At 44.5% G+C, this 1,153,433-nt stretch overlaps 9 protein-coding genes and 1 non-coding gene across 29 annotated transcripts; 4 read left to right on the top strand and 6 right to left on the bottom strand.

The window, feature by feature from the left end:
- Positions 1-92,449: 92,449 nt before the first annotated feature.
- NTF3 (neurotrophin 3) lies at positions 92,450-162,717 on the top strand. 3 transcript variants are annotated; one of them, XM_019482199.2, is made up of 4 exons: positions 92,987-93,075; positions 93,229-93,276; positions 93,390-93,552; positions 155,437-162,717. In XM_019482199.2, the coding sequence occupies exon 4, from the start codon at positions 155,458-155,460 to the stop codon at positions 156,229-156,231; it is 774 nt and encodes a 257-aa protein (XP_019337744.1). In that variant the 5' UTR covers positions 92,987-93,075; positions 93,229-93,276; positions 93,390-93,552; positions 155,437-155,457; the 3' UTR covers positions 156,232-162,717. The 3 variants fall into 3 exon arrangements, with proteins under 3 accessions (XP_006274991.3, XP_019337744.1, XP_014461833.1); XM_014606347.3 differs by lacking the exon at positions 93,390-93,552 and having other exon boundaries at positions 93,229-93,323; XM_006274929.4 differs by lacking the exons at positions 93,229-93,276; positions 93,390-93,552 and having other exon boundaries at positions 92,450-93,075.
- Positions 162,718-235,288: 72,571 nt separating this feature from the next.
- Positions 235,289-548,482, bottom strand: ANO2 (anoctamin 2). The gene is made up of 28 exons (XM_019482201.2): positions 548,345-548,482; positions 546,152-546,262; positions 544,018-544,159; positions 542,627-542,786; positions 532,178-532,362; positions 528,936-529,340; positions 480,855-480,953; positions 469,301-469,452; positions 466,679-466,733; positions 464,972-465,020; positions 454,359-454,414; positions 454,058-454,099; positions 439,742-439,806; positions 410,752-410,886; positions 405,935-406,095; positions 396,818-396,900; positions 372,051-372,134; positions 306,374-306,448; positions 300,014-300,215; positions 293,894-294,005; positions 293,018-293,075; positions 292,023-292,123; positions 275,635-275,783; positions 253,140-253,292; positions 252,989-253,041; positions 250,615-250,796; positions 240,911-241,016; positions 235,289-237,001 (listed from the first exon to the last, which is right to left on the bottom strand). Exons 3-28 carry the CDS (start codon positions 544,048-544,050, stop codon positions 236,720-236,722), a joined length of 3,237 nt encoding a protein of 1,078 aa, XP_019337746.1. The 5' UTR covers positions 544,051-544,159; positions 546,152-546,262; positions 548,345-548,482; the 3' UTR covers positions 235,289-236,719.
- Positions 548,483-554,774: 6,292 nt separating this feature from the next.
- Positions 554,775-757,918, bottom strand: VWF (von Willebrand factor). 3 transcript variants are annotated; one of them, XM_006266925.4, is made up of 52 exons: positions 757,812-757,918; positions 756,044-756,098; positions 754,432-754,605; positions 753,019-753,121; positions 752,730-752,938; positions 742,114-742,238; positions 726,703-726,919; positions 725,952-726,074; positions 723,584-723,695; positions 721,894-721,940; positions 717,657-717,793; positions 716,092-716,230; positions 715,185-715,285; positions 710,427-710,622; positions 708,801-709,016; positions 702,299-702,539; positions 699,742-699,836; positions 698,198-698,358; positions 689,661-689,764; positions 682,952-683,090; positions 681,734-681,868; positions 673,399-673,545; positions 672,525-672,665; positions 666,250-666,369; positions 665,254-665,410; positions 664,007-664,165; positions 662,084-662,219; positions 657,883-659,264; positions 657,029-657,148; positions 648,673-648,816; positions 636,699-636,842; positions 635,689-635,853; positions 632,159-632,202; positions 628,334-628,511; positions 621,082-621,302; positions 618,458-618,650; positions 614,693-615,034; positions 604,316-604,521; positions 597,728-597,830; positions 597,559-597,633; positions 596,951-597,055; positions 596,225-596,430; positions 594,143-594,292; positions 584,293-584,403; positions 580,616-580,799; positions 579,152-579,192; positions 571,956-572,072; positions 570,592-570,690; positions 569,094-569,222; positions 567,663-567,702; positions 558,142-558,239; positions 554,775-555,119 (listed from the first exon to the last, which is right to left on the bottom strand). In XM_006266925.4, exons 2-52 carry the CDS (start codon positions 756,096-756,098, stop codon positions 554,934-554,936), a joined length of 8,472 nt encoding a protein of 2,823 aa, XP_006266987.3. In that variant the 5' UTR covers positions 757,812-757,918; the 3' UTR covers positions 554,775-554,933. The 3 variants fall into 3 exon arrangements, with proteins under 3 accessions (XP_006266987.3, XP_014461860.2, XP_019337745.1); XM_014606374.3 differs by having other exon boundaries at positions 658,474-659,264; XM_019482200.2 differs by lacking the exons at positions 554,775-555,119; positions 558,142-558,239 and adding an exon at positions 560,931-561,163.
- A 67,981-nt stretch (positions 757,919-825,899) lies between these two features.
- CD9 (CD9 molecule) lies at positions 825,900-873,062 on the top strand. The gene is made up of 8 exons (XM_006266926.4): positions 825,900-826,050; positions 851,441-851,543; positions 856,982-857,079; positions 858,490-858,564; positions 866,086-866,178; positions 867,198-867,287; positions 869,921-870,004; positions 872,601-873,062. Exons 1-8 carry the CDS (start codon positions 825,985-825,987, stop codon positions 872,664-872,666), a joined length of 675 nt encoding a protein of 224 aa, XP_006266988.1. The 5' UTR covers positions 825,900-825,984; the 3' UTR covers positions 872,667-873,062.
- Positions 873,063-895,716: 22,654 nt separating this feature from the next.
- On the bottom strand, positions 895,717-919,880 carry NOBOX (NOBOX oogenesis homeobox). Of its 3 annotated transcripts, none has more exons than XM_059726698.1 (9): positions 919,272-919,880; positions 913,646-914,362; positions 913,145-913,251; positions 912,480-912,601; positions 911,889-912,022; positions 902,780-903,050; positions 901,833-902,179; positions 896,846-897,205; positions 895,717-895,968 (listed from the first exon to the last, which is right to left on the bottom strand). In XM_059726698.1, exons 2-9 carry the CDS (start codon positions 914,244-914,246, stop codon positions 895,943-895,945), a joined length of 1,968 nt encoding a protein of 655 aa, XP_059582681.1. In that variant the 5' UTR covers positions 914,247-914,362; positions 919,272-919,880; the 3' UTR covers positions 895,717-895,942. The 3 variants fall into 3 exon arrangements, with proteins under 3 accessions (XP_059582681.1, XP_059582680.1, XP_014461829.2); XM_059726697.1 differs by lacking the exon at positions 919,272-919,880 and adding an exon at positions 919,023-919,157 and having other exon boundaries at positions 913,646-914,359; XM_014606343.3 differs by lacking the exon at positions 919,272-919,880 and adding an exon at positions 919,023-919,156.
- Positions 919,881-930,553: 10,673 nt separating this feature from the next.
- Positions 930,554-978,528, bottom strand: ARHGEF5 (Rho guanine nucleotide exchange factor 5). 2 transcript variants are annotated; one of them, XM_019482203.2, is made up of 16 exons: positions 978,460-978,528; positions 968,393-968,814; positions 949,076-952,664; positions 945,529-945,580; positions 944,370-944,434; positions 943,805-944,067; positions 942,627-942,787; positions 940,886-941,038; positions 938,073-938,202; positions 936,920-936,994; positions 936,296-936,385; positions 935,619-935,773; positions 933,817-933,978; positions 933,179-933,249; positions 932,622-932,726; positions 930,554-932,337 (listed from the first exon to the last, which is right to left on the bottom strand). In XM_019482203.2, exons 3-16 carry the CDS (start codon positions 952,650-952,652, stop codon positions 932,183-932,185), a joined length of 5,214 nt encoding a protein of 1,737 aa, XP_019337748.1. In that variant the 5' UTR covers positions 952,653-952,664; positions 968,393-968,814; positions 978,460-978,528; the 3' UTR covers positions 930,554-932,182. The 2 variants fall into 2 exon arrangements, with proteins under 2 accessions (XP_019337748.1, XP_019337747.1); XM_019482202.2 differs by lacking the exons at positions 968,393-968,814; positions 978,460-978,528 and adding an exon at positions 965,378-966,186.
- Positions 978,529-996,890: 18,362 nt separating this feature from the next.
- On the top strand, positions 996,891-1,004,059 carry LOC109281895 (C->U-editing enzyme APOBEC-1). Of its 3 annotated transcripts, none has more exons than XM_019482207.2 (5): positions 996,891-996,942; positions 997,674-997,695; positions 998,250-998,650; positions 1,000,909-1,000,959; positions 1,003,423-1,004,059. In XM_019482207.2, the coding sequence occupies exons 1-5, from the start codon at positions 996,921-996,923 to the stop codon at positions 1,003,488-1,003,490; spliced, it is 564 nt and encodes a 187-aa protein (XP_019337752.1). In that variant the 5' UTR covers positions 996,891-996,920; the 3' UTR covers positions 1,003,491-1,004,059. The 3 variants fall into 3 exon arrangements, with proteins under 3 accessions (XP_019337752.1, XP_019337751.1, XP_019337750.1); XM_019482206.2 differs by having other exon boundaries at positions 996,893-996,942; positions 1,000,909-1,001,030; positions 1,003,426-1,004,059; XM_019482205.2 differs by having other exon boundaries at positions 996,894-996,942; positions 1,000,909-1,001,030.
- Positions 1,004,060-1,014,831: 10,772 nt separating this feature from the next.
- Positions 1,014,832-1,014,891, bottom strand: LOC132250437 (U7 small nuclear RNA). Its single transcript, XR_009462177.1, has one exon. It is a non-coding gene; the product is annotated as a U7 small nuclear RNA (small nuclear RNA).
- Positions 1,014,892-1,063,526: 48,635 nt separating this feature from the next.
- LOC102561064 (zinc finger protein 239) lies at positions 1,063,527-1,067,493 on the bottom strand. 5 transcript variants are annotated; one of them, XM_019482210.2, is made up of 2 exons: positions 1,067,289-1,067,493; positions 1,063,527-1,066,711 (listed from the first exon to the last, which is right to left on the bottom strand). In XM_019482210.2, exon 2 carries the CDS (start codon positions 1,066,173-1,066,175, stop codon positions 1,065,183-1,065,185), a length of 993 nt encoding a protein of 330 aa, XP_019337755.1. In that variant the 5' UTR covers positions 1,066,176-1,066,711; positions 1,067,289-1,067,493; the 3' UTR covers positions 1,063,527-1,065,182. The 5 variants fall into 5 exon arrangements, with proteins under 5 accessions (XP_019337755.1, XP_006261420.1, XP_019337757.1 ...); XM_006261358.4 differs by having other exon boundaries at positions 1,063,527-1,066,189; XM_019482212.2 differs by having other exon boundaries at positions 1,063,527-1,066,186; positions 1,067,289-1,067,492.
- A 10,414-nt stretch (positions 1,067,494-1,077,907) lies between these two features.
- On the top strand, positions 1,077,908-1,093,242 carry LOC102561298 (zinc finger protein 397). 7 transcript variants are annotated; one of them, XM_059726694.1, is made up of 6 exons: positions 1,078,839-1,078,895; positions 1,079,026-1,079,085; positions 1,079,595-1,079,694; positions 1,081,051-1,081,713; positions 1,084,494-1,084,574; positions 1,084,660-1,093,241. In XM_059726694.1, the coding sequence occupies exons 2-6, from the start codon at positions 1,079,062-1,079,064 to the stop codon at positions 1,084,977-1,084,979; spliced, it is 1,188 nt and encodes a 395-aa protein (XP_059582677.1). In that variant the 5' UTR covers positions 1,078,839-1,078,895; positions 1,079,026-1,079,061; the 3' UTR covers positions 1,084,980-1,093,241. The 7 variants fall into 7 exon arrangements, with proteins under 7 accessions (XP_006261422.2, XP_059582675.1, XP_059582679.1 ...); XM_006261360.4 differs by lacking the exons at positions 1,078,839-1,078,895; positions 1,079,026-1,079,085 and adding an exon at positions 1,077,908-1,078,108 and having other exon boundaries at positions 1,081,054-1,081,713; positions 1,084,660-1,093,242; XM_059726692.1 differs by lacking the exons at positions 1,078,839-1,078,895; positions 1,079,026-1,079,085 and adding an exon at positions 1,077,910-1,078,108.
- Positions 1,093,243-1,153,433: the final 60,191 nt, after the last annotated feature.

Here is a 1,153,433-nt window from a genome sequence, read left to right as displayed (position 1 = left end):
ATGAGTAAACTTGCTACCTGTAAATACAAATAGAAAATCTAATCTCGATTACACGTAATCCCCTCTAATGTCAAGTAAAGTGTCTCTTGTACACATATCCAGTGATATGTAAAGAGGAAGTCTTACTTATTTCCTGGGTTGTTTTTACTTGTAATACAGACAATAAAAAACCATAGCAATATAGTGTGATCTCAGTTAAGGATGCAGTATACCTTGAAAGGCATTCTCATTTGGAATATATGCCCATAAGCATGTATGACAAATTAAAAACAACGGATGACTGGGAGCAAATGTGTTCCTGGTAAGCCCAGCAGCAGGGGATAGGAAATTGCTCCCTGGCCACAAGAGCTGCTTGCTGCCAGGGCAGGTTCCACCACCAAAGCCCGGGCAGGGACAATATCCCCCTGCCTCAGCAGCAGGGAGCTCCTAGCCCCCGCTTCCCAATTGTGACCAGGGACCCGGGGCTGAGAGATTCTTATTTATCTCCGAGGCTGAGCTCCTCAGTCATGGGGTCAGCACTGAGAGATTCTTAACTGGTGTTACTTTGCAGTAGCATCCCCGCACAGCTTCATGGTGATGCTAACTGCGCAGTAGCTCATTACAACTGCACAGCAGTGTCGCATCACAGTTCGTGCCCTGTGACACTATTGCGCAGTAGTAATGAGCTACTGTGCAGTAAGCATCTTGTGTAGACATGACCAGGGACTAGAAGAGCATTGGCTTATGGCTTGGACTCATAGGCACTCAAAAATAAATATTATCAATAGTCTATATAGATGCTACTTCATTACTTCACTCTGTGGAATATGAGCACCTTCTTTAGTATCTTAGAGGTACATATTACAACAAAGCATTACATTCAGACTATTCAGGGGAAAAATATCATAATACCAAATTGACAGAATGTGAGATTATACATATTGCTTTGTTAATTTTAAATGTTCTTTTTTGGGGGTGAAAGGGGGGGACAGGAACTGTCAGAGAACAAAGCCTTTTTGGGTTTTTTTGAAATATCTGTTTCCATTTGAAACAGCAGTAGAAGCCAGTAAAAAGATATGAGAAAACTGTGAGGAAACAGAGTACAGAATTTTCTTCCCTGTTCTGTATTATTATTTTTTTCTATCCTTTCCCTTTTTCTATACTCTGTCATGTGGAGATCTATGAGAACCTTTTCTCCCTCTTCTTAACCCCCCAAAAAGATTTTGGTCTCATTTCAACAGCAGTGTCTAGTGGACCTGTGCAAAACTTGGGTCACTTGTAAGTGTGAAGGCACAGGAGAGTGAAAGCAGCAGGGATAGTAGCCCCTGCTGAGGCTATGAAGCCTGCCAGGTTTCAAGGAGATAGGTGCAGGGGTTTCTGGGAAACTATACCTCAAGCTGCTGGCAAGCAAAACTCATGACATGTAACATGTGACTGTGTGTGTGTTAAGGAGCAGCTGTTTTTCCATCCCTCCCCCAGAGCACTGGGATTGGAAGGGACCTCAGGAAAAGATCACAGTCACTGGCCAGCTACACAGTCAATATAAGAGCAGTCCTTCTCCCCCACCCCTTACTTTCTGTTTCCCTGCAAGCAAGCCCAGTTTCAAAACTTGCAAAACATTTTGTGTGCCCTCATTTCATCTCAAGGCTGTTTTTAAGCCTTTTGTTTTATTTTGATTTCACTGTTTCAAGCTCGAAACAAGTCAAAACAGTGTCAAAACAAAATACCTGGTGAAATTTCGCACAGCCCTAGTGTCTAGTCCTGCATCTCTTTTGAGGCTTTCAACATTTTAAAGAGGAGTTCCCTCAAGGATTTTCTGCCTCATTTTGGGAAGGCATGTAACCTTCTCTAAGTAGAATATTTTTGTTCCCTATAGTCAAGTCCAACACTTTTTAAACTTCTCCACCACAAAATAAACTCATTAATTCTATATTCTCTTTCCCCTGCTCCTCAAAGATGCATTAGTTCCAGAGAATCCATCATTTTCCATGAAGCCCCCACTATAGAATAATCATTCTCTATCTACCATGCTATGAAAAACACACTATTTAACACCACTAGACAAGAGTAGAGAAGACAAGAGCACCAGCAAAGACTAGCCACTGTAAAGGCAAGGAGTTTTTGAGGCTGAATATGCTAATTTCTTAGGAAATGGAGCACACCCCATGCTACAGAGAAAGGTAGAAAAAAATCCAACCCTAATCCCTGAAATAGCAATTATTTTAATCACTAAATCTCAGCCCTGCAACAATCTCAATTTTCCCTTTACAATCTAACTGCAAACTAGCCAATGTTTTTACTATTAGCAAAGTTCAGTAGTTATCTATATGGCTACAACAGTGCTCTTCTTCTTCACATAAAAGATATGATCCCAACTCTCCACTCCAATCATGTGCACTACTAATATAATTCAGTCTCTAAGTATCTAGTCGGTAGCAAGTTACAAATCAATATCATCATATTATATGCGCATGCAAAACAACTCCAGTGTGTCATAAATCCAGTGTCTACGTTGAGTCCATGATTTTTTATATCCAGTAGATTTATGAAGTGAATTTTGTAGTTTGGATTTATGACACACTGTAACCTGCCTGACATCTGATTCCCCAGGTACCTCTCCACTTTTACCTGATACGTTCCCTTCCCCCACCCCAGCCTGTCTCTCACCCCCTGACACCTCAATTTACATATTCACTGACTGGATTTCTTGCATATCAGCCCAGCCTCTGGCTTCTTTACTATTCATTCCATCCAGGAAGAACACACACACCAACTGCAGATGCTTCCTCAGCCTGACAAAGGGTTTTTAAACCTGAAAGCTTGCCAACTACTATATTTCTCCAACTACTCAGCTGATCTAATAAAACATATCACATCTACTCAATGAACCTTATCTGCCTGTTCTTTAGACCAACATGGCTACAACCAGAAACCAGTTAGCACACACAAGTGACATGAGTTTTGCTTTCAACAGTTTGTGGTGCACATTCACAGAAGTCCCTGCACCTATCTCCTTGAAAAGTGGCAGGCTTCATGCTCACAGAAGGGGCTACCATCCCTGATGTTTTCATTTGGCTCTGCAAAAAAATTACAGTTATAGGTATTTTCGTGATTTCCATTATAGTCTATGGCCAAATCACTGAATCACACTAAACCAGTGCCAAATCTTTCAAATCCAATTCAGCCAAATCAATTCGACACAGTGATCTGAGTCACCTAATTTTCTAGCATTCATCGATTTTTATAGAAGAGAAAAAACTTCACTCCAACAAATCTGAAGATAATCCTTATTTGGCCTGCTAGATTCCACACAAAAATGTGTACTAACTTTATGGCTAGTTCCTATCACACCATTAATTGAATGTATGGCCAGGTGCACCCTTGCGACTGGGTGTGCTGATGGGACTTCCAACTGTTGGAGTGCCTGGTGTGCTCCCATGGCTGGGAACCCCATCAGATGAGGGTTCCTAGATTGGGAGCTCCATCCTGTGCCCCCATGGCTGGGCGCCTCATCAGCTATGCTACTGGAAAAGTCTATTTTCATCATCAAATCCAAGAGAAATGCAAAAACTTCAAACAGTAGAAATTATTAAAATTACCGTATTTACTTGAATATAAGATCCCAATAGTTAAATTTTATATATGGACATTTCTAAATCTGCTATAATTTTCCAAGTATAGCATCTAATTATTGGAAGTTTGCCTTGAATTTGTGCCCCTTCCACTGTTACTGTGGAAAAATTAAATCTGGGAAATCAAATTGCCCCAAATTTCCATGTGCTAATTGAGGGCAGAAACTGACAGTAAAGGGCATGGGGAAGGGGCCAGGGGGCCAATTTGAAAACACTGAGGAATGAACTGATGCATTTTGTCTTTTTTTTAAACTGCTGCAAGTTTTAGCACAAGTTTTAAACAGCACTTTTGCACCTGCTTATATATAGCACAAACTATGTATGATATGAGTCCAAAGCCAAAAGGTTCATCATTTACTATATAGGTCATTGGGCTGGCCCTCACCAGAGTCAACAGCATTTCAAGCCAGGGTGACCACATAGTTCAGCAATGTTCAATTTGTGTGTGTACTCCAGATACCCCCCAACAAAGGATTCATGTACTAATTAGAATTATCCCTAACTCATGACTGGAACCAGATGTGCTTATCACAAGTCCTGGTATCCTCCAAAAATGTATATGCATATGAGACACAGAGCAACTTGGTCCAGCTCCACTTCATGGAAGGCAAGGACACACTAATCATTGTGACAGGCTGAGAAAGCAGTGAAAAAGGGATTATTGATTATTGTTTGGGGGCATGCATGATGATGTCAGCCATATCTGTAAGGTTGGTGAAGAAGTAGAAATAATTGGAAATGGGAAAGAAAGGCACAGCTCAGTTGTGGGAGTGAAGAAGTTGCTGAAATATATGCAATGTAATGGTTCACCATGACTTGTAAAAGAGTCAGCAATGAGGGGGACTGAGCACAATGGGTACCCATATATATCTTATTGAGATGGGTTGCATTCATCTGTCCTTGAGTTAAGTTCCCATCAGTATGTTTGCCCATTATGGACCACATGTTTTATTGTTGTGCTCAATGTTGGCTGCATTTAGTCAACTTCATAGTTGGTTTCTATTACTGAGCACATGCTGGTTTTGGCAGCAGTTTAATGATGGTCTGCAGACAATGCATTTAATGTGGATTCCTTGTATGTGATTGTAAGATGAGTGGCTTGTCCCCCATGCTGTTTGGAAGGAAAACTCATTCTCTTATATTTGAGTACGTAGGGTACATTAACATTCTAAAATTCTTTTAATGACCTTGAGTTTTAAAAGAAGCATGGGGTGGGGGGTTGGTTTTGTTTTTGGGTTTTTTGGAAGCTTTTGGTGATATCTTTTATCAGATAAGCTGTGTATTTGGAGAGAGATGTTAAGCAATCTTTTTGGAAACAAAGTGCCCTTACTAACATCTGGGAAAAGATCAGGTACAGATGAAGCTAAGTTTTAAATAAAACAATGGCTTTATATCCATAATGTGTGTCAACACATCTTCATTACAACCATAATCAACAAGTCCCACAACAAAATCATCAGAATTCATGGTTCCTACATATGGCTATCACAGAATGTGGTATGTCTCATCCAACACATCGAATGCCATCAGGGAAACTGTGCGGGTAAAACTAAATAACCACTAGGCTGTAGAATGACATTTCAAAGAAAATGATAAAGAACATAAACACCAAACCACCTATGGGAGGGCACTTTTCACACACCAACCACTCCATTTCTGACTTCTTAGTCTTTGTACTCAAGGGAAATCTTAGAAAAATCCTTCAAAGGATGGGTCTAGGAACAAAAATACATAATTTTACAGGACTTTAAACACCATGATGCTAGGCTTTTGACAGACTCCCACAACATTTTCCTTAACAAGCTAAAGAAATACAGACTAATTGGAAGTACCGTTGTATAGATACAAAACTGATCGGATAACTCCTTAATGAGTGGTCATCAATGGCTCAATGTCATTGGGAGGAGGTATCAAAGTGAGGTTTCCCAGGGGTCTGTCCCACATCTGGTGTTTTTTAATATCTCTATTAATGATTTGAATGATTAGACTGAGTTCACACTTAACAAATTTGTAGATGACTCCAAGTTGGGTGAAATTGTAGATGTGCTAGATGGCTAGGATCCTGAATGACCTGAATAAACTGTAGATATGGTCTGCAGTTGATCAGATGAAATTCAAGTAGGAAAATCATCATGGGAAATTCAACAAGGACAAGAAAAAAATCCTGTGCTTGGGATTAATTATTTACAAGCACAAATGTAGACTGAGGAATGATTGTCTACATTGCAGAGATGGATCGGGGTTTGCAGTGGGCCATAAGATGCATATGAGCCAACATTGAGCTCTTGTTGCAAAAAAAGCCAAGAGCATACTCAGCTGTATTGAGAGGAGTGTCACTTGCAAATCAAGGGTGGTGTTTCTTCTGCTTTATTCAGCACTGGGAGGATTCACCTGGAGTACTGTGTCCAGTTTTGGGCCCTGCACTTCAAGGCAGACAGATTAAAAAGAGTCCAGTGGAAAGTGACAAAAAATGAAGACTTATGAGGCTAGGCTGAAAAAGCTAGGGTTATTTATTCTGGAAAAGAGAAGATGGGGGTAGGGGGGTCCCTTCCATCCCTACTTCCCTATGGTCCTGTGAACTAAGCCTAGACAATGGTATAATAGTTTATTATAATATAACTGCTATCTCTTCTGACCTCCCTATACTCCACAGGGAATAACCACTCTTTCCCGTTTGAATTGTCTTGTTCTTTGACATAAGAAATAATGGCCACAAGCTAGCAAAGAGCAGATTTAGATTGGACATTAGGAAGAACTTCTTCACAGTTCGAGTGGCCAAGGTCTGGAACGGGCTCTCAAGGGAGGTGGTGCTCTCCCTTACCCTGGGGGTCTTCAAGAGGAGGTTAGATAACCATCTAGCTGGGGTCATCTAGACCCAGCACTCTTTCCTGCCTATGCAGGGGGTTGGACTCGATGATCTATTGAGGTCCCTTCCGGCCCTAACATCTATGAATCTATGAATCTATAATTGGGTTATCTGTTCAAATACAGTTCTCTTGTTTGAAGTTACTTTTGGTTGCTTCTAGTTGCTTCTAATTAACAGCCTCCCCCATTTATTTAAGTCAAAAGTGTCAAAGATGGCCAAATCTGGTTCACAGAGCTGTGTCATCTGGCCCCTGAGGCCTGCCATGGGGCCAAATTTTGGCATTAGGACAAGTGATGTCGGCATTAATTACCACAACTCCCAGAGTTAAAAGTCCCTGCTTTACGTGACTCTCATTTGCATATGAAGGTAAACACAAGCCATCGTTTTACCAAGTAATTAGCTTAGGCTGTACCTGCTTCTTTCCCAGACCTAAGGATGGGCATTTTGTGCTCGAAAGCTTGGATAAAATCTCTCTCAAAATATACAGTTAGTCCAATAAAAGTTATCACCAAAACCCCCTTTCTTCTTACATATTTCCTGAACCATCATGACTATAACAACACTCCAAAACTACTGCAATTTGAATTTTAAAATATAGCACAGATTTCTGTTTGATGGCTGGTTCCTTCAAAGCTTCTCAAAGTACTTTTCAATGTTAATAAAGTAAGCTTCACATTATCCAAGTGAGGTTAGTAAATATTATTATCATTACTGTAAATAACAAAGAATCAGATATAGAAGGTCAAAGGGTTTTGTCCATGGTCAAAGAAGAATGGATGTTTGGAACCTCAAATCACCTAATGCACCTGAATGAACAGCATAGTTTACTTATCTTCTCAGGCACTTTCTGCCAAAAAATAAATTTCAGCTGCACAGGAGACAAAGGTTTCTCAGGGGTCACTACAAGACTCTTGAACTAAGGACCATCACAAACCTCATCAACTCCCTCTTCAACTGCAGGTGTTCAATTCTTCAGCCTGCCTTCCACTAGACAAATACAGGACAGCATATACATTTAAACAACAGTCCTTCAAAGCAAAAATCTACCAAAAACAAGATGTTCCACTGTATACAGAATTCTCCCAACTGGAGAGGGGTAGAAAGGACACACACTACATGGCTGATGTTAACCATGTCACTTAATGGGCTGCTGGAAGATAAAGCAATGAGAACAGAACACCAATATACTAGGCACTTAACCAAAAGCCACCTGTGTTAAGATGACGTTATGTTGAATGTAACAGAGTTTCTTCAAAGTAAGAATAATTTAGTACTAGTCACACACAGCATCCAGGCATTTGAGCCCTCAGTGGCTTCTGAATTAGATAGTCAGCTAGACCAGAAACACAGGAGGCAGGAAGATAAATAAGATGGATGTCAGCGATCAGAATTTCCACATCTGGTCATGATGACAGAGAACAATGAAACTTGGCATTCTTCCTGGGGTTACAGAAGTCAGACTCAGCAACAGCAGAAACAGGATATTCATATGAAAATGAACCGTCCATGAATGCATCAAAGGCTGAGACAACTATTGGTGCTTTTGTGTTCTGATCCATTTGGATCTAGTTTGTCCTGGCCCCACTTGACCTTTTTTTTTCCTCCCAGGATATGCAACTCTGAATGATTTTGAGACAGTGCATAAGTATTAAGTATTAAGACATATGAGGTAATAGTCATAATATTTGGCTTTCATTGTGGGGAGCACGAGGGGAATATATCAGCGGAAGAAGGACTTCCAGGTTGGCAGACAGGATTTACTAGTAACAAACCACTCTGAAAAGTGCATGAGTTGTTTATATGTAAAAGCTCTGCATTAAAAAATTGCCTCATCCTACTTCGGTACATCGCTGACCAGAAACCATAAGTGTGAGGACCACATTGTTGAAGGCACTGTTCCCAACTAGGACCAACAGCAATCCATAGAATTGCTGTGGAGGATGCAACTGTGTGTAGGGTTGTTGTTGGTATTATTGTTGTTATTAATTATTCTACTTGCCCTACTCCATTCCAGATACTGTGAGAAAGGAGTCATTCCAAATATTTTTAGCATTATTCAATAGGACTATTTTCAGTGTTTCTGTATTAGCATTTATAAAAACATCTAAAAACTTCACTACTCCCTACCAAGGCCATAAATATATCTTCACCCTTAATTTTAAAAGATAGCAGCAATGTTTAAAAAAAAAACAACAATTAAAATAACTATCAGTCATTTGCATGTACAAAGCTTTCATCCCTATATCTAGAAAAAGTCCAGATATGCCAGTTATATACAACTGGATGATGGTAAACATAACAACTCAAGAATGATTCCAGGATCTTGACTATAAGCACAACATATTGCTCTTAAATGACAAAAATTGAGGTTAATGAGAAATGGCAAGGATTAGGGTTAAAAGTTAATTAGTTGAATTTACAAAGGACCAAATTCAACTTTCAGCCTCACCCTCACAATAGCCCTTGAACTTTGGTAACCAGGCCAGAGAAGAAACCAACTGTTTTTCTTTGAAGTCTGGCCACTAATACCCTTTCCTAGACTGAAATCAAAAGTATCTCTTTCCCTGCTCCAGACTACAAGTAATACTCAACAGAGATGAAGCAGCAGTCAAGGTGCTTTTCAGTTCAACTTTATTTAAAAAGCTGAGTTGGAAGCTGTTTTATAGCATCCAGTTCAGTTAGGGTCTGATCATGGGAGTGCTTCCATGGGACTGTCTGGATCCCATTTTTATTTACAAAATTGCACCACTTGACCCTTTGACTTCCTTGGGAGTAAGACCTAGCTGAAATGGAAGCCAGACTTCTGTATAATGCAACAGCTAAACACAAAAGAGCAAGCAGAGGCGGGGAGGAATTACAGGCTTGGGCTGCCTGTTTGAAAAATTTGTAGTATTTACCATAGATTTAATCATGTCTTTTCCGCACTGTTTATAACAAGAGTAAATCTATTGGCTTCAGATGAAGCATTCTGCTCAGAGCTCCTGGATACACAAAGGTTCCTTTGCTGCTCCTCTTTTTCCTTTATAGGCTGGAATTTATTCTTCTATGTGGCTGCTATGCTTTGCTGAATGGGGCATCAGGGAGAGGAGCTCTGACACTCTCTGCTGACTCTTCACTCTTCCAAATGACCTATGGGGTGCTCTGTGCAAGAGGAAAAAACGGGTAGATTTGTACACTCCCACCAGCATAGGGTTAGCAACACTGCTTCTCCTTTCCATAGTGGGCGGAGGGAGAGAAGGAGGGAAGGAAGGGCCTCTGCAGCTACTTGCACATCTTCATGAAGCCTAAGCAGTACCTAGTCCATTGGAAACAAACTGGGAATTACTATGTGATGATGACCTTACTCCTTTCCCCACCAATTCATGTTAGTGTTATGTAGGTCCAGTACCATAGCAAGGTGTGGGAGAGCGGGGTCACTTCCCTGGGTGCCAAAGTGAAGGGGCACCAACAGGAGCACCCAGCTGGGGTGGGGCATGGGATGGAGCCACGAGCAGTTCATTGAGCAGGGGAGCGCAGGGATGGGGGAAGGGCGACTGCCACCACTGTGTTCACCGCTGGGCAAGCATGGGGGGGCATGTGCCCCCCAGATCTGTGCACAGGGTGAGGGCAGGCTGCCACTGCAGGCTTGCCCCAGGTGCCAAACTTCCTTGCTATGGTACTGTATAGGTCTGCTTGTTTACTTGTCCTGGTGGGATTTCAGCCAGGCACCTGAAAGGACTCAATTCACAGCTGCCAGATCACCAAAAATGTCTAACCAACTATTGTGTACACAGCTCTGAATAGGTACCTCTTACCTTACACCAAACAGCACTTCTTCCTCAGAATGCAATGCTGAGCTAAGAATTCCATAGATATATATATGGCCGGCTCCCTCACAAGTTTCTTAAGACAGCCCCACTGATTTCGGTGCTACAAAAGCTGGTTGAAAACAGGTCACTGCTCTAAAGAGACTATAATCCAAGGAGACAATTCTGGGAGGGAAAAATGTACACACCTGCTTTACACACATAGGTAGCCTCAGTGAAATCAATGGGGCTATTCATATGACTGAAGTTAAACATATACATAAATCTCTGAAGAACCATGACCTAAGGGCCCAATCTCATATTTTTCATTCACAGTACAAAGTGTTGTGAATAGCGCATAGGAGAAAAAGAAGCATGTGCTTACAAGGGCCAAAGGAAAAAGAAATCTGCAACAGAGGGCCTTTGTACATGCAACAAAATTGGCCTCTAAGGCAACTTAAATGCCCTTTTGCACCACTTTAATGGTATTGCTGTTTACATGTTTGGCAGTTATTCCGCTTTAATAGAATTGCTGTTTCCACTCTCGGCAACGTATTCCACTTTAAATGACTTTGTAATGTAGTAAGATAAAACCCCTCTGAAGTGTTTTAGTTTACTACCTAATGAAGTGCAACAGTGCACAGGGCACTGGAAGCCAACATGCTTGGGGAAGCTCAGGCTTGGTGGACTTCCAGTGCCCTGTGCACCGTTGCTGCCGCCTTCTCCTGCTGCCAGCACACCCAGCTACTCTCCTGCCACCTTGCTGCTCTGCCCTAGGGGAAAGCCATCCATTTCTGGGCAGTCCCAGGTGGCGGAAAGGTGTCAGGGACAGTGCATGGGGTGCTGGAGCTTACCTGGCTCTCCTGTGGCTGGAGTGGGGGGCGAGCTGCCAGTGGGCCAAACGGTCTCTGAGCTGTGGGGGCCCCTGGTGCTTCCCTCCATGGTGGCGGCACCCCCCGGGTGGCACCCGCCCACTGGCACCCACCCTGGGTGGTCTTGGGGGGCACCACAACTGTGGAGGGAAGCACCAGGCCCCACACAGCTCAGAGGCTGTGCGACTCAAGGGCAGCCAGTTCAGGCAGGCTTGAATGAATAAAAATTATTTTTAAAAGCTGCAAGGATCCTGATCTTTTTTTTTTTCTCCTAGAGCCTGCCTGCCTGCCTGAGCTGCACCCCCTCCCCTGCTGTGAGTGAGACAGGTAAGCTCTAAGGATCAGGCCCCCTAACCCTTGTGTACACACAATGGAGGCTGAGTTCGGATTAGTTCTTCCTAAATTGAAATGGTGGAAATGGTGGGTTTTTAAAAACTCACCATTTCAATTTAGGGAGAACTAAACTGAACTAAACCCCCATTGTGTGTTCAAGCACCCGGAGTCTTTTTTTTTTTTTTTTTTATTGCACCTAGTTGTTTCATTGTGATGCCATCCAGCTTTTAGTCCTTGTGTTTCCCAACATTTTAAACTCTGAAACATACAAATATTGCTCAGTATTAAATTAATTATTTGCCCTGCTTCCTCACCCAGACCCCATTACCCACTATTTTTAAACCTTGTCTGTAATCAGTCTTTGTGGCAGCTGATCTCTCTAACTAATGACATGGGTCCTTGTGTCATAGCCTCTATTCAGAATAGTTCACATTTGAATCTTTTTTTTGAATGGTTCTTTTTGTATCCTTTCTTGCATAGGAATTCATTTTTCTCCATGCCTTAGCAAACAACAGCTGCCCACACAGAATTGTGTTCTTTTGTTTTGACCCCATGGCACTCTTTAATTCATATTTAGACATCTTCAACTTAATGTAACCTGGCTGAATTTAGGACTGACCTCATATTTTTACAGCTGTGTCACCATTTCTTCTCCACAAAGAAAACAATTTGTATTTCTTGCTACTTGTCGCTTCTCTATTAAACATCTCATTACAAAAATCTTGCTTTATATTTATTACAGGCCTCCTAAAGTTTCCAGTCATCTGTCTTAAAAATCTATATTTTATGCTCCCTTTAACAACTCTAACTACCTCTGAATAATTAACTAGATCACCATTTACAGTCACCTTTGCAAACTTTCTACTCACAAGGGGTGTTACTTCTGGAGGGATGAGATCACTGTTCAAAGAGATTCTTTATAGCAATCCAATAAAATTATTTTAGAACAATCAGTAGCAAAGGATAGGTCTGATTCTTCACCGTTTCAGAGGAACTCAGCAGAAGCCTGTGGAGCTGCATTTAGTTAATGATGTTCAACTGGCATAAAAGCATGCAGAGTCAAGTCCTTTATATTTAAGCTGCATATGGGATCTGGTTCTGATCTTACTTACATGGGTTTATATAAAGAACAACTCTTCTAAAGCTATACAAACCTGTTTAAATCAGAAATACTGATGTAAAAAATGGTATGGGTAAGATTAGAATCAAGTCCTATCTTATTCCAGTTTAGGCCTGTTAAAGCAACATAAATAGTTTGGACCAGTTTTATTACCCTCCAGCTGGTTTCTATTGCTCTGGCAAAAGCACAAAGCAGCCATAAACTGCCTTTAACCAGACAGTTAATTGAGGTTTGCAGTGGGCAGAATAATCCTTCTGTCCGTTAAGTGCCCAAAGTGCTTTGATGCATAGACCTTGTGCTAATTGCAAATGTATACGAATGTCGTCCGAATTACTTTAGCACAGTTACTCCAGATTTACACTACATAGAGAGAAGAACCAGGCCCACAAACCCTTTTTTACCACTTAGTTAACACTTCTATGACAAGGGCTTAGCTTGCCTCATACTACTGACCCCATTTCCTCTCTAGTCCAGCAGAAAAACCAGCAGTTACTTCCTCCCTTAAAGGCCCTCAAAAGTACTACAAGTTAACCAGGTTCTGCTACGATGAAGTTTGAGAAGCCCTGTTTAAACAATGATATTTCTAAGAGCTCAAAAATCTGCATGCTGGCTTGGTTTCCACGAAAATTTCTCAGGCCTCACAGAAAAAGGCAGGAAGGTTAATGAACCAAATTTGGGGTCAGCCTTTATTAACCTGTATATTTGAAAGATTCCTCCCCCTGCCCCAATAAAACATACTTTTGGGAAATTTCTATAGCTAATTTAGAAGGGACTTTAGTTATTTTCTGAAAAATAATGTATTATGCATGATCTATGTAGATATGTATTACTACTTTTTCTCCTGGGGGAGTAGTGTAGCAGAGCACAAGCATTGATTTATCATTTTGTATTGATTAATTAAGGAGGAAGAGAAAAGATAGTTAGGATAATATAATCCTATTTCTTGAACAATGGAATTGAGTCAAGAGGTTGATGATAAAAACAAGATGTGCATTGTGTTTCTAGATTCCTATAACTTGTTGGCACAGTGCTAGGGAACATGGAGCATGGAGCAGTGTCGGGAAGTGTGGGAGCAAATGCCAAAGTTAGAAAGGTGTCATGGAAGTATGGTAGGAAGAATAGATTAGGACAGAGTTGTCCAACTTCTAAGCCCTGCAGGGGTCACACACTGAACTGAATACAGGCTATGGGGCTGCAAAGACACTCCCCCCCACCACTCCCTCTCTGCAGCATGCACCCATGGGGGCACCCCTCACCACTACTGCACTGGGTGCACCACCCCTGCTACACCACACAGGCATATGAGTGCAGTTACATCCCTCCCCCTTGCTGCAACACACAGGCACATGAGCACAATTTCCCACTCTCCATTGCAGTGTCCAGATGAGTTGTCATTTCCCCCCTGTCTCTCCCCCACTGCAGTGCATAACCTCACATTCCCTCGCCCCAATCAATAGGGCACCCCTCTACACTAAGACTGTGAGAAGCTTCAGTAGCTGATTTGATTTGGAGGAAATTCAGCCCAATTCAAGGACCAAACCTCCGAATCCAAATTGAATTGGGAGACCAATTAAAAGCTCTGAATCAATTTGAAGCATCCAAATAGATTAAAAAAAGCTTCAGAAAAGATTCAGCTGATTTGGAGATTTGGCCACAGTCTAAAGAGGCAGATAACAGCTGCCTCCAGCTGGTAAGTCTGTTGGGGTTGGGGGACGGGGGAGGGAAGAGGTATTGGGGAAGGAGGGATTGGGGCTGGAGATGGGACAAGCTACCCAGCCAGGGCAGAGGGGCGTGTTACTCAGGGAAGGGGGCAGGGAGGATGGGATGTGGGTGCGGCAGCACTGGGAGTGGGGGCTCTGCCCTGCTGCCGCTTGCCCAGCTGGGGTTAGGGGGGTGCGGGATGCAGGCACAGCTCGCTCCAGGCGGAAGGGGGCAAGCAGCAACAGGGCATAGCCCCCACTCCCAGTGCTACCATGCCTGCATCCTGCACCCCCAACGCTAGCTGGCAAACAGCAGCAGGGCACAATCCCCACTTCCAGCATGGATGCGAGTTCAGCAGTGCTGGGAGCAGGGGCTATGCTCTACCGCCGCCCAAAGTGAACTGCACCTGCATCGTGCCTCCCCTCCCCCCGCACCCCTATGCCAGCTTGGCAAACAGCAGCATGGCATAGCCCCCCTCACTCTGCCCACTGGGGCAGAGGCAGGAACAGCCAAAGGAACTTTGGGAGAAGCCCCCATGGCTGCCCTGCCTGGCCCCATCCCCCACTTTAAAATAGATAAATAAAAAGCCCCACACTCACTGGCTCTGGCAGCAGCAATTGGGGGACTCTGAGAGCTCATGGCAGAGCCTCCCTGCACAGTGCAAGGCAGTGCGGAGCAGCAGGGATCTCCCCCTTGCTTGGCACCTGTACGGCAGCTGCCCCATGGTGTGGGTGCAGCATGGCTCAGTAGGGTGCTGCACACTGTCTGGAATCTGGGCCAGCTCCAGCAGTCAGCTGGAGCCCAGTAGCACTCAGCCCCACAGACCTAGAGTCCAGGCAGTGCACCCTGCCAAGCCACGCTGCACCCGCGCAATGTGACAGCTGCTGCGCGGGTGCCAGGTGGGGGGGAGGTCCCCACTGCCCCCCACTGTGTGTGGGGGGCTCTGTCATGAGCTCTCAGAGGCCCCAATTGCCGCTGCTGCAGCTGGTGAATATAGGGCTTTTAAAAAATTTTTTAAAGCTCCGCACTCACCGGTTGCAGGAGCAGTGATTGGGGCCTCTGAGGGCTTGTGGCAGAGCCTCCTACCCCCCCCCCCCCATGAAGCACGGGACAGTGGGGGGCAGCAGGGATCACCCCACCTGCTTGGCATGCGGCAGCTGCCCCATGGCTTGGGTGCAGTGTGGCTTGGCAGGGCGCTGCATGCTGTCTGAGAACAGGGACAGCTCCACATGTCAGCCAGAGCCCGGCAGTGCTTATCCCCAGTAGCCCCAGTTCCCAGGCAGTGAGCAGTGCCATGCTGAGCCACAGTGCATCCGCACCATGTGGGAGCTGCCACGTGGGTGCCAGGCGGTGGGGGGGGGCGATCCCCGCTGCTCCCCACTGCCCCGTGTTGTGCAGGGGGCTCTGCCATGAGCCTCTGATAGCCACTACCAGAGCTGGTGAGTGTGGAGCTTTTTATTTATTTATTTTTAAAGCCAGGACTAGGTTGGTAATGGGCAGGGGATGGGCCCAGGCAGGGCAGCCATGGGGGCTTCTCCTGCAGCTCCCCCTGCCTGAGGAGAGGCAGGCACAGCTGGAGGAGCTGTGGGAGAGCCCGCAGCCGCCTGGCTATGCCTGCCTCTCCCCAGCCAATCCAAATCACCAAATCTCTCTTAATCAGCACCAAATCTTCTGAAGCCAATTTGGCCTCGTTGATTCAGAACAATGATCCGAATCTCTGAATCAAACCACAGTCCTCCGAATCGGCTGAATTTAAATTGAATATTTCCCTATTCACACAGGCCTACTCTCCACCACAGTACCATGGGAGCCCAGTTTCCCATGCATGGCCCTGTTTTGCACACCCCACACTGCCCCCACATGCTGGCCTTGTGCTCACCCACAGGTCCACTTGCCAGAAAATGATGCCCCCCCCCCCCCCCCGCCTGGGACAGAGGCAGGGAGCAGCAGCTAAAGGAAAAAGGGGAAGCCTAGAGCCCTCAGCTGCTGTTGCAATAGAAGCCATAGGTGGAGTGGCAACTGGACCAGAGCCTGCGGGCCACAAATTGACCCCTTGTCAACCACATATAGTATGCAGGCTGCTGGTTGGATGACCCTGAATTTCCAGGCAGAGAACTGCGATGAATAGTGAGAGAGGGGGGTTAGGACTCCGTGTGGATAGGGAGCGGAAAGCAGTTGAAGGTCTCAGGTCAGGATGTGTGAAAATAATATCAGAGAGGTAACTGTCAAATTCATACTCTTCTCTCCTTGTCATGTACGCCAGGATCTAGAGGGAGCCTACCAAGCCGCACTCTCCCTGTTTCGAATGGGTTAGGTAGTACCCAGGAGATCCTGTTCTCTGTCTGGAGCTGGAAGTAGGTACCTAACATACACGGCAGAGACTGGGGCAAGGAACTAAGAATAGGTATGCATGGTGTGTAGCACATCCTTATAAGTGTGGACACTCACTGGAGAAGAGAACTAGAGTGAATGGCACCCTTCCCATGTGAGCACTAGTCCCATGGCTGGTGCAGTTTCAGGCTATCCTAGTCTTGGATGGGGCGTTCTCAAACAGTTGAGAATACTTCAAGACAAAATGGCTGTTCCATGCCTGCCTGATCATCTGATGACAAAGTGAGGGAAGCTGTGAGAAAGAAAATGTAGAAAGAGAGCGAGCCCTGGTCTTCTCATACATAATTAGAGTTACTGTAACCCAAATGGAAAAAAAAATCTGTCAATACTGGGAGGTATCAATCATGTCTATGATTACCCGCCCTATCATTTCAGTGTCTCCACTCTCCAAACCTTTCAAAGTATGACTGTTATCAGCTTTTCCACTATCATGAAGGTTAGAGGGAAAGAACATTTGGGAATAATATAGCATCCTTTACCTTCAGTTAACGTCAGCAGGACCTCATCTGCTTGGATGTTCACTAACTACTAAAAAACACCATTCCTCTTCTTGTCCAAACAATTAGGCCAGGAGTTGGGAACATTCAACATTGTGCAGCTTCCAGCCAGTGGAGAGGTGTACTGGGGCTGGGCGGCTTCCAGGGGAGAGAGAAGAGGTGGGGGAAGCAGCAGTAGCACAGACACAGTTTGCAGATGCCTGCTTCTGGCACAGCTCCCCACCAGCTGTAACTAAATCCATGCTGCACCTGGGAAGCAGGGTTCTGGAGTAAGTGATGGCAGCATGGGCACAGCACACAGCTTCCTGGCCCCGGTGTAGATGCAGGGAAATCCCCCCATGTTTGACATGCTGCCAAAACCACTCTACCTACCTTGGACTGGAACCATGGCTTAGAAGAAGTTGCCAGCCCCTGAATTAGGCAATTTACCTAATTAAACCCTTTGTTACTATGGAGTTGGGGTTGCTCATGGTCCTCCATGCCCTTTCAGATTAAATACAGGAAACTCTCATCTATGAAAACCAGGAGACAAAGCATTAAGGTACATGCACAGTAACCTTAGCTCTGACCTATCAGTAATTCCCCCCCCTGTGTCCCAAACACACGCTGACATTCAACCTCCACAGACAGCTTAAGAAAGGTGGCATGTGACTGGCCCTAATATCTAATGCTGTTTCCTTGCTAAACAAAATTTGTGATGAAGTGCTGTCAGCAGGAGATAGCTACCCTCTCTGTCTAGTTAAACACTCCCCAAAACTACCATACAGCTATTCTATGTCATGCTCCTTCCACACAGGATCCCAACAAACTTTTGCCTATTCATCATAACACTCTACCCATATTCTTTTATCCCACCTCATTACTGAAAATCCCCATGGAAAGAAGAGCCCTGGGTACCTCTATTATCATACACTGTACAACTCAGTGCTATAATAATGTAAATGGCATCCCTCAGGCTATGCACTTATCTGTTCCCTTGCATTTTATGTGGGGGTGGAGGGCAAGCACAATATTAACACCCCTTCCCAATATGGCCTCCCATCACAACTGCACATCTCTGAAGCTTCTCCAACTACACTTTCCTCTCTACATTCATTAGAACTACATCAATAAAGCTCAAGTACATGCAGAGGAAATCCCAGTGGCTCTGTAGGACCCCAGTGACTAGGGATGGGCGAAAGGGGCACTCATATGGGGCGCCAAGTTAGGAGGGGTGCCAGAGCTGCCTGCCACCACTAGAAAGTCTGTGCCCTGGTAGCATTGCCATGCTGGGAACTCCAAAACAAACAGGCCCTGGCTACTGCTTCTTTAATGACAACAGCGGAGGCAGGCAGTGTGGACAATGGCAGCAGCAGCTCAGCCAGGACTGTGTAGGAGTCTTGACATAGGTAAGGCTGCTGTTCCCCCCTCCACTCCTAGGCCCCCCGTCACCCACACTTGGAATCCCCAGTCATCTGAGCCCATGTACCCCTCCAGTGCTCTTGGAACTGGGCACTTCCCCTACCCTCTCCCCCTGGGTTTGCCCCAAGCAACAATTCTGTGTGTTACACCATCTCTAAGTGTCTGTTAAAGGCTCCAACAGTGTTGTTTGGATGGTTACAGCAGTGGACTGCACTCAGGGAACATTGCTTCAACTCCTGGCTCTGCCACAGATTTCCTGCACCATCCTATCTTCAGCAAGTTATCTGACCACTTTGGGCCAAATTTTTTCCCACCTATTAGGCATATAAATGGATTTTTGCCTCTAAGTACAATTCCATTCCTCCCCGCTCGAGTCCCTGAAAAACAGTTCATGCAAAAGTTGGGTCAGTCCTCCTCCTGCTGCTTTCCTGTGATTCAGGCTTAAGGGTCATATACATTTTTAGGCCTTGAACAGGATGAAATAGAATCACACTTAGATGCTCAAAAGGCAGAAGAGGCTCTAGCTCTTTATGCCTCCATTCCCAATCTTCATCTTGTATGCTCTACCTAGAGTTGATCAAAAAGAAGAATTTCTGCTCTGGAGGAAATACTGACCTTCTAAACTTGCCTTTCAAATCTGACTGAAAGGTCAACATTTTCATGTTTGCCATGTGAAGAAATTCAACTCAGAAACACTTCAATGTTTCAACTGGATCATGTCACAATGCTCTGTTTTTATAAGATAAATATTTTGATGTCAAAACATAAAATCAAATGTATATCATATCAAAGTCTAATGAAATTGAAAAAAATAAAACAGTTGAAACAAAATGTTGTGACATTATCCAAAAGAAATAAGAAAGTCTAAAAGATTTGCTTGGCTTTCTTCTATCAAAATTTTCATCTAAATGTATACATTCCAAAGAAATGTTCTGATTTCAATTAAATGGAATTGTCAGTTGGAAAACTATTGGCCTACATTTTCACTCAGCTCACATTAGAGCCCTTTCTCTGCCTTGTCTACTTAGCAGATAAAAAAAATTTGGCACAGAGCTGTATCTCACTTTTTGTTCTTACACCATCTAGAACAAGAGGACCTAGTGTTGGTTACGGCCTGGAGCTCCGGCTGTAATACGGATAATGATAGCTAATTTCCAAGCTGTATACTTTGGGATTTTACAAGTTCCACAACAGCAAGGTTTACAACATGCAGAAGCTTACAAGCACTGGAGAAACCATTCCCTTTAAAGAGGCTTTACCACATAAATTTTTTTACTGCAAAAATTGTTACGTACTAAAGTTCTTAAGCACCTCAGGACATATTATTAGGTTCTTTTCTTCTCTTTCCAAATGTCTAATTATATTTAGTGTTCCACAGTGGGATGCAAAATTTCCTTTTTTTTAATTCGCTCATAAATTTAAGAAAGTTCCTTCCACTTTTCACAGAAGAATTCCTTAGCTTTAAGACATTACTGCATTAATAAACAATTGCTTCTTTAAGTACTCAGGGATGTTAAAAGGAAAGACGAAACCAGGAAGCTGGAAAACAGCGATGTAACTAGGGCAGGGTGACCGTGACACCTGCCCAGGGTGCCAGCTTTGCTGGGGGTGGAAAAACAAATGCCCACTGCCATTTCCATACAATTGTGCTGGTGGCACAATGGCAACTGGAAGTTGTTGCTGCCTCTGTGTGTGGCAGTTGCTCCAGGCATCTGGGCATATCATTATACCTCTGCTGGAAGATGGAAACTTCAGGAAAAATTCAAATTGTGTAAGTCCTACTGACTTGTTGACTTCAACAAGAGCCTGTTGTTGAGGTTTAATATGTTCAGCTTCTCTTCATGATGCCAGTGGCATTATTTTAATAACATTTTCATGAACCGCCTCAACACCCACATTTTGTGAATCATTAGCAATGATTTCTTCAAGCCGACATCTACACTTCTTGCTGTTTCCACTTTAGTCAAGCCACAGTTGCATGCTGAAGTGGGAATTCACTAGGCTTAACTGGAATAGAGAAGTCTTCAAAAAATGCTTTCCATTTCCACTTACTATTAGGTACAAATATTTAACAGGTGCTAAGAATGTGTTTGGTGTAAAGCAAAGCACACACTAAAACTAGTTCTTGTCTTTATTTAAACAAATAGTAGTTTCACTAGAAGGTAAACACACCAGCCTAGGGCTGAAGACTGACACCACAGGTAATGATGTACCTCACTACACAATCCTGTAAGTGCCTAAGCACTACTGAAAATGCAGAACGCTAAAGCCCCAGTACTCATGGCCTGTGCAGCAAAACTTCCCCATAGAGTGGAAAAGCACGCATATCTATTGGAGTAAATCTCTCTGACAGTGCTGACCTGAGGTGACAAAGGTGGGTCGTGGGTATAATAGGGAGAGTACAAGGATGTGGCCTTCTGATGGGTGATCTAGCAAATGAAAAGGAAATGAGAAATAGCCACACAGGTAATTTATAGTCACTTGTGCTGGCAGGCAGGAACAAATTCTGAGTGGGGGCAGGCTGCAGAGCTACCTCTTGACATGGAACTGTGCCTAGTAAATCCATTTCTCCCTCAGCAACCTGAAGAATGGCTCCAGGACCTGTCATGGACACAGTGCTTATACTCCTCTCCCCAGCCTAAAACACTCCATCTTTTTTACTTTACTTCACCAGTTGGACTATGAGAAAAAACAGCTAAGCTCCAGAGTTTTACCAGATAGGTACTTTTCTCCCGCTGTCTGCTCCCATCTACTCCATGTCTCCCATCTACTGCCCTAAGGACTGAGCCCTCAGACCAGAGAGGTGGGGTAGGGAGGGGAAAGGAAAAATTGTTTATGGGAAAGCTCTGCTCATAGCACAGGTTAAAACAACTTGTAAATTGACCATTAGTTTACAATGGATGCATCTATACATGACCCCCAACTGCACAGTCATTTAGTATTTGCTAAAGCAACCTGAAGAATGCCGCCAGGCATAGTACTTACTAAAGCAACTACTAAATGTGCAGTAACAGCAGCTACTGCGCACTGGCATCATGAAGTAATAGTCATTACTGTGCAGTCCCGGTGGTGCATGGGTCATTTCTGACCCCACTGCACAGTAGGGTAGGCATCACGGTTCATGTGCTCTGATACTACGTTGATACTACAAGCTTTGTTGTTGTAGCTCACTGCTACAGTGACATAGTGTCTCATGTAGATGTGCCCATTGAAAAGGAAACAGTCTGTTAGTTTCCATAATCATAATCAGCTCAATGCTAAGTTCAACACATCAAAACTTATGATTAAAAATATTAATATGTCTTAGAGAACATGACCAAGTGTTACAGTAAAGTTGGCCAACAAAGTAGAAGGGAAAATAATGACATTTTTAAAGCAATATTCCTGAAATTTCAACTTTTAACATTTGAAACATTTTGACAAGTTCTAGGGCTGTTTAAAACCTATTCTTCCCCAGAAGATTCCAAGTTACTTCCCTTCTTTAAAAAAGTTGGACCTTAAATGCTGGAGGTTGTGAGAAGAGTGGAAAAAACCCTCATTATACACTGCTCACTCTCCATTGCAGCACCCACTCTGCCACTATGTAACACAGGATACTGGGCAAGATGGGCCTATGGTCTGACCCAGTAAAGGGTAGTTCTTATGTTTTTATATATTTTATGAAAAAACACACTTTAGTTAATGTGGATTAAATCTAGTACCTCAAGGTGCCTATACATGAGCAGGGAGGCTGTTCTGATGCACTGTAATGCCAGCATGTCAGAGAAGACTTGATTGATCAAGTCTGCTAGAGTGTAGTAATTACCATGCTCCAGCAGCCTCCCATGTCTTGTGTATCCATGCCCCCATGCTTTAAAATGATGGCAGGGGCACTTTATCTAAGGCTTGTTCAACAAACTTTAGATAAAGCATCCCCACCACTATTTTGAAGCACAGGGATGCCAATACATGATACGCTCTGGGTGCTATAATTAGAGATGCCCCCACCTCCAACTCTTCTGGAGCACATGTATAAGCACCCTCCATTGTGAGGTACTAGGAAAACGTACATTAGCCGGTCTTTATGTCCATTAACTAAAAAGCATGGGGCATTTTTACATGTGGGGTTCCCAGATGCAGTGCCAGGCGCTTTAATGAGCAAGCTGTACTAATTAAAAAAGTCCATGCATCATGTGTATCAGCATCGCCGTGCATTCCCAGCACTGGAAAAATGGTGGCAGGGCACTTTGAACTAAAGATTATCAGATGTGTTTTATTTCAAAGCGCCCCAATGCCATTTTGCCAGCACAGAGCTGCACGGTGACACTGATACACATGACCCATGAGGTTACCGGAGTGCATCAATTTCCGTGCTCCAGCAGACTTGATTAATTGAGTCTGCTCTGACACACTGGATTTCCAGTGCATCAGAGCAGGCTCCCTGCTGGTGTGTAGGAGCCCATGGTTTTTAAATGATGCTTAATGCACATTAGCCTATTTTAATGCACATTAACTAAACAGCATGCTGGCATGTTAAGTGACACTTTAATGCACATTAAAATAGGCTAATACACATTAAGGTTCACATGTAGATGCACCCATTTTGACCAGCTCTAACTCATACCTTTAACTATGTCTCCTCTTCTATCTTATTATTACCCTTATGGCTGTCATACCTAGGACACCTTTGAGAATGTTCCTTCCACTTTTCAGAAGTGGGTAAGACAGGATACCACAGGAAAAAAAATGAAAGGTCATGAGTCAGCATGATATCCAATTGTCATAGCACATCAGTATTAATGCTGTTAAGATTTCTATAGGCTTCATGGAAAAAAAGGAAGAATTGGAAGGAAGCAAATGAGTTAGCAGAAGTTACAGTGAATGCCTGCTACGTGAAAGGGGCAGCATGGGATAAAGCAGAGAAGTGCTGCTTTGAAAATCCAGCCAAGAGGGCAACCTAGGTTGGTGTCTTGCAATGGTGGGAGGGGGAGGACAGCTGCTATCCAAACATGGGTGACTTAATCAAAGTGAATGAGTAGAAAAATGATCTTTCTGGAAACATCCTGGATAGATATCAGCATGGAAACACTGCCTTTGTCACGACTGGAGAAAAAGTGCAGTAACCAAGAGTCAATTGAAAGTGCTTGTTGTGTCCTGCAGAGGCTCTTATTACACAAGGCTGATCTGCTAGAGATGAGGCAGTGCATTAAACAGACTTCCCTGTGGCCCCTTTGAGAAATTACTGAACAACACATGGCATGAGGAGTAAAATGAAAACACCCTGAGTGTAAGACTGGCGGAGTTAGAAGCCCTGGACGTATGAGTCTCTGGAAATGTGGAGGAGAACTGAAGAAAATTTAAACAGCATTTCACTCTATTTCTGCAAACAATGAATGCCTATAAAAGGGAATTCCTTCCTACTGTGAGCTAACTTCCGACAGTAACTGGTTCTGAAGCACTTGATGTTTTTAAGTTTTCTGTTAAATCAGGCAAATAAAGCTAGCTGTGAAACTGTATGACATAATTCATGGCCATATAAAAGCAAAATATATCAGCTACATGTTTTCAAATACAGGCTGCAAAAAAATGGAGAAAACATAGAAGAGACTATTAATGATCTAAGGTGACAAGCCAATCTTGACATTTCAGAAATGTTGACCAAGTCCCCGACAAACGACCAGATCATAATTGGGATGTTAGACAAACACTCACAGAAACACTATTGGAAGATCCAGAATTAACCCTTAGCAACATCATTAGAATTTGGCAAATGAATGATGGCATTCAATCCAAACTGAACCTTATGGAGGGAGGGCAATGCTTTGACCGTGAGGACATGGGCTAAAACTCTTCCTCCATTAGTCTACTGTAGGGGTGCTTAACTTCTAACCTTCAGGCCAGATCCAGCCTAGGAACCACAGAAATCCACAATGGTCTGGAAATTTGGCATTTGGGAAATGGTAGCTGAATTAGGCCCTGGCCAGGCCAGCCTTGCACAGCTGAATTGGGCCCAAAAATCAGATCCAGCATCTGGACCGAGCTGGTACTTTTCATTCAGCCAATGGAACCAACAGGTTGGGCACCATTGGTTTATTGGGCTAAAGTATGAGTTAATACCATAATGGTATTCCTATGCGATGATCTGAAGTTAGGCAGAAGACAGGATAGATTTGAACCTTTATAACCAGTAAACCCTCTGCTTATAAATTTATGCTATCCATCTCTGATTTTGTTAATCTTTAATGGTGAAAGATTCTGTTATTCCCATGTGGCCATTTATCAGACAGTTTTTACAGACTGAAACATGGGCACAGTTTAAACTCTGACTGGGTTCAAAAGGGAAAAAATCACGAGTCTAAAAAGTACCATGCATGCATATCAAAGAGAATGGCAATATGGCATTTACCTATGATTCCTCCCCATGCTAGGGAAACCTCAGAATCCTGGTTAGCTGTATGGTCCTATTGCGCTACCTGATCTATACCGCAGGCCACGATCTAGTCCCATGTTTTAAGATGAGCTTTCAAAACTGAGATAATAATTATATCATAGGAGTCAGCAAAGCTGGGCTGGAATTTTACAAGGAGTTTTACATTGAGAAATTAAAATCTGAATTGCCAGTGTCTAAAAATTCCTCCATGTCCTCTTGCTACTTCAGAAATACAGAAATGTGCAATAAGGTGATTCCCCACCCCCACCCCCACCCCCCCTTTAACAATAAGGGTGATTACCCATTCAAACAACTACCAAAGAAATGCTTAAAGGGAACTATAAGACAGTGACGGAAGGACTTTCAAAGGCAGCAGTAGAAAAGTGAGAGGACACGGACTCCCAGGAAGGTGGAAGCTGGAAGCCTGTGACCACTGGCAGCAAGAAGAAATATTCATCTCCACCTACAGCAGTTTTCCTGGGGAACAGATATGGATCCCTAGCAAGAGAGGAGGAAGAACATGTTCCATTGATGGAGAACAGGCCAACACTCCCCAAGGTTAGAAGGATCAAGATCACTGCCAGCAAGAAGAAGCAATGGGTGATGGTGACTGGAGACTCCCTTTTGAGGGTGTCAGAGGCATCCATCTGCTGGTCTGACCTGTTGTCTTGAAAGGTCTGCTGCTTGCCTGGAGTCTTCATCTGAGATGTCATGGAAGGATTACCAAGACTCACCCAGCCTTCTGACTACTACCCTATACTGCTCATCCATGTAGGTACCAATGATACAGCCAGGGGAACCCCTGAGAAGATCAAAAGTGACTACAGGGCTCTGGGTGGAAGGGGAAAGGAGATGAAGGCTCAGGTTATGTTCTCCTTAATCCTTCTGGTCAAAGAGAAGGGCTGGGGCAGGAGCAGATGCATATTGGAGATCAATCCATGACTGTATAGATGGTGTTTCCAGTAGGGTTTTGGCTTCTTTGCCCATGGGATGTTGTTCCAAGAAGGTTTTCTAGGAAGAGATGGGATCCACCTGATGCAGAGAGGGAAAAGCATCTTCAAAGACAGGCTCACTAACCTACTGAGGAGGGTTTTAAATTAGATTTGTCAAAGGATGGAGACTAAAGCCCTGACGTAAATGGGGAAATGGGTGATGTGAAGGAAGTGCAAGCAGGAGGGGGCAACAGGGGAGGCCTTCTCATTCTTCCTAAGAAATTAGGGTAATTGGCTAATTATCTCAGGTACTTGTATACAAATGCATGTAACCTGTGAAACAAGCAGGAAGAACTGGAAGTATTTGCACAGTCAAGGAATTATGACACTAATGGAATAACACAGACTTGGTGGGATAGCTTGCATGACCAGACCACTGTTATGAATGGGTATAAGCTGTTCAGGAAAGACAGGAAGAGGAGAAGAGAGAGAGGAGTCACATTTTATGTAACAGAGTCATATAATTGCTCAGCTCTCCAGTATGAAACTGGAGATTGACCTATTGAATGTCTCTGGGTTAGGGTCAGAGGGGAGAGCAGCAAAGGTGATGTCATGGTGGGTGTCTGCTGTATAACACTAGACCTGAATGATGTGGTGGATAAGGTTTTCTTCAAACAGTTAGCAGAAGTTTCCTGATCACAGGCCCTGGTTCTCATGGGGGACTTCAATCACCCTGACATCTACAGGCAGAGAAAGACAGCAGTGAATAAGCAATGCAGAAAAAATTTGGAGAGTGGGGGAGGAGGGGGGAACAACTTTGTGGTACAAGTGCTGGAGAGGCCAACTAGGGGCTGTGCTCTTCTTGACCTTCAGCTCACAAACAGGGAAGAATTGGTGGGGAACATAGTAGTGGATGGCAACCTGGTCAGCAGTGACCACAAGATGATTGAATTCAGGATCCTGAGAAAAGGAAAGAAAAAGAGCAGCAGAGTAAGGACCCTGCACTTCAGAAAAGCAGACTCACTTAGGAAACTCATAAGCAGGATCCCCTGGGAAGCCAGTCTGGGGGAGAGAGGAGTCCAGGAGAGCTGGCTTTACTTGAAAGAAGTCTTACTGAGAATGCAGGAACAAACCATCCCAACATGTAGGAAGACTAGCGAGTATGGCTGAAGACCAGCTTGGCTTAGCAGGGAACTCTTCAGTAAATTAAATCACAAAAAGGAATCTTATAAGAATTGGAAACTTGGAGAAGCAAATAGGGAAGAGTATAAGAGTCTTGCTGGGGTATGCAAGGATGAAATCAGGAAGGCAAAAGCACAGTTGGAGTTAGCAAGGGACATGAAAGGTAACAAGAAGGGTTTCTACAAGTATGTCAGCAACATGAGGAGGATCAGGGAAAGTGAGGGTCCCTTATTAAACGGGGGAGGCAACCTAGTGACACAGGATCCAGAAAAGGCTGAAGTACAAAATGCCTTTTCATCTCAGTCTTCACAAGCAAGGTCAGCTCCCAAACTACTTCACCTGGTAGCACAGTTGGGGAGGAGGTGAGCAGCCAACAGTGGCAAAATAACTGGTTAGGGAATATTTAGAAAACCTGGACATATAAAAGTCCATAGGACTAGACAGGAAGCAAGTGAGGGTGCTGAGGGAGTTGGCCAATGTGATTGCAGAGCCACTGGCCATCACCTTTGAAAACTCCTGGCAATCGGGTGAGGTCCTGTATGATTGGAAAAGGGAAAATACAGTGCTCATCTTTAAGAAAGGAAAAAGGAGGATCCAGGGAACTACAAACCAGTTAGCCTTACCCTCAGTCCCTGGAAAAAATCATGGACCGGGTCCTCATTGTATCCATTTGTAAGCACTTAGAGGAGGAGAAGGTGATTAGGAACAGTTGGCATGGATTCACTAAGGGGAGGTTATGCCTGACCAACCTGATTGCCTTCTCTGATGAGATAACTGGCTCTGCAGGTGTGGGGAGACAAGTAGACATGATATACCTTGAACTTAGCAAGGCTTTTGAAACAGTCTCCCAAAACATTTTTGCAAACAAGCTAGTAAAGTATGGGCTGGATGAAGAGACTCTAAAGTAAATAGAAAACTGGCTGGATCATAAGGTTCAGAGGGTAGTAGTCAATGGCTTGATGTTTAGTTGGCAGCCAGTATCAAGTAGAGTGCTGCAGGGTTTGATCCTGAGCCTAGTTTTGTTCAATATCTTCATCAATGACCTAGAAGATGCCATAGAGTGCACCCTCAGCAAATTTGCAGATGACACCTAACTGTGGGGAATAGCCGATATTCTGGAGGGTAGGGCTAGGATTCAGAGAGACCTCAACAAATTGGAGGCCTGAACCAAAAGAAATCTCATGAGGTTCAATAAGAAGTGCAAAATTCTGCACTTAGGATAGAACAAGCCCATGCACTGGTACAGGCTGGAGATTGATTGGCTGGGCAGCAGCTCTGCGGAAAAGGATTTGGGGGTTATAGTGGACAATAAGCTGAATATGAGCCAACAGTGTGCTTTTGCTGAAGGCTAATGGCATACTGGGCTGCATTAATAGGAGTGTTGCCAGCAGATCAAGGGAAGTGATTCTTCCCCTCTATTCAGCATGGGTGAGACCACATCTGGAGTAATGTGTCCAGTTTTGGGCCCCCCCACTACAGAAAGGATGTGGACAAATTGGACAGAGTCCAGCAGGGGGGAAACAAAAATGGTGAGGGGGCTGGGGTACATGACGTCTGAGGAGAGGCTGAGGGAACCGGGCTTATTTAGTTTAGAAAGGAGAAGACCAAGAAGAGATTTAATAGCAGTCTTCAATTACCTGAATGGTGGTTCCAAAGAGGATGGACTAGACTGTTCTTAGCGGTGGCAGATGGCAGAACAAGGAGCAATGGTTTCAAGTTGCAGGAAGGGAAGTTTAGGTTAGATATTAGGAAAAACATTCTCACTAGGAGAGCAGGAAAACACTGGAACAGGTTACCCAGAGAGGTTGTGGAGTCTCCATCCTTGGGGGTTTTTAAGGCCTGCCTAGACAAAGTTTTTGGGGGGGGATGATCTAGCTGGGGATGATCCTACTTTGAGCAGGGGGTTGGACTTGATGACCTCCTGAGGGCCCTTCCAACCCTAACTTGCAATGGGTCTATGATTCTATGTAAAGTTCATTTTAGCTTTAAAGCCTATGGACCTATGAAAGTTATACAAGCATTTCATAACTTAAAAATATTGATTCTAGAAATTGATTCACTTAACCCTTGGGTCCACCAAAAGGCATATTTAAAACATGGCTGAGAGGGAAATGACGCAGTGGTGAGGTACTTATATATTCTTGAGAACTGGTGCACACAAGAGCAGTTCACTAGAGAGGGGGATCATCACAGAGACAATAACACAGTCAACCCTGGTGGAACAAGTATCTGAGACTTCTCTGTGTTTTTGCTTGGAAGGTCCCCTGGGGCTATGAACATTGCGGTCAATGGAGAAGGACACTGGGGAGCCTCTGACGTTACCCTGGATGATCTAAGAGAAGCATACAGGAGAGTACCAGCCAGCACTACTTGGCTGTAGAATATAGCCACAGTACCCACATTGGAAAAATAGAGCCTATCTCCATATTTATGAGGTGTACCACAATAACCTCTGCCTTGTAAGCAATTTGATGGGCAGTGGTTAGGAGAAATACTCCAACAGTGTGCTTACAATCCCTCTCTATCAGCAAAGGAAAAGGAAAATTGAGAATTTGCAATTAAGGAAAAGACTTTATGGAGAATAAATCTTAGCCCTCTAATGGTGGGCAATTTGTAATATCTACAGCCATTTAACTAATTGCATAGCTCACATTTTAATACTTCATCTTACCCATCAGAGCTAGGTGTGTTATAATTGTTAGCAGTGTCCTTGTCTTCCTCTCTGTCTGATTAGCCTGTCTATACAGAATAGCTCTATGGGTCTTTATATTCATCCTTATTGTCAGGACATTTCTCTCTTTCCCCATCGGTCCCAGCTGAAAACTCACAGCCTGATCCAAAGCTTTCTGAAATAACTTGCTGTCAGTAGGTTGTAAGTCATTTGCTTCAGACCCTTATTAAGGACAAATTCAAGAACTGGGAAATCAGGATGGTCTAACTGAGAATATAGAACATACCACAAAGAAACAAAGAGATCTTTGATAAAAAAAAGTTCAATAAATAAAAAATTTCAATAAACATTTTGCTACGGACTTTTAATACAAACTTTAAAAAAAAGGGATCGGAGGGTTTTGATGGAAACGTGTTTGATTTATTTATTTATTTATTTTACAATTTTCAAAACAGCATTATTGAAAAATGTCAGTTTTTCCCAGAAAAACATTGCTTCAAAAAAATTGGGCTGATCTACCTCTGAACCTGCAGCATACAGACAGGAGCAGGGGCTGGGGTAAATGGGGTGCCAGGGCAGGTCATGGAACACTCAGAGCTTGGGCGGCTCATCCAGAGGGAGGCAGGGGGGTGGGTACCCCCAAGGCAGGCACCTGGCTCATGTCCCCCCAGATCTGTGTGTGGGGCAGAGGTGGCAGCTGCCACGGGCTGAGCTCTGCACCTTGCTGCCAGTGCTTCAGAAGCCATGTGACACCACGTGCCTCTCACCACTGCGCTGCCTGCCGAGTACTGAGAGGTATGTGGTATCGTGCCACTCCTGGGGCACTAGCAGCAGGGTGCAGAACCCAGCCCACAGTGGCAGCCACCTCTTTCCCACACACATATTGGGGGCGGGCATTTGCCCCCATGCCTGCTCTGGGGGTGTGCACAGTGGTGGGAGCCCCCCCTCCCCTGTACCCCTGGATGAGCCACCCAAGCTCCAAGCATCCCACGATCTGCCCCAGCCCTGGGGTCCCATTCACCCCAGCCTCTTCCCCTGTCTCTGTGCCAATCTCTCCCTCACCACTGGGGGCCTCGATCTGCCCCCCTCCTCTTCCCCAGGCAGTGGGAGCATGTGTGCACAAGTGTGCGTGCAGTCAGCCCCTCCCCCCCCTCATATTTTCTTCCTCCACCTATGCTTGGGGCCTCCACAACCCAGCGGGTGCCAGCCAATGCTGCAGGGCAGAGCAGGACCATATGGGGATTTTCCTTGCTGCTTCAAGTTCCATGCTGCCCTGGCAGGACACCCCCCTTCCCATGCAGCAGCAGTGGGGGTGGCAGTACAGGGTTGTGCCCTAGCTGCTGCTGCTGCACAGGCAGGGGATGCCTCACCAGAAGCAATGTGGAGCTCACAGTGGCAAGGAGCTTCCCCACATGGTCACACTCTGCTTTGCAGCACCAGGTTGCACCCACTGGGCTACATAGGCCCCAGGGGAGGGCAGTAGAGTGGGGAGCCCAAGCTCACAGTGGGCAGCTCATGCTTGCCCTGCCCCGTGCATAGATCTGGGTGGCATAGGTTCACTCTTTCCCCATGAGAGTGCATGCAGTGGCAGAGAGCCGGGCAGCCCATAGGGACCCCACACTCACCCCTGCCTCCACCCTGCAAACAGAACTGGGGGCATGGGAATCCTGATGTCCCTGGGAGTGCACACAGCAGTGGAGAGCTGGCCCCACCCCCAGCCCCTTGAACAAGCCACCTGCAGCCCCATTCTGCTCCCTGCTGGAACCCTGCAGCTGTGCATTCTGGCCCCAGGCTCCAAGCCCCATGCCCTCCACCCCCAGACCTGGCCTAGCCAATTCCCTCCCTCCTTCCCTATGGGGGCCTTAATTCCAGCCCCCCCACCAACTTACCTGAGGGAGATGCTCTCCAGGCTGCCTGCCTGCAGAGAACTCTTTGCAAAAGTACAAAATCCATGGGTTTCTCCATTAAAATGAAAAATCCTCATTTTCCTTGGATAAAGGGGGAAATCTATGCTTTTCTCCATTTTTCCATGGAAAACAGAAAACCTGGATCCCTGGTGATCACAAACCAGAAGTCACTGCTTCCCAATTTGTCCCAGGCCCCTGGCTGCATCTCCACATTGCTTCTCACACCTTGAACAAGTACCAGAATGTGTACTTATTTTACTTACACCGAAGATGGTCGCGGTGCAGGCAGGAAAACTTGCTTGAGTTGCAGTTACAAAACAAAACAAAACAAAGCTCGAACCTGCAGGGCACGAGAGTACGTCGCAGGGGGTTTTCGGCGACGGGAAGATGCAAAACACGAGAGTACGTCGCAATGGGTTTTCGGTGACGGGAAGATAAACCTGCAGGACTCGAACCCGGACAGAGCTCTGGATACACTCACACGAAGTTTGCTAGGCTCCGTGGAACTTGCGCGCAGGGAAGGGTACGTTGAGGGATCAGGCAGCGACGGGGAGAGGCAAGAGGCTGATCAGACCCCTATAGCCTTCTTGAGATACACGCTGGGTCCGATAGGCTCCGCAGCGCTTAGAGATCTTTACGAGACATGAAGTTCTCCTCCTCCTGATAGTCATGGAGTCCTCCAACTTGGGCGGAAACCGCTCAAGCCTCTTATAAGGCTAGCAAGCCAATCGCTAGCCGCCACGTGGGAATAATTTAGAACTGGCCAATAGTGGGACACAAATTTGAATACGAATGGTGGGAACTCCTTGCACCGTGCATTTCTCTTTTGCAACCTAGAAATGCACCCTGCAAAGAAAACTATGAGTGGCGGGAAATAATTTAGCAGTGCCGAAGCACACACAAACAAAAATCACACCCTTGGGTTGTGACACAGAAGAGCAGTGCTTCCATTATATTAGAACCTTCCATGAAGACCCTAGTGTTATAGGTGAATTTTACTGTCACTATATACCAATTTTTATGTCTTATCTCATGTACTTTGAGATTTTGTACTCATCTCATGTGCTGTACCCAAAGACCCCATTCATTTGAACAGACATTTGGGGTGTGCAAAGAATTTAGAATCAGCCCCTAAGTGTTTAGTAGCCTCGGGCAAAGCAACCACAGGCACTGGTCTGGACTCTGTGGTTATCAAATCATTCTCAGACTTCACAATAGCTAAGCCACAGAAAGGCACAGACCATCTGTCATAACCATGGAATTTGGAACTTTGGCTGAATGAAGCCCAGATGTTTGTTGCAGGTTTTAATTCTTTGGAGCCAGAATTCTCAGAACATCCATTTTGATCAATGGATAATTTGACTCCTGTTGAAAAAGAATCAAGAGAAAGAAAAAGAATTCCTTCCCAACTATGTTCATCACTGGAAACAGCTCCCTAAGAGTGAGGTCAAAAGTTCAATGCAATAATGACATGTTTTTCATTGTTTATTAAATAATTTGACTTAATCAACTCTCAAAAATTAATTTTGCTTTGCATTATTCAGAAGTGGAGATCATGGGGTATAAAACTTTAATTTTGAAGGCTAATTCAGACTGTAATTTGTGGCAACAGGTATCAATAAAATTAAATTGAAGTAAAAAGTATTCGCCTAATGTGTTTTGCATATACTTACCATGAAGATATACATCTTCAGACTCACACACTTGCAAATTAGTGCTTTATGTATCAATACCTCCTATAATAATGAAGAAACAGAAAAGATGGCAAGGTAACCTAAGACCATGAGTCAGACAGAAACATAGCTAAAATAAACACCACAATAAAATTAAAATAATTTTAGACTTTCCACTTACAGTTCCATGCAATCTAGAATATTGTAATATTAGATTAAAGGAAGTGATTTATGCATTAATCTCACATTAACACCTATAATAATTATTATTATTATTATTACACATGAAGAGAGACATTTTTTGGTAATAAAAGTGGATTTTCATAGGTTCTTCCTACCCAACCACTTCCTGTCTTGACATAAGAGTCTATAGTCTGAAATGGTTCAGATGAAATATTTGGTGAATATTTACTAATAAAACATACATTTAATGAAATTGGGGAGGTTATAAATAGTTCATGAAAGAGCATAAGGAAAGCAAGTTGTTTAGGGAATAATTTTCTGTGACATTTCAAAATTCCATATTTAAATAAAATTTAAAGAATTAAAGTAAAAATATAGACTTTTTTTTGTTTCCAGAAGCTGATATGCCTTGGTTTTGTTCCCCCAAAAGGCTTTGGGGAAGGTTTTTTTTGTTTAATGGAAAACCTCAAAAAATCTGCACATCTATCTATCTATGCAAAGATTTCTATTGAAAAATATTAACTAAAACATTTCAACTGCATTAAAAACAAGCTGAATTTTTTATTTGATGATTCTCATTCTAAATAGGTTCCATTGCCCCCTGAAATTCGTATCAATTTCCTTCCACCCATAAATTAACTGGATGATGTATATGGGTGTTTAAACTTCTGTACATACCAAAAAATTCAGTTCATACATAACTTAAAGCAGAAGCTGGCCTGCTTTAATTTCCATATCATTCCAGGCTCCTGTTAACTGTTCTCCTTACCACTCTCCTTTCTGCTGGAACCTGGGTATATATTCAAGTCTAAATTTCTACATGATGGATAGCTTAACAGACTCAACCTTGAATTTGGCTGTGGTACTAACTAATAGCATATCTCACTCAAGGTTCATTTCTATAAATGTATTTGAGACAAAGTTACCAAGAATTTTCAGCTTAGGGACTGTCTCTTCCTCCAAATTTATACAAAACGTTAATGATTGACACTTTCATAATATAAACAAAATACTGCTGTAGATAGTGGGGAGACTGAACAACCAGGGCCTTGATAAGTTATAAGTATCTGTGTGCTTTTACAAAGTAAGAGAGAAATTATATGTGGCACAGTTTAAAACTGACAGAAACGCCATGATGGTTTGTGGCATGAAAAATCCTTCCCTTTTAGAAGGATCTTTTCCCCCCTCAATTTAAAAATGACCTGTTGGTTTTAATTACTAAAGTAAAAAAAAACAAAAAAAACAAAACCTGCAGCTGATGGTCATTGTTTTTATTGGGTACACTTAACTGAATTTTTTATTCAAAATTTGCCATAAGCTATATATTAAATTAACATTTTTAAAATGTCCCAATTATTATCTATTTGCTTTGTGTTTCTGTGATCAGTAAGATTACTGACTACTCATATGAATTAGTGTCTTAAAACAACTCTATGGTACTGTGAATGTGAGGAACTGCAATTTAGTTCTAAAGTAGATGCTGCTTATTCTCATATGCAGTGGGCTTGATCTTCCTCTCACGACCCTAATATATCTCCATCAAGCCTGGATTTCTTGCTTACACTTAGTTTTATGCTGCTGTAAATCCAATGGGGTGGATTCTCATTTGATCTATATTTGGATAACACCACTGCAATCAGCAGAGTTACAGTCATTTACACAGAAGGCAGGGCAGGATGGCACCTCAAAAAACTAACTCATTCTGAAAGGTATAAGCTTTTGTAGGCAATAGCCTACTTCATCTAATTCATAGCATCAACAGTGTCTCAGTCACACCCTGCTCTTCTGTCAGACTTCAGATTAACACAGCTCCCTCTCTCTAGTTATGTACACAACAAAGGTAAGTTGGGTGCTTGTACATGCCACAGGGGTTTAATTCAGTTCTCCCTAAATTGAAATGGTGGGTTTTTCAAAACCCATCATTTCCACTGCTGCAATTTAGGGAGAATTAAACCGAATGAAACCCTTGTGGCATGTACGCAAGGGTGGGGGCCCAATCCTTGCCTGCCTCTCCAGTAGCAGGGGGGCAGGGGTGGGGGCGGGGGTGAGCTGCCAGCAGGTTGAGCAGTCCCTGAGCTGCAGAAGACCCCAGTGGTTCCCTCCACAGTGGCGGCACACCCCAGGGGTCATCCACCTTCTAGCACCAGGCCTAAGCAGTCCTGGGGGGTGCCGTAGCCATGGAGGGAAACACTGCGCCTCTCTGCAGCCATAGAGGGAAGCACTGGTCACTGATGCCCCATGCAGGTCAGGCAGGAAAGCAGGCTCTGGAGAGAGGAAAAAAAAGATCAGGCTCCTTGCTGCTTTTTTTTTGTTTCTTCAGTGGCGCTTGCTTGCATGGGCTGCCACCAGCTTCCACAGACCCTAAGCTGCATGGGGCCCAGTGCTTCTTTCCACGGCTGTGGCACCCCCCAGGAATACCCAGGCCGGGTGCCAGTGGGTGGGTGCTGCCTGGGAGGCCCCACCACCATGGAGGGAAGCACCAGGGTCCCCCGCAGCTCAGGGGGTCATGTGATCCGGCAGCAGCTTGTCCCCCTCCCTCAGAGAGGCAGGTAAGCTCCAGCACCCCTACCTCACTGCCTGGGACTGCCAAAGTTACAACTCTTGACATCTCTAGTAAGCATTCTACAATGGCACTGCATACATTAAAACCTGTATTAAGTGTGCAAAAGACTGTTCTGTTTCTCTGTAAACAGAAGTGTCCAGTAGGCCTGTGCAAGGCTTCAGACTGTGCTTCGGATCCAGAGACGCTTCAGACGCTTTGCCGTCTGAAGCAGCATGTCTGGATCGAAGCATTGGCTTTGTTAGGCTTTCCAAAGCTAGTGACATCGGTGCTTGTGCAACTGACTGTCTCTGTCTTAGGGGGAACTACTACAGGCCTGGCTGGTAAGCTACTGTGTTACCAGTTACCAATCAATCATGATTCACTCAGGGACCAGCTCAATACACAGTTGCTAGCTAATGTAGCCAGTTAATTAGCAACAGTTAACACCTACAGCACCCCCCACTAAGGAGAGGAAAGAATTAATACAGACAATCAATTGCCCCAAGACAGAGACGGTCAGTTGCACAAGCACCCATGTCATGAGTTTTGCCTTTCAGCAGCCAGAGTTGCTGGGACCGAGAACCCAGAACCTCCCCGCACCTATCTCCTTGACAGCTGTCAGGCTTTGCAGCCACAGCAGGGACTATCATCCTGGCAGCTGTCACCCTGCTGCACCCTAACACACACAGTGTCACCCATGTCACGAGTTTTGCCTGTCCACAGCTTGAGGTACAGTTCCCCCAAAACCCCTGCACTGATCTTCTTGAAACTTGGCAGGCTTTGTAGCCTCACCAGGGGCTACCACCCCTGCAGTTTTCACCCCCCTCCCCATGTTGTAACACATAGACATGACATGAGTTTTGCTTTCATGAATTTGGGGTGCAGTTCCCCCTAAATCCCTGCACTGATCCTCTTGAAACTTGGCAAGCTTCATGGTCTCAGCAGAAGCTACCACTCCTGAAAGTTTCATCCAAATCAGACAAAAAACAACAAAGTTATAGATATTTTATTGATTCCCCATTATACCCTATGGCCGGATCTCCAATGCGGCTTTGACGCTTCAGAGCCACTTCGGCCAGATCGAAGCAGAAACCCAGTCCAGAGCTCCAAATTGGATCGCTGGCATCTGAAGCGGCTGGATCTGAAGCCAGATCAAATAGCTGCCTATTTGCAGAGGCTTAGTGTCCAGAATTGACATAGAAAGAATAATGGTGACCCTCAGGGAAGTCTTTGCTGAAGCAGCAACACCCCTGTGCTATAGCTGTAGCAGCTGGGTACAGAAGCACCATGCCCCTTAACAGCTCGGGGCAAGCCACCACAATTGGGATCATTGAGTCCCAACTGGGATGATTGACTACCCAACCATCTCAGCCACTATTCTCCAGGAGGGTTTTGCCCAGGTTGCAAAACTTGTTAGTTAGGTCTGTGATCTTATTTTAATAAGGGGACAAAGCTGTAAGAATATTTATAGCAATCTTATTCTGAATATATGACTTATAATATTTACCATGACAGCATGTTACTCTCAGAGGTAGTTTGGAATTTGCTGAATTTGTATGTTTTTTAAAGGTGATAATTCCAGATGTATTCTGGAACTAGATGAAGCTATCCCCTTACTTCTGCTACATTTTGGAAACTGCAGTAAATGTCTCGGTGTCTATACATGCAGCCCCACTGTGGAGTTTTTTTGTGCACAGCAGCATATGTGTAGACACTGATGTGGCTAGCTGGGTCATGAAAGTACTTCAGTGTGGGGGGCTGCCTGTCAGCTAGCCCCACACTGGAGCATCTTTGTGCCCCAGTCAGCCCCTCAGCAGCACTTTGAGCCAGGTCAGAGCAGCCCCAGGCCCTTGGCCCTTGGGGCCCCTGCCAGCCATGGCTGCTCCAACCCCACTCAATGCGTTGCAGTCCCAGGTGTATGTTCAAATGGTGCACCCTGGAGGAATAAACTCCAGAGCAATAAGCACCAGAGTTTATTGCTGCATGCTAATAGCATGTGTAGATATGCCCTGCTTCATTTACAACCTCAGTGTCACAGTTGTACACACACAGGCACAAACACACACATCCCCATCTTAGGAGAGAAGAAAAAAGGATGTAATTTTCCCCTTGCTAAGCCTCCACCTGGAGTTTGAATAAAGAATATTAAACAATGTTCAGTTAAACTTTAGCTGATCTAGCAGTTCCTTACAGAGCATATGCAGCAGAAAATTTAATTAAGTTTGAGACTTTGTGTTTCAAGGCCACAGTTAGGCCCTGAGAACTCAATGGTGAAATGTTCTTGGTCTTCAGTGGGTGTATCTACATGTTGCCCTGTGGAGTCAGGCCAACTCTCAGGATCTCAATATTGCGCTGTTAGACAGGAGGGTGTGACATAATTGCACATATACAAACACACAAATCAATTAGGTACATACACACACATATACACACACACACACACACACACACACACTACCAGCTCAGGCACATACACATCCAAACCAGCCTAGGCACATGCATACCTATCACCAATTCAAGCACGTACACTATACACCCCAAAAGTTAGACACAGATCACCAATTCATATATCATGCACAAAATGACATATATATTTATATACACACACACTCACCAGTTCACACACATACAACCCACCTACACATACACACAGGTAAGTTCCTAACTTGGATGGTTCAGTGTGTATGTGTGTGCTTGGGGTACCTGGGATACTTGGGGGAAGGTTAAGGTGAGAGAGAGAGTTAAAGTATGGGAGTGAAAGTTGCTAGAACCAGGATGAGAACTGGTGGACTACAGAGAAGCTGGCTGAGGAACTGAGACTTGGGTTTACATAAGGTAGACTGGGGCTGGAAACTGAGGCAGACAGCTGAGATATTGGGGGGGGAGGGCACAGATAAGTGGTGGCAAGGAGGACACAGCCAGGAAAGAAACTGAGGCAGAAACCTGGTTGCTCAGGGGAAAAGGAAAAGGCAGTGGGGATAAGACAGTGGCAAAGAAACAGGGGGGCTGGAGGCAGAGAGGAGCTCAGGACAGGTGTTGGAGGTGGCAGTGAGCCAGAAGCAGGAGAGGGAGAAATGAAACAAAAGTTAGAGGGGCGAGGAGCAGAGATTGGAGCAGGGCCAAACCATAGTAAAGCAAAACCCAACTTAGGGGGTCCAAATAACAGTTTTATTAAACAGGCAACACACTACACAGCCCCATGAAGTTATTGGTTCACGCACACACAAGCACTCACAATGGCAGCAGGAGAAAGAGACTCAGTGAAAGGGTTGGAGTCCAGGTAGAGAAGAGAAGCAGAGTCCAAGTCCTTGGTTGAAGAGGGGGTGGGGGGTGATAGCTACCTATCCAGGCTGGAAAGGGGTCCTTGTCCAGTAGATGTTGTTTAGAGGGGGGTCGCCGGCAGGGCCTCTGGGTGGATAGGTGGTGTGGCATGGTGCTGGTCCAGATGGACAGGGCGTCCCAAGGAGTCAGTCTTCACTACCCCTTTTATGGGGCAGACTACCTCTGATCGCTTATGGGAAGGGCCTGTCCAGGCAAGGTCAGTCCTGTTCCAGAGGGCTTCAGGTGTTTTTACTGAGCATATGCAGCCTGGCACAATGGTGGGTTGCTTCATCTTTTGTTTCTTGAATGCTGAGGGTGGTTCCAAGTGCTGGGTCATTGGTCCAGTTATTGGTGTTGATGGTTCGGTCATTCAGAGGGAGCTATTTGTAGACCAACTGCCATTGTCTCTCAAGCACCCTCATTCATCCCCATTCATTCAGGAACCAAGTTACATAGGTGGGGTAGGTGAGAGTCATGGGTTACACAACCAGGCCCGGGTACAGGATGGAGACTTGACAAACAAAATGGAAACTTGACATGACTTATGCTAACTTACATATGTAGGCCTAAATCATATAGTACCAGTAAAACAGTAATACAGAACAGTAAAAATCCATATAAACATAATAATTATACAGTATAAAGAAGGAGAAAAAACAAAACAAATACAACTCACTACCAAAATAAAATGCTGAAGCTTATCCAATGTCTTAGCTCACTTATACTTATCTATAAGGAATAGAGAGGGAAAGAAAAAAGTCAGAAATGGTTGGGGAAGGGGAGGAAATGTATTTTAAAAGAAAAAAACTGTGTTTCGCTACATACATGTGTGCTTTACTGATCAGTAGACTAATTTACTGCACAGTAAAGCATCACCATCTACATGTGTGCAGCAACTGGACTGGTATAAACTAATTTACAGCACCATTGGATAGTCCCATCAGACAAAGGCACTATCCAATGACAGAGTAAAATTACTGCACTTAAACGCACATATAGACAGTGATGTTGGAATTAGTTTACTCCAGCTCAAATTGCACCAGATTCAGTCGCATTATTTGTACATGGAGATGCACCCAGAGGGTGCAGGACTAGAGCTGTGTAGAGATGGTCCATACATCATCGTGCTTATATTCACAAATCAATTGTTCTAAAGATTATCCTCAATATGCTTGACATTAGGCCTCAAGGCCCCTATTATCTCTATACTCAATCCTATTCAGAAACAAAAAGAAAACAAAACACCTCCCACCCACCCCAAGATTATTAGCTCTTACAAGAAATAAAAATCTGGGTTTTCAGTGGTGAAACTTAGGATATACTGGCAAGTTCCAGAGGTCCATAATATTTGAAGAGTAAATCTCCATGCTTCTGCTTTCAAATAATGTCCAAAGAATGGCTTCCTGGACCTTTTTATGTCTTAGGTTGGACTAGATCCCAAAACTGAACACTTTCTTCCTTGTATTTGAAGGCACATGGTCCTCATTGATGTATCTACACAGTAAGTTGATATATTTACACCAATGCCTTTTACATAGATGAATGAGTGTGTGTGTGGGGGGGGGGGGTTATTTGTTGCTTTGTTTATCTCAAAAAAAGTAAAATTAGGAAAATACAAAATATAGTACTTGTATTAGCAAGTACTAAATAAATACACAGTAACCACAGTGACTGTGCTGTAGTGCCAGTGAACATCTTTTAGGTGATGCTACTGTACTGTAGGTGATGCCTAATAACACTGCTCAGTAGCATACGAGCACTGTCTGGGCTGACACACACTACTGTGCAGTATTTTTTTGCCTACTGCACAGTCAGCATCTCATGTAGACGTGCCCTCTGACGCACATTTTTTTTTTCTTTTCATAGGAACATAGGGTAGAGAAGGACTTCTTGGGATCTTGAATCCAGTCCCGTACATTAACAAGAGATTGTTAACCAAAGGAATTCCCAAAATCTGCACTGCAAACCCTTACCCACAACTAAAAGGAACAATGTCAGAAGCAGCAAAAAATATGCCATCATAGAATAATGAGGGAGACAAGGGTACTGTCTCCCTTTACAAATAATTACATTATTTGTAATTATTTGTACCTCTCTCTGGTCACCTGCACTATGCAGGCCCTGACAGCTTGCCAAAACTTGCTAAGAAGCCCTCCACCTGAAGTAATTGTACACCCCTGACCTAAGGTCTGATCCAGAGGTTACTGAAGGCAATGGAAAGAGTGGTTATTGTATGAAATTCCTGGTATGACCACTTAGCTTTAGCCCATGTTCAAATCCTTTGTTATAAAAAAATCTCTGCCTGCATTTAAGGATGCCGAGAAACTGGTTGTAATGTGACTGCCATGATTCACTTGTTAGAAACTATGAATTTATAGTGACTGACTGTAACTATAGTCACATCTCCATTCTATCTAATATGGATATTTTATCACTGTGTGCATTATGCTCCCACAGTTACAGCTCCTTATCTGCAACCATTACATTCTAAATCCTATTTTTTTTACATATGCAATTCAATCCAGTTTTACTAACTTTTTTTCCTGTTGACCTGAGAAGTTACATAATGAGACTTCATGGGATAGTTTAATGGGCTTCAGGTGTTTTTACTGAGCATATAGATAAAGTGTACATGTAGATGCATACATTGGTAATATTGTCAGCTGATGCAAGTAGACCTCATTTCACAGGTTTCTATGGAGCTGGGTGACTTACGGCACCTGAGGATCTGGCCACACCTTTGCAAATGTGTGGCAAATAAAACTTGCATGCATCTTGTTATTGACAGTGTCTATGTTACATGCGCAACCATGACAGCTATCCAACAGCCATCCAAAGTTTTAATAAAACTAAAATAATTAAAATAGCACAACCATAAGGAGCTTGATCCTTCAACTGCTGCCACAGTTAGACCTTACTAACCTAAGTAGAATCATCAGAGCTGTCCCAATATTGTAGCTAGTTGCTTGATTTTTACAAACATGACTTGATTTTTCCCCCTGATAAACCATTTCTTTGGTACCTGTTTCTCCCTTGTTTTCAGCATGAAATTACTGAATATTACAAAGTATAAATTTCAGTTATTTTGCAGAGTTCTGTTTTTTTTCTTTTTCCATCAAAGCACACAAGCTAAAGTACTAACGTTTATGAGGTCTATAATAGTCCTCTGGCCTCCAAGATAATAAAGAATAATAATAATAATTAATAATAATCTAATACTCAGCACTTATATCATGTCTTTCATCTGAGGAAGTCAAACCACTTTACAAAAAGCAGTGAACTAATGGAGGAATTTTTTTGCCACAGGCAAACAAATGAAATATGAAACCATCCCTTCATCAGTCCGCTCCCTGCCTCCTCCCTTGCTCCACAGAGAGCGATTCTGTGAGTGAAAATTATACACCATCTTCGCACTAGTTTCTCAGTGTTTTCAGAAACTTAGGTTGTGCAATTCAACTCAACAAAGTGTCTTTGTGCTAGCAGCCACAGGGCAGAGCTTACTTCAAATAAATGTTGGGCCTGTACAAAGCTATAGAGCAGCCACTCCTGTAGTAGCAAAGGCCTAATTTTCTATTGTGTAGCCTTTTAATACCAATGTGTGTAGGTGCAGATCAATTCTATATTCATTTTCTTCTACTTGGCCCCCTGTTTGCTTTCATGTTGCATTTGTGGAAGTGACTGTACAACAGGACAACAGAGCATTTGAGTTTGAGCGTTCATTGTTTTCTTTACCTTTTCTTCAACCCCCATGTTGTACCATCTGGGATGGGTCATGAAGTTAACAGGTTGTATGACCAGAACTGTAGGACTGACAAGTGAGGGGGGAGTAGGAGACTGTCATAGAAATAGTGGATTGAGATTTTCTGTTAAACAAGAAGCAGAGAAAAAGGACCATATAATATGATCCTTCCTGAATCAAAAAACAGGACTCAAGTTATTATTTATTTGTCATCAGCTCTAGTCAAGGATGCCCAGGATCTCAATCTCAGTCTTAAGGGGCCAAAGGCTGGGTAACCAAAAAAACAGGGTCCCCAAATCCTGTAGAACCTGTTGAAAATGTTAGACTTTCAATATGTGAAAACCCTTGAAGGAAATGTTCAATTGACCATCACTTAACATTATTCCTATCTTCAAAACTGTTAATGTCAGGTAGAATATTTCAGATATGTAAGGAGAGTTAATTTGGGCTCAGAAGACCACAAAATATCCCTTTCATTTATAGGTCTTTTTTCAGGTATGTTGCATATTAAACTAATATGTGGCATTGTCATAGTTCTCTATTTGTTCTCTCTGTGGAGAAGGTGCCCCCTTTTTCAATTGGGTTGCACTCAGTCACAGCACAAACAAAGGCAACTTAGGCTCATTGCAGTGTCTCTACTAGCATCTGCTTTGTGAGCAAAGACTCTTTAACCAATATCTGAAATATTGGTGACAGATTACCAACAATAATTTCATTGCTACTTCTGGATCCATTCTCTGAACATACTCGTCATGCTCTAGAATGACAAATGTCATTCTGACAGCCATCAATTTTTAGCTTCTTCCCAGAACATAAGAGCCACCTAATTTAGAAGGCTGTGTGTATCTATCCCTTGTGAAGAGAACAGTGGTCAGATCTGAAATAAAATATGCTGACCATCACATAGCCATTAGGGCTATGTGAAGCTTCAGTCACTGAGTCTATTCAGCAAAGATTCAGCCTGATTGGGCAGCCAAATACTTGAATCGAATCAGGAGACCTATTAATCTCTCTGAATCAAATAAGAAGCCTCAACATAGATACAGCTTTATAAGTTTTTTCTACATACCTCAAGGTACCAGGCTTGATGGTGAGAATCAAAGTACCAGGCATGAATGTGGAGATGGTGGGGTGAATGGAGCATCCCACGGGAGCACAGAGGGGTCCCCAGCACACATGGTGGCAGACCCAAAAGTAGAACAGAAGCACTTCTGATCCACTTCTGGGTCTGCCACAGAGTGCGTGGGGGACCCCAACCCCACCCCCTGGCTTGGCAACTGGTGTTTCCTGGGTTCGGGGGGCACCTGGAGCCCTCCCACAGCCAATCGCTGAGCCAGGGGGTGTGCCCCCCCCCATGCTCCTGTAGGATGCTCCATCCACCCCACCATCTCAGCATTCACAAGCCATGCCTGGCACCTCAAGGTACGTGGAAAAAAACATATAAAGCTGTGTCTATGGCCGAATCACTGATTCTCTGAATCAGAATCAAATCTTCAGATTTGGATTCAGCCACATCGAATCAGGACAGTGATCTGAATCAACGAACCAAATCACTGTCCCCTGAATCGGGTTGAATCCAAATTGAATACGGCCTGCTTCGCACACCTCTAATAGCCATCACTAACTGGCAGGCTACACATCATCCAAGCAGCCAGTATTTAAAGCTAACCAAAGATAAAAGATAACATTTCTTTAATTCTCCTCAAAATCTTTTTGAGGCTTTTATCCAGCAAGCACTAAGCCATACTTGTAACTTTAAGCCAGTGAGTGATCTCACTGAATTCACTGGGATTATTCAAGTGCTTACAGTTACGCACATGGTTGAGTGTTTTGTTGGACTGAGCTGAAATTCCCTTCAAGTGCTTGAAGGATTAATGAAATGATAGTCTGAGTTGCTAGGGAATACAGTACTCAAACATCCATCTTACACCAATACCAAAAATAAGAAGCATTATAAATAAACCATTATGTCCTTAATATAATACAGCCAAGCAACCTTTTGCAGAGGTGAGGGGACGTGGAACAGGGGGATCCACTGTCCCATGCTAGCACGCCATCTGCCAACCAGTCTTATCCTCCACCACAGGCGAGGTCAATATGGACTAAGGGCATGGCTTCTATGGTGGGGTCCAGAGTCACCAGATCCTACCATCAGGCAGGTAGCACTCACACCTTGGTGGCTGCCTATCTTGCCAAGGACGTGAAGCCACTGCTGTGTGATCCCTTGGCCTACTGGGCAAGCCACAGCCAGATGTGGCCACATCTGGCCACAGTTGCCCATGAGCACCAGTCCTGTCCACCAACCAGTGTTCCGAGCGAGGGGGTGTTCAGCATTGCTGGGGATGTAGTGACAGCCCAACACACCTGCTTGGATGCTGGTTTGGTGGAGCAACTGGTGTTCCTGAAGGTGAACCTCCCACTGCTGGGGGTCCCCCCAAACTTCAGGTGCAGACAGGCTGAATGCCACCCTCCTCACTACAGCCACACCTATTTCCTTTTTTCATTTTTAACAAAAAGTTACTTCCCCACTCTCAGCTGGAGGGGGCACTCACTTTATCACCAGCCAGCAGGGGAAGACCATGTCCCTGCTGAGCTCGCTCTACTGCCAGGATGAACTTGGAGGTATGAGCTGAGACTATGGGGAAGGAGGCGGCCCCAGGTCCTGGGCATGACCACTAAAATTGCACCCTGCAAGGGTAGGGAGGCCTGGTGGGATTGCTGGCAGTGCAACAGCCCTGTAAATGTCAGGACCAATGATCCCCTGGTGAAATGTGGGTAGGAGGTGCCATAACCTCCAGCTAATGCATGTGCACACGCAGTCCTAGCTGAGGAAAGCCCAGAACTGTCACGTCTTTGACAGGCCTGAGGCTTGCTGGTTGTAGTGCAGCTGTGAGGCTCCCGGTGAGCTCAGCTTAGTTGCTTGGGATGCCAGCTTTTGAAAAACCCTTTGTCAGGATGAGGAAGTACCTGCAGTTGGTGTGTCTCCTGGTCCTGGATGGAAGGAACAGTAAAGAAGCCAGAGGCTGGCCTGGCACATAATGCAGGCAAGAAAGCCAGTCAGTGAAAATGGAAATGGAGGTGTCAGGGGGTGAGGGACAGGCTGGGGTGGGGGTAGGGAGGAAGGGGGATGTAGCAGCACAGGTAAAAGTGCAGAGTTACCTGGGGAGTCAGATGTCCAGCAGGTTGCCGTGTGTCAGAATTGCACTGCCTATATTGAGTCTATGTGTTTCTGTACCTACAAGGCTGAAGAAGTGAAGTTCATAGGCCTGGCTGTGAAATGTAGTTTGTAAATTGTTCCCTTTCAGGATCAGGCCTGAGAGACTGGAGTCAGAGTGTTTTTTTGGTGAGGAATGTGCCCTCACAGGTAGTTGGGTTTTGTTGTCTTTGATAGATTCTGGTGTGCAGTTTGAGGGGGTACTGGAGACAGTTGGCAGGTTTTGTGTTTTGAGCTGTAGGAAGTTGACTTCAGTTCTGGTGATGAGGTTAGGTGCTTGTTTGAATGTACAAACCACTTTTCAGAGATGGGCCTATGAACTGCACTTCATCAGCCTCCTACGTAGTAGGTACAGAAACTCATGGACTCAATATAGACATTGGAGTTCTGGCACACTGCGACCTGCTGGACCTCTGACTCCCCAGGTACCTCTGCACTTTTACCTGCGCTGCTACATCCCCCATCCCCCTTCCTCCCCTTCCCCCTCCAGGCCTGTCCTTCATCCCCTGATGCCTCCATTTCCATTTTCACTGACTGGCATTCTTGCCTGCACTGCATGCCAGGCCAGCCTCTGGCTTCTTTACTATTCCTTCCATCCTCCAGGACCAAGAGACACATAAACTGCAGGTATTTCCTCAGCCTGACAAAAGGTTTATCAACCCGAAAGTTTCCTAAGATACATTTCCCTAACTATTCCATTTTTTTTCATAATAAACATAAAAACACAAGATAAGCCACCACACATCATGAGTAACATATATCCAACACAACATCTTTATTTCTTGCTGTCAATTCCTTTATAACAAGAAAGGCTCTTTAACAGTTCAGTTTGGCTACCTTAGATGTTGCTGGTGGTACTGGTGCTGAATGCTGAGTCATCTATGTTATTTTTACCTGCTGCTGTTTACAGTGGTGGATTGGACCAAGGCGTCCCTGAGGCACACTGCCGTGTTGTGCAGAGGCCCCAGCACCAGGAAAGGTGCACCTGAACACACACATAGTGTCACCCACCCACATCACGAATTTTGCTTGTTGTCAGCCAGAGGTGCAGGGCTCCAGAACGTAACCCCGCCCCCCACCTATCTCTTTGGCAGCTGGCAGGCTTTGTGGCTACAGCAGGGCCTGACAGGCCTGCACTACTGTTTTTCCCACCCTGTGCCCTAAGACAGACACAGCTGGCAGGCTTCATGGCCTGGCAGGGTCTAGCAGCCGGGCCTGCAGTAGTTTCTCCCCACTGTGCCCCAAGACAGACACTGTTGCACAAGCACCCATGTCACGAGTTTTGCCTGCCAGCAGCTAGAGGTGCAAGGCCGCAGAACCCAGACTCCCCCTGCACCTATGTCCTTGACAGCTGGCAGGCTTCACGGCCTCAGCAGGGGCTAGCAGGCCTGCAGCTTTCACCCTGCTGCACCTTAACACAAACGCAGTGTCACCCATGTCACAAGTTTTGCTTGTCTGCACCTTGAGGTGCAGTTTCCCCCAAACCCCTATACCTATCTCTTTGAAACTTGGCAAGTTTTGTGGCCTCAGCAGGGGCTAGCACACCTGCAGTTTTGACCTCACTGTGGCCTAATGCATACACGTGACATAAGTTTTTCTTTGAAGACTTTGAGGTGCAGTTTCCCTGAACTCCCTGCACCTATCACCTTGAAACTTGGTAGACATTATGCTCTCAGAAGGGGCTACCATTTCTACAAGTTTCATCCATATCAGGCCAGAAATGACAACGTTGTAGGCTGTTTTGTCCTTCCCATTATAGCCTATCAGCGAACCGTCGAAACAGGGTCGAAACAGCAAAACTGTTTCAACTAAATGGAACAGCAGTTTCGAGTTGAAACTAAATTTGAAATGAAATGCAGTTCCATCAAAATGGCAAAACACAGGACAAAAGGGAACAGTGCCATTTCACACAGCCCTACTTTCTGGCCCTGAAGCAACAGCCAACCATCCTGTGTGGAGCCAGCTACTGCACCCTCTGCCTGCCAACTGTCCTAGATTGGGCTGCTGACTTCCAAGTGGCCAATGAGGACAAGGCCTCCAGACCAATGAGAACAGGGTGCTCTGGCACCACCTCCAGACCTTCAAGCATTGGTTCTGGACTTGTGCCACCAACAGCGATTGGTGGAAAAGGATTGTCCTGGACACCTGGGGCAATGAATGGTGGGTACAGCCCTTCCACATGTGCTGGGCCACCTTCAGGGCACAGCTGACATTGTACATCAAGACACCAGCCTAGGGGCATCCTTCACTTCAAAGAAGCAGGTGACAGTTGCTATTTTGAAGCTGATCACCCCCAGCAGTCTCCAATATATAGACAAGCAGTTCAGCCTGGGCAAGAACATCCTGGCTAACTGCTTCATCTGCCTCATCAACCTGCAGAAGGTGTTCACCAGCTTCCACCACATGGGCTTCCTCAACTGCATGGGGGCCATGGATGGCACACACTTCCCTATCCTCTGCCTGCCTGAAGGCACTCAGGTACTCTTCAACCACAAAGGCTACTTGTCTATCATGCTACAGAGCATCATCAACCACCAGGGCTGCTTCACCCACATCTTAACCAGTTGGATGGGCAGCACTCATGATGCCCACATCTTCCACAACTCTTCCCTCCACCAGATGGTGGAGAATAGGCACTGTGCTCCAAAGTCCCCAGCTTCAACATCAGCACCATCCTTGTCCCTCCCCTCATCATCAGGAACCTGGCTTACCCCCTCCTGCCCTGGCTCAGGAAGCCCTACATGGGGCAGCTGGACCACTGAAAGGAGCACTTCAATTATTGCCAGATCAGGTGCAACATGACTGTCTCAGAGGTCTCAGAAAGCATCTTGAGGTGAAGGAGAATCTGCTGTGCCTCATCATTGCACATGTGTCCTCCACAACATCTGCAACACCAGGGATGAGATATTTCACAAAGCCTGGGCAGAGAAGGCACAGTGTGCAGACCAGACATGATACACCTAGCATGGACAGCACTGGGAGGCTGGGGATAAAAAGCTCCCCAGTGATGTTGGGAACACAGGCCAGTTTACAATGTTGTAGTTGCCAAACTTTTCTTGTTTTTAATAAAGAAAACCATTTGAATTTTGCCTGTGTCAGAACTTGGTCCCTTTTCTCATTGACACAAACCAGCAAACTTTTGGAGGGTGGCTGGGTTTGGAGAGGTTAGTGAAAGGGGTGAAATAATCTGAAGGGTGGTTAGGATAGGGAATGGGGAATTGGTTTTGGTGGTCTGTAACAGCCACTGGTTTTCCAGGGCCCAGCAGGAGGGGAGGAGAAAGGAAAATGGCTTGAGTCTGGTGACCACCCTCTAGAGACAGGCTTGTTTCACTGGGCATTGGGCTGGTGGGACATCATCATCCTGCTACTTCCCCAGCCACCTGGCTGTGGGCACAGCCCACCTGCTCTTCTTCCCTCCCCCGCCACTTCCCCCAATGGGCTTCATGTTTCTCCAGGTACCTCAGTCTCCATCTTGGCTATGTACAGCAAGGTAGAGCTATATCATCCTGGGAAGCAGGGTGGCCTTGCTCAGTGCCAGAGTTTTCACCTGAACTTGGGGTAGGGCTGGACATGGGTGTTATGGGTGATGCTGTGGCAGCAGCCACTGCATTGGTAGTGGGAGAACTGGGGGGTGCTTTGCCCATCTGGAAGGGTGGCAATAAGGAGAGGTCAGAAGAGCGGGAGCAGAATACCCATGGCAGCTGTGTTGAAAATGGTGTCCTGGGGACTTTGTGTTCAGCTGCAGTCCATGGGGTCTAGGACCAATGGAGGGAGCTCCTGAGGTGGAGGGCATAGTGTCAGGGTCCAGGCAATGGGTCACTATGACTGTGGCATTGGAAATTTCCCCCTGGCCCTGCACACTGTGGTTTGCATACTTAACCATGCCTGAGAAGATGTCAAGGAAGCTCAAGTCTAGCTGAGGTGGACTTCTGGTCCTAGATCCTGTGATAATCCAGGGACCACCATCAATGGGCTATAGCTCTCAGGGACTGCCACCAGCAGCAGACCGTGTGCCCCATGGCTGCTGAAAAACTGCTGCTTGGCATCTGGTTGTTCCATTATCCCAGTGCTTTTCTGCACCTCCCCCTGGAGTGGGGTCCCTGCTGGTGTCTCCTTCTGCCCTAGTGGTACTGTATATGTGCAGGAGGTGATGGAGTTGTCAATGGCAAGGAAGCAGGACTGCTCCTCATAGAAGAGCATGCTGTGCCTCCTGATCCCAGACTTTTTATTGGCATCATGCACACACTTGCATCAGATCTTCATCCATTTCATCTTGGTCTGGCACTGCACCCAGGCCCTGTTGTGGTCCCACACTTGCACCTGTTGGGCAAAGTGTTTGAACATGTCCCAGTTTCAGTACCTTTGGTGGAACTGGTCCTGGGTCTCCTACTAAACCCAGATGGCAATGTGATTGCTCATCTCCCCAAGGCCCCAGCTGTGTGACTGGGGTTAGATAGTGGAGGAAGACAGGACTGGGTCTTCCATGGTCCACAGTAGAGTCCATGGAGTCTCAACATCCATGGGTAGGTGAGGGTCCAGCTGTGAGGAGCTGGATGGAAGGAATGGTGGGTGCACGCAGGTGCAGGTCCTGGCATGTGGCTCTCCTTCTCACTCCAGCTGGGTGTGGCCCCTGCTCCAGAGTGACAGGGGCTACATTGGCCAGGCCACCCCCATAGCCTCAAACATTCTAGGGGTCTCCAGCACATGCCCCCATGATCCTGGAAACACTCATTTCCAATGACCTCTACCACCAAGGCAGCTGGCCATGCCCTATCTGGTCTTGAAGTTTCCAGGGATATCTACCTGCTTGCCCCAGATTGGATGCTCAGTGTCTCACTTTTCCCTGGCTCCAGTATTCTGGGACCCTGTAGCTGCAGGCCAAAAAAAATCTTGCAGCATCCCAGGTCCATGTGGCTTGCGTACCTGCTGGCAGTTGCCGAGCTGTAGGAGTCACAGAGTCACCTTTATGCAGGCCCAGTTCCAATATCCTGCCCCTTGCCACCCCAACCCACAAGAGGCAAACTGCTTGCATTGGTCCCTGGTCAGGAAGCGAGGCAGGTCTATGCTGGTGTCCAGGTTGCAGGGTGTCTGGCTCTGGCCTCTGAGGTGTGTAGGTGCCAGGGTCCAACCTCCCAAGTTCTCCTGAGATCAGTGTCGGGGTCTGTGTGTTCATCATGGGGATCTTCATTGAGTGCTGGGGGTGAGCGGGCACAACCCAGGGACTCAGGTGCCCAGGTCATGGGGCTCATATGGGGATACCAATGCTTCACTTCCCCACCACTGCTAGTGCACCTCCCAGTGAGAGAGGAGTGGAGGGGCCATAAAACAGGCTGGGATGCTGGAGGATAGCAATCTAACTTGAATTAATAGGGGAACAGTACACAAGTCTGATACATGGTCTAACATGGCATGACCTCAACTGAGCATACCTCAAATGAAGTCTATTTTAGACCCCAAGTATGATGCAAGCAACTTGCATGTGCCAAATTTCTATACAGTTATGGGTTTAGATCAATCTACATTCACTTAGGGCCTTGTTACATAGTAATTTTGGGTGGCTCCTGGAGCTCTTAACACCTGCATTGTCTGCACATTAATACCTGAAACTAGTTTTAAGTACTTGTTATGTGGCTCAAATTTATGCCACTCCAAGACAGGATTATCTCCAATCCATGTTATGCGGTTTGTGTTATACTAAGGTGTAAACACTCTAGGCTACATTTTAGCGTAAATATGCCACCTGCCCCTCCTCCTCACTGGCCCAGATCAGGCCCACTGCCCACCCTCCCCAGCACCCTGGATCTCCACTCACTTGCCCACCCTCCCCTTTTTTGTGGGTGCCCACACTGTCTGTCCAAGGGGAGCAGGCAGGAAACTGCTAGCCTGCCTGCCTGGCCACCACCACTGTTGCTGCTGTTCTCCAAGTCAGGCTCAGCCAGAAGAGCAGCAGCCTGGCAACACCAGTGGTAGGGGCAGGGCAGGCAGGTTAGATCTTCCCTGCCTGCTCTTCTAGGCAAGACAGTGTGGGCACCCATAAATATGTGGGGGAGGTAGCTCCAGGGGCAGGGGGGGAAGCCCAAAATGGAAGGGTGGAGGGATTCTTACTTTTCAGTCTTCTACACCCCTGGTGGCTTGAATGTGCGACTACTCCAAACTTGATATAGCGCTAACATACATCAACATGTGTGGGGCTCAGTGTGATGTGTAACAAAACCCTTAGACCAGTCTAAGTGTAATATCGCTACATGACCATAAAGCAGAATAGGATTTAGTTTTTTCTGAATAAACTGTCTTGAACAATTTTTCTTCTTTCCTACATTTCAGACAGACTGCTCTTATGTTAGTCCCATAAATAAATATCCTGGATAATCCTTCAACATACAATAACATATGATAAATTATTACAGGGAAGCTCTCTATACCAGTCACATATGACCAATGCATTCAAAGAAATAAAAAAGTATGTGACCAATGTGTCCATACAAGACACCACGATATTAATACAAGCAGCCTTTGGCTGATATTCAAGATAATAACCAAGAATTATATGCAGAATATCCTTGGCAAAATGTCACATTAGTAACACATTTTAGAAGATAATTATCAATTTGATATTATGAAGAGGAATCAGATTATTTGAACAAATTACTGATAGACCTTACAGCCACTTTTTCTTTTTATCACTTGTGGAGTTGGGCAGAGTCATGCCTATTAACATGTGTAAATTTAGTCTGCCAAGTAAAAGACAAATCTGTGTTTCAAAATTAGCATGACTATCTATTTCCCAGGTGCAAAATTGCCCAATACAGCCCTAATCCTGCTAACACTGGCACAATTGTTTATCTTTACTTCTACAAGTAATCCCAAGGAAGTTAAGGCAATTACTTAAAGGAGTAAGGTTAACCATGCATGTATTTGTAGGATTGGAGACAAAGTTTTTAAACACCCGGCATGTAAGGTAACATGCTGTTGCTTATAGCTGCACTTAAGAACAATTACTTGTTCCAATATATTTTTTCTTAATGTTTTCCAGATGGACAGAATTTAGACACATTTCCCAAGCCACAGTTATGCTCATTGGTTGGTTGCCGGACACTTAGTGTGCAAAACTCACTAGAAACAAATTGGAGGGAGTTCAGAGGAAAACAGCAAAATGAATCAAGAGGCTAGAGGCACTGGCATATGAGTGAAGATTAAACCAGCTAATAGCATAGCTAAGTCACAACTAAGGGGGTGGAATAGCTATGTGAAAATATGGAATTCAGTGAATATAGAAATTGGAATTATTCAGCATGTTACAGCACAATAAGGCAGGCTCTTGAAGAGTGGAATGTAATAGTGTCTCCATTCTTTGGAATCTTTCAAATGGAGACGGTAAAAAAAAAAGTCCAATTCTTGTTTCAGAGATGAAATTTTAAAGCATTTTTAATGGAAATGTCTTAAGTTTTAAGAACAAACTTAAGCAACATTTTCTTTTTGATTTTGTTGTTGTTTTCATTGCTTTTTTCTGGTTACTTTAATTTCTTTTTTGGTTTTAAAAACAATTGTTTCTACTTTCACCTTCTCTCACTCTTTTGTATTCCTGAACACTGTTTTCCAGTAGAAAGGGGTGTGCACGTGTGTGTGAATGTGCATGTGCGTAGAGGAAAGGGGAGGGGAGGGGAGGGGTTGTAGAAAAAAAGAATTGGAAAAATAGAAAAGGCAAATATTTTTAATTTTTGGAAAGCAAAGCTAAATGCAACTTTCTAATTATAATAACATTAAAAAAAAACTTAACTTTTTCATAAAGGCAGAGTCCTTTTTGGAAATGCATTTTAAAAATTATTCTGCAGTCATACTCAAGCCTAGATTATTTTATCAGGGTTCATCCCTCTGGATCCTAGCAGCTCAACTCTGATTCTGGCTTGAACTCCAAATAGCTGACAACTCAAGTCAGGCTACTAGTGGAGGAGGCAGACTGACTCAGAGTCACCCAGCTCTACTAGACAATTCTTAGCCAGCATTATAGCCAGAACAGTATAAATCACCCTGTGTACCAAGGCAGCTATGCTGCCTGGCATGGTACAGTGAAATGCCACATAGTTCCATCTCTTCCCCACAACCTGCTGATATGGGAGGGAAAGTAGTGGGTCAGTAGAACCTGCTTTCCTTCCCATACTACAATTTGTGGTACAGGCAGCTGCACAACACGAATGAGGGAGCATCTCTGAACTACCATACTGGGTCATGGTTCAGCCTTATGACTAGACTGGCCTATACAACCAATGTGACCTGGGCAAAAAAAAATGTGCACAGTTTATTTACTGAAACATCTACCTCATGAATAATTTAAGCCAAAGAAAAGTATAAGTGTGTGTGCGTGTGCTCATGTGTGGGGGAGGGGCAAAGTCAAAATATTTAATAAATGGAGAGTTCCCACATGGAGAGTAATGGTGAGAAATACCAGATACAGAACTCATGGGTCCCTGAGGTCAGTCTCCCACTGTCCCAGGCAACCTCATTATAAAATCCTGTTAATATATTTATCAGGCTACATCTTAAAATTGGTTAGGTTTCTTTATCTCCACTGCTCCTATTAGAATATTGCTCCAAAAACCCATTTCACTAAGGGTTAGAAGTGTTCCACTTTCCAGCCTAAATTTATTTACTGCCAGTTTATCCTAGCTTGCTCTTATACCACCATTTTCTTTTATGTTAAATCTCTCTTTTCTTTCCCTGGTGTTCGTTTAATTGCTTTTATCTTTTTGATGTCAGAGGATGCGTTTACATGTTGCCATATGGCAACGTTGCTATGGCACTGTGCTTTAGTACTTCTTTTTGAAAGTACTGAAGCATGGCACAATAACTGCCTGTGCTACATGCAGTGCGTACAGTGTACAGTTAAATTTTGCTGCTATTTTGCCATACTGGCGCGCTAAAATGGGGGAGCGTGCCACTACAGCAAAGTAGCTGCTGATCATGTGTAGACATGTGATCACTACATTGCCATAGCATGCTATGTCATGACGTAGCATGTCACTTCAGCAACACAGGGCAACATGTAGATGCACCCAGAATGTATTAGCAAGCAGTCATAGCTGTATTTTAATCTCTTTTTAACTATCCTGTATAACGCCATGAGGGATTTGGCAGGGGTACTTTGTAGTTGTTACACTACTATTAACATTTATAATCCCTGCATGACAGGGGGCACCTCTGGTAGCTGTGTCTCATATCAGCCCACCCACCTGTCTCTATCGGGCAGTCTGCCTTGTCTTGCCTGTCATGACTTTCCTGTTCTCATAACTGGTGGTAAATGCAGGAGACTGCCCATTACATGCCTCAATGCCAGGGAGCTCTACCTGCAGCTCTGAATCTCTCCTACACCGCAGTCCATGCCTTGCAGATGGCATCCATAGTGTCATTATGCTACCAGCCTAAAGCCGGGCCAAGCTTAGCCTCACTGTCAGGCCTCTCTCTCTCTCACACACACACACACACACACACACACACACACACACACACACACACACACACACACACACACACACACACACACACACACACCCCTCCCTTCACTAGGGAGTCTCACACTCCATCCCCTCTCACAGGGTCTCTCTCTTGTATCAACAACTTGTTCTGCCCTGCTCCCTCTTCGAGCAGCCCCCATAGGCCATAGACTTTATCCAGATCATGCCTTGGATGGCAAACGTACAGTCTCTTGGGCCTCTCCCATGACCCTGACCTGGATAGCAAATTCCTGACCTGGGCCAAGCTTGCCCTGGCCCCTCTCAGGGAAGATTTACATAAACATACGCTGGGGCTCCGGCCCCACGTACTGGGCTCCCAGCCCTCTGTTCCTCCTTTCTGGGGCTCCACACTTCCCTCAACTTGCTCTCCAGGGGTTGGCCCATGTGCTGCCTTTCAGGCTGTCCCACAGCCCTAGTCAGCCTTCTTCCAGGCCCTCACTACCACCCCCTCTCTGGGATTACACATCTATCCCCTCCTTCAGGGCTCCAGGCTTTCCCTCTCTTGTGGAGGCTCAGGTGGCCACAGCCATACCTGGCCCCACCTGGGTCTTACACCCTCTTTGGGCTCAAGTGGCCATAGCTTTGCCTGGTCGCCTTGTACCCACAGTGCTGTAGGGGCTATGGATTAAAGGTGCCCCGATTCACCTTTCACTGGGGTGGTAACTTGCCTGGCATTTCCTGGGGACTCCCATATCACCAGGAGCCCCACCCATCCCTGGTAGAGTGCAGTTTTAAGTCATGCCCAGGACCAGGAGCCTCCAAACCATCCCCATAAGCTCCTGCCCTTACCTCCAAGAGGTTCCTGCTGCAGCTCAGCCAGGCAATGTTGCTACCTAGGCTGCCAGCAGCAAATTGCTGTGTTTATATAGGAAACCAGCGTTTTAAAATGGCTGCCATAATCAAGCACCTGCTGGCTGTTTGACTTAGCCCTTAAAGTGGCAGGCACTGCAAGTACACTGCCACACCCTGATAAAGACTTTCCTCTATCAGAGACTATGAAAATCTGTCCTACCATGATGTTAGCACTTGAACCAAGTAATCAAATCAAAAAGCCAGATCCTGTTCCCAGTTACAGCAGAGTAATATCAATGTAACTCTATTGGGGCCTATGTGGTTTCATCAAAATTACATTGAGAGCAGAGACTAGTCCTTTGACTTTATAGTAGAAGATAGACATATACCATTAAGAAGGCTAATACTATTTGTAATAGGTCTCATGGGTAGACCACCCCAGCACCTGGTGCCCCCTGTGGTCTGACTCATAAGCTAGCTCTCTCCTAGTACCACCTCACTTCCAGTCATGCCAGTCCACCCGACACGCCTTTGATGTTATCCTTTGGTTTATTGAGGAAGCCTCAGCTCCCAGGCACTGGCCCAGACTTGGCTGCAGGCCTTCCTAGGGCTCCAATTTCACTCCACCAGCCTTAGCTTGAGTCTAGTTCCTGGTGCTGAAAGTGGGGAGTGCCTCCCAGGCAACCCATCCATTGCCTCCTCCCCCTACCCCCCATAGCCACAATCTGGTCCACCAGTTCAACACAATCAAAAAAAACCCAGCCTAACTAGTCCTAACACAAGTATAAACCTTTCCCCCAGGTCTCCAGGTACGTCTCCTGGGCTGGCTTGACTCCAGTCTCTGTCCAGGTCTACTGGAAGCTTGATGTCCTGCAGCAGTCAGGACTATACTGCCTCCCCACTGCCCAGAGGCTAGGTTGATATGCCCTAAGCTCAGCTGCTTTCTAGTCATGTGACCTTGTCTCCTGCACCCAGAGCCCAAGTGCTGTTAGTTCTAGCACTGCCTGCCTGCCCTTTTCTGTCCCCTGGCTCAATTCACCTGAGCAGTTACTACTTTGTCACTTTTTCTTTAGGTTTCCTACATTTCCCTGTCCTCTTCCTAGTAACAGGGGCATGGGTTTCTTTTTACACTCTTTAAATATGACTGAGGGAGCCAAGTAATTTTAAAGCTTAGCCATTATCATGTGTTCTAAAACATCAGGAATCTAAATTAAGTTATTGTTATTACTCCTCTAACTGCTTAGAACTTTTTGTGTGTCTAATTATATGATCATGGTTTTATCTTCCAAGATGACTTGACTTGGATTTTTCCTGATTTGTAGGGGTTCTAGATCTACTGCATACTTTTCCATCCCTTCTCTCCTTTTATCTGCCACTTCTTTACCAAGGAGTTTTGTATCAAATGGTAAAAATATATTGCCTGCATCATTTATCTGGCTAAGGAATTATAATTCTCATGACAGGACTGAGATGCCTGTATCTGTTAAAATGTTAATAGCTGGATTAAAAAAAACTTATGTAATTGATGTTATGTGAATAGAATTGTTCTAATCATATTTCTGAGATGTTGAAGACTTATGTTGAAATATTAAAATAGCCCCTCCCATAATAACCTGTTAGAAGCATTTCCCTTGCTGGAACACAGATGCCCGATATGTTCACTGAGTTTAGAACCACGTATCAGGAGGAGACAGCCAATATTAAGATGTTCAGACGCTAAAGTTTTTTCTGCATTTCCATTTCTATGCAACTTTAAATTTACTGAATCAACTAATTCCTAATTACATCTGGGATAAAGTAACATAAATTACTGAGGTATCTGTTTTCTAGTTACCTGGGAGTCGCATCCTGTGGTTACAAGGACTAAGGAAGAATGTTAAGTATATAGTTAGAACAGAAAATACATAGGAGGAAGTATATACCTTCAAGCTCATTAATGAGATCTTCAACTGAGGTCAGCCCAGCCGAAAAGACCAGTGCATCTCAGCAACAGAAGAGGCTGTCCGTGCGTCCAAAGTGTGTCCAAAGCGTTCTGACAGCAGCTTACCCTACTGTTTAGATACAAGATGAAAAACTGAGCCATAAAGGAGAGAACATTGCAGAGTGCAACTTTGTATCCATTTTTGGCTTCATCTTGAATTACGCAATTACAGCGGCTTCTTAGAGAGGAAGCTTTCTTTTTTTACTAATATGCTGCAGTATTCCTGGAAGGATGCCAACATGTCAATTTAACCAACCTCTTAAAGTGAAATGGACTGTGGGATTTCCAAGTCACAACATCAGCTTCAGTCTTTCTGGAATGTGTGCTAAAGTCTCACCACTGAAAAGAATGCCTCACATTAAGCGTATCACCCTTCCATTGACACTCCGTTCCTTCTGTGGCAAGGAAATCTCAGCTTTACTCTTCATTCTTATATCCCATTTCTCAGACTCACAGAGAAAGGCTATGAAAAAATATACAGTAATATAAAATGTGAAATTCTCATGACCCCGCTTTAGCAAATATAAAGACAATTGCATATATCAGGGGCATTTTAATGGCAGATTTTGAAATTCTGGTTTCCATTCTGTGCATGCAGATTGTAGGGGTAATTTTGCACTCACAACTATTTGCAAGTGAAGTTTAGAAATCATAGATGTCCAAGGGCCTCATCTTTAATGTGCAAGTAAATTTATACATTTCAGTAGCCCAAATGAAGTCAATAGAGATTTGGCCTGGGATGATTTAGGATTATAGGAAAGCTTGGTTGGAAAAGACCTCATAAAGTTACTAAGTCCAGCTTCCCACTTAAGGCAGGATCATCCCTGACTAAACCATCCCAGTCAAGTGCCTGTCTAACCTGATCTTGAAAATTTCCAGGAATGGAGATTTCACAGTTTCCCTAGGTAGCCTGTTTTAATGCCTGACCACCCTCACAATCAGAAAGTTCCTCTTAGTCTCCAAACTAAACTTTGGCTGCAGGTTGAGTCTTTTCTTCTCCAGACTAAATAAACCCAGTTCTTTCAATCTTTCCTCATAAATCACGCTTCGTAAGCCCCTAATATTTTTGTCACTCTCTGCTGTACTCTTTCCAATCTGTCTGCATCCTTCTTGAAGTATGGAGTCAAACACTAGTAATAGTTGAAGCCTCACCAGTGCTGAAGAGAGTAGAAAAATAACTTCCATTGATTTGCAAGTGACACTCCTGTTAATACAACCTAGGAAGCTGCTGGCTTTTTTTGCAACAAGAATACACTGTTTGATCATATTGAGGCAATGGTCCAATGCAACCCCCAGGTCCTACTTTGCAGGACTGTAGCCTAGCCAGTCATTCACAAGTTTGTATTTGTGCATGCAGTTATTCCACCCCAAGTGCAGGACTGCATTTCTCTTTGATAAATTTCATCTGGCTGATTATGGAGCATTTTTCCAGTCTAAACAGGTTGTTCTTGATCCTAGCCCTACCCTCCAGAGTGTCTGCAACTCCACTCAACTTGGTGTCATCCACAAATTTGTTAAGCATGCACTCAATCCTATTATCCAAATCATTAGTAAAGATGTTAAACAATCCCAGACATGTGACAGAACCCTGGGGAACCTCACTTTGATAGCTCCTCCCAACTAGACAGTAGCTCCATGATGACTACTTATTGAGCACAATGATACAACCAGTTATGTTTCCACCTTATGGTACTTTTGTCTAGTCTGTATTTCCTTAGCTTGCTAATGATAATGTTGTAGGAGGCAATGTCAAAAGCCTTGCTAAAGTCAAGTTATATCACATCCACTGCTCTCCCCCCATTCACAGAGCCTGTCACCTTTACCACAGAAGGAAAACAGGTTTGGCTGGCATGATTTGCTCTTGGCGATTCCAAACTGTCTGTTCCCCATCAACCTGTTCTCCTCTAGATACTTCAAAATAGGTTCCTTGAGGACCTGCTTCACAATCTATTCAGATACTGAGGTCAGGCTAGCTCATCTGTAATTCCCCAGATCCTTCTCCTTCTCAAAAAGATGGGCACTATATTTGCCCTTTTCCAATCATCCAGGACCTCAAGCAACCTCCATAAGTTCTCTAAGAAAATAGCCAATGGCTTTGAAATTACTTCAGCCAATTCCTTCAGTCCCCTAGGGTACAGCCCATCTGATCCTGCTGACCTGAAAGCACCTAGCTTCTCTAAGTAAACCCTAACTTGTTCTTCCACAACTCTTGGCTGTTTGTCTTCTTCCCCATCTTTGCTGCCACCTGTACTTGTCAGCTGGTAGATAACCCTATTTATGAAGACTAAAGTAAAACAAACAGCTTCTCATCATCATCTGTAAGTAGATTGCCTTCCACATTCTGTAAGGGTTTTTTTGGTTTTCCTCTTATATTTGATATATTTATAGAATTCCTTTTTATTTTCTTTTATGTCCCTTGGCAGCTGCATCTCAAATCATGTGATATTCTTCCCTAGTAATATGACAAAGTTTCCACTTTTTATAAGATTACTTTCTGAGTTTCAAATCATTGAAAAGGCTTCTGTCTAGCCAGTCTGGTCTCCTGTTGCACTTACCATTCTTTCATTACATCAGGATAGTTTGTTCCTGTGCCCTTAAAAGGGCCTCCTTAAAGTAAGGACACATCCAGCTCACCTGAACAACTTTTCCCCTCAGTCTTTCCTCCCAGCAGTTCCCTACACTTTGAAGTCTAATGTCTTTATTCTGCTGATTGCCTTCATTCTTCTCCTTAAAACTTAATCAAGACATTGTGGGTGTTTATACATGTGCTCCAGGGTTGGGGGATGCACTTTAACTGGAGTGCTCTAATTAAAGCTCCCCCAGTGTCACGTGTACTCAGCATCTTGCTTCTTAAAATGATAGCAAGGGCGCTTTAACTGAAGCTCATTGACTGAGCTTCAGTTAAAGTGTTCCTGATGCCATCTTGAAATGCAGGGATGCTAAATACATGTCATAGGAGGATGCTGGAGTACACTGATTAACATGCTCCAGCAGACTCACAGCAGACACAATTAACCGAGCCTGTTCTGATGCATGCTAGATAGCACACATCAGAGCAGAGCTCTGTCACATGTAACGGTGCCCTATGAGTCAAGTAACTGGTATATATAGAAGTATTTCAAACCCAGGCCTATTGTACAGTATTGCTTGTGTACACAAAATCAGGTACTTAGACATCCAAGCAGTCATAATATATATGCATTTTCCATGAGAAGAAAAGCATATAGCACATAAAAGCCTGACTGAAGAGAGGGGCTTAATGACAGCAAAATACAGATTTCATGCTAAATCATTAGAGGCCTTTATCAGGCAAAAATCCAGTTGATTGACAGTTCATGCCTTGATTAACAATACATTAATCTGATTCTGCAGAACATTTTGAATACACAGAGATCTTAGCATGGACTTTATTTGAACTCTGTCTTTTATACATAAATGTTCATTATTTCTTTCTTGCAGTGCACACTGTTTGCATTACATTCTAAGAAAAATATTTATTACTTTTAACATTTTTCATTTTCTAACGAGAAAAAAAAAAAAAAAAAAAAAAAATCAACAAGCCCTCCATCATCTACTACCTTTCCCCCCATGCACAGAAGGCAATCATGTACTTTTAATGTAAATTGGTTTTTATTTTGGAATAAAGGGAAAACAAAGAAACCAAAGGAACAAAAAGAAAAGCCTTAATGAAAGTGCATAGTGTGTGAAACTCCTCTAGTAATGGCTTTTTTCATCTTGCCTCAACAAATGACTACTGCCCTTGCATACACCAAAATCCTACAGTGTAAGGGTAACAAACAAGTAAATTAGCTAACTGAATTGTACCTTCAATAACCAAGTTAGCACATGTAAACTATCAATGTCAATGTTGCTAATTCTCATCATTCTATTGGAAGTCTTGTAATATTTGTATATTCTCTAAAATCCCAACCCCTGGACATAGGTAATAAAGGAACATCTCATTTTTATTTTTTGAAGTATGTTTCCGGGATCTCATGGTCAAAATGTAAGCCTTAAAACCACAATTTGCATGCAAAAAAAATAAAAGAAAAAGAAAAAAAAATATGTACTATTAAATTTTAAGTTAAAATCATGATTATGGGAGACATTCTGAATGTCTGGGGTTCAAAATGATACGTAGATATGAAATTAACATTTTACCCAACTCTATCAACCCTTTCCAAACTGAGTTGGTCTCAGATATAGAGCTGGGCAGGAAATGGTTTCTCTCTCCCACAATGTTACCAAGATTTAAAAAAAAAAAAAATCCCAGTCTGCATGAGGAAAAATAAAATGTTTCATAAAAAACACCTGAGTGAACCCAAAACAGGTAACAGGCCAGTGTCCAGAGCACAGAACTCTGAGGGACTCAAGGCATTTCTGCAAAGTTTTATGGTTCCCGAGTCTGGATAACCCCAAACATATCCTGTCTTTTCACTCCTGCATAGGTGTAGTGCTGCTGGACCTTGCAGCTGCATACAATACAGTATGTCATAGTGGCCTCCTTCTAAACCCATCAAGAGTACTTCCAAGCTGGGTTGTTATAGTCATTGAAACACTCCTCTGTAACAGATGATGCAGACTCCATGTTGGGCAGGGGATAAGCGCATGGAGGAGACAGGCCAATGGACTTCCACTGGACTCAGTGCCAGCCCCAACCCTGTTCAACTTGTATACAAATGATCTACCAACAACCACATTATGCAAGTTCATCTATGCTGATGACATCTGCTGTGCCACTCAGACTCCATCTTTCTGCACTCCAGACCAGACCAGACCCTGAACAAAGATGTGACAAAGATGGCAGGTTACTGCATCACAATGGCAGCTCAATCCAAGTCCTGCCAAAACTTTATCCAGTGTATTCCATCTTGTGACCGGGGGGGGGGGGGGGGGGCTCCCAGGGCCGAACTGTGACCCGCCCGCCTGTCACCGTGACAGCAGGCCTACTCAGGGCCGAGCTCTTCGTGGCCCACCCGCCTGTCTCTGGGCAGCCGCCCGCTCATCTCGCCCGCCACGCCTTTGATGATAATTAGTTCAATTACGATGATAATCAAGCGGGAGGCTGCCCTTCAACTGCCCCGATGCCCAGGGGCACTCTGCAACTCCGACCTCCCCTAATACCGCAGCCCAAGCCTCGCAGATGGCATCATGGTGTTCTTCCTCACCGGCCCCCGCACTGGGCCCCAGAATCTTCCACACAAGACCCCTCTATGGTCTTCTCTACTCAGGCGGCCAATCCGCCATCATCTGGGCTACCTCACCCCCCCCAAAGCTATCTTCCTCCCTCGGGTGTGGTTCCCCCGGAACCTTCGGCTACCTAGCCCTGGCCCACCTCAAGGCCAGTCGGGACCCCAGGCCCCCGGCTCTTGGGCGTCCCTCGCGGTGGGCCCCCAGCCATTTTGACCCTCACTGGTCCTGGCCCCAGCATGGGCCAGTCAAGGGGACTCTCCCCTTCGGGCTGGGTCTCTCTAGCCACTCACTAACACTGGGCCTCACCGTGCCACTACTCCCTTCCTCCTAGGAGCAACCACGGCACCTCACCCACATCACTCCCACTCTCGGGGTCCACCCTCTCTGGGCCCCTCACAAACACTGGCCATCTCGGCCCTCATAACACTGGCCCTCTCGGCCCTCATCCAACTCAGGGGTCACCCCTCCCAGTGGTGGTGGGAGCTAGGGGTTAAGGCACCCCAACCCACCTTTCACCAGGCGGATCACTGGCCAGGCATTTCCTGGGGGCTCCCACGCCACTGAGAGCCCCACCAGACCACCCACTCCCAGCAGGGTGCAGTTTCAGGTCATGCCAGGACCAGGACCAGGACCAGGACCAGGACCAGGACCAGGACCAGGACCAGGACCAGGACCAGGACCAGGACCAGGACCAGGACCAGGACCAGGACCAGGACCAGGACCAGGACCAGGACCAGGAGCCTCGTACCAACCCCTTGCAGCTCCCCCTTACCTCCAGGTCATACACAGCAGGTCTACAGCCAAGCAGTGTTGCTGCCTAACCTCCTGCAGCCAAACTGCCTGGTTTATATAAGCCTCAAAATGGCTGCCGCAATCAGGCACCTGGAGGCTGCCAGCTCCAGGCCCTTAAAGTGGCAGGAGCACCCTGTGCTCCGCCACACATCTCCACACTCCCAGTGCCAAAAAAGAACTTAATATGTATATAGGTGGTCAGAGACTAAAGCATGATCCCTCCCCAACATACCTGGGAGTGTTTAGGCAGAACCCTGACTTTTCGGAAATATCTAAAGAAAACAGCAGCAAAGGTCAAATCCCAAAACAACTTGCTAGCCAACCTTGCTGGATCAATGTGGGGAGCTGCAGACACAATACTCCAGACCTCAGCTCTTGCCCTATAATATTCAGCAGCAGACTACTGTGCACCTGCCTGGCAAAGGTCATCACATACACATTTTGTTGACACTCAGCTGAATGCAACCATATGTATCATAACTGGAACCCTTCATTCAACTCCATTCCCTTGGCTTCCCATCCTTGCACATATCACTCCCCCACACATCCCTTGACTGACAATGACCTGAAAGTTGGTCAAAACCATTTGTGCTGTACCTTACCTACCACTCTGTGATGATCTGTTCAGTACATTCAAGGCCTGTCCTTCTTCACAACACCCCTTATGGAGCAACCTCCTGGACCCAGATCTGTCTGCAGCTGCCCTTTGGATCAAGGAATGGGAATCATGGGAAGTCACAAACAAGTTCCTTGTGACAAACCCCACTTGTCAGCCTGCTGGCTTTGAACTGTCACAGTGAGAGTGGTCCCCGCTAAACAGGATCAGGACAGGCCAAGGCCCCTGCGCAGCCAACCTTCACCACTGGGGCCTCAGTGCTAATCCATTGTGCACTTATGGAAAGATACAAATAATGCCACACATCAACAGGGAGTGTCCCCTATACAAACCAAGAGGTGGATTAATAACTTTGAACTAAACTAACAAGAGGCTATTGCTTGGCTTTACGGATTTGCATTTGCTAAATAAATAATACATACTCCTACATACATGTTCCAAACCTGGAAGCATGCTGGCAAGGTCACTCAAGGGTTATCCCTAGGCACTGCTCTCAAACACAGGCACCCTGGCACATGGAGAAAATTTTACCCATCGGTGAAATATAATTACCCCAGGACTAGCACCTGGTAACTTTCAAATATTGTACAGCATTAGTCCTCCACAGCTAAGGCCTGGGAATTACAAATACCTTAATTCAGAATGATTTCAGATAAATGAAAAAAGAAAATAGACAAGATGGGCTAGTAGAGTTTATCTAGAACACTTGGACTAATGCTCCTATTTTTAGAAAAATTGTTGTGGGTTTATTATTGACAAGACACCAACACCACAGTTGGACATGTCATACATGGAAGATAAAAGAGTCAGCCACAGACCAATGCTCTATAACCACACGCAGAAGCACTGACTTAAAAATAAGCCCAAAGGATTATTATCATAGACACAATTTTAAAAAAGTTTTAGGGCAAGAAGACAAGATTTCAGCAATTCAAGAAGCTTGTTGTATACATATAAACAGACATTGAAAAAGGGGGAAGGAAAGACCCGTTTTAACTCTCAGCTCCCTGCCTCCGAGCTCTCACACCTCCAGTGTTTGTAAAGCCGCATATGGGAGTTCTGAGATGAGGAAAATGGCCAAGTTGCCTGTGTTTATAGATAGGAAATCTTTACAGGGCTGGTCTGTTCTTTTTCCATTCTGACTTATTTTTAGAACATATGGAGGACCAAATTCTGCACCAGGATTTTCATGTATGGCTGCAACAGAATGATTTTAGATCATGTGCGTATATATAATCAATTTTTAAAATCATTTTTAAGCACTTACACATGTACATCCACACGTTATATACAGAATTCACTGCCTTCTACTGCCTCTCTTAAAAGGCATTGTTCAAAAATCAATAAGGATGAGATATACATGCTGTTGCATTTGAAACTTTGCAATTAAGACAATATTTTGTTGGCTCACTCACTTTTTCTTTAAAATAGACCTAGATAATAATTTAATAGTGAAATTGCAGCTACTTGTTATCTCTTCAAGTGTGTTTTAAAATCCTGAGCTTTTTAAACTTCTTTGAGCAAAGAATGTACTGAATAAGAGATACACTAAGAGGCCAGAATCTCACTGTTGGAAATCTAAATAGCTTCACAAACTTCTATAGAGATATGCCATTTTATAATGACTAGGGAGTCTGGTCCAGAGTGTTTAACATATGCTGCCTCTTTAAACCAGGTCTGGAAAGAATAGGAACAACTGGATTTATGTAACTTATATATATATATATATATATATATATTGCTGAAAAAGTATATAGAAAAATAATTCAATACATTTCACAAGAACATTTGCTCAAATTGAAAAAATAAATAATTTGCTTTAATTATGTTCATGTTCTTCTTGAGATCACTTTCCACAAAATTCTAACAGGTGAGTTACCTGTTCATGGGAACACAAGATATTTTCATTTAATGTGTAAGCATATTGAACTTAATAATGTGTTGTTATATTGAACAACACATTCAATTATTGTTATACTGAAGCACATTGAACTTAATAATGTGTAAGCATATTGAACCAAAGTGAACTATGAGCTATGCATATAAATATTTACACAATTGCTCTGTCCTCACAGTTCTGCCTATACAATTTAGGAGTAAAAACAATGCCATATAACATATGTATTGAGGCAAAACTAACCAAACCAACACAGCCCCAATGTTGAAACCTGAATTAGATATCTAACAAACTGCCTGTGAACAACCTTCAAAAGACATTCACAGAACATACACCATGCACAATTTTGATTAATTTATAAATCTGAGAAACCAGATGATGCTAATTAGCAATGTGTGAACAAAGAGATGAGCTAAATTTTAATGAAATTACTGACTCGTGTATACAAAGGCCTCTCTTGGTAGCTGACTGCATGCTCAAGAGAACTAAGGCTGCTTTATCTTGCTATTCCCAAGGGAACAGGGCACTGAAAAAAGGAAGATATTTGCCCCTCATACAGACATCAGCCTGTAGAACCAAGCCCCTGAACGAAGGGGTGAGCAATCCGTTCTATCCAGAGGGAGACTGGATATACAACTTGCTGGAGTTATTTGACCCCAGCAGTCTTTCCTGCCCAGACTTGGGGGGCTGGACCCGATGATCTCATGAGGTCCCTACCAGCGGTAAATTTCTGTGAATCTGTGAATCTGTGTGAATAGAGCAACCTTAGAATGACTCTGCTTCTATGCTCCCATGTTTCTGCTGAGGCTAGGTATTTCTGCACTGCCTCTTACTTGCAGACATGGTAAAAATGCAACAATCCAGCCCCCCTGGGGCCATGTTCCATTCTTGGATAAACTGGTAAAATTCCAGAGGAACTACACTAATCCCTGGGGAATTCCTCTGGATTTACATCAGCATAACGAAAGGCAGACTTTATCCCAGAAAGGTATATATTAAAAATAAACAAAACAGGAAGACTTTGGATGTAAAATTTAATTTCATTCTTCGTTTCATTTTTTAGTAGAAAGCAGCCCAGTCATGTAAGGTACTGAGTACTCCCATGGCTGGCTTCAGTGTCGCTGCTCCTGACTCGTATCAGTGAAACAGCAGTATCAAGGCTGGTAAAGGAACTGAATGTACCAATCACCTTAAGGGACTGGGCCTGTGGTTTGTTTATGAGAAGCTGATATAGGGCTGAGAAGTTAGAGCGGTGATTACACAAACCACTCGCGTGTTTCAGTTTCCATTTCATGTGCCAACAACAACACTGTAATTTGCTTTCGGAATCCAACCTGTAAATGCAAATGGTAAACAGTTTCAAGCAGCAGTCAATGAACAGGACTCCTGCCAGAATCAGGGCAGTGCATGCATTCACTCATGCTGGATTCACTCAGTAGCCAAATTAAGTTTGTCTCTGGTATTTAGTGTAGTTCTGAGATGCTGTGTGGAGCCATTGGGAATGCTTTCAGAACTTTAGTGTGGTCCCTCGTGGCAATGGAGACCATTTACTACCTTGTCCCCTTCCCCATCCATATTCAGCTCCACCAACTATAAAGACAATGATGAGCCAGACTTAAAGAATAGTGGTGAAGTAAAACTGGGGAAGCTTCTACTGCAACTGCCTGGTTTAAGATAAAAAAAAAGTTTCCCCAGGACTTTCATACCTGTGTTTTTCAATGGATAAAGGAGATCCCAATGGTTAGGGAGTTAGTCTGGGAGGTGTGAGATCAATTCTGTGCTCTGCCATAGGCTTCTTACATAAATCTGGGCAAGTCATAGAACCACAGAGAAGTAGGGCTTGGAGAAACCTCTAGAGGTCATTTAGTCCAACCCCTGCTTGAGGCAGGATCACTCCTATGTTAGCTATCCCACACAATCTATAATCTAAACTCTGACAGAACACAAGACACAATGCCCTAACCTGCCACAAGTAAAGCAGGAGAACCATGGTAGCCAGTGCCCTGCTTCTTGGGAGCCAGTGGGATTTTCAAAAGCACCTAGATATTCTTCAAATCTTACAGGGCATGTTTACCTTTAGGGTCCTAAATACCTTTTAAAAATTGGTCTTAGTCTCCCAACTGTAAAATGGGGATGACAGCACTTCCCTGCCTACCTGAAAAATTAAGGACTATGAGATACTCAGGGCAGAATTCAAAATTGCAGCTAAGGTGCATATGCATCACTTACATAGTTTTTAGGAAACCTAGTAATTCAAAGGCATCTTATTTCACTTGCATAATGGCCTCAACTGCACGTTCATGGCTAGATGCCTTATCCAGCTCCAGTTCTGGGCTTCATGACAAACTCTGCCCCTACTCTGCACACTCAGAAGTGATTCAGTGCTCATCAGGGCTCCTGGGACTTTTAACTGTATGTATGAGATTCATCTCATCGTGGAACCACAGTACAGTGTAAACCTCCAAAATGGCAGAAGACCAAGAACCTCAACAACTGCCTGCTGGGAGAAGACAATCTGTGCAAACTTCCCCAGTTTTGCCCAGCTGTGTAGTAGATAGAGTATGTATTCAGGGAAAGGAAAAACTTAGGGAACAAAGGTCTAGGATCACCTCCCTCTTAATGAGATTTGCACCCTGAACTTCTGTGTCACAAGGCAACAGTCTAACTATCAGATCACAGTCTAGGCAGGATCTTCAAGGAGAGCACCTTCCTGCTGCACCTAAGTCACTGGGCAACCAAGGGGCATGGCTTCCTGAAGACAAAAGGAAAACAAGCAAGAGTAAATCTGATTCTGTGAGTAAAAAGGAGGATGCTGCCCTGGCTCAGGGTGAGGAATACTTCCACTGTAGTTTGTGCATTACAGGGCCATTGGGAAAATTGCATAAGCAGCACTGGGAACAGAGAGCAAATTTCTTATTGCTCCACCTGCATGCTACTCCACATGCTTGAGACTCTCTCCCCATGGGGCTAAACTGGATGCCCAGAAGCCTTTGAGTGGTAATCCCCATTACAGAGCTTTTTGATCCAGGAGAGGCCCTTTGGAAGACGTAGCATAAAATACCTAACAGGAAAGAGTGCGTGCTTGTGTTTGGAGAAAGAAAAAGATAGCCAGGTGGATTAGTCATATCAATCCTCTAGTTCTTGGTCTTTCGAAAAATGAGATCCATACATGCATAATAGCTTTCTCTGGCTCTCTATCAATAGTTCATCCTGCTATACAGGACACTGGTTCACTCTTTCCAGTCTCAAATCTTTCCTGGAATTAGTGGGCCTTTGTACACACTACAAGATTGGCCTTTAAAGTGGTTTAAATGCCCTTTTGTACCGCTTTAGTGGTGTTGCTGTGACACTGTCGACAGCATACTGCGCTTCAATGGTGCTGCTGTTTACACTGTTGGCAGCATATTGCACTTCAAATGACTTTGGGATGTAGCAAAATAAAACACCTCTGCAATTTTAGTTTGCTATCTAATTAGTTTGCTACCTAACAAAGTGCAACAGCCATGGAGGGAAGCACTGGGCCCCGTGCAGCTTAGTCTCTACTGAAGAAAAAAAAAAAGTGGTGAGCCTGATTTTTTTTTGTCTCCCTGAAGCTTGCTTGCCTGCCTGAGCTGCGCAGGGGACTCGTGCTTACCTCCACAGCTGCAGGGTGGGTGCTGCCTGGGGGGGCGCCACTGTGGAGGGAAGCACGGCCTCCCCCTCCCTCCCGCAGCTCAGGGACCGCTCAGCCTGCCAACAGCCCATCCCCCGCCCCCACCGGAGAGGCAGGTAAGGATCGGGCCTGACCCTTGTGTACATGCCACGGGGAGTTACTTCAGTTTAATTTTCCCTAAATTGTAATAGTGTTTTTAAAAACTCACCACTTCAATTTAAGGAGAATTAAACCAAAGTAAAGCCCCATGGTGAATACAAGCAACCACTCTCAACACAAATCCAGCTTGTACTGCATAGCAGGGTGGAGTGGGCATATTAAAGACTGGTGATCCACGCATGTCATTGTATATAAAGGAGGAGCCATAGTCATCCTAAACCATGAGCATTACATAAAGGAAGTGAAGAGACAGCTGTCTGACACCACCTACTACAAAAAACTACAAGAAGATCCTACTCCCCTTCTCACCAAAAAACTCAACAATACCATCAAATCATTTCCATCAAGACTACAAGAAAAACTACAGACCTTGATCCCCCCGCTACCTAACCCAGGGACTTTTTTACATGCTCCCTAAAATCCACAAACAAGGGAACCCTGGCAGACCTATCATATCCAACCATGGGACCCTAACTGAGGAAATATCAGGTTTCGTTGAATCAATCCTAAAACCGCTTGTCACCCACAGAGCAAGTTTTATATAAGACACCACAGACTTTCTACGGAAACTTAAAAAAATAGACCACCTTCCCAGCAACACACTCCTAGCCACCATGGATGTTACCAGCCTATATACCAACATCCCACACCAGGATGGCATCCAAGCCTGCCTTACATATCTACAGGAACAAGATTACAACTCAGAATACAGGCCCAAAGATATTACTGGCCTTATACACTTCATCCTCACACACAACAATTTCACTTTTAATCAACACTTCCTCCAGATGATGGGAACAGCTATGGGCACTAAAATGGCCCCACAGTATGCCAACCTTTTTATGAGCCACCTGGAAGAAGACTTCCTCAAGAACTGCACCATCAAACCCTTGCTATACTTAAGATACATCGATGACATCTTCATCATTTGGACTGAGAACCTGCAATCTCTGATTGAGTTCCATCAGAAATTCAACAATCACCATCCCTCCATCCGACTTTCTTTAGAATACTCCAGCACCAACATCTCCTTTTTAGACACAATAATCAGTATCCAGAAGGGTAAAATACAGACCACAGTATACAAGAAACCTACAGCCCAACATACATATCTGCACAGAACTAGCAATCACCCTAAACACACCAAAAAAGCTGTGATATACAGCCAAGCCCTCAGATACCACCGCATCTGTACTGAAGAGAACACCCGGGATCGCCACCTCACGAATCTTAGAAAGGCTTTCACCCAACAAGGACACTCCTCCAGAGAGGTAGATCGCACGTTTGAAAGAGCCACCCAGATACCACGTGAAGAACTGCTGCAGTACAGAAGAAAACCCCCCACAAATCGCACACCGCTGGTTATGACGTATCACGGAAAATTCTCAAAAAATTGCAACCCATACTAGACAGAGACCCTATTCTTAAAAAGATGTTCCCAGAGCCACCCATCCTAGCCTTCAAACAAGCACCGAACCTCACCAACCTCATCACCAGAAGCAAACTTCCTCAAGCCCAGAACACACCAAAAGGATCCAGACCGTGCCAGGACAAGAAATGCAAAACCTGCCAACACATCTCCACCACCCCCACTATTACTACACCCCACAACAGAGCCATCAGCATCCCAGGATCTTACAGCTGCACCTCCAGAAATGTAATATACCTCATCCAATGCACCAAATGCCCTGATGGAAAATATGTAGGAGAGACCAAACAACAACTGCGCACCAGAATGAACACACACCGGAAACCTATCAAAGACAGAAACACTCAATTACCGGTGGGGGCACATTTCTCACAGGAGGGCCACTCTCTCTCCAATCTCTCAGTCCTGATCCTCAAGGGAAACTTACACAACACTTCCCAGAGACGAGCCTATGAGCTCCATTTCATCAACCTGCTGGATACTAGAGATCATGGACTAAACATAGACATTGGATTTTTGATGCATTATAATCTGCCTGGCAACTGACTCCCCAGCCCAGCCCAGCCCAGCCCCTGGCTTCTTTACTTTTCATTCCATCCAGGAAAAGCACAAACCAACTGCTGAAACTTCCTTAGCCTTGTCTGCCCTTAGCCTGACGAAGGGTTTTTGAACCCGAAAGCTTGCTTAATAACTTTTCTCCAACTATTTGGGTTGGTCTAATAAAAGATATTAAATTCACCCAAGGAACCTTGTCTGCCTATGTCATTGTATACATAATTCTATAAGCCTGTAAACTGCGGGCCAGAGTCCTCTCCCTCACGAACTCAAGCAGGGTGGAATGGGATCACACTTAGGCACCTAAGTCAATTTACACGCCCAAAAGGTAGAATAGGATCTAGATGTAGGTGTTTACACAGATGAAACCGGATGCCTCCCTAATTCTGATCATTCTACATCAGGAGCTTGACAACAGCTATACAGTAAATGTCTAAGTGGGTTAAAAAGAATTTAGCCTGCAGACACTATGGTGATGGGGACCACTTAAAGCCACAGATGAAAGTAAACTAAATTCATTTGAATAACAAAATAAATATTGTCTTCAAGATCTAGGGAGACCATCAAGTGTCTCAATGAATAGAAAGAGGGATCTGCAAAGCAAATCCCTACAGTATTTTCAAACACAGGACAGATGGAAATGAATCAGAAAAAGAGGCAGGTAATTTATATGCTATAACATTCACCTGTTAAAGAACAAAGAAATGTACATATAGTAATAATGGAAAGGAGTTCAGAGGCCTTTGATTTGGAAATATAGAAATGATGAAGGCTAGATCCTTGCCTCATGTTAATCAGTATGGCTGTATGTAAGTCATCAGAGGTTTATTGCTTCCATTCTCAATTTCAGTCACTGAATTTGTCTTTGTAACAATTTCCTGGTATACTTAAAGAAAGGAAACATTCTGAAAATATTTTAGTGGAAAACAACAGAAAGGTGAAAAAATGGAGCCAGATTTTCCCTGATGTAAATTTATGTAACATTATTGAAATCCAAGGTAATTTTTATAAAAATATTTCCAAATTTTTTTTTTGGGGGGGGGGGGGTTGGGTTGGGTTCCAGGGATAAATGGAATAAAAAGAATGAAAAGGTTAAAAAGATGTGGCTTTGAGTGAATCAAAAATGGAAAAAATAATTAGTATTAAATATATGTGAGAGATAGTCTATACAAGACACTACTGAACAGTTGTTAGTGCTCGTTTATTTAGGACTTGTATTAGCAAGTACAAAATAAATGTGCAGTAACCAGAATTACTGCGCAGTAGTGCCAGCAAACATCTTTAGGTGACGCTACTGCACAGCAGCTTAATAATATCACGCAGTAACGCGTTCACACTGTCCATGCTATGATGCGCTACTGCACAGTATTTTTTGGGTACTGCGCAATCCATGTCTCATGTAGATGCAACCACTATGAAGAAAGAAGAAAAGAAAAAGAGCAGATGTAAGAAAAGGGTAGATGAAATAACTGGCATATATATTTTTTTAAATGTACATTCCTGTATATATCATATAGCGATTAATTTTTTTCCCCCAGATTTAAGTAAATTGTAGCAAAATATTACCACCCTCCAATCATGCAGATAGTCAGGCACTAAAAGTTAAAAAAGACCATTTATAATGCTTTAAAGACTTTCAAGAACAGCTTGTTAAAAATAGAATTTCCATCCCATGAGAAATTCCAATATTTTGAAAATGATTTATACCCAGTATTGACACATATGGAGTCAACAATTGAAAAGAACAGCATTTTTTTATTTGAAGTTTCACACTTGAATTTCCAAATGGAGTGAAATATTCTAGCACTCCTAAATGAAAATGCTTTGCTTCAATTTGTTAAACCAAATCAAAATATTTAATTTCAGCTTGATCAACACTTTACCTGTCCCCATGCAATCCTGTGCTGGGCCTAATGGAGGTTCCAATGTGGGTTGTTTGTGTTACTCTTTTCCTATGTGGGTGGGGCTCCCCATTTGAACTACATTTCCTAGGATGCACCTTGGTCATGGGGCACCAATAATGTGCATCTGAGTTTCAAATAAAAGAGTAGGTTATGGTCACTATACTCCAGCCAGTACACTGGGCCTATGGAGGAGAATACTGGTCTGAGACACCTGAACTACAGGTCTTCAGAGGTGCTGCAGAAGCTGAGGCAGATAGAGATTAGCAGCAAACTGACACAAAAACACCATGTTTCAATTCAGTCAGACAAATCAAACTACTTCAGTTCAGATCAACATGATCCAAATAAAATTTGGATTTTTCCACTGAAAAAAACCCAGCTTAATCAGAATATTTCTGTGAAATTTTTTGCACAGACTGAAAGATTCCCAACCACTCCATTTCACTTGATTTTCATTTTTACTAACACATTTTATTTAAATGTTGTGCAAGCAAAGAGTGGGGAGGGACATGTAAGAGTATAGTAATAGGGACCTACCGAAATTGGTTTTTGCATTTTTTGTGGAAAACCCAAAATCAGGTGTTTTTCATGAAAAATGGAGAGCTCCACAATTTTGGCAGGCTCGTTACAGGGTGGGTGGTGATGAACTTACCAGCAAGCAAAGAAGAGGAGGGAATCCCTGCAGCCTTGAAGCACTGGGGGGGCTGGGCGGAGGGGGGAGGAAAGGGGAGCAAGTCAGAAGCTGGGCCTGTGATGTAGGCTCAGTACAGGAGCCAGTCCAGGACCATTCGGGGAAGTTAGAGGGTTTTGGTGCCATCTTTTAAGTAGCCAGAGGCATACTGCTGCAACATGTCGCAGCCTGAAGAGGATTGAGCAGGGATGAACAAGAAGAAGAAATTCTCCAAGACAGCTAAATATGTCAGCTCTGGACCATATAAGGCAGTATCATGTAAGAACCTTGCACACTCATGAAGGCAGACTATTCTGTACCACCTTCAGTGTGACTCTGGGGGCAGGTCTACATGTATGAAAGCAACACAGTAAATACTAGCACAGTTTGTGCTGAAGTTTATTGTTCCTGCATGCAATGAACTTCATTGAGCAAGGGCAGCACAGCCCCAACTGGCAAGAGACCTGGGGGGGTCAGCCTGCCAGCCTGGAGCAGCTCCCCCAGCAACATGCTGCCGAGGGGCTGGCTGGGGTACGAAGGTGCTACAGTGAAGGGCTAGCTGGCAGGCAGCCCCTGCATTGTGGCACCCTTGTGCCCCAGCCCCGGTTACCATCTACACGTGCATTGCATGTAGTAGGGTAGTCATTATAGAGTGCTTGTGTCAGGCAGTACTATCCTAAGGCAGAGTTAATTTGTTTACTTTAGCCTAACAGGGGCAGATGTGTAGATGGTGACACTTTATTGTGGAGCTAATTAGTCAACTCTGTAGTAAGCGTCTCATGTAGATGTACTCTGGATGTGTTGAGGAAAACCAGGATAGTTCGATACTTGGAGTCCAAGGTGCACACAAAACAAAAGGCTGTTATAGAAGCTGAAGGTCAGAGCAAAAAACAAGTGACTGTCCTCTCTCTTTAAAAGGACCATGGAAAGCAGCATGGCAAAGTGAGAAGTGGCATTTTCCCTCATGGAGGCTTCTGCGGCAGTGAACATCCTGCTGGAGAAACTTGATCATCCTAAATTAAGGGATTACCTGAATAAAAACATGCCAAGTGCTGGCGGTTTTCCACGTGCCAACAAGCTTCACCAATACTATCTCCCTGCAGTGATTGCTTTACATGTACAATCCACAAAGCCTGCACTGGTAGTGTATGAATCTTTTTCCATTGTGACTGATGTGCTGCACATTTTATTTGTACCTGGGAGCTGCATAGACAGGGACCTTCCTGTTTTTCAGACAGAGCTGGTCCACCTAATATCTGTCAATTTTTCTACCATGTCTCAGACGGTAGTGAAGGCAATTGTCAACTATGGCTTAGAATTTAACAAGATCTCAGTATTCTTGTCCAACAATGCCATGTACATGTGCAAGGCTTTCTCTGACATACTCCAAGGAATCCTGCCCAACACAGTTCATCTCCCCTGCAATGAGCACATTATGTCTTTATTAAGTGACATCTGGCGCACACAGTTCCCTGATGAGGATAGCTTGGTGTCCTTCTTCAAGACAGCCTTCAAACACTGTCCAGGGAGTCCCTTGCCAGTCAAAGTGGGGACTCACATGACACTGTGCCACTGCCACCAGAGCCTGGGCTAACAAGGTGGAATCTGTGGTTTCAAAGCAGACAGTTACCATGCCGAGCAAATGTAGCACTACCAGCAGTTTGTGAATGAAGAGCTGGAAATCACACCTGGCACACAGTGCATGTTTAAATCACTTTCTCCTGGAACAGGGAGACATGCAAGATCAAGTGAAGTCTGCAGCAGAATATGCCACCTCGTAATGGAGCTTCTAATGTGGGTTGAAGGTCAGAAGGCTGTGATCTACCACACACAACAAACTGATGGATTTGATAAGTTGGGAAGAAGACATGGCATCACAAGAACTTTCAAGCTGTTTTCCTGAAAACCAGTGAAGAAGGAACCTATTCCAGGCAACAGCTGTGAAGCTGAACCAGTACTACAGATATGACCCATCAATGCCACCATGGTTCAGACAACTGGCTGCTTCTTTCCTTAGTGTTGTTTGCATTTTGGACCCCAACCAGGTGCCTGTGCTGAGTTGTGACCCACAGCTACTGAAATCAATCCTTGGATGGCAGAAAAAGCATGGCAACAAACATGCTGCTTACCTGAAGTTTGTCAAAGAGTGCCATACACCTGTGCCTATATTTTGGGACTCTGTCTGTGACTGGTTTCCACATCTGTATGTCCTGGCAAAACACTGCCTGACCATTCCAATGAACTCTGTGAACACTGTGCATGCCATCTCAGTGTACAGACAAGTGTTCACCCCACAGACATAGATGATGTCAGTAGCTACTGCCACTGGGTGGTGCATGCTAGCATTTAACAGCTAGCATGAATTGCCCGTCTTAAGGTTAGCATTGAGTAAACTCCTTTTTACAATGTCCTTTAATAATCTATAGTCATGGTATTAGTTACAGTTCATGTTGTGTATAGCTTTAATTTCATAAAACATTTTAGTTTAGAGTTTAAATACTTAGATTGCTTAATAATGTTTCTATTAATGGCTTCCACGGGTTTAATCCCCTGGTTAAGGCCGCAGAAGCCACTGAGTGTAAGCAACTAAGCTGCGGTTTCAGGTCATCTGCCAATCTCCAGGAAGGGGCCGGATTGCCAGGGCCCCTTGCCAATTCATAGTTTCATAGATTTTAAGGCTGGAAGGGACCTTGGAAGGTGTGGAGGTATAGAGGGGCCCTGCAATGATAAGTCCACAAAAATGGTGGCCAGCCCCATGACCTGCCCATGAAATTGGCTGGCTACCTGCTTGATTTGAGTAGGCCCCTATATATTAAGGATCTTTATGCTCAGGTAAGAGCCCTTGCACACTGGCAGAGTGGTACAAAGTGGTTTGAATGTAAATGAGAACTGGGACCTTTGAAACTCCAACACTAAAAATAAAGAGACTTCCTGAAATGCTAGAAAATCTGACAAAAAGGATATATTAGTCCTTTATGAGGAACAACCTGAAGCAAAAGCATCAGTCTACAAAACAATGGATGGGCCTTTTGAAGGGAAGGGAATGGTTTATTTGCTCCTCAAATCTTTCCTCTGACAAACCAAACCAAGAGCAGTGACATTTCTCAGAAGAACTGCCGCTCCCTCCAGTATGGGATTATAATATTTACTTCCCCATGGCCTGCTACTGTTACACTGACCCCTAGCACTGAATGTCAGTCCTGCCTACTTTGTGTACTACGAGCTCAGCACATGCAGGAGAACTGCATAAAAGTTTTAAAAAAAGATCAGTTTGTCTCTTTTCAGCAGGAAAATAACACACAGACATTTCACCATGCTTGCAACAGGCAGATTCTGCTTGCTGAATCTCCTCTCACTGAGAGGTCTACAACTACTAAAATGATATTAAGGAAATCTCTGAAATAATTCATGTTTTAAAAATTCTGAAGATTTGTTTCAATCTTGTAAAACAGTGATTCTCAGCCATTTTAGACTCAAAGCGCCCCTCATTATTTTCAACGTGCCCCTTGAAAAATCTCAGCTCCTAGTTTTTTGCTCATTTCTTGACTACAGAAAAATAATAGAGCAATTCTTCTGTTGTAAAGAACTCAGAAAGACTACAGAATGTTTTTGACACTATGGGGCATTTATATACATGCTCCGGGAGGTGTGGGGGAGGCGCTTTAATCAGACCAGCTCTGAGAGCTGCTCTAATTAAAGTGCCCAGAGCAAAACCTGTATCAGCACGTTTGACGAGCTTTAGTTAAAGCGCCCCTGCTGCCATTTTTCAGCACAGGAACACTAATATATCTGATGCTGGAGTCTGCTGGAGCACAGTAATTATCATGCTCCAGCAGGCTCAGTTGAGTCTGCTTCTATGTGTTGTAAGTGCAGTGCATTGGAGCAGCCTCTTTGCATATGTGTAAGCACCCATGGATTCCTATTTGAAATCTCTGGGTTCATCTTGTGAATCATGTGTAAGTATTTGCACACGTAACAGTGCTACAATTATACCACAACACACAGCATCTTTAAAGGATCTGATGGCACTTCATGGAGATGTGTGAGTACCATTTTCTGGCAGCAGGTACACTGGTCCAAATCATGAGAAACCAGTCTTGCTTCAAAAGAAAATAGCACCATTCCCAATGAAGGCAATGGGAAAACATCTAGAGGCCTGATTCTTCAGGGTCTTGAATCATGTGTATTCATTTACACTACTGCAAAGTAAGTGTAAAATGCTACTTTTTGAAATATTGGTCTTTACATCCTTCCTGCACTAGGAAAATGACTACCTGTGATGCAGGGCATGGGTGAACTGGATCCCCAGCAATTTATACAAACTCCAGCAGAAAGTACCTGACCTTTTGCATAATTCACCAAATGCAAAGAAACACTAGGGAAAGGTAGCTACAGTATAGACCTGCTTCAAATATTTTAACCAAAAGGCAAATTTGACAATAATGGCTTTTTATCACACATGAATTTTAAGGTTGCTCAGGGTACCTAAATGTGCAGTGGTTCATCTTGGGGAACATTGTGTTCTCACACCTAGATATCCCCCTAAATTGGGCTAACTACCATCATGTTTGTAAATAATGTGGTATTCAGTACGTGTTTTTGCATTTTTGTATTTTAGCAGCCTGACCCAAACAACAAATTATCAATTTGTGTATAGTACACTCAGGTGACAAAGGGCTTCTCAATAGACAGTAGCTGAGAGCATACTAAGGAAACCTTTACATATACCTGTCACATATAGAAACCTGGATCATTAACAGAGGTAAAGAATGTTTAGGTGGAATAGAATGTGTATTCAACAATGGCTCCATGCATACCAAAGAAAATGCTGTTAGTGCACTTAAGCCAGACCTCGGAAGGAAATAATCTACCAAAATAAACATGTGCCTTGAGATTTTGAATGGGGAATGAGAGATGAGGAGATGATGATGAACTGATTTACAAGAAGCCTTTTTAGGGGAGAGAGGGAAAAAATACTTCAAATCTAGGACAAGTCTAGAGAAAAGAGGGAACCCAGCCAAGGAGTTTGGAGGGTCACCCAAGAGGGTAGCAGGATTGCTTTCTACTAAAAACACAGGGAACACTGGGGAAACTGATTCAGGCCAGAAGTGAGCTAGGAAGTATTTCTGATTTTGTTTTGTATTTTTGTCACTAATTCTAACAACCTTTTCTTTTCGCTTTTCTGCCTGATGTTAATAAACCTATTTTGACGTCTTATGTTACAGTTTGTGCGGTGCTAAGAGTGGTTTTGGGGCAGCTGCCAGCAACAAGCATTCCATTTCTACAGAGATGGCAGGCCCATTTTCTTTTGCAAACCCAAGGAACCCTAAATGTCTGTGAGATTCTCTTCCACTATGCTGGAAGTCCTGATCAGTATGCTGGTTACATTTGTTAGGGGGAAAGGAATCTCCCCAGAGCAAGATCTGGTCAAAGCCCCAAGGTCTATGCCCTGGGTGGTAGCACGGGGCCAGGCTTGCTGTGACAGTAACAGTGGTAGCAGCTGGGTCAGCAGTGACAATGGTTGCTTTTCTTACATGCTGTCTAATCGGATGCCTGAAGCTGGTGCCTTGGTTGCCCACCCCTCATTATGCTACTGATTTTGCTCCCCGAGTTTTCAAAACCTAAACTTTCTTAAACATTTTCCCTTGTTTCATTAAAAAAAAACCTTTTCATAGAACATGTTGACAGAAATAGGACATTTTATTTTCCTAATTTTTCCACAAATGTAGTATTTTTCCATCAACTCCAGTGAAATAGAATATAATGAAAACTTCTTTTCCAATCCTGAAAAGATACAGAAAATCCCCATTACTAGCTCCTTAACAATAACTGGAAATACAGTGGCAAACTCACATTTTCAGATCAAAGCTGGATTTTAGACATGCATTTCTGATCAGGGAAGACTATTTAAAGCTCAGTTGTGGATTTTAGCACCAGCCTGAGTAGGTGGTGTTATGGAGCTGCACAAGCTTAAAGTAACTGCAGAAAGGATTTTGCTTCAAGCCTCTGTAGGGGAGGGTGGGGTGTGGACATGACAGGGGCAATTGAGACATTTCCCCACTCTTTCTGCTCCCTTTGAGGGTAACTTGTACCCCTAAGGCTGCATCCAGATGAGCAGGAGTGTGTGCTTGCAGTGGCACAAATTGCCTCAGCACATGCCCCTGCATGTATGCTTCGCTTCAGGACAAATTGTCCCACAACAGCCAAAATACTCATGCCCAGCTCCCCCCAGATCTTCAGTCAGGGAGAGCTAGAGGCTGGGGCCAGCGCCTGTACTGATGCTAGCAGTCTAAACTGATGGTCTGGTGGCATGCTGGAGCAGGATGGGCAGCGTGGAGGTCTGGCCAGCAGTCAGAGTGTTGCTCTGGACAGCCTGGCCTCAGTTTGTGCTGGTGCATGGTAGGGGGTTGTGAGTTTTCTGCTGCTTTTGTTTCTGGAGGTTTTTTTGCTACTGGGAAATCCCAATAGCAAATTTTGCTGCTGCGCTGAAAATTTTTAGTGCAGTGCACATCTTAACATTCACTGCATGAGGTTTGTGGTGCCACAAACCATATACCCCTGCTTGTCTGGATGCAGCCCTAACTTGTAAAAGAAACAGCAATCTCTGTGTTTGAACACATTGTGATTTTCCTCCTTTGGAATCACATACACACACATGCACATACATTCACCCCTCAGCTCTTCCATACAAAACCCAGAGAAAATCTGGTCCTCATTAGGGGTTGTGTGATATGTTTAGGACAGGATTTGGATCACAGAACATAAGATCCCACCAAAGCACAGCACTAGAAAGTGAAATTCTCAATTAATATCAGACCCTGATGCCAGCCCATATTCTGAGCAGTTGATACCATGGGTCATTGAAGCGTTTTAAAAATTAGTTGCTACAGATCACATCTGCACATTCAGTATACCTGTGCCAGGAGTAACAATTGGGAGATTTCAGCTCTATACACCAGTTATGTGCATACTCATGCTGAAACAACCATATTTGGATCACAGTTCGTAAACACAATGTACTCCAAGCACAGCTGAAACAAACAAGATGCATGATCTACCCCAGATTCGTATTCAGTAAGGAACTTTCTGTTGATACATGCTGTCATACCTCTTCAACAAATTCAGAGAACCAGAATTCCTATATATTTGAGCCTCCCCTTTGCAGAATCTCTACTACCATCCTTTCTTTTCTCTCACCCTTTCCACTCTTCCCAGCCAAAGATATATATTGTACACAGCCACTATCTTAATCTGTCACATAACGAGCTTTACTCTCTTCCCAGTTGCACTGTTATAAAGCAGGAGAACTCCACTTAATAAATGGCATTATACCAGTGTAAATCAGGGGAGGGGGGGCAAGAGGGACCAACCCACTGCGTTTTAAAAAAGTAATCCATGGATAATTCCATAGAGGCTCTTCATGTTCTTCATTTTATTTAGCTGATTCAGACAACCATCCCTGGGAAAAACACACTCATGCATGGAAATTGCCCTTACAGAACTTGAGAAGGGACCGCAGCAAAAGATGACATGTGGCATTTCTCTCAGTGCAGTGAAAGGCATGTTGCATAGTTTTTTTTTCCAAGCGAAACAATTACAACTTACTGTAGGTATCACATCACAGCATAAAAGTCAGTGTGTGGGGGAGCATTTAGAAGCATACCACATGCTAGAAAAAGCTTCAGTTGTAGCTGCAAAATCCAGCAGGGCGTTCTTAAGAGAGCTCTGCACTCTGAAATACACTCGCTAGGTCTGCTGAAGCCCAGGTTTGTCACCGTTCTGGACAGTAACTCAAAGCTCTCCTTTCTACTGAAGCATTCAGGATGTATTGAGGTTTTACACTTAAAAGGGGCAGGAAGTGGAAGGAGGACGTGAGTGAGGTGCCATGAGTTGATGAGTCAAGTGGCTTTATACATTTAATGGGACAGCTTATTTATTGACACAATGGGCCATAAAATTGACAAGTTTAGATTTCTGAAAGAGTTAAAAAAAGTTCTGGATGTTGCCTAGAGGTTCTGAATAAGCATAAGGGCAATTATACACATTCTGTCTTCTGAATTGCTGAACTGTGGAAAGCTATTCCTGAGAAGTGCTGGGCAGTCCAATTCCCAGTAACGGTAGCAGAATCTGAGAGTGCTTTTCCCCTATGATGAGGCTCTCTGAACACCTTGCTGGATTTTATCCTGATTAAAATTAACGGAACTTACACAAACCTGTCTTCGCAAAACCTATTCCAACACCCTAAGTGTCACACACCACCAGAGCAGTGTTATTAATATCCGTGAGACTAGTCATGGAGTAACATCCTATTTGGCACCAGGAAGAATGTTACTGTATGGGTAGAGGATTTGACAGCTGAGAAAGACAATGCACACTTATATGACCTGTGCTATTAGGAGAATCAGCCTCACCTCCTTGAGCTCACAAATAATTTCAAAGTATAAATAAAAGTTGCGGTCCTTTGGCCCATACTCACATGCCTATTCTGACTGAAATCCATGGAAAGTCACAGGAGTAACTATAAGAACATGTCTCTTTATAAAGCACCTGTGGATATTAAGAAAAGCCATCTGAGCCAATAGCATTATTTCCATGATAACCCATGTAGTTTTCTGAGGCAAAAATAACTAGGGAGACACTAGTGAAAGGATAAACATCAAACAAAACACAATTATTAGATAGAACATATGCACAATAACCTTTATGTGTGAAAGTCTGTGGGGCCCCATAAAGTTTTTTATTGTTATTTATGTTAAAAAACTTCTGTGAGTCATACTTTAGGCTTTGCCACTTATGAGCAATGTGACTCATGAGTAATGTGACCATGAGAGTGACCATCCCTGTCCTGCTGTAATAAACACTCTATTGCTCTCTATGCATTACACAGTTTCCTTTCTCCTTCCTCCCAGGAGATTAACCCCAGTTACTAGTATTCTGGTCCTTGTTATGCTCAGGAAAGAACTGGCTAGATTGAACAACTGGAATGAGGCACATAGCAGACAACAAAACATGTGAACAGAAGCCTTCATATGGTCCTAGGCATGGGTTAAACGCTGACCATATTTGGCCAAGAGAGCTGCCACCATCATGAACAGAGCAATACTCAGCATGAGCAATCCAGATCTTAAAACAGCACAGACCCAGATTGTTCAGGGCTAGAGTCAGAGTATATGCGTCAAGTGGGCAGGGGCCATGTTTTGTACAGCACTAAGTCCAATCAGTATTCAACAGTAAGTATTATTATGTAAAAACCTTGGCATTTCCATTAATTTTCTTGTATTATTTGCATAAGTATCAGAATCAAGCCTTTAATCTGACATCAATCACTTTCATGATAGAAAATATTATTGTTGAGATGGAGAAGGCACTGCCATTCTAAATTCCTCTTTCCTATTGCTCCTAGTCTTTCTTGACAACATTCCTTTTTAGGTGAAATTTCATATTCTTGGTTTCCAGCCAAATGTGTGTGTGAGAGAGGGGTGGGGGGAGGGGAGAGTAAGGCAAGAAGGGGAGATTTTGAGGAATAATTGGTTCCATTGGCTTTCAGTTAAGGAAGCATGAGTGCTGGGAGGGGAGAGGAGGGCACTAGCCAATTTAAAAAAAAATGGTTCCTTTACTTTGACTCTAGCTCAGAGTAGCTAGGTACATAAGCAGTTTCACTGATGTCACATGTTTAAGGGTACAATCAAGGCTTCCATGGCTGAATCAGGGCTCTTGCAATCCCCCATCTCAAAAACTGAAAGAATGCTTAATCTTTAATTTTGGGATTTATTTTCACAAACCATCAACCTCTGGAAGTCCTGTTGAAATCAGTTAGAGTTTTACATGTCCAAGCTTGCAAAATCTGCACAGGTGACTAGGCTCTGCTTATTTGCTAAGTTTGAAAAAGTTTTCCAACTTTTAAAAATATCAGGGCCACTGCCTTACAAGAATTTGACTCATGATAATTTTAAATTGTCCCCCAGTTCCTATGCTGAACTTTCAATGTGAATGACCTGAAAATTAATCCAACTGAAGCTTGCTGCCCCTCCTCCAACAGATGCAATTTCACAAGTAAGTTTTTACAGAATTCAAAAACTACAGCTGTCTGCCAGCAGACAGTGAAGCACAATGTCAACATAGAAAAGTAAATAAAAAACTCATAAATAAAAAACGGTAGGGCATGATCCCAAAAACACTTAGAAAAAGGTCCAACAATTAACAGTGGGGGGTAACCCATTGACTTCAAATGATCCATTTCCAGTGTTAAGCACTCAGCACTGACTGTATTCAGGATCAAGATTCAGTCAGTTTGAGCAAACATAATCTTAATGCAAAAAAACCCCTCATTTAAGATCAATTAAGAAAAAAATCATTGCTTAACTGCGGTTAACTGCTTAACCAGCTTGTACACAAACTCTTGGCTGCTGCTTACAAAAATTAGAGCTGAAATGCACAGTTGGGGGGGCGGTGTTCTTCTTCATACTTAATTTTCCCTCTTTTTCTCTTTTTTTCCCCCTAACAGATATTACAAACCCCGCAAATATCTTCGTTCAGCAACAAAGTTGAGAATGTAAGCACAAACACACAGTAGTCAGGAAATGCTGCAATTGACATTTCCCTGAGGCCAGAGCAATATTAACACATATACATTACATGTAACTACATTCATCATGTTGATGACTGTTTATGCCTCTTACAGATAGCATATGATGTTTGTGCAATACAGTCAAATTAACAGTCCTTTGGAAACTTTAAACTTTGGAATCACCTTATTTTATATCTAAGTTCTTGATTTAAAAACTGTATTAATGAGTTTTTTTCACATTTATTTCTCTTTGAAGCTATCCTGTCTTAAGTATCGTGATCCCATAGGATCTCACAAATGGAATGGGATTAGGCCTGGTCAGCTGTTGAATGTAAAGCCACCAAAGACCACCAACATCCTGCAAAAGGTGCCAGTGTTTCAGGCAATAGCCAAACTATGCAGGGGTGACTGGGGTACCAGCTCTGGGCACTTGGTTAAGGGGGAGGAGTCCTTCTACCCCTTTAAGTAAACCAAGTCAAGGTGCGGGTGCAGCACATCTCTTCATTGGCTTCACCAGGGAGCTCTACTTTAAAACCTGAGCTACAACATTTAGAGATGCTGTACTAGAAGCAGTGGTCAGGATGTATGCAGTATCTGACTTGGAACATCTTACCAATTTACCTTGGATTGTTAAAAACACATGACACTTCACAAATTTCAACTTACCTAGATAGTTCTGTCAACTTAATTCCCCCTGCTTTTTTAATTTGATAAAGTTTTCTTCTCACTTGTCTCTGTAACATTGATATCTACTTGTGACACTACTGCAGATGGTCTGCAAAATTCCATTTACTTCGTTGAATGACAACAGTAGGAAGATAGGCAAGGGTCTTTTGTGATATCTTTTACTGGACCAATCAAAGTTATCACAATAAAATGCTTGTCTCATATATTTCCTTGACCGTTGCTGCTACCTGGCCCTCAGCATCTGCTCTCTGCCTCTGTGTGATAAAGGATTTTAAGCTTGGACCTATCAGCTGACCTAGTAAAAGGTGTTTCTTATGTTCTTACATACAACAACACTCCAACCCAAATAAAAGGCAGGTAGGTCTTGGAGAAACCCTTATTGTTATTTTTGGATTATTCTGTTTAGAATATGGACATTAAATCAGCCAGGATGGCTTCTGTCATAGTCCCCAATTGTCTCTTAGAGGAAAGATTGCCTTCTAGAGTAGGTACCCATACAAGCAGATATGTGTTATGAAATTATGATACTATCCTAAATAGATGCATAACATAAGTCCACACTGTTTAGGAGCTGTTTCACTCTACTCCACATATGGCTGCATTTGGGGGTGAGAGTGGGGGAGGTGCAGTGGTGCAGTTGCAAACCCTCCCCTTTGATTTCTGCTCCTCCAAAAGTGGCAGCAGCATTTCTATTCAGGCAGCAGTGGTGGAGTCTTGTGATTTCATGGCTTGTTGTAATCTACCCAATTCCTGTTAAAGTTTTAATTCCAGAGGTGTTTAAGACCATTAAAAAAGGAGGGAGGATTGTTCTGTTCCATTCATTAAGTTATTCTTTCTTTTGCAATTCTGCTGCCTGATAGCTGCTCCTGGTAATGTAGCTCCTAGTTCACAGCCTTCATATTTTTATGAAATAGTTCACAGACTATTTTTAATTCTAGCTAAAAACATTAACGCAGGTATGGAAACATTAACTCAGGTGAAAATTACCTCACTTGTGGAAATAGCTCTCAGTGAAGCATTGGATGCATTGTCAAGATGCTCAAGAAAGCTTGATTTTGTTTATGAATCTGAAGGAGGGATACATTTAATTCTAATGACTACAGGACTAAAGAAACAACATCTTTTGAGTATTTTTGCCTAGTTTATTGTTTTTTTTTTAAATACATAATACAGCAAATTATATCTAGCAATTTAATGCACATTTCAATAAAGGTATATTTATTTTTGCTTCAATCTTAAACTGAATAATATAGCTCTAGGCCCCTACCATATTAGTAAAGTTTCTAGTTTCTTGTTACCAGGAGAAAAATGTGTTGCATTATATGTGATGATGCACAACACCACCTGCACCCCCAATTACAAAATCTTAGATCCACCCATGGCTGCATTTTGGCAGCAGAGGATACCAATCATGATAGTTTTGAAAAGGGATGTTGTGAAATATGGTAAGTTATAGTGTTTGTTAAGCACAGTAAGATCTGTGTCTGAAAACTGGGTTCAGATCTAGTATAATAACTGCAAGTTGCTGCATGGCACAGAGTACTGGGGACTTGTAGTTAGAAGCCAATTGAAAAACGTGGCCCTTTTTATTTTTAACATATGTGCAGAACCTGATTTTGGAAATCCTCAGAAGTGCAAAATTCCTGGTATGTGCAAGAGGAAGAGTTTAGAGGAGTCCACACTTCTTTTTTATGAAAAATTGGTGCTACATAAATACTGACACTTTAAAGCTATCTCTATGCATTGACTGAACTGAAAGTTTTAATCAAGGAAGGCTTGCAAGCAGTGATCTGAACACAGTGTCCTATTTAAGCATTTTTCCTGGCATGAGCACAGGTGTGTTTACTACTTGGCTGTCTATCCTTACTGTGTAGTTGATCCAATTATTTTAAGCACAGATCAGATTTTTTTAAAATGAACTCCAGTGTCTATCAGTACTGTGTGATACTAACTGGGTATGTGGCTTAAGTCGGACATTTTAGCACTTGTCATTTGTCTAGACTGGGTGCAAACAAGGGCAACATGAGAAAGAAGTGTTGAACATTCCCAGTATGGCCATACCACATATATCAAATTCAGCTCTGGTGCCAGTGCACAGCTTTCCAACAGTATAAGTGAGGTTACATCCATGTACATCAGGCCAGAAACAAACCGTTAGTCTTTATTTTAAGCAATCCAATCAGATTTCTAGCCCACCACCACTTTTTCCTCAATTAAAGAAAATCTCTGCTGTTCCACTTTTCACTTCTTAAAAATGGTTTAAAAACACATGCCACAGAAAATCTTTCCTGACAATCTGTTTTTGTTTCCTTCACTGACTTTTCAAAATTAGTTCCAAAAGTGATGTTGACACTTGAAAGAAAAACAACTTCCTGATCTTAAGTTTTTATTTAAGCAAGCTGATTAGATAAAAATGTGAAATTAATGCAACATGGGAAACTGGTTAGGGAGAAAACAACTCTTCGTTTTGCCTTTCTTACTCTACCCCTTAGTCCAAAACTACCTTTTAATGAAATGGCTCATTAAATGTGTTGTAACACATTCCTATTGCAGGTTGGTGTATTTGTCAGTGTGTGTATCAATGCCACCATGGAAACACTACAAGCTTGATGAAATGCAGTCACATGCAGATCACTCCACACCTTTCAACTTCTATTCAGTATTTCAACCACAAAGTGGTGCTATTGCAAAAGCTAACACTTAGTGGGCAGCCCTAATCCCTCCTTTTCTAATCAGTCAAGATAAAGGTAAAACCTATGAAAGAATAACTTTAGGCACCTATTTACTTATTGTTGAATAGCTCATATGTTTGTGTACAGCACAAAAATATACCCTGTTACTAATATCAGATTTAATGTAAATCGATGGATATTTGTGAATGCATACATTTAAAGATGTATATATAAAACTGTATTTGGTTTGGTTTTGTTTGAAGCCTGACCAAGGCCTAAAATAATCAGATTAAGCCATAATAATGGCCACCGCTTAAAACAACAGAAATTAATTTACTGCTTTTTGGCATGTTCAGACAATACTTGTAATTCTTCCAAGAAATCTCCTACTTTGAAGACTGAACTGAATAATCAAATTAATACAATCGTTTATCATCAGAACTTCTGACATAAAGGTTACATATTAAATTAAGGCAGAAGACATTAAACCAAGTTGACCATTCTCAGTTTTATCAGCTCTCAGAATTTTATTTTATTTTTAAATTATTCTAAGAAGATTGAAATGTAGAATAAATGCAGGAAATAAATGCACATACAAACGGGTAAGGGGAAAAAACTATTTCAAGTGCAATTTAAAATCTTTTAAAGGAAGGTTTGGGAAAACTGAGAAGTATTGACTATGTCTCCATTTTCTGTAGCTGTGAAAACACCCTATCTGCAATGCTTTTTACAGTGCACACATATTTGGCAAGATTAAGGTGTCACATCTCAAATTACAAGGCGTGTTGATCGCACACAGATCCAGGCACAAGTACAGGGCAAAACCCCTCGAGTTGCACACAATGTCTGGTTCTGGTTGGTTTACCTCCCATCAGAGGTAGCCAGCTCATCTAGGCAGAACAATTTGCTTGCAACCCAGTTATTTTGCCCCTTCTTTTTGTTGCATTGACTGCAGTTGCGGAGTTCCGGGATCTGGGCTGGTCTTCAGATACTTAACCCTTTGACTGTCGCCACTGCAGCATAGCACTTGCTAGCCACAGGAAAGATTTCTGTTGCTGGCTCTTTTACCCAGTGATTCCCCACTCCAGGAGATTAAAAACTGAGTCATTTTGTAGGCCCTCCTCAGGTTTGTCTCCAGTAATGTGGCTGAGGGAGAGGAAGGGGTGACATACATCTACAAGGATGGCAGTTCTGCAGAGAGGCAGCATCGTGTAAAAGAAATGGCTTTAGGGGTTTTCAGAGTTTACACTACTTGTGGATTGGCAGAGCCGTGAGTTTTGGAAGAATATTCTTAGGAAGCATCAGTGGAAGATGACACTTTCTTTTTTATTCCTGAATCTGGGCATTAGCATGGGGCAATCAATGTAGACAATAATGATGACAGGTAAAATGTATATAATAGAGTGTTCCCCTGTGGGGTAATTCAATTGATTAAAAAAAAAAAAGCCCAGCTATATATTCCCAGCTGAAGATGTTTCCCAGAAAACCTGACAAATAGCCAGGTGTGTTTAAAAATTCAAATGGAGTAAGGGGGGATAACAGAATAATGCTAGGAGCAACAGATCCTACTTGGGCCAAAACAAAACTGTGGGAAGATTGTTTTGTTCAAGAAGGAAGCAAGATGCCTCGTCTTGTGGTGCTGAGATTCAGAGAGAATTGAAAAGCTGGACCATACGAAAGGTCATGTGTGACTCTTTTTATTTCAGAGACAACTCATTCAATTATGCTCGAATCCCATAGAAAAGAAAGATGACTTAAGCATGTAAATTTAGAGGGCGACTTAGAGGCATGCAGCTAAATTTATCAGCCATCTCTGTGCGCGATTGCTCTAAATAAAAAGTTTGGAACCCAGTCACTGCTGGCTGCTGATGCACTTTCCATGTTTTTGGCACCCACCCTCCCTTTCTTAATTGACTAATCTGAAAATCAAAACATAAGGAATAGCTGGCCAGAAGGCAGTTTTTACACCCAGATAATGGCTCCCAACCTAGACCCTTTTGTTGTGAGGGGGAAGATTTGGTTGGAAGAGAAAAAGAACCATTTCTAAGTGAACCAACAGGGGGAAAAAAGAGAGAGAAGGTTTAAGATCTGAACTTAACAAAAAAGGAAAGAGGCAGAAAGGTTTGTGGTATTATGCTGACAAGCTGGGCTGTTTCACCTGTTTTAGGTGTCCCTTAATGACTTCTGAACAGGGGGAAGAATAGCCACAGGTGCTGACAAGTGTGAAGGGGGGGTGTTGGGGGGTGAATGTGGTAAGAATAGTTACACATCACATGTTAATGGTTTGACCAATGTGTGTGTGTGTGTGCATGTCCGCGTGCATATGTGAGAAGGTGGGAAGAATAGCCACATATGTTGACAGTTTGACCAGGGTGTGTGTGTGTGTGTGTGTGTGTGTGTAAGAATAGCTACACATGTTGACAGTTGGGGGGGTGAGAGAGAGAAACTGGTGTGTGTGTGTGTGTGTGAATGTGGTAAGAATAGTTACACATCACATGTTGATGATTTGACCAGTGTGTGTGTGTGTGTGTGTGTGTGTGTGTGTGTGTGTGTGTGTGTTCGCGCGCATGCGTGCGTGCGTGCAAATGTGGGAAGAATAGCCATATATGTTGACAGCTTGAGCAGGGGGTGTATGTGAAGAATAGCTACACATGTTGACAGTTTGGGGGGGTACGTGTGTGTGTGCGTGCATGTGTGTGTGTGGGGGGTGAATGTGGTAAGAATGGTTACATATAACAAGTTGATGGTTTGACCAGCGTGTGGGGGGGGGGGGGGTGCGCGCTCAAATGTGGGAAGAATAGCCACACATGTTGACAGTTTGTGTGTGTGAGACAGCGAGCGAGCAGAGGGGTGGTGTGTGTGTGTGTGTGTGTGTGTGTGTGTAAAGAATCGCCACATATGTTGATAGTTTGACATGGGGTGTGTGAGAGAGAGAGAGAAAGAGCGAGAGAGAGGGGCGAGGGAGAAAGATGAGGGTGGGTGGACCATAGGAGTGCAAATGCACCGACATTTGGGGTATAAAATCCTCCCCTGCTGAGACCCGCAGCTGGACGAGGGGGCCGCTTGGGACTGCCTCCCCCGACCCCAACTCCAAGCGGGGATGCTGCCAGAGGCGTCCTGGTGCCGATCCCGCTCCTCTGAAGAGGATCCCCGCAGGAGGGGCGCGCAGCGATGCCTGCAGCATCGGGGAAGCGATGGTGCTTTTTAAAAGAACGGGGGGGAAAGGTTGGAAAAAACACACATGGGAGGGAAAGAAGGACACAAAACCCCAACAACAACAACAACCATCTTTCTCGGGGGCTTTGTCCGCCTGCAAATCCCCCCCCAAACCCAACCAAACAGAAGCAAGCCCCGCAAAGGCTGGCGCCGGGCAGGGTCCCGGGCGGGAGGCAGCGCGGCGCGGCGCGGCGCGGCGCGGCGCCCAAGGGGTTAAGGCGCCGAGCGCAGCCATCTGGCCGAGCGGGTTTGTTATAATCGCGCAGATTATGTTCGCGGGACTCAGAGTGGAAGGCTCCCTCCCATCGCGCGGCTCTGCACGGCCCCAGCAAACCAACTTCGGGACTTTGAATGAACGCATTTGCATCCACCTTTCTCTTCATGTCGGCTTCTCTGGAAACAGTCACACGGATGCCATGGTTACTCCTACCACGGTAAGGGACGGGGGCTGTTTTCTGCGAGGGTCCCGGGCCAGGAGGGCTGGGGAGGGGGGTCTTCAAGGGGTCTGCCCCCAGCCTTGCAGCCTTGCCCCAACCTGCCCTCCCCCCCAGGTCCTGAAAGCTCCTCTCTCCCCTTCTGCTCTACAGACTGCAGCTCAGGTCCCTGGCAGGGAAACAGCAGAGGAGAAATATGAGGTGCTAAAGGGATCCGATTTAAGAGGCGAAAGCAAAGGAGACTCATGGTTTGATTTTTTATTTTTTTTGGTATTATTATTATTATGATTTTTTTCTTTTTTTTTTTTTTAAAGAAGGAAACCAGCAACTTGAGCTGTAACAAAAGGGCTTGCAAGTCCCGAGCAGGGAACGCAAGAACCAGCCTCCCCACACACACTACACTTGCCCCGGGGGAAAAGTTAGAGCCCATGACAAGCCAAGTCAGGATTCCCAGTTTCTAGACTTCGCCTGTCTCAGGTAACTAACTTCACTGGAGATTTTTTTCTCTTTTTTTCTTGTGTGCGAGACACTGCAAACCTGCCCTTTCCAGCTACTCTGCTCCACCTCTCCCAACCACCTAACCACTAGGCTCTCTGGAAAAGAGGCTGGAGAGCAAAGGACTCCCTGCATATCTGTGCCTAGGTGAAAAAGATCCACTTGAAAGTGGTAAAGCCAGAAACCTGTTCTTACACGGTGATTTCCAGGGTTTGGAAAGTGCCTTCTAGGAATGCAGTACACAAATGAGCAACACACACACGCGCGCACACGCACAAAAAGAGAGGACTATAGAAAGCTGTTTCTCATCTAAACAGCTGAATTGCAGCTTAGAGCTGAGGAGTCCTTTTGGAGACACCACACTGCTGCTAGCCAAGGGGGGAAAGTCCTCGAATGGTTCAGATAGTTTTCCGATCGGTTCTTAATCCTTCGTTAAAATAAACGGGAAAGCCTAGTGTTTGTCTTATCGCTTAATCTATAAATATACAGGATGGAGAGAGATGGGTATTTTGGAGCGAATAGGCTGCTCTGACTGCATTCTCTGGTTCCTCTATTGCAAGACCAGTTATTTAGAGAAGAGCAGAGGGGATTTTTTTTTTAACAGACAGGGATGCGTGATATACGGTCCACTCTGTTCATAAGAGTTACTACCTTTCAGACCGCATGCGGCATTCAGTTTGTGCGATTCCACTGTATAAGGAATGCACATGGTGTTTGAAGTTTGCCTTACTCCTGTACCTGCAGGAAAATGTCGTGGAAAAAAAAGACAGAGTACCTATACCTGCTTTGTCTAAGAAGGTAATGGGCTGGACTTGCTGACAAAGGTGTCTGCAAAACCTCAAACAAAATGATAAATATCCCCGTGCTTTGTGGCACAAGGGACAAAAGCAGCAGAGAGGGAACTAGTGATTCCAGGTGCTGGTAGTATGAAGATTGGTCTCGGCTACATGTGTTGGTATGAAGACCTCTGTGTGAGAGAGGGGATGGGGAGAAGAGAGGCTAAGTATGAAGGTGGGAGTAGGAAAGAGCGCATAAGGAAATGGGGCTGCGTGGGGGGGGGCAGGAATAATAGCAGAGCTAGGGAGAGGAGTGGTATAGTAGGTGGCCATTGACAGAGGTAAAGGATGCAAAAGAGGCTTTTTGTGGGGGAACTAAGTGACGCATGTTAAGATTTTGGAGAAACTGGTGTGCTGAAGGAGAAGGGGATGCTATGTTGTTGGGTACTGAGAACAGGTGTAAAGTGGAAAAGAGGCATATAGGTATTCCTGTGGCAGGTAGATGAGAAGGAAGATCGTTGTAGGCACAAGCAGTGTGCCTGGGAGACTATAGAGGAAGTTATGCATGGGAGGGATAACAGGGTGTGGACTGGAGACTGGGTGAGGGGTAAAGGTGAAGGTTATTGGTGCCTGTGATTGTTGGCGCCTATGAAGGAGGCATGGAAGGTGCTGTGGGGGGGAAGTGTAAGATATGGATTCAGGGTCACAAAGGGTGTTTGGGGGAGGAGAAGAACAGGTTGTGTGTTTGGAGAGAGGTACAGAAATAGTCTGCTGAGGAATGCATGTGCGGCATCTAAATGAGGCACTTGTGGTTTTGTTGTGGAGCAGGCAAGGGAAAGCACTTTTGTATGAAGAGGCAGGAGCAAACGGGGACAGGTAAAGGTGAAAGGAGCTTGTAAGAGTGTGGGGAGGAGAAGGAAGTGCGTGAAGAAAAGAAAAGTAATGTTGTATGGCACTGAGGGAAGCATCAAGGAAGTTGCCTGAGAAGACAGTTTTTAGTTGTGAAGGGTGACATAATGAATGTAAAATGAGTATGTGAGATAACAGGGGTTACGTAGGCCAGAGGGAGTGTGAAAGAAAATACAAAGATGTGGAGTCTGAGAAATATATGGGTAGCAAAAAGTGGAATATGAAGAGCATAAAGGTGAAGCAAAGACATGGGGTGCATAAAAGAAAGAGAAGGCACATACATAGAGTACAGATTGCCTTCGTGCCCCATGTAAAATCATATAAATGTTACCACTGAAGGGTAAGAGGAGTGATGATATATGGGGACGTTCCACATGTGAAAGGACTTTGAAAGTAGTTGACTGAGTGGCAAGGGGACCTTAGGGCAGGTAAAAGTTGGGTGTAGGAGAAAGTGTGGAAAGTAGATGACAAGTAATGGCCTGCACATGGGGAGTATTATGACTATTTGTGAGTGGAAGTACAGGCTTCTCAAAGAAGTGTAAGAGTTGTGTGCTGAAGAGAGGTGGAGGAGGTGATCAGGATGAAAGAACAGGGAGAAGCTTTCTGGGGAAGAATAAGTGCATGAGATCATGAATACCAGGGAGTAAGGGTAAATTCTGGGAATCTATTTGGCTGTAGACGTAGAGGATGCTGTGGGAGGATAAAGGAAGCTATATGTGCATGCATGGCTGTTTTGGTGGTGTCTGTTTTTGGTTTGGGGAAAGTCTATGGAATGGGTTGCTGAATGCGGGAGAGCCATGGATAAGGGTGATAGGCAATAGGTATCTACTGCTTGTAGACTGGGTTAAGAGTAGATGTATGTGTGAGGATTGTGTTTCAGTTTTTGGCAGAGAGAGAGAAGTTTGTGCTGGGAACTACTTTCTGGTGCCGGAGAGGAAGATAAGTTTGCATGGAAAGGCAGGAGTAGATGAGTTGTGTGCAAAAGCATATGGATGCTGTGGGAAGGGGTGCTGATGTCTTATCTTCCAATAAGAAGGCTACTGTGTACAATACAGTGACGGTAGATTGTATCTGATTAAAAAAATGTGCGTGAGCAGCAGTATACAAATGTGTTTTGGGGGTGAAGGAAGACGAGATGGCTAAACAGGAATATGGACTGATGTGTGAATGGAGAAAAGCATAAGTGACACGGGTCGTTGTTGTTTTTTTGTGGTATCCTTTATTGGACCAAGTGTATATTTGGGAAAGAGGTTTGATAAGCTTTTGAAAAAAGCTCCCTTCCTCAGGTTGCTGTGATCTGCTTGTTCACAAGATCTAGGCTTACAATATTCAAGCCAGTGGGAGCAAGGACCTCAGCTAGTGTAAGTCAATGGAGCCTTGCAATGATTTACATTGGCTGAGAACCGGCCTACTATAGTTAGGAATTAAGCTTCACATCCATGCGAAAGCCCTAGGTAATCCAGGACAGCTCAGCAGCAGAATATCCCAATTTACTACCTTCTCCAAGTCCAGTCCAACTCTTTTCAGCTTTGCATGTGGGACTGGTCTTGGCTACCTGGGAGATATTCTTCTTTGTGGGATCACCAGATTTAATGATAGCTATATGCCATTGGAACTATGCAGCACTTAACCAGTAGGGGGAGACTCTTGACCACAGGAGAGTGACTTCACAGACAACAAGGTGGAACTCCTTGCCAGGTGAAAAAAGCATGACAACTCACCTTGTTGCTGGCTAAGCTTACAGCCTATCAAATTCCTACACTTCACACAGTACAAATCCATATGCCATCTGGAAGGGAAGGAAAGAGATTGGATTTGCAGAGATGGGGGTTGGGAAAGGTGTAGAAGGCCAGGCAAATATTTAGGTGAAAAAGGTTTGGGCGTTGGTGTTAAGGACACAGAAATTCGTGACAAAGCTATTGAAATCTATATTGGCAAAAGATGTTGAGAAAGATGCTCATATTTGTGAGGAGTTGGGGATATGTGTGTTACTTTTCTCAATTTTAAAGGAGACCCATGGGTAGGTGGTAACATATAAAAAAGTTTAAAGGGAGGGCTGTGGGAAGTGTTTTTTGTGGCAAATTTCTGCCTATGGTTTCACATCTATCAGTGTAGACTGTGAGGAGGGGGGTGGTAGGGGCATTTGTGGGAGGGAAGGGGTGGGATGTGTGCAGAGGTAGGCAGTGCCTATGTATGTGAGTGTAGTTAAGAGGTAGAGAATGTGTGTGCTGGAAGAGAAGTACAGGATGCTACACTTTGAGATTTACCTACAGCCTTGTGTAAATGGAGTAGTGTGGAGCAATGCTGGCTTTGAGAAGGCCCATGTAATCTTGTATTTCAGTACATCATCCATGAGGATATAAACAGGCTCTTTTCTCTGACAAGCTAACTTAGGTTGCTGTAGTTGAAGGGTGAATTGAGGGCTCTGGGTCCTCCATCTCCTTTCTGAGGCATCACAGATCCTAGAGGATCTCATAAGGATCATTTCTTGTACTGTTACCCCCCCCCCCCCACCTCCAGTTCACCCCAGAAATGTACATATATTGGGCCTTTTGCTATCATGCCTAGTAAGACTGATTTGGAGAGATGTGTATGGTATGAGCTGTAAATGGAGGGGTTGGAATGTTTGGCTGGATGAGGATGTGCATACTTGTACAAACTAAGACTATTTGGTTATCATCTGGATCTCATGAACACTATTCTATTGATCCCATCTCAAAATGTTGAGAAGAGAGGGAAATTAATTTCATGTATGTCCATTAGGCAGTATTGGGTAGCAAGAGTGCATGTGTAACCCTAAGTCTGCCTATATTTTGTGGCAACTAATAAGAAAGCCACTACTCAGCTAGGCAAGGAGTACACAAGTTGTTTTAAAAAGGTCCCATCCAGGTCACCTGCTACAAATGAGAACAAAAACTGGTGACAGAAACAATCTTGAATGAGAACTACATTCTGTTGAGTGATTTGCTGGGTAGTCTTCAAAACACTGTAAATGGTTTCTGCGCTTAAGTAAGTACTTTGTTCTAATCATCCCCTTAAGCCAGACAGCAATAATGTGCCAGCTACCAGCTGCTTGTTCACACCTTTTAACAATAAATTCTTCTACTACAAGTTGGTTTAGATAACAGATTTTGCATTATTAATCCATGGCCACTAAATTAATGTCTATGAAATGAATTTATTGCTAGGATAAACCCTAAATTATATCATACACTTGCTCAGCATCTAGATTAGTGTTTTTAAATATTTTAGTTAATTAACTAAAATCTTTTGAAACAGTCAAGTTAAATGACTTTCTGTTAGCTTCAGCTATAACAGGAGCAAAACCCTTAGACCAGACTTATACCTAAGGGCTTGTCTACACCTGAAAGTTAATTCATCTTAATGCAGGGCATGAATTTGAAGCCCAGTGGGCATTACTGAATAACTCTGTAGCCACAGACATTATAACACAGTATGCTCTCCAGTGATCTTTCCATTAATAAGAGGTGAACAAGCAAAAACACAAGACTAGCCCAACCCGTATTTTGTTCAGAGCCAGGATTTAGAATGCCTGTGAATTCAGTTTTAAACCAAGATCAGATGTTATCCTCCAGGCTTTCATCTGTGAAATATGGACCTCATAACAATGCCTCATAAATCGACTGGAGACATTTAATCATTGTTACCAACATACTATCCTTGAGATAAACTTGCAGTACCACTAGATACTGAGATCTTTGATGAACTTGGCATGATTAAGGTAAAAATAGCATGCTCCTGAGAATAAAAATAAACACTTTATAGTCAGCTGAGTAGAAGAAAAGGGTATCCAGAGAGAAGGAACAAAAGGAATGTTTCAGAGAGATGTTGATGAAATCTAAAATCAAGCATGGAGGGCTTCCCACAGCCGGCCCCCTTCCCTCCCCTCCTCCCTACCACCAACTGTGGCATAAGCTATACACAAGAAACTTTACTGGAGAATAGAAAACAATTAAGAAGCAGGGAGCAAGGCACCTGGACCAACACAAACCTCACCAAGCATGAAACTGGACCTGTGGACAAGAAAGTAGTTAGGCAGGGAGGCACATATGATCTAGTATTCTAGAAATGTTGTGTATAAGTGTGTGCACCTGTGCAAGGTATATTTATTGAGCAAGTGAGAGAGGGGAAGGGAGTGTGTGCATGTGTGCGTGTGTGTGCATGTGATCTCTGTTTGGAAAAATGGAATGTTTACTATGGAACTGACTAATTAGCTCCACAGTAAAACGTCAGTGTCTACATATGCAGTGCTATTAGGCCACAGTAAACTAATTATCTACACTAGGATAGTACTGCAAGACACAAGTACTATCCTATGGCGGAGGTATTGACTTCAATGCAACACATTGTAGATGCTGACGGGGCTAGCTGGGGCACATGGGGTGCTACAGTGCAGGGGCTGTCTTCTGGCTAGCCCTGCACTGTAGCACCCTTGTGCCCCAGCTACCTGCTCCACAGTACACTGAGTTGAGTCAGAACATCCCTGGGCTAGCAGGCTGACCCCTGCCCAGGACCCCCTGCCAGCCTAGTTCAATGTGCTATGGTCCCAGGTGCATGTGCAAATGCAGCACCCAGGAGCAATAAACTCCAGTGTGACCTGTGCCAGAGTTTATTCAGCCATGCTAATTTTATATGTAAATGCACCCAGGGTAAAGCAGGGTTTTTAATCTTGCTATACGCTTATATTTGTCCTTTCTCCTAGTTCTACCTTCCTGCACCTCCCCTCTATCCTTGGAGTTCCTAACTCTCTGAAATTCGACTCTGGTTATCTCCCTTTGTTAACCCCACTTAAGTCATTCTTTTGGCTCACTTCTACAGTATGTATTTAATTGTTCCTTAAGTCATTCCTTCCAGCCTCTTAATCATTCTTGTTGATCTTCTCTGAAGTCCCTCCAATCAGTCTACAGCCTTTTGGCACTGAGGTGCCCTAAACTGAAGGTACTCCTAGAGGTGTGCCAGAGGCAATGCACTTCTTTCAGCTCCCAGCTCAGTGATATTTCTGCACATGCCAACCATAATTGCACCAGTTTTTTTTGCCTAATGCTGTCATAGTCTATGATAAATTCATATCTAATTAACTGTTCCGAGTCATGCTTAGATCTCTTTCAGCATTGCTGCTTTCCAGCATTTTCCTTCCTAGTTAAATGCCTTTCTCATTAATTTTCCTTAGAGGAATTAGCTTAGATTTTTCCATACTGAATCTCGTATTTTCTGTCCATTTTTCTAACTTGTCTCTGTCCCTTGGAGTATTTATTTTCTTGTCTTCAGCAATGTTTGCAATGTGTCTCACTTGAGTATCTTCTGAAAATGTAATTGCATGTAGTTTAACCACGCCTCTTTCAAATTGTTTAATAAAAATAGTAAACAAGATTGGGTTTAACTTTGATGCCTATAGTTCTCCAGTAGATACCACCTATGTCTTGATACTCTGCCATTGCCAGAGGCAGATCCATAGTGGGTGCAGTGGTGTGGTTGCATCCTTTTTTTGTCCACATAGCAAGAACAGCAGTCAGGGACTTTTTCTAAGTCCCAAAAGAAGGTAAGAATTCCCCCCTTCTCTTCTTTTCCATGCTCAGAGGCACATTGGCACATTCCATCCCTCCCATTCTGCCCTCCCCCACCTGTCACTGCTGTTGTTACCACTGTCCTGGGGCAAGGGGAGCTCCTGTTGTGTTGGGCTGCGAAAGGATTGGGCTCAGCCTGGGACAGTGGCAGCAACAGTAGGTAGCTAGGTTTACCCTCTCTGCCTGGTCCCCTGGGTGTTTCTCACCAGCCCAGGAGCAGATGCTGGAAGGAGCAACACTGCTCCCCACCACAGCTGTCATCCCAGGTTAAACCTGGCCCCCACACAACCTAGCTGGAGTAGCTATGGAGTTCTGCTCACCCCAAGACAATGGGAATAATGGCAGGTAGAGGAAGGAGAGGAAGCGGGGTGGGGAGAGAAAGGGGACTTGCCTCTTTGCAGAGAAGGGGGAAGGAATTCTTATCTGCTTTGGGGACTTAAAAAAGTCCCCTACTGCTGGTCCCATGGCACAGTCTGCCCCACTGCGGGTTGTAGAGAAAGCTGGGAGTGGAGGGTGCAGCCAACCCTGCAGTGCTGGTCACAGTTCCCACACAGCCCCTTTGCAGAATCCTGGATCCGGTTCTGGTCAATGCTCTTTGCTTACTGCCTTTCGTCCAATTTTTCAGTCCATATGGGATTTGGGGAGTAAACTGAAGGCATCTGCATGTGCAAGTGTATGCTTGTGTGAAAGCAAATTTTGTTGTCTCTCACATTGGAAGAGTATATTTTGTTACTTTTTACCTCCTCTCCTCTGGCCTTCCTAGCATCCTCCTAATCTCCCTTCTAGATGACACAAACAATGCTGCTAAAATACCTCTTGTTTATTTTCGTCAAGTCATTGCCCCTCTCTCTGAATTAATCCTCTGGCTTCTTCTCCGTTGCACCAAAGGTAAGCTTCTGTCTGTAACTTCCAAAACTCTGGATAACTAGTCTTCCTCCAGCCATTCAGGCAAGCCTCAAGTGCTGGCCTGTTAACTTCTCTCACGAATATTCTCCTGCCATGGTTTTTTCTGTCAGCTATGCATGCAATGACCTTCCTGAACATATTCAAGAGCCGCCCTATGCTTTCACTTTACATTCAGTTCCCTACTGAATATTCAGTCCCCATATGACACTTATAGGCAAACTAGGTGAATTATACTGACATGCATGAGGAGGAACTAGAAATATATATACTCTGTTTTAAGACAGAAAATCTAGTGTAAACATAGCGGTCTATTACTGAAATGCTGGCAAGCAACACTTCAACCATTCTGCTAGAGATTAAATGAGATGATCTTGAATCTTAGTGATGTTTTTTCTCCACTTAAAGAGATTCTGTCTGGAAGTGTAGAAGTTAAGCCCACTCCTGGTAACTAGCATTTTTAGTTTTTAGACCCTGCGGGAGTGAAGTCGAATAATGATTTACAATAAAAAATTATTAACAAATTACAAGCGCTAAATTTCAGGTCATCTTACCACCTGTATATTTGTTATTTCTTGTACTTCATTTTTTTTCTAATGAAATCAAGTATTTGTCCTTAGTTGAAACTTCTTCTATGGTCATTGTCAAGAAAGTTCATTTTTGAAGAAACAAGAAGCTTTTTCTCCCATGAGATATATATGAAAATTGAAAATTCTCAAAATTGATCAACAAGTGAGGTTCAAAATATACTTGAATTTTCAGTGCCCATAAAAAGTTCCTAATGACACCATCAATTGTAAACCTGTATGAACTGAAAGGAGAACTGTATGTAAAATGTCTTTGGCACCAATCTGATGATACTGCTAAGAAGGCTGCTCTAACCAGTTTAGGAATTCAGTGGTCCTAGACTCCAGCAAACTTGGGGTGATTTTTCAGAAACACATAGTAGTGGCCTAATTCTGCTCCCTTTGGTGTCAGTGGGAATGCTACTCTTGGCAGCAGTGAGGCCAGTTAGGTCAACATGAAGTGCTCCTGAAAATCCCATGCACAGAATCAATACAGATCCACATAAAGGAGTTATATTTTATAAACCCATTGTAAAAAACTGAGTTCCTATTTCTGCTGGCTATATGTGGTGGGTATATTTAGCACCCAGAAATCCCCCAAGTAGCATTTCAAAGAACGTCTTACCTTTGTCTTAGCAAGGAGCCTAGACTCACCATGGTCATGAGAAGGACGAAAATGGAAAGGTATGTACAGTGCATTGTTTGTGTGTCAAGAATGGATCTACCTGTGTGTTGTAATGCAGAGCCTGCTGTGTACTAGGCATTTGGTGCAAAGGATGCAGTGAGAATCTTCAATGGGACTGGGGTTTTGAGAGAGAAATGGCATACATCTCACCACACTTCCCTATCAAGTCTTGTCCCTGCTTTCACCTTCTCTTGTCAGGGTTTTACAGCTAAACCCCTGGATTAATATGTAAATTCAAAAGCCCCTCAATAGGCAATCTGGACAGAGATGCCCATTTTGTGCAGATAGGTAATTTCTGTGTGTTGAAATTGGTATCTGGGCTAGGTACAGACATTCAAAAAGTTCAAGGTAGAATCGATCTAAGTTATGCGGTTTTCTGGAAGCAGCATAGTTTAGATTGGTAGCCAACAGAATACACATTTGCCAGGGTGGGGTTGGGGATCTTAGACTGAGTTCCAACATTTTTAAACCAGCCTATATGTGCTGGACTTCAGTTCTGTTACAGGTACAAACCAGTTTCCAATCACGTATACTGGTAAAAGTGTAATGCCTTTACCTGAAGTTTTAAGTACTGGAGAACTATGTTTTTCTCAACTGAAAAAGTGACAACGATGGGTTCTAAAATAAAAATAAGAGGAGTAATATGTTTTTACAAAAAAGTTGATGGAGTTAAATCCAGCTCTGGAAAGCCAAAGCTGCCTTCAACATCTGCTAGGACAGGGAGAGGTTTCCCTCTGAGGAGGCTGTATTTTGGGGAGATGTTGACTTTTTTTTTTTTTTTAAGTTTATTCTAATATTGTTTCTCTGATTTACTTTCCTTTCTCTCCTTGAATTCTTTACCATTTCCTGTTTGCTTTGCTTTGCTTTTGTCTATTCATTCTCCTCATCTGTTCTAAATTAAGTTGACAACTTTTCAGTCTTTAATAGTTTCATTAAGCATATCTGATTTGTTTGCTTGGGCCCCAGTAGTTTTATTTCTTTATCTTGCTATATGGATCTGGTACAAGTTGAGAAATGATTGACTCTGCCCCAGTTATACAGGTTTTACATGAGTAACTCCAACAGAAGAATCGGGCCCAAACAAAACAAATGCATAAAGGCATCTGATTACTGGCCAGACTCTGCCCTCAATTGCACCCAGGCAATTTCACTGATTTCACTGGGACTGTAACTGAACCTAGAATGTGACCCCCATTGTTTAACTTTCAAAACCACCAATCTACTTCTAAAGCATTTTAGCTTCATAGAAATTAGAGAGAGAATATTCCTACACTAGGCAACTAGTAGATTTGGTCAGAAAGCTTCCGATAAGAGGGTTTTTTTTTCCACTGGAATTTGTTGATTCATCAAAATCAAAACATACCACTGAAACTATTCAATTTTAACTCCTTCAGCAAAGCAAAACAGGTTTCAAAACCTGTCTGGCTTCCTGTCAGTTCACTAGTCTTTCTCCTTAGCAGACTTAAACAGTCTGTGGCTCAAGGACACTCACTACATGGACTGACTTGTGGCCAGAAACCCCCAGGGATTCCAGGGTCTATGGCTCTAAAGAAGCTCAACAGAGAGGGTGGAAACAAACGTCATCTGATGTCTCACTTGTGCCACCATATTGTGGCACAAATGCTGAGCAAATAGATGTTGATACCCTTTGTCGCTCCACCTGAAAGGAAAATCAGTGGCATCATAAAAGGTGGTAATAGATTCTACCAATTTATTGTGGTGGACATTTATTACTTCTGTGGCAGAAGAGTGCAAGTAACCTGAGCTGCTTGCACTCTCCTGCCATCTTGGGCAGGGATTCTGAAGGCTGTTGGAGCCCTCAAAGTCCCAAAATACTTTCCCGCTTTCCCCATCTACAGAGAGGCACCACAGGGAATCTCAAGTTGCCTCTTCATACGTGGAGAAGTCAAGGTTTCCCGCTTAGCCAGACCCAGGGCACAGGTCTGGCTGAGCAGGAGAAGTGGGGCTTTTCCCCACTCAGCCAGATCTGAGGCATGGGTCTGGTTGGGTGGGTAAAAATTCTACCCTGCTCAGTCCAACCCATGCCCTGGTGTTGGCTGTGTGGAGAAAAGCCCCAATTTCTCTGCTCAGCCAGACACATCCCTTGTGATCGCCACAGATGGGACTGGCTGAGAGGAGAAAGCGAGATTGCATTGTTTCGTATCCCATACCATCGTTCTAATATTTCCTGTAGAATTCAGAAAAAAGGAATCCTTTTTGGAAATATCTTATTTTGACATTCTTAAAATCAAAGTGTTACACTTCAGTTTACTGAACTGTATTTTCCCATCATGCCACACTGCCTTCATGAAAGTTGTAGTTTCCGTTGTACAGAAAACCAATACACTGATTTCCTTCAGGCGGAACTCTAGGATTCCTCAAAGGAATCACATTACACTGAGTGCATTAAGGGGGATGTCTAGAGGAAAATGGGGACATCAAGCTCCCCAATTCAATCTTTTCCCATTACACAAGACACAAGACAACTGGGAAGCAACACAATGGGAAGTCAATGTCTTACCTAGCTCAGATATTAATGTCTAAGAAAGGGGGTCAGCAACCTTTTGTTGCTGTGGGCTGGAGTTTGCAAGCCAGACCCCTGCACAAATGTCCCTGAAGTGTTCAAGCTCTTTGCACTTACCCTTGTTGCAGATATTCAGCAGTGTGGTAAGTGTAAGCATGAAAAATCAGAAATGAGGGCTGTAGAGAAGGGTGCTGCAGAGGGGGCGGTTGGCTCACAGCATCCCAGACCGGATCCAGTCCTTAGGTGTTAGGTTGCTGAATCGTGCTCTAGACTAGAGAATTCAGCCCTTAGGAGGGAACTTCAGAAATATTGGTAGGGAAATGTGGTTTCACATTTTTTTGAACTGATTCAAAAAGAAACATTTGGGTTTTATTTAAAATAAAAAAGAGGAAATATGTTATTTGATTCCGGTGACATGACAAATTTCATTTTGGTTTTTCTGTCTGAAAATTGGAGGTGGGGAATTATGGCAAAATCTTAATTTTCCACATGGAAAAATGACAATTTTAGACACCATCAGAAAATTATTTCAACTGAAAATTCCTAACCAGCTTCAGTTCTAATCATGTTAAGCCCCCTGTATAGTCTGCCAAAACTACTGCATGCTTCCCAAAGCATTGCTAGCAAATGATTTAGTCTGGGCTACACAAAACCAAATTATGTCATGACATGGGTAAGCAAGTTCTCTAACAGAGATTATTCCCCCTCCTTCCCCGTCTCCCACACCCCTCAGGATTGGGTTTTTAGGGTATTTTAGGGATATAACCTTTCCTACTCCTTGTGGCAGCACACTACACTAAGTACCATAAGTGCTAGTGGCAGTAGTATTGTCCAGGAACCAACATTTTTACCATTGCATTATCTCACTGTTCAGAACATATGTATACAATATGGTAGTAAAAATACTGGTGGCTGTTCTACATTAGTGCTTTCCTCATTTTTAGCACTGCTGGAATCACCTCCCTCTGCATTAGGCTATTTTTGTGCTCCTCCAAGAAATTCAGCTTATTTGTGTTGGGCTTCATTTTTACTCAGCCCAATTTAGTATCATGAGACAAAAGAAAACCAAAATGAATGATCCTTGCATTCAGTCAATTCAGTTTGCTTTCAATTAATCCTGAAATATTTAACAATAAGGGTACTTTAACTCATTTTTTCTTTGTAAACATTGGCACGCTGGAGAATCATTATCCATATAACATTACAGTTACTACATAAAATTCTAAAGACAGATTTCAAAATAGCAAAAGCAGCTCCCCCCTCCCCAAATAAATGTGTGTTCCTCATTATATACCTTTTAAAATAACCCTTTTGTATTAATCTTCAGTTTTGTCTTCATAGAATCATAGAAAAGTAAGGCTGAAAGGGACTTCTGGAGGTCATTTAGTCCAACCTACTGCCTGAGGCAAGATCATCTCTAATCAAACCATCCCATACAAATCCTCATCTCCTCTATTACTGAGACTACAGAGTCAACCCCATCACACAACTACAAGACATAGCACCCTAGCCAGCCACAGGTAAAGCAGGGGGACAATGACAGTCAGTGTCATTCCACTGCAACAGCTGTCAAAATATGGTCAAGAGATCCATGGAAGTGGGCTATGCCCCCAAATTATAAGAGGCAGGCAAAAATTTCCACAGTCCATACCAATGTCACCATGGGGTAAAATTCCTTCCTGAACCCAAATGTGATGTTCAGTCTTGGTTCAATCCAATCTTTGAGACTGAAACCCCTGTGCCTGTGGGGTGACTATGATCATGTTTTTACCAGATGACTATTCTGCCTGCATTTCAAGCTTCATTCATTTCATATATGCCATTTCTTGTCTTCATTTATGTTCCTAATTTAGCAATGCCATCCAATAATAGAGAGAAAGTCAAGGCTGTTAATCAAAGAAGCATGAACCTCTTGGGATAGAGATGAGAGAGGACATGCCATGCCCCCATCTACCCACCCCCAGAAGGTACTTAACCATAACCAGAAATTGGAGTTTCCTAAAGTTGAAGAATTAAAAATGTAGACCATACCTCTTCCCTTAAATACACACCCCCATACACACACCCCAGAAAAGAACCCGATTTGATAATGATGACGCCTTTCAGAAGCCTTAAAATTACACTTGTCTTGAAAGTAAGTGATCCCCTTTTAGTTATCTGTTCTCCATGCAGGAAGTCAATGTCTTTTAATAGTATCCAACACAGAGAGCATGTGGAATTTGAAGGCTCATGCCTAGAGCTGGTGGTACCAGACCTGAAAAATAGGACCATCATCTATCATGCCTGTAGAGTGGGAGCACATGAATCTAGTGTCATCTGGAAATTCAATTAAGCGTTTTGTTTGTTTCTTTTTCCAGATATTAGTAAAGTTTAAAATAACATTGACCCTTGAAGCCTCCCCTTCTAGGCATCGGTAACAGGTTGCCATCCCCAGCAGCATTCTAGCAGCCTGTGAGGGGCACCCTTGAAGTCCTTTAATACTTCGCTCCTGTATCCTGCCTTTACTTTCCTGCCACGTCTTGATGTAAATATTGTTTAGTTGTTCTTACAAGCAGGAGACTACCTATTGTATGACCCGATGACTAGGGCTGTCCTTGCATGCTCCAACCATCCCCACATGTGCCCCATGCCTCGCAGATGTTGTTTGTACTTCTGTATTGGGGTTCTCAGCCACCATGGGCTTCTCACCCCCATTTTTCCCTTGCTCAGCCTACCAGCCTAAACCCACGAGGTAGGGTTTGACTCTGAGGCCTTAGCTGCCCAATACTCTCTGGGCCGATGGCCCTCCTTTTGTGCTCACTATGGCACCAGGCCTTCTGGCCCACCCCCTTCATGCTGTACCCCTGGGCACCAAGTTGTTGGGTCTTCTGCTTCAGGTTTGGCCCCTTTCTTATAACTCAGGCTACTAGCCTCAATCCACCTACTAGGACCCAGCTTCAAAGTCCCATTTTCCTGCAGCCAGCTCTGGACCCCTAGCCCTGTACAGCTGCACTCACTAGCCAGCTGTGCCCTTCGTCCCTTTATGACTGTGCCCCATGACACTAATGAGGGCTTCTCCTCCCCTACAGTCTTGGCCATGAACCACTGGATCTAATCAAACACAAACAGTAAGCCGGGCTATAACCAAAATAAAGTTAAGGAAGGCAGTCTGCCACCTCATATTTTCCATGGCTCTGTACTTCTGCTTCCTACTGTCTGCTATGTTCCTTCTCATGGGGCGGCTGCTGCTGCAGCTTCTCTGGGAGTCATCAGGAATCCACCCCCTCTACAGTCAAACCCCTGGTTATCCAGCTCAGCCCAGGGTTTTTATAGTTCTGGCCTGCCCCCTTCCAGTCACCTGATTAGCCAGCAAGGCTCAGGTTTAACCCCTACCCTGCCAGCAGGTTGCACCCAGAAAGTTCTGGTCTTAAAGGGGCTGGCCTGATTTCTGGTAACAGAGCTAGGGTTCCCTGTTACAGCATCTCTATCCATGCTCTGCAAGATTACCAATATTACATTTACTTGGACTGTGTCACTGTTACAGGCTCACAACAGTAAATCCATCATAATGGTGGTGACATAAAACTTTCTTTCAAGCCTAATTTTAATGTCTTCTTCTCTCCACCAACCCATAGACACCCAGGCCTTATCTACCTAGACCAGCATTTCTCAACCCAAAAGAGACCCAAAAGTGGATCACGAGAATATATGAAAGGGTTGCAAACAAACTTTAATAATGGATCATCAGACTTTAAAAATGGATTCTCCTTTATAGGAGAAAAATGTGAGAAACCATCACTTTTCCCTTGTAGGATGTCAGAGTTGTAGCCTGCAAGTGCCCTTGCTCCATAAACTCTCCTACTGCCCCAAATGCCCACCTCCTGCCCCACACACTGGGGGGCTTGGGCCTGAGGGTGGGTGGTAGCAGGTCAGAAGTGAGAGACACTGGGTTGGGACTGGCCATTGATGTTTACAAATGGGTCCTGGTATAAAAAAGATTGAGAACCACTGACCTAGACAGGTTAAGTGTGCCCTTCTCCCCTCCTCCCACACCAAGGATATTGTATAAACATACCCCTAGAGAATGAGACACTGAATAGGTGGAAATGTTATTCTGGACTTATCTACACATTTGCTTAAATGCACATTAGCTTATTTTAATGTGCATTAAAGCATCATTTAAAAATGTGCTCCAAGAGCTGCTTTAATTAAAATACCCAGAGCATCACATGTATCAGCATCCTCATGCTGAAAAATGGCAGCGGGGTGCTTTAACTAAAGCTTATCAAATGAACTTTAGTTAAGTGGCCCTGCTGCCATTTTTCAACACAGGCACACTGATATTCATGGCACTGAAGTTTGCTGGAGCACAGTAATTACCATTCTGCAGCAGACTCGATTAATCAAGTCTGCTCCAATGTGCTGTAATTACAGGGTGTCAGAGCAGCCTCACTGTACATGTACAGGCACCCCATGCTTTTTAGTTAATGCTCATTAAGACAAGCTAATGTACACTTTCCTAGTACCTCACAATGGAGGTACTAGTTTAATGTGTGTTAACTAAAGGACATTAATGTATGTGTAGACGTGCTCTTTGTGGTCAGATCTAGGCACTTTTTAATTCAGTGCTGATGCCTCAAAAAGGAAACAGTGCAAACTGAAAGTGTGGGTGCTGATTAGATTACCATATGCCTACTGTAGAAGACCCTACTGTAGAACTACATCTGCCTAACAAGGATGATTAGAAACAGGATTAGAAACTGATGTTCTTCAGTTCATAGCTAGAAAATGGGTGATAATATCTGGGAGAGTTAAGGTCATTGGAAGGAACTCTGGGAATTTCACATTGACTTCAGTAAAGGTTTGCTCGAGTTTTTAGTTTGCTTCTGGCGTTTAAAAAAAAAAATCTCATATGGTGCTCAGTATTTTCAGCCAGAATTCTCACTCCAAGAAATTTTTCATTTGGAAATTTTAATTCTGAAAATGTATCAGCCACTTCTTTTATCTATGCAGTGATGTTCACATTCAGACCAATTTGAATTAATCTCTTGATGAAGATTTAATAAGCTGTCAGGTTAGGCATTTTGTTAAAATCCAAACACTTTAATGAGCAAAAGAGAATGTATATAATAATGTTATAATTCTGTCCAGCAGGAACAAGTTTCTCTTGTATACCTTTTTATTACTAATTGTTGCTAGCATCCTTGTGGCTAATGCAAGTACTTAAGCTTTTACCCATCAAAGAATGCAGAGATGATAAGAAAAAAAGAGACTTGGGTTCAACTAATTAAAAAACCAAAACAAAACAAAACAGAAATGACCCGTACCTGAATCCACAGAAATGTTTGTACTCCACTGACAGAAAGTAGCACACTTTTGAGAGAAAGAAAATAGTTTGCTAACCTTCAACTCTACCTCTAAACCTTCCTAGCTGAGGCGGCTGTGTTTAGACCCCAATTAATTGCTAATTGTTGCTATTTCTAATGTCTCTTTAGGATGTACAGTTTATTTTCTCCTTTGGTATTTTTATACTTGGTTTGCCAAACAAGTTTGGTGACATTTTAGCAACTTATATTAAGGGAAAGCTCCTAAAGACTTCAGTGGGACCAGGATTGCATCCATTATGTAGCAATTTTCAGGTCATACTCCCATTTCCTTTTTTTGTTGCATTTTGCTATCTCCCAGTCTCTGGTACATCCACAGTGGAAATGTCTCTGGTATTGCACCCAAGTCATTCAGAACAGATTTAAAAAAAAAAGTTAAGGTACTGACTAAGCGAGGCAGGAAACCTATTTCCAGGCCAAACACTCCAAGCATTTTTCTTTCAACACTGTTCTGATCACCCTAACTGCCATTTAGGATGTGCTTCCCATAATTATTTTTCTAAAAATATTTATGGGCATATACTTTTGCAAGAGAAAGGGATTATTACAGGGGTTTTGGATTAGTTGCCCAGTCCTTAAAAAAAAAAGAAAAGAATTTTACTTATTAAAACGGGACAAACCTGATGCCCTGTGACCATTGTGTCCAACAACAACAACAACCAACTTCTGAAGCCTGCATTTTAAATACTAAGTACTAAGAATGAACTGTCTAGAAATGACTCCTGCCTAAGAAAGGTATGTTAGTACACAGTTGTGAGCAGCAGATATATTTATGAAAATCAGTCTCCTCTTGGGCAATTCAGAAAGGTCGACATTCATCCCTATTCAGAGGACCGACTATCAACCTATGTACGACACTAGCCTTACTTTCTCTCTACTGATCTGAGGGAACCATCACAGCCTAGCCTTCCTGCTGGCCCTCTACAGAGAGGTGAATTTAATCTTGAAAGACAAATTTAAATGAATTGAATAGGCTCCTTTTTCATGAATTATCAGCTTAGTTCTCTGCATAACAATGCTCTATGGCAATTCCCTGATACAAATAGATCAGTGCTGTGCGTGATGATGTTAGCACCATCCAAATTGTGCTAACACCCATGAAGAGTATCTTGTTTTCCATGGTCTTGTAGTTTGATGTAGGTGGTCTACCAAAGGGAGACAGGAGCCTTATCAGTGGGAGACAGGAAATTCTCAAGCAAATTTAGAGTTGCCTGCAGAGTTGTGTGTGTTGACAGGCTCAGATCCCTCTGTCTGGCAGCCACAGAGTCTCATACTTAAAATCACAGAGGGTCTGACACAGTGCGAAACTGAACGTCTTCAAATTTCAGCAGGGGGTAGGGGTTCAAAATCTGAATCCCAAGAGCCAACTCTAGCCCTACAGTTTTGGTTCTGGCTTGGATCCAAAACTGGAAGGAGGGTATATGTTTTAGTTCCTGAAATCCTACAGCAGCTGTTGCTCCTGAGAAATTTCTACCCAAGATGGCAAAAAACTTGGGAAAATATCTGGCAAGATTTCAGCATTATCAAGTCAGAATAGAAACCTGAATTTAATTGGGGTCTAAACACAGCCTCCTCAGCTAGGAAGGTTTAGAGGTAGAGTTGAAGGTTAGCAAGCTATTTTCTCTTTCTCGAAAGCGTGCTACTTTCTGTCAGTGGAGTACAAACATTTCTGTGGATTCAGGTATGGGTCATTTCTGTTTTGTTTTGTTTTGGTTTTTTAATTAGTTGAACCCAACTCTCTTTTTTTCTTATCATCCCTGCATTCTTTGACGGGTAAAAGCTTAAGTACTTGCTTTAGCCACAAGGATGCTAGTGGCTGTATGTTAATATCCTATATGGTTTCTCTAGCATGGTATAATACATTCACAAACTTTTAGAAATATTAGCAGACATAAGCAAAGGGAGAGCAATTCTTCTTCTTACAGTGGAAAAGCTATTTAATTTGCCTTTAAAATTATTGTATCCTACCAGCAATGGGCTTAGTTTCAGTTGTTTTCATAGACTTGGCTCATAAATATTGGATGTTTGCCTAGCTGGGAAATTGCATTTCCAGTTCCAACACCTGCTATGTGCTATACTTTTATTAGGGGGATACCTAGTTCTCTGCAATGACAAAACACTTAACAGTACAGTTGCTATTTGAGACTTACATGTCACATTAAAAAACATTGGTGTATACTTCTGCCAACTTTGTCTATCTTCTGACACTACTTTATTTAGAAGTGTCCATGAATGATGTCTTACATTTTTAAAGTAAATGTAATCAAAGTCATATCTACTCTACATAAACATTGTTCTTTGCAAGTATATATGTGAGGCAAAATAAGGAAGGTGAAGTGCTTTTTAGGCTGAAAAATGTTGGCACAAGGTCAGATGGCTAAAAATGGGCAGATAAATTGAGACTGGAAATTAGAATATGTCTAATTATCCAAGGAGAGGCAAGGATCCTCCATTTCTTTGGATGCCTACTGACGTGCAGGGAAGCTGCTCTGACGTGCTGTAATTATGGTGCGTCAGAGCAGACTCAATTAATCGAGTCTGCGGGAACATGCTAATTAGCATGCTCCACCAGCCTCTGCATCTTGTGTATGAGCATCCCTGTGCTTGAAAATGGTGGTGGAGGTGCTTTAACTAAAGCTCATTCAATTTGTTGACTGGGGCTTTGCTAATGCTCCTTCCAGTACTAGAAAGCCCAGAGGTTCCTTGATAGAGGGCCTTGCTCTTCCCCTCGGGGTCATATTGTTTGCTAAGTTTGGGGTGGGAAGAATTTTTTCTCCTCCGTGATCAAATTAGAACAGACCACGAGGGTTTTGCCTTCCTCTGTAGCATGGGGCAAAATCCTTTTACTAGAACCTTCTCAGCTTACATTATCCAATTACTTTACTGTCACTGTAGTAGCAAGGCATTGGCAGTGCCCCAGACTCCCTTGTTCTTAGTGTTTCAGAAGCTGGTCCATGCACTTATGGATAAGAAGTGGTAATCTGGGGGAGTCCTTTGGTGAAGAAGTGCCTGTGATTTCAGGGGACTGGATTCCATGACCTCAGAAGCCCCTCCCAGTCTTGTGTCCTTATCACAGTGATGCTAAATCAGGATGCTGTGACATCTTTTCAAGGGTGCCATGCAATGTTGGTACTGTAAGGTGTGCAGGTAGACATGCAGTTCTCAAGATAAAACCCACAGATTTCAACTGGGAATCCATAGTGTCAAATGCATTGCTCTGCCATGGCATTTCTGAGTTCTTTGTAACAGAACTGCTCTATTATTTTGCTATAATTAAAAAAAATGAGTGAAATCTATGAGCTTGCATTTTCTGAGGGGTGCCTTGAGGCTAAAAAGGTTGGGAACAACTCTCCTATGACATTAAGAATCCTATAGTAGCCTTCATAAAACTGGATTAGGGTTTTCCTAAGCAATGTCTCCCTCCCCTCCTACTGCTGTCCAATATACTTCTTGGTTTCCTCTTTCTAGTACAGAGATGGCTGTATTTCTATGGTGGTGTATGCATATTATTTTAAAACCCAGTGGGATCTCTGTAAATAGAATAAGGAAGACATTGCCTGTAATGACAACTAAATTCTTCCATACGCCATCATGCATATGGAGATCTTGATAATTTATTATAGATTCACAGACTCATAGATGCTAGGGTCAGAAGGTACTTCAACAAATCATCGAGTCCAACCCCCTGCCTTGGGCAGGAAAGAGTGCTGGGATCAGATGACCCCAGCCAGATGCCTATCCAGCCTTCTCTTAAAGACCCCCAAGGTAGGGGAGAGCACCACCTCCCTTGGAAACCCATTCCAAATTCTGGCCACCCTCACAGTGAAGAAGTTCTTCCTGATGTCCAGCCTAAATCTGCTCTCTGTCAGTTTTTGACCATTGCTCCTTGTTACCCCAAGAGGTCCCCTGGTGAACAGAGCATCTCTGGTTCCTTGCTGCACCCCCCCTAATGAATTTGTAGGCAGCCATAAGATCATCTCTCAGCCTTCTCTTGTGGAGGCTGAAGAGGTCCAGGTCCCTTAGTCTCTCCTCCTAGGTCTTAGCCTGCAAACCCGTAACCAAATGCATGGCCCTCCTCTGGACCCTCTCGTGGTTATCCACATCCTTCTTAAAGTATGGCACCCAAAACTGGACACAGTATTCCAACTGCGGTCTGACCAATGCCACATAGAGGGTAAGTATCACCTCCTTGTTTTTATTTATCATGCATTTGCTGATGCATAATAAAGTGCGGTTAGCTTTACTGATGATTTCATCACGCTGATGACTCATGTTCATCTTGGAGTCCACTATGACTCTGAGATCCCTTTCCGCTTCTTGCTGCTAAGAGGGTCATTTCCCAGTCAGTAGGTGTGCTGGATATTTTTACGCCCTAGGTGCAGCACTCTGCCTTTGTCCTTGTTGAACTTCATCCTGTTGTGTTCTGCCCACTCTTCCAACCTGCCCAAGTCTGCCTGCAGTCGTTCCCTACCTTCCAGTGTGTTCACTTCACCCCACAATTTAGTATCATCCACAAACTTGGACAGAGTACATTTCATGCACATTAGTTCTTTATCAAATCTGAATGCTTAGTTTGGTAGAGCAGACATATTTAGGGCCTTTCACAGTTCAGTCTCTTTTAGACCAGCAGTTGTGGCTTTCTGTCTGTACACAAAATTGATTCAGTATGCGCAAAGCAGTTTGGGCGGAATATCTTGTGACATATCTATAAGCACTGAACCCTGAATAGGAGAATCAGCATCTAAAAATAAAAAGCATATTTCAATTTCTGTGGCTGTTTCATGATTATCTATGACCACCCCCCCCCCCACCTGTCTGGAGCTTGCCAACAGGGGAACCACTCTACTTGAAGTGCCCAGAGCATCACATGTATTTAGCATCCCACACGTCAAAATGGCAGTGGGTACACTTTAACTAAATTTCATTTGATGAGCTTTAGTTAAAGTGCCCCAGCTGCCATTTTGAAATGTGAAGACACTAAATACACATGACGTGGAGGCTGCTGGCGCATGTTAATCAGTATGTTCCAACAGACTTGATTAATTGAGTCTTCTTCAACGTGTGCTAATTAGCATGTATCAGCAGGCATCTGTCACGTGTGTAGGTGCCCTATGAGTCTGTGCTGTTAGTGGCCATTTCTGGGTGTCTAGAGCACATTACTGGTATTTACTCATCTAGAGGCATAGACAACATATGTGCCCAAACTAGTATTAAGAAAATGAGTGTGTGTGTGTGTGTGCGCGCGCACGCATATCTTTTACTCCGAATACCATAGTAACTACTTAGACTCTTACATCCCATAGTTGTGTGACTAGGGTACTCACCTTGGAAGCTGTAGCTGTTGTTCTCCCCTTAACCCAAAGAGGATTTGAACCTGGGTGTCTTTGACTTCCCAGCACAACACTCTGACTACCACATTACCCAGACCATTCCCCATTTGCTTCTTTCAAAGCTGGCAGCTATGCAAGTGAGGTATGTGGGGCCAAGAGGAACATAGTAGGCTGGAGGGTGTATGGCTTAGTGAGGTGATTACTGTTCTTGAAGGAAATTGGTCCTTGGAATGGATTATGGCTGGTGACCTTACAGTGAGGAAAAAACTTCCTGGCTGCACTGCTCTCCACCTCTGTCCCCCATCCCCAATTTTTTTTCCCTCAAGGACTATATTAGAGACTCAGCTTTAAAAGAACCACATGAGAGAACAAATCATGACTGACCTGTAATGGTTAGTGTCCTGTGCTAGGAAGCAAGAAAAGCTCTGGTTCAAATCCCCAGGACCTCCAGCACCCAGGTGAGGCTGAACTGTGGTTACAGTGCTGTGTTGGGAAGTAAAACAATCTGGTTGAAACCTACTCTTGATGCAGGTCCAGAACCTAGCACAGAATGACAGAAAATTAGGGTTGGAAGGGGACTCCAGGAGGTCATCTAGTCCAACCCCCTGCTCAAAGCAGGATCATCCCAGCCAAGGCTTTGCCTAGCCAGGTCTTAACATCCTCCAAGGATGGATAGTTCACAACCTTTCTGGGTAACCTGTTCCAGTGTTTTACTACCCTCCTACTGAGAAATTTCTTCCAAAGATCTAACCTAAACTTCTCGTAATATAACTCGAGACCGTTGCTCCTTGTTCTGCCATCTGCCACCACTGCAAACAGTCTAGCTTCATCCTCTTTTGAACCCCATCTTCAGGTACTAAATAAGCCCTGTTCTCTCATTTTATTGTCCACTGTAGCCCCCAAGTCCTTTTCTGCAAAGCTGCTACCCAGCCAGTCAGCGCCCAGCCTTTACTGGTGCATGGGATTGTTCCGTACTAAGTACAGGACTTTGCACTTGTCCATGTTGAACCTCATGAGATTCCTTTTGGCCCAGTCCTCCAATTTGTCTATGTCACTCTGAATCCTAACCCTCCCCTCCAGCATATCTACTTCTCCCCACAGCTTGCTTTGTCATCCACAAACTTGCTAAGAGTGCACTCTCTGCCATCTTCCAGGTTGTTGAGGCAGATACTGAACAAAAACATCCCCAAGATCAACTCCTGGGACACTGCACTTGATACAGGCTGCCAACTAGACATCGAGCCACTGATTACTACCCTCTAAGCCCAATGATCCAGCCAGTTTTCTATCTACCTTACAGTCTGGTCATCCAGCCCATACTCCTTTGCTTGCCTGAGAGCATGTTGTGGGAGACTGTATCAAAAGCCTTGCTAAAGTCAAGGTATATTGTGTCTACTGCTCTTCCCTCATCCACAGATCCAGTCATCTCATCATAGAAGGCAGTCAGGTTGGTCAGGCATGACTTGTCCATAGTGAATCCATGCTGACTGCTCCTGATCACCTTCTTCTCCTCCAAGTGCTTAGAAACGGATTCCTTGGGGGCATCTACACGTGCATCCCACTGTACAGTTGGTACTGTGCAGTTATTTAGTGCTTGCTTTAGTTAAGTACTAAATTACTGTGCAGTACCTGCTGGTGGTGCACAGATTGTTCCTTACCCTACTGTGCAGTAGCAATGAGCTACTGTGCAGGAGCTCATTGCTACTGCACGGTAGGGGCAACATCATGGTTAGTGCCAGCCAATGCTACATCACCATCACTACATGAGCTACGTCACTACAGCGATGTAGTGTCTCATGTAGACACACCCCTTGAGGATCTGCTTCATGATTTTTCCAGGGACTGAGGTGAGGCTGACCAGTCTGTAGTTCCAAGGACCATTTTTTCCCCTTTCTTAAATATGGGCACCTATGTTTGATGTTTTTCAATCATCCAGGACCTCTCCTGGTAGCTATGAGTTTTCAAAGATGATGGCCAGTGGCTCTACAATCACATCAGCCATCTTCCTCAACACCCTAAGGTGCATCCTCTATTTGGTCCCATGGACTATAAATGTTCAGCTTTTCTAAACAGTTCCTAGCCTGTTCTTTCACCACTGTTGGCTGTACATCTCCTCCCCAAACTGTGCTTCCAGGTGCAGTAGTCTAGGAGCTGACCTTGCTTGTGAAAACTGAAGTGAAAAAGGCATTGAGTACTTCAGCCTTTTCTGTATCTTCTGTCAGTAGGGCGCCTCCCCCATTCAGTAAGTGACCCACACTTTCCCTGATCTTCCTCTTGTTACTGACATACTTGTAGAAATCCTTCTTGCTACCCTTCATATCCCTTGCTAGCTGCAATTCCAATTGCAAAGGATGTAAAGGGTAGCAATAGGAGTTTCTACAAGTATGTCTACCTGGTATTCCAGGTGATTGCCATAGCCACTGAGCAGTGGGGTAAGAAGTACATACCGAATCTAGATTCTGTAATCATGATCTCTGTATAAGTCAAGCTTCAGATGTCTTAAGTCAGCTACATATCCAGGAGAAGCCAAAGTAAGGGCTACAGTCACTAGTGCACATGTTCAGTTGACATGACTACCTAGTTGTCCATGCATGCAGAGGTATACATCAAGGAACAGAATCCCCCTGAATTTGCAAGTACCAAAAATCCCCTTTGGATGTGTAAAAAAACAAGGCTAGTTAGCCAGAAAAGAAGAGAATGCCACCCTATGAAATAAAGAAGAGATTTCCCACCTTCAGCCCAGCCTAGCCCTACCCTCCATACTGGGGGCTAGAAGAGGGCATAGAAAGACCACTCCTTACACCCTATATATGCCCCTTGAATGGTACATAGGGGACAGGGAGTGGTGGGCTAGTAGCAGCTCTTACCCCAGTGTATATTCCCAATAGTCACTCCAGGCTATCCAGTCACCCAAAATGTTTAGAGATAAACTCATTGCTGTATTCACTTTGAAATCAGGTTTAAAAAGTCCTTCTATTGTCCAGAGGGCAGTGGGTAGGGCTGGCTCCCCACTGCTATTCAGGAGAAACTGAAAACTGGGGTGTTGGAGGCATGTGGCCCCCAGATTTGTGCATGGGGTGGGGGCAGGTGCAGGCTGGCCACTGTTGGCTCGAGGTCCCTGCCCTCCCTCCAGGGCCTCCATGGCCCAGAAGGTGGGACCTGGCAGGGTAAAACAGGGCAGGGAACCTCAGTGGTACCACTGCCACAAGCCACACCACCATGGTGAGGTGCCCCCTCCCCATCTGGCAGCAGCAGCGGGTGGTGATGTGTAGTTGTGCCCCTTACAGCTGCTGGATGGGCAGAGGACACTTCACTGTGGTGGCACAGTGCTCATGGTGACTGCACCGAGTCTCTCCACCTGGCCCCACTCTGCCCTGCAGCACCAGGTCTTAGCTGCTGAGTTGTGGAAACCACAGTGGGAGGGCAGCAGGGTGGGGAGCCTGAGCCCATAGTGGGCAGCCTGCGTCTGCCCCACGATGGGTTGTGCTGTGGCCATGCTGCCCATGGGGGATGGGCAACTGGGCTCCGCGCTCCACTCTGCTGCAGCAGCCTCATGCAGGCAGCAGCCAAGGCTCAGTTGCTGTGGGGGGGCAGGGACCTGCGGATGCTGGCAGCTGGAGATCCCTTACAATGGGGTAGGCAGCTGTGGATGGGGAGCGAGGGGCACTGGCAGGGCTGGGGGGCTGGGGGTAGAGAGTGAGGGGCAATGGCATGGGCAGAGTACCAGTATATCAGCACCACAAAGCAGTGTGGGAGGGAGACAGCCACAGCTGCATCCTGGTGAGTGAAGGGGGCAGGGGAAGCTCTGATTTTCCACAATAAAAAAATCAAACACCAAAATGTTTATGTATTTCGAACTTATTTTATTATAGTAATTGAGGCACTGGTAGGCTTCCAAATGGCTTTAAAATTGTAAATATATCAAGAAAACATTGTGTTCAGCACCTCCTTTTGGAGTTTTTAATCAGAGAATATATGATTTTTAAACAGAGAAAACCAGGGCCCACGATCATTATATAATACATTATTAAGTTATTTCTATTAAATATAAATAATAATAATAATAATAAGGAAAAACTTACTGTTATGTTAAATTATAAGACTCTAATTACACATAATTTTAAAATGGGCTTCTTGTTGCAGCCTGGCCAGAATTCACTTTTGAAGACTATCAGTTACATATGACCAGTGCATCTGTCTCCCATGCTGAACTAGTCTGCTGGATAGCATTAACACTAATTATCCAGTGGTCAGTCCACTTCTGTCCCTCTCCTGAACATAATATCTGTTCCAAAGAAACACAGCTGGCTAGTTTGGTGTTCACCAAGTACACTGAGTCACTTAATGTGATATCTGCAGTACATGCACCAGCAAGGGTAGATTCAGAGGGGGTGCAACCACACCCCCCCTGCTGCTGGAGCAGCAGACAAGGATTTAAGTCTCAAAGAAGATAAGCATACCCTCCCCTGCCTTTCCCATCCATACTCAAAGGCACATCCTCTCCCCTCTCCTCCACCTACTCTGTCTGCTGCTGGGACAGCGCTTGGGTGGGGAGAGGATCTCCTACCTACTCCAGCTTGGCTGCACTGGGGGTTTGCTCAGCCTGGGACCACGGCAGTGGCAGCAGTTTGCACTCCTTGCCAGGCTGGGAGCAGGCATGGTGAGGGAAAACATACCCCTTGGCTACTGACACTGATGTTGTAGGCCCCAGTGAGAACAGCCCCCATGCAGTCAAACTGGAAGTTGGCAGAAGCTCATCTCATTCCCAAGAAAGCACTTAGCAGCGGTGGGTAAGAGAGGGTGGAGAATGGAAGGGGAAAGGATGAAGAGGGGAGAAAAAGGGAGGGGATGTGCCTCTGAGCATGAAGGGGAAGGGAGTGGGGGAAGGTGTACCCTCCCTGGGACCTAAGTCCTCACCTGTTCCTGCAGCATTGTCTGACTGCCCTGGTGGGTGAGAGTGGGGGAAAGAAGGTGGGAGCAGGGGTATAGCTACCCCTGCAACACCAGTCCCTGCAACTGTACTCCACTTTGTAAAATCTTGGATACATTTCTGTGTACCAGACAATAGGCAGTTTTAATTGACACTAGAAACTCTATTAAGCCTGTAGTTTAAAATTAAATACATGCATATGTAACTGGCCTTGCCTATGCATTCTGATCTGTATCCTTGCCACCTTCTATCCTGCCATAAAACTCTGTATGCTAACTCTGCTTCTGACTCCAGAGTTTCTACCATCATTTCAACTAACAAGAACAGAGCTATACATTTTGTTTAACTGGAATGGTTGAGGTATGTGGGTGGAGGTGGTTTCCCAATAGCTGGCTCTGATATAACCCTTTACTAATTCAAAGCACCAGACAAGGGTTCATTATTAGTCCTCACAGCCCCATGAGGTAAGTAAGACTGATCCTACTGATGATAATGGAATTCTCAGCATTTAGCAAAGGTGCAGGACCATGTCACCATCCCCATTTCAGAACCATGATTAAAACTCTTTACCCTATGTGTGGGTGAAACGCACCATTATGTAGTTCAGCAGAAAGCATGAGCATCTTTGAAGTCCTCAGAATGCAGTGTCAGTGATAAATCAACCTTGCGTTGGCCCTCTTTACAGGGGGCAGATTTCACTTGCCTTTATTCAACCTTCAGTGTGACCACCATTACCATCACTGGTTCCATACTATTTTCATTCATCAGTCAGAGATACCACATGGAACTTTTCTTTGGGATACATGTATATCTTTCCATGACCGATATATACATCATTATGGGATGTTGATAAGAACAAACGAGAAGGAAATGTTTAACAGACGCAAACGAGTACTGTATTTTGAGCTTGATTTATAGGTTTAAAATGAAATCCAAATGCTAATGCTGGGAGCCTTGCTAGCTGGATGTGCCACAGTGTGTTCTGCCTCACCACTAAAAAATGAAAAATTAAACATCGCTCCCATTTAGTTAAGCTGAAATGAATATCTTAAGTGGTTTATGAATTACTGAGACATGCTCTTGGAAAAAAAAAGTCCAAAGAAAGCTCAACTCCCTGCAGCTTATAAGACACTCCTTTTAAGTCATGGATCAGTAAGGCCAACACATAGTTGTACTATATCACAACAGATCCTTGTCCAAGATGAGAACAAACAAATTATTTTAATATATTTAAAAGCAAATTACTTCATTGTGAATGCCATCACAGGGGCCCCATGGTCTGGGGAGGTGCTATGCATCCTCAGCTTTTGGGAGACTCACTGGTTGCTCACTAGATCTTTGTAGAGCCAGGCCCCAACCAGCAACTGGTTCATGGTTGAGACGCAGCCACAGAATATAATATGAAATAATTTTTACCTCATGTAACTAGAACCCACCAGCAGAACCTTTTCTTCATCGGGCTTGCTAAAATATCATTCAATTCTGTATATGGCTTCCTAGTCAAACAATTAAAACCTGTTCCAAAGTCCACTGAGGTCAATGGAAAGACATGCATTGACTTCAGAGGGTCCTTGACTAGGCCCTTTGTGCTAGGTTTGACTGCTGGCAGCAGGAGGGAAAAGTCTTTGGTGGGCATGTGATCTTTGTATATAAAACATCCTGTCCTCACCTGGTTCACAAGACCAACCACTAGCCATTGATCTGAGAAAGTTACTCCCTGCCTGATACATGAACCGGACTAAGTAGGTTCACCTGCTGGAGGGATTTCCAGCTCTTCACTTCCCCCCACAGTACTCGGTGTTCAGTGAATCTTGAGTCAATCTCTATGCAACCTTTTTAATTTTAGTCTAACAGTTGGCCTAGTGATCTCTCTTCCCCTCCCTGAACCTTGAGTAGATCATTCTCCTCTGCAGAGATTGCTTTCCTCAGTCTTCTCTCTTGGTATTCATTAAACCTACCAGCCAAATCTTTGTTCCAGAACACCACACACCAAAAACTCAGTTCAGTGCCCTCCCTCCTGCTACCCTGCTGGCCCTTCTCCTGCTCTGGACCTTTAAAGTTTTAAAACACCCTGGGACTTAACATACTGGAGTACAACAGAAGATTGAAGTCCTGTTCTCAAGCAGGTCTGAGGATTTTACAGTCTACCTATATAGACTGTGGAGTGTAAAGCCTCAGGATGCTTTTAAAATCTGGGAGTGTTCCTGGGGTCATTTCCAGTCAACTGCAGCAGTGACATATTTAGTTGCTTCTGTTCTCAACAACATCTCTGAACAGCTGAGTCTTCACTACTTCATCATACCCGTTGAACTGAGCTAAACATTTCTGTGGCCATGCTAAGCAGCTGTCTTTTGCAAGTCTGCTCTGAAAGAGTTTGTGGAGTATTGGGGGTTTAGCAAGCTGACCAATGCCTAAGGTGTCTCAGGTGTGAGGTCCTTAAAACTTTGACTGGTAAATTAGTTTTACTCTTATGGCAGTTCCCACTACACTACTAATACTGCTAAGAAGGAGTTGAGCAAATACTTCAGTCCATTCCTTAATCAGGACTGGATAAATAGCAAAACCAAGCAAGATGCCAATGTCAAAGTAAGGAAGATAGTCACAAGACAACACAGGCAATGTGGGTTGGGGCTGGTTTGGGGAGGTATGAAACACTGCTGGGACAGAGTGTTTACAAGAAAAATCCCACAGCTCATATCTGCATTACATATTTATAAACTCCTGGAACTCAACTTTATAGGGGTTGTTTTTTTTTTATTAATGGCTGTGCTGTATTTCAGCTCAGAGCCTACTGAATGTGCTGCACTTGAACTGAACAAGATATAGAGCAGCTAAATATGAATTCTACTGCTGGGCTGTGATTTAAGAATGGCTCTTTGCTTAAAGGCTTTTGTTCTGGGGCTCTGCTTATTGTGTGTATAAAGTAAACTATACATATATAAATGGGCCTCCAAGGGGACTTTTTTGTCTCAAATGCCTTCCTGGCAAATGAGGTAAAGGACATTTGAAAATACTACTCTTTTCCTTTTTTATTTATCATCTTAAAACTAAAAGGAGTGCATACTGTTTCTCATACAGGGGAAGAAGCGGGGAGGGCATGCATTACTACACACCACAATTCCTCAAAACATATTCAAATACTAAATGTTCTTATTGTGGCAATATTTGCCAAGTGTTAACAAGCAAGGACCTGACTAGGAACTACAGCTGTGAATTGCCACTACAGGGCTGGTAAGCCAGGACAGGCTTCTAACACTGCTCTAGGTGGAGGGGGTGAGGAGGGGTGAGAGAGATGCATACAAGAAAGATGATCCTCTTAGAAATTTGCCTTTCTTGTTATAATCCACTTTCCGGGGAGAGACTGATTGGAGATTGTAAAATCCTCCAGTAAATACTAGTGAAATGTATGCCTCTTCCAAAACTTGGTAAGATCAGGCAACCAAACCCATTCCATCTCATACTTTTTTTTTAACTTTTATATCTAACAAAAAACAAGCTGTGTGTGAAACTTGGAAACACTTAGGCAATATATTTGCAAAGGGAAACAAAAATAACCTGTTTTTTCAGAGTGTACAGGCAAGAAAGCATATAGCAATGAGAAACCCAATTGGCTACTACAAACGGATACCATTATATAGTTTCAACCCAAACTTTTCTTGATTGCAACTATTTAGTGTGTGTGTGCACACACTAGCTATGATTGTTGAATTGCCTTGGCCCTAGAGAGTTGTGAAGGGCGTGGCAGGGGTTAAATAATTATCCTTTTGAGATCTATCTAGCTCTTTTGATATGAAAGAAAAGCTATAGTCTGTTTTTAATGACAAAATTACCAACTGTTAGGATTGCAAGTGTTTGGCTAAATGCCTTTTTATTGCTTCAGTCTAAATTATTACACATAAGTGATTCTTGTAATATATTTATGGTAAAGTTGCTTCTCTCTTTCCTTCATCTTTTTGTCCTGGACACTTTTGACATTCTTATCCCTAAAGAACAGTGTCCAAGTAGATCTTATTTTCTTTGTGTTTTGACTCTTATGGACTGAAGGACAATGGGTCCTTTTATCTTGTTTTGTAATCTGTCTTGTTTCAGATTATAGTAACTGATTAAAAATACAATTTTAAAGAACAAGGGACCAGGTCCTTAGGTGGTGCAAGTTGGTGTAGCTGACCTATACCACTGTATACCAGCTGATGATGGGAACCCAAAGAAGTCAAAGCCCTCATAATCCTCATTTTTAAAAGAAAGTATTCAAAACTGGTTGGCACTATTTCTATCCAAATGATTTTATGATGAAAAATGCAGTTTCCATCTAAAATACTTTATGAAAGGGCATGCACAGTTGATAGAAAAAGAAAAGTTGAGCCTAAGGAGATGGTTGAAGGTTGTTTGCAGAAGAGCATGTACAGGCCTTCACAAGGATATTTAACCTATCTGTGAACTGGTGATTTTGGAGCCCTTAGATGCTGTCATGTCTGGAAGCTTTGTGCCCCAGAAAGGAGGGGCAGCTATGGGTGACCTCACCATCTAACACTTTGATTCCCAGAACTAACATCTCTTGGACACAGTGCTTACCCAAATGATGTAACTAGATGATGGCCCCCAGTGTTTGGCATAGCTGGAAGGATACGGTATTTAGGAGATAAGCTGTGGTCTCCAATATCTGATATGCAGTATCACTGAGTACATAGAGGATTAGAGAATACCAGAGAGATCATGTATTTTCATCTTGACCTATTAAGTAATTTTTAAGTAACGTATTCCCTAAGCTTTCTCCAATGTTTCTCACAGCACAGGGGGCCTGATTCAGCTTCCACTGAAGTCCAGGGAAAAACTCCCACTAACTTCAGCAGGGGGTTGGATCAAGCCACAAAATACTCTATAATAAAATGTGTAAAACTCAGAAAGCTGAAAATAACTAGACAAATGAACAAAAGCAACTAGAGACTCACAAGTTACAGTTCCTTCTGTGCATACTCTGTACAAATTTATGAACTGTACATTTGATTTTTGGAAAACAGACCCACTGTGTCCTTGAAGAGACAAAAAAGGTAACCTAGGCCGCGTCTACATGAGACACTGACTGCACAGTAGTCACAACCTACTACATAGTCAGCATCACGAAACAGCCGGTCTTCAGCACAGCTACACAGCAGCTCTGGTTACTGAGCAGTCAGTGCCTCATGTAGACATAGCCCTAGAGGTGCAACTTCATTCATTCCAGTTCTTTCCATCTCCTGTGTCATTGCAGGGAGCAATGAGGAGGATGTGACTCCGAGGCCAGTAACACCTTGGCTACTTATACTTACCCTTTTCTTACTAGGCAGCTTGTTATGCAGCACTAAATTATTTTTCTCTGTTGGCATACTTTAGCTGGTAGTAAGCCAGAAGAGCTGCTTTTTGCCTTCCCTCTCTCAAAAATCAAGATGACAATTTGATGTGGCTGGGAAGGGAAATAGACTGGAGTGCATTCCTGCAAGTTCTATGTCCAGGCCTGGAAACTTGTTTTAAAAAATCCAGCATGCTGAAGTGCCCAAATGATATTATACATTATGGCTAGAGACAGACATTCAAAAAGCCTGAGCTTGAATTGATTCAGTCTTTGCAAGCTAGTCTAACCTGGCTAGGCTATACTGGTTTGAAACAAGACAGACATGCTCTCTGGACTGAGGAAATTCAGGCACATGCCTGCAGTGGCTCACGGTGGAAGCTGGCGGGGCGCTAGAGCACTCCCTTCCCTTCGAGTCTGGCCACGCCCCCCTCAGCTCAGCTTCCTGAAGAAGGGAAGGGAGGGCACTTCTTCAGGAAGCTGGGCTGAGGGGGGTGTGGCCAGGCTTGACAGGACTCTTTCATTAGGGAGGTCTGCCTGCATGGTCCCAGGCTTTTCCCCACTGGCTGCTCAAGGGGTGGGAGTGTTGCCAGGCCCTAAACCCTTGCTAGCACTCTGAGGCAAAGGGGTGGGGGGGGGAGGGGGTGCAGTGCATGCATCTGTTGATGATACCGAGCTTTTCAGTCTCTCTCCTTGCTTCGCCATACTGTCTGCAGCAAACTGACAGGCAAGCAAGCTGATAGTGATAACAGTCTGTATCTCCCAATTAGCAAAAGAATGGCCTCTCTCCATTACTTCAGACTTCTTAAACAGCTTGCCAGCTGATCTGTTGATTAGTTCCAAACAACCCGATGCAGTCAGTGTTCTGTCTGCCTGCCCCAGTGAGACCGGAGACACTTGCACACACAGACACCTCTTGGCATTAGCTAGCATACAACATACCTAAGGTCTGTGGGGCTGAGGTCCATGCTGTAGGAGATGGGAGGGATGGGGCTGGATTTCCTGCTTGAGCAGCAAGAGCAGGGTGGTAGGAAATGGGGAAGCTAGGCAGACCCTGCTGTGACTGCAGAGTCTGATGGAGCCTTGCACAGCATTAGCTAGCATGCCACATGCTGGCTAGGGCTGTGCGAAGCTTCAGTCCCTTATTTGATTTGGCAGAGATTTGGCCCAATTCAGTAGTCAAATCTCCAAATCCGAACTGAATCAGGAGACCCTTTAACCTTTTCGAATCGAATCAGAACCCTCCAAATTGATTTGGAAAGATTTGGCTATTTGGACATAGATACAGCTTTAAATGGTTTTTTTTACATACCTCAAAGTACCAGGCGGCTTATGAATGCTGCGATGCTGGGGTGGATGGCACACCCCACAGGAGTGTGGGGGGTGGGTCCCCTCAGTGCGCTCAGCAGCACACCCGAAAGAGGACCAGAAGCACTTCCGGTCCACTTCTTGGTCCACCAGGGAGCACACAGGGGGCCCCACCTCGCACTCCCCCAGCTCAGTGACTGGTGCCTCCTGGGTCTGGGGGGGCACCTGGGGCCCCCTATGGCCAATTGCCAAGCTGAAGGGTGCAGGGGGGGGCCCCTGCAAGCTCCCGAGCAGACCCAGAAGAGGACTGGAAGTACTTCCAGTCCACTTCCAGGTTCGCAAACCGCATATGCGGGGACCCCCCCCACGCTCCTCTGGGATGCTCCATCTGCCCCAGTATTGCAGAATTAATGAGCTGCCTGGTACCTTGAGGTATGTAGAAAAAACATTTAAAGCTGTGTCTATGGCCAAATTGCTGATTCTCTGAATCAGCATCGAATCTTCAGATTTGGATTCGGCCCAATTGAATCAGGGACAGTGATCTAAATCAACAAATCAAATCACTGTCCCCAATTCAGTCCTCATCCAAATAGAATACGGCCCATTTTGCACACCCCTAATGCTGGCTACGGTCTGTGCTGTGACAGAAAGGAGGAAGGGATCCCAGCTTAAGCAGCGAGCAGTGAGGGTATGGGGGAAGAGGGGAAGAGGGGGCAAGGGAAGCCAGCAGACCCTGCTGTGCCTGCAAGTCTTTGTTGGAGCTCTGGCCAGGGAGCAGGGAGGAGGGGCCAGCTCTGCTGTGGAGCAGAGAGCTTCACCCAGCCCAGAGAGCATGCTGGGATGCTGGGGGACTCTGATTTAACTTAAAACAGCAAGGGGTCTGCAACAGACATTGCATAAAACAGTTTGACCAAAATCAGTTAAGTCTGATATTACATTCAACCAGATTTATCTCAAAGCAGTTTCAGCCATTCTCAAACTGGTTTATGTGCACTGAACATCTGCTCTGTTACAGGTTTAAACCAATTTCTGATCACTTAAACTGGTTTATGTGTAATGTCTTTCCCTAGCCTATTTGACTTGGGAATTTCCTACCGTTAAAAAAGCTAAGCTACATTCAAAATGTTCCTGAACTTATTTTCCCATGTCAGCCCCCCCGTGGGGCCACACAAAGATGTTACAAGCAATGATGCATAAGGCAAATTTCACTTATACTTGCACTGCAATTATACAAAGGAAAGAATTCATACATATTTCTTGTGTGATTGTTCACATTTGATTGCATGAGTCAGAATTAAGAAGGCTATATTTCAATTCATTTTAAGCCAATCCCTTACTAATACAAGCTATGTCACGGCAGTCAGACAAATGGTTTGCACTAATTTAGCCAAACCAGTGCCATTTGTGTGCGTTTGAAAATGCCTTGTATATGTTGAACGTCAAATCAGCTGCATTACATGTAAAATTATTACTACTATTGCCACAGGGTCTAGTAACTTTAATCTCAGTCAGAACCCCAGATCCTAAATGCTGTCAGACACGTACCAAACAAAAGTTTTTCTTTCCAAAAGCTCAATGTCTAAAAGATAATTAAACACGTGGCTTAAGAAAACAAGCCAGCATGGGGGAAAGAGTGACAATAGAACAAGCATCTTTTTGCAAAGCCTTGAATGTGTGCTCAATTCACTGACATACTAAGACAATCAGTACCAGGAAACCCAACAATGAGCTATGAGTGCAACACTTAGATCCTACTTTAAGTAGAGAAAGACTGTTATTGAAATATTAGAACCATCTACAGAGTTGGCAGTGGGGATGAGGATGGCAGAAAAAAAAGTCTTACACCTGGTAATTCTGGTTAAAAATCAGCCAAGTGCACTAGCAACAAAATGTAAAACAAGTATGCTTCATACATGCTAATTCCTACTTTTCCTTTGCTGAAATGTGTTTTACAGAGCATTAGGCTATTTCTTTTTTTAACTATATATAGGTGTGTCTTTCTAACAGCTTCAGAGATGTCTGAGCCTAAATGCACGTTGGGCCAGATTCTCTATTGGTGTAAAATGACATAAATTTATTAAAATGGAAAGAACCATGACAATCTACACCAGCTATGAAACAGAACCTTTTCATAGGTTGGCATCCTATTCTGATGTTCAAATCTGAAATGGGAGTTTATGACTTGTCTCTAGTTCTGCACATCTAAAAACAATGAAGATCTGTATTAAGTAAACTAGAGTAATCCCATTCATGCTATACCAGGTTACACCAGCACAGCATCAGGTCCTAAGGGTCAAATATTCATTCAGCTTCCAAATATTGATCACATGGTCTTTTCTGCAAGTGTGGGCAACTCATGATTTTAGTTTGAGTTTCTAAGTATTTGGTCCTGTTCTTACAACTGCATGTCCCTTACCCTTGTAATCGTGTGAGATTCTCATCTTTCAATTTACACAAGTTTACAGTAGATACTGGTGGGAAAATTCTGACAAAATGTTGTTCCATCAGAAAATGTTGACTCAACAAAATTGTAACCTTGCGGGAAAGGTGTTAATTCTTTTATTCAGAAACATAATTTATATTAAAATAGGTTTTTAAAATGTTGAAATCAGAACGATATGTTTTGATAGGCCTTTTGATCTTTTTTCAAATTATCAGTTTGCAAAATGTTGGAGATTTGCTCAAGTTTTTGTTTTTGGAACTTTTGATGCTGACAATATCTCATATTTTTATAATTTAAAAAACATTTCAAAGTCTCTCTTGCTTCCCTCTCATAACATCACATGCTGTAGTATGAAGTTCCTTTCACTTTTGAGTGTTTAGGGGTTATTTTATGCGTGTGTATGTGTGTGTGTATGTGTGGTTGTTATAAATAGAATTGTTATAGCCTATTATATATCAAATTTTATTCAGAATAGGTTCTTATACTGCCCTCATAATCTCAGTATGCATCTTCTAGTTATGCATGAAATGATAGAAAATTATCTGACTAATATTTATTGCACATGATTTCTCCTTTTGTTCTTTCTCTTCCCTAGGGGAGAATGGTGTGTGTAGTATTGTGTTTCAGTATGGCAGGATTACTTTTATTATATATATGTATTAAAGAAGGCAGGTCACAAAACTATCCTATACTTGGCTCAGACCAGCCCCGTGAGAAACCTGTCTCCTGCATAGACAAGCTTTAGCATTGGGCTAGAAAGTTCCGAAGAGTGTCGTGGCCAACCCATACCACTCCATTACCGTCACACAGGGCTGTGAATCACAAGTCCTGCAGAAATAAATTAATACAACGGAACAAAGTATGAATGAGGAAGAAGCCATTTGTTCAGGGCTTACTGTACAAGCCAGAGTTTAGCCATTTCACACCAGTTGAAGCTAAAATCCTGCATCCCAGTCTCCAGATTTAGATCCTGATACAGACTGCTGTTTGATCACTTCTGTATACATTTTGGACCTCCAGAATAGATTCAAATGCAAAGTGTACACTCTGCCTCAATACCATAGAAACACATATTGAGGGAGGTTTATAAGGGACCTCAGAATGCCTGACACTTGGACTGATACAACAAAAAACGATCTGAACATCACCTGACTGATTTCTTCCCTATGGGCATGGACATGTGGCACACTCACACTGGCATAACTTACATTATTTTTGTGCATTGATGCAAGTTACACAGGCAACAAGAGCAGAGAGATCTAGGGAAAGCAAAAAACCAGCAAGTATTATTACAGCACCTCACCAGTAGGGCTAGAGATGGACATTACAAATAAACCGGTTTAAGTGATCAGAAACTGGTTTAAACCTATAACAGAACAGATGTTCTGTGCACATAAACCAGTTTGAAAATGACTGAAACTGGTTTGAGAAAACCTGGTTGAATGTAGTATCAGACTTAATTGTTTTGGGTCAAACTGGTTTATGCAATGTCTGCCCCAGACTCCTTGCTTGTTTAAGATCCCCTAGCATCTCGGCATGCTCTCTGGGCTGGGCAGGGTTTTTTGCTCCACAACAGAGCTGGCCCCTCCCCTCTGCTTCCTGTCTGGAGCTCCAACAGAGACTGCAGGCACAGCAGAGTCTGCCTGGCTTCCCCTTGCCTTACCCCCCATCACTGCTCAAGCAGGAATCTCCACCCCCTCTTCTCCCACAGCACAGACCCCAACCCCACAGACCCTAGAGGTATGTGGTTGTTACCTAATGTCGAGAGGTGTCTGTGTGTGTATCTCTCCAATTTCACTAGGACAAGCAGACAGAACAGTGACTGCTTAGGGCTTTCTGGAGCTAATCAACAGGTCAGCTGGTAACCTGTTTAAGAAGAGTTTGAACTAATGAGAGAGACTATAGTTTCGCTGATGGGGTGATAAACACTGTTATCAGCCCCCTCCTGGCTTGCTTGCCTGTCAGTTTGCTGCAGATGCTATAAAGAACCTGGGAGGGAGATTGAAAAGCTCCATATCATCAACATATTCATGCACTGCACACCCCCCTCCCCTTACCTCAGAGAGCTAGCAGGGGACTGGGGTCTGGCAACACTTCCGCCTCTTGTGCAGCGAGCAGGGGAAAAGCCTGGGATGGTGTAGGCAGACCTCCCTAATCAAAGCGTTCTCCTGGGGCTGGCCATGCCTCCCTACCCCCACCCTCAGCTCAGCTCCCTGTGGAAGGGAAGGGAGGGCTGCTCCAGCAACCCCCAGCTTCTAGCCTGAGCCAGTGCAAGTATGTGCCTGAATTTCCTCAGTCCAGAGAGAATATCTGTGGCTAGGGACAGACATTTAAAGAGCCTGAGCCTGAATTGATTCAATATTTGCAGCTTAGTCTAATCTGCAAAGCTTGAACTGATTTGAAGTGGACGGACATTCCCTTTTCATTGCAGAAATGTAGGCACATGCCTACAGTGGCTCAGGAAGCGGGCGGGGGGTGGGGGAGGGAGCACTAGAGCTACTCTCCCTTCCCTTGCACAGAGCTGAATTAAGCAGGGGGGAGGGGTGGGCAGGCATGGCCAGGCCCCAGCAGGATGCTCTGATTAAGGAGAGGTTCCTCCCTTCCTGACCAGACCAGCAGGGAATGTTTATCACCCCTAACTCAGTGTTTATCAGTCCATTAAAAAAACAACAGAGACATTACCAGCTATCTGTCCCGTGTACCACAGCTTGGAAGTAGCCAGCACTGGTCTCAGTTAATGCTGAAAGGTGTCTATGAGGGATGGGGGAATGTCTACTTAGCAGAGAGTGGGGAGGGGATGTGGGGTGCAGAAGCCAGGCAGACGCCTGCACAGACTGTGGGAGCTGCATCCAGGGAGCAGAGGGGAGGGGCCAGCCCTGCTCTGAAGCAGAGAGCCCCGCCCAGCCCAGCCCACAGAGCATGCTGGGATGCTGGGGGAGCCTGGTTTATCTTAAATCAGCAAGGGGTCTAGGACAGATATTGCATAAACTGGTTTGAGCCAAATCAGTTAAGTCTGATACTACATTCAGCCAGGTTCATCTCAAACCAATTTCAGCCATTCTCAAACTGGTTTATGTGCACTGAATGTCTTTTCTGTTACAGGTTTAAACTAATTTCTGATCACTTAAACCGGCTTATGTGTAATGTCTATCCCTAGCCTGTCCGGTTACAAACCAGTTCAGCCTAGCCAGGTTAAACTAACCTGCAATAATTGAATTGATTCAGGCTCAGGCTTTTTGAATGTCTGTCCCTAGCCTAGAAGACAAAGATGCTGTTTGCTTTGAGTCTTCTGGCTATACCAGAATAGCGGCAGGCACACAATACTTATCTCAACATATCTTACACTGATATAGCTTTACCACTAATTTTTCCCAGGGTTGTTCTACACCAGATTCAAGTTACATCAGTACAGGCCTGTATATCATGTATACTCCTTTTTTATACCAGCATGAGAGATGATTACATGTAGGAGTGCCATGCATTCAATCCTCATGCCCTAAATCATACTACACTAGTAACTGATCTACCCTAATGTCTCCATACTTTCTCTCATTGCTATAATATTTTGGTGGCAAGCAACATTTCAGAACAGTAAGTACATATATATCACATGCACCACTTCAGTAGTCAGAGCTCAGCTGACAACCCCCAAACATTATTTCATTTTATAAAGGTCCAGTTCCTGGCCCCATATGGGCTTTGCTACTCAGGAGTTCCTCTGGAGATGAGGCAGAAATAATGTTTCCCACAAATCAGTCACTATGGCCACTATCCTGGTCCATAGGAACTTATTTACATTGCAGTGCTTGGCGGAGAAGGGCTTCCACAGCATCATGTGGCATGATTAGAAATATGGAGGTTAGACTAAGTCATAAAGAAGTTGGTGGATCTTTACGTGCATGGATCTAAGCCCTTCTGAGACAAGAGATTAAAACATATATTGGAGTATTGTATCCCTAAGTCTTCAGTAGAGTCAATGGGGAATAAGACCAAAGGATCCTGTCCTTTCTCTAGTTCCTGAACACCTGGCCTGCATATAACCTATCTATTTTTTACCTTAGATCAAGTTCAGCTGTTCTAAACTTTGAGCTATGATGTGAATGGGGTTTACCTAAATTCAGAAATTACACAGGTTTTACTTGATTACCTCTACCACAGATCACTTTCATGATCCTGGGCATGTCTTTAGCCTCTGTGTGCTTCAGTTTGTCATCTACAATATGGGGTGGGGAACAGGGGGCACTGTAAAAGCAAACAAAAATTGTGAGGTGCTGGCATGTCATGGCAATGAAGGCTACAGAAGCACCTAAGCTTACAGGCTGCTGTACAACTAGAGTCTCTGCTAGTGCTGCTCTTGACAAGACCCTTGCGGAGTGGAGATGGAAAATGGGTGGCATTGCTGGTCACATACCTACAACATAAGCAATGGTAGCCAAAAATATTCTTCTGTCAACTCATCTGCATCAACACCAGGTATTTTTGTCGGCATTAAAAGTTGAATAATGGGTGTGGTTCTTTTTTCCTCCCCCTTGCAAACAACACTATGCTGGCAAAACTTTTCAGTGTTGACTTGACCTCCAGCTACCTGATGGGTTCTGTACTAGTATAGGAATGCCAAGACTTTCCTGGTAGTTAAACACTGGAACAGAAGGTACTCACACACAGGAGCTAATTTTTCCTCTCACTCAGGTGAGAGCCCATCAGGTTGTCATAGTTAGGTCTCAGCTTTTGTAGCCAATGACTCACAAAAAAGAGGTGAGGCTAGCATCACATCTGGCCACCTTAGATTCCACAGCCGAAGTGACCAGAGGCCTATTTCCATCTGTGTCTACTGGGGGCAGCCTTTAGCAGAAGTCTGGAACAAGGCCCCAAGTCATGCCTGTAGAGCTGTAGCAAGGTACCTGAAACATTCTGCCACCATGCACAAGTACACTGGAGCTTACATCAGTTTAAATTCCCTTGATCTCAGTCACATTTTTCCCAGTTTACTCCAGCATCACAAAGAGAAGCAAGAGGCCCAGAGTACAGTAGGGATCCAGGGTGAGAATCTAAAATTAGATAATGGTATTTCTTGTAACAGTCTGGACAGTCTTTGAGAAAACAAATTATACCTCTCACGCAAGTACGAGGGGAAGGGGCAATGAAAATCATCCTGTGGATTTACAGAAGATTCTAAATGCAATTTATGCCAAGGCAAAGAACCAAAAAAAGGAATATTTGCCCAGGATGAAAGTTATGTTGTATGCAAAGCAGGGGGAAAAATGCTTTCAAAGCCACTATTAACCAAAAAACATCCTCCTTGGCCTTTACCCTAAAGCAAAGCAATTGAGGAAAAAAGACAAATAGGCTTCTGTATTGCATTACTTTAAGCATGCACTTGAATGAAAACAAGTAGAACCATAACGAGCTAAGTCAAAGACCACTGTTCAATTAGCCGTAGATCTTAAAGGAGTTTGTAACACTCAAAAGAAGACATGGCTGAATTTACTGTCATGGAAAAAGAGGAAAATCTGTGGTAAATTCAGTAACATTTATAACACAGAGAAGGCTGATCAAACTGATCCAGAATAGCCCTCACAGCAGTAAGACCTTAAAGTTAGGACATGGGGATAAAGAGAACTTAGTCTAAACTATTTCATGCAAAGGGTATTTGACATATGGAACACGTTACCCTGACAAGTAACTGGAGCAAGAATCACTAATGTTTTCAAGTGAAAAAAGGAAAAGGAACTTCATAAGGAAATTTCCAAACAAAAAGAAGCTTCAAAAGGGATATTATTCATTTTTTCTTTAAGAGTAGCCGACCATTTACTGGGGGTCTGGAGAGAATTTACTGGTGATTATGTATTTTTCTTCTTCCTAGACTGGCTGTGGTGTTTGGAGGGTTTTTTTGTTTTATTCTTAGTTCACTTTGTAGAATTTTGCCCTTCTATAGCACAACAAGCAACTAAGAGTTTTAATAACTCTGTTTTAAAATGTTGCATTATAGGGATCCTTACCCATTGTTCCCAGGGGTTTATATAGGAATTGTACAAGAGCTGTGATTTTCAGTGGGAGGTGGGTGCTTATGAATTCATCACTGTAAATAAGGATATCCTCAAGGCTTGGTCCATGCCCATTAAGAAAATGTTAGTTGTCCTCAGGACATGGCAGGGCACAATTTATGATAACTGTACTGTATTTAGCTTACTTTATTATTAGAGTCCATTACTCAATGTCTGTTCAGTGAAAGTTTGCCTGTAGAAGAATCTCAGATTCTGGCTACTGTTGTATGGCAGGACATAGATGGCAATATGTCTAGCAGGGAACCTTGTTTTCTCTGATTAAAAAAAAAAAAAATCCCCAATTTTCAGATTTAAAAAAGTAACCCAAAATCCACATTTTTGCATGATTAAAATGAAACACCACTAATAGATAGATAGATAGATAGATAGATAGATAGATAGTGGTGTTTCATCAGAAAAATGTGAATTTGGGGTTACTTTTTTTAATCCAAAAATTAGGGTATGTTTTTAAATCAGAGAAAACCAGGATCCCTGGTCATTGGAGTATTCCATGTCTAGGGCTACATTGTTAGTAGTGTGTGAGGTAGTTTAAAAACATAAAGTAAACTGGAAATGAGAAAAAGCAAAACAATTCAAAACCAGAACCTGTCATCTTAACCACTCCATACTAAGGCATTATTTAGATTCAAATCCCAGCAGTCTAAAAATTACTGCATCCAGTTTTATTCCAGAATCACATTCAAATTTCAAGGAGACCTAACTTGTACATTCACAAACCTTAAAAAAGAGTTAAAATCCTGTAAGAATACTTATTTCAGAAAATGCCACTATTTTGAAATTGAAATTGCAGAAGACTAATTCAAGAGATTTTGCCACATCTAATCCAAGTTTTGAATCTAATCCTGAGTTATTTTCTTTTCCAAATCTTGCATCCTATCATGAAATCTATTCTCAAGAAGGGGACCAGATCCTGGGGTAGTTGCTACCTGGGGAGAGGGGAGGTGGGGAAATCAAACTATGTCCTTTTGCATTTCCAAGTATTTTTTATCTAGGTACTTTTTATTAGGCAGGGCAGGGGTGGCCAGCCTGGGGCATGAGTGCCACAGGCAGCCTCTGTGTATGGAATGCACCAAATCAGGGAAGGGACAGGCACCACAGAAGCAAATAGGGCAGGAAGCAGAAGGCAGAGCAAGACATCAGGTAGGAAGCTCAGGGCAGGATGCAGAAAGCAAAGCAGCAGATTGGGCAGAGGAAGGAGATCAAGTGGCACTCAGGGAGGGCGTGGAGCTAATTTGTGGCATACCTGACAAAAAGTTTGGCTGCCCCTGAAGTAGGGAATATAATTCTGAAGATCGTTTATACCTGCTTTAATTATGATGTTTTAGTTTAGATTACTGGGATTAGATTGGTTGGAAGAAGGGAGTGAATTTAAGATATAGTTTGAGGAACAACAAGGACTCTTTAAAATCTCTCTCTTACTGGCAGGTTTCTGAAAATCCAATAAAAATTAGTCCAACTTTTTATTAATAAAGTTCTTCCCTCATCCTATGTAGCTGAAAACTATTTAGGTTTAATAATACAAGGGACTCCTGTGTTTCAAAGTTCAGATTCACAAAATTGTGTGGGAGAGACAAGAAGAAGAAGGGGAGTGGAAAGTAGTGTTAGTGTTAGGATTAGAGAATTTAGTTGATAGCCTTGCTTACAGAAAAACCCAAGGCCCACCTGATCGTAATGGCCCATGAAGCTAGCACAGCTAAGACTCATTGGCTAGGGACAGACATTCAAAAAGCCTGATCCTAAATTGATACAATCTTTGCAGGTTAGTCTAACCTGGCTAGGCTGAACCAGTTTGTAACTGGACAGACATTCTCTCTGGACTGAGGAAATTCAGGCACACGCCTGCAGTGGCTCAGGCTAGAAGCCGAGGAGTGCTAGAGCAGCCCTCCCTTCCCTTCCATAGTACTGAGCTGAGGGGGGGCATGGCCAGGCCCGTCAGAACCTCTGATTAAGGAGGCCTGCCTGCACCATCCCAGGCTTTTCCCACACTCACTGCTTAAGGGGCAGGAGTGTCAACAGACATCAGCCCCCTGCTAGCACTCTGAAGAAAGGAGAGGTGTGCAGTGCATGCATCTGTTGATGATATGGAGCTTTTCAATCTCCCTCCTGCTTCTTTATACACTCTGCAGCAAACTGACAGGCAACCAAGCCAGCAGAAAGCTGATAGTGTTTATCACCTCATCCGCAAAACAGTAGTCTCTCTCCATTAGTTCAAACTCTTCTTAAACAGCTTACCAGCTGACCTGTTGATTAGCTCCAAAAAGCCCTAAGTGGTCACTGTTCTGTCTGCCTGTCCCAGTGAAATTGGAGATACTCACACAAAGACACCTCTCAGCATTAGCTAGCACACCACATGCCTAGGGTCCATGGGGCTAGGGTCTGTGCTGTGGGAGATGGGAGGGAGTGGGGGGGATCCCTACTTGTGCAGGAAGCAGCAAAGGAGGGTGGGGTACAGGGAAGCTAGGCAGACCCTTCTGGGTCTGCAGTCTCTGGCAGAGCTCTGGCCAGGGAGCAGGGGGGAGGGGCCAGCCCTGCTGTGGAGCAGAGAGCCCTGCCCAGCCCACAGAGTATGCCGGGATGCTGGGGGAGTCTGGTTTATCTTAAACCAGCAAGGGGTCTGGGACAGACATTGCATAACCTGTTTTGACCCAAATCAGTTAAGTCTGATACTACATTCAACCAGGTTTATCTCAAACTGGTTTCATCCATTTTCAAACTGGTTTATGTGCACTGAACAACTGTTCTGTTACAGGTTTAAACCAGTTTCTGATCACTTAAATCAGTTTGTGTAATGTCTGTCCCTAGCCATTATCTCATTGCTCAGGAATTCACATTCACATAATTCATTCCCAGGTTTGATAAACCAAATTTTTTTTTAGTGTCACTTTGTGATGCTGTCTACTCCAGGGGGAAATCAGGAGTAATGCCATTTGAGACATTTGATATATTCTGAGTCTACACTAGTATCTGAGAACAGACTCTGTTGCATTGTTCCTGTTGCATTTCTACTACAGTAATATCAGTATTGATAAAATGTTATGAGCAGGAATTCTAGTTTTCTTTGATTTAAAAAAAAATCCCTAATCTTTATATTAAAAAATGTAACTCAAAATCCACATTTTTCTGTGATTAATTTGAAAAAAACACTATATATCTATCTATCTATTGGTGTTTCATTTTAATCATACAAAAATGTGCATTTGGGGTTACTTTTTTATCTGAAAATTGAGGATTTTTTTTTTTTAATCACAGAAAATCAGGATCATTGGTTATGAGGGAACCAAGGAATCAGAACTCTGGGTAGAGATGATATCTTTTATTAGACCAGCTAGACGGAATGGGTCAAATAGCATTAATGTTTATGATTAATATGACTGAAAGTAAACAGAAAATTTAAGGAACAATGCAACAGAGTCTGTTCTCAGATACTAGTATAGACTCAGAATATATCAAATGTCTCAAATGGCATTACTCCTGATTTCCCCCTGGAGTAAACAGCATCACAAAGTGACACTAAAAAAAATTTGGTTTATCAGACTTGGGAATGAATTATGTGAATGTAGTAGAAATCTGGCCAGCTAAAACAATATGCCAGATTACATTCTCAGGTACATGCAGTTTACTCTAAAATCACTCATTGTCAGTGTGTCTGAAGGCAGAATTTGGTATGAGATCTTTCATTTACAGAATTCTGTGTATACAGTTGGCTCAAAAGAGAATACCCTTCAACGAGTCTGTTAAATAGGAGGTTCCCCCAACCCCTTCTTTTCATTTCCCAGCAGCATCAAAATATATCTTTAAAACTCCGTATCTTATCTAAATTTGTCCAGCACAACACATCCCTTGTAAGCCCAACCTCTAAATATATACCACAGTCCAGTGCGGTTTACAGAATATTTTAAAGTACACCAGTGGGGATTGTCACTTTCTTCTCTCCTGTCTACACACCTCTCTTTTGATCCAGTCCCTTTTCAGACATTTGAATCCCAAACCCAGTCTCCACATGTATTGAAACTATAGAAGAGCCTTAATCATATGATATAGAATGAAGCTGTAAATTCTTGAGGCTTGGTGTATTTTAAGCCTTAAGGGTTTGTAATTTTTTTCAAAAATTAGTTTTCCAGGAGGGCATGTGAGTTCTTTTCTCCAAACATGTAATCGTTCGCTCATTGATATCCATGGCTGCCTTCCCTCAGAGGCAGTTCTACAGCCCTGTTTGCAGTTCAGTAAAGCTCTTAGTTCCCACTGTCAAGTAGATTTGAGAACTTATCATCCCCAGTGCATCCACTCATCCCAAGATATTAACTGACCTCTCACCTTTACTAAAGAGTTTCCCCATATGTTTGCCTCCCAAAAGTTCCTAAGGATGTGATTGCTTTGTTTTGGTTTTTTTTACAGTGGGCTCCCTTCCATATTTTCTAGGAATAGATTGCAATCAGGTTAGGAAGATGCTAATCTTTCAGAGGTTTCAATGAATACTCTTCCAGTTTTTCTCCTAGCCCTGGTGATATGTTGTATTGTTTCAACAAGTATTCTGCATCTATATGGATTACATTTGTTGGTTTAAACTCTACCACAGCTGCCTTCAAAGAGCTAGATTGTCACAGCCTGTTTTTGGTCATACAGAAGGATAAGATTTCTCTTCCCCCTCTGCCCCCTCAAGTGATATCCCAGCTCAGACTGTGATTCCAGCAGTAGTGGGGGGAGAAGAGGCTGTTCACTCAGGGCTCCCCACTGTGAGTGAGTGAGTGAGAGAGTGGGTGGGGAGAGGTATAAAGAAGAACGGGGTGTGAGGAACCCCAGACTCACCCCCGCTCTGCTTCCTTGCTGGCCAAAGTAGCTGGCTGGAAGCATGGGAGAGTAAGCTGTTCTGTGAAAGGAGATGAAGTAATTTACTCCTCTAGCAGGGGAGGAACTGTGAATCTGAACCACAGTTCGCTCTCTGCTCTGCTCCTGAGGAGGTGCAGCTGTGTGTCTGCCCTCGCTCAGGCTACATGGGAAGGTTATGTCGTAGTCCAAATCATCCCTAATTCTCCCACTTCCTGAAGGACAACGACACTTTGCTTACTTTAATTCAGGGATTTCTATTGTGCAAATTACAGTCTAAGATCAGGCTTCCCCTACAAAATATAAAAGTTCTCCCTTGAGTTTTTATTGAACATGCCTGGGGTTAGCAACTGAATTGTATTACAGCTGTACATTGATCATCTGTTTTACAGGCTGATGGCCAGTCAATCCCAACTCCATAAGGCATCAGCCATTTTTATTTAGGATTTGCCCATAGGTACCTGATGCATTTTTTTTTCCAGCCTACATCCCAAACAGTTCATATTTGGGGAATCCAGATAAAACACTATTCTTTAAAGAAAACATAAAAAGAAACATAACTTAGGGCACTTCTGATTTGGGCTGCTTCATTTTACAGGATTTAGTTGGTAGGGGACCAGGGAAAATGTGCATGTGGGGAGAGGGTAATCAGGGAGGAAGAAGATGAAAGGTAATCCTGTGGTGGGACCTTAGCCTGAGAACTAGGAGACAGAGAGTTTACATTCCTTCTTTTCCACACACTTCCTTCTTGTGATCTTGGAGCTCGGTAAGGCGTTTGCCTCTGTAAGTCTCACACCTTTGATGATAAGACAGCAAAAATAGCAACTTATTTCCTCACCATGGTCACTGATGCAACACAGGGTGCAAACAGATGTTACCTTTGTGCTGCCATAAAAGTTTTTATGCCACTATTTTCTGGGTGACATCTGTCTGCTTTAAGGCAGCAGAGTATGGGCAGCCCAGAGCTGCTCATGCTCTCCAGCTGCACCAGGCAAGTACTTCCAGGAATTCAAGAGCCCAATCCTGCATGCCCCAGGAATTCCCATTTTTATTGTTTTATTGTCAGCTGATTGGCAGTTCCAGCCCCAGGCCCATGTTGAAGTGAGTTTGATACTCTGGGCACACATTTCTTCAAATGAAAGAACACTGGGTATTCCCCACTTGCAGAGGAGTGCCCAGAGATTCCCTGGTTGTGCCAGTCTACAAGCAAGGAAACCCAGGATTCCCCCATTTGCGGAAGTATGACCCAAGTGTTGTCCCTCAAGATCAGGCCCTGGCCACTCATGGGAGCGCTAAGGGCCTGAACTTGCAGAACAATGGGCAACACATCCTGGTTGAGCTGATCCACTTCGATTGGTGACATCTGTTTATACCCCTAGAGCTGCTATGCTACCAGATATTCATTAAGGCTATTTCTTCATGCCCCTTCCATGCCTCCTTATCCCTCAAAGCCTCTGCTGGTCCTGACATACCTCATCACTGGAGAGGAGAAAACAGAGACATCCTCCATTGCACAGTCAGGGCTTCCATATCCCTTAGGACTGACTTTATGCCTCCAACAGTGACAACCATATAAGAAAATAAATTATTCCACTACCTCTTATGCCTCATATATAACCTACAAAACCAAGGTGTCCAATGCTGTAACCCTCATGAACTACATCAAGTGTGTACACAAAGAAAGGTGAACAAAGAGCTTAATAAATGCATCTTTTTCTGCTTCCCAGATCTTGCTTTGCCTCATACAATACTTATTGGAGGTTTCAGAACTATACTTTTTCAATATATTAACTCCTAAAAAGGGCTGACAGTTACCCAATTGTATAAAGAGAAGCAAGGTCATAGTTTAAGTCAGATGCGATGCGTCTAATTTGGCTACTTTGATTGCCCTGCTCCAGCTGTGTCCAAAACCTCTGCTTTTTCTACTAATATCTGGCTATCATATGTCTGGCAGCATGCAACGTGTGCAAAAATATTCCAAGTTCTAAACTTATGCCTTCAAAGACTGTTGGAAATGAAGAGGAGGGACTTTTCAATGACCAGCAAGATGGCATCTGAGTTAAGAGATTAGCAAAAGCAATGCGATTTGCAGAAATAAGGTGTGTCTTTATTTAAGATCTGGCTTCAACCAATCCCTGGCAAAAGCACAATGCTTACATTAGTGCAACCACCTAATGTAAGGATTCAAAGATCCTGTTTGAGTTCAGCTGCAAGGATTTGATCCTGCAAAATGGCAAATATCTGGGACCTCATCCAGCAAAGCTTTTGAATATGAGCATGGGAGCAGCTTTCTGAAACTTCTGTGGTGCTATTCACGTGCTTAAAATGTGAAGCATGTATTTTGCTAGATCCAGACAGAACGCTTGGTGCCCAGCAGAACTGAGTCCTAAAGACAGCCCAAATCCAGGAAAAACATTAAGTTGGAGTTATGGTTAAAAGCAAGTAATCACATTGAGGGGAGAAGCTTAAAAGTCAAAGCAGGAATTTTATCCAAGTGTGTGTGTATGAACTCGGTATTCAGAAGTGAAGTTCTACTATAAAACAATTTAAAGGAAGATCAAGGCAGACAAACTTTTCTGAATATCCTTAACTGTCAGTTAGGCCATTGTTTTAAGATTTTTCCACAATAATAGTATCAGTTAAGGATATGGTTTTTCCCCATTGCTTATACACTGGCAGTAGCCTGATGGCTGAATCCTATTTCATCGTTATACACCTATGTAGTGCTAACATAACTGCAAGTCTTGGCACTTACGCAGAGTTTATAAAATCTATTTGGTTTTACATAGCTACTCTTGCATTGTACTTCCATTCCACGTGCCCACAATAAGCAGTATAGGCTACAACAGGGGTGGGCAGAATACTGCCTGTGAGCCAGATCCAACCTGTGGAGGGACTTTGTTCAGCCCGAGGAGGGTACCTTGGTCCCACCTAGCCCAGACACTGTCCGATCCGTGGCATGTTCTGCCACCCCCTTGGGCATGCAGCAGTGCTAGGGCAGCTCCACAGCTGGATTGCCTTTCTAGGCAGCCGTGGCTCCTTTTGACTGCTGCTGCCACTGGCCCCAGCCCCGTGGTATTAACAGGGGCACATGTGCACAGCCCCAACTGTGGCCCACCCCATGCCCACTCCAGACTTGGCCCCATGGGGCAGACCAGGGCAGGAATGCACGTGGAGATTTTGACTGGTCTGGAGCTGGTCCCAGTGACTCCTCTGCACTTTACATTTAATATTTATTGGATAAAATGGATGAACAGCAGTGGGACAGTATCTGTCCGCACTGGGTGAAGTGGGCCTAAAAATTAGGTTTATCACTTTCTGGGCATGTGCCGTTACTGCTAGGTTATTGGGCTAAAAACCCCATGGGTCCTCCTCTATTGTACTTTGGCCAAATATGGACATGCCTGGAGAATCCTATTCTACCACAAGTGGTAACATAATCTAAAAGACACAGAAATACCCCAAATTGCACTTACACAGCTACAGAAATGCCACTTGGGCACATAAAGTTGAAATAGGATTTCACAGATAAGGGTCATACTGGTCAAAAATTCTTTTTGCCGGTATATTTCATTTAATAAGAAGCCAGTATAAATCAACAGAAGAACTATTCTGGTGATGTAAGCTGCATCTACTGTAGATGAGTTTTCTGGTATAATTCTACATGTCTAGCTGGGCAGGCAAACCTTTTCTAGTGGAGACTAGGTTTCAGGAACACTAGGTTTTAGTGTTATTGAAAGGAACAGGTGAACATCCCCTCTTGGGTCTAGGAAAAAAATATTTGAACCTAATTTTTCAGACATAACCATAAATAAATGAGTTCAGGAGGTTCTAATTTATTTTTCTAAGGGTTTGGAAATTTAAACTGGTTAAATGCTGATTTCAGAAAAGCTAATGCATCTATGGGATGTGTATACAGAAGATCTTAATTATCTGCTGCAGCATGTTGTCTATATATATATAGTTTCTGTTTATGGACCTGATTTAATAGAGTACTTTTAAACTATGTGCCTTAATACAGTGGTAGGCAACCTTTTACGACTGCAGGATGGAATGCCCCACCCTCGGTCATGGACAGCTAGGTGGGCAGCTCATGCCCATGGCAGCATGGGGAGAATACCTGCAACTGAAACCTCCTGCCACACAGTACTGCCAAATCCCCATGCCTGTGGGATGAATATGAAGGTTCTTCAGATGAGATCTGGCCCATGGGCCATAAGTTGCTGACCTCTGCTTTAGCACATAGAAGATTTTTTGAAGTTGCAGCCCTTTCCTTCCCCCTCTCCCCAGCCCTTTATCCTATTGTAGAGTGTTTTCTGATGCCTGGTGAATCCAAAAGGAGACCCTACCAGAGGCTTTTCTGGTACTTGTGTCAGGAAAGAAAATCTTGTAATTAAGAGCTATACCTTCAGTAGTTTTTGCATCTATATAACTTTGCACCTGGGGGTCTAACATGGTGGCATTTTTGTTTTGTTTTATTTTGTTTTTGGAGGCATGCAACAAATATTCGAGGAACAGAGACAAGCCAGTTTTCCCCTTTTTGATTCATGAAGCGACCAAGCATGCATTTCTGTGGATATGCATTACAGTAGGGCTGTAAAGAAACTATGAGTCATGGGAGTTCACAAAGCAAACATAGGTGCAGTTTTGGATTAACTGAAATGGAATTTCCTCCTCAAAGCAGCTTACACAATGTCCTGTCACAATGGCAACCCCAGTGTTCAACGAGCCATAGAGGCAACTGCCTTATATTCCCCACCCCCGCCATTTTAAGTATTCTCTCCCCCAAACGCCATCTTAAAATGATAATTTGAAACAAACTTTTTCATTTAGCATTTTCTCATTTGCTTCAGGTGTGCTTAGCTGTCTTTCTGTACCTCCTCCCCATGTCCCACTGCCTCAAAACTAGTTTAAAAAAAATAAATCACTCTACTGAATTAGGCAACACATTGGTTCTAAAAAATTAGTTTCTGGACTAATGTAATTTGGGTCTTTAAGAAAATGTGTGTTGATTTCTCCATTTTGCCTTATGTTTCTTTAGAAGAGCACTTGGGTCAGATGATTTTAACAAAGATAAAATCCTTGAGCAGGAGTTTGGTCTAGATCAGGCTTGTCCAACATGCAGCCCGTGGGCCACCATGCAGCCCTCCAAGCTGTTTTCTGAGGCCCAAGGTGCTGCAATGGGAAACGAAAGTAAACACTGTACTTTCGTTTTGGGGGGGTGATGTGATACCGCTTCCTGTGAGGTCTTTGAATATGACTCGGCGGCCTACTGGGTGTTAAAAAGTTCATGATCTGGCCCCACATTCAGAAAGGCTGGACACCAGTGGTCTAGATGAATCTTTGACGGCTCTCTCAGTTCTGTTTTTCTATGACTCATAATTCCCAAAGGATTCTACATTGCAGTTTCAAGAGGATGGGCTTGTGTTTAGCAAAATCTTGGGGTCTATGTGGAACGTCAGGGTGGGGGGGATTGTGAGCTTCAGATGGAAGAGTAGTCATCTTTAATTATGGAGAGATTCAATCCCCAAAGCACATCTCAGAGGAAAACAAGAGGAAATACAACTAGTGCCTGACTTTAATACAAAACCATTAATCAGCCTTAGTTGAGCCAAAGTAGGTCCAGGTTTACTTAAAAGGTTAATGAACTTCTACAAGCTGTTCAAACTTAAATGGAGTTTCAAGACTGTAATGAAACACGAAACCAGGCTTCTTGTGTGTGGCTTTGGGCTTAAGGACATCCTGAAGCACTCAGAAATGTTTTTTTATAATCAGCTTAAGTTTCGTTTCCTATATTTACTCTCATGTTTCTTGTTTTGATCCCTTTGTATCATCCTAAACAAAATTCTCTCTCTCACTGATTCTTACACTTTCCAGTTAATCGCACTAGGTTAGCATGAGTTCATGCCCTCTGTCATCAGAGAGCAACATTATGCAGGTTCACTTCTTTCACTTTCCCTCAAAATTCACTCTCTCAAATCCCATCTTCATTTTTGGTGCTCCCCTCAATTTCTCTCCATCATAACAGCATTCTTTTGTCACTAGAACTTTATACAACATTGCAGGTGCCATACATTCCTCCATGGAGAAGGAACATCCATCTCTGCTCTGTAGCACAATACCTCCACAAACACAGGATTTCTTTGCCCCTCTCTTCCATTTCCAGCTAACTTCTACATTTCTGCCTAGTATTCACATTTATTAAATATTGTGCTTTTCCAAGACTGTAGATCACCCCTAGGTCTGATTAGGAATTCCAACCTTCTCAGTTTCTTTTTCCCACTCAAATATCTTTATTTAGGATTATTATTCCCCAAGCATGCTTGCTTGTAATTTCTAGCTTGACTCTCATTTTGTAATTTTCTGCCAATGTTTCTAACCTCTCCCAGTCCCCAGCAGAAACTGTATTTCTCTTTGCTCACTGGTGTTTGCATCCCCTTCCAAATTGACTGCAAATTTAATTAATTCACTGTTTGGCTCTTCTACTGTTAAGGACCAGTAACAAAGGGATTAAATAAAAGTAAGTCTCTTGCTAGAGCTACATAGACTACCTGCAGCAAATGATATATGTGACATGCTTGACCATTTGCAGTCTGCAGATGGTCTCTGAGCAAAAAAAAAAAAAAAAGAAAAGAAAAGAAAAACCCAAGCAAGCAGAATTATGGGCAGAGGAGAGGTTGGAAAAAGTAAAAGGTATAACTTTTGCTGGTATAACATTGGCATAATTATGAGGGAGCTACAGTGACTTGCCCCAGCTGTGGATCTAGGCCTTAGATTTATTCTTAGGTTTTTATGAATTTGGACACTGTTCAGAATTATGCAATGAATAATACACGTGGAAATATTTCAGCTTCTGGGTTGCTTGCAATTTATTCACCACAACTACTGCTTTAAGTATTTATTCTGCCCAATTCACTAGGGTACTATGTATTTGGTCACTTAGGTTATGTGGTATTGTTTCTGCTTCCTGAGCCAGTGACATTAGTAAACTGCTCTTTTCTGAACAACTCAACTCCCTAATAAGTTTCAAAGTAGTCTTTGAGAATAAGGCAATACACAAAGGCAGGCTTAGGAAGCATACACAAGGACTTGGGACTCACAGTGGTGTTGTATAGATAAACCTCTGTAGATACTTCTGAATTATTCAAATATTAATGAGATGAGATCCACATAAACACCTAGGTAGTGTTTATGTGAATCTCAAATGCTTCCACTGCAAACAGCCCTATTTGTTAATAATACCATAAAAGGTATTAAAGAGTAGTGAGAAAGATGCCCACTTTGTAGGGGAATAGAGAGGCATCATTATATATATTTCATCATGTTTCTGGTTGCACAACAAGGAATCTCTTTCCTCCTTTGAAGCTCACATCTTCTTTCTAGGCATAACACCCAGGGCTACCTGTGTCTATTACCCAACACATACCTCTCCAGGCATAACAACAATCCTTTCTTTAAGGAATGAAACTAAAACAGAGGAAAAGAGGTGTTAAGAAAAGAAAGAAAAGTAGCATTTTAAGCACACTTTTTTGTGATCAAGTAATAGGTCAAAATGAAAAACATTGTAATACATTGTATTCATAAACACTTCTCATCCAAGAACTTCAAAATCCAAGATCCTCTTATCTAAGGACCCATTAAGCCTTATACTATCCTGTATGAACCCTCATTTTGAAGATGTGGAAAATAAGGAATGCAGATCCTGCATTATCAAAGGTCTTCTAAACAAACCAGTAATAGGGTTAAACAGGACCAAGGCCTTAGCTACAATCACTCTAAATACAGTCTAAACAGCAACTCAGTTAGCAGAGAATCATGATGCAGCAGTCTTCTGGACAGAATCAGACTTTATGTATCAGGCCAAAAATAAGTCAAAAGTTGGAAGAAACGTAGCGGCTGAGAAAGTGTTCTTATTTCTGTATTTGATTGCAGACCTGGAGAACCAGCTAGCATGGCTGATACTTCAGTGGACTTTATTAATACTAAATATCTCCATGGATTTGTTAAAGGATGCTAGGGAGTGTTGAGTGCCCCCAGAGAGGTCCAGAGTACCCTGAACTCCAACTAAGTCAGGGAGGGGATGAAGACGTAGGGCCAAAACCTTGCAGAACTAACGTTTCAGAAGGTGTGAGAAGTGACCAGCGTTCCAAATGGTGAGCTAAGCATTTCAGGAATTGTACTTTGACCTCTCTTGGAAATGGGCAGATGCATGTGAGTTCACATATTTATCTACATAGTGATATATGAAGACCAATCTCCGATGTAGCTGCACATGCTGTTGTGGTCAGAGATGTCTAAAATGAACCAACATAACAAAGATCTACAACTGCACTGAAATCAGGTTACACCAAAAAGTCAGTTTGTTAGCACCTGAGAGATATTTTGCTATTTGGTGAAAGGTTTGGAATATAGCTCAAAGTGGCACATGGCAAAATATAATCAATAACATCAGAGTTACCATATAGACTAGTAATGACAGATTAAGAAAACCTTATTTTTATCACCAGATAGGTTGCTGACTTGGCCTAACCCATTGTTTAAGCAACTAAGGAAAAAACTAGCCAAAGTGACTAGATTGCCTTAAGTCCCATTTTCAGTGAGGCACTAGGAGTCCAGATCTCACTGTAGGTCACTGGGTTTAGGAACTAAGGACCCCAATGTAAATTAGGGTCCTGAATCATCTGGGCTTTATGGAAACCTTTCCCCTCTATTTTCTTGGATCTTATTTTCTGTATTTGAGGAATGGGACAACCACCTACATATGTGAATTTTTCAAATGGAAGTCACTACATATTCAGTTTGGGCTATTTTGTATTTCATACAGTATTTGTACAGTTGGGCACCCAGACTGTTAGTGTTTTTGTTGATCTATCAATTTTCTGTTGCAGGCTGTTATCCTTGGCCCATAACTGTTAAAAAAAAAAATAAAAAAGCAGATGTGAGCCTGTTCTCACCAAAGGCAGAATAAGAACAAGTGAATCCACCGAATATTGTGTTACTAATAAAATTCTTGTTGCTATCTACGTGTCTATGAAATCCTGCTCAGACAAGTTATGAGAAGTAAACAAACTGCCTTCTGAGCAAAAAGCCAGAGCAGCCAAACAGCTACTGACCAGTTTGAAAAACAGTGTGCTCTTAAAAGGAACCCAGTTTCCTTAACAAACTGTTGATCACCTAGAAGAGCAACAAAACAAATGAACCTTTTTGCAGAAGCCAAACTGGCTTAAAAAAATGAAGCATGCAAAATCACCAGCCTTTTTTAACATTTTATTTCTATTTGGGTTCCTCTGAAGGATTTGATAATACATACTAAACCAGTCTCATATTACTTAGATTTCATTACTACAGACAAGACATTTGACTGTTTACTGTGAAATATTATCACAGTATGATTCCAGTCAATTAAAATTAAATATATATAACACCACACCACAGGCAACCAAACAAAGCAAGCAGAGTTTTGTTGCTGAAAATTCAGAATTGCCAGAGATTCTACAGAATCTATTAGAGACTTTACTATCACTATTAATTTTATATGGAAGGAATGTTTCAGAGATGAGAAGCCACATAAAACCTTAAGATATATCAAAACTTATCTACAGTTTAAAGAAGTAAGCAAAGTTCATTTTGCGACATACCATCTTTGCCTTCCAATCGAGTTTGTTTTCACTTACTGTTTCACAAAAGTCAGAAACCTCCAGCAAGCCCAACTGTTTTTTGTGCAAATTAATGATCTGCTGTAGACAAAAAAACAAAACAAAACAAAACAGCTGGTTTTCCGAATGGACTTAAGTGCAACTACTGTATATTACAAGTGGCAAAAACTTGCAATACAGGTACACATAAGTCCATTAATAAACCAATATAGCTTAATAGCATAACTTACTAAACTAACCCAAGCATCACAGCTGACTTGATAGCTCAAAGTAAAACCTGGGCACAGGTACCATCCTCGTATCTCCCACACCATCAGATGTATAAAGGTAGTCAAATACCATCATTCCTATCCTAGATTCAGTTTTGCCACATCTTTAAAGTTCAGGTGCCACTTTATCCACTATCATACTATGGAGCATGCTTCCTATTCCTTTGCCCTGTGGCAGCCAAAATAATGCTTTTTTGGGTAGCCCATTGTGCAACATGTTTAAAGATATCTCAAATATGCCTCTCTCAGGTACTTCTTATGCTATTGTAGGTAACTGTATCATTCTAGGAACTGCACTGAAATCTTTTGAGAATTTATAGATAGCACAAAGAAATAAAAAGACAGCCAACAGACTATGCATGTAATTGAGACAAAAAAATTGGGGGGGGAGGTGAAATCAACTCAACCTTGAAATGATATTTTCAGGATTTGCAAGGAATTAGAAAAGAAACAACATTTGGTGTTGAACCAAATGCTGAAGAGCCCTTGCAAATTTAGCTCTTTGTTTTTCAAATTTCCTGTGCACTTATTAAAACTGCCTAAAAATCAAACTACTTATTCCAGGCTGACTTTTTCAGTTCTTGGCCAAAACTTAGAAGTTTGTTCCCAAGACACAAATAGTTCTGGTTGACCCCAAACCATGTTACAGGTGAAAAAATCTGTTTGACCAAAAAAATTTGCCCAAGCCTAAAAACTAATATAACTGTCAGATCTAATGTGCTGCGTAAGACTAATATCACCCAGCATAAACTAGTAGACATATTATCCAGCTGTAGCTTCCAAGTGATTTAAAAGTCTGCTAGCTGCAGTACCATCTCAAGCAGACACTGAGTGCAAGATCTCATATGTAACCTAATCAACCATAACTTATAGGTAGGGTTCTCCACAAGAACTACTATGACTGGGTAAAAACAATTGCATGAATAGCTTATTCATCCAGAAATACGGTTTTGGGTGGACACAATATTTATGAATTAGCACCAAACCCAGTTAAAAGTCCCAGCCAAACCTATTTCAGAAGAGCTGAAATGTTTCGTATTGAAAAAAATTCAACTTTTTATGTCAAACAATATTTCATGAACATATTTATTTAAATTACATTTGCAAATCAGGTTAAAAAAATACCACAAAACCTCATAATTAAACTTTTCATTTTGGGTTCCAGGAAGTGTAGCGTTTGACCTAAAATAAAATATCCTCCCCACTTCTTTTTAGTTTGGCAGTTCCACCACAAAAATGAAAAAAATCATTCATTTACACAGCTGTATTCATGAGGTCCTGATTACTCGCCTTCTACAAGCTGTGAAGTCTGTAGCTATACTATGCAGGAACTCCAGCTTCATACATGTCAGTACCTTCTTCCTAGCTGTATATTTTGTTAATGCCCTCTTAGTTTTGAAACCTTGCAGCCAAGTTATTATATGTAACTATGTGCTGACATGAATTATGTTTGGGGCTTGTGAACTGAACATTCATTCACCAGCATCTTGACCTTTCTACCGGCACCAGTCTGTTAGCCCCTCTGAGTGCTATGGTAAACCCACTGAGAAACATGTATTATAAAAATGTGTTTGCTGCTTTAAAGTTTAAGGACCAAGTGAGAGGAGACTAAATATTGTTTTACACAGATCTTTTTTAAACAGTGTTTCTGGGCCTTGAGATCCATCTATATCAAAAGTAGTTTTCATTAGACAAAAGACAACAACTCTATGACAACTGAAAACACCAAAAAAGCATAGCTTTGCTGTAAGCAACACAGTCTAGGTTTAGGTGAACTCATGATGTAACAAACTGAGAATGGAGAAAACACATTTCTTGTCCATAAAAGGACAGGTCACATATCCACAGAGGGCAGCACTGATTTTGCTACAGTTCCAAAGTATGAAAGAGAGAATCACTATTGCTAAAGGGAGTTTAATTTAAAATTGGCTGGGAATTTTGCAACATTTTTAAATGAAAAATGGTGATTTGTTAAAACAACTTCCTGAAGAGATTTGCATTTGGGAAACCACAAGGATACAGCATATTCACCCTAGCATAGCCAATGGTCTATGAAACCCAGGTTCAAGTGTCTGCTGTGACTGATAATAGAGCGTGAACTTTATTGGCATCTCCCATATTGTAGACAAATGCCCTAATCTGTCATGTTGCCTGTATGCATATACCCGATATATCTGACATAGCCTGTTTTTCTCAGGCCCAACTATTCTTCAGTGAAAGTTTCATAAAACTCATATGTTCCTTCAAACCCCTACCCCCCTCAGTTTTGATGCCTTGGTACTCACAGTTAATATGTCTTTTCATCCAAAAATTCCCAGACAGCTCTAATTATAAACATAGAGCAGTGCATACATTTAAACATGCTCATATAAAATGCAAGGCACAACAGTACACTTTATGCTTAATTCTCCTTCTCCAAAGAAGGAGGTGGGGAGAAGTTAGTCACTTCTCTCAATGTATTAAGAACCTAAATAAAATACAATAGGGCAGGTGCCTACGTATGTGCAGAGGAGCCAAAGTTTAGACTACTAGGGCTCATCCAGATGAGCATGCACATGCAGTTTGCAGTGTCTCAAAGCTGTTTGAGGTGCCACAGACTGACACATGGAGATCCCAGTGTTAAAAAAAATGCCACCAAGAAAAAGCAGCATAGCTTATGCAGCAGCAGCATATGTCACCAAAAAGCATATGTCACCAAACACCTGGCTCAGTGCCACTGCTGCCCCAGGAGGCCCCCAGAATCCCAGGTAAGGCTGCTGGGACCAGCACGGGTGCTGACCGCAGCCTCCCCTAAGCCACACAGGTCAAATTGCCACATGCAGGGGCATGCCCTGGGACAAAAGGCAGCTGTACAAATATGTGCCACTGCTATCTGTTCCACAGGAAATGCATGCTTGTCTGCACATGACCCTAGTTTTTGTAAATCTTGACACTTACTGCACATGGAAAAATCTTAACAAGTGTCAGTTTTCATGGGCTTGGGGTGTAGGGATCCTCACCTCTCCTCCTGAAGACAGGTTTGTACCACGGCAAACATACTGGGTGCATCTACACAAGACGCTACAGCGATGTAGCTTGTTGCCACAGCAATGTAGTATTGGCGGGCACAAATTGTGACATTGCCACTACTGTGCAGTTGTAATGAGTTACTGTGCAGCAGCTTGTTGCTACTGTAATGTAGGGTCAGAAATGACCCGTGCAGCACTAGGACTGCACAGTACCACCAGTGCTAGAGCAAGTACTAAATGGCTGTGCAATAAGAACTTCACAGTCATGTGCACGTGTAGACATGCCCACAGTGAAATGTAAAATAAACCACAATAGAACATCCCATTTTTTCACTCACATTTCACACTGCATTTTTCAGGTTAAACGACTGCTTTTCAAAATTCAGAGGATAAGAAACCCCTTTTGCCTGACTGCATCCCTATTTCTGGAGAACACTCTCCCAAATAAGAGGTCACTGGGGCCCAAAGAGGGACAGTTTTGTCAACTGAAACACCACTATTAATATTTTAGTATACTGTACTGACCTGTACCCTGAGATGTATATATTGGGCCAGATCTTCAACCTAGGCGTTAGTGGAGGCACCTAAATAGGATTCTTTCCTATGCTGCTCAAGTCCTTGATAAACAATTAATGCACATGGTTCATGGTTCCTCCGCACCAGTCTTAAAGGTAGGATGGAAGTTATTACAAAGGTAGATGCCATAACAGATTTTCAGGGACTTGAGCAGATTGGAATACTGGGCACCCAATAAGTAGAACAGAATCTGGCCCACTGTGTTCAGAACAGTTCTTATGAAATTCAGTTATACAGTGGCGTCTTAATGCTGTCTCTTAAAATTTTCATTATTTCAAGTCATTGTTCAGTGGCTTGTCCAAATTGTTACCTATTACTCTTGTTTTATAGAGTGGCAAACTTGAGCGGTCCTCATAGAGTCAATGACACTTATTACAGTCAATGGAATTTACCCAATGTTCCTCTCTCTCCCTGTTGGCTTCCGCAGTGCAACTCACTTTACAGTATTAGGCAATTCTTCTAGCAGGGAAATCACCAGGCACCCTGACTCTGCTTGCACTGGCTCTGCTTTTCAGACAACAGTGAAATGTCTCTATCAAGAGAGGATCTTGCAGGCATACTTGTCTGCTCAGTGTGGGACTAAAAAATATCAAAGCCACCCCTGCCTAAAGAGAGGAAAACTAGATGACACAGATAACAAAGGATTGGGAAGTAGTGTATTTCATAAAATGTAATTAAATATTTGGAATATCTTGAAAAAAATACACAGTCTAACATCTGTAAGACAAATTAAAAAAATAAATCAGAACGCTCATGTTGATCATACCTAATAAATGTACTAATTTCAGTGGCTCCAGGTTAATGCTGTGTTTCTTTTTAGATCTTACAGGTGAACAAGGTGATGTCCATCTTGTTTTATGTGATATTTCTTGCTTATCTTCGTGGCATCCAGTCTACCAACATGGATCAAAGGAGTTTGCCAGAAGATTCGATAAATTCTCTCATTATTAAACTCATTCAGGCAGACATTTTGAAAAACAAGCTCTCCAAGCAGATGGTAGATATTAAGGAAAACTATCAAAACACAGTGCAGAAAGAAGAGGCTCAGCAGGACATGGACGGAGCTGAAAATGTGAAATCAGACTTCCAGCCAGTTATCTCAATGGATACAGAATTGTTAAGGCAACAAAGACGCTATAATTCTCCCAGGGTCCTCTTGAGTGATAACACCCCATTGGAACCCCCACCTTTGTATCTCATGGAGGATTACATTGGAAGTTCTGTGGTGGTGAACCGAACCTCACGGAGGAAAAGGTATGCAGAACACAAGAGCCATCGAGGGGAATATTCTGTATGTGACAGTGAAAGTTTATGGGTCACGGACAAGTCATCTGCTATCGATATTAGAGGACATCAAGTCACTGTGCTGGGAGAAATTAAAACAGGCAATTCTCCTGTCAAACAATACTTTTACGAAACAAGGTGTAAAGAGGCTAAACCTGTAAAAAATGGCTGCCGTGGCATAGACGATAAGCACTGGAACTCCCAATGCAAAACATCCCAAACGTACGTAAGAGCACTGACGTCAGAAAACAATAAACTCGTAGGCTGGAGATGGATAAGGATAGACACTTCCTGTGTGTGTGCATTGTCAAGAAAAATAGGAAGAACTTAAGTCTGCATCTCTTTGCTATATAAATTATTACTTTAAATTATATGATATGCATGTAGCATATAAAATGTTTATATTGTTTTATATATTATAAGTTGACCTTATTTATTAAACTTCAGCAAACCTACAGTATATAAGCTTTCTTTCTCAATAAATATGAGTAAAGGGTGTGTGCCTGAGCTGTGGGCAGCTCCTGTTTTATTAGAATATGTTTGTGACACTGCTTATCAGCAGCATACCATAATCTTACTGTAAAATCTGTGTAACATCAGTATTTTGCATTCAGTATTGTCAAGCCAGTGACTGTCATTTAGTAAACTTGTTAAAAATTGGATGAATGTCAAGAGTTGTGTACACATTTATCTTCCCTGCTCTATATTTTCCATGTTTAATTAAAAGAAGTGCTAACTCCTTGCCACCAAAACAAAAACAAAAAATGATGCAGCATAGCCTACAGCTAATAACATTCCAGGCAATGAGTAGCCATAAAATACATTTTCTGTATGTTATGCCAGTTTTGTCATTATAAATACAGTGGGGGAGGGTTCCTCCTCTGCTAGCGTTCCAGAACCACTACTAACAACCCAACAAGCTTTGTTTAGTTTTTTGAAGCACATTTGTTTTGTAACTGTTTTTAATGCTGCCAATTTCTCTTAGAAATAATAGGGAAAAAATCTTAAATATTTGTAACAGAGCTTTACTGAATCCAAGAAGCAATCTAAGTAGATCATTAATATAATTCATAAAAGATGATTTCTTCAGAGTATACTATTTATTGTGATCAGCCTCCTCCTCTTTCCCTTTCTGTCCAATAACACAGTAACTGCTGCTGCACTGTTATATTCTTTTTAGCTGGGGTTTTTTCATTAGAAAAAAGCTATTACTACTGTGAAAAGAACCCTGAGCTCTAGCAAAGAAGAACACAAGTCCTGCAACATATACCAAAGTGGCACCTTCCTTCAAAGGTGTAATGCAGTTCAGCTACCTGCTGCCAGTGTTTGTGGAGAAAGATACCTGGAAAACTGCTTGACGAAGCTGCCATTTATCTGGGGGCTCGTGTCTTGACTGTGCTGTGTGCAATTAATAAGCAGGTTGTCAAGTAATCAACCATCAAAACTATAATAGTGTCACACAGGCAACTGTTACATACCTCATGCAGACATTTCTAAATTGTGGGCACAAATCTATTCTTTGTATCATGTAGATGCTACATATATGTGTGCTGGGCAAGAACTTCAGTGAGCATAAAATGGAGCAGCTTTATTAATGAAAGTAGTACTACAGAATTTACACCAACTGAAGACACAGGCTGTTCTTTGTTAGCCACATTATGCTGGACTCATCGCCCATGAAAGTGTATGGGAGGCTTTTTTGTGCGGGGAGGTTTATGGATATCAGTGGGAGTAAGATCAAAGTTCCCCTTTATCTGGTTATATATTCTTGCATAACCAGAGTCAGAAACTGCCCCCAGTTTGATAGGAATCAGAACTGCAACAAGTTATAGCCAAAATTCTTAAGTTACAGCTTTCTTCTTAAAGCTAATCACTACCCTAAATCAAAGCCGGAGCCACAACACCCAAACAGAAGATGGCATGACAGCCAGGGTTCAGATTACCGGCTGAGCCCCACCCCCATAAGAGACAAAAGCCCCCCCCAAGAGATGAGAGCCCTCCATAAGCCCCTCATAAAAGACGAGAGCCCCCAGGCCACCCCATGCCTTTCTAAGCAACTCAGGTGGTGGTGGCGGCGGCAGCACCTTCCGCCCTCTAGCTGCTATCACCGCAGACCCCTGCAAGAGTCGGAGTATAATTTGAACCCTGATGACAGCATTGCACCTCCCATCTTTTATTGTTTTAGAATAAGTGTCAGACCCTCAGCAGGTCACCAGAGGAGGTTAGCTGTGTTGTCTCATCTAAACCCTTGCAGCATTTCACATCAAAAAGCTACTTCAGAACTGAACTAGATTATTCAGGAGGGCAAACATTCAAATTGCATCACATCACATTGGCAGGCCTAAACAAGGAAGACAGTGCACACAGCCTGCCAGCATTTTATTTATAATATATATATATATATATATATATATATATATATATATATAGTTCATATTACATGCCTGATCTCAAAAGACATAAAAACTCTCAATTCCCACTGAAGCAAATGGGGGGTCAGGGTGTTCATTTTGCAGGAAATATTCAGTACCTTCCAGGAGTAAACCCTAAACTCACCTTCTTAACCTCCAGCAGTAATTAACTTAGTAGTTCCTTACCATGGCCGTCATTAAAGCATCAGATGTGGTTTATACGGTGAGCAGCTCAGTACCCAGTAAGGTCAGTTAGTATTTCTCCTGCCTTCTACTTCTTCGGAAAAATTCAACAGAAGGCAAGCAATTTTATTTCTTGTTAAAATTTGAAGTGGAAAATTCTTTTCAGTTTTTTCAGTTTTGTTTTCCACAATTTTTTTTTCAAGGAAGGCAGACATTTTCAAGCATTTGTATTTAGTCCAAAGCCCAATTTTTCAACAAAAATGGAAGTTCTAAAAGAAAATTTTCAGCCGGTACTAGCATGTAGTCTCCCCAGGCAGCAGTTTCTGTACTTCAATATTGAGAGTATATCAATAGCTATGGCTATGCTATAATGAAGAATTGATGCTTATTGAGTTCCTTTGCTACTACTGCTTCCTTGAAAAGGCCTAAGACAACCATTAACTTTTTGGGTGTACTGCAACTAAAAAGGGTAAAATCCACTCATTTATAGAAGGATAGATCTAAGGATAGAAGGATATAATCAAGTAGTAAAAACTAACATTACCAATGTATGAAGAGCTGCACAAGTAACCAAAGAAAGGAAGTTCTAGTGCAAATGCAATACTCAGCATCTGAAATGTATTAAATAAAAGGAAAGAAAAACACGAAAACATGGTGCATGATGTTATTAGATCAGCTGCCTCTTTTCCACCTTAGCATAACAAGAAAAAGAAGTGTTACCCTTAGGATCATATCCAACTCCCAGTGAAGTCAAAGAAAAAATTCCCATTGACTTCAATGGAAATTGAATCAGGCCTTAAGTGAAGACAAGCTACAAGTCTCAACAGTACTTCAGGGTTATTGAATGCATCAGTTATGTGTTCCCTCACATCCTGCATATAAGATACTGTGTGTTTCTTATCAAGTATGTACAGGAAAATATAACTGTTTGTAAAGGCCTAATCATGCTTTCTTGGAACTCAGGAAGACATTTTTGTAGATATCAGTAACAGTACAAAGAGGTTCAAAGTTTTCTGCTAATCTTCTTTGTACTGAGTATTAAATTAAATATGAACCCAACAATACTTGGTAAATTTGGGCTTTTTAAAACTTAGCAGCTTATCTATACTGTTACTATTGTTTCTCCAACATGTTATAATGCTAAAAATACAAAGATTTCTTTTGCAAAAGTCATTGGATACTACTCTGTCTTTGCCTGTTGGTGTCAAACAATATTTTTTTCACGTGTGTGTGTGTGTGTGTGTGTGTGTGTGTGTGTGTGTGTGTGTGTGTTTTTACAGTCTATTTAGTAATTGTAAAAAATACTCCACTGAGGTTTTGGGAAACCATCTGCATTTATTTTATCACCTTTGAACATGTGTTCAGGAATGAAGTCTGTGTAGCCAGTTTACTGCTACCAAGAGATTTGTGCTGCTGCACCAGGAAGAAACTTTGACTGGACTGTGTAGGGGGTGTGTTCAAAACCACTCAGCTAATATGCTGTTATTTCAGTGCTTTAACAATCTGAGTCTTTCACTCGGATATACATTATGTATCTGCAGACAATACCAAACAGGAAACAAGCTCAATTTGGCATTCCAAAATTAAAAACTTAAAGATAATGACCTGCTATTCTTGACCTTTCAGCAAAAGCACTTTTATGGCAAAGGAAAATGCAAAACCATCCATTTAATTTAATAGGAACATTGCGGCAAAAATCAGTGGGATTCTGTGTTCTACACACTCCCATACACGTATGTAATTCATCATGTTCATGGCAGTGGAAGGCGGAGGGAAGCGGATAGGCCCTACAGCTTGTGAGAAGCAAAGAAAACCACGCTGGGTTATAGCTGTTTTTAAGTATGGAAGGGTTGTTTTCTGAAATGCTTTGCCTGTATTTTGTTACAGCAGATGGCAGAATGACGAAGCAAGCACAGATGTGGTGTAAAAAAAAAAGTCCACCAGCACAAGGTCTGCAGTTCACTACTACTTTTGGTCTGGGCTGTTGTTTTAGCTAGGTTGTTATGTAGTTCTAGAACCACTCTCTTGCTTAAATAATTTAAATATCTTCTTATCGCAAAGAGTTTTCCCAGATATACTTAAATTACAGAGTTGGGCGAATTTCCCTCCCCTCCTCCTATAAGTTAGATGCCTTGGTACACTGATGAACTCAGTAAAAAAGTAATGCGTTAAATAGTTTCCTAATTGTTTATGTGACTAGTAGGATACTTCATCACCTTGGAGGCCAATACCACCTGTTACTATGACAGCCAACTTTCAGTATGGGGTGGCCACTTTGAGGCATGCTTTTTTCAGATTCTAGGGATCTTAGGGAGTCTTTCACAATGCAGGGAGAGTTCTCCAAGGACTGTTGGTGGCAAACAGGGTCCTATACTCCCATTCTCATTGTAGGGGGCATGGCTGATGCACCATAGGCTGCACAGATAACTGGCTGCCACTTTGGCTCTGGGAGCCCATTAGTAGCTCAAGTTGGTCACTAAATGCACAGGCAGCTCTACCTTGCACCTATGACTTAGCTGTGCATACAGAAGTCTCTAACTCAAAGGATGGTCAAAGTGAGCCCTGGGCTATCTTTACTCCCATCATCCCACTATCACCAACATGCCATCTTCTCCTACCTGCCCATCTTGAGCTGCTTGCTCCTCAGTTGTGAACAAAGATCTCTCCCTTGGCTCCATCTGAAGGCAGCAATGCGGAGTCAGTGAGGCTTCTGGCTGAAGAATATTGGGTAGTGCCCAGGGATGGAGAGGACACCCAATCTTTAGTCCTTAGCGGGACCAAAGGGAGGATACTGAAAGCTGAGGAAGCTCAGGCTATTTAAAAGAAAGATGGCCCTGCAGTAAGGCAATGAAGTAGGGTCAGAAGTCCAGTCCTGGTTCTGCCACAGATTTGTATTGCAACCTGAGACAGGTCATTTAAACTCAGTATTTTTAAAAGCACCCTCAAATATTGGATGTGAGGTCACAAGGGCCAGGGCATCCAGCTCTTCAAATAAAGAGAGGAAATCCAAGAGAGTATGGACTTTTGAAAATATATGCTTTTACTTCAGTGCTTCAGCTACAATTAGGAGGGCATAACACTACTACTCACCTCTCTGACAGTGGCAAGTAGTGAGTCCTGCTCTGTGGTTTGTAAACTACACAATGATAGAAAACACTACTATTTTTTGAAGGGGGCTTGGAAAAGTGGCAGGCTACTGTTTTCAGGGCTGGGAGAGAGAGGGAGGGCAGGAGGGAACTTGTTGCTTGTAGTGGGAGTCAGAAACAGTGCTTGGGGGAGTAAGTAGTGTGTTAGCAGGAGGCTTAGGTAGCATGGGAGGGGAGGGGTTGATTGTCTTGAGAATATGGGAAATCATTCATTCATTAAATGCATAACCATCACTTCAGTGTAGTATATTTATTCCTGGTGTTTTAAACATTTGTGAAACATTATTTGATTATTTAAAACCCTCAGGAATTCAAGAGGAAAATTTAACTCTCTAGTACAGGTCTCAGCTAAAGTGCAATTACTATATCCCAGTTAAAAATTAACACCACTTACTGTTTACATTTGTACAGCTCTCTTAATAGCACCAGGGTTATAAAGAGGCAAGTCGAAATTGAATTTGACTCAAAACATTTAAATCTAAATTGAATGAATTTGGGGGTTGAAAGGGAGGTGGGAAGAAGGGAGAAACTAGGTTGAAAACATTATCCAACATACAGGGGTGTAGAACAAATTAAGGTTTTGGCATCAGTACTATAAAACATATTCATTATTCTATCTAATTCAAGAGATCTATGGAAATATTTAAATATACGTTGAACTGTATGATTTAATCTGTGCACACATATTTAGCAGCAATTTACAAAATAAGAATGTAAATAGAAATATGCAGTAAAGTACTGTGTCTAGCATTGTAAATAACTTCTATTGATTCCTATTTATGTTCTCAGTGTCTGAGAAGGGTCTAAAATCTATATTTTAATACAAATTTTGTTCTTGTTTTACACACGGTATTTTGTATAGTAAGCACCTCAATTTACTGCTTTGTAGCTGTTTGCAGTGTGTAATCTATGTGAAAAATGTAGCAGAAATATGGCTCTCAGCTAGCCTGGCAATGTAAAAGGTAAAAAAAATAAAATCATCCTACCTTTGTATAGTAGGTAGTTGAACCCAAACATGTGTGAGTGACAGAATCTGCTTCCCAGGTTCAGAGATTAAATATGTTTTAAAATATTGAATGGTAGCTTTTGTCAAGTTATTACCAGACACAGTGATTCAGATGCAGATGTGAAATGGCCCAGTGTTCAGATGGAGTGTGCTTCTTTCTTTGTCTAGCTCCAGTCTATTATATGTTGCAGCTATAGTCAGAAAACAGACCTTTGCTCTATTCTCAGCTATCTGAACACACGTACAACTCCTGTAGGTGGACCAAATCACGTGCCATAATTTGCCTCCCCCGAATCTGGACACTAAGAAAAACTCCCTTGTGAGGATTTCCTCCTTTCTATCTGAAGGGGAACTTAGTCAACTCCAGCAAACTGTCCACTCCAGGACCCTGAAAAACGTTATCTGTGCAGCCCATAAAGTCTGAATGGAGGTTAACACAGATATTTGACAGACTGGGAAGGTGACAGATTGGAAGAGGATGGGGATGCACATTATCCCACTGACTTGTTTAAAACTAAAGGGTTGGAGGACAGGGGTGAGGGGCAATCGTATGCACTGTGTAACCCTGTCGCTGACAAAGAAAGGTCTCAGTACGTGGCTAAGAGGCACAAAGCATCCATGACAAGGCTTTTGACTTCCCCTAGACTCTTGACAGTTCCCTAGCTTCTGTGCCACTTTCTAGTGGGAAAGGGGAAATTACATCCTGCAAAATGGGGTAATGAGGATGTTCTTTATTAAAAGAAAAGATCCTTATGGTGATCTCCTCCTCTAAAGCTTCCTCGCCTGGAATTTTTTTCAACAGGAAGTAAAGATCTATGGCCCAGAGATGCTATGTCAGTGAGAATGCAGTGGGAATAGTAGGTACTCCTATATAATCGCTACCTGAGTCTCTCAGGAGGGTTATCAGAACTCTGCGTAGCATCAATGAATATAGAAAAAATAAAATTTTGTTTTGCTGCCTTTAGGCACTGATCCGGTTTTCCTCGCTGCTTTCCTTACAATACTCAATATACTGTGGCAGTAGGCAGAAATGTACAATGAATTTTGGTGGCCTAGATTACACTCTGAGCAGCTGCATGTCCAGGTGTGGGAGAGAGGGAGGGACGGGTGCCCCCCCCCTTCCAAATTCCTAGGGTATTGTGAAAGGATTTGGGGAGGGGGTCAAGAGCCCAATGGCTCTTGTCTCCCTTTCTCTGCAGGTTGTATGTAAAGACTGGGAACTCCCTATGCAGCAAGGTTGGGAAAGAGGTAAAACAAGCATGCTGTAACATTTCATCATCTCAGCGAGCACCACTGGATAGGCTGAAGAACTAATATAGGGTAAGGCAAAATCCATCCATCTGACAAAAAGGGCATGATCTTAGTCTCTGTTATCAGTGGAATTCAGTTATCCCTTTGCAAATGTATGGAAAGAGCAACATGGATATTGGAGCAGGAAATTATGGCATCAGTCAGAAAGCAGGAAGGGCAGCAAAAGTGTATGTCTGAAAGTTTTAACCCTTAAATGTTAAAACTGCCCCCGTTCCTAAAATGTAGCAGGTGAGCTGATCTGAATTCCATGTGTGGAGGAAATGTTTAAATCTCCAGTATGGTTTTAGGAAAAGCTAAGAAATACCGGGCTTTATTCTGATCTTATACAGTTTAACCTCCACTTGAAGCCTTTTTACTTTAATTGTTTGGTGACTCTTCATCTCTCATTCATTTTTTTGTTTACAAAATTTAACAAACTCCAAAGTATGTGCAGCATGTAAGTAAAGTAGAAAATTCCTGGTCTCATCAGCCACATGGTCATTGACTCATTAAACAGCCAGTAGGCATTGTGCTACTGAAGGCAACTATCTCAACAAGGAGCAGAGCAGGTTCTGCAGAGGAGGGCCCAGAGCTCAAGATGCTCAAATACAGCACTTCAGATATATTACAGAACCCCAAGAATTCAGCAAAGGTAAGTGCCACTTCCCCCTCCCCACCCAGCACTTTAGGAAGACTTTCCCAAAATCTTTTTAATCTTAAGCAGCAACTCAGTTCAGAATTGATACTAGTACTGGAATTTATTTCTTTTCCTCTCAAAGAAGTTTAATTCTTCCTTGATTATTCCCTTGTAAATCCTGTTCTCCGACTATGAAAGAATACTCATTTGAACTTAAGTTCTACTGTCAAGATGTTCGTGCATAACATTTTCAGGGGGTCTTTGCCTTTGATCAGAACAGCCACTCTTAAGGAACACCTCACATAAATCCACTTTCCCACTCTGCCCATCTGGCTATGGGAGCAGTTTATAGAGCCATTCTTCAGGAACACACAGTAGGGTTTAACCGTAACTGTTCCCACAGCTTGGGAATATGGATGTGAATTTACCTCAGTTAATTTGCTTGTTTCTTGATAACAAATGTGGGTCTTGATTCAGAAGAACACTTAATCTTTAAGGAGACAAGTCATTTTATTGGAGCTGGTAGAACAATTCATGAATTAAGCACATGTTTAGGTGCTTAGCTGGGTCAGGGCCATAGAATGGGTTTCTTTGTGATTTTGTTACTGGAAATCATAATGATTCATCAATAGAGAAAAAAATAATCATAGAAGTTGCCTTTTTGCGTGTACCTAGGGAAAATGATGGAACAAATAATCTGTAAACAATTAAGACCTGATCTAAAACCCGGGGAAGCCGGTGGCAGAGGTCCACAGATTTCCAGTGCAGCCCTGGATCATGTACTTAGACAGCAATTGACCCATGATCAGTTGTTGGCATTGTGGATTTACAGTATACAGAAAAGAACAAACAAATAAAACCAATAATTTAGGTTGGGTTTTTTTTTTTAATCAAAGCACAGAATTATCAAACTAAACTAAGTAATATCTTTAGCTCAGTAAAGTATTTGGCAGAACATCACAAATTCTTACTTGAGACAGTCATTCAGATAGACTTGGATACATACCCAGTCACCTGGTCTGGAAACTGGACGAAGGAATGTGAATAAGATGCAAGGGTAATGGGAACGTATTGAAGTGAGGTGCAGAATGTATTTTGTGCATATCTGTCGGAATAGTGTTAGACCAGGAGTACATTTTTCAAAAAAGCTCAAGTGATTTGGGAGCCTACAAAACCTTTGCAAATGTGATTGGGGAGCTCAGGAGCTTAGGTCCTATGGACTGACTTCAAATGAGACTAGGACTGCTAAATACCTAATCCACTTTTGGAAATTAAATGCTAACTCTGAAGCTTTTTGAACACATTTTAGCCTGGCATTATTCAACATCTGTAGTAATAGCCTGAATACAGCAGGAAACAGCATACTGATGATATTAAAAAAGATCACATGGGTTATTCTCACAAAAAAGCAGATGCCAAGAGACCAGGTGTCTGTACCATACTGTCCCCAACCATGGAAGCATGTGCAAAAGGACATCCTAAAAAGGTTACAGCCTTGCCAGATTTCCACCAGTCTGATTTCATAGCTATGGCCAACAGTTATGGACTGGTCACGATGGCTCTGAAACACGCTGCATCATATTAGTCTGCAACAATAATAGCATGTGCTAGCACTCTTTTTTTCTGCCACCTGTCCCATGCAAATGAGCTATGAAGATGTTTTATACGCCAGCTGTGTCTTGCACCTGAATACCTTTCCTCTTGCTCAGTCACAACCCTTGCTGGCTTTTGCTTCTGCAAGAGGAGCAGCACTGTTCTTCCTTACAAAAGCAGAGATTTTGTTTCTTGTTTATATGGCCTTTGGGGTCATCTACTGTTATTGCACTGAAGTTCTCCTCCCCCCATGACCAGATGTACAGAACGATTCTGCACAGAATTCCTTGTTGTCAAGGAATGACTTAAAAAGTCTATCTTTATTCAGTAGAGGCTACATTGAAAGACCCTGGAAGCCTGATTCCTCGCACAACACCCTCAACAAAATGATGGAAGAATCAGTTGAACACTCATTCAGTTGCACCTAATGCAATATGGCCAGTACTCCCAACACTTAAGCTCTTCAGTTATGATAATGGAAGAACTCATGCTAGTTCCTTGTCTTCCTGTTTTATTTCTATCTAAGCACCATTTAATGTAAAAAAATAATCAATGTCATTCTTGCTATCAGAAAGCCTGAAGCAGCCTTTTTAATGAAAGCTCACTGATGTTCAAAGGAAACGACTGGTATCTGTAACTACCAGGATACCTGCAGGCAGCATATGCTGACAAAATATGAGGCTTCACTATTTTTCTAGCATTTGCTTTCATTCCTTCTGCCTCTTCTGGCTCCCAAGGGAGGTGGTGCTCTCCCTTACCCTGGGGGTCTTCAAGAGGAGGTTAGATGAGTATCTAGCTGGGGTCATCTAAACCCAGCACTCTTTCCTGCCTATGCAGGGGGTCGGACTCGATGATCTATTGAGGTCCCTTCCGACCCTAACATCTATGAATCTATGAATCTATGAATAAATTCTTTGAGGTTAAATCAGAGGGGGAATTAGACCAGGCAACACAAACAGGATGAAGGATTAAGTACCTTCTAGCCAAGCAGCAAGCTACTTATGCAGATGCAAAAGGCTACCTACAGATCAATAGCAGCTGAGCAATTTTGAAAAACAATCCCCAGTGATGTGCAAACATTATGATTACTACTTATAAATGAGCACTGGGGACACTAGCTAATGTAAAGCAAAATATCTAAGCAGCATTTGACAGCTTGGACAAACGCAAGAAAATGAAAACTAGACATAAAAATATCCCTAGTCCCCCTTGAAGAGAATAGTTTCAGTTGTTCTCAGTTCTAAACCTCTATCAACCATGCTATGACTGGAATGGAACTTATAGCAAAGTAATATTGTTTCATCTACCTTCACCTGCAGGCTCTTCTCTCTATTCTTTGTACATAACAACAGGTTCCCATTTACTGAGAAGGCACAAATGATACAAAAGAGTGATATTTTCTAGCTTGTCTAGCAAGCTTACCTATAACCATCCAGACCACAAACTGAGTCAAGAATCACCCATTTCACTTCACAGCGCAGACACAGAGTTTCCAGTGTCTCCATTAGAGAAATAAGCACATCTGAAGATAAAGGAAATTATGTTGGTTACAGGATATTTGCAGGATTGCCAAAGCTAAGCATTCAAAAATTGCAAGCCTGGCCTCCATTTCTCTTAAGACTCATTAGATTTAAAATGATAAAAGCAAGGCTCTTTTTATTTGTCTTATAGTACTGCAGACTATAATATTTTTTTCAAGCTTTCTTCTGCAGCCCTAAGAGCTAAGCACTCAAAAAAAAAATGAAAGCAGAGATTTTTTGTCATGTGATAAGATGAGAAAAACCTCAAAATTATAAACTAATGATAAGACCATGGAAGCTGGTAATTCTGGGTTTGCTTTGTTTTGCTTCAGGAGGGTCATTTGTCCATAACCCACATCAGAATGATGTTTGCAATCAGAGAACCAGAACCCAAGTGAACAGTTGTGCATGGGAGTCTTTAACTCCTTTTTGTTTAAAATAAAGATGCAAAATCACCCTCCCACTATGTACATGGTGATCAGCAGTCTAGGATGGTAGAGGAAGGGAGGGGAAGAATACATAGGAAATCTAATGATGCACAATGTGAATATCACATAATCTACAATATTAGAAGAACAAAAAAAAAAAACCTAACCCCCCCCCCCTAAAACAATCTGAACCCGAGCTTACTGGACCAGAATGGTTTAAGGCACACCTGATTCTATAGCCAAGAGTGCACAGCAGAATAATGAGTCTATCATTATGCTGATCCACTTTTGACTGCCCAGCCTGAATAATCACAAATACACTTGGGGTAGGGACAGAAGTTACACATAAACTGGTTTAAATGACTGGAAACCAGTTTAAAGCTGTAACAGAACAGAAGTTCAGTGCATATAAACCAGTTTCAAAATTGCTGAACCCAGTTTAAGATAAATCTGGATAGATGTAGTAGTAGACTCAACTGATTTAGGTTAAACTGATTTATGAAACTGCTATCCAGATCCCCTCTTAAGTTAGGTCATAGTTCTCAGTATCTCAGGATCCTTTGCGGGTGGGTGGGTTAGCCTCTGCCAGTACTCCTCTGCTCTGACCAGCTGTGCTGGCCTCATCTCGGGCTGTCACAGAGCAGGACAGCAGAGGAGAGGCAGGGGAAAGGAGCCCTCACCTGGCCCAGGCTGCCCCCTGCCTCCAACTGGGGTCTGCCCAGCTTGGGGGGGGGGGTGTGCTGCAAGGGCCCTCCCCCTTCCCCCAGGACAGGCCAGATGCACAGCCCTGCCACCTGCAAGTCTCTGACTCTGACCTGTAGCAGGGAGAGAAGAACAGAGCCCCCTTGGCATATCGCCCGGCTCTGAGCCAGCAGAAGCCTCCAGACTTCCTAGCATGCATCTCTGGCTGCCACTGGTGCTGGGCTCCAACTGAACATACTGGGTGGCCCAGGAGGACAGGCAGCAAGGACAAGAGTGCTCCATGCAGGGAAGGATTGGGCTCTGTTGCCCAGCACAAGCCTCTGGGGCCACTTGGCACATCCATCCTGAGTCCAGCACCAGCAGCAGCCAGAGGATGCAGTGGACAGTCACGGGGGATTATACCAGGTGGTGGGGCCCCTTAGTTCAAAGGGCTGAGGCAGGAGTGGGGATCTTCATTCCTCCTTTCCCCTGCACATTAATGACCTGCTGTCCCAGCTGTGTGGGGGGGGAATCACCCCCTTACAGCTAAGCAGATCAGGACTAGGGCGGGGGCTCCCCCCCTCCCCCTGCTATCAGTGGATCAGTGACACGTGCCAGCCCAGCCATGGTGGTGAGGAGTGAATTACCATTGCCCAACTCCACAACTAGGCAGACCAGGGCTCAGGGAGGGATCCCAGGCTGGCTTCAGGAAACCCCCTGGAGGTCTGAGGAACCAGCCATGTGGGCAGATGTCTGATTCAGGTCAGCCAGGGATGGGAACTGTTTCCCTCCCTGCAGGGGGACAACACGGGGTTAGGGGCATGTGGCAGCCAGCCAGCCAATCAGGGATGGCCCAGCAATGGTTGGCAGGCTGGGAGGCATGCTTTAGCATTCTCTGTCTTTTGGACTGGGTCACTGCAGGCCTCCTCCACCTTTCCCAACTCAAAAGTAAACATCTGTTCTGTTTGCTATTGGTTCAATCTGTGCAGTTTAGAGAAATCTGTGAAGATTCAGTTGATTCTGCCTTGAGCTTTTGGACAGTCTGTACTTAGTCTTAAAGCTGGATCAACTTGGACCTGCCTTCAGCCTGGGCCTAGGGAGAGATCTGAACTCAGCTCTCAAAGCTACAGGGAAGATGCCTTCTCCAAACTGTAACAACCCACTCCCCACCATATTGGTGCTGGAACTCTTGATATAATCTATGTAGCTATGCATCATATAAGCCTATAGAATGGTAGCAGAGCCACTCCACAGTTAACCACTGAAGCTTCTGGTGTACAAGGGTCATAGCACTGCTGTACAAACTTTAAACAGGACCATTTGGCTAGTGTAGAGGTGTCAAATATACAGCCCATGGGCCAAATCTGGCATGCAGGGTTTTGAGTTAACTCATGCTTCTGGACCAGCCTCATGCACAGGGTCTTAAACCCACATGGCATCTGGCCCAGCCAGTCCAGAACCTACACAGTGCCTGCCCCAGACCAGCTGAAGTGGATACCATGTGCAGCACGCATCTCAGACTGGCCTTGCACAGGTGACATGTGTGACTCAGTCCTCAAATGACCAGAGCAGTGCATTTGATCTGGCATGCAGGGAGGAGGTAGGGGGAGGCTAGTGAACTCCATTGACCCACATGCACTTAGTTAGAGGGAAACACAATTCCACTGCACACAAAGCTTGAAGATCCTTTTTTGGGATTTGCCATGTCCCACTTCCTGCAATTCAACATAACCTCCTCCATTTTGCTCTCCTCAGGGCTTTCTACTGTCTGTAGATAAGCATAAGGGACATGGACTATCTTGTTCTACCTTTAAATTTCATCTATATAGAATAAAATAGTGAGCAATATATAGTATGGACCTAATAATACAACTGGACAGAAGAGGAGCAGCCAGACATTTTCAACCCAATCGTATATTATTAAAAAAAACCAAAGTTAAACCCGTTAACACTGACCAGAAATTGTAAAAGACAAGAAGGAAGACAGCCAGGGAACAAAGGAGATGAAAATCACAATGAAAAGACCTTTAAAAAAAAAAGAGAGAAAGAGAGAGAGAGGCATTGAAGAGTGATTTCTTCAGACCTTGGACAGGAGCGTAAATTTGGCTTCACCTATCTCTCTGCCTTGACAGAATTGTGGCTGCCTCAAAATATAAAAGCAAGCAGTTCAAAAATAAAGATGATGAATTGGATGCAATACAATCAACCATTTCTGGGCTGGGCAGCAAACTGGATAAACTAGCAAGCAGATGCACTAACCTTTAGGGATAGTGGAGGCCAAGAATTTGAGGGCCACCCATGCAGATCAAATGGAAAACTCTAATGCAAAAGACATTTTGCAAGTTAAAAATATAACAAAAACATTAGTCTGGAAACACAAAACCATAAAGTAACAGCTGGAGAATAAGGGGGGGAATAAGGTTCCCTCAACTGCAAATGAAAGGTGATCGAATGGAAAGATACCATCTGCTTTATCAAAAATAGAGTTCCACAAGCCAAAAGCTAGAAAACCACTTGCAAGGACCCATTTTACATGGAGAAAGCCAACCTTATTCCAGTAAAATGGCAAAACAATTCTGTCTCACAGAAAATTGCACCTATCTTCAAAGTAATGATGAAATATAAGAACACATATTTCTAGGATTTCCCTTGATTGATGTTAGTCACGTAACACAAGCCAAGCAGTAGGAAGGCAGCACATCAAAACATATCTTCATGGACTTGGAAGCAGGTATCTCTTTCATACCAGATGGAACTGTCTATTGCCTTTAAAGACAAGATCAGGAATTAGTAATCCATGAAAACAGTCCTACAAAGTGAACAGTGAGCGCACAATAGCTGAGGAACCCATGGAAAAGACAGGAAGTAGACTGGTAACCAATAGGGAATTAAATAATAACAACATCCAAAACCACTATCTAATTCAACATCCATTTACAAGCAAACAACCCAGCAGGATCCAATGCTTCCCCAAATTATGCCTAGGGACTTGCACGGATGAAAGAGCAGAATCCAGTCTCACAACTTATGTTTTCTCTGCCTATAACCATTTACACATGCATTGAAGTTCTGCACATTGACCTATGAATCTTGCTGGCATTTAGGGTGATTGCCTCTTTCTGCTCTTTCTTTTGCCAGCCTAACACTCCTACCACTTAAAAAAAGTGTTCAAGTCATGCCTGACCAACCTGACTGCATTATATGACAAGATGACTGGCTCTTTAGACGCAGGGAGAGCAGTGGATTCAATATACCTTGACTTTAGTAAGGCTTTTGATATGGTCTCCCACAACTTTGTTGCAAGTAACCTAAGGAGGTCTGGGTTGGATGAATGGACTGTAAGATGCATAGAAAATTAGCTGGATAATTGAACTCAGAGGGTAGTAGTCAATGGCTTGATGTCTAGTTGGCAGCCAGTATCAAGTGGAGTGCCCCAGGGATCAGTCCTGGGGCTGGTTTTGTTTAATATGTTCATCAACAACCTGGAAGATAGGATGGAGTACAAACTTCAGCAAGTTTGCAGATGACACCAAGCTGAGGGGAGTAGTAGATACACTGGAGGGTAAGTCTAGGATTCAGAGACCTTGACAAACTTGAGGATTGAACCAAAAGAAATCTCATGACGTCCAATAAGGAAAAGTGCCAAGTCCTGCACTTAGGACAGAACAATCCCACGCACCAGTACTGGCTTGAAACCGACAGGCTAAGCATCAACTCTGCATAAAAAGGCTTCGGGTTGCAGTGGATAATTAGCTGAATAGGAGTCATCAGTACAGGCTGGGGGAATGACTGGCTGGGTACCAGCTCTGCAGAAAAGGACCTGGGGGTTACAGTGGACAATAAGCTGAATATGAGCCAACAGTGTACCCTTGTTGCCAAGAAGGCAAATGACAATACTGGGCTGCATTAGTAGGAGTGTTGCCAGCAGATCAAACAAAGTGATTTCTTCCCCTCTATTTAGCAGTGGTGAGGCCATATCTGGAGTACTGTTTCCAGTTTTGGTCCCCTCACTACAGAAAGCACATAGAAAAATTGGAGAGAGTCCAGTGATGAACAATGAAAATGGTTAAGGGGCTGGGGCACATGAGTTATTGGGAGAGGTTGAGGGAACTGGGCTTATTTAGTCTACATAAGAGAAGACTGAGAGGATTTAATAGCAGCCCTCAAGTACCTGAAGCATGGTTCCAAAGAGGATGAAGCTAGGCTGTTCTCAATGGTGGTGAATGACAGAACAAGGAGCAATGGGCTCAAGTTACAACAAGGGGAAGTTTAGGTTAGATATAAGGAAAAACTTATTCACTAGGATGGTTTTAAGGCACTTGAACCCAGAGAGGTTGTGGAATCTCCATCCTTGGAAGTTTTTAACACCAGGCTGGACAAAGCTTTGGGTGGGGTAATCTAGTTGGGAATGGTCCTGCTTTGAGCAGAGGGTTGGACTTGATTATTTCCTCCAGTCCCTTCCAACCCTAATTTTCTGTGATTCTATGAAAAAGATGCTTATATGTGGTGAAGGCAGGGGGAGAGAGGAAGGAAAACTTTCATGGCTGTTTTAAGTTGTGCAGGTAAAGCTGGTTTGTTTGCACGATGGAAAAAGGTGAAACACAAAGCTGGTTTGCTTGCAAGATGGAAAAAGGTGAAACAGAGGGACTCCCATTTCAGAAGAGCTGATAAGCTACCAAACTTCCAAACTCTGGCTATAATATACCTACAGCTTGCTTACAAGGGCAAAGCAAGCCAAGCTTTACATTGACAACACACTAGGTACTCTACACTCATTCCCAGTTTAGCATGGAGTTAGCAACATAGAGCTTACTTATCCTGCTCACTTACATACTGTGCATTAAGGGTGTGAACAAGCATTTGTGGGACCTGGCCCAAGTTTAGGCAGCTTACTTTAAACCACCTAAACCTAAATTGGGATCACTACCCACAAGCGTTTGTGGTTTGCCATTTGCCATGCAGAGATGCAGGCAGTCGGAGGTAAATCGGGGGAGAGGGGAGAGGGGAACGGGGAGTGGCAGGTCTGCAGAAGTAAAAATAGCCCAGTCAGGGTCACTGGGGGAAAAATAGCACAGCCGTGGGGCTCTGGACAGTGGCTGGGCTTTCCCATCCCTGGGGCTGTGCTGTAAACTTGTGCAAGTGTTTGTTAGGTTGGGTTAATCCTTGCTAGGTCAAGTAACCCTGTGCCAATTTCAGGTTGGTTTTCATCTGAGAACTAACTTTAGATCAGGCACACCATAGGATGACCTATACCCTGTGAACACTTGCACAGCCAAGAAATTTAGATCGCCCTAACCTTTATTAGGCTGATCTCAATATAATGTTTGTACGTACCCTGTGTCCACATAGGGATTTAGTGCAGAGTAGTTAGCTAGAAATTAAAACCCTAGTTTATACCGCATGGTAATCTTTCTATATAGGTAGATCCTTGAAGTCAGTTTACAGAACTCTTGATTTTGCACAATGGACATGAGGTTACCAGAGGTTGTCTGAACTGTTTGCTACCACCTTCCCCCTTTGCATCAATGCCTTGTTTCAATCATCCTAATCCTGTCTTTAGTAACTAAATGCCATTTTGGGAATCCACTCACTTGTATTTATTTCCATACATTTTTAACCCCAAACAATTCCACAGATTAAGGCAAAAAGACAAAGACACAGACATTGCAACCTCACACAGTTATTACTACATCAGACCCATGACTCCATCTGTGATGAAGCATATCTTGTTGATAGCCAGTATTTGATTAACTTTAGCTGTTACCTCTACTTTATTTTATCCAGAAATACTGTGGAAGAGTCAGAAAGAAGCAAAGTTTGTTTATGCACAAGGTAAGAGGCCTGTCCTGCACCTGTTTTAAGCATGTAACATTGACAGTGAAGCAAGAGGCAGCCTTTCAGAAAGGAAAACAAAAATACTGCAGGCTATTGCAGGAGAAAGAGCCTTGGGAAGACAGTTTCACCAGTCTGCTCTGGCAAAGTGCTACAGATTGGAACAGATCTCTCGCTTCACTGTTGGCGAAAGAATAGAGACAGTTTTTTCAAGGCTACGGACATCTTTTGATGGTAGGAAATGATGTGTTATGGCATTTGCACCCTGATCAGCCACAAAAGAAAAGTCAGACTTACCGCTGGATGAACCTTCCTTAGTCATGTGTGCGAATCAACAGTAAGAAAGAACCTAGAGGAGAAATATCCCAGGTACTTGCCAGTTAAGAGAAAGCAAATACAGCCTGCAGTCCCCACTTGCAAATTAGCTTCTTTAGGGCTGGAGCTGCTTTGGTTTGTGAAATCTGAAGAGCCAGCCTTGGAAAGCAAGAAGAGGCAAAACCTCTGTGAGAGGGTAGTTCTTCACAAAAAAGTGTCTAGCCCTGACCCTGCAAACACTCAAACTAAGTGCTGAAGTAAGCATGTGAAGACTTCAATTGACTTCAGTGGAAATACTCATGTATATAAAATTAAGCATCTGAGTAAATGTAGGCAATAATTGGGCTAACCAAAATCCAGAAAATTGACAAGAAAAACGCTTATTATTCTTATATTACAAATAAGGACATGGAATTAATATGGTAATTTCTCCCTAAGGTAAGATGACCTAGTACTTATATACTACTAATGCAATGAAAATCCAAAAACATGAAGCAAAAAACCCTCAAACTCTTGCACCATTTTATAGCAAGTATCTATATATAATTAGGATTGCAAATACCATATTTTCTTGCATGCAACATGCATCTTTTTCACAAAGCCCCCCAAAATTGGTGTGTGTGTATTAAGTAGGGGGGCTGATTTTCTTACCAGGATAGAATAACCCTGCTTTGATTCCTGCTTCAAAGTACAGGTAGCTAAAGATGGCAGTTGACTTAATGGCTCATTGCTCTTCCCTCCAGAGATGTTTACAATTGTCTCTCCTTTTTAATAGTCTTGATGTTCCATTTATCAAGCTAACCTGTTCCTGGTCTCTCTCCTATTTCACTGCCTTGGAGACTTTTGCTTGTTTCAAAATCATAGATCTATACATGGAGACCAGTCTTCAGAAGCAGCTATGATTTCAGCTTTAGTTTAGCAGGAAAGGGAGGGTGAATCAGCCGAGTATGCTGAATGCCATGAAAGCTTAAGGCCTAGCTTTACTCAGGTGAGTGGTCCCATTACGGTTAATGGGATTATTCAACTGTGAAAATGCCTGTATGCTTCAATGTTTATTGGATTAGTGCCTTTGGTTGGTCTGCATTTTTCAATAAATGATGAAGAGGCTGATGATCTTCCTTCCCCAATACCATTATTTTCTTCCAACTGTCAATTTAGACTGTTCCCTTTACCCTTTCTCTGTCACAGTCTGAGAAACCCCTTGCTCTCTTTTAAAACTAGTGTAGTGTGGCATTATGGAAGCATGCTGTGTACATGCAAACACTCATTAAATTCATATTTCAAAAATAAAATACTAATCATTCAATAACTTTGAATTACAGAAAACATATATGACCTTTGACTCCCACCAGACAAAAAGTCTGTAAGCTCCTTTCCAGACTTCTTTGTATGAGAGAGATTGCTTTGCAAGTTTCATTTGCCACAATAGGTTTCAGGAAATAAAGTGATCTTTTCTCAGTATTTGAAACATTGAGAAGTAGTATGAGACAGATTCTACTCTGAGTTTTACTGCTGCAAATCTAGGGTAATTCTACTAACTTCAGAGATGCTATTTCTCATTTATAAACCAAAAGTGAAATCAGACTGTACCCACTCTATCCTTAGTCCTTACTAATTCCCAGTAGTTTCAGCTTTGCATTTTGTGTAGCAGAGTGGGTCATAGCCTTTTTACAATGTGCCATTAGTCTGATTGATTACATGTTATTAACTTGTCATGAATATATTACCAGATGTGACTTAAAATTGGATTTTATTTTAATGAATATTGGTAACACCTATTCTTGGTTACCACCATGAAATGCCATTGATTTTCACAAGGTTGAACATGTCACAACTGAGAGCTGGATTTTTCCTATAATGACTAGCCTTTAACAATGTGTAATACAGGTAATATTAATGGGAGAAGGTTTAAGGCAGTCTGGAATCAATTAATGGGGTTTATCATTCCAAGACTTCTTAATAATAGGAATTCCATGATCCTCAAGCTTTAGGGGTTTCTTTTCTTCTCTGATATAAGACAAGGCTCCTTTTGAGACATAAATGCGGGATGAGGAAATTTCATTATTCAGGGATAGAGAACGCCTTCCTGTTTTTTAAATACTTTTCTTCATTATTTTAACAAAAATATCTATCTTTGAGTTCATAGTCAGGGTTTTTTTTCTCTGGTTCAGATAAACTCTTTTGCTGTATCAAAGCCTAAGCCATTGTAAAATGGTTGTTTTGAATTGCTTCCAGGCTTGGTGAATATGGATAAAGTTAATCAAGTGCTTAAGTCTTTTGCTGTACTGGGGCCTTAACCTTATCTTAGCCATGGTTATGGTGGGGGCTTTGGGGAACCATATTCCTCTGCTATATCAAACACCACCAAATCCTATGTAAAATATATCTTATGCTTGCACCAATTGTTGGTCTGTAATTTTCTGTCATTACCACAGTTGCTGGCATAAAAATGGAAGTGTTATTTACTGCACAATCAGCTGATGGTTACTCTGTATTCTAACCTTGCTTCCACCACTTGCGTTGAAGACCTGATGCTCTTTGTTGAAAGGAAACACATGGGAAGAAAACAAAAGTTCCTGGAAGCAGATAATTGTTGTCTTTGCAATATATGTAAAAGAAGGATCAGGGAGGAGAGGAGCTAGAAGAGATAGAAAGAGAGACAACAGAAAAATAATTTATTTTCTGAAAAAAACAATAGGCACTTGCTTTTGAGACAAGCGTATGCAGCAGCAGGAGAAAAGTTTCCAGTGGTTCTCACAGAATTGGAACACATAGTTTTTTTTGGCAAATAACTAAGCTGAAGGAGCCAAATATCTTCAGAAACAGCTTAGCCTCTGGTAGCTGTCTCTTGCTTCAACTCTCGAAAAAACCCATCTGTAAAGCACTGTGAAGCATGAAGCCATTCCAAAGGCAATCAGTTAGATAAGGCAGCATCTACTCCGATTTAGACACTTGTTCTAACAGATCCAATAATTGAAAGCTCTGTGGAAAAGAAGCTACAGGCTGCCTGCTGCATGGCAGAAGGTCATGGATTAGATTCCCTTGCAAGCCAAGTGGTTCAGTGCAAACTTCGCCAAGAGAGAGAAACCAAAGGAAAAGCCTTCCTCTGAGAGCTTTGTGGCAGACCTCAAATCCCCACGTACAAGGAGTCAGAGTCCAGGTGCACCAAAGGTGATTTTTCCTCTGAGTGTATCACAGGAAAAGTTTATTGACTGGAGGGCTAGAGACTGCTTTGTTGGGAGCTTCCCAAACTCCTCACTGTCTCCTATGCTTGATGGGAGGAGGGAGAAGGCATGGGATTAGAAATCAGTTTCCACTATTCCCAAAGAAATAACTTTTCTTCGAGGGCAAAAGTTAGAGTTCCCAGATATTCACATAGTAAATCCATTCCTTACAGGGCAGTGACTTGATAGCAAAATAGAGGTCCCGTGGGATACATTGGCTTACAAGAGCAAATTAATGACTGGCACACAGCTTGTATGCTGTTTCATTCCAGGTTTGCCAGCAAGTAGGGATGGGAGTAACTTATTTAAAAAGTGAAATCCAGTTTGAATCTGGATTATGTCTGCCAAGTCGATGCTAGCCTAGCCCCTTTCCTGCCAGCTTTCAGTGCCCCATGCTGATTTCAAAACTTCCTTTAAAATAAGCCCCTCATTTTTTACTTATCTGTATCCAGAAGAATTAAGGGACCCTAAAATAAAGGAGAATTGTAAGAGTGCCTTCCTCCTGACTTCACTGGACATGGTATCGGTAGGGGTCTACCCAAATTGAGGAGGCAGGTGGCAGATTTCACAGGCAGATAATGGGCCCGGTCACCATTTTCGTGGGCTTATTGCAGTGCCCCCCCTACCCCCACAAACTTCTGATTGGCCAGGAGGCCCCAAGTCCCACCCCCCCAAAAGACACTAATTGGTTAAAAGAGCTGTCTGTCATATGACCCTGCCCCTCAACACTCATTGGCTGAGAGGGCTGCCCATTATGTGGCCCTGACCCTCACCACTGATTGGTGGAGAGGGGCAAGGCCACACGAGAGGCAGCCCACTCAGCCACTCAGCAGCAAGGGGCAGGAGTGGTACCTTCCCCCCGGTAGACTGTGAGACCAGGCTGCAAGTGCTGTGAGGACTGCTGGTTCCTACTGGGGAGCCAACATTTGTGTTTTTTTAGTAATTTTTATTTTCCTACAGATTTCACAGACATCACCGATTTCATGATTGCCGCAAAATCGATAAAATCACGATTTGAGTAGGTCCCTAAGTATCGGCGGCAAAGGCCCCAATTCAGCCAATGACCTAAGCAAGTGTTTAACTTAAAGCAAATAGTTAAGTGAGGATGTGCAAGAGATCCATCTCAACCAAAATATCCAGACCCCAATCCAGCAAACCTTTTTTTGTTTGCTTATTTATGTGATTTACATGTGGCCCTTCCCAACAGAGGCTCAGGGCAGCTTAGAATTGGAAAACAGAATAATTTTAAAAACAAGAAAAATTCTTATGGATCAGGAGAAACAATAAAACAGAAACCCACAAAACAATATCCCAGGCTAGCTTTGTTTGCTAAATGCCTGACCAAACAGAAAGATCCTACAGTGCTTCCAGAAGATGTCCAGAGTTGGTCCTGGTGAGTCTCAACCTGGAGGGAGTCCATAGTTGAGGGACTGTGTCAAGAATGATCTGCTACACATTTTTGCCAAGCACATTTTATGCGTTGGTGGTACTGTCAGAAGGTTCTTCTCAGCTGACCTGAAGGATTGTGATGGAGCACAGGGGAGAACGTCCCTTAGGTATGTACGGCCCACAACTTACATTGGTAACAAGAACACATGCAAGTCAGTCATTGGAACTACTGGCAGTGTTGAAACCTCAGTACATGCATAAAGGCTTTGAGGGCACAGAACCTTCATTTTTTGGCTGAAATGGGTTTATTGGCTTTTTAAAAGAGCCTTCTTTCTATATGCATCAATGACATGAACTTCTTGGATGCATTTAAAAAAAAAAGGAAAGAAATATTTTTTAAAATTATAAGGCATCTTGTGATTGCACAAAAAACAGAATACATGGTATCATGAAAGGTAAATGACAAATGCAGTTTTCCGTATTGTAAAGTCTACTACAGCTTTCATGAGAAGAAAAAATTTCTAATTGACCCTCCTACTGAAGCAGGGAGATACTGCACTCATTCTCATTCTTTTCATGTGATATTTTGGATTATTCTCTTTTTTCCTCCTGTATGCATTTATTTACTTCACCCATTATTTAATGATTTTTCAATGGAATTTAAATAAAAACCTATGTATGATCTGTTAACGGAAAGGGGTAGAAATCCTGACCTGCTGAAGTCACTGCTTTTTGTTACCTCAATGAGACAGGAATTTCAACCAAGATTTTTTGTTTTAAGCCTGTGGAAACTGGAATTTGGTGCCCTGTGTGTCTTAACATGTGATGATAATTTCTGACTTGCCTCACACAGAGCAGAGACAGCAAAAACTCTAAAGACTTGCTGTCACCTCACTCCTCAATCTCCCACCCCCAGAAGCCAAGCATATGCCATCTTGTCTTGGCACATACATATTTAGCAGAAGAGAACATTTGTTCCTACTTTGCACATTCCTGCTTTTACCGCTTCAGTTTGGAGGGGTTTTTTTACCCACTAAGGACCTGTAAAGCAATCATACAAAAATAATGTGTAAGTATTGCTTTTGGATGCCCCCATTTCTAAGCCAGGACATTGCTTTGGTGTATGTTACAATTTAATGGAAATGAATCCCCTGTAACATCATTGTGGTCAGATTTATTTATACAGCATTAAGAGATGGTTTTCAGCTATTCCGTACTGTGTGCAGTTTTGAGAAAATGATTCCAAGAATAACAGATATCATAAGCACCTCAATGTGTTGTATTTGAATGAGAAAGTGTTATGTATGAAGACTTACAGTGGACATCCAGGTTAATATCCACTATACATCTATTGCAAATTAACAGGCCTGAAAGGAAAAGACAGACTTTACACATTTTGGGTCTTGGGGTCTGAATCTAAAGTCTATTGAAGGCAATGGTAAGATCCCCATTGACTTCACAGAGTTTGGGTCAAGTCTTAAGTCAAGAGGGAGTTCAAAATGATTCAGTAAGAGTTCTCCTGTTCAGAAGTTCAGATGTGATAAGGGAACCTCTCTAGTGCTTTGACTGTTCCTTCTTTATTAAAAAATCCACATTTGGAAATGGAAAAAAACCCAAATTAAGATTATTTTGTAAATAATTTTAGTTGCAAGCTGGGCTTTTATTCCATTGCTTATATATAGTTACTGTATTACGGTTTTGTTCAGGTCAAAAACCAGCAAGTGACTTAATGCTATCAGAGGTTTAAAGCCAGATTCTACCATTCTTACTTTCATGGAGAAAGAATCATACTCAGTGGCTAGCCTTGTTAAATTCAGAAATGCTACTTTCAAGCCCAGGTACACCTCAATGTAAGGAAGCTTGAAAGAAGGATAGCTTTAATGAATGATGCACTACCTGGTCCAAATTTTCAGGTGAATAATTACTTTCACCAAAATTAAAGAAACTTTCTCAATTGACTTCCATTTTCACACTTATCTGGCAGCTATTAAAAAATTTCAGAACAATAAAGGCTGCTCACATCAAATCATGGCAAATAAGACTTCATAGATTATTAATGAAGCTAAAAATTAATCTGTATTTAATTGTTGTACCAAAACTCCAAGTGACCTGAGCTAAGATCCAGACCATATTATGTTTGGCACTATACAGACTTAGGGTAGAAATGGACATCACTTTTGTGCCACTATGAGAATTTATAGTGGCCAAAGGCTGAGCAAACAGATGCCCATAACCCTTGTTGTGCCACAAAAAACCAAAATTTGTGGCCATGATGTAGGTGGTATTTGTGCTGCTATTTAGTGGTGGATGTCTGTTTGCTTTATGGCATAAGAGCCAGCATCAAGCAGAGATTACAAAAGCAAAGTCAGTTGCAAAGCCAAGCAAAGTCAGGAACCAGAGAACACAAAATCCAGAAAGGCTTACCCCAGCAGACCTGTTAATTGGTCTTCAGTCTCTTGCCGTAGGTGATCTTAAATGGGGAGTTTGCTGCTATCTCCAGCAAGCAATCAGGAGGCCCAAAAGTGGCTGGCTGGTTTATGAGCCAGAGTGGGACTGCCAGTTAGAGCCTCTGACAGATTTGGCCAACTAGGCAACTCGTCTGGGCTGGACTGCCTATTAGGTCCTGTACACACAGAAATTTGGTGACATGCCCAAGGATATACAGGAGCTAATCATCAATACTAGGAATCAAACTCTCGTCTCCTGAGTCCCACTCCACTTTTCCTTTTCCATCATTTTGATACAATGATTTTTAAGCCAGTCAGGTAGTTCTCCCACACAGCATGTAGGAACCTCCAGTACGTTCCTCTGATGGAAATTGAAACCCATATTATCTGCCTTCCAGGCAACTGCTTGAGCCACAAGGCCATAAAAAATTAAGGTGGGTGGCTCTAAATCTCTCCCACTTACCCAGTTCTACTTCGTATGCATAGTTAATCATTCACTGGAGCAGGTGTCCTACATACCACATGGGTGAGTATCCCAACCACCAAATCCTCAAACTGAAGAGTCACTTTCTTTAAATACTATTTAAATACTTTCAACCAGCTCCAACTGAAGAGATGGAGAAAAAACAACCACAGAATAACCCGTACCCAGGTGGTGAAGATGTTTTCTCAAAAGGCAGAAGACTGTTTTAAATCGGTGCCCTGAATCAAACTCCCTGACTATAGCTCATTCTGAGGCAGGCTTCATAGACTTTAGGGCTGGAAGGGACCTTGCGAGATCGTTGGCTTCCCTAAGTCTCTCTTGTTGGAATTGTTCCACCTTGTGTAAAATACTTAAATGAGTAAGCAAGAATGCCTCTCTAGTCTGGGCGGTAGGACACACATCTGGGTTCCAGCCCCTGCTTCATTGAATGCTTAATTATTTATACAGTAAGTAGAACACTGTCACGAGGCGTTGTGGAGGTTCTCTACCCAGACCTAGGAGAAGAGAACTCAAATTCCCCTCCGGCTGAGGAGGAAACCGAATGCTTATCTCCAGCATTCTGGATGAATGATCTATCAAGTATGCTCCTGGTCTGAAAGGGCAGTGGTAGCATCTCATCTTCTGGTAGTTTTGTGACTGTAGTCCTGAAAAAAACTTTTTCCCCCCAACCAAAATTATTTGGCAAACTTGAACTGATTTATTTCTTAGTTTGGGGACAACCCAAACTGCATTTTTAGGTGATTTTACTCTGTACCAAAAAAAAAAAAAAATCCTTGCTCTAATTAAGATAATAAGCTTAACAGGATTCAGCATGTGAAATACTTGCTCCATTCGCGGAGGTCTATGATGCTGAGATTTTCTTTGTTCTATGCATGCAAGAGCCCCTGTGTGGCAGACCCCATACCGGCAAAGCTAAAGATGTTTTTTGTTTTCTTTTTAGTTCGTGTGCATGTGTTTGTAGTGGTCATTGCGTGTTGAGGAGAGATGTTGAGATTTACTTTTTTCATCTTTTTCTTGAGCTCTCCAGTGGTTTGAGGGTTTATTTGAGGACACAGTGTCCAGTTTGAGAAGATTGTTTGAGTTATTTTTTGTCAAGGTGCCCAGAGTGTTTTTAAAGTAATGGGTGCCAGAAAAAAAAACATACACTGTTGTTCTTTACATTTACTCTCCCTCTTGCTCACTGCTGCCTTTCTCCACTGTGTCTCCATTACAGAGTTAACTTTGGTAATCAGCATCCTGGTCTGAGTACCCTCAGTAGCCTAGCCTGGTTGTAAGCAGCCACACTGCAATATCTACCTGAGCTACTGGACGTGTCTACACATGTGCATTTAACACACATTAGTCCAATTTAAGGTACATTAAGGGTGTGTGTCTACACATGCATGCCCTTAATAGACCTTAAAAATGGTGATTTAAGACTATTTGAGCCTAAATTTAGTACCTGCATAAAGCAGGTATCAAATTTATGCATGAATAGTTAAAACTCATTAGCAAACATGTAGATGCGCTAATGCACATTAATACAATGTATGTCTATTGACTTGGGACTAGCTTTAGTCCCAAGTCATTCTGCACACCCACGTTAATGCACATTAGTATGTGCAGATGTGAACGCATACCTAAATCTCCTTAATGCACATTAGACTAATGTGCATTAAGTTTAGGCATGTGTAAAAGCACATGTAGACATGCCCACTGTGTTCCTCACTGGTGCCACACTCACCAATATGTGTCACTGAAGGCACAATCCAGGTTTGGGTCCCTGTGCTGCAATAAGCTGAAGTGCTCAGCATTTTTCCCCAGTGAACCATGAGAGACCTTGCTGGCCACAGGAGGTAGAATTGTGGGAAAGCACTGCCTGTAAGAATTCAAGAGATGTAGCCTGCTCCTCACTTCAAAATAGGCAAGATACCAGCTTGAGGAAAAGCAGCAAACCAGTTCACCCAGGCTGAAAGCAACAATACACCCAGGTGAGGGTTTTTTTTGAGTGTGGGTGCATCCCATGAGTACAAGCCTCAGTTAACCGAGACATTCCCTAATTCACTATGTCCCAATGGGATCATCATCATGTTTTCTGTGCCTATTTAACTTTTATAACTAGAAGCGATAATCTTTCTCTGAAAGTGTTTGTTTTTCTTTGAAAACCATGTTATTTTTCTCAAACTTTCAACTGTGGTTCAGTATTGAACTGCTATAAGCAGCAGTTCCTGTGGAGAGGCCCCAAAGCTGGAAAGCACTTCACTTCACGACCATGTACTTTTCATGGAAGCATATGATTTCAATTGCATGCGTGCACACACACACACATTTTCCAGAATAGAGACTGCTTTCCATCCATGACTGAACCACCCCATCCAGATGTTTGTCCAACGTGGTCTTGAAATTTTCCGGGAGTGGAGATTCCACAGGTTCTCTAGGTGCATTGTTTCATTCACAGCTTCAGCAATTTATTTTATGAGGTAAAGTTATTTTGTAATATGGTGAGAAACCTGCAAAACTGGGTGAAACTGGGAAACAGTTTGCTTTAGGGCCAAATCCAGGAGCTCAAACAAGGATTGATATCAGTTAACTTAGTAGTATACTTAGATAGTATTACTTACTATCAAAGTGGCAGATTCTAACCCAAAAGGTCTGCTTTACCTGTAGCAAGTTAAGGTTTATGTCTTGTGTTGTGTCAGGGTTGACTGTAGTTTTACTAAAAAGTTAGATTATGGATTTGTATAAAATGCTTTATGGATAGGGATTATCTTGCCCTTGCAAAGAGTCGGATTGGATGACCTCCATGGAGGACCCTTCCAGCCCTATTTTTCTATGATTTTGTGGGGCTACTGGTTTTGGATATGGCCCCAGGTGACTAAGGATGTCACAGATAAGATTCTTCAATGATTTCATAGACTTCATAGACATTAGGGGCTGGAAGGGACCTTGAGAGATCATCGGGTCCAGCCACCCTGCCATAGGTGGGAAGTCAGCTGGGATCAAGTGACCCCCACAGTCATTACTGTGCAGTCATTTAGTACTTGTTTATACAAGTTACTACACAGTCACACCAAGGAATAGTTTTTTTGTGACGCTGACTGTGCAGTAGCTTGTAACTATTGCACAGTAGCGTTGGGTCACACTTCCTGCCACACAATATTACTGCATAGTAGTTGTGGGCTACTGCACAGTCAGCATCTTGTGCAGATGCAGCCAGTCTGATCAAAACAAGTGAGATTACTTGTGATGTAAAGCACTATTCAGTACAAGTCTGGGTATTCCCAGACTGATTGCCATCTGTGGGCCATATTTTGATGCCTGCATTTACATGGAAAAGCATTTTACTTCACAAGCAGATTGCCACATGAGGGAGGTCATGGGCAGTCAGGTCTGAGGCCACTTGGGTAATAAAGTGTCAATATGGGTCAGATGTAGCAAGTGGAACCCAGCACTGGCCAGGCCAAGAAGCCAGCACATCAGTCTGAAAAGCTGAGTCAGAAAGCTGGAGTGTCAGGCAAAGGGCCAGCCAAGTTGTATAGCCAAGAGATCAAGCTGTAAAGAACAGCAAGGCAGTCTGCATAAAGTTAAGCCCTGTTGCCAAGACTCTTCCTCTTCTGGGTCAGGAGTTTATATGGGAAGGGATGGAGGATCATCTGACCCTGGCCAGCCACTCTAGTTGCAAGGAGTGGGCAGATGGCTGAGCCCAAAAGGAGGCGGCAGGCTAGGATGAGTAGCTGTACCAGGCAAGCTAAGGCCTCAGGTTTCAGTCCATAGCCTGACACACATTTATAGTAATGAAAGGGGACTATTTTGAGAAGTAAAATCTAGGTCAGTGATTCAAGGGGTGCTCTGAGATCCTTTCAAGGGTTCCACATGTTAGCCCTGTTAGGTGTGCAAATGTGATTCACATGATGAACCCAGAGATTTCAAATAGAAACTCATAATGCTTAAAACATTCAGACCTCTTGTGGTTTGTCTGAGCTCTTTGCAAAAGAAAAGATGTTCTATTATTTTTCTGTAGTCCAAAAAGCAAGTGGAAACAAAGACCTGGTATTTTCTGAAGGGTGCCTTGAGTCTAACAAGGGATGCCTTGAATCTAAAAACATTGAGAACCACTGGTTTAGGTCCACTGTTTAGGTTAAGTGATTAAATCGTTTAAGGACATGGTCCTAATTGATTTAAAATTAAATTTCCTGGAAGTCAGGGACCACCTCTCAGTTACATGGCAAATTTCAGAACAGGAATTCATATACCCTATCACATGAAGATACAGAGATATCAGATTAAGATATGTAGGCTTCTTGTTTAGTACCTCTGAAAGAAGACCACAGTCTTAACCACTCAGAGTGCAGCCTTGTTCTTGTTTCTGTGCATCACCATTTCCAACAGAAAATCAGCTGAAGGTCTTGAATGACTCTGAAGCAAAGGTTAATGTCAGTTAGACAAAGCTATTTATTAATGCTATCAAAGGGCTGTAGTTGTGCCAGGCTTAGAGCCACTGTCCATTTCCTGGCATCGTTGTTGGTTTACCACTAACTAATGTGAAAGGGATGAATAGACTTGTTTCACAGTCCATGAAGTTGCATTCCCTGTGGCCCTTTGTCATTTATTTACCTTTATAAAACCCTGATTAATTAGCCTTAAAACTATGTAAATATAATCCCACCATATGATGCTTCATCACAGCTTGATGGAGATCAACCTGGGTGGGTGTGGAGTTGTAGGAGGGATACTGGGAAGGTATGCACCAGAGGTGTAACAAACAGGGTCAGTGTAGCAGCAGGGGTGGCAACAGGGGCCAGGCTGGCTACAGCAGTTGTGAAAGCTGGACCACAGTGGTGGTGGCATTCATGCACCCTGCTCCAGTGGGCACGCAGGACTGGTCTCACTCACCCACTCCTCATTCCACTCCTGCTATGCACCTCTGAGGTAATTCTTCCTAAACAGTCTCTCACACTGGAAATGAAGGGGAATGTAAAGAAGAATTTTGCATCTGACAGTTACAAGGCAGAGCTCTCTTCCTATCCACACCCCCCTGCCAGCCCTTCTGTGCATGCCTATATCTCACCAGCCCTCTCCCTCACATAACATGAGAATGCCAAGGGAACAGTTCCTGCCCATCCCCCTGCACCAAACACTTGGGAGGGTCTCCTGCAGCCCCGCAGACTAAATTATCCCATGTTTTGGATGCACCTGATGAATTTAGTCTTCAGAAAAGAACTATGGAAACAGTACAGGTAAATGCAATGGTCCTACTCCTATCAAATCCAGAGGCAATAAAAAATGGATTTCCAGGGTAACAAGACCGAGCCAACTATAATCACTAAAAAAAATTCTACTTCATTACCTGCAAGGCCTTCTCACTAAAAGCAGTGGCTAGGACATTAGACTGGTGACTGGGTTCAATTCCCAGGCACTGGCCTCCTGGGTGACAGTTGGCAAGACACTTCTCTGCTATGCGACTCAGTTTCTCTATCTGTAGAATGGGGTGAATGGTATTGCTCCTCTTTGAGAAACCCTTCGAAATGTGCAGATGAAAAGCACTGTTGTAGAAATTTTATTCCAAGTCATTTGGTGTTTAAGTGGACTTAGGCACCTAAGTGTGATACTCTTCCACCCCATTGAAGTCCCTGAAAATCACTCAATGAAAAGAGCGTGGATCCTTCTCTTTGGTGCATTTTTGTCCCTTAGTCTTAAGGGTCAGATGACACTGTCATATAAAAGTAGATTCATTAATGGATTTTTCAGGGACTTAAGGTAGAATAAAATCTAATGTGCAAGTGTGTGATACTTCTTACACACACACACACACACACACACACACACACACACACACAGAGGCATATTGTTGCATAGTAATACATGGCTCATATATATAAGAGTTTGGCAATATCATGGAGCTAATGAGAATGGAATTTTATAGGTTCCATAACCTGAGTCCCCCCTCCTCCCCCCGCCCCTCATGTTCTCCTCTTTTTTGAGTAGTGTGACTTCTAAAGAAATTAGCATTACTACTATTTTTTCTCAGCATCCTCCTCTCCCCCTCAACTGTGAGCACAACACAGGAGAGGTTTTAAAAAAAGATAAAAGCAGGAATAGACCCAGGGACACACAAATGACATCCGTTCAGCATTAGCTCTGTCCCTTTTATCTTTACAAGAAGCTGAGTTGAACTCCAACCTTTGGATCCTGGCAAGGCATTAGCTCTTCATTACTAATAAATGGCTGATCTCATCATGACCGACAAACCATCAGCAGCAGGAGGGGTTACCAACATACCGCGCACTCCCACAGTCATTGAGGGGGAAGGCTAATGAGCAAATAACCTGCTGCAACTTTCTACATATTTCCTGTAATTGAGAACTTTTCTGTGCTCTGTCTGGAATGCAGATGCCTGTCAGTCATGGGGTCGTAAATGGGATTAGGGGGCTGTTCCGGGAAAGGCAGACAACTTGCCTTAGACAATCATTTTAAAATACAGATGTTTTCTGACTGCTTTGCAGTCAGTCACTGAGACCTCCAAGTCTCTTAAAAAGTAGCTGCCTACTAATTCCTCTCTCATATCCCAGTCCTGTAGCTTAGTGCATACAAGTCCTCACTAACTTCAGTCACTCAGTCTGCTGCAGGATGAGGGCTTTAAAACATCTATTTCAAGACACACATCATACAGCCATTATTGAAATATCCTACCAAATTTAACAAAATGTAGACCTATTTTTTCAGGCTAGCATATAACAGATTTAACAAAGAGTAAATCTCTTTGTTTTAGAGTTCTATTAGATAAGTTTTAAAATCCTGTTAAAAATAGTCTCACTCTTCACTGAATTTGATGGGTTTAAAGTTATTCTTATAGATCTCCCATTTAAAGAAAAAATGTCGTGAGAGTTATTTCAGAGCTAGAGCCCCACACATTCAATTATTGTTACTATGCTATGAGAAAAATGCCCTGCTTTCTTAAAATTAAACTAATACTGGTTTAGAGATTTTGTGACTACAGCCAATGCACTGATTTCATCACTATGGTTGCAAAAACAAATACCATTTCTAGAAATGTGCTTGACTGAAATAAAGGAATTAAGAGCAATGGAATGACTGTATTAGATTAATTGGACAAGCTATTTATGGAAAGATGGGATGGAATGATTCCTGATAAAAGAGTATTTTTTTAAAAAATAATGTGTGGGACTGCTGTAACATATAACCTACATTGCCTCTTCTCTACTTTAGTTTCTTATCCTTTGTATTTGGAATCCTTTCCTTCACAGTTACATTAGAGTTCATTTTGAATTTTCAACAGGTCTTTAATTCTACTGTAGCATTCTTTATAGAGGTAGTTAGCAATTTTAGGCTGAAGTCAGGAAGAAGGTAAGGCAGGATGGCACCTTAGAGACTAACTGGTTAAGAGAGGCATGAACTAGTTTGTCTTCAAAGTGCCACTCAGCCCTACCTTCTGCAGCCATTCCTTACAAGCATCCATCAAGATCAGGATCCCATTATATTGGGCACTATATAGACATCCAGTAACCAACGGTCCCTGCCCTGGACCGAGGACATATCTAAGCCACGGTGCCACCATGTCTCCCTTGCTCCTACAGGCATGCTTCACACCTGGAAGTAGAGTAGTGAAATTGCTTGGTGGCATCCCCAGAGGCTTGGTAGTAGTATGTCAGAGACTAAGTTCTTGAGCATGGCCACAGAGGGACACCTCTGAGGAACACAAGTGTATTTTCAGATTTGGAGTACACCTGCCAGGTCAGGTGCACAGAGTATGTTAAGGAATATCTTTTCCAGGAATAATTGCTGCCATGGTGCAAACACACCCTAACACCTGAATAAATCAGATACATAAAGGGTGGGATGGGAATGAGTGAGATGTAGTGTCTTGTCCAGGGTCAAAATACAGATCAAGGCCCAATTAAGAATTAAAACCCAGGACTCCTAGCTCATCAGCAAACATCTCTCAACCAAGTCCTGCTCTTTTTTTCAGTAAAATATTAACAATGTTGTAAGTATAGAACTTTACTGGAGGTTCTGCACTTACGGGGTTTCATCCCAGTCAAATTCCACAGGATTCCTCCATAACAGGGGCTATGGGGGGAGGGGAGAGGAAGGGGCTGTACCCACTTTAATCATGGTACAAAAGCTTGTGCGGCTCTTGCATGGAATGTAGATAACTACAAAAACCCTCCATTCCAGCAGCTCTTTCAGGATATGCAAACCAGATGGGATTCTATCTATTACATGATTAAATGTCCTCCAGATCAGAAAGTAGCAATCACGGAAATCAAGAGGAATGACATAAGGGAGGGCATTGTCTTCTGTTCAACTATTATTACTTTAACAGCACCCGACAGCATGAGAGACGCCACACAGATAAGATGACATGGTCATTTCCCTGAAGGGCTTACAGACCAATTGCACAAAGAACAAAGTAGGCTGAAATATAAAACACAGGATGAAGGTTAGGGAATAAGACCACATGGCTATTCAGCAAGGGCATAGGTGCAGCTAAGTTGCTTACATATCTATGCTGGCTTGGACCCTGGTCCAAAGCCTGTTGATGCTAATGGGACTCTAGTTCCTTGTAAAAATCATCATACATCCAAGTGGAACATGCCCAAATACCAGGAAATGTCTGTGCAGCGCAGTTCCATCACCTGAAGAGTGTCCCTGCCATAATGGCATTATGGGAGCCTGTGTTTCTTGTCTATCAAGCATATGCGTTACAGACATGCAGGTCACAGGTTACACTAAGATGTAACCTTCATTGTTACATTGTTATTCATTGTAACTGGTATCCCTGACAATTTACCCTGAGATCTGAAGAATTTTTTTTTTTCTCAACTGCCTATCAGTATGAGCAGTAACTAGATTTTACAGGTATAAAACATAATGCAAGAACTAGATGAAAGTGGGGGGCGAAGAAGCAAAGATTCATTATAAGAAACCTCTTTTTAACTATACATTTACTTTTGAATTTGGGGTTTGGGAATGGGAAATGGAGGAGGTTAGTTTGTTTTGTTATATTTTCTTATTTTAATATTTCATTCTGTTTCTGTGATTTTTGTGTTATTGTAAGCCACGCTGAGCTTTTTTTGGGAAGGTAGCATATAAATCTAATAACTAACTATCTAAAATAAAGCTATTTGAATACTGAAGTTTGAAGTATTTGAATGAGCATTGTAGAGGGTGAACAAGGGGAATAATTTAGCAGAATATTTTCCTATTATTTTTAATTTCTGAAACATCATCATGTGGAACTCTATCACAAGTTAAAGTATTTTGACCAGCTATAGCTGAAAACTCTACCAAAGACACATGAGCCAAAATAAATCCAACCAATCTAGCAGAGTATTTCTATGGCACCCATCATTACAGTATCTAAGTTTTTGGAGCACATTTGATTTGTTCCATGTTTGTACAGTGTTTAGCTCAATGGCACCCTGGTCCCTGACTGGGGATTTGGGTTTGTAGAAATTACCATAGAGCAAGATGCAGGAATCAGAGCCTCATGGAGCACCTATACCTGAGTGCGGAGGCTGCTCTGACATGCTGGAATTCCAGCGCATCTGAGCAAACTCAATCATGTCTGCTGGAGCATGGTAATTGCCATGCTCCAGCAGCCTCCTGCGTCTCATGTATCATCATCCCCATGCTTAAAAATGGCAGTGGGGGCACTTTATCTACAGCTTATCAAACAAGCTTTAGTTCAAGCGCCCCTGCCTCCATTTTTAAATACGGAAACACTGATACAGGAGATATAGCAGTGTTTTAATGTGCCCTCTGAAGTGCTGTGGGCTTCCTGCCACACGCTCCCAGAGCACAAGTAAAATGCCCATAGACATTAGTGAGTTATTCCTACATTACCCATATGATGAGCCTGCCAACAGATGAAGATGTTTCCTGGAGTGGAACATAAGCACCCAATCACTGGCATGTAAGAGCTCCTGTTTAGGAACTTCAGAACCAGTCTGAAAAAAGCTTAAATGAATCTGCAACAGTTCAGAAGGAAATCCGGAGGCTCATAGTAAGGCTGTGAGTTATCTTGTCTGCCACCATGAAGAGCATGAAAAGGACTGGCCCTACAGATGCAAGTCCTAATAGCACAGTAGTGCCAAAACCCAAGTTTGATCTCACAAGTGAGCAGATCTGTTGAGTGAAAAGGAACCATCCTTACCCATTTTTTTAAATCTGATAATACTGGCAAGTTAGCCTCAGGAACAACAGGTCCTTAGACATTTTAGTGCATAAAGTATAAATAAGGTGATTCATGTTTCCCATTTCCTGTTGAAGTCAATTGGAGCTAGATGCTTATGACCTCTTGAAAATCCCACCAGTCTGCTAACGTGCCTAAATACCTTTAAAAATCTGACTCTGAGCAAACAATATACATGTCTAACTGCTGCAAGAGGGAAAAAAGCTGAAGAAAACAAAGGAAAAATCCAGACTTCAGCCAGGACCCACTGGTCTCTTATAATAGATTAATTTATAGTTCTCTAGTCTCCTTTCTTGTGCAGGGCTGCAGGCTTCTTCATAGCAAAAGGTTCATGTGGAAATCTTTACCCTCCCAATTCAATACATGTCTATTGGCTTCCTTTTCCTTCATCTACACATTCATGCATGTACCTGCATGGGGAATCCTGCTGCTCCTCATTGATATTAAGTGCAGGGGTGAGCTTCCCACATAGCTCAAAGGTGCTAAGGACTGAAATACTGAACTACAGCCAAGGAGTAGCAGGTATTTGAATCCTGTTAGGCCCAGACTTGCTCTTCTACTCTTTCTGGAGCAAAGTGTGTCTTTTCATTGGTGTTCATGCACAGCAAGATGGGGTCCAGGTCCTGAGTGTCAAAAGACACTCCTAAAAACTCAAGTACACACAAACACAAAGACTGCTTAAATAAATGGGTTCATGTTTCAGTTTCTATGCCAGAAGCAGTGTACATAAACAAATTAGGAACTGGGGTATGGGCGGTCAGGGAAGCTCTCTTTTATAGGTGGGGTAACTTGAGGCATAGGAAACCAAAGTATCTTGTCCCAGATCACATTCAACAGATTGGTGAGAGTATCTGGGGTAGAACCCAGGACTCATGAGCCTTCCCCCTCCTTTTCACAAGGCCAGATCAGCCCTTGCTGAGATGTTTTATTTATTTATTGATGCTGAATATAACAATGGGCTGTGAACAACAACCATCACAAGGGATGGATTGGGACATAATGTTCTCCTGACAGCAGTCACAGTTGCATGAAGTCACTGTGAAAGGGTCTGAAGAAAATGAAAAGGGCTGTGAAGTGGGGAGAGACAAAGAGAAAATGCATAATTAATATTTGGGATGGGAACAGCACCAGGGGCAATGCGGTTCATTCAGCAGCCTTCTGTGTGCACAGTGAATTATCTGTCCCAGTACGTAAGCAAACAGTAAACGTGCTATAATCCCCACAGAACTGAACATGTCCGATATCTACCTGTGTTTCCTGCTTGCCAGGCAGGTTTTGCTAGCTGAAGGCTGCACTTTCATAAGTAGCATCATCTCATGCAGGCTGTCCCCCCAGTGTAGGCCAAGATCAAAACACACAGAATTACAAGGCTTCAGTGAGTCTTGGACTGGGCCCTAGAGCAGCAGGAGAGTTTGAGGAGGTGTATCTTGAGCTCTTCTGTCTGTGGAACAGAAATTAAAGTTTCCCAGAAGACTAAGATAGGACTTTAATCTATAACATTACCACTGAAAGGCAGTCCCCAGGCCTCTGGAGTTATACAGAGGGAAAACTTCAAGGCATTCTATGTTAGCCCCAAAGGACTAAATACCAGAGACGGGCCAGAAAAAGCAGATTTTCATTAAATTCTCCAACTCAGAAGAAGATAAACCAATTTGGGGTTGCCCAAACAGGAAGGCAGGAAATAGATCAGTTGCAGTAATTAGAGAGCTGATTTTGATCCTGACCCCAGCAGAATAGAGCAATGCTTCCTAAACTTTTCCTTGGCATGATCCTATTCATGAACCCATTTCCTCAGCATGGCTCCTAACTCCTCACCCACAGCCCCCTGCCACCTCAGACCTGCTGGAGGGGTTCCCTGGCTGCCAAGGATACAGCACCAGGGCCAAGGACCACAGGCCCCTGCACTCCCCTCCCCCCACACTACAGCAGTGCCCGAGCCCCGGCTGCTGCCCATGGGCTGCTGCCCATGGGAGGTGGCAGTTTCTGTGGCTGGAGAGGAGCACAGAGCCTAGCTCCCCACCCCAACCCCTTTCCCCTGTTGGCACGGCCAGAGTGGAGCCCATGGCAGGGAGGATGCAGGCTGACTACAGGAGACTTGGGACTCCCCACCCTGTTGCCCTTCCCCTGGGGCCTCCATGGCATGGTGCAGGAAGGTAGGGAGGCTCAGTGCTGCTGCCAGGAGCCCCACACTGGCCATGCCACCATGCTAAGGCACCCCTTGCCTGCCCAGCAGCAGCAGTGATGGTAGCGGCATGGAGCTGTGCCCCCTGCGGCTGCTGGGCAGGCAGGGGGCACCTCGGCATGGTGGTGTAGCCGGCATGTGGTTCCTGGCAGTGGCACCAATCCTCCCTGCCCCATTCTGCTGTGGAGGCCCCAGAGGGAGGGCAGCAGGGTGGGGAGCCCCAAGCCTGAAGGCTGCATTCACCTAAGACACAAATCTGGTAGACACATGCACCCCCAGGCCTCCCTCCCCAGGAGTACACAACCCCATTTTTTATCTTTTTGACCCCAAATGGAGTCGTGACCAACATTCCCTCTAAGCTGTGTGGTGTGCACGGCCACACAGGCATGCTTATCCCACACTGCCAGGCACACCTGCATGGCTGTGCACGCCATGCAGCTTAGCGGGAACGGTGGTCACGACCCCAAGATTGGGAACCCCTGGAATAGAGGGACTATATAATTGACTCAAGGGGGCAAAGGAGATTTCTCATGGATCAGGAGAAACACAGGGCTGGTACAAATGGTCCTGTAATTTCCCCCACCATAATCCCCTTAACACTATATTTAAGGAACAGCTATGAACTATTATTATAGACCAAACTTTTGATACCTAGGGGTTTGTATGGAGAAAACGGGGGCCCTAAATTGAAGCAGTGGGTTTTTAAAAACACCACTTCAATTTAGGACCAAGTAAACCCCCGTGTCTTGTGCACACACCTGAACTTACCTGCCTCTTCAGCGGCAGGATGGAGAGGGCGAGCTGCCGATGGGCAGTGCAGTCTCTGGGCTGTGGGGGGTGGGCTGGTGCTTCCCTTCATGGCAGTGGTGGCCTCCCCCCAGGCAGCACCCACCCACACACACCCGGCTCAGGCAGTCCCAGGGGGCACCGCAGTCATGGGGGGAAGCACCGGGCCCCAGCACAGCTCAAGCAAGCAGGCAGGCTCCAGGGGGGGTAAAAAAGAAAAAGATCAGGTTTACCGGTTTTCTTGGGTGGAGCCTGCCTTCTCAATCTGCTGCCAGGTTGCCTGAAGGGCTTCCCGCAGAGCCCCTGAGCTGCACAGAGCCTGGTGCTTCGTTCTGCAGCTATAGGGCAGTAAACTAAAACTCCTCAGAGGAGTTTGCTGCACCCCAAGTCATTTAAGGTGCATTACATTGCTGAATTTGCTACAGTGGCTAGAATTACTGCACAATATACTGCTGATGCATACAAACACCAGCACCATTAAGGCGGGGCAAAAGCATTTAACCCACTTTAAAGTGTCATGCACACATGCACCTCATGTAATTGTACACTCCACTGTGGCTTTGATTTCATTTGTTGTTCTTTTGCAGTAGCTTTATCTATACACGGCCTATGGTACACTTTTTTCTGGATTAAAATTGGCATACTTCACATTCTTACACCTGAAAAGATGCATATATATATTTTTTCAGGTATAAGAGTAAAGTGATCCAACACACACACAGACACACGCACTTTTCAAAATATATATATAATATATTCCATTCCCCTGCCAGATGAAATCATACCAGTGCTGAGATGTACTGTTAAAAAATGACACCAAACACATTTTTCTTTAAGAAAAGGGTAAGTCTTTATTCCAGTGATACTCAATCTTTTTAGAATTAAGGCCCGTTTTCACAACATTTCTGAATTTTGTGGTACCCCAATTGAAAAGATATGGAGGGGGCCTTGAGACTAAAGAAGTTGAGAACCTAACTGGTGCCACTTAAAGGACCTCGCCCTGCTGTGCCCTGCTCTTTCCACTGTCTGCTGTCTCAAGGGGCAAGGGCAACCCCTGCTGCTGAGGCAGCTCCTGCAGGGTCTCACATGCTAGCAATCACCCCCCACAGCCCCTCCTGCTGACCCTGGAACCATGGGAGATGTTTGGGGGGATGATCTGGGCTGCAAAGCATGGTTCCATCTGTGCATTGCATCCACTGACCTGGCCACTAACAGCAGAGCTCACTGCTAGGAATGTGGTAAGGGGGCAGCACAGGGGTTGCTTGGGGGCAGGGAAGCATGAGAGAAGGCAGCAGCAATGGCAGAGGGCCCCAGAGCAGCACCCACAGTCACCACTGGAGTAGCTGGGGCAAGTGGAGGGTGCCAGTCACAGGGTGGAGAACATTTAACTCCTCACACAGGATGATCCCAAGGTATGCTTCTGTTGCTCTTCTGGCACATTGGTGTGTTGTAGCACACCATTTGGGAATCAGTATTATAGACCGACTACGTTCTACAATGATTTCTTTCTTGTTGGTGTAGTCAGAAAAAAACATGTCCTTACCTTATTAAAGAAGCATATCATTTTGGTAGCTACCAAAAATTCAATATGGTTACAAAAAGAGTGTGCAGTTTAACTTTAAATAAATCTGGGGATAGGCTACAAACACACTTCAATAACTATACATTCCACTGTGGCTTTGATTTCATTTGTTGTTCTTTTGCAGTAGTTTCCGTTTACTGGGTTTCACTCACACAAATACTCGCAGAAATTATTTGTTTTGATGCAAATACTCAGCATTTACCAACACAGGATTTTTTTCCTTTAGGATAATTTTATGATTTGTATAATCCATTTTTAAGGACTTGGCTAGTGGGTTGGAAAATTTTGAGACAGCCTAACCACTTTAATTGGTGAGTTGTTGGGTTGTTTTTTTCTTTTTCCCATGCCAGCCTCAACTTACTTTGCCTACATTTTACCAATTTCCTTATGATTAACAGTATTTTAGGCACCATTCTTCTAGGGACTGAATACATATGTATTCAAAGACAGTTCCTGCCTCAAAGTGCTACCAATTTAAATAGAAAAGGCAATCACTGTGTAAAATAGGCACAGAAGTGATTGTCCCAGCAGGACACAGCAGGTCAGTGGCAGATAACACACATCTTTTCAGCCCTGGTCTGGTGTCCTATTCAGGACAACATTCTACCTCTCTGGTGCAATGCTTCCATGAGCACAGGCTTATAAAAAGCAAGTCATGCCACAAATGGCAAGGTAATGTAGGAGCCTGGCTCTGAGTTACAAATAGCCTTCTAAATCTTAAAACTTGTCAGATATGCAAATCCCTGCTTTAACTCATGGCACTTCACATACAGTACCATGAGTTAGAGTGGCCCTTCCCCAATCCAACAGACATTTGTATGTTGGGTGTTGGGAGGGAGGATGAGAGAGAAATCAAGGTCTATTTTGGAGCTGATCCAACAGAGAAACCTGCCTGCAGCCTCCCTCCCCTAGCCACCCCTCCCCTCCCCCAGCTCTGGTGATGCCTGCAGGAAGGGAGAGGGGAGAAGGCAGAGAATGAAGCTGTGGACTGGGGTTTTCCCAACCTGAGCTGGAGAGGGAGGGGACTTGGGGGGCCCCGTGAGACAGGGGGGCTCCAATCCACCTGCCCTCCCAGCTCATGTTGGGCAAACCTCATCCTGCAGCTCCCTCTCCCTCCCTTCTATCCCCTCTCATTCTGCAGACAGCACCGGAGATGGTGCTGGGCTACATCAGCCCAGCCCTGATCACACTGACAACTGACCCTAGAGAACAGAGGTTCCATAAAGCACTCCACTTTGGAACTTACCTGGTATCTTATCTGGCAAAAGAAAGAGAAGAAAGCCTTGAACCAAAAGCAAGACATGATGGGCACAACTACACATTCAATTAATGCAACTTAATAAACTCCAGTGCAATTTGAGTCAGAGTAAATTAATCCTGATGACACCGTATAAACGTGCATTTAAGTGCAGTAATCCATTCGCTGTCGGATGGTACTTGTATTTGATGGGACTATCCAACAGTGCAGTAAATTAGTCTACACCAGCCTAATTGCCACACATGTAGGTGGTGATGCTATGTGTGCAGCAAATTAGTCTACTGCACAGTAAAGAGCACATGTAGACATGCCCAGTGTTTGGGATATACAGACCACATAGTGCAAGAAGGTAATGGGCAACCCATCTCACTCAAGCCCAGTACCACTAGTAAGGGAAATGATAAAACTTCAGCTGTGCATAATTTTGAACATTCAGAATAGAAAGCTGGATAAATTTATCACAGATTAATGTGACCTGATAGAAAGTATGCTGTAGAGCAGGGGCGGGCAATTATTTTGGGCAGAGGGCCGCTTACTGAGTTTTAGCAAGCCATTGAGGGCCGCATGACAGGCAGCCAGGGGCAGATTAATATAAATTTTCTAAATTTTTTAGGGGCCCCATGGGCCAGATAGAATGTTCTGGCGGGCAGCATCCTGCCCACCCCTGCTGTAGAGAAAGAGATGTGATGGGGGAAGGATGTTAAAGATGTTAGAAAATCCAAGACAGTTAAACTTCAATGAATGTTCTACCTATGTAGAACATTTATTGAATCCAATAAAGAGTGCCTGATAAAGTTGTTACTTTATGCACCTTTGGAGATACTCTAGATGTGATACATCCAGGATTTAGTAAGCATTTGCTGCAGCATTCAGAAAATCTCATGTATTAAAAAATATTCAGATGTGGATGTAGGCTTAAGTATTCTCAGACAGATGAAAACTGGATGAAGGACTGTACATGATGGGCAAGAAACATAATTGGCAATATATCAAGCTGAGAAGAAGAGCCTAATGAGCTACCACAAGGGATGAATTTTTGATTCAGTCTTATTAATATATTGATTAATAAAATAAAACACACATTCATATCAGCTGCAAATTTAATTAGCTGCCAGATTCTAATCTCAGATACATCAATATAAGTCTAAAGCAGCTCTATGGGCCTTAGTACAGCTGATTAGGGTGCTTAGAATCTCTAATGCAGTAGGATTTATACATAGACTTGAATATAAAATGGTTATCCCCAATAAAGTAGCTTGAGATTTCAAAAAAATTCTGCCTGCATCATGGTGAAACTAAATACATTGATACTAAATTATGCATAAAAGCCAAAAAAAAAAAAAAAATGACTGAAGAAAGGACTTGAAAAATATATCCAAAAACAGATATGGTTTGTTTCACATTCACACAACTCAGAAGAAATTGAGTGCAATTTAAGCTGTGGCCAAGAAGCCACTTTAAGCCTGAAACCAGGTTTAGAAATTTCAGCTGCAAATGAAAATTTTTGAGCAATGGTTTGGCTAGAGAGGTTGCCAAGGGAATGACTGTGTCAACATCAGCTTCAGAATTCCTAGTGACAATAACATCTACATATTAAAAGTGGCATTACAGTTATAAAAAACATATTTGAATAATTGAAATACTGGTCAGATTTTGTAATATTTGAGACATAATACATGACCTTGAAACCTTAAAATTTGTCATTTGTAATGGATTATTATCCCTGTCACAAACATTTGTCAGCAAATGGTGCCTCGTTATTTTTTCCTCATCACTGTAGTAGCATGATTTAAAGAAAAAGGATAATTAATTGAACAGAAATAAAGTTTCCATATGAGCCAGAACAAAATTTTGAATATATAGGAGACTGAACTGCCTGGGAACAACAGATGGCAGTATTTTAAAGACGAAGAGATGAAAGCTGGGCAAACCAGTGCTAAAAGTTAGTAATAACATATGATAGAGTCTGCTCTATTAACATCTTGGGATTTAGGTCTATTATTGGGGAGATGACATGGCCAAAATAAAGAGAACTTCCAAAGGAGAGCAAGACAGGAAAGTGAATCACCTACCAGATCCTACCAGTAAAAAAAATAATATATTCTTGGGTATAATCTCCATAATATAACATGCAGTGCAAATAATATGCTTAAAATATTGCGCAGACACGGGACAAGACTGAATAGTATGAGAGCAAGGGCTACAAATAATTCTATTATCAATATGTATTAAATCCTGAGAGGGACTTTCCGAACTGAGCAGAAACAGGGAATTTAGACAGCATGAAAAGATCAATAGCCCCACAGTATGTGAGAATGATGGTATATGATTGAGAGGCAAAGAGTTTTTTTGTGATACTTTTATGGGACCAGCTGTATAGCTGGAAGAGATGTTGAACAAGCTTTCAGGAACAAATTACCCTTCTTCAGGTTGGGGAAAAAAACAGACATGGTCTAAGCTAAATAACAGAAAAAAAACATTGGTGTGTTATTTAGCTTAGCCTGTGTCTGCTTCCAAATTTGTAGCATGGTAGAGCATTAAAAAAATGAGATTCCAAGCACCAAAGTGAAAGGGTAGAAGGTTGAATCCATAAATGACTCTGCTGTGTCTCAGAGTCAAAGTACATGAGGTATGTCACATTTTATTATCAAAGAGCCTCCCGAGGCAAGGAAAAGAAACAAATGGCCATTTGCATTTCTTGCCAGAGTATTTTTGGAGGTGATAGAAGCTTGAATTCAACCTAGTGAACTGGGATGTAGCACCAGATCCTCAGCTGGTTTAAATCACCAAAGTTATTTCAATTTACACTTTTATTGTGCTTATTGCCAAGACTGTAAAAAAAGTACTAGACACAGTAGAAATGGTAATTTTAGAGCAATAGCTAGAGTGCATATGAAAAAGTTTGGGGAACAAAGGAATAGGGGGGTGTTGCATGGACAGATCCAGGATTGCAGCAATGGAGGTGAGGCCATACCCTCTCCAGGGATGGGGCACATGTGCAGTAAAAATTGCTTGTGGTGCAAGTGCCACAGCTGAAAGGGAGGTGGCCACAGCTCCTTGTTGTGATCCTGGATCCCAGTAAGGTCTCAGCAGAGACTCCTGGATCATTATGCAGCAAGTGCTCATCCCAGGGGTGGTCACGGTGCCCCTTAGTAGCCACTCAGCCCTTGCCAACCTGGCTCCCTTTGGGCACTTTCCCCTTCACTCATCTGCCATGCCTTGATATTATTAACTTCTGATGCAAGGGAGGTTGCCTCAGGGCTTCCCAAGCCTGGTCTTACCCTTATGACCACAGGTTCCCGTGGTCATTGCTTAAAGGGATAATTATATGGGCTCCATCCTTCTCAATACACACTCATGCCTCACAGATGATCTGCTAATTCCATGCTACAGGCTCTGAGCCCCAGTCCTAGACCCTCCTGGGCTTTGAGCTCCTTGGCCCCCTCAGTTTTCAGCTGTGGTCCCTGGCCTAAAGTCTCCCTAGACTCTGGCCCCACTCTTAGGTCAGTTGAGATCTCTGGGCTCCCAGGCCTTGGCAGTCGCTAGCTGTGGTCCCTGACCTTCAGTCTCCATTAACCCTGGCCTTGCTTCTGGGCCAGAAAGACCTTCCCTAGGCCTGTTTGCTACCACCCCTCCTGGGCTATAGACCTCCAGGCTGTAGCCCTGCTGACACTGCCATCGCTCTAGGCTCAGGCTCTGGCCCTACACTTTGCTTCTCTATGGGGCCTGGGCCCTCTGGTCCCCTTGGTCTCTGGCTGTCTATCTCTTCCAAGGTCTGCCTTGCCCCTCTCAGGTGCTGGGCTCCTGGTCCCTTTTCCGAGGCTCTGGACTGCTTGCCCCAGCTCAAATGTTAAGCCAGAAGCCTGGCTGCAGCCCTGCTGCTGGTCACTCCTGTCCCTGAAGTTCTCCAGGCTAGACTACCTGACCAGCTCAGGCCCTGGACTTACATGCCACAAGCCCAGCCCCTTCCTGGTCAAGTGACTCCCTCATCAGTCTCTGCCACACCTGCAGGCTGCTCCTTAAGCAGCCTCTTCCCTCTGAGTGATAGGCACTCACCCAGTGCCTGTCACACTCCACACGTGAGCTCCAACTTCACCATTGCAAGGTGTGCCTGGAGTCCCTGCTTTCATTCAGCTCTGAGGCCTGCTGCTCTTCACTCTTCCATTCCCCCATCTCCTTCCCTCCCTGCTGAATTCAGCAGCAGGGAAAGGAGAAGACTGAATGAGCAGCACCTGCACATCAATGGTCACTCCTTCCCTCCTTTCCCTTCTGCTGAATTCAGCAGGGAGAGGCAAGGAGGAAGGAGAAAAGCAAACAGCAGCAAACTCCAGAGCTGCTTGAAGGCAGGGACTCCAGGCAGACCCTGTACCTACCAGTAATGAGCTCACAGAGCTTGCAGCACATGGGGAGCTCCCAGCAGGAGCTGCGCTGACAGGCTGTTGAAATGAGAGCTCGCTGTGCATGCAGGGCACAGCCAAAAGGAAGTGCAAACAGCACTGCACCACCCCCAAATCCACGCTTCACTTACTGCATCATTTGCAGTTCCCAAACCATTCTGCCCATAAACATCTATTGTAGGCACAACACCCCTGAAATGAGTGGGAAGGAGCATGTTGCCAGCCAGTTTTTTTGAAGGCACAATTATGCTCCCCCCAGCACCTGTCACAGCCTAGATGCAGCACTATGGGATACTATATCCTATTCCTCAGCAGGCCTATTTTGAGATGTCTGTCTCATCTGATGATGCTGACACCCTTCCATTCTTCTCAGCCCACATGACCACCAGGATTTCCTGCAGAACTACCTTCCCTACAGAAGTGGAAGAGGAGGATAGCCCTCTGTGTGTCCTTCCCCCAAGCTACACTGTTCATTTTAGGAGTGGCACTCTCTCTCCCTAAACCTTATTTCAAATGTGTGCAAAAATTATTTGCTTTTGTGTGCGTGTCTCCTTACACATAACCTGCCACTGTGATAGCTGAATGCCTGGAAGAATTCACAGTCTAAGAGGTTGGTCCAGCACTTACTCTGAGTACAGAATTACTTTTATGGAAACTTAAAAGTACATGCATTAATTAGTTTGTGTAATAATCACATGATTTTGATTAGGACATTTTAGTATTTGGATAAAGAGAAACCATGTTTTTGAAGTTATATTAAGTTACATATAGTTTGTTTTTCCCTTTCTATCACTTAGTCATCAAGGTAACACTTTTAGATGCTTGACTTAGATATTCATTAACATATTTGTCTTTTTTATATTTAACTGTAACTGAATTTCCTGGACTTGTAATCCTGAAATGCTTGGTTTTTGGATAGTCACAAAAAAGGATATATTATTTTTACTCTTGTACTACAGATGCATCCTGTAAACCTTTACATCAGCCTGATACAGTATTTTGTTTGAGAATCACACAAACACACACATACATACACCTCACACCTGCTGGACAGCACTACTAAAAAAATCATTGTCATTAAAAACTTTGATCATATTAGTCAAGTACATATTAGGAGCACCACAAGTGTATGAAACATTTCTATTTTAATATTTTAATAGTAATCACTCATGGCAGATTTTTCAGAACATAGTTTTGGAATAAAGTATTTTCTGTTTTTAATATAACATATTCCATTATATGATATACATATACATTTTGCACACTGAGATCCCTTATGTTGCAGGAGGACCTGAATCTGATCTCATTTACAATGGTACAAATCTGGACGAACACTTGAGTTCACTGAAATTACCTCTGGATTTACGATGGTGAAGCTAACAGCAGAATCGGTTATTAGGAGTGAATCAACTCTAGAACAGACAGCAAACATGAATTTTTTAAGCGTACATATTGAATCTGATTCTCCTTTCCTCCATGTTATTTTTATATTAATGATTTAGCCCTGACTTATGCCAGCATACGGGAAAGGAAAGCAGGTGTTCATTAAAATGGGACTTCTGGTATTTAAATCCACTATAATGTGCTGAGAAAACATGAGTTGCCTTCAGCATATGCATGTTTTAAACCACTTACTAGCTGTTGGAATGAAACCCATCAGGCTTTAGGCAAACCTTGTTAGCAACATAATAAGGAGAGAGAATCTGTTGGGCTGCTTAGCTGGTATGAAGAGCAAGAATGTGACTAATATGTTTCCTCAGGATCAGATTAGGGCTGATAATTACATCTCTATTTAGAATAGGAGGGGAATCCCTTTGTGAATACAGTCTTGTCAGGAAAACTGAAATGTATAAAAATTCTTATTTGGGATCAAAGAGCCTGTTCTCTTTTTCAAACAAGTAAAAATCAAGAGCAAGTCCCTTGGTGTCAACAGAGTTACACCAGCAGCTAAGTGGTGTAGCTCAACAGTGTGTCAGGCCTCAAACAGAAGGGTTTCAAAGGTATTACTGTTCAAATGATATTCAGACACTGTATTAATATCCGCTACATTCCCTTTCATCCACTTATTGTGCAATTCATTCAAACAAGCAACCGGATTGGTTTCATCTGTTGTATAATACATTTGTGGGCCAACCCTGGGAAAATATTTTTCCTGGCTCACCCAAAGTAAAATGTTGGCCCAAGCTGCTTATTTTTAACTTGGTTTTTTTTTGTTGCAAATATAACTTTTATCTTGTATATTAGCTGAGCCTCCCTTTAAGCTCTCTCTTCTGTTTCATTGTTTCCCAGCTATCTTTTAATCTGGCCATGGTAAGCAATTCAGAATGAATCATGTAACAGATTTCACCACTTCCCTGATCATAAACAGCCTGTGAATATATCACAATTCTCTCAAATTCCTGCTTAATAGAAATTATTGGCTGTGTGTGTCTAAGTAGGATTCTTGAACTGTGGATCACTTGTAAACATATGCTTTGTGGATGTTCAATATTCAAAACTGATGCTCTAGCGATTAGTTTCTTCCAAAACACACATTATGGCTTTTTGTTTCCTCCAGCTTAGGTGACTAATGCATTGCAAAAAAGAAATGTTTACAATCAAATTTACAGTTTGAAATTTCCTTTGAGAATTTCTGCACTATGAAACAGTTAATAGCCAACAGACAGACATATCCCTTTTCTTCACACAAGCCCATTGCAGTCTGTTTGCAAGACCTGTGGAGTAAGTCCCCTTCCTGTTTCCCCAGTCCTGGAAAAGCTGTGTCCTGAAATTGCCTCTGCTACTCTGATGGCCAGGTGTTCAGTTGATATGTACTTTTCCCAGTCCTTTCCTTGCCTGGCACATTCCCTCCACTGGACAGAAAGAGCACACACTGCTAACTACTTCGGCTTAGTAGTATCCAATAATCTTCTTCTATTAGGGGAGAATCCTTGACTATATCTTTAGGATAGCTATCCAAGTGCTTTGTGTTGCCTGAGGCAAATAATTGTGTATATGTACATGCATGTATATATGGGTGTTTATTAAATGGGTATGCCAGTGTATGGCAACATCTATGTACTTCCAATGACCCTTCCCCAGACTCTGCTTTCCTTCAGGAAAGATTTTTTTTTTCTTGAAGAAAAAAAGTTTTCCCTTTGGTCAGAATAGCAAGAACCCTGGGGGCTTTGCCATGACTCTAGTATGGGTGTGTTTTTCCCTGCAGGATCTTCTGAGCATAACCAATTGCTTTCTTACGGTTGCAATGGCAAGGCAATGGAAATCCCTCTGTCTCCCTTGTATTTATTTATAGCATATTACAGTGTTATGGATGTTCCAGATATAATTCCTGGTAGTTGAAGGTAAAGGTTTGAAGTAGTGATAGGGTTTTGTTCAGTTAAAGATTGCCTGTGAACCCAAGCAAAAAGAAAAGAAAACTGAAGCAAAATGGAAATTTTCTATTTGAATTGAAAAAATAATTTTCATTTTCATTTTTGTTGAAAAAACAAAACAAAACCTACCACAAAAAGCAGTGAAAATTGCTCCCTATTTCTAACTAGTCCTAGCAATGAATCCTTATTTTAAGGGATAGGGGTCACGTCTATATGTGATGCTATGTCACCATAGTAGTGCACTATGGCGACATAGCTCATTGTTATGGTGATATAGTGTCAGCAGACACAAACTGTGATGCCAATGCTGCATTGCTATAGTGATGAGCTACCTTGCTATAGTGTAGTGTGTTCCTGTTGTTGCCAAAACGGCTAGTTTAGTTCCCCTGGAGGCTTGTTCAATTACCCTCAAGGAGAGAGTCACACATACAGGCTGGGTCCATTTAGGTTTATTGTTTGCAAACAGTTCAACCGGGGAGCAGAGAGCTCAAATCAGGGCCGACGATGAGTCCGGCCTGGAATTACATTTTTATAGCTTACATTCAACAGAGTCTTGATGTATTAGAAGTTTATTGGCTGCAGTACCAGTTCCTAATTGTGACGTCTTATCTTGTAACTAGTTATTGGTTAATGTGACTTAACAGGGTTAGTACGTGCGCACTCAAAGGTAGAATTGCAGCATGTTCAGAAGAAAAGAGCAATATCAACAAAGTTAGTTAAACGTTAGTAACTTCCTATCTTAACATAACCTTGAGGCACTGGACAGAGATGATTTCAAAATGCAAGGCAAGCAGTAAGAACCACAGACCACAGCTTGGACATTAGACCTCCTGATCTTTACACAAAAGGGTCATAAGATGGTCATAAGATACTTCTATCACATGGTTGTTACTCAAGCATTACTGCAAAATTATGGGGGCTAACGTCTTTTTACTACAACTCCCCCCTCAGATGCTTTCTTACTCTAAATTTTTAATAAGTGTCTGTGATAGCCAATTTCTGATAGTGTATAAACATTTCACAGTTAACAACTGATCGAACAGTCCGTCTCAGAAGGGTCATGATGCACGGTAGCATACAGGGAAGCAAGCAAAGGGTTGATACTAACAAGCATAAGGCCATCAACACTCCCTTTATCCAGCCAGACTGGGGAAGCCAGGATGTGAACCAGTCAAGGTTCCATTCGTTCCATGTCTGGACTGGAACATGTGCTACCTTCTCGATATCATTTGCTAGGTCTTTTATCAATTCAACATTATCATCAATTTCAACACAACAATTGGACAGGTTTAACTTTTTACACACCCCTCCTTCGCTGGCAAGTAAATAGTCAAGAGCTAAGCGATTCTGCAGCACCGTGGTGCGTATCTGGGTGAGTTGACTTCCAATTAGGCGGAGGGCTGCAGCAGTCTTGTTAGTGACTATCTCTACTACAGCCTGGAGTCTGATAATGCGGTTAGTCTGATAGATGGGCTCCCTTCCAACCACAACTGGTTCCCAAGTTGCCAGGTCATAATATTGAATGATTCTTTCGGCTGGCCATTCATTATCGCCCCACCGTTGACTCCCTCCTGCAGCTATCCTTTCAAGGGAGGTATCAGTACTACGCTTAGCACGATAAAGCCCAGGGTGGATGGTTTGAGTATCATAAGGTGTTGGCTGCGCTAGCCAAATGCCAGGAATCAAAGCCCCTAGATAACAGGTTCCAGCCCAATTGGGGGGAAGCTACCTATATGCCCATCGCCCGCAAATCCACCACAGCCCACAGGTTTCATTTACGATGCTAGAACAGGAAAACATTAAAGCCAAGGTTAGTGAACCCCTTTTTAAAGAGTTTTTCGTACCGTTTTGATGATAAGTGCAATTGTGGCCCCAAACTAAAATTTGTTCCTCACCCAGGAGACAAGGGAGGCTTTCAAACGTATCATATGAGGCGTTTGCATGTGTCCAAGCACCTTGGCGAGGGGCAACCTTCTTAGATATCCATGTCTCTTGGCATCGTGACTGTCCCACCCTAAATCCCCCTCCCTGTTGGGAAATTCAAATAGATCCTTTAATCTTCGCTACCAGGAGTCTCCCAGAACCATTGAATCGTGAGGAGAGATTAAAATCACGATTAAAACCCCAGTCAGAGATTATGCCTGTCCTATTGAGGGGAATAGGCAGGAAAGGGACTCCCTCATCACTAGAAACAGGAGTAAGTGCACACAAAAGACAACTGTGGTTAGTTAGAGCGCGGGCTGACTCCTTGAGAAGGGCCACCCATGCATTTCCCACCCATGGGTTTGCAGGTGGACCTTTAGGTCTTACAGTTTTATTCATGGCATAATGGTAATCTCCTATGCGAATTCCCTGGGGCTCAACCTCAAAGGGAGGATTTGAAGGCCAATCTCTGAGGATTGCTGACCAGAGTTCTGGTTCTGGCTCTATACATACCGGTGTTGGACCAGCACAGAGTGCATACGTTATTATAATTTCTCAACTCAAGCAGCATTTGGAGAGGGTATGCATAGAGGCATTGATTATAGTAGACTTTGAAGCCTCATAGCTAGTCTTATTTAGGGGCTTAAGCTTTATGTCAAAGGGACATTTGCAACAGTCTGGGTGATATCCTTTTGGGTTTGCTATACCTAAAAGGGACATGAGTCCAAAAAAATAGATTAGAGTCCACATTTGCGTAAACGTAACTTCAGATCTCCTACTGGTTCACTTGTCCACTTGTCGGCTTCTTGTTCCCGGGTGTTGTCAGCTTCCGGAGTGACCACACCCTGGGAGTTGGTGTCCTCCAGATGAAAAGGCTTCACTCTCGAATAGTGGGTCCACTTGTCGCTGTTTGATAAGCAGACAGCCGTGTGCGTAGTCAGCAACACCTGATAGGGTCCTTCCCACTTTTCCGCAAGAGGATCTTTTTTCCACTTCTGTACCAGGACCTGGTCACCCGGTTTGAAGTTGTGGGCTGGTGCGTCAAGCGGAAGGCTCTGGAAGGATGCAGCAAACCTGTGTAGAGAAGACAAAACAGACTGCAAGGCAATAACGTGTTTCCAAATTTCAGATTTACCAAGTTCTACAGAAACTAGTTCCCTCCATCCTGCTGGCAAGACCCTGGGAGGCATACCAAACATCAATTCAAAAGGTGATAATTTAATTCCCCTATGTGGTGTACTACGAATACAAGTTAAAGCCAGTGGGAGTGCCTGTGGCCATTTCAAATGAGCCTCAATACAAATTTTTGTCAACATAGACTTCAGTGTCCTATTCATGCGTTCCACCTGGCCTGAACTCTGGGGTCTCCATGGAGCATGGAGTTTCCAAGTGATATCTAAAGCTTTGGACACTTCCTGTACTATTTTCCCCATGAAATGACTGCCTTGATCTGACTCAATAGACTCAGGTAACAGAAATCTGGGTATTATCTCGTGGAGTAGCACCCGTGCTACTGTAGATGCGGTAGCTGTTCTCGTGGGGTACGCTTCCACCCACCCAGTTAACTGGTCAACTAGTACCAACAGGTAATGGTATCGGCCGGATCTAGGAAGTTCAGCAAAATCAATCTGCCAAGCTTGTGCAGGATATTGAGCCCACGGTCTTCCTCCCATGGGAGCTGGTGGTCTGGCAGATTTTGGATTCACCTTCTGGCAAGTCGGACACTGAGAGACCACTCTCTGGGCATCCAAATAAAGTCCGGGGGCTACCATTTGACGAGTCAACAAATCTCCCATTGCTGTGCTTCCCATGTGAGTGGAAGAATGCAATCAGTGGAGTATCTCTCCCAGCAGGGCTCAAGGTATCAACACTTTCCCTCCCGGTACGATCCACCATCCCTGTGAATTTTTACTAGCCTTGAGTTCAGCGGCTAGCTTATCTGACCCTGGACCATATTTTACTTCACAATTTTCTAAATAGGAAGACACTTCATGGGCCGTGCCCTGGAACGCTGCCTCTCCTCCTGTTTGTGCTGCCTCTTTGGCTCTCATGTCAGCCTTTGCATTTCCCCTTTTCTGGCATTCATCTGCAGCCTTGCCATGGGCTCTTATATGTACCACGGCCACTTCCTTTGATAGCTGGAGGGCTTCCAATAACATTATTATTTGTGGGCCATTGGCAATCTTTTGTCCAGAGGCCGTGATGAATCCCCGCTCTTTCCACAACAACCCATAGGCATGAACAGTGGCAAAGGCATAACGTGAGTCTGTAAAAATGTTTACCCTTTTATCTTTTCCCAATTCTAGTGCACGAGTTAGGGCCACGAGCTCCGCTGCCTGTGCTGACCGTGTCGCAGGGAGCTTTTCTTTCCATACCGTTTCTGTCAATGTCACCACAGCACATCCGGTATATCGCACACCCTATATCACACTGCTCGAACCATCTACAAAGAATTCCTCCTCCGGGTTCTCAATTGGGTCATCGTTCAAATCAGGGCGAATTAGTACTGTCTGTGTCAATACTTCTAAACAGTCATGACCCGGAGGCCCTGGCTCCGGCAGTAGAGTCGCTGGATTTAAGGCAGTGGTGTGCTTGAAGGTAAGACCTGGATTAGATAAAAGAAAGATTTCATATCTCGATTGTCTGGAGGGGTTCAAAAATTTCCCTCCTTCTCCTCCGAGAATCTGGGGAACCCCATGTGGAGTGTGTATCTCCATGTCAGCTCCCATAACAATCTTTTGGGCCTCTTCCACGAGGGTAGCAGTGGCGGCGACAGCCCTCAAACTTGCAGGCCACCCCTTTGCCACCGGGTCTAAGACCTTGGAGTAGTATCCCACTGGTTTCCAAGTTGGACCAACTGGCTGAGTTAAAACCCCTGAAGCTACCCCTTTGTTTTCATGCACATATAGTCTATAGGGCTTGTGCTCATTTGGGATCATTAATGCTGGGGGGTCGCAAGAGGGCAGCTTTCAGTAATTCAAATGCATGTTGTTTTTCCTTAGTCCATTTCCAATTTGTGAGACCCTCCATCGTGAGGGACTCATATAGGGGTTTGGCTTTTCCCCCATAATCAGGAATCCACAGTCTACAAAACCCGGTTAAACCCAAGAAAGCTCTCAGCTCTTTAGGGTTCCTGGGAGCAGGCATATCCTGAATTGCTTGAATTCGATCTTTGCTTAGAGCCCGAATCCCCTTCTTAATCTCATATCCCAAAAAGGTAACCTTTGGTTGGCAAATTTGAGCTTTTTCTCGAGACACCTTATACCCTCTCTGTCCCAGGGTATTCAGTAAGGATTCTGTCGCCTTCTTCCCCATCTGTAAGTCGGGACTTGCTATTAATAAATCATCAACATATTGCAACAGTGCCACCTCATGGTGTCTCTCTTTCCAGTGCTCCAAATCTTTTTGCAAAGCTGTTCCAAAAATATGAGGAGATGAGGCAAATCCCTGAGGTAATACCGTCCACAACAATTGGGTCTTATAGTATGTATCTGGATCTTCCCATTCAAAAGCAAACAATTTCTGACTATCTTCATGTAGTGGAATAGAGAAGAAAGCATCTTTTAAATCTAGCACAGAGAATACCTCAGCATCCGCTGGAACCTGGGTTAAGATGGTGTGGGGATTTGGGACTGTATGGTGGTCCACTAAAATCTTTTTGTTTATGGCCCTTAAGTCTTGTACCAGCCTAAAAGAGATTCCATCTGCTTTGGGTACACCCAAGATTGGGGTGTTAAAGGGGGATGATCCTTCTATTAACCACCCATAGCTCTTAAATTTTTCAATTAGTGGTTTCAAACCTATTCGAGTGGCTTTCTTCAGAGGATATTGTTTGACACACACAGGATCTTCTCCTTCCCTCAGGGGAATTTTTACAGGGTGTACATATTTTGCTCAGGCAGGAGTTCCGTCTGCCCATACACAGGGATCCACATTTTCTAAAATCTCAATCCCTTTGGGTTCTGATCTTGTCTCAACTGTCCGTAAAGCCATCTGGTAGTTTGAGCCTTGCTTTACCGGTAATTGCACTACGATTTGATCTTCACGGAAGAAGATTTCCGCTTGCAGTTTTGTTAGCAAATCCCGTCCCAATAGTGCTACTGGGCAGGCAGGTGATACTACAAATGCATGCTCCAGCTTATTATTCCCAATCTTTGTGAAGAGGGGCTTATATACAGGCAATCTGATCCGTCTTCCCTCTATCCCTTCTACCGTTACATACTTTCCGCTTCCTTTAGCTAAAGGGGGTTTCACAGGAATCATTGAAAAGGTGGCCCCAGTATCCACTAGGGTCTCATAATCTCTGCCACCTACCCTAATCTGTACCATGGGATCCTTCCGGGTGTTTGCCTGTAGGGCGGTGGCCTTGAATCCCTGGACCCTTCAGCTAGAATCTTCTCCCGAGGATTCCGCTAGCATCTGGCAGTCCCCTCATTGGGTTTCCCTCTTTTTATCCCGTAGCTTAGGACAATCTTTTTTCCAATGTCCTTTTTCCCGGCAATATGCACATTCATCTGGCTGCGGCCGACCTCTTCCTTTCTTCTGCCCCCCCTCTGGTTGCCCTTTCCATCCTCCATTGCCATTAGTACTCTTGCTTAAGGCGGCTGCTAGCATGGCCATTTGCTTCTGTCCACGCTTCTCCTCCTTCTTTTCTGCTATTTGATCCTGGTTCCCATACACTTTATACGCAATTTCCACTAGCTCTGAAAGGGATTTCCCTGGTCCTCCTTCAACTTTTTGCAACTTCTTCCTTATATCTGGGGCCGCCTGCCCAATAAACAGCATATTCACCATGCAGTGATTTTCTGGAGCCTCAGGGTTTATTTCACTAAATTTCTTAAAGGCATCATACAACCGCTCGAGGAAGGCTGAGGGAGATTCATCCTTTCCTTGGCGGACCTCGCATATCCTGGAGAGGTTTGGTACCCGTGGTACTGCCTTACCCAGAGCTTCTACTATAAACCCCAGATATTGATGATTCAGATCTCTCCCTTCCTCTGAGTCGTTATCCCAATTGGGACTCTCAATAGGACATACAGCACGCAGGTCCCCTCCAGGGACTACTACCCGCTCCTCAGCTATCTTATCCGCTACTCCCTGTACCATCCGCCTTTCCTCAGAAGTCAGGGGGGTATGCAGCATCATTTGAACATCAGCCCAGGTAGGACGGTGGGTTTGCCCTACTGACCGAAACAGATTTTGCATCTTATCAGGGTCTTCTCTAAAAGAAGGATTTTGATTCTTCCAATTAAACAAATCTGATGTGTGAAAGGGTACGTAAATGAAGGTTGTTCCTCCCCCTTCTCCTGGAGTCACTACTTGTCTCATGGGACAATTGTAATTGGTGTAATTGGGGTTCTTGTTACGGGCACTCCAGGGGGTTTTATCATGCCAGGATTCCACAAGCTTTAACGCTGATTTGAGCTGAGCCAGCCCCTCTGGGAAGCTGTCCGTTTCCTCATAAGGGGGAGCTGTTGGTGGGAGATTCTCTGGGTCTTTTCCCTTCTTTTCTCCTGAAACCCCGGGGCCAGTTAGGGGTGCTACTGAGGGACTTTCTGACCTCTCCCTGCCCAACAAGTCAGGATCCTCTCAGAATGATGAGGATGATGGTGATGATTCCTGGCTCCTGGAGCTGGGGCTAGAGTCCGTCTGAGATGATGATGGTGACTCCTGACTCCTGGAACTGGGGCTGACAGGTGACTGTGTTCTAACTCTGCGTCCTGGTCCCTGAATCAGATCTCCCTCACTGCCAGAATCAGGAAGGACTTGGGCTGTTCTCCCAGTGTCTTTTGCCAATAACATCTTACACATTTTCTTTTTACACTTCTGAACCCATGGGGGAACAGGATTCATTATAGCACTTATCCAACAATCTATATACAGCCACTGATCCAAGTGGCCGTCCCGGGTTATCACATTCGAAACTGCATTAGCTAATTTTACATTGTAAGAACCAACTTCCGGCCATCCAACCCCGAAAGTGGGCCATTCCTTCTGACAAAATATAATCAAGTCATCCTTTGTCATTTCTATTCCATAGTCTCCCTTAAATTTACCAAAATTCCTCAGCATGCATCCTAATGGGGAAGCAGAATCTTCTTCTCGGGAGCTACCCAAACCCATTGTGTCGACCAATATACAAATGCACTCAGGTCCCTGTCCGCTGAGTCATGAGGTTCCAGCTGAGCCCCCTTGCGTTCGACTCTACCTTGTTGGGAAGAATCGGTGCGGCTAGACTCAGCTATAGTCTCAGACTTGGTCAGCGGCTCATGTTTCTAAAGGGATTCCCCGGATCTAAAATCCAGACCAATATGCTGGATACCAAAACCAACACTTAAATCCTCAGGGCTCCCCAAATTCCCTTAGAGACCATTCAATTGACACAAGGAAAGCGAATACTCACTCTGCTGGACCCCTGGCGCCATCTCTTCAGACCCACTCAGCCTGGGTGACTCGTTCAAAGGAGTGCCTTTGACCTTTCAGGTGCCCGACTCACGGACCCGGGGGTCGTGACGGACTCCAAGATCAGTCCGGTGGTCACTTCACGACTCCCCTTTGCCAATCTCGTCGTGCCCTGAAGTAGTCCAGAGGGCTCCTGGCTGGCTCACCAAATTGTTGCCAAAACGGCTAGTTTAGTTCCCCTGGAGGCTTGTTCAATTACCCTCAAGGAGAGAGTCACACATACAGGCTGGGTCCATTTAGGTTTATTGTTTGCAAACAGTTCGACCGGGGAGCAGAGAGCTCAAATCAGGGCCGACGATGAGTCCGGCCTGGAATTACATTTTTATAGCTTACATTCAACAGAGTCTTGACGTATTAGAAGTTTATTGGCTGCAGTACCAGTTCCTAATTGTGACGTCTTATCTTGTAGGCTGTACTTAACTAGTTATTGGTTAATGTGACTTATCAGGGTTAGTACGTGCGCACTCAAAGGTAGAATTGCAGCATGTTCAGAAGAAAAGAGCAATATCAACAAAGTTAGTTAAACGTTAGTAACTTCCTATCTTAACATAACCTTGAGGCACTGGACAGAGATGATTTCAAAATGCAAGGCAAGCAGTAAGAACCACAGACCACAGCTTGAACGTTAGACCTCCTGATCTTTACACAAAAGGGTCATAAGATGGTCATAAGACACTTCTATCATATGGTTGTTACTCAAGCATTACTGCAAAATTATGGGGGCTAACGTCTTTTTACTACACTGTGGTGATATAAGCTGCTAAAAATAAACGTGCACCATTATTTAGTACTTCCTAAAGCAAATACTAAATGATGGCATAGTAACAAGTGTGCTGGGGGCAGGTGTAGATGTGCCCTGCGAGAACTGGGAAGATAGAAAGGCTGGACTCTTACAGATCCAAGAGATGCAAACTCTTTCTCTTGCTGTTAGTAGTGGAGGGGAGCTATGCTCTCATACACTCCTCATTCATGTATCTTAACCAGCTACTGCTAAATCCCTGTGCAGATGACAGAACATAGCCATACGTGGTGTGTGCTCAAGCCGTACTATGGTAAATACAGCTCAGGTACAATAGAAAATTAGGTTCAACGTGAACCTTTCAACAGAAAATGTTATTTTAAGGAAAGTTTTAATATTTAATCGGAAATCTGGCAACCAAAATTATTGGAATCTAAATGGTGCTGCAGTGCCTCCTGGGAGCTGTAGCTTGAATGTCTTTGTGCTCCTATTCTCCTCTGTGAGTCAGACTCACTGGGTGGACTATTTCTCCTATGACACATCTCCCTCCACCTCACCAAGGGCATGTCTACACATGCAATTAGTGCACATGAATAAACTCCACAGGTTATTCCTCCAGAGTCTTTTGCTTCCAGGCATGCCATTTGAACATGCTCCTGGGAGCAAATACCTATTGAGCAATTAGCTCCAGAGTTTATTCATACTCAGTGTGGCGAACTTACCAATATAGCCGGGTGTGTCCAGGCTCATAGAATCTCAATTGTGATTGGTGGAGCCCAACCACCAATCAGGTAACTGTCAGGACAGGCTTTGCCCCGCCCCTACTTGGGGCAAGAGAAAAAAGAAAAGCCTTGGACATGGTTCAAGGCCGCACTCTGCCAGTCCAGCAGAACTTGGGGGGGGGGTGAAGCCTCTGAAGAGAATAAAAGGAGCTGTGTGCCCATTGTGCAGCAGCTGCATCGAGGGACAGAGAAGTGAGCAGGGCTAGGAAGACCTGGGGAGAGCTGCCCAGCGGGCGTTTCTGGTTGCCCTGAAGAGTCCCTTTGCCAGAGAGACTCGGTGCACAGGCTGATGCACGGGTTGGTGCACAGAGCCCATACCCTGGGAGCTGCTTGAGTCAGCACAGGTCTGCAACACCCCTGGTCAGCAGCCAGGGCTCAATGCAGGCTTTGCTGGATGGAGGGTTCAGAAGGGACTGAGGCCCTTGGAGCCATTTGAGGCAGCTTGGGTCCATCACTCCTGGCACATAGCCAGGATCTCAGTGTACAGATCTGAGTGTACAGTCACAGCTAATCCCCACATGGGGGACCAAGCCCTGGTGACACATAAGGCAGGCTAAGCCTTCGACCCTGGGCAAAAGGCCAAGCCCTCGGTGCATGGCCCATGAGCAGGTGGAGGCCCAGGAGGAGAGGGCCACGGGCAGACGGAGGCCCAGGAGGCTTCTGCCAGCTAGGAGCAATGCATCTGCAGGTGAAGACCACCCACCTGGGACCCTTGGAATCGTGAGTTGCCTGGGGAAAGGGATTCCCACAGGGGAGGGAGAGTTACCCGGGTGGTAAGGCTGAAGGGGAAGCCTAGACAAGGGAAGGGTCCCTTAGGTCAAAGTGTGCTCTGAAGGGATGTCCATATTGACTCTTGTTGGGGCCTGGGGAGCATTGAGGATTTCTCCTCCCAGTGGCTACTGGGGTGCAGCCACTGTCCCAGAAGCAGTTGGGGGGCCTGGGAAGAACTGAAGGGTTGTGGGTACCTGATACTGCTATGCCTCATATTTTGGCTAGAGCGTCTCATATTTTGTATATCATTATATATGTAAGTTTATAGTTATAAGATCTTTGCTGGGACTCTACTGGACTCTGTAGCAGCTATTTGCATTCAGTGATTGTTCTATACTTACCTTCAACTGCCTGCACCTACTTGTCCTCCTGCATTCCCCTATGTTTATCTGTTTCAGACCAGCCATTTCCCTGTGTGTGGCCTGATGCCCTTTTTAAGGTAGCATAGATACTTGGGATATAGCATCACATAAGAACTGTGCATTTCATTTATAGAGATGTAAATATGCATTAATTTTGATATTTTTATTAAATTGTGTAATGTTGCGCCTTATATTTTGTGTATGTCTATATTTGTGTATTGGTAGTTCATTAGGGTCTATAACCCTGCTTGGGGAATCTGCTGGGACCCCCTTTGCTATTACTTATCTGTGTTTACACATCACTTACCTGAAACCCCAGTGGTGGTAACCCATTATAGAGCATAAGGTTCATAGCTATATATCTGTACATAGGCTTATATTATCTTTATCTATTTATGTAACTAATAATAAACTTGTATATAGTTAAGTTCCAGATTGTCCTGGCCTGGCTTCTTTGGGACAAAGGGAAACTGAGAGTAGTTTGTAGTTTCATCCATAGCACATCTGCCAGCTAACAATCCCCTTCAATTGGAGAAGGGAGTACATACCCACGTACACCGGGGCTACATCAGCTTGTGGAGCCTAGTTGGAGCAGCCCCAGCTAGCAGGGGGCCCTGGGAGTCATCCTGCCAACCTGGGGCTTCTGCAGCTGGGCACAGTGTGCTGTGGAGGCACGAGGGAGGTTTTTCAGACAGCCCTGGCACTGAAGCACCCTTGTGCCCCAGCCAGGATTTGACCAGAAAATTCCACTTCTAGGTCTAAACTTCTTTTTTTAATCCAATTCTGACTCTCCAATTTTCTCAAATAGTGTTAAAGTGTCTGCCTTTTATTTTTATTTTTTTGCATGGGTGGGGGATGCTGTTTTGTTTTTCTGAGAGGATTAGCAGTAATGGAATACAGTTTTCAATTTACTCCCCCATCATCAATAGGAGGCCTTGTGGAGGTTAATTAGTTGATACAGTACTTTGGGGGAGTAAATTGCTACAGAAGTGGTAAGAGGTATATAAAGTATGATTATGGCCTTAAAACACAAGTTGAAAATTCGCTGATAGGTCCTAAATTTAGATTCTAACTAGTCAATCATTTCATCTCAGGAACAAGAGAAAATGTAAGAGCTACAAACACTCACCAGCTATAGGAGAAGAAACTTCAGCCTCCAAAGAGCATATACGAAATGGCTGCCTTAGGGTTGCAGTTGTTCACCTTCTCCTGATTTAAGGGACCAACTAATAGAAAAGCATGCTGGGAAAGGCTCCTAGAAGAGGCACATTAGGGAAGTGAGTGGCAGTCTAATTCTCACACTAACTATAACTGTTAGGGAAGAGTCTGAATTTGTAACTTTCTAAGTGCCAGGAATCTGGGTGAAGAATATTCTGAGATTTGTACAGCCTGAATATGCTGAATTTTAAATAGTTAAGAATCACAGACTCATAGAAAAACAGGTCTGGAAGGACATCTAATTCATACTTACTGCCTAGGAAATGACCTGCTTGGTGGCACGGAAGCGGAAAAGGATCTTGGAGTCCTAGTGGACTCCAAGATGAACATGAATCGTCAGTGTGATGAAGCCATCAAAAAAGCTATGGCACTTTATCGTGCATCAGCAGATGCATGACGAATAGGTCCAAGGAGGTGATACTTCCCCTCTATCAGGTGCTGGTCAGACCGCAGTTGGAGTACTGCGTTCAATTTTGGGTGCCACACTTCAAGAGAGATGTGGATAACCTGGAGAGGGTCTAGAGAAGGGCCACTCGTGTGGTTAAGGGCTTGCAGGCCAAGCCCTATGAGGGGAGACTGGGTCACCTGGACCTCTTCAGCCTCCACAAGAGAAGGTTGAGAGGCGACCTTGTGGCTGCCTATAAGTTCATTACGGGGGCACAGAAGAGAATTGGTGAGGTTTATTCACCAAGGCGCCCCCGGGGGTTACAAGAAATAATGGCCACAAGCTAGCAGAGAGCAGATTTAGACTAGACATTAAGAAGAACTTCTTCACAGTTAGAGTGGCCAAAGTCTGGAATGGCTCCCAAGGGAGGTGGTGCTCTCCCCTACCCTGGGGGTCTTCAAGAGGAGGTTAGATAGGCATCTAGCTGGGGTAATCTAGACCCAGCACTCTTTCCTGCCTATGCAGGGGGTCGGACTCGATGATCTAATGAGGTCCCTTCCGACCCTAGCATCTATGAATCTCCTGCTCAAGGCAAGATCATCCCCATCCAAGCCTTCTAGTCAAATGTTGTCTGCTTTTCAAAAACCTTCTAGTCAAGTAACCTGCTTTTCAAAACTTCCAAGACAGGGTTTCCACAACCTCTCTAGGTAGTCAGTTCCAGTGCTTAACCACCCTAATGATGATAAAGTTCGTCCTAATCTCCAACCTAACTTTCTTTTGCTGTGATTTATGACCATTGTTCCTTGTTGTGTCCCTTGTGACTACAGAGAACAATCTTTCATTATTCTTTTTATAACCACCTGTCAGGTATTTGAAGGCTGTTATCAAATCCCTTGTGTTCTCTTTTCCAGACTAATAATCCCAGTTCTTTCTCCTTTCTTTGTAGGTAATTTTTCCTCAGACCTCTAATCATTTGTGTTGCCCTCTGCTAGACTTTCTCCTAATTCATCTACATCTTTCTTGAAGAGCAGGGCCCAAACTGGACACAGTGGGCATTTTTACATGTGCTCCAGGAGTTGGCGGGGGGGAGGGAAGGAGTGCTTTAATTAGAGCAGCTTTGACAGTTGCTCTAATTAAAACACCCAGAGTATCTCATGTATCAGAATCCCCATGTTTCAAAATGGTGGTGGCAGCGCTTTAACTAAAGCTTGTTTGACAAGCTTTAGATAAAACACCCCCACCACCATTTTGAAGTGCAGGGATGATGATACATGAGTTGCAAAAGATGGCTGGAAAGCAGTAATTACCATGCTTCAGCAAACTCGATTAATCAAGTCTGCTCCAACACTCTGTAATTACAGTACCCCAGTGCATATACAGGCACCTAATACTCCTGGTGAGGCCTCAGTAGTGCTGAATTAAAACTGAAAGAATCATTCCTCTTCATTTCCAAGTGGTGCTCCTCTTAATACAGCCCAGTATGCCTTTGACTTTCTTTGAAACAAGGTCATGCTATTGGCTTATATTCATCTTATGGCCCACTGTAACCCACAGGATCGTGTCCTCAGGACTGCAGCCTAGTCAGTCATTTCCCAGTCTGTATTTGTGCATGAAATTATTCTGTCCCAAGTGCAGGACCTTGCAATTGTCCTTTTTTAATTGCATCTGATTGATTGCAGACCATTTTTACAGTTTATCCAGGTAATTCAGGATCTTAGCCGTACCTTCAGAGTACCTGCAGTTCCACCCAACTTGGTGTTATCTGTAAATTTGATAAGCATACATTCAATGTTATCATCCAAATCTTTAATAAAGGTATTAAACAAAATCAGGTACAGAAAGACCCCTGGAGAATCCTATTTAATTCCTCTTTCCAGCTAGACATTGAGCTACTGGTGACTACTCTTTGAGCATAGTGATCCAGCTAGCAATATATATATCCACCTTGCCATTCTTTCAGCTAGACTGTATTTTTTAGCTTACAGATGAGAATGTCATGAGCAACGATGTCAAAAGTCTTGTTAAAGTCAAACTAAATCACATTCACTGCTCTTCCCCTTTCCACAGAGCCAGTCACCTTGTTATTGAATTAAATCAGGCTAATCAGGTATGACTTGTCTTGATGAATCCATGCTGGATGTTTCTGATGATAACCTTATTCTCCTTCTGGTGCTTAGAAATATCTTCTTAAAGATCCACTTCATAATAGTTCCAGTACTGAGGTTAGAATGATCAGTCTGTAATTCCCCAGCTCCTCCATTTTATGTTTATTATATAGTTCTTTATATAGCTCTTTAGTTCTTTAGTTTTAATTCATAGTTCATACCTTTGTGTTTTTAGCATAGCGATTCTTAGCCAGGGTGCTGAAGAGATTTCAAAGTGGAATCCATAGTGCCAAAAACATTCTGACCGGTTGTGGTCTTTCTAAGTTCTTAGCAGCAGAAAAAATGCTCTAATAATTTTGGTAGTAAAAAAACAAGAGCAAACTAAGAGCTGGCTTTTGCTGAGGGGTTCCTCAAGTCTAAAAAAGGTGGAGAACCACTGCTCCAGAATATATATCTACCTGCTTTTAGGACTTCAATTGTTTTCTATGCTCAAAGTTCATCAGCATTGAATTGTATTCTATGGAGTCTCTGAGGACCTGGTATGGCACAGTTTCATCTACGGATAAACTTGTGATATTGCTCAGCATAAAGCAATTTATTTCCTTATATTTGAAATTCCAGAGGAGTCTTTTAAATTTGTGCTATGCAGTTGCCCCTTCCTAGGCTCATGTAACAGTAGCATTGGTGGGTCCTTGACCACTACAGTCAATGAAGGTACTTATGCCACATCACTTTCTATTCTAGCAAAACTTCTGCACAACCAGTGCCTAGATACTATAGTGTTAGTCAGAGCTCCGTGAAAAACAGAAGTGCTTATGATGTGATCATGGTTAAATCAGAGAAAATATCTTTCTAGTTACACCAAGCAAGGATTTTTACAGGAGTAAGAACAATATTATCCCTAGCTCCAAAATTTATGTTTAAAAAGGACCATCATGCTCTCCCTAGTCTGGCTTCCCGGTATGGTCATAAAGGAAGAATACCTATATATTTGGGCACTGGCAGATGTGCAGACATTCTCTGTTGGGTCCAGGAGGTTGGGGGATCAAGCTCCAAATTGGAGCTGGCTGTGTGTCTGCAGCCTCTTTCCCATGCCCCCCACCCCCAGCTCCAGTGCTGTCACCTTGGGGGGGGGGGGTTCCAATCACCCCCTCCCTCCAGTGCAGGCTGGGCAAACCCAGATCAAACTCGCTCCCCTTCTTTCCCCCACTCCCATCCTGAAGACAGCGCCAGGCCCAGCCCTGCTCCTGGTGTACACTGACAGAAGGTAATGAAAGTGCTCCACTTTGGAGTGCCTTCACCTTAATCCTCATGTAATGAGGGCTCATTTATCATGCAATCAGGCACTTTTAATGTGCTCTGAAGCCATGCACTTTTGTTAGAGCATGGCTATAGAATGCTTTCAGGGGGGCGATAACACAAGAAAGTGTCACTTCTGTCAGTGCCCTTTGTATTTGAATGACTGACTTTTCTGTGTAGTTCAGACCCAAAGTAGAAGCAGTTTCTGAGCTGAAGGCTAACAAATACATCTCTCTCCTCTCCTTGAGCTAGAAGCAAGGAAAGGACTGCTAAATGTTACAGCATTAAATAACTTCTTTCTAAAATAATACATATTTTTAATGTTTATACTTTCTGGGTGACCTGCACCTCCAACCCTGCCTGATCTCCCAAGTGCAGGATTGCAAGTTCTCAGGTCTCTAGTCATCACCCTCTTTTTGGGTGGAAACCAGAGATTTTCCTGCACTAACACAAACCACTGATTATCAGCTGTGATTGACCTCAACTGGTATGAATTCTGTTCTGTTTCCACCATGTCAATGTCAGTAGTAATTAGGGACTAACAACTAGGGCTGTGCGAAGCTTCGGTTGGTGATTTGATTCGGAGGAGATTTGGCCCAATTTGGTGGCTGAATCTCCAAATCCAAATCAAATCAGGGGACCAATCTAAAGGTCTGAATCAATTCAAAGCTCTCTGAATCTTCAGAAAAGATTGAAGATCTTTTGAAAAGATTCAGAGAGTTTTGATGATTTGGGCAGTCCCAAATCACTGCAGCAGGGAGCTGCAGCCACTCCAATGTGGTAAGTACTAGGGGCAAGGGAGGAGGGGCTGGGGAAGGGGAAGGAGGACCATGCGGGGACCCCTGACAGCCCCGCCCTGAAGCCCCCACTCCACCAGCCTTCCCGACCCCTGCCCATTCCCCCAGCCCCTCTCATGGCTGCCCCGCCTGCCCCAGCTCCTGGTACTTTAAAAAAAAGCCCCAGTGCTTAATGGGTGCTGCCGGGTGTGGGGGGGTCATCCCTGCTGTCCCCCACTGCCCAACACTGTATGAGGGGCTCTTCTACAAGCCCCTCACCCCCCCTGCTCCCCCATTCCCCCCCGGGTGCCCCACCCAAGCCAGCTCCGGCCCTTTAAGGAAAAAGTGGGACTCACCACTCCTCCAGTGGCCTCAGGGCTTCACGGGGCTTTTGCAGAGCCCTCCATGTGGTAAGAGGCAATGGGGGGCAGCGGGGATCGCCCCCCGCCAGCAGACACGGTAAGTCTGGCAGGGTTTCTGGGTTTTTTTTCTTAAAGGGCTGGAGCTGGCCCAGGCGGAGCACCTGTGGGAGGCTGGGGGAGTGAGGGGAGAGTCTGGGGGCTCATAAAGAGCCTCCCATGCAGCATGGGGCATTGGGGGGTAGTGGGGATTGCCCCCCTCCCCCCACCCAGCAACACCTGCTGATCCGGGGCTTTTTTTTTTCCAAGTGCTGGAAGCTCTCATAGAAAAACAGGGGATGGCCCTGGCCTGGCTGATTCAGAGATTTGACAGAAGCCAAATCTCTGAATCAGATTTGGCCGAATCAAATCGGGACAGTGATTCAAATCACCAAATCGAATCACTATCCCCTGAACCGGCCAAATCTGAATCTGAAGTGAATGCTAGGTGCTTTGCACAGGTCTACTAACAACATCCTTGAAGCAAGGTAGCATTTGTTAGAACAAATGAATTTCAGAGAAAACATTAGCTATAAAACAGAATTGACACATTAACATGCCTAGTAGATAACCATCTTTTCCATAGCGGAGACTCTAGAAAGAATTGCTATCTATAGAATTTCTCACAGATGTCCTCTGTCACATTGCTTCTCCGCCAGAGCTCACCAACGTGCCAGAGGTAGTTCCTAGTACTCCACTTCCTGTCCTTTCCAGTTCACTTGTTATCTGTTTATAAAACTTCAGCCTGGCAACTTTGAGTTCCAGTAAAACAAAATTTTCAACTCACTGGAGACAGTAGGGCGATAGGATCTTGAAAGCTAACATCTTGGCCCCTTGTTTTCTAGGGGTGTACCATGACAGCCTTATCTAGGACGTCAGTGTGTTTCTTCCTTTCTTGTTCTTTCCCTCAGCTTCTATCAAATTAAAACACTATAGCATGTGAGAAAAATGCAACTCTCCCAAACAGTTAACACAGTCTGTCTCTTAATAACAAGGTAAGATAGCTATACTCTTAGATTATTCCATAATGATTTTCATGGTATTTATAACTTCATTACATATCAGCTCCACTTCTTTTGCCATAACAATAAAATGGTGAGTCTTCTCCTAATTCCCCTCAAATACAATGAGTAACTTCAGTGGTCAAGATTTTCAAAAATGCGTCATAATTTTCTCTGCTCAACTCAAGGCCCGTTAAAAGGATTTGATTTTCAGAAATAACTGCACCCTTGCCCTCTGAAAAGTGATCCCCTTTCAACTGTCTGAAAGTGGGCACCCAAAAATCAAGGCAAACAAAATCAACTGTAAATCTTATTCAAGCTGAATTTAGGATTTTCAACATGGGGTCAAATTCAGTTCTCATGTGGCTCCACAGTTGTCAGTATGTAGATGAAACAGGGGCCCTAAATTGAAGCGGTGGGTTTTAAAAAACATCACTTCAATTTAGGGCTGATTAAACCCCTGTGTCTTGCACACACCCCACTGACTTACCTGCCTCTCCAGCGGGGAGGGGAGGGAAAGCTGCCAGCAGGCGGAGTGGTCCCTGGGCCGCAGGGCGGGGCGGGCTGCTGCTTCCCTCCGAGGCAGTGACAGCACCCACCCAGACGGCACCTGCCCACAGGTACCCAGGTCAGGCAGTCCCAGGGGGCACTGCAGCCATGGAGGGAAGCACCGGGCCCCCACACAGCTCAAGCAGGTAGGCAGGCCCAGGGGTGGGGTGGGGGGAGATCAGGCTTGCTGCTTTTCTCGGGCAGAGCCAACTTTCCTGGGCTGCTGCCAGGCTGCCTGCAGAGCTCCCTCCTGAGCTGTGGAGCTGCATAGATCTTGGTGCTTTGCTCCACAGCTGTAGGGGCAGCAAACTAAAATGCCTCAAAGGAGTTTTAGTTTGCTGTGCCCCAAATCATTTAAGGTCCATTATTTACACTGCTGAATTGCCCACAGCGGCTGGAATTAATGCACAATACACCACCGATGCATGCAAACATCTACACCATTAAAGCAGTGCAAAAGCATTTAGCCCGCTTTAAAGTGTCATGCACACACGCCTCTTGTTTCCTCTACATACGGCCAAAAAGTTATGGATAAGTTTGTTTTAGATGCAATTTTAAAATGTCAGTGTCTTTCATAGGCAGACAAGGTTCCTTGGGTGAATTTGATATCTTTTATTAGACCAACCCAAATGGTTGGAGAATAGTTATTAAGCCAGCTTTCAGGTTCAAAAACCCTTTGTCAGGCTAAGGAAGCTTCAGCAGTTGGTGTGTGCTCTTCCTGGATGGAATGAAAAGTAAAGAAGCCAGGGGCTGGGCTGGGCTGGGCTGGGCTGGGCTGGGGAGTCAGTTGCCAGGCAGATTGTAATGCATCAAAAATCCAATGTCTATGTTTAGTCCCTGATCTCTAGTATCCAGGAGGTTGATGAAATGGAGCTCATAGGCTCGTCTCTGGGAAGTGTTGTGTAAGTTTCCCTTGAGGATCAGGACTGAGAGATTGGAGAGAGAGTGGCCCTCCTGTGAGAAATGTGCCCCCACTGGTAGTTGAGTGTCTTTCATGTAACTGGTGTTTATTGTGCTTGATTATTTTGTCCTTATTAATCTTGTTTTCCCCCCATCTTTGCACAGATCAGAGAGCTTAATTGCAGATATCAGCCTGTCTGAATTCAGTTCATATGTCAATTGTTTTTTAAGTCCATACTTACTGTTATAATGTGGTGGCTTTTCAATGTAGCTCTTCTTTTGAAAGTTTACAGAGTATTGCTACATCTGTCTGATTTATTCTGTGTGTGGGCCCTTTCTGTTTCTTTATTGCTTTGTTGCTTATAATCTTTTAATAAAATTGTAAACTACATATAAAATAAAATGTCAAAGAACACAAGGAAGAAAATTCCTGTACAAGATTTTTTTAAGTCATGCATAATCTAATATAAGCCTTTTTCATTCCATCATTTCATACCACTTCATGTAACATGACATCCATTGTAACATCCACTTCATAGGTCACACTCAGAAATGGAGGGGCTTCAAGCAAGTCATCCTTTTAGATACCACATTAAAGTGCTATCAAGAACCAGGGCATGCCCCAAAACACTGCCAGAACTTGTAGGCAGACTTGCAGAGCACTGAGGATTCTGCTCCCTACTGGATGAATCCAGAGGACACTGAAGTCAATGGAATAACTTCAACTGACTTCAATTGATTTAGATAGAATAGATAGGGTGCCATAATCTGTGGGTGCATCTACATGTGCATTATTGTACTTTAGTTAATGTGCATTAAATATACAACCTTCATTTTGAGGTACTAGGAAAATGTGTATTAGCCTGTTTTAATGCTCATTAACTTAAAAAGCACAGTTCTGAAGTGATGCTTTATAGGGGTGTGTGAAACGGGCCGTATTTTATTTGGATTCGGATTTGGCCCAAATCAGGGACAGTGATTCAATTCAGCCATGGACACAGCTTTAAATGTTTTTTCTACATACCTCAAGGTACCAGGCATGGCTCGTGAATGCTGCGATGGTGGGACAGATGGAGCGCACCACAGGAGTGCAGGGGAGCCCCCCACATGCTTGGCTGCAAACCCAGAAGTGGATCGGAAGTACTTCATGTTTTGGGGCATTCCCTGGTTCTTGATAGCACTTTAATGTGGTATCTAAAAGGATGACTTGCTCGAAGCCCCTCCATTTCTGAGTGTGACCTATCCACTTCCAGGTCCACTGGGGAATGCACAGGGGGCCCTCCTGCACCCCCCCAGCTCAGCAATCAGCTATGGAGGGACCCCGGCTGCCCCCCCCCCAGACCCAGGAGGCACCAGTTACTAAGCCAGTGGGGTGTGTGTGTGTGTGGGGGGGGGGGCAGCATGCTCCCCGGCAGACCCAGAAGTGGACCAGAAGTGTTTCTGGTTGACTTCTGGGTCTGCTGCCAGGCCATCAGAAATTCAACGATCACCATCCCTCCATCCAACTTTCTCTAGAATACTCCAGCACCAACATCTTCTTTTTAGACACAATGATCAGCATCCAGAAGGGTAAAATACAGACCACAGTATACAAGAAACCCACAGACCAACATACATATCTGCACAGAACCAGCAATCACCCAAAACACACCAAAAAAGCTGTGATATAAAGCCAAGCCCTCAGATACCACCGCATCTATACTGAAGAGAACACCTGGGATTGCCACCTCACCAATCTTAAAAAGGCTTTCACCCAACAAGGACACTCATCCAGAGAGGTAGATCGCATGTTTGAAAGAGCCACCCAGATACCACGTGAAGAACTGCTGCAGTACAGAAGAAAACCCCCCACAAATCGCACACCGCTGGTTATGACGTATCACCCCTCCCTTGAACCTGTGCAGAAAATCCTCAAAAAATTGCAACCTATATTAGAAAGAGACCCTATTCTTAAAAAGATCTTCCCAGAGCCACCTATCCTAGCCTTCAGACAAGCACCGAACCTCGCCAACCTCATCACCAGAAGCAAAGTTCCTCAAGACCAGAACACACCAAAAGGATCCAGACCGTGCCATGACAAGAAATGCAAAACCTGCCAACACATCTCCACCACCCCCACAATTACTACACCCCACAACAGAGCCATCAGCATCCCTGGATCTTACAGCTGCCCCTCCAAAAATGTAATATATCTCATCCAATGCACCAAATGCCCTGATGGAAAATACGTAGGAGAGACCAAACAACAACTGCACACCAGAATGAACGCACACCGGAAATCCATCAAAGACAGAAACACCCAATTACCTGTGGGGGCACATTTCTCACAGGAGGGCCACTCTCTCTCCAATCTCTCAGTCTTGATCCTCAAGGGAAACTTACACAACACTTCCCAGAGACGAGCCTATGAGCTCCATTTCATCAACCTCCTGGATACTAGAGATCAGGGACTAAACATAGACATTGGATTTTTGATGCATTATAATCTGCCTGGCAACTGACTCCCCAGCCCAGCCCAGCCCCTGGCTTGTTTACTTTTCATTCTATCCAGGAAGAGCACACACCAACTGCTGAAGCTTCCTTAGCCTGACGAAGGGTTTTTTAACTCGAAAGCTTGCTTAATAAATATTCTCGAACTATTTGGGTTGGTCTAATAAAAGATATCAAATTCACCCAAGGAACCTTGTCTGCCAGTTTTTAGTGATGCTTTAATGCGCATTAAAATAGGCTAATGCACATTAAAGTGCACATGTAGACATGTCCTGTTTGCATGGTAGTAAGCATTATACTCATTAAGACCATAGGACTGGAACCCTAATAGTTGAAGACAGCATGGAGTACTTATGAAAAGAATAGCTTTTATTGCTTTTATGCATCAAATGTGTTTTATATCACATCTGGAAAAAGCAGGCATGGACAGTAGTGTTGCCAAAGGGGCTAACAAAAATTAAAGGACAATGTGTTGAATGGGGCTACTTAGTGGGGTGACACTAGGATTAGGTTTATATTTATTGAACAGCCCCCACCTCCCCACCATTGGGATGCAAAGAGGGTACAAAACAGCCTGTTAATTAACTTTACGGATGATACAGAGTCTGGGGGGAGCTGCTTATGCTTTAAAAAAACAGAAAAACTCCAATCATGGTGAGGGATGTGGAAAGACTATAAACAAAGCCACAAAATAACTAAAGGAGGGTCTTCTCCAGAAATCCTAGAGAGTACACAGTGCACAGAGCAACAGGCAGATCCAGTTATCTCGTGCCAGGCCCCACGTCTCTCTGATGGGAACAAAAAATCTCTGAGCCCCACGATTCACCTCAAAGAGGCTAGCTCAACCAAGCCACTACTAGGCATGAATCAAGAACTTAGATATGTGCCTCTTCCCTCCCCAGGTCAAAGTTAATGCTATAAATGCAACACTTCTCCCAGCCTTTGTCTTACTACCTACATCCTTCTAAAACATTAAATGTGATTTGGTGCAGAGGAAGCTACCTGCAAAAGCTGAGAACACACAGACCTGGTTTGTATTTCACACACAAAAGGAAAGGGGAGGGCTAGTCTGGGGATAGGGAAACCATCTGTGCCTAATTAAAGGGTGAGACTGCATAACAGTGACAGATGTTATATTATTGTACTCAGAAGAGTTTATTGCTAACAGTGGGTAAATATTGTGCACATTAAGCTGGATCTTTCCAAGTAATAATTTAACAAACATACTTCCATGTGGGTTCCCCTCTATTCCTTGACTATATTTCACTGGCTGTGTGTGTCAGGCAAGGTCAAACTGCACAGGAATATGTCTAGCGAGCAACATTTTCCATATATTGAAAGCGCTAGAAACCCAAAAGGTTAATTATACCACCACCAAAATGTCACCTGTAGCTGTGCCTGCAGAATGGATGAACATCCGTCCAGAGGGTGCAAAAGAAAACAGCGACTCATCTGCAACCTTATGGCCTACATAACAACACTTGTATAGGATAAGACCTGTGGAAGGGAGTGTTTATAAAGACAGTTGTTCCTCCTATGCTGAGTCAGTTTACCTTCCTGGGTAATTCCTGAAGGCTGCTCTAAGTGACACTACTGTTAATAGTCCTAAGGAAATGCTGTGACCTGCCAGGAAGAAGCGAAGCCATGGCCTCTTGTATTTAGCCACATGATTATACTGGCCCCCAAGAAAAGGGTGGCATGGGAACCAGTACATTTCCTGAAGACACATACAGCAATGTCAGCTAAGCCCATGGGCAACTGGTGCCTCCCAAGTCTGGGGGGGCACCAGATCACCGACCGGGGGAGTCCCCCCCAGTGAGCCCAAAATCACCAGTGGGAAAGCTGAAGTGCACATGCACCTGCATGCACCCCCTACCCGTCACCAATGGCTAAGCCTAGTTGAAGGCTGAACATCAACTACAACACAGTCCTCTGCATTTTTCATATATTATGGTCTAAACATAGCTACTGTAAATGCATAGCATAAAATATACAGCTGGCACAACACAGACAAGTTAATGTTGCGGTTGGAAAGTGCATCCAGAATTTCTTGACTTCTTTGTGGTCCTCAACTTTTCAACGTTAGCAATACATTAAATAAAGGGTTATTTTTTCTCTCTCTTCCCATTTAATTAAGATTTGGATCAACCAACTAGAACACAACATTCTGAAAGAATATTCAGTCACATCTCTGCAACATCTCATCCTGCACTTTGTAAACACTTGGTAATTTTTCTTATTGTTAGTAGTATTCCCTTTTTTAACATTTGGGGTTTCTTCAAAAGTCTTTGATTGATTTTTTTTTTTTTTTTTTTTTTTTTTAGGGAGATTTGGATCATTTTCATGGCTATAGTAGTGAGCGACAATAGCATGCAGGTTTTATTACCTTTTTGTGTTTCTATTCATATTCTGGCTCTTTTCTTCCCTAGAGGCAGTCTTCCATGTACACTTCTTGAAACAGAGTCATTCTCTACTTCAGAGACAGGAGTTATGGTAAGGGGCACTTTGTGGGTAGACTTACAAGTTTTGTGCTGATAAAAAGGGATCAGATACTGTCTTGCATTGTGAGAAAGAGATAAGTTAGAAACCGGAAATGAATAAAGACCAAATCACCGATCTACAATTACCAGAACTGATGGGAAGGTTCCTAAGCAGTCTTAGGATAAGTCAGAGGTTACCATGGGAATGCAATAATGTAGCTGATCCTTAGGGACTGCACCAAAGTGAAGTCCCAACCTGCAGGATTCCCAATGAATGAAACTTTCAGGTTCAAGATAAAAATAGAGACTATATAACAGATAAAGATAACTAGGCTGTCAGCCCTGGTTGTGATAGCATGGTAGCTCTTGTAAGAATGTATGCCTTACAGCTGGGATTGCTACCTTGCTCTTTCGCAGCCTTGTTTGGGTAAGATATGTAAGCCGCAGGAGAACTTTTAGAGGGCAAATGTATGTCTGTGTTCATTTATAGCTTCTTTTTATAACAAAGGGTGAAATACATTATCACTTTTAACCCCTACTTATTCCGGCTGCTTACAACTTTTTCAAACATTATATAACAATAATGGGCAATGATGGGGAATCTTATGAAGGTATTTCACCACCAATTTTTGAATGAGTCAACAAGGGTCTGCTACATCTAGGACTTTAAATGTTGACTAATAATTTTGGATGTTCAATGTGCAGAATCTGAAATACATCTAAGGCCAGGAAATATACCCCATTAGACTCATCTAATGCGTTAAAATTTGGGGTTTTCACTCCCCAAAATTATGGCATCCAAATTCACTGGTCACCATTAGAAAATGTTGGCCTATTTCACTCTATACAGATTTCACCCAAATACAGATAAGGAATTTCTATGTTTGTTTCCTTGTTTTAAATTACTCCTAATTATAAATGTCAGCACAAAAGGAATGTATTTCATTATCATGTATTTCATTATCATGAAGCATTGAAAAGAAGGGTTGTAATGAAAATCATTATTCAGTTATTAAGTTTAAGTTAATCTATAACATAGGTATTATTTTAAGGGGAAATATTGGATGAATACTATTAATAGGCTAATTTTATTCACTATAAACCAGTTACATTCTTTTGTTTCTCTTCTTCATGTGGGTGGCAGGGCCCTGCCTGGCTTGATCCCCATGGCTCAGGTGGCTGGGCTACGTGCAGCACAACACATTAGCCACACAGGCTAATGAGCTGGGCCCAGCTTGAGGCACTGCACAGCGGCCATACCATAAAGCACTGCACAGGAGCTGGGGCTGGCATGGAGGACACTTGGCACCCAAGCTGGGACCAGACACCACCCGTGGTATTGGAAGCTCACTGCTGCAGCCACCGCTGCCACCACCATGGACACCGCTGCTGGCCACAGATGCTGCAACTATCCCATAAGTCAGGGAAGCTGGCCCCAGCCCACAGGGCCAAAGTTAAGCCAGGGTGGTTGAGTGGCTGGGCTCTGGCCACAGTGTGGAATGGAGTCCTCAAACCAGACAACTCCCACCCAGCTGAAACCCATGTGAGCATGGGCAGGCCCTCATATGGAAAAGCCAACTGGGAATCAGCAGGGAAGGACCTTATTGAGGGTGTATCACAGCCCTCCAGCAGCCCCATATTCAGCATTCAGAATCTGCGCACAAAGCACACTGGCAGAGAGCCCCATGAATGAGCAGAACCAGAGAAAGGAGGAGAAAAGGAGGTGGAGTCAGAAACTCCCCGAAACTCTGACCTTCAGGAGTGACCAACCCAGTGAGGCAATGAAGGCCTGTCCTGCCCATGTTGAGGGATGTTTAGTTGTTTATTTTTATTTGTGTTAACCTTTCCATCCTGACTACAGTACACCACAACCAGTACCCATGGAAGGGATATCACATGGCTGCACTCCAATCGATCACATTGAATACTCAAACACATCCTGCAATCCATTGTAACACCCAAGGGGAATGAGGTGGGGTGTAGGGGAGGAGGAGCCCCACAGAAGATGCCAGAGGGGAGCCCGAGCCAGCAGGAAGATCTTCATATCACTCAAGGGAACCAAGTACATCTCCCGTAAATCATGGCAGGCGAGTCAGCTCAGGGCAATCCAACCCCCACATAGTAGTACGGAGGCCTGCCACAATGTGACATTAAGTAGCAAAGCCTATAGGTCATTTGATAAGGTAATCCAGCTGTTGACTGATGAAAATTGCATCAAATGATTTGGAAATCTGCTTCTGGATCCACATCTGCCTATACTCTCAGATATCTGAAATATGGAAATTTGCCCCCTCACAATCAACTGGCCTGATAGGCTTTTCATATTCAGACTGCTTGAAACTGGTAGTTTTTCCCTGGTACAGGTTTTTGGGTGTTAAGAAAATTAATTCTATTTCAGCCACATATGTAAATTCCAAGTGTCAGCTATTCCAAACCCAGAGCTCTCTTCATAAAATCTTCACACAGCAGGTACCATAATTGGACAGCCATTGAAGATTGTGAAATTGTAAAGTGCCCTGTTGGTCTTTTGCAACTAAAATAGTGCAATATGGTTCTGAGATCAAGAAGAATCCAGTGGCTAGAAAGCCATCTTAAAGGTGGGGAAATCAAAGTTTTACTTGATTATAGATTTCCATAGCCAAAGGAATGAAAACTAGACCTCTAAAGCACCAAAGGTCCAGATAGGGTGTCTTCTGAGATTTTCAAAGCATCTGATTGGATATTAAGTACCTAAATACCATTAAAAATCTGGCCTTTTGTATCCTTGTGTCTCAGTTCCCTATCCATAAATGAAGATGTTAATATTTCTGTCTCTCTCACAAGAGTGTTTTGAGGATATATACCTAAAAGATTTGTAAACTCAAATACTATGTTAACAGTAGTAGACTATTTCAAAATAAAAATATTTGCCTATAACTTTTCAGCTTATCTTAATAAACTGAAAACACCAAAAACACATAGCTAATAATTTATACTGACTATATTGTGTTAAGAGCTTCTCAAATAGCACTTTTGAGCTGTCTCACACCAAGCAAAGACAAGGGGAGTATTGTAATGCTCTACACTGCTGCAACCATAAATCAATGTTTCTAATACTAAGTAAATATAATCAAATGTAGAGATGGGGGAAACTTTTCAGCAAATACTAAATTCACCAGAAGTAAAGTTTCAGGGAGACAAAACTATTTACAAACCCAAGTTAAATTCAACTTCATTTGGTGGGAAACAAATGGGGAAAAAATTGGGAAAAGTCAAAATGTTTGGCTTTGGCATTTTCAAAGTGAAACATCCAAAAGATTGATTTAGGCCATAATAGGCAGATAAAGTCTAAAAAAAAGTTAAAAGAAGATTAAATAAAACCCGAAGAAAACATTCATTTTTAAAGTCAACCTGCCAAACTTAAAGCAATTATTTGATTTTTTAGTTCATCCACGAACCAAAAAAACCCAACCAAAAACGATTAGTCACACAGCTTCAATTGAAATACTGAAAATTATTATTAGAAAAAGACCTTTTTAACTGAGGGACAGGTAAAATCCGATCAGTCTGAGACTCTTTTTTAATATATAAATATGGAATATACATATATTTCATAGATTTCATAGACATTAGGGCTGGAAGGGACCTCGGAAGATCATCGAGTCCAGCCCCCTGCCCAAAGGGCAGGAAGTCAGCTGGGGTCGTAGGATCCCAGCAAGATGAGCATCCAGTTTGCTCTTGAAGGTGTTCAATGTAGGTGCTTGAACCACCTCCGGTGGCAGGCTGTTCCAGACCTTGGAGGCTCGGACAGTAAAGAAATTCTTCCTTATGTCCAGCCTGAAATGGTCTTGCAGTAGTTTATGACCATTCGACCTAGTCGTCATCCCTTGGGGCGCTCTGGTGAACAAACATTCCCCCAGATACTGGTGGTCACCCCTGATAAACTTATAGGTGGCCATCAGATCACCCCTGAGCCTGCGCTTTTCCAGGCTAAAGAGCCCCAGGGCTCTCAGCCTGTCATTGTAGGGTCTGCTTCCCTGACCTCTGATCATGCACGTGGCTCTTCTCTGGACTCTCTCAAGCTTCTCCACATCCTTTTTGAATTGTGGAGCTCAAAACTGGACGCAGTACTCCAGCTGCGGCCTCACTAAGGCCGAGTACAAGGGGAGAATGATGTCCCGGGATTTGCTTGAATCTTAAATATATAATCTTAAATATATAAACCTATATACAATATATGCATATTAAATCTAAACATAAGTATAAGAGTCACACAAACTGCAAAAGCACTCCCATCTGAAAGGGCACCTTCTTTGGTTTCTAAAGCATTTTGTAAAGTAGGCAGAAATTCCTTTACTAGGGCTTTAACCAGAGATGGCTTCAAAGTCTCCATGAAAACAGACACATTTTTTAAGAAATGTTTATTTTTAATCTGTCACAGAATAAATTATTCCTTAGATGCACTTAGATAAACGCCTAAATAGGGAATCTGTTCTCTCAATAAAATACAGTTCTGCATAATGACATCTTAACTTATAGTAAATGCATAATAACCCCTTTTTGTTATTTCATGTGCCACATGAAGATGTTGTCACATAACTGTAAGGGCTTTAATCTGTTCTCAGATACACCCGTTTTATGCCAATGTTGATTTCAGTGGAGTTTTTCCTGACTGATGCCAGTTAAAACCCCAATTTAGGTAACAGGTGAAGCTGGCCCCAGAGTATTTTGCTCAGTACAACAAACAGTGATGAGCTCACCTAGTTCTATTGTCTTTATTTCTTCCTGATGCATAAGTTGTAGTGCCTCTGCTCATTAGCTCATTATTCAGGATCATGCTAAGCAAACAAGGTTATCTGTAGGTGAAAGTGCTCAGGTATCTGAAATTGCTCCTGTTCCTGCAGTTCTCTGTCTTTCACCACCATGCTACAGTGAGGTTACTGTGGAGAGCCCCATTGCATTGTCAGCACTGAGAGGAATCATGCTTCAGGAAGGCACAATGATCTGGAGGGTGCATTGACACGACAACAACCATGTGCCCTGTTACATTGCCAAAGCAATAAGCCTTGTCTATCCGATCCTGCTCTGTGAGTGCTGAACCCAGAAAAATGAAGTGATGGAGATGTCCTCTGGGTGCTGCAAGCTGCTGCTCTTGAGAACACTGGAAACCCAGGCCTGAGGACAGTGCCTGAGGTGTCCTCGCTGCCAATTTCTAGGGTGATGTACATGGCCTGGGGGTAGGCACATGGGCATCATTTCCTTGGCAGTATAACTGAGTCCCTTGCCTCTGTGGTTATGCTATACCCTATACATCTCCCAACTGTGCAGAAGGAATGTGCCTAATGCTACACACTTTTAAGAGGATGCAGTGTGAAGTGTCCTCTGTAGTCGCCAGCTCTGCTAAAGCATATGCGGTGGTGAGAAGTGAGGCCCCATCTTTTACCTACCTCTGCCTGGCAGTAGGTAATGCCCCAGGGAGCCTTAGCAGATAGCAACCCTTGCACTCAAAAGAATTGTGACTGTGGCTGGCCCTGGCACTGAGAATGCATGGGTTGGAGAAACTCCTTGTCCTCTCCCTATCTTATGTACAACAGTGCAAGGGCCAGCCAGAGCCCCAAGTAGCCCTTGATTTTGCACTGATTAACTCTGAAAATGCTGCAGCCGAGATAGCATATAAAATGATATGGAGAAACTTACACCTGAAGTTTCCAGAGAAGTGGCAGACTCCCTCCCCTGCCCTCTTTTGCATCTGTTCCTGTCTGTCTCTTCCTATCCCTTTCTCAGGATCACATCACACAGTAAGTCTGTAGGCCTAGCTACGTGCATTTCCTCCCCCAGAGGTGTCAGACATCTGTGTGCTGTGAGCTGTTGGATGTAAAGCTTTCTTGCTGACTCCGGCTGAACTGGCAGAAGCTCGCGGCTCGGTTCCTTCGAACTTTTGTTTCACTCTTGCTTCTGTGCCTGTCCTGTGTGATGTAGTTCTCAATCAGCTTCAGCTTCTCATGCTCTTCCTTCAGGAAGAAATCCACAAGGACACTCTTCTCCTTTTTGATTTGCTCACTGATATCCTTGGGAATGTCAGGAATCATCCAGTCTACCAGAACACTGAGAAACATGACCAGGTTCTGAAACAAGAGCAAGAGAGTTTGACCAACAGAGCAAGGGCCTGTAAGACAGGCTGTACCAGGTGGGGAGGACTGCAGTGGCAGAAAGGTAAATGTGTCCCCCTGTAACTCCAGAGACAGAAGTTGAAGCCCTGCTCTGGATTTGTGTCAAAGGCTACTCTCAGTTGAGCCAAGTGTAAATAGATACCATGTCATTTGGGCTGGGGAATCAACAGAAATTGGTGTGCCTTACCCATGCTCACCCAATGGGCTGCCAAGCTCAAGTGGACCTTGACCTATCATAAAATCAAACCTCTGCTCACATGACTGTTAGAAATGAGCCAAGAGACATGCAGTCATGTGAACGTGTCATTTTTAAGCTCTGTTTATATTTTGAAAATCAAATGGCTGAAGGCACCTAAAAAAGGTCCCTATATGGGAAATCAATTAAAACACAAACTTAATTTCTTCTCAGGACAAGAGATGTGTTAAACACATGCTTAAGTGGCATCCTAAAGAGGGATGCACATAAGCTCATGTTTAACTCTTGAGGGCTGTGTCTACACGTAGATATTAATGTTTAGCAATAAACTCCAGGGCTTATTGCTCCAGAGTTTATTGCTCCCAGGTGCACATCTGTACGTGCACTCAGGATCTCAGCATCTTGAGCCAGATCAGAGCAGCCCCAGTTGGCAGGGGACCCCAGGGGTCCCCCAGCTCAACATGCTGTGGAGGGGTTGGCTAGGGCATGAAGGTGCTTCAGTATGGGGCTAACCGGCAAGCAGCCCTGACACTGAAGCACCCTTGTGCCCTGGTCAGCAGGTCAGTTTCTACACGTGCACTGCTGTGGAGTAAAAAATTCCACAGCAGGATAGTACTTGTATTTACAAGTACCATCTTGCTGTGGAGTAAATTAGTTTACTCCAGCCCAGTAGAGGTGCATGTGTAGACGTGCAACATTTACTGTGCAGTAAATGTCCCATGGTGACACATCCTAGATGAATCAAGTAGTGTTGGGGTGATATTGTAGCCATGATGGTCCAAGAAAATTGTGAGAAGCAAGGATATCTGTGGGGGCCCAAGTGGTCCTCAAGATTTGCAAAGGAGCTGACCATCCAATAACTGGGCTGGTGGGACGCAAAGTCCTGCAGCTCAAAAGGAAGCATCCAGAACAAGTACAAGCATCCTCCATGCACTATCCCACAAAAGTACTTCAACTGTGGCCTGAAAAAAACACTTCTAGATGCAGACAGGGTTCTTTTTTCTTTCTTTCTTTTTTCTTTTGGCTTGATCCCTCCTTAGTTTCTTTCCTAACAAGAAGGGTTTTGTGACAGGGTGGGGGTGCACACAGACCAGAACCTGGAATTTCAAACATCAGGGACATGCATATCAACAGGCTTTATAGTGCACAGGCAGGAAGAATTGGAAACTGGTAGGAAGAACTAAATGCAGCATAATGCGATGACATGGGGAATGTGTCTATGTACAATGTATAAGTTCTGGTTCATGTTATGAAGTTGTTAATATGAAAACTGTTGCATCCTCAATGTGTAGCAATTTTTGCTGTAAAGGTCTGTTAGCATATACCCACCAACCTAAGGACAATTGAGGATAATTAACCTTTAGGATCGTACCCTGAGCAAACAACACGTATGCTAATTGTCTAGTTGTAGCCTTGAATTGCCAGTTTCCTCCAAATATCTCTGCAGGGAACTGGAGTTTGGAGTAGTGGAAAATTACTAACTGCAGAATAAAGAATACAGTTATTGAAAGAGGGGCTTAGGAGCTAGGGAAGACTTACAGTGACTCAGAAAGGAAGCTCTAGGGACAAGAAAAAGAAAGATTTGGGTCAGTGAAGGAAAGAGATAGACAGTCCTTCAGGGCAGGGATGCCCTTGGTCTGTGGGACCAAAGTGCCATGGTTCAGAAAACAAGACATGATCTTGAGGAGGAGCATCCCAGCCCAGAGAATGCTGTAGGAGAATGATGAGAGAAGGAAAATTATGTGGGGTTTATTATGTCCACATCTGTGTATTCTTATGATACTGTACTAAGTAAAGCAGGGGTGTCAACATAACTTAGTCCTGTGAGTGCTGCATGTGGCATGGCTCTGCTCCAGCCACTACAGAGCTATGCTGCACATAGCAGCTGCTCTGGGGCTATGGAGCTGTGCTGCATGTGGTCACTGCTCCACTGCTCTGGGACCATACTGGCACATGGTGGCCACTCCACTGCTTTTGGGCTGCACTGCACTGCACACAGCAGCTGCTCTGTTCTGTGCCACTAAATCTGGCATGGAACCAATGTGTCCTAGAGCATGCACCACATGCAGCATTATCCCAGAATGGATGGAATTGGGTGCCACATACAGTGCAGGGGACTGTCTGGCATGCCCTGCATGCTGCCTGTGGGTCAGCTCTGAGACCCCAGGCAACACTGGGGGCTAGATGATAGGGCTTACAGGCCAGATGTGGCCCATAGGCCATATCTTTGACACCCCTAAAGTAAAGGATTATAGTGTTTTAGAGTCCTGTACAAAGTCTCTGAATTGTTACATATTATTCCTTTTATTTGTCTCTGTAGATCTGGAGTTCTGGGAAAGCGTGTATATAAATGACTGAAGGTCAGAACTAGTCCTGGAGGCTTGAGATAGGCCTTTTCTGTAAATACATACAGACAGGGTGCCTATGACTAGGAAGACTAACAGACATCCTAGGGGTATAAGCTAGGGTCACCACCCATCCCTAAATGGGCGGGACAGTCCTGAAATATGAACATCAGGTCCTAGGACAGACAACATTTGTCCCAGATTCCCAGTATCATGCAGGGATCTGGGTTTTCTGTTCACCATGGAAAAATGTAGGAAACAGTGGGTTACCCTTTACAGGTTGGCAGCATTCCAGCCTATAAGGGGCAGCTTTGGGTTGTGCAGAGTGGGATGCAGGGGGCATCACATGCATGTGCACATGTGCACACATGCACGTGGCTGGGAATACAATGAGGCAGTGGTTGAGAGCAGCTCCCTGCAGATAAGTCTATGAGGGGGAGAGAGCATAGGGGGAGTAGAGGGGGCAGATTGAGGTCCCATTGGTGAGGGGCTGGGAGTGCTGCCAAGCTGGGGTGGTATCTGGGGCCCTGGGCAGGAATAAGTGGCCATGGAGCCAGCCGGGGAGCAGGATGGAGGCATGGGTGACTCATCTGGGGAGCAGCAGGGGGGCTGGCTCTCCACCTCTGTGTGCATTCCTGGGGAGGGGAGCATAGGAGGGCACATGCCCCTCCAGATTTGTGTGTGGGGTGGAGGAAGATGCAGGCTGCCTGCTGTTGGCTCAGGGCCCCCCACCCTGCTGCACTTTCCTCAGGGCCTCTGTGGATCAGCAGGTGGGACCCAGCATGGTAGGGCTAAGAAGGGTGTGGAGGCTTTGGCCTGCAGCCAGGAGCCCCACACCAGCCATGCTGCATGGCAAGGCAGCCCCTGACTGCCTGGCAGTAACAGGGTGGCAGTAGTGTCATACAGTTGTGCCCCCCGCTGCTGCCAGATGGGAAAAGGGTATCTCACCATGGCAGTGTGGCCAGCATGGGACTCCCAGGGGGAGGACAGCAGAGCAGGGAGGAAGCCCTGAGCCCACAGCGGGCAGCCCACATCTTCCCCTACCCCACATGGGCTCCACACAGCTCTGCTCTGACTGTGCTGTTGGGGGGCGGGGGGGAGCATCAGGGTTGCATGTGTCCAACCTTTCCGTTTTAAAAAGGTGATCACCACAGTATAAACTAAAAGCTACTGCCACCATGAACTTGTAGCATGTAGCCCAGTGGATTCAGGTGCAACACGCGTCTAGGGAGCTCAACCAGATCCATGATCCACTGACATGCATTTATTTATCACAAGTGTTTTGTGATTGAAATTGCAATATAATAAACTCAAGGGACTTACCTGGAATAGAATAACAAAGGCCAAGCGAGCAGATAAAACTGCCCAGTATTGTTTAGAGAACTCATATTGATTGGGGGACCCAGGTGGTTCTCTGTAATCTTTGAATCTGTAATAAAGTCAGCTGAGTTAGTGCATATTTCCACCAGTTTCTTGCCTATACATCACAATTTGATTAGGACAACTCTCCAGCAGTTCAATCAATATATTCATCACCTACTAGTAGCTAAAACTGCAGAATCAGATCTTAGATCTACCAAAACTGATCTGTAATATCTCCATCACACATAGCATGGTTAGTCTGATTCTACACAGATATAACCAACATTAGAAATATGGCCTTTGTGGCAGAAATTTTCTAGTTTTGCTAACTATCCTTTTGGAAAATGCAATATAGAATTATTCTGGTGTTAGAGTCCTAAAATATTGCAAATTAAACTTTAAAATATGCTCCAGTGTATTGAGAGTAAAAAAGCAATTAGTAGCTTGATGCATGGACTAGTGCTAGAACTAGCTATATTTACTACCATTAAAGATTTGGAGCAGAAAATAACAGGTTAATAAACCCGCAAAGATGTTTTGCAAATATCTAAAAGGACAGAATTCCACAAAAGAAGTGGTAAGCAATTTTAGTACTGCATTTACTTGAATATAAGAAGACCATGATTATAATATGATCCCCTAATAATTAGAGTCTATATATGGAAAAAAATATAAATTTGATATACTTTTCCAAGTATAGAACTTAATTATTGGAGTTTTGCCTTGAATTTGTCCCCCTCCCACTGCTACAACAAAGAAAATAAATCTGGGGGTTAGGGAGCATCCTTACCATCTACCTTCTTCCAACTTCTTCCCCTTGCAACCCCTTATTGTCAAACCCTGCTCTTTTTGAGTACATGGAAGTGAGGAGCAAATATGAAAACACTGACCTTAAAATAAACAAAGCTATAGTAATTTACATATCATAGAATCATAGAAATTTAGGGTTGGAAGGGATCTCAGGAGGTTATTTAGTCCAAACCTCTGCTCAAAGCAGGACCATGCCCAGTTAGATCATCCCAGCCAAGCTTTGTCTAGCTGGGTCTTAAAAACTTCCAATGATGGAGACTCTGCCACCTCTCTGGGTAACCTGTTATGGTGTATTACTACCCTTCTAGTGAGAAAATTTTCCCTAATACCTAACCTGGACTTCCCTTGCTGTAACTTGAGATGGTTGCTCATTTTCTGTCATCTGCCACCACTGAAAACAGTCTAGCTCCATTCGCTTTTGAACCTCCCTTCAGGTAGCTCAAGGCTGCTATTAAATCCCCTCTCAGTCTCCTCTTCTCTAGACTAAATAAGCCCAGTTCCCTCAGTTTTTCCTTATAAATCATATCCCCCAGCCCTCTCACCATTTGCGTTGCCTTCCGCTAGACTCTTTCCAATTTGTCCACATCCTTTCTGTATTGGGTGCCCCAAAACTGAACACAGTACTCCAGATGTGGCCTTACCAGTGCTGAATAGAGGAGAATAATCACTTCCCTTGACCTGTTAGCAATATTCCTACCAATGCAGTCCATTATGCTGTCAGCCTTCTTTGCAACAAGGGCACACTGTTGGCTCATATTTAGCTTATTGTTCACTGTAACCCCCAGGTCCTTTTCTGCAGAGCTGGTTCCAAATCAGTCAGCCCCCAGCCTGTACTAATGCATGGGGCTGCTCTGTCCTAAGTGCAGTACTTTGCACTTGTCCTTTTTGAACCTCATGAGATTTCTTTTGGCCCAATCCTCCAGTTTGTCTAGATCATTCTGAATCCTAGCCCTACCCTCCAGTGTATTCACTACTCCCCGCAGCTTGGTGTCATCTGCAAACTTGCTGAGTATGCACTCTATGCCATCTTTCAGGTCATTGATGAAGATATTGAACAAAACCAGCCCCAGGACTGACCCCTGGGGCACACCACTTGTTACTGGCTGCCAACTAGACATCGAACCATTGATTACCCTCCAAGCTCAATGTTCCAGCCAGTTTTCTATCCACCTTAAAGTCCATTCATCCAGCCCCTACTTCCTCAGTACTCATATATAGTACCTATAGTCTTAGTTCATCCAGAATTGATACAGTTTACCTTTTGTGAAACTGCTGCAAGCTTTAGCACAGGTATTCCATAAACACACTTTTAAGCAGGACTTTAGCACTTTCTTATGTATAGTAGAAACTATGCAAGATATTAGCTCAAAGTCAGAAGGGCCCAGGATTTACCATGTAGTTCATTGGACTCAGTACCAGCACAGCCAACAGCACTTCAAGCCATGGTGACCCCACAGCTCAGCACTGCTCAGTCTGCATGTGTACTCCACATACATCCCCCGACTCATGATTGGAACTGGGTGTTCTTGTCATGAGTCATGGGATCCTACAAAATATATATGTAGATGACCAGGCACAGGGCAACCTGGTGGAAGGTGGAACCACACTCATTATATGTGATAGACTGAGAGAGGGGGCAACAGAAGGGTTATGCGTGAACTCTTTTGGGGCACCTTTTGGTGATGTTTGCCAGACATTTAAGGCTGACGAAGAAACAGGAATCATTGGAAATGGGAAATAAAGGTACAGTATAGCTGTGGGAGTAAAGAGTAAGCAAAGTAAGTAAAAACATAGGCAATGTAGTAGCTTAATATGACTTGAAAATGAGTCAGCACCAAAGGGGACTGCGCTCAACAGGCTCTAGCCTAAGATAGTAGGTGGCTGTGGTAGGTTCCCATCAGCATGTTTTTTACCAATATTGGCTCTGTGTTTCATAGTCAAGCTCAGTGTTAAGTGAATTTAATTATTTTCATAGTTGGTTTCCGTTACTGAGCCCATGCTGCTTTTGGCAGCAGTTTAACGATAGACAATGTATTCAATAAGGCTTCCTTGTATGTGAACATACACCCACCCCCCGCCCTGCCCCATGCTGATTCAGGCCAAAAATCATGTCTTGTATTCAACTAAATGTGGTAAATATGAGTAGCATCTGGAGAAAAATTAGTAGTAGTAAAAACAGAACAAAATGGCAAAAGAGAATCTAAAATATAGACCTGGAAAAGACAAAACATTTGAAAGAAGATATAGTGAAAAAGAATCTGAAACTGACAGCAGACAGACAATCTGCACAAATCTGCCACATGACAGGAACAGAAAAAGAATGTGTGGTTTATGGTTGCAAAGAAAAAGCCATAATAGAGATGGAAGTATTAGTCCTTCTTTACACAATTCAGATTAAAAGCACCATCTCTTGAGATGCAGTCCAGATTTGCTCAAAAGAATCACAGGCACCTGCATTTAATTGTGGGGATATCAGAATATCACTATCAAAATAAAAGATATTGACACACTGAAAGGAGCTAAAAGTAAAGCAAAAATGATCAGAGGCCAATGGAGACTGGATTACCAGAAAACATTAAAGGACAGCATATGTATCGCTCAGTTACAGTAAGTGGCAATCAAGATTGGTATTATAATTATCCATACATTGCCCCCCTAGGATAATTTAGTGTAGTGCACAGTAAATTTCTAGGACCGATAGCATAAAATTAAGAAAGGAGAAATCTGGTTTCAATACCAGGAAATACATCCTGGCAGAATGATTCATTAGATTATGGAAAGCCTCTGTTGGGGAGTAATGGAAGAAGTTTGCATACAGAGCTTGTGAGTTCCATGGTTTTCTTCTCTGAGGTGTGAGGTTCTGTCTCTCTGGGTTTGCAGCTGAGTGGCAGGATCAGTTAGTCATTCAGAATAACCCCCCAAGTTCTGCGTTAAGATTCCAGTTGACATCTTTGGCCCCTGGCAGATGTTATATGTATGGCATGATTAACATGTTAATTGTGCTATAAATTATAACGTTTGTGGAGGCAGGGGAGCTTGAGGCTCCAGCAGGGGCAGGAGCCCCTTCATCAGCTTGTGGGAGAGGTTGCTGCTGTGAGATGATATGTTGCTTCCAACAGTCAAGTTTACCTTTCCATGGCCCATAGCCATTGCTGAACAAAAGGCTAACCTGTGTTAACCTGGAGGGTTAACCTGGCTCTTGCTGGTGGTAACTCCCCTCACAGCTACATCCTGACCCTGCTGGTGCCTCCAGTCCCACTACCTTCATTCTGGCTCCTTGGGGAGAAAACTCTATCAGGTATGCATAGGTGTAACCTTATACACCTCTGGTGTAAACCCTACACCTCTGTCAGTGGGGAAAAAGAAATACCTCTGGAAAAGTAGGTTCATTAAGAGTGAGTAGAGAGATGGAGGCAGGACTTATTCTGAAGTAGCTGCTGAACAAATGAATGAACACTGATGGGAGAGTGTCCTTTTTGTCAGTGTCAGTTCTAAATCAATACTTTCGACAAATGCAGGTGAATGCAGGAAGCATTGAGACAAAAATGGAAAACATTACAGATCACTGATCATGTTTGGATGTTAAAATGAATGTATTCCAAAAACACTTCACATTTCTGGTGCAAAAGAAAACAGAGTTATGGTAGTGAAAACCTCTTTACTGACTATAGATCTGGCTTTGTTCTCTTCTGAATATTTGTATGTGACTAGCTTGCTTCCATGTGCTACATTATCGTGCCAAACTATAAAAATTAAAAGGTCCAAATCAATAAAAAAGCCACATAATTTATCAAGGTTTGGCTTTTAATCTGCCTTTAGCTACATGAATGTCCTTTTGGCTCTGAAAAAATCTTTACAGCTAATGATATGCAACAGATTAGCGTCACACCAATGTTTATTTAGAAATGGTGCCAAAGTGTTCACAGCGCTATAAGAAATGCTGCTCAAAATATTTAGAGAATGTTTTCTGGATGTTCAGTGGGAGAGTTTTCTAGCTTGTTATAGCTATTTTTAAGATACCTTAATCTCTGGTGATGCCCATAAGGAGCAAAATTCAGTCTTATTGTAACCACATTTATCTCCAGAGGTCACAGATATCTCAGAATAAGAGAGGTCAGCTGTTTCCCAACATATATGCCAGAAAAAGAAAAACAGATTTTTTTTTCCAGCAAAAGGGACACTGTTTGTAGCATGTCTCCTGGGTTTAGAGTTAGATACTCCATGTTGTATCACAGTTCCAGTTCCAGCCAAAGCTGAGACTTTTGTAGGATTTCATTAAGATGGGTGATAATCAGAAACAGTCAATGTTCTTGCTGATATCATCCCAGAATACTTTTCTGATAAAGGAGGAAAACTGCTCTCACTGAACCAACTTCAGATTGCTCTGGTTTGTAGTGAAACATTTCATTTGCATTTCCTGTTTTCAGTGCAGATCTGTTCTATTCAGAAGCAAGGACTGGAAAGTACATGACCCATCACTCCAAACAATGAACCAGCTGTAGACCTCTTGTGGTTGTGGCCTCTTCCTTGCACTTCAGTTCCATTGATACTTGATTATCCAAGAAGTGCCTTTTGTCATTGTTGCCAAAGCACTCACTTTCAAGGAAAACTGACAGTCTTGCACTGGACTCTGAGATCTGTGAGTGAGTCTAGGTAATAGGTATCTAATCTTGGGCAGGAAAGGTGCATCTGAAGTAGAAAAGCCATGCCATCAGGATGTCTAATGGGAGACTACTTAAATAATACTCTATAGCCAAAGAAACAAAGCAACCACATGTTTAGAGCTGGAGGAAAGAAAAGTGCTTCAAAGACATGAAAAAATATCTGACAGCATGCCATATCTCCCAATATTATTAGGGAACTAATAGCTAGCAACAGTAAAATGGAGAAGAACAGTTTGGTAGAAGTAGGCGAGGAAAATTGTGCCCTGCTTGCCACAGATAGGTGAGTAGAGAAAACATAAAGTACAGTTCCCATCAACTACAATCCTAATTGAATGCTTTGAGCAAGGTTTGTGGTCAGTTACTTCCATGCTTCTCCACATCACCATATTAGACACTTGAGGGTTCTCTCTCTTCTTCCTGTCATTCCTCTAGGTTTCAGCTATCTACCCATTACAAGTATTGTCTACTCCCTACATGACTGGATGCTCTCTCTTCTTCTGCAAGTCATTTGCAGGGGCTCTTGGTTGCACTGCTGATGTTCACATGCCAACTATACCTGTCACTTGCATCTTGAAGCCTGACTCTTCAATCATTACTCATCTGAATAACCCTGGGAATGCATATGTGAATATATATTGCTTACAGAGGCATTCGTGTGAACAGCAGGATAAAACTGTGTGAAGTCTACACCAAACAATGTCAACTCTCTTGGGAAATGACTTCGAGCATAGAATATTTTCCATTGACATAACTGCTCCATGTTAGAAAAGCTGTTTGGGAAGTTTTCATCTAAACATAATGCTGTTTCCACAAAACTGATTTTTTACGAAAAACTATTGAGGGAGGAGGGACTCCCCTATGAAGAGGGACTCCAGGCTTCCAGTTCCTGCCCCCAGGCCTGTGTGAATTTTACATTACGCAGGCATTGGTCTAAAAACAGAGATACCTCAGCCTCTGGAAATGGGACTGGGGACATCTCTCCCTTCCCCTCATGGCTGGGGGACAGGAGGCCCATTGGAATCACTGGGCTACAGAATCATGCTTTCTCTTGCCAGCTCTCCTTCTGGTTGCTTGACTCCTGCACTTTTATCTGCCCAGAGGCCCAGCTTCCACAGGTGGATTGAAGTGTGCCTCACTAAACCTACCCTATAACCTGATTGTTAGGACACTCTTATGAAAATCAGCAAATGTGAGGAGGATCTAAAGCCCAGGTCTCCCATTGGTGGACAATTTAACTAACAGCCAATGGGCTAAAATATGGGCAGTGACATTCCCATTGTAACAGGAGGGCAGGCAGGGTTGCTGTGCTCTCCCCTGCCACCTCCTTTACCATGCCAAGTTGCTGACAAGCATCCTCAAATCTTCGCCCGCCACGACTTTGATCTTATATATATTTTATAGGGAGGCTGCCTTTCGTCCTCTTGGCCATGGTTCTCCTGTTATCAATAGTTCCTTTCCTGTATTGGGGTTCTCTGCACCCCAGCCTTATGGGATATGCGTGGCTCCAACCACCCCTGTACCACACCCCAAGCCTCGCAGATGTGACTGGCATTGTTCTGTCTCTCTCCGCGCCCTCTCCAGCACTCAGGCTCTCTGCGGCCCTGTCTCTCTCTTTCTCCGCGCCCTCTCTGGTGCTCGACATTTGCTGCCCCCTCCCTTGCCGGGGCTCCTCACTGCCCCCTCTCTCACTGGGGCTCCTTGCTGCCCCCTTTCTGGGGCTGGGGTCAGTGTACCCTGAATGCTGCACCCTCACTGGTGCTGGGGTCCCCATACTGCTGTGAGCCCCCCCATACTGCTATGAGGCCTCCTCCATCCCCTCTTAGCCTCACCCAGACCATCGGTCACAAACAGCAAGCAAAACCCAAGCCCCTGGTCTACAACACAAACTCCAGCCATCTGGCTATAACATTAATCCAGCCACCCCTAGGGTGCTCCATCCTTTACCAGTCTCATGGCTGATGCATTCAGGGTTCTTCCCTCTGCTCGCTCAGGCAGAGCTCCTTCCCCCTTGTCTGCCAGCAGGGAACCGCCTCCTGGCCTCCAGCCTGTGATTTATATTGGAGCCAGGCCCTGCCCCTTCTTGTCAGCTGGCCAGGCAGGTGTGGGTCATTAGTTCCCTCTAGTCGCCTCAGCAACCGGCACCTGAGGAGTTAATCCCAGCTCTCCAAGTAGCAGGCACCTTAGTGCCCTGCCACACCCATTATCACCATTTTGGAGCTGTCACTGATGACAGTTGTGTGCTTCACATATGCCTACCAGATTAGGTCAATCTGGGAATATAGGCAGCTCCCCTGCAGTAAACTGGATCGAAATGGAGGTTAGGTGTGAGTTAAATAATATCAGTTGGTGATTTCAGTTGTGAGTGGAAGAATGTGATTCTAGCCCCAAGACAGGTAAGGGCAAAAGACCCAAAGACCTGAGCTAGGAGTCTTCAGTACAGCAAGCCCTGGAGCTACTTTGCCTGGAACTAATGGCCATCATCATGGATCAAAGGAAAATGGCTGATAGTATAGTTAATAAGTGTACAAAAGCAACAGAGGTAGCACAAATCACCTTTGTGTAGTAAAATAAACTGCAAACAAAGGGCAAACTCCCAAAGTCATCAAAAGAGCAAACCATATCCCAAGGTCTCCTGCTTCCTGAGGGATTCCAAGACAGAGATTAGGCATTGTTTCTAGGCTTTTGGACATGGATTAAGTAAACCAAAAGCAGCAGTTGTAGATGACCATGACAGAAAAGGGAGAGAGGGAGAGAAGGAGAGAGAGAGCCTCTCCTAAGGTACAGCACTGGCTAGCTGGGCTTACTTTGCAACTGCTAAGTAAACACCCTGCCTTTGGGCTGTGTGCTCCTCCCACTGCTCAGGGAAAGAGGGGTTTGTGCACATTTTTGTGAATAAGCAAGGTTACCTGAATAATACATCCTTGTCAGCAATTTGCCATCTGAATAGAAATCATCCCATAAGGTTCAAATCTCAGCTTTCCATTCTGCCTAAAGAGCAATGCTAAAGGGTTCCCTGTCTAAAAAAAGACAATTCTGAAGTGGATCGCATCAGTTTCGAAACAGAGAAAAACATAGTGAAAATTAAGGGGAACACTGAACCCTGTAAGGGAAAAAATATTGTTCTAATTAGGTTCTTAAAAAAAAAAAAAAAAAGAAAAGGAAAAGATCTGATCCTGTTCACATGGTTGTCAATGGTCGGGGTTTTGTGCTTCATTTGGTAAGAAAGGGCATATGTAGATGAAACAGGGGCCCTAAATTGAAGTGGTGGGGTTTTAAACCCACTCACTGCTTCAATTTAGGGCCCTTTAAACCCCTATGTCATTCACACACTGCGCACTTACCTGCCTCTCCAGTGGCGGGGAGTGGAGGGTGAGCTGCCGGCAGGCGAAGCAGTCCCTGGGCTGCAGGGGGCGCTATTGCTTCCATCTGCAGCAGCAGTGCTGCCCCCCAGGTGGCACCCACCCTCAGGCACCCAGCTTGAGCTGTTCTGGGGGCACCACAGCTGCAGAGGGAAGCACGGGGCCCCTGTGCAGCCCAGGCAGGCAGGCTCCAGGCAGGGGGAGGAAAAAAAAAAATCAGGCTCACCACTTTTTTTTCCCTCTCTTGGGTGGAGCCTGTCTTCTCAGGCTGCTGCCAGGCTGCCTGCAGGGCTTCCTGAAGAGCCCCTGAGCTGCACAGAGCCCGGTGTGTTGCTCCACGGCTGCAGAGGCAGCAAACTAAAACTCCTCCTTGGAATTTTATTTTGCTGTGGCCCAAGTCATTTAAGGTGCATTACGCCGCCAAATTCCCTACAGCAGCTGGAATTAATGCACAATACGCCTGCCACTAAGGCATGCAAACACTGACACGATTTAAGCAGTGCAAAAGCATTTAGCCCGCTTTAAAGCATTGTTCACATACGCCCCTCGTTTCATCTACACACAGCCAAAAGACTGAGTCCCAGGTTATATATTTCAGATGGTCTTTATGAAGATGTTAATTCTTTGCCATTAATGTGCTGAGAAGCACCACTTGGCTGTTCACTTCCATATACTGAAAGTAGTATTCTAATTAATGAATAAAATAATCGCAGTAATAGTTTAAAGGCAACAAAAGCTTTTCAGTTCTAACACAGAAAGGAAATGCTTTTATTTAATAAGTGGATTAAACAATTTACTTCACCTACATGAAGTGCTATTAGTGCTACTTTACCTGCAGAATAAAACATCCTGAGCAAACTGGGAGTTTTCTGGCTGTGTTCCAGCCTTGAGATGACTGACATTGAAATATGAGAGCGTGTGATTGATGAAGCCATGCATGGTTCCATTTTGACTGTATGCGTATTGATACATAAGGCGTGGAATAAAATCAGATGTGACAGAGATTACAAAAGCCTGGGAGAAAAAAAAATAACCCTGTGAATTGATGGATGATGTGTTTTGGATTAACTTAATTCAGGTTATAATTTTCATCTTCAAGGAAATATAGAATAATGGTGATCATTTTTGCACCTCACAAATATTGCCAGACACAGTAAAGAATATGGTCTTTGAAAACATAACCCTAGCCTGCTATGTGCCTCTCTAGGGAAAGAAAGTAGTTAAGCAAGTGAAACACTTCTAAGAGCAGGAAATAATTAAAGCAGTTAGTTTACCTAGGCTGGTCTTGATCCTGGCCCCACTGAAATCAATGGGAGTTTTACAAGGGATGTCAAGCAATGCATTAACAACACATTAATTTGTAAAAGATGTAACAGCCAAATCCTCAGGTGGTATAAATGGGTGTTGCTCCATTCATTGCATTGGCTGCATAGTCAATTTGCATTCTCTTTTTTTTGGTTCAGACTGCATCTAGAATGACTTCACCAAAGTCAATGGAGTTTGTACCATTGTAAAAGTGATATCAGCTGTGCCAGAACAGGGCCAACAAGTACCTGGACTGTGTATATAAAAGGTCATTTACTACCACATCTTGCCACCCTAATCTATGAACGTTTTCACTGGACACATCTACATGTGCCCCAAACTGGACATTTAGTACTGGCACATAGTTATCTTTAGACACTCAGCAGCACATGGTTATTTTTAGACGTGCCCACCACCCAATTTACTCAGGGGGAGTAAAATTAGCAGAATCAAGCCTTACATTTTTTTTAAACTCAAAATTACACAGTTTAACATTCCACCTATCAAGAAGGAAGGCATGACTGTTGTCACAATGTGAGCACCTAAAATGCCAGTGGATAGCATGCATCTCCGAATGCAAAAAAAAACAAGGTCTGAGCCTACCCAGTTTTCTGCCCAGCAGAGCTGGGATCGGGACTAGAAATTCTGGGGCGTGGTATGCTGATGAAAGCTGAAGTCACCATGCAGAAGTGGAGATCAGTGCTGTATCACATCTCCAGGAGCAGCAGAGCCCCTTGCAATGCAGAAGGACCCACACTGTCAAGCAGCTCCTCACGGCACAGTGAACTCAAAGAGCAGCTCATAGGACTCTCCCCTGTGGGCCCCCTCTCCAGCCCATTGCTGAAGGGCAGGTGTAGGGGTGCAGACCCCCAGAACTACCAGTTGGGGAGCTCCAAGTCCCAGACTGCTTGGGTATGGGTTAAGCCTCCTCAAGAGGGTGCCACCTATACACTTTGCTTTGTAGTTAATAGTGTTTTAAAATTATATTTAGTGTTTTCCTTTGTTTTGTTTTTATTCTCTGTAATAAATTTGGGTTTTGTAATAAATGTTCTTGTTTACACTGCTTGTGAGGAGGGGGTTTTGTTTCTATGGGACACCCCAGCAAATTTAGTGTTCCCAGATTTCTGGGTGGGGGCTTAAGTCACTGGTATAATGTATGAGATACTCTGAAATGTGAACCCGGCACTTTTTGCTGCCGACTGGTGCCTGGCAGAAGGATTACACATGTAAAATGCCACAAATATAACAGATGCCAGAGCTCTGTTTGCACAGCATTCTACTTTCATAGACAGTAGCATAACAAAGAAGGTGTGGTAGGGGCAACTACGCTGGGAGCTACTTTGGAAGGGAAATCAGCTGCTGCTGGCAGCTGCATGCTCATGTTCATGATCATGAACCAGAAGCTACTGTTTCCATTTTGACCCTGGTGCCCATTTGTGTTCCTACACTGCTGCTCATATAACCATATCTTTATAACTACACTGACATAACTTGTAAAACTTTTTCATCCAGACAAGGCCTTATTTTGTTTTACCCTAAACCCAGCTCACGTGCACCTATATTTAAACTCTCACAGTGGCTGTACAGGGGTCTTTGCACGAACGAGAACTAGACCTCTATTGATGCACTTGTTTTTGCATGATTATGGCTCATTATTTAATAACCTTTACAAATTATGTCCCACATAACATAAGAATACAGAGAAAGAGATGAGTTAATATACATCTCCCAGGTAACTTAGATGATGTTTGAAACCTCCCAAAAGCAGTGAAATGAAAAACTTAGTTTCTCAGTGTGTTGTATAGTAATTAAGGAAACTAAACATTGCTCAAAATTTAAATTAGACCCAAGGGACAAAATAATCTCAGGTGGTCATGTTTGAAAGATAAACAGATACTTACATTAATGATAACTGAAAGCTTCCCGATACTACTCAAAATGTTATACCAAATTCCTGTAAAAGAGTTAAAACAAAGGTTTGTTAAAAGGAATGGTCTCTTCTTAGGTGATTTCCAGGTACTGCCATCATTGCAGAGATCTTCCATTACATACCTATATCTTTTGCTCTTACTGTATCTGGCCTCCTTAATTCAGCAACAAACTTTTTTGCATCAAGTCGAACTTCTATGATGTTGTTGAGAAGGGCAAATACTGGTGCCAGAGGGAAGGAGGCAACAAAGAGTGTGACAAAGCCAAACTGGATGACTGGAAGAGAAAGATGTTGGATTGATTTTTTAAATGGAGCTTTACGTATATGTCTGCAGCTACTATCCCACTAGTAAACAGTCTGGTGGCAATGCAAGTCTACAAATGAAAAAGGGCTTCTCAACCTTTTTTTCTTAGGGTGGCTGTAATGATGCATGTTGCTCCTCATGTGTCTACAAAAACCAGAATAAATAATCATTTTTTAATAAAAAGTAATGTGTGCACTGTTTTCTTTTTACATGCAATAATTTGAAGAAGGCTGTGCTGTCCCTCCAGCTCTCTAGGGGATATGATGCACTTGAAAGGGAACCCTTCAAAACACTGTCTCCATTCCCAAGGTCCTTTGTCAGACTTTCTGGGAAAACTGCCCAGAATGGGTGCTTGCTATATGTCCTGAGACATGGATGGATGGGCTCATGGGTAATTTCTGGTATGATCATAGGTGATGGCACCATCACTCTTCAGAACCCAGGGAAATTCTGCTGCAATGTTAGTACAAGGTAATGCTGCTCATTGCATAATTAAGGCTGCAAGTCCTTGTTTGGCACTTCACTGTGGAAAAGTAGCTAGGTAGAGATTACTACTACATCAAAGGATCCAATGGCAGCTGAGCTTCTGAAGGAGCATGGATTGTCTGGCCCCTGTTTGAAGCATAGGTGTCCCAAGATCTTGACAAATCCTAAAACATTTTAATTATTGGAGAGCTACAAACTTGGTTACCTCAAAGGAAAAAAAAGATAAGAGTTCACTGCCCCCCTGTGTAACACCAAAATGCAAATAAATAATGCAACTTTTGAGTTTAAACGTAGAAAATGTCCTAGTAATTTATGCTTTTTTATTTCAGGGTGAGAGATAGGGAGAAGGTCATCTAGACATAAGTAAACACTTTCATTCTACAGACAGCTAAGAAAGATTTTTTCAGACTCTTGTTAGAGCATAATAGAGAGAAATGAATGCACTTTTCTAAGATTCTTGGTGTTTCCAAGATATTTAGGACCATGCACAGTGCAGGCTGAATATAATCCAGGGAATGGCTTTAATTCCATTTGCCTTCAAAGGCAGTTGACTGCATTCAGCTTGCAGGATAAAACACATTCTGGGATGATCCTGCTTGGTACTGACCTTCTGTTGCTGTGAGTCCTGAGCAGCTGCTGGGTAATCCCAAGTGCCCTTATCTCCCATTAAAAAAACTGCTGGAGTCACTAGTTCTCATTACCTCAGGCGAGAACCTTCTCATTGTAAAAGGTAACATGCCCCATTATTTGCAATATATGAATCAGTTTTTATTTCCCAGAAAATGTAATGCACAGTGACCAAAGAAAAGACTGGAAAGCACATAGACCAAATGAAACAAAAGTAACCACAACAAAAATAAATACCAGTCTAGCTGCACGTTACACTCATGCATTAAAGAAATAACATTGCAAAGAGGATTTGACTGTACTGCAGAGATATTTGGTGTGACTTCTTTTTAAGCAGAATATAATATTTCAGTAAGAACTCTCTGCCCATTACAACAGATGTCCTTTGCACTTTTGGAGAAGAAAGAAAGAAAAGAAAGAAAGAAAACCAATTTTTGCATAGCACAACTATTTTGCTGTCTCCTTTAGAAAAATGTCTTTAGGCTTTGTTCTCTGAGCACAGAGCTTTATTCAAATCTTTCTTCTGCACATATCTTATTTTTGGGTATGTGTTTCAAGCCTCCTTACATTCCCCTCAGGTCCCCTCCCAGTAACAATGTATTTGCACAATAAAGCATTATCTTTCTTATAACTGTGGTCTTTATTTTCTGTTTACCCTGATTTGCCTTTTTGTATAAAGATGATATCCTTCTAACATACCAAGATGAAGCCTTTTCAACACACAAGGATATCTTATCCTTGAAATTATACTTTCCTGGATATTTTATGTTTGAGTCAGGAAAAGGAATTAACAAGGAAATAAAAACAGATGTTACCACAGTGTCCCAAAACTGTGAAATGCTTAGAAAAATATACAGCACCAAAATGTGCCTTATTTGGTCTGAAGCAAATCTTTTTCAGGAATAGATTTGTGTAGACTATAAAAAGAATTTGCCATTATTTGTTTGAATATAAACCTCACACTTGTGCTATGATGGGGATCGCAACGCTTTTTAGTCATTTCCTAGGGAATATCAATATGATTTTCGGGGGCGGGGAGGAGGGGGATTGTTTGTTTTAGTTTATAAAAGCCTCTTCAAGGTACAGAGAAGTCTTCTGGGTAATTGTGTGAATGTGTTTTCACAGAGGCATATGCCAAATGTGTTTGTGTGGCCATCTTGAAAACTCTTTATTATCCTTCTTCCCTCTATTAAAAATCTCAGTGATCTGAGTGCTTAGAAATAAAAAGGAACCATGTGATCTACATGATCCATCACGACATGAATAGCAAACATTCAAAATTACAGTCAAAACAAATAGTTTCTGAACAGCCCAAAAACTAAAATGTGTTACTTTAAACTATTTGCTGAGTAATTATGAAACACCAACAGATTAATAAAACTCAAATCCTGAGAACATTGAAAAGGGCAAAATCCACTGTGGGGATTATAGAATAGAGAAGGGACCTCCAGAGGTCATCTAGTTTAACCCCCTGTCTGACTGTATCCAAACCATTTTATACAATCCATAATCTAAACTCTATATAGAACTACCACCAAGCCTAACACAACACAGACTTAACACCCTAACCTGCTACAAGTAAAGCAGGGGAACCACAGTAGCCCACATTCTGCTTCTATGACATGTTGTCAATATATGGTCAAGAAATCCTGGGTAGAGGGCCATGCCCTCACTACAGAGGTAGGCAAACCCCCCTACAGTCCGCATCAATCTGACCATGGGGTAAAATTCCTTTCTGACCTACGTATGGTGATCGGTCTGACTCTTAGTGGAGAAGCAAGACCTTCTGGCCAGGAACATCCACCTTTGCTCCCAGCAGGAGCATTGGTACACCCCAGTCAAAGCCACCAGCCTTGGCCTTAGCCAATACCCAATGCCACTGAGGAAAGTTTAAAAACACCCTGACACAAAAGGTGGGGGGGGGGGAATGGAGTTTCAGGAGCAACCAGCAAAGCCCAGAAGTTTTAAAAATGCCTACAGTACAACACAGGCATAGCTATGCCTAGATGAGTGGCTGTCCAACCTCTTCTTGAACACCTCCAGGGATGGAGAATCCAGAACTTCCCTAGGCCTAGGCAATCTATTCTACTGCTCCCTTCCCCCCCGCCCCCCCTTCTAACTGTGAAGAAGTTTTGCTGGATATCCAATCTAAACTTACTTTGCTGCAACTCCAAGACATTGGTCTGCATCCTCCTCTCTTCAACAAGAAAGAAAAGGTGCTTTCCCTCTTCTTTTTGGCATCTCTTCAATATTTGAAGACTTCTATCATGCCCCACCCCCTTAAGCACTTTTTCCACAAGCTCAGCATGTCTAGCTCCTTCAGCCTTTCCTCATATGACTTGCTTTCCAAGTACTTAATCATATCTGTTACCTGCCTTTGGGCCTTCTCTAAGTTCTCTACATCCTTTTTAAAATGTGGAGCCCAGAACTACACACAGTACTCCAGATGAGGCCTAACCAGTAAGGCTGTGCGAAGCTTCAGTCCCTGATTCGATTCAGCAGAGATTTGGCCTGATTCAGTGGCCAAATCTCTGAATCTGAATCAATTCAGAGGACCCTTCAATTTCTCCAAATTGAATTGAAACCCTCCAAATTGATTCGGAGAGATATGATGATTTGGAAACAGACACAGCTTTAAATGTTTTTTCTACATACCTCTAGGTACTAGGCAGCTCATAAATGCTGTGATGCTGAGGTGCCTTTAGCATCCCATAGGAGTGTGGGGGGTCCCCAGAACGTTCAGCAGCAGATCCAGAAGTGGACCAGAAGCACTTACAGTCCACTTCTGGGTCGCCGCAGTGTGTGCAGGGCCCCCCACCCATGCTGCCCCAGCTCGGCAACTGGTGCCTCCTCGGTCTGGGGGGGCACCCAGGGTCCCCCCATGGCTGATCACCGAGCTGGGGGGGGGGCACAAGTGGGGCTCCCCAGTGCAGTCCCCAGTGGACCTGGAAGTGGACCGGGAGTACTTCTGGATCACTTCCAGGTTTGCCACTGAGCATGTCCCCCCCTCACCCCCTACCCCCCCACACTCCTGTGGGATGCTCCATTTCCCCAGCATCACAACATTCACAAGCCATGCTGGTACATCAAGGTACGTAGAAAAAACATTTAAAGCTGTGCCTATGTTTGAACCACTAATTCTCCGAATCAGCATTGAATCTTCAGATTCAGACAAATCAAATCAGAGACAGTGATCTGAATCAGCTAATCGAATCACTGTCCCCAATTCAGGCTGAAAACAAATCTAAATTGAATAGGGCCCGCTTCGCATACCCCTACTAACCAGTGCTGAGTAGAAAGACACTATCACCTCCCGTGTCTTGTACCTAATTGATGCATGCCAAAACCACATTTGCCTTTTATGTGGCTGCATCACACTGCAAACTCATATTGAGTCTGTGATCCACCAAGACTCCCAGGTGCTTTTCCAGAGAGCTGCCACCCAGCCAGGTGTCACCTATTTTATATTTGTGTTTTTGATTATTCCACCTTGCATTTGTCCACCTTGATCTTCATCTTGTTAGCTCTAGCCCAGCTTTCGAATCTGTCAAGATCCTTCTAAATTGCACTCTCATCCTCCAATGTGTTCACAATACTTCCCAGTTTCATGTAATTTGCAGACTTGCTCAAGAAGCTTTCTGTGCTAGCATCCAAATAATTAATAAAGACATTAAACAGCACCAGGCCCAGGACAGACCCCTGAGGGACTCCACTTTAAATCTCCTGCCATTCTGACCCATCCTTTGCTTGTGGCTATTACACTAATTATCTATCCACCTTGCAGTAGTTTTATCTAGTTCACATATCTCCAGTTTGTTTAAGAGAAAGTCTTCTAGGACCTTGTATAAAGCCCTGATGAAATCCAGATACACTGTATCCACAGCATTTCTAACATCCACCCAAGTAGTTACTTTGTCAAAGGAAGAAATACGATTTCTTTGACATGATTTGTTCTTCACAAATCCATGCTGGCTGCTTGCAATCAGCCTTTCCACCTCTAGACACTTGCAAATGGCTTTCCTTAGGATATGCTTCAGTAACTTCCCACATATTGAAGTGAGGCTAATGGGTCTGTTGTTTCCCTGGTCTGCTCTTTTGCTTCCTCAATCACAATAGCACTTAATACAAATATCCCCACTGACTTCCATTAGAGTCTCAATGCATGAGCATGAGCTACTCTGCTTGTGCATGGGATACAAAATCTGGTCCTAAATTAAACCATTTACAGAAAATAGTTTCTTACGTATCTACCTGACTTACATCCAAAAGAGGTTAACTTTATAAGTAACCGCACTTATTTTTACTAGCAGATTTTGACCAAATGGAAGGTAAATGTGCACAATTCTGCCCCTGGCTTGTTCACAGTTCTCAAGTGGTCACCAGTGCAATTGGATTCCTCATAGATTAACACAGTGGTTCTCAAGCTTATTGCACCCAAAGGGCCCATTGTTAAAGTAAAAGCACCCCTCAGAAAATGCCAGCTCTTATCTTTCACTTACTTCTTGAGTGGGGAAAAAGAATAGAGAAATTCTTCTGCTGCACAGAACTCAACAGGTCAGCATGTTTTTGACATTATGGATTCCTATGTAAAATTCTGGGTTTATCTTGTGAATCATGTGTAGTTATTTGCACACCAAATTGTGCTAATGTTGCATGGCACTGCACAACACCCTTAAAAGAATCCTGAGGCACTGCAGGGTGCCATAGTACCTTGGTCAAGAATCACTGAAACCATGCCTTACTCTCAGCAAACAATATTGAAGATGGTTTCAAAAGATGTCAAATTACCAGAGCTGTGTTCATGGACCAAACAGCTGCCTACAACATAGTTAACCACCACTAACTACTCCATAAGATCCCAGAAATGATAAAAGATCTACACTTTACAGAGATGATACAAACACTGCTTGTAAACTGACTTCTTTTTTTCCGTCAAACTGGATGGGAAGCAAAGCAGATGGAGGTGACAGATAAATGGCTTTCTCCAAGGAGATGTACTCACACTGTTGTTATATAACATCTATATGAATGACCAACTAATCAATCTGGAAACAAAATCTTTTATCTATGCAGATGACCTATTCATAAAAACCCAAAACACTGAAAAGACAAGTATCTGCCTTCCATCTGAAAAACCATGCAGCCAGCCTTCAGGTCAACATTACATGGTCTGGGACTAGAACCCAAACCCAGTTTACCTTGGAGTCACCCTCTGTTGAACCCTCTCATACAAAGAATACATCACAAAGACAAAAGCAAAGGTGAGCACTCATAACAACATCTTACATAAACTCACCAACTCAAAATAGGGTGCTAGCCCCTCAACCATCCAAACTACTGGGCTGGCTCTGCTGAGTATGAATGCACTGTATAGGAGAGACCAATACACACTAAGCACCTTGACCCCATTCTGAATGATAGCTGCCAATGCATCACAGGACGTCTGAAGCCTACCAGCCCAAACAGAGTGTACTTGTGGCTGGCATTGCTCTGCCTGATATCAGAAGAGCACTGGCCAGTAGGAAAGAATGATTGAGACAAACTGGAGATGTGAGACACCCACTGTAGGACCATCCTACAACACACAAATGACTTAAAGCCACACCGGAGTTTCCTCACCAGCACCCAACCTCTCGATGCCACACCCAGGAAGATACAACTACAGACCTGGAACGAGAGGTTGAAAAAAAATATCTGACAGTTTAAAAAATGGATATTCCAGTGGCTGAGTCTTTACTATCAGGGTTGGATGAACCATAACAAAAGTGGCAATATCTGAACCACCTATGCACTGGAGTTGGACACTCCAAGGACCTAATGAAGAAGTGGAGCTATACCATTGGTTCAACCACCTGTGACTGTGGCACAGAGCCGCAGACTATGCAACACCTGCTGCAGTGCCTGCTGCTTGAAGGCACATGTATAATGAAAGACCTTGTCAAGTACAATAAATGAGCACAAGCATGCATAACAAAATGGTCAAATGTGATATAGCAACATGAAAAGAAGCAGCAGCAGTAAACACTGAAGGGAGAATCTGTCCTGTACTAACTGAAATGTATGCCTGAAACATATAATCAAGTTTGGCAATGAAACCAAAGGGAAACATGCACTTCTCTGTGGTAAGCATGTATACAACATGCCTACACATGGACAGAGGAAGATGGCACTTCCAAATCCAGCCTCATTATAGAGATTACAGAAAAATGTGGGCCTTTTCAGGTTTTTCGTTTTCCTTTTTTCTTTTTTTCTTTTTTATGCCTCACATGTTGCCTTTTTGATAGCTTTTCCTGCTTTAGGGGAAATTCTTCCAAACCTCCAGGATTAATCTTTATGGCAGGACATAGTTACAGGCATTGGGCTCGATCCTGTTCCCTTTGAAATCAAATGGGTGTTTCACCATTGATTCCAACATAAGCCAGTTCAAACAATTTATCTTATTTAGCCTTCAAACAAGCTTTCAAATATCACATAAACCCTTGGCTCTGAGATGGGGTATAGAAAAGAGGCAAAAACAATTGACCAAGTTGAAACACAAGGTCATTGTCAATGTCAACTGGTTGCCTTCAGGGATAAATTGCTAGAGGCATTACCCCTTCCCTGCCCCCACCCCAACACACACATACATATGCAGAACTGAGTTGGTGTGGAGGTCTATTATTTTAATTTTGTTTCATTAGTATTATTTATAGCTCATCTGAACTCAAGTAATTTGCCAATGCCTGTTGCTGCAAGCTAATATGTATACAGCAAATGAGCCATTAGATGACTAAGAAACTGGACAGACCTCCTCCCCTGAAAGACCTGATGCTTTGAGTGCTGGTATATCATGTGGGTCTATCAACTGCCAACATTCCACTACTGTCCTTGGTATATAACAAAATAAACACTGAAGAAAATTTGACCCTTGACTTCAGAGGCACAACTTCCTGATGTAGGAATTTTGTTGGATTTGACTCACTGCTCAGTCCCCTTACAGGATGGAGCCCAACAAGCAAGGGCAAAAGAACATGAGACCTATTGGTGGCTCAGATGCATGTGGACTCCATGCTTTATTTATTTGTTTACTTTTTTGCAGTCCTTAACGCTGTCTGATATTCAGAACCTACAAAGAAGCATTTTAACCATTTTCTTTCAGCTATTCTTCTCTCTAATATCATATCAACCATCCTATTCCCATTTCATTCCTTTCTCTCTGAATTCTTCTTTGTTTATTCAGGCCCGCCTCCTTTTCTTCTGCAGTTGCTTTCCAAAACATCATCTGTTTAGGTATCTCTTGATTACCCATTCTTAGCACATGGCCTAACCACCTCCATCTTCTTTCTTAGATTCCAATGATGATATTTGCCTGTTCAATTCTTCTGCCTGTCTTTGTGATTCCAGTTATGGTCAGAAACTGTGGAGGAGTCTTTTGTGGTATCTATATATAAAAGATTCTATCTTCTTTCCAAGGGTTTTCATTGTCTTCTAACTTTTGTTATGATATAGCAATATTGATTTAACATAAATTTAAACACTGAAAAAATGGCTTCTCCAAATTACACAATTACCAATGCAATAAAATTCTAGCAGCATTGAAATAATAATTTCAAACAAGTACTCAGCTAGCCCTCCAGCTACATAAAAAACTCCTCTCCACCCCCAAATCATTCTGGAAACCTCACCCTCAGACCTCTATCAAGCAACTAATATCCAACAGAGAATATTATGGCCTACTAGGGAACACCCTGGACATGCACATAACTCTGGGGAGGCAAGGGCTCCTTTCAGAGATGGGATAGATACCCTTCCTCCTGTTGGAAACTCTCCATGGCCTGGGAGAGAAAGGATGATCTAGTCAGTTGTGAGGACATATGCTTGCATTTGTAAGACTTGAGTTCAAAAATCCTGATTCTGCCAAAGGTTTTGAGTGTGATCTGGGGTCACTGAACTTCTCTACATCTCAGAAGCTTGCCTTAAAAAAGTAGGTATAACAGAACTTCTCTACTTCACAGGGATGTTGTGAAGGTACTATGGTCAGGTACTATGATTATGGGGACACTTAAAGAATTTCCATGTAGGGGTATAATCTTGCCCTTACTTTCCTTTCCTTCCCCATATCTGAATACGTAGAGACCCCAGGTGCAGTTGTTAGTCAGTTTTCTTAGTCCTCAGTCAAGAAATACCAACTGGCTTCCACTGGAGCTTGTCTGAGTAAGGACTTAGGGGAAACCAGGTAAAGACTTCAGGATGTAGCTTGTTATTGTTGTTATTATTGTTATTTTAATATAATGATAATGAAAGAAAAGCTTCCTCTTCCTTTCCCCAGATTCCTTATTCCATGTTATACCCTACTACACTCACAGTTTAAGCAAGTAAAGAAAATACAGCTACCCCTCAGCCCCTGGAGCTCAGCACCCTCTTTCCCTCTCAAGCCCAAATTAGAAAAAAATGCCAGTAAGTGGACAGAGCTGCTCCTCATCTCTCCATTTCTGCTTGATGCCCTTCAGAACAATCTCAACTGACAGGTTCAGTGCTGAGCTGCTCAAAGTATTTCCTGTCCACATGGGTGGTCTGAGTCACTGAGCAGTGAATCTGACAGCTGAATTTAGTGATGTGGACTCAGAGCAACAGGCATGCTGGGGAGGAGCAGCTTAGGTTTCATTTATTTCTCCTTTGTCACGGACAGGGCATGGCTTGCTGTGGTGTTGGCATAATACAAGGGTCAATGGGCCATTCTCTTTGCCTGATATGCCAATTCCCTTGTTGGAAACAAATATCTAAAATAGCAAACTCACCTACTGCTTCTCAGGGTGACCATCCAGTTACCCCTGACTAATTGCACAATGAGGCACTCTATGTTGGCTGTTATTTTAAACAACCATTTTAAATTCAGGGTCAAAGCCTCAAGATAAATGCATTAAAAGCATTGAAAATGTGAGCCTCTATTCTGCAAGTTGTTCCACACAGGCAGTCACTTGCGCCCATGTGATGCCTCAGTAAGATCAATGAATCTGTCCCCATATGGAACATGCATGCCTCATTGACTCTTGGGACCAAAGGATGCAAAGACCCTCCTCCCAGAATTTCTTCTCTGAAGCCAGCCACAATTACAGTGGAGTGCACAGGCTTAAAACTAGCTTAGGGATAGATGGAATTCAAGGTGATAGCAGACTTCTAGCCCCACCTCTGTCCCCATTAACCATGCTTGATTAGAAGGATGAACTGTTTGTCACACCATGCAACAGAGAATTAAGGCTTCCACTCCAAGGTGCACAAAACGCTGGAAGGAACGCTGTTTTTTTCTTACCCTTGCAATGATTTCAAATGACAATTTGACCTTTAATGCAGCATAGCTCCCAACATGAGCAGTATCTACTACCACAGATGTGGAAGGAGAAGAAATTAAATATTTATAAACAGTTAGGGGTTTTTTTTCTATTTGTTTATTACCAATAAACAAAAGGCCTTGTCCATAGAGAGGACTAGCAAACCAGGAAATTTGGGTTGTTAAAATACAGACATTGTTGAGTTATGTCTGAGCATTAAAACATCTGAATAGGTTTACAAGGGAGAAATATATGTTTTGCCCTTGTATAACTAAAAAATGCTGAAAGGGAGTTGCTTAAACTTTCCAGGAGAAAGAAATCACCTCTGGGCTGAAGCAAACCATGAAAAATTTCAGTCTAAAAAGAGGATTTTTCAGTAAGTTACAAACATGTAAAAGCAGGAGAATAAAGTTCCAACATGCAACCAATTCTCAAGGTAGGCAAGAGTGGTTCTTGGCACTGCTAAGAAAAAAATAATGGCTGGTGAAGGCAGCTTTAAGACCCTTTCACACCATCTTAGAGACCAAAGGTTTGACCCACAAAAATAGCTAGAGAGAGAACATGAGCACCTGCCATTATACAGATCAATTAATATATTTATATTAAATGTAAATGACATATACATTGCATCGTAAAATGCATTTCTATTCAGCTGTTTTTGGCATGGCTTGCCTATTTTAAGACAGGAACTGTCACTTACAAAATTATACAGATGTCTGATTTCAGACAACTTGCTATCTATTTGACTAACACTGATTCTCTCCTGAATGCTTTCATACCCTGAAGCTTGTGATCTGCATGGTCCCCCTTGGATCTACTTCTGCTGCAGTCCACAGCAGAAGTACAGATCTACAGAAGTACAGAACTGCAGATCTACAGTCCACTCTTTGGTGAGAGAGGCAGTGGTCTGCTGGGGAGAGACAGCCTCCACCTCACTCCACTGGGGAGGAGGCTCTTCTCAGCCAGACTGGCTGACCTGCTCGACCAGGCTTTAAACTAAGCCCACCAGAGGTTGGGGGGATTATCGCCACTGCAAGCCCACTGGGCAACTCTTGCAAATTCAGCAGGCTAAGACACTTAAGGGAACCCACCCCTACCCTAGCCCCGGAATGATTTGTGAGGGAAGGCAGGGGCCCCCAATGGGACACTTGCCTGCCTGTACAAAAATGCCAGGAGCTTGGGGAATAAACAGGAGGAACTGGTCCTCCTTCTAAACAAGAATGACTATGACCTCATAGGGATAATGGAGTCCTGGTGGGACTCCACCTATGATTGGGCCACACGTATAGATGGCTATACCCTGTACAGATGAGATTGTGCAGATAAAAGGGGTGGGGGTGTAGCGCTCTATGTAAGGACAGCTACACATCCCTCCAAATTGACACTGGCACCCAGGAAGCATGACTGGAGTCTCGCTAGTTAAAATACATGGGGAATGTGGCACAAGGGACATCATGGTAGGAGTCTACTACAGACCTCCTAACTAGAAACAAGAGCTGGACCAGGAATTCGCCAGGGAACTGGCTGAGGCTGCACGTTTTCAGTTCATGGTTGTCATGGGAGACTTTAACTACCTGGACATCTCATGGGAAGAGCACTCGGCCAAATCCAGTTGGTCGCAAAGCTTCCTCATGTGCATGGACAAGCTCTACCTGACTCATGAAGTCTATGGGGTGACAAGAGGTAAAGCGTTGCTGGACTTGGTACTGGCCAAAGGGGATGACATAGTTAGTGACCTAAGAATTGATGGAAAGCAGGGTGATAGTGACCACAAGCTGATCATCTTTACTATCCATTACAAAGCTGGCAAGTCAGTCAACAATACAGAAGACCTCGACTTCAGGAGAGCTGACTTTAACAAGCTCAGGAGGCTCATTGTCGAGGGCCTAGGGGACCACAACTTGACATGAAGAAGAGTCGTTGCTCCTCAAGGGAGTGATCCTGACAGCAGAAGGGATGGCCATCCGAATCTCAGAGGAAGGGTAGCAAAAGGGTGCAGCAACCCCCTTGGCTCAGCAGGGAACTTGAGGACTTCCTATACCTCAAAAGAGAGACTTATAAAAGATGGGAGGCTGGAAGTACCACCAAGGAGGAGTACTCAGCACTAGTCCATACTTGCAGGGAGCAGATCAGGAAACCCAGAGCTGCAACCGAGCTCCATCTGGCTTCACGTATCAAAGATAACAAAAAGTCCTTTTTCAGATATGTAGGGAGTTGGAAAAAAAGCAAGGGTAACATTGGACCCTGGCTGAACCAAACAGGACAACTGATAACTGACACCCAGGAAAAGGCCAACCTGCTTAATGGGTACTTTGTCTCGGTCTTTTATCAGTCCAATGGGACTGCCCTGCCTAGCAAGACACAGGATGGCCAGGGTGAGGGCATGTTTATACCCAGCATAGGTGTTGATCTAGTAAAGGATCACCTTGAGAGGCTGGACACTTTCAAGTCAGCTGGTCCTGACAGATTACACCCTAGGATACACAAGGAGCTGGCAGATGTCATAGCCCAAACATTGGCAAAAATATTCAAAAACTCATGGTGCTCAGGTGAAGTACCTGAAGACTGGAAGAAGGCTAATATGGTACCCATCTTCAAGAAATGGTGGAAAGTAGATCCCGGGAATTACAGGCCAATCAGTTTGACCTCAATCACTGGTAAGATTCTTGAGAAAATTATTAAGGAGACCCTTCTGGATAAACTGGCTGAGGGCAACATCCTGAGGGATAACCAGCATGGGTTTGTCATGGGTAGGTCTTGCCTGACCAATCTCATCTCCTATGACCAGGTGATGTATCACCTGGACAAGGGAGAACAGATTGACGTCATATATCTGGACTTCAAAAAACCCTTTGATCTTGTGTCCCATGACCTCCTCATGGAAAAATTGGCCAACTGTGGCCTCGGCTACACCACAGTCCAATGGCTGGGAAATTGGCTCTGAGGTCAGACCCAGAGAGTAGTGGTCAATGGCAGTGAATAATTATGGCGCTCCGTGACCAGTGGCATCCCCCAAGGCTCTGTCCTTGGACCAATTCTCTTTAACATCTTTATCAATGATGTGGACATTGGTGTCAGAAGCACACTGGCTAAGTTTGCTGATGACACTAAACTTTGGGGCATAGCATCCACACCTGAGGACAGGCTAGTGATCCAGGCTGACTTGGATAAACTGAGTAAGTGGGTGGACACAAACCTGATGACATTCAATACTGATAAATGTAAGGTACTCCACCTCAGGAAAAAAACCCACACCATACTTATAGGCTTGGCAGTGCTATGCTTCCTAGCACCACTGCTGAAAGAGACTTGGGGATCATGACTGACCACAAGATGAACAATCGCCACCAATGCGATGTTGCATCTGGTAAACCATAGAAAACCCTGGCTTGCATCCATAGATGCTTCCCAAGTAAATCTCAGGATGTCATCCTCCCACTATACTCAGCCTTGGTGAGGCTGCGGCTGGAGTACTACATCCAATTCTGGGCTCCACAATTCAGAAAGGATGTGGAGAAGCTTGAAAGAGTCCAGAGGAGAGCCACATGCATGATCAGAGGGCAAGAAACCATGCCTCATGAAGAAAGGCTGAGAGCCATGGGTCTCTTCAGACTGGAGAAGTGTAGGCTCAGGGGTGACTTGGTGGCAGTGTATAAGTATATAAGGGGTGTGCATCAAGATCTGGGAGAATGTCTGTTCACCAGAGCACCCCAAGGAAAAACAAGGACCAGTGGTCATAAACTCCTACAAGACCATTTTAGGCTGGACATAAGAAAAAAAATTCTTTATGGTCCGAGCCCCCATGACCTGGAATAGACTCCCTCCAGAAGTGGTCTAGGCACCTACTCTGGGCTCATTCAAGAAATGCTTGGATGCTTATCTTGCTGGGATCCTTTGACTCTAGCTGACTTCCTGCCCCTGGGGCAGGGGGCTGGACTTGATTATCTTTGAGGTCCCTTCCAGCCCTAACGTCTATGAAATCTATTAAACCTATGCTGCTGCTGGGTTGTGCGGTGCACTGCAGCTTTGTTCTGTGTGTAGTGTGAAAGCTCTGGGCTCTTGCTTTTCCCTGGAATCCCTGTGTATTGCTTCCTCTTAGTCTCATTTCCCTGTGGATTGATGTTGTTGGATTGAATCCCAGGACTGTATCATTGAGTTATTTGGCAATTATTTGCACCTCTGTCCTCATGGGTTGTTTTGAGTCATAGAGATACTTTTCAGAGCTTATGCTATATGCACAATTAGAATGAGAAAGGAGGCCTTCATAAGCTTTGTTTTGGAATTTTGTAGCAGAGGCTGACATGAATCCTAAGACAAATTTATACCTGGCATCACTCCCCTATCATGGTAGTCAATTATATGGGGAATGGAAGTAAAAAAAGAGTTAAGGGGATGTAATAATAGTGACATGGGGTGGAAATTAAACTTCCTGCTGGTAGAAGTCTCATCAAACTAAGGCAGACTGAAAATATCTGGTTAATGACAGGGACAGACGGGGGGGGGGGGGGAGAGGGTGGCAGTGTTGTTACACCCTACTTCTGCTGCTACTGCTGTAGCAGAAAGCCCCCTTTTCCTCTTGCCTGCAGTTGCTCTCCCCTCCTTGGATATGTTTTTCCTCTTCTACCTTTTCTTCCTTCCTCTTTCTTTCACTTTAAAATAAGGAATTGTGTTTTAAAATTCGTATGTGTGCATTTTGTATCTCCCCTTGTATTTTAGTATTTTTATCTATTTGTGTGCCATGGCATTACTCTTGTAGCTTATATTTTATACTCCTCACCTTTCAACTAAATGTGTTTAGTTTCAGAAGTAAGTTATACATTGTAACAATGTTAACAAGGGCAGGAATCAAACTGCCGCTTCCCTGTATCAGGTGGGCCCCTGAAAGAGCGAATGAATCAGTGATTGAATGCATAACACAGTAGCAGGCAGCAGTTAACACCTAGGAAAACCGCAGATCAACCAACGGAAGAAATCAGTAGGAGACAATGTAGCAAACGGGAAATCTCTAAACTTCACTGTTCAAGGGCTAGAAGCCCTGGTCTGAGTTAATCAATGCCAGGGACCAACTTTTGGGCTGAATATCTCCAGATCAACCACTCCCAAAGCCCTATTCAAAATTAATCAACAGACTCCCAAACCTGCACGTACATGCGGACGACCCCTGGTGCTGACAGATGCCATCCAGTAGCCACCAAGGGGGAAGTCCCACGAAGGTCAACAACCCCTGGATTGGGCAAACCTGAAAACTGGGGAGTCACCAAAGTCTGCCAAGGACAGATAAAATACAGTGAAAAATGACCCTTGGCGGTGCCCTCTTGATCTCCAACTTGACCAGCACCCGACCTGTCCAGCCAGAAGGACCAGCAGGCGACCCCCTTCTGGAGGATAAAGCACCCTTCTGGTGCTGGGAGTGCTGAAAGAAGCCTCGACTGGCCATTGACAGCAGACTCCAGTGCCTGTGGGATAGGTATACCTGACTCTTGTAGCTCGTTACTGTGTGTGTGTGAGGGGACCAGCCCCAAGGTTTATGATTTAACTTCATTACAGTGTTTCAATCCACCTAATAAACCAGAATTTTAAGGATCCTGAGTTGGACATTTGTAGCCAACACTGCCACTGTCTCCAGCTGATTTAGGCACAAAGTTACCCTCAGAGCCAGACACTTGGCTGCAGTTGTGCAGGGTGTCAGGCTTAGCTGGAGACAGTGGCAATATTGCACAGGATTTTCCCTCCAGTGCCTGCTCCCTGCCCCCTATGGGCTGGGACCAAGTGCTGGAAGAATGAACCAGCCTACTGCTGCTGCTGGTCCCAGCTGACACAGGAACAGGGGGAGTCCGAGAGATACTCCTACCCTACTCTTGTCCCATGCTGCAGGGAGTGGTTCCTGCTTCCAGTGCCAGCTCCTAGCCAGTGGAGGACACCTGCAGAGAAAGGGTAGGTGCTGGAAGGAGAAAACCGTGTACTGCTACCATCATCCTTGGTGGAGCTCAGCTCCCCATGCACCTGTTCACCATAACCCATGGCTGGAGCAGTTCTGGCCCGTTGTCCCCACACACAGGTTATCCAAAGACTGTGGCGGTGGTGTCAGTAGGGGCAGGTCCTTGCCTTTGTGCAACTGTTCCCTGCCTCACTCCCCAGTGTCCCCTGCCAACCCAGAGGCTCCAGCTATGCCTTGCCTCATCCCCACACTGTCTTAGGAATGGTATACTGCATCTCCTTTAGTAAATCTTTGATGTACCGTGTTTGATTGTGTTATAGTCGGCACCAAATTGTACAAAGCAGATACCCAGCTCTTTAAACACTGATTGGTGAGTAACAAAGTGCATATTTTGACAATGAAATGGGGCTTTTTTCTGTTGGGTAAAGCTGCACAGTCCAAATGCCAAATGGACCAGATTCTGTTCCCAGTTATGGGACTGAATCACTGCAATATCACTAAGCATTTTGAAGCCTTTAACCATATAATGTATGTTGTTTCTTTTCATTGAACATGCTCAATGATTTCAAGTCTTTATGGTTAACACGCTTCTTTTCTCTGGAGGGGAGGCAGCTGGGGGTCGGGCTCTTGATCTCCAAATACAGGACACCCTGTGATATCAATGGAATAATTTCAGATGAAGTAACCATAGCAGTTTTGGCCTCATTGGAACAATGTTTTGGACCACCAAAGAGTTTAGCACCAGGCAAAGAATAGATTTGTTGGAGACAAGGTTCAGTCTGAGTCCATGGCAATGTCACTTAGTTTTACCTGTTTAGCTGTTTTGGGGAGCAGCTGGTATGCGCAGACGCATAGCCTACATAAGTCGTGTGTTGAACTTCAGGTGACCTCCTACTTAGGATCATGCTCAGTTAAGCTCAGAAGATGCTGGAAGAGACTGCCTAGTACACAAAAGCATTCCGTGTGCAGAACCCAGTGGGGCCGTGTGTACTTTTAACATATATATATGGCCTAGTGTGTGGGACTGTTGTGTGTGTGGGGGGCAGGGTTCTGAGCATGTGTAACTGGCTGGCTGACTGGCTGCTCATTGGTCTGCATTAGTGTGGGTACCGAAAGGGTTTTGTCACTGTCTGAGTCTGTTGATTGGTGTGTGTGTGTGTGTGTGTGTGTGTGTGTGTGTGATAGAAGCATGGTGAATAAACAAGGTGGAAGTGGCTTTGTGGTGTATCAGTGTATTGGTGTGGGTGATCATTGCGTGGTGTTGTGCCTTGGGCTGCACCATGACCTCGGAGGTCCAACAAGCTGAGCACACCCATGACAATGAGGCCACCATAAAGCTGGCCATCATCCCCAGCAACCTCTACTCCTGAGACTCCACCTGTCCTCAATGCTGCTGGTTTCCTAGTTGTGATCTCCCAGTGACAGTGGTCAGGGGGGCTCCATGGATTCTCTCCCTCTCACCCGGGGTGCCCATAGCACTTAAGTAGCAGCCCTCTGCCCTCTGGTGTATCACCTGCTCTACCTTGTTCCTTTCTCCTCCCTTCCCTTAATACGGAAGGTAAACCACCACCAAATAATCACCGTTAGTGTGATCTATGCTCACTGTGATCCGGAACAGCAGAGATCTGGCATCTAATAAAGTTTCTCCATATATAATAAAGTTCATACCCATTCCTGAGTCATAGTTTCATAGTTGGTAGGGTTGGAAGGGACCTAAGCAGATAATCTAGTCCGACCTCCTGCCATGGGCAGGAAAGGATGCTGGGGTCAAATGACCTCAGCTAGATGGCTGTCTAGCCTCCTTTTGAAGACCCCCAGGGTAGGGGCAAGCATCACTTCCCTTGGAAGTTGGTTCCAGCTCTTAGCTGCCCTGACAGTGAAGTAGTGCCTCCTGATATCTAGCCTGAATCTACGCTCAGTCAACTTATGGCCATTGTTCCTTGTTACCCACCTGTTTCTGGGCCAACTGCCTGCCCCTATTTCTCCTGCCATGCCTTGATGGAAAATCAATTCAGATGTTTCCTAGGTGGGAGACTGTGCATTTAGGCCGCTGATGCCTAGGGGTGACATGCATCCATTCCACAGCTCCATACCTCCCCTAACACTGTAGCCTATGCTTCACAGATGGCATCCCAGGCAGTTAAGTTCACCTGAAGCCTCACAACTCCACTGTAACCAGCAAGCCTCAGGCCTAGCCAGGACTGTGCATGCATGTGGTGGCTGGAGGTTATAAGGTTCCTCCTACCCGCTTTTCACCAGGGAGGTTTTCAATCCTGGCATTTCTTGGGGGCTGCCGAACCACCGGCAGTCCGACCAGACCTCCTGACTCTGACGGTACAGTTCTAGGGTATGCCCAGGACCTGGGGCCTCCTCCTTCTCCATAGCCCCAGCCCATACCTCCAAGTTCATCCTGGCACAAGAGGTCAGGAGGAAGATGTTCTTCCCCTGCTGGCTGGTGATGCAGTGAGTGCCACCTCCAGCTCTGAGAGTGGGGCATTGATTTTTATTTTTTTCTAAAGAAAATAGGTGTGGACAAAGTGAGGAGGGTGGCACTCATGCCATCTGCAGATGGAGCTTGGGAAACCCCAGCAGTGGGAGGTTCATCTTCAGAAATACCAGCTGCTTCCACCAAACGAGGATGCAAAGAGGTGCGGTGGGGTGTCACAACATCCCTAGCAATGCTGAACACCCTCTTGCTTGGAGCACTGGTCAGTGGACAGAACAGGTGTTCCCAGGCAACCGTGGCCAGATCCTGCCACATCTGGCTGTGGATTTCCCAATATGCCAAGCAGTTGCAGTCCAGTGACACCACGCCTTTGGTGAGATAGGTAGCCACCAAAGCCTCGGTGCTACCTGGCTGCCTGAGGCTGGGGTCTGGTGCCTCTGGACCCCAACATTGGAGACATGCCCCTGGTCCACATTGGCAGTGGCAGGCATGGAGGAGAATGGCTGGTGCTGGAAGTGCTGGCATGGGAAAATGGATTCCCTTCTTCCACATCCCCTCACCTCTTCTCTTCTGCCTCCCTGACTCTGTTTACCAGCACCTCCATCCACTGATCAAGGGTTTTGGTGCTGCACATGCTCCCCTTCACCCTTGGATCACACATACCCACCAGCATGTGGATCGTACTGGACCACAATGGATCCAGCCACTTTTTGATGCCCTCCTTCAGCTGCTTCATCAGTGCCTGCACCTCTGGTGAAAGCAACTTTCCCCAGCCAGGAACATTGATCCCCTGGAACTTCTCCATTTAGTTCTCAAGCTCCTTGACTATGGGGATCACCTGGCTAAGGAGGGCATTGCCAGCAGTGAGGATCTTGGTGGCCTCAAGGAATGGCTTGAGGGCCACCAAGATCTGGGAGATGGTATCCCACTGCACTTTGTTAACAAGGCCGCTGATCCCAATCTCCTTGAGCAAGGCCATCTCATGAATGGACTTCTGTTGCTTAACCAGCCTTTCCAGCATCAGGTATGTGAAGTTCCACTGAGTCTCCACATCCTGCATGATTTTGTGCTGTCTGATGCTCAGCTCTGCCTGTTTGTCCCGCAGCATCTTGTCCCTCTTGATGCTGTAGTGGAAGTAGTCCACCACCTTCCTGCATTTTGATATCAGCTCGGTGGTAGTGATTGCATCATCAGTGGCAGCCATGTCCCCCTCCAAGGCATCCCTGACTAGGTGGAACTTATGTGCCACACAGCGGATGCCAACAAAGTTGGCATCATGCACTGCCTTGACCATATTGCCCCCATTGTCAGTGACTATGAACCCACAGGTGATCTCACCCTGCCCAATAAGCCACCCCTGCACCATGCAGTTCATGGCCACATGATCTCCCTTACCATGTGGGACTCATCCATCACCTCTGCTTGAAGGAGAACCCACCGATGCCCTGACTGGTTGTACCAGTGCCCTGTGAGGGAAAGGTAGGCATGATCTCCACCCTGGCTTCTCCAGATGTCTGAGGTAAAGCACAGAGCTACTTGCAGACCTGCCTTCCACAGCTCCTCCCTCAAGTACTCCCTGCATACCTCATACAGGGAGGGCACGACTGTCCTGCTAAAGGTGGTACATGTGGGCACTTGGTAGTAAGAGGCCACGAACACCATGAACCATCTGAACCCTGGCCGCCCAACTAAGGAGAAGGGCTGGCCATCCAGAGCAAGCATCTCTCCAATGCTCTGAGTGACCTCACTCGCTCTTGCAATGCACACTCCCACTTTTTCTGCAGCTTTCCCCTATAACTCCAGGGTGGCCTGCCTCTGCTTCATGGGTACAGGGACTTTGGAGCAAAAGGGGGACTTCTTTGTGGGCATCCTCCCACTGGTGCCAGACTGAGGAGGAACAGGGGCAAGGGGATGCTGCCTCCTGAGAAGCAGCAACATCGCCAGAGTGGTGAAGTGTTTCACCTCCTTGCCCCAGCTGATCTGTCTTTGGCAGTGCTGGCAGACAGCATACTTGGGGTCATCTGCCACCTAAAAATGATCCCACACCACACTACCCACCCCTCAATTCTGGGTTGAGGGTGGGGATCCTGCTTATCCTCCTCCCCAGCAGTCAGAGGCACAACAATAGGGGAAACTGAGGCACCAGCCCCCACAACCTCCTCCGAGGTGCCTTCCAGAGAAGGAGACCTGGCTCTAGGGGAACTTGGAGGGGTACAGAGCACAAACTCAGATTCCCCCTCCTTCCCCTGAATTTCTTTTGCTAGGGCACTCAGGTCCCCTGCTTCCAGATCTAGCTCTTCCTCTGGCACTATGAGGCTCATGCTGGCAGATGAAATTTGGGGTGGAGGAGACTGTCGTGCTGGTGTTGGTGGCTATTTCTGGTGTTAGGGGAGGTGGTGCAGGTGCAGGTGCAGGGACAGGTGCTGCTCCCACCTCCTTGCTCCTGGCAGCAGAAGACTCATTGCTGTCAGAGAAGAGGGTATGTCTGTTTGGGCGGGGGGACTTGCAGCTCTCCCTGTACCCCCTCCATCTTCTCCCCTCCTTTGCCAGAAGACCTGGCACCTGCCTTTCTAGCACACTTCATAATGCTTGCTGTGCTGGAAAATGTGCATGTGTGTGTGCAACTGAAATATCTTTACTTCCCTCTGTTTACTGTATGTGTGTGTAACTAGTATCTCTTCTTCTTTCTGCGTACTATATGTATGTAAGTATGTGTAATGTATGTACTTTCCTGCACAGTGATGGATCACACACTGTCAGGCAGGCAAAACACAGCTTTCTTTTTTAAAAGTGTGGGAGAAAATAAATAACAAGAACAAATAAGAGGTTTTGGGGAGAAGAATAAGTTGAAAGAAATGGATTGGATAGGGATAAGTAGTGGGATTCTAGGCAAGGGTAATTAGTAAGCTGTATCCAGTCCTTTCCAAGAAGACAGACTATCAGGAGACTGACTAGGAAGCCAAGCCAGTCCAGTGGTACCTTTCAGATGCTGTTGCTCAGAGAGAAACAGCTCACAAAAGGGATGGAAAGTTGCAGACAGGGGCTTATATGCTGTTTCTACATCCCTCCCCCAGAGCACTATGATTGAAAGAAGACTCAGGGAAAGATCATAGTCAGTGGCCAGCTACAGATGTCAGTCTTCCTCCCCCTGCTCCCCCTCCCTCTTCTCAGTTTCTGTTTCCCTGAAAGACTGCCTTCCAAATAGCCAAATCTCCAAATCATTTTCTGAATCTTTTCTGAATTGATTCGGAGGGGGTTTTTTGGTCTCCTGATTCGATTCAGAATCAGTGATTTGGCCTCCAAATCTTCTCCAAATTGAATCAGCAACCAAAGCTTTGCACAACCCTAATATCTTCCTCTTCCTATCATGCTAAGAATATGACATTTGTGATCCTCTGGCACTACAGTGAATTATGGTTACTGTTAAAAGCCATTAAAAACTAAAAAAAGTTAAGACATAAGAACAACAGGTGCCCACAACAGGCACCTACAAACTCAAAAATCTTACTCATTTCCATGTATTCTGGAGTCAAGCCAGTGAAAGGTTCTAGGCTGTAGTCAAGTTCCCATTGTTGAGGTTTCTTTGAATGGCTGGCGTCATGCTCCTTGGGCTCTGTTCTGTCATCCTTTAGCTTTCTGAACAGCTTTTTTAACTTCCTAGGAAAGAAAAGGACTAATTGAGCCAACTCATTCTTTTTGGCAGGAATTCAACCCAAGTCTTCACTCTGTTCTACCAATTTTATGCCACATTATCACTCTTCGGCTTACTACCACATTACTCATGCTATCTAATGAAGAATCTGGGATGCTCACTGTCAGAGACAGGATGCTGGACTGGCTTTGGAACTGATCCAGTATACCATTCTCCATGGTCCTGTGTAACCACCTTAACATTACTAAAATTATACTAGCATAAAATTGATATAACAATGTTAGGGGTCATTCCTTATTATAATTATTTAGATCTAGATATACATTATTTGTGCATCTGTCTAAGACTTTAGGCATCTTATCAAATATTAATAATTCATAAACAATCATAGTATTCACTCTCTACCCCTTAAGAAAGATAGATATGTAGCCTTAGATCTCCACCAATACTGCACACATCCCAGTGCTGGCTACTAGAAAAGCCTGGGGAAAGAGATGCACCACGTGATGGGCCCGGAAATTGAAGAGACTGGAAAGGGTATGCATTAGGGCTGTGTGAAATTTCACCGGCCGTTTTGTTTCGACACTGTTTTGATCAATTTCGAGGTCAAACAGCAAAATGAAAACAAAACAAAGGCCCTTGAAATAGCGTCAAAACAAAACAAGGCTGGTCAAAACGTTTTGAAAGTCAAAACGTTTTGACCATAGCCTGGGGATGGGAAGTCAGTTCAGCTGGGCTGACCTGCCATCCCCAGTGCAAGATCCAATAGGGGCAGAAAGCAGCCCAACCGGGCTCCTTCCTAGTCCCCCGCAATAGATTGCAACAGAGGCGGAAGGCAGCCCAGCTGGGCTGCTTTTTAATCCCTTGCACTAGATTGTGCTGGGGGTGGAAGGCAGCCCAACTGGGCTCCTTCCCAGTCCCCCGCAATATATTGCACCGGAGGCGGAAGGCAGCCCAGTTGGGCTGCTTTCTAATCCCTTGTACTAGATCGTGCTGGGGGCGAGCGGCAGCCCAGCTGGGCTGCTTCCTAATCCCTCGCACTAGACCGCACTGGGGGTGGAAGGCAGCCCAGCTGGGCTCCCTCACAGCCCCTGGCATGATATAGCACTGGAAATGGGAAGTCAGCCTAGCGGGCCTGACTTCCCATCCACAGCGAAACTCGAAACAGCATCAAAACAGCTTTTCTGTTTCAAAGGAATGGAACAGCTGTTTCAACTCGAAATGAAATTCGAGATGAAACACCGTTCCATTGAACTGCCAAAACTCAAGGCAAAATGGAATGGTGCCATTTTGCACAGCCCTAATATGCATGAGGTAAATTCCTGATCTTAGGTTCCTGCACTGAGAATCAGCAGTTGTTTATTTTTCAAACCAAAGTAGATCCATCAAGATCATGTCTCCTGACTGCAACAATTACATGGTATGGGGAAGAGGAGGAATATGGAGATGGTCTCACAAGCAGAAGGCACCAAGACCTTTAAAATTCTTCAAAGTGAATACTAATACCAGAAAATCAACCTGAAAAGCAAAAGCCAACCAGTGCAAATCTTGGAAGAATGGTATTGTGTGTCCACAGCAAGATATGTTTTCTCAAAAACAAGCACAAGTAAATGTCAGCAAAAAGGGTCCAAACATGGCTTGTTGACCTCAGGCAGAAACTCCCTATTCCTCAGCTAATCTAAGTGGTATAGATGGTAATAATAATAATAATAATAAAAATCACCAATTTCAATCATGCCAATAAAACATATTAAACGTGGAACCGAAGTAATAGTATCACACTTATAAATTGCCTTTCATCCTGAGGGACCTCCAGGGCTTGATTCTAAACTACATCTGAACTATGCTAACATAAAACAGGGAGATGCAGCTTCAGGGGATCATGTACAGATCAGAACATGAGTCAGGTGAACAGAATTTGGCCCTTGGTAATACCTGGTCCCTTTGATGCACACCCAAATCCTACAGCAGCCATGCAATCCCAACAGAAGTAAAAATAACACCCAATAACATGCTAATCGCAGAAAGGTGTCATCTCCATTAAATGTAGTCATTAGTGTCTGCAGCAACCTGGTGCAATAGCTTGTATTTTGAACCAAGGGGAATGGATAGGAGAGTGAAGTATATATCCTGAAGCTGGAGATAAAGGTGGTGTTTATTTTTAAATCACTGGAAGCTAAGAAATTATATAGCTATTAACATCAACCCTGAAGAGGTTTATCACATGTTTACAAAAACAGACTTGTATCACTGCAGCAATCTCTTTTGTTGAGAGTGTACTGGCACATACATAAGTCAATAGGACAGCCAAAGAGAAGAGATTTATAGATAGCTCATAAGAGTTATGTCAAAGGGAGTTGTATGCATGTCTGAGGGCACAACACAACTGTGCACAGTCTTATTTTAAAGCTTTATCTTAATAGTTTAAAAGCCCTAAATCTGTATTCAGATGCACTTTTATGTGTATAAATGGTAAAACAAAAATAGACCTGGCACCAAAATCTCAAGGATTATTCTTGTGTAATGTCTCCCTCATGAATCAGCATAGCAGATCCTGAAAAACTTCTGCTCTCTGAACAGTAAAAGGCTCTCATGACCAAATATTCTGGTGAGATTTTTGGCTGCCACTAAACCAGACAAAGAAAAACTTCCATTTCTATTCTGGATTTGACCCAAAGTCACCTGATTTCTCCAGTCCCATAATTCAAAGGATTTTGGCTTGAAGTTTTGATTTTGACCTGACTCTCTAGTTGTAACTACTAGAATAGGCATCTGGGTAAAGAAAAATTCTGAGGAAATAGAAGAGGCATGCCATCTTGGAAGCATTAAACTTATCACTAAATTACTGGCACATTTATAGCAATATTGTATCTCAATGCAGTGTTACAACCATAAGGTGCAGACTTACAAGTAGTAAAGATTCACTGATGAGAATAGAAGCTATTGCCCTATAAGCACAATCTAGAATAGTGTATATTTCAATACAAAATGCAATCCAAATCTAAAAAATGCAGAAGCTATATATCTCACTAGTATAGCTGGTAACATGTGGATTTCAGTTTCCTAAGCAGTTCTATCTTAATTTACAGATTGAAAAAATATTGATGAAAAAGTATAAAAGACTACGCAGTTTCTCCAAAATTTGAGTAAAACTAAATGCAAAGGACCTAGCATCAGACCCAAAGATTTATGTTTATCATATTTTTCTCAGCTTTCAGGGGAACATTTATATTTTACAGAGATGTACACTGCTGTACAACAGATCACATATGTACGGTATGAGTGAAAATCCAGATTAATTCCAATGAAGTGTGGCCAATAGCTTAACCAGGGACTCCCACCAAATTTTCTCCAACAGCTTGTGATAAATGCCTGGAAACAGAGGTGCATGTGTCTTTGACATGAAGTTGGGAGAAAGCTGTGGATTTATTCATTTGTTCCCATGTTTAAATAAACCTGCCTTCTCAAACCCCCTAACTGGAAGACAGGGACCATGCAGACCAGGAACAGGTTTATATTAAGAAAACTCTGCTGTATACATTTATATTTTGTGCCTGAAAAATATACAGGGATCAGAGCCTCCAGTAGTGCAGTGCTGCAAGTATCCCAGAAATTACACACAGAAAAGTCCCATGTGGTCTCGACACACTGCAGCATGTTCTATGTCACTCAGTATTGGGGAACACTGGGTCAGCGGAAAGGGAAGTGAACGTGGCTGGAGTCCTAAGGTTGCTCTAAATTGGGAAAGAGATGGAATCAGCCTTAGTCATTTCCCTGCCTCCCTCCAATTCTGCCCCAGGGTTTCATAACCTTTACCCTTGGCTGGACCACACTTGCTTCTGTTCCAGGTGAAGATGAGGCTAGAGCCCTCTGCGTATAATGATCATACAGAGTATTCAGTTGACATCAATAGAATAGCTAGTGAGATTTTTAAGACTGTTAATAAAGAACTAGATGACTCTCTATCAGAAAATTTTCCTTCTGTTTAATGCTAACTCATCTGCTTTGAGGGCACTGCCCCAGGGGGATGGAAACAAGGTCACAAGAGACCCCACCCATGTCAGGACCTGGGATGGAGACAGCCTGTTCCTGCAAGAAAAGCCCTGAAGCCAGGGCAAACTTACCTGTTTCAGGCAGGGAAGAGACAGATGAGCCACACTGGCACAGAGCACCCACGCAGTTTGTGAGCTGTTTATTTTTGGTTAAAAGCAAGACGGGTAGGTGACGTCATCTTAGGACACCACCCAGCTGAAATAAATACCAGCAGCAAGACCATGGTGGAAGCACTACAGAGAGCAGGCAGCGAAAGTGCTTCCTGCACTGGGCATGAATGGTGCCAGGGACTGTCAAGGTGTAGCATGAACTAAACTAATGTAGCTGATGTTAACATAGAGTGTAATAGTAGTGAACTGTAACCATGTTAGTCTTGTCCTGTAAGCAACTTGAAAACTCCATTTTGTATCCTTCTGCTTGACATAAGTGAACGAACTCTGCATAACCTTTATTTATGACTGTGTGTAAAAGGGTGAATGGTGAGAAAATGGCATAGAGATGAGAGAAGAAGATTTAACTGTTTATGTAAGCAACAAGGTGCCAAATGTAAGTTACCAGTCAGTAAACTAATTAATGAATGGCTGAAGAATCCCTTTTAGGCCTAGGGCACAAAGAAGATAACAAGGAGAAGGAATGCACCCATCCTGCCAGACAGGCAGCAAAAACACTCCAAGGCTGAGATAAGCTGAAGAGAAAAGAAGAACAACTGCAAAAAGAGAAGCTGGGTATGAAAAAACCTCAAAGCACTGAAACAAAGGATGCCAATCCCTATAAAAGAACACGTTGAAAATGCCAAGTTGGGTGAGTCTCTTTCTTTGCTGTTTCATCGAAGCACAGATGCATCTGCTCACCCAACTCCAGCTGTTATCTTCAAATTTGCTATCTTCAAATCATCATCATTTACTCAATAAACCCAGGTTGGCCACCCTGGGATGATATTTAGCAACTATTGCTGGTAACTATATCTGGTGTATGTGTGGATGAAATGGTTGTTTTGTATATGTGTATGCCTGTGTGTAATGATGTGTATGATGATTTATATGCATTTATATGAATGGTGTGCCTGAACCTCTATGTCTAACTCATGTGATCAATAAATGCAGCACCTTGCCTTATCCCCCTTTATAAATTCTCGCTTGTGATTTGAGCAATTGGCAATTTGAATAACAAAGGGATCCTGCAACAGACCCGTTGGAGGGGTCTGCAGGGAGGGGAAGGAGCAAGGACAGTGTCGAGGGACTGCAGGAGCCACAGATGCTGGGCCAGTGAGTGGGGACAGGCCAAGGCCCTACCCCTTTGTCCTTTCTGTTAATTTCCTCCTTTTCTTTTACTTTTGTGGATTGCCCCAAGGAACCCTGAGGTGAGGGTCAGAGATACAGCTAGTGCTCTGGGGTTAGGAGCAGCCAGGATAGCACGGCAGGCAGCCTAGCCATAACAACAGACCCAGCAGAAGAGCAGGGATGGCATAATGTTGAGAAGAGAATGGGAGCTGACACTGGAGGGCAAGCCATCCTACCATCAAGTGGCCATCCTAGAGGCTGGTGCATGGATGGGATGTAGGGGAGGTGGAGCACCATGAATACCACCAGGAAGTATGACCAATCCAAGAGGGACCACAGGAGGGGACCCCACCACTGAAAGAAAGATCAAAGTTGTGGCAGATGAATTTCTGGGTTTCCTTCAGGGAGAACATGGACCCTCTCTGAGACCACTGGAATAAACACAGCGGCCAGTCCCAGGCACATGCTCCAAGTCAGCACAAGAGCGCCTCCTTGAGACCAGGTGGGCACAGGCACTAATATTTGCTCTTTGTAAGTATTTTTATGAGATTCAAATAGTGCTTTCTCTGGCTGCAGTGATGTAGTACTATTCATGGGCACAGGTGGGGAAGGATCAATGACACCATCAGTTCCGTTGTAAGGAAGTTTGGTGCCTGGGGCATGCCCACAGCAGCAGCCTGCCCTCACCCCATGCAGAGAGGTGGGGGCACATACTGCCTGAGAGTGCATGCTGTGATGGGATGCCCTTCCCCCATTCCCGCACCCCTCCCCCCAAATGAGCTGCTCACAGCTCTGTTCCACACCCCACCCTGTCTGGGCAGTGCCTGTTGGTGCCTTAGGCACTGAGGGTGGTCACCCCACTCACCTCCCATGCCATGCTATGGCACTGGACACAATTCCACTAACCTCCCCTTCAATTTAATGCAGAACTTTTAACAAAGAACTCCTGGAAGATCCTTCCAGCACATTTCTGAGTATTTTCCTGATGCTGATAGGGGCTCTCACTAGACAGTGAGCAGTTAATTAAGGAAATTATTAATACCGTTTTTTCCAGAACTACTTTTGTTCTGTAAAATTATACAGTCCATAAATGTCCCTCTCCTTTCTGTGCACAGAGGCAATTAAGGTGCACATTTCTGATGAAATTCTATTTCAGCCTCCTCCTCGCCCTGAGGCTAGTCTGTGTCCCTCTCCCACAATCTCAGGTGTCTGTCATTCCAGTTGCTAAGCAACCAGCTCTGCCTACTTGACTGACTGATGGGAGGGGAAAACTCTCTGTTGTCCTAAGCAGTGACCTCATGGCCTGAGAGCAGGGGCTGAAGCCTCTGTCACTCTATCAGGTAACCTGTGATGCTTTTTTAATTGATTGCCTAATGTCCAACAACACCTGCCCTGATTGGGTATAGAGAGTGGGGTCAGATAAGTTATTTAAGAAGATCTTCTTCCTGGAGGAGGGATAAAGGCCATATTGGGGAGCAACTAACCAGTCAGAAAGATGGGGGGCTCTCTCTCTCTCTCTCTCTCTCTCTCTTAAAGTTAATGGACATACCATAAACTGCCTGCCTCCAGAGGAAAGCTCAATCAGCCTTTGGATGATACTTGTGAGTAAACTACTTGAAACCTATCTAAATATATAGCTTGCAGTAAAGGAGATGCTTGATCAAAGGCTACCTAGCCACACTGTTTGCTCTAACGTTATTTTGTGATGCAGCTCTGTCCTGTACCCTTCCCCAAGCCAACCTTCTGTACCAATAAAGTTTTCCACTGTACCAAGTGTGGCGGACTCACTGGGAGAGGGTTTGGGCATGACTTTTTTATTCCCTTGGCTCTGATAACCAAGGGAGGCTTCTTTTGTGCTTCAGGCTAAACAAAGCACCCCAAGTTGTCACAGTGAGTCAAGCACCCTCAAGGAATACAAAGCCTGTGTACCTCAGGGGGCACAGGACCCAAAAACAGTCCAGACCCCTGGGTGGTGGAAGCAATGACCCCCCGGCTTGCAGGTGTGCTCCACGAAGGGGATTGGCCAAACGTGAGGCACCCCCAGGGAGGTGCTCAGAGCTTGGTAGGTGGTCGGGTGCAATGAGGTGAGTGACTCAGCAAAGGAATGCCGCCTGCTGGCCTGCCACACACATGACCTCCCCTCTGTATGCATTTGCGCAAATAGACATGGAAACCTCAGGATTGGTTGTAGCCTCACTGTGATTTAATGCCAGCAAAACTCTTTAATCTTGGATGCAGGTGGATGTTCTTGGGTGGGGATAGTCCTGACTTTCCCTGAGTGTGAGATCAGAATCAAACCCTGTGAGTGTGCTGGGGTATACATACATCTGTGAGAAGCTGGGAGCTAAGTGACTGTAGGTTGCATGCATGGTGGGTTGCTGGAAGAGCATCCAGTCATTTGAGATGGGGATTCAGGCATTCTCCAGTGAAAGGGATATGCGTTTATCTTTGTTGATGTATACTTGTATGGAGTACATACACCCCTTAACAAGTGCAGTGCATATATACAAAAGATTCAACTTCTATCTGATGTATATTATGTTTTCACCCCATGAACATGGTTTTCTGTGTTTTCATTTTGACTTCACCAGTCCCAGCTTCTATTTCCCTATCTATAAAACAGGAACCTTCTTGGTAAAGCACTTTCAGATCTAGAGATGAAGAGTGTTATTTGAGAGTGAGAATTCATATGGATGCTGTTCCTGTGTTATCAGTGGTGAGGCTATAAAGTAGTGGTTCTCAGCCTTTTATACTTGAGGTACCCTTCATCAGACTCAAGGCACCCCTCCACAACATTTGTGAAAAACAAACCATTTAAAAAAAACAAACCGTGCTTACTAGGGCTGTGCGAAGCTTCAGGTGCTGATTCGATTCAGAGGAGATTCGGCCTGATTCAGTGGCCAAATCTCCAAATCCAAATCGAATCAGGAGATCAACAGAAAGGTCCAACTTGATTCAAAGCTTTCTGAATTGATTCGGAAAAGATTTGGTGAGCTTCGGCAATTTGGACAGTTCCTGCTTGCTGCCGCAGGCAGGTGGACCTGGACTCCGTGCTGGTAAGTGGGGGGTGGGGAAGGGGGGGCTGGAGGAGGGAGGAAGGGACCATGGGAAAACCCTGCCTGCTTTCTCAGCTCCCCCCCATGGCTACCCCACCTGCTCTCTCAGCTCCTGCTCTTTTAAAAAAAGCTCCAATTCACCGGCTGCTGCCAGGCAGGGGGGAGGTAGGCAATCCCTGCTGCCCCCCCAATGCCCCACGCTGCATGGGGGGCTCTGCCATGAGCCCCCCACCCCTGCCCACTCTCTCAGCCCCCCATAGTTGTCCCGCCTGCCCCAGCTTGCAGCCCTTTAAAAAAAAAAACCCAAAAACCCTGAAATCACGAGCTGCTGCAGTGGCCTCAGGACTTCTGGGGGCTCATGGCAGAGCTCCCTATGCAGTGCAGGACAGTGGGGATCAGCCCTCACTTGGCAGGAGCCAGTGAGTGGGGGCTTTTTTTTTTTAATGGTCCAGGAACTGAGGCAGGCAGGGCAGCCATGGGGGGTGGGGCTGGGAGAGCAAGTGGGGATTGGGGGGGCTCATAGCAGAGCCCTCCCACATGGCATGGGGCAGTGGGGGCAGTGGGGATTTCCCCCCCCACCTGGCAAGAGCCAGTGAGTGGGGGCTTTTTTTTTTCCCTTTTTTTTTTAAGAATCCGGAGCTGGGAGAATGGGTGAGGCAGCCATTGACAGCAGGTGGGGGATGGGGCCAAATCAAAGATTTGGCCATTTCAGCTGCGGCTGAATCTCCAAATCAGATTCAGCTGAATTGATTCCTGGACAGTGATTTGAATCACCGAATCAAATCACTGTCCCCTGAATCGGCTGAATCTAAATCCAAAGTGAATACTAGCTGCTTCACACAGGCCTAGTGCTTACAGATGTTAAAAAACAAAAAAAACAAACAAAAAAAGTGCTTTCTTGGAAGCAGCAGCGCATTCATTCAATCCAGCTCCACAGCATCTGTATAGTTTGAGTGCTTCAGCGGGGCTTTTTGGGGCTTTTTCTAATAACAGATTTAATCAGCTATTAAATAAAAGTGCCAACAGAGCCCCACTGATGCAGCAGATCTATGCAGACACTGAGCGAGCCAGGTCCAACTAACTTGATTCCTTTTCTGGGCATGCACTGGGCTCAGTGTGGGAGGACACCGAGTTTAGAATAAAGCGACACTTTTTTTTTGTTTTAATGGTTGTAAACACTAATTTATTTATTACAGGGCTTACCTTCTTGCAATGGGGGCAGACAGTTGGCAGGGGCAGCAGGAGACAGGCAAGGAAAGCCTGAACCTACCCTTATCTGCTTATCTCTTCACACTTCATTTATCGCTGCACCCTTTAAAGGATCTTGCATCACCCTGGCTGAGAATCAGAGCTATAGGCCACTTGTACATGTGACGGGGGTTTAGTCCCCTAAATTGAAATGGTGGATTTTTAATTGTGATGATTACAAACCCACCATTTCATTTTAGGGGATTCTGTCACTGTTATGGTGAGGGGCCTGATCCTTTTTTTTTTTCTCCCAGAGCTTTCCCGCATCTTTTTCTCTTGGAGTCTGCCCAGCTCGTGGATGCATGTCCTGCTCTCTGTGGAGGTGGCATCCCCTGGTGCCACCTGGGTGTGCTGCTAGCGGACAGGTGCTGCCAGGGGGTGGCACTGCCATGGAGGGAAGGTCTGGGTCCCCTGCAGCTTAGGGCCAGCTGTCAGCTCACCCTCTGGCCATGAGAGAATCAGGCAGGCTCCACAGAAACAAACAAAAAAAAAAAGGACCAGACCCCTCAACACTTTTTTTTTTCCTTAGCAGAGCCTACCCATGTGAGCTAGGCCATGCAGCCCGTGAGCTTCAGGGGGACCTGGTCCTTCTCTCCAGGGTGGTGGCACCCCCAGGGCCACGCAGGTGGGGTGCTGGCTGTGCAGGTGCTGCCCCAGCTTGCAGGCAACACCTGTTGGATCCAACTCTTCCACATGCCTGCATGCTGGAAGCCCACCAGGTGCTACTCCCCACGTGGACTTGGGGACAAGTTGGATCTGGTGGGTACCTGATCCTTTTTTTTTTCCCTGGTGGGAAGGCAAGCTGCTGGTGGGCCCTGAGCTGAGAGGGGGCCTGGACCTTCCCTCCATGGCAGCAGCACCCCCCAGGCCCACCCAGGCAGGCAGCTAGCAGGCAGGTGCTGCCCCATCTCACAGGCAGCACACAGCCCAATCCAACAGTTCCTTGAACTGAAGATGGGGCTGCACCCACCTACTAGCAGCCCACCTGGGCAGCCCCAGGGGGCACCGCCACCATGGAAGGAAGGACCAAGGTCTTCCGCAGCTCAGGGGCTGCTCGGCCCATTTGCAGCTCATACCCTGGGCCCTTCTGCCTTCAGCCCGCTGCTCCTGTGGTGGGGGGGCAAGCTGTCAAAGTCTGCAACATTACAAATAGCTACATTGCAAACTAAATTACATGTGGATGTGGTTTGATTTGCAATGTAGCAAACTCATTTAAATCATAAAAAACCCCACACATGTACAGTGTGATGCAATTAAACTGCAAAAAAAGGCCAATTTTTGTCATGTGTACAAGCGCCCATAGAGATTAAGTTTGGGTGTGTTTACATAGAGTTTGGGGGATCTAATCCTCTATTGTAGCACTATGGAGCCTTGCTATAGAGTTTAACGCATCTCCAGAGTTCCACTGGGAACCCTGTAACTAGAACAAAGGTCCTTTTTTATGCTAACTAGGAGTACACTAAATCCAGTGCCCAGTCACATAGAATTATTTTAAATTTTTTTATTATGAACTATCCTTATTCCAAGCATGAAATTTGCTACCCTGAGCCATTATCAGTTAAGCCTCAAAGAGTGCTTTGATTTTCTTTTAAAAAGATCAACTCACTGAAAAAGAGCCAAGCTGATTCTTCTCAAACTTTCCAAAAAAATGTACCTTTGTGTTGTTTCCAAGCATGTGAAGTTTCAGACCAAAGAGAAATGTGTCAGCAAGTTAAAGGAACAGAAAACAGGGATTTGCACTGGATAGACGTGCTCAGGGTTATTCTCCAACTCTATCACAGTAGAGAAGTGAAAATGAGTTTTACAGAACTCCATAGTTACCCAGATGATTGTACTTTTAAAACTAAGTAGGACTTTTTAACATGGTTGTGTGAAAATTGTTTTGCAATTATCCAGAAGATCAACATTTGAAAATGGCATTGAAGCAAACTGAGAACCAAGGAGAGCAGAATGGGACCATTTTATTTTCTGAGTATTATGAACCTGATTATTCCTCAAGCAGGAGCAATGCAAAGTTGCCCATCCCAGGAGGACTGAATCATAGAAGCATCATTTTTTTTCATTAGCTGAGGAAGTTAAGGCACTAGTAATGGCATTTATGTCACATCTTTTTGCAGGTGAGGGTCAAAGGTAAGGAAAGTATGTGGTTGGGGAGAATGAGCTGCATAAAAGGAGAAAAGGTGACAACCAGAGTAAAAGATAAGACAGAGACCTATTTTGGGGAAGGGTAAGCTTAGAGCAGATAGCAGTGGTGTGATTTGTCCAGACTTGGTCAAGACTGAGCATCATGCTATAGCAGGAGAGGGATGCATGCACAGGTTCTTTCGCAGTATCCCTGAAGATAGACAGTGCTGCCCATTTTCTCTTAGAAGAAACAGTGCTTCAAATGGTCACTCAGCTTCTCATGCACTGGAGGACCATCCTTGATCCAAATAACTGATAGGCTCACAAAGACAAAAGATGAGGACAAATAAATAGGACTCACAAGCAGAGTGCTCAGGGTAGGGAGCAAGCATATGAGATGTTCATTCTGGGTTTCTCTTGTTACCCCTATGTGATTCTATAGTTATTCCATATATGTGGCAAAAGTAATTTTAAGGATGGGGGGGGGGGGGGGAGTTGTGGTGTGTGTATGTACAGGGGGACACTATTGAAATGGAGTAAGGAATGGGATGAACAGAGTTGGAGGCAGAAAGAGAGACAGCATAGGGGAGAGGGAAGAAGCATAATGGGAAGCTAAAGGGATTTAGAAATAGAAAAGGAATGAGATAGGGGCTTTTGTTGTACTAGACTTTTTCTTCAGTTCCCACACTACACATCGATTGATCAAATACAATGGTGATTGCCACAAGAGGAGATCAATTGCTGATCAGTTGCCAGCATCTATACCACTATGCCAGTTTAGTGTTCTGTGTCCAGTTTATCATTGGTTCTGCTAGTGGAGCTGGTAGTAGAGCAGTTAAAGACTTGTATGAAACCACCAGCTAACATAGAAACCAATCACTATCTGCAACATAGCAGGGGAGGAAATAAAAACAAAGCCAATGTTTCAAAGAGTGAGAGATTATTGATAATAGGAGGCTGGGAAGACTCCTCTCAGCTATGGCTGTTACTTCCTATCTAGGATGGTAGACAGTGGAGGCTACTGGGTTAGTATCCGGAGTGTCTGGTGGGACAGTCTAAGACTAAAAGATCCCATTGCCCTTGCCTGTAACTGTTTATGGAAAGATCACTAAATGTCTTGCATTTTCTTCCTGCCATCTACTCACATCTGCCACTATTCCCAAAATGGGCTGGGGAAGGAAGAAAAGAGCAGGATGGGGGAGAATGGATGTATAGTCTCTGAACTGTGTTATATATTTACCATCCAACCCTGTGCCCTAGGCATGCTCAAAACTCCCAGCGTTTAAGTCAACAGAGGTTTTGGTTATGTTTAAGAATTACAGGCCTACACTCCACTGTAAACAATAGATACATTTTAGCATTAATTAAGTACTCTTATTAGGAACTAAAATGCACCATACAGCACAGCAGCTATGAACGGGTGCCTTGAAATTGATTTTATTGGCTCTTGGTTTTCTCATCCAACATATTTAAGTGCACTTTGAAAGAAGCAATGGAAACTAATGCTGGATATAAAGGGTGAAATCCTGACCCCACTGAAGTGGATGGGAGTTTTGCCATTAACTTCAATGGGACCAGGATTCACCCTAAGGGTTTGTCACCAAAGTTAGAGGCAGGGGATAATAAAATAACCACATGGATTTTTGCAGTATGGATAGGAATATGGAACTGATGAAAAGGAGTCATAAAAGAGCTGTAGAGCAGAGTTCTCAAACCCTGAAACACTTCAGGGTCAATGGCTGTGGCAAGGAGGAGAAAATTATGGTATCTGACACATCTGAATGAATTGTGGCATATTTACATCTGTTAAAACTTGTGAATTCCAGCCCCAGAGAACATACATTCAGCTGTGATTCAAGAAGGCTTAGCATAATTCCGGTGTCACTGCATTTATCTAGTTGTATTGATATTCTTGGACACCAAAATGGAAAAAAGAAATCACAGAAAAGTAGAGCAAACCAGAAAGTTACATCTATCATACCTATGAAGTAGTTTTCGCTGTAAAAGTACTAGGCAAGATTAGAATTTGTCCCGACAATTGAACGAAACAGGAGTGACATTGACACTTAACTTCAGAAGTCTTCAATCAACATTGATTGTGGACAAGGTAGAATTAAGATGTCAGCCGGACGTTTCCAACTATTTAAGTGCATGGTGCATGCACTGGATGGTTATTCCTTCTGGATCTAGCCTGTACCCTTCTCAGCTGTACAGGCATTTCAATTATTCCTGGCTTTTGAGTAAGAGAAGCAGATCATAATGAGGCTAAGAATGCTAAAACAGGTCTATTAGCAGTGAAGCCAAAAAGGGTTCCATAGAAATAATTCTGAAAATTTGTAGAATTCAGTCAGAAACAAGACCTCTCTTAGAGGAGACTTGAGTTAGAGAATTACATCCCAAGTAAAAAAAATCAAAGGGAAGCTTCAAATGCCTATAGAAAAGTGATATTTGTTACATCTTTTCTGCAAGGGAGAACAGAGTTATGGCACTTTTTCCATCTTTCCAGAGGCTGCAGAGAGAGTTGTACTCATTTCACCGACTCGCTTGTTCACCTCGAGACAGGTGCAAAACAGGGAATTATAGCACCATTAAAGCTAGACATGAAAAAGGCCCATTAGACTATAGAGCCCATTTCTCAGCCACAACAGGATTGTTCCCTACATTCCCTTTCTTGGACAGGAATGGGGACCAATGTGAGAAAGGTAGGAAACTTAAATGCCTAATGATGAAAAAGGGTTGATCTAGAAAGAAAGATGGGTGTCACAGGGAGACAGTGGAATAGAGGGAATACGTGAAGGAGGCAGTCAAAAAGGGCTGGAGGGACAGAGACTGCATTAGTTTAGGTGAGAATGGGGACAGGACTACAACAGGATACAACAGAAAAGTGAAGGCTTGTTTGCTAATAAAAGACAGCATTGTTAATTGGTGTGATAACAAGAGGAGAATGAAGGCATGTTTGTTTTTAAATAGTTATTTAAGTTTTCAAATGAGGTCACTGTAGGTTGTTGCCAAAGGGGGAGCAGGAATGAGAGAGAAAAATGGGATGAGGTCGTCACATTCTTGCACTGAGCAGTGCCGCCAGGGAATTGAGAAATAACCTGACAGTAGCTCTGTGTTTTGATTGGATCAGCCTCCACTTTCATGAATCAAAGATAATAAATGCGGTATTTATAACATCATAAAATTCCCATTAAACAAACCCAGTAGCAGTAAGTTTTTGGAAGAGGGAGAAAAATCACACCAGGTTCTCTCTGAGAAAGCTTTAAGGTTTCAAAATGTCAGAGTCCTTGGGAACAATTTACCATCCTTTTCTCAGAATATACTCTAAATTCCATGAGACTCAGAGAGAAAACAGGCCCCTCTGGTGAACCTTGACTCGAGAACATTCAAGCTTTGAATAATTCAGGTCCATATTTTTTGCTTTTATTTTAGCCATGAAAAATTCTTGCTGGGGCAAAGGGAAAAAAGGATGCAGTTTTTAAGCTCCTCTCAGTGGTGCCCAATTATGCAGAAGCCTCATTAAGGTTCCTATTCCCCATCTTCAGAACTGTCCCTAAGGATGTAATTCAGCACTCGTTAACTCTAAACAGCTTCAGTGGAGCTGAAGCAGTAAGCTAAGCTATTATGTTACCTACACCCACAAAACCCTGTCTCTCTGCAGGGTGCAGAAAATTTGGCCACCAACTGCAGGCCAGGAAGCACCTGACAAATGCAAAAGTGAAGCCTCAGGAATCAGCAGTAGGACATTTTCTATGAAGGACCTTTGTCTGCAGCCCCACCTGCCACTGGGGATACAGAGTTCCCAGCATTTTCAACACACAAGCCAAAATTCAGTTCTATGAATAAACCTTCCTATGGCAAAAAATAGGGCATGGTGGCACCTAGGTGACCTAGGTTCACAGAGGCATATGTTTTTGTAGACAACAACTTACATTGTCAGTGGTTTCCTATGGCAATGACAGTTGCTTTATAGCTTGTCAAGATCTTCCCCCATAATTTAGCTCTGAGAGAGTGATGGGCACATAAAAAATGTGTAGATGTTGTGTGTAAATCAACAGAATACTTAGAGTTCAAATAGCCTTTTTTAAGGTTTTTTTTAATGCTTTTTCCCCCCCACATCCCATTTTAAACTAATTTGTATTCAACACTGTGTCTCTGAAAGCTTCTTTAAAACTTCCCAGGACATCTATCATACCTTGTCTATTTTCCAAGGCTTCTGAAATTAATTTAGATCAATTATTTAATGTATTCAATCATTTCTTTAAGCCATTTACTCCTGATAGAACCAATCATTTAAGGTAAAATACAGTCAGTTCATTTAATCACAACCAGAAATGTGATCTATCATCATTTTAGGTATATTCAACTAGAGCCCGTTGAAGTCAGTAGCAACACTCTCATTCAGTGACGTAAGAAATAGGCCCTTAATTTGCAGTCTTGCAAGAACAAGCGCATGGTAATAGAAAAAGGCTGAAATACATACGGGATTCCAATTTCAAACAAATTGTTTTGAATCAGTTGCTTTCCAAGCATAATGATGCTTAGCTGAATACAGAGTTCCATCAGACAGCCTCCTGGAGCACACTGTAAGTGAATAGAAAGGACAGCATGAAGAGGGAATTAATACAAAGAATCTGTGTAAAAGTAAAAGCTTGTACGTTCTATATACATTGACGTGAACCTACAATCCCATATAACCAAGACATTTCTAAATAAAAATCCATCAGTTACTCCAATTCCATTCAGGTTCCATTCCATTCCATTACAGAACTGCCAATATAAATTGCACTATGGAAAAATATATTGAATTTTCAAAGAACTTAATGTACCTTGGGCCTTCAATATATTATTTTAAGATATTTCCTGTATATTTATAATAATAAATATAATTCAGTACCAACAATATTCATTCAACAGACTGCTTCCCTTATGGAAACGAAAAGGTTTCGATCTTGCAAATATTTCTCTCTAAGCCCTTGATTGATCCTACTGGTGTTAAGGTAAGTGTTTAAAGGAAGTTTGTGTGTAAATGTTCATAGACTCAAGGTCTAAGAGAATGGAGTGGTTAGATGCCTTACCAGCAGTTTTCTTAGACTTGAATATTTTTGAGAGGAAGGAGAATCTAGTGGTGAGAGTGGAGCCTAAGACGTGGTTCCAGCACCCCACGCTCCCACAGACTTCCTGTGTGATCATGATCAATTCGGTGCATAAAGACTTCATCTGGAACTGGGGGAAAATAGACCTTTCCTAGCACATGGGGTGTTGTGAGAATAAACACATTTTAAGGTTTTGAAATGCTCAGATATGTTGGAGATGGAGGCCATGCAGGTGCCTAAGATTAATAGAATCTGGGGGTTTTCTTGTATTGTAGATGTAACATTTTGACAAATAAAGTGCATTTTAACTATTGTGTGTGTTTCAACGCTTTCAACCATATCTCTTTTTTAACATTTTCTATTCGATTTCCTTTCTACTTGCCTCTTCCATTCGGTAACCATCAAAGACATACACATACCGACCAGGACGGCCAACAAATCTGTAAGCAATGGGAGTATATAAAATGAGGTAAAAAAAGATTATTAGAGTTAAAAGAATACTTCTCAAATACAGCAGCTCATTTCAAATTTAGTCATTCTATCATGAGTTTTAGAAGGACCCCACTGGCTCAAACTCTAGTCAATCCTGAATAAATTAAATCAAATGAGTTTCAAGGATTGCACCTCTCTTTGAGTCTCTGACAATTTAGGGAAAATTGTCATTTATTTTTCCATTTAATAACTTACTCCCCCTCTTCAGGTTAACATTCAAATATATAAATAGGAGGACTGACCCACTGTGAGGCTCTAATTCCATAATTCAGAGGGGCAGCTGCAGGCCAGTAATAATTGTTTTTTGAAGGGGCCCTGTGGGCCAGATAGAATGGCCTGGCAGGACGAATCCAGCCTGCAGGTCATATTTCGTCCACCCCTGCCCTAGTCCCAACTCCTCCAGGGCTATTTATTCATTACAGCAGTCCTAAATTGTAACAAGGGAAATTTAGATTAGATATTCAGAAATAACTAACTTTCTCACTATGAGGATGGTTAAGCACTGGAAAAGATTATATAGAGTGGTTGTGGAATCTCCATCCTGGGTAGTTTTTAAGAGCAGGCTAGATGGGTCTAGAATAGTTTAGATCAGCTGTTGGCAACCTTTATAGGCTGTGGGCTGGAATGACCCAGTTCAGGTCACTGACAAACACATGCTAGGACTCCGATAGCGACTGTGAAAGTCACCTTGCGACTCTTCCGTGCCATTAGGTGTTTTTAGTATGGCTCCATTTAAAATAATATAACATTTTTAAACTCATCTTACCTTCCTTTAAAAAAGGCAACATAAAAAATTGGTGCATAAGAGTTCACAAACTTCAGCAGGAACGCCTTCAATATTAACCTCTCTTCAAAGGTTTTCTCTGTTTTTGGTACCTCTGAGGATAAAAACAACAAGAGAAAGGGTCAAATTATCTGGCAATAAAGGCAAACCTAAACCAGAACTATATTTTTATAGTTAACAGCAAGTATACTTTATTTTTTGTTCAAAATGACACTGAGAAATATATCCGCACCTTTTTCTCCCTCCTAAAGATTCCAGTTTTTGCTTTCAGTTAAAATTATTTCACAGCGACATACGCATATCAGCACAAACATTACACAATGAGCCAGACCATCATGTGGTGCCCTGAGAAAATACTCCAACTCACTATCTATCCTGATATTTATATGACCCCTAGTAGGTTAAGCACTTAACTAGAAACCAAGAAACGTTGTTTCTGTGCTTGGCTCTGTCATTGGCCTGCTGGGTAATCTTAGGCAAGTCATTTCACCTTCCTGTGCCTTAATTTCCATATCTGTAAAATGCAGAAAATTGATACTTGCCTCCCAGTTAAACTTCTTCTTACAAAAGGTGTTCTAACACACACCCTAGATATCATTATACATTTCTGATATGACACCCACCACTGTAGCATAGAAGAGGTTGGTGAATATCATTATTGTTGCAATGACTGATTAATTAGATTCTAATTCTCATTTGCTTTAAGGCCAGAGTAGTGTAAGGGGACCATAAGGCAAATGGAAGCCAGGCCATCACAAATTTACCCTAACAACACCTTCTGAATTAGAGAATTGCTGGTAATCTCAATTCATTGAGGAAGGAACAAAAATATTTCAAAGCCCTGATTTAGTAAAAAAACCTGAGCATCCACTCTGTAACTTTAAGAGTATGGATGTTCTATTGACTTTGATTTGATTACTCACATGCTTACCACTAGGCACATGCTCAAAAAGCTTCCTATATCAGTGCTTAGGCAATCACTTAAATGTCACATAGGAAATCTTTGATAGGATTTGAACTCAGAGCTCTTAAGTCCCACTCAGGTGCTTTAATTATAAGGCCAACTTGTCTCCACAGCTCTCCCCATCACATTCAGCCTTTGTGCCTACAGGAATTTATTTGATAAAACTTTTAAAAATCCATTACCCAATTGCTTATACATTTTCAGTAAATCGTTATATTGACCAGGACTTATCCAGTGAGATGGTGAATGTCCTCAACTTTCACTGAACTCAGCACTTTGCAGGAAACAGACCTCTAAAGTGCAAAATGTAGACTCTTCAAATTAATCTACTTAAACATAAAACAGAAGGATTTGCCTTTTAAAGACTCTCCCTGGGTTTTTTATCTGCCATGCCCGTGTCCCCTAGTGTACAGTCACAATGAGAGCAGAGGGTTTTTATTATGATATTTTACTGAATCAGCCTCTGCAGCTGAATTAAAATGTTAAATAAGAAGTGGGATTAATTGCATCGGTTTCAAGAATTTTATGAAAGTATTACTGTAAATTGAATAACTATTGGTGAGGGGCCAAAGGATTTTCTTTTTTTTTTTCCTTAAGAAGTAAACTTACATTTAAATGCTGAAATAAGAACCAAGTTAATAAAAATTACCAGTATGCCACATCGCTTGTAACACTGGTGGTTCAATTCTATTTTTCTTATGTTCTTTAGTTTCATGAAAAGTCATCCCATAACAGGCTGAGCATCTGAAGCTTTAGACCTTGGCTCTTCATTCATATATATATATATATATATATATATATATATACACACACACACACACACACACACACACATATATATATACACACACACACACACACACACACACATACATATATATATATATATATATATATATATATATATATATATATATATATATATATATATATATATACATACACACACACACACACACACACATATATATACACACACACACACACACACACACACACACACATATACTGAATTTATGGAAATATTTCATTAAAATGTATGGGTTTTGGGCCCACCTGGCAGTGAACAGGCTGAATATGGGTCACATTTTGGACAGGTCTGCTTGGGAACCAGCAGAAAGAATAGCCCTTATGGCTGTGAGGCAATCCCCAGGATTGGAAGGTTACATTTAGGGGAAGAACCCATGCCCCTGACTCATAAGGGGCTCCAACAGAGAGGATCTTCCTTGCAGGAAGGCAATGCATACCCCACCCATAGCTTCAGAAGATCCCTTTATGGTCTCCTATTGAGCACAATTAAACCAATTCCACTGTCGGGAAAGTCTCCACACTTGTGGAGGTACAAGCAACTTGTGTTCCTCAGTTAATATGGTCTACTACACAAGAATGCACAGAACCAGAAGAGGCTTGATTCTGCTTTTATAACTGCTTTACATTTATTGGTTTTGCCTTGACTTGAATGGAGTTGCTCCCCATTTACAATGAATCGAACAAGATCTGAATTAAGGTTGCTGCCACCTGGATCCTGGCAGTGAGGCATCACAGTCAGCATTGGGAAACTTGATGCTTTGAAACAGGTGTAATCTGCACTTTCACTGATCTTTTCACTGCGTGTCAGGAAGTCAACAGTCTACATGATCATTGCACAACTACTCCCTGGCTGAGGCCACAAGTGTAGCATTAATTCCAGAAGTAATTTCTCTTAACCCTCCATGTCACCTGTGATTAAACTATTGCTGTCTCCTGCCCTAAGCACTGATTCAGTTAAGTACTCAAGTACATGTATAACTTTTAACCTTGTGAGTAATTCCACCGAGTTCCATGGGACTACTCAGTGTTTAGGTACCACCCTGAACCAGAGCTAAAATGAATGAAGGTTTGGGGAAAAGATTTGTGCAAACTCCTCTCCCTTAGGGTCCTACACCAAATTTGGAAAAATTTGCAGGCAAATTGGGAAAAATGCAGTATGATACAAGCAATATCTAGGAAGTTGTGTGAGAAAATAAAACTGCAGTTGTTTTGTTTAGCTGAGCAATATGCAAGGTCACAAGGAAAGGAGCATTTTTCAGCATGAATGAACATAATTTTTTTTAACTTATTAAATTACAGTTGGCATCTCAGCCTAGTAGGGCTGCACGAAGCTTCAGTAGCTGATTCGATTCAGAGGAGATTTGGTCCAATTCGGGGACTAAATCTCCAAATCTGAATTGAATCGGGACACCAATTAAAAGCTCTGAATTGATTCACAGCATCCAAATAGATTTGGAAAAGATTCGGTGATTCAGCCATAGACTAAACAAGCAGCTGACACAGCTGCCTCCAGCTGGTAAGTCCATTGGGGTTAGGGGACGGGGAGGGGGGAAGGAAGGGGCAGTGGGGAGGGAGAGATTGGGGTTGGGACAAGCTGCCCAGCTGGGGAGGGGGGCACGGGATGTGGGCATGGCAGTGCTGGGAGCAGGGGCCCTGCCCTTCTGTCGCTTGCCCAGCCGGGGCATGGGGGGGAGGTGGGATGCGGATGCAGCTCACTCTGGGTAGAAGGGGCTGGCAGCAGCAGAGCAAGGTGCAGGCAGCACCGCCAGGAGTGGGGGCTATGACCTACTGCCTCTTGCGCCCTCCTGCCTGGAGCGAGCCACGCCTGCATTGCACCCTCCCCAGCTGGGCAGCTTGTCCCAGCCCCAGCCCCAGGCCCAGCCCCAGCCCCAGACCCAATCCCTCCCTCCTGCATGCCTGTTCCCTCCCCCCTGCCCCAACCCCAGCAGACTTACCAGCTGAAGGCAGCTGTGTTAGCTGCCTATTTAGTCTATGGTCAAATCTCTGAAGCAGACTCAAATCTTTCAGATCTGATTCAGCTGAATTGAATCGGGACAGTGATTCTAATCTCTAAACTGAATCACTGTCCTTTGAATGGGCTGAATCCAAATTGAATACTTGCCGCTTTGCACAGGCCTACAGGCTAGCACTAGAGATAGCTGACTGAATGAACTGTGACACAATGGGTGTGTCTACGCAAAACATGAACCATGTAGAATAACACTGTGCAGTAGCGTTACAGGCAAAAACTATGCTAATATGCTACTGCACAGTAGTATTAGGCTACTGTGCAGGAAGCATCACTAAAAAGCCATGCACCAGCACTACTGCACAGTAGGACAAGTTACTAGGGCTGTGCAAAGCTTCGTGTGCTGATTCAATTCAGGGGAGATTTGGCCCAATTTGGTGGCTGAATCCAAATCAAATTGGGAGACCTATAAAAGGTCTGAATTGATTCAGAGCTCTCCAAATCAATTCGGAAAAGATTTGGAGAGCTTCAGAGAGATTTGGAAACTTGGGCAGTCCCTGATCACCACTGCAGGGAGCTGGACCTAGAGTCTGTGCTGGTAAGTAGCGGGGAGAGGGGGAAATGGGGAGTGGACCATGGCGGACCTCCACCAGGCCCCATCCCCTGCCTGCTCCCCCACCCTCCTGAGCACTCCCCGACCCTTGCCCAATCTCCCATGCCCGTCAATGGCTGCCCAGCCCCAGCACCCCAGCTCTTTAAACAAACAAACAAAAAGGGTTGTTTGTTTGTTTGTTTAACAAGCCTGGGGGGTCATGGCAGAACTCCCCACGCAGCGTGGGGGAGTGGGGGTTGCCCCCCCCCCACCTGGCAGAAGCTGGTAAGTGCAGGGCTTTTTTTTTTCTGGTTTCAAAGAGTCGGGACACTGGGGCCAGGCAGGGCAGCCATTGATGGGGCTCAGAGAGGGCAGGGGATGGGGCCTGTTTGATTCAGAGATTCAGCAGTGGCTGAATCTCTGAATCAGATTCAGCTGAATCAGGACAGTGATTCAAATCACTGAATCAAATCACTGTTCCCCAAATCAGCAGAATCCAAATCCAAACCAGAAGTGAATACTAGTCATGTCGCATAGGCCTACAAGTTACTGCACATTGATTTAGTACTTAGTTAACCAAGTACTAAACTTAATTTGCAGCAACTACAGCGCATTAATGAACATGTAGACATGCCCAATGTGTGGCACTGGAGATTATTTTAAAAGGGCCTGATTCCTAGCTTCTTGCAGGGACATCAGTAGAAGTATAGCCTGAATAAGTCTATCAGGATTGGTTTTAAGTATGACATGAGGACGAGGAAAGTGAGGAATAACCAGTGGAGCAGACATTGCTTCTTGCATACTGGGAGACATGGATCCAAATCCTCTCAGGGTGAGGAGAAGCTAAAACCTAGGTCACCCACCTTCTCTACAAGTGTTGTATTCAATAGGCTTTGGGGCAAAAAAGTGGGCACAGCCCCTATTTGGAGCTGAATTCTAGTCTGTCAGTGTAGCATATATGTTTTCAAACTCTGCCTACCAGCCGTGGCCTCTCTAAAGACTTATGTGAAAGCTAAGTAAATCCCAGCAATAAGCCGAGTCAGAACAGAGTCCAGTTCAGTAGTTAGGTGCTGTCTTATGCCCAGATGTGTTGCCTTGAATCCATTCTGACCATGTTCACAATGCCTATTGTAGTGGCCAAGGGAACTTAACAGTCCAAAATCAATGCACCTAATAAATTTGGATGCCTAAGAATTTTATGGAAGCTGGCACAAACCCAGTTTGAATCACTTCTTGGGCATTTTTACATATGTATGCACTGCAGCGCCGGGCACTTTTCAAAGTAGCTGGTACTGTGGTGCATGCAGTTGTATAAGAGGCAAAATATGTGCCAGCATGCAGAAAATGGTGGTGGTCTGCTTTTGAACTAAAACACCTCAAAGGTGCACTGCTGCCATTTTCTGTATGCTAATATGCATTTCACCACTTATACAACTACACACGCCGCAGTACGGTGTGGATCAGCTTGTGTGTGGAGATCTGGCACATCCAAAAAAGAAAATGTATGTATATAAATGGCCAACTAAATTGTGCCCAAGTCCCATTAAATGCCTGAAGAACCAAACTGAATCCGTCCCTGCCTTCATTTTTGCAAATATGACTTAGGCACCTAAGTTACTGAGGCAATTTGGAAAATTTTACCCATTTAGCCTGCAGATATGCTCTTTAGTGATACTCTTCTATGGAAAATAATCCTATTAGAACTTTCCTGCATACTCTCTATTATCAATATATACAACATTTTAATGAGGGATGAGACAGCTTTACCAATTTCTGTCAGCCATTTGGCAACAGCTCCGTAAATCTCATCAAGTATAAGGATCACAACCAGGTTAATGATGACAGCAGTTGCAGTCACAGTCACTCGAACGTTTGACCTGGTTTTCTCGTTTGTGCTGAATGACAAAGCTGCTGCAGTGGTAATTCGGTACACAATTACACCAAAGACTATTGAAAATGTCAGTGCAATCTGCAAAGAAATGCACAGAGGTTAGCATAAATATTTTATTCCACACAACATTTCCATTTAAATGCTCATAGCTCAGATTTGTTCCTCAAATTGGTGTTGAGGGAGCAGAAATTAAAGTAATGCAGAATCAAGGAAATGTACAGTGAAATTAAAAGATGGGAAATTCATGGCAAAAAAGGAAACACTTTTTTGCACAGTGTATAAGGAAGTTACAGTGGCCAAGAATTTAACAAATTATACCAGAGATTCAATATTGAAGTAGATATAAAAATATATACAGGGTTACTATAACAGTGAAAAGAGAAAATTTGGAAAGGATATTAAACTTTGCCATAGTCCATTTCTGACTAGATAGCAGAATACGACCTATAGTGCAGAATTGTTGTATATCCACCTATCATGCAGTTCTTATAACTTCCTCTGAATCACATGGTGCTGGTCATGATTAGAGACAGGATGATGAATGGAGTGGACACTGGCTCTGACCCACCATGATCCTATAACTGCCCCACCCTTTTGTGATTAAACCTCAACCTATCCTATTTGAAATTCTGCTCATTTGGGACTCATACATGGAAATAAAATGAGGGCTCCCAACCTACCGTGCGTTGTACAGCTGTATTGCTGTGCCTGCCAGTAAGGGCACTAACTATGGCTCTGCAAGGTGTAATCATCCAACCTTCCACTACACACAGTAGAATTGGGACTGAGGCGTTTTCAGTTTTTGGTGTTCTTCCAAGTTTTGCCACAGACAAAAAGGAAATGTTTTCCTCCATTATCTTAATATACTGGATTCTCTGGAGACTATGGAAGGATTGCTTTGAGTTCATGTTACCTTGTTTTTCCATAAAAATCATAGTATTTTGTTGACCTCAGTACTTGAAATGAAAAAAGTCAGACAATACCAGGAAATCAAGTTCCCACAAGATGAATTTGTATTTCACAGAGCTGTGTAATTCCAGCTTCAAAAAGCATAAATGAAACAATAAGTAATTTTAAAACATATATTTCATTTTTATACAGAAGCACTAGTTTGGCTAGAGGAGGAGCCATATGTAGGAAGTGAAGAGAGGGTTCATGTTTCTGTTTTGTTTTTGCCTTTAGCAAGAATTCCAATGTATGTTCATTATAGTTAGTAAAGCATTTTGAGATTCCTGGATGAAAGAGTCTATATAAATGCAAAAGTTTAGATTGTTATAATTATTTGGCTAGCCTTGGGGCACAGGCACACATCACAGGCCAACCTAAGTTTAGCACTTCAGCCTGTGGACTATTTTTAGTCTAATCCCTTCATAATTAATATAGGCCAGACAAAATCTACAAGAGAGAGGTTCAGAGGCAATAGAAAGTCTCCCCTACCCTAAACCCAATGCAACTCTCAAGAAAAAGGCACTGTTTTCAAGAAGCAAGAGCTAAACACGTAAGTTGACATTGAAACTTAATGGGGTTTTTTTCAGTTCACAGTAGGGCTGTGAGAAATTTCGCTGGCTGTTTCATTTTGATGCTGTTTTGACTCATTGCAAGCTTGATATAGAGAAATCAAAATGAAACAACGGGCTTCAAAACAGCCTCGAAACAAAATGAGAGCAGTCAAAATGATTCAAGTTTTGAAACATTTTGAGTTTCAAAACGGAAGCTGAGATTGCCTGCAGGGAAACAGAAAGTAAGGAGAGGGAGGGAGAACTGCTCTGATATTGACTGTGTAGCTGGCCAGTGACTGTGTTGTGTAGAGGCCCCTGCTCCAGTGAGGGCGCACCTTAACAAACACAAAGTCACACATGTCACAAGTTTTGCTTATCAACAGCCTGAGGACCAGTTTCCCAGAAACCCCTGCACCTATCTCCTTGAAAGCTGGCATGCTCTGTGGCCTCGGCAGGGGCTAGCATGCCTGCAATTTTCACCCCTTTGTGCCTTAACACACACACGCGACATGAGTTTTGCTTTCAAGAATTTGAGGTGCAGTTTCCCAGAAACACCTGCACCTATCTCCTTGAAACTTGGCAAACTTCATGGCCTCAGAAGGGGCTACCATCTCTGCAAGATTCATCTGAATCAGGCAAAAGATGACAAAATTATAGGCAATTTTGTGCATCCCCATTATAGCCTATGGGCAAAGCGTCGAAACAGAGAAACAGGTTCAACGAAACAAAATGGAACAGTGCTTTCGAAACAAAATGGAACTCAAAATGAAACACTTCCCCACTGAAACAGAAGTCGAAATGAAACGGTGCTGTTTCACACAGCCCTAGTTCACAGTAAATTTGCTGAGAAGTGGAGATTTGGAGGGATTGAAAACATTATTATGAATGTGATCCAGTTTCATAAGAGTTTAAGCCAAAAGATAAATAAAGCAGGGTAAACTATTTTATTCTGACATTTTAATGCAATCTTTCATTTTCACAACCTCAGGACATTTCATTATGGTATTTCCAAAAGAGAACACTTGACTTGTTAAGTCAACATTTTGTTTAGTTTTGTTTCATTTTTTGTGTTGCTCTGTTGGGTGTTTTGGGAGGGGAGGTTGGGGGAGGGTTGGTTGTTTTTTGTGGGGGAGGAGGGTTGGTCATATGCAGACTAGTATATAAAACAAAAGAAGAGAAAAGCATATATAGAGAGAATACTGACTGAGGCCATGATAAACCATTTCATCTCAAGCTAAACAAAACACCTTGGGTTACATACACAATTCTACTGAAAATATCACCCAGCCACTACTTCCATGCAACACATGCTGGCTGATTTTTTTTTTCTTGTTTAGTTTTGTCACCAATGCAATATAGGTAAGAGTGTGATAACTTGGCTTTAACAGAGATGCAGGCTGAGAGTCTGTACTGTGAAACTAGTTGGTTTTCTTCTGCACCACTCTATTTGTCTGTATCCAATATAATGTGGGAAAGCAGGGAGCATTATTAAATCATGAAAATAGAAGTGATGGATTTGGATATATGACACAATAATTTATGCCCAATTTTACTTCATAGTGGATTTATTCCATGATAAGCAGCAGACACAGTGCTGATTCTCCCAAGCTAGCCACCTGTAATGGGCACATCATTGCAGGTGGATGTCAGGGGAAACAATTTGCATGGAGTAAAAAGTCACTTTGAGATGAAACTAAAGCAGTGGGCTACAACTGACCTGTGAAGCTATTGGATCTGTCTTGTGGAGAGAGGACTTTGGCAGCATTTGATGCCAGGCAGCTTTGCTTATGCTGTGCTGTGCTGCACTGCACCGTACCATGCCATGGCTGGGAGCCTGGGCAGCAGGGAGCTTTATCACACCTGGGTGACATGGAAAAGAAGTGGAAAGAAGAAGCAGCAGGAGCTGAGTCCTAGCACTTGCCCACCTTGGATTCGAGTCAGACCGATCTGACCTGTCGTCAGCAAACATTGACAACCACTGAACTAAGGGATCAGAACATCATTGGTACACTGGTGTAACTTGCACTGGCTTATGGTTATTTTTTTTACTCACAGAGGGGCAACATAACCCAGAATACAGTGACTTATACTAGTGTAATGCTGCATGAAATGTGTCTGCTGAACTTTTACCTGCAGTACAGTTGGGGAAAGTCTGGAGTAAATATTGCCATGTATCTGTGCCCAGAGACAAAACTAAAGAGTACAGAAGAGGGCTGTGGGTGATGCCAATGCCTGGAACTATCTTCCTTGAGGTAACTGCTAAGATTTTCATCTTTCAGAAAACTTTGCTTGACATCTACTTTCTAGAACAGTGCTTCAGAGGAAGTATGTAATAGCCAAAGGTTGCATCTCATCTGGATACAAAACCTCATTGGATTGCAGCCAAAGAGCTGAATGCAGAACAGAGAGACAGGTGTGTAGCTCAAATTGGCATGAAGATATTCTTTTTAAAAACTGATATTTAAACAAACAATATACTTGACTAAGTAAAGTGAGAGAAAGATCAAGGGCTTAATAAGAAAAAATTGTGAGACATTTCTACTGGAAAGGTTTTCATACAACATACAAATTATGCTTTAAGCAACATAAAAAATAAAATAAATAAAGAGCAAGGTCTACTAAGAGAAAATTCTCAGCAGCTTTTAGAAATATCAGGGAAAAGCATGCTGTGTAAGAGTAGGGAAGTGGGGAAAGTGCATGATGCCATCATTCTATAAAACGTAGACATTTTTAAGGAAAATTCCTATGGGTTTGACCCTGACAGACTGTGTGGGCCTGGAAAAGGTGGTGTAAGTAATTCAACAATCACTTCTGCAGCAACAGGAAAGTGTAGGGTGTGCGTGTGCGTGCGTATGCACCTAATTTTTGCCTACTGTACCTTAATAGTGATCATACTTTTAGTAAAAGTTTGCGTATCTTGATACAGACAAGAAAAATTGACCAGGCAAAAATCAGCTGCACTGGCGCAACCCACTCCAGAAACTGACAGCAGAATTTACCCTCTGGTTTCCATTGTTTTTAATCACTTCAATAGAAAAATGACGGCATTCAGTAAAGAAAAGATTGTCATTTGCACACAGGAGATGGGATCTGGCTCTTACTGAGGAGAAATAAGCTTGAATTTCATGCAAGGTTTGCAACTTTCTCTCCTGTAACTATTAATTGCTTTAAAGTTATAATTACAATATTATAGAATGACTCTGGGGGCCTTATTACACATTAATTTTAAGCAGCTCCTGGAGCTCTTAACCTCTGGATTGCCCACACACTAACATCTGAAACTAGTTTTAAGCACTTTAGGTTGGCTTAGTATGCCACTCCAGGGTAGGGAGTAGAAAACCCAGACGTTTGCTCTTAGTTTAAAAAACAGCCTGGATGCAGTACAGGGGTCCAAAAAAGAGGACATGTCTTGGAAAACATGGGATTTGAGCATACAGTTAAAGTTAGATGCATCTTAAGCACTGTATCTGAGAACAGAGATTCTCTGCTATATCGAGGGTCTATTATTGGGCACACTTAGGGCTCTGCCACACATTCAAATTAAAGCTGGATAGACATCAGCTACCAAGTTTTACACATTTTCAAGCACTAACTTTGTAGCTGGTTGGCTTTTTTATAGCAGGATAGTCCTTATTATGATGTGATAATTACTTTGCACATGTAGCTTGTCTTGTGTGATTAACCAGTTAATTGCAAAATATATGTAACATGTATCAGAAGCCTTAGAAATATTATAACATCAGTCATAGTAATGTTTGTTAGGATTGAGAAGAATTCTATTTTTTTTCCTGTGAGTTTTCACTCAGTTGTGTCATCTTTTAGCTGACATTTCTCTTAGTAGCTTGATAAAGCCCAAATTTTAAGAAGCATCAACATTCAACTTTTGCTAATATGCACATATAGAAAGCCTGATACACACTCACAAATCAAGGGTTTAGCATATTAAATCATAAGAGACTATACTGCTTTGTGCAGAACCAGATATACTGTAGTATTGGTTTTTAAGCAGAAGGCCCCACTGAAATCAGTCAGGAATTCTTTATGAAATTCAAAGTTTGCTGAGGCTCAGTAGAAAGTGCGTCTTATTTAAAATTTAACATATAAAATATAAACACAAATGAGACAAGTGACCATAAAATTGGTGTGAATGTTGCAAAAGCAAATTCAATTTTGAGTGAATACCTGTAGGATGTGTACATTCCTAATAAATAAGAAATATAGTCTCATTCATATTTTAAAACATTAAAATTCCTTGAGTAAAGGAATTGGGGACAGTTAGGTGGTATAAGCCTAGCATATTGCTATTACTGACTAATGTCAGCTACGGATCTGACAGAGTCTTTTTATTATTCAGTGGTTTAAGTTGGTAGTGGAATTGTGCTGTCATTGACAAAGTATTGGCAGGATTATTGCCAAAGCTTTCCTAGTACTATTTACCATGCCTTAGTTTAACAGGGATATATTTTATTGTCCAGAGGCATGTTCCCCAGGACAAAACAGAAGATGTCATTTGCACCTTTGAGACTATTAATACAGCTTTAAGGAGGATGCTGTTACAGACAATTACAGCAAAGTACCTGAAGAAGTAGACTATTGCCTAGAAAAAACTCATGCCTTTCTGAACCAGCTAGTCTTTAAGGTGCCACCCTGCCCTATCTTTTGCTTGAATGAAGCCTAACAGAGCTAATCACCTCTCTGCAGGACAGATAAATGTGAAAGAAAATACAAATAAATTACCATAAATAAAATGGATGCAAAGTTCATTAAGTAGCCAGATATGCGGTCCCTCCACGTTAACTTCTCCTTGTCTTCCTGTTGCAAAACAAACAAACACATATTACAAAACTGACCATACTGAATATTAGAAGAGACAAGAAAAACATTTAATACAATTCTTATCAAATCTGCCTTTCCCCTGCTTCTCAGAGTTTGAAAATTTTGACATAGCATTTTTTTTCAGTCAGCACAGGAAAAATGGGAGACCAATAGGAAAACTGCGTTAGAGTCTTAAATCATAGAGAAGTATAGTTGCAAGGGACCTCCAGGGACATCCCTATCCTAACCATCCCATACAGACATAATCTAAACTCTATGGAAGACTGCTCTCACCCTGACACAACATAGACCTAACACACTAACCTGTATAGCCCAGGTATACATGGGTTTGTACTCCCCCCTTAAATTGAGGGAATTATTGGCAGGGCAGTGTGCTGTGGAAAGACACAGCCGCCGAGTGGGCACCTTTGTCCCCTATAGAATCAGGCCCAGTAATTCAATTACTTACCTATATACTAGGCCTGTGCGAAGCAGCTAGCATTTGCTTCAGATTTGGCCAATTCAGGGGACAGCGATTTGATTCAGTAATTTGAATCATTGTCCCAAATCAATTTGGCCAAATCTGATCTAGAGATTCAGCTGCTGCCGAATCTCCAAATCAGTCAGGCCCATCCCCCCAAGCCCGGCAATGGCTGCCCCACCTGCCCCAGCTACCACACATTAAAAAAAAGCCCCAACTCAGTGGGTGCTGCTAGGCAGGGGAGCCATCCCCGCTGCCCCCCACTACATGGGAGGCTCTGCATGAGCTCCCCGATCCCTCCCCGCACTTTCCCAACCCTGCTCCCCCCCATGGCTGCCCCGCCCTCGGCGGCTCCGGCCCTTTAAGAAAAAAAAACAAACAAACCCCACACTCACGGCTCCTGCTGTTGGGGGGTGGGGAAATTCCTGCTGTCCCCTGCTACCCTGCACCATATGGGGGGCTCTACATGAGCCCCTTGAAGCCCTGACGCCGCCAGCAGGAACGGTGAGTCCCAGGGCTTTTCTAGGTTTTTTTTTTCTTAAAGGGCTGGAGCTGGGTCAGGTGGGGCAACCATGGGGTGGGGGGGCTGGAGGAGCGAGGTAGGGTCAGGGGCTTGTGCAGAGCCCTTCATGCAGTGTGGGCCAGTGTGGGCCAGTGGGGATTGTCCTCCTGCCTGGCAGCACCCGGTAAGCACCAGGGCTTTTTTTTTTTTTTTTTTAAACAGCCCGGAGCTGGGGCAGGCAAGGCAGCCATGGGGGGGGGGGGGAGGGGGCTGGGGGAGCAGGCAGGGGATGGGGGCTGGCAGGGGTCCCCCCTCCCCGACCTCTAGTACTTACCGACTCAGAGTTGGCTGCAGCTCCCTGCTGCAGCCCCTGGGGACCGTCCAAATCATAAAAGCTTTCCAAATCTTTTCCAAAGATTCGGAGATCTTTGAATGGATTTGGACCTTTTAATTGGTCCCCTGATTTGATTCAGATTCAGAGATTCAGCCACCAAATCGAGCCAAATTTCCTCTGAAGCTTTGGGTGGTGATTCAATTCACAAAGTCCTACTATATACAAATGTATTATTACAACAAAACCATAAAAAGGTAAGGATATAGACATATATACATAAACATGTACAAACTTACAAAACAATAAACCCTATACAATATATCTCTCTATAGACAGACAGACAGAGACGCAATTATTATTCAGAAATACAAGTGGACAATAGAACAACCCAGAACAAAGGATATTGATCAGGCAGCCTTAAACTCTGTTAATATACAAACTATTACTTCAACTTATTCACATGAAATATAAGACACTCTACGAATATAATAAACAATCCTTAGGCTACCTGAGTACCCTCTAGGGCAGGGGACCCATTCCTGAGGTACCACTACAGGAAAGGAGGTGGGGGGAAAGAAAAGAAGAGGGAGACCTCAAAGACTCCTAATCACCCCCTATCACCCAGGAGCAGCCCATGCGGTGTCCCCTCACAACCCTGGGGGTCCTTCCCCTCTGGGGACTCTCTCTCCAGAGTAACTTACTATTCCAGAGTCCTGGAGGGCTGCCTCCTGTCCTCCAGGTTGAGCTCTACTCCCTGCTGGGCTTTCCTGCCACCCGGCTCCACTGTAGCCGGCTTAGGGCCACATGCACCACTGTGTGTAGTGGGCACTTTGCTTTGTGCTAGGGGTTGGAGGCCTGGGCAGCCTTGTGCAGCACTGGGACTCAGGCAGCTCCCAGACTCTCTGTGCCACATTGCCTGTACTTGCGCCCTGGTTGCTTGCCAGGGGTTGCAGACCCGAGACACCTCTTGTGGCTCCCAGGGTCTGAGCCCTGAGCACCGATATGTGCACTGTACCCTGGCTGCTTGTCAGTGGTTGCAGCCTGGCCTCAAGAAGCTCCCAGGGTCTCTGCTGTGTATGCCATGCTGTGCACCAAATGGGCTCAGGCATGGGTCCTGGTGAATGAGTCTCCGGGGCTCTTCAGGGCAACCGGAAACGCCTACTGGGCAGCTCTCCCCGCTCTTCTCTGATTCTTTTTCCTTCTTCTCCGTTCCTCGGACGCATCTTCTCCCCCTCGTGCTGGGCATGCAGCTCCTTTTATCTGCATCGGAGGCTTTGCCCCCAAAGTCCTGTTGGACCTGCAGAATGCAGGCTACAATCAGGTCCTGGAGGCTCTTTGCCCCCCCTTCTATAGAAGGGGCAGGGCCGCCTCCCCAGCCCTTACCTGATTGGTGGACAGGTTCCACCAATGAAAACGAAGATTCTCCAAGCCCGTTTGAGCTGGGCTGAATTGGCAAGCCTGCCACAGGTAAAGCAGGGGAAACACGCAGCCAATATTCTCCTTCTATAAAATGTTGTCAATATACACTCAAGAGGTCCTGGGTAGAAGGTCACATCCTTCACTATACGGAAAGGCAAAAAACCCCACAGTCCATACTAGTGTGATCATGGAGTAAAATGCCTTCCTCTTCTTGACCCCAAATATGGTGATCAGTCTGACCCTGGATGTAGGGGCAAGTTAGGAACCTCCAGTTTTGTTCCTAGAAGGAGAATTACCCACCCCAGTTGAAATTAAATTTTAACAAACTTAAAATTGTTATTATAAAACCCTCCCCAATTTGAAATTTAACTGCAATTCTGGAATTTGAAAGTTTTCATGCAGCTCTTACTGAATTTCAATATATCAATAGAAAATGTTAACGTTAACCCTTATCCATTTTAGAACATAGATAAGCTATACTATTTTCTTGGACGCTGTTTCTTGCAAGACCTCAGAAGAACTATATTTTGAGAATGATTATCAGAGATGTCTATATATTTATTTATTTTATTTATTTGCTGTCTTTCCCAACAAAGGTCTGAAGTAGTTTACTTTTATTACCAGGAGCTCCAGATGTCTCGTCTAAGGATTCCTTCATCCAATGTCAAAGTTAACGTACAACTGAGCCTCTTTGTTGTTACAATAACCACCTGATCAGTCGCTTTTCATAATTGTTGACTATTAGAATCTTGGGCATTTTATATTCTTATACTTTCTTCAGTTTAATTCCCTTATTCTAAAAAGGTTGAAAACCACTAGTCTAACCTCCTCTTAAAAACTTTTGTGACCAACACTCTTGCATACTATCAAGCACAATGCTTGAAAACATCAAAAACACCCTAACTTGCTACTGGTAAAGCAGGGAGACAAAGACAATTGCAATGTCTTGCAACTAAGAAGGACAAGAAGTAGTTTATTAAAATAAGCTCAAAAGATCTAATAGGACCATGCATCCTGCTAGAAAGGAAGGCAAAACCCTCCAGGGTGTGTCCCCACGAGTGTTCAAGTGCGATTTGTGCTGCCTCAAGCTGGTTTGAGGCACCACAAACCTCATGCAGTGCAGGTGCATCTGTTCACTAATTTGCAGCATGGCAGGGGTTTTTTTGACACTGAGAGATCTATTTCACTGTGTCAATCTATTTCACTAATGGAAAAAACACTAAAGAAGTAAAACAGCGGTCCATTCATGGTCAGGGATAGGGGTAGAAAAAGCACAGCCCAGGGGCTTAGACAAGTAGCTGGGCTTTCCCATTCTGGGGCTGTGCTGCGCAAACACACACACAGACACACACACAATCTACAATCATGTGGCTCACTTTAAGCTGTGTAATTGTAGATCAGGTCCCCCTTGTGTACAATGCCAGAAGCCACCCCAGAAATGTAATCTAAGTAAGTCAGAATGGGGGAGGGGGAGGTGCTAGCAGATCTACAATAGAGATTAGGGTGTTTGGGGTGGCTGATAAATCCACAGGGGTGGAGGCCTGGTGGGTCCAGCACTGCACTGGTACACATGGTAGGGTTAGATTGGGCCCAGGTTAGTCTGATCTCCATAGTTCACCTCCTGGAGGAATTAAAAGTAGATTAGGCTGGCCATTTTTGCCTAATCTAATTTTCTTGTACATATGTACAGATCGGCACTTAGATCTACCTAACCATACTTAGGTTGATCTAAGTGTAAGGTCTGCATGTGGGTGAACTAAGTTAGATCAGGTGATCATTTTGTGTGTGTGTGTGTGTGTGTGTGTGTGTGTGTACAGTTTGACACTTAAGTCAAACTAACCCTGCATATACCCTTAGTTTGAGACATAAATAGATGTGCTTGCTTACATCATCATAAGAGTGTGTAATCTAAAAGACATTTGTACTATATGTGTTATGGGGGGAGCCAATGACTGCTGGACTGATCCTTGCTTAGTAAGATCAATCATGTCCATCAGAGTTGCACTAAAACATTGAAAACAACCCAAATCAGTCCAAAGACAACATCAAATGCCTTCAGTCCCCTAGACACTGTAACATCCTTGAAACATCTCAGTAAGAAACTTGCCAATCTTAAGACTAAAAATAATAACACTTGTGTTGAGGAAGATTGGAAAAATCCATAGCAAACGATCCATGAAGCTTGCATGGAATCAATTGGTTTTATCACCCAATGCCATCGGGACTGGTTTGATGAAAACAACGCTGAAATCAAAGTCCTTCTCAATTAGATGAGAAAATCTTTCTGTGATTGGCAAAACCATCTTACTTCCAGTCAGAAGCAGGAAACTTTTCAACAGCTTAAAGCTGAACCCGAAAGGAAGATCTGAGAAATCAGAAACAAACGGTAGGAAAGAAGGCGAAAGAAGTTCAACAATATGTTGACAGTCATGACATGTGGAGCTTCTTCAGTGCAATGAAGGCTATGTATGGACCAAGCTCTTGTGGACTCACCCCACTTAACTCTGAAGGTTGCAGTATACTCCTCAAATGAGTCCATCAAAAACTGCTGGAAGGAACACTGCCAAAAGCTCCTGAACTGAGAATCGACAGTGACTGATGAAACCACTGAATCCATCCTGCAGCATCCAGTAAGGGAATTACTTGCCAGTCCACCAACCTCTGAAGATGTCCACCAGGTGATAAGACAGATGAAGAACAAGAAAGCATCTGGCTTTGATGACATACCAGCTGAGGTCTTCAACGTAGGCAGAGAAACGATAAACAGCAAGTTTCACACACTATTTCTCAAAATCTGGAACACTGAGGAAATTTCCACTGGCCTAAAGAATGCCAATACAGTCACCATTTTTAAAAAGGGAGATACGTCTAACTGTAGAAGCTATTGGGATATAACCCTCCTCTCCGTTACTGGTAAAATCCTTGCTCAAATTCTAGTGAATTGACTGATCCCTCTTGCTGAAGAACTCCTTCCTGAGTCTCAGGGTGACTTCAGAATATCAAAAGGCACCATGGACATGATTTTTGTGGCCTGGCAGATCCAAGAAAAATACCAAGAACAACACCAGGTATGTGGCCTCTATTGATTTGACCAAAGCCTTTGACTCTGTTAACCATGAGGTTGTATGGAAGATCTTATTAAAGTTTGGCTGTCCAGAGAAATGTATCACCATCCTAAGACTCCTTCATGATTGAATGACTGCCTCCATTCTCTGCAGTTACTCTGCTACAGACCCCTTTGTCATTTGAACTGCCATCAAGCAGGGCTGCATGATTGCACCAATTCTCTTTTCCATCTTTCTTGCAGTCATCAAGATGCTCATCCATGACCACCTGACACATGGCATTGACATTGAGTACAAGACGGATGGGAACTTTCTCTCTCTCTCTCTCACCTCCATGCCAAAACCAAAATTACTTCAGCCTCAATTGTGGAACTTTAGAATCATAGAATTAAAGGACCGTAACATCATCAAGTCTGATCTCCTGCCATGGGCAGGAGGTTATTGGACTAATACAAGCTCAATGAGATGCTGGTCCAGCTTCCTCTTGAACAACTCCAAGGGTGGTGACTGCATCACCTCTGCTGGGAACGTGTTCCAGATACCCTTATGGAAAAGAAGCTTTTCCTTATGTCCAGCCTAAATTTTTCCTTAACCAGCTTGTGCCCATTGGACCTTGTCCTCTCAAGGGGTGCCTTTCTGAACAGTTTCTCCTCTAGATCTTGGTGTTTTCCCCTGATATACTTGTAGGCAGGTATCAAATCACCTCTCAGTCTTTTCAGACTCAGTCTTGGCTGCTTAAGTCAGTTCCAAAGAGAATGTCTCATCGCTCTCTTCTTGGTAGGGAGATCTATAGTAGATTCTCACCATCAGGTCCCCCTCTCCTGAGCCCCCTTGTATCTTGACCCAGAGGGTCTCAAGGGACCTCTCCCTGAAATCAAACAGAGCCTGCAGGGAGGAGCACCAGTCTTTCACATAAAGGGCCTCCTTTCTTCCCAACTCGATCCTTTCTATACAGCCTATAGCCCTCAATATCCACTGCCCAATCATATGCATCATCCCAGCAGGTCTCTGTCAACCCAATGAGGTCAAATTCCTTGTCCACCAGAAGGAGTCCCAATTCATCCTGTTTCTTGCCCATGCTTCTGGCGTTCCCATAAAGACACCTGAGTTCACCCCTAGTCACCTCAGGTTTTCTGTCACTCTGCAAGTGTCTCAGGGTATTGGTACTCATCTGGATGTCCCCTACATGAATGCCCTTCCCTGGGTCATCTTGGCCAGAGGATTTGTGTACAACAGTGGAATCTACCCTCTATCCCCCAGACATGCCTAGTTTAAAGCCCTTCTCAGCAAGTCAGCAATTTTCATAGAGAAGAGCTTCTTTCCTCTACCTGTGATGTGAATACCTGTCTCTTGCATGTAGACTAGTGCTGTTGAACTGCATGCCAAGGTCAAGGAATCCAAAACCAACACAGTGACACCATCTCCAAAGCCTTCAGTTGACTTCCTCAATGTACTTCTCCCTCCAACGACCATGGCCTCTAACTGGGAGGATTGAGGTGAAGACCACTTGTGCTCTTAGTTCCTTGAGCTTCACCCCCCTGGTCTTGTAGTCACTCATGATTCTCCTGGGGTTGTTGCTCGCCGTGTCATTGGCACCCACGTGGACAAGGAGCATAGGGTAGTGGTCCATAGTTGATTGTGCTGTCATTGCACATATGGAAGAGGACCTACAAATAGCCCTTAACTGCTTCTCTCAGGCATACCAGTACCTTGGACTGACCCTTAACATGGAAAAACAAAGGTGCTTTACCAGCCTGCTCTGGGCCATTCAACTCCCTTGGCAAAGATGCTCATTGACGGACAGGAGCTGGACAATGTTGAACACTTTGCATACCTTGGCAGTTATCTCTCAAAGAAGGCCACATGGATGAGGAGATCCAGTATAGGATGCAATGTGCCAGCTCTGCCTTTGGGAGACTGTATTATTGTGTGTTCAGCGATCACAAATATCAAGACTTGAACAAAGGATCATTTGACCCTAGCTGACTTCTTGCCCCTTGGGCAGGGGGCTGGACCCAATCATCTTACAAGGTCCCTTCCAGCCTTAATGTCTGTGAAATCTATGAAAGCTCCTGCTCTTATCTACAGCTGTTTAGCTTGGGTGACCTACAGGGACCACCAAAGCCTGGAACACCATCACCAGTGCTACCTCAGGAAGACCCTTGGCATAAAGTGTGAGGATAGCTGCAGAAATACCAGAGTCTTCATCAACACTAACACCACCAGTATGGAAGCACTGACTGTTCAACGTCAGCTGTGGTGGGCACAGCACTCTGTGTGCATGCCTGGTATATGTTTACTGAAACAACTGCTATACTCCCAACTCAGCCAAGGGCAAAGGACATGTAGGGGGTCACAGGAAATGCTTCAAAGACACCCTCAAGGCAAAAATTAAGATGTGTGGCATTTACAGGGCCAGGACAGGGCAAAGTGGTGCTGCCTTGTGAGAGATGGTAAACCTTACTTTGAGGAAAACCATCTTGTCCCAGAGGCAGAAATGATAGTGTAACAGATCAGCCTTCTCACGGCCGATTTCCCTGTGGTCCACCCAACTGTTCCTGGGCTAACCACCCACCATGCCTTGATATTACTTAATTGATTAAAGATCTTAATAAGCAGGAGGCCGCCCATTAGTGTACTCCCAGTGTTTCTGGGGGCGGTATCCGCAGCTTCATACCTCCCCTACACTGTGGCCCAAGCCTCACAGATGGCATCCAGGTGTTATCAGTCACCCCGGCCCCACACTAGCTCCAGAATCCTCCTGGCAGGACTCTCCTTTGATCTCTCTGCTCAGGCGGCCTACAACACCTTCATTCGGGCTGCCAAGCTCCTTGTAGCTGGCTCCCCTCTCGGGCGTGGTCCCCACTCAGGACCTTCGGCCACACACAGGCCCTGGCCTCACCTCCAAGGCCAGACAGGGTCCCAGGCCCACAACTCTGGGTGCCCCTCGTGGTGGACATCTGGCTCTTTTGACCTTCTTGGTCCTGGCCCCAGCACGGACCAGTTGAGGGAGCATTTTACCTCTGGCCTCACTAACCCCACACTCTCTCTGGGTGCCTCTTCCTGGATGTGGGGAGATGGGGTGACTCACACCACGACTGGTGCTCCAGGGTCTCACAGGTGACTCTCACTCCCCCCCTGGCGCAGCAGGCCATGGTGCTACCCTGATATCTTACACAACGCACCCCCCCTCTACTTGGGTCTCCACAACGCACCTCCCCCACCTGCTCGGGGTCTCGGGGCTTCCCTCCTTGGGTGGGCTCAGGTGGCCATAGCCATGCCTGGCTCCTTCTACTTCTGATGTCCTGAGCCACCCAAAGGTGGGAGCTGGGATTAAAGCTCCCCAACCCATCTTTCACCGGGGTAGTAACTGGCCTGGCATTTCCTGGGGGCTCCCGTGCCACCGAGAGCCCCACCAGGCCACCCACTCCTGGCAGGGTGCAGTTTTAGGTCATACCCAGGACTAGGAGCCTCCCGAGCATCCCTTACAGCTTGTGCCCTTACCTCCAGTTGATACTTGCAGCCAGGCGATGTTGTTACCTGGCCTTCCAGCAGCAAAATGCCCTGTTTATATGGGCAGCCCTGGATCTAAAATGGCTGCCCTCATCAAGTACCTGCCAGCTGCTGGGTTCAGGCCCTTAAAGTGGCAGGCACAAACAGTGCCCTGCCACACACAGAAACAGAAGGAAAGGAAACAAGACCAAGAAATCTGTGGTCTGACCCTCCCTTTAACCACCATATGTGGTGTTTGTTGGAGAGTTTGATACTCTAGAATTGGCCTTCTTAACCATCAACAACCTCATTTACAACTCTTTATTTGACCCATGAGAATGATCATCCTTGACAGTGAGGGATTGCTGCCACCGAGATGACCTGTATCAAAAAAGCAGGATACAGCAAGCAGCAGCTAGTAACCTCAGGAGACTTGGTGTATGATAAGTGCTTTTGAAAAGTCTGCCCACTTATTTAGCTGCTGAAATAAGGGTTTAGAAGCATAATTGATTTTATCAACCTTGGCCATCAACAAGAGCTAACAAAATGAAATATGGACTGTACCCAAAGGACATCACCTCACTAAATAAGGAGAGAATAATCCTTCCTACACATGGTAGGTGCAATTGCACATGGAACACTGTGCTCCATTCTGCACACCAGGCTAGCAATAAGATATTGTCAGATTGGAAGGAGTTCAGAGAAATAAAACAAACATGAGTGTGGAGCTGGAGGGACTGATTTATGAGGAAAGATTAAAATAGTCAGATCTGGATAGCTTGTCTAAGCAATGTCTGAGGAAGAAGGGTATGATAAGCCAATAAACATGTGAAGGGTGTAAACACCAATAGAATAGGGAATTCATTTAGGATAGTACATAGGAGTATACCTAGAATTAATGGGGTGAAATTAGAGAAGAGAAAACTTAATACAAAGAATGAAGAAAAATGCTTTGGCGAAGAAACCTATTAGACTATGAAACAGTCTCCAAGGAGAAGTGGTAGAAGCCACATTAGCTGAACCATTTGTCTGGATTAAGAGTGATCATTTTCTTCTCTAGAGTCTAATATATTCTAGGATGTCTTCCACTTCCTCCGTTAAAAAGAGAGGCGATCTGATTTACCAGGAAGATCTCTTTGTTTCTTGAAGTTGAAATCCATCCAGGAGATGAGGTTCCTTAAATGTGCAATGATCCTCAGAACTAGCTGGCAATCTTAAGCCATTTGAATGGAATGGCATGGGCTCTGAGCCTCTCACTGTTCTCCTACACTAACTGCCTAGGTTCCATGATCTTCGTCATGATAACATTGGTTCCCTCTCTTCAACCTGCACCAATATAGCCCTTCATCAAAATGAGGTAGCTCCTTATGCTGGAGAAACTACTGCTTCCCTTTGCAACAGCAGAAATTGCAGCCTGCTAAACTGCCATATATGTTCCCTAGTTTGTCATACTGCTTCATGCATTGTACCACTCTCCAGTGTCATTGAGGACACAGCATGCCATGTAACTGATTCTCCCCTCTGTGTATCTTATTCTTTCAATGTTGCATGGAATTGCCATGATTTTGCCTATCTCTACAGTGTGACAAAGGAGGGCACAGGGCTTATATCTTAACCTTTTAGAAGCAGGAATGTATTTTGTAAAGATATTAATGAATTATTAGACAGTAGAGGTCAGCTTATGCGGTATATATGCAATTTGCGATGTCGATTTCTTAAATCAAAACAATATATGGTAGTAGGCAGTGGAATTCCTATTCCTCTTGCAGTCCTTGCAAATTACCATTTTCTTTTAGAACCAAAATCTGTGGATTCACTTGGTATTTTATATTGCACCTGATTCTACTCTCTGCCAATAGTGCCATCTAGCCACTAAAAGCCTGTACTGTAAAGGCCCCTCTCCTGCAAGGACCTACTCTGTGATCAAAATATTACAGTAGCCATCAACTGAAAGAAAATGCCTCTGCCTCTAAATATGTGGATTTTTTTTTTTCAGATTTCCACCATGTGATGCATGTACTGTATTGGATTTCATGGGATGTACATTATGGCCAATGGTATACAATGCACTACTTCCTTTTCAGTTTACACTGTGAAAACGGCATGAATAAGCAGAAGCATATATTACTAAACAGAATGAAACTGAGCCAAACAGGCAGAAAACAAATTAGAGTAGTCCAACAAGTGTACATTTGACATAAATGGATATTCCTGATCAAAGGAACATTTAAGTGTGCTGTCAGAGGAACCATGCATATGGCTGCTGAATAAGGAGTACTCTTCATGGTTTAAGATATGCATATTTGTACAATATCACTTCATTCAACAATGCACCTGGAAGAAACATTCCTGCATCAGTAGGTTGAGTACGGTACATTTAAAAAAAAAAAAACATTAACCAGTACATTTTAAAAACCATTTTTTTCAGGCTGTGTTGATTTTATGTTGTACTGGTAATTTCTTATATAAAAAGTATGAGCGTGAGTAATGGTCACTCTGCCTGGAGAGTGCTTTTCCCTCTCAATATGGTGTTGAACAAAAGGCCTCACAGAAAAGCTAATTTGTTTGTCAGAGCAGAATATAATACCAAAAAATTGGGGAAGGAGTATGTTTTTGTTGGAGGTTTTTATTTCCTCCTGACTTGCCTTATGGGACAAGAATCCCAAATCTGGGTTAAGATCAACGTTGAGCTGTGGAAGCCTGAAAATACACTACCTTCTGATACCATCAAGAAGCACTGTAAAAACAGTTCCACATTTATCTGTCCATTGCTCCACAGCCTGCTTGTTCAAATCACAAATATTTCATTTATTTATTTCTGTTTTCCCATAGGAGAACATCTCTTCAGTGCAGGCGTTTCTAACTCTCACCCATGCCAGCTCAATCAGGGGTGCTTACCAGGATCTGGGGGAACGTCTGTTCACCAGAGCACCCCAAGGGATGACAAGGTCGAATGGTCACAAACTCCTCCATGACCGTTTCAGGCTGGACTTCAGAAAAAAACTTCTTTACTGTCCGAGCCCCCAGGGTCTGGAATAGACTGCCGCTGGAGATGGTTCAAGCACCTACTTTGAATGCCTACAAGAGACATTTGCATGTTTATCTTGCTGGGATCTTATGATCCCTGCTGAATTCCTGCCCCTGGGGCACAGGGCTGGACGCAATGATCCTCCGAAGTCCCCTCCAGCCCTAGTGCCTATGAAATCTATGAAATGTGCACTCAGAGTGAAATGCCATTTTTCCCTCCTTCTGCATTTTTACTTGTGTAACAGGGAGCCTGAGGCTCCTGTTATTTGAAGGCAGAGGCTGCAGTAGGGATATCCCCAGGTGAAAGGGCAGGAGGAACTGCATGGTATGGACTTGATATGAGGGAATAGGCAGCCAGGTACTCATAGGCGGTGAGTGCCTATTGCAGGGACAGCTGCTCAGCAATAGTACAACAGAAAAGACCCCTGCTTGAGCAGTAAGAACACAGCTAAGGCAGCAAGGGTAGCAGCAGTAAGCTGTCCTGAAGGCAGCCTGGTCATCAAGCCCAGAATAGAAACCCCTGTGGGCAGCTGGAGAGTCACCGGACAGGAAGGGGCAGGGCTTAGGAAGATCATAAAGCCAGTGCCTGACACCAGGCAGTCAGTGGGGCTTTGCAGGAAAGAGGGAGTAGGCTTCCTGCCTAGGGAGGCTGCAGAGGTGTGTCTGGCTGACAAATCAGTGGCCCTGGGACTGCCAATAAGGTTCTTAGAGATGGTGGGAAAGTATGACCCTGTATGAGGGAGAGTTATATGATACAGCTAGTGAGCTGTGGTGTATGTTTAGACCCAGTATGGGAATAATTTAGTTATACCCTAGGGACTTGTATTTTAGTTTAAGGTTCGCACCAGTGGACTGGTGAGTGACTATCAGGGGAGAAGGAGATCACAGTGGTGCCAGAGGGGCATGTAGCTGTTTTGAACGCTGCCAGGGGCTGGGTACAAGGTGCCAAAAGGCAGCGATCAGGGCTAAGAGCCCAAAGCCCAAGAAGACAAGAAGCCCAAGAGGGTGAGAACCAGGGCCAGGAGCCCAAAGCCAGGAAACCAGAGCCTAAGAGGGCTAGACCAGGGCTGGAGCCTGAAGCTAAGTCTGGCACAGTGGGCCCAGGCGAAGGGGATCAGTCAAAGGGAAGGGGAGGAGGCCAAGAAGGTCAAGGCCCCAACAAGGGCATAGAGGCCTGAGGTGGGCTGGCACTGGATTGGGCAAAGTGCCCCATGTAAGTAACAACCAATAACATTGGCAAGACATGGGCATGGCTACAGGGGAGATCAGAAGCCACAGATAGCCCTTAAGGCAACAGGTGCCCTGGGGGCATGGGCAGGCAAAGAGGGCCAACTTAGCATATGAGGGGCAGGATTGGGACCAGCGGAGTTTGAGAGGGACCTGCTGGCTGAAAGACAGACAAGGGCTTCATCTGGGACCCAAAGGCAGCTTCCCTTTTTACCAATCAACTCATTACATCAAGGTGTGTCAAGTGAGGGAAATGGAAGGGGACTCGGGAAGCCAGATCAGAGCAGGAGTCACAAGGCCAGCAGGGGTATGAGGGCCACCCCAGGGCCCAATCCTTGTTACACTTGTAACTATGATTCTGCACTCTTTACTTCTCATTCCCTTGTATCCATGTGATCTTTCAGCAAACTTGCACAGGGGCAAAATAACTGAATGAAATGTAGACCAGGATCCATGAAGAGAAACAGAATTCAGGTCTATCTCCCTGCAAAGCTAACACAAATAAAAATCTATAAAATATCCTTTCCATTGCCAAAAACAACAGGTTCACCTTTGAAAACACTAAGAAAAAAAACTGAAAAGAAAACTATTTCTGGGAAAACAGTAAGAAGGGATGAGTTGGAAGAGGTATTGGGGGTAAAGCTGTGAAGAGAGAATTTGTGTTGCCTGGAGAATGGAAGCAAGGAAAGGCCAGTGCCAAATAGTTGCTGTAGGCATATGAATAGGACTTATGGGGGATTTAGGCACCTAAGTTAAAAAAAAAAGGTGATCCAGACTCTTGAATGGCTGGCAGTGATGATCACTGGGCAGTCAGAAGTGAAAGATTTGTGGGGCCATAAGGGGTGCCATTAAGAGGTAGCCCAAGTCTTAAGTCTGCTTCTGGGAGGAAGACACTACCTTGGGCCAGGATAGAAACCTAGTTGTCAGTCACACTCTCAGGAACACATTTTATATTAGACAGTCACTGAAAGAGATAAATTACCCTGGCAGCAGGCAATTTGATTAACAAATTAAAGCTTTTTTTTTTTCTGGGTTTGTCTAGTTTCAGTCTTTGGATCTTGTATATCTTTCTCTAGTATCCCTTTTCTGTTCTCCAGCTTGGCATTTTATAGACTGAGCTTGAGCCACCTCTTAAACTTCTCATTAAGCTAAAACGATGGTACTCTCCGAGTCTCGGACTGTAAAGCATGTTTTCCAACCCTTTAGTCAGTCTTGTGGTTCTACTTTGAACCAGCTCCTTGTATTTTTTTTAGCTGGAGGTAGTAGTATAACTAAGGTGGGCTGACCGGGGCAGCAGCCTTGGCTGCTGACTTGGTGGGGGGTGGGGAGGGGGAGTGGGAAAAATAGCAGCTGCTGTCACAGCCACACAATTGTGCTTTCAGCAACATCTGGAAGCTGCCACTGTTCCTGTTCATCACTGCTGCCCTGTTACATGTCTGGATGGAGTATGTACATCATAGTTATGCAACGCACATCTTGATGACTCCAAGTCCTGACTGCTGACCTCACAACAGAAAAGGACCCCTGTGTAGAACAATCCTGTTCTACTATCCAAAAGAAACTGCATAGACCATATCTAACATTGCAAAGTAACAATATTGCATCATCTCCATGTGAATTGAATATTAAGCACTGCTACTTTCCCATCCGAATTGGCTGCCACAACAAGGATGGGGCCCCTTGTGGCTCCCCCACCATTCGCCTCTGGCACACCAACTTCTTATAAGTTGAGGTTGCAGGTGTTTTTGCCACTCTGCCCAAAAATCTTGCCAACTCCTGGTTTAGTCTGTATGCTCAGTGTTACATCTATGCATCTACGTAAATGACTACCTACCTACCAATTGTGAAAATCAAGCCTCAACATTTCATTACCATACTCCATAGCCATTCCATGTCCCATGAGGCCCAATCTCATCTGCTTTACCAATGAAAAGTTAGCACTTAAAAAAAAATTGTCTTAGGCAAGTGTAAACAGCAGCTCTGCTTCTTATTATTAATATGTCAAAAGTTTCATAACTCCTGCTACTGCATTTTACTTTTGTAAAGCTACTGAGCTAATCTAACTTGATTTCAATTATTTGGGACATGTTTTCTTGCTATTATTGTCTTTGGTCTAGCTTTAGTTTTACTGTGTCTTGATGCACAGTGTCCCATGTATAAGACTAACATTGTGACATGAAGGCTAAAAGAGTGCTGGGTTTATACAATATTTTATAAACCCAGCATTTGTGTGTGTGTGTGTGTGTGTGTGTGTGTGTGTGTGTGTGTATGTGTGTGAGAGAGAGAGAGAGAGAGAGAGAGAGAGAGTGTGTGTGAGTGTGTGTGTTTTCTTTTTTTATAACATATGAATTGAGTGAAAACCTCCAGCTTTTCTTTTTCATGACTAAAGATTAACATATGGCTTTATAAGTATGAATTATTTATATAAACCTGAAACAATTCAGAACATTACCAGCAAGCCATTATAATTTAAGCAAACAATAGGGCTACATCTGTAATGATAAATATGCATTAGCTTTATCAAATTTCTTTAGAGATTATTAATAAATTATAAAGAGCCAAATTCCTGGGAAATCTAAGGGCCAAATTTATTAAGTTATTTAGGCACCTAATTTGCTTAAGCACTTTGAAAATCCCATAAAGTATCTATCTTAATCACTAAACATCTAAATATGTTTGTATCAAGTACCTGTAGGTCCCTACAAATTTCATGCAAGTTTAAGGGTCCTGTCCCTTCAGGACTTGCCTGAATCCATATCAAACATAACCTTTTATGTTTTGGGAGAGCCAAAGCAAGGATATATACTGAACATATAGCTCAGTGTAAAAACAATTAATCTAAAACAAAAAGATATGTAAAACAGAAATATTGACACATACCTCCTTTGTAGAATATTTTGAGATCTCCTGATGAAAAGTACCATATAAGCACTGTCCAAAACTATATCAAAGATGCTTTAAGATTATGACAAGAAGCAACTTTGGATCTGTTTCCCCTTATGGACTGATGACTATTCAGGGTTCAATTCCTAGTTATACTAACATGCTTCTACTCTGCTCCAGCAATATAATGGTGTTGTCAAATATCAGTTACACTTACACTAGTAAAAACTATCCTGCCTGAATGAGATTTGCTTTCACTGAGAATCATATCCATTAGCATTTTATGTTGTGATTAATTCTCTTCAATTTATTCCATTTTTATTCCCAAACAATTCAATGAAATATAGTACAAAGCTTTTCAATCTGCTTGACAAATATTTGCATCATCTTGTGGCAATAGATACTATAATTAATATGGGAAACATGGGCCCTGGTTAAGCAAGCTACTGAAGCACATGACTAATGTGAAGCACGCATCTAGTTCCATTTAAGTTAATTTTCTTAATAAGGTCCAATAAGGTACATTGAATATGGAGAAAATGAGTTGAGTTTGCAAAGACTGGCAACTAAAAGAACCAGAACTCTCACTGCTTTGTATTATTTTGTTGACAGAAAACTACTCTAAACTTGGCAAAACTGGGTTTTCAGCTGTTCTGCATCTCTGGAGCTACACATTGCAACAAGGGCATTTGAGTGTATCTGGTTCCAACTCTTTTAGGTATAAACTGTGAACATATGATAAGAAAATAATTGAAACAATAAAGACAGAACCACTTGTAGTCATTTAGCCATAGTTCCGTTTCAATATAAAACTGTCATTTAATTAATCCAGATCACTATTAATGGCCTAATATTGACATGTATTTGAAATAGTTATTTTAAGCAAAGGGTTGTCTTCTTGATGCGTAGCCTTTCATAATGTGTCAGCTACACAATAAAATGCCCAGCTACTTGTAGCATCTTTCTCCAGGATCTCAGATCTAGCTAAACTACTTTAGCTTCCAGACAAATAGTTTATCTGAAATTTATCTGTGAAACCACCCATTCGGCCACCATTATACACTTTAATTTAATTATCTTTGGCCCAGTGGAACTAAGCCAGTTAGCTAATTTACTCTGCAATCTGAAAAGCTCATATTACAGTTTTTATGCTGAAGTCTCTTAGCAACATTTAATAGTGTTGTTACTTAACTAAATTGCAGGTATTAGTCTCAGATAGAAGCTCAATGTGAATGGAATACAGACTTGAAATTCTTCACACGCACTGGAATAGGTCAGGTTCCCTCCTCTGGTTGAGATACAGTGGGAATAAGTTATGCCTTTGGGATTTCCCTGAAAACAAGAATGGCCTCCTAGCATGTCTTCACATCTTCCAGATATAGCTGGGACAGATCTGAAGAGCTGGTGTAAGTTCTCTGCACAGTATTGATGGCAGTACTGCACAGTACTGATTGCCAGTGCAGACCCTGTGCATTTTTCCTAAGGAAAATAGCTCCAGTGGAAGGAAATCCACCCATGACATTCACCTGATATAGAAACTGCTGTCACATACCCCTTTCCTGCTGCTAGAGTCAGGAGTATGGATGAAGTCAAGGAACAGATGTATCCCAACACCCTTACATTATACTGATCCATGGGTGAGGAATAATTGCCTGCTGGGTATATTATTGGGTCACAAAACTTGACACAGGGGAACTGGCCCTGACAAGAAAAGCCCCAGAACTGGTGGAGTTTAACAGTGATCTCTACTTTACCTTTTTACATACATACCTATCCTCTCCCCATTCCCTGTTATGAGTAGTTCAACCAGACCTCAGAACTGGGCCCGTTGTGTTCAAAGCTTACATTGCAGCACTCTCCCAGGGATGGACGACGTTAATTTGAAGTATTTGTAATTTCCAGGGAATTTGCAATGCTATAAAAACATAGTAGGAAATGCTAAGGAGTTTCCCTTTTGCCCATCATGGCATTTGCCATTTGTAAAAATCAATGCCTGACTTTGGAAGGACCTGGGCATGAGCTCAAGCACTCATGTTCCTGCTTGGGGCTTTCCTCCAGCCTGGCTTGTAGACAGTGCAAGAGATGTTAAGGTAAAGAAGGAAGGAGGATGGAAGGAGGGCCGGGAAGCTGGATACTTGCCATGTTCCTTGAGCAGGAAGGACTTTATCCTGTTCAAAAAGAAAAAACAGGTTGAGCAATGAGACTGAGTGACAATGTGTGAGCTTTCCTGGGGTAGTAGAGCTTGACATGCCATACAAACTCCCTGGAGCTGTAGGGAGGCAGGGGAGAGTGAGGAGCACAGCCTCCTAGGATGCTGGAGAATGAAATTATGATCTGTGGTACTCCATATAACAGGACATGCATTACACATGATGCTGGAAATAGTTATGTGGCCAAGAAGCTGCTACTGGAAAGAGCTAACATAGCTTTTGTGGAAATGCCATGTTTTCTCTGCAAAAAAAAAAAAAAAAAAAAAGAAACCTTAAAATGCCTATCCACTCACTTTTGCACTGCTAAAAAGACATATTTCTCAGTACAAACGTAATGTCTGTCCATGGCCTCATTCATTTATATGCTTAAGAGTGCTCTTAACACACATACATGAAGCACTCACAACAACATCTATAATCCACCTGCTCACAGAAAACTCACTATCTGATTGATTAAGCCCAGTCTAATGAAAGTCTGAGAGCTCCACTTCAAATGCATTCTTGAAAATAATGGCCAATCTTAGCAATTGCTTTTATGACACAGAAAAACAACAGCATAGGAAAATGTATCAATAGGCAGGCAGGCATGTAAGTCTATCTGAACATGACAATGTTTAAAGGTACAGAGGTTTTGCCCACATTTCCTCCATATCTTCTCTGTATGATGTGCCATACTACTTTATTTTGTTCTTTTGGTAGAAAGTGAATTTACCAGGGTTCCACTTAAGCCCCGTGTCCTGGATCAATATTGATATATAACATTTTACTGCATAAGAGAGTAATGTAGCCAGCATCACAGACAACTTCTTTTGACTCTCCAGCCCAAATGATCAAGTGCCAGTATGTGGGGCAATTGAGGAGCTTTTGACACATTTTGCACGTATACCTCTAAATGTATATCAAGATGCTGCAGTCTCTGTGTCACCATGCTTCTAAACCACTGGGTGGAATTTTTCTAAAAAGTATTATTATTTCTAGGGGTTTACTTTAGCTGAGTGTACCAGTTTCAACTGCCTTCTGCTTTTAAAGCCAGTCTAAGGTTCGAGAGCTTAGGCTAAGGTTCATTTTGAAGATGGAAACACTTTTTCCCCCCACAGTTTTAAATACCAAACTGTAAAAGTGTATACTGATATATTTTATGATCACACTTCTTGAAATAAAGACCTTAATTTTTTGGACTCTTGTTATAATTTAAAATAAAATCCAATATACTGAAGAAATACAGGGCTCAGGATCCTGATTTCACGTATGCAAAAGTTCCATTCTGAGTTTTCTAGAGCAACTTGAGCTCATGCTTTTGTGCATATCTGTTTTCTATGTTTTTCATGGGAACACATATTTGTATTACCCTCTTGCCTAGGCACCACCCAGGACTCTGTTGTGTTATAAACCCAGGTTCCTAAATTTGAAATTCCATGCTCATTATAGTGCTATATGACAGGTTCCATTACTTCTGCATTTTCTCCTCATATTCTTGAGCAAAGAGTGAATTAATCACTACTTTTGTATGCCGAGTCATTACATTGTTTTGAGGTAATTGGGAAATCTGTAACTTCTGACATGGTGCCTGTTTTATATATTGTGTGTTTCTTAAGTCATCTCTCCCTCTTATGCAGGTCTTATTTGACCTGGACAATCCTGAACATTCAATAGCCTGCCCCAAGAACATCAGATATTACAGCGATTAGCAATCTACAGATATGTTGGGATGTAGGTCTAATATAACATGTTGACACACCTCAATGGAGGAATACCGGGGCAAATATTTCATAGATTTCATAGACATTAGGGCTGGAAGGGACCTCACAAGATCGTCGAGTCCAGCCCCCCGCCCGAAGGGCAGGAAGTCAGCTGGGGTCATAGGATCCCAGCAAGATAAGCATCCAATTTACTCTTGAAGGTGTTCAATGTAGGTGCTTGAACCACCTCCGATGGCAGGCTGTTCCATACCTTGGGGGCTCAGACAGTAAAGAAATTCTTCCTTATGTCCAGCCTGAAACGGCCTTGCAGCAGTTTATAACCGTTCAGCCTCATCATCCCTTGGAGCGCTCTCATGAACAAACATTCCTCCAGATACTGATGGTCACCCCTGATAAACTTCTAGGTGGCCATCAGCTCACCCCTGAGCCTTTTCCAAGCTAAAGAGTCCCATGGCTCTCAGCCTGTCATCATAAGGTCTGTTTTCCTGACCTCTGATCATGCACGTGGCTCTTCTCTGGACTCTCTCAAGCTTCTCCACACCCTTTTTGAATTGCAGAGCCCAAAACTGGATACAGTACTCCAGCTGCGGCCTCACCAAGGCCAAGTACAAGGGGAGAATGATGTCCCGGGATTTGCTTGAGAAGCATCTATGGATGCAAGCCAGCATTTTGGTCGCTTTACTAGCCGCAGCATTGAATTGCAGGCCCATGTTCATGCATCGCATTGTACCTTCAGGACCCTGCATACTATTTGAGGCTGCCTTGACCCTGCTCCAAGGGGAGTTAGGAACATGCTTGCCTCTACCCATGCCCTTGCACTATCTTGCACTTCAGTTGGAGAAGGCCTTGTATCCAAAGAACTGCAGCCTGCCCAGCTGATGCTTTTACCACCTTGAAGTCCTTGGGCCTATTCCTGCACTACTGAAGTCAAAGAGATTTGCCACTGACTTCAGTAGGATCTGACTCTTGCACAGCAGCTATGCACAATTGGGCCTTTATGGATAGAGAACAATAGTCTAATGCTTTGGATTGGAAAACTTTCCTTTAATTTTTGTATGCCTTTACAATTAAATAACAATTAACCCACTGAAGAACCTCTACTGAAAATCTCACACATCTTACTATAATTCATACATTTCTTGGCCTTCTGGAAAGAGCACACTGAACAATGATATCATAAACTATGATATCATACCTTGTCTGGGGCAAAATGTTTAGCCTGTATTTTACAGTTTGATAACACACATTAATAAAGAACTGCTCCCTCTACTTAATGCTTGACACAGAGGAAAGATATAATGTCAGCAAAATGTTAATGGAAAAGATAGAATAGCTTTGATTCTCCTCTTCCTATCATTGTTCATCGATTCACCTGATTGTTACACTGATGTATAGTATCAGGCAGATGCATAACTGGCCAGTACTGCACCTCACTGTACTCTGTACCTTCCTTGTCCTGGCTCTGGCAGCAGAGACGACAGAGAATCAGCAGAGGAAGGTGGTGAAGGAGTGGCTGGAGGTTTGCTGCTGCAGGGGGAGAGGGAGCTGTCACTCCTTGTTTTGTCACCAGCATGTATGTTGAGCAGACACACCTCCACGCCCATTCCCAATCTTGGGGAACAAAATAGAACGATATCTTTCCCTTGCAGTAGCAAACTTCCAGTCACTCCTCCACTGCATGCTGCTGTTTCTCTGCCCTTTCCACTGCCAGAATTGGAGCATAGAAGGTGCAGACTGTGAGGGAGGAGAGGGGAGAAGGAAGTGTGACATGGTCCCTCACCCCCATTCTGGAACCCCCTCTTTAGGAGGCACCTGGAGATCGTGCTGTTTACCTACCCACCATTATGCTACTGGTATTAGGACCTATTCCTGCTGGCTGCTGAGTGCTGTGGCAGAAGTGCTATGATAATAGAAGAGGTAGCCATGTTTAAGAGTTTCAGATACTCTTTCTGCCAGCCATAGGTTGATGCTACTTGAGTCAGTTTAAAGTCTGAATTTGGGAGATACTAAGAGCAAGGACAGTCAGGAATATCTATAACAGACACAAAAATGCAGAAACTTAAACATTCAAAAATAAGATGCCCAAAAGAGAAGAATATTAACTTATACAAACTGACATAATGCGTGTGTGTGCGCATGTGCATGCATGTGTATGCATCTGTGAGTGTGTGTGCTTGTGGGAATTCCTTTAATTGCCTTCTGGCCATTGAGTCTTTAGGGCTTAAAAGTCAGGTCCATCTTCTCTCCTCAACTGTTGAAGTTATTTGTTATACAGTTCTCACAGAATCACATGACCCCAGGAAATGAGGCTTTAAGGAAAGTACCACGTTGTGTGAGGTTTGCAGTAAAGCCACAAGCACTGGCAACAGTGGATATGCAGTGCTGCAGTATCCCTCACTGGCAGCATGTCAGTACCTCAAGATATGTTTGATTTCGATGCTACTTGTGCGGGCCGGGGGCGAGCCAGGCCCATCTTTGCGCACGCGGGCTGCGGCCAGCGGCCTGGGCACGCGGGGCCGGAGGAAACCGCGCAGCGGCAAGGCACGCACGGGCTAGAATTAGTCACAGAGGCGTAATGGTTGATTGAAAGATTATTTACTTACACCCAAGATGGTCGCGGTGTAGGCTGGACAGTTTCCAGGTGCAGCTCCGCTTAAATCCTCGTTGGAGGACTACGACAAATTCGGTTCTTTGGCCCCGGAGTTGTAAGGCTCCGTGGGTTCGGCAATTCTTTCCCACGGAGTTGTCGAAGCTCCGTGGGCTCTGTTCGGTTCTCAGGCCCCGGAGTTGTTAAGGTTCCATGGGTTCGAAAATTGAGTATATAGGAAAGGGATATGTCTAGGATTGCGCTTGGCGACGGGGAGAGGCCAGAGGCTGTTTAAACCTCTGTTGCCTGCTTAAGAAACGCGTTGGGTCCATGAGGATCCGCAGCGCTTAGAGATCTTCACACAGGGTGAAGTCTCCTCCTCCTGATGTTCGTGGAGTCCTCCAACTTGGGCGGAAACCACTCAAGCTCTTTATACGGCTAGCAAGCCAATCGCTAGCCGCCACGTATGCATATATTAGAGTTGCCCAATAATGTGGCACAAACTCTTATACAAATGGCGGGAACTCCTTTGCACCGTGCATCTCCAAGATGCAAAAGAAATGCACCATGCAAAGAAACTACAAATTTGGCAGGAAATTCCCCGTTGCACTGGAGTTCTCTCCAGCAGCAGAGAACTCCACCGTGCAAGGAAGCTGCAATTTTAGCGGGAACATAATTTAGCGTTGCCGAAGCACACACAAACAAAAACTCACAACTTTGGGTTGTGACACTACTGATGGTTCACAGCTGCCCCTTCAGTTCACTTCACTTTATAGATAGACTGATCATAAGAAAAACTGAGACAACCGGGACGTATGGTCACTCCGTTTATAAAACAAGCAATGTAACATTCTTGTGAGACCTAGTGGCTGCTTAATACTAGGATGGCCTTCTTACAACCCTGCTTTGTAGATTCAATACCTTAATATCAATGCTACCATGTAGGTATCAACTCTGAACTCAGTTCTGAGATCATGGGAACAGAGTGGAAATGCTCCAATGACCTCATTGGCTGCATCCAGATTAGCGCAGATGTTTTGTTTCCCAGGGTCAAGTAGCACACCTTGCACCACAGCTACTTGTCCCCGGGGAACGCCTGTCCCATGCATGTCTTGGCGTGCAGCAAGTTACCCTGCTGGCAGAGGGTTTGAGGGCACAGCTTGCCAGCCTGGGGCTGCTCCAAACCAGCTCAACATGCAGTGAAGGGTTTGGCTTGGGCACAAGGGTACTCCAGTGCAGAGCTAGCCAGCAGACAACCCCCACACTGAAGTACCAGTGAGTCAGCGTGTACATGTGTGCTGCTGTGCATGAAAAAACTCCATAGCAGGGTGGTAGTATTTGTATTTACAAGTACTAACCTGCTATGGAGTTTATTCATTTCCTGCAGTCTAATAGGGCTGCATGTGTAGATGCCAAGATGTTTACTAAATATCTGATTACACAACTCTGCAGTCAATGTTTCATGTAGATGCACCCATTATGTAGCAATTTATCCTGAGAATGTTAATCTTGGATATTTTAATCACTGTAAAAAGCACTCAAGAAGGTCAAATTAAAGTCCTTCTCCAGAAGGGAAAATCTAGGTCATATAGAGCTCTGTTTTCTTTTACTTCCTTTCATTGTGCCAGAAGGTGCTATCTAAACCTTTGTAAGGGACAAGGATTTATTAAGGTAATATCTTTCATTGGACAATTGGTATAACTGGAATAAAATTGGACATTCTTCTTCGGGTCTGAGGAGTAAAAGCAAGCACAGTATAGTAAAAAAAAACAGTTGGCAGAGTGGGAAGACAAATTTCCAGGGTTAGCAGGCAAACAATTAGCAGAGAAAAGTTTATTACAGGGAAATCAAGGCACATCAAGTGGGAGGAGGGTTATTATTACCTTTCATGTCTGGGAAGAATTCAGGAATCATCCTTGTCAAGGCAAGAACAGCCAGCTCTCCTGGACTCCTGTCCCTCAGACTGGCTTCCCAGGGGATCCATGGGCAGAATCCCCCGGGAAGCCAGTCTGAGGAGGGAGAGGAGTCCAGGAGAGCTGGTTGTACTTGAAAGAAGCTTTACTGAGTGAAGGAACAAACCATCCTGATGTGCAGGAAGACTGCCAAGTATGGCAGAAGACCAGCTTGGCTTGGCAGGGAACTCTTCAGTAAACTAAGTCACAAAACAGGAAGCTTCTAAGTAAAAACTTGGACAAATAAATAGGGAGCAGTATAAGAATATTGCTTGGGCATTCAGGGATGAAGTCAGGAAGGCCAAAGCGCAATTGGAATTGCAGCTAGCAATGAACGTGAAGGGTAACAAGAAGGGTTTCTACAAGTATATTGGTAGCAAGAGGAGAATCAGGTAAAGTGTGGGTCCCTTACTGAATGGGGGAAGCAACCTTATGACAGAGGAAGAAGTGCTCAATGCCTTCTTCACATCAGTCTTCACAGGCAAGGTCAGCTCCCAGACTATGACACCTGGAAGCAGAGTTTGGGGAGGAGGTGAGCATACAACAGCGGTGAAAGAACAGGTTAGGGTCTATTTGGAAAAGTTGGACATATACAAGTCCATAGGGCTGGATGGGGTGCACCCAAGAGTACTGAGGGAGTTGGCTGATGAGATTGCAGAGCCATTGGCCATCATCTTTGAAAACTCACAGCAATCAAGAGAGGTCTCAGATGATTGGAAAAGGGCAAACACAGTGCCCATATCTAAGAAAGGGAAAATGGAGGATCCAGGGAACTACAGACAAGACAGCCTCACCTCAGTCCCTGGAAAAATCATGGAGCAGATCCTTAAGAATCCATTTCTAAGTACTTGGAGGAGGAGAAGAAAGTGATTGGGAACAGTCAGCATGGATTCACCAAGGTCAAGTCATGCCTGTTCAAACTGATTGCTGTCTATGATGAGATGACTGGCTCTGTGGATGTGGGGAGACCAGTGGGTGTGATATATCTTGATTTTAGCAAGACTTTTGATACGGTCTCCCACAACATTCTCCCAGGCATGCTAAGGAAGTATCGGTTGGATGCCTGGAATGTAAGGTGGATAGAAAACTGTCTGGAGCATCAGGTTGAGAATAGTAACCAATGGCTTAATGTCTAGTTTGCAACTGGCATCAAGTAGAGTGTCCCAAGGATCGGTCCTGGGGCTGGTTTTGTTCAATGTCTTCATCAGTGACCTGGAAGACGACATAGAGTGCAATCTCAGCAGGTTTGCAGATGACACCAAGCTGGGGGGAGTAGTAGATACTTTGGAGGGTAGGGCTAGGTTTCAAAGTTAGCTAGAAAAATTGGAGGACTGTGCCAAAAGAAATCTCATGAGGTTCAACAAGAACAAGTGTGAAGTCCTGCACTTAGGATGAAACACTCCCATGCACTGGTACAGTCTGGGGGCTGGCTACGGGGCAGCAGCTCTGCAGAAAAGGACCAGGGGATTACAGTGGACAATAAGCTGAATATGAGCCAACACTGTGCCTTTGTTGCAAAGAAGGCCAACAGCATACTGAGCTACATTGGTAGGTGTGTTGCCAGCAGGGCAAGGGAAGTGACTATTCCCCTCTATTTTGGCACTGCTGAGGCCACATCTTGAGTACTGTGTTCAGTTTTGGGTCCCCCACTAAAGAAAGGATGTAGACAAACTGGAGCAAGCCCAGTGGAGGGTGACAAAAATGCTGAGGGGCCTCAGGGATATGACTTACAAGGAAAGACTGAGAGAACCGGGTTATTTAGTCTACAGAAGAGAAGACAATGGGAATTTAATAGCAGCTTTCAACTACTTGAAGAGGGGTTCGAAAGAGGATGGAGCTAAACTGTTCTCAGTGGTAGCAAATGACAGAACAAGGAACAATGGTTTCAAGTTGCAGCAAGGGAAGTTTAGGTTAGATATTATGAAAATAATAGGAGGGTAGTAAAACACTGGAACAGGTTACCCAGAGAGGTGGTGGACATCCTTGGAGGTTTTTAAGACCCGGCTAGACAAAGCTTTGGCTGGGATGATCTAGCTGGAGATAGTCCTGCTTTGAGTAGGGGGTTGGACCAGATGACCTCCTGAGGCCCTTCCAACCCTAATTTTCTATGATTCTAAGGCAGGAGATTGCTGCTTGACTCCAACATCTAACATTGTTTCATATTTGCTTTTTAAAAATACATACACATATAAGAAAGAGAAAGAAAAGTCTTTTAGCATCTTGTAATATTTCTGCATGCCAAAGCAGGCAAAATAATAGTGTTCATTTTGTCCTTATATGCATCTGGAATAAGAACAACTTTCATTTATTTTAACTTATCATAGGCAAGAATTTGGTTTGGCAGAGTGTACCAACTAGAAGCAAACTATAGAAATAATTAGGGTAGGCTGTGAAATTAGTTAGTCTATGACTTTGCTGGAGTAATTAAAAACAATGCTAACAGTGAAAACGTCCAAAATTTGATGTTCTGCTGCTCTTCAAAGCTATCTTATTGCACATGGGGGAAGTGGGAGGGGGAGGGGGGGAAGAGCTTTGTGTTGATTTGGAGACATTCATTTTATTAAATTCCTATGTTGAATGGAGAAAATTTGTTCCTTCATATATTCACACATGCTATTTGACACAGGCAAAACTTGCTCCTGCACTTAAAGTTCTATTCTGTTGCTCATAAATGAATGGGAAGGAATACTGACCCCTTTTTTTCAATACAGTGAAAAGTTGGCAGGGGGAAGAAGGGATAATGAGGCTAGAGCCTCAGAATGACAGAATGGGAAAGCCTTCAAAATGCAAGCAACTAGAGGGAGCAGTGCACTGTTGATGAGGAGGCATACTTTTCTTTTCCCAGTAATTTTCTTTTAACAATCCTGAGTATGCAATTCTGCAAGGGGCCATAGGTCAGCATGTAATTTACTAATGATCGAATATACAGTACGCTACAGTATCTAAGAAGGTTTTAATCAAGAAATCCACTTAACCGGGATAACCCACAAAGATCGATATAATTATTGTTATTACACACAATTACAAAGCACCTATCACTACAGCATCAAGGAAACCTGTCAGCCCATACTTCCCAGCTTGGGCTTTACAGGCCACTGGCAATTTACACAGCCTTTTCTGATGGCCCATGAACACTTAGGAGGTCTCATGGTTTTGACTCTTGTAACTTGCATAAAAATATGCTGAAAGTACAAAAATGTTCTTTATTTTTCCATATAAATAATTGCTGCAGGGGGATGATATATATTCTTGCAGGGCAATAGTCCACTTAGATATAGATGGATTAATGGCAGCTCCGTAACAGAACCCATCTATTCAGATATGGTTCAGATTCTGAAAACATTTCAAAATCTATAGTTTTATCCAATTCAGCTCAACTAATGATAAGATTTGCCAAAGAGCAATCAAAATCTTTCAGGTAGGAGGTTCAAGGTGCTATGGAAAAGCATAAGTGCCCACTTCTTCCAACTGGGTGAAGCCATAAAAATCTGCCTACACCATAATGGAATGAATAATGTGAGTCTTTACATACATGTATATTAATATTGCTCCATACAGAGTTTCTTTATTTGCAAACAACAGAAGTGCATAGTTTAGTGGATATAACTTTACCTTCAGTTAAAAAAAAGGGAAGTCATCTTTGTCAATGGCTATTTTTTTCATTGTATTGTGTCTGATATAAGGACTAAGATTTAATCATGTGTGCAATTTAGATATTATATAATGTGTGTGTGTGTGTGTGTATAATATATATATTATACACACACAAACACACACACACACACACACACCAGCAAAATGCCTGTCATGAATGACAAGGGTGGCAGGGGGGCGGAGTGGGGATGGAGACCCACGTTCAGCCCCATGCCCTCCCCGCGCTGTTCCAGGTCCAGCCCTGCTCCCCCACTCCCACTTCTGCTCCAGGTCCTACCTCACTCCCCCCACCCCCCACTACCACTGCAGGTCCTGCCCTGTTCCCCCGACCCTGCCACTCCAGGTACTGCCCTGACCTCCCACTGCTGCTGCTCTGGGTCCAGTCCCATTCCACACCCCTGTCCCTACTCCTCCACATGCGGGGGGGGGGCATGGTGCACTGCTGCAGGGTGCAGTGCAGAGTGCCATGGGGGGGGGACACACGCCATCCACAGACATGTGCTGCAGCTGGCGGGCTCTGCCCACGTACCCCGTGTCCACTCCTTGCACAGTACCCTGTGGCCACCCCCCCAGGCAACATGCCACGTGCCACGCCCCCACAAGGCCATGCACCACACCCCCCACAGGGCCACAGATCACACCCCCCTCACCTCCCCTCCCACCACACAGCGGAGCACACCCTGGCCCCCACTGCCTCTGCCTGTGTGTCTATCTGTCAGTAGGGCTCCGAGTAGCACATGTGCAGTTGGCCCAGAGCATTACGGACAGACAGACACACAGCCAGAAGTGCTATGGCTTTTATTATATTAGAATATATAAATACCATATTTTCTCCCATACTACATGCTTACAATTAAAATATACACCTTGTTTTGGTGAAGGCAGAATGAAGGAAAAATTTTCAGAGATATGGCTGCATAGACCAGGGACAAAGCTTAGTCTTCAAGTCAATCACTCTCCCTTCCTGGCTTAATCAAAAGCTGAAACCCTAAATGCTGCTAAAGGTTGGCCTCTCATGCACAGTGTCACAGGGCACCTTGGTGCCTGCTCCTAGGGAGTAGAAACTGCCAGGGAGAGAGAGCCCTGGCAGGACACAACGAGCCCAGATGAGGTTTGCCAGGGTAATGAGCCCAGATGAGGGTTGCCAGGGCAGCTAAGGAGAGCCAGCTGCCTGTAGGAGGCAGGGCCTGGCCCTTATAAAGCCCAGGGCTGAGGCCAGGCTGGCAGTTCCCTGCCAGCAGCTGGAGGGGCAGGAGCTCCTGGAGCTAGGAGGCAAGCAATGTAAGAACCGCTCGAGCTGAGGGAAGGAGGGCAGCTCTGAGACGATTGAGCACTATGGTTTAGCCAGGTGGCTTTGAGCTGAGTTATAGCCAGGAGGCTCTAGTTTATGTTTGTGTTGCTGTGTATTACACCGGTGGTTTGGGTGAGGCTATAGGGGTTGGAGGAGGCCTCATAAAGGGGCCCCACGGGAGTGTGGGGGGCCCCAGCGCCTGAGGAGGGCACAGTGTTCTCATAGGGACCTACAGGGGGTGGGACCCTAGCGCCAGTGAGGGTGCAGTATTCACAGGGGGAACCCCAGTGGCATGGGAACCCTGGCGCCAGTGAAGGCGCGGCGCCAGTGAAGGCCAGTAAAGCCCCCTATGAGACTGAGGTTCTGCAATTTGGAAACTTCCATCACTTGTTTATAGAAGGCCTCTTCCAAACTTCCCCTGGTTTGGTAGCATAAAACAGACACCCACTGTGACACCCTTTTCCCCTCTGACATTTACCCAGAAGCTTTCAACAGGCCTACCTTCCATGATTAAGCCTGAGTCTTTTTATACATACATACATATAGATATAGATACAGATCACTTGCTCATATATAGATCAGTGATTCTCAACTAGGGTGATGCGGCACTCTGGAGTGTCTTGAGTTCCTGTTAAGGGTGTCACAGAATGCCACATAATGGTAGCACTGTTAGGTGCACAAACATGATTCTTAAGATAAACCCAAAGGCCATGTCCAGATGAACACAAATACTTGGTTAACCAGGGACAAGAAGCAGAAGCACACCTGGGGAATGCCTATGCCATGCGCCCTCTGATGTGTGGCAGGTTACCCTGGGTGCACTATCACAATATGATCAAATTGGAGAGCTAATTAATGACGCAAGCAAAATTGGATATGAACTTAATATTTTTCAAATGTTCTAGGAACAGATAATACTCATGAGGTCCTGAGATGCATCTAGTAAAAATCTATTTGCCTACGTGTGATTTTGCACATCTCTTAAGTAGGAGGTACCAAATGCAATGTCTACATCATGTAGAAAAGTAACCCTGCCAGAGAAACCTTGGATCCACCATTCATGAATGGATAGAGGTATTTATATCCCTTTGCCTGTAATGGCTTTTGGTTTGTGAAACAGTAGATATGAATTACCTTTGTTCAGTAAGAAACAAAAGGAAAATCCAATAAAAGTTATTAAAATATTTCTTTTACAAAGGCTCAAAAGCTAAAATCCTTGACCCAATATATGTAAACTCCAGAAGTTCAAAATCCACATTGCTTCAATAAACCAGGAACAGGATATGATAAATGGAACAAATAGTTTCTACACATTCGTATATTGTCTAAGGCATTTGGAACCTGCAGTTTCAGACCAAGATAATTTATTTCCCACACCATACTATTCTAGCATCTCTATTACTATTCTAGCATCTGCTATGTCCAGTGGAGAGCTCTCAAGTAAATTGATCTGGGATTGGACAAGCTGAATGAGATTCATGGTATGCACAAAATGCTTAAGCAGAACCTTATATATGGGGCTAAATATGTGTAAAGTACTGATTCTACATGCCAGAAGCCTGGATCTGGAAACACTATCTACAGCCAGATCAGCACACATAGATATGCTACAATGGCAGAGAGAGTCTTAAGCCTGAGCAAACAAATTGCCAGTTAAGACCCAGGAACACATGTCAACCTTTTAGTTCATGGGCTAACACCATCTCTCTTTCCAGCTAAAGGATCAGAGAGAACAGCAATTCATAACCTAATCCCAGCTTGTATCCAACCATTCAGAAGGGAAAATGCACTAAGTGGAGTGGACATTGCATGTGAGTTTTTATGAGAGCTACCTTGCTTTTTGTAACACATGCTAGAGTCAAGCTCCAAATATGCCTCATTTCCTTAAAAGAACAGAGTTCATAACAGTGTGAGTTAAGGACAGTGAGAGTTAATGCTGAGTTTTCTTTCTTTTGATGACTTTAACCAGACTTTTAACGTGAGTTTAACATACATATTATTTTCCTATTTAAATCTGCATAGTGCATACCATCCCAAAATAAGACACACTCCGGACTTGTAGAACTACACACTGAATTTCATTCAACTTGTATTTTAAATGACGCAAAAAAACTCACTTCTATAAATCTACTTCTATGCTGTAAAAGCCAACATACATCCCAGACTTCTGATGCTGAAGAGTTTTCAGTTATAATAATGAGGGCTGTAATTTTTCATATTAAGTAATGGAATGTTACCAGGCAGACTATGCATATTCGTTTAGGTATTTCTGATTATAATGACTTGTACAGTACCGAAACAGGCAGATTGAAAAGTGCAAATCCTCTCTTATGCTATATACACATATAATACACTATCTCAATGTCATTTATGTGTGATAAAAAGCCTTTTATATCAAGTTCTATCATACTAGCCTTGAATACAAAAACATTCCAACAATGGATGCATAGCAATGGTTTTCTATTCCATTTTTCCAGTAATAAATGTCATATCTTGGTACATTAAATGATTTTGCTTGCATCTTCTATTGGTAGAAGAGAGTGGTGAACCTTGTAGTTCGGACTCCTGTTTAGTAGGTCATCTGATACCTATTTCTACAAGAACAGGGAAAGCTGATTACTGCAGACCGATAGAAACATAACAACCAATAGCAACATAACAAAAAAGGATTATTTTGCTCTCATTCTTTGCAGATTGCAAGGAGAATAAAGAAAGTGCACCCCTCCCACAGAACTTATGCAAGTTGCAATTATTTCTGATGTTTCCATTTTCCATTCAATCATTAAAGAAATAGATAGTTCTGTTCGATTAATAGCAGCCACTTCCAAGAAAAAAAGATATTGTGTATGGGAGAGCCTGTTGTTACTGCATTAACATACTTTGATGAGGGCAGGATTACACCTTTGTTTTACCATTAAGGGAACACTTCACTTTATAGAGAAAGTAACTGAAAAAGTAAAGAAATACCTTCAGTTTGTTTTTTTAATTCCTCTGCTTATCTCAGCATGCTATAAGCATGGGTTACTTCTAAGAACATAAACTTTAAAATCTTTTGCCTCTTTTGCCACTCCCTCAACTGTTAAATCTTATCATCATGTCATGCCACATCTGTAATTGTTCTTGCTTCTGCTGCAGTCCTCCTTCATATCTTCATCATTTCTCACTGAGAGATCTGCAATTCCCAAACCTGTGACTTTCCTGCATCCCTACGCTCTACATGCAAGTGGTCTGGAACACCACCTCCTGTTCTAGGAAGCTGAAACATATCACACACCATCCAAGGCCTATTATCTAGCAGGAAATCCACTTCCAGGTATTCCGAATTCTCCATGGATTTTTTACCTTACCCTTCCAAGCAGCAAGACTAACCAATTACATCCACATAGAAACAACAAAGTCAGATTTCAAATCCTTCATACATGCAAGTATGACTTCAAACAACAAAGTCAGACTGCAAATCCTTTTTGTTAGTACAAAGGCCCTAGTTACTGTCACCACCCACAGGGTCCCCTGCTCCCACCTGCAATACCCATGATTGGAACACAGGGTGTATTTCTTTCCATCAGCCCATAAAAGTTCTGGATAACATGGCCCTAACAATCACAATGCTTTATGGTACATTACTTGAAAGAGAACAAAAGGAACATTAGCAGTACCATGACAGCACAACAGGAAGGGCAACTGCATAATCTAGATCTCAGAGTCCCACCAGAAGCCTTGTCAGGAGGACATCCACACCCAACAAGGGTAAACCAGGTCTAGCAGAACCCACAAACGCATCCACTTCCCCCTGAGCAGTCTGGAGGTAGAAAAGTGACAGGTTTTATTCACAGAGGTATAGGTTGTAGCCGTGTTGGTCTAAGGACACAGGCAGACAAGGTTATTTGGGTAAATCTTATTTCTTTCATTAGACCAGCTAAATAGTTGGAAATTTTTTTCTTAGCAAGCTTTTGGGTTTTAAAACCCTTTGTCAGGCTGAGAAAGCATCTGCAGTTGGTGTGTGCTCTTCCTGGATGGAATGAACAGTAAAGAAGCCAGAGGCTGGTATGCATCCAAGACAGCCAGTCAGTGAAGATGTAAATTGTGGAGTCAGTGCGTAAGAGACCGGAGGGGAGGAAGGAATGTAGCAGGTAAATAGTAGAGGGATGCCTGGGGAGTCAGATGTCAGGCAGGTTATAATGCATCATAAATCCAATGCCTAAACTTAGTCCATGATAATTTGTATCCAGGAGGTTGATGAAGTGAAGTTCATAGGCTTATATGTGAAAAGTGTTTTGTAAGGTTTTATCCACATAAGACTCCTACTTTATTTCACAGTTAAGAACCTAATTTATATGATATTTAATAGAATTATAGAAATGCCAAGCAAAAAAGGGCCTCCTCTAAATTATCTTATGCAGGTGTTTTTCTAATTTCGTCTTAAAATTTCATGAACAACCCTTTTGCACAACTCACACAATGCCCAAAAACAACAAGAGTGCCTTAACTTGCATGCTGTAATTTATTAAATATGCTTAATTCCACCACAATACTAACTGGAAGCCAGAGCAGTCCCTGCAAAAGAGATAATATATTTTCCTAGAGATATAAGCCCTTTTGAAGCTCCTTAAGACACTGCAGGTCTACACCATACCCAACTCTGGCTTCTGCCTCCTGTCAGGCAGGGCTTGGTAAAATCCAGGTGACATGACCAGTGATATCACACAGTAATATAAATGAGCAGCACTTCTCCTTGAGATTGCAGCCAAATGTTAGAGGCAAAGCATTAAAGCTACCTTACCACACATGAATTAGCATGTTCAAGATAGAGAACCTAAGGCCAGGTCTAAGTGGAAAACTTATGTGGCTGACTAACACTTTCAAGTATGCTCTGCTGTTCTGGATAGGCTACCTCCTAAACCAGGTAGCACTATAGATGGGCTATTTAGCATTGGGGCAGGCTAATGGGCATGAACTGAGCAGTGCTCAGTGCCCATTAGTCACTGCCAGTTAGTAAGCAGCCTATCTGGAGTGTTTGAGGGGTGGGGTAAGTTGACCATGTAGACAGGGCCCCAAGACTAGTGCCGATACCTGTACTTGTTTATTGCCTCATTTCTGGGGTTAGATGAGTGTCACGGCGGGGTCCTACAGGAGGGCCGTGATCTCCTTAAGGCCCCCTCTCCATGCCAAGTTAACCCAAGGGCACCCTTTATTCTCGCCTGCCATGTCTTTGATGGTCTGAATTGGTTGGGAGTCTGCCTTACGCCCTCTCAGACACATAGACTCCTGGACCCCTCATAGGTGTCCCTGTAAGATGGGTGCTCCCCAGGCACCCTAGCCTTATGGGCTATGCGTGGCTCCAACCACCCCTGATACCACGCCCCAAGCCTCGCAGATGGGATAGACGTTGGTCTGTCTTTCTATATGTACACTGCCCGTCTCTTGGGCCTCTTCTATGCACTCACCCACTCTCTGGGGCCTCCTGTGTACACTCACCCACTCTCTGGGGCCTCCTCTGTTGTGCTGCCCCCTTTTGGGCTCTCTGAGCCCACTCGGGGCCTCCCTGTAATGTCGCCCCCGCCTGGGGCCTGCTACGCCCATGCTGGGGTTTCTCGATAATGCCCCCTTTCTGGGGCTCTCTCTGCGCCCACACTCGGGCTTCTAAAATACCGCCCCCTGTCTGGGGATCTCTGCGCCCACTCTGGGGACTTCTCGGCTACACCCCGACTCTCGGGCCCACCGCGCTGCTACCCCCTTCTCCCAGGGCTCACCGCACCATTACCCCCTCTCGCCGGGGTTCACCACAGCACTTCACCCTTCTCCGGGGTTTACTGCAGTACTAAGCCCTTCTTCAGAGGCTCACCGCGCCCGCAGTGGGCTGCTCAGTAGTTCCCTTTCTCTGGAGCTTGCTGTGCCCATGCTGGGCTTCCTAATAATACTGTCCCCTCACTGGGGCTTGCTGTGCCCACGCTGGGTTCCCTAATAATACGGCACCCTCACTGGCGCTGGGGTCCCCACGCCACTGTGGGTCCCTTCATGAGTACACTGCACCCTCCCCGGCGCCGGGGTTCCCACAGAGCTGGGGGTTCCCCCTGAGAATACTGCGCCCTCAATGGCACTAGGGACCCACACCCCTGTGGATCCCTACGAGGCCTCCTCCAACCCCCAGTAGCCTCACCCAAACCACCGGTGTAATACATAACAACACAAACTCGAGCCTCCTGGCTATAACTCAAACATGCGCCCACTGGTTATAACGACATTGCTCAACTCTGGTCAAGCTGTACTTGCTGTTAGGCTTCTCCTCACATCCTAACTCCAGGAGCTCCTGCCCCTCTAGCTGCTGGCAGAAAACAGCTACCCTGGCCTCAGCCCTGGGCTTTATAAGGGCCAGGCCTTGCCCCTTACAGCCAGCTAACTGTTGTCAGGTGTGGGTCATTCGCTGCCTCCAGTTGCCCTGCCAACCCCCAGCTGTGCTCGTTATGTCCTGCCAGGGCTCTTTCCCTGGCAGTTTCCACTCTCTAGGAGCAGAGCACTGAGGTGCCCTGTGACAATGAGCATAAAGTATAAGTATGTTCAAAGCACAGAGGTGGTGGTGCTCCTAGATTGCCTATACCTTAATCAACAGTCTTTCCTGTCCTGAGAGAAAGAGAGAGATGTCACTTTGATTGCAAACTCATGTCTTCTACAGCTTTTGCAAAGATTGCTAAGCGAAGACAGGATCAGGATTTGATATTTCTAATGTGAGAAACAAGCAAGGAAAAAAAAGTGTAGATACTCTTACTCTTTTTGAGCCCGTCTCATACAGAAAAGGTAAAGGGGAAAACCACCACTTTTTTCTGTTGCTCTGCCATTCACCTTTAAGCTATATTCAAAATCCATCCTCCTTTGTCAGAGCCATCATGGGCAAGTTACTGAACCATTAAAGGTAATTAAGTCTACAATCATGTAAGCTCTGCAGATTCTTCCCCGCTAACTTTCCCTTGGGGCAGCAAAAACTTAATGGCTTGGCAGTTTCATTACTTTTTATACACATAACAGAAGAGGAAACCTAACAAAATAATGGAATATCAACATGCTGGAATAGCTTCACAATGAAGAACTTTTAAAGAACTAAGAAGAGCGGGGGCATATCTAAAGAAACAGATGGAGTACTGTAGACAACTCCCACCTTCCACAGAGGTAAAGTAAAGCATGCCAGGACAACACAACACTGTCGTTATCTACTGTGCATAACATCACTTGCCGCAGACTAAAACCTTTAGTTTTAAATTCATGCCTCCATTTCTTAGCTGTATTTCTTAATATGCAGGAGCCTCACTATAACCAGTAGGTGGCAATAATTCTTTCCTTGCTATCTTAAATAGTTTCTTTATTTTCTTCACACAGAACACAAGAGCTCTGTGAGCGAAGTCTGAATACTAGCAAGTCTGAACCATTCTTCAAAGTTTTTGGGGGTCAGTGGAGTTGATAGGAACCTTTATAAAGGGAAGTTTTAAATGACTCAATGTCAGTGTAGTAGTGAATAAACATGGTCATTTTACTGGCAAACCTTTCCAAGACAAAGGAAGGAATTCAGCTGGGATTTTCTTCATCCAACCCAAATTCTATAACTACTGGGTGAAAGTGTAGGGAGAACTTCTTTTTTTCTTCTTTTCATGAATCTCACTTTGAATTTTTTTTTCCCAACCAAAACTATTTGATGAATTCTAGGTTAAACGGGCAAATAGTTTTCGGGTATTCAAAACAACATATTTCAGCAAATGAACTATTCACTGAAAAAAATCCTTCAGTTTTACCGTAGTCAGCAGGAAATGTAACTGAGTAAAGACAGGAGCATTTAACCTAATATTTACAAATATATATAGCACCCACAGACAGTGTGTGTGTGTGTGTGTGTGTGTGCGCGCGCGCGCATTGGATCCTGCTATTCTGCCATGTGCTTAGCACATGGCAAGCTGGGGCCTGTATCTGGGCAAAATATGTAAAACCCTCTGGCCTCATTAGCCAGAGGAAGCAGAAGATCCTCCAGGCAGACTGAGTAAAAGAGACGCTGCAGCACAGCACTCCCTAATTGGACAAGGCTTGGGTGATGTCACACCAGGTATATAAAAACAACTCAAGGAAGGTTTCTAGCTTTTACTCCTGTGGCAGCTAAAAGCTGCACAGCTGAACTGGGAGCCAGAAAACCTGCCCTGAGGCGGGAGGGGGCCACACTACCCACCTTTTCATTGGAGAGGCAAGCAAAAGCTATGGGACAGGAAAGCCTCAGGTATAGGAAGAGAAAGCCTGTGTCAGAGTTTGAGACTCCTATTTCCTCCTTCTTTCCCCTTTTTTTCTTCAGTAGGTTAATGCCATAGGGGTAATAGTCCCCGAAGCAAACTGCCCAGGAATGGGTCCTGGCAGTTACTGGCCCCCGCGTTCAGGAATGATATTGTCTCAGCACAGTGGTGTAACTGAGGCTGGACATCCAGGCTGCAGCCATAAACCTGGCCCCTTTTTGCTGTTTCACAGCTATTGCGTTTCAGCCTAGTTGTGCGGCTGAACCTCAGCCATATGTTTGGCTGGCAGATTTAGGCCAGGGTAAAGCCTGGCATGGCTTAAGCCAGGTTGAGACCTGGCACTTCTTGTTGTTTATCCAGGCCTCAGTGCAGTATAGGCCTGGCCAGCTTTTTGCTGCCCTGTTCAGGCCCAGTGAAATAGGCCTGAGCCTCCTTTTGCCCTTTTTGTAGTTTATGTCCTAACCAAGCGGTGTGGTTGGGCACTAATTATCGCTCAGGCCCAAGCCAAGATAGCCCTGACCTTTCCTTCAATTTCTTTTGCAGCTTTCTGCTCAGCAGATCTGGGATCGGGACTAGGAATTTGGGGGTGCAGTATGCTGATGAAAGCTGCCATTAACCCCTCAAAGCCACTATGAGCAAGTGGAGGTTGGTACCATATCATGTCTCCAGGAGCAGTGGAGCCCCTTGCAATACAGAAGGACCCGCGCTCAGCACAGTGAACCCAAGGAGCACCTCATAGGACTCTTTGGTATGGGCCCTCCTCTCCAGCCCGTTGCTGAAGGGCAGGTGTAGCAGTGCAGATCCCCGGAACTACCCATTCGGGAGCCTCAAGTCCCAGACTGCCTGGGTGAAGCCTCCCCAGGAGGGTGTCACCTATAGACTTTCCTCTGTAGTTAGTAGTGTTTAAAATTGCATTTGGTGTTTTCTGTAATAAATCTGTTTTTTGTGTTTACACTGCTTGCAAGGAAGGGTTTTTGTTTATGTGGGACACCTTAGTAATTCATTTAGTTTTTCCCAGGTGGTCTAGGTGTGGGCTTCAGTCAAGGTAAAATATATTTAGTACCCCAAAATTGAACCTGGTCTTTGTAACTGCCAAGTGCCCGGCACACACACACACACGCACGAAGCTGGAATTTACTGATATCGCAACACAAAGCACCATTTGCAGGCAGCAAAATATTTCTTTAGCAGTCTCCTTATATACAAACAAATTCTCTGGCAGATCATAAAGAAATAACTTTTTTGTACTCAGATTAAAAGGAAAAGGCATTAGGCAATTGTTCAAGATCTGGAAATCCAGATGAGAGCAAGTGTTTGCTAAATAGAATTTCATACAGTTTAAGGCCTCCCTCCATCTTAACTATGCTCGCATGTGCAGCCCCTGAGATTTCTATAAAACAACTCATATGTGTAAGTATTAACAAGGCGGGGGGGGTGCTTTCCGCTTCTTCATTACCCATTTTTGGCCCTTTGTTTTCATTGTTCCATTTGTAAAGACAGTTGGTTAAATTATTGAAAATTAAAAAGTTTATTAGTCAGCTTTAGGATACAGTAAAAACCTAGATGGCTTTAAAGTTCTGGTTCCTGATTATGGACTTAGAACATGAAATAAGTGGCCATTTAGTGACAGAATGTCAATGCTATGCACATTATCTTGCATTAACACTGTCTAACCTTTCCAAGTGTGGAATCAACTAAAGGAAATTTCAGAATATAAATGGAAAACAAGTCTCATTTTGACATCAGGCATTATTTAACTTTTTTATTAGTCATGTTGCATGCTGTCTAAATGCAATATTACGTTATACAGATCTGTTCATTAGATAGCCATCCATGAAAGAAGGGAATTAAGCTCTCCAGTTCCACTGACATTTATTGCCAACTCCCTTTTTCTCATAAAATTATAGAAGTCAGAAATATAAAATACTTGTAAGATGAGCTATCCCTTCCCCAGCCACACACACTTCCCTACTGCTCATTTCAAAATTCCTTACTCAAGAGCAGGACTAGAATGAAAAGGCATTGAGTGAAAAGTCGGGTTAATTCATGTCTTTAAAAGAAAATCTGAAAATAATAAATTCTAAATCAGATGTCTATTGATTTTTTTCTTTTTCCTCCTTAAAAAAACTGACTCAACCAGTTATATGAAAACTCTCTCCATTCTCAATGTAACTCATAAGTACTTCAAGCACTGGCCCTGCAAACTCTCACAAACCTGACTATACTGTCATATGTAGTACCCCTGAAATCACTATTATGTTTAGTACCACTGAAATCAGTTGGTCTACTCACAGGAGTACACTAAGTCCATTTATACATGTTTGTAAAGTTGGGAGCTTCCTGGACAACTATTTTTAAATGGATATTTTTTTTTATTAGTTGTTCCTGATGGAGTGCATACACAGGCATGGTTGAAAATCACAAAAGCCTCTATCAAATTTACAATAAGCCTACCCAATTCTAAACAGCCTTCTTGAAAACTAGTAGAAAGGAAAAGAAACCCACAGACATTAGCAGGCTTTGGCTCAGGATTAGATCATATAGAATAAGCAATATACTAAAGAATTTTACAGGTACTCTATAGGTATGTCTTAATACCAGTGTCAGTTTTAATGCCACATAAACACTTTATAAATATCATGTGTTAATAACCAGGTAACATATAACAGTAGTGAAGGCAGATTATTCATGCCCATTTTCTAGGAGGAAATTCAAACCTGAAAATTAAGAAAACTGGGATTTTTTAAGTGTAATTACATCACCCAAAGATATTCAATTCCAGCGATGTAAGTATTTCAATGTAAAAAATCAGTTTCCCTTTTGCCTTCCTAAATGAATTTAAAATGCACATATAGCCTATATAGCTATGATTCATGTTGAAAAACTAACGTCACCCAATTTCCTCATTCTAGTCAGAACTGTTAGAAGGATTCTCCACACCTTTTGAAGCTGAAGCCTAATCTTGCCAGCTGTCCATATGAGGAGTTCCTATTGACTTCAAGAGGGGTTCTGGGTGTAAGGAGATGGCAGAATTAGGCCCCTGTTCTAATTTAATAAAATAACGATATACAGCCCAATTAAGAAATATATCCCTATTCCATACACGCTTTTTTACATTCCCTATAAAATACTAGTTTCCTTGCCACATAAAACTTACTAAATGTATCACTGTCTGGCAGTGTGAAGTAGTGACATAAGAAATGAAAATGGTGCAATTAGATCTAGAACCGATTGCCCACTTTAATCATGAAAAGATAGTGCTAATTGGCCTGTGGGAACTTTCTGTCAATTCTCAATCATGCAATTAGCCACAATACAGAAAATGCAGCTATCTTGTGATATTTTAGTTTTACAAGCATTTGCTGGAACAGTACTTCCCTCAAGTGGTAAATATTATATTTCTGTCTGCCTGCCTTCAGTTCTTCTGTGTGAAAAAAACAAAGCGGTTCACTTTTACCAAAAGGTATTAAACTATGCTGTGTTTCCTAATTGTCCCACACCGAATATTATTTAGTTCAAAGCCCTCATCTTCTCTCCTGAAGTGAGGTTTCAGATTCAAGATTCTTTCATTTATTTGATTACAGAGCCCCAGATGGTGAAAACGACCAGCATATCTCTATTTCAGACTCTCAACATTCTTGTGTTCTCACGGTGCATTTCTTTTCTTATGGGCCTGATTTTCCACTACTTAGCATTTTATGTAGTCATTTACAGCAGAGCAAAATGAAAGGCAGAACTTTAATTCAACAGTGTTGAATTAAAATGGCAGCATCACAACCCCAACTTGGAACAGGTGTAAATGACAACACAGAGGCATAAAGCAATGGAAAATTGCATTTAGAGATGTCAATGGCACATACCCTGCTCCCCTCAGCAGAGTACCCAGTTTCTGAAATAGCTGTCTTGAAAGACTCTTAATACTACTTCTTACTTTCTGTTGTTACTGAACCTACCCCTAAAGAGTAACGGTCCTGTAGATCTTCAGATTCCCTTCTGGGACTCTTCCAAACAAAATAATCTTAACAGGCATAATAGAGGGAAAGAGAAGCTGAGGAAACAAAATGGGGCCATCCTATGCTTGACTAATACATTCTTCCCCTATCATTTCCAAATGACAGCTCCCAGCTATAGCAGAAATACTTATTGGTCCCATAGTGTGCATGATCTATTTGCCTTGTTGGACAGGCTTAGAAGGGTTAAATCTAGGCCTGTGCAAAGTGGCTAGTATTCGCTTCGGATTTGGCCAATTCGGGGGACAGTGATTCAATTAGGTGATTCGAATCGCTGGTCCAAATCAATTCAGCCAAATCTGATTTGGAGATTTGGCTGCTGCTGAATCAGCCAGATCTCCAAATCACACAGGTCCCATCCCCCACCTGCTCTCAATGGCTGCCCCGCCGGCACCAGCTCCTGGCACTTTGGGGAAAAAAAGCCGGCACTCACCGGGTGCTGCCTGACAGGGGGTGATCCCTGCTGCCCCCACTGCCTCATGCTGCATGGGGGGCTCTGCCACAAGCCCCCTGAAGGCCTGAGGCCACTGCAAGAACCAGTGAGCCTGGGGGGTTTTTTGTTTGGTTTTTTCTTAAAGGGCCGGAGCTGGGGTGGGTGGGACAGCCATGGTGGGGCTGGGACAGCGGGTGGAGGCCAGGGGGATCATGGCAGAGCTCCTCATGCAGTATGGGGCAGCGGGGGACAGCAGGGATTGCACCTCCCCCCCCCCCCGTACCGGGCAGCTCCCAGTGAGTGGGGGCTTTTTTTTTTTTAAAGGGCCAGGAACTGGGGGAACATGTGGGGGATGGGGCCTGGCAGGGGTTCCCCCCCATGGTCCCCTCCTCCAGCCTCCACACCCCTGCCCCCTACTTACTAGCTTGGAGTCTGCGTCCAGCTCCCTGCTGCAGTCAGTAGGGAATGCCCGAATTGCCAAAGCTCTCCGAATCAATTTGGAGAGCTTCAAATCAATTAGGACCTTTATAATTGGTCCCCTGATTTGACTTGGATTTGGAGATTCAGCCACTGAATCGAGCCGAATCTCCTCTGAATTGAATCAGCACCTGAATCTTTGCACAGCACTAGTTAAATCAGGAAAGCTTCCTGAAAAGAAGATATGTGAGATCAACTGACTAGAGTTGGGCTGCATCTGCACAGAAGGGGCAATTGATGGGACTAACCAGGGAGGCTTGATATATGGCAGGGAAGAGTTAGGGAGGCTTGACATGGTGATAAGCTATACATCTACATAGTTTTTCAGTCCTGGACAGGATAACAGAAATATAATAAACAAGTTAATATTATGTTGTTCTAAGATTGAGGAAGCAAAGGTAATTTAAGTAGTAGATATCCCCTAACATGGAGAATAGGCTTGGCACATGATAAATATCCTGGGTAAGTGCATGGTTGGGGAACGTACTTATGCTACTAAATGTGAGTTAGGTAATGATTGAACTAACAATATATCTACACATATATAAAAGAGGCAGAATTTAGGAAGACTTTGGATTTGTGTATTCCTGTATCTATCCCCTCTGCAAGCAGCCTGATCTCCTGGCAGACAGTGAATAAAGCTAATCTGGTTATACTCACTGTGCGCATCTACACATGCCCCTGATTGTTTTAGCAAGTACTAAATGACTGTGCAGTCCCTGCCAGTATTGCACAGTGCCAGCAGTGCATGGTTATTTTTAGACTGTACGCCACCATACCAACAAACTTCGGTAATGTAGCTCATCGCTACAGTGACATAGTGTCAGTGTCACGGTTTGTGCCTACCGATGCTATGTTGTCGTAGCTCGTCACTACAGCAATGTAGCATCTCATGTAGATGCGTCCACTGTGTCTGTTCACTTGAACCATGTTGCAGTAGAAGCTGACAGCTTCTTGGGAGCAACAATATGACCTTCTATATTGTACTATTGCATTGTATCCCATGTCTATTACTCTAGTCCTAGAGGTTATCCTGTGTTTACTAAATGATATTCCAAACCTCTTCCATATTGACAATGACTCCCAAACACGTGTCATCAGCACATTACACTAGCACCTTCCTATCCTTTGTCAGTCATAGATAAAAATCCTATAGAAGAATATTCCCACTACAAATCCTTGATGAATTCCATTAGTAAATTCCTTCCAGTCCAAAAGTTGCTCTTCCATATAACTTGTTGGAGCATTCTGATTAGCCAGTTCCTTACACATTTAATAATTCTTCTACAAATTCCCATCTTTTCCAGTTTAACTAATCATTTCTTGTGTAGCACTGAATCAAATTCCAGAAAAGTAAAATTAGCTTCATTTGCCTTCACATGAAAATCAGTTATTTTATCAAAAAAAGATATTAGATTAATCTAGCATGAATTCCCCTAGGTAAATCTGTTGCAAGGATCCTATTTTCATTTATTTCCATGGTTTTAGCTATTCTTTCCTTAAAAATCTGTTCCATAACCAAGCATCTTATTAGGTCTATAGTTACACAGATCACTTTTTCTCCCCTTCTAAAATGAAAGTAGTACTGGTCATATGGTGCCATCCTGATTTGGAAGATTTATTAAAAATCCTTGCTATGGGACATGCAATTTCATGTGCTGGTTCCTTCAAAATTCTGTGATGATAACTACTTTGTTCCCTTTCTTTAAGCATGCTGATCTCTTTCAGATTGGCTTCCTTCTAAGAAGTGGTTATTTCACATTTCCAGGCCCTCATCCCCAGCCATTAGCCATCCTGCCTTTGTCCCCACGTCCACCATGACTGTATTCATTGAAAAATTAGGTGAAGTACTGGAAGGCCAAAAAAGAAATTCAATCAAATAGATGACAAAACTTGCTTGAAGTTCAATACAGTCAGTATTTGACCCTTAACATGGTTTTGTTTGGCTTGCAATATAGTCTGCTGTCTTTATCCAATTGAATAGTAAAAAGGGCATGGAAGGAGTTGCCCAGCCTTTATATCAAAGCATTCATCATGCAGAGACTTCTAAGGGTCAACCTCTAAATCTTTCTACTGCTTGGATACATCTACATGTGCATTTTACTGCAGAATAGACTAATTAGCTCTGCAGTAAAGCATCACAATCTACACATATGCTTGTATGAGGGTGCAGTAGATTAATTAACATGGCTGTAAGATAGTACTGTCAGGACAGTAGACAGTGACAAGGGCTGGTTGGGGCATGAGGGTGCTAAAGTACAAGACAGGGGCTGCCTGCTGGCTCATCCCACACTAGAGCACCCTTGTGCCCCAGCCAGTCCTGACACCACCCGGCACTGCTACCTACAGCCTGGGGCTGATCCCTTGGGGGCCCATGCCAACCCTGGGCTGCTCCACCCCTGTTCAAATTGCTGTGGTCCCAAGTGCACATTTAAATGGTGTGCCCAGGAGCAGTTGTTTCCAGTACAAACCGTGCCAGAGTTTATCACTCTGGCTTAATTGCATGCATAGATGTCTGAGGAAGACCAAGAAGGACTTGAACTACTGGTGTTCAAGAAAACACAAAAAGAAAAACCCTGCTCTAAAAAAGTGTCCCTGATATTGGAAAGCAAAAGTTCATTTGAACACCATCCCCATATATCTCATTGTAGGTTACCAGTACAGATGACAGTCGACAGGGGGGATGGGGGGAGGCGGATGGTTAGCAGAGGTTTGGCCAGGCCACTGTGAAGAATCAATTTGCTGGGTGGCCCCATCACATTATTTTCTCTGTTAAGAAGGGACCTAGAAACAATCCAACTTATTGCCTTTGTTCTTCCCTATAACTTTTGGCTGGTCTGATCTGCCTGTTCATAAAACCTTTGTTACTCCTTGAAAAGCCAAAATACTCCTAACAGCAGGAAATTTCTGCAAAATGCCAAAGCATCCCATTTCAGCCCAGAGTTCCTCAGGAACACAGCCACCCAGGAGCAAAGATGGCTGGAGCTCACTTACCCCACACCTTGCTTATTTAGAAGCAAACATTATAAAACGTGAAAAACAAAACCCCCTCTTCTGGATTTGCTTTCCTCAAGGAACTACGCTTTTGTAGCTAATGAGGTGGCATACCACTTCAAACGACTCTTCAAACCATTATTCATTAATAGTAATTCATTAGACAGCATTTCAGTACTTGGCTCTAAGCACAAACAAAAAAAAAGGAAAGATGTTGAGTACAGTAGCTGGAAGGGATGATTAAAAGACCTGAAGGTAACATATGCCATCTACTTAAAATGAACACTGAAATAAAAACAATATAAATCCTGTTTTCAGGAATCATCAGAAAGACAAATGAGCATGAAAGAGTATGCTCTAAATTTAATTTATTCTTGCTGCAAACATTCCCAAGCTGTTTAGGGTAGGCTGCACCCCAAAGAAGTCCTTTTCATCTGAATGCAGACCAGCTGAGTTACTCATTCTTTGTAGTGAATTCTGCAACATGCCTCCTGAGATGAGCTCTGCAGAAGTCATGGTCCACAGAAAAATAAAGGGAAAGGTGGCTTCTAGCCACTTTTTCCAGTCCTTATTCTCTGCAAGGAACCAAAATAACCCCCAGTGTGCATTGCTCTAATTTATGGCAGCCTTCTCAAGGCTGCTGACAGTCTTCAGTATTAAATGCCACAAGTTGAGGTGCTTGACATTTTTCACATAACATTATCAAAATGAAATGCTGACATTTTGAATTTACATCCTAATTCAGGACAAAATCAAATTTTCTGAATGTTCTTAGCTTTCCACAAGATGGAAATTCCAAATTTCAACTAATCTCTGGCTAGGACCATGTCCTGTCCCTCCCTCCACTCCCCACCCTCCACTCTCTAAAACCCACCCTTGGCATAGCCTGTATAACAGAACCTGGAAGGCGAAATAATATAGAGCAACTTAGGTCAACCAATAGCTACCCTCATATTAGAAGCATCTTCTCCCAGACTTCTATTATTCTCATTTGCCTCTGTTTATATGAGACCAGAATCAGCTTTGTTCTAAAGTGCTCTTGTATAATCTGCCTTTACCTGCAGTGGCAATTGTGGTTTGCAGCTAAAAGAATATAGATCATGAGGCAATTGTTTTTGAGAATTTGTGATTTCCCAAAGTCTGCAGGACCCAAAATGATGGTGACCTGAGTAGAATAAAACCTTAAATATGGCATGCATAGCAGGCTGGCTTTGCAGAGGAGTTCTCCACATTAAAAGCTACCTTTGATAATTAAGGATGCAAATTCCATGCAGTCTTGGAGGAAAGTGTAAAGAGGCATAATGGCTGCTTCCCTTCCACATGCTTCACAGCCCAAAGAATAAGAATCTCCATAGCACTCCCTAATAAGAACCTTTTAAAGGAAAATACTGGCAGTGTCTTTCTTCAACTATGGCACAGGCAGAGAGATGGCACCAAGTGCTGTGTTCTATACTCCCCCTTTAAAGAGTGAGGAATATATATAAACCAGCACCTTTATTCCAAAAGGCAAAAGGCTCTAAGTGTTGGTGGAATGAATCCCTAAACAGGCAGGAATGGATATGAAGGACATGTTTCTACTGAAGTTGCAGTATGTCCTGGCTGGGACATTCCTAGGCACGTCCCACCAACCTACTCCTGTTGACACACTCCAAACTGAGACTGTGGTGGAGACCATCTGGACTGTTTCTCTGCAGCTGTTTTTCAGGCCTTATTCTCTGGTGGACATAACTGGGGTGGCTTGGCTTTGTGAAGAGCTCATGCTGCTTTTCCCTTGCAGGGGGGATATGACAGTTCCCCACAATCCCTGGGTGCATTCATGACATCTCTGTCCAGGACCCTCTGAGAACCACCAATGACATGTGGCACCCCCTGCCGTTGCATAAAGCTGTAACAGCTGGCAAAGACACAGCAGAAGCCACAGTATATTCACTGCTGAGACTTCTCCTCTCTCAGTCAAGCAAGAGCAGGTCTTCAAGGATTTAAACATGCTCTTTTGCTTCCTTTTTGTGAAATGATTGGGGGTTCTTTTTTAATGAAAAACCTGTTCTCGGAGAGAGTTGTTGGCTGCTACATTCTTTTGAAAATCTATCCATATGTAAAATTAAACTGAACTGAATTTAATTTATCCTCTGGCCTGCTTTCCTGACAGCTGTGATTAGGATATTATTCCTTGGGCTTGCAGAGAGGTGAGCAGCAGCTTAGCCTGACTAACTCAGAGACTTGCTATCAGCAAGTGTTCAAATAACACAAGGTCCCATCCTCCCCAACATCTCATCACTTATCGGTCTCCTACTACAACATGACTAAGCCCTGCCAACACTGGGCCACAGAAACCTGTGTACGCTAGTGAAACTTAGGTTTCTCCTCAGTACAAGCCTGCAGTCAAGCTTCTTGACTGGCTCTTTCATGAGATGCTTTGGCATGTTGTATGGATTCCAAATATTTTTCAGCTCTAGTACATAATCCACGGTGAATCTCAATTCCAGGATTGGTGAAGGAGATGGCAGAAAATCTAACTTGTGGTCCAGGAGTTTACTCATCAACTAATAGTTGTAGCTAGGGGTGGACAAGTGTGGTACAAACTCCATCACTGATTTAGAAGGGGCACCACACCAGTGGCCCCTAGGGAAGCCATGCCATGGGCATGCTGCTGCTAATATGCAGTGAACTTGTATCCCAGCAGCACCTGCCCAAGCCTGTGCTGTCAGAGCAGCAACCACAGCAGTAGCACCCACAGCCCATGTGCAGAGAACTTGAGCTATGGCATGGCCCCACCTTCTTCTTGGCAGTACCTCCCACTGGGCAGTAGAGTTCAGGAGGGTAGAGTGCTTGTCTATGGAGCTGGAGTTGCAGGGTAGGGCAGTTTGGGGGGAGAGGGTGGGGCTATGAGCAGTGTATCCTGGGATTCTGCATAAAATTGCTCATTTTATCTCCATGGAGCAGATTGAAGTTACCCCAGCTGGGCAGCATGGCCCCAAGTCAACCCTCACCTGAAGTGGTGTAACTTTAAGATGCTCAGAAAGCACTTAGCACAAGATAATGAGTTTTAACATGCAGATGCTCACATTTAAGTGCCTTTAGCATGGGTCTAAGTGTAATGTATAACATCAGGAGCTGGAAAAAAAAAACTTGGCCGAGAACAGCTGAGTATCTTTGGGGGTACTCAGGGATGTGCAAGCTGTACTGGGGACAAAGGGTCTGCTTAACAAAGGGACTCTGGTTGGCTGGTCTTTGCCCCAGTAAATGCCTCTACTGAAGAGACTGTCTCCTGTGCTGTTTGAAATTGGGTTGCACTGGGTCACCCCAAGAGGAGGTGAAATCTGTTTCTCAGGAGTGGAATTGGAGGCTAGCTCCTGGAATCAGGGCCACAGAGAACCAGAGAGGATGAGGGACCACAAAGCTGGAGTCTCAGAGTGAGAGGGAACTCAGACTTCCCCTTGCTCTAGAAGCCAAGCCAAGAGACCAGACAAGGCTACAACAGGCCTGAGCAAGCATGCCCTTGGAGAGTACTCCGTAACAGTTGGCTTCACATCAAACCTATAGCTGTGGCCTTTCTATCAGAAGAGAACACAAGTTTTCTCTCTTATTGTTATGTGATTTGTAAACAAATCAAAACCCCAGTTCAGCCAGTAATTATGTATATGGATTAAATTATGCATATACAAAAGGGTTTATGGGACTGCGATTCCAGTCATCCTTGTAGGGTTGAAAGGGAAGAGGTGGCTACATGTATATATGTTCACAAGTGTGTTTGTAAAGTGAGAAATCTGAAACCACACAGACAAGGAAATAGTCCTTATCCAGTAAGTAGACAAAAAGGCAATGTGGTAAAAAAGAGGTACAACATTATACCCCTTAAATTATCAAAGCCATGGACCATAATGCAATCATTCTCAACACATGATGGAGCTGACACCATGAGCTAAAACTCAGCATATGTAGTTGCTTTTGCTGCTGTGGTGATGCTTAATGGCATTTTAGCTAAATCTGTTAACTATGTATTATTGTTGGTGTGACTCCCCCTTCCCCCTACCAAAAAAACCCCCAACCCAGACTTGCCAACATTTTGCCATTCTTCCTTTTGCAAAGCTGGCTGATGGTGGGAGGTGGAACGGGGGAATGCAACAATGTTCTCTAGAGGCACAAAAATATGTACAGTTTACAGCTGTTTTATTCATTCCTAATACTATTTATACAACTGTGATTTTTCACAATTCAAGCTGTATTGTTGTTGGCCTTCTGTTAGCTTCCTAAATTGATACTAATGGAGTTCTTTAAGCTTTTCACAGCTATTGTTTTTTTCCTCCCAAGGTTTTGATCAGTTTAATTCTCCCATCCTATAATTTACTTTCCTGCCTTTAATTTGTATCTTTTCTCCTATTCAATACCTTAACCTGTCCAGCTTGGTAACATTCCATCTCCCTGCTTTTGACCCACGTAGAGCATTCTGGCCCACTTAATATAATATTATATATGTATCCTTTTATTTTTAAAAATCCAAACCTATTTTTTAAATGAAGCTCAAGGTCTGCTAGATTAGCTTTTGAATCCTAGCCACGCTGGAATTTTGCCAAAAATAGCAATTACTTTGCTTTTCTTTCTCATGCCACCTGTTTGCAAAAAGCCATTCAGCTTTGTTCCCAGGTCAGTTTTCATAACTCCAGTTTGCCACTCTGAATCTCCTCTGGATTTTCAGTTCAACACAGAGAAGCTGTAAGGCCAGTAATAGCTATGCTGGCTGCTAGCAAGACCAACATGTTCCTCCACATGGAACCATATGTTTATTTGTAAGCAAATTATAAATTTCATTAAAAGACTGAAAAGGATGTCTGAGTTCTCTGATGTTTCAGACAACCACATTGTATAAGGCCATTCATAAATGTAACAAAAATGATTCTTAACACCAGTTAGATTTCTCCCCATCACTACTACCATGGGAAGGCTGTTCCAGAACAAGTCATCTCTGTTGGTTACAAACCTTCCAGCTAAATTCATTCCTGGATAGTTTATCCCCATTTATTTTTATGCCAACATTGTTCATATTTCCCTGTCTCCACAGGAACTACCTGATACAACCAAAGATCATCTTATTTTTTCATGATATTTATTTTTCCATCTAATCTGTGGCTCATGGTCATCTTGTGATCATTAAATATATGCAAGCCTTCTTCCTCTGTTGTTTCCAACTGACGAGCACTAGCTTATTGCAGCAATATTTGTTATTATTCCCTAACTGAATGTCTTTGCAGTCTGTATTGCTAGCTTTCATCCTGTTTCTATTATTCCAAACCTCAAGGTTGTCCAATTCTTCCTGTATGATATTCCGAACCTCCTTCATTTTGGCAATCCCTCTCATCTTTATGTCATCAGCAAATTTAATTTACCCACACCTATTTTTTTGCACCAAGGTCATTAATCCCCCAAGACTAAAGATGTGGACCAGATGGAGAGAGCCCAGAGGAGAGCAATGGAAATGCTCAGAAAACTGGAAAACATAACCTTTGAGAAATGACTAAAAGAATTGGGTTTCTTTAGTCTGCAGAAGAAGATTGAGCAGAGACATGGTAACAGTGTTCAAATACATAAAAGGTTGCTACAAAGAGGAAGGTAATACATTGTTCTCTAAGTCCACTAGGGATAGGACAGGAAGTAATGGGCTTAAATCACAGCAAGACAGATTTAGGTTAGACAATAGGAAAACCTTCCTAACTGTAAGTATAGTTAAGTACTGGAGTAGATTATTTGGGAACTTGTGGAATCTCCATTATTGGAGGCTTTTAAGAGGAAGTTAGACAAACACTTGTCAAAATGGTTTATGCATAGTTGATCTTGCCTCAGGGCAGGTAAATGGACTAGCTGACCTCTCTCAGTTTCTTCCAACCCTATTTTTTCTGATTCTAAGCTTCTTTTATAATAGCAAAGCATTTCAAATAAGATACGTCTGGAACAGAATGCGTTTACTTTGCTTTGCAGTTTAGCTCCTTAATACCTTGCAACGTGACTCCTTACCTGTTGGAATCCTCCCATAAATTTAGCATAGCTTGCTTTTTTTGTATTGGTAAGATTCAAATGTTTCTTCTTCTACTCACCCTTTAAAAACAGTTTCAAGAGTTTTAATTATCTTGCTGTTCAATATAAATTCTTCCAAAAAGGTAAAAGGTCTCATTGCCTTCCAGAAGTATCACAAATTGTCCACTGTTCCCTTTCAGACAAGTATAACTATTCTTCACAGTCATTTTGTAGAATAAATTATGGTAAACAAAAGCATTGCATTTCCACATTGACTATACGTGAGAAAATACACAGATCGGTGAGGTATGATGCAACAAATCCACTATCCCCAAAGGACTGATAAACCTCCTTGGTAAACCACCCAACTATCAGACACATGCACCAAGATAACAAACAATAAATGATAAAGGAAAATACTTATGTTCTGTACAAGTTCAAGTACAAAAAGGCTCTTCATGTATACAATGTGTTTGGAAACCATCCAAGCCTGAAATTTACACACCATATCATAACATAAGTTAAACAAAATGGACCAAATTCAGCCCGGATGTGGGATAAGATGATTGACTTCAGTGATGTTACACCAGGGATGAATGTGTTTCAATAATAATAATAAAAAAAGCGTGTTAATGAATACATATATAGGATAGATTCTTAGCTTACAGGAGAATAGTGCAGAGTCGCTATCTTCCCTCTCCCAGCTTTGGGTAAGTTGGTAAGAATTCTGAACTCTTCTGATCCTCAGGGCTGATCAAGGGTCAAACCAGATCCTAACAAAAATTAAAGCAGCCACAGGCGACAGTTTGAAGCTGCATGGGGGATGGAGGAAAGAAGGGTAATTGCCCACTCCCATGCACTTCCCTCTGCAACCTGGAAATTTTCCAGTTTCAACATTCCTGTTGTGTCCACAAACATCTGTGGAACCTACAAGCAAGTGTGTATTCCCATCCCCCTTCTTTTGCAGGGCCATAATAAAAGATAATAGCCTTCTATTGCCACTGGTTAATTCCACTCAAGTAGAAGATGACTACGTTGCAGATTCCACGTGAGGGATCTCTATATTTCCAGAGAATGAAATGCCTAGGGGGTGAAAGGGAGGTTTAATTTTTAAGTGTTTTAAAAATTCAGGAACCCCAAAACTATATGTAAGGAACACTATGGTTGCAAAGTCAAACCAACAAACATTCAGAAATGGCAGGTTTAAGGTAGCCTGTACAACTTGAATTCACTCTCCTTGTATATATGCATTATGATTCCATCTTTAACTATCTGATCACATATAGTTTCTTTTTCCATAAGACCCACACCTCAGTAAATGCAGAGGAACAGTGCTCCCTGAATGATCAGGTAAATCTGTATCTTGTTTAAACTTATGGTACAGCATGGGTATGTAGCCCTAAGTCTCATTTAACACTAATATCCACCCAATTAACAGATTGTAGAAGGGATCCAGCAGAAAAAGCAGCATGTGATCATAGGCAGACAAAGTTCCTTGGGTGAATTTGATATCTTTTATTAGACCAACCCAAATGGTTGGAGAATGGTTATTAAGCAAGCTTTCAGGTTCAAAAACCCTTCATCAGGCTAAGGAAGCTTCAGCAGTTGGTGTGTGCTCATAGGCAGGCAACATTCTTTGGATAGATGTAATATCTTTTATTAGATCAACTGAGCAGCTGGAACAAAGTTCTTTTGCAAGCTTTCAGGCACAAGCACGCTTCTTCAGGCACAGGGAGACTCTGTAGTTGTTCTGAGATCTCCAAGGAATGAACAGAAGATAAAAGTGTGACAGGAGGTCAGTGAGAATGTAAATAGGTGGAAATTAGGTTTTCTTTGACCCCTGGATGTCCAGGGGCCAAAAAAACCTGTGGAAAGAAACCCAACGCATGGTCAGGCAGCATGCCCTTGCATCATGGGAATTGGAGGATGGGAGCCTTAGGATTGCTCTTGCTTACACTTGCTTCCTATGACCTCCATGGCATAAAGAACAGCACCCTGGCCATGCTTTCTTTAATCTTGTTGGTGCATCTTTTCTGCATATATACAACATTAAGAATATGAGGACACCACACACTGAATTCAAATAACTGTATTAATTATGTACAGGGATTGGCTACATGTGCGCATGCCCACGCACGCACGCACGCACGCGCACACACACACACACACACACTGCTCCATTCAGTTTTGGTGACTTATACAGTAGGAGAAAAGGAGGCCCAGTAGAGGAGTCTTAAACTATTTAAAGTGGTGACACCAGTACTTGTACAGAAGCCTAGCCATGTACTCTACACTGCAAGAGGGATAACATGGAACCTGTTAAGTCAGTCACAGGCAACTTCAGTATTCTTCTGCTCCAGGGCTATCATCAAACACCCAGTTAATCAAGCTTTATGCTTACATAGGGTGTCTTACCTGATTAAATAGGATGGTGAACTGAACCCTCTCTATTGATTACTAAACCCTAGATCCTGCCACCATTAATATCAATGGCAACGCTCCCACCAATCATGGTAATAGAGAATGATGCCCTTCTCAGACAACCAATTGGCAATGTAGATTTACCTTATGTGTGAAGAGCCACGCTAAAGAGATGCCAAACAGAGTCCCTACCACCTCCTACTAAAGATAGGTAGGAAGAGTTTGCATCTCAATTGGAAAACTCTCGCAATAAGAAAATATTAACGTATTTGTGAAGGAGGTCAAACTAGCTTCTCTAGCTCTTTAAACTTCAAGTGTTTGGAATTTCAATCTAGAGGGCTTTAATACCCTAAGGAATTTAACACAAATGCAATTTATTTCTTTAAAAAGGCAGACAGGATCACAATATGCATCAAATAAAAATCTTTTGGCAACCAGTTTAACTGAATGCAGTTTCCACAGCCAATTTATGTAAATTTTATCCCAAATCTGGGCTTCTGTTTTGACCTTGGAGATTAATAGCATGAAATTTGCCCTATAAATTTACTCAGCAGAAGGTGAAATATATACTCCAAGATGCAGAAGTTTGCCACCAGCAAGCACTGCAAAGGGAAAATACTATTTAGTTTTTCTTAAATGCAAGTATCTGCATTAAACTGAAAGCCCAGTAGATTTCTGGAGATTTATTTTTCAACCTGAGACTTTGCTATAAGTCTCTAACCTGTTATTACAGTCTCTGGCGGGGTACAGTATAATAGTAAGTCATCTACAACAACTGCAGACTTAGGGGCTAATGCTTTATGACTTAGCCAAAATTCCCATTGACTTCAAGGAGTAAAGAACAGAGCTTGCATGAGTGAGTCTTTCCATTTAGTTTAATAGTAAAGAGGTCTGCATTTGTCTTAATGTTGTCACTAAAAGGCTTAGTCTTCAATTCAAGAGATCATGCCTCAGTGCAGCTCTATTCAGTGCAACATTTAGGCATGCACTTATATTTAAATTGTACATATAACTCCCAGTTATGTGGTTAAAATTAAGCACGCATTTAAGGTCAGCTCCAGAAAGGAATGCTTTCCTAAATGGGAATCCTACTGACTAGCACAAATAATAAGACTAACAAATAATGATCCTGTCTACTCTTATTTAAGTTCAAAGCTCTCTCTGAGAGAAACAGTAATTTTTATTTTGGCAGAAGGAAGCTTATAAGGATTAGATACTGATGCTCTACAACTTGGCCCAACTCCAGGCATTCTAACCTCTGAGGGCTAAATAAAAAGGCATCCATTGAAACTAGTTAAATACCTTGCTAAGATTTAGACATAATAATAAAAACTGATTATATAATACTGAAGGGTCTGGTTGGTGGTGCACACTTAGCAAACCCTAATAGTAATAACCAGGCCCCATACAAATTTCCTTAGTAAAAAGAAGCAATGCAAAGAAGCAAATCCTTCCATTCCCTTCAGCAGTGGAATGGAAGGATCCTAGGGAAAGACAGGGAAGTTGAAAACTCCTTTGTCAAATGAAGGGAAGTCAAAGAAGAAAAATGGATTGTGTCAACGACTGACTGATTCCAATGGTAACAGAATGGTGAAACAGGCCAATAAACTATAAAATGGGTTAATCTGTAAACCAGAAAGAATTGTACCTGACATTTTCAGATGCAGAAGGCCAAAATGCTAGGGCTGTGCAAAGCTTTGGTTGCCAATTTGATTTGGAGGAGACTCGGCCCGATTCAGTGGCTGAATCTCCAAATCCGAATTGAATCAGGAGACCCTTTAATTTCTCTGAATCGAATTGGAGAGATTTGGAGAGATTTGACAATTCAGCCATAGACACAGCTTTATATATTTTTTCTACATACCTCAAAGTACCAGGCGTGGCTCATGAATGCTGAGATGGTGGGGTGGATGGAACGTTCCATGGGAGCGCCGGGGGGGGGGGAGGGGGGAAGGGAAGGGTTCCCCTGTGTGCTCGGTGGTGAACCCAGAAGTGGACCAAAAGTACTACCGGTCCGCTTCTGGGTCTGCCACAGAGCACACAGGGGACCCCCCCCATTCCCCACCTTGGCAACTGGTGCCTCCTGGGTCTGGAGGGGCACCCGGGGTCCCCCCATGAATAAACACAGAGCTGGGGAGGCACAGAGGAGGAGTCCCCTGTGCATATGTCAGATGACCCAGAAGTGGACCGAAAAATACTTCCGGTCCACTTCCAGATCCGCTGCTGAGCATGTGGGGATCGCATTTACACAGTTTATTATTTACAAAACCATCAACATGTGAATGGGGTTAACAGCAGAACAGGATATCAATAATCTAATTGCCAAAGGCAGGTATCAATAAACTAAAACACTCTGTACAAATTGAATCAAAGACACCCTCCCTACAGCTCCCCAGCTTAAACCTTGAGACTCCAGCGAATTTCAGCAGGAGCACACAGCATTAACAAGACATCAGCTCTACTTCACACTGGCAGCACAATAACCGTGGCTGGTGCTGCTGCTTCAGGAAGTCCTGCTCTCTGCTACAGCCTGCGTGGGGAAGTGCAGCTCTCCTCTGCTCCAACTGTCTGTGGTATCACACTTTTTCCTGCCCATGGGTCCCTCTGCCACAGAGGGAAAAAGGATACCAGGTTATCTTCTACTCACTAAGGGCAAGTACACTGCACAGGCAGGCTGCAGAGTGATTCCTCCCCAAGCTCTGTGGTCCAGGGGGCTCCTTCCCTTCTCTGAGCCTGCCTGAATCCCCGGGACTAAGTTTCCTCCCCTCCCCTGCCTCAGGAGCCAATCAAAAACATGCATATGCTCTTTCTCTGCCTTTGCAGGGATCCTGAACCCTGCTGCAAACCCAGCACCAGCTGTTAGAGAACCTTTTCGAGGATTCTGATGATTTGTGAGCATTAGATCTGATGAAGGGAGTGCTGGCCTTGGAGGCTTTGTACAGACTAGCTAAGATAGGATGAATGTCTTTGAATCTCAGGCTTCACAGATCCATTGACCCCAGCAGCCAGTGATTTCAGAACCTCCAGGAAAGCTGAATTCTGGGAATACTGGCAGGAGTCTCAGGAGGGCCAAGGTGTAGCTAGATGAAAAAGTAAGAACCTTTCCTTGTTTTGTTCATCTGTTTCCAAACCTATGGTCTATTTTGCTTGCATAATTCTTTTCTCCTCCTACATAATCATTCCTTTTATTGTTTATCTCCTTCCTTATGCTTATTGCTTATGGAAAGAGTAATTCCTTGACATACAATATTTCAGGCTAGCCCTCTTCATGGAGAGAGGGACCTATAATTTCTTTCTCAACCCAACAGAGTGGTCACCTGAGACTGGCAGAGATTCTTTCAATGCAGTGCCAAGATCTAGTATAAGAGCAGTTGAGCAGAGCTTTGCTGGGGTAGGGAGCTATCCCAAGACAATCTTTGTCTGTTCCTTGGGCCAAGTGGTAGCACAGAGAAGAGAAATTCAAGGGTTCCCCCTTGGATGAGTTTGTTCCCCCTTGGATGAGTTTGTGACAACACAAAGCAATGAAAAAGGGCAACAAAAGGAATAAGGAAATGTCTCCAGGGGAAAAGAATTGTTCTTAGCACAAGGTTTTCACCTATTTATAGATCTTTATTCCTTAATTTTTTGTCATCATCAATGTTCTTGGCTAACAATGCAAGGGACAAGCTGAAAGGAAAAGGGTAATGTTTACATACCCCCTTTCTACCTTAAATACTGTAAAAGGAAAGCCCCATTTTAATAACAAGGTGATGAAAAAAGAGATTTTGGAAGCCCTTGACCAATTTAAGAAATACTGGGCCAATAATGAATTTTCTAAGCAATGTAATAAAGCTAAAGCAATAAAGGTAATCAGCCTTATCAACTGCTTTCCTTTAAATTAATGACAAGCCAACTATGGGGGTAGTGTTGAACCTCCTTCAGTTCAGATTAGCTAGACAAATTCTTATAACCAATTTTATATCTTGGGTTATACTAGATCGGGGTAGGCAACGTTCTTCGTCTGGAGTGCAAAAAAACCACAATGTCTACCTTGGAAGTTGCCAGAGTGCTGGCATGTCAAAAAAACAAAATGAGGGTGGGGGGAAAGGCGGGGGGTACATGGCAGGATTCACTGCATATTAGTATACTTAATAATTATAAATGTTGCCTTTGTCATTGTGCATTCCTTTTTTGTTAAGCATGTTGCAATGAGAGAGAGAGAGAAAAGAGAGACAAATAAGAGAAAGAGGAGAGAGAGAAAAAGAAAAAGGAGAGCAGACAGAGAACCAGACACACGCACACAGAGAACCACATGCACAAACACAGAACCAGAACAGACACATGCACACAAGCATCCAGAACCAGACACGTATGCACACACAGAACCAGATGTGCGGGTGCACAGAGCTGGGCTCCTGGGCCACTGGACAAAGTCTGACCGAACAATGCCCTGGTTCCGCCAGAGTCCCTGTGCTTCCCTAGGGAGCCAGCTCCTGGGCTGCAGCGCAGCTGGCCAAGGCCCCCGCCCAGAGCCTGCTTATCACCCCAACTACCCACCCACCCTGAACAGCTAAGCCCGCAAAAGGTGCGGCGCTCCTGGCAAGGGGCAGTACCAGCCTCATCCTGGTTGGGGGCTGGGCCGCAGCTGGGCTCAGAGTGAGTGGGAGTCAGGTGGGCTCAGCTGCAAGCCCTGCTGCAAGCAGCTTGGGCTCCGTGGCTGGCAGCATTTACCAGAGCCTGGGATGGCTGCAGCCGGGAGGCTGCAAACAGCTGCTCCAGGCTCCAGCATCAGTTCCAAACCAGCAGGTGCATACACGCTTCGGAGTGGACAGTGGGGGTAGGGCCTGAAGCAGCACAGCCCTCCCGCTGTCCACTCTGGGATGCATGTGCAGTTGCTGCCAGCATGGAACTGATGCCAGGGCTATGGAGCCTGCTGCAGCTGCCCAGAGCCCAGGCTGGCTACAAACAGCTGTGCCGGGCTCCAGAGCACAGTCATCAGCTCTGTGCCGACAGTGGGGGAGAGGCTGGGGTTGCACTGCCTCAGGCCCCTCACCCACCATCTGCTCCAAGGCACATGTGCACCCGCCGATATGGAGCTAACGCTGGAGCCCGGAGCAGATGTCTGTAGCCTCCTGGCTGCAACCGGCCCAGGCTCTGGGTAGCTACTGTGAACCAAAAAGCCTGGTTTATTTGCAGCAGGGCTTGCAGCCACCCAGCCGCCTGCTGGGAGCAGCCCAGGCTTTGTGGCTGGCAGCAGCTGCCAAGAGCCCAGGCTGGTGGTGGTGTGCTGTAACAGGGGGCCTAATTGGGCCAATCTCCGTGGTCCACCCACCTGTTCTTGGGCCAACCACCCGCCTTTTCGCCCACCACACCTTGATGCTAATTGATTCATTAATTGATGTCAATTAAGCAGGAGGCTACCCATTTTGCTGCCCCAATGCCAGGGGGCGCTCTCTGCAGCTCCTTTCCTCCCCTATACCACAGCCCTAGCCTCGCAGATGGCATCTTGATGTTCACATAATCACCGGCCCCCACACTGGGCTCCAGAATCCTCCTAACAGGACCCCTCCATGATCCCTCCATTCAGGCGGCCTCTCCGCCTTCATTCAGGCTACCTAGTCCCCCGAAACTATTTTCCCCTCTCGGGTGTGGTCCCACTGGGACCTCTGGCTACCAGCCCTGGCCTACCTCCAGGAAAGTCAGGACCCCAGGCCCCTGGCTCTTGGGTGTCCCTTGCTGTGGGCCCCTGGCCCTTTTGACCATCCTGGTCCTGGCCCCAGCATGGGCCAGTCAAGGGTACTCTCTTGTTCGGGTCGGGTCTCTAGCCCCTCACTCTCTCCCAGCGTCTGCCCTCTGGGCCCTTCAAACAAACAGGGTTACCCACCCGGTGGTAGGGGCTAGGGGTTAAGGTGCCCCAACCTGCTTTTCACCAGGGTGGTAACTGGCCTGGCGTTTCCTGGGGGCTCCCGCGCCACTGAGAGCCCCACCAGGCCACCCACTCCCAGCAGGGTGCAGTTTTAGGTCATGCCCAGGACCAGGAGCCTCCTTTCCATCCCCTACAGCTCCTCCCTTACCTCCTAATGATTTCAACAGCCCTCCGGCCAGGCAATGTTGTTACCTGCCTCCAGCAGCCGAACTGCCCTGTTTATATAGACAGCTCCTGACTTCAAAATGGCTGCCCTCATCAGGCACCTGGTGGCTGCCAGCTCCAGGCCCTTAAAGTGGCAGGCACACACAGTGCCCTGCCACATGTGCCGAGCAAAATGGCTTCACGTGCCATGCTTGGCACACATGCCGAGGGTTGCTGACCCCTGTACTAGATAGTTGTAATTAGGTTATAAAAGCCTTTAAGACGATTATTTAATTAAACTTAATAAGGACCTCCCGATAAAAAATCAATGGAACGAAGTCCTCAAGACTCACCTTTCTTCTGGTCTGTTAGGAACTTTACCTCTCTGGAAGGAGTGAATTAAATGAAAGACAGGATTTGACTAAAGAGGAGAAATCATGCTGGCATTTTTGCAATGCATAAAGAGCATTAATACCATCCAATTTCCTTTCCTTTTCTATGACATTTGAATACATCTTGTAAGTTCACTATATATCATCCCATCTTTAAAATATCAGTTCATTCCAATTAACACCTGAACAAACTGTTTTATTTCAAGACTTCATTATGCCGCTTGCATATTTGAAAGGATGTAAAAACAAGAGGGAATGCCAGATTTTACTATTCCCAAGGCTTGTTCCAGGCACACAATCCAAGAGACAAGCCTTTATTTCTTATAAAATTTTCCTGGAGAAATACATGTAAGTAGCTATTTGTTATCTTGCAAAATGGGCAAGATACAATGCACTATCATAATTTTGTTTGCCAGATCAGCTAAACCCAAAAAGGAAACAGGGTCTGAGCCTTCTCTCCCTGAAATGAATGAGAGACCTTCCAGAGGCTTCCATGGGAGTTGGAGTTTGCTCCAGCTATGTAAGTGTTTGCAGGAACAGGGCCTAATTTCACTTCCTGACACTAATACATTTAAATGGAAAAGGTCAGTACTGCACGTATACAGAGACAAGCTTATCACTGAGAGATTAGAAGTGTCCACAATTTTTTAGTTAATACTACACAAATATAATGATCTCATCATAAACTATTGCATATAAAGTTTTAACCCCACTTCAGATGTTGTAATTTATTAAACAAATTAAACAAGAACCTCAACTGTAGTATATGGAAAACAGCAAAGAAATGATCAGTTGTTTTATTCTTTTGCTATGACGAATCCATCTGTTCTCTATACGTTACTCTCTTAGCAGAGAGATATGCCTGTGTGAACACACACACACACACGCATATATTCTCCATCCACCTTCTCCACATAACCAAAGGGAAAATTTTCTGCTGATTGAATAGACAGCTATGTAAACGTTGGTATAGTAAACATTTACTTATACAGGCCTATCTGAAGTCGACTACAAATATTAATTTAAATGGCTTTGTTGAGATAAAGGTTTTCAGAATTAGTCCCCTGGAGTTTGTTATTATTTTTTAAGTGCATGTAATTATTCTTAATGACTACCTTTTTTGTTGTGTTGTTTGCTTGCTGCTTAACCTGAGGCATTTAACATAAATGCTGTAACTTCTTTAACTTTAGATGAGTTTTCTTTTCAAACAATAGCACCTTAGGGTAGTGTTCTATTACTAAATTCACAGCAGTCTGCTGCAAAGTACTCTCTGACCTCACAATTTCTTCCCCATTTTCAATACAATTGATAAAATATTTATTAAAATTGTTTGAACCATGCAGTATGCTGTAGACTGAAATCTTTTTCTTTGCTCATTATGGTAGATTAAATAGTATAACAAGTCTTTGTATACAAGCTATTTTCTATAGCACAAGCCCCATTGGGCAATTAACACTACATCTACAATGCTTTACATCACTCACCTTAATAAGGTTGATATGGAATTTGTTGTTTGGGTAGAGTGACTCATAATGTTTACTAGTGAAATGCCTGATGCACAAACTTGCCATATTCAGAAAAATCAACAAAAGCTACATCTTGGAAAAAGAGCTCTGTATACAGGCATCTTCAGATTATACTTCACAGGGGTGGTTACCTGAATGAATTTTCTCTTGCAGTACACTACAAACCCCATAATCACACAAGTACCCCTGTTACTTTTGGTGAGCCTTTGTATGGCAATAAGGTGAGCAGAAATTTCACCACATACTGAACTTTGAATTTAAAAGCTTTGTTTAATTACATTAAAATTATATTCACAGCATCACATGAACAGAGGAATTAATATGTTGGAAATAAACCCATAATCTTATAAAGAACTCTCATGTTCTGAACCAGTGGTTTCTCAATATCCTGTTCCTTGATATCATCTCCATCCCAACAAGACACAGCTGTTGAGCCAGAGACTTCACAAAAACCCCTGGCTTCACATCAGATAAGCAAACTAGAAATTCTGGACACTGAGACCAAAGAATAGCAAGCATGAGGTGCTGACCATTGACATCATAGAGGCATGTGTCCACATCAAAGCAGCCAGCTAAAGTTGTTGAGTGAGCAACTTTCTAGAGGCCAATGCCTCATTATTAGATTATGGATGAAATATAAGAGAAAGAGACCTCACAGAAACGTGGGTATTCACATAAGACCAAGAAGCTGGAGGTACTGATCCAATAATTTTAGGGAGGCCTCTACCTTGACAGAAGTTCAGTAAATGAGATGGGCCATGCTAGTAATTTGACAAAGCCCTAAACCCTGGCTTCTGCCCAGCAAACTGGAAGTCCTGAGGCAGAGACCTCGCAGAAACCTGAACCTTGACATCAGCCCCTCATACAAACACTGCTGAGTTAATGACCTCACAATATGTTCCTCCTCAGGAGGAGAAAAACATGTAAGATTAATTTTTAAAACCTATAAAAATTATATAAAATATTTACTCTGCATAAGAAAGATAAATCTCTCAGCCTCAGTTTCTCAGGACCTTCCAAAGCTAAATGTATGTGCAGAATATCCCCTTTCGGTTGATTTCATCTTTTCTTGTTTGGAACAGTACAAAATATCCTAGCATAAAACCATCACTTATTCGGCACTGCAAAATGCACACTGTCTCATATAATTTGGTTTTGATAGGGAGAAAAAGCCATTTTACATTAAATGAGAAGAAATCATGGGGGCAAAAGGATTACATGAAGTAAGAGAGTGACTGTCTGAAAACCATTCTGAGGTTTGGGACATTCGGGGTAGTCTACAGAGTGCTGGATATGCAGACAGTTAAGGTAGCCAAATGAGCAGGATGATAAAGAATAGCCCTGTAAACAGTATTTATCCAGGCTAACTTACCTTCCACTCTTCAGCTGTGGAACATCACACTAACACAGCTCTACTGCTTCTGGTACCCAAATTGGTTCCTCAGAGAAAACCCAGGGACCTAGATATGGTACTTTATTGCAGTCTAGGCAGACCCTAATTCACTTAGGTGCTCTTCCAAATGTTAATCCTTGGGGCATAATTTAGAAATGGCTATAATTTATTTTCTTTATGTTCTGAAATTAAAACACCAATCAGAGATCCAGGGGCATTTGTACACATGATGAGGTTTAGTCCTCAAGGTTATATTCTATGCTCCCTAAATTGAAACAGCAGGTTTTTAACTGAAACCCACTATTTCAATTTTTCTGTCACATTATGATGAGGGACCTGTTCCTTTTTTCTCTTTTTTTTGTTGGAGTTGGAGCCTGCCTGCAGTAGAGGGGCAAACTGCCAGCGGCCCAAGAGGCCCCTGAGCTGCAGGGAGCCCCAGTCCTTCCCTCTGTGGCAGTGGTGCCCCCTGGAGCTGCCTAGGCCCAATTCCTGGCCCAATTAATTTATATTACATTTAAAGGAATTCTGCCCCTGTGTGTGCTTCTGGGTCTTTAAATTGCTTCTCAGACTCTGATCTATACTCTAGCCATAATTAATTTGTTTCTTTTACAATAATTTAATTTCTAAACAAGGATACTTGTGGGATATCCATGCCCTATTTAAACTGGCTAATTACCTTGCTCGGCTCCAACAAAAATGGAATATTTTGCAGCATCAATCATGCACTTATTACTAATTTTCACTCACTTTTAACAAGAGAGAGCTGCACAGCAGCTCCTCTTTTCATCTTTTACAGTGTTTAATTTCTCACTTGGGATACCTAAAGAATTGTTCCATGCCCAATAGAAGAGTTCTCTGGACTTCTGTTTCTGAGCTCCTGTCTGGCAAACCTCCCTGTTCACATTGGGTCAGATCCAATGCCCACTGAAGTGATTGGGAGCTTTTCCACTGACTCCAGAGAGCATTAGGGCAGGCCCATCAAGTGGCAGGTAGCTTTATTAAGCTGTCTGGTTCATTGGCTATGCTTCAAAACCTTAATGGTGATCCATAGGAAAAAGGGATGGTTAAGTTCTTGCCTATGATTCAAAATCAAATTGTTTTGGGCAGACTTGAATTCTGGAGTTATCTCTAGTTGGGACACTGTTTCCTTTCAAAATATAAACATGGTAAAGAGTCTCCTTCATCGTTGAAATTAGACATGTTTCTGAATACCTTGACTTAGTTGTCACATGTGGCACACAAAATATAAGCTATGTTTTAGCCAGAACCAATGCAGAGAATCTATAGAGACTTATGAATGCCTGGGCAATAGACCTCAATCAGACTTTTACAAGAAGTGAATGGGAATGAGTACTTGAGTCAGGGAAAACTAAGCACACCTTATAATTTAAACAATATGATACATTTATGTATTTTCTTCCAGTTATAAGATGCTGCTATCACTGTCTAGATGTATTTATTATAAAACCACTAGCACAGTATGCCAGTCAGCCAGTTACCTAACATTAATGAAATAACTAAACCAAGGATACTTCAACATTTGTGAAAGTGTCAAACTCCAGATAATTATTTTCACTGTTCATACATTGTTCTCCTCTTTAGACCCTGCACTCCCAGTCCACTATCCTGGAGGGCAGGACACAGAGCAAGCATAAAGGTGGTTCTAAGAACCTTGCTCAGACTCAGCAAGAGGCAAGTAACATCGATGAGACAGCTTTACAAAATGATCAGTGGAGATATAATGATACAGATATCCATAAGATACAGACCAAATGTAAGTGAAAACTGGAAGCAAATACATGCATCTTACCTCACTTATGCTATCATCTGAATTTTTTTTATTTTTGAGTTTTTTCTGTAGCAGTTTGGTTTCATATTCTGGTCTGGGGTGTTCCTGAAACAAGTCAAAGCAAAACCTGGTTATGGCCAGAAATATTTTAAAAGATGATCCCTTAAAGTAAATCCAAACACCACAAATAAATCAAGACACAATTTGTCATCAGTCAGGGAACCATGAAACACAATCAATACACAGTCACAATATTTGGAGATCAAAACACTGGCAGAACACTCAACATTTTATCTACACGGAAACATCAGTCAAACCTTCATATAGTCCTTGATGCATATTTGATGGTGAAAAGGGAGAAAGAACATGTTAAAAATATTATCCATAAAGTTACATACTACAAAAGAAACCACATTCTGCAAAAGATAAACAATTTGCTATATGGCAAAGAAGCAATTAAAAAAATGCTTTGAAAGCATAACCTAGATCAATAGCCCTCAACTGCCCCAATCTTCCCATTGTCCACTACATCTACAATCTTTTGTGGGTTGCAGGGGGTTCTGAGATTTGGTTTATGGGACAATTGCTTCAGATTTTTTTTTTCAGCCTTTCCTCAGAAGTCATGTCCCTGAGCCCCTCAAACCATTTTTGTTGCCCTCCACTGAACTCTCTCCTATTTTTCCATATCCTTTCTGTAGTGGGGGGCCCAAAACTGAACACAGTACTACAGATGTGGCCTCACCACTGCTCAGTAGAGAGAAATAATCACTTCCCTTGACCTGCTGGCAAAACACCCACCAATGCAGCCCAGTATGCCATTAGCCTTCTTGGGAACAAGGGCAAACTGTTGGCTCATATTCAGCTTATGGACCACTGTAACCTCCAGGTCCTTTCCTGCAGAGGTGCTATCCAGCCAGTCAGCCCCCAGCCTGTACTGATGCATGGGATTATTCTGTCCTAAGTGTAGGACTTTGCACTTGTCTTTGTTGAACCTCATGAGATTTCTTTAGGCCTAATCCTCAAATTTGTCTAAGTCACTCTGAATCCTAGCCCTACCCTCCAGCGTATCTACTAGGGCTGTGCAAAATTTCGCCAGGTGTTTCGTTTCAACACGGTTTCGACTCGCTTCGAGCTCAAAACAGTGAAATCGAAACTAAATGACAGGCTTAGAAACAGTTTCAAAACAAAATGAGGGCACTCAAAATGTTTCAAAAGTTTTGAAACGTTTCAGGTTTCAAAGCTGGGCTTGCTTGCAGGGAAACAAAAAGTAAGGAGAGAGAGAGGGAAAGGGAGAAGGACTGCTTTGATATTGACTGTGTAGCTGGCCAATAATTGTGATTCTTCCCTGAGGTCCCTTCCAATCCCAGTGGTCTGGGGGAGGGAGAGAAAAACAGCTGTGCCTTAACACACACACACACACACACACACACATACACACACGTCACGAGTTTTGCTTGTTAGCAGCTTGCTTAAGATGCAGTTTCCCAGAAATCCCTGCACCTATCTCCTTGAAAGCTGGCAGGCTTCATGGCCTCAGCAGGGGCTTCCATGCCTGCAGTTTTCACCCAGCTGTGCCTTAACACACACACACACACACACACACACACACGTGACACGAATTTTGCTTGTCAGCAGCTTGAGATGCAGTTTCCCAGAAACCCTTGCACCTATCTCGTTGAAAACTGGCAGGCTTCTGGCCTCAGCAGAGGCTACCCTCCCTGCTGTTTTCCTCTGAATCAGGCAAGAAACAACAAAGTTATAGGCAGTTTTGTGATTCCCCATTATAGGCTATAGGCAAAACAGCGAAACAGTTTCCATTAAACGAAACAGAACAGTGGTATCAAAACTAAACAAAACTTGAAATGAAACACCGTCCCATCAAAACAGTGAAACAGAAGTCAAAACAAAATGGTGTTGTTTCACACAGCCCTACTACTCCTCCCAGCTTGGTGTCATCTCCAAACTTGCTGAGGGTACACTCTATGCTATCTTCCAGGTCATTGATGAAGAAATTAAACAAAACCAACCCCAGGACAGACCCCTGGGGAACTCTACTTGATATTGGCTGCCAACTAGACATTGAGCCATTGATTATTAACTGCTGAGCCCAATGCTCCAGCCAGTTTTCTATCCACCTTACAGTCCATTCATCCAGCTAGTACTTCCTTAGCTTGCCTACAAGAATATTGTGGGAGACCATATCAAAAGCCTTGCTAAAGTCAAGTTATACCACATCCATTGGTCTCCCTACATCCACAGAGCTAGTCATCTCATCACAGAAGGCAATCGGGTTGGTCAGGCAGGCTTGCCCTTGGTGAATCCATGCTGACTGCTCCTAATCACCTTCTTCTCCTCCAAGTACTTAAAAACGGATTGCTTGAGGATCTGCTCCATGATTTTTCCACAGACTGAGGTAAGGCTGACTGGTCTGTAGTTCCCTGGATTCTTCTTTTTTCCTTTCTTAAACATGGGCACTAGGTTTGCCCTTTTCCAATCATTCGGGACCTGTCCTTATCACCATGAGTTTTCAAAAATGATGGCTAGTGGCTCTGCAATTTCATCAGCCAACTTCATCAGCACCCTTAGGTGCATCCCATCTGGCCCCATGGATTTGTATATGTCCAGTTTTTCTAAACAGTCCCTAACCTGTTCTTTCACCACTGTCGGCTGCTCATCTCCTCCCCAAATTGTGCTCCTTGGTGCAGTAGTATGGGAGCTGGCTTTGCCTGTGAAGACTGAGGCAAAAAAGGCACTGAGCACTTAAGCCTTTTCTGCATCATCTGTCACAAGGTTTCCTCCTTCATTCAATTAAGGACCCATGCTTTCCGTGATCCTCCTCTTGCTACCAATATACTTGTAGAAACCCTTCTTGATACCCTTCGCATCCTTTGCTAGCTGCAACTGCAATTGCACTTTGGCCTTCCTGATTTGGCTTTATATTGTCAAAAAATCTAACAAGGAACTAATCATATGTTCTCTCTTGTCACAAAACCTAACAAGAAACTAATCATATTTTAGTCATTGTTTTAATACAAATTGCTTGCTTTTGACAAAAGGCTGCATGAAGGTGATAGTGGACATCCTCATGAAAGTGCAAGGAGAGATAGAACACTGTAGGACCATAGAAAAACAGGGCTAGAAGAGCTCTCATGAGGCTATCTAGTTCAAGCTCCTGATCAAGACAGGGTCATCCTTGTCTAAACCATCTCACTGAATGCTTCTTTGAGCATTCCCACAACAAACCATACAGGAACACCCACACTTGGTTCTACCTACTGTTGTTTTTATCACTCATTAATGACATTTCCAAGTTATTGTTTTCTTAAATGATACAACACTTGTTGCACAGGCAAGTGACTACACATTTTCATTTTCAGTTATATTAACTTAATGCTGTCACATCTTCTTGGACTCTATGAAAGTGTCTGTGTCTATGGCTGATATGCAGAAGATATCTGCCTTCTGCTGCTCAGAAAATCTATAGCTAAAACAACAAAAATCTGTGCTTTGGAGTAAGTGGTCATGACCAAGGATTATCCCAGAACTTTTAGTTCAGGTGCTAGAAATGGCAATAGACATGCAGTGTATTAAAGAACTTTATGCCAAGAAACTGGAAATGGCCTACTGGGCCACTTAGTACAGTCTCCTGTGGTCAAAGGTAATCATTAACCAAAGGAATCCCCTGAAACACTACCTCAAACCTTTATCCATACCAACAAGGCACAATATCTGAAGCATTGAGAACATCCAATGCAGGTGAGCCCATGGTAGACAAGAGCACAATAAATATCCTGCCACTGTGGCAAAAGAAAAGTAGTTGATTAATACACACTCAGAAGATGTTCAAAAAAGATCATGCACATACTACAAAGGAAGGCAAAACCCCTACATGCCAATCTGGGTTAGGGAGGAATTTTTTTCTGCCCCTAAATTTGTTGATTGGTACAATGCTAAACAGAAAAGCAAGAGGCTATAGCTAGGAGCCTATGCATTTTCTATAGCTACCCAGCACATCAGCACATCCTAATCAAAAGTTTTAGCTGTGGCCTATGCCCCACTGCCTCAAAGGAAGTAAAAAAGATACCTCCAGAAGTCAGTAACATTCATGATGGGGGAAAAAAAATCCTTCCTTCCTGGTCCCAAGTGGCAACCAGCAAAGCCTAACACTTGGCATTATCAGATGCTTTCCAACCTGGGGACCACAAACATGTGACTCCACATCTCAAACACTGACTGGTGGGGCAGAACTCCCTGTCCTATCATATCATCCTTTCCAAAAACATGTCCAGTTTAATCTCAAAGAGGTGCAGGTTCCTTGCCTCATACCACTTGGCTCGGAAGACCATTTCAAAACTTGACTCCTCTGATGATAAGAAACCTTCTTTGAATGTGGCAACTTTTTCCATGCTTCTAAATTCTTCCACCTTCTACAGTAATAGAATTGTTAGCAAATACAGCTGGGAAAATCCCTCTAGAGCTGGACAGTAAAGCTTGCTTCACTTTTCATTCACCAGATCTCATCCAAGCCCACCTCCAGCAGCAGGACAAGCAGTGGCAGTATTAACTGCCATGGGTGCCTGAGCTGCTGTGTTGGTTTAGGAAGCTGCAGGAATTAACACTGCTGTTGCTTGCACCACTGCCACCAAAACATATCTCCAACAAGGCTCTATACCGGGGCGGACAATTGTTTGGGCCTGCAGGCAACATAGGAAGTTTTATTAAGGTGTCACAGGCCGGGTCAGCAGGCACTTTCTCACTAAAATTCCCTATGTAGGATGCGGACTTGGGCAGGTTGGGAGCAGTGTTCAGGAGCAGGAGGGGCAAGTGAGGCCAGGGTCATGGGGTAGGGTCACAGGGTGGTGACAGCATGGGGCTGGGGCCTGGGGCAGACCTGCAATCTGCTGCCCACATGCCCCTACAATGGGCACAGATTCTGCAGGCAGGGGCATACAGGGAACAGATCATGGCTCTGCCCCAGACAGGGCCCTGCCGTGTCACTGCTCCAAGATCCCTGTACTAACCCCGGACATAACTCCTCACCTGTGTGGCTGCACACTCTGCCTGCACAGGTCCTGAACAGTTTCTATGGAGACTCCAGGATCTTGGGATGGTGACAGTGCGGGATCAAGGCTGGGGCAGAGCCACAATGTGCTCAGCGCCTGTCCCTGCCCACAGAACCAGGACTCTGCCTCAGCACCAATCATAGCCCCTTACTGTCACCAGCCCAAAACCCTGGGGACTCCATGGAGACCAGTCGGGAGCCACGCAGGCAGGGTTCCTCCACCCGGCAGAGATCCCTGCCCACACATTTCCCAGAAGGAAGGATCAACTAAGCCTAAACAATTCTTGACAGATGTTGATCAAACTTGTTCTCCAGAACCTTCAGTGATTGAATTGCCACAGCCTCCCTAGGTGATCTATTCTAGTGCACAGCAGCTGTACAGTTCTCCCTAATGCCTAACCTAAATCCTTCTTGTTGCTATTTATCCCCCTGCTTATATCCCCCTGCTTTACATATGACACATTAGGGTGTTCTTGAGGTGTGAGAGCAATATGCTTTGCAGCTGTGTGACAGAGTTCTTTCTGTGATTTAAGGAAAGGTTAGAGATGGGGTGATATGGGGTAGTTTGGATAGGAATGGTCCTGCCTTGAGCAGTGGTCTGGACTAAGTGACAACCTGAAGCCCCTTCCATTCCAGTTTCCTATGATTCTAAGTTTAAAGAGGGAAAGATGGGGACAAAAAAAGAGATCGATGATGGAAAGTATGGAGATGAAACTTGTTTCATGAGAAAAGTTAGCAAATAAGCTTTTGAGGCGTCTGGCACCCCTTCTCAGGCCGACTAAACATTCTTTCTTCTAAATAAGGCAATTTGGACTATCTGGGACAGCTGCAAAAGGCCAGAGCCATTGCCAAAATTTTTGTTAAATGGAAGACAGGGAGAGGAACAAATGAGAGCAGGAGTAAACAATTACACTAAAATCAAGACAAAAACCCAGAGATCGCAAAGGTACTTTTCATTTTGTATATGTCTTTTGTTAATTTTGGGGCAAGCTTTGTTCAATTTTGCTATTAAATCAGTTGTCAAGGTAAAAGATTCTGGTGTCCTTGTGTCTTCAAGTTGTGGATCCACACCTGGACTGGAAACTTCTCTCATATATTTTTATAGACTCTGTTGAGGCTGATAGAATGGGAGGAATATATTCTTTTCAAGAGTACATTACATGAAACAGTGCATACGTGCTATAGATTTTGGGAAGTTTGAGCCTCATTCTGATTTTTTTTCTATACTCATGCAAATGAGGAATAGTGCTACACTTCAGAGTAAAAACAAGTGCAATTCAGAATTAAGTTCTTTGTCTGAAAATGGGAAGAACTTTTACAGTTCAGATAATAAGCTAGAAATAGCTATGATGACTTGAGGAAGGCCAAATGTCCATGTAGGGATAACTATGAATCCTATGATGCTGGCAGTGTGCCAATACAGCTGCCAAATACTTATTGAAAACCATGTGAGCCAAGGTACTGTGAGGCCAAATGAAAGCTCAGAGTGGAAAATAAGATTTCCCATCCCTGAGAACAGAGAGACAAATCCTGGAATTTTACTCAAGCAAAACTCTCATTGACATAGTGGGAGTTTCATCTGAGAAAGTTTGACACCAGAATTCTTGCCCCAAATAAGTCAGTAGCTGACAGTGATGAAAGAACAGGTTAGGGTATATATAGAAAAGCTGGATGTGTACAAGTCCATAGAGGCCAGGCACAATGCACTTGAGGGTGCTGAGGGAGTTGGCAGATGTGTTTGCCAAACCACTGGCTATTATCTTTGAAAAACCATGGCATTTGGGAGAGGGCCTGGATGACTGAAAAACAGAAAACATAGTGCCTATCTTAAAGAAAGGGAAGAAGGAGGATCTAGCAAACTACATATTGGTCAGCTTCACCGCAGTCCCTGGAAAAATCATGGAGCAGATCCTCAAGGAATCCATTTCTAAACACTTGGAGGAGAAAAAAAGTGTTTAGGAACAATCAGCATGGATTCACCAAGGGCAAGTCATGCCTGACCAACCTAACTGCTTTCTATGATGAGATGATTGGATCTGTTGGTGTGGGAAGAGCAGTGGATGTGATATACCTTGACTTTAGCAAGGTTTTTGAAATGGTCACCCACAACATTCTCACAAGCAAGCTAAGGAAGTCCAGGTTGGAAGAATGGGCTGTAAGGTGGGTAGAAAACTGGAGAATCATCAGGTCCAAAGGGTAGTAATCAATGCCTTGACGTCTAGCTGGCAGTTGGGATCAAGTAGAGTGCCTTAGGGGTTGGTCCTGGGCATGGTTTTGTTCACTATCTTCATCAGTGACCTGGAAGATGGGATGGATTCCACCCTCAGCACTCAGGCAGTCCCTCAATCAAGATGAAAACTTGGAATGGACAGAAAGAGAAAACACAGCTGATCTCAGCTATGAATGGTTTATTTAAAACAAAGTAAGAGTGAGCCTAAAATCCTTGCATTTCTTGGGATGCTGGGACAGATTCTCATTTCATTAAGGCCCCCTTTACACTGCTTTGGCAGTGGAATTCATGCCCACCCAAAGGCTCTTATCCACTGGCAGGACATAAGGAATCATAAGTATAAGGTCTGCCATAGGTGACACATAGGGAGGCACGGGGGGGGGGGGGGGGGGAGGGAAGAATGCACCCCTCCTGAGATTGGCCCTTGCTAACTGGAGAGCAGGGAGCGCTGTCCACCCCCCTTCTGGTTTTGCCAGAGGCACTTCTAGTTTTGCCATTGGCACTTCTGGGATCGGCAATCAGCCACGAGGAGACCCCCCGGCCCCTTTGGCGATCAGCCGCTGGTGCCCCCCCACCCTCCAAAGTCAGAAGGCACCAGTAGCCCATGAGGTCTGTCATCATTCTAGTCCCAAGATCTGGAAGCAGTTATGCTTGACTGGTAAAAAATGGGGGAACTTATTTGAATAGTATTTCACATTGCATACTGCTAACAAAATATACAGGAGGGTAGAAGACAAAAGTCATTATGGAAAGTGGTCCCCCCCTACCAAAAATATTGAAAAGCAAACAGTAATCTAAAGTGAAAGGCATAATTCATTAAATTAGTTCCACAGACACATTAAGGAAATTCATCAGGAGTTTTCCACCTGGTGCTCCACACTGAACTGTGTACAGTTCCATTGTCTGGTTCAAATGATGGCTTTTAAGATCAAGCTTGCTATTCACAACCTTGCATGGGCATTTGGGAGGCATCAGAGAGGAGGCTGATTTATAAAATCTGGCCTCAGATTGAACACTCCCATAAAGAGGATCTCACGAGATAGCATCAAATAAGTAGCCCAAAAGTGTTGCTGCTGTTACAGTACTCTGCAGGCCTGAGACATTCCCTAAGAGAATATAGAATCTTTTATTTCTTGATCAACCACTCAAATCCACTGAGAGGAACTGCAGATTATAAGTAATCTTGCGGAATCTGTAACAAGCATGACTCCTCCATGCATCTCATCTAGAAACAGATTATATTCCATTTATTCAGTGTGTAAATGGACCAAGTGATTCCTATTCTACCCTGCTTGATGCCCTGAAAAACACTTAATGCAATTAATGAAAAAGGTGAAAGGATCCTCCTCCCCCGCCTCCTTATCCTGACACATAAACAATCTATTAGAATATTGCAGCAGTGGACTGACATGTAGGATAATTTTTAATGTATTTCATTGCTTGGGTATATATGAAATATATGAAATATAGCCTTATCTTAGTAAATGTCTATGTATGTAACTAGTATGATTGTTATTTACTTGTACCAACATCTTATCATGGACCAGAACCCCATCATCTCAGGTGCTGCAAAAACGCACAAAAAAATCATGCATTCCTTTGATCAAGGATCTGACAAAATACTATGAACCATTTTTTAAAGTTGCGTTGTTTTTTCCTTCTCCTTCACTATACTGCTTCCCTTTATCATTTGATAATTTGTAGTAGCCAAAGCACTCCCTCTGTTTCTGGAATATTTTTCTGGAAGTATTTAGGATTGAGTGCATTTTGGAGAGGTTTTATTTTTATTGTTCTTATATAAAGTACATACAATAAATATATCTTGGGATTCTTTAAAACTGAACTAAAATAGCTGCCTCACAAATCAGAGTATTGTTTTTAAGGTCAGACATCTTGTGACTGACCAAGGCTAGAAAATAAAACCTTATCCCATTAAAAAGGGGTATTTCTCAGTTTTTTCCAAGTGGAATAAAGCTTCCTTTTTTCTAACTAAGATGTGCTTCATTAGACATCAGACCTTCAATCTGTCATTTGTTCCAGACTAAACATTGCCCATCCAGAAAGACCTTCTAACAACTCTGTAATTTAAAGTGAAGGGCAAGTGGGAAAGAATTTTCACATGTGGGAAGGAAAGCAACATTTTGGCTAGGGGCAGACATTCAAAAAGCCTGGGCCTGAATTGATTCAATCTTTGCAGGTTAGTCTAACCTGGCCAGGTTAAATCACCTTGTAACTGTCCAGACATCCCAGACATGCAGGCATATGCCTGCAGTGGCTCAGGCTAGAAGATGGGGGGCACTAGAGCAGCCCTCCCTTCCCTTGTACAATATTGAGCTGAGGAGGGGTGTGGCCAGACCCCAACAGGACACTCTGATTAGCCCAGCAGAGAATTATTAACAGTGTTTATCTCATGTTTATCTACCTCATATTTATCACCCCATTAAGAACACAACAGAGGGACATTACCAGCTATCTGTTGATTATACCTGTTGATTCAGCATGAAGCATAGCCAGCATGTGGTCTGCTAGCTAATATACAGACACCTGTCGGCAAGGCAGAGGGGAGGGGGGAATTCCTGCTGAGCAGACAGTGGTGAGGGTGGGGGGGAGGAGCAAACACCTCTTCTTAAATAGCTTTTCCAAGGAAGGACATTAAGCTACCTGTTAATTACTCCAAAAAGCCTGTCTGCCTTGGTCATTTCCCACAGCATGGACTATACCCAGGATGTGGTTTACTAGCTAATGCTGAGGTCTCTGTGTAAAGCAGAGGGGATGGAGGAATAATCCCTGCTTAGCAGGGAGAAGCCAGGCAGATCCTGCTGTTCCTTCAAGTCACTGCTGAGCGGGAGCCAGGGCGTAGAGGGGAGGGGCCAGCCCTGATGTACAGCAGAGAGCCCCACCCAGCTCAGAGAGCATGCTGGGATGCTTAGGATGTCTGGTTTATCTTAAACCAGCAAAGGGTCTTAGGCAGACATTGCATAAACAGGTTTGAGCCAAATCAGTTAAGTCTGATACTACATTCAACCAGGTTTATCTCAAACCAGTTTCAGCCATTTTCAAACTAGTTTATGCGTACTGAACATCTGCTCTGTTACAGGTTTAAACCAGTTTCCGATCACTTAAACCAGTTTATATGTAATCTCTGTCCCTAGCTTTTAAGATTGTTGCTTTTAAAGCTGTTCAGAGGTTTGGAATTTTTAATCTACATTTGTGGAATGAATGAATAAGCAGAGCACACAGGAGCCTATCAAAGGTAAATGTTAAATTAAATTTACCATAGTGAACTATAACTAATCACATGGATAGTATTACCACAAATACTCTTAACTTCTGAACTACTTCTATCCTGCACCTCATACTCCTCACCTATGTTTTTCCCACCCATCCATCTTCAGCTGGCCTACTGCTAGGACCTCTAATCCCCTATACAACATGTACCATTTTATTTTAAAAATGGCACAAAACTATTTCCGATTTTTTCCAAATGTGAAATCCTCCCTCTCTTCCCCAAAACACATTCTTTTGATTCACACCAGGGGCAAGAGTCAGAAAAAGGAAATGAATAATCCTAGCCCTAGGATTTGAATAGGTGGCTTTAGCTATGACTCCCCGTTATGCTTTCTCTAAATTTGTTTCTAGATCTAGTAGTTCAAAAGAGCATTTGAAATGAGACTTTATTATCTATGGAATGAATGTTAGGTTAATTTTTCTGAAGTCTCTGGTATTCTCTTCTTGTAAGGTCTTTACAATTAGGATCCGTGATTTTATGGTATTGTGACATAGCAGCTACTGAATAACTGCAATGAAGAGTGCTAAAAGAAAGACCAAAAATTATTCACACAAAGATACCGCAAATATTTTGACCAACAATTATACTGGATAAATCACAGGGAGGTTTTTATATGGAAGTCAAATATAGAAAAAATAGTAAAGTTTATCTAATAAATTACTATGATTTCCCTATTTATTTCTAAGACAAACACATACACATATACTCTTTTGGCTAGTAGTGAATAATGTGAGCTCATCCCAAACTCATATCAATAAAATCTTATCCCACGGCACATCATCACATATTCTGTATAGGTGTGGTGTGGGATAGAGATTTTATTGGCATGAGTTTGTGATGACCTTGCATTATTCACAAGTAGCCATGTGTGCATGAGAAATAAAGAACCATATATACACCATTGCTCTGTGGCCATATAGAGCAAAACAGTCTAAAAAAAAGTGGCATCATGAGCCTATATAATTTTTTCCCACAAAATATTGAGTACATAAACATTTTCCATTGTATTTGCATAGAAAATACAGTTAAGCCAGGCTGCCACTGATTTAAATAACATAAAGTAGCATTTGCATAATACCACATAGTGAAAAATTTTCCTTGTTGAAAGGTACGTTAATTTCAGAAAAACTTTCATTGCTTTTAAAATCTGTATACATAAGAAGTTATTCTAGAATAAACTATTTCTGAAAAACTCCCTCTGTGGCCAACTGTGCACCCAAAAGAAGAGAAAACCAGAATAGCTATATCTATTTAAATGCATGCCTTACTTAAATCTGAATTAAATTTCTGGTGGTGACAAACTTTTCATGAAATTAAATATCATAGAAATTAGAATAATAGAAATTGAGGACTGGAAGAGTCCTTGAAAGATCTTTAAGTCCAGCCATCCTGCTCTGGGCAGGAATACTGCTGAGATCAAATGATCCCAGCAAGATGTTTGTCCAGTTTCCTCTTGAAGACTTCCAAGGTTGGGACTACACCATCTCCAGAGCCAGCCCATCCTATCCTGTGAAACCTGCAACCACAGGGGGGCCAGCAGACAAGGGCCCCCCTGCAGCCATGAACCATAAACAGCAGAAGTGGGAGGCTAACAGGGCTGAGCCACCCCAAACAGAGGGCAGCAGCAGGCACAGCTTTAGGGGATCCCAGAAATGGGAAGCTGCAGCAGGGAGGGAGGGGTGCACATACCCAGATACCCTGCACTTGCATCCAGCACCGCAGCTAGCCCAGTTGCATGCGGGCAGATAAGTTTCTTTTAATCTTCTTTCTTTATCACCCTGGGCTTGGAGGGTGGGGTCAAATTGAGACCCCCCCCCCCCACAGTGCAGAAGAAAGTGGAGTATGGGCAGGGTGAATCATTTACCCCTGCCCCACTCCCTGCTGCACTATTGGGATTGTCCCATGACCCAGCCTGGGCCCCAGTCACCATGAATGGGGCCCCAGCCAGGCCAGGTCATGGGATAATCAGAGCCCGGCAGCTCATCCAGGCAGCAGGTGAGTGGGTCCCACCACTGCACACACCACAGGGAGCTAAGGGGGGGGGGGGGGCGGGGAGGAGTTCCATCTGCCTCCCAAACACCATGGCCCTGGACGAGAAGCCAAGCTCTGATTGTCTCACTACCCAGCCTGGCCAGGGCCGCATTCACAGTGAATTGGGCTTTGGCTGGGCTGAGTCGTGGGACAATTGGAGCCTGGCAGCTCCTCCAGACACGTGGCGCTGGGCAGCCAACTGGGGGAAGGGAGGGGAAGCACGTACCCCCCAATCTTTGCATGGGGCAAGAGTGGGCTGCAGCTGCGAGCTGCACTATGCTCCTTGCCTCCTCACCTCACTGCCGCTCCTTCAAAAGCGGTGCAGCACGGTGCCATGTGCCTCACTGTCCAGCCCATCCAGTGGCAGGACACACATGGTGGCACCCGCTGCTTTTGGGAGCCCTGCAGCCCAGCAGTGCAGCCAAGACTGGCCCCACTCCAGCCTCCAGCTCTGGGCCCCCCCTTCTTGAGCACTGCGTAGGTGGGGTGGGGTAGAGAGGCAGCTAGAGCCGGTGGTCAGGGCCAGTGCAGCTGGGGCCAGGAGGCAGCCAGGGCCAAGGCCAGTGCAGTGGCTGGGGCCAGGAGGTAGCTGGGGTTGGCAGGGCAGGGTCAGGACCAGTGCAGCAGCTGGGCCTAGCATAGCTGGGGCCAGGAGGCAGCTGGGGCCAACCAGCACAGCGCAGTGCGGTGCTGGGCAGTGCTGCTCCCCCTTGGCTCTTTCCCCTCCCCCCGCAGACTTTCCCATGCAGGGGGTATGTGCACGTGCACGCTCAGCCCCCTCCCCCCCCCATTTTTTTTTTCTTTCTCTGACTATGCTGTAAACACTCTAGTACCACTCTACACTGCCACCACTGCCAGCTTCTGCGGCTGCTCACCACCCTATCCCCCCCCCCAACAGCTTCTTCGCGTCGGAGGCCCCAAAACTATATCTTGCAGGGGGCCCCAAAAATGATGTGCTGGTCCTGACCACCTGCTTGGGAAGTCCATTCCAGATTCTGGTAACTCTTACAGTAAATAGGTTCTTCCTTGCATCCAACCTGAAACCATCCTCTAGCAGTTTATGGCCATTGCTCCTTGTCCTCCACCGGGCACCCTAGTGAACAGTTTTTCTCCCAGCTCTTGATATTCACCCCTTGCATACTTATAGACTGTCACCAAGTCCCTCTCTCAGTCTTCTCTTCCCCAGGCTGAACAGTCCCAGATTCCTTAGTCTTTCCTCATAAGGTTTGCCCTCTAGACCCTTAATCATCCTTGTGGCCCTTCTCTGGACCCTTTCAAGATTCTCCATGTCTTTTTTGAAGTGTAACAACCACAACTGGACACAGTACTCCAGCTGGAGTCTCACCAACGCCAAGTAGAGAAGAAGCATCACTTCCTTAGCCCTTCTCATGACACAATGGCTAATGCACCCCCGTATGCTATTAGCTCCATTGGCTACAGCATCACACTGATGGCTTACATTCATCCTGTGATCAACCATAACACGAGGTCCCTTTTAGACATTGTGCTGGCCAGGACATCTCCTCCTAACATATATCCATGTTGCTGTGTGGCAGAGCACTCTTTGTGCCAAGCAGCCAGCAGGTGTCTGACTGCGGCAGCCATTTTTAGATTCAGGGCTGCCTATATAAGCAGAGCATTTTGCTGCTAGCAGGCCAGGCAGCAACATCGCCTGGCTGCAAGGTTTCATGGAACACTCTGGAGGCAAGGGAGGAGCTATAAGGGATGGCTAGGAGGCTCCTAGTCCTGGGCATGACCTAAAACTGCACCCTGCCAGGAGTGGGTGGCTTGGTGGGGATCTCAGTGGCACGGGAGCTCCCCGGAAATGCCAGGCCAGTTACCACCCCAGTAAAACTAATCAGGAGGCGCTACTTCACTGTCAGGGTGGGTAGGATCTGGAACCTCCTTCCAAGAGAAGTGGTGCTGGCTCTTACCCTGGGGGTCTTTAAAAGGAGGCTGGATGAACACCCTGCCGGGGTTATTTGACCCCAGTACTCTTTCCTGCCATGGCAGGGGGTCGGACTTGATGATCTGCTCAGGTCCCTTCTGACCCTACCAACTATGAAACTATGAAAGGCAGGTCAGGGCAGCATAACCCCAGCTCCCATAACCAGGTGGGTCACCTGCTAGTAGGGTCCAGAGGGCAGACCCCAGAGAGACAGTGGGGATAGAGGCTCAGAGCCCTGATGTAAAATACCCTCGACTGGTCAATGTTGGGGCCAGGACCAGGCCAGTCAAAAGGCCCAGAGACCCCCAGAGCTAGGAGGGCCTGGGGTTTCCAACTGGCCTTGGAAGTGAGGCCACGGCCTGTGTGGCCAAAAGTCCTGGGGGAACCACACCCGAGAGGGAAAATAGTTTCAGGGAGCTAGGTAGCCTGAATGAAGGCAGGGTAGGCCACCTGAATGGAGGGATCTTAGAGGGGTCCTGATTGGAGGATTCTGGGGTCCAGTGTGGGGCTGGTGAGACTAACATCTGTAGATGCCATCTGCAAGGCATGGGCTGAGGTGTAGGGGAAGTACAGAGCCACAGATAGCACCCCCGGGCATCGGGGCAAGAAAATGGGCAGCCTCCCACTTAATTAAGATCATTAATTAGATAACAACAAGGTGTGGCAAGCGAGAAAGGCAGGTTGACCCAGAAACAGGTGGGCAGGAGAAAGGCAAATCAGCCCTGAGAAGGACCCCTGTTACACACTGGTTACTTCTCCCCAGATGAAGCACTCTGTATTTATCCTTGTTGAACTGCATCCAGTTCCACTCTGTCCACCTTTCCAGCTTGTCCAAGTCTGCTTGGATCTGCATCCTATTCCCTAGCATGACCTCTTTTCCCCATAACTTCATATAATCCACAAACTTGGCCAGTGTGCATTCCACATTCTCATCTAAATTGTTGATAAAGATGTTGAACAGCATGGGGCCAAGAACTGAATTGTGTGGGACACCACTGGCCACCTCCCACCAAGAAGATACAGATCTGTCCACTAACACTCCCTGGGTTCAAACCCTTAGCCAGTTCCAAACCCACCTGACCATGGACTCTGCCAGCCCACAATCCTCCAGGTTTTTTGTAAGAGCATTATGGGAGACCATATTGAAAGCCTTTTTAAAATCCAAGTATGATGTGAACCAGATTTCCCACATCTAAGTTGTTCATTACTTGATCATAGAAGGAGACACGGTTGGTCAGACACATGGGCAACTGGTGCCTTCTGGCTCGGGCGGGGCACCAGTGGCTTATTGCTGACCCCAGAAGTGCCAGTGGCAAACTGCTGCCAGAAAAACCCAAAGTGCCATCATCGCTTCTTGGGGGGGCAGCAGTCGGCATTCCCCACTCCCTGGCCAATGAGGGCCAATTTCAGGGGATCACCTATGGTCAGACTGGACCTGTCTGCAACAAAGCCATGTTGGCTATTCTTCAGCATCATGCCTTCTGCCAGTCTCTCACAAATGGACTTCTTGATAATTGTTTCTAAAATTTTACCCGGTATTGAGTTCAAACTGACCGGCCTATAGTTTCCCAGATCCTCCCTCATCCCCTTTTAAAGACTGTTCTGCAAATACAGAGTACAATATACTTTCCTGGCAACATAAAAGTCTTAAAAGGTATAAATGTTGATCAAGCCAACTTTTATGCCCTGTTACTTCTTAGAATAAAAGAAAATAACGCTCATCATTGAACACAATGATTGGAGATGTTCCCCCTGGCATCTCTAAACCAATAAATGGTAGATGCCAAGGAGGATATCAAATAGGGGATAGATCAATCTAAAGATATCCAGTTCAATGCTCTCCTTCTACAGCATCCATTTTCAGAGAGAGGCTACTGGGCTAAGATGGACTGGTCTAACCCAGTATGGAACTTCTTAGGTTCTTCTAAAGTAGACTTCAAAGAATCTGGGCGATTATTTTCTGTCTAGTTAAGATTTCAAAATAAGCCCTATGGAAGAACTGAGCATGGCTAAGAACGTGGCAACCTTCACTCAGTCACAACCCTTATGGTAATCTCATAGCCCACAGTTACAAAGAAAAGTTTCCAACATGAATCAAATACAAAGCAACTTGTGCCTACAATGCTGCCTGAAAATACTCAGGAAGTGTGAAAGAGCTGAAAGAGCTCAGGAGGTGTGAACTCCTTTCATTTCTCTCAGTGCAATGTTGACACTGAAGACTGCTTCTGATGTCATCTTTCTTTGAATACCAGGAAGTATTTGAAACAAAGCCGATGGGCTTGTAATGACACCAAAATTAAGTGCCACTGAAACAAGTGAATGCATACTGACAATTTGACTTTAAATACACATCTGTCTGCACAGCAGCACCTGCATCAGGACTACTCAGAGAAAAAACAAATGGAGCTAAGGATTTTAGACAATTAACTGCTGGGGAAAGGCACTGTCTTATACACTGTCTGTATAAGACAAGAAATAAATAAGAAGAAAGCAAAGCAATTTGGTAGTTTCTGGTAGAAGGGCAGCCAGTGTAGAGTAAGGAATATCTTAAACACAGGTAACTTTTTGCTGACCATCATCCCTAGAAACTAACTTATCTTGGAAAAATACATAACCCTATATCTTTCCTGGCAAATGAAGGAGATATCACAAGTCTTGGTTCTTCTAGTATGCAAGTAAGAACATGTTTAAATTATGTTTTTACATTTAGTTTTCAAAGAAGCAACAGCTGGTATGAATTCCCTTAAGGCTGAAATTAGAATATTTTTTTTAAATTTCCTTCCCAAACTGTTCTAATCTTCTAATCTTCTAATCTGTTCTAACCACATCTTCCTTAAAGATAACATCATAAAGCCTAATGGCATAGGGCAAAATAGCCAGTTGGACTTGCCTAGAGGGAGTAGAACAGGAATCAGAGTTACATTCACACTCATTAAATAATCAATAATAATTAACAGTAAATTAATGAAATTTGCAAGGGATTCACAGATGATAAATTAGGTTGAGCAGTGAATGCCAAGACGACAGTAAAATAGTATAATAGGGGTCTAGAGAAGTTAGAGACATGGCCAGACAATTTTTTTTTAAAGGGGAATCAGTTTGGGAAAAAAATATGCAAGCAAATTCATCCAGGAGAAATAATCCAAACCACAGACATTCACTGGGACAATGAAATTTAAGAAGCAGCAATGTTAAAAGAGGAGATCTTCAGCAATGCAAAGATTGAGGCCACAGCTCTCTTTCTCTCTGACCACCCCAGGAGACTGGTCTCAAAAAAAGGGAGAAGTGATTGTGTCAGTGATTGAGTTACTAGGGTGAACCTTGTTTGCCTTTTTCATGATTTCAGTGCAAACAAAAGGGAATAATTGCTGCCTTTTTTGTAGCAGGACAATTAACACTTAACAAAAGAATTCTATCCCTATCTCCACTCTGTACAGTGGCAGCATTTTAAAAACAGGAACTCAGTTGAAACACAGTGAATTATAGAAACCAGAAGTTTGTGTTAAACTTCCTTGAAGGAACAAGGAGAAAAGGACATGTACGCAGGAGCAGATTTCATATTTCTAAGTGCTTAGACACCACTGAGACACCATTTGAGGCATAGGCAACTGGTAGGGGGTGCACGGAGGGTGCACGTACCCCCCCCCCCGATGGGGCCAGTGCCCCCCCGATGGCTGACACTGATGCTGTCGGTAGGGCTGGTGCCTCCCCAACAGGGTCGGCAGCTTCTGCGGGTTCCCCCCAGATTCAGGAGACTCATGATTCCAGGTCCCTCTTGCCCTTGTCTAAGCGCTCACGCAGCAACAAGCCTTGAAGGAAGAATGGACATTTTTTCTGAACGAGGAAAAAGCACCCATCCCAAAAATGCTACTGGAGGCCAAACTGAGGGAAGGAAATCTGCATAGCCTGTACCAACCAAAAAAACCAGAGGAATTATTTTGAGAGCACAGAATTTTAACACTGAATTGTAGCTAACCAAGTTATGTTTTCAATAAAGATAGTGAAATAGGGTCTTTCTGATGAGGAAACAGTATGACTGTTTGAAGTATGATCAGAGTTCCATGTATGGGCAATTCAGTCATTATGGACTTTGCTGCATAGCCAGCACTTTCTGCAAAATTGAACTCTGGTTCAAGCTTTCCATTTTAAAAATGTATGTTTCCAGCCCACACATTGGTGAAAATTAACTAAACCAGACCTATTTGTTGAGTGACTTCTTCCCCCAAGAAACACAAAGGCAAGAAAATAGTTGGTCTTGAGAGCACATAATTTTATGAGTAATTTTTTGAAGATTCAGGAAAGATGGTGGTTTAGTTATGAATGTCTTTTTAAAGAGACCTTTCACCAGCTTCCTCAAGCCAGTTTAAAATTAGAGGATCCACGCACATTTGTTCCATTTGCGCTCCGGCATAGAGACTTTCACCTTTATTTTGGAAGAAACTATACTTCTGCTATATTAAAACAGACCTCCATTCAACAGACAGTGCTGTAGGGATTTTGGAAGAGGAAAATAACTTAGATTTTACGAGGCTAGAGCGGGTTTTTTTTTGTTCTTTTTCCACATTAAGTGAAATTCTATGATTCCATAATTTGGGGGAACAGAAAAAACGGTTCCAAAGTTTTGGATTGTCCTGCTCTATCATCCTTTTGCTTGCTTTTTTTGTTCATTACACAACACACATTGAAAGCAGGGAATTAGTAACACATCTTGCATATTGATTTTGTGTAGTTATTTGTTTGTGATATTTGTAAGGTTATAGTTATTCTCCAGTTTTCACGGGGATGTGTTTCAAGGGTAGGATGTTTCCAGCCAGTTATCCATAAGTTTTTATGCAGTGTCCAATGTATCTTTGGACATGCAAACAGTGCAAATCTTCAGGAGTTGTCTTCAGTAGTTGTGCCAGAAGCAAATCAGCATATAAGCCTTACAGAATTTGCTTTCTTGGACTTTTGATGCCATCTTATGTAACTTAAATTCATTTGGGGTACAACTCAGTTGACATCAAAGGAGATCTAGCACAGTTAAATCTGGGCTAGTACATTCAAAGAAATAAAGTCACAGAAAACCAAAGGCTTAGACAGGCTCAACAAAAAACAATCTTGAAAATATCTGCTGCAGTGTGGTTTTTTTCATTGCATCTCCCAATTGTTCAGGCGTTTATAGTTGTTTTCCTGCCTGCCTCTTGTTTCATAATATACATTTCAGGTGCATTGGAATCAACTGGTTTAGAATTCTTTCTCCCCATGACATGGATCCCATTTTGTTTTCATGTCAGCTGAAAGGATTCTTGTTGGCCCTTTCTCTCTTTACCACCTAAAATTCTACCTCAAAGAACAGCACAATTCTACAGCTTCTTCCACACAATGATTTCACCATGTTTTACAGGTGGTAAGCTAAGTGTTCAAGGTTTAAGGGATTATCTCCTTACTACAAATGGCTAAATTGGGATTCCGTGAAATTAAGTGGCTTGCACATGTAATAGAACCAAGTACACACTATCTGCCTTTCTGGACTTGTGATCTCCCAGATACCTGTATACATGCTAGTAGATAGTTGTTTTGGAAAGTTATAGCAGTGATAGTTCAGGAAATATGTGAGAAGCAATGGGCATTTTGTTAATATCTTATATTTGATATCATTTATTCTTTTATAGATGATAACTCTATACAAATGGTGCAATAAAAGATATCAGCCTTTCATCTACCACTGTATATCTGGCCTTGAACACAGGCACATTATTCCTCTACTTTCTATTGTATCCTGCAAAGTACATGGCAAGTTCCAGACAGAGTAATTCCCTCTATAATGTCTGAGAGACAAACAGTCATCAAACTATCATCTCGGAACCTTGAACACTCAGCTCACTGAAGAGCGGCCGTAAAAATCACCCTGCAGCACAAACTGAATATACCAGGTTACCCACTAAGCCTCAGTCATTTCCCCACCAGCTAAAAGCCAAGCTGGGCACACTGTGAGAAAGGGTCTGCTTTGACTTCTAACACTGAAGATTGGTGTTGTTTATAGTTCAACTTGCAATAACAATTACAGAACCTTCAAACTTGCTTTGTGTGTCTGAATGGCCACCACTTTTGGGAGACATTTTGTTTTTCTTCTTTCATTCTATTTTGTATTCAAGCTGGGTTTATTAAGAGAAGCCAAATGAACAAATCATATCCATATATATCTACCAACAATCACTTCTCTCTGGGTGCAGACAGGAGTTACATATCGCGCAATTGGCCCCTTGAAAGCACTCTACAGCCATGCCCTGACAGAAATGCATGGCTGCAGATGGCTTTAAAAGTGCCCAATCACACTACAGTCTGAAGCTTGATTACACGAAGGTGCTCCAAAGCAGACTGCTTTCATTAACTTCTGTCAGTGTACACCAGGAAAAGGGCAAGGGAGAAGGGAGTTCCATCAGGGGTTTGCCCAAACTGTGCTGAACAATGGGGCAGGTGGATTGGAGCCCCCCTCCCTCCCTTAGGTGGGAGTGGGCCCAATAAACATGCCCCACCCTCCAGCACAGGCTGGGCAAACCCCAAATGGAACTCCTTCCCCTCCCTTCTCTGCCTCCCATTCTGAAGATAGCACTGGAACTGGGGGGGCAGGGAAGGGAGGAGGGGTGAACGGGGCTAGGGGAGATTGGCTGTAGACATGCAGCTGGTTCAAAATGGAGCTTGATCCCTCAGCTCCCCAGACCCAACAGTGAACATCAGCTGGAACAGGGGGGGATGCTGTAGCTCATGGTGCTTCCTGTAAAGTGCCGTGAATTACAGTGGGGGAGATGCACTTCTGTCAGTGCCCTCTGTGAAGAACCAATGAACCTGGGGGTGTTTTCAGAAATCTATTGAACCTGAAAGTGGTCTGTTCACCATAGAAATATATACTTATGTCAAACTATGAATGCATATTATAAACGGACACCATTTAAACATGACTCCCAGCAACCCTGGAAGAGATTCCACCTGAGAACACTGTGGAGTTCTCTAGAGGATATTTACCTTAAACAGAGCCCTCTTTTCATAGAAAACCTTCTTATTTCTGGAGAATCCAGTCAGAATCCCCAATTCAATCCCCAGCTCCTCAATACTTTCTCTGCAGAAAGCACAATTACTGAATAATGTATAATTTATAAGTTAAGTACTTAGTGCATAAATATTTCTAAATATTTATATATGCCCAAAGAATCAACTCTTAAGCAGTGACTTTTACCCAGTGACTTACTCCTTCCTTTGAAAGGACTAACTAGCACTTGCATGGCATATCACTTCCTCAAACCACTTCACAAATCTATTAATTAAGGAAAATGAGTGGTGACTGAACAACAAATTTCAGGCATCTACATGCATTTGTTTGCTTTGTAAATCAGACCACATCTCCCAGAATGGGTCCCATCTACCCAGTCACACCTGTATCCAGAAGCTGACAGCCATGTATGTCTGTGTCTAACCATCAGATAGTTGTTTATACTGCTCCATGTTCTTTACTTTCATCTCTAAGCCTGTTGGAGAAATAAGTCGACTTAAATAATCCTATCTATGAGAAACAAAGATAGCTACCTTGAAGGTGTTGTTTAATATTGGAATTTACCTTTGTAGGACTTACAGTTTTTAATATTGCTGACAAGCACTAAAGACAGGTAAAACCTTCTTACCAGCTGGATCTCATACTTTTGAGTGACAAGGATAAAATTAATCTGTGGCATAATTCCAATGATTTCAATTATATTACACAGGAGGTGAATTTGATCCCCAGTCAGCAGACACTAAACTGCAAAATGTTTAAGTTCTGCTACTGAAAATATCAGGTTTAACCTCCAAGCTCACACAGCAATGGTTAAAGGCTGGTTTTAACATCCAGTTCACAAAGCAACGGAAAATTAGATCCTCTGAAGGAGAATAAGTAGCTTTGTATTCTTAAATCCTGGAATGATCCTAGAAATGTGCAGAAGATCTTGAATCACACCACAGATTTTGATCCCTCCATAGTAGCGCTGTCAGGTAAATCTCCTGTCTCCTCTGTTTTTAAGTTGCTATGAGTTCTGAAACTATTGAGAGACTCTGGGGTACTGCCAATGTCTCCTTTGAATGATCACTGATATTGCTGACTATCACAGTGCTATTAGCTGAGATAAGGATTTAAGCAATGACTATAGCAGAATCACTGCATTTCATAGTGCTCTCTTATTACTGGGACCCTCAATCAGACTTTGTCTTCAGAAAATTCCATAACTAGTCAAAGCATGAATAGTTCATGTGGTGAAAAGGATTCCCTGAACCATACAAGCCATTTGGCAATGTCCAGAGCTTTGTCCTAATTAAAATGGAAGCAGAAGGCCTGGAGTGAGGGGAAGCTTTAGAAGGTCCAAACAGGTAATGAATGTATTCAGTGGTGAGGTATGCTCTTCCCCTTGCAGGCCTTAATCTACTTTATTGGAAAATGTCACTTTGACTGCCATGCTGGAGCTGAGGACCAGAGATCATTTTTTACACTTTGAAACTTCCCTGTAGCCCTCTGGCTCTGGTGCATGGGGGTTTGCAAAACATTTTGAATGTGCTGAGGTCTTGCTAGGGGACTTACTCAGTAAGGCATGCATTGAAACAAGTGGCTCCAATGCAGGGTCACAAGTCCCAACAAGAATATCCCTTCCCAGAATTGCACCTTCACAGCCTTCCAGGCTGAGTCGACCAGACTTACAGGATGTTTTGGAAGAAGTCAGTCAAAGCATGATGCACTTTCCATAGGTTATGGTGACCATGAGGCAATATCTGCAAACACAAGCATCATGGTCCATCTTGGGACATCATAAACAATCACTGTCACACATTTTGTGTCTTTCTAATCAACTCAGAAAGAATTGTCTGAACTCAATGGACTGATTCTGAGACCATATAATAAAGGAGCTGCTCCCACAATCACAGCAGGAACAAACTGTGAAAACAAAAGCCTTGGGGATATTGAGGGGTCCACTACACATTCTCCAACACACAGTGTCTACCAACTTTTTCTTTTTTTACCCCCAGAGGCCCTTTGTGCTTGTGGGGACATAGCAATTTTTTTTTGCCTGAAGCTACAGCCAGACATGAGGCTGTTATCCATAAGTTTTTGTCCTTTGAATTTGATATAACTAAAAAAAAAACACCAAAAAAACCCAACTTGTGCAGTATGAAACTGAGTTTTGACAAAAAGAATATTTTCATGAAAAGTTTCTGTTTTCTTCAATTTTTTTGGTCTTTTCTCCTTTAAAAAAATATTTTAAATACTCAGTGTACAGTGGGAACTGTAATCAGTGAGCGTCTTATGCCCTCAGTTTCTGCTATAAGTTGGGCTCTACAGGTAAACAGATTTCCCAAAAGACATTATAAACACATGACTACTAAAAGGCACCATAGTTTTTCAACTAGAATGGAAAAAAATAAGCCATCTAGATAGGAGGTTTGGGGCTAAATTTCTTCAGTGTTCAGCTGAAAAGAAAAACTAATTTGACTTTTGATAAAAAACAAACAAACAAACAAAACAAAAATCCAAAAAACAGTCCAGAGCGGTCCAGTTATCATTTTAACAACAATGCATATGCTTCCCAATTGTGTCCCAATTTCGTGGGGGTGGGGGAAATGGCAAAAAACATTTTCCAAACAGGTCTACTTCTTGTCCGCTTTTAATAGAAAAGGTACTGAGCATTGAGATTGGATACAAGTCCTAGCATCTCAGCAGCAGGGAGACAAGCATCCACTTTTGAAGAAGCCATTAGATAGATCAGACCTTTGGGCTCAGGATGTTCTGATGCCGGACTCACACAGGCAACACCTCTCTGACAAACCTCTTTATCAAGCATTTTTGTTTTCCATAATAAAAAATCAGTTGAATTAAATATATAAAACAGTTGGGATTTGTCATGACTCTGCTGCCTCATGCTATATAATGGAATGTGGAAATTTTGTGTTAAAAATGTTTTGTTCTTAATCTTTGACTATACACTTCTTCAACATTAATTATTAAAAATGAACCTGTATACCTGCACTGTGACGAAAGTGTAACAATTTCTTTCAAGATATGTTGGTACTCAGCAATGCTTCAGTTGCAATCATTTAGAAAAGCCCAGGTGCAAACTAAATTGCCTCTGAATGAGCTGTGTATGCAGTAATTAGAAATCTCATCACCACTCTATATTTTCAGATTGACAGTAATAAAAACAGTGAATTAGTGTGTAGAAGGAAAACTTACTTCTTCTTCCTCTAAGCCTGTTAAATCCCAGAAGTAATTCAGTCTCATCTGTAAACGTTTCCATTGTTCAAGGAACATGGTGGCTTAAGGAAACAAACACAGTTAAATTTTAAACTATCATTTTAATCCATTAGTTATTCATGCTGCAATATTACTCACAAGCCCAAGCTAATATCAGGGTCTCTCAGTGTTGGGTTGGAGAGGCAGGGAAGGTGGGGGCTTCACAAATGCATGCTAAGAGATAATGCTTGCCACAAAGGGTAGAAATTGTAAAAACACGGGGGAGGCAAAGGGGGGCCTGGGTAGAAAGGGTCACTGTGTTTTTATAAAGAACAGAAAAATTAAATGACTTGTCTAAACAAGCTGTGTCTAAGCCAGGGAATAAGCCCAGGTCTACTTATTTCCAGCCCAAGTTCTTTACTATGAGGCCATATCAGCCTTTTCATAGTGGTTAGAGGGCTGGAAGGGACCTTACAGATCATCAGGTCCAGGCCCCCTGCACTTGGGCAAAAAGACTGCTGGGATCAGCTGACCCCAGCAAGATGGGTATCAAGATACGTTCTTGAAGACCACCAGGGTGGATGATTGTACCACCTCTGGGGGGAGCCTGTTCCAAACCCATGCCACTCGACTTGTAAAGAAGTTTTTATTTATGTCTAGCCTGAAGTGATCTTCAATCAGTTTGTGCCCATTACTTCTCGTCCTCCCCCGGGGGCCTTGGTGAATAGATTTGTCTCAGCATTCTGTAGTTTACGGACACAAAACATAGTACCCTAGTGAGCCAATGTCCAAATCTAACGCTGAACTACAATGACACTAACTAGCCAAGTAACAAAAACAAAATATTCCTCTTCAGTCAGAAATATACAAAGCAGCAGCAATGGAGTATTATTGAAAGAAGCCCTAAATAATTATAAGCAATGTGACAGGTGATTAAGATGACTTGTTCCAAAGGAATGAATTTAAACCTTTCTCCAGATTTGTATTGAAAACTGCCCTCAGTCAACCTAGCTGTAAATAAGTATATGGCTATTCAGGCTGGGAAGTCAAAGGTATCTGGACATGCAGCTAGTTACATCATTCTCTTGGTTGCCATTGGCTTTAGTGTCAATGAGGCACTGAAGTGCATACACCACACTATCCCAATGGGGTGCTGTGCTTGAGGTAAGCCTTTGCCTTTTTTTTCTAACCTATAGTTAAACTGAAAAGATCAGCTGTAGTCAGAAAATACACCATTATGTTGATTTTGCCTGATACTCTGGAATATCTCTCAGTAGGGTAACTGAATTTTTTTTTAATCAATTAAATCAAACAGTTGGCAGTTTTAAGCTTGCTTAGAGTGATTTCCCTGAGAGACAGGTCACAAATACAGTCTCCCACTTTCTTTTTCTTTTACTTGACACCATAGTAAGAGGTGTGCTACACCATCATATTTAGGTTCTCCTTGTTCTCTTCGCATAATTGCCACTTCCTCTTATCAGCCTGCCTCCTTTTGCTCTTGCCTTGCTAACAAATCTTCAGGAACAGGAATTCCAATCCAAAAGCTGAAGGTCTGACTCTCTACCAGGCTGTACCTTAAGTCATCCTTTCAATCTGTGCCAAGGGGTTATAAAAATGTTGCTATAATAGAGTGCTTATTTACCCTAACTTGGCACATGCTGTACATAATCATACAGGATGCAAAGCAGTGGAAAATTAAGCCCCTGTCTACTGGTGGCACCAACACCTTCCCCTGGTATCTCCACATGGCATGAAGCAAACAAAGGAACTGGAGCTGAGGAGGGGACTAGGTACAGGAGCCCCCAGCTGCCAGCCCTGATTTCCAGGTTCTGCTGATTCCCATCAACAGCAGTAAGGGGCAACCCCAGATTTGGTGGCACCATAGGGCAGCATCCCCTTTAAGCTCATTCTGGTGCCCCCATAATGTCACTGCCCACAGCTCATGCCCCGGTTGCACACCTCTAATTATACTACTGCCTGTATTCATATTCAGTGTGATCATCAGTGTACAGTGAGTCTGGCAAAAGCTCCAGTGCCTGCGCTGAACAATTTAAATCCAAAATAAGCAAATGAGCTGACTGAACATATATGCACAACATCCATAGAGGAAGCCAGATTTTTCCATACAGCTCCATTCCCATTTACTCCTCAAATTGAATGGCCTGTTTTTCAAGGCTGGGACATACGATGCTGAACTGTTTTAAAAATCTAGTACCTATCTTCAGAAGAACAGGTGAAGATAGGTGCTCCTATCTTCAGAAGAATCTGACTCACAGACGATAGTCCATATATCAACTACTTCCTAGGAGGATGAATAATCAAACTAGAACAAAGATTTTCTGAATTAGTATTCTCATATTACAAGAATCTAAAAATTACTGAGGGCTGATTGGGTAGAAGCGGTAGATGAAAAAGACAGAACATTTTAAGGATAGGATTGGCAACAAACAGAAGATAAGTCCTCCCTTATGGAGAACAGAGGGCAACTAAAAAGCCCATTTAATATGTTCATGGAGGTTAGAGGACTTTTGAAATCTTCCTAGAAACACAAATACTTGATTATATTGTTGTTTCCTACTTTCTGTATTTCTATTTTAAACATAAAATCAGTCTCTGTTTAGCTCTATCAGCATGTAAAGGTAAGTTTTATTGTAGCAATTGATGTATACCCATAATATTCAACTCTCCTTTGTACTGACATGTTTAACTGACACCTGAAACCCTACTTGCAAGAACATCACTGTAAGTAAGCACAGTTAGGCAGGCACACTTTTCTCTTTTTCCTGTCTTTGGTATTTCTCAGTGAATAGGGGGCACTTGCAAATGGAGTAGCTGGGTTCACAAGGCTATTTAATGAGGCATCAGGATCAGGTAACAGAAGCATACCTCCTTTCTTGATGGTAACGGTTACAAGTCTCTGTGCCTTTCACCAGAAGGGAGGGGAGGCTGGAGGAAGGAAAGAAGGGTTTCTTCTGCTTGTCCATGATGATGAAAGACAGCCAGCTCAAAAGAGCACAAATGCCACATTGTTCTGTCCTTTGAGCATACCAGTAGAAAGTAATAACTCATGATCCTTAGATCTTACAGAAAGTCACTCAGGCAATGTTTGCTCAAGATACCATAAGACAAATTGGTTTCAAGTATGCCAGCAACAATGGAGCTGTCAGTCAGCAAACTGAATGGTAGGTATAAGCAGTGTGCCCTTAGTGGCAGGGCAGCAAAACATTGTGTAATATAATGCGCAATAGACAAGCAGGACAGGGTTAACACAGCCTACTTTATTTTTCTCTACAGCTCCGGGTACATAATGGGTGTGTTTCCATGCCAGACAAGCTCAGTTATCATGGTCCCAAGCAAAAAGAATGTTCCAGTCTGTGGGAAACTTTTTTTTTTATGACAGGATATGTCTTGGAAACAATTTTATTATACTTATGTATCTTTTTTTAAACCAGTGCATACAGAACTGTATGTTCTTTTCTGTTTTGCTGCAAACTTTGCATTTTCAGACACCAAGTGAAATTATTAGTTGCAGCATGTCAACAGTCTGCAAACAATATTGTTGATGTTGAAGTATAATCACTATGAATGCAACTGCCCAATAAGTGATTGTTTGTATGTAAATGTTCCTTTTCCCAACATGATTTTCTGTTTAGAGCATATTTGTATCTATGTAAGAAACTACATCATATGTTATCACCACAAGGAGAAATGAATACTAAAAAGTCAAAGATGTCAGCAGTTACCATACAGTGATATTTTACTGGTTAATGAAGTTAGATAAAGCACTTTCTATATTTATCTTGGCACTTGTGAGATAAATTGGGAGCACAGCCCTTGTGGGAGGGTTTTCACCACCTCTTGTAACTGTAGGATCATAGAAAAGTAGGGCTGGAGGAGACCTAATAAGTCCAGGCCCCTGGCTCAAGGTAGGATCATTCCTGACTAAACCATCCCAGCCAAGTGTCTGCATAACCTGCTTTTGAAAGTTTCCAAGCACGGAGCTTCCACAACTTCTCTAGGTAGCCTGTTCCAATGCCTAACCACTCTCATAGGCAGAAAGTTCCTCCTAATCTCCAGTTTAAATTCCCCCTACTGAAACTTGAGGCCATTGCTCCTAGTCTTGTCCTTGTGCCACAGAGAAAAGCCCATCTCCATGCTTTTCATAATCACCCTTCAGGTATTTGAAGACTGTTATCAAATCCCCCCTCAGTCTTCTCTTCCCCAGGCTAAATAACTCTAGTTCTTTCAGCTTTGCCTCTGATCCCCCTAATTATTTGTGTTGCCCTGCACTTGACTCTTCCCAAACTGTCCACATCTTTCTTGAAATGTGGGGCTAGAAACTAGACACAGTACTCCAGGTGAATACTGTATACTATGTGAACCATACAAGAGTTCATCTAAGGTACATGGTGAATCATGCTTGCATGGACATGTAACCCAGGAGTACTGACCCTAACTCATTTTCTCTTGTCTATCTCTTTTGTTCAGCCTAGTATTATTATCCTCTGGCAAAGGCAGCACTGATTGTGATTATCTATTCTGTCAGAGTTAAAAGCACTCTTTCCTCCAGCAAGGGTACAGGTAATCCCAGCATCTCTGCTGAAACAAAAACAGATGCAGGTAGCACAGTTACAAGGCCATGTATTACAACATACATAGCAGTGGCACCTGATCAAGTGTGATTCCTGTCACAGTCTAGCCTACACTGACCGGTGACTGTCAAGTTTCAGTGAACTCAGCTGGAAAAATGGAACTATTTGTGAGACTTCTCCAAAGCAAGTCAGTCCCACCATGTCCCTAAGATGTACAGATCACAACATCTTCTGAACAATTTCAAGCAGCTGACAGACATCAACTTCTTTAGTTGAGAATACCTCTTGCATCCACCTCCTGCTACCAGACCTCAGCACTGTAAACACCTAATATCAAATTTAAGCTGGGGGGCAACAATAAGTGTAACTGTGGGCACGCCTTCAAAATCTCATGTCCAGAGTGAGGCTTTCACGTTTGAGTCACCTTACTCAAAAATCACAGTAGTGGCCTTCAGAGGTGATTATTATTGTAAGATAAATTAATATTGATCTTTCACAATAAACTGCCCCAAACAGCAAGGTTTCAGCAGCAGTGCAAGTAAATACAGCACACACTATTGTCAGCATATGGGTGAAGCCATTAACAATACGAGTAAGGAATGGGTATAATCAAATTGTTATTGTCTAGAACATGTTTTGAGATCCTTGGATAAGCAAAGTAGTTTTGTTATTACAGAAAATCAGATGTACATTCCTGATATGTACTAATTAGAGTGGATTAGAGTTGGAACAGCCATTTTCCCATTATATTTTGGGGGGAAAACCTTGGGTTTGTGCCATTAAGTGTTGATAAAGTCAGATCGTCCCACATACAATGCACTCTGAGCCATGGTGCACACCTCAAACTTGACTGAGGGACACTTGCAAGGTTCTCTTACAATGGAGAATTGCCACTGGTGGGATCCACTCTTGTCAGATACAAGCCCTCCCTCCGTAAGTAAGCCTGAAACTGGGATGCATATGCAAATTAACAAATAGCCAGGATGCAGGAAATGCTGTTTTACTTTTCCAGTTCAAAGAATAATGTCTGACAATTGGAGTTACCCTGGTGGGCCACACACCATCCATGGGTCATGTTGTGTGCCCCTGCTGTATGCTTAAATCAACTCCACCTCCACCTCACTCCACTGGGGAAGAAGTTCTTCTCAGCCAGAATGGCTGACCTGCTTGACTGGGCTTTAAACTAAGCTCGCCAGGGGACAGGCAAACAACAACCAGTGCAAGCTCACCAAGCATCAACCACAAAATTAGCAGGTTAGGCTGCTCAAGGGAACTCACTCCTACCCTAACCCAGGAATGGAGCTTTTCTAGGAGTACAAGGAAGCCTAGGACCTCCGACAGCACACTTACCTGCCTGTACAGAAATGCCAGGACCTTGGGGAATAAACAGAAGGAACTGATCCTTCTGCTAAACAGAAATTACTATGATCTCATAGGGATAACGGAGACCTGGTGGGACTCCTCCTATGACTGAACCACAAGTATAGATGGCTATACCTTGTACAGAAGAGATCATGCTTAAAAACAGGGTGGGGGTGTAGCTCTCTATGTGAAGGAGCAATACCCTTCCCTACAAGCAGAGATTAGCACCCAAGGAGGACGACTGGAGACCCCCTGGGTTAGAATACAAGGGGAACATGGTGAAGGGGTTACAATAATAGGAGTCTACTACAGACCTCCAAATCAGGAACAAGAGCTTGACCATGAATTCACTAAAGAACTGGCTGAGGCTGCACGCTCTTGGTACATGATTGTAATGGGAGACTTCAACTACATGGACATCTCATGGGAAGAGCACTCAGCCAAATCTGATCATTCACAAAGCTTCCTTACATGCATGGATGAGCTCTACCCATCTCAAGAAAGGTACTGGTCAAAAGGGATGGTCTAGTCAGCAACCTAAGAATCAAAAGGAAGCTGGGAGATAGTGACCACAAGTTGATCACTTTCACTATCCATCACAAAGCTGGCAAGTCAGCAATGAAGAAGTCCTCGACTTTTGGAAAGCCAACTTCCATAAGCTCAGGAGGCTTGTTGTCAAGGCTCTGAGAAGCCATCCTTTCACAGGGAAGGGAGTTCATGATGGGTGGTCGCTCCTTAAGGAAGCAATCCTAGAAGCACAAAAGAAGTCCATTCCAGCCTATAGGAAAGGTAGTAAAAGGGCTCAGCAACCCCCTTGACTCAGCAAGGAACTCATGGACCTCCTACATGTAAAAAGAGAAGCTTATGAAGGATTGAAGACAGGAAACACCACTAAGGATGAGTATTCTGCACTGGTCTGCACCTTTAGGGAGCAAACTAGGAAAGCCAAGGCTGTAACCGAACTCCAACTGGCTATACAAATCAAGGACAATAAGAAGTCCTTCCTTAGATACGTGCAAAGTCAGAAAAAAAACAAGGGCAACATTGGACCTCTTATAAACCAAATGGGGCAGCTGACAACTGACACCCAGAAAAAAGCCAATCTGCTTAACGATTAATTTGTGTCGGTCTTTCACCAGCTCAAAGGGACCACCCTCCCTGACAAGATGCAGGATGACCAGGGTAAGGGTGAATATATGCCCACCATTGACGTAGATCTTGTGAGGGAACACCCTGAGAGGCTGGACACCCACAAATCAGTTGGTCTGGATAGATCGCACCCGGATCTATTAGAAATTGCTAAAGGCACTGGCAGACATTATAGCGTGGTCACTGGCAAGGATATTCGAGAACTTGTGGTGCTCGGGTGAAATACCTGAAGATTGGAAGAGGGTCAATGTGGTGCCTATCTTCCAGACCAGGAGGAAGGAAACTACAGGCCAATCAGTTTGACCTCAATCCCTGGAAAGATCTTGGAAAAAATTATCAAAGGAACCATTATCGATGGGCTAACAGAGGGCAACATTCTGAGAGATAAGCAGCACAGGTTTGCTGCAGATAGGTCTTACCTGACCAATCTCATTTCCTTCTAAGTAAAATAGGTTGATATCATATATTTGGACTTTAAAAAAGCCTTTGACCTGGTGTCCCATGATGTCCTCATAGAGAAATTGAGGGACTGCGACCTCAACTACCCTACAGTCCAATAGCTGGGGAACTGGCTCCAAGGTCAGACCCAGGCAGTGGTAGTTGATGGAACTGAATCAACATGGCATACAGTGACCAGTGGCGTTCCCCAAGGCTCCGTTCTTGGACCTGTACTCTTTAATATATTTATAAATGATCTAGACTCTGGTGTCAGAAGCAGACTGGCTAAGTTTGCTGATGACACCAAACTATGGAGAAGAGTGTCCACACTTGAGGATAGACTGGCGATCCAGGCTGACCTTGATAGGCTCACAAGTTGGGCAGATGAAAACCTGATGGTATTCAATGTGGAGAAATACAAGGTGCACTACCTAGGGGGGGAAAAAAACTCGCATCGCACTTATAGGCTTGGCAGTGTTACACTTGCTAGCACCACGACCAAAAGAGATTTGAGGGTCATTGACCACAAGATGAACATGAGCCACCAAGACAATACTGAAGCCAGCAAAGCAAACAAAACTCTGCTGTGCATCTAGTGATGCATGTCAAGCAAGACCCAGGAAGTCATCTCCCCACTGTGCTCAGCTTTAGTGAGGCCACAGCTGGAGTACTACATCCAATTCTGGGCTCCACAATTCAGAAAGAATGGGGAGAAGCTTGAAAGAGTCCAGAGGAGAGCCACTTGCATGATCAGAGCACAAAAGACCATGCCCTATGAAGAAAGAAGGCTGAGAGCCATGGGACTCTTCAGACTGGAGAAGTGTAGGCTCAAGGGTGACTTGGTGGCAGGGTATAAGTACATAAGGGGTGTGCATCAAGATCTGGTGGAACGCCTGGTCACCAGATCACCCCAAGGGAAGACAAGGTCCAATGGTCACAAACTCCTGGAAGACCCTTTTAGGCTGGGGATAAGGAAAAACTTCTTTACTGTCCATGCCCCCGAGGCCTGGAATTGACCCCCCCCAGAGGTGGGGCACTACTCTGGACACTTTCAAAAAACATTTGGATGCTTATCTTGCTGGGATCCTTTGACCCTAGCTGACTTCCTGCCCCTTGGACGGGGGGCCTGCACCCGATAATCTTACAAGGTCCCTTCAGGAAGTACTCAGTTGCCTACCCAGCATCATCCCCCAACACTTACAGACTTTGCAGAAGGTGCTGCATGCAGTCCCCATAAGGTGAAGATACAAAGACTGGGAACAAGCTGAGACAGGTGTGCACAACTAGGAGAGGACCCTTTTAGCCTCCTCTGCCCTGCATAAAACAGTTCCCTTCCACTTATCTAAGGGACTGCCACTGTGAGTAGATGCCTTGTAAATCAGCTAGCTTTCCACCCTGGAGCCAACTGGCCTTTTGAGACTTACCAGCTCCATAAAGCCAAGTTAAAGTCTATTCCATCCTAGACTGCCCATCAAATAATAAAATCTTAATGCTCTACTACTGTTCATTACAGCTTTCACTTCTGTTGAGAGTCCAAAGATCAAACAACACCATTAAAACTTAAAGAGATACTCACCCCAGAGAGCCATAAATATGGAGAAGAAGACTGTGGCAGGGTTGTCAAATAAGTGGCTAGCCCGTGCTGTACCACATGCGGAACTGAGGTTCCAGTAGTCACAGAACTTGTCACACAGAGGGCACATGGTAAAGGCATTATGTTGGTCACACATCTCTCTACTACAAATGACAAGGGCAAAAACATCAAAGTGTAATTCCAGTAAAAGAGAGCACAGGCATTGTAATGGCATGAAGCAGCAATGCTTATGTTAGGAGGATTAAGTGCAGTGAAAACTGTTCAGTCATTGGAATAACTCATTACTATGTTCTTCTTAGTCAGTGCACTGAATCTTCGCTAGTCCTATTGATTTGTACACAAAACACTCTGGCTAATTTATAATCTGCTTGTGTAATTAGTCATTTCCAAATGTATGCACATATTAAATCACAATGGACTTTATTTCTGATAATTAGTCATCTTATAAAAGGTACCTTACACCTCTGTCCCTAGCACCTCTTGAGTCAACTGGTGCTTACAAAGCATTGGATACACTCCAATATTTTTAGCTCAATAAGACAATCAACTTTTCCATTTTACAGAATGATCTTGTTTTGGCAATGAGTGCACATAAGAGGACAAAGCAACACTCTCTGGATGATCATCTTACTCCATCATAATTCTTACAGGGTGAGTACTCTGTTTTTTGTAGCAAGAAACTGTAAATTAAGAATTCACTTATAATCACACAGTTCTCATAGAGTGGGCAAGAGCATATACAATTTATGCTCAGAGTTTTTGTAATTTATTTTTTCTCCACTATAAATGCCAAAAAATCATTCTTTTCTGTGTCAATACAGCATACAAAATACATGAAAGGCTGAAAATGGCTTAGTACTGATAGTTAATCAGTCATTGGTAATTAGTCACCATTACCAAACTCCTTGGAATGATATATTAGCCAGATTTCACTGTGCAAATAGGTACTTCATTGAAGGATAACCAGTGCAATACAATAAACCACTTTAATTACTACAGTTCACAATAAAAAGTGAATCACAAAAAAGCTTCTCTTAAAGTAAAAAGACCCCTGGGATTATTAACTGATTTGAGGATTTCAAAAAGTCCCTGTTGCTGCTCCTATGGTCCACCTGCCATACTTGTGGGAGGGAAACTGGAAGCGGAGGTGTGGGGTCACTAGCGGTGTGCAAAATAGGCTGTATTCAATTCAGATTTGGCCCGAATCAGGGACAGTTGTTTGATTCATTGATTTGGATCACTGTCCCGATTCAATACAGCCAAATCCAAGTCTGAAGATTCGATGCTGATTCAGAGAATCAGCAATATGGCCATAGACCCAGCTTTAAATGTTTTTTCTACATACCTCAAGATACCAGGAGCAGCTCATAAATGCTGAGATGGTAGGGCAGATGGAGCATCCCACAGGAGGGTGGGGACATCAGCAACCAGCTGCAGGGGTCCCCTGGGTCCCCCCCAGACCCAGGAGGCACCAGTCACTGAGCCAGGGGGCAGGGGGAAAGATCCCCCGCATGCTCTGTGGTGGACCCAAAAGTGGACCGGAAGTGCTTCTGGTCCACTTTTGGATCCATTGTCAATTGTGCTGTGGACCCCCCATCCCGCACTCCCATGGCATGCTCCATCTGCCCCACCATCTCAGTGTTCACAAGCTGCCTGGTACCTTGAGGTATGCAGGAAAAACATTTAAAGCTATGTCTATGTCCAAATCATCAAATCTCTCCAAATTAATTTAGAGGGTTCAAATTCAATTCAGAGACATTAAAGGGTCTCCTGATTTGATTCGGATTCGGTGATTTGGCCGTCGAAACAGGCCAAATCTCCACTGAATCGAATCAGCGACCGAAGCTTTGCACAGCCCCAGTGGTCACCCATGCAGCGCTGGTTGCCGGTCCCACAAACCCCTCACAAAGTCCTGGACCATGAATACAAATGACACGTGTGTGGATCCAAGGAGATGTGTAATGCACTACTGCTAACTTTTGGCTCTATTGTTTCTTCTTTAAAGAAAAACTACTAATCAAACATTTGAAAAACTAGGGAAAGCCCCTTGCAACCATTATATGGTTCTCCCTCATCTCATATGCTAAGCTGTATTTCCTATGCCTCTAATAACATCATCTTGACAGACTTCTTCAATACCATACAGATGTACAAGGTATTGAAACATTGAAACACTTGTAACTAATGTGAATGCTTTCTATGGGTTTTGTTGTTGTTGTTGTTTAAATGTTATGGTTAATAGACATTTGAGTGACAACATATTTTCCCAGACACCAGATACCTCTTTAACTAATCACCACTGTTTCTTTTGGTTCAAGCAAAGACTTACTGATTTTACAGGATATACTATCTATCTATCTATCTATCTATCTATCTGATCTGCCTGGGCAAGAACATTACGGTCTTATGGAGTCACTTTGAGGTCAAAGGGTTTCCTGCAGGACTGCGACCTAAACACAGACTTTACAGTATTATTTTGCTGACTCTAGTTACCTACACCTAACATTACTTCGTGAGTGGAAGTTGTGAATCAGTTTGTTGATGTTAGGTAACTCTAAACTATTTCAGATAATGGTTGTTTCTGTTCTGAAGAATATTAAATGACTTTTCTAGCACATACATGTTAAAGATGGAAAAGCTGTTTTCTTACAGGGGTCAAAAGCATCTATCAGGAAATTAGTCCATTTGTATTATCCTCAGCTATTTCTGGCTATGGTATAGTTAAAAACAACTCTCTCTTGTTTTCTTTTAGAAACATCAGCAGAGGGTGCTACAGATACATTCTTGCCCTGAGTCTCACTTTAGTTTCAAGGTTAGCACAAGAGCTGCTTTAGAAATCCCAAAGTGATTATGACTAAAAATTCACTCAAATCAAGTAAATAAAAATCTAAACTAAAAATATTGTTAATCATCATTTACCAGTCATCAACAATGTGATGATCTACTCTGCCTTTCTGTATTCTGATCATGCTTTAAAACTTGCCAGTTTACTCTAGATAACATAGGAATTGCCAGGCTGGATGAGACTGGTGGTCCATCTACTCCAGTGTCCTGCCTCTGATGAGGAAGTCCTAGATACTGGTGAAACTGCAAAAAAACCTCCCTGAAGTGGTAGTTAGGGAACAAAATGCCCAGAAAGTTTTCTTCTAATCCTCATCAGTTAGGAGGTTGTCTATGCCTTAAAACATGCAGCTCAAGCCCCTTCTAAATTTTTTTTGAGCCAGATCCTATTCCACTTATAACACACAGAGGCATGACCTGATTCCATTCTGGTGCAGTCCCTGAAAAATTGTTAAAGCTCCTAATTCTGTAACATGCTGTCATTTTAGCATCATGACTAAGTCAAAAAAGCAACGAGGAAGATCTGTCCAACTTTTGTTAACTGTTTTCAAGAGGCTTCAGCAGGGTGGTGCAAGATCATACTTAGGTGCCTAACCTAATTAGGATTATAGGTTAAGGGGATGCTCACAGTATTCTGCAAGCACAGAGATAATGTTAGAAACCAGATCACTCTGACATACCATAGCCTTGCTTATAATATTGTCAGGTTTTCAGTTATCAAATAATTTAATTCATAAGCAATATATTGCCAATTGCCAAGAGTCATATTTTTACTTTTTTTTTTGAGAAGTGGGTATTTACCATACATAAGTGTAAAATACCCTTTCTTATTTAGAGCTACAGTCACAGAAAAAACAACCCAATAAAACCTGCCAAAAGGCAAGATTTTTATAACTACACATAAGAAAAGTCTGCAGACCTCAAACTGTGGAAAATACAGTATGCTAATTGTTTCTTTCATTCTGATTTTCCTATTTTTTTTTCTCATGTGAATTGTGTGAGCTCAAAAAGACTAGAGAAGTGATTGAAAGTGCCATGTAATCGCTGAAAAAAGTTCCCTCCTATTGACTTCAATGAGGTTTGACCCAAACCTTGAATCTGAAAATAAAGGAAGCAACTTTGTGCATGTACATGAGAAAACTGCAGTAAAGAAGTTAAGGCTTTCCTTATAATTTCAGAGGGTTTGAACTTTCCAATATTTATTGACAACATTTTTGAAAATTTTCTTACTGAAAACCTTCAGTAAATTGGGGGGGGGGAAAGATAGCCAGTTTGATAACATTTTTTAAAGATTTTCGGGGGGGGGGGGGGGGTGTCCCTGCTGCCTTGAAATCTCAAGAAAAGAAAAACATTTCTCATGGAAAATAAATATGTTCCAATGTCAAAATCCAATGATAAAACTTTTTTTCAAAATTTCATGCATTCCTAGAATGCATTTTGATGGGGAAAAAAATGTCCCTTTTAAAATTCTGACCCGTTCCAAGTTTAAGTTTTGAAATCACTTCATACACAGGTCTTATGTGGTCCTTGTACTGCAAAACTTGGACATCACTGGTTCCAGGTGTACTGTACAAACATACCACTTTACAGAACTCTGCACATTTAATGTCTCAAAATATGTACAAATACAGCTCTATTTATTTCACTGTGACCCACATATACATAAGAACAATGAAGTGATCTTATTCAGATAAAATGAGTTCACTTGTGTATTACAAGAATGCAATAAATTTACTGAGCCTTTGCTTCACTGGCTGCATCAATGAATACGCAAATAAACACATTCCATTCAAATACCATACTTAGTCAATATATGTGCATTCAAGTACTTCCAGCTTTCTTAATACTAAGACTTCTTCAAACATGTTAAAAGCAATTATAATCACTGAGAATTAAGTCTAATCAAGCATAATGTTGTAAGTATTGAGTAACAAAATATTGTGTACAAACAAGCTTACCTAGGAATGTCGTTCTCAATGGTTATACATCCGTAAAGAAACACTATAACTCCAACTACTGAAGATGGAATAAGGAATTCTGTATATAAACCCAACCATGCAAAATAGAGTCCTATTTTTTCTCCAAAATACTTTCTGAAATAGGAGAAAGAAAAAGAGAAATAAATATACACCAAAGGTATCATTTTCATTAATGATTAAGGATTTTTCTCAAAAGTTTTTGAAAACAACATTCAATAATTATAAACAAACAAAAAGGGGAGGGGGAGAGGTGGGGGAGAACCTGCTTAAGGGATCTTTGCTCCTGGTTTGAATGGGGCCAGGGTTTTTTATCTGTGGCTCTAGCAGCAAATACTGCTGAATGCCCAGTTCTGCAACAACTTTCCCACACAAATATTCATTATTCAGCTAACTGCGGATGCCCAACATAGTTAACTTATCTTACTACATGACAAAATTACTCCATACCTAGGAGAGGATGCAGAGTTAACTCTCCCTAGCTGGCTGCCTACAGCAAGTGCTGCTAAAGCGCTAGATGGTAGACAAGCCAGTTAGTTTTGTTGTTTTGTTTAAATCCTTAGGTAGGGATTACTTTGAAGAGGAGAGCAAATGCACAACCAGTACACTGGTATAAATTACACTAGCATACAGTTACACTTCATTTCATGTGTGGGAGCTTTACCCCAGACTGAAGGGACTAACACCAGTGTAAGGGCCTTGTCAGACCTTATGCTGTAAGCTGAAAAAAATGTTAATCGGCTTAGAGTTGGTCAGCTTAGTGGAGCAGTCACACAGTAAGGGGAAAAACCTGTTTTGACTGCACCTCACCTTCGCATCTGTGACTTTCTACTAGAGGCTTGGTGAGCAGGAGCAGGGCTAGGAGCTAGGGGAAGGATGGTCTCTCTGCTCCTGCCCAGCAGTGAGTGCCACAGCCCCGGAGCTCAGTGGTGCCTCTGCCCCTCAGACTGGCTCTGTTCCACGCTCTACCTAGCCAGTCCATCACGGGGAGGGGCAGGCTGCCACCCCCCAGCCCCACTCACACCAGCTCTGTGCCAGGAGCAGAGTGAGCCAGTTCCAGTGGGGGAGCACTGTCTCCCTTGGCCTCTTACCCTGGCTCTGCTCCAGGAGCAGAGAAAGCCAGTCCTAGTCACGGGGTGGGGGGGCCACCATTTCCTGCCATCACTCACACTGGCTCTGCTCCTGGTACTGGTCTGGGAGCAAAGTGAGCCTGTCCTGGCAGGTGGACAGAGCCAGGAGCAGAGTCAGTGCCAGCAGTGGCGGGAGTTGGTGCCCCCCTGCTGGGACTGGATCACTCTGCTCTAAGAGCAGAGCCAGTCCAAGGGGTGGAGGGAGCCATTGCTGCTGACAGACACTTTAGGACCAATCTGCTGGAGGTGCCAGGGGGTGAGGCGCTGTGCCCAGCCCTGCTGTACCATGTCTTTCCAGGTTGCCAACTGCTTCCTGAGATGTTGGAGGAATTCAGCTTGGGTGGAAAAGCAACGAACGGTGGCCACAAATTAATGGAACAGGAACAAAATTAGGCAGCATTTGAGATAATCCTGCCCTGGAGTGGAATAATCTTAAAACAAATAATGAGTGCTTTAAGCCACTTAAAAGATGTTAACACGCAGCCAGTCTAGGAGTTAAAAGCTCCAGAAGCCACCTAAAGTTACTGTGTAACATGGCCCAAAGGCTTTGTGTTTTTTGTACACTCTACTTATGCTACAGCTTAATTTACTCCATAGGAAATGTGTTGTTTGTCCACACCCTTTGTAGTCCTGTTGACATAAGAGTGAGGGATAAAAGGCTGACCCCAATGTGAATAGACTGATGACACTTTCTGAGGCTAAGTTAATAAAACACATATTCATAGTGTAATGCTATAAAAAAGCAAATGTAATAAATACTAAGAGAGAATATAGGAATATTAGGTTTAATAAAAGAAAGGCAACAGCTACAGCTAATATAACAGCCACACTTTTGGCTTGATGCTAGTCTCACTCATATTATGTAAATTTTACCCTTGTTTAACCCCCTGGATTTATACAAATTATTCCCAATTTGCAGTGGCTTAAATGAGGCTTTGGACTTCTGACCACAGTGAACAATAATAATTTAATGGGTGATCCCATTCTTCCTAATGGCAGAGCAGCTTTTGAGTTCAATGACAATAGTGGGAATCCTTTAGGAAAGATAACTGCAGTCATAAAAGGGTGGTTAGCATGTAGTCTACAAAGAAACATTAAGATAATATACACACAACATATATAGCCTAGAGAAAATACATCATAAGTAGATCTGATTACTGAAAATGTACTAAAATGTACTTAAATTAGAATATCAAAGCATAAGGGAATATGTAAGGAAATTAAGAATAAAGGACAAATGTAATTACCTGAACTGAAAAATAAAGTAAATCTAAGATAGCCATAACTTAAAATAAATGTCTAAATGAGGTCACTTGTAGTGGTTTGGATCTGACATTCCAATCTAGGTCAATATCTAGCCATTAGAATCAATTTACTAATAATACCTGGAAAAGCACTTTGACATCATTGATCCATCCTGAAAGCATATGACCATAGCAGTATATGAAGCACCAAAGCTAGTTCCCATTCCCAGTGATAGAAAAGATCACAATACCTCAGCAAACACAGAACAGTCATTTATTCATGACAATCATGGTAGATGATTTTTTTTAATGCATATATGGGTTGTTTTTATAGCATCCATCAATACTGGGCATAGGGATTTACAACTTGATCCTGCATACCTTTTCCAAAGAAGCTGAGAGATGTCTATACTATTACATCAGTGATTCTCAACAATTTTAGACTCAAAGCATCCTTTCATAGACTTGAGGCACCCCCCAGAAAAATGCCAGGACTTAGTTTTTATGCTTTTTTGACTACAGAAAAATAATAGATCAATTCTTCTGTTGCGCAGAACTCAGGAAGATCACAACAGGCCAGAATGGTTTTGACACTGTAGATTCCTATGTGAAAAATCTGGGTTTAGACTGTGAATCATGTTTGTACACCTCACAGTGCTGCAACCAGATGCAACCAGGCACCCTGGTTGAGAATTGCTCACTCAGATCAATATTATACATATCTCTGTAGGTTTGATAATCATCAGATTGTTTGCTAAAGGGTGACTAAGGATTAAGTCCATTTTAGGTGGGGGGGTTTTGTTTGAAGAGACCAAACCCAGTTACCTCTCCTTAACTGACAAGGCAAGTATGAAGGCCTTTTGTTTTGTCTCTATCGAAACAGAGCACAACCACTCCACTCAGGACAGGGCAATGACATGGGACAAGAAACTCAGAAGGGTAGCTCGAGTGCAGGGAAAAAGAATCTGACACCTGGAAAAGTCAGGCCTATCTTAGTCTTGAGGGAAATGTAAAGCAATAGGTAAGACTAATAAGTCTGTTAACTTCTTTTAACCCTTTACTCTCTCATCACAACTCCAGGAAGGAAATCTATAGTAAGGACCAAAGTTAACTGGACCTAACCAAGAAAATGTGGTTGGTAAATGAGGAGTCCCAGAATTTAGGGACCCTCTCTAAAAGGAAGGCAAACTAAAGGATTCCCTCCAAAAGAAGTGAAGCCTTCTGCCTATGAGGTGAAGAGAAGTGAAGCCACCTAACCACCTATGGCAAGATTCAGTGAGGTATCCAAGGTACAGTTTAGGCAGAAACATGACATGCTTATTCAAATACAAGTAGCTTATCCATTCATATCCAAGTTCTTTCACTTCTCTGGAAGAACTTGCATCATCAGTAATGATTGAATACCTGGGTAACTCTCTGCAGGATCTGCCCTTTAAACAGTTTATATCAGACTGGGAATCACATATTTTTTCTATGTGAAAACTAAAAACATTCTCGCTATCATTTATGATATGGACATGCAGACAATTTATCACAGGGTAAGGGGGACAGAGCTTTATCATAGAACAGATGCTACATAATAATGTTCTAACTGCACACTTTTACCCAGTAGTGGAACAACTGATGAGTGACAAAAACACCAGTCCTGAGCACCTGCTTAGAGGAGGTGCAAGAATGGCAGCCCCTGCTGCTGCTGACTTGACGGCCATAGCCAGCCCAGCCCCTGCTGCTGCCACTGCTGTCCAGGGCACAGCCCTTGGTTGTTGTGCCTCTGCTCTTATGTCATGGTAAATGGAAGTTAAAACATAGCAGTTTAACCCTCTGTGAAAGATATTGCAGGTTAGCTTCCACTTACCATAGAGTTAGAGTGTGCACACAGGCAGACACTGAAGAGCAGTTGATGCATATAGTAAAGCCTCCCCCACCCCACTCCTATTTTTTGGATAAACACATTTGTATATTGTGAGCTATTTGTAGGAAGGGATCATCTTTTTGTACTGTGCTTCTACAGCACTTCACACAATGTAGTCACTCCAGTACAAACTACAATATTATCATAGAATCAAAGAAAATGAGGTTTTGAAGGGACCTCAGGAGGTCTAGTTCAACCCCTAGCTCAAAGTAGGACCATGCCCAACTAAATCATCCCAAACCAAGGCTTTATCTTGCCAGGTCTTAAAAACTTCCAAGGATAGAGATTCCACAATATTAAACTAACTGACTTGAGTGAGAAGCAGTATTGTATCACTGGTGAGGCTACTCTTTTCCAGTATAGTATATGTAATCTGAAGCATGCATTTGGTAGGGTTTTTAGATTTTTATTTTAGAGTTCACTATATTTGCTGTACTTTGCATCTGCTCTCATTGAAATCACAGAAGAGGTATTTTGTTCAAAAGGAAAAAAAATTACAGGGCCATTTGCAACTTTACCATGAGATCCCCCATATGAGTCAGTCCATAGCTACAACGCTCCAGAGACAGACTCAGGAAGTACCACGGGCACATTCTATTCTCTTCTGGATAGGTGCCCAGATTGTGTCATCTATATGGTTTTCTAAGCCCCCAAAATGTCACTTACACACAGACTGAGATTGTGTTCTTGTGCGTGCAGATATCTACATACATACCCAAATGGTCATATGCTCTGGAAACAAAATATGAATGAGTGCTTCCTATCTTTTCTCTCAAGTACCTAAGTGACTAGGACACTCACATGGGATACCAGGAGTCCTGAGCCCCTTCATCCAGAAACGGTTTGAAACTGTGTGTCCCTGACTTCCCAGCACACCACTTTAACCATCACATCACTGATCTGACATTTTCTAGTCCATAGCCCCTTGAGTTATGGGGTAAAAACTAGAAGAAGACATGGATATACACAGGTTTTTTTTCTCAGGTCTAAGTCCCAGGCTTAGACATCCATCTTGGGTCTAAGTCCAGTAATCAACGGCTTTGGACAACTCCATTTTTGGGTGTCTAAGGCTTCTGGGCATCAAAAGGAGCATGTGCATGTGAACCCTGGCTGCTAGTAAACATACCCAGTCTGCATTGACTATGTATTAGTGTATCTACATGCATAGAGCAAAAATGCCATGTAAATGAGGAAACCTGGATGCATAGACAACCAGAAAACAATTAAATACCACCCTATATGTTTCTAAGTTTCTTCCTGCTTGGGGCAGATATAAACCCTGCATCAGCCCTACTCCTGTTGCAACATCCATCCACCCCACAAGGCATCAGCAAGACAGCACAACCCAGCATGGGATTGGGGACATGGACAAGTAAGTGCTCCATGTACTAGGCCTGTGAGAATAGGGAACTATTCGATTCAGATTCAGCTGATTCAGATGCCAGAGATTTGATTCGGAGATCCGAATCGTTTTTCCCATTTGATTCAGCTGAATCTCTTCAAAAAATTCAGCCATAGAGTATAATGGGGAATCAATGAAATATCTATAACTTTGTTGTCTTTTGCCTGATTCAAATGAAACTTGCAGGGATGGTAACCTCTGCTGAGAGCATGACACAAGCCAGTTTCAAGGAGATAGGTGCAGGGGTTTCTGGGAACCTGCACCTTAAACTGCTGACAAGCAAAACTCATGACATAGGTGACACTGTGTGTGTGTTAAGGCATGGGGGGTGAAAACAGCAGGTATGTTAGCCCCTGTTGAGGCCACAAATCCTGCCAAATTTCAAGGAGATAGGTGCAGGGGTTTGGGGGAAACTGCACCCCAAATTCTTGAAAGCAAAACTCATGTCACATGTATGTGTTAAGCCACAGCAGGGTCAAAACTGCAGGCATGCTAGCCCCTGAGGAAGCCACAAAGCCTGCCAAGTTTCAAGGAGGTCAGTGCAGGGGGGTTCTGGGACCCTGCACCCCTAGCTGTTGATAGGCAAAACTCATGACATGGGTGTTTGTACAACTGTCTCTGTCTTGGGGCAGAAGCAGTTCCTGGCTCTGTAATGATTCTTTCCTCTCCTTAGGCTGTGATTTTGTAGGTGTTAATCCTTGCTCATTAACTCATTATCCTCGCTAGCTACTGTGTTACCAATCAGTCATGATTCACTCAGGGACCAGTGAAATACACAGTAGCTAGCTAATGTAACCAGTTAACGAGCAAGGATTAACACCTACAAAATCACAGCCTAAGGAGAGGAAAGAATTGATACAAAGCCAGGAATTGCTTCTGCCCCAAGACAGAGAGAGTCAGTTGCACAAACACCCATGTCACGAGTTTTACCTGTCAGCAGCTAGGGGTGCAGGGCCCCAGGACTCCCCTGCACTGAGCTCCTTAACAGCTGTCAGGCTTTATGGCCACAGCAGGGCCTAGCATCCAGACGTGCAGTAGTTCTCCCCCCCCCATGGCCCAAGACAGACAGTTTCACAAGCACCCATGACACGAGTTTTCATAGATTCATAGATGTTAGGGTCATAAGGGACCTCAATAGATCATCGAGTCCTATCCCCTGCATAGGCAGGAAAGACTGCTGGGTTCAGATGACCCCAGCTAGATGCTTATCTAACCTCCTCTTGAAGACCCCCAGGGTAGGGGAGAGCACCACCTCCCTTGGGAGCCCATTCCAGACCTTGGCCACTCCAACTGTGAAGAAGTTCTTCCTAATGCCTAGTCTAAATCTGCTCTCTGCTAGCTTGTGGCCATTATTTCTTGTAACCCCCGGGGGCGCCTCGGTGAATAAAACCTCACCAATTCCCTTCTGTGCCCCCGTGATGAACTTATAGACAGCCACAAGGTCGCCTCTCAACCTTCTCTTGCGGAGGCTGAAGAGGTCCAGGTGCCCCAGTCTCTCCTCATAGGGCTTGGCCTGCAAGCCCTTAACCATACAAGTGGCCCTTCTCTGGACCCTCTCCAGGTTATCCACATCCCTCTTGAAGTGTGGCGCATTCTGACCAGTGCCTGATAGAGGGGAAGTATCACCTCCTCGGATCTGTTCGTCATGCATCTGCTGATGCACAATAAAGTGCCATTAGCTTTTCTGATGGCTTCGTCACATTGACGACTCATGTTCATCTTGGAGTCCACTAGGACTCCAAGATCCCTTTCTGCTTCTGTTCCACCAAGCAGGTCATTTCCTAGGCAGTAGGTGTGCTGGACATTTTTCCTCCCTAGGTGCAGCACTTTGCATTTCTCCTTGTTGAATTGCATTCTGTTGTTTTCCGCCCATATGTCCAACCTGTCCAGGTCTGCTTGTAGTTGTTCCCTGCCCTCCGGTGTGTCCACTTCTCCCCACAGTTTTGTGTCATCCGCAAACTTGGACAGAGTACACTTCACTCCCTCGTCCAAGTCGCTGATGAAGATATTGAAGAGTATCGGTCCAAGGACCGAGCCCTGCAGGACCCCACTGCCCACACCCTTCCAGGTCGATACCGACCCATCCACTACGACTCTCTGGGTGCGACCCTCCAGCCAATTCACCACCCACTGGACTGTGTAGTCATCCAAGTCACAGCCTCTTAACTTGTTTACCAGTATGGTGTGGGATACCGTATCGAAGGTCTTCCTGAGGTCTAAGTATACGACATCCACCCCTCCTCCTGTGTCCAGGTGTTTTGTAACCTGGTCATAAAAAGAGACTAGATTAGTCAGGCATGATCTACCTGCTACGAACCCGTGCTGGTTTCCCCTCAGCATAATTTGTCCTGCCAGGCTCTCGCAAATGTGAGCCTTGATAATTTTTTTGAAGACTTTGCCTAGGATGGTGGTGAGACTGACTGGTTGTCAGTCTCACCAGTTTTGTTTGTCAGCAGCTAGAAGTGCAGGGCCCCAGAACCCAGAAGCCCCTGCACCTATCTCCTCAACAGCTGGCAGACTTTGTGGTCTCAGCAGGGACTAGCAGGCCTGCAGCTTTCACCCTGCTGTGCCTTAACACACATACTGTCACCCAGATCACGAGTTTTGCTTGTCCGCAACTTGAGGTACAGTTTCCTCCAAACCCCTGCACCTATCTCCTTGAAACTTGTCAGGCTTTGTGGCCTCCACAGGGGCTAGCCCTCCTGCAGTTTTGACCCTGCTGTGACTTAACACATACATGTGACATGAGTTTTGCTTTCATGAATTTGGGGTACAGTTTCCCCCAAAGCCCTACACCTATCTCCTTGAAACTTGGCAGGCTTTGTGGCCTCAACAGGGGCTACCATACCTACAGTTTTCACACCCCTGTGCCCTAACACACACACAGTGTCACCTATGTCATGAGTTTTGCATGTCAGCAGTTTGAGGTGAAGTTTCCCAGAAACCCCTGTACCTATCTCCTTGAAACTTGGCAGACTTTGTAGCTCAGCAAGTGCTACCACCCCTGCAATTTTTACCCCACTGTGGCTTAACACACATGTGACATGAGTTTTGCTTTCAGGACGTTGAGGTGAAGTTTCCCAGAAACCCCTGCACCTATCACCTTGAAGCTTGGTACATGTCATGCTTTCAGCAGAGGCTACCATCTCTGAAAGTTTTATTTAAATCAGCCAAAAGGCAACAAAGTTATAGATAGTTCATTGATTCCCCATTATACCCTATGGCCGAATGTCCGAATCACCGAATCTTTTTTGAATCTGTTTGGAAGCTCCAAATCCATTTAAAAGGCCTAAAGCTTCCAGCAAATCAATTTGGATTCATAGATTCAGCCTCAAAATCATCTGAATCATCTCCAAATCTGAATTGTGATCTGATGCTTTGCACAGTCCTACCACCTACTCTTCACCTCTTCCCCACCCACATGCATGCATGATAGGTGGAAGCAGCAACAGTTTCCAAGGGGACACTGTTCATCCCTAGACTGCCCTAGGCAGAACAGGCCACAGACTGGCTTTATTCTACGATTTTGAAGTGCTTTCAAAGCTGGTGGTGCACATCCATTATGAGAAGACCAGAGCTGGCAGCCTGTTAATTTATAGGTGTTAGCTAGAACAAGGGCCATAAAGGGGCAGAGGATACGTCAGAGCCCAGGCAGGTTTTGAAGAGAGACCACCTAACTGAGCACACCAAGTCTACGGGTCTTCTGCTTGTGAGGCTTGCTATGGAATTATTAAACTTTCCAGTGATAAACGTGATCTGAAATTCATAAAGCAAGGAGCTGCTACTCACATCCGTGCCAAGAGAAAGTGAGAAGAACTCAACAATGTCCTGGCAGCCAAGCAGAAGGTGGCTGCCAAGAAGCAGTGAGCTGCATAATGTTCTACACCTTAAGTGTTTTAAAAAAAAAAGAAAAGATTCAAACTGCTGTGCTCTGTCAGAGTATGTTGTCCAATATGAGTCACTTCAGCTAAAGATCAATATGCCAGAAGCTGAAATGGTGTAAGGAACGACAATGGCTGTGCTTAGAAGCATAATGGGAGATTGCAATCTGATTTAGCTCACAAATGGCCCTTAGGGACACAGACCTTCCTCCTAGGGCAGGCCACGTTCCCTATAGTCCTACAAAATTGGAGAGAGCTAAAGGCACAGGCACATAAATATTTGTCTAGAAGGACCTGATATGACACCTTTTAAAATTAAGGTTAAGACCCTCACGGCATCTCTATCCCACACTCTACTCACCTGCTCACATGCTCCAAAACCAGAAATATACTGGCAAGGCAGCTCAGGTTATAGCCAGCAGTCATCCTCAAGCACAAAGGAGGCCAGTATTTTAAGAGTGACCATGATGAGATGCTCTGAAGTGGCCTCACTGGAACATTTATGCCTAAGGTATTTTTTGCCTTCCTGACTTGGACAAAAGTAGCAAAAAAATATGGTGACAGTTCTTCCCAGCAGCAGCAAATTCCTCTGCCATGGCAATTCCCAGAATGCCTTGCAATCTATGACATACATTTCCCATGCCTGCTGGTGGCATCTGCTCTGTGTACTGCCCCATGGGGAATGGCGAGAGAGGTCTGCCCTGGTTGCATTGCATGTTATGCCTTTGCATCAAGGCCTTGTATTTTGGAAGAAGTCTGCTAGGTTCTTTCAAATGTTTAAGCTCTTATCTCTACATTCATTAACTAACAGACCCTTTTAGATTACAAAGGAAACTAGAATATTTAATTTGAAATACATGGCTAGAAAAATGTGTGCTGCAAGGGGATGGTAAGAAGTGTGGAGAGGAAGGATGCTAATAATGACTGCATGCAAACATTAAAACCCTGGATTGGTCTCCCACGTTATGTTGGTGTAAAAAATAAAAAGTGTTTGTCCCTTGACTTCAGTGGAGCTAGTCTTAATTCTTCTGTTCAGAAGCAAGAGGAGAACAAATATTTGAGTTTTGTTATGCCTCGTTGTAGCAAGCCTCCTGTTCCAGGGTTGGCCCCTGGTGTCCATACAATCCTTGCCCTGCTCCAGCTCTAGGGTGCCTCTCCCCTGTTATGACTAGATGTATTTGTTTGATTGAAAGGGAAGCTGCCTAAGGGTCCCAGAGCAAGCTGTTGCTGTTCTAGCCACCAGCAACTCCATCCTGGATCCCACTGATATAAGTTTTGCCCCTCTCAGGCTAACTGGGTCCTCCAGACCCATCCTTGCTGCCCCAGGCCACCTGCAGCCTTAAGGGCTGTTACCTGGCTCCAATCACCCCTTATACCACACTCATGCCTCACAGAGTTACTGTGCAGTCCCTCCTTTGTTGGGGCCTCAGCTTCTCAGCCTCTACTCCTTTCCTCTGGCTGCAAGCCTCCAGCCTTGGCCCACTGATTCAGGTCCAGCTATCTTAGCCTCAATTCTTGTCAGTCATTAGTATCTCTGGGCCTCTGGCACCTGTGTCCCTTGCACTGGGCCCTTGGCCTTGATCTCACCCTTCTCTGGGCACTGTGACCCTGGCCCTGATTCCTTTCTACTTGGAGTGGGCCCCTGGCAGAGACTGCTCTGCCCCTCCTAAGGTCCTGGGCCCCTGGTCCTGATTCTCACCTCTCTAGGCTGTGAGCCCCTGGCCCTAGTCCTGCCCTTTTCAGGCTGCGCCCCCTGACCCAGTCTGGCTTTCATCCTTGCTAGGTTTCAGCTGTTTTCTGCAAGTTTCAATCATCTGACTAAACCTGCCCTGCGCACTGAACCTGCAGCAGGGCTCAAGACGCTCCTGTGCCTCCAGGCACTATTGGGACCTCAACCTTCCCCCAGCAGTCCCAAAACCAAACCACCATTTAAAACTAAAACCAAAAACATACAAGCACTCTGGCTATAACTAAACCTCTAGCCTCCTGGGTATATACCAAAACTCTCAGCAACAGGCATCTCACTGCAGAGCTCTTCCTTCTTCAGCCTCCAGGGAAAGACTGACTGACTTGGCTGTGGCCCTGGCTTATATCTCTTCCAGGTCCTGCTCCTTTCTGGTTGGGTGACTGCAAAGGGCTGGCAACAGGTGCCCTCTAATTAGGCTTACTAACTGATCTTCATGGGCATTTGTACACATGCATTTGCTGCAGCACCGGGCACTTTTAAAAGCACAGAGCACTGTGGCGCTTGCATTTGTACCGCTGAGAAAATGGCAGTAGCATACTTTTGAACTAAAATACATCAAAGGTGTTTTAGTTCAAAACCGCACCACCATTTTCTGCATGCCAATGTGCATTTGCCATTTATACAAATGCATGAGACATGGCACCAGGCATATCAACTAGCGTGCCCCACAGACTCAGTTGAGTCTGCTCCATCACACTGGATTTCCAGCGCATTGGAGCAGACAAACGTGTGTATAAATGCCCTCTATTACACTCCCTCTGACTTTAAATCATTTCCACCTCACACATGCATACCCAAAAAACCCACAAGGCCAAAATACCTCCATTTGCTATAAAGGGACATAATTGGGTGGGCCATGTGGAAATGGGCTGCAAGCAGCAGCTTTTGATTCACCAAGAGAACAGAGAGGAAAGCACACATTTACATGCACAAAGGTATATTCCCTAGACAAAGAATTGTCTCGTTCATATATGTGTGCTTTCAGGATAAACACCTATTCCCCTTAGCAGCTGGCAGTAGCTGACTTGGTAAAGGAACACTTACTTCTCTTGAAGAAAAATCAGAAACATGCCTCTTTCTCTGTGCTGAGCCAAGCTGAGGTGAGACTGTGTCCTGCATTTCAGAAGATTTTTACACTTTTGGCAAGACAGGCACCTACCAAGCCCAGCCTTCTCCTCAGGGAAACTCATGAAAGGACTGGGCCATAAGCATTACCCCCTGAGAGGCACATGGCTTTTACAAGCTTCCCCAGAAGTTGAGTAGAAGTTCCTGATGCTCAGCCCCTCTCAGGCTCAAGCTCAGAATTAAACCAATCAAGAAAACAAACTGCAGAAAATATATCTTCTTCCACTGCTATGTTACAACTAGAAAAGAAAATAATGTCAGCTGCATTCAAAATATTTTTTTAGTTCCTTCTGGTTTGCCCATATAATATTTGAACAAGAAGTCCATGATGTACTTCAGGCTGTCTTGTTGCCAAACCAACATCAAAAAGAATAACTGGTAATTAAACTATATGGATGTATGTTGGTCACAGTACTTTGCTGCCAAGTTGTGCAACTTATAAATAGATTAGAAATAGAGGGAGAGAGAGAAAAATTGCTCGGTACTGTGCAAAAACAAGCGTGGGCTACCTGGAATGTGAATAAAGTATTGTGATGTGTGACACACGCAGGAAAGAATTTTATAGAGCTGCAAGAACAAAGTAAAGGAGACAAAGGAAAGACACTGCTGCCGCTGAGTCACCTCACTGGAAAGACTATTCATTTTTTTTTCCATCTTCATGTTGCCATCCTGTCCATGTGTTGTTTCATAGCTGCCATAATTTCCCCCCCCCCCCCTCCGAGTCATAGTTGCAAGGCTAACTTACCTGGTCATAAACTACTTATTGTATAAAAATCACCACTGTGCCAGCATCCATACACGTCTCAGCACTGGTTAAGCCCTCAATATCAACCTATTATAATAGGCTGGCATAGTGCAAAGAATAGAAAGAATAAACAATTAATTCAGAGATGAATTGCTTGCAGTTATACCAGGGTAGATCCAGAGTAAGGGCTGAGTTTTCAGATTTATAGTAGTATATACTTGAAAGCAGAATTTGGCTCTTGGAATCATTTTCGAACGTGGAGGCAGTATGGTGTTTTGCTAGAATGTAACAGAGACTTTTTATTACTATATTGGTAATGAAATAAAATTCTCTGCCATGCTGAAATGTCCATCTCAGTGGCTCTCAAGCTTGCTAGGCTCAAGGCTCCCCTGAAAAATAGCTAGTTCTCAGCATTCATTTGTTACTTGGCTGTGGAAAAAAAAACAACAAACACAGCAATTCTTCTGTAACAAAGAACCCAACAAGACGACAACAAGTCAAACTGTTTTTTCCCTATGGTTTGCTATTTGAAACCTCTGGATTTACCTTGAGAATCATGTGTGGGTGTTTGCACATCTAAAGGCATGTATTGCTCAGAACCCTGCAACTTCCTTAAAGGATCTTGTGCCCCCCTGAGTGCTGCAGCACCCTGGCTAAGACCACTGGCCTATCCCAACATGCTTTCCAAACAGAAGAGAACTATTCCTCACAATGCTCCTGAAACATAGGGTATGTGCTTCCTCATTTAACAAAGTGAGAAAGGAATTTGCAGGACACAGCAAGTTGTCTCAAACAGAACCTGCCTCTTCTGATTACAGAATGTAAAGAACAACACTCCACTTCAGTTATCCACCCACCCCCTTCTGAGCCCTGAGTCAAGACAGCACGGATGAATTTTACTGGCCTGTCCAGAGAAAGGTAATGTTCTGTACCCTTAGCTACATGCTAATGTATTTGAGTATGAGGCAGGAAAGGATACGGAAGTTAAGAAGGTAAGTAATCAACCTAGAATCCAAACTGTTTCCTAAGCCAGAGATGAGGCTTGCCAATTCAGAGGACAAGAGCAGTGGAGACTGTGCAAATCTTTTCTTAGTGCTTGATTTTCAGATTTGGATACAAACAAACCAAACAGCATGAAGCCATTTATTCCATCTGGTTTGTAGCCCAGACTGTCTCTGATTCTCTTTAAATTCAACCTCTGGCCATTAGTTTTGAGGTACCCTTCGGTAAATCAGGAGTTCCCCCCTACAAGAAACCAGTGCTGTAGCAACGAAGTTTGGTGCCTGAGGCAAAACCCACAGTGGCAGCCCACCTTTGCCCCATCACAGATCCAGGGGGCACCCCCGCCCCATGCTTACCCTGCGTGGGAGTGCATGCAGTGGTGGAAGCCAACCTCCCCCAAACAAGCTGCTTGTGACTCTGTTCCGTGCCCCTACTGCAAAATTCCAACCCCGGTCACGGAGACCCTCCCCCCATCCAGCCATGCACCCTGCCAGCACTGCTGGGGGTGGTCTCCATGGAAACCCCAGCCCTGTGCTGCTGCTGCATGGAAAATGGCCACAGTGACATGGGCAGGGGCTCCCGGGAAATGGAGTCCAGCTGCCAGCTGGATCTGCCATTTTGCCCACCCCTGCCACAGAAGCTGCAAATGCTTTTTCAACTGTATAGTTATGAATATGCATTCTTGCCTAAAAAAAGATGTTCTCATCAGGATTATCCATGTACTGTCTGTGCTGTCTCTGACTGACAGCTGAGTGCATTACCCGACATCTAAACATTCATAAATGTCACTTCCTCTCCCTTTCTTCAGGTCCTCATCTGGAGGTGGGGCAGGCCACGGCTTTATCTCACTTTCCTCCTTCATCCCAGAAACAATCCAGCCTGAGAAAAGACAAAAGGCACCGACTCCATGGATGCTCTGGGGCTCAAGCACCCACAGAAAAAAATTAGCAGGTCGGACAAGCCGGACTGAAGTAGCTGCTTCTTTGGGCCATGTGAGGGGTTCAGTGTGAGAATGCAAAAAAAAGCACCCACTGGCAAAAACTGAAGTTGGCACCTATGGAAAAGACCCACTGAGCCCAGGAAGGTCATATAAAGAGAAGGCAGTTCAACTTTGGCTGCAATAATTCTCATCACCCCAGCAAGATGGAAGTTCTGTATTAGCAGTTTAGAAAATAAGTTAATATGGTCACGTTCCCTTTTCCTCCACAATCAGTGATCTACCATCCCCTTCACAAAGAGCTTCGTTTCTCCTTCCCTTCTTCTTAGTATTTCATGAAGAAGCGCCCTCTCCCCTGGATAAGTGGGCATTGCCATCTAGTGTCTTTTGATTTCCTTTTGATACTTCATATTAGTTACTTTTCTTATTACACTTTCCCTTCTGCCACTTACCCCTGCTTTGTATACTCGGTGTATGCCATACGAGCAAAAAGTTATGCCGCTTCACTACGGTACCTGTTTCCTAATTCTGTTGACACCTTGCATGTAATTTACACTATCCTTTACATTAGTTAGGTCCTCAAAGTCAAATATGAACCTTAAGTGCTGATTTCTTTAAATCAGCAGTTCCCAATCTGTGGTACAGGTACCAGCAGCGGTACTCAGACAACCTATCAGTGGTATGCATTAACAGATTTATTATAATTACTTTATATGACAAAAATTTGCTAGTGGTATTTAAGGTTGAACTGAAAAATTTGCTGGTGGTACTTAAGGTTGTATCATTTTAAGTTGGTGGTGCACAATTTGTCAGTTTGGGAACTGCTGCTTTAAATAACTTTAAGTAAAACTTCATTTCCATCTGGCATTTTGTCCAGTATTTCATGGGAGATCATTTGCACTGGCATTTGTTTTCCTCTTCAGGTTATAAATCTTGCTGCATGTGCTAAATTACCTTGATGTATATGTTTACTTGAGGTGACACTGTAATAAGCAGTGCTTATTGTCAAACAAGACACCATCTAGTGGCTAAAACAGACACATAGCTCCCCTTTGAACAAATCAAAAAGTTTTAGGAAACATTTACATCTGATGAGATAGGGCTTAAGTTTGACCTAGAGCTTTCAGATGGCACAATCTTATCTTAAATCTTGCAATCTGTGGTGCAAAAAATCACCACACTTTCTCTCTTATTTCATTTGAAAAAGGAAAGATCTGAGATCTAGTTTTAAAACAAAGCTTGAAAATTTAACCTTCATTTTGAGGGCTCAGAATCCAGATAACAAAGGGAAAAAGAAAGAAACATGCATTTTTATTATTGTTTAAGTAGCACTCTGGCATCTATGTATACACAAAACAACGCATGATATTATTCCAAAGCCAAAAGTATCCTCATTTACCATATAGTTCATTCTGCTGGACCCCACCACAGTCAACAGTGTTTCAAGCCATGGTACCCCACAGCTCAGCACTGCTCAATATGTGTGTGTATTCCAGATACCTCCCACAAAGGATCTATATGATATTTAGCCTCCCACTCATGACTGTAACTGGGTGCTCCTTTCATGAGTCCTGGGATGCTCCAAAAATTTCAATGTAGATGAGGCACAAGGCAACCTGATCCAGCTTCACCTCATGGAAGGCTGGGTCACACTAATCATATGCCTACCTAATCACAGGTAGGTCTTGTCTTACCAATCTCATCTCCTTCTACAACCAGGTTTCTCACTATCTGGACATGGAAGACAAAGTAGATGGTATATACCTAGACTTCCAAACGGCCTTTTATTTAGCATCCCACAATATCCTTGCGGGAAAACTGGAAGATTGTGAGCTCAGCTGCTCGATGGTTCAGTAGGTGGGAAACTGGCTACAGGGTAGGACCCAGAGAGTTCTCATGAACGGATCTGTGTCCTCCTGGTGTGAAGTGGCCAGTGGTGTCCCTCAGGGGTCTGTGCTTGGACCGGTGCTTTTCAAAATCTTTATCAATGATTTGAATGGGGGAGTGAAAAGCTTGCTGGCCAAGTTTGGAGACAACACCAAGTTATGGGGCAGTGTGGTCACATCAGAAGGTAGGTTGCAGATACAGGCAGACCTGGACAGGCTCAAGAGTTGGGCAGACTAGAACCAGATGAAGTTTAACACTTCCAAGTGTAAGGTGCTCCATCTGGGGGCAAACAACCCTCAACATAGTTACAGGCTCAGTGGCAACAGCTTGACTTGCACCACGGCCGAAAGGGACCTAGGGGTAATGATTAACCATTGCATGAATATGTGCCATCAGTGCGAGGCAGTGGTCAGCAGGGCAAATAACATGTTGGCATGCATCAACCGATGCATCTCGTGTAAAACTAAGGAAATGATACTTCCGCTGTACTCAGCACTGGTGAGACTTCAGTTGGAGTACTGCATCCAGTTCTGGGCACCGCACTTCAATAAGGATGTGGAAAAGCTTGAAAGGTTCCAAAAAGCCACCTGTATGATCAGGGACTTGCAAGGCAAGCCATACAAGGAAATTCTGAGGGACCTGTGCCTCTTTAGCCTAAAGAAGAGAAGATTGAGAGAAGACTTGATAGTGGCTTACCACTATATCAAAGAAGTGCATCAGGAGCTCGGTGAACAATTGTTCGCTAGGGCACCCCCGGGGAAGACCAGGACCTGTGGATACAAATTCCTGCAAGGCCACTTTAGGCTTAATACCAGGAAAAATTGCTTCATAGTCAGGGTGTCCAGACCATGGAATAAACCCCCTCCAGAGGTAGTGCAGTCATCTACCCTGGAAGTTTTCAAGAAGAGACTGGACAGTCACTTCGCTGGGGTCACCTAACCCCAGTTGTCTTCCTGCCTAGAGCAGGGGGGCTGGACCCAATTATCTGCAAGGTCCCTTCCAGCCCCTAACAATCTATGAATCTATGCATCAGGCTGAAAGGGGCTGATAGAGGGATTCTGAATGAACTGTTTGGGGCCATATTTGAAGATGTCTGGCAGATATTTAAGGCTGGTGAAAAAAACAGGAATCATTGGAAATGGGAAAGAAAGGCACAGCTCAACTGGGGGAGTGATGAAGGAGTCAGAATGTATTCAATGCAGTGGCTCACCATGACTTGAAAAAGATGTGGTGCTAAGGGGGACTGCATTCAATGGGCACTAACATATACCTTATTTAGATGGGTTATGTTAACATATTTTATGGTAGGTTGCCATCAGCATGTTTGCCCGATATAAACCATGTACTTTATAGCGAGGCTCACTGTTGGCTACATTTAGCCTTCATAGCTGGTTTCTATTACTGAGTACATGGTTGCTTTTAGCAGCATTTTAAAAGTAGACATTGTATTTCCTGAAGTTTCCTAATATGTAAATATAAGATGAGGGGCTTTTTTCCTGATGCTGGTTGTGGGGGAAACATTATCTTGTATTTGAGTAAATATGTAAATATCTAGGAAATTAGAGCACATTTTAATAGTCATATTTTTTTTTGCTTTGATCTTAAATGGAATAACGTAGTACCTTCCAGCATATCAATAAGGTTTTTTATTTTTCTTTAACTAGAGAAATATGTATATGTTGTGTTATAAAATATGTAGATGACTAATTTCTTAGCTGCCTGACCCCTAGACAGACCCCAGAGTTAGGCACCAGGATCCCTATAAACTGCATGAGTAGTGTTAGGTGTCTCAAAATAGGATCTGAAAAGAACTGTATACTGAGTAAACTGCTACTTAGAAGTAGTCACTAGGAAACAATGAACACAGGGATATGTCTGAAAACCCCGTCTCCTGCAAATCTTGGGCACCTGCCTTAAAAAACTAGAAGGGACCACCCAGGCAATCAAGTTCATTACCCTGAAGCTGGAAACATCTGTCTAATAAACACTTTCCCAAAAGTGTCCACCAAAACATTCATTCTGGCCCCCTTAGAAATCACAGCCAGAAAGCACCCCAAACCCATCTGCACAACTACAGTGGAGAAAGCAAGAGAGACAAAGGTACCATCAGTACATTAGACTGCTGCACTGACAGGGAATTTGTGAAGCAAAAAGTGCCCATGGAAGGAATCTCTGAGGTAAACCTGCTTAGGGACCAATACCTCATGGAAGAAGGTAAAAAGGTAGAAGATAAAGAAAGGAAGAAGGTAAAAAGAAATTCCAATGGTCCCTGCCAATCTGAGCAAAGAGGAGATTCCTGTCCAACCCCAAACCTGTCAGCAGGAAAGTGCATTTATCCACTTGGGACCTGCAGCCCAGAACCTTCATCTGACAGAAAATACCTACAAACACTTTTGGAAGGGATGGCACAGAGTTCGCTCTTATTTCAAAATCTTGACCACCAACCGCCACCTCCTTCATTTGAAAAGAAAGATGTTGCAAATGCCCTTCGTAGACACCTCAGTTCTGTCAGTATCTCAGACTTGTTTGGAGAATGTTTGCCACATTGGGCCCCTCAGAGGACTTAGGCAAAGGGATGCCTAATTTCTGGATCCAAAGAGTGCTCAGGTGTGAGAAAGATGCTAAGCTCCTTCAGCTGAGAGAGTTCTGGGCAAGGACTCTAAGCACTAGGGTGACTTTAAAGCCAAGCAAGGAGGCACCTGGTGACTTAAAACATTTCCAGGGACAGGCAGCAGCTAAACAAGGATTTTCTGGATCACAAAGCACTTCAGTTCTACCCGAGTCTCATTTTATGCATGTAAGTCCTATATTGGATCTAACCCTCCAGTCACTTTTGAAAATCCGACCCAAGCTGTACAAAGCCTCAATGGTAACATGGATTTCAAAACACTGACAGCACCCATCAGCCTTGAAATAATTTTTGTCAGCAAGAAGGGATCTGGTTTTCCTCACTTTTGTAATACAGGCTTAGAGCCTTAAAATTCTTTCCTCCATGTAGGGCAAACACAGATAAATTACACAGAGTTTCTGTGAAGACAAAGAGACAGCCACTTCCTACAGGAAAGGTGGAGTTTTTGAAATACAGTATTGTAAATAATGTTTTGGTGATTTATCTCATTCCAAAGTGCCTCAATACAGCTGGATCCTTGAGGCAAAATGCTGCGTTGGCTTATGCATCATGTATAAAACCATCTGGATTGCAAGGGAATGCAGGACTTGACATTTGTATACACCCTGTGGCCAGAAGCACCAGAGGGGAATGAGATCCCTACAACCTCCATTGGTGAAAAGGGAAAAGTGCTTCCACTGAAAGCATCATTTGCCTAAAAGTCCTAGTGACTCTTGGTAGGTCACAATAACTACAGATAAACTTGGACTGTAAGGCAGTGGGCTGATGCAAAGGACTCGTTTTGAGGCAGCATGACTCTGTCCAAGGATCCTAACTTGTCTTGCCTCCTCTTCCCCCTCTCAGTGAGGGCTTTTCTGTTAGAGGCTGCAGACCAAGGACTTCACAGTGGGAAACAATGCAGAGGAGCACAGCAGGGCTGAGTGTGCTTCAGTGTGGTCCAGCCCACCCGGTACCTTATTAATGCTGAAGCTCTAAACTAGGAGTTGGAGGGAGGATGCAGAGGGAGGGTTTCCTGCTGGGATCAGACAACTGGCTTCCTTGGAACAGGGGAGAGACCTGCATAAAGACCCTTGGACAGCTGCTATTCTCTGATTCAAACCACGACTGGTGTGGGTGAAGTGTTGTGCTCAAAGGACTGTTGCCTGTGGGACATTCTCACTGGCAGTCTGGAAGGGAGTTGGATGGAGTCCAGCCAAAGCTCCTGGAAGGGGGTGTGGGCATTTCACATTTATTTCCATATATGATCTACTGCTGTGCTTTCCCAAGTTTATGACTGCATTCCCCCTTTTCCTTTCCAAATAAAGATCTCCTTATTTTTATACAGTCTCTGTTCTTCTGAAGGCAAAAGGGCTGCCTGTTATAGGCACCTTAGGAGGGTGCATATAGTTTTCCAAAATTCCTGATCACAGAGCTCAGTCAGCATAACTTTTTGCTAGTTGAGACCCTAGACGTATAAAAACAAGCTTTTTCTACTGCCATTAGCTACATGGCAGCAGGGTCCAATTTACAGCCTTGTCTGAGATTCTTTGGGTGACTGCTGTCTCAGAAAGAAGTCTGAGGTCGTTCATTAGTTTGGGGAAGAAAGATATTTCTGTTTAAGACACATCCATTGTGTAATTCATGTATGATGATTGGTACAAAGGGAAGTTTATGGACCCAAAAGATACCTTCTAGTAACAGATGAGCAGCTGAGACCTTGTGGGAAAGCCTGGCCATGGTGCCTGGGTGGATGCAAAGTGCTCAGGTCATGGTTAGAAAGAAGGATGAAGTCTATGCAGCTTTAGGTGAGACACCAATCACAGAGAAACCTTACATTAAGAAGGTAGCCTTTTCAAACTACCTCAAGCAAGTTGATATCTGTAGAGGTCAGCCCTCATCACTCTGTTTCAACGGGTGACATGATAAAAATGAAGTCAGCCTGCTTAGCAAAACAGGTGAAGACCATGGCTAGCATGCTGGGTCTGTTCAGTGCTAATCAGTCAACTGCACCATGAGGCAATAAGGTATCTGGATGGGGGGGTGGGGACAGACAACCAGGGCAGTACCCAGGGTATCACATTTGTTGGGAAGCGCAAAAGCAGCTGTTGCCACAGCAGCAAATGATCACACTGATGAAATCACAAGGTAGAAGCCGGAGCTTTCCAAGGTGCCATGCAGCTGCTCCAGGTGCAGAATTGTGCTGTTATACCTCTGCCATGAGATGTTGCTATAACACAGGATGTGTGGGGCAAAACCTTATGGCAATCACTAGAGAAAGCTGCAAAGCCTCACTGCAAGTTAGCCCCAGATCATAAGTTAAGGTTATTTCCTGGATAGGTGGTTACATTGTCTCATGAAGAAGAATCTGATACCTTGATAGAACAAGCTTCTGAAGCAGTGCGGGTACCAGGTGAAGAGGAACCAAGGAATCTTAGAGACCAGCCTTAGGTATGGTTGGCTCTTTGAGAACCCCAAGTTAATGTAAATGAAATCAGTTGGGCCTAAAAGTATGTTTGGGACCATGGAAGGCATCTCATACCTTTATTTCAAGCTCCATGATGGAGGGACGGAAAGCTTTCCATCTATGTACAAAGACTGAAGAAAAGCAATTCAGGTGTGAAAGGAATATACCAAACTTGTCCAAGTTCAAAGGAAAATGCTACATTATCACCTGATCCTAACTAAACTTTGGTTAAGGGAGCAGCAATTGAACCCCCTGAGTTATACACAGCTAAGGAAAGAAATGAGGAAAGAGGAAAAAAGGCAAGCCACCTGTGAAGTTAAGTCACATGTGCACAGTGTCCATTATGACAGTTTTTGCAGTGGAACCCTAGGACTCAGTCCGACCTCCCAGGGGTCACTACTGCCTTAATGTCTATAGTCTCACTTGCCAACCTTCATGGAATAAGCTCTTGTAGGCCCTCAGTCTGGGTTGCAGGATAGTCCCTCTGGGTGTCTCCCTTTCTCACATCATAGGGTCCCAGTCCCTCCCTTCTATCATCTTTTCCCTGGGCTATGGGCCCACTCTCCAAAAAGGGTCATTTCTTGGGACCTCTGGCTAGCTTCACAAATTGTCCTTTTCTCTGGGGCGCTAGCCCACTAAAACACCAGGTGGCACTGCTCCGCTCTGTTTATCCTTCAATCAAGCTGTGGTTGCTTAGTGTTTCTACAGATGGCTCAATTTTTAATAGACTTTATAGACAGACTTTTTAGGTTTGTTTTTTATAGACTGTCTGTAAATTGACATACCGTTAGCAGTAGGCCATCTGGTCCTGCAAGGCTTCTACACATGGCCTCCCTGCTTCTCTTACAGCTGCCCCATGCCTTTCAGCTTTTAGTAGTTCAAGCTCTTCCTCAAGAGCTTAGCAATCTAAGCTCTTTCCACTAGAGTGAAAAAGTCTGCTCCAAACTCTCAAATCAACCTACAGTGTCAGACAAGGTAGTACACACTCCCAGGACTGTTGCCCATAGCAGTCCCTCTCAGGACTCTTCCCATACACCATGGCCCTTCTCATCCCTTGTACCTGGCACCATTCCTTCTGGCCCCTCTTCAGGCTTGGACACCAGCTATTCAATCCAGCTCAGGCTGTTTGCTGCCAGGTTCTTTGCTTCCATTCATGTTCCTCTCTCAGTCTCAGGCTCCTGTGACTAAGCTTCCCCAAAGCTAACTGATTAGTTCTTATGGCTCAAGTGTTTATATAACCAAGAGAGCGAATGGGGCCTAGTCTGTACCTAGGATGCAGGCATTCTTTCTCTCCCCTTCTACATAATGGGGCTGAAGGCTTCCCATTATACTACCTGGACCTCTAGACATTGAAAGTGAACACAGCAAAGGATTTAACACAGTGGATCCAAAGCCTAACCAGTTATATTGCTCAGAGCATGATCCTCTTCATAGATACATAGATGCCAGGGTCAGAAGGGACCTCAACAGGTCATCAAGGCTGACTCCCTGCCTAGGCAGGAAAGAGTGCTGGGGTCAGATGACCCTACCCAGATGCCTATCCAGCCTTCTCTTAAAACCCCGCAAGGTAGGGGAGAGCACCACCTCCCTTGGAAGCCCATTCCAAATTTTGGCAACCCTTATTTGGAAGACTGGCAGGCATGAGGAATCACAGGCTGTGGTAGTAAGGAAGATGTGCAAAATCTTTGCCCTATAAGAGTTAAAGGGGGAAAGATGGCTTTTCTGCTGTGTGTGTGGCCAAAATGGACATATTGCTGAAAACTGCCAGAATAAATTACACTTGAGATGGAAACAATTTTCCATTTAATATAAAATGTAATAAAAAGAACTTAAAATTGTGGGAGAGGAAATATATAAACTAGATAGTTCAACTGCTAGAATTCTGAAGCTGTGATTTAGATACCCATTTAAAAAATCATTTTTACTCACTGACTGTTCCCCAAACAGTGGAAGAAGCAACATACTGGGAGGGTACCTTTTGATAAAACAGATATTTCCTCTAAAATAGACAGGGGGTAAAACAGAATTTAAATTCTGGAAGTGATTGGGACATCCCACTGAAGAAATAAAGAATGTTTATGTACTCTTTCTGTAAAGAAGGATATTGGCAAAACCAAATATAAAAACTAAATGAACCTTATCTACCTTATATAAGTAATAGAGGTGCACCAATACATCAGTCTGATATCGGACTGGTACCAATATGAAGAAAATTGTCTATATATGATATCAGCCCAATAGCTGATAATTCGGCCAATAAATGCCCATGCTGTACACAGCCATGGTGCAGCATGGAGCAGAGCCGGCAGCATGGAGAGCTGCCTCCAGCTGGTAAATTGATCTGCCCCCCAACGCTCCTTCCCTTCCTTCCAATGCCCCTGTGGTGAGGTGGGGGCAGGGGCAGGCGCTGCCCAGCCGGAGCTGGGGTGGGGGAGACATGGGACAGAGCCGTGGCTGATGGGGTGGGGGCAGCTTCCGCTGCTGCTTGCACCCCCGGGAGGGCAGGGGGAAGGTGCACGTACCGCAGCTCCGCTCCCAGCCCCGCACCACTGCCCAGCGCAGCCACGGCATTTCCTGGTGCTTGGATGGAGGAGGGGCATTCAGCCAGGAAGCAGAGGAGCTGCAGTGAAATTTGGGGTGGCTGCAGCCTCCTCCCAGCACCACCCGAGCCTGCTCTGAGTCCAGGCCCTGGCAAGAAGAGCCATGCAGCACTGGCTCCGGCTCCACCCCACAGCTGCTGCCTGCCCTGTGCCATGAAGATCTGGCGGCACACACCCCCACCTCCACCATCCTGGGGTGCTAGCACCACCCAGTAAGCTGTGCCTCCATCCCACAGCCCCCCCAGTGCCCTGGCTGGGCAGTGCCTGCTCCTGCCACCTCCCTCACCACAGGGGGCATTGATCTGACTCCCCATTCCCCTTCCCTCCCCCTCCCCTTCCACCACATTGGACTTACCACCTGATGGCAGTTGTATCAGATATCGGATGATATGCCTACTTAAATATCAGCTATTGGTATCAGCCCTGAAAATCTCTACCAGTGCACCCCTAATAAGGAGTATTTTCTAAGTTACATCACAGACAAAAAATTGTAAAGTTAGTAAATGGAAGAAAGGCATTGCCTAAAATCATATCTCCCTCCAACTTTGTCCTCTGTTGATAAGAAGATCAATTTTAACAAGCAAAACCTAGGCTAGCCCACATGTTACCAGTACAACTTTCCTTGTCTACACTACAGTTTTAATATTTGTTAATTAACTTTGCTACAGATACACTTATTTCAAAACATAGACATAGCCAATGCTTTCATGTGAGAAGAGCCGTCCCCCTACCCCTTTTTCAGCTCTGCCACCTTCATAGCAAATTAAAAACTAAATTTCCCCTTTCAAAAAATACTAAACTTTCTCCATATTTTTTTTATAAGAAAGACAAAATATGAGTTCAGGTACCTAAATTTAGGTAGCCATAGATAAACACTTTGCCTTAACCCCTAAGACAGTAAACTTTTTGTATCCTAAAGCTAGGATCTGATTCAGTTAACATTTAATATCTGTTGGTAACATTCAGAGAGTGGGTGTTACTTGCATTTTAATGAATCAGTTTCAGATACATCTGTATTTTATATTGCCTAAAAACCTTTACATTGAAATAGAGCTTTTGCGGATTAGAAACGTGTAACATCTACACTGTTCTCATTCATTGAATCCCTTCCCTTCACTGATTTACAATAAGCTGACTTTCCCATGTACCCCCAAGGGGGAGCACAAAGCCAAGGCAGCGTGCTTTCAATGATTAAAATATAGGAGTGAGTGGACGTCTCCGCTTTTTCGTTTATTTTTATGAAGAAAATGAAAATGTTCTACATAAGCTAAGTTCAGTGACAACTAGCTCTCCCCAAGGACATCTGACCTCAGCAGGGACCTTAAGATTCCTGGCCTGTGTCAAGAATCTGCACAGCAAAAATGCAATTCCTAGCAGTTGGTTACAGCTGCAAGTGTACATCACTTGGAAACTAGGGCCTGGAGATTGGGGGTGTTTAATATTTGTTCGACAGGGCATTAATTCTGTACGTGAAAAGTTAACAGTCTCCCAGCATAGGCATCTTGAATTAGCACTTGCCTGTGTGCCTGTTTAACAGATACAAAATGAGGATGGTGGGAAGGTTCCCATTGTTGCAAATGGTGTTTCAGTCTGCATCTGCATTTAATTAATGTTTTAATCAACTCATCCTGAGTTAGTTAATATATAATGTGCTCCAAAAGTGAAAAATCCTTTAGAGGGAGAGTATATGAAAAGGGCATGTCTGGAGTGATCCAACTTCTGTTAATATCAACTGTTATTAGTTTAGGTAGATCATAGTATAAATCCTTGGCTGTTCTATTTAGTAGCTATTAATAGACCTGTCCTTCATGTATTTGTCTATCCCCTTTTTGAACCTGGTTATACTGTCTCCCTCTACAACTCCCTGTGACAATAAGTTCTACAAGTTAACTATATGTTCTGTAAAAAAAGAACTTCCTCTTGCTTGTTTTAACACTGTCTCCTGTTAATTTCAATGAGTGTCCCTAGTTCCTGTATTCTGGTACTTGGTAATTAACATTTCCCTATTCACTTTATCAACAGCCTTGTAGAGACCTCTATTATATCCCCCTTCAGTCTTCTCCTTGCCAAACTGAGGAGTCCTAGTCTTTTTAGTCTACCCTGGTACGGCAGATGCTCCATACTTTGTTGCACTTGTCTGTACCATTTCTAATTCCGTCAGTTTGTTTCTGAGAACTGAAGACCAACACTTCATGCAGTATTCAAGTTGTGGGCGCACAATGGATTTATTTGTTTTATGTTTTGTTTTTTGATTTTCTTCTTGATGCCCAACATTTTATTGATTTCTTTGGTTGCTGCGGCACATTGACCCACTGTTTTTAGAGAACTACCTACAATGACTCCTAGAACTTTCTCCTGGGTCATGACAACTAGTGCAGAGCTCAGCACTGTGTATGAAGAGTTGAGGTTATTTTTCCCCATATGCATTACTTTGCACTTATCAACATTGAAGTTCATCTGCCACTTTTATGCCCACCCATTCAGTTTTGTGAAATCTTTCTGCAGCTTCTCACTACCAGTTTAGGATTTGACTATCTGCAGTAATTTAGTATCATCTGCAAATTTTGAGGTTTCATTGTGTACTCCCTTTTTTAGGTAATTTACCAAAATGTTGAATAAAGCCAGGCCCAGTCCAAATCCCTGAAGGACCCTACTACTAACCATCCTCCATCCTATAAAGTCACCTGTTGTTCCTTGTCTTTTAACCAGGGTCTAATCCATAAAAGAATCTTCCCTCCAGTCCCATGGCAACTCCATTTTTACAACGTTCTTGTCAAAAGCTTTTAGAAAATCCAAATACATTATATCAACTGGAAACCCCTTGTCCAGATGTTTGTTAACACTCTCAAAGAACTTCAGCAAATTGTGAGACATAGTTCCCATGATCATCTATGTAGTCCTTGGCTGGAGAGTAAGAATTTACACTTAAAAACTGAATTCAGATCCCTGCAGAGTGAAGATATACTAATGTACACACTTCTGTCAGGACAAAAAAAAATCTGGGAGAAAAAATTGTAGAGTTAAGTGTGTGTGTATATGTTCTAATTGATTCTGACATCTAGAACATGAAATGCATTTTTCCAGTGATAACAGATAGTCAACCCTTCCTTCAAGTGAACTATGGATGATAAAAGTAAGGAATAATGTTATCCACAAGAAAAAAGAATCAATTGCAGAATTTCTATGAAAACAGAGCAACGCAGTGAAAGACTATTATGGGTACAGGAAACACAGAGCTAAATGAAGATGTTGGTTAAGCAAATGCACTTCCATCCTTAATCCAAGATGAGCTGTCAACTTTCTACAATCTCTCAATATTTGACAGGGCTTTAAAATTTGCATGGCCACAAAGCATTTGCTCTAACCAGCTTTCACTGAGGTGATGTTACCAGTTTTATCCTACAGATAACTTCTAACAGGCCAAAATGTTATTAACAAGGAGCTGGCCTAAAGTGTATAACAAACAACTAGGAGGAAACACATACTCCCTCCCAAAAACGGGCACACCCCATAGTTGAAGTCAGATTAACGATTCATAATATACAATTTTTGACAACTCTAGCCTTTTTTCTGTCCACAAGCCATCAATCCGCAAGCTGTTTTTACCAATGTATTCGTTACTATAAAAACATTCCACATGAAGATATTTCAACCCTTTGGTTTTATGAACTTTTCCCTTTGACAGTTTCATATTTGTGGTAAGTGACTGGTCATCTGTATGTTTTAGAGATGGCCATAAGAATTTTATCCCAACTTGGGTTAAATATGAAATGTCATTGAGTTTTTGAAATTTGAAACATTGATCAACTTTAGTCCGATAACACTTTTTTTACTCCCTGACTGGGTGACTGATACTTCCATAGTGAGGGAGAGGGAAACCAAAGCAATTTCACAATCTTCAGAAAAGCAACTTCGGCTGAAACTACTGCATGTGAACATCTTCACTTAATTATTCACCAAACTTTCAGTGTACATTCCTGCAAACAAAATGTCACTGTTATGAATAAGAACATAGTTTTTATTTAAGTAAATTTATGAACTTTTGAAATGTTATATTTATCCAGAAAGAGGCAAAATACAAAAGGTGACATAATATTTTGTGGGTGTGCGTGACTTGTTATATGCTATTACTTAATGGAATAGAAATGGTTAGTGAGCATTAAGAAAAAACATAGCCAACACTCTAAAATCAAAGGCTAGAATATTTCATGCTGGTCAGCCAATAGAGCTACACTAATTTACACCAGCTAAGAATCAAGCCCAATATTATTTCAATCAAATCTATTACCTGATGAGGTCAATAGGCTGATACTTGTAAAATACTCCATATCTTGCCCATTCTTGATACAGCAACTAAATAAAGAAAAACATGCAGAAAGTTAACTTCAAGCAACTGTTTGGATCTGGGCTGCAAACATTTTGTTAGGATTAAAAATACACTTCCAAGCTTCATACTGAAAATCCTCCTACATTTAAAGTTAAGCTGATAAGAACATTTTTAGGCCAACAATATCAGATTCCAACTAGCTATAAAATACTGGACTGTGGCACAAACCCATTTTGCATCTTCCCCTTCTGCCCTCCAACACAGAATTTAAAAAAATGAAAACCCTAAATTTATTAGGAAATAAATATAATAGTTCTCCAAAAATTCTCAGCGCCTTCTTCTTTTTGGAAATTGTGAAAATATTTCAGAGATAGATCTCCTTGCATATTATGGGTCAAATTCTTCTATGATGTACTTCAATTGCTGTCAGTGTAATTAACCCAAAGGTAAACATAACCCAGCATTTCAAGGTCACAAGTGAAACGCATAGTGCTATAAAGTCCAAATTAGTTTCCTGTTTAGGTAGAAAGCTGTGGTGGTAAAAGCTTTTGTCAAAGAGCTACTACAAAGTAGCTAGCTACAAAGTATACTAGAAGGAGAGCAATCACATGTTCATCCCACTGTGCTGGTTCACTTAACCGGTTCCATGTAGCAACCTCTTCACATTCTGCCACACAGATCTTCCATAAAGAAGATGTCCCAGCTGTGTTGAGTCCAACCACCACTACTGGAATCCGTGAGTGGGACAAATAATTCAGGCCCCACAAGGAGGAGAAAGCAGACCACTACAGAGAGAGCAGAGTCAAGGAGAGAAAAGTAGCATATGTCAGAGAGAACATGACGTCTCTCAATGGTGCTACTTGTTGAGCAGAATTCAGGGTATTGTCCTTTATTTGTTTGTTTGTGGCTGAGAACCAGATGCTGCAACTTTTTTGTACTTTCAAAAAACATTTGACAAAGGACCTCGCAAGAGACTGTTAAGGAAATTAAGAAATTATGGTGTGAAAGGCAAAGAATTGTCATGGATCAGAAACCATGGATCAGCTCTGGGACAGAAGACATGGCGTGGATGAAAGGTTAGTTAGCAGAAGGTCCCACATTGAGAACAATCTTTTTTAATACTTGTATTAATAAATGAAAATCATGATGAACAATGAAGGGCCAAAATCTGCAGATGCATCTTCAGGTATGTTAGTTAAGTCTACAGGAGGCTGCGAGGCACCTAAGAAAGCCAGGAGGATGTTCAGTCAGTGTTGACAAATGCAAAGTCTATTTCTCAGTGCTGTTTATGTATTTTTCATTAGCCCCTGCATTAAATGTATCAATAGCATTGGAAGCAGGGGCCAGACCCCAGGGTTCCCTCCCGCCCAGGGGAGTCCACCCTTACTGGTTTATGAGCCAGGCTCACTCTTCTTTTGTCTCCTTCTGGACCCATCCATTCCTTTCTGTACAGTGGTTCAGCTTCCAAATCATTGATACAGGATACCTGTAGCCCTACCTAGCTTATGGCCAGGTTAGGTCACTTTCTGGAGAAGTGGGAAATACTGTTTTTTCAATCCCCCTCAGACTATGTGGGGCCTATGTGGGGCAAATGTCATGCAACAACAGCTGATCCTCCTCTGATGATAGGGAACTGTAATGTGTATCCTCGGGGGGGCAGGAGCTCATACCTCCCCCTTTGCCTAGTGTTGGCTGTCTGAGGATGATCCCCTTAAGGATGGTTTGATGGTCAGACCCTCCCAGGGAATGTAAAAAGGGGTGGTGAATATTAGGGCTATGTGAAACAGCACAATTCCATTTCGACTTCCATTTTGATGGGACAGTGTTTCATTTTGAGTTTAATTTCATTTTAAAATGACTGTTCAGTTTCATTTCATCAAAACTGTTTTGCTGTTTCGACACTGTTTTGACGTTTCGCCCATAGCCTATAATGGGGAAGCACAAAACTGCCTATAACATTGTCATTTCTTGCCTGATTCAAATGAACAAAACACAGCCAGCTTATGAACTTTATTTCATTAGCCTCCTAGGTACAGAAACTCAAGGACTCAATATAGTGAAATTCTAACACACTACAACCTGCTGGACATCTGACTCCCCAGGTACCTCCTCACTTTTACCTGCGCTGCTACAACCCCCTTCCCCCTTCCACCCCATCCTATCCCTCACCCCCTGACCCCTCCATTTCCATTTTCACTGACTGGCTTTCTTGCCTGCATTGCATACCAGCCTCTGACTTCTTTACTATTCTTTCCAACCAGGAACAGCATGCATACACACAAACTGCAGGAGCTTCCTCAGCCTGATGAAGGTTTTCCAACCTGGAAGCTGGCATCCCAGGCAGCTAAGCTGAGCATATGTGGAGCCTCACAACTCCACTGCAACCAGCAAGCCTCAGGCCTGTCAAAGACACGACGGGTCTGGCCTTTCCCCAGCCAGGACTGTGTGCATGCATGTGGTAACTGGAGGTTATGGTGCCTCCAACCCACCTTTCACCAGGAGATCCTTGGTCCTGGCATTTATGGGACTGCTGCGCCACCAGCAGTCCCACCAGGCCTCACTGACCCTGGCAGAGTGCAGTTTTAGTGGTCATGCCCAGGACCTGGGGCCTCCTCCCTCCCCACAGCCCCAGCTCATACCTCCAAGTTCATCCTGGCATGGCAGCTCAGCAGGGACATGTTCTTCCCCTGCTGGCTGGTGATGCAGTGAGTGCCCCCTCCAGCTTGGAGAGCAGGCCATTAAATGGCTTTTTTTAAATGGAAAAAGGAAATAGGTGCGGATGGAGAGAGGAGGGTGACATGCACTCTGTCTGCACCTGGAGTTTGGGGAACCCCAGGAGTGGGACATTCACCTTCAGGAACACCAGCTGCTCCACCAAACCAGGATCCAAGGAGATGTAGTGGGGTGTCACAACATCCCCAACAATGCTGAATAACTTCTCACTCAGAACACTGGTCGGTGGACAGGACAGGTGCTCCCGGGCAACCGTGGCCAGATCCGGCCACGTCTGGCTGCGGCTTGCACAGTAGGTCAAGGGGTTGCACAGCAACAGCTCCACATCCTCGGCAAGATAGGTAGCCACCAAGGCCTGAGTGCTACCTGCTTGATGGTGGGTTCTGGTGCCTCTGGACCCCACCATGGAAGCCATGCCCTTGGCCCACATTTGCAGCACCTGTGGTGAAAGATGAGACTGGCTGGTGGATGCCATGCTAGCATGGGACAGTGGATCCCCCCTCTTCCACATCCCCTCTCCTCTGCTGTTCTGCCTCTCTGACTTTCTTCACCAGCACCTCCATCCACTGATTCAGGCTTTGGCTGCTGCATATGCTGCTCTTTACCCTTGGGTCATACATGGTGGCCAGCATGTGGACCATACTGGACCACAAGGGATGAAACCATTTCCTGATGCCCTCCTTCAGCTGCCTCACCAATGCTTGGATGTCTAGTAGTAGCAGCTTGCCCCAGCCAGGAACATTGATCCCCTGGAAGCTCTTCATTTGGCTCTGAAGTTCCCTCACTATGGGGATCACCTGGCTAGGGAGACATTGCCAGTGCTGAGAGTCTCAGTGGCCTCGAGGAAGGGCTTGAGGACCACCAAGTTCTGGAAGATGGTATCTCACTCAGCTCTGTTAAGGAGGCAGCTGATCCCAATCTCCCCGAGCAAGGGCATCTCATGGATGGCCTTCTGTTGCTCCACCAGCCTCTCAAGCATCAGGTATGTGGAGTTCCACCGAGTCTCCACATCCTGCATGATTTTGTGCTGTGGGATGTTCATTTCTGCTTGTTTGACCCACAACATCTTGCCCCACTTGATGCTTCAGTGGAAGTAGCCTTCCACCTTCCTGCATTTGGAAATGAGCTTGCTGGTGGTGCTGGCGCCATCACTGGCAGCCCTGTTTCCATCCAAAGCATCCCTGACAATGAGGTGGAACTTGTGTGTCACACAGCGGATGCCAACTAAGTTGGCATCATGGATCGCCTTGACCATATTGGCTCCATTCTCAGTGACCATGAACCCACTGGTGAGCTCACCCTGCCCAACAAGCCACCCCTGCACCAAGTGGTTCATGGCCCCCATGATCTCTGTTGTCGTATGGGACTCATCCATCACCTCAGCTTGAAGGAGAGCCCACTAACAGCCTGACTGGTCACACCAGTGCTCTGTGAGACAGAGGTAGGCATGATCTCTACCCCGGCTGCTCCAGATGTCCAAGGTGAAGTGTAAGGCCACCTATGGACCTGCCTTGTGCACTGGAAGACTCAGCCTGGGAAGTAAAATGGAGGTGGAGGAGACTGTCATGCTGGTGCTGCTGCTTGTTGTCATGATGGTGGTGGTGGGGGATATGGCTGGTGCCATCTTGGAGGGGATGCAGTCTCAGGCACAGTCAGTGGCACTGGCACTAGTCCCCTCTCCTTGCTGCTTGTAGAAGCCTCATCCCTGCTAGTTGTAGGAAAGAGACTGTGTCTCAGTTTGGTGTGTAGGGGAACTTACACCTCTCCCTCTACCACCCCTCCCTGAAGGCTTGCCAGTTGCCTTTCCACCATGCTTCATGGTGTGTTTCATAGTGTCTTGCTTTTAGACAAATATATAAATGTATCTGCATTCCTATATAAATTCTGTAAGGTGTGTAGTCTATGCCACAAGGTATAAATGTATAGAAATAAAATATAAATTTATCTCCCTTCCTATATAAATTAAATTCTATAGAGTAATATCCAAAATAATTATAAAATTGAAAAGAATAAATCAATGACTATAATAATAAAATAAAAAGGTCTAGAAGAAAGAAAAAGGTATTCTGGAATCCCACTTGCTAGGCTAGGTTAGCAAGTAGGAAATCATTCAAATCAATGCTAGTAGTAGCCTTCATTGTCCAAAGCTCCTGAGCTGCTGGAAGACACAGCTCAGTAACTTTCAGACCCCAAGGCAGCAAGCAGGGCAGTTCAAATAATGCTGCCTTTTATGCTGTTTTTCCATCCCTCCCCCAGAGTACTGGGATTGGAAGGGACCTCAGAGAAGGATCACAGTCAATGGCCAGCTACACAGTCAATATGAAAGCAGTCCTTCCCCGCTCTTGCTTCCTCTTCCCCCTTCTTCTCCTTACTTTGTTTCCCTGTAGGCAAGCCCAGCTTAAGCTTTGAAATTTGAAACTTTTCAAACCTTTCAAAACCTTTTGATTGCCCTCATTTCATTTCGAGGCTGTTTCGAAGCCCTTTGTTTCATTTTGATTTTGCTGTTTTGAGCTCAAAATGAGTTGAAACAGTGTCGAAACAAAACAGCCAGCAACATTCCACACAGCCCTCATGAATATCCTATGGGTTGTGTCAAAGTATTAAGTGGTTCTCATCAATCAAAGTGTACCTTCCTGAGTGACTTGGAAGTTGACAGCCATTCAAGGAATATGGCAAGTGGACTGAAATGGCAATGCACTAATGTGCAAGAGAAAGAAATAATATCTGCAAGCATCCATGTGTCAGCTTGTGATTGGATTGTTTAAAAACAAGGTATGTATAAATATGCATATTTTCAGGAAAGCTTTGGATTTGTGTATCCTGGCATTTATCTCCTCCATCAGTTGAACATCCAACTGAGAGTGAATAAAGGCTATTTGGTTTCCATTTGGTTTATTTTACTCACAGGTGAAGCTGCAGCAGTGAGACTGAAGGAAATGTCCCTGGAAGCTGGTTGCAACACCTATCATTTCCAGTCATATGCAATTTCTTATTCATATATATATTCAATTTATACCACCCAAAGAGAGGCTCAGGGCAGCTTAAAATGAAAAACAGATAAATGATAAGGACAGATAAAAAATTGAAATAAAATCATATGTCATAAAACAAACTCCTCACATAAGGCTCCACAAATTAACTCTGCCTGCTGAAGGTCTGCCCAAATAGAAAGGTCTCACAGTGCTTGTAGAAGATGTCCAGGCTCAAGCTCTGATGGGCTGTAAGGAAGAAAGAGCTCCAGAGCTAAGGACTGACTACCAAGAACAACCTCCCATGTGCACTGGCCAAAGAAACATGGCACACAGGTTTATTTGCAAAAGTTCCTCTCAGGTGACCTTAGGCATTGTAATGGAACATAAGGGAGATGGCAGTCTCTTAGGTCTATAAAAAACAGACAAGACCAAGTTTTCCACCCCCAAACTGTAGCTAAACTGATGGTCCCTGAAGCAGTGCCAGATACAAGCATTTTCAGTCTGCAAAGTAGTTGGTAAACTTATCACAACATACTGTTAATGACTCCATTTCTGGGTGGAGACAACCCTAATTTCACAGGACATTTATACCATTCACTGCTGCAGTGAGAAAAGCAGTGGAAAAGGGGCAGGCAATGGGGCAGGCAGAGGAGGAGACAGAAGGAGGACAGAAGGTGGGGAGGCAGTGAGGAGAAGTAGGGGGCAAGCAGTATGAAGGCAGGAGATGTAGAAGCAGTAGGAGGGCAGGAAGTAGGGAGGTGGTACAGGGCAAATGCTGGGGTTCGACTACTGCCCATTGTCCCCAACGAAGCTTGCCCCCTGCAATCTGTCTGCCCCTGCCATGCCTGTCCCCCTGTGCCTGCTCCTCCACCAGAGCTTCTGTGACCCGCCTGCCCCCTTCTCCCTTCCCCCCAAAAACAGCTGGGTGGCACAGGCCATAGTTAACCCTTGCCTGAAGTGGTGTAACTTTGACACACCAAGAGGGCACTTAGCTGAGTTAATGAGCTTAAATGTGCAGGTGTTTGTGTTTTAAGTGCCCATAATGTAATTTCCCCCTAAAGTCCCTAAAGCTACCCACCGAAAGAATAGAAAAAAGTATAGTCCTTCACAGAGTAAAACAGGATTACTCTCCTGAGGTGAAACCTATTTTAGGAGGGCTTGGAGAGGAGGAACATAGGCTTAGACATCTAGGTGACAGAATAGAATCTGGGACAGTCTTCAGTTCTGGTCAACCTATCTTCCAAGAGTCAGAATTAAAACGTTCCAGAAATAAATGGCTACATTTCTCAGAGGTGCGGAAAGACTTGCATATGATGCCAAATTAGAAACATGACTAGGACTTTAATAGAGGAAAAAAGGAAGAAAAATACAATATTTTCAACCCCACCTTACCAAAAATCATGACACAAACTCTGAAGAAATTAAAAGACTGGCACATATATCATGAGATGCTATTTTTTAAGTGTCTGTGTGTGGTGGAGGGGTTATTTGTGAAGGTGTTGGGACTGCGGGTGTGTATGGGGGGGGTTGGAGCCCAGAGAGGGGGGTCCCTGTATAGCCTGGCAGGATGCAGGGTACTGTGGGCCAGGAGTGAGAAGCAGCAGTAGGGCTGAGTGGGCTGTGGCTTTGGAGTAAGAAGCAGACTTACAGAGACACAGATATAGACACAGACACTGGCAGCCACACAAACAGCACCCAGCTAGTAAGTGGAGGGAAAGGGGTGAGGGGAGAGGGAAGAGGCATGTGGGGGCACAGATTGAGGCCTTTGCAGTGAGAGAGGGAGTGAGGAAGGAGCAGGATTAAATGGGGCTCCAGAGTCAGGGCAGGTCATGCCAAGGTGCAGGTGAGGGGCGCAGCCCCCTGCAGCAGCGCACATCCCCAGGGGAGGCATAGAGGCACATGCCCTCCACAGGGCAGAGGCCATGCAGTACATCCCTGCCTGCCTGGCAGCAGGTGGAACACTAGGGTTGTGCAGCTGAGTTCCTGGGGCAAAGGCAGAAGGGCACAGAGCCCTGAGCCCACAGCAGGCAACTTGCCTCTGCCCTGGGGGGAGTACATGCCCCCCTATTTCCCCCAGAGGTATTTACTGCTGTGGGGAACCCCGCCCCGGGCACCGCTGGATGACCTGCCCTAGCTCCAAGGCTCCATTCACCCTGCCTCTGCCCCACTCCCTCCCTCACCACAAGGGCCTTGATCTCCACCCCACACCCTCCCTGGCCCTTCCCCCTCTCTCCACCTCTTTTCCTCCACTTACCAGCTGGGAAAATCCAGAGATCTGAGGGTTGGACTGGAGATTGCGAGTTGGGGTTATTTTGACTTTGAAATCCTGAGTCTTGCGGTGGTTTTGTGACAGTTGGCATTACTGAAAATAAGTGATATGAGGCAGTTACATAAAATAGAGTATCATACAGGAAAGGTAAATCAGGTGCTCCTGTTTGCCCTCTCTAAAAGCCAAAACATGGAGATAGCTCAAGGAACTTAAAAGCAGTCACTTTGAAATTGATAAGGAGAAAAACATTTTTAAGCAGTACATAATATGTAGGATTCAGTGCAGCCAAAGATCACTGAATGCAGCTTGGTAGGATTCCATCTGGACCTCTATAAAGGGTTTGAAATGTATAATGATGATTGCCTTAGACATTGTTTTTTAAATTAAAGATATGGGCAAAAGCCAAACATTATCTTGGGAACTTAAAAGGAAATGTTCCCTAACAACATTATTTCATAATTATTCCCAACATGCTTTAAAAAAATGGATATAATTTATCTGGTCCTGGCAATCCCAGAGGATCAGATACAGAACTACACAGATTGCCAATCTCGTTGGCTACAGCAAATTTCATATTCCTTTGAAATTAGACAAGACTATGTATGGAAAAGGCTAAAGTAGTTGTGAAATGAAAAGGGAGTAAAGTCCTTCAGTGAATGATACAGAATTCTCAGGACATTCCAGCCTTTTGTTGCCATAAACCTAATTCCCCTGAATAATATAGACTCACTGGATACTAACTCTGAATGCTATCCATCAGATAATATTTGTTTCTTGGCAGAAAACTAGAGTTTTAACTGAATGATCTTTCTTTTTATTATCTCTTTTTTTGGAGACTGACTATGCGTTCCATGGTAATTTGCATTTAAAAATACATTTTTTTAAAAGGGTTTTTTTTTGTTTTCAGTCAAATTTGAATTTTATTTGTAAATGCGTTAACACTGCTTCACACAGTGTGGTTCAAGCCCTTCATGCCCTCTATGGTCATGAATGTCTTTTATGGGCCAGACTTGCCACCTGGATGTATTCTCTAATATTCTGTAGCTGTGATGCATCACAGCAGTTGTACAAGAGGAAGAAATTATGGCAGAGCAAGGGAGATACAATCAGGCCAAAATGCCTGGTCTATGCAAAAAAAATGTGTGTGGAAGCAATATAGCTGGAGTTGAATTTCCACTAAATGAGTAGCTTTCAGCAGAAATTTCTTGGTTTTTTATATTCCCCCTGCCCCCCCCCCCCCAAAAAAAAATACAAACCCCAACAAACCCCAAGGAAACTGAATTTCATTTTCTGACCATTTTCTTTTTTTCCACTAGCTTGGACTTCTGCACCCAAGCACTGTCCCACACAAATCAGTGAAACTCCTCATAGTCACAGGAATCCATCGTATACACACTAGAGTGTAAACTGCTCATGGATAAACCATGCCTGTTTATAAAGCAGAATGTGCACTGTTAATATACTGAATAATGTAACAAGAGTTCAATGGTATGATCAATGGTATGGGTGACTGGTGCCACCTTAGTCCCACTGACCAGGGGGGTGGGGGGAGCCCAGCAGCTGATCCCATGACAGCCAATGGCTGTGGCCAATCACTGCGGCCACTTCCAGCAGTGCAACGGCACTCCACTCATCATCCGGCACTTGTAGGGGGGGCACTGGTGCTCTTGCCTGCCCCCCCCTGCCCATCACCTAAGCCGTGAGAGCAGCCAGTCAGCGGGTACACCAGCACTCTTCATGCACCCCCTACACATTGCCACTGATCAATGGAGCTATGTCAGTGCGAAAGGGCCAAAATCTAGCTTGATATTTCTAAGTCCGTACAATTTTGCAATTCATCATCAACAGATGAATCCAGCAGCTAATCCTCTCTGAGGACTGTTGACATAACCAGTTCAACATTTTTGATTTCCACCATTTGTGTGCTGTTGGGACCACAAAATAATTAAATACTTCTTTAAATCAAATTAAAGAATGAAATTAATTTAGACACTTGGACTAAGTAAAGCGGATGCCGTCAACTTGACATCTAGTAAGTTAAAAGATGAGTTAAAAGCAGTTTCAGATATTGTTATTGCCAAATCCTCCTTGCTTTTATTTATGTGCATGAAAGTGGTTTTATCTTCATCTTGCTTCTCTTTCTCCAGCCGGCACGTCAAAGAATCGTACACATACCAGGAAGATAATTAACTAAATTCTGGAAACACTAACACATATGAATGCTGTCATACAGCAAATGTAAATTGGCTTCTTCCCACTAAAGTCAATGCCGATAGGCCAGTGCATACCAGTTAAAGATCTGGCTCAGTACTTTTCTGTTCCCAGATTAGAGGTTTAATCCTATACTCTTGAAGTAAGTGGGAATTTAGCAATGGGCTTCATTGGATGTGGGATCTGGCATTAGTTGGGTGTTTCTGTTACAGAGAACAATCCTTCAAAATGCTAATGGAAAGGATGAATAGTATTACTATCACCGTTGACTTCAAGAGGAGCTGAAGGAGGTTAAAAACTACAGTATTTAGTAGGGCTATGCGAAGCTTAGGGTAATGATTCGATTCGGAGATTTGGCCCGATTCGGTGGCCAAATCTCTAAATCCAAATTGAATCAGGGGACCAATTAAAAGGTCTGAATCAATTCAAATCTCTCTGAATCTTTGGAAAGGATTCGGAGAGCTGTGATGATTCGGGCAGTCCCCAGTGCTGGTAGTACTAGGGGCAGGGGAGGGGAGGAGCTGGGGGTGGGGGGAGGGGATCATGGGGAAACCCCTGCCAGCCCCCATCCCCTGCCTGCTCCCCCAGGCCCCCCCAACCCCCACCTGCTCCCCCAGCCCTACCATGGCAGCCCTGCCCGCCCCAGCTGCCAGCCCTTTAAAAAAAGCCCAATGCCCACTGGGTGCTGCTGGGAGGGCAGGGGTGATCCCCGCTGCCTCCAAGTGCCCCACACTGCATGGGGGGCTCTACATGAGCCCCCTGACTCCCCCTTCATTCCCCCATCCCCGCCACAGGTGCCCCACCCAGCCCAGCTCTGGCCCTTTAGGAAAAAAAACCTGAGAAAACATGCAGAGTCCCCCACATGGCAGGGGGCAGCGGAGATCACCCCCCGCCCCACCCCGCCAGGAGCAGAGAGTCCAGGATTTTCTTGGGGGAGGGTTTCTTAAAGGGCCGGAGCCACAGCAGGCAGGTCAATCATGGGGCGGGGGGGCAGGGCTGGAGGAGCAGGGGGGCTCGGGGTCTTGTGCAGAGCCCCCCATGATATGCAGGGCATTGGGGAGCAGCAGGGATTGCCCCTCGCCTGGCAGTGCCTGCTGAGTCAAGGCTTGTTTTTTTAATAAGTGCGGGAGCTGGGGCAGACAGGTCAGCCATTGCTGGGTGAGGGGGGATGGGCCTGGTTGATTTGGAGATTTGGCAAGAGCCAAATTGATTCAGGACAGTGATTCGAATCACCGAATTTAATCACTGTCCCCCAAATTGGCCAAATCCAAAGCGAATACTAGCCACTTCACACAGGCCTAGTATTTAGCCCTACTTTATCTATTCAGATCCATTCCCTGTGAACATGAACAATACTAACTTTAAATTAATTTTTCCAGTAGACAGTCTTACCAATAAGTGTATTTTCTGAAATATACACAGAAACCAAATCCAAAATTGGTTTTGAACATGGCAAAAGAGAATTTACTTTCATTTTTTTATGTAAAAAAAAAAATGGAGGTCTTTCTAAAAAGCATGATTTAGCTTAACCAAGAGTTATGGCAAGAAGTCAGACTGAATGATTATAATGGTATGGATTGGTCTTCAAAGCATTTTCGCCCTGCAATTTCATGAAACTCAGTTTATGGTGAAATGTCTGTGTGTTTCTGCCATTGATTTTATGAAAGTTACAGGAGTCCCTGGAAGAGCTTTGTAACATCATGTTTCACCTGTATTTTCATGGCCCCACAGGTAAATCAAAATATATTTAATCCAATATTTTATCTCTTATAGCATGGCGATGTAATTCCCAGAGAGATTTTACAATCCATTTTTATTTCTCAGCATAAAAGATACTGATAGCAATGAAGAGCCAACTGGTGCCAATGGGCTAGAAGCTTAAAAAGACATCAAGCCACTGATCCTTTTCCTTAAGGCAAGCTACTACAATACTGCTGTGCAAGAGATTCCTTACAGAAATTTCCCCTGTAGCAGACACCTCATTGAACCAGGAAAATTCCTTTGCTCTTAAAATCAAGTCTTAGGCAGAGAGTGTATTTCACCAAATGGTTCTCAAGAGGCAGCCACAAAAAATATTGTTCACAGGACATTTTCCCAAGGATATCCTGAAGAGGGTTAATTAGGATTAACCTTTTCCTTTATGAGCTGGTACATTAGTCTTAATTACTTGGGCTGCCTTATAAAGAAAAGCACCCCAGACAGGCTCCTTTCACCATTATTTGGGGTTATACTACAGGCAAATTAATGGAAGACACATACAACTTAAAGGGGATGTAACAGAAAGGGGTAGAAAATAGGTTTAAAAAAATGTCCCCCTTCCCTTTAAATCTGATCAGGGCTTTTCAGGAAATTAAACACTGAGACTATTACATTCAGATAGAAAACAGATGATCATATACATAGAAATACTACAGCAGATTCTACAGCTAGACAGCAAAGACATATGCAAACAATCAATGCAGCATTTCTGCAAAGAACCTTTTATGTTTTTAATACTTAACACTTCATAACAGGTCCTAATAGACAGGATGAAAAGAAGGCAGTACAAAATGCAACTTGTCAAATGAATATTTTTCCAGGCATTAATACTTTCAGGCCCTCTCTTCCCTATCCCCACATTATCCAATCTGTTCTCACAGACAGCCTAGCTGTTAGAATTCTTCTTCTAACTGGAAGTTTGTTTAGCTTTTTAAGTAGGTAAACTCTGCGGCTGCATTTAGACCCTATAGTAATGCTCCATTCATTTAGCCAGAATAGGCTAGTATAAATGCGGTATAGACAATGTCATGATACACAAAAGCACAGATCTGCTTGAACAGGAGTTGGTTATTAAAGAAGACAACTATAAAAGGAGACAGGTTTCCACACAATTTGCATCCCAGCTTTGTCTCTTTTGTTTACCAAAGAGCATAACCTAAATGATAACATACATGGCATACAGAGACATCTAGTGGCTGGCATAACTACATTACAAAGAACAGATGCTCAGGAAAATCAAGTTTTTCTGCTCTTCTTTGACACAGCCCTGGCAGCTAATCGATCATTGCAAATTAGTACACAAGATTAGTTTCAAATGCAAATTGTAACCACTACACAAGAAGTTGATTTCTTGGGAATTATACCTCTGAAAACTATGGGAACAATTTTAACATTCATGCTATAATGAATAGTATTTTCCTTTTTTTCCTTCATACAACAGAAGGCACATCACAGTGTAGAAAAAAGCTGGGTAAAAATATTTATGAATTGACTTACTACTCACCAAGAATATGTGCTCAGAGTATTAGGAATCAAATCACACATCAGGTTTTCTATTATTTTCTTCTCTTCTTCCCTCCCTTTTCCCCCCACCCGTTCTCCCCACTTCATTTCCTATCAGTTCTCTTATATGTAAAAATGCTTCAATACAAACACCCAAGAGGGAAAAAAAATAAACATTAAGGTACAAAATGGAACATAGATTATTATAACACTTGAATGCTACAGTTCATTTCTAGTAAGCAGAATACACATTTTGCAAACTCCAGTGATAGTACATTCAGTTTCTTATTTGTGTTCATTTTTCACACATGGAGATTACAGCTTGGTGAACAGTTCATAATCACTCATCTGACAGACAGAACTTTTTCGTGTTGCGATTACTTGCAAACAATTTACTTTTCAAACAAAATGTATTCAAAAGTTAAAATTTTATGCTACCATGTTTTAGCCTACAGCTAATTCACCTATGTCATCACTTACTTGTGGCAAGGGATTGCTCACTTAAGTCACATAACAATTTTTGCTTCCTGACTGCTTGAATGACATTTTTCTAAACAGGAAAAGGGAAATCCAAGGAATTTCAAGATGGCCAGCTGCATCAAACTAAATTTGCCCTAACTATTGCCAAATGTTATGTTAACATTCTTGCAAACAAACTGTCAATCATATGAAAGGAAGTACCTTGAAAAGGGGTTGCAAATACCAATTAAAAGAATTTGTGGTCATGTTCCTTCAAATGAGCATCAGCAAGTAGTTCTGAGCAGAGCTCCTCTAGCCTTACTTTAGATTATTCAAAATCCACCACAATACTATTTATGTAGAGTATCCTACCTTTCTGTCATTCATCTCATCTGTTTGGCCTTCATATTCACCCTAGAAAAACAATCAAATTGGTAACTGCTGGATGAAAAGAAAAAATGTAATAAAACAAAATATTTATCATAATGGCTTTGCTCAGCAATTTTTCACTATCACTTCGTTATTTCTGCTTTTCAGTTACAGCCAGAATATATTTTATTTAAGAATCTCCCTTACTTTAATTACACTGGGAGATATTTTGCCTTTCCCCAGATAGTAGCCATTCGTGGCTATAATAATATTAGAGAAACACATTTAGATAGCATATACTTACATCATGAAGAGGATATGCTGCATCGTAGATGTGTTTTGCAATTAATGTGGTAATACCTAAAGAGAAATAAATTAATATTGTCAACAGCTATAATGGGGATAGGAATAGATTATATTATTTAATTTTATTCAGTTAAACAGAGGCTGAGAAATATTACTGGAAATGGTCAAATGAATAACATATATTTTGAATGTAACAAATAGCAATCAATGCAGAAATTCGAGATGGGTCACCCTTAAATTAATCTTAATTTTGCAGGGAAAATATCCTTCCACTCTAAGAGAAACATAAGTTTAAAATAACCTCATAGGCAGGGATCCAGGTTTTCCGTCTCCCATGGGGAAATGAAGAAAACCGGAGATTTTACCCTTTACCAGAGGAAAACGTGGATTTCTCATTTTACCAGAGAAACTTGCAGATTTCACAGTTTTGCAAAGAGCTCTTTGCAGGCTGGTAGAGTTCCCCAGCAGCCGATCTTGCTGACCTGGGGGGGGCGGGGTAGCTGGACTCCGCTCTGCTCCGCTGCAGCAACTGCAGCCTCCTTCCAGGGGCAGAGGGGCTATGGACCTGGGTCCTTGGCCCCGTAGCCTTGGCAGCTGGGGGGGGCCCTTCCAGTAGGGCTGGGGATGGCGGGGTCTGTGAGTGGAGGGCAAGGGGCACCAGCAGGGCTGTGGGTGGTGGGGGGGTGAGGGGCATGAGCAGAGCCAGGGTACTGTGGGGAGGGAGTGAAGGAACCAGCAGGGCTGGGGGTCATTAGGGGCCTTTCATTTTTCAGAGAAATTGCAATATTTTATCAGGGAAAACCAGGATCCCTGCTCATAGGGTAACATCCCCACAAGCAGGAACATATGTTTCCCCAGGGCTGGCCCCAGCAGCCTTACCTTACCAGGAAACCTGGGGGCTTCCCAGGGCTGTAGTGATGGAGATCCTGGTGTTCAGAGCCTAGCCTGCAGCCAAAGTGTGGCTCTGGCCAGCCAGGCTCCAATTTTGGGTGGTGCACACTGCAGCCACGTGTAAGGCCCTTATTTTTATTGGTGCAATTCTTTTTGACACTGGGATCTCCCAGGGTCAGAAAAACTTGTCGTGCTGCAAATTAGCAATGCAGCAGATGCATGCACATGAGATTTGCGGCAGCACAGATAAACTAGCGGTGTCACAAACTGCACATGTATGCTCATCTGGAAGCACCCATATAGTCATAGAGAAGTAGGGCTGGAAGGGACCTCCAGAGGTCATCTAGTCCAACTGCCTGCCATCCTAAAGTGAGGTCATAAAGTGGACCAAACAAGCAAATTTCATCAACCTTAGATTCCCCTCAATACTCCAAAAACTAAGGGGAAATAGTCCCATTAAATGCTATGAATAATCATAACTCTTCATACCATGCAATCTAGTGAGGAAAGAGACAGTGAAGACAAATACCAGGTCCTATTTTTCCTTCTTGGTTTAGAATAGTGATTTCCAAAGTGTTCCACAGAACCTTAGGGTCATCAGGGGTTTTGCGAGCAGACTAGGGGTAATGGTGGAGCAGGCTGGCAGGGAATGCACCACCATTGCTGGACCTGTTTGCCTGACTCCGCGTCAGTTCACATGGCCCATGGAGCCCGAGTTCTGAGTTTTGAAGCAGCAGACGATTTCTGAAAGGATTTCTGTAACTTTAGGCAGTTTGAAAACCACTGATCTAGAACAACCCTGCCATGCCCTTAGGAAGAAAAAAATCAATTTTTGTAGACCGATGGGTCTACATTGGGGTTGCAAAAGAATAGAAAGAATTAACTTTGGGTGCTCAAACTCTGGTCCATGGGCCAAATGTGACCCGCAAAGTCACTGCATCTGTGGGGCTCCCCATGGGGCAAGAACTTTGGCGGTGGAGAAGCAGTGGCCATTAATGCTGTCACCCTTCCCTCACCAAATTTCCAAACCCCAAGCCCCGCACTGCCAGTTGCAATTGGGCAATACCCCTGCCCTGCATCTGGATCAGGGCTGAGCCACACCACTTGCTCCTACATTTGGCCAGGTTGGGGCCAAGCCATGCCCCCTTTTCCTTATGGGGGCAAGTTGGGGCCAGGCCATACCCCCTTTATCGCTTCAGGGCCGAACCACATCCTCTTTCCTCACAGGGCCAGATTGGGACTGGGCCATGCATCTCCCCATACCATGGGTCAAGCCATGCCCCGCTTTTCCCCATGGGCCAAGTCATGCCCCCTTTCATCCCGGGGGATGGGTTGCAGCTAAGCTGCCCCTTGCCTCCTCCATGTGGCTGAATAGTGTCCACCTGCATGATTCAGTCCCTGGATGGATGGGACACTGTCCATCCAGCCCACTGAGGAAAAAGATTGAGCACCACTGCTTTACATCAACAAATTAAAATTATTCTGGGAAGTGTCATCCCTTAAACCATTTTTGGTGTCAATCAAGTATTACTAATACATATTCTTCCTCATACAAAGAATAATCTGACCATTAATTGGCTTTAAATTAATGGAAAAATTTCAAACTTGTAATGTTTAAACAACTCCTCTAGGGGAAATAGAAAGTGCTCTCAGTAAAGCTTTTAAAATGTTTAAAATTAAGTCAGAAAAAATAACATTTCTTTAAACTTCTTATTGCACACAACATGTACTAACCTAAATAGCAATCTTTTACAACTGAATAAACTGGGCAGCTTTTAGTGCTAAATGTTGCTATTACTCTTACCTCTTATCTGTAATACACATACATAAGATCTTAGAAACTAACTGCAAATATTATCAGCTTTGCTGCCATTGCCCATTGCAAGGCAGGGAAACAATGAAACCAAAAAAAAAAAAAATGAACGAACAAGGTTGCTTAAGAAATTTGCTGAGCCACTAATAAATGGTGCTCTTGAGACCATTATTTAAATTGAAGCAGCAGTTAATCAATGGTAACCACTAAAATTTCTAATATCTATGCAGTAATCAAGGGAGACAGTCTCGGAGAAGTTCCTAGCTAAAAGTGCTGTTGAAATGAGTAGAAACTGAGATCTAATAGATTAGTATTGTCAATAATTGTTGCTATGGGATACTGGAGCAAGGGAAAAAAACTATGCATGAGAACAGAGTATCATTCATATACAGTACAAAATAAAGACTAGTAAATGAGCATTTTGAACAGTCTTCCTCTGTTGAAATTGGTTGCTTAATTGAGATACCTTTTCAACCAACAGCTGAAGGTAATGAAGGGGAGGTCAGGAGGTCTCAACTGGCCTGGCAAGAGAAAGAGGGGCAGAAGAATAGAGGACCTGGGGCCCAGGGGGAGACAACCTGAGCCCATTGAAGGGTGGAGCACTGGAAATTGTATGAATTTCTCAGGTTGTTGCTTAAGACAAAAGGAAGTTTGCTGTTTGTTGCCTTTGATAAAAGATGCACTTTTTTCCAGCGTTCAAAAGTTTGACCTGAGTGGGGTTTGATAGTAGCCTTTAACTACCTGAAGGGTAGTTACAAAGAGGATAGAGCTAGACTGTTTTCAGCGGTGACAGATGTTAGAACAAGAAGCAATGGTCTCAAGTTGCAGCAAGGGAAGTTTAGGTTGGATATTAGGAAAAACTCTCTCACTATGACAGTGGTGAAGCACTGGAATGGGTTACCTAGAAAGGTGGTGAAATCTCCATCCTTGGAGGATTTTAAATCCTGGCTCAACAAAGCTCTGGCTGAAATGATCTAGTTAGGGATGGTCCTGTCTTGAGTAGGGAGTTGGACTACATGGCCTCCTGCGGTCCCTTCCAACACTAATTTTCTATGATTCTAAGATGGGACCTTGTAAAGCCCTATAGAAGTGTGCACTCTTGGAAGCACATGAGAAATTATTTAAGGCCCCCTTCTGAATACACTCCCAGGCACTGGACTTTCTCCCTAGTACCTTGTCCCTCCTGGACTCAAGTTCCCTCTCTCTGGACCCCAGGCCTTTCTCTTCCAAGGCCAGCTTTGGGCCCCATGGCTCCACCCCTCAATGGGCTCAGGCTCTCTGCCCCTGGACCCCAGGCCCTCTATTCTTCTGGCTCCTCTCTCTCTTGCCAGGCCAATTGGGGCCTCCTGATTCCCCTTCAGTTCCTTCCACAGCCACAGCCTGCTTCTCTGTGTTGGGATGGTTCATTCCTGTGCCCTCAATAAGGTTTCTTTGAGGTACCACCAGCTTTCCTGGACTCCTTTCTCCCTCAGATGGGCCTCCCAGGGGATCCTGCCCATCAGTTCCCTAAGTGAGTCAAAGTCTGATTTTCTGAAGTATAGGGTCCTTACTCTGTTGTTTTCCTTTCTTCCTTTCCTTGGAATCCTGAACTCAGTCCTTTCATGGTCATTGCTGACCAGATTGCCATCCACTACTACATTCCCCACCAATTCTTCCCTGTTTGTTTCCTTTCTCATATTTCTCAGATCTTATTAAAAATTAACATCAGGATATGAACAGAATTTGGGATGATATGTGGTCTGAGGTATATTTAGCATGCTGATGACATTCAGCTTTATTTATTTATTTCATCCAACCCAGACTTTGTGGCCCAATTTTTGCTTGAATTGAGAATGAAGATTTTCTACCTGAACCTGTTTCAAGAAACCTGAGGTGGTAGTGGTTGATTGATGGAACAAAACATAGGATAAGAGTTATAGCCTTCCTTTTTTACTTAGTAACCATAGTGTGCCCTTTTGCTGTCCAGACTTACCATCTAGCACTTAAGTTAAACTCCAAGGTGAGACTGTGTGATCAAATTGAAGCAATGATTAGACAACTTTTCCATATTCTGTCATGAGAATACTATGAAAGTATTTTGCACGTGTGTACTTGCACTGTCATTTGTGACCACACCATTCCAATGTGCTATATATAGTACCACTGAGAAAATATATTTCACTGACTAACAACTTTGTGTAATAATGCAGTTTGAGGAGGACCAAAACTTGTGTTAAATTGGATCAAATCCAATGAAGAGCAATGGTAAAAAAAAAAAAAAAAAAAAAAAAAGGAAAGAAGGAGAGGTCAAAATGGTTTGCTTCCACATTTTAATCAAATATTTTGTTTTAGAAATGCATATTACTTCATTTTGACACTTAAAAATAGATGTTTTTACTTTTCATTTCAAACACCATATTTACTTGAAAATAAGATAATCCTGAATATAAGACAAGCCCCCAATAATTAGATTCTATATATATGGAAAATTTATACATTTGTTAGAATTCTCCAGGTGTTATCAGAGTATTATCTTTAATTCATCTTCCTTCCATTGCTACACCAAGTAGAATAAATCTGGGGGGTCAGGTAGCACCCTAACTCTCCTCCATTGACTTTTCAACCTTTCCTTAGAGTCAGACCCTGATCTTCCTGAGCACATGGAAGTGAAATGCAAAACTTGCATATAGGGAAATTATTACAGGTACCTATAGTATTAGTTCAGCCAGAGTTGACTAAGTTTACCCTCTTTGAAACTACTGAAAGTTTTAGCACAGGTTACACTAACTACACTACACACTACATTAACACACTTTTAAGCAGCACTTTTGTACCTATCTATATGTAGTACAAACTATACGTTATATTAGTCCAAGGCCAAAAGGCTCATGATTTACTATATATAATAAATTGGGCTGGACCCCAGAGAGTTAACAGTGTTTCAAGCCATGGTCACCCCAACACAGCACAGCACTGCTCAGTATGGGTGTATTCCAGATACTACCCACAAAGAATCCATGTGCTAATTAGCTCCAAACTCATGACTGGAACTGAGTGTTCTTGTCATGAGTCCAGAGATGCTCTAAAAATTAATATGCAGACAAAGTATAGGGTAACCTGGCCTTCCTCTACCTCATGGAGGGTGGATACACTAATCATATATGACAGGCTGAGAGAGGGGGCAATAGAGGGATTCTGGGTAAACTAAATGGGCCCCTTTTGGTGATGTTTGACAGATATTTAAGGCTGGTGAAGAAACAGGAATAATTGAAAATGGGAAATAAAGATGCAGCTTAGCTGTGGGAGTGAAGAAGTAAAAATATATTCAATGTAGTGGCTCACCATGACTTGAAAGACAGTCAGTGCTCAGAGGGACTGCACTAGCATATATTTTATTTAGATGAGCTGCAGTAACTTACTGTGTTAGTTTCAAGTGTGATGAACAAATAGAGATAAAAAGACTAGGGAATGCTCTTCTGGGAAAATTCTGAGTGGGAAGAGGCAAGATAGGGGAAATAACAGAATGGGTTGGGAGGAAATTGATGGAAGCATGACAGGTACTGCCATTTGAAGAGACACGGGTGGTAAGGGAAGACTGTTGGGTGATTATAGGAGAACCAGTATAGAACTGTTAATATGATGTGAAATAAAGGGCAAAGCTGATTGCTTAAAATGAGTAAATCAGGGGAGGGGGATGTACCTTGTTGAGGCTGTATGTAAACAAGAGGTAAATGATGTTAGAGGATAAGAAGCACATAGATGGATAAAAGAGTAGATGTCAAAGGATGTAAATGAGGAGATTCTATGTTAGTCTGTGGAAATGTTTTATGTAAAGTGATGTAAACTGTTTTCTTTTTAATGTAGTCAGGGGAAGATTTTTATTTTAATTAAAAAAAAAAGTTTCCCATCTGCATATTTAACCCATATGGGTCATGTGTTTTATAGTCATGCTGTGTGTTGGCTGCATTTAATCAATTTTATAATTGTTTTCCACTACTAAGCACATGTTGCTTTTGGCAGCAGTTTAACAATAGACAATGTATTTAATGAAGTTTCCTTATATGTCATCATAAGACAAGGGGATTTTTTCCCCATGCTGATTGGGAGGAAAAACCTCATCTTGTATTCAAGTAAATACAGTAAATACCTTTTTAAAAAAGTTAAACAAAAATAAAAGGAGAAAAAAGGTAAAGAAAAGTTTTCTAACCCCCAAATCAAATAAAACATTTTGTTTTGGGTTTAACTGAATACTTGCATTGACCCCAAACTATTTTTTTAAATTTTACTGGAAAATCCTATTTTTATTTCATTGTGATCCAAACTGGTTTTTTATTTCACTTTTTCACTTCAGTCAGCAAACAAAAAATCCATCATTTGCCCAACTCAATGATAAAAGGCCTCATTTTTAATCCACCTGGAAACTAGAAAAAGTTGCTTCTTTGGTAATACATATCCCTGTGAATATAATACATCACTCTGTGATCAGCATTGAGGGCATTTTTACACATGCAAGTACGGCAGCACCCAGTGCTGCAACGCTTCCAGATGTTTAAGCAGTGAAATGAGCACCAGCGCCGAGAAAATGGCAGCGGTGCACTTTTGAACTAAAATACATCAGAGGTGCTTTAGTTCAAAAGCGCACATCCACCATTTTGTGTGTGCTGATGCTTATACAACTGCACACGGCACAGCATAGTGCTCATCAGCTTGCATGTGAAGCAGTCTCAATTAATCAACTATACTCCAAAGCAGTGGATCTCTGCCGCATCATGAGATTAAAATCTATGTGTATAAATGCCCTGAGTGTGTATGGGTTTCAAACTCAATGGGATGAGGAATTTAGCAAACAAGAAGCTGGATGAACATTGCTATGGTGATGTCAATATGTGGGGCAGAAATAGGTAGAGGAGAAAGGACAGACACAAGTCTCTACTGGCTCTAGACTACAAGGTTTACAGTGGCAGAAGGGAAAGGGGCTCTTTAAAGAGCCTCAGGTGGTACACAAATACAGTGTTACACACAATACTGTTAGAAGCACAGTGCTTCCTAACCCTAACCCTTCCCTTGTTATTGATTCAGGGAGAAGGGGGGCACCAAATAAATCATGACAGGGATCCTGGTTTTCTCATTTAAAAAATAGCAAATTCTGTGATAAAACCCCAAAATTCACATTTTTCTGTGATTAAAATGAAATGCCACTATACCCATAAGTATGAGTTGAACAATGTTTTATTCATATATTTATCATTTTAAAGCAATTTGGAAGTCTACCAGTGCCTCAATCATTGTAATAAAATAAATTCTAAATACCTATATATTCTGGCATTTGATTTGGAGGGTTTTTTTTCATGGAAAATCAGAGTTCTCCTTGCCTCCATCACCCTCCATGACATGGTTCCACCTATGGCCATCCTCACCCTGCTCTGCTGCTTTGAGGTGCTAAGCAGCCTTGATATGCCAGTTCCCTGCCCTTGCCCATGCCATTGCCCCTCACTCCTAAGCCACAGCCCCTCCAGCCCTACCGGTAGCCATCCCTACCAACCTACAGTCCCCTGACCCTGCTGGTGCTCCTCACTCCCAACGCACAGCCCCCTCAGCCCTGATGGTGTCCCTCATTCATGACCCTCAGCCCTCTCCCCCCTCCCAGCCCTGCTGGAAGGGGCCCCCAGCTGTCAAGGCTATGGGACCAGGGCTGGGCCCCACAGCCCCCTGCCCTTCCCCCCCAACATCACCTGAGCCTCAGCTGCCACCTGTGGGAGGTGGTGGCTGCTGTGGCCAGAGAAGGGCATGGAGATCAGCTCTCCTCACTTCTTCCCCCATGGGTGGCATGACTGGGAGCAGAGCCCATGGGAAGTGGGGGAGGATGTGGGCTGCCTGATGCAGGGTTAGGGTTCCCTGCCCTGCTGCCCTCACCCCACAGGCATCCACAGCCCAACAGGAGTGACCTAGCATGGGAGGGTGAGGAGGCTCAGTGCTGTCACTGCCACCAGGAGCCCTGTACCAGCAGCACCACCATGGTAAAATCACAGCACTCCTGCGTACCCAGCAGCAGTAGAGGTGGTGGCATGGAGGTGTGCCACCCACTGCTGTCAGGAGGGCAGGGCAGGCCTTGCCGTGGCACCATGACCAGTGTGGAGCTCCTGGGAACACCAAGCATCCCCTCCCCATTCTGCCCTTCTGTACTGGGTCACACCCAGGGGTGTGGGCAGCAGGGCAGGGAGCCCCAAACCTGCAGTGGACAGCCTGCAGCCACTCCCACACCATACAAATGTAGGAAGGCATGTGTCACCCCCCCATGCGTCTCTCCCTGGGAGTACATGCAGCAGTGGAGAGTAAGCCCCTCTGCTGTCCCCCCTCACCAGACCAGCTCCACCATCTAAGCCTCACAGCCGCACAGTCCCACCCTGGGTCCCATGCACTGCCCCAGCTGGGCAGCACCCGCAGCCCCAGTCCTAGCCCCCTCCCTCCCTTATCGTGGGGGCCTCAGTCTGCCCCCCCCCCGCCCCCAGCACATAGGCTCACCTACAGGGAGCTGCAGGAGCTGCTCTTCATGCTGCCTGGCTGCTCCAGCATGTGTACATGGCACCTCCTGCATCCTGTTCCCCGCAACCCCAAGCACCCCTTGCAGGCTGGAACCCTGCCAGCCTGCAAGGGAAAATGTGGTGTTTCCCCTATTTTACCCTTTAAAGGAGAAAATCCACATTTTTCCATGGTGAACAGAAAACCCAAATCCCTGATCATCAGCCACACTTCCTGCAACATCTCTCTCTTACTTGAAACACCATAATTAGAATATGAATTCTAATGAATTATATGAATTCTAATCATACATCTCTCTCTTACTTGAAACACCATAATTAGAATATGAATTCTGGTCAATTTGTGAAAGCTGTTGCGCTTATAGCACCTTGTGCCAGTGCGCTGTAGAACAGCAGAATGCCAAACTCAACAAGGCTATATGGGCCATTGATATTTAAGGAGTTTTGCATACAATCATCATAAATGAATGCATGAACATAAAGAAAGCATAGCAAGCAGCTTTACTATGCCTTGTTGTGAAATGCAAACCTGAATATATTCTTCTTCCAAAGTTCCTTTTATGATGTTACTCATAATGGCCAGAAAAATCTAACATTTGGAAAAAATGAAATATAGGACTCCTCACCTATGTTAATTTACAAAATAAAGTTATATAAAAATTAAAGCAATGTTTACAAAGATTTGCTGAATAAAATGCACACCAAAGGTTAAAGGCAAACTCCTATTGTCTGTCTGCACTGTGGGCCACTGTGTGCACTGTGGTGTTTGCTTACACAAGAGAAAGATTTGAGCCAGTTTTTCATCAATTTACAGACTTATAAACAGTAATTCCACTGAAGTCATTGCAGCCCATGAAAACCAATGGGGTTAACTCTGGAGTAAATTCCTTGCATGTGAAAGAACAACAACCACCCCCATAATCTTCATTGTGTGAAGCATTTTTTTAAGGCTAACAAACCAGAAAAACAGACCTCCTGGACAAATTTCTGTGCTTAAATAATGCATTATGTAACTCCATGGAGATCAAAGTTGTTTCTTGGGGTATAAGTCAACCACACTTGTGACTGTACTATAGCCATTTCTGCTCTAGATAGATTTATATACACAATAAGAAAACATAATCGTTCAACACACTCATCTTTTTCTCTTTGGCTAATGAGTCTTTAAATTACTTTTCCTTTCCATCATTGTTCACTTCATCTAAGTAAAGTACAGTACTATAATTTTAGGGATGATTTTATTTTTAAGTAAATGTACTTAATTCATTCTCTAATTCATGTAAAATGCTTTGGTACCTGCTTATGGTCCATTACACATATATTCATTATGCTAAAGGGTTAAAATAATATTCTTTAAATATTTCCTGCAAATGGCTAATTCTTTCTTACCCATACTGTTTTTGGCCTTTGCACTTGTGCGCTTTAAAATTTCTCGTACCTACAGAAAGAAAAAATAATGATGTAACCAACTTATCTTTGCTAAAGTGCCAATGCAAGCCGTAGAACAATTAATAAAAACAAGATAGATTTCTGTAGCTGATTTGTAGCAATATTTACCTAAATGGCATGTTTTATTCTTGCATAAATACATATAATTTAGGGCCATAACATTTACATTTTCAAGTAAATGGGAAATGTTTACAAATCAAAGAAAGTTACATGTATGAACAATATACAAAGTAACTCATTAAACCATATATTTTCTAAGAAAAATCTCTAAAGACGACACAATTTATAGCATCAAAATATCTGCCTATATTCTCTTTTGATGTAAACAGGAGCAGCTCCACTGACTTTGACAGAGTGGTGGTGAATGGTACAAATTCATGCCAGTTTTGTTGCACTGGCTTTTGTTTACCATTTCCAGTTATGCAAGTTTAGGATCTGGACCCCAGACCTAGATAATAGTATCCACAAGAACTCCTAAGAGGGCGCGTCTACACATACTATTAAGACGAAGCACTAAACTCTTGCACAGTTTACGTCAAAGTTTATTGTTTTGGGGCATTGTGTTTATACTGTGCCTGGGACCACATCATTTTGAGCCACATCAGAACAGCCCCAGTAGGCAGATGGGCCAGGGGGTCAGCCTGCCAGCCTGGAGTGCCCCAACCTGGCTCAACATGCTATGGAGGGGCTGGCAGGTTCACAAGGGTGCTCCAGTGTAGGGCTAACCAGCAGGCAGCCCCTGCATTGAAGCACCCCCAGGCCCCAGCCAGTTGTGTCAGTATCTACATGTGAGGTGCTATGGAGTAAAAAAGTCTACAGCAGGATATTGGGATAATAATTGTATTTACAAGTACTACCCTGCTGCAGAGTTTATTAGTTTCCTGTGGCCTAATCGGGGAATAATAGATAATTAGTCTACTCCACAGTAAACATCTCATATAGACATGCCCGTAGAGAACTAATATTTGGCTAAATCCTGCTGCCTTTAATCAGAATAGCAGGCCCATTGGTTTCATGCAGACTTCTCAAAAAGTTGTACTTACTTTTGGTCACTTTCCCATTACTTTGACCTTTTTTGGAACTTGGGTAGTTGGCTGTATATTAGAGCAAATGTTCTTTGTATTAGGAATCTAAAAAGCCTAGAAATACTATACTATAGAGGGACAGACTCTCAGCTAGTGTAAATTAGTAGTGGCACTGAAGCCAATGGAGATGTGGCTATTGATACAGGCTGGGGATCTGTCCCTCAGTCTGTAGGCCATATCCTGCTTATTGACATTAATGTAAATCCAGACTTAGCTGTAAAGTTAATTACAAGTTTACACTAATGTAAGCAAGAGTAGAATCTAGATCTGTATTTCAGCTATTGGTTTGCTTATCACATATTTAACTATGCACATTTGGAAGGACAGAAATATTACAACACTATACATGTGAATATGACACATTTTCCCAAGAAATTAAGAGGCAAATTGTTTGTTTACAAACCACCTCTACCTGTGGCACTTGCTTGCTCTTTTCTGTTGCTATGAGACATTAAGCAAACAGTGATGAAGCAAGCAACGGGAGCCAAGTGCATTCACTGGTGAAGCAGATGCCATCAAGCACAAAAGGATCTGTCAATGATAATGCTGCATGTTTACTTACTATTCGACTGCGGGTAGCATTGTCAAAAAATGTGTCTTTGTCTTTAATGTTGTACCTTAAAAGTGGAGAGAAAGAAGACCAATTATACATTCACAAATGCTCTGAGAAAATTGGATTGTACAACAATTTGGTTTAGTATCCATCTGAAATTTGTACAATAGGATCTTTGTTAGCTGAGCATTCAGATAAAAGTTTTAAAAAACCAGCTGCTTAAACAGAACAACAGTGAGACAGGAATGTATGAAATAACAAATGTATAGATACTTTAATGTAGCCCCTTTATTTTACAATAATCTTTCTGATTTCTATGTAACTTTTAATGCATCAGGAAGACCATGTATTATGCAGGTTAGAAGGTATCATTGGAAGAGTTAAGACAAAAACAGTAGCCAAATGTAAATTACTTTTAGGTAAGGAAAATGTAATGTAAATTATAATGTAATAATGCAAATTAAATCTCAGTGACTGTGATTTTTTTTTAAACCTACTTACCCATGCTTACCTGCATGTATGTGTAAAATAATCTACATCAGTGTAACTGCATCAAGAGACTTAGAGAAGGTTCCTTTTAAAGTGGAAGATGGCATATCTTTCACTATCTTTTCAGCTGCTTTTCTTAAGACATTAATCTCTTTTATAAATTATACCAATTCACCCTCCGTTATATTGACTCACAGATTCCAACATGAGGTAAAAGGGGAATGCCCAAGTTACATAATATTTAGCTGGACTGAGCAAGCACTCTACAGAGTCTGATTCTCCTATCACTTATACCAGAATAGCCCCACTGCTTTCAATGGAACACTTCCTAAATTGCACACATTTGAATAGGTCAGAAGAAAATCAAGCTCCATGTTTGAAAGATGAAAGTAACCCAGAAGGTGTTGTAATGAGGGGAAGCAATGGTGAAAATTAGTGAATACAGGGTATGGACCAATGACACATGTACATTGGTAATATTATTTACCACTGTAATTTATACCAGGTGGTCAGTGCACTGACCTATAGCTATCCCAGGGCAGCTGCATGCAGTAGGGGCTTTTACAGCACATCTCCACTAAGTGGCAGGGGAACAGGTAATAATTGCCAGCTTGCCTTGAGTGAACAGAAAAACGGATAACAGATGACACTAACACCTGCATAGCTATACCCCTGCTTTTTCCTGGGTTAATTTTACACCAGATTTGAGGAAGGTACAATAACGTGGGGCTGTATGTCATCTGCCTGCTCCATTTTTAACACCAGTGTGAATGCATTATGTGTCAAGGCTCTTAGATTCCTCTCCAACTTACCAACATTCTGGCAAAGTGTAGATAGCAAGGTAAACATGAAACAGTAGTAAATGCTAGTATAATCCAGCTAACATGGGTGACAAAAGCAATGAAGACATGGCAACATAGACTTTAGCATGTGCTAGCAACTAAGTTGTGTACACAAAGTTCCTGGACAATTTGTGCTCTGATTGCCAGTCCCTGCCACCACATCTTCATTAGATTTCTTCATCATGTTATCTAGATTAAGCAGTCTGACATAATTATACAATATAAGATGACCTTCACTTTGCCAGAAAGGCTCACCTCAGCAAACCTGCTTTCAGATCTAGACATGCAACTTTCATTTACAATCAAAGCACATACAGGGATGGATCCCAGATTTTACAGAGGGGGCACAGGAGCAGTATGATGGGTACTGCAGGGGTGACGGCACCTCCCACTCCCAGCTCCTTCCCTCCTTCTCCCCTTACCATCACTGGGGTGGGCAGACTGTGCCATGGGAGCAACAGCAGGGGGCTTTTTTTAATTCTCAAAGAAGTTAAAAATCCCCACCTTCCCTTACTTTCCCCTCCATGCTCAAAGGCATGCCCTCTTTTCGTCCCTCACATTTCCCCTTCCCCCACCTATCGTGCTAGTGTCCTCATGGTCCTAGGTGCAAGGGGATTTAGTGTCCTGCTCCAGCCATGCTGCTTGGGAACTGAGCTCAGCCTGGGAGAGTGGCAGCAGCAGCAGCAGTGGGTGAGATCTCCATCCCTGCCTACTTCCCACAAATGTTCCCTGCCAGCCCAGGAGCAAGCATGGGGAGGAGAAGCCTGCCTGCTCCCCTCTGCCACCACTGCCTGCTATCCCAGGCTCATCCCATCCCTAGCACAGCCCAGCTGGAGTGGGACACAAGCCCCCTTTCCCCAAGACAGCAGGAACAGTGGGGACACTGGTAGTGGCAGATGGGGGAAGGGAGGATGGGAGGGGAAGAGAGAGGAGGGGGGTCATGCTTCTGAGGATGAAGGGAAAGGGAGATGGGGATTCTTACATTCTTCAGGACCTAAAAAAGTCCCTGGCTGCTGCTTCTGGCACATGGTCAGAAGGGTGGGGTGCAGTCGCACCACCATATACCCTCTAGTTCCATCCCAGCCTGACTACATGCATCTCAGAGGACATCAGAATTCAGCCAAAACAAAAGATATGGCCCAAAGCCCCAAAGTTCACCTCAGGAAACAAAACATGTGATATGCCAAGAGGTATTTGAATTATAATTCAAATGCTAAAGTATGGAGTTTGGGTTAGGAAGAAAATAGCCAAGAGTACTTTACAGTCAACTTAAACAAAGTTTGCATCTTAAAATACTCACAAATATATTTTCTCTCTGGAAAAGGGATACGACAGACTTTTCATATTGGTGGCATTTTGTTGTGGCACCTTGGGCTGCAAAGGTTCTGTAAATTTGTTCCAAATACCAGAGAGCTTCTCGAGACATCCTGCTTCTTCTTTTATTTCATATATCTACAACAAATAAAATGAACATTAGCAAGTGACCTTCACAATGTCAGTTTCATTTAAAAATGTCAAATGGGCTGGATTCTGTCAATGGTTGAAATCTAGAGCTAAAGTCAGGGTATTCTCTCAAGAAAATATATCACCATTGAAGAGATCAGATTGTGCCCCTATGACATTTCCCAAGTTGTGAGGCTTACCCCCGGGTTTGTGTGGGGGGTATATGTGAATCTCAGCAGCAACTGGAACCACCCTCTACTTCAGCCACTGTTGCCACTTCCCTGCCAGCGATTTTCCTCATTGGCAACTGCTGCTGCCTCAACCTGTGGCCCGTGAAACCTGTGTAAACAGCTCACCGTCTAACACAGGGGTCAGCAATGTTTTTGTCCAGAGTGCCGAAAAAACCACGATGTCTACCTTGGAGGGTGCCGGAGTGCCAGCATGCCAGAAAAGCAAAATAGGGGGGGTACATGGAAGGATGCACTGCATATTAGTATATTTAATAATCATAAATGTTGCCTTTGTTGTTGTGTATTCCTTTTATACAGAGAAAGAGAAAGGAGAGCAGAGAAAGAACCAGACACACACACACACACACACACACACACACACACAGAACCATGTGTACAAACACAGAGAACCAGAACACACCCAGAACAGACACATGCACACAAACATCCAGAACCAGACACATGTGTGTGCACACAGACACACAGAACCAGATGCACGGGTACATGGAGCCGGGATCCTGGGCCACTGGACAAAGTCCGACCTAACAATGCCCTGGTCCTGCCAGACACCCTGTGCTTCCCCGAGAAGCCAGCCCCCGAGCTGCAGCACAGCTGGCCAAGGCCCCAGCCTGGAGCCTGCCCATCAGCACAACCACCCACCCACCCCGCACAGCTATGCTCGCAAAAGGTACAGTGCTCCTGGCAAGGGGCAGCACTATCCTCATCTTGGGGGAGGCTGGGCTAGAGCTGGGCTCGGAGTGGGTGGGAGTCAGATGGGCTCAGCTGCAAGCCCTGCTGCAAGCAGTCTGGCCTCCATGGTTGGCAGCAGCTACCAGAGCCTGGGCCAGCTGCAGCCGGGAGGCTGCAAACAGCTGCTCCAGGCTCTAGCATCAGCTCCATACCAGCAGGTGCCCGCATGCCTCAGAGCGGACAGTGGGTATAGGGCCTGAGGCAGCACAGCCCTCCCACTTTCCGCTCTGAGGTGCACATACAGTTGTTTCCGGCATGGAGCTGATGCCAGGGCTGTGGAGCCCAGTGCAGCTGTTTGCAGCCTGCCTGATACTTGCTGCAGCTGCCCAGAGCCCAGGCTGGCTACAAACAGCTGCGCCAAGCTCCGGAGTCCAGTCATCAGCTCTGTGCCGGCAGCAGGGAAGAGGCCGGGGTTGCACTGCCTCAAGCTGATCCCCTACCATCTGCTCTGAGGCAAATGTGCACGCACCGGTATGGAGCTAATGCCGGAGCCTGGAGCAGATGTTTGCAGCATCCTGGCTGCAACCGGCCCAGGCTCTGGGTAGCTGCTGCCAACCACGGTCTGCCTGCAGCAGGGCTTGCAGCCGCCCAACCCCTGCTGGGAGCAGCCCAGGCTCCATGGCTGGCAGCAGCTGCCTAAGAGCCCAGGCTGGCAGTGGTGTGCTGAGCAAAATGGCCTCGCGTGCCATGCTTGGCATATGTGCCAGGAGTTGCTGAGCCCTGCTCTAACATTATGTCCCTGTCTGAGCTCAGTGGCCTATCAGCATGGTTCCTGCTGGAGCTCCGCACATCCAGTGCTCTCTCTGAGCTCATTGGTATGTCAGTGCAAGCTCTGCCTGGAACCATTGCTTTCACATGGCTCCAGAGCCAGGGCCAGGGCCAGGGCCAGGGCCAAGAACAGATGTTTTTACCAATATAATTGATTGGAAACTGGTCTATACCTATAACAGAAGTTCAGCATACACAGACTGGTTTAAAGATGGCAAAAACCATTCTAAGATTTGCCACCTTCTCACCCCACATCAAATGCATGTTCTGCTTGCTATGAATCTAAACTAAACTGCTTACAAAAAACCACATAACTTAGATCAATTCTGCCTCAGGCTTTTTGAATGTCTGTACCCAGCCCAGGAGGTAAATGCTGTTGCTACTCATTAACTCATCAGTAAAGGAAAAGAGAGGACAAAAAGTAGCAGTAGTGTTCACCCCCTAAACTCTGGAGCTCAGAGTAGTTCAGGCTCACAGTACACCATTATGTAAAATAGTTCTCAAGTGCATGCAAAGGGGAGGCAATGACCATCCATTCATGCAAAATAGTATTAATATATACAGGGCCAAAGTCAACAGAGACAAACAATAGAGCAGGTTTATCTCAAGGATAAAACAGTCAATAAAGTTGGGCTAAAAGAAAATAACAATGATTTCATAGATTTCATAGATTTCATAGACATTAGGGCTGGAAGGGACCTCGGAAGATCATCGAGTCCAGCCCCCCGCCCAAAGGGCAGGACGTCAGCTGGGGTCATAGGATCCCAGCAAGATAAGCATCCAGTTTCATCTTGAAGGTGTTCAATGAAGGCGCTTGAACAACCTCCGACGGCAGGCTGTTCCAGACCTTGGGGGCTCGGACAGTAAAGAAATTCTTCCTTATGTCCAGCCTGAAACGATCTTGTAGTAGTTTGTGACCATTCGTCCTCGTCATCCCTTGGGGCGCTGTGGTGAACAAACGTTCCCCTAGATACTGGTGGTCACCCCTGATAAACTTGTAGGTGGCCATCAGATCACCCCTGAGCCTGCGCTTTTCCAGGCTAAAGAGCCCCAGGGCTCTCAGCCTGTCATCGTAGGGTCTGCTTCCCTGACCCCGATCATGCGCGTGGCTCTTCTCTGGACTCTCTCAAGCTTCTCCACATCCTTTTTGAATTGTGGAGCCCAAAACTGGACGCAGTACTCCAGAGGCGGCCTCACTAAGGCCGAGTACAGGGGGAGAATGACGTCCCGGGATTTGCTTGAGAAGCATCTTTGGATGCAAGCCAGCGTTTTGGTCGCTTTACTAGCCGCAGCATTGCATTGCAGGCTCATGTTCATCTTGTTCACACATGATAAAATTGTGTCACTAATTTGGCATCTTTATATGTGCAAAATTATACGACAGACAGACGCAAAAATAGAAGGGGTTAGAGGAAGAGCATCAAACAGGAGGGTAGAAACCAAGTGGACAGTACAAGCTATACTACTTTTCCAATTATCCCCATATAAGACCTTGTTTCTGAACACATAACAGCTGTGCCTATCCCAGATACTTTCACTGGAAGTACACTCTTTTGCATCAAGCTAAATACGATTTATTACAGATGATTGATTTAATTCAACCAGTGACTGAATAGTTTTTGCCTTCACACACCTCAGGGGACCTGCATGTTCACAACAGACTCCTTCCCAGCCTGAATGACCTGAAAGGGCATAGACAAATACAGTGAAGGAGGGAAAATAAGTCTATCTGCAGTTCATGAACTGAGCAAGATGCAAAGTCACCACACTTCTAAAACCCTCAAGAAGCCATTTGTAGGGCAGGCCCTACCAGCTCAATACCTAGACCTAGGAAAGAACCTCTCCTCTATTTACCTAAAGCTGAGAGTTCCCTAACAGGTATGTCCAAAAACAGGCATGGGTATATAGAGGTATGTGGGGAAAGGGAACAGTAAATTAGGTGAAGTTAGTTGTCAGCTGGTTGGGATCTGTGGAAATGAGTGATGCTCTTAAAGAAGAAAGGGGAGCAGTGTTAGAGAATGATGCTTCCACAGTGAGAATCCAACAGGGCTAGTTGCTCAGATTCAGCTCCCTTATGGCATTACACATCTGGAATAAGTGCACTGGCTTTAACAGTGTTGCTCCTGATTTACACTCATGTAACCAACAGCAGAATTTGGCTTAATGTTTCTACTTCCAGTGTAGAAGCAATTGAGTGAAAACAGTTTTTCACAGACTCAAAAACAACCATTAGGGGTGACAAAAATGATTAATAACTGGGCAAAGAATCTAACATATTCTGAAAATAAATACAAGAGGAACAAACTTAGTTGCATAATATCACCTCAACAGCGTCTAACACAAGCTGAATGTCTTTGTCTGCAATGAAATTTTTATTCTAATTGAATATTATAACTGAAAATACTGATGAATACGAGGAGACACATTGCCCTAGATATTGTTTATTCTAGTCTTGCCATGTTCTAGACATTCCAGAGTTGCCTAGGAATTCTTCCAAGCAAAGCTCACCATTTTTTCCTTTCAAATTACTTCCATTTATGTATATGGGTTTCCATCTGCAATTGTATTTTAATTTAATTTTTTGCCTCCTATTAATTTTGATAATTCAGTCACATATACATGATTGACTAATACTGTGGATTGCACCATGTAAAAACTGAGCTTATTTAGGGTGCAGTTTAACTGTAATGTGTGTATATAGAAGAGGCCAAATATGTGTGTGTATGTACATAGCCTGTGGAATGTGAAGTAATTGTATTCAATAAATATACTTACTAGAATGGGCCATAGGAAGATATTTTATAGTACGTGCTATCTTGTTTAGACCATAAGGTAATTCTGAACATAAGTTGACTCCATATTTTCATTTTTAGGAACTTTAAGTTTTGTCCTCATATATGACAATATTCTAGACTAATATGCTTACAATATCTGCAACAGGTAATATGGTGAAAAGGTCAGGGGCTCAATTATATGCGAAATCTGTGTATAAGTGCAATCTTCATAATTCTTTTTGAAGGGAAAAAGTGTTAAATCAGAACAACACTGTATTTATGGTCCAGTCCAGCTGGTTTCACAGGTGCCTAAATGGGACATAGCTGAAAGGTTGGTATCTCAGAGCCAAAGACTGTTCCAGTTTGACCCTGTTCCATGAGTCACAAAACACAGTAGGCATTGAAGTTTGGACAGCCCTCTGTTTGGACAACAAAGTTGCAAAGGCACCTATGCTTGAGCACATTTAGAAGCTGTTCAGTTTGATCACTCAGAGCAGTGGTTTTCAACCTGTGGTCCATGGACCCCTGAGGGTCCACAGGCTATGTCTAAGGGGTCTGCCAAAGATTACTGTGATCAATCAAAAGTATGTAAATATCCACACTTACAATTGAAAGGGGTCCATACCTCCATTCAAAATTTCCAAAGGTGTCTGTACCTCCAGTCAAAATTTTTTAAGGGTCCACAAATGAAAAAAGGTTGAAAACCACTGACTGAGAGGCTTCACTCCCATATAAGCTCTTTCATGGTCCCGTATGGTGGGGGGAAGATATTGAAGTGCTCAGAAACTCTTGATGTGCCAGGCATGATCTGAGCATGCCTAACTGGCATTGACAGCCATTAAATTCAGCATTGAATTTAGCTACAGTGGTGGTGGTAGCCAGAAGGAGAAAGATTGAAAGGGAGCATGACTCAGTAGCTTAGTGGTTATGACAGTCCACAGGGAGGAATTATTTCTCTGTTTCACTCCCTTCTGCCAAAGTTATTTCTGTTTTTAACCAAGGAGTGTCTCATGGAAAATGCGTACAGAGTTCCCTTCTATTAAACAATCCTTAATTAGAAAAAAAAAAAAGAAAAATCCTGGAAGCATGTGCTGAAATGTAGGACTTCCCCTCCCAAAGGAGTGCCATAATCAGTAGGCTCCTTCTCACTTGCTCTCTTTCTGGTCCCATGACTCTTAAATTCTTTGCTGCCCTCAGTGGTCCAGCGTCAACTGGCAAGGTAAAAAGTGTCTCTCTTGACCAGACTGGTGTTCATCTGAGAAGGCACAAGATGTAGTTTTGAATACCCTGAGGCTGAGAAAGACTTGGACCCCAGTCCCCAGTTTCCACCATGCAAGTCAATAGAGGTGCCTAAGTCTCTGCAGAAAGGAACATACACATGTACATGAGCACATGCTCGCGCACACACTCACCAACCCCCTGCCCCCCCACACACACTTAACTATCTCCAAGTTCTTCCAAGCATTAGTTCACCCCCTGCCCTACCTCTCTTTATCCACTCTATAAAGAGGCCTAGGTGCCTTGTAGGTGAGGGGGAAAAGACAGACATGCAGCTATATTTTGGGTTGCCATCTGCCCCCCACCAGGGGCTGTCCATTCTTTATTGTTGTCCCTCTAGCATAGCCTTCTAATCCTCTCTCATGGGCATGGAGAACCAAGTCTTTCTGATCACTCCATATGCCTAACCCTGAAAAAATTGGATCACATTGCAGAGGGCATCTTGTTGTCCCCATTGCCTGTACAGCAATCCTAGGCAACTATGCGTGGTCAGTTTAGAGTATTTGCTCAGACTGAGGTGCCTAGGTTTTAAGTGTTGGGATGCCTAACTGTAGCTGTATCTGAGAACAAAACTGAATCTTGGCCCTTGATCCTCCAGACTGATCACTAAAGCATTCTGTAGGGATGCAGATTCATTATTGTAATAGTTTATGTCTAGTGTATTAACACATTGGAATGCCATTAGGTTGGATGCTATAAGATTGGCAAGCCTTTGTGTTGGTCAGTATGCATGCACATGGCAAGAAAACAGTCCTTACCCCCCAAAACTTTGAATTTTGCTATTCCTGTCTTTTTACTGACTGGTCTATTTGCCATTCACCTCACATGGAAATGACCTAGTATGCATTACTTTAATGCAGTCTTTGAAGCTTCTATATCAGTGGCTATATGTGAGTGGCTGTACTAAGGTCAAGGGCACTATATAAAAAAGCTCCGCTAGGAACTTGCACCAAGGCAGGAGATATTTCTGTCAACCCACTGGATCAGGTGAGCCAATCAATCCCACAAAAAAGGATTTGATTCCCTGAAAGAGGGATAAGAAGGGCCAGCACAGAAGGCGCCTGTAAGAAGGAAACAGCAAAAAAAAAACCCCACAAGAACAACCAAAAAAACAAACTAAGAAAGCAGCTTAGGTTGAAGGATTATTTTGGTTGTTATTGTTGACATTAATATTAAAAGCAAGTGTCAAGTGCAAGGTGAGTTTTGGACACTGCACTGTGTGTAATGTATGTGTATTTATGATTGTGTAATACTTGCTAAGGTGGAAACTGTTTGTGACAATTCACACTTTACCATCAGCCTGGTGACATTCAGTAAATAAGTAAAAAGAAATGAAGTCATGCAATTTAATAGGATGAGCTGGCCACAATGCATTCATAGAAATCTTGGCCAGGGCCTGTCAACTTAATTGGGTTTAACAGTTTTCCTTCCTTGCAGCTTGGCACATTCCTATTTGTCTGAAATGTGCTTGTCTCTGTAGCCCCAATTAGTTGGCACACAGGCAAGAACCAAAGAGCGAGGTTTACAAATGGGTTTTGCTGTTGCCCTGGAACCAGTTTCTGTCAACATTTGTCAAGGCTGATGGGTGGGTCTACAGCAGAATTTGTTTGCTTATCTGGGCTGGGAGCAACATGGTAGAATGCTAGAATAGTAAGCTTGCTGATTTGCATTAAATTGGACCTTTTTCTGTGAAGACATAAGCACAGGAGTGGTCCTGTTTGTATCCAATTTGTTTACACAAGAACTGTGAAGCAGGTTAAATACTCATATGCTAACAAGAAAAGTTAAAAATCTAGACCTGGGTCTTAAAAATATTCAGTGATTTTAACACTTACTTTTTAAAAGTGCATATTACCAACAGCCACCTCTAAAGGACGTCTGCAAATTCTAATTCTAGACTTTCTTCTTTAAGTAGCAGCTAATGCATTAGATAAACTAAGTATATTAATTTCTTTGCACCCTGTTTAAGAAAGGTACATGGGTCACATCTTTATGCTGCAGATAATAATGTAGTCTATTAACATACAGGGTTTTTATCATTAAAAACAAATGTTTTACCAGAAACAAATGTACACATGTAGTCAGATTCGCTCAAAAGAAAATTCCATATGATGAGTGGACTTTGTCTTGGGAGCTCTGGTAAGACTGGCGATCTGTTCTTTGAAATCACCTTATCTTATTTACCCATTAAACAATCTTGTATTGAAACCTTTTTCTTTTTTCTTTTTGGCTGGAAAGTTGGATGTTTGACTAAATGAAGAATTTCACAAAAAGGATCTGATTCCTTAAAGGTTTCCATCCTTGAGCTTTCTGACAAAAAAACCCAAGCAAACAAACAAAAAACAATCTAGCCCACAGGCTGTATATTTAACACCTGTGGCTTTAATAGATCTCAGATGAACACAACAATGGCATGGGCTACAACCTAGATGAAAACAATCCTTTCCAGTCTGCCTGGGGAGTGCTAGGATCCTAAGGACTGGAAAATCTCCAGGAGGTGACAAAGAGACAGAGGTCAGAACAGGAGTTTGAAAACATTAAGGAATAGAAAGTTGAGGGGGGAAAATCTCAGAAGGACTCAAAGTGTCTGGGGGCCCCAGAACAGTACCAGACAGAATCTGTACCCAGTATTGTGTCAGAAAAGCCTAAACCAGAGACTGGAGCCTAATCAGTAAAAAAAGCTTGCTTAGCAGGACCACAGATTTTACACTGTGATCCAAACACAGGAACTTGAGAGAGGGAGGGAGGGAAGGAGGGTGGGTGGGGAGAAGGCCCTGAATTTTCTTAGATACCAAAGCTGAAAAGAGGACAGCATGTCAACGTTTCAAACCCATTAAAGCCAATCTGGAGTCACTCAAGGTCACTGAAAGCAATATTTTTGTCAGTCTTCCCAGTCTTTACTGTTCACAATCTTCTCCTTTATGCACAGCCAGGGTCTTCCCCACTTTGCACCCCAAGCCTGAGAAAATCTCATAAAATTACATCATAGCAACTATTTTATCTTTCTTCAAATATTCCTAAAATTCACCTCTGTTATCAGCCCTATAAAACCTAGCCTGCTGACCATGGCTAGAGAGTGACTGTTCCTCTTCCCCCTCTCATCCTATTCCCTACTTCTGGCACCACATTAAAGAAAAAAAATACATGCAGCTGCCAATTATTTGCCAGGCTCACATTTTCTTGTGCATTAGCCTACATCCCACACATGCCATTTGTTTGGCCTCATCTAGACTAGAAAATAAAGACATATTTTTCAATCAAGGCACTGAAGTGAAGCTGTTTTATCTTGACCCCAAAAGAGTGTTCTAGCCACCTAGAGTTAAACTCATTGGGAGCATCACCACAAGCAAGAACATGTTTCCCCAGTGACAAGTAGCAGCAGCATAACTTGTGCCATTGCTACTTGTCCCTGGTGAATGCCCGTGCCATGCATGCTCCAGAGCCTGGCAGGTTACCCTGGGTGGGGTAAGGGAGGCTGGGGCCAGTAACTGTACTGGCCCTAGCAGCCTTGTCTGCCATCCTGGAGGCCTTGGGAAGCTGCAGCCCCAGTGCTCCTGCATCAGGGAGCCTAGCTGGCAGCCAGAGTGTGGGTCCAGTTGACCAGGCTCCAGTTTTGGGCAGCACATACTCCCAGGGTCAAGAAAACCCCGGGGAATGCCTGCGTGTGCAGGATGTGGCACTGCAGATGAGTCTGCAGTGCCACATACTGCACATCCATGCTCGTCGGCATGCAGCCACTGAGTTTAGGTATGGGTGAAGCCCAACTGATGTCAATGGGAGTCAAACACAGAGGCACTTCTACGAATCTCACAAGGCATACACCAGAAACTTGAGAGGTCTCCCTTTGAAAATGTAGTCTCAGGAATCTTCAGACTTCCTCTGCAAGCACTGAACTCTTCTCTGTCTTTGCACAGTTATCCAGCATAATAGGGCCCCAATACGAATTTTTCAGTACTAGTACAGTATTAACATCTGGTACCAATATTTAACAACTATAGTTGAACAGCAGTGGTTCTGGGGCTTAATTGAGCTTCTTGTGAAACACCTTGACCAGAGTGTTAAAAATAGAGATTACTTAACAAATTAAGATGGGATTTTCAAAGACACCCAAGTGATTAGTAGCCCATTTCCATCAGAATTCAATGAAAAATCTCAATTTAAAATCCAACCATAACTATGAAATCATATTAAAATATTTAATAATGTTAAACAAAAAGTTTGATCTCTCACTCATACTGGTTATACACCATGTTTATCATTGGCAAACCATTGATTTGAAGATTTTCTCCACCATGGCTCACTGATGGGTCTTGAGGTGACTTAAGAGTCCAATCCTTGACCCACAGGCCCATCCACAGAAGCTACAGATCTGTCCACAGGGGAGAGTAGGCTACAGGCTTGGATTCCTCTTTCTTTCCTTCTTCTGCTTTCTCTTCTCTACTTCAAATACAAGATGTTTTACTTTGAAATAGGTTGGTGTTTGGTTGAGGTTGCAGAACCATTGGAGTTGGCTGACAGCCAGCTCCTCCCAGCTCCAGATGTTGGCATCTTGTTTCTTAAGATATGCCTTCAAAGTGTCTTTGTAGCGTTTCCTCTGACCACCATGAGATCTCAGGCCATTACTAAACTGGGAGCAGAGCATTAGTTTTGGGAGTTGAGAGTCAGACATCTGCGCACACAGTCCAGTCCAGTAAAGTTGGTACTTGAGAATCACTGACTCAGTGCTGGTAACACTGGATTCAGAAAGGATGCTGGTATTTGTAATTATCTTCTCATTTGATGTGGAGAGTCATCACTGTTGATACTTCTCCAGGCTCTTAAGATAACAACAATAAAATAGGTCACCCACATTTCACATCCATAGAGGAGAGTGGGGAAGATGATGATGATTGTATTCTAGACCTGGATTTGGTGTCATTCCAGGGACTGTAATGAATTAAATCACATCAAAGCAGTTTCCCAAAAGAGGCACTTGAGTACCAGATCCTAGACTGAATTACTTCATCAATGTTCACTCTCTGAGGTGGCTACTGAGGTTGCAGGAAGGGGGAAACACCCCTCTAGGGTCTTTCTCTCAAAGGTAAGTCGGGGGGCGGGGGAGAGTTACACTCATGGCCCAGGGCAATTGAGCACTTTGGGCCTTTCTCTCAACATCAAGAAGACTAAAGTTTGGTAGGCTTCTCCAAAGACATCCAGCACCATCTGGAGGTTTTCCTCAGCATGCACAATGATGGTGCAATCGTGAGTGAGGCTGGTTGTCTTGAATACTTTGGTCTTTGAGTGAAAACATCCCAGATTGAAGAGCCATCCATCTGTTTGGCATTCAATGTCAATTCCACAAGGAAGGTGGTCCTTAATGAGAACCAAGATGACTGTCAAAAAAATAAAAAACAGAATTGGGGCAATGATGCATCCTTGCTTGACTCCGGTTACTGTTAAGATGACAAATGGATCTGCCTCTGATCCACAGGCACAGTCATTTGGTTGTGGAGAAGCCTCAGGACCTTGATGTGAGTGATGTGGAGAAGCTTCAGAAGTGAAAGAGAAGTCAGGCCCATAATGCTTACCTCCATGTAACACAGCTAGCACACAGAAGAGGCAAGGTGCTTACCTTTTTAGTGGGCATTTTAATTTTAAGAAGTTCTGCTTCTCGACTAAGCACATGCCAAGGAGCATGTATCCGGACAAAGGTCAATCCTTGGCTCTTATTCTGAAACAGAAGAGAGAAAAAAAAATGTATTTCAATATGGAAAGTTCAACTACAAGGTTTAATAATGTTAAAATGCATTGTAACTCACAGACCAGGGGCAGCTAATTATAGCTGAGCATCTTTCTGCTTGGGGGGGTGGGGGTTGATTCTTCTAAAATTCCCACGCTTTGTTGGATTGCCTTGAAATTTGATGGGTGAGGTGGTGGATGGTAGGTGAAGGGAGCTCTAAAAGGTGAAGGATACGGTTTAGAGCTCCAAATTTAGATTTATCTGAACCAGGTATTTTTGAGATATAGCCTCCATCATAACTGCATTTAAGTTTGACTGATTCTACCAGTCTGCTTTTGTGCATACATGGGGATTGGGTCCACAAGTGTCAGTCACTCCACCTTTGCCCCAGCTAGTATATGGCAACTGGTATACATTTAAGAAAACATGACTGAACACAGTACTCCATAAAGAGTTAATCTCTATAGATAAGTACCAAATGGTTTATGGTGAGCCTATGCTGACAGATTATGCAAGAGGGCCATTAGCTGGTCAGTTTTCACATGGCACAGGTTGCTCAAGGTACATGTTCTAATCATTAAAATCTGTAAATATACAACACACCCTGGGCAGGGATCTGAAAATTAAATGTAAGCATGTTGATATACTCCTCTGTTAATTTTCATTTTTGGGGGGAGAGAGAGAAGAAAGAAATGTAAGCTGTGTAGAACAGAAAAATCAGAAAGTAATTAAGCAATTCTTGAAAGGAAAATAAATGTGTGTGAATAGTGGCTACTGGGGAAAATGGAAAAGCATCTGGGACGGTGGCAATGGACAGAACTATGAACAGGGGACAAGCAGATGGGTGAAAGGGGAAGGGAGGCAGGAAGAATGGCTGGGAAGCACTGGGAATAAGGAGTACAGAGTCAGTAAAGGGGGAATAAAGTTGGGGACCCTGGCCAGTCCCCCATTCTCCCCTCCAATATACACATCAAAACCTACAGGGGATCCTCTCACTCCAGGGGCAGTTTGAGCCCCTCTCCTTGCCCCCCGCCCCCAAATGGGTGCTAATATCTAAGGAAACTTTATCCATCTCTTGGAGTTTTAAGATTCCCTCCCTCCCCTTAGTGTGAGCCAGGACCCACAGGAGTATGAGACCTTTATCTTTAAGGGCTGAAGGCAAGAGAATGTAAACCTCTGAAAACCAGGAAATACAAAGTTAAAGCACAGGTCATTCCAACGGGGATTGGGGATGTGTCTGGTCAGTGTGGAGGAAAGGGGCCCAGAATGATTGAGAGGAGCAATGGAGTAGGCCTAGGACATGGCTAGGAGGCCTGACTGAAGCGGGGGCAAGGAACCACCTTAAGTAAGGGGCATAATATGGCCTGGTGGTAACAGAGCTTATGCTACTTAACCAAGGAACTAAGCAACCTTCCAGCAAGCTGCTGCCTGTGATATATGTATGCAGATGCAGAGGGGTACAGCGTGCTGACTTGAATGGGATGGGAAGGGGAGGGTAAGCTGACAATAGTGATCAGAACTATATTGGGATTTTGTGAAAAGAGATGAAGAAGGAAATAGACACACCTGACTTGTCTCACATGCTTAAAGCCACAATCATTTGGAAGAGTTTGGCATATGGACAAGGCTGGCATAAGGATTTTTGCCACATTGAGCAAATAGCCAATTGCACATGTGCTGCCTGTCTGCCCAGAGTGCCATTTTTGCTGCCACCTACAATCTGCTTCCCTACATGGCTGCCTGTATAATTCTGTCAGCCCTGTATATGGACCAAAGGTTTCAATGCACAACCCTAGCCCCAATGCACCAAGACAGGAACTACACAGTATCCTTTAGCAGTACCCAGCCATAGAAGGTATCTCAACCACAAAACAGTATGACAGGCAAAATAATCAGTTCCTGCAGAAACACAACTCATTAAAAATGTATGAGAAATTCAGTGATACAGACATATTATTAATCCGGAGTTAATGTTGCCTGGTGGTATCTGGGCCTTTCCAGAAAGTCAAGTTCAGCAAAACAAACACAAAAGAAATGCAGACTTAGGGTTAAATGAGTGTGTACCTGAACTCTTCTTCCCCGGAGCTGCCACTGGAAATTAGCTGTGAATACTTCAGCTGCACTCTCTGTGTTTGGTGTAGCTATGCTGAAGTGTGAAAGGATTAGTTAGTGCAGCTTGGCACAGCTGTGATTTCTAGATGAGGCCATCTGGGAAGATGGCATCTTTCAGGGAGAAGCCATTCTTTCTGCCTGACCCCTATTTATGTGATCAAAGAAAAGAGGTGCATGTGTTCCTCAAGAGATCCAATACACTTCATCTGAGCACTAAATTGCTTAGGCTGTGTCAATAATGGGGCAAAGGAGTATCCTTGCCACAACGATTATGAGCAGTGAGAGATGATCAGTAGATCTGATGATGTAGTGCCAGATGGGATCATGTTCATTGTCTTGAAATATTTAACAATTGTAGTGTTTCTTCTGTGAAGCAAGCTAAGAATGTGCCTGTAGAGCAAGTGTAGGTATCTTCTGGTCATTACATTGCAAAAACAATGTGGTAATGTGTGTATTGAAGTACCACTCAAAGATGTCTGAGGGCATATTAGGAAATGGCAAGGAGATGCAACTACATATCTCCTTATATTCAGAAAGCTGAACTTTGCTATACTGGATGTCCAGAAAGGGCAGTGAGTTACTATAATAATCTATTACTACAATATTACTACTACAATGAAATTGCTACACTATTATTGTAGGGATGCAAATGCAAGGAAGATGTGCTTTTATATAGTTCTTCAGCATAACAGTACTTCAGCGTTTCTTTATTTTATACTGTTGTGAATCATGCACACAGTGTGCACATCTATATATGCTATTAATTCGACTGAATAAACTCTAACACAGTTCGCCCCAGAGTTTATTGCTCCCAGGCAGTATGTTTACATGTGCACCCAGGACCGTAGCACATTGAGCAAAGTCAGAGCAGTCCTGGCTGGCTGTGAGGCCAGAGGGTCAGCCTACCAGTCTGGAGTGCTCTGACATGGCTCAGCAGGCTGCGGAGGGGCTGGCTGGGGCACGAGGGTGCTTCAGTGTGGGGCTAACCGGCAGGCAGCCCCTGGGTTGTAGCACCCTCGTGCCCCAGCCAGCTCCATCAGTGTCTATATGTGCATCGCAGTGGAGTAAATAATACCGCCTCAGAATAGTACTTGTGTTGACAAATACTAACCTACAGCAGCCATTATGAGTTTACTGTGGCCTGTAGATACTGAGACTATTACAGGCAGAGCTAATAAGGCAACTGCAGTAAACATCTCATGTAGACGTATCCAGTGTGTTTACAGCATGTTTCAGTAATGATACAGCACTACTGCAATAATTTCTGCAGTCATGAGGTGATAGAAAAAGTTGGGAAGGCACCTCAGAATACATAAGAACATAAGGAGGTCTATACTGGGCCAAACAAATGGTCCATCTAGACCAAGGTGGCCAAAATATGGCCTGCAGCTGGATCCAGCCCTCTAAACTGATTGGGTCCAGCCCATGGGGGGCACCTACCAATTCATAGGATCCAGCCGGTGGCTGCCTTCATGGTACTCTGGACAGGCGGAATGGGTGGAAGGCAGCTGGGAGCTGGAGCTGGAGCCTTGTGCACTGGGGTAGGAGCCGCCCGGCTGAAACTTCCTCCCTACCCGAAGGAGCACAGCAGGAGGAGCTGCCACTGGAGGTGAGGGAGCCAAGCAGCACCCAGGTGGCTGCAGCCCCACCAGAAGCTGTGCACAGTGGCCTAGAGCAGGGCCAGTGGGTGCAGGCTGGAATGTAATGAGGGTTGCCAGGGCAGGTGGGGGACTTGACTCTATGTGGAGCACCATGGGGGCAGCCATGGACCAAACTACCCAGGAGAGCTCTATTGCACAAGACCCCTGCCCCTTCTTCTCTCCCCTCACCCCCAGCCAGCTCTGAGAACGTAGTGCCCAGGCAGCCCCACTACACACACACACATATACATGCCCAACACCTTTCCATACTGTCTCACACACCCCACACACACACACAATGCAGGGGTGTGCAGGGAGCAGACTGCAGTTCTGTCCTGAGCTCAAGCCCTGGCCCTGCACTGTCACTGCCCTGCAACCCCATCCCATGATCTGGGTCTCACCAAACCATCTCACTCCCAAACACTGCTCCCTGCCTACCTGTGGCCCTATTCCAAATAGGGAGTTTTGGTGAGTTGTTGCGGCGGGGGCAGGGGGTGCTGTCCCAGCCCAGCACAACTCATCAAAACTCCCTATATGGCCCCTGGGCGCAAATAATTGCCCACCCCTGATCTAACCCAACATCCTGCCTCCATCAGTAATAAGAGTGGGTGATTTAAAAGGAAAACACTGAATCATAGCTAGAGTGATCTATCCTCTTTCATTAGCCTCCCTGGTATCCACCTTTATTGGTTTAGAGATGCCAGAGGAAACATCTCCAACCATTGTGATGAACAGCTATTAATAGCTCTATCATCTATGAATTTCTCTAATCCCTTTTTGAACCTGGTTATGCTATGCATCTCCACCACCTCTTGGGGCAATGAATTACACACGTTAACTATATCTTGTATAAAAAAGTACTTTATCTTGTTATTTTTAACCTGTCTCCTGCTAACTTCAGTGTCCCCTAGTTCTAGTATTTGGGGACTTGGTGAACAACGGTTCCCTGTTTACTTTTTCCACACCCTTCATGATTTTATAGACCTTCATCATATACACCTTCAGCCTTCTCTAGACCTTGATCATATACACCTTCAGCCTTCTCCTTTCCTATTTTTTTTGTTCAGGTTTTCCTTTATTTAATAAAAATGAAAAAAAAATAATTTTAATGAAAAAGTTCCCTTAAGCAGAAACCCAGTTTTCCATCAAAAAAAAGTTACAACAGAAAATTCTTGACCAACCCTAGTACTTTTCCACAGCATGACAAGCTTTTAAAGATACTTTTACACTTGCTTTATCTCAAAATTCTTTTTCCCCTTCCCCGGGGTACATTTCTTTATTTGAACTTCCTAGCTGCACTGTTCAGCTCTTTAAAGCATACAATTTACATGAAACAATTCCCAAACTAAAGTTATGTGATATCCAAACAATATCAAAGTTTTGAAAAAGAGCATTCCCTCGTTCTGTCCGTAGTACATGAATGATAAGAAGCTCTTACAGACTTGTCCAATACATATTGATTCTTATGACAACATTTCCCCCCAGTTTCAATGTGAAGCATGAAGAGCACTATATCAGCTACAGTTAACATTTCTGCAATGAAACATTGTCCAAAACTCCAAACTGCATCTCAGCAGTCCACAGAGAAAGTCAGTTTTAACAGTAGGAAGTAAAATTTTGCTGGGCATGAGAAGATATTCTGGAAAAGAATTTATTGAAAATGTATTAACACCAGATGAGAGTTTAAATGTCAATCAGTAATGAACACAAGGCTTCTTCTTAAACTCTTGGCTCAAGTCTAGTATCAGTTTAATATCTGTTATGTCCTCTATCAGGGGGACTGTATCATGCATTGGCAGGGAGATAGCCTGCATGATCTAATAGGTCTTTTCTAATTTTTCCTATGACCGCATCAATTGGAGAGAAAATCAGCGACAAACAGACCTAGAGAAAAGACCAAATGAAGATGACCTTTCTGTATTAGAGCAGAAATATGTTGGAAAGTAGAATTGCTCATGAAGTGATATCAGATGCTAAGGAATCAGAATGAACATTTAGAACATTACCCCTCAATAGGAAACTGAGATCATTTTAATAAAGACTTAATACAAATTCAATAAAGTAGGAAAAAAACAGCAACAGGTGATTCTTGTTGGATGATAAACAAAAAAATGGTACAAAAAGTGCTGCATATTTCATCCTGGATTACCAGAATCATTTTCTCCACATCTTCCTGCATTCTCTCTCCCAAAGGGAAAGAATCCCAAGGAGTTTACAAGGAGTGCATTTTCACCAGTAGTCCTATGCAACAGAAATTTATCAGACATTGACATCAAATCCCCCATGAGCTCTCCCTAGGGACAAATCACCTCTCCTTGAGCTGGACTGCTAAAATGAAAAGCTATGCTAGCTATTATATAATCTTCTTCCAGACAAAACCTGTATTTCCATTTTTCTCAAGCCTACCCCTACAATAGCTTAAGTTTTTCCTTTGCTTGTCTTTTTGGCATTGATATTATTTATTTCCATCTCACCAAATCATTCCTGTACAGGTCCTTTTGTTGCAGATATTATCACAAATTAGAACCTGTTTTCCTAATTGCTGGTGTGGGTTTAGACTTGGCTATTGCAGTCCCTCTCTCCCCACCTCCCACTTTTATTTTTTATACAGTAGACTCTGGTTATACTTCTGAGATAGTCAAGGTACATATCTTTCTGAGTACTATTTCATATTTGCTACTGGGAGGTAGCTGATGCCTTCTATAGTTAATATGCTCAATCAACATTGTTTATTGAAAATATTTGACTCTCATTCAGGGCCATACCACCACTTCAGTGTGCTGGCTATGATTATTTTAGTCTGACAATTCATATGCTATTTAATACAGCGGTTCTTAGGCAAGTCCTGTTTCGTTTACAGCTGATGTCCCACAGGACTTGATTCTTGGCTCTGCATTGTTCTCTGCCTATATCATTGTACTGGCTGATTTTATTACTCCAATGCCTTTAAGTATTGTTATGTAGATGATGAACAGATTTGTTGCTCTCCTGAATGTTTTTTGTCAAATCTATATTCCATACCACAAAATTCTTTGATTGAGTTTCAAGTGTAGACGTTTTTCAATAAGTTAGTTCTGAAGTATTCAAAATATATCCATATTTTGGCATCCCGTATATTTTGTAAATCTGTGTTGGGCCTTCCCATTTTACTAGAAGTCAGCATTAAACTCAAGTGGAACAAAATCTACAAACTGTTTTACTTTTCATCAGCATACTAAAAAAAATGTAAAAAAAATATTATTCAGATGTTTCTCTCAATCTATTGACTACTCCTGATGGTTTGAAGAAGGATTCTGCAATCATTTTGGTAGATGGCAATGAATACTGTAATCTTCTTTGTGTTGAGTTCCACAATAGCATTTCTTAGGCTTAATATACTTAATAATTCTCCAGATTTCTGCCTCATCTCTCCAATCTACACTGTAATTTTTTTTTTTAATGATAATATTCAACCATACACACTAGAGAACAATTACAATTCACTGGGAGGTTATCATAATTAGGGCTAATTGAAAAATTTCCAAACTTTTGGCTGGAAATTAAGTTTTGAGGGGTTTTGTTTGTGTGTTTGTTTTGTTTTGTTTTTTAATCAAAAACAGTTGAGAGTTTTTTTTTTTAATTTAAATTTCCCAGTTTTTCAGGAAAACTGAAAAATTGTTATGTTCCCGGTGTTCATTTCTTTGACAAAATGTTAAATGGAAAGGTTCTGAGTTGTGACTAAGGAAAGAAAATAGCTAAAGAAGGTAAGAAAGGATCCTGAACAGACAGACATGCAACTATCCTAAGGTAACTGCAAGCTAGGGGGTTAATCACAGTGCCTCACCGATGAAAGTGGGAGAGCAGGTTGTCAGCTTGACATGAGCAGTTGCGTTGTAATAAGATAGAGACAGGTGATATATACCTTGGTGTAATTTACTCCAGTGTAATTTTACCTCTGATTCTTTCAGTGATAAATCTACAGCAGATGGAGTGAAATTACCCTGATTAACATCATTTGGAAGTTTATGCCCTCTGTCCACTTCTCTTTCTATACCAGTGTAAAGGCCAATTACACCTGTGTTAATGATCCATTTAAAATACTCAACAAACAAGCTGTTTGATCTCTTGTCAATGTAAATTGCCGTTTCTTTTGCAAGCACCTATTTATACCACTCTACTTTTAATTACATCGTTGTACTATCCTAGCCTACAGATTTTGCATTTGACAGTCACAATCTAGACATCAAAGTCCAAAGCAGTAGCTATATGGACTTTACCACAAAAGTACCAGAGCATTTACCTGTGTTAAGATGCTGCTATTTGGGATTGTGCACCTAGAGAATCCATGAGTGGCTGCAGCATTTTACAATATATTTCTGCAAACACAGACATCAAAACTGTGGACATCATCAGGAAAGAGACCAACTGGCGGCATCCGAGAAACCAACTGGTGGCTTCTGCAGTGGTGTCTCGAGGCAGGCTTTGGCTTCCTGGATAACAACCCGCACATCATGACGAGGGACATGCTCAGTTGGGATGGGCTTCACCTGTCCCCCCAAAGGTAAGCATGTGTTTTCTTCTAGGATGGCGGATCTCCTCCAGCGGGCTTTAAACTAGGCTCGCCGGGGGGAGGGGAAGATGAGGGCGGGGGAAGCTGTGGACCACCAAACCATGTGGCACCCACAAGGACAGCCCAGCCTGAAGAAAGAGAACATTGGGAACCTGCAAGACATGGGGCGGCCAGCACTACAGCACAGGTAAGAAACGAGAAGGTAAGAAATAAGAGGCCCCTTGGGACTCGGAGCAGGGGGGCAGCAAAGGCACCTGTCGCAGGGCTCAAGTGCCTATATACTAATGCTAGGAGCATGGGAAACAAGCAGGATGAACTAGCGCTCCTGCTTGCACAAAACACCTACGACTTAGTAGGGCTAACGGAAACCTGGTGGGATTCATCCCACAACTGGGCGGTACATATTGAGGGCTATAGATTGTACAGAAAGGACAGGGTGGGGAAAAAAGGGGGAGGGGTTGCGCTCTATGTCAATGAGCAATATACATCGACCCTCATCAAGACGGAATCCAAGGATGAGGAAGCAGAAGGATTGTGGGTTAGGCTACATGGGGGGCAAGGAGAAAGGGATTTGATGGTAGGGGTCTGCTACAGACCCCCACATCAAGGGGAAGAAATAGAAGCGGGGCTACTGAGGCAGCTCTCGGAGACCATAAAAGCTAAAGAGGCGGTAGTCATGGGGGACCTAAACTACCCAGACATCTGCTGGGAGATGCAGATGGCAAAGTCCCACCGCTCATGCAGGTTTCTAACCTGTGTACAGGACCCTCCACCTGACACAGGAGGTACATGGTCCCACTAGGGGGAATGCCATACTGGATCTGGTATTGGCAACTGGGGATGACATGGTAGGGGACCTACAGATTGGTAGCCATCTGCTTGACAGTGATCACCTAAAAATAGAATTCACCATAAGGCGTCGAGTGGGTAAGGTAACTAGTAGGGTGAAAGTGCTAGACTTTAGGAAAGCTGATTTAAATGAACTCAGGCGATTAGTCAAGGATGCACTGCAGAGTAGGAATTTTGAAGTGATGGGAGCCCAAGAAGGGTGGCTGTGCCTTAAGGAAACGATCCTTCGGGCACAAAGCGAGACGATCCCCGTGCGGGGTAAAAGAGGGAAAGGGGCCAGGAGGCTTCCCTGGCTGACCGCAGAAATCCAGGGCAGCCTAAGGGCCAAAAGGAGAGCACATAAAAAGTGGAAACAGGGAGAGATCACCAAAGACGAATATACCACCTCTGCTCGTCCTTGTAGAGAGGCAGTTAGACAGGCCAAAGCTAGCATGGAGCTGAGGAAGGTATCCCAAGTAAAGGACAACAAGAAATTGTTTTTTAGATATATAGGGAGTAAAAGGAAGGCCCAGGGAGGAATAGGACCCCTGCTAAATGGGCAGAAACAATTGGTGATGGACAGGGGGGACAAGGCTGAACTCCTCAACGAGTTCTTTGCCTCAGTGTTCCTAAGCGAGGGGCACAACATGTCTCTCACTGGGGTTGTAGAAAGGCAGCAGCAAGGCGCCAGACTTCCATGCGTAGACCCTGAGATGGTGCAGAGTCACTTGGAAGAACTGGATGCCTTTAAGTCGGCAGGCCCGGATGAGCTCCATCCGAGGGTGCTGAAGGCACTGGCCGACATCATTGCAGAGCCACTGGCAGGAATATTTGAACGCTCGTGGCGCACGGGCCAAGTCCTGGAGGACTGGAAAAGGGCCAATGTGGTCCCCATTTTCAAGAAGGGGAGGAAGGAGGACTCGGGCAACTATAGGCCAGTCAGTCTCACCTCCATCCTTGGCAAAGTTTTTGAAAAAATTATCAAGGCTCACATATGCGAGAGCCCGGCAGGACAAACTATGCTGAGGGGAAACCAGCACGGGTTCGTAGCAGGCAGATCGTGCCTGACCAATCTAGTCTCTTTTTATGACCAGGTTACGAAACGCCTGGACACAGGAGGAGGGGTGGATGTCATATACTTAAACTTCAGGAAGGCCTTCGATACGGTATCCCACCCCATACTGGTGAACAAGTTAAGAGGCTGTGACTTGGATGACTGCACAGTCCGGTGGGTGGCGAATTGGCTGGAGGGTCGCACCCAGAGAGTCGTGGTGGATGGGTCAGCTTCGACCTGGAAGGGTGTGGGCAGTGGGGTCCCGCAGGGCTCGGTCCTTGGTCCGATACTCTTTAATGTCTTCATCAGTGACTTGGATGAGGGAGTGAAATGTACTCTGTCCAAGTTTGCAGATGACACAAAGCTATGGGGAGATGTGGACACGCCGGAGGGCAGGGAACAGCTGCAAGCAGACCTGGACAGGTTAGACAAGTGGGCAGAAAACAACAGAATGCAGTTCAACAAGGAGAAATGCAAAGTGCTGCACCTAGGGAGGAAAAATGTCCAGCATACCTACAGCCTAGGGAATGATCTGCTGGGTGGCATGGAAGTGGAAAGGGATCTTGGAGTCCTAGTGGACTCCAAGATGAACATGAGTCGGCAGTGTGACGAAGCCATCAAAAAAGCCAATGGCACTTTATCGTGCATCAGCAGATGCATAACGAATAGGTCCAAGGAAGTGATACTTCCCCTCTATCGGGCGCTGGTCAGACCGCAGTTGGAGTACTGCATGCAATTCTGGGCGCCGCAATTCAAGAGGGATGCGGATAACCTGGAGAGGGTCCAGAGAAGAGCCATTCGTATGGTCAAGGGCCAGCAGACCAAGCCCTACGAGGAGAGACTAGAGAAACTGGACCTTTTCAGCCTCCGCAAGAGAAGGTTGAGAGGCGACCCTGTGGCTGCCTATAAGTTCATCACGGGGGCACAGAAGGGAATTGGTGAGTATTTATTCACCAAGGCGCCCCCGGGAGTTACAAGAAATAATGGCCACAAGCTAGCAGAGAGCAGATTTAGATTGGACATTAGGAAGAACTTCTTCAGAGTTAGAGTGGCCAAGGTCTGGAACAGGCTCCCAAGGGAGGTGGTGCTCTCCCCTATCCTGAGGTTCTTCAAGAGGTTAGATAACCATCTAGCTGGGGTCATCTAGACCCAGCACTCTTTCCTGCCTATGCAGGGGGTTGGACTCAATGATCTATTGAGGTCCCTTCCGACCCTAACATCTATGAATCTATGAAAAATAGACACCCAAAAATGAAAACGGAAAGAATGTGAATAGGAACTACTAAAATATTAGCTAATACTATGTAAAATATTATTCAAGAATATAAGCCAGTTTTGTCTGTAATTCTGCTCTGCCTCTTCAAAAATGACACCACAGGCAGGACACAAAGCCTGAAACAGATACATTTCCTTCTTGCAAAGCCCGAGGTATCTTGTTCTTTAATGTTTTTGTCTTTTTATGAAAAGTGTGGTTGATATCACTAGCAAAATACTAGACACACAGGGTTCGTAGTAGAGCAAAGTTTGCAGTGACTTTATGCAATATGATTGGCTAGCCTTTGTTGATATATGTTAAGAGAAGCAACACTGAGGAAGCAAAAATTGAAGGCTCAGAGGGAAAAAGGAATCAATTCCCATGGGTCATCAAAATCGATCATTTCACCCTATACTTGGTGGTGGTTAATGATTACAAATGCAATTGCTCAAGTTAAATGCAATTCACTTGACTCCAGCCCTGGAAATCTGAAACCAAAATGAGGAAATGGATGCTGTGGTACTGCAAATACATTCATTTATCTTCTTCCTAATACTACAGCCCAAGGAATACAGTGGCAGAGTGACTACAACTTCTCACTACAGCTCTGGAGGAGGGAGTTCAAGTCTCACTCCAAACTTATACTAAAGCCACCCCCAGCCAATCCAGCTGTTATTAGGCACATCAGGTGAGGAAGCTAGATGTTAGGCTAAACAATCTCTCCTTTGTATGTCATTGGCTGAAGAAAGCAGTCTGTTGTCACCATGGTAGGCCCTTGAATTGCTAGGCTTGGGAGGATCTTTGACTACAGTGGGGCTGTCCAACTTGCAAGTGCATACATGTCCCCCTACTGTCACTGCACTGTGAGCATCCAGATCCACTCTTCACTCTCCATGCCCTAACACTGCACTGCCCCATCCTTGGAGGCAGGAAGCTGCTGCTGGAGCAGAGAGGGAAAGCATGGACCCCCTGGTTTCTGCTGCAGCCAGAGTGATAGGGGGAACACCGATCAAGCAGGAACCTGGGGTGCAACTTCACTGCTTGGGAGCCATAAGCAGCCTGTAGGCCACCAATTGGAGAGCCCTGGACTACAGCATTAGTCACACATAGCATCTAATCAGCAAACCAAATCCTGAGATTTTCTTCATGTTTACCATTATCCAGTACTGGGGTGCTATTGCATGGCCAGATTCAGACAGGCTTTGGAAATGCTGAAATTCTGAGATAAATGTCTGTGCCAGCATTTTATCAAAATTTCTACTTGCAAAAGGGCATGAAAGCAATTTGCGATAAGTCTTGACTACCAAAGATGTCTTGCTGCTTTCCTGTTGCATCACAGAGAAAAAATGATGGCCCAATGGTAAGGGAATTAGACTGGGCTTTGTGAGACTCAAGTTCAGTTCACACCTCTACCACAGACTTCCTATGCTATCTTGAGAAAGTCACATAGATCTTATGTACTGTATGGCGGCAATGTATCCCAGCAAGCAGGAAATCAGGCACAATCCAAACCCTGGAATGATCTAGGGGCATGTCTCTGAGGCTGCTCTCAAACACTTGGTGTCTGGCATGCTTGTCAGTGGTCCTCAGAGATTATTTTAGTTTCTTGCTGCTATCAGCAAAATGGAGCCTACAACACTTCCCTAACTCACAGGAATATAATTAAATAAAAGTTTATGAAGTATTCAGATATTCTGGTAATGGGGCTGGATAAGTACCATAGGGAAGCAGCAGTCATGTGTTTTTATCTTATGCTCCTATCTGTGGTTTCATTCATGTACCATTACTTCCTAATGTACCTTTAGCCCAGGCTCTTTCCTGTCGCTATTCTTCCTGTGATATCTTAAAAGTATATAGTGGTACCTGGATTCATATCCAAAATCTAGTGATGATTGATAATCATATGTAGACCCCTTTGGGTCATGGGTTATTGCTGTTATGTGCTTGTACAATACTTGCCACAACATGGCCTTCTCCATGCGTGTAACCCCCTAGCTGCTACCATTATGGCTAGGGACAGACATTACACATAAACCGGTTTAAGTGATCAGAAACTGGTTTAGACCTGTAAAAGCACAGATATTCCAGTTTATGCAATGTCTGCCTAAGACCCTTTGCTGGTTTAAGATAAACCAGACACCCTAAGCATCCCAGCATGCTCTCTGGGCTAGGTGGGGCTCTCTGCTCTACAGCAGGGCTGGCCCCTCCCCTCTGCTCCTGGGCTGCAGCTCAGTACAGACTGAGGGCATCTCTGTTCCCCATCTCCTCTCCCCATCCCCTCTGCCTTACAGACACTTCTCAGCATTAGCTAGCAGACCACATGCTGGCTACAGTCTGTGCTGTGGCAGACAAGACAAAGGCAGAATCAACAGGTAGCTGATAATGTCCCTCTGTTGTTTTCTTAATGAGGTGATAAACACTGTTATCAATTCCCAGCTGGGCTAATCAGTGTCCTGCTGGGGGCTGGCCATGCCCCCCTTTACTCAGTCCTGTGGAAGGGAAGGGAGGGCTGCTTTAGAACCCCCCAGTTTCTAGCCTGAGCCACTGCAGGCATGTGCCTGCATTTCTGGGATGTCTGAACAGTTACAAAGTGATTTAACCTAGCCAGGTTAAACTAGCCTGCAAAGGCTAAATCAATTCAGTCTCAGGCTTTTTGAATTTCTGTCCCTAGCTGATAAAGGTTTGAATCCAGAATCCAGCAACTCCTTAACAAGCTAGAATAACATCCCTCCTGGTCAAGTGCAATCAATTCTACACAGCACTATAGCTTGACTTAAGTGAAGCTACAAGAATTAACACAAGCTGAAAATCTCTCTCTCCACCTCTCTCTCTTTCCTATCAACAGTAATCCTTTTAAAGCCTCACTTCTTTAATCTGACACTCCCACATCTGAGCATGAGCAGATAAACAATATAGGAGTGCATCTAAACAGAGAACAGAACCATCTGGAGTACAAGTACCAGGCACAAGGTGGGGAAAGCAAACATTTCTGATTCAACAAGCCCTTGAACCCTCAGTTTTGAACAGAACAGCTGACTGCATACCACTTCCAAGTGCTCTTCCCTGACATAGTAACCATTCTCATGCAATGCATCTACAAACATGAAGTTCCTGAGGAAGGATGATGATGCAGAAAAATCTACATCACAGGTATCCTTCACTAAACATAATAGTAAAATGTAATGACACCCCATGAAATCAAAATGAGCTGCTACAAAGCTTAGCACAAAGATAGAGTGCAAGATTTCTAAGCTTGCCAACTTCAGAGAAAGAACAGTATGGAAGTGCTTCAGTAAATGCTATAAAATATTACATATAGGTAGATGATATAGCTCTTGACTGGGTTTATGAGGAAACAGCCTCCTGATTCATTCAGCACATATCTGATCAGAGCTGAATGTGTGTTTTAAATTTCTACCCTCAGTCTTGCACAAAAATAGAACAAGGTTGATTGTTGCCAAACACTGCAAGACAAAAGGGTTTGATACCCAGTCAATATAAATCACCACAGCCCTATTGAAATCAATGGAAATGTGACAACTTATCCTGGCTGACAATCCTATTTTAGTGAAAGAACCAGATGAGAAAGGTGGCATAACCAGTGAGCATAATTTTATAGTCTCATGCACTAACACAGGCTATGCTGATTAAATCTTCCTTCAAACTTACCAATCTACCGATGTTCAAAAATGAAATATGGCTAAATTAGGATTTTCCCCTACTGTTCTGTGTACACTCATCCATAACTGTCAGTCACGGTGATATTAAAATTTAGCTTACTTAAAACAGGACAGATTTTCAAAAGTAAAGCTCTAAACTTGGGTTCTTAAATCCTTGTTCTGTGTCAGTTGCTTGGAAGAAACTTTTTGCCTCTGTCACCAAAGAGATTATATCTCTGCCAATCAAACACAAGTTCAGAGATACAAAGATACAAAAAAATGTTCAAGAATAGAAAAGCAAAAGAGAAGGAAGAAGAAAAAAATAAAAAAACACTCTATCTGACTTCTCAGCAGAGGAAGGGAGGACTACGTGTGTGCATACCCTGCCACCTCTTGTATTTTGGCAGGATTGATGGAAAAACACGTAATCAGTTGGCCCGGCTGCATGCAGTGCCAAATCAGCCAGCAACACAAGCCAAGTTTCTGTAAAACACATCATATCAAACTTGATTGTCAATAATAAAATCAACAAAGTTCTGGGGGCCAAAGAGTTGACATTAAAAAGAAGAAAATGTAATTTTTCTTGAGGGAGGAGGTGCACTAATTTTCAGATAGATTTACTACTTTAAACAGTTTTCCAGATGAAGCAGAAATAGCACGGAAGTTGATCTCTCAACCAGATAACAGGCATATAAGTAATAGAGGGATTAATGAAATAATGGATAAGGCACCATTCTAGGGGACTCAACAGAAAAGAGCATAAGACAGAAAAAAAATAATGGGAACAGAATTTAAGGAACCAAAGGATAACACTGTGAAATAACCTATTAAAGAATAGCATAGGTTCAGCATTCACAACTTGGTCTGGGACATTAATCAAAGGGTTAGATTTCAATGTTGTAATGAAAAGACTTTAAGCAACATTAATTTATGCACCAGACAAAAGTCTTAATGATGAACATAGTACAAATAAGTTTTTATTAAACTCAAAGTTGTGACAACTTGTCCTTGTCTGACACTACTTGCTGGTTTGCAGTGAATGAGTAACACTTTTGTCAAGTCTCTGCTCTACAGGTCAGCAGAACTGCTAGGAAGCAGGATTTGACCCTTGGCTGGCAATGAACCTCTCCACTCATACAAAGTTTTGGCTGCTAGATTGTTGGTAGGTAATCCTACTACTACTTACTGCTGCCACCTCTCCTTAAACAGGCCAGAAAGGGCCAAGTCAGAAAGTAAATGCCTGATCCCTTCCACCAAGCTAGAGTGTGACCCAACCTGCCTATGAGCTTAAACTGCTCACATTTGACAACCAGACTGTAGCGAGGTGGAGACATTGCATGGTAACCAAGGAGCTGACACGGGTCACTTATCCTGTTTATTGCTGATGATAAACACTTATCATAATTGGATTGTATATCTGAATAGGAACTTGATATTAACTACCAGTGAAAAGAACCCCCATCACACTCTAACGCTATGGCATATCACATAAGATGGCATCTTACTGGCAACAGTAATGCCTAAACAGATCTGGGATTCCTGACTAGTCATTACTTTCCAGTCTGACACAATAGCACTTGTTATGATCAAGTAAAATGGCTCTTAATCTTTCTGGGTACACAACCATACTTCCAGGTTTACAACTCCAGTTCTAAGATGAGCTGAACTCTTCCAACAGAATGAGGTCACCAACCTCACCTGTGGGCTTAACCCCTAGTTTGGGAACCATTGGTCTAGGGCCATGCTTGGAGACATAGCAGAGACTAACAAAATAATTATCTTACCCATGGGATTCTGGCACTCAACTGAATTCATGGAGCTGTTCAGATCTACACCAGCTGGCATGGGATTCATAGATTCATAGATGTAGGGTCAGAAGGGACCTAAGTAGAACTTCAAGTCCAACCCCCTGCCCTGGGCAAGAGAGAACACTGGGCTCACATGAACCCAGCTAGGTAATTATCAAGCCTCCTCTTAAAGACCCCCAATGTAGGAGCCAGCACCACTTACCTTGGAAGTTGGTTCCAGATCTTAGCCACCCTGACTGTGAGGTAGTGCCTTCTAATGTCCAGCCTGAACCTACTCTCAAACAACTTATGGCCATTATTCCTTGTTACTCTGGGAGGTGCTCAGGGGAATAGGGTCTCTCCCGTTCCCCATTGGTCCCCCCTGGTAATTTTTTAGATGGCCACCAGGTCCCACTTCAGCCTTCTCTTGTGGAGGCTGAACAGGTTCAGGTCCCATAGCCTCTCCTCGTAGGGTCTGCCCTGCTGTCCCTGGATCATGTGGGTGGCCCTCCTCTGGACCCTCTCGATGCTGGCCACATCCCTCCTAAAGTGCGGTGTCCAAAACTAGACACAGTACTCCACCTGACCAGTGCCGCATAGAGGGGGAGGATCACCTCCTTGGCCCTGCTTGTGATGCATCTGTGGATGCATGACAATGTGCAGTTAGCTTTACTGACTGCGTCCTCACATTGGCGGCCCATGTTCATTTTGGAATCAATAATGACTCCAAGATCTCTTTCTGCCACTGTGCTTTTGAGAAGGGAGTTCCCCAGCTTATAGGTATGCTGCTGATTCTCACTGCCCAAGTGCAGTACCCTGCACTTGTCAGTATTGAATCCCACCCTATTCTCATTCACCCACCCCTGTAACCTATCCAGGTCCAGCTGTATCCTGTCCCTCCCTTCTAGCATGCCCACCTTGCCCCAAATCTTGGTGTCATCAGTGAATAACCCTGTGAATATTTTAACAGGGAACCCTAACCCTGCTACTAAGAGGCAAGGTGGCCCCTTTAAGTCCAGAACCTTCCAGTCATGGCCGGCCGGTCAAGTCAGGGTTAAGGCTCAAGCCCTGACACCTAGTCATGTGACAGGAAGAGGAAGGCTGAGACCTTACAAAGGGCGAGTGGAGAAGGACAGAGGGGCAGCAGAGAGGTGAACTCCCAATGACTACGGTGCGTCCTTGGTCGAAAGAATACACCATGCCTGGAGTCATCCTCACTATCATCTAAAGGCTGTAGAAGAGGAGAAAAGACAGGCCTAAGTTGCACCCTACCAAGGCTGGCTAATGTGTGGGGACTACCTGTGGTGGGGTAACTCCAACAAATCCCACATGGTGTGCCCTTGGGGAAAAGGCAAGTAGGAGGTGCCTGAAAACCTCTGCCTCCTGTTCCTGAGTTGCCGGGTGACTGAAGAAAGGCTGAGAGAAGCCCAGGACGGATGCAATACCCAAAAAAGTGAAGACCCACTCAGGTCAGTGAGGGTCTTAAGGGGGGAGGTGTGTCAGAGAGCACTTAGGTGACCGGCTCCTATAAAGAGTGGAAACTGCTAGGTTACCAGGGCAACCAGTGTGGCACGTGCCAGCAGTCAGCTGAAGGAAAGGGGCAGGGCCTGCCTCACATATAAATCCCAGGCCTGAGGCCAGGATGGCAGTTTCCTGCCAGCAACCAAGGGGGAAGGAGCTCTCCCAGAGAAACCAAAGAGGAGAGGCCTGACTGCAGAAGCAGCTCCTGACACAGTTGAGGGATGGAGCATTCCCCAGCATGGTTTGGATGATGTTATAGCCGGCGGCTTGGACTTATGTTATAGCCCAGGGGCTTGTGTTTTGTTTGTTGTTTAAGACCGGTGGCTTGGGTGAGGCTATTAGGGGAAAGAGGAGGCCTCATAGGGACCCACGGCAGCGTGGGGACCCCGGCACCAGAGAGGGCACAGTTTTTGTGGTGCACCGACCCTGGCACCAGAGAGGGCGCAGCACTTCGTAGGGCTGTGGAAAGCCCAGGCACCAGTAAGGCGCAGAGTGAGACAGGGCTGCGGAGAGCCCGAGCACCAGTGGAGGCACAGTGCAAGACAGGGCTGCAGAGAGCCTGAGAGCCAGTGGAGGCACAAAGCGAGACGGCTGCGGAGAGCCTGAGTGCCAGTGAAGGCACAGCACAAGACAGGGCTACAGAGAGCCCGAGCACCAGGGAAGGCACAGCGTGAGACAGGGCTGAGGAGAGCCCGAACGCCAGGGAAGGCACAGTGCGAGACAGGGCTGCGGAGAGCCCGAGCGCCAGTGAAGGCACAGAGCAAGACAGGGCAGTGGAGAACCCAGGGAGGACCAGGGAGCCAAATTATAATAAGGCCTAGAACAAACAATGTCAGTTCCATCTGCGAGGCTTGGGCTGCGGTGTAGGGGAGGAACAGAGCTGCAGATAGTGCCCCCTGGCATCAGGGCAGGAAATGGGCAGCCTCCCGCTTAATTACATCTATTAATCAATCAACAACAAGGCATGGCAGGAGAGAAGGTGGGTGGTTGGCCCATAACAGGTGGGCGGGGCCACCAGTAGACGGACCCCAAAGAGATGCCCCCTGTTACAAATACCATCTAGGATGGTAACCTAGATTTCAAAAGTGCTGATCCCTCAACAGGCTCTGCTGAGAGCTCTTGGGCACTTAGCATTTTTGATCATCAGGGACATGTCTTATGTTGTTAGTACTCTTCTAAGCATTGGAACAGCCTAATAGCAATCACTATATGTGTCCACAATCAGGGGTTGCTTCCAGCTGGTAATTCCCAGGCACTAAGCTGGACCAAAGGAAGAAAGGTAGCATGATGCCCTAACAAAATAGTGCAACAAGTGCCCTCCCTCTGCTCAACAGGGAGCAGTAGGTGATATTGTGACTTGATGCACTGCTCTTATGTGGCAACATATCTCTGAACTACCTGCAGGACCCCCAGCTCATGGCTGGGCTTTTTATACTCTGATTTGGCCCTATGCATTTTGTTTCTCAACCAGAAAAGATTATTTGGGATGTGAAAAAGAGACTTTTCTCTATTTCTCTTTATGAAGCCATAAACATAGTTTTCTAATATTATTGCCTTCTGATGCCAGTGCCTTGGTTTTGTTCTTCTCTTATCTCTTTTTTTTATACAACATTATACATGTGGCTGCAGAAGCTACCCAGAGACATTCCATGTCAGCCCCCTTACTAATTCCAGCTGTTCTACCTTGCTGTTTCACATCTAGTTTTTGGGGTATGAGCTATCATTTATAGGGGTTGTCTGCATAGCACCCAACCTGGGGGACCTTAGCACCCAGCATTAGATGCTAAATAACAATACCATACATACTTTCAAACTAGAAACATCACTTCTCACTTTCCAGAATCACCAAAGAGCAGATTTTGATTCCATTTCTATCAGCATAAATCTGGAATGATTCCACTGAAATCATTACAATTACACCAGACAGTTAACTCCACTACAATTAAGGAAGCTCAATAATCAGCATGCATGATGCCTCTCTTGCCCGTTTTGTTAGTCATGAGTTTGATAAGAAATAAGTCAGATGCTCATATGTTACATCTGAGATGATGAGATGATGCAAGATAGTGAGTTTCAGTTTCTTTCACTGTGTCCTCCAAACAAATTGTCAGCAAACATTATGATTATTATAAAGTGTGGTACAGCTTAACACGTTGTAAAGTTTTAGGTTTTCCAATAAATTTCACTGTAGCAGTCAACACAATCATATTTTAATAACGTTTCTTTTGGGGGTTGGCTCTAAACTATGAAGATTTACGTAAAAAGATTAACTATTCATTTCTAGAGCACCACAATCAGGGGAACCAATGACTTTCAACTGTGCAAAAAGATACTTAGCACACAGCATGGTGAATATGAATATTAATCTGAGGCTATGCCAATGTGTTCTGTGCCCTAAGGGAAATGAAATAGCAAAATGAAAATGTAAGATTTTTCTTTCCAACCTTGGTAATATCACATGATTTGAAATTTACAGGAAATCAGAACCAGATTTTGTAATATATATGGCACTGTGTACTGATAGCAGCAAGCACATTTGTCTACATCTAAAAATCCATATAATGCCCCAATAGAAGCACTATTTTGCTATTTTCATAAATCTCATTGCTTCATTCATTGTTTTGCTCCAGTTCACTCAAAGTATGAGTTTGGTAAGTCTATCTAGACAGATTTTGAATCTGCTTTACAAAGAGTTTTTGTATTACGACATAATATTTAACCTTTTTGTCTTCCTCCCATATTTTTGCCTCATGAGTGAAAGCAAAGGCTGCGCATTACTTCTAAAATACCCCTAATTATTTTTATATCTGGATACACTTTTAAAAGTTCAGAAGAGGAGTTCCATTCTGCAGAATGACAAAAAGCATATGAGAAAAAAGATTGGGCAGCACCACACAGGCATATTCTGCAACAAAGCAAGCCAAGTCTTTGTAGCAAAAAAACTAGAATCTGAAGAAAACTCTATGACAGCTGGCTCCTGCTCAGAGGTGGAAAGCTCTTAGATTACTTCCTGAGCCCTTTGTGATTCAGGCTTAGATTCCACAACCCTTAATCATACCCTGCCTACCTTTGCCCATCAATGCACTCCAAACCCAGTTGCTCTGACAGTCCCTATAAATGATTGCCCTTACTGGCTACACTCTGGCACACCAGAGTTTGAGGACTCGAGTGTAGGTGCAGAGGGACAAATCCAGGACAACCTAACTGGAACACTTTTTGGTTTGGAAAGTACCTGTGAATACAGGGGAACAGGACAGGCCTGGGTCCCTCAGGATGAGCCTGATGCCACAGCATGGAGACAAGAAATATAATCTGACTAGACAAAAAAGGCACAACCACCTGTCTTTCCTTTCCATTGTGACATACAGATTGCCAATCAGCCTGTCATATGGCTACTTTTATGTGATCATATAGGGCACTTTTACCCATGTTCCAGGGGTGGGGCAGAGCTGTAATCAGAATGGCTCTGAGAGGTGCTCTAATTAAATCGCTGCCGCATCTCTTGTACCAGCGTCCCCATGCTTAAAAATGGTGGTGGTGGCACTTGAACTCAAGCTTGTTCGATGAGCTTCAGTTCAAGAACCCTGCCACCATTTTTAAGCACAGAGCTCCTGAAACACAGGACACAGGAGGCTGCTCAATTAATCAAGTCTGCTCCAACATGCTGGAATTCCAGTGCGTCAAAGCAGGCTCTGCACTTGTGTATAGGCACCTATAATGAATATCATCTTCCTAGCATAAGGAAGAGTTAAATTCAATGCCACATGTTTAACTATGAAATTCTTTGATCCAATTATCTCATGTAGACCAGTGTCAATGGAAATATAGCAATTTTTGTTCAGTAGAGTTATTCCACCTTTTCATCTGTGCTTCATGGATTCCTTGTAGCCCCTGTCAATCTGTCTGCATCTGTTGCCTGTCTCTTGGCTTGTTCCAGGTGTGTCAAAGATATGGCCCTGTAACAGGGAGCCAGAGGTTCCTATTACTTTAAGGCAGAGGTGGGCAAAATACAGCCCGTAGACCAGATCGAGCCCGCCAGCTAACTGGATCCACCCCACAGGTGGACACCCACCAGTTAATTGGATCCAGCCCAGTCAATGGCTGCCCCTGCTGTGCCCTGTATGGGACTGAGTCCCACCCGCTCCTGCCTGGGGCTGCACATGCTGCGCTCCCAACCTCCCCCGCTGGAGGGCCCCAATCTCAGTCAGCAGACACAGCTTCCAGGCAAGGCTGCTGCTGCAGCCACCCAAGGATGGCTGGAATCCCCTGGCCTCCAAGGACTCCTCCTCCTGTCCCTGCTACAGTGCTCCGGGCAGCAAGTAGGGAGGGGAAGCTGCAGCATTGAGGGGAAAGGGGTGGGAGGTGGGTTTTGCCTGAAGCTCACTTTGGTCCTGCTCTTGCATGACTGGGCAGGGGAGTGCATGTATGGAGGAGGGGTATGAAGGAGCTCGACTGATCACAAAGCCCCACCACGCAGGTGTGGGATAGGCAGGTGGAGTGGGAGCAGTAGCAGCAGGACCCAGCACAGGCTCAGCTGCAGCCCCACCAGGCAGGCCAAGAGAGCCAGTGGCACCAGGTTCCCCCTCCTCCCACCTTTCTCTTCTCCTTCCCTTGCTGCCTGCTGGTGGCAGCTGCTTTCTCACCCCTTTGCAGCATGGTGCAAGCCAGGAAAGCAGCACTGATTCTGCTCCCTGCTCCACTCTCTGCGGAGGTGCTGGGCTCAGCCAGATCACGAAGGTGGGGGGGGGAGCCAGGTGGGGGGAAGCCTCCTCACACACCCAGCCTATCCACACCTCAACCATGCACCCCATATACACACCCATAACCCCCCACCGCACACCATACTCACACATACACCCAATACCTTCCTATACACCCCAACCCCACATCCCAACATATCTATACACACCCCCTGATACTCCCCCACACATACCCATACCCCCCACAAAACACCCTCCCACACACCGCACACCCCAAACACACACCCCACTATACCCATGCAAGTACCCCATACCCTCTCACACTTATCCCAAACACCCACACTCACCCCACACACACATCCCTCCCATATCCCCCACATACCTACACTACCCACACATATGCCCATTCCACATACACACACCTCTCATACCCCCCACACACATCCACACCCAAACCCCCCACACCCACCATATCCACACCCCACACCCATATACCCATTTCTCAACCACATACTCCCCCAACCACATACTCCCCACACATACCTCACATATACCCTATCCGCCACACAAGAGTAAGACTTTATTTTGATCTATGATGCAATCACCTCTATATACTCTACACAAACACAAACAAATCAGGACAATTTTTTTTTTAAATAAAAATAAAATATGTTATAGTAGATGTTTGATTTTTAGTATATGATTTGGGTTTTTTTGTGGGGTTCCAAGAGGGCAACCCCCACCCCTCCCCTCTCAAAAGGAGTAGTTCTTGGGGAAAGAGGAGACATTTCTAGTGGCAAAGGACAGGGGTTCAGGGAAAGACTTCTGGTCCCAAGGTGGTCACCAGGGGGCAGGGTACCTGTCAAGGGGAAGGGCAATTGACAGGTCACCAAAACTCATTAAGCAGCCCTCCAGCTGAAATAATTGCCCACCCCTGCTTTAAGGAGATGCTGGAGTAAGCCAAGCTTGCTGTGTGAGCCTGGCAGCTGGGGAAAGGATAGCTGCTAGAAAGCCAGCAGGCCAAAATGGAAACTACTGGAGAGTCACCAGAAAGCAAGGGGTGGGGCTTTGGGGAACTTAAATACAGTACCTCAGAGCAAGTGGGCAGTCTGGCCCTGCAGGCTTCAGGGAAAGGAGATCCTGAGCAAGAAGGCTGCAGGAGACAGGCTGGCTGGCACCTAGGCTTTCCTTAGAGCTGGGGGGTAAGAGCCAGGGAGGGGAACTTATGGCTTGTGGGGAGGAAATGGCCCAGAGTGGGAGAATTTTCATTGAAGCAGATTGCTTTTATTTATGTTTTGACTAAATTAAACACTGGAGGACTAGATGTGGCTAAAAGGAGTGGACATGAGGCCACAGGGGTGCCTGAAGAGTACTGGGTATAGTCCTTCCAGGGTCTAGGAGCCAATGGACTGCATGGGGCTGAAACCCAAACAGTTTAGGGGCTGGAAATAGCAGCCTTGCAGAGTCAGGGACTCAGGAAATGAGCTCAGGGGCTCAGAGAGCAGAGAATGAGACAGGGTGGAGACTGAGAAAGCCAAGCCAAAACCAGTGGACCAGGGCTGGAAGCCTGCAGCCAGAACAGTGGTGGGCTACAGCCAAGAGGGCTAAGCCCCTACAGAGGCAAAGAACATTGGCAAAATAACACCTGTAAGGTATGGGTATGGCTGTAGGGGAAGCCAGAAGCCATGAATTTAGCCCTAAGGGTAATCAGGGCCAACAGGGTTGTAGCCCCAAGGCCAAAACGCTGTGGATGGCAAGGTCAGAACCCAGAATAAGTGGGCCAAGTTAAGCACAAGAGAAGAACTGAGGATAGAGAAAGCACCCAGAGCTCACCAGGCTCTGAGGGCAGCCTCCCCTTTATCTTTAGCATAAAGGCATGGCAAGAGAGGAAGCAGAGTGAGACCCTGAGAGGGTGGGGTGGGTAAGCTGAGCACGATTAAAGCTGCCACTAGGGGTGTCGTGGCTGGCCCTAGGATTCCACCTATCAGAAGCCCACAGAACAGATTCTATCCATTATCTAGCCCCTGTGCTGACTCTGGGTCCAAAGTGGACCCACATGGCAGCAAGTGTCATGCACCAGACTGGCACCACACACAGAACTTGAGTTACACACGCTGCTCTCCCACCACATACCTCCCCCCCCACTCCCCTCCACAGCTGCTCTGGGACACACACTGTACATGGTACCTGCCCCAGCCAGTCCAGAACATGTACTGCACATGGCACCTGCTCTGCCTTGTCCAGAACCCACATTATACAAGGAAATCCCCTCCTCACTCACCTGCCAGGTGATTTGGGGTGGGCACCACATGCAGCATGGATCCCAGACTGATCAGAAGAGGCACCACATGCAGCTTGAATCCTGAAGTAGCTGCAGCAGATGCCAGAAGTACTGGATCTAACATGAGGGGGAGGGGAAGAAGGGTGGCCTTGTGGGCCTGATCCACCCCACAGGGCCAGACATGTACCATTCATCCAGCCCGTGAACAGTCCTGTACCACTCATCTGGGCCAAATGATTTTGAAACCCCTGTCTTATATTAAGATTGTAAAGACTTTGGGACAGAGAATGCCTTTTTCTGCTGTGTTTATACAACCTCAAGTACAATAAGACCAAAACAAGGGTCTAGACATTATTAGATACAAATAATATTGATGATAATGGAGATACAAATTGTCGATGTATCTTTTGCCTATATATAATTTTAATTATTGAAGATGTATTAGTAGTAGCATTATTATAGTGTACATACTGAATATTCTCACATATAACAATAATAGTAATAATAATGCAATATACCCTTTTCTCAAACTACATAAATTCAATCCAACCATGAAAGATATCTGAAAAAAAATCTTTCAAATTTCATCCAAAATATGCACATGCATATACATGTCAAAACATTTCTTAGAACTATTAGAAAATTTACAGAATATTTTTAAACTAAACTTGTTACTAATTTTAGCAGAAATAATTTTAGCAGAAATCATCGACTATATACAAAATATAAATGTTTTTAACCAATTGTGGAGTTGATCAATCTGAGTTATGTCATTTGTATTCTAGGAATGTAAATTTAGCAGTAATTATAAGTAGTGAAAAACATAACTGGTGATTACTTAATTTTAAAGTATTTCTAGTTATTTTGTAACTAGTCATAATTATTTGCCTTTTCACCAGAGATACATTAAATGCCATTACTAAAGTTTTTATAACTTGAATCTGAAATCTTTAATACAGTGTTGCCAGGGAATTTGTGATAATCCAACACGATCTAGAATAGATCCATCCATTGGATGACTCAGAAAATTTTCAATGTTTCTTTTTTCTTGTTTGTATCTTTCTTTGGTTTTTGTTGTTGCTGTTGTATTGTTGTTAATTTTTTTTTGTTGATTTTAACCAAGGTAGGTGCATTGTATGGGTTTGCCATGGTGTCCTTGACCTCAGAGCAAAGAGAATTTCCAAAATGAGCCACTGATGAACTGTGGCCCTTAGGTAAAAAACAATCTGGAATCCCCAGAGATGAAAACTGAGATTTACAATAGGTTACTATGGTATGGCTCAATGTGTTGTGCAACAGCTCACTTCAAATTAACATTTGATCAATCTCATAATGAGAAGTCAACTTCAACTTTGCCATTTAATTCAAAGTGATCTGTGTTGACCTCAGACTGAGGGTGGAAGGTAAACACACAAAAGCATTCTTTCCTGACATGGGAAGGTGAGAGAGAGATGCATGTTTTTTGCAGAGATTCTTAGTTTTAATGTTGCTGCCCCAGGTGCAGACCTGCACTGTTACACCCCTGGGTGAGAGTGAAGCAACCTCTGAGCAGACACCACAGATGACCAGACCTTTGGTACATATGATTTCATATCAGTCTGCACCTGATTATTATCCATAAATAGTGGAAGAGGATGAAGTAATTACTTCATAGACAGTAATATCAGATATACAGCCTATGGCAAGGAATAGGGATGAGACTAAAGTAGAATCAGAGGATACTGGCACATCAAGAGGGACGTGGGAGAGAACAGTGGTTCACTGGGGCCCATGCTACATAATTTACAGTAAAGGAATGAAATCACATAGGCCTGTAAACAGTCCCACGAGAGACTGAAGTGAAAATGCAGTGCTGAGATCACAGAAGCCAGGGCCAGGTAAGCCAGACAAAGAGAGGTAAAGTAAAGCAGTGACCGCGTGGAGACCTATGAAAGGTGAGTAGTGCTACTGAATGTAGTGATGAGGTGAAGCCCTGACCTCATGGAGACCTATGACAGGTGAGCAGTTACCAGACATAGAGGTTACAATACAGCATTAACCTCATACAAATACATGACAGGCAAACAATCCTAGGGAATATGTGGTGAAGACAACACAGAATCTTCCCAGGACCCATTCCACCATATACAGACAATGAAGGTAGATGTGTAGCAATAACTTCACAATGACCTTTCATATCTAGACAGTCCTATGAGTTACAAACAGTAAGGCTGAAGCATTCCCAAAGAGCCCACAGACAGACAAGACATTCTATAGGGCAAGAGATGAGAGAAGGATAGTGACCATCACCCAGAAGCTAGTTATGTCAGAAACACCAGATGGGCATGCAGTCCCATATAACAAAGGAGTCAGGAAGCACTAATTGCATAAAACTGGTGACAGGAGGTTAACCCTACAAGGTGCAGATGGCAAGGGTGACCATTCCTGTAGGACACAGGTGTTAAAGGTAAAAATAGTGGCCTGACAAAGCCCCTATTATAGTTTTTGTTGGGGGAAAAAAGAGTTGAAGGGTGAGGGGCAAACCATAATCACAGAGAGGGTAATTAGAGGTAGTCTTATAGCAGATGAGTAGGAAATAATAGCCAGGCAGAAATAGAGGACTTCTAAACAGGTCCTCTGGAACATGAAGAGTGAAGCTGGAACATTCCTACCAAGAGACTTATGGAAGGCAAGTAGATCTGCAGGAACTAAGGGCTGTGTTTAAACAGTGACTATGTAAGCCTAAGCCAGGTGACCAACCCTATAAGACATGGGGTGGGGGGTGAAATGGTGACCTCACATAGGCCTGACACAAAAGAACAATCCTTTACCATAAAGATGTAGAGTACTATAAGCCAGATGACCTGTCCTAAAGGGCAGAGTGGGTTTATCTGAAGTAGTTACTACTTTTTTTAATTAACCCTGGCAATTGAGAATTGTAACATAATGTGAGCTGACGATTCACTAAGGGTGTGCAAAGTGGGCCCTATTTGAATTGGATTCAGATTTGGCCCGAATCAGGGACTGTAATTTGATTAGTTGATTTGGATCACTGTCCCTGATTCAATTCAGCTGAATCTGAATCTGAAGATTCGATGCTGATTTGGGGAATCAGCAGTTCAGACATAGGCATAGCTTTTAATGTTTTTGCTACATACCTCGAGGTACCAGTGTGGCCTGTGAACACTGCGATGCTGGGGAGGATGAAGCTTCCCACAGGAGCGCGGGCAAGCTGGGGGGGGGGGGGGGGGGGGGGCCTCTACGTGCTTGGCAGTGAACCTGGAAGTGGACTGGAAGTGGACCCCTCCCCCATGCCCCTCTGGCAAGGTGATCAGCCGCGGGGGGACCCTGGGTGCCCCCCCAGACTCAGAAGGCACCAGTTGCCAAACCAGGGGGGCACAGGAAGTCCCCCAGCATGCTCCCTAGTGGACCCAGAAGTGGACTGGAAGTGCTTCTGGTCCACTTCTGAGTCTGCTGCCAAGCATGCTGGGGACCCTCCCTGCGCTTCTGTGGGACACTCCATGTGTCCCACCATTGAAGCATTCATGAGCCACCTGCTACCTAGAGGTATGTAGAAAAAAACATTTAAAGCTGTGTCTATGTCCAAATCACTGAATCTTTCCAAAGCTCTCTGAATCGATTTGGAGGGTTCCAATTCGATTTGGAGAGATTAAAGGGTCTCCTGATTCGATTCAGATTTGAAGAAATGGAGTCAACAGAAAGAAATGGAGTCAATAGAAAATTTACTATCAGTTTTGATAAGAGAAAATGTTAAGCCAATGCTGAGTGCTTTGGAAAATCCCTTGATTAAGGGACACTATGCCTTGGAGTCCTCTTCTTCCCCTATTATGAAGTTATTATGGAACTACAACCTTGTAAAAGTACTTTGGAAGTGATAATCATATATATTCATGCATGGTACCCAGAATCCCAGAAACCAATGTTCAGAGTAGTCACAGCGCTGCTCACTGTTGCTGCATTATCTCAAGAAGAAATGGCTGCATTTGTTCCCTATGCACTAGCTGGTAAAAGAAGGCTAGAGCAGGAGAAAGCACTTTATGCACCACCAGAAACAGAAAGATAGATTAGTTGTGAGCATGCAATCTGTTACTGACCAATTTTTAAGCACTGTCCTTACCTCAGGACCCTCAAGCAGGATGACTCTTGATCACTACCTTGACTACCCAGAGCCTGGCTATGCTTCCAAAAATGAAAAAAAAGTCAAACCCACCTACTAGTATTGTTCCATTATCCCCATAAACAGCTGGATTGGACAGATATTTGTTCCATTGACTTATAGGGGTTGCAGTATTAACATCCATCCCGTATAACTCTACATGAAGAAATTTCTTAAAAGAATCATATGTCTCAGTCCTGCTAGTTGATTCAGTAAGTCTCTAATATGATAACAGAGGTTAAGGGATTGAGGAAAAAAAGCAGCAAGCAGTGATTGATAAGCTTCCGAATGATGGCATGAGTATATGTTTATGGTATCTATTTATGGAGAAATAACTTCTAAAAAAAAGGATAAACAAACCAAGACCTTCAAAGCTTAAGAACTTTGGCACAAATCTGGGATAACTACAAAGTCAGCAGAATCAGACAGCTGAGACCAGCATCTGGCCCTTATTCTCAGATGCAAATTGCCTTTTTGGCCGATCGCAGAGCGTACACATTAGTACACATGAAAGATCATTGTCAATGTGCAGGGAATTATCAAGCATGTGTATCAAGGTGAGAATTCACCCCTTAAGGGTACATTTTCCATGTTGTGCTTGGGGATTTAGTCATAGTACTCCCATTAACGTTAATGGGAATTGCGCAGCCCAATTCCTGACCACTGTGCTGAAAATTTATCCCTTGGGGCTCTATTCATGCAAAAAAATAATTGCTAGTCTGGGACAGTAGAAACAAACAGACAATATTTTTTTTGCTTGATTTGCCCTTTCTTACAGTTTAGTGAAACTGTTGTCCCTTATGATGAACAAAAGAATAACTTTTAGTTGAGATAATGTCTATCACAGTTTCTCTTTGGTTCAACATGTACGTTTCCCCTTTTAACTAAGTAGTCACTAGTGGAACTGCTGTCATACAAATAGAGGTACAGGTGGGGCTTTGAAAGGGGGCAATATTTGGGGTATCTCCCTTTGTGGGGTCCTTGTAGAAGGAGGGGTCATATCCTGCCACAGGGAATGTTTAGCAATTCCCAAATAAATGATGGCTCTAAGGCAGTTGTCCCTACTGCCCCCTCCCTTCTTCAAAGCTATGCCCTTGAGTATGTAAGTTCATAGCTCTGATTTTCCGCAGAACGTAAGAGTTAGGCAAACCTCTCCAGAGATATCAGACAGATCTACTATGGGAATTGAAACACTTTTCATGCCAAGAACAGTTCTGAGAGCTTTTGTCTTTGTTCAAGTGTGAGGTCCAGTTCAACTCAGAGTGTAGTCACTGATCATGATCGTGGCAGGACTAATTGGCCTTCATAAAATTGTCCTATGTCCCTCAATGAAAGTTTGCACAATGTGCATATGGCAGGAGGGAGGTGAATTTCTGTTGTCAGCTACCACTTTTCACAGCAATATTATTAGGAACATGTTACAATAAAGCCTACCTATTATAACCATATTTTGTGACATCCTTACATTGTTTTTTAGTTGCTAAAAAAAAACTCTTAAAAATGTAAAGTACAAATGTGACATACAGCAAGTTGAATGTTGGTCACTTTATTCACAGATTCACAGAATTTTAGGGCTGAAAGGGACCTCGTGAGATGGTTGGGTCCAGCCTCCCTGCTCTGGGCAGGAGAGATTGCTGGGGTCAAATGACCCCAGCAAGGTGTGCATCCAGTCCCTTAGATTAATAGATATTAGGGTTGGAAGAGACCTCAGCAGATCATCAAGTCCAACCCCCTGCCCTGGGCAGAAAAGAGCACTGGGGTCAGATGACCCCAGCCAGGTGCTTGTCCAGTCTCCTCTTAAAGATCCCCAAGGTAGGAGAGAGCACCACCTCCCTTGGAAGCCCATTCCAGATTCTGGCAACCCTTATTGTAAAGAAGTTCTTCCCGATGTCTAACTTGAATCTGATCTCTGTCAGTTTGTGACCGTTATTTCTAGTTACTCCAAGGGCTGCCCTGGTAAACAGAGCATCTCCTATCCTTTGCTGTCCTCCCCAATGAATTTGGAGACAGCCACAAGATCATCTCTCAGCCTTCTCTTGCAGAGACTAAAGAGATCCAGGTCCCTCAATCTCTCCTTGTAGGGCCTCACCTGAAGGCCCTTAACCATACAAGTAGCCCTCCTCTGGACCCTCTCTCAATGTTATCCACATCCCTCCTGAAGTACGGCACCCAAAACTGGATGCAGTTCTCCAGCTGTGGCCTCACCAGTACTGCATACATGGGAAGTATCACCTCCCTGGATCTGTTTGTGATATGCCTGCTAAAGCATGATAAAGTATGGTTAGCTTTACTGATCACGTCATCATATTGATGACTCATGTTCATCTTGGAGTAAACTATGACTCCGAGATCCATTTCTGCTACAGTACTGCTGAGAGGGTCCTCCCCCAACTTGTAAGTGTGTTGGCGATTCCTTCTCCTTAGGTGCAGTACTGCATTTGTCCTTGTTGAACTGCATCCTATTCTGTTTTTCCTACTTCTCCATCCTGTCCAGATCTGCCTGAATTGTTCCCTGCCCACTAGTGTGTGTACTTTACCCCATAATTTGGTGTCATCTGCGAATTTGGACAGAGTGCTCTCCAAGCCCTCATCCAAGTCACTGATGAAGACACTGAACAGCACTGGTCCAAGGACCAACCTTGGGGAACTCCACTGCCCACATCTTTCCAGGTCGATACTGACGCATCCACCACCACTCTCTAGGTGTGTCCCATTAGCCTGCTTGCCACCCACCTGACCGTGTAATCATCTACGTCACAGCCGCTCAGTTTATTTATGAGAATAGGATGAGATACCATATCGAAGACTTTCTTAAAATCCATGTAGATGACGTCTACCTCATCCCCTCCATCTAAGCATTTTGTGACCTGGTCATAAAAAGAAACAAGGTTAGTCAGGCAAGATCTACCTGCTATGAACCTGTGCTGAATTGTTTGTCATGCTGGACTCCCACGAATGTGATCCTTAATATATTTTTCAAAGTTTTTCCCAAGGATAGAGGTGAGCCTAACTGGCCTGTAGTTACCCAGATCCTCCTTCCTCCCCTTCTTGAAAACAGGGACCACACTGGTCCTTTTCCAATCCTCTGGGACCTGACCTGAGCACCACAAGTGCGCAAACAGCCATGCCAGTGGCTCTGCTGTGACATTGACCAATTCCTTCAGCACCCTTGAATGAAGATCATCCAGGCCTGCTGACTCAAACACATCCAGCCTCTTCAAGTTTCCCTTCACTAAGTCAGCACTAACAGTTGGTGGGCTGGTTTCCCTCCTGTGCTCATCTATAATCCAATTGGGAGATTTGTCCTGATCTGTGTTCAGGAATACGGAAGCAAAAATACTCATCGAAGAGCTCAACTTTGTCCCTCCTATCTGTCACCAATTGTCCTAATCTGCCCTGTAGGCATCCTATGTTACCGTGCACCTTCTTTTGCTCCCTCTATACCTGTAGAAGGACTTTTTGTTGTCTTTAATTTCATTGCCAATCTGAGCTCCATTGCAGCCTTGGCCTTTCTAACTGACTCCCTGCAAGTGTGAGTCAAGTAGGTATACTCCTCCTTGGTAGCTACCCCCACTTCCAAAGCCTGTATGCCTCTTTTTTGGCCCTAGACTTTCCTGGATTTCCCTGTTCAGCCAAGAGGGTTTCTGCTTTTGAAGATTTCCAGAATAGGTGCCTGCACCACCCCCACAGGGAGTCTATTCCAGAGTCTGGTCACTCAATCTATGAAGAAGTTTTTCCTTATATCCACTGCGAAACCTTCTTCTGGCAGTTTACTCTTCTAGCCATTGCTCCTGGTTTTCTCCTGGGGTGCTTTGGTGAATAGTGTCTATGTTCCTATTGAGACACCTAAATAAGTATCCTGATATTCCTTTGTGCTGAATGTTCAGCACCTTCCAATAAATAGAGTATATGGACACACAGCACATTTGAAATTAGTCTGCATATCTAGAAGCCTAAGTACCTGTTCCCCACCAAGCTGTACCATCATGCCTTCTAACTCCAAAGGTAACTATAACAGGACACTGGCAACCTTTCCTAGCTATTCATTGTCTCTTTGTCTCTGCACCATTGACAGCCTGGATCCTACAAGCTTTTCCAGTGAACTCAGCCTAGAACTTTCAGGAGCAGGCCCCAAGTGCCCCATTCTTTCTATCTAAAAAAGGTAGGGATCTTTCCATCAGGATTATGGCTGAGAAAAGCTGCACTCCAGCTAGTCCCAACTTTCTGGGACAAAGGCTGCTGGACACAAATCAGAGCAATCCCAAGGCTGACCTATCCTGTGCTGGAAGCTAAATCAGTCTCCAGCTAGCTCCAGAATAGACCAGCTGAAAAGCACCATCATCTCCTTCTCAGATCAAGTGCAGGGAGTATGCACCCAAGAGTAAAGTTTTTTGTTTCCCTCTCTGCTTCCCCTCCACCCCCTATATCTATTTTTCTTGTTTTTTTCTCTTGCTTCCCAGTGCTAGAGACTAAAGGAGATTTTCAGATACATGTAGCAGTTTATTGCCCATGTTTCTCATAGGCTTTCAATGGGAACTGAATATATAACCACCACCTGTACCTGGAACTAAGAGTCAATCCTTCAAGGTCTTACGGGTTAACTATCACTGGAATGGAGAAGCTCAGTGTCTTTGAAGATCCTAACTATGTAAAGCAGTTTAAGAACTGGTGCAAGTTGAAGACATGGACATTGCATTCTCCAAGCAAGATTCTTTCTTTTGTTCTTAATTCTCCTTCATTTTCACACAGCAACCCCTTCAATTTATACTGCACCTTAATATAACAAAACATTGTTGTTTGTGTAAACTGTATCATTAAATAATATGAGTACCGTTTGGGGAATAAGGCTCATTCATTAACAGCTCCTGAAGAGCAAGTTAGATGAATGCAACACATGACCTAGTAAGATCTAAAGAAAAACTCCTCACAGTTAAATAAGTATTCTTCTTCCCCACCCCACACACATCTTTTACTGCTAGAGTAACAAACTTTTTTTTGGTTTCTTCAAAAGATGCTTCCACCATTTGTGCTTAACATGCAGGTCATATTTTGGACCCTTAAAGCCTTCCTTTTATCTTATCCACCATTTAAAGCCTCATGAAGACTCTAGTACACCTCTTGGAGGGAACCCTTTCTTCCTGATAGAAGCTTCTCCTACTCTAAAAGCAAGCTTGCTTGCCCTCTTTGCTGAAGGAGTCTTATCCCATTTCCCTATGCACAACAGCAACATTCTGACTGTCTTTAATGTCTGCAGAACCTAGCCTCAAAGCCTTAGAACCACCAATCAGGCCCCCAAAAAAACAAAAAAAAAAGGCCTGAGCCACACATTTTTGTCTCACTGGCACTGATTAGGCAATCATGGTCCTGTATAAGTTACTGAAGTTGGATAGCATTTTACTGTACTTCTAGAATGAGGTGCCAAAGCAAAGGAGGGAAATATAGATTGATAATTTCCTCCCTAGTCCTGTACATCTGAGATATTTCCATAGCCATTTGCATTCATGGAAGTAAAGAACCAAGGAAGGAAGGCAGGCATCTGTTCAAGAACTGTTTTAAATGCTGTAGTTGCAACTGTACTTTCATGTTACAGGGGGAAGACATTTTTGCTCAACTGTACTTTTTGCTTTGGAGTAGATCCCAGAAAGCCCAGCCTCCAGATAAGGGAAGTGTGAGAACAGATTCTATTGCATACTTAATCACCAGTGCAGTCAAGACACTCCCATCATCTGTATCTGTTTCTCCTCCCAGTATTTTTTTGTCTGTTTAGACTGTAAGGTTTTCAAGCAGGGATTGCATTTTGCTTTGTATTTGGATTTCCCTTAAGAATTCATTATAGGCCATCAGCCATAACCAGGGACCGACCTAACTCTCAATGAGAGAAAGCAATTTTCATGGCTTGGTTTTGGCCCAAGAGCCAATTTTGCAGTCATTTTGCAGAGCCCCACCCCTTAGCACTGACTGATAAAGGCTCCGCCCCTCAGTGCTGATTGATGGAGAGGCCTCAGGGGGAGGAAGGAAGAGGGGGCCATTACCATTTTAACTGCTGGCTGTCCCACCCCTTGGTGCTAATTAATAGAAAAGACAAGAGGCGGCAGCCACCATCTTGGTATCTGCCCTTTGTGCCACCCCTCCAGGCAGCATCTTCTTCTCCTGGGTGGGCAGCAAAGCCAGGCCACAGTGGTAGCAAAGACCACTGGCTCCCACTGGGGAGCCAGCATGCTACTTTTGTTAAGTTTTTTTTTTCATTGATTTCCTGGGAAATTGCAGGCAATGCCATTTTTATGGCAGTTGCAGCCTATGCTGTTTTTCATGGTTTCTATGAAAATCATGAAACCATGGTTCAAGTAGGTCCGAAGCCATAACCCCCAGTTCTAAATCTCCACACCACCCCGAAACAGATTTCAGCCAAGCCTCCTTGGGTCTCCCATAGAAAGAGCTACAAAGAAAGCATCCAGTTTTCTAGTATTTCCCCTTATCCTAAGTCACTGTTTAATTACCACCTCCACATAATGTGCAGTGTTTAAACTTGCATGCTACTCCCACTGCATCATTGTTGAAGATCCAGGAGTGCTCAGGTACAGCAGTGAGCAAGCCACCTGAGACCTCTCCAGTGACATCCCAAACCGCTTATTTTCTTTCATGACCACTATGGACTTTCTTGAGTAGGATGGGAGCATATTCTTTCTTTATTTCACTGATGGAAACCTCAACTTGATCAAATTCAGGTCGCTATCAAAGTCCTTCCTATTTCTATTTCTGTCTCCATTTGAGGATAGAGATCCATCATTGTGGCAGACAATGGAGAGAACCAGAACTAAGTTTTGCTGTTTGCATCAGTGTGTGGGGATGAAAGGGGGAAACTGCAATTCAGGTCAAATTTTTTCTTCCATTTTCCCCACACTATGATCTCTCTCATCCTCCACTAATGGCATCCTGAGATGTTCTGGCAAATGTTATGAAAGTTTCTTTTCTTGGTAGTTGGATTTCTTGCCAGTTGCTCAACCATTACAGAACATAGTTTGGGTGTCTTCATTGTGCCTTTCCATGTCTCTGTATGTGTGGATTTCTTTCTTAGCTGCACTACACTTGTCTGGGGATTAGAGCAATATTCTTTAATGCTATTTAGCTTGAAATCCCTTCTCCAGGCTTTCTAGTTACTGCAGTGTCATCTGTCGTTAGATAGCCCTAAGAGGCTGCAAGTACTGCTCTTCCGATTGTCTCAGTGGATTTAATTTACAGATTAATTTCTGCTGAAAACAAAGCCATTGATAATTAAAAACTGTTTTCATGGACTGACTTATGAACAAACTGAGAGAGTGTTTGTTACGTTTTCCCTTTCCTACCAGTGTGAAACAAACAAGTGAAAAGCTTGCTTTCTCTCTGCCAGACTCCAACAGGGGATGCTGTAGTTACTGTGTGGGTCACTTCTGTAGGTTTCTGACCCACTTTTTAAAATTGCTATATGAAAGTAACCTCATTTTATCGGTTGCCAAGACAGGCACATCAAGTTTGCATTTTTATACTGAGAGTGTATCTACACATTCAATTATTGTGGTGCAATAAACTCTGGCACAATTTGTGCTGGAGTTAACAGTTCCTGGGCACAGTGTCTACACGTGCACCCAGGACCACAGCAGTTTGTGCCAAGGCAGAGCAGTCCCTAGCTGACAGCAGGCTTGGGGAGTCAGCCCCAGGCTCTGGGTTGTGGTGTTGGAGGGGCTGGCTGGTGCATAAGAGTGCCCAAAGAGCAGAGCGGTGTGGCTAGCTGGCAGGCAGGGGTCTGGTCTCCTGCTACCTAGGCAGACTGGGTGCAATTTATGCCCAGGTCAGCATTTACATATGTGTTTAGGTGCAGCTATTTTTGCCACCATAAAATCATACTGTCCCAAACAGTACTATCTTATGGCAGTGAAAATTAATTTGCTGCAGTCTAATAGCATTACATGTATAGACTGTGATGCTTTATACCACAGCAAATTAGTCTACTGTGCAGTTAAGCTCAGGTGTAGATGCACTCAGAGATTAGAGGAGATAGTATGCCATTTAATAAAATTAGGTTCTATTCCCAATTCTACCCGGATAGTCTTCACGTTATTTGAATTCTGAGTGAAATATGATTTTCTATCTTCATGTTAAAAAAAAAACATTTTTCTTTTGATGCACATGGCATGTAATATTTCATGATGAAAAAGAACCAAGGGATCTATCCAGGTTCTACATCCATTCACTTTTCTTGAATACTTAATGTACCTTTTTCCAAATGAGACAGAGAAAGAATATACTCCATGGAGTTTTACATTCCCTGGCTCACTCCTGTCCCTTTTGATCTAATTAATAGACTGTCCCCAGTTATAACATCCAAGGTCATTTAACGTTTTATTGAATTTCTTTTCACTCTTTTCATGTGCTGCCCAGAAAAGCCCAAAGGTATTGCTAGTGCTCTACATCTGGTCTCAGACCCCTTTGCCTTAGGCTATAATAAGATCTCCTAATTTGCTTCTATTTATATATGCAAATGTTTTTAAAAATAATTGTTGATAGGCCCTGAGCTCATGGTATTTCATGTTCATCCTCTCTTGCCCCAGCTCTTTTTCATTTTGTGTTTGGTGATCATGCATGTTATTGTTTCTTTGGCTGTTCTTTAGCCCCATTTCTGTTAGTTCATGGCATTTTAAGAGTCAGAATGATTTGTTGGAGGCAAGAACTTGGGCTTTCTAATAATACATCCGTAAAGGTAGTCAGGGTCATGTAGCTGAGAGTGGAGTTGTGTGGGGCCCTACCCCTACAAAGCTCCACAGGCCTTTCTAAGAACTGTTGACCAATCCTAGAGGACCTGGAGTATGAGGCAGTGCCCCTGCCACTATTTTTCAGTGTGGGGATGCTGATACATATGACACTGGAGTCTTCTGGAGTGGAGCATTGTAATTGCCATGCTCCAGCAGACTCGATTAATTGTGTCTGCTCTGACATGCTGTAATTACAGCAAGTTGGAGCAGCTTCGTTGCATGTGTGTAGGTGCCCCAAATGTTTATACACATGGTTCTGAGTGATTTTTTTCTACCAGGAAAACAAACCTGGGAGAATTGTCCCAGATTATTTGAATGTGTGTACGTAGCCTATGCCTTCCTGTGTCTCTATAGCAACTAGTACATTCTGGATACTAATATAACAAAAATAGTAATAACAATCACCTTTGTGCATCATTACAGGTTTCATTCATTTACTATTGGCTGAGCTACAATGAAAGCTAACTTTCCTGTATGAAAACTTAGCCCCATGGAAATTAGTGCCAAAAAATCCACTGACTTGCAATAGGGCTAGGATTTCCCTCTTAGTATTAGTGACATCCAGATGCTTGTAAGCTATTTTTAGGTACTAGTACTTATTTCAATACCAAGTTTCAGAAGAATAAAGGTATGTTTGGGGCTCATCCCAGAACCCCTCTTTACAGTGGAAATGGAATTTCTCCCTTAAATAGTTACCTATCCTACTTATAATTTCCCACCTCTTCCTACTCCTTTGAGAAAACTTTTCTTCCCTGAAGAAGTTTAATTTTAATGGAGCTTTGTCTTATGCATACAAAACCAAAGCTTGTTTCTGCTTAAAGTAGGTTTGACAAGGAAGACCTTAAGCTATATTTTACAGGATCTAGTGACAAAAGCTTACAGGTAGGGTTAAAAAAAAGGTGGGGGGGGCAGGGGGATGACCTAGATAAAGGCCAGGAAATGTGAAGAAATATGGGAAATCTTAGTAGGACAAAAAGTAGTGGGGCAAGCTGCTAGCCATCCTAGATGCCTAATGCAAGAAGGATAGGGAATAAGCAGGAAGAGTTGGCAGTCCAACATGTAGTACCACAGCCAAAATGTTTATATAATTGGGATAATGGGACTTGAGGGAATAGTTCACATCTGGAAAATTGGCATGGATGGGTATAGCATGTTCAGGAAGGCCAGCCAAGAAAAAAGGGAGGAGTTGTTGTGTTTCATAGGAATGACATATATACTTCTTCTGAAGTTCAAAACAAAGAGGGAGATAGTTATACTGAAAGTCTCTAAGATAAAAGGGGAAAAACAGAAATATTATGGTTGACATCTACTTTACACCACCAAATGGGGAGAAAGCTATTTTAAACAAACTGAAGTGTCCAAATCACAAATCTGGTGGGTATGGGTGATTGAATTGCTCAGATAACGGCTAGCAAGGTAACACAGCAGAGCGCAGACGATCTAGAAAGTTCTTAGATTATATGGAGGACATTTTTTTAAATATACAGATGGCAGAGAAACCAACTAATGGGGGGGCTCTTCTCAATTGCTTCTTAGTGCTAGGGAGGAACTAGTTGAGGATATGAAGGTGGAAGTTCAATTTGGATGACAGTGATCTTGAAAATGGTAGATGGTTCTGATCCTATGGAAAGGAAGAGAGGAGAGCAGCAGGCTAAAGACTTAACTTCAGAAAAGCAGATTATGACAAACTCAGAGAACTGACAGGCAGAATCACATGGGAGGCAAGTCTGAGGGAAAGAAGAGTACAGGGAAGTTAGCTCTCTAAAGAGCAGTGTTAAGAGCACACTATCTTGATATGAAAGAAGGACAGGAAGTATAGGTAGAAGCCTTCTTGGCTAAACCACAAGCACTTCAACAACTGGACATTTAAAAAGGAATCTTATAGAAACTGAAAACTTGTCTATATTACTAAGAATGAGTATAGCATGAGCATGTAAGGGCAAAATCAGAAAAGCTAAGACGCAGATTGTGATACAGCTTGCAAGGGACATAAAAGGTAACAAAAACAGTACTCTATAAATGTCAGAAGGAAGGGGAATAAAAACAAGTAAAGCATAGGTCCCTGAATTTGGAGAAGAAGCTAATGTGGTACAATGCAAAGAAGGCTGAAATATTTACTTTTATTTTATTTTTTCATTATTTCATCTTCACAAAAAAGATCAACTGTCAGCTGACTACTGCAATGAGTATCAAGGACACGGAGTGAGGGGAGAAGAGTGGCAGAAATTCAGCCTAGAGTAAGGGGAAAAACACCATGACAATTACCACCAGTACCTGGATAAGTTAAATACTATCAAGTCAGCAGGACCTGATAAGATTCATCCTAGAGTTCGCAAGGGACTGGCTGAATGAATTGCAGAGGTTTTGGTTGTTATATTTGGGCTCAGACAGAAGTGCAGCTCCTGGCTGTAACTGACAATACTTTGCTGGTTTTCCCTAGCAAGGGCCACTCCTCCCTCCCAGGCCACCCTGTTTTCAGAATGGGAGTAGGGAACGAGAGTAGAGAGAGCTCGGTCTAGGGGTTCCTCAGCCAGCACTGGAGGTGGGGGTGCGTAAATTGGAGCCCACCCCCCACCTCAGGGAAGCTCCAATACACCTGCCCCACCCTCCAATGAGCAGGTGAAAAAACCCCAGACTAAACTCTCTGCACTCCCTTCCCCGCTCCCATTCTGAAAACAGTTCAGAGGCTGGTAGGCAGGCAGACAAGTTACAGAAAATACTATGTTTTGAAACATCTTCATCTGAACCCTCATGCAGATTTTCGCCCAATCAGCCATTTTTCAAGAGGTGGCAGCTGTGCACTTGTGTTTGGTCATGGCTATAGACTGCTTTCTGTGTGGTCAGATTGGGTGAAAATTGTCACTTCTGTCTGCACTCTTTGGGAACGCATGGGGTGCATCCACACATGCAAGCTCGTGCGCTTACAGCAGCTCAAAGAGAAGCGGTGCAAATTTGAACTGAGGCTCTTTGTTGTGGAGCAAATTGTGCCACTTGGGGCAAAATAACCCTGCCTGGCTCCTCCCGGATCTGCAGCCAGGAGGAGCTAGAGCCTGGGGCCAGCACAGGTGCTGGCCTCAGCATTATAAAAACCTGCCCTGGCCAGCAGCTCAGGGGTACTTGCCCTCAGGATCTTCTGAGGCCCAGCCACTTGATATCTGGGGACACTAGCCCTTTGTGTCAGCTAGACTGCTGAAGCAACATACCAAATTCACTTTTTAAAATACCCCAAAATCCACATTCTTCCACATTTAGAACAAAAGAGAGAGAGAAAAGGATTGATCAGATGGGCAATGTTTTATTGCTATATTTACAGTGTTAAAGAAATTTGGAAGCCTACCAGCGTCTCTAGCATCATAATAAAATAAATCCTAAATATCTATATGTTTTAATGTTTGCTTTTAGTTTCCTTATCACATGGTGGGTGGGTGATGGGGGGGACGTGGGGTTTGCAGGAGGGGGTGGGAAGGCAGGCGTGGGGATGTGAGTCAGTGTGTTGGTAGGTGCGGTGGGGCTGTGGGTGTGGGGGCTGCTTAGGAGGGTTGCGCCCCATGCATGAACACCTCATGCCCTCGGTGGCTGGGGGAGCATGTTGGCATTGGTGGCAGTGGGAGCATGGTGGTGGCGGTAAGCGGGGAGTTCCCGCAGATGCTGCCGGCGCTGTCAGCGGCAGGGGGGGTGGGGGTGGTGAGCACCAACCAGGGGTTGGCAACCCACCACAGACACCACCGGCAGCATCAGACAAGCAGGAGAATGAGCAGAGGGATGGAGATGAGCAGAAGGCTGGAGACAAGCCCCTGGAAATGAACTGGAGACTTCCTTTGCTGTCTCTAGCCTCCTGCTCCTTTTCTGCTACTGCTGGTGAGTGTGGGGGACTGGGAGAGCAAGTGGGGAGCTGGGGGACTGAATGGGGGGTGGGAGAAATGAATGGGAGATGGGAGGAATGAACAGGGGGGCAGGGGGAATGAAGGAGGGGTGGGGGGAATGAACGGGGGGGCAGGGGACAGGAGGAATGAGCCTCCTGCCTGTTCTGCTATTCTCTCCAGCCTCCTGCTTGTTCTCCTGCTCATCTTCAGCCTCCAGAGCCTGGAGAAGAGCAAAGGAATGAGCAGGGGGCTGGAGACTGGGGGAGGGGGGAGTTAGTGGGGAGCTTCTCTGCTACTGCTGGTGAGTGTGGCAGGGGCTGGGAAAGTGAGCAGGGAGCTGAGGGAACCAACAGGGGATGGGGGGAATGAACGGGAAGCCAGGGGAACGAGTGGTGCATGGGGGGAACAAATGGGGAGTTAGGGAAAGGAACTGGGAGTTGGGGCCAGGCAGGCCCCCCCACAAGGTCCCCTGGCCCCTCCTCCAGCCCCTCAACTTCCTATTTACTTGGCACAAGCCAGTCCAGGTCCCTGCAGCTTGCACCGCTGCCTGGCCCACATAGGCAGGAAGCATGCTTCGGCACCAGAGAAAAGGGCCAACCACAGAGATGCTTTGGCAGGCTACCAAAGTGTCTCTGTGAAGAACCAAGCCTCTGGTTGCCTCATGTCCTCCTTTTCCGTTGTTTAAAGATGGGCACTATATTTGTCCTTTCTCAGTCTTGGGACCTTGCTTGACCTCCAAGGGCACATCCAAACGAGCACACACATGCCTCTTGTAGCGTGTCAAACCCCTTTGAGAGACTACATGAGGCACATGTGGGAACAAAAAAAAAAACCGTTCCCCCGCTCTGCAAATTTGCATCGTGGGGGCAAAATGAGACCCTTGGATATCCAGGGGTCAAAAAATACTCCAGGGGAAAAAAACAGGTCAAGGCATGGTCCAGGACCGTGGACACCCAGAACACTCATTTTAATTTTTACAGAAAGTCGGGATCGGCCTCTGAAATCCAGAACTGTCCCGGCCAAACTGAGATGTATGTTCACCCTATATATGCATAGTATTTTAAATATGATTTAGCAGCTGGAAGCAAGGCAGAGAGCCAGCTTAGGTGGAGAAGATGCTACTGATAAACAAAGCTGTGCAGAAAACAGCTGTGAAACCAAGAAAGAAAGAGTTTCAAGCAATATCTGTCTGTGTATATTTTGGGGCATTGGATATGTTTAGGAATCCTAAATCTGTTATTCCATGGGTTGGATTAATTAATAAATAGATTTTTAAAAATTATCTAAGAAAAGCATTTTAAGAAGTATTTTCATCCCTGAAGTGTTATTTAGCAATATGCATTTCATTTATAACAAGTGGTAAAGTGATCCATTGTGTCAGAGTGCCATGATGCCTCTCAAATGTCTTACCATTCTCTTCCTATTAGGTTTTAGCAATATACATAATCCTGGGGTGAATACAGCACACTGTACAGAATTGTCATTAAAGTAGCAATGCAATTCAAATTTAAGTTAAATACTGATGTTCTGTGATAGGTGAAAGTGTGTGTTGATGGAGCATCTCAAGCAGCTTCAGATACTGACTGAGCCAACAGAAAAGGGCAAATGGGGATTAGTACTTTCTGGGGATATAGGAGGGAATTCTTCTAAGCCAACAACACCCTGAGCCATAAATCAAGGCATTGTTAACCTCATTGGTGCCTATTCTTAACAGAAGAAAATGCAAGCTTGTTAGATCTATAACCAAATACATGAGCCTACATCACTGTATAATTATCTCCCTTCATAATGTCAAACAGGTCAGATTCAGAGACATGTTCTAGTACTCCACCACATTGTGCTATGAGACAACAGAATATGATAACGTATGCTGGGCCTCTCTCTTGAAATCCTTGCTTTACATTTATTAAACAGCATGTATCTACCAGAATCTTTCAATGAGAGAACAAAACAAGCAAGGAATATTAATTTTGGGCAGAGCAAGGCAATCAGTTAATGATGGAGAAGTATAAGCAAGTTGGGAAGTGGTGGAAATGTTTTAATTTACAGGTGAGAAGTGGTAGAGATAGAGATAGGATAGGGTCCAGTGTAGTTGCTCCTGTACCCTGATCTTTTTATTTTTAAATTAAAAACAGTCTGAATTCTCATTCTGTTTAGTGACTCAAAACTAGCATTGAATTGATCATTCAATCTGGTAATTCAAATAAGGCATCTCCTTTATCAAGTTATTCAGTTTTCAACAGGCAAATACAAACAGAATATTAACATGACAAGTTTAAACAAAGGAAGAAAAAAATTAAGTGGAAAATATTTTATATCCTAGCTCTTAAAAGAATAGTAGCAATGAGGCAGAGCGTACGTTAACTGAAGCACTCTCTAGCAAGGTTAGAAGCAGGGTAGGCAGGCCACAAAAAAATGACTGTATAAAATCTAGTCTCCTGTGGGCCAGCTAGTTAGATATAAAAAACACCATGATAGGCTCACGTAGCTGAATGAACCTTAGAGTTTTTACCAACAGTGTTAACAGAGATCAAGATTAAGCTGCCTTACTTATAGTGAAATACAGGAAGATCAGCCTTACTCCTAGTGAAATACAAATCAACAAAGGGGTATAAACAGAGAAATCCACATATTAATAATGCTACAAGTGAAGGATCCTGTCAATCAGGCAAAAGGAGGAGAAGGAAAAAAACAACCAATCAATCCAACTGTCAGCACGACAAACCACTAAAATATACCAGGAGAGAGACGACTTCACGGGGCAGAACTTGTGGATTAGTATGCCCTTCTTTGGATTTTCAAGCTTTTATGGCATCCTGCACATTTCTGCATAAGGCTGAGAAAGACATTCTCAAGTCAGACTCATTCTTCTGTTTGACATGATGCTTATGGTCAGCTCTTTGCTATATCAATGGAGAGAACCTCTCCTTATGAAATGCCACAAAAAGATAACAACATGGAAGCCTCTACACAGTTTTGAAGGACCTTGTGAAAAGGAAAAAAAACAAACCTGTGGGCTGAAAAAAAAAAAGAATATTATATTCCCCCCAGATTCTTCTCAGCCGGGGGAGGAGAGAAAAAGCACAGAGCCTGCATGAACCCCTCAACTAGTAGGGAAGTGAAATGCGCACACAGTGCTCTTTGCTTTGGTGCCACTTGACATCTTCTTATCTATACCATTCTCACCTCAACCTGCTATTTCCAACCCCCCTGACTCCCCTATCTGCTAGAAAAATGAGAGAAAAAAATGAAAGCATTCCCCTGAGATATTCAAGTTTTAGAAAGAAATAGAAACCATTCTCATCAATCTTCAAAAACAGAAATAAGGCCTATGCTTCTCTGAACAAGTTAGTCTCTAAGGTGCCACCCTGCCCTCCTGCCATTCAAAATTCATCATTGAATATATTTTCCTCAAAAATCTTTTATTCCATTAAAAAGGGTTGTTTCCCTCCCCCTCCTACACCATTAACAAAACCTTGATGAAAAATTATCAGCAACACTCCCAACAAACAAATTTCTCCATAAATTATTTTATTCAAAACAACATGCTGTATATTACTAGAGACACATTCACAACTGATTTTCAAGTGGGTGATAATATGAAAAAAACAAATCTTCTACTTGTATTTCTAGTCCTGTACAGGTTAATCTGAAGGAAGCTTTATAAAAAAAGAGCTGATCTCACAGAGTTTCTGATTTTTATTGTTATGCGATCACAGAAATACAGCTAATGAAGTTTCAGTTACTATCAAACCTCAACCTAAAACTCAGCACAAAACCAATCTGGATCTGAACTTCAACTTCTTCAGTTCACTGCCCAATTCACTTTTGTACCAAACAAGTGTGTTCCTTCAGCCAAAATAACTGCAGCCAAGCAAAGCAACACAGTATACAAGGAAACCACAAGAGGTGTCAGAAGACCTTGAATTGCTTTTCAGCCCTGCCATTGACTTGATATGTGAAACCCACCAAGTCATTTAAGCCCATATTTCCAGAGGTGGTTGGTATTTGGGGCTCACTTTTCAGAAATACTAAGCAGTTGCACTGAAATAAATAAGAACCACAGGATTTAAATACTTACAAAAACAAGGCCTCTGGTTTCTAGAGCCAGGTACCCATAGCTTAGAAGCACCCAAAATGAGAAGCCTCTACAGACTTTATTGTAGCAAATATGAATATCTCTGGCTTCCAAAAAAGCTAGAAGGGAGAGCATGTTTGAGGACACTGAATCTGCAATGTAGGCATAACCTTAGCTTCAGTTCTCAATCTGCAAACTGGGGTTGATAACAGGTATGTTGTGAGCATAGATACATTAAAGATTGTGAGATGCCTGTAATATAGATGTATAGTGACTATAGGGTTACATACAGACATTGCATTTTCCCAGGATAAGCCATTTTATTCCAGGACAAAGTACAATTGTTCAGACACCCATGTCCATTGTCCCAGGATAAATCCTAAAAAAGTTCACAGGATAAGAAGTACTAACCGTTTATTCTGGGACATTATACATTTCATTTGGACAGTTATCCCAGGACTGCATCCTTGAATCAATGACAGAAAAGCAGCAGCACACTCAGCCACTCACTAAACCCTGATTAGAAAGGTGATGTGCATACATGCCAATCCCAGGATATTTCTGTTTCAGGACAAACACAGGCACAACTTGTCCATATATACTTTCAACACTCAAAGACATTTTAACAACTCTGTATATTCGATGTAAAACTTAAGCACAAAGATATGTTTTAAAATTATATTAAAATAAATTAAAAGTGATATGATCTCATATTCAATTGAGGAAAAAACAATTAACAATTCACTGCAAAGAAAAAGAATATTTAGACACCAAATATTTTTTCTAGTAAAAGAAAACAAAATTGAATTATCTTATTAAAGGAAATGGCAAATATGATGAGTGGCTTAAATTTTCAGTATCAGTTTTTTCATCTTTTAACATTTTAAATATAAACATTAAGTAAGTAAATCAGATCCAAGCAATGAAATGTTTAGAAAAAATATTAAAAGTTAATTTCATATTTCAAACAAATTTCTGAATATGCACATACTTGACCTCCCCCCCACCCCCCCGCTTCCCCCCAAAGGCCTGCCAGCAGACTATAAACTAGGTATTGTCAGTGTTAAAGCGCAGATTTCAGGGAGAAACTCATTAGCTGGTAACAATAGCAATTTGTTATCTTTAGGACTAGGCTAGAGGTAGACACAACGTATATTTTTAAAATATGGCCAGTGCACAAGAAATGTTGGGAAAAGAAGAGATGGGGGTAGTAGTACCATATGCTTTTTTATTCCTAATGAATACAGTGCAGGCCCCGTATCTCCTCTCACTTAGCACCAGTGCAGGTCAGTGATAACTTCAGCATAGTCACACCAGTTGAAAGCAATGAAAGAAGGGATTTCTGCAGGCTTTGGGTCATGCCTTCACAGTGTAAGGACAACAGTGCCTCTAAGCTGCATTTGAAGCACGAGATGACCTTTGCTTCATGCCAGATCCAGTGCTTGTAGTGGAACATGAACAATCTGTTCTAGTTCCTTCAGATTTGAAACCTCAAACCACAACTGTGTACTCTGGTCTGGGCAAGAGAGTTTTGTGAAGGAAAGCCAGAAAGAAGAGTCCAGGTTGCCCCAGGGTGTTCACCAGTGCTTTCACCCCCGCCACATTAGGAGCCTCTCCATATTTACTTTCTGTACTGAATTCAGGCAACATCTTGCCAGTGAGAAGCCCAGTGCTACACTGGGGGAATGCTCCTTGCCCTCTTACCTCAATGTCTTTCTCTATTTCCAGCCCAGCTTCCATGAGGTTGCGCTCATACTCCTCCCTCTGCTCTTGTTTCTCCTCCTCCAGGGCATCCAGGGGGCTCAGTTCAATCACGTGAACACCTGCCTGATCTGGCTGCTGCTGGGGCATATTCTGGTCATGATTTTGCTGTGGCTGCTCTTCACCATGGCTTTTTCCTGTCTCCCCATTAGAAACAACAGCCAAATTGACAGGTCTGTGCAAGCCACCCAGAGAGCCACCAGATGGATGATGGTGAGAGGTGCGTTTTCGGTAGTGATAGGCCAAAACATAGTCTACTTTCCTCTTGCTGTCCCTGAAATGCATTACACTTGGGGATGCTCCATCCATAGCCCTTGCGTGAGGTCTGTCCAGGTAGTTGTTAATAATCTGAAAGCAAAAAGGAAAAATCTCAGATGAAGAAAATGTCCAAAACCAGGCTTGCAACAAGGCTCAGGGCCTTGCACTGTATAAACCCAAGAAAGCATTAGCTGTCTGAAGTAAATGCTGGGGATTAACTGGGGATCTGTGTAAGCAGAAGGAGCCCAGATTAAATCATGTGGAGGATCAGTTTTGCCTGCAAAGATGTACGACTCAGGCCAGCACTTTCCAGTATATTCTGGTGCCTATAAAAAAAATAACAGGCACTACTTACCTATCTACCTCACTCACATGCTTGGAAAACAATGATTCTGTCTTTGGGGCCTGTACATACATACCTAATTCACCAATCTGTATCCGCATTCTAGATATGAATGGGTAGGATAGTAAGGTGCACAATGTGGATTGGAGACATGGTGGGGTACATGTTGTGAGCCAGGCTGTGCTGTGGTGGAGGGAGTTCAGGGCAACGTGTGTTCTGAATGGAGGAAAAGAAAGAAACAGTACTGTGGTCTGGGGCATGGAGGAGGACTTGCAAGGTGTTAGGAGGAGAAGTAAGGCTGGCCTAAGGGAAGAGAGTTTGGGAGACACCAAGCCGGGGCTGTGGAGACTTGAGAAAATAATACGTAGTGCCTGGATTGGTATCAAGATGTAACAATTTTCAGCATGAATACATTTTAATATTTATTATAATTTGAGACTGCTAGACTGAGCAATGCACTTCTACATATCATAGAAAGGAAATGAAAAGGGAGTCATTCTGCACTGTATCCACACTCCACTTGTGAGCACCCTTTCTTTAAAAAGTTGCTTCAAATGAGCTAAAAACAATTTTCTTCCATGACCCACAGCCCAGATGTCTTTGTCCTGACCACAGCCTGTAACCATGTACCCTCAGCTCTGACCATCATCAAAGTACATCAATGCACATTTCAATTCTGCAATTTCTGTGCAAAACTTTAATCCCTGTTTTAAGACAATCACTAAAACAGGTCACTTGTAAGTTTCCCAAATTTTATGAAAAGCCTATTTAACACCACAGTCCCTTCCACACACCCTAGGACAGGCCATGACTATGTACAATGTAATTTATGAAACGTGAAGCAAGCCCCCATTAACCATACAAATTAATGAACATGTATAGGAGCAAATGTAGTAAAGGTGTTTAACCTTCTTGTTGATTGTTTGAGATCAGTGTGGAGATGGGCAGCTTGTAGAAAGAGATGTATGAGATAGAGAAGGGGACTGATGAGTGAAGTGTGTTGAATTAAATTAACAACAACTTTCTTTTGGCAAACTATGCCATCTAGCAACCTTATCCCAAGGCTCTTTCATCTGAATTTCTTTTGTAGCTATTTCTATGGATAACACAGTGCTTGTTGACATGCTTCATCCCCTGTATGCTTTTCTGCAGGGTCCTAATATCTCCTGTGTTCACCTCTCATTGCTACTGTGCTTCACCTCCTGGCTTCTCAATTATCTACACCCATTCTCCATGTTGCTGCATAAATCCTCCCTCCGCATATCATCCCACTCTGCACAGATCAGACAGTTCCCCATGTGACTCCTCTGGATGCTTCACACACACACACCTTAAACCCCTTGCTCTGGCATACAATTAAACTTGCACTCGCACCCTAAACTGACCAAGAATCAACATGTTCCCCTTTTCTCATTTGAGTCACTGACATACTGTACTCACGGGCAGTCCATGCAGATTCTCTGGTTCCATCCCTGACATGGTGCAAACCCCAAACCTCAGGCTCCTAAACGCTCTTCCACAGAGCTTCACACAACACACTCCACGGGGAAAGATGTCACCACCCCCTGGTTGCTGGCATCAGCAGCAATCCAGGGAAATCCATTAGCAGGCTCTACAGGATCCCAGCATATCCTCCTTCTTCTCTTTATTTGTGGGTGTGGGGGGGGGTGGGGGGTGGGGGGGGGGGGGGGGGGGGGGGGGGGAGGAAATGGAATGAGGCAGGTCTGAGAACATGGGGGGGGGGGGGGGGGGGGGGGGGGGGGGGGGGGGGGGGGGGGGGGGGGGGGGGGGGTCATCCCAGCAGCTGCTACCTGAGAAGCTGCCATAGCAACCTCCAAGGGAGGATGTTGCCACAACCACACAAAGAAAGGAAATGAGCAGATGCAAAGATGCCTATTTCTTTCTGTCTCCCTCTCTCTCAGGTCCCCAAGGCAGTGAAGCTTTTGTCCAAGTACAGCTGGTGTAATTCTGGTTGGGGGGGGGGGGGGGGGGGGGGGGGGGGGGGGGGTGATTTGCAGGCTTGCGGGAGATATTTTATATTGTAAGAGATGAAAACAAATATAAATGATAATTGTTAATAATAAAGTTCTTCAAGTTCTAAGAAACAGTGGTTAGTGTGTTTTAAGAAATCAGTGGTTAGTGTGTTCTGTATATGTTGGTTATATAAGGGATTGCTCTAAGGTTCTTGGGATTGATCTAAGCTGCTTCTGGTTCTGCATTTTGTTGCTCCAGAAAATGCTTCCAGGGGGGTGAGTTAATGACAAGGCTGGGCTAACTGATTGCCAGGGGCTGTGAGTCAAGGCAGATTTTCTTTTCTTCTCACTTACAACAAAAAATTATGCAACAGCCCAAGCTGGAATCAAACCTGAATGCAGTTACTATTTCAGAATTATCCCAAGGAACCTGAACTGTTGAGTAAAGTGGTGACATTTTACATATGGTCACTTGGGTCACTTTTCTCACTAATAGGCAAAAGGAACATAACCCTGTTCTCTCCTCCCACCCCTCTTCCCACCCCCATGGCTATCCCTCCTTGTCAACAGTACTAATGGAATAAGTCAACAATTATAATAATCCTACTTACAGCATTGTCACAAGTCTCTGTGCAGCCAGATGGCTCAACAGCCCTATTGATACTGTCACAATGCCCAGAGGGCTGATTTTGAGGGATGGTGAGGTATCTGTTGTTGTAAGTTGATGGAGAGCCCTCAACATATTCTGCTGTTTTCTGTCCACTTTGGGTAGGATTCAAGTGGCTTAAAGGAATATCTGAGGATAAAAAATAAAAATTGTCTGATGTCAGTAACATAGCTGGCATTTCTTTAAGTACTTCTTCACAGGACTCTGAATGGGTGCCAGTCATAAATTTTTTTTCTGACTTTGAGTGTGTGGAGAGAACCATATAAAAAAAAATCACATTGTGTAGCAGAAAGCCCCTTTTCCTCTTGCCTGCAGTTGCTCTCCCCTCCTTGGATATGTTTTTCCTCTTCTACCTTTTCTTCCTTCCTCTTTCTTTCATTTTAAGATAAGGAATTGTGTTTTGAAATTTGTATGTGTGCATTTTGTATCTCCCCTTGTATTTTGGTATTTTTATCTATTTGTTTGCCATGGCATTACTTTTGTCGCTTATCTTTTATACTCCTCACCTTTCAACTTTCAACTAAATGTGTTTAGTTTCATAAGCTATACATTGTAACAATGTTAACAAGGGCAGGGATCAAACTGCCCTTCCCTGCATCAGGCTGGCCCCCGAAAGAGGGAGTGAATCAGTGATTGAATGTGTAACATGGTAGCAGGCAGCAATTAACACCTAAGGAAACTGCAGATCAACCAATGGAAGAACTCAACAGAAGACAATGTAACAACCTGGAAATCTCTAAACATCACTGATCAAGGGCTAGAAGCCCTGGCCTGAGTTAATCAATGCCGGGGACCAACTTCTGGGCTGAATATCTCCAGATCGACCGCTCCCAGAGCCCTATTCAAAATTCATCAACGGACTCCCAAACCTGCACGTACATGAGGATGACCCCTGGGGCTGACAGATGCCATCCAGTAGCCACCGAGGGGGAAGTCCCACGAGGGTCAACGACCCCTGGATTGGGCAAGCCTGAAAACTGGGGAGTCACCAAAGTCTGCCAAGGACAGATAAAAAGCAGTGAAAAGTGACCCTCAGTGGCACCCTCTTGATCTCCAACTCGACCAGACCTGTCCAGCCAGAAGGACTAGCTGGCGACCCCCTTCTGGAAGATAACACCACGCTAAAAGAAGCCTCAACAGCAGACTCCAGTGCTTGTAGGATAGGTATACCTGACTCTTGTAGCTTCCTACTGTGTGTGTGCATATGTGTGTGTGTGGGGTGGGACGGGGACCAGCCCCAAGGTTTATGATTTAACTTCATTACAGTGTTTCAATCCACCTAATAAACCAGAATTTTAAGGATCCCGAGTTGGACATTTGTAGCCAACAATTGAAACACCAAATACTGTATTTGCATGTGAATTAGTGAGGGCAAGGATGGGAAAGAGGCAAAAATGATATAGACATGCTGCACTATATGCAAATAGATTTGCTAAAGCCTTTCTGATATTGCTGAGAAATGTTTTAACTCACTGCCTGAAACACAAGTTTAAGAGTTAGGAAGTCTCTACATGTAGACAGAAATTACATTTGTCATGTGATCGGCCCCTTGAAAACACTGTACAGCTGTGCCCAAACAGAAATGCATGGCTGTAGAGTGCTCTGATTGCACAACAAATTAACACTCCTTATATAAGGGTTCAAATGAAGGTGCTACAAAGTGAAGTGCCTTCATTAACTTCTGTCTGCTCTAGCAGCTAGGCTGAATCAGCCCAGCCTCATCCTCAATGATGTCTCAGGATAGGAGGGGGAGAAGGCATGGGAGGGAGGTCGATTCTGGCTACCCTGGAGGAGGGAAGCAGGTAGATTGGAGCCCCCTCACCCCACCTCATGGTGTGGGACTCAAATCCACCTCCTTCCCCCCACTCCAATGTGACTGGCAAACCCCAAAACGGACCTCCTTCTCCCCCTCCCATGTTGAGACAGCACCAGGAATGGAAGGGGGGTGGGATTAGGGGAAGAAGTTGCAGATAGGCAGTCTCTCTCTCTGGATCAGCTTCAAATAAGAGCTCAATCCCCCATCCTCCCGACCCAACAGCTAACATGTTGGGTTGGGAGTGTCAGTCTAACTCATGGCACTTTCTGTGAAGCACCACAAGTTAGACCATGGAGCTGCATTTTTGTCTGCACCCTCTGTTCTTCTCCTAGTTCTATAAATGATTCTGGCAAGTCACATGTAACATCTCTGAGTCACAATCTCTCCATCTGTAAGTGTGGATAATATAATTCCACACCCAAATGTGTTTTTAAGACTAAATAAATTGATCCTCAGATGGAAAGTGATACAAATCATTATATTAGAAGAATTATCCCAGTGCAACAAAGAGGTTGTATAGTGAAGCACTCTGAAAAATCAGGAAATACAACAGCCAAAGTTGATTGTACAAGCAAAATTCTGGTTTTACATTAGAAATGGACCAAAGCAGACACTTCAGAACCAAGGTTATAAATTTCAGGAGAATTTTGATATATAGCATTGGCTGGTTCCTGTATTCTGGCCTGGAAGGTCCCATATATCAAATCTACTATGATGCAGCCAAAATCTCATAAGAATGAATACAGTCAATATGTCAGACTCATGGCTGATTTCCCAAAATGGTCACAGTTTGAACCAAATAGCTCATGAGATTTGAACACCAACAAATACCAAAACTACAGCTGAGTGGGCCTTCAGAGCAAACCATGAAAAATCCTACCATTAGCTTGATAATGTGCAATGTGGCCATCATGTTTCTGACCCACCTCCTATCTTGACATATCCTATACTGTAACCTGTAATCAAAGGCTAACAGACACCTCCCCAGTACAACACTGGATGCATGCACATATTTATGTTGCAGAACTATGCATAGCTGAGTACATAACACAGAAAGAAAGCTTAGAAAAAAGCACAAAGTCAGTCCCAAATGATCAATGGCATGTTAACATGCAGCGATGGCAAAAAGTATCTGGGCTTGCAATGTGTGTGACCCACACCCACAGAGCATGTGGTGGCTGGGCCTCAGACATGATTGATCTGAACTCCTCCAGTAAAGACAAAGTACCAGCCAAGGAAAAACCATCAGCATTTTAATAATTTAATATTTCTGACCCACCAGTTTTTCTCATGCTCTCAAGGAGATTCACACTTGTTTTCCTTTAATGAAGCACATAATGATACCATGAGGGAAACTTCAAGGAAAATAATTAATTACTGGAAGTTTCAGTCCCACTGGCCACACTCACCGTTTCTCAAATATTCTCAGTCAAAGCCCTGGATATTTGACAAAATCATAAAATAGTCAATTAAAGGCCTTGAGTTTTGTAAGTACCTTTAGCTGGGCCTGGGTTAAATCACTGAAGAACATTTTTGGTGACTATAAACTGAGCTCACTTTCATTGTTCTTGCTTTTGCAGGGCTAGATTGTGAACCTTTCACTAATGTGGGTAAGCAGTTGGTATGGCCTGGACTTTCCAAAGTTAAGTTTTTCAGTGAAAATGCAGTTACTGCAATATTGAAACATGGTAAGTTTTACTTTTGCCAAAAAGACTGATTTTGGGTCAGGACAAATCTATACAAAATAGTTCAATCCAAAGCAAAATATCTAGGTTCATTCAACTGAACCAGGATGTATTTTCAATGAATGAATTTGACTTCAATCCACATCAGTTTTTGGTATTGCAACCCCTGATGGGAGATGTAGTATGTACATATATGCCTATGTAGAGCCCAGCTCTCCACTGTCATCTTTTAACCGTAAGTCAACTACAGCCATATTCTATTCCACATATGAGGCCTATAAGCGGACTTAGGTGCCTAAGTGTATTTCTATTCCACCCTGCTGGAGTCCCTGAAAAATCATTAATGCAAAAGGGGGAGCTGAGGAGTCCTCCTGCTTCTTTTTTTTATCGGATTATCTACAAAAGCAGATGCATTAATGAATTTTCAGGGACTTGGACAGCATGGAATAAAATCACACTTAGGCACCTAAATCCACTTAGACATCTTATAGGTTGCATACAGTTGGTCTCCTACTCTTTACCACTCACATTCTGCACATAATCTAGAGGAGAAGTTTACTGGTAGGACCATTGACTCAGGGAGAGGAGGGTCTGACAGTAAAGTGGGGTGGGGTGCATCAGTGGAAAGAAGTTGGAGCGGGCAGAAGGTAAGGGGGCTACTTGACCACCTAGATTTATTTCCCTGCTATAGTAGTGTGAGGGGGACAAATTCAAAGCAAACCTCTATGGCTCGAGGGATGGGAGGGAAGCCTATCAAAAGGGATAACCATGGATGTGAGGGGTAAAATATAATGGAACAACGGAGAGCAAAAGTATATCGAGCATTTTTCTATATTCAAGGCATACTGCTGGCAAGGAAAAAGGGACTGCCACACATCTGGCTGGGGAAAGTATTCTGGCAGTAAGACTACCTAAAGTTTTATATCTTCGTATGATGTTCATATTGAGATTTTGCTTGTGTATACTACAATTAGTTTTCTACTGGTGGTGCAGTCTCTGGCAGGTTAATTTTCATAAATTTCATAGACATTAGGGCTGGAAAGGACCTCAGAAGATCATTGAGTCCAGCCCCTTGCCCGAAGGGCAGGAAGTCAGCTGGGGTCATAGGATGCCAACAAGATAAGCATCCAATTTTATCTTGAAGGTGTTCAATGTAGGTGCTTGAACCACCTCTGATGGCAGGCCATTCCAGACTTCGGGGGCTCGGACAGTAAAAAAATTCTTCCTTATGTCCAGCCTGAAATGCTCTTGCAGTAGTTTATAACATTCGACCTCGTCATCCCTTGGGGCACTCTAATGAACAAATATTCCCCCAGATACTGGTGGTCACCCCTGATAAACTTACAGGTGGCCATCAGCTCACCCCTGAGCCCATGTTTTTCCAGGCTAAAGAGCCCCATAGCTCTCAGCCTGTCGTTGTAAGGTCTGCTTCCCTGACCTCTGATCATGCATGTGGCTCTTCTCTGGACTCTCTCAAGCTTCTCCACATCCTTTTTGAATTGTGGGGCCTAAAACTGGACGCAGTACTCCAGCTGCAACCTCACCAAGGCTGAATACAATGGGAGAATGACATCCTGGGATTTGCTTGAGAAGCATCTATGGATGCAAGCCAGCGTTTTGGTCACTTTACTAGCTGCAGCATCGCATTAAAGCCTCATGTTCATCTTGTGGTCAATGATGACCCCCAAGTCTCTTTCTTCCATAGTGCTAGCCATTGTAGCACTGCCGAGTCTATAAGGATGCTGCAGGTTTTTCCTCCCAAGGTTGAGAACCTTGCATTTTTTGGCGTTAAACACCGTCAGGTTCTCGTCCTCCCATTGGCTGAGCCTGTCCAGGTCAGCCTGGATCGCCCTCCTGTCTTCAGGTGTGGATGCTTTGCCCCAAAGTTTGGTGTCTTCAGCGAACTTGGCCAGTCCACTTCTGACTCCAATGTCCACATCATTAATGAAGATGTTGAACAGTATGAGTCCAAGGACAGAGCCTTGGGGGACCCCACTGGTCACAGGGCACCATGACAATTAACTTCCGTCAATTACCACCCTCTGGGTCTGGCCAATTTCCCAGCCAGCGGATCATGGAGGACCCAAGGCCACAATTGACCAGTTTCGCCATGAGGTGATCATGGGATACGAGATCAAAGGCTTTTTTGAAGTCAAGATATATGACATCAATCTCTTCTCCCTTATCCAGGTGATAGGTCGCCCGGTCGTAAAAGGAAATGAGATTGGTCAAGCAAGACCTTCCCGCAACAAACCCGAGCTTATCCCTTAGGATGTTGGCGTCAGCCAGTCCATTAAGGATGGCCTCTTTAATAAACTTTTCTAAGACCTTCCCCGAGATAGAGGTCAGGCTGATGGGCCTATAGTTTGCCGGATCCACTTTTCTCCCTTTTGTTGCAAAAGGTTGGAAAACCCAAGAGTGTTGGAGTTTTTTTACATCAAAATCTTTTTTTTAAAACCCTTTAAAATTTAAAAATTTAGATAGTTGCATCGAATATTACAAATATCCACTCCCTGCCCCCCATCCACTGCCAACACACACCATGCATATGCACCTCCGAGGAAAACATATTCCTTTCCTGTTTCATTTTCATGAAAAGAAGTATGTCATTAAATTTTCCTTTGTAATTTACTGTATTTACTTGAATATAAGATTATACTAAATATAAAATTACCCCCCTGCAATAGTTAATTATATATATATGGAAAATTTATAAGTTTGTTATAATTTTATAACAAAGACGTTTGCTTTGAATTTTTCCCCTCACACTACTATAGCAGGGAAAATAAATCTAGGGGGTCCAGTAGCCCCCTTACCTTCTGCCTGCTCCAACTTCTTTCCACTAATGCCCCCTCCCCTCTTCCTACCTTTTACTGTCAGACCCTTCTCTTCCTGAGCACCTAGAAGTGAAAAGCATATTTGAAAACATGGGCCATGAAATAAACATATACAGTTGTATATATGCAAACTGTTACAGGTACCCACTGATTTAGTTAATCTGGAATTGATGCATTTTACCTTTTTTGAAACTGCTGCAAGACTTAAACACAAGTATTTCATAAAAAAAGCTTTTAAGCAACACTTTGGTACCTGCTTATATATAGTACAAACCATGAATGATATTACTCCAAAGCCAAAAAACTTCATGATGAACCATATAGTGCATTGGGCTGGGCCCCAGCAAAGACAACAGTATTTCAAGTCATAGTGACCCCACAGCTCAGCACTGCTCAGTATGCATGTGTACTCCAGATACCCCCCACAAAGGATCCATGTGCTAATTAGCCTCCCTGCCCCCAACCTCATGACTGAAACTGGGTGTTCTTGTCATAAATCTGGGAATGTTCCAAAAATGTATGTGTAGATGAGGCACAAGGCAACCTGGTCCAGATACACTTCATGAAGGGCAGTACCACATTAATCATATGCAACAGGCTGAGAGAGGGGCTGACAGAGGGATTCTAAGTGAACTGTTTGGGACCCATTTGGTGATGTTTGCCACACATCTAAGACTGGTGAAGAAACAGGAATAATTGGAAATGGGAAAGAAAGGTGCAGCTGAACTACAGGAGTGAAAACAAAATCAAAATGTATTCAAAAGAATAGGCACTACCATATATCTTACTCAGATGGGCTGCGCTAACCAATGCTTGTGGTAGGCTTTCAGGCTTCCCCTCCAGCTTCCTCTTTTGGCCTTTTGGCTAGGAAAAAGTGAGACTAGGGGGCATCTGAACTCCAAGGCTTTCGGGCTTTGGGGCTTGCATGCCTGCCATGAATTTGGGAGCATCTGAAGCTCCAGACGGCAGAGTCTTGGAGATAGGATACTTGCCAGCGGTAGCCCCACATGGAGTTGAACAATTGAATTCTGCTCAGTTAAAATTTGGAACTTAATTCAGAATTGATTTGGCCTTGGAAACTAAATTTTAAAAAGTGTGGCAAGCTCCCATCAGCATTTTTGGCACCAGGGAAGGTTGTCAGAGCTTGCTCCAGTCTCTCCAACGCTGGCCTGGTATTGCAGTACATCCAGGTCTGGTGCATATTCCTTTCCGGTGGAGCAACTGCCTATTTTATTTTTTTTTAAGGGCCCCACAAAATTAAAAAAAGGTTTCCATCAGGATGTTTGTTCAATATGGGCCTTGTATTTTATAGTCAGTGTCTGTGTTGGCTCCATTTAACCAACTCTGTAGTTGGTTTCCATTACTGAATACATTTAATGAGAGTTCCTCATATGTGGATGTAAGATGACAAGCTTTTTTCCCTATGCTGATTGGGTAAAAAACCATGTCTTATATTTGAGTAAATATGATAAATGTTGACCGTGTAGTCTGCTCAAATGTAACATGAACAGGGTGTGTACCTGATGGAAGAGTGGTGGATTACACTGGGTGAGAGAGGTACAGCAAACGACATTCAGTTCAGCTGGGTTATGAATACCAATGGCATGGATGCAGAAACAACTTTAAAAAAAAAAAAAATCAAGCACATCAAGCAAAGTCAAATTCTAGTTTAAGAGGCTATGGTTGACAGTGCAGTACCATTTCTGCTGAAATGGGCCGGAAAATAATTTTGGAAGACCTGATTAGTTTATAGCCCCCCAAGAAGAGAATCCAACTCCCAAGGTATTTGGGTTTTGTAAACACAGTAGGTTTGAGGACCTTTCAAAGGAGTGCATCAAATCACCCATGTATGTTCATTGTGAGTGTACAATTCGTATTTCTTAGGGCCAGCGCTTTCCCCTTAAACAAAATGTTACCTAAATGGTCTAAATTTAATTTATCATGATGAAAAACCAGGAACAACTCCATTGAAAACAGCAAGGCCTGAAGCTGGTCTAAAGTTAGCATATGGGAGATCAGACTCAAACCCAAAATCTAAAGGACAACTTCATATGATGGACTGAAAAATGCAAGAATTTTGTGAAGGCGAGAGGGTGGGATGGCACAACTGATTTATCAGTCAACCACCATGTAGAGTTTTAGCATTCACAGAAAAGATGTAAAACCCTGGAAAAAACAGGCTAATCTGGAAACCAGTGCAGACAGTTTAACTACTGCAGCAAAAGCTACACCTCAGCAACTTTAATTGTAAAGAAGGTGCTACACTTGCATGTTAGGGACTCAGACTGACAAGATTGTATACACTGAGTGCACTTGCTCCTTCTATTTGGGAGCTGGGGCTTGCTTACTGCCACTGGCAATGTGTAGGGGGTGCACACGGGTGCATGTGCATCCCCTGACTTTGGCCATGCCCCCCCTGAGAGAAGCGCTGGCAGCACTTCTGCTGGCGGCGGAGATCAGCCACTGGGGGCAGTGGAAGGGGGCGCTATCAGGGCTCAGCCCCTCCAAATGCCAAGGCAACACAGCTGCTGTAGCAGGAAGGAGGGGTGCACCAGGCTCACAGCCGGCCCAGCACAGCAGAAAGTTTTCTTCCCTTAGTTTCTGGTGGGGTGGGGCAGATCAAGACCCCCAAAGTGCAGGCGGAAGCAGGGTAGGGGCAGGGCCAGATCATTCACCCCTGCCCCTGCTGCACTGTAGGGATTGCCCCATGACCCAGCTCTGGAGAATAGGGTCCTGGCTGGGCCGGGTTGGGTCTTGGGGCAATTGGAGCCCGGTGACTCCTGCCACTGCGTGCACTGTGGGGGAGGGGTGGCATATTCCCCCAACCCCTTGGCTCTAATGGTCCACAGCCTTCATGGTGAATGGAGAGCTGGCCAGGTCGGGTCATGGGACAAGTGGAGGCTGGCAGCTCCTGCACAGTCACAGCGCCGAGGAGCCAAGGAGGGCACATGATCCCCTCCTCCCCCCACCCCAACAATCTTTGCACGGGGCCAGGATGGGCTGCAGCTGCAAGGCGAGCTGTGCTCTGCCTGCTCCGTGCCTCGCTGCAGCCTTTGAAAGCAGCGCAGCACAGCACCATGTGCCTTGCTGTCTGGCTCACCCAGCAGCGGGACACAGAGAGGCACGGAGGTACAAAGCAGGCAAACTCAGCTCACTTCACAGCTGCAGCCCACCCTTGCCCCGTGCAAAGATCAGGAGCGTCCATGTGCCACACTTGGCTCCCCAGCACTGCAACTCTGCAGGAGCTGCCAGGCTCTTCCCAGGGATGACTTAGACAGGGTGGAGCGGGGCCGGGGTCCCTGGGGCTCCGTCTCCTCTGGCCCAGCAACGCAGCCAAGGCTGGCCCCACTCCAGCTCTGGGCCTCCTCAGGAGGTGCGGGGCTGGGGCTAAACCGGGGCCAGTGCAGGGCTGGGGGGCAGTGGACACTGGTTTCAGGCAATGACCCCTGGCACGGGAGAAGGGGCAGCTGCACAGGTGCAGTGGACCCCAGCCCCAAATCCAATCCCTGCCTGGTGCCTGCCCCAGCCTCGCTCCCTCTCCCCTACATGGCCCTTCCCCCCCACCGCCCACTTCCCCCACAGACTTTCATATGTGGGGGCACCCGTGCTCAGCCCTCCCCCCAATTTTTTTTCTCCTTCTGTCCCCAGCCCCCCAGTTGCCAATCAGCCACTGCCCCCCACCCCCCACCCCAGTCGGAGATCAGCTGCTGATGCTCCCCCAGTATTAGGAAGCACCAGTCACCCATGCTTACTGCTCATGTTCCTCTGAAAATGGTATTGTTCTCCCACTTAAATATGTGATCGCTACAGCCAATGTCCAGCACGAAGCATTACCCAGTAAGTAGATTTCTTATGCACATCATAGCTATCTAGTGACTTACATTTTAAAGTTGCAGGAAGAAAATAAATCTTGTGAAAAGAGGTTTCCAGACCTCCTGTATAGAGCATGGAGTGCAATTACTGCTGGGAACAACATTTAAAATGTTCCTCTGCCCTCCACTTTCTCATCATCATTATAGACAAGTGTTAGCAGTGAAGTCCAATGGAAAACTTACCATGTGCTGGTGCTTCCATGTTGCAGTGAGGACTTTGGCTGGAAGTTGCATCCGGGCTAGTGGGACATGGCTGTGTTGATGGTGGGCACAATCTGCTTCCAGTTCTGCACTGGCTTAATTGGTGAGCAGCACCAGCAGCTATTTCCATCCCTGCTTGAGCCTGATTTAAGCAAACCATCAACTGAAGCTAGTTAGCCAGACCTTCTCTTTCAATAATCCCCATCACAGAAGGAAAGGGGAGAAGAAACTACCCACACCCAGAGAGCCTATGGCACCTCTCTGCTGGAATTCCAGCATCTCTTCCTCACACTTCATAAAGAATCAATAAGTCATGCAGCAACAGGCATATTTTGTCAGACACTGGCAGCCAGCAGGCAAAAAAAGCCCCCCAAATAAACCACATAAAAGGTATCTCAGCCAAAATCAGCTCTGCCTCAGGGGCCAGTGATGCAAGGGTTAGACAGCCCCAGACTTTGGTTTTCCCCCTAACTGCAAAGAGTTTCAGTCTGTGAGTCTTTACAGTGTTGCTACCTGGTAGGAGTTAAGTGTAGAAACCTTTTTATAAGGCTGCGCCTCAACTGCTCATGTTACCCTGCTGCCCGGATGCTGCACACTCATTCCTGCATAAAATATTCAAGGGATTATCTTGTAATCTACTGTATAGTCAGACTGGGCAAAGGGTCCCGTTTAGCCTTCAACCTTGAGGCTTAAGCAATATTTCAGGGACAGGTGTTTTTGCCAACTTAAAGTTTTCTTAAGCAAGATTTTTTATTTGAAAATGAAAAGACCGAGGAGATAAAACCAGTTCCGACTGAAGCCCTACATCTATCTTTTTCTTCTGCTGGCTGCTTGAAATCTCACACTACAGCTTCTTCTCCCTTTGGAAGGGAGAAAAGGAACAGCTGTGTGAGCAACATGAGATTTATGTAAAAAGCTGAATTAAATGACTAAGTATTGGGGTAGGGCTTAGCACAAGGAAGTGGAGCATGACACGCTGTGCGCTCTATAGTATCGGGTACAGCAAAGAAAGATGTCTCCACTGTTTATACAGAGATGCCCGAAGTAACTGTCAGTGAACAAGCTGGGATACTGGTGACAATGTAGTCAAAGCAGGAGAATCTCAATGCAGGGTGCAATACCTTCCTTAGAAGCTGGGTACATATTTGGGCCTGTGTTTGAGCTCTGTGCTGCTATAGCTACCGAGCTCAGCCCAGGTATATATGAACACTGCTATAAACAAACCCACATTAAAATATTGGCTTCTTCTGAGCAGTTAGGAACCAGGATAGAACATTAGAAAATATAACTATGGGAGATGGGCATCACAGACATGATTGCTTTAATGGGGAAGGGTTTAGGTACACTAAGATCCTGTGTGTGCGCATTCTTACCAGAACACCTGTTCGTGTGATGGATGCAGACATGGTCAGCCCAGTTTGATCTCTGAACTCTTTTTTCAGACTGCTGCCCTGGTTCAAGCACAGTATTAAACACTTTCCACATCAAGGAATAGCAGGGTATGCCTCAGTCAGACTAAAAGAAATAAGATTAAACATCTTGCCTATAGAATTGATCCCATTTTAGCTATATTAAAGAAGTTGTGCCTAATTTTGCTGTCTTCCCATTAATGCAACTCTAGTGATGTTACCAGAACAGCTCCTGATTAAATGAAATGGAAAGTAGAATTGAGAGAATCTAAAGATTACAGCAAATAAACACTAGTTAGGATATCTGGCTTCTGTTGTTTACTGTGTGACATTGACTATTCTATAATGCTGGACAAATCATTTATCTTTTCTGCACCTCAACTTACTAGTCTTTGAAAGAAGGCAAGTAATGCCTAAAATTCTTCATATATGTCTTGCAAAGCTCAAACCATTAAGGTTTGTAGAGTTCTTTAAGATTCATGGTTAGAAACACAAGTCATTCTTTCTTAACATTAGAGATGATAGAAAAAGGTACAGATTTTTTTCCCCCATTAATTTAATTTTTGCTCAAACTATTTGACCCATTCTGTTGAATCCCTTGTTTGGAAAGGAAAGGTGCCATCTAATACTTCCAGGGTGATGTGTCAGCAAGATTCAGTGCTATCAAAATATCACATTTGTTCAGAGCATTAGTGGCAAGTGGAAATTGTGTTCTCGTAAAATGTTTTTCAAAAATGAATGCCTTCCAATTTTGGACCTGGGACAGACAGTGTCCAAAAAAAATGGAGGGAATCACTTTCAGGTTAAAGCTAATATCAGGACTCTTGGACTCTCAAGACTCTTGGTAGCAGGCAAAAGATGCTCCCAAGTTGCTTTATAAGTAATTTGAGGCAAAGGCTGTCCTTTTGTTCTGTCTACACAGAGCAAGTACAATGGTGTTCTGGTCCAGCACTAGGACTTTGTGGCACTGCCGCAGTAGAAGTAATGACAAGCATATAATACAGTAACATTTCAGAGAAACCCTCCTCATTTTCACAACAGTTCCACCGTAACTATTTGCTAGGCCTGCTGGGTCCAGTTCTACAACCCTGACCAGACATAAGAGCTTGATTCTCAGTTCCTCTGCAAGCTGTTAACACCTGTACAATGCGGGTGCACATTGCTACCAAATCAGAATGGCAGCTTTTTACACCCAGTTGGGTCAGCATGCTAGAGAATCAGATTCATGATGCTGAGAGTTGTAAGGGCAGAGAGGATTCAAAAGCTCTATCTATACATGCTTTTGAAGCCCTCCAGAAGGCACCACACCAAGAAGTATGCTTTGCCCACCTAGTCTTGCTTTGCATGGGGCAAACAAAAGGATAAGGCAGCAAGGCCACTCTGAGGGCATCCCCTCTTGTCATTCTCAAACACACTGGAAGTGTATCTTGAAAGCAGCTCTCAGGGGAGTTCATTGCTTTGTATCCCAGTTTGGTGCATATGGAGTGGGAGGTGGTGAGTTGAGTTTCTTGGCAGCACCCTCCAGAGCAGTGCAGAAGTGGTCTACACATACCCCAAATGAGGCAGAACCTTGAATGGCTGTTTTATCTTGGGCTTCTGCAACCAACTATCTAACCTAATAGTAAACCTGCTAAAGTGAACACCTCGCATTTTATATTTTATTGACTGAGGGCTGGGGATTTCAATATATTACTTCATGGGATTTATTTTTGTTATCAGCATTGTATTGTACAATGCAATACCAAATTGTATTGTAAAGAAAGCCTAAGGCATATAAAGGTAATACTTGGGCTTAATTTTAAAGGCTATATGGGAATATCACTTCAGGTCTTAATGTGGATCCATGTTGGCATAGGGGTTCTTTTTTCATGGTTTCAGATTAAATGGCTCCTATACCACCAGAGTGCTAGTCCATTACAACTATGCTAGCACAGGTAAAACAACCCTTAGAGAGAAAGGGCATATGTAATATGCCCCATTGGTGACATGACGGTAAACAATACCCCACTGAATTAGATGAAGAGAGTCAATCTTTTTAGATGATTTTTTTTTGCCATAAGAACATCATACCTGATGGTCATTGCGTTTCCCAACATACCTGGGGATGGTGTTAGCTGATAACACAGAGCCTCTGACAAGTAATGCCATTATACCAGATTGTGTTTCACCGGCTGGAGAGGTGTGGGGCTTAGAAGGCTGTAAAAGTTAACTGAGAGATTACGTGCTTTTAATTATTAAGAAGTTATATAAAACTTCTCCCCAAATCCATTTAATGTTCCTGTAATCTATCTTCTCATCTGTGGCAGGTTCATCAATCTAATACCAGGCTGCTGAAGCACAGGGGTGAGTTCTGCATAGGTTACTGAGATGCACTAAAAAGTACTTTAAATAACCAACAACCTTTACAAAAGGTATGCACAAAATTAAAATGTTGATATTCCCTTAAAAGCCAAAGTTTCCTAGGGGTTTCACCAGGGGCATTGGGCTTCCTTATAAAAGAGCTATGCAGCTGAATGAGAGAAGCTCTTTTATTAAGTGCCTTAACACACTGCTGCTTTTTGCATTTGAACCACCCTCTTAAGCAGACACCTGCTTACAGGCCTGAGACAAAGTCACTGGGAGTGCACTGATCAAGATAAACTGGGATACAATATAAAGGGAATGAGATAGATAGATAGATAGATAGATAGATAGATAGATAGATAGATAGATAGATAGATAGATAGATAGATAGATCTATTTGAGTACTTCCCCAAATTAAGCTCCAACTCCTGAGTTTCATCCCATATATATAGCCCTGGGATGAGACTCAGGAGATGGACCTTAATTTTGAGAAGTACTCAGATAGATCTATCTATCTATCTATCTATCTATCTATCTATCTATCTATCTATCTATCTATCTAAGCATCCTCTTTGTGCCCCATTCCCCTTGTATTTTATCCCACTTTATCTTGATCAGTGTACTCCCAGTGACTTCATCTCAGGCCTGTAAGCAGGTGTCTGCTTAACAGAGGGTTGTTCAAATGCAAAACACAGCAGTGCGTTAAGGTAGTTAATAAAAAACCTTTTCTCATTTAGCTGCTTAGTTCTTTTATAGGGAAGCCCAGTACCCCTAGTGAAACCCCTAGGAAACTTTGGCTATATATTATATATATTTGAGGCGCTGCAAACCACACACAGTGCACATGAAAAGATTCTTTATGCTGCATATTTGCAGTGTAGAGCCCAAATTAGATACCAGGAAATCTTGGTATCTAAAAAAAAAAAAAGCAGAGTGGCACACGTGACTGCAACTTGGGCTGCCCAAAACTGGAGCCTGGCTGGCCAGACCCACACTCCAGCTGCCACCCAGGCTCTGAGTGCCCAGATTGCCACAACTGAAGCCCTGGAAGGCCCCCAGGACCCCAGGTAAGGCTGCTGGGGCAAACCCAGGTGTTGGTCCCATCCTCTTCTACCCCACCTGTTGCAATTTGCCATTGGCCACAGCGCATGTGCAGGGGTGTTACCCAGGGACAAGTAGCAGTGGCACAACTATGTGCTGCTGCTATTTGTCCCCAGGGAAATGCACGTTCCAGTTCATCTGGACATTCCCAAAAAAGTTAACCTGCAAAACGAAGTTAACATTATGCCCCCTTTTTCTCCCCTTTGTCACTTTTTGACTATTTAGATGATAGGGTCTTCAGGGCAGAACTCTCTTTCACAAGACGTATGTGGAACACCTAGCCTTCACCTTGCTCAGGTCACAGAGGAGTTCCCATATAATAACCTAGTAAAAAATAACCTGTATCTTGTAAAGCAAAAGACTAATAAGGAAAACAAGTTCTCATCAATTTTACTACACAATGCCACTTTTTTTTCAAACTCCTGCTATAGATGATGAAGCATAGAACATGCAATCATAGTTAAGGATAGTCAGATAATAAAAGTCAGATTCTTCAGCCTGTGTAAATTAACAGACCCATTGATCTCAGAAGAGTTGCACTGATTTACACCAGCTGTGAATTTAGCTTTAAATGCATACAAGCAAGTGGTTTTCTAATGAGTGACTTCTACCTTCGTAGAGCAAATATGGCTCTGGTTTGTAGTCCTGTTACAGTCCAGTATTTTTTTGCCCAAACAAGTCTTGAAAGGTAGACATTTTGACCAGACTTCTCACTAAGTGAGATACAAAGGTTGGAAAGGGGGAACTGTTATCTTCTTATTTTACTGGACAGCTCTTGGGTTCTTGTATAATAAAACTGAACACAATCCACCACAGCCCCTGGCAAATTATACAGATCTGTACATACCTCCCCCTTCACGACCTCCAGAAAACAGTGGCACAGTCTCCTCTGCCCTGTGGATATCCCTGCATGTCCTTCCTACTCTGATAAGCTGGTGGCTGACTCATTCAATTATCTGATTAGGAGGCACATCCACAGCCATCCAACCTTAAGCAGGGAATCCTGTCAGCTTTCACATGCTAAGAAGGGGGAGGAGCACTGAGACCTTTGATAAAATAACAAGGCAAGACTCCACAAAACATGTGCAGCCAGAATCTATTCCACCAATTAGGTGCATAGGTGGAGGTACAAACAAAAGTGCAATTCACTTCCTCCCTGCTCAAGTACCTGAGAACTATTAAAGGGTTGCACTTTTGTAACATAATGTCATCTTACCTTTATGACTGAGTCACAAAAAGCAGCAAGGAAGTGGACCCACCCACTTTTTATATTAACAGTTTCTCAGGGACTCAAACAGGGTGGACTAAAATTGCACTAAGGTGCCAACATCCATCTATGTGCCTAATAGCTGAAATAGAATCCAGCTCTTTGATAAAATCAGCATTTGCCCCTAAACCACTATTACATGAGAAAAAGTGTGAGCCTTTCCTCAAGGTACAATTTTTACATGGATAAATCCATTTTTACCAGTATTTAAGTCTTATTCCCAGTAACGGCAACAAAACCAAGCTAGCTACAACTTTATGGCTGGTTATATCAGAGCTCTCATGACTAATGCAACAAGAGCTAAATTCATGGTACTTGATCCAAGTGCAGCTGAGGATTTTTTCCCTCCATAGGACATTCAACTCATTCAACTCAAGTGTCCTCCAAAGTAAACAGCAGAGAGCTTCTGTCATGTGCTCAGTGTAGTAAGAGCTAAGCTGTCTATACTCTTTCTGACATAGGGATACCCAACTTGTGGTATAGCTCCCAGGCCTTGGGTATAACCTGCTTCATTGGAGAAGCAGCAGCTCCCAAACTGAGTCTGCTGTTGACTGATTGCGGCTTTGATCCACTTTCCATCCTGCTTGGCATGTTGGTGGAACTACTGAGGCTCAGCACAACCCCCCACCTGAGCTTTTACCTTTGACACAGATTATGTCTACACTTCACAGTGCTGAGCTGCATGGAGAGACCCAAACTAGCTCAAGCTCCTGGAATCAGTAGAGCTGCATTAATAACAAGGGCATTCTGCGTGTGCTAATGTACCCTACTGAGATGACAGCCCATCAGTGTAGGCCATGGGATAAGCTGAGGGGCAGTGGGAAAGTGAACCAGATGTTCAAAGAAGGGTCCAAGGAGAGCGTGCGTGTGGGGGTGGGATTTTGAATCCTCCCTGAGTCTGACTATACTTGCAGCATCACCTCTGAATGTTCAGGGCTGGGACTATGTAAGGAAGGAAACAAGTTAGGAGATGGTTTCTGCATTTTTTCCAAAGAAGCCAGGGACAAGGAGGTCGTTGCCATGATGGGCATACATTAGGGCTGTGGGAAGCTTCAGTAGCCGATTTGATTCGGAAGAGATTTGGCCTGATTTGGCACCCAAATCTCTGAATCTGAATCAAATTGAATCAGGAGATTCATTAAAAGGTCTGAATCGATTCAGAGATTCAGCCATACACTATAAAGGCAGCAGTCCTTGACAATGCTGGACAGGACACAGCTGCCTCCACCAGGTAAGTCTGTTGTGGTGGGCTGAGTGGGGAGAGAAGGGGCATGGGGGGTGTCACAAACAAATTAAGTAGTGCCCATGTCACAAACAAGTAATAACCATTTAAAACAGTTTTTTCTGCACTAGGTTAACTAAGGGTTAACAATAATGATAGTAACCGCTTTTTTTCTGCGCATGTCAAAAAGAAATTTATTGCTGCGCCACTAACAGAGATAAAAACTTTTGCCTTCTTTGCTTTATATAAATCATTATAATTGGTCAAAGAAAACAAGGAGTAACCCTGTGAAAATAACACCCTAGCAAAGACCGCTAGATAATTGGCGATTCTAATTAGATTTATGATGTGGCGAAAAACAATTGGCTATCATACAAACAAAACCGGCTTACATTTTTCGCAAAGTCGAAGACAACTCTGCCCACACCTTGGAGTAAATCTGACAATTTGATCAGTTGTCAGCGTCTTCCCGCCGCGACCTCCCTGGCGTACCCTTGCCCTGCATGCCCGATAAGCCGACCGCCGGCCCGTATATATATATCTGCAGAACAACTGAACGATGTCAGTGAGCAATATACATCAACCCTCATCAAGACAGAATCTGAGGCTGAGGAAGTAGAAGGATTGTGGGTTAGGCTACATGGGGGGCAAGGAGAAAGGGATTTGGTGGTAGGGGTCTGTTACAGACCCCCACACCAAGGGGAAGAAATAGATGCGGGGCTCCTGAGGCAACTCTCGGAGACCACAAAAGCTAAAGAGGCGGTAGTCATGGGGGACCTAAACTACCCGGACATCTGCTGGGAGACGCAGACAGCAAGGTCCCATCGCTCACGCAGGTTTCTAACTTGTGTACAGGACCTCCACCTGACACAGGAGGTGCATGGTCCCACTAGGGGGAATGCCATACTGGATCTGGTATTGGCAACGGGAGATGACATGATAGGGGACCTCCAAATCGGTAGCTATCTGGGAGACAGTGATCACCTTATGATAGAATTCAACATAAGACGGCGAGTGGGAAAGGTAACTAGTAGGGTGAAAGTGCTAGACTTTAGGAAAGCTGATCTCATTGCACTCAGGCGATTAGTCAAGGAAGCACTGCAGAGTAGGAGTTTTGATGGGATGGGTGCCCAAGAAGGGTGGCTGTGCCTAAAGGAAACGATCCTTTGGGCACAAAGCAAGACGATCCCGAGCCAGGCAAAAGAGGGAAAGGGGCCAGGAGTCTTCCATGGCTGACCAGAGAAATCCAGGGCAGCCTAAGGGCCAAAAGGGGAGCACATAAAAAGTGGAAACAGGGTGAGATCACTAAAGATGAATATACCTCCTCTGCTCGTGCTTGTAGGGAGGCAGTTAGGCGGGCCACAGCTACCATGGAGCTGAGGATGGCAACCCAAGTAAAGGACAACAAGAAATTGTTTTTTAGATACATAGGGAGTAAAAGGAAGGCCCAGGGAGGAATAGGACCCCTGCTAAATGGGCAGAAGCAATTGGTGACAGATAGAGGGGACAAGGCTGAACTCCTCAACGAGTTCTTTGCCTCAGTGTTCCTAAGCGAGGGGCACGACAAGTCTCTCACTGGGGTTGTAGAGAGGCAGCAGCAAGGCGCCAGACTTCCATGCGTAGATCCTGAGGTGGTGCAGAGTCACTTGGAAGAACTAGATGCCTTTAAGTCGGCAGGCCCGGATGGGCTCCATCCCAGGGTGCTGAAGGCACTGGCCAACGTCATTGCAGAGCCACTGGCGGGAATATTCGAATGCTCGTGGCGCACAGGCCAAGTCCCGGAGGACTGGAAAAGGGCTAACGTGGTCCCCATTTTCAAAAAGGGGAGGAAGGAGGACCCGGGCAACTATAGGCCGGTCAGTCTCACCTCCATCCTTGGTAAAGTATTTGAAAAAATTATCAAGGCTCACATTTGCGAGAGCCCGGCAGGCCAAATTATGCTGAGGGGAAACCAGCATGGGTTTGTGGCAGGCAGATCGTGCCTGACCAACCTAGTCTCCTTCTATGACCAGGTTACGAAACGCCTGGACACAGGAGGAGGGGTGGATGTCGTATACCTGGACTTCAGGAAGGCCTTCGATACGGTATCCCACCCCATACTGGTGAACAAATTAAGAGGCTGTGATGTGGATGACTGCACAGTCCGGTGGGTGGCGAATTGGCTAGAGGGTCGCACCCAAAGAGTCGTGGTAGATGGGTCGGTCTCGACCTGGAAGGGTGTGGGCAGTGGGGTCCCGCAGGGTTCGGTCCTTGGACCGATACTCTTTAATGTCTTCATCAGCGACTTGGACGTGGGAGTGAAATGTACTCTGTCCAAGTTTGCAGATGACACAAAGCTATGGGGAGAAGTGGACACGCCGGAGGGCAGGGAACAGCTGCAGGCAGACCTGGATAGGCTGGACAAGTGGGCAGAAAACAACAGGATGCAGTTCAACAAGGAGAAATGCAAAGTGCTGCACCTAGGGAGGAAAAATGTCCAGCACACCTACAGCCTAGGGAATGACCTGCTGGGTGGCACGGAGGTGGAAAGGGATCTTGGAGTCCTAGTGGACTCCAAGTTGAACATGAGCCGGCAGTGTGACGAAGCCATCAGAAAAGCCAATGGCACTTTATCGTGCATCAGCAGATGCATGACAAATAGGTCCAGGGAGGTGATACTTCCCCTCTATAGGGCGTTGGTCAGACCGCAGTTGGAGTACTGCGTGCAATTCTGGGCGCCACACTTCAAGAAGGATGCGGATAACCTGGAGAGGGTACAGCGAAGGGCAACTCGTATGGTCAAGGGCCTGCAGACCAAGCCCTACGAGGAGAGACTAGAGAAACTGGACCTTTTCAGCCTCCGCAAGAGAAGGTTGAGAGGCAACCTTGTGGCTGCCTATAAGTTCATCACGGGGGCACAGAAGGGAATTGGTGAGGATTTATTCACCAAGGCGCCCCCGGGGGTTACAAGAAACAATGGCCACAAGCTAGCAGAGAGCAGATTTAGACTGGACCTTAGGAAGAACTTCTTCACAGTTCGAGTGGCCAAGGTCTGGAACGGGCTCCCAAGGAAGGTGGTGCTCTCCCCTACCCTGGGGGTCTTCAAGAGGAGGTTAGACGAGTATCTAGCTGGGGTCATTTAGACCCAGCACTCTTTCCTGCTTATGCAGGGGGTCGGACTTGATGATCTATTGAGGTCCCTTCCGACCCTAACATCTATGAATCTATGAATCTATGATGATCTCTAAGCTGTAACTAACTAAGTATCTCTGACCTCCGTCTTACACCACCTTGACATGAGTAAACAATCTTGCTTTGCAACCGATAAGCGTCTGCCTAATTAATTCCACTCCACGCGTCACAAGTACCCACCTGACGGCCTTCTAAGGCCCCGGACCTTTATCTGCCCGGGTGGGAGTCAGGGAGAGCTGCTGGCCAGCTGCCCTGGGTCCCGACAGGGGGGTGCAGATGAATGCCTCCACAGCGAGGGTGGGGAGGCGTGGGACTCGGGGAAGGGGGCTTCTGCCACTGCACCCTGCCACACACTGCCAAATCAGGGAGCTGCTCTTCTGGTGGTTCCTCTGATGGCTCTTGCCACAGGTCCAGGAGGGCATGGGAGTGGGAGCGGGCATGTGCCCCCAGATCTGCATAGGGTGGGCTGGGCCAGGCTGTGCTCCTGGAGGCTAGCCCTAGCCACCTGCCACAGGGACAGGTGGAGCCAGGCCTGCACTCCAGGTGGCTAGCCACAGCCACAGCCTGGAGCACAGCCCAGGCTCCGCTCGCCCCGCAGAGTGCAGTGGAGTGGGGACTATAGGGGGACTGCAGCCAGCCTACAATTCCCCATAGCCCCTGCCATGGGCCCCACCCCTCTCTGGGTGCACACACCTGCCCCCATGCCCTGCTGCTGCTCACCCAGCCGGGGCAGAGCAGGGCGAAGCTGCGACTTGTCTAGGAGTTGCAGAGAGGCTGGAGCAGCTTCCGCTGCTGTGCATCACTTGTCTGAGGCAGCGCAGTGGCACTGTCCCATGCTCCCCGCCTCAGCTGGGCGAGCGGTGGGAGCACATAGCCCCCGCTCCCAGGACTTTCTGCTACCTATCCAGAGTGCACCTGAGCGCAGCCCACCCCATGCAGGGGGAGCACTGGTGCACCCCTGACCGGCTGCGCTCGCCACTTAGGCGATGGGCAGAGGAGGCAGGCAGGAGTGCTGGGGCCCCCTGGAAGCACTGGCCAGTTGCTCCAGCTGCTCCCAGAAGCAGCTGCAGCCACTCCCAGAAGCAACTGTAGCAACTGGCTACAACGATCGGCCATCACGGGATCGGCTGTGGGGGTCCCCCCAGGCAGCGAGATCACCACCCCGCCCCCCCCAGGCAACGAGATCAGCCATGGGGGACCCCCCCCAGTCAGTGGGACTGGTCGCAGTGCGGGGGCACATGCCAGTGGTAGGACACTGACCAGGCCCTCATCCCCCTGTTTTACTTGTGGCAGGTTAGGGTGTTCTCTGTGTCTTTGGGCAATATGCTTTCTAGTTGTGCAACAGGAATGTTTGTGGTTTTAGCAACGGGTCAGGCACACACTTTTACAGTATGGTTTAGAAAGGAATGATCCTGCCTTGAGCAAATGTTGAACTAGATGACTTCCTGAGGACCCTTCCAGCCCTACTTATCTATGATTTTATGATGGAGTTACTTTTCAGCAACACTACATTTATGTTGAACATAGTTAACTTAGGATTAAATGAGTAATGACATTTGAAAAAAAGGACAGTTGGAAGATTTCTCACCAGGATTCAGAAAGTAAAAGAGGCCAAAATGCTAGTAAATAAGCTTTACTTTTATTGCTTGGTATGTTGATACAGTGAGTGCAGTGGTTGTATAAATATAAAAAAAGCCACTTAAATGAGAATTGCTGGGTAAATTCCCATTTGTCATGAAAATTAAGATTAAATGAGTATGCTTCTGGACAGATCCACTATGTGCATTTACGGGCCAGACAGTCACACGCCAATGCAGATGATACTGCATGCTGCACCACCGTGCCATTGACACAGAGAAGAGGGACTTCCACCACCTCTGTGTGAGTAGCTGTACAACAGCTACACTGATCTTCCCACCGATCCAGCTGAGTGGTATATTTGGTACTGCTTTGACATTTGCCCTGAAAGGGAAATAAATGACAATATGAATCTGGTCAAACTATTCAAAGTCAGTCGAGTAATTTTCAAGGTCCAGATTCTGCCCCCAGTTACACCCAGGCAACCACATTAAAGTTGATGGAAGTTTTGGCCTGGAGTTCAGCATTTGTTTGGACACACAAAATATGAGATGAAGAGCAATCAAATATATTATTCTAAGGTCTTATAACTCCAGTAACATATCTATACCCATGAGAAACTGCTAACCAAAAAGAATCAATGTCACACAAACAAATAGCTTCAATAAGATTATCCTAGAAGGCTTTTAATATTGTGGTAAACTTCCTGGGCCCAGGTACCACCAGGAAACGCTAACAGGAAGCACAGTTTAAAGTTTAAAGCACTTTTGAAAGTTTGTATTCAAAAGTTTTTTCAGTTGGATCTAATAAAGTATTGTGGGGAGAAGTCACATGGGCAACAGGATCTTAACATCTCTTTCAGGCATATCTAGGAGTTCTTTATTTCCTGTCCTATGTATATTCATTATCCCTATTGTATCTTCTTATGTCATTCTCCTTAAACTCTTTAGTGGGTTTTTTTCCTACCACACCTTCCAGTTTTTCTATATCTGTTCTCTAACACAGTAACTCAGACTATACACGTAATTCAAGCCGGGCAAAACTTGTTCTTGATAGAAAATGGGGTTTTCAATTAAATAAAAATTTGCAAAGTCTACTTTCTTGAAAAGTTTTTCAAATAGTAAATGGTAAATTAAAAACTGGTGTTCAGAGTTGGGGTTTTAACCACAAATTCCAGTTTTCTTTGCCACGTTTTGACTTTTTGTCAAAATTAAGAAAATGTCAAAAAAAGTTAAAATTAAAAACGACTCTAATTTTTACCTACAAAAATTATATTTTCTATCAATATTTTCTAGGGAAATAACATTTTCCAACCACTTCTAAAAGCATACAGTAGTTGACTTTACCAGTGCTGCACAAAGAGGAGTAATGTTTTTTTATCTTGATTTAGTACAATTACCTCTACGTGCCTTAACTGCAATCAACTAAACATACTGGAGAAAGCAACACAACAAATGTCTCACTTTGATTTCTCATTGATACTCCACATCTTATTGTATTTTATCCTTATCAGATTCATTCTGTTACTTTGCCTATTTCTCTAAGATTCATTCTGTTACTTTGCCTATTTCTCTACAAGTTGCATCAGCCCAATCTTTTGTACATTAGTTATCCATATTCATTATTCTAACTATTTGCAGTGTGTAAAAACAAAATAAAGAGGAGGAAATGATGAACCCAGTAGTCCTTACTTTGGTTTTATTCAATCCTTACTTGAAAAAAACAAACAAACAAAACATGCATACCACTCCCTTTGGGAAAGGCTAAGATTTCAGGATTTGGAAAATTTACATCATGCTTTTTGTGCTATGATATCCCAAACTGTTTCACAGGTGGTATGCATGTGTGTTAAAATTGCTCAGTAACTCCTTGATGCAGTAATTTCTGAGAAGGAACATAACAGACACTGTCTCTCATAACATTATTTAACAGCTTTTAGGAGAGGACCTAAGACTTAATCTTAATTCAAACAGCATTGGGAAGTTGGAATTGGTAAAACGGTGTCACAGAAATTGATACATTTTTCTAAATTAAAATCTCTACTCTTAGGAAAATTGCCATTGACCCTTTCCTAAACTAGGGTTGGCAAGCTGGTCAATAGATCAGCCAAGTATTATCAATTAAGCAGTCAGTTGACTGCATATTTTTGACTGGTCGAAGATTATAGCAGTTTTACAAAAGAAAACCTACAAAATTTGTGCTTTGTCTATGTATTATTTGGACCTATTAGCAATTTTTTTTTACAATTTTTAACTGAAATTTGACCAGTCAATGGACCGAACATTATCTGACTGGTCAAATACCCAACCCTATCTTAGATACAACTGGCACTCAGTTCGTGGAGACAAAGGATATTGCAACAATTTTCTTATTTTGGAGACAGGTAGGTACTGGACAGGAATTTTGCACTATGGGAACATCCTCCCCTCAAGCAGAGTATAGCCAGAAGACCAACTGGAAGCCTACCATCTTGGAAATGATGGCAAATGCAATCTCAATGCATTCAACTCCCAAACTTTTCCAGCTTGTCATGGAAAGGAGAAAGACCCTTATTTATCTACCACAATATTCAAAGAAATGATAGGGTGCTAAAGAAAACTGCCTCACCCATTAACCTCGTGGGATTTAAGGAAATAATTTCAAGCATAACAAAAAACAGAATGAGGAATTATTCTGGTGAAACCAGCCTGGGAACAGAGTTTCTCAGTTACTTCCTAGAGCTGTCCATCAAAGAGCAAAGGAGACATCTGGAAAGAATGTTATGCTCCTGTTTCAAATCGAGTTTGTTGTATTATATGAAGTGACTGATGAATAGGAAAATTCCATAGCATTGTGCTTTTGTTCAAATTATGGAAATACATGAGACATGTAGTATAGTGCATGGGCTAAGGGAGAAGTCATGTCTGATATTGCAAAGCCCATTTTTTAAAACCTGCATACCTAAATGTTAGGTGTTTAAATACAGTTGTTTAGGAACTGATGTATCGGCTTAGAAGTCTAAAAAGGGTTATAATGTGCCTAACCTCAGATACCCAGCTTTGAAAGCTGGGCCCAATATTAAGAGTGAAATTCATTCATATGCAGGAGATTCTAGCATAGCCCCTGGGACCCTGTATGTTTTTCAAGGAGCATGGGGAAGCAATAGTATGATTGAAGCCTTTATGCTTTCTCTGTGTTGTAAACATGGCTTCTATATCAGCTTGAGGAAGGAAAAATATATTGCAGAACTGAGTTCAAATTCACATAACTCCAGTTGTCCCGGTCTGTAATGGTAACTGGAACAGGGACACGGACAGAAGTGGGTGTCCCATTCTATAGGATGGAATGGAAACCACTGAGAAGCAAAAGGCTGCCCCCCGACCCCTCAGGTGGAAGGAGGGATAAAAGGAAAATAAATTTTTCTTACCTCACAATGGGAAATCAGTACTTCATTTTCAAGCAGGCAATCATTGATATTTATATATTTTAGCCTAGAAACAAATGGTCTGCATTCTGCTTCTATACCTACCAAATAAAGAAAAAAGGCAATTAAATCCATTTGTAAATGTTGCCAGTGGTTTTAGATGCATCTTTGTTCTTTTTTAAATCTCTGAACACTACTTGGTACTTATTACACCCAAATACATACAGCCATCACAAGAGCTCTAGGAAAACAAAGATGTGTGCTTCCCTGGGGCAAATAAATGATGTGTGAATATCTAATACTTCAGCTTTAAAAGTCTAATGAATAACACTGAGTTCCTGTGTTAAAATTAAAGTAGCCAAATGGAAAGAAATGACAATAAAACAATCCTTTTTATGATGGGTGACATTTTAAGGCCCTGTGACTGTCCTTCACCTACAACATATTTAGCCCTGATGTAAGAAAGTCCAGTTCCAGTGGGTATCAGTAGAGTTGCATTGTGTTACACTAGAAATTAATTTTGACTTGAAATCTGCCCTTATCTGTCTCTTGCTGTATTGCATAGTTTTGAAATCAGTGTCTTATTTTTCCCTTTAATAGGATTTGTGCTGGAAAATCTCCTGTTAACAAATAAAACAGGATGCTTTCTAATGGCATCTGAGGACTACACTATTCCATCGAGAGTATCCATTGAGATCATATTGACAAGGATTATTTCTAAGTATGTGTGTACATATGGGTATGTACATGAGTGCATGTGTTTACTACAACAGTTTTCTCTAGAGGCTCCCGAGTGTAAGATTCAGGCAATATAGTGCAGGAAAGGATCACACTGATATAAATACTTTATTATCTATTCAGTCCGAGTATGACCAGATGGAATTAGAGTGAGTATTTGTAGAGTAATACTCCATAACATCACAATTGTTATGAAATCAACCCTCCCCTGCAAAGACATTCAGAACAGACTGGCAGACCTTTATTAGAAATGTGCACTTTATAAACAAGTGCTAGATTTTGCATGAAGATAAGCGGGTTACATTCTGCATTCCCACTACTTAGAGTGACAGCCTGAGCCAATTATCATCAGTAGAAGTTTTGCCATTGTCAGTAGGGTCAGGATTTCAAACTAGTACACACTGCTTGGTGCTCCTGGTTATATCAGTGGAGGAAGTTCTCATTGCCCCCTCTCTATCTGCTGAGGAATCCACACACGTCACAGCTGTTCCTGACTTGCAGCATGTATTTGTAAGTTGGAGGCTGGTTGGTTCTGGGAGGAACCAGAGCAGTGCTTTTGGTTATTCCCCCAATATATGGCACATATGCCTCATATGTATCATAGCAACAAGGTAGCTGTACTGCTGCTCCATGGACTTGACAGGGTGCTCTTCCTCTCATGCCTGTTTGTGGACAGAAGCCTACTGTATAGTAGGCTTCATGACTTGACCCACAGGACAGATGCTCTCCCAAACACGAACCAATTCAAATGTTATGCCAGAATACCATATCTTGGTCCACACTCTATCAGTGGCCTGCATAGGCATAGCAAACACCTGCTGTTTGTTTCTTTATTTTCAGTGTTAACATGGACCATCACCATGTGTACAGATGAATTTACTTTACTTAATTCTAGCTAGCAACTGAATCTTCTATGACTGGCAGATAACCTGTTATTCAGAGCTCAAGGCTGTCTTTTTACCAATATATCCTTGTTTCATTTTCTGAAACTTCCCACTATCATTCAGAGCACACAGGAGTCATCTGAGTGAATGCACAATTGGCCAAATAAACACACGTGTTTTCAAGATATGAATCTTCCCAGCAGCTAAAGCAGCTGTCAGTACCTTTTCCAAGGTACTGTTGGCAGACCTATTGACTTTCTGCCTTTCCAGGGCTTCACATTTCACCTGAAAATACTCCATAAGCTTGAAAAGTTGGCTGCAGGGCTGGAAGTGCCACTTCACTTTCAAAGTTTTCATCACTTCATTGGATAAAAATTGTCCAAGTAGAATGAAGACACGGGCAGTCACAATAGTAGACACAAATCCCATTTCAAAATAACTGTCATCAGCATCTCATCCTACCCTCCCGATTTCTTTGCTCCTGACTGATAAACCAATTACATTTTTTATTTCATTTTCACAAGCCACAACCCCTCCATAGACCTCAGGTCACATGTACATAACTTGATGCAACATGCATAGTCAAGGTAAAAAAACAAAAAAGCATAAGGAGCAGAAACCTAACTTTGCATCTTTCAGAAATAGGGATGTGGGGTGGAAAAGATCATCCTCTATAAAGAACCAAATACTTGACTAACACCAGCTCCTTGTCACACACTCACGAGCAAAAGCCCAGGAAAAATAATGAGCCCTGAGGTCCCAAAGTTCAGACCCTGCTGAAACAACCATGGAGGAAGGATAAAAGTAGACGGTCTCCAGCACTAAGACTATTCAGTCATGGGCTCCTTTACTGTCTAAAGTTAGGAACCATTAACGCTAGCATATGAGCTAATTCAGCAGCTGTGGGATGATTCTGACTCCGTTGAGAAATACAATGGTTTCCTAGATGTCCCAGCGCATACAAGCCCTGAGAGAAGCAGTCAGCCTCCAGAACTGAACTTTGAACTGGAGACAATTGGTTCTTTGAATAGGTACAAAAAGCGGAAAGACATAAACACTCTCGAGGCTTGGAAAGGTTATGGCACCGATACATCAATCTTTACAGTCATGAAAAACTGATTACTTCATTATCTAAGATTAAATAACTGTTACATTACTCTGTTTTTAGGGCAACTGCGCCAAGTCCAAACATTCCATATACATTATATAGCAGACTGCATGTGCATAATGCAGGCCTTGATAGATTGTTAGGCCACTGAAGATAATTAAATAAAGAATGGAATAAAAAGAAAGAAAGACACGTACCCAAAAAAAGATTATATTTGCTAGGCTCAGAGCTGCCAATCTGAAGAAAATCTGTGAAAGCGTGATAAAGCTCCTTTAGAAATGCTGGGTGTGGGCCTCTGTTGGAGAAGTGACAAGAGCGGCAGAGAGAGAGAATGTGGCTTTCAAGTAAATATATTATGATAGCTGAAGGCTTAACATATGTATATTGCATTTAAATCTCTCTGAAAGACAGGTGATCACCAGTGATAAAGCTCCTTTAGAAAGTACAAGAGAGTTCATGAAAATGCTGCTCTAAGGTTAATGCAGTGGGGGTGAAAGAAGGCTTCTGTACACTGCATTTGCCAGAAATGCTAAAAATAGCCCCTTGTCCTAGGACATGGTGGTGAAGGCCCCCATCCTCTCCCCCCCCCCACCATCCTCCCCATGGACATTGCCTGCCCCCCAATCCCTCCTGTAGACCTTGCCGCCACCCAATACCCCTGTGGACCCTGCCTGCCCCACCCAAATCCCTCCATGGACCCCCTGATCTCCCCCCCTCACAGTGTCTGCTTGTCCCCTGCACTAGTCCCACCCCATCCCAACTTACCTTAGGTCAAGAGGCTATTTTTAACTCAATCTAACCTCCCCTTAACCTCCCCAAATGTCTGTATACAGTCATTGTTCCATTGCAGAGATTGAGGCTGGCATCATAATGACTAACTGGTAAGGTTATACTTAGTAAGTTAGAGTCAGTAGTGTGTTTTGGGAGCAGGAGTGGGTGGTTGAAGATGGTGCGCTTCATTCTAAGCAAAAAACTGAGGCAGCTTTCATTTTTCTTCACTTTAACCTATCCACCCATCCACAAGATCTCATGAGTCACTATTCTTATTCCCACGCATGACAGGTAAAGAATCCCTTTAAATCGCATGAGTCAATACACATGCTCATTTGGCTAAAACATTCATGGCAGAGTGACAAGGGGGTAGTCCTTGCTTTAGTCACTGTTGTGACTGCAGTGTAGACATACCTAAGCAAATATTTTAAGCTGTCTGGCTCAAATACTGAGAGCAGCAATACATGGCAGCCAAAATCTCAGTGCAGGCTGCCAAACCCACCCAAGAAGTTGGACAAATACTCTGTGTTGCTGAATCTGTGCTGCTCAGAGTACCTCATCTGGCTAGTTTAAAGCTACCTTGGGTACATTTATGCTACAATGCACTGACTCCAGCATTAAACCCAGCACTGGTTCCTGCCCCCAAGATTAACAATCATTTCCAAGATTGCTTTTTCCAGACTAGGAGTAGGTGACTCCCTGTGTGGTGATACTAGACAGGACAGGTGGTGTTTCGTTAGGGTATGTTTACTTTGCACTATATAGGATACAGATAATGAACAAGGTCTACACAAGCTAGGGTGAATACTGGAAGTGGTCCAGCTGTGGGAACACAGATATCTGCCCTGCTTCTCAGTCTAGGTATACCCTTATGATTAGGTGTTTTATAATGAGGGAAGACTACCAGGGTTTCTGTGTGCAAAGTGCCCTCAGACAATAACCCTTGTCTAATCATTACAAAAGGTCTCCCATCTCTTCTCTAGCAAGAGAAGCCCTGCACTCCAAAACCAGAGGCTTTGGAAATATGCTCAGATTGTGTCAATTTGGAAAACAAGTGGCCACACTGGAGGTTTACACACAGGCCTCCCATATGAGAGTAAACAGCATGGTTTGCTTTACTTTACATTGTAGGCACAAAGATAATTACTGGATAATAAGTTTGGTTCAGCTTTGGGACATACTGGCTCCTGCCTGATGAGGGGCTCATGGTAGTGGTGAATCTGCCTGCACTGGAATACAGCACCTATAAGCTTTGCCCGACCTTGGAGCCCAGAGCTTGCCAGGGCTGCACCAAAAGTAGGTAGCACAGTATAAGTATAGGTGGTGGCAAGACCAGTGTGTCCAGTGGGCACACAGATTTCAGCTCTTCCCTCTGCAGCCTCTGGATAATACTCTTTTGCAGCTCCAATCTGAATTTAAAATAGTCTTCTCCAAACAGAATTCAGTCGGAGCAAGGGACTGTAAGGACAAACACCGCTTTGCCTTCCCTCAGTGTGGGCTCATTTTTAGAGAGAGTAGCCCCTCGTGGCACAAGAAGGTACAGTTTTCACCACCTGCAATGGACATTGTTTGGAAGTGGATGTTTTCCTTGTAACTGTCCTTATAGCACCCACTATATTCTCTCATTTAATGAATTACAGTCCCTTGTGAATCTTTTAACTAGAATGTTGAAATCTGTTTGATGTAAGGGTTAATAGACAGGTTTGCACATTAAATTTTTTCTTGAAGCCTGGTAGATAAAAAGCCCTCTTCACTGAATTACCAGAGGGAGCCATTCAGTGATAGTCAAGTGTCTTGATACCTTTCTGACTTTTCTTTTTTTAAACTGGAACTCACTGATATATAGACAGGCAATGGTAGGAAACACTCTTGGAGTTAACTTCCCCAAAGAAGGGTATTGTTACAGCAATTACTGTGCCTGTGTTGTGATGGTCTGCTGTGCCTGCTATCTTTTATTTATTAGCACTTGCATAGAATTAAAAAGAGAGAGCACACAGAGGGCAAACAAGGTGTTGACATTTTAACCTTAAAAGGGAGTGCATTTTAATTTGAAAACCTGCGCTAACTTCAGAATTACTCCCTGAGGGACTTGAAGAGCTTCAAACTGAAAGCCTGCATGTTCCCCAAAATATTCAAAGATTAGTGTGGGAATAAGGGCTCAATCTGGCAACCTTTATTCTTGCAAACTGAATTCCCACCTGGAGTCACTCACCTGAAATTTGTGTGTGAGGATCTACTACACCCATGCCTAAGGGCTTGCCCCTTAACTATTTACTTTGGGATCAAGTGAAGCTATTCACTATAAATACACATTTGTTAAATATTTCCTTCCATTTTTCATTACTAAATTATTTGTGAACAAGCAGGATTTCTACAAGTGTATTATAGAATCATAGAAAAATAGGGCTGGAGGTCATCTGATCCAACTCCCTGCTTTGTCTAAGCGATCCCAGACAAACATTTGTCTAACTTACTCTTAAAAAACATTCAAGGATAGAGATTCCTCCACCCCTTCCCCAGGGATTCTTTCTAGTGCTTAGCCACTCGTAGAGTTAAAAGTTCTTCCTAATATCCAACCTATATTTTGCTTGGTGCAATTAAAGACTTCTACTTCTTGACCTGTTACCTGCACTCACAGAGATGAGTCTCTCATCATGTCCTTTCATGTATTAAAGGACTTATCCAATCCAATTCAGTTTTCTCTTCTCTGAATTAAAATATCCCAATCCTTCTAAGCTTCTATTTTTTTTTTTAAAAGGTCATCTTTTTTACACCTCTAATCATTTTTGTTGCTCCCCACTGGACTCTTTCTATTTTGACCATATCTTTCTTGAAGAACCCCAAACTGGACAGAGAGTGTAACAGAAAGCCCCCTTTGTACATTTTCCTTCCAGACATGGATATAACAGAAGCCCCTTCTTGCCTGCAACATGCCTCCCCCCCTCCCCGCCATTTTGTGCATTTCTTTTCCAAGTACTGGCAGAGAGCTAGCACACACATTGCATGGGTGTGGCAAGACTCAGAGCCAGCCAGAAAGCTGAAGTGGCTTTCTGTAGGAGAAACCTAGAAACTATGTCTACATATCAATTAAGCTCAGTGTCACTAAAAAAACCCAAAATAACTAAAATATCCACTGCAAAGACTGTAAATATATCCTGTGCTAACCTAACTCACTTACTGTCCCCAGTAGCCTTTGATCCTCACTACCTCACATTGCATTTTTATATATTTCTCACAGTGCAATTTCATATTTCATTTGTCATCTGTACCATGGCATTGTGTTTCATATTTGATACTTTTAAACTCCTAAGGAATGTACTCCCTGTAGAATGAAGTTACACCCTGGACCATTGTTAAACCTGCATTGAAATTGTAATTGTAAAGTGATAAATCTGTTGAGTGAATGCAAGTGAATGATGATCATCAGTAGACAATAGCCTAGCCAAAGGAACTCCATTTTAAGTTAATCAAGCTAAAGAACCGATTCCTGGAACTTGAGCACTCACCCTATAGACTATTCCTCTAACCCACAACAATACAGCCATTAAGTCAATAAGTCAAGGGTGGACTCCTGAAACTTCAGGTACCAGCAGGCAGAGACCCCTGTGACTAACAGCTGTCAGGTACTACTACCCACGTGGGACAGCGCCCTCCAGATTGGGTAGCCAAGATGATGTTGGGGGATTACACAAGTCTGCCAGAAAGGAATGAGAGGCAGTGAAGCATGACCCTCAGTGGTGCCCTCTCATCCAGCACCTGACCTACCGAGATAGGAAAACAAGCAGGCGGCCCCCTTCTGGAGAAGATATCACCTTGAAGGAAGCTGACCATCAACAGCAGACTACAGGGCCTTGGATAGGTAGATATACTTAAACCAGTGCTCACAATCACTACAGCAGCCACTACACACTATACTACATGGGTTTTAATGAGTGAGTGCATGTATGTGTGTGTGTGTGTGTGTGTGCACGCGTGCGCGCACGCGCATGCTAAGGTGACCAGTACCACCCATAACTCAAAGTTTGCATTTATGATTTTATTGGTAACTTCACATCCCATCCAATAAACTAGAATTTATTATGATCCTGTGAGTTGGTCCTTTGTACCCAACAACAGTACACCAGGTGAAGCCACACCCAAGCCAAAAAGAGGGAAGGCATCACCTGCTTCTACCTGAAAACAACACTCCTACTAATACCACCCAGAATGCTATTGGTGCTTTTTTTTTTGCTTTTTTTTTTTTTTTTTTTTTTTTACAGCAAGAGCACACTGTTGACTCAGATTCAGCTTGCAGCCCACCATATTCTCTAGGTCCTTTTCCATTGTACTGCAACCTTCTGAGTCGTCATTCCCTATTCTGTATTTGTGCATACAGCCGTTCCATCTTAAGTGCAGGACTTGACATTTGTCCTTACTTAATTTTGTTTACTTAATTTCTGATCATTTCTCCAGTTTTCCAGGGTCATTCTGAATTCTAATCAGTGCTCTAAAGTGTCTGCAATTCCACCTACCTTGGTATCATCTGCAAGTTTGCTAACTGTGCACTCATTCCCATCTTCCAGACCATTAATGTTAAATAGCACCAGACCCAGAACATGCCCCTGGGGAACCTTATTTGGTATGTCCTTCCAATTATATATTGATCCATTGGTAACTATTCTTTTGAGCATGACAAACCAATCAATTATATATCCACCTTACAAAAATTTTGTTTAGACTTCATTTCCTTGACTTACTGATGAGAATTACATGGGGGACAGTGCCAAAAGCCTGGCTAAAATTGAGGTATATCACCATCCATTGCTCTCCCCTCCCTAATAACAAAGTCCATCACCTTATAGTAAAAATAAATCAGGTTGGTCAAGCATGACTTGCTCTTGACAAGTCCTCACTGGCTGTTCCTGATCACCTCATTAACCTCTACACAGCTAGAAATGAATTCCTTGATGACATTCCCCATGGTCCTTCAGGGCATTGAGGTCATATTGACTGGTCTGCAAGTCCCCAAATCCACTTTCTCCTCTTTCTTAAAGATGGGCGCTTTATTCACAGTCTTTTTCAGTCATCCAAAACCTCACGCAAACTCTAGGAGTTCTCAGAAAGAATAGCTAATGGCTCTGAAATTACCTCAGCCAAATCAGTACAGGCAACCCTCACTGAATGCTGTTTTGCTTAGTGCTATTTCACTATAACACTCATTTTAAATTGATACCCGATTTCACTTAGCACTCAGCACGTTTTGTTATAACACTCGCGGTCACCATCTTGGGTCATTAAAAACAATTGCGGTCACCATCTTGGGCCATCAAATACTTTTGGTTTCACTTAAAGCTCTTTTGGCTTAACGCTTGTTTTTTCAGAAACCAATTAAGAGCACTAGGCGGGGGTTGCCTGTACTCTAGGATAAAACTCAACGTTCTCTGCTGATTTGAAAACATCCAGTTTCTCAAAATAATTTCTAATTTGTCCTTTTGCTATACACTAAGATAATTACCTCTTCCCCTATCCTTGCCACCTGGTAGCTGACCTTATCTGTGAAGACTGAAGTAAAAAATGCATTAAATATTTCAGCTTTCTCTGCATCATCCTTATTAGATTACTCTCTGCATTTATTAAGGGACTTAATCCTTCCTTGGTCTTCCTCTTACTTCTGATATACTTGTAGAACAGGTTTGGGGGTTGTTTTTTGTTTTATTATTGTTGTCTTTTACATCCCCCTCTATACCTACGTCTCGGTATGTGCTGTGCCCTTCCTGAGTCTGTCCCTGCATGCCTGTGTGACACTGTAGGGAAGTGAGGGGTGGATGATGAAGGCACCATCTCTAGGCATCCACTTAAAGAGGATGCAAGAATAGCATCTCTGCCACCATTTCTTGCCCTCCAACCACCATTGCCACAGCCAGCCCAACCTCTGCCGCTCCTGGTAGCTATTCCTCTGAAAAAATGCAAAACATGGCTGTTCATATAGAAGTTTGCACCCTGTGAAGTTGCAAAAGAAAGATATCTGCAGCTTAAGTACTTACATGTTTCACAGCAGGTATTGTCAATTTTTGCAATTTTGCCCTAAGAGAGAACATATGTTTCAGTTTAGAGGCAAAAAATAGCTGCACACACGCACCCAAAAATATCCAAAGAATGACATTCCTTTTCTAAGTTACAAATTCTGTATTATGAGTCTGCAACAAAACTTCTTTTCCTATAATTTTGCTTCATTAAACTGAAAGAATATTTAAAAGCTGTGCATCTGTCCACATGGCCAACTGATATTACTTTTGGGGTATAATTATCACCTTGAATGCCATTAGCTACACAAACCAACTTTTATCACTCAAAGCCACAGCTCCCTTGTTTTCCTGAAAAATATTGTTCTTGCTTACTTAAAAGCAGCCTTTTGAAATAAACTGACTTTTCCCAATACCCATTTTTCTGCAATATTAAAACCTTTGTAAAACCCGCTGCTTTTTCTCTGTTCTTGTATGGGCATAATTTCACTTATTTGCAGTTATTCATTCTTGATTTACACCAAGATGACCAGGCACCATCCAGTCCATAACAATAATTGTGATCATCAGCAGGCCATGATAACATGATGAAACACAATGCTGAACTATTTAAACAGGTGTAACATTCAAAGACCTAGATTACTCCTGATTTTCTAAGTAATGCATGAAGATTTTCAGAACTCTATCCACCTTTCATGTGTGTGACAAATCCACTTATAGTTGGGTTTATGTTCTTCCCACCCCGTGCAATTCTAGAAGAAATATTCACAGATAGACAAAACTCCTCTGGATCAGCATGTGTTGGAGCAGCAAATGCTTCACCCTTTAAAAAAAAACTCTGTCTGCACTCCACTTTCCAGCCCTGGATTGTTGCTGCAGAACTGGGGAGGGGAAAGGGGGTACTAACATCTATCAATGCTATTAATCTATAGGTACTGCTTTAAGGAAGTGCAAACACCAGGATAGTTCCCTGTGCAAGGAGGAGGACTAATGACATCTTTTTACCTCCTTCACACAATGTTGCTACAAGTGCCAGAATCTGCCTTTAGATTTCATACACACATTTACATTAGTGAGCGGTGATGCTTAGAGACTGGAGATTCAGTTCAACTGAAACTCCAAAAGCTCAGATGCATATTCACAACTCCTTGCTCTGGGAGCTGGAGGGAAAATATCTTCTTTTAGGTATTGGCTGGCTTTAAATGGGCTTTGCATTGGACCACAATTCCACATGAAACTAGGATATGCTGAAGCATGTGAAATTTATTAGATAACAAAGAAAATTAATTGGTTTTCTGAAACTAAGAGAAAATACATATTCTGCTTAGCTGAGGCATCACATGGTATTTGGGGTTTCTCAACCCTACTGCACATATGATACTTATGTACAGATCCATAAATAAGACAGAGATTACTAAGAAATGCACAAATTGGGCCCATTTCACTACTTACTCCTTCAGCCAAGCATCTCCTGGAATCAAATGGAGGGCAACCAGTGATTCTCCTTTCCCAGATAAATTCTTGTTTTTCATTCACTTTGCAGACATGACTGTCACAGCCATCTTGCACTGTCTCATTTGGCTGTAAAGATTTAAGAGTTGTTAGCTTAAGCACAAAAATCACCCCTAGGAGATCAACATTTTTAGGGAGCTATAAAATGCAACTGTATTACTCATTTATTCTTTAACTGAATGGCAATTCAATTAATATGCCTCTATAGTGAAAGTAATGTTAGAATCATTGTGCTGATAAACCCATTACTCCTGGTTTTCCTATCCCTTCCCTTGTTCTAGAATGATTTCTGATTGCTGAATGCCTTTCAGCAAGAAACAAGATTTTAGTTTTTTTCAGTAAAATATTAGATGCTGGTCCAAATACTAGGAGTTTCAAAGAACTTAAAGTAGTATAAATCTGGTGTTTTGCGCTAAATCCACCCCCAAAGACAAACAAGACAGGAACAAATTAATATCCAATACAACACAAGGAATAACGGCCATAAGGTGACGGAGAGTAGATTCAGGCTAGATATCAGGAGGCACTACTTCACAGTCAGGGCGGCTAGGATCTGGAACCAACTTCCAAAGGAAGTGGTGCTGGCTCCTACCCTGGGGGTCTTTAAAAGGAGGCTAGACAGACACCTTGCTGGGGTCGTTTGACCCCAGTACTCTTTCCTGCCATGGCAGGGGGTCGGACTTGATGATCTGCTCAGGTCCCTTCCGACCCTACCAACTATGAAACAACACACAAATACAACCCCCCCCCCCCCAAAAAAAAACAAAACAAAACAAAAAAAACACTTTTGCTGGGTTGGTGTTTAGTTATAGTTAGGACCCAGTGCTCATTCATTTGATTAAGTGACCAACAACTTTTTGAAATAGACCTTGGGTCCTTCTTAAAGCATCATAGAAGACATACTCGTTAAAAAGAAATATCCATTGTGCCTCAGAAAGCAGCATATTCCTACTTCCTTTCATCCATTTCAGGTCTAATTTTTGGTCTTATAAGAATTCCTCCCCCCCCCCGAAAACCATGTTAAATATCCATATATATGTTTTCCTCAAAAGATGGAAGCACATGCTACAACCCAAGGGCGGCCAAGCCCCATGGTCCTTGCTCAGGTTTTTACCCCGTCCTTATTCAGACAAATTTCTCTTTGAAGTTAATGGGATATTTTTCCCCAAGTAAAGACAGAGCGACATCAGGTTTTGGCATTTAATGAGGATGACAAATGCCTGCCGTCTTGCAAGCATGTGATCTGACATACATGTTGACAGAGCTATATAAATAAGCAATTAAAACTAGAGGCTCTCACGGAAATAGTGGTGTGTTTACCAAAGATTTCCATGTCTTGTACTGAAGAGAAGCAAGGAATATGGGCACCACATGCCTCAGATGAAAGTTCCCATGTCATTAACAGTCAGCCAACAAAATGAGTGCGCTTCATACTGACCTGCAAATACATGATTCTTCCATTTCTCAGCCGGATGGCACATGAAATTTGTGCACACCTCCCACAGCAGGAGCCACTGATTTCTTCCATCCGATAACTCTGTAATTGAAGGTAATTCATATTGGCATTTTTTTCTGATTCTCTGGATATACCTATCTGCCTCCTAAGATAAAGTAAATCTAAACTTGATTAAAATTCATGGGTTGGTCCTGTCTAATTTGGTTTTTATAAAGCTTGACATTACGATGTCTTGTGGTATCATTGTGTTGTAAGATATGTGAATGTTACTAGCCCTGTGACGCCTCACCCCGTGTCCATTACGTTTATGGCAAATTTCCCATTGCCTTTTAATAAAGCAGGACGAGGGTCATAGAACACTAATGATTATGGAAAAAAGCAAAATGCACTAATATGCTGCAAGTGCTATAAGAACTTCAGAAGTCATCACGTATATGAACTTATCATTCAAGCTAATGCATTATGTTGTGCAAATTGTGGAAGATCTCAGAGGTCCACGCAGGGAAAAAGGAGAAGAAGTAGCTGGGGGGTACTAGGCATGAAGATATGGTAAGAGGAACAGAAAGCAAGCAAGAGAAGGGGACAAATAGAGGGTTGTTCAATGTGTGGCCCATGTAATCAGCCTGCAGGTCTCCCCAAATATCTGGAAAATTGGTAGTAGGAGAACAGTGGCAGTTAACACTGCCACCACTCCCATGATGCCAAATTTCCAAGTCTCACATGGCTGAATTGACCCTGGCCGAGCCAGTCCGAGGCTAAGGAATCACATCCTGTTCCTGTGTCACTGTATTGAGTCAAGGCCTGGTCCATTGGGCAGCAATGGCCTGGCCAGGGCCGATTCCAGCTGCATGGTGTTGATCCAACCATGCAGAAATGGCCTGGCCAGGGTTGATGCAATGTGGAACAGCAAAAAGGTATGGCTGTGTGGAGGCCTGGCTGAGCTGCAAGCCACAGTAGGGGCAGATCAAACTGGAGGGAGCTCCAGGAGGTAGCATTCCCTGCTCCCTACAATGAAGAGGCTTGGCTCTGCTTACAAGCCACAAGTCAGCTGGTAAACCCATAGTGTTTTAGACCTCACTACAGTGAAACTTGATATATTTTCTGGTAGCGAGGATTTAGATGATATTCAGAATATGTCTTCATACAGCACCATACTCAACCCTGTCTCAGCAAATCTTTGAGGAAAGGGAGAGGTAGATCCCAAAGTCTCTGAAATAGAGCCACGTACACTGGGAGAGGTAGCCAAGGGGCCCCGCAGAGTTAATCTGGAAGGTTCTTACATTTCATCATTTTGGATAGGGAGGGATTTAAATCTAATAAACAAACACACACACATTCCCACTCACCTTTGGACAGGGTGCACAGGAAAATTTTCTACATTCAAGTCTGTACTGGCGAAACTGTCCTCTTTGCGTGGTGCATTCACACGTCGTGCATAAATCCACCATCAAGCGCTTCCCTACCTGAAACATCAGATGCTGTTAGCAATGTTCAGTGACCATTTCTTTAATGAGTGAATTCAGTTTCGAGGGAATTTGTGCTGGCTGTATTAGGAAGGAAAGCCCTCCAGGGACTCCTTGATGGTCAGACCCACCTTGAGATACAGCAAAAATGTGGCAAGTATCCTGCAAGGTGTAAAAGTCTGAAATGGTTAAAAATGGATTGCAACTGCCCTCTATTCAGTGGCTCCTCAGTCAAAGTGAAGGTTCCTGAGTGACTTGGAAGTTGATACGGTAGGGAAGAAATGTAAGAGAATAGATTAAATGGTTATGCATGGAAATGCAAGAAAAAGGAATCATATCTAGCTGTGCCTGTTCATGCGTTAGCTTGTGATTGGATGGTTCAAAGACTAATGTATGTGAGGGGTGTCAAACATCTGGCCTGGGGGCAACATCTGGCCTGTAGAACCATTGCATCAAGCCCCCCATAGTCCAGCGGGCTAACAGAAGTTAGGGAGCATGGCTTGCTGCAGAATTTGGGGTCCCTGGACTACAATGGACATGGCTGTGGTGACACCCCCCAGGCCCATGCTACTATTTGAAGGCAGTCCTGTGCTGCCCCCACCCCCAGCCCTGTTCTGCCCCCCTGGTCCTGGAGCAATGCTACCCCCTGAACATGGCTCCATGCTGCCACCCAAACACAGGACTACCACAGTCATTGCTGGCCTTTCAGCTCCGGGACAAGAAGAACACCTGCAGTCCAGATTCAGCCTGGCGGATCACAAGCTAACACATGGACATATACAATACCCGATGTGTGTTTGACACACCTTATGTATATATAAAGGTGTACGTTTTCAGGAGAGCTTTGGATTTTGTGCACTCTGGCATTTCTCCCCTAGGTCAATTGGGCTAACGAAGTAACTGACAGTGAATAAAAGCTATTTGATTTTATTTGTTTTTTACTGACTGATGAACCTGTGGCAGCAGGATGGGAAGAAGTGTCCGTGGAAGTTGCAACCATCTCACGCATTATATGTGGCCCTACCATTCTGGACTAAGGCAAGAAACACAAAACCCTTTGTCTCTGCAGGGACGGAGACCCAACTTCCATTTCTGTATCACCACACAGCCACAACAGGATGAGGATAAGTCTCAGAGAGTCATTCCAAGGTAAGTTCTCTATCTGCAGCTATCCTCCACTCACCCTGCCCTCAGATTCTCCAGCATCATGGGAGAGAGGACAAACACTAGTGAGAGAAACTGCTCCTCAAGTGGAAGGACAACATTGACACAAATAGATATAAATTGACTAGGAGTGACTTTAAGCTGGAAGTTAGAAGGTTACTTGGATCAGCCTCTCTCTCAAATATGTGAGGAGGAAGAAAAACCTGTTTAAGATGTGGTTTGAGTATTTTAGGAAAGGGGCATGGCAGAGCTGAATTATCCTAAGCACCAGTTACACCATGAAGCAGGGTCCCCAACTAAGTACAGCTGGCCCCCGCGAGGAACTTGACATTGAGCACTGGTAGCAATAGCAGCTGATTCCTCCTCTTGTTTTGTGAAGCAGAAGGAGAGTTGCCCCCTAGCCTCTAACCCTCTAGGAGCTCTCGCCCCGCCCCCTCCCCCAGCCCCCCGGCCTCAGAAGATAGGAGGAAGCCATCACCACTGCTAGTGCACTGTGAAAGAAGGGATATGTAAAAATAGTATGGCTCATCTGCAGGCCCCTTGGTCCTTTACCTTGACCTTGAATTATATAATGAGGTTGCCTGTGACAGCAGGGGACTGGTCCCAGTGACCCACAGGATCCCTTCCAGAGCTGCATTACTATCATGGTTTGCCAACTCAGACTTGAGTCTTGGCACAGAACCCTTTTCCCTTCTTATTTTAACCTTTTATAGTGATATGTTCATGCTCATTACTCTGCGAGGCTAATAGCACTTGAAGGATCCAGGCACGAAGCCACCCTCATAACTTTTCCGTGTGGGAGAGGAAGTGTCATGTGACAAATGCTAGTCTCCTTGATTAGTCTCAACTCTGGAAGATACTCAGATATCTCAGTGATAGTGCTAGTAAGAAGAGCCTCAGCAGACTGCACAGACCTAAAAATATAATCCATTTCACCACTGCTGCTCTGCCTCCTTTTATGTTTGGGGTGGGGGGGGAAACACCTGCCAATGACACCACTTTCTATGATCCATTTGAGATTCAAAGTAGTTATTTTGTGCCATTTATTCCCATTGTTATATTTGACTAAGACCTCTGGATTTTATTGCCTCAGTAGCACCAGGCATTTGCATCACTTTTGGCAGGAAGGAAACCACTATAAAGTTTAGTATGCAGAGAATAACATATTAAAATTAACATTCCCCGTAGGAGATCATAAAATTGACAAAATTCTAACCTGCTGGGAATTCCATTTTTCAGTAGAAAATAGCAACAAGTTAAACTTTTGCTACAATCACTATTACTTTGGAAACAATGTTGAAGGTTACATTTACAAGATAGAACTGAGTCTTCATATATGTATATTTGCCTCCAAATGGTTGGGATGTTGCTGTCATGATCCAAATTTTGCAATATAAGCACCATCTGTAATATTTATACAATTTTCTTCAGGGATCAGCATAGTAAAGGGCCCTGACAGTACATTTCTGTCAGCAAACACAGCTTACTGCAAGATAACCAAGTAAAATCATGAAATGATTTATCTGTTCCATTTGTATATTGCACCTATGTGATATTCTCTAAACACAATAAAACATCAACATCTGCTAGCCTTGAGTTAGCCAATGCAACCAAAATAATCTCCACAAAGTCAGAAACCACTTTAGTCTCCTTCAAGCATGCCACTCAGTAAAAGCCTGGGAAAACAGATGAGTGTTACAGCTAATTCCATTTGGTAAATACAGCCACCTGCTTGGAAGTCTGCAGTAAAGCCTGCAACATTGTTTCGAACAGTGGAGTCAGTGCAATAGAGCAAGTTACTGGAGTATAATACTGGTAACCAGATACAAAGCCGAAATGTAAAGGGATTAAGGCCATAATAATCTAACAGAACTGTAGTAAAAGAGTCTAAACTTGGAACCATTCACTGAATGAATTGATGCAGGAAAGCTTTCCCTTGATATAAAATGAAACATGAAGCCTATTTTTTAATGGGTGGTTGTACTCCCAGAATAAAATTTTGAAATCCAGGAAGTATACACTCATGGGAATACCCGAACTTGACTCCTAACTCAGATTTTGGAACAATCCCAGAAGACTGTAACCCCCCAAAAGTGTGTTCCAAGGAGGGCTGGGTGGATTTTGGGGAGGGGGGGGTTGGGTTTTTTTTTTGTTTTGCTTTTTTGGAAGAATAAGCAATTGCTGCAAAATGCAGTTTTGTGCCATTTGAAACCATTCATGAATTTGGGGTCAAATTCTAGTATCTCACAAAGACAACAAAAAACAAAATGTAAACGGTTTATCTCAAGTTTCAAAACCAAACAGTTGGATCTTTCCTTTCAAAATAACGTCATTCTCAAATTTGCCTAAATGCAATATTTTTAAAAGGGTTGAAAAAAACACTTTGTTCTAGATCAAAACTTCTTTGTTTTCTTCATTTTTTGCCAAGTAGAATAAATCGTTTTAGGTTAGTCCAAGACGAGACAAGACTGTCCAACTTTTTTGGCCCCACAAGCCAGATCCAGACCATGAGCTTCTTACAGGCCAGACAACCCATCTCTAGTAATGGGGCAGCAGCTTGGCAATGCAACTGCCAGAGCTGCTGTGTTGGCATGGCTGTAGTACTCAGGGGGTGAATGCCACTGCTGCTTGCCTCCCCTTTTACCTTGAGTGACCCGCAGCAAGTTGAGGTGCAGGGTGGGGTGTCCACCTCCTGGATTCCATAGCCACACCAATGCAGCAGCTCCAGCAGCTGTGCCAACAAGCCGTACAGGTGCAATTTAACTCTGAAGCTGTAAAAGGATGGCAGGGGGTGGTATGGACAGTGTTACATGAATTCTCATGCAAAACAGTACTATCTGCTCTCCAGAGGATCAGTGGAAAATCTATGCAATATGGAAGTCTCACTTAAGATCTTCTCATTCTCCTTTACGCTGAACTGAAAATGATATCTGATAAAATTTTTGGTCAACTGAAACATTTAGGGAAACCATGTTGATTACTACAAATTGTTTCTATGGGGGGCAGGAGGGGAGGAACTGGAAAAAACATTCAGAAAAACATTTCATTTCAACATTTGCAACACGAACCTTCTGATTTTCTGAAGGGAAACAGTATTTTGTCTCAAAGTTTACTTAGAGTTTAGTTTTATTTATTTTAAAATTCCTCCGGGTCAAATAAAACTATCTGTTCAACCCAAAGGAATTATTCAGCTTTTCACATTGCCAAAAAATAAAAAAAATGAGAGAAGGAAAAAGTGTTGGTTTTGAGTCAACCCAAAATAGAAAATACTCTCTTTTTGTTTTGTTTTCCCCCCTTTGGTCAATGAACCCAAAATACCAGTTTTTCACAGACCTTTAGTACTCAGGTGCAGTCTAGCAATATCAGGCTGATGGAAATGTATCATTTAGTTGCAGGACAGAAGGTTGGTGGGTATCCCAGTGAGAATGAGAAGGCATGAGAGTGTAGTGATCATGCTAGATAATACATGTCAGGAGTAGGGTCTGTATTGACTATTATGACCAGTTTTGGACAGAGTATCCTTATAGAAATACTGACTTCATTTTTCTCACACACAAAATGTACCTTTTCCCTAAAAATCTGCCTTCCAAAATTGGGGTGTATGTATTAAGTGGGGAAGCTGTTTTCTTTGTTGGAAAAGCAGCAAGCTTGGAGACAGACATGCCATGCAGCTGCTAAGAGGGTTGCCGCTTCTCTCTGGCCACAGCAATCTAAGGGACGGAGTCCTCATCACCCCTCATACACACACAGTTATTGTCTAAGTGTCCTAGCTTGTGCCTGAAGCAGAAAGGGACCTGCTGGTAATATGCTGATGAGGCTTTTGATGTGTAACCAACACTTAATTTTTCCTGGAACTTATGTAAAGAACTACTTACAGTAAATAACTAACAGTCTTATTACTACTGCCCTTTCAAGGCTCTGGGATCTAACATTGTGCCACACCAGGAAATTTCTGCTTCCTGCTAGCTCACCAGACTGTTTCCTGGGATGCTACACTTCCTGAACACCCTTTGTTCCCCGGAGTCTTACACTATGTCAGACAATCAGCCATGACTCACCTGGCAGAGGAAATACCATGACCACGATGGTGGCAGGGGAAATACCCTGACTGAAGTAATGCCATTAAAATGGCACTGTGTAGTGGAGGGTTGCACCCTTGTCTGCTTGCAGACAGGACTCCCTATGACAGCGTCATAGTTAGCTTCCCACTGGCCAGATTCTAGTGGGAGGAACAAGACTACACGCCAACTTTATGGAAATGGGAAACTACTCCCTAGCTTGCTCCTGTGGCCATATGGCTGAAGGCAACTGAAACTCAGGGGCATCCGAGCCCCTAGCTTCCAGGCTTGGGCCTGCATGTAGAATACCTGCCAAAGGATCTGGAAGCATCTGACACCCCAGGCGGGGATGGAGGGTGTTTGCCGGTAGTAGGGCCACATATGGTTCTTGAATGACTCACGGATTTAGAATTGATTTGGCTGATTTGACTTGGGACATAAACACTTCTCTTTAAAATTGTTTTAAAAAAATTAAAAATCCTTTTTTTCTACATTCTGCCATCCAAAAACAAGGGGCACACTTTATTTTACAGCATGTTGTATGTGAGAAAATATGGCATATTATAGACAAAGTAAACAGAGTAATCAAAGAGAAGGAGGGCAGTACAGCCCTGAAACTTTAAAACTCATCTCCCAGTGCTCTGACAGAAATTAATTGTTCCCTATGTATTTCAGTTGGTAGGAAAGGAAAGCCCTTATACCAGTAAGAGCCAATATTTTTGGCAGATATGCCACACATTAAGCCCTGGACCTTCCTGAGCGACATTCTGATTCCCTTTCCCTGCCTGATCTGCTGCTCTGCTTTCTCCTTCCTGCCTTATCTGCCACTATGCTGCCTGTCCCCTCCCAGATATGCCGTGCACCACGCACAGAGCCTACCCATGCCACCTGTGGCATGTGTACCACAGGTTGGCCACCTCTGCTTTACACAAAAAGAAGGATGTTATGATGACAGGGATGTAGCTTTGATAAGATGGAAAGTTTATGCCTACATAACATGGAAAGAAGACACTGGCTAGGGGTCTCACTGTAGCTTGCAGTAAGTACTTGAAAAAACCATTGAGAATGGAATTAAGCTACATTTTAAATAAGCAGCAGATAGAAATGTGGACACCCTTGAATTTAGAAATTAAAACCTAGATTAACTATAGAGATGGGCTGCTTTCTTTCGAGGGTGCTGAGCATAGCTGAAATTCTCCAACACTAGAGGTAATGCCAGAACATGGATTTAAGAAAACAATGGACAATTGCTAGGATGCCCCGAAGGTAAGATCAGATATTTAGATATAATCATTCCCACTGCCATGTTCAGCATTAAACTATCTGTTAGCAGAGGGTAGAAGAGGAATTTTCTCTCAGGGCATGTTGGCAGAGATCTGGAAGGGAGCATGGGGGCAGTGAGAGGCACAGGTCCACTTCCTCTGCTAATAGTCAAAGAGATTTAATGAAAGCTTGTTTCCACCTGCTTTAACCTCTGGGTAGGTTAGGAACATTTCTCCTTCCTCTGGAATAAACACCATTTCTCTCTTTGCATGTTCCTCCTAAGCAGTTTGCTGTGATAAAACGTAATCACTATAGTATCTGAGACCCTCTCCCAACATCCTTCATTCTTCTCCCCCTTTCACAGACTGGGAACTGAGGCTCAAAGACAACACAGGGAAGCAGTGACAGAGCCAGTAACTGGGCCCCAATCTCAGGCCAGTGTTTCAACTACATGACACCTCTTTTAGCACTGCAGTTCTGAGAAGACAAGTTGGTGCCTGGTATCTACAGTCTGGTTGATTTATCCTATACAAATGCTCTTCACAATGTTGAAATAGTTTACATGCACTTGATACCAGAAGAAAGTTCTCTTACCCCAATAATAGTGCCATTCAAAACACAACCCTTCACAGGTTCTGGAAAAGAAAACATATCAATGCTATAAAAGCAGCAAAATGTTTTATAACCCATGGGTCCCATCTTGGCTTGGTTTATAGAAGAAACCCCACTGATGTTAATGGGAGCTATCCTCAGTATGAAACTGCAAAATTCACCCCTGCCCATGGACAGATCCAGGATTTCAGAAAGGTGGATGCAGGAACAGCAATTTGTACTGTAAGGTTGGCTACATCCCAGCTCCCAGCCTCCCTTCCCAGCAGGGTGAGCAGACCACACCACACCACAGGAGCAGCAGCAGGGGGCTTTTTTAAAGTCCCTCCAGCAGTTAAGAATCTCTTCTTCCCACTCCCTTCCCCTCTGTGCTCAGCTGTATGTTCTCTTTCCCCCTTCCAATGCCCCACCTCCACCACCTGGCCACTCTTGCTGCTGTCCCCAGCTGAGCCAGAGGTGGAAAGTGGGGAGCAGGCAAGGGCTACCCCAGCCCTACTTCTGCTGGGCTGCATGTAGAGTCAGGATCTGCTAGAGACAGCAGCAGGCAGGTTCTTCTCCTGTGCCTGTTCCTGGCTGGCAGGGAACGACTGAAGGGGGACCAGGAAGGGTACAGGGACCCACCTGCTGCTGCCAGTGTACTTGGCTGAGCTTGGCTCCATGCAGAGCCCAGCAGGAGCAACCAGGAGCAGCTCTGGCAATCCCCCTTTGCCCTCATGGCTGCCCTCAAGGCAGCTGGCTACAGTGATAGCAATGGGTAGGAAAGGGAGGAGGGAAGGGGAGGTGCTGAGCATAAAGGGAAAAGGAGAGACAAATTATTACTTGCTTCAGGGCCTATACAAAAAGTCCCCAGCTGCTTCTCTCGCTGCATGGTCAACTGAAAGGAGGTGGGTTAGTGCCACTGCACCCACAGGATCCACCCCTGGCCTTACCTATAAAGTATACCTGTAAAATGAGTCTAGCAGTGTGATCCTGAATTTCCCTCCTAAAGCTTTCTTAGCAGCCTGTTGTTTTTTTCAATACATAGTACAATGTGGTTTACCCCTATAGTTCAGGCCTCCTGGTTACAAAAGCTGTTTTAGTATCTATTCTACAAGTTGTACAATCTACCTTTTCTCCTCCTCCTCCCTGGCTCTCACTAATCTCCCTCCTGACCACCGAGGTCCTTTCACTGTGTCCCTTCTTGTAGCCAAGTTAAGAACTAGGAGAGACACGGAGATAATAAAGGTAGCATAGGAAAAGAAAATAATTATATGGCCACCGTAACGAATGAAAACTGAGATTTTCTTCAACTAAAGGGCTGTGCCAACAGTGGTCACAATATGACAGGATAATTTCAAAATGAGGTGCATTTCTACAGCCTGCATCTTGTAAGTAGCTAAAAAGCAGCACAAGAGCAAGTGACAGAATCATAATTCTCTGACGATTCAGTCAGCAGCTCTGAAACCTTACCACAGTAGCATGAGGGACAGCAGTCTATTATCCGGTCACAGCGTAGCTCAGTTCCCACCTGGCAGTCAGGCATGTCCATCTGAGAGCATGACACATTCATTTTCTGGATAAAAACCTCATTGTTCATTCGGACGCATTCATTGACGATGCAAGGCTTGAAAGGGGATCGCCACTTTGTGCCGACCTAAGGGGGAGAGGTTGCCAAGGGTTATGGAGTTGCTGGTTGTGTTTGAACAATGGAGAAAGGAAGAATCACCATAACAAACCCACAACAACAACATACTTCTGCTGTAGGACACAGACCCCAGGCTTTGAACTCCTGGAATTTTCAGCAATGCTTGATACCCTTTGGTTCCACACAGGGTCTCCCAAAACTCTGATCTGGATCATGATACTATAGGACAGATTGCTGAATAGTCTATCAAGTGTAACTGTTAAGGGGGGATGTTACTGCATCAGAAATAAAAGAAGTGGAACCAGATACCGTGTGCAAAAGGGCTGGGTGAGTTGCACCGGATTCAGAATAAGGATATGTCCTAGTTTCTGAAGTGTCCTGTGGGAAAGTCAGGTTTCCAGAGCCCAAAAGAGACTCTGGTAATGTGTTCTACACAAGAAGAGACTGATGAATGGGTCAGGCCCTTGGTCCTGGATACAGGTGGGAGTACATAACACAGGATCAGAGATGATGGGGCTCTCAAGCAAATATTCCTGGGAAGGGTAGAAAGAATCCATGGGTTGTCAGAGGTGAATGCTGGGGGGAAAGGCACTGACATGGGACACCCTAAAATACTCAGCACAAACTGAAACTTTAGAACTGGGGACTCATAAATAGCAAGGACATTGTTAAAATTTTGTTTATACAATACTTAAGAGCTAAAGTACTCAGAAAGGGCCAGTTATTTTCATAGATGTAGCAATGAATGAGTGTAACAGACTTGGAACTTCTCCCCATGACTGCCATGCCATCCACATTAAAAAAAGGCACCAATGGTGAAGGCAGACTCACTGTCATTAGGAGCCATCTCACAGCCTTGGGAAAAGAAAAAAAATGAAATTGCCATTTGTGGTCTTCTCACATTACTCCAGGATGAAGCATGAGAGAGGAAAAGACAGGCTTGATAAAAATGAGATAGAGTTTGAAGGGACACATGGTAAGAACTGGGAGAATGGGAATGGTGCCTGTGAAAGCATCCCTTTGGGGAGTCTTTCTTTGGACTTCTTGGGGAAAAAATGAAAAGGTAATCTCTGCAAGAAAGCCTGGGAGATCTTAACCCATAATGGCAGTGGCTCAAATTCATCCAGGTGCTCAAGCATGTATTTAGACAAAAAGTGACCCTGTGCTAGGAGATGAGGAGGGACAGAGCACCTTGTGAGATATTCTTATGAATTTTCTGTTCAGATGCACCTTGTGACATGAGATATGGTATATTCTTAAAAAAAATAAATGAAGAATCCATAATATGTCATTTGTCACCATTAGAAATGGAAGACCTTGAGCTATTTTAGTTTCTGGCTGCTCTGCTGAGGAAAAAAATCATCTTGTCTCTAAAAGAACATGCAGAAGATAAAGGCTAACCTCCCTGCAAAATTTAAAAGCCTTACAACAGACGTGTCCAACTACCCAGACTCTTGGGCTGAAATGGGATTGCAGGGCTCCTCACAGGCTAGACCCAGACATGGTGGCAGCATCATTGAGCCACAGAGGTTGATGTGACTGTTGCTTGCCCCTTGCCACCAATATACATCCCCAATGAGACCCCAGATTTTGGCAGTGGGCCCTGCCCCCACTTACCCCACTCCCAAATTCCCTGCCCATCTAGAAGCCCCACAGCTCAACCCCTTCATGGCTCTTCAGGCCAAATCCATTTTGTGGGCTATGTTTGACATCCCTGCCTTACATGATATGTCCACATTCAAAATACACTGGAGAAAAAAAAATGAAACATACTCGAAACATGGACATCATTTTACACTACAGCTTCTTCTCTTCACACCACTCAGGCAGTATAAGTAGGATTTTAAAGTTTGCAAATGTAATTTAGTCTTAATTTAAGGCCCCTTTATTCTTTAAGAGCAGTGTAAAACAATGGAAATGAGAATCAGACCTCTAAACACTAGCAAAATCTGCAGTGTCTGAGACTTTGGAAAGAAACCAATGAACTTTCTACTGTGACCTACTAAGTAGTTATTTCACTGTTAATGTCAGACATTCTGGAAGGTGAGAGACCAACCCCTATCAGTGTGTGCAGTTCTACAATTTAGCTAGGACACTAGAAAATATTAAAGTGGTGGGGACCTAGAGTATACAAAAATAATGCTGAAAATTAGATGTGTGCTCTGTTAAAATGAAATAAGCAGGGGACTTTGAGCTATTTTCTTTTTTCTTTTTTTAATTATTTTTAAAGAGAGAAGCTTATTTTCTTTGTTAAAAATGCAAGAAAAAATGGGAATATATATAATAGCATAAGCTTTTTATCACACAGGTTGTGACATTCGAAAAGACAGAAGGGAGAAATGGAAGATCTAGCATTTTAATAGGTTTAACCTCCTTTCTTGCTGATCCTTCAACCACTGCAAAGGATTACGCAATTTAACATGACTAGAGTAAGCAGTGGTTTGCCAAGGCCAGAGGGGTTAAAAACAGGACAAAATGATTAAGTTGAAGAAAGATATACATGGAGAAAAAAGGAAAATGAGCATATCTACTTCATTTTTCAGGCTGGTAGGATATCTACAGTACTTCTACATCAGATTTGGTTGTTTTATTGATTTCTGCATGTATTTACTAGTGAACTCTTTGGAATAGACACAAAGAAATTCCAGTGCAAGCAAGGAGCTCCTGAAAATAAATTGTTATTCTGATCAGGGAACAAGTGCAACAAGGAACATTGCAGGGCTAGCTTCCCTGTATTTCTCAGCTGGCAATATGTTTTGGGCCTGACTTGGAACTACCAGGTTTAGTGAGAAGAAAATACATCGCCCCACTCCCATTGCAACGTCATCCCTGACATCACAGTTAGCCAGATAGGATGTCTTAACTGACCACTCTCACAACCCATTCAGGTTAAGCAGTCTGCTACTGTGCGTCTATGCATGCATTAACAAAAGTTCTGTTATTCACTAGCATTTGCCCTGCAAAAATTTTAAGGTGTTAAGTTTAAGGTGACTGAGCTGCACATTTTATACGAGAGTGCTATGGGAATACATAATTGCAAAAGCTACTTCTGTGCTATACAAGATTGCGTCCTATTACAGAACAAGGAATGTTTGCAGGGTTAATGTAAAAAAGAAAAAGTTTTAGAATTTGTGTGGCTGGGACAGATTCACCAGGGACCTGATTCAGCAAAGCACTGCTGATTCTATTTAAAGATAGAGTAAATTTCATTGATTTATCAGAGATTTATGCACATGCCCAGATGCTATCCTGAATCCAGAGTGTAATTAATTGTTTAGAAATTTCTAATCATGTCCAAACAGCAAACTTTTTTTTCAGAACAAGGTAAACGCAAATATTTTGCTGAATAAACTGCTCTAACATATATTAAAAAGCATACATCAACACGACCACCAAACTGATCTGTTTATGCAATAAGCAAGCTGCATACTTTTCTTCTCTGGAAGACAAAAATTACTTCATTTCTCCTGAATTGTCAATGGCTTGTAACTCTAGACCTTACCTCATACCAGCGAGCGTCAACATCCCCCCGAGACCAGAAGCGTGGTTCTTCACATGCAGTCTTCTGACATTTTCCACAACACTCCCCTTCCTGCTGGACATATGTGTAACCCTAGAAGAGATCATAGTTTCATAGTTGTTGTGGGGTGGAAGGGACCTTACAGATCATCAGGTCCAGCCCCTTACAATAACAATGATTGTACCCATTTCAAGAGCAAAAATAAAAAGAGGAGAAACTTAGGCAATGAGAAGATATGACGGAATAAATCCAAGAGAGATGCTTAACATCATGGATTTCACAAGACAATTTCTTATTGAACTGAATGATTTAAACAAAACAAGCTGTTTCAGACACGCACACAAACCCCTCATAATTGTACTAGACCACTTGTGGAAAATTCTCTGATCATCAGAGGCTGTTTAGTTAATGCTTTGAAGTCAGTGAAGTTTTCCCTGCTGTAAGTGTTCTTATTCATGCAATTTGAATTTTATTGATGACACACTTTTGTGAGGATCTGAGCATCTCTGGTGAGTACTCAACCTACCTCTGAATTAAATAGAAGTCAATGGTGCCTGGCACTTTGTAAGCTAGTAAATATTGAATTGTGTCACTGTAGCACCTGGGAATTGCCAAATAAGGATCAAAGCCCATTTTGCAAGGTGCTGTGCAAATGGGTACTCAAATATAGATACTGTCAGACGCAAAGGGCTCCTGACCTAGATTTGTAATGGGATTTAAGAGGTGGACAAAATCAGAGCTGAGGAGGAGGCTGAATTAGCAGCAGAACAAATATGTCTTGGGTTCTAAACACTTTGTTCCTATAATATCATACAGCCCTGGAGTTCCAGAGGTTAAATCCATGGTTTTCTTTTATACATTTTAAATGTGTGGCCTCTTCTTTTGACAAAAGGAGAGCAGCTATAATTCTCCAGTCTGTAATTTTACATAATTGTTTTGCTCATTTCTAGTCTACACTATAAAAGACCGGTACATTACATTATGCCAGGACTTCCCAGCCCAGGGCACCTGACCTATACCTCAGTTATTTAGAGAATGCCTATTGGCTTGGACCTTACGAGATAAGAAATATGGCAGCAAAATGTCTCAGATATTCCTATTCAGTAAGAGCAAGGGAGATGGAAGAAAACAGCCCCTCACTTCTCAATCCTGGAGCAGCATTTTTATTACCTCAACCCTTTCACTTTCCTGGGAACCAATTCTGGAAAGAAGCTGTTAAGTGACTGCAAAGGATTGTGGAATTGGATGGGTTAGGAGACAAAACCATGGGTGGATATCAAGAATCAGATGAAAAAACAAACTGAAAATCACTATCTTCATCACTTCAAGAAAAAGATGTATTCCTCTATCCAGTAGGACGTGCGAAGCTTCAGGTGCTGATTTGATTTGGAGGAGATTCGGCCCAATTTGGCAGCCAAACCTCCAAATCTGAATCGAATTGGGGGACCAATAAAAAGGTCTGAATCAATTTGAAGCTCTTCAAATCAATTCAGAAAAGATTCAGAGAGCTTCGGAGATCCAGGCTGTCCCCACTCACCGCCGCAGGGAGCTAGACCCAGATTCTGTGCCAATAAGTACCAATGTGATGTTGCAGTCAACAAAGCAAGCAAAACTCTGGCTTGCATCCATAGATGCTTCTCTAGCAAATCCCAGGATGTCATCCTCCCACTGTACTTGGCCTTGGTGAGGCCGCAGCTGGAGTACTGTATCCAATTCTGGGCTCCACAATTTAAAAAGGATTGCCAAAGTCTGGAATGGGCTCCCAAGGGAGGTGGTGCTCTCCCCTACCTGGGGGTCTTCAAGAGGAGGTTAGATAGGCATCTAGCTGGGGTCATCTAAACCCAGCACTCTTTCCTGCCTATGCAGGGGGTCGGACTCGATGATCTATTGGACTCTCTCAAGTTTCTCGCAAATGTGAGCCTTGATAATTTTTTCAAAGACTTTGTCTAGGATGGAGGTGAGACTGACTGGCCTATAGTTGCCTGCGTCCTCCTTCCTCCCCTTCTTGAAAATGGGGACCACATTGGCCCTTTTCCAGTCCTCTGGGACCTGGCCCGTGTGCCATGAGTGTTCAAATATTCCCGCCAGTGGCTCTGGAATGACATCAGCCAGTGCCTTCAGTACCCTCGGATGGAGCTCATCCGGGCCTGCCGACTTAAACGCATCCAGTTCCTCCAAGTGCCTCTGCACCATCTCAGGGTCTACGTTTGGTAGTCTGGCACCCTGCTGCTGCCTCTCCACAATCCCAGTGAGAGCCTTGTCTTGCCCCTCGCTTAGGAACACTGAGGCAAAGAACTCATTGAGGAGTTCAGCCTTGTCCCCCCTGTCCATCACCAATTGCTTATGCCCATTTAGTAGAGGTCCTATTCCACCCTGGGCCTTCCTTTTACTCCCTATATATCTAAAGGACAATTTTTTGTTATCCTTAACTTGGGATGCCATCCTCAGCTCCATGGTAGCTTTGGCCTAACTGCCTCCCTACAAGCATGAGCAGAGGAGGTGTACTCCTTTTTAGTAATCTCTCCCCATTTCCACTTTTTATGTGCCCCCCTTTTTGCCCGTAGGCTGCTCTGGATTTCTCTGGTCAGCCAAGGAAGCCTCTTGGCCCCTTTCCCCCTTTTTCCCCGCATCGGGATCGTCTCCCTCTGTGCCCTAAGGATCATTTCATATAGTACCCCATAAACTTAATTCACTCAGAAATGATGCATTTTACCTTTTGAAACTGCTGCAAGTTTTAGGGCAGGTACTCCAGGAACACACCTTTTAAGTACCACTTTAGCAACTATACACTTATAAATAGCACAAGCTGTGCTATTTTGTTTGTTTGTTTGTTTTTTATTTCAAGGTCAAATCAGTTCTGAATTCTATTGGGCAAAGCCCGGTAATCACGTCCCAAGTTTTGACTGAGGTGAGTTCAATTGTTCAAGTCTGTGTGGTTCTCCTATCAGGAAGGTATCCTCCTTCCCAGACCCATCAGTCTGGAGCTTCAGATATGCCCGCCCCCACATATCTGTGGTAGACATCATACAGGCAAGCCCAGGGACCCTAAGTTTCGGATGCCCCCTAGTCTTACTTGCTCTTAGCCAAAAACCCAAGGAGCAAGTCAAGGTGAAAAAAAAGCAAGTAGTCCCCCATTGCCACAAAATCGTGCAGCCAAGTTTCCTGCATTTGGGAAAACTTGCAAGGGTCAGCCTGCTCAGAATACAAGGGACAGGCCTCACCCTGAGAGTATCTGAGAAAACCACCTACTTGGTCATGGTATTTCCTCTGCCAGATACATATAATACAAACTATGCATGATACTAGTCCAAAGTAAAATGACTTATGACTTTACAGATAGTTCATTGTGCTGGGCCCCAGCAGTCAACAGCATTTCAAGTCATGGTGACCCCACAGCTCAGCACCGTTCAGTATCTGTGAACTCTAGATCTGCCCCACCCTGCCACAAAGGATCCATGTGCTAATTAGCCCCCCACACATGACCAGAACTGGGCATTCTTGTTATGAGTCCTGGGACCCTCCAAAAATGTATATGCAGGTGAGGCGCAGGGCAACCTGGTCTGGCTTCATATGATGAAGGGTGAGGCTACATTAACCATATGTGACAGGCTGAGAGAGCCAACAGAGGGATTCTGTGTGAACTGTTTAGGGCCCCATTTGGTGATGTTTGCCAGCTATCTAAGGCTGGTGAAGAAACGGGAATCATTGGGAATGGGAAAGAAAGGTGCAGCTCAGCTGTCGGAGTGAAAAGGAAGGTGAAATGAAATGTATTCAACGTAGTGGCTCACTATAACTTGAAAAAGATGGTGCTGAGGGGGACTGCTTTCCTCACAATTTCCCATTGTAAATTTTTTGTTGAAAAAAAACTTCACTAGAAAAAACAGAACATTATGATTTAGAGATCAGAAATAACTTTCTGTCTATAAAGGTGATTAAACATTGAAACAGGCTACCTAGAAAAAAGGGTGGAATCTCCATCCCTGGAGATTTTCAAGAGCAGATTAGGCAGGCACTTGGCTGGGATGATTTAGTCAGGGATGTTTCTGCCTTGAGCAGGGGACTGGATTAGATGACCTTGTGAAGTCCCTTCCAGCTTCACTTTCCTATGATCCCATGACTTTTAACAGGGAAAAAATAAACCCCACCCCTCAATGAAAATTAAGTCTTTTTCATGACTTGGGGGGGGGGGTGGCAAAAAGCCACTTCCTAACATACAAATGTTTCAACAAAAAACATTTCCAACAACCTAACCCCCCCCCCCCACAAACATTCTGATAGGGAAATAATAGAAACAATCTGTAGCCTATAAATTATACAAACAGTTTGCAAACAGCAGGTTTACTGGATTATTCACACATTAGACTTCTGTAATTAGCCATGTAACATTAACCTTTTATGGTATGAACCTTCAATGTGACGCCAAATGTCTGAAGTCACTGGTATTTCACAGACATTTGACTTAATACATCACAGTGGAAAACTGAGTATAGTAGCTTAATTTATATTATTTAGATGAAGTTTCACTGTTGAATTTGTTGCTGAATGTCACTTATGACAGTTAAATGCTGTCTAGAAGCATCTAGGTCCTGGGAGGGTTGTTTTATTATATTTTAAACTATATAATTAAACCAAAATAAGATGCTTCTACTAAGAATGAATTTGGTTTCTAGATTAAGAGGAGTCTGGTTACAGGGTAGGCTCTGAAATTCACTTCCCAAAGTCCATTTGCACAAACAAAACTCTGTAAAACACTAATAAAACAAGTTGCTAAAATATCAGCATCTAAATGGGATTCCAAATTCCCCAAAATGTTCACAAATACAATTTTGCACAAATCACAGAGCTTGAAGTGGAGATTGTGGGACTGAATTGGGTGTTGCATTGATCCTTCTCACTATAGCCAGGTCTCCTCTACAGTATGGCTGTGCGAAATTTTGCCTGGTGTTTCATTTTGAAGCTGTTTCAATCTGTTTCAAGCTCAAAACAGCAAAATTGAAACAAAACAAAGGCCTTCAAAACAGCTTTGAAATGAAACAAGGGCATTCAAAATGTTTCAAAAGTTTTGAAACGTTTCGAGTTTCAAAGCCAGGCTTACTTGGCGTCAGCACCAATCCCAGCCGGCAGCAGCAGCCTCCTGTCATCCAGCAGGCAGATCAGGGACCCACACCCCCAAGATCAGTCCAGCACAGCACCCACAGCCCTCCCGGGGGTGCAGGCAAGCCCCCAATCTGCCTGCCAGATGATAGGAGACTAGTGCTGCTAGCAGGGCCAGCAGCAGCACTGATCTTCCCAGTGTTGGGTGCAGAATAGCCTATCAGTGAAATGTCGAAACAGCATTGAAACAGCGAAACAGTTCCAAATAAACGAAACAGAACAGTGCTTTCAAAATTAAATGAAACTCAAAATGGAACACTGTTCCATCAAAATGCAAGTCGAAGCAGAACAGTGAGTTTCGCACATCCCTACTCTACAGTATAAATAACAATTTATCCGTAGAAAAATTTCCATCATGGGATCAAAAGTCCACAAGTACAAAAGAAAATAATTTGAAACGCACTATTATACAAGGTTGTGTTAAAAAGATATATATATGACCAATAACTCTTAGATGTGATGGATTTGAAGGCAACATGAATACCTGGATAGATTGTATTAGATAATTACTCTTCCATCTCTGATTTAGAGAATTCTGAGACTACTTGCAGTGTATAGTCATGTTAGTCTGAAGTCAGGCAGAAAGCAGTGTAAATTTGAGTCTTTATAGGCTAATTAAATCAGAGCTGTATAACACAAGCTTTCGTAAGCACAGAACTTACTTCATCAGATGCTGTGCAGAGCTGCTAAATAGCAAACTGTGATTACAATACAAAGAGTAAGGAAGGGGGAAGGAAAAAGGGGGGCACTACTGAGAAAGGCAAGATGGCTAGGAGAGAGAAAACAAAGGAGGAACATAGGGCTATAAAAGCTAATCTAAGTAAGGGGGTAAGCATCCACTTAGAGCATTTACTCCTGTCTATTCTCTTGCCTTTTGGACTCCTCTTTCTGCATTATTGCTCCACCCTATTCTTTTAACACATATGGAGTTTAAATTTCAAAAATCAGAAGGTGCCCATGGTGAATTTCAGAGGTCTATCACATTGACATGAAGCTCATTGTCTACAGGAGTAAAAAATCTGATTGCCCTGAGAGGTAAGGAATAATGCAACACACATCACCCTTCACCTTGGAGGAGGTGCACACAGCTGATATTAAGCTGTAGCTATGGGGAAAAAATTACAGGTGTTTGGTTACATCAACACTCTTGCAGCCTGCAATGATAAAATAAAATCCTGAGCTAGAGAAGCAAAGGTGACATAGTACAGATTAAAATCATAGCCTAGAAAAAATGTCCCTTCTGCTGAACTGGTCCTGGGCTTGCAATAAACAAAATACTAGAATGCCAGGTAATCCTGGCAGACTGGTATGCCACGTAATCCTGTACTCTTCAGGAGTGACAGAGGATTGTCCATTTTGACTTCTTGCTTATATCAGTTTATTGAAGGGCTGGCCTTTGAAGGTTAATGAATTCATCCAAACAGCAAGGAGACTATCATTTCCCTCTCCGGCAAAAGGGTGAAATAAAGTAGAGGTCACCCCTTCAAATTGGGACTATACTTAAAAAGATGTCAGTAAGTACCTTCCTGATATTCTGTTGGCGGCTGCTCTTCAGATAAGAGAGACCTGGAGTGAAGAGACATACATCCAGAGACCAAAAAGAGACAACCAAAGAGTGAGAGAGAAGTCCAGCAGCATTCATTGGAAGAAAGGTGAAATATTCAGGGCCAGCATCTTAGTCAGTATAAGGCTCTCAGTTGACAAGTCTCTAAAGCACCAAGGTTTTTATCCCTTGCTCTGCAATGAACCAAAGCCCCAAAAACAAACAGAGCAAATGCAATAATCTTCTACCAAATAATTTATATCATTATTAAATAGATTTTTTCACACCAAGAACTCTAGCAACAGTCTTCCTTTATTACATTTTTTTTCTTTGATCTTTGTGGCATATAAACATTAAGTCTTTTATTGCCACACTTAACATATGGAAAAAAGCAAACTTTTGCTACTTCAAAGCAGAAATGTCAGTCTGATATATTCGGGATTAAAGTCTTCAATTTCATGGTCAGCATCCATTACAATCATCATTCATCATGCCTCAGCACAAATGGTGCAAGTGCTTCTGTGTTGTAATTTAACAGGGTTTTCAAGAGGCCTGAAAATCTTTCATAATCAATTTACACACACTTAGTTAAATGGGTATGATTAAGATGTATATTGCAGAAAATTACGCATAATTCTTCTCATAATCACAGCATCTTTAAACCAACTGCGTTTATTTCACTTTTGCAGATCCCTGACTTCCAGGATGCACACAGGAAGCAAGCAACAAAGCAAGGGTTCCGTTTGCATTAATTAATTAGGGTTTGCATAATGCTTTGTAAGTCTAGCCCACTGTATTACAATGATGCCCTAGAGGGCAATTTTGACATATCTGCAGTGAAAGAGGGTTGAACAACCTCCAGGTGAGTGCTGGTGTAGACTTTACTCCTCCTAGTGGCAAGTTCAGCCATTACACCAGTAACCCATTTTCTCTCTCAAAAGCATCTTCCTAGATAGTTGAAAGGAGTGAGAAAAGAAGAAAAACAAGGTCTGGGACATAGGGCAAGGCATTCCAACCAGATGCTTTTCTAAAATTCATGCTCGAGTTCAAGCATGACTACTGGACATGAAGTAGAAATTAATTCAAAGGAGTCTTAACAGTCTGTGTTTTGGATGGCTATTAGGCCTCGTAAGCACAATAACTTCTTTTGACTTTAGAGTCTATTAATCTTTATATATACATATACTGAGAGGGAGTGGTATTCAAATACATTCTTCAGCAGCAAATCTTCTGTGGGTCCATGGCTTAAGCAGGCTCCTACCATTGATACAACTTTCACTGATACTGCATCTGAGCTGAAAAACATTTGTGATCAGCTCAAAAGGGAAAATGACAGGGAAAACAACTTCAGCTAGGATGATGCAACTCAGCTAATCTCTGACCCCAAAACATGATGAATCAGCAATAAGTCTAGAAGAGCTCTGGTCTTTCACCATGGAGTGTCGGACAGGAAAAGTGCAAGTCATGCCCCTTCTGACATCTATTAGGTGAGACACAAGGAATGGAAGACTCACAAGAAGAGCTGCCAGTTGCCCTCCCAGATCATTCTGAAAACATTTTAAAAGCTTTTAGCGATTACAGAGTGATGTGCCACCATTGAGGAGTACTATGTGCCAAGGTAATTTGTGAGGAAAGTCTGTATTAGAGGAAAGGAAACAAGTCTGTGGCAGTGGGCATATCTACACGTGATACTATACTGCCATAGCAACACGCTATGACGATGTAATGTCCGTGGGCAAAAACCATGATGATGGAGCTACATCGCCGTAACAATGTGCTCCCTCAGGATAGTGCATTGCTACAGTGACATGGCAGCTAAAAATAACTGTGTGCCACACACACAGTGCAGTTCAGGCTATTACTGTGCCATCATTTAATACTTCCAAATGGAAGTACTATAAATGACAGCACGGTAACAACGGTGCTGTAGGGGCACAGACAGATGTGCCCAGTGTGTATTTAAAGTGAAATCTATTTGAAAATTCCTCAGAAGTTTGGAAAGAATAAGAGAAAAGAGCACAGGTGAAGCAGTGAAAGGCAAAGGTAATTTAGCATCATGATTACACTCCAAGAATGTGTGTGTTCCCTGTATCTACATAGATATATACAGAAATGTGCCACCCAGCCTTGATTTCCTGAATGCAATGGTACACACTGCTTAGCTTTGGACAAGCAATGGAATGCTCAGGGTGCACTGAGATTTTCAAAGCAGTCAAAGGATATGAACAATACCCCAGGGTATACCTTTGCTGCTGCTCTGTAGTAACCATCCATGTACATTAAGTGAAGGCTGAACCATGATAGCTTACCCCTCTTTCATTTCAGGCCAAATTGCTGTGGTTCAGCTTTTACTTACCACAGGGGAAGAGTGGACATAAGGACAGTTACACAGTACATCTCCACCAGCTGCGAATTCACTGGAACCCACAAAAGGGTTCCAGCTGTGCCAGCTATTACAACTCAAAGGGCATTCAGCAAAGATATCCATCTCACTCCTTCGCTCCTGGCAGGCAGTCACCTACTATCCATCATGCAACCCAGTGTACAGTTGTTATTCAACAACAATTGCAGGCCCTTACTTAGGAAATCTCCCTGTGCAGCAAATTGTTCAGCTATCTTCTGGGCTAGTGTAGCATGCACCTGATTAACAACATTTGAAAAATAGAACTAAAGAGAATCAGATCACAAACTGACATCACAACTGCTCCAATAACAACTGGGCTGTAAGGATAGCCAATGCTTCACTGTAGTAAGAGGTGCTCCAACAAAGACATAAGAAATTCAACATATAGTATCACATATGTCTGCTGTGAACAGCAGATAATTTAGAGTTCAGTCCTACTCCCACTCCCACTGAAATTTTACCACTGATTTCAATGGCAGCGTAATCAGGTCCTAAATCATTAATCTTAAGAAGGACTGAACTGCTGTGACTCACAGAGAAAAGGAGATGCTATGGGAAAAGGAGATGCTCAGCCAGCCTCAGGATTGGGTCTCAAGATAATGCATTATTATGCAAAACCACTACTTCTTTCTGAATTTTACTACTATGAATGCAACATCTCCAGAATCCCCCTCAAGGCTCTCCTATCACCCAAGGACTTGTCCTAATGCACTACTTTAAGTGTTTCTCACCTGATGACATATCTTGTTACAGGGTTTCGCATGACATTCCACAATTCGAAGCCCTGTGACAGCGTCTTCCATATTCGTGCAGAGGCATTCTGTGCAACCTTCATCCCACAGTTTACCAATGGGGTAGACAATACCATGATGCACACAAACCTATTGAGTAAATGAATGAACAAATAAATGAATTAATTTGTCTAAGGGCACACCATTGACTTCAAATGGATCTTTATGTCTACAAGTATCTTATAAAGCTCACCAGACTGTCATTTAAATTGGAGGCTATGTTGGAATCAGCAGAAACACCTCAAATCTTTAAAATTTGTGGCTATGTTGTAAAAATAAAAGATCTGCTGAAATCCAAAGGTCCAAGAGTAAACACAGTTATTTGATTTGAATTCAATGGCAGCACCTACAAATTGACTCCATTTAACTGAAAGTATATAGTGGACCAATGTTCACACATAATAAATGATGTCTCTCCCCTCAAGCACAATTTTCAATTAGTAGATATTAAAGCACTTTATAAATGAGAACAACATCTTTATCTCCATTTTAGAGAAATGAAAACTGAGATGCAGAGGAGTGAGAAGACTTGCCTGAAATCCCCCAATGGGCTAATGGGAGACAAGGGAACAGAACCCAGGTCTCAGGTTGCAACCTGGCACTCTGTCCATTAGGTCACATTATATCTGACATCTCACTGTATAGGCAGAAGTATACACAACATATAGGCGAAATTCAGCCCCAATGTTACATTATTAGTATGAATGACTCTTTAAAGGTGACTTCATCCTCCCAAAAATTAAATGATAACACATACAGTGAAATACAGTGACCAGAAACATCATGCCTAACCTAAGGATCTGCACAATAAAGCTTCTTCACTGAGAACATTAGCCCAAGGAAGTAGCCACAAGGGGCATTTATAGATGTGCTCAGGGAGGCAGGAAGTTGCTTTAATTAGTGAGCCACGCTAATTAAAGGCACCCGAGCGTCACGTTTATCAGTATCTCCATACTGAAAAAATGGTGGTGGGGCACTATAAACTAAAGTTTGTTCAACAAGCTTCAGTTCAAAGTGCCCTGCCACCATTTTTCAGTGCAGGGACACTGATACATGTGACACAGGAGGTTGCTGGAGCACGTTAATGTCCATGTTCCAGCAGACTCGATTAATCATGTCTGCTCTGACATGCTGGATTTACAGCATACCTCCCTGCATGTGTGTAAGTGCCCAAGCATTTCAGTTTATAATTGGAAGTAGGTGACCACATGTAGATCAGCTGTAAAAAGGGATGGAAGGGCCTTGTGAAAGATGAAAAAATAAGAAACAAAATGAAATCCTAAAAGCTCACATCTAAACATAAACCAAAGAAATTCACTCTGACAAAAGTAAAAAAAAAAAAAAAAAAAAAAAAAAAAAAAAAAAAAAAAAAGCTTCATTAATGACCTAAAATTGATGATGCCCAAATGATCTTCGCTTATTGCTACACTAGAGGAATATATCAAGGGCTCAGTGAGCAACTGTTTACTGGGGCACCCAAGGAGAAAGCCGGGAGTAATGGCCACAAACTCCTAGAAGATTGACTCAGGCTCAACATTAGGAGAAACTTCTTCAGAGTCAGGGTGTCCAGACTGTGGAACAAGCTCCCTCCAGAGGTTGTGCGATAACCCTGGAAATCTTCAAGAAGAGGCTAGACAGTCACCTTGCTGGGGTCACCTGACCCCAGTTCTCTTTCCTGCTTGGTGCAGGGGGCTGGACCTGATGATCTTCCAAGGTCCCTTCTGGCCTTACAATCTATGCATCTCAAACCTGAATACCTCACTGTCACTGTAAACAGGTTAGTTCTATTAGCAATGAAAGAACCATTCATAACGTAACAGGAATGCCAAGGGGCAACTGTTCACTTCTCTTACACCAACTTATATTTAAAAAAGCTTAAATGTAATTTGCTGCTATTGCTGCTTGTGACTTTGCATTAGATTGTATACATTTAGCTAATTTTGTATACAACCTCTTCTTGAGCAGGCACACCTTGCAAATGAGATATTCTCATCTGTAAGAATTACAGTTCACTCTCCTCACCCTGTCTGGAATGCAGTTGGTAGTTACACAGCCACAGTCATTGGTGACAGACACAGATAAATATCCTGACGGGCAGTTCACTGTCAAGTTGGTGCAGCTGCACGTGCATTCATATTCATCACAGCACTGAGTCTTCCTAACAGCCAGCTCCCGGTGGGGTGGGCACAGTGGAATGTGCTTCAGCCTGCACATCTCTTTCTTGCAGACTAACAAAGTAGTATATTAAGCACAGAACATTTCAGAATGTAACATCAGGAAATGGGAATACAATTTCTCCTACAAACTGTTACTGCAGAGGGATCCCACAAGTGATCGACTTCAATGAGTAATCAGGCAACCATAAACATCCACTAGTAGAATTAGGATCAGATGTAGGACTACAATTCTTATTCCTCCAAAAACGTCTTTCCTCATTTACTACGTAGTTTGAAATATTTGTAAATAATTTTAACTATAACACATGCAATCCTTAACATTTCTCTTTCACCACAGTTAAAAAAAACAAATATGTACATACTGTGCGCATGTGTGTATTTCACATTTGCCGACCTGAAGAAGGGCACTCTGTATTCAAACTCCTGTCTAACATCTCACCCAACTATACAATTGGTCCAATAAAAGATATTACCAAAAAAACCTTGCTTCTCTCATTCCCTAGAACATCGTTGCCACAACAACACTCCAACCCCATTACTAACATTGCTCAGCATTTGAAAGTTACTTTACCACAAGTGTAATTTGGTCTGCATTCGCCAGGGTTTGTCAGGGCAGGCTGAAGTTCATCCTTACAATCGGGGATAGGAGGCAGATCACAGCTCGCTAAGTCACAAACTGAAATGGAGGCCATGTATCAATTAAGGCCCAGCTACTGAGTCATCAAAAAAGACACTTCACTGAAGATTTCCACGGGTCAATGAAACCACAATAATACAGAAGAAATTAGTGCACTGATCAGCAAGTTGCAATTTGTTTCTAAAATGTTTGTGGGGGGTGGAGGAGGGTACAATTTTTATTTGGGTTAAGTGCATTAAAGCTCTAACTAAATATTTCACATGCAAAATTAGACACAACTTAGTAATTTAAGGACAAAACAGTGCAACCTTTCTAAGCGCGTCCCATTTACAATGAGTGAGCATGAGGAAAGTCTGAGAAATGCATGGATTTTCTTGTTCTCAATGTTTTTTTTCCCCTCCTCACACAGGGGACAATTCAACCCCTCAGGTGCTCCAAAAAAGAGAGCCTAATTCATGATCTAAATATACATTTGAAAAACATCTGGTAAAGAAGGTCACGCAGCATAAGTAACAAGGGTCCACAGATGACCAGAAACCTACCACATTCATATTCTGGGCAGCACTGATCAGAATCCCGGCGCAGTCTAGTAACTTCACAGGGGCCACATTCAATAGCTAAAGTGAGGGAGAAGCAAACAAACCAAACTTCAGTTAGAACAGGAGAGGACAAAGTGGGAAAAAATCATATTTAGGTTTAAAAGCAATTTACATTGGGCAGTAGGGCAAGGTCGTACAGTGCAGTTTATCTTCCTGTTATCAAGGCATATGCAGATCTTGCAAGGCTCATTGGAAGAAATCCATGTTTCCATGTGCTGCATAAAAACAAAGGATTGTTAGAAACAAACATAATCTTCTGATCTCGAACATGCAAACTCCTGGGTGGAAATGGGGGAGGAAACGAAGATGCTCTGGAAAACCAACAGTCTAAATATGGGATTGCTTTGCTTTCTGTGACAATTAGAAGAATCCTAAGAGTTGCAATGTCTGGTATATTCAGATTTAGCTAGATATGCAAAAAGGGTGCATCTACACAAGACCCTAAAGGCACAGTAGACTAATTCTACTGGACATTAGTGTGGTGGGCAAAAACCATGCTAATATGCTAATGCACAGTAGAATTGGTCTACTACACATTAGTGTCACAAAAAGCGTGCGCTGGCACTACTGCATAGTAGTGCTGATTATGGCACATTAATGAACATGCAGACATACCTAGAGTTCATCAATGGGGCAAGGACTGCTATCATTTGACTCACAAAAAACCTGTACTTTATGAATGCAATTGCAAGTTATTATCTATCACTCAGGGCAATGGTGGAACTACACGCCATGACCGGAGGTGCCAGGAATAAGAAATACAGTGACTTACTGCAAATGTTTATAAGCTTTTCAGTAGATTAGAAATAAACGAAAGACTATTTCTAAGTTAGAAAGTTTCAAATAAGCTCATTAGCAACTGCATTCTCTCTGCACTGGAGACTGGATGAGTACTAAATCAATCCTAAAGCCAGTGCTGTAATTCCTTTGACAAATACCTTATATGTTGTAAATATATAGACAAATTGGTAGCAAGGTGCATGATTATCCCTCATTTCTGGCTGCCCTTGGAAAGCGTGAAAAACTGGAAAGCAGGTTTGTTGGTCCTTGATTTCACTGATATTACCAGTTGTAAAGAACTGTACATTTAACACTTAGGTGCCCAGGTAGGTAGGTGGTAGAAAGACATCTTATGGATAATCAAATATAAATTGTACAATTAGATTACACTCTGAATAAAAACCTTTGCAGTAGGTTAATGAATACTGTTCAGAGTGAACTTTGGCAGATGCTTGTTGATATAATCCTGCTGTAACCCATATTAACACAAGGAGGAATGCAATGTCTAGTTTTACTACCACTTGGCCCTGTGGGTGCTATACATACTGAAAATGATATTGGAGCTCAAACAGCCAGGGCCAAATAGACCTTTTAGATACTCTTAAATTAAGGAGTTCAGCAGTGTGATCAAGACAATGAAGACAAAGGAGGGAGAAGGGAGACCAAGACCCAATCAAAATGTTTAACAACCTATAAAATGAAGGAAGCAAGGTTAGCCAGTCATAAGTCTGCAGGAACACCCTTTCAAAGGAAGAAAAACTTGCATAAATTAGTTGCAAATTAAACAGCATTATTCCAGGGTGCGCATGTCTCAAAGCATGCTGCCAGGCCGTTGAATGATTATCAAAAGCTTCAGGCAGGACAAAAAAGAAATGAACCAAGATTTTTCTTGCATCTTTTCACTGTCTGCTGGCAGGAAAGCAAGAAGCATTTGAACAGTTCAAGACACAAAACAGAAAATTATGTAATTTTGCACTCTCAAATACTTTCATCCTCAGGGTTCTGACTGGCATTTCCTCAACACTTGAGTATGAGCTTCTCTGTAAGCCAGTGCTAGATGAAAGCAACCTGAGGTGTTAGGCAGACACATACATAGGCCTACTGTAGCTTTGTTCCTGTCTTGGTATAATTTGCTTGGATAGGTAGTAAAGAGTCATTTACACAAGATCTGTTATATGGCCAGGTAGCTGAACCCTCCACTGCCACTCCTTGGACAAAAAGAGGCCTCCTTCATTTCTGGATTTCTGTACTTTGCCTTTGTGTGGACTTCAAATCATCCCAGAGCAGGGAGAACTCAACCCTCCACCAACACAGCAAAGACCCTTCTGTGTGGTAGCACATAGAGGTTGGAGCATTGGTTAGAAGAGCCCATGGTACACAGAGCCCTCTGCTGGGATGGTGTTGGTGAGGTCCCCCAATTAGAAGGATTCAGAGTTGCTACCCCACTAAAATGCACGCAATAGGTCATACCATTTAGAATAATGGTTTCAGGGCCCCTGAAAATGCAGGTAACCATCACTGCAGCAGTTATACTCAAAACTTGTTTTCAAGGGTTAGGGACAGAAGTCACACACAAATCAGTCTAAATCATCACTGGTTTAAACCTGTAACAGAACAGATGTTCAGTGCACACAAACCAGTTTCAAAATGGCTGAAACTGATTTAAGATAAACCTGGTTCAATGTAATATCAGAGTTAACTGGTTTGGATCAAGCCAGTTTATGAAACTTCTGTCTCAGACCTCTTCCTGGGTCAAGTTAAATCACAGTCCCCCAAAATCCCAGCATATTTTCCAGCCCTGGGCTGTGCCATCTGTTACAAGAGAGAAGAGTCGAGGGGGAGGAGGGAAGGAGGCAGGGAATTCCCTCTCCAGGAAAACCCCGGCCAGGGTGGGGGGGTTAAACTTCCCTTCCCCCAAGTACAGAGCTGCCCTGCCCTGCTAAAAACTTACTGCTGGCTGCAACTGTGGACTACAAATCACAGAAACACCTGGAAGCAGGAAGAGGAAGTAATGACCACCCTACAGAGTCCTGCTGCTGTAATTCTGGACTGCAAATCCCAGAGACCTTGAGGGCATCAGGAAGAGGATGTGAACACATAGCCCATTCTGGCTACATGCCAGAAAGCTATGCTCTAGTGCCCCCTGGCTTCTGGTCTTAGCCACTGCAGGCATGTTGCTGCAATTCCTGAATCAAAAGTGAATGTCTGACCAGTTGTTTCTCAGTTTAATCTCTGCAGTTTAGACTAACCTAAAAAGAATGAATCAATTCAGCCTCAGGCTTTTTGACTACCTATACTTAGCCAACTTGTTTTTCATCAGGCCTAGAAATTATTACATCAAAGAAAGACTGAAATTCTGATAGCATGGACCTACATTTTTTATACCTTAATCTGCCTTGAACAAAACATCTCTTCTGGAAATCAATGGAATCCTTGAGATCAAAAGACATTGTGCTTGGCTTTCAGAAATCATACACAAAAGATTTTCTGATAGCAACTGTTCAGGTCTTGTTACACATTACACTTTGAGCTGTTCAAATGTTGATCAGTGTTCATGCTAGCTCAAGTTTGGAGCATTAACACTTTAAGGGAGAGGGGGAGTTGACTTGGTGCCAGAATCCCTACCCACCCAGGCAGTAGAGTTCAGAAGGTGGAAAGTTTGTCCACAGAGAACAGGAGGATGAGGGAGAGGACACTGCATCCTGTGATGCTGGAGGACTGCAACATGAGCAACTCATCTGTGGGTAGTGGCCACATATTAATGGAACATGAGCTGAGTAACATGGATCAGAGATAAACCTGCCCTGGAATGATATGACTTTAAGCCCCCTAAAGTGTGCTTAAAATGAATTTCAAGTGATAATGTGTGGACAATCCAGGGGTTAAGCACTCCAGGAGCCACCTAAAATTAATGTGCACCAAGGCCCTACCTCCTGTGAAAGTTAACTTTTATCAATACCTACCAACCCAAAGAGAGATGGAAACAAAATGTATTCTGCTCTATCATTATTGGAAGATCAATTAAGTTAAGCAACCTGTTGCTACCAGTCACTTCTGTAGCCACTTAGTCTCCAGATTTAAAACAGAAAAACAGACAATAGCAACAAAAATCTTCTGGCCAATTTTTCAATAGGACCTATGACACTGACTGAATTAATGGGAACTGTAGGTGCTCAACACACCATAAAAATCTGGCATTGGTTTTGAGCTTGTTTCACTTGGTTATTGATGTCATGACCCAAAGGTCTGATTTTTTTTGTGTGTGCTTCGGCACTGAGAATTATCCCCATGGGTATACAGCTTTGTTGCACGGAGGAGTTCTGCTGCACAGAGAACCCGCGTGCAGGGAAGTGTTCCCGCCACTTTGCAGCAATCTTTGCAGGGTGCATTTCCTTTGCAGCACAGAAATGCACAGTGCAAAGGTTTCCCACTCGTCGTATGCAAATTCGTGCCCCGCAATTGGCGAGTTCTAAATTATTCACACGTGGTGGCTAGCAATTGGCCTGCTAGCCGTATAAGAGGCTTGAGCAGTTTCCGCCCAAGCCAAAGAGGACTCCGCATCCATCTCGTGGGGACTCTGGGTGTGCGCGGCAGGGTAATAGAAACCCTGTGTGTCGCTCAGAGGAGTTTGGCGGCCTGATCCACCGCCCACCTCTTCCCGTCTTCGAACGGAGCCTACTATAAGACGTAACGACGAGTTTAATGCGCACTTGTCCTGGACATCCGGAGTTTGTCGTGTTCTGTCTGCGTGGAGCCTTGCAACCTCCACGTGTGTTCGTGTTTTTTGTTGTAACCGCAACTCAAGCAAGTTCTCAGCCTACACCACGACCATCTCAGTGTAAGTAAAATAATCTTAAAATCAACCGTTACGTGTCTGTGCCTAATTCTAGCTCGGCGCCCGCCGTCTCCGACCCGGCCTGCCTGGGCTGCTGGCCACAGCCCGCGTGCAGAGCGACGTAAGCGACCCGGGGTCAGACCCAGCGCGCACAATTGACAGAATTTTAAAAATTTAAAAACTGTACATGGATACTATTTTAAATTAATTCCTTAACAAAAAATCTTTATATGTGCTTACCACACCATAAAATGGGAATGACTGATTACCACTTATTTGTATAGCTATACTTCCAAAATGCCAGCAGGTGGCACCAGTGCATAAACATAAGAAGTACTTGTTGCCAGCAAGGTGTTCATACTAATATTAAGCGACCTCAAGATTAAACATGGCCCTTTATAGATGTAAGCACATCCCTATTAACATCACTAGAATTTCTGCTGAAGATTTGCATTTAGTATGAATTTTCATTGACACTATAGCTGTGTAATACCTGTGTATACTGTAGCTGTGTAATATGTATATATTTTATCATTTCTGATTCACTCAGAGAGGGATTAAAGTTTGCTGTGTATGTTATTGTCATGAGGTCAGTTAATGTAAACAATAATTGAAAAGGTAAATTATCTTCATAAAAGTTTTAACTATAATGGGTCTTGTCTCTTTTTTTTTATCAATTGTTCCCTTCATTATTGCTGAAATGTTGGTCTCAGTTTAATATACATTAACCTGTATATATGCACATGCACAACAAACCTACTTTTTCACCTAAAAATAGCAAATCTGCCTAAACATCCAACACGCACTTACACAGATTGCAGTCCTTTACAGAACATCTACAGTGGCCACGTCTACATGAGACACTGACTGCGCAGCTGTTACTGCACGGGCATTTAGTACTTGTATAAACAAGTAGAAGTACTAAATGACTGCACAGTAACTGGAGTTACTGTGCACTCACACCTACAAATGGCTGTTTTGTGATGCTGACTGTGCAGTAGCTTGTGACTACTGCACAGGAGCGTTGCACCATACTTCCTACCATGTGATGCTACTGTGCAGTAGTCACTGGCTACTGCACAGTCAGCATCTTACACAGATGCAGCTACTGTGTAGGAGACTGTGACTGTTACATTGTTTGGTCAATACCATAAGATCCAAATACAGACCTCAAGACTAATCCAAAACCAGAAGCAGACATGTCAAAACACCACATGTCTGTCCGCATTAGACCCCCTTCTACAGAGTTATAGACCTAAGGGATCTGGCTTATTTGCCAAGTCGGGAGTACTGCTGCATTAACTTCTTTTTCACAGACTCTCCCTCCATCACAAGGTGCTCAGCTAGTAAGTGGGAGGCATTAGCAAAAAAAAAGAAAGAAATAGGGAAAACAAGTCAACTCCACTACTGGAATTAGGAAGGAATCTGGTGGAAGTATGCCAAGGCTAGGTATTTCACATGTACCTAAAAAAAAGCAAACCATAGTAGGCACCATCAGCTATCACTGCTTCCCAAGATGTTTGTGGTACCAGTGACTTTTTCTTTTCAGGCTATGAAAAGTCCTGTGCTTCTTTGGGGAAATTAGCTATTTGGTAGGATGGAAGCAATGGATCTAATCAAGGAAATGTTCGCTGGTTTGGTCTGACACAGCAATGGGTTGCTTTGGGGGGTCTTATCACTAACTGGTGAGACAGTTTCAGAAACATGCCATACTCTCAACTAAGACACTCACAGCACAAGGACCCCAGGGATTTCAGTTTTATGTTTAAAATGGTTTTTACCAATAAGAGCCAGCTAGCTAGTCGCAGAACACTTGTTAAATGGCAGTTTCTGCCATCGTCCCCCTTCCCCCTTCCCTCCTGTCCAACAATTTGTCATGCATTTCCTGGTCCCTACAGCCCCAGCTGTGAATTTTATGTTGAGCCTAGGCAATTTCACACTCGGGGAGCTGCCAGGGGCAGTCAGCCAGCCAGCCATGAGGACCCAGGCTGAAAGAAAAAAGGGGCAGACTTATCCGACCGCATTTCATTTGCAAAAAATACACACTCATTGAGCTCAGGGGCTAAGCAGTTAGCAGACAGCTACCTGATGGTATGCTCCATCTTCACTGATGCACTGTGTGCAGACTTCCTCATCCACACAATTGCTGTTGAAGGTCACCTGTCCATCTGGACAGAAGCAGCCTTCTGTAGGATAATCCTTGCAGACTCTGACATTGGTACCATTCTCACAGTGCTTTATGCAGCTTCTCTGGCAGTGATTATATATCATATGCGTGGGACAGTTCATCACTATAAGGAGACAAATGAAATGCTTTAGAACCAAGCTAAAACCCAAAGCTGGGTTTTCCACTGATAGATTTTCTAATGCTTTTTTTCAACATGATTGACTCTGAGAATAGCTTTGATTTTTTTCTTCCATTGCTGGCAACATTTTTCAAAATAAAATCTTCAGACTATATAAAACCTCTGATATCAAATGGTTTTGGGGCCTTACATCAATGCTGACTTACATCCCATGCAAAATCATTGGGCCATATTTTTTTTTTGCTGGTGTGACTCAGTATAACCCAGCTAACTAGAATGGAGGTAAGCCATTTACACCAGTTAAGATTCACGTGTATATTTCAATTTAATGTTAGAAAAGATTTTCATATTTTAGATTTGTTAAATCAACAGCATTATTAGAGTGTGACTGAGAGATCTGCAAGAAAAACTCTAGTGTTACAGGAAATGTTTGGCAATACTGCCATTTACATCCAAAGAAAAGCCAGTGGCAATATAGTCTGGTATATCTGAACCCAAAACTGAAGTCAATTGGATTCTGGTCCTATTTTAGTTATACCTGAGCTTCCCCAGAAGGATTTCAGAACAATGTTCCATTCACGAAAATCATACTGACTGGTTCATGCTGTTGAGGGAGCCATCTTTTAAATGAGACATAAAACTAATGTCCTGATGACTTAAGGATTCTGGGGTTCTTACTGTAAGTGTTGAGTTGTTAACCCTCATGCCCTGGACAAATTCCAATGCTGCTTATTATTGCCTACCCATTTAAATTGTCTCTGTCGTTTCCATTAAAGTATTCTTAATTCTCAGTTCTACATTGTTATGTGACTTCTCTATTTCACTCCAGAGTTATCTATTTCTGTGGACAAAGAACTGCTCCTTGTACCTCCTTATCTTTCTTACCACTCAGGTTGCTATAAGGTTTAAGAGATATTGGATATTTTATGCATCGTAAGTGAAAATGATTGTGTTATGATTATTCAGATTGATTCTGGAAACACAAAAGGGCACTTCATGAAAATAAGTAAAGTTGCATATTTTGAAAATCTCTGCTATTTTTAACCCCATGACTGAATCTTTCTGGAATATGACATCATTCCCAGAAGTCTCATTCATTCCCAAAAGCAATTTCAGACACAACAGCATAGCAAAAGCCAGTGCTTAGCAGCTGTGATGGTTTCAGTAACAGCACAATCCAACTGCCTCTGAAGTGGATGAAAATATTCCCATAGAACCCAGCAGAGGTAAAGTATCACCTACTGTCGTGTCCCATATTTAGAGGGTGTACATTTGGCATACTACCCTTCTCTCTCCCTGCCAAACCAAGCATGTAGTCACTCTGGGTTTGTTTAGATCAAGCCTGTCCAACTTCTGGACAGCCAGGGGCCACACGTCACATAAGCTGCAGTCCCAGGGGCTTCGTGAGGAGCAGACTTCAGTCTTGTATGATGTACACTTGTACACTACCCTACTGGTCTGGTCCAGGAGGGGAGGGGAGCAGTAGGACTGGTCAGGGCTGGAGGCTTTCCACTGCTGCTCCCCCCACTCCTGGACCAGTCTGGAAGAGAAGTAGGGCAATGCTTCCTGCCTCTTCCTCAAACCAGGGACTAGCTGTTTTGTGGAACTGGAGTTTTGCCCACTGTTCTTGCTACTCCGGGGGAGGGAGCTGCAGACACTGGCTTTGAAGTGCTCTGCAGGGAAGAAGTTCCTCCTGTGAAGCATTTGTAAAGCCTTGTGCATGCAGCCCCACAGGGTTCCCTGGTCTGGGAACCAGGAGGTGGGGGTGGGGGATTTGCCCCACTGGTCTGGGGAAGATGTAGTAAGCAGGGGAGATTGGGCAGCTGCAGGCTGAAGAAACTTATACAAAATGCATCTCCTGGAAGTGTCCTCAAGTCTAGGTGACAGGGGTGATGAGAAAGAAGTCAGCAGTGTTGCGATGAAATAACTTCTATCAAAGACAGGAAAATCACTCCAAACTTCCCTTCAGTAATCAAGGAATGTTGGCAGTAATCAAAGAATCCCCAAAACCTGCCTCTGCCTCATCATGGCACCCTTTCTGCAAAGGTTTAGGCTATCTCAAGATTTTCAGACAATCCAGGCTCTGCTGTGGATCCATTTTCCAATGGGCTTAAAAGCATGGCATAAAAAGCAATGATGCCCCCCCTTCCACACCCCTGCCAGATAAGTATTTGAAAGAGCCTCACAACTAGCTGGGTATTTCTATATCTGTGCACCTCTGACGTTTAATATTTTTACATTGAAAGAGAGGGGAAAAATCATTTTAAACTCTAACTAAAGTGAACAGCAGGGTTCAAAAGCAAATAGTCCTGGGACTAAGTCTTCTGCCAAATTAGCCTCCACAGTTTTAAGTGAAATCTAATTCGAGTCCGAGTTTCTCTGATGCTGTCATAATTGTTCCACACAGTTTATTCATTGATACTATAGGTTCAACTTGTGCTGGCTGCATTAAAGAAGTAGTTCCTCATCCAAGAAGGGAAAAGAACAGTCAGTATAATTTCCTGTAAACGTATGCTAATACACAGCAGATTTTGAAGGCTCTTACTGGCAGATTTAAGCAGTGACAAATTCTGCAGCTGGTCAGTTTTGCTTTGAATTACTTGAGCTATTGTTAATAGTAATTGTTCAGGGAGAAAATAGTCTGTGTGTAATGTGCTCCAGGGACCATGTGTCCAACCACACCAAAATAAACCAAAACATTTTTAAAATTGGCCAGGGAAAACTGAAGAAGGACACAATGCACTCAGGTCCCCTTTTTCCATGTAGATCATATGAATCAGACCAGACAAATGGATTTGTTTTGAGATCAGTGTTCAGTTTCCTGGGAAGGAAAGCATGTGCTATGAAGCTTGTGTGGCATTAAGATGAACATGTTACACAAGCCCCTTGGTAGTTCAAAGGTCTGTTATCTCCTTTGCTGAGTAAATTACCCTGCATAGAGCTCTGAACTACAGTATCTTGATGACTTCCAACACCCAAGCTAACATATCTCTATCTCTATATATGTTGCATCTCTCTACTGCACTGCACTGTGCCATGTAGATGTACCCTTGAATGGGCTAGGTTAAACTTAATTTCTGCTGCACTTCAAGCTAGTAACATAAGATGCAGGAGTTATAATGCAATTTCTCTGTCTATATGGCTACGGACAGACATTACACATACACTGGTTTAAGTGATCAGAAACTGGTTTAAATCTGTAACAAAACAGATGTTCAGTGCACATAAACCAGTTTGAAAATGGCTGAAACTGGTTTGAGATAAACCTGGCTGAATGTAGTATCAGACTTAACTGATTTGGGTCTAACCAGTTTATGCAATGTCTGTCCCAACCCCCTTGCTGGTTTAAGATAAACCAGATTCCCCCAGCATCCTGGCATGCTCTCTGGGCTGGGTGGGGCTCTGCTCAACAGCAGAGCTGGCCCCTCCCCTCTGCTCCTTCATTGGAGCTCCAGCAGAGACTGCAGGCACAGTAGGGTCTGCCTCGCTTCACCCTGCCCTACCCACCACCACCCCCTTTGCTGCTCAAGCAGGAATCCCGCCCCCTCCCTCCCTCCCTCCCATCTTCCACAGCATGGACCAGAGCCCCATGGACCCTGGGCATGTGGTATGCTAGCTAATGCCCAGAGGGGGGTGTGTGTGTGTATGTGTGTGTGTCTCCGATTTCACTGGCACAGGCAGACAGAACAGTTCCCGCTTAGGGATTTTGGGAGCTAATCAACAGGTCAGATGGTAATCTGTTTAAGAAAAATTTGAACTAATGGAGAGAAGCTATTGTTTTGCTGATGGGGCTATAAACACTGTAATCAGCCCCCTGCTGGCTTTCTTGCCTGTCAGTTTGCTGCAGACAGTATAAAGAAGCAGGGGCAGAGACTGAAAAGCCTCATCTCACCAACAGATGCATGCATGCACCCCACACACACACACCCTTGCCTCAGAGTGCTAGCAGGGGGCTGGGACCTCACAACACTCCTACCCCTTGAGCAGCCAGGGAGGAAAATCTTGAGATGGTGCAGGCAGACCTTCCTAATCAAAGCATCTTGCCAGGGCCTGGCCATGCCCCCCTCCCCCCCCATCAGCTCAGGTCTGTGCAAGGTAAAGGAGGGCTGCTCCAGCATCCCCTGGTTTCTAGTCTGAGCCATTGCAGGCATGTGCCTGAATTTCCTCAGTCCTGAGAGAATGTCTGTCCAGTTACAAACCAGTTCAGCCTAGCTAGGTTAGACTAACCTGCAAAGATTGAATCAATTCAGGCTCAGGCTTTTTGTGTCCCTAGCCTATGTTAGTGTTGTTTTGCAGTGTGGTCACTCTCATTCAAGGTAGGCTCATCTAAGTGTATTAACTCTAGCCAAATGATGCCAAATACAGTTCTGAACTACTACTGTGCAAGCATCAACTTTTAAGTGCTTGCCAACTTATCTTGCTTGCAACTGTTGAGCAAACCACGCCAATAGCGATCTTAGTTAGAAGCAAAGATGCAAATTTCAGTTAGTAGGAAGTAAAAATAAATAAATACATTTACCTTCCTTTCAAGTCTAGTATCTTCATGTGCAGCAGTGTGGTCACATGAATGCAAGAAAAGGGAAGAAGACACAAAATAAAGAAGGAAGAGAACCAAAACCAGAAAAATAAATGAAGTCCCAGATACTTCAAGAGGAAAAAAAAAATCAGAAACACATGTGAAACTTTGTATCACAGTGATAATTCTTTCTGTTATGGGCTGAGATCCCACTAATTAGCACAGTATTCATAATTATAAAGGATCACTAGGAAGAAAAGTGGACTGTATTAGTATAATCGTTGTAGTAAAAAGTGAAATCCAAAGGAAAACACTTGACATGAAGGGAATGTAGGGAAAAAAATCTGTCCTTGCATTTGAAACCATAGCTAATTGATCCTATAGGAAAATATGATCATATGATACCTCTTTTTATCCCCAGTCATATTAAAAAATAGAGGGGATGAGGGGGGAGAATCAAGATAGTTCAAAAAGTTCCAGAGATATTTGATTCAGAAATATTTTTGATAGAAATCAAACACTTGTTTTGGGCTGGGTCAACACGACAGTCTGTACCCACTTGTTAATTCATCACAACACTTCGTAGAGTTCTAATTCTGGGTTTCTCATATCCCTGTTCACATCCAGGGGCCACGTTCCCTTGCTGGACTTCATCTTCCATTAGTTACTTTGGACACTGCCTGCAAGACTCCAATAATAGAACCTAGTGGCTCAGCCACAGGGAGCAATCATGGTCAATCATGGGAGACCTAGCTCCTGCAAAGAGCAAGGCCCATCACAGAGTACAGGGATACACATAATCCAGAACCACAACTCCCATAGATCCTTGCAATAGTTTAGATGGCTAGGGATTAACATTGACCTGAAGCAAACACTGCATTTCAATTGTCCTGACAGAGGTGGTCCTCACCCCTACCTTGGGCAAATTCAAGAGGAGGTTGGATGATCACCTGTCTTGGGTCTTGTGAACCTAGCATTCATTCCTGCCTGTGGCAGGGGGTCAGGCTAGATGATCTGTTCAGGTCCCTCCTGACCCTAGCTACTATGAAACTATGAAATTCCACCAAAATCTACCTTTTCCCATAAAAAGTTTAAATTTTGACAAAATTTCATTTTTCAAAGAGCAAAATATTTCATGTGAAGTTGAGTGGTTTCACCCTACTTGAAAATTATTCCTTCCTACGTTAGTTACAAGAGAATCCAATAATGACGATCTCTTTATGGTAAGTCCAAGAGCAAATTCCAAAAATCTTGCTTTGTAAAACCAGTAAGGAAACTTTGATGGCAGTGAATCAATCTGGAACTCTGGCTTTCTGGTTTGCAGGATTTCTGGTTTGTAAGAAATTTGGATCATTTTAAAATCTGGATTGGGTTAAATTGAAAAAGAACTCAGATTTTTAAAAAATTTCTTATGCATTGGAAATTCAGAGGGGAGGGAGGTGGTGAAACCTTTCTGGAACACCAATAGACATTGTTTCCAGAACAAAATAAACTTTCTAGATCCTCGAAGTGACTGAGAGAAACTGATGATCTGTTTAGAAATGACTTTGCTTTCCCAGATAGCAACACAGTTTCTCTGCAACTGTAGTGAGCCTAGGCCCAGCTGGAGAAGTTCTCACCCCAGGCCACAGGTGGTAGTGATCAGAAACCAGACTGAGAAATCACAAGGGCTAAAGGAAGAGAGTCCTGCCTGCTTAGGCCTTCACAGGCCCCGAATAGACAGTAGTTAGCTGTCTGGGCAACAGATCTACTTGCTGTGCCCTGGACTGTCCCTGGACTGCTTGGAAGCCCTTGCCTAGCTCCTAGTCTTCTGCTCTTGCCTGCATTTCTGCCTTGCCCCAGCCTGAGTTCCTGCATGTTTGAAGTCCTGGCCCTGACCTCTGTTATACAGCTCCAAACTCCTGGTTTATGATCTTGAAACACAGGTGACCCACACAGAGTACCCACACCCTGGTCCATTACAGTAAGCCAGGCAAGACTACAGTGACTCAATTATTAGTTAGGTCCTGGCTCATTTGCAAAATAAATGCTGAAAGTCTGTGAAAGAAATGCCTACAGATTTACTCATAAGAACAACATGCAAATGTCAACAAATAGGGTAAGTAACCAGTAAGGCTGCTGATGCTGCTTATCTTCCTTATTGATAGTCCTGCTTTCTATACAACTTTTGTAATACTGGAGTTTCTTGGTAGGGCAAAGGAGCCTATACTTGAACTCTGTACTGTTTTGGTTAGACTGCTACAAAAATTCAAGCTCCCAAAGTTAAACTCAGCCTGTATATCCCTACTCTACACAAAAGTGGCTATGATGTAGATATGCCCTGGGTTATCCCTTAATGGCTGTATAAACAACATGATTTCCACATGACTAAAGTTTCCCTTCCCACTAAAATAATTCATAAAAATATACTGATTTCTTCTAGTTAGAGACCTATGAGATTTCTCTAGGATCTTTGCATTAAAATAATACTATAGCAGAAACCCTTTTCAGCAGATAGCTCCTGAAAGGAGTAAGCCCGTTAAAGGTATCTCTAGCTTCTGTGCCCTGATGTTACACAGCCAGTCTTGCTAGCTATGGGCTGGATAACAAGTCACTTCAGTGTAGCCAGCTATTGGTCTAGTCTATGAACTCCCATGAGCACAAAAACCACTCCATGCAGCACAGCCAGGGCAGAAAGATACAGGAGAAGGTTGGTCCAGGTACTGATCAGTGAAGCAGAAAGTCATAGGAAGGAGAATATACTGCATTTGCTTAAAGGCTTTTGCATCACATAAATCCTCCTGTCCACTTGGGAGTTCAGGGATGAACTGTGCTGCTGAGGTGCTGCAGATTTATTTCCTTGTGGGACTTGTGCCTCATAGAAATAAGCAAGATCTAGCCACATAACAGGGTTCATTGAAAAAAAAAATCAAGCTAGTGCAATGCCCTTGTTTATAAGTTTGTATAGTTATGACAATTAAGCTATGCTGCCATTAATGTATTCTGCTCTGTGCCCTGGTAATTAACAATTTTATTTCTGGCAACTGTATACATGCACCTGCTTCAAAAAAGGAAAAAAGAAGAAGATGCCATTGTTAAGACAGCAGCGACTGCTTCATGTAACTGGAGTTAAATTGGGGAGCTCTTTGGCTGTCCCAGCCTATTGTGTCATACGCTGGGAATTTGAGGAATGCAGAAGAGTTATTAAGATACCTCTCTGACATTCTGCCTCAGATGTTGCAATTTGTGAAGTCTGGTTGAAGCACTAAATCTAGGAAATGGCAGGCAACATCACTCCCCCACCCCTTTGCCTAGGATTATATTGGGAGGACATTGTTTCTTAAAAGATGTATTTGTAATAACAAGGTTCTCTAAAACTAGGTCTTGAAAAACCATCTAATAAATTAACTCAGGCCAAATCCACTTGCTCTTTATTTATTTATTTACTTGTAAATGTTTCCTGGAGTTCATGCCTGAAACATGAAGGAAAGTCACCACCTGTAACACCTCTTTTACTGCCTTACAGCATGGCATATGCATGTGTGAAGGTTTGATTTGTAGCCCAGTAGTTCTTAAACTGTGATGCAGAAAGCAAAGGAGTGGGAAGAAAAAAAAATCAAGACAAAGAATAGAACTATGAGAAATGGAAAACACTAAACACAGAAAATTCACAGAGAAAGAAAAAAGGGAAGTGGGAAAAAAAGATGAAAGACAGAATGCAGAGAATGAATGGAAGAGTGACCATGTCAGGGTACAACATAAAGGGATATTTGGAGGAAGAGGCCCACATTCAGAATTAATACATGCAGCAGAGTTTAAAAGCTAGGAAACAATGCCTCCCTATACAGCAAGCCTTACAAGAAAGCAGGAATACCTACAAGTACAATGTGGTGGTAGGAGCCTTCATGGTCATTTATCTTCATTTGTTATAGTTTACAGTGTGCTTTCTCAACAAGTCTCTAGACACCTGTGCAATGAAACTGTTTAGTGCATGCAATGAGAAGTGGGTAAGTAAAGATATAGGAATCCTACCAAGCCTGGGGATTAACGTGTTACTCACATCTACATGGCTTTGGGCATCTGCATTGCTAACCTGCTTGCCATGTTCACTGATCATTTGGGACACGAGCAAAGAAGATTTCAGTACATGCAGAGCAATTTATGGTTGACTTGCTCTATTAAGAAGAGGGCAACTGATACTGCTCTGGGAAGAGGACATACTGCACATAGCAGTCATTTCCTACCTTCTCTTCTTGAAAGCTCAAGGTCCCTATTTTCTCACATGCTCAGGCCCCCTAAACACTTACAGGTATAACACAATTAACTAGTTCACTGCACAATTACCATGAGACTAGCTACATGTGCAAAGTAGCCATCATGTCACAAAAAGCTCCAACCAGCTATGAAGTTAGACCTTGAAAATGTATACTAACTTTATAGTTGGTTGCTAACAAGCTTTAGCTTGCTCATGCAGCAGGGTTTTCCCTGTAGTTGCAAGCTTCCTCAGCTGATGAGGCTTCCAGCTATAAGGATGCACCTTGCCTAGCCAGGGCTGGAAGTCCCACAACTGAGGCGACTCTCCCCAGTAGTTGCTGACTGGGTCCTGGCAGCATGAGGACCCAGAATCTCACAGCTGTGGATGCTGGGCACCATGACCTAAGTAGATTCCAGCAGCCAGAGGCTGCAGCTACCCCGAGGGGCGAGTGAAATCCCTGGAGCTGGGGGATCATGGCAGCCATGAACTCCTAGCCTCAGGGGTGTATGAAACCCCAGGGGCTATGGGATTATGGCTGTTGCGATCTCCCACTCTCAGGAGTGAATGGGGGCTCCAAGCCACGGGAGCTTGCTTCTTGCCAGAGCAAAGGGAGCCCTGGATCAGGCTCCCCCTGCACCCACAATAAGGCACAATGAGATTGAAGGAGCAGTTCTGCAATCACACCTCCTGCTGTGCACATGTTGCCTGGCAGGAGGCACAACTCTGTGAATCACACATTAGATACCACAGCACCTTTACCTGCACATGTAGAGGGGCCTCACAGGCTTAATCTTTGTGTACATGAGGAATTTACCCTGGTTTGAGCAATCAGTGGTCAATCACCCATATAGGAACACCAGCACAGGCTCCAAGGAGAGTCAAGAAAAGCCATGATTTGCACCAGTGGAGGCTTATCCTAGTTACATGCTGGAATAAGTAAATGCCATTAATCTAAACTGTGACTTTCCATTCCTAAACCTAATCTTTTCGCTGTTTCAGCCACTTCTGCAGCTGCTATGGATTGATGGAATTGGGGCAGATTACCAATACTGACAAGGGCTCATATTAGGTGTGGAAGGTTCGGCAGTGACTGTGTAGTTGTACACTATTTCATAGCCTTGCTAGACTCACTGTGTTAGGCTGTCCCTACTTGTTACCATCTGCCCTGAATGATTAACAGAAACATGTACTTTCTCCAGTGCCCCTTTTTCTGCAATTAGAGGTTAAATGGATAACAGGGACTAAATTTAAATTAGGCTACCCATGAAAGTAATTATCTAATATCTTGCAGAGTGCTCTGTGCTGCCCTGGGATTACAATGCAGGCAAACTGGAGACAATGGGAGAAATAGCATTGGAGTATACATTGATTTCTGTATTTGTTTTAATGAGCAGTGAAATTCTTACCACAGAACTCTGACATTCTCCAGTCAATGCAGATCCCATTTGTCCTGCAAGCTTGAGCATAGGATGATATAATCTCACAGATTTCACCACTGTAGCAGCTGTTTTCTTGACATGCAGCATAGAACATGTTTGGAGAGATTATCCTGTGGCATTCTTCAAACTGAGCAGATAACAGAACACTGCACTTGGTAGCACTATGTTCAGCACATTTGCGCTCTCTCTCGACCTCACACACCTTTCCTGGTTCTTTTACAGTCCATTCCTGAATAAACGTACTGCTGTCAGATGTGACAGAGCCATTATTTAGCATAAAGTCATTGCCATCATTCTCATCGCACACCCCTACAGGGCAAAAGAAAACAAAGGAGTTTAAAAAACAACATCACCAGCAAAACCATTTTGAACAAACAGGACAAATCAAACACAGCTAACCAGAATGTGTAAAGGTAAGCTCCCAGGGCAAGATTCCACAAAGTTCGGGATTTGTTTCTACTAATTTATTACATTTGGCATCCAAGCATGATTCTATAGATGATTTGTGTGCCACTGAAATTGTGATGCCACAAGAAAGTAATTGCTGACCAAGTTGAAGAGTAAAGGATTTTAACCAGACTGTGCAATGTTTCCACGTTTTCCTGGCTGCTACTGGTAAGAGTTTGAGTTTCGGGTGGGTTTGATTGTTTTGTTTTTGTTAACACCTGTTTAACAACAACTGAAAAAGGATTAGCAAGAGACATCTGTTTAATAAAATTCAAGAGGCCCAGAGGCCCTGTTGACTAAGTGTGAGAAGTAAAGCTCCTAATGTATAGCTCAGCCACCCATGAATATTTCAGAAAAACCTAGGAGGATGGCATTTGACATCCCTAAGGAAAAAGCAAATAGACCAACATAAAGGCATGGTTCAGGACTTCTTTATTCTTCAGAAATGTGCAAGATCCCCTTTGCATGTAATGTTTAAAGGTACTGTGCCGGGAAAAATCATTGGCCTCTCTAGGGTAATTTTGCCAGAAAAGATGCAACTGTGACAAAGCCAAAGAATCAAGCCAGACATCCTTAGCTGGCAAGATTCCAAATAATTTAAGTAGCTACCAGTTCCTGTGTCCATACTGATAAGAACTGTGGGTGCATGCACGCAATGCAGTGCTAGATGCTTTTAAAAGTTCCCACTGCTGCATCACATGCATTTGTATAAATGGCGAAATGTGCACCAGCGCTGAGAAAATAGTGCCAGTGTTCTTTTCAACTAAAACATATCAAATGTGTTTTACTTTCAAAGCACATCACCACCATTTTCTTAGTGCTGACACATTATACCTTTTACACAAATGCAGGCGACTCAGTGCTGAGTGCATCGGTTCATGTGCTCCACAGATTTGATTAATCAAATCTGCTCCAATGCGCTGGATTTCCGGCACATCAGAGCAGACAAACATGTGTGTTTAAATGCCCTGTTAATGTACTTAGTGTTTGGGCTAAGAGTTAGAGTTACAGTTTTACTGAAATCTATTAATTTAACTTCTGAGACAGAAGGTGATAGTATTGTTCATAAATGAACCATCCACTTAAACCTTCAAAACCATCCCAGAGAGGTCATTGTTGAATTGTTATTTTATATCATTATCTATACTGCAATATATAATTTCTAAAGACAGATAAATACATAGGGCCAGAGTCTATTCCTCTTGTTAGGTGTGTAAGTGAGCTCAGGTGCCTACGTTCAATTCTATTCCATCGTGTTTAAGTCTCTAACAGTCCATGAATGTACCTATGTTGGTAACACGACATCATCACTGGGGCTGTACAAACAGCACCGTTTCACTTCAACTTCCGTTTCACTGTTTCAAAGGGACAGTGTTTTGTTTCATTTCGTTTGGGCTGCGGGGCAGTGCCAGACTCCTCCTGGGGCTGCGGACAGCCAGATCTGCACCAGATGACAGGAGGCTGCCGCTGCTGCCTGGGGCCAGCAGCAGCAGCAATCTTCCTGGTGCTGGGCACGGGGTGCGCCCAGCACCGGTCCCAGGTGGCAGTGGCAGCCTCCTGTTATCCAGCACACAGATCCAGGGGCCCGCGCCCCCAGGAGGGCTGTGCTGCACTCCTCCCATGGGGGCATGGGCCCCTGGATCTGCACGCGGGATGACAGCAGGCTGCCACTGCCAGCTGGGACCAGCACTGAAGCCAAGTAAGCCCAGCTTCAAAACTCAAAACATTTTGAAACTTTCGAAATGTTTTGAGTGCCCTTGTTTTGTTTCAAAGCGGTATCAAAGCCTATTATTTTGTTTTGATTTTGCTGTTTTGAGCTCAAAACGCATTGAAACAGCTTTGAAACAAAACACCCAACGAAATTTTGCACAGCTCTAATCCTCACCCTTATGACTAAGTAACAAAAAAGCGAGGAGGACAGTGAGTTTTTTCAATTAACAGTTTTTCAGGGACCTGTGCAGGATGGAATAGAATCACACTAAGGCTGAAGGTACACATTACACTTAGACCACGCTAAGGGCACTTAAAACATGAACATCTGCATGTTAAAGTTCATTAACTCATGCTAAGTACCCTCTGAGCATCTCAAATTACACCACTTCAGGCAAGGGTTAACTCTGGGCCATGGTACCTATCTCGTATTAGGGTAACTTCCATCTGCTCCACAGAGATATAACAGGCAATCTGCAGTCCTCCAACACCCTGGGATGCACCACACCCAGCTCCCCCCCCACCCTGCCGCCACCACCACCACCAGACCACATGTAAAAATACCCTTAGAGACCAACTAAAGATGACGAAATTAACTCCTTCAGGACATAAGGACAATTAACAATCCTCCACTCCAAGTGTAGGGGCATGTCTTTACCCTGGGCTTCTCACACAAATAGCAACACATTCATTAAAAACAAACAAAAAACCTGTGGAGAAGATAAGAGACAAAAAAAATGCTATGTATGTAGCCATGTTGTTTAATGCACAGCTGGAAGGCACTCAGATATAATACAGATGAACTGTGTGTGGGGTATGCTCCTTGATCTGGGATCCTCTGAACATTATATTAACCAGTTAACTCCCCATCATTTTAGTGACAGGTTACTGTCAGTGCCTTTACCTCCCCTGCTTTTATTCATAGTGCACTACAGGACATTTCTGGTTTTGTCTGTTACGGTTTGAAGTGGCGATTTTGGAGATTCCTTGCGTTAACGACTGCCTATAAATAGATTCATAGATGTTAGGGTCGGAAGGGACCTCAATAGATCATCAAGTCCGACCCCCTGCATAAGCAGGAAAGAGTTCTGGGTCTAGATGACCCCAGCTAGATACTCGTCTAACCTCCTCTTGAAGACCCCCAGGGTAGGGGAGAGCACCACCTCCCTTGGGAGCCCGTTCCAGACCTTGGCCACTCGAACTGTGAAGAAGTTCTTCCTAATGTCTAGTCTAAATCTGCTCTCTGCTAGCTTGTGGCCATTGTTTCTTGTAACCCCCGGGGGCGCCTTGGTGAATAAATCCTCACCTATTCCCTTCTGTGCCCCCGTGATGAACTTATAGGCAGCCACAAGGTCGCCTCGAATGGAAGGAACTGTATTCAATGGCCCAGCACTATGCTCCTAAAAACCCTTATACATTACAATTGTGAGAGCCAAATTGTGTAGGGTCAGCTCATGCAGAGGAGTTTACAGGGTCAGTATCACACCTGCTCCTTGAGGATCTCACAATACAAGAAACCTCAATACTGCTTGAAGCCCAGAATAAGCAGTTGAAACTGGTAACTTTCAAACTTACCACAAAGGCCACGAATTTTTGAAGAAAAGCTTCTTGGGCTAAGTTCGAGGGTAAATTCATTGTTTCTTGGAGTAAATGTAAGATTATGTCCAAGATGAGAGAACCTGATCTCATGTATTATTGCTCCATAGACTGCAACTTCAAGCTGGCCATTGGTGTAGGGGAGACTGACCCTGTCTCCATTAACAGCAACCTGTTTTTGAGAAGATGAAATAAACACATCAGTTCTACCAAGCAGACTAAATACATTAAAGACTCTCTGCTTTTCTTAAACACATTGTAACTTTATACTCATGATTTGACCAAGATCTGACTGAAATTCATTTGAAAAGAACATAAATAATAGCAGGACCAGTTGACAGGACCCACGCAAGCTGCAAGCCAAGTTTCAGCTCTAGAAATGCCAAAAATATATTGTGTGTTTGTCCTTTCATTGCAAACATATTTTATCAATGTTCTTCTATGTAGTTAGGATCTTTCAGCATTATATGTGTTCTTACAAAGTCAAGATATAATGCTACAAGGCATCCAATATCTCTTCTCAAATGCTCATCACCATCAAATTCAAGTAACAAAGGAGGCCATACAGCAATTTGCAAGACCGGGCCAAAACCTCTTATGATCATTGTAATGAGCCCTGACTTTAGAATAAACAACTCTCACCTACTTAGCAAGACAACAAAATCATCCCACTGACAGGAATTTAGGGGCAACAATGAAAGAACTGAATGACAATGAAGGGCTAATAAAATGCATATGGCACTGCAGAGATCAACTTAATTGGGAGATGATAGAACGAAGGTAACTGTATCTGACTTGGAGCAGATATCAACCCTTGCTGGAGTCCACTGTTCATGTATTGTTTTACATTGGGAAAGAATCACATCTAGGTTAATTCTGTCTGGCAAATTAGCCAATCCTGTGCATGTGAGATACTTAAAATTCTAGTAAAGATTTGGAAAGCTTTATATATGACCATTACATTGACACTTGCTTGTCTTTAAAATAAGCCAGAGTCATTTTATAGGCCTGTGCAAGTAGGCAGGTATTAGATCTGACTTTAGATCCGACTGCTTTGGATGCCAGCGATCCGATCTGGAGCTCCGGACCAGGTTTCTGCTTTGATCCGGCCAAAGCAGCTCCGAAGCCACCTCACAGATCCGGCCATAGGGTATAATGGGGAATCAATGACAGATCTATAACTTTGGTTATTTTGTCTGATATGGATGAAACTTACAGGGTTGCTAGCCTCTGCTGAGAGCATGAAGCCTGCCAAGTTTCAAGAAGATCGGTGCAGAGGTTTAGGGGGAACTGCACCCCAAATTCTTGAAAGCAAAACGCATGTCATATCTACGTGTTAAGCCACAGTGGGGTGAAAACTGCAGGGGTGGTAGCCCCTGGTGAAGCCACAAAGCCTGCCAAGTTTCAAGTCAAAAGGTGCAGGGCTTTGGGGGGAACTGCATCTCAAGCTGAGAACAAGCAAAACTTGTGACATGGGTGACACTGTGTGTGTTAAGGTGCAGCAGGGTGAAAGCTGCAGGGATGGTGGCCCCTGCTATGGCCTTGAAGCCTGCCAGCTGTCGAGGAGATCAGTTCAGGGGTTCTGGGGCCCTGCACCCCTAGCTGCTGACAGGCAAAACTCGTGCCATGGGTGCTTGTGCAACTGACTGTGTCTGTCTTGGGGCAGTTGATTGTCTCTATTGATGATTTCCTCTCCTCAGTTTAGGTGTTAATCGTTGCTCATTAACTCATTAACAACTACAAAACCACAGACTAAGGAGTGGAAATAATCAATACCGAATCTCAGAGGCGGTTCCAAAGTTTTTCCAAAGTGCTTCAGAAGCTTCGAACCACTTCAGAAAGCCTAACAAAGCCAGCACTTTGTTCCAAACATGTTGCTTCGGACGCCAAAGCATCCAAAGCTTCCCCAGATCCGAAGCATGGTCCGAAGCCTCATACAACCCTATCATTTTAGGCCAGATTCCCAGCCAAGGCTAAAATCGACACTGCAGCTGCTGCATGAGAGATTACAGGGTGCAAACGGAATGATTTTTGCAAAGCGTTCCAAGTTACAACATTATCCCAGGCCAAACAGAAGTTCATTGTTGGCTGCAGGGGAAGGGGAATGGGCGACAGAGGGAGCTTGTCCTTGGGGCTCCCCAGCTGGTGCTGAAGGGTGGAGTTGGTGAATTAGAACCTCCCACCTCGGGGGAAGAGGAGTGCAGTATACCCACCCCACCTTCCGGGGGCGGGGGGGGGGCTGAAACCCCCCCAAATTAAACTCCCTCTGCTCCCTCCCCCCCCCCCCCCCCCCAATTCTGAAAACAGCAGCAGGCTGGGAGCTTAGCAGACAGTTACGAAAGGTCTTAAGTTTTGTAACATCTTTATCTGATACCTCATGCAATGAGGGGTCAGATTTTTACCCAACTGGCCATTTTTTAAGTTATTTGCAGCCATGTACTTGTGTTTGGTCACAGCTATAAACTGCTTTTTGTGGCCAGATCACGCAAAAATTGTCACTTCTGTCCGCACCTACAATGACAGAGGCTCTCTGAGGGCTAGCCTACACCTACAGAGTTTTGCTAGTATAGCTCTATCAGTTAAGGGGACTGTACTTGACTTACAGTCATGTCACTAGAGAGCTTCAGGGATACACCACTGTGCTTTACTTCTACAGAGTTCATACAGTTAATTTTTGGTGTTGAACTGCATGCACCATTGTGAAGAATCACTTCAATATCATGCTCTTTGTCTTGAAACATGGTGTAGGAGCAATTGCCAGTCAGTTTAAAATTCAGCCCATCAAAGGTGACAATGTGGCGAGTTGAGCTTCCCAGGCACCTACCTGCAAAGTGGTGAGAAAGACACATCTCAGTGCTCATTGTTCTTAGTTACTAGGTTAGTTCATATTCATCACAGGCCTGACAGGATCCACTAATCTCAATTGAATGAATCTGACTGAAAGCTAAGACATTACTCAATAGGAAAAAAAAAGTTAATGACACACCAACTTCCAGAGAAGATAGAAAACATGTTTTGCCAAAATACAGTTTTTCTAGATACCCGTGCCATGAGCAGACATTATTATGCAGATAATAGAATACAGAATAAACTGTATTATGCAGATAATTCTGCTAAATTTGATGTACAGTAAACTGGGTAAATCACCTTTGGGATTATTTGCTACTATTCACCATTGGTCCTATTCCCCACCTGTGCTCTCTCCCCAGATTCCTCCAAATATCAGCTTCAGATAACTGGTCACCACTAGATAATTCACCAGTATTTGCCTTCCCTTTGGAATGGCAAATTAACCACAGTTTACTGTATTAATCACTTCTATCGAAGTCAAGAAAAAAAGGATGAAAAGAGCTGTGGGTCCCTCTCCTTTTATAAGGAAGAAACAAAAAAAAAGATTTTTTTAATCAATATTTTGTTGTAATAATACTGCTTAGGATCCCATAAAGTGTTCTTCATCTGTAAATCACAAATGCAAAATCTATTAAGTAATAATAATATTGTGTTAAGTATTATATACTTGCAAATGCATTTAAAATTTCAATGGTTAATCCAGGCCAAATATATGTAAATTTTTCTAGGAAGAATTGTGTATTTTTCATTAATTTATGAAGATAAATTAAACTAAATACAGAGAAATAGGAAAAGAGACAGGGAACGAGAAACAATCAGAATCTGATCTGCATGTACTATAGTTCAGTTCAAGAAAATATAGAAATATTTAACCATGTATAATAGTGATAAACCAATCACCACTAACTAAATCTGTTAGCTCTCATCAAATCTTTATTCTCACTTCTGAGGAAATAAGTCTTTCAAGATGTTTCTAAATTATGCAATTAAATTAAATAAACTTAGAAGAAATACTTCCAAGTACTTCACTCAGTGCTCACATTTCTGTCAAAGAGAGGTTTCCACTGACTTCACCAAGGACAGGGTCAGAACCTCTATGGCCAGTTGACTGATGCAATTTCTGCATATCTGCATCAACTTGTATTGAATATCCATTAAAAACAATTAATGATGTATGCCGTGGTTTGTGGGGAGGTTTGGGAGGGATTTTTTTGTTTTGTTTTGTTTTTTGGCAAGAAGGGAGGTCTGTGTGAGAAATTAGCCATCCACCTTACAAACTCATATCATCTTGGGAAATGAAATGAAGTTAAATTCTTGTTAAATTTATACAGAGCTAAACAAATATTATCTCATTCTAAAGGGCAATAACCTTAAGAGAACTACAGGCTTTTTTGTGCCAAGTAACTAATGGTACAAGTGGTAATTTTAATTTAATCCCTTAAGAGATCCTTCAGGGAGACATGTTTTGAATGCCAAGACTAATGGCTCTGCATTACTGTGCATTTATTTGTGAAACAGGAAATATCAAAATATTCATATAAAAGTGACATTTGTAGGTGTTTATTATTTTGGGCACAAATAACATGATTCAACTAAAACCTATGCAATTATTTTGCATTTAGGGAATATTTATATTAAAAAGGAAATCTTGGATTTAAAAAGTCTGGATAATTAAATGTGCTTTAAAAGAAGCACTAAATGGTAGGCTTGTGCAAAGTGGCTAGTATTTGCTTCGGATTCAGCTGATTCGGGGGACAGTGATTCGATTCAGTGATTCGAATCACTGTCCTGAATCGATTCGGCTGAATCTCTGAATCAGACAGGCCAGGCCCATCCCCCACCCACTGTCCCAGCCTGGCAATGGCTGCCCTGCCTGCCTCAGCTCCTGGCACTCGTTAAAAAAAAAAGTCCCAACTCAGTGGGTGCTGCCAGACAGGGGGGGTGATCCCCACTGCCCCCCACTGCACAAGGGGCTCTGCATGAGTCCCCTGACCCCCCCCACTCCCCTCCCCTCCCCATGGCTGCCCCACCTGCCACGGCTCCAGTCCTTTAAGGAAAAAAACAAAACAAAAACCCAGAACACACCACTTCTGCTAGCAGGGAGCAATTCCTGCTCCCCCCCACATTGCCCTGTGCCTGCCCTGTGCCATGTGGAGGTTTCTGCATGAACCCCCCGAAGCCCTGAGGCTGCTGCAGGAGCGGTGAGTCATGAGACTTTTCTTCATTTTATTTTTCCCTAAAGGGCCGGAGCCCTAGTAGGCAGGGCAGCCATGAAGGGGTCTGTGGGAGGTGGGGGGGTCAAGGGGCTCATGCAGAGCCCGCTATGCAGCATGGGGTAGTGGGGGGCAATGGTGATCACCCCCCCCACCTGGCAGCACCCGGCGAGCACCAGGGCTTTTCTTTAAAGGGCTGGGAGCTGGGGCAGGCGGGGCAGCCATGGAGGGGATTGAGGGAGCAGGCAGGGGGTAGGAACTGGCAGGGGTCCTCCCATGGTCCCCTCTCCCTCCCCCAGGCCCCCTTCCCTGCCCCTACTTATCAGCTCAGAGATGGCTGCAGCTCCCTGCTGCAGCCACCGGGGGCTGTCTGAGTCATCAAAGCTCTCTGAATCTTTTCCAAAGATTCGGAGAGCTTTGAATGGATTCAGACCTTTTAATTGGTCCCCTGATTTGATTCGGATTCAGAGATTCGGCTTCCAAATCGGGCTGAATTTCCTCTGAATCGAATCACCACCCAAAGCTCTGCACAGCCCTACTAAATGGGGAAATACTTAGTGCATAAGTTTTCCTTTACTGACAATAAGTCGGCTGCTAAAAAACCGAAGCATTTCAAGTAGCACATTACCTCTAAACAGTTCTGCTCTTTGAACACAGTGGTTCCCCAATGGGTGTTTTGATCCCCAGATGGGACTATACATTAAAGAGAAAGAAGACACCAAATTCTTCATTAAAAAAAATGCAGGAATAATTTCCAGAAGCACCTACCTGCATGATTTGCATACCTACATCATATTTTCAAAAGTGATTTAGTTAAGTGTCACCAAAGTCATAATGGTGTAAGAATCTTAAATCCTATGTTAAGCACTTCAGCAGCTTAAGCACTTTAGAGCCTAAGTTTAGGCACTTTTGAAAATACAACCAACAGGGTTAAACCTTGGAGGCAATTGTGAATTTTGGCTCCACATACAGCCATCACTGTGCTTCTCCAGGCCAGATGCACATACTTGTAGAACTAATATCCCCCCCCACCTCCCCGTGGTTTGAAAGTGTTCATGTGTCTAGAGCCAATGTTACATGCTTTAATCAAAATAAGCACCTCAACTGGCTTTTTTCCAGAATGGAACTCAAGTACACTGGGTTCATTGGTCTGTATGGTCACTCATCTTCCCCGTGACGGAGCGGTGAGGCTCAGTCAGCAAATGCATGTTGTTGCGAATCCAGAGGTTGCAAGCTTGGCTCTCACCTCTTGCACATGGAATTCCTCTTCTCTGTGGACCATGTGGAACTGTGCTCCATGTTGGGAGGGAATACCCCTTCTCACTTTCACCGTACCCCAGTACCACTATGCTTGAGCTCCTTTCAAGGCCATGCAATGACCTGGAGGGTTTAGCTTCTAAATGATTTCACTTGAAAAAGGACCATCCAGCTTTTTCTATTTCCATTGTATGCAGACATAATTCCTTCCCACCCTACTCTTAGACATTCTTCATCATGTAAGCCGTGTGCTAATAGCTTTGATTACATGGAAAGATCATCTGTGAAGTCAGTGAGGCAGAACATGTTCCCATGGAACATGTGTGGGATGTCCCAGTGGTTTTCTTTTCAGCAGTCTGCAACTCTAGCACCTCTGCGGGGTCCCTCATTTCTGTGCATTTGAGTAGGAATACTGGGCTGTTCGCTCCACCTCAGCCAAGGCACTATTCACACAGTATCCATTTTGTCTGGTACAATACTCAAAAGTAGATTTTTTTTCCTTCTAAGTCTGATTGGGCCCAGCAACTCAGGGTTAGCCTAGAGTTCACTTCATTTTTCAGATTTATTTGTATTTTTCCAAGCTCCCTTCTCCCCAGTTCAGAAGGGTTTGGAAACTGGAGACTACTCTTGGATTCCATCTGATAAAGTGCTGCAGTCTTTTCCTGCAGAAAGGTCTATGCCATGACACTGTTCCTGAAAACACTTGTAAAAGTGTTCCTACCTTCAAGCACATGAGCGGTTACATTTATTTACATCCATAACTGTTAGCCAGATTGCAGCCTATATAAACTAGTTTGATCCTATGAGACTTTGGTTCTTGATACCTGTAAAGGTCCTTCTTTTCATCCAAAGTGGCCACTACAGACAATGTATGGCTGTGTGCTCTCAGGTGCAGAGTTACAGGATGAAAACCTTCTGTAATTTTTCATATAGAATCATAGAATTGGAAGGGACCTCAAAGATCACCTAGTTCAACACTCTACATGAATGCAGGACCGCCTGCATTAATATAATCATTTAAAGCATGGGTGGGCAATTATTTCAGCTGGAGAGCCGCTTAAGTTCTGGGGACCTGTCAATGGCCACATCCAACTCTGTCTCTTGCTTTCTTCTCTTGTCTCCCTTTCTGTCCCTCTATCTCTCTTCCCTCTGTCTGTCTGTCTCTCTCTATGTGTCTCTGTCTATGTCTTTCTGTCTGTCTCTCTCCCCCTCCTCCCTCCCTCCAGAACCCAGCTGAAGTTGTAGTTTGCCACGAGCCATGATACTCATCTGTGGACCCAAGCAGGCATGGGTGGTGGCATCAACTTCACCTGGGTTCTGGATGGAGGGGGAGAAGGGAGAGAAGAGACAGAGTCACGCTACTGCGCACCCGGTTCAGCAGCATCTCCTGCTTCTGTCCACATTTGATGCTGCTGGCAGGTTCTGGGTCAGGTCTCCAGGTGAGAGCTTCCATCATGCTGGGAGGGCAACAGGTCAGTTGTGGATGCCACTGGCAGGTTCTGTTTCTGGGCTCCTGCACCTGCCTGCTGTGACCACATCTGACACGGCCATCCGCCTGCTGTGGGGGAAGTCCCACCTGGGTCCATAGCTGACACCTGATGCTGCTGGGCTGAAGCAGTCCTGCCTGCCCACCTGACACCATACAGTGGACATAGTTGCCAGTTGCCTGCAGGTCAGATCCAGTGAGTTGGCAGCTGCCCACCTGGGGGCTGGATTAAATCTCTTGGTGGGCTGGATCCAGCCCATGGGCCCATCCCTGATCTAAAGGCACCCATCTGAAATGGAAGCCATATGAGCACATTGAAATCTATGGCATAGCATACTTTGTACCCATTTAAGAATGAAACAAAGATCTGTAGCAACATTAGTTCCCTTGTGAATATGCAATTAGCACTTATATACTTCAGTAGTTGCAATTTGGATTGGCCTAAAACTGAATTTTTTTTGGTAAAAGAAAAGATTTGCTTTGGATTAACCTGAAACATTCTGTTCAAACATTATGAAATAGTTTGTTTCCTTTAGAGGTTATTTTGTCCCTTTCTTCCTTCTTTTTTCCTTTAATGTATAGTTCAAGTTGGGAACAAAAAATATTCTTTTGAAACAAAAATGCCTAGTTTTTTGTTTGTAAACATCAAAACAAAATGAATTTCCCAAAGGAAATAGTTTATTTTTAAAAATGTGAAAATAAAATGGATTTAACATTTTCAGAATACCACCCTTTCCATTTTTTTGGCTGAACTATTTGCTGGATTTAACCTGAATTTACAAATGGTTTCAATCTTACCAGTGTAATTATTCTCTGAAAAGTTTTGCTCACCTATAGCTGGGGTAAAGAAACGGGGAATGGCTGGGCAAACAAACTGGGATAAAGGAGGTCAGGGATGGACAAAAGCACTGAAAAGGAGACAAGAAAACACAATGAGCATGATACTCCAAGAGAAAACTAAGGACTGAAGCCTGATATAGGCTTTAGGACAAGGAGCCAAAGTGGGAAACAAATAGGCTGAAGGGAACATGGGAAAGAATAGAAGCCTATGTGCAATATGGTACCCCACTTGCAGAACCCAGAAAGAAAGCAGTCAGTGAGATGGGTCTGCTAAATTCCAGCCTTACCGCTAACCCATGTGATTGTCAATCTGAGACCAGGTGATGGGCTTCTGATGGTTATCAACCTGCCTTTTTTTTTTTTTTTTTTTTTTTTTTTTTTTTTTTTTTTTAGGAACATAGATAATAACACCCCCACAAAATAACATTCAAAGGGCATTAATTTTGCAAAGGCAAGCATACAAAAGTTAGGACAGGCTAGAATGAAGGCTGCCTATGCAATCTTAACTGTTCATGTGCATTATGACAGGAGAGAAAATCTTTACACACACTAAATCTTCCCCTCAGTTGAAAAAACAAATAATTTTTCCATGCTTATGTCTTTAATAATAAAAAGCAAGAGGGATAAAAATGGAAAAAAATAAAGGAAAATCACCATGGTTTTCCATCTGTATTAGTATCTTTTGAAACCATGTAGGAAGCTTTACAAGTTCTAGAGACGTGACAGCCCTGGTCTGTTGATGTTTGGGAGTTGCCCTTGCAACTCAGAAAGAGTTGTTTAAGTTCCCAGGTGTGTTAGGGGGGAATGATGCCAGAATTGCTCCAAGGAGTTCCCAAGCAATGCATACCCTTGTTGTTCCCCCAAGAAAAAAAATCCAACTTTTTTCCTTTCTCTGCAGTTAGACAACATTGTGTCTGGGAGTAAAAGGGGGCAAGAGAGCATATTTATAATATCTAATGCAAGAGTTATCGCCTCATTGCTACTTTGGCCATCCTGCATGTTATCTGTCCTCTCCTGTTCCTGCGCCCCCAGTCCTACATCGATGGAGAAGAGAAATTTACTTGATAAGGTGTAAGCGCTAATTCAGGTCAGTTCAAATACCCTTGAATTCCCCCTGGGTTTGCAGCTCTGTGTTGCATTTCCAGCATGATATTTCTGAAGCGCATTACAGCTGATGGGAAAACTATATATGCAAAATAAGTTACTCACAAGGACACACCCAATGACAGCCACAGGTTTCCTCAAGTTTAACAGCAGGAAGATCATTGCGACATGTAGGTTTGGGCAGCTTCTCACAGTTAATTCGATAATTCTCCAGAATAGTATGACCACCTGGAAAGCATGTCACGGTGTGACATCGATCTGATAATATCCATGTGTCACCAGGCTATACAAAAAGACATGTGGATATTAAAATAGGATTGATACAAGAAAAGAACATTCAAAACACACTGGGTGGCCTCCACCAAGCTGCTACCAGACTGCGTTCTATAAGCCTAAAACTAGCAAGTAAAGTGACACTGGCAGCAGTGTTGCTCAAAATAGCCCTGGATAATTAAACAATAGAATGCTGCATATGAAGGATTTCATGAGCATGAGAAAGCCAATATAGAAACACTGCAAGAAATAGACTCTGAAATTCCAAACAAAAGATAATGGTCTAGAATGGAAGATGCTTTGCTGGAAGAGAATGGTACTTTGTCTATTGTTAGCATTGCTGCCCTCCAACATGCATGGACAGCACAGTCCATAAAGAATTCCCCCCCGCTTTTTCTTTAAATGCCAGTGCCTTTAGTTTACACAAGCATGAAATAATTTTAGAAAGGGCCCTGAACACAGAGGCCTGTAGCACAGCAGGAATTAATGAGAGATGGTCCAAGCCAGGGAATCAGAAGCCTTTTTGAAGGCTCAGAATAGCTTGTTATTTTACCTACAATCCCAAAACTTTCAAAATTCCCACCCACCCTGAAGTGAATTTGCTTCCCTGTAGGATGAACGGTATTTGATATGACTGCATTCTTGTCACTGTTGGAATGTTAAAATAAAAGGGCAATATCCCATTCATCTTTAGGTAAGTGATGTAGTCACAATCTAGAATATCTCTAGGTTCAATCCTGCAAGAAACTTGCATATTCATGTTTTAGCAAATGAGTAGTCATGTTGACTTCAATACCAGAACATTCAGCATACTGAAGGATTGAACTCTAAATCCTCAGGAACATCATTCCTTAAAAATACGTTTTCAAGAAAACAACCTCTTAATGGAGCAATTGTTATATAACCATTTTGGAAGCAATAATAGGAATAGAGAGAATAATATTACAAGCTGGATGGCATCACTCAAAATGCATTGACAAAAATGTGGGAAAGAAAAGGAAGCCAGGTAGCCCACTTTCAAGTTTCTCCATTTCAGCTCATCCTTACCTTCTCGTGAGAAGGAATAGCAAGGTGACAAAATATGTGGGTAGCCACAGCATAATTCATGGTCTATTCTTGGCACAAGCATGCAAACCAGGAATAATGCTGTAAAAGTATTTTTCTACAGCTCAGAGCTATGGGAGACCATTAGTTCTAAAACAGAACTGCCAGATTTGCAGCCATAAATATTGGGAGTACATATTAAATAAGAGTTCATTTCCCTGGGTGTGCTCTGTAGAGCTTAGGACACTGTGAAGGGGGACTCTCTTAAAAGTTGAATAAGACTTTTTCAGGCTTGAAAGGCCAGGGGAAGCTATAAAAAAAGATGTGAGGAGTTTTAAGTATGGAAAAATATTTAGGTGATAAGATACAACATGTATTTTAATTATATCTCCCCCCCCCCCACACACACACACACTTTGAGTACAGCAACTGGTGGAAGGGTACATATACAGCTGTGCACACCTGACAAAAAGTCTCCTTGGTTTCTACACATCTTTAATTATTTTTGTTTAACCCACTGAAGGACACCAATCATAAAGCACCTAAAATCTGGGCAATAAAATGATAAGGCTGGTAGTTTTTGGTTTGTTAGGTTTCATTCACCAAGGACTGGTATCCTCCAGAAAAGGTCCACAAGTATAAAAATACCAATTTGAAGTGTGATTGCCACTCGTACAGACACACTGGAACAAGCACTTGTGTAGATGCAGTTATAAAAGTACGAAGGTATATTACAATAGTGCGGAGCAGGGGTGTTAAACTCATTTGCCTTCATGAGTCAGATGTGGACCTCAGGGCTCCTCCTGGGATGGGCAACACTGTGTTGGCACCAAAAACCAAAGAGTTTACACTGCCACTGCTCAACCACCCATAGTAACAAAGGTTAAGCAATGACAGCATTAATTCCTTTGCCACTGGTGACACAGAGGCATCTTCACTGTTGGTAGCCACAGCAAGACGCACTGAGGCCTGGAGGACCTACTTCTGCACAGACTGAATAACCCATACCAGCTCACAGGCCATGTTTGATACTGTTGGTCTTGAGTATTTCACTTTCAGAAATGGAATAATCCATACACACATGAGTGCTTTTCTGCTGCTATAAATTAATCCAGATGTGTGGGGATTGCTTCTTTAAATATAGTGGTAGAGATAAAGTAGAAAAAAAATTTCCTAAGTTCTGTTAATTTCAATGAAAGCTACAAGATATCAACATCTCTTAGGAAAAGGGCCAAATTCATATATCAATAAGGTTCATAACCAGGGGTCCAGTCCTACAGGGAGCTGTTTTTTTCATACCCGACATGTTCTGCAGCAATCCCACCATCAATCACAACCATCCAGATCAGAAATAAAATCCTATCCTATCAGAAATTAGGGAGGAGTCTTCCCACTTCATTGATAAGGGTCCGATCCTCTAGGGATGAAGTTGACAAGAGGAAGATTTATTAGAACCTTGGACAAAGCTGCATCGCTGACATCTAATAGCAGTCGGGGGGGGGGGGGTTTAATAGCCACTATTTTTGGCTGACTGGGCCCTTAGCCTTCTAGTTCTTTGCCCCCTCACCTCAGGGCTCCACACCACCCCTCGGGGCTCCACACCGCCCCCTCTTCTCAGGGTCTCAGGGCTTCCCTCCTCAGGTGGGCTCAGGTGGCCGTAGCCATGCCTGGCCCCCTCTACCTCCATTGTCACCTGACCCTCCCAAAGCTGGGAGCTGGGGTTAAGGCACCCCGACCTGGCATTTCCTGGGGGCTCCCACACCACTGAGAGCCCCACCAGGCAACCCACTCCCGGCAGGGTGCAGTTTTAGGTCATGCCCAGGACCAGGAGCCTCCCGACCTTCCCCTACAGCTCCTCCCTTACCTCCGGTTGAAACCAGCAGCCCTGCGGCCAGGTGATGTTGTTACCTGGCCTCCAGTAGCAAAATGCCCTGTTTATATGGGCAGCCCTGAATCCAAAATGGCTGCCCTCATCAGGCACCTGCCGGCCACTGGGTTCAGGCCCTTCAACTGGCAGGCACAAACACTGCCCTGCCACACTATCCATAACACCTACTTTCCTCCTTTCTCACCACAGCTTAAGTCTGAGAGGGCAAAGAGGTATGCTAATATATTGGAGCACCTTCCCCAGGTTAGCAGATGACTCTGCATCCTCATTGTCTTTGCTGCATAAAAAGGTGGTTTATTCCCATGAAATAACAAGCACACAATAATCCTCTCTACAATATCCTAGAGAAGACAAGACACTTGCGGTTTGCACCCAGAGGGAGCTAGGTAAGCCCTCCTTCCTTCCACCTGCGGGCTGCTTTACCTGCAGGAAAGCCAAAGTGCCTCATCACTAGTATGTTTTACATAGCAGGATTAAAAAAAGAAAAAGAAAGAAAAAATGCACTTTTCTTTATCAATGGAGGGAAGTCCAGGGCATTAGCACATTGGCTGATTGCACTTCCTTCCACACTGTTTTCCACATTCTTGGAGATTGTTCCTGAAAAACCGTTAACATTGCTCAAAACTTTTTTGTCTCGGAGCACACCACAGGCATTCAAGTTCCAAGGCCGACACGCTATAACTGTTACTTGAAAGCCAGATGGAAGATGCAAAAAGTACACTTACTCTCCTTTTATTCCCATCATCATCAATGCATTCTTGGACAGGCTCTGTAAAAGAAACAGACATATTTTGGCACATTGCTCAGCTGTTCAGGAGCTTAAGTGGAAATAAGTGAAATATGGATTCCATCCCTTAAAATGCGACTCAGCACTCAAGAGATTTTTCCTGTTTTATACCTTGAGAATTCCTCCTTGAGGACCATATTCATCTGTCCAAAAAGTAAAATGGGATCACAGAGGAGGCAAAGCCAGGTTATGAGTTTCTTCCACACCCATTCACACAGGCTCTCTAAACTCAATGCACTTTACAATGATACATAATGTGCAGTAGATATCAACTGTACTGCAATCCCACAATGAGCTCTACATGCCCATGTGACGTTTAATACAAGATCAAGCCTTCATGCTTCCTGAGTAGAGTCCATACCTGTTTCTGCATCCTGTACAGCACTGACATTATACTCCGTAATTAACATATCATCACAGCAACAATGTATGCATACATGTGTGTATGGGCACATGCACGCAGATACACACAAATACTCATACAGTACATCCTCAGTTATCCAAATGCTCAATTACCCAAATGGCAGAATATTTTTAATCACTTATAACTGTGGGTCTTATGTAACAAACTGTCCTCTTTTAAGCTTTAGTTAATGCAACATTGTATCTCTAAAGTTTGATATAGTAACTTGTAGTAGTGAGCAGCAGTATAAAACCATATAATTAATAGATAAAACCACTAAGACAGAAATCCCTAAAATTGCTTTGTTGAATTTCAGCCTCTTACGAGCACGGTTATGTACATACACCTTTAAGTGAAATAGCATATTACAGTATGGGGTGATTTGGAGTAACAGTTTAAGTGGCATATATTTGGGATGTCATTCATCGTGAATATTTAGGTTTTGATATAACACTATTCAAGCAAATATTATGCCTCATACATTGCAGGAAAAGCACTGTATTTTGTGAACATTTGAAATCACTTTAAACTCTTTCTTACTAGTATTAGTTTGGTTCCTTTCTACCTGTAAAGTCAGTTTCCTGCTGTAAGATGAATCCAACTAGGATAAACTTGGAAGAGCAAAAACTGATAAAAGATGACATTTCTGATTTTTATAAATGACACCATTTTAAGATCTATCATACTGCAATTTGCCAACAATAAAAGCAAGGGCCAAAATGTTCAGACTAAGTGCCTATTCTAAGGGCAGAATTCTCTTTCACCTAGTAGATGACCAAGATATAACTTACAACTCACTCTGAGATACCCAACTAAAGTGTAAGTGTAGGAGACACTGTACTACCCCATCAGGGCTTGTAAGCACCTTGTAATACAGAAGAGGATCTCCCTCTTGACACAAACATCTTCCTATTCCTACAGTGGGATGCCCAGAGGGGCAACAAGAGCTGCTCCTACACATTCTTGAGATACTTGTTCTAACAGAACCCCCTGTGAGGTTAAAATGTCAGACAATCGCACCTAAAATTTGTTACAAAATCATGAGCCAGACTCTAGTAAATCTCATGCCTTATTCAGCTGTATCAATGAGAGTACTTGTGTGCTAACGTACTACTCAGCATCAGCAGAGCTGGCAGATGTTTGTACAGTGCCTTGTACCAGGGAGTCCTGACTCATGACTGGGATTTTTGGTGTTATCACAATATAAACAAGCATACAACAATAAGGCTCTTATATACTTACTGACTTAGGGGACAACAGAAGTCACTTTTACCTCTTGTGGTTATTTAAATTTATGCTAATCTTCACAGATAATCTATCTGTTTACAAAAAAAAATATTCAGGTCTTGTTTTTAGATAATCATTATTTGTCCATTTTCCTGTGGCAATTGTAATAAGCATAGGTCATCATGGACCCACAGAGTTCAGTGCAGACAAAAATATAAGATGAAATCCTGCTTCATAAATGTAAGATGAAGTCCTGATTCTGCTCTTCAATCCTTCTGTTAAGAAGCCTTTACTCTGCAAGTATTCCTACTGATGGGACTATTTACATAGTATAGCATTGCTCCATGTATGGAACAACATTTCTTCACAGGAGCCATATGCAATGCAGCTCTTACATCCATAACTTTAATGCATTAAGGTGGCCAGCTGCATTACTACCATTCACAATTTTCTTTTGTTAGCTCTACCTAGCATGAGATACCAGACATGGGAGCCACCTGCTCCACTTGGGGGGGGGGGGGGGGCAGAAGATGTTCAGGGAGCCTTCTGGCTCCTCTTCCATGAGGTTTCACTGATGCTTTGTGATTAGTCTGTTGGAATGTGCACTTTTAGGACAACAGATGAAGTCTATTTCCTGTAACGTATACTTCAGAAAAAAAACACAGAACTGTCACTGTGGAAACAATTTCTAAGCAATTAAACAACAAAGTTGCATGGCTCTATACACTCACACCTTCAAAGGATAACTTTAATATGCCAATTTTGTCTAATATGAATGCCTACCTTCTATACTGGGCTTTTTCTCCAGTACACAGAATGACCTCTACAAATAAATTAATACCATTATCCCCATTTTAAAAATGGGAAAATTGCAGTACATGGGAAGGGAAAGAACCTAGCCAGCTTACCTCAAATATTTATATTATATATGTTACATATTCCCAGGATAGAATCTTGACCCCTTGGAAAAACTCCTTTCAATTTAAATGAGGCTAAGTTTTGATCCAGGGAGAATGCTACAAATACCATTAGTAACCTCATCAATGGCAATTTACATGTTTTTAAGGATGAGTGGTATTTCACCCAAAACAGTCCAGGTCAATGCAGTAGCTCTTTAATACAGCATGATGGCACTGTATGACTGCAGCACAGGACAGAAAGTGACAAGAATGAAAAGTACATCTGAAATACAGGAATTTAAGCCATCAGGATAGAGAACCTCAATCTGTAACCAAATGATTCAAGAAGTCCCAACTGATCCTGAATAAACCCAAGTGGACAAAACATTGATTTCATATCCATTATGAGACTCACCCACCCTTTGCAAACTTCGCCCTGTCACTCCACTGGTCTGGGCCATTGTTTCCATACTGACAAAGGATGCCACATTGTCAGTCACCAAGACTAGTCAGTAGAGCTTTAAGTTTTCCTTTGTGGCATCTTCTCCCAGGCTTGACCATCCCTATTTATTGAGATGATCATAGTTCAAGGTGGGGAAGGAGGGTTATAGCTTAGGGTAAAAATACTCTGTAAAAGCCAGTGGAGTTGTGTAATAATTAGCTACACACTGCAACAATTTTGAGTTGGTTTCTATACTAAGTAACTGCTGGAACAGAGGAAAATTTCTGCAGAATGTCAACGTAGGACCCTGACTAGAACTGAACTCTGGTTCTGAGGAAACTGATGGGCTGTTATATGAAATTGACCAAAGTTCAAGGTAATTAAAGAACTAGGAAAATAACTCTGTAGTACTTAGTATAGTGTACAACAAGCCTGATGCATTATCTTCATAGGAGGGTATTTTTTTGGCTCAAGATTTAAGACTTCATGAAACTTACCTGTACACAATTTATTGACAAATGCATCATTCAAGGTGACCATGCTGGGCAGGTTTTCAAATTGGCGAAGCTTAATGATCCTGTCAGTAGCAGATTCCCCAGTCAAAGTCCTCAGCTGTCCTTCATCATACCTATCCCCAATGCCAATTGGAAACACAGTTACCCCTGGAGAAAAAAGCAAATTAGTTTTAAAATATGTAATGGACTAGAGGGGAAATTCTTGTTTTTGATTTGCTGCTTAAGGTAGACCTGAGAAATGTTTCACTCTGACAGTTAATTTTCATTAGTCTTACTGCTCTCTCCCTATAGGCTAAAGACCTTTCAGTACAGTTACTATCATGTTCTAAATCACATCAATAATTAAGATGAGATCGACAGTTACAAACATAGTAAGATCTGGTAGTGTCAAAAAGCAGCTGAAGACTTCAATGAAAAAGCTGCAGATTTTTTAACCTGAGCTATTTCTGATCATGCTGTTTGGTTACTTAATTTACTCATTAATGAAGTACATGGCTTATTTTAAATGTATTTAATTAAAACAACAATAATGAACATGAGATGAACATGCTTAACAATGGAGATGTGAAGGACCTAAGTGCAAACAGCTTAAAAGAGCATGTCAAAATTTTTTTACCTTAGCAGCATTTTGCAAGGTATACAAGAGCAGGGAAAGCTTGACCTCATAGTCTTTTCATTTATAAACCTTGCAAGAAATGTCATACTGTAAAGGGGCCCAGTTTATAACATTTACATCCCCTAGTAATGCCCCATGTCTATCCAGAATCAGATCTAACATACAGGCTGCACAGCTGTTCCTTAACTTCTCCATAGTTTAAAAAAAATAGGGACTTTGTTAAAACCCAACTCTACCCAATTGTAAACAATCATGTTGAATCACTAACACCCTAACTGCCTACCAATGCTCATGTTTCTTCAGTCTCTGCCCTAGTTTAATCATTTTAAAATGAAATGGATTTGAACAAAAAGAGTGGCAGAGTGTTAATATTTACTGTTGCCGTTTGCAGAACGTGCTGCAGCATCCACTGGATCTTCTGATCTCTCCGATACAAGGACTACTGCTATCTTTACAGCAGTGGGCCTCCCTCCATTGGCTTCAGTCATAGCATGTTGAACAGCGTAGTCTATGGCTCTCCCTAAGAGCAAAAGGAAAAGGACATGACTATTTTTCATCAAAAGTGGTAAAAATAAAGCTTCAGCAGTTCAGGTAGTCAGGGAAAATGATCCTTTCCATGTTATTTTAGCTAATCTCTTATCTGCCTAGTTTCCCGCCCACTGAAACACCATGTTGTTTGTTGCCTTCTCCATTACTGAGCCATGTTTCTTGCCTTAATAATTATCTTTCCTAAGCGTGCAACCATTGTATGGGTCTAATACAATAAATAAAAAACATTTCCAACTTTCATAGCCCACGTGGTTTTAATTTCTGTGGAACAACAGTGACATCCAGTGGCTAATTATATACACCTAAACTTTTCCATCATATGGATAGTACATTGTACATATCATTTTTGTGATTCTCAAAGAAAACTCTGGTACGCCTACTTTGGTAACTTTTTACTACAACTATATAAAGCACTTCCTGCTTGCTTTTTTTTGGCATTTCCTCTAAAACCTGGAAATTTTAGAGTAAACTGTGCAACAAACAGACAGAGACCACAAAAAAGACTGATGGAGTTTTGCTTGAAGGCAAATTGTGAATTGGCTTAGATAGTATTCACTGTCCCCTTTATTCAACATCTGCGAACATTCATTCAAGTCAATTTCTGTTCAGAATAATGATCTGAGAAAAGGAGTGCATTGCCAGGACTTGTGCTCCGATATGTATTTGAATGGATATTTACATTGGGAAAAGATCATATACAGCTTTTTCAAATGTTCTTTTGGGTTTGGGAGTCATCAGTTTAGGAAACAAAAATGCCACTAGGCAATTTATGTGACACTTATGCAGGATGGAGAGTGGATTTTGGATAATGAATACCAAGAGCGATAGTTGCTGTGAATAATGTGCAAGAAGCCACCAGGCAGAAATGTTTGCCTAAACCATTCATTGAATAATTTTGAATAATGAACGTGTTCCTAGAAGCCTGATCATTGCTGATAATTCACCAGCAATCCACCAAAACAGCTTGCACACTGAAACACATTTGATTTAATGTCTTCTTCATCTTCATCATGCCACCTACAATCTTTCATTAGCAGAAGCAGCACTCCTTTTCTCAAGTTACTGAAAGCAAGGGCAGCCTTAAGGAAGCCCACTCAGCATATTGATTATTGATAGCCTGGCAACAGCACTTAAAATACCCTGCAAATGCTTCAGAGTATGAAATCATGCTTTAGAGAAAGATTTAACCCTTAGGAGTATCTAGTTTAGTATATGTGCCTGGAAATGTCAAAGATGTCTCCCATCTCACATCTTCTCACAGTCTCACTTTAGTCCCTTCCCAAACCAACATCAGTTCTACTGCCCTCACTTGTTGCCTTACCAGGACAACAGCCTCCTACTCCCTGCCCACCTTACTGTAGCCACTGGCCCTTATCTCCCAGCAGTGTGCTAGTTCCTCCCCATTGCAGCCCACTACCCAATGCACATTAGTTTCCCAACCTCAATGCATAGCCTCAGAGCAGTGCTGGAACTAAACAGTAACTGAGCACAAGCAGAGTCACAAACATGAGTTCCAAACAGAATAGGTGACCCAGAAGCCTTCTTCAACCTAACAGAGCCACCTTCCTTGACAATCTCTTCTCTCAAATGAGTCGCAACATGTTTGACTGAACAGTATTCTGCAAGGAATACATTTTTGCTGAAATCAACATGGTTCATAGGAACATATTAATGTTGATAAAAAATTGGCAAAAAAAAAGTTTCCAAGTTCTTCAAAATAAAACAGAGGGGGTTTTAGATCTTTGTTTTATTCTGACTTTCCCATTTAGCTTTGTGCCTGCTTGCTAGCTCCATTTAGACTTCCTTGTTTTATCCTATTTTAATGTTATACTCTCAATAGTATTATATTTATATACAAGATGTATTTTATACCAATAGTAAAAATTGCATGATATCTCAAAAAAAGAAAGATTTCAGCATGTTCTTCATGTTTTTTTCCAAATCAAAGGTTCTCAGAATTTCTACCCCACAGAAGTTATGTACTTTTAACTCATCTTATTTGGAACAAAAGAAGTAAAAAAATCAGAATGTCAAAATTCCCTGTGGGAATTTTCCAAATCTGCTCTAATGTTGTGCCTTCACATGTTTTGTTTCACGTGTTTTTGCCTTTTTAGTCACCACCGTAGCTTGGCTAGAATAATGGTAGGTACGGAACATAGCAAGCAATTTATAATTGATGGGAATAACAAAATGCACAACATTAATGAGAACATTTCTGATCCCAGCCCCTAGACTTCTTCAGTATCACTGGACATTCATTTATTTCCCCTTTCCACTCACTCTCAAAGAAAGTTGCCCTCCTGGGAAGGAGGATATATTGGACTTCGACTTTCAAATATCTCTGATGAAAACTTTAAACAAAACATCTCCTCTCCCTTAAACAATTCATGGTTGGACTGGAAAAGTTTTCTTCAGAAGGATCCTCTTCCCATTTTTTTTCTTTTGATTACCAATAGGTAACTTTTGTCTTATTCACTCATTCCCATGGCAAGATATTTTTTCTCTCCATGCTTTTTCCTCTTCCCAAGAAATCTGTAAATTTCTAATATGGGACACTGGTTTGTAAACTGGAAATAAAAATCATTATTTTGAATTGTTTTACTTAAGAAATCAAACTTAATTGAGCTAAAACCAGGGAACATTTCAAAAATACACACCAGCTTGTTATGAAACACAGTTCACCAAGGTTTCCACGGATTTTTTTCCCCCTATTATTGGACTAGCTAAAGAAAGGAGCCAGGTGTATTAATTGTGAATGAGAAATAGTTGTTATGGGCAAGAGAGCTAGCTCATAACGCAGGAGTTCAGAACCAGATTTCATGGATGACAAGTATGAAGCACTGACCACTCATAAAACAACCCTGCCAGGATTTGACCATATCCTTCAGATGAATTAGAATGTAGCAATAATTGCGTATTTACAAAACCATGAATTTAAATGTTTGCATTAAAATATCAATCATCATGGGAAACCAAGGCTTAAGCTATGGATGGCTATGCTGTAATGAGAAAGCATGCTTTCACATGCATGTAGCGATACTTGAGATAGCTATAATTTAGTAAGCTTGGCTATCAATGAAATCACAACACTACAGGCTTCAATGTGGGGTTCTTAATGGGTGGAAGCTACCTGTGCTGCCATGGCTTCATTGATGGCGATACCTGATCTAGCTAATGCTTACTTTGTTGGACCTACCTAGACAGCAAACACCCATTCTCCTCCTTTCACCAGGTGCAATGAAGACTTAGCCATTAATACTTCAATGATGGGGCACTATAGAAGTCTTCCTAACTTCTTTCTCATAGAAAAAGCAGAAAAATGTTTCTCTTCAAAGGAAATCAGACCATGGACAACATATTAATTATGACATAGGATATAATCCTGACCCAAAGGAAGTCCAGGGGATTCTTGCCGTAGGCTTCAGTGTAGACAGGGGTTCCACCAGTGTGATTTTATACTCTGTGGCCGTGTTTAGATAAGCATGAACATGTGGTATGTGGCACCACAGACACATCTGTGGCACCACATACTACACATTCAGGTATTCTCCATGATGCAAGGTAGCAGTGTGTGTGGGGGGGGGTTGACCCTGGGAGATCAGAGGGGCCAAAAAACCCACCCCCCCAAAAAAGCAGGGAGATGTACATGGGGACAGTGTGCAACACCCAAAACCGGAGCCTGGCCAGCCAGAGCCACAATCCAGCTGCCGGCCAGGCTCCACACGGCAGGATCGCTGCTGCTGCAGCTCCAGAAGGCCCCCAGGACACCAGGTAAGGATGCTGGCCCTAGCCTCCCTTACCCCACCCAGGGTAATCTGCTGCACACCAGAGGGTGTGTGGCACAGGCATTCCTGGGGACAACTAGCAGTGGCACAAGGTGTGCCAGTGCTTCTTGTCCCCAAGGAAACAAATGTCCACGCTCATGTGGACATGGCCTGTGGGTGCATCTGCATGTTCATTCATGTGCCATAGTTACTGCACATTAAGTTTAGTACCTGCATTACTAGGTACTAAATCACTGTGCAGTAACTGGTACTACTGCACTCCTTTTAAGTAAGCTAACCGGTGCATGCCTATTAAGTAAGCTAATGAACAGTGGACTAAACACTACTGTGCATTAGCGTATTAGCATGGCTTTCACCATGACGCGCTAATGAGCAGAATTAGTCTACTACACATTTAGTGTCTCATGTAGATGCGCCCTGTGAAAAGAGAAGACTGTTCTATGTGCTATGTGCTAACAGTGCAATCCCACATGCTGAACATTATTGCAAGCTATGCCGGTCCTTGTTACTAAAATAAGGTTTGTGGTTTCAAATGGTTCTTGTTTCCTATAAATACAATGTCATATCAAAAGGTTTTGGCAGCAAATGAGCTTTGAAAGCAGAATGACTTCAATAACTATCTATTTTTTAGGCCTTAGATAAACAACCCATGAGAACTAGATGTGGAAGTCTCCTGTGCCAAAAGCCTTCATCACATACTAGAGAAAATAAAGCTGAGAACAGTGTATAACACTTACACAATACAAACTGAATCACCAAGGACTATGGAGTGTGCTGGGGCAAGCAAAGACTTCCCTTGTAGATGTTGCACTTGCCTCTAGAAAGTTTGCTTCCTTTACTGCCTCTGGAAACATTACTCTTGCTTCTGGCCCTGGTTATCATAATGGCCAAGATAACTTTTTTAAACAACTGGTAGTACATTCAAGCTTAAATCAAACCAGAGCTACTCATTTTTTGGCATCTGTGCAAATCAGTGTTCTTAGTTTAAAGTAATGAATTAAGGACTGCGGCCATTTTTAACAGCTTTGCTCAATTCTTCCAAGGCCTACTGCAAGGGTTGCTCCACCCTCTCTGCACAGAGAACTCATATAGGAATCCCTCCTGTGACCCTGAGTCATCAAGTCATATAATTAAATTCTATTTTAATTTAATAATTAAAAAATATATAGTCTCAAAAGGAAATGATGACAATGTGTGGTATATCCCCATACAGAATTCTAATGTTGCTAGTCCCCACATCAGGATTTGGGATCATTTCAGCAGCGTAGTTCTAACTGCACCTCTCAAGAAAGGTCTGTTTAAACTTCTTTATGGTTGCCCTCTAATCCAAAGCTCCCTGAATAAGGTCATAAAGTGCATGCAAAAAGGCTGGGTGAGTTTTTAGTTGAGTATTTGATATAGCGACTGGCAGCCTCTGAGGCAGTGAGTCAAATCGGCTTGGGTATGCTGCATACCCCAAAAGCTGATTAAAGGGATGTTAACAAGTTTAATTTTAAGAGGCAACGAACTGTGTGAGATTGGAAGTGTTTAGTGGAATGCTCTGCACTAAATCCTACCATATAGAACAATTTCATTAGCAGCCTGTAAAAAAGGTGGGGTGGGGGGCTGTAAAAGAGATGTCAGTGTAAAAGGTTAAGGGTAAAAGAGATGATAAATAGAATCACAGATATTAGAGCAGAAGCCGTTATGAACACGGACTGAATGCATAGAAAGTGTCCAAAGTGACCTAGAAATGTTAGAAATCAGGGCAGGAAATCACAAATTGAGATTCAACAAGGAAAAAGCCAACCCAGGGAAAAATAATCCAACACACAGACATTTAATGGTGTTAGGGGGAAGAACTAGAAAAGCAGAATTGCCTAAAGAGATTTTGACATGACATGAAATCCTTTTGCAATTATTTTCTTTAATTTTGTCTGAAAGAAGGGAAAAGATGTAAAATCCATTTGAGGTTCTGCAGGGTTGTGAGAGACAAGGGATTCCAGCAAGGCGATGTTCGAGCAGAGCTCTTACGAATTATTGTCTTAAGTAGCCACAATGGTTTCACTAACACCTCCAGAATGGCTTTGACCAAAAAGGCAGAGTTCTGCATTGGTCTTAATCACCCACGCCTGTTGAAAGCTGTCTGGGAAAGAAGTCAAAAGAAATGGCTCGTAAGTACCTGAGAAGGGCACTAGAAACAGCCACTGGATAGGAAGCCTACGGTCTAAGCTAAATGCATTGTTTGCGCCAGTGTAATGTAGGACTTTTCTAAGCATGAAACTATTTCCATTTCCACATGAAGACAAGCCCTTAATTTTTTTATTTTATTTTAATGAAGCTTTGTTTATACATGAAAATTACTCCAGAATAAGGCAGGGTAGGAATTTGTTTAATCGACTATTACATTTTATTCTGCAGATTGGTTGGCCCTTATCAACTGAAGCTAACCTGACATTAGCCAGCTGTAAGCCAATTTGATAACCTACCCAAGGTACTCACTTGGGCCCAATTGCAATTGTATCTGAGCAGTTTACAACCTTTGACTTACTTCTCACTACACCAACTAGAAATCAGGAATCACCACTATCTAAAATTAACAGATGTGGAACAGAGATTGAGGAATTTGTCCTCAGAAGATTGAAGAAATCCAGTAGAGCAGAGTCCCAGCCTAGTGTCCTAAGGTTATCACATCTTACAGCATGTTAGCTGCTACGCAGTAACTGTCTGTGTTGACACATACTCCAAGGCAGAGTTTCCCAAACTGTGGGGTTCGCAAAAGGATCCTGGGGGGAGGGAGAATGCTAACTACAAAGTATTAGCTAACAAGTCCACTGTCCAGGAGCATTCAAATCACATTAATGCTGCACATGTACAAAAGTGTTGCATGAAATTAGTCTTTTTGTCTCAGACCAACACGGCTACCAAGTACACCCCTGAAACATAGAAGATGCTGAATTTCAGCCGATTTTGCATTTTAAACTTCATTGCAGAACAACAAAGAAGTTTTTTTGCCTCCCTGCCTGCCATCTGACACCTCCAGGGAAGGAATTCTACCTGATCAACACATCAAAGAGCTACTCAACACAGCTCTCACAAAGACACTCTCATGGACCCAGAGGGACAGACTTCCATCTTCAGCTCCCTCTGTGCAAAAATGAAGTTTATTTCCTACCTATGGGGACTTTTTACCATCTTGTACCATCTACTTTTCCCAGAGCCTGACGAAGGGACTTTGATCCCGAAAGCTTGCAGAAAAGGACAATTTTCTTGCCATTTTCCAGTTAGTCTAATAAAAGGTATCATTTTGGAACCCAGAGTTCTAGTTTTTTGTACGTCTTGCATGAAATTAGGCAGCTGAACTGGGGGTGGTGGGAGGTGGCTTAAAAATTCTGCCCTGCGACAACTGTGAGGCAGCTTACCCCACTTTCAGGAAGTTCACAATCTCTCTCGTTCCACTATGCATAAATACTTACACTTTCACTGGATGCAAGAAGACTGGAAGCCACACATCCTACCTCCCAATGATCAGGCTACAAAGCCATGCTCACTCTCTATTTCAATGTCTTCAGGTATTTTATACAAATGGAAAAACTGAAACAAGAGCTGAGGGAAACTCCTCAGAATATTCTGAGCTCAGTAGATAGGCAGTCTCATGAATGGTGGGAAATCCAGGTACAAACTGATTCTTCCCAGGATTCATGGCAGGAATTTCAGTGAAGAAAATCAGTGAACTTGAACTGGTTACCCACTGGAGAATAGAAAGGTTTCCACAGGAAAAACTGTATGCAGCACTGAACTATGTCAGATAACTATAAACACTATATGCTTCTACTATGTTGGAGTACTGAACAGCTACTGAATAAGAGCATTGCACCAAAATGCATTGAAAGAACTTTAGTAAGTTTGCAAAGTCAAACACTGAACAGTTTGGAAGTGTCAGAAGAAAATGTGCTTGTGCAATCTTAATTAATTGCTCTCATGCATATGTATTACACTAGTCTTTAAATGCATGATCCCAAGGTACTTTTTCCAGATGACTCCTGCCTCATTATGTGTGCAGAATGAACAATGTTCAATTAATGAGCAGGTACTCAATATTTTGTTTTAGTGTCATGAGTCAGTGTGTCACCCCATGCCTTATTTATGGCATTCTACTCAAATCCTGGCCTTCCTCCCTACAGCCCCTCCCCATCTCCTTCTGTTCCTATCCACTGTCCCCAGCTCCTACCTTATCCACTGCTTCCATCTCCCCAGCTTCACTCCCTCCCTTGCTATTATCCTGCCACCTAGCTCCTCCTCCTTCTCCTATCTCTGCCCTGCTCTTACCCTGTGCTGCTGGCTCTTGCTACTGCCTCACTCCTTCCCATCTTTCCCACAACTTTGACCCCAGACCTACGTCATCTGCTCTTTCCCCCATCCCCAGCTCCTGCCAGTACCTCCACGATGCTCTGTCTTCACCCTGCCCCTGGTTCTTTGTCCCTCTCACCCTTCCATATGCTCCTGTCTGCCCCCTTTGTTTCTATTCCTCCACCCTCTCCTCCATTTGCCCCCAAACTTCCATACTCTGTTCTTATACCTCCTGAGATTCTGTCCTCTATACATGCACAAAAGCCTGTCCCTTCACCCTGCATATCATTCTCCCACATTACCACCTTTCCTCAGCCCTCTGCAATTGAGCTGACCAACTTCTTCATCCTCTTTCACACTGCTAGTAAAAAGAAAAAAAATAAGAGTACTAACAGCACAGGAAAAAAACAGTCTCCTTTGTGTCAGTTCCTGTGCTTGATGCCAAAACACCTGTGCAGTAATCACACAGCTGGTGGGAACAGGAAATGCAAGGAAAGTCCTTCTAAGTCCTTTAAAGGCCATGCTGAAGCATGCTCAGTAGCTCCATGGGGATGGTCTATGTTTGGACAGGTCTGCTGTGCACAGGAGTTGTGAACTGATGCCGCATGCTCAGTACAGATGGACTCTTCAGTGAATTTATCTGTCCAACCAACAATTCTCTACTAAAATAACACATATTGGGCTATTCAAAGACTACTAATTTAGCCAAATCTCCAGTGTCAGCAAAATACACATCTTCGACACAAGCCACACCCCCAGCTGAATTTCAAGTCCCTATTCTGTAGCACAGAGGCTCTAGATATTTACAATAAAATGTTTTAAGATATTTTTAATAGAAAAAAAAATTCCCCCCAACCACATCACTAGAAATAGTTGAGCCATTCTAGCTGAAATGTCCATAAAGAATTCTTCCAGAAGCAAACATATTGCACAGAAAATAACAACCTAAATGGTTTAAGTTTCAAAAAGCAAATGAGATGAGTATTAAGGAGGAACACTGGGCAGCCTTAACTACAGTTGCTGCATACTGCAACCCCTGCAAGATATAGATGCCTAGGAAGACTGATCTGAAAGGCAAGTGTACCTAAGGTAATTCTTAATTCCATACATAGATGACAGGGGTAGGGGGGAGTTGTTTTCAATTAATATTACTTTAAAGTTACGCATTTTATGACTGAATAAACCCAATTTTATCTTTTTCCTTATTAATTCTCCTACCAGAATGTGACTGACATAAATGTAATTTCACAAACAGGGGAATATTACTGCACTTTGTTTTGTTGGGGGATGTGCGGGCTGGAGAGGGGGAGGTTTGGTTTGGTTTGGTTGTGGGTTTTTTTTATTTTGGTTTGCTTGTCTTTTGAAGGATGCTTTATGGATTGCTTTCTTTAGTTTTTTTTTTTTTACTTGAGACTGTACATCTCCCCCGGAGTTCCAACACCTAAGTCAGATGTTAAAAAAAAAAAAAAAAGAAAGAGGGGAAAATAATTCTTGCAGCAGGGAACAATTGGCAAAACATTTTCTCTTCGTTTTTTAGGCTTATGCACTTACAGTAGGTGACATTAAAACTAAATCTCAACTACCCACACCAGTCCATCACATGAACTGTGGTATTTCATGTTCTAAGAATGCAAAAATAAGATGGTAAAGGTGGCAACATCTCCTGTCCTATAAAGTTACCACTGTTCTCTTTAGAACACTTAACTGAAATCCCCTTAAAACCTCAGCAAATACTGTGTTGCCAACCTGTGATGTGCCTCAGTCTCTGTAGCTGAGCTATTTTACCACACAGCCTCAACTAGGTCTGAAACTGGAATAACCACTAGAGAACAATCACTCATATCATGCATATAATGAGTGCTACAAAACCAAGTACCCAGGACTATGAGTGAACCATGGTTCTAGGCAAAAACAGTTCTACCAGAGTATCCCAAGCCTGTCAGCATTTCCTGCAGAAATAACCCCAGCTGACTTAGAGGGAACATAAGGATCGTATTCCTAATATAGGAAGATTAACAAGAAGAGACAGTGCTGTTGTGGGAATGACCTTATGTTTCTCCAATGGGTTAAACAGTGGGTTGTGCCCAGTATGAATGAGAAAGGAGGTCTTCAAAGCTCCTTAAGGAACTGCAACACCCAATGTGAGCCATCCCAAAACTTTTCAGGAGCCTGACTCCAGAGGCCTAAACACTGACTGAATGTGCCAATTGCTCCTGGATTCCCTAAGAGTGTGGACCATTCTATCCAAATACATTTACCCACAAAGGCAGTAGCAGAACCATGATGACTTATTTGCATTACTTGAGAGGAAATGCTACTATTCCTTTCTCTGTGGACTCTCAGGACATTTCTCGGCACTGTGCTACCTAAGTATGTTCCAAGGAGACATAAAAACTAGTCAGTAACAACCGTGTCATGCAACTCCCCCTCCACGATCACACGCTAGGGGCCATGTTTTCTCTGCCTGTCCTGAAGTCTGCTGCAGCTTACTGGACTTATATAGAAGACTTCATGCAACTTATCTATGTAACAACTTCTCCCACAAAGAGCCTACAGAAGTCTCATCAGACATCTGGTATTTTTATTTCTCCAGGCTGAGAAAGCAATCATGACTAATCCTCCTGTGAACTATGGAAGTCAGGCTTTATTTTTCACTTTTCTATACCAGTAACTCTTTACAGTATAAATCAGGCCAAAGACCCTAAAAACTGTATGTTCCTCTGCTCTTATTGGACCATGCTGCTAAGCTGCTGCCAAGGAGAATATTGTTCCAGTTCAGAAGAATGAAAATCTCAGACTATTTGGTGAAAGATCTGATATGTTGTAGCAGAATGTGTTTTACTTGAACCCTACAACTAGTAGGCTTAAATAGAGAGCCTTCACAACACCACTGGAAAATCTGGGTTACCCAGCAATATTAGAATTGGAGGTACGGCTACATGGCACACCCCAGTGCCGCATGGAGATACCCAACCTAGCTCCAAACAAGCTACCTTGAGTACTAAGGAGCAGTATAAACATGTGAGAGCAGCATTTTGACCAGGGTAATGTACCCTGCATCTCATAATGCTTCATTTCTATTTTCTTCAACATGGCAAATTAGCATAGATGGAGCACTGCATTGACACGGGTATAAAGCTTGTAGTACTTCATCTGGCTGTCACTGAGCTAGCTTGGGTATACCCTGAAGCACGTGCAATTCTGGATGCCCGGTAAAACCTCTCAAACTTTAACCCTGTTTTCATCCAAAGTTGAGGTGATTTAGTTATTTGTATCACTACAGGCTCATGCAGATCCAACATTTAGATCGTAATAGCTGATGTACACTCCCGAGCAACAGTCCCCATTTCTTGTTTAGAGCAGTTAAAGGCTAGGTTTGTCCATACCCAGAGAGACACAGAATATATGACCACTGGGAACGTTTCTATGGATTAAAGAAACCAGACTTCCCCTTTTCTCTGAAAAGCAAAGTATATCGTAACCTCTGCACATGCAAATACATCTTAATAGAGTAATATGAAACTCCTTTCATACAAAGCCATGAATGGTAATAACAGGAATTAATTTTGAAAGATTAAATTCCTAGGACATGACACTACTGCAGCACCATCTGTCCAAGGTGGAACACAGGATCAAGCTTCATTTAAAGCTATTTTTTCTTCCACCAGTGTCCATACAGTCACTCACCCAACCTAGTTGGACCTTTCTCTCTTTGCTGAATTGAGTCCACCATATCTAGAAGTTTTTTATCCTCTTGTGGCATGTTCCATGAAATTTCTTGTGTATTTTCACCGGCACACTGGAGAACTGCAATATGGGTTGTGGTATCACCTGAAATGGAAGAAGACAGAAGGCAAATAATCTAACTGAAACACAACGTACTCAAATGGGTTCAAATAAAAGCTGAAACATGTTATTTAATCCTACTTTATCTTAGGGAAGGGAATTTTCCATCAGAACAATTTTCTAATGGAAAATAGATTTCTGCAAAGCTGACATTTGAGCAGGGGGGAAAAATCTAGAATTCTGCTGAACATGTTCCGTTCTCTGTCAAGAAAATAAAAATGCAATATTTTGGTTTGGGTCCAATTGACTCCAATAGAAAAATATTACCCTGCTGTTGGCAAAATGCTTGGTTTCTAATCCAGTGAAACACAAGGTAAACTATATTTCCTGACCAACATGCTGCTTACAGGAGTTGTAGTTTGGGCCTCCCTGGCCTCTCTCTCCTGTAAGCCAGAATCCCCAGAGGACATGACCCATTAGGCAATAAGGATTTCCTCCTGTGGTTGTGAGTTACAGGATTTTGGATGCTTCATGGGTCACATAGTCTATGCAAGTAGCCTGACCTATAGTAGAAAATGGGGGAATTTCCCAGGAGGAAGAAATTAAAAATTCACTGCTCTGCTATCAAGGTACTTTTGACAAAGTTTATAAAACATTAGGAACAACTGAGAGGCATTGCAATAAATGGTTAATGAGATCAGTACATAGTCCAATGGGGGCATAAGTTGCTTATAACCATCAATGACAGCTGTTACTCATGATCCTCTAAGCACCTAGCACAGTGGCCAACATTTTGGCAGGCATGCCACACATTAGCTGTACACCCTCCCCAAGTGCCACTCCTTTTCTGCTGGGCAATATGCTGTTCTGCTTTCTGTTCCCTGCTCTGTGGACCCAGCCAATCTGCTGCTCTGCTTTCTGATTCTTACTGTGTCCCCTCCCCTATCTGCCACATGCCACACACAGAAGCTGCCCATGCCATTTGTGGCACATGTGCTGCAGGTTGACCACCCCGACCTAGCACATATTTTAGATATATGTAACATGCTTCTGGTTCTCTTTTATAACTTTTTTGGCAACCTATTATAAACCATTTAGAAATGGAAACTTTATCTGAAGTTTCATCTTGTAAGCTTTGAAACATAGTTCTTCATTTCTATCAAACTTGAGCAGGACTGCAGTAATCTTCACTTTGTTCATGAACAACACATTATAATTTGTGCACAAGCAGTCATCTCTTAGCTTCAGAGTTCTATGTCCTAGTTCTCAGATTTCATTTTCTTCTCAGATTTGTATTATTACAACATTTTTAACAGAGCACTTGCTTTTGACAGTTTCATAAATGACAAATTAACTAAAATAAAATGAATAACAGAGACCATTCTGTTGCACGTGAGCTTTGTTTGTTAATTTTCCCCTAATTCACAAATTTCAGAGATTCACAATGTCCCCCGCATGTTATTTCCACTTAATATGTTTCTTCTGCACATATGAAAATACTAATCTCCAACAGTTTCCTCCTGCAAATGTAATGGTTGGTATCCACATCTTTTGGAAAGACTGGTATAATGAGAAAAACAGCCAATACTGCTGCAATAGGGCTAGTTCAGAGCTATAAGAATAGTTCTCCGATCAAAGTCCAAAAGCTGGCCAGTACAGAGGATGAGACAGAGAGAGACATAGGGCTGGAAAGGACTTCCAGAGGTCATCTAGTCCAACCCGCTGCCTGAGGCAGGATCGTCCCTATCCAAACCATCCTACACAATCCATAATCTAAAATATGCATAAGACTACCATCAACCCTGACACAACACAAAACATAATACCATAACCTGTCACAGCCAATGTTCTGCTTCTATAAAAGATTGTCAACTTATGCTCAAGAGATCCTGGGTAAAGGGTCATGTCCCCTGCTGCAGAAGACAGCAAAAACCCTCACAGTCCATACCAATCTGACCATAGGGTAACATTCCTTCCTGACTCTAATTATGGTGATTGTTCTAACCCTGAGCAGAGGGACAAGACCTTCTAGCCAGGAACCATTGGCTTTGCTCCTACCAGGAACATTGGCAAACCCCAGTCAAAATCTCCAGCCTTGGCTGTAGCCAACACTCAATGCCTCTGACGGAGGCTTAAAAACACCCTGAAAGAAGGTGCAGTGATCTGAGAGCCCCCATGGGATGGGGGCTGCAGGGTTTGGCATCCAGTAGATTCTACCACCTTCTATTATGCAAGCTTTGTAACAAAGATAAAATTGCACAGGATCCTATGGAAAATGAAGATTAGAGCCTGGCAGTAATTGGCTGTCAAGAGAAGAATGTCAGAAGCTCAGATAATAGAAGACATCTACTGGATGGACTCGGGAACTCTATGTGAGGTTGTGGACTGGGGCACAGGAGAACTGGGTTCTATGCCAGACTCTGCCACTGGCCTACTGAGTGACACCAGATAAGTCACTTGTCCTCCCCATGTCTCAATTTCCCCACCTGTAAAATTGAGATGATAATGCCAGGGTGCTGCACTTGGGCAGTAGTAACCAGCAGCACACTTATAAGATGGGAAACTCCCTTCTTGAGAGCATGGAGGCAGAAAGGGATCTTGGAGTCATCATTGACTCCAAGATGAACATGTGCCGACAATGCGACCTTATCGTGCATCCACAGGTGCATCTCAAATAGGCCCAAGGAGGTGATCCTCCCCCTCTACGCGACACTGGTCAGGCCACAGCTGGAGTACTGTGTCCAGTTCTGGGCACCCCACTTCAAGAGGAATGTGGACAACATTGAGAGGGTCCAGAGGTGGGCCACCCGCATGATCCAGGGACAGCAGGGCAGACCCTACAATGAGAGGCTACGGGACCTGAACCTGTTCAGCCTTCACAAGAGAAGGCTGAGGGGGGACCTGGTGACCATCTATAAACTCACTGGGGGGGACCAGAAGGGTTTGGGGGAGACCTTGTTTCCCCTAGCGCCCCCCAGGATAACAAGGAATAATGGCCACAAGTTGTTGGAGAGTAGGTTTAGATTAGACATCGGTAAGAACTACTTCACAGTCAGGGCGGCTAGGATCTGGAACCAACTTTCAAGGGAAGTGGTTTTGGTTCCTACCCTGGGGGTCTTTAAGAAGAGGCTTGATGCCTACCTGACTGGGGTCATTTGAGCCCAGTTTTCCTCCTGCCCAGGGTAGGGGGTCAGACCTGAAAATCTACAAGGTCCCTTCCGACCCTACTTCTATGATTCTATGATCGCCCAAGTAAAATGCTTTGAAATCCTCTAGCCAGAACCCACAACACACCTGTGTGCTGCAGCCCCCCCATGCCATGGTGTCTCTCAGCAACACTGCACCTTCTTTCTGAGTGGTTTATAAAGAGAGGGGGAGGGCCCAGCACAGGCACTATCCTAACCACCCACGCTTACAAGAGTGGAGGAGCCAGCCAGTCTGCAGCCCCTATCAAGTTAGCAGGCCTTCCTGGAATGGGCACCTATGGACATGGCGACGCCTTGGAGCACTGCTGAAGGGCAACACTCAGGGGCAACATTCACTTTGCTGTTGCCCTTCAGTAGTAAAGGAGGTGAAGAGAGAGGAGTTTCCCAGGAGGACTAGTGGGGCAGCAATTGTCTTACCCAGGTCAGAATGAGCAGGAGGGAGATATGGTAGTGGGAAGGAAATGTTCTCAGAGGCACAGGGGAAGACATTTGGTGTCTATTCTCCAATCCATCTCCGCTACCTTGAGGTATGTAGGGGTCACAACCAGTGGAGACCCTGATCCATTGCTGGTACTGCTTATTGCAAGGTCAGCACTTAATAAAACATCCAACATCTTTTTATCTTATTCAGGACAAGGCTGCTGATGTTCTGATGTTGCATGTATAACAGACTTGGCTGGATGAGGCATCTGGGCCACTGTTTACGCAGATGGTGCCAGCTGGGCACAGAGTGGAGGCATTCTGTAAAGGAAATCTGGCTTGTAGAAGGTATCCAGTATTTAATTTGTTCAACATGGATTACCTACATTGTGCTTGAAGCTAAGGATAGAGTGGGGATTCTGTTGATTTGTCACCACCCTGTTACACAATGGATCCCTGCCAAAGCTAGCGGAGCTGATCTTGGAAGTGTTGAGGACTCTCAGACTTATTGTCTTGGGTGACTTCAACATACATGCCAAGGCTGGCTCTTCAGGATTCTTGTGGGACTTTATGGAAGCCACATCAACTGTAGAAGTATCCCAGATAATCATTGGGCTAACGTACAAGGCAGTATATACCTTGGGCTTCATGTTTTGCTCCAGCCTGGAAACAGGGGCTCCAATTATTAGGGGCACTGTCAAGAAATGTTGTCATACTTGGACCATTACCTTCTAAAGACACAGGTCCCTGTCCCACAATGCTTCCATCTGGGAAGTGATCTCATGATTTGGGTGGGGGTATAGGACCAGTCAGATTGGTTCATCCCCAGAGACTCATGGAACTAATGTGTAACAGGGGGCCTACTTGGGCCGATCTCCATGGCCTGCCCACCTGTTCTTGGGCCAACCACCTGCTTTCTCCCCCGCCACGCCTTGATGTTCATTGATTAATTGATGTCAATTAAGCGGGAGGCTACCCATTTTGCTGCCCTGATACCAGGGGGCGCTCTCTGTGGCTCCTTTCCTCCCCTATACCACAGCCCAAGCCTCGCAGATGGCATCTTGATGTTCACATAATCACCGGCCCCCACACTGGGCCCCAGAATCCTCCTAACAGGACCCCTCCATGATCCCTCCACTCAGGTGGCCTCTCTGCCTTCATTCAGGCTACCTAGCCCCCTGAAACTATTTTCCCCTCTCAGGTGTGGTCTTCCCCCAGGACCTCTGGCTACCAGCCCTGGCCCACCTCCAGGCCAGTCAGGACCTCAGGCCCCCGGCCCCCGGCCTTTTGACCGTCTTGGTCCTGACCCCAGCATGGGCCTGTCAAGGGTACTCTTTTGTTCAGGTCGGGTCTCTAGCCCCTCACTCCCTCCAGGGGTCTGCCCTCTGGGCCCTTCACAAAAGGGTTACCCACCCGGTGGTGGGGGCTAGGGGTTAAGGCGCCCTGACCCACTTTTCACTGGGGTGGTAACTGGTCTGGCATTTCCTGGGGGCTCCCGCACCACTGAGCGCCCCACCAGGCCACCCACTCCTGACAGGGTGCAGTTTTAGGTCATGCCCAGGACCAGGAGCCTCCTTTCCTCCCCTACAGCTCCTCCCTTACCTCCAGATGTAGATCTGCAGCCCTCCGGCCAGGCGATGTTGTTGCCTGGCCTCCAGCAGCCAAACTGCCCTGTTTATATAGACAGCCCCTGACTCAAAATGGCTGCTCTCATCAGGTACCTGGTGGCTGCCAGCACCAGGACCTTAAAGTGGCAAGCACACACAGTGCCCTGCCACATAATGGGATTCCAGAAATCTCTGAGTTTCCCACTAAACTTGATGGCTACTCTGTCAATGGCCAGGTCAAGCTGTGGAATAGCACACTGACTTCAGCCACAGCCACAGGCACTTAGGTATCCACTCCCACCACTGCAGTGGCATAGATCCATCTGGTATATGGGGGGAGCTGAGCCACCTGAAGAGGGAGGGTTGGGGATTACAATTCAGGTGACTTTTAACCTGTGCTGAAGACAATCAATCACAGCACAGGACCTTTCTAAAGGATTATGTTGTGGCAGTCAGTACCATAACCTGGGATGGGTGATTGGGCCACCAACCCCAGCCTGGGGCACTAATTTAGGAGGGGCACCAGAATTGTCCCCCACCCCCAAAGAACCTAAGCCCTGACAGCAGAAGCAACCCATGGCATTGCTTTTGTATGGACATTGTGTTGCTGCTAGGAAAGACAGCTGGAGCGGGGGTGGGGGGGACACCACGCTGTGGCTGCAGCAGCAGCAGCCAGGGATGTTTTGAGTCCCTGGTGTTCTCTCTATCTCCCTGCTTTCAGAACCCTTGCCCCTCCAGAGCTCAGCAGTGCCTCCCTGCCCCTCCTGCACTCCCACAAGATTTGCCAGTACACAAAGCCTTCTCGTTATGCCTCTGGTGGTGGTGGTAGTGGCAGTGGCAGTAGTAGTAGCAGCAAAAAGATGTTTCTGCTCCACTGTCATTGCAAAGAGCTTTCCAGCAGAACTGATCCATGCTGCAAATGCCCTGGGAAATCTGAGTTTACATCCACCTGGAAACCAAGTCATCTACAGTGTGATGAGACTGCCACCTACTTTGTAGACAAAAGTGCTCATATCTGGCACATCTTGGGAACCACCCATTTAGCTATACAGTCAGAATTTGGGGTTGGGAAGTTCTGTCTTGTTCAGTTTACAGGGATCAGTTTCAATGGTTGTCACGCACTGGTGCTGAGAATGTGTTTTAGGGGTATGCAGATGACCAGTTGGAAATTGGCCCCATGCCTGTCCTGTTTTGTAAAAACCAGCTGAGGGAGACTGGGGCCATTGTTGGCAGGGGTTGGCAATGCTTCCCTCTAGGAAAGAAGGAAGGAAGGAAGGAAGGAAGGAAGGAAGGAAGGAAGGAAGGAAGGAAGGAAGGAAGGAAGGAAGGAAGGAAACCAGACATTCTCAAATATGTAGTTGTCTGGCCCCTACTCCAAAACATTTCTTTACATTGAATCTCCAGTCAGCTACCATCCTGTTTCTAACCCTTTTTTGGTGAAAGTCTCTGAATGGGTGGCCATCAACAGCTCCAGGGGCACCATTGGATTCCTGGAACCCTCTCAGTTCAGTTTTCAACCCACTTATACAATTAGGGACTATACTTGTGGCCTTGGTCAACTATCTTCACCTGGGGATCAACAGGGAAAATTGTATGCTTTTGATCTCATCAAATCTTTCAGCAGCTTTTGATACAGTTGTTCATGAGGCAGTGATAAAGCATTTACATGACCTAGTGGTTACTGACCATTCAAATTGGTTCTGCTCTTTCCCAGCAGGGTGGTCCCAGAGGGTGGTGATGGGCACATACTCATCATCTCCTCAGGACATTTCCTGTGGGGTCCCCTTGGGTTCCATCCTGTGATCCCCCTTGCTGAATATGTACCTGAGGCCACTAAGCAAGATCACACCAAGATTTGGAGCAAGATGCCATCAGTTTGTTGATGACACCAAGTTCTACCTATCCATTTCATCTGACCCTGGCAGCCAGTAGCTTTCTTGGAACAATTCAAATAGCTGATTTTTACCTATAAACCTTAAGCAGCCTGGGGTCTGTGTTCCATAAGAAGCCACCTCCTCCCTTATGTTCCATTGCAATCTCTAAGGCAGCCAGACATAAATATATTCAAGTTGCATATTGGTGTGATTATTTAACGGCTGTGTTGCATGGTAATTTTGGGCAGCTCCTGGAGCTCTTAACCCCTGGACTGTCCACTTATTAACACCTGAAACTAGTCTGAAGCACTTGGGCGGCATGGTAGAAACCTGGAATGGGAGGTGTGGGATTCTCACCTTACAGTCCTTCAGGCTCCTGCTGGCCTGAATGTATGACTGCTCCAAACTCAAGCTAGCACTAACACTGGTCAATATTTGTGCAACTCACAGTGTAAGGTATAACAAGGCCCTAAGTGTGAATGGGAATCCCACCTTCTTAAAACACAGTATAATCTGCTTCCCAGTGGGGAACTAACTCGCAATGTTTTCACGGGGCATAGGAGCCAGGAAGGGTATAATCTTATCCCATCAGTACCAAATATGAGCCCTTAATCATCATGACATTAAAGGCAGCATACATTTCAACTGGGCATATTCCTCCACCTGTAACTCTACCACTAGATAGAAGCCAACTGAGTCAAAAGACCACTCACAAGCTGAAAGTTAAACATCTGCTTAAGGTCTTTACTACATCAAAGCCTACATATAGGGTGTGTCTACACATTGCCATACAGTGACGCTAGTACTACACCTTGTTTTACTACTTGCTTGGGGGAAATACTAAAACACGGTGCAGTAGCCACCCATACCGCAGTGTAGGGGTGACGCAGGGTTAAATTCACCAGCTACGTCACCATAGCAGCATGCTATATCTGGGTAGTCCACCACTACAGCGACATAGCAGCAATCACGTGTAGACCCCTGTGATTGTTACATCACGACAGCATGCCATATGTCAACGCAACATGTCACTACGTCACTGTAGGATAATGTATAGACATGCCCAGAGAGTAGCAGAGGCAGTACTACAGTGGCCCTCATGAACAGAACAAGGATAAAAACATTCAAGTTAAATAGGGCTACTACTTACTGATATCAGACTTTCTAATAAATGCCTTAATAAAGCTTTTCATTTCCTCAAATTCTGATACTCCAACAGAGGCACTTCCATCCAGAAGAAACATGACATCCATTGGTTTATGGCACAGACCTAAAAAGAAAATAAAAACGCTACTTGTTATTATGGAAGACAGCCAGACCAAATGTTTGCTGAACTGTCTCACCAGGAAGACAAAAACATGACAAGAGAGCTGAACTATGGAAAATCTGTAAGGCAATGCACATCTAATGCAAGCAATAACCTTCTCCATTTCCAAATGTATTGGGCTGCATACTCAAGGAGACATGTGGGTAGTTTTGTGTACAATTCAGCAGAAGATCATACTTCTACTGACTTCAGAAATTCCTTTGTGCTCCAAGCCCTCAGGTAAGATGCATCAAGATCATTCCTGAACCCAAGAAAAATCTGGTGTTTTACTTTTTACTTCACAAAAAAATTCATAGTGGAACAACGAAACCTCTAAAAGCAAGGAGCAGGAAGAAGCAATTTTTAATCTCAAAGGACCAGATAGAAGAAAAGCCCACATCCTTTTCCTCTTCTATCACCAGCCAGTCCAAGAAGCATCATGTTCCACTGACTGTCTTGGAATCGATGAATCTAGAATTTATTAAGCTAAAGGATACTAAGGATTTCTATTTAAAATTGAGTTTAATCTTGTGAATCGTGTGTAGTTGTTTGCATATCTAACAGTGTTAATATCGCATGCACCATGCAGTAACATTAAAAGAAATCTCAGAGTGCCCCAGTTGAGAATCATCGAGCTAAAGTATATGGTCTGCAACTTGGCATTTAGGTATGATGAGGAAGATATATCCCAAAATTACCTGAAGTTGGTGGCTTTGGCATATATTTACCAGAACAGCATGTTTTCAACACTAAGTCGGGAACTTTTGGAATAAGATTGTTGTAACTTGTTATGATTATTGGATTGTCTGGCTGACTGATCTTCTTAAGCTCCTCAATGTTTGCATTGGGGACAATACCGATGGGGGTAACCTTTATGCTTTTGGGAACACGGGTGATGACATCAGTGGAAGGGTTTGAAGTCACCATGTATACCAAACGAGGTGCTTGATCTCTAGCCCCATTGTCTGAGATAAATGTGTGACGAGAGACATAGTTGAGAGCATTTCCAGTGTTGGTGGCTCCACCTCCTTGGTATGGTATCTGCCGCACTTTCTCAATAATGTGTTGTTTTGATTGTATTTCACTGAAGGAGTACTCCACAGTGACAGAATGTGAGTACTGAATAATGGTAATATGAATCTTGTTTTGTCCTATGTCCATTCTTTGCACTAGTTGTTCAATGAACTGCTTGCTTATGTTGAAGTTCCTCTCTCCGACTTTTTCAGATCCTTCCACAATAAAAGCTACATCAAGTATAGTGAAAACAGGATTTGTAGTAAAGGACATACCTGCTCTTGTAACCCCTGACTCCACACTGGGTACTGTCACTTTAGTTTCAGGAGGCGGAGTTATAATGATCTTTGCGACTGTAGGTGGTAATGAAACAGTTTCTTCACGCACAAGACCACATAGGTAATCAATTATGATCTCCTTGTTATCCTTTAACTCCAGTACATTGTTCATTATGAAAGCCTTGTTCTCTGGTGACTGACTTTCAATTAGGTTGATTTGCTCCCTACTAATGTGTGGTCCAAGTCCTATTGGTATTACCGTAATTTTTTCCTTCCTCAAATGCTTGAACATAGAGCCAACGTTTCCTGGAGATTTGCTTGCTGTAAACAACATAGCGATTCTAGCAGCATTTGTCCTTGGTGCCTTTTTAAATACATGGTAAATAACATATTTAAGCACTTCAGGAATAGAAGCAACATTTCCACCTGCGTATTTTATATTTTTGACCATTCTCCTCATTAGATATGGTGGTTTAATTTCTTTGAGCCCAAGATATATGTTGGAGGCAGTGGTGTACACCAGAACAGACACTCGGATTTTCTTCTGTGAAATGTGGAGTTTTTTCATCATGCCACTTGTGAAATCCTTCAGCACTTCAAAGTCCTGTTCTGAGAGTTTGTTGGAGCCATCTAGTAGGAGGGCTAGGTCCATCATTTTGCTGCAGGAGTATTCAACTGGCCCTATTTCCATCTCATCTGGAGGTAGAGGCGTTGGCGTTGGTGTTGGCCTTTCTTCCACCTCTCCTGGCTCGCAGGCATGACATGTTAGGTTCTTTCCTTCACAAAGGCTGCAAAGGACACACCAAAAACTCACGTTAAAATAAACTTTTTGAGAATAACCCTTCACCCCCAATTTAAAAAAACCCAGAAACAGAGTAATACACACTTCAACACAAGCATGTTATTTACCATGCCTGACTAGAGCAATGAACCATTCATCTTCTATGAATTCATCCATTCTACCATTCATCCATGCTAATTTCTGCCATGATCCCTGCTCACCAAATAATGCAAGTCTTCCTAATGCATCTTATGTTTGGTTTGCATGCTTTGGCTAGATCTTCATTAGGAAAAAAGTTGTGTTCTTAATTTGAGCTAGCCTAATTGATTTAATTCATTCATGTTAAAATCCTAGAGAAACAAGGTAGTATACAGTTTTCTGTATTACAACAGCTTTATATGTTGAGTTAAAGACTGCAAGAAAAGACTAGAGCTTACCTAACCTTTTGATCTGTAACTAGCATAATCTTACTTCTATTTATTTTATTTCTCTCTATGGGCATGAGCAGCTGCATCAGTTATGCTCCCTTAAAGAGAGATGGGGCATGTAGAGGGAAGGGAGAGCCCTTAACTGCATTCTCTTGATCCTCTGTAAAATGTTTGGCATGTTCACTCTACCCCATGATAAATGAAAGCTAAACTATAATTTACCCCCAAAAGGAACAGGAGTTTAATTATGGTCATTTAGTGTCTACTTATGGTGGAACAGAGTAAACAAAACCATTACAGCAAATCAGTTTAACACATAGTATGTCCCCACCTTCATTCAAACTGAAATAATTGTTTCTTCTGCCCCTAGCCCTTTACATATTGTCTTTTTTCTGCTCTTTTGACTTTAGCTTCTAATGTGTTCCCTGTCTCTATTTTATTTAATCCTGTTTTTTCCCCAGTTCCAATTATTTTCTCCGTTTCTTGTCTTTCCCTTCTCCTCTGCCCTGTCTTACCTTTTTCCTTGTCTCTCTCCTTTCTTCTACCCCTCCACCTACTCTCCAGGGGTACATTCCCACTTTCTCTCCCTTGTAAGATCTTATACTTCCTTTCTACTCTTTATATCAGTCTGCATCTTTCCCTTATTTCCCCATTCACTTTTCCCTCTTTCTCATGAGATTTTCCATTTCTCTCCCTTTCCCAAATCTTCATTCTTTCAGAAGCTGGTTTGTGGTCTGTTTTTAACAGGCCCAATTCTGCCCCCCCGTGCAATACTCTTGCCTTCAATGCAGTTGAACAAATATAACCATTTAGTACTTAGCAAACAATTCTGTTGATGTTGCATCTTAAAGAATGGATTGCAGCTTGTTCTCTCCGCTGCTCTACCACTGTAGAGTTAATAAAAGTGAGGAGCAGTAAACAGTTTCATCACTAAGAAGAGTAGGGTGCTCTGAATATACACATCAAGTAGGCTTGGTAAAGTAAGAAGGTGTCATTTTCTCAGATCAAAACTGCCCTTTAAATGCGGCATCCAAACTCAGGTTCTCCCAAAGCTATATTCTTCGACATTTATTTCAGCTTCTTCTTAATTGAGGAATGCACGACTACTTTTGGCATTTAATGTATCATAACCTACATGATTTATTATTTTAATCCTAATGTGAATGAGATTCTTCTACTTTCCAATTTCCTTTGGATAGTTGCTATAAAATTCATTTTTGTACAATATTTTCTATTGTTTGTACAGATGGTGTAGGCATCTAAATTAGGTGAGAGCTATGTGCAAAGATGTTTCCCTAGTGAGGTAAGTTTTCATAGTGTTCGGAAATCTTATGTGAGCAGTGGTCAGCATATCAACATTTAAGACAAATTATTATTGAGGATTACGAAAATTAGGAACTAGGGTTATGGAGACTCATTTTTGACCTTTGGATGGAATTCAGGGCTTGTCATTTACATTATTTTTTAACAAATAAATTACTTAATTGATCAGCCAAAGAGATCCAGTTCTATGGAGCTTAAAACAGAGTTAGTTGCTTCTGGCAGTAGGCCAGAAATTCAAAGCACATACCCCATCTGCACTGCCCTGAACATTTGAAGCCAAAGTTTTAGTTTAAGGTAACAACTGCTGTAGATATATATCCACTTCTATTAACATGATGGAAAACTCCTGAATTCACAGAACTATGGTAAACTAGGGAAAGTATCCATTAGAAGCATAGGGGCATCTGAAGAATATCAAAATTATGGCCCCTACATATCTACATTAATGACTACGTACTTAGCCTCACAAAAATAAAGACAGACCCTACCTCACAGCAGTTAAGGACCTATACAATGCTTTACTGCCAAGTATACCCTATTGACTTCATTATACTTGGATGTAGATGCTTGCTGGCTATAAGATACTGTGTGCAGATCTTAGAGAAATTACTTTTCCAATGATGGTACATCACCTTCCAGCTACCAGGAGTCTTGATTTGTTCTAGGCTGATCACATATTGAGATCCCATACTCCATACAGGCTTTTGAAGTCCTAATACAATCTTCTAATACCCTTACTCATGTTGAATCACACCTTATTTAAAAATATGTGGAACAAGTGAAGTCAATGGGACCACCTGAAGAGTAGCACTGCTTATTTCAAATGAGCCTGAGGCAATCAGATACCTTACTTTGATTGAATTTCAATAGGATTTGTTCCCGGACTCCTTTATTATCTCTCAGTGCCAATCTCAGTTTAAAGTACCATGATTATCAAAATGAATAAGAAGAGTATCAGGACCTGACCCACAATACTGTATTCAAAACTAAATCCAAAGCATATACATGGGAATGTACTTCAGCTGTGTCCTCATAAATGAATTCCAGATGTGTTGGATAAAAATCTCTACTTTACCAAGACTGACAGCGTTCCAGATCATCTTTGTTCAAAAATATCTTCTTCCCGTGGGAGATCCTGGACCCTTCTAATATGCACACAGGACAGTCTTGGGGATCAATACACCTCTGGGATAGTTCATCAAGTATTTTCCCTGTTTCAGAACACAGAAACGTTACCAACTGTGATTTTCATAAGTTGCAATGCACATGTTAAGCCAACTACTGCATTTAGCCACTTCAAAAAGGTGACAAGATTGATAATATTTGCATTGGACTGAAAGCTTCAGAACATTCTCTTCATATCAAACTGCCTGTGAATTTGACATTGGGCAAATATTTATAGTCTTCCATAGCATCTAAAGAGAGATGTTCAAAATATGTAAACCAGTTAATTAGATATAGTAGCACATGCTACATAGAGGGTAAGCATATTTTTAGACTGAAAAAAAATCAAGTGTACCAAAGGAAAATGGCATTTACCCTTTTACAGCTTCGTTTTCATTTTTCCCAACCCCTTTGGTTATTTTTTTTTACCACATCCTTGCAAGCTCTGTGTCTTTATCCATCATTATGTCCCTACCCTAACCTCTCATGTTACATATAACTTAAAGCATTTCTCACCCTAGCAGCAAAGTCTCAAACACCATAACTGATATTCTCACAAAATTATACCTAGAGTATAGTGCTCTCACTTCTCCCCAGTATAGTAGTTTTGCTGCTTTCTGGAATTCTTTCTCCTCCTCTTTCTCGTATAGCTCTGTCTTTCTGAGACATTTATTATTCTGAATTTTATCTCTCGTGTTGGTTTCTGCTTATGCTGTTTTCCCTTGTCCTCATTTCCTCTCTGTCTTCCTCCTCTTTGTTCTCCCATGCCTTCACTGATTTGTGCTCCCTTCTCCATCCTTTCTAAACATTTGTCCATAGTGAATAGAGACAAGAGGAAGGGCCCCATCTCTACTTCTGCCTGCGGTGACTTTTCTACACCTTGCATTTTTGCATAAAATAGGTAAAAACAGCAGTAAAACAGATACTGTCTCAATGGGGTGGGGGACAGAACCCTGACTCTCCTCCTTTATCAGGCAGTCTCCATCTCACTATGTCAACCTCCCTCTAGCCCCACATATTGTCCCCTCCTGGCTGCCCAGTGGGTCATCTTCAAGAAAAGTGCTGAAGAATCCCTCTGGGCAATTCCCCATCCATGGCCCGGTGGTTATAGCATGCTGCTGGAGAGTAGAAGATGCAAAAAAAAAGTTAAACCCTACTGGGGGCACAGGGGGCTAGAACATCCATCCTGCACTTTCTGGGCATATATCCTAACTTCTGGGCCTTTGGTCTAAAGATTGACAGCCTTTTTTCTCACAGCTACTAGTTGTGTTTTTTCTCTGACCACATTTTGGGGAATTTACACACAATTACACACCTACCCAGGGAATCCTGTTCTATCACACAGGTTTGAACAGAGCCTTCTAAGCACATTCAGAAGGGTAAGCATAGCTGCACAAGTGGAAACAGGATCTAAAATCTGCATAAATATCAACAATGGCACTTACACAACTACACTTGGATGCATAAGGAACATTAAGGGCATCAAGAAGAGGCAGAATGTGGCCTGTAGTGTATGCTATCACTGTTGACACCAAAAAATAGAATGTAGTCACTAGTATACTGTACAATGACATCCTAGCTTATTGCATACTAACTTTCCCCTTAAGACAAGCCTTAGCCCTCCTCCTATCTTTACCCTCCCACTCTTTATTCCATCCCCCCATAATGTTTCTCCTGTCCCTGCTCATAACATTTCCCTCCCTTTCCTATACCTTCCCCATTCCCTGCCTCCAAGTCCTCAGAGCACTAAAGGGGAGGCTATACAATGATACCACTGAGTGATGAGAACTGATGGTAATGCCAACGGACTGCTTAAAGAAGAAAGTGGGTTTACCAGGAGGGCAGTGTACATGGCATCCTTCTACACATCTCAGAGGGCACTCCACAGGCTCCAAGTGCTGGCACGTTGCAGAGCAGGCAGGTCCACAGCTGTTATATCGCCATTCACACTGATACTCTAACTCTTGCTTATTCATGTGCTCACAGCTTTGTGCTATGCAGTAAAAAGAATCAATTTTAGGAAAGGCATTGACAGTTCCCAGGGCCAAGACATTGGATTTGGAGTCATTTATAGATCTATAATATAATGATCTGTATGTAATAGGCCTGCTATAGCTACCATATTTTCTTGCATGCCACAAACTCCCAAATAAGACGCAACTTATTTTTGAAGGCATAGTGAAGAAAAAAGATTTTTCTAGAATCATGGCTGAATCCTGACCACAGGGGATTCTGACCACATAACAAAATCCTGACTGTTGCTGCTTAACCAGAATCTGTAGTTTTAACCTTGTCACAGCCACTACTAAATTGACAGCAGCTTTTGGCTACTCAGCCAAAGCTACTCCCAATTCAGTAGCATCTGTGAAGGGGTTAAAACCACATGATATGAAAACTGCACTCCAGACCTCCCTCCTTGGCTGAGAGAAGACAGCCCCTACAACCATTACAGCATCTCTCTGCTTCAATTCAAGCTCAGAAACCAGCTTCCCCGCTTAAGACATGCACCCCAGTTTTGGAGAGCTGATTTTTGAGGGGAATGTGCACATGGTATATAAATAAATATGGTATGTTGCATCTGGTGATATCATTTTAGTACATTAAAAGTTCGCCCCATGTTCATTCTTTTTATTTATAAGTCCCCAAACCTTCTGTATAATAACAACACTTGCTTTGCTTAGAAATAACTGCTAGAAACTTTCTTTTTTAATTTAGCAGAAATTGAGAGCAAGTATTTCCATTTCTTATTTCAGGTTTGCATTTCCATGGCCATCATACCTCCTTCATGAAAGTAATGGTCACCAGCACTTTTCAAGGTGTGATCTAAAACATACATGGAGGTGGTAACCCATACAGTGGTAACCTACTGAAGAAGACATCACCCTACACTGTTGAGTTCTTACCCAAACCTGTTCCCATTAAAATTAACATCAGACCTTTACAACACTGAGCACTGGACTGAATTTATGGGTATGCCACAAGAACGATTAAGCAATTTAACACTTGCGTGTCTTTGTTTTTCCTGGCAGGCACAATTCCTGCCAACTCATGCCCAGTTTTTCTTCTCTTTCAAGTACTTACGACACAGAGTTGGTGATCTCCATTGTACAACTGCTCCTTTTTGTGCACAGATATGAGCATAGGCCGCTATTGCATCACAGAAGCAAGCACAGTCCCCGATAGACTCGCAAGTGCATGTATCATAAATGCAGATATCAACATATGACTCAGGATTCACCTAAAGGGAGAGTTACACAGTGTGAACTCATTTCACATCTCTCCTTACAATAGGAACACTCCCTTATGATTTTCTCAGTTTTTCTTTTTTGTTTTTCACTTAAATCCATAAAAAGAATTTTCAATGTCAACAGCAATACAATCACACCCAAATTCATGAAGTGCCATGAAATTTCAAGCAAACTCTAGTTTATTCCCACCACTGAGTGCTTCCTTTAAAGAAGCACGTCTAAACATTTTGGGCCTGAATCCTATTTATGCCAGGATCCTTCCGCACCTCCCTAGTGATATGAAGGACTTTTACAGTGGATACAAATTGCACTCAAATAGAACAGCACAAGGGGGCCTTAGTGTAAAATGAGAAGCAACTCTTTTAATTAAAAGTAAAATGTTTCTATTTTGTTCTGGGTTTTTTTTTCAACTGGGGGCTCTGTTTCAGAACTAGATTGTTCCTGGTATCTACTAATTCACAGAGTAAATATTATACCAATGAAGGGTTGAAGAAAAATTTGGCTCCTAACATCAATACTTTTCATACTGCTAGTTTTGACATTGGAGAAAAAGTACTTAAAAAGCCTGGTTCACAGTTCAGTGAAGTCACCTGCCTTGCTTTCCAGGGTTTTGGATCAGGGCCAAGTATTATCCTTCATGATATCAAAGGACTGCCAGGAAGCAAATCTGAATTAAGCTTCCAATTAATGCATTAAATCAAGTGAGTCAAAAAAAAACAGGATAGTGCAAATGTTATAATCCTACTACATAATCATAGGTATACCCTTCTAGAACCCTGGGCAGTCCTCATAGAAAAGGAAAATGTGAGACAAATCACAAAACACTTACCAATTTTCTGCATTCATTGAAGACATCACTAGTCAATATGCTGCATGAATTTTCCACCATCACCTGCTTTTCTAGGTTGTTATTGCACAGTGGAGAAATCAGTGTCTGCCCCTGGTTAAACTTAATGTTATAGGAAAGAAGCAGACATAGTCACATGCCTTAGGACACACCAAGACTTTTTCTTTCTGAACACATGCATAAGAAAAGTTATTCACACTAGTCATTTTTCATGACATATAACTTATTTATTGCAGAAACAAGGTGGGTTTTTTTTGGTGGACCAGATATATAGTTGGGAGAGATATTAGGTAAGTTTTCAGGCATAAAGGGAGAAGGGTACTTTGTGCCTAAGAGCTTGTCTAACATCTCTCCCAACAATGCAGTTGGTACAATAAAAGATATCACCAAAATCCTTGCTTCTTGCATATTATCTGGACTATCATGGCTACAAGAACACTCCAACTGTACAACTTAAGTAGATTCTCCTACTATATTCAGCACTGGTGAGGCCCACCTGGAGTCCTGTATCCAGTTTTGGGCCCCTCACTTCCAGAAAGATGTGGACAAATTAGAAAGAGTCCAGGGAAGCAATGTAGGAGGAGGCTGTAAGAACTAGGATTAATTGGTTTAAACAAGAGAAGACCGGGGGAGGGATTGAGTAACAGTCTTCAAATACCTGAAGACTGGTTGTATGAAAGATGAAGATATACTCTTCTCCATGGCAGCAGGGGATGGGACAAGAAGCAGTGGTCTTAAATTTCAGTAAGGGAAAATTAGGTTTGATATTAAGAAGAATTTTTGTCACTGTGACAGCAATTACGCACTGGAACAGGCTCTCTAGTGAGGCTGGAGATGGAATCTCCATCTCTGGACAGTCCTCAGAGTAGATTAAACAGACCCTTGATTGGGATGGTTTAGCCAGGGACCATCCTCCTTTGAGCAGGGGGTGGACTAGATGACGTCTTGGGGTCCCTTCCAACCCTATGATTCTGTAACTCTCTGGCATGAGATCTGGCACTGATGCAAGCCCACCATCAATGGAAACACAGCATCACTGCTGACTAAAGACCGCTCAGCCTCTCCCCACTATTTTCCCCCTCAATTCAGTGAAGAACAAAGGTATGCTCATGCTCTGGAAAATACCTATTGCTGACCTTTTTCCTCCTAAGCTAGAACAGTGACATACTGGCCAGATTTGGCACAGATGACAAGAAAATTTCACTTGCTTCCTCCTCATCAGTGGGAGTATGATACAAAAGAGAGCATTTAACAGAGGGCAATGTGCTGGGTAGATCATGCCTATAATCAGTCCCAGGCCTTCTTGATAATCAACCGCAGTCCTCTCACTGTGATGTGTCAATAAAAGCATTAATTCAATTTTTTTCACTCCATTATATCTCCTTATAGCCAAGGGCTTCTGTGCCCTGAGCAGTGAGTAAAACACTACTTATCAGTAACTACCACCTGCTTGAATGGGCTGCCTTGTGCTGTCTCCATAAATAAAACTGACCTGAATCCCACCCTTCCTTAATGTACAGTGCACACTTGTAGCACTTTAAAGCAGTAAGAGAGTTTTTCCTTCTGCCTGGCTGAGTTATGTGGTAATCTTGCTGTTGCTTCTCCATACTAGAGACCACAGTGGTGATGTGGTAGTGTGAGTGGCTGCTACAATAACCTGAAGCATATGGTGACAGCACAGCTGAAAAACTGGAAAAGGCTTTGGTGCAAATCAAATAAAGTTAAAACATGATTTTTATTTACAAAATAAAATAAAAAAACCCTTAAAATTATTTTTGGTTGGCCTCAAACACATTATGACCTGAAATTAAATGGTTAAATAACTAATACCATTTTTGAAACCACCTGTTTATTTTGTTAAGTGCAAGTATTTTTTAAAGCAAAAGTGCTATTTCCAAACAAAATGTTTCATTTGAAAAAATGTATGTACTTCCAATATTCTCCAAAAAGATGCCAAAACAAACTGTTGGGTGCTTTAAAAATGTTTACCCCGTTTGTTTGTTTTTTGTCTATAGTTGTTTAGTCATTTTGGCTCTAATTCACTGATAATTTTGGATGGTCTAAAACTCCATTTTTCAGCAAATTCATTAGTCATTAAAAAAAAAAGATAACCTAGCTCGGAATGTGACAGTATAAAACTGAATGAGGGCTGCTGCATCGCTGTCAGCTTCTATTGTGCACTAAACACTAATCTCTAACTGCCTCCAGCCTTATCTTGCTTGTTACTCTGGACTGTTGCTGATGTCAGCTTGAAGAATCACAAGCACCAAAACCATCACTGAGGTACCTGGGGGTGCCTATACATGAGCAGCGAGGCTGCTCCAATGCACTGTAATTACAGCACATCAGAGCTGTGTTCAGAGTACAGGAGATGCAACCACTGCTGCAGGAGAAAAAAAAGAGAGTCAACGTGTGGCAGGGAAAAAAAGGAAGGAGCAGGGAAAAAAATTAGAATGCAGAGCTATACAGACCTCCAGGGTGTGTCAGGAAAACAGACCTATATACAGACCTATAAAGCATGTTTCTTTGACACGAGTCAAAATAAGTTTCTATTGCCTACCCTGTTTCACATAAAAATACTGCTGCTTTGAAACAAGGGGGAACGGAGAAAAAATAAATGGTGTAGACCAAGACAGTCAGAAGGCAGGGTAAATATGCACCTTTATAGACTAACTAAGTAAAGTTCACTTCATCACAAGCTGTGAAAGGATATGAAGAAAGCAGAGTACAAGAAGGAAAGAGAAAATAGAATACACAAGAGAAGTGGGGAGATAGAGAGAGAGAGAGGACAAGATACAGGGAGTGGGGCAGTAAAGGAAAGATAAGCAAATGAGCAGGAAACGCATAGGAAGGAAGGGGGCCACAAAAGCTAATCCAGGTAATGAGATAAGAATCTATAGTCCCTGTTTAAACCAGACTTAATACAGTCCAGTTTGTGGGTGATTTCTTGTTCCACAGTTTTCTGTTCAAACTGTTTTTTATTGTCCCCCCTGCCCTCAAGAACAGCAATCCTGAGATCAGCAAGAGTGTCCAGGGAGGTTGAAATGTTCTACCACAGGCTTTTGTGTCTTTCTGCAGCTGATGTTACATTGGTGGTCATTCATTCTTACAGAAAGAGATCACCCTGTCTGTCCAATGTAGACCGCAGAAAGACATTGAGAGTAGGTGATGGAGTACATGACATGGGTTGAGTGGCAGGTGAATGAATCTTGGATGATGTTCTCATTATTAGGTGCAGTGATGATGTGGTCTGCATTGATGTGGGGACACAGCAAGCATTTGGGTCCATTGCAAGGCCTGGTGCCTTGGTGAGGATGAGAGTTTCTTAGCCAACTTGAGGTTGGGGGGGGCTGTCTGTAAGCCAGAGGACTACCCAAAGACTGTCCCAAAGACTGTTCCCAAAGACTACCTTGAGATGGCCATCCTTTTCCAGGAGGGGTTGGAGGTCATTTATGATGGACACTTTTACATGTGCTTCGGGGGTCAAGAGGAGAGGGAGATGCACTTTAATTAAAGCAGCTCCAAGAGCCACTCTAATTAAAGTGCTGCGTTGCCTTGTGTATCAGCATCCCCATGCTTTAAAATGGCAGCAGGAGCACTTGAACTAAAGCTCATTCAGCGAGATTTAGTTCAAGTGCTTTCACTGCCATTTTTAAGTGCGGGGATGCTGATAAATGAGATGCAGGAGGCTGCTGGAGTGCGGTGATTACCACACTCTGGGTGGACCTGGGCCCAGCTTGCCTATGCATTAATCCTCCTATGTGTCCAGACTCCATGCTTGTGTACAGGGACCTGATGTACCTTAGGTGCTCAAGCTGGGGGCTGTAAGTGACAACCAGAGGAATTTTGTTGTCCTTTTCCTGGGGTTGGTATTGTAGCAGGTCAGAGCAAGGTCTGAGTCTGGCATCATTGATTTGATTGGCTACAGTTTGGGGTTTGTATTGCAATTGTACGAATTCCAGCTCTAGATCCTTAAAGTGTTCATCCTTGGCAGTGTGGTCAGATCCAGTTGCAACATAGAGCTTGGCTGTAGACTATGGATCTACAATGGATCAATGGATCAATGATGTGCTTAGGATGAAAGCTGGTGATGTGAAGGTAGCTATGGCAATTAGTAGGCTTTTGATACAATGTGGTGGCAATGTGGCCACAGCAAACCTACACTGTAGCGTGAAGCAAATGAATCTGTTGTGTGCAGTACTCCAGAGTGGTTTTGGTGGAGGGGTAGAAGTTGTTAGCCTCAGTGAAATTTCTCTAGAGATTCCTTCCCATGTGTCCATATTACGAAGATGTCATTGATGTACCTGAGGTATCTCAGGAGATAAGAGGACAGCTGCAGATTACACAAACTTCAAGGTGTCATAAAAACATTGGTATACTGGGGTGGTGAGGGAGGCATGCATGTCCCCATGACAGTGCCATTCGTTGGTAGGTATAGGGCATCCACAAACCTGAAATAGTTGTTTGAGGACAAAGCGGGAGAGTTAAATGAAAACAGAAGTTCCTCATCAGGGATAATAATCCTTATAGCTTATAATCCATCCTTATGAGGGATGTTGGTGTACAGAGATGGGACACCCATAGTAGCTGATATAATGTTTACTGGATGCTTGTCAATGAAGCCCAGTTTAAAAAAGCTGTGGTGTCTTTCAAGTAGCTGGTAGCTCCATAGGATAGACTTAACAGCCAGAAACTCCTTCTGTAAAGGTGGCAATGCCAGAGGTAATGGGGCATCCTGGGTTGCTTGGTCTGTGGATGTTGGGTAATAAGTAAAAGTCACCTGGTCTGAGTTTCTGGGAGATGGAAACAGTAATCCTGTCCAGTGTTTCCAGAGCTTAAAGAGTTTATTTAGTTCCTCCTGGTGTTATGCTGCAGGGTCCTCTGCCAGGAGCTGGTAAAACTCTGTGTTAGAAAGTTGACTGTCAGCTTCTTGTATATATATGCCGTCTATATTTTATTACCCTGTTGTATTATAATGTTTGGGTTGTTTTTAAGGCTGAGCATGGGTCACTATTTTGCAAAACTGAGGTCATAGTGTAGAGGTTATTTCCCACAGTGGAAAAATAAATCTCAGGCAAAAGGGAACAGGAAAGAGGATGGAGAAAGTAACCAGTAAGCTAGGGCTTGGTAGGGGGGAAATAGAAGCTACCAATGTGCACAGGAGACATAACAGCAGGGTAGAGGGTGAACTGAGTTGGGTTGTGCCCACAGGGAAATACATGTTTTGAGAAGAGAGGGGCTGAGGTGAAAAAAAACAACATGGCAACTTTAAAGTTGGCAAAACTTGAAGAATGCCTACTATTAGTTTGTGCTGGGAAACAACCCAAGAAATCACATTCTTTCTTCATCTGATTTCAACTTAATCCTTTCACCTTTATAACTTTTCCTACTGCAGAATCCAGGCACTGTAAAGACCCTGTTACTAAAACTCATACTCTTGTATGGCACTTTATTGTAGCGTAGGTACTTCTAGTGCAACCCAGCTCAAAGATGGGGGATCATCCATGAATAAACCATCTTAGAGAAGCATCTGTCTAAGGTATTCTTAAAACCAATGGAAACAACCCTGATGCACAACTATCAGACAATTCCCAAGGCATCAAAGACATTCTTTATCTTGCCACAGGTACAGCAGAGGGACAAGGGTGCTGTCAATGTCCTGCCACAGCAAGCACAGGAGAATTAACTGTTGATATCCTAAATATACCTTAATAGATCTTCCTCTTTGTACCCCATCTCCGACAACCAAAAGAGGGAAGAAAAAAAAATTAATGCTACTATAAGAATTTAGGAGGGATTATGAACTTTAAAATGATAAGAAAGAAATGTAGCAAGCACAAGTACAAGTACTTACGCTTGTAATGATCAGGCTGTAAGTTTTGAATGATGAGAGTTTGGATCCAAAAACGCATATATTTATCTGAACTTCTCTTGTCTGAAAATTTAAAAATCTTAGGAGATCAGACTCCAAAATGAGATTTCCAGTCATACCTGGATCTCCAGCAACTTGACTGGCAAGCCATGAGCCCTACAATTTGGGTAGTTTCAAATTTGTTTAAACCTAGGCAGAACAGAAGACTTGGAATGTGAAATAAATTAATTGAACTTTTATCAGACCTCAGAAAAGATTCCAGCTTGGCATAAATTCTGAAAAAGGGGTTAGTAGTTTCTACTTTTTTTCTGCTAAAACTGTTCACCCAGCCCTAACTGAGGTAAGTTGTGTTAGTAATCAGATTTCACAGTTCATTCACAATCACCTTTTTGACATTGGCACAGTGTGGATTAACTTTCCAGGAATTCCCAAAGTCAACTGGATCTACTTCAAGATGATTATTGCTGCTGGTCAAGTCATTGTTTTGGATTCCATCAAAATTTCCACATAGACCACACACTCGATCCTTGCATGGAAAGAAACACAAGAGCATAAATCTTCCATTTTTAGACTACCTGGTGTTCTGTTAAGAAGCCTTTATTCTAGCGCTCTAATGGCACAAGACTTAAGGCTAATCCATGCCTCAAGTTGCACTATGGTGTGCAGAGGCACAGAAAGATTTTAGACCCCATTCCTACATAAGGAAAAGAGGAAGTATTGTTTGTCTCCCAGGTTTCCAAGGAGCAAGTGAGGGAAGCTGGCTAGTACTGCCTGTTCTGATTGAGTATAGTAGAAGAGTGTCTGGGTGAGTCACAGGTTTAGCTATGAAGCCATTTCTCCTCCAGCGCCTGGGTGTGATTGCTTTGGGGAACACTCACAAAGCCTGCTTTATGCTGCATTGCCCACTGCCCTCAGAAGAAATTCTCCTTTGCAATCTTCTTCAAAGGCACATCATCTCTGGACACTGCATTGCTCTTCTTTCCCACCTCTTATATAGTTCATCCAAGAGAGAGCCAGAACTAACCCTTAATGATGAGCCACTGGATTAAAAATAGCGGCCCACAGAAGTAAATTCTCTTTTTGTTCCCCAGCAAATGACTAATGCTCCACATTACTTTATTAAATTGTCTACATAAGAAATATTTACTTTCTTCCTTGATCCCCAAAAGAGAGATTTGTCCAGGTGTATTCTTTAGTGAAATGCCCCAACAGGATACCTAACTTGAGTATGTGAGAAGGAGAGAAAAAAAAGTACTTACTTGGAAATCTTCTGTCAGGATGACTGAGATTCCCATGGCCAGATCCCAGGAGACAGAGATATCTTTGCCCAATAAGAGGATGTAATAACGTCCAGACTTCAGGACTTCAAAACCAGTTTCATCTGTAGGAGGTGTCTTAACATTTACCTAAACAAGAAAATTATCGTATACTAGCAATGGCTGTCACATTTTCTGACAGATCACTAACTTCTTTCAGTCCTGCATGTATGAAAGGCACTTTTCAAAGTGCTTTGTTGCCTCGAGCAAGCTGTTCAGTAAAGCATGCTGCTACCTCTCTGGAGCCCCCTACAAGATTACAACATGTGATGCACACCCTATAGAGTACAGGCTCAGCTCTCCCACAGAGAAACCTTCCTGAGGATGAACAGTTCCCTTAAACTTGTAGACTGGTGCAGGGAATGGAGACGAAAGTGCATATCAAAGTTCTGGATGAGATAGCATCTCAGAAAAGGACTTCCATTGGTCCTGAGAACAGATGAACCAAGGAATTGCCACCATGTAGAAATCAGCACCAGTAATTGATTTGCCAAGGATGACTAGATCTGTTCACTCAGGCCAACTCATGACCAATGAAACAAATGATAGAAATTAAATGTCCGCTTTCCTTTTTAAAACCATGACAATCATCAGGATGCCTGAGCCACTGGTAACAAAAGAAATGTACCACATTCATTATATACTTAGCATTTGGACTCAGCTGTGTAAGATTTTCTTCTACAACCATATAAAAAGGCAGCCCCACCAAGAGGCAGTCTCCTGAGGGATTAGTTTTTGCATCAGTTGATTTTTCCATCACTTACACTTCCCCTGCATTCTCTAGCCAGTTTTCTGTTTGGGGCCTCTTTGTTTCCATTTGTCTGCAATTTTGTGGCCTCCAGCTACTAGGAAGGTGAAAGCTTAAATTTAAATGTTTCCTTTCATACCATATTCCCCTGTCAATGGGAACCCTAATAGGATTATTAGCCACATGTCATGAGGAAGGTCTGGAATGACTTTTCTTTTAAGCGCCGCTAAAGCATTAACTTAAATTACTTGATTTGGGGGCAAAGAGGCAAGATTCCTCCAAAATGGATCTAAACAAGGCTTAAAATAAGGAAGGAGGAAGGGGACAGAAATCCTAAAAGTAGAGACACCCCTCCTCCCCTCAGCTTGACAAAGCCAGGCTTCTCCTTGGCTATACCCATCAGCTGGTGCACAAACAACTCCCCATTCTGTTCATAGATTTCATAGACATCAGGGCTGGAAGGGACCTTGTAAGATCACTGAGTCCAGCCCCCTGCCCCAGGGCCAGAAAGTCAGCTCGGATCACAGGATCCCAGCAAGATAAGCATCCAAATGTTTCTTAAAAGTGTCCAGAGTAGGTGCTTGCATCACCTCTGGGGGGAAATCTGTTCAGGCCTTGGGGCCTTGGACAGTAAAGAAGTTTTTACTTATGTACAGCCTAAAACAGTCTTGCAGGAGTTGGTGACTTTTGGACCTTGTAATCCCTTGGGGTGCTCTGGGGAACAGGCATTTCCCCCAGATCCTGATGCACTACCCTTATGTACTTATAGGCTGCCACCAAGTCACCCTGAGCCTGTGATTCTCCAGGCTGAAAAGTCCCATAACTCATGGCCTGTCTTCATAAGGCCTGTTCTTTTGCCCTCTGATCATGCGCGTGGCTCTCCTCTGGATTAGTTCAGACATGTCACAATAAAAAAGCATTTATATGCTGTGAAGGTTCACTCCAGCAGCCCACCAGGATCTCATGAAAAGGGATGTGACAAACTTCTCTTGAAATACTAAACTTTGGAAAGGCAGGGGATGTAGAAAAAAGAAGTGAGAGCCAATAAAAAGACACAAAAGCAAGGGCATAAATGTGCTTGGATTCAGCAGATAAAGCTACTTAGCTAGCTCATAAAAGAAGTATACATATCACTAAATGAAGCAGGAAACAAAAAGGCAGGAGGAGCAAATTAGCATAGTTAAATGACAAGATCAAATAGTTTATTTGTAGCAAGCAGGAATCTTTAATAAAATAGCAACCTGGCCCAAACCAAACTAAGGCAGACCTTTCTTTCCTTAAATTGATTCTCCACAGAATACTGAATCAAGTTCAAGGTATCAGTACTTATCTTCCATGTGCTTTTTGGCCAAGGCCCAGAAAGAGGATTGTGTTTAATAATGTAATTTATTAGGCACAAGCAAACATCATACTACATAAGAAATCATTGTCCATGGATAGAAAAGAGATAAGGGCTTCACAGGGCATCTCAGATTTGCTGGATAGTCCCCTTTATAACAGTACTGGGTCAATGGGTGCTGTTTCTTTCATATCCCACACTAAATATTCCTTAACAACGCTGCCTGAAGATAAAAAACACAGCCCGCATTGTAGCAGAAAGCCCCCTTTTCCTCTTGCCTGCATTTGCTCTCCCCTCTTCGGATACGTTTCTCTTCTTCTACCTTTTCTTCCTTCCTCTTTCTTTCACTATAAGATACGGAATTGTGTTTTAAAGTTTGTATGTGTGTATTTTGTATCTCCCCTTGTATTTTGGTATTTTTATCTATTTGTGTGCCATGGCATTACTCTTGTAGCTTATATTTTATACTCTTCACCTTTTAACTAAATGTGTTTAGTTTCAGAATCTTCCATGTTGCAGGGGTTTGGGTTGTAGCCGTGTTGGTCTAAGGACATAGGCAGACAAGGTTCCTTGGGTGAATTTGATATCTTTTATTAGACCAACCCACATTTGTTAGCCTTTAGTTTCAGAAGTAAGTTACACATTGTAACAATGTTAACAAGGGCAGGAATCAAACTGCCGCTTCCCTGTGTCAGGCGGGCCCCCTGAAAGAGCTAGTGAATCAGTGATTGAATGTGTAACACAGCAGCAATCTCCAGTCTCTCAGTCCTGATCCTCAAGGGAAACTTACACAACACTTCCCAGAGACGAGCCTATGAGCTCCATTTCATCAACCTCCTGGATACTAGAGATCAGGGACTAAACATAGACATCGTATTTTTGATACATTATAATCTGCCTGGCAACTGACTCCCCAGCCCAGCCCAGCCCCTGGCTTCTTTACTTTTCATTCCATCCAGGAAGAGCACACACCAACTGCTGAAACTTCCTTAGCCTGATGAAGGGTTTTTGAACCCGAAAGCTTGCTTAATAAATATTCTCCAACTATTTGGGTTGGTCTAATAAAAGATATCAAATTCACCCAAGGAACCTTGTCTGCCTATGTCCTTAGACCAACACGGCTACAACCTACACCCCTGTAACACAATAGCAGGCTTCAGTAACAAGGGTCAATTAACACCTACAAAAACCACTAACGGAAGAAATCAATAGGAGACAATGTAGCAACCGGGAATTCTCTAAACTTCACTGTTCAAGGGCTAGAAGCCCTGGTCTGAGTTAATCAACACCGGGGACCAACTTTTGGGGCTGAATATCTCCAGATTGACCACTCCCAGAGCCCTATTCATGACAGCAGTAAATTAACCAAAAGACATCAACGGACTTGCAAACCTGAATGTACATGTGGACGACCCTTGGGGCTGACAGATGCCATCCAGTAGTCACCAAGGGGGAAGTCCCACAAGGGTCAATGACCCCTGGATTGGGCAAACCTGAAAACTGGGGAGTCACCAAAGTCTGCCAAGGACAGATAAAAGGCAGTGAAAAGTGACCCTCAGCAGTGCCCTCTTGATCTCCAACTTGACCAGCACCCGACCTGTCCAGCCAGAAGGACCAGCTGGCGACCCCCTTCTGGAGGATAACACCACGCTGGAAGAAGCCTCAACTGGCCATTGACGGCAGACTCCAGCGCCTGTGGGATAGGTATACCCGACTCCTGTAACTCACTACTGTGTGTGTGCATGTGTGTGGGGGGGGGTGGGACCAGCCCCAAGATTTATGATTTGACTTCATTACAGTGTTTCAATCCACCTAATAAACCAGAATTTTAAGGATCCCGAGTTGGACATTTGTAGCCAACAACATGACTGGGGTAGTTGGGGACAGAAAATATAATACAGACTTAACACTAGATTCTGTTCCACATATTGAACATCTAGATGAAATCAGGTGCTTACGTGTGATTCTGCTCCTTCACCCTGTTCAAGCCCTGAAAATCCATCAATTGTTATAACACACCATCATTTGGTCCTTAATACCGAGTCACAAAAAAACAGTGAGGAAGAAAAGAACCTTTTGCATTAGAAATTTTTCAGGGATTTGAGCAGAGTGGAACAGAATCATACTTAGGCACCTAAGTTCACTTACACATCTACCAGGTGGAACAGAATCTGGCCTGTTGTGTACACTGAATATCAACATCCAGTGAACTCTGGTTAATCTGCCTATAAAATAATTCACCACTAATTTATTTAGCTATTTTCTGCCTCTCTAACTTCCTGATAACTGATCAGTCCTGAATAATTTGCTGTTATTTGCCTTCCCCTTGGAGTGGTAAATTAACCAAATTTTACCCTGAATACCACTGCTACTTAGAGCTCTGTCAGCAGACAAGGCCCAAGACTAGCCCTTTCTCTGCTCTCAGATTTCAAAGTGTTGTCTAGTCCAGCAGTTCTCAACCTTTCTTTCTTTTTTTTTCCTTCCTCTCTCTCCCTCCCCAAGTGGGTCAAACCTTGCATTACAAATGGGCCACGGGTTGCACTGCAAAGCATTATAGTTCTATAGTTTGAAATATCCTCATGTCAAATATTTTAAGTAATATTAGAAAGGAAAACATGCATTTTTAGACATTTTAGGCTGATTAATTCAAAATAGAAAGTTCAGTATTCTGTGGTATTATTTTACATTTTATCAATACACTTGCTAGAAGCCTGCTGTGCACAGCAGAGGAGGTACTGAAACTGGCTGGCCTGGGCTGGTCTGAGCTGTATCAAGCATTGAGGTACCTAAGTGAGGTGCCCTGGAGTGCTCTGTTCAGCAGCAGAGATTGGAGCTGATGAGTCACTGGTTTACATTAACCGGCAAGTACTTGGCTGGCTTCCATGTTCTTAGAGTTGGTGGGGGATTGTGGGGTCTCAAGCCTGAGAGGAGAAGAGGATGGAGATTGCCTAGCTGGCAGCATTTCATCTTACCTGAGCCCCCTACACTTCCCAGTTTTACCAGAATCATGGTGGGAGTGGGATGACACTGCCCCCAAAATAACCTTTTTTCTCAGGTGCTGTGCTGTGCTGTGCATGCATGCATGCTGTCACAAAGGATGGGTCTCCACTGCCATCCCTCTTCCAGCTCAAAACTTTTCACGTGGCTCTGGAGTACAGGATCTGAACTGTCACTACTCTATTTCCCCCTTACCTTCTCCGCCACTGAATCCAGTTGCAGGAAAAAGAAAGAATATGCAACAGCAATGCTCAGCTCCTGGTCTCTTAAAATGTATGAAAGCTATGGATCCAGCCAGAGTCCATACTGACATGTGGGGAGCTCTGAGTTTTCATGGAGCTCTGAGCCCAGGAGTGAGCATACCTGCTGCTGCTCATTACCTAATTTCCCTGCTGCTGAATTCAGTGAGGCTGCTACTGCTCATACCCTCCTTTCTCCTGAAGCTGAACAGAACAACCGGGGAAGAGAGGGAAGAGCAGCAGCAGAAACGTTTACCTGTGCTGATGTGCCATAGTGGGCTGTTCACTATAGCTTAATGAGCCACATCTGGCCTGCAGGACAGAGGTTGAGCATCCTTGGTCTAGTCCAACAATTAAACAATGCACAGGTGGGAGTGCTAATCTCTTCAATGTACTGGGGAAAGAACAGACTTTCCCTAAGAATCCTTTCATTCATGACCTGCCTGGTCTCTCTTTTCCTTCTTCAATCTTTTCTTTAGCAGCCCAATACAAGAAACTGCCTGTTTTTTTGTTGGTTTTTTTTTCTTACTTTCAAAACATAGAGGCCTTCCAATCTGCCTCAGTGCTCAATACCTTGGTTTTACAGCTCACACTTGTGTGCTTTCTCTTCTAAATAATCTCAAAAGCAGTATTTGTCTTCCAAAATTTAGACAGAGACCAGAACTGGTCAACTAGGAAGGTTAATCTAAGTCACAGATTTATTGGGCTTCTATACATCTGCAAGGACCTGCTCTCATGCACTGTAGTTTCAGCTTTAGTTTAGAGAGCCCCACCACCATTTTTCAGTGCAGGGACACTGATACACATGACACTCCGGGTACTTTTAATTAGTGTGACTTTCAGAGTTGCACTAATTAAAGCCTCCCTTCCCCCCCCACACACCCATCTGGAGCACATGTATAAAATGCCTATTATGTTTACGGAGGCCTCTTACCCAAATCATGATGTAGTGCCATGTGCAGTGGCAAAACTTAGTTGTTTTACAAGAGGAATATAAATGAGCTCAATTCTAATAGCCACACCTAGGAATCCTACATAGTTTTTCAGTCACTCGAAACAAGAAACTTTCAAATGCAACATTTTTTTTAAATTATGTTATTCAGGAGCATTTTAATGCCAGAAGAAACATGGGTTTCCTATTTCCATAGATTAATGTGGGAAGAGAGCATGGGTGACATTATTCTCATGGATGGATCTGCCTACAGGTCTTAAATTCAACTGAAGCTTTTCTTCACCTTGCTTTGGTTGCTGCTATTCAGAGCAAACCCTTCCCAGGTTTTTACACTGAGCCCTGTGCAAGCTGGGAAAAGAATAAGATTAAAAACTATCCAGTGTTGTGTGGATAACTCTACGGTGTGATGTAATATCATTAGGAACACATTTTTTAAAACAACTCAGTTCCTACCATTGGTCTCAGTGGCAGCTGCTGGATTATTAACTCTTGAGAAAAAATAGAAGGGCCTACATGAAACTCAGCCCTTCTGAAAGCCTGGCTACAAGTTGGGGGATTCTTCCCTCTTGCATGTTCTGGCCCTAGCAACTGACCACTAGCATCACAACTAGCCTGTCGCTTACCTCCATGTAAGGGAGTTTTCCTTTAGCAGAAGTAATACAGAACTCCTTAGAAAGCCGGAAGTGTCCCAGGCTCGATCCCCACTGACAATCCCAGAGTCTGTGCAGCTTATATGCTGCCATGATGCATTATACAGATGTGATCGATAAAGGTCATATTTTACGTACGTGCTGTCCCTTAAAGCTACTCCCAGTAACGTAGAATGTAACAGACTGCTGGCTCAAACCAAGTGAAAAGCTGGTTTGACTATGTGCATTAACCCAAAACAAGGCAAGTTTAGGGTGGTTTCAGGTTTCTCTGTGAACATTTTTGCAAAGCTCCAGTCCAGGGTTCAGGGCAGCATACAGTCTTTCAGAAGTTTGGGTAATTGTAACTCTATAATTCACTGGAGATCTGTAATGGACGAATACACAGACATTCCTGCTGGTTACAATGCCCAAGACAAATGGCTGAACTCTGCCCTCTGGAAAGGTTATTTCCTGTCATGGAGTAGGGTGGAAGGTGGGAGCAGTTCCTGGTCAATTCATGACAGTGTGTTGGGGGGAAGGAGAGAGATGAATCCAGTCATCTGGATTTTCCATCTGACACTTGTTTTAACATGAGGAAAAATAGCTGATATTTTTCAGCTCCAGAAACGTGCTTGGTCCATCACAGGACTGAATTAGGCCCAAGTTTTACTAGGCAAGAGACAGCCAATTTTTTACCTATCCCCTTGCAATTAGCCGTGCTTCAATTTATATTTATACCATGCAGCATGTAGAAAGTCAAGGGAGCAACAATCGCACAGGACCATATTCAAAAATAGTAAAATGTATTGACCTCCTTCCCATTTCTCTGAACCATTCCACAGTCACTTATGAAAAGAAAGATTATTCCTCTACTTAAAGAATCCATAAGGACAGCCTAGAACACAGAGGGCTTTTTTCCAATAGAAAAATCTCAAGCGTCAAGACAGACAGCTCTTCATTTAACAACTGCAGTAAAGCACTGGTGGGCAATATGAAAAGGCTAATTAGAAGTTCCATGTAATTGTTAATGCTACTTAAAGAGCCCCAACTAAAAGATAACTTAGAGGTGCTACCTACTGCAGTTAAAAGGAGTTGAGAAATACTGCAATGATTCGTTACTATAACACAAAGCAGCATGTTTAACACAATTGTAGAGCCATATCGTCTATATCTATACCAACACAACATCCTGGGGTAAGATTTGTATTCCCACACACTGGGTCACTAACATACTTTTTTTTATTATCTGACTCTTCAAAGCTCAAACCATGTTAAAAGGTCAGTCCTTCCACTCAAGGACTCTAACCTTTCTAACCATTCTAAGACAATGTCATACCATTGTAAAGGAGAAAGGAAGAAGGCAAGAGTACATACATTTCCATTGAACAGCTCTATCTCCCCATTTTCAAAGAAAATGGTAACTCTTTTAGTGCACTTGTCTCGGGTAAAGCCACATCCCTCGTTTGAAATGAGTATCCGAAAGGTCCCAAGCATATCCTCACAATAATCCTATTCAATAGGAACAAATAAAAGATAAATTTGAAAAATATATTTATACAGACATGGAAAAATGCAAGCCTGAAAAGCACACTTTTATGCAGGCTCTTGAAAAATTTGTCAATGTGCTTATTAATACATGATTCATTATTACATAATTATTTAATATATTTTGTGCTGCACTTCAGGCTTTGTATTGTTTAAATACAGAAAGGGGACAAAGATGCATTTGACTAGTATGTTATAAATGTACATACAGATATTTTGTAGCAAATTATATTGATATAAGGGGTTTTTTTTCCATAATGTTACCTAAGATACCTTGGGGATATTGATTATTATTTGTACACATGGGAGACAGAACAAGATGGCATAATTACCTGCATCTTAAATTGATGGTTTTGGATCATTTTGTGTCAAAGTCCCTCATTTATGGGAATAGAGATGTGGACATATGCATGTATACAGTTAAAGTCCACCCTCAGAAAACACATCGTGTCAGTCCATCCATAAAGATCCCACATGGGTTCAAGACCACCACTGACACGGCAGTGTGTGCCTGATTTCAGCAATCCCTGTGGGGAGCTCTACAGCCCCGCATGGCCTGGCACCTCAGCCCAACTGATGATCAGCCCTTGACACGGCACCTTGAAAATAGTGGCGCACAACCCCATGCTGGGTTGCACCATATGGCTGTCAGCCTGCTGACATACGAAGTTGTCAGCCAAGCCTTGCAATGCAGGTGGCATCAGGCTGAATGGCAGGAAACCTGCCATACATTCAACTAGGAACCAGCCACAAAAACATTACATATATTTTGTGGAATAATCTGTGGCTGGTTTCCCTTTTTGTTACACCATTCATTGCTTGACTGCATGGCCGGGCTCCTATTCAAGAAGTGATTAACAGGTTAATCACATCTTAAGTGTAATGTTTGCCAGGGGCCTTTCTTACACATCTGGCTTAGTAATGGAGGACATTTTACAGTAACTCATTTCAGTGACAGGCTTCTTTTTCAGTTCAAAATGCACAATACACTTTTTTTAGTCAAACTCACTCATTATGGCAAGAATATGCAGTACTCTCAATTCTCACCTGAACCAGCACATATTGACAGGCACCTGGGAACTTGTATTTTAATCCATCAAATGTCAAGTAATGAGCAGTACCAATAACAGAGCAGGTGGCATCACATACATTAGTTGTGCAGTCCCACTTTCGGCCACGACACACACTGCCAGAAAAAAGTTAATAGTGATTATTATTTATGTAGCACTCAGAATATGCTTGGTACATTATGACAGTATAAAGGAAGGTCAGGTCTTCACCTTACAAAGTTTACAATCTAAAGATACAATACGGAAGGAGAGAGAAGGATGCAAGAAAAATAGTAGTGAACCATAAGATACAATATTGTGACTTGCACACTTCCAACAGAATCCTATTTCACTTTATACACCTAAGTGGTAGTTAACCAGATGTGTAACTGCTACTTTTGGCCTTTACACAGAGTCAGTGATCCCACAAAAGTGTCCACACAGCTACTGTTCAGCAGCTTTTGAAAACCAAGCCCCGTTAAGATCAGATGCTCAAGCTGAGCATCTAAAGTCTCACACCTTAATATCATTGTCACTTGTGCAATTAAAAGTTCATAGATTTAAAAGGCCATTGAATTTGACTAAAGCATGCCTTGCATAAAGTAACCAAAGCTAGCATAAGGGAGAATTGTGTCTGGCTAGAGTAATTAGAAGACTAGCAGCCAAAGTATGGCAAAAGTAAAGCACATGATAATATAAGCAAGATTCAACAGGCAAAGGATGGATACTACCAGGGTAAGAGCAGGGGCAAAAATAAGCTTTAGTTTCAATAGGGAAAAAATTGAAACTTTACTTTCACTTCAGTATCACTCATCTTTAAATCTGATGCAAGACGGGGGCTTTAACATCCATGTACCACAAAAAGCTCTAACTGTGTATAAACAGGACTTTATTCCTGCAGTTTCTTATTGTTAACTGGAAGTAATAACATCAGAAATGCCTGCAGATCTTTTATCATCCCAGACAAGAAAAGCATTTTTAGATGCATGGTACAGAACTTGTAGATATATGTCAGTTCAATTAATACTAGAGCAAATTATTACTAGTACTGTAATAGCAGCCAGGACCCCTAGCCACAGACCAGGTTTCCATTGCAGCAGACATGGTACAATTTAAGGATAATTTCTCCAACACTCAAAACTAGTAAAAATGGAATCCAATTTATTGTTCATGTAAATTGCTACAATGGACAGTAGTGTTTCCAATATTATTTAAGGCATTTAAGCAAGTGTTCACTCTTAAAACATGTTATGTGGTCGTGTTAGCATCTGGACTATGCAAGGCTCTTCATGGAGACAGTTGTCCTTGTGGAGAAAGCTTCATAAGCAGCAGGAGAGCTTGATCTCTGCCTTGATCTGTGATTAGTCAATTCTCTCTCACAGCAGAACTGCTCTCTGAAAATCAAATACTGATACTAGGCTGAAATTCCTGAAAGGAAGAGCTGCCTTGCACTATATTTTCATCATCTGGATTTCAGATTGGAGTAAACATGTAAACAAGTTATCTTTAGATTACTATTGCAATTCAACACTGCCTCTCATGAACTCTCCACCCAGACAATAATTTTTATAGTATCCTAATTTTTCTAAACAATGATTTTGGGTGAGTCTTGTATGGCTCAGAAATGAAAAAAAAAATAAGTTTTCTCAAATTCTTCAACCTTCCTATCTGCTCTCTCTCTATGGTCCCAATTAGAATGTCCTGTCATCAACAGGAGACTTTCCACTGACTTCAGTCAGCTTTGGATGAAGCCCTAAAATATTACCTCTTCCTGAGAGATTCCAAGTCCAATTTGAATTAAAAAGGCCCTCTTCCTCAATTAAAGAGTTGAAAACTAACTTGCATACAGAAAGCAAAAACAAATTCCATGCAGCTTATGTGACTGATCTCAACCACCCACTCTGTGAAAAGACACATGCAAGACAAGAATTAGGCTGTGCCTCTTCTCCACCTTCTTTCACCTTTCTAGTCCCAAACTCCTCTGAAGACTGGAAAGGCACCCAGCGCAATTTAGATGCCCAGGGGACTTTTCTAACTCATGGCAGCCTGCCAGGAATCTCTGCAATACTCTGTGCTGCAACCAGGCCCTAGACATGACTCTCTATTCCTCAACCACGCTCTTTGTTTGGGCTTGAGCAACAGTCCTCAAAGGATAACCTGTTGCTATCTGCCTCAACACCTGTGTTTGGGGAGACCTGGAATATCAAGCCTATAGGGTCATGTTATACTGCTTGGTCTCTTTTACCTGCACACAAGGAGCTGGGGTGGGGGTGACAATCATTTCCCATAAGGTCAACAACTTGGTAAAAAATAACTTAAATAAAAACAATATAATATATAACAGCACCCAAAGACAGTGTAAATAGATTCTCCCTCCACTTGCAGGCTGTATACAGAAATACATGCTTTCCTGAACTACTTTATTACACATGGAGGGCTGGGCAGAGCTCACTGGAATGCTTCATAATATTAGTATTGTACCGTGGATACCCTTCCCTGCTCAGACTATCCTTTTACAAAAACACTTTTATTATCCTCCGAAGACCATTATACATTAAATATGAAGCACAATGTGACTGGCCATATTTATTTGCAGTAGTGTCCCTTTTTCCTCATAGGAAGCCAGAATAGTAGTAGATTTAATATGAAGCTGTCTGATGCCAGAGGACATGTGTTTACTCTGTTTACTCTAGTGACCAACTTTTGAGACCAAGAAACCAGACATATAATTCAGTCTGCCAATGGCTTTTGTTCAGACTATTACTTAAGTATAATACCATCGTTTTCCAAAGAAGTCTCCCTGTTCTTAAATGAATTTCATTCTTAATGGTATTTTATCTGACCCAGCAATGGAGACATTACCTCATAGTCTAACCTAAAAAACACTTGGAGGAAAGCCACTGGGCATGACAGACCCCTGGTCCACATGATGATCGGGCCAAACAGGGAGGTACAGTGGATCAGAATGTCTGGCCCACAAGAGAGACTGCTTCAGCCACATGTGATGTTAAGGTAGACAGCCAACCACCTCCCCATCACCACCACTGTGCACAGAGAATGGCTGTTCATAAAGAGTAAAGCCACTGCCTATTTGAGTTGTACAAGATTTTCATGCCTCGGCCAGCTGCACTACACCATTAATTTAATCTAAAACTAGAGACACTGTAAAAAAAAAAAAAGAAAAGAAAAGGAAAGGAATACTCTTTTTTTACTTTCCTTTCTTCACCCTTTTCTCCTTGTCACTAGCTAGTATGCAGCTTGGTGTCACAACCCAAGGGTGTGATTTTTGTTTTGTGTGTGCTTTGGCACCACTGAATTATTTTCCCGCCAATTTGTAGCTTTCTTTGCAGTGTGCATTTCTTCTTTGCAGCACAGAAATGCACTTTGCAATGAGTTCCCGCCATTTGTATTATAATTCGAGCCCCATTATTGGCTTGCGTTAAATTATTCACACGTGGCAGCTAGTGATTGGCTTGCTAGCCGTATAAAAAGCTTGAGTGGTTTCCGCCCAAGTTGGAGGACTCCACGAACACCAGGAGGAGGAGACTTCACACTGTGTGAAGATCTCTAAGCACTGCAGAGCCTATCGGACCCAGCGCATTTCAAGCAGGCAACAGGGGTCTGATCAGCCTCTAGCCTCTCCCCGTCACCGAGTGCAATCCTCGACGTATCCCTCTTCCCTGCGCGCAAAAGGATCCACGGAGCCTCGACAACTCCGTGGGAGAGATCCGAATATTGTCTGAGTCCTCAAACGAGGATTTAAGCAGAGCTGTGCCTGGGAAACTGTCCAGCCTACACCGCAACCATCTTCGGTGTAAGTAAACAATCTTGAATCAACCATTACGCGTCCGTGACTAATTCTAGTATGTCACCTGTTTTCTCCGACCCAGCATGCCCGGGCTGCGGGCCACAGCCCGCGCGGCGCGAAAAAGGGCCCGGATCGCTCCCGGCCCGCACACTTGGTAGTTTTCTCATTTGTAACTGGAATGCAAATGCACTGAAATCTTTTCTCTCATTATTTTTACACTGCTGCAAGCTCAGTTGAGTTCTTTGGAGTCACACCAGTGTAAATGAGAAAAGAATAAAGCATCTAGAGATTTTTTATTATTATTATTTTTAGTGTTCATCATGTCACCTAGCTAGCCACAATGCATGTCACCATAGTCCTATTTCCAGAGAACATTTAAACATGTCTGTTGTAGTGAGTAAAGCAATCATGCCTCATTCTTATATGGCACATTTATTAGAAGACTTTTTCACAAGCAGATCAACCTCATTGTCCCCATTTTGCAAATGGGGAAGCTGAAGCACAGATAGGTAAAGACATCCCCTCCACTCCCGCCCCACAGACCCTTCCTAATTTACACTGGCAAATAGGAGACCTAAGGGTCCCCCATTCAAAGCCCATGGGTGTCAAGTGCCCTCTTCCCACTGACATCCAAGGGCTTGAGCTGGCCCACAGTAAAATTATAGAATGCTGCTAATAAGCAGAAAATGGAATAAACTGAATGAAAATATAACTATAAGGAGTAACAGAAATGTAATACCTTTTTTTGTGTGTTAAAACTGTGCTCGTGGGCATTCCAGGAGACCAAGGTCCCCTTATGCTAAGCTTTGTATAAACACATTTGAGAAAGAATTCACATTCTTAATAGACAAGAAGGTTACACATCCCAAGGTTTTGACAGTGGTGGAAACTGAACCTTGACTTCTCCTGTCCCTATCTAGTGTATTAATGCAATCCAAATCACAATTCCATGTTGATGACACTGTAGTATATAGTAAATACTGTGCCATACATTTTGTTAAAACAATGAGATCCCAGTAACTTGAAACCTCAGCACAGTAGCTGCTCTTAAATCTTTGTTAAAAGCAAAGAGAAAAACCAAAAAATAATTGTGCTGATTATAATGTGTGTAGTTTAGCAAAAGTCAGATTAGCAAAGTTCTACTGCATAATGCTTTATAAATATTATTTCAAAATTTTCATCAAGCTCTACAATATGAAGCACTGAATTCCCAGCACATAGCATAACAAAATCTTTGCCACTGGCTTAGGGTTAGAGCTGTTCTGCTGTTCATGAACTAGGGTCTCCCATATGTCAAACTGAGTGCAAATGCCAAATCTGACACCTCTGGCTCATATACTGTGCTTGCAGGTGTGCACATTTGGCTGAGAACAAATGAGAATGAGAACTTCTGCTATAGCAGGACAAAAAATAAAAACAAAAGGGAAAGGAAGATTTGACTTTCAAAATGCGGATCATCTATTTGTGGGTATTCTCAAAACAGCAGTAATTTTTCACATCAGTTTCTAAATGATGCTCGACTTGGCATCTGCAGAAAACAGTCATGAAGCTTTACAAGCCCAGTACATTGTTGAGACAACTCTTTTTTTCTTTGATAATAAAGATCTTGTTTTCCAATTTTACCAGTTGAGCTCAAAACTAATAATTGAAATAAGATGCAAGTATGAACAGCTTTATGCAAACAACAAAATTGTTGGCTTCTTACAGTCTCCCCACACCCTACTTTTGAGGAAAAGTTTTTGTGCGTCTGGGAGCACATGTGGAGGAGAACCACTTCCCCTGGCTGCAACTTCACAACTATGTCATCAGAAACAATAAGAGTGGATTGAAAGAATGGAGCAATGTAGCAGTGTATAAAAATTATTGTGGATTTAAAAAATGACTGAAAATAAATACATTGACTGGGCACCAGGGGCAGGGCTCTGTTTCACCCAGTGAATGACAGCTTGAAACAGACTCTTAGTTACCCAACTAAAATGTAGGAACCCCCTCTGAGTATGTAAATACCCCCATCATAGGAATAAGAGCCATCTGTGCACCTGTGGAGAGCTATCCTGTTCCCTCCTCACTCTGAAGGGGTGCAAGCCCCCGTCTTCCATTTCCTTGACTACTGGGCTACAGTTTATTCTTCTTTGGGAGCACTCCCCTCCACCATCTCTCTTCTTGCCCAAAAAAAGAGGCCCTGCCACTGTTCAGAAGGAATCCAAGAATCACAGGGTCAGGAAGAGAAAGCAAGACTCAGCACCCTAGCAGTGAGGGCACTTACCTGAAGGAGTGGGATCCAACTCATACTCCCTGGACTGTTTGTCTTTTATCTAATGACATGAGATAAAAGAGCAAACTGGTGGCAATAATAGGCATTTAACTTATAAGGATTACCCAGTTGAGGAGACATGATACAATTCCTTAGGTGTTACATAGGTTTTCCCACTAGGTGGCTTGGCATTTTTTATCATTCTGCATATTATTCCATTACAGCAATTGTGTATTACACAAAATATAAAAGTCCTGCATATATTACATAAAAAATATTCAATACATGCATGAATGTTTCTTCCACAAGAAGCTTGAGGAAACTCACAGCAAGGTACCAGAGTATTTCAGTACATAATTAGGTTCTTTAACCAGAGTGATGAAGGAGGTCACATTACAGGATCATAATGGTCCCTTTTGACAAGGAAATCTATAGATCTTTATCCAATACATAATTATGTATTGGATCCTTCGCAACTATAATCATGCATCATTGGTCTTGATCCTGGCTCTTTGCAATGCCAACAGTCCCTCAGTGCAATTCATCCTACTTTCTATCCCTAGTCTACTAACTAAAGAGGGAAAGCATGGTTTTAAGATTCTTCTTATTGAAAACCTGGAAAAAATATCATCATCAATAGCTCACCAAGTGTTACAGTCCTTGGTCATTCTCTGTCCTGTAGAATATTCTCTTCCATTGTGGAAACATGGGCACCTCTCAAGAGCAATGCATTTGGTTTCATGTCGTACCTAAAATGCACATACATATAACACGTTATCAACATTTAGCACTCTTAATATCTAACTGTAAACTATCAGCACATAGAGCAAAAATAAACATGAGAAAATGGAGATCCAAGGGCAGAAGGATGTAAGATTATCTGAGTGAGAGATGTATTGTTAATATTTTCCTATGAAAGCGAATAGGACAATAAGCATACAAAGGAAAGCCTTGTTTCACTCTATTGGAGAAGGTGGAAAGGACTGGGTATCAACTAAGATGGCCTAGAAAAAACAGGGAAGTAAAAATCAGACAGCTTACACAGGAACTTACTGATAAGAAAAAACAGTTTGAAACTAAAACACAGTAAAGAACAAAGGAAGAAAGGAAGAATGGAAGAATACAACTACCTTGAAGTTCTCTGGGAAGCATGTACAGACCTATTCACCAGCCCTCAGCATGCCACATCCAACACACACTTAACTTTCAACAATGTGACTTCAACCCTGATGAAGCTTGGAAAACCAAATAGAGTTCACAGGAAATCCCAAATAAACATCTTGCGACAGATCCAAAGCAGAAGGCTTTGATCTTGCATGATGTCCATTGGCAACTCTAAACCATATCTGCACAAACCACAGGAGATGCAGATGTTTGATGCACAAATGGAAAATTAAAAACTCTCCAGTGTACAACTGTGGTCACTCAGAACAGACCATGGAACATAAAATGATTCAATGCCTGATCCACAAATATGAAGGAGGTATCACAGAAATACACTCTGCTGCTCCTGGTGCAATTATCTGACTCAACCACCTAAATGTAAAATTATATATAGTTGTTGTTCTGTATCTACATCAGCCATACAAAAGAAGAAGTATGCCACCTATAACAACCTACTGTCTCATCATCAGACAAGGAACAGAGTGGAAGAAGAGTTCAGCCTGATTAGCAACTGAAAGACAAACAATTAAAAGAAACCATGTAAGAAGCAGTATCAAATGACACTGAATGGTGACCATAAGGGAAGTACATGGCTTAGGCCATCTGCAAATCAGAGGGGGGTGGGGAAGCAAATCTATTTTTATGATGTGAGATATCAGTAAGAAAAAGAAAGTCTAGAAGAATATCACTAAACTCCTTTCTTCTACGTAGCCATTAATGCAACTGATGGGGGACAAAGACAATTTGGAAAACCTAGGAACAAAAATGCAGTTGACATAGATACAGTTATCTGTAAAAATGTTGGAAAAGATGAACTAGGTAATTTAGGGTGCCTATACACATGCAATTAGTGTGACTGAATATGCTCTGGCTCAATTTGGGGAAGGGAGAGGCCATTTTAATTAAAGCAGTTCCCTGACAGCTGTTCTAATTAAAACAACTCACTGTCATGTGTATTCAGTCCACACCTCCCCCCTTTTTAAAATGGCCACAGGGGCGCTTTACCTATAGCTTATTGGACGAGTTTTAGTTAAAGTGCCTGCACAACTATTTTAAAACATGGGGGGGTTAATACAGGTGACGGTAAGGCAATGCTGGAGCATTCTAATTGAAATGCAGACCAGAGTCAATTAATCAAGAATACTCTAACACGCTCTAGTTAGAACGTGAACCAGCATGTCTATAGGCAGCTTTAGTGCATCACTCTGCCAATGCTAAGAAATTGACAGGGTTTGCTAGTGTTCTTCCAAACGTATATATATGACCCAAAGAACAGGACAAGGACCAGTTCTGTTAAGAGGGTCTTCCATAGTCTAATAGTTTTTCATTGGGAAATAAACTATTATATTCAGTTTACATTTTACCCATTTTAATTTCATCCCTATATTCCTTGCTCTAGCCCTTCCTCTTTTGTATGATAGTTAATCACTTCTCCCTTTTCTTAAAATCACTACTTTGTGAATGTTCGGGTATTTCTAGTACTTTTCACTGAATTTGATCCCATTTTTATCTTCTTTCCACTGTGAGTAGAGCTTCACCAAAAAGGTTAGTTTAGTTTTACTAAGATCTGGGTATTCTATTTTTGCCACACCAGGGTTGATTTTGGTTCAGAATTTGAGACCCATGCAATTTGAAAGATTTGCCCTCCTCTGCACCCTAATCTAGAAATTAAAATTTTATTACCAAAGTGAAATAGTCATAGTTAGTTTTTGCTTCTAAATCGGAGATGATGAGACCCATCTAATCTCAATGTTATGATGAATAAGTAGAGTTTCCTTTTCTTCTGTGCAAAGACCTTGAACTTGACACCTGTTTGTACAATCAGGTTTGTTCAGTAAGTCAACACTTAACTCAACCCATGTGCTTCTTGGAACTTAAATTTGGTAGAATACGTATCTATCCAAGATCCAGAATAGTAGCAAAAAATATTTTATATTAAAGAGGGTCTTTAATTTCATATGCAGATCCATGGTCTCTCATCAATTGAGAACAACATTATACTGCGCATGGTCAGCCCTATAAAGGGAAGGGTGGGGGGAGGGGGAGAAAAACATTTGCAACCATCAAGTGTTCTCTCTCATTAGAAGAACTTTTGGAAGTACAAAAGAGGAAGGTGTCTATGGCTTTACTCTTACCCCTACACTTCCCAACATTTCTGTACTTTTTAACATCACTGTTAGCACCAGGCTTGAGCAGGAAAGAGCTAACCTCCTAGGACACAACATCTGGGATTCTGGCTGGCCATAGATGAAGGGGTTGGTGAAGGGAATGCTGGTACAATTTTTCCTTGCCCCCTCAATGTGCAGAGCTAGTCACAACCTAGCCAATAAACAAACTAAAAAGATTAGTTATTTTGTTCACCAGACATGCAGTCATAAAGCAGCATTTACTAAATTCCTGATAGGAAGCAAAGAATACTTTTGCCAGCTGGAACTTCCAGGAAGTAAGTAGGATTTAGGGAACAGGACATGATTACCTAAGCTGGAATGAGAGCAGAACTTTGATATTAACTGTTTTATCTCCAACCCACAATGTCATTTATTAATGACAAATGTATGATCCAAAGCTCAATTAGCCATTCCATCCAAAAGATAACATCTCTGGCAACCCAGTGCTCAATGCCACCCTCATCTACAAAGCTATAATGAGTCAGATAAGAAAGCACCATTCTCTCAATGCTGCTGCTTAAAACAGCTGGATTTTCTGGGGGACCCTCACATCCTAGTAATAGTTTTCTCTCATTCAAGGGAGCCTCACAGATCAAGGTGGTGCAGGCATGATTGTGTGGGGAGGTAACCACAAGACAAGTCACAAGATTATAATGAGACTAGCTGCTGTTCACACCCTCTCACATCCTTATTAGCCATATTCATGGGAGCGTGCTCGTTGGATTTGAATGGCTGACTCGCTAATGAAGGTTCCAGTTGTTAAGGGTGGGAGGATCTGGTAGAATCAATCGTAACTAGCTCTGATATGGCATAGAGGTCCCACTTTTTGTATCGAATTTCTCTCCTTTCTTTTCTTTCCTTTTTTTTTTTTAAATAAAATAATATTTTAGGCTTCATAAGTGTTACAGTTTCTCTGCCTTATCTTCCAGTTTATTTAGGCTGGACTGCAACCTTGTGTCCTGCACTGTTTCCCAAGACCACATAACCACAGTTTCTCTCTCTGTTTTTCAATACTAGTGCTTCAGTACAGGTGGGGGGGGAGCCACGACAGATGATAGCTTATTCGTACCAGGAAGGTACTTGATGCTAAACCCACTAACAAACATGCTTTAACTAACACGTTGCTAAACAGAATTTTGTATTTTGTATGGACAAGGACAATTATATATAAAATGACATTAGCTGGTATAACCAAGGAATACAGGTATTCAAATAGGCAGGCAGCTGCCTCACCTCTTCTTGAAGACATGTGATGTATGATATACTTAAAGCTGTGCAAACCAGCAATAATTTATGAAGCAGCTGTGAGGAAGACATAAGATTCCTCCCATAACATTATCTTTTGTGAAAAAACAACTTGCAAAGTTTTCTGGTAGAAAATATCATAATTTTCAAGGAATTTTCACATGCAAATAAAACGCTTCAAAACAAAAAAGCTCCATTTTGTTGTGTCAGACCAAAATGAAAAATATTTATTCACATTTTAAAAGTTCTCTCATTCCAGTGTTTGAAAAATGAAAAAAGGTTGAGTTTTCATTTTGGGTTTCTGGATTTTAGGGTCCCCCTTTTTCTTATGTGCCTTGCTTTTTTCCTCTGGTGTGGTAAAATACTACTTTCTCACTCTCCTCTCCCCCTCTTTTCCACTTAGAAAATACTGGAAGAGAAGTAAACTTCAAAAAGAAAGTGTGTTTTTCACATGTTTTCATATTTCTTATGTCTTCCTGGTGCAAAAGAAAGAATGTATGTGAAGAATGGTTCTTCCCTACTTCAGTAGAGGAAGAGAGAAAAAGGGGAAGAAAACAAATCTTGAAAAGGAACACTGAAATTAATTACAATTGATTTATAAATTAATTATAATAATCTTATAAATTTAAGTCAAAGCAAACAAATAAATTTCCTTTTTTTTCCCCAAAATGCCTGTTCAAAATAAATTTATTTTGAATTTTCCAATCACAAAAACCAAAAACATGCCAAAATGGACATTTTCTGACAGAAATTTTCAATGTGACCTTATTATCTGACAGTAAAAATTTTCAACCTAAAAGATTCATCTTATTCCAGTTTATACAATGAGTTCTGTTCTTTTTAAATTGCAAACAATCCTTAATCAGACTACCCTTTTCTTTCTTGGGTGTGTTACTCCCAATGGGTCGATGCATACTTTACGTTGTTATATTGGAGTTTATAGACTGCTTTGTGGATTAGGATTAACTCAGCTGCTATTATTTTAGACATGTCTTTATCTACCATAAAGACAATATTGCTTTTAACATCATATTAGTTGCTGTAAGCATCTGCTACTTTTGCCAGGCAATTGTTCACATATATCATATACAGCAGCATAAGTAGGGATAAGCAAGCAGGGCATCAGCTCCAATTGCTGATTGAAAGGGAGCACCAGAACGCCCAGTATATGCCACAGAAGCAGCAACAGAAGCCCCCCGGGTAAGACCGGGCAGGTAAAACTGATTTCCCTGTTTTTGAGTTCTCCCAATCACTCATGTGGAAAATACCAGTATCATTCTTTAGTGTCTCCATCCCCCTGCATACAAGAGGGTTACTGAGACACTACAGTAAAGAAGAAAACTAGCATTGAATAAAATCACCTGGTTCAAACATAACGTTTCACATTTGATTACTATTCAAATCCTCCCCACAACATTACTTTTAGCGCAAAAATAATCTGGCTGCCAAAAGATAATTTTGGTTTAATACTTGGGACAATTTTTACCCTGCTATAGAGCACTGAATGCATGTGGGCACATCTCATGCAATTGATCTCAAGTGATCCCACGCATCATTGGATCTCAGCCTTTTCCATTAAACCATATTCCCAGCCTAAGAAGGCAAAAAAATGCTGAGCTCTGATGTTCTCTTTTTTGTGTCCAGGGTTACAAAGGAATAAATCTGTATATGTTGGCTTATTCTGATTATCGTTTTGAGAGCAGAGAGTGCCTTGTGGTTTTCTCACCTGCCAAAAGGGCAGGGAATAAGATGGGAAGCAATTCTGCTGTTAAGTGTCAAAGCAGTAGACTGAACCATACTGCCATCTAGTGGATACAAACCTGTCATGTGTTTCATTCAAACCCAATCATTCAAAACACTAACTCTAGCAAGTCACCGCACTGAATGTACTGGGACAAATAATGCGAACGAGTCCAGAATCAGACAGCAAATATCAATAAACACTAAAGGTTGCTGTTTCTGGCAACAGTCTTGTGCAATAACCGTTTAAACCAGTGGGGGCCAATCTTTTTACAAATTAGCACTGAACCCTCCCCAAGTGCCACCCCGATCCCCCTTTCCTGCACAATCAGCTGCTCTGCTTTCCATTCCCTGCCCCGTCCTCTTTGCCTGATCTGCTGCTTTGCTTTCTGCCCAATTTTCTGTTCTGTTTTCTACTCCCTGATTTAGCTGTCATTGCGCTGCTTGTCCCCTCCCCAGTCTACCACATGCCATGCACAGAAGCTGCCTGTGCCACATGTGCTGCAGGGTGGGCACCCCTGGTTTAAACAATGTTTTCAAACAGATTTCAGAACCTGTGTACCCATGGTGGTTGAGGTCAGTGTGAATATGAGCATTAAATGGATTTATTCTTGAATAATTAACATTCCTTTATTTTTTTAAGTGTTAGAATATCTTCTTCTAAGGGCTTTTATCAGTTCCCAGAAATTAATCCAAATCTCAGCCTCCCAGGGCAGACAGGAGATTAGGGTAAATCTGAATTTGGCTAAATACCTGGAGTTAGTTTACAAACATTTCAAAGATCCACTTCTTATTCTGGAAGAGTCGTGTCGTGTCCCCCCCACCCACCCCCCAGCAAGACAATGAAATATTCTCTGCAGTTGAAAAGCAACATCTGAAAATTAGTAACAGTTATATGGAAGTTAATACTGAATTCATTTTGCAGATGAACAATTTGTTCAGGTACCTTCTTTCCAAAGCAATGGCTTGTGTATTCCCCAAAAGACTACCGCTGGTATGTGCAAGGAACTTTGCCCACCTGGAAGTTTAGCTACATTTTGTGCTAATGGACACTGATACAGTATTTACAGGACCTGGTAGGTGTTCCTGGGACAACTCTAAATTGGTTCTGTTCTTTCCAAGCAGGGACCCTCCAGAAGGTGGTAATGAGTGACTTTTTTTGTCATCCCCTCAGGACCTTTCCTGGGGGCAGGGGGGAGAAAGGGGGCAGGGCTCTGTCTTGTTGCCTCTGCTCTCCGATGTGCATGCAAGGCTGATGGGTAAGACTGTGCAGAGATTTGGCCTGAGGTGCTATCAGTAGGCTGACAACACCCAGCTCTACCTTGCCTTCTTTTCTGACCCTGGCCCTGCAATCTCAATCCTTTTCCATTGCCTGGCTGCAGCTGGGGGCTAGATGTGAGAGAACCACTTGATACTGAATCCAGGCAATCCAGTTTCTAGTCAGGTAAAGGAAGGTATATGGAGGGGGAAATTACATATTATGCACCTAAAAAAGAAAAGGCAATGACTGTTTATCAATGCAGATAATTCCAGATGAGTTCAATTACTGGTAATTACTGGTTTGGGGTTTGGTTTGGTTTGGTTTGGTTTGGTTTGGTTTGGTTTGGTTTGGTTTTTTCTTGATGGACTTCAAAACTAGCAGATGAAGTGAATTCATGAAGACTTGAGCCTAAATAAGCAGCAATTATATAAATCCTTGCCCATACATTTTAGTAGTGCTCACACTTTCTTTCATTAAACTAAAGCAAATATGTGACTTGTTAGGAGGACAAGGGAGGAGGGGACCCCACCCATGGGCAGTATGGACCTTTCTAGATTAATGAGGTAAAAAGCTTTCACTTTGCATTATGCCAGGCTTATAGGCAGGTAGAAAGGACAGGCTAGCACAGAAGAAAGTGCTATCCTACCTCAAAGTATTCTACACCTGCAGTGCCAAACAGAACTTCCAGTTTCAGGACATGACACTCTTGAATTCCCTGAATATAACTCAAGTTACAAAAGAAGCTCTCCTTTTCCCAGTACCCCATTGCCTGCCCGCCCCCCCCCCCCCAAAATATCAACAGATTTTGCCCTCTTATGTCACACAAATAATTCACAAATAAACACCTTCGTCTTTCAACCTAGTTCCCTTGGCAGAGGGGACTTGGAAGCATCTTCTACTACATTTGGACAAGTATGTGTGGTACCACTCTTGACAGAAGGAACAAATACGAATCCCAGAAATATCAATAACAATTCTAATTTCAGTTTCTAGACAGGTAAAGGAAGGCATATGGAGAAAAAAATAATACACATATAGAAAAGAAAAGGCAATAATGGTTTATCAATGTAGATAATTCCAGATGAGGCCAATTACTGGTAATTGCTGGTTTGGTGGGGGAGTTAGTATTTTCTTTGCTTTTGTTTTTTTAAGAGTTTGAAACTAGCAGAGGAAGTAAATTCATGACGTCTTAAGCCTGAAAAAAGACCTAAATAAATCCCCATGTACACCCATCCCCTTGGCCCTAGCATGCATGTGAGAGACCTTACTTATACCCCTTCACCTGCCCAAACAGGTCTCTTCAGCACTAAGTGACCCTGTTCATATGCTCACAGCATGAGAGCAGCAGCATTTTGGCTCCTGTCTACACAGGTGCACTGGGCATGGGAAAGGGGATTTCTGTATATTCTTCCTCCCAATACACTTGCTGAGGAGCAGCTCCAATTGGATGAACAGCACTGAATTTTTGGGCTAAATAATTACAGGAGACACTGCACCCAACCCCATGGCTTGCAACAACAGGCAAGCTGATGATAGGAAAATAAGGCAAAGGAAATTATCACAATCCATTTGTGGTTAAACAGAGCAACTCATATTTTGCTTACCATCCCTTTGGGACAGAGGCATCCAGATATACAGCCATGGCTGACACACTCTAAGTCATAGTTCTGGCAGGTCTTAGCACACTCAATGCCTTCAGCCCCTGGGTTGTTTGGGGGACAGATCAACTTGTCCATGGGATGCCTGCAGGTCAAGCTCCTTTTTACTGCAAGAATTAAAAAAAAAAAAATGTCATTACAATCAAAATGTCATTAGGAGAATGCTCATGGAATTCACGGGCATTTTTATTACACGTCCAATTTTATATAAAGATGGAAACCAAACATAGCTTCTACATTCTGGTAAAAATAAAGCAACCACCTTCACCCTGACCCCCCCCAGGTACAAACTCTATTGACACCAATATCAAGGTACTTTTGTCCATGGGGGAAGGAAATGAGCTATATTAGTGCAAGCATCGTTATACTGGTAAAATTGCACTCACACTAGGGCTTGTCCTGGTAGAACTATAATAGTAACAGCAACAACACAGCTCTAACTAACATACTATAGAATTATGCGGCACTTTGATTTTCAGTTTTTTTGATGGAAAGTCAAAATTTCCAAACAGCTCTAGATTGATTTATTTCATTGTTTCCATGTAAATTAAATCTAAAAAAAGATGCTGCCCCAAGACATTAAACTATTGAACTACTAAATCTTAAAAGCATCAAAGTAATCAGTTTGATCGGGTCTCAATCAGGTAGACACCTACCAAATCTCCTTCCAGTCCCCTTACTCTCTCAGAAATTTACATTCAGTTCTTTCCAAGATCCCCAAGCAGCAAGCTCTGAAAATTGGGGCTACTGCTGAGTAAGGCACAAAGTTAGCTCCAGAGTTTCAGAGCACTCACAGAGAGTGCTTGACCAGCCCCAGCAACCTTTCTTGTGTTCCCCTAATTCTTGTTGCTGGGACAAAAATCATACCGGGAGAGGTGGTCTCTTCAAAATGCTAGTCTCAGGCCATATGGGGCTTCTTATGTCTGAGTCAGCATCCTATATTCCATCCAACAAAACTGATGGGCAACCAGAGCAGATGCTGGGTTGTTGGTGTCATGTGCTCCCAAAAAGCCAGCTGCTGCATACTGTGCCAGCTTCCGTAACTGAACAGTTTTACGACATGCCATTTGGGAGTGGTCCTATCCTGAAGCTAAAAATCCTGCATAGCAATGGTAAGTTGGCCTCCCAAAGGAATGATCACAACTTCTTAGCCTGATAGAGGTAATAAAAAAGCTGACTGGATCACTGCGGTGATAACCATCAAGCAGGATGTGGGAATCTAAAACTATCCCTCAAGAGAGGGATTGCAACGACTAACTACAGTCCTGTGATGGCCAATCATATGAGGTGCTCAGTACACATCCCCAGCTCCCTCTGAAGGCAGGAGCATGCCTGATTCCATCTAGTGGGACGTGTTGGTTTATAGACACCAACAACACCCCACCCACTATGTCTTAGTACTTCCTACATGCTGCAAATGAAGAGACTGGAAGAGAGAGGAGGGGAGGGAAAGAATAATAAATAGGATTTTTTTTCCCAAGCACACTTACTTCTGGAAGATGGCTGATTGGCGAAGTAAATATCTGGCAGGAAGGCACCAGGAAGCCTGTTGGTACTGCAGTGCATGAAGCCATTTTCACAATAGCTGCAAAAGAAAAACAAGTACCAGTATTTAACAAGTTGACATTTCACTTACACTTACGCTTTTGCTTCCAGAAAGTCTACAGAAACGGCCCTCTCACTTCCAAGGGCATTCTCTTTCCCTTTATGGAAACAGATAGAGACAGCAAAAGCTATAGATAGCATTTCATTCACACAAGGAAACCTGTTGCTCTCTACCCATGATGTACCCTTAATCTTCCAAGGAAAATTTCCCTCTAACCACCCATTATTATTTGCCATTCCTTTACTGAAGCATAATGCAGTCCCACTATGCTATCCTGGCCTTAAACCGAGATGTGTTCAGTGAAATCAGGCCCATGAGCTACAACATAAAGAAGGGTAGAAACAGCTTTTTACCAGAATTGAGAGGCACTATTAGCATCGTTGTGACCTTATTTATGAAGGGAAGAAGAACAGAATACAAAACCTAGACTCATCAGGAAGTTTATCAATTAAATTCCTAATTGTGGGTTAATAATTGTAATGGCTTTTTAATAGTTGCATACTGGAAAGAGACAAGTGGGTTTCAGTATTTTAAACATGTCCTAGGATAAAATCAAATGGTATTTTAAAAGCCTATAAAGTTGCTAGTGCAACTATCTGAATTTCATTTCAGAATATTTAGCAGAATGTGGTTTAATAGTCTCCTCTGTGATAAAGATGCATTTAGTGTAACATGGAACAAGATTACAACCCAGAATACAGACCCAAAGATATTACTGAGTTTATACACTTCATCCTCACACACAACAATTTCACTTTTAATAATCAACACTTCCTCCAGATGATGGGAACAGCTATGGGCACTAAAATGGCCCCACAGTATGCCAACCTTTTTATGAGCCACCTGGAAGAAGACTTCCTCAAGAACTGCACCATCAAACCCTTGCTATACTTAAGATACATTGATGACATCTTCATCATTTGGAGTGAGAACCGGGAATCTCTAATTGAGTTCCACCAGAAATTCAACAATCACCATCCCTCCATCCGACTTTCTCTAGAATACTCCAGCACCAACATCTCCTTTTTAGACACAATGATCAGTATCCAGAAGGGTAAAATACAGACCACAGTATACAAGAAACCCACAGACCAACATACATATCTGCACAGAACCAGCAATCACCCGAAACACACCAAAAAAGCTGTGATATACAGCCAAGCCCTCAGATACCACCGCATCTGTACTGAAGAGAACACCTGGGATTGCCACCTCACCAATCTTAAAAAGGCTTTCACCCAACAAGGACACTCCTCCAGAGAGGTAGATCGCACGTTTGAAAGCCACCTGGATACCACATGACAAACTGCTGCAGTACAGAAGAAAAACACCCACAAATCGCACACCGCTGGTTATGACGTACCACCCCTCGCTTGAACCTGTACGGAAAATCCTCAAAAAATTGCAACCCATATTAGAAAGAGACTCTATTCTTAAAAAGATCTTCCCAGAGCCACCCATCCTAGCCTACAAACAAGCACCGAACCTCGCCAACCTCATCACCAGAAGCAAACTTCCTCAAGCCCAGAACACACCAAAAGGATCCAGACCGTGCCAGGACAAGAAATGCAAAACCTGCAAAAACATCTCCACCACCTCCACTATTACTACACCCCACAACAGAGCCATCAAGCATCCCTGGATCTTACAGCTGCACCTCCAGGAATGTAGTATACCTCATCCAATGCACCAAATGCCCTGATGGAAAATATGTAGGAAAGACCAGACAACAACTGCGCACCAGAATGAATGCACGCCGGAAATCTATCAAAGACAGAAATACCCAATTACCGGTGGGGGCACATTTCTCACAGGAGGGCCACTCTCTCTCCAATCTCTCAGTCCTGATCCTCAAGGGAAACTTACACAACGCTTCCCAGAGACGAGCCTATGAGCTCCATTTCATCAGCCTGCTGGATACTAGAGATCAGGGACTAAACATAGACATTGGATTTTTGATACATTATAATCTGCCTGGCAACTGACTCCCCAGCCCAGCCCAGCCCAGCCCAGCCCCTGGCTTCTTTACTTTTCATTCCATCCAGGAAGAGCACACACCAACTGCTGAAACTTCCTTAGCCTGACAAAAGGGTTTTTGAACCCGAAAGTTTGCTTAATAACTATTCTCCAACTATTCGGGTTGGTCTAATAAAAGATATCAAATTCACCCAAGGAACCTTGTCTGCACATGACTATATTAGCATTTCTAGTGCCCCTTTATTTAAATTGGCTGGGGGCAAAATCTTCAGCAAATTGCAGTCAGCAGAGCTATACTGACATCAATGCAGTCATGTCAATTTAAACCACCTGAAGATTCAACTTAGTTATCTAATCTGCTTGGAGCGGGGAGGGAAGCTTTGGTTTTTGGTTTTTTATTTTCTTTTGGGGAGGGGAGGAGAGGGGAGGGGAGGGTTCAGCTCAGTCTTGAACCTTCAACTTACCACATAGAGTAATGGTCAGAAAAGATATCATCCGGTTGGAAAATCTCACCATCATAGTAACAAGAGCACTGGGATTTTGGCACACAGTCTTCACGCTCGTCAACATATTGCCCAGGTGGGCAATAGCAGCCTTCCATGCAGAAATCATTACAATCTGCATCTGGGTAGGACAGGGATCGGCAGGTCTGATTGCATGGAGTTCCACATTGTTGGTAAACTTGGCCTTCAGGACAACTCATTGCTGTTAAACAATACACACCAATGAAATGACAATAAGACAACATACTGTCTTGTGATAACAAGTTAACAATGGCACACATTTTCACATTCATAGATGTTTTGCACACAGCCCATACAAATCAATGGTTGTATTGGGTTGAACTGGTTTTGAATCAAGCCCTAAATGAATGGCTACTTTCTTTTGAGACAATATAATGATGGAGAGGGAAAAGGGAAATACACCTTTATTGCAACATGGTTTCTCATAGATTCATAGATGTTAGGGTCAGAAGGGACCTCAACAGATCATCAAGTCCGACCCCCTGCATAGGCAGGAAAGAGTGCTGGGTTTAGATGACCCAGCTAGATGCCTATCTAACCTCCTCTTGAAGACCCCCAGGGTGGGGGAGAGCACCACCTCCCTTGGGAGCCCATTCCAGACCTTGACCACTCGAACTGTGAAGAAGTTCTTCCTAATGTCTGGTCTAAATCTGCTCTCTGCTAGCTTATGGCCATTATTTCTTGTAACCCCCAGGGGCGCCTTGGTGAATAAATACTCACCAATTCCCTTCTGTGCCCCCGTAATGAACTTATAGGCAGCCACAAGGTCGCCTCTCAACCTTCTCTTGCGGAGGCTGAAACGGTCCAGGTTCTCTAGTCTCTCCTCCTAGGGCTTGGTCTGCAAGCCCTTAACCATACGAGTGGCCCTTCTCTGGACCCTCTCCAGGTTATCCACATCCCTCTTGAAGTGAGGTGCCCAAAATTGCACGCAGTATTCCAACTGCGGTCTGATCAGCGCCCGATAGAGGGGAAGTATCACCTCCTTGGTTCGGTTCATCATGCATCTGCCGATGCACAATAAAGTGCCATTAGCTTTTCTGATGACTTCGTCACACTGCCGACTCATGTTCATCTTGGAGTCCACTAGGACTCCAAGATCCCTTTCCGCTTCCGTGCCACCAAGCAGGTCATTAGATCATCAGCAGCAGCAAAGAGGTTATACAAAAGGAACTAGAGATGCACCACTGACACATCAAGATCCACATAGAATCATAGAAAAGCACCGCAAGAAATCATCTAGTCCAAACCCCTGCTTAAAGCAGGACCACCCCCAATTACATCATCCCAGCTTTGTCTACTCAGGTTTTAACAACCTCTACGAACAGAGATTCAACAACCTCTCTGGGTTGCCTGTTCCAGTGCTTTGTTACTCTCCTCATGAGAAAGTTTTTCCTAATGTCTAACCTAAATTTCCCTTGCTGCAACTTGAGACCATTGCTCCTTGTTCTGTTATCTGCCAACACTAAAAATGGTCTAGCTCCATCCTATTTGTAACCACTCTTCAGGTTAAAGGCTGTTATTAAATCCCTCCTCAGTCTTCTCTTCTCCAGACTAAATAAACCCATTGGCCTTATTCATCTAGATAATCCTATAGAAGGTAATGGGACTTAAACTTCTACAATGTGAACAAGGAGGAACTTCAAGCACAATTGAGAATGAAAGCTTTCATTTGATTCTCAATAAGAGGAACAGCCATGAAAAATAACATCTGACTCCATGTCTGCTCCGATTTGGATCTAGATGGCACAAGTGTCCTGGATTTTCAAATGTATTGTCCCTGTACTTTGTTTTATTAATGCTTTAATTTAGGGCTAAATATGTCAAACTTAAGAGCACTCAATGTTCAGCACCCAAATCAATTCATAAGTAGCTTGTCAGAAATTCCCAGGGCTAGCAATACTCGCCAAAAGTGTGAGATTCGTTAGGTGTTCAGCACCTGCAAAAGGTCAATTTAGGGGACAAATTTCAAGCATTTACTAACTTTTCATAATCTGACCCTTGGTATGTGCCTCTTTTAACCTACAGAGCTGGTAAATTATGCCCTAATTCTGTAAAGTGGAGTATCAATCTTGAGAGAAGCTTCTTAGTTGATTATATAATATCCAACACTAGGTGGCAGCAATGACAACCAATGTACATCTTCCCCAGAAGTGGGGAAACGTGTCAGGATTTTTCTCCAAAGCTTGTACTGTCAAGTGGGATTTACACTTCTTATGGAGCTTCCCAGGGAAAAAGCAGGGTTTTAAGAAGAAGCAGGGGGCTCAGAGGGGTGAGGGCAGGAGCTGCAGGCCAGATTCTGCAAGTTCCTGTCACACTGTAGTCTAGTTCAAGGGGATGCAGGAGCTGCTCCTTTCATCACCCCAGAAGGACCTGACTGACCGTGCCCTTTGTTATAGAAAAACAAGGCCTTGGATATCCTAGTGCTAATGGCTCTTCTATAGCTCCCTCAAAGGGACAGGGAATAGTAGGGCTAAGGCCCTGCTCTCCTATACCAAAACCAACAGCACTGTACCACCATAAGGGAAAGAGGACCCCATAAACTTAAAAACATGAGTCATTTTGGACATTTATATAAGGCCATCATTTCACAGCCTTTAGCAGATTTAGACAATACTATCACTTCCCCTTTTCATAACAGAAATAGAGAACAGATCCACGGAGAGGCTAAAGGACTTGCCAAAGGTTGCACAGGGAGCATGTAGCAGAGTATAGACTTAAATCCAGCTAACCCAAGTCTGAGGCTTTCACCACTGAGCTATCCTTTCTCTCTCAGATGATTCATCTATGTCCCTCAGAGCAGGTGGCATCCACTGGAAAGCAACTACCCATCCCTGGGGCTTCCTTCTGGTTCTGAGGAAGGGCACTAGATGCTTGTCCAACAGCCCTCACAACTATGCAGTTGGCCCAATAGAAAATATCACAGAAAATCCTTGCCAGACCATAAACATTTTTAAGACCTAGGACAGGTTGGTAAGGTACCTATCATGCAAGTGCTTAAAGACCAGAAGCGTTATGCTATGTTGGCCGTAGAATCACCTATGGCTGAGTTAGCTACCCGCTACTGATGAACTTTAAATTAAGTAAACTGGTTCCACTAAAACATACACCCATGAAGCAGAGGAGCAGTCACAGCTTCGGTGCATCAGACCATCAGCACGCATTATGCAGACTTCACATGCAAGTCTCAAGCCCATTAAAGGAGTGATTGTTCTCCTTCATGTGACAGGAGATGTCTGGGGCATCAGGATTATTTAATGGGCTCTGATGGATCTGCACTCAGGGAAATCAGTGCTAGATGAAGGTCCATAATGCATAGAGATGAGGAAGCAGTATTGCACTATTAAAGATTAATTGCGAAAATTGACTTGTTCAATTACAGCAAAAGCGATGGTGCATTATCGCTGCTCTCTTGCTCTCTCGCTCTCTCTCGGCCTCCAGAGCTGCGCATTTTTAGAAGGATTTTTATTGGATTACTGTTCCACTATCTGAACATTTACATAAATTAGGTAAACATTATGAAACCATGCAGCAATTTAATACAATCCAATCTTGTTTTCTTTCTCAGTAAATATTATCCAACCCATGGCAGTCAGAATTACTGAACTTCACAAGTACTGATAGTATCAAATGGGAACTCCAGTGACCTCTCACCTCCCTACCTTCCACAATGACTCAGTTTTTAAATGGCCACCCCACCCACAATTTGGGAAAGAATAATGGAACTGTGGGAACATGGCCAGGCCTACGTGCTTTCCCCCAGATTTCTCAATTGTCTTCTTTCTGATGAGTGAAATAAGTCTGGATAAAGGAAAAACATCTTTTCACAACCGTTTGTGCGGATTTAGGGCCATTTTCATCACAATTTCATTCCAATGATTTTTTTTCCCCCAACCAAATCTCCCTAATGGTGAGAGAGAAAAAAAAACAAACCAACAGACGTTGCTTGCTCTATTCCAGGGATCCCAAATTGTGATACACATATCCCTGGGGGTATGCAAGACATCCCTGGGGGGGGTACATGGGAGAAATTGTGTAATGGCAGATCTAATTTTCATTATCATAGCTGGCATTTAAGGGGTTAAAATACAAAATGTATGCAGGCAGTTGGTAAATCTGGAAGGGGGTATAAAATCAGAAAAAGTTTGGAAAACTCTGTTCTACTCCATACAAAATCATTCTATTAATTTTTGCCACCCTATTTCCCACCTTTCCCCACAGCTTGTTATCTTCATTCGCCTACTATGTTTTCTCCTTTAAATTGCTAGCTTTGGGGGACTGAGGCTTCCCTTTACAATAGGCCAGGTTTTCAAAGGATCCTATACAAACTAGATACTGAAATGCCATTGACTTCCAAGGCGAGCTCGGCTGTGAACTCTCTCAGGCACAAATGAAATTCTCACCCTGTATGTTCATCCATAACCTGACTAATGGGTTCTCAATGGGAAGCTATATGCTACTTAAGCAGTAATGATTAGTAAGTAGACATTAGACACCTAAATGCTATTCTATCTCACCCTATTCAGGTCCTTAAAATGCAGTAAGGCATCTGTTTTTGTAAGGGTGAAGTTATACATTATGTTTAAGCTATGCTAAATCTATGGACTGTTACACGATATTAAAGTTAGAATGTGGTGTGAGCAGTCGCATGTTAAGGGTTGATACCAATTCTTGCCTGTGCAGCTCTGACTTGCCACTAGAGGGCTGGAAAACAGGCGCATGGCTAGGAGTCAGGACATCTGGCTCTATCCCTGCTCTGGGGGGAGAGGGGAGAGTCTGGAAGCAGTGCATTCTGGGATACTAGAGGACTGGCACTTGGGAGTTTCATCACCATGGAGCAGGTTGAAGTTACCCTAATACAAGCTAGGTAGCACAGCCCAGAGTTAACCCTCACCTGAAGTGGCATAACTTTGAGCTGTTCAGAGACACTTAGCTTAAGTTAACAAGTGGTAACATGTGAATGCTCACATTTTTAAGTGTTCTTAGTATGGTATGAGTGAAATGTGAAACTTCACTCAAAGACATCATCATCTTACACTTAAGACTAAATCATAAAAAAGCTGCAAGTAAGAGGAGGACCCACCTACTTTTTGCATTAATTATTTGAAAGGGACTTGAGCAGGATGGAAGTCCACTTATTAGATACCTAATAGAAGGAACAAAATTTAAGCCCCAGTGCTTTATCAAAGGTTTTCCAGCATCAGGTTCACAGTAGAGTCTACTGGCCATGCAGAAAAAGGGGCTGAGCAGGATCAGCCAAGCTGAATTCACATAGCTGCAAAATGATGCAACTAGATAACTGACTTGGCCACTTGCTGAGAATCCAAACTGAATAGGCTGCTAGTTTGTAACTTAACCAGGGATCTGATCCAGTATTTTCATACCCTCCGCTCCAGCTGATGTCTGCAAAAACTAAAGAGTCTAGGATCTCACAGGTTTGAGCCCCTAAAGAGGAAATGCCAAAGTTTTCGCACATTGCCATAAACACTATGAGACTACTGAGATCTCCAGTCCCAGCTGTTCAAAAACTTTGCAGATAAGCAATTAAAAGTTATGAAGGTTTGTTTGAACCAAGGCATCAAACCAGCTGAGGGTTGCTCTATGACAGCTAACCAGCCTGATGCTAAGCACCCAGCTGGAGGGCAAGAGCTGAGACTTCTCCACAACTCTCAGAAAATAAATTTGTCATAACCCAGTGAGTTTGGTGCCTCAGCACTATGGAATTTTCTTGACACACGACAGCCTCTTGCACAGCGAGGGTTTTTGTTACATAAAGAACCTGCATGCAGGAGGGAGTTCCCGCCACTTTTGCAGCTGCCTTTGCAGGATGCATTCTCTTTGCAGCAGAGAAATGCACGGTGCAAAGAGTTCCCGCCATTCGGATGCAAATTCATGCCCCGCAATTGGCTAGTGCTAAATTATTCACACATGGCGGCCAGTAATTGGCTTGCTGGCCGTTTAAAAATTAGCGCGACTTCCGCCCAAGTCGAAGAGCTTTGAGCACGCTGCAGAGTGCCTCTTAGAGATCCGACTTGCGGCTAGCTGGTCGATAGACTGATCACCTATCAATCCTTCTTCCCGTCGCCGAACGCAATCCCAGACGTACCCTTTTCCCGCCGGCTTGAATTACGGACGAGTTTACTGGCATTGGCCTCGCCAGCTGGAGCAACTCACATTGTTGTCCAGACGACCGAACCGTTTCCGTCGCAGCCACCCGCGACGTAAGTAAAGTTTTTTGCAACCATTAAGCTTGTCAGCCTCTCTATTCACCAGCCCGCCCTGACGAACGGGTAAATTCTGAATCACCTCGAGTCGGTTCAGCCTGGCCGAGACAAAATTCAGCATCTTGCATAACTCAGATCCTTCAATTCTCTGCCTCTTGAACGTTATCACAGGACACCATGGAGTCAATGCAAGAAAACAGCTCTCAGGAACATTTACTTACAGCAGAAGTCTGGTTCCCTCCACTTGATGAGGACATCTTTCCTAGCACATGCCGTGGCATAGCTAGAAATAGCAGAACACAAGCAATCTTTGCCATCAGAACAGGAGCAAACATCATAGTGGCAGTTCTTCAGATAGGGAGAAGGATTGACTTCATGGTGACAAGGCTCAAACAGGGGGGACATCAGAATGGAGCAGGACGCCTCTGCATACTTGGCTAAAAGGAGAAAAATGTTATATGTACATAGTAGACTACAAGATCAGGGACAGTAGAGAGGAAATAGAGAAACTGGAGGAAGTCAACCATTACCCTTTTACTTGCCTTATAAAATAATTCAATGGAAGAGAAAAATTTGATCCTCCACCTAAAATGTTAACACATTCTCCATTAAATAGTAATAGCAGATAATGGTAAACCAAACAAAGGAAAACCTCTGTGTTTTATGCTATTACCAGAAGTGGAATTGTTGGCTCCCCCTACAGTTAAGGTTGCCTGGTTCAGTTTGCTTCTTGTTCCGAGGTCCTGTTTTCAATTGTATATAATCTTATCAAAGTGAAACTCAGAAAGCTGAAACTTGCCATGCCCTATCCCCGCACATTGACCAGGCATGCTCCACCCAGGGGTCAGGGGTTCTTCCTGCAATTGCTCCTGCTTGAACCAAGGGGCTTCTGTGGCATATGACACCAGAATGGAGAGTAGGGAGAGAACAAGGACTGAACCTGCAGAGACCTCCCTTGTAGTAGGCGAACACTACAAAAGGAAAGAAGGAAGCACTTTTATTTGGAATGCAGAGGGGGGTAAGGGAAAGGCACAGAGGAATGGGGTGGGAGAAGCCAGATGGGGAAAGGGGTAAGGAATATGGCAGAAACAGAGAAAGTGGGGGATCAGGAGCCAGGACTTCTGAGATTGGTTGAGAGCAGGGGGAAGGGATACAGGAGCCAGTACCATGTGTTAGTTAGAAACAGACCAGGGAGGGTGAGAAGTTGGGACAGGCTGAAGCAAAAAAAGGCAGAAGCAAAAGAGTGAAGCGGTCTACGACCACTTGAACATGCTGTCCTTCAGAGCCTGTAAATTAAAGGCAGTAGACCTGCATCTCAGCCCTGCTCTGCTCTCCACAAATAGCTGTAAAATCCATTGTTATAGACTATACTTCATCCTTCACTAGCACTGTGTCCACCTGAAGCTCTGCTATTGGCACAGTCACTCCATGAGGTAAAGAGAAAGATGCCTGTGCTGTGGATCTCATGGTGTAAACTTCCTGATGGCTCAAGTCAGGGGTCATAAAGTATGGGTTTTACATTATGGAATTGGTGGAAGGGAGATGTCAATTTTTAATAAGGAATTTCATTTTTTTTAAATTCATAGGAACATTAATAATGCTGCTGGGTCACACGTTTAGAAGTTAGGAAACCCCATGGTTAATGTTCTTTGTACAGTCTTAGTACAGTCTGGTATGCCCATGCATGATGATGCAGTTCTTGCTCTATAGGGCCCAGGTCTCATTTAATTTTTCTGTGGTACAAATGCTAGTGCCATCTAATTCATGGCAACTGCATCCTTATTGGAACAAAAGGTCACCTGGTGCTGTACTGTGGTTTATGTTCAGTTCAGTTTAGGATTTAGTACCTAAGCGAGGATTGAAGCTACAGGGCTCGCTGTCTTGCTTTAACAAATCTTGGCAATCTGCATTGAGCTTCCAAGCATTTCCGAAGTCTTCCACAAGGGCTTCGACCATGCCAGAAGGTATAAGAAAGTCATCCCCTTGGTTGCCATTGTAATTTCCACATAGGCCACATGTTCTTTCAGTATACACAGGGGCAAGCTTAAAGACAGAAAGTGAGAATGGTTATTCTTTGATAAATATCCCCAATTTCATAACAATATTTTTATTAGAACGTGAATGTGACCAATTCTTTAAATGAACATATATCTCAAGTACATTTTTTTAAAGTTTCTGGTCTTACTTTATCATATTTCTGGCTGAACAATCTTTGCTTACTATTTTGACTACTATTTTTTTAAACAAGGAATAGAAACCTATGAGCAGTGTCTTTTTCTCCTACCAGTACAACTATTTTTTCCTACTAAAACGATAATTTTAAGAAGATTAGAAAAATTCATTTCCCCACAAAATATTTTACTTTGTTTATTATTAAATGCACGGTGCTATGCTCCTTTTCTCTGTTTCACCCATTTATGAGGATACTTAGGGTGGAAATCATTTTACAATACAGGAAAGTAATTGTAACATCACAAACATTGGGAAGATAAGTCTGGGGCACCCACAATATCTGAAAGCACTACAGCTCACTTTAAAAAAAAATGAATCTTGATTTGATGGTGTTGGCAGATGACCATGATAAAGACTCCAAGAATTGCTTTCTTTACACATTAAACAATGAGCTTTATTCAAATAAGAAAAACAATGCAACTCGTAAAGCTGCCCTGACAAATGGAGAACTTCTATCAGATGTGAACCTTCTCTTGTTGCAGGTCTGTCTGACTTCCCACTGCACATTGAAAGAGCCAGTAAAAATATCCTATACAAACATCTTTAATACTATATTCTACCCAGCCTAACCTACAAATCCAGGGAAACCTAAGGAGTTGCAAAAGGTAAAATGAGACCCTGAATTTAGACATAAAGGCAGCATGTATTTAGAGAACACCAGTATTGTAAAGCAGCAAGGACAAATTCTGACAGGATTTCAATAGGCAAATAGACTGGATTTCAATTGCCAGTGGCAATAAGGATTATGGATCTAGTACCTGATTGAACATTAAAAGTAAATTAGATTTCTACTCCTGGCAACACAGCTTGCCAGGAAACACAAGATAGTCCAGGGGCAGAGCAATCTGAATAGTCAAATACCTGTCACAGTTACTGTTCTGGCTAATGGAGCACTGATGAAATGTTCCCAAAGGGTTCTCAGTGCTGTCCTCACTAAGAAAATTAGCAATCATTGGAGCAAAGGGAAAAAAAGAGCATCACAAGGAGCAATCAGAAACTCTCAAGGAAAATGCATCTTTAATGCCTCTCTCTAAGGACATCAGCAATGTGCTGAGATAAGAGAGGCCCAAATCCAAGTCTGCCTGCTAGACAGCTGAGGATTCAGCCTCTGCTCACCTCAAGAGTATGTGTACCTCAGGGTAACCACCTTCTTCTGCCTAAGAAGGGATACAACTCCCATTCTCTCAATGGGCAGGTTAGGGCATTTGACCCTGTATAATTTCACAGCTCTCCCATTCTGTCAGCTCCAGAAACAGAGCCTAAGTCACCAGTGGAGGTGCATGGCTTTGTTCTCTCAATGGACACCCTTAACCAACTTCCTCTTGTTGGGATCCAGCTCAACCTGACAGCAGAGTGGAGATGTCTACCTGAGCTAGTACATTTAATGCTGACAGACAGCAGCACTGCCTTTACACTTAAGTAAAAGGAGTGGGGGGCTCCACTACAACTAGTGTGATAGTGAGGCCCATATTTTACCCCACGGCCTAATGATTAAGGCACCAGGACATAGGCCAGGACATGGAAGACCTGGATAATAGGCCAACCCTGGGCTTGAGGGGATTTAAGCCCAGATTTCCTGAAAGTGCCCTCATCACTAAGCCATATGCTAGGCAGGGGGTTACGCAATTTCCACCTCTACAGTTGAAACTGTAAAAAAATCACAAGATCAGATGGAAAGCAAACATGAAAGATTCTGGCTCTGTGGCCCAGAGAAGGGGTCACTGCCCTAGGAGGGAAGAAGCCTCTTTCTGGCTCCATCACTCAACTACCCAGCGTCAACAGCAGGGGTGAAGGTTACCCTCAGCCATGCTTGTCTCACAGCCTGGTGGTTAGGACACTGATGGGGAATGTGGGGCCTGACTTCCAATTTACAGGGGCTGAGAAGTGATAGTGACTTCAGAATCCAAAATCTCTCATGGTTCTTGAGTAACCACTGACTTTGGTACCATACAGTCTCTATTTCTGGCTTTTTTTTTCACTGAGGTTTCTGAACTAATGCACTTCCAGACAGATTTGGATCACAACAAAACATAAGAGGAGTTAGATTCCTACTTGGATTGCTTCTGAGCATGTGCAGTAAGCTGACCCTAAAGACATGCGCAGTAATTCAAGGAACTGCTCAGCATATGCATAAGGAATGTAGGCATCATAAAGGAACTGTCAAGTGTTGTACAAGGTGGGATAGGATCACCTTTAGAGACTTAGGAAGCTTCTAGGCATGCATCTGCTACTCAGATGTCTTGAAGGCAAAGCTGGATCTGAGCCAAAAAGGCTGACTCTAGTTCAGATTCCATATATGTTTTGAAAATGTCAGGTCTTGTGTGAAAGGGTCAGCCCACAAGCTTCTAAAGGTCAATGGAGGGTTGCTTTGAAGAATTCAGATGAAAAATCTGAAAACTTGTAACTTTTTACCAGAAGTGTTTTTACAAGCAATGTTCTCACTTCCCCCAATTGTCAGAAATGTTTGGCCACAGGTCAGTCTATAAATTAGACTGTAAATCTGTAAATTAGAACTCAAAAGCAACAAGAAAGCTGATTCTGATAGAAGATTAGGGAAAGAACTCATAGCAGATCTTAATAATAAAAGAAGACAATGGGAGAAATGTTTGATACTAGCAAGTGGCAACCTCAATTTACAGTAAAGCTTTTGAAGTAGAATATCATATTTATTTGAAAAGCAAGATAAGGAGCTGATCAGGATATAAAGGGTCTGAGACCTGGCTGTAGGGACAGAAACTTCAGAGAAAAGTCAGAAATCCTGAGAGAGGCTAGTTGATTGCTCAACCCCCCCCCAAAAAACTCCAGGTAGTCTGATATTTTATATCATTACAAGACTGGATTACAGCACAAACTGCTGCATCTACAATCTGAACCTATTCCGTATGGTTCCCTCCCATTACAAGTCTCTTTCAGCTTTGATGAAATCTTCTACTAAATTTACATGTTGAACTCCTTGTGCTACCAGGCAACCACCTTGAAAAAATCTGTAGGGAGGGAAATGGGGTGTAGCGTATTGCCAAGATACCCACGGCAGCTTGGTTACCAGAGGCTGCCTAGCCCCAGTAGGGTTGTCAACTATCTGTAAACTTAATGACAGTCCATAAACAAAACAGACTAAAAACACCTACCCATGAAATCCATAAAAAACATTGAACCATCCATAAAAAAACTAATCAACTGGGAGCTTGATTGAAGATCTCTCATCAGAAAGAAGCTGGAGGCAAGTTTGATGGACAAACAGAGCAGAGCAGTGCCACCACATGTCTGAGTGGAAGTTCACCACCCTGCAGAGAGTATTCTCAGGGGGTTGTAGCCTGTAGGAGCCTCCATAATCCCTTCCCTTACACCATGTGCTGCTCTTGCCTTCCATTGCCTGTCTGCAACACTGCTGGGTTACAGGTAAGCAGACAGCAATCCCCTGTTCAGGGTCCATGCCAGAATGGGATGTCAAAGCTAGCAGGAGTCAGGCTTAGGATGGGGCAAAATAGTGCAGGGTACAGTCAGAAGCATCAGCTTGTGGGGGGTGAGTAGGAGATCCCTGGAATGCTGGCAGCACAGAATAAAACTATTTTTGCATTTAAGCAGGGCTGCCAACCCAAGAAAATTTTGGTTACTGACAATCTGCAAGCTTTTTACTGACAATCAAACTTTTTTTTTAAATACAGTTGGTGTTAAAACCTTGAACTTGAACCTGGCCTTTGTCCAGGGTCTGGCAGAAAGGTTAAATTTACATTATATAACATATACAGAGTTCTGTGTGGACTAGTTTACCCTGACAAGTTTCAGGGTAAAATTATCCCATGCAGAACTCCATATTTCTGTTAAACTATATTGGTATTCAAGCCAACTCACTAAAAGCTAGTTCAGGTACCTCTATACCATGCTGCGGTCTACAGAGTACACATACCTGAGTTGACCAAGAAGAACCATACATAACCTTCATGGTAGAAGCAGTATGCAATGTACATTGCATATTTAACCTGATTTTATCCTGGAAAAGATGAATGCTTGTATTCACAGAAGCATAGTTTTGTTTTGTTTTTTCTCATTTTCACCCTTTCAAACCTTATTGGCTTCAATGGGGACATGTAAGTGTAAATTGAATCAAAAATAGCTCAGAAGGTATTCAGAGCAAAAGTATTAATGGATAATGGTGACTGGCAGTGCACAGAAAACTAAAAAAAAATAAAAATAAAAACAAGCTGTTCTGGGATGCAAATGTTTGTGTATCTAGAAAACAAAAGGACCTGTATATTACTCTGAGGGCAGAAAGAGAATGGAATTTCTAATATGCAACACAAAGCAATGTCTCACATGAGACAAGAAAATCTTTGTGTATGACTGGGTAGGTCGAGAGAGCAGGCAAAAAGTACCTTCACCAAGAGTTTGCCATGACCATCCCAGTCAATCTGCAAGTCTTCTCCATAGGTGAGGCGAACTGAAGACATTATGGTATGCTGGATACGGAGAGCACCTAAAGAAAAAAAAGAACATTGTTTCAGACAAGCAGAGATGCAATCTCTCATAAGCAGGGACGACACAGAGAGTTGGGGACACTATGACTTCATTAACCCCTGCAATGAGTCTAACAGAGTCACTTACTTTGGCTTTGTCTATGCTGTGTTTTTTGGAACCCTGGTGCAAGCATCTTAATTTACAGTGGTCAGATTAACCCAGGGTTAAAAGCCAATACTAATGGGAGTATAATGACAGTGCTGATCTAACATTGCAACCTGCAAGCTCTAGATTCTCCAGAAAGTGCTGAGATAGATGAGCAGTACTGATGCCTTGTAGAAAGTTGTACCATGCTAAAGCAAGCAACAGCACTCAAGTTTACCTGTTACACCAAAGGCCCTAAGTATATGCCCAATGCTCTGGTCAAATCAGCAACTGTCCCTTCTGTTGGCCGAGCCCTAAAAACACTTGTAAGCCCCCAATGTCTAAGCATCATGCAAGAACTCAAAGTTAATGTTGTAAAATTTCAAACTTGCGGATTACAGAAATGGACAGTGACAGTGAGTTTGAACTGCATGGGTCAGTTCCCCAAAACGGCCCAAATCAGGACAACTGCTGATGTCCATAGAACCCAGCCAGTTTATGCCAGGTTCACACCTAGGTGCATGTGCAAGAGAACCAGGAATGACAGGTATTCCAGTTAATAGACAGTACAGCAGACATGACTCAGAGTTAGAAAAGAGAAAAATTTGACAGAGCCAGGAAAAAGTTGAGAAGGGTGACACCTTAGTTTCTGGGTTGAATTGTTAGATGCCACAAACACACCTTGCACCAAAGGAATTTGGATGTCCCGTCCATTCAGAGAAATTCCTCCCCCATGCTTCATTTTTATGATGCTGTTCTCCATGTCTTTGAGTCGGACAGAGGCTGAGCGAGTGCATACCGCATCCAGATCATCTGCACACTAGAGAGAGGCCAACAATTTCTCTGAACATGAGTTAATTACATGGATAACAGATCCACCAGCACGCTAGACTAGAAGCCCTCGTTTGGCTGTGTTTCTAGGGTCACACACATCAACTACAAGGCAGTGCCTGTCCTTACAAAAAGGGTCTGTGGGAGCTGAGCAGCAGCTAGGTGAGGAAAACCCCAGGGGAGTTGAGCTGCATGGTGTTATTCAAGACTGTCCTATGCGTGACGGATGAGACACCACTGCACCAGCCTACTCTAATGAGGAAAATCAGTGTGCTGCTCTGGTTTTCATCATTCAGGATTGCTGCTGTTACTATTAGTGACGGTTTGGATAGAATATTACAACATACGTAGGATGGTGACTCATGGCCCCCAGCCCTCTGTGTTTGGTTCCAAAAGAGCAGTTTCAGTGAAAACCAGTTAGGCCACTTACACTAGCTCTCAGAGCTCTCATATCAGAGCGGTTCTGGGAAAGGCTCGCTAAGTCCACCACCATGGCTCGGCAATGTAGAAGCAAATGAGTTTTCTGTGACCCCACCCCTTCACCCTTCCTGATCTGTCCTTGCTCCCCTGCAAATGCCTGACTTGTGCCCACCTCCTAAATTCCCCAAGATAGGTCAATCCCTCCCCTTACTCCTTCTGCAGTGGCCCTTCCTCCTTCCCCACCCCCCACAATCTTCCTTTTCTCTGCAAATTTCCTCCTTTCCCTGACCTACTTCAGTATCCTCCCCTCCAATGTTCAGTTGACTCTCTTACTTCCATACCGATGCTGACACACCTGTCAAAAACTACCCCCTTTAAACACCCAAGCATTTTACTCTGGATGGTCTCTCTCTAGCCCCAACATGCTCTGGGACCATTCCTGTTTCTCCCTGGCAAGCTCCATTCCATGTCCTTCTACTAGGCCCTTCTTGTTCTTTATGTGGCAGAGGTAAAGGACAAAAATCTCAAAGGGCGGATCAGTCAACGTGACTGTGAAAAAAGTCACATGTAAACTAGGAGTCATTATGGTAATTTTCTTCATACAGCACTACTCAGCTTCTGGAGAAGTGCACTTCTATATAACCTGAGTAGTACATGCCCCAGGCTGTTTCTAAGCAAGCAGCCTACATGGCTCATTGAATGGGGTGTGCCGTCTCTTGTCTTCATAGGCTGATCTGGCAAAACTCCAGGAAGAGAAACAGAGAAAGGAGTCTCACTGTGAATTTGCATCCCCAACAGGAGCCTGAAGGACTGGCATCACAAAGGCAAAACATATGTTAATTCAAGAAAGAAATTCTATCTGCTATTTGAATTAGTCATTTAATAGGAAAATGGCATTTGTCTACTTAGGAATAACTCTTCCTCACATAGCTCCCTCCCAACACATACATACATACAACCCTCTCCACATATACATACAGGCAGAGTACGCATACCTGGACAGTGTCGATGATAACAGAAAAGGACTTCTCCTCACAGTCTTTGGCAAATAAATATTGACAGATCCCACTGAAGGTAAAATATTTGTTGTCAAAACTTTTGAAATGGGACTGGCCGGTGACAGAGCAGTCTCCTATTAAAAAAAAAAAAAAAGTGAGAGAGATATAAGCAGATTCCTACTAACTAGGAGCAAAGACCTGATCTTCATGAGACACAAGAGGATGGGGAAACTGAGGTAGGTCACTAGGCCCAAAGCTCCTAATGGCCTGGGAGTGCTGAAAGGATGACTTATCTTGTGGCTTACTCCTGTAATTTATTTTCTGTTAGAAATAAGGACTCCAGCTAAAATTAGAAAGATTAGAAAATGAGTGCTAACCTTACGCACATTGGGGAGTATCCATGCCTTCCCAGAGACCCAAAACAATACTTCAGAGTGAAGCTTAAATATGGCTTTAAATAAATGCCACAGACTCTATTCGGACTCTCTGCACTGGGTGAATATTATCTCTTACTAGTGCATTGCAAGCCAATCATAGGACTTCACTGGGGCTACATTTTATATGTACTTTTATATCAAACAGCACCACTTTAAGTAAATCAGTTTTTTAAACTAGTGCAAAAAACTACGTGGATGCCCTCAGTTCAATTTCAACTCACCACATATCAGTTTCATTTCGTTAGCGAATTTAAAGGTACAAGCTAGCTATTTTTAAGCTAATATAATAATACTTCTTACGTGTGGAGGTTCTAAGTGCTTTATGTCTGAGATTATGTAATCAAAGGCTAAATAATACTTATCTATAAAATGGGAAAATACTAAGAGTTGAAATGATTCACTCAAGGACACATAGTAGGCGCAGCCAGGAGACTGTATCTTCCAGTTTCCAGTCTAGCACTCTCTTTCCGAAAGCCACATTACCTCTATGTCTACACAGTGCTTCACACCATCTTAACTACCTGTTGTTTTTTTTTAAATCTATTTTAGTTAAACTCACTGCAGAACTAGGGCCTCTGCACATTAGACATGAAACTAACAACACCTCTTTGTGTTCCCCCCCTTGTGCTCTTCTTTGTGCCAATACCTTACACACATAGGTTTTGGCAGGTTGCTACTTGCTAGCAGTGTCTGTGCGTCTCTGGAGTATTATAATGCTGCCTTATCATGGCTATGGTGTGTGAAATTCTGCTTCACAGAGCAGAAAGAGGGTTGATTCTTTTGTTGGGCTGTCTTGAACTCAAATAACTTACTCCAGCATTTAGGTGAAAATACTTTCATCTCATGAATCACAAAAGGGATAAAGAGCTCAAAGTCAATCAGACTGAGATGCCATTAAGCCTTCCTTACATGAACAGAATTTATATTAGTTGCTACTCTTACTTTTATTTTATTTAATTTCCATTAAGGCAGAAATAAATCCAGTGCATAACAGCTAAAAGCAAAGCTCTTACAGGATCAAACTGAAGTCCAGCTTGCAGTCCCTCCCTCTGTGAAAAAGAACTCTTTAAATCCATATTTCAATGCATCTCCTCTGTATGCATATATAGGGAAGAAGCTTGTTCTACCTGGTTGGCAACCAAAGCACAGCTTGCAACCAACTTGGTTATCCAACTCTCATTTAGGAGCAATTCTATTTCTCCCTCTGGGCACAAAAGTGCCTCCCACCACAAAAAGAATAGGATTGCCCTCTGGAGATGCATAGACATCTGTAGAAACTTATTTTTATTTCTAAGACACTATTGTTGAGATGTTAGTCTAAGGCAGGGGTGGGCAAAATGCGGCCCAGGGACCGGATGCGGCCCACCAGGCCATTCTATCTGGCCCACAGGGCCCCTAAAAAATTTAGAAAATTAATATTAATCTGCCCTGGGCTGCCCGTCATGCGGTCTTTGATGGCTTGCTGAAACTCAGTAGGCGGCCCTCTGCCTAAAATAATTGCCCGCCCCGGTCTAAGGACTGTGTGTCCATTGGGCTAAGAGCTACATACACACATGTTAAGGCAAACTCCTTGCAATTTAAGCATACTGTTTTATTTTGGAAGGCCCCCTATACAGACATGGAGTCTCATAGGAGCTAAGGGATGCAGGGATCTGTTTGCCCAGAACAAATTGCAGGTGCTAAACCCTAAATATCAAGCCACATACAAAGAAATGAGTATGACTATGGCATATATGGCTTCAGAGCGTATTACATTTATTTTTCTTAAGTAGGTACACATACATCAAAGAAATTTAAATATTTAAGAACAATAATCACCAAGGACAATCAAATAACTCAAGAAATGAAGACAAGAATTTACAGTGCTAAATATGCCTGGTAAGCCTGGATAAAATAATGGCATCAAGGAAAATCTCAACAAACCTTAAAATCCAGATTTATAATACAATTGTTCAACCTGTCCTTTTATGTGGGTGTGAATCCTGAATACTGACAAGGGCAAATGGAAAAAGGCTGCAAGTGTTTGAAAACAAAGGTCTAAGGAAAATACTTGGTGCAATAAAAGAAAACAGTATGGAGGAAAAGACATAATCAAGAGCTTGTGGACTGGTACCAAAGACTTCATGTCTTGAGCAAGATAAGAGCACAGGAAATTAAATGGGCAGGATATAATCACAAGAACCAATGAGAAAAGCCATGCGAAACAGATTTTGGAAGCTAAGGTGGACAGTATGATGAAGGAATGACAAATATAAGCTACTGATATTTTTCACCCCTGTTTGTCCAGCAAGGTCAACACAGCTTAGAGTCCAGCTCCGTTTCTCTATGCCCTCTCATGTAGAATTTTAAACTGTCCTCTGGCTGAAGACCTATGCTCCATACTTGTCTCCTTTGAGATTGGAGAGGTGAAACTAGAGGCCTCCACCAGGAACACTCCAAGAAAATTTTTAGCTAGCAAAAGAAGTCTCTTTCATGTTAAAATTGATTGCCTTTCTTCTGAAGTCAAGAGACGCAATAAACCTGGAACCTCAGGGATGGGGGTGAGAGAGAGGGTGCTGTGTACTGGATTTTCTGTTTTAAATAGTCTCTTTTGCAACCTGACTCTTGAAAATATCTCTACCAGACAGAAGAGCTTAGGTTTAGACCATATATTCAGGCCTTCACAGCATCTGTGCAAAACAAGTCAATTCATTTCAAAAGACCCCACACCCTCAACTTTCACTTTTTTCCCTGGAATTCCAGAGCTAATGCTCTTTTGATTTCAAGCCGGGGATGCTTGCTTAAAAGCCACTGCAAGTCCTTCGTGGGTGAAATCAAAGCAGGTGCAGTTCCCCACGTTAGGGCCCTCATTGATTTCCCTGTGCCCTTCCCCTAATGATCTACGGGTTTTTCCCACTTCCTGTAGTCCAACAGCCCCGGGGTCTCCACCCCCCTCCTCCTGGCCTTCCCCCTCTCTAAAGTCTCAGGACAGAGAAGGACAGAAAAAAAAACCCCACCTATAGCATCCTTCTAGAGAGGATCACATGCAGGGCAGAAAAAGTAAGCACAGTCTCAACTCAGGCCTGTTCTCCACTGAAGGCAATGTTGGTATAGAGGGGACCTGGCAGCAAGTGTTCATTTAAGGGCAGGTGAGTGAAGAGGGAAGCAGGTGAGTAGCCAAGAGGCAAGTATCACCTGCCCATTGTGGTACCTGGGTGACTTGGGGAGAGGGGGGGAGCAGGGGAAGAGAGGAGGAGAGCAAGATGAAGAAATAGTTTGAGAGAAAAAGGTGGCCAGTCTGTCACCATCATAGGAACGATAGCCTACTCATTGATACAGACACAGGACTTGGAGCCCAGGCCTGCAAACACTATTGATCCTACTGCACATGTGGTCCAATTTATTTCTGTAGAGCTTTGTTCCATGAGCAGTGCTTGCAGGCTCAGGCCATTAGTTACAAACCACTTAGTATCACAGCAGTTTTCCCTTACCCGGCAGCTACTGTCCTGAAACTACACACCTTTCACAACTTGGTGAGTTATGCAACGAAAAGGGGACTTCTGCTTCTCCCTGTCACCCTCTGCCCCACCTCCCCCGCAACACAGGTATTTTCACTGTGCTACACAGAACCTCCCACACAAAGTCTTATTTATCTTGCAAAGAGAACTTCTGAAATATAATCTCAGGGCTGGCCTGTAACTAGAGCCTGCAGCAAGAACAAAGATAAATTCACCCTTTGTGTGGCCGTAGGTACGCGGGACTGATCTGTGCAAGGCTTACTCCTTTGTTAGGAGCTGCATGCACAAGGGTCAACATACCTGGGCACTCCTCATTGCTGCAGATCCAGATACCACGTCGGCAAACACTAGAGGAAATATTGTGAAACGGTTAGCGTCCACATGGCATTTCCCCACATAGTTAAAAGTGAAGCCCTCTGCCCCTTCCTTTCAGGAGCATAAAACCAATGCAATTCTCCACCCCACACACTCCTGTTCTGCTCACAACCTCACTTAATGTATGCATCCTCTACACCCCTTCCACCTCTCCTCCCCACAGCCAGCCCTTTGGGAAATGCTGACTATTGAATCAATGGGGCTATAAGAGGACTGAAGTTTCTCTTTTTGGCAAGCCCCTCCTTTATAAAGGCATCTTCTTCTAAAACTCAATGACTTGTAAACCAAATTCTCAGGAGGTTTCTACTGAACCTTTCCCCTCCCCGTCCCCAAACACTTTGCTTCCAAGTCCGAGTCTTAACAGTGAACATCCTTCAAGTGCATGAGGGAGAAATACAAATGAAGTTTATTTTCAGAACTCTGAATGGCACTCTAGGTACAGTGGCATCCTCCAAAGCAAATGGTAGCATCAGGCACAGTTGGTATGTGTTAGCAGGTGCTGCTTTTAGGCCTGGACCTATCTGGCTCCACACCAGCAACCCCTACAGCTTTTAAAATAATAGCTTGAAGAAAAAGTGTTAAGGTGATCCTTTTTCTTTTCTTCTTTTAACCCCTTAGCCCATCCCTCATAATTTTTTTGGAGGTTGTTGAGTTCATTAGGGTGATCCAGGCCAGGATCAATGGAACAACCTCTAGCAAAGGAATAAGAACATCAGAAGTGCCATATTGGGTCAGATTCATCTAGCCCAGGAACCTGCCTCTGACAGTGGCAAGTATTAAATGCTGAAGAGGGACAGTACATATTGAGGCTGAATTGCAGGGAGCATTTTCTAAGACTGAAGTCTATTTAACCTGGACTGGGCTCTCCAGGTCAGAATGGTCAGGACAGTGTGGTCAAACCCAGATGTCCCTAGGCTGCCAACTCAATGGGAGCTGTTAAGATGGTCAAGTGATGGATCCTTCTCCACTGACAAGATGAAGAAAGAGCTGCTTCTTACCGAGTCCAACAATACACAGTAACTGCCACCTCTACTGCATTGTGGCCTTGGCTCGACCTTACATAAGGCCATCCTCCTGTTGTGTAACAGATAATATCTGCCCCTAACTCCTCGCATACATACGCACACACACACTCTCCAGTCAGGATATGTTATTCATTCCCCTTCCTCTCTTCAGACAACTGACCTCCCCTGTCAGGCTGTCCTGTAGAGGTGAAACAAGGAACTTGGGCTATGCAGCCGAGAAGGAGCAATACAACTGAGGAAATTCTGAACAGAGTTTAAGGGAGGTTAATAAATGTAGCTAGTTAAACAAAACTCCACTGTTCAACACTAGCTAGAGCTAGGAGACTACAGATCTGTCTTATCCGCAGGAAACAGGTATTTTTCCACTGCTGGAAAACACACATCCCTCACACAATTCTCTTAGATCAAATATCTCAGTTTAAAAAAAAATGGGTTAGGTTTTGTTTTTGTGAACAGTGGGGCTGGGGCTTCTGCCAATTCTGCCAATAAAAGACTGGGGCTTCTGCCAATTCAGAGAAATAAAACACAAACCAGAAAAACCAGCTTGAAACTCAAGTGCAAAGGCTCCTCCTGTACAGAGGTATATTTACCAGAAGTTGCAGTCCTTGGAGATGGAGGAGCCAGGAGGATGGTGCCTGCCAGAATGTATGCAAGAGCATTCAGAGCTGTCGACGCAATGGTCACCATCAAGTAGTTTCCCCTCTGGATGGGTCAGGCAAGGGGGAAAAAAAAAGAATTCAATGAATTATTGGCAAGAGCTCACATGCATTGTTATCCCAGGCTAGCCATACTTGGACAGCTAATTAAAATAAAAGCTGGGGGACCACTCCAGAGAACCTCATGGGAGCTAGTGATGAAATTTGTTCAGACGCCACCTCTCCTGCAAACGTGCTGAACGATGCATCACTGGAAGCCCAAAGGATCACACTCTTCATTGTTACTTGCAAAATGCAGATTCAAGCCAAACCAAGGTGTCCAAGTACCCCCATGCTGGGACACCAGAGACATGGAAAACAAATTAAATGAGCCCTAATATTAGACCTGAATTTTCCCAGACATGTGAATTTAAAATGTAGTGTACCACATCTCTGGATGATAAATTCCACAGGGGATAAATCCCAGGACCAGGGTCACACCCTTATCAGAAGTAAGTATGTCTAAGGGTTGACCTAGTGGTTTTTAAGCAGATGCAAGGAGTGAGGAAAGGATATAACAACATCTGAGGAATGGATATCGGGTAACCCTGCAATGTGGCTGGCAAAGAGCTGCTACTTTGCTGGCTAGCCAAGATATAAGCTGTAGCTGTCTTGGCCAAGAAGCAGTAGAAGGCACTTGCATGCTACTACTAACAGGACTGAGAGACAAATGAGTAGAGCTATAGGGCCCGTCCCTCCTTCCCTTACCTCTCTGCTTCATTTCTGCAGAAATTCAGAAACAATAAGACTAAGTCTCCAGATAAAGGGGGATGGAAAGAGCTACTAAAAATGAAATGGTGACCCTCTCACACTCCAGCTGCAGCCCACTGATGTGACCATGCTCCAAAACCCAAAGGCAATGCTCATCTTACTCAGTTACATGTGGTAACTGGCAAATTACTCCAGTGAGCCAAAACACACATCTTTGTATATGTAAGGAAATGTTTGATGATAAGCATGACCCACAAGAATATGCCAACTTAGAAAAGGAAGAGGGGGTATATTGACCTTGCAGTGAACAATGAAGGCTTCATGTGGCTCTGATGAACATAACATCAACCAAAAAGAAGTAAGACCCTTGAGGATGGGTAGTTGGCACCCAAAAGCTTGTTTAACATTCATAGATTCACAGATTGTAAGGCCAGAAAGGACCTTGAAAGATCATCAGGTCCAGTTCCCTGCACCAAGCAGGTAAGACAACTGGGGGTCAGGTGACCCCAGCAAGGTGACTACCTAGTCCTCTCTTGAAGATTTCCAGGGTAGGTGACTGCACCATCTCTTGAGGGAGCTTATTCCACGGTTTGGACAACCTGACTGCAAAGAAGCTTTTCCTAATGTTGAGCCCGAATCGATCTTCCAGGAGTTTGTGGCCATTACTCCTGGTCTTCCCCTCAGGTGCCCTGGTGAACAGTTGCTCACCAAGCCCTTGATGTACTCCCCTAGTGTAACAGTAAGCTGCTACCAGGTCTCCTCTCAGCCTTCTTTTCCTCAGGCTGAAGAGTTCCAGATCCCTCAGCCTTTCCTCGTATGCCTTGCCTTTTAAGACTCTGATCATACGTGTGGCTCTTCTTTGGACTCTGTCAAGCTTATCCACGTCCAACACCTATCCTGACTATAGAACTGGCATAAAAAAATATCACCAAAAAAACCCCCTCTTGCTTGGCACATTTCCTGGACTATCACAGCTACAATAACACTCCATTGCTCCAACAGTAGACAGAGGAAGACAACAAGGACAGTGAAAATGTTTAGTTACACAAGTAGTCCCACTGAAATCAATGAGATAATGTGCATGAATAAGGCCCTGATAATTCAGCCTATGGATTTATACCACCTGGGCTTCCTCTGGGTGAAATAAAAGTACCACTCTTCTTTCTTTAATAAAGTACCTCACAGTACACTTCTCACCTTCTTCCTCTGATGGCTGGTCTCCTCCAATGAAAAGTAACACAGAAGAAATCCAGATTTGTAAGCATCACATCATGTGGTACATCACCAGGAAAGGAAGAGTTCCTAGAGCATTAACTGGTACTGGCATTCACAAAGACCTTTATTTTTTACAGGGTTTAAATAGTAGTCCTTTCATAAAGCAATCATACAGGCAGTATAAAAATGAACCTATTCTAGGACAGTCACAAAAAGAAGAGAAGCGCTTCTGATTTCAGGAACATTTGAAGACAAACACTGGTTCCCTTCTTCTAATAAAATAGGTAATACTACTGCCAAATATTTCTCTATGTAAATAAATCAGTAAATAAATTACCAGGGCAGCTGCAGCCATCCACACATTGTCCTCGACACACTTCATTGATATTCAGACTCTGACAGGTTTTGGCACAAGGAGAGATGCACTCCTTATACTCCATGCCAACTGGACATCTTGGCCCTGAAACAGATCAATGAAATTAGAAATGCAAATCTCTTAATAGCTGCTAATCTTTTCAATCATCCTGGAAGAAATAACCGAGGTCAGATAAGGCCAAATCCTGCCCAATTAAATTATTTAATTTTTAGGAATAAAATATGTTAGAACTTGGTTTATTAATATCAAAATCTGCCAGTTTGTTATACATATGTTTTTAAGGTAAGATATATCTATATTTTCTACAAATCGCATATCTCTACCCACCTGCTCTTGCTGTTATGATCCAAACCTGGAAACAAACCAATGAAGATGTCCTGGGACTTCCCTCTGTAACTGCTCTCAAGAAAACTTCTGAGCAGATATTGGGAGTAATCCCAAAAAACCTCATCAGCACATTTCTGAAGTTGCAACACACAACTGGGACATACAAGGGGACAGCCCACCTGCGATGTGCTACTGCTACAGTGCAGACAAGCTCTTAATCTTTTCCATAGTCTCCCCACATCATAACAGTGCCAGCCTTCCCTGAAAGGCACTCTCTACTCTCAATGGCAAGGTCTGATTCTGGAGGTCAAACTCCACTGTTCTCAATAGGCAACTTTGGCAGCAGAACCCTACTCTCCCATCTCCCCTCCCTCCTCCAACTTACTGCACAAGCTGTCCTCAGGCCACCCATCCAGGATCACTCCCTGGTGAGCGCAGCTCCTTGCATACTCCAGGAATGTTGGGCAGTGACAACTCATGTCCTGAGCACATGTGCACATGTCTTTCTCACACAGATTAATGAATGGCTCTGGATCAATTTGGTGATGGCATCTGGAGAACACCAGGGACGTCTGTAGCAGCTGGCACTTCTGCATGACATCCTACACCATTAAAGTGAACAGGAAAAGAAATTTATTTTAAAAAAATAAAATAAAAAATTAAGACATTGCATTGAATTGATCGGATGGCTTTATTTTAATTAAACCTTGGAATTACAAAGAGCTTAGACTGGTATGGCCTCTGTACCATGCCCTTCTAAATCAGTCACCTTTCCAAGGAAAAGATGGAAGCAAGGAGGGTCCCTGAAAGATTAATCAGAGGTTATGAGGTGTTGAAAAATGTATTACTATCTTAATCACAAAAAGAAGAAGAAAAAAGACTCACTGCTCACGTACCCTTCTTCTTCGAGGCTTAGAATTCTGTCAACCTTTTAAGGCACACCCAGATAAATTAGGTAGGCTTCTCACTGTTACAAGTGATACTTTTTTGTTTATTATTGTAGAGCAAACAGTAGAGGGTCAAGGACATTTTATTTTAAGTAAGGCATTGCCAATCTCAAAAAAACTGAGAAACACTGAAATACAGTTTGCACGCATACACACAGTGATGTTTTTCTTTGTATAGAATCAGACCTGATCAAATGCAGATCATAGAGTCTATACTTATCACTGTTGCGATGCCTTAACTTACCAGTGGCAGAAAAAAAACTGAACCTGAACAATCCAAATTCTATTCTACACAGTTACAAGGGCACTGACAGATGTGCAGCTCCCTGCTATAATAGCGCTTCACAGGAAGTGCCATGAATTACAACATTCCCCCTGACCCAACAAACATTTGCTGTTAGGGCCAGGAGTTGGGGGATTAACCAACTGAATGTCTGAACCCCCGCCAAGGTGGTGGGGCTCCAATCCACCTGTCCCTTCCTCCAGCACAGGTTGGGCTAACCCCGGATGCAACTCCCCCCGCTCCCTTTTTCCCCTCCCATTCCAACAACAGCATAGGGGGCGAGGCTGGACTATATCAGCCCAGCTCTGCTCCTGGCGTGTGCTGACAGATGTTAATGAAGGCATTCCATTCTGGAACCTGTAATGAGTGCTCAGACTGTCACATAATCAAGCACTTTCAAAAGTGCTTTGTAGATGTACGCTTCTGTAAGGGCATCATTGTGGAGCACTTTCAGGGGGCAACAAATGTAACTTCTGTTTGTGCCCAAAATTTGCAGTGGCTCTCACTATGAAGCTCCTTGTAGGCCACTGATAACCAGCAAATTTAAATATATTTAAAAAAGGTTAATCTATTTTTCCCATAAAATTGTGGGCCGAGTCTTCAACTGGAATGAATCAGCACAGCTCCACTGATTTCAGTGGGATTATCCACCAGTTTATTCAGTCAAGGCCTAAGGGTCTGCTCTAATGCACAGCAAAGACAAAGGAAGGACATTGTTTACAAGGAGTGCCACTTCATAGAGCCAGGTCAGGGTGTCCAGAAAACAAAAAATCATAAAATGTCACCGGTGCAGAAGTGAGCATTCCAGTACATTCCAGGAGCAGCACTGAATCAGCCCCTGTTAACAGGGTACCAATACATCTGCTTATGTTGTGACAGCGGTACTTTTACCAATAGAAAAAATATATATTTCATGTTCTGTTCTAATGAAAAATTTGAATTTATCAGATTTCCAACTAGTCTAGTGTCTGTGCCAAGTTCTTCTAAACCCATCATTTTTGCAGGAATGGAGGGAAGTGATTTTTTAGGAACAGGGTTGATTATAAAAAAAAGTCAACTGTCCTCTTTACTAATCTGGCATACCAATATAATATTGGTATAAATGGTATTAAAGGAATTACAGATTCTGGTGGAACATGACAAGCACCCTTCCTCTGTGGACTGCACAAAGGGAGACTAAATGATTTACCCATGGTCATGCAGGGTGTCAGTGGCAGGACAGGTAACTGAACCTGGGTCTCCCAAATTCTAGGTAAGCACCTTTCCCACAGGGCTATCCTTCCACAAAAAAGGAAGGTCAATAAAGGGAAACATTAACAGGTCTCAAGATTGTAAATTCCTTGCTTGGAGTGTTTCTAGATCCTTTTTATTCACTGTAGGATTAAGATTTTGAATAACAATTGCATAACACAGTGACTGTAATCTAACTAATTTATCTGTTAAGAAATGTACTGGCATAACCAGAAGGCAATAAATATAAATATTTAGCTTCAGTGAGGGTATGGGTGTGCATGTATTAATATTAAATTGCCCACAGTGTTTAAGGAATTTCATCCAACAAGTTACAGCCAACCCATCTTCTTGTGTTAGTGATGTGGCAACAGGGAAACATAACCAAGCAGCAGCAGAGAATTTGCAGAATGCATTATTAAGAATTGGCCACTTAGAAACTAATGGTTATGCCATGAGTGCTTGCACACCACCAACACTTAGAGGTTCCATTAGATAAGTTTATCTCATTCCAAAGGCCCTGGCCTCTACCACTGGAGTTAAAGGAGACCATCTTCATATTTTGTGCTAGCAAGCTACAGCCTTTGTCCAGGTCAGTGTATAAAACCCTAGCCAGCAAGCTGCTCTTTGCTGATGAATCCTTGTGCCACTTTGCTAGAATAGGGCACTGTTATACCCCATGGCTAGGGACAGAAGTAACACATAAACAGATTTAAGTTATCAGAAATGGGTTTAAACCTGTAACAGAACAGAAGCTCAGAGCACATAAACCAGTTTCAAAATGGCTGAAACTGGTTTAAGATAAACCTGGTTGAATGTTGCATCAGAAACTTAACTGATTTGGGTTAAACCAGTTTATAAAACTTCTGTCCCAAGCCCCTTCCTGCTTCAAGTTAAATCACAGTTCCCCAGCATCCCAGCATGCTTTCCAGCCCTAGGCTGGGCTGGGCTGTGCTCTCTGCTCCAGAGAGCCAGGCTGGCCCTGCCCCTCTGCTCCCTAGTGGAAGCAGTGAGGCATAGCTGACAAGGGAGTGCGGGGGTAGGGGGGGAAGTGGGGAGCAAGCCCAGCTGGGGATGCAGCCCAGTCTACAGGGGAGGGACTGCCCCCTCCAGGCAAACCCCAACTGGGGTCTCGGGCCAGAGAGGGGAATTAAACACCCCTTCACCCACTCAAACTTACTGCAGGATGCAACTGTGGGCTACAAATCCCAGAGGCATCTGGAAGCAGAAAGAGGAAGTGATGAGCAACTCTGCAGAGTCCTGCTGGTGTGATTCTGGACTGCAAATCCTAGAGACCTTGGGGGCAGCAGGAAGAGGAAGTGAACACATAGTCAGAGAGCTGTGCTCTAGTGCTCCCCAAGTTTCTGGCCTGAGCCACTTCAGGCATCTGGCTACATTCCTGAATCAAGGTAAATGTCTGTTCACTTCTGATTCAATTTAATCTGTCCATCTTAGACTAACCTGGAAAGACTGAACTGATTCAGCCTCAAGCTTCTTGACTGTACTTAGCCCATGTGGTAATGCTGTGAAGCACATGCTGAGAATGTGTATTTTTGTCTTGACTCCCAAAATGAAGAACTCCCTTTGCTGTTTGCTGAACCCGAGTCATTTCACCTTTCTGTTATGAGAATAGTACACAGGATTCTAAAGAACACAAGATTCTAAGGATATTCAGACCCAGGGCTTTAACCAAGTCACCATTCCATAACATATTGCCACCTGCTTATAAGGCTTCATTGTAGATTTTGGAGTTTAAGGTTGACAAATTGAAAAAGAACATTTGCAAAATGGTTAAAGGGACATTATCAACTTTAAATAATAATAATAATCTTATCTTAGGCATCTGGCAACATACCACATCCAGTGAGTTCACCAGTTCCCAGAAGAATCACAGTTTCAATTCTTTCTTTCTTTCTTTAACATGGTCACTGATTGCAGATGCTCTCATTTTGGGCACTCAATATCATATGCCATGGACCTGGGTTTTTTTCAGAAGTGCCAAGAACTCATAAATTTCACTCGGAGTTTGGGTGCTTTGGACATTTGTAAAATAAGTCTAAGTATTCTACGTGGTGGACACAAGGGGTAGGTCTACATCAGCAGTGTCAAATTCACCCCACATACTAGGTAGACTACAGGCCAGGGGGCTCCTTGCAAGTCAGATGTGAAGGGCAAGTGGCAGCTGTGACAGGGCCCTGGGGCTGCAGCTTTGGGGCCAGCAGCAGTAGTAGAGGTGGTGGAGCAGCAGCAGTAGTGGCAGAAGTGCCCACAGGCCAAGCAGCCGCATGCTGCAGCAGAGCCAGCGCAAGAAATGATGGCAGCAGGGCAAGTGGCCATGTACCAAGCTACTATGGGGAAAGCAGGGCTGTGTCAGCACAGCCCTTGCTCGCTCATGGACTGTTTCTGGCCCACGGGCCATACTTTTGATGAGCCCGGTCTGCACTGTGCTGCCACCATGCTAGTCACATCACTGAGGAAATAAAGCCCTATTGACTAACTTCAACTCTGCATGCCTTGGTCCTAGAAACAAGATGGCAAGGATGGCCTGGGAACACCTCCAAGACCCCACTCAGGACCTTGGCTTCCAGCACACTAAAGAAGAGTAAGTGGGGGCACAACACAAGCATCCTCATAGCTGCCTATCTAGGGTTGATGCACACCAGGGAAGAATGGCTGTGTGGAGTTTAGTTCCTTGGTTGTACAGTTGAGTGCTCTGCCACAACAGCAGACATACCCAAAATAAGTGCCACTGGAAACTTCTGACCTGAAACGACTTTCCTTTGCTGTCTGTCTGTTTTTCACTCAGTAAGACAAGCAACAATAAAACTGCTTAAAAAGTAAAGGAAAAACATAATTGTAAAACCACAAAAATTGATAGAGGTATTTCAGTGCAGACGTGGGACTGAAGTCACTTTTTTTGGTTAATTCATTAGATTTTAAAACTCACATGTCACGTTAAATGAGATTGGTGGCACCCTGACACAAATGGTTCCTTCATGTTTGTGATTTGCTGCTCTCCCTTCTCCCCCAGTCCCACCACACAAAACTGTAGGTGGGATTTTACACATTCTTCTAATTGCTTTCACACTGCATTATGTTGCTCCATGAATTGCATTCGTTTAAGCCACAATGAATGCCATTAAAAGAACAATCCCTCCAAAAGATAGCTTTAAGATGATAGAAAGTTTCATCATGAAAATAATAAAAATGTTTTCCTTTGCATTTTAAAGTACAGAAATATAGTGACTATTTTCTTTATCTCATGTAGAAGGGATATGCTTTGGTGTTCTAGATTTACAGACTTTCAGCGTTTTTTTCTTTCTGTTCCCCAATCAAATTAGGAATACTATAGTTCTGTCTTTCTGGTGGTAACCTTTCTGAAGCAGATAGATCTGTCCTTTCATTGTGTTACATTAACCAAACACCAAACATTTGGATGCAGTATAAATAATGAATAATAGACTTTACTTGCTACACTGACTCAACTAAGCCTTCGCCCAGCTAATTCAAAAGTTGGTACCTGACTGAGATTTTAGACAAAGCATGCCTGCTTCTAGACCCGCTTACCCAAAATTCATACTGGCGCAACTCTGTGGCATTATTGGAGTTGTTTTGGCCAACATAAATAAAAGAAAGTCAGCTTGCAAACATTGTATATATTTCCTTTTGCCTACCAATTTCTTGGGAAAAACAAGTCTCACTGTTGCAATGTTGCCTTATTGTAGGTAGAGAGTCCTCTACATTAAGGATCTGGTCATAACATTTTTTTTCATTGATTTCGATGGAAGCAAGATTAGAAAGCTTAAATTCCTGTAATTGTTATGTCTGGTAATTAGAAGAGAAAAGAACATAATAAAAGGTAGTCTTTAAGTATTATTTTCTGTGAAACAGGAAATCTTGAGAGTAAGGATACCATGTAAGATTCTATTAAGAAAAAGAAACAAAGAAAACCTCTGCCATTTTTCAAAAGTAAGGCTCTCTTCCTGCAAAACTATTATAGGGAACTGTACCTTTAACAAGTTCTGGCATGAGTCAGATGGACCTCTTTGTAACACAATTAATTCCATGTCATACAGTAATGATTAGTAAGGGCCTTTGTACACACCACAAAATAGGTCTTTAAAGCAGTTTAAATGCCCTATAGCACCGCTTCAATGGCGTTGTTGTTTGCACACTCAGCAGTGTATTCCACTTTAATGGCGTTGCTGTTTGCATGCTCAGCAATGTATTCCACTTTAAATGACTTTGTTGCATAGCAAGATGCAATACCTCTGAGTTGTTTTAGTTTGGTACTTAACAATGTGCAAGAGTGCATGGAGAGCTGGAAGCTGACGTGCTTGGGGCTTGGCGAGCTTCCAGCACCCCGTGCACCATCCCTGCTGCCTTCTCCCACCGCCAGCACACCCAGCTGCCCTCATGCCACCTTGCCGCTCTGCCCCAGGGGCAAGCCAGCTGTTCCTGGGCAGTTCCAGCTGGTGGGAAGGCAGTGGGGACAATGCAGGGGTGCTGGAGCTTATCTGCCTCTGCTTATCTGTGGTGGGGAGTGCAGGGCGGGGCAAGCTGCCACCAGGTCATGCACTGCCTTAAGCTGCAAGGGACCCCAGTGCTTTCCTCTGTGGCAGCGGGGCCCCCCAGGTGCCACCCACCCTCTGGCACCCGGCCCAGGCAGTCCCAGGGGGGTGCCGCAGCTGCCGAGGGAAGCACCAGGCCCTGTACAGCTCAGGGGGTCACATGACCCAGCGGCAGCCCATGCAGGCAGGCAGGCTCCACTGAAGGAAAAAAAAAAAAAAAAGCAGTGAGGAGCCTGATCTTTTTTTTTTTCCTTTTTTTCTCCCTGGAGGCTGCCTGTCTGCCTAAGCTGCATGGGGGCCTGGTGCTTCCCTCTGCGACTGCAGGGAGGGCGATGCTTCCTTCTGTGGCTGTGGCACCCCCTGGGACCGCCCAACCTTGGTGCCAACAGGCAGGTGCCACCTGGGAGGCACCACTGCCACCACAGAGGGAAGCTCCAGGCCCCCACACAGCTCAGGGACCTCTCAGCCCACCAGCAGCTCACCCCCTCCTCCCCACCTCTGGAGAGGCAGGTAAGGATTGGGCCCCCACCCTTATGTACACACCATGAGGTTTCAATTCGATTTAATTCTCCCTAAATTGAAACGGTGGAAACAGTGGATTTTTAAAAATCCACCATTTCAGTTTAGGGATAACTAAACCAAATAAAACCCCTATATTGTATACTAGCACCCTAAGGGGTCAGACACTGAATGAAGTCCCTTCTCTCAGATCCCTTGGTTCCAGGAGTATAACAAAGCTTGAAAAAAAGAAAGAAAGAAAAAGAAAAACCGTGATTGTAATAATAGAAGATAAAACACCCCGCTAAACTTGTGGCCCTCTAGAAAAATGGCCTATGATTGCCAGAACCATTGCTGAGAAGGAGAACCTGAAGTATCACCGCAAGATAGACAGAACAGCATAATCTCAGCGTCTCTCATCAGTTTAAAAAGAAGGTCTCAGTACTGCATGGGGATGAATTAAAAAGGCACCAGGATGGCAATTCCTAAAACTTGAAAGATGGACTAAACAGTTAAAGAACTAAACTGAACACTGATGTAAATTGATGTAATTTCACAAAGTCCAGGGAATTATTCCTGCTTGCTTAAAGCTGAGTTTCATCTGAGAATTACAGTGCAGATTTTATTTGTGCTCTGAATTCAGCTGAGGCACAACCTTGTTCTAATTGTGCACCTCCACATGGTTCTCACTGCAACAGGAATCAGACCTTTGTGAGCCAGGTGCAAGGCAGGAACATCATCATCAATGTCTAACCCCTTGTAGATCCTTTGAACCCTGACTTCCAAGGTTCAACTTTTCTTTTGTACCTTGTCTCCTCTACTTCCCTTTGTCCTCTCCCAGTTCTGCATTTCCCAGTGTCTCCCATCTTCTGTGTATCTGTTTTTCGAAGAATAAGCTCTAAAAGGGCAGAAACGATCAATTTTTTGCATATTGTACTAAGTAGAGCATATTTTCTATGCTCTTGCAAGGGTCCACATACATTTAAATAGAAATTACCTAGATTTAGTATTTAATGGATCAAACAGCTTTCACAAAATGAACTTTCTCGGGACAGAAATATCAGTTGTTACTTGGCTCTATCATCTAAACCAGGGGTATCAAACTCATTTGGCTCCACAGTTTCCTGCAGGCCAGATCCATACTGTGGGGCTTTCAGACAGCCAGATGACCCACAAAAGATGGAAGCAGGGTTAATCCCCGTGGGAGCCGCTGTTTTATCACAGTGCTGGAACCCGTGAAGTTAATGCCGCTACTGCTCCCCGCTGCTTTTCCCTTGCTACTAATTTTAGTTGCCAGAGGTGACTAAAAACCCCAATTTCAGTGGGAGGTAAAAGGAGGGTGGGAAATGACCAACATCAACTCCCTGGGTTCCAGCAACTCCAGCAGGTGCACAAACTAACACTGCTGCAGGGGCTCCAGCCACTACAATGATGAGCCCCGGGGGCAGAATCCAACTCAGGGAGGTGGGTGGTCCAGCCCATGAGAAGCCCCGTGGGTCTTATATTTGACACCCCTGGTCTACAGTGTAGATTTCTACACTATAAACAAAACTGAATCAAGGGATCCGGCTAGATACAGTTTTCCCTGACTCCATTCATAATGCATCAGTTGTGGATGGGTATTAGCTAGCTTTGGTAACCCAGCCTAAAATTTTACTATGCATGAACCTACTAACATAGTTGCAGACTAAAATTAAGTGCAATTTGGTTCCATCCACACTGCAAACAGTAAGTAATGCATGGCCAAGGTATTGCATTGTGGACTTGCCTTAAGATGTATGCTTTATTTAAACATTTCTTGTATAATTATTGTACAATTGTACAAGTTTTAGGTTCAATTTTCCTTTGTCACCAAAATCTATTGGGAGGAGGGATACTATATTTTTCTTTAGTTTTTTGGTTTTTGTCTATCACTTTCATTCAAAAAAAAAAATCAGTCCATATTTAGAAGTTAAAATGCATTATCCTTCTGAAGTTAAGAGCCTCCTCCAATAACAAAATTTAATAAATATTCAAGAAAACAGTCATTAAGGCAAATGAAACCGTAAGACAACAAAAATTTAGCTTCAGCATCTAATTTCATGCACTTATGGGAACACGGGACATAAGACAAAGCGATTCCCTGAGTCCTACAGTAAAGTTCCTGCCACTGCAAGAAACCAGATCAAAAAGACCTTTTCGAAACCTTATCAAGCTCCATATTTTTTACCTCTAGAGCAGTGGTTTTCAACCTTTTTTCATTTATGGACCCCTAAAAATTTTTGAATGGACGTTTGGACCCCTTTGAATTGTAAGTGTGGGCATTCACATACTTTTGACTGATCACAGTCATCTTTCACAGACCCCTTGGAAAATAGCCTTCGGACTCCCAGCTTCAAACCACAGGTTGAATACCACTGCCCTAAAGTCATCAAACAGGCACCCCAAGCACTAGGTCGCTGAGATCATCACACCAGAACTGTGGTTAACGTGGATCAAAATAATCAAAGGAGCTCCCTTGTTTTGGTAGCTGCCATCAGGGGTCTTGGTTCTATGAGATGATGCAGTGTTGCACCTTCTTGTGTTGCAAGCAAGAGGAAAAAATAAGAGATGAGGAAAGCAATGTATTTGGAAGACACATGTCTCCAGAGGTTGGGGGGGGGAAGAGAGAGAAAGGAAGTCACGGCCATCCACCATCGGGAAAGCATCCAGGCAATAGCATAGGAGTGGTCCAGGGAGGATGATGTATACGTGGAGCTAGCATTTGCCTGTTGCCTTCCATCCTGATTTCATCCATGATATGCAGCTTGGAGAATCTGTACCAAAGCAAAAGCAAGGACAGCTGAGGGCCCAGGTGGACCCTTCTTGAGAGTATGTGCAGTTTCCTGTAGTTTAGAGTGATTTAAAGGCATGTTGGTCAAGCTGGTGATACTATAGTGCTAATAAATGAGACGGGGAGCCCTGCAAACCAGGTTCCAGTTTCTCCTGCTCTGGGACAGCAACAAAAGCATGCCCACTGTTTTCTACAGGAGAAAGGAAGCAGTGCCCTCCCACTCACTCCTTATTATAACCCTTGCACTCAGACAACAGGGGATCTCTTGTTTTATCACATCACCTTGTATCCAGATCAGCTTGCAGGATTCCATTTTCTACTGTGCTTTATACAAAGTGCCTGCAAGGCAAGATCTAGCACACGGGTGGGCAAAATGTGGCCCGGGGCCCAGATGCAGCCCGCCAGACCATTCTATCCGGCCCATGGGGCCCCTAAAAAAATTAGAAAATGAATATTAATCTGCCCTGAGCTGCCTGTCATGCGGCCCTTGATGGCTTGCCAAAACTCAGTAAGTGGCCCTGTGCCCAAAATAATTGCCTGCCCCGATCTAGCACCAACCAAAGTCAATGCAAGGCTCCTACACCTTTTTGCCTTTGGATCAGGCTAAGATTGTTCCATCTTCCAATGAATCGTACAAACAAATTAAATTAGGAGCTCTCTCTATACAAACTCTGTTTGGATCCCTGTCCTGTGGGGGAAGAGAGGGTGACAAAGACTCCAGATCTGTTTGGGTGGGTGGGGGCAGGAGAAGGGGGAGAAGTCACTGAACCAAAGCTATTGTTTCCCCTAACAGCTGACTAATCACATCCAAAAGGGGCTGAGAGCTGGGGGAGATTTGCATTCCTGAAGTGGAGGCTAGGGAACAAAGAAAGCTGTTTTTTTGTGGTTGAAAAGATCAAAATTCTTCACCAGGCACTCGCTCTTGCTGGACTTCTATTAATAGGACAATGCTTATTCTTGACAGTAAATAAATTAAACCAACGTTTCTCAAATGTCATGAGCTCCCAAATTCACACAATGGAGAAGCTGATTCCATTGGTCCACAAGGCAACTGTATCTCTTGCAAAGCAGTAATATTTGATGTGATTTATAGAAAACCTCCCATAAAATCCACTTGCTAAAATGGGGTCTCTGGCCTCACCTGCAAAGTTTTCCAAAATATTCAAACCAGTTTTCATGCATAAAGTTTCATGGGCCACAGTTACAGAACTGTTCAGGCAAAAGGGGCTTGTCCACACTGCAGCTCCAACTGGCTTTATACCAGGACTGTATTTACTAGAGAACTGCCTCAATGGAGTTCTCCACAATCACTGCAAGTCAAAACCCTGGGGGTCCTATGAGCCATAAATAAAGCAGTTGCAAGCCCAAGTAACTATCCAGAGACCTATATGCTGACCTAGGAGGGAACATACATGGGGTTCAGACTTTGAAGAGCCAGAGAGGGTTACTCCTAAACACCACTAACAACCTATTTTTTCCAGTCAATCCTCCAGATTCTGAAAACCGAGTCTCAGCAGGTTTGGGTCTGTATAAATAGCCTTGAAAGCTTTTGTAAACCTAAAAGGGCTAAAGTCCAAGTGTCAGATATATTGTTAAGCAACTGCATTGAAATCAGGGAATTTATTTTGGACTCACACCAAAGAGAATCTAGTCCTCAATGGGTTAAACCTGATTTCCCCAATAACAATCCCCAGCTGTAATGTTGTGTGCACAGTAAAAGCATTCTTAAAACTGTTCGGTTCCTACAGCTGGTGAAGATTTACGTGCGTTTACTGGGCCGGTAATGGAAACAGAGCGCATGTTCATGTTTAAAAGCAGAAGAAAACAAACTGATGGAGCTCAAGGGCCAGATAGCAGGCTGAGCTTCAGGAATGTTTGCAACTCCTTAAAGCTGGGAAACTAAAGGCCTCCCCTGCTAAGGGGATTCACTGAGGAACATGGAGCCATTGCATCCTCTATGTAGTCACGTGTTACACAACAGCTGTAGGAAAAAGGTGCATCTCAAACTTCCCTGTTCTTAGGCATAGGTGGCTGAAAGCAGGGGATAACAAGGCTTGGACCCCCAAACTAATTTTGCAGAGGCCAGCAAGCAGCAGCAGCTCCACAGCACCGCTGTCCCACAGTGCCCAGTGCCACTTGGCGCTACCGCCATGCTCTGCCACTGCAGCACTGCACCCAACGTCCTCACTGTGCGCTCCTCAACCGCCACATACAGCACCAGCACGCACTGGCCCTGCAACAGCCCTCAACCCCCCAAATAATATTTTCTTCCGCCACTACCATGCTTAGGTAACCCCCTGTGGCTGTTCTGGAAGCTGAGCTCTGTTGACAGCTGGGGCAGCTTAGAGCAGTCTTCAGAGCTCTATTTCATATTGGGGCACTTTGGCTGCAAGCCAAGGATCGAGGCCGAGCACAAGCAGTACCTCTGTACACAGCCCCCCTGTGCTGTGCTACATCAAGAGCCTCTTTGGTGAATTTCACCAACTTTGGCTCCCATGAATCTAGCCCTCAAAAGACTAGTTGAGAAACTTTAAGCAAGAGAGAAAGATGAAGATGACATTCACTAACCAGGGAATAAACTGTCCTGTTGGGTTTCTCTCTTAAGGTCAAATAAAAAACAAGAGTCCTGTATTGGCAGAACAACTTGGCAGCCTTTATCCGCCCCACACAGTTGTGAAGTAGGAAAATAGTACTATCCCCACTTGTTCAAAGGGGAATTAAGCCACAGGAGGAGGGACAACATTTTCGGCAGGCATGCCACAAGATAAGCGCTGCTCCCTCCTTGAGGGCTGCTCCAATTCTCTTTTTCTACCCAATCTGCAGATCTGCTTTCTGCTCCCTGCTCCATCTGCCACATGCCACACAGAGCCGCCTCACATGAACTCTGTGTGTCCCCAGAGGCTGGGGGAGGGCACGGAGAGCTCTCTCAGGCGGCGGTGCTGTTGGCGGTGGGAGCATGGTGGTGGCAAGTGGTGAGCTCCTGCAGGGAGCCTCAGCACTATCAGCAGCAGGGGAGGGGTGTGGCGAGTGCCCACCAGTGGTCAGCAGATGCCGCCAGCAGTGATTAGAGACCACCCACAGACACTGCCAGAGTGGGGGTGGGGTGCTGAGTGGCAAATGCCCGCAGGCACCGCCATAAGTGTTGGTGTCACCTTTTTCCAGGGGGTGCACCGCCATGCTCAGGGGATGCACATGCACCTGTGTGTACACCCTACGCATCACCAATGGCTGCCTGTGTCACTTGTGGCATGGATTCCACAGGCTGGCCATGCCTGCACTAAAGGGATGTCCACATTATTTGTGTCTTCAGTATAGCATAGACCAGAGGATGTCAAAATCACCCCATCCTCTGGATTGGATCCAGGCCAGGGGCCAAATGCAGATTTGGCAGTGATAGGACATCAAGTCGCAGTGTGGCAAGCAGCAGCATGGCAAACAGCAATCTGTTGGCACAGCCTTCACTAACCCCTATCAACAATAGCCGTGCTCCCATAGCCCCAAAGTCAATGGGGGGCCCCACCTGCTGCTCACCCTGCCCACAAATTCCCTGACTCACCAGGAAGAAGGCTCTGTGGCTCAGAGTCTGCCCATGGCCTGTAAGTTTGACACCTTGGATGTAGACAAACACAAGCTAGCTTTAAACTGGCTAGCTTCAGTATGGGTAACAGTGTAGCCACAACTGCATCACAGGGCAAGCTAACTGCCTGAGTGTTCAGCCAGCTTCTCAAGTAGGCATTGCAGCCTATACTGTACTCCGACTTAGTACCACTAGAGTACAGCACCTACTAATACTCAGCCAACTTATAGATTCATAGATTCATAAATTCATAGATGTTAGGGTCGGAAGGGACCTCAATAGATCATCGAGTCCAACCCCCTGCATAAGCAGGAAAGAGTGCTGGGTCTAGATGACCCCAGCTAGATACTCATCTAACCTCCTCTTGAAGACCCCCAGGGTAGGGGAGAGCACCACCTCCCTTGGGAGCCCGTTCCAGACCTTGGCCACTCGAACTGTGAAGAAGTTCTTCTTAATGTCCAATCTAAATCTGCTCTCTGCTAGCTTGTGGCCATTGTTTCTTGTAACCCCCGGGGGCGCCTTGGTGAATAAATACTCATCAATTCCCTTCTGTGCCCCCGTGATGAACTTATAGGCAGCCACAAGGTCGCCTCTCAACCTTCTCTTGCGGAGGCTGAAAAGGTCCAGTTTCTCTAGTCTCTCCTCGTAGGGCTTGGTCTGCAGGCCCTTGACCATACGAGTTGCCCTTCTCTGGACCCTCTCCAGGTTATCCGCATCCTTCTTGAAGTGTGGCGCCCAGAATTGCACGCAGTACTCCAACTGCGGTCTGACCAGTGCCCGATAGAGGGGAAGTATCACCTCCTTGGACCTATTCGTCATGCATCTGCTGATGCATGATAAAGTGCCATTGGCTTTTTTGATGGCTTCGTCACACTGCCGACTCATGTTCATCTTGGAGTCCACTAGGACTCCAAGATCCCTTTCCACCTCTGTGCCACCCAGCAGGTCATTCCCTAGGCTGTAGGTGTGCTGGGCATTTTTCCTCCCTTGGTGCAGCACTTTGCATTTCTCCTTGTTGAACTGCATCCTGTTGTTTTCTGCCCACTTGTCCAACCTGTCCAGGTCTGCCTGCAGCTGTTCCCTGCCCTCTGGTGTGTCCACATCTCCCCATAGCTTTGTGTCATCTGCAAACTTGGACAGAGTACATTTCACTCCCTCGTCCAAGTCACTGATGAAGACTTGTTTTAAGTAGACTGGGTTTGTTTACACTACAGTGCAGTCTCAGTGATCTTGCGATCACGCAGAAAAGTGCTTGTTGGTGTTATGTATTGAACCACTGAACCATCTTTAACAAGGCCCCTGAAAGATGTTATAGTTACTAGTATGGGACTGAACTTAAGCCTCCACCAGCAATGGTTCTGTGGTCCTGTTTTGGGTGTATACAGAAGTAGCTTTTTCCCCATTTAAAGTGCTTTATTGCTGTGACAACAGAAGTGCATGGTTTTACAGCACTTTAAAAATGAATAGAATGCTTTAAATTAACCGTTGTTAAATGAAGTATTAAACTTAAAGTGCTGTATTTTACAGCACTTCAGCAATCTACAACGTTTTAAATAAATTCTGTATACTGGTCAAATTTTTGATCAGTGGAAAAGCTCTAGGGGTCTGTGGAGCTCCCACTGCCTCCAGGCCTGGAAAGTGCAGGGAGGTTCAGAGGCTGCCACCTGTCCTCTCCAAACCTGCACATCTGTCATGTTTAAAAGCACTGCAACTTCATAGTGCTATAAAAATGCTCTAAAATTACAGTGCTGTAAAACATGCACAAAGCATCTCTGTATACACCCATGCTGGTTTTGAGGCTTACTTCAGCCTCTGAAAGCCTGAATATACATGGTGCAAACCACTTGAAATAGCTCAATCTTTTGTTGTGGTACCAACCTTGTCTGCCATATCAGAGGAGATGTTGCAAGTATTGCTTGGAGCAGGCACTCTCCTGCATTGCTCATCTTCACTGTCCAAAGCCCAGGAGTTTGCAAAATCATAACTGTTTTTGACCAAGGTCCCTGTGAATACAAGAAAAGGAGAAGCAGTTGGGTATCTAGGAACTTGAGTAACACAAGACCAGCAACAACTTTGGAACTTGATATGAGTTAAGCCATGTTTGTAATCACTAAAAATCAAGAGCTAAGAAAATTCTCCTTCCAGACAAGACTCTGGAAAACTGCCCTGAGCTGGCAGGGCTGAACTCAGCACAAAGCCCTTCTACACCAGCCTCGCCTCATTCAAGGGATAGCCAGGTGAATGAGTGCTAAGACCAATGAAAGGAAACGCCCATCACTGCTCAACTCTAGTGTAAAATATCAGCCCTTTAACACCATTCTAGAAGTAGTTTGACGGTCAAAAGCTTCTGCTGAAGCCTGAGTTGACTCAGATTTTCCATTTTTTTATAATCCAAATAATAGAAATGTAAACAAAATGTTAGAAAATTGTAACCAAAATAATTAGATCATTCTCCTCTTAAAGTATAAATGTTCCTGGCAGCAAATGGCTTGTATTTTTCCCCCAGTTCAGCTACTTTCTTTTTATTTTAACCCATTATATCCCACCATTCTTTGCTGAGAGGGGGAATAATTGGGCCTAGGTCTCACTCACTACTGCTTTGCACTATTTGCAATCCATTTACACCTATGCCAAAATACCACCATTGTGAGGAGTTAGAATTAAACAGTCACTTTGTATTGGCATGTTTGTGCAAAGCTGTGAGGAGTTAATGCCCCACACCTCCTTGGACAAGGAAGCTGAATCCCCAATCTTTCCACTCTGATTAAGGAACTTATTTCTTGCTTTTGCTCATTTCTTCTTTGTCTATCTCCTGATCACACAGAAGGGTAACTTCACTTTACATCTCACATCCATCCTTCAAAGTGGTTATTTCCATACAGGTTTCTCATTTTTGCCAGAAAAAAAGTTATCGCATTTGATAGTATTCTAAAAACCACAACTCCTAGAGTCATGTGAAAACCCAAAAGAATATTGGTTTGGATTTAAAAGAAATCCAGTTTTTAAAAGAAAACATCTTTTTTGAGCCCTCATGGTTACACACAAAAGCTTAAAATGTGATAGTTTCATCCAGAATACATACAACATTAGCCCAAAAGTATTTGTTTGTTTGTTTATTACTGTTACAAAAATCCCTCTATTTTTAAGCTAATTTAAAAAAAAGTTTGAGTCCAGACTCATAAATCCTTGAGGCTGGCAATACAAAATTTTCTTCCCACACTAGGGACAGGGAACTACGGTACTCAGCTTTTTGTCTTGTTTGTACAGTACCTATCGCATGGATGCCTTGCTCCAGGACTGGGGCTGATACCACCAGTACAAACACCACACAATAAATGCATTATGTAAGAGAAACTCACCTATTGTGTATTTTCCAGAGTACTAGCCAGTCAAATTATTAGCAACCTATGGCAAGAGAGTCAGCAGAACAACTCAGCCTTCAAACAAGAGCACTACAGCTCTTCACATCCACACATACCCCTCTGCTGGCTTTGCTCTGAGCAACTCAGTACACACAATTCAGGCTATCACTAAAGATCTAGCATATTTTACTATTTATTATTCACATTGCTGTGGTGTCCAGAGATCCCAATTGAGATCTGTATTCTGCTGTGGTAAAAGCTTTACAAATATGCAAGAAGGTGCAGAGTACTCCCCCCTAAAAGACAAGCAAGGGACTGAAGGGGAAACAAAGTCACAAAAGCTAGAGCTAGCTGGCTGAGTTCATGAAGCCAGTCTCTCTTGCCTTCTAGGCCAGGAGTTGGCAGCCTAGGGGCTAGATCTCACAAGTGGACCCACTGGATCCAGGATGTGGGCACATGGTTTCAGCTGCAGGCACTCTCCCCAAGCCACCCTGGACAGAAGCAGCAGCCAGGTCCTATCACCTCAGTTCCTGTCACTCAGGGTGGCTCATTTCTGCCTGCTGCTGGAAATGGTTCCCTACCCTTCTTGTAAGCCAGTGCCTAGGCACCAGACCACTCTGCTTCCTAAAGGATTGTAACCGGTGCAGCAAGACATGAAAAACGTGATATAAAGATCCTGTCCATCTCCAATGTTAACAGCATTAACGTAATACAATCAATATATTAGGGGAAAAAAACTTCAGGGAAACCAAATGCAGGCAGAGGATAATTAGTTTAAGCACCGCAACCTTAAGTCTCTCTCCCTCAGTATCACAGCTAACCTCAAGTCAAGCAATCACCATTGAGTCTATACAAGGTGTCCTTTCCAGCCTTCCACATCTCATTGACTGAACATTCATTATAGAACCGCCTTCCTAAAGAAAATCCCATTCTCCACTTTACAACTGTTTTGCTAACTAAATGCATCCCCTTGTATACGGAAGTGAGGATCGTTACCCCCACAATGCATTTCCTTATTCAAAGAAACAAGGCGAACCCCCAAACCTCAGTAAGTGGATAAGCACACTCCGATAAATAATCGGGGAGAAGGGATGAAAAATGCAAAAAATATACATCATTTGTACATAAGGCATTTAGACATGTGATGCTTTCTAAAAACCATACAAGGTCAGTGAGAAGTCAGTCCCATGTTATAAAGTCATTGTATGGCTACTGTGGTACACTTACAAATCAAGGGTTATAACTATTTGAGCTCATTTAAGGAGATGACTTTTCAAGAGGATTCACTAAGCCATCTTCTGTACATGCCACTATTAACAAGCTAAGTAATTCTCAAATACTTCACATATTTTATAGAATTACACAAAACAAAGAGAAGAGGAGAGAGGGAGAGAGGGGGAGAATTATCTCTGGTATGTACTGAATGTCAAAGCTTAGATAAGAAAAGAATTCTAGTTACTTGTGTTAAACATCTAAAATGCAGTAACTTAAGCTACATTTTCCTCCAGGGTATTGATAAGTGAGGGTAGAATAGGAGGGGCACCACCAGGGAAAAAATAAAATATAAAATATAAAGACAATGTAAAATTAAAACACAGCCAAGAAAAGCATGGATGTCTCTAAGCACACAGGTAAAACTATTAACAGAATAGATGTTAGGGTTGGAAGGGACCTCAATAGATCATCGAGTCCGACCCCCTGCACAGGCAGGAAAGAGTGCTGGGTCTAGATGACCCCAGCTAGATGCCTATCTAACCTCCTCTTGAAGACCCCCAGGGTAGGGGAGAGCACCACCTCCCTTGGGAGCCCGTTCCAGACCTTGGCCACTCGAACTGTGAAGAAGTTCTTCCTAATGTCCAGTCTAAATCTGCTCTCTGCTAGCTTGTGGCCATTATTTCTTGTAACCCCCGGGGGCGCCTTAGTAAATAAAACCTCACCAATTCCCTTCTGTGCCCCCGTGATGAACTTATAGGCAACCACAAGGTCACCTCTCAACCTTCTCTTGCGGAAGCTGAAGAGGTCCATAGTTACATTTCCTGCTCAAACCATACATCCACATGTAAAAATGCAGCTATCTGCTTCACTTAGAAGATAATTCCTTTTACTTTTTGGTGGTATATTACTGAATTCTGTTTAGAAAGGTCTTTGGGTTAAGCTGATGTGACAGCCCCCTGTAAAACTAATTTCAACCATTCCTGAATCTTGATCAATTATTTTCTAAAATGCAACAGTTTCTAACACCACTACTCTTCCATCCTGGGATGCAGTCTCCTCACCATTGGCAAACTCCTGGCATTTTTTCTTCCTCTAAATAGCCAAGATTCTGGGAGAACAATTTTCAGTTGTAAATCAAATGAGCATATCAGAATCCCATAACCAATGCCCTTTGTACTACCTGGGTAGGATTTTCTAAATAATTCATGTTGGTCTAGCTTTGGGCTGAAGAAAATGGTAACGCTTCCACTGATTTCAACATAAGCAAAGTCAAATCAACAGAGCACTTTAAAATGTCTTGCATGTATCTAGACAGTTTGATAAAAGGTTAGGAAGTAGATGCTCTATATTATAAAAATCCCCATGTTGGAAACTAGGACCCAGTGGCCACATCTACACAAGACGCTTACTGAGCAGTAGTTCATTACTGCTGTGCAGTAATGTTGCATGGCATGAGTCGTGATGCAGTAGTAACGAGCTACTGCACAGTCAGCACCACCAAGGACCTATGCAGGGAGAGATGCTACTGTGCAGTGGCACTGGTTACTGCACAGTCATTTAATACTTGGGTATGCAAGTACGAAATGACTGTGCAGTAACAACTGCGCAGTCAGTGTCTCAGGTAGACGCAGCCATTGTTTTCTTTAAGGCTACTACTGCCAGGGCTGGATTAACCCTTTAGTGGGCCCTAGGCAAACAAACTGGTGGGCCCCTGCTTAATACTGGTTGTTTTTTTTTCCCCCACTCAATAATTATAATATGTAAAATAAGCAAACTGGGCCCCTTCTTCACTTACAGCCCTAGGCATGTGCCTAGTTTGCCTATGTGTTAATCCAGCCCTGACTACTGCCAAGGATTCTTGCTGGGTGGAAAGTAGAGAGTCACTTCACACCTGCTTCCTGGCAGCACCAGGAAATATTCTAAACATTTTAGGGCGTTGACAGCTTCCACTCTGAGCTGCTCAGCCCTGTTCTCATGCTCGCGGTGTTTATGACCTCAGAACTCTTGTTATCAAAGCTTTTTTTGTTGATCTGACTCAGCATTTACTCCTGTGTAAACATCGTGCCTCTGTTTTTGTCTGCTATGAACACACTTCTCACTGTGTTGTATGCAAGAAAGGTTTCTTCATTCAAAGAGGAAATCTTTACATAACTCTAAGGTTCAGCGGACCGGCACTGAGAGCTTTCGACAGAGCACATCTCTATGAGAAGCCTGAAGACCGGCACTCGCTTTGATTAGCTCCTTCTACAAATTGAAGTAGGTGCCCTGGTCCATTGATCTTGAATCAGCACTTTCAGAAGGTAGGGTGTCAATGAGAACAGTTTTGCCATTAAGGTACAGGATTGGGAATCAGAAGACCATAGCTGTATTTCTGGATTTGCTACCGATTTCCCACGTGACCCTGGACCTGTTAGGAAACCTCTCCATGGTTCACTTAACTCATCTGTAAAAATATGGGCAGTGACACTTGATTCCCTGTGTTGTGTCTTATTGTGTTTTCCTTGTACTGTCCCTTTCAAGCCAAAGCTCTCATGTTCAGCACTGCAGGGTTCAGTTTGCTTGTGGCAGTTTTGCAGCACTGGGGACTTCATGTTCTCTGCCACAGAGAGCCAGAGGCTTTCTTGGTTCCCCTCCCACCACAGGACTGGACTGTGTCAAGTCAGAGGCAGAGCAAGTATAGGTTCTGCATACATCTACTGAGGGCAATTGTTAAGATCCACCCTGGATATGATTCCAGAGATTCCAATAATAAATAACTGGTAGTTCAACCCAGGAGTGCCCAGAGTGCTGTTCCTGAACTCACAACTTATCACCCTGCCAAAGGGTGTTGTCTGCACCTGCTGCCACTTTTTTTTTTTTAATAAACAAGCCATTTGCTAAAATTGTAGCTTCAGATCATCCTAAATAATGTGGGAATATGACTCAGATTCAATTAAAGATATTGATCAAAAGAATATATAGAGAGAGAGAAATATCAAAACTGCCAGGCTATGCTGAATCCTTTTCACTCTGTCCTCAGCCTAAGTAATAATGATTTATTGGTACAAACTGGAACATGTTCAACAAGAGAAACGGAAAGAGCCCTACCCTCAAACACCCTACAGCCCAATGAATAGGATATTATCTTAGGAAGTGGGAGACCTCAGTGCAAATCCCAGATCAGAGTAAGGCAGAGACGGGGTTGAATCAGGGTCTTTCATATGCCAGGCAAATGCTTTAAACATAGGCTTACTGAGCCAAAGGAGAAGGATAGCCACCCTCTAATGCACTGGGAGCAGTGAAAAGCACCCTTGGTAATCTAACACTTCTCTGTTTTATTAAAAGTGCCTGAAAACACAAATTTAAATTATTTAATTCAGAGCAAACAAAAGGTTTTGTTTGACCTGCCCTCAAGTTCCTTTCAATTCATCAAAAATCTCTCTCTCTGTCTCAAAACAGCCACCAAACCAAATAAAAATGTTTTCACAACCCTACTTATGAGCCTTCCTCTGCTGCTATTTGGAAGGCACCTTAGGATCCATTATGTAAATGCACAGTTGCATTGTTATTTGTGTAAATGTGTATTGCTTCTAGAGAAGAAACACAGGAATCTTTCAATACAACTTGGAGCACTGGATTTCTTACACGGACATGATATCTTTCTACTACTGTAACTCTCATCTACTGTGCAATGGCATGATATACTCCACATTTCAGCAGTTTCAAGACTTCTATGTGCTGCCAATTCCTAGCCTCTGAATTGGAGGAGGCACAAGATATCAGGCCCTTGTCCAAAATGTGGCTGTGTGTATTGCTTTATCGTGAATGTGTTTGCTATCTAAGGAGAGGCTCCCAAGCTCTACATCTCCTATTGCTGTCCTGACTAAGGAATCTATGTTTATAGTGAGATACCAGACTTTATTTACTTTTGTGTAATATAAATGTTTGTATATGAAGTTATCCTCTTGAAAGCAAGGGATTTGCTGGCTAAAAATAAGCAGAAAGCAAGCTGCTATGCACCAATATACCTTGAATCTAACCTGAATATTTTAGCACCCACTCTCAGAGTATCTCTGAAGGATGATCCATTGGTTAAAGCAGTAGGGTAGGACTGAAAGGACTCAGAATCAAGCTGTATGCTCTGCCACAAACTTTCCACATGATCTTATCCAAGTCACTTAGCACAGGCCACCAGTGGGCAGTAAGCAGGAGAAGAACGAAGGTGGAAAAGAAGCACTAGGGAAGTATCGTCAGCCTAGCAATCATCAACTGTTATGATGCCCACCCCTTACCATAAGCTACTGACAGAAAACATAAAATTAGAGTACCCTGCAGACTTTATTTTTCCTTGAGGTCCAGACTAGGGGCCAGGTTTGAAGCAGTGTCAAAGCCAACTTTCAGCTGTTACACACTTACTGTCTGCAGCAGCAAAACTCAGCTACAGTCTCTCCTGCCACTTCTTGCTCTCTCTCTGATCCCAATCCTGAAAAAGCACCAAGTGCTTAATATACTGTTAGACAAGGTTCTTTGGGTGAATCTGATATCTTTGATTAGACCAACTAAATAGTTGGAGAACAATATTTAAGCAAGCTTTCAGGTTCAAAAACCCTTTGTCAGGCTAAGGAAGTTTGAGCAGTTGTTGTGTGCTCTTCCTGGATGGAATGTGTGCTCCTCCTTCCAGGAAGAGCATACATCAACTGCCGAAACTTCCTTAGCCTGACAAAGGGTTTTTGAACCTGAAAGCTTGCTTAAATATTGTTCTCCAACTATTCAGTTGGTCTAATAAAAGATATCAGATTCACCCAAAGAACCTTGTCTGCCTCTGTCCTTAGACCAAAACGGCAACAACCTACACCCCTGTAACATACTGTTAGTAGTCCAAGCTCAGCATCTCTCTGGATCCAGATCTCATGAATCTCTTCTCTCACCTTTCTTCAGTATCTTTTTCCAATACATTTTAACCCTGCTGCAGTTATCAAAACAAATCCAAACTATAATTACCTTCCAGAGATTGGAGCCAGTACACCTAGTCCAAAAGCAAAAATACAAGTAAAGGGTCAGCAGCAGCTGACAGTGGCACGCAAGGCAACAACAATGTAGGCTGCAGGATCAAGACATATTAGAGTGGCCATGCCAATCTCTGCATCGTTATGCGAGAACCTGCTTCCTGAAGATGGGTTGACTCTTATCAACCCAAGCCGTTCTAATCAGACTAACTGAAAGAAAATGAACGAATGAAAAGGAGCAGGCAGACTGTTCATGTTAACAAGTAACTCTCATGCCTTCATATTCAACTTACATGAACTACTCTGTAGCACATGCTAACATCAGTCCCCCTCCTGTAAACTAACCTGTTTAATTAACATAGTGGTGCTCAGCCTACAGGTTGCAGGCAGATCCAGCCCATGGCACAGGGGATCAGCAAAGAGCAGCTCAGTCAGGTACACCCCCTTCCCTGCCATGCACAGTGCTGCCAATCCCCTCTGCAGCCCTCCTACTTTCTACCTCTCCTCTCTTCTCCTCTAAGCCAGGTGCTGCTTATTTCCTTCCTCCCTTTCTCCCTCTTCCTCTCCCCCATGGCAGCCAGTTTACCAGGGTAAGCTCTCTTCTTCTCTCCCTGTGACATTGGCAGCCACCTTCCTCCCTCCTCTCTTCCTCTCCCCTATTGAAAGGGAGTGGTGGCAACCAGGTCACTTGGCCCTCTGCTCTAAAAGGCTGAGCAGCAGTGGTATAGGAGACTCCTTGTGCCCACAAACAGACACAGGGCCCACATGATGTTAACAGGAACGGTGATGAATGGGTGGCCAGAGAGCACAGGAAATTCCTCCTTGTCCTTTCTAGTCTTTTCTCCTCTTTTTTTTATGCTTCTCATAAAACTCCTTTTTCAAGCACTTTACTACAAAAAGACAGACTTTCTGGAGCCACCACATTTTCAATTGAAGGACTTGTTCTTTCAGTTTGAGTTAATAAATATGGAAGTTCCCCACTTGTGGTGGAAGGAAATCTTTGACATTTTAAGAGTGACAGTTCATGTTTGTTTTTTCCCACTGTTACTATAACCAAAATAGATGGCAACACAACTTCCTAGCCTCAAATACACAGATCATACTCTTGCTTCCCTCACATCACTTTATTGATACTAGAAAAGGGCCCTCCCCCGAGTCAAACGCCAGTTCTGAAACCTATAGAAACTGTGGCATGATGAGTTAAAGCAGTCCCCCTAACACAACAGACATTTGCCAGCACTTGGGATGGGGCTGGTCTGCATCAGCCCAGCCCCATCACATAACAGACTGATCCTAGGGAACAAAAGCTCCCTAAGGCACTCTGAAGCAGAGAGCCTTTGTCTGATCCCTCATTTGATGAGGGTTAATTTGTTGCACGATCAGCCACTTTTAAAGCACTCTGCAGCTGTGTACATGTGTCATGGCATGGCTGCACAGCACTTGTAGGGCGCCAATAGCATAACCAATGTAACTTCTGTCTGAGCCAAAGGGACCTGTCTGAGCTAAGCAAAGGGCCCAAAAGATTACCCTTCCCTTTTGCAGATATCCTAGCTCCCTTCTCCCCAGTCCCAAAAGTTGGAAAGGACACATCTCTTGACTTCTCTATACTTGTGGAAACCCTACTTATACCCTACCCTACTGCCCAATATGTGGAAAAATTAGAAATTCCATGTAAATCCACTCACTCCTCTTTGATTCCTGGTCCACCCAAATTTTAAAACCAACTCTCTGGCAATGGCAGCAGTATTTCTGGTCATGCAACTCTGAGGGAGTCAATTAACTTCCTGAATCATTATAAATCTACCTGATCCCTTCTAAACTCTTCATTCTACGGGTGTTAATGACTCTCTCCCCTTTTTAATAGTCTTGATGTTCCACCAATCAAGTCAATTTTTCTGAAGTTCTGCTATCTATTAACAGCTCCTGGTATTGTAACTGGCATTTCATAGCCCTGCAGAATGTTTTCAACTCTAGCTAAAAACCATTAACTCAGGTGTGTAAATAATTTTCAGAGAAGCATTGGATGCACTGCCAAGATGCTCAAGAAGCCTAGATTTTGTTTCATGAATATGAAAAAGAGATGTATGTCTAATTATAATCACTATAAGACTAATGAAATGACAGCTTTTTATTATTTTTGCCTAATTCGTTGTGTTTTTCTACATTATGTATAATATAGCAAATTAATGTATATTCCAATAAAGTTATATTTGCTTTTGCTTCAATCTTAAACTGAATCATATAGCTCTAGTCCCTTAGCATATTAGTAAAGTTTTTAGTTTCTTTTTAACTGGAGAAAAATGTGTTGTATTATATGATGATGTACCAAACCATTTGCACGCAACTTTTCAACTTTTCAAAATCCCACCCATGATCATACAGCCCTTACTTTCAGTATTATCTTTTGAGGGCCAACATCCATAAACAGAGCCGTCCCTAGGGGTGTGTGGGGCCTGGGACATATCAGCCCATGTGGGCCCAGATGGTGGCGAGCAACTGAAGCCCGGAGTGAGGGAGGTGGGGAGGGTGGCAAGCAGCCAGAGCTGAAGTTGGCGGTGCATGGGATCTACAGGGCCCCCCAAAGTGCAGGGCCCAGGGCAATTGCCCTGATTCAGCCCCTCAAGGACGGCCCTGTCTATAAAAACCACTAATTTAGAGCCCTTTGTGTTACTGAGGGATAAGACTTGAACCTAATTAATTTTAAAGAGAAAAGGAAGAAGAAAAGACTAAATGATTAAGTCCTATAACTTATTAGCACATCAAAATGCAGTCCTATAAGATTATGAAGAAAACTTTTTGCTAAATTAACAATATTAGCTATTATTAATTTTTATTATTATTACTAGTATTATATTAGTGCCACATTGTAGAATCGATCATACTTGGGGTTCTTGAAGTATATATCAGAAAGTCATGCAAATATTACTCTTACCTTCCTGAGTCCTGAAGTCATCTTCAGCAAAGCTATTAAAGTCGCCACAAAGACCACAGGTTTTATTATAATGTTTATCTTCCAGCAGTATCTGAATATTGCCACTGATATCAATCTTTACCACAAAGCCATGCTCCTCACTGGATAACTTATAGTAACCTGCCTCATTCTCTAGATATATCCCATGGGAAGCAAAGGGTATGGAAATCCTGTGAAGAAAAATAAAGATTTCTCAGAATGTGGCATCCAAATAACATGCATCCATGTCATTTGCTAATTCAATATCTACCTTTTGTTTCCCTGGGTCACAGTTCCATCTATAGAGAACCGAATGTCAAAATATTCTCCAAGATACACAGAGAAGCCATTCCTTCTTCCATTCTGGTAATTACCTGCAAGGAGCCAAGAGATTATTTTCTCACTTTTAATAAATTGAGCTTCCTAAATTTGATTGTTCTTCTCAAAAGTATTCATATTTTATTTTATATGTATAAGATCTTTACAAGATCATTATTGGTAAATTGTTTGCGTTAGCCACCACTTACGGCTGAATTGAGATCAAGGTGCTGTTCTGTCAGACATTAGACAAATATACACACCAAGGGTTCATATATTATCGTTTCATAGTTTTATAGATGTTAGGGTCGGAAGGGACCTATTAGATCATCAAGTCCGACCCCCCTGCCCTGGGCAGGAATGAGTGCTGGGATCAGATGATCCCAGACAGGTGTCTGTCCAATCTCCTTTTAAACACCTCCAAGGAAGGGGACAGCACCACTTCCCTTGGAAGTTTATTCCACATTTTGGCAACCCTCGCTGTAAACAATTTTTTCCTGATGTCCAATCTAAATTTGCTCTCTTCCAGTTTGTGGCCATTATTTCTAGTTACCCCGACAGGCACCCTGGTAAACATTATATCCCCTATATCTTGCTGACAGACAAAATGGCAATAGGGTCAATTCCTGAGTCAACAGGATTACCTGCAATGCAGTAAGTCTTTTACAAATTGGGAACACACTACCCAATGCTTCAAGGGCTTCTTTTGTATTCCACCAATTACTAGTTAATGTAAAAGGCAAACCTGGAAGCAGGGATGGGAATATAGGACTCCCCCTTCCCAGTAAATGTCCATGCCACTAGATTATAGTCATGTACTCTCCTGTGCTTTATCTTTGGCTCCATGAACCTTACTTTCTTTTCACATTTGGTCACAGGGGTGAAGATTACCACTTCTATCCCATCATAGCTCATAGCCTGGTGGTTGGGGCACCATTCTCCTAGGAGGTCAGAGATGTGGGTTTGAAACCCATCACAGTGAAGACATAAAACCTGGGTCTTCTGTTCCCCGGCCCAGGGCCCTAAAGCACTCACCGATGCTAGCAAAGATTGGCACCATCCCAGAAGCTTGTGCTTTAAAACAGTGTTTCTCAACCCATGGGTCGCAAGATTATATGCAAGGATTACAAACAAACTTTTAAAAAATGGATCAGACTTTAAAAATGGATTCTCCTTTAAAGGAGAAAAACATGGGAAACCATGGCTTTTCCCTTGTAGGCTTTCAGTTTCAGCCTGCATGGGGCTGCCTCCACTAAGCACTGTGCTAGGATCCTGCCTCCTGTTTTAAGAGAGTTCAGCAGGGAAGGATGCTACAGCACAAAAATCTTGTGGACTTGCTGCTTCTGACACCCTGCTTGAGGCTCACCTAGGACTGTGAAGGAACGCTTGTAACAGTCTGTGGCCAGGATGTAACTGCAGTCCCCGGCAAAGTCGTAGAAAGACCCATCAAATGTTTCAATGTGAGCATCTCCAAAAAGGCTGCAGCGGGAAGCTGATGGCTCTCCTGTTCTTCCCTCTGCTGGGAAAGAATTTGATGATCCTGGATATTAACAAAAAAACATTTTACTTGTAAGGTAAAGCAAATCATTTTATGTTCTCTGTGGAACAGGTCTTTAGCTGATGTAAATTAGAACTGCTCCACTGGCTACCACATGCTCTTAAAAGTCACTTGGCTAGATTGTCAGATGGCATAAATTAGCCAAAAGCCTTGATTGACACTCAAACAATGCCAATTTACATCACTTTCACCCACTCCAAAGTAAGATTACACCTACTAAGCATCTGACCATATTGTACACATGGTCTGAGCCTATTATTCAGGTAGTTTCCTGAAGGGAATACTAGGTTTAGGTCAATAACCAGTGACATGCACTTGCAATACATGCATACACACACACCACACTTACACAAGTATTATTTTCACTCCAACCAGGATCCTAAATATATTTAAAAGAACACATCAAAATATAGTTGAAAATGTACGTGCCAGGAACACTAGACCAGAGTAGATAGCTGGCTGCAGTGCAAGAACTAAGGAAATGCCTGTTGTAAACATTTGGGCCCCAATCCTTAACTTCAGCAACATTCCAGCTGATCTCATTAGGCCAAATTCTTTAGAAAACCACACTGCTGCCCAAGTAATGGGAAAAGGAATTGCTCAGTCCCTAGCAATGTCTTCCTTGAATATCTGTTCCAATTTCAGTACAGATTTGCTTTGGTTGTACTCATGCCCCTTTTGCATTTGCTGGCTTAGCATGGTAGCAGTTACAAGGCTGAGCTTGTTTCTTTACATTCAATAACATAAGGTTACATTAGGGCAATTAAATAAAGCCCAACCCTGTAAAATACTTTATGCAAAAGAACTCCATTAATTTTAGAGGATCTCTGCATGGCTTCAAGTATCTTTCTGTGCACTGGGGTGTAGGTTGTGCACTGTAATTTGCTGAGCTTGAGAACCAAGTAACCTAATTCTAGAAGCTGCTGAGGACTTTGAACTCCTTTTGAAGCCACTCCAATTTAAAATCACTGACTTTAGTTTTTAAATAGCTCACTTGCCTGATACAACAATATAAATATATACACTATGAGAATCTAAGCAAGTGCATGCTTAAATTGGAACAGTTTTTCTTAAACCAAACACCCCATTCATTCATGATTTAGGGCTCAACCTGGCCAGGCAATGGGGTCTAAGCTATTAGGCCTCTGTGCCTTCATGGAGTCTAAGTACAATCAACAGGGTACCACAAAAACACAAGGTGTTGTTCATTTGAACCTTATTGTCCTCAGTGAGGGTCTTTATGAGTGCAGTGTTTTGCAGGACAGTAGACAACAACATTTGTCTGTTACCTTCCACACTGATGGGATTCTTATTTGAGAAAGGAAGGCAGGATTGTAAAGGGAATAAGTTAAAACAGTCATAAAAATAATTTTTAACAAGTCCAGTGTTTGCTAGTATTAGAAATAAGAAGCCTTCTTACCTGATGTCAGTATGGGCAGAACCACCAACATTAACAGGACCAAGAAATGGATCATCTATGAAAATAAGAAGACAAATATTAAAATATTTTTTAACATGCTGAAAACGGCAGGCTGTTTCCCTGAGCTCATTGTGAACCTCACCAGCCTTCCATATTCTTCCTCAATATTTAATTAATTGGAGATTCTACCCAATACTGGAAAAACTGAAACAAAGTATTTCACAATACTGTCAACCTATGAATGTGTAACAGTTTCAAGTACATAGTGAGAAATGATGCACTGTGAGTTCTCAGCTCTGCCTTCCTATTGCTGCTGGCACTCCCTGAAGTAACATAGGTACATTTAGGATTTTAAATTTACCTGGGTGCTTTTCACAGGCTTTATAAGTTTCACAACATGCAGAACACACAACAAATCATTACAATATTTTAAAACCCTTCGATAAGCGTTTCAGTTACCAGTTACAAGGCAGTGTGGACAGAGACCCAACTAGGTCCTGTGAAGGGTTACAATGGGTACCATAGGGGTCTGTCCCCAGAGATAAGCCTTTAGAAGACACAAACCTAGAGCAAAATCCTGGCTTCATCCAAGCCAGCTAAAGTTTTACTATTCATTTCGACAGAGCCTGCGTTTCACCCCTTGTCTCTTATATGTCTGTGAATCACCTGCTATACTGTCAGGGTTTTAAAGATGATAAAAATATATATGCAAGCTACATCTATCAAAAGAGTTAGGAATGCATTCATTCTGTGACTAGAGGTTACTAGGTGATGGATAAGAACAAAATGTAATTCTACCAGCCACCTTAAAGCATCATACATATTGGGGTCCAATATATACAATCAACAAATCAAACCTATATTTCAATCAAAAAAACCAGCAAGTAAAGCCCTACTGAAAAGTGGAATGTACCCATTGGGTCAAATTCTGCTTTTATTTGATGTGGGTGCAATCCCTTTGACTTCTTTTCCATGGCCACAATTCCCATGAAAATCAATAGGAGTTACACCTGTGGAATTTAAAACTGACCATCTCACTTTATTTACAAATAAAAAGGAAGAGAGAACCTGTGGAAGATGCTGGTGTCTATGACACTGTTGGTACCTATAAAGACAAAGCTCCTGCCATAATAAGAGCTACAATGTAAACAGTGAAATGGAACAGATTTTCTTTTTCTTAAAAAGGAGAAAGCAATAGTAGTTATTGAAGATTAAGCATGTGGTGATATATTTTTTTAAATCAGTACATTTATATAACATTGCACTTCTTCAATTAAGTCCCCCATTGCAGCAGTTAGCAACCTGTGTCCTATGGGCCAGATCTAGCCTATGGTGCCATCTAATCTGACATATGGAAGTGGAGCTTCAGTGGTAAATACTTTCCCCATGCCACTGCAGGGAGAACCAACAGTGGCTAGGTCCTAGCATTCACCTGTCCTCCCACCTCTGACCCAAGCTGGGTCATTCAAGCTCACAGCCTAAAAAGATTGCTCTATTGCATTATTTTATTGTCTCTTCCTCTAAATGACAGTAAGAAAAGCCAAAGTGATATTAGAAGGACCCCTGTAGCCCCTCCACACATACACACAAGTTCCCCTCAGTTAAAAAAAAACTTGTTCCCATCCAAACTCTTAATTCCTATACCTGAGATATAATGTGCTGTAAGTTGCCACCTTATACATATGTTAGATCTGCCTGATGATGACCTTACCTGGGTAATTTTACAATCAGTTTCATTACACACACACACACACACACACACACCTACCTTTTTCTGTGCAAAAGCTCAATTGCACAAAATAAATGGCTTCCCTGATTTCATCTACAAGGATATTGTTCCCATCTCCTTCAAAAGGCTGAACGGGAATGGAATGGGACTGAAATGCCTTGTTTTTATATGAGGCAGGAACTCGTGTTCATTTAAAAGGGAAGATGAAGGGTAAATGTAACATCCGCCTGATTCTCAACACAATGGTGTTAAAGCTGTTATCGCATAAATCTTGTCGCCTTAATTGCCAAAAAGATACAATGAGGGGAAATCGTATTAAATACTTACATGACTGATAAGTCTTTAAAATGAGTTCTGCATGTGTGAGAAAAGAAATTTCATTAGTGGAGCTGATAAAATAGCATAAAGATCTGAAAGAGGACTGGCAAAGAGGAATATAGGAACTGGTATTCTAGAGCATTGATTCGTCTAGTTTCATCCTCTTACAACAAAGGCTTTGAACAAGGTAAAAAATAATAATTTACAGAGTTAGTCATGTCATACAGTGTTATACTGGTGAAGGGATGTTCAATATACAAAACAAAACAGACGTATATTTTTAATTTAAATGGCTTACAACCTGACCTCACAAACATTTATAGATAACCAAAGAAAGTCTACTACATGCATAAGTGTTTACAGTATCAGGGCCCTATTTGAACTGAGAAAAACAACACTCTGAAAGAACAAAAATAAGGTCTCCTGAGAGAATACAGAATGTGTGTGTGCATGTCTCTTGTGTACAAGCACCAGTAGTTCTGAGGACAAATTGGCTACTGTCTGCACATAGTTACTAGGAAAGACAAGGTACAGAAAATAAAAGCCTCAGAATTTCATCAGAACTTGTGGTAGAAGTGATATCTTTTATTAGACCAGCTAGATTTCTGCAAAAAAAAAAAACCTTTAATTGCAAGCTTTCGGGCACAAGAACCGTTCCTTCAGGCATAGGAGAAAAGATAGCATTTGCATCAAGGTATATTCCTTCTTGACCCTAAAAGAGAATCAGTTTAGTCCTTGAAGCATGTCCTTTAACTTCTTTCATGATCACTTATTTATTTTGTGCAGCTATGAATTTTGTTCCTTCAACTTGCATACCTTTTTCATAAAAGCTGCATGACAAAATACTTCACAGGTATTATAACTGATATATCACTTATAAAGAAAAATCACCCAGGTCATTTTCCCCTTCATGAAAAGCCTGCAGAGAAGACTTTTGGGTACAAACCCACCACCAGGATTGTCTTATTCATAGCTCCAATTTCGATTTGCCTAATAGGGATGGGATTTGCTTCCAATTCCACTCCATGGAAAAGATGTGTTCAAACTGATAGGGCTGCAAGGAAATAGTCTGGATTTCTTAATTGTTTAAGTCTTGTCTCTTGCATGGTTGATTTAATTTCAAGGGGAAAATATTGTTGAATGTTGTTCTTGCATTTGGACTTAGATTATATTAAAGCCCAAATGGAAATGCCTCTGAGGATGTGAGCCTTGGTGATTCATGGACCTCTAGAGAGATGTTCCCAACCTTTCTTTACAAGGTGGAAAGCACAGGAATCAACCAGTGAGATTGGGAAGAGTAAAGAGCCTCCCACCACATCCTCCCCCTTCAGGGGTAAACCCTTCAATGCCTAACCACATGTACCCATCTCTTCCTTTCAGCAAGCTTTCTATCTAACATACATATGCCTTTCAGTAAATGAATGTGTGTGTAGGGTTGTTTGTTTTTATCTTCTGGATTGGCACTCAGACAAGACAGTGTGTGAGGTTTTTGAGGAGATAAACCCCATCTCTTTCTTGTTGTAATATGACAATGCCCTTCACATTTTTAAAAAAAAGTCATTTATTTTCTTTTTTGGACACAGGATTGCATCACCCAACATTCTGACTGGTACTTTCCTTTAATACTTTTCAAGGTTTCATTTTAATGCTTTTGCATTAACCTCTTCCCTGTTCTCCCATTGGCATCTGTCTGTCTCACAAAACAACAGAATTACACCAAGTGAGACATCTTTCAAGTAAGGATTACATTCAGGAGCTGATAAAGTGAAGCTGGAGTGACCTCTCCCCACCAGTGTAGTGTCCCCCTCTCAGGCTTGCTGATTTAATCCAAAGGAAAAGTAAGTTCCAGTATGTTTGGAAGCAGCTTGGCCGGGTTGTCCTAGGGAGGACAGAGTCGAGTCCAAGGAAAGACAGAAGGAACTGGAATGGCTCAACTAAGACTGTTTGGACTCCACTCTCATGGAAAATAAAGCAAGTGAGCTTCTAGCCCTTGTGTCTACCAATGCTCTAAACTACATAGCAGACTGACACAAATAAAAGGGTACTTTCAGAAAGACCTTCATCCTGCAGCTGGTTAGGTATTGTTCCACCTGTCCTAAACCTTAGACCCACGTGCTTTCAACTGCAGATTCAGAGCCTCAGGTTATATCAATGCAACGGTTTAAGAATCTTGGTACTATTCCTAAAAGGAGTTAGCTAAGGAGTCCTAGACATGTTGAATCCTGTTGTTAAGTATGCTAGAGACATTAAGGAGCAGCACAAACAAAGAAAACTAGTTGAGCTTGCCACAGGATGGACAAAACTTCCTTTGTTTGGTCCCTGGCTCAGTTTTTCCAAAAAGAAAGGAAGTGATAATTAAAGAGAATGTTTATTGGCCGATGCTGCGTACTGCTCCAAAATGAGACATGGGAATGTTCGTGAAGACCTCACGTTTATTTTTAAAGTGTTAGTTTACTAGGAATTACACTCGTTATACACAACAGGAAATATCTGAAATTACATATAAAGTGCCTGGAAACCCATTTGATGGCTCTCTGATAGGATATCTGGGAAATTTTAATTTATTACTTTGTCACCACTTGCCAGTAGTCCTTTCCCTTCTTTAGCAGGCCAAATATGGCAACAGCAGTAACTAGCTATATGATAAAATTATACTGACACATTACAATTATCAATGGTGTGCCAACATTATTGTAGGCATGTTACACAGATACATATACAAGTCCCTGCACTGAAGAACTTGAAACATATGTATACAATATACAAATGGAAAGGAATAGAAATAATGCAATAATATTTATGGGTGAAAATAATGTAGTAGGTTAGTGGCTCTCAACCTCTTTTAGACTCAAATATTTCTTGATAGATTCAAAGCACCTCTTGGAAAATGCCAACTTTTTCACTCAGAAATATAACAAAGTAATTCTTCATCTGCAAAGCACTCAGACCCCAACAGGTTAGCATGTTTTAACACTGTGGATTCCAGTTTGAATTTGCTGGATTTATCATGTGAATCATGTTTGCATACATAGCAGGGTGCTGCAACATCCTGACTGAGCATCACTGCAGTAGGTAGACGCAACATAGCATCATCTTTCAAAAAACAAGTAAGGCCTGGTCCATGGCTCACTGAAGTCTCCCATTAACTTCAACAAGAGTTCCAGTTTACCTAAAATGTGAGCCCTGCCACATTAATTGAAATTTAGGTGAAAAATCATAGAAAAGATAAATGGAACAGACAGTGTACCATAGGAAGATGTTTCTCAGTGGGTTACCAAAGCAACTGGCATTAGGCCTTAACACATTTAACTTTATGCTAATTAATTAAGAGTGGGGAGCAGGGTATATAGCATGCTAATAGTTAAACTAAATGGGGAGGGGTGACTGCAGACTCCGATGAAGGCAGAAACCTAGCATAAAAAAGTAAGGAGTGCTGTGAAAGCATTACAGATATACCCACTAGTATTTAGTACAGTTAGCAATGAGGTGGAGGGAAAGCAACTAAAGGATTTACTTACATAGGAAAGCGTTTCTCAGCATAGTATCAGGTATGACACTGAAGTGAGATAGCAATAAAACCCCTGTGTAAACACATTCATCTCACCATGACAATCCCCCTCCCCACAAGCCCAGATTAGAAAGGGGCTTAAAATAGACTGACAAAGCTACCCATATACACTGAAACGAAGTGGCCCCTTGGGGAAAAGGGGGTAGGGGAAAGGAGTGTGACTCAAAGGTCTTCCTCAGCCTAGCAGCCCATGGCATGAGTTGCTCCTGTAGCCAACATCACACAAGGGCAAGATATGGTCGGCATCATGTCCAACTCCCCACCTGAACAACCAGGTGCCCATTTACAGGTGGGTCAACTGGAGATGGTCTTTTGCACAAGTCCAGAGTACAGCTTGAACTCATGGAAACAAGACAAGATACCTTTACCGGTCACATCAGGGTCAGTAAATCTGCCTCACACAGAAAAGCCCTAAATGAAAGTCCTCTTAAACAAATCCATTTTAATACTTATGGGGAAATAATCCATTTACAGATATTTAAGGGAAGGGGAGATGCTCAGAAACCAGTAATGGCTGAAAGAGACCTGGGACTGGGAGAATAGCAGTATGGATAAGTCTTAGTAGTACAATATAATAGTACAGAAGTAGTCTATAATTTAGGGCTGCACGTAAAGACACATGACATCGCTGAGCAGTACCATAAAAGGCTCCATTTGTTTTGGCGATATGTCCTCAAGGGAGTGACGTGCATCCTCTGGACCAGCAGTCAGCAAATTTTTTGTGGCAGTGGGCCAAAAATGACCTGGCTCAGATCTGAGACAGGCCAACACTAAGACTGGGCTCCTGCCACTGCTCCTCCCTGCTACCCAGCTGCAGCAAAGCATGGGCAAGAGCAAAGGCCCTACTGCCAAAGCTCCTCTGAGAGCCACAAGCCAGATCTGGCATGCAGGCCCTAGGTTGCAAACTCCTGCTAGCTAGTCCTAGGTTATCCATGACTTGTACCCCCCCACAGCCAGTTCTGATGGTTTTATGAATGCTTTGCACTAGAAAGCACAAAGCAGCTGGAACTAACATCAAAATTATCTCTGTGGTTGTAACATAGTTAAGTAGAGGTTACTTAAAACAAACACATGTGTGATATTGTGAGGCCTCAAGCAGACTTCAATAACTGACACTATAATAAGATGCAGTTGAAGTAGGCAGAAATTTTCCATTGAAAAAAAAAGCATATCAATATCATCCCTTCTAGCCCTGTATCAATATCAGCTTCAGTATTGATTTTAAGTCATTGATACAACATTGTCCTCCCTGAAGTAGACTTTATGACATTCTATTTCAAAGGAACCATTGCCTTTGACTAAGGAGAGGACAAGACTGGACCCAGTAATTTCCAAGTTTATTAACTCTTTCCATTTGCAACCCATCAAATCAGCAAGCCCTTTACCCATGGTTTGGATACCCCTAAAATATCTGGAAATGTCCACTGTGTGCACGCATCTTATATTTAAACACGATAACACTTCACTACTCTTCCCTGTCATGATACTTGGCAATAATCCTTCAAATAAAGTTAAGCCCTCCTATTTCTAGTTGCAAATCCTTCCCAAGTATCTGAACTAAGGATAGGCCTTGCAACATACCTAGTTTACCAAATTCAGGCTCTGGGGCAAGGGAATAACTCCACTGATCTCACCTATGGCAGAGGGAGAGAAATTAAACCAATCATTCAGGGCTTTATAGGTTTATAGTTCAGTTCAAGATACTAGCTTTGAAGTTATACTAACTCCCAGGCCACTGCATCATCGGATCTCAGTTTTACACCTGCTCAGAATTATGCTTTGCTCTTAAGAGCCACACGGTTATTCTTATCTCCAAACTTTTGTAGGGAAAAGCAATGAACCAGAATGAAGATGACAAGCCCATAATCCCAGGCACAGTAGTGAAGAAAACATCCTTTTCCTGAAACAAGGATATCAAAATGTCAAGTAGGAGGCAGTGTGTCATAGCTAAAGAGACAGCTTTTCAGCTACTGTTAATTGGCATAGCTCCACAGAAATCAATGGAGCTGTACCATTCTAAATAAGCAGTGGGTCTGACCCAAAGCTTTAGAAGTCTACTCTTCCCAAAATAAACCAACTGCAGCAGTGTCACAAGGTACGGAACCTTATTAATCCTATTACAAAAATATTCCATCCGTCAGAACTATGGCTACAATTGTAAACTTGGATTCCTAATTTATTTTGCAGGGTGTCAAAACTGAAATTACCCAAAACTTCTCAAAGTCTTCATTGCCCAACCCTGCACCAGCTCAAGCTCAATTAGATATAATAAAGAAAATAAAAAATGTTCTCTCTCTCTCAATCTTAAGAGAAATTGTCCTGTATGTAATGTAGACACCAGTTTGATGACAGTACTAAGACATCAATGCATTCAACCTATTTTACAGTACTTCAGAGATGGAGTAGTTTGACTCATTAAGTAATCTGGGGCTCTTCATTTTTGGTTTCTTCTAGTCACAGGTTATATATATAATTTCTCCTTTGTTCTCTGTTTCTTAAGCCTTTCCTCAAAGGCTTAAACATTTACTAAGAATGAAACGTTCGGCATGCAGACAGACAACCTAAGGCCTCTCTTCTCTCCTGTCATGACTGCTTCTTCTGTTCAATATTCAGATTTCCATTTATGTGAATTCTTATTCAGTATGATTTCCAAGTCATCTTGCTTCTTTCCCTATACTCATGTGTCTGTAAGCTAATGCAGCAAAGTATATTAATAGTCCTCTTCTGCCTATTGTTCAGAACAGCCACATCTCTAGTCTGACTTGTTTATGCTGGATGGACAGTATATGCCAGTTTTTCTGAGTTAAATGACATTTCTAAACAAAATACTAAATATATACCTCCAAGTCAGCCCACAGCTCCACAATTACCCTGTTGTACTTTACACTCAACTGGGCTATTCCAGATGGATCAAACATTTTAGCAACCCTCTCATATTTTAGCTTCAAGAATGACGTCAATCACTAACCAATCAACCACCACAATGTCACCATTAGGCTGGCAAAAAAATAAACACAACAGAGGAGATGCTGCCATTAGGATAATGAGAGAGAGAGAAACTGAATGAGGCTGTTCCTTCTCATGAGGTCATGGTGGTTTTTAAAGCCAATTTTTTAGCAGCAGCTAATCCCTCTCTCTGGCATCAAGGTTTGCCTGGTAGCTGGATTTCTAAAATGCTTTTAAATATAACCATGAAAATCTAACTAGGGCTATGCACCAAAGCTAATATTTCTGAGCTGTGGACTCAGAAATTATACCCATAATTCAGTTGCAACAATCATTAATCTGTCCAACTCTGCCCTTTCTTTTTTCTATTTCCTAAATTTGTCCAAACTCCACCACTCACACACACGTCCACTGCTTCCACTCAAGGATAGGCCCTGATCCTGCAAATCCTCACACGCAGAGAATTTTGCTGTTGTGCAGAAAGCCCACACAATAACTGGTATCAGAGTAAGGCCCCTTTTGTGAATTTAAGTAATGCTTAAGTGTTGCTTAGTCCTTATACTATCCCCTTGCATGGACATCAATTTCACTCATGATACACAACCAGACACAGTGTTTTGTCATTCTATAAACATGAGCTGCAACTATATGTGGGGACAGATGGGATTAAATGCTGACTGTAATCCTGGACAAAGTGTGGCACTAAATATCAATCCCACTCTGAGCCTATAAAATGACATGGTGAACAAACAGTTGAGCTGGGTGAATTCTGAAATATTAGCATTTAAATTATAATCACACTCAGAGTAGCCATGGGTCACATATTCCAGAACTATTGGAATTTGGTACAGTTGGGGTGTAACCCAAATAACAATGGGCATCACACAATGAATCAAACACTGCAGATCTGATTCCTGTCCAGGATCTGATCCAAAACCTATCATCTTCAATGGGATGAGGTTGGAATGAAGTACTGATCTGTGTATTGCATGGTTGCTGTGCCAGAATCACTCCCATCTGTGGAGAAGAGAGAAGAAACGTCAGAAACCCCTCCAGAAAACAAATGTAAAAGTAAAGATAGGGGGAGCTTGGGGCCAGTTCAAGGAAAGAAAGTAGTAAAAAAAATCTTTAATTCTCCATTGAAGCCTGTCAGGGGCATGAATAGGGCATGGACAGGTGGGCTCAGTGCTATGGAGTTACAAGCCCAGGAGTCAGAAACAGGCAAGGACAGGAAGAAGGTGGAATCTTATTTCAAGATTTATGCTACCTTTAATCCCCACAATACTAACTTCAAAACAGGAAAGTAAGTTGTTTAGTCCTTGTAAGTCTGTCTGGTGGAACCCCACTGCCTGATGGTGGGGAAGAGAGATGCCAAAGGTCCTCTGCCCCCCACATCTCATTCCAGGGCTGCAAATATTGTAGCCTGACTACTCCAGGAATGGCAGGTGAATTCAGTTAGTAAGGCTCTGGGGTTGGAATGGCACAGCTCCCCTTTGTAGTGCAATTAAGAGCCATCGAGATTAATGCCAAAAGACATGAGCATGTAGCCTGATCTTCTTTATAATACAGCCCCCAAGACTTCCCTGAAATAATTCTTATGGGAGCAAGAGCACATCTTTTCAAAAAACATCCAACCCTAAAGTAAAAAAAAAAAAAAAATCAAATCCATTATAGCCGTTGCTAAGTTGCTCAGTGGTTATTTACCACCACTGTTAGAACTGTGCATCTTATTTCTAATCTGAATAAATCTAGCTTCAAACTCCATCTACTGGAGTTTGTTATACCTTGATAAAATGTCCTTTCCCTCCCTCAGATAATTGTGGACTCAGGGATATAAGTAAGATTTTGCCCCAGTTCTAGGAAAATCTAGTGGACCCATTCATATGTGAGGGCTCCCTGTGGAGGCATTGCCCAGCCACTGGGGACATATCCCATGGACATATGAGACCATTCAGCAGCCCCTGGCAACCACCCTTCCTGCCTACCCATTGCTATTAATTCTGTATAGATTGTGTTTAAATCACCCCTTAATCTTCTGTTTGTAAAGCTAAACAGACTGCATTCCTTAAGTCTTTCCCTATAAAGGCATGGTTTTCCAATCCTTTAATCATTTTCATAGCTCTTCTCTGAACCCTTTTCAGTTTATCAACCTCTTTCTTGACCTGCAGGCACAGGAGCTGGATGTGGTATTCTACAATACAAAATAAACTCCCTACTCCTACCTGATATTACCCCGTTTACATATCTAAGATATTCATTATTAGTAATTGGAGGAAACAAAATCATTACTAGAAACATTAAATGGCATAGGGCCAAGAACAGTCCCCAGATAGAATCCCACTACAAACACACTCACTCAACAATAATAATCATTTAATCACTTTTAAATCCGTTAAATGGATGCCATATTGATTTTGTCATTCTAGTTTCTTAATTATAATATTACAAGATAGCGAGCCTTGCAAGTCAGTCACATCAACATTATTACCTTTATCAACCCAACTTTTGATTGCATAAAAAACAAGTTATCAAGTTAGTTCGCTAGCCTATTTTCTATAAATCTTTATCAGCTGACATTGCAGTACACTACTTTCATTTTCATCAAATCCTCCTGCCATGCCTTTAAAACTTTTGGTTATAAGTTATCTGGGCTTGTTGATTTAAAAATATCTAGATGTAACAGCTGCTGTTTAACATCCTCACACTAAGGGCCTTGTTACACCTTACACTGCACAAATGTTGATTTACTTAGTAACTAACTTGGAGTTTGGAGCAGTCACACCTCCAACTTGAGCAGTACATCTGTGAGGAATGACCACACCCTAATAGAACAGGAGCTGGATAGTGCAGAACAAGAGATAATCCTGCCTTGGACTGGTGTAACTTTTGAGTGTTTTAAGCCACTTTAATATGCAGACAATTCAGGAGTTATGAGCTCCAGAAGCTGCCCAAAATTACCACGTAACAAGGCCCTACATGTCAGTCTTAGGTGGCTTTGTCATGGTGATTAAGAGTGGTAACTCCCCTGTACTTAGTGTCAGCACCCTCTACGCTTCCTTCCTCAATAACAAAATAGCTGTATTCAGAACAATTTATTATCAACATGACAAGCTGTACAAGTTTTGCCAAAGCATGAAGGGGCAGAGATCTTGTGGAAATCAAGGTCTAGACAATGTCACACCCATTGACTTCAGATTTCACTTCCTGTGCTTCCACTAGAGGTAGATATAGTACAATCATCTAGATGCCTAAATTAGGTACATTCTTCAGACCTGATGATTCAATGCTTTCTTGAATCAGAGAATCAGAGTTCTAATAGGGACAGTTGTGCGTCCAAAATAGAATTGCACCCTTTTAATGGTACACATTTTCCATAAACAAAAAGTGTACAGTACTTCCAGTTTTTATACCAAACTGTTCAGACTCCTACTTACATGGTAAAAATATCTCTAGTGATAAGAGTGTTCACTGAAAGTAAAATGCTCAGCTCACTGAAGTCAGTGGGAAGTTTGGTGCTGTCATCAGTCAATTCAGAATTTTATCCTAGTGTTTTATTTTTAAAAATCAACACTTTGGACACAGAAAGAAATCCCACCCTGCAGAACCCTCTTGTTCAGCTCATTTTCTTAATGTTGAGAGAGCAGCAGCTGCTGCGGCTGCCACTGCCTTTCATAATAAGCAGACTCCTAAGCAGAAATCACGTGTTTCTTTTTCTGAAATGCTGATTTACCCTAGTACAAGACAGAGCGTGTTACTCATTGTGGAGGACAATTAAGTCCCAGAAACATTCACTGGTCACTGGGAGAACAATTGATACCATTATTATGTTATCATCTAATTTTTTTCTTTACAAAATTTTTTTTGTTTTTTCTACAGTAGTTTCAAACAAGTGTAGCAAAAGCCTCGAGCTACAAAATTCAGCTTGAACACTCTGAATTTTAGGGATATCAGTATTGCCAAAAATCTAGCCATGCTCCCAAAAAACTCCCAAGAATAACATTAAAATGATGAAGCTCTTAGAAATAATTATTTGGAGTTCATTTTATTGGCTTTCTGATTGCTCAATTTTCAGAATTAATGCTTTTATGTATTTCTTCATAGTTATAAAGGTAAGAAACTTTTTAAAAAGTGGAAAATGCAATTCTCACAAAAATACCCAGACTCCAGCATTCTGGAATTTAAGAAAGTATACCAAATACTGCATGATTCACGAGAAATTGTGATCGTTGGCAACATAGATCCATGAGTAGTTTGGCCTACTCACCCCCTACCCCCTATTAGGTCCAAACCTTTCAATCTTGAAGTTCATTCTGATTTTGCACTCCCCAAAACGTTCATATTTAGATACATGTTTTAACAAAAAGGCCCATATCTCCAAGTCTTCCAGGCTTGTATCTGGATAGGAACCACAGCCAAACTTGCCTTCTGATTGAGGTTTAACTTCTGGATCACCCTAAAGAGCAAAACTAATAACAGATTTTTTTTTCATTCAGGCCCATTTTCAAGTAAGTATGTTTACAGTATTAAATAAAACATGATTTACCATACTCTGTTTATTTGATAACACTTGATGGTTTGGACACAGAAATGCTCAGACTCAAAAACAGCATACTCCATTTCAATGCACAGCCTTGAGACTGAAATAAAGGGCTGCACACTTGCTCATAATATGCACTTACCTGAACACAATGTAAACAGTACTCAAGTTCACAATGCTGTAAGGACCCAAGACCAACCATTAGAAGTTGTGACTAGGAGAGCCAACCAATTTCCAGGTTACTAATGCTACTGCAATGACCACACTATAAACAAGCGCCCAATGCACTCAGTGCAGTGAAACTGACTCTTTCTCCTTCATTTTCAAGACTTCCAATAGTCTATTCTGGTGCTGCTACCACCTCCCTGGGAAAAAAAAAAGGCATTAATTGTGTTCTGTAGCAATCGGCCAAAACAGTGCTTATAGGAACACTGCTGCAATGTTTCATTAATTGAAATGGTAAATGGGATCCTTTTGAAAGCCTGAGAAAATCTGAAATTGCTTTGGGTTTGAAAAGCTCTCAGCTGGCTAGGAATAAGCAGAGCTTGATGCTGGTGAAAGCTGTAACAGCTCAGCCAGACCTACACATAAAAGCTATATGGCCAAATTGAAATAACAGTGCATCTTGCACAAAAATGCAAGATAGTGGCTGGAACCATGCAAAATAGAGCGGTCCCAATTGATTTAATTCTCTGTGCTAGATTATGTTAAATCATCATAGTGTTTATAATTTTTAAAAGCTGGTAGGAAAGAAACACTCCTGCTCAAAAGGCAGTGGCTGAGGCAAAACCGGATTGTGGTGACAAGACTGCCACAAGAAAAAGCAAGTTTTCACTAATGTTTGCAATCCATTAGGTGTAGAGAAAGTGGAGCTTGTGGAACCCAATACCAAACCCATGCCATAACGTTTTTAACAGTCATAATGAAGTCTCACGCAAGAGTGGATGGGGATGGTGAGAGCACTAGCAAGAACAAACAATTGCTCCACTAGTGGTTGACACCCACTAGGTGTTCAGTCAGATAGGCCTCAACTCTCTACCACACCCAAGCCTAAAAATAAGAGTGATGGTTCCTCTAAAAGGAAAATTGTTGGCAAAGACCTGACACACTTATCACATGTGTACACACAAGCTAAGAGAGCAAGAGAGAAAGGCTGAGCTAGTGTACCTAAAGAAGGCAAGGAAACTACATATACGTTTCAATTGAACTAGTAACTAAAGAAAACAAAAGACTAAGTATTACATTTCTAGCAAAACTGTAGAAGGTGCACTGAATACAGGAAAGATGTCCTGTATGTGACAAATCCATTGGATGCATGCTATATGCCTTGCTAAACACATCCTCATATTTCTCAAAACAGGCATTCAATGAGTGACTGGTGCCTCCTGAATTGGGGCAGAGGGGGACCCGCAGAAGCCGCCAATGGTGGAAGCCCCATCAGGGGGCACCAGCCCTACCAACAGCATCAGTGTCAGCTGTTGGGGCGGGGCACTGGCTCCGTCGGGGGGGGGGCACGTGCACCCCCATACAGCCCCTACCAGTCACCTTTGGCTTGGCTCCCCCCAGCTGCTCAAGCAAGGATCCCCCCCTCACTCCCTCCCATCTTCCACAGCACAGACCCCAACCCCATGGACCCTAGGTATGTGGTATGCTAGCTAATGCTAAGACGTGTCTGTGTGTCTCTTCAATTTCACTGGGACAGGACAAAGGCAGCCAGGACATTGTCTACTTAGGGCTTTTTGGAGCTAATCAAAGGGTCAGCTAGTAATGTTCCTCCTTTCCTTCCTTGGAAAAAGCTGTTTATGAAGAGCTTGAACTAATGAGAGAGGCTTTTGTTTTCTTAATGGGATGCTAAACACTGTGTTATCAGCTCCCTGCTGGCTTCCTCGCCTGTCTGGTTTGCAGACAGTATGAAGAAGCAGGGAGAGGGAGATTGAAAGGCTCAGTATAATCAACAGATCCACGCACTGCACACAAGTAGTCCTCCCTCCCTCTTCCCCCTTTGCCTCAGAGGGCTATCCAGGGGCTGGGGGCTGGCAACACTCCTGCCCCTTGAGCAGCAAGCAGGGAAAAGCCTGGAACTGTGCAGGTAGGGTGAGGGTTTAAATCCCTCCTTAATCAGAGTGTCCGTAATCAGAGGGCCTGGCCATACCCCACCTCAGCTCAGCATTGTGGAAGGAAAGGGAGGACTGCTCTAGTGCCCCCCAAGCTTCTATCCTGAGCCACTGCAGGCATGTGCCTGCATTTCCTCAGTCCAGAGGGAATGTGTGTACACTTGCAAACCAGTTCAACCTAGCAGGTTAGAATAACTTGCAAAGATTGAATCAATTCAGGCTCAAGCTTTTTGAATGTCTGTCCGTGGCCTATAAGAACAAAACAGAATTGCCATCAAGGTGTGTGCTGCAGGAGAAACAAAGACAAATCACTACAATATTGCATCCAGCTTCTCAGGGTAAAAGAACTCGCTCCATAAAAACTGCAAGACTAGACCAGGTTCACCACCTGCATTGGTGAGACAACGCTTCTACTGCTAAATAGTAGGGCTGTGCGAAATTTCGCTGCCAGTTTTTGTTTTGATGCTGTTTTGACTTCTTCATACTGTGGTCAATTATTACCCCCAGGTCTGTGGTGGCAAGTGATGGGGGATCTTCAGTCCTGCTGCCTGATGAGAGGCAGCAGTTGTACAAGCACCCATATCACGAGTTTTGCTTGTGAGCAGTTGGGTGAAGGGGGATTCTGAGGCCCTTCACCCCTATCTCCTTAACAGCTGTCAGGCTTCGGGGCTGCAGCAGGGCCTAGCAGCCAGACCTGCAGTAGTTTCCCACCCCAGTGCCCCAAAACAGACAGAGTTGCACAAGCACCCATGATACAAGTTTTGCCTGTCAGCAGCCCCAGAACCCAGAAGCCCCTGCACCTATCTCCTTGACAGCTGGCAAGCTTCATAGCCTCAGCAGGGGCTAGCATGCCTGCAGCTTTTACCCTGCTGTGCCTTACCATACACAGTGTCACCCATGTCATGAGTTTTGCTTGCCTGCAGCTTGAGGTGCAGTTTCCCCAAAACCCCTGCACCTATGTCCTGGAAATTTGGCAGGATTTGTGGCCTCAGCAGGGGCTAGTGAGCCTGCAGTTTTGACCCTACTGTGGCTTAACACGTACACATGACATGAGTTTTGCTTTTAATATTTTGGGGTGCAGTTTCTCTGAACTCCCTGCACCTATCTCCTTGAAACTTGGCAGACTTTATGCCCCCAGAAGAGGCTATCATTCACACAAGTTTCATCCAAAATGAGCTAGAAATGACAAAGTTATAGACTGTTTCAACCTTCCCCATTCTATCCTATGGGCAAAACGTCGAAACAGCATTGAAACTGTTTTGACGGAACAGAAAGGAACAGCTGTTTCAAATCGAAACAAAATTTTAAATGGAACACTGTTCAGTCCAAATGAAATGCTTCTGTTTCATACAGCCCCACTAAATAGGTACTAGGACCTTTTGTGATAGCTCCTTTTACATTGGGAAAGAGTCTTTTTCTGTCATTTAGTTTTATAGCTTGTTTGTGGTATTGTTATTAAAGCTTTTCTGCAATTAATTGAACAAGGTGTTATGTCAATCCTTAAATATACTAGGTCTAAAAACCCGCTTTTAACCACAACAAGTTGGGCACAACACGGAACTTGCATCCTGCGGGATGCACTGCATTTCCAAAACAATTTCTCTCATTCCAAGTGGTACAAAAACTTGGAAATGTGATGTTTCCCCACAGCATGAAAAAGTTAAAAAAAAATTGCATGCACTATTTCAAATAAGTTGCAGTCCCACCAACTCTCCTGGTAGACCATCAAGTAAGGTCATAAAAGCAAGGGAACCTAAGCAAACCTGACAGGCTGCCTATGAGCTGGGAAGCCCCAGCTAGAGCTAGAAAGTTCTCCATGAGGTATTATTCACTGGAACTAGGTGGGAATAGGTATTTCTTTCCCCTGGGAAATTTTCCCTTGTAAAAAAAATGCCCCAAAACCTAAAAGCTCTGGAGGCTCTGGCTCCCCACCAGCCTGGCAAGTGGGCTTCTAAGGAATCAGGGAGGCAGGCAAGTTGGCAGGGAATGAGGCCTATTTCTGTCCAAACAAAATATTTCACAGAAATATGTTGCTGTATGTTTGATGAATTGACGTTCTCTGACAGGAAAACGTTTTCATCAGAAAAGTTCAAACCAACTCTACTGACAACCCAGGGCTCACAGTTAGAGCTTCTATCAGACAGTCCTTCCTTTTGGCTAACATGCCCTAAAAATAAGAACGCTGTGCCAAAGGAGGAAAAAGTTATGTAACAGCTGCTGCTGGATTTGCAGCAGGGCTCAGGATCCCTACAAAGGCAGAGTGGAAAAGTTTGCAGAAAGCTGTTGCTTGCAAGAGCATATGCATGTTTTTGACTGGCTCCTGAGGCAGGAGAGGGGAGGAAACTCATTCCCAAGGACTCAGGCGGGCTCAGAGAAGGGAAGGAGCCCCTGGACCACAGAGCTCAGGGAGGAGCCACCCTGCAGCCTGTCTGTGCAGTGTACTTGCCCTTAGTGATGGGGAGAAGATAACCTGGTATCCTTTTTCCCCTCTGATACACAGGCACCTGTGTGGAGGAAAAAGGGTGGTAAGGTAGACTTGCCTAGGAGGGCAGGGTGTTGATCTAGGAAAGCTCTGGGGAGAGTTAGCTGAGAAACAGCCTGGGGCGGGTGGGTGATCAAGCCAGGGTTGTTTCAGTTATCAGGACAAGGGGCTGCGTCTGAGAATTGGAGAAAGGTGCTTTTGGGGAGAGGGGATGGTGTGTGTTTCTTTGCAAATACCACAGACAGCTGCAGCAGAGGAGAGCGTCTCTTCCCCATGCAGGCTCCAGCAGAGAGCAGAACTTTCTGAAGCAGCAGCACCAGCCATGGTTATTGTGCTGCCAGTGTGAAGGAGAGTTGATGTTTGTGTTAACCATGTGTGCTCCTGCTGAAATTCGCTGGAGTCTCAAGGGTTAAGCTGGGGAGTTGTACTGAGGGTGCTTTTGATTCAATTTTTATAGAGTGTTTTAGTTCATTGATACCTGCCTTTGGCGATTAGATTATTGAGATCCTGTTCTGCTATTAACCTCATTCATATGTTGACTGTTTTGTAAATAGTTAGACTGCATGTACTCCAGTGTGTGTGGGGAAACCACAAGAAAGCACGCCACCGACAGCCTTAGGGGCTGGGAGGTTGACTGAGGCTATATGACACCCCAGGACCCTGAATCGGGACATGACCGCAGGTAGCACCATTGCTAGGGTTACAGTTAGTTTCTAAATTCTCATCTTAAAAACAAAACAAAACCCAGAAACCACCAAAACTAACAAAAACACAAACAATGAACCTGAGCTGAAGAAAGGTATGAAAGGAGTATCGTAAATCTCCAACATTATCGAGTCGCAGGGAAACAAACACCAAAAACCTGGGCAAAAATAAGTTATGTAAAAGGTGGAGTGAGGTAAATTATACACCGCAAGCGGAGTAGCTCATGTTTTGCCTTGGCTAGGATTTAGAAGTGTGACATATGACTGACTTATCCACAGATCACATTCAAAACACCTCTCCTTTGCCACCAAAAAGATGGAGGACAAGCAGGCAGTATACCAAGACCACTGACAATCTGTTTCACTGTCTCCTTGTGCTCTTCCTTATTGCAGTTATATTTTGTCATCCACCTGCATTCCCAGGCTTGAAGTGTGCTAGCAGAAGAAAGTGGTCTGGAGAGCAGACCAGCAGTTTAGCACCACTTTTCCCCCGCACAATTCTGCTACCCAGGGCATCAGAAGTGCTACCTATGCCTCAGCTGGGAACAATTCATTGAGGCTATGGACAGACATTACACATAAACTGGTTTAAGTGATCAGAAACTGGTTTAAACCTGTAACAGCACAGATATTCAGTGCACATAAACCAGTCTAAGAATTGCTGAAACCAGTTCGAGATAAACCTGATTGAATATAGCATCAGGCTTAACTGTTTTGGTTCAAATTGGTTTATGCAATGTCTGTCGCAGACCTCTTGCTGGTTTAAATTAAGTCAGACTCCCCCAGCATGCTCTGTGGGCTACGAGAGGCTGTGCTCCACAGCAGGGCTGGCCCCTCCCCTCTGCTCCCTGGCTGCAGCTCCGGCATTCTCTGCAGGCATCAGCCTGGCTTCTGCTCCCTCACTTCCCTCCCCTCCCTCTGCTAAGCAGGCATTCCTCCATCCCTCACAGACAACTCTCAGCATTAGCTAGCAGGCCACATACTGGCTACCTCTGAGCTGTGGCACATGGGACAAAGGCAGAATCAACAGGTAACTGGTAATGTCCCTTTGTTGTTTTCTTAATAGACTGATAAGCACCAAGTTGGGGTGATAAACATTCCCTGCTGGGGTCTCAGGAGAGGGGAGGGGGAACCAATCCCTAATCAAAGTGTCCTCTGGGGCTGGGCCACACCCCATACAGCTCAGCTCTGTGGAAGGGAAGGGAGGGCTGCTCTAGCACCCCCTGGCTTCTAGCCTGAGCCACTACAGGCATGTGCCTGCATTTCTGATATGTCTGTCTAATTACAAAACTGATTTTGCCCCAGTCAGGTTAGACTAACCTGCAAAGATTGAATCAATTCAGGCTTTTTGAATGTCTGTCCCTAGCCTGAGGGGTAAACAGGTTGAAGAACAGGAATTGGTAGACTCTACTGCCTCTTGAAGTCTTCAAGTCACAAGTGTTCTGGAAGATACTTTAGCCATATGCAGGTTATTAGGCTCAAGATGAGGATACTGTTCTCTGTATCAAGAAATAGCCACATGAAATACGATCCTTTCTAACCTTTGAAAAAGGTCAGCTCTAAAATAAGTAGGAATGAGAAAGACTTTTAAAGGTGCCATTGCCTTTATGGCACGCCACAGGTTTGAACTCCAGCATTTATCTGCAGGCATTCCAGCTGTCTTCTCTGTGTTAGGCATAGCTGCATGGAAGGACAGATGGATTTATTGGAGCAGGCTAGCAAAGCTGAGGAGAGGTGCATGCATATCTTGAAGGATCAAACAGGCTTTATTTCAAGTGAGGAATTCTGTTGAAGTGTCCTAAAACTTTTCTTAAAAAATTATTTACTACTTATTGCAGCCATCACCCCCAAGTTTGGCCCCATATCAATTCCTGCTTGGATAAACACCTTGCTAAGCTCTGCAAAAAGAGGCTGCATCCCTCATAGCAGCTGCAAGTTGCTGCAAGATCAAAAACAAGATTAAATCCCAGGTGAGTAATACAGATCTGAGTCTGCTGGTACTGGGTTTGTACCAATTTAATTATTCCAATTAAGGATGGTTGTAGTTTTTTTACCCCAAGACACTTACAATAGTGTAATTCTAGTGTGGACACAGCTATACTGATACAAAGATACTTTCTTACTGTTTAAAATGAATCCCCTAAATTTACTGGAATGACTATATTATATAAAGTGTCAATAGTATCAACAGTAAGGAAATAGTACTCTCTTAGCTATACTGGTTTAATTATAGTGGTGCAACTTTTCTGCTGAGACAAGGCTTTCAGAACATCTAAGCCTGGGAAGCCAAATCAGCTGAGCCAAACCTGCATCTGCAACAGCGAGCAAGGAACAGAAGGTCATCACATTGCTGTCCCTTTAAAGACTCTCTGAAAAGGGCAAGTATTTACTGGTCACTCAGTCTCAAAAACAGAGAGGTGATCACTTTCCTTATCATCAGTGAACAAAAAGCAAAAGTCCACCTTTCATATCAAAGAAATAGCAGAAACATGACTCAAATTCCAAGATAGACAAAGTGGTTTTAAAGGACATCCTGCCCCCGCCCCACCCCACCCCACCAGAAAAAGTATGATGTAGAGAATGAAGAGATGAAGTATTCAGTATGTTTCCTACCTTTTGATCACATTAATTTAGGGGTGCTTGACACTCAGCCCACACACCAGATCCAGCCTTTGGCACTGTGTCCAGCCCCTCAGGCCATGGCCCTGCACACTAAATTGGATATGCAAAGCAACATGGAGCCCAATCCCAGCATTCAGAGCTGGAGGGAGGCAGTGTACGGCCCCAATCCCAGCACACAGTGCTGGACAGAAGCAGCATAGGGTGCCAGAGCCTGATCCTGGTGCTCAGGAATGGGCAGAGGAGGTACAGGGCCCCAAGACTCATTCCTAGTGTGCAAGGCTGGGTGGAGTCAATATGGAGTCCCGATCACAGTGCACAGAGCCAGGCAGAGGTGACATGGGACCTGAACACAGCGTGCAAGGGGTGGCATGGATCCCAATCCCAGAACGTTGAGGCTAGCCAAGGCCATGTGGGGCCTGATCCTGGCATGCAGGGTCTGATCTGGCCCACAGACCAGCTGTGGACCACTCATCTGGCCCACAGGCCCAAAAGGTTGAATAACCATTCCATTATTAAAGGACACTAAAAATTAATTTGGCAATAAAATTGGGTTTTGCTTATATATGATAAAACACAAAGAAAGGGCACAACTGTTTTCCTTTTTGGGATTAGGGGGAGGAAGGCAGGGCTTGTGTAATTAGCATTAGAAATGTCAATAATATGGAGAACGGAGACAGGCTGTTCTCTGTGGCTTCAGGGGACAGGACAAGGAGCAGTTCTCCTCAATTAGGCTGGGTATTAAGAAGACCTCTCTCACTATGGGGTAGTTAAGCACTGGAACACACTACCAAGAGAAGCTGTAGAATCTCCATCCTTAGACTTTAAGAGTAGGTTAGACAGATACTTGACTGGGATGGTTTAGTCAGGGGCAACCCATCTTGATATTGGATCAGATGATCTCCTGAGGTCCCTTCCAACCCTACCATTCTATAACATTAAACCACTGTATCTGATGAAGTGATCTTGGACTCACAAAAGCTCATGCTATACATCTTTGATTCAGTTAGTGTACAAGGTGCAATCTACCTTGCCTTCTATAATGTTAAGGCATTTGTGGGGTTTTCCCACTGGAACTGAAGTATCCATCAGGTATCAAAGGAGCAATTCTAGTAATGAAGTTAAGTATATATTAAAGTCAAGACAGGCTTCACCCCAGGTCCTGTAAGTTCCCAGTGGCTTGGAATTGTGGGTATTCACACTTTCTGAGGTTTCTCCAGCTGGGTATCCAAAACATTAATGGCACTTAAAGCAACAGTCATTACTAAATTTTGGATTTTAACTGGAGGAAGGGAGAGCAAAAACACATTTTGATGTCTTCAATAAAAGGCATTTTACAGGAAAACATTTTTTTTCTAATTATTGTTTTATACCAAAAGCTGTGACATACTCAATTTATCTGGCAAAAATGCCTTGATTATATGCAGAGCAGTTTGCCTTGTGTTTCATTACATGGAGGATATGCCTTACAGAAAATACTACTACTTCCAGAGTGCTTTTCACCTTCTGCTTGCTATGCCAACATATCAAAAATGCAAACTCACAACAATTCTTGCAGAAGGAGCTTTCCCAACTCACTCGCTTCAAAGTCTCAAGCGTGCAAAAGACTTCTTAATCCTGCTACAAGCTTTCCAGTGGAAAGGCCTCTTATTGTTGCATCCCCTCTTGTGAGGGGGTGCAAGTGTGTGGCAATAGTGACTCGATTTCCCCAAGAGTATTTCAGTTTAGCAAGAGGATACAAACAAGTTTGATTTATTTACATGCATGATCATCCAAACAGCAAGCTATAACCCAGCATGGAAATCGGATGACAAAAGTACCCCTCTCAACAGTACAATTTAAAATCCCAACTCCAACAGTCTTATAAAGACCCTTTGGGGCAAGACTCTGTTTTGTGCACAAGAGCCCAGCTGTCCTGGATGGCACAAAGACTTTCACTGATCCACAATCACCCTGAATGCATTAACTTCTGCAGGGCTATTGGTTGTATCTGTGTTGGTCTAAGACAGGCTTGTCCAACATGTGATGGAAAACAAAAGTAAATGCTGTTTACTTTCATTCCCACCCCTTTTTCCTCCCCCAGCCCCTCAGCAGCTTCCTAATGGCTGCTGAAAGCCATTAGGAATTAGCCATTAGGAAAGCCATTAGTGAGTAGAAGCATGGGCATGGCCGTGTGTGAAGACTGGGCTCCTCGTCTCCGATGGAGCCAGGCAGCGTCCTGAGGCGCTGCTTCTCCTCCTCCTCCTCGCTGCTGCTGCTGCTGAAGGCCAACAGCTAGCTGCTCCTCCACGGCTTCTTCTACCTGGTGCTGTACGCCCAGGTGTCCCAGGGCAAGGCTGCATTATGCTTCTTTCATTCATTGAGAAGTGAGTAGAAGCAAAAGTGTTTATTTTAGTCAAGTGTTTGGTATTATTTCATTGTTGCTTTTATATTGTTTTTATTTTGCATTTTAAACCACATTTCCAGACCCATTTCATTGTCATTTCCTGCAACTTCACTGGTGTCAAAGGTCACATGACATCACTTCCTGATGCAATACCACTTCCTGAGAGGTCTTTGAATATGGCTCACCGGCCCACTGGGTGATAAAAAGTTCGTGATCCGGCCCCACATTCAAAAAGGTTGGACACCCCTGGGCTAAGGACATACACAGGAAAGGTTCTTTGGGTAGATGTGATATCTTTTATTAGACCAACTAAATAGTTGGAAAAAAGTTCTTTGCAAGTTTTCAGGCACATGATCCTTCTACAGTCTCCCAAAGTCTGAAAAAGGGTGCACGTGCCTGAAAACTTGCAGAGAACTTTTTTCCAACTATCTAGTTGGTCTAATGAAAGATATCACATCTACCCAAAGAACCTTAATTTCTGCACCATTTTAAGTGCAACTCACACAGGCCCTGCTCTGTTGCAGCAGTCTGATTCTCTCCCTGCTGGGATCTCCTCAGTGAAAAGACTGATCCATCTCCCAGCTGCACTCAGACCAGGCTCCTCCACAAACTCCCTGGGCCCTTTTTCAATGGGGCATGGAACATATCGGGGAGTAAGACCCCCTCCCCCTGCTCCTTTCACCTGGCTCTGGGAAAAATGGCTCCCACCTGCAGCTCTTTCCCATTTCCCTTCCTGCTAGCCCTAAAAGCAGTCTGGGGACAGGCTGGTTTTTCTGGGTTTGGAGTGGTCCCACCCCCCCTGCTTAACCCCTTGCAACACAGAGGTGGGGAAACATTGTGAGTTCATGGACCCATTTGGTATTGCTTTATGGGACAGTCTACCACAGGGGCAGGCAAAGTACAGCCCTCCAAGCACTTTCATCCAGCCCGTGGCCCCCTACCAATGAATTGCACCCTGCCCAGCCCTTCTGCCCATGAGTGTGGGAGCGAGGCACCCCAAACATACCCTATTGCACCTTGCTCCCACCTTCATGGGCAGAAGGGCCTAGCATGGCCAGCAGCAGCTTCTGGGCAGGGCTGCCCAGGGCTGCTAACAGCAGCAGCAGCTCCAAGGCCTTCTCTGGTCTCCTGCTGCCTCCAGGAAGCAAGTAGGGAAGTGGCAGGGGCAGGAGCTGAGCTCCAACCCTGTGGAAACATGTAGCATGGGGCTAGCGGCAGTGCGGAGTGTGGGTGTGAGGAAGGGTAGCGGGTGTGGGGACACCCCACCTGACGCACGTGCAGCCCTCACAGTCGCATGGCACTGGAGGGAAGCTCCAGATGCTGGAGTTGGTTGCCTTCCCCACCAGGGCTGTGCGGCACAGGAGGGAAGCCCCAGGCACCTTCCCCTGCAGGGCGGGGAAGGCAGCTAGCTCCAGCACCTTGGACTTCCCTCCCATGCCACCTGAGTGCGGGATCTGTGTGCACATAGTGGGGAGTGCTGGCAACAGAAATTGCCCAGAAGAGGCTGCGCCCCTCACCACTACACGCAGTACTGGCTGGAGCTATGCCCCACTGCACACCAGTGCCCATCCAGGGCACGAGCGCCCTAAGTGCCCCCACATACTGCCGCATCATAGGAGGAGTGCAGGGGGAGGATCCTTACATCCCACAAATGCCAGACACCTACACCCTTTTCCCACACCCCCCACATATAACACAACCCCCAACATACCCTATGCCACCCCACACACAGCCACACCCCCTCATAAACCACCACACACCCCCCAACCACACACCCCAACAATATACAAAACTAAGAATTTATTTTTGATCATGCAATCACTTCTATATACAGTACACAAACACAAATCATGATGTGAGACAGGCAGTAAAAGCCCCTCTACAATGTCCCAGACCCCCACCCCAGGCACCCCAATACAGAGATGGGGTCGAGCAGCAGCTGGGGAGAACTGTGGATGCAGGCTCCGCGATTCCACAGCTGCCTCGGAGAAGCATGGGAGGCTCAAAAGGCAGCTGGGAGAACAGCTGCGGGGCCAGCGAGAGAGGAGCGGGACGCCAGCACGGAGATGCCAGTGGAGGACAAGAGGATCACCCGACTGAAGACAAATTAGGGTGTTGCTCCTAGGCAATATGTAGTCATTGAGGGATCATCTGCAGAAGGTGAATCAGGTAGCGAGGGATAACTTAAAGGGGGCCCAGGAGCAACAAAAGCGACAGTTTGATAAGATGGCAGTAGAACATGAGTTCCAAGTAGGACAGAGGGTGTTAGTGCTTCTCCCCAGCTCCACAAGTATATTCCTGACCTGCTGGCAAGGACTGTTTCAGATTGTCCGAAGGGTGGCCCCATTGACTATGAGGTCCTGAGACCCGGCCACAGAAGAGAAAAACAGATCTATCATGTCAATTTGTTGAAGCAGTGGTGGGAGCCTGAGGGGTTCTTAGTCATGCTGATACCAGAGAATGAGGAGCTAGGTAAGACCCTAGATGAGCCTACAGGGAAAGGAGTGTCCCTAGGTCGGGACTTGGTGACCGAACAGAGGAGGCAGTTGGCCTGGCTGGTGCAAGACTTTGCTGACGTATTCAGTGAGATGCTCAGGAGGGCCCAGGGTGTAGCACATAAGTTTGTGACACCTGATGGGACCATAGGCAGAGAAAGGTGGAGACAAATACCGTACCACTGATATCCAGTGGTTAAAGAGGAGATAAGAAAGATGTTAGAGCAGGGGATCATTAGGGAGTCTCGAAGCCCATGTCGCAGCCCTATAGTGATGGTCCTGAAGGCTGATGGGACACAGCGGCTGTGCATTGACTTCTGCAAACTAAACACCATCACACAATTTGACGCCTTCTCTATGCCTCAAGTAGGGGAACTACTAGAAAAAATAGGGCAGGCGCGGTTCATATATACCTTTGACCTAGCCAAGGGGTATTGGCAGATACCTTTATGCCCAGAAGATAGGGCAAAGACAGTGTTTGGGACTCTGTGGGGTCTGTATGAATTCTGCAGAATGCCTTTCGGTCTCAATGGAGCCATAGCAACCTTTCAAAGGTTGATGGATTGGATATTAGCCCCCCATCATCAATATGCGGCCGCATATATTGATGACATTGTAGCGTACACAGAGACATGGGACCAACATTGCAGGGTACTACGAGCGATGCTGCAAGAGTTGAGACAGGCAGGATTGACAGCCTACCCTAAGAAGTGCTCGCTGGGCCAAGCTGAAATGAAGCATCTTGGGTTTTTGGTGGGACAAGGCCAAATTAAACCCTTAGCCAATGAAGTAGCCACCATACAGAGATATGAAATCTCACAAACTAAGAAGCAAACGCGGGCATTCTTAGGCCTGGCCGGCTATTATATATGATTCATCCTGAACTTTGCAAGTCTCACAGCCCCCCTGACAGACACTCTCAAAGGGCGAGGGAACAGAGCCATAAAACTAGAGGACAAGCAAAGAAGGGCCTTCAAAGAGGTTAAACAGGTCCTTTTCAGGGACGTAGTTTTACACACGCCAAACTTCTCAATGCCACTTGTCCTGCAGGTTGATGCATCAGGTCAAGCGCTGGGTGTAGTCTTATCACAAAAAGAGGAGGGGGCCAAAAGACCGGTAGCCTATGTGAGCAGGAAACTCAATGACCACGAAAAAAGGTATGCCACCATCAAAAGGGGATGCTTAGCCCTGAAGTGGGGAATAGAGTATTTTCAATATTACCTGCTAGGTAGAGAATTCACGGTCATAACAGACCACGTCCCTTTGAAATGGCTAAAAACGGCTAGGATGGATAAGGCCAGGATAACACGATGGGTGTTGGTGCTGCAGCCATTCCAGTTCTCTGTAGAATACCATCCTGGGAAGAATAATGTAGTAGCTGACTTTCTGTCCTGCTGCCATTCAAGAGATGCACCAGAGGACTCCCTAGATCGTTAAGAGACAGCCCTGCCACAAATGCATCTGACACCAGGTAATGATGGAAGAGCGCCTACTGGCGTCTTGGGGGGGGGGGGGGAAATGTGTGAGAGGGGCAGTAAAAGCCCCTCTAGGATGTCCCAGACCCCCCACCCTAGGCACCCCAATACTTACCGCAGAGACGGGGTCGAGCAGCAGCTGTTGAGAACTGCAGATGCAGGATCCACAATTCCAGAGCTGCCTGTAGCTGCGAATCGGCATGGGAGGCTCAAAAGGCAGCTGGGAGAACAGCTGCAGGGCCAGCGAGAGAGGAGTGGGACGCTGATACAGTGACACTGGTGGAGGAGAGGAGGATCACCTGACTGGAGGGGAGAGAAGGAGAACTGAGAGGCAACGGGAAGGTTCTGGCGGGGCAGAGAGGAAGCCCAAGCCTGAAAAGCCAGGAGATGCCTGGGAGCAGCACCGCTACAGGTACACTAGCAAGAGATGGCAGCAGGGAGCTGGTAGCCTGTGCTAGCATCCTGGCAGGGAAGGAGGAGCCCAGCAAGGGAACCATGTGCCCCTCCTGTTTGGGAACAGCCGGGGAGTGACCCTAGGTCAATTGGGACCCAGAAGTGGTCATGAAGGAAAGACAAATCAGGATGGGAAACGAGGCAGCTGCTTCCCCCCCTCCACAGACACCAGAAAAGAAGGGATGAGTGAGTCCCCCCGGCCCTTCTTTTTCTTTCTTCATTTGAGGGGCCAAACGGACACTGGGAGATAGGACCCCAGGGGCTTGTCTGCATAGGCTGATGTTTTTCTGTTGGTTATTTCTGAAGTCCTAGTTAGCCCTGAGCCAGGGCAAGCTTATGAGCCCAAGCCAGCCTGAAGCTAAGGAACTGGCGGTGGGGAGATTGTGTTGGCCAAGAAGGCCCGAACCACTGCGGGCAGGTGACCTGGGTGAAGAGAGAGATCATCCAGGGGAAGACCTGCCAGGTGCAGTGTCTGTGCAGCCCTTGGAAGTGGTGAGGGTGGAGTAAAGGGAAGGTTTGGAGCCCCACAAAGAAAAGACCAAGATCGAGACCTCTTCTCTACCCAGGGGCCACCTAAAGGGGACTGCCTTCCCAACCAGGAACATTGAAGACATGGCAGGTGAGTAAGGGCAGCACTCATACCATCTAGGCGGCACCTGAGCCAAAGCCTCATCCTGATGTCGCTTGGGAACATGGCACCTACAAAGAAAAGGCGGAAAACATATAACACCTACATGTGACACATGATAAAAACATTGTTGTAATACAATTAAAATACGTTATAGTAGGTGTTTGACTTTTCGTGTATGATTTTGTTTTTTTCTGATTCTAAGATGGCAACCTCCCCTCCCAAAAGGAGTATGCTCAGGGGGCAAAGGGAGGGACGTCCAATAGCAAAGGTCAGGGGTTAGGGGTGAGACTTCTGGTCCCAAGACGGTGACCAGGGGGTGGGGCACCTGTCAAGGGGCAGGGCTAGCCATGAGGCCCTCGACCATTCACCAAAACTCATTAACCAGCCCTCCACCTGAAATAATTGCCTGTCCCTGGTCTAGAACCAGCTTTTTTTGAGCCTCTCCCAATGTCCCTGCAGTGTCAGTGCAACTCCACATACTTAGCAATAAGAAAGCAGATTGTAATAGACTCTAACCTGCTTAACTGTGATCTATTATAGAATTTACTTGCATCTGTTTGACTAGCGTTTAGGTAAAAAGAGAAGTGGCAAAGGAAAAGAGCAGGTGAGATGATGTTATAGGCAAGAAGAGGCAAGAGGAAGATGAGACAAGTCAGCTCAAGATCACTGAGAGTAATTTAGTGCAGTTGTGGTTAGCCTCCCCAGCCCTGTGGTAGAGAGATTGGTCCACAAGCCTGATCCAGTACAGGGTCAGTGTGCAGAATCAGTCTGCAGGTGCAATCTGGAGCATCAGTGCAACCCCATGTACCAGATACAGCCATGGCACAACCCTGCACACTGCCATAAACTGGCATACAGATCTGTGTTATCTGGCCTGTGGAGCTCCGCCCAAGTGTAAAAATATAGCAGCAGGGGAATGGTGGTAGCATTAGCTGCCACAGCATTTGGAACAATAACACTGGTACCACTTCCCCACTGCCAAACTTCCAGTCCTGTGGGGAGTCCCATGAATTGGATGGCATGGTTCTGTAATCTAGATCCAATCCATGGGTTACAGGTTGAGCATCAATGATTTAGTAACTTTATACCAGCTAGATCTGTTTTAGGGCATAGTTCAGCATAAAAAGGCCTTTCTGCTTAGAACAATAACCTTGTTAGAGTTCATATTGATATTAATGATTAAATAACCTATTAGGCACATGTCTATATTTCTAGCCTTCTATATAGCAAGCTTTTGAAATTAGGCCAACGGTTAACCTGCAGTCCCCAGGCTCCCATTCCAGTTGCCACTCCCCTCCTCACTCCAGTGGCTGCTGCTGAAGTCTCCAGGTTCCTACTCCCTTCTGGTTCCAGTGCCTGTCCTCACCCCCTGGGGCAGAACAGTGTGGACCACAGGGCCAAGAAAGTCTGCAGTCAGGTGGCTGGGAGGGACCTGGGAACACCACATGACATGACGTGGCATGGCACAGCACACTACCAAAGTACAGCAAGGGAGGGGGATACCCATTGTGCAGTACAATTTGGGGATATATGAAGCTATAACAAGAAGTCCCTTCTTGCCTGCCCCAATACTATAAAGCCCCCCTCCCCCCCCCCCCCCCCACACAGCAAAGGCTTCTTTGCTTGCACTGCCAGGCCCTCCTTGGGGTATTTCTCTTTCTTCTGCCCTTTCTTCCTTCCTCCTTTCTCTTCTTTCTTTTCACTATAAGAATAAGGATGTGGAATTATTTAGGTACTCTATAAAATTGATGCTTTATGAAATCACACTTGTTAAGGGCTTATATAAATATAGTATGGTATTGTGCATTTGTATTTTTCCCCTTATTGTATTTCGCATTCTATCTATTGTATGTGTCATGGCATTTCACCTTTTATATTTTATGCTTTCAATCTTGTAACAAATGTATTTCATTTTTAGAAGTAAGTTGTACCCTGTAACAATTGTAGAAAGGGCGGGAATTGAACTACCCTCTCTATGTTATCGGGCTGATCTCTGTATGAATGGGAGTGAGTGCGTGATTGCATAAGGGCAGTAGCTAGCTACAATAACAAACAAAGATTAACACTTAGGAAACCACAGACTAAGGAGGGGGAAGGATCAGTACAAAGCCACTCCCTGAAACTTCATTGTTAAAAGAACAGAAGCCCCAGTTTGAGTTAATCAACGCTGGAGACTCACTGTTGGGACTGAATATCTCCCGATCGGCTGCTTTCAGAGCCCGGACAATGCCAAAAACTAAATTAATCAAAATCACCAATGGACACTTGAAACTGCACGTACCAACAGATGTGACCCTGGGGGCTTACAGCTGTCCCCTGGCAGCCACCCAGGGGACATCCCACAAGGGTCAGGGACCCCTGGATTAAGCAAATCTGAAAACTGGGGGGAGCATGGAAGTCTGCCAGAGGAGGATAAGAGGCAGTGAAGAGTGAACCTCAGGGGCACCCTCTTGACTTGACCAACACTCTACCTGTCCAGCCATAGGACCAGCCAGCAACCCCTTTCTGGAAACAACACCACTTGGAGAAAACCTTAACTGGCCATCAACGGCAGACTCCAAGCATAGGACAGGTATACCTGACACTGGTGCTTTATTGCAGCTGCTACGCGCGCGCGTGCGTGTGAGAGAGAGAGAGAGAGAGAGTATCCCTCATAATTTGAAGGTCGGATTTATGTTTTTTTACTATCAGTTTTGCACGTTCCATATAATAAACCAGAATTTTAAGGATCCTGGGAGTTGGTCATTTGTAGCCAACAATGCAGCATGCAGGGGGAGGCTGTAGGCCATACAGCATCCAGTTCCCAGCTACTTAGAAGCTGGGCATCCCTGATTTACAGGATTAGACAATGTGAACATCAAGGTCCCTTCCACTGCCATGACTGTGAAAGACGAGCATGCAGCAAGGGGCAAGGATTTTTTTTTTTTTTTTTTTTTTTTTTTTTTTTATGGGCGATATCTTTTATTGGACCAAATGCATAGCTTTCAAATGCAATGCATTCTTCAGGTATGCAGCAACATTTTTAAACAGGAAAAATGGGCACACCAGTTCTTCATGTCTCTATCTCCTTTTCCACCAGCGAGTGGAACATAATGAATGCTGAACCTCAGACTCTGACTCAATTTAATAGACTAAAATGTAGAAATCTGGCAGTTCTTCATCATGTCCACAACATAAATGGGACAGTGCTGACAGCATAACCTCCACCCTATTGTACGTGTATGCTCCAGTCCAGGGCAAAACCATCCATAGCATCCTTGGAATGAACCAAAAGCGTGAACAAATCGGTTTGTCATAGAAATTATCTTCCCTCTGCAGAGAGGTGTCTATGATTTGTGGAAGAGATGCAACACTCCACAGGCCCCACTCCACCTGCAGGCAGGGTTGTCTGTAGAAGTAGTGCATAGTATGTACTAAACAGGATATTTTGTATGGGTACAACACAGAGGGACAGCCTGCAGTGGTATCAGTCACACCAGTGGGAGATGAAGTACTGCAGTCCTGCAGGGCAAAAAAAGCTCCCTCTGCTGGACTCTTTCTAATTTGAACATATCCTTTCTGTAGCGGGAAATAAGGTGCTGTGGCCAGGAGCTTACTCAGAAATAAAGGATACTCATGAGGTTCAGTCACTAAAATGAAGCACTCAAATCCATGTTTAGTCACCAATATGCATAATAAACCTGTTAAAAAAAGCAGCTCTGATTTACTTAAATGGCAATCTTATATTCTTTTAGGCTAAGTACAGACAGTCAAAAAAAACCTAAGGCTCACTTGATTCAATCTTCATAGGTTAGTCTAAGCTGTGTTGATTGAACCAATAAGCAAGTGAACAGACATTCACTTTTGTTTCCAGAAATCCAATCACATGTCTGCAGTAGCCCAGGCCAGAAGCTAGGGGGCACTAGAGCATGCCTCCTTGCTTGGCAGGAGCAGACAGCATGGGCCAAGGCTAGCCCACCCACCTTGTGAGGGGAGGATGGGTTGCAAGGGAGGTGCAAAGCATCCTGGGATGCTGGGGGATTGAGTTAACTTGAATCTGGAGGGGATCTCAGACAGAAGTAAAATAAACCAATTTAGCCCAGATCAGTTAAGTCTGATACCACATCCATCCAGATTTATCTTAAACCAATTTCAGCCATTTTGAAAGCGGTTTAAGATGTGCACTGAACTTCTGTTGTTGACAGATTTGAACAGGTTTCTGATCAAATATGCCAGTTTGTGTGTAATTTCTATCCCTAGCCCTACACTGCAGCTACTTTAATTTTGTTCCTGAAGGGCAAGGAAACCACCTTCAGAGTAGAAGCTGCTTAGCACATTTGAGAATCAAGTCTTAAATCAATTGCAAGGCTGAAAAAAAAGTGACACCATCCTTGCTTGCTACAAGAATGGGCTGGCATTTTAAAGCCAAGGATTTTCTCAAACTTCCACAATGAATCATCAAACACTAGTCAGTCTAACACCAAAAAAAAAAAAGTTTGTGGGAAAGCAAGGGAAACCAAAAATCCCACACCACATGCATGACTTGCAGATGTGTATTAATTCAAGTCCATGCCTTACATTCAACAATTACAGTTGGGTTTTCTCAGGCTTACAGAGCATGGTCAAGTTGGGCTGTGTTTTGTACCTTTATGAACAGAAACATTCAAAAAATTGGGGGAAGAGGAAGGAAGGGAAGAATAGAACACAAGACTCCTGTGGACATTGACTTGAGTTATGAGAGTATTGTTGATGGAAGACAAATGTGTCTTTATGTATATTTTGGGGGACTGGATGCATCTTTATAAGTTAAAATTGTTGTTTGATAAGTTGGATTCCTTAATAAAGTTAAAAAAGAAAGGAGATCTCAATACATTTTACATTGTGAATAACAGACAATACAAGTCAAATACAACCACGAAGTCAAATTTCACCTAATTAAGATCTGTCCAAGTTAACACAAATATTTTAAAAAGATAAACAAATAAATAGTCAGCTGCTTGAGGGACCTCATGGTTCATTTGTTTTTTAATCACTTCCTTTAAAATCCTGGACAACCTGGCTTTCTTTTTCCCAACCCTCCACCTTAGCCCCCTGACCTCTCATATCCATATTTCCATAGATTTGATGCTTTAGAGCAGCAGTCAGCAATTTCTGGAACCACCAACCATGACAACCCTGTTCAGATCTGAAGCAGGTCCATGCTCAACTTGGCAACGTGCCAAAGCCCCCCCAGTTCCACAGGCCAGTTCCAGTAGATCCATAGGTTGGATCTGGCTTTCAGGTTATATTTTGCCAACCTCTGCTTAAGAGGCCAGATTGCTGGATTTTAAAATGGCAACATCTTCCTCCCCCTTACCTGGTACAATATTTAGGGCCCTTTACTTCATCTTGTCTTCAGCCTATATACTGGGCTGAATGTGCATTGGGCTGCATTGGTAGAAGTGTTGCCAGCAGGTCAAGGGAAGTGATTATTCTCCTCTATTCAGCATTGGTGAGGCCACATCTGGATTACTGTATTCAGTTTTGGGCCCCCCGCTACAGAAAGGATGTCTTCAAATTAGAAAGAGTCCAGCAGAGGGTGACAAAAATGGTGAGGGGGCTGGGGAACATGACTTATGAGAAAAGACTGAGGGAATTGGACTTAGTCTAGAGAAGAGGAGACGGGACTTAACAGCAGCCTTCAACTACCTGAAGGGGGGTTTGAAAGAGGATGGCAGTTCTGTTATCTGCCGTCTCAGTGGTGGCAGACAGACCAAGAAGCAGTGGTCTCAAGTTGCAGCAAGGGAAGTTTAGGTTAGATATTCGGAAGAATTTTCTCACTATGAGGATAGTAAAAGACTGGAACAGGTTATCCAGAGAGTTGGTGGAAGCTCCATACTTGGAGGCTTTCAAAACCTGGGTAGACAAAGCCTTGGCTGGGATGATCTAGTTGGGGATAGTCCTGCTTTGAGCAGGGGGCTGGACTAGATGAACTCCTGAGATCCCATCCAACCCTAACTTTCTATGATTCTGTGATTCTATACACTACCCAGGTTCTGGCTCTCTGGGAAAGGAGGTTAGTTCACTCCCCATCATTTACCAGGGAGGCTTCTGCTAAAACAAATGTTTTGACAGTGGGCAAGAGGACTCCACAGAGAAAGTCTAATAACTTCAGATGATTCACTAAACTATTAGAAATATCAAGAGACTTAGCAAGTCTTAGAAGGATGTGATGTGCAGTATGTCAGAAGATTCATGAGGGAGAGATGTTTTAATTCCTTTTTTTACATAGTTGGCTTTGATTTATTTATTTTAAAGTATGAAAAATTCCATCTGAAAAAAAAAAAAGTTGCCTATAAATGAGCTAATGAGATTTCTCTGAAATTAGGCATTCTTTAGATGCAGAATAAGGAAAAGCTGCAGTTTTCAAAAATGAATAATTTTGTGGTGCCTAATTTGAGACATCCACAATGATCAGATTAATCCTGAACGCCTTCTCCACGACTCGGCCCCTGTTTTAAAAGGGGATCTCTGGATGGACACACACACACATCACTAGTCAACTTTAAAAATCTTGTCCAAGGGCTTTAAGTACACAAGCCACACAACTGCCTGCTCAGCAACAAAATACTGATCATGTGTATCTTGACCCAAAATAGCCAGTTGCTCGTGCAACAGAGGAATGGGTATTATTTCTTAATTTCTGAAGTCAAAATTATGACTACACATAGTTTTGACTACACAATGAAGGGCAAAGGGACATTGTACCACAGATTATAGGTAGTACCAATATAGGTCTGAAATGTTGTCATAAACTGAGTATAAGATAAGGAAACATCCTATAAACTAAATTCAGTTTTTCTTCTAATAGCTAATAATAATGCCAGCTCCAACCTTTGTCCTTTTACTTGTCACATCTTTAACTGCCAGGTAATGTTTTCAGATACAAAATCTCCTTCTACCGAGCAGAAGACATTGTAGACTCTACATACAGTCTTCAAGCATTACAGCAGGGGTTGTCAACCAGGGGTACACATACCCATGGGGGTACTTGAGAAGGCCCCAGGGGGTAGGCGGCAGCAGTGTGGAGATGTGGGGGCACTTTGGTTTCACTGGTGGCACTTCATTGACCAGCCGGGGGGCTCCTTACTTCTGGACCGGCCGCCGGGGGTACAGTAACCAAAAAAGGTTGAAAATCCCTGCATTACAGGATCTAGCTTCCTCCTTATGACTAGTATGTATGTCTAGCACTGCTTCTAAAGGACTTTTCAGCACCTTCCATTTAATATTTGTTGGACAGAAATTACTGCTGTTGATCCATTCTAATGCTTAGTAGTAAGGAGGTGAAATTAAGAATAATCATCACATCCTGCTACATCCCATATTCCCCAAATTTTTGTTATTGTTCCTTTGGAGGTGACACCTTAGCAGATTTATTCAGCCCTTCCAAAAGTCCATGCAGATGTCTCTGCCAGTCTAACAAAAACCTCCACATGGTTCACTTAAGCCAGTCTCAATTACCATGTCAGTCATGCAACTATTATCCCTTGCTGACTCCCCAGCAAAAAGAGCTCTTTAGTTACAGCTGCGTCATGTTAGGCTAACAAAACAAGTTGCCAATGCTAGTCCAACCCTATGTGTTACCTGTCTCCTGCTTCTGACTTGCTAGGACTCCATCACCAAGCCTCCATCTTATCTCTTGGTTCATGACCTATAGCAGAACACAGTGGAAGTCTAGACCTTTTCCCGGATTAAAATATCCCCAAACTAAAATTAAGTATGCCGTTCATCCTTTGCAGGTGAAGATGACTGCACCCAGTGGGGGAAGAAGAGAGAAAAGAAATGGGGAAGAAACAGGGAGAGAGAAAAGAGAAAAGGAGGGGGGGGAAAGGAAAAATGAGAAAAAGAGAGAGAGGAAAGAGAAAGGAGTGGGGTAGAGGCTAGGTCATGTGGGTATGTAGGTGACTTATAAGCCCAATCTTTGCCTTGAACAGTCTGCTGCAGCAGGGGCAGGAAAGCAATGAGGACTGGCTACAAGTGGTTTTCATCTTCCTGGCCACACGTTACTTCATTACTTCTGCTGTGTATTGCTGTTCAAAGGCCAGTGGTCTGTTCTGGATCGATGACCTCCAGAATGGATGGTCGTGAGCAATTTACTCCCACAACTACAGGTTGATGCCGAAACTCTTTAGGGACACGTTTAGGGGTGTCTGGAAGAGGTAGCACCTCCAGGGAAAGAGTATGTCACACCCACCTAAGTAACTCTTCCTCTGTTGGTCCTCACCAGCACTCAACTCTCACCTGTGGCTCTAAGTAGCTGTCTGAATGTGACAGTGGCCACACCCCAGCAAACCGCCTCAACAGGTGGGCCAAACCAGGTGAGGGTACCCAGTCGGTCTTAGACCTCTGGGGAGATAGGGACATGCCTGCATGCAAAGTCTGACTCCGGCTGACTGGGCAGATGAGACCCTTGTATGGTCCAATGGCCATGATGGCAGTACAGTACCACACCGTGGATTGCGTAGAACAGAACAAGGCACAAAAGACGTCCTGGTCATCCACTGCATCTGGGCCAATCTCCAGCTGTCTTGACACTGTCCTGCCACTGGTTACCAATTGGTTCAGGTGAGACGGTGAGGCTGACGCTGTACAACTTTTCTTCGCTTAATTCTAAATCCCGTGCAACTCACATCCAGCATGAGCCCTGTGGCAACGGACCAGCGACAAAGCAGCAAGTGTGGACACACTGGAAGCTGTAGCCACAAACCTGCACACAGGTGGCTCAGGGCATCAGGTTGCTGTCTACTGAACAGAAGTAGCAGTAGAACTTGGCAGCCCCCTAGGCGACTGAGCAGCCCTATACAGGACTGCACTGCTCACCTCCAAGAATGAGGAAGGGGCTAGAAAAGGTGCCCCAAACATTGTCTGCTTCACCTCACCCTGGCCAGCATACCGTGGCTGGCAGGGGTCCCACTACAGTGGTTGAAAAGGAAATAAATCAATCCCTCCAAAACCGGGTGCGTGGAATGTATGTGCATTATTGATCGACAGAAACACCAACAGACCTGAAAGGAGAGCTGCCCTCATCAGGAGAGAACTGGGCAGATACAACAGCCAGATCGCTGCCCTCAGCGAGATTCACCTACCTGACAAAGGGCGGCTCACAGAAGGAAAAGCTGGTTACACATTCTTCTGGAGTGGTCATAGCAGCAAAGTCAAACGGGAAGCAGGTGTCAGCTTCGCTGTACAAAATGAAGTATAAACACTGAATAAAAGACTACCCCAGAACTATATAGCTAAATGAGACAAAGGATATATCAGCAGAAACCTTAAAAGGCACTCTTCCTGCTCTTGTAAATGGTATGGGAGGATGAGAATTAGCTGGTAGCAGTTGCAATGCTGCTATCAATACCATGCCGAGACAGCATTAGGAAGCTGCTAATAGACGATTGCTGTAGTTCAGAGCCTAATTCTCAATTGCTTTACTTTTTTGGGCAGTCATTTACTACCAACACAAAGCAGTGCAATATGCCGTTACTCGTATAAAAACCACAGGATAACAATACGTTCTCTACCAAAGCAAGTGCCCACAATGCAAAAAAAGTTATACATAAGAGCAATTGGATATTATTAAAAGACACATCTTAATGCTCAAAGATACATACAATACACCAAGGCACAGTCTACACTAAACCATTGCCCTTCCCCAGCATCTGGTTGCTGCTGCTTGTTCCTTAGTTCTCCATTTACCATTGATTAATTACTTGTGGGTGTAAGATAAGAGTTATGTTTTCCTCCATTTCATAAATGCGTAGACAAGGTAGATGATTGTGGTTCATCAGCAACTCAATTATCTACCAGTATTAGATTAGAGGACTATGCAGTAGTGGTTTAACTCCAGTTTAATGGCCTCTTGTATCAAGAAACAGGGCTACAGTTCAGGCTGTACTGACAAAACCCATTTGTCCAACAGGGTTGTTGCATTTAGCATAATATACTTGCTTTAAAGTACTGTTAGGGGAAGGAGACTTCCCTTGAGCACGCAAGTTCCTCATGCAGAAAACATTCGTGTCTTGCCTCAAGAAACTGAATGCTTCCTGCAAGGTCCTACCCATAGGCACAATTGAACAACCTGGTGGTCTAGGGCAGGGGTAGGCAATGTTTTTTGGCTGGAGTCCCCCCCAGCCCTGCTCATGCCCCTTGCTTCCCACCCAAAGCCCTTGCCCCCCACCCTTGCTGCCCCTTCTTCCCCACCCAAAGGAGACAAGCAGGCAGCAGCAGGCAGCTTCTCTGTGCAGCCCCTCTGTGCACTGCCACTCTGAGACGAGCACACTGCGCTCCCAACCCTGCTGCCCTCCCCTTGACCCTCCAGAGCACAGGGCATGTGACCCAGAGTGGAAGCCCACAGAGGGGCTGCACAGGGAAGCTGCCTGCTACTGCCAGCTCCATGTTGCCCGGGTCACACTTCCTCTGTGTGCATGGGAGCAGCATGGGCAGAACGCAGGGTTGTGTCCCTGGCTGCTGCCCTGGCTTGCAGGGGAAGTGTGGCCAGGGCAACATGGAGCTGGCAGTAGCAGGCAGCTTCCCTGTGCAGCCCCTCTGTGGGCTTCCACTCTGGGTCACACGCCCTGTGCTCTGGAGGGTCAAGGGGAGGGCAGCAGGGTTGGGAGCGCAGTGTGCGCCCCCTGCTGTGCCCTGCCGCACCAGGTCCCACACACCGCTCTGCAGAAGCAGCAGTGAGGGCAGCACATCAGGAAGCGTTGCCAGTATCCGCTGCCTCCCCGCAGCCTGGGACTGGGTCTGGGGCCAGGGCAGAGAGGCAGCAGGTATTTGCAGCTGGCCCAGGTTCTGGGTAGGTGCTGATAGCCATGGAGCCCAGGCTTCTTGCAGCAGGGCTTCTATCCTCCCAGCCACCTGCTGGGAGCAGCCCGGCTCCGTGGCCATCAGCATCTACCCAGAGCCTGCGCTGGCCGCAGCCAGGAGGCTACAAACAGCTGCTGCCCTCCCGCACCAGCCCCGGCCCCAGCCATCTCCCAGCCCTGGGCTCCGGAAAGGCAGCAGGTGCCAGCGCTGCGCCCGTTGGGGCTGGGGAGGCAGCAGCTGTTTGTAGCCTCCCAGCTGCAGCCACCCCAGGCTCTGGATAGCTGCTGATAGCCACAGAGCCTGGGCTGCTCCCAGCAGGGCTTGCAGCCTCCCACCTACCTGCTGGGAGCAGCTCGGGCTCCCAGCTGGCAGCAGCTACAGAGGGCTGGGGCCAGCTGCAGCCGAGAGGCTGCAAACAGCTGCTGCCTCCCCACCCTGGCCCCAATGCCTGCCAAGGAAAATGGCCTCACATGCCATGCTCAGTAAGTGTGCCAGGGGTTGCTGACCCCTGATCTAGGAGGAAGAAGAGGAGGAGAGGACACATCTAGTGGCCATTTACAAACTAGTCAGAGGGGACCAGCAGGCATTGGGGGAGTCCCTTTTCCCCCAAACACTACTAGGAGTGACTAGAAATAATGGTCACAAGCTGGAAGAGGGTAGATTCAGGCTAGATATCAGGAGGCGCTACTTCACAGTCAGGGCAGCCAGGATCTGGAACCAACTTTCAAGAAAAGTGGTGCTGGCTCCTACCCTGGGGGTCTTTAAGAGGAGGCTAGATGAGCACCTTGCTGGGGTCATTTGACAGCAGTACTCTTTCCTGCCATGGCAGGGGGCCAGACTTGATGATCTGCCCAGGTCCCTTCCGACCCTACCTACTATGAAACTATCTTACCTCCCCAAACATGTTGCTTTTCCATTGGTATCTTCCTCAGAGTGGCTCCATGACTCATGAATTTCACTCCTGATCTCTTTCCCTCTGCCCTGCCCCCCCCCTCCTCCCCCCAGCCACCTTCCCCCACCCAAATTTCTATGTAGTGGCTTTTTTGGTGCTTGGAGTCAATAGGATCCAGAGGTTTTTAACACTTTGCAGAACTGCACCTTAATGAACAATATAGCAGAAGTTAAAACAAACATAATACTTCTGCTTTAAAATCATGATGTTCTATTTTCTACTCAAATACAGCATCTACAATTCATACCAACAGGCCTAGAAAAAGGAAGAATTAATTCCTAGTTTGCGGTATATGCTCCATATTTGGCAAATTACATTTTAAATTGCAGGCAGATTGTTCCCTAATTTGGCACACCATGTTGACTCTGTAAATTTTTCCAGAGGCAGTTGCTATAGTCACCCAAATGTAGCGAGAAATAAGGTGACTCAAACCACCATGTAAATAAAGAGTGCTGCCACACTGGTCAGCAAATATACTGTAAACAAAGTAAAACAATGAATCAGTTGTCACTGGCAGATTCAAGAACAAAAAGTTTAACTTTAGCTTCTCATAAGCACACTCAGCTAAAACAGGTATGGATCCAGGGGGGAGTACACTTGCACACACACCCCCCACACACACACACTTCCACAATTCCTGATCCACCCAAAGTTTAAAACTAACTTCCTGGCAGTGGCAGCAGCATTTCTCATCAGGCAGTCCTGAGGGAGTCATTTGAACTCATTACAATCTACCTGATGTCTTCTAAATTCTTTATTCCACAGGCATTAACAAACCTCTCTTTTTAATGGTCTTAATGTTCCACTATTCAGGCTGTCCTTTGCTGTGACACTGCTGTCCAGTAGCAGTTCCTGGTAAGGAAGCTCCTATTTCACAGCCTAGCAGATTGTGTGTAACTCATTCCAATGAAGTTATACTGGTCTTTGCTTCAAATCTTAAACGGAATCATATAGCTCTAGGCCCCCATCATATTAGTAAAGCTTCTAGTTTCTTTTTAACTGGACAGATATGTTGTTTTATATGTGATGATGCACTCCCCCCCGCCATGTGCAACCCAACTTTTCAAATTCCTAGATCTCCCCATGGCTAGCACTTTCAAATACCCCACAGTGTTGAACGAAGAAAACTGTATAGCAATTAAATTAGGGGTGCATCAATAGAGATTTTGGGGGCCAATACTGATAGCCAATATTTAAGGAGGCATATCGGCCAATACCGATCAAATTTCTGATACAGCTGCCTCCAGCTTGCGAGTCCAGTGTAGTGAAAGGGGAGGGGGGGGAAGGGGCGTAGGGGGGCAGATAAATGCTCCCCACAGTGAGGGAGGGGGTAGGGGCAAGCGCTGCCCAGGTGGGGCAGGGGGGCGGAGCCACAGTTTGGGGGGTGAGCGGGACACAGCTCCTGCCACTGCTTGCACCCTGGGAGGGTGTGGGGGCACATATGCCCCCCAGATCTACATGGGGCAAGGTGGGCTGCAGCCAGGGCTGCATGGGGCTCTTCTTGATGGGGGCTGGGCTTTGAGTGGGCACCAGCAGCGCTGGGAGGACACTGCATACACCCCAAATTACGCAGCTGCTCCGTTCCGAGTGCTGCCACCGTCAGCCCCCTGGCTCAGCCTTGGGTCTTCCCAGCGCATAGGTGGAGGTGGGGCGTTGAGCTGCGGCTGCATTGGAGTCTGTCGTTGAGGCTTCTTTCAGTGTGGTGTTATCTTCCAGAAGGGGGTCACCGGCTGGTCCTTCTGGCTGGACAGGTCTGGTCGAGTTGGAGATCAAGAGGGCACCACTGAGGGTCACTTTTCACTGCCTTTTATCTGTCCCTGGCAGACTTTGGTGACTCCCCAGTTTTCCGGTTTGCCCAATCCAGGGGTCATTGACCCTCGTGGGACTTCCCCCCCCCCCCCTCGGTGGCTACTGGACGGCATCTGTCAGCCCTAGGGGTTGTCCGCATGTATGTGCAGGTTTGGGAGTCCGTTGATGAATTTAGAATAGGGCTCTGGGAGTGGTCGATCTGGAGATATTCAGCCCAAAAGTTGGTCTCTGGCATTGATTAACTCAGGCCAGGGCTTCTAGCCCTTAATCAGTGACGTTTAGAGATTTCCTGGTTGTTACATTGTCTTCTATTGAGTTCTTCCATTGGCTGATCTGCAGCTTCCAGGTGATAATTGCTGCCTGCTACTATGTTACACATTCAATCACTGATTCACTCACTCTTTCAGAGGCCAGCCTGATACAGGGAAGGACAGTTTGATTCCTACCCTTGTCAACATTGTTACAATGTATAACTTACTAAAACACATTTAGTTGAAAGTTGAAAGGTGAGGAGTATAAAATATAAGCTACAAATGCCATGGCACACAAATAGATAAAAATACCAAACTACAAGGGGAGATACAAAATGCACACATACAAATTTTAAAACACAATTCCTTATCTTAAAGTGAAAGAGAGAAGAAGGAAGAAATGTAGAAAAAGAGAAACATATCCAAAGAGGGGAGAGCAAATGCAGGCAAGAGGAAAAGGGGGCTTTCTGCTACAAGCCCAGCCCCCACTGAAAAGAGCCCCACGCAGCCCCAGCTGCAGCCTGCCCTGCTCCACCCAGATCTGGGGGGCACCCCCCATCCTTCTGGGTTGCAAGAAGTGTCAGGAGCCGCTTTCCCTGCATGAGCCGCAGTTCTGGCTCCCACCACCCTGCCTGGGCAGCGCCTGCCCCTGCCCCCTCCCTCACTGTAAAGGGCACTGATCTGCTCCTCATCACACCCCTTCCCCCCCTCTCCCCTTCCACCACACCAGACTTACCAGCCGGAAGCAGCTCTCCATGATGTCGGCTCTGTTCCTTGCTGCCTGATTGCTGCACTGTAGCTGTGCACAGCACGGACATTCATCAGTCAAATTCATCGGCCCCATCAGGCAAATATCCGATATAGCTAGTTTTCTTTACATTGGTACCAATCCGATACTGGACCAATGTATTGGTGCACCTCTAGTTTTCACCACCTTCTAGTTTTGTAACCTGACCTACCTCCCAGCATGACTGCATAATGAACCCTGGGGCCCAAAGTGTAGCATGTTTTTTCCTGGCAGCATTTTATCTGTAAAAAAATCATCATAATTTATTAGGAAAATTATTTATTAGTATTAATTATTAATATTAATTATAATTTCTTAGGAAAAATTTCTTCATAGTTAGGGTGTCTAGACTGTGGAATAAGCTCCCTCCAGATGTGGTGCAATCACCTACCCTGGAAATCTTAATAAGGAGACTAGACAGTCACCTTGCTGGGGTCACCTGTCCCTCAGTTATCTGTCCTGCTTTGTGCAGGGGGCTGGACCCAATGATCTTCCGAGGTCCCTTCCAGCCTTACAGTCTATGAATCTCTGTGTCCATTTCCAGGAAGTCTTAGATTATAAGAGCAGCAACAAAAACATTACTGTTCATTTGCAAGTTTAAGTAGTGATGAACCAGAACCAGTTTAAAGGTCATAGTCTTTGGATCAGAGTTCACAACTTCCCTATAATCTGATAGAGTGAGGTCCAGGATGAAACACTAGCCTGGGAGCCAAGGAACTCAGATTCAACCTTAGTGAAGCCAGTGGAGTCACTCCTAAACTAAGCAGATACAGTTTTGAACAGAATCCAGTCCAATTATTCTCAATCTTTTAGACTCAAGGCACCTGTGAAAGGGGGCAGTCCTGAGGCCGATCTCTATGTTGGCCTGCCCACCTGTCCTGGGCAGTCTGCCCACCTACCTCACCTGCCATGCCTTGTAATGAAAATAAATAGATGGTTCTAGGCAGAAGGCTGCCCTTTGTCTGCCCTGATGCCAAGGGCATTACACACGACTCCAACCTTCCCTTTATCGTATCCCAAGCCTCACAGGTATTATACTACTATCTGCCACTTCTGCGCCCCTCTGGCACTAGGGCCGTCTGCACCCCTGTAGCTTTGCCCCTCTGGTGCTATGGGCTCTCTGCACTCCCATAGCTGGGCTCTAACCAAATTCATATGCCCCTTTTTTCCAGGCACTAATGAGGCCTCCAAACCTCCCCTTATAGCCTTATCCTGGTCCTTCTGTGCAAACATAAGCACCAGCCCCTCGGCTATAACTTAAACATTATCAGAGACAACAGCGCTATGCCCCTTTAAAGGGACAAACTTCCACCTCAGGACAGCATGCCCCCTAGTCTAAGTACCTGGGAGAATCCTGGTCTTGAGCACTTGGGTAGCAAAGTAAGCAGCACCAGGTCTCAGGCAGCTTCCTCACACAGAAGCTTCTTCCCTGGCAGTTTCCACAGAGAGTGTCCCAACAAGCACCCGTCCTGGGTTTATATGTCCCCAAAAACCCTGCCTGTTCTGGTCATGTGACACCTGCAGGTGCTGCCCAATTACCCCCTTAGGCTATTATCCCAGCAACCTGCAGAGCTCCCTGGCCAGGCTGCTTCAGCCTTAAAGGAGCATGCACCTCTTACTGCCCTGCTGCAGCACCCCACAAAAAAAAAAAAAAAATGCCATCTTGTATATTTCACTCATATTTTAACTACAGAAAAAGTAACAGAGCAATTCTTCTGTTGCAGAAAACTCAGAAAAACCACAACAGATAACATTGGTTTTGACACTGCAGATGCCTATATGGAATCTCTTTGTTTTTCCTGTGACTCGTGTGCGGGTGTTTTCACACCTACAAGTGCTAATGTGTAACATCCTTAAAAGGTGCTTGTAGTACCCCAATTGACAATAAATCACTGATCCATACCACATGTTTGGATGCTTCAAAACAATTCTATAGAATGCTATATCAGCTCAATTTAACAAAAATAACAACCTGTACCCACACAGTACAGTACAGTATTTTGGATTTCACAATATTCTAGAAGTTCTTGGCATAAATCTAATTTGCAAATCAACTTAAATGAGGTGTGGATTTACTAAGTCTATATGTACACCTCTTTTAGTACTTGGGCTACAACAAGGGTATGCAATTACTTGGGCTGGAGGGCCACTTAAAGAGTTTTGGTAAGCTATTGAGGGCCACACACAAAATGGTGTTTAGCAACAGCTATAATTTCATAATTTCTAGGGTCGGAAGGGACCTGAGCAGATCATCAAGTCCGACCCCCTGCCCTAGGCAGGAACGAGTGCTGGGATCATAATACCCCAGCCAGATATCTATCCAACTTCCTCTTGAAGACCCCCAAGGTGGGGGAGAGCACCACCTCCCTTGGGAGCCCATTCCAGAGTCTGGCAGCCCTAACTGTAGAATAACGCCTCCTGATATCAAGCCTAAATCAATTTGTGGCCATTATTCCTTGTTATCCCAGATGGTACCCAGGGGAACAGAGCCTCACCTATTTTCTGCTGGTCCCCCCCGATGAGTTTATAGATGGTCACCAGATCCCCTCTCAGTCTTCTCTTGTGGAGGCTGAATAGATTCAGGCCCTTTAGTCTATCTTCATACGGCCTGGCCTGCTGCCCCCTTGCCCATGCAAGTGGCCCTCCTCTGGACCCTCTCAAGGTTAGCCACATCTCTCTTGAAGTACAGCCCCCAGAACTGGACACAGTGCTCCAACTGTAGACTGACCCGCGCCGCATAGAGGGGAGGGTCACCTCCCTGAACCTGCTTGTGATGCATCCGTAGATGCACGACAAGGTGCAGTTAGCCTTACTGACCGCTTCCTCCCATTAGCAGCTCATGTCCATCCTGGAGTCAATAATGACTCCAAGATCCCTTTCAGTCACTGTGTTACTGTGTTGTTAAGAAACGTGTTCCCCAACCTATGTGTTGCAGGTTCCTTCTCCCTAGATGCAGTACCCTGCACTTGTCTGCGTTGAATTCCATCCTATTCTCATCCACCCACCTCTGTAACCTGTCTAGATCTAGTTGGATTCTGTCCCCCCCCCGGTGTGCCCACTTCTATCTTGTAACAGGCCCCCGCCAGGCTTACCTAGGCGCTGCAGCCCAAGTAGCCAGGCCATGAATGGTACAGCTGGCTCTCTGTGACCAGAGGGCTCATTTGCCATTGGTGTGGGGCCTGGGGACCACAAGTTTAAAACTGGCCCGGGGACGGGGAGGAAGGCGGGATATGCCCAGATGCTGGAGATGGAGCTGGATGGACTCCCTGCCAGCAGAAACAACCTGATGCTTCCTCTCCTGACTGGCAAGCCCAGGGAAGCAGCACACGCACACCTCAGCCAGGAGGCAGCCAAGGAAAACCCAAGTGCAGCTCCTACAGCCAACAGGGAGCTGGCTTCACATGGCAGCAAGTGACCCAGACTGAGCCACAGGAAACCATCAGCTCGCAGAGGATTGAAGCCCGGAAGCAACACTGAGCCTCTTGACTTTACTCACAGATGGCCTGGCACACCGACAAGTTTGCCCACCATCACGCCAGAAGGATGCCTGGAGAATTAAAGGTCAGGACAGGATGACAGTGTAGTCCAGTGGGCCCTTTGTGCACCCAACAATGGTAAGCCTTAGAGGGACAACCTACAAATCCTACACACTCCTGCACTGCAGCCACATGCCCAAAAAGTGTGCCAATGAGGGACAGCCATGATATTTGTCCCTGAACAGGCTTGGCTGGGAACACCCTGGGGCCCCGGTACATTTGGCCTACTGGGAAGGACCCAGGGAAAAAGGGCCAAGTAGCCCAAAGGGAAGGAAGGGTTGGGGGAATAGGCCCTCAATCCCCAGTGCTCAGGATTGAGCATCTCAGCATGGGGGGCAACAGTGCCCTGCTCACCTCTCAGTCCTAGCTCTTAAGTTCTTCTTGTGTTGACATTTTTCTTGGAGAGTGGCAGAGCCACGGGGAGATGCCTGTGGCATTGTGCTCTGTCCACCTGCTGCATGAGAAGCAACCTGCAACTACATCAAGGCATAACCTGGATCTACAGCAACACCTGAGCAGAAAGGGGTGGGGTAAAAGAGCCCCCCAGAAGATGCACCACAGAAGGCTTTCCTGAGCCCATGTAGGAACCACTGAGCAATATCCCAGAGGTACCGGGAAGAACAATGTTGCGGTGGGCGAGTAGGCTCAAATGCAGTCCACCCTAAGTGGCAGGGCAAGGTCCTGTCACATGTACTTTAAAATTATTATGGCATTTATAGTATAAACTTAATACTATAAATGCCATAACCAGCTTTCTACACAACATCACCATACTTCCATACACAGTGCCAGAAAAAAATTCACGAATTACCAAACAAAATAACCATTTTCCACACAAAAACCTTACACTTACTTCCACATATTTCTAGAAGAGTTCCCAAATTACCACACAATTTTCCAATATCATAGTTTCATAAACATTTCCACAAAACAGTTCCTAAATCACCACAGACAATCACATTGCCACAGTTTCCACCCCCATCTCCTCCTCAGCCGTTGTACTGTGGCAGCACCTGGTACCAGGTCCTGCCTGGGGCCCCTGCACCTTCCCTCTGATCATGCCACCATGTACCTGGTGTGGGCCATGCCGTATTCCCCACTGTGGAGGAGCAAAGCCAGGTGATGTCAGGTTGTGCTTGGTATGCCATGTCATCCAATTCCTGGAGCACAGTATGGCCAGTGGGGGCTTGCAGAGTGGCAAATCTGCACAGGTGCAGGGCAAGCAGCAGGGCCAGCAGCAGGCGGCGCAGACCAGCGCCCCACTGGCACCAGCTCTGTGGAGCAGTGGCCTGTATTTGCCTGCTGCCTAACTCAGGGGAGTTGAGAGAGGGGAACAGACAGTGGCTGCATGCAGTGAGTTGCTGCTCATTTCCCTGTGGGATACTTCTAGGCTTCTTTGCCAGCTCTATCTGTACACAAAAGGCCCCTGGGTGCATGCCACTGTTCTTCCAGCCACTGCACATGGCTGTTGCAGACTGCACCTAGAGTGCGGCTGCCCGGCAGTGGGCAAGGGCAAAGCATTGAGCCCTGTTGTCCTCCAGTGAACAAGTGCAGGCATAGCAGCCAGAAGGGCCATGCTCAGCAGTGGTTCTCCATCCTTCATGTAATTTCCACAATCAATGAAAATAACACTTATTAACATATTAAGGAATGTGATACAGGTCTACCCCAGACTTATCCACAGGCTGGATAGAATCAACTGCCAGGCCAGAATTATTGTTAGAATCATAGGGTGCCTATAAACATGCATAGAGGCTGCTTTGACACACTGTAATTACAGTGAGTGGGAACAGGCTTGATCGAGTCTGCTGGAGTGTGGCAATTACTGCAGTACAGCAGTCCCCAGCATCACATGTATCAGTATCCTGGCACTAAAAAAGGGCAGCTGGGGCTCTTTAACTAAATCTCATACGACAACCTTTAGTTAAAGCACGCACGCTGTCATTTTTCAGCACAGGGATGCTGATACATGTGAGCCCTCTCCTACCTCCTGACGCATGTGTATAAGTGCCCAAAGAATCATGGAAAATTAGGGTTGGAAGGGACCTCAGGAAGTCATCTTAGTCCAATCCCATGCTCAAAGCAGGACCATCACCAGCTATATCATCCCAGCCAAGGCTTTGTCCAGCTGGGTCTTAAAAACCTCCAAGGATGGAGAGTCCACAACCTCTCTGGGTAACCTGTTTCAGTGCTTTACTACCTGCCTCATGAGAACGTTCTTCCAAATATCTAAAGTCAACTTCCCTTGCTGCAACTTGAGACGGTTGCTCCTTGTTCTGTCATCTGCCTCCACTGAGAACAGTTTGGCTCCATCCACTTTGCGTGAAAGTGACATGTAGTAAACAGAATCCACTGGGCTAGATCCAAGGATAGACACTATAGTGATTACCTGCCCTTACCTTCACATTACATGTACTCAATTTGATTTTTAATTGTCTAAATAGTCTTCAGTGGTAATTCATAAATAACATACCATGCCCTTATTAGGAAACCATCAGATAATGTCCACCCCACTTCTCATCACTTCCAAGATTAAGTTAGTAGCAACAGACCCTTGCAATTCATTTAATACTGTATATAGTATTGGTCATTTTTTTGGCCAACAAATACTTACATAGATCAGCAGCTCACTCAGACCTTTAAACAGACTTTTGCCTCACGGACAGGAGGACAGTTTAGAGAGACAATCCACAACCTTAATTATTAAATGCAAACCATGTAAATTTGCAGATGACCAAAATGAGTAGAACAGCAGACACTTTAGAAAATATGACCTTGATAAATTGGAGAAATTGTTTGAAATGCATCAGAAGAAATTCAGTAAAGGACAACTTCTATACTTAGGAAGGAACAATTCAATGCACAAGTACAAAACTGGGGAACTAGCTGGGCTGCAGTATTGCAGAAAAGGACCTGGGAGTTGTAACTGGCCAAAGCCTGAATGAGTTACCAGTATTGTTGCAAAAAACAAACTTCAGAAAATGTTAAATATTTAAATAAAGGATTAGTTTGGTGGCAACAGAAATGTAATTCGATTTACCTTCAGTTGAAAGAATTCACTGAAGGGTTCCGAGGCTGCTTGTCCATCCTTTCTCTACCCTTTCTAGTGGTTTCTATCCACAAATGACATTCATACTCTCCTATCAGATTTGTTCTCATTAATTATTCTGGTATTTTTAGTGCTGCCATTGAAGCATATGCTTACTCCCATCCACTACCTCTTGCAGTCTTCATGTAACCATAGCAAGAGCACAGAGCAGGAGGAAGATTCCCCATTGATTGTACTGGGCTTCGGATCACCTCCCCTATTATGGAAACGTGCTCATTCTATAGCTAATTCTCCCCTCCCCAACAAAAGCCTTCATTTTATGCACCTCACTTACCTTGTCACACAAGTAGCATAACGCTCTCTAGATCAGCAACTGTCTTATTCATCTATACAGCAGCACAATGGAGCCCTAATCCTTGATCCTTGTGGAGCTAATGTAAATAACAACATGTTGCATGACTCCATAATCATTCCAGTATGATATCTCACTAATGTCTCTCCCCTGACATAGCACCTACTAATGAATTAGACACTACCATTTAACTTAGATATTTTTTATGACAAACAGTAAAGCCACTGAAAAATTCAGTTTGCTAGTGATAGACTATTTACAAATTTGCATTCCATTCAGTGAATAGTTTGGCCTAAATAAGTAAATAAATTATGAAAAAGTAAAAGGTATTAGTGTTTTCAAATCAAAACACTTACCTGTTTTGAAACTGATCTTGATTTCAATTATCCCAAAGCAAAATATTTTGGGCACCATCAAAATGTTGATATTTTCATATCTATAAAATGTTGAAAAAGTATGATTTATTTTGACTCAAGCTGAAACATTTGGGGAAGGGAAGGAGGGATTAGGGCATTGAAAAATGCAATATTTGTATAGCCCTGTGTGACAGCTCAAAAGTATGCCTGTGTGATAAAGGTGCTTGCTGAAGGCTCGATGAAGATTAGACCAACTGTTTTTCTGTATTTGTTTAAATATTAAGCTATATGTTGATGCTAAAAGCCTAATTAAAGTTTAAGATGTAGTGAAGTCTTGTATAAAGTAAGGCCTAGTAAATTTAGCAAAGCCCTGAAGTAGTAAGGCCTTGTGGCATAGTTAAAATTACCTTATCAAAGAAATGCAAAGCTTGTACTGTTAATTGGTCAGTCTAAGAACAGTTGAAGTAGAAGGAATCTGAGTGGTTGTATGTTATCAGTATCATTCAGAAGCTTTAAATTGGCTGGAATATCTGGAAACTATTCAGAAGGAAGAGACAGCTCTGTAAAATAATTAGTAGCTGTTGCCTGGATCAGTGGGCCCGTGGACCTCAAAGAGCCCAAGAACTGCATCCCAGGGTCCTTCACGGTACCCCTTCAGACAGTGTCGTTCGGGGATGCCTGACTTCGCTGAACTTTGAGGAAAGGAAGCTTGCTGTGTATCAGGCATCAAAGGGGACTGCCAATAAGTTGCCAACGCTAATTGCTTTTGTCTGTCATTGTTTTGTTACTATGCATAGTTGTGTTTTTAAGTCAATAAATCTTTCTTACCTTTCTACCCCTGACCATATTCTCAATCCCCAAACCCTCCGCAGGTGGCTGGGACATAAATTGGCATCACAAACAGGATTGAGAGGCTCTGGTCCGGAGAGAAAGGTCGGAATGGAGGGAGTTGCGTGGGCCCAGTTAGTAGCTTTGCTTAAGGAGGTGACAGGGATGGAGAATCCTGGGTGGGATAAGGACAGTTTGAGACCTGCCTGGAGTGACCCGGGAACTGTACCCGATCATTGGGCTAGGTTTGCTACTGCTGCCCGGGGTAAACCCGAGAAGGGGTGCCTGTCGTGGCTGCTGGCAATATGCCTGAGGTTAGGGGCTAAAGAGAATGCCCAGCTCTGGGAACAGGTCATCTGGCTGAGTCAGGAGTTAAAAGATGTGAAAAATTCCAACAGCGTGGCATGCAAGGCCGTGCGAGCTACGCAGAGCTGCTTGGAAACATTAAAACAGAAGAAAGGAAAAATTATGGTCCCGCACGTAGCTGCTCCCCTCCAAAAGAAAGTGCAGTTAGCGCAAGCTATGAAGCGATCCTCCCACAAGTCTCTGTATAGAAATAAACCAAAAGTTAAGCTCTGGGAAGATCAAAGGGAAGAGATTAATGGAGAAGAGGAGATTTCTGATGAGCCTGGTGCTGAAACACCCCCATATGTTCCTGCCCAGAGGGAGGAACCTAGTCAGGCCTTCCCCACCCTGAGGGAGAAACTCAGCCAAGTTTTTCCCATGGTGATAACTCATTCAAGGCCGCAAGGAGAGAATCCCTGAACAGAGATGCATTCCTTTACCTGTGCAAAAATTAAAAATATTCAAAAGGAGCATGAATTCAAGCCAGGAGAACCAGTAATAGACTGGCTAGTTCAAATGTACAGTGAAGGGGCATTTGCAATTTCAGTGAATAGAGCCGAAGCAGCCCAAATGGTTCTCTGCCCTGAGCTCCAGTTATCAGTTTGCAAGAAGTGATGACAATGTTACTTTGTTTTCTGCTGCGCTCCAAGTCACTGCAGCCAGCTATGGTAATATGGAAGAAGAGCTTAGCCCTGCCTCTTGGGGATGGGCCAATTTAAAAGAGGCTCTCCACTACTTGTATCAATTATCACTAACTGAAATCATTTTTACAGCGGTTTGGACTCACACGCCAGATGCAGAAGTCGTGACAGCACTGCTGTGGAGGAAGTTTTGCAGGCAACCACCAACAGAGTGCACCTCGGCCTTGTTGGCCTTGGAGCCAGAGGCAGTGAATCACCCGGTTAGAGAAGTGATCCAGCAATTAGTGCAACTTCTACCCATTTTGCAGAAGCCAAAGCTTACCAAGCCTATGAAAACTGCCAAGTTTCATGGCAGTGGCCTCAGTGAAAGATAACCCTCCCCCCCCACCCCCCCCGAATTGTTGGAAAAAGCCGGGAAAGGCTGGCCCAAGACTCTGCAAGCAAAAATGTGGAAAGACTTGTTAGCTGCCTGTTTCAATGACGTGCAAATCAACAGACTGCCTATCAATGTCTTGCAAGGGCTAAGAGCTAAACACTGTACCAAAAGGACAAGACCAAAAGCAGAGCATTTTGTGCCACTAACAGTGTCACCGGAGAGATTCCCTGCCCTGAGAGGGAAACTGTCAACATTTTCCCAGGCACATGCAGGGCCACCAGCTTTTACCCCGCCTGATCATATGGCCTAGGAAGTCCGGCCAGCCCAACCCCCAAAGAAAAGAGCCACAATGGGGGCAGTAGTGGGCCGAGGACCAGTATCTAAAGTTAATATCGGCCCCTTAATTCGGATACCTGTACAAATTCAATTAGGTAAAAGTAAAAGGTCAATTGACATGCTATTAGACACGGGTGCCCAGATTTGTATTTTACATTCTGCAGATTGGAAGGGGGAGAAAGGAACCCCTTATCAAGTAATTGGAGTCAGAGGCACCAGACAACCAAGACATCTAGTCTGAGCAACCTTCACTTTACCTAATGGCTCTAAGGTGACAGCAGCCGCAGTAATACTTAAAGAGGGACCAAGCTTACTGGGACTTAATGTACTAAGAGGACAGCAGTTTGCCCTCCAACAAGAGAGCTGGCAGTTTGGGTGCACGGTGCCTCACCGAGAAACAGAAGAAACAGCTATAACTCGATGTAGCATGATCCCACTAACCCTGCTTCCCATGAAAGGAGTATATAGACCCCAGTATCGAACCCCTTCCGAGGGCACCCAACCTATCCAGTGTATCATAAGTCAGCAGTTAGAAGATGGGATTATTATCCAAACCCACTCCCCGTATAACAATCCAGTGTGGCCAGTGCGCAAGCCAAATGGAGGGTGGCAGTTAACTATTGACTTTCAAGCTTTGAATGCTAATACTGACCATTTGATGGCTGCTATCCCATCACTACCAGCCTTGACAAAAGCATCCGATGTTATGGACCCGTGTGGATGGGATCCATTGATATCAAAAACATGTTTTTTGCTATTCCCATCTAAGAGAGCCACTGGCCAGTATTTGCTTTTACGTGGATAGGGCAGCAGTATACCTACACCATGTTGCCCCAGGGATGGATACTACACAGCCCCACCCTGGCTCATGGTGTTTTAGCTACAATAGTTCATGAAGTTCAAGAAAAGTACCCTGACATACGCGTGTTGCAGTACATAGATGATGTCATGGTAGGCAGTCAAGACAGAGAGGCTGCCATCAAGGCCTTTGAATCATTGAAAGAAAAAGTGCTTACCTTTGGATTCACACCGTCTGAACAAAAAATCCAAGAGGTCAGGCCCCAGTGTGAATTTCTAGGAATAGAATGGCAGAATGGGGGGCCCACAATACCAGCTGAGGAGCTGCAAAATATAGTAGAGACCCCGACTCCCACTAATGTGAAAGAACTGCAAGCCCAATTGGGAGCACTACATTTTTGGTGCATGCATGTTCCTGAGTTTAGCGTATTGGCTCGTCCCTTGTATAGTCTATGTAAAAAGATAACTAAATGGGAATGGGGTCCTGAGCATAAATATGCCTTACAAGCCCTTAAAGAAGCAGTAACTGCTCATGCCTCTCTAGCAGCACGTCGTCCCAAAGGAGAGCTTTGGCTCCATGTAGGTGTCTCAGAAGGAGGACCACACTGGAGCCTGTGGCAGAAGGAGTCCTCGGAAATAGAAGGAAAAACCCTTGGATTCTGGAGCCGAGGCTGGAGAGGGGCATAAGCAAGGTATACTCTCTTAGAACAGATGTTGTGTGCAGCAACAGCAGCCCTGGAAGCCACAGAAGCACTGAGAGGGGAATTACCCACAGTTATCACTACTCAGATACCTATTCTCAGAATGGCTCTGTCAGATCGCCAGCTACCACCTGGGGGGAGAGCCCAAAACACCATGGTCCAAAGGTGGATTTATTACATTTTGAGCCAAGTTCAACGAGTAACCCCCGTGGGAGGCCCCAACACCACCCGTCTATAGCTCCACACCCTGGTGGAGGTCACAAGTTAAAATCCCAGAGCATCTAACATGACCTGCATATATAAGTTACCTAATGTGTCATATGTAACAATAGGGCAACGTGTTTGTTGGGAAAGACCAAGTCATTTGCTGCATGAAAATAGTACCACCTAGACTTTATGCCATTCGTGTTGCTTAAGAGCTAAAGGTGGAGCCATTGCTCTACTGCAATTAAATAACCATACTATTGCCCTAAAATGGCCAGAAATTTCCTCTGAGACTATACCTCTCAACTTTATGATACCTAATTCATGGGTATCAGATGTAGACATGCCACCGTTAGAAAACTGGAATGAAGTAAAAAATAAGCTGCAAAGCCTTGAGGCAAAGGCTCGGCAAGGCATTCAATTGGCTCTCCTTGCTCGAGAGGGTGGACAAATCATCAGTCTAGCTGTCAACATGCCCGAGCCTTGTAAATGGTATGAAGTAATCTGTACTATTCGTGTGTCACCTCAACTACGTGGCTAATCATCTTGAGCATCATAGTATTCTGCATTGCCCTAGTGGCAACAGCTAAATGGTGTTTCAATCGTTGTTGTTGTAAATCTGCTCATGCTATGCAAGTTAAATTTATAGATCCCTCCCCATTTCCTGATGTAGCACATGTGGCTTTAGCTTCTCAACTGTAGCCATCATAGTGCTTCAGCAAGCAAGGGGTGGAGTGTGACAGCTGAAAAGTGTGCCTGTGTGATAAAGGTGCTTGCTGAAGGCTCGATGAAGATTAGACCAACTGTTTTTCTGTATGTTTAAATATTAAGCTATATGTAGTTGCTAAAAGCCTAATTAAAGTTTAAGATGTAGTGAAGTCTTGTATAAAGCAAGGCCTAGTAAATTTAGCAAAACCCTGAAGTAGTAAGGCCTTGTGGCATAGTTAAAATTACCTTATCAAAGAAATGCAAGGCTTGTACTGCTAATTGGTCAGTCTAAGAACAGTTGAAGTAGAAGGAATCTGAGTGGTTGTATGTTATCAGTATCATTCAGAAGCTTTAAATTGGCTGGTGTCATATTGAATGAAATAGTTTGAATGTTTGTAAAGGTTGCCCATTAGCCAGTTTCAGGAAGAAGATAAGATTTATCTCCTTATCTAGTTCTTTGTTTTGGGGACTACGTGCAAAAGGTCCTGACTTTGCTTAAATTAAAGTCTTAATTTAAATTTCATCTTTTAGAAGTCTTTTACAAAGAGAGCAAATATCCTGAATTCCAAGAGATCAAACCCTGGGGCCTTTTGACCAGGTTGGTAAGAAAAGGGCATTTGCAGTGATATGGAAGTTTCCCAAAGGTAATTTAAAATGCTCAACAAAGGTAAAAGAATCTGTTGAGTAAGATCCGAGCCCAAATTTGGGAGCAGTGATATATTGAGTAGGAGGAGCCCACTGACGGCAGCTCGCTCAATAAAAACAGTAACTTACTGTCCCAATTTGGAGGTGACTATACTTGTAGAACAACGAAGGAAAAATCGCAAGTATAGCCCGGGTCCAGACTGATCACCTGAACCACCCTCTCCGTGAACACGAATCTCTTAGTTCACGCTGAAGCCACGGAGCACCTGAAAGGGACTGAAGGAAGGGGACTTAGTCCTATCACTGCTGAAGCCAGCCTATTGAATTGTATTGCTGAGCCCATTTCATTGAACCGTACTACTGAGGCCAACCCATTAAATCGTACTACTGAGGAATGAAACCATATTTTGGTATTTGGCTTCTTGGAATTCTAGGATTGTAAGTATAATATGAAAAATAATAGTATTGATTCAAATTTAACTTTTAGTTGTAATTGTAGTTGTTTTTGTAACACTAATTCTTATAGTATTGTTTGGGAAGGAAGTGCATTCGGAGCATTGTTTCTGATATATGTAATTATTGTGTTTTTAATGTTTGTGGTGTTTCTTAAAGCTAAGCAGTGTTATATACATAGCAAAGAGTTTTAAAATAAAATTGTGTTGTATAAATTAAGTGTGTAATCATTGTGAAATCGTGCAATCAGTTAACTACCCCCCCAGCCAGTGCATCAAAACGAATCAGTAAATTGTGTGGGATTTTCTCTATTCCATAACCCACTAGAGACAGCTGGAATATCTGGAAACTATTCAGAAGGAAGAGACAGCTCTGTAAAATAATTAGTAGCTGTTGCCTGGATCAGTGGGCCTGTGGACCTTGAGGAGCCCAAGAACTGCATCCCAGGGTCCTTCACAGTACCCCTTCGGACAGTGTCGTTCAGGGACGCCTAACTTCACTGAACTTTGAGGAAAGGAAGCTTGCTGTGTATCAGGCATCAGAGGGGACTGCCGTTAAGTTGCCGACGCTAATTGCTTTCGTCTGTCATTGTTTTGTTACTACGCGTAGTTGTGTTTTTGTTAAGTCAATAAATCTTTCTTACCTTTCTACCACCGACCATACTCTCAATCCCTGAAGCCTCCGCAGGCAGCTGGGACAGCCCTGATTTAGCAAACGACCAGTTTGCATCACTCTTTGTCTAAGGACAAAAGACCTGAGTTTGCATGACTGATCTGTTTTAGGGTTTTTGTTGCACATAGAAGGATAATATTTACTCTATTCAGAAAGGTGAAAGTTTTGAGCTGTCAGTGCTTTCTGATTGGTTATAAGCACTATCAAATTAATGGCATCAATATGCTTACCAAAATGAAACAAATGGGGGAGATTTTTTGGACAGTGGCTTCACTTTCTCAGAGGTTCCACTCTGCAAAATTAAATGGAGAGAGAAAGCAGTCCAAGACAGAGATTCCTTGCAGGTCAAATTACCCAGTAAAATTGGTCCTCAGTATAGATGTCCTTGTTTAAGTTAGGGGCAAAAAAACCCCAAAAAACTTTTCCATTCCTCTCACAAAAGGAATCATAGTAAAGCAAGACTAAAAGGGACTTCAAAAGATCTTTTTGCCAATTTTTTGCTCAAGACTGGGGTTGGCGACCTTTCAGCAGTGGTATACCAAAGCAATGCAGCTCAGGCTAAACAAAGGCTTGTCCCCACTGCCATATGCTGACAACTCCCCACTACAATCATATTGCCATGCTGCCAGCACTTCCCCCAGCGTCAATTTCCCCCTGGCCACCAAATTTCTGCCAACATCCTGGCTCCATGGGATTGTCTCCAAACTACAGCATCTATCAGTACAGCAGGCCAGATAAAATTGCTTGGCAGACCAGATCCTGGCCATGGGCTGTAGGTTGCCAACATCTGGTTTCAACCAATGTATGTTGCAGTAAAGTTGGAGTGTTGTAGTCATGAGAGTCCAACAAACATGCGAGAAGTCAGTTTTATTGGAAAGTTGGTCCAATAAAAGATACGACCAAACGTGACCTCCATTTCTCACATACACCAGCCCAAGACAAATGTTTGTCTAACCTGCACTTATAAAAATAATTTTTAAAAATCATTGATTCCACAAGCCATCTAGATAACCTGCTCCAGTGCTTACTCACCCCCATACACAGAAGGTTCTTGCTACAAGTACCCTGACCACTCCCTACTTCTCACCTGATGCAAGTGTAGGTAGAGTCATGGGGCATTTTCAGGTTTAGTAGCAGAATGGATCAGAATATCAACAAGATCTTTGTAAATCACAATAGGAATTCCACTTGGTTCCATTCTCTTATGGGAGAGCAGAGGGTATCACACATTCCTATCCTGGCCTTGCTTCTCTTACTTTCTTATCTGCCCTCTTCCACCCCACCTCATCGCATTGCTCTCCTGTTCTAAGGATAACATCTGCAGCCAAAAAGAAACAATGAACCTGCATGATATTGAAAGCACACCTGGCATTCTGCATATCAAGTTTTCCTGTTCTTTTTTCAATAAAGAGTGAAGTGAGCTGCAAAGACCTTTATGCACAATAATGTCTTTTCAGCGTCAATCCCTCTGCTGACCACTGAAGGAGCCCAAACCCAGGCAGAGTTTTCTATAAATTAGTGTAGTAATTGTAATTTAAATCTTTAACTATTACTTTAAAAAAAAAAACCCAGCATGTTAACTTGGATTCATTAAAAGCACTACACACAATTGTGTCCATCGACTACATAAATATATTATTCAATAAATATAGGACAATTAACTGCAACTTATAATCGATTACGAAAAAACAGATGACTTACTTATATTCTTTCTTCCTACTGCCCAGGATGTGCTGCTCCTATCAGATGCACCCAACAGCATCTACAGCTCTGCCTCTCCAGCCCAGGTTTCCCAGGGACATTTCCTCAGAGGAGATGTCCTACCTAGTGCCTTCCCTTAACAGGGAGAAATTGCCATTCAGCCTCCCCACTCTCCATCCTCTGTACCCTCAACTCCCTGCTCTCCATAGCCCTTAGCCCCAGTGCTCTTCCCTCCTCCTCTGACAGAGCCCCTGCTCCCTTCACATCCCAGGCCATGACAGCCAGCTGGGGTATTGGGGGGAGCCAAGCCAGGCCTGCGAGGGGGATCCATTCCACCCTATTTCCCCCCCCCCCCAGCTCTAGCCATTCAAAAACAGTTGGCAGCTTTGTGCTGCTGCTTTTAAGAGGTGCGGGAGTGAGACCCAGCAGGGGAAGGGAGCCCTCCCTCACTTTGCAGGCCCAGCCCAGCTCCCCCCAGTACCCCAGCCAGGGTAGCAGGGGGGACCCACAAGGCTTGGGGGCTCTGTTCCACCACCCCCACACCTCAGCTGGCATCTTTGTGCTGCTGCTTCCCCATCCCACCCCCAAAGAGCCCCGGAGCTGGAGGGGAGGCTGGGGAGAGGGGTGGTTTGGTAGCCTCCTCAGAGTCTGTTGGAGCACCCCTGCCTGCTGGCCAGGGCCAGTGTAGGTAGGTTGCAGCCCCCCTCCACCCACACTACTTTATGTTGACTGCCATGAGTTAGAGTGGGGGCCCTGATTATCTGTAGGTACCCCAGCTGCCTATGTTACAGAAGGGATAAACAGCATTTCAACACCTTAGTAGGATTCAAAACTCCATTGAATTTTCTTCTGTGGGTGACTTGACTTGAATAAATCAGTGGTATTTGTTAAAAGAAAATCTTACATAGCAAGTTTTATCTGGTTGCCTTCTTTTGACATCAAGGAATGGACACCAGTGAGGTATTAGGGGAGTATTACCCAAACTGTGGTCTCATGTACAGAATGAAGGATCTTGAGAAATGTTCTGAAGAAGTGCTGTTTTGTGAGAAGGTCTTTATGTTATGAAGCAACTTGGAAAATGCAAGAGAAGGGAGAAGGAAATGACTGGTGACTGCATGACCTAGGCAGAGCTTGTGCAGTGGAAAGTACTGCATTTGGAAGTCACTGTAACAGAAATATATGCACGACCTCATGGTCATTGCCCATAGCAATGACTCAGAGAAATAGCACTTCGTTTATTGAAAGGCAACCAAATCAAAAGAAATGTGCTGACTTTTCCATGTCGAAAGATTTCCCAAGAAGTGTTGCCCAAATTTGTTTCCTTCTCACCACCTCTTCTACACATATTCCTCTTTCCTTCTCTCCCCATCTTCAGTCCTTTATTCATCCTCATTGTCTTCTCACCAAATGGAGAGAATAATGGGGGGAAGGGGATGAAGAGAGACATAGGAACCAGAAAAAGCAGGGCAGAAGTATGAGCATGAATGGAAGGGATGGGGAAGGAGGTGCATGGAGGAAAGAAGGAAAAACAACAGAAATGAAGGGAAACAAATCTCAGTGCGCAAGCTTAAACATGAGTAGCCCCACTAAAATGAAAGGGAAGACTGCAGTGTTTGAAAGGCTGATGATCTTAGACAGGTATAGAAAAAAAGTCAAGCTTTGCTTACCTGGGGAAACTGACCATCAATCTCATACTAGCTAGTCCAGTATAACTTAACTACTCACAATAACCCCCATCCTGTAGACACCATTTCAGAATAGACACAATTTTGTGACAGGAATTACTGTATTCTGAAGACAGCTGTCAACCTAGACTGAAGACCTTTTACTCTGAGATACAGTACCCCACAGAAAGCTATTTTGGAATGGCTATTGAAGATTATCTTATTGCCTAGTGATTCTGCTGATTAATTTCCTCCACAGACAGAGGTAAAAGAAAGGAACAAAATAACAGTAAAGGAGAAGCACAAAGTTCACTGTGTAAATACTATCATGCTTATGGTCATATTTATATGATAAACCTTAACACCTTCCAAAGCAGCTGTACTGCTGAGTGAGACATTTCCAAACCATGAAGTACTATAGCTGCATCTGCAGGCTACTGTGGGCAGGCCAAATGCTAGCCATCCAAAGTTAAAATTAGCAAGCATGAAACACAAGCCAGATAGCCACACTGCTTCCAGTTTTACAGAGCAACATTGCTATGCTATACAACAGTGGTGGCTTCAAGCATGCAAGTTTACCATGTAGACCCAGCCTGCACAATAGGTTCTAAACGTAACCTGTAACATTAAGACTGCAAGGCACTTTTCATTATTTCTCTCACTTTTTATAACCAAGCAGTTGCCTTCTGAGCTGCAATTTTCTGTGCTTGACCTTTGCAAAAAGGTTTCTTCTGCTTTCACAAAAGATAGCAAGTAATGAATTGGATATTTTTTGTTATGGTCCATTTTTGAGGAAGTTAAAATAAATAAGACAACAAACATTTCCAAGGCATTGCTTTTCTAGTCACGCTTTTTTCTTAAACAGGACTCAAGGCAGGGGGGAAGGGGAGAGATTAGAGTTGTATTGCTGGATTTTGAGACTCGGGTAGACCTAATTATTTGATTTTGAATATTAAAAAAACCCCCACAAAACTAGACAGAACAAAAAGGTTGTTCCTTGGAAAGCTAGGTGTCAAAACACTCAGTACTTTGAATGAGCACCTTTCCAATTTAAATCTAAATAAATCTGAAAGTCTAAACTGCAGCAATGAGAACTTGGCCTTCCAACATCAAACATTAAAATTAAACACGACATATATTCAATTCACCATTAATATTAAAAATTGTAAAAAGCAAAAATATTAACAGAGTTCTTTTCCAAACCTTACTACCTCTTCTCCTTCCAGGAATGTACCTTCTAACTTGCAGAAAATCCCTATCACATATATAGGTATACTTAAACAGAAATAATTGTACAGTTGTAGGTTGCTTAAGCCCCAAAACATAAAAAGGCCTCAAGTTATTAGGGCTACTCATCATAGTAAACCTATAAGAACCTGCAGAATCAGGGCCTTAGTTACCGTGTGCTTGGGGGGAGTCCGGGAGGAAGAAGGATGCTAACCAGTTAAATAGATAAAGATTTTGATGAAATGTTAAAGCAAGGAGTTTAAACAAAAGAATCAATTAGCAATGTCAGTTGGCCTAACAAGTGCTATTTTCTAACCCCCCCCCCTTTCTTTTTGTAAAGTGTCCTTAATATAAAAGTTACTATTAACTTTTTAAAGTATAATTCATAAGATATATGTAGCTGAATCCTGGCCACTCCAATGTTATACATTCAACAGACAGCTGTCTTGTTAGGGCAGATGGCAGTTCTTTTGCAGCAGCAACAAAATAGGTGGATGTTGTTGCAAAACCTGCCATGTGAGCTGCCTGCTCCTAACAGCATGCATAGAAGGGTAATCCAGGCCATGCCTCCATTTGACCCTAGAGTGAAGACGTTGGAACGGGAATGAATGTCAGGGCCCTTTGAGCAGTGCTAGAAAGGTCCTCCAAGCTGACGCAAGTTAGAGCAGGGGTGTCCAACATTTTTGAATGTCAGGGCAGATCATGAACTTTTAATCGCCTAGTGGGCCGGCGAGCCATATTCAAAGAACTCACAGGAAGCAGTGAAATTTAGCAGGTGAAATTCTATGGCCTGTGTTACACCAAACGTCAGACTGGATGAGAGAGAATCTTACAAGGGTGCCACAGAACTTCCCGTCGCTTCCACCTTTAATGGGGTCCTTACAAGTTATAAGAACAAAGCTTCTTATGAATGCACAGGAGTCAGGCGAGGGCCGTGATGCTGCAGACCGCATATGCCGGGCTCTACAGGTGGAGCAGCCATGGGGCAGGGACCCAAGCCACCCAAGCCCCCCGGCCCAGGCCCCGCTGTGCCTTAAAAGCCGTCCGGCACCATGTGCTCACATGGGGACCTGCGAGCTAGGCATGGGGTAGCGCCCAGGCAGCCCCCAGCTGCAACTTCTCCGTCCGCCGCTGGGAAGATGAACCATGCAGGTGAGCGTGGAGCAGGGCAGGCATGGGGCCCCCGGGATGATGCCTCCTTCTCCCCAGCCACAACCCCGAGGGGCAGAGCCAGGTGCAAGCGGCAATTTAGCGTGGGAGAAGTTGACCGGGGAGGGTCGGGGGGGTTTCGTCCCTGCTCCCCTCACCCCGCATGTGCCTAGCTGGGCTCTGCTCGCCACTCGTGGTGCTGGCCAGTGCAAGCTCTGCCTGGGACCGCCCCGCATCGCACCAATGACCCGCACTTTCACTGCCGGCTACTCCTCTTCCCACACACACCGTGTTGGCAACGTCAAGCTGGCGTGGTGCGTGTGGGAACCTTGTCCCTTCCCCAGCCCTTCAGCAGCCATTAGGAAGCTGCTGAGGGGCTGGGGGAGGGACAAGGGGTGGGAACGAAAGTAAACAGCGTTTACTTTTGTTTCCTGGCACAGCACCACAGGCCACAGAAAATGGCTTGGCGGGCCACGTGGCGGCCCACAGGCCATATATTGGACAAGCCTGACTTGGAGCAACGTGAAAGGTTGATCTGCTTTATCCATCAACCTCAGTATCAACGGTCAAGCTCTACAGCCACCAGTGCTGAGCACAGCTTCCCTGGACCCAGAGATCTGGCTGACAGCTACGTTCATGTTGTTGGAAACTCTCCCAACTATGCAATACATATTTATATGTATAATATGTAAATATATTTATATTTCGCAGAGACAGTTATGACCGCATACTTATCACAGCCACAAATTCCACAAAGGCAAAGTGATTTTCCAGACTACTGTTTAAAAAATTCCTTCATGAGATTTTGTCCTCCCTCCCTCCTCCCCCACCTTTCCTCTCCTTTTCTTTCCTAAGTGATTTTGGCCCTTATTTTGTGTGCACTAATGCACACGATCAGCTTTACTTGCCTGAATAGTCCTATGAAAATCATGAGCTGGTGCTCAAACTTAAAGCCCAAACCTTACTGTTTTTGGCTTGGGGCAGAAGTTGTATGAACCAGTTTGAGTTCAGTCAGTTAAGTCTGATACTACATTCAAGGAGGTTGATCTCAAACTGGTTTTGGCCATTTAGAAACCAGTTTATGTGCACTAAACTTACATTGGGTTACAGGTTTAAACTGGTTTAAGTGATCAGAAACTGGAATATGTGTAATGTCTTGGCTTAGTATAAGTTCATCATAGTGGAGTGTAACATTTAAAATTATTAATTAAATATAAAATGCTGTTAAAACTATTTTATTGTAAAATAAAAAGGTATCTAGCTGACTTCCCATGTTCCCGTGAAAACTAGATGTTATGAGCCATAATTTTCCCTTAAAACTATGACCTTTTCTATTTTTTCCCCTTTGTAACAACTTGTGTTAAATTATAGGCAATTGCATGTGCCCAATTTATCCAAAAAAAACTTAATCCCACACATTAACCCTAGCTGGGCATGTTTACATATGCATTAACTAAAGCAAGTTAATGCACATTAAATTTAGTACCTCTGGGCATTTGTAAACATGCTTGTGCCACAGCGCTCGGTGCTTTTAAAAGCACCTGGTGCTGCCACACGTGCCATTGTATAAGCAGCGAAACACACGTCAGCACTAAGAAAATGGCGGCGGTGCGCTTTTGAACTAAAACACCTTTGATGTGTTTTAGTTCAAAAGTGCACTGCCACCATTTTGAGTGCTGGCACACATTTTGCTGCTTATACAACTGCATGCGAAGCAGCACAGTGTGTGTTAGCTTGCATGTCGAGCAGACTTGATTAATTGAGTCTTCTCTGATGCGCAGGATTTTGTCCTGTGACACATTGGAGAAGGTAAGTGTATAAATGTCCTCCATTGCAAGTAGATGCACACCTATAATGCACAGTGAATATGTACATGTAGATGTGCCCCGTTCTTTAAATTTCCTTTTCAGTGGGTGCGTCTACACGAGCTTTAAAGCACATTAGCCTGTCTTAATGCACATTAACTAAAGAACAGTTTAAGTGGCATTTAATGAGCATTAATTAAAAAGCATGGTTTTAGTGACACTTTAATGCACATTAAAATAGGTTACTTATGCATGCCTGTACTGCACATTAAATATGGCCACTTGCACCAACTTGAGTATAAGTTTGATACCCGCATCATGCAGGCATCAGATTCATGTGCGATTAGTTTCTGCACTGTAACACATCTGTAGACTTTTTAATGTATGGTAACACTGTGTGTGGACTGACATGATAGAGAGAGAGAGTGTTCCGACTATGAGTTGTTTACTGCTTCCCATCAATGTCTCTCAGTATCAGAACACCCACTTAAAATTAATAGCAATAATGAAGTCCCAAAAGAAGTCTCTGGTACCTCTCTCTTGAGAGATGACAGACAATCTGCCAGACCAGACAAAATGGCTAGAGGCAGTAAGAAACCATTCAGAACTGAACTGCTGTTATGGTTATCAAACTCACAGCACATCTATCAGAATGGACAATGCTCAATCCACTTTTAATTTTTACTCTGAAACCAAGGCCCAGAATGAAACTGATTTATCCCTGACTAGTAGGACTTTTCCTTGACAGTGCCAGATGTGTGCTCATTCTTCCTTGCTAGCAACCCTATGTGAAATCAGTGATTTTCTGGAGGAAAGGAAGACTAACAGAACAGAAAATAACTAGCCAACATCAGTCAAATGCAGATGATCATCACCAACACCCTCAAGAATCATCTTATTCCAAAGTATTCCTTCAGAGGAGTTCAGTTTCAGTTTAGAGTATCATATGCTGTCCAGTCCAAAGCTCAGTGACCTCCTCATCCTTGTTGTCGTAAAAGAAGACTGTTGCATGAGAATGCCAACTATTTTTATTTCAAATGCTTGAGAAAGTGAATTTTGACCACCAATGTATTTTCTCCATTATGCTTTTCTATGGTGATCTTCATGAAGGCTCTTCTATGCAAAGCATTTCCCAATTGCTTGGAGATACCTCAAGAGGTCTTTATCTAGCACCCTTACAACTGCAGATGTGTCTTACTTATCAGAGTAGGAAATTGAATTGAATTAAATCAAATTGAATTAAACACAAAATTCTTAATGTTCACTGGCATTATTTTGCTAGTCATCCTATAAATGGACAAGTCAATTTTGCATCTTTATATTTCCATGTACTGTTTCAATGGAGTTACACCAGGCAAAAAAAACAATTTACAGGAGATTTTGACTTATTAAAGCTCAATTCTGCTGTCAGTCAAAAGAGGTACAAGAGTTCCTGTGGACTACAATAGAAGTCTAAAGCTACATAGCAGCAATTCCATGTTGCCAAGTCCAAAGCAATGTCCCTAGAAGATCCAGAGGCCCCTACACTCCTCCTTAACTCCAGGATGGCAGGTCCCTCCAGGATTACAAAATTTAAAAAACAAAACAAAAACCCACAACCAACAGGCAAAGAAAGATGACATGAACAGCAACAAATGTGTTCTTCATAGAAAGTATAGGGAGAAGAAATGGGGAGATATTTTTTGGATAAGCAAGCCATTAACAGTTTCTAAAAGTTCCTGTTCATATCCAAAGCATTTGGTATTTCAAGTCATGTAAGTTTTGCCCAACTTCAGAAAGTAGGCTTCGTTGTAACCATAGCGCTAAGAGAGTGGTTTTCCCCTCTGTACTTTTCAAGCTACCATAGGAAGTTAAGGACATCACTATTATCCACACTAAATAGGAAGTAGGTGAAAAACAATAAAACTGAAATATACAAAAGATATTTTAAAGCTTCTCCACTGCCACACAAAGACCAATCATACAACCAAGAACAACTTACAAGATTTTTTTTTAAGTACCCATTAACAAATTTTGATCTTTCTAGACACACATCATTGCAATAGGCATACAACTTCACAGATACCCTATTAACTAGCCACAGTAACAAACTACACATATCTTTCCAGAGTGCAAAATCATGGAGCTTCAGCTCTACAGGTCAGATAACCCACCAGTCTTCCTAAATTATCAAAGGTTACAAAACACCAGAAAGCAAGAAATTTAAAAAGAAATTATCCAGCAAGTTTTCAAACTCCCAGGTCCCCTGCTATAACTTCAGGAAAAAACAAGTCAATAACCAGCTTCATGCCTAATATCTACCGCAGGTGTAGTAAGTAAGAGTTCATTGGGGCCAGAGGCTTTCACTAACCCCGTTTGTGGTCAGTGCCAGGTGTGTAGAACCCCCACCCCCTCATCATAATGACCAAGTGTGCCTCTCTCTCTCCTTTCTCCCAGAGTTGCATGTTTTTCCTTCCTTGTTTTCAAATGAAAGAATATCTTATTTGCATTTAGATTTTTTGGTTTTTCGGATACTATCTCTATTTTATGCCTTCCTCAGTTGCATTAGCTTCACATTGTAAAGCCTTATCTTAGAAAGTTCTGACAAACATTCATTACGGGAGTCCTTTAAATTTTGACAATGCTAATACTAAAAACCTTTTATTTGCATTTCAATCATGCTTCTTTGGGTTTCCACAGCAGAATCTGATTTACAGGTTTAGCAGGTGTAAATTACCATAGCAAGTAGGCAATGGCAAATTTACAGCAGTGGAGGCTCTGGCCCTCTGTTTCTCTTTATAGGTTGCAGTCACTATACCCTTGTCCATATTTGAGGACTGCAGCAGTTACCTTTATTTAAAAATCAACCTACTTAAGCTGTTGCAAACTCTTAATACCTAAACTGGTTTAATCCATACTTAAGTCACTTCAGTTTGTGATGGAGAGATACATACATCAGTCTATCTTAAATTGGTAAGCAAGGGCTAAACTAGTTTGTATTGGTTCAAAACAAGGATGCTACAGCACCCTGACATCCTTTCAAGGATGACATGGAGTGCCACACAATGTTGGTATTGTTAATTGTGCAAACATGATTCACAAGATAAACACAGAGATTTCAAATGAAAATCCATAATGTCAAAACCATTTTGACCTGTTGTGGTCTTTGAGTTCTTTGCAACAGAAGAATTGCTCTATTCTTTTTCCATACTCAAAAAATGAGTGAAAATTAAGAGCTGGCATGCGGTGCCTTGAGTCTAACAAGAGTTACCTTGAGTCTCGAAGAAGGTTGAGAAGTTTGCATTTTGTAAGCATCTCTCTATACTTGCCTACTTCATTGCATTAGAATCATTTTCTAGAATTTTGCACTACCAGGATGTCTAGACATCTAACTTATTGCAATTTTAAACCTTCATCTCAGTGAGCAGTAAATCCAGTTGCTAGGGTTTTGCTTAAGATTTTGGACGGATCTTTGAGGAATGCTATCCTGGAGTGTCTTTTTTTTTTTTAAATCTGAGACACATAATTAAACCTGTTAGTCTGAAATTAAGTAGAAGGCCGGGCAGATTTGCATGTTATAGACTAACAGAAGTGTGTGTGTGTGCATGCACGTGTGTGTGCATGTATCGCGCACACATGTGTACACACATGTATATACACACGTATATACACATGCACACACATGTATATACACAGGCAGACAAGGTTCCTTGGGTGAATTTGATATCTTTTATTAGACCAACCCAAATGGTTGGTGAATAGTTATTAAGCAAGCTTTCGGGTTCAAAAACCCTTCGTCAGGCTAAGGAAGCTTCTTCAGCAGTTGGTGTGTGCTCTTCCTGGATGGTGTATATACACATACATTTATATCTATATATAGATATATATCTACACTTATACACACATACAGTAGAAAGCTTGTGCTTGCTATCTATACGTGTGTATGTATATATATCCACTTACATACACATATACATAGATAGCACAAGCTTTCCTGAGCTGAAGTTCACTTCAACCAATGTTGTGAAAGGAAGTGCAACAAGCAGTGTAGGAGAAAGAACATTTTTTCTCCTTTTCTTCTTCTACACTGCTTGTTGTATGTCCTTTCACACCATTGGTTAAAATTAGCTTCATCTCATGAAAGCTTGTGATTATACTTACAAACAAAACATGAAAATGTGCCCCTCAACCTCAAGAAAGCAGGATCTTAGGGGTGGCAGAAACCTCTAGTTGTATTTGCTTCCCTCCCTGCCATTTCTCTTTATAGGTTGCCGTCACTATTGCCTTGTCCATATTTGAGGAGTGCAGCCATTCAGTTATGTTTATTTAAAATCAATCTACTTAAACTGTTCCAAACCCTTAATACCTAAAATGGGAAAAACACAGGAAAAGGGCAGAGCAACTGCAGGTGCTTCCTCAGCATGACGAAGGGTGATTGTGTCTGAAAGTTGCAAAGAAGAATTTTTCCAACTGTTTGAGTGGGTCTAATAAAAGATACCAGATTCACCCAAAGAATCTTGTCTGCCTCTGTCCTTAGACCAACACGGCTACAACCTACACCCCTGCAACATGGCAGATATATATACACACACACACACACACACACACACACACACATGTATGCACACATGCATACATACGCCCACACACATACATGTGTATGTAGATCTGTACGCATGTATACACACACACACATATACGCATACAAATATACACATATTTGTAAGCCTATATGTATGCATGTATATATAGCTAAGTGTGTGTATGTATGTATCGATATCTATCTATATAGCCATATGTATGCCTGTATCCATATCTTTTGGGGTGTGTATACATGTGCATGTGCACAGTCATCTGCATACGCACCTGCGTAGCCATAAGTATACACACACACCCCGGGGTTAGTCTATACGGTGCAACTCTCCGGAGCCTCCTGTCCCAGAGCGGTGCCCGGAAAGCTGCAAGCCCTGCCGCGGCTCTCGACTCATGTTCTGGGAAGGGGGCAGCCAACACCGCTCCGGGGCTCCTTCCCGCTTCCGACCTGGGTTCTCGGGGCTGGGGGCGAGGAGAGGGAGCCTCCGCGGCCGCCCCCCACGCCTCTCGTCCCGCCTTGCAGCCCCCGGCGCCCGTCGAGCCCGCGGGGCGGGCGCGGGACGCGGCAGGGCAGGGCAGGGCAGGGCAGGGCGGGGCGGGGCGGGGCAGGAGGGAGGGGGAGGGGAGGCGCTGGACTGCTCCAGGGACTCGCCCGCATTTAAGGCGGGGCAGTGCGCGGCGTGTCCTTCCTGCGTCCCGAGCCCCGCTGCAGCTGTCGGACCCCTTTGGCTCCTGCAGCCGCTAGGATGCCGGTGAAAGGAGGCATTAAGTGTATCAAGTACCTGCTCTTCGTCTTCAACTTCATCTTCTGGGTAAGGGGCACCCCAGAGCGGAGGGAGGGTCCAGGGGTTGGGCTCCCTGCCTTGCAAACTCGCCTCACCGGAGCCCTGGCTGGGCTGGGCTGCCCCCCCCGCGCGCTCTGCCTCAGGCTGGAGGTGGCTCCGGGCGGGGGGACGAGGGGCCCCAGGGAGCGGAGCCTGGAGCCGAATTGGGTGGGAGGAAGTAGCCTGCACAGCCCCTGGAGCTGCCGAGCAGTGCCAGCTCCACAGGTGCCTGATGCCATGCAGGGGGCTGCACCCTGGTTGCAAAGTGAAGTGGGGCAAGCTAGTTTTGCAGCCTCTTTAAGAGAGGTGCTCCGCACCCCAGGAGTCCTGTCCTGCCTCTGGAAAGTCCCCATCCCGCAAGGCTTTCTCCTCGCCCTCCCCAGGGCTGGCTCAGCTCTCTCGCTTTTCTCTCTTGTGTTGGCATCAAGGCTTCTTCTCTGTCTGCCAGAGACAGGAGCCACTCTGCTTTCTGCTTCCCTGGGTCTCGGGGGGGCCCTGCTACCTGTTGCACACCTTGCACCCTTGACTGGCGTGAAACTTGCACTGCCCTTGCTTGGTTTGCTAAGCAAAATGCAGCGATAAGTGTCCCGTTTTAAATGTGGCCCGGCCACACCTGCCACGTCGGATCAAAGTGACTCTCCCAGCTCTGAAGATGTTAGTAGTTGGTGCCTGAAAACTCGTTTGGGACCACCTTTTGTTTGAAGCTGGGCCTTTGGGCAGAGGTGTGAGGGCCTGCCTGAAGTTCAACCCTGACTCCCCCTCCCCAAGGTGTCTGGGCTGCTCTGGAGGATAATCTTTGAGGCCCCTTCCAACCCTGTGATTTAGGGCTATTTATTTATTATTGCTATCTTTTTTTAACGCTGTTTCACTTCCTTGTTCCTGCTCTTCTATAGGGCAGCATAACGTGGCATAGCTTTGTTTTCAATCTGGGAACACACTGAAGATGTACGCAGGTTCCCCCAGCAATGCAGGCGCAACATGGAGTCCAAGAGTTTGTTCCTGAGAAGTTAAACTCTCTCTCGGCGAGACTTAGCTGGTTGAGTTCTTGGATTTCTTTTTATGTGCCTTCTTTTAAAGCGATGTGCTAAGATGCCTTGCAAAAACAGGATGAGACAACAACTGTTTTTGCCTCTGGCCACACCTTTTTTTCTGTTTAGTCTGAATTCAGTTGAAGCGCTCTGTGGTGTTTTGCTGGTAGGACCTTCCTTTGCAGCTGTTGGGATTCCTCTCTGACATGTTTAGAGGTGCAGACCTTGAGTGCAGGAAGTCTCAAATGGGTTGAACTCCATGGAGCACAGTAACAAATTGAGGCAGGTCTTCAACCTAGCGCTGCACAACGCAAGGGCCGTCGGTAATATCTGAAAAAAGTTGTGAGATTAGTTGATTGTTAGGCAGAAGGTGGGGATCTCGTAGACTAAATTGTTCAGAGAAGGAGACTTTAGGGGTAGCTTCATCAAATTCTTTTTATCCCTTTGAGTATTTAGAGGGATCAACTGTATTTCTATCTGTTTGCACTGCTAGGTAAAAGTCTGTCTATGGCTGTAAAATAACAGTGAGGAACTGGCTACCAAGGGAAAGTAATAGATGCTTCTGCGGACTCTCTTTAAACATCTGGCAAAGTCAAGTTATGAATCGAAGGCAGTTGCTTCTGGGTACATCCAATAGTATGTGTGAGCAGGTGTCTGGGGATGTGGCTTGTTTGTTGTTTTTCGTGTGTGGTTTTTTTTGTTTTTTTTTTTTAAATCTACTTCCTATGCCAGCTTCAGAGAAACATCTTTATGAAGTATTTTAAAAGAAGTGATTTATAGTAGGTCTGTGAAAAAAGGGTATTTACTTAGAGTAAAGGTGGTTTTTAAAGAGGATATGGGAAGGCCACATGGTCCATAGCATTCTGAGTAGTATACCATTACTAAGATCTTATTTACAGGCTTGAATAAATGGGTGCCTTAGGCCCAAATGGTAAATTTTAGCCCTGTAACCAGCCAAGGCAGAGCACTCAAGGGAACTCTGTGAAAAGGGAGAGGCAGAGACTGTAGGAAGCAAAGTATGTACAAAAAAGCAAAGGTTTTTGCATGTACTGTATTTGCTAAACATTAACTTTTGTGTTTGGGGGAAGGGAAGCTGTTTCCTAGGCTAATTCTTATCCCAGGCCTATGTAGTCAAACTTATGGTGTCTTTGCTCGCAACTGGAATGGTATTTACCTGAAGGCTAGATGACTTCAATAAATGATTCTTCATGTGGTTCTTTGTCAAAACCACTTGGATTCGGCAGCAAACTTACAGTGCAGCACTCTGTTTACTCAGCAGTGCTCTGCTATGATCTGCAACTTGCACAGGCTGCTAACTTTGTGAATGCAGTTGAAATGTCTATAATTGGTAAGCAGCTGAAATGCTACTGAGAATATCTTTGCCAATGGTGCCAGAACAGCTGTGAAAGGAGCTCTCCCTTAGTTCTTGGAGCATTAATCTAAGTTTAGTGACTAAGGATTAGCTCTAGGCCTAGACTTTTTATTAGATTGTTTCTTGTTCTTTTCTTAAAAAGAAAAATAAAAAAAAAAAAAAAAAGCACTGAAATGTGTGCTGGTTGGTTGGGGATATAGGATAAGAAAAAGAATGGTGTATATTTTAGAGTAAGTTTGGTTTATAAATGCAATTTGGCCTGTCAAGATGAGATAAATATTTGGGAGTTGGGAAGGCAAAGGAGAGGATGGTGCTCAAGACTTGTTTGCCTTCCCTCCAAGTTGACCTTCATCTGATGAGGTCAAGGTAAGCTATTGCTGAAAACTCTCTAAAGCTGGAAACTGGCACATAGACACTCAATCATAGCATCAGATTTCAGCTAGCCTGGCTTATTCTTATTAATCTTAAATTTCCAGCCTTAGCTACTTATTTATGTACAGTACCTGTGGCAACTGCAAATGCATTCCCTGCATATAGGGAGGCAAGGATTAGCTAACTACTGGAGGTGATAGTCAAGAAATTTTTTTTTTTTTTAAAGGTTTAAGTGGTTACATGGCCAACAATTTATTTACTCAATCTATCACATGTAGTTCTATTCTAGAACTTTATTACTTCGACTCTTGGCCTTACTCAAGGGGTTACTACGTCACCTTGAACCTTTGAAGTGACCTGAATCTGTCCCCACCTCCAGGCAAAAGAATTTCTGGAGAAACTTGCACTGCGCTTGCTTGGTTTTTTTGCTAATCATGATGGTGTTCTGTTGTGCATTGATGCCAATTGTGAGCTTCCTTCCACCACTCCCTTAATTTTTGGCTTTGTCCCTGTTCAAAATTGCGTCCTAATTTAATTTTAAAACTTTGTTTTTATTTAATGAAGTCATTTTTCTTTTAAGAGTATGTGGGCCCCGTTTAGACTGGTTTAATGAACTTGGCTTAACTTGGTAAGGAATTAAGTAAGAATCATATAAAACGGGTTCAAATTGGAATTCAGAGAACCTCCACTGAGTATTACATTAATTTAGTTAACTAACACTTCTAGTCAAATAGTTGCAACTTCAGCCTGAAGGACATGTCTGTTTCTTACTGATGATATGAGGGCATGTTCCACTTCACTATGTTTAAACAGCCTCTTTTAAGCTACTTGTTACACATGTCCAAGCTTAATCTCCTCCTTTCCTTATCCGGGCTTGGTTAAGTTTCTTATGTGCTGAGCCTGGACAGTTGGAATGGAGCTGAGGAGCTGCTTACTACAGGGCAGTAGTTCTTAATCTTTTTTTTTTTCTTGAGGCATTCATTAGAAAATGTCAGCTTAGTTTTTGTTTGTGTTTGGCTTTGTTTTTGTGAAGGTACGAGGAGGAAGCTATATAGAACTTTCAGCCAGTTGTTCAGCTGTACATTACCTTTGTGGCTTCTGAAACTGCAATAAAGTCATGATTTGGGGTGGGGGGGAGAGATATATTACTTGACTGAAAGTTCTGGTTAAATGTCTCTTTCTCTGGACCTTGCCAAGTATTTGGATATGGGATTGGGGGGGGGGAGAAAAGGCTTTTAAGTTCACATTTTATTTGTATTACTAGGTCTCTAATTTCTCCCTAGTTTATAGCTTCAAATTGGTAAAGTGTGTTACATGGAAGTTGCATACTCTCCTGAAAAAAGTTCAGGGCCCTATTAGTTTTAGTGTGGAAACAAACTAAAGTGCAAAACCTAATAAGTAAAATGCCATCAGCTCGCCATCCAGTGCGCAAATCAAAGCTTAAGTGTTATGACTGGGCTAAGCTCCTTCAAGATCTTTGGTCCTAGTGACTGCCTCCAAGTCAAATTTTGACTAGTGCTTGTGTAAAACATTCACAATAAGATTAATGATTTCTCTTTGCTTTGTTTGTTTGTTTTGTTTTTTCCTTTTTGGAAGAGATTTGTGCGCCACTGGATCCTTTAAACATGTATTCAAATGTGGGGTGGTCCAGCTGGCTGACTTCAGGCCATTCAGCTGAGTAGAAGTAAATTTACAGTCTTATTTCTTTAGCGTTTTGCCTTTTCCCCTAGAACAGTTTAGGAGTACTTTTATAATGCTGCCACTAGTAGACATTGTATTTAAATGTGCCTTCTTAATTAGATTAAGATGATGGCTCTTAAAGTTTGCAGTGATGTAAGAACTGCCACTTACTGGGTCACACCGTAGATCCGTCTTGCTCAGTATCCTGTCACAGTGATGGAGCGGATGCTGAAAGGAGGAGTGAACACTTGATAAAGTTTTTACAAATCCTCAACTTGATCCAAGTAGAGAGAGAATCTACTATTTTTTTAATAGCTTTATCTTGAAGTGCTGTAAATATGTGAATATATTGTAAACCAGGATATCTTGTTTTGTGTAGGAACAAAACTGTTCATATGTGGTCCATGATTCCAGCAAGACTGAAGTTAGACACAGAATGGACCCTTTAGGTCTGTGCTGCCTTGGGTAAGCTTAGTGTTCCAACATCTCAGGCTGGTTTATTTTTCTTTGAGCCATGTGGTCAAAGCTAGGGCATACTTTTGTAAAGCCATTTCTTGCAAAGGTTGGTTTGGGGAGGTGGGGGAATATTTCTTGCTGAAGAGATGCATCCAGTGTGAACAAACAAAAAAAACCCAACACCTTCTCTTAATTGTATAATACTCAAGGCTATTGACTTTAAAAAAATGGAATCAAAATAAAGATTAGCTGTGAACTTGGGGTCATCATAAAATGTGTTGTAAAATCAAGGGTGCAGTTGGTGGGGCTGCCTGATGTGAAATACCTATATTTATAGTTCTAGCAGTTCTAACTAGTTTGTAATTTATATAAACCCAAAATTAGTAGACTGACTTCTGAACAGCAGCTTGTATAAAATGGCCACTGGCCTTGGCTGTGGTTCAGGAATTCCTGTAATGTTATATCTATTGCAATAAAATGGTGTTCCACCACAGTAGACACTGCATTAACTTTACCCAGGATACTCTTGAAACTAGTTTTACCAGAAGGAAACATGTTATTTGCAACACAAATGCTGAAAGATTTTGTGGTGGTGTTTTTTGTTTTTTTGTTTTTTAATGGCAGCAAACCATTTGTTTTGCTACTAGCATGTACTCGGTGTCTACCAGAGTATTGCCAAAAACTTGGAAAAACTATAGTTTGTAGTGATGGCATTGCTGTGGGTTTAGATGATTCTGGTTTTGAGGGGGGGTGATGCATGTGTTAGTAGTTGTGTGTGGATAGTGCCATCACTTCTGCTAGTCAGTTCAGAAAACGCTCCCTAATTTGCTTATAATTCAAACTTGTTTCCATGTGCTGTGCAACATCACATGTCTGGTCTTGGCTGAAAGATAAATACTTATGCAATGCATGGAGTGGGGAGGGGAGGGAGTGGGAATGGAAAAGGAGTGGAGTTGTGGTTTCTTTGCAAAGGGAAGTTTTGAGTCAGAGGTTTTGGTTACTCTTGTTTGATCATGGGGTGGAGAGAAGATACTGGCTTTTTTTCAAGGCACACACAAGAACCAGCAATAGTTGTTTCCTAAAGCTTAGAAACTGCTTATAATGTTTATTTTAATGTTTATCACTGTGTACAGTGAACAGCTGTAGAGAAGTGCCTGCCCCTGCTGTCAGTGCATTTCTCACAATCCAAATTATTTTATCCAAACGTTCTGCAAACTGTTTCTTTCAAATGCACACTACTTGACCTGCATCTAGGCCAAGGTTGGCGAGTGCTAGGGCTTTAAATTCTGAAGTGTAACACTGGTTTAATAAGCTTTGGAAAATGAACCTAAAGTGCAGTGAACAGATGCTTGCTAATGATGCCTGAAAAATAATGGGTGGGTCCCTTTTCCCCACACAATCCATCCTCTTCCAACTCAGTCTGGGACATAAGCATTTTTTTAAGATGGTATTGGAAACTATTAAGTATGAGGCTTATAGTCTTATTGTGAGGCAAGGGGTTTTTGGGGGATTGCTTTTTGGGGGGGGAGGGGTTTGTTTGGTTTTTTGTTTTTGAGGCAATTTATCTTCTTTGAGATGTGTTTCTGCAGTTGGGATAAACCTGATGAAGAATGCTTTGCATTTGAAAGCTTGTCTAACTTTTTATCCCAACCATACAGTTGTTCCAATAAAAGATGTCTCCTTAAAATCCTTGCCTCTTGCAAAATTCCTGGACCACTATGGCTACATCACTCTAGTAAATGTTCTAGTATTCTTTTTTTTTTTTCCTGGTGCTCGGCTCTCCCTGCGGATTAGTCTAGTTCCAGACTCCTAGTCCTTTGCTTCACTTGATTAACAACAGCCACATTATTTGTCTGACAGTAGCAACATTATGACTGTAGTCTCCTGGTAACTCTTGCAAAATATGCCTATTAAGACTGACATCTTTGCAGTCTAATACTGTAGTTGGGTGGGAGGAAAGGGTCAATCTTACCCTGCTATGTAAGCCAGGAACTCCATTTCTTTGAAATATTGGAGCACTGGACCTCTAAATGAAGGGGGGGGGGGGGGGGGTGTAAAACCGGCCCAGAATTGTGGGGCTGAGATTTGTTCAAGCTTTACCAGCAAATGGAAAAGTCAGGTTCATACTGGTTTCCCTGACCTTGGTTCTTGCTGCCTGCTGGATATGGAACAAAAGGTAGATTTAACCTTGGGTATGAGGGGAGCAGTAGCTTTAACATCTCTTTTCAGATGTGAAGAAGGACACTTTGCACTGGAAAGCTTGTATAGCATCTCTTTCCCCAACTATACAGATACTACTGTCCCCAAAACCTGGTGTCTTGTACAGTTCTTGGCACATCACAGCTGCAGTAACATTCCATCCCTTCTCCTCGCATGGAATTTTATCTGGCCATTGGTTTGGTCTGTATTCAGGTTTTTAAATGGAGATTGACTTGCAAAAGTACAGATTTTACTTTACAAGAATATCGGCTAGTAAGTAATTTGAACCATGGCTGTTGTCTAGTTAGCTATTATAATATTCACAGGTTTGCTTGTGCAGTGTTAACAGGGTGGACTGACTTCCGTTTATATTAAAATCAAACTGCTGGGTTTTTTTGGTGCTCCTTCATTTTCCTAAGGAACAGTTTATTCTTGCTGATTTAATTTGGTAAACTGGGACTATGAACTAGTCATACACACTTTTTAAACAATCGGATATCTTAACATACATTTCATATTTTCATTGTCTGTTCTCTAGAAAATAGTAAATTACATGCTAACTTGTACTCACTATTTCTGTCTCTTCCAATATAGATAGAAATGTCAACACCCCTTAAACTCATTTTAAAAAGGGGGTTAACTTGCTTAAGAGTCTTAGCTAGATAAGACAATTAGTGTGTGTGTTTAATCAAAACTGTTCTGCATTAAAACTAAACAATATAAACAAAAGTAGTTCCCTGCTGCAACTTGTGGTGTTTCACAAAGTGCCATAAGTTAGAGCAGACATTTACTGTTGGTTGGGGGGTGGGGAATCAAGCTCCACTTTGGAACTGATCTCACTCCCTGAGCCCTGCCCCCCCTCCCAGCTCTGGTGCTGTCTGCAGGAAGGGAGGGGAGATGGGGAGGGAGCTATAAGATGGGGTTTGCCTAGCCTGAGCTGGAGGGGGAGGGTCTGGGGGGGCTGAGGCTGGGCATAGAGGGGGTGGGGGTTCCAATCCACCTGCTTTCCAGGCTGGGGAAACAGCAGCCTGCAGCTCCCTCCCCCTCCCTTCAGACAAAACCAAAATCATGTGCAATGACTGACAAAAGTTATCTAAAGTACTCTGCTTTGCATCTTCACCTGATCCCTGATTAGATACGGGTTAATTTATTGTGGATTTGGCCACTTTTAAAGTACTCTGCAGCCACACACATGTTGAGGCATAGCTGTAGAGCAGGAGTTCCCAACCTTCCTACCGGCAAGCTGCGGACCAGAAGTGGCTGCAGACCAACAGTGATCTGCATACTGTGGGCAAGTAGCCTTTTTGATACTCGATATAAAAAGGGGTAGTATGTCAGTTACTTCCAGTCTATGGTTTGCTGGTCTGTGGTCACTTCTGGACTGATAGCCAACCCTTCGTGGCCTGGGGCTTGGGAACCCCTGCTGTGACCTGTCACTTCTGTCAGGGCCTTTAGTGTATCTGTAGCTGACTAACTGAACTGCTTATCTAGTTGCCATGGCCTTCAAGATTTAGAACTGATAGTTCTCTTTCCTGACTCTGTCTGACTACTTCTGCTCTTTTGCTAATGTAACTCAGTCAGTTTCTTAACTTTGCGTGAGTTAATCATTGAACTAGGGTGTAGCAGGCTAGTTTGATCAGTATCAAAGGTTATGATGCATCTATTGCATTTCCCTGTAGCAATGCAAGTATAGCAAACTGCCCCTGATTTTAATCCTGTTCCATTTCAGAGTTGGTTAGGGTGATTCTGGTTAATTCCTTTGACTATAGGTTTGTACAAGGATAATCTATAACAACTAATGCATGTACCCAAACAGCTGATTTACCCTTCCCCCTTTTTTTAAGAAGCTAAAATATATGTTTACCCATTCCAGTGGTTTTCAACACTTTTTTTTTTTTAATATTCAAGGCACCCCTTGGAAAATGCCAGTTTGTACTTGTCACACTTCTTGACTACAGACGAATAATACAGCACTTTTTTTTTTTTCCTCCCCCCCCCCCCCCCCCAACTGTCTCACCCCTCTTACCTCTCTCCCATTACAAAGAATTTGCAAATACCACAACAGGTCAGAATGGTTTTAACATGCTGGATTCTCTTGTGAATCATGACTGCACACCAAACGATGCTAACATTGCACAGCACCCTGTGTCACCCCCTGCAAAGATCTCAAGGCACCTCAGGGTGCTGTGGCAACTTAGTTGAGAATCACTGGTCCAATCTCTGTAGCTAAATAAACTGAAATAAAGAGAACCTACTTCCTGCACTTTCAGGTAGGGCTACTGACATCAAACTTTAGCTTATTGATGATAATGATCTAAAATTCTAGATGGTTAGGCATTGACTGCATCAGTTTAATGGTGGGTTTTCTCTTCCCTCCTCCCCATAACTTCAGCATGATATGCAATGCTGAAATATTTTGAATACGTTTACTAAGCAAACACATTGCAATAAGCTTTAGCTTTTTATCATTTGAAAGTTTAACTTTTTTTTTTTTTTAAATCCATTTTGTGGTCCCTGTGCACCTGGTGAAAAAGGCAGGGAGAAGATGGTCAAACTCTTAAACATCACCTGCCAACTAAACTTCTGTGATACTTCTGAGTTTCTTGAATTGAAGGTTAACTACATGAAAGAACTCTACATGCTGAGTTGGGTGTGTCTGAAGCTTTGAGTTTAACTTAATCTCACCGGTTGTGCTGGTGAGTCACTCCTTTCCCAAGAATAGCTAGAAGCTCAAGAAGATTTTGAGGTTTTCAAAGAAGTTCAAACTATTCCAGTTTTATTGCTCATCTCCTTAAAAATGGCATTGCTTGCTTGTTCTTGCATAGAATGTATAATTGAATTTGTAGTCTGAACTATGTGAGGTGCAAAGTAAAGTGATACTGACATATAATTTAAAAGGTCTTTTTGAATGTTGGCACCATTTTCTTTCTGCTAGCAGATGGGCACTTGTAAAAAATCTAGCTGCAAAGAAAACTATTTGGGTGCTGGTGAATGGGGGGCTGAAAATAGCTGTATAGTATACAACTTTCTGAATGATGGAGTAAACACTACCATATTGATCTACCATCCAGATTGGAAAACAGTAGAGTTATGTCCCCTTTTCATATCTTCCTCAAGATAAAAGATGGTTCTGGATAACCATCCTTTCTATCCTCCCAGACTAACTTTTCTACAATGCGATAGGTGTGCATGATGGCTGGCAGGCAAATGCAGTTGTATAAGAAGATATGTGCTGGGGTAGAGCCTGGAAAGCAGTAAAAGAGTTCATGCCTTGATTTAGAAGGTGAATGGAAGCCAGTTCAGGGATTACAGAAGAGGGATGACAAAGTCTGAGGAAAGCAATTTAGCTATAGGTGGATATAAAGAAATACAAGTTGTGGGGGAAGAAATTTAGCGTAGCCATTTTCATGTATTATCAGAGCATAAACCAGACACTCTAAAAATTTCTTGTGGGAGGCACTGGAGAATGGAAGCAATGGGTTGCTCAGATATCCTGGACTTTTATGCTTATAATATCATATCTTGGTACATTATTAGGTCTGTTTTCATAATAAAGACTTCACATTTTGAGGTTATTAAAGGACACCATTAAGTTAGCATTTTGGGTTTCTCAAAAGGAAATAAATATAGCTTGGGTACTGTACTTGATCAAGGCCCTTCAACTTTTTGTGTTTTTTATACTCGTTTCTATTTTACCAACTCCATTTTATCAGATGTGGGTTTTTTGGGGGGTTTTTTTGATTTTGTTTCTAATTCAGTAACCAGTCAAATGCTTGTATGGGGGGGAATGATGAAGCTGACTTACTCTGTAAATCCTTTGAATATACCAAGAGAACAGCTGAAACTTGCCCACAATTGTTCAGTTTTAATTAAAAATCAGAAGGTGATAGTTGAAAGATCAGTTTTCTCATCTTCTAGCAGTATCTAACATCCCCACACAACCAAGCACCATCATAACCCATGGCAAAAAGCTCTCTTTTTTTCCTTTGACGTTACAAAAGATTGGCTGTTCAATCATCAGTGGAATAACCACCTACAGGTTGGCAGCCTATTGCCTATGAGCTGGATCTAGTTTCAATAAAGTAGCTCTGAAAACCCATGAAGCCACAGGGCTTCTGCAGTGCTTTGGCAGTAGAGGGAGCGGGATGTTGCTGGCTGGGAAACCAGATGGCTGGGACAGGCAGAGACAGCAACCCAGCCTGTAGGAAGCTGCAACTGTGGTGGAAGCAGCCCAGTAGTTGGAGCTGAACTCCGTTAAAATGACCCCCTGCTCCAAAAAGTTGCCAACCCTGAGCCTATACCTTCACTTCAGGAAGCTTATTACTAGCATATTTTTTGTTTTAAACCCCATTGCCCTACAAATGTGAGCGCCTTTTTAACAGAATCCAAGGTTGAGGAAGTAGAAGGATTGTGGGTTAGGCTACATGGGGGGGCAAGGAGAAAGGGATTTGGTGGTAGGGGTCTGCTACAGACCCCCACACCAAGGGGAAGAAATAGATGCGGGGCTCCTGAGGCAACTCTCGGAGACCATAAAAGCTAAAGAGGCGGTAGTCATGGGGGACCTAAATTACCCGGACATCTGCTGGGAGACGCAGACAGCAAGGTCCCACCGCTCACGCAGGTTTCTAACCTGTGTACAGGACCTCCACCTGACACAGGAGGTGCATGGTCCCACTAGGGGGAATGCCATACTGGATTTGGTATTGGCAACAGGAGATGACATGATAGGGGACCGCCAGATCGGTAGCCATTTGGGAGACAGTGATCACCTTATAATAGAATTCAACATAAGACGGCGAGTGGGTAAGGTAACTAGTAGGGTGAAAGTGCTAGACTTTAGGAAAGCTGATCTCAATGCACTCAGGCGATTAGTCAAGGAAGCACTGCAGAGTAGGAGTTTTGAAGGGATGGGAGCCCAAGAAGGGTGGCTGTGCCTAAAGGAAACGATCCTTCGGGCACAAAGCAAGACGATTCCCGAGCAAGGCAAAAAAGGGAAAGGGGCCAGGAGGCTTCCATGGCTGACCAGAGAAATCCAGGGCAGCCTAAGGGCCAAAAGGGGAGCACATAAAAAGTGGAAACAGGGTGAGATCACTAAAGATGAATATACCTCCTCTGCTTGTGCTTGTAGGGAGGCAGTTAGGCGGGCCACAGCTACCATGGAGCTGAGGATGGCAACCCAAGTAAAAGACAACAAGAAATTGTTTTTTAGATATATTGGGAGTAAAAGGAAGGCCCAGGGAGGAATAGGACCCCTGCTAAATGGGCAGAAACAATTGGAGACAGACAGGGGGGACAAGGCTGAACTCCTCAATGAGTTCTTTGCCTCAGTGTTCCTAAGTGAGGGGCACAAAAAGTCTCTCACTGGGGTTGTAGAGAGCCAGCAGCAAGGCGCCAGACTTACATACGTAGATCCTGAGGTGGTGCAGAGTCACTTGGAAGAACTGGATGCCTTTAAATCGGCAGGCCCGGATGGGCTTCATCCGAGGGTGCTGAAGGCACTGGCCGACATCATTGCAGAGCCACTGGCAGGAATATTCGAATGCTCGTAGCGTACGGGCCAAGTCCCGGAGGACTGGAAAAGGGCTAACGTGGTCCCCATTTTCAAGAAGGGGAGGAAGGAGGACCCGGGCAACTATAGGCCAGTCAGTCTCACCTCCATCCTTGGTAAAGTCTTTGAAAAAATTATCAAGGCTCACATTTGTGAGAGCCCGGCAGGGCAAATTATGCTGAGGGGAAACCAGCACGGGTTTGTGGCGGGCAGATCGTGCCTGACCAATCTAGTCTCTTTCTATGACCAGGTTATGAAACGCCTGGACACAGGAGGAGGGGTGGATGTCGTATACTTAGACTTCAGGAAGGCCTTCGATACGGTATCCCACCCCATACTGGTGAACAAGCTAAGAGGCTGTGATGTGGATGACTGCACAGTCCGGTGGGTGGCGAATTGGCTAGAGGGCCGCACCCAAAGAGTCGTGGTAGATGGGTCGGTCTCGACCTGGAAGGGTGTGGGCAGTGGGGTCCCGCAGGGCTCGGTCCTTGGACCGATACTCTTTAATGTCTTCATCAGTGACTTGGACGAAGGAGTGAAATGTACTTTGTCCAAGTTTGCAGATGACACAAAGCTATGGGGAGAAGTGGACACGCCGGAGGGCAGGGAACAGCTGCAGGCAGACCTGGATAGGTTGGACAAGTGGGCAGAAAACAACAGGATGCAGTTCAACAAGGAGAAATGCAAAGTGCTGCACCTAGGGAGGAAAAATGTCCAGCACACCTACAGCCTAGGGAATGACCTGCTGGGTGGCACAGAGGTGGAGAGGGATCTTGGAGTCCTAGTGGACTCCAAGATGAACATGAGCCGGCAGTGTGACGAAGCCATCAGAAAAGCCAATGGCACTTTATCGTGCATCAGCAGATGCATGACAAATAGGTCCAAGGAGGTGATACTTCCCCTCTATAGGGTGCTGGTCAGACCGCAGTTGGAGTACTGCGTGCAATTCTGAGCGCCACGCTTCAAGAAGGATGCAGATAACCTGGAGAGGGTCCAGAGAAGGGCAACTCGTATAGTCAAGCGCCTGCAGACCAAGCCCTACAAGGAGAGACTAGAGAAACTGGACCTTTTCAGCCTCTGCAAGAGAAGGTTGAGAGGCGACCTTGTGGCTGCCTATAAGTTCATCACGGGGGCACAGAAGGGAATTGGTGAGTATTTATTCACCAAGGCGCCCCCGGGGGTTACAAGAAATAATGGCCACAAGCTAGCAGAGAGCAGATTTAGACTGGACATTAGGAAGAACTTCACAGTTCGAGTGGTCAAGGTCTGGAACGGGCTCCCAAGGGAGGTGGTGCTCTCCCCTACCCTGGGGGTCTTCAAGAGGAGGTTAGATGAGTATCTAGCTGGGGTCATCTAGACCCAGCACTCTTTCCTGCCTATGCAGGGGGTCGGACTCGATGATCTATTGAGGTCCCTTCTGACCCTAACATCTATGAATCTATGGAGATGCTAAGCATAGAAGTCCTTAATTTTTATTTTTATACTTGCATGAAAGAACTACAGTCCAAAGCAGGAAACTTGCCACTTAGTTCTGCATTATCCTTCCTTTTCTTTCCAGCTGGAGCTTTTGAGGGTTGTGGTATCTAGAGAGAAAAAAATCATAAGGCATCCTTTTGATTTGAAAGGAATGTGGTAGTTTATAGCTTACTTTTTTTTTTTAATTGTTTTCCTCCTGCCTGTAAAAATGGTCTTTGATTCTTGGGGTTTTATAATCTAAAGACAAGTATCCCTCTTGCTTTCCTAGGGGGGGGGAAAAGCATAACTCCCTTTTTAATATCTTCACTCCGACTTGTGCAGTTCAGGCCACATCCTAGCTTTGGATGGAGTTAGAAGAGGGGTGGGCAAAATAGTCAATCCAGCCAATGGCCAGATGCCACTTCCTAGCAGCCCCTACCCATGTGGCTCCCAGCTGGTCACCATGGAGGGTGGATTTGTGACTGCTTGAGGCTGCAAAATGTCAGCCATGGCCCCAGCCCTTTTGCTCCTGCAGTCTCTTCGGAGACCAGCTGGGAACTGCAGGGCAGACAAGGAGCTGCTCTGGGGTCAGGATCTTGGGGCTGTGGCAGAGCCACAATCTGTTCCCTACACGCCCCTGGCTGCAGAACTCACATTCACCACAGTGGTGTGAAGACGGTGGATTGCAGCTCCACCCCAGCCCTGTGCTGTCACTACCCCAAGATCCCCGGGTCTCCCCAGCCCCTCCTGTCCTTCTCCTAGCTGTGGGCCCCATCCCAGTTACCTGGCTGCACACCCCTGCCTGTGTGGGTCCGACCCCTGACAGTGGGTGTGGGGAGGACAGACTGGGGTGCCTGGGCAGCAGGGCTGGGTCTGGCAGCAGCAGCCAGAAGGAGCTGGCACCACAGGGGCTGCTGAGAAATGGAGTACACTGTGCGCCCAATCCAGCCCACGGGCCAGATTTTTGCCCATCCCCAAATCAGAACTGCCTCAAAACTGCTTTTTAAATGAGGGGGAGAATAGTGGATGGTGAGACCCTCTCTGGCTTTTTAGTCTTAAGAAAAAGAAAACTCCTTGTCTTCCTTCAGCCACTTGTTCACTAAAGTGTTAATGATGTCTGGCAACAACAGGTATCCCAGCAACCAGGGGTGGGTTTATAAACAACATTTGCCTTGTGCTTGTTTTAATGAGCTGTGAGTTGGATCCAAATAGTGCAATCTCATCAGTGGGCTGTATTATCTGGAGTCCTAGCCCTACTGATCAGATGGGCACATTTGCAAGCGAAACTTGAATGAGCACGCTGCACATGGCATGATCCAGGCTTGTCCTGGAATACATGATGTGGCAAAGCTGCTCCTTGACAACCTGGCTTTTGTGTCTGTCTTCGCAGGTATATGAGGGTCAGGGAGGAGAAGATTCAAAAAAGCTTTTAATCCCTCAGAGCTAGGAAAGCCCCTTTGTTTGCTCATTGAGAAACCCCAGGGTCTACTGTTCTAATGGACATACCTTCTTCCTAGCCTAGTGTAGGTTGACAGCCCAAGGAAGATCTGGAACCATCAGGGTAGCAGCAGGCACTAGAGAAGCTGCTGGGACTGTCCAGCAAACTTGCTGTTCACTTCATAGTAACCTTCACACTTGGGCATCTCCTTTCAGGCTAAAATTTGAACTTGTGCAGTCATTCCAGGTGCAAGTCTTCCTACATGAGCCTCCATTTATTTCTTTAGTTTCAGTGCAGTTGTAAGACGAGCCTTGGGGGCAAGTGATTGTAATAACTCAGATTTTCCTTCTCGTCCTTACCCCTTGGGAATAAAGTCTGTTTTGAAGCAGGGTTGCAGTTGGTATAATTGAGTGATTTAGTAATGGTAAATAGCCACCTCAGTTCTCAGTTACTCTAGCATTTGGCTCTGTAGAGACTTTTCTTTGCTTAAGTTAACCAAAAAAAAAAAAAAGGTTTCTTTAATAACTCTCACTTATTTGATATACTGGGGGGGGGGGTTGCCAACTCTTGACTGTTCAGAAATCATGAATAGGATTTCAAAATCATGAGACTATAAAACTTTGGGTTCTCTTGCCTTTTGTTTTTCCTCTGAGCCTTCAGAAGAGCAGGCTTGTGTTTTTCAGGCTTTTCTCTTCAGCCAGAATAGCTAGAAATCTAGAACTTTTTCAGTGAAAGTAGTGGCTTACCTCTTAACGTAACTAGGAGGCTTGTAGCTTTATGGGAAAAACACATTATTGGAAGAGTGCAAATGCAAAGACTTGGAACACTGAGATTCTGAAGATGGCTGTAAGGCACAAAATTATCCTGGCTATCTAGTTTAGACAAGGGCTAAAATAAGTCTTAACTGCTGGCATAGCTAAAGCAGTAACACTGGGACAGCATGGTTATGATGTGTGCAGTTTGTGGGTTCTCAGTTTTTAAGATTGCAAAGCTAAATAAGCTTGTTCATAATAGCTATACAGGTAAATAACCCACCTTGCCAACCTAGATCTGTTAGCAAACATCCCACTGTAGACCTGACTCTTCTTGATCAGGAAAGGGGCATCCCAAATAAGTGACTAGCTGCACTTAAAAGTGATGACTAGCTGACCACTAACAGTGGACGAAATTCAAACCTCAGTGGCTACAGTGACTGCTTCAGAGAGAATAAACAAATACTCAACAACAAACACCACCACAACAACCTCTCCCTCTCAGAAAAAAGGGCCAGGGAATCTCTAAGATTCAACTACCAAATACTAATAAAACCAGCAGATAAAGGAGGAGCCTTATGTAGTCTTCACAGTTAAGGATGACTAAAAGAAGCCAACAGACAACTCTGACACTACCTACTATAAAAGAACTAAAGGAAGAGCCTACTCCCCACTTCTCCTCCAAACTCAAAGCCTCCATAACAACATCCATTTCCACCAGAACTACAAGAAAAACTTCAGACCCTGATCCCTTCACTACCCAATCCAGGGACTTTTTGCCTGTTCCCCAAAATCCACAAACAAGGAAACCCCAGCAGATCTATCATTTCCAATCATGGAACCCTAACGGAAGAAATACCAGGTTTCATTGAATCCATCTTAAAACCGCTCGTCACCCAAAGACCAAGCTTCGTCCAAGACACAACTGACTTCAGCGAACTCAAAAACACAGACTGCCTTCCCAGCAATACCCTCCTAGCCACCATAGGTTTCGCTAGCTTATACACCAACATCCCACACCAGGACAGCATCCAGGCCTGCCTCATATCTACGAGAATGCGATCACAACTTGGAATACAGACTTCAGGATATCACTGAACTCCTACTTCATCCTCATGCCCAACAACTTCAGTTTCAACAACCAACACTTCATCCAGGCTATGGGTGCCAAAATGACCCCACAATATGCCAACTTTTTTATGGCCCACCTAGAAGACCTCCTCAAGAACTGCACCATCAAACGCTTACTATACCTGAGATGCATTGATGACATCATCATTTGGACCAAAGCCCTGCAGTCTCTGATTGACTTCCACCAAGAAGTCAATCGCCACCTCTCCACCAGACTATTGCTAGAATACTCTAGCACCAGCATTTCCTTTTTGGACACCATGATCAATATCCAAGATGGTAAAATTCAAACTACCATATACAAGAAACCTACAGACCAACATACTTATCTATACAGAACCAGCAGTCGCTTTAAACACAAAATGAAAGCTGTAATTTAAAGCCAAGTTCTCTGATGCCACCAAATTTGAAGCGAAGAGAATACCCATGATCACCACCTCGCAAATCTCAAAAGGGCCTTCAGCCAACAAGGACACTCCTCCCAGAGAGCACTCACACTTTTGAATGAGCTACCTGGATACTATGTGAAGATTTGCTGCAGTACAAAAAGAAAATCCCCACAAATCGCACACCATTATTTATGACGTACCATTTTTCCCTGGAACCTACACAGAAATTCTCAAACAACTGCAACCCATACTAGAAGACCCTACTCTTAAAAAGATCTTTCCAGAACCACTGACCCGTAATAACCTCATCACCAGAAGCAAACTCCTTATGACCCAAACCATGCCAGGACAGGAAATGTAAAACCTGCCAACACATCTCTGCTACACTCACAATTGCCACACCCCACAACAGAACCATCATCATTCCTGGATCTTACACCTGCTCTTCCAGAAATGCAATATCTCATCCAGTGCACCAAATGCCCTGATGGAAAATACGTAGGAGAAACCAAACAACATCTGCGCACCAGAATGAATGCACACCGAAAATCTATCAAAGATGAGACTACCCAATTACCCGTGGGGGCACATGTCTCGCAGGACAATCATTCCCTCTCTGATCTCTTGGTTACAATCATCAAAGGGAACTTTCAACAAACCTACAAACTTTGCTTCATCCACCTACTGGATACTAAAAATCATGGACTCGATATAGATACTGGATTTTGATGCACTACAACCTACCTGATTCACCTGGTACCTGCCTGACCTAATCTCTCTCTCTCTCTCCTCTGCCTCTTTTTTTTTTTTCCTTCCTGATTCCTTACCATTTCCTTTTTTGTTAATCTCTTTTACCATGTATTATTACCACTGTAGTGTTTTCCCTTTGGCCTTTTTTGTCTCCTGTTTTCTTTGCCCTCCCTTCCCTGCTTTTACCTTCTGTTTTTCTAATTTCTTCCCTCTTTTATATTTTCACTGACATCCTGTCACATTTTAGCTGCTCTCATTCCTACTTTCCTGATCTTCAGCAATTCCCTTATTCACAGACGACTTCTTTTCCACCCTGTATTTTTATCACTGTAGTCTCCCTCTGACCTTTCGTTTTCCCCCTACTCTCTTCCTCCTCCCTTCCCTGCTTCAGCTTTTGTCTTGCTTACCTCCTGCCTTTTTACATTTTCACTGACATCCTACCACATTTGAAGTCTCAGACCAGCAGAGACACTCCCTATGCCTGAAAAAGGGTGCTTGTGCCCGAAAGCTTGTTAAGAACTTGTTTCCGGCTGCTCAGTTGGTCTAATAAGATATCGCATCTACCCAAAGAAACTTGCTGCACTTCAGCTTCTAGTGTCAAGTGATATTTTCATGTTTATTGGCTCAGGCTGGAAGCCTCTGGTTAGGGCTGGTTCCTAGGGGATGAGACAACATAATGGTCAACTGTCTCTCTGAACCCTTTGGCTCCTCTTTGATTGCTCTTGTTGTCAAGCGAGTTGCTGGAGAGGCAGTGCTGGTTTCTCAGGTATGGCTTGGTTTCTCTGGGAAGCTATGGGGGCTGGGTCACTTTCCACGTTCATGGCTGACCTCTAGGGCATTTATAAATCCTCTCTAAGGACACTCGCTGTTCAGTGGTAAACACTTTCCAAACTACCTTTACCACCTCGTTCTCCTGTAACTTTTAAAATGGGGAGAACGGGGGAAAGACTTGCTCCTACTCCGGAATTTAAGGGAATGTGGCATGATGAGTCTCTCAACCTCACTGAATTTCTGTGGGGAGGAAAGGAATGTACTTTGTCTGCAAAGTGGACAGTTTTGAAGCAATGTAATTTCCAGTAGCTCTGCTATATGGAAGTCTGGAAGTGCTACTCCCTTCTGGAAGGCACTGCTTATGATTCTTTTCTCTGAAATGTTAGCTAACCCTTTCCTGTACTTCGAGGCTTGATGTTGTCCTTTCTGCAGCTCTGCTGCAACACCATGGGAAAGAAAGTTTCTAGGATTATTTAGTTCACTTCTCATCCTTCAGTCATTAGTGATGGTTCAGAGTGCTTGCAGGCTTTTGAAAGCACTAGTGTTCTATAAATATAGTAGTTGCTGTTGGTGTCTCTTGAAGACTGTCATAGTGCATATTCATTTGTCTTGGTTTATTCCAATTTATAGCAAAACAAGGGAATGGATTTGGGGAAAGAGGAGTGGCCAGTTCACAGGCCTCTCTCTCTATCTATCTGGTTAGGCTTCTTGGCTGCTTGTACCCGCTCCAGGGGTTTAATTCAGTTCAGTCCGCCCTAAATTGAAACGGTAGATTTTTAAAATGGGCCAATTGTATGCTTTATGCAATCCAGTATCGAGTTAATAAATAGCAAAATGACTGAGTTGTACATGCCCATGTGCATCTTAATCAGAAAAACATATCTAAGTGGGCACCTCAGCAGTTCGTCAGTGCATATGCATGTACCATTTCCCAAAGTGCTAAAGGCCAGCCTGGTGCAGATGTGCCTTGGAGATCACAGCTACATCAGTTTCAGCATGGAAATACTGAACTTTTGCACAGCAGAAAGCTACTAGAGTGCACACATACACCTTGTATTTAGTCTGTGTCTCTAACTACTGAATAGTGAATCTCTTTTTTTCACGCTGAGCGCAGCCAAGTTGGCAAGAACCTTGTACACAGATCTGGCTTGCACATACAGATCACCCCCCCCCCCCCCCCGATGCCGCGTGTTGCACTTAATCTTTAGACAGTAATATTTTACATTGCTGTCTTCTGCATTTCTCCCCTCTTCCCTTCCCTCTCTGCCACCCCCATGTTTCCACGCCTTCCTCATTTAACCACTAATATTCGGACCTGAATTTAGAACAGGGGTGGGCAAAATACAGCCTGCTGGCCAAATCTGGCCTGCCAGGCCATTCTGTCTGGCCTGCAGGGCCCCTAGAATTTAAACAAATTAAATAAATAATATATAAAATTTGCCTCTGGCTCCTGTCAAAAGTGACGGGAGCCAGGGGAAGCCACAGCAGGCCCCTGGAAGAGCAGGGCCCACCCTGCCTTGCCCTGCCCCCACAGCTGGAGGGACCATGGGGCTGTTCCCGCCCCTGCCAGAGTGGGAACCTCAAGTTGGGGTGGGGGGCGGTGTGCTGGTCCCTGTCCAGCCACGGGGCTGGAGTGGGGAGCTGGGAGCAAGGGGGCATGCAGGAGCCAGTGCCAGCAGGGCTCGGAGTGGGGTGGCTCTCCTCCCTACATGCTGGTGCACCCTGGCCCAGCTCCATAGAACTCAGGCAGCTGCACCCCGGGCTCCTGTCACCCTGCTCTGGGCACCGCCAACACTGACCCTGGGGCACTGCCTGGCTGTCGCTGGCTCCCAACCCCCCTGTCCGGCCCTGGGGGCAGCACGGGGGGTGGCATGACCTGGAAGGGACGTGGTCTGGGGTGTGGGGAAGCGGTGCAGAACTTCCATCCCACTCCTGAGGCTTGGGGCAGCAATGCCTGTGGCCCCCCCCTCCCCCCCCCCCAAGGGAGGCTCTGGTGGGTGCTGCTGCCCCAGGGGGAAGGCCCTGGCCTCCCTGCCCAACGGGTCCCGGGGCACGGGAAGCTCAGGGAGGCCACAAGAGCTTTCAGAAGAAAAAAGCAGCCATGGCTCCGCTCCAGCTCCTGGCACAGCCTCCTTGCCCATGCTGGGACTGGGGACGAGCTGCTGCTAGGCCACTGGGTCCCTGCAGGGCAGGGAGGGGCTAGGCCCCCCCCCCCCCCCCCCCCGGGTGGTGGCATCCGCTGGGGATGTCCATGGAGGGGGGCAGCCAGGCCGTTGCCATCCCAAGCCTCAAGTGCAGGATGCAACTTCCGCACTGCATCCCTGGACTTTCCATGTCCCAGGCCATGTGCTGCCCCCAGTGGCCTCAGGTGGCCCCCTGCACTGCCCTCAGGGCCGGCCAGGAGCTTCCCCAGGGCCCCCAGCTTCCTGGAAGCTGCAGAAGCTTCTGAAGCAGAAAAGTAGCCACGGCTCTGCTCTGGCTCCAGGCACAGCCTTCCTGCCTGTCCCGGGGCCAGGGGGCAAGCTGCTATAAGGCCACCGGACCCCTGTGGAGTGGGGGGGACTGGGCCATCCCTCCGGGGTTGTAGCATCCCCTGGGTCACTTGTTTGGGGGGGGGGGGGGGGGGCAGCCAGGGCTTTGCTGCCTCAAGCCGCAGGCACGTGATGCAAGTTCTGCACCACCTCCCTTTGGGTTTTCCACGTCCCCACCGACGTGTGCCACCCCCAGTGGCTCCAGGAGCCCCCCACACTGCCCCCCAAGCCTGACAAGCCCTTCCCTGGCAGCCCCAGCCTTCTGACAGCAGCAGGAGCCGCCAGAGCACAAACGTGGCCATGAGGCTTCAGGCAGCAAAGGCCCGGCTCGCTCCTCCCTTGCAATCCTTTTGAGGGTGCTTTCAGAAGAAAACAGCCATGGCTCCGCTCCGGCTCCTGGCACAGCCTCCTTGCCCATGCTGGGACTGGGGACGAGCTGCTGCTAGGCCACTGGGTCCCTGCAGGGCAGGAAGGGGCTAGGCCTCCCCCCCCCCCCCCCCCCCCCCCCCCCCCCCCAGGGTGGTGGCATCCGCTGGGGACGTCCGTGGAGGGGGGCAGCCAGGCCGTTGCCATCCCAAGCCTCAAGTGCAGGATGCAACTTGCAACTTGTGCTCCCCTTGCAAGGGGAGCGCACAAAAAGTGGAAACAGGGAGAGATCACCAAAGACAAATATACCTCCTCTGCTCGTCCTTGTAGGGAGGCAGTTAGACAGGCCAAAGCTACCGTGGAGCTGAGGATGGCAACCCAAGTAAAAGACAACAAGAAATTGTTTTTTAGATATATAGGGAGTAAAAGGAAGACCCAGGGAGGAATAGGACCCCTGCTAAATGGGCAGAAACAATTGGTGATGGACAGAGGAGACAAGGCTGAACTCCTCAACGAGTTCTTTGCCTCAGTGTTCCTAAGCGAGGGACATGACAAGTCTCTCACTGGGGTTGTAGAGAGGCAGCAGCAAGGCGCCGGACTTCCATGCGTAGACCCTGAGATGGTGCAGAGTCTCTTGGAAGAAGTGGATGCCTTGAAGTTGGCAGGCCCAGATGAACTCCATCCGAGGGTGCTGAAGGCACTGGCCGACGTCATTGCAGAGCCGCTGGCGGGAATATTTGAAAGCTCGTGGTGCACGGGCCAAGTCCTGGAGGACTGGAAAAGGGCCAATGTGGTCCCCATTTTCAAAAAGGGGAGGAAGGAGGACCCGGGCAACTATAAGCCAGTCGGTCTCACCTCCATCCTTGGCAAAGTCTTTGAAAAAATTATCAAGGCTCACATTTGTGAGAGCCTGGCAGGACAAATTATGCTGAGGGGAAACCAGCATGGGTTCGTGGCAGGCAGATCGTGCCTGACCAATCTAGTCTCTTTCTATGACCAGGTTACGAAACGCCTGGACACAGGAGGAGGGGTGGATGTCGTATACTTAGACTTCAGGAAGGCCTTCGATACAGTATCCCACCCCATACTGGTGAACAAGCTAAGAAGCTGTGACGTGAATGACTACACAGTCCGGTGGGTGGCGAATTGGCTAGATAGTCGCACCCAGAGAGCCATGGTAGATGGGTCGGTTTTGACCTGGAAGGGTGTGGGCAGTGGGGTCCCGCAGGGTTCGGTCCTTGGACCGATACTCTTTAATGTCTTCATCAGTGACTTGGACGAGGGAGTGAAATGTATTCTGTCCAAGTTTGCAGATGACACAAAGCTATGGGGAGAAGTGGACACACCAGAGGGCAGGGAACAGCTGCAGGCAGACCTGGACAGGTTGGACAAGTGGGCAAAAAACAACAGAATGCAGTTCAACAAGGAGAAATGCAAAGTGCTGCACCTAAGGAGGAAAGATGTCCAGCACACCTACAACCTGGGAAATGACCTGCTGGGTGGCACGGAAGTGGAAAGGGATCTTGGAGTCCTAGTGGACTCCAAGATGAACATGAGTCGGCAGTGTGACGAAGCCACCAAAAAAGCCAATGGCACTTTTTATCGTGCATCAGCAGATGCATGACGAATAGGTCCAAGGAGGTGATACTTCCCCTCTATCGGGCGCTGGTCAGACCACAGTTGGAGTACTGCGTGCAAATCTGGGCGCCACACTTCAAGAAGGATGCGGATAACCTGGAGAGGGTCCAGAGAAGGGCCACTCATGGTTAAGGGCCTACAGACAAAGCCTTACGAGGAGAGACTAGAGAAACTGGACCTTTTCAGCCTCCGCAAGAGAAGGTTGAGAGGCGACCTTGTGGCTGCCTATAAGTTCATCACGGGGGCACAGAAGGGAATTGGTGAGTATTTATTCACCAAGGCACCCCCAGGGGTTACAAGAAATAATGGCCACAAGCTAGCAGAGAGCAGATTTCGATTGGACATTAGGAAGAACTTCTTCACAGTTCGAGTGGCCAAGGTCTGGAACGGACTCCCAAGGGAGGTGGTGCTCTCCCCTACCCTGGGGGTCTTCAAGAGGAGGTTAGATAAGCATCTAGCTGGGGTCATCTAGACCCAGCACTCTTTCCTGCCTATGCAGGGGGTCTGACTCGATGATCTATTGAGGTCCCTTCCGATCCTAACATCTATGAATCTATGAAAAACCCTTCCTGCAAACCCCACAGCCTCTTCCAGACAGTTGCACATCCCACAAATGCCACACACGCATCCACCCATATCCCCCAACACCACTGCACGCCTCGCACACTAGACAAGAATAAGACTACATTTTGAGCTATTATGCAGTCACTTCTACATATAAAGCACAACCACACAGGTATCAGGACAAAAATATAATTTTTAATTGAATTAAAATAAAATATAATATTATGGGTATTTGCTTTTTAGTACATAATTTGTTTTTGGGTTTTTTTCCAGTTCTAAGATGGCAAACCCTCTTCTCCAAAGGAGTACTTCCAGAGGCAAGGGGAGGGACTTCTGGTCTCGAGGGTCAGAGGTCAGGGGTGGGACTTCTAGTCCCAAGATAGCGACCAGGGGTCAGGGCACCTGTCAAGGGGCAGGGTTACCAATGCAGCCCTTGACAGCTTGCAAAAACTCACTAAACGGCCCTCCAGCCAAAATAATTGCCCGCCCCTGGTTTAGAAGCTCAGCAAACATGAAACCCAGTATTGGAAAAGTTGAACTTTTAACCAGACTTTAGTTCAGCTTGAAATTTCTAGCTGGCCTTCACTTGGAACTAAATGCACTGCATTGTCAGTATGTTGCAAAAGTGTCTTGCTCAGTGTGAAAACTTCAGATAACTAAAGTGTGCAACTTCATTCCAACCCTTTTTGTAAGGCATTTCGGAGCCAGTGAAATTGCGTAGCTCAACCGTTTGCCATAGTCATAGATGTAGTATATTTTCATTGTGGAACAAGAATCTCCTGCTGAATAGGTATTTAAAAAATCTAATGAATCCCCTAATTGGGATGTAAATATGCTAAAAATAAGTTCTGACAGTTAAGCAATAATTCACTTTCATATCTAAAAGTGAATATGATGCTAACAGGTAATATTCTAACCATGTTCCTCTTCCTTTGCAGCTTGCTGGAACAGCAGTTCTTGCAATTGGACTATGGCTACGATTTGATGCACAGACTAAAAGCATCTTTGAACTGGAATCCAACAATACAACCTTCTATACTGGTAAGCTATGAGATACAAAATGTCTGAAAGGTATGAAAAAAAGAAACTGCACTTCTTTGTTGCTTTTGTTTGTTTGTCTGGGGGGGGCTGTTGGGCAAGGGGGCTTCTGTCCCCCTGTGCAGTGGTATCTTTGGTGTCATGTACCCAAGCTTTCTTTCCATATAACCTCTTTTGTACCTCAGTTTCTTTGTTTGCTGTCAGCCAATTAAATTCTACCACCTCTTCAGTTGCTGATCCTTGTTCACATCTAATTTCCACGTGTCTTGCAATTGTCTCCCTTTTATTGCCTCTCTTTCCCTCTTGCCCATCTGTTCTTGTGTATAGTCAACAAACCAGCAAGCTTATAACCAAGTATCCTGGTTTGTTTGTTTTTTAAATCCCCAATTTTCATTTTACTTTTTTTATCATGGAAAAATGTGGATTGGGATTACTTTAACTGAAAATTAGGGATTTCTTTAAATTGGAGAAAAAAACAGGATCCCTGCTTATAACAATTTATGCAGGTGTTTTCCAGATCACAAAGGAGGCCCCTAGACTTCTGTTTCAAATATAGATATTTCTTTCTTGTAGCTAGTCTAGACCTCCACACAATCCCCATCATGACCTTAACTTGTGCTACTTCAGACATGCTGGTTCATGATCAGTCTGAACTGTTGTGTTATAATTTGTTCTATATATGTTTTACTTCCTTTTTGTTGCGGTTAAGTCCAGACACATTTTGCCTGTGTTAGTACTCAGTGCTGCCTATAGTCAGTAGTTTTTTTTCACATCCTAAAAAAGTTATCTGAAGGTTACTGCTCTTTGCAAAAACAGCAGAAAGCAGGTCCTGCTCTCCCAGAAGCCTTTTAAGCTTGATGCATATTTCAGGAGCCTAGAGTTGTATAGAAAAATGGGGGAGGGGGAGCATAGGCTATACCTACCATGTGCGCTCTCTCCATGCCACTGCAGGGTGAAGGGCCAGCTGCAGATGTGAAGGCAGGTACCAGGACCTAGCCCCCACTTGTCCCCTGCAGCAACAAAGGAAAAGCTCCCACTGCTGCTGCTTTCCCCTGCTGCAATAAATGCTTTTCCTGCTGGTGCAGGGGAAAGCAGTGGGTGCTTCCATCTTATGGTGGCCATTGGTCCTGCTTTATACCAGACTGTCCCACTTTTTTAAACCCTTTGTACCCTGTCCATTTCTGAATTGGGAACGGACTGCAAAAAGTCTCTTGCATTTCCACCAATGAGCCAAAAAACATGTCAGACATCTTATCTTTGCAGTTTTGTTGGCTGTGCCTAGGGGTAGGGCAGTGCACAGCCAGGAGCATCAGGGTTCCCAGCCAGCCAGGGAGGGAGGAAGGCAGGTGGAAGATCCCAGAGACCCCATCCCTTGCTGCTGACTGCTGGAGGAGGTGGTGACAGCCCCACCCTTCACTACTGATTGGCTGAGGGAATTGTTGGCCCTGCATCTTACCAGGGGGATGTCCTGTATCCTGAGGATTCATCAGAGGCCGCCCTATTCCATCTGCTTCCGCTAGGAAAAGTAGCAAACCTAGGATAACAGCATCTGGTGGGGGAGGATTGGTCAAAACAAGCAGGTCAGGCAGGATTTAGAATCAAGGTAATAAATGCTGTTTCTGTAACAGCGAGTTCAACATATGGTAGCATTGGCATGCTGTTGGACTTGCTACATCCAGACAAACTTGCATCCAACCGTTAATATTAGACCTGTGCGAAGCGGTAAGTATAAATTGAAATGCTGGGATTCCTGCTGAGGAAGCATCCTGTCTTTTAATCTGTGTCTGTAACTTTGGTCTGAGGAATGTTTGCCTACAAAGCCAATGCTGGATCAGTTTATGCCTGGGTACTTCTCCAAAGGGCTCTAACTTTTACTGAAGGCAAAATAAAAAAACATCCATTCTCACAGTCAGGCCCAAACAGGTGGTCTCATCTATCTAGTTATGTTATGGAGCCCTCATTTAAACCAACTCCAAAAAAAAAAAAATCACTCAAGTTTGAGATTGCACTCTGCACTCTTTCCCCTGTCTTCTTTCCCTGTGGCTCCCCCCCCCAATCCTTACACATGCTAGAGGGTGCAAGTTCTTTGGTTGTTCCTCTTATGAATCCCTGTTAATAGCTGAGGAGTCATGTGCAGGCTGTTTCCAAGTTTGCAGCAGAGAATGATGGTCAGAATTCTTGAGTGGATGGTCAGAACTGTTGACTGACCTTCACTCCAGCACATCCTTGTAAAGTAGGCAAAATGTGGTCCAAGTTGCTTGACTCTGGAGGGGAAAGTGCTGCCAAAATTGCTATTTCCTCTTCTTTAAAAAGTAGAAGAGGTTGAACTTGTGGCTGGAGAGGCTGCCAACTTAACTGGCTAAACTCTTGTGGCTTTGCGTTTTTGTTGAACATATTTAAAGGCTTCATGTAAAGAAGGGGAAACTTCACTCTAAGGATTTATTCTATTCACGGGGTTGGAAGGGGCCTTGTCCAGAAGTGACCAAGCTGTGGCATGCATGCCTTTAAAATAGACTGCCTCTCTGGCATATGGCAGATCAGGGAGGGGCAGGCATAGCAGATAAGGTGGAGAGTACAAAGCAGCAGATTGGGCAGAGAGCACAGGGCATGGAGCAGAAAGCAGGGCAGCAGATCGGGAAGGGAATCGGAGTAGTGCTTGAGGAGGATGTGGGCATGCCACAAATTTGGTCCTTGCTGATCTAGTCTTACCTCTTGGAAAACTACAATCTTGTCTGTTCATAAAGCATCCCAGACATACTTAAGCAGTCACACTCTAGCCTCCAAAGAGGGAGTTTCCACAAAGGTCAGGCAGCTTGTTCAGTTGTTTAGAGTTAAGAATTTATAGGACTGCTTTTTGCTTATTTTAAGACTTGAATCCAAGTCTGTTTTACTGCAATTTAAACCCATTGCTTTGTGTCCAACCATTCTCCATTGCTATTGCTACAAAAAGGTAGTTCTCCTTCATCAATTTTTCAAACCTATGAAGCTGTATGTATTCCTCCACACCCCAAATCTGCACCTTTTTTCCAAACTCTGCGCACACAGTTCCTTCAGCCTTTCCTTCTTTGTCATATGCCTCTGGACCCCATTCAGTTCTTCTCTATCTTGTTAGTGTCCCAAAATTTCAGTGCAGTACTCCAAATGAGGCCTAACGGGCACCAAATAGTGGTACTCTCAAGTTCCACACTTGGAAAACAATACTTTTTTTTTAATGCAGCACAAAATTGCCTGTGCCAACTTGCATTGTTTGATTCACTAATAATTCTTCTCATCACTTCTGCTGCTATTATGTGTCTGTACATGGTTTTTCTTCTCTGTCCAGTACCTTATGCTTCTTAATGAATTTCATCTTATGGTCTATAGCCCTCTGAATTGTAATTCTGACTGCCAAATTGTTTGTGAACTTCAACTTGGTCTGAAAAAATTATGATAATCTTGCTCTATCCTTCTGTATCCACATCAGTAACAAATGTTGAACTGGACTGGACCCAGAACAGGCCCCTGTAAAACCCCACTTGCTAACTGCTGCCATTCTGATGTTGAGTCCATTAATTCTTTATTTTTTGTTATTCAGCCAATTGTAATATCAACCTGATACTAGTTGTACCTAGTCCATATTTCTCTAGCTTACCTATTAGAATAGTAATAAATCTGGTGGTATTCTACAAGCCAAAGTCCCAAGTATATTGGGTCTACTACATTTTTCTTTTTTTCATTATCCACCTGACCAGTTACTCTGTCAAAACAAGAAATCAGGTTGGTTTGGCATGATTTGTTCTTAAATCCCTGGTGACAGGTACTGATCATCACCTATTCATCTACCAAACAGTCAGTTTGCTTTTGTAACTCCCCAGGTGTTGAAGTTGGGCTGACCACCTTAAAAAGACAACTAAGGGAGTAATAATAGGCACTATATTTAGCCCGTGCCATGTCCTCTGAAACCTTACCTGTCATCTAAGAACTGGCACATACTGCCAGTTGCTCCATTTCTTTAGCTAGTTCCCTCAGCACCCTTGGATGAATTCCATCAAGCTGTCCTAGCTTAAATTCATTAAAATTACTCTAAAAACTTCCTGATGCACTCTTTACTTCTAAAATTATTAGGAAGTAGGGCTAGAAGGGACCTCTGGAGGTAACTTGGTGCAGGGGTGGCCACCCTGCAGCATGGGCAGCCTCTATGTGGCATGTGGCAGAGTTGGGTGAGGACGGGCAGTCATGGCAGGTGGTTCAGGAAGCAGAAAGCAAGGTAGCAAATTAAGGAAGGAAGCAGAGCAGCAGATTGAGCAGGGGAAGGGGATCAGAATGGTGCATGGAGAAGGTGTGGGGCTAACTTGTGTATCTGGAAAAAAGGTTGGCCCCTACTGATCTAATCCTGTCTCCTAACTGAGGCAGGATCATCTCTATCCAAACCATGTCATACAAATCCTTGTCTGATTGTATTACTGAAATTACATAATCCTGCTGTGCAGCTCTAAGGCATAGATAGCATCCTAACCTACTGCAGATAACATAGCGGGGCAGGAAGGGGGATAATGGTGTGCTGCTGCTGCGAGTGTTGTTAAAATCCATACCCACCTCTCCGCCCCACTACAGAGGAAGACCAGACTGCCCAGTCTGTACCAGTGTGACCATGGAGTAACATTCCTTCCTGGTGCCAAATATGGTGATCAATCTGACCAGGAGTAGATGTGCTAAACCCACTAAACAAGAACTTCTGGATTTTAGTCCTAACCGGAATATTGGCACATCCTAGTCAAAATCTCCAGCCTAGACTGCAGCCAATACCCAGTTCTTCTGAGGAAGGTGGAATGCTGCTTAGGATAGCCATTTATCCCTATCCTAAAATGTCTTTCTCTTTTGTTAACTATGCCCATCTGACAACTTTGCAGAATGTTATTAGCTCTTATCAAAATCCTAGATCCACGTATGGGGGACTAGTACTCAGCAGCAGCTATGCTTAACTTCTTGGTTAAGCGAGAAAGGGAGGATGAGTCATCTGCAGAATATCCCTGCTCTACGGAGCCATAATTCTGGAAAATCTTTCTCCATTCTGCCCTCCCCCAAAACAACTAACTGTCTGTTTTGTGAATGTGTGGTATGTGAGAAAATACAGTATTAGAATTCTGACCTCATCAGGGTTTGGAGAGACTTGAGCAAGGTGGTTGTTCTCAAACTGTGATCAGACTTGTGCTGCTGATATGTCATCTGTTTTTAATGCTTTTTGACATGGTTATATTTGCTGTTCCACTCCCACTACAAATTCATATATTATTTTCATTTTGAAGGATGATTGTTTTGAAAAGCTCAACCATGGCAACTTAAAACTACCATGCTTTGCTAGTGTTTATATCTCTTTCCAAGGACTTGTTCAATAAACTGTGATCTTGCAGTTCTCTATTGGTAAGGACTTTTCTAGCTTTGGTCTGTTTTTCCTACCCTAGGAGTATACATTCTCATTGGAGCTGGCGCACTCATGATGCTAGTTGGTTTCTTGGGATGTTGTGGTGCTCTTCAAGAGTCACAGTGCATGCTTGGTCTGGTAAGTATGTTTTAATATAGTTGGCTTTAGGTTAGAATTTGTGCAGATGAAAGCGGCAAGCAGTTGATCAAAAGAACTGAAAATTCTGGAGGTGTGCTATTGATATGTAGCAGATCTATGAACTTTAGAAAGTAATGTCAAATGGTCTAAATCTTGTGCATCAAGATTATTGGTATTTTTGAGACCTTGCTGTGTCTAAGCAGAACAATGTGCTACAGCCCTCAAGCATTAAGACTGTGCAGGAGGTGTGTGAAAGCAGATCAGACAGATGAGTAGGCAGCTCTGGGCATTTTTAAGTGTTGTGTAGCCAATGCATCCGATACAGATGACTGACAGATTACTCATGGGACTAAAACTTTAATCCCAAAAGCATGGGTCTTTATTTCAGCCAAAAGAGTGTCTGTAATTGTCAGTAGCGATTTTGGAGGGCAGCATCATACAGGCTTCCTCACACGTCCCACCCAGCTTTGTACTTACTCACATCTAAATAGTTGAAAGTCTCCTTTAAACCTTCACAGGACTAACTGTTAACAAAGGCTGCTATTGCAGCTGGGAGAAACAAAACACAAAAAACAATGAGTTGCTATCTGAAAACAAAGCTTTCTTCTTTCTCTTGAAGATTGTATTTTGGCTATCTAATATCTGACTCCTTATCACTCCCTGCCAGCAGAAATTTGATTCGACCCAAGAGTTGCAGACGGGCTACATATGTAGGTCTGTAAGATGCAAAACGAAGATCTTGGCTATTTGAGATCCCTTCCTACTTGTTAACGTTACGGTGAACTTTCTTACCAACGCTGTTAACTTAAACTGCCCTAGAGCCGTGGGGATAGCAAACTGCTCCTTACATGTCTCTATAATATTCTGCTTGACCCTAAGAACTTCTTGCAGTTAAATTACTAGGCTGAAAGCAGGGATAATAGCCCATGAATTCAGCTGACAATAATCAAAAGCAAACAAAAGATCTGACTGACCTTTCATTTAATACCCAAACAGGCTGCCACCAAAATCTGTGTATTGTTAATCCTGCTACTTTTCCTTTTGCCTATTTCTAAGTTGGCTTGCAATAAGAATTCCCTTTTTAAATTTTCTCATTTTTAAAGGAATGCTAACTTCTGGAGGAAAGATCCTGGACTGAGAAGTACCACACCTACAATAACCTCATCAAACTATAGGAACAAATTCTAAATGGCATGTTCTGTGTCCCATGTACACTTTTTTTTTAAGCAGATTCAGAAGATGCATTACAGTTTACATGATCTAACATAATGTGATATAACCATGGTAATGTTAATAGAAATGTAGGGTTTTGAGTAAGTTTGTTTTGATGTTATTTAATTAAACCCTGCATTTGTGAAATGATTCCTTATATCAAGGGTCTGACTGTGACTTGATATCTTTCTCTTCTAGTTCTTTGCCTTCCTTCTTGTAATATTTGCCATTGAAATAGCTGCTGCCATCTGGGGATTTGCAAATAGAGAGACGGTAGGCTTTTTTTATATGCACTGTTCTAACAAATTCTTGGAAGGTGTGCTTTATCTTTTACTGAGCACAATTGATGGGCTATGGTGATAGTTCTCTGATGTAGTACTAACTGCATCCTTCACAAAAATACAGAAGATGGTGTCAAACTGTAAAGACCTTTTTGCATGTTATACTTGTGTTGTGTTAACTGGACTTTAAAGTACAACCACTTGTGCATCCAAGCAGTAACATGCATGATAAGTGTGATCATACAGCGAAATTAGGACTCTTTTTGGAGGAGTATCTCCAGATTGTATTAAGTAAGGCATGCTCAGTTGTCTGACTGCTGGTATCTCCATGGACCATAGCTTGCTGGTTGTTGGTCCCACATCTGGCACTACACCAAAATCTTGAACCAGCTCTGCTGCAGTCCCTGGGCTGGGACTGATGGTCAGCTCTAGTGTGGCACTAGAACTGACGGTTGGTTGGTTGGTTGGTTGTTGGTTCCAGTCTGCATTCTATGTCATGCTTAGGTCATAGTAAATATTTTGGCATGTAACTTCAGTTTACAATCCATGCCCTTCACGCTGTTCCACAATGCAGTGTCCTGTTCCCTGCCCCCTAACTCTGGGTCAGCATGTCTACATAGGAAAGTGTACTGGAATAAGTGTGTCAGTACAATTTAAGTAACTAATAGCTATAAAAGTGGAACTCCAAGTAAAAATCCAACATGGATAAAATTATCCATATAAGCATAATGTATAGTACCAGCATAATCCTGGTGTGTTGCTATGTAACAGTCCATGATGTGATTTTGCTACAGAATCTGCTATGATAAGGACTAGGCCTAGTGTTGGGGGGGCTCCTCTTACCTCCTTGCTCAGTGTAGCTCTTGTCTAGTATAGGTATTACCCTAGTGTAACACCGTTATCAATTAAACTTTTACTGGTATGGGAAGAAGATGTTGTGCACCAGTATTTCTATGCTGGGAAAAGCCTTCAAAACAGGCATGGCTTCAGACTTTGCTTTTGACCAAATGTAATGTGGGATTCCATCAAGTGATTGTTGGTAATGGCTGAGGCTGTGGTTAGATGTAATGGCCAAAGTGTTTTGAACTCCTTTAATGTTTCAGCAGGTGACCATACAGATGTACACACCATTTTTTTTTAACTTATTTTTTTTTAATTGCTGCAAAAGTGGCTGAAATGTGTCAAACATATCTCAATAGAGCAGATGCCATTTTGTAGCACTTCATTCTGGGATGTATTAATGTTACTTACATATGGTAGGTGGGCCTCTAAGCCAGCATTCCTCAGCTCCTGGTTTGAGACCCAAAAGTGGGTTGCAAGCATATATGAAAGGGTTGTGAACAAACTTTTAAAAAATGGATTCCCTTTAAAGAAGAAAAATGTGAGAAACCCCAGCTTGTCCCTTGCAGGCTGGCAGCCTACAAAGCGCTGCTTGTGGGGTCTCCCCCAACGCGCACTCCCTGCCCCACACACTCTGGGGCTGGGGGGAGGGGGTGTAGCAGGTCAGGAGTGAGGGGCACTAGGTTGGTAGTGGCCATCCATGTTTTACAAATGAGTCCTGGTACAAAAGTGGTTGAGAACCACTACTCTCTAGACATCCTACAATGCAGCATTCCCCCTTCCTGGCACATTCCTCCACATTACTGCAGGATGTCCAAGGTTAGAGGGAAGAGCAGGGGCAAGGCCTGGTAGACCAGGGCATAAACCAGGGCCTAAGGTATGCCAGCATCTAATGGGCATATAAGGGAACATGCCATGGCATGTCATGGGGTGGGAATGAGGTAGGTGTGCCAGCTGGGGCTGAAGACTGACAAAACAGGGCTGTAGCTAAGCAGCTAGGAGCTAGAGGCTGTGCCCAGGGGTTAAAAGGCTAGGGGGTGGGAGATTATGGCTTTGTGGCAGGCTGGGAGGCACAACTAGAGCCAAAGGGTATATTGGGGTTGGGAATGCTTATTGGCTCTGTGCCACACTTTTTTCCCCCCCCCCCCCTTCCTCCCACCAGTCACTTGTGACAGTAGGAGGGGGAGATGATCCACCCCTTTGGGCTGAGCAACCCTGTATCATGGCCCAGAGCACTGCTGTAAACTTTTTAACACTGTGGCAGGAGGTGGGGAGGAGGGGCCCAGCAGGAGCTGTATATCTGTCAGTGGATGAAATGCTCCATTTCAAATCTTACACCTGTTAGACGCGGGAGCGGCGAGAGACGCGCAGGTGAAAGCTCGCTGCGCCCCCGCTCCCCCAAAGCCCCCCAGAAACCCTCCAGCAGCCGCGGAGCCCCCCGCTGACCCCCAGCGCAGCCGGGGTAAGCGGGGCCCGTGGAGAGAAGGGGCTAACCCTTTGTGTGTGTGTGTGTGTGTGTGTGTGTGTGTGTGTGTGTGTGTGTGTGTGTGTGTGTGTGTGTGGGAGGCGGCAGCTGAGTGGAGCCGGGCCGGGTCAAGCCCCGCCCAGGCCCCTACTTCGCCCAGCCCCCCAGGGAGCCACGCGACCGGAGCCGCACGAACAGGCTGCACAAACAGGCGCGCTTCTCTGCCGGCGCGTGAGTTAGCACGGAGTTCACGCGGGAGGGCGTGCGGGAGGGTGCCAGACCCTGCCTGCGCACCCCCCAGGGTAGACAGTCCCAGCTGTAGCCAGCCTACCAGAGGCATGACACGGATGGGCACGCGCCACACCCCGAGGGTCCCCTCGGGCTCCGTGGGCCCCCCCCTCTGGCACCTCAGAGACAGCCACCCACACGGAGCCCCTGGTTCTGGGCTCCACGCAGACGGAGCCCCTGGCTCTCGGCTGCGGGGGCTGCCTGTCCCTTTTTCAGGCTCTGGGGCCTGGGAGCATGGCGACCTCCCCTTGCGGGGTCTGCTCCCTTTTGGGGTCTCTGGCACGCCAGCTGGAGGAGCTCCAGGCCACAGTCCACAGACTGCGTGCCATCAGGGACTGCGAGCAGGAGATAGACTCCTACTGCCAGGCCCTTCTCCCCCGGGAGGCAGAGGGTAGATCACAGTCTCCCTCCAGGCCAGAGGAGGACTCTGGGACCTCCTGTTGTGTCCAGCCAGGGGCAGGGACCAAGGTGGTCAAGGGCCCTAAGGCCCGCCGCACCAAGGCCCCACCCCCGCCACAACTGAGCAACAGGTATGCACCTCTTGCTGCCCCAGCAGAGCCTGCTGAGTTGCTGGCCCCCACAGGCAACATGGGTCCAACTGCAGCTCCCGCCCCTGCTCTCCCCAAGACAAAACGTAAGGTGTTTGTTGTGGGAGACTCCCTCCTGAGGGGGACGGAGGGGCCAATCTGCCACCCTGACCCCTTAGCCTGGCAAGTCTGCTGCTTCCCAGGGGCCCGCATCCGGGACATTGCAGAGAGGATCCCCAAGCTCCTCAAACCCACAGACTACTATCCCATGCTCCTTATTCATGTGGGCACCAATGACACAGCTCGGAGCACTCCCAGCCGGGTCATGAGGCGCTACAGGGATTTGGGAGCAGGGCTTAAGGGTCTGGGGGCACAGGTGGTGTTCTCATCGATCCTCCCAGTCTCAGGCTATGGGCTGAGAAGGGACAGGAGGATCTATGTGGTCAACCAAAGACTGCGGCGCTGGTGTCGTCAGGAAGGCTTTGGCTTTCATGACCACAGCCCGCTCTTTGGCGAGAGAGGCAGCGAGCTGCTGGGAAGAGATGGTCTCCATCTCTCTCCCCTAGGGAGGAGGCTCTTCTCAGCCAGACTGGCTGACCTGCTCCACCGGGCTTTAAACTAAACCCGCTGGGGGACGGGGGCACGACCGCCACTGCTGGCCCGCTGAGCAAATCTTGCAAAGCCAGCGGATCATGGCACTCAAGGGAGCCCGCCCCAGCCCTGGTAAAAATCTGTGGGCAAGGAAGGAGCCCCCCAGGGGGCGCTTGCCTGCCTGTACACAAATGCCAGGAGCTTGGGGAATAAGCAGGAGGAGCTCATCCTCCTGCTCAGTGCAAACAACTACGATGTCATAGGGATCACGGAGACCTGGTGGGACTCCACCCATGACTGGACCACAGGGATAGATGGCTATACCCTGTACAGGAGGGATCGTGTAGAGAAAAGGGGCGGGGGTGTAGCTCTCTATGTTAAGGAAAGCTACGCGTCCCTGCAAGCCGATATTGGCGACCAGGGTGGACGGCTGGAGACCCTCTGGGTTAAAATCCGTGGGGAACACGGCACAGGGGACACAATGGTGGGAGTCTATTACAGACCTCCCACCCAAAGTCCTGAGCTAGACCAGGAGTTTGCCCAGGAACTGGCTGAGGCAGCTTGCTCCAGGACCATGGTTGTCATGGGTGACTTCAATTACCCAGACATCTCGTGGGAGGATCGCTCAGCAAAATCTGAGCGGTCGCAGAGCTTCCTCTCGTGCGTGGATGACCTCTACCTGACTCAAGAAGTCTATGGGCCAACAAGAGGCAAAGCGCTGCTCGACCTGGTGCTGGCTACTGGGGAGGACCTAGTCGGCGACCTAGTGATCGATGGGGAAACTGGGTGACAGCGACCACGAGCTGATCACCTTCACCATCCGCTGAAAAGCTGGCAAGTCGGTCAGCAACACGCAAGTCCTTGACTTCAGGAAAGCCGACTTTGACAAGCTCAGGAGGCTTGTCAGTGAGGCCCTAAGGGACTGTGACCGCAGGGAGAGGGGAGTTCAAGAAGAGTGGTTGCTCCTCAAGGGAGCGATCCTCAATGCACAAACTAAGTCTATTCCATCTCGGAGGAAAGGCAGCAAGAGGGCACAGCAGCCCCCCTGGCTCTCAGGGACCTAGCAGACCTCCTGAGGCTAAAAAGAAAGGCCTACAAAGGATGGAGGATGGGAGTCACCTCCAAGGAGGATTATTCTGCACTGGTCCGGTCCTGTAGAGAGCAGACCAGGAAAGCCAAGGCTGCAACTGAACTCCAGCTAGCTTTGAGCATCAAGGACAATAAAAAGTCCTTTTTCAGATATGTGGGGAGCCGGAGGAAAAGCAGGGGCAACGTTGGACCCCTGCTGAACCAGATGGGGCAACTGACAACTGACGCCCAGGAAAAAGCCAACCTATTAAATAGGTACTTTGCGTCGGTCTTTCATCAGCCCCATGGGACGCCCGTGCCTGCTACAGGGCCGGGAAGTCCGGGTGAGGGTGATCCCCTGCCCTCCATTAATGCTGACTTTGTGAAGGAACATCTTGAGAAGCTGGATACCTTCAAGTCAGCCGGCCCTGACAATCTTCACCCCAGGGTACTCAAGGAGCTGGCGAGCATCATAGCCCAGCCTCTAGCGCGGATCTTTGAAAACTCTTGGCGCTCTGGTGTAGTGCCCGAAGACTGGAAGAAGGCCAATGTGGTGCCTATCTTCAAGAAAGGGAGGAAAGTGGATCCGGCTAACTATAGGCCCATCAGCCTGACTTCTATCCCGGGGAAGATCTTAGAAAAGTTTATTAAGGAGGCCATCCTTAATGGACTGGCCGACACCAACATCTTAAGGGATAGCCAGCACGGGTTTGTTGCGGGTAGGTCTTGCTTGACCAATCTCATTTCCTTCTACGACCAGGTGACCTATCACCTGGACAAGGGAGATGAGATTGATGTCATATATCTTGACTTCAAAAAAGCCTTCGATCTGGTGTCCCATGATCGTCTCTTGGAGAAACTGACCAATTGTCGCCTTGGGTCCCCCACGATCCACTGGCTGGAAAATTGGCTCCGGGGTCGGACCCAGAGGGTAGTAGTTGATGGAAGTCACTCATCGTGGTGTCCTGTGACCAGTGGGGTCCCCCAGGGCTCTGTCCTTGGACCCATACTGTTCAGCATCTTCATTAACGATGTGGACACTGGAGTCAGAAGCGGACTGGTCAAGTTCGCCGATGACACCAAACTTTGGGGCAAAGCATCCACACCAGAAGACAGGCAGGTGATCCAGGCTGACCTGGACAGGCTCAGCAAGTGGGCGGATGAGAATCTGATGGTGTTCAACGCCGATAAATGCAAGGTTCTCCACCTTGGGAAGAAAAACCCGCAGCATCCTTATAGGCTCGGCAGTGCTATGTTGGTTAGCACTATGGAAGAAAGACTTGGGGGTCATCATTGACCACAAGATGAACATGAGCCTGCAATGCGATGCTGCGGCTAGTAAAGCGACCAAAACGCTGGCTTGCATCCATAGATGCTTCTCAAGCAAATCCCGGGACGTCATTCTCCCCCTGTACTCGGCCTTAGTGAGGCCGCAGCTGGAGTACTGTGTCCAGTTTTGGGCTCCACAATTCAAAAAGGATGTGGAGAAGCTTGAGAGAGTCCAGAGAAGAGCCACGCGCATGATCAGAGGTCAGGGAAGCAGACCCTACGATGACAGGCTGAGAGCCCTGGGGCTCTTTAGCCTGGAAAAGCGCAGGCTCAGGGGTGATCTGATGGCCACCTACAAGTTTATCAGGGGTGATCACCAGTATCTGGGGGAACGTTTGTTCACCAGAGCGCCCCAAGGGATGACGAGGATGAATGGTCACAAACTACTACAAGATCGTTTCAGGCTGGACATAAGGAAGAATTTCTTTACTGTCCGAGCCCCCAAGGTCTGGAACAGCCTGCCGCCGGAGGTTGTCCAAGCGCCTTCATTGAACACTTTCAAGATGAAACTGGATGCTTATCTTGCTGGGATCCTATGACCCCAGCTGATGTCCTGCCCTTTGGGCGGGGGGCTGGACTCGATCTTCCGAGGTCCCTTCCAGCCCTAATGTCTATGAAATCTATGAAATCTGTCTATATCCTAAAGTAACTTAACCTAACATGAACACACTTTGCTGTGTATGGGCTTTCTAAACTTTGCAGACATCTGGGGAAAAATAAGCAAAAATGACTACTAGATTAGGAAAATTTTATGGTGATATTGTTCCTTGACTTGGGTTATGTCCCCCCCTACCCCCTTTACCTATATCCTGCAAATAATAAAGTGCTTATGCACGCGAGTAGCCCTGTAGATAGTCGGACAACTCAAATGCATAAGGCTGAAAAGCTGCATGTTTACAGGAACTGAGCTCAATGCAGGGATTTATCTAGGCATCGCAAGTGGAGCCAGACGGGCTTCTTTTTGGGGGGGGGCAGCAGGGAGTGGGGTAGAATCTGTCTACTGCACAAGTAAAGATTGTGCCTTTGCCTCAAGTGCACAAAATTTGAGCTTTTGCCTTAATTAAAAACCTTCTAATGAGGTAAGGGAGTCTAAGTTTTTAGAGCAGAGGGAGATCTCAAACAGTACTCGCATATTCATAGCTCAGGACTGGTTCTATTCCAGTCTTCTTATAGCCTTTCACTGCAACACATGTCCCCTCATTTTACTTGCCATTCTCTTAAGGCATTTTATAGATGCCTGTCTTAGGCCAGTGCTGATGCTTATGGTGGAAGGGGAGGGTGGTGAGTTACTTCTTAAAAATGGAGTATTTCAGACTAGAAAACAGGGTTGCTTACTACCATCTCCAAGGAAAGTTACTGTACTATATCATTCTGTTCTGACTAGTCCAAACTCTCACTTTTGTAGGTTATTCAAGAAGTCAAAGACTTTTATACTGCTACCTACCAGAAGAGGAGTCAGCCAGCTGCTAGAGAAACCTTGAGAGCCCTTCAGCATGCAGTAAGTGCCCATACTTCTCTTTTGTAAGAAGTTGGGCAGTAATTAATACAATGAACCTTCAGCTTGGGCAGCCTCATTCAAGCTGCAGTTCAAGAAGGAAATCCTTTTGAACTGTTCTAATACTACTTCTGGCAGACTCAACTATATACTTGAAGTTGAGAAGGGTGTCTTCTCTGCAATCCTTGCTTTCAAGTTTCTGGGAACTCCTTTCGGAGCAGGAGCTTGAAGTTTCTCGCATGTTTTGGTTTTTGGCTCAAGATGATGGGGGGGGGGTTAATTAAGAGTCAGTGAACATGTGAGAAACTCTTCAAGTAAAGGCTTGGGTACTTAATGTTTTGTGTGCCTTTCTCTACAATGAAAACTGTGCAAAGACTGGAGGGGGGGAGGAAACTGAGTGGCTGATAATAGCTTTCAGCAGAAGCTTTGTACTTGATTCATTTTAGTTTTGAGCCACTGCATGGTTCAGCTTAGAATGTTTTGCAGTGCTATAAGTCTAACGGAACAACATGAGCAAACTAGATGCCATCTCTCTGCAAATGTGAACTTGGATAAATTGGGTAGGGATCTCCAACTATTGAATAGCCATAACAGAATTTGTATCCTATACAGTTTTTAAACATCAGTGACTTCAGAAAATGCATCTCTTCCATCTTTCAAAAGTTTTCTCCCTTGTAAGGCAATGAGTGAGAAGTAAAGACCATCTAGAAAACTTGCTCTTCTACTGTTGATTTGCATACTCTGCAATATCTGTATATAGGTAATGGCAAACTGGTGAAAGCTACTGCCATACTTGCAGCATTCCAAATTAATAGAATAACTTATTTTTATGCTGGTCAAAGAATGCTTTTACCCCCACCCCAAGCTTTGCTAGTTAAATTGTTTGAACTAAACTAAAACTTGCAAAGCTCTCCTAGGAATATGGCATAATGTAACTTTTTTTTTTTTTTTTTCCCCAAAGGAAAATAACAAGGCTTTTGAACTTCTTTATTTTGATTTTTAACTCTTCTGTTTTTCTGCAGCTAAATTGCTGTGGTCTTACAGGACCTCTCGAACAGCAGTTCATGGACACCTGCCCTAAGAAGGAGCTACATGAGTCGCTTACAGTACTGGTAAAAAAAGCTTGATTTCATTCATGGCATAGAATCACTGAATTAATTGACAGGTTGAAAGTGACCAGAGAAGCACAGCTGAGATCTAACTTAAACTATATCCCCTCTTCTTGCATATCTGCTGGGTTTTAACTATACCTGGTGCTTCGTTGTATTTTTTGACTGGTATATTAACTGAACACTTTAATGTCATTGGGGAATGAACAAAGCCATATAGCCTCCTAAAGGACCAAGATAAAATCCTGATTTGTTCTATTTCCTTCCTCCTTCTCCTCCTCCCTGCCCCCCCCCCCCCCCCCCCCCCCCCCCCCCATAATGTATGCTAAGGATATGAGGATACACTACACTGACTGCAATGTCTCGGTGCAGTTGGGAACGTCTCCATCTCCTTTGACTTGGGTAGTCACAGGGGCTGCTTACAGATGTAAAAACCAAAAAAGGTGCTTTACTTTAAACTGTGCCAGGCCCAGTGCATACCCAGGTGAGGCATTGTTCATTTGACTTGGCTTGCTCAACACCTGTATAGATCAAGCACTTTACGGGGCCATTTTTGGTGCTTTTCATCTAATCTAAAATGGATTCAACCAGCTATAAGTGCCAAGAAGCCCTGCTGAAGCACCTGATCTATACAAACTGGGGAGCCAGGTTGAACTAACGTACTGCCTCTTCCAGTAGTGGGGTTGTTTTTTTCCCCACTTATGTCAGCAGCCGTGATGTGTAAAGTACTGATGTTCACTTATACCCCTTCTTCCTCTTCCTTCTCTATACCCTACTTCTATCACTGACGGCCATCAATTAACAGTACTAAGCAATGTCTCAGCTGCTAGAGTCTGTGCTAAGGATGATAGGGCATGGGCAAAAGAAGCTGTGAGTCTGAAGTTGTGTAGCAGAGAATCGGTGGACTTCCTGTAGATGAGCACATCCTATGAAGTTGGGTGCTTTGAGTCTTCTTGCCTTATGAAAGCCTCCAGCTGAGGCATCCCACAAAATGGCTATCCCTTGAAGTTTCCATAGACTCGTACTCTTCCACTCTTCTTGTGAGGTGCTTGTGTTCTGTCCTTCCCTCCTTGCACTCCAAGGGCAATAAAGGTTTTTACAGGGAAGCTTTTCCTCTTGAAGTGCTTTGACTTGTCCATGTTCTTTAAATGACCTGCCACATCCACTATGCCTTTTAAAAATGGCATAAGTCATGATTAAAAAAATCTTCTGAAATGATTTAAAGTCCCAGTAGATAACTTCATGCCATGTTTTTTTCTGGGCTCCTTGTTTGACATGTGCATACTGTGTTCATGTAACTACTTACGTGGTTCTTCTGGACAAGCTTGCACCTTCAGTTGTAACTATGCCATCCCTTTATCAGTGAATATAGGAATAATGGAAACGGAATATAACACTCTTTTTTTTTTTTTTGCTTCTTTCCTCATTAAGTCAGTCTGTCTAGGTTTGTGAGGCTTTTTTGGGATATTTTTTCTTGTTTTTACTCTGGCACTGAATTGTTATCTGGCAGTCTAAATGAGAATTCTTCAGTTTTTCCCTACAAGAGAAGGCTGCAGGGGATATGATGGAAGTCTATAAAATCATGAAGAGTATGGACAAAGTGAATAGGGAAGTGGTGTTCACCATGTCTCAATACTAGAATATGAGGGCACCCACTGAAATAACCGGAGATCAGTTTAAACTGAATGGGAGGAATACTCTTTTACACTATGTAGTTATCACTGTGTAGTTTTAACTTGTGGAACTCATAACTACAGGAAGTTGTAGAGGAGGACTAATATAAGCAGGTTCAAAAAGGGACTAGATTAATTCATGGGTGATTAGATCCATTAATAGCTATTGATCAGAATAGTCGGATGATTCCTCCAACACGGGAGCTGTCACCTGGGGGTATGAATACCCCCAGGGGTACTTGTGTACCCCCTAGGGCCTTCCCGTGGGTAGACCGGGACAGAGCACTGCTGCTCACAACCCTATGCCGCTGCCTCCCAGGAGTAGGGGGCGCAGAATGAGAAGCTTGCACATGGCGGCTGTTGCTGCCACCACCCTGCCACTCCACATCCAGCTGCCAGGGGCACATTCGCTTAAAAAAAGGTTGAAAACTCATGCTCTAGCATGTACTGATGTCTGAATTTCATACAACTCCCATCCATATACTTCTAATGTAACCCTTTTGATTTTATTGGCTTTAATCTTTCTAGTTCTCTCCTTCCCCTGTCTCCCCCACTTAATGCATTGAAACAACCTTATGCTTCACCTTCAGGCAAAACTTAAGTTGACAGTATGCATTACACTGGGTTTGACCAAAGAGGGCAGCTTGACCTGGGCTGTTCAAAATGGGATGAGGCAACATGCCAGCTAAAAAGCTGGCAGCTGCTAGTAACCTGCATACATAACTGTTCAGCCTCTGTAGCTGATTTGGTCTTAGCAGTGGGTGGGAAATGAAGTGCGCATGCTTCTCTTGAGAAGCAAATAAAAGTATCCTGAAAGTATTATGAGATACTTGCCCCCAGAGTAGCTGGATCATGTGATCCAAACTTGATCAAAGTAACACTGCTCAGAGTGTTTTCAGCATGTCATACAAGTAAAACCCATGTGTGGAACTGTTTTAAGGTAAGCCCTCTGTTTCTTTGCAGCCATGCCCAGCAGCTATTGAAGAAATCTTTAACTCTAAATTGAATGTTATTGGAGCGGTTGGCATTGGTATTGCTGTGGTGATGGTAAGTCTCTCATACCAAGGGAATGGAATTGGGAAATCATGATGGCTTTTTCATTGACATGCTTTTTTTTTCCTGCTGGTCTTGGATTTGACAAGGAAGACTTTCACCCTTCCTTGTACAGAAATGTCATCAAAACCATCACTTGTCTATAACTGCAGGTCAAAAGCAGGCCTTAGTCAGTTGAATTGTGGTCCACCATTGAAGCAGACTTTGCATCTAAAACACTGGTACTTCCTTCCTACTAACCATTCACCCAGCCAGTCATATCCAGAAACTGGAACCAAGAAAGTGTTGCTGCACCCCCCCCCCCCCCCCCAATCCATTATTGTGAGACCCTCTTGCTTCTGGAGCTGGCACTTCAGTCCCCCAGTCCCTGTGAGCCTTTCTGGTTCAAGTGGTGGGGGCCACATAACAATCTGTAGTCTCCCAGGTCTGGTGGGTAGGGCATTCCAGGACAGCAGAAGTGGAGTGGCAGGAGAGTAACCTGTCTGCCTGAAGACCCAGGGGTCCCTTGTCATGCTTCATACATTACTATACATTTCAAAAGAAGCAAAACACTTTTAATGGACTTAAAAAAACAAAAAACCAGGTACTACTTCTGGAATGCTTCAGTCCTTTTTGGAGTGCTTCAAAAGGGTGTGTGGGGGGGAGGCAAATATCCAAGGACAGGCCATACAAACACCTTTTTGAAGTGCTTCGCTGCTTCAAATGAGATGTTTGTTTGTACCGTTAGTCCCTCTTCTGAATTCCTTCCCCTCTTGCTGCCAGTCAATCATGTCATAAAGGCAGATGTTCCTGGGAGATGACAAACTTTAGGGCCTTGTTGGACCTTACATTGAGCTGCACAACTGCTGGCTGGTGGTAGTGCTAACTCCATTTTTGGAGTACTTGCACTTCAAGTCAGCAGGACTGAAAAGTAAGAACCCCTTTCCCCACTCACTTGTGGCTGCCCACTCTGTCCCAGGGGAGCAAGCAGGGAAGGGTTAACCTGCCTGCTTTGCTGCTGTTGCTGCCAGGCTAAGCCTAGCTCAGAGAGGAGTAGCAGTGGCACCTGGGCAGGCAAGCTGTCCCAGGGGAGCAGCCAAGGAAGGGTTAGAACTTGTGGGCAGCCACAAGTAAGTGGGGACAGTGAGCAGGTGCTAGAGGGGGCAGTGGCCCCAATCTGGGTCAGTGGAGGAGGGGAGGTAGCAGAAAGGGTGTTCACATGAAGGTGTATACTAGAGTGGCTCCATGTTTAATGTAACATGAGCTGGGTAACAGTAGTGATGCGTAGGGGGGGCATGTGCACCCCCTGAGTGTTGGCATACCCCCCCCATCACAGGCTGTGCTCTCTGTGCAGGTGACAGGCAGGGGGGAGTGCCAGTGCCCCCCTCCCCCCTGGGCTGGCTGGGAACTTCTGCAGGCAGTACAGCTGCTTTCTAGTGAATGAGATGGGCAGTAGGGGGGCACCCCCCACCCCCTGGTCAGTGAGATCTGCTGCTCCCAATTACTGACTCAAGAGGCACCAGTCACCCATGCTGGGTAACATAGATGAGAGAAGATCCTGCTCTAGAGTAGTGTAAATTTGAGCCATTTAATGAGTACTTTAAACTAGTTTTCACTTGTTAATGTATAGACAATCCAGGGGTTAACCTCCAGGAGCCACCCAAAATTATTATGCAACAAGGCCCTTACCTGCCTTGTATAGTGTTGTCTTTTTCAGTGTGTGTGTGTGTGTGTGTGTGTGTGTGTGTGTGTGTGTGTGTACCCTGCAAGTATTCATTATTGGATAGTCATTATGGAAGTTTTGACAAAGGGGCAGATGCAGAAGAAACTATCTAGGTTCTGAAGTCCCATTGACTTCAGTTTTTTTGGTTTTTATAAATTGAGACCACTTCAGTCTCTTCATGAACTCCTATTCCGGGCATATCTTCCTCATTCTCACTTAATGTAAGCAGTCTAGTACTCTGAAGAATCCTGCACCTGTGGACCCTGTTACTTTTGATTTGATTTTTTTTTTTTTCCCTGAGTACATAAGTTGATGGAAAAGCATGCTCTAATGCTTTTGAGCCCAGCCATGTTCTTACACTGACCTGGTACCACTTCCTTTTTATCTTAACCTCTACCATCCTGCCCAGAAGCTGAACACGAACAACAGGATCTGTTGTCTGTCTGTTTTAACCATAGGATGCTGATATTGGGGCAACCTGCCTGTTTTGTATTAAAGTGTTCAAATGCACTTGGATAAGAGTTCTTGTCAAAGTACTCCTTAATGGAATCTTTCATAACTTGAATAGAGAAACTGGTGTCAAGTACATCCAGGCACTTAAAGTAGGGTGTACATTGCCCTCTGCACACTGCTGTACCCAGGTGGGGGCTAGTGGCAAGGACTGTTCCAGAGGGCACCTCCAAACTACTGTCTGTTAGAGACCCTGAGATAAGGAATATCTTTAAAATAGTTGCAGAAAAGGCTGGGACCTGGGGAATAAAGCAGTAGTTTGTTTTCTACACCAGGGAGAGCAGGAGTACCTACACTCATATGCTTGGGAGAGCAGGTATTGCCAGAAAGCCAGCCTATGATGGCCTATACTGAATATGTCCCCATTTCCTTTTCCAGATCTTTGGTATGATCTTCAGTATGATCCTTTGCTGTGCTATCCGCAGAAGCAGAGAAATGGTCTGAGGGATTTAACCAAGGAGATCTCTACACTATCAAAATCTTTGTCATTAACTTTAGCATTCTCAGAGCATTTCTAAAATTTCTATATTTGTTACCTTTTTTTTTAATGCTTTATTTAGTACTTGTGTCTTAGGTAGTCTCTTGTGTTTGTGGGTATGTGTGTGGTTTTGTTTTGCTTTTTTGTTTATAAAGTTTAAAAATCTGACCATAAAAGTTACTATATTTGTTAGACTCGAGACAAAGATATTATATGTGTGTGTGTGTATTTTTTTTTTTTTATATATATATATATTAAAAAAAGTTTTGTCTTTAAATGACTTCTTGAAACTTGCTATAATCAGGATGTAATTTATGTTGGAGACAATTTGATACTTAATAAAGATTAAGACATTAAACTCAGCGACTAAATTCAACCTTCCCCATATGCAACACAGTTGCAGCATGGCTGAAGCCTCTCATGTCTGTCTAGTTGTGTGCTTAAGCAAAAATGCTTCTCAAACAACCTCAAACCTGCAGAGCCAAACGACCCTGTCTTTCTGGGTTTCTTTTCCCCTTTTTGCCTTTTTTTCAGTTTTTAAAGAAATTCAGTAAAATGGAATTGAAGCATGAGACCCAAATAAAATCCAGTCCTTCATAAATGGATGGCATAGAGATCTATTACAGTGAGCTACCTAATCATGCAGAACAATTTATGGTATTAATGTAAAATTCATAATAGCCTGTTGTAACACTCTTTTTTTCTCTTTGGAAAGAAGTTCCTAAATTATTGTACAGAATGAGGACTACTTTGTGTGTAAATTGCAGGGGGTAGGGATTAGCAGGGAAGATGTTTACAGTAAAGCAAGAAAAGGTTCACTAACATATGTTGGAGGATGAGAATTCCAAGGCAAACAGCTTTTATTAAAAAGCTAATTTTCCCCATAATTGTCAGCTGTCTTCTGGTTGCAAGAAGACTGCAGTCCAAGTCCATGCCCCAGGAGTTGGCTTGGGAGTAGGTTCTGAGGTTGGTTTGGTTTTGGTTTTTTTGTTGTTTTTGTGTTTTGGGGGAGGAGTGAGGGTGGAGAGTGTCCAGAGAATGGGAAGCTGTTTCCATGAGAGACTAACATGCATTGCATTTTGGAAAATGTATAGAGGTGAAATAAACATCAGGTGGGGCCTGCTTCTCTGTATGATTTGCAGGAATGCTAAGAGAACTTTAAGGGGAAAAGAGACCTAAAAGACATCAGTGGTAGATGATACTTTAAGTGTTAAATCTTCATGTTAAACACTGTTGCATTTGATCTAGTGTTCTTCCTCTTCCCCACCCTACCAGTAATGGCTGGATGATTTTTCTGTGCCACCAGCAGCTGTGGCTGCCCAGTCAGCATCCAGGCAGGCACACCTAGAAGCACAAGCAGCTGTGTGCAGTTGTAAACCCCTGAAGTTTATCACTGCTTACACTTTCTCTACTACATACTATAATACAGGAATGTCCAAAACTCTTGGGAAGGGATTAATAAGGATGATATTGTGCATTGGAAAAGCAACTATTTAAAACTCAAACAGATATGTGGACACTAACTTAGCACAGTTAGCACAGGCCAGAGCTAGGTTTGTTGGGTTTCTATGTTTAGAAGGTGGTCTGTGCCTGGAAGCTACAGTATAATTACTATGATGGTATAATCCATCTCTTCAACTTCTGCTTGTTGGCAGCTGTATGAAAATGATCTAATACAAACTGGCAGCATTCAGGACTCTTAAGTGCTATCAAAAGTTACTTTTAAATGAATCTAGAAAATCTAGATTGTTTTAAGGCTTCCTTGCCAGAGATAAAGATAGATTAGTGAGATTTTTCCAATGTGGGACACAGACTTGTACATTCTAGTCTTGTAGAAAATGAATCCACAAGGCACTCTATTCATGGTATTTTGAATGCTGCACTTCACTAAGTGCCTGTTCCATGTTCAATAGATATTCAGAAGGAGGCCAAGTAGTGACCTTTTATGCATGTTTCTAAACACTGACATTTTATCACAAACTTGCAACAAATTTGACTGGTTGCAGCACTGCTGCCTTTGTTCTGTGGGAGAAATAGCTCCTGCTTATCTGAAAAATATGAATGTTGAGCAGAGTTCTATATATGAAATGCATATGTTGTAATGTAAGCTAATGTTGTAAGATATCAACACTACTGGCATTTGCTACAATGCAGGTAAGGCTTGGCAGTATTTGATTTTTACTGATTTAAAAAAAAAAACAACAAAAAAAAAAGTCAATTGTCAGTAATCACTGAAATTTACAGGAAAGGGATGTAAAAAAAAAAAAAAAAAATAAAATCTGGGATGATGGTGGAGAACAGGGATATAAGGAAAGCCAGGGCCAGGGTCACTGCATGCAAGCATTTCCACACACTGCTGCAGACAATGTTGTGGAGCACCTGCTACACTGCCTTCGCACTGCTCTTCTGGCAGCGGCTTGGGCAGCCATTGCAGGAGCTGGGGCTGGGAGAGGGGCTGAAGGGGCAAGGCTCTTGGCAGCCAGGAACCTGGTACCACCAGCTGCCTGCTATGCCCAGGTCTCAGCCAGGGTATCAAATATCTGTCAAGCCTAGCATAGCTCTTGGGGGGATAGGAGCAGGCCCCTGCATTATCAGGTATGCTTTACTGATTTATGGATACTTATTTTTTGTACTTTTAAAAGCTTTATAAAAATCACATTAGCAGCATACTGTCATTACTAAATTGTCTGCCTTTCCCCATGCCCCTAATTTCATGCAATCTTGAAAATTGAAATTATAAAAATCAATTAATGCTTAAAAATAAAGATTGATTTTTGGTTGTCAGTTATAAAATAAAAATCAAATTCTGCCAAACCCAGCTATGGGCTTTTGCAGGTAAAGAGCTGGACTCACTGGGCCATTCAACATTTGATGAGATGTACTAAACCCCTAGTTTTCTCTCTCATTCATGCTCTCTCATTAGGATCTTTCATCCTGGATCTTGTCTAGTCTCCACCATTCCCCTGGATGTTCCTGTAACAAGTCTTGAGGGTAGCTACAAGCATCCTACAGTGCAGCTGGGGTTCATGGTAGGTGGAGTATGCTCTGGAACCTCTCACCCAGCATATGCTGCTGCTGCTATCACATGCCCTATGGGCCCTTTGTCTAGATCCTCTCAGCACCTTGGCTATACAAAGCAATGCTATTATCCTAACTGTGCAGGTAGGAGGTTGAGACTGAGACTTCCCATTGAGCATGGAACTGAAATTGCTGCTTCAGGGTCCCAGGCCACTGCTGTAAGCAACAGGCCAACTTTCCTTCCCTCTTGCATATACAATGGCTCTATTGTGTATGAAGTCATGTCACACTTGCATTTCAAAAGAAGGCAATGCTTGGGTATAGCTATAGTCTGGGGGATTTGTTCAATGGAAGGTGCATCTCCCTGTGTGCCTACAGAGCCAAATAATCTAGCAGCATTCTGCTTGAACTTGCTACTAAACATTTAAAATTCTTTGGCTGGGGGGAGGGAGAGTAGGAAGGGAAAATGTCTTGTTTTTGGTTTCCAGTCCAGTCGTGGCCTGGCACGTAACCCAGGCAAACAACCTGACTGAAATTTTCCTCTGCCTTCAAACATGCTGAAGTGCAGAGAGCTGTTCTGTTTTTCCACACCAGCCTTGAACTTCCACAGCAGTTCAACAAGCATCCTGGAGATGCACAGTCATAGTTAACAAAAGGGCTGGTAGCGTGAACTGCCCAGATAGCCTTGGGATCCTGAACTGAGATGGCCTTGCTTCTTTGAGGTACTGGTAGATGGCATTTCTGACAGGCTTCCTTGGAGTCTCTGCATGTAATGGCACAAACAAGTGATTATTTTTTGTGCCATTTGGCCCCTGAAAGTATAGTCCTCTACAAAGAGCAGCTGTATCTGCACAGGTGACTGAGCCAGCAATCAGGATGTGGGAGGGCCTAGTTGCATTGTTCCCTCCCTTCCCTCCCTTCCCCCCCCCCCCACTAGGGGCAGGGTCCCAGGTGCCAACTGGCACTAGCTCTGGGGCCATAGAAGCACCCAGAGCTTCCCCAGCCCCAAGGACAGCCAGCCAGGGGCTGCCGGAGCTCTGGCCACCTTATAAAGCAGGCAACAGTGCCCCCTGCTGCCTGGTCTCTGTCAATCCATGGAGGCACTGAGCTCCCATGCACAGGAGCAGCACTTGTGTTAGGTTTTGATGATGCTTGGTGCAAAGTGCTTAACATTACAGCATGATCAGTAACTTCTGTTAACACCCACAGTGACAAGTACATGGCTGAGGTTTTTCCCCCTCATGCTATTCCACAGATGACAGGTGTCAATTATACTTCCTCGGCAGAGAAAACATTCCTAATTCACTCTCCAGATTGCTTCCTTGGAGGACAGCAGTTACAGTGCTCTCTTCACTCCTGAAGAAGCAATTATTTTGACATATTAGGCATCCCTGTTTGGACAGTTCAGGCTCCTATACATGTGCAGGGAGGCTGTTCCAACATGGTGTAATCACAGCATGTCAGAGCAGACTCGATTAATCAAGTCTGCTGGAGTACGGTTATTACCGTGTTCCAGCAGAATCCAGCATCGTATATCAGCATCCCTGTGCTAAAAAATGGCAGCAGGGCACTTTAAAGCTTGTTCAACCAGCCTTAGTTCAAAGCACCCTGCTGCCATTTTTCATCACAGGAATGCTGATACAGGTGATGCTCTGGGCACTTTTAATTAGTGTCTATAAATGCCCTTTGATCTGTGGCTGTAAGTGAACCACAGTTTAAGTGTCTTATCTGGAAAGCTGCCTCAAGCTGGGGGTAGGCGGTGCCTCTGGTGCTTTCTGTGGAACTACATGCTACAAGGCTCTCCTGACACTAATGGTTGAGCAGTTGTAGGCATTGATGAATGATGTAATAGTACTTGAGGCTATGCCTATAAACAAGGCACCAGCAACCTGGTTAGGGAGCTGCCTGGTGTTAGGAGCAAAAGCCTTCAAAACTTTTGATGCCAGACTCGGGAGTGGACGTGGGTGTGATTTCACTCAGCAAGTCTGATTTTCACTCGGCAAGTCTGATGCTCCAGTTGGTCCCTGACTGAGCACATGACAGTGCTTAATAATTCTTTTTGCAGAAATCCCACCGTTTTCTAATGAGAGGGAGGAGAGGCTAGCCTCTCCAGCTACCATTGGAATGAATGTGCAGTGCTTTCTATTCCACTTAAATCAAGTTCTCATGAGCAGAGGCCCCAACTGGGCAGTTAAAACATTAAGTTCAGATTCTAGTACAATTTCATGCTCACTTCCTCTGGGCTGGCTTCCTTAGACCAGTGGTTTTCAAACTTTTTAGACTCAAGACAGCTCTCAAAAAATGCCAGCTCCTAGTTTTCACTAGTTTTTTGACTATGGAAAAATAGAGCCTCTTTTTAACTGTTCTTAGCACTCTGGATTCCTACTTGAAATCTCTGTGTTTATCTTAAATCACATTTGCACACCAAATAGTGCTAACTATTTGCACCACTAGTGCTGTGTGGTGCCCCACTACACCCTTGAAAGATCTCAAGGCAGCCCAGAGTGGTGGGTCACCCTGATTGAGAATCGTAAACAACAGAAGATGCGCCCTGGCTCCCCTGCACAACATCCGAGAACAGGGGGTCCTGCTGCCCTCCCTTTAGGACTGAAAAGGACGATCTTCCCATGTAAGACATCCCACAAACCCTTTTTCAAGCCTCCTGCCTTCCCACTTGGCTGGGCATTCTACACCACTGGCAGCTGGCTGTCGTAGGGCATGTACTTAGCTGTTCGCTTACCGTCGCCTCTCCTGCAAGAAGATTGTGACTCCTAGTGGCATGTGAAGTTAAAGCAGGGACGGGCAATTATTTTGGGCAGAGGGCTGCTTACTGAGTTTTGGCAAGCCATCAAGGGCCACCCGACAGGCACTCCAGGGCAGGTTAATATTAATTTTCTAAATTTTTTAGGGGCCCTGTGGGCCGGATAGAATGGCCTGGTGGGCCACATCCAGCCCCCAGGCCACATTTTGCCCACCGCCAGGTTAAAGGGTTTTTCTGTAACATACACTGGGTACATCTACATGACATGCTTAGACTAATGTGCAGTAAAGCATCACTATCTCCACATGCGCAGCAATTACTGTGCAGTGTTAGTCTAATGTGTTTTCTAGTACCAGGTCAGCCTAGGCAGCAGGGGGCCACAGGGGGCAGGGAGAGCTGTCCTGGCTCAGCAGGATGCTGCTTGCCAGTCCCATGGAGATCGGGATGGGCCCCAGTCTCCACGTGGCTGGGAGGCAGCTGCCTGGCAGCCAGAAAAGCTCTCCCAACCATGTGGAGATCAGGACCCATCCTGATCAGGCAGGCACAGTTCTGCCAAGCTGGGACAGCTCTCCCTGCCCCCTGTGGTCCCTGCTGCCTAGGCTGATAGGGAGCAATTTGCTCCCTATCAGCGTCTACATGTGTGGTACAGCGCATCTCAACATAACTGGGAGAGCTGTCTCGGCTGTTGGGTAGCTGCCTCCCAGACATATGGAGATTAGGATGTGTCCCCAGCTGGGACAGCTCCCCCCCCCCCCCCCCACACTTGGGGCCAGCCTAATTTCCCCTCAACTTCAATGGAGCGGTCCCGTTTCCCCCCCCCCCCCCCCCCCGGGTGTCCCACCAAGTCAGGATAGCTCCCTTCCATCCTCTGGAGCCCAGTGTTAGGCCCTGTGCCCCCTGTCAGCCTGGAGCTCCCCTGGCTATGTCTGCATGAGACACCAACTGCATAGTAGCTTGTTACTACTGCACAATAGCATCATGTAGCACGAAGCATGATGTGACGCTACTGCACAGTAGTAACGAACTACTGTGCAGTCAGCATCACCTAAAAGCCTTATGGTGATAATACTTGTGCAGTTATTTAGTACTTGTGTATACTAAAGTACTTGTGTATTCAAATACTAAACAACTGCACAGTAATGACTGTGCAGTCAGTGTCTTGTGTAAACACAGCCCCTCTGCTGCACAGAAAATTCAGGTGCATAAATTGAATGTGTAGATGCACCCACTGTTCATGACTTAACGGGCCAGCGCATTGTAACATTTAGTTATCTGATGGTAGGAGAAGTGTGCCATTACTTTTACTCACCAAGGATTCATACCAGGACAAAACACAAGGGGTTTTTTTTATGATACATGAGGGGAAAAAAAACCCTTCCCTCTTGGTAGCCCAGCTTTGTATCCAGTACATGCAGTGATTGCAGTTATGAGTTGCTTTCTCTACAAACCACTAGGGATTTTCAGTTGAACACTAAAAAGCTGTTTTGCTTAGGAGCCAAGCAGCCATTGGTGGAAGCCAAAGAGAAGGCTGAGCCATATCTCGCTCATCTTGGCTGTGTGAGGGGAGCAGGGCTAGTTGCACATGGGAAGTGAGGCGGCAGGGGCCCAGAGCATACCAGCATGCTATTTGTCTCACCAAGGACTAAAGGGGAAACATAATGCTTTATTTCCAAGTGAATATAAAAAGTAGGGAAATCTCAATCCTGAGTTTCTATTCCATGAGGATCCCTTTTCACTACTGGAGGAAAGCCACCAGAGATGCCATCAAGCCCCTTAGCCAGATGTCAGTTTTGTCCTCCATCTTTGGTCTACCTCAGCCGTTCTACCAGCCCAGCAGCTGGTTGTGTAGAAAATAAGTAGTGCCTCTGCATTGTGCTCCCCCTGGCTGGGAGAGGAGCCTGATGCTGGGCCTGCTCCTAGCCTAAGCATAGGATCAGGAAGGGACTACAGCTGAAAGGGTTTGCAGGGCAGCTGTTCTCTGTGTGACAGGGGCCAGGGTAAGCAGAGCTGTTCTCGCTTATGCTTTGAAGTCTTGTGATCAGCTGGCTGGCATGCTCCGTGCTGGTTCTCCATTTTTACATAAACAACCTCAAGTTTCTGCCTGATAAGACACCTAGGACACAGACAAAAGTGCTATTTTTCATGCAATCTAGACCCTAAAAGTGCTCTACAGCCATGCCATAACACACCTGCACAGCTACAGTGTTTTTGAAGTGGCCCATTGCATGAAAAAGTAACCATTACTAAGTCAGGCAATAAATGAAGGCGCTGTAAATTAGAGCGCTTTAAGGAACTTTTATACAGTTCCCTATGAGGGTTACCTGTCATGCCCCTGGTCTGCCACAGGGAGGAGGCTGAGAGTCTCCTCCCGGTGCAGCCAGGGAAGGAAGGGGAGAGAGCAGCACAGCCATCTGGGGATTCTCTGACAGCCTGGCTAGCTGCTGGCAGGAGAGCAAGCCCAGAGGTGCAGCCATCTGGGGGTGAGGGGGCCCTCGCTGGCATCCCCATTCCCAGGGAGGGTCCCCAATGCCCAATGGCACTGCTCAGGGGTCCACTCCCCGAGAGAGCCCCCCCGACACGGGGGAGTCCCTGGCAGCCCCACTGGCTGCGAGCCTGGACATACCAGACTGCCAGGCTTTCAGAGCAGGTTACAGCACCCCCTGCCTCCTGGCCACAGCAATGGTGGGGGCTCTGATCCTCCATGCCCTGGAACACTGAACATCTATTTACTTTCAATGACACTGTAACTTTATGCACTTTGTATAAAGCACTTCAAGTTACAGCATGACTGATAACTTACGGAAGCACCCCTAACCTGCTCTCATAAAAAACTTCATGACTGTTAGTAGAACTTCCCTTCCCCTACCGTGTCGCACATATGCCCTGCTGGGTTCTGGGGAACGTTTCTGTTGCACAAAGATGTTCTTCAGTTGCTTACGACTTTGCCTAACTTTAACAGTTTGGGCTGTGCCGTTTACCATTTGGGCATGCAAACATGAGTCACAAGATAAACCCAGAGTTTTCAATTAGGAATCCATAGTGTTAAAACCATGTTGATCTGTTGTTGGTTTTCTGAGTTCTTTGGAACAGAAAAAACAATGCTCTATTATTTTTCCATAGCCACAAAACGAGTCAAAACTAAGACCTAGCATTTTCTGAAGTATGCCTCGAGTCTGAAAAGGTTGAAAACATTTGATCTAGCTCTTTGTCCCACAGCTGCACTGGTTTAGCAGCCCTTATAGAAGCAAACAAACTAAATTTCCTTTGCCCGTCTGAAGTGTGCGCTCATTTCCATAGAGACCTGGGGGTGTTAGAAGTTGTCAGTTGCGTAGCTTTGTAATTTGGGTGAAGGGCATAAAGTCATTTTTGCCCCATCCCTTCCTTGTCTTCATTCCTGCTCACCAACAGCTCCCTGTAGTCTCCTCCTTCCACTTACTCTCAGCGTCATGTTTGCTATGGCTATTTCCGCAGAAGGACAAAGGTGTAGCAGTGTGTGGCATGGTGGTGCCTGGTTACCACACTGGAATTTGCAGCTGTGGACAAGGTGCCCTGGCTTCCTGTACAACATAGCAGGAGTTTCACTAGGTTTGCAAAAGCTGGCAGGTTAGGTGGGTGGGGCTAGTCAGTAGGAAATGCTACAAAACAGTATACAGCTAAATCCCACCCTTCCCCAGGACTTCAGTATTTTACTCTGAGCTCTGAGAAGGCACCTCCTACCTGGGCCTCACCAGCTGGAATCTTCTTCTGGACATGCTGAGTGAGGGGAAGAGGGATCACTCCTGTGACAATGCTCCCTTTTATACCATGACTCAATACAGAGCACTTGCATGGGATGTGGAAAACCTGTTTTAACTCTTTTCTGTTCCTGAAGTGAGTCCAAGCTTAAATCTTGCAAGAAAGCACCCTAATTATTATGACATAGGCTAGCTGGGGATGGGGATATTCTCATGCCCCTTGTCAAAGATACTCCACTCTGTATTCATTGAGTCAGAGTGAGACATACTTGCATGCATGTACATGTACACAGACATACACAAATCAGAGTGACTGTACACTAGTGCTTAGGGCACTCACTTACCTGGGGAAGTGTAGAGCTTGGTATAGTCCTTTTTCCAGTGACTGGCCTGTTGATCACAAGTTTGGACTTCAGCTCCTAAGCCCTTTTATGGCACAAACTGTGAATTCCATTCACTTATACACCTGGAAACTCAATAATAGCCCTGAGGGTTGCCCTGATATCACTGAAAGCATAATGGAATCTGTGAGGCTGCCTAACAAGTATCCAGTGGGACTCCTACACCGGAGGCAAAGTTTGCAGAACCAGCACTTAGGAGGTGGCATTTTATTTGCAAGCCAAATAGATCTGATGTGAAAATAACCATGAACACTGGAGACTCAGAGAGAGTCACTTCAGAGCAGAGAGAGAGAGATATCTTGAAGTGGACAGTCAAGAGATTGGGTTTTTCCCTGACTGACACAAGCAGAAAAAGTTCCACTTATTATCCACCCAAGAAGGGTGTTTGCTCCCAAAAGCTTGCAAAGAAAAATTTTTCCAACTATTTAGTTGTCTAATAAAAGATATCACATTTACCCAAAGAACCTTGTTTACCTATGTCCTTAGACCAACACGGCTACAACCTACACCCCCAAAACATATTATTCTGACTCACTCGCCTGGGTTAGAACTGTAGTTAGTCACTCGAGCAGCCACATCTATGCAGGAACAAAGTGAAGGCTAATCAACTACAGGCGTGAAAGGAAGGGCACCTGAGTATGTTCCCAAGTATGTTAACTAGGGTTACTGTATTTCCACTTCCAAAAAAGAGGACACCTATCAGAGGGACACCTCACTCTCAACCCATAGCCCCCCTGGCCCTGTTGCTACCTTTCACTCCTGATCTGCAGTCCCTTGCCCTGCCCCCCTGGCTATGCCGGTAACCATAAGTCCCAACCCGCAGCCCCCTCCCATCCCTGCTGCTGCCCCTCATTCTTGACCTGCTGACCCCTGACCCTGCCAGTGCTCCTCACTCCCAACCCACAGCCCTTGCCTGCCCCCCCCCGGCCATGCTACTGCCCTTCACTCCTGAGCCACAGCCCCCTGGCACTGCCAGTGTCCCACACTCCTGACCCACAGCCTGTCTCTCCAGCCCTGCCAGCCCCTTGCTCCCAACCTACACTCCCTGGCTCTGCCAGAGCTCCTCACTCCCAACCCACAGCCTCCTGCTCCCTCCAGCCCTGCTGGAGGGTGTCCCCAGCTGCCTCTGTCCTAACCAGGCCATGGTGCAGCAGCTCCAAATCATGTGGGTGGCGGTGGACCAAGTCCAGCCCTGGTGCTGCTGGCCAGGCCACATAGCTCCCTGCTGCCCTCAAAAGCCCTCCCCCCCCCTTCCCCCACTGAACGGGCAGGCACCTCCTCCTGCCCTGCCACAGCCCCAGCACCTGGACAGCTTCCCCCAGTGCTAGCAGGGACCCACCCCGCTCACACACCCATCTCCTTCAAACACACATGCACACACACACAGCAAAATCCCAGACATTTGTTCAGATTTCAAAAAACTGCCCGGACAGAGATCGGAGGACTCAAAAAGAGGACATGTCTGGGAAAACCCAGACATATGGCAACCCTAATGTTAACCCTACTTGGATGTCTTATTCAGAAGTAAATTGACTGTAGTTTAGTCCTCTCTGCCTTCACTTTCCTGTGGGTCCCCTTGCAGGCAAGTCCTTAAAGTGTGCTTAATACAAATGAAAGGACTTGCTGAGACAGAACAAATGAGGGTGCGAAGGCTGGTTAAAAAAAAAATAAAACTGCTGTTGGTTAAATTTTTGCTTGATGAGCAAGTTGGCCATGATTCAAGCTGTCTGCGTACAAAAAGGCTTTTCTTTGTAAGTCATTAACTAGATGAATCACCCTAGAGATAGATCATGCCTTCAGATGCATTGTATAGTGTTTCTCCAGCACAGTCACAGGCTAGTATCTTCCATTGACTTTGAGGACTCAAAGGGTACATATTCTTTCACTGGGAGGGTGTTACACAAACAGGAAAGTGCCTTTCAAAAGGGGAAAATGCCACGAGCATGCATATTTTGTTTGCTTTGGGAAACAACAAGCAGAAGTTACGGGAAATATTTTCTAGCTGCCTGTCATTGTTGTGATCAGAGCAATAGCCCACACAAAACCCATAATGCACTGGGCAAGCAGCTCATTGCATGCATGGACCAGCAGGCTGAGGTAGGAAATTGTGCCCTATTAGGCCAAGGCAGTTTGGATCGGAGCAGTGGTAGTGACTAAGGCTGCTCAAGCACAGGAATGCAGCTCTTCCTTTCATTACCTTGCTCTCTCTGGGGATTTGTTTCAGATGCTTCATCTCCTTCATTTTGCAGATTTGCATTTTGAAGAGAGAGCAGGGTTGGCTTAAAAAAACCAAACAAAACAACCCTCCATTTTTGTACCCCTAAAAAACCTTACTTAAGAGATCCTGCTTTCCTGCCACCAGCTGAAATTAAGGTAAAATTAAGCAGCTAGCTGCTTCTGTTTCTCTTTTTGCACTCCTCCAAGGAAACATCCCTCATGAAAAGAAGAGATTGGGGCTTTCCCTCTAGACAATTTTCCCTTCTTAGTGGAGAACATTAGGGCTCACTAACTCTCCAGCCAGAGAATAGCATCATCAGTAGCCTCGGCTCCTTCATGTCCTTGGGCAGCAGAGGAAGATGGGGGGTTCTGCAAAAGCAGGAACCCAGGACAGAAAAAGGAGGAACAGTCTCACCACACTTCAACAGAGATTATAGACGTGCCAAGGGCACCCAGAAAGAGATTAAGGGACAGAATATTACATCAGGAGCTGAAAAATACAAAGTGTCTGCTCTCTGCCGAGTTCCTCTACCTAGACTGAGTAGACCCGAAGACATCAGCCTTGTGTGATAATGTACTGGTTTGTATTTCTCTGAAGTCCCCCGTTCTGCACCAATATCCTGGATTGGTGTTGAGGTCCAGACCTCTGTAAGGACACTGGCCTAGTGAGATGGGCTCCAGTCACAGCAAAGGCCTTGCAGAACCCATTGCATACGAAAAACAGGAATAAGCGTTCACATCTAGGGCACCTATATGTGTGCAGTGAGGATGCTCCAACGTGCTGCAATTACAGCGCGTCAGAGCAGACTTGATTAAACGAGTTTGCTGGAGCGTGGTCATCACTGCCCTCCAGTAGACTCCAGCATCATGTGTATTAGAGTTCCCACCCTGAAAAATGGAGGTGGGAGTGCTTTAACTAAAGCTCATTTAATGAACTTTAGTTAAAGCACACCCACTGCCATTTTTTAGCCCAAGGATGCTAATGCACATGACACTCCGGGTGTTTAATTAAGCACCCTTCCTCCACACACAGGCTCCTGGATCACAGGTATAAATGCCCCTAGAGACTAGCTGACATATGAGGGATTTCCTCCATGTTGTTGTTATGCTTAATAACATGTGCCTGGGTGACTCCACACCAGTGAACCCTGGGGGTTTACAGCCTTTGAACCATCTGATGGATCACAGATGAGAACACAAGTTTGTTTGCTGGTCAACATTCATCTGTGGAGATTTTGATATGGCCAGATAATGGATTTTATTACTTTTGAGTTATAAAAATGAACAGCACTTAGAAGTGCTTAGCACAGCAACAGGAATGGAAAAAAAAAAAAAATCAATATTACCGTCCAACAGCAATTGATTTTCTCCTGCTTTGTTGCACTGATATTTAAATCATGAGGGAGCAAAAAAGCTAGAGAAATTAAACTGCAATGGGCAGTAAATGCTAGCACTTTTCAGAGCAATCCACTTTACCAGAAATTTAGAGGCCTAGGAGAATAGCATTTTTCTTCGTGAAGCTGGAAGTGTCAGCTCACAAAATGTTATCTTTTTTGGGATGTAGATGGTAAGGGCACACGCTTGCTGATGGCACATAATACAAATTGCTGGCTGAGCTTTCTGATGTATATGACATGGATTAATAGTACTATCTGTAAAAACCTGTGTATTTTGTCTTGTCGGCTGTGTAAAAGCAGAACAATGTCAAAGAATTAATTAATGAAAAAGCCCCTAGATGCTATAGGATGTTGAGCTGAAGAGCCTACATATTTAATCAAATGGCCTGTTACTATGGGTTCCTTATTTCTTTTTCTCATTTGGAGATCTATGAAGTAGACATCATGATCCACCTTTGTTCACAGCAGTTTAACACCACTGGTAGCAATGTCTTTGTACAAGCCTGGAAAAAAGTAAACACGTCCAGAATCTGACCTTCACCTTATAAATCACCACCATTAATAAGAACAAAGATATTGCTCAGTAGTGTATGAGAATGGCCCCCTATTTCGTTCTGGTGCTAAACAGCAAGCAGTTTATGACTCAGTTGGAAATTTCTTAAACTATAGTTGGGCCTTGACATCTTTTAGACAGGATATGTTACTCAACAGAAGCAGGCCAATTCCTGTCCATTTCTGATAACTTTCCTTCTGACAAAGGAAACAGACTGTCAGTAAGATAAGAGATCCTATCTATGCCCCTGCCATTTTAAACAGGAAATAAATACACTCCAGCATTCAGACTCACTTGCCATGTCTTAGATGTAAGTCTATAAGCAGAACACTGGGTTTGAACCAAAAATGTGTGACATTAAACCCAGGGTGGAGTAACTGTTTCTCTGCAAGTATGACCCCTATCTAGTACTCTTAACCCCAGATCTTATTAACTGAATTGTAGGAAGAGAGATAAAGCGGGCAGGGTTGCTCTCTATGTAAAGGAGCATTATACATCTACCCTAATCAAAATGGGATCAGAGGAGGAGAAATCTGAGGCACTGTGGGTTAGGATACATGAGGTCAAGGGGAAAAGGACTTGGTGGTGGGGTCTGCTATAGACCACCACACCAAGAGAAAGAGTTAGACTTGGAATTCCTGAGGCAGCTCTTCGAGGCCGTATGGTTCAGGGACATGGTTGTCATGGGGGACCTAAACTACCCGGACATCTGCTGGAAGGAGCAGTCAGCCAAATCCAACTGTTCACGTAGGCTCTTAACCTGCGAGCAGGACCTTCGCCTAACACAGGAGGTATATGATCCCACTAGGGGGAATGCCTTACTGGACTTGGTGTTGGCTATGCGGGAGGACCTGGTAGGGGAGCTGCAGATTCATGGTCACCTTGGGGACACTGACCACCAATCAATCGAATTTACCATACTGTGTAGGGTGGATAAGATAGCTAGTAGGGTGGAAGTGCTTGACATTAGGAAGGCTAACTTGAGTGTGCTCAGGAGTCTAGGCAATGATGCACTGCAGAAGAAGAGTCCTGGTGAGAGGGGAGTCCAGGAAGGGTGGTCCTTCTTGAAGAAAGCGATTCTTTGGGCACAAAGGGAAACAGTACAAGGGAAAAGGGGGAAAGGAGCCAAAAAGCTTCCTTGGCTAAACAGGGAAATCCAGGGGAGCCTAAGGGCAAAAAAAAGGCATATAGGTGGTGGAAGCAGGGGATAGCTACCAAGGAGGAATATACCTACTTGGCCCACACTTGCAGGGAGGTAGTTAGAAAGGCCAAAGCAACCACGGAGCTGAGGCTGGCAACACAACTTGAAGACAACAAAAAGTCTTTTTTTTTAGGTATGTAGGGAGTAAAAGGAAGGTGCAGGGCAGCATAGGACCCCTACTGAACAAGGAGGAGCAATTAGTGACAGAGAGGAGGGACAAGGCTGAGCTATTCAGTGAGTTTCTCACCTCAGCGTTCCTGAACAGGGCTCAAGATAAATCTCCTAACAGGTTCTTAGATGGGCATCAGAGGGACACCAGCCCACTAACTGTTGATGCTGACTTGGTGCAGTGTCTCTTGGATGGACTGGATGTATTCGAGTCAACAGGGCCAGATGAGCTGCATCCGAGGCTACTGAAGGAATTGGCCGGTGTCATAGGAGAACCACTGGCATGGTTGTTTGAGCATTCGTGGCACTTGGGTCAGGTCCTGGAGGATTGGAAAAGGGCCAATGCGGTCCCTATTTTCAAGAAGGGGAGGAAAGAGGATCCGAGTAATTATAGGCCAGTCAATCTCACCTCCATCCTTGGCAAGGTCTTTGAAAAGATTATGAAGGATCATATCTGTGGGAGTCTAGCGTGAAAAATAATGCAGCAGGGAAACCAGCATTGATTTGTAGCAGGTAGATCATGTCTGACCAATCTGGCTTTGTTTTATGACAGGGTCAAAAAAGGCATAGATGCAGGAGCAGAGGTGGATGTCATTTTCTTGGACTTCACAGTATCTCATCCTATTCTCATAAATAAATTAAGAGGTTGTGACATAGATGTTTACACTGTCTGGCTGTCGCACCCAGAGAGTGATAGTAGACAAGTCGGTATTGACCTGGAAGGATGCGGGTAGTGGGGTCCCACAGGGTTTGGTCCTTGGCCCTGTACTCTTCAATATCTTCATCAGTGACTTGGATGTGGGTGTGAAGTGTACTCTATCCGAGTTTGAGGAAGATACTAAATTGTGGGGTGAAGTGCACACTCCAGAGTGTAGGGAACGATTGCAGGCAGATCTGGACAGGTTAGAAAAGTGGGCAGAACACAATAGGATGCAGTACACCAAGGACAAATACAGAGGGCGCAAAAATATCCAGCACACCTACTGGCTGGGAAGTGACCCTCTCAGCAGCACAAAAGCAGAAAGGGATCTCGGAGTCATAGCGGACTCCAAGATGAACATGGGTCGTCAGTGCAACGAAATCATCAGCAAATGCATGACAAATAGATCCAAGGAGGTGATGCATCCCCTCTATTGATCAGACTGCAACTGAAGTACTGCATCCAGTTTTGGGCACTGTATCTCAAGAAGGATGTTGATAGACTCAAGAGGGTCCAGAGGAGGACCACTCGTATGGTTATGGGCTTACAGGACAAGCCCTATAAGGAGAGACTAAGGGAAGAGAAGGCTGACAGAAGGCTGAGAGATGATCTTGTGGCCACCTACAAATTCATTAGGGGGGCGCAGCATGGGATCAGAGAGGCTCTGTTCACCAGGGCACCTTTCGGGGTGCACAAACTGACAGAGAACAGATTTAAGCTAGATATCAGGAAAAACTTCTTCATGATAAGGGTGGCCAGAATTTGGGATGGGCTTCCAAAGGAGGTGGTGCTCTCCCCTACCTTGGGGGTCTTTAAGAGAAGGCTGGATAGGCATTTGGCTGGGGTCATTTGACCCCAGCAATCTTTCCTGCCTAGGCAGGGGGTCAGACTTGATGATCTGTTGAGGTCCCTTCTGATCTTAGCATATATGAATAAGTGATGGTTAGAATAGAAAGTGATAAGATTTTTTTTAAACGGATGTAGTCTATATTGTATACAACTATACAATAGTGTGTAAGTGCATATATAGTAGGGCTGTGCGAAACAGCACTGTTCCATTTCGACTTGCATTTTGATGGAATAGCGTTTCATTTTGAATTTCATTTCAATTCGAAACTGCTGTTCTGTTTCATTTCATCAAAACAGTTTTGCTGTTTTGACACCGTTTCAATGTTTTGCCCATAGGCGATAATGGGGAAGCTTGAAACAGCCTATAACTTTGTCATTGTCATTTCCAGCCAGATTTGGATGAAACTTGCAGGACTGGTAGCCCCTTCTAATGGCATGATGTCTGCCAAGTTTCGAGGAGATAGGTGCAGGGGTTTCTGGGAAACTGCACCTCAAAGTCTTGAAAGCAACACTCATGTCATGCATATGTGTTAAGCCACAGTGGGGTCAAAACTGCAGGCTCACTAGCTTCTGCTGAGGCCACAAATTCTGCCATGATTCCAGGAGATAGGTGCAGAGGTTTTGGGGAAACTGCACCTCAAGCTGCAGACAAGCAAAACTCATGACATTGGTGGCACCATGTGCATGTTAAGGCACAGCAGGGTGAAAACCACAGGCTTGCTAGCCCCTGCTGAGGCCAGAAAGCCTGCCAGCTGTCAAGGAGATAGGTACAGGAGCTTCTGGGTTCTGGGGCCCTGCACCTCTGGCTGCTGACAGGCAAAACTGGAACACACAGCTCAGTAACTGACACCAAAGCAGAAAGCAGGGCAGTTCAAACAATGCTGCCTTTTATAAAGTTTTTCCATCCCTCTCCCAGAGCACTGGGATTGGAAGGGACCTCAGGGAAGGATGGCAGTCACTGACCAGCTACACAGTCAATAATGAGAGCACTCCTTCTCCCCCTCCCTATCCTTACTTTAGTTTCTGTTTCTTTGCCCAGCTTGAGCTTCAAAACGTTTTGAAAATTTTGAAACGTTTCGACTTGCCTCATTTTGTTTCGAGGCTGTTTCAAAGCTCTCTGTTTCATTTTGATTTCGCTGTTTCAAGCTCAAAATGAGTCGAAACAGCATTGAAATAGAACTGCTGGTGAAATTTCGCACAGCCCTAATATGTAGTATATCACTGTATAGAGATTAACATTGGTTGAACTCCAGCAATATTAATAGAGCCACATTAAGGATGAATTGGTCCCTCTATAGGATACAGAGACTATCCTCCCTTCCAGATACAAATATCCCACTGCTTATCATGACAGATATGAAAAATCTTTTAGCCAAAACACCAAACTAAGTAGCAGTGAATATGGAAATTATTTGGACATTTCCACCCACACCATTCCTAAGGACATCAAATCTTTGGTCACAATGTCAAATGGGAAAGTGTTTTTTTTTTCCTGTTCTGGAGATAGCAAGTTTATTCTCTGATCCTGATTGGCTAAATGACATTTTCACTGGGAAGGTCTGGCATACAAATTCAAACCAAGTTGAAAACAAGCACAGGGTCAAAAAGAGTTATTAGCAGGTTTCAGAGCTAACAACTAATTGCCACCTTTCACACTTTTGAGATATCAATCTCAGATTGGTTGCACTGGGCTCACTCTCCCTGCTCCCAATCACAGTAGTTAGAAATGTTTGCTCTCTCAAATGAAAACTTTAAGAGAGTCTGCTGCAACAGTTTCTAGTGAATTCTGATATAGCATGTGTGGAGAAGCATTCCTTATAGCCAGGCCAGAGAGATTCCTCCTCAAAAGCACTAACAGTTTCACAAGATGCATCAGTTACCTATCTTCAACACTGATATCAGGCCACTTGACAGAATACAGCCACCCTTACTCCTTGGTTGCAGACCAATTAGACACAAAGCTCCAAGATGAAACTCCCTGAGGGCCTCAGATCTACAGATTGCTTCTTCCCATTGACACACTTTCTGCCATCTTTGGCTTGGCTGACAGCATGCTCCTTATTCAAAAGGACACTGCTACTGTACCATGCACTTATGTCATCTCCAGGCCAGGATACAGCACACAGAAGGTAGATATTCACATAGAAGATCACCACTCATGGTGCGTGCAGCAGCCCATTCATCATTTCTCCATTACTTCTGCTGTCTTCTTATCCACATCAGAAATTAATTCAAAGAGTTTGCATAGGACTTATCCTCCCCTTCATCAGAATCTGTGGCTCACTAGGACTGCTTTGCTCCATTGGATGATGCACCTAAATACTCCCAGAATAGGACCTGCAGGTCCTGCGGGAAAAGCAATGGTATAGGACACTTGACCAGAGATTAAATTAAGCCACAGCTTGACAGCATACAAGTGTAAATTTATCAGTTGAGACTTTCCTCACCACCTACTGTCAAGATGCAAGAGAACCAAGAGGGTGACCTTTTGGTCACATTTATCCTCTCTCAAGAATAAGGTGTGCAAGGAGAGTGTCATCCATTTAAGAAATCCCCCATTCCATATTAAAGATCTAGTTTTAGACATTCAAATCCATGCCAATTTCAAAGGGGGATCTGGTTACAAACTTGATTTCCTTATTCTATAAATGGCAAATGTTGTGGATATGAATACGTGGGAATAGATAAGTACACACTGAACCCCCACTGGAGTGTCCTGCCCCCCACTGCTACCTTTTATACTGCCTGGAACCCATAAAATTGGATCAAATTGCTGATGGTAGTCCTCCCACACTGTTTATGCCTACTTCTCTCTAGTTGCAGGGGTTTAGGTTGTAGCCGTGTTGGTCTAAGGACATAGGCAGACAAGGTTCCTTGGGTGAATTTGATATCTTTTATTAGACCAACCCAAATGGTTGGAGAATAGTTATTAAGCAAGCTTTCAGGTTCAAAAACCCTTCGTCAGGCTAAGGACGCTGCAGCAGTTGCTGCGTGCTCTTCCTGGATGGAATGAAAAGTAAAGAAGCCAGGGGCTGGGCTGGGCTGGGCTGGGCTGGGCTGGGCTGGGGAGTCAGTTGCCAGGCAGATTGTAATGTATCAAAAATCCAATGTCTATGTTTAGTCCCTGATCTCTAGTATCCAGCAGGTTGATGAAATGGAGCTCATAGGCTCGTCTCTGGGATGTGTTGTGTAAATTTCCCTTGAGGATCAGGACTGAGAGATTGGAGAGAGAGTGGCCCTCCTGTGAGAAATGTGCCCCCACCGGTAATTGGGTGTTTCTGTCTTTGATGGATTTCCGGTGTGCGTTCATTCTGGTGCGCAGTTGTTGTCTGGTCTCTCCTACATATTTTCCATCAGGGCATTTGGTGCATTGGATGAGGTATACTACATTCCTGGAGGTGCAGCTGTAAGATCCTGGGATGCTGATGGCTCTGTTGTGGGGTGTAGTAATAGTGGAGGTGGTGGAGATGTGGGGGCAGGTTTTGCATTTCTTGTCATGGCACAGTCTGGATCCTTTTGGTGTGTTCTGGGGTTGAGGAAGTTTGCTTCTGGTGACGAGGTTGGCGAGGTTCGGTGCTTGTCTGAAGGCTAGGATGGGTGGCTCTGGGAAGATTTTTTTAAGAATAGGGTCTTTTTCTAATATGGGTTGCAATTTTTTGAGGATTTTCCGTATAGGTTCAAGGGATGGGTGATAGGTCATAACCAGCGGTGTGCGATTTGTGGGTGTTTTTCTTCTGTACTGCAGCAGTTTTTCACGTGGTATCCAGGTGGCTCTTTCAAACATGCGATCTACCTCTCTGGAGGAGTGTCCTTGCTGGGTGAAAGCCTTTTTAAGATTGGTGAGGTGGCAATCCCGGGTGTTCTCTTCAGTACAGATGCGGTGGTATCTGAGGGCTTGGCTGTATATCACAGTTTTTTTGGTGTGTTTCGGGTGATTGCTGGTTCTGTGCAGATATGTGTGTTGGTCTGTGGGTTTCTTGTATACTGTGGTCTGTATTTTACCCTTCTGGATACTGATCATTGTGTCTAAAAAGGGGATGTTGGTGCTGGAGTATTCTAAAGAAAGTCAGATGGAGGGATGGCGACTGTTGAATTTCTGGTGGAACTCAATTAGAGATTCCCGGTTCTCACTCCAAATGATGAAGATGTCATCGATATATCGTAAATACAGCAAGGGTTTGATGGTGCAGTTCTTGAGAAAGTTTTCTTCCAGGTGGCTCATAAAAAGGTTGGCATACTGTGGGGCCATTTTAGTGCCCATAGCTGTTCCCATCATCTGGAGGAAGTGTTGATTATTAAAAGTGAAATTGTTGTGTGTGAGGGTGAAGTGTATAAGCTCAGTGATATCTTTGGGTCTGTATTCTGGGTTGTAATCTTGTTCCTGTAGATATGTAAGGCAGGCATGGATGCCATCCTGGTGTGGGATGTTGGTGTATAGGCTGGTAACGTCCATGGTGGCTAGGAGTGTGTTGCTGGGAAGGTGGTCTATGTTTTTAAGTTTCCGTAGCAAGTCTGTGGTGTCTTGGACAAAACTTGCTCTGTGGGTGACAAGCGGTTTTAGGATGGATTCAACAAAACCTGATATTTCTTCAGTTAGGGTCCCATGGTTGGATATGATAGGTCTGCCAGGGTTCCCTTGTTTGTGGATTTTAGGGAGCATGTAAAAAGTCCCTGGGTTAGGTAGTGGGGGGATCAAGGTCTGTAGTTTTTCTTGTAATCTCGGTGGAAATGATTTGATGGTATTGTTGAGTTTTTTGGTGAAAAGGGGAGTAGGATCTTCTTGTAGTTCTTTGTAGTAGGTGGTGTCAGAGAGCTGTCTGTTGGCTTCCTTTATGTAATCCTCACGGTTTAGGATGACTATGGCTCCTCCTTTATCTGCTGGTTTTATTACTATTTGGTGGTTAGATCTTAGAGATTCTATGGCCTTTTTCTCTGGTAGAGAGAGGTTGTTGTGGTGGCGCGTGTTGCTGATTATTTCATTGTTCAACCTCAAAAAATTGCGACCCATATTAGAAAAAGACCCTATTCTTAAAAAAATCTTCCCAGAGCCACCCATCCTAGCCTTCAGACAAGCACCGAACCTCGCCAACCTCGTCACCAGAAGCAAACTTCCTCAACCCCAGAACACACCAAAAGGATCCAGACCGTGGCATGACAAGAAATGCAAAACCTGCCCCCACATCTCCACCACCTCCACTATTACTACACCCCACAACAGAGCCATCAGCATCCCAGGATCTTACAGCTGCACCTCCAGGAATGTAATATACCTCATCCAATGCACCAAATGCCCTGATGGAAGATATGTAGGAGAGACCAGACAACAACTGCGCACCAGAATGAATGCACACCGGAAATCCATCAAAGACAGAAACACCCAATTACCGGTGGGGGCACATTTCTCACAGGAGGGCCACTCTCTCTCCAATCTCTCAGTCCTGATCCTCAAGGGAAACTTACACAACACATCCCAGAGACGAGCCTATGAGCTCCATTTCATCAACCTGCTGGATACTAGAGATCAGGGACTAAACACAGACATTGGATTTTTGATACATTACAATCTGCCTGGCAACTGACTCCCCAGCCCAGCCCCTGGCTTCTTTCCTTTTCATTCCATCCAGGAAGAGCACACAGCAACTGCTGCAGCGTCCTTAGCCTGACGAAGGGTTTTTGAACCCGAAAGCTTGCTTAATAACTATTCTCCAACCATTTGGGTTGGTCTAATAAAAGATATCAAATTCACCCAAGGAACCTTGTCTACCTACTTCTTCCTAGGGCTCACTACCTGTTATCTGGTCTATTCTTATCTTCTGAAATGTACCTGCTCTAGAATCACATGGTGTATTTTCAGTATTTTTCTCAGACTCTCTTTCTGCATTTTTTTTTTTTTTTTAAATATAGGAACCTACTTTCCAGCCACCCTTGGTATCTTTTTCCAGAATTGGCTCCATCCCCATAATCCTCATTATCCTTCCAGTGCTCAGCAAGGTTTGATTTTGCAAGGATGACAAAGTCAGGAGATTTGCAAAAACCACAAACCAGGAGATTTTACTGACTGAAACTTCCATGCTTCTTTTCTCAGCAGGAAAACAAGAATAGTCACCAAACAAAAAGCAAACCAATAAAAAAAATGCACCTCCCTTGCAAATATTAATTCTTCTTTTCTCTCTCACATTTTGCAGAGTTTAAATATTAATAATAAACAATATACTTTTCTCTTCTCTTTGTTTTTCCTCAGAGTCAATCTTTAGTTTCATCTTTGACATCTGAAAGAAACAGAGAAAGGTGATCCCAGGATACCACATAGAGAAACTACCCAGGGATAAGAGCTGCCCAAATTTTTCAAATTTCAATACTGACAGAATTCCAAAATGATAAATTAAAAGAAAACCAAAATAAAATTTCCAAACTTTTTTAAAAACATTTTTGACATTTTCTCCCAGTGGTGGGTTTTTGGGGGTAGTTTTTTGGGGGTGGGGGTGATGATCTAAAAGAGTTATCTTTTCTTTTTTAACTTAAAATATCTGAAAGGGGGAAAATTAAAACAAAAAAAAGAGAGAGAGAAAAAAAAAAAAACTTTTTCCTCTTATATGCTGTGCCTAGTGGAGACTTTGCCTGAGGAAGATAGCCGGAAGGAACCAGCTCCAATAGGAGAGATGCTATTGAAAGGATTCAGCCCTGTCATTTTTCTCAGTTATCTGCCTCTGATCCCCTTCTAGTTATTGACTTGATTGTGGGATACCAAAAGTAATCTCTAAACACACAAATTTGAGAGCCCTGACTGTGGAATCTCTCCTATAAAAGCTTCTTACCCTAACTTCCCAAACTCAATCTTATAACCTCATCCAAGAGGTATAACCTCATCCAAAAGGAAGTGCCAAGTGCTGCCCATCTTAAACACATAAAGCTGATCTCTAAACTCCATGGGACCAATTTCACATCAGGTACTCCATACCTAAAGCCCCAGGAGCAAGTGCACATATCCCTCTGATGAGACAGAGAACCGGTCTGGACAGCAGCCCAGAAGTGATTGTCCATCCCTACCTCCTACCATACCTCTTCATCTCAGAACCCTATCTAGCAGGTCCAATGCTTTCTTCATCCCTCAGCCCCACCACAAAGCCCATGCAGTCTTTCACTTACCAGGAGCACATTCCTCTTGTTTGGGGCTACTGCTGCTGCTGTCAATATTTGAGTCCTCTCTCTCAGCTGGGACTGGCAGTTCTGGTTCGGCTGGGTGGTTTTGATATGAAGTCTGGTCAGGTGTTGCTGGTACCTTTTCTTTTCCAGTAAATACCACAGATCCTGATGCTCCATTGGGCATCTGGAGAAAACAGGGAGCTGGCTGCATGCTTGAGGTCTGAGTGTAAGGAACCTGCTCTGTAGCATAAGTTCCTCCCGCCATGCCGGAAAATGGGACTTGTGAGCACAGCTGACTGGAGAAAGGGGGGCCCTGCATGTAGTAGTCATTCCAAGAGATGGCCTGGTAGGCTGAGATACCTCCTGGAGAGACAGCAAAAAAAGAGGGAGGGACAGAGACAAGGAAAGTGAGGATAAAAAATATATACATTTGTACTCTGGTAACATCTTTCATGTGAGAATTTTAAAGCTTTAACCATCAATAGGATACTAGGAAAGTAGGGCTGGAAGGTACCTAATGAGGTCATCTAGTCCAGTCTCTTGATCAGGGCAGGATCATCCCTCACTACACCATCCCAGCCAAGTTCTGTGTAACCTACTCTTGAAAATTTTCAGGAATGGAGATTCCACAACAACTTCGCTAGCTGGCTCAGTCACCCTCAGAGTCAGAAAGTTCTTCCTAATCCCCAACCTAAACTACCTCTGATGCAGCCTGAGTCCATGGCTCCTATCCTTGTCCCATGTGGCCACAGAGAAAACTGTTTCTACCCTTTTTGTAATCTCCTTTCAAATTGGAAAACGTAAATTTCCTCTCGGTCTTCTCTTCTCCAGACTAAATAACCCTAGTTCTTTCAGCTTTTCCTTATATGTTGTGCTTTCCAGGCCTCTAATAATTTTTGTCACTCTGTGCCAGACTCTTTCCAATTTATCCATATACTTCTTGAAGTGTGGGGCCCAAAACTGGACACAATATTCCAGATGAGCACCAATTAGCTGAATAACTGGCAAGGTGAACAACTGATTAGCCTCACAACACCCCTGCAAGAGAGAATATATGTCTACATGGCACAATGCAGCACTGAGGCACAGTATCAGAGCAGAAGCAGTACAGCCACAATAACCTGGCACTGTACCCTGACAAACTGGGCTAATTAGCTTGGGGACAGTATTTAGCTCTATCAGTACAGCATCTTTGCATGCCACTGCACTGCACTATGTAGATACAACTTCTCATTCTAAGCTGGCAAGGGTATTGCTACACAATGCAGCAGTGCATCACACAGACACAACTGAATAGTCCAAACTAAATAAGGGAGCATTTTTAGGATTACAATTAAGGTGTGCTCAGTGCATGGCAACATAACTGTTAGACATAGCAATTAACCAATAAATTAGAGACCTGCTTCCTGGGTGTATTCAGCCAAACCAGTGACAAAAAATACACGTTACTGCTTTCACTCCTGTCTGCCCTGCAGAGAACTGTGATTTTAAGCCTCCTTGTGCATCAATAGTAGAACTGTTTATTAAGGATCATATGGAAGTAGGGCTGGAAAGATCTCAGGAGATCATCTAGTGCAGCCCCCAGCTCAAAGCAGAATCATGCCGGACTAAATCATCCCAGCCAAGTGTCTGTCTAACCTGCTCTTGGAAAATTTCCAAGAAATCTCTCTGGGTAGCCTGTTCCAAAACTTGATCGCCCCATAGTGAGAATGTTCCCCTAACCTCTAACCTAAATGTTCCCTACTTAAATTTTGCTGAGACCATTGTTTCTAGCCTTGTCCCCTACAGTCATGGAGAAAAACCCATCTCCATCCACTCTGTAATCACCCTTCAGGTATTTGAAGACCATTATCAAATCCCCCCATAGTCATCTCTCTGGCCCCTTCTGTGTTCTGCAAACACTTATACACATATTTTGATTTATGCACATACATGATATGAGATTACTCACTTGCTGAAATGGGAGTTAACAGCTTATCACAGTATGAGCCCACTGAGAACAGTAAGACTGCGTGGGTGTCTCAATGTAGTCAGAATTTGGCCTGAAAACTCTTTATTAAAGCAGTAAGAGCCTGGCCTGACCTTTGGACCACAGGTGACTTTGCAAAGCAGGCAGATAGAAGAGTAAATATCTTTTATTCTTTTAAACTTGCAAACTGCCTACCATAGATATAGAAATTATTGAGACAAGCCAAACAGAGAACACCCTTGTCCACTACGTTACTTTTCAGATGAAACCAAATATAGTCGTACTCTAAGTCATGAAATAAGTCAGGACCAGAGCTAGGGCAGGAGACAAATCCTAATTCTGTATGCTAACCACTAGACAGCCCCTGCCTCCAAGCATCTCATTCTCCAAGTCCCAAACCACATACAATTTTTAAAGTGCCTTCAAAGATGGTAGGCCTGTGCTAATAGGGAAGTATTTGATTCGGATTCGGCTGATTTGGAGGACAGTGATTCAATTTGGAGATTCGGATCACTGTCCTGAATTGATTGGACTGAAATGACTTTGGAAGATTCGGTGATTCAGACAGGCCAGGGAGAGGCAGGCACAGCCAGGAGGCTGCAGGTTCTCCCACGGCTCCTCCAGCTGTGCCTGCCTCTCTTTGGGCTGTGGGAGCTGTGGGAGAAGCCCCCATGGCTGCCCTGCCTGTCCCCAGCCTAGTCCCGGCACTTAAAAAAAAACAAAGCCCCGCACTCACCAGATGCAGCAGTGGTGATTGGGACCTCTGTGCGCTTGTGGCAGAGCCCCCCTGTGCAGCGTGGGGTAGTGGGGATCATGCCCCCCCGCTTGGCACCCACGTGGCAACTGCCCCATGGCATGGGTGCAGCACAGCTCAGCAGGGCACTGTGTGCTGTCTGGGAGCTGGGGCTGAGCAGTGTCAGGCTCTGGCTGACACATGGAGCCACCCCAGCTCCCAGACAGCGTGCAGCACCCTGCCGTGCCGCATTGCACCCATGCAATGCGACAGCTGCCACACAGGTGCCAGGGCGATATCCACTGGCCTGCACTACACATGGGTGCTCTGCCACGAGCCCTCAGATCACCTCTGCCAGAGACAGTGAGTGTGGAGCTTTTTTTGTTTGTTTGTTTTTGAAGTGTCCGGAGGCTGGGCTGTGCAGGGGATGGGGCAAGGCAGGGCAGCCATGGGGGCTTCTCCCATGGCCACGGGGGCTCTGCCTTGCTGCCACTTGCCCAGCTGGCACGGGGGGGGGAGGCCCGCAATGCAGGTGAGGCTTGCTCTGGGCAGCAGCAGGGGATAGCCCCTGCTTCCAGCGCTGCCACACTTGAATCCGCCCCCCCCCCCCCCCCAAAAAAAAATAAAATAATGCCCTGCCCCATCTGGGTAACTTGTCCCAGCCCCAGCCCCAATCCCTGCCTCCCCCACGCTCTTCCCTCCCCAACAAATTTACCAGCTGAGGGCAGCTGTCAGTTGCCTGTTTAATCTATGGCAGAATCTCTGAAGCAGCCAAATCTTTTCCAAGCTTCTTCGAATCAATTTGGAGCTTTTATTGGTCTCCCGATTTGGATTGGGTGACTTGGTCCCCAAAAATCAGGCCAAATCTCTTCCGAATTGAATCAGCTACCAAAGCTTTGCACAGCCCTAAAAGATGGCCCAGCAGCACTGGGAGCCTGTTTTCTTGGATGTCCTTGTACTAACCATGCACTGTAGCATCTGGCTACCAAACTGCCCCTAAACTGCTCCAAGATACTTTGTTCCCTTACAGCAATGGTTTTCAACCTGTCTAAACCCAAGACACCCTTCATTAGACACAAGGTACCCCCTGGAAAATGCCAGCTGTTAGCCTTCACTTTTTTTTCCCCTTGTAGTTAAAAAGCAAAGAGTAAGAGCAATTCTGTTCCAAAGAACTCAGAAACACCAAGGAAAATCAGAATGTTTTTAACACTATGGATTCCTATTTGAAATCTCTAGGTTTATCTTGTGAACACAGGATCCTAGGAAAGTAGTGGAAGGGACCTCATGAGGCCATCTAGTTCAGGCCCCTGCTCAAGGTCCTCCCTCTCTAAATCATCCCAGCCATGTGTCTGTGTAACCTGCTCTTAAACATTTCCATGGATGGAGATTCCACAACTTCTCTAACTGGCCTATTCCAATTCTTGATCACCCTCATGGTCAGAAAGTTCTTCCTGTGTAGCTTCCTGTTCCTTGCACACCTAAGAGTGCTAATATTGCATGGCATCTCATGGCACCCTTAAAAGGATCTTGTGGCACCCTGGTTAAGAATCACCACCTTAAAGGCACAGTGCACTCTAAGAGATGCACCCTAAAGGCACATTCAGATGAGTGTATGCATGCGATTTGCACTGCAAACCACACATGCAGGCATTCACCACACTGCCAATTTGCAGCAGTGTGGGGTTTTTGATGCCAGAAAACCCCAGTGTCAAAAAACAAAAACAAAAGCAAACAAACAAACAAAAACCCATGCCAGAAACAAGCAGCATGGTGCACATAGCTGCAGTGTGCTCTGTCCAAAACCAGAGCCTGGCTGGCCAGAGCCATGCTCTGGCTGATGCCCAGGCTCCACATGCCTGGATTGCTGCTGCTGGAGCCCTGGGAGGCCACCAGAGCCCCAGGTAAGGCTACTGCGGCCCCAGTCTTCCCTACCCCACCTAGGGCAATTTGCCACAAGCCAGACTGCACATGCAGGGACAGTCCCTAGGGACAACTAGCAGCAACACAAATATGTGCTGCTCCTGAGGAGCACACATTCCCACTCATGGGGACAGGCCCTAAGAGTTCACAACATTTGGAGCAAATTTAATCATAATTCAGGACAAAAGCACAATGGGGATGAGAAGAGGGTGGGAAGATAAACTGTCACGGCACAGAGGTTTAGTTTCCTTCTTTTCCCTTTGGTGGTCATCCACTGAATCATCACACATTCAGGCCCTTCAGGAAAGCCCTCAGCCACCCCAGAACTTTAGGATGAGTAGAAGACCCATAGATTTAGGGAATCTCACCTGAGCTCCCTCCTGGCTGCTGTAAAAGGAACTGTTCCCCTACATGGTTCTGCAGATACCCTCGGGGGACACCCGCTGCACCATAGGTCACAATCCCACCACTGCCACCCAAGCTGAAGAAAGTTGGATTGGACTCGCTAGGTGTAGTTGACATGAGGCGGACACTGGGAAGCATGTCACTGGCCAGGTGGACTGGAAAGCGGTGGTACTGGGCGACCTGGTGCTGCTGGGGGTACTGGGGCAGCGGATAATTTCCAGACTGGTTACTGTACTGGTAATATGGGGTCTCCAGGTTGGCTCTGGGCTCCATCTGGTCAAGGTAGCTGCAGGATGATGGGGAGTTGACCCTGCAGAAGACAAAGAGAAAATGTGTCATGAATTAAAGCAAAGTAGCATGTTAAAGCTATCTGAACTGGAGAAGAGTCAAATCTTCCCCTGAAACCCAAAAGGCCAGCTGATATCTACCCAAGCTTTCCAACTCCCAGGCACAGGGCAAGAACAGATGGTGACCCATGAGCACAGATGGAGTTGAGATCGGGGGAGTGGCAACTGCTGCTGCTTTTTTTCCTACTCCCCCCTTGGCCTCCTTCACACATACTCCCATCCACACTGCATCCTCCTTTAAGGATCCCTTTTCTCTGATTAGAGATCTCTCCTTTCCCACACATATCTATCACTTCAACTGAGCTCTCCTGAGAGAGACCCCTTTTCCAATATTTAGGTCCCTCCACTCCATGTCCCACCATTCACCATGTCATTTTGACCCTCTGAAGGAATCTCCCTTTCTTTTATTCTCAAGGCCCCATACTCTTTTTGGCATGTACACACCCAATTCTAGTTCTGTTTGCCTAAACACTTTCCCGCCCCCACATTTGGTTGCCTACTCCCCAAGCCAGGCTGTAGCTTTTGCTCTTCCCCTCTCTTGAAGGGCTTCTTATCTGTCATACCCTTGACTCTGGAAGGTGTAAGTGAAGGCCTCCCTGGAACTGTTTTTTTGGCTGGAGGGGCTGCATTCACTCTTGGGAGTGTCCAGCATCAAAGGAACAATATGGTTGTTTGGATTGAAGGTCAGACTGAGAGGGAGACTGGCCCTGCGAATAGGTGGTGGGCTGAGAATTGTGGGAAAGCACTCCATCCTGCTGGAATTGAAGCTCCCTTGGGATAGGGCTTTTGTTTGGACTGTTTCATAAGGTGCCACCACTCCAGTAACTGAAGAGACTGTGAAGGAAAAAAAGAAAAATGAGCTTGGGTCATACAGAAAGCAAAAAAATGGGGAATACAGAAGGTGCGATGGGACTGAGGGAGAAGGAAGCCAGGGGACAAGGCAAGGCAAGGCAATGTATGGGGAAAAGACTGCAGAGTGACTGACAGGGCTGTCTGAAATAAATAGCAAATAGTGGGTTGGGTTTTACGAAGGAAAGAGGGTATAGACCAATGAGTCTGAAACTTGTTAGACTCAAGACACCCCTTGGTAGACAAGAGGCAACCCTAAGGCAAAGCCAGCTCTTAGTTTTCACTCATTTTTTGATTACACAGAAATAGAGCAATTAATTCTCCTGTTGCAAATAACTCAGAAAGACTGCAACAGGTCAGAATGTTTTTAACGCTGTGGATTCCCATTTGAAGTCTCTGGGTTTGATCTTGTGATTCACGTTTGCCATAAGGTGCCATACAATGTTAGCACTATTAGGTGTGCACTCTTGAAAGGACTTCAAGACACCCCAGGTGCCTTGGCACCCCGGTTGAGAATCACCAGTGCGATGCTCAGCTTATTACAAGTTATCTGGGATAGGGAGCCTGTTTATTCTGTGTTTATATGGAGTCCAGCACAAGGGGGTTCTGGGCCAGGACTGAATCTCCTACAGCAATAAATAGTAGATAGTAACAAGAAAGTATAATGTGTGGTAAACCGAAGCAGGATTCATAGATTGTAGAGTTGGAAGGGACCACAATGGATCATCGTGTCCGACCCCCTGCCCCTGGCAGGAAAGAGGACCAAGGCCAGATGACCCCAGCCAGGTGACTATCTAGCCTCCTCCTGAAGATGTCCAAGCTAGGTGATAGCACCACCTCTCTTGGAAGCCCAGTACAGATCCTGGCCACACTTACTGTGAAAAATGTCTTCCTAATATCTAACCTAAATCCACTCTCAACTAATTTACACTTGTTATTCCTAGTCACTCCCTGGGGCGCCTTTGTAAACAGTGCTTCCCCTATTTCCCGTTCACCTCCCCTAATAAATTTATAGGCAGCCAAAAGATCTCCCCTCAGCCATCTCTTGTGAAGGCTGAAGAGATTCAGCTCTCTCAACCTCCCCCTGGGAGGGTCTATCACGAAGGCCACTAATCATGCACGTGGCCCTCCTCTGGACCCTCTCCAGATTCCCCGCATCCCAAGTGCAGCGCCCAAAACTGGACACAGTACTCCAACTGCGGCCTGACCAGTGCCACATAGAGGGGGAGCATCACCTCCTTTGTTCCATTAGTCATGCACCTGCTAATGCACGACAAGGTGCGATTGGCCTTGTTGATGGCCTCGTTACACTGCCGGCTCATGTTCATCTTGGAGTCAATTATGACTCCAAGATCCCTCTCTGCCTCCGAGCTGCTGAGAATGACACTCCCTAACCTATAGGTGTGCTAGGGGTTCCTCCTTCCCAGGTGGAGTACCTTACATTTATCTTTATTAAATTGTATCCTATTTCTCTCTGCCCATTGATCCAACCTGTCCAGGTCAGCCTGAATCTGCTCCCTGCCCTCCAGTGTACTAACTTTGCCCCATAACTTGGTATCATCAGCGAACTTGGAGAGGGTGCTCTCCATGCCCTCGTCCAAATTGCTGATGAAGATATTGAATAATATCGGTCCAAGGACCGAACCCTGCGGGACCCCACTGCCCACCTCCCTCCAGGCTGAGAAAGAACCATCCACCACCAGGATGATATTTAGTTCTGTCTGGCACATGTCTCTTGAGAATAAGCTACTGTCTTCTGGCTGGCTCTGAACACTCATTTAAACAAAATTCATGTTATTATGCTAGCATTTCCAGGGACAGAAATCCTTGCTGTGAACGTCACTGACAACTACCAGCGGGCCAATGTGCTGCAAGTAATACCATAAGAATCTCAAGCCTGAGTGTCTGAAGAGCACTGACAAGAAAGGGCATTACTCACAGTTTAGGAAAGTTTACATACACATTGTTTCTACCCCATTCTCTTTATTCCACAATGGCAATAATGCCCATTCATTTTTTCAGGTGTGTGTGCACCTTATCTAGATATTAGGGCTAGAAGGGACCCCAGAGGATCAGAGTCCAGCCCTCTGCTCCAGGGTCAGGAAGTCAGCAGGGATCATATGATCCCAGCAAGATAAGCATCCAAATGCGTCTTGAAGGCATTCAAAGTGAGTGCTTGAACCGCCTCCGGCAGCAATCTATTCCAGACCTTGGGGGCTCAGACAGTAAAGAAGTTATTCCTTATGTCCAGCCTGAATCGGTTGCAGTGGAGTTTGTGACCATTTGATCTTGTCATCCCTTGGAGCGCTCTGGTTAACAGATGTTCCCCCAGATCCTAATGAGCACCCCTGATAAACTTATAGGTGGCCATCAGATCACCTGAGCCTGCGCTTTTCTAGCCTCTCATCATAAGGTCTATTTTCCTGACCTCTGATCATACGCATGGCCCTCCTCTGCACTTTCAAGCTTCTCCACACCCTTTTTGAATTGTGGAGCCCAAAGCTGGATGCAGTACTCCAGCTGAAGCCTCACCAAGGCTGAGTACAACAGGAGAATGACGTCCCAGGATTTGCTTGAGAAGCATTTTGCTTGCTTTACTAGCCGCAGCATCACACTGAAGGCTCATGTTCATCTTGTGGTCAATCATGACCCCCCCCCCCCCCCAAGTCCCTTTCATCTGTAGTGCTAACCAGCGTAGCACTGCTGAGCCTGTAAGCATGCTGCAGATTTTTCCTCCCAAGGTGGAGAATCTTGCATTTTTCGGTGTTGAACACCATCAGGTTCTCATCGGCCCATTTCACGAGCCCATCAAGATCTGCCTGGATCGCCCTCCTGGTCCTCAGGTGTGGATGCTTTACCCCAGAGTTTTTTATTGTCGGCAAACCTGGCCAGTCTGCTTCTGACACCAGTGTCCACATCCATTGATGAAGATGTTAAACAGTATAGGCCCTAGGACAGCCTTGAGGGATCCCACTGGTGACCACACACCAAGACGATTGGCTTCTATCAACCACCACCCTCTGGGTCTGACCACGGAACCAATTCCCCAGCCAGAGGACCGTGGTGAGGTCAAGGCCGCTGTTAGCCATTTTGCCAAGAGGTGATCATGGGACACCAGACTGAAGATTTTTTTGAAGTCAAGATATACGACATCAATCTCTTCCCCCTTGTCCAGGTGATAGGTCACCTGGTCGTGAAAGGAAATGAGATTGGTCAAGCAAGATCTACCCACAACAAACCTGCAGGCATATCCAGCGCAGAATTCCATCTTTTCTATTCTGCTCTGATGCATTGTGGAATGTAAGGACCCACCCAAATCCACCACATTTCTAACTACTTTATTATCCCCTCCTTGAGCAACTTTGCTGGGCTTCAGGATCAAGCCCAAGGTCATATCTTGTAATATATGTAGAATCCTACAGGATCCAGCAAGTTCTCTTCTGCTGTGGACTTGGCAAAAGTTTCATTTTAGAAAAAAACATCGCGTTATCAGCCCAAGAGGGAAAGATGGGCAGATTTAAATGTTTCTTCTCTTTGTTTAGTGGCAAGCAATCAACCTACTAGAAGCTTAAGGCCATATGCAAATGTGCATGCAGCTACAAGCCTAATTTACCAGTAGGATCACAATAGTTAGGCATTCATGTATACCAATGGTTAGGTTCAGTGAGATCCTTACAAGCAAGTTCCTAGTTTGCACACCCAATCACAAAATTCAGGCACACAAGCATACATGTATCCAACCCTATTTCCAGAGAGGCAAATACAGCATGTTTGGATTGAAATTTCTACTGGCTCAAGTTACCAATTATCATCTATTAGATTACTTTGTTAGAATTTGCCACTGACCATGTGAGGTTTCCACAGACCCTGTTCTTTGTTCTAGGTAATCAGGTTTGCTTTTCAAGTTATTGACTTTGGCACTCTTAACCAATCCTTTCACTTACTTCCGGTATAACAGATTCCACCCTATACAAGTGTCTCTTTATATCTATCTTCAAAACAACTTTTCTATATATTTTCTAATGACCCAATTAATGGCTTTGTATGTTTTAATGTAATCCAGTTTTGAGGAAAAAGTTACCTTCAGCAGGAGGCTGAACCATGTGACTTTTATCTTGGGTTCTCTTCTTATCGCTACAGTGAACTCTGCTGATGTTTTAGTAAAAACTCACAGATGCATGCACACAAACTGATGGGTATATTATCAGAGTATGGCTCTTTTCTGAAAACTGACAATAGTACTTTCTTCCCCAAAAGATCTGTTTTCTGAGTGTACTCAGTCTTGTCTTTAGGTTCTTCAGCTACGTAACAGAAAAAGAACAAGGGTTTGATTGTTTAATCTATTAGGCATGTAAGTGGATTTAGGCATCTAAGTGCAATTCTATTCCACCCTGTTCAAGTCCCTGAAAAACAGTTAATGCAAAAGGTTAGTGGGTCCTCATCCACCTTGCTGCTTGTGACTCAATTTTAAAGTGTGAGATAATGGTATCTAACAAAGTAGGTACAATAACTGATTTTCAGAAGTAGAACAGGGTGGGACAGAATCACATTTAGGTGCCCAACTCCATTTATATGCTGAATAGGTAGAATAGAATCCGGCCCAAAGAAAAAGAAACAGGGCCACTATGCAGTGGTGATGGAGAATGAAATTAAGGATAACCTAGGTATGGCCCAAAAGCTAAATGAACACAGTGTCTTAGTTTTCAGTATGGAGAATGTTAACCATGTCAGCAAACACAAGATGGACAACAGGAAGGAGAATATGGAAATGAAAAGTACCACAAGCAAAGTAGAAGCAAAACTGTGCTCAAGTCAGACAGGACTGGGGACTTCCCATTACAGAATATGGAAAAAAGTAAAAAGAGAAAGACTCATGCAAAGCTGATCCATTACTGGGTATTTAATACAAGTCTGAAAAGTGACAGATGGAACTATATGGTGGGAGAACAGCAAATGTGGTACCTATATTTAAAATGTGAGGAACAAAAAGTCATCTGGGCAACCCCAGGACCACTGATTTGACTTCAATAATATACAAAGCTTTAGAACGGATTTTGAAGGAAAAGATTATTAGAGACATGAAAGAAAACAGAAAAAGGGATGAAAAAGAATATGAATTTACCAAAGATAAACTGTGCCAGGCTAACCTCAGAGCTTTCTTTAAACAAGATAACGAAGATTCTAGAAAAAGGAGAAGAGGTTAATTTTGTCTCTCTGGACTTCAGTAGAGTATTTCATGTGGTGTCACCTAGTATTTCATGTGGAGCTGGGCTGAAGAAGTTATGGGCTTTAGTAGCAAAACTGGCTACCAGAGACAAAAATGGATGGTGTTGAAAAGGGAAGTTTCAGATTGGAGAGAGATAACTACTGAAGTTCTTCAAGAAACAGTTTTAGGAATGATTTTGTTTAATATTTTTTATTTATGACCTTTACACACTAATGAGCTTGCAGATGGAATCTGATGGCAACACAAAGATAGGAAGCATCATCAATAGTAAGGATATCTCCTATGGGAAGAGATGCATCCTTCAAGCCAAAAAAAACCCAACAAAAACCAAATTTAGTACTACCAACAAACACAAAATTACCCACTGAGGGACTAAACAACAAAACTTCCTGCTAATAAGCAAGAAACTTGTCTTTTGGACAAAGAAAAAAGTTCTAGATGTACTAACTGACAACAGGGGACTGAGCTGCCAATGTAATGCAAGTTTAAAAAAGGCAGATGTGCTTCCGTGATGCACCAATTAAGAGATGTCCCATAGGGATAAGGAACCACAAATGGCATCGTACAAGGCACTTCTGAGGCAATATCTGGAATCCTGTATACAAGTCCAGTCAGCTGTGTTAAAATAGTAATACTAATAAATGATGATGGTAATACTAATAGAGAGCTCAAATTGGAACAAGGTACAAAGAAGGAAAATTATGATAAACAAGAGAATGGGTTGCCTCTTGTATGACGGTGACCAGAAGAGCTAGTCTCATTTAGCCTAGCAGGACAACAGAGAAAGGATATGATCATAAGAAAGTAGGTCCAAAAGAGTCCTTACAAGTTAATCTAGTCCAGCCTCCTGCTCAAGGCAGGTGCCTCCCTGAATAAACCATCCTAGCCAAGTGTCAGTCTAACCTGCTCTTGAAAATTTCCTGGGATAGCAATTCCACAATCTCTCTGGGTAGCCTGTTCCAATGACTGACCACCCTCCTATTGAGAAAGTTCCTCCTGATCTCCAACCTAAATTTTTTCTACTGCAGTTTGAGGACATTGTTCCTCATCCTGTCCCCTATCACCATAGGGAAAGGGTCACCTTCACCCTCTCTATAATCACCATTCAGGTATTATCAAATCTCTCTCAGTATTCTCTTCTCCAAACTGCCATCTATGAATACATTAGGGTTACAATAAGCACCATGAAAGGAGATACGCTATTTAAAGCTAAAGGACAAAACTGGCAGAACAAATAGAGATGAACTAACTATGAATTCAGTCTGGAAATTAGGAGGAGATTTCTAGCCAAGAAACCGCCAGATTCTGAAACAGCCTCCCTATCAGAAAAGGAAGGGCAAGAAGCCAAACTAGTTTTAAGATAGAGCTGGATACATTTATGAAGGAGATTTGGCACCTGCAATAGCAAGGACCAGACCTGATGACCCAGGAAGTCCCTTTAGGTCCTACATTTCTCTCCCTTGATTATACAAGACAAAAATAGGTTCTCAATGTTCTTTGCTCCCATGAGCCCTGCCATACCAAGAGTTCAAAGGGAAGGGGCTGAACATTTCCCTATGCTGCACATTCAGACTTTAGTCTGTTCTGAGGTAGTAGCAGACAACTCAGGTGGCTGAGGGTTTAGTCCAAAAGGCAAACTGTTTTCTACTGTCCTTTGCTTTAAGGGTTTCAAGTATGGGGCTCCACTGAGAACCCTGTCCCCGCCTTCTTCTGTCCTATACAGCATAAGAAGAGTATAGACAGAACATTTTTCTTTAAAAAAATACTTTGCAACTACTGCATTTTCTGAGAGAAATCTATGCTGAAAGATAGAGGTGTACCTCAGGTTTCTGAGAAGGAAGAAAGCACTCAGACTAGACAATGTGGCTACAGTTAGATGGAATGAAGGTTGGGCTGTGTTTGGTCTCAGTGGGAGAGGTTTCCTTTCTGGACTACATAATGCATCTGTGAAACTCCTGTGGCTCCCTATGTTCGTCTGCAGATCATTATGGGCACATCTGTATGCTTTGTTTGCTCATTTTCTTTGAATAATTGCCCATATTCTCAGCTTCTTGGACTTTAAGATTATTTTATTAAGAGCAGGACTCATTCTGGAAAACAACACATTGTTCACATACATGGCAATGTTTGCTGTGCTGCAACAAGATGAGGAAATGTGCAAATCAACAAGTGGAATCACAGCATTGAGACTAAGAGTCCTGGCCTCTGGACCACTTCTCACAGATACAGTCACATGGACAAGAGGACTGCACTGTACGAGGGGGCAAGTTTTATTTATTTATTTATTTACTATAATGCAGATTCATAAACTAAAATAAAAACGTTTCTGAAACTTGTATACATTGATAGACACCATTTTTAAGTTTGGTTTTCTGCATCCCTAGTAGTTATTCAGTGCCAAAAATATTCCATTTGATCTTTAATTGCTTACTTCTTTTCCAGTTGTCAAGGAGAAATTGTTTGCAGTACATTAAAACCCCCCCCCACAAACTTCTCCCATTGGGCAACCCTGTTTTTGTTGCTCCCCCAAGTCAGTTGTTCCTTAATGCAGACATCACTGTAGTTAGCAAGGGGGTATAAATGTGGATGTGAAATTAGTAAAAAGGGATAACTGATGCTGAATATCAGGAACAACAATGCTTGCTTACCATACAATCTAACAGTACAGCTCATTCTCTCTCTGGAAGTGGCAGAACACTTACTGCCTTTGGTAAGTTTTAAAACTACACTGCATACCAGAAAAGGTGTTGTTGGAAACAGACTTCATGAAACAGATGGGCCCTGAAGGCAGGGAATGCACAGTAACAAGTCTTTTTTTCTTGCTGTATTTGCAAGGATTCTCCAAAGACAAGCTGCACCCCAGACAAAAAAACTGATCCAACAGCACAGCCTATTGGCTTCCTATAACATTGCAATCAACATTAAATAAGCTTATTACAGAGAAGGAGGCCTTACCATTCACTTCCATCCCTAGGGATCCATCACATGAGCATGATGAATGTTTTGGGCCAACAGAAGAGCCAAAGCCCCTTCTAGGGGACATAGAGGAGGTGGACGAGTAAGAAAATGTGGTGATGTTTAAAGTATCAAAAAAGAGCTGCACTGAAGGAAGCAGTCCTTTGACTCAGTGTCTCAGAGAGCTGCTACTATCATGAGACATGTCTTCACACATTTTATCCTACTGTGAGCATCTCAGCCTCTATGCAGGGTGTACATTTGTCATTAGAAAATGTGAACACCCAGGGCAATCTGTGTGTGACCATTCAGGGGAATACCACTAGTGGTGGTGGAATCTAACCCCTAGCCTAGTGGGAATAAGAAGTGAGGCTGATCATATCTCCCCATATAGCTATGGGGCCAAAGCTTGTGCTCCTTACTGGGCCTTCAGCCTGGGTAAGGAAAACAAAATTGAATCATCCGCACTGAGGCCAGGGCCAGTCCAGCATAGTGGTGAACTCCCTGGATGGGGAACACAGCAGGAGCATATTAAATCCAGCTCACAGATTCTGGCTAGTAGGGGGACCTGGACAACCTTCTCCAGGCTGTGTTCAGAGATCTGTAGGCACCAGTTATTATGCTGTGAATAGGAGCCTCACCTGTGGAGGAGACAAATGGAGCAGGCTGCCCACTGAGCATGCTAGGATTGGTCCCAGCTGTAGTATCCATGTTGAGCATGGCAGACTGGTCATGAGTGATGTTAGGCAGTGGAGGCATAGGCAGAAGTGATGATCTGGAGGTAGGTGGAAAGGACATAAAGGTAATGATGGAACTCAGGGCAGAAGACGACAATATCCACTCTTGGAACATCCCTCACCTTCTCTCTTCAGAAAATCCTTACTTCATTCTCATTCACCTTTACTTCCTCCTGGCCTTTTCTCCTGAATATTTACAGCTGGGTCAACAGAGAACAGCCCTTCCCACAAACCCAGAGTGAATTCAGACTTCTGGAACCAAAGTAATCCACTTTTGCTTCCCAGCCAGTGAGCCCCTATTAGACTTTAATCCCCTCCCTAAATCCCTATTAGGCGGTGGGCAGAAAAAGAAGGAAAAGCAGGGCAGAGGTCTCTCCCTTGCTGATATGACGTAAGAGTTGTGGCTGGCATGAGAACAAAGGACAGGGGGCAAGGAAAGGTCCTATCCATAAGTACTTGACCATGAGAAATGGAGGGTGTCAGGAGATCTCTCACCCATAAGTGTCTGACCCTGTTGGAGCTGACAGAGTTGTTGCTAGTGCTGGGCATTTCTTGGTCTCTTTCAGAGTCAGTTTCTCCATTTTCCTCCACTTTGCTCTGCGGTTCTGAAACCAGACCTGATGGAGAGAAAGGAAAATCCAGGGAGGACATCCTCTGTCCCTTCTCCCCAAGCCCTTTGGGACATGAACAGGAATTGTCTCCAGAATCAAATCATGAATCTGGTCCCAGCACCTCATCCCTCTGCCAGTAGCCAGATGGCTCTTCTCAGGAGATAGAGTGGGCCAATTTCCAACAGCCAGTCCCCACATGGATGCCCTTCAGGGAAGGACCTGTCAAAAGGGAGGTCTACCCTAAAGCCCCACTGACCCTGCAAGTATCCCCAATAGGAAGATAGAGAGGCTAAGAAAGAAGCCTGCTCTCACCTGCATCCTTTCTTCCAACAATGTTAAGTATCACCTTAAGGGACAGGAAGATGTCAACAGCAGACCCCCTTGACAACTCCTTTGGTTGTGACACTTTCCTAGCTTCCCACTTCTTTCCTCATTGCTAGCTGCATTCTCCAACCATTTTTTATGAGCTTCCCCCTCCCACTACACACAGCTCTTCTCCTTTCCCCTCCCTCGTTTGGGTGCACTGCCTGTTATCCATGAGAGACTCACCATGATGCGCTGTGGTGTCACACCAATCACAGCAGCAATCTCCTTCCTCTTCTCGTTGTCAGGGTAATGGTCTTCCTGGAACATCTTCTCCAGCTCCTCTAGCTGCTCTGGAAAGGAGGTATTGTGACATGAGAGAAAGCAGAGAGCAAGATATGGACAGAAAGAGAGGGGAATAAAAGAGAAACCCAACTTAAAATAGTTGATAAATTATATAAAAGGCAACTAAAATAGATAGATTGTGCAGATTAAAATAAATAAAAGTCTCCTAAAGTGGAATGAAGTGCATAGCTAACAATACTTTATGCACAATGCAGGTAGCAACAATCCAGGTTACTTCACAGAGATGTTGCTGGGCATTTAGCAAATGAGAACTTACTATGCAAATAGCAGCAGCTAGCACAGTCCTCAGTCTCCTGGTCGCATCTCAGTATCTCCCCAGAAATACCTGTGCAACAGCCAGCATAAAGGTCATTATCTGCCAGCTGTTTCCCCAGCACCTACCTGTACTGTAGAAGGTGCGTGTTTTCTTCCTGACAGGTGGCAGGACTTCTGGATTCTCAGGTGGCCCTTTTCTCTCCTTGATTGCATCCTGGGCACTTCCAGTTTCCTGGACTGCAGGTCCCTTGTGGAGCTCCTGAGATTCAGTGCTGGCTATAGCACATCTGGTTGATCTACGGGTGGCATTGCTGAGGCTCAGGTTTGGGTCCACATCTGGGAACTGCACATGGCTGTAGAGATTGCCTGATACAACTTTGGCTGCCTTCTTGGAGCTGCCAACAATTTTCTTTTTCTTGGTCACCTTTTCTATCTTGTCAGGGTAATACTTCTCTGCTTGTTTATGGCACCCTGGCTGGTTTGGGGGCTCCTGGGCAAACATATCTCCTGGGGCTGAAAGCACAGAGCCAGTGTCACCAAAGAAAGGGGGCAACTGCCCACACATGGTGGTATAGTTAAGCTGACAGTCCAGGGCAAGTTGGGGCCTGGTGGGTGACTGAGCAACCTGCACCATGCAATAGCTTCCATTTCCTTCTTCCTTCTTTACAGGCTCAGCCTTCTCTCCTGTTTCAAGGCTGCTCTCAGACCCATCTTTTATGATCAGCATGTGGAACGCAGGCTGCGTGCTATCTCCTCCATCACACTCACTGACAGAGTCTACTAGGTGCTCAGTGTTTAGCAAGGACTCTTCCCCCTCTAGTTTTCCCTCTGTCTCCTTGACTGCTGTGAAGCAAATATACACAATAAGGGTGAAGTTACATGTTACAGTTATACCTAGGATGCTTGACGACTACACGTTGCTCATTTTATCTCTGTGGAGCAGACTGAAGTTATTCTAACAGGAGCTAGGTAGCATGGCCCAGAGTTAACCCTTGCCTTTGGTGGTATAACTTTGAGATGCTCAGAGGCCATTAGCATGAGTTAATGAGCTTAACATGTGGATGCTCACATTTTAAGTGCCTGTTAATATGGTTTAAGTCGGGGTGGACAATTATTTCAGGCAGAGGGCTGCTTACTGAGTTTCAGCAAGCCATCGAGAGCTGCATGACAGGCAGCCAGGGGCAGATATATATTAATTTTCTAAATTTTTAGGGGCCCCGTGGGCCAGATAGAATGGCCCGGTGGGCCGTTTGAGTGTAATGACTAACTTCACCCCAATATAACTCCTGTTGCCTAATTCAGGTGGACCTGGGCAGCATGAGAAAGCAAGCCCTGTACAGCAAAGCTCAGAAGAAGAGGGAAGATATTGCAGGGGGAAAGAAAATAATGAGAGCCATGAACTTTGAAGTAGTTCACAGAATCCTAAAAGAACATTGTGGCCAAAATACAAAAAGCGAGGATGCCACTGGGAAAGCTATTGCAAAGAACAAGCAACTGCCTAGAGAGACATTTCAAACATCCAAGAACAAAAAGAAAAATGCACGCTACCAAGGAAAGGACTGTTTAAACCAGTATGATTTAATGCTAGAAATGGGGATGAAACAGAAGAAAGTGTTTCATAAATGCATTAGAGAAAAAGAAGGTCCATTAAATAATAAATAAGATGAGACAAAAATGATTACAAAGACATATTGAGACACTGAACGTAATTTTAGAAGGGGAGTTGAACAAGAAAAATAAAGATAGACAAGCTTTCTTACCTGGAAAAGGCAATTATCTGTTGCACAGCATCAAGTTCTAACTAAGTAGGTTTTTATTTACAGAACACTTGAACCAAAGGGAGAATCCAGTGGAACTGAACAAGCTTTAGAGAACCAAAGGCAGGTTAGCTTTCTGTTAGTTTCCACAGCTGAAAGTGTCAGAACACTTAAATATAAAATATACGTGCAAGCTGGGAAATTAAAGAACTAGTCAGAGTGAAAGTGTTAAGGATACAGAAGTGCCTGACCAATGCTCAAGGTGAGCAACAGTATCCAAAAAAAAGTATAAACTATGTAATGACGATTGTTCAACAGATGCATCAGAAAAAAAGATATCAAATCAAAAAATTAAATATGCAATTTTTATCATAATGAAACAGCAACTATGGGTGGGACATTATTATATACTGACTTTGTACAGCTGAAATAGCCTGCCAATTGTCTCAGTAGAGAAGATCAGGAGAGAACCCTATTTCATGTACTTCTATTCTTGCGAAACAGTCATTTCATTTTACAAAAAGATTGAACGTATTTACCAAAATCTACATCTTCAGATCTGTATACTTTTATCTGGCTAGGAAAGGGAAAAAAAACCCAACTCTGCTCCTTTTGGATTGCAGATGATCAGCTAAGATTTCAGATTTAGCTATCTAACAAGAAAAAGTGACCTAAAACTCACTTCTTTGGAGTCTGTCTTCTCTGTCCTAAACACAAATAAATTTCATGACCAAAGTAGATCTGCTCCCTGCCTCAGACTGTTTCATTTTATTATTAAACATGTATGAATCTAACAATGTTATTAGATGGGAACAATACCATGGTCCCTTTGACTGGATGCCAGACTTGTCTGTAAGAGCCTAGTTCATTTTTCCACAAGACAATTAAAGAGAAAATTGTATTATGTGGAATGGGGATATGGGTAAGAAGCTTGCAGCTGCATACAACTCATGTTACACAGCAGTAAGGGGTTATAAGAACCTAAGAAATTAAATGTCATTTACTGGGTCAGACAATAGGTCTGTCAAGCCTTGTATCCTGTCATACAGGTCCCCTCTAGAAACCAAGGAAGTTAGTTTCTATGTGGGCTCATGTCTACATCTGCACGTACATCAAATAGGCCCGTGTCATGCAGCAGTAGAGGGTGGACGCCGAGTGGGGGGTGCACAGGGCATGTCCAGAATTTTCCATTCCCTGATCCTCTACCATTACAGCTTCCAGCTTTTGGAGGTTTAGCAAGTTGTGATGCAGAGGTTGCACCCCCTATCTACTGTATTCCATACCTACTTACAGACCTTTCCTCCAAGAACTGATCCAATCCTCTTTTGACCTGGGTTAAGCTATCAGCCCCCACAGCATCTTATGGCCACAAGTTAACTACTCAGTGTGAGAAAGAGCTTGTTAATTTTAAACCTACTACCCAATATTTTCATTGTATGTCTCCTAGTTCTAGTCCTATAAACAGTACTAGCAAATTAAAAAAAAATCCCTCTTTACTATCTCTGCACTTTTTAATATCTTGTATACCTCTCCCCTTAAGCATCTCTTTACTAAGCTGAAAAGTCATAGCCTAGCATCTCCTTATCCCCAAACATCTTGGTTGCCCCTTTTTTGTACCTTTTCTACTATTTCTATATTATTATGGTGTGGGAACCACCCTGCATATGGTATTCAAAGTGTGAATATGCTAATACGCACTTAGTAAAACATTGACTTTCATTTGCCATTTTGTTACCTGTTTGCTCAATTGAGAGATCCTACTTCTTCACAAAATGTTGTATCATCTGCAAACCTGGCCACCTCACTATTCACCTCTCCCCCCCCCCTTTTCCAGGTCATATAGATTAAGGGAATTCATTGTTCCCCTCTATTTGGCTCTGGTAAGGTCACATCTGGAGTCCTGTGTCCAGTTTTGGGCCCCCTACTACAGAAAGAATGTGGACAAATTGGAGAGCAAAGCAGAGAGAAATTAAAATGTTTAGAGGGCTGGGGCACATGACTTCTGAGGCGAGGCTGAGGGAACTGGGCTTATTTAGTCTGCAGAAGAGAAGACAGGGGATTCAATAGCAGCCTTCAACTACCTGAACGGTGTTTCCAAAGAGGATGGAGCTATTCTGTTCTCAGTGATGGCAGATGACAGAACAAGGAGCAACAGACTCAAGTTGCAGCAAAGGAAGCTTAGTTTAGATATTAGGAAAAACTCTTACAAGAAGGGTAGTAAAGCACTGGAACGGGTTACCCAGGGAAGTTGTAGAATCTCCCACCTTGGAGGTTTTTAAGACCCAGCTAGACAAAGCCTTGGCTGGGATGATCTAGTTGGGGATAGTCCTGCTTTGAGCAGGGGGTTGGACTAGATGAACTCCTGAGGTCCCTTCCAACCCTCATTTTCTATGATTCCATCAATGCTCTGACACCTAGGAGAACCTCCTTCCCTGGAGTACCATTAGGAGGGTCATCAGCAGCTCTTTCCCAAAAACTTACAGAAAAGGGCCAAAAACATATACTCTGGGGACTACAGGTGTAAACAAGGAACACATGTTGACAATACCATTTGAGGAAAAAGCTGAACCTTTATGGTAGCCATGCAATACACTGATGTTCTCCCCCAGTGCCTGGTGTTACTGGTGAAAGGAGTCAGGGAACAAGAAACAACAGATGCAGCAGAACAAAGCACTGGTTCATTTCTAGAGGAAGACTGAAAGACGTCCACTGAAAGATGTATGGATGGCTTGGGCATGTTCAATCCACAAGGATTTCAAACAGGTGGTCTATCAAAGGGGCTTGAGCATGAAACATTGTTTCCTTCTCTTCAGCAAGCCCTTCCTGCCCCTTCCCAAACACCTGTTGTAAAGCAGGAGCAGGAACATGCTGGACATATTTGAGGCTGGTCTGAAGCACGGTATCAAAAGGAAGCACGGTATCAAGAGGCTGGCTGCATGAGCTTCCTTGCACTCAGCCCACAGCCAGGATCGGGATCCTCCAGACCCAGCCAGGCTGGAGAAGAGGAGAGGGGGCTGCAAGGGCAGATGCAAGAGACACTTTTTTTTTTTTTTAATTTTCCATACAAGCCAAATTAGCCAAAACAAAATCCAAATCCTAGTCAGTCCAGAACCCTAAGTGGCCCTACTACCGGCAAACATCCTCCATTCCCACCTGGGGCTTCAGATGTTCCCAAATCCTACTTGCAGGTCCAAGCCTGGAGGCTTCAGGTTTGGATGCCCCCAAGTTTTGCTTGCTCTCAGCTATGAAGCCCCAGGAGCAAGCTGGGGAGGAGCCTCCCATTTCCATAAAGTGGGCATAAAGCCAAGGTTAACTATGCATCACCTAGGCAGGTACCATCCCATGCCTGCAGAGCGGTCTTCCCCAGTGCCACTAGGAACCCGTTGCGCTGATCATGGTGTCTCCCCTGCCCGGCAAGCATAGGACTACACTTCATGGGAGCCTTCAAGAGACGCCCACGAGCCACAGTGGCATATTGTTGTACCTTACAGTCCCAAGGTGATGGCAAGTGCTGGTGTCCAGGGGCCTGCCAGCCACCGCCTTCTGCATCCCCAGGGGGGCACCAGTGCCTGTGGCAATGCTGGGGGGGGGGAGCACGACAGGGAGCGGTGCCCACATCAACCCAGCTGTCCTGGGGCACCCTAGGCCTGCCCTGCTCCATGGGCAGCCCCTCACCGGCCGCAGCCAGGGCAGCGGGGAGCCCCAGCGCCGTGCCCGGAATAGCCCCGGTGCAGCGCGCCGCTTACCCGGGCCCGGGGGCTGCTCCGGCCGCCCAGCCATGCTCCCGGGGCTGCCCCGCCGCGGCTTCCTGCCCGCGCGGGCTGCAGCGCCGCAGCTCATCAAGGCCACCTGAGGCTGGGGCAGGGCGCTGCAAGCTGGCGCCCCCGGGGCAAGCCCCGCCAGCCCAGCGGCTCCCTCCTGGCTGCTGCCCCCACCGTAAGGAAGACACTTGCAGCCCCATCCCTGCCGCCCCCCGCGCTCGGCTCCCCTCAGACCTTGCCGCTGCCTCCAGCCACCGGCCCCTGTGGGGGCTTCTTTATTTTGCTGGCCCCGATTATTAACCTCTCCCCTCCTGTCTTCTCTTTCATTTCTCTCCCCCGGAATTAGTTAATGTGCCCCCAGCGGCTCCTCTTATGGTGGGAACCAGTCGTCCCTGGTGGGTCCGAGCTGGTCAACGTTGGGTGCGTGCAAAAGGCCTGGGTCGGGATGGTGAGAAGGGACTCCTGTGGCTAACTGGGTCCACTCCCCATTAAGCTAGTGCAACGTGTGCCCAAGGCATGGGGAAGGGCTCTAGTGATGGTAGTGTGACTTCAATCCCAAGCGTGTGGGTTTGATAGCCTAAAAAACTGCACCCTTCCCGCCCCAGTATGCAAGGGGCAGTCTTGGCCAACAGGTGTGGAGGCGTCCAGGCTGGAAGGCAAGGAGCAAGCACCAGGGAATGATAAGCTGGAGGCTGGAAGGCCTTGGTTTTGCTTTCGGGTTAGGCTGGATGTTACCTGCAGGAGTTGCACTTATTGGCAGTATTTGGAAATCGCTAGTAATTCCCTAAGCATTGAGGTTTGCAGTGCAGTAAAGAGATGGAGGACTTCTCTCCTGTCCCCCACCTCCTCCTCTGCAAACTACTTTGCACCCATTTCACACCTTTGCAGAGGATTACACCAGGTGCTTGGATGCACTGGTTTAGACCTGGCTTCTTTAAGGTCTCAGTTCTCTGCTGGCATGAGAGCATGGAAGTTATACTTTGATTGAGATGGCTTCAGCAGCTGAGTTTTCTCTGTCCATGTCTTCCTCACTGCCTGTTCGTAGAGTAAAAGTCATCATGCTGCTGGCTCCAGCTGTAGTTCACGTGTGTATGCCATAAGTGTTTGTTCAGTAGACATGGTACATTGAATGGTGTTTTGCCACTTGCAGGAGCCTGAGATGGAACCAATTTCTTACAGCCCATCTCCCACATATGGATGCTGCTTTGTGTTAATAGAAAGCATGTAATAATAGAAAGCACATGTGTAAGTGTTTTTAGGGTTAGGAGAGCAGTAACGAAGCATGGCAGAGATAGCAGTGTGCAAACCTGGGTCAGTTATAGAAGTGTGAGAAAAGTTGGCTAGCATGCTGACAGCTCCGACTGCATTTGTGTGTAACTAGGTGAGCTGAGTGTTACAAAGCACACTTGTAATCTGCAGATGGGCAGGGCTTGTACATTCGTGAGCAGGAGGATATTTTTGCATTTTGTTCTGTTTTGGGAAGTTCCGTGCATGAGAAATTAAGCACTTTTCCTAGTGAAGGAACTGGATAGCAACTTCTGAACCTTTTTAGTGTAGCAACATATATAGATATTGATATAGAGATCTCTCTCTCTTTCTTATATATAGTGATAGATGGATGGATCTTGCTACACTAAAATATACAGTATCTAATTTTGGGTGCCTGTTTGAGAGTTATCATAGGTTTCTTTGCTATAGGGAATGGAGCTTCAAAAAATCATCTAGTCCAACCAGCATTGAACCTGAAACATTGTTATGAGCACTGTGCTCTAACTGAGCTAAACAGCTACACACCTGAGCAGTTGTTTAATATGTTTGTTTTTCAGGTGTTTTTTTTTTCTTTTCTTTTCTTTTCTTTTATAAAACTTTTTAGAACACAAAATTGAAAAGCCTGATATTTTACATGGAAACAGAAGTTTTCTCTACAGGGTCAATGAATCAACCTACCTCTGTTGCTGCTACTCCTACCACACATAAGGAAATAGGTGAAACTGCTCTAGTTTACAGGCTCTCTTTCTACCCCATGCCTGTGAGAAAGTAAAGGTAGAAAAAGTGCCATTATATCAGCTGGCAGTGTTGAGATGATATGGTTGCCTTGATGGTCCAGGACGTATGTGAGAGGCAAGAATTCTTGTGGGTGATATCTTTTATTGGACCAATTGTTAGGTTTGCTATAGATTAGGGGTTCTCAACCTCATTAGACTCAAGGCACCCTCAGAAAATGCCACCTCTTAATTTTTGCTTGATTTTTGATTACAGAAAAATAATAGAGTAGTTCTTTTGTGGCAAACAACTTGGAAGAACCACAACAGGTCAGATGGTTTTTGACATTATGGATTCCTGTTTGAAATCTTGGCAGGTTAGATGAGAGAGCTTTTGATGATGAGATATCTCATCTAACCAAAGAAGATATCTTTTGTTAGACCAACTGAGTAGTTTGAAATCTTGTGTTTTATCTTGTGAATTGTTTGCACACCTAACAGTGCATGGCACCCTGGTTGAGAGTCACCGGTATAGACACAGGCAAGCTTTCAAGTACTACAGTATCCTTCTTCAGGCTCCTTCTGTTATATCAGTTCCCGTATCACCCTTATGGCCAGTACAAGTATATTCCTTACAGTAATGTGTGTATGTGCTTTCAGTCTGATTTTATGCAAATTCTATCACTTCCCCTGGTTAATTTGTCTTAGGCTCCCTTTGTTACATTCACTTTATTTTCCCTGCTTATTTGCCTCCCATGATTTCTAGTTATAACCTGTTAAATCACCCTAAAAATTGTTTCCTTCCTCCTTGAGGTTGGAGAAAATGTTTGTGTTTGTCACGATCATCCCCTCTAGTTATCTTCTAGCCAGAATACACAAGTTCTAGGTCCCCACTGCACAGCTGGTTTGCCATTGGCACAGGGTCCTCTTTGCCTGGAGCTCATTTGCAGAACAGAAGCCTTAATTTTTCAGTGACTCTGCAGCTCATCTGGAATTTCACTCTTACCTCTGCTCTGTGTATGATAGTGGGACGTACAAGTGAATAAAGCACACACCAACTGCTGCAGCTTCCTTAGCCTGATGAAGGGTTTTTGAACCTGAAAGCTTGCTTAATAACTATTCTCCAGCCATTTGGGTTGGTCTAATAAAAGATATCAAATTCATCCAAGGAACCTTGTCTGCCTAAAGCACTCCCAAGTATGATTTGCCAGAGTTCTTTAATATATATGGCAGCATATGAGAGGGCTTGCTCTGTTGGCTGGGCTGGAAGGGACAGGTAATTTTTTGAGGCTTCTTCTCTCTGTTTATAGGAACACACAGCTGTCCTCAACATAAATGGAAACTGGGGGGGATTTTCCACAATTGTGCCTTTTGCTCAGGAATTGTTAGTTGCTGTATGGGCCCACATGGATAGGTTAAGAGCAGTAGGATGGAGAATGATCTAGGCTGGTGGTGCACAACCTCATTAGACTCAAGGCACCATTTAGAAAATGCCAGCTCTTAGCTTTCACTTGTATCTTGACTACAGCAAAACAGTAAGGCTATTCTTCTCTTGCAGAGGGCTTAGAAAGACCACAACATGTAAATGTACATGTAAATGTTTTTGATGCTATTTTCTATTTGAAATCTCTGGGTGTCTTGTGAATCATATGTAATTGTTTGCGCACCCCGGGCTGGATACAGAGGGGGTGCAGTGGCACAGGTGCACTGCCCTCTCTGTCAATGCTGCTGAAGGAGCAGCAGCCAGAAACGGTAGCAGGAACCCTTAAGCCCTGCTACTTGAGAGAGAAGAAACCAGCACCAGAGGGCTGCAATTAAGTAGGCAGCTGGGCAAGAGCCACCTGCAGGACAAACAAGCAGCCAGGGAAGGCCCCTAGGATTAGAGGGCAGGAGGGGAGAGAGCAGTGGCTGCAGGTCAGTAAGTTAAGCTTCAACACCTGAGGGCAGGTTGGGCACTGGGTTAATTAGGAACCCCCACCCAAGGAGAAGGCCACATGACTTGAAGGGGATGGAGCCCCATTTATTAAAACCCTAAAGGTTTTAATAAACCTTTAGTTTATTAAAACTAACTAAAGCTAAATCATTGAGAGACTATAAGCAACCTTGCCCAGGGCCAGGGATGCCAGGGGGCCTGGGATTGGAACAGCCTTGCCCGGGGTCAGGGATTGGGGAGGGCTAGGTAGGGTGGCCACTGACACATCCCCAGAATACAGGACATCCTCTTGATGAAGGGTGGGGCCACTGGACCCCTTGGCTACCACAAAAGGCCACCTCCCTCCTTCCCTTTCTGGCTGGCTCCAAAGCCTGCTCTTCCTTGCTGCGCACTATCCTGCCTCTGGGCACAGTCAATAGAATCATGAGGACAAATGATTGACATGCATTTCCACTGATGAATTGAAAAACAGGACTTTTTGCCATCTGTTCCTCATTCAGAAACGGACAAGTGACAAAGGGTTTAAAAACAGGATGGTCTGGTATAAAACTGGACCAATGGACACTCTAGGGCTAGGACAACGTTAGACAGCTAAGGCCTGGCGGAAGAGACAGTTCCTGGGGCCTGGAGAGCGAAGCAAAGGTGAAGGCTGAGGCCGAGAAAGATAAGCCAGACTAAGGGTTGGAGACCAGATGGAGGGGGAAGAGGATCCTGGGAGCAGGGATGGTGTCACCCCTGCAGGGCTCTTCGTTGCTCCTGCACTCCCCACTTTGCATAATCCTGGATCTTCCCCTGTGCATGCTTACCAGTGCTAATATCATGAGGCAGCCTGCTACACCCTTAAAAGGATCTTGCAACACCTTGGTTGAGAATCACTGATCTGTGTTGTTCTTAACCAGGTATTTTGCTGAGCTTTCTTTTATGGCTTGTTAAGCAATGTGTGGGGTAGGCTGTTTGGTTTGTTTTTATTATTAGTTTGTGGGACGTGAGCAGATTTTCTTTTGTGGCTCTGCACATGGATTTTGCACATTGTTGTTGCAGTCTCTTTGTGGGAGTGTTTGGGCATTTAGCTGCAGCAGCTGCAACCTTGTTACAGCCACTCTAAAGAGGATATAAGTTGTGCCCTTGTGCAAGGCTCCAATAGGCTATTTATGTTGAGGAGTACAGCGGGAGCCAATTTTGGAAGTGTAAGTTCAGATTCTTGCTAATAAACATGGGAAGACAGGTTGGGAAGAGTCTTTGTGGAAACCACTTGTTTATCTGTCCATTGGCCTTATTTGGTACTTGACAGGAAGATAGGGAACTGGCTGGCAGAGACCCTGCTTTTCTGGTCCTGTTGCTTTAATGCAGAGGTGGCAAGGAACTCAAGTCCTTGGCATCTACTGGTGTATGTATGTAGAGTCCAGACATTTGTTTTTGTAACTTGGGCTGTGCAGATGTCCTTTTATCAGTTTGGACTAGGAACAGGTGTTGTATTTATCCCTGGGAAAGTTATGCCTGTGTTTGTTCTGGAACAGAAATATTTCAGGATTGGTGAGGAAGTAGGACAATTGGCTAGTACCTTAGGTGTCTGTACATGAATGCATGGAGCCTGGGAAATAGGCAGGAAGAACTGGAAGTCCTCATACAGTCATGGAACTCTGATGTGGGTGGAATAATAGAGACTTGGTGGGATAGCTCGCATGACTGCAGCACTGTCATAGATGGGCACCAAATGTTCAGGAAGGACAAGCAAGAGAGAAGAGGAGGAGTTGATCATTGTGTAAAAGTGGTGAAAGAACAGGTTAGGGACTGTTTAGAAAAGCTGGATATGTACAAGTCCAGGGGGCTGGGTGTGATGCACCCGAGGGTGTTGAAGGAGTTGACTGATATGATTGCAAAGCTGCTGGCCATGATCTTTGAAAACTTGTGGCATTTGGGAGAGGTCCCAGATGATTGGAAAAGGGCAAATATAGTGCCCATCTTTAAGAAAGGGAAGAAGGTGGATCCAGGGAACTACAGACCTGTCAGCCTCACCTCCAGTTCCTGGAAAAATCAAGGAGTAGGTCCTCAAGAAATCCATTTCTAAGGACTTTGAGGAGAAGAAGGTGATCAGGAATAGTTAGCATGGATTCACCAAGGGCAAGTCATCATGCCTGACCAACTTCATTGCTTTCTGCAATGAGGTGACTGGCTCTGGATGTGGGGAGAGCAGTGGATGTGATATAACTTTTAGCAAGGCTTTTGACTTGGTCTTTCACAACACTGTTGCAAGCAAGCTAAGGAAGTCCAGGTTGGATGAAAGGACTGTAAAGTGGTTAGGAAACTGGATGGATTGTTGAACTTGAAGGATACTAACCAATGGCTCAGTGTCTAGTTGGTAGCTGGTGTAAAGTGGAGTGCCCCAGGAGTTGGTCCTGAGGCTGGTTTTGTTTAATATCTTCATCAACGACCTGGAAAATGACATAGAGTGCACACTCAGCAAGTTTGTAGATGACACCATTCTGGGGGTGTGTGAGGGAAGTAGTAGATAAGTTGGTGGGTAAAACTAGGGTTAAAAGACACCTCAATAAATTGGAGGATTGGACCAAAAGAAATCTCATGACGTTTAATAAGGAGATGTGCAAAATCCTGCACTTAAGACGGAACAAACCCACGCACCGGCTGGGGACTGACTGGCTAAGCAGCAGTTCAGCAGAAAAAATTACAAGGTTACAGTGGAGAATAAGTTGAAGATGAGCCATCAATTTCCCTTGTTGCCAAGAAGGTTAATAGCATACTGGGTTATATTAGTAGGAGCATTACCAAAAGATCAAGGGAAGTGATTCTTCCCCTTTGTTCAGCACTGGCGAGGCCACATCTGGAGTACTGTGTTCAGTTTTGGGCCTCCCACTACAGAAAGAATGTGGACAAACTGGAGAGTCCAGCAGAGGGCAATGAAGGGAGTTAAGGGGCACATGATTTCTGAGGAGTGATTGAGGGAGCTGGGCTTATTTAGTCTGGAGAAGAGAAGATGGAGGGGTTTTAATAGTAGCAGACAACTACCTGAAGGGTGGTTCCAGAGAGGATGGAGCTAGACTGTTCTTAGTGGTGACAGATGACGGAACAAGGGGCAATGGTTTCAAGTTGTAGGAAGGGAAGTTTAGGTTGGATATTAAGAAATAGTCTCTCATGAGGAGGGTAGTAAAGCACTGGAGCGGGTTACCCAGAGAGGTGGTGGAATCTCCATCCTTGAAGGTTTTTAACATCTGGGTAGACAAAGCCTTGGCTGGGATTATCTAGTTGGGGATAGTCCTGCTTTGAGCAGGGGGTTGAACTAAATCTGGGGTAGACAAAATGCCTGGGGGGCCGGATGCGGCCCCCCAGGCCATTCTATCTGGCCTGCGGGGCCCCTAAAAAAGTTTAGAAAATTAATATTAATCTGCCCCTGGCTGCCTATCATGCAGCCCTCGATGGCTTGACAAAACTCAGTAAGCAGCCCTCTACCCAAAATAATTGCCCGCCCCTGGACTAGATGAACTCCTGAGGTCCCTTTCAACCCTGACTTTTTTTCCTCCCTGTTATTCTATGAAAACATGTGCTGGTTTAGAAATGGTAGAACAAATTCAAGTGCCTAGTTTCTCTCAGTGTGAGAACAAAAGGATTTTCAGCCAACTTTAAAGATAGCAAATTTAATATAAATAAAAGGAAAAATGTTTTTAATCCAATGTACAATTAGCTTAGGGAACTGGAGGCTCTGATGTCACTGAGACCAGGAGCTTAGCCAGATACAAACAAGGATCAGTTGCTTATCTGACTGATGAGAATATACAGACTTTCAGTAGTAAGGACTTTTAAAAAAAGAGAAGAAAAGTAAACCATCATGCTTTGGGGCATAAGATGACCTTTATCTGATAAAGATAATGACTACATTGGTGATTCTCAACCAGGGTGTCAAAGCACTCTGGAATGCCCTGAGACTTTCAAAGGTGCTGCAGGGTACCATGCAATGTTAGCATTGTTAGGTGTGCAAACGTGATTCACAAGATAATCCCAGACATTTCAAATAGGAATACACAGTATTAAAAACATTCTGACCTGTTGTGGTCTGAGTTCCTTGCAACAGAAGAATTAATTGCTGTATTATTTTTCTTTAGGCAAAGACACATATGGAAGCAAGGAGCTGGCTTTTTCTGAGGAGTATTTTGAGTCTAACCAGGGGTGCCTAAAAGGGTTAAGAACCACTGGACTACACTGTTTGCCTGGGTAAATTTTTTTATTATTACATGTTGCAGATTTTTGCTCTTGATCATTATCAGGCAGGATTCAAGATGATATGGACTACTGATCTGTTCTGGTGTGGCAGTTCCCTTGTTGCAACAGACTCTCTCCTCAGAAGTCATGTGTGTTGACTTTTTGAAGGTTGTTGGTTTAAGGAGATAGGTAGGCAAGGTTCTTTGGGTAGATATGATATCTTTTATTAGATCAACTAAATAGTTGGAAAAAAAGTTCTTTGCAAACTTTCGAGCACAAGCTTGCAATTTACATCTTCAATGACCTCCTGTCACACTCTTAGTTTATCTCCTACCTTGGAGATCTCAGAACAGCAGCAGAGTCTCCCAATGCCTGAAGAAAGGTGCTTGTGCACAAAAGCATGCGAAGAACTTTTTTCCAACTACTCAGTTGGTCAAATAAAAGATATCACATCTAACCAAAGAACCTTGCCTGACTTTTTCAGGGGGTGTTCCTGGGCAAGGCTGATTATTGAATGGGCATGTATTAGAGTATTGCTTCTCAGCCTTTTGGCTCAGATCATGTGCATCTCCAATCCCAGATTGTTTACACCAGTGGTTCTCAACCTCATCAGACTCAAGGCACCACCTCAGAAAATATGAACTGCTCTTGCTCTCCAGAACAAATAATGGGCACGCCTAACAGTACTAATATTGCGTGGCACCCTTAAAAGGATCTTGCAGTGAACCTGGGCGCTACATCCCCCCTGGTTGAGGATCCTTGTTCTGGAAGGGAGACCCATACTTGAACTGAGCTAGGATTAGGATTACAATGTCCATCTGTTGTTACCTTCCCTGGTTGAAAGTAGGAGCAGTGGCTACTGTTGTTGAGCACCATTTGCAGCTGTCAAAACTGATTGTGGGTTCATTTTCAGTTCCCTTCAAAGCAGCACTGTGTGGTCAGTGGTCTAGTCAAGGGCTGTCTAATTGGGAGCCTGCAGGCCATATGGGGTCCCTGAGGGATTAACCTGTCCAGGCTCCCAATCCAGGTGCTGTTCCCCATACTGCTGCTGCCCATGCTGGAGTCTCTGGGTTTCACTCCCTCCTCCAGCTCCTCCTTCCTGAAGAAGCCTGTAGCCTGGGGACTGCATGGTGTGGGAGCACTGGTGTGGTACAGGGCAGGAAGCAGTCCCTACTGCTTGGTTTTGGAGTGGGGGGCAGGAAGGGGCAGGGGCATGCAGTGCAATGTGGGGGCGGTACCTGCTATGTGGCAGGGGGTGCCTGCATAATGTAGAATGGCATGGGGACCTGGTATCACCCAGTCACTCAAAAGTTAGACAGCCCTGGTCTAGTCTGTTGAATAGCTGGGAGAACATGACCCCTTCATATCCTCCAGGGTCAGTTTGTTTGATACAAAATGTCCTGTCCCCCAGTCCTCCCAGGTCACGCTGGCATAAAGTTGCCTGGTGACAGATAAGCACATGATATGGAGATTACAGCAGTCATTTCATGGAGTTTAACTTCCCCTTCCATGATAGCAAGTCAACAGGGCCAAATTCAATGCATCCTAAAGTACTTAATGAATTGGCTGAGATTATCGCAGAGTGACTGGCTGTTCTCTTTAAGGACTTGCAGAGGTCATATGAAGCCTTAGAGGACTGAAAAAGGATCTATTATTGTTCATCTTTAGGAAGCAGGAGGAGGAGGATCTAAAGAACTGAAGACCTAAAGTCAGACGGACCATATCTGAAAAATGTGGAGCATACCAAGGAATTTATTTCTAAGTGTCCACAGCAGTGGTTCTCAACCTTTCTAGACTTGCGGCATTCCTAGTAAAATGCCAGCTTTTAGGTTTCACTTATTTTTTCCCCTGTAGAAAAATATAGAACAGTTTTTCTGTTGCAAAGAATGTGGAAAGATCACAACCATGGATACCTGTTTGAAATCTCAATTTTGCGAATTGTATTTAACATCGTATGGCACCCTTAAAAGGATCTCAAGGCACCTCAGGGTGATAAATACTGATTTAGAGGATACCAAGGTGATCGATTGGTAACAGTCAAGAGCAAGTCATGCTTGATCAACCGGATCTGTTTCTCACAGGGTGATAGGCTGGGGTGGGTGGGGAGGAGGGAACAGTGGGCAATAATATACCTTGGCTTTGTCAAAGTTTTTGACACTGTATCCTATGACATTCTTATTGGTAAACTAAGAAAATATAGATGTATCCACCTTAAAGTACTTCCATAACTGCTTGGATCAAGATGTTCCAAGAGTAATAATCATCAATGGCTTGATCTTTAATTGGAAAGAAGAATGGAGTGGGAGTTCCTGGGAGTCTGATTTTTTTTTTTTTTTTTTTAGTATCTTCATCAATGATTTGGAGGATTGGATTGAGTATACGTCTTGCAAATTTGCAGATGAATCCAAGTTGGGTGGAGTTGCAGACACTTTAGAGAATAGGATTAGGATTCAAATGAGTTTGGTAAACTAGAAAATTGGTTGGAAATGAATCACCTTAAATTCCATAATGACAAATGCAAAGTCCTGCATTTAGGAGGGAATAATCACATACACAAATACAGACTGGGTAATGACTGGTAGAAAAGGACCTGGGCCATAAAATGGATAGGAGTTAACAGTGTGCACCTGTTGTGAAAAAGGCCAGTAACACCCTGGGCTGTATTAACTAGGCATGCAACAGTACTGTTAAAGTGTTTCCTCTGATTCAGCACAGAGGGGGGCTCAGTTGTGGCACAGTACTCTTTAGAAAGAGTCCAGCAGAGAGTAACAGAAATTATTAGAGGTCTAGGAAATACGATTTATGAGAAAACGTGGGAAGAACTGGAACCACTTAATCTGGAGAATAGAAAACAGATGATGTTGGATTTGATTTGCCAGAGGATTTGATAACAGTCTTCAAATATCTGAATCATAATTATTAAAGAGGATGGTGGTAACCTATTCTCTGTGGCTGCAGGGGACAGGACAAGAAAAAAAACTGCCTTAAATTGCACAAAGGGAAATATAGGGTGAACTTTCTTATTATATGAGTGGTTATACACTGGAATAGATTACCTAGACTCCCTATTCTTGGAAACTTTAAGAGTAGGTTAGACTTGACTGGAATGGTTTAGGTGGGGATAACTTTCCTTTGAGCAGAAGGTTTGACTGAATGACTTTGAGGTCCCTTACAGCCTTATTTTACTATGATTCTGTGTTCTACAGCAACCAGGACATAGGACTTTAAGAAGCAAAGGAACTTTTATCCTAAGTCTTGACTGTTACAACACACTCCAGTGAATCAACTTTTGCATAAAAAATCAGTTTTTGTGAGGGGAAAGTTCAGGTGTTGGCAATTATTACAGGCACAGAAAAACTAGGGAAAAATAAGAGTAAACATTGTATATATTAATGAGAGAAGTGCACGAGTTTATTAAGACTAAAAAGCATCTTAAGTATTTTTTCTGTCTCTTTTTAAATCCTGCTTAAACAACTGACACAGGTCAGAACAAGCTGTGTCTGGTACATTATAAGCAGGATCTTTAAAGGCAGAAAGGGCACTACAAAAAACCAAGAGCCAGAAACTGCAAGGTAGATTACTCTCTAAATATATTAGAATGCATTAGGAAGCATGTATTGCTTTCTGTCTTTGGTGTGTTTAAATTCTCAATCTTGATCTTGCATTAACATAATTAAATGCAAAACCCCCTTCCTCTTGTTTAACAGAGAAGCAAAAATAGTTGAAGCAGTGTTTACCCACAAACAGAATATGCAGAAAAGCAGAACAGCACACAAACTTGTACTTGGAACCAGATGAGTCTGTACAAGAATAAAACCTCGACAAAGTGCAGTTTTTGAAAATCCGTGGTGGCTGACTACTTCCATGTGTCTTATGAATTGTGCAAAATGTTGCATGGAGTACCGCATCGGCTATCATAGGTTATGTATGTGCAATGCAGTTCCACTTCCCTTAACCTTGGTCATTTTGTGCAGGGCACGTACCAATACCTAAAAACAAAGCCTTCGCCAAGGAGTTAAAACTAAACCAAAAACAAAAAAAAAAGACTAGTGTTTGAGTGACCCATTGGTCCAACTTGAGATGCCTTAAAGGGATTCACTTTCTGAAGGTGGGTGGTCAGCACTTCCTGCAAGTGAGACTTCTTCAAGAAATCTTCAGTAAAGCAGCCAGAACTCTCTTGTCATTTTGGAACATTTTCACTAAAGAAAAGCATCTCACCAAAAAGAAGGCAACAATACTGCTCAGAGGGGAAAAAATTCTCCCTCTTGCTGGCCAGAAAAAAACCCAGCAAATGACAAGCCAATGAAACTTACTGGCACAAGTGCACAGAACATGTTTCAAGCCAACAGAACAGCACCTACTTACTTACATCAGTTGAAAATTTCACCCATTACGTAGATGAATTGTTCAAAGTGGGTAGCATCATGTGGGAATCAAAACTATCTAAAAGCACCTGAAAGAGGGTGAAAATGTAAAGCTTTTCCCAACCCTTAAATACAGTGTGCTTTGCACTTCTATATTGCCTTACTTTTCAGGAACTCCAAAATGCTTTGCAAATACTAATGAATTTAGCCTCACAAACTCCAGTGAGGTAGGTAAGTATTGACCCCATTTTACAGATGGGGAAACTGAGGCAGAGTTCTCAAATGACTTGCCTAAGGTCATGCCTCTTGTCAGTAGCAATGCTGGGAATAGGTTCCCAGGAGTCCTGACTCAGGCAGTCCTCTGTTTCTTTGATTACAGTCCATCTTGGCACAACATAAGCAATATGTGCAGCCTTTCCCCTCCCCCTCTTCTACTGCTTCTGTAGTTCTGATGACCCAAAGGAAGCAATCTTTATGTATATATATTTTTTCTCCTCACAAGAGTTCCTTCTTTCTTTGGTAATAGCACTTTTTGATGCAACTAATGCTGACTTTCAATCTTGGCAAAAGTGCACGTGTGTTCTGAAGCATACTAAGGAAACATGGCTTCTCCATGCGATGGAGATGGTAGGGGTCTGTATGGGAAAAGGAGACTTATTTCTTGCAGAAGACCTGCTGCTTGGCATTCTTCACACGCTGTTCCTCTTTCAGGTTCTTCTGCCGCACATGTTTGCTGGATATCCCCTCCACATAGTCTGAGGGGAACCAGCCTCTCTCTCCATCTGAAAGTCTTATTCCTTCCATCCAATCTGAAAGGGTGGAGAGCAGACAAAGGGGTGTTATTTGGTCAGTTTGCTCAGATTTTTTCTTCCCCTACCAGTAGACTAAGACAAGAAACCCTCTATGTTAAATGGCCTATGACTAGGACCCAAGTAAAGAAAAAAGACTCCTCTTTCAATCCCATAGTCAGGGTGCAGAGAGTTTCTGACAGGAAAGACTCCTTCCTCATCTTTTGCACAGATTAAGAGCTATCGCACTAAAACTCTGCTTGCTGAGCACCTTCGTCAAGATGGTTGAAGCTCGTTCCACTCACCGTCATTGCTGTTCTGCATAAGCATGATGATATCGGCTTTCTCTAGAGACAGCTCATCATTCTCCCTGGCTTTGTATGCCCTTAGGCATTGAACCTGGGGTGCATCTAAGAGACAAGGGGAGAGACTGTAATGATACCAGAAGGGTGAGGATGACCATGAGGGTCAGGGGCAGAATCAGTAATAGGGTGATGGAACTGAGAGTGGGGACCACACATCCCCTGAGGGATAGGGAAGACATCATTGGGGTCGGACACAGCACCTGTAGGAGGGGTGGTGGAAGAGTGGTTCTGTCAGGCAACATGCCATGGTGAGAACCTGAGGTTGCGAGGCAGCAGTGCCTAAGCGGCAGTACCTGGGGAGGAGGTAAAGCCAAAGCAGGTCACAAGCTTTACATGTGTGAAATAAATAAGTGGAGGGTTGATGGGCCTCTTCAGATTCACTCCTGTGTTTGGTCTTTTTTTTTTTTCCCCCCTCCCTTTTGTATAGTCTACCTTACAGCACTTGCCCCCAAGCTGTCTCCCACCACCCCAAATGACTACCACCCCTGCAGTCTCACCTGGGCTTTCTAAGAGATCAGGTTCTCCTCGTGGTGGAGCCAGGACAGAGATCCACCGCAGCTTCTCACTGCTGGAAGATCCAAAATGCAGGTGTTAAGCAAGCAGAGGGGAACTGCCAGCAACATTTAGCAAGATTGGGTGGAAAATGTTCTGAGAGAAGTGAAGCACCTGCCACTGCCTCTTGAGGGAAGTGATAGGAGAGAATAAGGCAAAATGAAAGATGGGGAAGGAGAAGGAGGTTGGAAGTGGTTTGGAAGTCCAAAGGAGTCATTTTCTATGTTCTGTGGTGGGGCTGATGTCTCAGATGAAGTCTTAAGAGCTTGAGATGTGTAAATGGCTGGCTTGGCAGTTGTGGGATGGAGTTTCAAGATGGGAAGGAAAGGGATACTTCTGTTGAGGGAATTAAGGGTTTAGGACAACAGGGCACTGGGATGGGTTTGAGGTGTATGGCGAGTGGATATCTGGGAATTAGGGTGTGACGCTTGCAATTCTAAGTTTGTGTCTCCATAGAGTGCCGCCCCCAACAGATGCTGTTGGGCTTGCCTGGCCATGCAGCTGAGGGATACTGTGCCTTAGCAGCTGCAGCTGTTACTGCAGGTGGTGTTGGGTCTCGGCCAGGGCAGCCTCTGGCTCTTACTGTGTCTCCGTGCGGAAGAGGAATTCCACTCTCTTCCCCTGGTTGTTCTGAAGCAGGAAGAGACGGAAGACATTCTTGTTTGCCCCATGCAGCTTCACCTCGCACTTCTCCCCGCGCACATCTGAGAATGCAGCATGGTCAAACACCACAAAGCGCCCGCCCCTGCATGGGGAGAGGAAAACGGTCAGCTTTAGCTTTGTGCAGCCTATAAAGGATCTAAAAATTGGGGTGGTTTAGTATTATAAATGAAAAAAAAAAACAAAAAACCCCCAAAGTCCTCCTGTCCTTCCTTCATGTTGAATATACCAAGCCTCATCTTCCACTATCTTTTAGAAAGTGTCTAGAGAAACAGAGAATAGGAAGAGGAAGTGGTTGCTGTGATTTGGGGTGGGATTTGAAGGGGAGGAGGTTTTTGTTTTGCGTTTGGGAAGGGGTTGTTTGCTTTTCAGCGTTGTGTGATTACATGTATGAAAGGGCCAAAACTGCTGAAGTCTTTTGACAGTGTCTCTGTCATGTGTTCATCAGAAGCCTGTGAAATAGCTTGACCTTTCTAAAGAATGACTTGCAGAAGAGTGCAACTGACCTGAAGAAGAATGCATTAAATTTACAGACAAGGTTTCACAGATTTCATAGACATTAGGGCTGGAAGGGACCTTGGAAGATCATTGAGTCCAGCCCCCTTCCCCAGGGACAGGAAGTCTGCTAGGGTCAACGGATTCCAGCAAGATAAGCATCCAAATGTTTCTTAAAAGAGTCCAGAGCAGGTGCTTGCACCACCTCTGGAGGCAGTCTATTCCATCCCTTGGGGGCTCAGACAGTAAACAAGTTTTTCCTTATATCCAACCTGAAACTGTCTTGGAGGTGTTTGTGACCATTTGACCTTGTCATCCCTTGGGGCGCTCTGGTGAACAGGTAAATCTGATCTTTTTTATTAGACCAGCTCAAACAATTGGAAAAATTCTTCTTTGCAAGCTTTCAGGTATAAACACACTTTGTCAGGCTCAGGAAGCATCTGCAGTCAGTGTGTGCTCTTCCTGGATGGAATAAATAGTAAAGAAGCCAGAGGCTGGTATGCATGCAAGAAAGCCGGTCCATCCAGGAAGAGCACACACTGACTGCAGATGCTTCCTCAGCCTGAGGAAGGTTATTTATACCCGACAGCTTGCAAAGAAGAATTTTTCCAACTATTTGAGCTGGTCTAATAAAAAATATCAGATTTACCCAAAGGACCTTGTCTGTCTATATCCTTAGACCAACACAGCCACAATCTATACCCCACTAAACTTGGGTAAGGTTTTTTAATGTATCCCAACCATGCACTGCATCCAATAAAAGATATCACCTGCAAACATTTTTGACCTTTCTCATTTTAAAAGGGGCATGAAAAGGTCTTCCCACCAACTACTCGGGTTTCAGTTTCTTATCATGCCAGTGCACTGCTGGTTTTCCAGTCATGCAATCAAAACCAGGCTGAGAAAACTCTTTTAGTTCTTGAGCAAAACCCAGCCTGCATGCAGTCACACTCTTACATGTGTATTTGCATCTTAAAGATTGAGGGCTTGGGGGGTAAACAGAAGGAGGATGTTGCAGAGTGGAATGGGCTACAAAACTACACAATTGGGCAGTATGTTGTAAAGCTTGCTTCTGTTACATAATATGGGCTTGCTAACTTAAGAAATGTAGCTAGCTAAGGTTGCCATCTACTGGCTAGCAAGCTGAGACAACAGAGAAGGATCCTGCCTCACCAACATCTGGACCAGAGATGAGAGCTGCTGGTAAGAGATGCATTCTGAGAGACTCACTCCTTGGGACGAGACAGGAGCAGGCAGTCATTGAAGAGGTGCAGGTATATAGGGCGTGTGGTGACTTTCCACTTTGGACTCAGGCTGTTGAAATCCAGTGCCATCAGCTCCCCACATTTCACCAGTCTTCTCGACTGTGAGATCAACGGGAAAATCTGCAAGATAGAATGAGTGCTGCCATCAGATCCCCATGGAAGCCTGTGCTATGGAGCTGGGGTTCACCTGCAACCCTTTGCTAGAGGTAAGAGATGAGGCTTGAGCTTGCTTTTATCTCCCCACCTGGTGGTGGGTAAGTCAGTCTGAGTCTCCTTCCTTTCAACTCCAGTACAGGACTGAAGAATGGAGCTGTATGGATTCAGCTCCAACCCTTCCTGGCAAAATGGAGGAGAGTCAGGCACTGGGATGGTTCCTTCTGCCACAGAAGTAAGATACTGAAGTTGGGACAAATTACTGGGGAAGGAGGGTCTTGGAACGAGTCTCACCCTGCACTTGAACTCCATTTTCTGTGCAAGTATGATTCATTCTAGTTCATACTTGTTCCTCAGGTGCTGAAGAGCACAGTGTGCGATGGGTGGGATATGTGAGGGAGCCTGGACTGAGGTGACAGGGCAGGGCTAGCAGTGGTGGACTGGTGCAGGGAGAATTTATAGTAGAAATCAGGGTGGATGGGTCCTGACCTTGCACTCAAACTCAATCTTCTGACTGAGGTAGATCAGCTCCTCCGTGCTCTTCATGCGCTGGACATTCTCATTGCAGTCCTTGATGAGCTGTAGAAGAGAAAAACCTCTGTGAGGAAGCCCCTGCTTAAAGTCCTCCAGCAGAGACAGTGGTGGGTGGCTCCTGCCCCAGTATTCTGCTTTTTTGCTTCCCAGTGGGTGCATCTACATGAGACACTTACTGCACATTGGCCTAATAACACTACACAGTAGCATGTCATGGTAAAAACCGTGCTAATAGCCTACTACACAGTGTTATTAAGTTAATGTGCAGTAAGCATCACTAAATAACCATGCGCCACTGCTAATGCACAGTAACTTTAAGTACTGTGCATTTAGTTTGTCCTTTATTAAGGAAGTAGTAAACTAAATGTGCAGTATCTAAGGTGCATTAATGAATGTGTAGATGAGCCCAGTATGTTTTACTATCCCATGAGCAGGAAAATCACATGAGCTTTTTAGTATGTTCCTTGTGCAGTTGCCCTTATATAGGACCTCTTGAACTGCATGTCCAGCAGCAGTGGCTGAACTAGCCTTGCCAGCTGGATATGCCATTACTGAGAAAAACCGACTGGTGCCTCATACCTTCTCAAGTGCATCATAAGCCTGTGTGGCCTGCACCTCTTCCTCAGAGCCAAGCCGTGTTCTCTTCAATATATTCTGGGGGGGGAAAAAAAAACCCACAAAATCCTCTTCAGAGTGGAGGTAGAGAGAAAAGCAAGGTATGAGCTTAGGAAGGCAGCAGATCTGAGGAAATGAGCAGATTGAGGGGATTGTGCAGTGGACAATCAGAAACAGAGACGTGAGGACAGGAACCCAAATGAAGAAGCTGAAGCTCTTTGCAAGTGTAATAGACTCAGTGACCACATGCAATATCTTATGTTCAGGGGAATGGCCAGGAAGTAAGACAGTACGACCTACGTACACAACTGCTTTTGGTCAATACCACCTGTAAGATGGGGTTAGTACAGTCCCCCAAGACTCTAAATGGAGCTATTCAAGCAATGGAAATCCCTTCCAACAAGGAAATTCCACAAGCTTTAATTTTTCCCTGCTAAAATGAGATAAAAATAATGTGTAGGCATGGAATTTCTTTCCAAAAAATTATGTGTTGGGAAAACCAGTAGTGTTCCAGGCAGCCAGCCAACAAAAATCGTTTGGCAGTATTTTGGCAATATTGCCTTCTCCCTGCAAGCAACGAATACAACTGAAGAGAATCCTCCCCACTCCTCCTCCTTCAAGCAAGAAGGAAGTGGTCAGCTTAATTTTGCTTGCTAGAAAACTGAATGTTGTGCAGAAAATTGAAATATTTGCAAAATTGATGTTTTCTAGGAAAGCCTTTTCCTTTGAACAGTTATTCCAATAGAAAATCCCCAACCTGCTTCTTTTGTAGGCTTCACTGATTCTTATCGGTTTTCACGTGCAATTTCTGGCATTGGTTTTAGACACGGGATGCACTTTTAAACCACAGAGTCGGGTGGTGTGGCTGAGCACATCCACCATAACCACCCTACGGCAGCAGAGCACCAAGCAAAGATAGCCACAACCGCAAGATGCAGGACTATGTGCAGTCTGGTTTCCTTCCTCTTGCCCTAAGTTCCTCTCTATTTAGTTGCCTGGTTTTGAAGAAGGTGCCTGTTCAGTGACCTGCAGTTGAGAGTGTAGCAAGACAGTGCAGTAGGGGAGGAGACAGTGGTGTGTACAGGGACTGAGATTCCTGTGGTCCCAGCACTATTACCTGCAGGAGGAGCTTGAGCCGGGTGATGCGTTGGAAGGGGAGGATGAGGAAGGATTTGAGGGAGAGGCGCTGGCACACTGGGTCACTCTCCAGTCTCTCCAGGACTTGCTGGAACCCTGTATTTCCATTCCTGCCAGAGAGAGAGAAACATAGGACCCATGCAGCATCAACGCAACACCAAGTGGAGTCCTCTCAGTGATGAGACAGGCCTCTGATTTTCACCTCTGGCCTGGGACTCTCCCTGGGTGAGAGGTGGCATCAGTGGGTTTCAATGCACCTGAACTGTTCAGCACAGGGGACAGACTCGCCCTGCTACGAATAAGTCCCTGACAAGGTGGCTGTGGAAGGCAGCGGGGACAGCACGGGGGACTCAATCAAGTCTGCTCCGCATGCAAGCTGATGCAAACTGCACTGCATGCAGTTGTATAAGTGGCAAAATGCATGTCAGCATGCAGAAAATGGCAGTGGTGTGCAGAAAATGGCAGTCCACAGAAAATGGCAGCAAGCACCTTTGAGGTGTTTTAGTTTAAAAGCACGCCACTGCCATTTTCTCAGAGCTGACGTGCATTTCACTGCTTATACAACTGCATGCAGCGCAGTGCCAGGTGCTTTTCAAAGCGCCCAGCACTGCAACACATACATGTGTAAAAATGACTCTTCTGTCCTCTCCCTTTGGAATAGAGCCTTCCACAGTGGGAGAAAGAGGAGAAACGGTAGAAAATTGGTCTCCTGATAGACTGGGCCTCTCCCAGCAGGTAGCACTGAAAGATACAGAAGCTGAGCAGGCCCTGTCAGGGTATGGCCCTTCTCCAGAGGAAGACAGGAGGCTGCCTTTGTGCAGCCTCCACTGGGACTTGGATCTTATGTAGGGGTAGCATCTGGATAGGTGACTGTGAGGCAGCTTCATTTGAGCCTGGGTCCCCCCCCAGGGGGAGGGTCAGTATCCAAGTGATCCACTGCTCAGCTAGACCCTCTGCATGAGAGGGTGCTGTGGCACCCGGAGCCATTGTAACAGGGCACATTGACTGAATCCTCTAGCCTGGGGTGGCCAACTGATGGCACACATGCCCCAAGCAGCAGCTGTGTGTGGCACATGTGCCCTGGACACTCAGTAAAAGGAGAAGCTAGAATGGAGGTATATGAGCAAAGGCTGCTGTGAAAGGAAGCATCAGGTGTCACCATCATGAACCTGGTTAACCCTTTCCTAACCATGCAGCTGCTGCCAACTTCAGGACTTTGAGACCTTGCTTGCAACCTCAGAGCCCGGAAAAGCTAGCCTGACCCTTGGTGGTGAGACCTCCTCTTGCAATGGCATTCTTCCTCTATGCCACTTTATGTGGCCAGTGCTGGAAGCTCGAGCTTCCCTGCCTCCATTCCAGCACCCCGTGGTGCAAATGCTGTCGGGTATGGAGGGCTCTGAGGGGTGGGGATGAGAGTGGTACTCGGGGAGGGAGTTAAGTTTAACCTGTGGCATGTCTTCCAAAAAGGCTGGCCAAAACTGCTCTAGCTAGCTGTATCTGCCTCCTCCAGCAAGATGGTTTGATGTGACCCTGCTGCTGCCCCTCTATGCCTTCCCCAAGAAGGGGCTCTGATTAGGGTTACCATATGTCCGGGATTTCCCAGACATGTCCTCTTTTTAGATCCTCTGATCTCGGTCTGGGCTTTTTTTTTTTTTTTTTTTTTAAATATGATCAAGTGTCCAGAATTTTGCTCTGCTCAGCCTTAACATTTTTCCCAGCACTTCCTGGCTTGCCCTAGCAAGGAGCTGCTTGGGGCTGGGGGCAGGACAACTGGAGGAAAGGTGTGCAGACACATGGCCAGCATGTAGCCAGGCAAGGGGGTAGGGGCAGCAAGGCAATTGGGTGCAGGTAAGTCTGTAGGGGGCAGGGTATGGGTGTGTGGTGGGGGGGTATGTCTGGAGCTGCAAGAGGGCAGGGGAGGCACCGGCCCCTCCAGTGAGGGAAAGGGGCAGGGAAAGAGGGCGGGGGGGGGGGGGGGCTTTCAGGGGCAGTAGGGAGCTGTGTGGCTGGCCTGGCAGCACTGGAGCCAGTACTTGTGCTTGTGGGGGCAGGGCTGGGGGGAGCAGGGGGCTGCGGGTTGGGAGTGAAGGGCATTGACAGGGCTGCTTGAGAGCAAGGGGCACCAGGGGTATGGGGGACGGCTGTGGCTTGAGAGCGAGGGGCACCAAGGGAGATGGGGAACTGGATTGGGGGCACGGGGCACTGGCAGCACCAGGGGGTTATGGGTCAGGAGTGAGGGGCACCAGCAGGGATGAGGAGAGGCTGCAGATTGGGCGTGAGAGGCACCAGCATGGCCTGGGGGGGCGGGGGAGCATCGTACTGCGGTGTGGGAGTGAGGGGCACTGGCAGGACTGGGGTCTGTGGCTTGGGAGCGAGAGGGAGCAGCATGGCTGGGGGAGGGGGCTGTGGCTTGGGAGTGCGGGGCAAGAGAATGGGCAGAGGCAGGGCACCCACATATCACTGTCCTTCACCACAGTCATATAATGCCCCCCTCCTCCCGTGTGACAGGTGTCCTCTTTTTTGGAACTGGAAATATGGTAACCCTAGCTCTGATACTGAAGGAACTAGGTGCTGATCAGCCTGTCTCTGCTCAGTGCTGACAGAGGACTATGGGGCTGCACAGCCCTGCCTTCTCCCACATCAGCTGCTGTGGCATGGTGGGGACCCTCTGCTGGTCTGTGAACACCAGGAGGAACTCTGCACCTGTTCAGCTCTCCCCTGGCTGACAAAGGGGACATATTGGTGCAGCAAAGAAGGTCAAAGGCTGGGGAGAGAGCCGAGCAGTGCTCTTACAGAAGCCTCCGGAAGGTCTGCTCCTGATAAGTCTGATTTGTCACGTAGGGCAGATACACCCGGCGAAACTCCGGGGCGTGCCTCAAAGCCACATCACACACATGGAAGGTGAACATGTCCTCCTCGAACTTCTCCTCCAGGTCAAAAAGGAAACTGCAGAGCCCACCGGCATTGCCATGAAAGGAAAGTGAAACACAGTTATAAACACACAGTAGACAGCATCGCTCAACAAAGCAAGGAGGCTTCCCTTGTTGCCACAGATATGTGTATCCTCCACGCTCAGACCAAAATGCAGGGCCTATACATTAAGCACACCATTTCTCTTCGCTTTCAGGTCTCAGAACCAAGGTTGTGGTGCTGCTCATTTTGGTGTGGGTTTGGTTTTGTCCCTAGCATGGGATAAATCTGGGGGCTATACAAAAACACCACAAATAAATAAGGAAAGATTTTTTTTCAGCTCCTATGGAGCCAGGGGGATCTAAGAGATTAAAACAGCAAAGACCCTGTATTGGAAAAATGTAGCAAAGAACAGAAGGAAGTTCCAAAGTTGATTAAGCTCTGCAGGAGGGAAATAAGGGCTAAGGGCCAGGTTGGATTCAAGGTAAATTCTGAATTGAGTCAAGGTGGGATCTGCCACATGACAGCTGGGGGTTTTAGACTGCCTTGGGACTTAGTGGGTGCTGGTTTGGGTTTGTGTCTGACTGGTGCTGGATTTGGTTCAGGTTAAGGTTTTGATCCCAGTGATTCTAATGTGTTTCAGCCAACAGTAGATCAGACCTGAGACATAGCTGATGGCCTTCTGGATGATTTGCTCTTCTGCAATTTCCAGTTCTAGAAATGTGCCACAATTCTCAGGACTGAATGAGCATCAAGATTAAAAAGACCCACTTGCCCAAAGAGGTGACAAAGATCCTTTTTGGGCAGGACTGGGTTGGACGGGGCATTTGTGTCTATGGCTGGAAATAGACGGATGTGTCCCAGGACAGCCGATCTGCTTTGCTGGGCAAAACACGTCACCCACTGTCCCACTTGTTGATCCTGTGATGTGTTTTCTTGGAGCTTGAGTGGCCTGGTCCTCTGCAGCCCAGGAATTCCCACAGGAGATTGGGCCCCTCAAATCCTGGGAACACCTGCTTGCCTTTTCCTGCTTAGTGAGATGCACCCCAACTTGCCTTCTTTACTCAGACATACCCCAGAGATCCCAGAGACACATCTTGTTAAGCACCCCTGACTTGTCCTGCTTACCAAGACATGCCCTGGAGACCCTGAGAGTGCATCTCCCAGGGTAAACGGGACAAGTCAGTAGGCTCTCCCAGGGCTTGAGGGGCCTGAATCTGTGCAGAAACTACAGGAGTGTACAGAATCAGGCCCCTCAATCCCCTGAGCCCTTGCCCTGGATGGCTGGAGACCGTCGGCAGTTCTGGCTCTCCCACCATAAAGCATACACACTCATCACAATAAAGCAGCACAAATAATTGCTACCATCCATCACAGCCACAAATTTGGGCATTTGTAGTGCAACAAAAGGTATGAACATCTATTTACTTTTGCTGCCATTAAAGTTTTTGTGGTGGTACAAAGGCAAGGAAAGGTGATGTTTGTTTCTCCTCTGCATCCAGCCTGTGGCTACAGGAATGTGCAGAGTAAGAACAAGATTTTACAGCTCTGTGTTTCATCTCTCTGGGTTCAACCCATGCTTCACAGAGGGTGCTGGCCTTTGAAGCCAAAGATCAGGACCCACCTGGCACTAACGTCACGCACATCCTGGAGGCGAGAGAAAAGCCACTGGCGCTCTTGATTGGAAAGGACTGCCTGGAGCTCAGGTGATCGTTGGAAGTGATCCACTGCCACATTTAAACTGCGAAGGTATGAGGCCTCGGACATGATCAACTCAAACTTGGCCTGTGGGAGAGAAGAGGGGAAAGAGAAGAATGTCAGGACAGCAAGATTGGCTGGGAACTATCTGGGAGGGATGAGGGAAGAGAGGGCAATGGAGGGGCAGAGCTCTGGAAGCTTCTTGCCTGGCATCATAGGCCATGGATTGATTCCTGAAGTAGAGATTGCCAAGGTCCCCCTACCTGAGCACTAGCAGAAGATGGACACTTTGAACAATGAGGGCAGGGAGGGCTGGGGTAGGCAGGCCAGCAGGGAGAAAGGGGGATGTCAGTCCTTTCTGACTCTATCTATCCATCTGACTGGTTGGAAGAATGAGCTTGTGGGGGAGCAGGGTCCCTTTCCCCCTTTCTTTGTTCTCTTTTTCCAGATGGCCCTTTCTTATGAGGCTTCAGATCTCCCTAGGCCTCCCCATGCTCATCCCTCTTATTCCTTCATTAGATTCCCCAAATTTCCCCCAAATCCTCCTTTTCTCCCCCCTTCCCCAGGATACTTGTCTCCCCCCCTGTACTCTCTACTCCCATGTGCCACTTCTCTGAATCCTCCTGCCCACGTCCTCTGGTTCTCATATGCACATGAGCCAACATTGGATTCCTGCATGCCTTTTCAGAGCAATCACAGCCTCCTGTGAGTTAGCCCATGCAATGTTTTAGGATTCCTTCCCCTCCCTGACTTCTTCTTGGTCTACTTTCAGACTTCTTCCCCTTGCTGTATTGTGTACCATACTTCTACATCCCCTTTTTGCTTTCTTAAAACAAGCTTCTGTGTTCCACCAACCTGTCCCTCATCCTTTGATGCACCTTCTCCTCACTCTGCTAAATTCTTTTAAGCTACATACATTGGTACCAAACTTCCCTTTGTCCTTAACACACACAAATGACCATTTCTCTTTCTCTGCAGTGCTACCTGTATTAGTTCATCTTCATTCCTGCATCGTGCATTCCTGCTATCAAATGCATCCATCTCCCTGTGATGCCCTCCCTGGCAAATTTCCCCACCCACCTGTCTCCAGCCTTCCTCCCGTACCTCTTGTAGCTTCTGATCTTCACGGGACATGTTCATTAGCATCCTGCTCCCTCGGACCATGGGGATGTCCTGCCAGAGAGATGCATTGGACGAAACAGAGAGGCGCTGCAGATATGAGTCCTGTGGAGAGAGCACTTTCCTCCGTAACCTTGGGGAGTTGGGAGAGCTCAGTTCTATGTCCTCTGCCAAAGAATCAGCTCTCTTCTGGCTCTGAATTGCTTTGTTCAGAGCCACGTCACTGTACTCCTGGTAGAGTAATCTTGCTGTGGAGAGACAGCTGCAAGTCACATACACGCTAAAACAGAGACTTCCCCCCTTCCCTCTAATCTCCCTACGAGGAAAGCGTTCTACTACTGTCTCTTAGTCTAAGAGATGAACATGTCTAGACCTGTGCTGTTTAAAATGCTCCTGTCACCAGCATAACTCACCACATCTCTGATCACATTGCAGGATACAGGTTATATTGTCTTCTCTGTTCACTCCCCTCTAATAAAAGGCCCTGAAGCCCCTCTCAATTAAGCTCACTGGGGTTTTCAGCCCCAGCACTTAGGCAGGAGGTACTTACAGGAGTTGATTAGTTTTGAATGTCGGTGCCTGAACTGTTCCCTTGTGTCTATGGGTTTCTTCTCCCTGTCGGGGAAGAGAAGATTTGGTAAGCAAAGGGGGCAGGAGACAGGGAGAAATGCTGCATGGGGTGTGACTTATCCAGATGTCAATAACTTGTCTGGTACAACCAGGACTTCTCACTCTGCCAGTCTTGGGGCCTGTATTTCTTACTGTGACTGCCCAGGCCATAATTGCCATGATGAAAATCTGGCAGTCAGGAGACAAATTCTCCTCCTGCCTCTTGGGGATAGAGGTCCCCACTGCACAAGATGAAGTTGAGGCCTGGGCCGTTGCATAAGAGAGCATTCTACTCTCCCACCTTGTTTTTTGGCCCCTTAAGAATTGCTCCTTGGTGTAAGTCAGGAGTGGGCAAAATCTGGCCCATGGTCCTGATCCAGCCCACCAAACAATTTTGTATGGCTTGCAGTGGGCTCCTCAGTCCCACCCAGGTCAGGTGTGGAGGGCAGCCCAGGTTGTAGTGCATGCAGTCGGTCCTGCTACCCTGAGGCTTGCAGTGGGAATGGGGCGGCATGGCAGCTCCTTCCAGCTGCCACTGCTGGACCCAGCCTCACTTCTTGGGCGCCCCAGACCATCTGCCCTGAACCCACCACTGGGGGGCTGGGACCCACATGGGTAGGTCTCACAGCCTGGCAGATGGGATGGGGCTGTGGATGGGCAGAGAATGGTGTCTGGAGTAGGATGGGCAGGTGGGGTTGGGATTGTGGGGCCATGACAGCATGGGGCTGGGACCCAGGGCAGAGCTGCAATCCATTCCCTGCACATCCCCGCAATAGGTGCCGGTTTGGTAGGCAGGGGCAGGCGGGGAGCAGATCATAGCTCTGCCCTGGGTCCCAGCCCCATGCTGTCACCACCCCACAATCCCAGCATTGCTCATATATCCTGCTTCTGAATGCCACTGCCCAGACACCCACAGCTCCAACCCAGCTACCTGGCCAAGCACAGAGCACAGCCACTTAGAGAGTTTTGGGAGCTGTAGTGGCAGAGGCATGGGGTACTGACCCAGCCCACAACAGCTCATCAAAACTCCCTAAGTGGCCCTCAGGCTCAAAAAATAAGGGGACAGTGGCTTGAAGCACAGAGGCCTGTGGAAGACTCACCGGAACAGAACGGTTTCTGAGCTGACTGGCTGGACTCTGTGTGCTTCCTCCTCTGAAAAGACAAGAAAGGTTGCTGCAAGCAAGACAAGCAGAGCAACATGGCACAGAGCCAGCCTTAACAACATGGCCCAGCCCAGGTAATACAGTGGAAGCTGGATCATTCATATCCAGGTGGTTCACAACTTGCTTGATTTGCAGCAGGTGGTCAAATGAAACATGAGTTGCCCAGCTACAGCTTTTACTTCAAAGAGCAAGGCTTCTCCACTCAGCTGGAGCTCATTGGCTCTGAAACTTCCTGGCTTTAATAATCCTTGGCACCTACATACACACAAGGTTCACTGACTAAGCATTATGACAGACACATCTATAGCCCAACAAATGAAGAAAAGCCCTACACTTTTCTGTAGGGAGTCTGGGCATCATGGGCTTTGATTGCCTGAGTTGTGGATTGTTTTCCCCACCCTCTCCCCAGGAAGGCCAAATCACTAGCCAGAGACTGGTTTTGGTGGGCAAACAAAAACTGAAGCCCCAGTAGAAATAGTTACTTCTTAGGTTTGATGTTTAGAGATACTGACTTCCCACAGGCTTCCCATGAGGACTAACTATGGGTGTGAGTCCTCAACACTTCTCAAAAATGGTTCATGCAGACTTGCAGGGCTGCAGGTCTAGTGCAGAGATGTCCAACCAGTGGCCTGAGAACCATATACAGCTTGTGAGAGGTTAACCTGCAGCCTGCAGGGCTAGTCAGCATGCCTCCAGCACCCAGGGGGTGAACACCCCTGCCATTCATCCCATCATCCCTTTCAGGGTCTTTGGTTGCACCTGTTGACTCAAATCAGCATCAGGGGAAAAGGGGGTTGGGTGGGCAGAACAGCGATGATCACCATTGGATTCTGGAGCTGTACCAATACAGCAGCTTGTGTAGCTACACTGATAAGCCATTGCCAGAGGTGGATCATCTGCCTCATGAGAAGCTGTGTGATCTGCAGTGATCCTGGTTTTCTCTGATAAAAAAAATTCCCAATTTCCAGATTAAAAATAGTAACCCAAAACCCACATTTTTCCATGATTAAAATGAAACACCACTATAATACACACACATACACACACACTATGTGGCAGGTGTGGGAATGTGTCAGGGGACTCCTGTTCATGGAGTTCAGGTCTCTGGACATCACTTCTTCAGGTGGCTGGGCTTGTACACTACATATATAGCAGTGTTTCATTTTAATCATGGAAAAATGTGGATTTTTGGGTTACTTTTTTTAATCCAAAATTTGGGGATTTTTTTTTAAATCGGAGGAAACCAGAATCTCTACTGATCTGGATGCAGCCTACAGGGGTGACCTACCTGAAAACTGCACGTAAGCACTCACATATGCACTCTTTCAGACAGTTTCTCCCTCTTTAAAATGGGGAAAATATTTGCCTTTTTTGGTACAGCTGTGCTAGAGACTTCATTAAATACTGAGGAAAGCGGGCACAGAGTAAAGGTGAGTAAGCAGATAACTCTAAAGAGTGTAGTGCATGGGGCTGGGGAGGAGACTATTGTTGCTCCTTCCATTTCAAAGATAAAAATTGATGAGTTTGCAATATTGGAAGCCATTTTGGTTCAAATGTATGGTCATTTCCCTGAATCCCAATGCTTGCAGAATGTGAAAGAAAAAATACAAAATGAATTGAGGGGGAAAAAGTTTTGTCCAGCAAACTATGAATTTCACACAGCCAAAACATCTGGTTCTATAAGATAACGGCAATGGCCACACATCCTCCCGCAGATAAGATAGATACCCTACTGGCTAGTGCAAGGCTGCTCAAGATCTGGACAATCATACTGCGTCACCTGGTAGCAGTAGCTCTACTCCCCTGCTGCCAGATCTCCAGACCCACGAGGCGCTTTAGGCCCTGAACACCTGATCCCAATGCACAGAACCAGATTGGGGTAGTACTGAGCCCCAGGGCCCAATCTCAGTGTGGGGGGCTGGGAGAGGATCCAATCCTGGCACAAACGGTGGAAGTGGGCGGCACTAGCTCCCTAGGACTCAGTACTGATGCGATGGGCAGGAAAGGAGTAGTGCCAGGCCCTAGGGCCCAATCTGGCCTGCAGATGGGCTCTGGGCCACTCCTTTGGTTTGTTGGGCCAGGAGATTGAGCCCCACTGGGCTACTGGGATGTTGAAAGATTTAGACTTGTAACTAAGTCATGAGTTTGTAGTTTCTGCCCAAATCAGGGTTTGAGCTATGACAGATCAATGTTCTGACATGTCTCAAACTGTACTCTTGTGAAACATCCCTTCAGTATGGGACCTGAAAGGGCCCAGATTACACTAAACAGCTCTCAGACTGTCTGTGAAAAGCAACAGCATGCAGGACAGGATATCTGAAATCTCACCAGCTGTATTGCTCTCACTGTTAGGAAGCATGTACACTACAGATTTCCCTCGCTTTATGCGGGTTCTGTATGTGCGAATTCGCTCTTATGCAATAACCCTTTTCATACCAAAAATTCATTGTATGTGAGGTAAATTCACTCCTATGCAATCAGTGTGATGGAAGCCTGCAGTCAGCTGCTTTGCGGGAGTGACACCATAAGCAGAGGAAGAAAAAATATATATATTTTTGGGGGGGCAGGGAAGGCTGAGCTGGGTAGTGGTGCCAGAGCCAGGCTGGACCACTGGCCCCTGCAGCCTGGCCCAGTCCGGCCCCATCAGCACGGCAACCTGGGAGCCGGGAACCATGAAGCCGCCTGGCAGCAGCACCTGCAGCCACTGCTCAGCGAAGCTGGTGCCTGCGCTTCTGGCACTGCAGCTGTGCTTGTGTGTACTGTCTGCTGTTGGTAACTACCAAAATTGTCTTGTACAAGTGATAAAATGGGCGTGGGGGTCAGTACAGTTGAGGTCTTGGAACTATCCCTATCTGTCACATTGTAAAGTGGGTTCCCTTTATGCAAATTCAAGTTATGCGTCATTTTCCAGGAACACGTACAGTGTAAAGTGAGGGAAACCTGTATTTCCTTAACATTGGCCTATTGCTCTGACTGCAGTGAAATGGCATGGCCACCCGGTGGCAGTAAATGATGTGATGAGGATCTCTACATTTCATATAAGGATCTCCTGTGAAGCAGGAGTGGGAGGACTGCATATAAAGGAACAGGGCTGGAGCTCTGACTGCAGGCAGGCGTGGGAAGAAGGAAGTGAAGAAGGCGGGGAAGGGAGAGTGGGAGGATATGCTGGACAGAGAATGGGGAGAGATGAACAGGAGCTGGGTGTGCAGTTGGTGTTTGCTGCTCAGACCAGAGAGCAGGGTTGGTGGTAGAAGGGGGAGGGCAGGACTGGGGAGCACTAACAGAGCTGTGGGGAATCCAGGACTGGGCTAGCAGAGAGTGTGACAGGGAAGGACTAGGATGCACTTGCACAGCTGTGTGGGGGTAATACTGATGGTGGGGTCAGCCAAACATTTTTGATAGGTGCTCTCAACCCCTCACAACTGTCATACTGGGATTAGCATTCGGGGGGTATAGGAGGGAGGAGAAGGAAGAGGAAACTCACCATGGTGCAAGCTGTCTGGCAATCCTGAGACCCGCTTCAGGCCCTGCCGGTGCCAGTCTTTGCTTTTTGCTCGGAGTTTAACCAGGGTTTTCTGCTCTGGCACTTCTACCCTGGTGACTTTTTTTTCTGGACAACTCGATGACTTTTCCAAGGGCATGTGCCTAGTTACTTCCTCTGCCTGCTGGACCGGTGAGGGGAGCAGCTCTCCCTGACCGACCAGCTTATGTCTGCATGGCCTCATACCCTCTGCTGTCTTCATAGTGGCAACAGGGGTGGGAGTGCTCCTGGTATCTTCTCCAATGGTGCTAGCCAGCTGTTGGTCCCACAATGGCTCCTCCACGACCGGTTTTTGTCGGTACAGGATCCTGATGGTTGGTGGAGATGGAGGGCTGAACTGGAGAAAATGGATTGGGTTGGTGAATGCTAGGGCTGGAAGTGGCTGTACCAAATTTCTGGGCAAAGAGTCTATAGGTGTTCTCTGGGCTCTCGGCAAGGCCCTGGGGACACGGTCTGGGGGGGATTTTCCATCGTGCATCTCCATAGCTGCACATCTGTCATCAGAGCAGACCTCTGAGACCTCATTTCCACACACTGGAAAATCTGAGTTCCTAGCCAACAGGCTTGCCTGCAAGTCACTGGTGGCCCCCACATCCTGTGTCTCTGAGTCCCTGAAATCTTGATGGAGCTTCATCATCTCCTCTTTCTTGGTCATGAGGGGCTGCTTCTCCACTCCATCTCTGTTGGAGTCAGAGGCCAAAGCAAGGTTGTCGTCCTCAGGCACAGAGACTACAGTTTGTGTGGGGTGACTGGCACTGGGAGCAGTGCCTGGTAAGTGGTGCACACAGTCTGGTGTATAGGCTAGAGATGGATTGGACCTGGGTATGGGAAGCAATGGTGGGTCAGTGTCAAGTATAAGGACAGGGGGACTGGTATCAGACTCAAGGGCTGAGGACTGGGTAGAGTCAGTCACATGGGATGAAGGCTGGGGAAGTGGGGTAACATCAGGGTCAGGAGCTAGGAGAAGGCTGGTGTCATGCACTGGAGATGGTGGCTGTCCTTGCTGGTCCATGGCAAAGACCACTGTTTCTTCAGAGGGCTGGAAGACAGTGTTTCGGGCCTTGAGGGTCCTGGATATAGCCTCTTCCAAGTCTGGGCTCAAATGAGACTGATCTAGTGAAGGGCTATGTTGTACTGCATGATCCATGTTTGCTCCTGTTTCCTTTTCCTGGAAAACAAAGCTTCTGGAGTGCGACTTTTGGTGCTGCTGGAGGTTTTCTTGATAGGTCAATGGTGCAGGAGCCCCATATGGTGTTTGGGGTGATGCCAGGAGCACCGAATCTGCAGGGGAAGGGGTGGGTTCTGTGCACTTGCCATCCTTGGTCGGGCTCTGCCCAAAGGGGGAATTTCTGGAAGCCACGGAGAAGGAAGGTTGGGTGCCAGGCTCTTCATGAAGGGCTTTGTCAGAGGTAACCAGCCTCTGGGGAGTCTGGGCATCTACTGTGCTGGCAGATGCTGGGGCTCCTTCACCAGGCACCATGTCCAGCGGACAGGAAGCCTGCTTAGTCATCTCCTGCTCTTTTTGGTCAGCTCTTTTCTCACCATCCTCCTGAGTTAGATCAGTGGATTCTGCTGCCAAGCTGAGATCTGAGGATGAGGCTGGAGTGAGATCCTGATGTCCAGGAATCTCTGGGCTTTCTGCAACAAGATGGGGATCTGTAGGGCCAGGTGACTCTACCTTTTTAGCATCAGAAAAAAGATGCATGGGCCTGGGAGAGTCCAGATTCTCTGCACCTCTGGAGGATACTGCTTCTCCACTGAAGGGCATATCTCCTCCATCAGCAAAGCTCTGATCTGGCCTGTCTCCATTGCAGTGACAGTTTTTGCTGTTGCTGGTTCTGGTTCTGTCATCCTGAGTGGTTTCTCCATGGTCTTGGCTGCTAATAGAAATGCAGCTAGAAGTGCCAGAGATCCCTAGGCCTTCCAGTTGCTCAGAGATGTGGCAGGTGTGGGAATGTGTCAGGGGACTTCTGCTCATGGGGCTCAGATAGCCAGACATCACCTCTTCAGGTGGCTGGGCTTGTGCACAGGCCTTCGGCAATATACCCTCACCCAGGGGCTGCCCTTGGGAGACAGGTTCCTCAGAAGGAAGGGCTGGTCCTATCCCCTCAGCCAAAGAAATGCTGTCTCCCAAACTGTGGAGATCCACTTTGGGCTGGGAGACTGAATGTGTCCTTGGACTCAATACTTGCAGTGAAGCCTCTATCTCCACTGTTTCCCCCCCTGGCTCCTGGCCCACTTTATTCCATCCCCCATCCTCCTCATTTTCCAACTCCTGTTCTGGTAAGTCCATATCAAGCTGCTGCTCCTCTTTCAGCATTTGCTCCTCCAGCTCTGTCTGCTTCAGTTCAGGCTCCTCTTTCGTCTCCCCCTGCTCTGGCTCTGGTTCCTCATGCTGGGACTCATCCACTTCTTCCATATTTTCTGCAGCAGTCCTTGCTTGGGAGATGCTTTGTCTTGGTGATTCAGTGCTGCTGCTTCCTACTCTACCATGGTCTTTCTCCTCCTTTGGGGGGCAGGGTTCTATAGGACCAGAGGGACTTTGCTTAGAAACCATTTCCACTCCCTGATCTGAGATTGAAAAATTGCTCCCTCTCTCACAGGGGGATAGGGTCATCTCTTCTTCTGTGTTTTCCCCAGTCAACTGTGTCTTTCCCTGGCTGTTCCCCAAGAAAGTGGGAGGAGGGTGATGTGGAGAGGATGGCTCTTCCCCTCCCTGGAATTCTTGGCCCTTGTCACCATTATCCATACAAGGCTTGGGTGTCATCCTGCCCACTGTCTCTGTCCCAGGAAAAGGGTCCTCACCTATCCCATCTTTTGCCCTTGGTAAAAGATCTTTGCTGATCCCACTTATGGCCTCTGTCTGCTTCAGGGGCTCCCTCATAATACCATCATGCAAAGGCTCAGTCTTGTAACAACCCTCTGAAATGGTCTTACACACCAGGAAACGTTTGGTGGCTGGTTCCCTCTGATCACAAACAGTTTCTGCCGCAGAGCTTTCCTCATGCTGTACCTGGGGGACAGCATCAAGAGATGCCCAGGCCTGTGCCTGGTCCTGAGGAAATTTAACATGGGTGTCTAGGGTAGAGCTTGGCACCTCCACAACTGGGTTGGGAGAGGAAGAATACTGGCTGCTTTCAGGGTGAGCTAACTTTCCCTGGTCAGAGTTCAAAGGCTGGACGCATTTCTCCTTCTCCAGTGGAGTCGTCTCTAGTACTATAGGATCTCCCTCCCGCTCCAGGAGCCCTTCCCAGTGTCTGACATCTCCCTCCTCTGGTTCTGGTACTTCTTCCACAGGGTTGGGGGATTTGTCCCACATCTCTGCTGCTTCCTCAGCAGAAAGGAGGCTCACAGGGTCCTGGGGAATGAGGGCAGAGGCAGAAAGCCCAGTGCACATCGTGACAGACTCAGTGGTGGCATGTTGTCCCCTTCTGGATAGCAAAGGTTCAGGGCTTTCTTTCCTGGGGCTGCTGGTTCCTGGGGAAGCCAGGCCTCCCTCACTGGTCTCTTCAGACTCCATCAGTGAGACATGCTGTGAACAAGAAACACACATTTGGTATCATCAAGTGGCTTTGTTGGAAATTGAGCTGACTGGCCCAAAAATCTTTAAACGTAGAAATTACTGCAGTTAGGGGCAGGGGGAAAACAAACTTGCACCCCCACATAAAGGAAATAGTTGGGAAAGAGAAGCATTAAGGGTATGGGCCCAAAACAAATTAGATTTGAGCTGTTTGTGATAAACCAACAAAACAAAGCAGTCAGTCCTATCTGGGACTGCAGCAGCAAAGACTCTTGGGCAGAGAGTTGTTGGTCCCTTCTCTTCTGGCCCACCCTGGAGAACCTGGGGGTTGGTTTTGGCCCTCTCAACACCAGAAGCCCACAAACAGGTGGGTGTTCAGAGAACAAAATGACCAATGGTCTTACTTGGCTTTTTGTATGCATTACCACCCTGTGGTGGCTGACTTAAAGAACAGGTAAAGTACCCATTACTACCACTGACTAAGAAGCTCTCCTGCAGCTCAGCCAAGAGAGATTCAGGCTTTTGGAACTGAGGGATGAGGGCTCGAATCATGGTACTGTAAGTATATGTGCAATTTACTTAGAAACTGGCCCTGTCCGTAGAACATCACAGGGATGAATTAATATGAGGAAGGAATGCAAGAGCTTCTTCAAGAGCTAAAAAGGCACACAACCATCCTTCAGACTGTACAAGACTGTGACTGCAAAGAGCAGGAAGGAATTTAGTCATCATGGGCATCTTTACACGTGCTCTGGAGGTGGGAGGGGGGTACTTTAGAGCAGCTCTCGGAGCTGCTCTCATTAATTAGAGCACCCTAACTTGTTTATTCAGTGTCCCGCACTTCAAAATGATGACTCTAAACAAGTTTTAGTTAAAGCACCCACATCACCATTTTGAAGTGCAGGGAGGATGAATACATGAGACATAAAGGCTGCTGGAGTGCACTAATTAGCATGTTCCAGCAGACTCGATTTAATCAAGTCTGCTCCGAAGCACTGTCATTACAGCGTGTCAGAGCAGCATCCTCACACATGTACCAGCACCCCATGAGGCATGCAGATATAAATAGAAAGAAGAGAAACCAAGAAAATCATTACTTAGGCTGGCTTTCAAGGCAAAAATTCAGACCACTATGAAATGGTGTCCATCAGAAAATGATGGAAGCACCTGCTACATTTCTAGTTGTGGACAAAGCATGAGTATTGGACAGTATGGGGCACATGGGAAGAGGAAGTGGAAACTGGTCCACTGCTTTTACCTTAAAACATGTCCCTCCTATCCCCTGCCATCCATCCCTAGAGAGCTTCTGTTCCCAGGTCCTTTTACCTTAATTTTTTCTCTTTCATATACCAGCCTCTCTTCTTTTCATGTGAGCAATGGAGGATATAGCCCTGCTTTTCAACCAGGGATGTCAAACTAATTTGGCACCACAGCCCAGATAAATGGTGCAGGATCAGGAAAAAAGGGCACAGGGCTGGCCACACCAGCTGAACTGGGCCCAAGGTCCCCCCTGTCCTGCCCCCCCCATGCTAGATCCAATGCATGCAGCAGCCACTCCAGCCAGCCTGGGACCCAGCAGGAAAAGGCCCAGCGTCCTGAGAGCTTAACTGCTTCTGCAAGAACAAACCACAGTGCTAGGTTTCTTTCCATGATGCTACTGGGGTCTCAGCACCACTGCTTTTGCCCACGTGCTTGGCAGCCAAATGAGTGAAAGCAGTGGTGCTGGAGTCACAGCAGCACTGTGGCTTCTTTCTGTAGCTGTAGCCCAAGTGCCCAAGAGGGAGATGCAGCACTGGAGCTGCCACAGCACCAGAGCCACTGTAGCACCATGGGGAAAAAGCCGAACACGGTGGACACTTGGCTGCCACCCTGGAAACAAGCTGCAGCACTGCTAAGGCTCCAGCACTGTGGGTCTCACCCAGGTGCTTCGCTGCAGTCATGGGAGGGTACCCCATCCAAGCCAGAGTGGGACAAAAGTCTGTGGACAAAATGACCAGGCTCTGTAGGCCAAATCTGGTCTGTGGCCCTTACATTTAATCAGCTTTAAACTGTTGCATGTGTCCCTGGTTGAGTACCAGGAGTTATGCCAAAGTGTGGTGTGAAGGAACAGTAGAATTCCAGTCTCCATACCAGTCCTTTTAGATCCCTCTCCAAACAAAACCATAATGCCCCTCTTCCCCATCCTTACTGACCCCCGTTAAACCCTCTAGCCACTAATTTTCAACCCTGTGCCAGGCTATAGCAACTGCCCCACCTTCCTGCCCCGCACCCCACACACACAATCTCTCACATCACACAAGCTCCTAGACCTGCTTTCTGTCTCTGGCAATCTAATACAGCTTCACAACCTAGAAGTCACAACACCCCCCCACCCCCCCATAATGGATCTAAGTTTTCCCTTTCCCCTCTCCCAAGCAGACAAGCAAACCCAAACTCTCTTCCCTCCTCACACATTGCCAAATTCTCCATAAACCAAAGATCATGATGTTGAGAGTTTAAGCTGCCATTGTAAAGAAGGGTACCAAGGGAACTGCAGGGCTGGGCTCTAGAGACAAAGAAAGAGATGAAGGAAAGTGTCTGGAAATTTGGAATCACGTTTGCCATCTTTACTGGGGATATCACTGAAATGGGTGGTCAGCACAGGTGGGACATGAGTGCATGGAAAGGAGAATCCCTGGGGGCAATAAAACAGGGATTAGGGCTTACTTTGTGGGGTGAAGTTGGCTCAGTGTCAATGGGAAATCTCTGTTTCCTGACAGGAAAGGAAGTAGTGATGGGAGTGCAGCACTGAGCACCTAAATAGGAAACATTTTTACTCCATCCTCAATAGACTGATTTTTCAGAATGGTTTCCCAATTCCTAGCTGGGAAGGGAAGTCCATCTGAAAATTTTGCAAACAAAACTTCCCCCCTGAAAATAAGTTGGGGTGGAGTCACCGAAGCTTGGTACAAAGTGTTCTACTTCTATTTCCTTTTAATTTTAGCCATTTCAAATATCACATGATCTTGCTTTTATTCCAAGCCAAAATTAACCCTTTATTTTAAACAATTTCACTTGTGACGTGTTAACTTTTTTCAGTAAATGTTCCCAAACCGCTATCTATATGGGAGCTTCCCTCTGGGTGAAGAGGTGTATGGCCATCACCATTCAGTAGCTCACTCCACATGTGTTGTTGCTAGTCAATACCTACCTATGTGGTTAGATTAAGTGTTGAGGTTGTTTTCAGAGAGAGGGGTGCTGTCCTCATCTTAAGAAGGTGCTGTCCTCCTGCATCATAAGGTTTGAAATGTCCAGGCAATTATCTATCCATGGCTTTGTACAGTTGATTCTTCCACATTGTTCTGGGGCCACTGATAAGAATTTATATTTGCTCTCTGTCTAGACCTCAGATGTCATCAACAGGAAGAAGGATTTCTCATATGTGCTGCAGGATCTGACTGATAGCCATGGAAAGCTCACCCATATCACTATGTGGTAGTATGGAACAGCCCATGATGCCAGGACCATCAGACACTTAGCTCTGTTCTGCCATGAGAAATGGTGCTCTGGCTCCCTGAACCATGATGGACATAAATGACAATACAGGTCTTTCTGTCAGTCTGGAAGATCCAGCTTATCCTCTGCTTCCTTGGCCTATGAAACCTTCTACAAAACACTTGGACAGGAGAAAGAAGCTGTTCAATTATACCCTGAGCAGATGCAAGATGACAGTGGAACATACACAATGGAGGGGCCTGCCATTAAGGTTGAAGCCTGCTGGGCAACATTTGCCCCACAGAACAGCTGTCATCTATTATACAGAGAGGAAGAGAGTAGGGGCAAAAGTGTGGAGGGAGGGGTGCAGGCAGACATTCTGGACAACTGGAGATTTAACTTTTGCTCAGGGACACAGTCAAATCTGTTGTATGTTCCTACTAGGAGGCTGGAGGAGGTTGTAGTAAAAAAAATGATAGATGTTTGCAGATCCAGGATCTTGCAAAGGGGCGTGTGGGACAGCAAACGGTGCTGCAAGGGTGGTTGTACCCCCTGCTTCCAGCCTTCCTCACCTTCCCCCCTGCACTGGGGTGGGTACATCATATTGCAGGAGCAGCTGTTGGGGACTAAGTCTCCAAAGCGGGTAAAAATTCCCCCTATTCTCCTCCCTGCTCAGAGACAAGTCTCCTCCCCTCCACTTCCCCCTTTCCTCCACCCACCACTGCCACTGTCCCTGCTGTCCCAGGGACAAAGGGAGCTCAAGAGTTGCTTCTACCCAGCTTTGGCTAGGCTGCATTTGGGCTGAGCTCATTCTAGGACAACAGCAGCACCAGGCAGGTGCCCCATCCCCGCAGCTGTTCCCAGGTTGGGGGGAACATATGGAGGAACCAGGCAAGGAGGAGGAACCCACCTGCCACTGTCCCAGGCTGAGCAGGACACCAAGCTGGGTGGAGCTGCAGGCACTCTGAGGGTTGGGCCAAGATCCAGAATGACAAGTTGCAACAAGGTCAAATGCAAAGTCCTGCGTTTGGGATGGAATAACATCATGCACAAATGCAAACTGGGGAATCAGTGACTAGGCTGCAGTACTGCAGAGAAGGACCTGCAGGTTACAGTATACCATGAGCTGAATATGAGCCAACAGGGTGCTCTTGTCACAAGAAATGGCAACATCATACTAGCCTGTGTTAACAGAAGCAAATCAAGGGAAGTGATTTTTCCACTCTATTCAACACTGGCGAAGCCTCACCTGGAGTACTGTGTCTACTTTAGGCCCCACACTTCAAAAAGGACGTGGATAGTTTGGAAAGAGTCCAACGTAGAGCAGGAAAAATTATTAGGGGCCTGGGAGGCAAGACTTGTGAGGAAAGGCTGAAAGAACGAGGGTTATTCGTTTGATCTGGAGAAGACTGAGGGGGGATTTGATAACAGTCTTCAAATAGAAGGGTGAGTACAGAGAGGATGGAGATAGGCTTTTCTCTGTGGCTGTAGGGGACAGGACTAGGAGCAATAGCCTCAAACTGCAGCAGGGGAAATTTAGGTTGGACATTAGAGGAGTTTCCTGGCTATGAGGGTGGTCAAGCATTAGAACAGGCTACCTAGAGAAGTTATGGACTCTCCAGTCTTGGAAGTTTTCAAGGGTAAGTTGGATGCTTGGCTGAAATGGAGATGACAATCAGTCATGATGACCACAGAGCAGTAAAGGACATGCAGGCAGAGACAAGCTGACAAAAGTGCCTAGCTAAGCAGTGAAAGAACCACCAACAGTAAAACCATTCATTTGGAAACCCATCCCAAAGGCTAGAAAACTTGCTTCTAAATCAGATTAATTCAGTGTGGCTCAAAACCCCTTAGGATTCAAAACGGACATTTTTTATGAAAGGACTCAAGGTCACTCCTCCTGAAACAAACTCCCAAGCAGAGGCTAGCCCTTAAACTAACCAGGAACAAGGCACTCATATTCCAGATACACACAGAGAGGTAATCAGAGATCATTCTATCTGCAGACGAACCCTAAGACTCTTATTGTCTACAATTAGAGAAGATGTAAACTCCCCCACCCTCTTCCCTCTGGTGTACAGACTCAGCAGACTCCTTCCCCACCCCCACATACAAGCACTGCCTATGAAATATGTGGTGCTATCTACTCCCTACCTCTCCCCGCCTCCCCCACCTTGCTGCCCCAGGCCCTGGCAGCTGTGCTAAGGCACAGCAGAGTATGTGTGCACACACCCCATGGCTGTTGTAAATGTTCGGCAGAGCTGAGACTGCCCTGCCCCCACAATTAATAAATCTGCAAGTTGGAACTGAGCCAACAGAGACTAGAGGTAGAGATGGCCGTCCTACTAGCCCTTCCTTTGGAGAGGGGGACAACAACATAGGATATGAAAATCTGCCTCCAGTGAGGAGCTGTGCAACCTTCCCCCTCATCTCTCTGGTTTCAGGCCCCCTCCCTCATCTCATGCCAAGCCATGTTCCAGGCATTCATTAACCCAGGGTGGGGCCCTCTTTTTATTGCACATTCCATTCTCTGCCTCAGACACCTGAAACCACTGGGGGAAGGGAGGAGGAGGCAGACAGTCAGACACACACATACACACACCTTCCTGGCTCACTAGGATCCAAGGTTTACCTACACCACATTCACTGCTGTTTCATCCCCTCTCTTTTGAAAGGCCCCAGTGTGAGCTGTGCAAGTCTTACACAAAAGCATCCAGAGTTGAGGGCTTGTAAGGGTACATCCCTCCTTGCAGTAGCTGTTGGGACCCAACTGTAATGCAGATATACCCATGCTAGCTTAAACTACAGTAGCTGGTTTTGGTACTGCCAGCAGCATATTTATACCGACGCAGAGCTCAATCAATGCAGGCTGTCCGAGAAGCTGAGTAAACGGGCAGGATAGCCCACACTGGTCACTGAGGGCATTTATACAAATACATTTTAGTGCTCCGACTTCCCAGAGATCCGGTGGATTGGATCAGAGTCGATTAATCGAATCTGTTGTGCATGTGAGCTGATGCGCACTGCACTGCAGTGCATGCAGTTGTATAAGTGGCAAAATGCACAGCGCACAGAAAATGGCAGTGGTAAGCTTTTGAACTAAAACACCTTAAATGTGTTTTAGTTTAAAAGCACGCCACCACTATTTTCTAAGTGCTGACGTGCATGTTGATGCTTAAACAAGTGCATGTACCGCAACACCAGGTGCTTTTAAAAGTGCCCAGCGCTGTAGTGCAAGCATGTATACAAATGCCCTGAGCTAGCTAGGGTAGGTGTATGACGGATTGTGATTACAGTGGTACAGAGATACCTTAAGCAGAGCATACTGGGCCAAGAAGACTGAGGGACAGCTTTCCCACCTCCATAACCCACCAGGCCCTATCACAGGACCCAATTTCCCCATGTCCACATCCACACATTCTATCTCCCTCATCCCCCATGTAAGGTTGGCCTTCTGTACCCTACAAGAAAAGGAGTGGTTTTGCCTTCAGAATCAATTAGACTTGGCTGCTGTTCTGCATCTACTGCTGCCCTGCCTCATGCCATCACAGCACAGGGCAGTGTAGCAGCAATAGGCCATCAGCTCATTACTGCTGCCTCTTTGAATAGCCCAGGAAAGAACCAGGCCAGCCCCCAGGGACATGGAAAGAAGAGAGTAACAAAGGTGGCCTCTGAGGAATAACTGGTTCTTGGCTGGGACATGGAGGGAGCAGCTGATGGAAGGAGTTTCCCAGAAAGTCTCTTGGTGTGATCCAACTCTGCTGGCCCATTCTCTAATGGTGTGTGCTGTATTTGCAGCTGTCCATCTCATCAGCTTGGGCATATCTGGTTCCTGCTGGAGGGGCTTCCTTTGCATTAAAGTCTCACATGTAGAAATAAGACAAGTAGTCTCAAGTTCTGTTAGAAACTTGGATCATTTAGGCACCTTAAATTAAAAAATAAAACAGAGAACATACTATTTCTAATCTGGTTCAACCCACTGCCACTTAACTCCACTATTCATATTAAATAATTTTTGTACACTAAGTGGCCTGGGAGCCTGACACTTAGCCAGAACCATAGAAAACAGAGTACAAAGAGTTAGATACTATCTACTTCCGTAGACAGACAAATCTGAAGATGGGAAATGGAACTATTTCCTATGGTAGAATGCTTAAAGAAGACAGGACTCCCTACTGTAAGCTCCAGTGATTCCACGGTACTAAAATTACAGTAGCACTTAACTAATTTGCACGAAGGGAAGGCAAACTCATTGTGATGTCCTTAATTTAGCATCCGTTTGCTTGCTAACTGGCAACATACAACATGTACACATTGTTGTTTGATTTGACCATAGTTCAAATGATGATAATACTATGTGTGTGACACTAATATTTTTGTAGAATGCTTTGTTTTACTACATAATGGAGTCTTGGTAACCACGTGCCCTAGCACATGTTACATTTAAGGTGTTCATTGCTCCATAAACAGTAACCTGGTCACATGTTAAACCAATTTATGGTAGATAATACAGCAAACAAGTCACAAAGATATTCCATATTATATTCCATTATATGTGGAATATCTTTGTGGCTTGTTTCTATCATGCCTTAAACTGAATGTGTGGCATGTTGGAGCTGACCCATGACAGATCTCCATGCTCAACTAAGCATAGAGATCTCACATGGGGACCTCCAGGGTCTGGGACTCAGTCATTTCCTACCCGATTAGTGGGATCAGGCTGAGGTCCTGGACCATTGGGTCCTGCACCTCATGCCCCATCCAATCCCCAGAGGCAGATGTGAGTCTGGCATCAGGCGGTATCTCCCTGATATCAGGCTCACTGTACCCTGGACCTGTAAAAAGCAGGCATGGACTTGGAAATCCCAGCTGCACACATGCCTTTTTAAGTTCCCAGAGCACCCTGGAAGCAACAGCTCAGAGCTCTGCTCTACAGCTGTAATTGTTACTTCCTGCTGTGGGGCATGGGCAGCTGGGGACCCAGGAGCTCTGAGCTCCCAGCTGCCTGTGCCCTGTACTGTGGGTACTGGCACATAGGCAGCTTTAAAGAACATTACTAAGGCAGCTTCCCTGGGCTTCCCTACCAGGGATTTTCAACCCCTTGCCGAGCAGCTCTGGCCAGGCTGCCCAGTGCAAGAGATCTCCAAGTGGTGTTTAAAGTCCCCAGTGGGGGAAACCCTTTGGCTACCTCTTCCACTGGGAGCCTAAGTCATAAAAGTCCATGGCTAAATGTATTCAATCTGTGCAGGTTAGTCTACACTGCATAAGTTTAACAGATAAGCAAGTGAACAGACATTCACTTTTGATTCCACAAATGCAGCCACATGCCTGCAGTGGCCCAGGCCAGAAACCAAGGGAGCTAGAACACACCTCCCTGCTCAGCTGAAGAAGACAGCTTGGGCCAAGACTAGCCCACCCACCCTGTGATGGGGGGACTTGCAGGGAAGGAGCAAAGCATCCTGGGATGCTGGAGGACTGTGAATTAACTTGAATCTAGAGGAGATCTAGGACAGAAGTTCAATAAATTGATTTAACCTAAATCAGTTAAGTACGATACTACATCCATCCAGGTTTATCTTAAACTGGTTCCAGGCATTTTGAAAGTGGTTTATGTGCACTGAACTTCTGTTGTGTTACAGATTTGAACTGGTTTCCAATCACTTATATCGGTTTATGTATAATTTCTGTCTCTAGCCACGAGGGCCAAACCAAGAGCTAGGGTCCCACCTGACTTATTTCTGGGCTCAGATTAACAGACTATATAATAGCCATGTTCTGTTCTACTTCCATAAACACAAAACCTGGGCTTGCTTTAAGCAAACCCATTGCAACAGTGGCAACCTTCCATGGAAATGTGAAGAAGATTCTCAGAAACCCAGTAAAGTTTGGTCTTATGTGGACTTTGCAACCAAACTACTCCTGTGCACAGATGTCATCTCTTCAGCTGTAGCAACACTGAGCACAGTTAAGGCACCACTGCAGATAAGCACAAACAACCAAAGCTAATCTCAGCTCATGGCTGGCTAAAAAAGGGCTATATCTGGCGTGTCCTTCTCTGCATTTGCAGTGCTGTAACAAAGAGCTAGAAAGGATTTCTTGGGTCACCACATCCACTCTCAATAGCATCAGAGAGTCCCTTTAATAAAACAGTCAAGCTCCATCTTGATACCAGTTAGGTTCCTTTCCCCTCTACAGCTGAATTGTCCCCATTGTCAGTAGAGCTGACACCATACTATGCAGCACAGGCACTAAAAACCCTATAGTGGTCTAGGAATCCTCTTATTCTGTACTGACAAGGTGTTATTTGTGCAGACACAGCTTTGTACCAATATAGTTAAATAATGTCATTTCTGATACAATCCTTCCCCAAGCCAGCTTAGAGAGGTGTTTTTCAGGGAAGGGACAATCTTCCTGGAAAACAGGCTGCCTACACAGAAATCTAATAAACAAACAGAAGCATGATGAGGAATAAATTTGTTTCTGGAAAGAAAGATGAATTTGATGCTTAAAAAAAAGACACGTAAATAGTAGCAAGCAAGCAAGCAAGCAAAAAGGAACACAAAGGAAAGCCCCACTCCCTACCACTCAAAAGAGAAACAACTTCCCATACTCAAAGCCTCAGGAATTAAGTGGGTGCCCAACAGAAGGACCGTGATAAAGAAATGCAAGAAAAATTGTTGATGTTTGAAACGTAAGGCCAGCATGGGCAACTGTCACGATTCTGTGGAGTATTTCACAATGTTTTCTGTTTTCCTTAAAGAGCCACTTCCTGGACTCATGTGATTAGAGGAGAGTCCCCTTTTGTTTAACAAGAAAAGCAAGCTTCTAGTCCTGATCACTGTGGAGAAAAGCTCCAAAACGTGAACATTGATGGCAAATCAAATTAACTTCTTAATTCTATATGTTAAAGGTTTTGTGATGGTGGGGGAAGGGGAGCTGAATTTTGTTGTTTTAAACTGTTGAGACTGACTGCACCAAATACAAGGAGTAACTCTGCGAAGCATTTACACCTGGCCCAGAGTGTATGCTGTTCCTATTGCAGGGGTGGGTAAAATGCCATTCTATCCAGCCCACGGGGCCCCTGAAAAATTTAGAAAATTAATATTTATCTGCCCCTGGCTGCCTGTCATGCGGCCCTCGATGGCTTGCCAAAACTCAGTAAGCAGCCCTCCACCCAAAATAATTGCCCACCCCTGTCCTATTGGTAACAAATAGGAAGCAGAAAGACAATTCTGTGATCCCCGTAGTGCTAATGACATTCTAGCATCAGCTCCATCTGGCAAAGCTAAGTATTTCACAGAATCATAGAAAATGAGGGTTGGAAGGGATCGCAGGAGGGCATCTAGTCCAACCCCCTGCTCAAAGCAGGACCATCCCCATCCCAGCCAAGGCTTTGTCTAGCCAGGTCTTAAAAACCTCCAAGGATGGAGATTTCACAACCTCTCTGGGTAACCTGTTCCACTGCTTCTCCTAGTGAGAAAGTTTTTTCTAATATCTAAATTAAACTTCCCTTGCTGCGACTTGAGACCATTGCTCCTTGGTCTGTTATTTGTGGATATTTTCTAACGTCTGCATGCTTATGGCCCCATCCTGCAAAGATGCTGAGGCACCCTCAACTGCTCTTCCCTTTAATGAATGAAGCAGGGGCTCAATAAGCGAGTCTACACGTTGCCCTATGGTGACGTAGCACCATAGTAGCAATCACATGGGTCTACACATGATAGCCAGCTATGTCGCCGTAGTGGTGTGCTCCCCCAGTATAGTGCACCACTATGGTGACGTAGCCGGGAAACTTACCTGTGTGTGCGCACAGTGCAGTAACAGCCAGTATTGTGCCATGCTTTAGTACTTCTAAAACAACTTCCTTTTGAAAGTACTAAGGCACAGCAACCTGTAGACATGCCCAGCTATTGTTAGGCTCCAGCACCATTGGCGACACATAGGGGGTGCACATGGATGCATGTGCACCCCCTCAGCATGGCGGTGCACACCCTGCAAAAAAGGCACTGCTGACACTGCCAGTGGCGCCTGCGGGCAGTTGCTGCTTGCCACCCCCTCCTTCGCTGCCAACACTGCCAGAGGCATCTGCAGGTGGTTGCTGACTGCCAGTCCACACTCACGACGCACTCACGAACCCTGCCTCCTCCCACCCTCCCGCCCTGACAGCACAGCAGCTGCCTGCAGAAGCTCGCCATGCTCCCCCAGCCTCCAAGGACACACGGCGTTCATGTGCACCAAATGTTAATTTAAGTAGCATAAATTCAGCACATGAAAGTCCTAGTACAAAAACCTTGCTAGTGATGATGGCAAACAGTTTAAATGAAGCAGCACCTTCCTACTAGAAAGTGGGCAGAAAAACAGTGCTGGAGGGAGCCTGAATTTTACATAATGGTCATTTTTGCCCTACTAGTTATGGTCACCTAAATCAGCTCATGTCGTGTTCTAAGCATGAAGTGATTTATCAGTCCATTGTAAAGTATACATACAGCTTAGACTTCAAACCTGCTAACATTTCAAAAGGAACTGAGTTATGCCCAAGGAGACTGTCATTGCTCAACATTGCCATCAGCTCTGCCAGCTGTGTGCCAGGGAAACCATGCCACATACCTTTCACAGTCTCTGTAGGAGGGGACCCAATCCCACCATCAACTCTGGCATTCCCCCTGAAAGGGCATAATCCTACAAGGTGGCTTAACTCAGAGGAAGCCTAAAAGGGTAAGTCTGCATGGGTCTCTTGAGAGTTTAGTTGAGTGATTATAAAGGCTGAATTATTCTATGCCATCCTTTAAAGATGTACGATTTAATTCTTGATTGGTTTGTGGCCTCTTTATCCCATCCAAGTACTGTAAGCACACCACAAACTAGGCCAGAGACCACATCTAGGTAAATGGATTCTCCTGGACAGGATGGACCCATTGGGATGGCTCTATTTCTTTCTTTTGTGTCCCCAAACAGGTGTGTGCTGGGGATAGTCTGATAAGCCCACAAAGGACCTCGAGCCAGAGCATAAACTAGAACAGCCTTAAAGTTGCTGTGATTTATACCAGGAGGAGACTAACCGGATATCTAAAAAAATCTGTTTCCTCCAGCTTCTTAGGCCAAAAGGGGAAACAAGAGGAGTGGAGAATAGGGCTACAAGCCTTAGGTCACCAGTGCTCACCACTTCAGGGCGCTGGCAGGAAATCACAGAATTGGGCAATTAACAGTCATGGTGACTAATGCTATAGCTGAAAGCAGAGAGTTTCTTTTACCTGCCTTCTGACACAGTCTTCATACAAAGAGGTTTCAACACAGGCCTGAGGAAAGATGAAGGACTCAGCAGAGGGGCAGCCACGGTCCAACATCAGCACACGCAAGGCTTGAAAAAGGAATTCTCCAGCGATGAATTGGAGCTTTTCCTTGGTGAGTGCAGGCATCGGCAGAGCGAAGGCTACCAGGCTTGATTCATTTCCCCTACCGCTGCTTGCAGCAGTCTAAGCAGTGATGAAACTGCAGAATTACATCCCTCCTTACACTCACTGAGCGTCTCTGGAACACAGCTCCTGCAGCCCATCACATTCCTCAACGAGACTTGGCAGGCTCTGGACTGCTTCACTGTGCTCAGACCACAGCAGACAGCAACACAGAACTGAATCTGGTACGTTTTACTTTGGCGTGGGAAAGCAGAGAGCACCAGAGGCGACTGCAGACAGAGGAAGACTGACCTGGAGGAAAACGATCAGAGTATGCAGAAGAGGAAGGAAAGGGATGGAAAGAGCCACTCTGCTTAGCTGGGGGAGGAGGGAAAAAGAAAGAGGAGTCATATCCTCACAACAGCTGAGGGAAAAAGCAAAGAAGGCAGCCATCGGTGAGGAAGAAGGAATGAAGGAGAGTCTCTCCCTTCTGCTGTTAGGGAATGACGAGGAAGAGGAGAGAGAGGATCTTCCCCATGGAGAGGGGCAGTGAAGAGGGGCTCCATCTCTTGGCAGGATACAAGTTCCTTACCATCCACAAGAGGAGGGGAGCCTGGTTTGTGAGTACGACAGGATGCAGAAAATAAAATGAATGAGGCTGCTCCCTCATAGCAGACAGGAGAAGAAAATGAGACAACAGTCCTGCTGAGACACTGGAAGAAAAAAGCAATGCTACAAAAAAATAGCAAGAGTCCTCCGATCTCTGTCTGCTTTGTTACCTGAACACAGATACTGCCTAACTGCCCACAGCTGGCTCCCTTTGCTCAATATCACCCTCTGTGGAGCCAATGCTTGCAGCAGGAGATCTAAGCCAAACATAAAATTGGCAGAGAAGCAATGACACAAACCTTGCTATGACAAAGCCACTAAACCACTCTTAGCTTCAAACATGAACAAGACAGAGCAGCAGTCAATGGAAACACGCTGTCATTATGAAACAGGCAGGCGCTGGCAGATCATATCGCACCCATGCCCTGAATGGATGTGAACAGAACTGCTTTGCTAGCTTTGTTGTGAATGGCAAAAACCACATTCTTCCAGCTTGAGGAAATTTCTGCTTTGCTACAGCCAAGAACACCAAAAGATAAGAAAGGCACACGTGTGGTAATGCTGCTGCCAAACCATGTATCTCCACATGTGGACACAGCTTGTAAGCTATGAGAACACACAGCCCAGCCTACCAATTCACAGGTGGCAAGGAGCACCAGGGCCATTGAGATCATCCATTCTGACCGCCTGCATGGCACAAGCCATACAGATAAGAATAATATAGGCTAGGAGTATCTATTTCAGCTAATCCATGCACTGCATCACTTGCGAAGCAGAGGAGCCCAGACAAAGGTTCAATTTGCAAATTGCTTTATAGGACAGTGGAGTATAAATGCCTTTCCCTAACAGCCCTCTCCAGTTTGACTAACTCTTCCAGGGCAGTCACAGAGACCTCAGTTTACAAAAACCCATTAATCTTGGATACAAATGAGGATTAGAGCTCAGTCTTCTTCCTTGTGTGTATCCAGCTTCATGACAATTTTCAGCAACCAGCTTCACTGCTCTGTCCTTTCCTCCTCTACCTTCAGTTATACACCAAATTGCAAGATCCAAAGATTATTATTAAAACTGAAAAGCTAGGTGCTCAGAAGTGAGGCAAATACCAGCACTGGAGTTCTCCATACCGCCTGAAATTTGCTCACCTTGTGTTCATATCTTGAGATAATGTTTGAGATGCTGATCACTCTTGTTACAGCTTGTAAATGTATAAGCAGTTGACACCAGGGTTTTGCAATGCAAATCAGCAAGTGATCTCAAAACTAACTGGTGCTCCCCAACCCACTTCTAACACTCTTCAAGGGCTGAGTGATGAGCAGGTCTTGCTTTCCCTGTCTTTTGCTTTGAAAATCCCCTTTGCTCCTGAGCATGCACAGCTGGATAGCCAAGCCTCTGCAGACCACCCAACTGGAACCCCTTGGAAATTCTTCTGCTCATGCTTTGCCACATGCTGCACAGCCAAGCAGCGTCCGAAAGCTGTATCCAGGAGCTTTGACTTCCAGTTGCCCACTGTAACCACGCTACCACTGCACACGGCATGTGAGATTTCCAGACGTGGCTGTGGACTGTAAGGGGTCCATCATGAGATACCCCAGAGATGATTTTCAGACTTGCTGGAGTGGATACCATACCCAACTGCATCTACTAGAAGCAAAGAAACTGATGGGCACCACGGACAGCCACAGAGGCCAGAACAGCTTCTATTGAACTAATGGGAGAAATGAACCCCAGGTTCTAGAGCCTTTCACTGCAAGCACCCTGCCACCAGCCCCAATAGAATTAGGCTGTGTGTGCTCTTGTGATTAGCTCCCTAGCCAAGCCCCTATGGTAAATAGTTATGAGCTGGGATTTGCATGGCCGCAGCTCACTTATGTTCTAGTCAGGGACCTACCTCATTGGGGAAAAGTCCACCTGTACCTGTCCACTCTTGGGGTTTGCACTGCATGGCTAAATATTGAGGGCTGTGATCAGAAATATACTTGAAGCCCTGTGATCTGTAAATAGTTATGAGCTGGGATTTGCATGGCCGCAGCTCACTTATGTTCTAGTCAGGGGCCTACCTCATTGGGGAAAAGTCCACCTGTACCTGTCCACTCTTGGGGTTTGCACTGCATGGCTAAATATTGAGGGCTGTGATCAGAAATATACTTGAAGCCCTGTGATCTGTGGGAGATGAGCCCATTCCCCTCCGCTCCCTGGCCTCAGGTAGTCACTTTGGCTTTCTGCCTCAAAGACATCTGTAAAATGAGGGAAATAATATTTACTTACCTACTTCACAGAGATTATTGCAGTGAAGACAATTAGTAAATGTCCAGGCAGCAGTTTGAAAGTGCTATACAAATGCTGAGCATTATTACACCTGTAACAATCCTTTCTCCATCCAAGATTCTTTCACCCGCCCTCCTGAGCTCTTCTTTTAGGTCCTGTTATCTGCATCTGTCTTGACTTGACTGGATCCCGAGCTCTTCAAGTTCAGGAGTGTGTTACCTGTGTTTGCTGTGTCAGTGTCTGGTGCTGCGTATATGCTGAATTAAACAGTAGGCAGGCTCTTCACAGAAGGTCATAGTTGTTGGCTTTGATGATTTTAGTCCAGTCTTTTTGGGTCTTCATCCATATGTACCATATTTTGTTGTGTTACAGTGATCTTATCACTAATCCTGTCATTTGGTGTGAGCACTTGAAGAAAAAACCTGCATTTAAACAAAATGCTAAAATTAGTCCACTATTTTCTCAGAGCTCATCAGATTTGACCTGGTGGGTGCATTTTGGTAGCAAAACTTTGGCAGACATCACTATGATGTAGGACAGTTTAAGCCAGTGGGTTTCAACCTTTTTGGCCTCAAAACACCCCTTGGAAAATGCCAGTTCTTAGCTTTCACTCATGTTTTGACAATGGCAAAGCACTGGAGCAATTCTTCTTTTGAAAAGATCTCAAAAAGACCACAATAGGTCAGAATGTTTTTCTCACTACAGGTTCCTATTTGAAATCTCTGAGTTTATCTTGCAAATTGTGAGTAGGTGGTTGTACACCTAACAGTACTAATATTGCACAGGACCCTTAACAGCGTGGCTCTCCAGGATGCCATAGCATGCTGATTGAGAATTTCTGATGGAGGCCTTATAGTGTTCCAGGCTATTGAATGCCTCAATAGTTTTCTTTTGCTACCTCTTTTGTATACACATTATTTACTTTGAACAACTGCAATCAAAAGGCAAGATTTATCAAAATGGGCACCTGAAACAAGTCCATATTGAGGCCCCCAAATAAGTGACTTTCAACAATAGTTGCACTATTGCCTCCCCAAGTTTTTAGAAATTATAACTTGGGCCACACAGAAGCATGAGATTTTAAAAACCTGTTAAGGTTTGCCTTAAGGTTTTAAACTTAGGTTCCACAGTCAAGATTGTTCTCTGGAAATAAGAAGGCTAGAAATTTACTCTTCTCCCCCTTTCTATAACAAAGCTGAGATTCTTACATAATCACCTTGGACTTTAGGACGAACACCAGCTATTGCAGTATTTGTGATAAAATCACAAGCATTAGCAACACTGCCATTCCATTTCATTTGGGGGCCTGTCAAGGGACTGTGAATCTTAACTGTAGGTATCCATTTTTAAATTGCACAAGCAAGCTGTAGAAGCTCCTTCCTTGACAAAGAAGCTGGATGGGCATCAGTCTCCAGTAGTTTAACAACAGTGCATTCTGCACATATACAGGGGGCTGCTGTACCAGAGAGCCCTTGAGGTCTGTCACAACCCAAAGTTGTGATTTTTGTTTGTGTGCGCGCTTCGGCACCACTAAATTATTTCCCGCTATTTGTCGCTTTCTTTGCACGGTAGAGTTCTCTGCTGCGAGAGAGAACTCTGGTGCAACAGGGGATTTCCCACCAAATTACAGCTTCTTTGCAGGGTGCATTTCTTTTGCAACATAGTGATACACGCTGCAAAGGAGTTCCCGCCATTTGTATTCGGATTTGCGCCACATTATTGGCCAATTCCTAATGTAGGCACATGTGGCGGCTAGCAATTGGCTTGCTAGCCGTACAAAAGGCTTGGGTAGTTTCCACCCAAGCTGGAGGAGGGAGGACGAGAGAGATTCTGTGTGAAGATCTCCAAGCACTGCGGACCCTTGCGGACCCAACGCGCCTCCCCTAAGCAGGCAATAGAGGCAATAGAACCGAACCGACAGAGCTTTCGTTTCTAGCCTCTCCCCGTTGCCAATCACAATCCCAGACGTATCCCTTTCCTGTAACTTCGGACCCGCGGAGCCTAAACAACTCCGGGGAACTTTTCGAACCTCGAACCGGACCCGCGGAGCTTGAATGACTCCATGGGAGCAATCGATTTGTCGTGGTCCTCTAGCGAGGATCTAAGCGGGAGCTGTGCCTGGAAACCTATCCAGCCTACACCAATACCATCTTTGGGTGTAAGTAAACAATCTTTTCAATCAACCATTACGCCTCCGTAACTAATTCTAGCTCGTGTGTAGCAAACCGCGCCGCCGGTTCTCTCCAACCCCACGTGCCCGGGCTGCTGGCCACAGCCCGCGTGCATGAAGACGGGCCCGGCTCACCCCCGGCTTGCACATGGCGACGGGAATGAGATCGGAATTGCCGCCGCACATGGCGACAAAGGTGGGATTGGGGCTCGGCCCACACATGGCGATGAGGATGGGATCGGGGCTCGGCCCACACATGGTGACGAGGATGGGATCGGGGCTCGGCCCGCACAAGGTCCTTTCCAACATCAAGAACCTATGACATTCTTGGCTGAAGACTACGCTTAGCTTATGTCCTAGGCTCAGGCTCTGTCACCACCTGTAAGATTACTCCTACCTCAGTAACATCTCTCCCCACTATGGCAGTGTGCAGATGTGAAAATACTCTCCTTGCCACAATTTGGTGCATTTGAGCATGAGAAGCTTGGCTTTTGATTTTAGCCCATAAGGGTCCGTTAATCTTTTTCTGTAGTGAATTGCCCTGGTGATTCTGTCCTCAGCTCCTGAATCTCATTTGGAATTTGCTTTTCATTCATTCATTTGGTTCCCTTGTCACAAATCAATCTACTGGAGAACACTTCAATTTAATTTATCGAGGGACTGAGAATTCTTCCCCTGCATCCCCCTTTATTTGTAAAATATCTTACAAATATATTTTGCTTTTCTATTCATTAGTTGTGCTGAGCATGACAAGCATCTGACAAAGGCCAAGTGTTACTGTATCCCTGGTCCACCATCCTCATGCAAAGCATTGTTTCCATTTTGCTGTGACTGTGGCAAACAAACAGTAACTCTATTGCTTCTCACTACTGATCTTCATGCCTTGATACTGTCATCATGATCAAGATGATAGCAGCATCACTGAGGTGCATGAAGCTTTACAGGTAGATGAAAACAGAACTACATTTCCTTGGCTTTGAAAACATTCACCAGACAATTCAATGGTCATGTTTTTCTCATGTGTAATCAGTCTCAGGCTGCCTTTTATGGCCCTAACCTGCCCTTGTGACTGAGCACAATATACACCATGATGAAGTAATTGGCTTGTCTGGCCTTGCTGTTCCTAGATAAGCCAATTTCATTGCTCCAGCATGTCCAGAGGGCTTGCCCTCCTTCCCAGTGACCAGAAAGGAGGAGAGAAACGGAAGCAAGCAAGTGTGTTTGCTGTGCAGAGAAAGGAAGGGATGGTGGCACAAAGGGAAGTCTTCAAGTATGTCTCATCTTCATAAGCAAAATCCTCTAGACAAGGGGTTCTCAATCCATGGGCTATGGCGGGTCGGCTGCCAGTCCGCAGGACAGTCAGCTGCCAGACCGCATGTGGCCACAGACCAGCAAACCACAGGCCCCCAGAGCCAGGCGGAAAGGCCACAGCTCCTTTCACAAGGCCCGTGGCAGTACAGGGTTTCCCCCTGCCTCCCCCCGGGGAAGTGGGGGTTATCCTTGTCTTCCAGCCCGAAATTTCAGCCATGGTCGGCTGTGACTGCTGGGCCATGGTTTGCCGGGCCATGGCATAAAAACTTTGGGAACTCCTGCTCTAGACAATACAGAGGGAGCAAAGAGGATGATGTCAAGAGGCCTCAAAAGCACCCAAAGGCAAGGATTTTGACAGCAATGCTGACCTTAGCTACCAGGCAGAGTGCTTAGTAGTTCTGGCTTCTCTGATACCTCATCATATGGTGATATATGTTTCTGCATCACCTGTGCCTTGAGGAAAGTCTTCTACAGCTCACAACTGGTAGCTGGGTCCTTTCCTTTGAGCCACTCATCTACCGCCTGTCTCCTTTTTGTAAGCTGCCTTAAGATGTACAGCTTTACCAGGGTTACAAACAGAACTGTAACCTCTCAATGGGGCGGTCTCCAACCCACACCCATTCTCCTAACATTTTTTAATGTCCTCTCCAGTACCCCTAACAGCCCTTTGCTGAATCCTGATGCTGCCACACCTCTCGCCCAAACACATCTGAGGGGAGGGAAAACAAAAAAAGTACCTGTCTGAAAGTTTACACCCTTTCCTCCCCCACCCCAGCTCTCAAGACTGGACTCCTTAAGGTGAATACAAATGTGTCTTACAGGGGATGTGTGTGTGTTGGAGGGCACTGGCGACAACACAGTGGCTATGGGTGAGGCATATAATAACAATTATTATTATTATATGCCACTAACAATTATGATGATTATTTATATGCCAGTAGTCCTCGAAGGCCCCATCAAGATTGGTACTCAACACACTGTAGAAACACAGTGAAAGACTACCCTTGTTCTGAAGACCTTACCATATAAACAGGGCACAAAGCAGCCAGGACACACACATCATACAACAGAAGGAATTTCTGTATATAGAGATATAGTGTTAATATAATCTCAACAACATATATACACACTTGCATATATATATGTGGCTATACATGCATGTGCATACATTATGCTTGGGACTTTTTGTTTTTTTACATTATTATGATCTCTGCTTGTTTAATTTTTTCTAAGCGCTACCTGAAGCTAGGAGGCCTGGTCTCAGCTTGTAAACTATACAGGTATAAATGTTCAGGCCTGGGATATGATTTTTCTGTGAAAGCAGTTACATTGTTACAAGCGCACAGACAGCCTTGCCAAAGTAAAGATGGGCGTACACCAGTTCAGCTATTCCTTTTCATGCTCAGGAATAAGCTGCACCAGGATAAGCATTTTCATACTAGTGCAAATGGACCGGGACTCAGGAGAACAGGGGTATATTCCCAGCTCTGCCACACACCCGCTGGGTGGCCTTATACAAGTCACTTCCTCTCTCTGTGTCTTGGTGTTTTGATCTGCAAAACAGAAGCAACAACAGTGACCTCCTTTCAAAAAGCGCTCAGATATTTACTGATAAAAGCCCCCTGGAAGAGCGGGGTATTAGAGTTCTTCTAGCATAAGAGCATCCACACTGTAACCTGGGAAACCTACTTCTGTGCTATTAGAGCAGTAAAACTCCATGACGGCCTGAAGCCAGGTCTAGGGGAGAAGCATTTTGTACTGAGCACCTTGCAAGAACAGTTGTACTGATACACTAGGCCAGCCAAGCACTCCCAAAGCAGACACAGCTACATTGGCAAAATTGTGCTTTGCACTAACACCCTTAAAGCCTCACCTCTCAGCTAAAACTACTTAGACCAGCAAAAGTGCAGTACTGCCAGTATAACTCCTCCATGCGGGGGGCTTGTGTTGGTATAACTCTCTCAGCCAGAGATCATGCCTCTTTGTGCCCCCGACAGCCAGAGCTCAAACTCTGTAGCACAGACCTGCCATAAGCATTCAGGCTGTTTGAGCAATTGCAACTGTGCATTTCCAGGCTCTTTGCTTTTTTCCCCATGTGTTTTTACAGCTCTATCTTAATATTTTGTGGTGTTCCCAATGTTTAAAATACTTCAGCACTGAAGAAGCAGGGTCCTTCCCCCTCCACTAGTGAAGCATATCTAAATATTTTAACTTGCCAGGAGTTAAATTGCATTAAGTAGCTTCAGCTGACCAAGGGAAAGTGCAACAGAAGCTGCTGCCACCCTTGGGCACACTGCCATCTCGTGGAGGTTGTGCACGATGACAATGTTTGTCTGTAATCCAGGCTCAGGTTGTGTGTCATGGGGTCACCCTGTAAACCTCAGGTGACCTTATCAGTGCTTGAGACTTAGAAAAATATCAGCCCTGAAAGGAACCAGTTGTGATCAGAATCCCCTGGATCTCAGGACACAGCAGCTTCCCTCTCCAAGCTAAACCAGGACTCACGCATTCCCTCAGCGACTATGCTGTTAATCTCTCTCCGGTTAATACCATCCAGGCATGGCAGAACACAGTTGGTGAAAATGATTTTCTTCTACCCTTGAGGTCTTCTCTCTTGGCCTACAAAAAGAGACCCAGCCACCCCATTGCACCCTGTAACCCTGCAAGTAGGGCAGCTGCCTAAAGGTCAGAGATCAGTTTTTGAATCCCTGCTCTGACTTGAAGCAGAATTTTGAACCCAGGCCTCTCCTCCAGGAAGACTTTGGGATGAGACTTTCTCCTGCAACTTCCCAACCTAGTACAAGTAATAAAATATTCACTGAAACAGGGATTTGGATCTGCTTCTCTCGCATCCCAGAGGAGCTCTCAAATCACAAGGGTATTGGGTTAAAATGGAAGGCAATTCCCACCCCCACAAACAGTGTTGCTCCTCTGGTTATATCTTGTGTGAGGCCCAATCTGACAGGCAGACTGAAAATGCACTGAAGGGATAGGCAGGGGCACATCAAGTTTGAGGCCCCCATTAAGGGTTAAGTACATGCCAGGTCCTATGTATCTGGAGGCATGCTCAGTGGCAGAAACTTCAGTAGCAGCAGACTTAGAAGCCTGTGTAGTTAGGCAGCAGCTGAGCTGGGCTTTGGAGGATTGCAGTGATCCCTAAATATTGAATATTGACATCCAAAGTGGCCATTTAGTCCCTGTGGGCCTAGCTCCTGGTCAACAGGCACTTCTTCCTGGCCTGTTCTGTCTGGGACACAACTTCAGGGGGTTAGTTTATGACCACCTGCTCCAAAGCCAACTCCAGCATATCCTCTGACAGCCTGATTGCAGACATCGATTCCTGTAACACAACCTATTTTGCATATACTCCCCAGGCACTTCTACAGATGTTCTTCATCTGATCCCTACCTGCTCTAAAACACCCTCTATGAATAACTTCCTCCTGAACCAAGGTCCTAAATGTCTTCCAGTGCCAGAAGAAAAAACACCCTCCCATGGTCCATGAGGCTCTGATCCACTCCCACAGACCCTCCATCCTTGATCCCATTCAATTCTTATACACTCTCCAGCACTGTCATACACCCTCCTCGCACGATCCAACTGAGCTCCAAACCACTGCTCCCTGACTAATCAAGCTCATAGGTCTCCTGCAATAACTGAGGCTATATTTGTTGAGATGGTATTCCGAGCCAAGGAAGAATTTAGTGGTAGGGGTAGTGTTTTTATTTTTTACTGAATGACTAATTGAACTGCACAAGCAGCAGAGCTGTAAATCAAGGAGGCCAGTTCAGAAAGTTTATCACAGAAAGCACTCTGTGCTTCTCAGTGAAGCAGGATAAGTGTTGCACATCCAGAAGGCAGAACACAGTTACCGAGCAACTTTCTTCTGTTCACGAACCATTCTGTGGGTGTTGGGTACACTACAACCAAGTCACAGACCTCCTCCCACAAGGCCGCTTCAATATACCCTCTTCCCCACACTCAATCTAGCTTCCATAGGCTCATAATCTTTGGAGAGTGTAACTGTCCCTTCCTACCAAGGTATACTCTGTACAGAGACAAAGGGACCATAGTGAATTAATGTCATGCTGATGCCCTGAATCCATGCCCCATGGTCACTTAGAGCAGCACTGAATCTATTCTAACTTACACTCAGCATCCAAGGACCTAAAAAAACATCACAAATCTTAGGGAAGTTCACGGATAACAATTATACAACACAATACAATGTTTCAGCAAAAATGGCCTAGCTTATTCTCAGGGTAAGTGGGATCTGGCACCTACCATAAAAAGATCTTACAAAACCCAATGTTTGGAAACTAGAGAGAGGAATTCAGCTCTTTTAGTAGCCATGTTAATTAGCCACTAGAGAACAACTTAGTCGGGCACACAAGGGAATTCTAATGTATAAAAATGAAAGCCAAATTTTTCCCTAACAGAGAGCTCAAGCAGAAGTTCTGGGTATGATATAGAAGTTACTAAGAGTGGTTCTATGGCCTACTCTACACTGGAAGTCAGATATGACAACCACTGGGATCCCTGCTGGCCTCAAGATTTGGGAATTGGGTGTTGCATAAGCTGCAAACTCACCTCGAGGCATAGGGAGCAATGCTCCCTCTCTATATAGCGCTGACACGACTGTACCTGTATCACTGAGTTCCTCTCTGGGGTCCATGTTAGAAAGAGGAGTTCACTAAAGAGCTACAAAAATGAAAAAGACTAAATAGGCTGAAAGGGTAGACTGTAAAGAGAGATTATTCACCTCTTTTTTTCTGTTTAGAAGCTGCCAGTAAACAGGCCCCAATTTTTTTTCAGTTTTGTTTTTTTTATCAGTTTCTGTGACCTGGTCCTCATATTCACTGATAATTTCTGCAAGTGGCTTGTGGTATGCTGTGCTTTCACGCACACGGGTTTGACACTGGCTACATAGTTTGCGCTGTTTTGATCAACACACAGAAACTTATCTCGTGACCTGTTCCCTGACTGAATGACTGTCACTCTTTGAATAAAGTTTCTGGGATGAATATTCATTAATTCAAAATCAATTTCCACTATGGTATTTTTTTTAACATTTCATAAATGTTGCCTTGCTAGACCTCCTGTGGAAAGTGAACACAAGGGTACCAGGAATGCAAATGTATTGCATTAGTTTTAAAAGTTTTCCAGATCACCATGCAGTGAAAACTTTTTGCCATGTGCCCTCCCCTCTAGTCTCTGGATCTTTGAAATGAGCGAGTTCCAAGAAGGAGCAAAAATATTAGGACAGTGCAGGAGGGTTTGACTGTGAGCAATAGCATCAAGTTAGGAAAGGCCTGATCATCACAAACAACTGCCTCCTTCCAATTAAATGTTTGGTTGGGAGAGAGCTTCCCAAAGAGTAAAAAAGTTCCCTTGCATGGATGAAGTAAGTGAATCCCAAAACCCATAGGTCCCACCTCCAGGGTCATCAGAAAGACTCCCTTATTATGACAAGCAACTGCAACCTAACAATGCTTTTCATAAATGTAACAAGCTTGTAACTAGATTGCTGTAGGAACTAGTGAAATGTGCTACCAGGGAGCAGTCCTGTGTTAGAATGACTTGGAAAGCAGCTAGTACAGCCAAGTCAGATGAGGGCCTGTTTTTATCCTGGACTGATCTAGGTTTGACGCAGCTTCAAAGCCTGGGTCATGCCACCTCTGTAACTCCATTTGGTCCCAGGCTTAGATCTTGGGTCCCACTTACCCTCTTTTTCTGTGCCCCATCCAGCTGCCCATTCCAACCCATCTCTCATCTGCTATGTACTTCACCGAGCCACAAACTCCTCTCAGAAACCCCGTTTTGGTCCCAATCTAAATCTGTAGCACCCTACAGGACTAGCTTTTATTGCTTCCTCCCCTGACTATCCACTCCCAGGACGATGTCTGGAACAACCCTAAACATCCCCACACCCACAACCCACCCCAGCTTAAAGAAAGCCGTGTCCTGCCTGGGCACATGGTTTCATTGGGATTTTATGCCTCTTTCTCAGATCTGGGATGTTCACCTGAGCGCAGCAATAAGCTGGAGGTGTTGCAGGGAGGAAAAGCCAACGCAGGGGAACACACGGCTGCTGTGACTCCTTTATCTAAGGTGGCCGAGGGAAGGCCACGGAGACAGGAGCTCCCACGCCTGCTGCTCAGGCAGGTTTCCCCGGCCTCGCCAGCTTCCTGCAGGCTCCTTCCCATTCCCACCAGGGCCATAAAAAGTCACAAGATGTCAGCAAGAAGAAAACAGGAGCCGCGCCAAGCGGCCAGAGTTCACGCGCAGGGCCCGGACCCCTTGGCCCGCATCCCAGGAAGGCTGGCGCAGACCTGAGTGGCAGCTTTGGCAGCTGGCCTCCGTGTGCAAGTAGCACCCTTGCCCTGGGCGCTGTGCTGCGGGACCCCGACCGGGCTGGGGGGCAGGGATTTACGGGCCCGGCTGCTGTGGGACCTGCTCCTGAGGCACAGCTGCCAGCGCGGGGCTGGGCTGGGATCCCCAGGACGAAGCGCAGCCCCGGGATGGCTGTACAGCGCGGGCAGGGGGGCGCGATCCCCGGGACCCCCCGCTCCCGCCGGGATCCTACCTGCAGGGGCCGCCGAAGCGCGGCGGAGCTCGGCCCAGGTAGCGCCCAGGTGAGCCGGCCACGCCCCCGCCCCCGCCCCCGCCTGCTCCGCGCCGCGCCGCGCCGGGCGGTGGCAGGAAGCTGGACCTCCCCCTCCCCCCCCGCCGGCAGGAGCCGGGACAGATGAGCGAGCGGGGAAGAAACGTCTCGGGGGGGAAGAGGGACGGAGCAGCGCCCCGCGCCCCGCCGGCTGGGGCTGCAGCGACCCGGCCCGAGCGGACACACGGGCAGGCGCGGCGGGCTGTCCCGGCCCGGGCGGCGCCGCCACCGCTCCTGTGCGCGGCACGGTGTCGGCCACAACAGTAAGAATGGTAATAACAACAGCCACGATATAAACCAACCACAGTAATTATAACAAGAACAACAATAAACAAAAGACTAATAAAAACAATAAGAATCGTAATTATTGCAACGATAATAATAGCAACAGCAAGAATAACGATAATAATACTGACGACAATAAGAAGGCAAACCTTAACACCAATAATGACGATAATAAAACCAACAACAATTACAATAAAAACAACAAGAAGCACAACAATAATAAAAACAACAAAACTACAACAACTAACACAATAATAATAGTAAAACCAATAAAAACAACAATAATCGCATCAATAATAAAAACCACCACCACTACCACCAATAATAGCAATAATAGTAGTAGTAGTAAAAAAAAAAAATAATCATAACAATAATTATTGTTGTCATTATAAGTCACAATAATAATAATGATAACAAGAATCATGATGATAAAAATAGTGATAATCATGATAATGATAATGATAATGGCGATATCGATATCAACAATATCTCAGTCAACAATAACAGTAATAATAAAAACCACCACCACCAATAATAATAATACTAATACTTATTGTTATTATAACAACATTGCAATAATAACAATAACAAGAATCATGATGATAAAAATACTGATGAGAATCATGATAATGATAATGGCAATAACTGATGATAACAATAAGAATAATAATGATAAGAATAACAAACCTGTTCTAATATAATTAAGTAATAATATAATTAGAATCATCACTGACACCGGCAAGGATGATCTGTACCACTGCTCATTGCTGGGTCTCAAGATGATATAAGAGTCTAGTTCTTGAGCCACAGACCTGTCCGCAGTTTCCTTCCTCTGCTCTCTTTTCTCTGCTTCAAGAGCAAGGCAGTTTTTCCCAAAATGGGCTGCCACTTGGTTGAGTTTGCAGCACCACTGAAGTTGGTTGGCAGCCAGCTCCTCCCAGCTCTTGACTTCAGCATCTGTTTTCTTGAGGTATGCCTTCTGCATGTCCTTGTACCATTTTGTCTGGCTGCTGCAAAATCTCAGGTCGTTACTAAGCAGGGAGCAGAGTACTTGTTTTGGGAGTTAGGAGACAGGCATCCACACACAGTGTCTGGTCCAGCAAGGTTGGTGCTTGAGGATCACTAACTTGATGCTGGAAACACTGGTTTCAGCAAGGATGCTGATGTCTATGCGGTGATCTTCCTATTTGATGAGAAAGATTTTCTAGAGGCATTGATAATACATCTCTAGGCTCTTGAGAAGACAACAGTAGGTTACCCACATTTCACATCTATAGAGGGGATGGTGACTGCATTGTAGACCTGGATTTTGGCGTCTTTCCAGAGATCACAATGAAATATCTATTACTATATTGCATTGTTATAACATACATTATACAGTACTAGTGAATTGCCCATCATGACTGACAGATGAATTTCAAATAACAAAAACAAACAGATAGATTTTACTTTTTATATTTATTAAATAAATTAAATATTTATTAAAAATAAAATAGGCTGAACATTTGAAAACACCAATTCCTTCCTGCACTTGCTCTCATCCAGCGGCCTGGAGCTGGACCCACCCATGCTGCCACCTGGCCACCACCTGCATACCTCTTTGCTGGGCAAGGGCAAGGGCAAGGGCAAGGGCAAGGGCAAGGGCAAGGGCAGGTGAGCTCCGCACCTCACAACAGCTGCCCATACCCTGGGACTTCCTCCACGCCGCCCCTAGGGCACTTCCTTCCCTGCTCAGGGCTGCGGACAGGGCTGCCGTTGTTTGCCCACTAACTCACACCTCTATCTGGCTCCTGCTTTTCCTTAGCTGGCTTCTCCCTCTGCCTTCCCCACTGTGCCAGGCTCCCAGCACCCTCCTGGGAGGAGCTCAGTAGAAACAGCCCTGGTCCCTGACTTTTTTCCCAATTCTGGAAGTTGGGATCATCCTGACATGGTCACTAAAAATTGTTAAGGTTTAGAAAAGAAATTTCTCTGAAGACACAAATGTTCTATCTCTTACAGTTTTCAAGCTACAGTAAAAGGTATGTTATCTGGCATCACCCAGGAATGCCAGGACGGACAGGGACAGGGAGGCAGTACCCGCATAGCCGGTTATGCCCTCAGTCCATGGGGGCTTGGAGAAACTGGAAGTGCCATCTTATAAGCCAGCATGCCGGTTAATTGAGCACACCAGTTTGTAAGATGCCGGATAACAGAACTTTTATTGTATTTGCATTTAAAGAGCATTACAGACAGACACACAGACAGATGGAATAAGCCCTTTATATACAGTATTATACAAAATATTGAATTAATAGTAGTAATATAATCATAGCTCTTCTTCTTGAAGTTATTTGTGCCTTCTGGGTCCTGGGACATTATTGTTCCCACAGGTCATATTTTTAAACTTTGTTGGGCAAACAAAAGGCCTAGAAACTCACTTTTCTTTCCAAGACAGTGGGGTGTCTTACAGAGCTAGAAACCCTGCAAAGGAACAGATGAAAGGGGTGAGTGGCAAGATTCTGCAGCTGCAGCAACAGGTTGCGGGACTCAAATGCTATAGCCAAGATTTTTTAGATGTTTGGTGTTTGAGATCTGACATTATGTGGCACTCAAGCATTTTCACAGCACTTTCTTATAGAGAAATGGCACCAAACTGAACATAAGGCTTTGCGAGCTCTGACAAGAGGCCTTAAGGCTTGTTTCCTGCGCTATATCTCCACCGTGAACCACCACCTTTTAAAAGTGTTCATGAAGAACCTGCTCTGAAGCCAATGCAAAGTTTTCCCATTAAGATCAGTGGCTTCTGGATTAGGCCTATGTTTTGTAAGCCTCAGTTTTGAGGCTCCCAGCTTGAACTGTCCTTGCAGAGGTGATGAGCACCCTCATCTCCCAGCAACTTACTACTGTAAAGGGAGCGGTATTGCCTATTGTCTAGAGCACCAAACTTGGACTTGATCTGGGAGGGAATGACTTGATTCTAGTCCTGGTTCAGCCACTGGCCTGCTGGATGACCTTGGATGAGTCACTTCCATGTGCTATGCCTCAGTTTTCTCATCTTTAAAATGGGATAAAGACAATGAACTCCTGTATAAGGAGTCATGTGATTTACTAATGAAAAGTGCTACATAGGAGCACGGTGTTATCAAATGGCAAACATCCAAACAACAAAATCGTTAAAGACATGTCATGGAAAATATCGATGATGAAAAATTAAGTGCTGTATCTGTTGAAGCATTCTCTTTTGAGCTTGTGTCTGTGTATTTTTGAACTGTGGTCACAGAGCACAGCGCTAACAGTCAATATGTCAACTGAAACCATACAATTTATAACAATCTTACATAAAGGAAGGTCAGGAAACATCTTGAGATGATAGTAAGGGAAAGAAAGGAAAGGTCCAAGAGGAAGAAATGAGCAGGAAAGTAAAGAAGAGCAGTTATTCACAGATGCACAAAAGTTTACGGCTGGAAGCGACCTCATGAGATCATCGGATCCAGCCCCCCTGCTGTGGGCAGAAAAGACTGCTGGGGTCAAATAATCCCAGCAAAAACAGGGTGCTGCTTTTGCGTCTGCATTTAGTACATGTTGCCCCATTGATTATTGGTTTATAAAGTTTTGGTAATGCTTTTATCTACAGGCTCTGAGCTGCTAAACAATTTTGGATTTTGCCCTGAGGAACCGTACTAAATGTGTATGTGGATAGACAAAGATATACTTTATGGTGTGAGAAGGCACTGTGTTAAATCAAACTAATGTGACATTCGCTTAGTTTTTCAGATGATGTCCTAGGTCACTTGAAATGTCTGGGTTTCTCATTTCATTTCAAAATAAGTAGGGTTTTTTCATATTGTATTATCTATTGTAGGGATCTCCAACTTCAGTGTGGCCGAAGGCCACATGCTGCAAAAGTGTCCTCCCTAAAAATGCCCCTCACTGCACAGCCACCAGGACCCACAGACCAATTGTTTTAACAGTTCCCAGGCTGTGTGCTGGCTCCTTATATGCCCAGTGCAGCCTGTGGGCCACCAGTTGACCAGCCATGATCTATCGTATATATGTTTGGAGTGACTTTTATGAATACAGGAAGTTTATCTAGAAAATTACCTTTATTATAACTCTAGCTCATGGGTGGGCAAAATACAGCCTGTGGGCTGGATCTGACCTGCCAAGGGATTTTCATCCAGCTTCCAGAAGGTCCCTCAGCCCTGCCCAGTGGGCATCCTGAGCTGTGGCACATGCAGCCCATCCTGCTGCCCCCAGGGCTGCAGCAGGCATGCAGCAGGGCTAGGGCAGTGTGGTGGCTGGACTCATTTCCTGGCAGCCCCGGAAGCGGCAGTTCCTTCCAGCTGCTGCCTTGCACCTACCTCTGTGGGTGCTGGACAGAGTGGGTGGGCACAGGGTCTCTATGGAGGCCTGCCTGGGACCCATGTGGACAGAGCACACATGACTGGATGGAGGGGATGGTGCTGCAGATGCACAGGGAGCATCATCCGGGAGTGGGACAGGTGGATGGGGCCAGGCCGGAGCCAGCATCGGGATCGTGGGGCAGTGACAGCATGGGACCACTGCCTGGGCCAGAGCCACAATCCACTGCCTGCACGTCCCTGTGATAGGCGCTGGTTCCGTGGCAGGGGCATGCAGGGAGCAGATTGTGGATGTGCCCCGGGCCCTGGCCCACACTGTCATTGTCCCACTAACCTGATCCCAGACCTGCCCCAGCCTTGCCTACCCATCCTGCTCCTGGACACCTCTCCCCACCCATTTGCAGCCCCATCCTCTCTGCCTGGTTGAGCGCGTCCTGCCCATGTTGGTCCTGGGCCAGTCTCCATGGAGACCCTGGGATCACTGGGTAGTGACAGTGTAGGGCCACGGCGGGGGCAGAGCCACGATCCATTCCACACATACTCCTGCCTGCATTGCAAGGTGGGGCAGCAAGTCACGGCTCTGCCCTGGGCCCCAGCCCAGTGCTGTCATAGCCCTGTGATCCTGATCCCAGCCCCACCTGTCCCACTCCCAGATGCTGATCTCTTCCCACCCGCAACCGCATCCCATCTGCCCAGGCAAGTGTGGGGCAGAGCCATTTAGGGAGTTTTGGTGAGCTGTTGCGGGGGGGTGGGGATGACAACTCAGCCCATGACAGCTCACCAAAACTCCCTAAGTGGCGCTCCAGCCCAAATAATAATCCATCCCTACTCTAGATCTTTGCTCGCCCAGAGTACAAGAAGTGTATCGTTCATGGGCTCAAACCCACTTCGGTAGCTGAAAAAGCAATTTTCTTCATTACAAAAAGCTGGTTTCTGTATCATGGAATAGTTCTGTGTTGGTTTCTTTCCTGATTTTGTCCTTCCTTATCTCACTGAGAGCCAAGGTAGCTGTGGGCGAACACATTCATAGGCAACTTATAAATACGTGCAATGATATTTCCGGACCCTTGGAATTCTGGTTTTTCATGGCAGGTCCATATGAAGCCTTGGAATTTCCTCCACAGGTTCAGAACATTTGAGGCCACTCAATGAAATATACTGTGTCTGGCATATCCAATAAGATACATCATTTTAGTGTTGCTAATGAATTTTCTAGTCTGCTAGAGATAATGACGTGTTTAACAGGATTTGCCTGGAATAATATAGGAAGGTAACAGCACTGCAAGATGTCATAGCTGTAGATTCCATTCCCTTACCCCCATAGTGAATACTTAATATCAGTTAATTAATACAGAAGGATTTTTAATTGAATATTCAGGCACTAAAGAGCTCGGGTCTCCACTTGCCAAGGTGAGTGCCCTTTCCACTACATTATAGAGTCATACTTGTGTTCTCTCCCTCTTGCTAGTCCAATGAATCTTTTATTCCATGTGAAGTGGAACAGCTTTAACTGGCAAGACTTGAGTACAACTCTGGTTTTTCAGATTATGTCCTAGGGTCACTTCAAATGTCTGGGTTTCTCATTTCATTTAAAAATAATTAGGGTTTTTTCATATTGTATCACTCAGAATACCCTGTAGCCTGGTACCTCAAGCAGTCACTTGAGAGATGGGATGTGGAGGCCAGAGTCTTCTTAGGGAGAGGGTGGTATAGCACAAGCGTCTTTTACAGCATTGATGACTGCTCCAACTGGGAGATTACTTGATAATGTGGGGAGGCAGGTGTTTTCCTTTTCCAGGCACAGTTTGTCAGAAGGGGTCTGGGTTTGGGAGTTGTGATTATAGAGATAGATGCTTTCCTGTAGACCAAAGGAACAGACTTACGTCCCTGACAGGGACTGTGAGTTTGGCCCTCTCCTCAGCATGTCCTACAGGTTTGCTTGAGGGATCCCCTGCTCAGCCCAGTGGAAAGCAGTGCTTCAGGAGATCTGAAGTGCCTAATGTAAGTCTGTAGGTTCCTCGGGGAACCTTGGAGTGAAGCCCTGCCATGCTGGGCATTGCCACACTGAAGTCTTTCTGTGTCTCTTGGCTTTGGGCATGAATATTATGTGAGCTGCAGGCAGCTGAGTCAGTAAGCCTCTGAAGGCTTGTACAGAAGTTATTTTTTTCACCATTTAAAGTGCTTTATTGCCGTGACTTAACAGAAGTTCACAGCTTTACAGCACTCACTGTACAGCACTTTAAATTAATCCTTGTTAAATGAAGTATTAAATTTGAAGTGCTTTGTGTTACAGCACTTTAGCAACCTAACAGCACTTTAAATAATTTCTGTATGCTGGTCTAGAGGCCACTGTGGCTCAGTGCCTTTCATAGATGGATCAAGGCTGGGGCTTCCAGCTGGGTGCAGGGGCAGGGTGTTCGCCCAGCCTAAATGTCATCCAAGGAGCCTCAAAGATGTCCTATTGCCAGAAGAGTCTCTGGTTCCCAGTAGCTCCTCCTCAGACCATCCTACCCTGAAGCACTTTCACCCCAGCCTCTCCTATCCCCAAGGGGAACTCCTGCTACCACAGCAGCCCAAGTCAGTGCCAACAACTGCAGCAGCCCCCAGCCAGCTCTATTCCAGGTCTCCATGTCAACCCCCATACTTCCTTTTCCCCCAGACATTATTAAACATCCATCCATCCACCTGTTAACTTTTCCCAGCCTAAGCTTTGTGCAAATTTACATGCAACCTGCATAACCACCTGGGGGAAGTGAAGGTAGCAATCAGTTTTCAGTGATAGTTCTGTGCAAAGTATTCACCAATATACAAAGCAGGCCAGTGCACAATTTGCTGTAAATAGCACGCAGAGTGCAGAACAACACCCAATGTCTCTGATTGTTAGGCTGTGACCCTTATACCAGGTGTCAGTTGTTCACCTACCTAGAGCCTCTTAAAGCAGTGTTGCTTATCCCATGGGACACGGTCACAAGAATATATGAAAGGATTGTAGACAAATTTTAAAAATCAATCAACAATTTTAAAAAATGGATTCTCCTTTAAAGGAGAAAAATGTGGAAAATTGTAGCTTTTCCCCTGCAGGCTGGCAGAGTTGCAGCCTACAAGCTGGTTGGGGCCTCCCATGCCCCACACACACTTCCTTGCCCCACACACCCAACCCCTTGCCCCATACACTGGAGGGCTGGGGGGCAGTGGGTCAGGAGTGAAGGGCATTGGGTCGGGACTGGCCATTGATGTTTACAAATGGGTCTAAGTACAAAAAAGGTTGAGATCCACTGTCTTAAAGTTAACAAAGACTGTTGGCTCAAGCCCTCATTTGCAAGACTTTGGCTTTTGTAACTGTCAGCACTACCCTCTCACAAGTACTGTGTGTGTATAAAATAGAGAAAATATAAAGAAGGAGAAAAAGAACTCAGTATTCATGTAGAAACACCATATATTTATCTAAATATATTTATCTTAATAAATCAACCATGTGTTTATCTACAGAGCAAGAAAAATGTCTGCTGCTGTTGTATCTCAACAAGTAGGTCTTTGCTTCAATTTTTCTGAGGCCAAACATGAACGCTCAGTAGGCAGAACACCTTTCCTACATTGCTTCCTCCCTCTGCAGCTGCCTCCTTACTGTTCCTTATTGCCATTTAATATTGTCCCAGTGCCCGGGAGCAGGGGATGCATTCAGACAGGCTTATTTCTATGCCAGGGGAACTGCTTTGTCCAGACCTGAGTGTCCATGCCGCCTCTTTCCAAGGTGTTGCTGTTCATGTTCTTTGCCTCTGCCCGGCTCACTCTATCTATGCCTCCCAAAGCTTTAGCAGTTTTAGTTCTGTGGGTACTGGGTAAAAATGGGAAGCCCACCTCACCAGTTCTCACTCACCTCTCTTGCTGCCTTCTACAGCTTCACCAGTGCCATAAGCCTAGGTGCCATCTCCACACCTTCTCTCACACCATCCCTTCTCATCAGAAAACCAGACCAAGGCCTTCACAGTCTTAACCCAACCTGTTTGGGCGTAAAGCCATGTTGCTATCACAGTTCATTCAGCCTCCTCTTTAGTGTACTCTGGCCTATTACACCAACTCTTTACTACCTTGCATAGTGTCTTATGCAGATGTGTGTGTTGGGGATGTCTCCTTTGAGGAGCGGGCTTGAGCCCTCAAGGTTGCATTCAGATGCTTTCTTTCCCAAATGATGAGGGGCAACAGGGGCCAGATTTGCAAGTGAGATCTTCATACCTGCCTGTATGACAAGACACAGAGGTTATTTTTTAATTTGTACAAGAGGACTTTGGCTATTTGTCAAGTTAGACTTGTCAGACAAACCTGCTGTTTGTACCAGGAGATTTTACCCTTGTAAATTTGAATTCTGGGGTAAAGGCATGGACCCCACATGAGCAAATACTAGATTTTTTCGGTTTCCACTACGTGTTGCTTTGGCACAGGTACAAGGATAACAGGTCCCCATTGCAGCAATCAAAAGCAGCAACACTAGAGAAAACTTTGAACCATTTGCTGGTAGTTCATGTGCTGTGATAGAGAAATGGCTGCTATGGGATTGCGATATAAGCTAAAAAAGGCACTAAAATCTCTACTTCCAGGAAATGCTTTCCATAATCTGATTTCCAATGGAGTTACTTTAACTTTTAAGAAAACTAACAGCATGACATAAAAATACTAGGAAAAAAAGAATAAAACTAGAATAAAGAGAATAACACTAGAAAAAAAAATAAAGACACCAGTTTTACTTTTTGTGGGAAAAGATGGGTTTTCCATGATCATAAAAAGCCTTTTTAAAAATACTGAAAAGACTTTGATCAATTCATTGTGGTATCTGCAATGACCAAGGCAGGCAAGATCATAGGAAAGTAGGGCTGGAAGAAATGTCACAAGGTCATCTAGTCCAGCCCCCTGCTCAAAGTAGTATCATCTCTGACTAAACCATCTTGGCAAAGTGTCTTTCCAACTTGTTCTTGAAAATTTCCAGTGATGGATATTGCACAACTTCTCTAGGAAGCTTGTTTCAATGCTTGACCGCTTTTATAGTTAGAAAGTTCCTCCCAATCTCCAACATAAATTTCCTCTGCTGTAGCTTGAGGCCATTGGTCCTAGTCCTGTCCCTTTTGGCCACAAAGAAGAGTCCATCGTCATCATTTCTATAATCCCATTTCAGGTATTTGAAGACTGATATCAAATCCCCCCTCATTTTTCTTTTCTCCATACTAAATAACCCTATTTCTTTCAGCCTTTCCTCATGTCTTACTTCCCAAGCCCTAAATCATTTTTTTTCAGTCTGCACTGAACTCTTTCAAGTACCTCCACATCCTTTTTGAAGTTTTGATCCCAAAAATGGACACAATATTCCAAGTTAGGCCTCAGCAGTGCTGAAAAAGAGCAGAAGAAATCACTTCCCTTGATTTACAAGTGACACTCCTGTTAATACAACCCAGTATGCTGTTGGCCTATTGTGCAACAAGAGAACACTGTTGCCTCATATTTAACACATGGTCTACTGTATCTCCCAGGTCCTTCTCTGTAGCACTACAGCCTAGCCAGTCATTTCCCAGTCTGTATTTGTGCATACAATTCCCACGTGCAGGACTTTGAAATTTTCCTTATTGAATTTTATCTGGTTGATTGCAGACCATTTCTCTTGTCTATCCAGGTCATTCTGGATCCTAGTCTTTCCCTCCAGAGTGTCTTCAATTCCACCCAATTTGGTGTCATCCACACATTTTCTAAGTGTGCACTCAGTCCCATCAACCAAACCATTAATTAAGATATTGAACCATACCAGAACTAGGACAGGCCCCTGAGGAACTCCACTTGATACCTCCTCTCAAGTAGACATTGAGCTATGTATGGCTACTTGTTGAGCATGATGATACAACCTGTGTTGTATCCACCTTGTGGTACTTTCATCTACTTTGTATATTCTTTGTTTGTTAATGAGAATGCCATGGGAGACAGTGTCAAAAGCTTTGCTAAAGTCAAAGTACATCACATTTACCACTCTCTCCCATACACAGAGCCTGTCACCTTATTATAGAAAGAAATCTGGTTGGTCAGACATGACTTGCTCTTGGTGAATCCATGCTGGCTTTTCCTAAGTACCTTGTTCTCCTCTAGGTTCGTCACAATAGATTTCTTGAGGATCTGCTTCATAATCTTTCCTGGTACTGATATCATCTATATCACAGATATGTGAGGTGATATCAGAATGACTGATCTGTAACTCCTCAAATCCTCCTCCTTCTCTTTCTTAAAAATGGGCATCATATTTGCATCTAGATTCTTTAAGAAATCCCTAACCTGTTCTGCCAGTACTCCAGGCTGTTTGTCTCCTTCCCTATCATTTTTGCCAATGTCACTCATCATCTGGTAGCTGTCCTCATTTGCTGAAGATGAAAGCAAAAAAAGATATTAAATATTTCAGCCTTCTTTGCATCATCTGGAAATATATTGCCTTCTGCATTCCATAAGGGGCCTATGGTTTCTTTGGTCTTCCTCTTCCTCTTGATGTACTTGTAGAGTCCCTTTTTTATTGCTTTTGGTGTCCCTTGACAGTTGCATCTCAAATTGTGCCTTGGACTTCCTAGTTTTCTCTCTGCACACTCATGTGCTGTCTAGTTAGGCTGGCCTCCTGTTGCACTTCCCATTTTTCCATTGTATCAGGATAACTTGCACTTATACCCTTAAAAAGGCCTCTTCAAAGCACAAAGCCAGCAATTCTTTTCTCTTCAAACTTACCTCTCAAAGAATCCTGCCCACCAGGTCCCTGATTTTGCTAAAGTTTACTTTTCTGAAGTCCAGTGCTTTTACTGTACTGCTCATATTCCTTCTTCCCCCAGGATCTGCCTTCTACCTTCATATTCTCAGCCCATCTTTTGCACCAGCATTCAACACTACGGGTTTGAACCAGAAAGAGCTGTAGCACAATCTTACTCTCTTGCTTGCCTTAGGCTTATCACAAAGCCCTAATGGGTTTGGGTTTGAGGTTGGGTTTGGTTTGTGGGTGTGGGTTTGGGGTTTGATGGGGGAGGGATGATAAAGGGGATATAAGTGTGGGAATGTAAATGTAAATGTTTGTGAAATGTTCTGTCAAGAGGTTGAGCTATATAACCAAATAACTATCTATATAGATGTGACTATATTTTTAATTGTAAAAAATCACAAATACTGGAGGAGCACACACACGTGCCACAGCTCTTCCCAGTTTGGCTGTACAGGAGGCAAGCAGGGCAATTTTCCCTGGTGGCAGCAGCACCTAGTTTGGAACCACAGGTAAGTTGAGCGCTATGGTGGTTCTTGACTGGGGGTGTTGCCACACTCAGAAGAGTTGTGGATGGGAGATGTGACTCTGAAAAGAACCAGTGTTTTAGGCTGTCTGCAATCTCAGGCAGGTATAGGCCCATCAGCAATGCTGGGATCGAAGGTTTCTTTGAAGCCATCAGCCCTAGGAAAAGCAAAAAGTGAAAAAGTGATGTGCCTGCAGTGTTTCCAGAAAGGAGCACCCACCCCACATGCTAAATTAGGAGGATCTTTCACCCCACCCCACCCATGCAAATTCTGCATCCCATTAACAATAGCATCCCCACAGCTTACCTACATCACATAGCTGTTGCTGCTGCTGCTGCTTACACAAATGAGGTTGGGGAGTCCTGTATTTGTATATAAGGAAAACTCATTAAATACATTATTTATCATTAAACTGCTGCCAAAAGCAGCATGTGCCCAGTAATGGAAGCCAACTCAGTTGATTAAATGCATCCCACATTGAGCATGACTGTAAAACACATGGCCCATATTGAGCAAACACACTGATGGGAACTTTTTTTTTTTGAGTGGCATCCTAGGTGCAAGCCCTAGGCCTGGAAGCCTTAGAGTTCAGATGCCCCCTAGTCTTCCTTGCTCCTAACCAAAAGGCCAAGGAGCAGCTAGGGGAAGAGCAGGTCCTCATTGCCATAAAAGTGATGGAAATCTTTTTTTTTTTAATTACAAATTTTATTATAAATACACTTACCACTTTATACTTATAAAGTTTCACATATTGAGCATCCTTGTTCTACCAAGACTTCTGTAACAGACTGCCAATGAGGGCTCACCAGCTTGGCTTGAGATACTTACCCTGGGCTAGAAATAGTGCTGGTGAACTCTGAGAGACCCAAGGGTGGAGCAGGGAAGCCTGCCCTATGAAAAAGGAGAAGCCCATCCAAAGAAGGGGTTTTCAATCCCCTCATTCGCCTGGAAGGGGCGTGGCGGGGGTTGGGGGCCAGCCGCCCTGAGCCCTGGTTGGCTGGTTTGCAAGCCAGGGTGGGACTGCTGGAGGGGATAAAAGCAGCAGCCGAACTGGCATGGGAGCTGCTGACAGTGACTCTGGGGAATGATGCAGGAGACCTAAGAAGAGCTGGGGTGAGCTGACCCAGCGGAGGGAGCAGGAGAAGAAGGCAGCGGCAGTTGGCTGTGCCTCCAGCCCTGCCGCAGAGAGGGAGCCACGGCCAGGGCTTGGGGCAGGGAGCTGGGGCCCCAAGGCCCCATCGCAGTGTGCTGGACGTACCAGGTGTCCCAGACGCTAGGGGTGGCAGTCGGCCCCCCACTCCACTGCGAAGAAGAAGCAGTGGCCAGGAGTGCAGGCGGCATCCTTATTCAGAGGTAGGGAGCTGGGCCAGTGAGTTGAGGAAGCCCCTTACCTTCCCTGGGGAAGCAGGACAGCAGCAGGCAAGACATTGGGATCCTGAGGAACAGCAGAGCGCCAGGATGAGGGTTCCTGGGAGCTCAGGGTGCAGGCCAGCACTCAGAGCGGGATTGGTGAGCCACAAGGCATGTGGGGTGTCCGGCCAGTCATCTGGAGCAGGGGTTTAGAGCAACGACCCCTGGGAACTGCCTGTACTGCTGACCCCCTGCCACTGACTGCCCCAGAGGGGACTCAGTCCTGTCCCTTATTCTGCAGCTGATTGTCATCGGATGGAGTCCCTGAGCTTTGTGCTTGGGTCATGCTGATCGCTGCAGGACACTACTTTGTTGCTTGTCTTTTTGGTTGCCACAGAGGGTCACCCTTCAGCCTCTTTGTGGGGTTGGGGTTTGATGCAATTTGATTGCTGCAGACCAGAAGAGCTTAACCTGTTGCAGTCTGTCACTTATTGGGAAGCCTGTTGGAGCTGCAGGGAGTGAGCACCTTGCTTCCTTGTGGTAGCACCTCAGCAGTGGCTGAAAGCTGCCAGTTGACCTACCTGTGGTTCTTGAGTCAAGGGTTGACTAATCCATTCTGGTTTGTTTTGTGATTCTGGTTATGTCATTTAAGTTCACTTGTAAATAACCTTTCCTATTCTTGTTTTGTAAATAAAGTGTAAATAGTTAAATCTGTTAAGTGTTAGACCTTCTCGAGACTACGAGCTTCTCTGTAGGGAGCAGGGGCAGGCTGGAAAGTAAATTGGTGCTGACTGGAAGCCCTGCCCCACTCTCACCACACCCTCCCTGATATTGGCCAGGGTGGCAACTATTGGGCTGCCACCCGGGTTACACTTCATATCACAAAACAACTATATATGAAAAACATACAACTACATGTGTTAAACCCTTAAACAACATACATCAACCTCCCACAAAAAATATTTTACAGAACTATAATTCTTCATACAGGACCCCATGAATATCAATTAATTTCCCTCTAAAAAAAACTCCTATTGCCTCAGTAACCATCTGAAACTCTCTGACCCTTCCACAAGTTCTCTCTGCTGGTTCAGTGAAACAAGTGTGTCTGGTCCTTTTTCTTCCACTTCTTCTCTGCCTCCTCTACTCTGATCTCTTCCTTGTCCTGACTGATGTATTATTTCAGTGCATGCAGCCCCAGCTTCAGGAACTCTCTTTCAGTGAAAGCCAAGCCCTTAAAAACTCAGAGGTTTCTTACTTTTCATATACTGCTTTTTAAAACCTGCTAACAGAGCCCTTAATGTTGTTTCCTTAGGCCCCTTTAGTATGAACCTGTACAATACTATCTCTTGTGTTAAGGGCTAGATTATTTTTATGATGCTCAAAAAATTATGTACCCTTTCCCCCACAACCGTTGCATATGTGCTTTCCCAAAACATGTCTCACTGTTTCTTCATCCTCACAACTCTCCCTTGGACACTTTGCTGTTCTCACCAAGCACCATCTATGTTGTACCTCCCTCACCAGCAAGATATTTCATATAACCAGCCCTGCTAGATCAGCATGCTCCCCTTTTTGGCATTTGTCAGCCACCTCCCTCCACATCTTTTTCACTTGTCCTTCTGTAAGGTCCCCTACCAATACTATCCTGTCTTTCTGTCTGTCTGTCTCTCTCAACTTTTGTCAGCCTCTTGTGATCTTTCAGGACCTCCTGGGGGATTTGGGCTGCCCAGGCATGGGAACACAAATGGAGAATTTGGGTCCGTGCCTGGGTAACAAATCATGGGAGTGTGGATGTTGGTGTTTTACAAATGTGTTTGTTACTTAGAGGAATGGGGACGGATCCTTATCGGACTCTGGAATATTTGGAGATGATGGTGACCCCTTCACATCCAGGGTGAAGTATTACAGGGTTATACACCCTATGGTGTATCACCTATGGTGTATCACACAGGGCTATATGCTCTACAGTGCATCACACAGGGCTATTTCTCCTTGGTTTTGTGACTGGAACTTTTACCATATAAATATCAATTCCAGCCTTAACAGTTGTTGCCTTTCCCATGCATGCCCAGACCTTCTCACTCCTAAGACTTTAAGGGCCATTGATCCCCACAGGGAAAGGCCTCAACTTATTCTTTCAAGAAGATCTGGGTTCATCAGATTAATATGATTTGGAAGCTGTCCCTACACTTTTATGCCTGTGATTCTGATCCAGGGTTACACCCCACCCCCACCCCCTGCATTGCACTTCTTGTATGGTCCTTCTCTGAAGCAGGTTCATAGGCCATGACACAAATTTAATACTGGCATAGCTGGTGCAACTCCTTTCAACATGTCGGGCTTAATTCACGCTAAGGGAGGGGAGCCTTGCCACTGGGCACCATGACTGTTCCGCTTGAGTATTCAAAGGAGTTGTCAGTGAAAATGGCATGATGCTGCCCCTCAGCTGCTGAGGGTAATTTTTATTCAGGTTAAGGCCTCAGCTAACACTCTGAACCCCATACAGCCCATCTACAGGGGATCTACAGAATCAGTGTGGGTCCTACCTAGTGTCTTGGAGAGCACAAGCTGTTCCCTGGATCTGTTCTTTTCATGTGCCCCATAGAGGAACCTCTGCTCCCCCCCTCATCTGGGTCTTCTGTACTATTCTGGGCTTGGCTATAGTCCCAGTGACATAACATTCTTTAGAGGCTCATGAGACAACAGTAGTCCTTAAATGAGAAGGGGAAAAACCCCTTTTATTAGTCAGGACTGTCTGCATATATACATGTATAGGTGGGGCTTCTTTTTGGTGTTGTGGGGCAGAGTGCACCCTTCGGCACCCTGTGATGAACAAAAGACCTAGCTCAGTCTATCTGTCACCCCTAGCCAGGAAAGAGTGGAGAAGGGGTTTCTTTGGAGGTGGCATCTAAGGGACAGGTTATATTGCCCCCTGCTTGAGTCCCAGAAAAAACAGTTAATGCAACAGGTAGGTGGGTCCTTTTTTTCCTCACTGGTTTTCTGGGACTCAGTGTTAAGGGTAAGATGATGCCATGTCACAAAATTAGGTGGATTAATTCAGGGGTTTTCAACCTTTGGGTCAGTGTACCCCTGGTGGCTGGACACAGAGCTGGGGGAGGGGGGTGTCACATGGCTGGATGCAGAGCGGCAGCAGCTGCCATGTGCAAGCTTCTCCTGCCCCCTGCATCTGGCTGGATGTGTGGCACCTGCGCGGCAGCATGGGATCATGCGTGGCAGCAGCACTCTGTCCCTGTCCACCTGCACATACCCCCTAGGGCTTTCTCAAGTACCCCCAATTGATAACCCCTGGATTAGATTTGCAAACTTGAACAGGAAGGAGTAAAATGGCATTTAGGCACCTAAGTCCATGGAATTACCCAGTACATAGAACCTGCTGTAGGACCCGGCTCTAAATACTTCCTTTTAGCTGAGGGAAAATAATTGTTCCACCCAGAACAAGTATCAGATACATTTTCCAGACACTACCCTTTCAACACACATTTATTAGAAAAAATCAACAGTAGCAGTCATCCACTGAGATACACATAGCAGATGGTTTCCAAGAAGATAACATTGGTAGCTGAAAAAATAAACCATGGATTTTATTTCTTTTTCTCTTCTCCCCAGTCTGCCCATGAAATGCTCAGTAGTGAATACTGAAGCATTAATTCGCAAGTTATTGATCACTGGGTACCTGCTCAGTCACCCTGCCTGGGCAGTTTGATGCCCTCCTCGTGATGCTGTCTGCACAAGGGCTCTACCTGCTCTCCCCTCAGAGGGTTTTCTCTGGAGGGTCTGGTAAGTACATACATACAGAATTCATAAGCAGGTCTGGTCCTGGGCTGCCCTTTCCCAGGCAACATGGTAGTGAGGGAGATACTTCTTCCCCTGCCTGAGCCTTACTCAAGGGTTGTCACAAACCAGTGCAGGGGGCTTAGAGACAGGATACACAAAGCTCTGAGGGCCAAGTACTGCTACCTTCTTGACAATGGCTGCTTCTACACAAGATGCTGACTGCATAGTTGTTACTGCACAGTCATTTAGTACTTGCATACGCAAGTACTAAATGACTGCACAGTAACTACAGCTACTGTGCAGTGGCATCGCTAAACAACTTTTTTTTGATGCTGACTGTGCAGTAGCTCATTTCTACTGCACAGTAGTTTGTTACTACTGCACACTAGCGTTACGTCACACTTTGTACCATGCGACACTCCGCAAAATAGTAAGAAGTTACTGTGTATTAGTAATGAACTACTATGCAGCCTGCATCTTGTGGAGGCACAGCCAATACGTAGTTCTTTACCCCATATGTAGACCTACTTAAAGTAACAGGCATGCCCTCTTAGGTCCTACTGAGCCTATGTGGGATTTAGGGTTGCCAACCCTCCAGGATTGAGTTGCCAACCTTCCCGGAGTCTCCAGGAATTAGATACAGTAAAAGCTCTGTTATCTGGCATCCCCCGGGAATGGGGGATGCCAGTGAATCGAATATTCCGGTTAATAAAATGTGCACCATCTAGTGTACTCCCTGGTGTCAGTGTGCTGGGGGACAGGGAGAGGGGCCCTGAACAGGCTGCTTTGACCCACAAAGGCTGCTTCGCCCTGGGCTGTGGCCAAAGAAGTGGCAAGAACTTTGCTCACAGCAGCGGCAAAACCCGGAAGTGGTACTTCTGCTTTTGCTTTTGCCGTGTCCCTCGGATGCCGGTTAATAGAGCTTTCCGGCTAATAAAGTGCCAGTTAACACAGCTTTTGCTGTATAAATATCCAGAAGACTGTTGAGAGTCACCTGGGAGATAAATGATAGGGCATTCGTAAAAATAAATATTAAATGTTGAATCGAATTTATACAGTAGTCCAGTGGATTTTTAAAATGTAATATAGTAATGTACATTTGCCTTCCTGAGTGCAGTACAGTAGATCAGTCATTAATATCTTTACATCATGTGATAAAACCTCTCGGAATAGATTCAAACAGAAGTGGCAACACTAGTGGGAGAAACCGATATTAGGCTGCCAGTTTCAGTTCTCTGGAACAGAAACTGAAAGTGAAAATGTCTCAGAAAAAAGAGTACAAATAGTCTGCAGCTGGAGCTACAGTAAGCAGAAGCAATGGCTGTGGAGGAAGAGAAAGGTAAGGAGTGTGTGTGTATTTTTCTGTATTTGTTGAGCACGTATGACACCTTAAGGACGTATGAGTACCTGTGCTGCTGAGTGTGTGCACCACCTGTGGCTGTTACCTTTGTGTAGGTATCTGTTCATGAATGTTCATTCTGTATATGTAATAGATTTTGAAATTTAAGTCTCGTTCTGTTAAACATAGGACTATTGAGAATCCAGGAAAGTTTTCTGATTCTGAAAAAAATCTTCAGATTAGACAGCAAACTAAGTCACAGAGAAAACAAATTGTTTGTTTCCCAAATTTCTTTCTGCCTGATTCCTCATGACTGGGGACCAAGGGAAAGACAGATCAAGCCTGGGCTTCCAGTAGTACCTTCGAATATAAATGAGGAGCCTGACCCTGTTGTTCAATACAGTAGAGTAAATCAGCTGCAACGCCACTGGAATATCATAGGCAAAAAACTAGTTTCAGATCAGAATCAAACCCCATGTGTGAAGGCAAAAACAGAGTTAAAACAGTCACTAAATTTGGGCTCAGTGAGAAATTTCTACTTTTTGGGCATACTGGATATGAGCAGAGACCTCTAGTATGAGGATTGTGCGGGGATCATCTGTGAAGGAAAATGACAGCAAGAGATTTGGCATGGCAAGCTCTAGTGACTAGCAGGGATGAGGAGGGAAAGGGCAGAGGACTCTTCTAAGTTCCTGCCTCCACCAACTGACTTTCAAATCTTTCTTCAACAGGTCTCCTAGGCACCAGCCAAGGGTGAGAATGTCAGACCTGCTGTCAGATCTGCAGGAGCTGAGAAGCTTTAAAGGAACTCTTTGATCATTTCTAGCCGAGATCTGTCCCTATATCTTCCTCTGTCATCCTGTTTCACTGCTACAAGCATTTCCCCAGGGTGCATAAGGGGCTATGTTGCAAGGGTTGGTGTAGGTGACTGCAAAGGCCCCACACTAACCCCAGTGCTGCTGAATGGTGCTAGCCAATGCTGTGCTCTGGAGCATGGGCTGGATGTCTCACTAGGGGGGAACTGTAGGAAGATCACACTAGTGACTTGGCTTAATTCCTCCTGGAGACCATTGGATTTCAACTCCTTCTAAATGTCTCTCTGTAGTTTGAAATGGATGCTGGGCCTGTTATTTTTTTCTGGTGAGTGAATGGAAAAGCCCAGAGAGCATTTTGGGATGAATGGAAAAGCTGCCCAGGGAACATCTTCGAATGAAAAACACAGAAAGGCAGTGATGGTGTAGTCAATGTACAGAGCCTCTGATGCATGAGATACCAAGGGGGGAAGGTTGATGGTGTTTATGTTTCAGATGGAAGATAGAGCTGAAAGACTTTCAGGAGAATTATATGCCCAGCACCTGGCCCAAGGTGACGCACCTGCTGTATGAGATCAGGTGGGGTAAAGGATCCAAGGTGTGGAGAAACTGGTGCTCAAACACACTCACCCAACATGCTGAAGTCAACTGCTTGGAAAATGCCTTTGGGAAGCTACAGTTCAATCCTCCTGTGCCCTGCCATATCACCTGGTTCCTGTCCTGGAGTCCCTGCTGCCAATGCTGTAGAAGGATCCTGCAGTTTTTGCGGGCTCACTCTCATATAACCCTGGTGATCAAGGCAGCCCAGCTGTTCAAGCACATGGATGAACGCAACCGACAAGGCCTCCGGGACTTAGTGCAGAGTGGAGTTCATGTGCAAGTTATGGATCTACCAGGTAACCCAGCTCCTCCTTGGCTTTGTTCAGGCTGGGAGCAAAGATGCCACAACAGAATGGTGTTGCTAAGAGGTGCTAATGCTGTTGGACAGTCTGATGGGCAAATGACAAGCCTTTGACCTGGGCCAGACTAGTCAAGATGCAGTGTAGGGGGAAGCCTACCTTGTTAGTACAGGTTTCCCTCGATTTATGTGGGTTCGATTTCTGCAAATTCGCTCTTATGCGATGACCCGTTTTATACCTGAAATTCGTTATATGCAAGGGAAATTTGCTGTTATGCGATCGGCGTAGGCGTGCTCCCCCATCCCCCAGGCAGGTAAGTCTGTGAGTTTGTGAGGGGAGGGGAAAGGGCCGTGAGCAGAGGGGATGGATAAGGAGAGGGGAAAGGGCCGTGGGGCTGGGGCCCCACTCACCACAACCCCTGCTGCAGCTGTTCTGGAACGGCTGATGCCAGCAGCTTGTAGCCTCTGGGCTGTACCTGGTGCAGCATAGCCCAGCAGCTGCAAGAAGGCAGAGTCTGCCACTCTCAGGGCTACAGTAGGGGCGGGCAGCTGCCTGCAGTGGGATGAGAGCAGGCTGGGGCTGGTGGCCGCTGCAGGCTGGGGCTGGTGGTGGCACCAGGCTCTTCCCTGGGAGTGATGGGTGCTGCCTGCTTGCGGCCGCTGGGCTGCACTGTGCTGGGGGGTTCAGGGCATGGTGCAGCTCGGTGGCTGCAGACAGCTGGTGTCAGCTGCTCCTGGGGCTGCTGCAGCAGGGGCTGCAGTTTGTGGGGAGAAGTGGAGCAGTGGGGTGAGTGGGGAGTAGTGGGTTGAGTGGGGCTGCCACCCACCCCGAGCACCACAAAGAGCCTGGTGCTGCCCCTGCTGCAGCCCCGGGAGTGGCAGACACTGCCTGCTTGCAGCTACTGGGCTGCACCTCTCTCCTCTCCCCACCCCTTCCCTAGCCCCAGCATCACTCCTGCCCTCTTTCACTGCCACGGGAACACATCCCTATCTGTTTCATTGTAAACTGGGTTCACTGTATGTGAATTAGCTTTATGCGCCGTTCCCTGGGAACGCATCTACTGCATAAATAAAGGGAAACCTGTACTCTCAGAAGAGGAGTAAGCACCAGTCCTTAAGTCAGAGAGCTCTTCCTCCTCTTGCCCAGGAAGTTCATGTGATGCATTGCATATCATGAAGGTGACAGCATGCCACACGTCTGCACATGCCACCAACATTTCCTCAAGTGCTCCCTGCTGCCTCACAGAGGGAGCTGGGAATCAATGGATCAAGACCAGTGTCAGGAGAATCCAACTTACTACTCTCCAGTGTCAGGGTGAGGTGTGCTGGTTTGGGGGATGAAAGCACCATATGAACTCCTAGGCAGCTTCAGCCCTGCAGCAGATGTGCTCTTTGGCAGGACTGATGACAGGGATAGGGCAACACTTCCTTCTCCTGCTTTAATTTCTTCCCGCTAACATTGCCATGGGGGCCTCATGGAAAACTGGCAGCCCAGAGCCCCTATTTCTTCTAGTTGGTTAGGGCAACCCCTGCTTAGCGCTCTTAATCGGTTCCCAAAAAACCGAGCATTAAGCAGAATAGCATTAAATGAAACCAATCTTCCCAGGAGGTTTTGAAGTGCTTGGTTGAGGATTTTTATACTCCCTGCTGCCAGTTGTATAATGCTATGAGCATTATAACAAAACTTGCTGAACGCTAAGTAGTATTGGGTATCAATGTAAAATGAGTGTTATAGCGAAACAGTGCTAAGCAAAACAGCATTAAATGGGGGTTGCCTGTACTTCACCAGGAGAGGACTAACCTCTCTCTGAAGCCACCCCCTTGTGATCTACATACTCTCTGGTCCCATTACAAAGCAGTTGAGTTCTCCCTTTTCCCACGCTGTTCCCCATGCTGAGCTCTAGTAGACAGAGCATCAATAGAGGAACATCCTCTTGCACCAGTACTAAACCAGAGGGTGGTACAGTTCTTTGTCTGACCCCCCATGTCTTCAGATCATGGCAGACCTCCCAGAATAGATGCATGGATTCTGAGCACGGTTGCAGGGTGATTTGGCTCCTAGGAAATAGACGGGATCTTGTGGATGTTACTGGTGTTGTCAACCCTGTCACTAACTCATTACTAGCTTGGAACACAAGGACCCTTTTCACCATTGTAAAACTGGAAATTTATTGACCTCATACTAGGTTGCTGATATGTTTAATGAAGAAGTTCACAGGGCTGTTGCCAAAATTGACCGAGTGTTTGTGTATTTAGATTACAGGTACTGCTGGAGAACATTTGTCTCACATCCACATGAAGGAGAAGGTGATTTTTGGCCTTGGTTTTTCCCTCTATGGATCACTTTCTATACCCTGGAACTCCAGCATATTCTGTTGGTTAGTAGGTATTTTGGCAAAAATGTTGGGTGAAAGAATATTGCTAAAGGATTTGTAAAGGAGGTTTCCAGGATACTGGCCACACTGTTTTTAGTGCTATCAGGAGCAGGTTTCTAACCAGGGATGGGGCCTTCATTATGTAAGGGGCTGCACAAATAGAAGGAGGGTAGCGATGGTGAGGGCACTAGCTTGGGCCTGAAACACTGCCTTCTGCCCTGCTCTCTGTCCTGGAGCAAGCCAGAGCTCAAGCTGTGCCCCCAGCCTTCCTGAGTGAGAGGCAGTTGCTGTAATGATTTGGCACCCCTCATGGCTAGAGACAGACATTCAAAATGCTGGAGCCTGAATTGATTCAAACTTTGCAGGTTAGTCTAACCTGCCTAGATTGAACCAATTTGCAAGTGAATAAACATTAACTGTTAACTCCAGAAATGCAGGCATGTGTCTGCAGTTGCTCAGGTCAGAAGCTGGAGGGCACTAAAGCCAGAGGGCACCCTTGGTTTCAGGGGAGCTGTGCTGGGGGGACGTGGCTAGGCCCGGCAGTAACCTGAAGTGAATTGGCCAGGGAGGGTGTTTAATTCCCCACTCCCTGTCCCACAGCCCCAGACCAGGGTCCTCCTGGCATTCCCCACTCGCTGCTGCAGCGGCGGGGTGGGGTTGCGGCCAGACACTGGCTGGCATGGCTTCCGAGGCAAAGTGGGCAAGGAGGGGGGTTTTTCCCCACTCTGTCCCCAGGGGACCACAGCTGGGGTCTGCCCACCCCAACTCCTGCTGCTGCTCCTCCCTTCCTGCACAGGGCGAGCAGCAGGATAAGCCCTCTCCTGCCCCCTCTGCCAGACACCAGAGGGAGGAGGGAATAACCGCCCACCCTTCCCCCTCTGCCTCAGGGGCCATGCTGGCCAGTGTTTGACCATGCCCCTGCTGCTGCAGTGGGGAGCACCAGGTGGACCCCAGTTCGGGTCCATGGTGCTGGGATGGGGAAGGGAGAATTAAACCCCCACCCCTGGCCAGTTTACTCCAGGCTACTGCCAGGGCTGGCCATGCCCCCGCTGCTGAAGCAGTCAGCGGAGAAATGCCTGGCAGGTCCATGCTGGTGGGACAGGGGAGGGATGGTGGGAATAAACCTCTTCCCTGCTCCCTTCCAGGGCCAGCGTCTGGCCAGGCCCCCATCCCTGCCTGTCCCTGCTCTGGCTACAGAGCAGAGGGGTGGGCCCAATCCTGCACTGCTGGAGCAGGGAGTACAGTCCAGCCCAGGGCTACAGAGCATGCTGGGATGCTGGGGATGCTGGTTTAACTTAAACCAGGAAGAGGTCTGGGACAGAAGTTGCATAACTGGGTTTGAGCTCAATCAGTTAAGTCTAATATTACATTCAACCAGGTTTATCTTAAACTGGTTTCAACCATTTTAAAACTGGTTTATGTGCACTGAACGTATGTCCCGTTACAGGTTTAAACCAGTTTCTGATCACTTAAACTGTGTAACTTCTGTCCCTAGCCCATGTGCCAGGCCCCTGCCTACCCACTTTGCTGGCCTGGGGGAATATCAAAGAGTAGTCCACAGTCTATCCTGGGCAGGACTCAGCAGAGCAGTAGGGCCTTTGACAATCTACCTCAGTATCTACCAGCTTTGGATCTGGCACATGGTATAGAAGGAATCAAAACACCACAGAAGTGCAAAGGATAAGGAGATAGGTTGCATTCCCTGGGTGAGACACAGCTAGAGGAAAATGTTGCACATATAGGATACATCCTTTCTCAATAGCATTACAAGTAAGTTAGTGCTGTTACCATTCTGTTTACTGATGTGCTCCTGATAGCACCCAAAATGGGTTAAGCATTATGCAAATATAAGCTGTGGTCTTTGCCCTAGAGAGTTTTAGGCCACAAAGGCAACTCAAAGAAGAAGTTTAAGGCAGGAGCAAAAAGCACAATCTAAAAAACAAAGCTCATCAACACAGTGACTGGTCATATCCTGGCAATACAATCATTGTTAATGCAACTGGGGATGACGTTTTAGGGTTTCTCTTCAGAGATGTCCTGATTTACTCCAGTATAACACCTATCTCAGTGTTCCTTGGAGTCAGGGAGGAAATGTCTTCCCTGCTTCCAAGAGGCCAACCCATTTCCATAATACATAGGAAATTCCTGACAAGTTCACGGGGCTGTGGTGTGTTAACAGGGATCTCTTTGGGACACACACTTGGTTGCAAGAGACACTTGGAACTTTTGGAAGTGGCTAGCAGCAGTTCGCTGGGAGAGATGCTTTATTCTGAGCCTCTGAGTGTGGCTAAAGAGAAAGCATTTGGTTTTTGATCTCTTATCTTAACACCACGTTTCTTTTTTTCTCTATATGGTCTCCCTCCTGGGTTGCAATGCCTTCCATATTATCAAATAGCAGCAACATGCTCTCAGCTACAACTTGTGAGTCACATATATGCAAATGCTTCTGCAAGAAGTCTCTGAGGTGTCCAGCTTCCATATGGCAGCTCTGAGTAACAAACCAGGCACTGACATCTATTGACAAGCTTCCCCGTACCACCAGCCAGTCACTGCTAGACCACAAGCCAGCACCTGAGGACATGGAAAAATAATTTTCATGATGTTCTGTAAAAGCAACCAAACCACATATATCAGCATCTTCAGCCTTCAGAAAGTGACACTGCGCTGGAAGTCACCTCACCAGCCCTACAAGTCCTTTGAATAAGGATTGGGACCAGGGATGGATCTCTTTTCTATTGTTGGCAGTGGCTTTCTACATGCTACCTTGGGGAAGCAGACAGTGGTACATATTCCACCTTGGGCCATTCCAGGTATCAACTAGTAGCAAGTTCTTTGCAACAGGAAGCTCCTAAGAAAATCATTTTTATATGTGCTGGCATTTCAGAGACTCTTTCCTACTATATGTTATGCAAGCTCATTTTTCTACCCCTGGGTTTTTAAGATTTATTGTCCACACTGGTTGAAACCTGCAAAACATTTGCGATTAAATTTTTATTGGAAAAGTGTTTCTTTAAATAAAGGATTTTTAGTTATCCATTGACCAAATATTGTAACAGAATCAAAACTTCTCACCATCAAAAGGCACCATCCCCGCCACCCTCCTGCCACCTTCCTGGGATAGCCAAGCTGTTCCCAGGCAGTCCCAGGTGGTGGGAAGGTGGCAGGGATGGTGCATGGGGTGCTGGAAGCCTGCCAAGCCTGAGCTTCCCCAAGCACGCCTGGGCTTCCAGCATCCCCTGCACCTTTGGATCCGGCAGGTGCTGCCTGTGAGCTGGAGCTGCACCCGTGCAGCTAGCACCCCACCTGGGCAGCCCCGGAGGGCACCACTGCCACAGAGGGAAGCACCGGGCCCCCCCTGCAGCTCAGGGGCTACATGATCCAGTGGCAGCTCATGCAGACAGGCTCTGTTGAGGAAAAGAAAAAGTGGCGAGCATCCTGATTTTATTTTTTTTTCTTCCTGAGCCCACCTGCATCTCCCACAGCTCAGAAGTGAGTTGCTGGTGAGCCCTGAGCTGTGGGGGACCCTGGTGCTTCCCTTTGTGGCAGTGGCACCCCCTGGGCAGCACCCACCTGCTAGCACCCTGCCTGGGCAGTCCCTGGGGGTGCTGCTGCCATGGAGGAAGCACCAGGGCCCCCCACAGCTCTGGGCCTGGCAGCAACTTGCCCCCCAGCTGTGGGATAGGTAGGCAGGCTCCATGGGGAAAAATAAAAGGATCGGGCCCCTCACCACTTCTCTCTCCCACCACCGCTTGGGCAGAGCCTGCCACCTGTCTGCCCAGAGCACTTTGTTTGGTTTTTTCATTAAGCATTGTGATTGGCTACAAAGACAACCAATCAAAGTGTTCCAGACAGACAGAATAAGCCTATCATTATTATTATAGACTAACAAATTGCCTGTCAAGCATGACGATGGGGGGAAAGGGGAGTGGGAAGGGACAGAGGCCTGCATCACCCACCCCCAGCCCTGAGCTTGGGTCGGGGTCTGGCTTCCCTCCCTTCCCCACCTGCTGCTTTGGGCCTGGGCTCGAATATCATGTCATGTCAAGTTCCCCCCCTGCTGCTTTGGGTGCAGGCCTGTGTGCCCCTCCAATCTCTTGCCTCCCAGGGCAGGGGAGGGCAGGAGCTTGCATGTGGCAGTGGCTGGCAGCAGCGGCAGTGGGTGGTGGGCAGTGGTGGCTGAGCCCGATGGTGGCAATGGGTGGCCGGGGCTGGCAGGGACAGCTGGCAGCCAGGGCTGGTGGTGGCAGCAGGCGGCCAGGGCCAGGGCCAGGGCCGGTGGCAGCAGCAAGCGGCCGCACGCTATCACCAGTAACCCTATATCCTCCTCTTCCTGCCCTGCTCCTTCCCTCCCTTTCTCCCTTCTTCCCTGCTGCCCCCCCCCCCCCCCAGCTGTTGTTGTGGGGGGCTGCTCCAGCCCCTGGTGCCAAGGAGCGGGGGTGGGGGGAGCAAGGCCAGCCCCCCTGCTCCTGCCCTCCAGCCCCACTGTCGTGGTGGCGCTCTGCCGTGTGTCTCTGTCTGTTGGAGCACTCTGATTGGCTGCTGAGACAACCAATCAGTGTGAATAAAGCATTATGCACTGGCAGACAGACTAAGACTTAGAATTATTCCAGACCAGTAAGAAACAATAGAGTGAAGTGGATTAGGTTCCTCCAGAGGAAATGGGGCTTCTAGCACTGAGCTTTTAGTGGCAATTCAAAAGGTTGCTTGTGTTTGTCTCCAGGTAACCCGACGCACCGTGGAACCACCTTGTTCCTCTAGGGTTCACAATAGCAAATGGTGCAAGAATCATAGAAAATTAGGGTTGGGAGGGACCTCAGGAGGTCATCTAGTCCAATTCCCTGCTCAAAGCAGCACCATCCCCAACATTATCCCAGCCAAGCCTTTGTCTTGCTGGGTCTTAAACTCCTCCAAGGATGGAGACTCCACAACCCCTCTGGGTAACCTATTCCAGTGCTTTACTACCATCCTAGTGAGAAAGATTTTCCTAATATCTAACCTAAACTTCCCTTGCTGTAGCTTGAGACCATGCTCCTGTTTTCTTATCTGTCATCACTGAAAACAATCTAGATCCATCCTCTTTGGGACCACCCGTGAGTTAGTTGAAGGCTGCAAACTCAGTTTTCTCTTAGCCTGACTGCCCAATTAGTCAGTCCCCCACCTGTAAGTGTGTATAAGATTGCTCCATTTTATGTGCAGGACATTGCACTTGTCCTTGTTGAACCTCATGAGATTTATTTTGGCCCAATCCTCCAGGGAACCCAGAGCCCAACAGTTGTGTCCCACCAAGACCTCACTGCCTGACAGAAAGGGAGGGACACTCACTACAGAGCAGGCTACAGTACAGTACACTGGAATAGATGGGCAGCTCCTCTGTGTCCCAATCTAAATCAGAGAAAAAGCAATGAGCAGCCCCAGCAGCACTTCACCATGAGCAGAGCCTGCTTCTAAAATTCAGTCCTCTTGGAGCCCTGGGAAGCAAGTGGGAAGCTTCTGGATCATCTCCATGTCACCCACCCTCTGAGGTAATTAGTGTGAGATGTCCAGAGCCAGAAGCAGACAGGGCAGAAAGGGTGGGGATGACCCTCATCCCTGCCAGAGTCATTGCTCTCTGCTGGAGGGGTCTCTCCACTGCATCCCAATGGGCATTGGTTCATAGATTTGTAGATTCATAGATGTTAGGGTCGGAAGGGACCTCAATAGATCATCGAGTCCGACCCCCTGCATAGGCAGGAAAGAGTGCTGGGTTTAGATGACCCCAGCTAGATGCCTATCTAACCTCCTCTTGAAGACCCCCAGAGTAGGGGAGAGCACCACCTCCCTTGGGAGCCCGTTCCAAACCTTGGCTATTCTAACTGTGAAGAAGTTCTTCCTAATGTCTAGTCTAAATCTGCTCTCTGCTAGCTTGTGGCCATTATTTCTTGTAACCCCCAAGGATGCCTTGGTGAGTAAAGCCTCACCAATTCCCTTCTGTGCCCCCGTGATGAACTTATAGGTAGCCACAAGGTCGCCTCTCAACCTTCTCTTGCGGAGGCTGAAGAGGTCCAGGTGCCCTAGTCTCTCCTCATAGGGCTTGGTCTGCAAGCCCTTAACCATACGAGTGGCCCTTCTCTGGACCCTCTCCAGGTTATCCACATCTCTCTTGAAATGCAGCCCCCAAAACTGCACACAGCATTCCAACTGCAGTCTGACCAGCACCCAATAGAGGGGGAGTATCACCTCCTTGGATCTGTTCGTCATGCATCTGCTGATATACGATAAAGTGCCATTAGCTTTTCTGATGACTTCGTCACACTGCCGACTCATGTTCATCTTGGAGTCCACTAGGACTCCAAGATCCCTTTCCGCTTCCGTGCCTCCAAGCAGGTCATTTCCTAGGCTGTAGGTATGCTGGACATTTTTCCTCCCTAGGTGCAGCACTTTGCATTTCTCCTTGTTGAACTGCATTCTGTTGTTTTCTGCCCATATGTCCAACCTGTCCAGGTCTGCTTGTAGTTGTTCCCTGCCCTCCGGTGTGTCCACTTCTCCCCACAGTTTTGTGTCATCCGCAAACTTGGACAGAGTACACTTCACTCTCTCACCCAAGTTGCTGATGAAGACATTGAAGAGTATTGGTTCAAGGACCGAGCCCTGCGGGACCCCACTGCCCACACCCTTCCAGGTCGATACCGACCCATCCACTACAACTCTCTGGGTACAACCCTCTAGCCAATTCTCCACCCACCAGACTGTGTAGTCATCCAAGTCACAGCCTCTTAACTTGTTCACCAGTATGGGGTGGGATACCATATCGAAGGCCTTCCTGAAGTCTAAGTAAATGACGTCAACCCCTACTCCTGCGTCCAGGTGTTTTGTAACCTGGTCATAAAAAGAGACTAGATACCTGCTACGAACCTGTGCTGGTTTCCCCTCAGCATAATTTGTCCTGCCGGGCTCTCGCAAATGTGAGCCTTGATAATTTTTTCAAAGACTTTGCCTAGGATGGAGGTGAGACTGACTGGCCTATAGTTGCCTGGGTCCTCCTTCCTCCCCTACTTGAAAATGGGGACCACATTGGCCCTTTTCCAGTCCTCCGGGACCTGGCCTGTGCGCCATGAGTGTTCAAATATTCCTGCCAGTGGCTGTGCAATGACGTCAGCCAGTGCCTTCAGTACCCTTGGATGGAGCTCATCTGGGCCTGCCGACTTTAACGCATCCAGTTCCTCCAATTGCCTCTGCACCATCTCAGGGTCTATGCTTGGTAGTCTGGCGCCTTGCTGCTGCCTCTTTACAATCCCAGTGAGAGCCTTGTCCTGCCCCTTGCTTAGGAACACTGAGGCAAAGAACTCATTGAGGAGTTCAGCCTTGTCCCCTCTGTCTGTCACCAATTGCTTATGCCCATTTAGTAGGGGTCCTATTCCACCCTGGGCCTTCCTTTTACTCCCTATATATCTAAAGAACAATTTTGTGTTATCCTTAACTTGGGATGCCATCCTCAGCTCCATGGTAGCTTTGGCCTGTCTAACTGCCTCCCTACAAGTGCGAGCAGAGGAGGTATACTCCTCTTCAGTAATCTCTCCCCATTTCCACTTTTTATATGCCCCCCTTTTAGCCTGTAGACTGCTCTGGATTTCTCTAGTCAGCCAAGGAAGCCTCTTGGCCCCTTTCCCCCTTTTTCCCTGCATCGGGATTGTCTCCCTCTGTGCCCAAAGGATCATTTCCTTAAGGCACAGCCACCCTTCCTGGGCTCCCAACTCTTCAAAACTCCTACTGTGCAGTGCGTCCTTGACTAAACGCCTGAGTTCATTGAAGTCAGCTTTCCTAAAGTCTAGCACTTTCACCCTACTAGTTACCTTACCCACTTGACGTCTTATGGTGAATTCTATTATTTGGTGATCATTGTCCCCCAGGTGACCACCGATCTGTAGGTCTCCTGCCATGTCATCCCCCGTTGCCAATACCAGGTCCAGTAAGGCATTCCCCCTAGTGGGTCCATGTACCTCCTGCGCCAGATGGAGGTCCTGTACACAGGATAGGAACCTGTGTGAAAGGTGGGACTTTGCTGTCTGCGTCTCCCAGCAGATGTCTGGGTAGTTTAGGTCCCCCATGACTACCGCCTCCCTAGTTTTTATGGTCTCCGAGAGCTGCCTCAGGAGCTCCAAATCTAGTTCTTCCCCTTGGTGTGGGGGTCTGTAGCAGACCCCTACCACCAAATCCTTTTCTCCTTGACCTCCATGTAACCTAATCCACAGTCCTTCTACTTTTTCCTCCTCCGATTCTGTTTTGATAAGGGTCGATGTATATCGCTCATTGACATAGAGCACAACCCCTCCCCCTTTCTTCCATGCTCTATCCTTTCTGTACAGCTTATAACCCCCTATGTGTACCGCCCAGTCATGGGAAGGATCCCACCAGGTTTCTGTTAGCCCTACTAAGTCGTAGGTGTTTTCTGCAAGCAGGAGTGCTAGTTCATCCTGCTTGCTCCCCATGCTCCTAGCGTTAGTGTATAGGCACTTGAGCCCTGTGACTGGCGCCTTTGTTGCCCCCCGGCTCTGATCCCCAAAGGGCCCCTTATTGCTTACCTGCTTATTGCTTACCTGTGCTGTACTGCTGGCCGCCCCATGGATTGCAGGTTCCCATTGTTCTCCTTCTTCAGGCTGGGCTGTCCTTGTGGGTGCCACATGGTTTGGTGGTCCACAGCTTCCCCCGCCCTCATCATCCCCTCCCCCTGATGAGCCTAGTTTACAGCCCACTGGAGGAGATCCGCCAACCTAGAAGAGAACACACGCTTACCTCTGGGGGACAGGTGAAGCCCATCCCAACTGAGCATGTCTCTCATTGTGATGTGCGGGTCATTGTCAAGGAAGCCGAAGCCTGCCTCGAGACACCATTGCTGAAGCCGCCAGTTGGTCTCTCTAATGCAATTCTCATGTCGTCTTCCACGTCCACTCACTTGTAGGACAGAAGAGAATACCACCTGTGCACCGATCTCCCTCAGCACACCACCCAGAGCATGGTAGTCTGTCATCAGGTGATCGGGGCTTCTCCTGGCCGCATCATTAGTACTCACATGGACTAGGACCATGGGGTAGTAATCGGTGGGCTGAATCATGGCCTGGATCCTTCCCGTCACGTCCCAAATCTTTGCTCTGGGCAGGCAGAAGACCTCTCGTGTTGAGGGGTCCTGGCGACAAATGGGTTCTTCTGTACCTCTCAGGATGGAGTCGCCTATGATGATCACTCGACGCCTCCTCCTCTGGGTCTGCTTGGTTCCCTTGACCTGTTCAGAGCGTGGAGAATGTGGTGTTGCTTCCTGCCCAGAGGTTTCCTCCTCTCCTTCCATCTCCTGCAGCGTCACCAGGGCCTCATACCTGTTCTTCAGTCGGACTGGAGGAACTGGTACTGGTATGCTGTGAGCAGCCCTGGTCCTGGATGTGACCGCCTGCCACTCTGCTGTGGAGGGCACCTCCCAGAGTGCTTCTTCCTTGGGTGCCTGGTCCTGCAGGGAAAGGAAATAACTGTCAATTTCATCCTCCGCCTCCCAGATATCCCTCAGCCTGCTAACCTCCTCCCGGAGCTCCCTCCCTGCGCCTCCAGGGCCCTAAGACGGGCATCTGCAGGACAGGTGTGGGGGCCCCCAATCTCTGCCCCCCCGCCCTGCTGGGGATCCCCCGCAGGCCAGGAGGCAGGGGGACACCAGCCCTCCCATGGGCTCAGTCTGGGTGGAGGCCTCAGACCAGCCCTGGGTAGGCATGGCCCCCTGGGCAGAGGCCCTAGCAGTATTCCGTGTTGACACCATTGTTTAAGCTGCTGTTTGTAGTTCTGTGCGGTGTCTATGCCCTACCCTTGCAGGAGTCTCCCTCCTGGCCCTTCCTGCTCGCCTGCTGGCGCGAACACCTGCACAAACGCCGGCGTGCTCTGTTCGTGCCGCGCAGCTCGGGAGCGTGGCTCCCTACCGGCTCAGCTATAAGGGACCCAGGGGGCTTCCCCTCCGGATCCGGCTCAGCTGGGCCGGGTCCCTCTGCCCCACTTACCTTCAGGGGATCAGCTGTTGCTGCCCCCGCTGCTGAAACACCACCCCGTGGTGTTTCACAAATGTGCTTTTTATTAGGAACAATGGGCCAGATCACATGTGGACCTGATTCTTGTCCCACTCTGGGCTGTTCATTCCCCTTGGCATCCACAAAAGATGCCATGTGCTGCGAAGATGAATGCCACTGTGGGCTGCACTCCGCACCCCACTGCTGGTGCCCCAGCAGCCACATGATGCCACATGCCTTCCACCACCGGGTAGCTAGCGCGCAGGAGGCATGTGGCATCGTGTGGCTGCTGGGGCACTGGCAGTGGGGTGCAGAGCACAGCCCGAAGCTGCATCTACCTCCACTGCGCACACAGATTGGGGGGACACATGCCCCTTGTGCCTGTCCCAGGGTTGTGCACAGCATCAGGAACCTCCTGCACCCCTGAACAAGTTGCCTGGGCCCTGAGCTTCCCACAACCCACCCCAGTCCTGGGGCCCCATTCATCCCAGCTCTTGCTTCTGCCTCTGCTCCACTCCCTCCCTCACTGTGGGGGCCTCAATCTGCCCCCCCTCCCCATGGCCCTTCTCCATGACAGACTTACTTGCTGAAGGGGTGGCGGTGGATGTGTGAGTGCACTTGAGTGCACTCACACTCAGCCCTCCCGATCCTATTTTCTGCCTGCAACTATGCACCCCAGTAAACGTTGCCAGCCTTGGCTATAGCCAACACCCAATGCCTCTGGGGAGGCTTAAGGACACCCTGACACATGTAGCAGAAAGTGGGGGGGAGCAACCAACAAAGCCCAGAAGCCTGGGAAATACCCATAGTAGAACATAGCAAGTGCATCTACACAAAATGCTAAAGGAGCAGTAGACTAATTCTACTGAGCATTAGCACAGCAGGCAACACCTGTGCTAATGCACTAATGTGTAGCAGAATTAATCTTCTCGCATTAGCATCACAAAAAAAGCATGCTCTGGTTCTAATTCATAGTACCACTGATTACAGCACGTTAAGTTAGTACCTATAATTATAGGTATTAAACTTAACGCACTGTAATTATATGTAGATGTAATTATGTAATTACATGAACATGTAAATGCGCCCAGGCATAGCTACACCTAGATCATCCTTGACCAGTGGCTGTCCAACCTCTTCTTGAACACCTCCAGGGATGGAGAGTTCACAGCTTCCCCAGCCAGTCTATTCCACTGTCTCACTATTCTAATAGTCAAGGTGTTTTTCTGTATATCCAATCTAAACTTACCTAGTTTGCTGCAACTTCAAGCTGTTAGTTTGTGTCCTCCTCTCTAGCAAGAGAGAAAAGGTGCTTTTCCTCTTCTTTATGACAGCACTTCAAGTATTTGAAGATTGCTATCATGTTCCCTCTCAAGCACCTTTTCCACAAACTGAACATGCCTAGCTCCTTCAGTCTCTCCTCATATGACTTGCTTTCTATGCCCATTATCATCTTTGTCGCCTGCCTCTGAAACCTCTCTAACTTCTCCAAGTCTTTTAAAAAATGGGGAGCCCAGAACTGCATACAGTACTTCAGATGAGGCCTAACCAGTGCCAGGTAGAGAGGCACTATCACCTCCATTGTCTTCCACTTAACACTTCTATTGGTGCCTTGGTGCAACACTTCCAAAACTGCACTGGCCTTTTCGTGCAGCTGCATCACGCTGCACGCTCATAGTGAGTCTGTGATCTACCAAGACTCCCAAATCTTTTTCCATAGTGCGGTCTCCATGACAAGTTGGGCAAGGCTTTTCTCTTAAACTCCTCTCCCTTTCCTCTGCTCCAATGACAAGAGAAACCCATTCTGCCATTCTACCTACCCTGGATCACTCCCTGAAAGTCATTGGGGGATTAATTTTCAGTAAAGTAGAACAAATTTTACTTCCTTCTCTCAGGTTCCCAAAGGGGTTGGCTACTGCTTTCATTGAATCATAGAAAATTAGGGTTGGAAGGGACCTCAGGAGGTCATCTAGTCCAACCCCCTGCTCAAAGCAGGACCATCCCCAACTAGATCATTCCAGCCAGGACTTTGTTGAGCTGGTCCTTAAAAACATCCAGGGATGGAGATCCCACCAGTACCTCCTTAGGTAGCCTGCTCCAGTGCTTCACCACCCTCCACCTAAGAGAGTTTTTCCTAGTATCCAACCTAAACCTCCCTTGTTGCAACTTGAGACCATTGATCCTTGTTCTAACTCCAAATCTTAGAATTCTCATCCAGCAGCATCAGACAGGGGTGAATCCAGAGGGGGTGCAGAATTGCAGTGGTGCAGTTGCACTCTCCCTTTCAGACCACACTGTGGGGGAGTTTTTTAAATTTCTGAAGTAAGGGAAGCAGGTCCTGCTCCCTGCTCAGCAACACATCCCCTCCCCTTCCATGCCCTGTGTCCTCTGCCTGCCACTGCTACTGTCACTGTTGAGGGTGGAGGTGCCATGAGCATGGGGAGATTCTTACGTGAGTTGTGGACTGAAAAAGTCCCTGGCTGCTGCTGTCTTGGTGTGGCATTCATATTCTAATGGTAGGAGGGAGCAGGAATGCAGTCTGCCTGGCAGTGTCCCTAGCTGTTCCTGCACCCTTCTTTACAAAATCCTGTATCTGCCCATGGCCTCAGGTATATATTGAACAAGAGGGGCAACAAAATGGAGCCCTGCGAGACCAGAAAGGTACCAAGGGGATGATAAAACACTCATCCATCACCACCTCCTGAGATCACTCCCTGCTAGAGGGTGGAACCAATTTAGAGTGGTCCCATGAGCACCTACCTGGTCATGTAGATAAGTTATCAGTACCTCATGGTCAAATGTATCCACAGCTCCTGAAAGATCTAGTAAGATCAACAAGATACAATTTCCAATTTCTCCTGTTGATCTCCAGATAAAGATCATCAACCCAAGCCATGAGCACAGTCTCCATACTATGCCCAGGAGGAGAGCCAGACTGACAAGGGCCCATGAAGCTGATAGCATCCAGATGTCTCTGGAGCTGTTGGGTGATCACCTGCTCAATGACCTCCCCCAAAAAGGGAAGACTGGAAAGGGGGTGATTGTTGGCTGGGGAATCAGCATCAAGAGATGGCTTGTTGAGTTGGGATGGAACAACAGCTGCCTGCGAGGACCAGGGGGTTTGTAGAAGCATGTGCCAATGGTTCCTTCCTTCTCCCAAAGCTATTTCCTCATATGGAACTCTAGACTGAAGACAGTAAGATGAGCTTTGGGGGAAATGATTTTTTTTATACTGAGGATGCTTTATTTTTATCATTTTAGTATTTTTAGTTCATTTAACTCATTGGTCCTTTCCTTTGCTTATTTGATTGTTTTCTGAGATTTTGTAGGGGCAGCAACAACTCATTGTTTTTGACTGCAGTTACTGATTTCCATTTACAGGAATGGATTAGTTTTCCTATACCTGAACCTGAAAACATATGGTCAGCTAATACAAATGTTGTCATCTTATAGGAAAAACCAGCATACTGGAGACAACTGGAGTAACCACTCCTCACAGAGCTGTTGTTTAGGCTATCTACATATTCAGGCTGTTATCATTAGGATCTAATGCCATTTCACAACCACCATTCCTAAAAAACAAAAAGTGAAATACTGTACACCTACAGTGTTTTCTGAAGTGCTGTCTTCAGCTCAGAGAAACAATAGGCCTATTTTAATTAAACATGATTTTATATAACCACTGCCATGCCTGAGAAACTAATACATAAACACCAAGCAAATAATCATTCTTATTTCCTTATTTTTTACAACACTAATCTTTTCTTTTTTTTGAACCCAGACAAAAATGTGGTTTTCCACCAATGTAAAAAACCTTCTAGACAAATACTAAAAGAGCTAGAAAACAGCTATCTTTATTTTTTTGAATGATTGCCATGTCCTGGACAATTTCTATTTCGTTCATGGTGAGTTATCACTGCTCTATAAATACTATATCTGAAATTACATAATTAAATACAATTTCATATCCTAATTACCTGCATCTTCCTTTTCTTCTTTTTAATGAAAAACATTCCCCAAAATGTAGCTAAAGGCACTTTACCTGATATGCAAATTAGCAATTTATCCTATGAACAATAGTTGTTAAACTCCGCCTCTTTTCAGATTATGCCACTCCATGGGTAACTTGGAGATGTGAGCTAAAGTCCTCTGTTGTGCCTTCAGATCTGCTGTCATCTTCAGGCTGGAAAAGCAATAGCAGCCAGCCCCCAGCATCCTGAATACTGAACCACAGAGACTTTTTCCTTTTTTTCACAGAGGACTGAACTATGCTGGTTCAGCTCCAGTTTACCACAGGCTCAGTGCAGGCACATAGGCAGTTATCCTGCAGGAAATCTTTCTCCTGAAGGTCTTATGCCCATACCTTAGCTATATTGCAAGGATTAGTGGGTCATTAAAAAAATTTAGAGCATGAGGTGATAATGGAGCATGGGAGTGATCATTGATAACACCTGTGCTTGCTTGCTCTCTCTCTCTCTCTCTCTCTCTCTCTCACACACACACACACACACACACACACACACCCATCCCCAGGTAATTAAGTGCTTACATGAAAAAAAATCCTAAATTAAAAAAATTAGAAGCTCATCACCACTAGAATTAAAGTTTTCCATGCACCCTCCTTCGTACATGCAATTTATGACAGTCTTTCATTATGAGATCACAACCTTTTGTGACAGAAGAATAAGAGACAGAGTCATCAAGACAAGGTAACATTCAGGCTTTATTTCTTCCTCCCTATCTACCATTGTGTGCGTGTGTGTGTGTGTGTGTGTGTGTGTGTGTGTGTGTGTGTTGGCATATACATGTATGCATGTGTGTGTGTGCATGCATGCATGGATGCGTGCACATGGTGGGACAGTGGTAGGAACAGGGTTATATCTAGAACAAAGGGTGGAGCCAGGATTGGGGGAGTGATAAGAAGAACAAGAGCTGCATTGGGAACTTGATTTGTGCATCTCATTCTAAATGTTAGCTCTCTGAGATCCACGAGGACCCAGAGGAGGAGGCGACGAGTGCTCGTCATAGGCGACTCCATCCTGAGAGGTACGGAAGGACCCATCTGTCGCCAGGACCCCTCAGCACGAGAGGTATGCTGCCTCCCTGGAGCAAAGATTCGGGATGTGACGGAGGTAATCCAGGCCAGGATCAAGCCCACCGATTACTACCCCATGGTCCTAGTCCATGTGGGTACTAATGATGCGGCCAGGAGAACCCCCAATCACCTGATGGCGGACTACAGTGCTCTGGGCGGCGTGCTGAAGGAGTTCGGTGCACAGGTGGTATTCTCTTCCATCCTACCAGTGACCAGATGAGGAAGACGGCAGGAGAACTGCATCTGAGAAACCAACTGGCGGGTTCGGCAGTGGTGTCTTGAGGCAGGCTTTGGCTTCCTGGACAATGACCCGCACATCACGACGAGGGACATGCTCAGCTGGGATGGGCTTCACCTGTCCCCCAAAGATAAGCGTGTGTTTTCTTCTAGGTTGGCGGATCTCCTCCGGCAGGCTTTAAACTAGGCTCATCGGGGGGAGGGGAGTACGAGGGCAGGGGAAGCAGTGGACCACCAAACCATATGGCACCCACAAGGACAGACCAGCCTGAAGAAAGTGAGCATTGGAAACCTGAAAGCCATGGGAAGACCAGCACTACAGAACAGGTAAGAAACGAGAAGGTAAGAATCAAAGTGCCCCTTGGGACTTGGAGCGGGGGGGCAGCAAAGGCACCAGTCGCAGGGCTCAAGTGCCTATATACTAATGCTAGGAGCATGGGGAACAAGCAGGATGAACTAGCGCTCCTGCTTGCACTAAACACCTATGACTTAGTGGGGCTAACAGAAACCTGGTGGGATTCATCCCACGACTGGGCGGTACATATTGAGGGCTATAGATGGTACAGAAAGGACAGGTCGGGGAAGAAAGGGGGGGGGGGGGGTTTGCACTTTATGTCAGTGAGCAATATACATCAACCCTCATCAAGACAGAATCCAAGGTTGAGGAAGTAGAAGGATTGTGGGTTAGGCTACATGGGGGGCAAGGAGAAAGGGATTTGGTGGTAGGGGTCTGCTACAGACCCCCACACCAAGGGGAAGAAATAGATGTGGGGCTCCTGAGGCAACTCTCGGAGACCATAAAAGCTAAGGAGGCAGTAGTCATGGGGGACCTAAACTACCCGGACATCTGCTGGGAGACGCAGACAGCAAAGTCCCACCACTCACGCAGGTTTCTAACCTGTGTACAGGACCTCCACCTGACACAGGAGGTACATGGTCCCACTAGAGGGAATGCCATACTGGATCTGGTATTGGCAACAGGGGATGACATGGTAGGGGACCTCCAGATCGGTAGCCATTTGGGAGACAGTGATCACCTAATAATAGAATTCAACATAAGACATCGAGTGGGTAAGGTAACTAGTAGGGTGAAAGTGCTAGACTTTAGGAAAGCTGATTTAAATGAACTCAGGCGATTAGTCAAGGACGCGCTGCAGAGTAGGAGTTTTGAAGGAACGGGAGCCCAAGAAGGGTGGCTGTGCCTTAAGGAAACGATCCTTCGGGCACAAAGCAAGACGATCCCCGAGCGAGGCAAAAGAGGGAAAGGGGCCAGGGGGCTTCCATGGCTGACCAGAGAAATCCAGGGCAGCCTAAGGGCCAAAAGGTGAGCACATAAAAAGTGGAAACAGGGTGAGATCACTAAAGATGAATATACCTCCTCTGCTCGTGCTTGTAGGGAGGCAGTTAGGCGGGCCAAAGCTACCATGGAGCTGAGGATGGCAACCCGAGTAAAAGACAACAAGAAATTGTTTTTTAGATATATTAGGAGTAAAAGGAAGGCCCAGGGAGGAAGAGGACCACTGCTAAATGGGCAGAAACAATTGGTGACAGACAGGGGGGACAAGGCTGAACTCCTCAACGAGTTCTTTGCCTCAGTGTTCCTAAGAGAGGGGCACGACAAGTCTCTCACTGGGGTTGTAGAGAGACAGCAGCAAGGCGCCAGACTGCAATGCGTAGACCCTGAGATGGTGCAGAGTCACTTGGAAGAACTGGATGCCTTTAAGTCGGCAGGCCCGGATGAGCTCCATCCGAGGGTGCTGAAGGCACTGGCCGACATAATTGCAGAGCCACTGGCGGGAATATTTGAACGCTCGTGGCGCAGGGGCCAAGTCCCGGAGGACTGGAAAAGGGCTAACGTGGTCCCCATTTTCAAAAAGGGGAGGAAGGAGGACCCGGGCAACTATAGGCCAGTCAGTCTCACCTCCATCCTTGGTAAAGTCTTTGAAAAAATTATCAAGGCTCACATTTGTGAGAGCCCGGCAGGGCAAATTATGCTGAGGGGAAACCAGCACGGGTTTGTGGCGGGTGGATTGTGCCTGACCAATCTAGTCTCTTTCTATGACCAGGTTACGAAACGCCTGGACACAGGAGGAGGGGTGGATGTCGTATACTTAGACTTCAGGAAGGCCTTCGATACGGTATCCCACCCCATACTGGTGAACAAGTTAAGAGGCTGTGATGTGGATGACTACACAGTCCGGTGGGTGGTGAATTGGCTAGAGGGTCGCACCCAAAGAGTCGTGGTAGATGGGTCGGTCTCGACCTGGAAGGGTGTGGGCAGTGGGGTCCCGCAGGGCTCGGTCCTTGGACCGATACTCTTTAATGTCTTCATCAGTGACTTGGACGAGGGAGTCAAATGTACTCTGTCCAAGTTTGCAGATGACACAAAGCTATGGGGAGAAGTGGACACACCGGAGGGCAGGGAACAGCTGCAGGCAGACCTGGATAGGTTGCACAAGTGGGCAGAAAACAACAGGATGCAGTTCAACAAGGAGAAATGCAAAGTGCTGCACCTAGGGAGGAAAAATGTCCAGCGCACCTACAGCCTAGGGAATGACCTGCTGGGTGGCACAGAGGTGGAAAGGGATCTTGGAGTCCTAGTGGACTCCAAGATGAACATGAGCCGGCAGTGTGACGAAGCCATCAAAAAAGCCAATGGCACTTTATCTTGCATCAGCAGATGCATGACGAATAGGTCCAAGGAGGTGATACTTCCCCTCTATCGGGTGCTGGTCAGACCGCAGTTGGAGTACTGCGTGCAATTCTGGGCGCCACACTTCAAGAAGGATGCGGATAACCTGGAGAGGGTCCAGAGAAGGGCAACTCTTATGGTCAAGGGCCTGCAGACCAAGCCCTACGAGGAGAGACTAGAGAAACTGGACCTTTTCAGCCTCTGCAAGAGAAGGTTGAGAGGCAACCTTGTGGCTGCCTTTAGGTTCATCACGGGGGCACAGAAGGGAATTGGTGAGTGTTTATTCATCAAGGCACCCCCGGGGGTTACAAGAAACAATGGCCACAAGCTAGCAGAGAGCAGATTTAGATTGGACATTAGGAAGAACTTCTTCACAGTTCGAGTGGCCAAGGTCTGGAAGGGGCTCCCAAGGGAGGTGGTGCTCTCCCCTACCCTGGGGGTTTTCAAGAGGAGGTTAGATGAGTATCTAGCTGGGGTCATCTAGACCCAGCACTCTTTCCTGCTTATGCAGGGGGTCGGACTCGATGATCTATTGAGTTCCCTTCCGACCCTAACATCTATGAATCTATGAATCTGTTTTCTTGCTCAGAATCTGGCACACCCAGCCCCATATGGGCACAATAGCGAACTTGCTTCCTTAACCTAGAGGCATTGAATTGGAAGGGGGTATCCTGGGCCTTTGAGTCTGGACTCTTACATTTGCAGTCAATCATATACTCAAGCTGTCCCCCAAACCTTTGCAATGGCAGGGTGTTAGCAGAGTCCTGGTCACGCCCCTTGTACCTATGGCATGTTATACCATGTTCTCTGCAGTTCTGGTTGTGGTGCATTTTCTTTGTGCATGAGTCTGATATGGTGAGCATGGCTTGAAGCGAAAATTCAAGGGATGTGTAGGTAAACAGTGGTCTGTGAACAACAAGGACTGGTTTGGATGGCCCTGGAGGCCCCCTCCCCTTCCATGCTTCTGGCTGGCTGAAAGTGGTCTCTTTTGTGATTGTACGAGTCAGTCATAGTTTCATAGTTTCTAGGGTTGGAAGGGACGTGTACAGATCATCAAGTCCAACCCCCTGCCCTGGGCAGGAACGAGTGCTGGAATCATAATACCCCAGCCAGATATCTATCCAACCTCCTCTTGAAGACCCCCAAGGTAGGAGAGAGCACCACCTCCCTTGGGAGCCCATTCCAGAGCCTAGCAGCCCTAACTGTAAAGTAATGCCTCCTGATATCAAGCCTGAACCTACTCTCAATCAATTTGTGGCCGTTATTCCTTGTTATCCCAGGTGGTGTTCGGGGGAACAGAGCCTCACCTATTTTCTGCTGGTCCCCCCTGGTGAGTTTATAGATGGCCCCCAGATCCCCTCTCAGTCTTCTCTTGTGGAGGCTGAATAGATTCAGGCCCTTTAGTCTATCTTCGTAGGGCCTGGCCTGCTGGCCCTTGACCATGCAAGTGGCCTTCCTCTGGACCCTCTTAAGGTTAGCCACATCCCTCTTGAAGTGCAATGTCCGGAACTGGACTCAGTACTCCAACTGTGGCCTGACCAGCTCTGCAGAGGGGAAGGATCACCTCCCTGGACCTGCTTGTGATGCATCTGTAGATGTACAACAAGGTGCGGTTAGCCTACTGACCGCTTCCTTGCATTGGCGACTCATGTCCATCCTGGAGTCAACAATGACTCCAAGATCCCTTTCAGCCACTGTGTTGTTAAGAAAGGTGTTCCCCAGCCTGTAGGTGTGGAGCAGGTTCCTTCTCCCTAGATGTAGCACCTTGCACTTGTCTGAATTGAATTTCATTCTATTCGCATCCACCCACCTCTGCAACCTGTCTAGATCTAGCTGGATTCTGTCCTTCCCCTCCAGTGTGCCCACTTCTCCCCACATCTTTGTGTTATCAGTGAATTTGGACAGCATGCTTTCCACGCCCACCTCCAAGTCGCTGATAAAGATGTTGAATAGCACAGGCCCGAGGGCCAAGCCCTGGGAAACTCTACTGCCCACATCCCTCCAGGACAAAAACAACCCGGCCAACCACCACTCTCTGGGTGTGACCATCGAGTCAATTTGCCACCCGTCTGACTGTAGGCATCAATGCTGCAGTCACCTAGTTTTTTTTATGAGAATGGGGTGAGAAACAATGTCAAAGGCCTTCTTGCAGTCCAGGTAGATGACATCCACCTCAATGCCCACATCCAAAGACTTGGTGACCTGGTCATAAAAGGAAACAAGGTTAGTCAGGACGGATCTACCCACAATGAACCCATATTGGTTGCCCCTGAGCATTACCTCCCATGCTGGACTCCTGCAGATGTGCTCCTTGAAAATTTTCTCAAAGGTCTTCCCAAGGACTGAGGTGAGACTAACCGGCCTATAGTTACTCGGGTCCTCCTTTCTCCCCTTCTTGTAAATGGGGACCACATTGGCCCTTTTCCAATCCTCTGGGACCTCGCCAGATCACCACGAGTGCTCATACAGCTGTGCCAGGGGCTATGACTTCTGCCAATTCCCTCACTAACCATGGATGAAGAGCAACTGGACCTGCTGATTTAAACACGTCCAGCCCCTCCAAAAGTTCCCTAACTAGATCACCCCTGACCCTAGGCATGGCGTCGTGTCCCTTGAGCCTGTCCGTAATCCTAGTCAGGGAGTTGTCCCAATCCCTGCTCAGAAATATGGAGGCAAAGAAATCGTTGAAGAGATCAGCTTTTTCCTTTGCTGCAATCACCAGATTGCCAAACCTGTCCTCTAGGGGCCCCACGTTACCCAGTGCCTTCTTCTTACTCCCTATATATTTGAAAAAGGACTTTTTGTTATCTTTAATTCTGGTTGCCAACCTTAGTTCCATCTTTGCCTTGGCCTTCCTAACTACCTCCCTGCAATCATGAGCAACGAGGGTGTAATCCTCCTTGGTGATAGCCCCTTGCTTCCACTAATTTTATGCCACCTTTTTAGCCCTCAGGCCCTCCTAGATGCCTTTACTGAACCAAGGGGGCTTTTTAGCACTCTTGCTGCCTTTGGTTTGCATTAGGACTGACTCCCTCTGAGCTCGGAGGATCGTCTCCTTAAGGAACAACCACCCATCCTGGACTCCCATATCACTGAGGCTCTGAGTCCCCAATGTCTCTCTTATTAATCTCCTTAGCTCATTGAAGTTGGCCCTCTGAAGTCAAGGACTTTTGCCTTACTGCTTGCTTTGCCCACCCTGTGCCGGATAGTAAATTCCAGCAGACAGTGGTCACTAGCGCCTAGGTAGTTGAGCACCCGCAGATCCCTCACCAGGTCATCGCCTGTGGCAAGGACCAAGTCCAGCAACGCATTTCCTCTGGTGGGATTGTGTACCTCCTTGGTTAGGTGGAGGTCCTGAGTTAGGTGGAGACACTAAAAACCTACATGAGCATTCAGACCTGGCTGACTGCTCCTCCCAGCAGATGTCAGGGTAGTTTAGGTAACCCATGACAACCACATCCCTTGTCCTTACAGCCTCTGTGAGCTGACCTGAAAATTCCAGGTCCAGCTCGTCCCCCTGGTGAGGCGGTCTGTAGTAGACACACACTATCACGTCCCTTTCACGACCCCCTTGCATTCTAACCCAGAGTGCCTCAGTTTGCCCCTCTTCTGAACCCATCCTGGTCATCGAGGATGTGTACTGCTCTTTAACACAGAGCGCTACACCCCCTACTTTTTCCCCTACTCTATCCTGTCTATATAACTTATAGCCCTCAATGTCTACAGCCCAGCCTTGGGTAGAATCCCTCCAGGTTTCTGTAAGCCCAACTAGGTCTGGGTTTTTGCTAGCTAGCAGGAGGGCGAGTTCTTCCTGCTTATTTCCCATACTTCTAACATTTGTGTAGAGGCAATTGAAACCTCCCATGGGTGTTTGTGCTGCCCTCTTGTTCCCAAGCTTGCCTGGGCCCTTGTCACTTACCTGGGCTGTTCCTGCCCGTGTCACCTGGCTTGATGTTGAAGTGTCCTCCTGCACCTCTGCATCCCCATCCCCCGACAAACCCAGTTTAAAGCTTGCCATACAAGATCAGCCAACCTGGAAAACACGTTTGCCTTTTGGGGAGAGATGTAGTCTGTCCCACCCTAGCATGTCTTCTGCGCAGAAGTGTGGGTCATGGTTGAAGAATCCAAAGCCCGCGTGGTAACACCAGCTCTGAAGCTGCCGGTTGACCTCTCTGATGCAGACCTTGTGGCACCATCCACATCTGTTCACCAGAAGAACAGATGAGAAAACCACCTGTGCTCCTGTCTTCCTCAGCTTGGCCCCCAGACCTTGTAGTCTCTTATGACACAGTCTGGACTACTTTTGGCCGTGTCATTAGTTCCCACATGGATGAGGGCCAAGGGGTAGTGATCGGAGGGCTGGATGAGGTCCAGGATCATCACCGTGATGTCCCGAATCCAAGCTCCAGGCAGGCAGCAAACCTCACGTGCCATGGGATCCGGATGACAGATGGGTCCCTCTGTTCCTCTCAGCAGGGAGTCACCCACAGTGATGACACGGCATCTCTTTTTCTGCTTACCTGGCCAGGCCTCAGCTCACTCAGTGATGGCGGCAGGCTCCTCCAGTGTACTTTCCCCCACCACACACTCCTCCAGTGCAGCCAGGGCCTCATATTTGTTCCCCAACTGCACTGGGGGCACTGTTTCTATGGTGAGAGGTCTGGCCCTGGAGGTGAATGTCCTCCACTCACCAGCATCTGCTTCAGGGCATTTCCTTGCAGCTTCTCTGCCAGATGTCTTGTCCTGCAAAGAATTAAAGTAGCTGTCAATCTCTTCCTCAATTGCCCATATACCCTGCAGCCTGCTCACCTCCACCTGGAGTTCCCTCACCTGCCACTCCAGGGCCTCAATCCAAGCACATGTGGTACAGGCAAGGGAACCCCCAGCCCGTGCACTACATCCCTGCCGTCATGTCTAGTAACAGCCTCATTATCAACTTGCCTGTTGCAATTATTTTTGGATGAGTCCCAGCCTCCCCAAAGGGCAAAGGAGGTGGAATTTGAGAGAACCTGGCAAAAGGGGGAGACCCCGAACAAATGGCCCCACAAACAAAATTTGGAGCTCTCAGGCAGGAGCTGCTGGGATACCGGATGCTGCTGGGGTGATTTACAGAAGACGAATGGGTCTAGTTTGCCTAGCAGCTACTAGGAAGAAGGGAGACCCAGGACTTGGACTTTATCAACAGGGACTTTGAGTGAAAGGTATCCTAGGTGAATGCATCCCAAATGCTGGATTCCACATGAGTAAGCTAGAGCTGGGCCCTCACCCACACAATGGGTGCATTGACAGTGCAGTTGTTATTGCGCAGTCATTTGGTACTTGCTTTAGTTTTTGAAAATCCCTCAGCTTCTCTTGCTCCCAGAACAAAAGAGATGGAGCTCAGCCTGAGAAAGATGCTAATTGCCCCCTTTGAAATGTAAAGGGTACCCTCCCTGCTTTTCTTAGCTTTTTCTTTTCTTAGCTTTTTCTTTTCTTAGCTTTTTCCCCTTCCCTGGGACTGTCTCCAGAAGCCAGAGATTCATCCATTTCTCAGTGGGCAGCTGAGCTCCAGGCCTGGAAGTTCACCAGAGAAGCTGCTCTCATCAAGCCACCACTGTACCCCCACAGTTTCTGAGGCTAGCATCCAAGCAGTCCTAGCACTGGGAGGATTTGTATCCTCCAACAATACCCTAACATGTTTGCTGCTGACCAACACTGTCTAGCTATGGCTTCAAATGCCAGGGAAACAGTAGATACGGTAGATTCCCAAAAGGCAGGTGAACACCTGTACCCTCTTGATAACCATATAACCTGCAGAGATTAAGGCCTCACATTATCCAAGCACTTACATGGATGATCTGAAACCTCCCACACTGTGCGCCTTGCACAGGCTGCCAACAATTGGGTGCATGAACCTTTCCCTGTGACACACCAAGCCCTGTGGAGCAAGGGTCCCACATGGCTCAGATAGTGGCAGTCACAGCCAGAAGGGCAGGCTGGGTATACATGCTGCCCTCCAGAGTCCTACAGTAGTGTGGGAAATCCAGCCTTTAAATGCCAGCCAGTACTTCAGGCATAAACAATGAGCAGACAAGCTGAGCTACCACACTGCAACCAGCCCCTCATCCCACCCCAACAGTTGAACCATCCAGTACTGAGCTGGTCAGGCACAGAGCTACAGCAGACCAGAATGCTGTAATAAAAACCCATTTTTGACATGTGCCTCTACCTCTGTGGTGAGCTCCTTACAGGCTGGATTGAGCCTAAGGCACAAAGAAGCAGTCTCCCTCTGTGCCACAGCAGGAGGGAGAGTGATATCAGTTGTGGACTCTGGGCATGTGAGGACTCCCAAGGGACCAGGACATAGTGACCTATGCTGAGATTGTGGGGAAGGCTCCTTCTCCAGGGAGACACCCCTCACCATGAAGGCCACCCAGTAGAGAGCTGAGGGTCTATCCAGTCAGCTGCAGAGTAAAAGGGTTGGACAAGAGAGACCAATACCTGCCAAATGGGATGAAGAGGAATGACTTCAGCTGGATGATCCTGAGAGAGACGTTCCATGTGAAGAAGGAGAACCTCATTTACATCTGGAAATGTGAGTCCTCTCTTGATTGGGAGGTGGGTTTCAGGAGCACTGGGGCTAGGCAGGACTTCTAGCAACAGCTCGGGGGAGTGGCTGATGACCCCAGGCTAAAGGACTTTGTCTTCTATAGGGGCAATGCCCAGAACAGGCCTGGGAGACAAAAGAGGGTCAGAATTCATCTCTGTACAACAGAGGAGGGGGGAGCAGAATTTGAGATTCTGACTCAGCAGGAACTGTGAGGCTGTGGGGGCTATAGAGAAAGAAAAGGACGGGGAAAACATTTGGACTGGGGCATGGTTTGCTGGGGTCATTCTGAAACAGGATCCAGAAGAGGCAGGAGCCATGATCCATCTGCTGGCCTCCCTGATCCTGGGACGCCACAAGGGATTGATCTCCTACCAGGGGCAGGCCAAATTCTGCTGCTGATGTGGAGAGGAGGGCCATCTCAGGAAGGACTGTATAATGGAGCTCTGTGCAGTCTGGAATCAGATTGGGCACAGCTCACAGAGCTGCACCAAGGAAAAGCACTGTAATCTGTGCAGGAAAGAGGGGCACCTCTTCAGGAGATGTCCGGGGGCACAAGCTTATGCAGCCAGAGAAGCAGACGAAGAGGAGGTACCGTCCATGGCCCCAGTTTTGGAGGCTCACAATGGCAGCAGGCCCAGAAAGCGAAAACAAAATGGAGCTGGAGGTCCAGAATCAGGTGGAGGGAGAAGGGGAAGAGGGGACCCCAGATCCAGGGCCCACCTCTGTTGACCAAGCAGTGAAAGAGACTTGCAAACTGCTGGAGCAGCTGAGCAAGGGCTGCATCCCATCCCCAGCACCAACCCCAGCCCCAGTCCCAGCCCCATTAGAGAAGCTGGGGAACGGAGGGGGGGAGTGAAGAAGAGAGTGAAATGGAGGTGACTGCGGGATCCTCTGAGATAGGAAACCAACCCTAAGGGGGGCAGAAAGGGACTGAGACCAAAAGAAGGAACCCTGAAAATGGAGAGGAATGCTGCCTCTGAGCAGAGGACTTCAGTGCTATAGATGTGGCACTGTTAAACCAGATAAGGGCAAAAGAGGGCAACCTCCACCACTCCGAAAGGCATCATCTGGGAAGAGGGAAGCCCACACAGTGGAAAGAAATTGGGGAAGAGCCTGGCCTCTGATCACAAGAGGAGAGCAGATCAGGGAATTGGAAACCGAAAGTACAAGCTACCCCACCCCTCTCCCCTGCAAGCAGTCAGTGGCATGGGAAGCATTAAAATCACATCTATAAATGTCAGAAGCCTGGCAGGATGAGACAAGTGGGACCAGGTGCTGCAAACCCTGGAACAGACTGAGGCAGACATCATCTGCCTGCAGGAATGTGGACTGTCTAGTCAGAGAAGCAGGGCTTTGCTAGCTAAATGCTGGAAGCATGGCCTGACCATGTGCTCTGGCTCAGGGGACAACAAAGTTGCTGGTGTCACAATCCTACTGAAAGGAGACACTGTGCACCCCCTGCAGCACAAAGAGATTGTTGTAGACAGGCTGCTACAAGCCCCCCTGGAGACACAAGGAACTGCTTTTGAGCTACTGGCAGTGTATGCACCGGCCAATAGAGAGGCCAGGGGCCCATTCCTGGAAAGAGTGGCCATCACAATGCCCACTGGCTACCTGGTGATGCTCACGGAGGATTTCAATTGTGTCATCAACAAGAAGGACAGGGTTAGCAGAGGCAGTGGGACAGGCATGGACAGATCCTCTAGGCAGCTGAAGCAGCTTGTCCGCGATCACAGCCTGGTGGACACAACCGAAGGTGCTCAGGGACCCAGGGAACACTTCACCCAAGTGGATCCTGCAGGCAGCACCAAGTCCAGAATCGACTATGTCTTCCTCCCCACAGGGTGGAATTCAGAAAAGGCCTGCTGTACACCCGTGTGTTTCTCGGACCATTCCCTCCTCACCCTCCGGGCCGACCTGGGGAGACAGCTGGAAAAAGGCAGAGGAGTGTGGAAACTGAACACCAACCTCCTGGAAGACGAGCGGACTAGGCACAGCTACAGAGAGCACTACACGGGCTGGAGGACCCTCCAGAACCTGTACCAAAACCAAACTGAGAGGTGGGCCAGCATGAAAGAGAGGACCAGGGGCTTTTTCCAGTGAGCGGGCAAATGGTGGGCCCTCTTCCACTGGAGGTGGCATGAGTGCCTGACCCGTAAGTTACAGAACCTGCACAGGCAGGTGGCAGCAGGCCAGGATGTGAGGGAGGCCATGAAAAAGATCTTCCAGGCCAGGGCTCCCTGGGTGGAGGAGGGGGAGGAGTGGTCTGCTTACTTCTCCAGGCTGAAGAAGAGCCAGGAGGAGGTCATGACATGCTTGAAAGATGGGGGACTGGAACACTGGTTGAAGGACAGCATGCTGGCCACAGCGGATGCCTTCTACCAGGAGCTCTACACTGAGAAGCCAGTGGACCCGGAGGCCATGCAGCTGTGCTTGTGAAGTCTCACCCAGACCCTTGGGGAGGGTGAGTAGTGGCAGCTGGAGGAGGACTGGATGCTGAAGGAGCTTGAGAGGACCCTCTGGAGTTTCAAGAATGGGAAGACTCCTGGGTTGGATGGCTAGCCCAAGGAGTTTTACCTGATCTTCTGGGACCTGGTGGGCCCAGACCTGCTGGAGCTCTTTTGACAGTGCCTGCAGGAGGGCCAGCTGGGATTGGGGATGGAGCGGGGCCTCGTGACCCTCCTGTACAAGAAGGGTCTGAGGGAGGAGTTGAAGAACTGGAGGCTGATCACCCTCCTGAACTTTGACTCTAAGCTGCTGGCCAAAGTCTTGGCAGAGAGATTTAAATCCATCCTAGGTGCACTCATCCACAAGGACCAGCCATGTGGGATGCTGGGGTGCCAGATCCACAGAGCCCTGGTGCAACTGAGAGATGCACTCCAGCTGGAAAGGGAGAGAAGGCAGAGCGTTGCTGTCCTAAACCTGGACCTGGAGAAGACCTACGATAGAACGTCCCACCAATTCCTGTTCCAGACCCTGGAGCAGATGGGTGTCCCCCCCGACTTTCGTTGGCTGGATCAGGACCCTCTACACAGAAGTGAGCAGTGAAGTGCAGATCAATGGTTTCCTGATTGCCCAGCTTGTGGTGGAGTTGGGGGTCCAGCAGGGCTGCCCACTCTCTCTGATCCTGTTCATCTGCACCATTCAGCCCCTGGCCTAGCACCTGAGGCAGGACCCAGGGATCCATGGAGACCACATCCTGAGTATCAGCAACCAAGAGGCCAAGGTCCTGGCCTACATGGATGATTTGAGCATCCTGTGCTGGAACAAATGGTCTGTAGAGAGAGCCCTGGGGCACATACAGGTATACGAGGCAGCAGCAGGGGCCAAGCTTAACGTGAGCAAGAACACCTGCCTTGCCATGGGCAAGCTCAGGGATCTGGAGCCCCTGGGGGTTTCTGTTCCCCACAAGGGGGTCAGAATCCTTGGGATAGATTTTGACCCTGAGCTGAGTGGTAGGACAGCATGGGAGAAGACAGAGGCAAAGGTAAAGCAGAGACTGGGGCTGTAGCAGATGTGCTCCCTTTCCATGGGGGGGCATGTTGTGCTTGTGAAGGCGGAGTTGTTACTGGTGCCTCTGTACACTGCACTGGTCTTCCCCACTTCCGAGCATGTCGCCCACAGGATCCAGAGAGCTGTGTGCATTTTCTCCTGGGGCTCCAGATGGGAAAAGGTTGCCTGGAAGACCTTGTACAAGGACAAGAGGGCTGGAGGCAGAGGCATGCCAGACATCCTCTTGTTCCTGTGGGCCAAATATACGAGCCTGATCTGCAAGCTGGTGATGGACACGGAATCCAAAACCATGTGCCTGGTGACATATTTTGCAGGGCATATCTTGAGACACTGCGGGGTATTCACCCTGACCAACTACAGACCATGGATCATGGGCTCATCATGATTCTACAAGATCCTAAATCAGCGCCACAGCCTGTATGGCCTGCAGAGCATAGGCCTCGTGACTATGAGCAACCACAAGAAGATCCAGGAGATGATGAGGCTGAGGGACACCATGTCGCCCGTGGACATACTCCTGGGTGACGCGTGCCAGGCCGTGTGGGAGCACATCGACCACAAGGACCTGCGCAAAGATCACAAGGACCTAAACTGGTTAATAACCCATCAAGCCCTGCCAGTGAGGGCCAGAGAGATAGAGAGGGTCAGCTGGGGAGACCCAACTGCCACAGAGTCACCAAGATGATTGACCACCTCCTCTGGCTCTGCACCTGCGCCAAAGAGGTATGGAAAAGGGTGAAGCAGCTTTGCAAAGTGGTGACTGGCATCAACCAGCTAACCAGAGAAGCAGCACTGTACAGACACCTTGCCAAACACCAGGGGAACCCATTGCCCCATTTCGACTAGTTTGTGTCCTGCATCAGGAGCACCCTGTGGAAGGCCAGGAACTTCCTGTTGTACATGCACATGGACGTAGAGGTAGTAGGCTGTGTGAAAATGGCTCTGACCGAACTCCAGACCTACTACAAGAAATCGGTAGTGGAGGATGGAGAAGACGTGGTCAAAGGCACCTGGCACAGAGACATATGGCACAAGACCTTCCAACTTCCCCCATGCAGAGAAGAGGGTGGTGACAGCGAGGAAGAGGAAGAGACAAGTGGAACTGAGGACAGTGACAGCAGCAGCGGGTTCTCCATTAGGAGCTGGTGCAACAGCAACATAGGCAACAGGTGAACTGAGTATGTGACCCCGCACGCAGGGTGGGGATGAAAGGAAAAGGGTTGCCTGGTCTGAGAGACCAGAAGTTGCTTGTGTGTGTAGTACATGCTGCAGATATTTTAATGGGTTCGGGTGGCCAGCGGGCCTTTATACGGGTATGCAGGTTTGAGTTTTATAATAGGTTAAGGTTTTCTTTCAGGAGTGATACTCAGAGTGTCGATATATATATAACCTTATGTATAGAGAGACATATATTTTTACCAAAAAAAAAAAGTCAGGTTGCTTCTCAGCCTCTTGAAGGCTCAGATCAAGAGTAGTGGCTTCTTAACCTAGCAGGGGAAATAACATGTATGTGTGTCCAAGAAAGCAGTTTTCCTGAGCCGCCTCACAGGAGAACTGCTCTTCTGGAGTAGTTCAGTATCGGCTGAGGTGAAGTGGCTCTGAGGGCCTTATGGCTGAGGGCAAGCAAAACCTGGGGGCATCTGAGCCTTGGGCCTACAAGTAGGATGCCCACCAAAGATTTTGGAAACATCTGAAGCCCCAGGTGTGTGTGGAGGATGTTTTCCAGTAGTAGGGCCACTTATGGTTCTGGACTCTTGGATCTGGAATTAGTTTTGGCTAATTTGACCTTGGGTACAAATTATATATATATATATATATATATATATATATATACACACACACATACACACACATATATATACATATATATAAACAAAAAAGTCAGGTTGCTTGGCAGGGGAAATACCATCACCACTAAGGTGGTTTTCTTACTTGCAGGCGAGAATCACTTTCTTGGTGGGAGTAGTACCAATACCTTGACTAAGGTAATGTATAGTTAACCTCCCACTTTCTCTTCCAGTGCAAAGATCTTGGCCTTACGCCCACTTTATAGAAGTGGGAGACTCCTCCCTAGCTTGCTCCTGTGGCCATATGGCTAAGGGCAAGCAAAACTCAGGGGCATTTGAACCCCAGGCTTGGGCCTGCAGGTGGAATGCCCGCCAAGTGATTTGGAAGCATCTGAAGCCCCATGCAGAGGTGGAGGATGTTTGCAGGTAGTAGGGCCACATATGATTCTTGACTGACTCATGGATTTGGAATTGATTTGGATTATTTGACTTGGAACATGAAAATTTTTCTTTAAAAAAAAGGCAGGCTGAACTATGTAGACTTGAACAATTGGGTTTGGCTTAAATCAATTTGGCATAAACAATTTGGACTTAAGCCAAAAAAGTATAGAAGTAAGGTTTCAGGTAAGATTCTGTGATCACCATGATGAGATCTTCAGGCAAGCTATGTGTTTTCTGTTGAATATGATTCTCCCAGGGTGAGTACTGTCCCTTACACTTTGGGCAGGCCGCTTTCTGCAAGTTTCCCCAGATGCTGGAAGCTTCATTGCACAATTTTATGGTAATGGGGGAATGTGTCCATGTTATACCTCTTGGTTGCTCCTTGGTCTTTTGGCTATGAGTAAGCAAGACTAGGGGACATCTGAACCCTAAAGTCTCTGGGCTCGAGCCTTGCATGTAGGATGTTTGCTATGCATTTGGGTAGTATCTGAAACCTCAGACTGATGAGTCTGGGAGAGAGGATATTTGTTGGGTGGAAGGGCCATACAGACATGAGCAATTGAGTTCTGTTTAATTGAAATTTGGAACTCGACTATTGGGTTTTCCCAACAGAATTCAGAACCAATTTGGTCCTTGCAACAGAATGAAAAAACCCCCAACAATATGTTTGCCTAATATGGACCATGTGTTTTATAGTCATGTTCTGTGTTGGTTGCAGTTCATCAAAGATTTCATGCTTAGTTTCCATCACTGAGCACATATTGCTTTTGGCAGCAGGGTAACAATAGAAAATGTATTTAATGGAGTTGTCTTGTTTGCAAGTGTATTAAAAAGAGCTTTTTCCCCCCATGCAGGTTGGGGGAAGAAACTTTTTCTTATATTCAAGTAAATGTAAAGTATGTGGGGATCTTATTTTGCATTTCTACCCAGAGCAAGTTGCACCAGTCTAACTTAAACTCTATTTTTGAACTGATAGTTAATAATTTTTCTGAGAAAGATACTTAATGTTGGTTTAAGAGAGGAGCTAATCGTGATGTAATTTAAATGTATTCCAAGTAGTGAAAAACAACAAAAAACCCAGTTATACTGCCACTTTCCAGGGTAGAGAAGTCCTGAGTTGGCCAGAAGATGGAGCTAATGTGCTAAATAAAGTTGTTTCACTTCCTTGATTGCTGAGGTTTTTGCTCTGTAGGAAAGGGTGGGTGATCTCCACAAAATTCCACAGTTGAAATCGGATGGGTAGGCTCCCAAGATGGGTACAGGTGGATGGAAAAAGAGTCACCGGGACCAGGATGCAGGCACATGGATGTTGTTTACTGTGGCATGAGTGCTTTCACAGTAGGGTGAGGTGACCACCTTTTCAAAATGAAAAGGCAGTGTGGCCAGAGCAGAGCCGAGCAGGGGCAAATGTGGGCTGTCCGCTGTAGGCTCAGGGCTCCCTGCCCTGCTGCCTCTACCCCAGAAGCCTCACATCATCAGCCACACGCTCCCTGCCCACCCAGCAGCAGCATGGGCACAACTCCATGCTGCTGCTCTCCCTGCTGCTGCCAGGCAGGTAGGGCACACCTCACCATGGTGGCACAGCCAATGCAGGGCTCCCAGGGGGAAGGTAGTGAGTGGGGAGCCCCAAGGCTACACTGAGCATCTTGCATAAACCCATGCACAAATCTAGGGGGACACATGCCCCCCATTCCCTCCCACCCCCTGGCTGAGCCGTCCATGTCTCTGTCCCTCTCTCCACCTTGGTCCCAGGCCCCTTGAACCACCCTGGCTGGGTAATGCCCCCAGCCCCTTCCCCTGCCCCACACCCTTCCTCACTGTGGGGGCCTCAATCTGCTCCCCCTGACCCCCCTATGCTCCTTGTCCCCCCAGACTTACTTGCTGGGAGTTGCTTTCCACGCTACCTGGCTGTATTCCCAACCCCATGCATGTGTGCAGGCGCACATGTCTATGGCATCACATGCTGCATGGCTGCACTTGGCTGGGTGTGGCCATTGGGAGCAATGGCTGCAACCAGGTGTGCAGGGGTGTACACTTGCAGTGGCACAAATAGTAGTGGCGCAAATCTGTCCTGCCACTTTGTGCTGCCTCACAAGTCCCTGCACATGTGCTTTGGTGAGGGACAAATTGTCCCACTTTGGGCAAACTGCCCTTTCCCCGCTCCTCCCAGTGCCCAGCATGCTGGAGCAGACACAGCACAAATGGAATAGTAGAGACACTCTAGCCAACAGCCAAAGCATCTCCCTGAAGGACTAAGCCTCTGTTTTGGTGCATGCTACTGTAGAGTGCACCGTGCACCATGCCACCTTTTTTCTCAGCTTTTTTTTTGCTACCAGAAAAACTGAGTAGCAAATGTTGCCTGCACACCTCAAATTTGCAGCGTGGAACATGTTTTAACATTCTGGATATGTAGTCTGTGGCATCGCAAAGAAGTTAGTGGCACCACAAACCACACATAACTGCATGTCTGGATGCAACTGATGAAGAAGTTCAGTCCAGGGCTGCTCCTGCCCTGCTCTGCCCCACTTCAGCTCCAGGCTCCCCTGGGAGCCAGCCCCAGGCTGACATGGGGCACAGAGGCTGGTTCCAATCTCTGTGGGGCAGGGGAGAGCTGTTCTGGCTTTCAGACAGCTGCTTCCCAGCCATGTAGAGATTAGGACACATCCCAATCTGGCTTTCAGACAGCTGCTTCCCAGCCATGTAGAGATTAGGACACATCCCAATGTCCCCGTGGCTGAAAGAGCTGGCCCCACTGCCAGGTAGCTGCCTCCAAGCCACGTGGAAATCAGGACACATCCTGATCTCCACATGGCTGGGAGGCAACATCCTGCCGAGCTGGGACATCTCTTCCCACCCATTGTGGCCCCCTGCTGCCTAAGCTGACTGGGAGCAATTTGCTCCTGGTCAGCATCTACACATGTACTTTGGCACATTAGTGTAATGTGCCAATTTCTAGTACCATATCTACAAGTACTAGAAAATAGTGTATTAGACAAATCTACTGCATAGTAATTGCTGCACATGTGTAGATGGTGATGCTTCACTGAGCATTCAATTAGTCTAATATGCAGTAAAGCATCTTGTGTAGATGCACCCATGTCATCCTCTGCTGTTAATTTAGATAACTTGGGTGTGTTCAAATGAGTGTGTATATTTATAAAACGTGGAGTGAGTAAGGTAAGTAGTAGGGTGAAAGTGCTAGACTTTAGGAAAGCTGATTTCAATGAACTCAGACAATTAGTCAAAGACGCACTGCAGAGTAGGAGTTTTGAAGTGATGGGAGCCCAAGAAGGGTGGCTGTACCTTAAGGAAATGATCCTTCAGGCACAAAGCAAGACGATCCCGATGCGAGGGAAAAGAGGGAAAGGGGCCAGGAGGCTTCCTTGGCTGATCAGAGAAATCCAGGGCAGCCTAAAGGCCAAAAGGGGAGCACATAAAAAGTGGAAACAGGGAGAAATCACCAAAGACGAATATACCTCCTCTGCTCGCACTTGTAGGGAGGCAGTTAGACAGGCCAAAGCTACCATGGAGCTGAGGATGGCATCTCAAGTAAAGGACAACAAGAAATTGTTTTTTAGATATATTGGGAGTAAAAGGAAGGTCCAGGGAGGAATAGGACCCCTGCTAAATGGGCATAAGCAATTGGTGACGGACAGGGGGGACAAGGCTGAACTCCTCAACGAGTTCTTTGCCTCAGTGTTCCTAAGTGAGGGGCACGACAAGTCTCTCACTTAGGGTTGTAGAGAGGCAGCAGCAAGGCACCAGACTCCCATGTGTAGACCCTGAGATGGTGCAGAGTCACTTGGAAGAACTGGATGCCTTTAAGTCGGCAGGCCCGGATGAGCTCCATCCGAGGGTGCTGAAGGCACTGGCCGACATCATAGCAGAGCCACTGGCGGGAATATTTGAACGCTCGTGGCACACGGGCCAAGTCCCGGAGGACTGGAAAAGGGCCAATGTGGTCCCCATTTTCAAGAAGGGGAGGAAGGAGGACCTGGGCAACTATAGGCCACTCAGTCTCACCTCCATCCTTGGCAAAATCTTTGAAAAAATTATCAAGGCTCACATTTGCGAGAGCCCGGCAGGACAAATTATGCTGAGGGGAAACCAGCACGGGTTCGTAGCAGGCAGATCGTGCCTGACTAATCTAGTCTCTTTTTATGACCAGGTTACGAAACGCCTGGATACAGAAGGAGGGGTGGATGTCATGTACTTAGACTTCAGGAAGGCCTTCGATATGGTATCCCACCCTATACTGGTGAACAAGTTAAGAGGCTGTGACTTGGATGACTACACAGTCTGGTGGGTGGCGAATTGGCTAGAGGGTCGCACCCAGAGAGTTGTGGTGGATGGGTCGGTTTCGACCTGGAAGGGTGTGGGCAGTGGGGTCCCGCAGGGCTCAGTCCTTGGACCGATACTCTTTAATGTCTTCATCAGTGACTTGGACGAGGGAGTGAAATGTACTCTGTCCAAGTTTGCAGATGACACAAAGCTATGGGGAGAAGTGGACACGCCAGAGGGCAGGGAACAGCTGCAAGCAGACCTGGACAGGTTGGACAAGTGGGCAGAAAACAACAGAATGCAGATCAACAAGGAGAAATGCAAAGTGCTGCACCTAGGGAGGAAAAATGTCCAGCACACCTACTGCCTAGGGAATGACCTGCTGGGTGGCACAGAAATGGAAAGGGACCTTGGAGTCCTAGTGGACTCCAAGATGAACATGAGTCGGCAGTGTGACAAAGCTATCAGAAAAGCCAATGGCACTTTATCGTGCATCAGCAGATGCATGACGAATAGGTCCAAGGAGATGATACTTCCCCTCTATCGGGCGCTGGTCAGACTGCAGTTGGAGTACTGCGTGCAATTCTATGCGCTGCACTTCAAGAGGGATGCGGATAACCTGGAGAGAGTCCAGAGAAGAGCCACTCGTATGGTTAAGGGCTTGCAGACCAAGCCCTACGAGGAGAGACTAGAGAACCTGGACCTTTTCAGCCTCTGCAAGAGAAGGTTGAGAGGCGACCTTGTGGCTGCCTATAAGTTCATCACGGGGGCACAGAAGGGAATTGGTGAGGTTTTATTCACCAAGGCGCCCCTGGGGGTTACAAGAAATAATGGCCACAAGCTAGCAGAGAGCAGATTTAGACTGGACATTAGGAAGAACTTCTTCACAGTTAGAGTGGCCAAGGTCTGGAAGGGGCTCCCAAGGGAGGTGGTGCTCTCCCCTACCCTGGGGGTCTTCAAGAGGAGGTTAGATAGGCATCTAGCTGGGGTCATCTAGACCCAGCACTCTTTCCTGCCTATGCAGGGGGTCGGACTCGATGATCTATTGAGGTCCCTTCCGACCCTAACATAACATCTATGAATCTATGTGGTATGCGGCACTGCAGACCCATCTATGGTACCACACACTGCACATGCCACACATGCAAGCATTCCCTGTGCTGCTAATTTGCATTGTGGGGTGTTTTTGACACCAGGAGATCCCAGTGTCAAAAAAACCTGTGGTAGAAAAAAGCGGGGCAGCACACATGACCGCAGCATGTGCTGCCTAAAATTGAAACCTGGCCAGCCAGAGCTATGCTCTGGCTGCTAGCCAGGCTCCCTATTGCCATATTGCCACCAGTGGGGCCCCAGGAGGCCCCCAGGATCCTAGGGAAGGCTGGTGGGGCCAGCCCAGGTGTTGGCCCCAGCCTCCCCAATCCCACTTGGGGCAACTTGCTGCACTCCAGAGTGCACGTGTAGGGGCATTCCCTGGGGACAAGTAGCAGCAGAACAACTATGTGCTGCTGCTAGTTGTCCCATGGGAAATGCACATGCGTGCTCATTTGGATGCACCCCTTTTGGATCTTCCAAGAGAGACCAGGATACTAACCAGCATTTGTCATGCCCGTGCTCTTGCACTTCCTCCTTTCATTGCTCTTTCCTCATCTGCTGTGATGCCTAGATTATCCCAGAAATATCTGAGATAAAGGATGGGCTTTTCTCATTTGTCCTAATTCCTCCCCTGGCCCCACACCAAATGCCTGTGGCTTCCCTGCTTCTGCTGCCTCTCCTGCCTCACAACTGTGATGCTCTTACACAATTCACAGGAAGGTCAGGGCTGCAGTTATCCTTTGCTCTGAAGCACTGCCAGATCCAGAGGGAACCGTCTTATTTCAATCTAGGTCTGTGTCCTACTTTTTTCAGCTCTGTATCTCACTCATACACCTAAGAAAGAATGTCCAGCCTTGGGCCTTGCCTCTTAGGAAAATATCACAGGTCACCCTTCACTGGCAGTCAGTTAATGATGTATATACATTCAAGTCATACTTCAGAGCTAGTTGAGAGAAAACACTGAAGGAAAAGCTCACGAGCAGACTTCTCAGGGTAAGGCAAAACCAATGAAAATGAGATAAAGAATTGAACAGATTAGACTCTCACCCACCCATACCCAGTGCTTGGGTGAGAAGGCAGCAGGACTCTATAACGGGCCTTAATTTTTACTCTCTGAGCTGTTGTTCCATCCATGTCTTTCTGAAATCCCCATCAGGGGAGACAGACAGAAGAAGCAGGGCTCACTTGCATCCTGGCTCTTACAGTGCATATAAAGGTCCACATTTTCCATGAAAAATATGATCAAATTTACTCCTTACTTCCACGTGTCCAGGGAGAGCAGGATCTGACAGTAGGAAGATTCTGTGGGTTTGTTTACATGAGGCATTTAATGCACAGTTAGCCTAATTAACTTCACAGTAAACATCTCTGTATCTACATGTGTGCCCCTACCAGGGTGCATGAAATTAATAAACTGTGTAGCAAGTTAGGACTTGTAAATACAAGCACTATTCTTCTCTGGAGTATTTTCATATGCAGCAGCACTCATATAGATGCTGACCAGCTAGCCGGGGCATAAGGGTGCTTCAGTGTGGGGGCTGCCTGGCAGCTAGCCCCCACACTGAAGCACCTTTGTGCCCCAGCCAGCTTCTCTGCAGCACACTGAGCTGGGTTGGAGCACCTCCAGTCTGGCAAGCTGACCTCCCAGGCCCCCTGCCAGCTGGAGCTACTGCAATCTAGTTCAATGTGCTGCACTCTGGGTGCACATGCAGATAGGGACCCAGCCCAGGAGCTTCGCAGGAGCAATAAGCATCACAGTTTATTGCTACCTCATAATGGCATATGTAGACTCACCCAGTGTGGACTACACTAGCTTGTCTGGGGTTCATGACATATAGCTGAAGTCCCTGCTGCTGCAGCCACTCTGCTCTCTCTGGCTGAGCTAGGCCATGTCCATGAACGACGTGTGCCCCCGGAGGCTGTGAGGGGCATGGTGACCGTCCACAGGTGGCAGTGGTGGCGGCGGGGGCATGGTAGTGCCGAGCAAGGAGTTCCCGCAGGCAGCCATGGCAGTGTCAGTGGTGGGGGTGGGCTGGACGGACAGCTCCCGTAGGTAGCCACGGTGGTGGCGACAGCAGTGAGGGGGTGGCGAGTGCCGACCGGTGGCTGGCAACCACCCACAGACACCACTGGCTGTGTCAGCAGTGGCCAGCAGCGATCAGAGGCCACGTGCAGATGCCGTCGGCGGTGTCAGCAGCAAGTGGGGGTAGCTAGCAGCAATCGCCCGCAGGCACCGCTGGCAGCATCAGTGGTGCTTTTCTCAGGGGGTGCACCGCCAATCCCAGGGGGTGCTTGTACACCTGTTCTCACCCCCTATGCGCCATAGAATCATAGAATCATAGAAGTAGGGTCGGAAGGGACCTTGCAGATCTTCAGGTCCGACCCCCTGCCTGGGCAGGAAGAAAACTGGGCTCAAATGACCCCAGCCAGGTAGGCATCAAGCCGTCGCCAATGGCTATGTCTGCCTTGCACTGTGGTCACAGGTCTGGATCACACTGAGTTCATCTACACATGCATTTATGCACCAGAGTTTATATTTTTCCTGGGAATCATGTTTACACACGCATCTGGGACCACAGCATACTGGCAGGGGTCCCAGGGGGTCAGCCTGCCAGCCCAAGGCTGCTCTGACCTGGCTCAACATACTGTGGAGGGGTTGTTTGGGGCACAAGGGTACTCCAGTGAGGAGGTAGCTGGCGGGCAGCCCCCACACTGGAGCACCGTCATGCTGTCCCAGCCAGCCCCTTCAGTGCCTACACGTGGGTTGTGTTGCAATAAATAAGCCTGCCACAGGATAGTACTTGTGTTTACAAGTACTAACCTACAGCCGCCTAATAGGGAACACGTGTAAAACACTGAGACTTTACACTGGAGCTACTTAGGCAGCTCCGAAGTAAACTTCTTGTGTAGATGTGCCTAGTGTAGACATACCCTAGATGTTTGTATGCATGTGAGAGAGTGTTAAGCAAAGGGGTGGACAAAATACCCAGACTGTAGCAACAGTTGCTAAGCTGCTGCTGCAATTTGCTTATGGGTCATGCCTGAAACTCCAGTGGAGTGCTGATTTGCATAATGGAGCTTGACAAATTATTCCTCAGATAGAAAAAACAAATGAATGCATTCATTGTAGGTGAGAGCTTCAACACCAGGCTGGGCTCCAAGCCTAATCTTTACTTTTTCCAGGAGGGGCTTCCTTTCCTATTGCCATAGCAACCAGTACCTCTGCCTCCAGGTTTTCCTCTAGATAAGACAGGCCAGCACCTGGGAGGAGATAGCTCAGGGCAAGCCAAATTAAGGCATGGGTGCACATAACAATGGAATCATTCCCAAATGTCACTGCTTGGGAAACAATTCATAGATGTCACAGGTCAGAGGTGTCCATATGTACATTGCTCGACAGTTTTAAGTAGAATAGTCACCTTTTAGGCATTGCTATGGCTCCAAGGTCAGGGGCTGGGAGTGAGCAAGCCTCACAGTGGCCTGGTGTCAGGAGGGAGGGTTAGGGAATGCTTGCCCACACTTTGAGGATCCAATGGGTGGACGATTTGTGTCTAGGGGCATTTTCACTTTTCTACTTTCCCTTCTTTACTAAACATGACTGCATTAAACTTCAATAGCTTGCACTTCATTGAACTCTGCAGTGTGCTTCCCTGACTTGGGGCAGCTGTGAGGGAGGTAGGGTGTAGTGCTTGGACCCACTTACCTGAACCATCTGAGGGGGAGGATGTGATAGAGGTCTATAAAATAAGAAAACTCTGGGGACAGTAACTACAGATCTACTTCCCTTCTCTCACAATAACAGAACTAGGGGGTATGCAAGGAAATAATTAGGAAGTAGGTTCAAAACTAAAAAAAGGAAGTTCTTTTCACACAGTGTGTCATTAACTTGTGGAACTCATTGCTACAAGATGTTGTAAAGGTTAAAATTTAGCCAGATTCAAAAGAAGATTAGACAAATTCATGCCGGATAGGGCCATCAGTGGGTATTAAATATGATAGCTATGAGTGCAAGCTCTAAATTTGGACCTCTTAGGCCTCTGAATGCTAGAAGCCATAAGGGAAAAGCAGCAGGGAACAGATCAGTCTGGGTAGGCCCTGTACAAATACTCTTTCTTATCTGTTCTGTGCCGTTTTAAGATAGAGGATACTGTGGTGCATAAACCTGTGGTCTAACCCAGTGTAGCATCTCTTAGGGACTTCGCTGTCTGATTGAATCTAGAAGTCGGCACACCTCACCAGTTTACTACTGAGTAGAGATGTGGGACAGAAAATTTTCTGTGGGAAATTTTCCAGTGCTTTATTTTTCTGCGGAAAAATTTCTGCTCTACATCTCTGCCTTTTAGCGAGAGAGAATGTGGTTCAAGTCGTTGTGAATCAGATTTGCCTCAATCTGATTCTGAAATGGAACTAACAAGGAGAGCAAGTGATTCTCCCGATAGTGACAGTGAAACTGGGGGTGCCACAACGACCTCAGTGGAAGAGAGTTGAACTCTGTTGAAGTAGATGAGTGGACAACCACGGCATGCCATGCACAGTTCTTTGGGCGTACTAAAATTAGTGTGTCAACAGTTTTCAGTGCCTTCAGGTTTTTTCCCTAAATTTCAACAAACAATGTAAGGGAAGTACATGCTACTGTGTATTTCCTTTACATTTTTGCAAGTATTCCAATAAAAATAATTTCTTCCCACATAAAGCTTTGAATTTGTTTTAATTTACACCACATTAAGTGTGCTGTATTTATTTTTTTTCCTAATCTAATATTTCAGTTCAAATACTTGTGGATATTGGGACATAAAATTAACACGGGGGTACTTTTTTAGTTTTATTTGACTTACATATAGTAAACAAACATGCTAAATCAGATCATGCTCTATTTAGGGCATTGGAAAATTTTCTACAATTCAAAAATTTCCAGAAAACCCACATCTCTGCTACTGAGACCAACTGGCTTTACAGATAAGCCTTTTCAATAGGTGTCCCAGACACTACTGCTCATTGTATAAGCAAAAATGGGGGTTCTGCCCAACACAGCATGCTCTCTTCGTATGGGTTTTGTTTGGTTCTCCTCTCCACCACACTACATTCTGTTTTAGGTACTCCTGTCACCGCTGCTCTTTAGCTGAAGCTCCCTCTCAACACTCCTTCAGTTCACCTGTGGGGTGAGATAAGTCTTATCCTTACAGAGTGAGATAAATTTTATCTTTTCAGGTGGAGAATGGGCGGTGGTTGTGTGTCCTGCCTCAAGAACTTGCTGACACAAGAGTAAGATAACAAGAGTATTGAATTAAGTTTTAGTCCTCGGGGCAGCTCTAGACCCATTTTACTTACCTCTATTTCTTTCCCCACCCTATATAGTGATTTTGGTAACTATCAAGCTCTGTGCTTAGCAGACAGAACCCTGGACTGGGGAGCTGGGCTCTATCCCTGGCTCCACTTCTGAGCAACATCCACCTCTCTGAGTCTCAGTAGGTGCATCTACATGTGTGCTTTAAGGCATATTAGCCTATTTTAATGCGCATTAAAGCATCCCAAGAAACCGTGCGCTTTCACTAATGCACATTAAAATAGACTAATGCGCCCTTCTCTGGTACCTTCCAAAGGAGGTAGTAAATTTAATGCACATTAGCAAAAGCACATTAATAAACATGCAGATGCGTCCAGTTTTCCTGTGGCTAAAACAGTGACAATGTCCTGATTTCCTTTGTAAATTCACCAGTGGCAAAAGCTGCATCACAGCTAATCACTAATATGAGTATACATTTAAGAGCTGAGTGCTAATCCACAGCATGACTTCTGGTGTTACAGTAAGACCTTTGGAGGATCTCTGATCCTTGAATGGGGTTTTCCTCAGGGTTTTGGGTTGTAGTATGAGAAACTGTGTATGTACTGTGTTTTTCCTAAATCAGTGGTTCCAAGTCCGTGTTGCCTACAAGACCTCCCTGATATTGCTTGAGGCCATAGGGAATCTGGGTTTCCATGCATTCACATTTCTCCAGGTTGGTTGGGAGAGCAAAGTACAATGCTGCCACAGCCTGTTATTTGCTCTGCATCATCACCTGTGGTCCAGCGAAGGCTGGTGCTAACCTGACCCACATCTCAGGGCCCCCTGCCATCTTTTTCTTTCCTTGTTACCCAGCTTCATGCTTGTGCCTCTGCCTCTCAAGCAACAGTAAAGTAAAACTGGCATTCTCCTTTCATCCTGTAGCCCTGACTGTATGTTTGGAAGAATGAATGAGCAAATAAAATAGAAACAGAAGAACAGGTCTTTTTATTCATGATTCTCCATGAAGGGGACTGTTAATTGGCTACAGTACAGTCAGAGTCAGAAAATAACTGTGCACAAATAGCCTCTCATTAAATCAATTGCTATATACATTCCACGTTACAGGCACCTGCATGGGTTTTACTTCTCTTTACTCTGCACTGGAGTTACCTGGAGTCATTGTGCATCATCAGCAAAATGTCAGATAAGTTCTAGATCTTATTAGCCAGAATCTCTATTATATGTAATGATGTGAGAAATAAAAAGACTGAGCTTGACTTTCAGTTCCAGAGAGGATTTGCAGGCCTGGCAGCTGTACAGACTCAATTTCCTTCTAATTTGGACAGTTTTGCTCTGGGATCAGTGGGAGAGAGTAAACATGGAGCTGTGTTACTATTTTTACAGAATCCCATTTCCAGGTGCGCTTGAGAAATGCCAAAGGAAAAGGAAACATCTGTGCACAGGGATGTATGCTAATTATCAGTGATGGGTACAGAAAGCCAAAGCCATAGAAAGAGGCAGTGCCTCATGTCATGGTGGATAAAATCAGAGGGAGCCCAGACTCAGTGCTGCCAAAAAGGTCCTTTCTACCACAGATCCCCTACAGGAGTCCTGGGGGGATCCTTAGTCCTGCTCTCTAGCATGGATTCCAGCCTCTGAGAGCAGTTTGTCTTCCTGAACCACCCACTGTAGGGCTATGCGTTTGCTTCATACCAGGGAACTACACCTATGGAGCACTATCATGAGAGTGCTCCAGAGAAGTCACTGGCACAGGTTTCACTGTGTGGTGTGCCAACAACTTGCTTGCCCAAGGGAGCACCTATTGTAGGCCCAGAGAAAGGAAGTTAGCCTCTGTGCATGCATGGAAAGATTCTCACATCTTGTAGGCTCCACCATAAGGCAAATAAATAATACTGTATTTACTTGAATATAAAATAACCCCCTCAATAATTAGATTCTCTATATGGAACATGTATACATTTGTTATAATCTTCTAGGTATGGAATCTAACTTGAATTTGTTCCTCTCTCACTGCTACAACAGAGAAAATAAATGTAGGAGGTCAGGTAGGCCCCTTGCCATCTGCCTCCCCAACTTCTTCCTCTGTAGCCTCTTACCCATTTCTGTACTGTCTGATTCTGCTCTCCCTGGACATACGGAAGTAAGGAGTAAATATTATCACACTGATCTTTAAATAACTATCCCTATAGTAACCTGAACGTAGGGAAATTACTAAAGACACCCATAAACTTAATCCCGAATTGATGCAATTTGTCTTTTTTTTTAACTGCCACAAGTTTAAGCACATGTACTCTATATACTTATATGTAGCACAAACTTACATGTAGCGTGTGTGTGTGTGTGTGTGTGTGTGTGTGTGTAAGTATATAAACCTATACTTTAATTGTCCTGGCTTGTGACCAAGATGATTCACTTGACAGTCCACAACACACATCTAGAGTTAACCACCATCATCATGGCGGCGCACCCCCATCCTTGTCTCCGTCTCCTGCACCCATTACGACGTAGCACAAACTATTTTTTTTGCAAAAAGTATATATACACACATACACACCACACCTCTACCTTAACAGTCCTGTCTCATGACCGACGTGGCTCACTTGACAGTCCAAAACACACACCTACAGTTAACCACAAGCATCCCCATTACAATAACTGCGATTGCTCACCCATTTGCCTGTACACCCTTTGCTGTCTGTTACCTGTTTCAAGCACTCTGAACCACTCCATACCCCATTCCTCCTCCCCTTCTCACCCCCCACCCCCCTTCACAATCTCTCTGTTTCCTTCCCCAGTCCTTAGTTGACATGGTCTTCATCATCCTCCTCCTCCTCCTCCTCCTCATCCGTCTCCCCATCCTGGTCGCCGTCATCCTCCTCCTCCCTGTCATCACTGTCATTGATGCTTTCTCTACGGTTTCATTCCTGAACAGTCCACACCATTCTTTCCTCTTCCATGCATTTTCCACTGTCTTTCCCCCATCATCTCCTTCTGTCTTATAGTACAGCAGTGGCTCGCTCACTCCCATTTTGATGCAGTCCTCATGTGGGAGGCTCATGTGTTTGTATATGAGCAGATTCCTGGTCTTTCACAGGATGTTCCTGAAGCAGGAGATGAACTGGCTGAAGTGGACTGTCAGGGTCTTTTGCTGCTTGGTCAGGTGTCTGAAGAGCTCTGCCTCTCTGGTTAGGGTCTGGACCCCTGTTATCATCTGGAGGAGCTCGCTTACTGTCCCCCACACCTCCCTGGTATATGGGCAGCTCCAGAGAAGATGATCAATTGTTTCCCCCTTCCACCAGCAGGTTTGCCTGGGGCAGGCTGGTGAGCCTCTCTGCTCCTCTCTGTGTCTCAGCATCTGGATGGGGAATGCCTGGTGGGCTACCTGCCAATTCAAGTCCCTGTGTCATTCTGCAAGTCCTTGTGGAAGATTTGCTTCCACATGGCCTGGCGTCTATCTATCTGGCCAGGTAGTACATCCCGTCACAACCCAAAGGTGTGATTTTTTGTTTGTGTGTGTGCTTCGGCACCGCTAAATTATTTTCCCGCTATTTGTCGCTTTCTTTGCACGGTAGAGTTCTCTGCTGCAAGAGAGAACTCTGGTGCAATGGGGGATTTCTCGCCAAATTACATCTTCTTTGCAGGGTGCATTTCTTATGCATCATAGTGATACACGCTGCAAAGGAGTTCCTGCCATTTGTATTCGGATTCGTGCCACATTATTGGCCAATTCCTAATGTAGGCACACGTGGTGGCTAGCGATTGGCTTGCTAGCTGTACAAAAGGCTTGGGTAGTTTCCACCCAAGCCGGAGGAGGGAGGACGAGAGAGATTCTGTGTGAAGATCTCCAAGCGCTGCGGACCCTTGCGGACCCAATGCGCCTCCCCTAAGCAGGCAATAGAGGCAATAGAACCGAACCGACGGAGCTTTCGCTTCTCGCCTCTCCCCGTTGCCGAGCGCAATCCTAGACGTATCCCTTTCCTGTAATTTCGGACCCACGGAGCCTAAGTAACTCTGGGGAAACTTTTTGAACCTAACCGAACCGGACCCGTGGAGCCTGAACAACTCCGTGGGAGCAATCGATTTGTCATGTTCCTCTAGCGAGGATCCAAGCGGGAGCTGTGCCTGGAAACCTGTCCAGCCTACACCAATACCATCTTTGGGTGTAAGTAAACAATCTTTTCAATCAACCATTACGCCTCCGTAACTAATTCTAACTCATGTGCGCTAAACCGCCCCACGGTTCTCTCCAGCCCCACGTGCAAAGGCTGCCGGCCACAGCCCGTGTGCAACGAAGATGGGCCCGGCTCGCCCCCAGCTCGCACATGGCAACGGGAATGAGATTGGAATCGCTGCCGCACATGGCGACAAAGGTGGGATCGGGGCACAGCCTGCACATGGTGACGAGGATGGGATCGGGAGAGAATGCACATGTAGCAACCCAGACGGAATTAAGAGAGAACACGCTAGAGTTAGAATTGGTTAGGAACTGCCCTTGGCGCGATAACCAACGCCAAGTGAAAAGCTTTGAAGAATTAGAGATACATATCGCTTACCACCAGGCGGGCGGAACGGGTGAAAGATTTGTAAGCGGCCGTCTGTCGCTAAAGGGAGAAGAGGGAATCTCCGAAGACGGAGCCCCGAGAGAAAGGGAAGTGTACTTGCTCCCTGCGGCGTTCGGGTGTATAATGAGAGATGAGCGGGTCCTGTTTAGGCCCCTTGATACTGTGTCCCTCGCCAAACCCAACCTGGCAGGCGAGATGAACCCGACTCTCACCCGGGAGTGTGCCCGATGCCTACGATATGCTCGGGAGAGTGAAGAACCGGAGCCCATCGGCCCGTTCCCCCCGGGGATGATAATGTCTAGATTACGGGGTCGTGAGCTTCCATCCGAGCTCCACGAAGATCTGGAGACGGAGGAATGCCCAGCGGATGAAAGAGTGGCCTTGCGGTACAACAAGGGGGAGAAGGTAGTGCAACCATTCATGCTATAATGAATCTAATGCAGAAAAACCTAAGTTTGAAAACCCAGCTGCAGATGGCAATCCGATCGGTCAAAGAAGTGGCTGAGAAAAAGGAGCCTGAAACGCCAGTCCAAGATGGTGCCGAGCAAGAGGGAGACCGCGTGGAAGAACCGGAAAAGAAGGGTGGAGCTTCTAACGAACCCGCGAGAGTTTGGTCAGCAACTCCGCCCATCGACGCAGCGTCGTCGCCGGCAACCCCGCCTAGCGACGCAGCAGCGTCTCGGCCGACCACGCCTTTCTGCCGACGGAGGAGAGAGTCAAGCGGAGGAGAGCATCTGCCCCTCCTGCCTGAAACAATGACAGCAGCAGTAACCCCCGCGGCAGCAGTTCAGCCTATGACAGCATCGACTCCCGAAGGAGCAGCTTGTTCTACAACAACAACTAACCGAGTTGCTACCACTTATTATGCTCGCACCAGAACTGAGTTGCAGGATTTATGTAGAGCATCAAAAATTCAACCTGAAGAGACTCTAGCTGTATGGTTAGGATGTTTAGTCATAGAACTTGGATCCGACCTGCTGAACCAAGAAGAAGCAAGCTTCTTAGTTAGACAAGCTTCATGGAGTAGAGGACATGTCACCGACATCGACATGATAACATGTAATATTCACTGGCCTATTCCACTGCCAGCGCTTGTTGCAGGACTGATTAGTCAAAAAGCCCACGTGTGGCATACAGGATGGCCCAAATATACCGGCACAGATCACCTTATGCTGGCAATGATTGGCGTCTCGTATTGTGCTTGGAACCCGAGAGCATGTGCGCTAGGATTAACATCACTCCAGCGAATAAGACCATGGCCTCACCGTCATTTGTGAGATCCTGGAACTGTTCCACTAACCTCTCACAGCCTAGACAATTGTCTCGAGATCTATGGACAAAAGAACATCGTCGTTCTTTGAATTCTGCTCAGTCCAACGGTAAACCAACCCGTGAGTAATCTTCTTTGTCAATTGCCACGACTGCGTATCCTGATGGAGCGAAGATTGTCTTTTGATCGGGACTGTCAACACCCGACCAGGACCCAAGGCACCAGACGACGTGGATCTGATCTCCCACCACTGCCACCGAGAACCCTAGAGGAGCGATACATGTTTGGATTTCTCCTACAGCGTTCCGGACTCAACAAGCGGCAGCTTCGGATTTTAGGGGACGCAGGCCAATGGCAGTTAGCTTATGAGTTAGGTTTCCGGTATTTGGAAGAACCAGATGATGAATCTTCGACGGTTTCGTCTAATTAAGCCATGAAAATCATTTAAAATTGTTTAAGTTTGTTAAATTAGGTCATTAATCTGTTTTGAGAGTTTTCTGTTTACAGATCTGGGATTCAGAGCGTATGGCAAGGAGGAGCCTTAAGAGAGATGACATCACTGAGGAGAGTGAGGAGACGTGTGACCTCACCACGACGCCCACTGAAGCCCTGATCATGCAATTTTGTTATAAATCAGATTATGTGTTTATGTTGATTATTATTTCTTGATTGTTATGTAACTTGATCCCAGGACAGCGAATTTTATGTTTGTATATTTGTCTGTTGGCTTGTTGACTCGTTTGATGATCACGACAAAATGCTTGGAAGACTATGGCATAATTTAGCTATGCTCTCAGCAAGGGGGGATGTCACAACCCAAAGGTGTGATTTTTTGTTTGTGTGTGCGCTTCGGCACCGCTAAATTATTTTCCCGCTATTTGTCGCTTTCTTTGCACGGTAGAGTTCTCTGCTGCGAGAGAGAACTCTGGTGCAACGGGGGATTTCCCGCCAAATTACAGCTTCTTTGCAGGGTGCATTTCTTTTGCATCATAGTGATACACGCTGCAAAGGAGTTCCCGCCATTTGTATTCGGATTCCCGCCACATTATTGGCCAATTCCTAATGTAGGCACACGTGGTGGCTAGCGATTGGCTTGCTAGCCGTACAAAAGGCTTGGGTAGTTTCCGCCCAAGCCAGAGGAGGGAGGACGAGAGAGATTCTGTGTGAAGATCTCCAAGCGCTGCGGACCCTCGTGGACCCAATGCACCTCCCCTAAGCAGGCAATAGAGGCAATAGAACCGAACCGACGGAGCTTTCGCTTCTCGCCTCTCCCCGTTGCCGAGCGCAATCCTAGACGTATCCCTTTCCTGTAACTTCGGACCCGTGGAGCCTAAGTAACTCTGGGGAAACTTTTTGAACCTAACCGAACCGGACCCGCGGAGCCTGAACAACTCCGTGGGAGCAATCGATTTGTCGTGTTCCTCTAGCGAGGATCCAAGCGGGAGCTGTGCCTGGAAACCTGCCCAGCCTACACCAATGCCATCTTTGGGTGTAAGTAAACAATCTTTTCAATCAACCATTACGCCTCCGTAACTAATTCTAACTCGTGTGCGCTAAACCGCCCTGCGGTTCTCTCCAGCCCCGCGTGCCCGGGCTGCCGGCCACAGCCCGTGTGCAACGAAGACGGGCCCGGCTCGCCCCCGGCTCGCACATGGCGACGGGAATGAGATCAGAATTGCCGCCGCACATGGCGACAAAGGTGGGATCGGGGCGCGGCCCGCACACATCCAAGGGTGACAGTCTGCCCCTTGTCCTTACTACCTCCTGCATCTAGTGTTGTGTCATGGTTGCCAGGGCCTTGTTGTGTAACTTGTGTCTGTTCAGTGGTTTATCATGGTTGCTGGAGGCCTTGTTTTGTAACTTGTATCTGTTCTGAACGTGATCCAGGACCTTCCATGGTCCACGAGTGCATGTTGGGCAGTATGTACACCTCCCAATGTCACAGCAGGTGCCCTGCAAAGTACTACACGAAACAGGCTGTTTTAGAGTCTGGCCTAGCTGCCATTTTGAAGATCTGTCTCATGTATTTGGGCCAGAGAAACATCAGGATGTCCAGCATTCCTCAGCCCCTGGCCTGTACTGTCTTGTACAGCATGACACTCATGGCCTTCTCCTATCTGTAGCTCCAGAAGAAGACACCATTACCCTCTGGACTTTGCAGATGATTTTGCTTTGAGACAGGGAAGACCAGTGCAGTATACACCAGTAGCAACACCAGCCTTGTGAGTGCCATGTGTGCCCCCACTGAGAGGTGGCGCGTGTTCTATATACCCAGTTTCTTTTTGACCTTGGCCTCTATTTTCTCCCATGTTTTCTGGCCTTTTAGCTGTATGTCAAAATCCACCCCAAGGATCTTTACTCCTCACAGAGGATGGAGACCCCCAGGGTAAACAGGTCCCCAAGCTTGCCCAGTGCTAGGCAGGTTTTATTCATTTTAATTATTTTATCAAGGCCAAATCAATTTCAGATTCTATTGGGCAAAGTCTAATATTCAAGTTCCAAAATTTGACTGAGCAGAGCTCAATTGTCAAGTCTGTGTGGCTCTACTACTGGACAAGCACCCTCCCTCCCAGACACATTGGTCTGGGGCTTCAGATACTCCCCAAATCCAGTCAGGCATCTTACATGCAAGCTCCAGGCCCAGAGACCTTGGGTTCAGATGCCCCAATCTCACTTGATCTTAGCCAAAAGGCCAAGCAGTGATGGGTACTACCATATATCTCATTCAAATGGGCTGCACTAATCTATTCTTGTGGTAAGTTTTAATCCATTTGTTTGCCCCATATGGGTTGTGTACTTTGTAGTCATGGTCAGTGTTGATTGAATTTAATTAACTTTATACTGTAGTTTGTTTCCATTACTGAACATATGCTCCTTTTGGCAGCAGCTTAATGATAGACAATGTATTTTGTGAGGTTTCCTTGTATGCAAAGGTAAAATGAGGGTCTTTTCCCCCATGTTGAATGGGGGGAAAAACTTTGTCTTATATTTGATTAAATGTGGTGTATGTATAAACTACACATATCAACCTGAACTACATATGTGTCTATCATGATCAATAACCAAAAAAGGAGAGAAGAGAGAAAAAGAAAAGGAAGAAGAAAAGAGGGAAGGGTAGAAGAGGAGAAAAGACATGTGCAAGGGGTAATAATTTAATTACCAAAGTATTCTAAGAAATCTTTTCAAAGAGTGTGTCTACATGTGCGCTTTAATGTACAGTTGCCTATTTTACTGTACATTAAAGTGTCACAAAAAAATGCTATAATGTTAATGTGCAGTAAAAATAGGCTACTTCTCATTAAACATCACTAAAACAGGATGCTTTTTTGCTACTGTGCATTAGGGCAGTCTAACATGCATTTATTTACTACCTCATATTAGAGGTACTAAATTTAATGCACAGTAGCAAAAGCACATTAATGAATGTGCAGACATACCCAAACTGTACCATACTTGTCAAAGCAGTTATGCCTGCAAAATATGACTTTTTTTCCTTAGGTACCATCTCAGCATAATAGGTTTCAATCTTAGGAGATGTCCTAATTTTCCAACGTGCTAATATAATCCTATACATCATTAGTAAGGCAAACAATAAGCGTGAAATCTGGGAAGGTTTCAATTTGAACTCCTCAGGCATATACCCAAGAATGCACATACTAGCTAAAAGTCCCAGTGTTATACTCAAAATCATGTTAACTCCATTTATAATTTCTTTCCAAAGATAATTGATAATAGAGCCTGACCAAAACACGTGACCAAAAGTTGCCTGCAATGCATTGCATCACCAACTTGTGTCTGTTGGCAGTATATTTCATTCTTTAAGCTTAGTGAAGACGAAAAGGGATCTCTTGGTGAATCAGATGCAGTATGAGATCAACTGTAGATGTTCAAATATTCTGAATTGCTGATGTCCACTGGGATTTTGGCATCTGAATATGTAGGTCTTCATTCTATTTGAGTCTTAAATATTCTATATCAGGTCTATTATGACATGCCTATTGATCATGACAGACACATATGTAGTTTAGGTTGATATGTGTGGTTTATATATATATACCACATTTAATTAAATATAAGACAAGGATTTTCCCCCCATTCAACATGAGGAAAAAAGACCCTCATTTTATATTTGCATACAAGGAAACCTCACAAAATACAGGGCTCATCCACACAATACACTTAATGCACAGAAGACTAATTCTACTGTGTATTAGCACAGTGGGCAAAGCCCAGGCTAATGTGCTAATGCTCAGTAGATTTAGTCTAATGCACAGTAGCGTCACAAAAAAACCCACGTTCATCTGCACTAATGCGCTGTAGCACCAATTATGGCACATTAAGTTAGTATCTGTCATTACAGGTACTAAACTGAATGCACTGTAATTATGACACGCTCATGAATGTGTAGATGCATCCACATTGTCTATTGTTAAGCTACTGCCAAAAGGAGCTTGTGCTCAGTAATGGAAACAAACAATAAAGTTGATTAAATTCTGTCCAGACTGACCATGACTACATATATTCTGTATCAGGACATTATTTATTCACAGAGTGATAGCACAGAATGGGGAAGAGAAACAAGTTTCAAAGCAAAAATTAGTACAGCTGGATATAGCAGAGAGCCTGGGGCTGTCTGGTCCTTTACGAGAGAAGCAGCCCAGAGACTGAGCGCTGCAGGCCAGGCAGGCCCAGCTGCTGCAGGTCACCATAGCAACTGGGCAATGAGGCCAATTAGTAGGCACCTGCAGTCAGCTCAGGGTAGTCTCCTGGCTGGAAGGGGGCAGGCCCCTGGGAGACAACTATAACCCCAAGCCGAGCTATCAAGCTGCAGGGGTGGGAGATCCCAGCCAGGAGGGCTACCGGGGAAATGCAGGAGGAACTGCTGCGTGGCCTCTGCATCCCTGGTGAGGCTTGGGGAGCTCACAAGGACATAGCCCAGGGCTGGGATGTTATCCTGGCAAGAGAGAAGGGAAAGTTTTCCTTCTTAAAGGGGCACAAGGCTGCTTCCCCTTATGATTTGATGTTGGTGAGCCAGGAGGGACTGTTTATGTTATAGCCTGGGGGTTTATTGTTTGAGTTTCACTTTAGCACAAGTGGTTTGGGCTGGGACTGTAAGGGTGGTATATGGATGTCCCATTAATGCCCAAGGAGGCAGGCTCAAGGCCTGAACAAGTGTTGAACCCAGAACAGGGCAGAGCATCAGGCTGCAAAGCCAGACAGGGGTCAGGGGCCTGGCACCCAAGAGGGACACAACCCAACAGGGGACAGGGGCCAGGGGCTTAGCGCCTGAGAGGACTAGACTGGAGCTGGTGCCTCAAAGCTGAATCCAAAACAGTGGACCTGCACTAGAAGGCCTGGCTACGAGGAAAGGGGTGGTGGCTGAGGAGGCTGAAGCCCCAATGGAAGAGTAACAATACAGCAACACCCTTGAGGCTTGGGGCATGGTGTAGGAAAGGAATGGAGCCACGCAATTATCCCTTAAGGACCTGCAGTGGCATGGTCAAGAAAGGCCCAGTGAGGGGCCTGGGAGTAGTGTAGTTGAGACCAGTAGGGTGCTGGGGAACCCCAGTGCAAATTCAGCTGGGCTGGGGCCCATGCTAAGGCCCGTAAGTAGCCTCTCTTTTAATTCTATGATTACAGCAAGGCGTGGCGTGAGACAAAAGGGAAGGCATCCTAGAGGCAGAGCTGAGCACAGCTGTGGAGCCACCAGGGAGCGTCATGGCTGCCTCTGGGACTCAGACATGCTATCCTGGAGCATTTGGTACACCAGAAGTCTCAGGTCCAAACTGATTTTCCAATACTTGATGAAACCACACATATCGTCATTCTATTGTTTTCAGGAAGTTGAATTCATTACATATCTCAGAGTAGGATTTAATATGATTTCCCACAAGAAGCTAGTTCTACATATACGATACCCTTATCTATGCATGTGTGACCCATATTTCAAAAAGGCATTGACCCAAATAGAGGCCTTACAATGTAACAAAAGATGAAACTTCAGTAAGTTTACTAATTTTTTCCAAATTTGTCTGGCCACAAAATTGTAGGGATTAGAGAATTAGAAAGATGATGATATGTTGAGCCTAAAACAGTTGATAATTGAAGGGAAAGCATAAATGACTATTCAAGTTCCATCATCCATACAGGACAGTTATCAGTTGTATAAGTCATCCAGTACATAGCCTGACTTACTAAGAAAGCACTGTGATATTATCAAAGGTTTGGAAAAGTTAAGACATGTAGCTCTTCTCCTTGTTGCATCCTGTGAAGAACATGAGGTTGAGGGGAAGAGTCAAAAATCTTGCTCAAAGGAAAGAAAATGGGGTGACACAACACATTAGCATGGCAGAGTGCTAGTGACTACCTGGGTCAAGTTGAGCACAACATGCACGCTCAGAACAGATGTTTTATTGAATATATGTTATGTTCTGGTTACAATGGAAGTGATGGCATTTTAATTAGGGCTATAAATGTTGTTTCTTAAGTAAGGTTGCTTAGGACCTACATATAATCTAAGTACACCATACAAACAGATGGCAAAAGTGTTTAAGAAGACCTCAGGAGTAAGTAAAGTCTTCAGTGAGATGTGTGGGGCTATATTTTGTACAGGAATTAGTCAGGCTCTCAGGAGTCTTTGTATCCAGAAATCTGGGCATATTTCCCAAGGACCTAGGCTGCCAGATAAACATCTGTCTGAACTACCTAAGGCCTCAGTGTCAATGCCAGGGATCTTCTGAGAATCTTAGCTGAAATGTGGGTTGCAAGCTCTTCCCTAAGGAACTGTGGCCTCTGGGGAAGATGCACAGATAGAGAGAGTGAGGGGGTGGCAAAAGATCTGAGTCATAACACAAGTATTATACCACTAAGGCATTCCTAAGCCTGCAGAGATACCTTCAAGGCCTTTCTGGGGAAAGCAGCCAGTATGAGGGAGTTCAGGAATACAGATATACATGAGCATTGGTATATAAATGCAGCTACTTTCTCCACCATGCCCCAGAAAGTCTTACGGACATGAGTGTGTGTGCGTGCGTGTGCATGAGCATGCACATTAACATTTAGAGAATCTCCTTACCTGTGAGATAAGGAGTGGAGGTACCAAACACTCTCTCATATGCACTCTTGGGGGCTTCATAAGGTGATCTCACAGAAATATAAAGGTCTGAGAAGGATCCTAGTTTGAACCTGATCCAAAGTTGGATTGTAAAGACCTCTAACAAGCAAGGGGATAACAGAGAAATCACACAGCAGTAACCTGAAAGCCCCTTTGTTTTCATCGGCATGTGCTTGTTGTGCCTAAGTGACAGGCATGGCCACGTCATCAAACATCCATGTCAGAAAAAAAACCACTACTCACCCAGCATCTGCAGCTCTGTGAGGGGCTGTGTAATGAAGTGCAGCGTGCACACATCTGCTGGTGCTGCAGGCAGGATCCAGGGCAAGGTTTCTCATCACTGTAACTGTCAACATTTGAAAGCTTTCAAGGACAAAAATAGGGACATGCCTTCCAACTCCACTGGCATGGCTTGCACTAGGGAAAGTTTTCTGAAGGCAGAGTGGTAAAATCTTGCTAAAATTGGGACCTGTTAGTATGCCTGGCCCTTACTAGGGAAACAAGCAGCATCTGAAAAGTCTGCACACTGTATAGCTCCACCTGGATGAGGCAACAGCAGCAGGAGTCTGATCAAAGTGGAACAGGGGAGGGGAGAGAAAGAAGAGATAAGGGGCTAGGAATGGAGAAAGGCTGGGATGCACTAGCTGGGAGAGGGGGAAAAGGGAAGAGCAAGTTCCAGAAAGGAAAAGAAGAGTTTAGGTTTTGCTATACCACTTCAGCACCCTATCTAGGGGAAGACAGGGCTCAGCACAGTCCACCCACTAGCATCTGCTGGCGCGCTTCAGATCCAGAGCCTCACCATGGAGGTTGCTCCAGACTTGTCCCAAATTTCCCTCTCTGAGGCCTGCCAGAAATGGAGGCTCCAAGGCAGTGGAAACAAGCCTAAAGTGGCCTCACTGGATTGAATGGCTCACTGGACTCACTTAGTTGTTCTGACAACCCCCTGTAAACTGGATTTCACTTGTGCCCCTCAAGAGTAACATGCTAGCTACTTCTGGTTTACAGGGTAACCACTGAGTGGGAGCACACTGCCGATCAGTCACCCTAGATAGGCCGTTTTGTCTCTCAGCATGTGACCCTGTTGCTTATGACTCTTCAGGGGAGAAGAGAGAGAGGAAGAATCGAAGAAAAGTAAAGGGAAACAGAAAGAGCAATTTGGACTGGAGGAACTCCACTGGGCTAGAGATGCCCAGGTCCCCACAGGCTGTGCCTTAGCAAGCCAATATGGGGAATTTCATCAGCTGGCTCTGCCCAGGCCCCATGCACCATCCACAAGTTGGTTAGTATCAGTAGCATAATGGGAGGCAAAGGAGAGAGGGGTGGTGACTGGGGCATCAGCCCTGGGTGCTGCTTTTTGTGGAGCTTGGGGACAGTGCAAAAGCAGATGCTTCCACAATGGTGGCTAATCATGCCAGCACAATTGGCACGGCAGCAGCCAGAGCTTCCCTGTACATTGTAGCACAGAGCTGCCCTGCTACACCTCTGGTTAGCATTAGACCAGTGAGCCTGTTGGATCAGTCAGCCAAAGCCCATCACACTATCCCTGAACTGGCATTTTAGTGACTTGGGGGAGGGAGTCTGTGCTGGGCTGTACGTGGTAGGAGTCACACAGGTTGCTATGGAGATTGCCTACCGATTTGTCCTTATCCCAGCTGCAGCTCAGCCCTCTTTCTGCTCTGGTTCCTGTGGGCTGCAGTGTTGTGTCTCCTTCCTGTTCTCTTTTTCCTGATATTCTCTCTGGGTGCAGACACACATAACGACTGAACCACTCCCAAATGCCACTGATGGGGAATCTGTTCACAAATGAGTGAAGTGCTGCGGCTGCAATACCAGGGGGTGGGAGTGAACACCCGGCCCAGCAGGCCTTACAGTGGGCAAGCAGGCAGGGGGCAGGGGAGGGGAGAGGATCTGCTTACATACATGCTTTGGGAGCGTAAAGAGCTGATACCCTGTGGCTGGGGGTGTTTTTACTTTTCTTCTTTCCCTTCTTTCCTAAATATCAGTTAAACAAGATTCAGTAGCCTGCCACTAATACTAGCTTGCCTGACTTGAGAAGAAGCAGAGGGAGTGCTTAGATCCAGTCTTTTGGAGTAAGGGACCACAGTCAAGTAGGAAGTGAGGACCCAGCTGGTTGTTAGAAAGATCACTTTTGTGGAATCATCATTGGAAGGAAGCTCATTGATAAAAAGTGCCAACAAAGGGAGAAAGGGGGGGGGGGGGGGCAATAGAGTTTTGACTACATACCAGAGCAGCCAGATGCAGCAGGGGGGAGGAGGGGGAGCAATACAGTGTGGGATACCTGGAGTGATGACCAGACCTGTGTCACTGAACTTTTTGTGTCCATATACAACACTGAACTGGTTCACAGTGAATTGATTCAAATTAGTACTTAATTTTCTAGGTGCACTTCTGAACCATACCAGGCTGCTTTAAACTGATTTAACAGCCTTGTATGTCTGTCTGCTTTAGGTTTAATCCACATTTAAAATGGGTTAAGCCACGTGTGTCCATGCCCTTAATTGTTTTCTATGATGCCAGATGCTCCCAATTCACCATGCCTCTTGGGACAAGAGGGTTCCCTGAGGGTGTCTCTGCATGTATGTGTGTGTGTGCATGTATCCATGTGTATGTGTGAACATGGCATTCTTCTGAATACAGATGAGAAATTGCACAGACACTCCAAGGATTCCTACCACTAACTTACCATAGACACTACCTTATACTAGGATGGAACATGGCAAAACAGAGTCATAGAGCCATAGAAAAACAGGGCCAAATGATAGTCCAGTCTGAGACCAACCCCTTGCTCACGCATCTCTGTTTAACCATCCCAGTGTCTAAGTCTGTTCCTAAAAGTTCTGAGAATATGACCACAAAACCTCCTTTTGGATTCAGTCCAACTCTTCCCAAACCTCCTTGGCCTTCTGCAGGAGGCAGCAGATTGAGCTGCTTTTGGTGTTTTTAAATAGCTCAGTCTCCCAGATAAATGAGGGGAAAAATTGAACTGTGCTTTCCAAAAGAAGGGCTAAAGGACCCCTCACTATAGAGATTTTACAAGACCTCTGAGGTACAGCATTACCAACCCCAAGTATTCAAATATCAGGAATCAGGCCCTCAGAATCATGAACTTGATTTAAAATCATGAGGATTTTTTGTTTGTTTTTTTAATATAACAATCCTGAGGTCATTCTTAGTCTTCCAGTGCCACAGCTTCAGGAGTTACATTTTAAGATTTCTCTGCACCCGTGGTTCATGCTTTATCTGATGAACTCTTACACACAACAGTCACTTACCTTTACTTTTCCCTAGTAATGACTTGACCCTCTATGTGTCTGTGTCTCTCTCTAGATATGCTGGGACTGCCACAGAAGGTGTGTAGCATGGTTCAGTGTACCCCAATTAGCTCAGGTGACAACAGCAGTGGTCTGGAGACACAGGGACTTTGGCACAGGCTAGCAGTCTAAGGGGACACAGTGTACAGCCCACACTGAAATCTGTGCTGCTGAAGTACACCCTGTGGGGAGTGTAGATATACCCTTTGTCAGGCTTCCCTCTTTACAAGCACTCCTGCCCCTTTTCTGGTTAAGCGCATGTGGGAAATGGTATACATGAGTACTCCCAAAAGTAGTCCAAAAGTGTGTGCTTCAGGAGAGAGAAATGTATGTCTTTCACACCCACTCACCCACCCACCCACACACACACTCTTGCTGCATATGCTCCAAGGAAGAGGCCTTGGATTCACACCGAAGCACAGTTATTGTCATGACCAGATACATAGGCATTGCCTAAATGTGAGCAAGGGCTGGCTGTCTCTTAAGAGCTGGATACAGGAAACCAGCTCCTCCCTTCATCTCCCAGTAAGGATCCAAAGCCTCAGTACCCAGAACTCTCCACAGCTGCTAGTGCTGAACTGACTCAGCCTGTTCCTAAACCAGCATCAGGTTGCTGCTTAAGGGTTCAGGGGCACAGAGAGCCAGGAACAGGTCATTTACCCTCTTCCTGCTTCTCTCTGGGAACACAAGAAGATGGGAGCTCTTGGATTTTAACACTCTTCTCTCCAGATGTGAAAAAAATGACCTATTTGTTCTCTTCTCTGCCACTGAGTATCATCTGGTACTTGCACAGCTATACCTAGAATGCTGACTTCTGCAGCTTGTTCAATACTGGAGTGGTCTGCAGGCTTTGTGCTAGAGCAGTTCCTGCTGAGTATTATGCATGACTTTCCCTGTTCAGCTTGATGCCTACCTGGAAAGCAAAGTTAAATCAATATCTGCCCCCTGGGAACAGCCTGTGAAACAAACCAGGCAGAAAGGGTAAAACACTGACTTATAGATTCATAGATTGTTAGGGGCTTCAAAAGCAACCCTCCCCACAAACACAATAGCCAGCCGATAGTTGTGGAAAGGGACTCCTTAGCTCTGATCCTGGCAACTGGACATTTTGGCCAAGGCTGAGAAAGGGGAGATTGACTGACACTTATCCTGTGAAGAATGGTGGTAAAGAAAGGGAGAGGGATTCTGGTATGAAGGAGGAGATACTTTTCAAAACTGACAGTGAAAAAGCTGACAGGTTGGGTGGCTTTACGCAGAGGCAGAGGGAGCAGGGTGTAAACAGCACAGATCAGTTCTCCAAGGTCAGAGCAAGCCAGCCCCATCTGAGCTAAGAGTAGAAAGCCTGGCTTAGGGAAACATGCTGGTAGGACTCTTTTGCAGTTGAGCATTGTTTCTGGAAAGAAGTGGTACCTTGTCCTGGTGTGGCTTGTGAGTCACTTCAATCAGCTGCTCTCACAGGTTCCCAATTCAAAATTACCTTCTCGAAATGTATTGCTACTGACTTCCAGAAGCAGCTTCCCTGCCCTGGTCTCTAGTACATCCTCTCAGGGAAGCACCTGCTAATAACTGCAGAGCATTTCCTAGAGATGATCCTCTTGATACCAAGTAGTCTCAGCAAGACATCCATCCATGTTCCACCTTGCCCTTCATTAGGAACATCTCCATTTTTTGGCTTGCCCAAAGTGTGGGAAACAGATACACATTCAGAAGCTTAGCAATATGTTTATCTGGCTGTAGAAAGATCCCCTTCACAAGGTCTTCTCTAGCCCTGAGCTACCACCTTCTTCTGCAGGGTCCCTCTAACGCAAGCCAACAGGGAGGAAAGCAAGCTTTCTAATGCCTGTTGGGGGACACATGGTCCACACCCTCTCTATGGAACTGAGAAAGATGGAGCATCTCCTTTTTCTCTAGTCTCTCTCACTAATTTTCTTTCTTTTTTTCTGGGGAAAGGAATTTTCTTGGCATCTATCCCACCACTTCCTTCCCCCTACCCCTTCCCACTATGTGGCTACTGGTGAGTTTATGGTTGTGGTATTTACACCCAGTGATTAAGTTCAAACAGCTATAGGTGCCCCTCTTTGCAAATCCAACTCTGAAAAATCAGACAGACTTTAGGATTCCCAGGGCAGCATCATATTGGCAGAGGCCTGGGTGTGAAGCTAGAAACCTGAATCTGGATCCTCCTTCTTCCTCTGCAGCTGCCCAGCTCTAATAATTCTCTACATTCAGGCTCAACATTAGGAAAAACATCTTCAGTCAGGGTGTCTAGACTGTGTAATAAGCTCCCTCCAGAGGTAGTGCAATCAGTAATCTTCAAGAGGAGGCTAGACAGTCACCTTGCTGGGGTCACCTGACCCCCAGTTCTCTTTCCTGCTTGGTGCAGGGGGCTGGACCCAATGATCTTCCAAGGTCCCTTCCAGCCTTACAGTCTATGAATCTATTTACCTGACTCCTTATATTCTATGCAGAAAGGAGAGTGCGTGTGTGTGGTTTTAGTCACCCTTGCCCTTTCCCTTATTTTCAATCCTTCTAGGATCTTTTGTGGTGCTTAGCATAAATTAGAGCAACCTCAGGACTGCTCTAACCCGTGTTGTCCAGAAAAAGCCTTCTAGAGGCCTTTCCAGCAGTCAGTACCACTCTGGACCTTTCTAGACTATAGGAGCATTCTGGAGACATCTTCCCTCTTGCCAGCCCCCAACTTACTTGCAATGTCCAAGGCTGTAGGAGAGATGGAGGCAGAGGATAATTTCATAATCTATATCCTGTGTGGTATATCCCAAGTACAGGCCATTCTCTGGGGTTAGTTTAGCTGGCTTATCAGGCACATGCCTCAGTCAAACTTCACAATACTGCTAAGGAGCTGATTAAGGAGCTTCACTCCACTTTGCAGAGAGATTACTTTGTGCCAGCAACTCAGGGTTATGCAACTGCACAATGAGAACAAGGACTACAAATCCACTACTCCATACAGTCCCCATTCACCTCACCATGACTCCCACCTCCAGATCTTTCTGAATTATGCTTTGCTGTGGTTGCCAGCAGGAGGGGAGAGAGGTAGTGGCACATCCTTGACTAGAGGTACTGCTTTGGGACAGTTTGTGCTGCTGTAACTTATAGCTGTTGACAACAGCTCCAGGGGCTGCCAGGGGCTGCTCATGTCAGGTCCCCACATGCTTCCTCAGACAGGAGTGACAGAGCATTAGTAACATTGGTCCTGAACTGCAGAGGATCTGCAGCAGATCCCTTAGGCCAGTTGTACAGTGCTGGAGCAGAGCAAAGAAGTCTTGCCATGCTCAGAGATTTGGCCTCATAAGGCAGCTTTCCCACCTGAAAAAGGGCCCTCAGGAAAGCTGTTGGCCTAACTCAGCACAATGCTGACACTCCCCTGGCTGTCATTTATGGATCTAAGGAGGCATCTGGGAAGGGAGGCAGTGCCTGAGCACAGCTGTCAAGTCCTTAATAGCATGTGAGTGAGGGCACCTGACAGGTTTGTGGTGGACAGAGAGCAAGCAGCAGGCCTGAAGCAGCACCAGGATCCCCAGCCAGATGCAGCTCTGGGCATGCAAATATTCTATAAATAACTACTTCAAGCTTCAAGGTGTTGCCCCAGATAAAGGAGGTGACAGATGAGGAACCAACCAGACCCATGTTCGCAGGTTCAGACAATGGCCTGTTGGTGCTGAGTTTGAATCAGAGCTGCCGTGGAAAGGCAAAGACACAAAGGGCTCCATCTGCACTAGAGTTACCGCTGCTTAATCCAACAAGTTTAAAGCTGGCATGAGTATGTTCACACAAGCTGCAGTCAGGGCAGTGACTGCAGTGCAGACCTACCCTTAGAGACATGTCCTGGGACATTGTATGCTAATGGTTTAGGCCTGGCTCTGAATGCCTAGACTGGACAATGTTAGGCGATTTGCTCAACCCTTCTGCACCTTTATGCTCCCACATCTGAAAAAGCCCCCAGAGCATGAGCTACAGAAGCCCCAATATGCACTCTTTGCTGCTGTGAAAAATGGGAGCAACCAAGAGATTGCACTGCCCTGGCTCTGTTTCCTTGTGCCTTCAGTCTGCCCCGTACCTCCTCCATTCTGCCCTAGACATGCCCTGAATGCCCTGTCTCTGAGGAAGGGGATCTCCCCTGCACTCGGGATATTCCCAAGCTTGGTTTATGTCTTATAGTCACTTTGGCCTTATGGTCACTCAAGGCCTAATGGCTACGAATCACTTGGGTGATTGGTGGAAAGGGGCAGTTAGGCCACAGTTAGGTTCGAGTCTGGCTCAACATGATCTCTTAAGCTCTCTTGCTGTGAAGGGACACACAGTACATATCATTTCTGGTCCCTTCTGAAGTCAAGATACTACGGTATTCCAGATGTTGCACTGGGGAGAAAACAAGATGGGATAACCCAAAGCATTGGGAAGAGAGATTTAATTTAAGAGATATTATTCATTCATTCATCTATCTGTCTTAGGTATCTCTGAAGTGCCTTCATATCGCTGCAGTATCTAAGCACCAACAGGATAGCAGGAAAGAGCACCATGAACCTGGCAGGAGGACCCAGGCACCTGAAATAACAGCTGGCGTAGAGCATAGCTGGATGTCAGAGCCCCTGAGGGCTTTCTTTTTAAATGAGGAAATTTTATCTTTTTCCAGGGTTTTTTCCAGTAACATCTAACTCTAATCCAGAAAGAAGAGACCAATGGTGGTGGGGGCACAGGCAGCACCCCATTTGGATGGAACCCTACGCCCAGCCTCCCAGGGAATGGGCCTTGTAGTTTTCAGGGACCCTATAGACTTACTTACTCATGTGCCTGTCTCCTAGATACTGCTTGGGAAGGTGTGGACCCCAAAAGCAGTCATTCTCCTGTTAGGCCCAGAACATGCCTTGTAAACTCTGCAAGAGCAAGGAAATGGCAGTGCTCAGATCCCCCACTTCTCAGGCCAGATGATCATACAGAGTGGAGAACTGGACATGGGGCAGCTAATGATTTCAGCTGAGTGACAAGGAACCAAAGAAAACGTAATCCTGCACAGAACAACATTCTAGAGACACCACTAATGATGTCTTCAGAAGAGCTGCAAGCAGCCTTAGCTGTACTGACACCTACGCAGACAATGGGCCATGACCCCTAAGGCCACACTGAATCTGCACACAGTTTTAAATAAGTTGACATAAAGAGTTTTAACCAGAAATAAATTCACACCAATATCTTTAGAGCATTGGTAAATGTACACAGCACTTTACAAAGCCTGTAGACAGATATGATATGCTCTGAGAGCTGCAGGGGAAGGAGCATTCAGGGAAGGAACGGACACTGCTTCTTTGAAGCCAGATTCTCAATGCCAGGGTTTTCCTTTGAGTTGCTCTTTCTGCATTGGGAGACACAGACTTGAGTTCCCTTTATCTGCTTCAGTGCTTGGATTGGTTCAGTTTCATAAAAGCAAACTCCACTCACAGGCAAGCCGAGCCTGCGGGGACTTCCTCAAATAGCAGGCCCTGTTGCTCAGCTTTGAATGGTTTTCATCACATCAGCCATGCAGCAGGCACTCAGAGACCTTCACTGTGGTTTCTTCTTGAAATGTGGAGATTGGAATAGTTAGACCAATAAAAGTCACTCAGTCCTAGCTGACCCTTTGACCTAAATCCTTCAGTCCGGCTGACAGTGAGCCTGCAGACTGAAATGTGCTTTTCCCCTTTCAAAAGTCTGTTGATCAAATGAGACACTGATGGTTCTGGATCCATACAGCATTCAGGTGACTCCCCTAGTCAGACTCTGGGGGAGGTAAAAACCAAAAAGTCACTGGTCTGAAGCGGTTTGTGAAGAAAGAGCTGTGAACACAGACGTCCATTTCCTTGTACCTAGCAAACAAAGGCCTCCAGCCTAGAAAGTTTCTCCTCTTCTTCCCTGAGCAGCAGAATAAGAAGTCCCCTTCCTCTCCAGGAACTGCAAGCAAAGCTCCATGCTCCCCTACCTCCCCCTCCCAAAACGTAGCTTTTAAATATGTGAAAATAATTTCTTGTTGGCTCTTGAGAGTCAAGAAGTAGCGTCAGACATCCAAAGAGGAGTCCCAATCCCTTGGACAGTAGTGAGTTTTGTAGAACAAGAAAGTCACAAGTTTCCATGTCCAGCAATTTCTCAAACCCCAGGCTCATCTCAGCATCTTTAGCACAGGTAGGAGTTCTGTAGTGTCCCCCTCCTGGCCCTGCTGCTGGTATTCACCACCCTTCTAGACAGGCAAAGAAGTCATGGAGCCAGTTACAGCACCAGTTAGTACATCACAGAAGTTACAAGTCTTTTCAACTTCTCTTTTCTAGGATATCCAGCCATATCAGCTCAACAGATCAGCCAGATAGTTTCAGTACAATAAAGCAACTGTAAAACAGTCAGAGATATGACCATTTAAAATGATTCATGGTGAGACCTCAGCATTGACACTGGATTGAAAAGAGCGGGAGCTCCTCTCTGAGCTGCCAGTCTGGTACGCTTGTGCGTGGGTTCAAAAGGATAGCAGGGGGCTGGCCGACAGACAGAAGTTATCCTTCATCCCTGTAGGGGATGTTTGCCAAAGAGAGGAGGCCATCAGCAGGGTGAGTGAAACACACCTGCAGCCTACAGTGATAGCTTGCAGAGCTGAACCACCTGGTGGCATCTTTACCTGCGCTCTGAAATAAGAGGATGAGAAATAAACAGGCTGATTGCTTTGCCACATTCACTGGTTTCCAGGTCTGTGGAACTGGAAGCATCATGGCCACAGCTTCCTTGCTGTTTGCACCACCCCTGTGACTGTGTTTCAGGGTGTCCAAGCCCATGCTGGCAGGGCAGGGCAAGATAGAGGTATGGGTGGTGCCTACCACACGTGCACACGTCGATGTGAGACCAGGTAGGAGTTGCGGCTGAAGCTCTTTCCACAGTCAGGGCACTGGAAGGGCTTCTCGCCTGTGTGGGTGCGGCGGTGCCGGATGAGGGTGGAGTTGTCGCTGAAGCAGGTGCCACACTCAGGGCACTTGTAAGGCTTCTCCCCAGTGTGCACACGGCGGTGCTGCACCAGGTGGGAGCGCTGGCTGAAGCTTTTCCCACAGTCGGGGCACACATAGGGCTTCTCACCTGTGTGTACGCGGCGGTGGATGACGAGCTTGGAGCTCTCGCTGAAGCACTTCCCGCAGTCAGCACATTTGTAGGGCTTCTCACCCGTGTGCAGCCGCTGGTGGGCAATGAGGTTGGAGCTGTCGCCAAAGCGCTTGCCACACTGGCTGCACTTATAGGGGCGCTCGCCTGTGTGGAAGTTGGCGTGGCGCAGCAGGCCTGAGTTCTGGTAGAAGTTGCGCCCGCACTTAGTGCACACATAGGGCCTCTCGCCTGTGTGGTTGCGCTGGTGCTGCACCAAGTGGGTGCTCTGGCTGAAGCTCTTCCCGCAGTCAGGGCACTTGTAGGGCCTCTCTCCGGTGTGCACGCGACGGTGCTGCACCAGGTGTGAGCGGCGGCTGAAGCTCTTCCCGCAGTCTGGGCAGGCATAGGGCCTCTCGCCTGTGTGGATCCGCTGGTGGCGGATGAGGTCTGAGCTGCGGTTGAAGCTCTGGCCACATTCGATGCAGATGTAGGGCTTCTCACCCAGGAAGGTGCGCTGGGGCACGGCCGTGTCTTTGCGCTTCTGGAAGCTTCGCTCGCAGCCCCCAGGAGGTGCCGGCTTTGGCTCAGGGGAATCGCTCACTGGCTCCTTGCAGCCATGGTCCTGGCCATGCCCTGGGGAAACCTCCCTCATGAAAACGTCCGGAAGGGCCCCATGGGGGCTGGCAATGGCTGAGCTGTCCTGAGAAAGGCTCTCCTCCTCATTCTCACTCATGTTCCCATCACCTGCTGGGCCAGAAGAAGCCAGTTAGAGCATACCCCCTGCCATGCACACCCCGGTCTCTCCTGCCCTTCCTTGCTCAGCCAGGGTCTCTGTGCCTAGGGGGGGCCCATGCTGCTACAACAATGTGCACAGCTCTGCTGGTATGACAGTCCTGTCTCTGCTCCACCCTGGGGTCGATTTCCCATCCTCATCCTGGAGACAGACTCTGTTCTGGTTCACACCAGAGTGGTCCTAAATTAATCTGGATTTACCCTGGTGCATGTAAGAGAGCCCCTGGTCCCTAGGAGCCTCTGCTTTTTGAGCAGACCCTGTAGCTACAATACCGGGCTTAAGGCCATTATTAAGGCTTCCCCAGCACCGCTGACACCCTGCTCTGACACCTGTTGGGGAGGGGAGTTGCACTTCTCCACATCTGATCCCCTGCTCAGAAATCCCGATTCATCACTGGCTGGTGCCCTGTGAAGCACTCACTCCCCTTCTGCTGCTTTCTTCAGCTGCAGGAAGCACTGCCGCCAGCTCTGCACAGCCTGAAAGGAAAGGGAGGAGAGAGAGGGACCAGGGAAAGGGGAGATGAAATCTCTGAGACAAAGATGGGGGTGGGAGAGCGGGGGGAGGGCAAGGAGATGAGGGAAAAGGGGCAAGGAATGGGGAAGCAGCAGAGAAAGAAAGAAACAGGAGGAAGACACAGAGGGATTCCCTCGTGTTTTTGCCGGTGATGTCAAACACCACAGGTTAGCAGCGGTTTGCAAGGCGAGGGAACTGCTGGGTGGCCTCCAGGACCCTGGCGTTGGGTTCTCTCCTCTCGCCCCCGTCTTTCAGTTGCACCAAAGCTGTGGGCGGGCAGCTGCAGTGCAAACCAATCCTCCTGGGGACTGATAGACAAACACACACCCCTAGGTGCAGTGGCACAGGGACCCTGCCCAGCTGCAGCTGCACAGACCCATCTGCTTGGGGAGCCTCCATTCTTTTCCCAGCTGCAGCCCAGCCATCGCCTGTCTCCTTACTGGGGCCTGACCCCCCACCCCCGCAGGGAGAAGCTCCTCAGCCCTCAGCTGCTGCTTTCCTCCCCCTCTTTCCACACTGTGCTGTGATTGCCTGACTCACCTCTCGCAGTGGCAGCACCCGGAGGGTCTTTCCTGCCCTGCTGCTGGCTGGCAGGGGCAGGAGGGGGCTCATAAGCAGCAGGGCTCCAGCCCCTTGGACACTGGTGTGCTCCCAGCACAGAAGCTCAGACAACAGGCTTGGGGTAGTGGGCTGCTGGGAATAGGAAGTTCCCTTATTTCTGAAGTCCGCCAACCCCCTCCCTGTCAATGCTTCCTGCTTTGCTAAGTAGGAAATGGGCCAGTGCCTGAGCTCTATGGTTGTAACCCTTTATTCCCCATGTGAGAGGAGAGCTGTGCAGATCCACCTCACAAGTTTACAGTTCACAGGATGGGTCCAGTATACATACACACATGCATATGCATATGCATACACATATACCTATACATACACATACACATAGGTGTATCCAGACACATATATCCATATACACACATACATACATACACATATATATATACATATATAGATATACTTATAGGCATACCCCCCCCTTACACACACACATATGCATACATATATAACTGCAGATAAACAGGCAGATAGGTTAAATGCTTGATATTTTCTATACTGAATTTTGGCTTGAGCTCTGAGGAGGCAATGCCTTTTCTGTGTGGAGTTGTTCCAGGAGCCTCAGGGAACCCCTATGCAAAATATGGGGTTTGGGGCTAAAGCGGAGGAGGGGGCTTCTCCACTCACTCCAGCCTAAAGGGAAAGGATTTTCCCCACTGCTTTCTGGCCCTGGACAACTTAACACTCCCCCTGCTTCTGCCTTTTACCAGTCCCCCCCCCACACACACTTTGCTAGCCAGGATACGCTACCATCTGCCTTCCCTCCCTGTGGACACCCTGTCACCTACCCGGCACTCATCCCTGGGTCCTTCCCCCTCCTTCTCCTCACTCCTGCTGCTCAAGCCTTTCCCTCTAGTGAGTTTTCTCCCTCTTCGAACAACCCCCTGGCAGCTCCAGATCCCTTGCATGTAGGTTGGGTACACCTGGTCTTCACCTCCATGGTCTGAGTTCTCCCAGCAAGACAAAAGCCTGTCTGCAATTCAGTACTCCTCTGAGGCATAGACCCTCCCTTTCTGCCAGCAGAGTGACTCAGAAGCCAGAGAAAGCTTCTGCCCTGCCCTGCTCAACAGCCAGCAGATGTATGCAGACATCCACTGCCAAGTCTAGTAGTCCCTTTGGCAGTGGGTACCTTTCCAGGGCAGGTACATGCTCTGGGGCCCTGCTGTCTGCTGCCAGACCTTCTGCAAAAAGAACCAGGTCAATGTCAACAAAACCTAACAGCTCAGCAGGAAATGGAGGGAAGTGCAAATGGGTTGGAGCTGGCTCCCAGTCTGCGGGAGAAACTCCTAAGTCCCATTCTTTCTCTTCCACCTTCTTCCCCCTCACAGTAGGCTCCTCTCCCCAGTTGCAGCACTAAGCAAGAAGTGATGAGGCAGGCATGAGCCGCTTCCACAGATGGCCATTAACCAGATCCATCCCACTCTGCCTGCCCCCAGGGGCCATGAATTCCCTGCTTTGCCCAGGTAGGAATTGATGTAGCAACAATGCTTGCAGCTTGGACTCTCCACTCTGGTTGCTTGGGCTGGAGCTTCTACCCTTCCCTGGGGATGGAGCAATAGAGCAGTATGGAGCCCTAGCCAGGACTGAAATTCTGAGTGGGATACAGTTTCCCAGATCATCACCAGATTGACTCCAGCTCTAATGGAAATTGTGGTAATCCTGATCATGCTTATTGCAGTCCTTAGGGACTGGCTATGCTTTACTTTCTTTGTTTTGCTTATAGGTAGGAGTCTACTTAATTCATGGTTTTATGGTTTTTGCAGAAACTGCAAAAAACAGCATTGTTCATGATCACCAGGAAATATTGCATTGGCTGTGATAACCCACAAAATCAACCTAAAGAAAAACACAACCCACGTGTATTATTCATATAATACGTTTTTTAGAACGTCTTGGTGCTTACCACAATTCAAAGACAACGTGACAATCACTGCAGCCATAAATCACAGGACTGAGAGTTGGGCATCTACACAAGTGGTGGACTGCTCAGTTGTTATTGTGCAGTCATTTAGTACTTGCATAACCAAGTACTAAATAACTGCGCAGTAACCGGCATCACTGCACACTAGCATCCCCATATGGTTTTTTTCAGATGCTGCTGTGCAGTAGTTTCTTCTGCTCATTACTACTGCGCAGTAGTTTCACATCACAGTGCTTTGCCAACGCTACTGTGCTGCAGCAATAAGCTACTGCGCAGTAGCACTGAGTGTAGACGCACCCACTGTCTGCTAGTGATGTAGATTAAGTTCAGGCACCAGTCAGTGAAGTGAAAATGTTTCTATTAAGATTAGCATTAATTGGTATTTCTAAACTTTTTGCAGAAAGCTACTTATAATAATAAATGATGATACTATAAGTTACAATGTATACTGTATATAAATATATATTTATAATATATTTAAATTTAAATAGAATATTTTGATTTATAATAAGATACATTATATGATATAATTTACTTTCTGTGGAATATGCTATTAAATTATACAGTACATGCCTCTGCCAATCAGTGATGAGGGACGAGGCCGCTGGGAAATGCCTGCAAAATCGGCTCTTCATGCCACGACCAAGCCATGAAAATTACTTTGTCTTGTCACTAGTTAAGTAAGCACCTACCTATAGGTACCACAGAGAGCTTTACTAAGCACCTTCTTTCTTAGCCTGGTAGCATAGAGGAGTGAAACACCAACTCCATGTGAAATGCTGGAAAATGTGTGAGAACTCAGCCTAGCCATGGCCTGAAATACTGAGCAGAATTCTGTTTCATCTCAGGATGACCAAAGTGCAAGTTACCTGACTAAACTGTAAGAGTGCCCCCATGAGAGGAAGATAGAAATGTCTGCATGTCTCCAGGGAGTAATCCTACTACCACAATGGGGCATTTTCATTCCCAGAGAGGGTAAAAGAATCGCTCCTGCAGTTGGGTAATTCAGAGGTGGTCATAAGATGCAGCATGGTCATCTATTAGCTGAAATACAGTTCTGCCCACTGTCCACCTGTTACCACCACACTGTAAAGGTAAAGATGTTCCATTTACAGGCCATTGAGGCTGGGCTCCACCGTTTCTTGAACCTCAGCACAAGAATGAGGTGATATAATCAGCTCCACACTCTAGCCACCTTTATTCACAGGTAGCTTCTGCTATTTACTGAATAGCAGTCTTGGTGGGCCTCAGGGCCATGCTGGAAATGGAAACAATGAACAAACACTCATTGCCCTCATCTGTTATGAAGGCCCGATCGTTTCAGTCTGTAGCCAGTCATTCTACCAACTGAGCTACACAGCTCCCTACAGCACATATGGTAGGTAGCAGAAATAGAAAGAGAATAGGAAAAGGGCAATGAACAGTGTTAGGAGCATGAAAAGATTTCCACATGAGGGGAGAGCAAAACAATACTGCGTAACTTAGAGAGAAGATAGAAAGCAGAAAGAAGTATATAAAACCAACATATTAGAGAAGTTAAATGATGTTTGCATACTACAGCAGTTAAGCATGTGACAAAACAGGTTTAGAGATGATCAAAGGATACAGTAAACAATTTTAACAAAATGCATAATTAGCAAGTGGAATAAAACCAGCTGCAAGAGTTTAGCAAGGTCAAAACATTATTAGACGTTTATATGGGCAAGAAATTTCCCAGCTAGGTTATATAGCAAAATTAAAACATATAAGGGACATTAAATCTTCATATACAAGAGCATAAAGCAATCACTAGTGTTCCAAGATTGGGAAAAAGATATCCCTAGATGGAGGTTATTCTCTGTGAGTTTTCTTATACCTTCTGCTGAAATCCCTGGTACTACACAATGTGGGCAACAGGACATTGGACAAGATGGACTACTGCCATGAATTGGTGTTGGATTTTCTGCTTGCTATGTTCAGAGAGTAATTGAATATGATAGCATCATCTAGCTCTATTTTTACAGAGGAGCACAAGGAAGCTGCTTTTGTCAATAGCCTTTTGTGCAAGCTCCAAGGACTGGAAGGTGGTTGGTTGGTGGTTGGGGCTGGGTCCCGTACAGCTGCATGCCTCATATGATTTCAAGAAGTTTCTGTTTTGAAGCTATACACATGCTCAATACCACTGACCTCCATGCTATAGAGTAGGGATTCACTAGCAAGGGTCTTTGGACTCCAGTGGCAAATGAAGCCATGTTCCTGCAGTAGATTTGAGTTCACTGGAGTCATGGCTGAACAGATGTAGAGGAATTCCCTACACTGAAGCATAAGATGGCTTTGAAGGGATTTCATTTGGTTGTTACCTTCTATGCAAACAAAGCTACTTAGACACCTTACCAGGAACGTTTGTGCTGTGTCAAGAACAGTGGTATAAACTTTCAGGGCTCCAATGGACCCAGGGGGTCAAAGGTGTTAACAGGACCCTTTTGTTACACAATACAAATCAGTTAAACACTGTCTGGGGCTTCAACTACAGATATCTCAGCCTGTTTAGTCCCGTGGGAACAACCGCCATTAAAAATAATGTAAATGTTTTATTATACAGGAAAAAGACATAACAGTTAAAGCATTTGAAATGTAAAGTAGTGAGTGATGCTTTTGTTTTTAACTTACTCTTTCTCTTTGGCTCTAGAGAATTATTTCGGAAATGGGGAGAGACTTAGTGGAGATGAGCTGGGGCTGCTGTCATTGCTGTGGCTTTTAAGACCCAGTTCTGGTTCCTTTTACTAAATTTGTCTCTGTGTTAAAAATACCAGGAATGTTTACAAAGAACTGGCCAGTGCTTAAAATGGGAACAAATGTTTTTGTGAATGTCCAAGTTTCTATGGAAGCATAGTGGTAGTCATCTGGATGGCAAAGACAGCCTAGACAGTGAAGATTCAAAGAAAGAGGACACTGGTCCAAGCAAATGACTTTCTCTCCTGGCAACACTTGCCTGGACTGCTCTACAAGCAACTCTTATTTATGAGATTATCTGTTTTCCTCCCCTCGAGTACATTCCTGCTTACAGAATGGCCAGGATCTAGTTCTTAGAACATAACCAGGCTGGGGCCGTTGGGTTTTGGATGACCCTCTCAGGGATTCAGGCTTTTGTCACACCTGCTGAGTGAGCAATGGCAGCCTGCAGGTCTCTTGGTTCTTAGATAGAAGGCCACCAAAAAGTTCTGTTGGGGGAGAGATTTAAAAAGAATAGATAGGTGGTTGGGAGAAAAGGGGGAGAGTATCAGTTTGTCTGGTTGGTTTACATTTGATTAAATAACCACACCACTTCCTGAAGAAAGTGACTGAAATTCTAGTCCTGTGGGAGTTTTATGTGATGCCTAATAAAAGAAAAAAGTTCAATGCAATCAATATATGTTGGGGATACAGTGCCTTGCAACTTCTCAGAAGATTGAGTTTAATAAATGAGAATTGAATAATAAAAAATTGTGCGGTGGTTGTTTCTGTTTAATTTTTTTTAAAGTCAGCCCCTACTCAATGATAAACCCAGAGATTTCAAACAGGAATCTTGAATGTCAAAAACGTTCTGACCTGTTGTGGTCTTTCCAAGCTCTTTGCAACAGAAGAATTGCTATTTTTCCATAGTCAAAAAAAGAATTAAAACTATGAGCTGGCATTTTCCAAGGGGTGCCTTGAATGTAACAAGGGGTGTCTTGAATCTTAAAAGGCAGAGAACTGTTCTAAGCCATTGATATAAGCATGAAACATCACAGGATCCAAAACCAATCCCTAAGGTTTGGGTTGCCCACCTGCACCAGCAACCTCTGTGTGTGGCATGTGGCACATCAGGGAGCAGATAGGCAGCACAGCAGTGGATAAGGAGGGAAGCAAAATGCAGAGCAGAAGATTGAATGGGGAGCACAGGTCAGGGAGCAGAAAGCAGAGCAGTAGATCAGGCAAAGGAAGGGAATCATCAGAGTGGCATTTGGGGAGGGTACAGGGCTAATTTGTAGCTAGCCTCCCAAAAAAGTTGGCTCCCAATGCCCTAGGGGCACCACTGGGAATGCACCCATTTAGTGATGATTTCCTGTTTACAATTAAAGGGGAGCTAATGGCAGTCATTTTTCAATCTATTAAAGTACTGGGTAAATCAGAATTTGGCCCTTATATATCTGTCTTTAGTAAGGAATTGTTGTTTGCTACAATGTACTGTTAATTACTAAGCTGTTTGTAGTTAGGGAAAGATACTGCTTCACCGAGCATTAAAAATGTTCATGGTTAATTTTTCTTTAAAAAGTGCTAAACATTGTTTTAAAACAATCATATTTTCTGTAGTTCTTGATCTTTTTAGTCACTTCATTTTGACAAAACATCTGGAATCAAATCACTTGCACTTAGCATAAAACATCTCCCCCCCCAGCTCACTGCTCTCCCTTGCAAAACAAGACGAAAACCCTCAAACAGCTGCACCTGGAGCTTCCCCAGTTGCAACAATTAAACAATCCCTTGGCCAAATCTTATGCCAAAGAATAAAAACAAATGTGGGAAAGCACCCTTCAGTCCCAATCATAAATTTGCCTTGATACTGTTCCTGTTACTTAAATGACTGTATTGTACAAATGTTTAAACATTTCTTCCTTTAAAGAGCACTGCTGCACCCTCAGTTAACCAGGCAGCTTGCCCAAGCTGTATATAACTCTGGTACCATGCATGTGAGCATTTACTGCAGGGACAGCAAAGGTTTGTTTCTTGGGTTCTTTGGAAGTGTGGTCAGACCTTTTTGTCATGCATCATTTCTGAAAGCTAGAGCTCATGTAGCTGTGGACAGGGTCTACACCATATTCTGACAGCTTTGCAGGGAATTTGTTAATGTAATCTGCCAGAAACAGTGTTTGGGTTTTTTTAACTAAATTCTCTTCCAGATTATAACCTGTTTGGGGCAGAGGACATCACTTTATTCTCAGGTTGTATATAGTATATCACCATGGGATCCTGGTTTCAGCTCCTGAGAACTAGACCAACATTATTGCCAGCTATGTTCAAGTTCCCAGCCTCAGCTTTCACTTGGGTATTACAGCAAGGGCTAAGACTGAACCACTGTAGGCAACTTTACAGGGGAAAAACAAATCATTTTCTCCATCTTGTCTTCACGCTGCTGTGGGCATGAATGAAATAATGTTATATGAACGCTCATCTTAAATGGCACTTCCTCTTTGTGTAAGATGAGGTCTGCTTTCTTTCCCGGCTGAGTTGTTGGAAAGTTGCATGGTCCTAGTGACTCCACAATGCTGCTGAAGTGGAAAGACAGCCATTTTAGCCATCCAGCAAAAGAGGTAATGTGGTTTGCCACTCAGTTCATACGTTTTGATTTGTCTCTGCTGTGTAATTAAACTAAGGAAGGGAAGGCCCAAGTTTGCAGGCCTGTCTCTTTGAAAGCTCTGAGCTCGGTGCAGATTCAGATGACTGCATTCAGAAATAACTTTCATGCTACAACCTGCCAGTTGCAGTTGGAAAGTCCCATGTGACTTTATGTGGTTGAATAATATATATTATGCCTCACTGGGGGGTTATCCCTCTCAAGCAGTCTCACCTGGCATAGCTAGGAAGGGCATTAGAAGTTAAATCTCAGTTGCTTTCCTTTAAACTAAATACAGTGATGCTCCTTTCTGCATATTGGTCTCGGGGCTTTTGCAATAAAATCTTACCCTAACTGTGTAGGTGGTGGCAGGAGGGCTCAAGAATTTAAACCCCAGTTGATTTTCTTTTAAAATAAGTTTGGATTTCCCAGTTGGACTGGCTGTCATCTGCTCTCTGGTTTTGGCTAGTGCAGGCCCAGATTGGGACAACTCTGCTGGGGAAAGTGTTTGAGAGAGATCACTCGCACTCAGTTCAAAGCCATTGGGCATAAGGAGTGCTAGTGGGTGATGATACAGCTAGATTCCCGTTTCAAAAACACAGGTCTTCCTTCCTCTTTTGTAGCAGGGAGTCTGAGACACTTGGAAACATGGGTGAAGTCATTGCCTGTTGCCCGATATGGGTAGCAGCATTCCCATCACCAAGAGGTAACCCCACAGTAAGCCCTGCAGCATTTGGTGCTAAGAGGAGCTGAGCTGAAGGTCCTTCCAGGATGATCCTGAAGACTTCTTACTAGCCTGTATTGTCTCTTTCCTGGTTCAAGAGGGAGAGGGCAGTGCTGAGATGTAGCAGCATGGGATGATTATGAGAGATGAATCCAGTGAACCCTGACTGGTCAATCATGATCACTGGCAGCTGAGGAGGGATGTGTGGCCTCAAATGACTCATGGACCTCTCTTTAGGTGTGCACCTGGAGTTCCTTGTTAGCACAGCAGATACCATCTTCAAGCATGTCCACATGGAGTGACTTAATGCACCTGCATGAACAGCATCATACAAAATTAGGTCTAGAAGGGACCCCAGGGAACCTTTCACCTCAGGATAGGATCATCCCTCTGTCTAAACCACCCCAGCTAGGGTGGTTTATCTAACCTGTTCTTAAACTGTTGAAGGTAGATATACCACAACATCTTTATGTAATCTGTTCCAGTGCTGAACAACCCTCAGATTTAGAAAGTTCTTCTTAATACCCAATCTAAATATCCCTTGATGAAATTTAAGCACATTACTTCTTGCCCTGTCCTCTGTGGGCACAAAGAAAAGTTGATCACTATCATCTATATAACAGTATTTTATGTATTTGAAGACTTATCAAATCTTCTGAATGCTAAGCAACGCCAGTTCTTCTCACATGTCGCCTATCTTTTTGACTGCTCTCCTTTAGAGTGTCCAGTTTATGTCTTTCTTGAAGTGCAGCAACCCATAATGGCACAGTACTTTACATGAAAGGCTTCATTATTGCTGAACAGAGTGGAAGAATCACTTCCTGTGACTTGCAAGTGACATTCCTGTTAACAAACCACAGGATATTATTGGCTTATGTAATAAGAGCATGCTGTTGGCTCATCTTCATCTTCTTCACTATAGTCCCAGGTCCTTTTCTGCAGTATTGTAGCCCAGCCAGCTGTTCCCCCATCTGTATTTGTGCATGTGATTGCTCTGTTTGAATGGCAGGATTTTGCATTTGTCCTTATTCAGATTTCATCTGATTAGTTTCAGACCAATTTTCCAATTTGTCAAGAGTATCTTAATTCTAATCTTATTTTCCAAAGTTGTCTCGACGTTATCTATAGATTTACAATATGTGCACTCAATCCCATCTTTCAAGTCATTAATGAAGATCATAAAAACAGTACCAGATCCAGGAGAGAGCTGTGGTGAACCCCTCTTGATACTTCCTCCCAATCAGACATGGAGTCATTGATGACATTTCTTTGAGCATAATTCTGGTAATCTGATCTGGAACTTGACTGCCCTCATTATTAGCAAATTATTCCTAATATCCAATTTAAACCTCCCTTGTGTAGACACCATTTTTCCCAAGCACCCATCCTGAGTTTGATGGTCAACACCAGCAGCAACCAAGTGGAAGACCCTGAGGCCAGGGCTAGGGAGAGAGAAAAGCATGATTCAGAGAGGGTTTTTGTATAGCTCTCAACAGCCCTTAGGCTGTTGAGAGCATGTTGTGAAAAGTCATGTGAGGAAACACACCTCTTCCTCCCTTAGATGCTGTGCATTTAGTTTAGTACTTGCTTAATAAAGAACTAACTAAATGCAAAGTAACTAGAGTTACTGTGCAGTAGCATGGTTATTTTGTGACACTTACTGCACATTAGCCTAATAACCCTGTGCAGTAGGCTATTAGCATGGTTTTTAACCACTGCGCTACTGTGCAGTGTTATTAGGTTAATGCACAGTAAACCTCTTGTGTAGATGTGCCCAGGTAAACTGATCCACAGAAAAGTGAATTCAAACTGGTTGCTTCTGGACTGACACATCTCATTTCAACCATTTGAAACGTTTGGGGTCCATAAAGTTGTTTCTCTGTTTTATAATTTGAATATACTGGAACATTTTGTCTTTTGACATTTTTAGATATTTTATCTCAATGCAGAACAGAACTCAGTACTGAAACACCAGGATCTCTGTTAGAAATTTTCCAGCTAGTTCTAGTTTCTTGCCCGTGTGATTAAAGAAACCTATTCAAAACCATAACCAAGGCCATCTTAAAAGCTCAGAAACCACAAGAGACCTCTCCCCACACTAAATTCTTCATTAAGTCCTTTTTTGAAGTCAATTTCTTAATTAACAAGGGCCTAAATTGGGGGGGAGAGGTTGGGTTTTTTTAAGTGACTGGGATTGATAAGGCTGGGGAGGGGTAGGTATGAAGCCAGATGGTTACAATAAAGGATCGGCATCCAATTAGATACAGGAGAAACTTTACACAAAGGGCTAGGTCTCACATGCTCACAGCTTTTCCTCTTCTGCTGATGGAAAAGCTGCTCTGTGTGGGTTAGGTCACCTTGGCTCCTGAACAGCGTTAAGTCTGGGGAGGGACTGCTGGTCTCTGGTTAGGGGCAATGATTCCCATTCTTTCTTTAGCAGTTGGTTTATTAGTGATTTTGCAAAAATAGGCCCAGAGATGCCATCCTGGGAGAATTCACTGCCTGGCACAGGTGCACGAAAGGGAGCTAGCCTCACACCTTATTTTGTTTCAGAACTAAAGTCCCAGATGCCATCCCCATGCTCTTCCTGACAGGGCTATCGTGCATCCTCAGCAGCCCCGGACTAGAGAGCGATGGAGCTCTCCTCACAGCTCCCTTTCTCTCCCATCTCACAAAGCCCTGGTGGGGCCAACATTTGTGCACTGAGCTCCCTGCAGCTAGAGTGGCAAGTCTGGATGTGTACGGTATCTCCTGAAGGAGGAGAAGCTGTGGAGGTACGGGGCACACCTTGCTGAGTTCAGGCCTCTGAGAAGTATTATCTCTTTGTGGCTTTCAGGCCTGCCAAGACTTCAGTTTGCAGTCATCCCCCATTACACTAACACCTACAAACCCCAAACAAGCCTCTCAACCCTCTGGTACATAATGCTGTATACACAGAAGGCAAATAAGGTAATCCCCCAGGAGAGGGACTCCCAGGATAAGGGTCAGGTGGGTACTTCAAACAGAAGACGTAGCAGTGGGGAAGAACTTGTTTGGCCCAGTCATCTTCCAGTAAGAGGCAGCACTGCAGCAACACTGATAAAGCTACAGGTTTACATCTTTCTGCTGCCCCTGCTGAAAGGATCCATTTGCACTGCTGCCATAACTTGGACTTTTAACTAGGTCACTTGAATATTGCTAGCAGTACTCAGCACTAACTGCAAAGCCTAGCTAGGAAGCTGGGTAAACAGTCAAGCTGTTAATCTGTGCTGAGCTCCATGCCACTGTAACTGGATTGCCAGCAATACCTATGCTAGCTTGGGTAGGTCTTCAAAAGCAGCAGCCAAACTGCTAAAATCTATCTAACCCATACACCTCTAGTCTGGCCCAAGGTTTCTGTCTTTTATCCTGGGGCAGAGTGGGCAGGATCATCCCCTCCATGACAACCAATCCTTGCCTCTTTGGGTCTCAGCTCCTTCTCCAATGAAAGGCTTATGAAGGTTTAGTAAGTGCAAGCAGGAGTTGTGGGTTAGGCAGTAGTAGCAAGCAAAGCTGATGCTTCTGAGAGTGATTAGATTTGTTGTAGGTACTAGGAGGGAATGAGGAAATGTAGGGTCTGGAGGGTACAGGAAAAGTTGAGGGGCTAGATGAAAGCACTAAAATACTGGGAGGGCTAAGGTAGGAGTGGAGTGTTGTTTTTTTTTTGCTTCAGCTGGCCAGGATTACCTGAAAGGTGGTTCCAAAGAGGATGAAGCTATACTGTTCTCCGCAGGTAGCAGATAACAGAACATTAAGCAGTGGTCTTAAGTTGTAGCAAGGGAAGTTTAGTTTAGATATTAGGAAACAACTTTCTCACTAGGAGGGTAGTAAAGTACTGGCACAGGCTACCCAGAGAGGTTGTAGAATCTCCATCCTTGGATGTTTTTTAAGACTAGGCTAGACAAAGCCTTGGGTAGGATGATATAGTTGGGGGTGATTCTGCTTTGAGCAGGGGGCTGGACTAGATGTAACCTCCTGAGGTCCCTTCCAGTCCTCATTTTCTATGATTCTATGACTGCTTTAGAAGGGAGTCTGGCATTAGGCAAACTGCTGTTTATAACCTCAACAAACTCAGACTCTGCCAGACCCTGAGCTCCACACCCAAGTGCTAATTGCTTGTTAAGTTGGACCTTGTTGTGGGACCCAACCTTGTGCAGTTAGGAGAATGCACTGCACCTGTATCTTCTCTTACCTCACTGCAGAGCACGGGGTTCAGACTGCAGATTTGTTCTCTCTTTTCAGATGGACCCAGGGGAAGACTTGATGTTCTCTGATCTCCAAGACTCCAGACAAAGCATCATCCCGGGAAGTCCCTGCATAAGTGAGGAACAGCTGTTGTCAGGTAAGTCACTGGCAGTAAGTGAGGGTAAAAGGCTGGAATTCTAGCTGGCTGTAAAAAGCTCCCTTAAGTCTGTCTCCTCTCTCCTGTTCTCTATCTGGTTTGTTAGAAGCTGGGCTGGGGTTATGTGCTTTCTTCTGATCTGGGGTTATAGCACCTATTAAAAAATAAGAAATGTTTGGATTTCCCTGCCCTGCCCCCTTTTGTTTCCCTTTGTCTACAGTTGGAAAGAAGTTGAAAAAGTTAATGGGGGCCTGCTCAGCTGGAGCATCTTTAGGGTGAGGTTGGGGAGGGAGAAATGGTGGCCTTGCTTTGGACTGTGAGGCACAGTCCTTCTAGGATCTTGGCAGCATATACGAACTTATTGCTTCTGTGCAGTGGCAGGACATTGGCAGTGCCCACACCTCCCCTGCTTTTCCATATGGAATATTGCAGGGTGCTCTTAGTGTGAAGGCTATGGTGCCATGTAGCTCTGTGTGTGTGTAAGGGTGCAAAGGGGTGGCTTTGGTGAAATCCTTGGGCAATGGCTGCACGGGGGACTAGACTCAGTTACCCTTCTGGGTAACTGAGTCTAGTCCCCCGTGCAGCCATTGCCCAAGGATTTCCATCCTGTGCTCTCTTTCCTTCTCAGAGAATTTGGGAGACTGGCATTTCTCCACTTCTTGCTTCACTATCAAGGGTCTGGAGGAGAGCAGGGCAAGTGGGGAAGGCTGCAGACAGGTGACCCCTACCTCTGTCAGCCACTATGCTTAGTTTGGGGCAGGAGGGAGCAAGGGAAGAGACTACCTGGCTTGTACGACCCTAAGTTTAGTTCCCATTTTTCTGCTCCATCATACCTGTGGTGCTTTTAGTCCCCTTTCTATGGAACTCCAGCCAGCTCTGCACTAATGCATTGTGTGCTGGAAACAGAACCAAAATCTTCCTGTGTTTCTCACCTTGTACAGTTTTCTCTTGAACATACTGTATATTGGAGAGAAGCTCAGGTCTCTGGGGATGCAGGGGGAGTTAAATTGCAGGGAATCTCTGAAATGATCAAGATGGTAGAGGGTTTGTGTGCTGAGAGAACATGAATAAGTAGCTAACATGAGCACCATTCTTTTCCTTTCCTTTTCTGCTTTCTGGGCTGTATTTCTAAAGTGTGTTCCTGGGCTCACCTCCTTTATGAGAAGCGATACATCTGTTTTACCCCTCCCTCTGCCCCTTTCCTTCTTATCTCTTCTTTCCATCTGTTCTCTCATCCTCTGTCCCCACTTTCACTTGCATTTGATGCCAAGTTGGAAGTCTTGCAAACTGTGAATGTGTTAGGTGTCATGTGTGGAGGTGGGAGGGGGAGCGAAATATTGACCCTTTTTATTCCAGTAGGTGACATTAATACAAGTGAAAATGAGGAGGAGAAATTAAGCCAGGAAGGTCCTGAGCAAAACGGGTTGTCCGAGCCATGTGTAGTGCTGAGTCCTGACAGGAGCAAAGCCAGGCCAGAAAGACAACCAAGGAACAGAGGCGTTAAATCTATTCCCCAAGCAAGAGGCTCCAAGAAACTAACAACTATTGCTAATCCAGAGAGACCCCAAGCAGAGGAGAAGCCCTATAAGTGTATAGACTGTGGGAAGGGCTTCAAGGGGCACTCTGCCCTCTGTACCCACCTACAGATCCACACAGGGGCCAAACCCTTCGAATGCACCAAGTGTGAGAAGAGCTTCAACAGGAAGGCAAACCTCATGGTTCATGAGAGAATCCACACTGGGGAGAGGCCATATCAATGCAAAGAGTGTGAGAAGAGCTTCGGCTGCAGCTCAAACCTCATTGCGCACCGAAAAACCCACCTGAAAAAGAAACCTTACACTTGTGTCACGTGCACCAAGAGCTTTGCCACCAGCGCCGCCCTCATCCAGCACCAGAGGGTCCACGTAGAAGGGAAACTTTTCCAGTGCACCAAATGCACCAAAAGCTTCCGTCTGAGCTCCAACTTTGTTAAGCATCAGAAAGTCCATGCAAAAGACAGCCCCCGTGAACATACCACAGGTAACTTGTGCTCAGGTCAGATGGGGGGGGGAAAGGAAATTCCATTGGTTCAATTCTAAATGCCACACAGACCCACGGGCCTATTTGTTACATGTGGGGATCTGTGGGGCTCAGCCCACAAAGAAACAGGTGGCCTCATCTGTTGTTTAGAAGGAGCTAAGTGTATAATTATTGGATACTTCAGGTAACTAAAGTGAAAATAGGGAAGGGAGTGGGTTAAAGGTTAATGAGTGCTCCAAGCAGGGTGGGGGCACTGAGCAGAGCATGCTTGGCCAATGCCCGCTGGTCCTCAAACAAGTCCAGGGACACAGCACAGTGGACACCACAGAGTGAAACTGCCTGGAGATGTGAATGGATGAGGGACATGAAGATGGCCCCACAGTCACCAGAGATCCTCCTGGTCAGAGCCTCCTTCTGGTCAGATATATGGCCAGCTTTGCAAATGCCAGGAGGAGGTTGGCCAGGATGTCCCAGGACTTGGTGGGGCCACACATAGGGAGTGCAGAAAAGAAAAGGTGCCAGTAGTGCAGCCAGAACCAATATAAGAGGTTCTTGAGTAGGCAGTGAAGAGGCTGCTACCTGCTGCACTTGAGGCATTGTGTGCCACCGTCTCCTCTCTACTGACAGAAGGGGCAGGTGTCAGGGGTAGCCATGAAATGCACCAGGTACACACCTGCACTGATTTGCAGAGAGCAAAGTGCACAAGTTCATGTGTCTCTGACCATTTCCACTTCTCACCACCCCTGCTTTGTTATTTTTGAGCAGTGTAATATAGCAGTGCTTCTGTCAGTCTCTTAAGAAAAAGCTCTTAATGCTAGAAGAACAGCTTTAGTGTCAAAGCCTTTTTCTTTTTTACCTAAAGAGGCTCAAACATTCAGTAAGCAATATAACAAAAGACTTAAACCCACCTACGCTTCCAGTGGAAGGACTAGAAAAACTAGCTTGCTTTCCAGAGAGATCTTTTGTAATGTACGTGGAGTAGAACTATCCTTGGCTCTTATACTCGGCATACTAAAGCAGGCTATTACTTCAGGGCAGTTTTCTGTACACATCTTTATAATCTTGCATATTTTTATACAATAAAATCTGGGTAATTTGTCACTCAAGGGGGTTTGGTAATTATGACTAATTATCCCAGAGTGACTAATCATCAGTAGCTAGTTATTTTCAGCTTTTTTTTGTTATGAGATGTATGCCACATCTTTGCACGCCATATTGAGACAAGAGTAAAGAATGATTTTTGATGGAAAAAATATATCATGCAAATTTTTGGAGTGCAAATTATACATACAGTGGCTCACTCTGTATGCTCACAGACTGCCACATGTCTAATTTCTTACTGTACAAACCTAGAGTGCTCACTATGTAGTATTTAAATGTTATTCCATCATAATCAGATGAAGATTTTTTGCTTTGCACTCCTCAATGTACTCAGTGCCAAAATACCAGACGATTCTGCAAGTTACTAGAGAGGGCATAGGTCAGTGCTGACCAATTAGCAGGAGGAAATTCCATTGTGATTTAGTATGTATGTACATTTGGAAATTACACAATTATGCTTTAACAAATGATGAATTAGCCAGAATGTTTTGTGTTCAAATCGACAGGATTCTGGCAGGGATTCAATGCATGGACTAATAAACCCATAGTGATAAATTAACCTACTGACTAATTAGCCAACTTGCACTGTATAAATAAAACTTGCTGGGTCAATCTATTTAAAAAGCAATATATTGTTTATAATAGATGACTAGAATAGGGTTCAGGCAGTATCACAACCATCATTTTTAGCAAACTTGTGAGAAAAGGCCTTTTTGAAAAAAACCCAAAAACTTTCACACTGCTTATCTGTGGATTGGGGATTGACAGGCTAACTGAGTTAGCTTGCTAGCCTTCCCAAGGTGAACTGTGAAGACCATACCAGACTTCCCATTCCCAATATTGATAAGGTTAAAAAACCCTAAAGCAATACTTCATGAGCTTTTTTTAAACAGATAATAAGTGGAGCTATGCTGTCTTTCTGGAATGGCAAGATACAGAGAACAGAGATGCCAAAGGAATATAGCATGAATGCAACACTGGTCCTACTTAATAGGTGGATCTTTCATATTAAGTAGCAGGTATTGAACCTCCACTGTAAAATGCAGTGTGCTGCCCTGTATAATGCACCAAAAGATGCACATATTGACTTCAGTTTGTAGATTCACCTAGGATACATGTTTGTCTTCACCACATTTGAAGTGAATCAGAAACATAGTTCAAGAATTATCACCTTCCCCACTAACACTTATTCCCCACCCCCCACCAAAAAAAAAATTACTGAATTTGACGATGTCTTTGTTTAACTCAAAGGAGGATGTAGGTGGGTGTAGAAAGGAGACTTCTTTCTGAACTGCAGCAGCTGAAGCAGAAAATTATATAAGGAGGAAAATTTAAATATAATGATATGGTGGGAAAAGCTTTTTATGCCATGAATTAATCTCTTTTGCTCTAATGCAATTAATGTAGATCATAGTGATTGCTGGTAACCTTAAATAAAGGGAGTGGAAATGAGATTCAGCTACCTCACGTGGTATGTGCCTGGTCAACTTTATCAGTATAAAACAGTGCCATGTTGGTCTGGTGGAAGGCAGTAGAGAACTGGACACTCAAATGCAAACCCCCTACCTTTCCAATATTGACTGTTCAGCTCGTAGGTTTGCCTGACACTTAGCACATAATTTCTGTTGGATGTGAAGGTGCTGTTTAGAAACATCTATTATGCTATTTTCTTTCTGTAGAACTAGCATTTCAGGAGAAGAAACCAAGCGGTGGTGCAGAGAAGGTTGCCCTGGACCAGTCAAAATTGCTCCTTGAGGAATGTAAGTATGAGCAGACTTCAGAAATGCCGGGCATTGTGTGCATGCATTTGAAACTAGAAACTAATGTCATATCTTCTTTGTACAGTGAGGAGAATGAGGGAGAATGTGGATATGCTTCTCCTGAATCAGCAGAGTCAGTTACAAGTTCTGCAAGAGATTCAGAAGCAGCTGAGCATCCTCCTCCCAGGCAACGATCTCATTAACTCAAATGTATACAGCTTGGGGCTCCTGCTGGGGCAGCAGGCAGCTGCAATGGCCTCTCTGTCTTGTCCCCAGCTACTTAATCCCAGCAGTCTTCTCCCCAGAAGTGCCCAGCCTCTTTCATCCCAGTCATCCACTTCTGAAGTGTTCACCCCTGTCCTGCCCCCACTCTCTCAATTCTCTCTTACTCGTCCAGCTGCTTAACACTCCTTGTACTGCCAGTATATCAACTGCAACTTCATGTGGGTGCTTTTTTTGTATTTATTTACTCTTCAATAGGAAGGGCTAGGCTTGCCCACAGGAAGTCACAATCATGGTCTCTCTCCAAGTGCTGTAGTAGTGACCCTGACTGTGAGTCTGGAACACTCTCTTTACCAAGATGTACTTAGCAAGCTTGTGGTAGGGGAGGTATAATCCATCCTGTCTGCCCCTTGTAGTAAGTGGTTTGATATATATAGACGTGTTCCATGTCACCCAAATGTGTTCTTCATTCTGGAGCAGATACAGAGAGTACCCTCTCTCTGGTGCTGTATGAAGCGTTTGGTAACTGGCCCTTATCTGAGATACGCATGAAACTTTAACCACAGCATACCTTGCAGATATGCCCTTAGTAGCAAGCTGAAAGCAAGGACACAATCATCGAGGATGAATTAAATAGAGGGACTTGCGTGAGGGCTGCTTAAAACACATCTAAGCAAGATGATCTGAATGGGCATGCAGTTGAGCAGGATGTCCTTACATGAGAGAAACTTTACTGAGGCTTCTTTAATTTGGCAAGATGTTAAATTATGCAAGCAGAATGGCCCTCTATGTCTACTAGTTGGCTTTGTTCATATCGCTTTAGATTTAGTCATTTCTTTTTGTTTGTTTTTGGAGACTTCTCAGTGAAGAGGTTTAAAAACCCGTGCCACTTCATACAGCACTCTTAGTGGTGGTCAACCACAATTTTTGTTTTAATCTTCCTCCCCCCCCCCCCCCCCCCCCCCCTTTAAAGACTCTATTCTTTAAATGTGCTGTAGTGGCAGAGAGGAAGTGTTGCTTGTCTGGTGTTTTAATAGGTAGCTAACCTTTTCGGGCATAATTCATTAGGGGAATGGATTGTGACCCTTAAAGATGCCCAGCCTTCCAGTCCACATCCCAAGAAAATGACTGAGACTTGCAGAGAGAGAAAGCTCAGCTCCATCGTTCACAGCTGGGACTCAGTGCCCGTGGGAGTCGCTGTGAGTTAGGTCAGGTCTTGAGAAAGAAAGGAGTAAGCAGAATGGCAATAGGATAATCCTTCCTTTTGGCACAGGCTACAGCAGTACTAGACTTAAGAATGGCAGGGCATGAGGGCACCCATTATACCAAACCCCCACGTGAAGAATCATAGGCATAAAGCAGTTTCCTTAGACTCATGGGCCAAACATGATTTAGTTCATAGTTTCTTGTTGTTTATTAGCAGATGTGCACCTTGTTGAAGCATCACTTTTACACCCCCCCCCCGCCCTTCCTGTTTACATTACAGTGACAGATTTGGACTTTCCACATGTGGAGGAGCACTTTGCTCCACAACTAGGCCTGTTGCAAAATTAAAACATTGCTTTTGCTTAGAAGTAAAAGTAGAAGTCCTGTGTACACTACTTATGTCCCTTCTGTAGTCCAAGAGTGAGGCGAGGTGCTTATGCCCTTTGTGGCTTAGATGCTTTGCTGTACTGTGCTGCATGTGTTTTTCCTCTCATCCCTTTTCATCCTTAATCTGTGCCACTTGCTCACTGGAAGGCTCTGAACATCCAAATCTGTCACACAAGTTCAATGTAACTTTGTTTCTCTCAGGCACAGCGGTCAGTCATAACCCCTCCCTGGAGAGGAAGGAGTTTTAGCTTTGCCCTGCACTCAGTACCAAATGCATTATTGGTCCAGCTGGGGGGACAGCTCACACTCAAATACCCTACTGACATCTAAATTGTTAGGAACAAACACCTGGCCAACTTTAAAAACAAACAAAAAAAAGAGTGGCTAAACACAGCTAGCTTTTACTGACATTACTCTGACTGCAAGTTCTTCACACTAAATACAGACATTCCTATTCTGTTAGACTGCAACAGTGTTTGTTAGCACTACTTCTATCCTCCTTCTCCCTTGAAGCTCTGAATGACTGACTTAATTCCCAGCCCTGCAGGAAACAGACACCTAGTCTCATTTGTTAATTGCATGATTCTCCTGTCCTGGATATTGTCTTGCGTTCTTACTCCTCCTGCTTGAAGTATGATGTTTTGCTCTGCAACACTGAAGGTAGCTATGAGACTCAGGCCAGGCTGCATTAGAATAGCTAGTTTTCCTTGGGGGGGGGGGGGGGGGTAGAAAGGGTTTTTAGGGAGACAATTTACTCCAGCAATGCTGTGGCTACACATGTGGACATGGAGATTGTAGGCCCAGAGGAAAGTGCACCTGCTCTTGGGGCAGACATGGGACTTGCCCACATGTGTTTGCTGATGCCGGGTCAGGAACAGTGAGGATCTGAAGCTTCTATTGCAGGCTGTGCAGTAATAAGGGCTCCCTTCTAAGGACTACCCCTGGTCCTGCTTCCCCTGCAAGCTCTAGGTTTGAGGAATCTCCTCTTCTCCTGGATGCTGCTCTTGCAGCTTTTCAGTTCCCTCTGGCCCCCAAAGCTTTCCTTGTAGGCAAAAGAGGCACATCATGTCCTGCTTTTCTCAGTCCTGGCTGACAGGAGAGTGAGAACCTCCCCAAGACCCTTTTTGCTTTTGTATGGGGTCTCTCTATTTGTCACATTGCTCTTCTGGCAATACAACCCATGCTACCCCTCGTAGGTCATTTGCTACAAAAGGCTTTTTTCTGCCGACTCCCCCAGATAAAGACTGTTGAGCACCTTCTGCAGCAGGCTCCTCCTTGCATCAGCTCAGTGCCTTTTCATTAGCTGATTGGAAGAGGAAATCCATGTATTACTATGGCACAGGTGACCAAGGAAAAACAGAGCAGCAGCCATAGGATGCAATTCAGGAAGTCTCAAACCTTTCCTCAGAGAAAGGCTAATGCTAAGCATCCACTGACATGAAGGAGTCTCAGGAGGCCTGACTTGATCTGATGTGTCAAAGAAGACAGCTTGGATCTGTTCTAGCAGGGGACTGGTTATGTGAACCCCAGAAGGTGCAATTGAAGAGCGGGTAAGCATTGGAGGAGAGGGTGGGGAGTGAGCAGTGGAAATCACAGGAAGAGGGAAAGGAAGAGATGGAATGAAACAAGGAAGAGAGCCTGGGATGTGGAAAGGGGGAAGGACAGTAAAGAAGTGACCATGGGGTGCCTGGCACAGAAAAAGGCGGAAACAATAAGATAACAAAATAAAACTAGGAAAAAAAGAGAAAGTGATACCCAGCTCGAACACAGCACACTGAAAAGTGAAGTATATGGGACACTTAGGGAGGGAACACTCTTAAATTCAGCAGTACAGTATCCAGAACAGACAGATGGGGCATTTTCCATCCCTTCAACACACAACCCTCCCTCTACCTCCTTGCAATGCGTGGGTTGCTGAACAGCAATTTTGGCCTAGATCTGTCTCTTGGCATAAAGGCTCTAGCTGCAGGGTTTCCTGGCAAATAGCCCTGGCCTCTGATCCCAGTGTCCTACCTCAAGGACAAAGAGCTGTCTGACAAGATACCCTTCCTGGCCCATGCCACAGGGGCTGGGGGCAGGGGAAGTGGTGGGTCTGTCTGGGTAGGGAACAGACACAAGCCTTTTTAAGTCACTTATCCATTGTGATTTCAAAAAGTAGTCTCCGGACAGGAAATGTTCTCAGTGGTCTATAGGGGAGCTCAAGACAGCTCCAGGATGTGTCAAACAGCAATACAAAGGAGCTGCTGACCCTGGGCCCAGAGGCAGCACAAGACATCAAGGTGGCACGTGTGCGGTGGTGCTGAAGGCTCAGGGGAACCACTCAGTGCAGGCCTGGTGCTTTGGCATAATTCAGCTGTAGGGGCTCTGGCTCTACCCCACGTGTGTGAAATGCACAGGCCAGGCCACCCCATCATGAGACTGCTCACATTTAAATAAACAGCCCTTCATCCCAAATACAGTTAGTTACTTTTGCCAGAAAAAACTCAAATACTAAAAACAAGACACTTGTCAAAGGGGAGCCCATTTACCTTAACACTCACCTTGCTGCAGAGGGGTGAGTGTCACTACCCACTGTCTATCTTTCCTGTACTTTCTTCCTCATGGACTTGCTCTGTGTAGTCACCTGCCCCTTGTATTTCCATCACTCCCTTTCAACCTCCAATCCTTACTTCCCCCATTCACCCACGCTCTCTCTGTACCATTTTCAAACCATGTGGAGGAGGGGGGAATTATTTTGACTAAGGGCAGCCTGGCTTCTGTCCCACTGGAAACCTAAGAGACAACCACTGTCCTTGCTAAACACTCAATTCCAAACCCTCAAGAGAAATAGCACTGATCTGAATTCCAGGAGACTCCATCTATAGTGTGGGAAATAGGATGTCTGCTGCCAAAAGTCCACAAGAATGATTTGGAAACCATGATACAAGACACACTGAATGCTGGGCATGACACGGCTCAGAGAGCTCAAAAAGCAGCAGGAAAGTAACCAGTCCCCACTAACCAGAAAATGCTCGTGCTTCTCCACGTACTCTGTTTCAAACCCTAATATGAGATGCATCCACGTGGTCAATCCTCCCCACTGATTCCTCTGTTGTGATGGGTCACACAAACACAAGCATCACACCATGACCATGTACCATTCTCCCCTCACCAACCTGCAAAGATCTTGTTCATGGTGAAAGCAGAAGTTGCTATGATAACAGATGGCTTTGTTGCAATCTCAGTTGTTTTACCCTCACTAAAGGTGCCAGAGGTGACATTAAATCACTCTTCACCTATGCAGGCCTCTCTTGGTATCAACCATTCCTTGCAGCCCTGGCCCTCTGGGAGGCATGGCTCTTTGGCTCATTCCATCTGGGAGAACACATGAGGTTTGGGAGTATCAGAAAGGCTGTTGGAAGAAGTGGGGCAAGGAAGACCAAAATTGTTAAGATGGTTATGGAGCATTTGTGACACATGCATTTTTAGATTTATGAACTAAAGCTGATGGGAGGGAAATGGAATACCCCAGGAGCTCAGAGGACTAATGTAGAAGCTTTTGGAGGCAGCAAAAAATGTCAGGGAAAGTTGAATTGGTTTCCTTTATGGGAGATGTAAGCATGTCCATAAAAGGGGGACCCAAGGCAGTCCCAGTGCTAATCTACATATTCATTTCTTAATGTAAACAGAGACCAAAACCATCTCTGTGACTGGTCTCCAGTAGCCCCAGGCTGGATGAAGAGGGCAATGCTACCTGACTGCGGGTTAGCTGCCACATACAATGATGGGGCTGGGAAATAGAACAGACTGTCTGTGCCTATTCAAACAGTAGTTCAGGACAGTGTGGAGGTGACAGGTTCCCTCAGACTTACTGGGGAAATGACAGCTGATCATCTAACCACATAAGAGACCCTTGAGCCACAGCCAGTCATGCTCTGGGACACCACACAGCATTTATGCAACATGGGAAAATGCATCTTTATCCAGTGAGACCAGTCTCATAGTTCTCCTGCATGACATCCCTGTAGAGCCGCTTCTGCCTTTTGTCCAAATGGCCCCACTCCTTGGTGAGATACACGGCCATATCACTGAATGTGAATGACACCTGAAAGGGGATCAACGTGAGCCACTTCCACATAGTGATCGCCAGTAACATCTCTGATGGCCAAGAGCTCCCGAATTGGCAAAAATGCCAAAGTGCACAAAGATAAAGATACGGATGCCTTTTTTGTCATAAGAAATAAGAATGACACCTGAAACAACCAGGGACCGTAGCAGGATCAGCCTCTGGTGGGTGGGAAATTCCACACCTCAGTCACAGATTGAGCAGTGACAGATACCTAATAGCATAAAAAATGCTCTCAGGCCTATGGCAAGGACTCAGGTGAAGGGGCTATCTGGATACAAGACCATGTTTGTGACTGTTTTAGGTAAGCAGGTGGAAAAAGATGAGAGGATAGGGCAGGGTAAGAGACAGCTAGGGGAGGAGCTCAGGGTAGAGATGGAGGCTTAGAAAACAGCATGGATGCAGAGAAGTCAACAGATGAAGTCAGCTTCAACAGCAACTTGCATGGGACAGCAGTCTCACTGAATCTTCCTCCTCAGTAATGGTTTTTCCTTGAGAAAGATCCAGCTTTTCTTGCTGTCACTCTCAAAGGCTTCCCTTGGATCAACATCCAGCTCCCCCAGTCAAGACCAGCTTGGGAAGTCCTGGCAGCAATACATTCCTTTATCAAGATAGCTATAACAATCCTCTGAAAGACTAAGTTTCACTGTCACCCCTTCCTCTGTGTTACTAGCTGCTAGGGAATCAGACATTTGAAATCTCAAGAGAGTAAGAAGCTGGCAAGGTTCTGAATCCTGTTTGAAGAAATATCCAGCAAATTAAAAAAACCCATAAAGTGGGCTCATTGCAGGTGGTGTCTTCATATATCCATATTTTAAATCCCTTCCTTCCCCTTCACCTTCCTTCTTAGGATCATAGGAAAGCAGGGCTTGAAGGGACCTCACATGGTTATCTAATCCAGCCCCCTGCTCGAGGCAGGTTCATCCCTGGCTAAACCATCCCAGCCAAGTGTCTGTGTAACCTGCTCCTGAACATTTTTAGGGATGGAGATTCCACAGCTTCTCTTGGTAGCCTGTTTCAATCCCTGACCACCTTTGCAGAGAGGACATTTTTCTTTATCTCTGACCTAAATTTCCTCTGCTGTCAGCCCTTGCTCCTAGTCCTGGATCTAGCTTTGTATTTTCTCCAGAACCAGCAGTTTCATCATCTGCTCCTTCATGTGGGACCCACTTTAGCCACTGACCAGAAAGCTTGTAGAGTCAGCTACATGGGGTCCTCCTGCTTGTTGATAGCAAAACTGCCTGAAGCACCTGCAGTGCAGCTCTGAGCTGACAGTGTCCCACCAAAAGACAGCTTCTTTCCCATTGGGAAAATGTTAAAAATTATAGTTATTACATGGCCCAGTAGAGTTGGAAGACAGTCCAGAACTCTGTGCATAGCAGCTACATAGGCACATAGTTGTTGTATGCTGGCATAATCTAAGACATGCAGTTAGTTATGCAGCTTATGCTAGCAAGAATGTAAAGTGATTACAAAAATTTCAATGTGATGCTATAGAAAGAAAAGACAGAACTGACCCCACACGTGGTAACTGCATCGGTACAAATTTTGTAAGATTGTCAGGAATTCTTAGTCAATGGCTTTAGTATGCAATGTACTATTGCTGGAATATTCAAAGGCCCCAGCAGTCTTTGCAAGTCTATGGTCTAGGGGAGGAGAACTCAGTCCATTCCCCCCACTCTTGCTTCCAGCAGGTACATCCAGGACAAGCTCAGGCTCTTCCATCCACCTAACTTTCAGTAACAGTTTTTTACTTTCCATTCCCAGAGACCACAGGAGGTTCAGCTCTATCAACATCTTTCCTGACTCACCCCAGGCAGCTTTAAGTAGTGAACAACCTGGCTTCATTGCCTTATTTTTAATAGCCAGGACTTCATCTCACTTAGAACCACTATAAGTCTAAGCCTGACCCACAAGGAGAACCAGGCTCAGAATTTATATTGCAGTGAACTGCTGCTCCTCCTCTTACACCCAAAGGCCACATCCACATGAGCATGGATGCTTGGTTCCCTGGGAACAGCTAGTAATGGCATACCTTGTGCCACCGCTAGCTGTCCCCAGAGAATGCCTGTGTCATGAGCCCTCTGGCTTGTGGCAAGTTACCCCAGGTGGGGTAGGAGAGGCTGGGGTCAGCAGTTTGTGCTCGGTGGTTCTACCCCACCATTTTCCTCTCTCCTTATTCTCACATAGGCATATGGTTTCCCTCCCTGCTTGCTGGATCCCTGTCCCACCAGGATCCTATCAGTCCCCAAGGACCCCACCAGAGCTTGTGAGCCCCTGGTTCACACCTACTTCTCAGCCAGCTCCTTCTGCCTTCTAACAGTGCAGGATGTCACCACCTGCCCTGAGAGCAGACTGGCTTCACTGCCTTTAAAACAACCTGAAGCAGAGGGCACCTTTACCCAGGGAAGCCTGATGTCACAGGCCCTAGAAAACAAAAGAAAACAAGGGTCAAGTTATCAAAGGAGGGGGCTTCTCTGATCAGTGAAGGGCACCCCTGATCCAGCCTGTGCTGCTTGCCTCCTCTACCACCATCGCACCCCTCCAACCATCCCCTTTCAGGACTTTGGGGGAGATGCAGCTGGGAGACAACCCACGCATTGCTGAAGTGGTTTCTAAGCAGAACTCTTAGGTCATGTGCCCACGTGCCATGAGGGTTCCCAGGTGACTGCAGGGCAGCAGTTCACAACCTTCCTAGACTCCAGGTAGCTCTCTTGGGACTCAGGGCCCCCCCTCAGAAGACACCAGCTCTTACGTTTGTTTATTTTTTGACAGTGGGAAAATAAGAGCAATTCTCCTCTTTGCTCTACGTGGCCGTTGACACTTGGGACTCCTCTTGGAAACCCTGGGGTTTCTCGAGCAACTCCTGCGTGCACCCCTAAGAGGGTACCCACTGCGTTACACCCTGTCACCCCCCTGAGCACCCCAAGCCGCCTCTGGCTGAGGACGGCTGCTTTACGGTTTCTTGGGCGACTCCTGCATGCACCCCTAAGAGCGCTCCAGCTGCGTGGCAGCCCACTACCCCCGAGGGCATGCCAAGGCATCTCTGGCTGAGGATGACTGCTTTGAGGGACGCCTCATCGCAAAGTCCTCAGGGTTGGCAGGGGGGTCTCCCCGCTGACTGACCCACCCCCGCCTCCTGCTTTAGTCCTGGCATCTTGTTAGTTTTGCCGATTGCTTGCAAAGGCCTGGAAGCAGGTCCGCGGGTCCCAGCCCCGGTCCGCATGCGCCTGCGCAAGCGAGGAGCGGGACCGTAGCCCCACCCCCTCCTCAGCTCTCCCCCTGCGAGCACCATAGAACGGACCAGGAGTTCCGCCCACATTAGCCTCCCTCTTGCTGAGGCACTTCCGGGCCCGCTCTGGTAAGTGGGGAGGACTGCTAGGGGGCGGAGAAAGAACTCTATGGTTTTAACCCTTTCGCTGCCCAGTGGCGCGCTCCCAGCTGTCTGAGCGTAAAGCCTGGTCGGGGTAGCAGATACTGGAGTCACGTGGGAGCGGGAGCGCCTCAGACGTCGTCTGCTTTTGTGTCCTTATCCCCTCTCAGTCTTCTCTTCGCTAAACTAAATGCGCCCAGTTCCCTCAGTCTTTCCCCATATGTCACCACCTGCCCTGAGAGCAGCCTGGCTTCACTGCCTTTAAAACAACCTGAAGCAGAGGGCACCTTTACCCAGGGAAGCCTGATGTCACAGGCCCTAGAAAACAAAAGAAAACAAGGGCCAAGTTATCAAAGGAGGGGACTTCTCTGATCAGCGAGGGGCACCCCTGATCCAGCCTGTGCTGCTTGCCTCCTCTACCACCATCGCACCCCTCCAACCACCAGCGCACCCTGAAGGAGGGTGCATGTGCCCCAGCCCCTTCACCGTTTCCGCTGCCCTCTTCAATGTATTGGCATCCTTTCTGTAGGGGGGGGGGGCAAGGCTCCTTGGGTAAATTTGGTATCTTTTATTAGATACCAACATACTGAATAGTTGGGAAAATTGCGCTTTGCAAGCTCTCGGGCACAAGCACCCTCCTTCAGGGTGTGCTGGTGGTTGTGTGCGCTCCTGGGTGGGATAGACGGTGAATCAATGTGCCAAATGCAGGTCTGTGAGAATGCAAATGCCTGGCAGGGAAGGTCAGAGGCGATTGGAGACAATAGGCGCAAGACAGGTAGGTTGTGGGGAGAGGGGAAAGTTGACCTGGTGATAAATGTAGCTGGTAAAATGTGGAGAGGTTACCTGGGGTTATCGGATGGCAGACAGGTTATAACGTGCCATAAATCCAGTGTCTGTATTTAGTGCATGGGTTTTGGTATCCAGTAGATTGATGAAGTGAAGTTCGTAGACTCATCCTACAAAAGGTGTTTTATAAATTCCCCTGGAGGATTAGAACGGAGAGTTTGGAGAGAGAGTGGTTTTCTTGTCACAAGTGTGCACCCGCAGGTAACCGGCAAATTTTTCTTTGGTAGATTTTCAGTGTGTGAACCTTGTCTGCCTATGTTCATTTTGATGCATTTGATAAAGCTAGGCAGACAAGGGTCCTTGGGTGAATTTGATATCTTTTATTAGACCAACCCAAATAGTTGGAGAATAGTTATTAAGCAAGCTTTCGGGTTCAAAAACCCTTCATCAGGCTAAGGAAGTTTCAGCAGTTGGTGTGTGCTCTTCCTGGATGGAATGAAAAGCTTTGATAAAGCTAGGCATTTGCTAGCAACGTCTCTTGCTATTCAAGCTGCGTAGTTGGGAGGGACGTTGGGACAAGCTTTTGGGCCCAAAACGCCCATCCTGACGTCTGCAAAAGAAGCAGATACAGCCAGCAAGAAGAATCCCCTTTGTTTCATCCCATAAAGGGAATGAAAGTTCAACTCTATTCTGCCTTCTGTAAAAAAAAAAAAAAAAAAAAAGCTGGCAGTGAGCAGAGTAAAGTGAGCAGAAATTACCATAGGCCCAGCAACAAGCACTTGAGAGAGGCTGAATAGTGGAAAAAATGGAGAAACAAGGCCTTTTTTGTGTTACTAAACAAACTATATAGCTGGGAGAGCAGTTGGACAAGCTTTTGGGCATCAGGTGTCCTGCATCAGATCTGTAAAGAATCAGGTAATTTTTGGAAGGGAAGAGGGCTGCTACTGTCTCTGCAGCACAGAAGTTAGCAGAGGGAATGGATACATGATACTTAACCCATACAGTCATTGCCTGTGTTGGATCCATGGTTTTTGGCATCCTATAAAGTTACAGATTTTGTTCCAGTACCATCTTTAAAATCTTAGATAACTAGGGCTGGGAGGGCTCTCAGGAGGTTACTTGGTCCAACCCCTTGCTCAGCCATGATCGGCTCTGTCTAAACCATCCCAGGCAAAAGTTTGTCTGAACTGCTCTTAAAAACTTCCAGGGAAGGAGATTCCACAGCCTCTGAAGGTCTTCTGAAATCATTGTGTATGTGGACTTCCTCTGAGGACAAGAACAGTGAGGTTAGAGGTGGGATAGGGAAAAGTGAAAGGGGTTGTCTCACTATCTTGGGATTTTTTTTCTTTATTATTTTTCTGTGAAAATTCATTCAGGATTACAGCAATTGTTGAGCTTCCCCTACATAGTTTCCATGAGAGCATTTGGTATATGGGGTGAGTTACCTCATGTTTTGTCATTGGCAGGTGTCGGCAGGCACAAATGGTTTTGTTGTGCGTTGTATTCAGTACGCAGCAATGCCAAAGTCTTCTGGAAGTTATGGAGACTTAATGTTCCTAAATATCAGCATTATGAAGAACTTTTTTCCTTTATGCTTTTTACAACAGGCATGTAGGTCGTGTGAAAAGTGTTTTGTAGCTCGTGTTCCGTAACAACCCATAAACACAAGGATACTTTATTTAAGCATAGCCTGCAAATGCAGATTTTATGATGTTCTACAAAATATGAATGTGTAGCTCTTAGAAAGCAGCTGTAGGGGTTGCCAGAGGGCGTATTTTGCTTAAGGAACATCACTTGATGTTTACAAACAAATTATTACACGGTTTTACTTATGAGGAAAAAACTGTGGTTTGGGGCTTTTTTGTTCTGATGTTGACCTTTTTTTTCAGTCTCACAGTCAGTTCTGACACCATGTCCTACACACAAAACTATGTTAAGGTGTAACGCATCAATGAGGGAAAATTGAGAATTTCCTATTCAGGAAGAGTGAGACAAGTGGAGGTGGAAGACTGCAGATCTGTAAGGCAGGTGGCCTGACACATTACAGTTCACCTGAAATGAATTGTTTTCTGTGGTATTGGACAAAGGAAGCAAAGGATTAGATTAACCAGCAATTTCGTGTTTATTGTGCTAGATTTAATTAAATGGCTTTTTAAAGGCATTTTTCCCCCTAGAGTTTCCTTCTACAGGTATTGCTACATAGCAGAGGCATGGTAAAGGCACCCAAACATTTCCATGCCTCAGTGTGCTTGGCTTTCTATTAAGTGTAACTTTAACTCTGAATATCCAAGGTTTTTAATTACCACATCTCAGTACTGTTTTACACCCTTAATTTACTGACATGTGCTTTTACCTTTAACTGTCTTAATAAGAATACATTTTTATGGGAGTGCCCATGATTTTTAATTCTTAAACCTTTCATACATGGACACCAAGCAGGAAACTCTTAGAAACTGTTTCTAATGATTCAAGAATGTGTAGCTAGCTCTAAATGACATATACTGGGCACATCTGCATGAGACTTTAAGTTAAGTGTCAGCAACTACATGTGTGGTGCTATTAGGCCAGAGTAAACTAATTATCTCTGCCATGGGATAGTACTTTCCAACACAAATACTATCCTATGGCAGAGTTATTGACTTTGCCTCAATGCACATGTAGATGCTGACTGGGGCTGGCAGGGCATGACAGTGCCTCAGTGTGGGGCTACTTGCTGGCTAGCCCCTCGCTGTAGCACCCTCATGCTTCAGCCGGTACCTCTGTAGCATGTTGAGATGGTTCAGAGCAGCCCTGGGTTGGCAGGCTGACCCCTGGTATCCTGCCAGCTGGGGCTGCTGTGCCACAGCTCAGTGTACTGTGATCCTGAATGCACATGTAAACACTGTGCCTAAGAACAATAAACTCCAGTGCAAACTGTGCCAGAGTTTATTGCATCAAATTAATTTCTCTTGTAGACATGCCCACTGATATACCCTGGCTACTTGATGCTCTGCAGAGGGAAGGAATAGGACTGCACTGTTTTGGGGCAAACAGCCATGTTGAGGAGTCTGATTCTAAGTGAAGAGGCGATGTGTGAAGTGGAGCATGCAGGCAGGTAGGCTGGCAGGCCCAGCTGGGAGCGTCCCAGGGGCTTCCACCTGGTCTTGGACCTCAGCCACTCCCCTCTGCCAGGCTGCCGCCACACGTGGCAACTGAGCAGCAAGAGCGTGTCCGTAGGCCTGGCCCTGCTCCTGCCACGTGCGAGCCCTCGGGTCAGTAGAGCTATGCAGGCACTTCTGGGCCCCGTGGCGGGATCGGGGCCCGAGATGAGCTACACCCACATGCCCACTGGAAGGGACCTGTATGGATGAGAGAGGGAGAGGCAGAGATGTGGGCAAACTGTGCTCCCCTGCAGCCCATTGCAGGAAATGCCTGCTCTTGTCTCGTGATGGGCTTTTGACTGTAGAAGGATGCTAGGGCAGGTCTTCTGGAGAGAACTGGGGATGGCCCGGGGTGGCAAGGGCTTCCAAGTGACGGGTTCCTCTGTTTGGAGTCTCTGAGTTCACCTTGTGAGTTGTGCTGGGTCCACGATTGTCATGGAAGGCAAGGTAGATGTGCACCTGTAGACTAACTGAAGTATGTACATGTGTGTGTATCCTCTGCAGTCTCCATCAGCTCATTAATGCATGTGGAGGTGATTTGAGCCCAATCCTTAAGCTACAGATCTAGCTTCAAAAGCTTGCGTGTCTTTCTACAGGGGACATTAGGCTACAGGCTGAGATTCCTTTTCTTTTCCTTCCTCTGCTGTCTCTTTGCTTCAAGGGCAAGATGCTTTATCTCAAAACAGGTAGATGCTTTATCTCAAAACAGGTTGTCATTTGATCGAGGTTGCAGCACCATTGGAATCATTTAGGGGGGTGTGTGCACATATGCATGAGCACACAGCAGAAACTTTTGTGAGCTGAAGCTCACTTTGTTGGATACTGACACCTCATGAAGTGAGCTTCAGCTCACAAAAACTCCTGCTAGCTAGCTATCTATACATATATATAGTTTGGTTAGTCTAAGGTGCAACCCTACTCTGCCTTCCACTTGACTTCAGACTGATACAGCTAACTATGTCTTTCTGCACAGTGATTCTCAACCAGGGTGCCATGGCTAAGGATGCCTGTAAAACCCTTCAATGATATTAGCACTCTTAGGCATGCAAACATGATTCTCGACATAAACCCAGAGATTTCGGGTTTTGGAGACTCCCTATGTCTGAAGAAGAGTGACTACACCCAAGAGCTTGCTAAGAACCTTTTTCCAACTACTTACTTGGTTTAATAAAATATATCATAGCTACTAAATGAAAATGTTCACTTAAGAGAAAGAGGACAGTAAGCCTGTGCAGCAAGTGATAATAGTTGAATAGCTGAATTAGTAGAATAGCTGTTGAAATAGCTGAATTAGATAAACATAATTATGGAAAAGATTTATTCATTATCTATGGAGTATCTGTGGAGTACAGGGAGATTAGCTGAGAAAACTAACCCTGTAAGTCTGAAGCCATCCAGAAAGCAGGGTAAATATGCACATTTATAGACTAAATAAGATGTATATATATAGAGAGAGAGCACAAGCTTTTGTGAACCCAAGTTCACTTCATCAGATGCTGTGGAAGGACATGCAGAAAGCAGAGTTCAAGGAAAAAGAAATTAGAACACAAAATACAAGGGAGGGGAAGAGAGAGAGAGATGGGGAAGAGGCAGCACTAGGAGAGAAAAGCAGATCAGCAGTAAACTCATTGGCAGTGTGTAGGGGGTGCAACCCCTCCTCCCCCCCCCCCCCCCCCCTGCTGCTGACACGTCTGTGGCCACCTGTGGGAACTTGCCCCTGCCGCTAATGCCACTGTCTGTGCACAGTCGCTGTGCCCCTGCCAGCCTCTGGGGGCACACGGTGTTCATGAGTAAACTCATAGGAACAAAGGGAATTACAAAAAATAATCCAGGTAATGCGATAAGAATCCATAGTCCCTGTTTAAACACACTTAACACAGTCCAGTTTATAGATGATTTCTTATTCTATATTTTCCTGTTCAAACTGGGTTTTCCTTTTTTTTTTTTTTTTGTGCCTGAGAACAGCAATCCTGTTGTCAGCAACAGAGCACCCAGGGAGGTTCAAGTGTTCTGCCACAGGCTTTTGTGTCTTTCTGCAGCTGATGTGAGATTGGTGGTTGTTCACCCTGTCTGGCCAATGTAGACAACCAGAGGAATGCTATAAGCAGGTGATGGCATATAAAATGTTGGCTTAAGATGGCTTTACGTCATTTGAGTTCTTCTGGTCTGGTCTTTGAACCTTTAGAGGGCGAGCTGGAAAGGTATGGGCCTGTCTAACCTGCAGACTTACAGAGGACTGCAAGCTGCCCTGGGCCAGGTGCCCATAGTGAAAAGCAACACTTGAAGGTGCCATTTGGCATTGCTGTTTGTTGGAAGAAAGGGGTGTTTTAATTGTATTGCTTGTCTGCTTTTTTAATTGGGCAACTTGGTTCCTTGGGAGAAGGGATTAATGGGGGGCTGAGGGGATAGCTATGGCCCCCTTTGAGAGGGAGACACAGGCCAGTAAGGAGCAGAGGGGTGGGACTGCCCTGCTTGAGTCAAGGAAGTGGGAGAGGGTAGGGTTGTGATGGAATATTGGGGAAGGGTTTTTCTCTTGTACTGAGGTCTTGACTGTGTGCTGGGAAGAAAGGTTGAGTTGGGCAGGGGGCACTCTTGGAGGCAGAGGAGCAGAAAGGGGGGTGAATCGCTTTTTAATTTGATTTTGTGGGGTTTGTTTTATGATGCCCCTCGATTTTAATATAACATTTTGTCTTTCATTGTTAGCTGCCCTAAGCCATCTTTGTGAAGGACAGCAATATATCTCATAAACAGCATTTGCTTGAGTCCTGTTTTCAAGCTTTTCTAATCATGATGGCCAGAAGGCAAGGGTGCTGCTGCTGCGACTGCTGCTACCTTTGGGAACTCCATGCGTCAGCACGCCTGGCACTTCCTCTCTTAGAAGCAGGGCAGCCACATCCACATGGTACTGTTGCATAGTCCTCTGCGTCCATGTCTAAATACATGTGAGAAAGCAGGGTAGGTACCTATCCTTGTAGCCTAAGGTAGAGAGTGAGAATAAGCTTTCTTGAACCCAAGTTCACTTTATTGGATGCTGTCTGATGAGGTGAACTTGGGTTCAGGAAAGCTTGTGCTGTCTCATGTAGTTAGTCTATAAAGGGGCATCTCTACCTTGCCTCTGCCTGACCTCAGCCTACCCCTCGGCACATGCACCACAAGCTGTGCCATCACGTCTGCCCACTGCTAATACCAAGGGCGGGGGGGGGCAGTAGGGGGAACAGGCAGGCAAAGCAGGGGCACTCGGGGCGAGAGGAAAGCTTGAGCCAATGATTCTCACCCAGGCCTGATGGCCCTGAGGAGCCTCAGCCCCTCATGCCAGCGCTGTAAGAGGGTGACGGTTCTCCAGCAGCAGGGCTGCCTGCACATGTCAGCCGTGCTCCCCCTTGTGGGCAGGGCATGTAGCAGTGGCAGCAGAGTGGACTCCTGATTCGGTAGCAGGGAAAACGTGTCTGTTCCATAGCCGGTATCTATGGGAGATGCGTCATGGCCCCTCCCTCCCCTGCTCCGTGCACCCCAGCAGTGGTTGGTCGCTTAAATGGCAGAAACCCCCGCCCCCTCCCTGCAGTCACGTGCCTCGCTGAGGCTGCACCGCCTTGCCCTCCCATGTGATGACATAGAGGTCCCGCCGTCTGGGCAGTCACTGTAGAGCAGGGGCGGGCAATTATTTGGGGCAAAGGGCTGCTTACTGAGTTTTGGCAAGCCATCATGGGCTGCATGACAGGCAGCCTAGGGCAGATAAATATTAATTTTCTAAATTTTTTAAGGGCCCTGTGGGCTGTATAGAATGGACTGGCAGGCTGCATCCGGCCCCCAGGCTGCGTTTTGCCCACCCCTGCCGTAGAGCCAGGCCAGCAGGGAACCTCCTCCCACGCCTTGGGGGCAGGGTGAGCAGAAGCCGGCAGCCACCTCCTCCCCTCCCCCCGCCCCATGTGGCCCTGGCGCCACCCAGGAAGTCATGGTGGGAGGAGGGAAACCTGGAAGTGTTGAGGGGGGGAGGGGCATGTCAAGGTGCCTGAGCTGCCCCTCCCAAAGGCAGGGGGCAGCTGCAGGGTGTCCATGTGGGATGGAGGAGATGGAGCCTTTGGGGCTGATCCCCCAGGTGGGGGGAGGAGTGCAGCCCTTGGTGGTGGGCGGAACTGTACATTGCACCCTGCGTACCTGCGCCAACAGGTTTCGTGTGCCAAAAGCGGGTGGCACAGGGTTCACGTGGCCCCAGCTCCTGCCCCCTGCCCAGGGTTGGCAGGTGTACAATAATTATCATATTTCTATAATTGTTTCCACTCTTGTACAGTGTACAATCAATAATAGTAAAAGAGTTCAATACGTACAATCATTTTTGCGGCAGCTAATTGATGCAGCAATTGCAAAAACTGAAGTCGCTGTCAGGGAGTCTTAACTGGATTTTGGGTTTGCTATCAGTACTTTCTTACGACTGCTTACTTCAAAATAAATAGATTCCTCCAATTTTTATCCCAGTGAAAATTAGCTTTTCCAGCCAGGAGAGCTTGCACCATCCTCCAGCTTTCCTGCACAATCTGATTTTTCATTTCTACGTGGGAGAAATATTACAATCTTTGCATTCCCCTATGCCTGAGGAAGGCTGTGTGCCCCAGAGCTTGCAAATTAAAAAAAAAAAAAATGTTTGCAACTGCTTAGTTCAGTGGTGGGCAAAATATGGCCCGTGGGCCAGATGCAGCCCACCAGGCCATTCTGTCTGACCCCTGGGGCCCCTAAAATGTTTAGAAAATTAATTGTTATCTGCTCCTGGCTGCCAGGGGCAGTAGGATCCAAGGGAAGCCTGCAGGACCCAGGAACAAGGCCAGCCTGGCCCTGCCTCACCCTCCCCCACCCCACCCCACCGTACCCCCACCTCCCCAGGTGGAAGCCTCTGCCTGCAGCTGCTTTCACTGCTTCCCTGAACACCCACTGACTTCCAGCACCACGTGACCCACAGCTGCATCGCTTGACCATGGGAGCACGGGGCCCGCACTGGTAGCCCGGTTGTGTGTGTGCATGCATGCATGCAATGAGGGAGGGAGAGACAGTGTGTGTGTGAGGGAGGCACTGTGCGTGTGCGCATGTGTGCGCAGTGAGGGAGGGAGGGAGGGAGAGTGTGTGTGTTCACAGGGTAAGTCCCACATGCACACCCCACCATACACATGCACCCATACCCCCGTTGCACTGCCATACATGCAGACCCCACACTTACACCCCCTCACACACCCCAGCCACTCTCCCCCACACCCCACATATCCGCACACGCACCCACTCACATGCTCCCTCACCCCACACACCTATTCATACCACCACAAACCCCCACACACACCTACACCCTCCCCACACCCCACATACCCACACACCTACAGCCCCCCATGAACCTATACCCACCCCCCATGCCCCCTAACCCCTCCCCTCAGTTTCCAAGGGTAAGATTTTATTTTAAGCTATTGTGTGATCACCTCTATGTACACTACAGACACGCATGTAAATCAGGACAAAAATATTTTTTTAAATGAAATTAATGAATGTTTTAGATGTTCAATTTTTAGAATATAATTTGATATTTTTCTGGTTCTGAGATGGCAAAACCCCTTGCTGAAAGCAGTATTTCTGGGGGCAGGGGAGGGACTTCTGGTGGCAACGGTCAGGGGTTAGCAGATGGGACTTCCAGTCCCAAGATTGTGGCCAGGGGGTGGGACACCTGTCAAGGGGCAGGGCTACCCATGTGGTTCTCAACAGCTTGCCAAAACTGGGTAAGCAGCCCTCCGCTGGAAATAATTGCCTGCCCCTGGTCTAGTTGGTCTAATAAAAGATATTGCCTCTACCATATTGACCATCTCACAATAAAGAAATGCTTCAGCTTTGACTCAGTTCTCACTCACTCAGTGGAGAGTTACAGTGAGCAATATAAAGTAAATAAGAAGACTTGTATGCATAGTTTTTCCAATGTATGATATTTTTTCAGCAAATACAATAATTTTGAGCTTCCAATACGATAATTTCATATTTAAGACATGGCAACAGTGCCCCTTGGCCTGGCTTCACATGGGCAGCTTGCACCTTATAGACTAGCAGCTTGCACATCATAGACCAGCCCAAGCAGATAGAGACACAGTATTGCCAACCCCACTGTCAAAAATCATGAGATGAACTCTTAAAAAATCATGTAAATCAGATGCTATTTTTGAAGTGTGTGTGTGTGTGGGGGGGGGGGCATTATTTGTGAAGGTGTGGGGGACTGTGGGTGTGGGGGGGATTAGAGCCTGGAGAGGGAGGGTCCCTGGACACCCTGGCAGGATGCGGGGTACTGTGGGTCAGGAGTAAGGGACAGCAGCAGGGCTGTGGGGGCTGTGGCTTGGGAGTGAGGGCCAGAGACCTAGACACACAGGTGGCACCCAGCTGGTAAGTGGAGGGGAAGGGGCAGGGGGGGAGATCGAGGCCCCCTGTGTTGAGTGAGGAAGTGGGGCAGGAGCAGGGCCTGGGGTGAATGGGGCCCCAAGGCCGGGGTGGGGAGGGGAAGTGGCCTCCTGCAGCTGCACAAATCCCTGGGGGAGGCATAGGGGGCATGTGCCCCCTATGGGGTAGAGGTGGGCTGCCTGCTGAATTAAGGCTTGGGCTCAGCGCCCTACTGCCTTTGCCCTAGGAGCTCAGCTGCGCAATGCCAGTGTGCTTTCTGCTGCCAAGTGGGCAGGGAACGTGCTGTGCGGCAGTGGCATCACACGGCTGAGCTCTCAGGGCAAAGGCAGCAGGGCTCAGAGCCCCAGCTCTTAGCAGGCAGCCTGCCTCTGCCCCGCACACAAATCCTGTGGGCACATGGCCCCCATGCCTCCCCCAGGGGTAGGTGCGCGCTACAGTGGGGAGCCGTGCCCCACCACCCAACTTTGAACAAGCTGCCCGCTGCACAAGCTGCCCCAGCCCCATTCACCCCATCCCCTGCCCCTCCACAGACTTACCAGCTGGGCGCTCTCGGAAAATCCCGAGATTTGAGGGTTGTATCCTGAGATTGGGAGTTAGGGTTAATTTGATTTGGAAATTGGGAGTCTTGCAACTGTTTCGTGAGATTTGGCATTAATAGAGATAGTTAGATATAGATAGATTTATCTACCTACCTGTCTATATGTAGAGCTAGATAACAGGTAGATACATCTATATCTATCTATATGTAGACAGAGCTAGGTATAGGTAGATACAGCACTAGCTGGAGCTGGCTTCATCAGATGTCATGAAATGTCGGGCAAGCAGTGTGAAAGAAGGAGAAATTTTTAGTGCAAAAGACAAAGGTGGGGAGGGGAGGCAACACTCTACTTCCTGCATGTCCTTTCACAGCATCTGGTTAGTCTATGAGGTGCAGCTTTGCCCTGCCTTCTGCCTGACTGGCACAACTATGTATGTCTCATGTGGAAGCTGCGTCCATTCCACCTCCAGCTTCAGCAGTGATCATCCCAGTTTCTGACTGCTTCTGTAGCTTGCCCCCAACAGCAGTGCTCCTGCTTCCCTCAGAGATTCCAGAGCATGGGAAGCCCTGCAGTGCTGGGTGGGGGCTTGTGTGGCAAATAATAAAACCTGATGTTTTGGTATTGGAAAGGGTAGTCCTAGGCTGGCAGGATGCAGTAACCACAGGCAAAAGCTAACAACAGGACAGCTCTGAGCCCACAAGCCCCACCCTCTTCAGCCACAGATGCTCTGTGACTTTGTTCCTTGAATCTTCAGCTTCACTGCTTTCAGCTTCCCTAGCATCTGTGAGCTGCCAGTGCACAGCTGGTCTCTAGATCCAGCCCTCGGCCCATTTGTGGCTTTGTATATAAGGGCTGGGACTTTGAATTGGTTTGAGATCTTGGAAACAGGCTGAGTCCATAATTTTACTACTTGTCATACATTTAAAAACAAAGCGTGACTGGAGGACCCATCCATAGTCCCCAGCCACCCATTTTGTACATCTCACTGGGATGTACAAGAGGTCAGGGATGTTATGCACAAAAATGCTTCTGCTTTTGGCTTCTTAACAGTATCAACAACTATCTACTTCTGGGGTGTGCTTTGACTCATTGCAGAATTCCTGGGCTCCTATTGCTGACATGCCACTAAAACTTGAAAATTTTGCTTTGGCAGTTCTCAAAAACAAATTAAACCTGATTGGTGTAGACAGACACAGATGGGGCATCAATTTGCAGGGGTTTCTGATCTAGTATATTAATTTGGATGGATGGAATGGAGCAAATCTGCATACTGGCCTCAGGAGCATGGCTACTTTCACAGTGGACAATGGGATATATTTTGTTAACTGGCAAACTGTTAACTCCTGTTTAAGGGTTTACCTGTTGGCAATAGATGTTTCTTCCTCAGTGAAGACAGCACTTGACTCTCTTGGTGGTTTTCAGTGGCAGGGAAGAATTTATCTAATGGGTTATGACAGTCAGGAATTCTTTCATATTTGTGACACTATTCCCTGCTGTGAACCCCATGAGTTCAGCTGGATCCTCTGCCCAAGAACTCTTCTCTTTAATAGAGGCTGACCTGCTCCACCGGGCTTTAAACTAAGCCCGCCGGGAGATGGGGGGGGACTACCGCCACTACTAGCCCACTGAACAACCCTTGCAAAGCCAGCAGGCCAAGGCACTTAAGGGAGCCCACCCCTGCTCCAGCCCTGGAACAACCGGTAGGCAAGGCAAGGGCCCCCAAGGGGACACTTGCCTGCATGTACACAAATGCCAGGGGTTTGGGAAATAAACAGGAACTTGTCCTCCTGCTTAACACAAATAATTATGATGTCATAGGGATAACGGAGACCTGGTGGGACTCCACCCATGACTGGACCACAGGTATAGACGGCTATACCCTGTACAGGAGAGATCGAGTAGACAAAAGGGGCGGGGGCATAGCTCTCTATGTCAAGGAGAGCTGCATGTCCCTGCTAGCTGACATTGGCGCCCAGGGTGGACGCCTGGAGACCCTCTGGGTTAAAATCCATGGGGAATACAGCACAGAGGACATGATGGTGGGAGTCTATTACAGACCTCCCACTCAAAGTCAAGAGCTTGACCAGGAGTTTGCCAGGGAATTGGCTGAAGCTGCATGCTCCATGGTTGTTATGGGAGACTTCAACTACCCGGACATCTCGTGGGAAGAGCACTCGGCTACATCTGAGAAGTCGCAAAGCTTCCTCTCGTGCGTGGATGACCTCTATCTGACACAAGAGGTCTACGGACGAATGAGAGGTAAAGCGCTGCTCGACCTGGTACTGGCAACCGGGGATGACCTAATCAGCGACCTAACAATCGATGCAAAGCTGGGTGACAGCAACTACGAGCTGATCACCTTCACCATCTGCTGTAAAGCTGGCAAGTCTGTCAGCAATACAGAAGTCCTCGACTTCAGGAAAGCTGACTTTGACAAGCTCAAGAGGCTTGTCAGTGAGGCCCTAAGGGACCACAACCCAAAGGGGAGGGGAGTTCATGATGAGTGGTTGCTTCTCAAGGGAGTGATCCTAATGCACAAGCTAATGCCATTCCATCTCGGAGGAAAGGCAGCAAAAGGGCACAGCAGCCCCCTTGGCTCTCCAGGAAACTGGCAGACCTCTTGCAGCTAAAAAGACAGACCTACAAAGGATGGAGGACGGGATCCACCTCCAAGAAGGAATATTTTGCACTGGACCTGCAGGGAGGGAACCAGGAAAGCCAAGGCTGCAACTGAACTCCAACTAGCTACAAGTATCAAGGATAATAAAAAGTCCTTTTTTAGATACGTGGGGAGCCGGAGGAAAAGCAAAGGCAACATTGGACCCCTGCTAAACCAGAAGGATCAACTGATGCCCAGGAAAAAGCCAACCTACTAAATGGGTACTTTGAGTCAGTTTTTCATCAGTCCCATGGGTTGCCCCTGCTCATTATGGGACAGTGAGGGCTGGGTAAGGGAGATCCCCTGCCGTCCATCAATGCTGACCTCATGAAGGAACACCTTGAGCGGCTGGACACCTTCAAGTCAGCTGGCCCTGACAGTTTACACCCCAGGGTACTCAAGGAGCTGGCAAGTATCATACCTCTGCCCCTGGCACAGATCTTTGAGAACTCCTGGTGCTCTGGTGAAGTGCCCAAAGATTGGAAGAAGGCCAAAGCGGTACCTATCTTCAAGAAAGGGAGGAAAGTGGTTCCAGGCCAATCAGCCTGACCTCTATGCCAGAGAAGGTCTTAGAAAAGATTAGCAAAGAGCCCATTCTTAACAGACTGGCCAATGGCAACATCCTGAGGGCTAGCCAGCATGGGTTTGTTGCAGGTAGGTCTTGCTTGACCAATCTTATTTCCTTTTATGACCAGGTGACCTATCACCTGGACAAGGGAGAGGAGATTGATGTTGTATATCTTGACTTCAAAAAAGCCTTTGATCTGTTATCCCATGATCACCACTTGGCAAAACTGGCGAACTGCGGCCTCGGATCCACCACGATCCGCTGGCTGGGGAATTGGCTCTGTGGTCAGACCCAGAGGGTTGTGGTTGGTGGAAGTCAAGTGTCGTGGTGCTCTGTGACCAGTGGGGTCCCTCAAGGCTCTGTCCTTGGGCCTATATTGTTCAACATCTTCATTAATGATGTGGACATTGGAATCAGAAGCAGACTGGCCAAGTTCGCCAATGATACCAAACTTTGGGGTAAAGCATCCACACCTGAGGACAGGAGGGCAATCCAGGCTGACCTTGACAGACTCTGGAAATTGGCGGATGAGAACCTGCTGGTGTTTAACACCGAAAAATGCAAGGTTCTCCACCTTCGGCAGAAAAATCTGCAGCATGCTTATAGGCTCGGCAGTGGTATGCTGGCTAGCACTACGGATGAAAGGGACTTGGGGGTCATGATTGACCACAAGATGAACATGAGCCTTCAATGTAATGCTGTGGCTAGTAAAGCAAGCAAAATGCTGGCTTGCATCCATAGATGCTTCTCAAGCAAATCCTGGGACATCATTCTCCCATTGTAGTCAGCCTTGGTGAGGCCGCAGCTGGAGTACTGCATCCAGTTTTGGGCTCCACAATTCAAAAAAGATGTGGAGAAGCTTGAGAGAGTCCAGAGAAGAGCCACATGCATGATCAGAGGTCAGGAAAACAGACCTTATGATGACAGGCTGAGAGCCATAGGGCTCTTTAGCCTGGAAAAGCTCAGGCTCAGGGGCGATCTGATGGCCACCTATAAGTTTATCAGGGGTGTTCACCAAGATCTGGGGGAACGATTGTTCACCAGAGCCCCCCAAGGGATGACAAGGTCGAACGGTTATAAACTCCTGCAAGACCGTTTCAGACTGGACATAAGGAAGAATTTCTTTACTGTCCGAGCCCCCAAGGTCTGGAATAGCCTGCCATCAGAGGTGGTTCAAGCAACTACTCTGAACGCCTTCAAGAAAAAATTGGATGTTTATCTTGCTGGGATCCTATGACCCCAGCTGACTTCCTGCCCCTGGGGCAGGGGGCTGGACTCGATGATCTTCCGAGGTCCCTTCCAGCCCTAATGTCTGTGAAATCTGAGAAGTTTTTACATTTGGGAATGTCACCATCAAGATACCCAAGGCACCCCTCTTGTCTCGTTTACAAGGCATCTGTAGCCCTGCTCACTGAGCTGGCAGATGCATAGAATCTGTCTACATGGCAGAATGCAGTCCCGCACAGTGATACCCCTGGTTTGCTGAGAACATGTCAGTTCACATGCTGACATGTTAATAACTGCAAAGTAAATGAATTATTAACCTGTGACACTGAGACCATGAAATGAGTGGGTACAAAAGAAGAAGTATGAAAAATACCACTTAATACCACTAAGATTGATAGCCTTAGAGCAACTTTACATGCATAATTAAGACTTCCAGTGCAGTGCTTTGGGGAAAAAAGACCCAGGAAGTCATTCTCTTTAATCATCAGTACAGCACCAACCTCTCCTGGAAGGGCTCTCAGGAGGTCCTCTATTCCTGTCCCATTGTAAAGTCAGGATCGTTCTTATCTAACCTCTGCCAGCTGGATGTCTGTCTAACCTGCTCTTAGAGACACCCAATGGCAGATTCCTCAGCTTTTTTCAGGGACATCTGAATCCATTTGCACAAAGAACAATCTATATAGCAGGATTTAACTGTCCGTCATAACGTCCCACCAGATATTTCAGCCCGGTGCCTTAACCATGCAGCCAAAGGTCCTGAACTAGCTTGTCCCTAGTAAGTGATTCCATGCTGCTTTTCTTTCCTTATGATCACAGCTGCTGTGTTTCATGCCGGTGCGTTAACAAAGTATGTTCTTTATCCAGTCTGCCACTCTGTGGCCTTCAGTACAATAACAGCCATTCTGCTGTAATCCTTGGACTGGGCTGTGACTCTGACAGATGCCTGCATGTTAAATCGTTAACAACTGCAAGAATTCAAAGGACCGATTTAGGCTCCCACCCCATGCTAACACAAAGATCAGTTGTTCATGAGTCAGCTCAGGAGAAGAAGCAGCGTAGTCACAATAGTGTAGTACTGGTCCCAGGCTGACAGACTCTGTTAAGGAGCAGGACAAAGGGCTTATTTACCTGCTGTAGCACTGTGCCTGCCCACCAATCTGTACAGCTGGGCAGCACTGTCTTGCACCATTTACACATGCCTGTAGTTGCTTTGTAAAGGTTTGGCAGAGCCTGTTCCTGTCACCACATGACTGCTGCTTGTATCCCCTTCCCAAGAACCCCCTGTCCGTGTTGTGCAGCCCAAGCTGACAATGTGGGTGTGAGGCGTTAATATCATGAGAGAGCTACTTCTGCTCCTTTCTGGAGTCCAAGGGAAGCTTCCAGGGCCTCTGTCACCCCATGTTCTCGCTGAGATGCGGCATTTGTGATAGGGATTCTTGGTTCAGGTGATGTGGGTTTGCATGTTCTCCATGGCCAGTCACCAGCATTTGTGGGCCTTGAAAACATTTTAGTGATTCTGTATGAAGCCTGCGTCCACAAACTCGCTGGGACAATCTGCAGTTTCTGAACAGCTGTAAGGTTGTGAGTACCACCCACATGTTCCCCTGGACTCTGAAGTAGCATCATACCTTCTGGAGACCATCTGGGGTATCCTCTGGTTTCTAGGTGAGCTTTCTATTTCTACTTGGACGTTTCATTCCTCCTTGTGCTCCCAAAGGAGATTTCTCCTTTCTTCATTCAAAAGGAGCTTTCCTCTTCTCTCCTCTTCCCATCTGCAGGGGCTGGTCACAGAAACTCCAGCCCAGATACCCATGTCTCTGCTAGCTACTTTCCAGGCTATACAACTCCCTGCAGATGCTTTCTCTGCAGATGTTTTCTTATCAGGGTTACACCTCTTGTATTACATGGGAGCATGGTGATGCAGACAAAATACTGAGCTGAGCTGAACCTTGGTCAGTAGCTTGCCTCCCAGTCCTGGCCAGCTATTGGAATTGGGATAACTACTCTATGACCTCAGGCTCTAGTCACTCATCTTAGGAAACAGGCAAAGTAACTGGAAAAGGAAAATGTAGAACATAACATATATTTCTGTGGGGAAGATATTTCTTCTCTGAGAGGGGAGAAGACATTTACAGCAGGAACACTGACCTGTTCTTCCCCTTTTGGCTATGGGTTAATACACCTGAAGCTCCAGAATTAAGGCAAATTAGTTTTCCTGAAGGTGCCTATGTAGACAAGCCTTTGATAGCCTATGGGTGGAATTCATTTGTCCTTTGTGCACCTTAATGGCAGCTTTCTAGCTGCATCAGTGGCTTTTGGCGCTTGTGCGTGGTTTGTGATTCTGTGTATGAAGGTATCCAATACTAGCAAATATATTGGGTTCCGTCACTTCAGGTGGTGGCAGGGATTTTAGACAGACAGCTTAGATCTTGACTTACAATTAGAGACTTTCCACTGCAGTTATCCCTGATGCAAATCTTCTGCTGCTTTTTGCGTAGGTCTCAGCATTCAGGCTGGATGCTCCTTTCCTTAGTGCTGGGGATACTCACGCTGATTTTGCTGGCTTTCGTCATTGCTACATACACTTTGCCCCTCCAATGTGAGTGCCACATTTCTAGGACAGCCTCAGGTGTGTTTACTCAGTTATGTCCTTGGTTTAACCTCTCAGAGTATATAATAAATGGGAAAAAAGACATGAATGCAGCATGGCATTTGACAGCTTAAACAGCAGGATGCATGCAAATGCTTCTGGTTCAATAGGGCACTAACTCATTTCATAAACAGGATATATGTGAGGTAAATATTCAATAAGTAAACCAGTCAGAAATGCAATACTTCCCTTGTGGGGGGAATTCTGAGTTGTTGTAAACATGACTTTAGCCTTTCCTGAATCATGAGCGTATGTTTTCTACCATGATACTGCATTCAGAGTTTTTTGGTTCATGTCATGAGGTTGTATAAACTCATGCAGCTCCAGCAAAACATGCCTGTTCCTCACAGTGTGGGCTTGCTGGCATTACTGTAGGCACTTACCAGATCACATGAATCTTCCTAGGACAGGCACATATGGGTAAAGTGTTGCATGTGCTTTGCTGACTTGGACGCTGTGAAAGAAAAGCATGTGAGTTGCATCCTTTTCGCTCTAGGTGTGTTTGGGTCTGCAGAGCAATCATTATCTGTGGTGCCTTGCAATTGAGGATGATTGTCTTCCATGATTCCCTTATCTGAGGGTCTGAAGATGGCTATCAAAGCCAGTCTAGGATGGACAGGTTCTACTGCAACTTGGGCACATTTTTCTGTGTGGGGTAGGTGAATCTGGATTCTTGTTTCGGTCCACGACATGCTGTTTCTGTGCTCCCACTTTTCCATCTGTTATTGTCAGGTTTCAAAGTACTGAGATCCTTGCAGCAGATTCTTCCTCCATTTGGGGGACCAATACAGTCCACTAATTGAGAGTGTTCTGAAGTTACAACCATTTCCATATCTGGCCCAGGACCAAGCCTTCCTTCCAGATCTTAGCTTCATGTCCCACTAACCAGCATTTGAAAGGGGATGTTTGAGTTGCATAGTTTCATAGTTGTTAGGGTTGGAAGGGACCTATTAGATCATCGAGTCCAACCCCCCTGCCCTGGGCAGGAAAGAGTGCTGGGGTCAGATGACCCCAGCCAGGTATCTGTCCAATCTTCTTTTAAACACCTCCAAGGAAGGGGACAGCACCACCTCCCTTGGAAGCCTATTTCATATTTTAGCGACCCTCACTGTAAAGAATTTTTTCCTGATGTCTAATCTAAATTTGCTCTCTTCCAGTTTGTGGCCGTTGTTTCTAGTTACCCCGACAGGTGCCCAGGTAAACATTGTATCCCTTATTTCTTGTCCCCCCCCCCGATGATTTTGTAGGCGGCCACAAGATCATCTCTCAGCCTCCTCTTGTGGAGGCTGAAGAGGTTTAGGTCTCCGAATCGGTCCACATAGGGTTTTTTTCTGTAGGCCTTTAACCAGATGAGTGGCCCTCCTCTGAATCCTCGCCAGTCCATCCACATCCCTTCTGAAGTGTGGTGCCCAAAACTGGACACACTACTCCAGCTGTGGCCTGATTAATGCCGCATAGAGGGGAAGTATCACCTCCGTAGACCTGTTTGCAATGCCCCTATTTATTCAAGAAAGGGTGCGGTTAGCTTTACTTATTACCTCATCACACTGGTGACATGTTCATGAGCACAACCAAACTAAATATCTGAGTTCTAAGCATTGTGGGTAACACTCATGGCTCTTTATTTCCTCAAACATGATTTTCTCACCACTGGTGACATCCTAAATTTCCTCTCTAGTTACCAATAGACATTTCCAGGGTTGGAGGGATCAGAATTTCTTCTTCAGAAAACAATCGGAGAAAACAAATCCGATGTCGGCCAAAAGCAACAACATTAGAAAAATTTCCAGACTTTTGTACATATCATAAACCTGCAGAAAAAGGGTTTAGACCTCTTAGTCACTTTGCAAGCTGTTACTCAGGGATCTTGCCCTCTGTAATCCAGCAATGCTTTCTTCATGGGTATAAAGGTGGCATCACATTGCTTTTTTTTGATATCTGTCATCTCTCCTTTTGTATTTGAGTCTGGGAGGACAGTGCTGACAATTCAGAGAGTTAGTCCAGGCTGAGAAACTCCATGGGCAATTCCACTTCCAGGGAAATATCCGCATGGACAGCAATGCTTGGAGACACTTAAGATGGTAGTGGAGACTCACTGCAAAAATGGGCAGGGTCAAGAGAAAAATGTAAATTGTGTCTGGATCCCCTTAAAAGGCAAAGGCAGATGTATCTCACTGGTGTGGCAGCTGCACAGGGGCAGATGTTATTACTTCTTGGGTCAGCTGCCTGGGATACCATTCAGAGAAATTTCTCAGACGCTAGGTTCCCTCATTGTGGAAGATGAGGCCAAGGTGGTAAGTCCTGGAGCCTCTGTTGCATTGCCTAGGAATCAATGTTGAGCCTGAATTAGTTTAGCCCGATGTTAGAGGGAAAGTGATCCCCAACTCTATCAAGCCTGGAAAGGGCTAGCAGGACAAGGTTTAGAGCTAGCCAAGGTAACCAACACAGTGGCATCCCCGCAGCAATGCTGGCTACAGGCCTGCCTTGTTTTTATTTGCAGTAACAATAACGGAAAGAATGAAACAAACAGGAATAATAAAAGGGAAAAAGGAAGTGGAGAAACAACAACAATGCAGCAATGGGTTCTGAGATAAACTTTGAATATACACAACTGGAACAACACTGCTGTACTCTTTTCTAGAAGAGCTGCTCTCTGCTCCAAAGATCACCACTCTCTAGTATCTTCACAAAGCACTCTTACCAGCCAGGACTATTATATGAGGCACACATGGCACAGTCCTACTTGCTCACTTGCACACCCACTTACTCACTCTCAAGATCACACACACACGGTTGGTCCAACACTCACCTATTATACTCTCACTCATCTCATCTCACACCACCCTGTGTTGTCCAATCACTACCAGTTACCACCCATCAGTCATTCACATCTCAGGTCATAATCCTCCTGAATTGCAACATTCATTGTGAGGATAAGGGTGATGTGGTTGCTGTGTGCTATAGATCGCCAGACAAGGAGGATGAAGTAGATGAGGCTTTCTTGAGACGATCAGCAGAAATCACAGGCCCTGGTTCTCATGGGGGACTTCAGTCATCCTGACATCTGCTGGGAGGACAATACAGCAGTGCACAGGCAATACAGGAAATTTTTGGAGAGCATTGGAGACAACTTCCTGGTGCAAGTGTTGGAGAGACCAACTAGGAGCCAGGCTTTTCTTGATCAGCTGCTCATAAGCAGGGAAGAATTGGTGGGGGATGTAGAAGTGGATGGCAATGTGGGCAGCAGTGACCATGAGATGATCGAGTTCAGGATCCTGACAAAAGGAAGAAAGGAGAGCAGCAGAGTATGGAACCTGGACTTCAGAAAAGCAGACTTTGACTCCCTCAGGACTGACAGGCAGGATCACCTGGGAGGCCACTTTGAAGGGGAATGGAGTCCAGGAGAACTGGTTGTATTTTAAAGAAACCTTACTGAGGGCACAGGAACCATCCCAACATGCAAGAAGAGTAGCAAATATGTCAGGTGACCATCTTAGCTTAGCAGAGAACTCTCAGTGAGTTTAGGCACAAAAAGGAAGCTTACAAGAAGTGGAAGCTTGGACAGATGACTAGGGAAGAGTATAAGAGCATTGCTCAGGCATGCAGAGAGGAAATCAGAAAGGCTAAAGTGCAGTTGGAGTTTCAGTTTGCAAGGAACATGAAGGGCAACAAGCAGGGTCTCTGCAAGTATGTTAGCAATAACAGGAAGGTCAGGGAAAGTGTGGGTTCCTTACTGAGTGGGGGAGGCAACCTAGTGACAGATGATGAGAAAAAGGCTGAAGTGCTCAATGCCTTTTTGCCTGAGTCTTCACTGGCAAGGTTAGCTCCCAGACTACTGCACTGGGCAGCACAGTTTGGGGAGAATTTGAGCAACTCTCAGTGGTGAAAGAACAGGTTAGAGATGATTTAGAAAAGCTGGATGTGTACAAGCCCATGGGGTTGGATGCAATGTAACCAAAGGTGCTGAGAAAGTTGGCTGATGTGATTGCAGAGCCATTGACCATTACCTTTGAAAACTCATGGCAATTGGGGGAGGTCCTGGATGATTGGAAAGGGGTAAATATAGTCACTATGTTTAAGAAAGGGAAGAAGGAGGATCTTTGGAACTACAGACCAGTCAGCTTCACCTCAACCCTCAGAAAAATCATGGAGCAGGTCTTCAAGGGATTCATTTCTAAGCACTTGGAGAAGAAAGTGATCAGGAACAGTTAGGATGGATTCACCAAGGGCAAGTCATGCCCGACCAATCTGATTGCCTTCTCTGATGAGATAAGTGACTCTGTAGATGTGAGGAAAGCAATGGATGTGATATACTTTGACTTCAGCAAGGCTTTTGATAGGGCAGCATTCTTATAAGCAAACTGAAGACGTATGGGTTGGCTGGGTAGTCCAGCTCAATAGGTAGTGATCAATGGTGCAAGGTCTAGCTGACAGCCAATATTAAGTCAGTCCTGGTGTCACTGTTGTTCAATATCACCATTAACAATCTGGAAGATGGGATGGCGTGTACCCTAAGCAAGTTCATGGATGACACTCAGCTGGGGTGTTGTAGATATGCTTTGAGGGTAGGGCTAGGATTCGGAGTGACCTGGGCAAATTGGAGGGTTGGGCCAAAAGCAATCTCATGAAACACTCCAAAATACTACCTCTTCAAGTGAAGAGGAGCATTTTACTTTTTGTTATGTCTGCATTGAGGAGGGAGGAACAATGGGTGGGCCATCACTGCTCCACCAGATCTGTGCTCCCATGTCCCTGACAGGGATCTCTACCTTTGAATATCAGTATAGCATCACATATAGACAGATCTCAGCAGACCTGCCAACCTTAACAGGATCCTGTGCAACGACTGCACTTTTCTCTTCAGGTTGCCCTTGGAAAGTAGGAAGAAGGGGTGGTTTTGGAGCTTAATGGTGTACTGGGCTGGGAAAAGCTTGGAATGCAAGTCCTGGCCTGAGCCCTGCCATGGAGGGGGGCGGAGCAGGTATGATAACAGTGAGCGTGTCTATACGCCCCTGGCTGCGAATTTGATATTGCGCAGTCATTTAGTACTTGCCAAACCCATTAGCCAAACGCATGTTCTCAGCAAAGGGACCCAGATACATGTTCTTACGTGAATCTGGCCACCAGATTTAAAAATGCCTGATCAGGACAGGCATATTTCACTGTGCTTTCAAATAATGCAATATGGTTTAATAAAATATATCAAACTTGGATTTAATAAGTGCTACTGTGTTAGATGTAATAAATGCAACATAAAATAGACCTGAAGTGTTAAGGAAAGCTGCATTTCCTAGTCATAGAAAGGAAACAAAGTGTTCTCAACAATCTTAGTTACTGAGTGAGGCTGTGCTTTGCCTGACTAACTGTTTCAGGTATTTCAGGTAAAATGTGTTTTTAAAAAATCATACTGGGTACATCTACGTGAGATGCTACGTAGCAATGAGCTATGGCAACGTAGCATCTAAAAATAACTGTGCTGCCAGGACTGCGCAATACTCAATGCACAGTGAGGGGCATGTGTAGACATGCCCACTGCTACTTATACTACCTCGCTCACAGCAGGGCTCAGGCCAGGACCTTCATTCCCAAAATTATGGCTGCTATGTATATATTTTAAATCGACCAACTCATGCCAGCAGGCAAAGCTGCTCATATACTGCCTCATTCAGATTCCCATCTGAGCTCTTCAGATGCGAGTCAAGGGCTTCTCCACATCACAGGGGTCTTTGCCAGCAGACCACAGCCATCACAGGAAAACTGCAGCTGGTGGCTCCAGGCAGCTCCTGCTGGAATCATGGGGCTCCACGTCCCCATGAGGACAGGGGCTGCAGGGCACTATGAGAGACCTGAGCTGTAGTGAGGATGCAAAAGTAGGAAGAAAGTAAGGGAGTGCCCACATGAGCTTTATGGCAATTTCCCCACGATGGCAGAAGCCCTCTGTCCTTCACAGTGCTGCAGTTGCTCTGTATTTCCAGCCTATAGATGGTAATTGGGATCTCCAGACTGTGATCAAGGCTTTGGCATTTATGCAGGTTTAGAATCTACTTTCCCATGTAGTGGAATAGGATCGTCCGGGCCAACGTGGAACTGCTGGTGTGACTGTGGAGCAGTGAGAGTCCTTGTGCCATCTGGGACAGCTGGGACTGTGGACAAAGTGACGATTCCCACCCCAAAGATTCCTTGTGAGACTGTTTGGAGTTGGGGTTTAAAGTTGCACTGTAAGAAGGGGTAATTGTATTTTCTGGTTTCTGTGCTGGGCTTGGTGGGGTTGTATTATGGTTTGCTGTCCTGATGCTTGTGGATGTGAACAAATCAAATTGCTTTGTACCTTCTTGTTAAACTGATGTACTGTTGGGGAAACTGAGTCACCACCACCACACACCTGCATCCCCTCCCAAGAAGGATAGCAGAAGCAAAAAGGGACACAGGCCAGTTCAGTTTTCCTTCACTGGTCACCAACAAAAGTTGGAGGAAAGGCTATCCTCTAGATGTGAGGGCAGTATCTAAAGGTGGAGGAAAAGGAAAGAAGAAAGGGAGAGAGGATTATCAGAAGCTTAAACAAAATGTGACAAAAAAAACAAGTGCAGAAATATGGGAGACTGAAGGGAGGGAGACCAAAGGAAGGGAAAAAGAAAGGGGAGAGGAAGAGCGAGAAACAAGTTGAAGTAGGGGCTAGTGTGGGAAGGTGGGTGGAGGAAGGAAGAACCATCCTCCCAGTCCTGGGAGCTGGTCCTGTGTTAACCCCCTTTCTGCCTTGTGATGTTCTGCACAGAGGTGCAGTGTCCCAGATGCCCACCAAATTCACTGTTCTGTGATGCTTTACAATGTGATTCCAGGTCAGTCAGGAAACCAAAAGCACTTATAAGTCTCCAAGCCAACAGCTCCTAGATGGGCCACTTCATCCCTTGTGTGATGTGTGCCAAGTCATGGTACCCTGTCTGTATGCTGATGATGTTGGTACCTTTGGAGAAGTGCTTGGAAGTCCATGGAGGTGAAGTGCTACTGAGATGTCCAGCACCGTTAATTACTCTCTTTCTTTCCTGGAGCCAGTATAAAATTGCTCCACCCCAACCCCTTTCGTTATGTGCTGTGATCAGTCCCATAGTAATTGTTGCAAGCCCTGAGTGGTCCTTGAGGAGATGACACCCCACATTTCCTAGTAGAGTATTTTATATGTAATCCATAGAAATGGGTCACTAAGAACAAAGTAGGAGATGGTACAGTCTGGATCTCCATCAAGGCTGGTGCAGGAGGCCCTGACCCTGTAGAGCTATCACCAGGACCACATTCCCATCTGACTGATAGACAGGTGGACTGTTCATAAATTTGTGGACAGTCTACAAAGTAAAAGTCTAAACACACTTGAAAAAGAGCTGTCTAAAAACCTAAGAAACCATGATCTTGATTAAAGATCTGCTGTCAGAATGAGGCTGCATGTGAGTGCTGATGAATAGAGCAGAAGCTGTGCCATCTTGTGCCTGAGTGGAAGCATAGTTTATTGCCCTGCAGGGAGCTCTCTGTCAGGGTTTTGTGTCCTATGGGAGCCCCTGTAGTCCCCTCCCTAGTCTGCAGCCATGTATTGCTGCTGCTGAGTCCCATCAGCTGTCAGTTGCCTGTAACAGCTGCTCACCTCAAAGGTGGGCAGTGCCATGTGGCCCCAGGCAGCCTAAGGCACCAAGCAGGATGAGGAGAGGGGTGGTGCAGCCAGGACGAAGTTGTGGGGCCAGGAGTAGGGAAGAGTGGGTGGATGGGGAAGTTGTTCACATTATAATACTCAGTTAAAATGTATTTTCCCAGGTTTCTGGGTCATTTGAACACCATTTATTCTCCAGACTCTGCAGTGTCCTGCAATTTGTGGCCCTCATGGTAACCTATGTGACTGCCCTGACCTTTGTGTCCCCTTCCTGTTCCTCCACCTTCATGGAGCTGGGCAGCAGGCCAAGTACAGACCTTGATGATCTCTTACAAATTGAATCTGCCCCCTGGATTTCCTGCATCTGTGACAAAATGTCTCTAAAGCCAGAGCCTGGGTAGGAATTTCTTTACCCTGTGGGGCAGAGGAATAGGGCATAAATTGGACCTTTTTACTTTGGGAACATATGCATCCAGATCTCACTGGTGGCTCAGACTTAATCCAAATGGGGGTACAATCAACTGGTAAGAAGGTGCCTGAGCAAGCAGCAAGCCAACCACATGGGGAACCAGGGAAAAGGGAGTCCACTTTATGGAAAAGACTGGGTGGTTCCCAGGGTCCAATTCATCCTTCCTCCAGGGACTTTAGGGCACAGCCCAAGGTGGGTGGAACTGCAGGACAGAGTCCTCTTTTCATTGAAGCAGAGGAGAGGGAGAGGAGTTTAAGCAAAAGCCTTTCCCAGCTTGTCGTACCTGTCCTGTGAGATGTCACATGCTGTAAAATAGCAAGATAGCTGGGTGCCATTCCTGTGGTCTCCTTCAGCATATGGGCCATCCTGTCCCACTTGTGGATCCCAAGGGGCAGGACAGTATCTTCCCATGACCACTTTACTCCATTTACTCACTGCAGGTGGAGTCCAGCTGCCCCCACAGGCAGTATCCTATCTTCAGGAGAACTGCAGGATGCCTAACATTTGCCATCCCTGCAGTGGCACTGGAAAGACCTTTGAGGGGTCATGGAAGAGCAATCATATAGGCTGTTTATACACGTGCTCAGGTGTTGGGGGGGAGGGTGTGTTTTAATTAGAGTGGTTCTCAGAGAGGTGGAAACCACTAATTTATCATAAATGAGGACCCAGCTGGCCCGGGTCATGGGACAATCAGAGCCTGGCGGCTCGTCCAGAGGCATTGTGTGGGGGAACCAAGAGGGGGACATGGCCCCCTGATCTGTGCATGGGGCAAGGGTGGGCTGCAGCTGCAGGCTTGGTTCTGCTCCCTGCCTCCACATCTCACTGACGCTGCTTTGAAAGTGGCACGGCATGGCACCATGTGTATTCCACTGTTGGCTGGGCCGGGCAGCAAGGCAAGCCAGTCCCAGCGTCACCACCACCCACCTGGAGCGCATTGCATCCACCCTGCTAGGAACAGCCCCAACCCACAGTGATAGCTTGCCCTGCCCTGGGCAGATCTGGGGGGATGCACCTCCCACAGTGCCATCTCTCCCTGTGCCCCCGGACAAGCCGCGGCTTCATCCTGCACCCGGCCCTTCTCCGGGTGGTGTGGGGCTGGGGACAGCAGATTTGTTGGTGTAGGGGGTGCCATTGCCACACAATGACCCTGGGCATGGGGGAAGGGGCTGCCGCACAGGCACAGTGGGCCCCAGCCCTGATCCCAATTCTGGGCCTGGCTCCACTCTGCTCCCTCCTGATCCCTGCCCAGTCCCAGCCCCACTCCCTCCCCACCCTGGCACTTTCTCCTCCCCGCTCCCCATCCCTATCCCCCACAGACTTTCCCACCTGGGGGGGCCCACTCAATTCCTCCCCAATTTTTTTTCCCCTCTGCCCATGCACTGTGGCAATGCTGGAGCATTCTAATTAGGAGGTGGAACAGACTCAATCAAGTTTGCTCCTTTGGATTTTAATTAGAACGTGAACAATCACATCTCTAGGCAGTGATAATCGCTTAGGCATGGGCAGGAGCTTTGGGAACCTGGCCTTGCATCTGTGCCATGGAGGAACCCTTCTACCATGTGAATGGAGCCAGATCAGGAGCTTGAAGGCAGCCCACCTGATATGGACACCAGGTTGCTGATATGGACGCCAGGACACAGCTTCCTTTGCACTATCCCAGGCTGGGGTTTGTGTCCAGAAAGCACTAGAGGAGGAGGTGTTAAACATCTGTTACCTCTTCCACTCCAGCCTGTCCCTGCAGCCCCTTCCCTGTCTTTGTCCTTCCCTGCTCACTCAGACCCAGTGGCATACTGACGGCAGGGAGGAAGGGGGAGCATCGGCCGAAGAGCCTCCTGCATTTGCTGTGTGGCTCACCTGACTGCCTGGCAGGTTGTGGGCTTGTTTTGATGTTCCTTCCCCCATGGCTGGTGTGCTTCACTGGTAATTCCCCCACAGACATGCCATGGGGCAGGAGGCGGGGCCCTGCGCAGGCTGATTTGCCTTGGCCCTGCACCCTGCTTGGATTGTACTGGGTGGGGTGCAAATGGAGGCGTTGGCCCCCAGGTGCCGGGGACCCTTGGTACTCCACTGCTCAGGCAAACACCTGCCCTGCCATCTCCCACCTGCCCATCCCTGTCACTCCTCATGTAATAATAATAATAATAAAAAAAGAAATGAAAATAATAGGGAGGTCATGTTGCAACTGTGGCAGAGGGAGAAATACTTCCTTCCCAGGAGATGTGAGAGCTTCAGAGATCCAGCCCTACATCTGTGCCAGAGAGGAACCATGATGGCCCTCTCATCTGTGACCCTCCCATTGTCTGGATGGAGCTGGATCAGAGCATGTAAGCAGCCTACCTGCAAGGAGGACTGTAATGGGCACTGGAGTGCGTGCGGCCTTATGGGTGCTGTCCCAGCCTGGAGCATGTGTGCAGGAAGCCCTGGAGGAGGAGGTAGTGATAAACATGTGTCTCTTCCTCCACCCCAGCCTGTCTGTGCGGCCCCATCCCTTTCTCTGCCCTGCCCTACTCATTCAGTCCAGCTCCTGCCCTGCTCCCCCATTCCCACCTGTCCCTGCTCTGTCACTCCTTGCTCCCTCCCCTTGCAGTGACAGGTGCCCATTACAGTCTCTGCTGCTGGGGCTTTTCCATCAGCCCCTGCAGGCTCCTCTGTCCTTCCTGGCACATAAAGTCAACCACCATCAGAGCTCCCCATCCTGACACACACTTAGCATCAGCTCTAGCATGTCCTTCCCTTTATCACTACCAACATTTTAAAGGTCCCTTACCCCTCCAGAAACAATAGGGGTCCAGGCTTGATGAAATCCAGATAGTTAAGGGATGTCCTCTCCACTGACATCTAACTCACTTCTCTACTAGTCTCTCTGTCAGGGGTGGGCTACAAAAAGAAAGCCTAACAAGTTTGGACTGTAACATACAGGAGGTGGTAAGAGCTAGGGACAGAATATCGACCATGGATGTGCTCCTCGGTGACGGCAGCAAGGCCATGTGGGAATGAGTCTTTCACAAGGTCCTGCAGAAGGAGCACAGGTACCTGAACCATTGGGTACTCCCATGAAGGCACTAAGAAACATAAAGGGGCAGAAAGGTCCACTGAACTTCCTATGTGCCCAGGAGGTGTGGAGGAGGGTGATAGGGGTCAGTCAAGACCCTGACCAGAGGTAGTGCTGTTTGGACACCTAACTAAGCAGCAAGGGACCCGGACAGCCTGCCTCACCCAGTTCATCTCTGCTTCAGCAACGTTTTGTGGAAAACCAGGAACCTGCTTATACACAGGCACACAAGCCTCTCAGTCAAGGACTGTGACAGGATAGGCTGAGTGAGATGCAATTGTACTACAAAAAGTCAACAGAAAATGACAGCTGGAGATGGCATAAATCATATGGAAGAAAGGAGATGCACAAGCTGTTCAAGAGCAAGACCCCCAAAGAAATCTGGATGACAATGATGATGAGGAGGAGACAGAAGATGAGGATAGCATCGAAAAGGGGGTAAGCAATGTGTACAACAGGGAATAAGAGGATGATAAAATTGACATAGACTAAGGACTGAAGATGAGAACAGAAGGGGTGGGAGGGTGGAAAGGGATAGAGGCCACTTGGTGTGATTATAGCAGGTACAGCAACGGGTGTGTGAATGCGGTTAGTGTGCGGGAAGTAGATGGTGTGACAATGTATGTGGGGTAGGGACTGTCAAGTGAACCTGACTGATCACATGACAGGGCTGTTAAAGTAGAAGCGTATGTATGTATGTTATTTCTATTTTTATTTATATATATATTTACATATACATCCCCCCCAAAAAAGAAAGAAAGGACAGGACAGGCAGTATTGCATCCATCTCTCAGAGGAGATCCCATAATCAACCCCTGCAAGTTTTTCTGGATGCCAGGAAATCAATTGCAGAATTTTGTGGCAATGCGGGATTATGTTCACACTTCCCCCATGGCTTGCTCCTCAGCCTTTTGGCTAGGAGCAGTGGAGACTAGGGGCCATCTGAATCCTAAGGCCTCTGAGCTTGGGCCTTGCATGTAGAAAGCCTCCCATGGATTTGGGGAACATCCAAAGCCCAAGACTGATGGGTCTGGGAGGGAGGATACTCGCCCCGTGCTAGAACCACACACAGAGATTTGAACAATTGAGCTTTGCCCAGTCCAAATTTGGAACTTGACTATTGGGCTTTGCCCAATAGAATTCAGAACTGATTTGGCCTTGAAACAAAATTAAGAAGAAAAAAAGAGGATGGTATTGCATCTCATCATCCACCTAGAAAGCGTTGAGCGCTGGTGATGTACAAATCCTTCAGTGGGTTCAGCCTAAACCTGTTACCCACTGGGTCTTAAAAAGCTGAACTCCTTAGGATGTTGGCAGATCAGGTAGAAGCCTGTACTTGTTAAATTCTGAAAGACCTGAGCCTGAGCCTAAGAGAGCTGGGTTGCCTCAAGCCAGAAGAAGAGCAGTTTCCCCTCTAGCAACTGCGGGCAGTGATGAGGAACAGTGCCCCACAGCACCCCCAGGCAGCCCTAAGGAGCCGCACCCCAGTGGTGGTGAGACAAAGGAAACCTTGGGCTAGAAGCTGCACTAACTCTACTAATGGCAGTGTCCTCTTTGTGTGGGACTAAGCGAGAACTCTGAACTACTGACTGTCCCAAACTGTTAGTAAGGGGTTGAAGGGGGCTACCGATTGATTATTACAAAGTTCGTAATTCTGTTTTTCAGCCCATCTCCCTTTCCCCCATTAATAAACTCTGTTATAGTTTATTATTGCTTGCGAATGGGGAAGTTTGTTCACATTGGAACACGCAGGCAGAAATTATTTTCCCAGGTTTCTGGGCGGAGGCTCAAGGCAGGATAATCAATTTGTGTAAAACCCCAACTCAGCCATTGTTGCTGCCATCTGGTGCCTGGCAGAAGGGTTACAACAAGATTAAATGACTTGTCAAAGTCAAGGCTACATGAGCCAAGGCTCACCATCCCCCTATATCCTTGTCACAGGCCTATGTGGTGTGGTCTTGGAAGTGGCCCACTGGGCAGCCAAGACAGGGGGTTACATGGGGGCAGACAGAAGAGAGCAAGGCAGAGGGAGCCTTCCAGTCCTTGGAGCCTACAACCCTCACGTTGCTGACTGAGTTTAGGCCTCACTAATGGCACAGCAAATAATTCACTGCTAAGATTGATTGGAAAAGCACTGGCTGCATTGAATATACAAGGGTGCCCCATCAAAGGTGGAAATAGAGTTGAATATTATGGAATAACTTCTCTTCATCTGACAGGATCAAAGATTGCTTTACAGGCTGTATGTGCAGAGGTCATGTCACCCATTCTCTTCCTGGACTCAATCTCCCGAGGTCCCTTCCAGCCGTAACGTCTATGAAATCTATGAAATATAAGCATACAGTAAGATTGATCCAAGATCTTCTGTATTTAAAACTGGGCAATGGTAATTCCTTAGGTTGAACTTAGGGCAGTAGTTCCCAACTTTTTTTATACTGCGGACTGGTGGGAGCGAGACGGGGTGCACGGAGCCAGCTGTCTCCTTCCCAGGGCTGCCCTGCCACCCAGCTTTAACCACACATGTGACTGCTGGTGGTGGAAGCCGCTTGCCCGGGCAGACAGACGGGGGTCTGAGCAGGGGCTCGTGCTACGAGTTGGCAGCCAACCCTGTGGCCCAGTGGTTGGGAACCTCTGCCTTAGGGGATCTCCCATTTCATTCTGCCCTGGTTTGGCTTTCTTTTGACATGGGATAGAAATAGACCCAGGAAACAGTGATGTACAGAGCAACTAATATGCAGTGAGACCCCTTCACCCACACCCCTTTCCACTCGCTATGAGTATTTTCCTGGTCATGCAGGCATGCACTGCTTCATAGTTACAATGGGTGGATTCAGATGTAGTGTATGTGAATCCCAGGGCCAGGTTCTTATGGAGGTCCTAAGGGACAGCTAAACCAGAAGAGCTGTTCTGCTAGACCAGACACCGCTGGGAACCCATGTCGTACAGTGGATCAATAGATGGAAGTCCCAATATTACACAATAATCCCGCAATACTTTATATGGCTAAACAAGCCCATCCCCAATGTCCTTCCAATACTCTTCCAGCCCAGCTTATGTTCTGCAGACCAGCCTGTGTTCTCTTCCCTACAGGTTAATGTGGCCTATAAATTATCCAGAGTCCTTTTATAAGTCCAGAAATTGTCCAACACTTTTTTAAATGGAGTACGTGTGTCTGTCAGTGAGGCACTGATACTACACACACAAATGCTCCTCCTAGGCATGAGAGTGTCATGAAATCTGTCGTACATCGGGGAATGAAAAATATCAGCTGCAACATGCATTCAGACAGTAGGCTAGAAAGCTGCTCCTCTTTATGCATAATCCCCATACCTGTCTCCACACTGGGTGCATCTACAAGAGACATTTATTGCGGCATAGACTAATTAAATGAATATGCACCAGAGTGTATTGCTGTGTGCTAATAGCACATGTAGACATGCCCACTGTTGGGCATTATTCAGGTATTACTAACCCGACTTACACCTGCATTGTAATGCATGCAAGTATATGGTCAACTGTAGACAAATCATGTATTTGGAGCACATAGGGCTCATTTTGGAAATGAGAAACAAAGACACCCCTCCAAGAAATACTGGAATGTAGAAATTTAGGGTGCCTGTTGGAGAATTAATAGAAAACCTTTATACCTCTGCTGTGTATGAGGCAAAGGTGCCAGTACTACTATCTCAGCATAGATATTTAAAACACAGAACACCACCTACTGGCATGTGTGAATATCAAATTGATTTTGTAAGTTCACAGGCTGATTACTGCCATTATTTTCTGTAAATGACTTCCTGGGTCTAGCTTTGAACAGCTTTCAAAGCCCAAGCATCCTGAAGAAGGGAATTCTCATACAATTCTCACAGCTGTGCACAAATCTTTTTCCTGATCATTACAGGCATCCTTAGAGAGCCTAATAAACTCATAAGACTGAATCATTCCAGCTCACATCTAAGAAACTGTGCGCCAAGTTCTGACAAATAATACTGTTGGAAAGTATGTTGCCCTCCTCCCCATCCCTCTTGCTGTTCCCCTCATGGTCGCTTGCAGGTGGAACATGAGCCCCATCCACACCACCATGTTCTTACCACATACCAGGGGACTCTGAGGCCAGCATGGTGTCAGTAAAAAGCAGGGTGGGCACAGTGTTCATCGGAGTCCACTGGACAAGTACAAGCACCTTTATTTTAATATACAGATAGAAGTTGAGAAGCAGTACAGAGGTATGTACCATTGATTCATAGATTCATAGATGTTAGGGTCGGAAGGGACCTCAATAGATCATCGAGTCCGACCCCCTGCATAGGCAGGAAAGAGTGCTGGGTCTAGATGACACCAGCTAGATGCTTATCTAACCTCCTCTTGAAGACCCCCAGGGTAGGGGAGAGCACCACCTCCCTTGGGAGCCCGTTCCAGACCTTGGCCACTCTAACTGTGAAGAAGTTCTTCCTAATGTCCAGTCTAAATCTGCTCTCTGCTAGCTTGTGGCCGTTATTTCTTGTAACCCCCAGGGGCGCCTTGGTGAATAAAACCTCACCAATTCCCTTCTGTGCCCCCGTGATGAACTTATAGGCAGCCACAAGGTCGCCTCTCAACCTTCTCTTGTGGAGGCTGAAAAGGTCCAGGCTCTCTAGTCTCTCCTCGTAGGGCTTGGTCTGCAGGCCCTTAACCATACGAGTGGCCCTTCTCTGGACTCTCTCCAGGTTATCCGCATCCCTCTTGAAGTGCGGTGCCCAGAATTGCACGCAGTACTCCAACTGCGGTCTGACCAGCGCCCGATAGAGGGGAAGTATCACCTCCTTGGACCTATTCGTCATGCATCTGCTGATGCAAGATAAAGTGCCATTGGCTTTTTTGATGGCTTCGTCACACTGCCGGCTCATGTTCATCTTGGAGTCCACTAGGACTCCAAGATCCCTTTCCACCTCTGTGCCACCCAGCAGGTCATTCCCTAGACAGTAGGTGTGCTGGACATTTTTCCTCCCTAGGTGCAGCACTTTGCATTTCTCCTTGTTGAACTGCATTCTGTTGTTTTCTGCCCACTTATCTAACCTGTCCAGGTCTGCTTGCAGCTGTTCCCTGCCCTCCGGCATGTCCACATCTCCCCATAGCTTTGTGTCATCTGCAAACTTGGACAGAGTACATTTCACTCCCTCGTCCAAGTTGCTGATGAAGACATTAAAGAGTATTGGTCCAAGGACCGAGCCCTGCGGAACCCCACTGCCCACACCCTTCCAGGTCGAGACCGACCCATCTACCACGACTCTCTGGGTGCGACCCTCTAGCCAATTCGCCACCCACCGGACTGTGTGGTCATCCAATTCACAGCCTCTTAACTTGTTCACCAGTATGGTATTGAGTACAATAGAAACTGTTGACACTAAAGGACATGTCGAGATCAAAGGCCTACCTGAGTCAAGTGGCCCCTTGGACTAGTGTGGGTAAGGCACACCATCTTCATGTAGCCACTGAGCCCTGCCTGATGGTGAGGCCCAGTGTCAAATTCAGCTAGCTTGGACTCCCCAACCTGAATGAAGAGGAGTTGTGTCTTGCAATGCTGCCCCTGGCAAATGAGCAGAAAGGAATGCAATGTACTATCTTCTTTGAAGGATGATAGCCCAAGCCACAGGCCACACAGCAATGTCACTTAAGGTGGTTGCTGTCTTCTCTGACAAAGGGCAATTGTGAAAATACAAGTGGGGTCCAGAAAGTGACTTTCTACCCTGGCTCATAGTTACCATGAAACTCACAGGCACCCTCTACTCCTATTTAACTACCCAGCTGATGACATGTGTGAGCAGTGCTGAGCTGCAGCGGATTCTGTCTGCTGAAATCCAATGCCTTCCCTTCTCATTGCCAGGCTCCCGTCCTCCACGCTTGGCTTGTTACATTGCTGTGCTCACGCTTGAGACAAAGGCTCTGCTGGAGGGAATTGCAGTCCTCTTAGTCCTTTGAGATGAGTGACGGCCTGGGTGACATGGTCTGTTTTGGGGATTCCTGTGTCTCCCTGCCAGACAAGTGACTGCCTGGGACTCCTACTGATTGGAGACTGAATGGGTGATAGATGAAGCGTTATTCAGTTCCGTAAGCCTGACATTCCTCACTCACCATGGTGTGAATCTGGACTTACCCCCAGGGGACTCGGTGCAGGTGTGGGGAATCATTTGACTGATACCCAGCCCCCAGCCATGCTCCATAGTGGCTCTGGGAGGAGCCCACCCCTCCTTTCCAGACTTCTTCTCATAGGATATGAACTACCAAGAACACGCTTGTCTGTGCCTCACTAACTAGAACAGGTTATTATTTCAGGTGGAGGGCTGCTTACTGAGTTTTGGCAAGCCATCGAGGGCCACATGACAGGAAGCCAGGGGCAGATAAATATTAACTTTCTAAATTTTTAGGGCCCCTGCAGGCCAGATAGAATGGCCTGGTGGGTCACATCCTGCCCACGGGCCACATTTTGCCCACCCCTGATTACTAGAACCAATAACTGGTAATGAAGGAATCCTCATAAGCACAGGAAAAGTAGGAAATATCATCTCCCTCCTTCAGATTGAGAAATACAGATTGATGATAGCCCAGACTACCTGATTCCAATGGGAGTTAAATGCCATAATACTTTGACGGACTGGGCCCAAGGTTGAGGGCGACCTGAGAACCTAGACTTCTCATGTGCGTAGCCAGGAGTTGCACATAGGAAGCTGTCCTTCTTCTCACTTTACATGGCTGAGAGTTCTGCTGACCACCGCTTTGTGGCCAAGCCCTGAGGCAGTATTGTGAAAAGGATGTGAAGCCTGAGGAGTCGCTAGGGCATAATGCAAAACATGTTTCAGCAGGAGATGCCCCTGGAGGTCACTCACTTGTCCTGAGCGAAGTGAGGGAGAATCTATGTGGACATAAATAGGGTGAGGACATAGCTGCTCCAGCTGGAGGAATTTGCATGTAATATAAAAGGGTTCCTGTTGAAGTCCAGGACCAGACTTCCTTGGATTTCAGTGGTATCAGGTTTTGGCCTTAAAATCCCATAGGACAAAGAAAAAACTGGCACAGAAGGTTGCTTATCAGGTTGCCTAAGGGAACAACACAGCTGAAATATATTGCCTACAGTCATGAAATCTGTAAATGATGGCAGAGCAGCAAACTGATCGACTGCAGGTTTCAAGTCCTAACTTGAACTGTAAATTCAAGTCCTAACCTGCTGTGGATTTTTTTCATGCACAGGAGCACACTTCTATCTATCTATCTATCTATCTATCTATCTATCTATCTATCTATCTATCTATCTATCTATCTGTGTGTGTGTATATATATATCTATATATATGTATATATAAAACTATACCTCTAACAACCCATCCAATGACCACTGTGGTTCACTTGACAGACCAAAACACACTTTGACGGTTAAACTATTTTAGTCCTGTTGTAAAGTTTGCACTGCCCACCCATCACTCATTCCAGTGCTTTCACTCATTGTCATCGTATTCGTCAGCATCACTGCTGTCCTCACTGTTGTTCTCTTCAGAGTATTTGCCTCTTAAAAGTCTATGCCAGTCTCCTCTCTTCCATATGAGGTCCACCGTCTCTTCCCCATTATCCTTTTCTGTCTTCGTATGGTACCACCAGTACATTTCACTCAGCCCCATTTTAGTACAGTCCTCGACTGTGGGGTCTGCATGCCTGTTTATGAGCAGGTTCCTGGCCTTCCACAGGGCATACCTGAAACAGGAGAAGAACTGGTCAAAGCAAGCCATCGGGGCCCCTTGCTGTTTGGTCAAGTGCCTGCAGAGGACCGCTTCTCTGGCCAGGGTTCTGAAACCTGTCACCACCAGAAAGAGTATGCGTACTTTCTTCCACACCTCTCTGGCATATGGGCTGTTACCAGATTTGCCCATCACTTTGGGGTGTGTTCATTTATTAAGGATATGTTTCTAGGGTTTTGGTAATTCTATCAATGTGCTGCTTGTGTTACTTGTGTTTCTATACGGAGTTGTATATCTCCCTTCTGCAAGTCCTCAGCCCCAATGGAGCTATCTTGCAGGACTGTTTCAATGGGGCTGGGTTCCTCCGGTCACCAAATCAGTCATACACACAAACACACACAGATTAACGTGACATGCCTGACCCGGTCGGGTTGATCAGCATGGACAGGCTGACATCCTCATATGCCAAGAATCAGTTCATCAGAGCAACACTAAACTGCAGTCAGACACAAGCACACAGTTAAACAGAATACTTCTGAATCCAGCTGGGTGTCCAGCTGACACCCTCATGGGCCAGCATTCAGTTCATTAGGGCATGTCTGAGCCAAACTGGGTCAATCAGCCTGTACAAGCTGATCCCCTTATGTGTTTCAAACTCAGCACGTCCCAATCTTTAGCCCCTTGATGAGCAGACCCCACAGTATTTTTGGGCTTCACAGGGATCTTTAGCTTAGGTAAAAGAAGCATTGCTGCAGAGCAAGTGGGGAAGAAGTAGAGAATGAAAAATATACCCAGTTACTACCAGTTTAACTATAAAAGTTATTTATAGCTAAGTACATGAAATATATAATGGTACTAGTAGTAACAGACACGCAAAGGAAAAACAAACACAAACAATTACAGTACTACCCTGGTTTCATTAAGTATTTGGGGAAACTTAGCTCAAGCTTGACTAATACAGTTCAGGTTCAGAAATGTATGCCTAGAGCAAGAGAGAGAGAGAGAGAGCGTTGGGATCTCACCAGTCCAAGGCACTCAGGTTGCAACGCTGCTTAGCACAATCCTCGAAGGGAGACGGTCCGTTTCTTCCAGCATCCCAAGAAGAACAGCAGGTGGTGTGAGAGAGAGAGCTCTCCTCTTCAAGCACACACACACATTGCTGCTTTTTTACAGATTTTTATACCCTCAGTTCAGCTTCTTCAAAGCATTCTCAATAGTGTAAATCATTGTCTTTTCTATTGACAAGGGGTTATCTGGTTTGGAACATTTCAAGAAACTGATTGATAATCAGGAAACACAAGGTTAGGGAGTAACCAGACACTTAGGAGCCAGCTTGAAATTCCTATGGATAGCAGATATACTGATGGGCTATCTCATGGTTTCTTCAGAAACAATAAATAGCTTGCAGCATCAGGGTTTTGGATTTTTACTTGTGAACAAGCCTCAGCTTAGCATGACTTTTCCAGATCTTACTATAGTCTTTTAACAGACTTAAGGTAATTATGGGAGTGCTCATAACCTATGAGGGGGAGGACTTCCACCAGTTGTCCCGCGAAAAGTATGACAGCACTTGTGATCAGGGCTCCAATGAACTGGACGCTGTGATGAACCCTTTACCGTTGTTCAAATGTTGCCCATACCTCCTCTGACTCAGTCTCTTATTTTAGCATTCCCTAACCCAGCAGCCGAGTTTTAGCCAATCAAGTTTAAATAGGCCTCCCATAGTGGGACCAGGGAATGTACGGCCCGAGATGCCTATTAAACTTTACTTTTGCTTAGTTCTGGTGTATGTGGGGGTGGGGAAAGTCTTTTGTAAATCCAGATTAGAACTGGTCTGATAAATGCTGAGCTGAGTGTGTGTAAATGTGGGTTGATTAGCATTTGGAGCACAGATTCCCCATCATGCAGTGCTCCCCTGCATCTCTGATCCCAGAATTTACTGCAGTCTCTGCTTCAGGCTTTCTGTTCTCCATCTCTCATGTAAATGAGTTGTCATCTGGTTCTATCTCGGATGCAAATGTGACATAGGGCAGTTGCTCCCTTATCTGGAGGGCTTGGGGTATGTCTTCCACTGCATCTTAATCAGTTTTGTTTAGGTAGAGGAGGGGAGGAGGGGGCGGAATTCTTTGCGAGTCAGACAGGCTGCGTCCCATGTCAGGGTTCCCCAAGAACATGGAGCTGAGAGGTAACAGGGAGGTCCCAAAAGAGGTGGTTGATTGTTTCTGCCTGCCACCAGCAGGGACCTCTCTGCCCTGTGCTGTTTTTCCATGCCCATACAGGGAGTGCCTGGTGGGCTACCTGCCAGTTCAGGTCTGTGTGCTCCTTCTGCAGGTCCTTGTGGAAGATTTGCTCCCACATGGTCTGGCAGGTGTCACCAGGTAGTAAGTCCACGGGCAATATGATGTCTCTTGCCCTTACTGTTTCCCACATTTTGTGGGGGTTCACTAGGGTCATGTCATGCAACTTGTATTTCTCCTGGAAGCATTTCAGGACCTCGTAGAACAATGGGGAACATCATGGCCCACAGGCTCCCACTGGTTGCTGTGTATACCTGCCACTGTCACAGCATGTGCCCTGCAAAACACTTAACATAACAGGCAGTTTTGGATTTCAGCCCTATTGCCACTTTGCAGATCTCGTTTATGTACTTGGCCCAGAGGAAGAGTAGGACATCTGGCATTCCTCTGCCTCTGGACGGTTTCGCTTTGTACAGCGTAGTTCTCACCACTTTCTTCCCAGGTGGAATTCTAAAAGAAAACACAAACGGCTCTTTGGAGTCTACAAATGATTTGCTCTGAAGGGGCAAAGACTAAAGCAGTGTATAGAAGTATTGGCATTAGCACAGCCTTCATCAGCGCCATGACACCTCATCCCTTGCCAGGCAGCACGATTGCTATAGACCCAATCTCTGTTTGGCATTGGCCTCTATCTTTTCCAATGCCCTCTGTCCCATCAGTTCTGGGTCAAACTCCACCCCAAGGATCTTTACCCCCTCATGCAGGACAGAGACCACCAGGGGCAACAGGTCCCCAAGCTTACCCAAGACTAGGCAGGTGCTTTTGCTCATGTCGAGTTTGGCCCCTGCTGCTGCTTCTGGGCATGTTGTAGTGCTTTTTCCACAGAACCCTTGTTCCCTGCATATGATGTTAAGGTCGTCCATATAAGCAAGACTTTTGACTCTACCTCGTTGCTTCTCAGGATCTTCATGCCGCTGATCCTGGGGTCCTGCTTGAGCCGCTATACTAGTGGTTCAATTGTGCAGATAAACAGGATTGGGGAGACCAGGCAGCCTTGCTTGACCCCCAGCTCCATCGCATTCGGGGCCATCAGGGACCCATTCACCAGTACACTGTTCATGTTGGTGTACAGTGCATTTATTTAGGTGACAAAGGTTGTTGGGACTCCCACCTTTTTCAGCGTCTTCAGTAGGAAGTGATGGGAATCCAAGTCAAGGTTCAGCACAGTGACGTTCTGTCCCCTCTCCTGTTGCTACTCTGTGCACTGGTTCCCAAACTCTGACAGATTTCATAGATTTCATAGACATTTGGGCTGGAAGGGACCCCAGAGGATCATTGAGTCCAGCCCCCTGCCCCAGGGGCAGGAAGTTAGCAGGGATCATAGGATCCCAGCAAGATAAGCATCCAAATGTGCCTTGAAGGCATTCAAAGTGGGTGAACCACCTCTGGCAGCAGTCTATTCCAAACCTTGGGGGCTCGGACAGTGAAGAAGTTCTTTCTTATATCCGGCCTGAATCGGTCACAGTGGAGTTTGTGACCATTCAATCTTGTCATCCCTTGGGGGGCTCTGGTGAACAGACCTTCCCCCAGATCCTGATGAGCACCCCTGATAAACTTATAGGTGGCCACCAGATCACCCCTGAGCCTGCGCTTTTCCAGGCTGAATAGCCCCATAGCTCTCAGCCTCTCATCATAAGGTCTGTTTTCCTGACCTCTGATCATGCGTGTGGCTCTCCTCTGTACTCTCAAGCTTCTCCACATCCTTTTTGAATTGTGGAGCCCAAAACTGGATGCAGTACTCCAGCTGCAGCCTTACCAAGGCTGAGTACAGCGGGAGAATGACGTCCCAGGATTTGCTTGAGAAGCATCTGTGGATGCAAGCCAGCGTTTTGCTTGCTTTACTAGCCACAGCATCACACTGAAGGCTCATGTTCATCTTGTGGTCAGTCATGACCCCAAGTCCCTTTCATCTGTAGTGCTAACCAGCGTAGCACTACTGAGCCTATAAGCATGCTGCAGGTTTTTCCTCCCACGGTGGAGAACCTTGCATTTTTCGATGTTAAACACCATCAGGTTCTCATCTGCCCATTTCATGAATCTGTCCAGATCTGCCTGGATCACTCTCCTATCCTCAGGTATGGATGCTTTACCCCAGAGTTTGGTGTTGTCGGTGAACTTGGCCAGTCCGCTTCTGACACCAATGTCCACATCATTGATGAAGATGTTAAACAGTATAGGCCCTAGGACAGAGCCTTGTGGGACCCCACTGGTCACAGTGCACCAAGACAATTGGCTCCCATCGACCACCGCCCTCTGGGTCCTACCGCGGAGCCAGTTCCCCAGCCAGCAGATCGTGGTGACGTCAAGGCCGCAGTTAGGCATTTTATCCAAGAGGTGATCGTGGGATACCAGATCGAAGGCTTTTTTAAAGTCAAGGTATACAACGTCCATCTCTTCCCCCTTGTCCAGGTGATAGGTCACCTGGTCATAAAAGGAAATGAGATTGGTCAAGCAAGACCTACCCACAACAAACCCATGCTGGCTAGCCCTCAGGATATTGCCTTCAGCTAGTCTGTTAAGGATGGCCTCCTTGATAATCTTGTCCAAGACCTTCCCCAGGATAGAAGTCAGGCTGGACCTGTAGTCTGCCGGATCTACTTTCCTCCCTTTCTTGAAGATATGCATGACATTGGCCCTCTTCCAATCATCGGGCACTTCACCAGAGCGCCAAGAGCTCTCAAAGATCCGTGCCAAGGGCTGAGCTATTATGCTTGCCAGGTCCCTGAGTACCCTTGGGTGTAACCCATCAGGGCCAGCTGACTTGAAAGTATCCAGCCTGTCAAGGTGTTCCTTCACGAGGTCAGCTTTGATGGAGGGCAAGGAATCTCCCTCACCTGGGCCTCCCTGGCCCATAGTGGGCAAGGCCGTCCCATGGAACTGGTGAAAAACTGATGCAAAGTACCCATTTAGCAAGTTTGCTTTTTTCCTGGGTGTCAGTTGTCAGTTGCCCCATCTGGTTTAGCAGGGGTCCAATATTGCCTTTGCTTTTCCTCCAGCTCCCCACATATCTAAAAAAGGACTTTTTATTTTCCTTGATATTTGTAGCTAGCTGGAGTTCCATCACAGCCTTGGCTTTCCTGATTTGCTCTCTGCAGGTTCGGACCAGAGCAGAGTATTCTTCCTTGGTGGTGGTTCCAGTCCTCCATCCTTTGTAAGTCTTCCTTTTAAGACGCAGGAGGTCTGCCAGTTCCCTGGAGAGCCAAGGGGGCTGCTGTGCCCTTTTGCTGCCTTTCCTCCAAGACAGGATGGACTTTGCTTGTGCATCCAGGATTGCTCCCTTGAGGAGCACCCACTTGTCCTGAACTCCCCTCTCCTTTGGGTTGTGGCCTTTTAAGGCCTCTCTGACAAGCCTCCTTAGCTTGTCAAAGTCAGCTTTCCTGAAGTTGAGGACTTCTGTATTACTGACTGACTTGCCAGCTTTACGGCAGATTGCGAAGGTGATCAGTTCATGATCACTGTCACCCAGCTTCCCTTTGATCGTTAGGTTGCTGATTAGATCATCCCCGGTTGCCAGTACGAGGTTGAGCAGCGCTTTACCTCTTGTCGTTCCATAGACTTCCTGCGTCAGATAGAGGTCGTCCACACATGAGAGAAAGCTTTGCGACTGCTTGGATTTGGCTGAGCGCTCCTCCCACGAGATGTCTGGGTAGTTAAAGTCTCCCATGGCAACCACACACTGGGATTGTGCGGCCTCAGCCAATTCCTTGGTGAACTCCTGGTCAAGGTCTTGACTCTGGGTAGGGGGTCTGTAGTAGACCCCCACCATAGTATCCCCTGTGCCGTGTTCCCCACGGATTTTAACCCAGAGGGTCTCAAGTCGTCCACTGTGGGTGCCAATGTCAGCTTGCAGGGACGCGTAGCTTTCCTTGACATAGAGAGCTATGCCCCCACCCCTTTTGTCCACTTGATCCCTCCTGTAGAGGGTATAGCTGTCTATACCCATGGATTGCACACCACCAATTAAAAATGATACAACCTTAAGTGCCAGCAGCAATTTTTTGTCATATAACGTAATTATAATAAAACTGTTAATGCATACCACTAACAGGTTGTCTGTGTACCACTGGTGGTGTGCGTACCACAGATTGGGAACCGCTGCAAGCACATCTCACAGCTGCCTCAGAGCTTCGTGGATCTGTCACACCAGCACTGTGCAAGCCTGGTCCTTGTGAATCACCTCACCTATAGCAGAGTTAAAACAGTTGGCCAAGACTTTGACCAATAGTTTGTAGTCAAGGTTCAGGACCATAATTAGGTGACAGTTTCTCAGGTCCTGCCTCTCCCTCTTCTTGTAAAGAAGGGTTATGAGGCCCTCCTCCATCCCCACTCACAGGTGACCCTGCTGCAGGTGCTGTCTATAGACCTCCAGCAGGTCCAGGCCCACCTGGTCCCAGAAAGCAAGACAGAACTCCTTGGGCAAGCTGTCTGTCTTAGCAGTTTTACCATTCTGGAAGCTGCAGAGCAGTGTGTTAATCTCTTCCACATCCACTCCTCCACCAGCTTCTGTCTCTTGTCCTCCCTGAGGACCTGGGTGAGGCTCTGCAGGCAGTCCTGCATTGCCCCAGGGTCCTCTGGTCCCAGTAGAACACTGCCACCATCTCCAGCATCCCCTCATTCAACCAGTGCTCCACACTTGCTCCATCTACCAAGCCGGTCATCACTTCTTTCTTGGTTTCCTTTATCTTACTAAAATAAGCAGACTACTCTTCCCCCTCCTCTACCCAGGGGGACCTGTTCCCTTTACTAGCCACCAATCCAGGTCTTCACCTCCCTCATAGCTTCCCTCACATCCCAACCCCAAGCTACCCACTTGTGCAGGCTCTTCACCTCGTGGTTTAGATATTCCTGTTGCCTTTTCTGGAACCAGGATCACCTCCTTCCAGCCTTCTGGAAGAAGTCCCTGATTCTCTCTTTCATGCTGACCCACCACTCTGTGTGGTTCTGGTATCTGGGTCGGAGAGTTTTCTATCCTACGTAGTGCTGTTTGAACTCCCACTGTATCTTCTCAACTTCCAGAACAGTTACATTCAGTTTCCACATGCCCTTGCCTCTCTTGGGCTGCACTCCCATTTCTGCTTTCACTGCCAGGGAGCAGTGGTCTAAGAAACAGAATGGCATGGATTTGGCTTTTGCTATTTTCCACCCTTTTGGGGAAGTCTATGCGTGCGTTGGACTGCACCAGGGGTCTACCCAGGTGAACTTTTTCCCCAGTCCTGTGGCCTCTTTGCCTGCATCCACCAAACTGTGTTTGCAGATGAGCTGCTGCAACTATTTGGAGGATCTATTCAGTTCCTTCATTTGGCCTCCACTTATTCTGTCACCTACCTCAAGGATGCAGTTTACATCTCCCACATTCATCACTGGCCGGCCACTGGGCACTGCTACCGTCATGTTTTTAAGGACGGCATGTTTTGCTGTCCTATTTGCTGATGTGCCTGCATTTGAAACTTTGAAAGCCCCTTCTTTTGTTTCCAGGGTCACCTGCAGTAGCCCACCTGCAATGATTTCCCTTTGCTGCAGGGAGAGTACTCTGTCTCCTTGCAGGAGTATTGTTCCCCCCTACTGCCCGATGGTCATTGATACCTGACCAGAAAGAGGGGCCCTGTCAGCACCTTCCCTTAAACAAAGCATAGTCTTTAGAACTGGGCAGGGCACATTCCTGAAGACAAAGGATGTCTGCCTGCAGTTGCCCGAGGGCCATTTCAATTGTGTCCCATTTCTCCTTCCTAAGCAGGTTTCTCATATTCACTGAGGCTATGAGGATCCCCATGAGTAGAAGTGTGCTGGTGTGGTGGGTCTGTAGCCTTGGGTTATCCCTGGTAGAAGGGAAACCCTTACACTGCCCCAGGGAGATGGATGTGGGGAGGTGTTGCACTTTTGGATTCCCAGGCTTGCTTTTGAGCACTACCTTGGTTCTTCAGGCTCCAGTCCACAGTCCCAACTCATCCAGGACCTTCTCCAGTTTTCCCACTCTCTCACACTGCCTTTTGAGCCAGAAACTCAAATCCTCTTTCTTTACAAGTCCAAAATGCATTTTAACTGTCATCATTTTAATTGTCTCTCTTCTTGGGCTTTCCACAACAAATTCAAACACTTCAGCAGGGGTCCTTTGTTGGGGGACGAGGGCAGTATTTGAAGTACACACACACAGTGAGCAGTGCTGATCTGTGGGGTTGCTGTGGCTTTAAATGCTGTTGACTCTGCTGGGGCCAGCCCAATTAATTATTTAATAAATCATGACTAATATGCATAGTTTGGTCTATATGTAAGTAGGCACAACAAGGTGTTACTTAAAAGTGTTTATGGACTAGTGCCAAAGCTTGTAGCAGTTTCAAAACAAGGTAAAGTGCATTAAATGTGGATGTATTACATCTACAGGCTTGTTTTTTCAAGGTTTGTTTGCTTAAATTTTCTTTTTATTTCTATGCGCTTGGGGATAGCATAGCCTGACAATGAGGTAAGAGGTGGGGGGCAAAGAGCTACCTGATTCCCAAGATTTATTATTCCCGCTGTAGTAGTGAGAGAGGGACAAATTAAAGGCAAGCCTCTAATAATTAGATTATATGCCTGGAAAACTATAAAAAAAAAATTTTGTTTCTATGTATAAAATCTAATTATTTATGGATTATCTTATATATAACAGGCAGCTACTTATATGCAATGTTTTATAGGGTGTTCTTGGATGTGTACAGAAGTACTCTGTGCATGTTTTATAGCACTGTAACTTAGAGTACTTTTTATAGCACTATAAAGTTACAGTGCTCTTAATCAAGACAGAAGTTCAGTATTTGGTGGGTGGGGCTCTGAGCCTCCCTGCACTTTTCATGCTAGGGGGCAGGGCACAGAGGACGCTTCGCAGCCTCCTGGGGCTGCAGGAGACTGTGTACAGCACCAGACCAGTGGAGAAGGCAGAGCTGGGACAAGAAGCCATCACTCACTCTCTGATCCTATCCCCTTCCCTCTGCCCCCTTACCCCAGTGCTGGGAGTGGACACCACTTCTGCTACAGGCTGGGCAGCAGCTCTTCAAGGGTGTGCATGTGTGTGTATGTCCATGTCCCACCCATGGTGTGTCCAAGTATCTGGTTCCACCCCTCTTCTCCCCCCATTTGACTAGTGCTCCTGGGTTACCCCTGGTGGTTCTAGGGAGCGCTAACCAAGCTCACCAAGGCCATGGGATACTGGCAGACTCGCCTGAAATTTGACCAGTGTACAGAAGTTATCTAAAGCACTGTAGGTTGCTAAAGGGCTGTAAAATACAGCACTTCTAATTTAATACCATATTTAACAAGGGTTTAACCGTTGTACCCATTTTTAAGGTGCAATAAAGCACTTTACATGGCAAAAAAGCAACTTCTGTACATTCCCCTCATTTCAGGTTTTGGTCCTGGTAGCTGTAAGTGAGGGTTTACAGTGGTGATTGTGGGGGGGAAAAGCTCTTCAAGACTCTGACAAGAGAGGCCAAACCACAGCCTGTGGGGTGCCTGAGGCTCCCAGACAGTTAAAACATGGCTCCTGAAGAAAGGCAAATAGTAGGATGCTGTGTAGCATGAGCTGGCTAGTCTAGGGGAGGGGCTTTCTTGCCCATCTGAGGTAAGAGCCCAATGAAACCTGATGGCTCATTCATATGAAATGCTGCCTGTGATTTTTCTACCACTATTTTGGAGCAGAGCCAGTCTTAGGGAAAATGGTGCTCTGGGAAAACTTGCATTTTGGCCCAACCCCAGTCAGAGAGACTACTGCAGGAAGAGGCAGGCAGGCAGGGGCCCAGGGCGCAGTCCCGCAGGGAGGTGGAGCAGCAGGTGTATCTGGTGGGCGGGGACTGTTGATGCTGTCCACATGTGCCTGGCCTGACTCCTCTGGAGCAGTAGCTGGAGGCACAGGGAGAGCTGGTCTGGGTGTTGCTCTTTCTACCTGGGATAGGTATTGGCTGGGGCAGGGTAGGGCAGAGCGCTGCTGTGACTGTGGGCTGCTCACATGTGTGTTCATGCATGTGTGTGCATGTGCATGCGTGAATATGTAGTGGCTCCCTGACCATGGCGCCCTGGGTGGTTTCCTACATCGCCCATCCTTAAGGCCGGTTGTGTCTCTGAGCCTCATGTGTTTCCTATTGGGCCAGATTGGAGTCAGTGCGGGACACGGAGAACTAACAGAGAATCCATCGTGAGTTATTTTATGTTGGAACAAGTCACTGAGATCAAGGCTCATCCATCCCTTCTCCAGCTCGAAACAATACTAACAGCGCATGCTCAGCTATGTTCTCCGCTGAAAATATCAGAGGGAATTTGAACTCAGGAGAATGCTTTTCTCCTGCTTCCTCCTCAGAGCTATCATTCAGATGCCTTGTCCCCCTATTCTTTTTCTGTGGACCAAGCTTCCGATCCAGGCTCCAGAAAGGTGGTGCCTCACAAGAAATATGGCCCATAGGGAAGACTCCAGTGAGGCTCTGCAACTCCCACTGCTACCTATTCAAGCCTGTGGCAGGAGAGCGGAGTCTCCTATTACTAGTCATCCCTATTCCACCTCAGCTTTGGGAACAGGGGCAGGGTGTGAAGGGCCCATCTCTTCCCTGGTGCAATAGGGTGAAGCCTTCACTGGACTGGAGCACAAAGCAGGGTCCATTGAGAGGCAGAGCAGAGAGGACAGCAGGGAGACAGAGAGTTAGAAAAATAGGGACTCCAGATGTGAAAGACCTTTCAGACTGAGAAGGAAAACGAGTACATTTGAAGGGGGAATGCAGAGGCAATTCCAGCATTTGATCACCAGAGGGGGCCATTTGTGTTGTAATAAGATCTCCCACCTCTTTCATTCTTGTTCCAGGTGCCTTGTGGTCTCCTGCTAATTTAGCATCTGAAGGAAGACTTAGCAGTCAAAATCAACTATATAGTACACAGCAATAGCTGGTAGCAGCTTTAACCCACTCACTTCAGTAGTAAAGAAAAAGGCCAAATTGCATTTTACCGAAGAATTCCCCCAAATCACTGCCTCAAACCCTCACATGCACAAGCACAATATGCATTAATACTAAGAAGGCCCCATAACATGCTACAGATAAAAGCAGGAATTCAAGTGTTTTGTCAGTGCCCTGCCACTGCAATGCCAGAGTCATCCGTGTAATAAATACTCAGTAGATCCTAGGAAAAAGACCTTGCACCATGCTAGAGGAAGAGTCAGTACTGTGGCAAGGAAGTTTGGTACCCAGGGCAAGCCTGCAACAGCAGCCCGCCCTCACTCTGTGCACAGATCTGGGGGCCACAGCCCCACCATGTTTTCCTGGAGGTGCACGCAGTGCCAGGAGCTGCCCTCCCCCATCCCCAGACCCCCCCCAAACAAGCTGCTTGCGGCTCCGTCCTGCTCCCCACCCCGGCTGGGCAGCGCCTGTTGGTGCCCCTTCGCTTTGGCGTCCAGGGCAGTCGTCCTGCTTCCCCACCCCTTGCTATGGCACGGGAAGGATAAAAACTCCAGAGTCCTTGCCATTCAGACCAAGAGGAACATTTCCTTCCTGCCCCTAAATTTGGTGATTGCCATGACACTGAGGGGAACAGGAAGACCCCCCTACTCAGGATCTTCTGAGTACCTACAAGAGTGTCTGATAGAGTTAACGTTGCTGATTTTGATAATCATGAAGTACAAGAACAACTTTATGATGGGGAAGAGATAAATTAAAACAATAAGGCAGAGGGCCGTTCAGCTTGAACAGCAATCCTGCTTGCTTCGTGATGACAGTGTCCCAAACTGCACTGTGCGAGACTTGGTGAGGAAACTAGTACTATGCAAAATAATCAATGGGTTCATGTCTGTCAGTTGGGGGGTCTACACAACATAAATGGCAGGGAAGTGGTGATTTGCATAAAATGTAAGAGTAATGTGTATGTATAGATTGCTGTTGCTTATCTAAGAAAAATGTGAGCTCCTGTTACTCACCACAGGGAATTTGCCTAGTCTGGCTTATTCTGTTATGGGGACAACTGTAGGTTGTGCACTGTAACCTATAGGGAAGCAGCCAAATCCATGAGAAGGGGATGGGTGCCCAGTTTGAAGGAGCTTGTAGCACAGGTCCTGTCTTCTGCCTCGTGGTAGAGTCTGAATGAGGCCAGGAAATGGAGCAGTCTCCGAGCAGACTTTGGGTCTGTTGCAGTAACCCATAGCTGCTCTGCTTAGCCATTCACTGCAAATCTACAGAGCCAGTAAGAACTGACAGCTCAGTCTCTGCAGGGTATTCACCTTTAAGTTTGTACTAACAATAAAGGCCAACCAGAAGGTAGCAAGATGTCAGAAAAGCTCCCTTGTCTTGCATTGTGCGCTGCTCAGTCAATGACCTTGTTTAATTTCTTATGTCTAGTTGCATCAACCCCCCCTGGTGCCTGTTAATTTAAAAATGCAGAAAAAGTGGATATTTAAATAAGGTTCCTTTTGCAGAACCGTTGTACACAAATGCTGTGGTTAATAAAAATTCTTCCTGCCTCACTGGGATTATAATGAGCATGTCAGGATGTTACCCTTATTTCAGTTTCATAATAAAAGGAACTGTAAACCATAAGTAATTTGGTTATGCATGGCCACTTTAACTTACTGGGGGAGAGGAGAGATTGCTTTGCTTTTCAAGATGTTCAGAATTGCTGCTGTCTGCTAAGAGGTGTGCACTGAATGTTTGGACCTGGAGCATATGATTTATTGCCATTTGAGCTCATTTTTGCCATCTGGCTTACCTCAATTAACCTATTTGCTGTTGGAGTTGCTTTTGTTAGCTTCAATTTTCTTTGCAGTGCCTCAGCAAATCCAATCTGACAGCTTATTTATCAGTAAATTGCTCCAGCTGCCCCAATGGCAGCAAACTTTGGGCAAGAGAGAGGCAGTTCTGTGTGTTTAGCCAAAGTTAGGCAGAACGCAGGTCAGGGTGGCACCTTGTAGACTAAGTCAGAGAGGCATGAGGTTGGGATTTAATGAGGTTGGGATTTATTAGTTTTAGCAGCTTTGTACCAACACCTGCAAGTAGAAATTAATTTGACAAATCCCATTGTCCTTAGGTGTTGCTGAGCAGACTTCCTTAAGGTGTGAAAAAAGCTACTAGACAGCTCATTAAGTACCACAAGGAGGACATTGCTATGCAGGGGTCCTTTTGTGCATGTATTTTGTTGTCAGAAACCCTCCAAGTTGGCTCGCTCACAGGACAAAATCACTAAGTTAGCAACATTTAGGGGAAGCAGCTAACCAGAAAGTTAACCTCCCACCCTGAGTTACTTACTCTAGTTTCCCTGTGCAGTTCCCAGGACTGGTGAACACCTGTACATGGTGCGCCTGGTCTAGGGTGAGGTGGCTTGAAGTGAGCCATGTGTTTACACACCCTAAGGTTTCACTCTGCCTTGCCTTCTGCCTGACTTACTTCAGGCTCATACAGCTAACTACCTTTATGTTTTGATTGGCCAATCTCTGCAGCAGTGGCTGCTGAATGTTTGGGGGTTTTTTTTCCCCCAAAGGCACCTGTTATCAGGGGGAGGGTCACCTTGATGCTCAGCTGACCTTGATTCCTGCTTTAACAAATTGCTGTCTTCGGCAGCGATATCATTCAAACACCATGGGGTGCATGTGCTTGATGTGACAGAGCTAATTTGTTTGTCTCTTCTCAGGAAGTCATCATTAACCACACAGCAGGCCACCAGGGGGTTGTCAGGAAAGAAGGCATCAGTTGACTTATGGAGATGGGAAAAAATGAGTTCATGCCATTCTGGCAGCTCTCAGCAGTCATTTGGGAAGAATAATCCTACTTAGAGTTATCCAGGGGTGGATCCAGGATTTACCAAAGGGGGGTGAGATACACCAGCCATCAGACTGCGTGAGGATGGGGGCAAGGTGTGGCTGGAACCCCCTGGGGACACCAGAGAGCCAGGTAGGGAGTGGGTGCACAAAGGCAGGGGGACCCACCCCCTGCCAACACTGCTGCTGCTGTCCCGGCTGGCCTGAGGGCATCTATTTGCTCCTGCCCTGGTCAAGCCACAGCTGGAGGGAGCAGCTGTGCAGGGTTCTAGGCCCAGCTGAGGACAGCAGCAGCAGCAGCCCCTACTCCACGCCTGCCCCTCTCCACTGGTGTCTGGGAACAGGTGCTGGAAAAAAGACTCTGCACAGGCCACTTGGGCCTGCTTCTGCCCTGCTGCACCTCCCTGGATAGTTACCTCCCTCAGATAACTATCATTTTACCCTCTTTTACATCCTACCACAGTGGTTGTCAGTTGGGGTACATGTATCCCTAGGGTTACTTAAAAAGGTTGTAGGGGGCATTGGGGGGGGGGGTGTCCTACTGCTGCGCGCACTCCAGAGAAGGCCCCGGGGGAATGTGCCCCCTCCCCCCAATCTGTGTGCAGGGCAGAGATGGCTGCTGCTGTGCACTGGGCTTTGCGTGCCGCTGCAGCTGCCTCAGGAGCAATGCAATACCATGTGCCTGCCACCGCCGGGCTGCACTGTGCCCCCTGCCCGCCCCGCAGCAGGATGCATGTGGCATTGCACTGCTCCCAGAGCAGCCACAGTGGTGAGCAAAGCCCAACACACAGTGGCAGCTGCCTCTGCCCCACATGCATTGGGGGGAGGGGGCGCATGTGCTCCCTTGGCCTCTGCTAGGATGCGTGCAGCAGCAGGAGTCCCTCTGTGCCCCTGGACAAGCCGCCTAGGCTCCGATTGTCCCACAACCCAGCCCAGCTGGGGCCCCATTCACTCCAGCCCCTGGCCCTGTCTATGCCTCACTCCCTCCCTCACTGCGGAGGCCTCGATTTGCCCCCCCCCCCCATGGCCCTATCCCCTCCCACACAGACTGACCTGCTGGTGGGTGGTACGTGTGTGCATTTGTGCACATGCTTAGCCACCCCAAATAATTTTAATATAAACAAGTACATGAGCTGAAACTGAGTCAAAAGGGGTACACTTTTTAAAAAAGTTTGAAACTCCCTAGCCTACCAGATGGATGCCAGAACGCAGGGCAGAGCACACGGATACCAGATAGATCAGGACTCTCTAACTTTTAAGTGGTCAAGGGCCACATGCTGCATGGGCTGCACCAACAGGGAACACGTGTCCTGGGGCTGAGCTAGTGTGAGCCACAGGCCTCTTGTTTGACTCCCACTGCACCATGCATGCCAGCAACCCCCACCTCAGCTTCCTCATTGCACCACACTGCAGGCTCCCCCAGGGGCAGGAGCAGGAGCAGGAGCAGGAGCAGGAGCAGGAAGCAGAATCTGAGGATGGGAGGGAAGCTGAGAACCTAGAGACCCCAACTGCAGCAGCAGCCAGAGCAATAAGGGGAGCAAAAGGCAGGTAGGGACTCAGGAACCATACATTCACTCTGCATGGGCTGCACACAGTCCATAGGCTGCCTCTTGGACAGCCCAGAGCTGGATGACCAGGTCAGAATGATTTAGGCCTTTACTTACATTTTGTCTTCATGTGCACATGCAATAAGCTCTTTATTAACATGTATGAATGAAGTCATTTGAAAGATTACCTCTGCATATGCTGTTCATAGTAAAGCCCTGTGTAAAGTGTGTATGGCTTACAAGTAAGTTACATTTGTTGGTCATCTGAATGGCTGGATATAGGACCCCTAGGGAGGAAGCCCACCTCCAAAACCTGATGCTGCATATTTCTTGGCCTTGTACTCTGTCTGTAAGCAATTCAGACACTACTTGTGGCCTTAACTCACTGCACTTGTTTAGGAACATGTTTAGTTGGGACTGGGCACAGTGAGTAGGCACAGTGAGTAGAGCATCATTTCTGGTCAGGAAAAAAAAGGAGTCTTAGACATTTTTCAATGGTTTTTCCTTCCTTGAATGATGTGATTGAAGAGGTTAATTGGAGCAAAAGCTTTAAATATTGAAGCCTACTGTATGACCTTTACAATTCTTTTTTTTTTCTTCTGAATAAATTCGAACTTTCTTGCTGATGGCTTTAATTTGCTGATGTACTGCTAATGGTCAAATTGATTTTTTTTTAAAGATCACATTTACATAAAATATGGAAAATAGTGACTTTCTAAGAGAAGCCTTTTGTTAAAGAAATTAAAAATGGATTTGAGTTTTTCACTCTACATAATGTGGCCCGTTACTTTACAAGCATTATTTTAGTTAAATGCCAGACCCAGGATGAACACTATCACTTGAAAAGCCTGTCATGTTAACACTTAAGCTCTATTTGATATTTTAGGCATATGGTGCAGAAAAGGAAGAGATCCACTACAAACTCTTTACTCTCAGTTAAAACTGGGCCAGCATCACAGAGAGTACTTTATGGCTGACAGGTATTAGGCATCTATCTTTGAAAATCCTTTGCCCTTATCCTTACCTGAATGGCCTGAATAGGATTATGAAATGCAGCTCTGATGAAAGAGCATTAGAATGAAAACAGGTCCTGCTCCCCTGATGGTTTTTTAACCCGAAGGGAAGGGTGAGGGAGTTTCTTTGAAAAGAAAAACAAATAAAAAAAACAGCAATGTGAAGAACTGTGGCAGGACTCTGTCTTCTTACCATATACTGCTGTAGGCCTGGGGTAGTGGAGAAAGCCATTGTAGCTCTACACTGTCTTTGAAACGCCTCCCATTCTGAGACCTGTGTTTCAAATTGGAGCAATCGCTTGGGCTAATTTTAACAATACTTACCTTGTGTGGCCATTGTCATATTGAATGAAATAGTTTGAATGTTTGTAATGGTTGCCCATTAGCCAGTTTCAGGAAGAAGATAAGATTTATCTCCTTATCTAAGTCATTGTTTTTGGACTACATGCAAAAGGTCCTGACTTTGCTTAAAGTCTTAATTTGCATTTTATCTTTAGAAGTCTTTTACAAAGAGCAAACATCCTGAGTTCCAAGAGATCAAACCCTAGAGCCTTTTGACCAGATTGGTAAGAAAAGGTCACTTGCAGCGGTATGGAAGTTCCCCAAAAGTAATTAAAATGATTAACAAAATAAACTAATTACTAAGCAAAAGAATCTGTTGAGTAAGATCCGAGCCCAAATTTGGGGGTAATGACAGGCTTGAGTAGGAGTGGCCCAAGATGGCAGCTCACTCAATAAAAACTGTAACTTACTGTCCCAATTTGGAGGTAACTTCACTTGCAGAACAACGAAGGAAGAATCGCAAGTGTAGGCCGGATCAGATTGATCACCTGAACTACCCTCTCCGTGAACACGAATCTCTTAGTTCACGCTGAAGCTGCAGAGCGCCCGAAAAGGGACTGAAGGCAGGGGACTTAGTCCTATCACTGCTGAGGCCAGCCCATTGAATCGTATTGCTGAGGCGAGCCCATTGAACCGTACTACTGAGGCCAACCCATTAAATTGTACTACTGAGGAATGAAACCATATTTTGGTATTTGGCTTCTCGGAATTCTAGGATTGTAAGTATATTATGAAAATAACAGTATTGATTCAAATTTAACTTTTAGTTGTAATTGTAGTTGTTTTTGTAATACTAATTCTTATAGCATTGTTTGGGAAGGAAGTGCATTTGGAGCACTGTTTCTGATATATGTAATTATTGTGTTTTTAATGTTTGTGGTGTTTCTTAAAGCTAAGCAGTGTTATATGCGTAGCAAAGAGTTTTAAAATAAAATTGTGTTGTATAAATTAAGTGTGTAATCATTGTGAAATCATGCAATCAGCTAACTACTCCCCCAGCCAGTGCATCAAAACGAATCAGTAAATTGTGTGGGATTTTCTCTATTCCATAACCCACTAGAGACAGCCATCTGATTGACAGTCCAGGGACTGAGAAGAGCCAAAGCATGATATGCTTGGTCAGACTCCCTCACTTGCCCTGATGCCCACTTCCATCTCCAGCAATTCTGGTACTGGTATACTGTGCAGGGGCTATTGCTCTGAATGGAGGGTCTGACTCCAGCTACATAGACCCTCTGTGCCAGGGTTTGGTGATGTTTTTGGAGTCTGAGGCTGCTTTAATGGAGCTTAGCTCTTTGATGTAGCTTAGCCAGGCAGGGCCCTCCACTGCTGAAACACTGCTGTCGCCCCCCAGCTCTGTGGTCCACATGTTGATGACCTCTGCTTTATGCTGTTGGAGCACCAGGGGAATTCAGATTACAACCCACGGTCTGACCAATGTGGTGTTAACGAAGATAGCCATTAGATTATAATTTTTTCTGGTAATTCAGAGGACTTTGTGGAAACGAGTACCTCTGAGAGAAGCATGCAATCTAGTATTGAATTACATTTTTAGGCTACTAGCTGCCTTCTGGGGGAGACCTTTGTTTTCTTCTGCCCATTTTTTATGAGGCCTGCACAAATCTTTGTTTTTTGCCTCAGAGAGAGAGGACCTGTGGAAATCTACAGAGGGAAAAATCTTGTGAATTGTCTGCCCTTTAAGACCATTGAAACATGGACCTTAAATGGGGCAAGAAGGGCCAACCTCTTCCTGAGCTACCAGAATTAATTGAGAGCAAGAGAGAGCGAGAGGATTTTCACAGCCAAGCTGCACACCTGTGCAAAACGCTGAAAATGTTTCCTAGTGAGCTGGAGTCAAACAGCTGAGAAAAGAGGCAAATTCCCTTAAGAGAAAGCATGCATGCAGAATTCAGGATGACCATGCAATATAGTATTCAACATGTGATACAAGAAAAGCTAGGGGTGCTTGCTGGTCCTGAACTCAGTTACCTTTTCTGTATTCATTACTTTCTGCAAGACTCACTATATTACAGTGTTAGACGAAATATGTCAATTAATAAGGGGCGGGTGAGGGGTATCATTTTCATGCTAAAAACTTTAAATAACAGAAAAAAGTCTCCCTTCTCTTGAATTAAAATATGTCAGTCATCCCCTGGATCACTGAACTGACTTATATGCTGACATTTCTCGAGCTGACTTCTTTTTTTTTTTTTATTAAAGCACTCTTTATGAAGAAAAGTTGGCTCTTCGAACAAAACAGCAAATTTCTTAGGAAAAAAAATCACTTTTTCTTATATTGTTTCTTCAGTCTTTCAATGAAGTGGCAAACCCTACCCCCACAAAAATGTTATAGTAAAAAGCTATCAAGATTTGCTAAAAATGTTTGGGTCTTTTGTTGTTAAAAACCACAGAATGATCCTGAAAGGAGTCCTACGTATGGACATGCAACAGATACATCCACTGGCTGAAAATGGAGCTGGGGAAGAAAATGACCATCGAAAGACAAAACACCAGATTTTTAACAGCGGATGACCTGCCTCGCACTATCAGACTGTTAAGAAACAGGGATCTTCTTCAAACAAACATATAGTGCTCTCAATAAATAAAAAGGGTAGTACAAGATCACAGGATGCAGTGGCAGTTGGAAAGTCACTTTTATTGTATATTAAAAAAGCATTTGTTCTGATAGTTTCTAGTCACTGAACATAGGTTTTATTTCAAAAACTGGAAAAAAAAATGGATCTTCTTGTTCTTAAAGATGCACTGTCTTACTACTTCTCTGTTAGACTCATTTGAATGCAGATGCCACTGGTGCATTATGCAATGCCTGATTTTTGATGCTATCATGTTCCACATACCCCCCCACTTGTGAATAATCCAAGCCTGCAAAAAGTGCAGCCAAAAACCCTACGGGGATTTGGCGCTACCATAAGAGATTAGATACTCCTTTTACTTGTCTTGTTCCGTCCCTAAACCTCTTGGTCATTTCTGCCTTTTGCCGGCTTTGACAGACACTCGCATGAAATAAAAAGATCTCAAGAAGTGCCAAGTACCTAAATGTAAGACAGCAGATCCGACTCACCTCCAAATTCCTGGTTCCTCCTCTATTCCCCACTAGAAGCAATGACTGATTCCTTCTTGTGCTGCCTCTGAACCTGCTATCCTTATGTTATTATTCCAACAGTCCTTTTAGAAACAGGTTGGGAAGATGGATTGGGAATCCCCCCACCCACCCTCTGCCTTTGAAGATTGGTAACTCCAGCAACCTATTTATTTGCCTTTATTTCCCTTTGGAGGTTGTTGGTGATCAGCTGCTTCATGCAGCTTACAGGCTCACTGCTTTGCCACTGGGGCCTTGTTCCTTTGGCCTAAATACACTTGTCCCTTGCTGGTCTCTTAGGTTAATAAGGCCTGTGATCTTACTTTCTGCCTCATCTGTAGCTTCTTTTCTGAATGACTAGTCTTTTTTGTGGCTTGGATTCAATGCTTTTTTTTTTTTTTTTAGTTCCCTCTGGTCAGAGTGGTGACAATTAACTTATATAAAGGCATCAGTCCCAAACGGAGAAGACATTTTGAATTCTGTCAGTTTCTAACTTTTTAACTAGGAACATCTCTCTGTCTTATGACATCTCTTCTAAAATTCAAGCTGTTTCTAGGCAGATGGCCTTGAGAAATTTATTAGAGCGAATTTTCAATAGTTTGAAAACATAAAGAAAGTCTCCATGCCTGTATTTCAGAGGGTGTAGTCATCTGAGGGAGCCAAACTTCTTATCCCTTCCCTTTACTGAGATGCTCTTTCTGAATTCAAACCTTCTGAAATCTCTCTTGTTGAGGCAGTTGGAGACTTATGAGTTGGGCCAGGAGTTCCTGGTTAAGTACATTTTCCAAAATGATGCCTTTCAAACAGCAAATGGCGAGATCTGTTTTTGCTTGTAAAATGGCCTTTGCCCAGCCTGTACTGCTGTATCACTGACAAGACGCACTCTGTGGTCCATCTAGCCCAAACAGCACTTCAAGCCACATTCAAGCATTGTGTTTACTCTGGGTTCCCCTTGGGATTGTTTCAGCAGCCACCAATGCTGATAGGTGAGGAGTGGTGCTTTGCTCAAAGCTTCAACTTTGAGTAAGACTGTTTGCAATTCTGAACATGTATCTAGGTTGGATTTTCATTCATGCTAAGACCCCTTGGGCAGTGTAAAGAGGAATTAAAGTGCAGGAGTAAGTTATTTATACTGCCCATGAAACCTTTGTTTTCTTTTATTTGCCAGGCTGGTGTAAAATGCCGTTCTGTTTTCTCCATTTCTAAAACTAACCTAAGTAGAAGACTCTCGATTGGAGTGACCCAGTTCCAGCACAGTCACTGGACAACTTACCCAAGGTTTGCCCCCTTCATATTTGAGATGTGGGGATGCCCCTGGTGGACACTGCTCTAAACAAAAACATGGACATGTCTGTGACCAAAACAGCGCTCATCCCCAAATTAAATGAAGTAATTCTTTCTCTCCCCTTGTTTTCCTTTCAAGAAACTAGGACTGTTAAACTGGCCCTGTGTCTCCTGACTGCTGGTTGGTGGAGCTGAATCCCCATAAGCCTTAGGACTTCTCTCTTCCCCGGATTTGGAATGAGGAAGCAGCATTACCTGGAAAAAACATCATTGCTAGTAAGCAGCTTTCCCTCAGCCACCTCACTAGATGAATGCGTAGTAACAACTGTTTTAAAATATTTTTGTTTTATTAAATGTTTAAAACAACATACAATTCATATTAACAGTTTTATGGCTGAGGTTCTTCTGTGTTGGGACCATACAATTTAATCCAGTATGAGTACTCAAAACCATTACACCCTTAAATTAAAAACTTTTGTAAGTAACATTTGTAACAGGAAATTGTGTCATAGGTAACAAGTGTATAGAAATAGCAATTAAGACCATATAAATGTTGGGGCATGGGGCAATAAATATATTTTGTTATAAAGCTGGGTCCACTCTATGCTCAAAGTTTTGCACAATGATCAAAGAACCCATTCATAAGCAGTTTCATCTTCCATGGGATCTTTGACTTCTTTAGGAACAGAGAAAATGGGACTGTAAATCTTTAATCTGGTAAATTAATCCCAGTATGTATGTATTTTTTTATTTATCCTTAAGTAAGTTTGTACTACTTTCTTACCAAGGTTTAGCACCATGTAGCTGGACAGTTACTGAAAAAGGTTGCTGGGAATGTAGAGCGAGTTCTCTATACTGCACTAGAAGAAAAGGTCCCCTCAATGGAACAAAAGGTTCATATCCTTGCTTTGCAGTAGAGCATCAGTGCAGGAATAGCAACAACATGCTTTGAACCATGAAGCTGCTGTTTATTTGCACACAAACACCTCCCTGCCCTTTCCCAGTTGCATAAAGATTCATGGATGAGGCCTTGATTATTTAATTGTAGTAAATGGATGGGATTCTATTACATGGCAAAACAGGATGGGTTTTTCCAAGATCATTACAACCTGGCATTTCAATGAGATCAGGTAGTTATAATATTTCTGCATGTTGTGTGAGATGATTGGTGCTAAAAAGTATAAATATATGTGCAGATATGTACACACAGATACACGCGCGTACACCCGGTTTCCTTGGAAACAGCAAAGTGTCTTGACAAGTTCTTGAAGGGGTGGATAGCCACGCAGCAAAAGCTGACAGAAGTGTCCCCATAGAAATATTCCAGGTTTTCCAACACACTTCTTGAAAACCTCACTTTGCAGCAGACACCTAAGAAATTAACTGACC

Source organism: Alligator mississippiensis, chromosome 4, assembly GCF_030867095.1.
Source record: "Alligator mississippiensis isolate rAllMis1 chromosome 4, rAllMis1, whole genome shotgun sequence".
Lineage (NCBI taxonomy): Eukaryota > Metazoa > Chordata > Crocodylia > Alligatoridae > Alligator > Alligator mississippiensis.
Note: the sequence above shows the minus strand (reverse complement) of the source record. Positions and strands in the feature narration are given on the sequence as shown.

Excerpts from the sequence above, each read along its gene's own strand:
- CD9 (XM_006266926.4), top strand. The coding sequence starts at position 825,985 with ATGCCGGTGAAAGGAGGCATTAAGTGTATCAAGTACCTGCTCTTCGTC. Across the intron at positions 826,051-851,440 it reads TCTTCAACTTCATCTTCTGG|CTTGCTGGAACAGCAGTTCT; the intron begins GTAAGGGGCACC and ends CTTCCTTTGCAG. Across the intron at positions 858,565-866,085 it reads GATTTGCAAATAGAGAGACG|GTTATTCAAGAAGTCAAAGA; the intron begins GTAGGCTTTTTT and ends TCACTTTTGTAG.
- LOC102561298 (XM_059726692.1), top strand. The coding sequence starts at position 1,077,968 with ATGGAGCTCTCCTCACAGCTCCCTTTCTCTCCCATCTCACAAAGCCCT. Across the intron at positions 1,078,109-1,079,594 it reads AAGGAGGAGAAGCTGTGGAG|ATGGACCCAGGGGAAGACTT; the intron begins GTACGGGGCACA and ends CTCTCTTTTCAG. Across the intron at positions 1,084,575-1,084,659 it reads AAAATTGCTCCTTGAGGAAT|TGAGGAGAATGAGGGAGAAT; the intron begins GTAAGTATGAGC and ends TTCTTTGTACAG.
- LOC102561064 (XM_019482210.2), bottom strand. The coding sequence starts at position 1,066,175 with ATGAGTGAGAATGAGGAGGAGAGCCTTTCTCAGGACAGCTCAGCCATT.
- ARHGEF5 (XM_019482202.2), bottom strand. The coding sequence starts at position 965,542 with ATGCCTGCACTCACCAAGGAAAAGCTCCAATTCATCGCTGGAGAATTC. Across the intron at positions 952,665-965,377 it reads AAGACTGTGTCAGAAGGCAG|CATGTCTCACTGATGGAGTC; the intron begins GTAAAAGAAACT and ends TCTTGTTCACAG. Across the intron at positions 944,435-945,528 it reads TCAGAAACCGTTCTGTTCCG|GGAGAAGAAACCCATAGACA; the intron begins GTGAGTCTTCCA and ends CTTCCCCGACAG.
- ANO2 (XM_019482201.2), bottom strand. The coding sequence starts at position 544,050 with ATGTCTGCATCCATCACACGAACAGGTGTTCTG. Across the intron at positions 466,734-469,300 it reads TCCAGAGAGAAAATATATTT|GTACAACATTAAAGACAAAG; the intron begins GTGAGTATTTTA and ends TCCACTTTTAAG. Across the intron at positions 253,042-253,139 it reads AGTAAGAGCAAAAGATATAG|GAATTTGGTATAACATTTTG; the intron begins GTATGTAATGGA and ends ACTCTTTTACAG.
- NOBOX (XM_014606343.3), bottom strand. The coding sequence starts at position 919,116 with ATGAGCTGCGGCGCTGCAGCCCGCGCGGGCAGGAAGCCGCGGCGGGGC. Across the intron at positions 912,602-913,144 it reads TGACACCACAGCGCATCATG|GTCTGGTTTCAGAACCGCAG; the intron begins GTGAGTCTCTCA and ends TCTCTCCATCAG. Across the intron at positions 912,023-912,479 it reads ACAGGGTCAGACACTTATGG|ATCATCACTTCTGCCTATGC; the intron begins GTGAGAGATCTC and ends ACCTACCTCCAG.
- LOC109281895 (XM_019482205.2), top strand. The coding sequence starts at position 996,921 with ATGGCTGTGGAGGAAGAGAAAG. Across the intron at positions 996,943-997,673 it reads GGCTGTGGAGGAAGAGAAAG|GTCTCCTAGGCACCAGCCAA; the intron begins GTAAGGAGTGTG and ends TTTCTTCAACAG. Across the intron at positions 1,001,031-1,003,422 it reads AACTCCAGCATATTCTGTTG|CAGCAACATGCTCTCAGCTA; the intron begins GTTAGTAGGTAT and ends ATTATCAAATAG.
- NTF3 (XM_006274929.4), top strand. The coding sequence starts at position 92,620 with ATGGTGCTTTTTAAAAGAACGGGGGGGAAAGGTTGGAAAAAACACACA. Across the intron at positions 93,076-155,436 it reads CCATGGTTACTCCTACCACG|ATCTTACAGGTGAACAAGGT; the intron begins GTAAGGGACGGG and ends GTTTCTTTTTAG.
- VWF (XM_006266925.4), bottom strand. The coding sequence starts at position 756,098 with ATGATCCATTTCTTGGTCCTGTTAATGTTGGTGGTTCTGCCCATACTG. Across the intron at positions 702,540-708,800 it reads GAGGGAACCAGACTTCTGCT|CAATGAGTTGTCCTGAAGGC; the intron begins GTAAGTAAATGT and ends ATTGTTTAACAG. Across the intron at positions 579,193-580,615 it reads CTGTCCCTCATGCTACTGTG|AACCTGTGAAGGGTTGTGTT; the intron begins GTAAGGTTTCAG and ends TTTCTTTTCCAG.